Source organism: Prionailurus bengalensis, chromosome C2 (assembly GCF_016509475.1).
Source record: "Prionailurus bengalensis isolate Pbe53 chromosome C2, Fcat_Pben_1.1_paternal_pri, whole genome shotgun sequence".
Taxonomy (NCBI): Eukaryota; Metazoa; Chordata; class Mammalia; order Carnivora; family Felidae; genus Prionailurus; species Prionailurus bengalensis.
The window spans coordinates 75,720,802-76,874,234 of record NC_057350.1 but is presented as its reverse complement, the minus strand read 5'-3'; the positions used below and the strand labels follow the sequence as shown (position 1 = coordinate 76,874,234).

General features: G+C 38.6%; 2 protein-coding genes, 3 non-coding genes and 1 pseudogene across 7 annotated transcripts; 1 reads left to right on the top strand and 5 right to left on the bottom strand.

Annotated features, from left to right (window-relative positions):
* Window positions 1-42,028: 42,028 nt before the first annotated feature.
* Window positions 42,029-42,939, bottom strand: LOC122492364 (annotated as a pseudogene).
* Window positions 42,940-103,777: 60,838 nt separating this feature from the next.
* LOC122492435 lies at window positions 103,778-103,884 on the top strand. Its single transcript, XR_006299622.1, has one exon. It is a non-coding gene; the product is annotated as a U6 spliceosomal RNA (small nuclear RNA).
* Window positions 103,885-210,143: 106,259 nt separating this feature from the next.
* FGF12 (fibroblast growth factor 12) lies at window positions 210,144-769,441 on the bottom strand. 3 transcript variants are annotated; one of them, XM_043594581.1, is made up of 6 exons: window positions 769,319-769,441; window positions 768,992-769,133; window positions 425,532-425,642; window positions 396,160-396,263; window positions 229,433-229,631; window positions 210,144-212,335 (listed from the first exon to the last, which is right to left on the bottom strand). In XM_043594581.1, exons 2-6 carry the CDS (start codon window positions 769,002-769,004, stop codon window positions 212,217-212,219), a joined length of 546 nt encoding a protein of 181 aa, XP_043450516.1. In that variant the 5' UTR covers window positions 769,005-769,133; window positions 769,319-769,441; the 3' UTR covers window positions 210,144-212,216. The 3 variants fall into 3 exon arrangements, with proteins under 3 accessions (XP_043450516.1, XP_043450515.1, XP_043450514.1); XM_043594580.1 differs by lacking the exons at window positions 768,992-769,133; window positions 769,319-769,441 and adding an exon at window positions 584,809-584,972; XM_043594579.1 differs by lacking the exons at window positions 768,992-769,133; window positions 769,319-769,441 and adding an exon at window positions 472,426-473,974.
* TRNAQ-UUG lies at window positions 718,656-718,739 on the bottom strand. Its single transcript is given in 2 exon segments — window positions 718,656-718,692; window positions 718,704-718,739. It is a non-coding gene; the product is annotated as a tRNA-Gln (tRNA).
* Window positions 769,442-826,626: 57,185 nt separating the features above from the next.
* MB21D2 (Mab-21 domain containing 2) lies at window positions 826,627-941,583 on the bottom strand. Its single transcript, XM_043594578.1, has 2 exons — window positions 941,321-941,583; window positions 826,627-829,482 (listed from the first exon to the last, which is right to left on the bottom strand). Exons 1-2 carry the CDS (start codon window positions 941,529-941,531, stop codon window positions 828,218-828,220), a joined length of 1,476 nt encoding a protein of 491 aa, XP_043450513.1. The 5' UTR covers window positions 941,532-941,583; the 3' UTR covers window positions 826,627-828,217.
* LOC122492501 lies at window positions 869,866-870,070 on the bottom strand. The gene has a single exon (XR_006299676.1). It is a non-coding gene; the product is annotated as a small nucleolar RNA SNORA73 family (small nucleolar RNA).
* Window positions 941,584-1,153,433: the final 211,850 nt, after the last annotated feature.

Here is a 1,153,433-nt window from a genome sequence, read left to right as displayed (position 1 = left end):
CACCCCTCTCTGCCGACCCTCCTCATGAGCAGGCACATGTGCTCTCTCTCTCTCTCTCAAAAAATAAATAAAGAAATAAATAACCCCCAAAAAACAATAAAACTATTAGGTTCTTTAAACAAAAACAAAACAAAACAAAAAAATGGTTTGTTGAATACTTCCCTATTACTCAGGCTTAAAAACTAGCCTTTTCAATTTTATACTGCTTCTCCTTTAGATGCTTATTGTTATCCCTCAAAACATGGAATAAGATATTGCAATAACTAGAGTTAAATATAATTTCTAACTTATTTTTTAAATATAGAAACAGATAAATATAAATACCATCATTCTTATAAGCTAAAAGTTTTAATTTCATAAACTCATAAACTATTTAAGGGTTTTAATTTGTGGCTATTATAACTGTATAAAACACATTTTTTTTAAAAAAAGGAGGAAATGCAATTTGATAAGAACATTGTAGAAATGTCCCCCAAATTTTCCCAATAAAATGAATAGCCTTTGTTTACACTATACATACAAATTATCCTTAATTCTAAATATCCCCATCAACTTAAGCTCAATATTACATACAAAGGAACATTACTTCATTAATTATATTTCTGAGGGTCATTCCATTGAAAGCAATAAGTAGCTTTAACTTTTTGATTGAGGAGTATTTGAGGCATTATATAAACCTTGGTTTCAGCACAAAGGGTAGTACTCTTTCTGGGAAAAATCAGAATAACAATTCTGAACTTGGGAACAAATATGAAAACAGCCTGGATATGAGCTGCTTAGTCTTTAACTTTACTGCCTTTGGAGTTTATATTTTAAGTATAAAGTTAAATCCCATCTCCTCTTATCCTTCTTTGCTTATATGATAGGAAACTATTGATACAGTAATACTTTTATTCTCATCTTGAGAATATACATTTTTATTTTAGTTAGTAGTATGGACATGAGTGTCAGTTATTTATATAAAGAACCCAAAAGAGATGTATTTGCCAATGGACTGGTCCCTATTTGGAATGTTCCAGAGTTACACCATTTTTGAGCCTATTCTCTGTTAAAGACAAAGTAGACTAGGTCACAGGAAGATGTACTGTCTCTCTTCTATTCAAATTCACCTGATGCATTCTCAGTTGATTGAGGAGTATCTTTCTTTGATGGTTACTATCTTCTTATAAACCAAATGTTTCTCTTTGCTGCCAATTGCTATGAATATTCTCTTTTATTTATAATAGATTGTTAACATTAAATGTTTTTCTCAAAGTTATGTGTGGATAATTTTTATTTATTCAAGCTAGACTATGTCCTTTTACCATCAAGAACTACAACCTAGCTAAGCCATGCATGTGTTATAATGGCTTCTTCACTGATTTGCTTTCCTTCCAGTTTCTTCACTATATAATATGTCCCAGATTTTCTAAAATACTTACTTTGCACATGTTAATACCCTGCCATGAAAACTTTATGTGCTGCTTAGTATATATAAAATCAAGCCCCAAATTATAAGCTTTGTTTTGCAAGCTCCCCACAGTGTGATGGGCTCTTGTATATTCTATTCTTATCTAAATTTCTCCTAGACAGCAATAATAAATTTAAAATCTGGTCATTATTATTCATGCAGATATGTTTAACTCAAAAGTTTGGACTATAGATACCAATGCTCTTCACTTAGCATTTGCATATAAATAAAACCAACATCATGCCTCATAAAGATAATGCCTTATGGATTAGACACGATGTTCATTCTGAAGTAACTTAAGACTGGAATTTTAACCCAGGAGTTTAGACTTAACTATTCTTTGGAATCAATTGGATAACAAGCAAATGGTCAAGAATATGGCCTAGTTTTCATATTTTCACTATGTATTTTGAACAAGTGTAGTGCTATCATGTAGTGTCTTGCTTTTTGTTTCTTGTACAATGGCAGGGAGCACCATTCATATTTATTCAATGAATGTAGCCTCTTTTTGACTGGTGTGATGAATTGTCTACACAACTGTATGTGTCAATCTCTGTATTGTATTATTATTGTATGCAGTGTCCAACATATATCCATTAAGTTCATTCTGTTGATCATGCTGTTAACAATTTCGATATCCTTACTGAAATGTGTGTTTGTTGTATCAGTTTCTGAGAAAGTGTGTTAAAACTCTCCACCGTGGGGCACCTGGGTGGCTTAGTTGGTTAAGCATCTGACTCATGGTTTCAGCTCAGGTCATGCTCTCATGGTTCATGAGTTCGAGCCCCATGACAGGCACTGTGCTGACAGCGTGGAACCTGCTATGGATTCTTTGTCTCCCTCTCTCTCTGCCTCTTCACTGCTCTCTCTCTCTCTCTCTCTCAAAAATAAATCCATAAACATTAAAAAAAACTCCTTACTATGATTTGTCTATTTCCTCTTGTGATCTCATCAATTTTGGCTTATTTATTTTGAGGCTATGTTACTGAGAGCTTACAAATTTAAACTTGTTATAACTTCCCTGTTAAATAAGTGTTAATTGTTATGAAGTGATTATTTTCACATTTAAACAATACCTTTTTCCTTGAAATCCATTTCATTCAAACTTAAAATAGCCTATCAATTTTCTTTTAGTTATTATTTATATGGGAAGATTTCCTCCATGTTTTGCTTTCAGTCCTTCAGTGTCCATATATTATACATCATCTTTTTATAAATAGCAATTACAGATTGAATTTGTTTTCTGTCCAGTCTAACAATTTCTTTTTTTTTTTTTCAACTTTTTTTTATTTATTTTTGGGACAGAGAGAGACAGAGCATGAACGGGGGAGGGGCAGAGAGAGAGGGAGACACAGAATCGGAAACAGGCTCCAGGCTCCGAGCCATCAGCCCAGAGCCTGACGCGGGGCTCGAACTCATGGACCGCGAGATCGTGACCTGGCTGAAGTCGGACGCTTAACCGACTGCGCCACCCAGGCGCCCCACAATTTCTTAATTACACATAAAATGCTTTTATTTCTAAATATTTTAACAACAGATATTTGGGTTTATATCTAATATTTTACCCCGTTTCTTCTGTATACTGTCTTTCATTTCCTTTCTTGCCTTTTTATCTTTCTTATGTTTTCTGTATCTATCATTTTATCATTATTGTTTCATTTTTTCCTACACTGGTTTTCAACTTATGCATTTAGTAATCTTTCAATGATACCTAGAAATTATATAACATATACAATTAACTCACCAATGTATAAGATTAACTTTTCCCAACAATGTGGGAAATTAGGACATTTTTATTTTATTTACGCTCACTCCTGACCTACTGTTGTACATTTTCATCCTGTAATTTTTAATGCATAAAACAACATTGTTTCATGTAGTTAATGCACATTTAGTTTATCAACATATTTACCATTTGTGTGAGCTTTATTTCTTCTTATATTTCAGATTAAATGTCTAAGTGTGGATATTGTTTTATAATCATATATGGAATTGGCTAGAATTCTTGAATCTGTGGATTAGATTCTTTCATCAATTCATGATTATACTTACCCATTCTTTCTTAACACTCTTCCAATCTCTTATTTCTTCCTAAAACTCCAATAAAAATGTTTTAGAACTTGTCTGTCTTAACCTCTCACAGCTTTCATTTTAGTGCTATTTATCCAATTCACTAATTCTTTCTTTAACTGTGTCTAATCTCCTATTTAATTACTTCTATTGAATTTTATTTGGGATTCTTGAAGATTTTTTTTTATTTCTGGAAGTTCTATGGTTTGGTGATTTTTAAATAATTTTCTATAGTTTTCAGTACTTCTATATTTGTAAACTTAATAAACATCTGGGCCTAATTAAGTGATATAATTTTGAGTCTGTTTCTTCTGGGTTTATTGTATATTTTTCCTTGTTTGCTTAGTTATTTGTACTATGAGTTGCTTAATTTGCTTGAAATTATTTATAGGACTATTTGGAAACCTAGTAAACTTCAGAGATGAATTAAGTTTTCTTCTTCAAGTGGCCTAGAACCACTAGGAGTCCCTCCACAACCTTAAACAGAGTGAATTTTTTTTTCCACTTGACCATTCAGGTGATGTGAATTTGAGTTGCAGTTCATATTGATGGTTGACTTATATGTGCAACATCCCAGAGATAAATATGCTGATTCTGGTTTTTTTCCCCTCTTGCTCCATTGGTTACAAAGATAATCTTCCTTGCATTTTGTTATGACTGTGCTAGGGAAGGGTAATGGTTGACTGATATTATGGCTATTGGATTCTCAGCTTTCTTTAACAGTCTACTAGGGGCTTCCCCCATTGTGCATTAGCCTCCCAAAGTATTAAGTATACACTGTTCAGCAAAAGTCCTAATCAAAAGTTTATTGAGTACTCTGTCTACCTCTAGTTTTACATCTTCACTTACATTTATCCCTAACAATTCCTGTATTAAGTCAGAGCACCTTCCCATTTGAAAAGTCTAAAATTCTATAAGTAACCCTGACCCTCACTGTAAACCTCTGCCTTTCAGAAGTATGAAAACTTGGACTCCAAGAGTTAAAGAGGACTTCACATTTCTTTTAGTAGAATGATGCTGTTACAGTTTTACATTTATTTAATGTTGCAGGCATGCATGTTTCAGTTTTCCACAAATGTCAGAAAACACCTCTGGGTTTTCTCTTTCATATCTATTTCCATCAGTAGGGCACTTGGTGCCTAGCATGTATATATTTTGTTTTATTTAAATTTGAGATTCTGAGTTTCCTAAAGATGTATTTCCATTACTTGAGAAGGTGAAAACATCGGAATAAATTTCAAAAGGCCTGAATATGTCACAATTAACTTTTAAGAAGTTTGCTTTAATTAGCAAAAATGCAAAAGTAATTTGACATTTACTTTAATCAAAGTACCTATTTGAAGTTGGTTCTGTATTTTCTCTAACACTTGAGAAGAATTCATCCAAATATTTCTAAATATCCATATTTTGGATATAGTCTATGCTTGTATTTATGTGCCCCTCTTCAAATTCCACCCCACACACTGCAATATAACGCAAAACACACACACAGAAATACACACACATGAATGCAATCATCCTTTTTTTTGCTTAAAATTATCAAAAGAATTCTATATGGGTTAACTTATTATTTCAGATAAAATAAAAATTTCCTGAATGTGAAAATGTAAATGAGAGACAGCATAGGTAAGCAGACAGGAGTTTAGAGGCTTAAAATTCTAATGCCAGTTATTTGTGTCCCCTAAGATAAATGACTAATCTACCTCAATAAGCAGGGAATTGAAATACATGGAGTGCTTTAGGAATAATGAATAAAAATTAGATAGTAATTTATGTTTGCAAAATATATAAATGCTGAAATATACAAATCATCTGAAGATAATGCTTAATATACATTACATATGCCCTATTTTTTTTTGCCAATTTATGATTTTTGCCTCCTAGCCAAATAAGATGTGGTAAAAACTGCACTGATACATGGCCCACTTGAGAAGAGTTTTGCAATAGAGAACATCTGTGGAAATTACTAGTTTGAATTGTACTGACTTTCAGAAGTTGGGAGAAAAGTCTGACCTTAGAAGAACTTACCCTAATGAATGTCTAGAAGGATGCTCTATGGAGTTCAGTAAAGATAAATTAAATGGGACTAAATTCCATTTCAGTTCCTTTTCTCTTCAGTGGCAGTTCCTTTTCTCTCTAAATGTGAGAGTAAGATGTAATAATGTCCAGCTTCCCAGTGATTATACTAATCTAAATAATCAATATGTGCTTTTTCTCTATTTTATTTTGTATTTATTTATTTTTACTTTATTTATTTAAATTCAAGTTAGTTAACGTACGGTGTAGTGTTGGTTTCAGTAAAATCCAATGATTCATCACTTACACATAACACCTAGTGCTTATTCCAACAAGTGACCTCCCTAATGCCCATCACCCATTTAGCCCATTTCCCCACCTCCTCCCCTCCAGTAACCTTCAGTTTGTTCTCTATATTCAAGAGTCTCTTATGGTCTTCTTTTGCCTTGCTGTAGAGATTGTTAATCCACAATGAGTACTCATGATCCTTAATGCTTTATAGCAGTCAGAAGATGAATCATCTTGGCTTACAACTTGACAACTGAAAATTGCTTGTGAATTTAGTCTGTATTTTGTGTAAAAAGAAAAAAAAGTCAGTTAAGCCCACTTAAAATAAACTATGATTAGATTTAAATTAACATATGTGCTCTGTCTCTTTTTTAATTAAATGTTTTATTTTTGGGGTCCAAAAAGGCAATAATAATAAAACAAGTCTTAAAATCCTATAGCCACAACAGCTAGCTGGCCTTCAGATAATGGATTAATGATGACAATATGCATGAAGTAATATTCTGAAATGGACACTCAGAACTTAGAGTTTCTGTGTGTCTCTTAGCTTATTTTCTACCTTCTTTTTTTTTTGTTAAAAATTTTTTTTAATCCAGTGTAGTCCAATAGAAAGAATCTGGGTCAGTTAAATATCTGACTTCACTCCCCATTTTGAACCAATAAGTTGAATGTGACTGTACAAATCCTTCGAGAGATACATAGACAAATCCTATCCTTACAGAGCTTCAAGTGTATTAGAAAATGTGCATGTGCATAATGACTATCCACAGGTCTGAATGTAATGAAGACCACGAGAGATGCTCTGCCAGCATTTTGAGAGTTCAGAGATGATGGCTTGCTTTTTAGGGGTACCTTAACGGTGGCTTTAAACATTCAAGAAGGGAAGGTAGAATAGAGAGTGTCTTGTACGTAAACTAAGTAACATGAGAAACCTAAAGAACTAGAAAATTGTGATTCGTAAAGGCAACACATGTCTTCTGGTTTTGAGTAGAGGGTGGTGCTTCAAAAAATTGGTGGAAAACTAGACTGGGGGGATTTCTCTATGATATTCTTGTAAGTTGAGGAATATTATTTCTCTTCTGTACTTAAAATGCTGATTCTCAACTTTTTAAACAAATAAAGCTTGTGGACTCTGACTCTTCAAAAGGTAATAACACAATCATGACAGTTTTTTCTTTTATTCCTCCTAAGGGATAGACTTGATAAAGAATACAGTTCATTATCTTCAATGTATAAATTTTCATGACTTTCTCTAGTGAAAGTAGGCAGAGATTATTTTACTATCAATCACAACATTAAATACAAATGTTGGTATTATAGAGCTCAATAATCCCCCATGAGAAGACCATTCATAAGCAGAGCTTATTGAATGTCTGCTATGAGGTTAAGTTTAGACTGTAGCATCAAAGAGGGGAGGACTTGGAATGAACACACACATGGCAGATTGTTCAGGGATATCTTGTCCTGGGTCATGATGTCAAAGCTGGCTTGCTTTTGGTTTGTGACAGACAACCTGAGATAGCCTGAGGAATCAGTGTCTGTTATTTCTTCCGTGTGAAACAGAAATATTACATGGGGTGGGTCTGTATTACAAAGCATAATGGGATGCTCACAGGTAGGTAATTGTCAGCAACAAACTTCACACTATTATTGTGAGTATAGTGGAATGAATGCTGGACTTGCATTTTAAAAAAAGACAGTTGAATGACAGCTTCAGCTTAAGTTTGAAGGATGGATCCATCACTTTTTGGGCCTTGAGCAAGCCCCGTGAAACTTCTGGGCTTCGGTTTCTTCAAGTAGAGATAATAATTCCTGGCCTATTTATCTCAAGGGTATTGTGAAGGTCAAAGAAGATAACCTGTGTGAAGTGGTTTGAAAAGTACACTAGATTGAATTACATTACAGATATTTCAATGGAGTCTTCGATGTAAATTGAAAGCCTTTCAAAAAAAAGACCTTTGTGATTATAATGTGGGAAAGTTTCTTAAATTATTATGCTTTAGTGTTTTAAACTAACAAATGGAATAATATTATCTACCTCTAGGGTAATTATGGAAATTATAGGGATTAGAAATTGTAACATGCTTAAGACAGTACTAGGTACATAATAAACTCCATTTAAGTGTCTGTTAAGTACGTAAACTCTTTCATTCATGCATGCATTCATTCATTTGTTCATAAATAATCTCCGTGTGTTTCCTGCAGGGTGTAGAAGAAAGAACCTTTAGTTATAATTGAGGTGTTTATAGGAGAAAACCAACAGAAAACCAACAGGATCTGCATCTGTTCTTTCTATGCTTCATATTCAGATTAATTCTCCCTCTTTAACTCTTAGAACCCTATTTCTTTCATTCCTTCATTTATCACTTTTCTAGGCTTCTGTGCTTACATCTTCCCATCTTACAAATGTGGCCCCATTGAGATCAATAACTACCAGAGGATATTGTAACTCCAGGTGAGGAGAGTATCCAATTGGTCTTTAATAACCAAAGTGATTTAATTAACTTTACATTCAGTAAGGTTGACTGTAAATTTCTTCCAGATACAACAAACAGGATTCACCAAAGTAAAATCTCCCTGAAATTAGCAGTTCTAGGCTGCTATAAGATGTTGTTCTCATTCATACTAAAATGCAAGAAAAGTGTAGTCTTTCTGGCTGGTTCATACAAAATTAAAGCTTTCACTAAATTCCCACCATATCAATAAAACCAAGTTATGAATACAGGGCAGTGTTCTGAAAACTACAAAAATTTCTCTGTAAGAGTACAGAGCATGTTACTCTTTTTTCTTATATCTACAATGACTTGTTAGTGCATTTCTCTAATGGATGTAATGGCTGAAAAATAGGATGAAATGCAGGTGTCTTCTGATGTTTCAGCACTGAAAGAATAGTCTCATTTGCTCCTCTTCCTCACCCTGCCCTTGATAGTAAAAGTATATGTGCTAAAATAGATACTTAGTACTGCAGGCTGATCCCCAATTAGAATGTTTTTCATTTTAAATTTGTTAAATAGGAGAAAATGTAAAGAAATTTCGGCTCTAAAATCTGCCATTTTTATGCATGACCAAAGCAGTAAATTTTAAATCAGTTTTCTGGGAAAATTCTCTTCACGCTTTTATAACAAATATTTTGTGCAAGGCCTTTGGAAAACTTCCAGCCCATCTGTTTCTATTCAGTTGTTACCGACCATGATTTTCTATCAAATTTATCAAAAGTCTGACTGTCTGAAAGGAGCACATTTAATCTAAATACCACATAATATAGAAATGAATGACTTCAATTGTCTTCATAGTTAATTAAAAACAACTTACTGTCTCATTTATGGATATAAGCAAGGTGTTGATTTGTCTTTGTTAGGATTTTTTTTATTAGCTAATAGATTACCTGTACTCTTGAGACAGAGTATAAAGATGTATTTTGGTGTATTAGATGAGAAATATTGATCCTTTCAGCCTAATACCTGGATTCTTGTATTCTTGGTCAGAATCCACCATTTCTATAACAACTAGTACTGAACACCACCCCAAGATTTAATAAAAAATTCAAAGTGAACATAATAAGGTAAAATTTTTCCTAATCTTTCTTCTCATTAATCTGAGTCTCCCTCTCTTTGTACTACCCATTTTCTGGTTAAGCTTCAGTTGCTTCTCATGCCAATAATTGAAACTACTTCCTAAATAGATTATCTCTCCATATTCCCCCCCGCTTCAGCCCACACAACATGCTCCTGCCAGGATAATCATCCTAGAACATAGCCTCTGCTCATATTCCCCCCAGGTACAAATGATTTCAAACTCTTCCATTTGCCAATAGACAAAGTTGCCATCTCTCTGACCTGATTTTAAAGTTATACTGTTTTAGTTCAAGCAGACTGGACTAGTCACAGTTTTGTAAAAATCTCCTTACTCCAGTGTTTTTGTGCCTTTCATTAATTAGGATTGCTTGCTGTTTCTCTACCTTATCTCTCAATCCCTCCATTTTTATTTGGTGAAATCCTACCCAATTATCAAGGGATTATTCAAGTGCCACTTTTATTTATTTTTTTTTTTATTTTATTTTTTTTTTAATTTTTTTTTTCAACGTTTATTTATTTTTGGAACAGAGAGAGACAGAGCATGAACGGCGGAGGGGCAGAGAGAGAGGGAGACACAGAATCTGAAACAGGCTCCAGACTCTGAGCCATCAGCCCAGAGCCCGACGCAGGGCTCGAACTCACGGACCGCGAGATCGTGACCTGGCTGAAGTCGGACGCTTAACCGACTGCGCCACCCAGGCGCCCCAAGTGCCACTTTTATAACACCATTTTGGGTACTTCTCCACTCCTTACAAGCCATGTTATATGGTTTTTGTTTCATCTTTTATTGCATGAGCTTTATTTTTACTTTTCTCATGCTCTGGGGGATATCATGTTATGGCTTATTCATGTTGTATACTATGAAACTCTAGAAGACAGAAATCTGTCTTGTCTTTGCGTAAAAACACAATACCATGAATCACAGTGTTCATTCATTTGTTGATCTGTTTAAAAGGGGTTGAGAACCTTGAGTCAGCTACTTTGCTAGGTCATGAGAATATAAATACCACACACAACAAGGGCAGGTGATAAGCCTATGTGATAAGAATGAATAGGCTCCGAAACCAGATAGTTATGGTATCAAATCCTGATTCTGCAATTTACTATCACTTTGCATTAAGGGTCCCACTTTGAGACATGTGATAGAGTTTGGGGACAATAACAATCTCATATTATCAGGACTTATTGAAATATTCAATTTAAAATTTCTAGTAACTGTGATTTATGGTTACTTTTTTTCACTTAAAGTTTTATAGAGATCCATCTATATTAGTGCCCACCCCACACACAAACCTACCTCATTCCTACCAAGGAATTTTATATTATTTTATATTATATGTGTATGATCATTTACTTTATTGTTTCTTATCTGTAGACATTTTAGGATATTTTTAATTTTTTACTATTACAAAAGTGCATCATATGAATCTGTCAGTGTGCATACATCTATCTTTGCACCTGTGTCATACTGTTATCATAGGGATTTTTACATGTAGGATTTGGGGGTCAAAGTCTGTTGGGTTGAAGTTGTTAGCTTTAACAGATAATGCCCAAATGCCCTCACTTATGGACTGAATGTTTATAGCCCCCTTCAATTCTAATCCCCGATGTTATGCTGGGCCTTTGGGAGGTAATTAAGTCATTTGGGTGAAGCCCTCATGAGTGGGATTAGTGCCCTTATAAGAACACACAAAGCTTGTTTTCTCTCTCTCTCTGCTCTGTACCATGAAAAGGTACAATAAGAAGAAGGCCATCTGCAGACCAGGAAGCAGGCTCTCACCAGACACAGGATTTGCCAGCATCTTGATCTTGAACCTCCCAGCCTCCAGAACTGTAAGAAATTAAATGTCTGCTGTTTAAGTACCCAACCTATGAGAATTTGTTATTTTAGCCAAAACTGACAAAGACACCCTCCAAAAATATATGCATAGTATATGCATCCTGTCTATAATCTCACAGAAGTGTCTATTTCCATACATTTGGGATATCAATTTTTAAATATGCAGAATTATGAAACATTGAAATTAAATATTATTTAATTTTATTTTCCCTACTTGTGAGGTTGGGCATTTTCTTGGAATTTATTAACACATTTTTAAACTTGATTTATATATTGTGCCAGCTTTTCTATTGCACTAGTTCTTTGTTTTATTCCCATTAATTTTAGCATTGAGCCTTTGTCTACTACATATATTTATATATATTTTCATCCTGGCTCTCTTTTCTCCTTCAGATTTGATTATGTGTCTTTTATTCTATGTGAGTTTTTTCTTTCTTCCACAAAGAGAAATCTGTCAAAATTTAGACTTATAGTTTCTCAATTTCATATCTTAAGAATTTCCCAACTCTAATATTATAAAAATATTCTTATAGATACCTAAAAAAAACAAACAAATCTTAAAAAAATTGTTCTTAACTTTCTTCTCTGAGACAACTACATAGACAAAAAGTGCAATATACATAGCAAAAGTTACCATACTTAATGAAATTACCAAATATTGACCCTCATAACTACAAACTGTGATGAATAATTACCAAATACAGTGAATGTGGGACTAATTAAAAGGAAGAGAATGAGTAGGCATATTTTGTCAGACTTCACAGAGTGCATTAAAAAAAATGTGTGCTACAGTTATGTAGGCCCAACTAATGATGTCTTAATTGAAACAGCAGAGTCTGGGAGGCACAAATGGCTATGAAAATCCCAAGGGCCACGTTCTGCATTGATGACTGGCAGAGACAAGGAGCTGCAAGCTACACTCACTCAGACAAGCGATCTTTGCAGGATACCAGATTTAATTGTGTCAGCACGGAGGAAAAGCAGTGGCTTGGATGAACGTTGCTGTTTACTGATAGTCTGCTCAAAAGAAATACAAACTAAATCACATCAACAAAAACCTGATATATAGGCCTCATAAGACGAAAAGACTTCCGCTTATCTGAAATGTGGGAAAAACGAATATGGACACATTGAAGAAAGACAATGTTGGGAATTTGTGAGAAATCAGTAAATAATCAGTGATGATTTGTAATCATAAGTGAACAACCACAACATTGATGGATCCCTAAAGTAAATTAAAAGTTGTTACAAAATAAAAGTGGTAAATACTGGATTAGAGTAATAATGCTAGAATATAGAAGAGCTAAAGCAAACATGCATGATCTAAAAGGCATAAAACAAATAATCAGAAATAAAATGGCCCTGTCTGAGAAAAGGGCTCTAAAATAGATATAAAGAAAATTGATATATCCTCATAGTATGAGTATTGTTACTTAGGATATTCCCTGGAAAAATTTACATAGGATCAAATGATTCATTCTGTGACCATTTGGTGAAACCATATGAACACTGTATGTGATTTTGCAAAAGAATTTTAAACAATTTTCTCACTAAAACAAAAAAAATGGAGGATAAATTGGTCATTCCATTTTTTCTTAAGTTACCTTTATAAGTTACCTTCTAAGGATTTTTTCATTTCAATGATTTTTCACAATTACAAAAAAATATTTTGGGGATTAAAGAAGAAAGGTTTTAAGGGCACCTAGGTGCCTCAGTTGGTTAAGCATCCAACTTTGGCTCAGGTCATGATCTCATGGTTTGTGGGTTTGAGCCCCGCATCAAGCTCTGTGCTGACAGCTCAGAGACTGGAGGCTGCTTTGGATTCTGTGTCTCCCTCTCTCTCTCTGCCCCTCCCCTGCTGGCGCTCTGTCTCTTTCTCTCTCAAAAATAAATAAACAATAACAAAAAATTTAAAAAAAAGGTTTTAAAGATAAAATTGACTTAAACTTCACATTTATAAGGTACACAATTTGATAATTTTTGACATATGAAGATATTCTTATTTTCAGGCTTCTTTAACTCAGTACAGTTATTTATGGGCTCATCCATATTAATGCATGGATCAACAACCCATTCCTTTGTGCTGGGCATATTACAATTTGTTATTCCTATCAGTAGGGACATAAACTTCCACTGGGTAAATAGAAGTGCAAAGGCAAGGTCATATGATATGTGTGTGTTTAACTTTTTAGGGAAGTTCCAAGCTGTGTTCCAAAATGTAGTGTTTTACATTCTCACCAGCACAGTGTGAGAATTCCAGTTCTTCCACATCCTTTTCAACACCGCATAAGACAAATGTATCTCCTTCTCACAGTCTCTCTAAAATAAAATTTAAAAAAATTTTTTTAAAGAATAGAAGCACACTAAGGGGCACTAAGGAATTTACTCTTGAAATCATTGTTGTACTATATGCTAATTAATTTGGATGTAAATTTTAAAAAATTAAAAGTAAAATAAAATAAATGAATAGAAACACAAGACTTCCAGTTTTAGCTCTGACAAGTAAAAAGCTTAGAAGTCATAACTCTTATCAAGAAGAAAGTTGAACAAAGTGAAAATCAATGACTGTTCTTAAACCAATCAAGAAATTGGTTGTGAAGTTGTATCTTCAAGTGTTTTTCAATTACATTTTTCTATTTGTATTGATGGTTAACATCTTTTAATATGTTTATTCCATATGTTTATTTATTAATTAGATATTCTCATTTTTTGAAATTCTTGACTAATTTCTCAGTTCTATTTTATATTTTTATTAATTGATGTATTTACCTTATGTATTTACAACAATAATTCTTTGCTAGGTTTATATGTAGAAAATAGATTTTCCCAGTTTGTGGCTCAATATTTCATGTCTCTGAGACATTTTTTTTTTGCATTTAAAAAGTTCATGACTTTAATTACCAATTTTAAATTGCTAATATTTTCCTTTGTGATTTTTTGTATTTTGTCTAAAAAATACTTTTTACAGCAAGGTAATAAAATATTCTCCATATGGTTTTCTAGTTGTTTATAGTTTTGGCTTTTATATTTATCTATTTAATGTAAAGAACATTGAGTTTTATGTAAAGTATGAAACAGGTTTAATTTTTTTTTAACATGAATAACAAATGTTTTCACATAAATTATCAATTTTAGGGGCACCTGGGTGGTTCGGTCAGTTAAGCATCTGACTCTTGATTTTAGCTCAGGTCATGATCTCACAGTTTATGGAATCAAGCCCCAAGTCAGGCTCCCTGCTGTCAGCGCAGGGCATGCATGGGATTCTCTCTATCCCTCTCTCTCCCTCCCCCTACCCTGCTTGCTTGCTCTCCCTTTTAAAATAAAAGACATTTAAAAAAAATTATCAAGTTAAACCTTTCCCCAGTGCCCTGTAAAACCACCTCAGTCATATTAAGGGCCCATGTTTATATGCCTGTCTCTATGCTATAAATTCTGATCCATGGGTCTGAGTATCTAAACCTAGGTTAGTAACACACTGTCTAATTACTATGATTTTATAGCCAGTTGTGCAGTTTTTTGGGGAAATTTTTTATTCATGATTATTTTGATTATTTACATTTCCTATAAATTTTTGGATTTTTGTTAGATGTACTAGATGTACAGATTATTATGGAGTATATATCTTTATGATGTTGAATATTTCAATATATCAAGAAGATATATCTGTTCAGGACTCAGTAAATATATTTCATCAAAATTGCATTATTTTCTGCATAAAATCATACATCTCTTGTTAGAATCATCCCTAGGTATCTTATATTTTTATGCTATTTTAAATATTATATATTTTACATTTGAATTTATTTGATAATAAATAAAGATTAAAATTTTTTTAAAAATTATTTGATAACAGTTTATTATTCTTGAATGAAAATAAAATGATCTTTGCTGTGATTCTATTGGAAGAAAAAAATTGTATTAAAAAAATTTTTTTAATGTTTATTTATTTTTGAGAGAGAGAGGGAGACAGAGCATGAGCATGGGAGGGGCAGAGAGAGAGACACACACACAGAATCCGAAGCAGGCTCCAGACTCTGAGCTGTCAGCACAGAGCCTGATGCAGGGCTCAAACCCATGAACTGTGAGATCATGACCTGAGCTGAAGTCAGAGGCGTAACCAACTGAGCCACCCAGGAACCCCTGGAAAAAAATTTCTGATTTATCATATATATATATGATATATATATATCCATCTTCTTTATCCATTCATCTATCTATAGAGACTTAAGTTGCTTCTATATCTTGGCTTTGTAAATAACACTGCAATGTACATAGGGATGCATATATCTCTTTGAATTGGTGTTTTCATTTTCTTCAGATAAATACTTAGAAGTGGAATTTCTGGATCATGTGGTAGTTGTATTTTAAATTTAAATTTTTTGAGGAAACTCCATACTGTTTTCCATAGTGGCTGTACCAATCTACATTCCTACTAACAGTGTACCAGGGTTCTCTTTTAACCATATCTTCACCAACACTTGTTATTTTGTCCTTTTAATAATAGCCCAATCTAACCAGTGTGAGATGATATTTCATTGTGCTGATTTGTATTTCTCTGGTGACTAGTGGCATTGAGTATCTTTTCATGTGCCTGTTAGAGATTTGCATATCTTCTTTAGAAAAAACATCTATTCAGGTCCTCCGCCCATTTTAAAATTTTTTAATATTAAGTTGTATAAATTCTATATATTTTGGGGGTGTTAACCCCTTATCAGAGGAATGATTTGCAAGTATCTTCTCCCATTTAATAAGTTGTCTTTTTGTTTTGCTAATGGCTTTCTTCCATTGTGCAAAAGTATTTTAGTTTTAAATAATCCCAGTTGTCTATTTTAGCTTTTGTTACTCTTGCCTGAGAAGACTGGCCCCACAAAATATTGCTAACACTGATGTCAAAGAGTTTACTGCGTATGTTTTCTTCTAGTAGTTTTATGATATCAGGTCTTACATTCAAGTCTTTGAATTTATTTTTGTATATGGTATAAGATGGTGGTCTAGTTTCACTCTCTTGTGTGTAGCTGTCCAGTATCCCCAGTAGCATTTTTTGAAGAGATTATCTTTTCCCATTGTACATTCTTGCCTCCTTAGTCATAAATTAACTGATCATATATGCATGAGTCTATTTCTGGGCTATTATATTCTACTGATCTATGTATCTGATTTTATGTCAGTACCATACTGTTTTGATTACTATAGCTTTGTAGCATAGTTTGAAATCAAGAGAGTGTGGTATCTGTAGCTTTTTCCTGTTTATCAAGATTGCTTTGGTTATTAGGGGTCTTTTGTGGTTCCTCACAAACTTTAGGATTCTTTGAAAAATGTTCTGTAAACAATGCCACTAGTATGTTGATGGGGATTGCAATGAAACTGTATATTGCTTTGGATTTGGGGCATTGTAACAATATTAATTATTCCAATCCATGAGCATGGTATATCTTTCCATTTATTTGTCGCATTTTCAATGTTTTTCCAGTATCTTACAATTTTCAGAGTATAGGTCTTTCACCTCCTTGGTCAAATTTATTTCAGGCATTTTACTCTTTTTGTAAATGGGTTTTTTTTCTTAATTTCTCTTTCTGATAACTCATTATTTGTGTATGGGAATGCAATTTATTTTAGAATAATTTTTTTTTAATTTTTTCAACATTTATTTATTTTTGGGACAGAGAGAGACAGAGCATGAACGGGGGAGGGGCAGAGAGAGAGGGAGACACAGAATCGGAAACAGGCTCCAGGCTCTGAGCCATCAGCCCAGAGCCTGACGCAGGGCTCGAACTCATGGATCGCGAGATCGTGACCTGGCTGAAGTCGGACGTTTAACCGACTGCGCCACCCAGGCGCCCCTAGAATAATTTTATATCCTGTGACTTTACTGAATTCATATATTAGTTCTAACAATTTTTGGTGGAGTCTCCAGCGTTTTCTATATACAGTATCATGTCATCTATATTTTTTTGATTAATAGATTTTATTTTTTAAAAATAGTTTTAGACTTACAGAAAAACTGAGCAGATGGTACAGAGTTCCCATATCAATATCCCCACCCCACACATATAGTTTCCCCTATTACTAACATCTTTCATTAGTCTGGTGGATTTGTTACAAGTAATGAATGAATTAATAAAAAGCAATGGTTAACAAAATTCATAGATTACATTAATGTTCACTTGTGTTGTACAGTTTGTTGGATTTTGACAAATACATATCATCATGAATCCACCATTATAGTGTCATACTTAATAGTTTCACCACCCTAAAAGTCTCTGGTGTTTCACCTATTCATCCCTCTTCTCTTTCCTCCAAACTCTTGGCAACCACCAATATTTGTATTGTTTCTATAGTTTTGCTGTTTTTTTCCAGAATATCATATAGTTGGAATCATATACTATGTAGCCTTTTCAGACTGGCTTATTTCACAAATCAATATGCATTTAGCATTCCTCCATGTTTTGGAGGGGACCTCATAGCTCATTTCTTTTTATCACTGGATAATATCCCATTGTATGGATGTACCATAGATTGTTTATCTGCGAACCTTTGAAGGACATTTTGATTGCTTCCACATTTAGGTGATTATGAATAAAGTTGCTATAAATATTTGTGTTCAAATATTTTTCTGTAGACATAAGTTTTCAATTCAATTGAGTAATTATCTATGAGTGGAATTGCCAAACTTTCTTCCAAACCAGTGTACTGCTTTGCATTCCCACAAGCAATAAATGAGAGTTCCTGTTGCTTCACATATTCACCAGCAGTTGGTATTATCATTTTTTTAAGTATTAGTCATTCTAATAGTGGTATTTCATTCTTGTTTTTGATTATAATTCCTTAATGACATACAGTATGGGACGTATTTTCATATACTTATTTTCCATCTGCATATATCCTTTGATGAGGTGTATATTCAGAAAATTTTTTCATTTTTATAATGGATTGTTTTCTCATTATTGAGTGTGTGTTCTCCGTAAATTTTGATACAAAATTTGAATATAATAACAAGTTATTTATCAGACTATGTGTTCTGCAAATACTTTCTCCCAGTGTGTGTCTTGTCTTTTCATTTTCTTAACAGTGCTTTTGGAGGGCAGAGTTTTTAATGTAAGTTGCATTTAGGTCTATGATTGATTTTGAGTTAGTTTTTATGAAAGATTTAAGGTCTATGCTTCATTATTATTTTTCTTTTTGCTTCTGTATACCCAATTATTCTACTACCATTTTTTATGAATCCATTGATTTGCCTAGCTATTTTAAAATTCTTGCCTGATAATTCCAATATTTGTGTCATATCTGAGTCTTCAGCAATTCATCAAAATGACCATTTAAATGATCCTATTACTAGCTCCAGAAGATTTTGCTTCAAGTAAGCAGATCGTGACTATCATTTTCTGTATTTGCCTGTGTCTCAAGATTTTGGACTAGTGCTTTCCCCTGTGACCTTAATTTTCAGCTGGATCTGAGAAGAGTTTGTTGATTTTCCACTCATTTAGCTTTTTTCTTGTTAAAATGAGAATGACTACTTCCAAGCTCTTTACATATTAGAGCTGAAACCAGTTCTTCTGATTTGTTTCTTATTCGTTAAATATGTCACACTAAATATTTATGTTTCTATCTTTTAATCAATTATGAGACAGTAAGCACATCTAATACCACTTCACTTATTCATATCATGTATGCCTGGAGACATGTGGGCTTGTATGCATTCACTCAAAAATTCCAACACAGCTTTAAGTATGTGAGGAACATGAAGATGAAGGGATAACATAGGAAGATGTGTGAATTATTTATGTTACCATAAAACTTGTCATCTTAAACCTTCCAAATAAATTGATTCCATCTCATTTTGGAAACAATAGAAATAGTCTATTTAGCTGCACAAATGGGCAGAAATATTTTTATTCAAGAGAGAAATGTTTTTACAGCATTTTACTTCTGAAGAGTAAATTGCCTTTTATAATTATAGAATAGCACTACTTTACATATTAGATCACATTTGCATTAATTTATTGTCAGATTATTATCATGGCAGAAGCTCTCAAAATTTCATATGAAATTTAATATGAATTGAAATAACCTAAAAACATGCAAAAATGCACATACCTGCTAAAAAATAGAAACAGAATTATTATAAAATCCTTCAATGTGAAATTAGAAAAACAAATATTTATGAATATTTTTGAAGTAAAATGAATTCAGAATCTAAAATGTACAGTCAAAGTTGGTAGATGTAGTCATCTCTAAACCTCAGCTCCCCAAAATATGGAAACAGTAATAAAAAACATACTAGCCACCTAGAGATCCCAAGGTTTCCAGAAGAATGAAATGTGATAATAGAAAGAAAATTTATTGTTGAAATAAATACTACATTAAGAAAGTGAATGTTATCATCCTCAATTCTTAATACTATTATATCCATAAGAGGAGCAAGAAGACAGACAGAGAAGGGAAGAAGAAAGAAGAAAAAGAGTGAGCTTAGGAATTTTACCTGTTTTCTAACATCCATCATGATTTGAACTATATTCCTCATCACAGAAATCTATCCCTGTAATGTCATGTATTGATTTCCAGATGATTTCATTTGAAAACCCGAAGATACAGCTTTTCCAGGATAAAAATTTTGCTTCAGTTTGGCAGGAGCAAACACTGGAATCACATTGTCAAGATCACAGATTTAATATTTAGTTGCTAAGATAAAGGATGCAGGAATTTTTTTTTTCTTTAAATCTACTTAATCCTCTTATACTCATGACAAAGAGCAGTTGACTGAAGTTTCTTCTGAGGAAAACAGTTCCCAGAATAATACATGGCAAACTTGGGCAAAGCTAGACCACAAAAAAAAAAGGAGAAATCTTCAGTTTTCTATCTTTAAAACAAAAACAAACATTACTTTCATAATGTCATTGCCATATTCACATCAAAAATATTAACAAAATTCTCAAACACCCTGTAATATCCAATATTAAAATCACTAATTATTCCCAAGGACCATGTTTAGATGGCTTATTCAAACCAGGATCCAATCAGTAGTCACACATTGCATTTGGTTGTTATACCCGAAACATTTTCCAGTCTTCTTTGTTTTTTGATATGGACTTTTTGAAGAAAGTGGGCTGGTTGCCTCTAGAGTATTTGGATAGATATTTGCTTATCCATTCATTGTATTCCTCTATCACCTACATTTTCTATTAAAAAAAAAGTTAGTTTACAAGTTTTGAATATAGTCAAGTAAAAATGTAGGAGGGAACACATCATTGGTGATGGAATGTCATTTATATAGTATCACATGAGTATCCATGTGACACACACTTGTTTCACTGTGTGGTGTTTAATGTTTTTAGATATTAATCCTTAGACGTGTTGATTTTGAGGTGCTAGTGGGCATCTAAGTGAGAATGTGAAATACACTGATATTTAGATTAGGAGCTGTGGAAATTTACATGAATTGGAAAGAGATTTGGTGGATTGAAGACATGAGGTACAAAGAAATCATGCAGGGAGGGCATAAAAGGCATGGAAATAAGAAGGCCAAAGACAGGTATAAAGAAATCGTGCAGGAGGGTGCCTGGGTGGCTCATTCAGCTAAGCCTCCGATTTCTGTTCAAGTCATGATCTCACAGTTCATGAGGTCAAGCCCCGCGTTGGGTGCTGTGCTGACAGCTCAGAGCTTGGAGCTTGCTTCGGATTCTGTGTCTCCCTGTCTCTTTGCCCCTCCTCTCTCTCTCTTCCCCTCTCTCTCTCTTTTTCTCTCTCTCTCTCAAAAGTAAATAAAGATTGAAAAAAAATTTTAAAAAAAGAAAGAAATAATGCAGGAGGGCATATAAAGCATGAAAATAAGAGGACCAAAGGCAGAAGAATCCTAGGAAAGAAATTTAAATAAAAGGCAGAAGGTAAGGCAGCAAAAACAAGGAAAGCATGGAAACAAATATCAGTATATCCCCGATACATTCCTGTTCCTAGAATAAGATCATAAGATTTTACAGATATTGTTTTTATTTGGAGGAAGAAAATGTGACTAAACAGTTTTATTGAGGCATAATTGATATATAATAAACTACACATTAAATCATACTATTTGATAAGCTTTGATGTATGCATATAGCTATGAAATCATCATCACAATTAAGACAGTAAATGTATTTATCATGCCCAAAGATTTCCTCATGCCCTTCTTTTCGAAGTTAAATAACAAACTTTTATTTATTTAAAAAAAATTTTTTTTCAAGTATAGTTGACCCATGTTAGCTCATTTTTTAGGTGTACAACATAGTGACTCAACTTCTCTATACTTTTTTTTAAGGTTTATTTATTTTTGAGAGAGAGGGACAGCGCATGAGTGAGGGAGGGTCAGAGAGGGAGGGAGACACAGAGTCCGAGGCAGGCTCCAGGCTCTGAGCTGTCAGCACAGAGCTGGACGCAGGGCTTGAACCCATGGACCGTGAGATCATGACCTGGGCCGAAGTTGGACGCTTAACTGATTGAGCTACCCAGGCGCCCCCTCTATATACTATTCTCACCACAAGTGTGCTTATTATTTGTCACCATGCCGTCATACAACACTATTATAATACCCCAACTGTATTCACTATGCTGTGCCTTTTATTCCTGTGATGTACTTGTTTCATAACTGGAAGTCTGTATCTCACAATTTCCTTCACCCAGCTTGTCCATTCTCCCACCCACCTTCCCTCTGGCAACCATCAGTTTGTTCTCTGTATTTATAGGTATGACTCTGCTTTTTGTTTATTCATTTTTTTTTAGATTCCACATATGAGTGACATCATATTTGTCTTAGTCTGACTTATTTTGCTTAGCATATTACTCTCTAGGTCCATCTATGTTGTGCAATAGCAAGACCTCATTCTTTTTTATTTTATTTTATTTTTTTTCAATATATGAAATTTATTGTCAAATTGGTTTCCATACAACACCCAGTGCTCATCCCAAAAGGTGCCCTCCTCAATACCCATCACCCACCCTCCCCTCCCTCCCACCCCCCATCAACCCTCAGTTTGTTCTCAGTTTTTAACAGTCTCTTATGCTTTGGCTCTCTCCCACTCTAACCTCTTTTTTTTTCCTTCCCCTCCCGCATGGGTTCCTGTTAAGTTTCTCAGGATCCACATAAGAGTGAAACCATATGGTATCTGTCTTTCTCTGTATGGCTTATTTATTTAGCATCACACTCTCCAGTTCCATCCACGTTGCTACAAAGGGCCATATTTCGTTCTTTCTCATTGCCATGTAGTACTCCATTGTGTATATAAACCACAATTTCTTTATCCATTCATCAGTTGATGGACAGTTAGGCTCTTTCCACAATTTGGCTATTGTTGAGAGTGCTGCTATGAACATTGGGGTACAAGTGCCCCTATGCATCAGTACTCCTGTATCCCTTGGGTAAATTCCTAGCAGTGCTATTGCTGGGTCATAGGGTAGGTCTATTTTTAATTTTCTGAGGAACCTCCACACTGTTTTCCAGAGTTGCTGCACCAGTTTGCATTCCCACCAACAGTGCAAGAGGGTTCCCGTTTCTCCACATCCTCTCCAGCATCTATAGTCTCCTGATTTGTTCATTTTGGCCACTCTGACTGGCGTGAGGTGATATCTGAGTGTGGTTTTGATTTGTAGTTCCCTGATGAGGAGCGACGTTGAGCATCTTTTCATGTGCCTGGTGGCCATCCGGATGTCTTCTTTAGAGAAGTGTCTATTCATGTTTTCTGCCCATTTCTTCACTGGGTTATTTGTTTTTCGGGTGTGGAGTTTGGTGAGCTCTTTATAGATTTTGGATACTAGCCCTTTGTCCGATATGTCATTTGCAAATATCTTTTCCCATTCCTTTGGTTGCCTTTTAGTTTTGTTGGTTGTTTCCTTTGCTGTGCAGAAGCTTTTTATCTTCATAAGGTCCCAGTAATTCGCTTTTGCTTTTAATTCCCTTGCCTTTGGGGATGTGTCGAGGAAGAGATTGCTACGGCTGAGGTCAGAGAAGGACCTCATTCTTTTTTATGGATGTGTAATATCCCACTATGTGTGTGTGCGTGTGTGTGTGTGTGTGTGTGGAGTATACTACATCTTCCTTATCTGTTTGTCTATTGATAGACACTTAGGTTGACCTCTTTGTAACTTCTCTGTCTGACTCCCCAGATAATTACTGATCTGCTTTCTGTCATTATGGATTGATGTGCATTTTCTAGAGTGTTATATAAATGGAATCATATACTATGTACTCTTTATCATTTGGCTTCTTTTGCTTAGCATAATTATTTTGAGATTTATCCATGTATTTACATAGTTCAATAGCTCATTCACTTTTGGTGTGGAGTAATATTTCATGGTATTGATATTCTACTCTCCATTTACTTGTTGTTAAGACAAAGTCTCCAATAAATCTATTATTTGAGTCAACCAACATTTAAACTCCTAGAATGGCCAGATTCAGGGCTAGGTATGAAGTGGGAAAGAGAACAAGATGGATAAGCCCTAAACTTTTGGAGTTCATAGTTTTACCCAAGAAAAATAAATCACATGTCCATACAAGACTTACTTACAAATGGGAATAACAGTTTTATTGGTATAAAACTGTATTCAAATTATTGTCTACTAATAAGAATAGAATGGCTGAATCATGTGGTATGTTTATATCTAAATTTTTAAGAAACTGCCAAATATAATATAATATAATTATACCATTTACATTCCCATCAAGAGTATATGAGAATACCAGTTCTCATACATCCTCACTAATAACTTGTAATAATTTTAGTGATTTTACAATTAGTATTTCATCATAATTCTCATTTATATGTCTCTAATGACTGATGATGGTGAACATATTTTCATGTATTTATTTACCATTTGTATGTATTCTTTGGTGGAGTCTGTAAATCTCTTACTGCTAAGGTAAGGTAGGTTACAGGTCTGGGTCAGTTTGTACTGATTGATTTTTCTCCTTATATGGATTATGTTTTTCTGTTTCTTTGTATGCCTGATGATTTTTAATGGATGTCAAACATTGTGAATTTCACCTTGCTAGGTGTTAGGTATTTTTGTATTTTTATAAATATTTTTGAGCTTTGTTCAGAGGTAGTTAAGATACTTGGGAACAGTTTAATCCTTTAAGGTTTTGCTTTTATTAGCTGGATCTTGAGCAGTATTCACAGTAGGCTAATTATTGCCACTACTGAGGCAAAACTTCTGAATACTCTACCCAGTGACCCTCTCAATTATGAGTTTTCCCACTCTGGCTGATGCAAATAGTCACTAGTCCTCAGCCTGTCTGATGGAGAGCACTGTTGCCTCTAACTCTTCCAGTTAGATTTCCCCTAGCTTCAGGTTTTTCTCATCTACATGCAATGAACAGTACTTAGTGCTTGAAGGGGATACTCCACAGATCTCATAGCTTTGTCTCTGGATGTATCACTCCTCTCTGTTACTCTGTCCTGCACTTGTCAATATCCCTGACTCTCAGCTCTGTCTTCTTTGCGCACATATTCTGCCAGCTCTGCCTTTGTTCCTCCCTCCATGGGCCACATCCCAGAAACATCTTCATATTGTAATCCTAGGCTCTTACAGGGATTACTGTCCTTACTTGCCTGATATCCACTGTCTTGAAAACTGTCATTATGTATATTTGTCTGCTTTTTGGATTATTTCTGGTGGGTAGGTAATTCATCTTCCTGATACTTCATCTTGGCTGGAAGTATAAGATGCTTTGTTTCAGTTTTTAAATTGTTGCTTTCCTTTTTCCCCATTAAAAAACATAAAAAGAAAATCTAACTTACACCTCTTTTTATACCTGAAGGGAAGAATTGACAATGCCCTTTTTTCATATCTGTATATATTTCAACTGAGCACCATTTTCAGGTCACCTAACTTTAGTCATTTGAGATATGTTAACATTTCCATGACCATAAGTCAATTAATCTCTTATTTCAATATGCAAGTAAAAATTATAATGCTATTTAGGTGTCTTATGGACTCATCTAATACCAGCAACACTACAGTTATTCCAGGGTAAGGAGAAAGTTAATCTTCAATCATCTTTTCTTTTTGGACATTATACTGGACTGTTGCCTGAAATGATTTTTAATATATTCACAAAATTATTATATCTGTCCAAAGAATCCTAGATGTAAGACTCAATAAATCCAGTATTTCTTTATAGTTAAATAGTAAACTAGATTTATAGGCCTTTCTAGGTTATGTGACCAGGGAATTTGGTAGAACTCTGCCCTTAATTCTATCAAAATGAATATCAAAAGAAACAAAAGAAAGAAAGTACAGCAGAACTATGAACTAAATATGGAAGAAAACATATGTCAAAATCCAGAGGGACTTTACCCTAATTACGTTAATTATGAGAGAAAGTTTAGAAACACTATTACGAACTAGTAACCATATGTTCCATCTTCTGATAGAAAGTAGTACAAATAGCATCAAAGATGCTAGAAAAAAATTATTAAACTCTATTGTTCCCATGATTCTGGGATGGAAAGGCTCAATTAACCTGGGAAATAAACTACAGTTCTCCAAATGCACAGGAACTCTCAAATGAGCTAATAGTAATCTAGGAATCTCTTTTTCCATCTCTTTCCCCATGTGCCCCATCATCCTTCTCTTCCAAACATCCAGTAGAGATTTTAGCCATCCAAACAATGATGAAAATGGACATATATGGAGAATGGTACTCTGGCCTCTGAACACAAAATGTGCAATAAAACAAAATCTTGTAAACTGTGTTTTTGAAAGGAAAAATTATAAAAGCAAGGCATGCCAAGAAATACAGTTGATGGTCTTGAATGAAAGTCCCAATTTACAAGCTACCTTTTTTTTTTTCTATGTCGCTTATTTCCTCTCTGTCACTATTTGTTCATTTAATGAGGTGATTAGATGAGAGGCACCTGGATGGCTCAGTTAAGTGTCTGACTCTTGATTTCAGCTCAGGTCATGGTCTCTGGCTCATGAGTTCGAGCCCCACATTGGGCTCTATGTTGACAGTGAGGAGCCTGCTTGGGATTCTTTCTCTCCTCTTTCTCTGCCCCTCCCCCCTTCTCTCTGTCTCAAAGTAAATAAACGTTAAAAAAGCAAAACAAACAAAAAAGAGATGATTAGATGAAATAGAGCATGTGGAATGTTTAGCCCGGGAGCTTGTATACAGGAAACATTCAGTAAGTTTAATAACTGCCATTGTCACCATCACCATCATTGTCATTTTCTTTCTATTGTTGTATGGAAAAATTAATAGCAAGAATTTTAACTTAGCAAGAAAAAGAACATGGTACAAGTCAAAACATAGGACATTAGGTTCAAGCCCTAGCTAGTAACATAGAATATACATAATTCCAGAAATCTCCTCCAAAAAGATATAGGTAACAATGCCGTAGGTAAGTTTAGTGAGATTTAACAACTATTCCTTATGAAAATGCTGAGTGTATTGAAAATGGAAGGGTATTTTCTTCATGTGATAAAGAATGTCTGCTATTCTGAAATCCAGTAGCCAATATTACACTTAACAGAAAAACAGTGGTGGCACATCCTTAAGTCTGGAACAAACAACAGTAAGGTAAATAAATAAGAGCTCTTGCTATTGGAAAGGGAGACACTATCATCATTTTCTAATAATAATTTCTTTTGCTTCAAAACTCTAGAGTTTCTTCTGAAGAATTTCTTCAAAAGCCTTTGAAATTAATAAGGGATATAAATAATACACTAACTTAGACAAAAATAAATCCCTGGTGTATTTAATTTTGAAAATAAAACCACTTAACTGAAGGAAAATGTAGACTAATTTTCCACAAGATGAGGAAAGATATTTTAAACATAAAATCAAAGGGGGAAGTCAACAAGGATAAGTTTCAAATATTTTATTATATTAAAAAAATCTTAATCTGTATCATAAAACTAAAAGCAAAATGAAAACCTACAAAATGAGAGAAACAATTGCAAAACATTGCATGAAATGGTTAAATTTCTTGGAAGTTATGAAGTAAATACAAATTCATAAGAATAAAAATATCCCTTAATATCAATGGGAAAGGCATGCATTTCTGGTATATTAAAAAAAGAACAGTTAACACATATATGACAATAAGTAGCATTCAAAGTAATGAAAGTTGAAATAATATAATCTTTAACTAGAATATTAGAAAACATTTTACAAAATATATAAATTAATGTTCAAAAGGGTATGCCATTAGTACACCACAATTATATATTGTGTCCGATATTTATCAAGCAGTTATTGTACTAAATCTTTCCCATACAGTATATTTATACAAATAGCATTAGTCTATAAATATGCATAACACCCGTATGAAGTAGGTACTTATTAACATCACTTTACAAAAAATAAATAAGTAGATAGGCACAGAGTGATTAAGAACTTGTCCAAGCACACAGTTAACTAGAAGTAAATTAAGGCTCTAACTCTTGTGGTCTGATTAAAGATTCCACCTTGTTAATCAGAGCTATGATAGTATCATTACAAATTTTTCTAAAAAATTATTTAAGCACATTGTATCAAAGATCTTAAAAAAGTACTTGTTCTTTAATATTTTAATTTACTTTTTAGATTAATGAGCCAAATATTCAAAAATATGAACAAAATCTTATGCATACAAATGAATAACAGCATTATTTATTAAAATGTAAAAACACAATATCTAATATTAGTATAATTTAAATTATGATATACCATTTATGAAATGTTATTCAATCAACAATGTGCGTTAATATAAATTTTCATGTCACAAAAAATATTTGTGATGTAGTGAAGAATAAAAATGATGCAGAAAAGTAAGGGTATAATGAAAACAAAATTTATTGTTATCTTGGTTTAAAAAATAAATTTATAGTATTGCCTTTAAAAATTAGGTACAGGTTCTTCATGTCACTATTAACATTTACATCTCTCACCTATGTTATAAATATCCATTTAAATTTATTAAATGTCTTATAAAACAGTTTAAAGACAATAATGCAATATAAAGTGATACAGTGAACATGATAAAAGTATGAATACTTTTAACTACCCTGTTAAAAACAGAAAGAAATAGTCTAAAACTTTTGTAGGATTGTTCTTGATAGTTACATTATAGTGCTTCTTATTCTATGACTCAGTTTACTTTCCCAATTATTTCTATTAAATGTATCATATTTCCAGTGTTTAATAATGGCAACTAACTTATCATTAAAAATAATGACTATTATGCAGCCATAAAAAAGGATGAAATCATGCCATTTGAGACAACATGGATGGACCTACAGGGTATTATGCTAAGTAAAATAAATTAAACTGAGAAAGATAAATACCATATGATTTCACTAGTGTGTAATCTAAACAAACAAATAAATAAAAACCAAATGAATGAATAAACAAAAAGAAGAATCAGACCTATAAATACAGAGAACAAACTGATGGTTGCCAGAGGGGAGGCGCTGGGGAGGTTGTGCAAAATGGGTGAAGAGGGTGGGAGATACAGGCTTCCAATTATGGAATATGAGTAAATCACAGGAATAAAAAGCACAGCATTTTACATGTAATAGTGTCATACGGCAATAGATGGTAACTACACTTGTGAACACAGCATAATGTATAATCTTGTAGGATCACTCTATTGTCCGCCTGAAATCAATGTAATAATGTGTGTCAGCTATACTCAAAACAAAAAACAATGGAATGTTCTGAAAAGGCCACAAAGAGCTAAAAATACAGAGGGAATAAAATGACCAAGCTGGAATTTAAGTGAATGAGAAACCAGAGCAGTATGTTGAGGCAGGAAACTCCTATTGTACTAATGGGAATTTGCTTGATCTAACAGGAAACTGACTTTTGTAGTGACCAGGACAGAGGCCAATGCCCGGGATTACCAATATTGGGGAATTGAAAACAAATCTAAGTGACAATTATGTCTTCAGGACAAATAAAAATCAGAAAAAGATTTCCACCCCATCTAGCCAACTATGCAGGATTGTGGAGAGTTGATTTTGCTTTCATTCATCAACTTAGTCCCAGAAATATATGACTTTTTCAAAGTAAAGAAGCAGGTCAGGAGCAAAACTGGTTCTTGAACACAAGACTTACTTTAATCCTAATGCTGTTTGTTCTAACCCAAATTGTTGAAGATTGTAGAGTATTTTATGGTTTTAGTTTTTATTTCATGTTTCCTACAATGGCATTCCCTCCTGTTCCAGATGGATATAACTATAGCCCCATGCTGAAATAATATCTTCAGAAAACACATAATTAGATGCCTGTGAGAAAATGGCAATAATGACAAGGGTGTTATTAATCATAGTGGCACCTGGATGCTTTTTTCCTATGTACGTCCTTGTATAATAAGTACAATCTTCCATCTCTGACAAAGAAGATTTTAAAAACACTTTATAAACCAAAGAATATCCTTCCAAACTAGGAAAGAATTATGTACAATGAATTCCCATCAGTGGTCTCCCAGCTATCCAACTATCAAAGTATTTTCTAAAATTTGAGGTCTAATGTAAATTGTATTTCCCTCATATTGATAGACATGGTCATTTACATCTAAGATAAAAACAGCCAGGTAATACACTTTGCAGAGACTCATGAAAACTAATTTAGGAAGATTAAGACTTAGATCCCTGAGATGAACACAAAGCCATGGTTCATAGCCTTTGCCATTTAGGCCAGTCATTCTCAATAGGATGGAGGGGAAAGGTGAAATTTCCCAAGAGAAATGTGGCAATGTGTGGAGACATTTTGGGGTGTCATACTGGGGATAGGATATTGGCAGAGGCCAAGGATCTACAATGCACAAGATAGCCGGCTACAACGATTAATTATCTGCTCAAATATATGATTAGGGCTGTGGCTGAGAAACCCTGCTTTAAGCTGAGTTTATCACTGATTATTTCCAAATGGCTAAATCATTCAAAGATGATTTTGTTCCATTTCACTTAATGCCAAGTTCTATATTTCCCTGTGGAGGGACTTCCCTAGAATCATGCTTTGGTCAAAAGTTGTAATCTTTCCTTACCCCTTATTATTCATTCGTCACAGGAAGAGAAGAGATTTTCTGATTAGCAACTTTAAAAGAAAATACTAAACATGTTTATTTCAGCTCCCCCCTCCCTCCTTTTTCAGAAACAAATTGCTCACAAATGCAAACATGCTAGGCATACCCCACTTCTCCATATCTGTTTGCCAAAGAAGTCCACACCAGTGAGTTCTAAAGTTATCCACTCATGCCAATGACAATGCGAAAGACTGGTTCAAATACAGCAAGCTGATTGGCTATCTTGTGTCCAAACCAGGAACCTTAGCCATTAAGCAGATTTAACTTATCTCTATCTTTTAGAACCCCGTGCCCTTCTCCCTAATTGGTTCAGAACTCAATGTAAAGGAGAGGAGTTTCATCACTGTAGCCTCTCTAATTCTCTACAATTCCTATATTCCCAAGTATTTCAACAATTTAGCCTTCTCTACAGTCACACTTTCATACCGCTTCCTTGATGGTTTTGTTTATCATTACCTTATTTTCCGAACTGTTCCAATTACTTAGTTAGTCTGCCTCTATTTCTGCTCACCTTCTGTCTATCCTCATGCTCCACCATATTGATCTCAGAACACGGTTCCGATGAGGAGAGCATTTGCCATGCCTTCAATTTTTCCTCTCTCATTCTATCCATAAAAATACCCAAATTTCGGAGACCCTGGCTGGGTCCGTAATGGAACATGTGACTCTTGATTTTGGGGTTGTGAGTTTGAGCCCCACATTGCATATAGAGGTTACTTAAAATTTAAATTTAAATTTAAAAAATATATTAATAATACCTAAATTTCTTTTTTTTTTAATGTTTATTATCGAGAGAGAGAAAGAAGTAGTGTGTGAGTGGGGGAGGGGCAGAGAGCAAGGGGGACAGAGGATCTGAAGTCGGCTCTGTGCTGACAGCAGAGAGTCTGACCTGGGTCTTGAACTCACAAACAGTGAGATTATGCGAAGTCTGATGCTTAATGGTCTGAGACTCAGATGCACCCATGTGCCTCTAAATACCCAAATTTCTTAGCATTAATTTCAAGTATCTTTTCAACTGTTCCAACCCACACTTCAAATCTACACTTCAAACAAATTGAAACAATGATGATCCTCCTTACATGCTCTGTACATTTCCATCAATAGAGTGAATATAGTGTGAACATAAGATTCTAATGTGATAGACCAATGACTTAAGCTCTCTGTGCCTCTATTTTTTCAGTTATTTAATAAAGGATTAATTATCCCTGGCTTGCTTTCTCACAGGATAATTATGAGATTTAGAAATATATATAAGAATGCTGTGTCAAGTTAATGCAACTGTAAGATGCTAATGTAATAATAAGGAAATGTACATAGCTCAAATGTATATAGACAGGACTTTGGCTGTAATTGTCATTGATTGGCAAGATCTCTTATTATAATTCCCTACATTTAATTTGCAAGAGGTTAATACTAACTTAAAGATTAAAATGCTCACATTTTACAGTCATGTCATAAATTTTGTGTTACATTAACTTTTTGTTATTATTTTACTTTTAACAGAAAAGTGAAAAATTATAAATTGTCAGTGTTTATTAAGTGTGCATTTACAGGGTTCATGTAGATTTTGAAGTTAATACATCCTTTAAGATGAATGTGTCTAGGAGCTTTGAGCATTCACACATCAGTGCAGTGAATAATAATATTCTACTTGCATAATGCTTTTCTCTGAGAGCTCAAAGCACTTTACATATTACAAAATTGTGCAAATTAATACCTATGTATAAACTCAGAAACTAAAAGTCAAGCAAAACTGTTAAAAAAGAAAGTGGGCTAACAAAAATATTGTAAATTCTCCAGTGGTAATGATAGATAGCAGATATAAAGTAACTACTATAAACCATGGATTACTATTGTGGGGGGAAGGGGTTCTCATATGTTGTTAATATCCAGGCTAGTTAGTTATTATTATCCCCATTATCTCCATTCACAGATGAATAAACTAAGAATCTGAGAGGTTGTATGATATGTCCCAGGCCTTCTAGCTACTGAATAAAAGTCCTAAAATTCAAATCCATAATTCACTTGATAGTCCCCACACATGCACACAGTTCTGCTCAATCTGTAAAATTACATGCAATTCTCCAAAGCTGTGCTTTCTCGAGAGAAACCACATTATCATTCAACTTTGTAACTTTGACGGTGCAAATTTCAACAATATTTCAGCTAATGTCACCATATGCTGGAAGAAAAAGTTGAAATCCATAAAAGTGACTTGATTAGTCACTGCCAAATACCAAGTTTGAGTCCCACCAGTGATTTTTTTTTGTATTCTGGTAGAAAAAAATATTTATAACTAGATGTAAATATAACTTGTATGTCATAAACACAAAACAACTAACAGTGAAATTCCATTGAGGCTGGAATGTATAAAGTATGATGCAACATTTCCCAGATGTGGGCAACTTGGAAAGGGCAGAATCTCAGGTAAGGCAGGGCTCTGCAATTGAGGAAAGAAGGAAGGGAGGCAGGGGGAAGGGAGTGGGAAAAATACTATATGTGAAAAGGATTGTACCTCAGAGGAGATCATTTTTCTGGTAACACTCAACCCAAACCAGATTGTTTCCTGCTTCGAGTAGGAAAAAATTTTTTTTTTCATTTTCTTGGAAGCCCATGTAATCTCTTTGTAAGTCATTCATAAAAAGAAATATTGCTGAAACTTCTTGGCCAGCTAAACATGTTTGTATTTAAGGGGAGAATATTTCCTGAATTTGCAGCATTTGTATAAATCTGTACAATGATTACTAAGAAGAAGAAATAGTCAGATTAAGCAGAAATGCAGCTGAAGTCTTGTATATGGAACAGAAATTCTTTTTTATTAAAGAATTTTGAGTACATTCTGACCAAAGCTTTGGGGACTATCCACAATAGTGAATCATGTGAGGATGTAGCTAGTGTGGTATGGGATCTTGTGATAAATAGAGGAACCAAAAGGGAAGTATAAACAAAAAAGGAGAATGTGAACAATTACCATGAGAAATCAGTACTCTAATATGTCTAAGCACAGGGCTTTAACTGTGCATGAGACAGGACTGATTGTCAATAATAAAACTACACTGTAGTTATGGTCGATTATTATTTATAATTCCATCTGTTTGATTGCAGATGTGTGTATTCATTTGCTTAAAACTTGTCTATAGTTCGTTCCTATTCTCCTGACGGCGTTATAAATAATATTTCCCTTAGATTTTTAAGAAGAGAAACTAAAACAAGCTAACTCAAATTTTCTTTTTTTTATCAAAGTTTATTTATTTATTTTGAGATAGAGAGCATGAGTGGGGAAGGGGCACATAGAGAGGGAGACAGGGAATCCCAAACAGGCTCTCCACACTGTCAGTACAGAGCCGGATGCCTGGCTTGAATTCATGAACCATGAGATCATGTCCTGAGCCAAAATCAAAAGTTGGATGCTTAACCTGTTGAGCCACCTAGGCACCCCGCTAACTCAAATTTTCAATCAAAACTGGGATACCTGAATGAGGTAGGCTTTAAGACTTCATCCCAGTCTCAGGTTAGGGCCTCTGGAAATGGATGGTAAGTCAGAGATTGAAGTGCAAGATGTTATAAGGATCAGCACCTGTGAAGGAAGGTAAAAGAAACAGAATTGGGCAGAGAAAGAAGTCAAACAAATGCATGTGAGATAAAGCCTGGCCAGTCGAACGGGGAGTTGGAGGAAGCGGTGCCTTAGAATTTTTTTTTTTTTTTGATTTGTCAAAATATCTGGGCCTTGCTTCCTCCGCCTCACTCTGTTATGCATGTGAGTGGGGAAGAGTGAGACCATGGGTAAGGCAGGGATCTTCTGTTGTGGCAACCACTGCAGGAGTTGACCCTGACCTTGTGCAGCTGGACAGAAAGTCCTTTAAAGGACTCTATAGAGTGCCATGTAGAGCCATATTACAGCCTAAGGCAGAAGGGAAACTTCACAATACTTATCCCATCTGTATTTAAATATTAATATTTGAGGGGCGCCTGGGCGGCCTAGTTGGTTAGCTGTCCGACTTCAGCTCAGGTCATGATCTCATGGTTGGTGAGTTCGAGCCCCACATCGGGCACTGTGCTGACAGCTCAGAGGCTGGAGCCTGCTTCGGATTCTGTGTCTCCTTCTCTCTCTGCCCCTCCCCCGCTCATTCTCTCTCTTTCTCTCTTTCTTCCTCTCTCTCTCAAAAATAAACATTAAAAATTTAAAAACATAAATGTTAATATTTGATATATCATTCATTTTTGCATTAATTTTGACCAATAGATTGTGTTCAAATACCTTGCTTTCCAAGTTTTTTTGGCACCCCCTTAAATTTTACAACTTTATTCTAAGCCCTATCTCTTAATCTACCAAATTACTTAGAGAAAGAAATGAAAAAGATCATCTCCTGTGCTTTCTCTTCCAGAAGGTACATTGTCTTCCAGAAGCCTTTAGTCCCATAGAGATCTAATCAACACTTTGTTGTAACAGAATACAGTGTTGAACAAAACCTCAGAAATACGAAGTTTATGTCCCATCTCTACTAACTAGTATAAATCATTGTACTTTCTTTGCAGAATACCCGTGATGCCCTATATCTCCATGAGTCAAAACACTTGAGAGAATTTAGAAGACATAGTTGCCATATGGCTTAAAAAATATTAGGGAATTTCATTGGCCACATAACATCTACCATATAGATGGATGTCAGATAAGGTGTGACTGAGAAATAGAAATATTCACAAAGACTTTAGAAGTACCAAATATCAGAATATTCTCTAGATGCTTTTAAATTCCATTCAACCTATCATCCAGCCAGCTCACATAATGAAAATAGCAAGGGGAAAATTTTTTAGTGTCATCTCTTCAGGAACATTTTTCTCCTTTAATGCAACATGATTTCCAAAGCCACCATACATTTGTCATTATATTTTAAAGCATATGAGAGATATGAATTCCTATGAGGAAGAATGTATATTTGAGATAAAATGATTTTGAAGCACTTTGCAGTGCAGGCTTCCTTATCAAGAAGGCTACCTTTATTTCTTGTGTTCTATCTCTACTAAGGCTTAGCTGTGAAGCTAGTGTCAGAATGTAACCCGGCAGAAGGAAACACCTAGTATGTGTCTCTAATGGTCTAGGGAAAATCCCAGGTATTGAGAAAGTGAAAAGGAAAAAGAAAAATGTCTCCATTTTGTCTGAGATTATGGGAGAAGAAAGGGTTCCATTTTGGCAGCAAAGCAGAGAGCTAGGCAAGTCTTCCTATGTTCCATACCTAGACCAAATTGCCAGAGGAGAGAGATGTGTTTGGAGTTGTTGAGGGAGATGCTGAAGGCAGAGGGTCCCTGAAAGGAGATTACTATACATATCTGTCTAAGGCCAACCTGTAGCAACCCCAGCCAAGTGTCCCCTGCAGCATGGCACTTTTAGACAGAGGGCTTCTTTTTTAGCTTTCCTGATAGGGTGCTTATCTGTTCTGGTTTGCATAGAACTATCCCAGTTTTAGCACTGAAATGTTCACTTGCTGGGAAATACTTCAGGTCTAGGCAAACCAAAACAATTGGTCATATTTCCCAAGCCATAGTCATTTTGTCTATGCAGAAAGGACCAAAGATTCCCATGTTCCCTTTAGGTTCTGGTACACAGATTATAGCCAATTTGGTAGCAACAGTCCTTCCATAGATTAGACCATGGTAACACAGAGTGATGAAACCTGACAGCAATAATTGGGCATAGACCGTTTAGGCCCTGGCAAGATAGGTAATATGGTAGACATGCAGAAGTTGCATCTACAAGAGCCTAGATGAGATAAAATCAGATAGGTGGCAGCAACCAGCCCTGAGACACAAAGGAATAGATCAGAAGTGTCATTGAGAACCTTGAGCTGCCAACTATAGGAGACCAAACAGTAAGGCCACTGATGAAGAATACTGATAATTAAGAGAATCTAGGGGCACCTGGGGGGCTCATTTGGTTGGGCATCCGACTTGGAGTCAGGTCATGATCTTACAGCTTGTAGGCCCGAGCCCTGTGTTGGATTCTGTGCTGACAGCTCAGAGCCTAGAGCCTGCTTCAGATTCTGTGTCTCCCTTTCTGCCCCTCCCCCACTCTCACTCTGTCTCCCTCTGTCTCTCTGTAAATAAGCATTAAAAAAGAGAGAGAATCTAGCAGATTCCATGTAGATTTGAGGCCCTATATATTTTTTTTCTTCAAGGACATGGTAAGCCCTCTCATACACTTAAATATCACTTTTTGGAGAAAAATGTGTGTATGTGTGTATAAGGGGAAACATGTTTGAAAGATTAAATATGTAGTCAAAGGAAACTGCATGTTTTGTAACCCTCATAAAATAATTTATTTAAACAAGGATCATCCATGCACACTAAAACTATTGAGTGAAATATGTTCACAGAGGACTGAATATTTGAATGGATATAAAGTATGACTCATGAAATACATGTTGCAAAGAGAAAGTATAACTTTATAAACTCTTTAATGAAGTAATCAATCTTAGCATCACTAATGGTGGGACAACCAGAAGTCATGTACCTTCTGACATAATGCAATATGAAGCATATAGCATCATCTGCAAAGTTTTCTTATTAGAAGGGTTCAAGCTACATGTGTGTCATTCTATAGGACAATTGACCTGCTACCTTCAACAAGTTGGTGGTATAAAAAGAAAAGGAGAGAGTCTTCTAGATTAACAACAAAAAAAGGACTCTTTCAGGTAAAATAAAATGCAATTATGATCTTTTATTTGATCCTGCTTTGAACAAATATGATGCTCATTGAGGACAATTAGGGAATTTTAAAAAATAGAGTGAATATTAGATGGTACTAAAATATCATTAATTTCAAGGTATAATAGTTATAGAAAAGATATAAAGGAAAAAGTCCCGATTTCTTTGGGATGCATTCAAAATACTTAGAGGTCTGATTTGGGCTCACGTCATGATCTCACAGTTGGTGAGTTGGAGCCCCACATCTGGCTCTCTGCTATTAGCACAGAGCCCACTTCAGATCTTCTGTCCCCCTCTCATCTCTCTCTCTGCCTCTCCCTGCTGTGTTCTCTCTCTCTCTTTCTGTCTCAAAAATAAATAAACATTTAAAAACTAAAATAAAATACCATAGCAAGAAAAAAAAGATAAAATCAACTTGGTAAAATGCTGTTGATTATTAAGTGTAGATAAAGGATAAATTGAGGTTATAATGGTTTCTTCTACTCTTTTCTATAATTTTGAAACATTTTGTAACAGAAGACTAAAAAATCACACAGATTGTTCAAAAAGGAAGAATGGCTTAAAACAGTTTGCCCATTTGTGTTTTTTTTTATTTGTGTGTGTCTGTGTTTTGTTGATCACCACCTAGTGAGTGAAGTCTCATGAGAAAAATCAGTTACACAAAAAAATGAAGAGGTGACTTCTTTTGGGTATATTGTGACTTCTTTTATAACTCACAAAATTAATGCTTGTAAAACTGAAGATAGATCAATAAATCAATAGATAGAAAACTAGAAATGCCATTAAAATTTCTGCTTTCTGAGATTCCTGCTTCTCTTGAGGAGGAGAAATCTCCCAGATTCTCTCTGATTCATTCTGCATCATTCACTCTCATCTAAAGATACCTCAATAGTTAGCATATCCCCTGGGCACTTCAAACCCCATGAGTTTGAAATTGGATTCAACTTAATTATCTCTACTAATCAAATCCTGTTAATTTGTACGACAGTGTGTTAAATAACTAGGACAGTATTTGAAACAGTAGCTTTTTAATAAATAGGAGCTGCAGCATTAGTATAGTTATTGTCATTATTAATTAACCCCCATAATTTCTTCTATTTCCCTCCACATTCAATTCCTTGATTCTCCACAATCCTGTCACATATATCTCAAGCTATCTGTTCTTTTTCCATTTCCACTGTCCTCACATACTCATTAATTCTTGCCTATTATTTCTGATTGTTTCCACCTATATTTTACCTCAGATTCATCCTCTATATTTTGCTTTATGTCATACTATTTTGCCCCATGGAAAAGTAGACCTTGGCACAGCTCTGTTTGGATTATGGAGTAAACTGTCTCAGTTCAAATCCTGACCCTATTACACGCTAGACATACACTAAGTGAATTATTTAACTATAATCTCATTTGCAATGTGGTCATACTAATAGTGTTACTTCATACATTTGTGGTAAGAATTAAGTTATACATGCATCACCTAAAAGAGGGTCTAATACTTTGTAAGGGTTTTGAATACTTTCCAAAAATAGAATTAATGGCTGAAATGCACCATGAAGTGTTCATCTGCTCTCTTAATTGTGTATATTTATGCAATTATTAAATAGCTTAAAAATTCTGTTGTAACAGAAATTCTTATAAATTAGAATTGCATGCTAAACTCACGTTTTTAAGTCTTATAAATAGGTTACACCAATTTACACATCTGCTAACAGTTTATAGGAAGGTGCATGTCAAAAGATATTTGCCAACTGAGAATTATTATTTATTTAATATTTGCCACATTGCTAGACATTTTATTTCTTAAAATTTAATTTCTTAAATCCACAACAATTTGTATAAATTAGAAAACTAATTTAGTGTTTATGTAATTCAAATCCCTTATGACAAATAAGAAACTAAGGCCCAGAAAGTTAAATTTACTTGCAAATATCATAGTCACTTAATGCTCAATCTAGAGAGGAGAACTCAGGTCTCCCTCCTCCAATCACATTTGAGATTCTTACTATGTCATGAAACTATTGTCAATAATGTTTGAGTTTAATAATGTTTATATCCCCTACTTTATGCTGAGCATTTTCAGAGAAGAAAGGGACCATATTTCATCCTCGTGCCTCCCACAGTGCTTTGCACAGAGCACCTTTCAAGTCATGAAATATTGAATGACTAAATAAGTCTGTGAATCACATGCCAAATAAACAGTGCCAACATAAATTAAGAAATATTGAAAAAAGCAAATATTTTTAGTGTTCTTATCATGTTTGTCACTGAGAAGTCACAGAATTAGTTTGAAGATATGTAGGACAGTTTTCTATAGAAAAGCAATACAGGCAGGAATAGAATTTTAGATTAACCTGCAGGGAAGAGGGGATCAAGAAATTAAGAGCTTTATACCAAATGTGTCACGAGTATAGGTCAACATCATAAAATAGGGGGATTGTGTTTTGGGATTTGGATGGATTCCTTGTCCCAATTTAAATTGCCATCACATCTGCTAAAAGTATAATTGTTTTACTGGAAAATTGGATTTAGAACCAAGGTCAAATGTCCCTGATTTTTTTTCTTCTTAATGCAGATGAGTCCCACTGAGCCCTCAAATCTGTTTGTTCTATGAGCACATTTACTTCATCATTCAACCTGTATTTGTGGAATAGCCATTATGTGTAACAGAAACTGCACTAAACTCCAGAGATAAAACAGTGACCATAAATAGACAGTTTCCTTGCCTCAAAGAGGAGGAAACCAACATTACATAAGGAGACAAAAAAAGGCTATCAATGGCAGTCTGATGTGATATAAAGAGGAACTTGGATTTAAGTGAGAGCAGGTAGAGTTGACAGGAAGACCTTTCTGCAGAAGTAATATTAGGCTAAAATAATGTGCAATGATGCATTAACTACATAGAAGGGAAGCACAGGAGTGAAGGCCTGGGTGGGAAATGGCCAGTTATTAGATTTGGCAAATAATATGCCAGTTATTATAAACCTCAACCAGTTCAATAAAGCTAGAGCTTAGCAATGGTCTAAAGGAGTGAAAAGAGATGATACTCCTAGACAGACGCCAGGTCAGGAGACAACATGCTAAGCTAAGGATGTTGAGTTTATTTGCTGACATTGGGAAGCTATGAAGGATTTTGTAGGCAAAGGAATAAATGTTCAGACTTACTACTCCCTACAGTAGCCCAGCAGTCAAGTGGAGGATATTTTGGAGGTGAGGTACGCTAGAACTTGAGAAAGAAGTAAGGAGGCAACTATACTAATCCCTGTAAGTGGAAAGAATCAGACCTGAGAAATTGACAGGAGATCTGGAAAAACTAGGGGAAGAGATTGAGACACAGAAACATTTTATATCTGCTTTATAGTAATTATGTTTTAATTTATTTTTTTATTCTGGTATAGTTAACAGAGTTATATTAGTTTCAGGTGTACAATATGGTGATTCAACAATTCTATACATTACTCAGTGCTCACTATGACAAGTGTATTTGTAATCTCTTTCACCTATTTCAACCATGCCCCCACCCACCTCCTCTCTGGTAATCATCTGTTCTCTGCAGTTAAGAGTCTGTTTTTATGTTTATCTCTGTTTTTTCTTTGTTTCTTTGTTTTGTTTTTTAAATTGCCCATGTGAGTGCAATCATATGGTACTTGTCTTTCTCCAACTGACTTATTTTACTTAAGATTATACTCTCTAGCTCAATCCATGTGATTGCAAATATTATAAATAATGCTGCAATAAACAGGGGTGTATATATCTTTTCAAATTAGGGTTTTTGTTTTTTTTGGGTAAATGCCTAGTAGTGGAATTACTAGATTATATTATAATTCTATTTTTAATTTTCTGAGGAACCTCCACACTGTTTTCCACAGTGACTGCACTCGTTTGCATTCACACCAACACTGCCTGAGGGTTCTGTTTACTCTACATCCTCGCCAACACTTGTTTCTTGTGATTTTATTTTGGCCATTCTGACAGGTATGGGGTGATATATCGTGGTTTCGATGTGCATTTCCCTGATAATTAGTGATGATGAGTATCTTTTCATGTGTCTGTTGTCCATCTGTAGGTCTTCTTTGGAGAAATTTCTGTTCATGCCTTCCGCCCATTTTTAATTAGATTGGGTTTTTGTTGACTGTTATACATTCTTTATATATTTTGGATGCTAATACTTTATCAGATATGTTATGTGCAAATATCTTTTCACATTTAGTAGATTGTCTATTAGTCTTGCTGATTGTTTTCTTGCTATGCAGAAGGTTTTGTTTGTTTGTTTGTTTGTTTTTTATGTAGTCTCAATAGTTCATTTTTGCTTCTCTTTCCCTTGCATCAAGAGATATATCTAGAAAAATGGTGCTATAGCCAGTGTCAGATAAATTACTACCTATGGTATTTTCTAAGCATTTTATGGTTTCAGGTCTCACATGTAGGTCTTTAATCCATTTGGAGTTTATTTTTGTGTTATGGGATGAGAAAGTGACCTTTGACTATGTAATTGTGGGTCTATTTCTGGGCTTTCTAATCTGTTCTGTTGATCCATGTGTCTATTTTTGTGCTAGTTCCATACTATTTTTATTACTACAGCTTTGTAGAATATCTTGAAATCTGAGATTGTTACACCTCTAGTTTTGTCCTACTTTTTCAAGATTGCTTTGGCTATTTGGGGGTTTTGTGGTTCCATATAAATTTTAGGATTGTTTGTTCTAGTTCTGGGAAAAATGCTGTTGCTACTTTGATAGAGATTGCATTAAATGTGTAGATTCTTTGGGTAGTATAGGTTTTGGTTTTTTTGTTTGTTTGTTTTTTTGGATGGGTATAGTATACTTTATTGATGGTACATGACAAGATAGGGCTCCCCAAGCCCCTCCCCTTCTTTAAGCGTTCTGGGATGGAAATTGTGTAGAGGTTGGGAGATTCTCAGTCTGTTGGGAGATGAGTTGGGGCAAAAACTCCCCACCAGCTGAGGACCTCTCTCTTCCTCTTGCTGGGGCTGGTGGTCTAGGGAACTCTTATTCCTCAGAGGCCAGTTGTTGTAGCCCAATTCATTATCATATCAGGAAATGAGCTTGGCAAAGTGGTTGTTGAGAGCAAATGCCAGCCCCAGCATCAAAGGTGGAGTGGGTGTCACTGTTACAGTCACAGAAGACAACCTGGTGCTTGGTGTAGCCCAGGATGCCCTTGAGGAGGCCCTCTGATGCCTGTTTACCACCTTCTTGATGTCATTGTATTTAGCAGCTTTCTCCAGGCAGCAAGTCAGATCCACTGGTGGGGGCATGGATGATCATGCCAGTGAGTTTCCCATTCAGATCAGAGATGACCTTGCCTACAGCCTTGGTGGTGTCAGTAGAAGCAAGGATGATATTCTGGGCAGCCCCTCTGCTATCAAACTAAAGCTTCCCAGAGGGACTGTCCACTGTCTTCTGGGTGGAGGTGACAGTATGGACTGTGGTCATGTGTCCCTCCATGATGCCAAAGTTGTGGATGACCTTGGTCAAAAGAGCCAAGCCATTGGTAGTGCAGGAGGCATTACTGAAAATCTTGAGGGTGTTGTCATATATTTCATGGTTCATGCCCATCACAAACATGGGGGCATCAGCAGAAGGGACAGAGATGTTGACTGTCTTGGCCCCACACGTCAAGTGTTCTCCACAATATGAAGACACCAAAGCCTTCTCCACAGTGAGGAAGACACCAATGGATTCCACAACATACTCAGCACTAGCATCACTCCATTTGATGTTGGCAGGGTCTCATTCTTGCAATATGGAGATGGGCTTTCCACTGATGACAAGTTTCTCTCTCTCAACCTTGACTGTGCCACTGAATTTGCTGTGGGTGGACTCATACTGGAACCATGTATATAAGGTCAATGAAGAGGTCATTGATGGCAACAATATCCACAGAGTTAAAAGCAGTCCTGTTAACTGAACACCCAATATGGGCAAATCCATTTACCTTCACCATTATGTCTTGGGGACATGGCTGGCACTCTACCAGGAGATGCAACTATCTGTCAAGTGGAGAGAAGCATACAGCCTGGCTAGTATAAACATTTTAACAATATTTGTGCTCCCAGTCCATGAGCATGGAGTATATTTCCATTTGTTTGTGTCATCTTCAATTTTTTTCATCAATATTTATAGGTTTCAGAGTATAGGTCTTTAACCTCTTTGGTTAAGTTATTTCTATGTATTTTATTATTTTGGTGCAATCATAAATGGAACTATTTTCTTAATTTATCTTTCTGCTACTTCATTGTTAGTATATAGAAATGTGACATATTTCTGTACATTTATTTTGTACTATGTGACCTTACTGAATAAATTCATCAGTTCTAGTTTTTTGGTTTTTGGTTTTTGGTTTTTTTTTTTTTTTTTGGTGGAGTTTATAGGGTTTTCCGTATACAGTATTTGCAGATAGTGAAAGTTTTACTTCTTTCTTACCAATTTTGATGCTTTTTATTTCTTTTTGTGCTCTGATTACTGTGGCCAGAACATCCAATACTATGTTGAATAAAATTTTTGAGAGTGGACATCCTTGTCTTGTTCCTGATCCTAAGGGAAAAGCCTAAAATTTTTCGCCATTGAGTGTTATGTAAGTTGTGGGTTTTTCACATACGGGCTTTAATATGTTGAGGTATATTCCTTCTAAACCTACTTTGTTGAGGGTTTTTATCATGAATTGATATTGTTATTTTTCAAATGTTTTTACTGCATATATTAAAATGATCATACCATTCTTATCCTTTCTCATGTTGATATAATATATAATGTTGATTGATTTGCATCTTTGACCTACCTTGCATCCCAGGAATAAATTCCACTTGATCATGATGAATTATTTTTTAAATGTATTGCTGGATTCATATTGCTAATATTTGTTGAGGATTTTTGCATCTAAGTTCATTAGAGATAGTGGCCTGTAGTTCTCTCTCTCTCTCTCTCTCTCTCTCTCTTTTTGAGGGGTGGGGTGTATTTATCTGGTTTTGGTATCAGGGTAATGCTGGCCTCCTCACAGAATGAATTTGGAAGCTTTCCTTCATCTTCTATTTTTTATAGTAGTTTGAGAAGAATAAGTATTAATTTGGTAGAATTCATCTGTGAAGCCATGTGGTCCTAGACTTTTGTTTGTTGGGAATTTTTTTGATTACTGATTCAATTTCATTGCTGCTAATCAGTCTGTTCAATTTTTCTATTTTTTAAAGTTTCATTTATTTTTGAAAGAGAGGAAGAGTGCAAGCAGGGGGAGGGCAGAGAGAGAGGGAGACCGAGGATCCAAAGCAGGCTCCATGCTGACAGCAGAGAGCCCAATGTGGGGTTTGAACCCATGAACAGTGAGATCATGACCTGAGCCAAAATCAGACGCTTAACCAACTGAGCCACCCAGGTGCCCCAAATTTTCTGTTTCTTCCTGATTCAGTTTTGGGAAGGTTATATGTTTCTATAAATTTATCTATTCCATCTAAGTTGTCCAATTTGTTGGCATATAATTTTTCATAATATTCTCTTATAAGCCTTTGTATTTCTGTGTTGTTGGTTGTTTTTTTTCCTCTTTCATTTCTTGATTTTGTTTATTTGAGTTCTTTCCCTCTCTCTCTCTTTCTCTCTCTCTCTTTTATGAATCTGGTTAAAGGTTTGTCAATTTTGTTGATCTTCTCAAAGAACCAGCTTCTGGTTTCATTGATCTATTCTATTGATTTTTTAGTTCTTGCTTTATGTATTTCTGCTCTAATATTTATTCTTTCCTTCCTTCTACTGGTTTTGGGGTTTTGTTTATTCTTTTTCTAGATCCTTTAGGTATAAGATTAGGTTGAGATTTTCCTTGCTTCTTGATCTAGGCCTGTAGTGATGTAAACTTCCTTCTTACAATAGCGTTTGCTGCATCCCAAAGATTTTGGTACATTGTGTTTTCATTTTCATTTGTCTCCATGTATTTTTTCATTTCCTCTTTTTTTTTTTTAAGAGAGAGAATGGGGGAGGGGTAGAAAGAGAGAGAGACAGAGAATCTTAAGCAGGCTTCATGCCCATCATGGTGCCCGAGGTGGGACTCCATCTCACAACTGTGAGATCATGACCTGAGCCTAAATCAAGAGTCAGAAGTTTACCCAACTGAGCCACCCAGGTGTCTCTCATTTCCTCTTTGATTTTTTTGTTGACCCATTCATCATTTAATGGCATGTTATTTAACCTCCATGTATTTGTGGTCTTTCTAGATTTCTTCTTGTGGTTTACTTCTAGTTTTGTGGTCAGAAAAGATGCATGGTATGACTTTGATCTTTTTAAATTTTTTGAGATATGTTTTCTGGCCTAATATGTGATCTATTCTGGACAATGTGCACTTGAAAATAGTGTATTATTCTGTTGTTTTAAGATGGAATGCTCTGAATATATCTGTTAGGTCCATCTGGTCCAATGTGTCATTCAAAGGCACTGTTTCCTTATTGGTTTTCTGTTTGGATGACCTATCCATTGATGTAAGTGGGGTGTTACATTTGTTGTTACTATTGTTATATAACTATCAGTTACTTCATTATTTTTATTAATAACTATTTTCAGAACTTTGAATGTATCATACCACTCTCTTCTGACCTGAGAAGTTTCTGCTGAAAAATCAGTTGATAGCCTTGTGTAGTTTCACTTGTGTGTAACTTTTTTTTCTCTTGCTGCTTTTAACATTCTCTATCACTCCTTTTTGCCATTTTAATTACTATATGTCTTGGTGCGGACCTCCTTGGGTTAATTATGTTGAGGGCCCTCTGTGCTGACTAGGTCTGGATGTCTGTTTCCTTCCTTAAGTTTGGGAAGTTTTCTGCTGTTCTTTATTCAAATATATTTTCTATCCCCTCTTCTCTCTCATCTTTTTCTGAGATCCCTATAATGCAAATGTTTTACACTTAATGGTGTCACTGAGTTCCTTTAATCTATTTTTACTTTTTATTATTCTTTTTTTCTTTCTCCTGTTCAGCTTGATTATTTTCCATTACTCTAGCCTCCAGGTAGCTGATCCATTCTTCCGCTTCCTCTGTTCTACTATTTATTCCATCTAATGTGTTTTTTTTTTAATTTTAGTTATTGAGTTCTTCATCTCTGATTGGTTCTTTTTTATATTTTCTGTCTCTTTGTTGAGGGTCTCACCGAGGTCCTCCATTCTTTTCTCAAGTCCAGTGAGTATCTTTATGACTGCTACTTTAAAGTCTCTAGCAAGCATATTAGTTATCTCCATTTCTTTTAGCTCTCTTGCTGTTATTTTGACCTGTCTTTCATTTGGGATGTATTCCTCTATCTCCTCATTTTTTCAACTCTCTATGTCTGTTACTAACTGCTAGGGAAGTCAGCTACTTCTCCTGCTCTTGAAAGTAGCAGCCATATGAAGGAGAGCTCTAATAGTGCCCTACAGTGCAATATCCCCTGTTCATTAGAACCTGGGACTTCGGGGGTGTTTCCTACGTGTGCTGTGCACACCCTATGTGGATGAGCCATGTTTACCTTCAGTTCAGTCATCTGCAATGGTTCTGTTTGGCTGTTGTGGGCAGGGTTTTGTTCCTGTGTTGTAAATGAGCCAGGATGAGGCCATCTTGGGCTTCAGTTGGGCCAGATCAGGCATTTTTCAGAGCTGTAGTAGTGTGAAATTGCAGGGTGTTCTCCCTGTGTTGTTTCCTGAGAGGCTTTCATTGGTGGAAGGCGCCTACAGTCAGACCAAATATCTGCCACTAGCCCACTGCTGGGGCCACATTTGGACTGGTATTTGTGTTTATCTTTCTTATCCCCAGTGCAGGAGTCATTTTGGAGTGTTGCCGGCCCCTATCAGTGCTGCTTGCACACTGCCAGGCTTGTGGCATGATTTTATATGGACTCATGCCAGGGGTATGTTGTGGAGGAGTTGTCCACAGAAGAAGGCAGGGCCATGACACCTGTTCCAGCAAGGGCCATGACCATCCACTGTGAGAGGGGTCCTGCAGCTGTCTGGAAAACTTCTGCTGAGGCCGGGCTGGAGGGGGTGATGCATTGAAGAGTGCAGGGGAGGGACGTGGTATTTTCAAGCTAGGTAGAGAGTTTTCATGTTGTACTGGTTCTCACAGGTATCCTTGTATCTGCCCAACTGGGGGAAGAGAGATGTCAGCAATCAGCTCTTTTGTTCTTGGAGAAGTCTTCCTAAAATCCCTGTCCCTCCAGTGTAAGTTTTGAGATTAGTAAACAAATCTCCCTCCTGTATGCCCCAGGTATTTTTTCAAACTGCTGCTTCTGTGCTTTATCTCAGCAAGCTCTTTTATGCTGTCTCTTTAAGGGCTGGGAATCAGTTTCTCCTTGCCTTCTGGCTCTCCCAGAGAAGAGCCCACTGGTTTCTAAAAATCCAGGTGTTAAGCCCCACTGATTGTAAGAATTTGCAATGTTAAGCCCCTCTGGTTTTCAAAGCCAAGTGTTAGGAGATTCATCTCTCCAGTGCAGGTCTCCCATGCCTGGCGTGCAGATGTGAGTTTTGCTCCTCTCCTTTCCCTGTGATTACAATGTCCCTCCCTCCTTGAGTTCAGTTTGGCTCCTGACTGCGTTTCTGCCCTTCCTACACTCTTGAGTGTTGCCTCTTTTCCACATTTAGTTATGGAGAGTCTATCCTGCCAGTCTTTCCATTGTTTTATAGGTTATTTACACTGATGTGGGTGTTATCTAGGTGTATCTGTGGCACAGGACGAACATTAGGATCCTCCTACTCTCCCATCTTCCCTGGAAGTCCTCTCGCTTTTATAGCAATTATTGAGTTATTCTAAGGTCATTCATTTTCTTGCCTTTGAACATAAGCTCTTTGTAGGTGTTATACTTAACCTCATGCGGTTTGTGTATTTGTGATGTTTTTCAAAGTGCTTGCATGTAGTAATTACTTTTCATATCTGTTGGACACTTGAATAAATGCATGGAACAATCTCATACTGCGAAACACATTTTTTGCTATGTGCTTTTATACAAGTGCCTTGTGTGATATGTAGAACTACTTTATTTTTCAGATGGGGAAAGTGAGAATGACATGGGGAGGCAACTGTCTTCTTACTCTTTTTTCATGTTCTATTTTTTCTTTCCAGATAACCACAATAATTTTTCAAGAAAGGAAAGAATATTTGAGCAGTGATGGTCATTCACAACTCATATCTATTCTCCATTTCTTCCCATCTCATTAAGATAACTTTAAGATAAGATTATCAAATATATTTAACTTTTTAAAGCATGATTTCCTTGTCATTTTCACAGAATTAAAAAAAGGTAAAACAGAATTAAAGTAGATTCAATCTTCTATTTCAGTTTATTTGGGGCTCAATTTAAGACACTTCAACAAATACATATATTTTTTAACTAAAGATCATATTCAGCTGGAGGCTTCCTTAAGTTATTCATTGGCATGAACACCAGTAATGCAGAACTAGCATTTTCCACATCAACTGTTAAAATAAAATTTAATTATTTTGAACATATACATCTAATGTCTTCTGCACATTCTATATTTATGTAAACAATGTGCTTTTTCTGAAATAATATTTATAATTATAAATGAAAGGTTTATTTAAGAAAAATGAGAGTTTGCAATGACAATATTTGAACAAAGTTATGCAATATGTTCAGTGTCTACTGTCATCTGTATCCTTTCCCTTGGGTATAGATGTATAGCAGCAAATGATATAATGATGTAGTACTTTGGAGGGGTTTTACTTATTATTTTTGCACACACTGTGTAATGAGCCAAAAGTTATTACAATCCCTTCCTCTGTTTCCTCCCTTTATTACAAAGATAGCAAAGAGACTTTAGAACCACTTAGAAAGCTTATTAAGTCACAAAATCCTGATTCAGATCAGGGATAGAGATAAGAATTTCCCTTTCTATCATGATCTTAAGTGATCGTGTTGATGCTGGTCTAGGGAACACAAACCACTGCTTTACAACAGAGACTAACAAGCTACATTTATTTACCTCAGTGTCTATGTGACCTTGCATACCTCAAGGGGGGAGTGAGTTATGCTGTAATAACAGTTGCCTAATATAAGTGGCTTAAAAAACGAAGAACCATCTCTCAACTCAGGATTCATATACAAGGGAAGTCATTGTGAACTCATGGGTTCTCACTCCAGGAAACAGGCATATATAGTTGTTATCTGGAGTCTTTGGCAGACAGTAACAGAAGGGGAAAAATGTGACAACTTTTACATTGAGATCATAAGGTACAGCTCAGAAATAACATATATCATTTTTACTTAAATTTCCTTGACCAATGTAAGTGACTTGACAATTTCTGAAGGACAGAGGGGTGAGAGGAAGATACTTAGAAAGAAATGAACCTGAATGGTAGCAAACAGCTATGAGGACCATTCTTACCAAAATGATATAATAAGTCATTGAGCGAGTGCTTCCTTGGGAGGAATAGACTTGGAGAAATGCCCCTTCTGAGTTCCACCCTCTTTGACATACACTTTTTATTTTTTAAACTGGAATGTAGCTGTGATTTCTGGAGGTACAGCACCCATATTGAGGTCAGAAAGATGAGTAAGATAGAGCCTACCAGACAAACCCGGCCCAGCATCTGTTTTTGTAAATAAAATTTTATTGGAACATAGTCACACTCATTTATTTTTGTATTGTCTATGGTTACTTTCACACTACAAAGGCAAAGTTAAATAGTGGCAACAGAGACCTTATAGCCCCAAACGCCTAACATATTCTCTGGCCCTTTACAGAAAAAGTTTTTCAACTCCTATACTAAGGATTATAGAGCATAAAGATAAACAGAACTTGGATCCTTGATGACATCCTTGATCGCCTATATTACCGTGGATTGCCTTTTCTAGAGGTTTTTTTTTTTTTCTTTAAACAAAAGAAATATTAAGCCTTATTTATTCAGTCCAGGCTAGCAGAATTTATTACTCACAACTGAAAGCATTCTTAACTGCCATATCCCTACAAATATCTTGAGATGCTAAAACACTAGGCATTATCCAAATTTTCACATGGTAAACAGACCCATAGGTAAAAGGATTTGCTTAAGCTCATGTAGCTACCTATTTGGCTGAGTCAGTTCTATATAGCCAGGAATACAGGTCCCCAGGTGAGCACACCATGTAGATGCATTGCAGTCTTATTTTTTTATTACGTTTAGCAACATTTTGGGAAATGCATCATCATGCTGGATAAGTTATAATAAACACAAAATCATCATAGTGACAACAAGTTTGGAAGAGATACTTTGATGTAAACACACTGGAATTCCTATTTTTAATTTTGGGTGAAAGTATAAGATTAGAATATAAACAATAATTAATTGTCTGGATATAAAAAAGTACAAGGTCTGGGAAATTTATAAAATGGAAACACGGCACATATTTTTGAAAGTTTAACTTGTGCCAAGGTTTTGCACAGAGAAACATTGTTTAATTCTTATAACAACTAATGTGAGTGAGACGTATTTGTATGTCCCTTTACACATCAACAACCTGAAGCTCAGAGTTAAAAAGTGTTTAAAGTCACACTTGTAGTTTAGAGTGAGGTTCAGTTTAGAGTTCTTATCTCCTAACAGGCCATGTTTTCTGTCTCCCCCTGTGTCTCTGTCTCTGCCTTTCTGTCTCTCCCTTTCAAATACAGCATGGTGTCAGACAGAAGTAAGTGGATATGTCTAGGAAATCTTTGTCTTTCATGGATGCTTCACTTTCCTTTTATTTTCTTTCCCTTCCCAAATAGTTACAAGATTTTTCCCCCAGTGTCACCTCATAGTAATTCTCAAAATGTAGTCCCTGAACCATCATCATCACTATTACTAGAAACTTGTAATGCAAATTCTTTGTCCCACCCCAGATTTATAGTATCAGAAGAGCTAGAAATCCCGGACCAGAAAGCTGTGTTGTAAAATCCCTCGGGTGATTGTGATGCACTAAATGTTGAGAACTACTTCTCTATGGCATTGCCTTCAGGCTCTGATGGCTACCCTCTTACTTCCCTGAGTTCACAGCTGAACAGATCTCTCACCTAAGCATGTGGAGAATGTGAAATATTCTTAGAAGGGAAGAACTCACAGTATCGTGTACTTTGTCCCTAGAGAGTTTTTAAATCTGGATAAAGGTGATGGTGTCCTGATGATGGAAATGTTTAGTTTGAGGTTGTCTCAGTCACTCCAAAAAACATTTTTTTTTACATAACACACACTAAGTCTAGCCATACACCAGTGAACAAAAGACAGCATTGCTGACTTCATAGAGCTTATCTACTAGAGGAGGAGATAGAGTTTGATGAAAGAATTTGAATCTAGACTTAACTGCAGTGAAAATGAGTGTTGGAAATGTCTGAGGGATGAGTATTTAGGCAGAGAAATAGCAAGTGTGAGGACCTTGTGGCAAGAATGTGATCAGCAAGGCCAGGATGACTAGAATGGAATGAAGAAAGGGAAGCATCTAGGAGATGAAGTAGAGAGATATTCTGGAGAAAGATCAAGGATTTGGGATTTTATTTAACTGTGATGAAGAGTCATTAGAAATGACTTCAAGGGATGATATACTGTAATTTACCTTTTAAAAGGATTCTTCTGGGTGCTGAGTGGGGGATAGTCAGACAGTGGGAGGATAGAGTTGGGGAGAACCCTGTAATTATAGAAATGGGCAGAGAAGTTAAGAGACCACTGCAATAATCCAGGTGGTTCACCGTGAGGTAGTAGCAGTAGACAAGAAGATATGTGGCTGTAATTGGTTTATTTGAACATAGCAATAAAAGAATTTCACAAGAGTTCAGGAGTCAGAGTCAAAGAAGTCAAGTTGACAAAGATGCCTCTAAAATGTTTGACTTAAGCAATTGCACCCAATGGTGGGATACCATTTACTATGTCACGACAACCTGAAGGAGATGCATCCTTTTTGGGGGAAAATATGACAAGAATCTAGAAATCATTTTTGTGTGAGATGAATATTGACATCCAAGAAGATACAGAGTCTGGATTTCAGAGGAGAAATTTGGTAACCTTGACAGCCACTGGCAAGGCCAAATAACTTCTCATAGGGTATTGAAAATAGAAAAGGCTGCTTCAGATGGAATGACTAAGCAAAGGAATAATACCAACTCTTGTCCACAAGTAAAAAGGAGGCTCAAAAAGACATGATAGAATGTGAAAAGAGAAAATGGGTGGCACCATAAGATTCTAAGAAAACAGAAGAGTTTTGAGAAGGGTTGATCAACAGTGGCAAATGCAACCAACAGGTCAAGCAAACATCTGAAAATAGTTGTTAAAGAAACATAGAGGTCTTTTCTATTTGGTTGTGGAGGTGGGACAAATCAAGTGAGAATTGTATGTTGAGGGAGGGTGGGAGAGAGGAAGGGAGAGACAGGAAAATGAAGAGAGAGACAGGAAATGAAGCTAGACTACTCGTATATTTTTGGTCTTTAATCAACAATTCAAAAATGTTGACAGGATATATATATTAATGTTTTTATTGATTTTTTAAATAAAATTATATGAAGAAGGCTTTATTTAATAACCTCAGGGAATAGTCTTATATACTTATAGTTCTTATATATAAGACTATATACTATAGTCTTATATACTTTTAAGTTCAATTTTTTTATTTCTGAAATAAGGCGAATATAAAACTATGCAGAGGTCCATTGTGTGTATTAAAGTTAATAATCCAAATGAAGTACACAGCACATAACTTGAGGAATAGTAGACACTTAACAAATGTTAGTTGTACTTATTTCATAGTATTACTATTAGTATTTGATAGCATTCTTCATTCCTTGTTTCTGCCTCTCCTCCAGGACTATCAATTATCTATAGGCTGTTGATTTATTCACTGGCCATCTCAATCAATCTTTCATCTTTTTATAAAAATGTATCTTTTTCCTTTTTCTCTTCATTCTGAGAGTTTCAAATTTGTGAGGTGTACCAATGATTTTATACTTTCAGTGAAGATTCATACTCTGCTGCCTTATTTCTGTGTTTTTCCATCACCATTCATATTTTCTTTGTCCATTTTCATCAGCCTAAATTCTCCTTCTGCCTGTCAGATCCATTTCACAGAAGTCATGTCTTCTTTGATTCTAATGAAGATCTTAAAACAAATTCCTGGAATTTCCTTTTGGATTCTGCAGTAGCACATTTTTCAGAAGTTCTGTTATTTTTTTGAGGCTGTTAAAATTTTCTGTTAAAACTCTTGATGATTTTCTGAAGTTTTGTGTCTTACTCATCTTCAAAAAAAGGCCAGGTCTTTGTTACTGGACAACCCTTGCTATTTCTCCCATGCCATTGTAGGTGATTGTGTTACCTTCTTCAAATCTATAGCTGAGGAACAGGTTGATGTGCATAGCTTCTAAATCTCAAGCTGGCTTTCATCCAAAGTACTACTGTACTACTGAGGTGGCATCTTTCCCTACCTCCTTTTGACTGGTTCTTCATTAAGCTAAATTGATATAACCAACACATGAAAAGCAAAATTGCTAGCAAGGATTGCTACTGGTGGCCTGCCCATATCTGTTGACTTCTATGGTACTGTTCTTGTGAGGATTATCCCTCCCAATTGTCACATGTCACTTTCAGATTCAATACTTACATAAGAGACTAACTATACAAATGCACTATGACCAGTCTCTATATAAAGATAAAACTCTGATTCACAGTGTGCAACAACCAACCCAAGAAGCCAAACTACTATCTATAGTGATCCAACTAGGAGGACAGACTACTATGTGTATTACCAATCCAGGAAGTTGAACAATAACCCCTTGAGCAATCAGCCCAAAATGGCCAGGACTTCACTGATAATTGGTAGCTTCTCTAATATTTTCTCACACTTCCAGTTTAGTATTAAACAGATAAAGCCAAATATATAACCAAACCAAAACTTAGGATGCCCTGCTTTTAGCTATCCAGCCTACAACTTCCCTATGCCAATAGCCTCCAATCAGGACATACCTGAAATCTTCCCTTCTATCCACCATTAAGGTTTCCCACTGCACTGCATGCCTTTGAGTCTCTGCTGAATATAAATGATGGTGGCTGACCCTTTCTGTAGTGAGCTCTAAATAAATAGGCTTTGCTTGCTCTCATTTGAGCGATCTTCATTAATTTTCACTCACTGCCCAGTTGAATTCTGGGCTATCTAGCTTCTACCTACATGAGTAAATATTAATCAACTAATATTTTGGGGAATGATGCATCTTAAGAAGAAAAGCAAGATCTACCATAAGGTAAAATTTGGATAGCTTATTATGATTCATTTGCATCACATTTATTAGTTTTTAAAATCAATTTTGGTTTTTGATTTTTTTTAATTTATGGATGTCTTAGTGAGAAGTTGTGACAGGGTGCTTCGTGCTGGCATCTTATAGCAGGAGTAGCCATGCTACTCTTTACAGGTACGTTTTATTACAACACCAGTTCTGACTCACTAAATTCAAGGTTATTGTGTTGCTCAGGCTGACAACTTTGACTCCCTCTCCTACACCTACAAATACACACACACAGTTCCACTGATAAATGAGTCCCATTATCCAGATGATTTTGTTTGTTTTTTTAAAAGTTTGCCCTCAAATGTATACATATTTTAGACAACAGTATTATTTTTCTTGAAGTAACCATAAATTGATTCACTGAACCACCTGGCTATCTGATAAGTCTTCTAATTAAAAAAATGTTTATTTCCCACATTATGATACTAATTGCTCTGCAGCGTTTATAAATAAATGAGGAGCTAGCACTCACACATATCCCTAAAAGAAGGGAGGCATCAAGCTGTTGAAAAGCAATGAATAGGTCTTCTTTTCAGCTCTTTCCATCAACTGAGAAAAGTTAAGTTTCACAACTTGTGTTTGCTGTGTGAATAGTCTGTTTTTCTTTTATCTGCTTTTCACCTCTGCACATAGTCTTGTGTCCTTGAGACACAAACTAATTTAGAGTGGCTCTTTGCTATTCCTGGTAATTCAGCCTTGTTTTTCTATTGCACACTCCAAAGCTCAGTGTGAAACATTTATCCTACTTAATCATGACAATGTAGGTGCCAGGAGGAATTGAGCACAGCAGCAGTGCAGCAAGGATCTGGCCTTAGTGAGGAAGAATACTGGCTCCTTTGTTTTCCCTTTTGTAACTTCCATCACGCATCCCTTTCTGTGTCTTAGTATTTCCTTCACGTATGTTCACCGCCTCAAATTATGTTTGCATTCTGCTGCAGTCTAAAATTATTTTTCTTTTTAGCCAAATCTCACCAATCTATTACTATACTGGTGGAGGGGCGCCTGGGTGGCTCAGTCGGTTAAGCGTCCAACTTCGGCTCAGGTCATGATCTCACGGTCCGTGAGTTCGAGCCCCACATCGGGCTCTGTGCTGACAGCTCAGAGCCTGGAGCCTGTTTCAGATTCTGTGTCTCGCTCTCTCTCTGCCCCTCCCCTGTTCATGATCTGTCTCTCTCTGTCTCAAAAATAAATAAATGTTTAAAAAAATTTTAAAAAATACTAATTGTTATACTGGTGGAATGAATAGGCTGGTTTCTACAGCTTCAATATCAATAGGTGGATAATGTTAACATGTCCCATCAGGCATTTGACTTTAAGGGTTTCATGGAGACACACCTTCTAATGTGAGTTGATACTCACACTGACTCAGAGAGCTGCCCTCTCTAAAGTAGTCAGCTAGTTTGGAGTCAGCTAGCTTAGCATCAGGCTAATTCCTCTATCATTTGATTCCCTCTTCAATATTCTTTCTTCTACCAAACAAGGATACAAAACAGAAGCATATATTTGACTAAGCAATAACAGTTGAGTCGCTTGATATTATAATCATTTTTGACAGTGCAATTCTATTAATAATTATTGTCAGTGTTTTCTATGTGCCAGGCACTGTGCTAAAGAGTTTATGATTCATAGCAACTTCATGAAGCATATACCATTATTAACTCCACCTAACAGAAGAACCAGACTCATCAAATGGCTAAGGACTTTGCTCAGGGCCATATAACTTCCAGTCCAGGTTCTTATTTTGAAGGGGGTGTTATTTCTTTGATAATTCTTTTTAAACTTGACATAAGTAACAAAAGTGCCATGTAAATTGTATTACTTAGAGAGGAAACAGTTTTGGGAGGGAGAGATTGCATTACATTCAAATTTCAAATTTGAAATTTCTCTGTAGAAAAGATTGAAAGCTAAATTGTAAAACATCTCACAATTCAAATCAAGCCAGTATATACAGGAAACAAGGTTGGATGCCTTCAGAATCTGTTTTCTCAAGACTCAATATTGCCTCCCCCAAACTGAAACTCTGCGACTTATTATTTTTGCATTCTGAGGTAGGTGACATACATTCCACTAACTTCAGTTTCTATATCTGTTAAGTGGAGATACTTAAAGAGTTATGAGGTTTAAATAAGCTCATGGATGTAAAATGCTTAGCAAAGTGCCCAGCACCCACTAAACCTTCCTACATAATAACTACAAGCGGCCATCAGAGGGCATCATAACGTGAGATTTGCCTACATTGGCAGCCCATTTCTTTGCTTCTCTATCACAATTCTGTTGTGGAGAGGAAGAGGAGACTGTGAGTTAATATCTAGCATGGTACAACATAACACTGGGATGAGGGAAATGAGGCCTGACCATCATCCCAAGTTTTCTGCTAATACTGTGTGACACTGGGAACATTATTAACACTGCCTGAGCTCAAATTCAACCTGAGGGAAAAATAAGGTAGGTACAATGACTTCGAACACCAGCTACCTGGACTTGGGCCAAACTTCACAGGCTAAAGGCACAGTCCCCCTTAAGACTTCCCTCACTTCAAACACCATCCATAAGTTAGGGATCATCAGGTCACACTGTCTTTTGACCAGCTGTCTATAAATTTAGGGGTTTCCACTACCTCTAAACACTCTCATGGTTCAAGAATATTCTAGAAAGACTCCTAGAACTCAGGAATGCACTATGGTTAAGATTACAGTTTTATTATAGCAAAAAAAAAAAAAAAGTACATTTCACAACTGTTGGGTGAGATGCATAGGGCAAGATCTGGGGTGGTCTTAGCTGCAAAGCTCCCATTATCCCCAGGGTCGCATTACCCTTGAGGACATTGATGCATGAGAATACTTAGAATATTGACAACCAGGGACATCCAACTGAGATTTGGTGTCTAAGGTTTCTTTTGGGTTGTGGTATGTAGGTATGATTGATTCAGTCATTCACTACAGGGTTGAAGTTAATCCCCAGTCTCCCACTCCTCCCCAGATGTTGGGCTGATGTTATATGGCTCAAAGACATAACTCTCTACTCACATGGTTAACCTTTCTGGCTTGACCGTCTCCCATCCTGAGTTATCTTCTTAGCATAAACACCCAGGGGCCTACTATGAATCACTTTTTCAGTATAAACTATCAGATGTGGCCTGAAAGGTTCACCATGAATAACAAGGACACTCTGGGAAATTCCAAGGATTTAGAGGTTACCTTCCAGGCAGTAGAGACGAAGGCCAGCCAAATTCTTTATTACAAGTAGGTGATATAAAATATGCTATCTTGTTTCACACATGATCTTGAACTAAAGAATCTAGGAATTTTGTCAATGCATAATCAGGAAAAGGAAAAGCAAAGGAAGTGTTATAACAAAAGGTTCTCTCTTCCATGATTGTCTTTCACAAAATAGGCACAGAAGGAAGAGATGACTCTGGTATCAGAAACGAACTATGGTGGGGGAAAAAAAAAGTGGCTGGAAAGAACGTGTAGTGAACTATTGTGTCCAATAGCTTATTGCTCTATTATCTAAAGTTTCAGCTTATTCCATTATTAAGCAATAAAACAGTCATATTCATCATCCTATATCCTGCAGACCTTTCAGTTATGCACCAAAGGCTTAGAATTGTAGTATATTGTGAGATTTGGTTTTTCCCATGTTTTGTTTCTTTTTTTAAGTTTATTTATTTATTTTGAGAGGAGGGGGAGGGGCAGAGAGAAGGGGGTAGAGAGAGAATCTCAAGAAGGTTCCGTGCTGTCAGTGCAGATCCTAGTGAAGGGCTCAAACTCACAAATTACAAAATTATGACCTGAGCCCAAACCAAGAGTCAGACACTTAACTGACTGAGCCACCCAGGTGCCCCTCACCTTTCACGTCTAGGTCTATGATCTGATCCCTTTCTCATGCAAAGGTTATTGGCATTAACGGAAATTTCCACATATTAGACAAAAAAAATAATGTCAACGCAACATACAAACAAACACATTACTTTGTAATTTCTGAAACAATATAACATGTTGAGGAAAATAAATATTTTAAGCATATTATAGTAACTTACTCCGTGCAGCTACAGAATAGATCATCACAAATTACCTACTCTTTACTAACAAAAAATGTCTTCTCTGCTTTTCTTCCCAAGCTGGAAGGTAGACTATCGCCCTGCTTTAAGTGTGTTTATATGTGTGTGTATCTGTGGAGGGGTACATTCTTTGTGAAAAGAAGTGATTAATGCTGCCGTGGAAATGAACATCATTCGTTGAGATGATTACTTACAAGTGATCTCACATATGTACTATTGTATGTGGTGACTTGTACAGAGGTGCAAGGGAACAAAAATATATTCTCTGTGCTTTTCCTTGTGACACTATGATATTTATATATATACTCAGAAGGTTTTTAAGACCAGTTTGTAGTTTAATAGACTCTTTGTGAGGAAAATATTCCTCATATATAATAGGGAACCAATTAAGAATGGTTCCTTTGCCTCCCTTTATTTAACCACGTATTTAGTCAATATGTGGTCAGGCTAAACAAGGCTTAGTTCCTACCAACAGGGATGTGGAGTGCCTTGTTCTTTTGGGACTCACCAGTTGTTGATAAAGTAGATAGTTCTATGATTTATTTAAATCAATTTGATGATGTTAACATGTTCTATGAGGCATTCAGCCTTAAGGATCCCGCTCAGATATACCTTCTTATTTGATGTAGAACAATTACACATGTTACAGAGGTGTAAGATACAGAATGTTCCAAGAGTTTGGGGTGGAGTGAGAGACTTATTCTACCTATGTGCTTTCAGAAAATCCTTCACAAAAGAGTGTCATTTGAGATGAATCTTGATGGATAAGTAGTGACTGCCTAAACCAAGGAAGAGATGAAGGATATTTCTTTCAGTAAGCAATGACTTGTGAGTAGCATGAACATCAGAAGTCAAGGAATGAACTACCAGGTAAATAAAGGGAATGGAGATCAATGGAACATAACCAAAAATGAGGATATCTTGGGTTTAGATAACTCATTCCTGAGGGAAGATGAAGGAATGGAAAGGAGTACACAAGTGATACAGAGAAGTCTCTGCTACTAATTAGCTGCAAGCCTAGCGCCCAGGATTGCTCATCTGCCCATCTCTAGTTTGCAGGCTCAGATCCCTTCGATGAGCTGTTCCTGGAGCTTTCATTAGTGTGCTCCCCTATAGTTGCCATGTGATGAATGTATTGGGTTGACAGTGACAGAAAATGAAGCACCACCCACCCAGAAGCTTCCCTTGGTTCTACCAATTTCTTCCTGTCCTGCAGCCTCATCCAATTACTTGCTCTCTCCGCATTTACTATGAACTTTCCTGTTTCTGGACACAAATCATTCTTCTTCCTGGAATGCTCTGTTCACCTCCTAGCTCAAAATCAACTTTTCAAACCATAACTCTTGAAAGACTTTCCAAACTACCCAAGCTAAAATTAATATTCCTCTGTCCTTCCATAAGTACCATTTGTGTATCTGTTTCAGCAGATCCTTGTGAACTTTATGTCATCATTAGCATGTGTTTTCCCTGTGGACAATAAACCCACAGAGCCATTCACCATATTTGGATTCTCAGTAGTTCCTATTACCATGTGTGGCACATAATGGATGCACAGCATGCATCTTGTCAATAGAAACTGAGAAATACTTCTATAAAACTGTCAAAGCAGAAATCAGGCCTCTAAAATAATTTGATTTTGTTGTACATGTAAGAGACAGTTTCTTATAATGTATATTAAGCTTGATTCCAGACTTTTACCCCAAGCAGAAAACATGCTATCAGTTAACTGGGGACAAAATATTCAGGTACAAGCTTATCTTTTGGCACTTCAAACTATAAATTCATTTTCCATTTTCAAAGCCATAAACTATGTTCTTTGATAGCTAGTCCAGCCAGAAGGTTTTACTATACAATTTTATTCTTCCTTTGTTGATGTACCCAGATAAGTTATTACTTTATGAGCTATAGACTATTAACAGGAATTCATATTGAGCAGCTTCTTTTGCATAAAACATTCCTGGGGAAATACAATTACTGTGACACTATTGTTAAAGTGGCAAGGAAATATATCACTTGAGAAAAGGCAAATCCTATAGTAACTCCTTTTGCTCCTAGTGTCAAATGCTTTTTAACCAGGTTACAGCTTTTTTCTAACAAACTGATTTCCCATTTCTTCCCTTTGTAGGATACTTAAAAATACCTACAATCCTCATTTTCTCTCTCTTACTTGGCATTATAAAGTTTGTAAGTAAACCTGATCTTCCTGTCTCCAGTTCCTTTTATTTAGTATGGTAATGAGTTACCTTTACTTTTTGGTTTAGCAACTATATAGGACATACACTTTTTAAAGACGGAAACAAATTATTTTCTGTTTAGGTCAATATTAGAAGCATCAATGAAATGGCACATTTATAGATGTACCAGGTTAATTTCTCTTCATAATGCTGAGTTGCTCCACTGTAGCATCAATATGATTAGCTTAGATTTTAGGTGTTAGTGTATTTTACCTTTTAATATCATGCCTGAGATTATCTCCAAGCAATAAGGATATGGCAAAGAGAAAAAAAGAATTAAACAGAGTGAAAAAAGCTTCTGTTTAGGATTTACATGTGTCTTTCCTTTCTGGTTTAGTTTCGCCACCTGTAAAATGAGGTCAGCTCTGAAGTTTAGGCCTTTCTCTACTTGAATACTCTATGATTTCCAGAAGATGCCTCTTCTTTAGTACATTTACCCATAGATCATTCTAGATAAAACTGGTTTTCAAACATGTGCCTGATTCTCTGTACTTGCTTGATAAATTATTTGATAACTTTTTACACATGAGAACATAATAGTCGTTAAAAATAACTGGCTATTATTGTCTTACATACCTTGGAAAATTTTCTTTTTCAGTTTGTTTGTTGGGTCCAGCCTAAAGATTTGAATGTATTTCTTCTAACCAGAAAAATGAACAAATAGATATTAAGGAAATGAGTAGTGTGGTTTCCTCTCATTTTGCCTGGAACCTTTCTATTTTTTTTTCTTTTTTCTTTTTTCCTTTTTTTCCATTACCCAGCAAGTCTTTCATTTATTTATTTATTTTAATTTTATTTTTCATTTTTAAAAATTTACATCCAAGTTAGTTAGCATTTAGTGCAATAATGATTTCAGGAATAGATTCCTTAGTGCCCCTTACCAATTCAGCCCATCCCCCCTCCCACAACCCCTCCAGTAACCCTCAGTTTGTTCTCCATATTTATGAGTCTATTCTGTTTTGCCCCCTCCCTGTTTTTATATTACTTTTGTTTCCCTTCCCTTATGTTCATCTGTTTTGTCTCTTAAAGTCCTCATATGAGTGAAGTCATATGATATTTGTCTTTCTCTGACTGACTAATTTCACTTAGCATAATACCCTCCATTTCCATCCACATAGTTGCAAATGGCCAAATTTCATTCTTTTTGGTTGCCGAGTAATTCTCCATTGTGTGTGTGTGTGTGTGTGTGTGTGTGTGTATCATATGTTCTTTATCCATTCATCCATTCATCCATCAAAAGATAAATTTGGGCTCTTTCCATACTTCAGCTATTGTCGTTAGTGCTGGTATAAACATTGGGGTGCATGTGTCCCTTCGAAACAGCACACCTGTATCGCTTGGATAAATTGCCTAGTAGTACAATTCCTGGGTCATAGGGTAGTTCTATTTTTAGTTTGTTGAGGAACCGCCATACTGTTTTCCAGAGTGGCTGCACCAGCTTGCATTCCCACCAATAATGCAAAAGAGATCCTCTTTCTCCACATCCTTGCCAACATCTGTTGTTGCCTGAGTTGTTAATATTAGCTATTCTGGCAGGTGTAAGGTGGTATCTAGTGGTTTTGATTTCTATTTCCCTGATGTTGAGTGATGTTGAGCATTTTTTCATGTGTCAGTTGGCCATCTGGATGTCCTCTTTGGAGAAGTGTCTATTCATGTCTTTTGCCCATTTTTTCACTGGATTATTTGTTTTTTGGGTGTTGAGTTTGATAAATTCTTTGTAGATTTTGGATGCTAACCCTTTATCTGATATGTCGTTTGCAAATATCTTCTCCCATTCTGTTGGTTGCCTTTTAGTTTTGCTGATTGTTTCCTTTGCTGTGCAGAAGCTCTTTATTTTGATGAGGTCCCAGTAGTTCATTTTTGCTTTTGTTTCCCTTGCCTCTGGAGATGTGTTGAGTAAGAAGTTTCTGTGGCCAAGATCAAAGAGGTTTTTGTCTGCTTTCTCCTCAAGGATTTTGATGGCTTCCTGTCTCAAGTTTAGGTCTTTCATCCATTTTGAGTTTATTTTTGTGTATGGTGTAAGAAAGTGGTCCAGGTTCATTCTTCTGCATGTCACTGTCCAGTTTTCCCAGCACCGCTTGCTGAAGAGACTGCCTTTATTCCATTGGATATTCTTTCCTGCTTTGTAAAAGATTAGTTGGCCATACGTTTGTGTGTCCAGTTCTGCATTCTCTATTCTGTTCCATTGATCTGAGTGTCTTTGTGCCAGTACCATACTGTCTTGATGATTACAGCTTTGTAGTACAGCTTGAAGTCCAGGATTGTGATGCCTCCTGCTTTGGTTTTCTTTTTCAAGATTGCTTTGGCTATTCAGGGTCTTTTTTGGTTCCATACAGAATTTAGGATTATTTGTTCTAGCTCTGTGAAGAATGCTGATGTTATTTTGATAGGGATTGCATTGAATATGTAGATTGCTTTAGGTAGCATTGACATTTTAACATTTGTTCTTCCTATTCAGGAGCATGGAATCTTTCCATTTTTTTGTGTCTTCTTCAATTTCTTTCATAAGCTTTCTATAGTTTTCAGTGTATAGATTTTTCACCTCTTTGGTTAGATTTATTCCTAGGTATTTTATGGATTTGGTGCAACTGTAAATGGAATCAATTCTTTGATTTCTCTTTCTGTCTCTTCATTGTTGGTGTCTAGGAATGCAACCGATTTCTGTGTGTTGATTTTATATCCTGCAACTTTGCTGAATTCATTAATCAATTCTAGCAGGTTTTTGGTGGAATCTTTAGGGTTTTCCATATAGAGTATCATGTCGTCTGTGAAGAGTGAAAGTTTGACCTCCTCCTGGCCTATTTGCATGCCTTTTATTTCTTTGTGTTGTCTGATTGCAGAGGCTAAGACTTCCAATACTATGTTGAATAACAGTGGTGAGACTGGACATCCCTGTCTTTTTCCTGACCTTAGGGAAAAGCTCTCAGTTTTTCCCCATTGAGGATGATATTAGCGTTGGATCTTTCATTTTTGGCTTTTATGATCTCGAGGTATGTTCCTTCTATCCCTACTTTCTTGAGGGTTTTTATCAAGAAAGGATGCTGTATTTTGCCAAATGCTTTCTCTGCATCTATTGAGAGGATCATATAGTTCTTGTCCTTTCTTTTATTGATGTGATGAATCACGTTAATTGTTTTGTGGATATTGAACCAGCCCTGCATCCCAGGTATAAATCCCACTTGATCGTGTGAATAATTTTTTTAATGTATTGTTGGATCTAGTTGGCTAATATCTTATTGAAGATTTTTGCATCTATGTTCATCAGGGAAATTGGTCTGTAGTTTTCCTTTTTAGTGGGGTCTCTGTCTGGTTTTGGAATCAAGATAATGCTGGCTTCATAGAAAGAGTTTGGAAGTTTTACTCCTATTTTTTTTTTTAACAGCTTCAAGAGAATAGGTGTTAACTCTTCCCTAAATGTTTGGTAGAATTCCCCTGGAAAGCCATCTGACCCTGGACTCTTGTTTTTTGGGAGATTTTTTAATACTACTTTGATTTCCTTACTGGTTGTGGGTCTGTTCAAATTTTCTATTTCTTCCTGTTTCAGTTTTGGTAGTGTATATGTTTCCAGGAATTTGTCCATTTCTTCCAGATTGCCCATTTTATTTGGCATATAATTGCTCATAATATTCTCTTATTATTGTTTTTATTTCTGCTGTGTTGGTTGTGATCTCTCCTCTTTCATTCTTGATGATATTTATTTGGGTCCTTTCCTTTTTCTTTTTAATCAAATTGGCTAGTGGTTTATCAATTTTGTTAATTCTTTCAAAGAACCAGCTTCTGGTTTCATTGATCTGTTCTACTGTTTTTTCGGTTTTAATAGCATTAATTTCTGTTGTATTCTATTATTTCCTGTCTTCTGTTGTTTTGGGGTTTTATTTGCTGTTCCTTTTCCAGCTCCTTAAGGTGTAAGGTTAGGTTGTGTATCTGAGATCTTCCTTCTTTAGAAAGGCCTGGATTGCTATATACTTTCCTCTTATGACTGCCTTTGCTGTGTCCCAGAGGTTTGGGGTTGTGGTGTTATCATTTTCATTGACTTTCATAAACTGTTTAATTTCCTCTTTAACTTCTTGGTTAGCCCATTCATTCTTTAGTAGGATGTTCTTCAGTCTCCAAGTATTTGTTACCTTTCCAAGTTTTTTCTTGTGGTTGATTTCGAGTTTCATAGCGTTGTGGTCTGAAAATATGCACGGTATGATCTCCATCTTTTTGTACTTGCATAGGGCTGATTTGTGTCCCAGTATATGGTCTATTCTGGAGAACATTCCATGTGCACTGGAGAAGAATGTATATTCTGCTGCTTTAGGATGAAATGTTCTGAATATATCTGTTAAGTCCATCTGGTCCAGTGTATAATTCAAAGCTATTGTTTCCTTGTTGATTTTTTGATTAGATGATCTGTCCATTGCTGTGAGTGGGGTGTTGAAGTCTCCTACTATTATGGTATTACTATTGATGAGTTTCTTTATGTTTGTAATTGATTTATATATTTGGGTGCTGTCACATTTGGCACATAAATGTTTATAATTGTTAGGTCTTCTTGGTGGATAGACCCCTTGATTATGATATAATGCCTTTCTTCATCTCTTGATACAGTCTTTATTTTAAAGTCTAGATTGTCTGATACAAGTATGGCTACTCTGGCTTTCTTTTGTTGACCATTAACATGATAGATGGTTCTCCATCCCCTTATTTTCAATCTGAAGGTGTCTTTAGGTCTAAAGTAGGTCTCTTGTAAACAGCACATAGATGGATCTTGTTTTCTTATCCATTCTGCTACCTTATGTCTTTTGATTGGAGCACTGAGTCCACTGACGTTTAGAGTAAGTAATGAAAGATATTAATTTGTTGCTTGTAGAGTTGGAGTTTCTGGTGGTGTTCTCTAGTCATTTCTAATCTTTGTTGCTTTTGGTATTTTTTATTTATTATTTATTTATTTATTTATTTATTCATTTTTTTAATCTTTTCTCCCCTCAGAGTGTCTCCCTTAAAATTTCTTGCAGGGCTGGTTTAGTGGTGACAAACTCCTTTCATTTTTGTTTGTCTGGGAAGCTTTTATCTCTCCTTCTATTTTGAATGACAGCCTTGCTGGATAAACAAGTCTTGGCTGCATATTTTTCTGATTCAGCACATTGAATATATGCTGCCAGTCCTTTCTGGCCTGCCAAGTTTCTGTGGATAGGTCTGCTGCAAACCTGATCTGTCTTCCCTTGAAAGTTAGGGACTTTTTTTCCCTTGCTTCTTTCATGATTCTCTCCTCGTCTGAGTATTTTGTGAATTTGACTATGATATGCCTTGTTGATGGTTGGTTTTTGTTAAATCTAATAGGTGTCCTCTGAGCTTCCTGGATTTTGATGTCTGTGTCCTTTCCCAGGTTAGGAAAGTTTTCTGCTATGATTTGCTCACATAACCCTTCTACCCCTATTTCTCTCTCTTCCTCTTCTGGGACCCCTATGATTCTGATGTTGTTCCTTTATAATGAGTCACTAATTTCTCTAATTCTTAAATTGTGCTCTTTTGCCTTAATCTCCCTCTTTTTTTCTCCTTCATTATATTCCATAAGTTTGTCCTCTATATCGCTGATTCTCTGTTCTACCTCATCCATCCTTGCCACTGCAGCATCCATCCGTGATTGCAGCTCAGTTATAGCATTTTTTATTTCATCCTGACTAGTTTTTACTTCTTTTATCTCTGAAGAAAGGGATTCTACTCTATTTTCAACTCCAGCTAGTATTCTTATTATTGTGATTCTAAATTCTGGTTCAGACATCTTGCTTGTATCTGTGTTGGCTAAATCTCTGGCTGTCATTTCTTTGTGCTCTTTCTTTTTGGGTGACTACCTTGGTTTCATTATCTTGAAGGGAGAAAAAGAATTAATGAGGTAGAAAAACTAAAATTAAATTAAAAGATATTAAAATTAAAAAAATAAACACACACACACAAAAAAACGAATAAATGATGTTAGATCCTAGGTGTGTTTTGGTCTGGGTGTTGAAAGTAGTTTTATTAGAGAAAAAAAGTGCGGGGTGAGGAAATTGTTTGAGAATTTGAAAAAATGAATACACTGAAGTAGACTAAAATGAAATGATAGGAATAAAATAGAATTTGAAAAAATTTACACAAAAGTAAATAATATAGTAGAAAAATTAAAGAAAAATATTTTTAATAAAAATTAAAAATAAAAATGAATTTCTTCTCTTTCTGCACTCAAGAAAAAGAAATGGAAAAGAGAAAAAAGAAAAAAAAGGAAATCACTTGAAAATTTGAAAAAGTGAATACACTAGTAGACTAAAATAAAATGATGGAAGTAAAATAGAATTTGAAAAAGTTTACATAAAATAAAAAATATAGTAAAAATATAAAAATATTTTTAATAGAAATTGAAAATAAAAATGAAGTTTTTCTCTTTCTGTATTTAAGAAAAAGAAAAGAAATGAAACAGAGAAAAAACAAAAAGAAAAAAAGGAAATCATTTGAAAATTTGAAAAAGTGAATACATTGAAGTATACTAAAATAAAATGATGGAAGTAAAATAGAATTTGAAAAAATTTACACAAAAGTACAAAATATAGTAAAAAATTAAAGAAAAGTATTTTTAATAAAAATTGAAAATAAAATGAATTTTTTCTTTCTGTATTCAAGAGAAAGAAGTGAAAAGAGAAAAAAAAGAAAGAAAATTGAATAAATCGACCTGCTAACAGATTGAAATAGGACTGAAATTACTTTGTTTTTCCCTAGAAGTCAGACTATGTAGCACTTTATAGTCCATAAACTAAACCGGCGGTGAGACTTGTGTTCTTGAAGAGCAAGGTTGGCCCAGTTGGGCGGGGCTCAGTGTAATGACTCTCTTCTCCACTAGATGGCACTGCTAGCCTACTGGGGTGGAGTGCTGTAGTGCTCCAAGGTGCGTATGCCCATGCGCGGAGGCGGTGAAAATGGTGTCACCCACCTACCCTGTATGGGAACTCTGTTATCTCCGATCAGCAATTGCACACCCGTCCTCCATCTTCAGCTTTAGTCCACTCCCCGCTTTTTCACTCTCCGTGATCAGGCCCCAAGCAATACCTCTCTCCCGAGTTTTGTCTCAGATGGGGCTGTTTTCCCTGGCCCCTTACTTCTGAAGGACTGCAGCTTTGACCCATTCCGCCCCTCTGAGGAAGAGGATCACCGAGCAATGGCCGAATGAGCTATGGCTGAATGTCAGCTGCACCCAGGAACGCTTGCTGGACCCTGCTGCTGCTGGTGCCCCGAGACTGCAGCCAGGTACCAGCACACCCCAGAAAAAGTTTGTGAGATAGTGTAGCAGCAGCATTTTGGGGATTATGGAAAATCACAACACACATCTGGCACCAGACTTCACCCTTAATGACCTTGTTCCAGCACCAGCGAATGTGGCCATTCTCTGGGGTCTTCTGGAACCAGGTGGCTTCAACAGTCTCTACCAAATATCCTTCCAGCAGTGGAACCGCTTTTCCCCATGTGACCCGAGAACCTCCTGGAACCCACTCTGCTCCTGGGGATTTGCTCTTGCCACCAGACCACCACCAGGTATCGAGCTGAGGAGTTTCAGGCTCTGTGCTTCCCCTGTTTGCAGTCTTAATGGAATTTAAACCCTCTCCCTTCTCCTTTCTCCTTTATCCCTTTTTAGTTTAGTCCCTGTGGCTGTTTCCAATTTTCCACTTTCTCTCCAGCTGCTTTTGGGGAGGGGTGCTTTTCCCGTATTCTCCTCCCTACCCCCTCCCCACCTCTGTCCTCTCTCCACCCGCAAAAGCGGCTCCCTGACTGCTGCAGCTTCTCTCTCCCCCAGTTCATCTCTCCACACTTTTTACCTGCTGAATACTGTGGTTTAATTTGTGCAGACTGTTTTGTTAATCCTCAGATCAGTTTTCTAGGTGTGCAGGATGGTTTAGTGTTGGTCTGGCTGTATTTCATGGATGTGAGACACACAAAAAACTTCCATGCTGTTCTTCCATCTTGGCTCCTCCTGGAACCTTTCTTTAATAAAATATCTAAGACAATTCATTCTTTTAATCTCTAATAGTTCAAAAATCTCTCCATTTGAATATAGCAGAAAGTTTCCACAATATTCCACTGACCCATCTGTGCCTAATAGAAATCTGTATTTTGAGTGTTGAACAATAATGCCAGGTCTCTCCAGACTATAGATATTAATGAAGTTATATACTTACCAATAAGCCAAAATTCCACTTCTTTTCACATATACACTCCCTTCCTGTCCTGGCTTCTGCTTCCCTATTTTCCACACACAGTGTGATCACATATGACCTTCGGGCCTTTCAATTAATCTCCTACCTTCATTTTTCAGGGAGTCCTAAATGAGTGTTTCACAAGTGAAAGTCAACTTTGACAATCATGAAATGGTTCCCATGTTTTTATTCTCTTCATTCATATACTCCATTTTCATATCATTCTCTGATCTCCAAGAGACCACCATGAAAATAAGTATTTTAGGAGAACACTCTAATATTCTCAATCCCATAGTTATCGTTGGTCCCATGTAAAATTCCCTCTTTCAAATGAGGAGTCCTATTTTGTCATCCACACCAAGAAAGAATACTCTTTATGCCCACAAACTTATGAAATATTTTATGAAGGTATATCCTTGATCTTCAAAGCTAATCTTTCTCTTTCTAGGGCATTAAATCTACTTTGAGTGGAAAGGCAGTACCTGTATCAACTCTCCTGTTATCCTCATCTCTCCCTGCTTTTGCTCTGTAACAAGGTCAGATGAAGAAGAGAGATAGGGAGAACTGCTCTCTTCAGAGTTTTTAAGTCCTCAAATCCAAAAGCCTGCTTTCTGTCAGCTCAGTTTGGGCTCAGCTAGAAACCTCTGCTAGTGGAAGTTCTTACCGTTTTCAGTAACTGTTCATTGGAAAGAATGCCTTTGAGTCCTCATGAATGTGGCACTGATAGACTCTCTCTGTCCATTAAGCATGGACAGAAGCATAGAAGCATAGAAGCATAGAATATTCTACATCTTCTAAGAATTGACTATTTGTGGGGCACCTAAGTGGCTCAGTTGGTTAAGCAACTGACTTTGATTTCAGCTCAGGTCATGGTCTCACAGTTCATGAACTCAAGTCCCACGTCAGGCTCTCTGGTATCAACACAAAGCCTGCTTTGGATCCTCTATTCCCCTCTCTCTCTGCCTCTCTCTCTCCCTCTCTCAAAAATAACATTAACAATTTTTTTAAAAGAATTCATTGTTTGATAGTTATCCAGAATTACATTTTGCTTCTAGTAGAGAAAAATTATAACTTTTGCTAGATAAAAGCAGCATAGTAACCATCATCTAGTAAGTGCCCTTGCTTAACTAACTTGAATTTAAATTAAAAAAATATTTGTTTTATAAAATGTGAACTGCCAAATAAAAATACTTTACAATTATATATAATTTACAATTCTTGATTTATTTGCCCCCTCTTTTTTAGCTCACCAAGGATAAAGGCAGGAAACAAGAAGGAAATCAGAGGAAGAAAAACATTCTTGGTGGAAAGAAAGTGTATTATTAAAGAAATGCCAGCTGACCACCCAACATTAGATGAGTTATTCAAGCCACCAAGTTATACTATATTTCTCTTACTAATGTATACTCATAAAGATAACCCCCAAGATCAGCAAAGATAGACCAATGCCCTGTACTATAGAAAACAAAACAAAACAAAAAAGGAGTTATCCACTTTGAAAAGACTTTTTTAAAAAGAAAATTTTAGAGTATAAACCTGAACTATCTAAAAAAATTCATTTATGTGGAATACCACTTCTAAAAGCTTTTGAATAAATGAAGTCCCATTGAATCCAGTTCCTGGGGATGAGTCACCTTTTAAAACTCTTCAGGAGAAGACAGTTTGCATCTCATTAAAATCAGAATCATTAATGGAATTTACTCATTGATATTGTCTTCCCTGTTAGAGAGAAATTGTTTCCTTGTGATACATAAAAGGGAATCCATTGGACAGACATAAAGGTCTATGTGAGTGGAAATGTAGATAACCATAGAGAAATGAGCCCACTCTGCCTATTTCTTATTTTGGTTAATGTGGGCTTCTTCACGTTATCTGATATATTTAATTGGATCATGACAGTTTCTCCTGGGGCCAGAAGAAAACCTGTTGGCCGAAAGATGACATCATAGAAAGAAGTCAGAAGTAGGTTTATCCCACCAGAGAAAAATTAACACAGCACAGAGTTTGATTTATTCTAACATCAATAAATACTTGCCAGAGCTGAAATAATCTCCCTTAGATTGCTTGAGAGTCAACAGGTTGTGTTTGTGTTCATTAAAAAAAAATGACTAAAATCATTTTAAAAGTGGCTTAGTGTTTTAACATGTTTTTGAAGGTTGTTTTCAAGGTGGGTAGGTTAAAAACCTTATGATAGAAGACATCAATAAACAATGATACATCATGAGAAAATCTTAGACAGTTAGGAAAGTTGAATATAAAGTATATTAAAGGAATGTTGGAGAAACGCAGTAAAAACAAAAAGGTTTAGTGCCAGGCCATGTAGAAAGTTGAGTAACAGGCTAATGCATTGGGATTATATTGTCAAAATAAAATAAAAACTATCGGGAGATTTTAAACAAAGCCAAAGCTGTATGCCTGAAAAACTAACCAGGTGGCATAAATGGATTAGATTAAGAAGAGGGGGGAAAAATGAGAAACCAGAGGAGTCTTGCAATTTCTCAAGGAAGCAATAATGATACCTCCTCAGTAATAGCTGAGGAAATAGAGAACAAGTGATAAATCTCCCTCTCTCTCCACTTCCACTACTGCTGCCAAATCAACAAGATTTGGCAACTGATTAGATATCAGACTCCAGGGATATGAGGGAGTCAAAGATTACATCACTATTTCAAGAATGGGTGACTGGAAATGGTAACTGTATTTCAGTTTATAGCCACCTCCATTAAAAAGCCTTATGGGGGTGCCTGGGTGGCTCAGTCGGTTAAGCGTCTGACTTTGATTCAGGTCATGATCTCGTGGCCCGTGAGTTCGAGCCCCCCATCGGGCTCTGTGCTGACAGTTCAGAGATTGGACCCTGCTTCAGATTCTGTGTCTCCCTCTCTCTCTCTGCCCCTCCCACTCCTCTCTCGCTTTCGAAAATAAATACACATTAATTAAAAAAAAAAAAACCTTATGACTGACATACAATATGTGAACTACAAAGTAAATGGCATCCCTGTGGTATGACCATATTGATCATTTCCAAGGCTTTTATATGCATTTGTTGCAATATGAATTTGTTTGAGCCTCTCAGCCCCTAATGATTGTTAACTTAAGGTGCAAATGACATTTAAAGTGCATGTATTAATTATAGCTAGAAAGCTGGGTGATATCTTAGTCAATTGAAATAGTTCAGTTTGAGTTGTGCCAATTCATCTTGAGAAATATTTATACCCACTGTTATTGTTTATACATCACTTACAAATGTTAACATGAAATGTGAAAGATTTCATAGCATCAGTTAAAATAGGATCTGCCAGGTTATTTGAAATATATTTCTAAATTTTTTTACCTAAGTGTTTATTTCATACTATAGTCACAAGATTTTATTTTCCTCTTTGATACAGTACTTTTTGTGATGCCTTGCCTTGCTTTTCTCTTCTTTTCATTTGCAACTGAATAGATTGGAACATCAGACCTGAGAGCAAAGGAAAAATAAGGGTGCTTTTAGGGAGACATAAATTGTCAACTTTCATAGAAGCAAAGTTACCATCAGAACCATTCTATAGCTCTGTCAGGTCAGAATAAAGAGCTTCAGATATGCAGAAGCTTTTGAAACTGTCAGGTCACTTATAGAAAACTATTTAAACTGTCCAAAAAATTAAATAGCCTGCATTTTGAGGAAGTAAATTGCAGATAAGTGTGATAAAAAAACTTTTCATGTATATGCTTAATTTATTATGTAGAGGTTGTTAATGGAAAGCATGTAGAAATATCAGCAGAATAAAAAAAATCTTGATTTGGAATCTGTTCCAACACCAACTGGTGTGAGAGATCTTGAGGAAGTCACTTCCTCCCTAAGAATCCCAGTTCCTGCAAAATTTAACTTTAAAAGCTATGAAATACGAGAATGAAAATTAAATAAGAAATTACTAATGGGCATAGAGGTATAAAGTGTTAAAAGGATACTATTCAAAACAAGAAAGGCATTGGGTAGATTCTGTAAAGAATACAAAGAATAACAGAGAAAGAAAAATTAAACACATACACATACACACATTTGTACATATATATAAACACTATTAAAAGCTAAAAATAATGTTATTTCATCAAAAGTTATCATAAGTAGAGAAAAAAGGCAAATCAAACACTGGAAAAGACATTTGCAATATGAATATGTGAAAAGTATTTATTCTAATTATATGTAAAATATTTCTTCAAATCATTAAGTATATAAAGCAACAATCCAATTTACAAAATGGACAACGGATTTGAATAACTGTATCATAAAGAGGATATTCAAATAGCCAGTAAGTGTATTAAAATGCTTAACCTAATTCACGAAGATACATACATGCATCTTTATGTTTACAGCAGCATTATGTACAATAGCCAAGATATGGAAGCAAACTAAGTGTCCATCAACAGATGAATAAAGAAGATATGGTATATATTTACAATGGAATATTGCTCAGCCATAAAAATGAATGAGATCTTGCCATTTGTGACACCATGGAAGAACCTAGAATATATCATGCTAAGTGAAATAAATCAAAGAAAGACAAATATCGTATGATTTCACTTACATGTGGGATCTTAAAAAACAAAACAAATGAACAAACAAAACAAGAGAAACAGAAAAATAAATAAAAATAACAAACTAGTGATTGCCAGAGGGGAAATGGAGTATGAGTAAAGTAGATGAAGGGGATTCAGAGGTACAAAATTTCAGTTAAAATAAGTAAGTCATGGAGATGAAAAGTATAGCATACAGAATAATAGTGTAATGATGTGTGGTGACAGATGGTGACTACACTTATTGTGGTAAGCATTGAGTAATGTATAGAATTGTCAAATCACTATGTTGTACACCTGAAAATAATATAACATTATATGTCAACTATTCTTATTCTTCTATTATATGTCAACTATTAACTATGTCAAATTAAAAAAAAAAATACTGGAGCGCCTGGGTGGCCCAGTCAGTTAAGCATCCAACTTTGGCTCAGGTCATCATCTCACGGCTCTCTGTGCTGACAGCTCAGAGCCTGGAGCTCGCTTCTGATTCTCTATCCCCCTCCCTCTTTGCCCCTCCCCCACTAATGCTCTGTCTTTCTCTCTCTCTCTCAAAATACATTTTTAAAAAGTGCTTATCATTATTCATTAAGGAAATGCAAATTTAAATCACAATGAAATACCAACTGATCTTCACTAAAATAAGTTAAAGAATAACAATACTAGGGTTCCTGGGTGATTCGGTTGGTTAAGCGTCCAACTCTTCCTTTCGGCTCAGGTCATGATCTCATGGTCCATGAGCTTCAGCCCCACATTACTAGTGCAGAGCCTGCTTGGGATTCTCTCTCTCTCTCTCTCTCTCTCTCTCTCTCTCTCTCTTTCAGCCTCTGCCCCACCCACTCATGTGCTCACTCTCAAAATAAATAAATTAATTAAAAAAATAACAATACTAAGTGTTGATGAGGACGTAGAGCAACTAGAATTTTCATATGTGGCTAGTGGGAGTATATACTGATATAAAATATTGGAAAATTGCTTGACAATATCTACTGAAGCTAATTATAGGCTAACCTCATGACCCAGCATTTCTATTGGGAGGTACATTTCCAAGAGAAGAGAACATATATGTTGGTCAACAGACATGAAAAGTATATTACTGGAAGTTTTATTTATAATTACTCCAAGGACTCCTGGGAGGCTCAGCTAAGCATCTTGATTTTGGCTCAGATCACGATTCCAGGGTTGTGGGATTGAGCCCTGTGTCTGTTTGTGCTGAGGATAGAGCCTACTCGAGCCTACTCTGTCTTTCCCTCTGACCTTCTCCCCCACTCATCTGCTCTCTCTCTCTCTTAAAAAAAACCACAATTTTAATTTATAATTGTTCCAAAGTGAAAATAATCCATACATCCATCTGAAAAAGAACAAATTGGATACAATGGAATACTGTGCAATAAGGATGTACAATGCAACAAATAGATTGATCTTGGAGACTAATAATGAGAAAAATTAAGCTGAACACAAAGCACAATATTCTGTATGATTCCGAATTTAGTTGAATTTCAAGGATAGACAAAATTGAGAATTTCCTATAAAGTACAAAGTTGTAAGAGACAATTGCCCCCAGCCTGACAATTAAAGCAAACCATACATGTGACAAAATTATACTTAAAAAAAAAAAAACCTACCAGTTAGATAACAAAGGATACAAAGAAACTTAAATGAATTTAATTTCAAAAAGTAAAAACTTCTGTCTAGGGGCAAAGAGACTCATGGTTGCTTTCATCCCTTGTAGAGTAGAAGGAAAAGAAATTCGCCTTAAGAGGTAAAAACAAAAGCCAACATTTAGCAGACTTTTAATGGGCAGGAATAGCCTGGTATGCTGGATTAGAAACCCTCGGAGCCCCATCCACAATGCTACTCTGCACATATCTGTTACTCTGTCTCACGGGTTGTCACTGACTGCATGAACGTAGGGGCAGGACCCAGACCTACGAGATCTTTCAGAAGGGTACAGCTTGTTTAGCATGTGTAAGCAGTTTACTGGAGGCTCAGGGCAGGGTAGGCAAGTAAAAACAATCTCTTTGGCACTCTGGGGCTTCATTAAGTTCACTGCAGCAACCCTTCCAAGATTGCGGTGGGGCAGAAGACCTGAGGAAAATTTGTGTGAGGCAAACTGGGCATTGTTGCCATTCACTAAAGTGGCCCCTGAAGGCTGGGGGAAAGGCAGAAGGTATAGAGGGATATCTATAAATATCCAGAGCTTGAGGCAGAACTGGAGAACAGAGAGAAGTCCCAAGGGGATCAGAAAAATCGGCACCCAGGATTTCAGGCAGAGATAGTGCCACAGCTCAGAAAGTCGGCGCCTTGAGTGTAGCGCCAAAAAGTGATCTCTGGAATTTCACCAGTGCTTACATTCTGAAGCCTGTTAAAGGGAAAGCCGAGTTAAAATACTCCCAAAGTAGTCTTACTCTCAAAGAAAGTCTTAAATAAACTATTCCCAGGGTAAAGCCTTGCCTTGAAATCTTATCTAAAATACTTGCTTTCAAAATATTTGAAACCAGAGGCAAACTGGTTGTAAATAGAACTGTAAGAAAGGTCAGACGAGGTCACTCCAATTAGATTTACTTAGACCATACACATACTTGCCCTATGACATAATAAAGAGCATCATATTGGGGAGAAGGGATGTGAATATTATTGACTTCTAGCTCAAAAGTTCTTTTATACAATACTCAACATAAAATCATAAATTAGGAAATATAGGAAGAAGCAAGGATATCTACTCATGGACAGGAGAGGAAGAAGGTCAGTGAAGACAACTTGAAAATTGTTAGAAATTTGGCCAGTAACAGGCGGGGGGGAGGGGGAGTATCTAAAAGTCTAAGATAGGGAAATCCTCCTCTCCATACAGCGGAGATGTGGCTCTAAGAAGAGAGGATCTGTTGTATGTCTCTCTCTGCTTCTAGCACTTGGTCCTCAATGTGGCAAGATCACAGAATTGGGTAGTTTCTACCCAAAGGACCACAAAGATACATGTGTGTCGGGAGAGTACAGAGTGTCAGGGGTCCCTAAGATCACCCCAACTTTCAGTGATGCACTAGGAGGACTCAAAAGATTCATTATACAGGTGTATCATGGCTATGATTTATTATAGCAAAAAGATGCAAAAGGAAAAATGCATGGATGAAGTCAAAGGAAACCAGATGTAAGTGTTTAAGGGTCCTCTCCCAGTGCAGTTTCCCAGGACTTGCTCACTTCCCCAGCAATGAGTTATGGCAACATCTCTGAAATGTTTGCCAGAAAAACTTAGTAAAGTCTCAATTGTCACTGTTTTTCTTAAGGGCTGGTCACATAGGCACTCTGCCTAGCATGAAACAAGCTTCCAGACTCCCAGAGGGAAAAAACAATGTTTAGCATAAACTGTAGTTTTCATAATGAGTTTAAGCACATGGAAACTTTCTTTTCAGACATTCTTTTCATTCTTAAAATCCAAGTTCCTGGATGTCAGCTGAGGATCAACTTTGAAAGCAGTTATTTCTAAAAATAGCAGGATTGTCATATTAAGTCCTCCAGAACACCTAGAAACTGAAAAATTCTGGGGATGTAGCATAGAAGGAAGATTGTTGGATCTCAGCATGTTTTACACACACACACATACACACACACACACACCTCTACCTGAATGGGAAAATACAATCAACAGATACCAACACTGAGATGACACAGATTTTAGATTTTCCAAAACATTTAAAAAAAAAGCTGCTAAAACAATGTTTGAATGAACAATTGCAAATGCTCTTGATTCAAACATTAAAATAGAACCTATCAGTAAATAAATAGAAAAAAATATATATATGTATGTATACAAAATAGAAATTTCAGAGTGGAAAAATGCAGTAATCAAAATTTATAAATTTCCCAGAAGGACTAAATGGCAGTGGAAATGAGAGAAGCAAAAGTCAGCATGATGGTTAATTTTATGTGCCAGCCTAGCCAGGCCGTAGTATCCAGATATTTGGTTGAACACTATTCTGGCTGTGTTTCTGTGAGGGTATTTTTGGATGAGATTTACATTTAAATTGGTGGGTTTTAAATAAAGCAGATCTCCCTCTATATTGCAGGTGATCCACATCCAGTGAGTTCCAAGTCTGAGTAGAGCAAAAGGAACTTCCCTGAGGAAAAGGATGGAATTCAGCCAATGGACTGCTTTAGGCTTTCAACTGCAACTCTATCTATTCCTGGATTGAAACTACAAATCTTTCTTGGGTCTTCAGCCTGAGAGTTACTCCATCAGATTTTGAACTCACTAAGCCTCCACAAAGAATCACGTGAGCCAATTTCTTAAAATAAATTTCTTTCTATATGTGCACATCCTATTTGTTCTGTTTCTTTGCAAAACCCTAACACAATCAGTAAAAACTTGAAGTTAAATCAATGGAAATTATCCAATCAGAACAACAGAGAAAAAAAGATTGGAAAAATGAACAGTATGTACCAAAGAACACTATTAATAAAGTGAAAGGCAACCCATGGAATGGAAGAATATATGTGATATCTTATTGCAGATAAGGTATTAGTAATCAGAATATGTAAATAACTCCTGCAACAACAACAAAATATTTTTTTAAGTGGACAAAGGATTTAAATAGACATTTGCCCAAATAAGATATACAAATTGTGAATTGTTCACCGTCACTAATCATTAGGGAAAAGCAAATCAAAGCCACAATGAGATATCACTTTATACCTGTTAGGATAGCTATTACCAAAAATAAAATAAATAAAAATAAAACCCCAGAAATTAACAAGAGTTGGTGATGTTGTGGAGAAATTGGAATCCTTGTGCATTGCCAGTGGGAATGTAACAGATGTTACAGGTAATCTAACAGATGTTTGTACACCCATGTCTATAGTAGCATTATTCACAATATCCAGAATGTGTTAAGCAACCCAAATGTCCACTGACTGATGAATGAATATACAAAAAGTGCTATATACACTTAATGGAATATTATTTGGCTTAAAAAGGAATGAGATTCTGATACATGCTACAACATGGATGAACTTTGTAGATGGTATGCCAAGTGACATAAGCCAAACACAAAAGGACAAATTCTGTGTCAATTCCACTTATATGAAGTCACAGAATAGTCAAATTCATAGAGTCACCTATATAATACTGGTGACCAGGGTCAGAAAGGAAGACCACAGAGAGTGGAGAGTTAGTGTTTAATGGATATAAAGTCTCAGTTTGAGATGTCAAAAAAAGTTCCAGAGATAGTGGTAATGTTTGCAGAACCATGTGAATGTAATGGCACCGAACTGTACAGTTAAAACGGTTGAAATGGTAAATGTGCCATTTCATATCAAATTGCCTATCTTGCAATTTAAAAAAGAACAGGAGGACAACAGTGAAAACAACGGAGTAGGAAAATCATCTCCTCCACAGAAGCAGTGAGAACACTGGCAAAATTTGTCATATATAAACTTTTCAGAACTCTGGACATATTCCAAAGGCTTGTAACAATCTGGAAAGCATATACTCAAAAAATGATAATAAAAGAAGAGAGAAGCCTGAATCTTGTTAGGAGCAGCAAGCTTAGGGGCATGTTACAAACAGCCCACAGTCAGAGGGCAAAGCAGCAGGTTAGCTGCCGCTGGGGTGTGCCGAACAGAGTAGGACCTCCTTCAAAGCCTCATTCCCAGAGAATTGCCATTATTATCATTATTATTATTATTATTGTATTATTTTGTGCTGTTGATATTTAAAGTCTTGGGTAGACATAGCAGTCTGGAGGACAATGCTCTGAACCTTGACTTTGGTTAAATCTGGGTAATAATTATATAATTTTTAAAATTATATATATATATATTTTTTTTAATGAAATTTATTGACAAATTGGTTTCCATACAACACCCAGTGCTCATCCCAAAAGATGCCCTCCTCAATACCCATCACCCACCCTCTCCTCCCTCCCACCCCCCATCAACCCTCAGTTTGTTCTCAGTTTTTAAGTCTCTTATGCTTTGGCTCTCTCCCATTCTAACCTCTTTTTTTTTTCCTTCCCCTCCCCCATGGGTTCCTGTTAAGTTTCTCAGGATCCACATAAGAGTGAAACCATATGGTATCTGTCTTTCTATGTATGGCTTATTTCACTTAGCATCACACTCTCCAGTTCCATCCACGTTGCTACAAAAGGCCATATTTCATTTTTTCTCATTGCCACGTAATATTCCATTGTGTATATAAACCACAATTTCTTTATCCATTCATCAGTTGATGGACATTTAGGCTCTTTCCATAATTTGGCTATTATTGAGAGTGCTGCTATGAACATTGGGGTACAAGTGGCCCTGTGCATCAGTGCTCCTGTATCCCTTGGATAAATTCCTAGTAGTGCTATTGCTGGGTCATAGGGTAGGTCTATTTTTAATTTTCTGAGGAACCTCCACACTGCTTTCCAGAGCGGCTGCACCAATTTGCATTCCCACCAACAGTGCAAGAGGGTTCCCGTTTCTCCACATCCTCTCCAGCATCTATAGTCTCCTGATTTGTTCATTTTGGCCACTCTGACTGGCGTGAGGTGATACCTGAGTGTGGTTTTGATTTGTATTTCCCTGATAAGGAGCGACGCTGAACATCTTTTCATGTGCCTGTTGGCCATCCGGATGTCTTCTTTAGAGAAGTGTCTATTCATGTTTTCTGCCCATTTCTTCACTGGGTTATTTGTTTTTCGGGTGTGGAGTTTGGTGAGCTCTTTATAGATTTTGGATACTAGCCCTTTGTCCGATATGTCATTTGCGAATATCTTTTCCCATTCCGTTGGTTGCCTTTTAGTTTTGTTGGTTGTTTCCTTTGCTGTGCAGAAGCTTTTTATCTTCATAAGGTCCCAGTAATTCACTTTTGCTTTTAATTCCCTTGCCTTTGGGGATGTGTCGAGTAAGAGATTGCTACGGCTGAGGTCAGAGAGGTCTTTTCCTGCTTTCTCCTCTAAGGTTTTGATGGTTTCCTGTCTCACATTTAGGTCCTTTATCCATTTTGAGTTTATTTTTGTGAATGGTGTGAGAAAGTGGTCTAGTTTCAACCTTCTGCATGTTGCTGTCCAGTTCTCCCAGCACCATTTGTTAAAGAGGCTGTCTTTTTTCCATTGGATGTTCTTTCCTGCTTTGTCAAAGATGAGTTGGCCATACATTTGTGGGTCTAGTTCTGGGGTTTCTATTCTATTCCATTGGTCTATGTGTCTGTTTTGGTGCCAATACCATGCTGTCTTGATGATGACAGCTTTGTAGTAGAGGCTAAAGTCTGGGATTGTGATGCCTCCTGCTTTGGTCTTCTTCTTCAAAATTCCTTTGGCTATTCGGGGCCTTTTGTGGTTCCATATGAATTTTAGGATTGCTTGTTCTAGTTTCGAGAAGAATGCTGGTGCAATTTTGATTGGGATTGCATTGAATGTGTAGATAGCTTTGGGTAGTATTGACATTTTGACAATATTTATTTTTCCAATCCATGAGCAGGGAATGTCTTTCCATTTCTTTAAATCTTCTTCAATTTCCTTCATAAGCTTTCTATAGTTTTCAGCATACAGATCCTTTACATCTTTGGTTAGATTTATTCCTAGGTATTTTATGCTTCTTGGTGCAATTGTGAATGGGATCAGTTTCTTTATTTGTCTTTCTGTTGCTTCATTGTTAGTGTATAAGAATGCAACTGATTTCTGTACATTGATTTTGTATCCTGCAATTTTGCTGAATTCATGTATCAGTTCTAGCAGACTTTTGGTGGAGTCTATCGGATTTTCCATGTATAATAGCATGTCATCTGCAAAAAGCGAAAGCTTGACTTCATCTTTGCCAATTTTGATGCCTTTGATTTCCTTTTGTTGTCTGATTGCTGATGCTACAACTTCCAGCACTATGTTAAACAGCAGCGGTGAGAGTGGGCATCCTTGTCGTGTTCCTGATCTCAGGGAAAAAGCTCTCAGTTTTTCCCCGTTGAGGATGATGTTAGCTGTGGGCTTTTCATAAATGGCTTTTATGATCTTTAAGTATGTTCCTTCTATCCCGACTTTCTCAAGGGTTTTTATTAAGAAAGGGTGCTGGATTTTGTCGAAGGCCTTTTCTGCATCGATTGACAGGATCATATGGTTCTTCTTTTTTTTTTTTTTTTTTTTTTAACGTTTATTTATTTTTTGGGACAGAGAGAGACAGAGCATGAATGGGGGAGGGGCAGAGAGAGAGGGAGACACAGAATCGGAACAGGCTCCAGGCTCTGAGCCATCAGCCCAGAGCCCGACGCGGGGCTCGAACTCACGGACCGCGAGATCGTGACCTGGCTGAAGTCAGACGCTTAACCGACTGCGCCACCCAGGCGCCCCAGTTCTTCTCTTTTTTTTTGTTAATGTGATGTATCACGTTGATTGATTTGCGAATGTTGAACCAGCCCTGCATCCCAGGAATGAATCCCACTTGATCATGGTGAATAATTCTTTTTATATGCCGTTGAATTCGATTTGCTAGTATCTTATTGAGAATTTTTGCATTCATATTCATCAGGGATATTGGCCTGTAGTTCTCTTTTTTTACTGGGTCTCTGTCTGGTTTAGGAATCAAAGTAATACTGGCTTCATAGAATGAGTCTGGAAGTTTTCCTTCCCTTTCTATTTCTTGGAATAGCTTGAGAAGGATAGGTATTATCTCTGCTTTAAACGTCTGGTAGAACTCCCCTGGGAAGCCATCTGGTCCTGGACTCTTATTTGTTGGGAGATTTTTGATAACCGATTCAATTTCTTCGCTGGTTATGGGTCTGTTCAAGCTTTCTATTTCCTCCTGATTGAGTTTTAGAAGAGTGTGGGTGTTCAGGAATTTGTCCATTTCTTCCAGGTTGTCCAATTTGTTGGCATATAATTTTTCATAGTATTCCCTGATAATTATTTGTATCTCTGAGGGATTGGTTGTAATAATTCCATTTTCATTCATGATTTTATCTATTTGGGTCATCTCCCTTTTCTTTTTGAGAAGCCTGGCTAGAGGTTTGTCAATTTTGTTTATTTTTTCAAAAAACCAACTCTTGGTTTCGTTGATCTGCTCTACAGTTTTTTTAGTTTCTATATTGTTTATTTCTGCTCTGATCTTTATTATTTCTCTTCTTCTGCTGGGCTTAGGCTGCCTTTGCTGTTCTGCTTCTAGTTCCTTTAGGTGTGCTGTTAGATTTTGTATTTGGGATTTTTCTTGTTTCTTGAGATAGGCCTGGATTGTAATGTATTTTCCTCTCAGGACTGCCTTTGCTGCGTCCCAAAGCGTTTGGATTGTTGTATTTTCATTTTCGTTTGTTTCCATATATTTTTTAATTTCTTCTCTAATTGTCTGGTTGACCCACTCATTCGTTAGTAGGGTGTTCTTTAACCTCCATGCTTTTGGAGGTTTTCCAGACTTTTTTCTGTGGTTGATTTCAAGCTTCATAGCATTGTGGTCTGAAAGTAAGCATGGTATAATTTCAATTCTTGTAAACTTATGAAGGGCTGTTTTGTGACCCAGTATATGATCTATCTTGGAGAATGTTCCATGTGCACTCGAGAAGAAAGTATATTCTGTTGCTTTGGGATGCAGAGTTCTAAATATATCTGTCAAGTCCATCTCATCCAATGTCTCATTCAGGGCCCTTGTTTCTTTATTGACCGTGTGTCTAGATGATCTATCCATTTCTGTAAGTGGGGTGTTAAAGTCCCCTGCAATTACCACATTCTTATCAATAAGGTTGCTTATGTTTATGAGTAATTGTTTTATATATTTGGGGGCTCCGGCATTAGGCGCATAGACATTTATAATTGTTAGCTCTTCCTGATGGATAGACCCTGTAACTATTATATAATGTCCTTCTTCATCTCTTGTTACAGCCTTTAATTTAAAGTTTAGTTTGTCTGATATAAGTATGGCTACTCCAGCTTTCTTTTGGCTTCCAGTCGCATGATAAATAGTTCTCCATCCCCTCACTCTCAATCTAAAGGTGTCCTCAGGTCTAAAATGAGACTCTTGTAGACAGCAAATAGATGAGTCTTGTTTTTTTATCCATTCTGATACCCTATGTCTTTTGGTTGGCGCATTTAATCCACTTACATTCAGTGTTATTATAGAAAGATACGGGTTTAGAGTCATTGTGATGTCTGTATGTTTTATGCTTATAGTGATGTCTCTGGGACTTTGTCTCACAGGGTCCCCCTTAGGATCTCTTGTAGGGCTGGTTTAGTGGTGACAAATTCCTTCAGTTTTTGTTTGTTTGGGAAGACCTTTATCTCTCCTTCTATTCTAAATGACAGACTTGCTGGATAAAGGATTCTTGGTTGCATATTTTTCTGCTTGCACCCTGAAAATCTCGTGCCAATTCTTTCTGGCCTGCCAAGTTTCAAAAGAGAGATCAGTCACGAGTCTTATAGGTCTCCCTTTATATGTGAGGGCATGTTTACCCCTTGCTGCTTTCAGAATTTTCTCTTTATCCTTGTATTTTGCCAGTTTCACTATGATATGTCTTGCAGAAGGTCGATTCAAGTTACGTCTGAAGGGAGTTCTCTGTGCCTCTTGGATTTCAATGCCTTTTTCCTTCCCCAGTTCAGGGAAGTTCTCAGCTATGATTTCTTCAAGTACCCCTTCAGCACCTTTCCCTCTCTCTTCCTCCTCTGGGATACCAATTATGCGTATATTATTTCTTTTTAGTGTATCACTTAATACTCTAATTTTCCCCTCATACTCCTGGATTTTTTTATCTCTCTTTTTCTCAGCTTCCTCTTTTTCCATAACTTTGTCTTCTAGTTCACCTATTCTCTCCTCTGCCTCTTCAAGCCGAGCTGTGGTGGTTTCCATTTTGTTATGCATTTCGTTTAAAGCGTTTTTCAGCTCCTCGTGACTGTTCCTTAGTCCCTTGATCTCTGTAGCAAGAGATTCTCTGCTGTCCTGTATACTGTTTTCAAGCCCAGCGATTAATTTTATGACTATTATTCTAAATTCACTTTCTGTTATGTTATTTAAGTCCTTTTTGATCAGCTCATTAGCTGTTGTTATTTCCTGGAGATTCTTCTGAGGGGAATTCTTCCGCTTGGTCATTTTGGATAGTCCCTGGCATGGTGAGGACCTGCAGGGCACTTCCCCTGTGCTGTGGTGTATAACTGGAGTTGGTGGGCGGGGCCGCAGTCAGACCTGATGTCTGCCCCCAGCCCACCGCTGGGGCCACAGTCAGACTGGTGTGTGCCTTCTCTTCCCCTCTCCTAGGGGCGGGATTCACTGTGGGGTGGTGTGGCTCGTCTGGGCTACTTGCACACTGCCAGGCTTGTGATGCTGGGGATCTGGCGTATTAGCTGGGGTGGGTAGGCAAGGTGCTCGGGGGCAGGAGGGGCAGGCTTAGATCGCTTCTCCTTAGGTGATCCACTTCAGGAGGGGCCGTGTGGCAGCGGGAGGGAGTCAGATCCGCTGCCGGAGGTTTGGCTCCGCAGAAGCGCAGAGTTGGGTGTTTGCGCGGAGCGAGCAAGTTCCCTGGCAGGAACCAGTTCCCTTTGGGATTTCGGCTGGGGGATGGGCGGGGGAGATGGCGCTGGTGAGCGCCTTTGTTCCCCACCAAACTGAGCTCTGTTGTCAGGGGGCTCAGCAGCTCTCCCTCCCTTTGTCCTCCAGCCTTCCCGCTTTCCGAGCAGAGCTGTTAACTTATGACCTCCCAGACGCTAAGTCGCGCTTGTTGTGGGAACACAGTCCGTCAGGCCCCTCCGCTTTTGCAAGCCAGACTCGGGGGCTCTGCTTGGCCGGCGAGCCCCCCCTCCGCCCAGGCTCCCTCCCGCCAGTCCGTGCAGCGCGCACCGCCTCGCCGCCCTTCCTACCCTCTTCCGTGGGCCTCTCGTCTGCGTTTGGCTCCGGCGACTCCGTTCTGCTAATCCTCTGGCGGTTTTCTGGTTATTTAGGCAGGTGTAGATGGAATCTAAGTGATCAGCAGGACGTGCGGTGAGCCCAGTGTCCTCCTAAGCCGCCATCTTGCCGCCAAATCTAGCTAACCGTCTAAAATTATATATTTTAATTATTTCAGCAGACTTTTTTACTCTCAGGTATCTCTATTTAAATAATAGATGATTGTTCTACTATTAGGCAACTAGAATTTTTTAAATCCTTATATGCTCTTTTTATATAGCATGCCAATTATCATATCCTTTAACAATTTACTTTTTGCTGGGTGAAAACATAAAATTTGGGGTATTTCTCTCTCTCTATGTCTCTCTCTGTCTTTCTCTGTCTCTCTATCCCTCTGTCTCTGTCTCTCTCTCTCCTTCTCTCTCTCTCTCTCTCTCACACACACACACACACACTTTGGTTCTCACAAATAGTTTCAAGAACAAATAAATTACTATTATTCAGCAAAGCCAAGTAATGTTTCTAAGATATCCAAGAATAACTTTATTTCCAAACCTTGACAACTTGAAAAATGAATAATTTTCATTTCAAAAGGCAGGGCAGGACCATAAATAGAAATGATTTCCACTGAGACACAAAAGAGTAAGTTTTCTCCAGCACCAGGAACTTTTGGGTTAGGACATTTTTTTAGTGCAGTAGATTAATTCACTGCTAAATTTTGTCCAGTTAAATTTTTCATATACACTAGTCCCCCTTATCTGTGGTGGATACAAGACTCCCAGTGGATGCCCGAAACTGTAGATGGTAACAAACCCTATGTATCTGTACTCACTCTTCTCCTTCTTGTGATGATGTGAGATGGTAAAATGCCTACATGATGACATGGAGTGAGGTGAATGATGTAGGCATATGACAGTGTTAGGCTGCTAGTGACCTTCTGATGATACATCAGAAGGAGGATCATCTCCTTCTAGACTGCAGTTGACCTTAGGTATCGGAAACCACACATATCCAGTTATTTCTGGCATGAAATTTTATCTAAAATGTTGTTCATGTCTGCAAGACTAGAATTTTGGATTTATGGCTAAGCATGGGTGTTGGCCTTATATATCAAATTATCATTAAACTACCTATGAAGATTTTTAAAATCCAAGATGAAAGAACACCAAAAGACAGTTTGTTTGGCTTAGAAGTGTTGGGCTGAGAAGCACTTTCTTTAATAATGTGTCACATGAACCAGATAAAAGCAGATGATCCCACAGAAGATAGAAAATGTTTTGTCTCACTTTCATTCTCTGCATCTGATTTTCAGGTGCAGGTATCCCCTGCTGAGAAAAACAGATAGCCACCACCAGCTACACCAGAGCTCTCTTCTGAGCTTGTCAATTCCCTGTCTACATCAGCAACTCTCTTTAGGAATTCTTATTCAGGTTAGAGTTCCACATCTAGTTCATCACCACATGTTCCTGGACACATTTCGGAAAAGTATTAGGAATCCTCACTGCTTTCACTGGGGTCCGCGGTGAGTCACCTCTTGCCTGGATTATTGAAGTTGTCTCCTATGTCATCACTTGCCTTTCATCCCTCTATAGTTTATTCTCACAGCAGCAGCCAGAGGGATCCTATTAAGATAAATCATGTCACTTCCTGATTCAGAACCTTCCAGTGACTCCTGGATCCCCTATGAGTAAGAGTTAAATTCCTAGAATGGTCTGTGACCATGTTCTACAACAGAAATGTAAAGTTAGCCACAATTTTCTAGTAATTGGCTTAAAAGATAAAAAGAAACAGGCCAATAAAAATTTAAAGATATTCTGTTTGGATCAATAATCCAATAAATTATCATGTCAACATATAAATCAATATAAACATTATTAATGAGATATTTTACATTTTTAAAGGTCTTTTTAAACTAGTGTGTAAACAACACTCTCGATTCAGTCAAGCACTCAAGTGCTCAAAAGCCACATGTGGCCAGTGGCTACTATATTGAAATTAAAGAACTATAAAATCCAATTTGATCTACCACCTGCCCTCAACTCTGTGAACTCACCTCCTTATATTCACCCCTCACTCATTCTCTAGGAAGCACACTGGACTTTTGCGATTTGTCATTTTTTAGTGAATCTTTCCTGATAACACTCTAAAGTGAAACCCAAGTCTACAGCACTAACCTTCTTATTTGCTTCATTCATTAATAATATCTATCACCTTGGAATATATCATATTTTTCTTTACTTTTTTGGTGCTTACTTTTTCTGTATTGTATCACTAGAATTTAAACCCAATTAGGGCATCAAATGTTACCTGTTTTGATCACTGCTTGTATCAACAGAAAGAGAAGAGTGCCTGGAACACAGGCAGTGCTAAATAAATATTTAGCACTTGTTAAATAAAAAGTTTGCATTCCTATCATAGTTCACTACTTAGATACTGAAGTTCTAGATAAGTATTACCTTTCCTCCAGACACTGTGGGCTACATTTCTCACTTTGAGGTTTGGCCAAAGCTAAGCAATAGACCCCAAAGCCACCATTTTGAGAACATGTATTGTTTCAGCAAAAGAATAATCATTAGAGAGGTGCCAGGGTGGCTCAGTTAGTTAAACATCCAATTCTTGGTTTTGGCTCAGGTCAGGGTCTCAGGTTTGGTGAGTTCAAACCCTGTGTTGGGCTCTGCACTTACAATGTGGAGCCTGCTTGAGAATCTCTCTCTCCCTGCCTCTCTGACCCTCTGACTCATGAGCTCTGTCTTTCTGTCTCTCAAAATAAATAAATAAACTTTAACAAAAATAATACTCATTAAATAAGATTAACATACATGTTTTCAGAATCAAGTCTCTCTGGTATTGCTTTCAGCCTAGCAACATACCCCCTCATGCATTCTTTTTTTCTCCATTTTATATATTCCACTTAAATTAAAAAATACAGAACACCTGGGTGGCTTAGGTGGTTAAGAGCCTGACTCTTGATTTCAGCTCAGGTCATGATATCACAGTCATGAGTTCAAGCCCCTGGTGAGTGTGGAGCCTGCTTGGGATTCTCTTTCTCCTCTCTCTCTGCCCCTCCCCTGCTCATGCACTTGTGCACTCTCTCTTTCTCTCTGTCTCTCACAATAAATAAATATTAAAAGATAAATTTAAAAATATAGCCAAGAAATGGAGTCCAGAAGTTCTTGCTCTGGCAATGAGTTGATATATGAGTTATCAATTCACTAAGTTTAGTGAGTTATCCCTCACTAAAATAATTTCAAGAGATTTTTCCAAAGGGTTTTTTTTCCTTAAAAATTGGAATGCTGCGGGGCGCCTGGGTGGCGCAGTCGGTTAAGCGTCCGACTTCAGCCAGGTCACGATCTTGCGGGTCTGTGAGTTTGAGCCCCGCGTCAGGCTCTGGGCTGATGGCTCGGAGCCTGGAGCCTGTTTCCGATTCTGTGTCTCCCTCTCTCTCTGCCCCTCCCCCATTCATGCTCTGTCTCTCTCTGTCCCAAAAATAAATAAAATGTTAAAAAAAAATTGGAATGTTATCACTCAGGATAACTGTAACCATTATTCATTTATTGTCCTTTTTTTCTGATTGTTTCTTCAATTTTTAATAAGCAACTGAGAGTAATGGCAAACTGAGAGTAAGTAAAATTTGTTACCGGCTGGTTTTCATACAGCAAGGATTGGCTGTTGCCATTTGCAACACTGATTGGCATCAGAAGTAAGCATAAAAATCAAGGAGTTATGTTTGTCAAGAAATATAGGGTTTATAAAAGTAAATTAAAAAGCATTAATGTTGAGTCATTTCCATAATACCTCTTTAAACTAGTCTAAAAGAATCCAAGTCTTTTCCTTGATTACTGAGGCAAGGTAAAAGGGCCATCTTAAGTATATTCAATGGCAGATGCTAAACTTTTGTGTGTGAGTGTGTGTGTAGGTACTTAGCATATGAAATAAGCACTGAAGGCCACTTCCAAAATGGTTTTACCTTTTGGATTTCACTTTAATTTTGCTTCTACACATTCTTATATTATTTTTATATATACTTTTTGAGCCCTTCAGCATCTGAAAAAGATCTATTTGGCTCAAACACTTAACTGGTAATTTCCATAAGGAATATTTTAGATTTAAATCTTTTTGTTCCCTCAGAACTTTTAATGCCATTGTCTACTAAGAGCTCATGAGAAGACCAATGTCATTTGCTTCGCTAATTTGTAGGTATACTATTTGAATGTTGTTTCTTTGTTTTTTCTCTATAAAATTGTTTAGATCTTCTTAGTTAAGGTAAACTTGGTTTAAATTGCTTAAGTGGCTGGCATGGAATTCCTCATCTTTATAATCTTCCCTGAATAAGAGTCTTGACTATAAGAACTGTGGGGGTGGTGAGCACATGGGTGGCACACTCTCCTCCTTTATAGAGGTGTGATGCCCACACACAAGAGAGCCCCCTTTCCCTCCCATTCTCAATGCCAAATAAAGGGTTTTGCCTGGCCATCCTTAGCAGATCTCTTCATCTTTTTGCAGATTATTAAAAACCAGTGTACCAAACCTTCTCCATATTTCAGTGATGCTTCTATTTCAACACAGTGAGTTTTCTTCAATGAAATGGATAAGCTAAAAAAAATTATGGATATCAGATATTCCATTATCTAAGGACTTATATGAAATTCATAGTGATGTAGTATGAGAATTCTATGACTATATGATAGTATTGTTCCATAGTAAATATGACTTCTTCCACAAACAAATTTGAGCACTAGAATAAATGTTTCTGTAAGTACATGGCTGTGTGTGGCAGGAATGAAGGAAAGAAGGAAGGGGAGAAAAGTATTGTAATACTGTTCTATAGTTGACTCCTGAGGAATGGTCTTCTAGCAGAGCCTTTTGCTTATCCCTTTGGCACATTGTATCCAATTCAAAATGTAAACAAGTGGAGCACCTGTAATCTGAAGCCCCGGTTAGTAAAATCCTATACCACCAGGGAAATCTTAGGCCACATTACTATCCTAGTCTCAGGTTCTCAATTTTATGAGTACACCTATTGAAAGCTACAATCTTATCAAACAAAAATGTGGTAGTATAGTATGGTTACATAAATGCAAAAAATATGAAGATTTGCTATGTCACACACTTTCTATGATGCAATCCCAACAATTCCTTACATTCCTTTGATGATTTATGAGACACCAAGGTTTTCATCATCCATTATCTTATTTGAGCCTGAGAGGTATAAAAATTGATATTGTCAAATTTTTTCCTACTGAAAAGGAAAAGAGATCACTATAGAAACCAAGTAATTTAGCCAAAGTTATAGAGGTAGACAGTGTGACCATGAGTAAAGGAAACCTCATTTAAAGCAGTCAGGACACCCAAAGTGAGTAGCTATCCTGCACATACCATTCCTTGCAGCTTGCATAAACAGCAGGAAGAAGGAAGATAAGAATTGTTTTGACAAGGGAGGCCATTTTTCACATAGGAATTTCATTTCCGGCTTTTAAGAAAAAGAAGAAACTTTCCTCCTTAACCTAGCAGCAGCGCACTAACCACCACTTGCAGCAAATGAGAAACCACTATAACCTCCAACCCTTGTTCTTCTCCAATGAATTTTTGTTTAAAGCCACTCTTCTCAATTTCCTTCCAAAACTTTATAAAAGCTGACTTCTCTCCGTCTCTTCAGATTTGCCTATGATTTGACATAGTTCGTCCCGAATTGCATTTCCTCTGCCATTCCCAAATAAACTTATCTTGGTACTAAAATAAGTGGCTATTTTATTTTTAAGGTTGACAACAGTATGGAAGCCATAATTGCAACCCAGATCTATGAGTCCTGGTTCAACATTCTCTCTCAGCAACGTAGTGAATCATAGTTCCACAAGCTCCAAAATATATACAGCAACAAGAGTGGAAATAATCCAATAAAAGACTTCCAGTTGCCCTCTCAATCCCCTCTGTGGCCATAATAACCCACAAGTCACTTTAATTTTTTTCTCTCTTCCCACTTATACACCCTTAAATTGTGTGTCAGCTGCATTTTTCTCTGCCAGCTTAGAACTAAGATATTCCCAGGATTTAACTGTGATATATTCAACCCAGGACTTGTACCTGAGCACCAGGAACCATGGCTTTGTCTTTCAGTAAGACAACAGGGGCCTTCTTTCATCTCACTGTACTTGTCCAAAAACCTAGAAACTAGAGATAAGAATAAAAGGACTGACAAAATGTAATCTCTCTTCCTTTTTTCCCTCACCCCCAGCTACGGTTTTCTGATTCGTTTCAACCTCTTTGTGGCACATAAAGGTATAGAAATTTCAAGAAGACACACAGTAGTAGTAGAGCAGCAGGCACTTTTAAGCCTCATGATTTGTGTTGGCTTGGCATTTCCCAAAGGCGTTTCTTTGGGGATCAAATTACTTACAAAGCCTGTGTGCTCCACAGGGAAATCAGATGAGTGAGCAGAGCAAAGCCATTTCAAAGGCTCATGTATCACTTTGGGAAAATCAAAGTTTCTCGTGAAACTCTAAATCTGGAGCTTAGCCCTTTGACAAGTCATTTCAAACCCTACATTATAATCCCTGACCCCTTTGGAATTACAGTTGGTTTAAATGTTTCTGGATAAGTAAAATGTTGTCCTACAATGAGGAAAAAGCAAATTGCCATTTGAAAAACCAGTCTTTGGCAATCATGTTGGAACTTCAGGAAGATTGTTTTCTTTTTCATCATTACTGTGTGTCAAACGTAATCACAAAGTCACAGTTCTCAATGGCAGAAAGTATATCCTTGATATATATTCAACCACAAATACTTTTTTGAGCTCTAATTCACTGACCTCAGCCTTGGGCCACTTCATCTTTCAAGAAAGCCTACCAGAAAAAAAATAAGAAGAAAAAGCAAGAGTCAGTGATAACTAAATTGTATTTTCAAGAGCTATTCCAATTCTTAAATTATACATTTTTTTTGTGAAGTAAAAAAAGTTATGGGGTCATATATGGTATTGAGAGGAAAGAAGGTCTCTGCTTTAAGACAAATTACTTATGTTCAAATTCTTCATCAAATATTTATGTGATCCGTAGTGGATCAAAACACAGCTCTGTTTTCTATTTTCCTCATCTGAAAAGTTGTATTTTAAACAAACTTGATTCTGACCTAAAATTCTGGAAATGTCCCTGTGTGAACCAAATAAGACAATAGATGTGAAGGCTTTTCAATATTATAAAAAGCTTTTTGAATATCTGGAATTTTTACTTGTTAGTTGAGGGCCCAAGGCCGTGAAGAATTAGAACTTCATCCCCTGGAGAGGGAGGAGGAAGGAGTAATGGAATGTCATTCAGGCTGGCGACATAAGCCAGGGTGCCCAAAGTTAGTAAAAATATGGTTTTGTGGGAGAAATGCTGATTGGTCCCACAAGATGAGAATATACTGTCGAGTATGATAAAGTGGCAGACAAAATGACAGGTTGGTGTCAGATCATGGAGGAACTCAAGTGTTGGCACTTTTAGCCAGCCCCAAGCTTTTATATTGTTAAGCCTCAAAGTCACTTTCCAGGGTGTGAAATGCTTCTTCTTGTTTGCAGTGAGCCCAGGAAATCAGACTGCTCTCAGGACATCCATCAGCACAGCTCATTGTAGTCCATTCTGGCTGAGTGCATTTGCATCCCCTAAACTTTCCTGTATTAAAGAGAGCCAACAGATAAACTGTAGTATAATCTTAAGCAGACACAAAGATTATGCTTCTTCTTCTTCTTCTTTTTTTTAATGAAGAAGTTTGTAAAAACTTTACCTACTGAATTAAAACTTGAATTTGACCATACTGGAAATAGTGTAAATTATAAATTAACACTGTCAAAACTTAGCTGTCCAAATAACTGCTAAATTATTAAAAGGTAGTATGGACATTGAGTTTTGTATATCGAGCTAAGATAGCTTCCTATAAGGGTAAAATGTTATATCTGGGAATTAAAATGAATGTTAATATTTAAGAAATATTATTATATTTGAAAAAAGAGAAAATATTTCTTGAAAATAAAATACCTGAAGTTTGAAATATGCTCTTCTAGATTAGCATTGTTGGCAAATATATGTAATTCACAGGGTAGGATTATATCAATGACCAAAAGCCTTATGAAACATTTTAAATTATAAAGACAAACTATTAACTTTTTAGGTAAAAAGGGTTATTTGGTGGATTAGGATTTAATCCAAATTATTTTTGGATTACTTTATATATTTTTGGATTATTTATATGTTACTTCAATATCACATTAGTACCAAAATCGTTGTCCTTTTATTACAGAGTATTTGATATCATGGTATCATAATAAAATTACATATGTTCCTTTGTGAATTCTAGGTTAATATTAAGAAGATAATCCTGCAAATGCAAATACCTTAACAAAATCCTACAAATATTTTAACAAAAATATCCTGCAAATATTTTAACAAATATTTAACAAAATGAATTCTTTTTTTTTAAATTTTTTTTTCAACATTTATTTATTTTTGGGACAGAGAGAGACAGAGCATGAATGGGGGAGGGGCAGAGAGAGAGGGAGACACAGAATCGGAAACAGGCTCCAGGCTCTGAGCCATCAGCCCAGAGCCTGACGCGGGGCTGGAACTCACGGACCGCGAGATCGTGACCTGGCTGAAGTCGGACGCTTAACCGACTGCGCCACCCAGGCGCCCCCAAAATGAATTCTTAATTCTCACACCAAATGCAAAATGGGCATAAAATTACACAAATATTAAATAATAAATGTTCGGGAAATAATTGTAAAATAATTGAAACCCATCAAGATGAAGCATCACATTAAAAGATAATTTATACTTATTGTTTGTAACATATTATACTGATAATTTGAATTAGGTAATTTTGACACTTAATAAATATTATAGTTTAATATTATTTTAAATTTTCTACATTTTCTTGCTTTTAATCCACATTTAATCCCTTTGAATGAACTACCAACAAGTCTAGAATTTAAATGTAAAATATTGACAAGCACCCTGTTAGACAGTTTTTAGTAAGAGGTTCTGCCAAGATAAGCTGTGACCATTATTGGAAAATATTCTGTACTCATAAGGATCAGCTAGCCCAAGATGTGGTGACAAAAAACTGAAATATTCACTTAACACAGAAACATTTATTTCTCACTGATTCAAAGTCCTCTGAATATCAAGTTTCTTTAAAGGGCAGCTCCCTTCTAAAAGTGACTCAAGACCCAAACCTACTTACTTCTCATCACTGCCCATTAGTCAGATATAGTAATATGACCCCACCAAAACAAAAGAGCTGGGAATTTTTTTCTGCCCAATGCAGAGAACACAAGACACTGAAAGTGTCTAACACACCTCCCAACATATACTCTTCCCTCTTGTTATGCCCTCTTTGGTAATTTCTGTTTCCTTATTGCTACCCAAAACAATCCTCTCTCACTACAAGATAGTATCTCAGGTTTTGGCTTCTTCATTGTCCTGAATGCCAATATGAGAAAAGAATATCTCATAACTAAATTCCTCTACAAATAAATGCTGACACGTGATCTGATCTGTGACTATGATTAGTAACATTAACACTGACAGCTAGTTTTTTCTGTTTATTGAGCATAAACCAAATGCCCAGATTTCTGCTATAGACTCTTGTTTAATCTCTTACCCATGACATAGATACTATTATCCTTATTTTGATGCAGAGATAAGTAAAGCCACCAATATCACATAACCAATATATGGCCAAACTGTGATGTAATGTTGGATCTATTTGACAACAAAGGCTGTGATCTTCCTACTGCACTACACTTCCCATCCTTGTCCACACCTCTCATGCCCTCCCTTCATCTATCAAATGAGTATAAAGTGTAAATTCTCTTATAAATGTGGCCAAAAAAAATTGAATTCAACCAAGTCATCAAAAACCCAGGAACAAGAGAAAACTTAAGGATGTAGGGCTACAAAAAGAGTTCTTAGACTTGACACAAAAACTGTAGTCTATAAAAGGAAAAGGTAGTAGGTTAGTCCTATTAGAAAACAAAGCAAAATGAAACGAAAAGCTATTGCATGTGACAGACTGTGGACAGCATAAAAAAGAAAGTCTATGGACTGAACAGTCAGTATTATCCTCATCTTCACGAGGTATAGTCCATGTTGTTGAGCTTATATTTAACTTCTTTCCCTGACTGTGAGTCCTTCGAGCAAACACTATATATTGTGTGTATGTGTATATATATACATATATATATGTGTGTGTGTGTAAAATAGGCTTATAACTCACCATTTTATAATAATAAGAAGAATAATTATAAATCCTATTAGAAACTGTGCAAAAGATATGAACATACATGGCACCAAAGAGGCTATATTTCACATGGTAAATGTCATATCAGTTCATGAAAAAAATGTTCAACATTTCACTACACAGCTACCAGAATGGCTAAAATAAAAATGGTGACATTAAATGCTGGTGAGGATATGGAAAAGCCGAATCACTTGTACATTGCTAATGGGAATAGGAAATTGGACAGCCACTCTAGAAAAGTCTGGCAGTTCATTTTTTTTAAAAAGTAAATATACTACTTATACCTATGCAACAACTCAATACTTACATCCTTGAGCATTTATCCCAGAAACATGAAAGCAGAAGTTCATACAGAAACATACGAAACACATGTTCATAGAAACTTTATTTGAAATGTCAAAACATGGAAAGCACACAGGTGTCCTTCAATGGATGAATGGTTAAACAAACCATGGTATATTCAATGTTATGGTCAGAGGTATAGATCTACTGATTCACTGCAATGGCTAATGTGTTGAATCAGTGGCAAGGCACATGGAAGAAATAAGATTGGAAGATTGTTGACAAAGACTGGAAAAGAGGTATAATCCAGAGGTCAGAATGTGAATACTCACTAAAAATGACCCTTTTGGACTAGAGTTACAGAAATTTAGTAACAGTGTTGTGGTTGCAGTCAGTCATACTCCCCATTTACTCTACTGTTTTCTCAAAGGACTCACAACATGAGTATAGAGTCAGGGAAAGCAGTTAAATACATGCCCAACAACATGGACCTCACCTCATGAAGGTGAGGATAATACTGACTGTCCAATCTGCCAGAATCAGAGAAACGTGTTAAACTCAAAAGGGGGCCAATAGCTAGGGGAACTAGCAAGATGTCTTGTGTGAAGTTGAATATGTTGGACCAGTTCCATCATGAAAGGGGCAATGAGTTGGCCTCACTGGAATAGATACTGCCATTTTCCCTGCCTGCCCACTGTTTCTCTGACAACAGCACTATGGACTTAATGAATTCATTATTGTAAGAACACCCACAACATTGCTTCCAAACACACCTTACATCAGAAGTAATACAATAGGCTTATGTTCATGGTAATGGCTATCCAACTGTACAGAAACATCTGGCATCTGGTATATGGACTTGCCAACTGAAGACACAGTTAAAGCACCAGCTAGAAAACATTACCATCCAAAGTTAAAGTGCTTTCTTTCAGAATGTGATCCACTCACTGAGCTAATGACTATTTATTCTGGCTGTATCTCTCATGACCAGAATATATGGGTACCAAAATTAATGGTTGGAAATGGAGGTGGTATTTATTGTTTTCCTCCTTGACTTTGGACTTTGCTAGCTTAAAGATCTTAATACATAAGAAAAAAAATTTTATTAGGGTCACTTAATTATGAGTTGACAAGAATACTGACTATTTCCCACTTTGCTTATCACTGAATACAAAGGCAAAAAGTAAGAAAGATGAATGAAAGAAAGAAAGAAAGAAAGAGAAAAGAAAAGAAAAGAAGAGGAGGAGGAAGGGAGGGAGAGAGGGAGTGAGGAAGGAAGAAGAGGAGGAGAGGAAGGAGAGGAAACAGGAAGGAGAAAAAAGAGAAGAGGAGAATAAGACAAAGAAGACTGCTATTAAAGCAACTGATCCTGATTATCAAAGGGGTAATGTTGGTGTTAACATTTTTCAGCCAGTAAGGAATTTGTCTGAAACACAAAAAATCCTCTGGAACACAGAGGAGCCCTTTATTCCTTCTATGTTCAGTGATAAACGATTATAACAACCTTAAACAAACAGGATCCATGGGTTCAAACACTCAAAATAAAGGTTTAAGAAACCTCCCTAGGTCCCCTACCAGGTAAAGATAAAATCCTGACTGAGAGCAAAGGGACAAGGAATGGTACTGTAGAAAGGAAGTCATCCATGAATAAGCACAACATTGTGACCAGTGACAGAAAAGATGACTAGAAACTAATCACACTAGTTTCCTGTGTTACATATATATTCATGACTAATGCCATTGTCTTTCCATGTGCTATTATAGTAACTTGCATTAGATATTTTAACAGATAACGGATAAATTAATTATGGATTAGCTCAATGAATTCACACAATAAAGATCTGTTCTTTACTTGTGTGGTCAGATACTTATGTTCTTTGTCAAGTTTTGGATTTCTTCCATCCAGAGACTCAAGAACCCAAGCAGCTTCCATCTTGAGGCTCTACCATTCAGTGACTTCACATTTCCAATGCCCTCATCTAATGCAGAGATGGGTAAAAGGCATGAAAAATTGGAATACTGTGCACCTCACACTGAAATCGTTCAGCCTTCATGGATAATCACACGTGAATACATCAGATTTGCTGAGAAATGTGGAAGCAAAGGTATTTGTTTCTCTTCAGATGGCTTTCTTAGAGTCCTGAGCATGCTCAGCTATAAGTATCAAGTGGTAGAAATGGTGTATTACTATAACACTTCCTTGGTGTTAGTCTTGATATGGGTTTCCTGGGCACGTGACTGTTAGATATGTAGCATTTCTGCTAAGTTCTTGGTCCACACAAGTTTTCTTGGGCTACCTAACAGTCTTCCTGCTAAAACTAGTAAGAGTGACTTCTGCTGTTTGCATTAAGAACTCTGAATGATTCAGGTCTCAAATGATGAACTATCATACATACTGGTGATTTAGGAAAGGAGGTATTATTGAGAAGTAGAATTTTCTTTGATTTTTTATTTATTTTTTTTTAATTTTTTTTCAACGTTTATTTATTTTTGGGACAGAGAGAGACAGAGCATGAACGGGGGAAGGGCAGAGAGAGAGGGAGACACAGAATCAGAAACAGGCTCCAGGCTCTGAGCCATCAGCCCAGAGCCCGACGCGGGGCTCGAACTCACGGACCGCAAGATCGTGACCTGGCTGAAGTCGGACGCTTAACCGACTGCGCCACCCAGGTGCCCCTGAATTTTTGAAATCATGTTCAAATTTGGTGAAACTTAAATTCTAGTTATTAGAACCAATAAAAAGAGGGATGGGGCAAAAGACTACTCTCTTCTCAAGCAGAAATAATTTGAGAGGGACAGTGTCCCTTTTTTATGGATGCCAGATATGTTCTTTTCAGTGTTTTCATTAATAACCTCTGACAATCATTCCCTCTATTTATCTTCTAGTTTTCAAACTGTTTTTCTCTGCACACAGATTGCTGTAAAATCAATTTTATTTTTATCTCAACTAGATTTCATAATAAATAAATAGAATGAACAAATAGATAGATAGATAGATAGATAGATAGATAGATAGAATATCACATGTGCCATGAGTCCAAGCTTTCTATTTTGTTTTAATTCATATAATGATAGAGCTGGGAAGAATGTTAGGAATGACTAGTTCTATTTCCTGAAATTATAGACACTGAGACCTAAAGAGAGAAAATGTTAATTGTCTATGGTCAGTAATGTTTGGTAAAGCTTAGCTCAGAACCCCAACCCCTTGGTATCCAACTCAATGACTTTTCAATGTCCCTCTTATCTTAGGTCCTTATAATGATAGTCACTGCTCTCTAATTTCCAATTATATATCTCATTATAATCCATAGCCTCTCAAAGGCACAGAACCTAAGATTCAAATTAATGCCAAGTTAAATACTTCTGTGTTAAAAAGGTGTTCTATCAAATAATCATTAAAATATAACTCAAAAGTTTTCTCTGGTTTGAGCTCAGGTTGTGATTTTTCTGCATTCTCAATTTCCCTTGCTCCATTAACTCCTATCTTCAAATACCATTTTCTTTGCATTCTCATTGTCTTAGTTAAATGTATGTGTCAATATGAAGTAAGCTTTCCCACTAAATCAATCAGTCTCTATAATATGTTTTTAGAACATGGTTAATATATTATCATGAGTGACTTTTCTTATACTTGGTGACAGACATCAGAGTCAATCATGCATAGCTAACTTCAGAGATAATTAATAAGTTGCATGCCCAGATATACCAATATTCCTTTCCACAGAAAATTTCTGTTTTCATGAAAACTATTTATTAATATGCTTTTTCTTAGAACGTGAATTCCTGCCCTGGTCTCTTCCATTGGTAATTGAGTGATACAACAAACCATATTTTAATACAAAAAAAAGTAATAGAGGTAATGGATCTAACCACATTTTCATGCAGTTAGAGACCATTGGAATCACCAAAATCAAATTGAAAGATATATCAATAATTAACAAAGACCAGTTCTTTTTTCTGGAGAGTCATTGGCCTATATCCAGTCCCACTCTATTCTCTTTGTGTCCAAATTTTTTTTTTGTTTTTATTCACAAAACACTTTGTTCAAGTGAAAATATACTTCAAACTCCAGTATGTAAATGAAGTAAAAGTAGAGTTACTCTGGATGAAGTGCATGCCTGACTAAAATCTCCTCAATTCCCATGCTGGACTTTGATGTTCAATGATGTTCAGAGGAACACAGAAGACTCCTAGGAGCACAGTTTGAGGGTACAAGATGCTTGAGACTGAAAGGTTTTTTTATAGACAATCTCATCTAGACAAAAAAAAAAAAAAATCCTTCATTCTGCTTGAACCAGAGCAAAAGAAGGCAAGAAAGCAGCCAATGACATATAAACTCATCATCACCAGTGAGGGTAGCACTACCTTTAAGTACCCTCTCTGACATTAAAGACATTCTTGACCACAAGCTCCAGACTAATTCAGTTTTATTCATGTAGCTGCATAAACCATTTGGATATGTGCCCTAGTATATTGGTATTTATATTCAAACATTAGCAATTTAGGATTTTACCCCATCCTTCTTGTGTTAAGTATTTACTGAGAGGCTGAGTGAAACTTTAGAGAAACATGATACTCACAAACTGAGATTTAATGGGTTTTAGATTCCAACTATATTGCTGCAAAAAAAATGTATTTGTTGTGCATTGGATGGTAAATGTTAAATACCAGAAAGAAATAATCACTGAAACTTCTAAAAACAGATATTTTCATAGTCCTTGGTCATACATATGACTATTCATTGTATTATGTTTTAAAAGTTGTTACCAGCTGCTCATTTAAAAAAAATTTAATTCCAGTATAGTTAACATACAGTATTATATTAGTTTCAGGTATACAACATAGTGATTCAACACTTCCATACATCACCCTGTACTCAACACAAGTGCACTTCTAAATCCCCATCACCTGTTTCACCAACTGCTCCCCCCACTCCACTATGGTAACCATCAGTTTGTTCTTTATAGCTAAGAGTCTGGTTTTTTTTTTGTTTTGTATGTCTCTCTTTTTTCCCTTTTTTTTTTTGTTCTTGTTCCTTAAAATCCCACAAATGAGTGAAATAGTATGGTATTTATCTTTTTCTGACTTATTTCACTTAGCAATTCTACTCTCTAGCTCCATCCATGTTGTTGCAAATGGCAAGATTTAATTCTGTTTTATGGCTGAATAATATTCCAGTGTGTGTATGTGTGTGTGTGTGTGTGTGTGTGTCCCACATTTTTCTTTGTCCATTCATCTATCAGTGGACACTCGAGCTCCTTCCATAATTGGCTATTATAAATAATACTGCAATAAACATAGGGGGCATGTATCCTTTTGAATAAGCTGCTCATTTGACTAAGGTTTTTGGTCACTTTAGTCATGCAAGTTAAGTCCTTGTAACTCTTCAGGTAACCATTGATGGAATGTCTTGGTAAACTAGTTGTTTGGATTCCAGTTGCTACAGCTACATAGAAACTCAAAGTGTCCTTTGCTTCTGCATAGTTCATTGCCTTTCCTCTCATGTGGTGCACTTCACTCTTCACTTCAGATTATTTCGGTCTAGATTTGGCTAAAATCCAGACTTAGGTGAATGCAGTGTAAGGAGCTTTGGATCAGTACTAATGAGAATGACCCCTCAAGCCTACTTGATGGAAGGTTGGTATGTACCAACTCTAGCCAAAGAGCCCCTTCTTAATTTAAGAGTACTGACTTGATAATGAGACTCTTAATTCATTTTCTTGTGCCTGGGTCCCTTAGATAAGGTATCTTTTTTTCCCAGATACCAGCTTGGGTTTTGGACCCTATATCTAGCTATAAAATTATGTCAAGTACTAGCAATGTTCCCTATATTAAAGGGCTAGAGAAACCTGTGGAAGAAAATCTTTAGCATCAAAACAAAGGAAATAATGAAAATGATATTTTGGCGGAGAACTGAAACAAAAATCTCGTCTTCCATTCAACAAAGTCATCCTGTAAGTATCAAATACCTATTATATGTCAGGCATTGTTTTAGGCACTGGAGATGCAATAATGACAAAAAAAAATTAAATCTCTGTTTTCATAAAATTTACATTCAAATGGGTAGACAAACCATAAATAGAATAGATATAAAGAATCGATGATATAGAGGATAATGCCAATTAATAACATAAGAAAAATAATGAAGAGTAAAGGGATAGGGAGTGACATCTGCTCTTTTAATACAAAGATATTTCTGAGGAAATAGCTTTTGAACAGAAATGTGATTAATGCAAATGTATCTCTTCTTTTAACTAAGCTCTAGAAACACAGGGCTCAATATGGGGACAAATGCAGCCAAATCATGCCCCAACAACTGCTCAAGATGTGTCCAGGTGGTCTGCTCCCTTGAAATATAAAAAATATCTACTGAGAAGAGAACTTAAGACACTTTGGCTTTAGCAAGATAGGAATTCCCTGAATCTAGGACACCTACTTTTTAGACCAGCAGTTTAGACTTTCTAGACAGTGTTTAGACCACTGTTGAGACTTTCTAGACAGTGTCCATACTTTTTTCCAGGAGTTGATGATTAGGTCAGATTATATTAGAACATGGATTATTGTTCACAAGAAGGCTAAGACAAATAGAAGAAAGTTTCCAGGCTCAGACACTATTGAAGGAGACCTCTTCCTCTAGCAGCCTCAACACCATTGCCTGCTGGCTCCCCAGGGTTTTATATACTAATTGCAGTTATCTCAGAGGCTCTCTGATTTCTTTGTTGCTATATCCCCAAGAATGTAGCCCAACAACATGTTGGTACTAAGCAAATATGAATGGTACTAAGCAAATATCTGTTGAAAGGATGAATAAATATGAAAGGACACCAACTTCTGGGATTTGCTTCTACCAGTTTAAAGCACTAAATCTGTACGTTTCACAATTGTACAATTGTGACTTATCAATTGTAGTCACCAATGATTCCTTGCACAAAATAATATGTTCAATACATTTTATTAGGTGAATGACAGTCTCCTAGGCCTTTCTGTTCTTTGTCCCTCAGTTAGTTCTCCTTTGCCAACCCTCTAAAAACAGTCTCTTAATTGATCAAAACATTTCAGCTAAGCATTCTCCTAACAACCAAACCTGAGCATGTTGACAAATGGGTTTATAACTTTCTTCTAATCCATCATTTGTTTCAAATTTCTATATTACATAAAAATTCCCGTCATTTCTAGACTCACAAACCTGTAATCTTTGGTTTCTTTGTCTCTTTCACCTCTTATATCAAATTGAACATAATGTTTTGACAAGTCTTCTTCAAATATATTATGCAAAAGTATTAATTATGTACTTGTGACCTGCAAGGCACTGTAAGAAGCACTGACATAAAAATTACCTTTAGGGGTGCCTGGGTAGCTCAGTTCGTTAAGCACCTGACTGTACATCAGCTCAAGTCATGATCTCATGGTTTGTGAAATCTAATTCTATGTAGGGTTCTGTGCTGACATTGTGGAACCTGATTGGGATTCTCTCCCTCTCCTTCACTCTCTGCCCTTCCCCCACTCTTTCTCTTCCTTTCTCTTACAATAAATAAACATTTTTAAAAAAATAAATAAAAACTACCTCCAATATCAAAGGGCTTACAATCTCACAAGGAGAATGTTATAAACAGACAAATCATTAATAAGTGATAGAACAAAGAGATTTACATACAATCATGAAAACACAATGTGTTCACACAAAGTAAACTATTCTATTATAGAAGGTCAAACGAGGGTATGCCTATTTTCATTTTTACAAAAATATATTATGGAGAAAGACTTTAGCAAATGTAGGTGAGGATGAAAATGTAATTTGTTGCTTAAGTAGCATGTGACTACAATGTAGGCAGTGGGGACTGAAGTTACTATACAATATGCAGGCAAGGGGCAAATGGTGTCTGGGTGGCTCAGTCCGTTAAGTATCCAACTCTTGAGTTTGGCTCAGGTCATGATCTCAGGGTCATGAGATCAATCCCTCCATCAGTCTCTGTGCTGACAGCATGGAGCTTGCCTGGGATTCTCTCTCTCTCTCTCTCTCACTCTCACTCTCTCACTGCCCCTCTCCCGCTTGTGTGCACATACACCTGTGCACGCCTTCTCTCTCTCTCTCTCAAAAAAAATAAATAAACTTTTTTTTAAAAAAGGAAAAAACAGTGCTCACTTCAGCAGCACATATACTAAAATTGGAATGATACAGAGAAGATTAGCATGGTCCCTGCGCAAGGATGACACGCAAATTCGTGAAGTGTTCCATATTAAAAAAAAAAAAAAAAGAAAGGAAAAAATAGGCAGGTAAGAGAGTGATACATTTCAGTCATACTAAACAAGATTAATCCATAAAATCCATCAATGTTTATAATACACATCGGAGAGAAAAGTGATGTTATAGAAATTCACCCTGTCATACTCAGAAACGATCTGGATTTGGAAAGGAAATCAATGATTTGGTGACATACAAAGTGCTTTCATGATATTATCTCATTTTGGTCCTCACAAAAACTTCATGAGATAGAAAAGACATAGCTTCCTTTTATTAAAGAGTAAACTGAGTCTAAGCGATGTAAATAATTTGTTCAGGGTCATAACATAATCCAGTGGCAGAGTAGGAGCTTTGACCTGTGTATCCTGAGTTTCAGATCTCTTTCTTTAAAAGCACAGGAAGATGGTAACTGAATTTATCAGAATGAAGCCTTTTCATTTCCACAATCCAAGAAGAAAAGAAGGAGCGAGTCTTGGCTCTGAGTGCCTTATCCTAAATAGGTGTATTGCCTTCAATGATCTATTTATTCAATCCATGTCAGAAGATAGGAGCGGTGCCAACTTTTTTAAGTTTATTCATTTATTTTGAGAGAGAGTGAGAGAGCACCACAGAGAGTCAAAGTGGGGCAGAGAGAGGAGACAGAATCCCAGGTCGACCCGCAGAGCCCCATGCAGGGCTCGAACTCACAAACCGCAAGATCACGACCTGAGCCAAAATCCAGAGTGGGAGACTTAAGTGAGCCACCCAGGTGTCCCAGGCTATGCCAGTTATCAAAATATTTTTCTGCTCCAAACCTACCCTTGTGTCCTCTGGGAAGCTGGTCCTGAGACCAGTTTTTGCTTTGGTGGCTTTTCCCTAACAGATTCTGTGAATAGAGGGAGCTTGAGAAAGGCTGCAGGGTTGGAAGAGGAAGCCAGAATTTGCTCCTGGCTTTTCGTTGTCCTGAGGGATCTCTGTCAGTTTGTGGTTCCTGTGAGTAGCACTTCAGCAAATCTTTGTCCCCATGATGGTTCCCCGTGTTTCTATAGCAGCAGGGTCCCCTTCTCAGAGGTCTGAGTACCAGACCCAGGATGCCTCTCTCTCCTGAGCTCAGAGACACCAAAGACACCATGTGCAGAAGAGCGGAGCTTCTCCCTCTGCTGGCAGCTTCCAGCAGTTGCCATCTCTCCTACACCTTAGAGTTTTCTTTTACTCTTTCAATAGTGGGCAATTTTATACCCACTTAAAATTACTATATGAAATATTTTCTGTGAAATCACTGATATGGGTTCTGTCTCTGTCTGGACCCTAATACATCAGGTTTCCAAGACTTCCCTACTAATCAAATATCTAAAGAGGACTTCAATTGCCTCTTTCTAACATCTCTAAAAATCAAATACATCCTCCCAAATTTACACAATAGTTCTTATTCTTGTTTTATATACAATACCCCTTATCCTCCAAGAATATATATTCCTCTGGCTTCTATATATATTACTTTATAATGCCCTCTTTATGCCTTCTTCCTTAAGCCACCATTATCTATCAATCTATCAATCTTTCCTTTTTTTTCTTCTCCTTTTCATCTATCTGTTTATTTATCCTGGTTTACAGTTTCTACTCATTCTAATCATTTCTGTTTTGTAAAGATAATATTTTATATTGCTATAAATATATAATATAAATCATATTTTATGTTATGTAAATCATAATCTACTTCTATAACAAAACAATGCAATATAGGGTATGGTATTCTACTTTCAAAAGAAGACCATTTTCATCCTAACGATTTCTAAAAGAGTGACACATTGAAAACAACCTAAATATCTAACGTTAGGAAAGTGTTGCAATTAAATACCTTTTCCATTAAATGGAATATTATGTATGTAATAAAAATGTTACTTACAAAGAATTCTAGTGATATGGAAAAATTATTATGACAATATTATGTGAGTAAATATACAATATGTAACTATGACATGATCCTCAACTACATAAAAATTCATAGAATAAAAACTGGAAAAAAAGTTAAAATATCAACAGTGATCACCTCTGCATAGTTGAACTATGCATAATTTCCTTCTGACTTCTGTATACTTTTATAATAAAAAACATAAACAAAAAACTTATTAAGTTAAAAAAAGGAAATTGAGGATTAGTACCTTTGATTCTCTTATAATTTTCCTTATGACCATTATCATTTTCCTACTTTCCCTTATAAGCTCACAGGGTCTTCAGAAAAGGAAAATTTTTCCTACAATACTCAAAATATACACAAAGTTTCTCATGTGGTCCTTTGAATGCAGCAGTGGTGGCAAATGAATGTTGTCAGATGGAGTCATTTCTCTACCCTTAATTTGCTGACTTTTCATATAATTTCAAAGATGAGGTCTTCATCGATGTAGAGTGATAAGAACACAAAAGGGAGACAGAAGACATGGACTTAAGTTTTGGGTCTGACACTTTCTAATGATGTAACTTTAGGCAGATTTTTTTCAGTCTTGCAAGACTTATTTCCTTAAGATACCTTAATGAAGACCTCACAGGATTATTTTGAAGATGAATGAGAGAGATTACATTTGCTGTTAAAATGGTATACAAACCATAAAATTCATACTAGATCAAGTATTTTATTTTCAAATATTTTTCCTTCCAGGACTACTTCATCCCAAACTATTAAAAACATATCACTCCCCAAGCATTTAAATTTTGATCCAAATGTTCTTTTGTTTTTTTGTTTTTTTTTTTCAACGTTTATTTTATTTTTGGGACAGAGAGAGACAGAGCATGAACGGGGGAGGGGCAGAGAGAGAGGGAGACACAGAATCGGAAACAGGCTCCAGGCTCTGAGCCATCAGCCCAGAGCCTGACGCGGGGCTCGAACTCACGGACCACAAGATCGTGACCTGGCTGAAGTCGGACGCTTAACTGACTGCGCCACCCAGGCGCCCCTCTTTTGTTTTTTTTTTATAAACATCCATCATAACACTACACTTTGAGTACAAATAAATTACAAATAATTTTTTTTCTTTGCAAGGAGCAGTTGTCTTTGGGGGAATTCTCTCTCTCTCTCTCTCTCTCTCTCTGTGTCTCTCTCTGTCTCTCTCCTTTTCCTTGTTGTGGAATTTAGTGCAGCATCTAAACCTACAAGATGACATCCATAAACACAGACAAACGTTTACTTAAGATGAAGATCTGTGTCCTACACATAGACTTCCCAGTGAAGCAGGTTTAGGAAGGTCTATATTGCTATAATATATCTTAATTGATCACCATCAGCATGTCATTTTAATGGCCTCATTATTCTAACCTTCCCCTATTTGGAATTCTGAATTTTAAGAAGAACATATTTCACAAAGCAGTTTTCACAAACATAATCAATGTTAGGGGGATACTTGGCTGCTTTTGTTGCCAGTCCTGTTTTCATAAAGGCATTGCATTATTTGGAGAAAATGTTTTCAATATTAAGACATGATAATTGGACTTAATCAGTATTTATTTTTATATTACCTACTTAACATTCAAATTGTTACCATGATTTTGATGATGTGAAGATCTCATATGAGTAGATTATCTTCTGGGCATTCCATAGAGAACTATACCTCTTAAGCTAAGATGGTAAGAAGGCAAAGAATGCATTTCCATTTTCCTGTTTTAGGTGTAGGTCCACAAAATTAAAGCTGTGAAAGCTCTTAGGAATTATTCATCTATATCAAATTTCCTATCAATACTGAAACGCTTTCAACCGTGTCTCAGACTGGGCCATGTCTTATACCTTCAACTGGATCTCAGACTGGGCCATGTTTCGAATACTTCTTGAATACTCCCTGGGGGATGGAGTATACATACACATCAAGGAAGTCTATTCTTTATGATGAGTGGGTCCATTTCCTTCCTATTATTGAGGATCCTCAAATGCAAACCTGTGAAAGGGGATAGTTTAGATGAGTCAAGGCATTTACTGCCCACAAAGTGCCAAAGGATGACTCAGTACTCATCTCCACTGCAAGATTAATACTCTGTTGCATAAGGCATCACTCTGGATGAAGTATATATTTCATGAGAGTAAAATGCATGTTTTATTAATTTCTATACCCAGAACTGAATAAATGTTAATTAACAAATGAATAATAAATTAATGGGAGGCATAATAACAATATGATTTGTTGAGATATTTCATTATATTGAACTGAAATAAATTACCCTTTAATTTGGATGTAACTAGTTTTATTCTCTGAAACTACCCAGCATAAGCATTCCTCATTTTTACAAATGAGGAATGTAGCTTATAATACACACTATTCTTCTACAAACTAAATATCCTCTCTCTTTTAATCTGTCCTCTGTACATGATAATTTACTAACCCTTCACTATATTGATTATTCTTTTCTGGACACATTTAATTTGCCAACATCTTGATTTTTCAAGGAATAAAATAGAAATATGGGAGAGTATTAAAATGTTTCCCTCCATACAAAAGGAATGCTTTATTTGAAAACTTAAAAATATGTTTTTAACTGGGAAATTAGCCTAAAACTGAAAAATAAAAAAATCTCAATTGCAGGGGAAAATAAAAAGTAAGATAGAAGACCTAGGGGTCTTTAGAAGACCTTCTATCAACATAGCATTGACATAGGTTACACTGATTGTTACAAAGGTGGAAATGTGGCTTAACAGATCCTTGCCTGCCACGTTTAAAAATGAGTGTGACTTGCAGGGAAATGGGAAATGGAAATATGAAAGGTGCTAAATAAACTTTATAATAACCTTCCCAACAGGAAAAACAGATCAATCAAAGCTGTTCAAATGAGGCATTTTAAATGCAAAAAAGAGCAGTACAGAGAATACCATCCTTTATACATGAAAACAAGCCAAGATACATTAAGAAATAAAATTCAAACTTCACAGCCACGTTTCTCTAGAGAATGAGTCAGTAGATATGACAGAGTAGTAGATGTGACAGAGATGTGACAGAAGATCTGAAGCATTTTATCTAATTCTCCACTGTTAAAAATAAAGTTAATTTGCATAAATCTATAATAAAATCTTGATTGATAAATGCGTGTTAATATTTATACTACAAAGGATACAAGGCAATTATTACTACTCATTGAGATCTGTCTCTGAGATAAGGAAACCCAACTATCAACCTCCATAGTTAGTCCCAGTCAAAAATATAAAGCTTATTGACTAATATCTCTTCTTTCTGCATAACGCATCCTTTTAATCTTCTCCATTTATCAATAGTTAAATGGTTAAAGAACATTAAAGAAACAAAGTACTGGTAGGTTAAGCTCTGTTGATCCTACCTCTTCCACTCACTCGAAAAACAATTTAGGGCAAACTTTTCTATATCTCAGTGACTTTACCTGTATCTCTTTACTCCAGTTATAAAGAAAAAAACAATGTGGGAAAGAGTAAATTTACATATATAAATCACTGAAGACCTCAATAAGTAAATGTTAATATTTTATTATTTTTTTATTTTTTTCTGTACCTTATTAGAAGGAAAGCAGTTGATAATTTTCTGGTAATTAATTGGCCCCCCAGCCTCCTCTGCTTCTCCCTACAACCAATCCAAGTTTGTTCTTCAGACCACTAATAGAATAATTTTCTTTCAATACATTTTTATTTAAATTATTTTCCTACTCCTAAAACCTATACTGATAACCAACTACCTTCCAATTAGAATTAATTGACAATAAATGTGCTACCTGAAACATTTTTGATCATTCCACATAAGAAAGTCTTATTTCATGCTATCAGTGAGAGTATTTAGTAAAGAGAGACTATATCTCTGTAGGAGATACATGTATTCTATGAGACTGGGGACTTCATCTCTCTTTTCACAAAGACTAGCATAAGATCTGGAAAAAATAGGCATTCACATGTTTCTTGAATGAATGAATGAATGAATGTTCTCGTAAGGACATACATGTCAAATTTTCTATTTCTGCCTCTTCCAGTTTTGGTAGTTCATGTTTCTAGGAATTTATCCAATTCTTCCAGATTAACCAATCTGTTGTCATGTAATTGGTCATAATATTCTCTTATTGTTGTTTTATTTCTGCTGTGTTGGTTGTGATCTCTAGTCTTTCATGTGTGATTTTATTTGAGTCCTTTCTTTTTTCCTTTTGATGAATCTGGCTAGGGGTTTATCAGTTTTGTTAATTTTTTCAAAGAACCAGCTCCTAGTTTGTTGATCTGTTCTATTTTTTTTATTCTGGTATCATTGATTTCTGATCTAATCTTTATTATTTCCCTTCTTCTGATTGTTTTGGACTTTAATTGCTGTTCTTTTTCCAGCTCCTTTAAGTGTAAGGTTAGATTGTGTATTTGAGACATTTCTTTATTCTTTAGGAAGACGTGGATTACTGTATACTGCCCTTTTATGACCGCCTTTACTGCATCCAAAGGTTTTGGACTGCTGTGTTTTCATTTTCATTAACTTCCATGTACTTTTTTATTTCCTCTTTAATTTCTTGATTAACCCATTCATTCTTCAGCTCTTTAACCCCCAAGTATTTGTGGTCTTTCCAAATTTTTTCTTGTGGTTGATTTCAATTTTCATAGCATTGTGGTCTGAAAATATGCATGGCAGTTTTAGTTTAGTTTAGTTTAGTTTAGTTTATGGCAGTTTAGTTACTGGCATAACCAGTAACTAAATTGAATCAGTAATCAAAAATCTCCCAACAAATCAGAGTCCAGGGCTGGATGGCTTCCCAGGAGAATTCTACCAAACATCTAAAGAAGAGTTAATATCTTTTCTTTTGAAGTTGTTCCAAAAAATTAGGAATGAAGGGAAAACTTCCAAATTCATTCTATGAGACCAGCATTACCTTGTTCACAAAACCAGACAAAGATCCCACTAAAAAGGAGAATTACAGACCGATTTCTTTTTTTTTTTATTTTTTTAACATTTATTTATTTTTGAGAGACAGAGCATGAGTGGGGGAGGGGTAGAGAGAGAGAAAAGGAAACAGAATCTGAAGCAGGCTGCAGGCTCTGAGCAAGCTGTCAGCACAGAGCCTGATGTTGGCTCAAATCCAAAAACCGTAAGATCATGACCTGAGCCGAAATCGGATGCTCAACCAACTGAGCTACCCAGGCGCCCCCAGACCGATTTCTTTGAATATTTCTTCTTCAAATATTCTCAACAAGATACTAGCAAATAAAATTCAACAATAAATTAAAAGAATTATTCACTACAATCAAGTTGGATTTATTCATGGGCTGCAAGGCTGGTTTAATATTGACAAATCAATCAATGTAACACATCACATTAATAAAAGAAAGGATAAGGACCACATGATCCCCTTAAAAGATGAATAAAAAGCATTTTACAAAATATAGCATGAATTTCTTGATAAAAACCCTCAAGAAATATAATCCTCAATGGAGGAAAGCTGAGATCTTTCCCACTAAGGTCAGGAACATGACAGGGATATTCATTCTCATCGTTGTTCAACATAGTACTGGAAGTCTTAGCCTCAGCAATCAGACAACAAAGAGAAATAAAAGACATACAAATTGGCAAGAAAGAAGTCAAACTTCCACTGTTTTCAAAATAAATGATACTCTATGTGGAAAACCGAAACGACTCCATCAAAAAACTGCTAGAACTGATACATGAATTCAACAACATCACAGATATGAAATCAACATACAAATCGGTAGCGTTTCTATACACTAAAAAATGAGTCAACAGAGAGGGAAATCTTGAGAGGAAGAGAGAGAGGGAGAGCGAGAGGGAGAGCGATTTACTGCATCAAAAACCATAAGATACCTAGAAATAAACCTAACCAAAGAGGTTAAATATATGCACACTGAAAACTATAGAAAGTTTGTGAAAGAAATTGAAAAAGACACAGGAAATGGATAAACATTCCATGCTCATGGATTGGAAGAAAAAATGTTGTTAAAATGTCGATACCACCCAAAACAATCTACACATTCAATGCAATCCCTGTCAAAATAACAGCAGTATTCTTCACAGAGCTAGAATAAACAAGAATAAAATTTTTATGTGGAACCAGAAAAGACCCTGAATAGCCAAAGTAATGTTGAAAAAAACAAACAAACAAACACGAAGGCATCACAATTCTGGATTTCAAGCTGTATTACAAAGCTGCAATCACAAGACAGTATGGTAATGGCATAAAAACAGACACATAGATCAACAGAATAAAATAGAGGACCCATAAATGAACCCAAAAATGTATGCCCAACTAACCTTCAATAAAGCAGAAAAGAATATCCAATGGTAAAAAGACAGTGTCTTCAGCAAATCGTACTGGGAAAACTGGACAACGACATGCAGAAGAATGAACCTGGACCACTTTCTTACACCATACACAAAAATAAATTCAAAATGGATGAAGGACCTAAATTTAAGACAGAAAACCATCAAAATCCTAGAGGGGGAAACAGGCAGCAACCTCTTTAACCTCAACCACAGAAACTTCTTGCTAGACATGTCTCTGGAGGCAAGGGAAACAAAAGTAAAAATGAACTATTGGGACCTCATCAAGGTAAACACTTCTGCATAGTGAAGGAAGCAATTAACAAAACTAAAAGGCAACTGAAGGCATGGGAGAAGCTATTTGCAAACGACATATCAGATAAAGGGTTAGTACCCAAAATCTATAAAAAAAACTTATCAAATTCAACACCCAAAAAAGAAAGAATACAGTGAAGAAATGGGCAAAAGACATGAACAGACACTTTTCCAAAGAAGACATCCAGATGGCTGACAGACACGTGAAGAGATGCTCAATATCACTCATCATCAGTGAAATATAAATCAAAACCACAATTAGGTATCACCTTACACCTGTCACAATGGCTAAAATGAACAACACAGGAAACAACAGATGTTGGCAAGGATGTGGGGAAAGGGAAACACTCTTGCACTGTTGGTGGGAATGCAAACTGGTACAGTCACTCTGGAAAACAGTGTGGACATTTCTCAAAAAAGTGAAAATAAAACTCTCTTATGACCCTGCAATTACACTAGTAGGTATTTATCCAAAGGATGCAAAAATGATTCAAAGGAGCACATGCATACCAAAGTTTATAGCAGCACTATCAACAATAGCCAAATATAGAAAGAACCCAAATGGCTATTGACTGATGAATGAATAAAGATATGTACACAGACACACACACACACACACACACACACACACACACACTGGAATATTACTGCGCCATCAAAAAGAATGAAGTCTTGCCATTTGCAACAATGTGGATGGAACTAGAATGTATTATGCTAAGCATGAAATAAATCAGTCAGAAAAAGACAAATATCATATAATTTTATTCATATGTGGAATTTAACAAACACAACATATGAACATAGAACAAATGAAAGAAAAGATAAAAACAGAGAGGGAGGCAACCCATAAGAGACTCAAATACAGAGAACAAACAGCGCTGCTGGAGGAGAGTTGCAATGGGGGCTGGGCAAAATGGGTGATGGGCATTAAGGAAGGCACTTGTTGGAATGAGCACTGGGTGTTATATGGCAGTGATGAATCACTAAATTCTATTCCTGACCATTATTACACTATAAGTTAACTAACTTGGATTTAAATTTTAAAAGATTAAATTAACCATTTTAAAAAAAGGAGGTAAATGTCAAACTTTCTTCACAGAAAGAAATTAATTAAGAATTGCAGTTACAGGTTTAAGTAGTGGACATGTGTTATTTTTTATTTCCAGCATATTTCCTTCCTCCTTTTGATAAAAGCACCTTGATTTTCATTTAGGGAACTGCCTCTACCATATTGCAAGTGATCTTGGAGGCAAAATCAACAAATGTACTCCCTCCATGATGGGGAAGGTGTGGATTGACAAAGCTGGGTCAATCAGCTATTCCTAAGGACTACTCTGTTTTATTTTTCCTTTTGAGTATTGAGTGTTCATATTTTCTTTCATTCTTCAAAGGCTGTCCACCATGTTACTAATAAATTGCTTTTAGTCTGAGTTAACTAGTAGGTTTCTGTATCTTTTTAAAAATGTTTTTAATGTTTATTATTTTTTGACAGAGAGACAGAGCATGAGTGGGGGAGGGGCAGAGAGAGAGGGAGACGCAGAATCTGAAGAGGGCTCCAGGCTCTGAGCTGTCAGCACAGAACCCGACGTGGGGCTCGAACTCACAAAACTCGAGATCATGACCTGAGCCGAAGTCGGACGCTCAACCGACTGAGCCACCCAGGCGCCCCATGGTTTCTGTTTCTTACAATCAATCCATCCAATATACTACCAGTTATGACTAATATAGAACAGATTTGGTTAGGAAAGTAGGCATATAGGTACAACACAAATTACCTGTTAGAATATCAATACCAGTGTGGTGAAATAGCACTCTTTATATCAGCAATATTGATAGGAAATGACAAGGTCATGATTACTGTTAAATATTCCTCTAACTCAACGCAATTTAGCATTTTTCTTCAAGTCTGGAAATACACGAAGGATGAAAACCCTGAACACTGAACCATACTGTTCTCTGACATGCATAACAGATGCCTGTCTCTGAACCTATTACAACCACTCTTATTCCTAGCCAAGCGGTTCTGAGTTCTTGGTGGTTGATTCACAAACCATGAATCTGTCTGGAAATTAATGAATGAGTTTCTGGCAATGAAGCTTCCTCCCTCTGCAATCACCTTGATGCTATCTTCCATACAAATCCCCAAAACACTACTCTGCAGACTGAAGTATGTTCTGTAGAGGTCAAAATAATTTATAACCAAATAGTGTCATAGAAAAGGTTATTTAGGGGGAAAAAAAGTAATCTTATCAGGCAAATTACACCATAAAACTGTCTCAAACTATTGGTGCAAATTTTTCACTTCAAAAGTAGAGATGAATTGTTTGATAAAAAAGTGTATATGCATCCTAAAGATATTCAAAATTAAATTACATATTTCTCCCAATTTTAATTTTTCCCATTCTTAAAAGAATCCTTTGAATTCAAGCTCTACTAATATGACATTTGGAAATTCTTCTATTGCTCACAGATTTTCCATCTAAGATGAGGCAGCTGGGGAAAAAACAAGGAATCTTTCCATAACAATTCCTGATCTTTCTTTCCAAGGATCCATGCCCCTTTCTGTCAGATTAGCCCATTTGTGTCCTTTTTGCCTTGATTAGTATGTATTAAGTATGTATAAGAAGACTTTACAACTTTCCTTGTTATCAGTGCTAGAACCCTATGTATAGCACAGAAAACCTCATGAATACCACTATTATGCCGCCAAAGTTCTGCAATTGGCACAACACTTAATTTTTTTTTTCTATTGAAATTCAACTGATGATCTCCTGGTCATTTAGTGACAGGATACAGGACAAAACAGGCATTTCAACCTTCCAAATGAAACACAAGTAAAAACAAAATAGAAATATAATAGATGAATATTGTCCCAATCTCTAAAAATATAGACAATTTTTTAAAATTTAAATTGCTGTAAGTATGAAGATGCACTATATTTTCAAACATTCACTTACATCTTTAAGAAAACCAAGATCCTTCCAAAATCCAGAATGCGAAAACTCATCAGGCATCTATTTATGAATTGGCTAAACATGAGATCCAGTGTGTTTGATAAAGTTTAGAGAATGGAGGGTGTTGTAAGCCTTCAAGCATACCTATGATGTGTAAATTTTAGTGCTATACAACACTAGGGATATGGTTTGTAACCATGCAGCAGTGGGAAATAATAGTATGTATCAAAATAATATCCAATTAGAATGTATACAATTTTCATTTGTCTGATATCAAAGGAAGTACAAATGGTCTTTGGATCCTAGGGCCCCATAGCTTCTTCAGATGGAAGAATTAAATGAACTAGAGAAGAACCTGATCAATAATACATTCCTATCAATAAGTTACATATATCTTCTTAGATTCCTGTGGAAAGTTTGGGAACCATTTTTAAGAAGAACGGGAAGAGACTGCTATCACCAAGTACATTTCTATTATGGTTAATTACCAAACAACACTTCCCTGGGAAACAACAGCTCTCATAATAACTCAAGTGTGTTTTATAAATGGTTACTCTTCTGACCCACAGCTTCATGATACACATCACTATATGAAGATATGAAGGAATTTGGGGCTCCAGTGTACATGTGGATTAAAACGTCTGCTTCACAGACATCCCGACCTCTTAAAGGTGTGGATGGCAGGGCTCCTTACCTCTCCCTCATGTCTTTGAAGGTGGTGGTGGACCTGAAGTAGGAATCAGTGCCCTTTCTGTGTTGAACCTCCACATGGGCATCCATGGACAAACCTGAGTGATTCTGAAATCAATTGTAATCCCTTGAATACCTGCTGCCACTGCTAAATATATCACTCTTTTGGATTTAGTGTCCTTGAGGGCTAGTAATTAAGTATGCATAATGTTTATATATATATATATATATATACATATATATGTACATATATATGTATATATATAGTTACCTTTCTTCTTAGTATTTCTTCCTTTTGTCTGCTATTTTTCTTCTTTGGGAGAGCTAAGCCATTTTGTCCAAAGGGTGACCAGAAATAACACAGCTATATATTTGAGCAAGCACAAAGATTGTCTAAAGGATTTCCCTGTGAAGACTCTACTCTCTCATCCTCCTAAAGTTAGATCAGATGAGACCCTGAGCAAATCCCTGAATCCAACTGGAGATTTAATTAAGTGACTTTCAGGCAATTTCCCATTCAAAGATTCTATGCCTTTATGAACTTATTCTTAATCATCTCTTATAAGGACAATTACCTTCACCTTTTTCTATATTTGCCAGCTAGCAAAACTATGTATGACCTTGACCACAATAGGTCTGACTGAGTAATAAAGAGTTCAGTATTGCCAGAACTGGAAATATAACTGACAGTGCATAGCCTATTGAAGCTGAAGGAGCAGTGTCATTTCTCTCTGTGAGGGCAGGCACATTAAAACATAAAGGCTAATCCATGGGCTCACAGAGCCCCACTAATCCTTGCAAACCATAAGCTGCTTTGCAAATTTTATCATAAACTTGCAAAGCTTGTTTGCAACTGTCTAAAAATCACAGAATCACTGAAATGTTTGGTTGGAGGACCCGGTAAGGTCATTCACTAACAGTGTTCATTAACCTATCTCTAGTCAGCTTTCCTTAAAGCCTTTCTAACAGGAGAAGATTCTCTTAGTCTTGAATTTGTCAGGGGAAAGACAATCCATAACCTCTTTTGTAGTTCCTTCCTGTTCTAAAACAGCACAAAGCATAGAAATTATTTTTCTTATTGTTCAATTACACCTCTGTTAGAAAAAAATGAACTTTTAAAAAATTAAATGAGGCAATCTGTAAAACTATCATAGCTTTTTAAGACACATTTTACCTGTTGTAAGACTTCCCGGACCCCACTTCAGTTCTCTGCCTATATCATCTCCAAACACAGTACTTTCTATATACATCTGGAATAGAACATATGAAAAACACATGATTAGTTTATTATATTTTTCCTGTTAGATCTACTCTCCTTTAAATTGGGAATAAGATCTTTTTTTTTGTTTGTATTATTAATGTCTGGTAAATCATTTGTCCTCAATGACATTGACTAAATTCAGTGTGAGTTGTGTAACTTTTAGTTATGGAGATAAAAAGTATTTAGCTTGGGGTGATGGCTCAATCGGTTGAGTGTCCAATTCTTGATTGCAGCTCAGGTCATGATCCCAGGGTCATGGGATTGAGCCCATGTCAGGCTCCATGCTAAGCGTGGGGCCTGCTTAAGATTCTCTCTCTCTCTCTCTCTCTCTCTCTCTTCTTCTTCTTCTTCTTCTTCTGCCCCTATCTTTCACTCATGCTTGTTCTCTCTTTCTAAAATTAAAAAAAAGTATTTAACTTGATATGTTATAAATATTCTTACAAAACTTACAAAAGTTTTCAGTATCATCCAAGTTTCTCTAAAGTATTTAGAATCATTTCTTGTGTCATGATATGAAACTTTTAAGAAGGAAACAACAGAGCACTAGTTAAGAAATTTTTTTTAGTTTTCTCCTCCTCTTTAATGGATAGGCAGAAAAACAGATGGGTAGGTAGACAGAAAAGAGCAATTAACATTGAGTGATTAAAAGTATTCCATAGTTAAATTACAATAATTAACTTTGACATGACATGTAATATCTAGAGAAAAGTTTTTTTTTTTACTATACATGTTGTATTAATTATTAATATAAAAGATTCTAGAAGGAGAAATTAATTACTTTCTTAAGTCCTGGGTATATTTTTATCTTGTTCAATATTCAAAATGTTTAAGAATTGGAAGCTGTGCTATTGAATGTTTCATGCAGGCATCAATTTAAAAATGCTATTCACATCGTGATGTTCTTATTAACCGACTAGGACTCCAGAGCCCAGTATTCTCTGCGATATATGGATAAGAATGACTTTTTTAAATATCTGGAGGTTAAAATTATCACAGAACTTCACTTTCTACATTGAATAAATAAATATTTGATAATATTATTTTATACACTTTTAGACAGTTGTGGTCTTTTTTAAACCAAAGTGAGTTGATCTATTCATAAGATTTACCTAAGCCAACAAATAATCTAGGCAAAAAGATTGAATTTATAGATAAGAAAAGCTTAAAGATGTTATGTAACTTATTCATAGATTCATAGATTACAGTGGTAGTTCATAGACCTTTGCTTTGACAATAATTCTCCTGCCTCTGTGCTTCTTGCATATATTGCCAGATATCATAGCTACCACCATGGCTAGAGTGTAAAGTTAGGCTTTGACTTCAGCAATACAGAAAGGAGTCTGGACTCCTGGTTTCAGATCTGAAATTTAAAGAGTTTAGAATTTGTTTCTCCTAATATGACAACAAGAAAAAGCTGAACAAACTAAAACTCAATTATAATTGACCTTCAAAGAATGGGAGTGGGGTGGGTGTTAGGTGTTCCAACTAAAAAATCTGCATGTTATGTGATTCCCCAAAACTTAAGTACTAAGAGCCTACTGTTGACTGGAAGTCTTACCAATAACATAAAAGTCAATTAACACATATTTTGTATGTTATATGTATTATATTCTGTATTCTCATAATAAACCAAGCTAGAGAAAAGAGAATGTTATTAAGAAAATCGTAAGGAAGAGAAAGTACATTTGCAGTACTGTGCTGTATGTACTGAAAAAAAATCTGCATATATATAGACCCACACAGTTCAAGGCTATGTTGTTCAAAAATCTACTGTATTTTCTTTGTTGTATCAGAGAATTGAGGTCAAAGGCAGCACCTCAAAATCTGGAGAGAAGAACATATGTAGAAAGACACAGCCAAGACCTACCTACCTGGAGCCAAAGTCATTGAAACCATGAACTGGTAGGAATACTTAAATGATATATTTTTTTTAATTTCAATTCAAGTTTGTTAACATATAGTGCAGTATTGGTTTCAGGAGTAGAATCCAGTGATTCATCACTTCCATATAACACCCAGTGTTCATCCCAGTAAGTGCCTTCCTTAATGCCCATCATGCATTTAGCCCATCCCCCCACGCAACTGCTGGTGTTATTTTGATAGGGATTGCATTGAATGTGTAGATTATTTTGGGTAATATCGACATTTTAACAACATCTGTTCTTCCAATCCATGAGCATGGAATGTTTCTCCATTTCTTGTATTTTCTTCAATTTCTTTCATAAACTTGCTATAGTTTTCAGTGCATAGATTTTTCACCTCTTTGGTTAGGTTTATTCCTAGGTTTTTTAAAATGTTTTTGGTGCAATTGTAAATGGGATCAATTCCTTGATTTCTCTTTCTGGTGCTTCATTATTGGTGTATAGAAATGCAACCAATTTCTGTGCATTGATTTTATATCCTGCAACTTTGCTGAATTCATGGATCAGTTCTAGCAGGTTTTTGGTGGAATCTTTTGGGTTTTCTATATAAGGTATCATTCTGTCTGCAGAGAGTGAAAGTTTGACTTCCTACTTGATGGGATGCCATTTATTCCTTTGTGTGTCGGATTGCTAAGACTAGGACTTCCAATACTATGTTGAATAACAGTGGCGAGAGGAACATCCCTGTTGTGTTCCTGACTTTAGGGGAAATCTCTCAGTTTTTCCCCATTGAGGATGATATTAGTGGTGGGTCTTTCATGTATGGCTTTTATGAACTTGAGGTATGATACTTCTATCCCTACTTTCTTGAGGGATTTTTATCAGGAGAGGGTTTTTTATCAAGAGAGGATACTCTATTTTGTCAACTGCTTTCTCTGCATATTGAGAGGATCATGTGGTTCCTGTTCTTTCTTTTATTGATGTGCTGTATCACATTGATTGTTTTGCGGATATTAAACCAGCCCTGGATCTCAGGTATAAATCCTACTTAGTCGTGGTGAATAATTCTTTTAATGTATTGTTGGATCCAATTTGCTAGTATCTTGTTGAGGATTTTTGCATCCATGTTCATCAGGGATATTGCTCTGTAATTCTCCTTTTTAGTGGGGTCTTTGTCTGCTTTTGGAATCAAGATAATGCTAGCTTCATAGAATGAGTTTGAAAGTTTTCCTTCCATTTCTATTTTTTGGAACAACTTTAAAAGAATAGCTGTTAACTCTTCTTTAAATGTTTGGTAGAATTCCCCTGGAGAACCATTTGGCCCTGGACTCTTGTTTTTTGAGAGATTTTTGCTTACTAATTCAATTTCTTTACTGGCATGAGTCTGTTCAAATTTTCTATATCTTCTTGTTTCAGTTTTGGTAGTTTTTATATTTCTAGGAATTTGTCCATTTCGTCCAGATTGCCCAATTTATTGGCATATAATTGCTCATAATATCCTCTTATTATTGTTTGTATTTCTGCAGTGTTGGTTGTGATCTCTCCTCTTTCATTCTTGATTTTCTTTATTTGGGTCCTTTCCTTTTTCTTTTTGATCACACTGGCTAGGAGGTTATCAGTTTTGTTAATTTTTTCAAAGAACCAGCTCCTAATTTCATTGATCTGTTCTGTTTTTTATTATTTTTTTTATTTCAGTAACATTGATTTCTGCTCTAATCTTTATTACTTCCCATTTTATGCTGGTTTTGGGTTGCATTTGCTGTTCTTTTTCCAGCTTTTTAAGGTGTAGTTAGGTTGTGTATCTGAGACCTTTCTTCCCTCTTTAGGAGGACCTGGATTGGTATGTACTTCCCTCTTACGATCATCTTTGCTGCATCCCAGAGGTTTTGGGCTGTGGTGTTATCATTTTCATTGGCTTCCATGTACTATTTAATTTCCTCTTTAATATCTTGGTTAGCCCATTCATTCTTTCATGGGATGTTATTTGGTCTCCAAGTATTTTTTGTCCTTCCAAATTTTTTCTTGTGGTTGATTTCGAGTTTCATAGTGTTGTGGTCTGAAAATATCCATGGTATAACCTCGATCTTTTTGTACTTGTTGAGGACTGATTTGTGTCCCAGTATGTGATATATTCTGGAAAATGTTCCATGTGAGCTAGAGAAGAATGTGTATTCTGCTACTTTAGGATGAAATGTTTTGAATATATCTTAAGTTCATCCAGTCCAGTGTGTCATTCAAAGCCATTGTTTCCTTGTTGATTTTCTGTTTAGATGATCTGTCCATTGTTGTAAATTGGGTGTTGAAGTCCCCTACTATTATGGTATTATTGTCAATGATTTTCTGTATGTTTGTGCTTAATTGATTTATATATTTGGGTTCTTTCATGTTGGGGGCATAAAAGTTTACAATTGTTAGATCTTCTAGGTGGATAGACCCTTTAATTATGATATAATGTCCTTCTTCATCTCTTGGTACAGTTTTTATTTTAAAATCTAGATTGTTTGATATAAGTATGGCTACTCCAGCTTTCTTTTGGCGATCATTAACATGAGAGATGGTTCTCCATCCCCTTTCAATCTGAAGGTGTCTTTAGGTCTAAAGTGGGTCTCTTGTAAGCAGCATATAGATGGATCTTGTTTTTTTTTTTATCAATCTGTTACCCTATGTCTTTTGATTAGAGCATTTAGTCCATTTATATTTAGAGTGGATTTATTAAAGATATGAATTTATTGCATTGTGTTGTCTGCCATTGTGTTGTCTGTACAGTTGGGGTTTCAAGTGGTGTTCTCTGGTCCTTTCTAGTCTTTGTTCCTTTTGGTCTTTTTTATTTCGTTTCATCTTTTCTCCCTTCAGAGAATCCCCCTTAAAATTTCATGCAAGGCTGGTTTAGGGATCACAAACTCCTTTAGTTTTTATTTGTCTGGGAAACTTTTCATCTCTCTTTCTATTTTGAATGACAGCCTTTCTGGATTAAGAATTCTTGGCCACATATTTTTCCAATTCAGCACATTAAATATATCCTGCATTCCTTTCTGGCCTGCCAAGTTTCTGTCTGGTCTCCTGCATACTTGATCTCTCTTCTCATGTAGGTTAAGGACTTTTTTCCTTGCCACTTTCATGAATCTTTCCTTGTCTGTGTATTTTATGAATTTGACTATGACATGCCTTGTTGATGGTCAGTTTTTGTTGAATATAATGGGAGTTCTCTGTGCTTTCTGGATTTTGATTTCTGTGTCTTTCCCCAAGTTAGAAAAGTTTTCTACTATGATTTGCTCACATAAACCTTTTCTTTCTTTTTCCTCTCTCTTCACCTTCTGGGACTCCTACGATTCTGTTATTCCCTTTCAATGAATCACTGAGATCTCTAATTCTTTTTTTTTAATATGACATTTATTGTCAAATTGGTTTCATAAAACACCCAGTGCTCATCCCAACAGGTGCCCTCCTCAATGTCCTTCACCCACTTTCCCCTCCCTCCCACCCCCCCATCAACCCTCAGTTTATTCTGTTTTTAAGAGTCTCTTACGGTTTGCCTCCCTCCCTCTCTAACTTTTTCCCCCTTCCCCTCTCCCATGTTCTTCTGTCAAGTTTCTCAGGATCCACATAAGAGTGAAAACATACAGTATCTGTCTTTCTCTGTATGACTTATTTCACTTAGCATAACAACCTCCAGTGCCATCCACGTTACTACAAAAGGCCATATTTCATTCTTTCTCATTGCCAAGTAGTATTCCATTGTATATATAAACCACAATTTCTTTATCCATTCATCAGTTGATGGACATTTAGGCTCTTTCCATAATTTGGCTATGGTTGAAAGTGCTGTTATAAACATTGGGGTACAATTGCCCCTATGCATCAGTACTCCTGTATCCCTTGGGTGAATTTCTAGCAGTGCTATTCCTGGGTCATAGTGTAGATCTATTTGTAATCTTTTGAGGAATCTCCACACTGTTTTCCAGAGCAGCTGCTCCAGTTTGCATTCCCACCAACAGTGCAAGAGGGTTCCCGTTTCTCCACATCCTCGCCAGCATCTATAGTCTCCTCACTTGTTCATTTTAGCCACTCTGACTGGGGTGAGGTGATATCTCAGTGTGGTTTTGATTTGCATTTCTATGATGAGGAGCGACGTTGAGCATCTTTTCATGTGCCTGTTGGCCATCTGTATGTCTTCTTTAGAGAAGTGTCTATTCATGTTTTCTGCCCATTTCTTCACTGGGTTATTTGTTTTTCGGGTGTGGAGTTTGGTGAGTTCTTTTTAGATTTTGGATACTAGCTCTTTATCTGATATGTCATTTGCAAATATCTTTTCCCATTCCGTTGGTTGCCTTTCAGTTTTGTTGATTGTTTCCTTTGCAGTGCAGAAGCTTTTTATTGTCATGAAGTCCCAATAGTTCATTTTTGCTTTTAGTTCCCTTGCCTTTGGAGATGTGTCAAGTAAGAAATTGCTGTGGCTGAGGTCAGAGAGGTTTTTTCCTGCTTTCTTCTCTAAGATTTTGATGGTTTCCTGTCTCACATTCAGGTCCTTCATCCATTTTGAGTTTATTTTTGTGAATGGTGTAAGAAAGTTGTCTAGTTTCATTCTTGTGCATGTTGATGTCCAGTTCTCCCAGCACCATTTGTTAGAGACTGTCTTTTTTCCATTGGATATTGTTTCCTGCTTTGTCAAAGATTACTTGGCCATACATTTGTGGGTCCAATTCTGGAGTCTCTATTCTATTCCATTGGTCTATGTGTCTGTTTTTGTGCCAATACCATGCTGTCTTGATGATTACAACTTTGTAGTAGAGGCTAAAGTCTGGGATTGTGAGGCCTCCCGCTTTGGTCTTCTTCAATGTTACTTTGGCTATTTGGGGTCTTTTGTGGTTCCATACACATTTTAGGATTGCTTGTTCTAGCAATTTCTTTAATAAGTGTTCTATAGTTTTCAGCATACAGATCTTTTACATCTTTGGTTAAGTTTATTCCTAGGTATTTTATGATTCTAGGTGCAATTGTGAATGGGATCAGTTTCTTTATTTGTCTTTCTGTTGCTTCATTATTAGTGTGTAAGAATGCAACTGATTTCTGTACATTGATTTTGTATCCTGCGACTTTGCTGAATTCATGTATCAGTTCTAGCAGACTTCTGGTGGAGTCTATCAGGTTTTCCATGTATAGTATCATGTCATCTGCAAAAAGTGAAAGCTTAACTTCATCTTTGCCAATTTTGATGCCTTTTATTTCCTTTTGTTGTCTGATTGCTGATGCTAGAACTTCCAACACTATGTTAAACAACAGCAGTGAGAGTGGACATCTCTGTTGTGTTCCTGATCTCAGGGAAAAAGCTCTCAGTTTTTCCCCATTGAGGATGATGTTAGCTGTGGGCTTTTCATAAATGGCTTTTATGATACTTACGTATGCTCCTTCTATCCCAACTTTCTCGGGGGTTTTTATTAAAAAAGGTGCTGAATTTTGTCAAATGCTTTTTCTGCATCGATTGACAGGATCAAATGGTTCTTATCTTTTCTTTTATTAATGTGATGTATCACGTTGATTGATTTGCGAATGTTGAACCAGCCCTGCATCCCAGGAATGAATCCCACTTGATCGTGGTAAATAATTCTTTTTATATGCTATTGAATTCGATTTGCTAGTATCTTGTTGAGAATTTTTACATCCATATTCATCAGGGATATTGGCCTGTAGTTCTCTTTTTTTGCTGGGTGTCTGTCTGGTTTGGGAATCAAAGTAATGCTGGCTTTATGGAATGAGTTTTGAATCTTTCCTTCCCTCTATATTTTTTGGAACAGCTTGAGAAGGATAGGTATTATCTCTGCTTTAAATGTCTGGTAGAATTCCCCAGGGAAGCCGTCTTGTCCTGGACTCTTATTTGTTGGGAGATTTTTGATAACTGATTCAATTTCTTTGCTGATTATGGGTCTGTTCAAATTTTCTATTTCTTCCTGTTTGAGTTTTGGAAGAGTGTGGGTGTTCAGGAATTTGTCCATTTCTTCCAGGTTGTCCAGTTTTTTGGCATATAATTTTTCATAGTATTCCCTGATAATTGCTTGTATCTCTGAGGGATTGGTTGTAATAATTCCATTTTCATTCATGATTTTATCTATTTGGGTCATCTCCCTTTTCTTTTTGAGAAGCCTGGCTAGAGGTTTATCAATTTTGTTTATTTTTTCAAAAAAATCAACTCTTGGTTTCATTGATCTGCTCTGCAGTTTTTTTTAGATTCTATATTGTTTATTTCTGCTCTGACCTTTATTATTTCTCTTCTGCTGCTGGGTGTAGGGTATCTGATGTTCTGCTTCTATTTCCTTTAGGTGTGCTATTAGATTTTTGTACTTGGGATTTTTCTGATTTATTGAGATAGGCCTGGATTGCAATGTATTTTCCTCTCAGGACTGCCTTCACTGCATCCCAAAGCATTTAGATTGTTGTATTTTGATTTTAATTTGTTTCCATATATTTTTAAATTTTTTCTCTAATTGCCTGGTTGACCCATTCATTCTTTAATAGGGTGTTCTTTAATGTCTATGCTTTTGGAGGTTTTCCAGACTTTTTCCTGTGGTTGATTTCAAGTTTCATAGCATTGTGGTCTGAAAGTGTGCATGGTATGATCTCAATTCTTGTATACTTATGAAGGGCTGTTTTATCTATCTTGGAGAATGTTCCATGTTCACTTGAGAAGAAAATATATTATTTTCCTTTGGGATGCAGAGTTCTAAATATATCTGTCAAGTCCATCTGATCCAATGTATCATTCAGGGCCCTTGTTTCTTTATCCTGTGTCTAGATGATCTATCCATTGTTGGAAGTGGGGTATTAAAGTCCCCTGCAATTGCCACATTCTTATCAATAAGGTTGCTTATGTTTGTGATTAATTGTTGTATATATTTAGGGGCTCCCGTATTCGGCACATAGACATTTATAATTGTTAGCTCTTCCTGATGGATAGATCCTGTAATTATTATATAATGCCCTTCTTCATCTCTTGTTACAGACTTTAATTTAAAGTTTAGTTTGTCTGATATAAGTATGGCTACTCCAGCTTTCTTTTGACTTCCAGTAGCATGATAGATAGTTCTCCATCCCCTCACTTTTAATCTGAAGGTATCCTCAGGTCTAAAATGGGTCTCTGGTAGACAGTAAATAGATGGGTCTTGGTTTTCTATCCATTTTGATACCCTATGTCCTTTGTTTGGAGCATTTAGTCCATTTATATTCAGTGTTATTATTGAAAGATATGGGTTTAGAGTCATTGTGATGTCTGTAGGTTTCATACTTATAGTGATGTATCTGGTACTTTGTGGTCCTTGCAACATTTAACTCACAGAGTTCCCGTTAGCGCTGGTTTAGTGGTGATGAATTCCTTCAGTTTTTGTTTGTTTGGTAAGACCTTTATCTCTCCTTCTATTCTGAATGACAGACTTGCTGGATAAAGGATTCTTGGCTGCATATTTTTTCTGTTCATCACATTGAAGATTTCCTGCCATTCCTTTCTGGCCTGCCAAGTTTCAGTAGATAGGTCTGCTACTACCCTTATGTGTCTACCTTTGTAAGTCAGGGCCTATTTATCCCTAACTGCTTTCATAATTCTCTCTTTATCCTTGTGTTTTGCCAGTTTCACTATGATACGTCGTGCAGAAGATCTATTCAAGTTATGTCAGAAAGGGAGTTCTCTGTCCCTCTTCAATTTCAATGCCTGTTTCCTTCCCCAGATCAGGGAAGTTTTCAGCTATGATTTGTTCAGTACACCTTCAGCCTCTTCCTCTCTCTCTTCTTCTTCTGGAATTCCCATGATACAGATATTGTTCTGCTTGATTGCATCACTTAGTTCTTTAATTCTCCCCTCATATTCCTGGATTTTTTAACTCTCTTTTTCTCAGCTTCCTCTTTTTCCATAATTTTATCTTCTAATTCACCTATTCTCTCCTCTGCCTCTTCAATCCATTCTATGGTCACCTACATTTTATTTTGCACCTCATTTATAACATTTTTTAGTTCCTCGTGACTATTTTTTAGTCCCTTGATCTCTGTAGCAGTAGATTCTCTGCTGTTCTCTATACTTTTTTCAAGCCAAGCAATTGGTTTTATGACTGTTATTCTAAATTCTTTTTCTGTTATATTGCTTAAATCGGTTTTGATCAATTCGTTAGCTTTTGCAATTTCTTGGAGTTTCTTTTGAGGAGAATTCTTCTGTTTCATCATTTTGGTTAGTCCCTGTGATAGCTCCAAACTACAGGTCACTTTCCCTGTGCTGTCTGGAGAAACTTGTGTTGGTGGGCGGGGCCGCAGTCAGACCCAATGTCTGCCTCCAGTACACCACTGGGGCCACAGTCAGACTGGTTTGTACCTTATCTTCCCCTCTCCCAAGGGCAGGACTCACTGTGGAGTGTTGTGGTACTTGTCTGGGCTGCTTGCACACTGCCAGGCTTGTGGTGCTGCTTCAGTGGGATCTGGCTAAGGGTATATTAGAGGGGGTGGATCCGCAAGATGCACAGGGGTGGGAGGGACAGGCTTAGCTAGCTTTGCCTTCATTGGTCCCCTGCTGGTGGGGCCCTGTAGCACTGGGAGGGAGGCAGGCCCATCAGAGGGATGGATCCACAGAAGCACAGCATTGGGCACTTGTGCAGTGCAAGCAAGTTTGGTGATGGAAACTGGTTCCCTTTGGAATTTCGGCTGGATGATGGGAGAGGGAAATGATGTTTGCCAGCGCCTTTGTTCCCCTGCCAAGCTTTGTCCTTCCGAGACTCAACAACTCTCCCTCCCAGCGTCTTCTCGCCCTCCCCACTCTCTGAGAGCAGAGCTGTTGACTTTTAACATTCCAGATGTTAAGTCCCACTGGATGTCAGAACTCATGGAGTCTGGCCCTTCTGATTTTGCATGCCAGACTTTGGGGGCTCTGTCTTGCCCAGTGGGTTGCCCCTCCACTGCCCCAGCTCCCTCCTGCCAGTCTGTGTAGCACGCACCACATCTCCGCCTTTCCTACCCTCTTCCGTGGGCCTCTTATCTACACTTGGCTCTGGAGAGTCCATTCTGCTAGTCTTCTGGAGGTTTTCTGGGTTATTTAGGCCAATGTGGGTGGAATCTAAGTGATCAGAAGGACGAGGTGAGCCCAGCATCCTCCTATGCCGCCATCTTCCATTAATGCTCTGAGTTCTCTAATTCTTATATTGTGCTCTTTTGCCTTAGTTTCCCTCCTTTTTTCTGCTTCATTATTCTCCATAAGTCTGTCCTCTACATCACTGATTTACTGCTCTGCTTTATCCATCCTTGCCACCATGGCATCCGTTCAAGATTGCGTCTCAGTTACAGCATTTTAAATTTTGTCCCAACTAGATTTTACTTATCTCTGCAGAAAGGGATTCTATGCTTTTTTTTCAACCCCAGCTAGTATTCTTATTATTGTGATTCTAAATCCTGGTTCAGACATCTTGTTTGTATCTGTGTTAAGTCCCTGGTTGTCATTTCTTCTTGTTTTTTCTTTTTGGGTGAATTTCTTCATTTTTTCATTTGAAGGAAGAAAACAAATTAATAAAATAAAATATTAAAATTAAAAAAATTAAAAACAACACACAAAAAATCAAATAAAGGATGCTAGATCCTAGGAGTGTTTTGGTCTGGTTGTTGAAAGAAGCTTGATAGAATAGCCAAAAAAGGGAAAGTAAAAAAAAGAAGGAAAAAAAGAAAATGTTTGAAAATGTAAAAATGAATACAATAAAGTAGAATACAATGAAATGATTAAAATAAAATAGAATGAAAAATTTATAAAAATTAGAAAATATAGTAGAAAAAATTAAAGAAAAATATTTTTTATAAAAATGGAAAATAAAAATATGTTTTTCTCTTACTGTATTCCAGAATAAGAAAAGAAAAAGAAAAAAAATGAATAGATGGAGAGTGAACAGAAGGAAATACAATTGCAACTACATCCAGTTTCCCCTAGAAGTCAATCTATGAAGCACTTTCTAGTCCATAAACTAAGCAGGTGGAGAGACTTGTGTTCTTCTAGTGCATGGCTGGCACAGTTGGACGAGGTTTGGTGTAACAGCTCTGTTCTCCACTAGATAACACTGCTTAGCTTACTGGGGTGGATCATTGTGGTGTGTGTAGGCATGCATGCACATGTACAGGAGAGGTGAAAATGGCATCACCCAGTTACCCAGTCTCTAATATCAGAACTCTGCTCTCACCCACTGGCAATCAAGCACCCGTCCTTTGTCTCCAGCTTCCATCTACTCCCCACTTCTATACTGTCTGTGACCAAGCCATCAGCCTGCCAAGCAGCACCTCCCTCCCGAGTTTTATCTCAGATGGGGCTGCGTTTCCAAACTGCTAACTTCTGAGAGCCCCATGGCTTTGACCCACTCAAGCCCTCTGAGGGGGTGGGGGCTCTCTCCAAGCAATGGCCAGGTGCCAGCCTGCCCCCAGGAACATTCATTTGACCACACAGCTGCAGATGCCCAGAGACTGCAGCCAGGTGCCAGTTCACCCCAGACAAAGTTCACGTGATCATATAGCAGCATTTCAAGGATTATGGTAAATCACAACGCACATCTGGTGCCGGCTTCACTGCCCCTTAACATTCTTGTTCCAACACCAGCAAATGTGGCTGTTCTCCAGGTCCGCTGGGACCTTTGCCTGTGGGATGGCTGCACAGCCTCTGCCAAATGGCCTGTCAGCAGGGGAACTGCCTCTCCCTGTGTGGCCTCAGGACCTCTTGGACTTCGTTGTCTGCTCCTGGGGATTCACTCTTCCCACCAGAGCTCCACTAGGTATCAAGCTGAGGAGTTTCAAACTCTCTGCTCCCCTATTTATAGAGTCTTAATGGTATTTAAACTGAGAGGTTTTCTTCTGGTGTGAACTCGATCCCACACTTTCTCCACCCCTCTTTTTTTTCCTCTCCCTTTTGTCTCTCCATGGAAAAATTTCCCTCCACTCCATGGCACCACTGTTTTTCTCTTTCCCAATTCATTTCCATGTGCCTCATGCCTGCCACGCTGTCTCTTTTCAACTGTGGAGATTCTTCTGCCACTCCACAGATTGATTTTCTGGGTGTTCCAAGTGATCTGACCTCAAAATAGCTGTGTTTGAGGGACAAGGAAAGCCCAGGGTTCTCCTGCTTCTCTTCCATCTTAACTCTTACCTCTGTAATGATAACTTTGATGAATTGCTGGAGGCTGAGTATGTATTTGGGTGTGAGAAGCTTTGGGGAGCCACAATCTCAGTGATGCACCCATACTTTCAAGTTTCTCAAAATGAGGAGTCATGAAAAATTCCATTATGGTTCTGGCAAAGGAAAGTAACCATTTTTAAATATACACAATGTTCTCCATACCAAAAACCTACTCCTCAATGGTATATATCAGTCCAACTATATCAGTAATGACTTTAAATGTGAATGGCTAAATATACCAATTAAAAAGAGATTGTCAGAATGAATTAAAAAAAGAAGAAACTGCATGTTGTCAAATCTACCATAAATATAAAAACAAAGGTAACAAGTAAGGGGATATAGAAAAATGTAGCATGCTAACAGTGATCAAAGGAAATCTGGAAAAGCTATATTTATTTCTGATAAAGATCACTTCAGAGAGAAAAAATTATTAGGGATATAAAAGAGTACTGTGTAATGATAAAGGCATCAATTCTCAAAGAAGACAAAGCTACTCAACACATATGGACCTAACAATAGGGCATCAGAATATATGAGACAAAAACTAGTGTGCAATGAGAAAATACTTGAATACCATGAGAAATAGATAAATCCACTATTATACTTGGATACTTTAACACACCTCTACCAGTCACTGATAGATATATCAAACATAAAATCAGCAAGAGTATAGTTAAATGGAAAAACATTATATCAACTCATTCTAATTGACATTCACGTAGATTTTCTACGTCTCACTGAGATTTTCTAAGTCTCAGTGATCCCTACGGAAGTATGAGGTTGGAGAACCTCACCTCACCTTGCTGGTGTGTGTGTGTGTGTGTGTGTGTGTGTGCAGTCCTACCTGGCACAATACTAAAATAAATTATGGCTTAATTTAATATTTATCTAATCCAAATCATTAAAATATTATGATGACTCATCTATACCTATTGTTGAAAAGTTACTCTTTTTACACTATATGTTACTACTGAAGTAACCTTCAGGTTTGGCCTATTTTTTGGTGTCATGCCACTTAATGGCAGGACTTCTTGCTTGTTACATGTTTGGAACTTGAAACACTCATTGGGTTTTGTTACCCACTTATTTCTATAGGAAGCTCCCAGTGTTAACTAGACCTGTTGAGTAGGCCATGCACATGGAATACTCAGCTCAGGTACTCTCTGGTTTAAGATTGGCCTCTCCATTTTCCTACCATGAGTTTCACCATGGCCCAGTAATGCGTTTAGTTCCAAGCTCTCTCTTGCCCTTCCTTACCCTTTTAAGCCTTCTATACTTCATTCTTTCATTCAAAATACTTAGTATTTTACCACTATTAAATTTTTTTAATTAAAAAAAAATTAAAAAATTTACAGAGATCCACTTTGTGCACAAACTTGCTCCAAAAGTAAGGGCCACCCTGGTCCACACTGGATTGATACCTCTGCAGACCACTGGAAATCAGGACTGATCAGTCACTCCTAATAAGTTTCAGTATCTTCATAGAATGCATTCTCTCTGAATATACATGAGAAAGTTTCTTATTTTTGTGCCATTTCTAACAGCAAGAGAAAATCCAAGGAGTGAAAATTTTAGTCCAATATCAACCATTCAAGACATTGTCAAAATTTTTAGAACCATAGGGAACAACTTTCAAAATCTGGGCTAGGAAGAAGAATTTGGGGTATACTGTAATTTGCTTATCACCTATAATTTACATTCTTGTTAGTACCAAAGAGATGGGATGAATCAACTGGCCTGAAAAGGAAAACACGATTTCCTTTATTTTAAGTTTTCTTAACCAGCACATAAATCATATTTCGGATCTTAGGACAAACTCGGAATCTTAAGTTTTTATCTTCTTTTAAGACTCAATTTTCTCATTTATAAAATAATAAAATTACTGGTATTATAGAGTTCTTGTGAAGAGTAAGCAGAATAAGTATAAAATACTTATCTCAGTGCCTAGCACAAAATAAGCTCTCAACAGATGTTTGCTGCCTCATCATTTTCCACTCAGAAACCCAAGGCCAGAGATTAGAGCCCCTGTGTTATGTAGACTCTGGATGTAAATTAGATTGTCTTCCACTCCCCACAGGTATATCTGGCTCAATAAAAACTCCTTATGTTTTTATGTTTGTATTGTCAGTTTAAATATTCCCCCCTTCAGCTTCAGTCTTCTGGTTCTGTGACTTTTCTGTGATGCAAATCCCATCTCAAGGGTAGCCAAGAAGCTCCTTACCCCAACAGGAGCAGGAGCAGCAATCTGCCCACCACTGGATCTTGTGTCTCTCCAATTCCAGGCTCAAGACCAGCCCAGATAACTTTGGTATGTCACTTGACCACCCAGGTTTGCTGCTCTTATGGAGCATTTAACACCTTCCAGAAGTATATAAGCTTTCCCACAAATTTGATTTTATTTGGTATCAAAGCCTTAAGATTTTTCTTTTGCAAACAAGACTAGAATATTGCATAATACTTCTGTTAATCAGAAAGGAAAAAAAGAGAAAAAGTTCTTCCCTTGGATCAAGGAGTATGTTAGGCATCCATACAACTGTGAGGGACTCTGGAAGAAGACAATCCTTATTAATTACCAAATCTAAAGCTAACCATGACTCTTAATGGAGCTTCTTCCTATAATCTGGAAGCCTTTTAAACCTGAAGGTCTGTATTTCAAAACTTAGTGGGCATAAAAAATAAATAAAACACAACACCTGTATGTTTCAATGTATTCGAGAAAAAGCTATTTATTGGCAATGTGTGTCAGGCACAGAACAGGTCTAGTTGTTAACAAATACTTTATAATTGATCAGACCATGTAAACAACTGGCACACTAGAGTATCTTTTTTTTCTATGCTTTGCAAGACTCTGCTATGTGCTTTAGGGGATTTAAGAAAAGTGTCTGTTCTCACAAGCCAGGCAAACATATATTCAAACCTCAGGTCAACCATTAAATAGCTGTGATGGTTTGGTTTTCCTACTGGAGTTTACTCTAAAGTCCATATGGCATCTTCTTTTTCCTATAGATATCTCTTGTGTTACTGGAGGACATTATACTACAGCCTGAACCTGCTACAGGACCCTTTCCAGTTATGGACCCCACTCAAAACCAACAGCTTTCCATGTCACCAGATAAATGGGCCAAAATAGTACTCCCAAGTATGAAATTTCTTATCTCCAGAATCCAAAGAGGCCTATAAAAGATAGTGCGTCCTTCCTAGTGGTAGAAGGTGAAAGATAGATTAATTTTTCCTTTACTTATTATTTATGGGATGTTCCCTGATGCCCTCCACAGCAAGAATTGACAAACTGCAGATCATAGGCCAAATCCTTCCTGCTGCCTGTCTTTGTGAACAAATTTTTATTTTTATATAGCCATGCCCATTCATTTATGAATTAGCAATGGCTGCTTTCATGCTACAATGGCAAAATTGAGTAGTTGTGATAGAGACTGGCCGGTAAAGCTTAAAATATTTACTGACTCTTTGCAGAAAAAGTTTGTCAACAGCTGCCCTAAGCCTCTGAACACTTATTAACTTCTCTAGTCTGGCAGAAATCTCAACCTCTATAGGGTTTATGTACCACCATTTGTCATTCATGAACTTTACCAAACTTCTAACATGCTTGTCAAATTATGCTCCTTTACCCTGATTAAATAAATGTATAAGCTATCAAGGACACCTTCTGATTTCCAATTTCACCTTCAATTGATGATTAATTACACTGAGCCCTCTACTGTCTTTCTCTAATACATCCATAAGAACTAGCAATGATCATCCAATTCCATAGTCCTTTACTGATTACTTTCTCTGTATTGCTCAATTCGCTGCTGTCCTGAACCAGGAGAGCATTCTCTTTCATTGGTATTCTTTCCCAGTTCTTCATCAGAGGAGCTTTGAACAATTTTACTGCTGCAGCATGCCAAGGCCATCAGTCCTTCACCACCACCAGGTAGGTATGCAACTCTCAAATTCCACTTTAGCGTCTGCCTCCTGGTACTAACTGCTTTGGGTTGGATTCCCTAGAAAAGGAGACAGTTTTACATGCATAATTCTTTTTAGGAGTGTGCACTAAACATCAACCCCAGAAGTGAAAAAGCAAGGTTGGGTAGAGGGACAAGCTGAATTGAGATACAGTCACAACACAGGCCTCAGCTGATCCCATGAGGAGCTCTAGAACTGAAGCTGGAAGGACCCTACAGAACTGTCCCAGATTGAGACTAGAGGGCTAGTTCTTTGTACTTCCACAGCAACCAGTTTGGGACATGGTCTCCCTCGAGGGGTAGCGTGTAGTTTTGAGTGAAACAGCTCTCTGTAATCCAGAGCAATTCTTGGAGAGACTTGCCCTTGTGGAGTGTTAGCAGGCAACAGTTTCAGCAGCTGGTGGGATGAAAGCCTTGATTCTGGCGGTTGTATCTTGGCACCTCAACAAATTATCCATCACAAGGAGGTAATGAGAGAAAAACCCTAGCAGTGTAGTGTAATTCCAGTTGTGAGATTGTTGGAATGTTAGTCAATAACAACCAAAACTAACAGTTAAATGCCCTTGCATTGGGTTCCTTGGGAATGGAAACAGTTTTGCGTGTAGTGTCCCATGTATGCTGCTGACAGGAAACTCTGGAAAACATTTTGATACTGTCTTTAAAAAACTAAACTTGCACTTATAACTGAACTCTTGAAATTGAACTCTTGATCATTTATCCCAAAGAAATGAAAATTCATATTCACACAAAACCTATACAAAAGTATGCAAACATCTTTGTTCATTATAGCCAAAAAAATAAACAACCCAAATATCCTTCAGTGGATGAGTGTTTAGATAAGATGTGGTACATCCATGCTATGAAATACTACTCAACAAAAAGGGAACAAATTATTTTTACACCCAACAACTTGGGTGGATCTTCATGCTAAATGAAAATAGGCAGTCTCAAAAGGGTACATTCTGTATGGTTCCATTTATATAGCATTCTTATAAATACAAAGGAGAATAGATTATTACTGGCCACAGTTAGGGAAAGGAAGAAAGGAGTTGGTGGTAGCTATAAAAAAGTAGCATGAGACATCCTTGTGATGGAACTGTTCTCTATCTTGACTGTGGTAACATACACAGACACAAAAATGAGCGCATGTAAGCTGATGATATCTAAGATGAATGGATTGTATCAATGCAAATTTTCTGGTTGTAATATTGTACCATGATTATACAAAACATTGCTATGGGGGAAACAGGGTAAAGAGCATATAGTATTTCTCTAGGTTATTTCTTACAATTGCACATGCATCTACAATTATCCCAAAATAGAAAGTTTAAAAAGATTTTTTGTGATAATCTTAATACCCTAGAATATATTCAAATAGAAATTTTAATAAAATCATAGTTTGGAAGTATCTTGCAGGTGTTTTTATTGTTGGTACTGGTGTTTGCTTGTATGAACTTGAGTGCTATTAGGCCACACTTGAACTCACCAGATCTGGTCTAGGATTACATATAGACAGGGGACTTACATATTGTCTGGTTGGAGTAGTGGAGAGTAAGAAGATCTAAAATGTTTCTTCATGTAGATGCTGAACAGGAGAATTGGGCCAGAAGAAAGGATTAGAGTCTTGTATCCTATGTTGGTTTATTTATCTATTTTTCTAGTATTTGTCTCCGTATTTATCCAGTATTTGTCTTAGTAGGGCAAAACAATTTTATAATTCATATGTCTGGGTATACACCTAATTCTCAAGTTATAAATGTTACTTTGCAAACGTAGATACTGTAGCATCTTCAAGGGGAAGGCAGATGATTTCAGACAAAATTTGACTGAATGTGAATATCAGAAGGAACTAATATTTTGTTAATGCCAAAGGAAAGTCTTCATGACAAAGGGGATTCAGTTTTTGTAAGTTCTCAAGATTCAGAATTATATGCCCCAGAGCAAATGACAAGAAGGAATACTTCAGCTAAGTATAGGGAAAAATGCTACTGCCCAATAATAGAATAAGCTGCTTCAGAATATAGTGGATTTTCTCATCCCCAGATGGATTCCAGCAGGAAATGCATGGCTATTAAAGAAGTGGAATGAGTGTTATATTTAATAACCTTCTAAATTGTCTTCAAATGTCTATAAATAATAAGACACTTTTACATTGTTTCTAATTTAGCTTTTAGGATAATTGATGGAATTATTCTTTTCCTTGAATTAAAAAGGATTTTCAGTGAGAAAACTTAAAATTCTTAAAATAGCCAGAAAATAAGTTTGGCACAAATTTTAGTTGGTAGCATTTAGTCGGAAGTCCGTAACAAAGATAACCTCCTTTGATTTGATGCAAGTTTTTCTTCCCCAGTGAAGTAAAACAATTTGTTACCACAGTTTACCTGTGTTCTGAATGACTTTTTTCACCTCTAAAATAAGAATATAAAGAAAAACTTGTATTTAATCATCACTTGGATTTAGAGTCATAACTAGATTTATTTTCATATTTTTCACTCTTTTTCCTCAAAATTTAATAAGAACTCTTCCACTTCATACATCAGTGTATAATCTTGCCACTGTGCTTAAAATTGTCATTTTTTTCCCCATCTGTCTTGTCTTTAAAAAGAAAGACTATTTACCATGTAATATTCTGGAGTACATGACTCTTTTGAAATGTAGAGTGAATTTAGATTTGGTTGATAAAAATGGTATTTCTAATAACTATAAATCCCCAATGAAAATATAAGAGAAAACTTTACCAAAAATGTATTGCATTTATTTATATAATTAGAGAAACATGACACCTTTTGCACAATATGCAATTGCCTTTTGTGGTTTTTTTTTTTTTTTGAGCTATATATAAACACATAGTGGAGAGGGAGGGCATGTGTGTCCAAGAGTAATCAGAAGAAATCTTGCCCCATAAACTATACAGATCAACATGAATACTAATTTTAGATTTGCAGAATATCATGCCTTTTTACAAATCTAATTAGCAATTACTTAAGGTATTTTTAAAACACTAGATAGCAAACTTGTGTACTAACTACTTGAGTTAAGAAATAAAATTTTACTAATATAGTTGGAGGCCACTCACAGTCCTGTCATTCCACCTAGCTATGTCATTCTTCTACCCAATTAGAAGTCTTATTATTATGGGGCACTTGGGTGGCTTAGTCAGTTAAGCGTCTGACTTTGGCTCTAGTCATGATCTCATGGCTTGTGAGTTCAAGCCCCACGCTGGGCTCTGTGCTGACAGCTCAGAGCCTGGAGCCTGCTGCAGATTCTGTGTCTCCCTCTCTCTCTGCCCTCCCCAGCTTGCACTCTCTCTCTCAAAAATAAATAAAACTTAATTTTTTTTTAAAAGAAGACCTATTATGAGTTTGATGTTTATGATACCAGGCATTTCATACAATTTCTCTCCAAGTGCTCTAGGAAATTTTAGCTACACCTAAGAAATGAATGAAATATATTTACTACTGAAAAATATAGTTATTATATGAATATATTAATTTTTTATAAACAAAATAACCAATTATACTCTTCAGTAGAAACACCTGGACTGAGATTCAGGAGTCTTAACTCTGGCTCTGGCTCTGTATTTAACCAACATGTCACTCATCAGTAGACATTGTTCTCCTAAATGTCTTTTAATTTTAACACAAGAAATTAATTTTTTTCCATGTGGCCAAGTTTTCAGCATAATTATGGGTTCCCTACAAAAGTCTATACATTTGTCACCATCTACTTCATAGCCAATGTAAACCTTGTAGGCATTTATGAGAAGACTGTTATCATAACTGAGATGTTGAACTATGCAGAATATCATAAATAAATGTTAACAGAAGTATACATACATATACACATACACACATACATAAATTAGGTCAAATAAAGGGATTGTAACTAATTAGTGATTCCCAGTTTTTCACCAAAACAAAACACCTCCTTTGTTTGTAATCTGTGGCACCAGTGAAAGTAATTGACCTACCTTTCTAGTCCATAACTTCTCATGATATCATCAATAAATTTTCTAATCTGCATGTTACTAAATATTGTCCCACTAAGTAACTTGAATTCTAATCAAAATGAAAAAAAAATGTCAGTTTTAAATTTTGATATTCCTTTGTGTTCTTATTCTGAGTATAACTGTGTGGGTATGCATGTGTGTGTCTTTGGTGTTTTATTTTAGTTTTTGATAAGTATTTTTCAAATACAGAAACTACTTCTGTTTCCAGAAAGTTTATACAGCTCAGGCTGGAAACGACTGAAATGAACATTCCCATTCATAAGAAGTCATATTGGAGAAGAAAATCGATCTAGAAAGAAGATAGAACTTGACCTCAGTCACTAAGTCATAGGCTTAGCTGGTGCTGGAAACTGTCTTCTGATTCCTCCTCTCAAAGGACCCATTCAGCTCTAAAATTCAATTATGCTTATTCACAATGGAATCTCTAGAAAAGAACACTTTTAACAACATTTTTCTTATAATTAATTGTAAATTTTTCTATAAATAACTATGCAAAGGTAATTACAAAAATTTGTGTAAACATTTTATAATTAATTCTAGAAATTCAGTTTGTTGCCTATTTTTCTTTCTATAGCCTTACATTTCATCAAAGAGGTTTGAACCTGTGTTGATATAGCATGTTGATCCTTAAGTAGTCTATAGTCTTAAAAAATCTATACTGTGTTCAGGACAGCATTTCACTCCTCCCAGGAATTTTAAGTAAGCAGAATGTATATGTTCCAGTTAAAATAAGTTTGTGCTTTGTCTTCACTAAGTTAAAAAAATAATAACAAAGTCTCCAGAGGCATTTAAGCAGTAGCAAATGAAAGTTATATCATTTCTAGAAAGTGTGAAGGAATCCTTTAACAAGCTTGAGAGATCAAGATGTATGATTTGAAATACGTTTCATGTTCAGAGCAGAAGGGGCCCTCTTCAGTAGACAGCCATTCTGTAAGTGTGTATGCATGCGTGTGTGTGTGTGTGTGTGTGTGTGTTGTGTGTGTTTCTAAGCAACATCTGTAACATCGACTTTAAGTATCTAAAGTAAATTGGGTAAAAAATATGTTTTGGGGATACTTGGTTGGCTCAGTGGGTAGAGCATGTGACTCTTGATATCAGGGTCGTGAGTTTGAGCCCCATATTGGGTGTGGAACATACTTAAAAATATATGTTTTGGATTCAGGTGATAACTTGGATTTAAAAAAAATTCTTTGCATGTCCCTCAATTCTTTGCCACCCAAAATTCACATGACCAATACAGGCTTCATTCTTACCTTTGAAACAATGAGAAGTATGTGTTCAGCTATAATCTAAACAGAGACTTGTGTTAAATTTACATGTGAAGTTTGATATGAATAGCAGTATTCTATATAACTAAGAGTCTCTGCTACTCTAACAGACATATTTTCAGATGTTGATTTTTATAAGAAATGATTTAAGAGCCAAAATATTTTAGAGTAATAAAATCATTATCAAAGTATAGTCCCGTGTACATTTGCAACAGAGTCACATAAGATGCCTATTAAAATTTAATTTTTTGAGATCCTACTTAGACTTAATGAATCAGAATGCCAGAATGAGGAGCTTGATATAGAAAAAAAAATAATGAACTACAATTCAGCTAAGTTCCCTAGCTAATTCTTTTTGCTTCACACCTCCATCTAGTAGAGTGTCCAGTTGTCCTCTCTAGCTCCATCAGAATCTCTGGGATCTGTCCCACCATAAAGACAAGAAGAACAAGAATAAGAACAAGAACAAGAAATTATTCTAGAACCTGAAATGGCATAATGGCTCAGTTCTTCATTAGAAAGAGAACCTAACTCGTGAACTCAATGACTCAGCAGATGCCTACCAACAGAAGTCTGAGTCTAGGAATTATATAGTGAGAATCACTTGGGTAACTACAAGAAAGTCTTGATGATGTTGATTGTTAGTGTTCGTGAAAGATTTTCTCTTTGAGAATACAGCACACTTATCAAATTGAAAGCATAAAAACTCCTCCCAGAAGAAATATGTCAGTTGACTCAGCAACGTGTTCCCTTTGCATTCTAATTATTTCTGAGGAGAGTCTGTGTGTATGTATATGTGTTGGGTGGACAGTGGTTAATAAAACATCTTCCAACTTCTTCTTTGGCTTGGAGGCAGGGACCAGCTGTCCAAATTAATATGAGATTCATAGGTCCAGGATCTGACATAAATTAGGCAAAGAGGAAGGGGGAGGCTTAATGGAAATTGAAAGTAAATCCCATTGCACCTGTACTGGGCTTTTTCATACAGTCACTATTCCCAGCCACATCATTATGATGACTTTCTAAAGAGTGAAGTTGGCATTCTGGGGCGCTTCTGTGGGAGAGGGAGGTGGCAAGTTGAGGCTATCATATTTTTACTCCATTGACAGGGGACCAATCAGTTAAAGAAATCAATAAGTTATATAAAAATTAATTACAATTAAATCTATTTAATTCTGAGTGCAAATAAAATATTCAGATAATTATTCTAAATGGATTTGGTTTGATTTGATGTTAGCTGGGGGAAAACCATATAAACTTAATCTTTGCAATAAAACACTGGGTCATCACAATTTTGTCTGTATGTCTGAGAGACCTCATGTGTGAATATGTCTATAATCATTGGATCCCCCACAGTTCAGACCCTTGTTAATTAAACTGGGGTGGTTAGAACTGCAGCAGCAGCATCTCCTGAGAGCTTGTTAGAAATGCAGAATCTCAGGCCTCCCCACCACCCCCCAGACTTGCGAAATCAGAATCTTCATTTTAATAAAGTCTCCAGATGATTCAAATGGACAATAATGTTTTAAAAACACTGATGTAGGCCATAAAATAAATGACCTCTCTTTAACTGGTTTGATAAACTACTTTAAAATTAAAACTTTATTTTGCTAGGGCCCTCCACAAATGAACAAGGTATTTTATTGCCATAAGATTAAATTATTTTAGATCTGGAAGCAGTCTTTGAAGCCATCTTATTCAATCCTTCTTCTTTATATTAGGAATCTAAGGGCTGAAAAGATAGAATGACAAACACCAACATCATAGCTACGTAATTACAGAGAGAAAATGCAAGCTTAGACATCTTTGCTTCCAAATCAAATGTAGAAGGAGAGCAAGACTCATGTGAACAGAGTAAGTGAAATCTGAATTATTTTTATAGATATTTCACACCAGAAAGAGAAGTCAAACGTACACATTTGTTTTCTTGGTTTGTAAAATACGTGAGGCAAGTTATCATCTGTACCCAGAAGGACTTTAAAATTCAACTTCTCTTTGCCCTAGACCCTCTCTTTTGTTAGTCCTGCTTATTTTGACCCCTTGTCTTTTACTACCAGTCATTAGAAAATTTTTTTTTAATTTATTTATTTTTGAGAGAGAGAGTGAGACAGAATGTGAGTGGGGGAGGGCCAGAGAGAGGGAGACACAGAATCGGAAGCAGGCTCCAGGCTCTGAGCTGTCAGCACAGAGCCCGACGTGGGGCTGGAACTCTTGGACCCCGAGATCGCGACCTGAGCTGAAGTCGGACGCCCAACCGAGTCACCCAGGAACCCCAACTACCAGTCATTTTAAAGCCAGTTTTGTTCATCTGATGACAAATGAGGTCACTAAATTAATACACTATAGAGGAGACAATAGGCTGTCAGGGATCAAGAGGGGAAGGTTCTTTTCAAGGTAAGAGAACACAGAGCGTGGACATGGATTTTCCCTTTTCAGTGGTGGGTAACTTGGAGTTTAGCCTTGCTCTGTCAGAGGCACATTGGAACACTCACCACCCAGAACCCTCACCACAGTTAAAGCCACACTTTATTAAAAGACACTGATTTCCAGCAATAACTAGTCACAGTCAGTGTGCCGCAGAAGCACTGCATGGCACGCACACTGTTTTCACTGCTAATCTTCACAATATGTTGATCAATCTATACAAGTGGCAGAAATTTTGAACGAAGAAAGAGTTTCAGAGGAGTGGCGACTAAGGAATTTAAGGAAATATTTTTAAAATCTGTATAAACTATTTTTCAAAATAAAAATAGACAAAATAGATACTTATATAAAAATGTATTATGCTAGAATTTTAAATTCTCTTTCACATCAAAATCACACTTTAATCTGCACAGCAAAGGAAACAACCAACAAAACTAAAAGGCAACGAACGGAATGGGAAAAGATATTTGCAAATGACATATCGGACAAAGGGCTAGTATCCAAAATCTATAAAGAGCTCACCAAACTCCACACCCGAAAAACAAATAACCCAGTGAAGAAATGGGCAGAAATCATGAATAGATACTTCTCTAAAGAAGACATCCGGATGGCTAACAGGCACATGAAAAGATGTTCAACGTCGCTCCTTACCAGGGAAATACAAATCAAAACCACACTCAGGTATCATCTCACACCAGTCAGAGTGGCCAAAATGAACAAATCAGGAGACTAGATGCTGGAGAGGATGTGAAGAAACGGGAACTCTCTTGCACTGTTGGTGGGAATGCAAATTGGTGCAGCCGCTCTGGAAAGCAGTGTGGAGGTTCCTCAGAAAATTAAAAATAGACCTACCCTATGACCCAGCAATAGCACTGCTAGGAATTTACCCAAGGGATACAGGAGTACTGATGCATAGGGCCACTTGTACCCCAATGTTCATAGCAGCACTCTCAACAATAGCCAAATTGTGGAAAGAGCCTAACTGTCCATCAACTGATGAATGGATAAAGAAATTGTGGTTTATATACACAATGGAGTACTACGTGGCAATGAGAAAGAATGAAATATGGCCCTTGGTAGCAACGTGGATGGAACTGGAGTGTGTGATGCTAAGTGAAATAAGCCATACAGAGAAGGACAGATACCATATGTTTTCACTCTTATGTGGATCCTGAGAAACTTAACAGAAACCCATGGGGGAGGGGAAGGAAAAAAAAAAAAAGAGGTTAGAGTGGGAGAGAGCCAAAGCATAAGAGACTGTTAAAAACTGAGAACAGAGGGTTGATGGGGGGTGGGAGAGAGGGGAGGGTGGGTGATGGGTATTGAGGAGGGCACCTTTTGGGATGAGCACTGGGTGTTGTATGGAAACCAATTTGATAATAAATTTCATATATTGAAAAAAAAATCACACTTTAAGAGTCAGATATTGACAGGGCACTTCAGTGGCTCAGTCAGTTGAGCGTCTGACTCTTGATTTTGGCTCATTGTCTCACAGTTCATGAGTTCGAGCCCCACAACAGGTTCTGTGCTGACACTGTGGAACCTGCTTGGGATTCCCTTTCTCTCCCTTGGTGTCTGCCCCTCCCCCACTCGCACTTGCTCACCCTCTCTCTAAAAATAAATAAACGTTAAAAAAAGAGTTAGATATTGACAGAGATTGTTAAGTAGCACCATAATATCTGATGAATTATGCCTCACATCATCAGGATCTCTGCTGCTGGTCGGGTGAACTACCATACTTCCTAAGTGGTTAGGTGCTGAGGGGATACAGAGCTAGGGAAGGGGAGACAGAGAGGAGAAAAGAGACCTTTTCTGAACTGAAAATAGCCAGGCTATATATATATATACTCCAGGCTTAGGCATCAGACTTCTCTTCCCTTTTCTGTCTACCCCAAATTCCTTGGTGATCTCATCCAGTCCCAAGACTTTCTGAACCACCTTCAGGGTCAAAGCTCTCCAGTTCACACCCTGGCTTGGACCTAACTCCTAAACTCCATGTTTCAATGACCTACTCTACATCTTTACTTGGTTAATAGGTCTCTCAAACTTCATAAGTCCTAAATGGACTTCTGACTGTCTCTCCATTTTTGTTACCTGCATATCCAAAAGTGGGCCCCATGCTTAGTAAAACCATCCTCAGCCTGTCATTTGCTTAGGCCAAAAAAACTTGAGGTTGTCTTTGGCGTCCCACTTTCTCTCAAATTTCGTATCCTCTCTCTCACCAAATGAAATAGTCATAATCCTATAAACCTATTTAGCATCCTGGGCCAACTACCATCATCTCTTAACCCGACGATGAGAAAGAGGATTACAAAGAGAAAAAAGATGACATCAGATAGAGTAGGGGGTGGGGAGAGAAAAGGAGGAGTAATGAAAGCCAGAAAATATAACCTGATTTTTAAATTTAAATACACATGCACCTAGGCAGCTAAATTATGTATGTATTTTCCTGATGTCCTTCTAAGATTGGATTTGTTTAACTGCTGTGTCATATTCTGTGCATTTTAAAAATGATTTCTGAACACCATATTCCCCTTTCCCAGCACACCAGCAAATACCCAAAGTAAAAGAAACTGCTGCAAAAGTATGTATAGGGCTCAGTACCATATGACACATTTATTAGTAATTTTATCCACTGCACATAAATAGCAGTGAAAATTCCTGGGCAATCTGAGTTTGCAGCATGCATATGACATGCCACAAAGTATTTTTTCAGATGGGGACACAGGAGCTCTAAGCGTGCCAGTCTTCTGGTGTGTCCTTGGGTTCCTCTGCATGTAATAAATCACAGGAACTGGCACCAATTCCTTTTCCATCCTACCACAGTTGAAAAAGTATCTCTTTTATCCTTCTCTCTTTTTTGGCCCTGGGAAGCCACCAGCCTCCGAGTGGCAGCTGCTTGTTGAATGACTGCAGCCAGAGCACAAAATGCATGGTAATGTCAGTGACATAGCACGTGCCTCAGATCTACCTGGAAGGAGGAAAGAAACAATTTTTTCGCAGACATTATTTTGTTACTTTTTCTTCTATTTTTGTGGTTTATCCATAGCCTCAGTTTTATTCCCCAGAATATAGATGAGTATTTTTTTTATCTCCAGAATGTGGACAACAATACAGTTTTCAGAATTAAGCCTCATAACATAAAGGAAAATATGTGAGTACAGAGGATTTCTGCTTTTAGGAATGTGGGGCAAAAAGGCCAGAAATGTTCCACAAAAATCTAGGCATGTGCTTTGAAAAATATAGCCAACATCCTTTTATATGTATAGCTGAGTTTGCAAAAAAGAAAGAGAAATGCCACATGATGGGACATCATAGCAGAGCAGTCAGCTAATGAGCTGAAACTGCACTGCCTGAGGGTGGCTGTGGTTTGATAGCACCAGGGCCTGTGTTCCCATGGTCATGTGTGGGGAGCTGAGGAGGCTGTGGACCCAACACAAAATGAGGAACTGAACTGAGATCCTTGAGTAATGTCTGGATTCATACCTGGCTGAACAATTTGTGGAATAGTAATCTAGGAAAAGATACCTGTCTATAACTGGACTTGGAGTGAGGACAATATCTCTGAAGATTTTTGTAACCAGAGGCCTGTGCCTCGTACTTTTCTAACACACACACACAAATGATAAATTCAGGCTAATGCTTACTGCAACAGCAGGGAAAAAAGGGAAAGACAAGGAGGGGAGAAATTTGGTTTGTATCTGTAGTTTTAAAAAAATTTCTTAGCATGCTGGGGTGGCTCAGTCAGTGATTCATCCTACTCTTGATTTTGGCTCAGGTCATGATCCTGTAGTTTGTGAGGTTGAGCCCCAAGTGGAGCTCTGTGCTGATAGCTCAGAGCCTGCTTGGGATTCTATTTCTCCTCTCTCTCTGCCCCTCCCCACGACCATGAGTGCATGCACACACTTTCTCTTTCTCTCTAAATAAATAAATAAACATTTAAAAATGCATTTCTTAAAACTTGTATCAGTCAAAGAGGAAGGTATAGAGCATCGTAGGCAGAAAGAAGCCATATGCAAAGGCTCTATGGTAGGAGGAAGCTGGGCATATTTGGAGAATCAAATGAGGTCTGATGAAGAGGCAGGTGAGAGAAAAAGAGAGAGATTAGACTCAGAGGAATTAGATGTGGACAAAGAGACCAGACATACAAACAGCTACCAATAAGCAGAGTTGTGCAGAATGAAGAAAATTTGTGAAACAACACATTTGGCCATTGCTAATTACTAAAAGCTTTTAAATAGGTTACTGCATTTTGCAAAGTGAAAGGTCATCTCACTACTATTTTATGCACATCTATGGCAAAGGACTACATTCATATCAGTGTCACTATTTAAATTCAATCACTAAGTCTTTGAGCTAGGACTAATATATAGTTCCTGGGGAATTTTCTACACTTAACCTTGCCATGAACAGGTGAGGTATTGAGGTAGGTAGAATGCCTTCCCTAAATGTCCATCTTCAAAACCTATGAGTATGGTCTTTGATAGGGCAAAAGAAAATTTGCAGATGTGATTAAGTATTTTGACATGAGATCATCCTGGTTTATGGAGGTGGGTCCAATGTAATCACAAAGGTCTTTATAAGATGGAGGCATGAAAAAATCAGTCAGAGAAGGAGACGTGACCATGGAAATAGAGGTTGGAGTGATGCTGTCACGAACCAAAGAATATGGACAGACTTTGGAAGATAAATAAAAGGCAAGGATCATAGAGGTAGGCTGCCCAGCGCAGTAGCCCCTGGGCAACATGTGGCTTTGAGCACTTGAAATGTGACTCATCCAGACTGGGATACACTAAATGTGTGAAATATGTAGTGGATTTAGAAAATGTAAGATAAAACCAGAATATAAAATACCTCAATATTTTTATACTAATTATATATTGTCGAAAGGGTAATATTTTGTGTAGATTGATAGATAAATAAAATATGTTGTTAAGATGGATTTCACCAGTTTCTTTTTTACTTTTCCAATGTGGCTGAATAGAACACCTAAGTTCCAGATGTGGTAGTCATCATTTTCTGTTGGATAGTGCTGATAACAGATGTTTCAATGCTAGAGTGCCACAAGTTAGATACTTCCAAATATTTAGAAATTCTATGAACTCAGAGCCGAACTCAAAATTCTACATTGTAGATATTTAACAGATGTGGTTAAGCAAATGGGCTCGTCTGTAATAAACATATATGTGCTAGTGCAGGGCGCACATGAGTATTTTCCACATATATTAAAATCCCCACAATAACCTTCAAGTGTTTTCTGTGATATTTCTGTCAGTATCAATTTTAAGTTTAATGTTCTTTGAAATTTTGTCATGAAGTGTGGCTTTTCAATCTCATCTTTTGCTTCTCTGGATATGGCATTATTTTTTTCCTTTCTAAGTTAAGCAAAACTCCATTGGATTAGAATAATATGTCTGAAAGAATAAAGAGTGATTTTCTTCATCTTGGCAAATGCTTTGCATTGATTTTAATAATGCTCCCTGTCACATATATGGCAAGAGAATAAATCGGACACTAACACAAATCAATGAAATAAATCTGGTAACTGAATAGCAGAGATATTAGTACACATGAATTTTAACAAGTCCCTTAGAATTCCAAGCTTTAAAACCTCCACCAATTGGAATGTTTCTAAAGATACATTTTATAATTATGGAAAAGCCTATTATAATCTGCCTAAGTTATTCTTGCTGCTTAGTAATTTTTTTTTACTTAATTAGGTGAAGTATAAATACTCCCCTCCCCCCAAAAAATCTCACCATATTTTGGTGATAATGTTTTATAACTAAGCAGCTGTTTAGTGTGAATCATAAAGAATAAATAATATGAAAGGTAAAACAAAAAATTATGATTGTGAATGAATCATAGTTATAACCTTGGATAAATGAAAGGTAGGGTTGAATCATTTCCCTGGCAGCCCATTTACCCATTAAATTGACCTCACCTGTGACAGTGTGGCACCGCAATTATTACATGAATAATTATCATATTCATGTGATGTATGAGGTTTTATTGGAAGAACCATGTCTGTTTCCTCTGCACTTATTCCAAATGTATTTAAAGGGCAGTTGTTCTTAAAGGATAACTTAAACATCAGCGTTCAGGTCCTATTTTCATTTGGAAAATCAGACTGGAATTCAAATATCTTTTGTTCCCCAAATAAGTCCAGCAGAGATGATTGCACCACATTTAAAGTACCTAAGTCTTCGTTGAAATAGTCATAAAACTTGGTGCTGTTGAAGTACAAAAAATGATTCACATTCTTTATTCAAGGCCCCAAGTATCCTGGCTTGCCTCTGTCATAGCCACCAGTAACCTGCTATAGAGGAAAGCAAACTGGTCCATAAAATAAAAGAAAATTATTGAAATATTCAGACTGTTTTACTTCTGTTTATTTGTTTTCATTAGCTAGGCAAGTGATAAATTGTAATTGTTTCATCTCAGGTCTAGTGAATAGTAATAAAGTATACTGATAAAAATGAAAGGAGCTCATACATTAAAAAAGACATAGAACCAATGGATTATTTTGGGAGCATTTTGGTTTTAAAGGGATGGTGGGAAAAGAGAGGCACACAGAGGAAATTAAGAAAAAGCAGCTAAGGGTTAGAAAGAAGCCCATAGAAGGGGAGCTGTGTCATAGAAGTCAAAGGAGCATGACAGCATAACTTCTTATAAAGGTAGACTTGGTCAAATGTCACAAAAGTATCAAGGAAGATCAGGATCACAGCCTATTAGGCACAGAAATATGAAGGTCTCTGGTGGCCTTACTGAGAGTAATTTTTGTTGGCAGTGGACAAGAAGGAAATCAGATTGTGATTAGTAAGTACAGAATCTTGAAAAGTTTCAAAAGAATATGTTTGCATAATGCATATTTATTAATAGAAGATTTATTATGCTAGTTTCCAAAATTACAGCAGTCAAAGAAGGAAAGAATTATTTCTCCTGGATTACTGTCTCCTTTATCCCATTTTCCTTGCAGAAAGTCATTCTAAAAAAAAAATGCCATTGAGCTAGCAATACCTGGATTTATTTCAATCCACTTCACACTCTTCTGCACCCTCTTCAATCCATCAACCTCCTCCAAAATAAGGAAGCACTGGCAAATTTGGCTTGGAAGAGTTTTTTTTAACGTTTATTTATTTTGAGAGAGAGGGATAGAACATGAGTGGGGGAGGAGCAGGGAGAAAGGGAGACACAGAATCCAAAGCAGGCTCCAGGCTCTGAGCTGTCAGCACAGAGCCCAAACTCATGAACTGTGAGATCATGATCTGAGCCAAAGTCAGACACTTAATGGACTGAGCCACCCAGGCACCTCTGGATTGGAAATTTAAGATAACTCTATATTTGAAAAGGTGGAATTGGTGGAAGTTCTATTTTCCAAAAATATTGTAGGTTGTAAGCAGCTTTATGAAAACTCAACAAAAGTTAAAAGAGTCCCTCTTATAACATTGAGTTAGAATGGCATATATCAATTTAATACTCATTATCTTTAAAATATATATTTTTAGGGTGCCTGGGTGGCTGAGTTGGTTAAGCAGCCAACTTTGGCTCAGGTCATGATCTCATGGTTCGTGGGTTCGAGCCCCACATCAGGCTCACTGCTGTCAACCTGTCAGCTCAGAGCCTGGAGCCTGCTTCAGATTCTGTGTCTCCCCACCCCCCTCCCTTCCCCTGCTCATGCTCTGTCTCTCAAAAGTAAATAAATTTTAAAATAAAAAAATTAAATATATATATATATATATATATATATATATATTTAATTGTATCCACTGAAAGAACCTAGAAACAAAGACGTCGGCAGCAATGAGTCTACTTAAAGGCAGATCTTGGTTTCCAAATCCCATTGTCTATGTAACGGGACCGGGGATTCTTGAAGAAAGGTGTCTTCTCTGACAACATTCAGGTAATGCTGGGACATTTTTTTTAAACTTTATTTTTGAGAGAGAGAGAGAGTGTGTGCAGGGGAGGGAAAGAGAAACGGAGACACAGAATCCGAAGCAGGCCCCAGGCTGTCAGCACAGAGCCCGACGCAGGACTCCAACTCACGAACCATGAGATCATGACCTGAGCCGAAGTCGGACACTTAACCAACTGAGCACCCCAGACACCCCTGGGACATCTTATTTTGCCAAAAAGATATGGAATGTCCAATATTAATTGGTATGTATGAAAGGGATATAGAAACCAGCCTGAAGGGTCAAGTTTAATATTAAAAAAATCACTACTTTTAATTAGTTATAAAATATTGAGTAAATAAATATCAGGAGTGAATAGAGAAATTTTAAGTGAACACTTGAAAAAAGAAGAGGAAAAGGAACTGATTTGCCATCATGGAAGAAGACTATTTTACCAAGATTTAATGAAAAATAATAATTAAAGTAAAAACATTTGCCTTATCTTTATATGAAGAAATGAGTTCTTTCTCATTTGATGACAAGAGTTCTTTATAGAAGAATACTAGCAAATCTATATTAAATATAATGTTACAATGTTAAAATCTCAGTTTTGTAATCCATGGTCAAATAATTGATTCAGGCAAGGATCATTAATTGCTACAACAATTAGCAAAATGTTGTTGAAGAAAGGATATTTACACAATGCAAAAAATCATCCCTCCTGTGCACATGTGTGCATGCACACACAGACAGGCTTTTATGGTGTGTGTGTGTGTGTGTATCTTTACAATGTAAATATCTGTTCATCACTCCCTTAGAGGAATGATTAAGCTTAGCATCACTAGTGGTGGGAACAACTGAATTATTTGCTTTCTAATTATGATACAATATAAAGTACACAACCCCATCAATGAAGCTATCTTGCCTAATGTGCTTACCCCAAACAGAATTAAGACCTCACTTTCAGTTTACTGAAAATATATATAACAAGGTAATGACATAATTAAAAAAAAAAGATGAGTATGAAATGTGAGATAGTCTATCAGAAAATTGATCTGGTAACTTTGAAAAGTCAATGTGACAAAAATGTGAAGGAACTCTTCTTAATTAAAAGACATAGGGGCACCTGATAGCTCAGTCAGTTAAGCATCCTACTCTTAGTTTCAGCTCAGGTCATGATCTCACAGTTTTGTGAGTTCAAGCCCCATGTAGGCTCTGCACTGGCAGCATGGATCTTTTTGGGATTCTCTCTCTCTCTCCCTCCCTCTCTGTCCCTCCCCCCACTTGTACTACCTCTGTCTCTCTCAAAAAATAAATAAATAAATAAATAAACTTTAAAAAAAATTAAAAAAAAATAACCATGTGCAATGTTTGAACCTTGACCATATTCTAATTTGGAGAAAGAGAAGGTAATAGAAATGTATAGGATAAATGGAAAAATTAATATGGCTTTGATAGTAAGTAATATTTAGGAAATGTATGTTCTTTTATGTGTGACATCGCTAATGTGTTTTATTTCCATTTATTTCCATTTAGAAAATTCAATTTGAAGTACTTAGGGATGAATTGTCTTAATGTCCACAACAACTTTTCTGTATATTAGAAAAAAATTTTAAGGGGTGCCTGGGTGGCTCAGTTGGTTAAGCATCCAACTTCAGCTCAGGCCATGATCTCAGGGTTTGTGACTTCGAGCCCCAAGTTGGGCTCTGTGCTGACAACTCAGAGCCTGGAGCCTGCTGCAGATTCTGTGTCTCTCTCTCTGCGCCTCCCGCACTCACGCTCTGTCTCTGTCTCTCTCTCAAAAATAGGTAAACACTAAAAAAAAATTTTCAAAGAAAAAAATTTAATGAAAAATTGGGAAAATGAATTTAAAATAATTGCTGACAAATTCCAAATGTGTGTCCCCAGTTCAGATTGCTTGCTGAGCTTCCAGTTCATATTGCCAACAGCCTTTCCAAAATCCTAACAGGCATCTCCAACTTTCCATGTCCAAACATGAACTCCTGAGCTTTCTTTTATTTATCTGCAGTCTTCTATATCTCAGTTGATGGAAATTTTACCCTTCCAGTTAGCTATACCAAAATCTTAGAAAATATATTTAACACCATTTCTTTACTCCATATAGAACATATCAGGAAATTCTGTTGGCTCTAAATTCAAAATGTATCCAAAGTGTGACCACTTCCCATCACCTCCAATGCTACCACTTTTGTACAAGCCAGTATCTAATCTCTTGTTCAGATTCCTAGAAAAACCTCCAAACTGCTATGTTTCCATTTTTGCCAATTTACAATCTATTTCTCACCTAGCATCCAGAGTGATTCATGAAGGGTCAGTGCCCCTAGACTGGGAGGCAGAGCATTCTAAGCATAACACCTTTACATTAACTACCAATTTTGCTCTTTCATAGTCAATGACAATGAAGAAGTCCAACAGAAGCATCTTTAAGGAGATGACTTGAAAGTTGGAGATGTCAATTATTCTTATATGCTATTGGCCAAAATTTGGTCACATGTTCACAAATGGCAGCAAGAAAGACTAGGAAACACAGTCTGTTGTATGTTTATGAGCTTAGCTAAAAATCAGAGTATCTCATCTGGTTCTAAAAGAAAGCTTGGAAAAATGTATGCTCGGGGCATTCACAATTTTCCTCAGTGAACAATTCTGGCCACCTAAGTAATTATCCATGAATTACTGCATCCAGCCCAAATCCAGGGTTTCATAAAGTGCCATCCTCTTCCTCATATCTAAATTTATCTCTTAAAAGTCAAGGTGTCTTCTTTCCTCTCTCCTAGTATATAGTAACAGAATAAGAATAGTATACCTGTAATAAAATGTGCAAAAGGAAAGAACAGGAAATACAGAGTAGTCCATGTTCCAAAGCAGTTTTAAAAGCCTGATATATAGAAATCAAGACTCTCCCTGTAGGCTGTGGGGTAGGTTACTTGGTTCACATGTGTGGCATCCCTGGTTTCTGCCTTCTGTGAATAACTCCTTTATTCATTGTTCACCATAACCCTTGCTTATAGGATACCTTGGCCTGTTATCCTGTGTGACCAAATCTGAAGCAGGACGCGTTGGATAATATTCCTTCTTTGGGGACCAGGCAGCTTTCACAGCCCACTTTTTGCCAGTGAAGGTCTAGGGGCTCAAGTGTTGCTGAGGCTTGTGGGAGGCTTGTGGTTTCACTGGAAATGCACTTCCAGTGAATGTCTCTTGCTATTTCAGGCACAGATATAGATTTTTTAACTTTGAAAAGTCCCAAATTTCTGGACTTTCCATCACTTTCACTCTCTAGCCACTCTAAATTTTTAAGAGGGCTCTTCGATGTTCACCTCCACATGGGCAAGTTTATGTCCATTTCCTTCTGGTAGACACTTCCTCACAGCATAAGCAGCGGCCAACACACAGAATCATTCTGATTTTTACCAGCTGATTTCCTCAGAGTTAGTCTCAGAAGCACATGGTCTGCCTCCCAAGTTATGGCAACAACAGTTTCACTGGACATTTTGCCACAGCATAATAACATTCTTCAGTTTCCAACTCACAATATTTGTGAGTTTTCCATCTGCCACTCTGTGCATGTCACATGTAATCTTAGTTTTTATAATAGCATCCTGCTTCCAGATCCCACTTTTGTTTTTGTTTTCAGGAAATGTTTAAAAATTCAAGATCTAGAAAGATATCCCAAAATACAGTAGCTTTTCATAACAAAAATCATTTTGTCTCTAGTATTATGGTTTAGAAGTGAGCAATCCAAGACTGGTGGGAAATTTCCAAGTGTGCTTTAATTCATTACCATTATTCACCCATCACAAAGGAGAAAACAGAGTCCAAGGTAAGCACCTTAAAAGAAATATACCAGAAGAAGCACACATTACTTATACTAGGATAGCACAAGCACAAGTTTGGTCACATGGACACCCCTAATTGTAACAAAAAATCAGAAGGGTGCTCATATACTCACCTATCACTTTAGTTGTTATATTATTAAATGATGGAGGGGACATTATTGCCACTATGGACACTGGAGATATAATAGACAAAAAAATAAGCAAGATATCATCTCTAAAATTACAGAGTGCCTTAACTCCAGGGGAGCCACCTCTAGATTCTGTCCAAAATTGTATGAAACATTAGCTCTCATGTAAAATCATTGCAAATGTTGAAAAAGAGAGATGAATGAAAGACACATTCCTGAGGAAAAGGGGACAAATCAGCCTTAGAGGAGAAAAACAAAAGATTTAGAGAAGAAAAGCATGAGAGGATAGAACAGAAGAGGAATTTACTTGAGGATAAAATGACAAATGAAAAAACATACCTCATTACCAATTCAGAGAGGATAATTACTATGGCTGTACAAAGGTGCAATGCACATGAGGTGAATATATGTCCAACGATAGGTAAATTACAATGGATATGCCAGTGAAGGTTTCATTATGTAGGCATAACCAGCTTTGCATTTTTCATTAGATTTTGTGTTTCCCCATTTAGGTCCCCTTTCAGGGTCCAGGCATGCAATATTATAGCTAGTGTGAGCTGTGTTGATAACTAGCAGTTCACAGCTCTCTCCTTCACTAGACGGTCTCACTCTAAGGGAGCTGCTTAACTCCCGTAACTCACAAGCCCTCCCTAATGGTAGCCCACTTCAAATAACTAGTGGGCGCCAGAGTACAAAAGCCAGACTCCTTGCCAAAATTTGGGAGCCATCCAGTGCCAGAGACTATGCCTCCATGATAAGAGTAGACTGAGACCCCCATTTTTAAAAGAAAAAAAAATTTAATGTTTATTTTAGAGAGAGACAGAGCATGAGTAGGGGAGGAGCAGAGAGAGAGGGAGACACAGAATCTGAAGCAGGTCCCAGGCTCTGAGCTGTCAGCACAGAGCCCAATGCGGGGCTCGAACTCACAAGTCGTGAGATCATGACCTGAGCTGAAGTCGGTCGCTCAACCAACTGAGCCCCTAGACTGCCATTTTAATTACATCGCTAGCTAAATTCTCCCTTTAACCAATTAATACTGCTTCTCTCACTCCCACATAGTCTGACGACCTGATCTGATGACCACAACTGGGAAACTACAATTAATCTCACAAATTATGTAGTCCTTAAAAATAGATGAGATACGCAGGTGGCAATCCAGTAATCCTTTTCCTTAAGGATCTCATACCATTCTGTGGTTTAATGTATTTTCAAGGCCATACCTCACCAACAAATAAGGGACTGGCAACAACTGCACTAGTCTTCATCGATTTGCAAGGAATAAAAGAATCTAAAATGTTAGACCTACAACATGCCTATATGCAAAATCATCTAAATTTTATAACTGACAAATGAAGAATCCCAACTCACTGGTGTGGTACTCACATCACTTATTTGCTTAGTGTCTCTCTCTCCCTCTCTCTCTCTCTCTCTCTCTCTCTCTCTCTCTTTCCCTCCTCTTAGAAGAGGGCAGAATCATGTCTAAATCATTGTAATAGTCCCAGTTTCTACTCAGTACTTTGCATGTAATAGTTGCTTAGACAACATTTGTTCATGAAACCTAGAAACGCTGAGGAGAGGAAGGACTACAATAAAGATATGAAAATTAGGGAGGCATTCTAGACTCCTCTTTTTTAGTTCCTTTCAGTACCCAGTTAGTTGTTAACACTTTCAATTCTAAGGCCTCTCCTCTTCATTTACATGCTTACTGCTCTGGCAAAGGCCCTCAGCATTTTACACTAAAAATATTAAAATATCCTCCTAACTGCATACTTAGTTCATCCTTCACAACATAACAAGAGAGCACATTCTGAAATAAACAAATGAGCAAAGAAGCCAATGGGAAGGTATAATGTCCCCACTTTGTATGCTTTCTATGAAGACAAAATTCCTCTCCCAGTGTCAACCCTCTTAATATGGTGAATTCTGCCTTCATTCCCACCCAATCTGCCCCATGTCCTCTCAGACACCTATACCAGGGTCACACCAATTACCTCCATCCCAAACGTGCCTTTCCTACTGTAGGGTTGTTCCCTTTGCTAGGAATCCTTCTCCTTTCATTCTCACTTACTTCTTAATCATCCTTAAATTAACTATCCCCCATTTTTTAAAGTTTATTTATTTTTTGAGAGAGAGATAGACTGAGTGTGCATGTGCACTTGGGGGAGGAACAAAGTGAGAGAGGGAGACAGACGATCCGAAGCTGGCTCTGTGCTGACAGCAGAGAGCCTGATGCTGAGCTCCAACTAGAGAACCATGAGACAGAGACCTGAGCTGAAGTCTGACACTTAACCAACTGAGCAACCCAGGCACCCCCTGATTAGCACCCATTTTAAGAAACTTTCTCAATGTTTTCCTTTGCCATACAGTCTCTAAAATGTCTCCTATAATCCTCTAGCTTCTTGCAAGATTAAGGTATGTGTTTCAAAGCTCAATAAACAATAATACTCTCAAATTAAGAGAATATAACAACAAAGAAAAGATAAAACCTTCAAGTTTCACATAAAGGCACTTTGGATTATTGGGAGGATGTTTGGGGAGGTGGAAAATGAATGTTGAATTAACCCATAGAGAGAACTCAGGAATAAAGCAAAATGTATAGAACAAAACGTATACATTACAGGAAACTACTTGGTGTAGTACAGATATTATGGGCGTCAAATTAGTTTCCTGACCTCCCTCTCTTCATGTACATACAGTCAGTTCTCATTATTCACAGTATTTATATTCTATAAAGTTGCAGCAAGCACTGAATTAGCAAATACTGAACCATTGCTTCTAGAGGAAATATAGTTTGCTTCCTGTGGGCCTCACTCACATTTTTGTCAACCAATCAATACATAACCTTGCTGTATATGTGTTTCTGTTTAAAGACATCTTGTGTATTACATGTCACTGCTTTAGTAATATTAAACTCACTGACTCTAACTCATCCCTGAATGAACCACATCTTCAGTGAAGCTTATCTAACACACCTGTGTTCTTTTTAAAGTGCATCACAACCCTCTTACACTTAGGAACACTAGACAAAACTGCAGCGCTACACTTGGGGGCTATTTTATTTTTTTAATGTTTATTTATTTATTTTTGACAGAGAATACAATCAGGGGAGGGGCAGAGAGAGAGAGAGGGAGATAGAGAATCTGAATCAGGCTCCAGGCTCCGAGCTGTCAACGCAGAGCCCTATGCGGGGCTCTAACCCACGAATCCTGAGATCATGACCTGAGCCAAAGTCAGACGCTTAGCTGACTGAGCCACTCAGACATCTGGGGGGCGATTTTAAACAGTGAAATCATAAACAAAAAACATAAAATGAGAAATATGTGGCACTAATAGACCAAAGAAAGGACACTTGTTTACTATATGGCAGAGAAAACAGGAAGGCAGAGTGCAACCCTGTTCAGTGTCATCTAGGAACATGAACATAGGATGACTCAAAATTTTTGTTGTTCTGCATATGTCAGAGAATGACCATGTAGGAGCCATTGAGTATTAATTCGGGGTTACAAATAATTTTTAGTGAGTAGGTAAATTTGCAAGTACAAAATAGATAAAAATGAGGATTTACTATGTCCAAGTCTAGTTTTGGAATATAAAGGAGATAAATGACAGTTGTCCTATCTTTTTGTAGCAAGTAGTGTTTTTTCCAAACTATAAGAAACATTATTTCATCTATTTGTTTGTTTTTTTTTCGTCTGGAAAGGTCAAGTTTTTTATGTGGAAATTACCTAAATCAGGACAGGAAGGATCAAGAGAAGAATAAAAATTGGTGAACATGAACCAGATCAGCTGTTGTTGTATCACAACATAGAGAACTTTGAATCACTTGCTGATTCACTGATACTTGTAATTTAAATGGTGGCTGCTACTGCTTGAATTTTCTCATACAAAAATTCTTCCTTTTATTTCTTTTTTTTAAGAAAAAAAATTTTTACTGTCTATTTTTGAGAGAGAGAGACAGAGACGGAGAGACAAAGAGAGCAGAGAGTGAGCAGGGGAGGGGCAAAGAGAGAGGGAAACACAGAATCGGAAGCAGGCTCCAGGCTCTGAGCTGTCAGCACAGAACTTGATGCGGGGCCCAAACTCATGAACTGTGAGTTCATGACCTGAACTGAAGTCAGGTGCTTAACCAACTGAGCCACCCAGGCTCCACTTCTTTTTCTTTTAATGCACCAAAAATTCATCTTTCAATTTCTCTAATCCCTTTCAGACATACTCTTTGTTTCTATAGCTAAGTCTTTTTTAAATTAAAGTGAACCTAAAGAAACAATCTATGTTTCCCTACGTAAAGGTAACATGAAGTTTTTAAAAAATGATTTTAAAAAATCATCCTAGGATTTTATTTGCAATAAAACATTTCCAGTCTCTTTATAAGTTCCACATAGTGACAATAGGTAGTGGGTACTCCTTTAGGGACTGTTGTTCTTTTTGCCCTTCAGTTCAGGATTTGTGACAGAAACAGAAGGCCATCTCCTCCCTCAGACTGAACACTTGTCTCCAGTGTATTGGAAAAGGACCTTTCTCCATGTCATCACTGCATTTTCCTGTTCAGTGTTTAGCCTAGCAGAACCAAAGCCCACATGCTATTAACCAGATGCTCTGCAGAGAATTAAGAACCCTGAAATAATGGACATCCAGGCCCCCTTAGAAGGAAGCATTCATGCAGACTGATTTCCTATCTGCTTTAGGCCCTAATAGCATGAGGTAATTTACAGCCTGTCATTTCATCCGTGAGTGGGAGGGATTCTTCTGATACTATCAATGAGGGCACACTGTAATTTAAAGTATTTTTCTACTCTCCAAACTTGTGGTGTCAGTTTCCTCCATCCTCTGTATGGAAAGGGTAATGAACAACTAAAAATCAGGCAAATATTGATGCTCCATAAATGGTGGTGGTGGTGAAGACATAGTAAAAGGAAAGGAGGGAGGAAGAAGAGGAGAGGAAGGCAGCAAAGGAAATACATGAGCAGGAAGATCAGTCATATAAAATATTGTTGAAAAAAATAAAGGGCAACAAGGACTGGGAAAGATGGATTTTGATCTGACAACTAGGCTATTCATAAGGAAGGAACAATAGTAGAATTGAGAGCTAGTAGCCAGATTATAAAGTTTCAGAAGTGAACAGAATTGTTTCAGTAAAGATAGTTTGAATGCAGGTTATCTGATTCACTCTCTTCAGAAACTCCACTGAAATAACAGGTAATCTTTAAGTCATAGGTCTATAAAGATGGGGAGAAGGGTGCAGAGACAGTGTTTTAAATGTCGCAGTATTGTAGTTGCTGGGAAGCAGGTGGAATAGAGACAACAGACTACTTGCACTGAGCGAGCTAAATCCCAAGACTGCAGAGGGAGGAGCCAGGAACTAACTGGCTCCTCCACAGCACCAGGAACTCTGAAAGTGGTGGTAAAGTGAAATATTATGAAGGGTGGGGGGCAATCCCCTCTCAAATCATGTGAGTTCCATCTAGGAACCAATTGTGCCTAAGACAGCTTACAGCTGGTACACCTCTGAGCAGAAGATGGCAGGCAGGTTTATCCACCGAGGAAGATAAAACTGAAGGTTTATCAGTCAAGGTTCAGATGGGGGAGCAGAAGGGATTGTGATGCAATCAGGTGTGTGTTAATGGAGAGTAGATTTTGCACAACCGTGGGTGAGAGGAGCTGGAGAACCAGAGAAATCATCTGTCAATCTGAGAAGCCAAGCATGTCCAACATCTAAGAGGAAGCTGATGGAAAGGTCTATGGCAAGTCATTACTTCTAGGTAGCTACCACCCCTGTGAATCTTCATGGAAGCCTCTAGCTTCCTGTGGGTCCTCTGTGCTCAGTATGGCATACACAAAAAGAGCTTCAGAGTATGTTAAGTGATGCTTCATTTCTTCCTTGTTAGTCTTATTAAAGTTTATTTTTGGCCAAATCTAACCTAGAACAGTTCAAGGAAAGACATTCTGGTAAATGCATTTCCTAGCTTAACCAAGTTGACCACTGAGGAGGATGTCTGGACTAAGGCACTCCAAGGACAGTGAGGGCTGATATAGCTTATGAAAACAGGAGTTCAAATAATTTGGTGCATATAAAATGCTGATCTCACAGTCTTCTTTTCCCACTCCCCCAAATACCAGCAATGAGGTCTTTCCTACCCAGACTAGAGATGGGAAGGGTCCTGTCATGGAGTCTGACTCCCCCAAGAAAGAAAAACCTAAATATTTGGACATCTGGGATTTCCTAACAAATTAATTAGTCCAATCATGTTACGTAAAAAAAGCCAATTAACCCCCATCTTCAAGCTCAGAGATGCTAATCAAGCTTTTAGCTCATAACAATCTCAAATATGAAGATATAGTCAGATCAACAGATTCCTGAGGAAAGTCTCTCACACAGAAAAGGGAGTCCAAAATAGTAGATTGAACAAAACAACTTGGAGAAAGCTGAGACCATGAAGAGGAAAAAAACTTTTTTAAGCATAATCTATATTTTTAAAGAAATAAGATGATATATTTGATTCACCAAAACCTCTAGAATATTATTAAAAAGAATCGTTGAGAAAACAAACAAAAATAGTCTATAGAAATTAAAATGAGAAGAAAAATGTGAAACTCAATAGAATCTTTGTAAGCCTGAAGGTACCTCAAAAAGGTAGTCCAAATATGGAAAAAGTAGAGCCAAGAAACAACAAAATCATTCAACAACAATTTCTGAGACTGAAAATAAATCTAACCAAAATTATAATAGCTCTCTACTGGGAGTATGAAGAGATGGAAGTTTGCACATATTGTTAGACTCTTTCATGGTGGGGAGTGAATAGATAATGTTCAAGTCTGAAAAAAAACAATCAAGAAGTAATGACGCAATCATTGTATTTGGAGATAGTATGGTATTTCAGATATGAAAGTGAACATAAAAAGAATTGAAAGTGATTTTCTCTGGAAAAGGAGAAGTGCGGAAGAAGAGTTTGGGGATCACTTATTGGACTTAACAAGTTTGGTAGAATTCATGACTCTGTAAACTCGTAGTTTAGGTAGTGAGGAAGTAGATGTAGTTAGACTTCATCTTTTGTGAATAGGGAAAAATCCACAGAAGGTGACATATATAGTGGGAAGCATGGCCAGGAAGGGTGCATGGGGGACTGTGGGAATAATAGGGAAGATGTGTGAATAGGGTAGGCATTGGGGTAGCAACAAGAGAGATGAAGGGAATGATTATATAGGAGAAGAGACAATGGATTGATGCATTCAAAAACCCCTGGAAAAATCAAAGCGCACCAAAAAAGCTTATCTCTTTGAGAGATGAGAGACACAGTCTCCCGAGGACAAAATAAAAGAAGAGCAGAGACATCAAATAACAATCTGACATAAAGAAGTAGATCTTGCACCAGGAAGACCTTGACGCAGCCGTGCCTGCAGTTAAAGGAGCACGTTATTGGTGATGGAGACATGCACATTGTCTGAGTACACAAGTCACCTGGCTCACATGGCCACACACTGTTCCTCAGTAATTTGAAGTAGACATAGCACTTTCAGAAGGACAATTTCTCGTACAACGTGCCCTTAAAAATTAATACAAGAATGTGTGTGATTCATCTCCTATCTCTCTGATTTTTTTAAATGCCCTTCAACTGGAAGTGTAGGTCTTGATGAAAGTATCCATTGTTCCAATAATAAACAGAATACAATTATTCTGAGAAAGATAAGAATTAACTGACCACATGGGAAGAGTTTGTTTTCCAACTAGGTTATTGCATTCATTTCTATTAATCTTTAATGTTCTCTCGTTAGACTGGGGAAATCAACTTGATGAATAGGCAAACAACAGGAAAATCCTCAAATATATACTAAAACCATTTTATAAACGTTCTGTACATTAACAAAATTATATAAAATATATAAATTAACTTTGAAGATGCCATTTTTCGAAATGTTAATTAAAAAAATCTGCCCATTAACAATCCAATTTTACTAAAAAACAATTTAAATAAATAAAGCTATTTATTCAGAAAAGTAAATCTTGTCTCAGTCTTTGGAGAAAATGTTTATAGAATATGCATGTGAATTATGCTAGCTGTGTACCTGAATGCAAAGGGAGCATGAATAATCTTATAAAAGTGGCAAGATTCCCACAAACCCCAGAAACCACATTAGCTAAACAGCTAGAGCTCAGTGGGCTAACAGGACAGTTTGTTTCAAGGAAGGTCAAGGTGACCTTGTCAATTGCTGAGTCTGTAAAAAAGTAATTATTGAATTACAAATCAAAGGGACTCCACAGTCTGCTTAGGTTGAAAACAATATTAGCAAGTGAAGAAAATCTGTCCCTTGCCAAGATACCCATTTCCTCTTGAAAATATGTCCTAAGTATAACAACTTAAGTGGAAATGAGAGGAAAAGCGCCATCATTTGCTGAATACCTACTATGTATTTCGTAACTTACAAATATAATTGCAAAGCCCTAATACTAAATAGAATGGGGATTTCTGCCAAGAAGAAATTACTCGCGACTATTCTAATTGACATGTGTGGCTGTAATGAGGACTAAATGCATGCTGGGCTCAGGACTGTGCAAGGAGATGGCTAGGAACACTGAGAAGACCACACTTTCACCTCCTAGGGATGCAGTGCCTGGCTAAGGAAGAGGCTTAATCATGGCAGAGAATGCCCCCACCCTCTTCCATGCTTGCACATATCAAATAACAAGTAACAAGTAGATCCTTTGTGAGGCATAGCAAGCAAGGAACATTAACACCAAATACACACAAACACACACACACACACACACACACACACACACACCTAGCATATTGTGCTTAAATGGCTGGGGAAAAAAAGAGAGAGAAGTTTGGATGATATCCAGAGAAAAAAGATAAATTACACAAAGAGAAACAATGATTAGAATAAGAGACATTTTTTTTTTCAGAAATCATGCAGAAAACAAGAAAGTGACGTCTTTGAAGGGTCAAAGAAAAATAAATCTGTCAAATTATAATTCCATGCCAAACAAACTTATTTTATAAGAGTGAAGAAGAAATACTTTCTTTAGAAAAAAACAGTACTCTGGGAATTTATAGCTAGTAGACATAATCTACAAGATATAAAAAAAAGGAATTTATTCAAGCAGAAAGATTATGATACCAGACAGAAACTCAGAACTATACAAAAAGATAAAGAAAACTGAAAATTAAATAAATGTAGTATAACATTTTATTTTTTCTACTTTTTGATTACTTCAAAATATAACTGAGCACTGAAAGCAAAAATTGGAGCAAGCTTGTGTTTATAGCATATGAAAAATAAAAGGCAAAGATTGTAGCAATCTATTTTGTGTTTCTGGCATATGGAAACAATGGCACAAAGACTTACAAAACAAGTGACCAGTATAGTGTTATTTGAAGGTAGACTGATTAATTAAATATGTATAGTAATCCTTAGAACAACCACTAACAAAACTTAACAAAAAAAGATAGAAGTAATAAGCAATAAAGGAAATAAAATGGAATAAAAAAATATGCTCAACTAATCCAAGGGAAGGTGTAAGAGAGAAGAAAAGAAAGAACACAGGAAACAAATATAAAATACCTAACCTAACAAGGGGTGCCTGGGTGGCTCAGTCGGCTGGGCATCCGACTTCGCTTCAGGTCAGGATCTCGTGGTTCATGGGTTCAAGCCCTGCGTTGGGCTCTGTCCTGACAGCTCAGAGCCTGGAGCCTGCTTCGGATTGTCTCCCTCTCTCTCTGCCCCTACCGTGCTCACTCTCTGTCTCAAAAATAAACATTAAAACAATTGTTAAAGTGATTATCAGATTGAATAACAAAGCAACACCAAAATATATTTACTGAGAAAATCCCTTTATCATAAAAACATAGATTTAAAGTAAAGGGATGCTAACACTAATTAAAAGAAAGCTAGGGGAGATATGTTAATAAGAGACAAATTTGACTTCAGAATAAAGAACATATCAAGGTTAAAGAGGGATATTTCTTCCTAACACAGGGTCAATTCTCTAAGGAAATATAATAATAACAAATGTGAAATTATCTCACAACAAAGTTTTAAAATGTATGAAGTAAAAACTGATAGAATTAAAAGCAAACTCTCATATGCAAAAAAGATGACCTTAATATATACATCACACTTTTACAAAATTATGCAATGCCAGAAAAATAAATAGAGAGAGATATGAGATAAAGCAGTGTTGAAAAGTATTTTCAGAGCCAACCCTGAAAGAGTTGACAATGGTCAAACCTGCAACACTTTGAGCAATACAATAAATAGCTAATGTATTAGGTTAGAACACAAAAAATAAAAAAAAAAATCATGATTCTGTGCTTATATAAACAAATGATGAAATTAATACAAGAGGGAGAAGAGGTATTACAGTTCTTTCTTACAGAAGAATTCCCATTAATAAATTTAGAATCAAAGATGGAAAGAGAAAAAAAAAAACATTAGAATATCACAGTGACAATTGCTTCAGGCAAGCAAGGTCCATGGAATACTAAAATCAGTAGGTTAAATTTTAAGGAAAATCATGATATTTGTATAGTCTCAATATATCTCATCCCAGATGTTTATTAAGTATCAGGAAAAGAAATGACAATTTCCAGTGTACAAATCTGGCAGACACCTCCTTAACCAAGTTATCAATGGTGACATAACCTTTAATAAAATATATTGATACACTAAGAAGGGCACATTACCTCTGTGGTATTTTTGCCCACCAATCTAATCTTGGGAAATATCAGAAGATTCCAAATTGAAGAACATTTTCCAAAATACCTGACAGAATTCTTCAAAAGTATAAAAGCCATGAAAGACAAGACTGAGGAAGTGTCATAGGTTGGAGAAGAGTAATAGAAGATGTAACTACTAAATGTGATGTGGAATCCTGCATTAAATATTAGAGAAGGAAAAGTCACATTAGTGGAAAAACTAGTGATTTTCAAATGGAGTCTGTAAGTTAAGTAGTATTTCGCCAATGTTCACTTCTTAGGTTTGATAACTACTACATTTACATAAGACATTAACCTTGGGTAAAGGTGTTATAAGAACTCCCTGTGCCATTTTTGTGACTCTTCTCAAAGCCTAAATTTATTTCAACATGAAAATATTTTTTTAATGCCCCATCGTTTTCCAGATCCTGCTGTATCTGACCTGGGCCTCAGGCCTGGACATAAATATTTTTTCCAAAAGCTTCTCTGTTGATTCTAACGTCAGTCAGGGTTAATAACACCCTTAAAGGGATGAAAGAATCAAGAGAAAATGAGAATAATATATGAGTGAAAATTAATAAGCAGAATAAATAGTAATTTACTTTTATTTACCTGAAGTTTCATATATTCAAAATACGTTCATATAAAACTATTTATGTTTATTTCAGCAGGATTCCTTTCAAAAGGGAATATGACAAAATAATAGCTATATCTGGGTAATTGCATGTAGACAAAGTATTTCCCTGTTCCTTTATATTTTTGCTTCTTTCAAAAACAGATTTATAATTACAAATTTTATAAAAGGAGAAATAAGTTTAAAAGCTACAAAGAAAACATATGCCTCCTAAGTGAGTCTTACTCACTTTAAGTTTTGAGGACTCTTTCCCTGGATGACCTTACAGGTTGTCTAGGCAACAAGGATCTAGTACCAGATAGCACATGGACACTTGGATCAAATAAGTGGCATAATCCTAAACTCTGAATTCTGGAATACCAAAACCCCAAAATTAACATGTGCACAACTAACAACTCTATCACCCCCACTTAAACTGGGTGTCTTTGGACAACTCACTTCACTTTTGGACTGCATAACTTATTAGAAAATGACCCATTCAAAGTCAATACCATGACTCCTTTCTATTCCTGTCGACTTGACCCTTGAATCCAGGCCTTGAAACATCTCCATTTAAATTAGCTGTCACTTGGAGAATGGAGGACAAGAGTGGATGAGAAGAAAAGTTCAGGGTCAGTCTTAGCTCTTATATTGATTCAGTAATCCAGGAACCTCAAGTACAATATTATAGAAGTATAAATTAGAAACTTACATAAACTAAATTCAGAATCTTCCCACTTAGCTCCCCAAGTCCCAAATGACTATAATGAACACTGAGTAAGCTTGCCAAGGTCACCTCATAGAGGTGTTTTGATTTAAAGAAAATAAACTAACATCTAAAATGGGTAATTTCTGGGGCCCCTGGATGGCTCAGTCAGTTAAGCATCCAGATTCAGGTCATGATCTCATGGCTTGTGAGTTCAAGCCCCTCATTGGACTCTGTGCTGACAGCTCAGAGCCTGGAGCCTGCTTCAGATTCTGTGTCTCCCCCTCTTTCTGCCCCTTCCATGCTCATGCTCTCTGTCTCTCAAAAATAAATAAACATTAAAAATTTTGTTTAAATAGTAAATAAACTAAAATAAAATGGGTAATTTCCAATGAAAATGTAGAAATCCAGAGTCTCTGAACCCACTGGATCTAATGGCAAAATTCACCCAGATAAAACAACTAAGTAGCCACAGTCTAAATCACTATATATTACCTTGCAGTTGGGGCATTTTATTAGTTTACATTACTTACCTGGTCTTTATAGTCATATGAGTTTGTAACACTTGATCACATCTTCAGGAGGAAGCATTCATTGCTGATTAAAATGGTGTATTATCTCAAAAGAAAAAAAGATTAGCATAACTAACATGTTGGTGAAGATCTTAGGATGCATTAAGTCAGAGAAATGAGTGGGGAGAAAGCTAACACTCTGTAAGCACCAAAACGTGCTAGGGGTTGTGCTAAGCACATTTACTATTTTATTCCATTTACTATTTGCAATGATATTATAGGTAGGTATTAATCACACTTTAGAAATGAGTCTTTTGAGGAGAGAGAGCACATGCCCCCTCAAACAGAGGCAAAGATAGCAGCTCCCCATTCTCTGCTTCTTTGGCTGCAGACTTGGCCTATGGAAAGGATTCAGGGAGGGAAATGAGGAATCAAATGCAATGCCCTTCAGCCGCCATGTTCTGAGACAGCTTGTTAAAAGGCTTGGGATGTTTTTTCCCTCACGTATTTTGATCAAGCTACTGAGATTTTATCCTGAAAGAGTTGCACACTACAAGCAAAACCTAAAATGTTGGTAGGGGCTCTATGATTCTAGGATAGCAAAAGCCAGAAGGAATTTAGAAAGCATCTGCCCCTGTCATTTCCAAACCTTTTATGTTTGAGATGGGAGTACCCCAGACAAAACTTGACTGGAAAGACTTGCACAATTGACAGATAAGTATAGGGCTACACTAGCTGCAGTGGGTTGGGGTCTAACACGCCTCTGCTCCTGTCTCTTGCTCAATGGCCCTTACCAACAGAGCTGTTGGAGAACCTCTGAAGAAACACAAGGTAGGGGAAGGGAGATAAGGAAAAGAAAAATTTCCTGAACCTTTCATTTTCTACTTAGGGAATCTAAAGTCTAAGATCACACAGACATTCGATGATCACGTTGGGAGCTCCAGCCCAAACTGAGACATTGCCTCAGCGTAGAAAATAGGGAAGATAGTGACCTGGACCCATCAAAACCACAAATAGCTTTAACCTATGCCTTGCTGATGGTCCTTTAGAAAATGCCACACTGAGAAATAATTCTTCCCTTCTGCAGCCAACTTTATTTGGAAGATGATCCGTAGGATTGTGTGGTTAAGTAGAAAGAGCAATGAATGAACTGGTGGTCAGAGAACAATTACACTTTTAAGGATTCTCTTGATCTCAGGTCCTTAATCTTCGTAAAAAGTTTAATAATCCCTGCCCTGCCAGACTCCCAGGGCTGGGGTGAGACATAAGCACAGTGTTTTTTAACCTGGAAAGTTTAAGAACACGAAAACTCACATTATCTCTCATGGCAAAGGTCATGTGGTTTGGCAACATATTGTTTACATCACTCCGAGGTGTGCTGAGCATGATTAATAATTATTATTTCATCTTCTCTGGCTATTATTATTTTAGCTTTCAGCATGCATGCTTGGTGGTTCCTTTTTCAAAAGCCAACAATAAGATAAGTTATCAGGGACCCTTGACATGCCATGTTATTCTTTTAGGGGCTCTACAGTTTCCGCCACCTTGAAAATTACATTGAAGTTTCTGCAGGCCATGTGCAGAGCTGTTTGATGGGCCCAGCTGCAGGCTGGCTCTTCACAGCAGAGAGGAACCTGGCAGCCTATCACTCTCCCTGGCTCTGCTCCATTGAGTCAGCCTCTCCACCACCCCTCCACTTCCTGGCAGCTGGAACAGGAGGCTGGAAGCTAGTGGCAAACTGTGGCACCTGGCTGTGTGGTCTGCCACTAATGACAGCCCCCGCTGAATCATGACTCAATAGCTGTACCTTTCTGTCCTAAAGGTATACATGAGAGAAAAAGAAAGGCATTCCGACACCTTCCTTACATTCCCACCCTCATGTAGAATGTTCCTTTTGACTATTTTCCCACTTTTAGTAGGGGGCAACAGACTGAAAGCATGGAGAGTTGGTGAATTTCTTCAGAGCTGTTCATCTGACCCTTGACTTTAGAAAAGAACTATGCTGGTTGCCTGGGTGGCTCATTCGTTAAGCATCTGACTTCAGCTCAGGTCATGATCTCATGGTTCCTGAGTTCAAGTCTCACATCAGGTGAGTCCCACTTCTCTTTCTCTCTCTCTCTCTGCCCTTTGCTTACTTGCACTCTCTCTCTCAAAACAAAACAAAACAAAACAAAAACAAAAAAGAACTATGCTACTTTGGAGAAGGAGAAAGGGAAGAAAATGGTATGCTTGGTTATTATAATAATAATAAATTATAATAATTTATAACAATAACATTAAAAAAAAAACCTCTTTGCACACCATCTGAACTTCTTAAGGAATGGAATGAAGAGAATGCTGGGATTTATTGCCTGGCAACATTACTGGCCTCAGTCTGCACCCATGATTGGAAGTTGCCCAGTGATGACCTGACCTCTCTTCTTCCCTCCTGCCCATCCTCCACTGATATTCTCCCCCATGGCAATTACCTGACAACACAGGCGTCAGCATGGATGCCAAAGTGAGTGCATAGTACTAGATGTAATACAACAGCTTAGTCTAAATGGCCATGGGCAATTCATGCCAGGAATCCGTGGCATTGGGACAGTAGAAGGGCTTCCAGGGTAAAGGCTAGAAGTGGGGAGTAGATAAGGAGAAGCACAGCCTTGCCTTTCAGGCTCTGCTGGGCCACCACTACCTATAGGTTCCCTTCCTTTTGAAAGTACTAATGAGTGTTAGATAACTGTTCCCCTTTCTTTCGCTTCTAAATTGCTGCCCCTACCATCTGTTCCTTTTTTTTTTTTCCATTTGTTACCAAATTTGTTACCAACTTACCAAAACCCAAGTTGGGCTGCCAGGCGCTTCACAGGCCAATACTCAAGAGATGAGTTTTATTTGTTTGTTTGTTTTATTTGAGAGAGAGAGAGCTAGCGCGCACCAGCATGAGGGAGAGGCTGAGGGAGAGAGAGAGAAAATCATGAGCAGGCTCCATTTTCCTTCCCAAGCCTGATGTGGGGCTCGATCCTACAACCCTGGGATCATGACCTGAGCCAAAATCAAGAGTCAGACACTCAACCTATTGAGCCACCCATGTGCCTCAAGAGTTTTGGTTGGAAAGGAATATGAGCTTTATTCAGGAGGCTGGCCACCTGGGGAGAAGGCAGACTCTGGTCCAAAGCCCAACTCCCAGGTTTCTTCCTGTCCCAGAGATTTTTAAAGGGGTTTAATCAGTTAACAGAGTGCAGGGGTCTGTGACATGTCTTGATTACATGTAGACCCAATGATGTCACCTACAGAATTATCTCTGTGTGGTTCTCAGAAGCTGTACTAGAAGTTCTAGTTCCTTGTTGCCCAAGATGGGGGAGGGGAAGGTTGCAAGGTCTGTTTCCTTGTACCCAGGGGTTGTACAGGATTATTCTGTTCTTTCTGCAAAGGAGGGCAAGATCTACAGATGCACAACGGGAGGTCAGTAATTTGTGTGATCTTAAAAAAGAAAATGATTTTGCTGTAAGACTGCTGAGCTACTCAGAAAGCTAAGTGGGCTTCAAATAGACTTGCTTGCTCCTCTGGCCTGGGGACATTCTGGTATTTTATTCCCCAAGGCCAGTGGTCTGCAAATCTCAAACAAAGTAAATTAGTTCAGTTACAGATCAGGGGCCTTAAGTCAGCCAGCAAGGAGTGTGTTGACTTGAAACAAGTTAACCCTTAAGACCAGCTAGAATGCTGTTACAAATCCCCACTGTCGATTTCATCTTTCTATGTCTACAAGATTATGGTCAAGGTCCATCTTCGATAGCTACTTCCTGCTAATCGGGGATAATACAGGGATTTTGGAGTGGAAGACTTTTACAGAGCGGGAGAATCTTGTTTCTGACATTTGCACTGAGGGGGACAGTGAGGGCATCTCCAAGCCAGTCCGAATAGCATGAGCTCCTGCTTGACAGATGCAAAAAGTCAAACAACAACCAAAGAGAAGGAGAACAAGAAATATAGCCATGTTTAACAGAGTATATTTCCATGTGGAAGGTATTGAATTTTTCCAACTGCTAAAAGAATCTATAGCTAGGGTATCTAGAGCTATGATGTGTTTGCCTAGACTTTTTATGACTTCAGTTACACTTTTTCAGGTAATTTGGAACACATCCAGCACTGTGTTTCAATGAGAGTACAGGTTCCTCTGAGCTACAGTCAGGATATCAAGGGCCATTCAGTTTTGGAGAGCCACCTTTCAAATTTGTGGGTGAATGAGTGTCAGGTTTGGTTAAAGGAGGCTGCTGTATGCTCAGCTAGAGCTTCTACTTGCAATTTTACATCAGTAGAGGTGGTTCCCAGGACAAATATGACTAAGGGATGAAACCACCAAGAAGCCATTTTTGTTTGATGTCTACCCTAAACAATATCCTAATTAGGAGGAATGTCTGGGAAGTGGGAGAAGACTTCTGGGCATATGGATGCTCCCAAGTGCATCATCCAATCCAATCATAGAAAAGTGGGACCATCTACTATTTCCACAACTCCACAACTAACTCCATGGAGTGGGGTACACTCTGACTTTTAAGATGTGACGTTTTTCATCCTGGCCACATAGAATTGGTCAAGGTGAAAAGTGAGTTACAGAATTGTCAGGGAGTTCATCCCATTGTTCAGCTGTTCAAATAATCATATGCCAAAGGGGTCCTATATTATCCCCACAGAGTAACAAGCATAAAGATTGTTCGTATGTGAGCAATTGTGTCAATTTCTTGAAGTTTACTTTAAGTTGTCTAGTTTAGGCAAGGAACAAACGTTCAAAGAGAATTAATCATGACTAGAATTTAACATCCATAAAGGTGTGTTATTGAAACATAATTTTCCTCTCTAACATTACCCTCATTCCCAAAGATAGCCAAATTGAGACTAATTCATTTGAAAAACAGTCCAATTTTAACAAACTTGGCCTAGTTTTTGCATGAGCTCATCAAGAATAGTTCTAGACCATATAGATTCTTTAAAATTTGCTTTGCTGGAACTTTTTATAAGGAATCTGTAGATGGAACTTTTAATAAACTCTCAAGGCCAGAAGCCAAGCCAAATACTTGCCACAAGACATGACTGCAATACCTGTAGATTTGGGTGAATTCTTCTTCTTGAGGTTTCCAGAATATTTTGAGGTTTCCTTCCCTGCGAGGAAGTGACATTCTTTGCTCACCTGGTAAGGTTGCTGGGAACTCTGTAAGCAAGGTATCAGGCCAATCAAGGGGCTTTATTGGATCCATAAAGTCAACCTTAACCTTTGTTCCTTAAAGCTGTCTAGTCATATCTGAGTCTATGCATGTCCCTCTCAAAAATGAATTCCAGTCAAAGCCTTGCTAATAAAGTTTCCAATGGAGTCCTGTTACAAGAAGATCATAGTCTCATTGAAGTTATGCAAACAATCATAATTGCCATGAAAGAAAGAATATCCATTGAAATCTTCTGAATTTGGGGGAGGGTTCATGTAGGGAGAAAAGTTAAATGCTTCAATTTGTTCACAAAAGAATGTCTCCTCATATTTCTGTAAGTCATAGATATCTTAAGAAAAAGTTTTCTTAAATATGGAAGAGCAAACATTAGAGAACCAGCAATGTTTTAAATGAGAGTCAAAAAACTATCATCATCTTAATATATTCAGTCTCATGCTACTAATTCTTGTTCTGTTTGAATGGCATTTTTCATTATTTCTGGAAATTTTTACTCAGCTTAGTTTTATGATCTTAAAGGTATCAGAAACCTGTTTTGTCAAAAATTCTTTTCATGAATCTCCTTGAAGACAAAACACATTTTGTAAGAGCATCAGAACAAGAAGTATAAATGACAAAAGACTCAAAAATGGACATGGTTAAAGATCTGATATTTCTGTGACACATAACATTTCAATAATTCAAGTGATGACCTTATACCAGGACATATTAGAAACATTAGGAATTGCATGTAATTTCTAAAATAGTTAAAGCATTTACTCATACAATATAACCCATTTTATCATCATTTGTTTGACAATACTTCCCATGTACTTTAGCATACCAAATATACAAGCTCAATTAGTCAAAATGATTTCATTTAGAATTCGAATCTTGGGAATTCTGTTTTAAAAAACCTTAGAAAGTTATAAAGCACATGCCTAAATAGGATTACAGATCATTTACAAAACTTAAAACTTAATTATTTCTTTAAGGTGGCAGTAAGAGGTTCCAAAAGCAAATACATAGGGTTATATAGTGATTAGCAAAACTTGGCTGCTTTAATATTGAGAAATTTTAGTTCTCTTAAGTAACCAAAGACCCGATAAAGACAAAACAGAGCAACTTAGGTTTTCAGCACAAAGAAAAGAATTAACTTTGTTTATAATCTCTTATCAAGTATAAACCAACAATCCAAGAAAAATTTGTCTTTTTAACAGAGGGTAAAGTAGAATTGTAATCTTATCCCGATTTACTTTTAAAATACATTCATTTTGACTTAGTCTTGACCACACATAAAATTCTTTTCTAAAGTTTTACCTTCACAAACCTTCTACAACCTTCTTTTGCATTCAGATTTTGTCCTAAGCCTTTTCTCTCTATAGAACCGGTCTCATTTTAGGAGAAAATTACCGTCTTTTCCTTCAACAAAAATGTTATTCTCATTTCTTCTACCTTTCTACACATCTCCTACTTTCCCACATACAGAGTTGCTTTCCTTATTATTTCCATCAGGCTTAATTATGTTTAACAGAATTTTAACTCTTAGAAACCTTAATCTCCAGTGAAAATTATGTTATAACCAATTGTAAACTGTCTATTACACCAGGATTCTTTATTATTTTTTTAATTGATTTTAATTTTTTTATGTTTTTATTTTATTTTTGAGACAGAGAGACAGAGTATAAGTGGGGGAGACTCAGAGAGAGAGGGAGACACAGAATCTGCAGCAAGCTCCAGGCTCTGACCTGTTGGCACAGAGCTTGACACTTGACGTGGGACTCAAACTCATGGACTGCAAGAACATGACCTGAGCTAAAGCTGGACACTTAACTGACTGAGCCAACTGACACCCCAATTTACACCAGGATTCTTTAGATAGCAAAACATTTCATAATTTTTAGGAACATGAATTTTTCATGGTATAACCTTTCCATAAGGCACAAAGCATGTTTTCCAACAGATCCAAGAATCTTTAGTTACTCTTCAATAAGAAGTCAAAAGCAGATAATTCTTATGTTTACTAATTAATGTTCAGTATTTTATCTTATTTGGGAAAGACTTATATACCCAATGAATGCAACCAAGTTTATTATACGACTTAGCAAAACTTCAAAGTTTCAGGTTACCAAAGATTTTGATAGCTATCTTAACAATTACCCATGTGAATTTTATGAGACAAAAAATAACTCGTATTTTAAGCCATCTTTTGCTGACAAATTGCAACAGAAATAACATGAGCTTATCTGACCTTTAGCAAACCTTGGTTGAATAAAAGTTTTATATTTAATATAGATAACTCTAAAAACATGTCTATTTGAGTTGCACCAATGAACTTGTTAGCTTTAATACTGAATCTATTGCACCTGCGTCCACTAAAAGTCAATCAATTTGTTCCCCAATATCAGTTTTACTTGGGGTACCTGTGGGGAAATCAAAGTGGGCAGTTTAAGTCCGGGGGGGGGGGCCTGGGCCCCTTCATGCTGATTTAGAGATGCTTCACTTTGAACTGCATAAGGAGGTGGCCTAACAATTTGAGGTGCTTTTTGCTCTTCAATAGTGAGGGAGGGAGGAGCGGGAGCCAATGTGCCTGAGGGCACCAGGGATAGCATAGGAGTTGGTTATGTGAACCTAGCCCATGGTGGCTCAGAGACAGAAGGGGGAGTTGGTGGTGGAGGGGGAAAGGCATGCTGCCAAGAAGGCTGGAGGCAGATTTAAAGTTTGAACTAACATTCCTTTATCTCTGTCTCCTGTCTCTTCTCTTTGCAAAACAGGCTTTTTCTCTGATTGCATTTTAGCCCTCTGTACCCTCTCTTCAAAGTATGTTCAAGTGGACTTGCTTTGGAAACAGGAGTATACCTCGTCATCCTAGGCAAAAGTTCAGAAAGAAGACAAAACAAACAAAATTATGACTGGGTGAAGCTATGAGCATTTTTTTTTTCCTAAGCTAGGGGGCTTCACCGATATCCATAGGCCAGCTGGTGTTATAATAAAAAAAAAAAAAATCATCCTTTACTTAGTCCTGGCCTTCTGGCTATATTCTTTCCATTCATTCAAAACGTGGCCCAACAGGCTGTTGTGGGAGACAGAGATAGGACTTCCCATCATACACAAACTGAACACAACACAACTCACACACCAAAGCAGATCTGTTCCAAATTCCAAATGCAGTGATTGTTACTCAGGTCCCTTTCACTTTCTCCCAAAAGCCACAAATGAGAAACTTGTGTCAGTGTGCACTCCGATGTTCTTACCCAGTCTAGAATCTCCTCGGCTTCCCCTAAAGCTCCTTTCCTTTCCACTCAAACCAAAAAGTGCAACTGGCAGCTGGCACCACTCGAGAATCAGAGGGAGTTTCCCCAAGACAAAAACAGTCTCTGCAACTACAGAGTCAGTCTCCCGTTTCCCTTTCTAGGCTACTACCTCGCCCAGCTTGTCTCTGGTAACCATCAGAATACTAGCCTGGGAGTGGATAGTAAGCCTTGGACTGCTGCTGGGCTGACTGCGTTAGCTGCCCAGCACTGGAATGTTGGGTCTCCTGGCGGGCTAGCCAAATTTGTTACTGGAAATCCAAGTTTGTCTGCCAGTTGCTCCAAAGGCCAACTCTCAAGAGATGAGTTTTGACTGGAAAGGAATATGAATTTTATTCAGGAGGCCGCCCACTTGGGGAGATGCAGACTATTGTCCAAAGCCCAACTTCCAGGTTTCTGACTGCCTCAGAGACTTTTAAAGGGGTTTAATGAGTTAAGGGAATGCAAGGGTCTGTAATATTCCCTGATTACATGCAGACTCAATGATGTCAGCTACAGAGTTATCTCTGTGAGGTGCTCAGAGGTTGTGCAAGAAGTTCTAGTTCCTTGGTGTCTGGGATGAAGGGGTTGTAGGTAGGTCTGGTTCCTTGGTACCCTTGGGTTGTGCAAGAGTACTCTGTTCCTTCAGCAAAGGAGGGCAACGTCTACGAATGCACAATAGGAGGCCAGTGAAGTCATTTGTGTGACCTAAAAAAAGAAAAATACTTTGCTAAAAATTGCTGGGCTACTCAGAAAGCTAAGAGGGCTTCACATAGACTTGCTGGCTTCTGTGGCCCAACAATATTCTGGTCTTTTATTTCCCGAAGCTAGTGGTCTGCAAGTCTCAAAGAAAATAAATTAGTTTTATTACCCATCAAAGGCCTAAGTCATCCATAACTTGAAGCAATAACCCTTGAGATCATTACAGTGCTTGCTGTTACACCTTCACATGAATTTTTCTCTCAATATGTTCTTTTTTTTGTTTGTTTGATTAATCTTTTTTTAAATTCCTTTATTTAAATTCAAGTTAGTTAACACACAGTGTAGTCTTGTTTTCAGGATTAGAACCCAGTGACTCATCTCTTAGATATAACACTCAGTGCTCATCCCAACAAGTGCCCTCTTTAGTGGCCATCACTCATTTAGCTCATCCCCTCCCCCACCTCCCCTTCAGCAACCCTCAGTTTGTTCTCTGTATTTAAACGTCCCTTATGGCTTGCCTCCCTCTCTATTTTTATCTTATTTTTCTTTCAATATGTTTATAATTTACCTTTACATTTCTGTTTGTTTGCACTTATTTTTCTTTCTCTTATCTTTCTTTCTTTGTTTATTCTTTCTTTTTCTTTCTTTCTTTCTTTCTTTCTTTCTTTCTTTCTTTCTTTTTTGCTTACCAAAATAATTTACTATTTCTTTCCAGGCACAACTTCTTCCACTCAATCCTCCCCCTTCCATTATATCCTTTATGGATGCCTTAATTCTTCACTTCTTTATCCTCAGTATGTATTTAAATAATTTGGTTTTGGCCTTGAAGAGTATGATTGCTCTTTTGGTGTTGTCTCCAAAGTGAATATTCACAAATGCCAGGTAGATGGAGAAATATAAAGCGCGTTATCAATTGTTTCACAACAGTGAAAGAATAGATTGTGGTAGCTGGTTAATGAAAGCTTCAGGGATAGCAGTCCTGCTGGTAGCATTAACTCTGTACCTCTAATCTTTTCTGATAAGCATGCCTTACAGGGAGATAAGAGAAATCAAAGGCTGCCTTTTCAACCATGTAGTTTTGAAGGTGGCTAGTGAAGTTCCTGGTAGATGCCATTTTAAGTCCCTTCCAGATAAAAAGTCTGAGCCTCAAAATCAAATGTTTCTTCCCTATTCCCTCAGGCTCCTTGTCAAACCCTCTGACTGACTGAACACACCAAGCTTCACAAATTAAAACAAAATCTTTTAACTATGAAAGGATCAATGAACATGTTACCTGGAGAGCAGGTGTGTTTTTGTGGATATGAGCTGACTAACATAGCCAGTGCAACTTGACTTCACTTTATGCATTAAGTGCGCTCCTGAAAAAGATTAATGAACATGAATATTTATGGGGTGAATCATATTTTGTCATACGATTGCACTGTGGAAGCCAAATACAAAGGTGAAAGAAAATTAGAAGCCAAATTTAAATATCATACCATGCAATTTTAAAAAGTCTGGCTCTGATAATTTGCAATCAATGTATATTTATTTCTGTCATGTTAGCCCACAAAAAACAATCATGAACAGTCTACATTATCTTTGGCCATTCATTAGTGGATACATAGTAAAATAAATTGTTCTGTTATAGATCATCAAGAATTCACTCTAGTTCCAGGAAACAAGGACAACTTAAATAACTTAAATAATAATTCCTGGAAGTTCAATAGACTGTCAAGTATACAATATGAATATTTTACATTACTATATGTCCATGCCTGGAATACCAAGTCCATAAGTAGGTAAAGTCAATCACCAAAAGGCCCTAATTACAAAGCAAGTTCTTATAAGACATTGTGAGACAATCACATAAATAATATTTTGGCAAAGAATTTTGAGAAATAATATTTCTGGGAAAATGAGGAAGATAAGCAGCCTAAGTATAGCAAAAAAACCCCAAAGCAAGTAGCTTAATTAATCTTTTCTTCCTAATCATAATAGCTTTTTTTTACCCCAAATGATTTCAGGACCTTCAAATGTTAACTTCATCACCTTAACTTTTAAAAAGTTGTTAATATCTTTTACAATTGTTTAAAAGGATACCACAGGGTCCAAATGGTGTCACTTAGGCCAAATCACCAAATCTGGACTTAATACTTAACCTACTCAGGGTGTCAGTCTCTCCCAGAAATGTAGTCTTAAACAGTCAGTCAGAAATTTTCTGATCAACATCAGTGAGGTCATCTGTCACAGGGGCCTCCCCACCCCCAAGGGAAGATGAGGTAACCTGCAAAATAAGACCTCCAGTTCTTTCCCATATGGGAAATCCATCTAGCCTGAAACAACTCTTTCTTCTCTTTTCTCATAACTTCTTGCCCTAGTTTCCTCCCTATAAAAACCTTCCATTTTGTACAGCCCCTTGAAGCTCCCCTCTACTTGCTGGATGGGGTGCTGCCTGATTCATGAGTCACTAAAAAAAGCCAATCAGATCTTCACATTTACTCAGTTGAGTTTTGTTTTTTAACCGATTCTATTCTTTTCTAATTCATTAATTCATTGATTAATTGATTTCTTAATTTGAAACAGTTGGCAATGGTGCTAGTTAAATAGTCCAGGAAGATGTAATGAGATCAAAGTTGGAGGAAACAAGACAGATGGAAAGCAGAAATAATTAAAATGAAATTGAGGTAGAATTAGAACTTGATGATACATGTCACGGAAGGAGATGGAAAAGAGAGTGACTTCTCAATTTCAAGTTAGGTGCTTGGATGGAGTGTTTTACAACAGTTGATTGGTTTATCTTTTTAAATAACTTTTTATCTTAAAACAGTTTTAGACTCACAAAAATTGTGAGGAGAGTTTGAAGTTCCCATGTACCCATACCCACTTGCCTCTATTAGTAATATCTTACATTAGTATGGCATATTGGTTAGAATTATTAAACAAATATTGATCATTTCCAATAAATTCCATACTTTCCTCAGATTTCCTCAGGTTTTTACCTTAATGCCTGTTTTCTGTTCCAGGATTCCATGTGGGGTTTAAGGCCACAATTAACTGTCATGTCTCCTCAAGTTCCTCTTTGATATGTCAGCTTCTCAGTCTTTCCTTGTGTTTGAGACCTGACAGTGAGAAGTGTAGTGTGATCAATTTTGTAGACTGTTGGGATTTTTCAGATGTTTTTTTTTTTCTAATGGTTATACTGAAGTTATGGGCTTTTGACAGGAAGACAGATATTTTCACACTTAACATTGCTAAGATGGTGATACTGCCCAAATTTATCGATAGGTTCAATGTAAACCCAATTAAAATCTCAGAAGGATTTTGTTTTTAGAAATTAACATGTTCACTTCTATATTCTGGAAAAGATAAAACTATTAGTCTGCCAGCTGCTGAAGGTGAAGATGGAGGATGGAGATAGTGGGAAAAAAAGGGTCACAGGGGAACTTAAAGGTGTGATATAAATGTTCTAATTGAATCTTGATTGTGGTGGTAATTACACCACTGTGGATATCTGTCAAAACTCATCGTAGCATGCAGTTAAAATGGGTAAATGTTATTGTATGCAAAATATACTAAAAGAAGGCTGATTTCAAAATTTTAAGATGGTATGTTCAAATTTATCTCACTTAAACATTTTAACAAAAAGGCCATAGAAAGAACATTGGGTTGGCAAGCAGAGGGAGAAAAGAAGAGAGTGTGGTAGAAAGTAGAATGGCAATCTACATGAAGCTCTATTGTGTGTAAAACATTCATGACGTTTTTCATGTTTTTTCCTTAACTTCTCACAAAATCTCTTTTAGAAATGAAGATTTGATAGCTGTTGAATTAATTACATAAAGCCATTCTTTTTTTTTTTTTCAACGTTTATTTATTTTTGGGACAGAGAGAGACAGAGCATGAACAGGGGAGGGGCAGAAAGAGAGGGAGACACAGAATCAGAAACAGGCTCCAGGCTCTGAGCCATCAGCCCAGAGCCTGACGCGGGGCTCAAACTCACGGACCGCGAGATCGTGACCTGGCTGAAGTCGGACGCTTAACCGACTGCGCCACCCAGGCGCCCCACATAAAGCCATTCTTAAATCAGGAATTTGCACACAAGGTCTAGTGTGTTTCTAGAGCTTCTACTCTGGACTGTCCTCTATGTTATTTCTCTTTTCTTGCAGAACAGAATTCCTGACCTGGCTGTGAACCCTTAACCTCTGTGAAAATGTTCACATGTCACATAATCTCTCTGAGCATATTCCATTGTCTGTAAAGTGAAGTCAAAATTTACTAAACTTACAAGGTTGCTGTTAAGGAACAAAGAAATTCATGCATGTGGTGCTTTATGACTAACTGTGAAGTATTAAATGCAATTGTTTTGATTGCTTTTTCATTTTATTACTATTATGAATTATTAGAATTTAAATTCTGAATATCATTATTCAATCAATGAGCACTCAGATCACTGGTATATCAGAAACTACTTTTGAGAGTCAACATTTTGACATGTTCAGAAAACAGCCCTGCCATATTAAACAGGTGCTATTTAGGCAAATCTAAGTTCAGCCGTGTAATCAGAATGCAAGAGCATAGAAGAAAGGATGGGGAAGGCCAAATACTGCCCCCCTTCCCCAGAACCACAGAACAAGGACCCAGGAAAAATAAAGCTGTTCAGAGGCATGTGACTGCATGGATATCAGCCCCTTCCTGGCAGCAGTGTCTGGAGGAATTTGTCAACACTGTGTACTTTTCTTACTTTATTTACCTGAATCAAAGGATAAAGCCTGCATACATTTATCAACACAGAAGTTCATCCAGATACAAACATCAACAAATCTCAAGGGAGGAAAAAAAACTTTCACTGAAAAAGTTATTGTCCTTTGTTTTCTTTCTTTTTTTTTTTTAATTAAAGATTTGTGTGCCATTGCTTTTGCATTTACAACTCCAACACTAAAAAATAAATCTCAGAATATAATAGTGATGATGGCTGAACTCTGGTCAGTGGTGAACAGAAACGAAGAAAACAAAAGGTGGATCTGTGACTGCTGACTTAGCTGTTTGTTCTTGCCTTTGGAATAGTACAATCTGGACACACATTTACCAAGGCATTTTAAAGGTCCCCTCTGCTTGACTAAAGCTGTAGACAGGCTTCTTCCTAACCATAGAGTCTTAGCTTCCCTTTTCTTGGAACATTTCCATTAGAAAACTTGCCATTGTAGATTCTTTCTCTGCCTTTTTGAGATGCAAGTCTTCTCCCAGCTCCTTCCCTTTTAGACATAATCTTTAAGAAAGATAGGGCCTCTGCCTCCCAGTCTTAGTGGAGAAGATAGGAGCCTAACTTCAGTAAGAGTCAATTAGCAAATACAGCCTAATCACACTGAGCAATCTTCCCCCTAAAGTGTCTAGTACTTTTCCATTGGTGCACCCCAGTGTTTAAAAATCCTCCAGCCTTTTGTTTCAGCGGAATTAAGGTCAGTCTCTCTCCCCAGTTGCAATAACCTTGACCCCTATTATAATAGTTTCAAAGAAAGTCTTCCTTACCATTTTAACAAGTATCCACTGCAATTTTTCTTTACCAACAAACACACGGAAACTATTTATGTATGATGATAATGTGCAGCCATGCAAAGCATTTCTGTTTGCAAACTGATTTTGAACTAGTGTATCCTTATAGCACCATAAGACAAAATTAATATCCCTGTGTTCAAGAAAATGAGCCTAATATTCATAGAAATTAATTTTTGGCTAATGTTCCATTTGTTAATTCAGGAACCTAAAACTTGAACCCAGAGCATTTGTTACCAGGTATAGGGCTCTTCCAACAGCTTATCTCACCAACAGCTTTGCTCTAAGAAACATCTCAGCAATGTTATGTTCTGCAAAAATATGCAGATATTTATGACATTTACTGAGTTATCAAGACTTCCTGAGGGAAAGGGGGATTGATTTTGAAATCTGAAAACAAACTTATTCAGTGGTGCAATATCATGGCTGAATAGATACAGGACATTGTGTTATTACCATTACAGTGCTATTGAGTTTAACATTAATGATTATTAATGGCATCATGCTTAACTTATTGTATTATATTAATATTAGTAAATGTGTACCATTACATTACATTATACACACCATTTTGTAGCCTCATGGAGACTTTTGGTAGAAAAAGCCACTAGCCTTTTATTCAACCAGAAGCAGAACTAAAACTAATTATATACATTTTCACTAAAAATGTTTAAACAATATATTCCTTCCTTATGCAATATCTTTCTCTCTGTTACTCAAATAATAAAAAGTACAAGAGTTTTAAAAAATGTAATTTGTCTTCCCTCCCCCACTGAATCCTCAATGTAGAATTAGTTAAAACATTGTAGAATTAGTTAGAACATGATTTTTGGAGGGCATCTCTAGTCTTGATAATAAATGAATGTGGAGCTGCTAAAACTCATGGTGTGAGTCTTTATCATACATATGTACAGGACCAGAACGGTTTGGATAATTATGAGATTATCTGCCAGTTTCTGAAGAGAACTAGGAGACAGACACAGAAAAAAGTAGGGCTATTTGATCAGCATCTGCAATTTAATGAAGTGACTATCTCATCCCGTCTCTCTGTCTTGAATGCTGAAATTTTAGACACTACAATAATGGAAAGCATATCTAAAATCTTCATTTTGGTAATTTAGACAGAATCTATGCTGAGGAAAGTACCCAAAATGGAATATGTGAGGGAAGTGCAAATATATACACATATATAGATATACAAAAAACATTAAGCTGCTTTCAGGCATATCCTAAGAATTGAATATTCAGACTAATAAAGTATTCTGATTATTTGAGAATAACTGTGTATGCCAGATCTACGTTGCCTATTTTTCAAATAGAAACATTTTTCTTTATGGTTTTGAACTTACTTGGCATAGTACTTGCCATTAGAAGCTACCATAAGATTTTTTGGTGCCAAGGGTCAACATACAAAGGATTGGTCATTGTCCTGTAAATGTGAAAAATTAATATGAAGAAATATGTTCATATATCAAAGATTGCTTATGGAATATTAGAGTCATGCTTTTTGGTATCCAGTTATAATAACTGCCAATTCCAATTATTTCAAAGAATATTATGGAAGTCTTTTTAAAAACTAACATGAAAAATTATGACCAATTAGGGGCACCTGGCTGGCTCAGTTGGTAGAACCACACAACTCTTGATCTCAGGGTCGTGAGTTTGAGCCCCACGTTGGGTATAGAGATTACTTTAAAAATATAAGACAAATGACATTTAAAGCTGAGAAATCACAGGCTGGAGTGTTTTCAGAAGTCCTAGGAGACAGGGTACTTTGGCAAGGAGGCTATTATCAAACAGATAATAGCTTCTTGAGAGCAGGACTCTTGTCTTATTTATCTCTTTATTCTCCTAAATTGCTTAACATGAGGCCTCATACAAAGTAAATGGCAGTAAGTGTTAAGTTGGCCATGTTAGACTTTTAAAGACAGGAATTTTTCATCTAAATATGAGTTGTTGAAGTGTTAGGTAAGTCTAATATTAGCAGGAATTTGGTTGTTACAGAATAAAAACCCACTTTGACTTCATATAAAGCTTACTGTCCACTTTACTGAATTCCTTCAAGCACTTCCTCCAGATTCCGTCTCGTATACTGAAATCGCCACAGCAGCAGGGCCTCTGCAGTATGTCAAATAATTAGTAGATTTGGGACTTCACCTATAGCAGTTACAAAAGGTATTTAGTGCTTCTCTTCAATCCCTCAAATGACAAAGGCAAAGCTGAACTCCTGAGCGATGTTACCAAGACACTAACACAAAGGAAAGTAATTATAATCTGCCATCTTCTGTGTTACTCTTTCTGACCAAAGCAGGTCACCTTCTGTGCACCTTTAGCAAGAACTTGTTGTTGCTCACGACATCTCAGTTCAAGTCTTTAGGAGCCAAGATACAGGTATCTTCAAGTATCTTTCTGATACAGGGATTTCTAGAACTCAAAAGGACAGAAATTCCACAGTAAATTTCTGCACAGTAGGGAGAAACATGATTTTGTTTCTCCAATTCAATACAATATGAACACAGAACTAGATGAGAGAAAGCCTGACAGTTATTCACATGACCTTTAGGGCAAATCTCATTTTCTCAGACACTTTTCATAAAAATGCCCAATGTTCTTGGAGTCAGTGATTCCATAGGAATCATCTTTAGTGGACATCTTGGCATTTCTCTTCTGCCTGGAAACTTAGAGCGCAAAAACTTTTGAAAAGGAGGGGATGGAAAAGGAATCAACTTCCAGTCTGAGAAAGAAGGGTTGGGAGAAAATAGAGAGATTGTGTCATTTTTATCTATAAATTTCTCTCATTCATGAACATAATATTATATATTTTTAAATTTTTTAACATTTATTTATTATTGAGAGACAGAGACAGAGCATGAGCAGGGGAGGGACAGAGAAAGAGGGAGACACAGAATCTGAAGCAGGCTCCAGGCCTTGAGCTGTCAGCCCAAAGCCTGATGTGGGGATCGAACTGACAAAGTGCAATATCATGACCTGAGCTGAAGTTGGACGTTTAACTGACTGAGCCACCCAGGTGCCCCAATACTAAAATTTAACCAGGTAGAAATAGCCTGATTTTAACCAGGTAGAAATAGCCTCATTTTAATTAGTAAATGAACTTACAGAGGCTAATGTTCTCTGTCCTTAGCTTAGAGGTACTATTTGGAAGATCAGTGGGAGAAGCCTCAGCTCAATGATGTCCTAGAAGATTAGTGACACCCAGGCACACTAGCTGAGCTAAACAACCTTTTCTTTTGCTGTGACAATTTATTCCCCTAATGCAATCATCTCCTGCAGTTGAAGAGAATGTTATTTTATTTCAAAGGATGAAAAAGAGGAAAAAGATCTACAGATATACATACACTTTCAAATGATCACTTCTTTGGGGCAATAAAAAAAGTCTATTACCTAGAAAATGTCAAGTTTATTAATATATTCACATTTGAATTATAGTAGGAAAGTTAATAAAGTAGGGGAAATGTTACCATGTTAAATTTGTTTCACATTTAGCCTAGAAGAAAGAAGGAAGTTGGAAAATACAATAAAATATGAACAAAAGGGCACCTGGATGGCTCAGTTCCGTTAGGTGTCTGGCTCTTGATTTCAGCTCAGGTCATGATCTCCTGATTCATGGGATCGAGTCCTACCATAGGATTCTCTGCTGACAGCACTGAGCCTGCCTGGGATTCTCTCTCTCCCTCTCTGCCCCTCCCTTGCTCTTGTGCGTGTGTGCTCTCTCTCAAAATAGACAGTTTTTAAAAAATTATGAGCAAGCACTAAGTAAACAGCAGAAGATCATGGTAAAACATTAGTAATACCATCTCATATTTATTGATAATATCAATTTAGAGTATGAGTTGCATACTTTGTGACACTGTCAGGACAGGTAACATAAAGTCCCCTTCTTACTGATGATGGAATTCATAAGGCATAAATATGCAGAGAAATTGTCTTTCCCAATCAGAAATATTCTACACATGGTAATGTAATTCTTCATGCACTAATAATTGGTTATTACTTTCTCTTCTTTAGCTTACACAACATAATTTAAGAGTATATACACTAGAAACAAAGCACTCTACCTGGAACTCTGGGAGATTGGCAATGAGCCTCACATGGTCCTTCCAGACATGATAGGAAGGTGTTTACACTGCAATAAGTAATCATGCCATGTCAAGATGGTAAGAGCTACACCTGTGTAGATTTTGTGACCTCCCCCCCCACCCCAGTATGGAGGAGGACTTAACAGAGCAGGCAGAGAGATGTCACCTACAGTTTATGGAGAGAAAGGTAGTAGTTTTTTTTTTAATCTTTATTTTTGAGAGAGAGAGAGATAGAGTGCAAGTAGGGAAGGGACAGAGAGAGAGAGGGAGACACAGAATCTGAAGGAGGTTCCACTCTCTGAGCTGTCAGTACAGAGCCCGATATGGGCCTCAAACTCAGAAACCACAAGTTCATGCATGACCTGAGCTGGTCAGATGCTCAACCGAGCCACTCAGGCACCCCAGAGAGAAAGGTAGCAGTTAAGAAGAAAGAGGTCAGAAATGGTCTCCTTTACCCTAAAACTTAAGTTTTATTTTGTTTTGCTTTCATTTATTTATTTATTTATTTATTTTTGAGAGAGAGAGAGCGAGAGCAAGAGAGAGTGCAAGCTAGAGAGGTGCAGAGAGAGAGGGAGAAAGAGAAATCCCAAGCAGGCTCCACACTGTCAGAGCAGTGAACTCACGAATCATGAGTTCATGACCTGAGCTGAAACCACGAGTTGTATGTTTAACCCACTGAGCCATCCAGGCGCCCTTGTTTCATTTTTAAAGAAACACCACCAAAAGGGCATTAGCTCAGTCAGTCCCTTCCTCAGTCTTCCATCTTCCAAATACTATCCCCAACCATTTTGGAGGCAGGGAACGGAGTGAGAGGCAGCAATTAGAGCCTGAGAGCACGATGATCTCTGGATCACACTGTGTGGCCGCACTCATCTTGTAAGTGCCAGGCTGGGAGGGTTGTGACTGGGGGATTTGGGACAACGGGGCTGGAGATGGCCTACAGAGGGAGCTGGTCGCCAGGCCATAGCCAGGAGAGACCCTATGCTTCTTGAAGATGACATTGTATATATGTGAAGATGACTATTTGGCTTGAGGAAAACAATAGATATAAGAGAAAGTAACTATATGGGATTTGGGTATTTAGCATATACAGCATCCAGCTTTCCGAGGCAGAAAAGAATAATGATTCAGTACACAAGCCTTGGAGCAAGACTGGGGAAATGGTTCCGCCTCTCATGAGGTGTGTGAGTCTGGGAAAATTCTTTTAGCATCCTAAATTTGCTTCATCATCTGCAAAAGCCTTAGAGGATGGTTGTTAAAATTGAATTCATATAAAGCATTTAGTTCCTGGCACATGTGAGTTATTATTGTAAGAGGATCAAGATGATAACATTAAAATATCTCCCCGAAAATAGTCATGAAAGTGGCATCTTATCATTAAAGGTTTGGTAATATACAGACTTCTGATTTTTTACGACTCTGACAGATTTTCTCCCTGGTGACCTCAATTGATTAGTTTCCAATTAACCTCAATTGAGATACTAAGAAGGAAGAGTAGGAGGGAAGCCTTAAGTACATAGGGCTTTGTGACTTGCACTTGCTGTTTTTACAAATTGCCCACAATCCTTTATAAATGTGGGGATTTATGTGATTATAGAGTCTTACATCCCCAATATAATTATTTGTTTCTCTGTTTCCTTCACCTACTCTGCAATGTTAAGATCCAATGAAGTTGAAAAAACAAGACTTTTATTGCTGTAAGTTACCTGAATTACCTAATGTTTTATTTTCCTCTTTAGAAATAGTGGTAATAATACATGGGCGCATCCTACCTCTCTTCCTAAGACTACGGAGATGAATAAAATGGAAGCAAGCAGCCCATTTGTTTTCAGCTTTGGTTGTTTTGTTTTGTTTTGTTTTCTTTAAAGAGCCATACTTACTTTTGACGGTGCCCTGCTCACTTTCCATGGTTCCAATTGGAAGCAGTGCCGAAACTAACCGACTCCAAACCACGTCCACATGGGTCTTTCATCCCTGCCCCTGCGATCTTCTTCATTACAGTTCCTTTTTCTGGAATGTTCTATTACAGTCTTTGGAAGTCCAAGTTCAAATGAGAGAAGGCCCTGAATGATTTAAGATTGGTAATTATGAAAAAGAATGTACTCAATTTTCCTAAGGCTGCCATAATAAAGTCCCAAATCTGGGTGACTTAAACCAACAGGAATTTATTCTTTCCCAGTTCTGAGAGTTACATGTCTATAATCAAGGTGTCAGCAGGGCCATCCTCCCCCTGAGACTCTGTGTAGAATCCTTCCTTGCTACTTCCTAGCCTTTGGGGGTGGCTGTAGATTCCTGGCGTTCCTCGGCTGGCAGCTGCACACTCAAACCTCTCTGCCTGTTGTCACCTGGCAGTTTCCTGCACGTGTACACCTTCACATGGCATCTTCCTCTTCTTATGACAATACCCAGCATTATTGTATTGGTGCCCACCAATACACCAATACCGGAACGACCTCATCTTAACTTTATTACACCTGCAAAGACATTATTTCCAAATGAGGATACATTTACAGGTACCAGAAGTTAGGACCTCAATACTTCTTTTGGGGGGACAGAATTCAATCAGTACAAGGAATTTTAAAAGTACAATGTTAACGCAAACATTAGATATTTTTCATATGCATATTTCGAAAACTTTGTAAACTAATGCTTTAAACATAGTAGGGTGTTACAATACGTATGAATTAGGCTTTAATTGACTTTTATCCCCATAGTGATATAAACTACATTATATTACCCTTATATTGTAGAATAAAGCTCTAACTTAAAAAAGATATCTGATCCTGGTGGTGGTTCTAATTATAGAGGGATAAAAAGGATTTTCCTGGAAATCATGGTTAATTTCCTGTTAAATTGAGTACAACGTGTTGGAGTCAGGAAATTCTAGACTGTTTTTCTTTGTTTTTTGTTTTTGTTTTTGTTTTTTTAATTTCCTAAATCACTGTTTCACCTTTAGAGGCTCTATTGATTTTCTTCATTGTGTCACAACATTGGAAACAAGTGTTTGCTAGTTACTTATAAAAGTTACCTAAGTAGTCAACTGGGAAGCCAAGTACATTGGTTTAGAAATCAACTTGACCAATTGTCTAGGTTTCTGATTTTAAAGAACTATCTTCATGGAAGGTTTTCTTGCCCTTTCTGACTTTCTCTTCCCTCCATTTGTTAAATGGATGATTTAGAAATACAGGATGTAAAAATTTCTTTCCAGTGCAAAGTGGTTTTTGCTTGTTTATGATGCAGCCTTGTCATCACATAGCATTAGAGAAGTGATCTTAACAAACACACATTCACCACAAAAACGCATATTCTTACATCTTAAAGTAGAGGAATACAGATATAATTATGTAAGGATTAAACCCCAGACTTATTTTGTATACTTCTTAATATGTGCAAATCTGAAGACTTATTTTTCAGGACTATCTAATGATAATGATATTTGTGATTATAATGCCAAATAAATAAGAAACTTAATTATATTTTATAATTTTAGACATAGAATCTGGGAATCCTGATTCTCAGACCAAGATTTCTTTTCAATATGCCATACTAAGACTTAATTTTCAGTTTTAGTACCAAGGGTATATTTAATGTGTCTCAGCTATGTAGAAAATGTTCTTATGTTCTCAGATACTAGTTCTTGGCTGGCCGAGGTAGTTATCTAGCTTCTACAACCACTCACCAAATCTGCTGCAGTAGTAAGTGTTCATCCCATTTATCACACGCAAAATTCATACTTCAATAATGCCTAAAAGTTTTTCAAACCAAGGCTCTGAGCTTTTGTAAATTTTACTTAATAAACCAATTAAGCTGTATTCATTATAATCCCTGGAAGGTTATCTGCCAAGACAATGCTCTTACAACTAAATTGTCTAATTGAAACATGTTCAATCTGTTTGGAACTGCCATTGAAGCATTTTACTGTTGCAGACCAGCAAAACTTGGATAGGATTTGGATTCATCTAACAACTTGGGAGACAGATGGTGTTCAAAAGATACAGATGTAGCAGCTTCCATTGATTCTTAATATGCCCCTTTTTTGTTGTCTTAAGCATTTTCATCAGCAGATGAAATACTTGTTTTGCTAAAGTCAATGATTTGCATATTAAGTTGGGAGAAAAAACAAAATGCAATACCTAAAAAATTGGGCCATTACTGCCATAGGAAGGAAATTTTCCAGAAGAAACCCTTAATATTAGAAACCATGATTATATCATTGTTCATTAATTCATTCACACATTTATTTATCCAATAAATAATTTAGACCACCTGTCACAGTAGGCATCATGATAGCCATTTGGATATGGGTATAAACGTAATTAAGCTATGATTCCTGCTCTTAAAGAACATCTTAAGTAGAAAATGAATAATGAATAAGAAAACTCCAAACAAGTTGAAAAGTGGGAAATGCCACAAAATATAAAGTTCTGTGAAAATTAAGACTTGGGAGAGGCTATTTGTGGGCAAATTTATGGGAACAATAACATTTAAAATAGAATTGGTTGGTTTCAATAAATGAAGATGAAAAGGTAGAAAGATATGGCAGTACTTGGAAACTTGCAAAACTAGACATAACTCAGAGCAAATGGAAGGAAAAGAAACTATGTAGAGCACAAAATTGGAAAGACTTTTAGTTTTCAACAGTGATTAAAAGACTTGAACTTTACTCAGTAATATAAGAAACCATTAAAATTTTTGAGTAGAGGAAGGTTATGTTTAATGAGTTTTATTTAAAAATGGTATATAGGATAGTTTAAAGAAGCAAGGATTCTACGGCTGGGTGATTTTAGTTACTAAAATTGTCTAGGACAGAAAAGTAAACATAAAGATGAAAATAAGGTGGAGTCAATATAAGTTTAAAGGAAAACATCATAAAGCTTGATGATTTATTAAAAGGGGACAAAGGTTGGGATGTCAGTATAGGGTGGAGAAAGTTTATGAGACAGAATGTCAAAGATCCATAACTAAAGCCAAGGAGACAGGAAAAGAGCTTATGTCCCCTCCAAAATCAAAACTCAGCTGGAGGTGCTTGTTTGAGAGGGAATTTGGGACATATTTGGAGTTATTGCAAATAGCATTATTCAATCAAAATGTAACGTGATATTATATTTTATGCAATCTAGTATATCCAAAATATTATTTCACCACATAATAAATACAAAAAATTATTAGATATTTTACATTACATTTTGTACTATGTCTTTAAAACCAATGCATACCTTATACCCACTGAACATTTCAATTCATATTAGACACATTCCAAATGCCATATATGGTTAGTAGCTACCACTTTAGACAGCAGTTTTAGAAACTTCATGTGAAAATATCCAAGAACCATCAGATGGAGTAACTCATGTATATGGTGTGATTGATAAGGTAAAAGTGGATAAGATCATGAAGAGAATAAAGAGAAATTTAAGAAGAAGACTATAGATGTATTCTTGGTAATATCTATGTGCAGGAGGCCTAAGAGAAGTGAGTGGAGAAGAAAAAAATATTGAATGGGTAGGAGAAGAAACAACAGAAATAGGGATCATGGAAACCAAAGGAAATGAGATATGTAAGAATTAGAAAGTGCAGAACAGCCAACTGGCACACATTGCAAGGAATAAAGAGAATGAATATTGAAAAATAAATGAAAAAACTTGGCAGTCTAACTGGATTTTAGTGTGCTTGACAAGAGCGAGTTTGGTAATAATTTCCAATCACTTGACAGGAGTGTTCTGGAGGAATATAGGCAGACTGAAACAAATCATGGACCTGACTTCCATAATTCATTCTACGAATTGATTGTAACAAGTGAGGATATAAGGCAAGAAGGCCTGAGTGTGAGCTGAGGTCTTCGATACAGGAAGTTCAACGTCCTTACAAGTTGTTTCATAGTGAAAATAAAGAGATGCTATAATATTGTGTGCATCTATAAAATATGAGGGTTTGTTGTGCATTTGTTTGTTTAAGTCTGCCAGTGACATGCACATTTCAATAGGCTAAGGAATCAGGAGAGAACACAGATACAAGGAAAATAAAAGAATAATACAGGGAGGAAAAAGTCCTAAAGTAGAGACATATTTCTTTTCTTGAGTTAGAAAAAAAATAAAAGGTTGTTAGATATATAAAAATATGTATAACCATAACAAAAAGAAAAAGTAACTAAAATGAGGTTCAATAGTGTTGGGCTTTCACTAACATAGCAGAGACAGTCATTTGTACAACAATATAGGGATGGCATAAAGACTTTTATGAACGTGGAAATATTTTCCATGGACCTGAGAGTCAACTGAAGCAAACAAAGAAACATTGGGAAAGTAGCTATCATATCATAGTATGAGTTAGCAGGGACTCCTATGAACTAATCCAATTAATTATGAATTTCTTCCTTTGCTTTCAAATATGGATTGGGATATATCTGAATTTGGTAACTGGCATGACAGAAATTCATCAGGACAAGGCATTGATGATTTGTTTATTAATCTGTTTTTTTTTCAATTAAAAAAATCTCCACGCAAATATTTTGTGCACCTGTTATACCAAAAGCACAATGCTGGACACTTGCAGTACAGCAGTAAACATAATACAGTTCCTGTCCTCATGGATCTTACAGTCTGATGAGGCAGAAATTCAAATATGTAAGCAAATACAGTATGTTGTGTTGGTATAATACAGTACATATATGGGGCTGTTGGGCTGCATTGGAGAGTCCTCTAACACTGACATGAAAGGTTTCATAGCAACAACTCTGTGGTGATTAACAGAGTGAAGATAGTGTGGGAAGAGCTCAAGGAAGAAAAAAAAAAAGAAAAGAAAAGAAAAGGAAAGAAAAGAAAAAAGCCAGTCATCAATATGTGAGTGGGGCTCAAGTATTTACTGAGGACTTACTTGTGGCCCAGATCTTTTTGCCATATTATGGCTGATAAAGTCTATTTGTCTTGAGTTTGGGATACCAACATCAATGCTTTTCAAAACAAGACATCTACTGAGTAACAAAGTCACATAAAACTAATGTTCTTCAAGCTGCATTTATCAACACCTACAGTAACCCACAGACAGTGTTAATTTTGAAGTAGTAATATGTAGCCTGACTTTTCTCTCTCATATACCTATTTCCAGCTTGTCACCAAATTCTACTGGATACACCTTAAATATGTATCCAGAATCCAGACACTTACCACCCCCATTGCTACCACTCTGGTCATAAGTCACTGTCCTTCCTCACCTTATCATGCAATAGATTTGTCGCTGGTGTCAGTGTTCCAAGTTTTGCCCTCCCCTTAACATGCCAAATGTCAGGCTTGGCACTCGTCTGCTTAAGATTCCTTACTAGTGACCTATTTATTCAGAATAAAAGCAAGCTCTTACAAAGGCTTTCAATATTCAACATATCCAGTTCTTACCTGTATGACATTATCTACTGACACTTTTAATGCCCCTCTGACCTCTCTTCAGCCAAAATAGTTTTCTTTCTGTTCTGTTTTGCAGACACTGTTTTCTCAATGACACCTACACTGACTACCCTTATTTAAAATCACAAACTGCCTGCAAAACCTTCCTCTGCTCACATACCAGATCCTACTCTCCTAGTTCTATTTGTCCCACTTAACACCTTCTAACATAGTTTACAATTGACCTGCTTGTTATTTTTATTATTTACTATCTGTCTCCCCTCATTAGAAAATAAGCTTTACAAAGACAGGTATATATCACATGTGCCTCCAAAATGACTTCTCATGGCACATGCTCCATGTATATATAGAGTAAAATAATATTTATTCTCAGCAGAACACAAATCACTTTTCCATAAATGTGTATACAACCCCACATTCATGTTGATGACCTGTGGGTATGGAATTATGCACTGTACTGTTGCTGAACATGCAATGATCTGAGTTCTCTCACATGTGATATAGCTTTAAAGTTACTGAGAGTCTCAGCAAGAGTTTATGACCTTATTTTAATGAAGAGGAAAATCTGTCTATCCACAAATTACCACAATAAACGATGTTGTGGACAAGTTAAGGATGTACAATATTAGAGCAAAGAATTTTATCAGAATTTGAAAATTGTGACTCCCTCAGAAAATGCATTAAACATATCTTCTGTGTGAGGAGCTAGGTTTGAAAATAAGGGGATGAAATGACTGAAAAAAAAAATGCCTCTAACCTCAAAGGAATTTAAATTCCAAAGGGTACAGAGGAAGTTGTCTGAGGAAAAGATCCAACGGAAACAGTAATAGAAAGAGATTATGATAAAACAGAAAAATCTATAAAAAAAAAAATTTGAAAACTACTTACATAGGCTAAGCACTCTTAGGAACCCCACCCCACCCCACGTTGGTAGTCTATTTTGTTATTATCCATGATAGTAAGACTAGGCAAAGAAAGGTCAATCAACCTGTAAATTAGATGCCGGGGTTATATACAACTGGGAAGCCTGGAATGGATACATTATTAAGCCCTTGGAAATTCAAATGCAATCTGTGGCAGGAGCAGCTTCTTTTTTCTTCCTGGGGGCCTTCACCTTCATGATGCTGAAGCCATTCTGCATCCATCCCTACCCCTGCTATTTAAATGCTAATTATAACAATATTAATAATACAACAATACCACTAGCAACAGCAATAATCATAGAAATGTGATTTAGAAACATCTGTAGTTTCTTTTATGTAGAAAGGGAGTAAGTTATATTACCAGTGTCAACAAGCCTTCCATCTTTATTCTATCCTATATGGGCATTTTCTGTGACATTCCATCCTTGCCATTTCCACTATGACTTGGTCTTTTTTTTTTTTTTTGACCATTCAAGTACCCTTATTTTCCCTAACATGTATATCCATTTTGTCATCTATTACTTTTCATATGCATAATATATGTATAAACATAGTTTTTCATGTGTAATTATCAACTTTTTCATCTGTCTAAATTTATTTGCCTATATCTATCTAGACATTACAAACCAGTCTTGCTAAATATTGAATTCATCTCTATTGTAACTATTTTATATAAAGTTTCAATAGTCATCTAGTTTAAAGATTTTTTTTTATTATTTTAGAGAGAGAGAATATTCAGGTGAAGGGCAGAGGGAGAGGGAAAGAGAGAATTTTAAGCAGTTTCCACACTAAGCAAGGATCCCCTCATGGGTCTTGATCCCACGACCCTGGGACCATGGCCTGAGACGAAATCAAGAGTCAGACACTTAACTGAATGGGTCACACAGGCACCCCAGAGAAGTCATCTAGTTTAACTCTTTCAGTTTTCAAATGAGGAGACAAATTTAAAAAATATTAATTTCCCTAAAATTGCTCAAATTATTGATGAAAAGTCAGGTTTAGAAAACAATAAAATATATTAATATATTACTTTTGGTATACTATTGTTCTTTTTATAACAGAATTTACCCTGAACAGAGCAGAGCAAATTAGATGTAAATTTAATAGCAACAAAAATGGTTCATTCAAATAAACTACTTAGGATTTAGAGGGGTTTTTTTTTCCTATTTTGTTTTGTTTTTGAAGGATGTTTTTGCCTTCTCAACACTCCTTTTTCTGCACATTGCAAGCTAACCCAAAGCTATGATACAATTTTGCAAAAATACCTCATTGTAGTATTTCTTAAAGATAGCCATTATTCCTGTGGCAAGAAGAGTACATCTCAAAACAACTTAATATGCAAAATAGTCATCTGTTTCCCATAGCTTCTTCACCCTTTTCTTTGCACTTGAATGGATTTCAAGATAAGTAATCTTGAAGAATGATAATCTTGATAAATGTTTTCCTCAATGACAAGAATTCTTCAAACACGTCTAAAAAGAGCAATCGATATTCATTGCTCAAAATCAGAATTATTTAACCTTTACATGATGAATCCAATCTCCTTTCCACCTTGCTGTTTATCATTTATAAAATGCTGGAAGAGTATCACACTTTGTCAAAATGAATTTGAAATTGAGGTATCTTGCAAAATGTATGAATAAGAAGATAAATACACATTGCCATATCACGAAATGAAAATATGTAAACAGCCTCTGGCTACTACATAGATGAGTTGGTAAGCACACAAAGCCAAAAAGTTGTGACTGCATGCTCCAGTACGTGGTAAAACCTCTCCTCTCACTTAATTTTAGCCTGAGACCAAGCATTTAACTTTATGAAAAATCTTAAAAATCAGTGCCTTTTTCATAGGTCCTATGGTGGTCAAAAAGAAAATTTCATGGAATAGAACAGTTTTGGGACAATGGAAATAAAGGGCCTTGTAACCAAGAGGCCCATCTACCTTGAACATATATTGCATTTTTGTAACTTTGTATCTTTGGCTCATACTACTTCTGCCTGGAATGCTGGGTTCCTCCACTGAATTATCACCTCCATTTCTAATATATAATCTATATCTTTTTATAGCATCTTACATACACTCTATCACGTGTGAAAATAATTTTTTGTATAGTTGCCACCATGGAATGCTGGAAAATCCATGACAGTGAGGCCTATGAGGGATGTATCTCTGTATCTCTGTTCTGCGCAGAGGGCCTGGCTCACACTTACCAATTAGTGAGTGAATATGAAAGTACAATGTAGCTGTTTAGTTACTACCAGCTCAATTGAATTGGTTAGGGCACCTGAAAGATTCAGTTCTCTCAAGATCTCCACTGTGAAATGTCACTACAGGCTTAGACAGCCGTGATGAATCATGGCTTCTGAAAGACCATATTTAAAATAAGCCTCTGTTGCCTGGGAACAAAGCAAGTCCCACTGGCAGTTTTATGGATTATTTTACTAAATGCTGATATCAGCAAGAAACCCCTAAGAACGCAGGATAGAAAAAGACCGTAAAAAGGTAAGGAGAAATCAGCATAGTCATGCTTTGTATAGACTTTTACCATTTCCATACACTTTCTTCACTTCTGAATCATTTTATCCATATGATAGATACTATTATTGGTGGTGGTGGTGTTTTTATTATTATATTTCCATATTCTACTGAAATGTTGCCGAAAGTACAGGACCAGCCTGTTTTCTTGGCTTCCTTCTTTTTGTGTGTGTGTGGATTTTCACTTTCTAACGTGTGATTTTAACTCACAAATCAAAACTCTGTTTTAGGTCAAATTTTATATATATATATAAATAAATTATATATATATATAAATTATATATTATAAATATAAATATATATAATATATAAATATAAATACATACATATATATAAATAAATTATATATATATATATATATAATTTATATCAAGATGAAGACTATAGCTGTCACATGGGTGAGATTCTCTCTCTACTCATAAAAACAACTGAACAGCTCTTCCATGTAACTAAACATTCATGTAATTCACAAGAAGAAACTAACTTCTAAAATTATTTTAAAATTAGTTTTGAAATTATCCTTTTTAGATATGTATTTAAATTATACACACATTACATGTGAGTAACCCCTTTAATAAGCAAATTTGGATATGAGCCAGAAAATCATTTTCATGACTGAAGACTAATTCTAAGCACTTGATATATATTAATATCTAGCTTCTTTTTTTTTTTCCAAAGTTAGTGAAGAAAATTTTCAGGACACTTCACAGGGTATATGTGTAATGTTCTTTTTTATTTTCCTACTCTGCATAGATGAAGTGAGTTTTCATGGAACTAAGTTTCTTCTAAACTGAAACTGTAAGGGGACTCATGAGTCAAGGGAAATACCATTAGTTAATAGCGAGGTGCTGGGATGAAAAACTATTGTCTTTTTTACTCAGGAACCTTCAAAACTACAGATTCTAAAAAAGGGTGCCATTTATATATCATGTTTTCAAAATAAAGGGGAAAAATTAAGATACTTCCAAACCATTATTAAGAAAAATATCTAGTAGAGGTTAAGAACATATCTAAAGATACTGAAAACATAAGACAGAGACGAATAAAGTAACTTAGTTGTGGCACAAATAATCTGATGTATGGATTCAAAATCCTTGCTTTGCTCAGAGGATTAGGGACTGTTTCAGGGAAAAGAGGCATTTGGATCAGAAAGGAATTTGTAAAAAAGACACTAAGACATAGATTTCAAAGCCTTATCATACACAATTTAAAATAGCTTATTAATAATTCTTATATTGATCATATGTGAAGATGGTAATATTTTAGATATATTGGGTTATATATATTGTATTATAAAAATTAATCTTGTCTGTTTCTTATTACCTTAATATAGCTACTTGAAAATTTAAATTACGTATGTGGCTCTCATTATTTATCTATTGGATGGATGCTATTCTAAATAATTTACTTCCTGGGTAACCATAGAATGCTGAACATTCATATAAGAGTGAAGATTTTTGCTGATGGAAAGTTACATTCAGCCTTGAGATAATTTCAACCAGAATCCCAGGAAGAAACCATCTAACTAGATTATATGCTGTACAGACTTTAGCAGAGCAGTTCAGAAGATTATGTGGGAGTTAAAATATATGCACATATCCCATTATATAGCAACAAGATATGTGCTCAGAGAAAACTCCCACACACCACTTAGAATACTGGCTTAAATTTTTTCACCAGTAAAGCAACTTTGAATAAAGGAGGAAAAAAAAAAAAAACAACTAGCAGTAGTACAGTGAATGCCACATACTGTAGTTAAATGGCAAGGGTTGTTTTGCTTAAAATAAATTTTTCATGACTGCTTTTTTAAAAAAAAAATGTCTTGGGGCGCCTGGGTGGCGCAGTCGGTTAAGCGTCTGACTTCAGCCAGGTCACGATCTCGCGGTCCGTGAGTTCGAGCCCCGCGTCAGGCTCTGGGCTGATGGCTCAGAGCCTGGAGCCTGTTTCAGATTCTGTGTCTCCCTCTCTCTCTGCCCCTCCCCCGTTCATGCTCTGTCTCTGTCCCAAAAATAAATAAACGTTGAAAAAAAAATTAAAAAAAAAAATGTCTTGCCGGGAATTTTTTTCCTTTGATATGGTCAGATAAAAAACTCATTACTTCTTACTGAAATTTTATGACTGATTCTTTGCATATTTGAAACAATTTGAAGAATATTTATTAAATGCTGTTTTGTGTCAACCTAGCTGAAGTCCAATAGAAGAGATTTGTGCACAAAGAAATAAAATAGTGTAAAAAGTTGAAGAATTGAATTACATCTAAAATGCAAATCTAACATGATTTTGCCTGAGAAGCATATTATTTAATCATACTGTCTTTATTTTTTCTTAAAAATCAGATGACTACTGAAAACCTTTAGCTACTTTTAAAAAACTGTCTCACATGAGCCAAATATGAGAATTGACCCTTAATTTAAATACATTAATATTTTATTCCGAGGACCTGTCAAGAATGATACAGTGCGTATGTGCTTCTACTGGCATTTTATATTTCATAATTATTATGTGGGTATCAAAGAAGTGATTTTTTTTCCAATCTTTTTGAGTCTTCTGTGAAAAGATTTTGCACTTTCCTAGTCAGGCTCTGACATGATTATGTATATGGAGTGTAATTGATTTGCAGAAGAAATGCACCATGATGGCAGTCGCTGCAGACTTGTTCCTTGGTGCCCCACTTACTTAAGCCATGATACAGATTTTTCTGGGGAAAAAGAGGTCAGGTGTTTTGACTCTATGACTCTATACAGTTTTACAGGTGGCCGGCTTTTATATTTCTTTTGAAGCACTAAACTGTAACTATGGCTTGTAGGATGATCCTATAACAATCTTTAAAAGTGTCCAATTAAGAGCCATTCCCCACCTCAAATTTCTAAATCTGAATCAGACTAAACAGAAATTAGCTGATTTTAGCTATTTGCATCTCTTACTATTTAAAATATTATTTCAAAATACATACTTTGAAAGTAATATAATATCACATTTAATATTCAGGTGGCAGATAGCTTAGATGGGACACTTCACTTTTCTTCAGATCATACAAGATTGGTAGAGTACTGGAATATTTAATATATGATTTCCATTTTCCTGGTTTTTATATTTTTGCTTGGTACCTGGCCTTTAAGGGGAGTGAATGGGGAAGGCACATTCAGTAAACTGACTTTTAAATAAGATAATTAAAATATAAATAAACATCATGAAATTTTTCGAGTTTTAAAGAACGTTAGGAGTCCAGCCTGGGTGAGATGGAGTTAGTACCAGTCATTCTGTGTTTTGCACTAAATAAAATCTGGACAGAATACACAGAGCAGCTCTTTGAGGACTCTGTAAAGTAGTAAGCAAATTGGGGAAGTGGTCTGGAATTCAATTACTGATGAATTGATGATGACTTTATTATTTTTTTTCCCCGACATCTCCCTGCCAACACTGCACTGTAGTAGAGAGCTTGGGAGAAGCCCAGTTTTAAAACTGGTTCAAGTTGCAGAAAGGGAAATCATACTACTCAGATACAATGTGAAAATCTGTTGTATTCTCTCCCTTTTTTTCTTGGCCCAGCCCCTAAGTAATCCTGTGGCATAATAAGAACCCACAGTAGCCAAAACTTTGAGCAGAAGAACCTTCCTCTACCTTCAGTTGAGATGTAATTCCAAGAAGGTGGGGCCAACCATCATTGCTTTCTGTCTTATTTGTCCTTCCATTGTTTGGCTCATGATGTGGGCACACTTCAGAAGTCCACTGGAGAGCAGGATAACTAAAGTTCTAGTTTTCTAGCTGAAAGATAAAATAGAGGAGCCCCCAGGAACCAGAACGTAGGAGAAGGTCATGGACAGGAAGAAACTAAGGAGATCAACCCCAAATAATTGTTTGTAAACCTTGGACTCTTTTCCAAGCTGTACACTTGTGGAGTTGATATTATTTAGCATAAAAAGACTTTGAGAACTGATTAGATATACCACTGCCCATGTCTAAATCTGGCCACTAGGTGGCATATACACCAGACAGATCTAAATAGCAATGAGAATGCTTTGAAAAGTGTACTGGCATTGGAACCACAGACACAGGAGGCTAGTTGGAACTTAAAAACTTAACCTAACCAGGTACTGACTATAAAAACAAAAATGTCAACACTGTCCAAGGATTTAAAGAAGATTCACAACCTTATAATATAATATTCAAAATGTCCAAGATACAATTAAAAAATTATTTGACATGTGAGTTAGCATGAAATTCTCAACTTTCATGGGAACATGCAATCAACAGACATGAATGGTGAAATTAAAAAGATATTAGAATTATCTGACTTTTAAAACCAAAGGAAACATAGAATGAGTACTAAACAGAAGATATAAAGAATAACCAAATATGAATTGTAGATCTATACACACAATAACCAATATTAAAATCAAAAACCTCCCTTGACCAGCTCAATAGCAGAATAGAGGTGACAGAGGAAAGAATCAGTGAACTTGAAGATAAATCAATAAAAACCATTCAAGATGAACAATACTGAGGAAAAAAATTGAAAAAATGAAAAGCGCTTTAGACATCTGTGGGTAAATGACAACAACAACAACAGGAACAACAAAAATCTAGCATTCATGTGATTGGCATCTCAAAAGAAGAGGAAAAAGGCATTGCAGGAAAAATATTTAAAGCAATAATGTCTCAAAGTGTCCCAAATTTGGCAAAAGAACTAGACCGTGGATACCAGAAGCTCAGTTAATGCCAAACAGAATATACACAAACAAATTCACATCCAGACATATCAAATCAAACTGCTAAAAGTTAAAGGGAAAGAAAAAAGTCCTGACAGTGCCCAGAGAAAATGACACATTACCAAGAGGAGAACAAGCATGGAAGCAAGAGAGAAGTGGCACCATGGTTTTAAAGTGCTGAAAGAAAAGAGCTCTCAACCCAGAATTCTCTATCCAGTGAACATATGCTTCAGGAATAGAGATGAAATAAAAACACTTTAAGATAAAGGAGAACTAAGGGAACTCATTGCCAGCAGATCTGCTCTAAGAAATTACTGAAGAAAAATTTTTAGACCGAAAGGAAATACTATGAAAAGCAAACATTAGGAACTAAGAACAAAAAAAATGCCAAACATCGAGGTAAATATAATTGATTATTCTGTTCTTAAGCTGTTTAAAGTATGTGCAGGTTAAAGCGCAAACTTTAAGTTTGTCTGATAGGGATTTCAAGGTATGTAGATAATCATAATATAAGAGGAGGGGCCAAAGGAGCCTATATGGAGGTAAGGTTTTTACATTTCATCCAAAGTGGTAATATATCAATTCTAAATAAATAGTAAAAATTAAACATGCTTATTGTAATCCCTAGAGAAAGCACCAAATAATCCAAAAGAAATCAGGAAAGGAGAAACAAAGAAATGGAAAACAGAAGGTTAACAGAAGGAACAAACAGAAAGCAAATATAAAAAAGCAAATAAAATCCAAACATATCAATAATTACATTAAATGCAAATGGACAAAACATAACTATTAAGAGATAAAGATTTTCAAGGTGGATAAGAAAAATTAGACAATCAATCCCTACTTTACAAGCTACCCCCATTTCACAGTGAGGAAAATGAGATTTACAGAGAAATTAACTTGCTCAAGATCCTACACTGACTAGATTTAGATGAGAGTTTTTCTTATAAGTATCGTCGCCTACTACTATACCAAATACTCTGTTTCAGTCCTCTATGGTATTGCTGAGATACGATGATGATGTTATGACAAAGAAGGGTAACGAGGCTGCATCCTGTCAGGACTGTTCACTGGACGGGAGTCATAAGCCTCTGCCAAGGGAATGTGTTACTAGGAGCTCCGTTGGAAAAACAAAAAACAAAAAACAATAGCCATATAAGGAGAGAGTCAAAGATGGAAGAAATGGCATCAAGCCCTATAGTAATATAGTAGGTCTGACCCAATTTCCAGCCTCCTTCTGTTGGAAAATAGAGGACTAAGTTTCCCCAGGCTTTTCCTGATAATTGGCTGCCATTCTGACAGAGACAGAGAACCTGAGCTAGTTTCCACGTGTGTTCTTTTGTTGCACTCTCTTTGTATTTAGTAGATTCTAAGCACTGCAACTCAAGACAACCTGAAGTAAATTTCTAACTCTTCCTTTCTCATCAGGGCAAGTCAAAGGGGACTTAGAACTTTGACAGGCTGTGTTTCTGATGGAAAAGATAAGGACAGGACTGGAGAAATGCAGAGTAGATGGGCTGAAATGGTAAAGTACAGAAAAAAATACCACTGAATTGCTTACCCTTCTGGAACACACACAGAGTACTCTTTTCTTGTTTGTGACAGGGTTAGTCAGTGTGCATGTAACAGAGGAAGAGTCGTATGTTGCCTTTTATTTGGTTTCTAGGGGATAGTGCTGGGCAGAAAAGAAAATATTAGGAGTGACAATTTTGTTTGCAGAGGACAGTATGCTCTGAGTCAAAGTGTGGAAAATTTCTGTCCCAGGAATTGGTCTAATCCAAGACAATAAAACAGACTACGATGCTAAGAGAAATATAGCTAAAACTACACGGTCAGGAGAAAGTGAACTTCTTTCCAAGTAACAGAGAAGCATGTCTTAGCATGTTCACCCTAAACAAAACGGCATTGTGAGCCATGAAAGGAGAGAGGAGAAATAAAGCCAGTTTTCTATAAAGGTCCAGATAATTCATAGATGCCTTGATGACTTTGGGAGCTACTATCTCAAGACAGCAGCCACGCTTATTGACATAATCCAGATCCAAATATCTTATGCAGAAATGTAAGTACCCATTTGATGCGGCTGTTTAGATAAATATCTCTCTGAGCTCAGACAAAATTGTCCTTGAATCAATTGCAAATATATAGATGAATTTACTATGAGGCTAACTTCAAATCTCTGAATATACCACTACACCTTCTCTAGGAGATTAGGCAAGATGCCAGAAAATGGCAGGGACATGGAAGTGGCGTGGCATCTACCACCACCTGCTATTCAAACTATCTAAGCTTTATCAGGAAGGGAGTCTTCTGCTCATAACTCTCATGGATATTTACAACTTACAAGGTGTCTAGAAATCCAGATTCATCCAGTCTTAAATGGGCACTTAATAAATACGGGTTATGCCTTTTTTAGGAGGTTATTTAGTGGGGTGATTCTCAACTCCTACAGAATGGAATCATCTGTCTTCATTCTAAACCAATTTAATCCTCTTTCTAGGCTTGCAGCTTGAGCCTACATAGTTCTGATATGCTATCAGGATAAGAACCACTGAATAGGTCCAATAATAGGAAGTGCGCAGATCATTTTGTTTCCTTAAATAAATGGAAAAGGCCTGAAAACTAAATCATTTTTATTGATGATTTAATCATTAGAGTCCTTCAAGTGGAAGACAGATACATACATTTGACCAGACCTGGGTCTAGTTGTAGAGGCAATGGATGGAGGAAGTAAGAAGGGAGAGCTAACCCCTTCAATTTTTGCTTTTAGGACTAAGTTCCAGATAACTATGTATCCTCTGTCAGAGAAGTGGATAGCCCTCTGAAAGTCCGCAATTATGTTGGCTATATTCAACAAACCATAGTCATTTGTTTTGAGGCACGCCAGAAATAACTCTAGCATTTAAGATGGAGAGTGGGTTAGTCAAGTGGGTCAATGTCTCCCTTGCCCATAATTCCATGCTTAGTTTGTATGTGTGTTGAGATGTGCCAACACAGGCTATCTGGTATAGTGTGGGTGGGGTTATACCTCGGTGAAACCATTACATAAGGGTATTGTAATGGATGTTCTCCTATTTAACCAGATGTGCTGAGCCGATAGAATCTGTGTTATTATTCCAGAGTTATCTGTCCAAGGAAAAGAACTACCACTCAAAAAATTAGGGTAAAAAAATGTTAACTAATTCAGAGCTAAGTTAGTCAAGCAAGTGGTGTCACAATCTGAAAATGCATAGATGCATAAAAAAAAAAAAATGAAGCCAAGGATGAAAATGGGGTTGACAAAGACAAACCAAAGCGTAGATAGGCTGACATGTAGTTTGCATATTAAAGACCTCTTCTTTCAGTGTTTTCCTTGTGTATGTGTCTGTGTGTTTCTCTGGGTCAGGAACATATTTTTGAAGATGACAGCTTACAATGGAATGGTAGGGCTAATGCATGAATTGCTATATAAGAGACACAGCACATAAATTAAAATATTATTTTCTAGATAATATATTATTTTCTAGATAAGCTTGTCAAATGAGTTAGAAAGATAACATGACAATATCAATAGCATTTTAAATTCTTAAGAAATAATTATGAAAGCTCATTTCCAGAGAATGCATATTAATTTCAATTATAGTATGTCCCTAAAAAAGCCTACAGGTCAATGACACATTAAGAGAATTTTACAGAAGAAGGTAACTCAAGGACTTGATACCCACCCAGGTGTCATTCACAGGCCAAAGTAAGCAAAAAGGCATTCTCAGGTCCTCAAAGCCTCAGAATTGTTACCAGCTTAAGAGCTTTTGAGAGTGTGCACAAGAATGTTGCAAGCTGACTCAGAGAAGAAAAGTTTGAATAGAAATTTGAAGAGATGCGTAATTGATTATTGAAATAAGTAGGCCAAAATTTAAAATTACAGAATGAAAAAAAATGAAATCAGTGAGAAGCTAAGTAACGATTCTTAAAGTCTAATTAATGTAATTATTGGGGGTATTGATAATTAAATTAATGGAGACTAAAGAGAAGAGAGAAAGTTTAAAATGGAGCAAAACCGTGTGTCTTCTATAAGGGCACCTACTCCTTAAGACAAAGAACTGCCAGAATGATCATTTCTGAAACCTCACCCCAGTTTAAGTGAGATGAGAAGATGAAGGGCATTGTGGTTAATCCCCCAAAACAGATTGATCTGATCACACAAGATAATCACACAAAGTAGATGATTTGTGGTTAATCACTGAATGGGAGTTTTGTCATACATCTGGAAAATTCTGAGTATGTTATGTTTCTCAAAGACTTAATCAGATTAGAATTATTTTTATGAGTCTATCAGCAAACTTCCATCTTAATTTGAATCATAGAGATGAAAATGCCTAGGTGTTCTGATAAAAATAAACCTGAATTAAAAAAAAATTTATGAGATTGTTAAAAAAGCTAATGCAGAGGAGCACATGGGTGGCTCAGTTGGTTAAAGGTCTGTCTGACTCTTGATTTCAGCTCAGGCCATGATCTCATGGTTAGTGAGTTTGAGCCTTGCATAGAGCTCTGTACTAACAATGTGGAGCTTGCTTGGGATTCTCTCTCTCCTCTCTGCATCTCCCCGACTTGAGCTTTCCTTCTTTCTCTCTCTCTCTCTAAAAATAAATAAGTAAACATTTTTTAAAGCGAATGCAATCTTAATTTAATACTGTTACCATGATGAGAATGAGGGAGCATCTCTGGACCAGTTACATCGAGAATATCATGTTCAGTTATGCACTCCAAGTTACTAGAATTTGCTCTGAGTAAAGTAAACAGAATGGCAAATAAAACATTTAAAATACCTGAAGATATTTCACATGAGTAGAGACCCTTGAAGATTGGGAAAGAAATGACAATGATCTTGAAATATCTGTATGACTTTTCTATAGGTGAAGGATTAAATTGACATTGACTAGTCCTAGGGAGTGAAATATGAAACAATGGGTAGGAGATACAGAAGAACAAGTTACTTCATATAAAGTAGAAATTTATAAAACCAGTACTGCTGCCATGTATAATAGGCTGCTTTGGGAGATTAATACATTTATCGTCATTCGTTGTTCAAATATATGCTATAATCTAGAGAAAAGACTCAAGAATGGTATGTATGTCCATCCCAGATGACTTTGAAATCCCAAGTAGCCCTGAGTTGAAGACTTAAAATAACTGTTGGGTGATATTTTGTAATGGTCTAATTGTTACAGGTTTCTTCTTCTTTTTTTATGGTTATGAAAAAGTAGATACGATATATACCTTTGATTTAAAGTAGCCAAGATGCATTTTCTAGTCCTCTTTGTAATGCTCATTTAAAAGCACTGATAGATATATACTACGTTGTTGTCAAATGTACCACAGTGGTTTGTATCTTCTTAAGTGACCCTCACAGTGCCTTTGCATAGCAGGCATTTAATCATGTTTAGGGAATTGAATCTATAATGCCTTTATTTCCTCCCCCCCCACACACACACACCATGGTTTATGGCAGTAACTTTAATCCACTAATATTTGCAAAATTTTTCTAAACCAGGTTTTAGAAAATCCAATGAGATGTGGGAGAAAATACAGTCATTAACAAGTAATGGAAATTTGTTGTTATTTGCTACTCCATATTCATTTCCATTTCTTCTTGATAAATGGACCCTGAATTCCACTCAAATATTCATCCCTCATCTATGCAGACCTGTATCTTCTTGGGGAAAATACATCCAACAGATACATCCAAGAAAAGGGTCAGGTTGACTTAAACTAGTCAATTCATATCAAATTTCTGGCTTCAGTGGTTCATCCAAGTATGGATACATTACCCAATTTGGGCCAATGAGATTTTAGAAAATATTTTTGTTTTTTTGGTGGGGAGGGAGGTAGACTGTAAGAGACAGCACTTGATATAAATATGTGGCATCTGCAACTTGTGAAAGAATACCTTACTTGAAGAGGGACATTATCACAGGTGGAGGTGGGCGGAGCTGAAAGCTGCAGACAAATTTAGCCTCAGGCAGTGATGCTGTGAACCTGGAGAATTGCCATTTTGGTTTGGGGATTCTGTTACAAGCAACCACAAGCATCCTAACAGATACGGAGGCTAAAACAAATCCAAAGAGCGCCTTGACAAAACTTTGAATAACTTTTCATTTTTATTGGTATTAACTCAGTTTCCCCCCACCTCCTCATTTGAACCCTCCTTCATTGTTTCATTTGTATTTCCCAATAAGTCGTGATTTTCATGTCTCCACAACTTTTCTTCAAATTATTTCCTCTACTTGAGGGGCCCCTTGTCATCTCTCTTTTATTACTCAGTAGATACCTTTTTTTCTTTTCAATCCCTGTCTTCCCTGCAGGCCTCACTGTTGCATTATCAGTTGTATATAAAAGTTTAGTCACATACCTATTGTAACACTTACTTTCAAGTATTTACATTATTTATTTATGTGTCTGCCTTTCTTGGATTTTTTTGAGACTAAAATTTAGGCTATAATCCTTAAACTCAACCAAATTTCTAGCTAGTAAATTATGAATCAATGAATAAATGAATGTGCTATAGTTCTTAACCCTGAAAAAGTAAAACATTAAGTTTACCACCAGTAACTTCATATTGAGCAAGTAATTTTTGCTTTGGCTATGATGTTCAATAAAAAAGCTGATTTATTATGATTCTAATTTTGATGTTTTTTTTTAAAATAAGGCATAGCACCTTTTCAGTGACAGATTATAAGATAAACACATTGACTTCCCAAAGAAGTTTAATATTAAAAAAAAAGTGCAAGTATTTTGTCTACATGCATGAGCATCTCAAGATTTTAATTGCTTTTTACTTCAGGAAGGTTGTGATATATAAACATTTTACAAATCTGATCTCAAAAAACAATGATTTGAATAATCTGTGCTTTAATGCAAAAATGAAACATTAATTTGTTCAATTTTCTCATACAGCATGTTTATTAAACATTTCAGTGTCAATAATTTTTTTAAATTGTAACATTTAATCTTATAATGGAGCTAATACCAATTCTATTCATAGGAGTGTATTTTGGACTTTTAAACAACTTTAAGTAAAATGAATGCCACTGTCTTTAAGTTGTGCTTGGAGCAAAGACAAAGAAACATTAATTCTTTCCAACTAATAAAACATCTAGTGATGTAATTTTTATTATGAAATTATTTTAAAGCAATTGTATGTTAAATACATTTTGCTTCTGTTACTGAAGCTTAATATATCATCTCTGAATATTAATAATTTTCAATTAATTTAGATTTTAAATATTGAATTTTTAACTTGGGCTGCAAGGAAAAATCCTGAAAAATAAAGATTTGCATTTAGCATCTTTTTCCTGCCCTCAAACATAACTTTTCAATCTGATATGACTTATCATGGAATCTGGATCAGGAAGTATAGCTTTTTAAGATAACTTTTCAAAACAAAATACTTCTACATCAAAGAAGAATTCAGAATCACTTAAGTCTGAAGGAGCATGTGCTTTGATAATTATTTCCATCTGTTCCTTTTTTTATTATAAAGTGGCAATTTATATTACCATTAGAAATATACATTTGTATATAAAGTTTTGCATTCAAACCTCTTTATTTTTTGATTAGCTATGACTAAAGAACACAAGTCAAATAAAAACTCTATATATCCTTATTTCAGAAGCATATGTATATATACACATATATATTTGTAGAACAATCCACTGTTTTAAATGTGACTCTGAGTTAAAAAATGCTATTTACAATTTTATGACAGAGACATAATCTCAGCCTTTTATGATATTAAAATGAGCAGGGGATTTTTATGTTTGAGTGTGTTTCACCTTGTGCAGATGAAATTAAGTAACATCATGGGAAACCTTCTCAGAGCAAGGCCTTGTAGACTAAGCCATGAAGGTAGAATAGTAGATTTGCTATTTCTGGGTCCATGTTTAAAAAAATTACTGTTGATGTAGCTAAGTTTCTTTGTCAAGAAATCAGTGGTCCCAAATTAGGACCTTCAAATTTCCAATACATAATAAGTCATTCTTCATTCTTTACTTCTGTCTTAATATTCTCATCTCTTGCTAGTGGCACCACAGGACAATCATCCATACATATAATACCTATCTACAGCAGTGTCATTTCTTAAATTGAAGAATCCTTCTAAAAAGCTACCTGGATTAAAATGAGGCCCATAAAGCATCACAATTTACATCAAATTGATGTCTCTTTATTGTGCCAATCCATAGTGGCTAAAAATGTGCTATGAAATTCATATGTAAAATTCAAAACCCAAACTATTACTGTGATCAAGTACAGGATGGCTTGCTGTCCTCCAGTTTCTTGAAGCACAAGTCTCTGAATTAGCAAATGGAACATCAGCACCATTTTGTTTCCATACCTCAAACTTCTAGCTTAAAAATCAAGTAAAGTATATTGACCAAAGAACTGTTTTGAGATTCTCAAAAGTATTGTTTTCATTCTTAAGCTCATTGATTTTGAAGCATGTTACAATGAGGACTCTTGGAATAAACACATCTTAACTTATATGTACATAGTCAATTACAAAGCTTTACTGAAAGTTATATTTTTCCTGAGAATATCCCAATGGATGAAAAAAAAGAGTTTATTTGACTTATAGAAACTTAAGAGATGAATGAATTGAGACCCAGAAAGTTAAACGATAAAAATCAAAGAATTATTTTACTTGGAAGAAGCCTGGAAAACAAACTATTTAAACTGGCTCATATTTTTGGAAGAAATAGGATAATTATATGTTTGTATTTGGTAATTAAAAAAAAACTAAGACCGTGAATACTGATTTTTTCTATTAAAGGTTTTATGTACCTAAAACGTAAGCAGCAGTTAAGCAAACGTTCACCCTATGCTCTCAACTACAGGTTTTGTCAAGTTAATATGTAAAAGAAAGGTGAGCTTTCCAGTTAATTCTTCAAAGTTAATTGTAAATAAGGCAAAGCTAATTTCTGAACAGTTACTGTGGTCAACATTTGCTTAAATGATATGAAAAAAAAAACAATATAGAAACCAGGTGGTTGGACTCCTGCTTCTTAACTGCTATGAGGAAGAAGACAAATATGAATCTAGATGATAAATCATGGGCAGCCATTGAAAATAGAGGGAGGATTTGTGTTGCAGTTCATATCGCCATCATATTTTTTCTTAATATTTTCTTAATATTTTTTTCTTAATATTTAACCAGACTAAATATATTGTAATGAAATCATCAGTGTAATTTATAACACTTTGTGAAACTGTCAATTGTGTTACTGATGAGTTTGTGGGGTGTGTGTGTGTGTGTGTGTATCACCATAAAAGCTCAAGTAATTTCATGCTAAATGAGCCTGTGACCCATTTTGTAGAAGACTCTTTTTGAATTTTTTCAAAGAAAACAAGGCTTTGTGCTTGGGGTTTGTTTGGTCCTAGAAGTGACAGGTGTGTTTAAAAGCAAGTTGAATCAAGAGTGACAAGGAGAAATACAACCAGATTTGTAAGTTTTTTACAAGTGTGTTCTTTTCCTAGAAGAGCAACATTCTTTTTTTTTTTAATTTAAATGTCTTTATTTGTTACTTTCAAAATATTTTGTTAAACAAATATCTTTTGCAAAGGTGTGTTCAAAATCCTTGCCGAGGTGCCTAGATGCATAACTTTTATTCTTTACAACCGATAAGGCAAATTCCTCCATTTCATTTGCTGCTAACCTCCTGATAACATAAATTAAGTACTTGGTGAAGGACACAAACCACTATTAAAGAATAATGATTGTGTAGAGTGAGGGGGAACTACATTGACTTTGAAAGAATACAGCAACCAATGGCAAGGTCATTTAAGTGAAGGCCTAGAGCTTCTGCAAAGTGTATATATTTTAGGGAATCATATTTGGAACAATACATGCTGGACAGTAGAGCTATAGGAGAAGTAACATGCTACGTCTTCTCATTGATAATATCCATAATTCTGCATACATTTTTAACATTCTGTTTTGTTTGAATTTGGATGTCTCTACACCATCCTGATTTGTAGGACTATGTAGATCTATTTTTTTTCCAAGGTGATCATATAATGTTCATTTCTTCCCTAATATTTTTCTAATACTTTAGTATTGCCTAGTCCTTACACTGAGTTCTTTTTTTTTTTCTTTTTGAGTGCTTTAAGCTCACACAACCCTGTGTGTTGGAACCATAACTGTTAATTCCATATTGTTTCTCTATGCCCCTTGAAAACTCAGTGTATCAAGTTCCTTTCTGTGTTCTAGGAGACAGATTTATTGTCAACTAGACTTATTAACAAGGATATACAGCAACAAGCAAACCACTGGCTTCATAAGATATTAGGTTAGGAATTTCACAGCCATGCCTCCCAATTTCTTGGTGAAGTTTGGAAAATATTACATACATAAAACTCTAGTAAGTTTCAAAGGCAACTACAATTTGCTTTGACCAATTTCCTAAAACTTATTTCCTCATGCAAAACTCCTTTTCTTTCTTTCCTGCTGCAAGAGATGGTACAAAACTCTCTAATACAGCTAGACATGCACCTCTACTCTCAAATGTGTGTACAATGTAAACAATCAGACCAAATGATAAGAGCATATAACTTATTCATCACTGCCCAGGCATGGCAATGACACAGAATTCCCAAAAGTTATTTCAGCCTTAGAACACATTTTATTTTTCTAAATGACTAAAAAAAAAAAAAAAATGAGATCCTAGACTAATCCCTTTGATAAAAATATGATAATCTCCTAGGTGAATCTGAAATTCTTTTTTATGAAGGAATGATATCAGCTAATACCATTAAGTTCAACAGAAGTCTATCCTTTGCATGAAACAATCTTAAGTAACAACTTCAAGAATAAAATTTTAAACTTTTAAATGATTCCTGGCTTATACCATACAGGTGTTAGAAGAATCTATAATTTGTACATGTTCAATATCATGGTAAAAAAAAATCCTGGAAACAGTATGTAATTATGTGTCAATTCCAGATGCCCAAAGAAAATTCAAATTCAAAACACAGCACACATCACAGCATTATCCAAAGTTTAAGTTATTTAGGGTATTACATTGATTTCTAAGTTAAATTCTCCAAAACCCTTGTCTTTAAGTTAATAACTTTATTTCACATTTATTATAGCTATGTCTTCATTATAATTGGCCTTTTATTAATAACAACACAATGTTGTGGCGTTTTGATTTATTTTTTCCCTTGATTTTATGTGTGCTAATATTTTGTGCATGTGCATTTTCTACCAAACTGCAACAGGCAAGCTTTGGTTCAATTTCTTTGTCCTACACAAAGGAAGATTTTGAGTGCAGAATCTTAGTCACTAGGTCCTGGGTTGCCATTTTATTTTCCTCTCCTTGGGTGGATTTATTGGAAGGAAATGGGTAAAGGGGAGGGGATAAAGGGAAGGGATGAGAGAGGGACAAAGGGAAGAGTTCTCAGCTATGTTGAATCTTGATTCACGACTTTGCCTCCATTCATGGTTGGTGTTCCAGAACTTTTCCTCGAACGTCCTTGTTTTTCTCCAATTTCATGTAGCGATGGCTCTCTGTACATACACACTGAAAAGCAAAATTACATCAATTACTTATTACAATAGTAGACATCAATTTGGATTCCATAAACATCTCAAATTTAATTTCACAATATTCTTCACTCTCACCACGAGCTCTTCTCTCCTGTGTAAAAACTAGTTTTAACTGGATAACATATTTAGTGGATATAAATGACCCTCTACTAGTTTTATCGGTCATAACCTTTTAAGTCTTCTTGAACTGTGGACATAGAGTGGTTTCTGCTCTCTTACAGATAAGGCTTGAGTCTTACCTGTCTGCTAACCTATATAACAGGATTTTCATCTAGCGTTAGAGGAGACATTGCGAGCATAACATTAAAAGGATAGAAATAGATATTTTCTTAGTCCTTAGTCTGCAATCTAGTTCACACAGGAAAAAAAAATCCTTATATACATGCTCCTAATCTTTACCTTACTACAAGAAATATGACATTGTTATATCAAATTGAAATATTTTGCACCAATTTTCAGGGCACCCTACATAAGAGGTGATAATAGGAGGGAAGGCAGAGAAATAAATCAACAACGCCATTTTCCCAATTGCTTCAAGTTTGAATATGCAACTGTGAAATTTTAGTTCACATCTACGTAAGACAGTTTCTCTCTCCTCTATTGTTTTGTCTGGCTCCAAAGGTTAGTCATCTGTGAATTATCATGGCTGTTGCTAGATTATTGCATAAAAAGAATATTTTTTTTCAATGCATAAGAATTCAGTTCTTATTCTTGTAAGACAGGATCTATCAGCATAAGGAATACATTAAAACATTCATTATATTGTTGTGAAATAGACATATGTGACTATATACAAGCACATGAAGTATTTCATTCAAATATCGGGAATTATTTTTATCCTTGATTTAGGAACAAAGAGTTAAGTCCCTCCATCCATTAAACCATCGCTGCAATGCTTTGGTAATCTGAATATTATTACCAATCAAATAGCTTCCTCCCTTGGGTTTTGCCATGATGCAGGAGAGCTGAGCATGGTTATGACTGACTGGATGTCATGCAGTGATTAAGGGCACAAATTTGAAAGGGAAGCAAAAATAATATAAAAACAAGGAGGGGGACGAAACATAAGAGACTCTTAAATATGGAGAACAAACAGAGGGTTACTGGAGGGGTTGTGGGAGGGGGGATGGGCTAAACATGTAAGGGGCATCAAGGAATCTAGAATCTACCCCTGAAATCATTGTTGCACTATATGCTAACTAACTTGGATGTAAATTAAAAAAATAAAATTAAATAAAATTAAAAAAAAAAGAGAGCACCAATTTGGGAGCCACACTACCTGGGTCCATGTCCCTACTCAGTCACTTGCCAGCTCTGTTAACTTGGACACATTTTCATCACTGAAAAACTGAATTTTTATGAGGATTAAATGTCGGGAATATAGGAAGTGTCCAAAGATGTTTAAGAGAATGAAGGAGCTGATCTCTTCATGAAAATATTGAATAACAGATTTCAGAGAACACAGTGATAATTTTTTTTTGGCTAAAGGTATTCTAAATTCAAAACTAGATTAACAGAGTTAAGACATAAGAAATGGTCTCATTACACTAGTTCAGTGAAGAGGAGACAGGTTTTTTCGCAACATCTCAGTGGTAGAGCTCCTTAAACAATAACGTGCTTTTGAAACATTCAAGGATATTGTCAAAATGGAGATTTTGATACACGTTTTTGTGGACTTGAGATTCTACATGTTTTAAAATTTATTTTGAGAGAAAGAGAGAGCACAAGCAGGGGAGGGGCAGAGAGAGAATCCCAAGCAGGCTCCATGCTTTTAGCACGGAGCCTCATGCGGGGCCCAAACCAGAGAACCATGAGATATGACCCGAGCCGTAACCAAGAGTCAGACGCTTAACTGACTGAGCCACCCAGGTGCCCCTCTACATTTTTAATAAGCTCCCAGATGATGCTGATCTTGGCAAACTGAACCTCACTTCAGGTAGTACAAAAGGGATATATAAACTATTTTTGCTAAATATATCATGCAAAATTATTACATATATATTTTTTACATACATATTTTAAATGAGATTTTAAAGTATTTCAATTATTGTACTAAATGGCTTCCCCAACATCCCAAAAGACCTCTGGCTTACGTAGCAAAGTTGCACAGAGTAAGTGAATTCAGAAATAATTCTGTAATTTTCAGATGATGCCATTAGATAATTTAAGTTTCTACTTTCTTTTCCAAAAGACAGAAGATCCATGTGGAAGATCCTATTGAAATCTTGTAATTCCTCAAGTCTAATGTCTCTTACCTATATTTCTGTTACAGAGAAAGTGTTAAAATCTCCAAAATTAAAGCATACATTTATATATGCAAGTATAGATATTTGCACAGAGAAGTAAGTGCACAGGGAACTCAGAAGTAGTGAAGTGATTCCATCAGAAAGCTATTCATATGATGCCATAAACACAGCTTTTCCTACTTTGCCAATGAGTCAACTATAAAAACCAATACATCCCCAGGACTGACTACAAGCTGCTAAATCAGAGTCTGAAAGAATGACAAAAATTATCTTTTAAAAAATATACATAATCAATATATTTTGACCTGCAAATTTCTTTTTTATTTCTTTGAATTTTTTTTAATGTTTTATTTTTGAGAGAGAGACAGAGTGTGAGAGGGGGAGGGGTAGAGAAAGAGGGAGACACAGAATCTGAAGCAGTCTCCAGGCTCTGAGCTGTCAGCACAGCCAGACACGGGGCTCAAACCCACAAACCGTGAGATCATGACCTGAGCCCAAGTCGGACGCTTAACCAAATGAGCCGCCCAGGCGTCTCTGACCTGCAAATTTCTTAAACTCCCAACTTAAAGGTACATGAAGGATGTTACTTCTGATTTAAAAAAGAATACATTTTTAAAAATAATTTTATAGCTAAATTTCTTATTTTACTACTTAGTTTTTAGTTTCCTTATGTTATTATGTTCTAGATTCTTCCCAGGGCATTTGTTTTTACTTTTTATCTTTTCTTTTTCTTTTTCTTTTGCTTTTTTTTCTTTTTCTTTTCTTTTTTTGCTATTTCTCACTAATACATAAAATACTTCAGTTATGACAATGTGAAATGTTGCCATTACAATTACCACTGTAGACAACTTTCCCAATAACTAAACCCTGCTGGCCATCCTGGTATCAAGTCCTTAAAGAGGTTTTTTAAAATTGGCATCTGAAAATTTTCAGTGTTTCAAAAAGAACAAAACTCACTAGTACCATAGCAGAGCATGTAAGTTGCTCTTCTTCCAGGCCTACTCACTAACTTTCCAGTATTTTCATTAAATGGAAAAATAAAATTCTGGGTTTTGAAAAAACTAGTCCATATATCTTAGTTGGAAAATGAAGAGTAAATAGTGGGTTTCTCAGTTTTCTGAAAATCCCCCTTCAATTAGTCAAATAAATATTTGAATTTCTGTATTTCTGTTTAAAGAAATAATTGTTTCTTTAAAGAAAACAAACTTGAGTCAATCAAGGAATTACAAGCGAGTATAAACAAAGAGAGCAAAAACTTTGTCAAACAAGATTAGTTTCTTGGGCTTTCATTTTCATTATTATTGATAGACTCTGGGATGTCTGTAATACTGTCTAACTCAAGAAGCTGACAAATCAAGGGGTACAAATCTCAATCAAATTTTGAATGAAAATGTAGTTAAAAGAACACGATCCAATTAGAAAGCAAAGAAAGGACAAAACATTTCTCCCCAGTAATATAGCTCCCTTGGGTAGTTGTATCAACACTCCATAACTGTACTATTCTAAATGGCACACAATTAAAAGATGACACAGAGTACAAGAAGAGAACAGAAGGTATAACTGTTCTATAAAGTGCATTAGATGTGCAAAATGTAAAACCCATCACATTGATGTACAACGTAACCACAATGGTAATCTTGTAAATAAACTTTTAATCCTTTAAATGAATCTATTATTCAAGATTTTTCAAAGCCATTTTAAATTGACTAACTCATTTGATAATCATATTAACCTTATGAATAAAGTGAGAAATTCTTATCCACATTTTTAAATATAAAGGAAACTAAGCAACTTTCCTAAAGTCAGATGGTGAGTAGCAGCAAAGCCAGGATGAGAATGTAAGGCTTCAAAATCCTAATCAAGAGTTCTTAACAAAAGCAGAAGAGCAATTCATCAAAAAATGCAACAAAAGATTATCTTATATCAGACAACGTTTAAATTATATCCATATATTAATTGAGATCCAAGTTGGCCTTACCTCTACTAAATATTCTTAATGTCATCCAAAAAAGGTTAATGAAAACAAATGCCACTATAGGATGAATCCTATGTAATAGGATGGCTATTATCAAAAATGAAGACAAAAACAAAATAACCAGTGTTGGTGAGTATGTGAAGAAACTGAAAACACTGTACATTTCTGGTAGAGATGTAAAATGTAAAGCCACTATGGAAAATGATATGATGATTCCTCAAAAAATTAAACGTAGAGTTATCATATGATCCAGAAATTCCACCTCTCAATATACCCAAAATAAATGAAAACAGGGATGTGAACAGGTATTTGCACACTGAGTTCAGAGTAGTATTATTTACAATAGTCAAAAGGCAGGAGTAACCAAAATATCTATCAATGGATGAATGATAAAATGTAGTACATACATACCATACAATATTGTTTAACCTTAAAAAGGAAGGAAATTTGACACAACAATGGATGAATCTTGAGGACATTATGCTAAGTGAAGTAAACTAGACACAAAAGGACAAATATTTTATGATTCCATTAACATAGGATAGCTAAAGTAGTCATAGAGACAGGAAGGAGAATAGTGGTTTCCTGGAGCTGGGGGAAGGGAGAATGGTAACATGTACAAGTACAATGTGAATTACTTAATGGCTCTGAAATGTACACTTACTTTGGCTAAAATGGTAAATTTTATGTTGTGTCTATTTAACACAATTAATAATTATACATACTTAAAAAAATCACATACACACACACACACACACACACACACACACACACACACACAAATAAGGAGTGTAAGCTATACACAAAGAGATGACTATTAAAGCCAGAAATGTTCTATTTGCATAGGAAGAGTCAACAATTTCCGTAATAGTCAAAAGTATTAGTCTTAGAAGCACAGCAAGACAGAGAGAATTGAGATATAACTGAGGGGTTATAGAGTTGGTAAGAGGAAAATCTGATGAGAATACCCTAGAACTGCACTGCCTAATATACTATCCATTTGGTATATGTGGTCACTCAGCATTAAATGTGTTTATTCCCAATTCAGATGTGCTGCAAGTATAAAACAAACACCAAATTTAAAGACCACACAAAAAGAATAAATATCTCAGTAGTAATGTCTTAAAGTGATTACATACTGAGTACATGATCTCTTGGATATTTTGGGTTGAATATACTATTAAAATTTACATCACATGCTTGTTTTTATTTTTCAAATGTGAATACCAGATAATTTAAATTACCCATGTAGTTCATATGATATTTCTGCTAGACATTTCTATCTTAGAAGAGTTTGTTGTTCTCTACAGGTGTCCTGACTGGAGCTAACGCTCTAAATTACTGATCAACAGGAGGACAGTGGAGAAAATTTTCTGACCCGACTGGACCCGAGATTCATATGTAGACTTGGTAGAGGCAGAGTATCTTGGATGCCTTTGGTAGGATGAACTTGGCTTAACTAATGTTGTATCACTTTCATTCAATATGGATTTTTCATTTTCTTTTCCCTCCTCCAATTCCAGTTACTCTTTTGTGAACAAATATCTAAAGATGCATTTGTTCAAGCATTGATTTGCTCATTTATTCTATAAACGGGTGCACATTTAATTTGTGCTGGGAGCTCTGCTAAATTCCTTGGCAACTGCAAGAAATGACCTCTTGATTCCTGCCCTCATGGAGCTCAGGGTGAAGAAGGAGAGCACAGACATGCACACAAATCACAGGCTGTTCAGAGCCAGGGTAGAGAGTTGAATGGAAATTAGGACATCACAATAGCTATCTGATGTTGATTTAGTCTTGATGCAGAGGAGTTAGAGATATGGCCAGGCTACTGAAGAAGAGTGAGGAAACGAAGTGCAGGTAATGTAAGAAAAAGTGACTGGTTGAAGAATGGGGTAAGATAGAGAAGTGGGAGGGTTAAACCTGGCAGGGTTAACTTGTGTCAGAATTATGGAATTCCACGCTAGATTTAAACCATTATCCTGATATCTGTCAGCTTCAATTTGATAGTGAATGAAGAGTTAAAAAATATGTCTATCAAATACAGGAGTTTATAGGGAAAAATCTATTTATTCAATCTCATTATCTGGAAAAATGTCTAACTATGTTTATATGGCCTGAATACAGCCAGTCAGATTAGTCAGAAAGAATCAATCAAACTGAATCTTACTGCACAGATTCTATAAGAAATGGTTGGCAGCATCTGAAACTTTCATGAGTTCTGCTATCTTGCAACCACAATTGTTAAGTTCTTAGAAATAAACCTAGCTGAGGCACCATTACATGTGAGACCTGCTGCTTATCTAACATGCACAATATCTGATATACTCCAAGTACCATAATTTTGACTGCAATTGAAAGGTGGGGTTCACTTGGTCAAGCTAACTAACATGTTAAGAAGGGTTATCCTTTTGTTTTGTGGGGAACTTAATGTAGCACTTAAGAAGACTAACCAAACAAAAAATAACAAATCAAGAGGTACTAACCCCATATATGAGCATCACATATATTTACAATAAAAAATAATTTTATATAGCTACTAGTACTAGAATTTGGAGTTCTGGTATTAATTTCCAAACATATAGTCCTAAGAAATTGTGGGGAATCTTTATCTTTTTTATTAAAAAATGTGTTTTAGGTTTTTTGGGGGTTTTTTGGTGGGGGGAGGGGGTTGGGGAGGGGCCAAGAGAGAGGGAGAGAGAGAATCCCAAGCAGACTCCACGCTGTCAGCACAGAGCCCGACATGGAGCTTGAACTCATGAACCATGAGATCATGACCTGAGCTGAAACCAAGAGTTGGACGCTCAACTGAGCCATCCAGGTGCCTCTATTGTGGGAAATATTTAAGAAGCATGTCTAGGAAACCAGCTAGGTTCTGATTTTCAAATAGTTCTTTCTGCAGCTACAGAATTGTCTTCCTAAATAATCCCTGCATTATGTAAGATTAAGTTTTTCTCTTCCTGATAATCAGGTCATTATTAGTAATTGAAATGACCTCTGATCTCTTAATTTGCATTATTTCAAAGTACAATGATATTTACGGGGGAGTGCTTTTCCATCACTTTCTATTACAATAAGCTATTATTTCATTAGAAATAGATTTATTTTGCTTTAGGAAGCTCTACAATGTTTTAAACACCTCTTTGTTCTTGAATAGATTCTTCTGGTGCCCTCTGTTGTATGCATTTGGCCCACTTCAGCTACTCTTGGTGAGGAATAATTTCCCGCCTGGGAATAAAGTGAAACAAACAAACAAAAAATCCAACTCCCTGTATTTCTTGTTTTCCCAGCTCCCCAATCACAGTTCTCAGAAACTCAGATTCAGTCCCAATGCCCATTTAACCATTGGACACAAATTCTCTGATAAAGGCAACTTGAGATGTTATTATCTACCCATGTGTCATCCAAGACTCTGTGGACTACACTTGTGATACAGAGTTTATTTTCAGTGGGTATGATTTAATGGCTATCATTTGGCATGGAACTGATTTCCAACTGTGTTTCCTTCTGATTTCACTTTATACTATTTTTTCAACAGAGTCTCAATATCCAGCTATCAAGAATGTTCAGTGCCTGATGATACAATGCCTGATTAACAACACTGCTTCTGTTTCACCTGGTACTTCTGGTTGGTTCTTGATCGCATTCCATGCCCTCTTTCTTCTTTAAAGCAGGATAAAAAAGAATACTTGCTCTTTTTTTTTATCCCACAGGATGTTTTTGAGATACATATCATTATTCCTCTAACACATGTGGTATCATAATAGTTTTGGATAAATAGTAAAAGGAGATAATGTTCTGAAAAGGGAAGCATATCTGTTTCATTCTTTAGCACTCTTCATTTCAGTTTTCTTTCTCTTTTCCCTCCATTTTGATATATGTTTCGATTTTTTTCTTTTCTTCCCCTCCCCACCACCCTTCTCCTGTCTCTTCTCCTTCTTTTGGGTGTCTCCTTTTATTCATGTTTTGACTTTTCTTGATCCACAGTACACTGAAGCAGAAGGATTCACTGTAGCTTTCAGAGTAAAAATGAGGTAGAGGGATTTGGTGAGAGAATATTCTTCCTCATGTGCAGACACGAGGACACACAAAGTTTCTAATAGCAGAGCCCACATCATGCATTACTTTAAGACACAGAAATCACTATAAATTCCCATTTCAATTTATTAATGTGAACAGATCACACCTGTATGATGTCACGTTGTGACTTGGCCTGGTGAAGTCTGTCATTTTGACAGCCACCTGAGATACACTGGCTATATTTCTGTAGAAAGCCACGCAGTCCTGCTATCATAAATAAGATGCTACACTTGGTCATAACAAGACCATAAGCTACCAACTTTAGAATACTACATAATATTTGTTTTATTAATTTCTTTTTTGCTTTACTTTTAAATGCAAGATTATACTGTTAGAAAGGAGAGAGATCTAATATATATCACTGAGCATTGAAATCTTGTCAAAAATAAAACACATCTCCTCTTTATAAGATTAGGTACAGGATTTCCAGGACATGGTTTCCAATTACTATTCTTCTATTATATTCTTTTCATGGGTACCTTTGTTGCAAATGCAGTTATCAGAAATATGCAAGCGTTCTTTGCCACTTTACTAGCTCAGATTCCCTGTTTGTAATTTTTAACATTCAAGAGTCACATTTATATCAATTACAAACTTTTCTTGGGAAACAAACCAAAATAATGCCTTTCTTAAAAGTATGAAAAAAGTGGAATCTCAAAAGTTGCCATTATTTATAAATCAGACAACTGTAAAAAACCAGATGCAGTTACCATCCAGTGGGTCCTCTCCTCCTAAGCAGTGTCCTCACAACCATAGCTAATATTAATTGAGTACTTAATATTATATCTTTATATAATATTAAGATATACTTAATATTCTATCTTAATATTATAAGTATAATATTAAGTATAAGATATACTTAATATATATCTGCACCTTATATACACTATGATTATTTTTAAACACCCAAAAGAGAGATACTTTCATTGGTTAGCTTTGCAACTGAGGAAACTAGAGAACAGAAAGAGTAGTTTGCTGGAAGTATTGCAGGACACCATAGGGCAGAATCAGCATTAAAACTCGTGTGTGATTAGCTCTAGGGTTCCTGCTTTAGGCTTACAGTCAGATAGTTCAATATGTCTGAGAAAAAACAAACACATAAATCTTTCTTGACTGGTCTCAAGTCAAGATCTTGATCCCAGTCCTCATGGGGGTGCTCAGCACTTCCTGGAACCCTACCGCATTTCTCTTGCCAATTTCCTCTCCCATTCTTCCCACGGGATGTTACATCCCTTCACTTAACTCCTCAAACTCTCCTCAGACTCAGGCAATAGGCCTGTCTTCTTTCTTTTCTTTTTTTTTTTTTTTAAATTTTTTTTTCAACGTTTATTTATTTTTGGGACAGAGAGAGACAGAGCATGAATGGGTGAGGGGCAGAGAGAGAGGGAGACACAGAATCGGAAACAGGCTCCAGGCTCTGAGCCATCAGCCCAGAGCCCGACGCGGGGCTCGAACTCACGGACCGCGAGATCGTGACCTGGCTGAAGTCGGACGCTTAACCGACTGCGCCACCCAGGCGCCCCTATTCTTTCTTTTCTTGACTTTCTCTCTCCTTCCTCTCCCTCTCTCTCCTTCACGTTTCCCTTCCTTCCTCCTTTTTTATCAGTAAACCACCTTGTTTTGTATTTCACGTAGAAAGAAGAAGAGGAAGTGTTTGATTTCCACCATGAAAACGACCCACCTGCATATATCTGCTCACACGTGTTCTGGCTCCCTGCTTGTTACAGAGCTTGAACCCTCTCTGCACCTGTCTAAAGTTGGCCCTCCACTTGCCACTTCCATGCTGGAGCCCACTCCCTTTGGTCAGTATAATTCAGTGACCATCTCTCCTCTAATGCCCAAAGTCACTTCTCCCCACATGTTCCCATCAATCTATAAATATGGTGTAATAGCTCTAAGCAAACAAGCCAATAAACCCCACTGTAACTCGCATATTTCTATTCAGCTACTGCTTCCTATTTCTCTGCTCCTCTTTTACAGCAGAGCTCCTCCAAAGTGTGACTTAATATTACTTTCTTCTTTTCTTTACCTCCTGTGATAACTTGAATCCACTCTAATTAGGCTTATTCTGCTACACCACTGAAATCACTTGCCAAGTCACTGTTGCCTGTATGTTATATACCCATTGGTCAAGCCTCCAGCAGCTTATGGGATCCTCTGGCAGTCTTTGATAGATAACAGCTGTGGTCATAGTTTTGCCTCTTTCTAACTATACGAACCTGGGTTAGCTAGTTAACCTCTGTTAAACTCAGTTTCCTCATGTTTAAAATTGGGATGATAATCTTAACCTTCATACTCTCAAAGTGTTAGTGACTATCAATTGATACTCAATTGATCAATACAAGATCGATCATTTGTGGTTAGGGAAGCCTGCTGAAAATAACAACGAGCCACACAAATGGCATATAAGGCAGTACAGCTGCTACTAATTATTACTTATATTACTGCTGGATTCCTGAAAATTATTTATAAAGTGAGAGTTGTTGTAATTATGGAGAGAACTAGGTGGAAATCTTTGAGGGTCAGTATGGTTCTATAAGGGAGATTGGAAAACCTGTGTGGAAGGCAATTGTAGTTGCTGACAAATTATTTCCAAATGGAAGCAATACAACTCCAGTTTCTGATAAAGTTCACAAATGACACTCTATAAAGAACCCCCATCCTACATCAGTTTCTATCAAAGAAGGATGAAATATGACTAATCTTCTTATTACTACCAATTTAATTGAATTTTCCTTGGCCCTCTGTAATTTCTAAGAAGTGGAAAGGTTAGATTGCTCTGTCAGTTAATGTACCATTAAAGATATTTAATTGTCTTAATAGCAGATCATGGAAGGGTGTGAGCAATTAACATGAAGCAATTTCACACCTTAATTAACGTCACATGGGATCCCTTTGGAACTGGAGAAGAATTCTAAGCGCTGGTTCAGAAGCGATGTATTGCCAAAGGAACTCACCCAGCACACTGTAAATATTTATTATAAAGACTTAAGAGACATTGTGAACACAAAGATCTATATCTTCATGTGTAAAGAGATCAGAAGCAACATTTGTGTGCAGGAGAGAGATAGATATGGAAGAAGAATGTGTCAGGGAGAGGCAGGAGGGTTTTATTAAAGACTAAATTCAAAGCCAGGAAAATGCTGCTTTGAAGGAGTCATACTGGTTTGGGGGAAGAAGGTGTCACAGGCTGGCAGGGATCCAAAACTCAAAAGGTAGAGAGAGAGAGAGAGAGAGAGAGAGAGAGAAATTACAGCTATTGTCTTTGCTATAATTAAAACAATCAGGGGCATCAGCGGTACCCTTTGTTCCTCCATCTTTCTTTGTCTTTTAGTATGGTTGGGTCTAAAAGAGGATTTTGGAAAACACAGCAGTTTTCTTTCCAGGCAATTGAAATAAAAATGTCAAAATCATTTTGCTATTAGTATTCTCCCAATTAGAGGTCTAAAGCATTAGGACCCCTGATTTGTTCAGTTCTTTGGTACCCCATTATAGAGTTCTTGAAGAGATTATTTTCCCTCCAAATTTCAACTTTCACTGTCTCTAATCCCTTTATGAATACCACATCTCACAGCATTTACCCAGTACATAACCCAATAACACTATGTCCAGTTTCTGAGAGAAAATGAAAAAGACACTTTGCATTGATCTGACAGATTTGGGATATCCAGCTTTCTTACAATGTCTAATCTTCATATTATTCCTATGAAACAGATGGCATTTATAATCAACTTCATCTTCAGAGATCACTGAGGTTTAAGAGGGCAAATCATTTTCTCAAAATTTCTTAGAAAATCATTGGCAAAATTTTGATCAGAAGAATTAGACATTTATTCTTGATTAATTGATTTCTACTAGGTTATTTTTTTCTCAGTGTTGACATAGTGCGATAATTGGTGTTACCTCTAACTTACTCTGTATACTAATTTAACTCAGCACTAAAATACAGCCATCTTTAAAAATTTTTTTTAATGTTTTTTTATTTATTTTTGAGACAGAGAGAGACAGAGCAGGAACGGGGGAGGGGCAGAGAGAGAGGGAGACACAGAATTGGAAGCAGGCTCCAGGCTCTGAGCCATCCACCCAGAGCCCGACGCGGAGCTCGAGCTCACAGACCTCGAGATCGTGACCTGAGCCGAAGTCGGACGCTTAACCGACTGAGCCACCCAGGCGCCCCATTACAGCCATCTTAATAGCAGTAGGAAATGGCAAAATGTGACATGTTTGATATATTTAATTCCATGGTGTCAGAGTGACAGTTTACTCTGTTAGTCCAATATACTGATCACAATAATTTGAATAAATTTAAATAATTGCCTTTGGACATCTAGATTTAACCCAAATAAGCCTTGAATCACCAAATTCAGTTTAGGACACTAAGTCTTGATCCTGGTTGCCATCATAATCACTTGGACAATAAAATCAGAACAACTCTGGAGACTTGGCCTGAGAATTTATAGCTTTTTGAACACTTCAGATGGTTCAGATACTCATGTTTGGGAAACACTGATCTACATTATACTTCTGGCACTTAAATCAGGTTCTATTAGCTTAAGTCAACAGTTATAACAGGAAAAACGGATAATTTTACCTGTGTGTGTGTCTGTTAGTCTTGTCTCCCCACTTGAAAATACATTGGTGGAAATCAGCAAATGTTCCTTTATTTCCAGTTTAATATTTCTGTTGCAATGATTCTCAGTTGATATTTACTAATTTTACTTGAGAAACATATTTCTCTCTCCAGGATTAAGTTCATGAAGCTCAAACCTTTGGAAATGCACACATTGTTTTCAGGAGGAAGGAACTAGATTCTGAATGCCAACCACCTGCAGGAGCTGAGTAATGAGCTTCTTGGAGGAGGGAGGAGAAAAGGAGGAGATTGTATCTTGCTCTTTGTCAATGAGTATTTGGCTGCTGTATCTAAAGCTAAAGGGGGAGGTTACCACCAAGACAATTTAAATCTGGGGGAGTTACTTATCTGTTGTGTGAACAATGCTCTGAAAGGGCAAAATTGGGAATCATGAGGCCTATGCTGTTGTCTTAAATTCCAGGGGAGGGGACCCACGTAAAGTAAAGGTTGACGTGCAAGTGTACATATAATGGGTTTAAATATCAAGTCCATCCATCTGTCTGAACAGACACCCTTGCAACCCTTCATTAACACCGCCTGTGTTGTAAACGAAGGGTGGAGAGTGAGGCCATGATGGGAAAGGGGCTGGTGGGTAATTATTATCATGTAATCAGTGTGGGATTTAAAGATCCTGGGACTGGCAGAGTTTAATTTTGGGAATCATGACATTCAAAATGATATCATCATCAGGAAGTGGGGAAAAGACAGAGCTATTTGAAAAACAAAACAAACCTCCTCTGACTTTTCCTCTATCAGTGGCCAATTCCCTTCCTAAAAGGACATTTACAGTCCATAGTACTGGACTCTGTTGGTAACCATACAGTGGTAGGTTTACAGCTTTACAAAAATTCCTTTAAAACCTAAAAATAACTAACAACCTTTCTGGTTAGCCATCAATATGGACAGCCTCTTATGAAGCCATCATTTTCTTTCTTTTCTGAAAGTGTCTTCTAGTTATGTGCTTTATAACCGATGTATGGAAGAATTTACCGAAGACTTTCTTTACAATGAGTTACGGCTTAGAATGTTTTTCATCCTACTGCTTCCAAAAAAACCCCAAAAAACAAAAAGCAAAAAATAAAACAAAATCACAAATCATCCATTATGGAAATAGCTCATAAAATTGTACTTTTTTCATTCAATAATTCAATAAAGGAAATGTGTTTAGAATCATTTTGTTTATAAGTCCTAAGCTAGGTTCCATGAAGGAACATGGGTTTACAATTAAGGTCTTATAAAGACTGCACAGAATGTCATTGTCAAAGAACTTTAGGAATCAGCTGCTCCAAATTTTTTTTTTGCAGAGTAGGAAATGGAGCCTGTTAAAATTAAGCAAAAAAAAAAAAAAAAAAAAAAAATGATGTATTCTCAATTCTTTCTTGCCTAGTTTTAGCATGGCATTCCCATAACTATCCTATCTGATTATCTACCAATACGAGTTTATCTCATCATATCATGTATACCTTTCTCCATTTTGCATGGTTTGGAGCTAGCTTACCGTTCAAGCTGTGCCATGGTATATAACATTTCTGCTTTGCTATCACTGACTTTTCTAAGTATTAGCATATCCATAGGCTTCCTTCAGATTAAAGGGCAGTAGAGTACAGGGAATAGATGTATAGGTTTCGACAGTAGGCTTCCTAGACTGCAGTCTCAGTTCTGTATTTTTTTTTTCAACGTTTATTTATTTTTTTGGGACGGAAGGAGACAGAGCATGAACGGGGGAAGGGCAGAGAGAGAGGGAGACACAGAATCGGAAACAGGCTCCAGGCTCCGAGCCATCAGCCCAGAGCCTGACGCGGGGCTCGAACTCACGGACCGCGAGATCGTGACCTGGCTGAAGTCGGACGCTTAACCGACTGCGCCACCCAGGCGCCCCCTCAGTTCTGTATTTATCTAGCCCTGTGATTGGACAGGGCTCACTAACTTTGTTATTGAAATATTAGTTTCTTCATCTATAAAATGAGGGTAATAACATAAAGCTGTTGTGAGGTTTAATGAATGTAACATATACAACCTGCCTAGCAAACGATAAATTGCACATAGATGCAGTAAGACTAGTAATCGTAGTAATAAAGTGGTGGCATGAACAGTTTGGGGATCCTAGTGAGGAGAAAGAAATTCTCACTGCACAGTTCTTGATGCCTAACAAAACCTCCGGTGTACATATCTTTGATAATAATGGTTATTACATAATTATATCATTTGATATTATAAAGCACAGCTGCATGAAGAATCATTGGGAAAGCATTCTTATTTTTGCATCATAACAGTGGTATCAAATTACAAACGAGGTATGGGTGGCACCTGTGTGGCTTGGTCAATTACGCATCCCACTCTTGATCTTGGCTCAGGTCATGATCTCAGTTTGTGAGTTCCAGCTCTGCGTCCAGCTCTGCGCTGACAGCTCAGAGCCTGCTTGGGATTCTGTCTCTCCTTCTCTCTGCCCCTCCCCCGCTTGCTCTTTCTCTGTCTCACTCTCTCAAAATAAATAACTACAATTTAAAATAAAAACCAAACTAGGTATGGGAGAACTGATCAATTTCATGTGTCTGTCAACAATATTTAGAACATGAAGAGCTCCATGAATCTGAAAAGCCTTTTATTTCTAAGCAGCAAGTATATTCTCGATTAAAAAAGGAGAGAAGCGAATGGAATACATTTATTCAAAAGCATTTGCCAGGGTCTTATTATGCTATGCTGAGGTTCCATTTCAGACTTCAGACTGCAAGCAATTTCATCCATCTTCACAGAGATGTAGTGCTTGCTTGCTGGAGTCAGAATGCCTTGGCTTGGACTCTGCCTCTGGGCAAAAAAACTACACATGTCCCCAAACAGTGAAAAAGGAGTATAAGAAGGAAAGTTCTGTTTTGTGTAGTTAAAAGTACAAAGTGTGAGAAGAGTTTTGAGCAGGACCAGGGACATTTTCCCCCAGTGCTTTGAACACAGTATCGATTGAACAAATGTTTGTTGACTGTTACAGTCATAGGTACTATGCAGCAGACATTGTGACCCTACACTGCTTGACCTGACCATATCTTGTAGATAGGGCATTGAAAGCCTGGCTAAGTTACAGAATTGCAATGCACTGCCTCAGCCTCCTCATTTTCTCAGACAAGAAGGCTGAACTAATTCTTTTAATGACTAATAATGTGACTTTTAGAAAGGAATGTTATTGGTAAACGTCTAGGTCACTGCTATTTTCTTAGGCTGTATTAAAAAGCTTGGCTGACGGGGCGCCTGGGTGGCGCAGTCGGTTGGGCGTCCGACTTCAGCCAGGTCACGATCTCTCGGTCCGTGAGTTCGAGCCCCGCGTCGGGCTCTGGGCTGATGGCTCAGAGCCTGGAGCCTGTTTCCGATTCTGTGTCTCCCTCTCTCTCTGCCCCTCCCCCGTTCATGCTCTGTCTCTCTCTGTCCCAAAAATAAATAAACGTTGAAAAAAAAAAAAGAGTTTAAAAAAAAAAAAAAAAGCTTGGCTGAATTCAGTAAAAAAGTGTTTACCTCAATGGTATATCTCATCTTACCTAAGGAACAAGTCACCAAAAATGGTGACCTAGCATAAAATTATTTATTCCACCAACCAATTTGAAATAAGTGAACAATATATTAAATGATCATGAGAAAGGAGGTTATAGCCTCAACTGAGAAGGATAAAATTGAACATTGTAAATATTTATTGATCACAGTAGATAGAACACTCCTTTCCTTAGAAAATACAAAGAAAAATTAATACATCATATTGTTAGATCTGTTTAGAAAGATGTATAGATTAGGATACAAACATATTTCTAAAGGCTTTTTGCAAACTTTACAGCACTATCATAGCATGATTGGTTTTTCAAGAATGTAGCTTGAGAAATCATTGTGTTCACCAAAGAAGGAAATTACCTGCCAAATGGTAGCTAGCACTATTTTTTTCTACTTGGAGGAATTTTCTAGCTTCTATAGTCAAGCAGTTTTTAAAATAAATGCCAAGCATTTGTAACAGATTTTTTTTAAGGAAGAGGTACCACTGTGTTTTCTGAAACTTTGTTTGGATCTGTTGCATTCCAAGCAAACTCCACTGAGCAAGGGATAAAGAACCAAATTGTCATCAACACACAGATCAGGGTCTAAAAAGAAAAGAAGTTCATTTCATACCTTCAATAGGTTTTGGTACAAAATGTGATGAAGGCTTGGTTTTCTTCACTCTGTTTCCCTTCATAATTTGACCTTCTTTATTGAGTCCTAGAAACCATGCTCGGCCTGATTCCTGCTGACGATACAGTGTAGAAGAATAAATCACATAGTAGTTTTCAAATACAGATTCCTTAAATTTGCATTCTGGAGTGAAAACATCCTGCAGAAGAAAAGGAGATACAAAAGAAAGGACGGATTTAAAAAGTTAACTAGCATATGCTTAAATGCAATGAACCTGGAATATAGGTTCTCTGTTAAGAACAAATCAGAGGCAATAGCACATAATTTCTGATAGTACTTGGTTATAAAGATTCATCATACAAAATCAAGAGGCAAGATTTCCTTTCTTTTTAAAAAAATTTTTAGAAAGTTTATTTATTTTGAGAGAGAGAATCCCAAACAGGCTTTGTGCTGTCAGCACAGAGCCTGATGTGGGGCTCAATCTCATAACCCTGAGATCATGACCTGAGCTGAAATCAAGAGTTAGACACTTAACCAACCACGCCACCCAGGCATCCCAAGATTTCCTTTCTAGACAAACTTTCCTTCACAGACAACTATTCAGGTTTGAATCACCCATTGGGCTAACATCATTCAAAGCTGTGCCCAGATCTGGTGCCAGTAAAATCTTTTATAAATTTAAGAGAATGACTATTGCACATTTTAGTGATCCTTATCATATAAAATGTATCTCTGGGAATCAAAATCAAACACAACCACAGCACCCGCAGGCTCATAGGTACACATTTGTGTACCTTATATGTACACAAATTTACTATGCAGTCAAAACTTGTTGCATTAAATCACCAGTACACTAACTCTTTGCTTAATGTCAGTAACTTTCCCTTTCATCTCTGTAACATTTTTTAAATTTAGTAATTGAAATTTCAGGTATAAAAACAAAACACCCAGAGATAAGCAGTAGAAAAAAATATTACCACTACACTGTGTGATCTTCAGTGAAACATAGAATAAAAGTTGAATTCAAGATGGAATCTTAAATATCTTCTATTTCAACATCATAATTAGTAAGTGATATAGCCAAAATGTTATATGATTAATTCAGAGTTACACCAAAAAAAAAAATTACTGTACCAATGCCAGAACTCACATTTATTGCTTTTAGAATCGCTGCCTCTCAAAATCACCTTTTCTGCCTGAGTCTTGTTTAGTGACTTACAATGAAATTTTATAACCAATACAATAAAATCAAATCCTAACATGTCAAATGGACAAAATATATTCTATGGAGAGAAGAAATTCCTCCCCTTCTAATATAAGCAGAAGAAAAACAATTGTGATAACATCTTCTTTAGCTATATGTAAATAAGAATCCTATATGCAAAACAGATTCACAATCATTCCTGCTGCCTTTGTGATGTGCTGGAAGAATCTCTTCCTTGTAACCCTTTAAGTGTAAGGCCCCAATGGTTTCATGCAGTTACACCTGTAGTTAAGTGACTGAGGAATATGTGGGACTAAAGCTGCGTGAAATCATGTCCTTCTAGGTGATAGACTAGTCCCCTAGCTTCCTTTGCAGAAAACTACAGTGACATGTCGATGGGTGCTGGTGAAGGCCTTCAGTGACAAAAAAGACAATGGTTAAGACGCTTTCTTAATTTAAAATGGTTCTAAAATTACAGAGCAAAAAGGTGAGACTACAAAGATGGGAAGGGAAATGGAAAGGTGGTTGTAAACATTATGTATGTGTATATGTGTAATCTACACATACATAATATAGATAGATAATATATATTATTGACATATATTTATAATATTTATATGCATATCTATTTATACTATATTGATAATAACACTATAATGCCATAGGACACTCTCAATTTTAAGTAAACGTACTGGCTTAAGAATCAGAGAAACGAAAGACAAAGACCACTTCACATCTGCTACAATGGGTGTAATAAAAAAGATGGATCATAAAAAGTACTGGTGAGGATGTGAAGAAACTACAGCCCTCATCTACTGCTGGTGGGGATGCAAACAATGCAGCAGCTGTGGAAATCAGTTTGGCAGGTCTGCAAAAAAGTTAAGCATGCAATCACCATATGATCCAGCCATTCTACTTCTAGGTACATATCTAGGAGAGATGGACACTCACGTCTACACAGAAACTGGTACACAGATCTTCACAGCAGCATTATGCATAATGTGGAAGCAACTCAAATATCTATCAATGAATGAATGCAAAACAGGATGTGGTACATCCATACAATGGGATATTATTCAGCCACAAAAAAGAGTGGAGTACTGATTCATGTGACAATATGGATGAACCTCAAAAACATTATGCTAGGTGAAAGAAGCTGACAGAACAGGCCATATGTTGTATGATTCCATTTATATGAAATATCCAGAATAGGCAAATCCAGACACAAAAAATTAGATTAGTGGTTGCCGAGAGCTGGGGGTCAGGTAAATGAGAAGAAAGGAATTTTGTATGTTTGTTTTTGTTTTGTTTTTGTCTTTTTTGGAGGGAGATGGAAATATCTTGATATTAGATTAGATAGAAGTGATGGCTGCTGATTTGAGACTAGCCATCATACAACCTCATAAAACCCACTTCCATCAAAGATAATTACTACATTGTCTTGTATACATGATTAAAAATAACAGTTTGATTGAGTAAATGATGAATTACGAGGTTTCTGTTTGGTTTTGCAATTGTTTAAAGTCTGTTCTTGAAACAGTAAAAGTCCAGGATATTGGGCAGGAACATGAGCCAGGAATAGCATTAGGCAGGGACTGGGTCTTGAACTTCTGAGCTGGTGAAGGGGGATCCCAGACACAGCACTCAGGTCCGAATGAGAGATGAAAAGTTGGGGTGCTGGGGTGGATCAGTTGGTTAAGCATCCGACTTCAGCTCAGGTCATGATCTCACAGTTCAAGAGTTCGAGCCCGATTTTGGGCTCTATGTTGACAGCTCAGAGCCTGGAGCCTGCTTCAAATTCTGTGTGTATCTCTCTTTCTGCACCTACCCCTCTCGTGCTCTCTCTCTCTCTCTCTCTCTCTCTCACTTTCTTTATCTCTCTCTCTCTCTAAAAAATAAACATTAAAAAAAAGAAACGGAAAATCAAGTGGAGTATCCCATTTAATGTCATTCCAAGGGGGCTACAGAGTCAGAGTTCAGAAATAAGGCAACTAATACCTGGCTAGGGCAAAACATTTCAGGTGGAAAAAAATGTCAGAAGCTTAGTGTAGGCACTTCTAGAAATAGTGATGGAAACAAGAACACTGAGCAAACTTGGACAATCATTCTAAGTGCAACCTTTACACTATTTATATAATTTCAACATAAATACGAAGTTGTACATTTAAAAATTTACAATACAGTTGCTATTATCATTCTTTTAGTTTTTTTAAAGTTTATTTATTTTGAGAGAGTGAGAGAGACACAGAGAGACAGAGAGTGTGAGAGGGAGAGGGGCAGAGAGAGGCAGAGAGAGAATCCCAAGCAGGTTCCACACTTTCAGTGCAGAGCCTGATACAGGGCCCCATCCCACAAACCGTAAGATCATGATCTGAGCCCAAATCAAGAATCAGACACTTAACCTACCCAACCACCCAGGTGCCCAAATTGTGTAATGAGAAATGAAATGTCCAGCTAGTTAGAATAAGAAAATCAGAATTTTGCTTCTGGATCCATACCTACTCGATGTGAGACTTTAGGTAAGTGATTAATCTTTGAATTTTACATATGCAACTATAAATTATTTTAAGGAAAGTAAGACGAAGGATGTGGAAGCATGTTGTAAGCTTTCAGAATTTACAAAAATTCCAACTCATTATTCTTCTTCAGTTTTTATTTATAGCAAGAAAAATACAATCATGTAACTAGACACTTAATTCTGTGTTTTTGTCATAGAAGTTTATATCTGCTGCAGCATCCAGGGCCCTAGGCTATAAGTTAAGCTTTATTCTGCATATATTACTTCCACCATAGCTAAAACAAATTACACATACATACTTGTTTAAAAAAAATTATCTAGGGGCGTCTGTTAAGTGTCTAACATTGGCTCAGGTCATGATTTCAAAGTTTGTGAGTTCAAGCCCTGCCTCACGCTCTCTGCTGTCAGCACACAGCCCGCTTCAGATCCTCTGTCCCCCTCTCTCTGCCCCTCTCCCACTTGCTGTCTCTCTCAAAATAAATAAACAAATAAACTTTAAAAACATTAGCTAAAGCTTTCAGCAAACACTGGGGTAGTCACAGACATTCAGAAGAGGATCTGAGGTTAAAAAGCAAGTGGGTTCACAACGACAATAAATCTAATGTGTAGTGGAGACGAATAGACTTCAGAGCTAAAGGTGATAAAATCCTGGATTACCTTAATCCAGTGCATCTAATTAAAGCAGAGCAATGAACAAGTATAAAAAGGAGGATTTTTTCCATCTTTGAAAGATTAAACAGTCATATTGCAACTCATAAATTGTGTTCATATCTATTATCCTGAGCAATCAGTTCAATGTAGGTACATAGCAAGACTTGTAGAAATATTTGTTGATGAAATAGAAACATCTCCACATGTGCATCATGTATACAGATATGTGAAATGCTTCATTTCTATGTTTATTTTCCACATTCATTATACAGAACCTTTCCAAATCCTACAAAAACAAACAAAAAAAGTTAAAAAAAATCTTTCCAAATCTTTTTTTTTTAATTTTTTTTAACGTTTATTTATTTTTGAGACAGAGAGAGACAGAGCATGAACAGGGGAGGGACAGAGAGGGAGACACAGAATCTGAAACAGGCTCCAGGCCCTGAGCTGTCAGCACAGAGCCTGACGCGGGGCCCGAACTCACAGACCATGAGATCATGACCTGAGCTGAAGTCGGACGCTCAACCGACCAAGCCACCCAGGCGCCCCAAAATCTTTCCAAATATTAAGTGTATTCAACTTCAGCTGACCTGGATTTCACTGGAATATGAATACGACCTTTGATAGCTCCAAAATTACTTTTGATCACTCATTCTTTTAGTAGAATTTACAACGAAAAACAACTGATGTTTTTGTTCTAGCATTGTACAAGCCACTATGTGACCAGTTCTATTTCACATTTCAAATACCTATTCACTCTTGCCTTGTCCTAGAAAATTAAGAATACCTGCCCATTTCAATCCAGATGACAAGGAATGTTGGAACACCACTTAAACCCAGGCCAACCGTTCAGGATTCCTTTCAGCCTCTCCCCACTTCATTTGATTCTTACCTATTCTCTATACAATTTCTCTCTCTGATCCCCAATCTCATAGTTTCACACTCTACCGTGATCGCTCTTCAATAGTGAATTTCTTCCTTACTCTTCTCTCTGCATTGATATCCTGCACAGATTCAGGCTTCTCCCCTCCAGTCTTAGCATCTGCCATTGCCCAGGATGAGGCCTTTCCTCCTCGGTCAGCCTATAACTGTGCCAGCCTTGGCCCCTCTCACCTTCATTTGAATGGCCCCTCTCACCTCCTTTATATATAAATACCATAAGGAACAAGGAGACAGAAACTGAGGATATTTGATGGTTAAAATGTTATATTTTTTTCATGGTTGGCTATAATTGCCAATTGTGTTTTTATCATATCCAAATTCCTTGACATGCCCATACTTTCCTGTCCTCAAATTGTACTTTCCTCAGGTTGTTCTATTTCTCTATCCAATGGAACCATGACAAATGCTTTTCTCAGTCATTATAGGTAATTGTGAACTTTCCCTCATTTAGTTTCTTATAGAATAGCTTTTTTTTTGTACTATTTAATGCACTTTGCCTCTTGTATTGTGTTTTTTCTTGTTCCTATCCTAGACATTCTGAGCTTTGCTCCAAAACCATGTTCCTCATCAATGCTTATTATGAAGCCCAGCATACTCAGCATTCAATTTATTCTTGATGAATTAAAGAAAAATATTCTAAGGAAACAGCAAAGACTGTGTGATAAAACGGAATTGAATGACAGTATTGACTCTGTTTCTCTAGTTGTATGGTCTTGGGCATACCACTTAATTTTGATAAATCTTTGGTTTTTTTAAATTTTTTGTAACATTTATTCATTTTTGAGAGTGAGAGAGACAGAGCATGAGTGGGGGAGGCACAGAGAGAGAGGGAGACACAGAATCAGAAGCAGGATCCAGGCTCCGAGCTGTCAGCTGTCAGCTGTCAGCTGTCAGGGCCTGACACGGGGCTTGAACTTACGGACTGTAAGATCATGACCTGATCCGAAGTCGGACGCTCAACTGCCTGAGCCACCCAGGCACCCTGATAAATCTTTGTTTTACCATGAATAAAGTGGGGCAATAATTATCATATTAAAACATTTGGTAAAGACACTTAAGATCTGCATTTTTAGTAAATTTCAACTATAGAAAACAATATTGTTGACTTGAGTCACATGGTTGTACATTAGCTCTCCAGAACTTATTCATCTTGTATAACTAAAATTTTGAACCCCTTGACCAACATGTCCCCATTTCTCTTCCCAGCCCCTGTATCCATGATTATACTTTCTGCTTCTACAAGTTTATTCAAAATTCCACATATAGGCTAAAATGAACAAGTCAGGAGACTATAGATGCTGGAGAGGATATGGAGAAATGGGAACCCTCTTGCACTGTTGGTGGGAATGCAAACTGGTACAGCCACTCTGGAAAACAGTGTGAAGGTTCCTCAAAAAATTAAAAATAGACCTACCTTATGACCCTGCAGTAGCACTGCTAGGAATTTACCCAAGGGATACAGGAGTGCTGATGCATAGGGGCACTTGTACCCCAATGTTTATAGCAGTACTTTCAACAATAGCCAAATTGTGGAAAGAGCCTAAATGTCCATCAACTGATGAATGGATACAGAAGTTGTGGTTTATATACACAATGGAATACTACATGGCAATGAGAAAGAATGAAATACGGCCTTTTGTAGCAATGTGGATGGAACTGGAGAGTGTTATGCTAAGTGAAATAAGTCATACAGAGAAAGACAGATACCATATGCTTTCACTCTTTTGTGGATCCTGAGAAACTTAGCAGAACATCATGGGGGAGAGGAAGGGGGAAAAAAAAAAGAGGTTAGAGAGGGAGGGAGCCAAAACATGAGACTCTCAAAAACTGAGAATAAACTGAGGGTTGATGGGGAGTGGGAGGGAGGGGAGGGTGGGTGATGGGTATTGAGGAGGGCACTTGTTGGGATGAGCACTGGGTGTTGTATGGAAACCAATTTGACAATAAATTTCGTATTTAAAAAAATAAAAACAAACACAAAATTCCACACATAAGTAAGATTAAGCAGAGCTTATCTTTTTGCATATAGTTTATTTCACTTAATTTAATGTCCACCAGCTTCATCTATGATTTTGCAAATGGCAGGATTTAAGGCTAACATCCTGCTATATATGTATTAGTGCTAGTTTTCTTTACCTGTCAACCACCAACAGATACTAAGGTCGTTTCCCTAACTTGGCTATTGTGAAAAACGCTAAAATGAAGATGGATATATAGATATTTCTTGAAGATCCTGATTTCATTTCCTTTGGATATATTCCCTAGTAGGACTGGTTGTTGGACCATAAAGTAGTGTTAGAACCACACACACAAAGAAAGAAGAAAGAAAGAAAGAAAGAAAGAAGAAAAAAGACAGACATTATGCAAGGTGATGGATATGTTAATTAGCTTACTTGTTGTGAATATCTCACAATCTTATATACATTCTCAATTGTTAATTGTACCTCAAAAAAGCTGGAAAAAAATCCAGCATGGGTTATATTCAAACACAACTGAAATAAAAAGATAGATAATGCCAAGTGTTGACAAAGATGTGGAACACGTGGACTTCTTATACATAAATGATAGGAGAATAAATTGGTAAAAAAAAAAACATTTTGGAAACTGGGCGGTGTTTGTAAATATAAGTATATCCTATGATCCAGTAATTCTATTCCTGGATTTATACACCAATGAAACCTCTCTCTCTCTTGCTCTCTCTCTCTCTCCCAGAAGACATATACAAGAATGCTCATAGAAACACTATTTATAATAGTCCCCAAATGAAAACAACCCAAATGGTCATCAATAGCAGAATGGATATGTAGTACATTCAGATAATCACACAATACTACAAAACAGTGAGAATAAACAAAATACAACTGTAAGCAGTAATATGGATGATTCTCACCATCATAATGTGGAGCAAAAGAAGCCGAACAAAAATAACTGCTACACACACTGTATGATTCTATTTACATAAAGCTCAAAAGCAGGTGAAACTAATGTATTGTGATAGAACACAGGATAGTGTTCAGCGAGGGTAGTTACTGGAATGAAGGAGAGGGAGGACTCTGGGATGTTGGGAATGGCCTACCTCTTGGTCTGGGAGCTGGTTACATGAGTGTGTTCACTTTAGGAAAATTAACTGAGCTCTGTTATAATTTGCACACTCTCCATGTATGTTATTTGTTTTCTTTTTTGATTTTTTAAATGTTTATTTTTGACAGAGAGAGAGAGATTGACAGTGTGTGAGCAGAGGAGGGGCAGAGAGAGAGGGAGACACAGAATCTGAAGCAGGCTGTCAGCACAGAGCCCGATGCAGGGCTCAAACCCACGAACCGTGAGATCATGACCTGAGCCAAAGTCGGTCACCTAACCGACTGTGCCACCCATGTGCCCCATGTATGTTATTTGTTAATAAAAAAGCTATAGAAGGGTAAAAATGTGGCAAAGATTAAGTAAAATGACAAATGTTACTTTCCTAAAACTTTGCCCTCTTTCAAAATCAAGTTTTTTCCACATAATTAGCTAACATATAATGCATGACAATTTTATACCAATAACAATCATTCATTCATAGGTTGTGGACAAATTTTGTTCAAGATGAAAAAATAACACCTTGGGATCATGTAATTTATTCAAGAAAAAATGTTTTCCCTCCAACTCACTTATTCTACTTCGCACTTTTTATTATAGGCCATTATATAATGCACACACTTACATGTTTTATTTAAATACTGCTTGTAAAACTGCCCAGGTTCAAAGTAACCATTTGCAAGTTCTTATGATAATAATAATAATAAATATAAAATGAACAGAATAGAAAAATACTATTACTCATAACACGTGAATAAATGCGCAATAAATATTCTCTGAAAAATCATTTGGATTCTCTAAATTTCTGGCTTATTATCCACTAAACAATTTTCCACATTGTCAAACTAACCTTTGGCAAATCAGTTAACCTGTCTGAATCTCAACTTCCTCTACTATGAACTGAAGATACATTTGCTACAGACTCATGGAGCTATAATGATCAAATTACATAACACATGTACAAGCTCTCTGATACCTATAAAGACCTACACAATCATTTGAAAGTACTTATTTTACATAGAAGACTTGACACCATAACCTTAAAAGTCACTACATTTTAGAGCGATATCACTCACAACTGCTTTTCCTCCTAGTAGCTTTACTTGCAAAATGTATGCTTCCCAACTGAAGCAGGAAGACAACTTGAATAATCCTGTATGGTTAATATAATTAAGTGGCAGTGCAATTACAATTTATCTTCGTCCCATGCCTTATAGATTCCCATTTCCTCCTTACTGCTTTAGCTACCATGCTCCATGGGATGAATGTGCAATGGATGAACGAACATTCATAGCACTGCAGCCACTGGTCTCCTTGCCATTTCTCAAAACAACAAGGAGAGCCCATTTCGAGTCCTTCCCAATTGGTATCCTCTGTTCTTGAAAACATCTTCAATAACATATTAACACGGCTTGATCTCTCATTTCATTCAGGTCACTGCTCAGATGTGACTATCTCAGAGAGCTCTCCTGACTACCTTGCATAATTCAGCACCTCCTCCTCACTTTCTAATCCTTTATCTTGCTGCTTTTTCCTCCATAACTTAACACTAGTTGGCATGATATTACATATGGATTAAGCTCCATGAAAGCAAGCACCATGATTGTTAATTTCCCTCATATTCTCCATAGTTGATGGAATTAAAAACAATCTACTCTGAATCAAAATAATTTGCTGGAAAAAAAAAACTTCATGAAACCTAGATTTTTATTCCTGTACATGTGTAATTTGTGTTCAAATTTGGAAGATCACTTTGTCTTAAATTCCCTGTTCCCCTAAGCATAAAGAGAATTTTGTTGGACTAAGTGATCTCAAATGTCCCTTTTGATTTAAACTTTCCATAGCTTTAGCGTTCATATTCAATAGTTAAATAATTTCTTGAAATTAAGGAGTCTGCATAAAATATTTGTATTTAAAAACAGTGCTTATCTACCAAAAATTGTGGTACTATATCACTATTAAGAAAACATAATAGGAAATGTAATCAGAGGAAAAAAAAACCTGCCTATTATATAAGTAGTTATGACTAATGACTTTATGATATGTAAAAATTACTAATTTTTGAAACATACTAAATACAAAGGGCCTTCTCATTTTGTTTTTTTTTTTTCCATTCCAATTAGAAACCAAAATCTAAACTCTTTTTAATGCACAAAAGCATCTCCCTTATTTGCTGTGCTTTTTACTAGGTTGTATAGAAGGAAGAAAGAAATTAAAAAACATGATGATTCTTGCAACACAATTTATGTCCAACAACTCCAGAGGTAAATACTTCCTTTGGTTATAACTCCAGAGGTAGATACTTCCTTTGAATATTTGGATGTGAAGCTCCTGGTTGGCTAACTTTCTTAATGGCTTTTAGATGTATAGAATTTGAAGATCCTTGGTGTATTAGCAGCTGCTTTGCCAAGTGCATTGTCAGACATAATGATATTAAGTCAAGCAAGAGAACTTTTGTTTTCCATCCTGACAAGAGGCAAAGAAAATGCTAAAATGCATTATCTCAAATGAAGCATTTTTTTTAAACTGAGTTGCTTTGACTAGAACAAATCTAATTTTATAACTTAAAGAAAAAACCTCAACAGATATGGAATCTTTATCTATACACTTTTGAGATAATTTTTACTGGAAAACTGAGCTAATTTCTCTAAAAATAAAGCTTCTTTGTTAACATAGTCCCTGCAGTATCTTACAAGACAACAAGGTAAATTTATATCATCATAAAATGATGAAAACTGGTATATTAGAAACAATTTTGGAAGCAGACAGACATAAAGATTCAAATCCCCAATTTCTTAACTTGGACAAGTTATTTTATTTTTCTGAAGCTCAGTTTTATTATCTGTAAATTAATACTAATCATACCTTCACTATAAGGTTGAATAATTAAGACAGTAAAGGTGTGCTTTAAGTAGTCCTTGGCACTCACTTTATGTACTTTTAGATATACTTTTTTAGGTGATATCTGATATCACAAATGAGAAGCGTTAGCCTGAGCAAAAGATTGAGAAAAGTCACTCTACTTGTGGAATTCAAATAATGTGTCGAGTTTCTTTTGCCTGTTAGGCTAATCAAGGTTAAGCAGAGTACACAGATAAATCTGGCTATTTGTCTTTTCTGGGTAGAGGATGTTTTTATCAATCTGAGATAAGTGATGTGGTAACTTTCAGATTCTTAACATCTCCTAATGAGGCATAATACCACATAGCCATTTGACTTGGCCTCTAGCCAAAAGCTTGTGAGTATGGGAATGAGCAATTGGAGAAGGCCAGTGAATAAGAGGATATATCATATTACAATTAACTGTTATCACCAAAGTTACTTCTAGGATTCTGAACATTCTAGAGACAAGAGAGCAGACATTGAGGGAACAGTGCAATTCTCCATTAAAAACACCACTGTTGCTGTGAAGTATGTATACAGTACATACTTATGAGTTTGAAAATCAAGGCAAGTACATTGAATACCCTCAGCAGATACATGAAAGATGAAGCATGCCTCTGGTGTCTCAGCTTCTGTTTTCCTTTCTGGGGGTAAAGACGAAAGTGGGGATATTTTCAAATTCCCATATTCAAAGTTTATTTATTTATTTTGAGAAAGAGAGAGAATGTATGTGAGCAGGTGAGGGGCAGAGAGAGAGAAGGAGAGAGAGAATCCAAAGAAGGCTCTGCTCTGTCAGCATGGAGCCTGATGTGGGGCTCAAACCCAAGAGCCATGAGACCATGACCTGAGTTGAAATCAAGAGTCGGATGTTTAACCAACTGAGCCCCCTAGGTGCCCCCAAATTCCCATATTTAAATAAAACCATTATTATACTTTTGGGAAGTCATTTGAATATTCTAAAGGGCCCCAGAAATTATCAAGTAAGATTGGAAATATATTTTTACATGAAATTTTCCAATTTTTAAAACTCTAGGTGTCAACTTTTATGAAGTCATAATATCCAGTATGAAACTTAACTTCTTGATGTATCCATTATGAATATTGGACAAGTATATGAGGCAACAGTTTCCAGGAATCTGTCAACTGGAATTGCTGGATTTGATCTTTGAGAGAAGGGGAATATATGAAGAAAGTACTACATTAATCCTGGCTTTCTACAAGGGGTACCTTTCAACACTAGAATGAAGAGATAAAGCTGAAATATTGCACTATGGTTATTTTGAACTGGAGACAGAAATTGGAGTTTAGGACAGCTAAAAGGACTTGAATTTGTAGAGCAAGGAGCCAGAGAAAAGGAACCTGTTAAAATGGAGGTCAGGAGATTACATGGGAATTTCCTGAGGATCCTGGGCTTATGGATGAACTGAACATGTTCAAAATTAGATCTCCAAGGCCCAGTCTAGAGCAGCTACTATAGAACTGAGAGATGAATAGAGATACAAGAGGTTATGCAGGGCTGGGATATGCTGAACTTCTAGACAAGCCAGAAAGCAGAGACCTTGATAATGGACATTCACAGGAGACCTCAGAAAAGTCACAGTTTAATGATCACATTGTAAATAGGGTCCCCCTGCACCCTCCCAGATTAAAGATAGAAACAAAATAACCAAGACCTAAACACGCACACACACACACACACACACATGCACACACACACACACACACACACACACACCAACAAGATCAAGAATATCTACTAGTTATTTATCTAAATGCCAGGAAACAAACATACAATCTTTATCAAAAGATAATGCAATGCAGTCTACAACATATCATAAAAATGTCTAATATACAATTATACAAATTATAAAACATGGATATAAGCAAGACAATGTAACCCACAATCAGCCAATTAAGAATTTCAATAAAGAAAAAAAATAAGATGATCCAGATGATCCAGTCTTTAATAGGCAAGGACTTTAAAACAGTTCTTATGGGGCACCTGGGTGTCTCAGTCAGTTGAGTATCCAAGTCTTCATTTTTGCTCAGGTCATGATCCCAGGGAATCAAGCCCCGTGTTGGATCCCACGTTGAATGTGAAGCCTACTTGAGATTCTCTCTCTTGTTCCCTCTGCCCCGCTCCCCTGCTTGCTGTCTCTTAAAAATTAAAAAAATAAAAAATAAAATAGCTCCTGTAAACGCTATAGGACTTAAAGATAAATAAGGACATAATGAGTAAACAAATAAGATATATCAGCAGAATAAAAAAGGAAATGATAGAAAAAAGAACCAAATGAAAGTGTTAGAACTGAAAAGGTCAATATTTGAGGTAAAAACAATATTGGAGGTACTTATTAACAAGCTGGAAACTGGCAAATGAAAGCATCAATGAACTTGAAGACAGATTAATTAAAATTATCCAGACTAAATTACACAGCTAAATGAAGATTTAAACACACACATAAGCGCATGCGCGCACGCGCGCACACGCGCGCGCACACACACACACACACACACTCAGCAATCTGTTGACAATATCAAATAGTCTAACCTATTCGGACACACAAAAAAATAGAATAAAGCATAAACAATGAATAAATATGGTTAAAATTTACCAAATACAGTAAATATAAAAATTCCTATAGAGCTAAATTGAAGAAGCTAAGCAAATCCAAAGCAGGATAAATACATCAAAACCATAGTCAGGTACTTTATAACCAAACTCATGAAAAATAAAGAAAAAAAATAAAATGAAGCAGATAAGGGAAAAGGACACATCAAGCACCACTAAACAATGGGAAGTAGAAGATAACGAGATGAAGTCATTAAAGTGCTAAAATAAAAAGCAAACTGAACTCATCCAGTGCGCATATCCTTCGAAATCAGTAAGGTAAAGTAAAAATATTTTCAGATAAACAAAAAAAGTAAATTCACTTCCATCAGACTTGAATTATAATAAATGCTTAAAGTTGTTATTCATACTGAAGAATGCCAGATAGTAACTAGGTTATATAGGAAGGGATAAATAGCACTGGAAATCATAAATATGTTGACAAATATGAAAGAATATACTTTTTCTCCTTTCAATTAAAAAATTTGCACTGAAAGGGTTCTAATGTAAGTGTGTGTGTGTGTGTGTGTGTGTGTGTGTGTGATGACATTGTAGAACAGACAGGGGTTTAGTTAAAATATATTGTTTTATGGTTCTTATATATTTTTAAAAGTGTATTTATTTTGAGAGAGAAAGTATGTGTGTGCACATGCACGAGTGGGAGAGGGGCAGAGAGAGAGGGAGAAAGAATCCCAAGTAGGCTCTGTGTTGTCAGTGCAGAGCCTGACGTGGGGCTCAAACTCACGAATATAGTTCTTATATTTTATGTCAAGTGTCTTATTATCAATCTAAGTAGGCTGTAATTCAGTAAGAATCTCTATTATACTCTCTAGAGCAAAAACTATAATTATAATACCAAAAACGGTAGAACTAAGAAGCCAATATAAGGATTTAAATGGAACATGAAACACACTAATTGAAAAGAAATAATAAGAGAAATGGAAAAACAAAAATCAGATGAGATAAATAGAAAACAAATAGCAATTGGTAGATTTAAAGCCAACCATATCAAGTATCATTTTCAATGTAAACAAAGTAAACACTGCAATGAAAAGGCAAGACCAAACAAAAATGTAAAACTAGACAATATTCTGTCTGCAAGTGATATCCTTAGGTCTCATAGAGGTTGAAAATAAAAATATAGAGATGATATATACAATAACAGTAAGCATAAGAAAGCAGATATGGCTATATTAATATCAGACAAAGGATACTTCAAGACAAGGAGTATTGTCAGAGGTAAAAGGGAATATTCCATAACAATGGGGGTCAGTGCATCAGGACTTAGACACAATAATCTTACTTATATATGTGCCTAATAATAGTACTTCAAAATATACAAAAGTGACAGAACTGAAAGAAGCCAACAAATAAATCCACAATCATAACTACAGACTTTAATAATCTTCTCTCAATAATTGTTAGAACACATGGAAAAACTCAGTAGAAATCTAGAAAATCAGAATACTTCAAACAACCTGACCTAATTAATACTGTAGAACACATTACCGAACAAAAGCGAAATGAGTATTTATGTGAGTTCACATGGTACGTTCACCAAGATAAAATGCTAGCCCATATAAAAACTCAAAAGACTGATATCTTACAGGGTATGTTCACTGACAACAAAATTAAATTAGAAAATTAATAAAATAAATATCTTCAAGGGCCTTGCATATTTGGAACTAAACAACAGATTTATATAGAATCCATGGGTCAAGAAAGAAATCACAAAGGATATTCAAAATAGTTTTAGCTGAATAATAATGAAACACAAAACATCAAAATTTGTGGGATGCAGCCAAAGGAGTGCCATTAGGGAATGCAAATAAATTCTCATATTATAATGCAAACATCCATTGACCCACTTTTGGAAATTTGACCTGCAGATATAGTGGCTTGTGTACAAAATGGAGTATGTTCAACATTATACTCATAATAAAGGTGCTTGCAATATCAAAATAACAGAAACAATCAAATGTCCTTCAATAGAGGATTAGATAAATTCTGGCACGTCCACACAATGGGCTATTATATACCAGCTGAAGACAATAAAGCAGCTCATTATGTATGGCTATGGAAAGATCTTTACAATGCACTGTTAAATAAAAGCAGCAATCTATGTGTGTGTGCGTACATATAAAATGCATGTATGCATTTGTACATGCTACCATTTGTGTTAAATATGTATATATATGCACATATGCACAAGTAGGTTTTGCTTGTATTGTGCTTAGAAGTCTCTTGAAGGATACACAAGAAGCTTGTGTTGGTATTTTGTCTCCTGGGAAGGGATCTGGGAAGTTGGAGAATAAAGCTGTAAGAAATAGATTTGCTTTGCTCTGTGAATGTATTACCACTATAAAAAATAAATTAAGAGAGGAAAAAGCTGTTGGTCAAGTAAAATTAACCTACTAGCTAAATATGGCTTTCAGACCTCTAATATAGAGTACAGCTGCATTTAAAATAGTTCTATTTTTTTTAAGTTTATTTATTTTGAGAGAGAGTAAGCGTGCGTGCAATTGCATGCGAGCACATGAGTGGGGGAGGGGCAGAGAGAGAGGAAGAGAGAGAATCCCAAGAGGCTCCTTGTTCAGTGCAGAGACTGACTCAGGGCTCAATCCCATGACGGTGAGATCATTACCTGACCTGAAATCAAGAGTCGGACGTTTAACCAACTGAGCCTCCCAGAGGCCCCTAAAATGTTCCATTTTAAATGTGATAAAACTTAGCCTCTGAAATTGAAATCTACTTACCCTGGCTCACACAACAAACGAAAGCCTCATGACTACAAGGATATACTCTAAGATCACCCAATCCCATACCAAGAAATGGTGTACTTCCTGTGAAAAGTTACTGAAGGAAGAGGATCAACGAAGCTCCCATTAAAGCCACCATCCAAATGGACTAGTTGAGTGGAGGAGGATAAACAGGATTCCTTACCCCATCTTTCATGTCCCAGTGATTACAGTGCCAGGATAACCTTGAGTCTTAGTACAAGGAATATACATTAAATAAAAATCATTGTCCTTATTTGGACTCTACTTTCACTTTTCAGGCTTTCCATGACTTGGATCAATCCCAACATCCAGAGAACCCCAAAATTCTCTGGCAATACTATCCAAATTTCAATCAAAGCTGCCAAGAACACTGTGGGCTCCAGAGAATGGTGGACATTCACCTGTGAATATGCAGTAAAGGGCTTTTATTGGGCTAATGAGTCACTGTAGGCAGGCTACATAAATATTCCCACTGTCACTGGAAGAAATAACCCCAGAATTTGCTTGTGTTGCTTGTTCATTGGGTTTAAATTACACTTTCATTTAAATATCTTCCTGGCAGTGATTACAACACTCAGTGACTGGAACATTTCTCAGTGAGGAACTACTGTTATGGTCAATGAATGAGAAATGTGGGCTGGGAGGCACTGTGGCTGCAGAACACCTGTGAGGCAGGATTGCTGTGATGTTGTTGTAAGGTATTGCACACATCACAAAACCTTTTATTAATCTAGAAGGAATTTAAGATAAAAAAAAGCAAATAGAAAGAATCCTGGTATCATGCAGGCACCTAGCAGGTGTGAGCAGACTGAGACCTGATATTCTATCCCTGGCATTGCTATAAAACCACATTTCACAGGTGTGCTCTGTTCAGTTTCAATCAAGCCCACACATACAGTCACACCAGTCACTTTTATTCTGACAGCCTAAAGAGTAATCTGCTAGACAAATAATTATGATAGAATTGAAAAGCTAGACTTATAGTTTTGTTTTTTTTTTATAAATATCTTTTCTGCAATGCACCTTGCTGTGATGATGAGCCTTCAGAAGGATAATTCAAAGTAAACACATTTACCACTAAAGAGAAATGAAAAGTAAGGGGCCTGGTTCACTTAATGCTTTTCTCTGAAGTCCAAGGTTATTGAATATATTTACCTCTATCATGTTTTGGATATACGGTCATTCAGATAGATGATAAACACACTTGTTTGATTTCATAAAAGGTGCTAAAACAAGGGAACTTCATAAATTCTGTCCTTATGGTGAATATAGAATCCTTAAAATTTAAAGCTATAAATATATAGTCTGATGCTCCACTTTATAGATGAAGAAATCAAGGTTTCCAGAGGGAGGACATAAAACAATTAAGATCCTGCTGCTAGATAATAGCAGGGTCAGAATTAGAATACAGTATCCAGTTTAGAGATCTTTGCTGGTTATGCCACAGTGCTCTGGTTATGATTTATGCCCTTTCATAGAGAAGGATGACCAGGTAAAATAGGCTTTGTACTTATAATTGTGTGTATTTTCCATTGATCAAATGATTTTGACCAATGCAGTTCAATTGCTATAACAGTGTCACTTTGTTTACCTCTTACGTAGTGAACATACTTTGCTTTTAGCCATTTTGGTTGTAGGTATTTTGCTCTTATTACATAAAACAGGCATTGGTAACCTAACAAGAGGCAGAAGGCAAAAATGGGTGACAGTTTTTACATAAACAAAATAAGAACAGAGTAATTTGACTAATGGTTTTAACTAGGGATGGTAAATGGAGAAGAGAGTGTGTTCTTCAAAGTAGAATTAGTATTTATACAAAGAGAACACTGAGTCAAAGAACAGGGGCAGGTCTATGAAACTCTGAAACTTACCAGTCATTCTACTACCTAGTGGTCTTATTAGTGTACATTGATTTGTTTGTGATTGTGGACTCATAACTTAATCCTGGAGTCATTTTCTTTTGCAAACTAATGGGTGACAAGTCAGTCACTCAAAGCATCTTCTCAGACCCAACAAGAATGGTGGACCGCTGAAATGATTCTGCTAGCATGAACGTTTACCTACAAGTCTTCCTATTTGTTTAGTGTTTGATTGCAAATCCATAAAAAGAAAAGATTCAGACATATGTGGGTAATTCATGTTCTTTACCTTCATCATCAGGTTGCTAAATCACCTCATAGAGGTGCATCCATGTTAATAGATTATATGTTAGATACATTTTCATCTCCCAAAGATTCTATCACATTTTATATACATATTTCATTTGTTGCTTCTGCTGTGCTTTCACATGTGGCAAGTCTTCCCACCGATAGCTACAAACCCAAATATCAATTATTAGTATGCTCTCTCAATTATTCTTAAAGACCTACTTCAAATTCAACTCCCTTCCCAAAATCTTCTCATTCTGTCATCTGAAAATCATCTTTTTTCCCTCTGATCCCTACCACAATTTTTTTTAATGTTTGTTTATTTTTCAGAGAGAGCGTGCAAGTGGGGAAGGTTCAGAGAGAGAAGGAGGAAGAATCCCAAGCAGTCTCCACACTGACAAGAGACAGAGTGACGTGGGGATCAAACTCATGAAACGTGAGATCATGATGTGAGCTGAAGTCAGATGCTTAACCAACTGAGCCACCGAGGTTCCCCATCCCACCACAATAATTTATACGTGGTTCTCTTAACGTTCATTTTTATTTCATATTATATGTATTTGCAAATATGACCTTACTATGGACAACTTATTTGAGATCAGTATTTCTCTCTTACTTTTCGAATCTTGCAAGTACCTGGTACCTGGTAGCTTTTCCATAAATGTGAATGAGTGAATGAATGATGACTATAGCCTATTGCAAATGTCTGGAATAGTTTGGTGAAGTAGCCTTTGTAATGGCTCATCAAACCTAGTACTGATATATCTTCTGGAATTCAGCCTCCTTTGAACGAATATGCAAACAAAATTTATAATCCAACTATACATTTTCTTATTTCTTTGGTTTATAATTGAAAGATTACAGCTAACAATCAACAAATTAATTGCCTAAACGGAAATACCATTTATTCCTTCAGGAATATCTGAAAGAGAAACATTTTTTAAAAAGTAAACAGGATTATACATTCTCAAGGAGCCTACAATATGACAGAATAAACACAGGTATAAAGCAACATCATTTTCACATTCTGTTTGCTTACAAAAGATGAAAATTTGTGTAGGGTGTCTATAAGAGATATTAATAGTTTCTTTTTTTATAAATTTTTTAGTACTTATTCATTTTTGAGAGAGACAGAGGGAGACACAGAATCCAAAGCAGCCTCCAGGCTCTGAGCTGTCAACACAGAGCCCGAGGTGGGGCTCCAACTCACCAACTGTGAGATCATGACCTGAGTGGAAGTTGGATGCTTAACCCACTGAGCCACCCAGGCACCCCTACTTTCTTATTTTAATGTTTATTTATTTTAGAGAGAGAGGGTGAGCACAGGAGGGGCAGAGAGGCGTGGGACAGAGGATCTGAAGCGGGTTCTGTGCTGACGGCAGCAAGCCTGATATGGGGCTTGAACTCACAAACCAGGAGACCAAGACCTGAGCTGAAGTTGGATGCTTAACTGCCTGAGCCACCCAGGCACCTGGATATTATTACTTTCCCAAATTGAGAACCAATTATGTAGAATTTCCAATATATTTTAACTTGATAAAATTCATTAACATGTACTAGCAAAAAAAAAAAGTGGTATTCTGGGTCTTGAAGAATAAAAACAGAATGCTAATGATTCTTTTTTTATGTTAATACTTTTAGAATTACATGTGAGTCATTTAAGAGTAAATCTATTCTTTTGATACAGTTTTTGTTTAGTTCTTGTGGACAGTACCCTACTATCCCCATAAAGTCTTATATAAAATGCTGTTTAAAACTTAGGAATACATAACTTTTACATATATATATATAGTATATATATATATATATATATATACTATATATATATATGGTTCTATACATATGAAGCTGCTAGAAAGGCTATACTTCCATTTTTTATACAATTTTTTATACATTTTTATACAATTTTATACAATTCTATTAAAGCCATTTTTAGGAAATACCAAATGAATAAAGAATTTTATTTTCAGATCACTGACTAAAAACCATCAATTCAATTTCTCTTGAATAATAATTTAGACTCATTACCTATTTTCACTTTCATGCTTCTATATAAAAACATAAAATTAGAAAAAAATGAATTAAACAATTTTTAAAAATGAAAAAGAGCCACTGTCTAGAATGAATCCTAGCTCCTCTTCTATTAATCTCAAATTCTTTTTACAACTTTAGTTGTAAAGTTTGAGGTTCAACTGTATTTGACTTTGGTATTTGACTTTGGTTTTCCCTGAAGTGTGCCCAACACGTTCAGTCTTTGCTCTTTTCAGATAGTTTTCAGTTTGGCATTCAATTTTTTTTTCCTTCTTGGTAGAAGTCTGGATTATTAGAAATGAAGCCAAATGGAAACTTGGAACTTTTCTAAACCATTTTATAAAAGGGAAAGACCCAGCCTTGGAAGCCAAACTCACTACTGATGACATTCTCTTAACTTGAAGCCAAGTGGCAAAGTGTCACAGCGCCTCACCAATTTAGCTTATATTCAGTCTGAATAGAATTTGACCATTTTCCCTAATAGAATCAGCATGCAAATTTCTAGCATTCAACTTCTGAAAAGCTGTATTTAAAACTACTGTGTGGGAGAGCAGAACAATATGTGAAGGAGATATTATGCTAGACTTGACAAGTTTTAGTTTCTGACACATGTAGTCTTTATTTGAGCAACGGCAAAAATTTAGATACTATGTATTTTTAACAATTTCTCATAAAAAGGTCTATAAAACTACAAGTATATATTTGCTTGTATTCTCATGTTCAATATATATTTTATATATGCATCAGCTATAGTTGGGTCAGCTAAGGTAAGTAGAGGAAAATAAGGTTAATGTGAGGTTGACAAATGAGCTTATTTGATGTTTAATTTTTGGATAACCACGGAAATAATTCTACAATCCATGTATGCTTTCAGCTAACATTTAAATTCTGTGTTCCGATAACCAGTTAATTATCTGGAGATTAATAGCCCTTTTAGTCTGATTTTATAATATTGTGAGGCATAAGACTGAATAATAAAATCTCCTTTTGGACAAGGAAGAACTTCCTGGAAGAGGCTGCATTTGAACCTTAAAGAAAGCATAGGAACTTAGTAGTTATAGAATGAGAGAAGAGAGGGAAGGGAATAGAAGGGAAGGGAAGGGAAAGATTTTATTAATCCAAAATCAATTTATAATATTCCAATAATCGTGTGATTTTATGAATGAATCAAGTCCAAAGAGTCACTAGTGAGATAGTCTGACCTAAATGATGATCTAATGGCATGAATTCTAAACATAGGACTTCCATGCTACAAACAACCTAACACATTTAGGAGAAGATTAGCATTTCCAAAAGTTAGTGTGGGATCACAGAAACTATGTACACATTTTTCTTTCAATTTTAAGTTGTCTTCCAGAGGTGGTTCTTAACCTCCAATTAGAGAATGCTGCCAGTAGGTGGAACAGTGGCATAACTGAGAGAGTTATGGGGTCCCATGATTCCTATTTCCTTTCTTTTCTTTTTCAAAAACTGTGTGGGACAGTTAAATATATCTCATAAGTAAGCTTTTAGGAATAATATTTAATATGATATCTGGATTAAAATACTAATTTTGATATCAGACACAGACACAAATGCTGCATCTGCCATTTATCCATTGGGTAAAGCCAGCAATTTCCTTAATTTCTTTGAGTCTCAGTTTTCCCATATGTAAAACCTGAATTACAATACTTATTTTACAACTTTGTTAGAATCCAATGCTATATGGTTGAATGTGCTTTGGGAAGAATATGGGTAATCACCCAGCTATGACTCATGGCCTTTCTTGATTTAACCCCCCCATTTTTTTTCTAATTCATAAAATTTCATATAGAAATATGATTTCTAACTTTTTATGAGAAGTCTGAAGTTCAGGCCACATCAGGTCTTCATTCCCCTGCCTAGGAATTATTGGAGTCATATTACCCATGTACCCCTTCCTCCACTATGGGCACTTGGTGCTTGGGCTTGTTATCATGGATTTAGAGTAGGCTTGCCTGGGACTCTGGTGCATTAATGTAAAAAAAAAACACATCAGAATTTTCATATGAGCCAATAGCTTTTAGCTTTTCTGGGTTCCAGTCTCTGTTTTCTGAAACGTCTTGTTTTGTTAGAGCAGCCTAGGAGGGGCTTTTCAATTTGTCCTGATTTCCCCGTTCTCTTTCCCCATGTCACTCCCACATTTGGAGGAATCCATCAGAGGAAGACAATATTAGCTAATCCCTTTAGCAATAGCATTCTCTTCAGTGACAAAGGCGTATTTTTCTCTTCTGAAATGAAAAAGAAACTTGATCTGTCCGAGCAGAGATTAGCTGGTCATCAAATTCACTGATTTGTTTATGAGTTGGATTTCAAAGTATACATCTGAGGAGCTCCTCCCCTCCCTTTGCTCTATGTTATAGGCTGAATTGTGTACCTCCAAAATTCACATGTTGGAGCCCTAACTCGCAGTACCTCAGAATGTGACTATATTTGGAGATACGGTGCTTAAAAAGGTAACAAAATTAAAATGAGCCTGTTAAGGGGTACCTGGGTGTCTCAGCGGGTTAAGCATCCAACTTCCGCTCAGGTCATGATCTCATGATTTGTAGGGTCAGACCCTGCATAAGGCTCTGTGCTAACAGCTTGGAGCCTGGAGCCTGGAGCCTGGAGCCTGGAGCTTGCTTCAGAGTCTACGTCTCCCTCTCTGCCCCTGTCCTACTCGTGTTCTCTCTCTCTCTCTCTCTCTCTCTTTCAAAAATAAACATTAAAACTTTTTTTAAAAAAATAAAAGTCAAATGAGCCTGGTAGAATTGGATCTGAATCGATTCCAATTTCTGCCCTCATAAGAAGAGCAGATTAAGTTACAGAGGAGACAGCAGGGATGTTCGTGCACAGAGGGATAACCAGGTAAAGAGGCAGCAAGAAAGTGGCTACCTGCAAGGCAAACAGAAGAGTCTCACAGCAAACCGACTCTGTTGCCACCTTGATTTTGGACTTCTGGCATCCCAAACTGGTGAGAAAACAAATACCTGTTGTTTAAACTCTGCAGCCTGTGGTATTGTTAGCCGGTATGTTATGCAGTATTTTGTTATGGCTGTCCCAGCAAACTAAAACACTCTTCAAAGAGGATTCAGATTTGGCAGGATATGTTTGGTCTTTCTGTTTGAAAGTCAGAGCAAGGAGGGAAGGGAGGAAGACTATATGAAACATAGAAGGTCAAAGAGTTTTCCATATTTTGTACCTTGGAGACAGGTGAAGGAGAACATTGAGAACACCTAAGGTGGGGTGCATAATTTATAAGAGTTAACAGAAAGGTTCTTTTTCTTTTCCTGTTGTTTTGGCTTTTGAAGAAGTAGTCTTGAGAACAATAATAATTTATTTTGAGATTATATTGCATAGACTTTGTTTATCGGCATCAGTTCTTCAGGATCAAACAAGGGTTTAAGTTTCACAATTATTATGTCAGTAGCAAGCAAACAACTTTGTACAAGTTGTAGCTGGCATGAAGTTTTATGTTTCAAAAATTCCCATATGCATCAAAAACTATTTTAAAGGGCAAGCGATTAGTGTCTTGAAGATATTTTTAAAGCAACCACATTTTAGAAAAATTTAATTCTTTAACAGAGTTATAATATGCTTTTCACATAAGCCAACATTATACTGATGATTGGATTTTGACAACTTCTAATCCCAATTCTCTTTGAAATCCTCTTCCTAAACCCCATTCAATCAATATCTTACCCTTGAAAGGCATCAGAATACAAACATGATAATGTTAGTGAGAAGGTCTTGTAAATTATAAAGTACCCTAGATGTGCAAGGGATTGTCGTTTATGTGCATTATTGTGATGTGTAACGACCTCTTCAAAAGAACATTCATTGTTTCTGCTCATCTCTTTAGGCTTTCATGAGAGTGAGCCCAAGAGAAAGCAATTAGACCAGAATTGTGAAATTAGGTTTCTGAAATTAGACCAGATTGTTATAGTGACACCCCAGCATTTTTTTCTGGAGGTACTTCTTTTTCAGTGCTTCCAATGTTGGTGACTCTCCTGACACAATGTGGAGGAGAATATTCATATTTGCATAAGTAAAATAATGAATCCCTAAACAAATAAGAGGAATACAGAGAAATGCACAAATAGGGTAGGAGAGTCTCCCTGGAAAATAAGAAAATTACTCTAAAAATTTTTCTAGGCCCTAACAGAGGAGCTATCCTATTAGAACTTGAAGTCTTGGTAACCCAAATTTTCACTTAGTACAGAAAGAACTGAATGATTCCTGGCTTTGTGATTTTCTGACAAGCTAACCCAAATGGAACTCCTGATTATGGGCTTCCCCACCAGGAAGGGAAATTGCTTTTTCTCTCGTTCTTACGGTCTCTTACACACACACCCTTTACAGAACAAAATCATAATACATATATTTTTAAAATAAAGCAGGCAATAGGAAAAATATTCTTGCTTAAAACATATTTTTAATGTTATTAGCAATGATTTTCCCACCCTCCACATTTACATTATGCATTTTTTTCATGAAATCATAGAATCAAAGTGTTTTAAAATTTAAAGGGAAAACCATTTGAATTTACAGGGAAATAAGGCTGCGTGGAGAAATTACTTCCTCAAGATTCATTTTCAAAATGGAAAAAACATTTTAAATTTTATTTTGCTGTACTAAAAGTGGGTTTTACAGGTATTTATGAACACCTGCATCTATTTTTTTTATCTACATAACACATCCTCATATATATATCATTGTGTAAATATAGCATTGAGATGTTTGGTATTTTAAACAGGAAGAATTTTGTATCATGGAACTGCTGATAAAAAATAGAATTAATGACAACACTGCAATTTTTTAAATAACCATGTCAAGAATACTTCTGGTAACTATGCCTTGAATGAAGTTCTATTAGATTTGGTTGTTATAACTGTCCCAATGCAGGGAGTCCATAGGGCAAGGCAAGATTTTCTCCAGGTAAATCAGAAATATGGTCTTGATAATCTAGGTTCCCATGACACATGTTTTTCAGAGACCAGAAAAGGTTCCATAGGTGCCACATATTTTCTTAAACATTCTCTGTATGTCAATCATTCTGCATGATATGGTTTTACTTACCTCATGGTCTTGCTTGCTTTGCACTAGGTATGTTCCAGATTGCAATGAACCTATTAAAATATGGCTCCCAGTGATGAATGTCTACTGTATAATCTAATCTGTGCTACAAAAAAGAATAACGTCAACTCTTGACCTCAGATCTTCTACTGACACTATCCCTCTATTGTTACCTTAGACACAAACACTGGACTCAGTTAGGGTGCTCATTTTCTTTAGAGGCAATAAAGGACAAATTCCTCAACAGTGATTCTAATTTCTTTTTCTTTTAAGTAGTTCCCACAATCAGTTTTCTTCCTCAAAGCCCTAATGTTATATATATATATATATATATATATATATATACACACAAACACACATATATACATATATATGTATGTGTGTATATATATATATTTTTTTTTTTTAATTTGACACTCTTACCAAACACCACTTGCCTTAAGACAGGTGCTAAGAGCTACCTTGGTTAAGATTGGTAACATTTCAAGGTTACAACTCATGGTCTCATCCTGTCATCTGTCATTTTCAACATAACTGGGAATAATATCATGATTCCACCTACTTTAGGATGACTTACCAATCCATATTGAAATACTTCCAAATGTTGGAAAATGGCCTTTGCCCTTATCCCTTTGTAAAGGTGTTTTGATTCCAAATATTGTAATTTGTTTATGTACCATCCTCACCACCCACACAGCATTGGATCTGTGTTTCTCCTGACATAATTGTTGAAAATAAATTTGAGAATTTTTAAAATGGAGGTATAATTCTTATAAAATGTATAGTTTTCTACTACTTCAAGAAGCCGATTTACATAAAGCAGAAATCTATTCAAAGGGGTCAGAAATTCATGAAATAGATAACAAGAGGTTAGCTCATTATGCTTATCTTGTGGGCTGCCCAAATTGTTGAAGGACATGCACAAGAAGGTGTTGAGCCTTTTCAGTACACTGGCTCAGAGATTAGTGCATTTTTATCTAGTGCAAGGATCATAAATTAACATGCCTAGAGGGATCATGTGGCAACCTTAACTAGTGAATCAGGTTGGGTGGGAGCTATGCAACCCTGGAGATACTAATTTCTCCACTTGTAAAATGAAAGCATGAATGAGAGTCGAGCTGATACTAGAAATATCAGGGACTTACCCATTCCCATTACTCTGGATAAAATTTTCCTTCATAGCTCTACACATCAGGATATTTCCATATGGGCTTATTTTCAGATATTTAGATGTTTTGGCATCCTAAAAATAAAAAAACTGAATAATTGGTGGCATTTTTCTCTTTCTAGGCAGAATAGCATATCTAGATGCATCTAGAGTATGTGCCATTTTTTTCCTGAGAAGATAATCATACTAATGCACCTTTTGTAACTATCTAAAAATCAATACTATACTTGAAGCCTCATCAAGTCTCCATTTACTTCCCATTAAACTATAATCTGAAGCATTTTAAAAAAGCCATTATGTATTTTTTTAGTAAAAAAACAGTCATTTTTACATAATACACCTTTTTTCAGATTTCTCACCAATAAGAAATGAAAATATTCACGGTACAACCAATATCAGTTTTTTTGTTTGTTTCTTTTTTTTTTTAATTTTCATTTTGGAAAGAGGCAGATAGGGGGCAGAGAGAAAGAGAGAGAATCTTAGGCAGGCCCCATGCTAAGTGTGGAACCTCATGTTGGACTTAATCTCACAGCCATGAGATCATGACCTGAGCCGTAATCAAGAGCCTGACACTTAATTGACTGAGTCACCCAGGCACCCCAACCAATGTCAGTTGTAAGGTTAGTTAATTCATATACCAAGGATTTATAGGATTCCTGCTTTTATAGGATTCCTAAGTGTTTAATAGAGAGAAACATCCCTATAAATAAACTCTTTACCATTGTGGTTGCTCTGGAGCCTCAGTTAGGATGGATGTGGGCAGTCCCAAATAGGGACAGTGGGGTCCACCAATTGCTTATCTATTTCAAAAAGGCACCCGGAACTCTCGTTCTGCAATAGGAACAAAACAAATTCTTCTTTTACATTTAATTCATCACTGGCCTTAAATTTAATTTTTCATAAGGGCTCTATTTCAACTAACATAGACTCAATTTAAATGATCAAAGAGAAAATCAGAGTCGATTAATTTTAAAAGATAGCAAAAGGTTATTTCTAAGACTGTACCTAAGAAAAATTCGCGATTTGTTTTAAAGGCCTAGATGAATGCCATACTTTATAATGCCTCAGGCACAGATATTAGATGTGAGTGTGAGAACAGAGAAAGTGTTAGAGCCCTGAAAGTAAGAGATCACTATAAAGAGTGGGAAGAGCTTATTGGGTAAGAATACTCAGTGGTACAGTAGAAATTCTGAATTGGTCAGGAGATAAAAAAAAAAATCCCCAGTATCTATGAAAGTGGTTGGCAAGAGGTCTGACCCATGAAGAATGTCAAGTACAGAATGAATAACCAAAATATGCCAGGCTGCATAATTTTCATTCTCCTTGGAGAATGGCACTCGAAATGTGAACCATCAAAGTGGACTTGACCGCATTTTATACTCTTTTCCCCCTTTGGAGTCTATTTTTTGTTATAATTTGACAGTTCTAAGCACTCTTTTTTAACACAAACTAGGAATACAGAGTAAAATCATAGATTAATTTTACAGAGGCCATATTTGCAAAGGCAAGTGCCTGCTTTGCAATGACATAAGCACTAGTTACAGAAAACAATACTTTTCATACGACAGTGGGTAAAGATTTGGGGAAAAAAATTAGTATCTATTGAGTAGACTCTGCCCTAATACAAATCAGAAACAGGATCCTTGGGATTTCCATGTTTGTTTGATAGGAGGTATAATTACTAGAAATAGAAAGAAAAGTAACTTTCTAAAAATATTTCCCTTGAAACTAATTATCTAAAAATAATTATAATGAGGGGGCCTGGGTGGCTCAGTCGGTTAAGCGGCTGACTTCAGCTCAGGTCACGATCTCCCGGTTGGTGAGTTCGAGCCCCGCGTCGGGCTCTGGGCTGATGGTTCAGAGCCTGGAGCCTGCTTCCAATTCTGTGTCTCCCTCTCTCTCTGCCCCTCCCCCGTTCATGCTCTGTCTCTCTCTGTCTCAAAAATAAATAAACATTAAAAAAAATGATAATGAATTACTCTTACTGGTTGCTGTGGATTGGTCAAGCACGGTCTCTACTTTGAAAGTGCATGTGCAATTCTCTATAAATATTTATACAAAGTGCTAATATGAAAGAAAAATGTGCTCTTAGTGACATTTTTTTTTGTTTGTTTTTAATTCCACATTCTTCTCAGTACCTACATAAAACACTATGGACAGTTACTATTAACCTCAGGATCAGACAATCAATTTTAAATATTTGTCACGTGTCTTCCTTTAGTAACTTTTAAAAATGATTAATATTCAGTTGTGTTTTTTTTTATACTAGGGATGAAACTAAGCCTTAATTATATGGAATTTAATATCAAATGTAACATCACTTAAAGAACAATGTTTCTTTGTTATATTTCCTTTCTTACCATGTTTTATAAAATACCCTCAGGTAAAGCACCATAGAGATCATAAGGGACTTACTAGTCCTTGCATTTGAAAATAGTGAATGGAAAACTACAAGCTTCTTTATTGTCCTAGGGACCCTCGTAGTGCCCAGACTGACCAACTAGGATGGCACAGTGAAGGTATTCACAGGAGAAAAGAAGATTATATCTTGTACAAATTTCTTCAGCAGGTTCTAAATGTCACGCAACAAAACAACTTTAAAAAAAGAATTACCTCTCATTATATCCACTTACGTGTTGTCAACAGATTTCTTAATTCTATAGCTTTGTTACAAATATTTAAGAGGAGGAAGAACCCAGAGATAACTCAGAAAAATAAATCAACTCCAAAGACAAAGAGCCAAGCATTTTGCATTATGGTAAAAAAGATAAGCTAAGCAAATTAATCATATAGATAAGATTAGGAGACAACACTCAACTTTTTTAAGACCAAAATGTTTTCAAGCACCTAATTACAAGTGAAGTGTTCACTGATGGCCATTAGAGAATTAATTGCCTTTAAAACTGACAATATATTTTTTTCATTACTTTAATTAATATTTATTCTCTAACCTGTAACCTGAATAAAAATGAAATTGCACTTTAGAACGAGGCTACGAGGCTAGAAACCACTGAGGAAATGGAGAAACAAAACTAAAATCAGTACTAATGGTCACTAAATGTGTAAATGTTGAGATGTTACCTCTCAGGACCTCACTTACATCATCTATAAAATGGGGTGAGAGAAGCAAAAGACAAGATCATTTCTAATAGCTCTTGTAAGTGTAAGAGTCAATGCATCTAATGGGATGCTAAGGATGTTGGAAAGAAAAACTAGGTTGTAGTTCAGATATTGGGGATATAATAAAAGTTTAAAAAATCAGCTTTTAAATCTGATGGCCCCCAAATTCCTCAACTAACTTCTTCACTCAACTACCCAGAAGTATGTAAACATCTGATGGATGTTTCTAGGAAATCCTAATTCTTTACAATGAAGATGTAAATACGATCAACACCCTAGTGTTTATTCTGAAAGAGAAGTCTCATATTGTTTTTTTAAATATGAAATTTATTGTCAAATTGGTTTCCATACAACACCCAGTGCTCACCCAAAAAGGTGCCCTCCTCAATACCCATCCCCCACCCTCCCCTCCCTCCCACCCTCCATCAACCCTCAGTTTGTTCTCAGTTTTTAAGAGTCTCTTATGCTTTGGCTCTCTCCCACTCTAACCTCTTTTTTTTTTTTTTCCTTCCCCTCCTCCATGGGTTTCTGTTAAGTTTCTCAGGATCCACATATTGTTTTTACTGAGCCCCTCTATGGGCACTTTCAGTGGCACAAATCTTTTTACCTTTTAAGGTAGTTTCTCCATTACCAGTAATAGATAACTAACAGGCTATTTCTAACTTATGTAAGCTTTCCATTCTGGAATATTTTATGCATGTGTTTTTCAGATAAATTAGAATAAACTTAAGTAGTAAGCTAATTAAGCTCATCCCAGCACAGTACCAAGGAAAATATGTGCAAAAAACATGAACAAACGGGAAACAGATGGAGCTGGTAACAATAATTTTCAAAAATTAAAAATTGTAAATTGTAAATGTTAAGATGTTACTTCACTTCTCCTGGTCTCTCTTACTTCATCTGTATAATGGGGCAGGGGAAGAAAAGGAAAAAGACAATCTATAAGATCTGTTTTAAGTATAGTAGCTTATGAGCTTAAAATGAAATGCTAACAAGGCAGACACATACAATTGCGTTCCTGCCAAACTTTGTTCTATTTATCCACCTTATATTTCATCTAAGACTAACAACTCTTATTGGACATAGATCAGATCAGATCAGACATATTTGGGATTTCTTACTTTTTTCTTGAGGCGGGGGAGGTTGGTTAGGACAAAAAAATAGCACTGTCTAAAACACCAAATAGCTTTCTGAAGCCAGCAGATAGAGGTCAGATATATACGTTCCCTTTCATCAGAAACATACCATGGATATAGGTAGCCCACCTAAGCAGTGATTGCAGTGAGTCAGTACATGAAGTTTAGGAATAAAGGAGAATTATTTGGCCATCTGAGAAAAGTGAAATCTTGCAAATGGCTATTACAAGACACAATAAACAATATTCCTTGTCAATCTGGAAAGGTGAAGAAAAAAAGATAGTGTAGTTGTTTGTGAGATCTAACTATGCTCTTTTCCTCTCAGTGAAAACAGTGAAGATGAAAGTAATTATATCATGTACTCTTAAACCAGGAAAGCTCAAGAATAATACCATCCCAATCCAGATAGAATGAAGGGTATTTTCTTGGTTGGCAACCAGAAGGATCCATGTGCCAAGGGCCAATCATACACAAGTACTGGCTGAGGGATTATCAGAACAATTTCCTAGATATGAAAGGTTTGTTTCCTGACTGTAGGAACCAGTAGTGATTAAAGATACCAATCAAGAAAGCAACAGAAATTACTCATGTTTCAGAACATAAAGATGTTAAAATCATGATGAAAATGAAAATGCTAATCAAGCAAGAATGAAAACACTTGTTATCTGCTACTTTTTTCCCCCTCCAGTTTAACCCAGAAAAATACCAGTCCCAAGAGGTTTACATGTTACACTAATTAACCAAGAAACTTCAACACAGAAGGCCAAATGGATTCCCTAACTTTTTTCCCCTTATGTTAATTATTGTAGCATGTTCACATGCCACCAATTATCAAAAGCTCACAAATGTAAATTACAGTGTCAATGAGTGCTTGGTTAGGTAGACTTAACTCTACCAGTAATATGCCGTATGATAGTGGACCCAAATGTAGCCCACTTCTGTCATGGCCATTAAAGTGAGATAGGGAATTCAGGGCAACAAGATTATATGTAGACTCTTTATAACACCATGAATTTAATTGTTTCTTATAGGCCTGTGCTCAAGTTTCTTGATGTCAGACAGAGTTGATGTTTTGTATTATTGATCAAAAGATCAATGGTAGACTCCACGAGAACCAGAAGAACCAGGCTTTTGTGTAGATAAAATAAGTGGGTAGACCAGCTGAGTATATTAATGGATGGTAAAAATATTTTTGATAGCCAGATGAAAAAGCTAATAAAACACACAACATCTTCAAAGTAAGTGTCACAGTCCCAGAAAGGCCCACACACTCTGTTAATTGTGAATAAAGGCAATCAGTATAAATTTGTTTGCCAACTTAGCTAGTTAACACTTGGATCCTTAGGGAAAGAAATGAAGATATGTAGGATTCAAGGAGCTACACAGAGCTTACCTAGGGTTTGACATGTAACAGATGGTCAACAATATTCACTGTTTGAATGGGTGAATGAAAATGGAAAACAACAACTGGAATGGAGATAGGGTGAAAGGGGGCAAAAGCAAGCTAAAAAAGAAAATGTGAGTCATCAAATTAAACCTATTCCACAGATTTATAAATTTTATTTTCATGAATTTAAATAACACTTGTCTCTTTCAAACATGGAATGCCAGTGTCTGCTAATTTATTTGATCCTCACCACGACTCCATGGTAGCTCCACCAAGGCCACAGATCTAGGATGCTGCAGAGCTGGCCCTGGAACTCAGTCTTATATTCATCCCTCTATGCATATCACCAACATTGACCCATCAATAGAGAGACTTTATTAGCATAGAAACTCATTAAAATCGTGTTTACACTAACAATAACTCAAAATCATATTTATTTAACTTGATGTCTCATTAGCTTATGGGAGTCATTACCACCTGTCAGTCAGAGAGAGCAAATGAATGAATATTCTTCACAACAGAAGAACAAGCAGAACAATAATGAATTTCTTTTTTTTAAATGAATTTCTTAATAATAGCCTTATGTTCATGTACGTTGATTTACAATTATGGAATATACACTTAGAACTTCTGGAAAACTATTATTTTCTTCTATGGGCCAAGAATAAATCTATTTATAGTTATTAAAAATACATTCTTTTAAAAATTCTATTCCTGGGGTGCCTGGGTGGCTCAGTCAGCTAAGCATCTGACTTCAGCCCAGGTTATGACCTTGCAGTCACGGGTTGGAGCCCCATGTCAGGTTCTGTGCTGACAGCTGAGACCCTGGATCCTGCTTCAGATTCTGTGTCTCCCTCTCTCTCTCTGCCCCTCCATGCTCATGTTCTGTCTCTATCTCTGTCTCAAAAATAAGTAAACATTAAAAAATAATAAAACAAATGAAAATTCTATACCTAATAACCTCTTATATATGAATATTTTTTTCAATGTCAATAACCTCATCGGCTTTGAATTGTTTGTGCTGTTAAATTCCAGCATTTATTTCATTTAGCTGATAAAAGTGGATATATCAAAGATGTTTCCTATGTGGAAGCATAAAGAGCTTTGTTACTGAGGTTTCTCTATAGCTGGCCCTTGAATTTTTAATACGTATTAGTAAAATGACAGAAAAATTTAATATATCACCTCACAAAACATGCTCCCATTGGAAGTTTTATAATTAACAAATTCAAATGAATTTTTAAAAAGTATGTCTATACCTTAATGTCATATAACATAATTCTCTGTAAATCCTTATATAATAATTTGCATAAAAATTGGTTTGAGGAATGCCTGGGTGGCTCAGTCAATTAAGCATCCAACTGGATTTTGGCTCAGGTCATGAACTCATGGTTTGTGAGTTTGAGACTTGCATTGTGCTCTGTACTGACAGTGTGAAGCCTGCTTGGGATTCTTTCTCTCCTTTCTCTATCCCTCAACCACTCATGCTCTCTAAATAAATAAATAAACATTAAAAAATATTTTTAAAAATTGGTTTGAACATTCAATTCTCCTTTATTTTATAGACCAAAGAAATAAATTCTAAAATATAAATCCACCAAAGACAAACAAAGCCCCTACACAACATTAAGCATATAAAATACATTTTTAGATATACCATAAACCATGAAAACATGGGCCATGTTTCATAGCTATTTGGGGATGTTTAAGAATGTCTCAAGTACAAGTGGCATTTGAGCTGAGCTCTTGAATGAAAAAGTAAGATACACAACAAAAAGATCAGATGTAAAGAGGATGTAAGATAGAAGAAATAACAAGGGAAGATACCTAGAGATTGAGAAGATGACCTTGCTCTCAAGAACAGAGATTGGTGCTGTAGCTCTGATGAAAGAATTAGAGGAAAGTCCCAAATAGAGTTTTGATGACAGGGCTTTGGAAAGTCATGGGTGTTTCTTCTACCTGATAGCAAATATCCAAGTAATGAAAACTAACATAATTGTCAAAAAATTTTAAAACTTAAGATTTCTGCATTTGAATAAAAAAAATCTACAAAATCTCCACAGCTAACATCATATTTAATGGTAAGAAACTCAAAGCTTTCTCACTAAGATTAAGAACAGGGCAAAGATATCTCTTCTCACTACTCCTTTTTGACATCCTACTGGAACTATCAGCTAATAAAATAAGACAAGAAAAGGAAATAAAATATATACAGATTGGGAATAAAGATATAAACTGTCTTTGTTCTCAGATTACATGATTGTTTGCCTATGTAGAAAATCCAAAAGAAGCAATAACAACAACAAAACCTTTTTGAACTAATAAACAATTATAGCAAGGTTGTAGGATATCTGGTTAATATACTAAAGACTATTACTTTCTTATTTACCAGCAATGAGCAAGTATAATTTCAAACTAAAAACATTATCACTAAACTAGCTTTTAAAAAATGTTATAGGGACTTATTTAAGTTAAAAAAAAGAAAAGGAACTAGTTGGTAAGGAAAACATGAAAGAATAAATCTCACTAGAAAGACAAATATACAGTAAAGGTAAGTGGATTAATTACTTGTAAAATTAGTATGAGTTTTACAAGACAAGTGCAATAAGAATATCTATGATTACAATAATTAGTTAAGGTTTACACAAGTAAAATGTAACAACGAAAACACAAAACATGGAGAAGAGAGTAACAATGGAATCATGCTTAAGTTGTTATCAAATTAATATATGTTGGTATATGTAAGCTTCATGGAAATGATATAACAAAAGTCTACAGTAGGTACATAAAAAAAAGAGGAAGAGAAAGGAATGTAAGTATATCACTAAAGAAAGTCATCAAATCACAAAGCAAAAGAAAAGTAATGAAACATAGAGGAACTATAAAAACAGTCAGTAAACAATTACCAAAATGGCAATAAGTACACACCTGTAAATAATTGCTTTAAATATAACTAGACTAAATTCTCCAGTTAAAATCATAGAGTGTTTAAATGGATAAATAAAAATAAGACCACTCTATATGCTGCCCACAAGATATTCACTTTAAACGTAAGAACACGCAAAAGTGAAGGGATATAAAAGATATTCCATGCAAAAAGAAACCAAAAGAAGGTCAGAGTAGCTATACTTATGTCAGATAGAGTAGATTATAACACAAAGACTCTAATAAGAGGCAAAGATGGGCGTTACATAATGATAAAAGGGCCAAACAACAAGAGACTATAACATTTGTAAATATTTATGCACCTAACATAAAAACACCTACATATATAAAGCAAATATTAACAGGCTTAAAGGGAGAAATAGACAATACAATACATTCTTTCAAGTGCATATGGAACATTTTCCAGGATGCATCATATGTTAGGCCACAAAACAAGTCTTAATAAATTTAGGAGGATTAACATCATATCAAGCATCTTTTTTCACCACAATGGCATGAAGCTAGAAATTAAATGAAGAAAACTGGAAAACTTACAAATATATGATGATTAACACACTATTGAACAAACAATGGGTCAAACAAGAAATTGAAAGAAAAATTTAAAAAAGAATACCTGACACAAATGAAAGTGGAAATATACACCAAAGATTTTTGGATATAGCAAAAGCAGTTCTAAGAGGAAAGGTCATAGTAATAAATGTCTACCTCAGGAAGTAAGATACATTTCAAATAAATAACCTAAATTTACACTTCAAGGAACTAGAAAAAGAAAAACAAATGAAGCTCAAAGTTACTAGAAAAAAGTTAATAAAGATTAGAGCAGAAATAAATGAAACAGAGACTAAAAAGACTAGAAACGATCCATGAAACTAAGGGATGGTTCTTTGAAAATGTAAACAAAATTGACAAGCTTTTACTTAGATCACCAAGAGAAAAAGAGAGGATTCAAATAAATAAAAACAGAAAAGAAAGAGATGTGACAACCGATACCACAGAAATACAAAGGATCATAAGAGACTATTATGAACAATTACATGCCAATAAATTAGACAGCCAAGAAAAAGTGAATAAATTTCTAGGAGCATACAACCTATCACAACTGAATCATAATGAAATAGAAAACTTGAACAGACCAATTACTAGTAATCAGATTGAATCACTAATCAAAAACCTCCTAACAAACAAAAGTCACTAGTGACTTCTATCAAAAATTTAAATGAAAATTAATACTAATCCTTCTCAAACTCTTCCACAAAATAGGAGGGAATTGTTGCAAATTCATTTTAGGAGGCCAGCAATCCTCTGATACCAATATCAGACAATAATGTCACAAGAAAATAAAATGACAAGCCAATGAAATAGATGTAAAAATCATCAAAAGACTGTTAGCAAACTGAATTGAACAATACATTAAAAGGATTATATACCATATCAAGTGGGATTTATTCCAGGGATGCAAGGGAGGTTCAATATGTATAAGTCAGTCACTGTGATATAACACATCAGTAAAATGAAGATTAAAAATCATATAATCATCTCAACAGATACAGAAAAAGCATCTGACAAAATTCACCATTCATTTATCATAAAAGTGGGTATAGAGGGAACCTATCTCAACATAATAATATGACAAGATCATAGCTAACATCATACTCAATGGTGAAAAGTTGGAAGCCTTTCCTCTCAGATCAGAAATAAGACAAGGATAACCACTCTCACCACTTCTACTCAACATAGTTATTAGAAGTCTTAGCTGGAGAAATCAATCAAGAAGAAAAAGGCATCCAAATTTGAAAGAAACAAGTAAAATTTTCATTATTTGCAGATGACACAGCACTATATATTGAAAACCCTACAGACTTCATCAAAAAACTGAGCACTAATAAATTCAATAAAGTTACAGGATACAAACTCAATACATAAAAATATGTTGTGTTTTTATATACAATAATGAATATAATAATGAGCTATCACAAATAAAAATAAAATAATCTCATCTACAATTGTACCAAAAATAATAAAATACCTAGAAATAAATTGAACCAAGGAAGTGAAAGACCTGTACTTAGAAAACTATAAGACATTACAAAAGAAACTGACGAAGAAATAAATGAATGGAAAGATTTTCTGTGCTCACAGATTAGAGAAAACTATATTGATAAAATGCCCATACTACTCAAAGCAATTTATAAATTAAGTACAATCCCTATCGAAATCAAATGATGGTATTTTTCAAAGAAACAGAACAAATAAATTATTAAATTTGCATGGAATTATGAAACAAACAAACAAACAAAAGTGCTGAAAAGCAAAAGCAATCTTGGGAAGGAAAAACAAAGCTGGAGGCTTCATGCTTTCCAATTTCAAACTAGGTTACAAAGCTACAGTAGTTAAAACAGTATATATTGTCATAAAAGAAGACACATAGAGAGATCAATAGAATAGAATAGAAAACCTAGAAGTAAACCCATGTATGTATATGGCCAATTAACTTACAACAATGGAACCAGGAATATACAATGGAAAAAAAAAGACAATTTCTTCAATCATGGTATTGGGAAAGCTGGATAGCTACATGCAAAAGAATAAAACTTGACAACCTTATACCAAACACAAAAATTACCTTAAAATGGATTAAAGATTTGAATGTAAGACCTGAAACCATAAAACCCTAGAAGAAAACATAGGTGGTACATTCCTTGACATAGGTCTTGGTGATGATTTTTTTGAATCTTATATCAAAAGTAAAAGGCAAGAAAAGTCAAATAAATAAGTGGGACTACATCATACCAAAAATATTCTGCAGAGCAAAGGATATAATCAATAAAAGGATTAACCTAATGAATGAGAAAAATATTTGCAAATCACATGTCTTCTAAGGGACTAATATCAAAATACACAAAGAACTCAAGGAACTCAATAGCAAAAGAACAAACAATCTTAATTTAAAAATGGGCAGAAGATCTGAATACACATTTTTACAAAAAAAGACATGCAGAGGGCCAACAAGTACATAAAAAGATGTTCAACATCATTAACCATCAGATTAAAGCTAATCAAAACCACAATGAGATAACATCTCATACCTGTTAGAAAGTCTATTATTAAAAAGACAAGAGGGGTGCCTGGGTGGCTCAGTCGGTTAAGCACCTGACTCTTGGTTTCAGCTCAGGTGATGATCTCACAGTTCATGAGTTTGAGCCCTGCTTTGGGCTCTGTGCTGACAGCTCCAAGCTTACTTGGGATTCTCTCTCTCTCTCTCTCTCTCTCTCTCTCTGTCTCTCAAAATAAATAAGTAAACTTTTAAAAAAAGAAAGAAAAGGAAAGAAAAGAAAAGAAAAGGAAAGATAATATGCTTTTCACTAGTGTAGGTGACCAGTAAAACTAATTGGGGATTTTCTTTCCTAATAAGTTGTGATTTTATATGCATTTATCCTATAACCTGTTTTTCATCTTGACCTAGCTTAATTATCTTTCTAAACAAGATTTTCTCTAATGAAAAGTAATTAGAATGATGTGAAATGGACTAATGAGGCACAGCTTCATTTTCATTAATTTGCACACAGTGTCATTGAAAAGTGTGGGCAAAATTAAGATGTGGAAAACCAAGTTGAACTTTTCTGTAAATATCACATATCTATATGTCCAAGGACATCTAGACATGTTGCACTTGAAATTGCTAAAGCGTGTCTAATAAATTAGTCAGCTTATGTTCTTAAGAATAGTTTCAATCTCAGGAGTTTCTGAGCCCTACTTGTAAAACTGATTGCCCTTCTAGTAAATAAAGGCCAGGACTTTGACTGAAAAGAATTATTCATGTCAGTCAACCATTTTAAACAATTCACAATATTGTAAATAAAGGATATCTCACAAGTTGATAATTGAGAATTCTCTGATCAAAATGATGAACAATTGATAGGAATTTTCAATTAGTTGAAGTGCCAGGCAAAGACCACCCAAAAAAGGAACTGGATAAAAACTTCAAGTTTTCTTTTCAAGGTCTCTATCTATCTGGTCCATGTCAACTCCTGCTCATCTTTTGGCCCCACACTAGTAGATCTGAGCACACAGATGGAGGAAAACATCTTTTTCTTATCACAAGCAAGTAAGAATTTCAACATGCAGCACTCTTGAACAGAACTTTCTGCAAGGATGGAAATGGTCTATTCCTGTACTGTCCAATAGAGTAGTCACAAGCCACTCGTGCACTTGAAATGTGGCTGTTGTGACTAAGGGATGGAATTTTTAATTTTATTTCATATTATTTAATTGATATTTAAATTTAAATAGCCATATGTGTCTAATGTCTATCATATTGGGGAATTCAGTTTTGAAGTATCAGAAATTAGTTACACTTTCTTGAAACAAGAATTAGGAAGTGCTATTCCCCAGTCAGATGCATATACTGCCTTTTAATAACCTGTGAAGTCAGGCTTTTAAAACCTTTTACATAGGCCCCACAATATCAGGTGTTCACCTTCAGATTTGTACTGAGAATGTCCATTATTCCTCAGAAGTGTATACTTCTTCATTACCCCTTGCATTTCTCTTGATTACAGATGATTACTGTTCGCCTTCTATTCTAAGCCTGGGCTGCTCCTTGTCCATAACACAGATGTAGCCTAGGAATGGATAATGGGAGGAGTATCCTTTATTATATTTCATGACCACTTATTATAATATTCATTAGAAAAATAATTAGTCTAATTTAGAAATCCTAAATGTAACAGGTTGTTGAATGGATTTGTGTGATCCCTGAATTGTAGCTAAATCCAGGATTAAAACATTCAGCATTGAGAACTCCACATTCTAAATAAGTTTCCTAGATTTAGAGCCATACACCCTTTACTGTGCTTTACTAAGAGATAGGAGAATTACCACCAAACTACCACCAATCATCACCTCACCCCTCTCTCCCATTTAATACAAGAAAAGGATTAGTGATAAGAGAAGGTGTTCATTCAGCTAGGCCTTTGAGGAATGCAGGGTTCATGAAGACAATCCATTCTTTTCCCTCCTTGTGGGTTAGGAGAAGAAGAATATCTCTCCCACAGCCAAATGGGGAATGGTCCAAGAAGATATCACTCTTAAAACTTGAGTTGATGCCAAGGAGAGACTGCCATCTTATTCCCTGACTGGACGTTTGCTAAATTGAGCAAATAAGCATCTCTGTCCTAATAGTCCTAAAACAGGGAGTGATTAATGAGATCTTGGTAGAATGTGATTTGTGTCACCTGGAGTTTGGGCGTAAGAGAATATAGAAAATGGTGCTTGTTTCTAGTGTAGAGACTTGGAAATCAGGTTGTCTGCTAGAATAGATCATTGAGAAGGCCTTGCAGTAGTGTGCTATGCAAAGAAAGAAGATGGGAGTAACATTACTCCAGAGATCCTGGAATCCCCTAGCTTTACATGTTGAAGGTCCAGTTGGCTGTGGGTAAAAAATGGGATGCTTTATCAGAAAGTTGTTAGTATTGTCTACCATTGATGGGGCAATCAGAGAAATAGTTATCTCCCTGAGAGGGTTCTCAGCATCAGAGGATCCCAGGAAATTGAACATTACTCCAAGAAAACCATGATAGTGTTTATATGGAGACAATGCACCAGCTGTAGTCCTTTCGGCAGAAAGAACCAGGCTAAGCCAGAGTAAAGTCATGCATACCACTCCACTATCTTGTGTGTCTGGTCACAAGGAGATTTCTGCTTTTCCTCTCCTTTTCCCCTTTCCTGAACCACCAGAGCCTCTAGGCCCAGAATGGTAATGGAAGTTACCAGGGGGAACCCTCTTTCCCACCACTCCATAAAGTTAAGGATCTTAGTTTTAGTTTCCAAAGGAGAAGAGCCATAAACTGAAATCAGTCATGAGATTAGAATTTTATTCTAAAGTGAACCAAGTGGTTGGAGAATCATAGAATCTGCCCCATATGGCATTAAGAATCAGGGAAGGGGGATTTGACAAAATGAAGTTAAAAGTAGTGATAGGAAGAACAAAGCAAAACAAAATACAAATAGGTTTCATGCTTGTATCCATCAAGTTATGATTACTAATTATATAAGAAGCATGGATGCACTTCTTTTTTTATGTCTTTTAGCCCATTTTTAACAGCACTACATCTTGATCCACATTAATAAATGAATGTTTCTAAACCATACTACCAATCCTTATTACATATCACTAATACTATACTGTACACTTTACCAAAAAGAAAAATAAAGTTTTTAATGAGACAGAATGAGTGATGGGAATCCCATGTGTAAGTTTTATTTTTCTTTTGAAAAAATCTGCCTTGCTGCTGCTGAAACAAACAGTTGGTGGAGAAAATGAAGCAATACTTTCAGGTCTAATTGAAAGGGTAACTGCATCTCTCTCTAAAGCTCTGCCCTGGCTGTTAACTCTCCTGGAAAGCCCCTCTGGAAACTGCCTCTGGAGCATCCTTTAATTAACCTCAGTGGGGGGGAAACCTTACTCTCTTAGGGTGAACATGAATTTTGGAGACAGCTTAAACTCAATTTCATACATTTTTCATGTAATACATATCAATTATGGTACCAAGTCCTGAGGGTGGAGCATGTTATATAAAGGGAAAAACATCTAGGCTTTTGTATCAGACATTGATTTAAATCCAGGCTGTAGACTTCACTGGCCATGAGAATGCTCCTTAATATCTTTGAACAACCATTTATTCTTCAGTGAAGTAGAAATAAAATGTTATAATTATAATTTATAATTATATTAGAAGACTTAATGATATATTATTTGTAAAGTATATAGTATCTGGTATTTAGTAAACATCTAAATGTTACCCACCCCCAATATAGAAAAATTTATCATGTCATGGCCCCTAAGCTTACAGTCTAATTGTGGAGACAGACATAGAATGATAATTACAACAAAATGTAAGTAGGAGCAGATTGCTCTGGAAATAAAGAGACAGATGATTGACTTTCTTTCAGGAGCTGGAATGGAGACAGTTGAGCTGAGGCTTGCAGAAAAATAAATTCTTCAGGTAGAAAAGGCGTTGGACACAGAACAATTCAGGCACAGCCAAAGGCAAACGCAGAGAAGTATGAAATGTTTGGTATACTTGGAGAGTGGGAAGAAGTGAAGTGTGGCTACAGCATATGGCCTATGGAGGGGAATGGCAGGAGATGTGGCTGGAAAAGCAGTTAGGGCCAAAATGTCAAGGACCATCAATGCTCTGCTAAAGGGCTTGGCATTTATCCAGCAGGCAATGGGATCCAGCAGAGGTTTTTAGCAGCCAGTGAAATGAGTACATTTGTTTTTTAGGAAATATTCCTCTGGCATCACAGTGGCTGATGAATTGAAGTGGAGAGAAACTGGTGTCAAGACTTACAGCCTCCTAACTGGGCTCCCTGCCACCATTTTAGACACGCTGAAGTTGAGGTGCCTATGGGACATCTAGTGAAAACCACACTCACAAAGATAAGCAAAGGATAATCCCATGTAAGTCCAGATCAGTTACAGGGTCATTATTTCGAATGAGAACACATTTTCTTCCTTAACAAAAGGATTCATTTCAGGATCTCAGAGTACCTTTAAATAGCAAATTTCTTTGTGCATTTAGGTATCACTTTAGAGTAGAGGTGGAGAAAGTCAAGAAAACCGGAAAGATACAGTCTCAAGATTCTTATTAAAAATCATCTTGGAATGAAAATAAAACATTTTTGAAGTTATTGTGCATCAGCGAAAAAATAATTTTATTTACAAAATGTTTTAGATATGATTTACAGCAATAGCTATTTCCTAAGATGAGGACAATGTGTTTTCTACTATTCCATAGAATGCATCCCACAGATTTCAGCAACAGCTCAAAACATTGTTGGGAAACCTCTCTGAGGAATGCCTTCAGAATATTCTTTGAACTGTCCTAACAGCTATTTGTCTAAGAGTGTCTCATTGCACATACATCAAGTATCAGCATATATTATGCCTTCTAAAATACCTTACATTGAAACTAGTTCAGAGAATTCTTTCTTGGTAAATAAAAGTTATTTGGCAGAAACTGAAAGTTTCGTATCAACATTAATTCTTATTTTCTTCTCTGATAACGAGACACATATTGTTAAACAGGTACTTTATAGAAAAAATAAATAAAAATCATACTTTATCAGCCTTCCTTGTAGCCATATGTGGTCATCTGTCTATATTCAAGCTAAGAGAATGTAAATAGAAGGATGTTTGGCATGCCCAGAAAAGCTGATTAAAATGAGCTGATTTGTCTTCTAGGAAAATATTTTGCTAGCCCCTGCCTCTTCCAGCTGCCATTATGGAAATGTAGATGCAATGGCCAGAATTCCAGCAGCCACCTTAAAATGAGAGGTGACGAACGCTTATCACTGAAGGTGGGAAAACAATAAAATAGAAAATTGGGTTCACAATGTCCTCTGAAAATCCTATGCCAACTATAATTGTATACCTTCAGACCTCTTTTATGTAATAGAAATAAGCTTCGGTCTTGTTTAAACCACAAGTATTATGAATTTTTGTTGTTATATTAAGGTGAAAATTAATCCTAACTGACACATGTTATATTACAATAGAACGTATTCTTGCCTACATAGGTTATCAGGATAAGCATGCATTAAATGAGTTAAGAAGAAATGTTCCATCACCCTGAATATTATAGTTTGACAGATAATGGTAATGAGAATAAGAATATCCCCTCTTATGAGTGCAGGATTTTAGAGATAGGAAATTTTCTATACATGATCACATTAATCCTTGATGTAACTTGTGACAAATTAGCAGAACTTCTATTCCCCATGTAAACAGATGACGAAATTGGAATTAAAACTCAAAGTAACCTGCCCAAAGTCAAATGATTGCAGTTGATGGAGTTGCAAATCAAACCCTTTGACTTAAAATGTATTGTTTTCCTGCTGATAACTTGCAGGTTCTATACATGTAAAAATAAGTCATATTGCTATATTCCATTTATTACCTGATTCACTTACATGTACCTTTGTTTAAAGAAAATAACTTGAAGAAAATGGTTTCAGTAATTTTCCAATGGGCTTCTGTTTTGGCCATGTTGGAATAACAGTGATTAGATTTACCTTCCCACCTTAAACTCCGAAAATCAGACAATGGTTTTCAGACACTGAAAAACAGGCAGTGAACAACTGCCATCCTTGAGAGAAGGGAAACAAATATGTTGAGCATTACCATTACTTCAGGAAGAAGTTTCTAGGCAGCAACACAAAAAGGAGGAACTCAGGTAGCCCCCAAACTCATTGAGTTGAGGAATCAGACATAGGTGGAGCCAAGGTGGCTATAACTGCAGGGAAGAGTACCAGAGAGAAAGAGGAATATTCCATATTTCTGTAATACCATTTGAATGGGAGCTGACCTATATATGTATGAGAGGACACTTCCCAATACTAGGGAAAGAACCACTAGAAATAATTTTTGATGCTCACCCAGAGCTGGGAATAGTTCATATCAGAATAGAAAGACCTGGTAATACAAGAGGCTTTGGAGGGGGCTCTAAGAAGGGAATTACCTTGAATATCCTCATGTTAATAAAACCCTGGAAAAGTCAACACTACAGTCACAAAGGATGGAAAGTTGCATAGCACCTAGGACTTTATTAAATTGAACATGAATGACAATTGTAGTATTTCTGCCTGATTTTGGTAGCTATTATTGAATTAACTAAATAATTACTAGTTGAGATTTCTGAGCCTATTGGAATACAGCAATGAAGAGAGATAAAAATATGTCCTCATGGAGTTTATATTCTGGCAGAGAGTGGAAGGGAGACAATAAATGTAATAAATATTACATTAGAGTAAGTAAGAGCTATTAAAAATATAATAGGGAGTAAGATTGGGATATGTTGGGGCGATGTTACAATTTTAGCAGATTCACAGTTCATCAAGGTAGATGAGACCAAAGTCCAGAGATGAGGCCTTGGAGGCTGAAGAAAAATAAGCAGAAAGAAATACAATAGAGATTAAAGTCAAAAACATAGTGAGGGGTCATATCCTTATAAGGCCTTTGAAAGATATTTGCCTTTTAGTGGAAAGCGGAGATGTAGGATTTAAAGCAGAGGTATGCCATGATGTCTCATATATTTTGAAAGGATACTCTGGCAGCTATTTGGATTAGGCTCCATGCAGGCAATGGTAGAAGCTAAAAGATCAGTTAGCAGGTGAGTCAACTCCAGAGGAGAAGTGTTGACAGTTTGGATCATAGTGGAAACTGTGGACAAAGTGAGAAGTCATCATATTATGCTTAGGTTTGAACAAATAGAGCCATGAGATTTTCCCAACAGATTATATGTGAGCTTAGGAGAAAAGAGACGTGCTAAAGATCATTTCAAGACTCTTACTGTGTCTTTATTTTTTGTTTTGTTTTTTATTATTTTAACCAATAGGAAGGGCAGAGTTACCATTAACTGGAAAGGAGAAGGCAGTGGATTGAGTGTATTTTAGGCAAAAGATCAATTCTGGAGATGCAAAATCAATGCCAGCTGAGTTAGTGATGCCACAAAGTCTATTTCAAAAAGAAATTCTAAACAAAGTATAGGATCTGCTGCATGGTAATTTCTAAATGCTTAAAAAAAGGCACAACTCAAAATCTTTTTTTCCTTCCAAAGAACATAATAAACCCTACATAACTGCATATTTTAAAAGAAATAGGAAAACACAAAAGTTTAGACTCTTGCTACCAAGTGAAGTCTCCCACGTTATACACAGGAACATTAAACAGCCTACGATGTTGCCCCAAATAGCCCATTGTGCAACTTGAGCAACACGTATTTGCAATTTAACTTCTGTTTTGCCTAACTTATTTTGCAAATGCATCTTCTTCATGCTGCAACACTGTCATTTATATAGACATGCACAGCAGGGCCTACCTTTAAATACTGAGATCTTAGACAAGTTGATGCTTTTTGTATCACCTATTTGGCTGTAAGTTGCTGGGGTTTTTGTCATGATTAACAGTTATTTGTTCACAGACAATAAAAACAGGAAGGTTGTATAGTCATAAGATGGAGAGTTAGAAACAAATATACTGGCCATGTAGACTGACACTGTCATTTTGTAGATGTGGAAACTGAGGACTGAAGGAGGGAAGGGATTTGCCATAAAATAACAAGGTCCAATTTAGCTCTGCCAGTTGCTTTCAGGAAAATTGTTTTTAAATGTGTTATGTAAAAATGGTGTGGGGAGAATAATGGTTAAGTTCAAATAACTTGTTATTTTGAAGACTGTAGGTGACCAAAAAAATAGTTTCTGCTTCTGTCTGCCCGCCCTTTCTCCCTCGCTCTTTGAAAAATGCAGTGAACTGGGTTAATAATTTACAGTACAATTTGCACAGCCAAAATGAAGATTTCTGCTTGAGACCATTAAAATCAAAGGTCACATTTAATACCAACCTTTTATCCTGCCTGTACTCAAAGCAGTTTCAAGATTTGTCATTTAAAAGTCACAAATAATGTCCCTCCCTTTGTGACATCCTGGAGCCTGATAATCTCTCCTTGCATATTTTCTTCAACACAAAAATTCACAGAAATGGGACTTTAAGAAAAAAAAAGAAGGAAAGAAAAAGGAAAAAAGATAACGGGGATAAGATGCGTAGCATCAATGATGTGTAATATAAAGAGTAACAGAAACAAACGACCTGTCTGCTGTGACAACTGCTCTTGTCAAAGCTGAGTGCTCTGTGCCAGTCCTGGAAGTGCTATAATACCAATGGTCTTTGTCCCGTATTCTTCCTCCGGCAAAACTTGTCAGGATATGATGTGCCAATTCTTAATCAATGTCAAAAGTTCTGTCGACGAGGGTTCCACACAGAATGTTGTTACCCTTTTAGCAAGAAAAGGCTGTCACTCACCCTTCTTCCTTCAAAGCACAACTTTCCCAGAGCCAGAGCCAGAGCTGAAAGAGTGTGCCTCCCACTCTTTTTTTTTAGAAACTGCATTTGTAGTCAGTGGGGAGATCTGCATAAATCAGTAGAGGAATCACCCTTGGAAAAGGGAATACCTTCTAAGTGGTTAGAACTCCACACCCAATAAGAATTTCCCCCAACAAGAATTATTAAGTTCTTATATTTTACCAATGCTCATCTCATGTTATTTCTTCATGTATAAATATTTCTTTCATTTGCAAAGTGACTTTTAAGGTAAATTTTGCTATGTTATCTCCATGATGATGAGACAGTTTTCAACACGTCCAGCGACTTACCTAAGACCACCCAGCTTGGAAGAGGCAAGGCCAGCTCATAGGTCTAGTCAAACTCTTTGTTTTACTACATCTTAACTGCTTCATCTATGAAACTTGTAGTATCTATTAGTATAGAATTTTATGTTCCAAAGAATTGATTTATCAAATATGACAAGCACTGTCTTTCTGTGGCCTAACAGAGAGACAGCCTGCCTAGAGACTTTATGATGCAACTAAACCGTCCCCTATGTAATGTGACTGCAGTGCCTCTGGGTAGACTGGATGTTCATGGTCGATTTATTCCAATGGTGCTTCTAGTTCCACTGGTCATTATGGTGGCTGTGGCCATGTGACTGTGAGGGAGCTCACCCTAGTCTCTGAGGACTGAGCCCAAGGTTGGAGAACTTCAGAAGGTACCAGGGGAAGATAAACCCAAGCCAAGGAAAGGGAGTTGCATATCCTTAAATAGTTACCTTCCTCCCTGTGTATCAATGTAATTTACAAACATTATGATGCATATTACTAAATTGTCAAACTCTTAATTAGGCCATTTCTCAATTCACTGATGCACTCTCCTCAATGGAGACAGGGGCTGTAGCATTAATCAAGCACCCACACAATCATGCATCATGCTTCATAGGTATTTACAAATTCACCTTTGTTTATACCTCACAAAATCATGTGAGATCAATGTTACATTGAATTTGCTGTTGAGAAAATTAGGAGTCATAAAAGGCAAAACATTTACCCAATATTCTATATTTAATAAGTGAGAGAGGGGCGCCTGGGTGGCTCAGTCAGTTGAGCATCTGATTCTTGGTCTCAGCTCAGGTCATGATCTCGTGGTTCATGAGTTCGAGCCCGTGTTGGGCTCTGTGCTGACAGTGAAGAGCCTGCTTGGGATTCTCTCTCTTCCCCTCTCTCTCTCTGCCCCTCCCCCATGCTCACGCTCTCTCTCTCTCTCTCTCTCAAAAGTAAATAAATAAACTTTAAAAAAGTGGGAGAACCCAGAAACAAATAGAAAAATGATAACTAAAGGCAATAGTGAATATTTGATTAAGCAAAATAACTTTTCTTCCATAAATCTTAGAGTGTTTTACTTCTTTTTCTTTTTTGCAAATGCTATTTTGGAGAGAATGCTATTTTTGCCAAAGGAAGGTCTGAAGTGAGGGAAATGACTGCCCAAAGCCAACATTATCATACATTACACAGGTTTGTAATAATAGTAGAACTCTAACTGTAGTGAGGTTTCCAGTTTGGTCACATTTTACTGTATTCCAAGTAATTTTTATTGTTATGATTAAGCAACTTATATGAGAGTGTAAATCAACACAGAGAAAGAGAGTTGGTAATTGACTTACTAAACTTTGTTAAAAATGCTAAATCATAAACATCATTAAGTTATCCAGCTTGACACTGGGTCATGTGGCAATGGTTGTCTTAAATATGAACATTAGGACAAAGGCAAACAGCACTGACAGCTGTGACCACATGAATGGTTGGAAACGACCAATTTTGGAATCATTCACTGAGTAAGGTATATTTGCCCCTCTGAATTTAGTTATATAAAAACAGTTGTTTGGGGAACTGTCATGTGCAAGCCAAAGCCCTCTTCAGGATGGAGGACTCACTCCTGAGCCACTGGCAGCACAGCTGGCAGAAATATCTTAATGCTCTCAGTTCCGCGAAGGTCAGCTGAAGAGAGCTGCCTCACCCAAGGTCACGGTCTCTTCGGTGACCAATGACCGAAAAATCACGGAGGTAGAGAGGCCCATCCTCCTCATCCCAGCTCAGAAGGGCTCAGAGTTGTTATTAGAGCTTCAAAACTGAGGCATACCATCATAACTTTATTGTAATCTAACCACTTCCTCTGCTCAATCCAGATTTCTTGGCTTCCTTTTGATAGATGTTGATACCACTTTCACGCTCTAGTAAAACTGCTGCACACTAATCTCCATTCCAGAGTCTGTCTTCCTGAGCCAGTGATGAAAGGAAGGGAGAAGAATGCTTAATACTCATCATCCAGAAATTTAAGAGGCTGTTCTCACTCTCGCTCCACTACTACAAGGTGCTAATCTTTAGTATTATAATTGACGGGTTTCTCATGGCAATGCTTCATCAGAATCATTACGTTTCTTCAATTAAGATTTCCCTTACTACTGGAGGGGTTCAGGAGAGCCCCTCACTAGAATGTGCCACATTGACATGTAGATTATTTTGAGTTGAAGGCACTTGAGACTCTGCAGACTCAAGAGAAACTTTAGTCCCTCCCTTAACCACACAGAAGAATCTAAATTGAGGGTCTTTCCCGGAATGAATGTTATTAACAGAGATAAATTTATCTGAGTGACCCATCTATACAGTAGGACAAATATCTAATTATTGAACATCTACTCTTCTTATGGCCCTGTGAAGTGCATTCCTTCTCTCTGGAATTCCAGACCCCTACCCCCTTCTCCTTAGTTCAGAATGACATACATACCTCATTTTGTCTGTCTTTGGAATTTCCATGTCTGTGTGGATTCCGCATATGGATGCTCTTAAATTTAATTGTCTTTTGTTATTCTATCTCACACCAATTTGATATTCTTAGTCCAGTTAGAAGGACCTTTGAGGGGACAGGAATTCTTGTTCCGCAACACTATTCATTATTCATAGCATTGGGTCCAAAACTTAAGTGCTTGACTCCTAGTCATATGAGCCTTTTAAAAAAAGGCCCCCTAAAACCAATAAATACAAGATTATTTAATACCGGAATGCCCTCCACAGCACTCTTGTTGATTTCTATCTACTCTCTTAGCAGGTTTCCATCTATGAGGCTCTTAGGGCCTTCCCAAATAGCCCAGGACTATCTTTGAACAGCTAGATTGCTTCTTTTCTTTCCTCCAAAATCTTTTTCCTGTATAGAAAAGATTCTGCCAATTTTTTTTTCTAGTTCTATCCCTTAAAGTCATATGAAACAAATCCAACTCTTTGATATATTATAATTTTTTGGCTGCACAAAAACAGCTTTCTAGTTTCCTTGAAAACTTCATTTAACACTTCCAGATTTTTAAACCTTTCTTCATACGACTTAATTTTAAAATTCCTTCTCATCATGCTGTCCTCTGTATGTATCCCACTTTCTTATTATCAATATTAAATGCTAAATGTAGTCATAATTCATTCGTTGCTCAAACATTTGACTTACTATCATGTCCAAAGCACTATGTTACACCCAAGGAATAGAGTCCATAAGGAGTTCAGATTTCATAATAAATTTAGGAATACTTTCCTCCCTGAAACCAATTTCCAGACCATTGTTACAAAGACAGCACTGTGTATGGTCATATTCTGTAACAGAATAGCCCTAATTTTTTTCTTACATAAAATTTGTAACTTATATGTTTCCATTTATGTTTCTCCAAGTGACTATTTCTTTTCTTTCCAGGCATAAAGAACTATTCCCAAATTACTGCTGACCTGAATGTCTTATAAATTGGACAGTGTCACATCAAGCCATTTGTTACCTATGCAGCCAGGTAATGAAGGTTATTCCTTGTCAACCAGGACCCTCCCTGTTTAACTGTCCATTGTCTTTAACAATAAGAGGGAAATTGTTTTCCCAGCTTTTAGTCTGGAATGCAAAATAGGATCCCTCTTAGATGGAAAGTAAATGAATTTACTCATTGTTCTGCGAAACATTATGTATTATATAATTAAGATATATTTTTTAAAAACTTGCTGTCCATTAAAATACAAATGTCTTCACACCATATAATAAACAATATCTTTAAAATGCCAGAAAATCAAGGGGCATCTGGGTGGCTCAGTTGGTTAAGTCATGATCTCATGATCTGTGGGTTCGAGCCCCGTGTTGGGCTCTGTGCTCACAGCTCAAAGCTTCAGATTCTGTGTCTCCCTCTCTCTCTGCCTCTTCCCCACTGGCTCTCTGTCTCTCTCTCAAACATAAATAAACATAAAAAAATAAATAAAATGCCAGAAAACTAGAAACTTCTGTGAAAACTTTCATATTCAGAAAATTATCAACAGTATTTTCTAAACAATAGCTGTCAAGGTAGAAAACAATTTCCAGACAATGCTCATGTCCTTTTTTTCCATTTTATCTTAGAAACAAATTTAATTCATAAGATTTTGGAGTTCAAAAAAGAATCTTCAAGACCAACACTCTGAGGTGAGGAAAAGGAAGACCCAGAGAAAGGCAGTATTTATTTAGTCTACTACAGACAATGCACAGGAGACCTAAAAGTAAGCTCTGGTTTCCAATCCATCACTTCATTTCACATTGTTTTTTTTCACTGCACTGGGTGATAAGTTTTTTTAATAATTGAATATTATGAGTGTGACAAGATAAATTCATTGAAGATAATTTGATGATTTTATTCTGTTTGTTCTATTTTTTAATCTGTATGTCAAGAAAAACATGTACTTTCTATACATCAAGAATATGCTAGGAGAATGAATAAGAACATTTGTTTTGAATCAGACAGACTAGAATTGAAGTCCCTGTTGTGGAGGAAGAATTTTCTCTATCCCTCAAGGTCCTTCTAGCTGGGCGAAGAATCAAATTTATGTAGGACAGATTAACTGGAAAAAATAAAATTTAATAGTATGCATATGGGGAATCCACACAGACATGGAAATTCCAAAAATAGGTAACTTGAAGCTAAGGGGAGGAGTACAATTTTCAGAGTACAAAGGGGAGAAAAATCATTAGCAGGAAGGTAGAAGGAGATGTTTGGAAACAAGGGTTGTACTATTATGCAGCTATGTTTCTTAGGTAAAGAGGCATCTCTGTTAACAGCTCTCTTCCTGGTAAAGCAGGCTGTTGAAGGGGAGGTAAAGAGCTTTTTCTGAATCTGCTGGGTTTGGATTGCTTTTAATTTGAAATACTGTTCATGCCAAAGTGGCCCATTTTGGCATGGCCTGCCCTTGGCCCCTCCATCTCCACCTTGTCACTTAATAGCTTAGTCACCACTCTTGGTCTCAGTTTCCTTATCCTGCATAGGTTTGTTTGGAGAATTAAATGTGTTAATATGTGTAATATACATAAAACAGTGCCTGGCACAGTAAGTGTCTGCTGTTGTTTTCATTGTGACCATTATTTTTCTAGACTCAAGAATTAACTTTTTCCATACTCTTCTCAAGTTTGGCTTAATTGTCACTCTTCACTTGGTACCAGCTGGTCATCAAAGTCAAACCAAGCACAAGGGACTAATCTAGGAGGAAAAGCGGTGGTGATTTTATGTCACCCTAAAATATGCTTCTTTGGCATACTGATTATTTTAAGCAGGTGATTTAAAAGAATAAAAACAAAAATAAAAACAGACACAGATAAAGCTCTGGAAACTGAGAAGTTACCCTTTTGTAGGAGACATTTACCAGCATAAGGGAAATCTCCCTTTGTAAGGGTGTCTTCCTCTGGAACCAAGAAAAGGGGAATGACTAAACTTTGAGAACCCTTAGCAATGAAGAGAACAATGACTTAAATCCGTACAACAACATTACCTTTGTTTACTGTGCTTTTATGGTAATTTCCCATAACTGACTGCCCGCACCCAACATCTTTTATTTTTATTTCTTTTTAATGTTTATTTATTTGAGAGAAAGAGAGATAGAGAGACAGAGAGAGAGAGAGAGAGAGAGAGAATGTGAGTGGGGGAGGATCAGAGAGAGAGGAAGAAACAGAATCTGAAGCAGTCTCCAGGCTCTGAGCTGTTAGCACAGAGCCCAACAGGAGGCTCAAACTCCTGAACCATAAGATCATGACCTGAGCCAAGTCAGAAGCTTAAGCCAAAGTCTGACGCTTAACCAAGTGAGCCACCCAGGCACCCCAACCCCAACATCTTATATCTTAAGCTGGGGATGGTAGCTAAGGTGATGGCTTCTGCCATTCGGGAAGTTACATTGTTTTCCTGTGTCTCTCACATGTATACAGCAGGTATACGTTATTCTGTCTTACATCAATTTAATTATTAGAACAGTCAAAGAACCTAGAAGGCAAGAAAGAAAACTTTTCCACCCTACAGTGAGCACATGAGTTAGACTCTATTACTGTGGGTAAATAGAAATGGAAATCAAAGAAAACACATGGTGTTGTACAATATTCTGTGAGAATATATCTCAATGACTAGCAAGTTTTTTTTACCATCATTTTTAAAGTGCTTTTATGAATAACATATAATTAAGTTTTAGTATTTTATTAAGCAAAAGATGTAAAGTCAAATTGAAGATATTTTTTTCTAAATGTTTTGCTCTAAACAGTTTTGTAAACATTCACAATGTTCTTTTTCCAGTCTTATTTTAAAAAGATCAGATTCAAGGCTGGCTGGGTGGCTCTGTTGGTTAAGAGTCCAGACCAATGTGGGGCTCGATCTCATGACCTTGACATCATGACCTGGGATCAAATTAAGAGTCAGACACTTAAATGACTGAGCCACCCAGGCACCCGTTTTTCTTTCTTTCTTTCTTTCTTTCTTTCTTTCTTTCTTTCTTTCTTCTTTCTTTCTTCTTTCTTTCTTTCTCTCTCAAAAAAAAAAAAGATTTAAAAGAATCAAATTCAGATTACTCCCACTAATAATGTCTAACTTGTGACTTATTAATGAGTTCTTGCCAATATTCTCAGTCACAAAGCAAAATGGTATCATGGACCTAAAAAGTGAAATGTCTGAGGATAAACAGAAGACACTAACTTTGAGTTCATCTTATGGGAGGGCATCTGTCACATGTGAAAAGAAAATGGAGGCATCATTTGGGCTGGTTAATCTGGGTGATATAATCCATGGCTGCATATACAACAAAGTACTTAGACTAAAAATGGGCAAAGGTAAAAACAAGAGAGACTTGGACAATATAAAACATTCCAAATATAAACATGTCCAAATAACTTGGACAATATAAAACATTCTGGTTTTCATTTGATTTCTAGATATATTCCACATTTATAAGGTGATAGACACATACCCACATCTATGGCCACAATGCAAGCCTAGTTTCCATGTCCTGGCCCTACATTTCAGTGAGATGCCATATGCCTATCATCTGCCTAAGCTACATGTCACACCTAGTCAATGTAGATGGGTTGACAAATGCAGAAGTGCCAACTAGCCAAACTTGTTTTCTTTGGACAATACAATGTTATAACAATTAGAAACATTTACATATAATCCAAATTTTTATCTTCTTAAATACCAGAAGATCTGAGTAGTGTTTTCAGTCTGGCTCTTCATTGGGATCACCTGAGGAACTCAAGAAAAAAAAAGCCACCTAGAATTATTTAATGTGGTATGAGCCCAGGTATGTTTTTAAGGCCCTTCAAATGATTCCCATGTGCCTCATGGTACATTTGTTTGGGCAGAATAACAGATATTTTCAAAGTTATTGACTAGTAACATCAACCTTACGTTGGGATACATAAGAAATGTAACTTACCTGGCCACACTTAGACCTACATAATCAGAAACTCTGGGCATGGGGTTCAGGAATCTACATTTTAATAATCATTCCAGATGATTCTGGTCCTCATTCAAGTTTCAGACCCACTACACTGTAACACGGACGACTTTATCTGTCTGTACCATAGCCTGTTTTTCACTGAGTTAAGTGACCCATCTTGTACTTCATTATGCATTTGCTGACCCCTAACTGAGATCTTTTCATTTTCCTACACCTAATTTTTCCATTTCTGACAGATACATTTACATTTCTTGTTTGTGATTATGACAAAAAAAGGATACCAACCAAGCTTCAGGTATCATTTTCCTTTCCAGTGTTCCGGCCACCTTCTCAGTATTACTCACACACATTATTTCCTTACAGTCCCACCACCACAGTTCCAGTTCAGGCTCTCCTTACTTCTTATCTTGATTATTAAAATTGTTTCCTAACTAGCTTCCCTGCCTCTAATACCTACTCACTTCAATCAATCATATATACTGTTGACAGTTTAATCTTCCTAAAGTGTAAACCAGGTCATAAACTACCACAGCTCAGATTTCTTCAGGGACTCACCACTGAGTAAGTAAGTTCAGTCTACTCCATCCAGTATCAAACACATTCCATGACCTGGTTCTTACCTATCTTCCTACAATTTTTTTTAATGTTTATTTTTGAGAGAGAGAGACAGACAGACAGAATGTGAGCAGGGGAGGGGCACAGACAGAGGGACACACAGAATCTGAAGCAGGCCCCCGGCTCTGAGCTGTCAGCACAGAGCCTGACACGGGGCTGGAACTCATGAACTGCAAGACCATGACCTGAGCTGAAGTCAGATGTTTAACCGACTAAGCCACCCAGGCACCCCTATCTTCCTACACTTTTATCTCACCATTCAACTTCCATTGCAATCTTAAACTGTAAACAATTTCCTATACCTTAAACTTCCCTACTCCATATTTATTTTTAACTTTACGTTTTAACTTTATGCTTTCTTTCCACTTGAATTGTCCAAATATTCTCTTCTGTTACCACTTACTCCAAATTCTTCTCATGCTGTAACTGTCTCAAGGATCAAGTCCCCCTGAGATCTTTCTTTTCTGATACATCAAATCTAAAGTAGTTTATACCTACTCTAGCCTAACTTAGGTGTTTATCCCACCTCTCATATATCACTTGACATACTGGGATGCACACACGCATGTGCATGCACATACACACAGACACACACACAAAATATTCATAGTCAGTCAGGAACTGATTCAGTTAGCAAAAATAATAATAATTGCTTTCTAGGAGGTAAAAATATGGTAAGCTATGGACAATTAGCAAATATTTCATTGCATAAAAATACCCTAAATATCTACAGACACAAAAATGTTTTCAAAAATTTCTTTAAAAGATTTTAAATCAATTGGAAGCATTATATTCAATATTCCAGCAGCTTACTGAAAAAGATAATTAAGAAAACCTCTCCTTTACATCTTCAAGGTGGTTCCTCTATCATCAGCTCTTTATCAGGTAAAATGAGATACAATGAAGCCTTCTGAACATATGTCAACCACAAGTACCTTAAAAGACCTTGTCTCAAACATGTGAAAGACAAAGAAGAAAATTAATGTACTTATGTGATTCCATGAGAACTTGGTTTAAAGAGAAGAGTACTGGTAATGAGCTAAGACTAGGTCTTAGCCAAACCGAGCAGTTTATCTTTGGTACTAACTGGATTCTATCAAGAACATGCAATTCTCTGGGTTCTGTCTTTATTTGAGTAGGATGACTTTTTCTCTTCGATGAAACCTCACTCCCAAAACGAACACCCCTATTCATACATTATTAGTATTTCCTTTTCTACTAAACATTTTTCATGTTCCAGAGATCAGCCAATGGGAAAATGGTAACTAGGGGTTTTATTTTTGAGTTTTATCAAAGATTTATTGAAGTGAAGATGGTGACTAGGTTTAAATGTTATGATTACCTGATAGTAAATAGAGCTTAACAGGACTTGTTTCATAAGACACTGGCCTTTCTCAAATGAGAGATATTGTGGGAATCATGACAGCACATGTAAGTATTCAGCATCTTTAGACTAAGAAACATATACAAACACCAGTGGTATTGGAAGGTGAAAGAGATACCAACAGCATAGGAACCAAATGCATGGGCCTTTAGAACATCATAAGTAGTCTTTCAAATAACCAAACTTTAGATGAAGTGATTCAGAAAAACTTAAAGATAGAGCAAATTGGGGGAACAATGTTCATGGCTAATATAAAGAAAGAAATATAGTCCAAGTCTTAGACATCTAAAAGTAAAATGCAATTCAGGTCAACAAACATTTACTGATCCATAAAATATAAGGAAGTAATATTACAAAGATATTTGAGATGCAATCTTTGTTTTCAGTAATGGCTATCAGTATAAAGGTAGGATACAATCATAAAACAGCAATTGTAATTTGAATACCATAAAGGCTAAATGGTGTGAGGATTTAGAGAAGACAAACACACACACATGCAATAAGAACACAGAAAACAACAAGAAAAAAACCTTTTGTGAAATAGAAAGATAGGCATTTGAGATGCCTTAGAATTCAAACTCAGAAAAGGGGTAATAAGAAGAGGAAATTGCAGGAGTAAAGAGTGAAAGAGAAATGCTAAGTGTGATGCATATTTAGGCACTGGCCATAAATCTGGAGAGACTGTAAATAAACTGAGAAAGGCTGGGCTTGGGAAACTCGGTGGGGCCATACTGAATGGGGCATCAATGTGGGGATAACAGTACTACCTGAGGGTGAAAGAAAATCAATGAAAGCAAGGTTTCTTGGTCTCTTATGCTCAACAAAGACCCCTGAGACACATTATTCGTGATAACCAACTCCACTGGAGAGACTTCGATAAGGTGCTTTTGCTGAAAACAGCTTATGAGAATATCCAGAAGAGAATCAACTTCCTACTGCAAATACCTTTGTAGCTATTTGGAAGGATTTTGTAAACTCCTTGAACATGATAATTCTTGGATTCCAGATTTGTGTTTTTCAATACTAAAATGTCAGCATCTGGGAACTCAACAGGAAAGAATAATAATTAGCATTTGTTCTTGTACGTCACATTTTACCTAGCTCTAGTGTCATGTCCCCCAGAAGCTACAGTTGGCCTCTATCAAATGAATTGTGAAAATATGTCTTGTCTTTCCTCTAGACTCAAAGATGAAAAGACATTATAAATACATAATACTTTTATGGCATATGGCATAAAGATTCACATGTATGTTTATGACTACACTGGCCGGTACCTATCAAATCATCCCAATAGAACAAGTTGGAAAATGGAAAATATATTCAATCAGCCAGTTTGGCTGTTTTATCACCAAATAGCTTGCTCATTCTGGCTGTTTGTGAACATAGGCTAAAACTCAACACCCTTTCATTATCTTTCCTGCAAAAGGAACTAGGCATTAAAATTCAGAAAAATTAGTGTTGAATTAAAACTCAGTATCTCCATTGTGATGCCATTGGGAATCTTTCATTCCTGTCCTTTTCAGCTGAATAGACCATCCTTACTCATCCCTATATATTCTGTGCTGTACCTCTGACCATACTCTCCCCTAGATCAGAGGTAGGTAGCTTAGTAGAGTGAATCTGAGGTCACTGATAATTTCAGATCAAATAAAACCACATTAGAGACATTTTGGAATCATCTAAGGTAAACCAGTTTCTTATAGCTACATACCTTCAACACATTTTACTTATCAAAGGTGCCTGAACACTGAATATTACAGGTTACCTAGGAAACTTACAGTGACTATACTTAAAAACAACACAAAGCACTCTTACTGGAGCAGAATGCCATTTTTAAAAACTCTATTTTGGGAATAGTGAAAGAAATGGTTAACAAGCAAATATTAGCATATAGATATTGCCCTATCTAGGTTTTTTTCCTCACATTATTCTTCAGTTGCCTTCTATTTCTGCCACTGAATTGCTCTTAAAATAAAGAGGTAAATAATATAATAACGGATCAAGAAAGATGGTTTCTATTATCAGTTATGAGGCAGTTCATGAGCTCTGACCCTGTGGTTTCTCAGATAATGTGATAACTAATTTGTATGCCTTTTCATCATTTAATATGCAGTGACTATACATACAATTTGCCGAGTAAAATTCCAGTTTTTGCCTACAGTCCTGACAACATTCTTAACGATGCCCCATTTTACTTGAAAATTATTGAGGTTTAGATGATAAATTATATGGTTGTCTTAATTTTCTATTATATGAAAAATGTATTGAGGAACATAAAATTAAACCAGGATAATCAGTGCCCTTGAACACCTAAAGATGTATCATCATCAATGAGAAAATATGATATGTAGCATACTACATTAATTACTTACAATATTTACTACTAAAATAATATAATGATGTTGTTACATTATGTATTACTACCAAAGTGACAAAAATGACTTTTTCACAAATCCTCCTGCCTAATGTAATAAATTGTGTCCAGAAGACACCTTCTCATAGCTCATAAAACAAAGAAAGATAAAGTGTATACAGAGTAAGTTGTTAGGATTCTGCAAGCCCACGGCAGCTTCGTATGCAACAAAATCAAGGTCACCTTGCCTCTGCCCAACCCTAAATCTACCACTGAGAGACTGCCTCCGGGTTGGGATTTTGTAAGATATCAAACGAGAGTTGTTGCAGTGTTTTCTGAAATCCAATTACCAAATCCATTATTACTACCAAGCAAACTGATATAGCATTTCTATATTTGCAAGGTGCACTGCACACATAGCTCAGTGAAAAGGAGCTTGAGAAGTGCTTCTGGATGATGATGCTGGTGATGATGATGGTAATAACATAGAATTCCATTGCTTTTAAATCGACATTTCTCCTCTAGTCAGTTCAAAACAAATGTGAAGGACCCCTACCCACAGTTAGAACAAATTTGTCTTTCCTTTTCTCAGCAACTTTTGTTACATACAGTAAATAAAATTTATTCTAATATGGTTTGATAAGGTGAAAAGATATTTTAGGGTTTATCTCAATTTTGCCATCTCTTACTTCTTACACCTTTAAGGCCAGATTCCTCATTTTTATAATGAAGGTTATAGTAGTCCCACCTCAAAAATGTATTAAAATGATATGAAAGAAAAAGTGTGAAGTGTGTGGCATAATGCTGGTCAGACTTGAACCGGAATGCCAGTTATCAGCTGTACATCATCTCCTGAGCAGATAGGGGTAGCAGTCAGTGCGGTTCTTGCAATCACTCTTCCTTATACTAGTAGGTTAGAGTGGTAGTTTTTAAACTCTAGTATGTAAATGAATCAGCTGAAGTACCTGTACTTAAGTGTTTAAAACACAAAGTCCTAATCCCACATGCAGAATTCTGATTTTCTATGTCTGGAGGAGGTCCCCAAGACTCACTCTTCTTTCTTTCTTTCTTTCTTTCTTTCTTTCTTTCTTTCTTTCTTTCTTCTTTCTTTCTTTCTTTCTTTCTTCTTTCTCTTCCTTCCTTCCTCCCTCCCTTCCTTCCTTCCTTCTTCTTTCTTTCTTTCTTTCTTTCTTTCTTTCTTTCTCTCTTCCTTCCTTCCTCCCTTCCTTCCTTCCTCTTTCTTTCTTTCTTTCTTTCTTTCTTTCTTTCTTTTTCTTTCTTTCTTTCTTTTTCTTTTTTCTTTCTTTCTTTCTCTTCCTTCCTTCCTCTTTCTCTTTCTTTCTTTCTTTCTTTCCTTCCTTCCTTTTCTTTCTTTCTTTCTTTCTTTCTTTCTTTCTTTCTTTCTTCTTTTCTTTCTCTTCCTTCCTCCCTTCCTTTCTTTCTTGCCTTTTCTTTCTTTTTTCTTTCTTTCTTTCTTTCTTTCTTTCTTTCTTTCTTTCTCTTCCTTCCTCCCTTCCTTCCTCCTTTCATTCCTTTCTTCCTCTTTCTTTCTCTTTCTTTCTTTCTTTCTTTCTTTCTTTCTTTCTCTTTCTCATTTTAAGGGGTGGAGAGGGGAAGAGAGAGGAGGGAGAGAACCCCAAGCAGCAGCTCACTCAGCGCAGAGCCTGACTCAGGGCTCCATCTCACAAATGATGAGATCATGACCTGAGCCAAAATCAACAGTTGGATGCTTACCTGACTGAGCCACCCAGGCATCCCAGGATTTTGTTGTTGTTGTTGTTGTTGTTGTTGTTACTAGCACTGGCCCACCCATAACCACAGGCCACACTTGCACAGATACAAGTTAGAGAAAAGGAAGCCATGCTGCAATATTAAGACTGCAATTTCACAGTAAAAAAAAAAAAATGAGCTCACCACTTAGCATCTCCCTGTAGATAACCTGCCAGCAAGTCAGTATGTCCCAAACTGAATTTACCTTAAACCTTAAAACTGTCATTGCTTCTGTAGATGTTCCTTCTAACTCAAAACTTCAATCTGCTCATCCTCCAATGACGATGTGAAGAAAACTAAAACCCTTATATATTTCAAGTGGGAATGTAAAATGGTATAGCTGCTTTGGAAACAAGCCTCACAATTTCTAAAGCTAAAAATGGAGTTACCATATGACTAGTAACTCTACTTCTAGATCTACACCTAAGAGAATTAAAAACATATGCGTATGCAAAGCATATGCACAAATGTTCATAATGGCATTATTCATAATAGCTGAAAAGTGGAAACAAATGAAATGTCCATCAACTGATTAATGGATAAATTAAATGTATATCCATACAGTGGAATATTATTCAGCCATGGAAAGAATCAGATACTGACATATGTTATAACATGTGTGAATCCTAAAAACATGAAAAAAGCCAGACACAGAAGGCCACATATTATATGATTCATTTATATGACATATCCAGAATGGGCAAACCCATAGACATAGAAAGTAGATTAGTGGCTTGCAGGGGTTGGGAGAGGATGGAAATGTGGTGTGACTGCCAGAGGTATGGGGTTTTGTGGGGGAGAGATAAAAATGCTCTGGAATTAGATGTGGTAATGTTACACAACTTTGTGAATATACTAAAATTCATTGCATTGTATACTTTCAAATGGTGATTTTTTTTTGCTACGTGAATTATATCTCAGTTAACAACAAAGAAAAAGAAAGATAAAGAAAAAGAAAAAGAAAAAGTCTCTATTGTTTCCTTCACTGTCTGCAGTGAAAATTCAACTTCCTGACTTGGCATGTGAGACACATTCTTCTATAGCCTTCTATAGCTTCTATATATGAATATATATATCGTATGCTATTACCATCCTGTATTGTATATGAAACCATATTTCATATATATATATATATATGTATACATATATACATATATATATATATATATATATATTTCATATGCTATTACCATCCTGTATGACACAATGTCAGTACTTCATAAGTGAATTCTGGGTAGAATTGCAAACTATTTTTTTTTTTCAAAAACACCGCACCTTAATTTTTACATACGGCAATGTCCATTTGAAACACAGCATACTAAAATCCTTAAAATGACAGTAAGGCAGTATTCTATCCTTTACAAAAATAACACACAATGTCATTACTGCAGGGTTGGCTGGGTGGTTCAGTCAGTTAAGTGCCCAACTCTTGATTTTGGCTTAGGTCATAATCTCACTCTTCACAGATTCAAGCCCTGTGTCTGGCTCTGTGCTGAGCATGGTAGCTTGCTTGGGATTCTCTCTCTCCCTCTTTCTGCCCACCACCCCTCCCTCCTGGCTTGTGTTCTCTTTCTCTCAAAATAAGTAAACATTTTTTTAAATGCCATTACTATAGCCATAAATAAATACATACACATTTAGGCAAACTGTACACACAAACCCATATGCATATATATCTTATAAAGATCTTATAAAGTCTTACAACTACCCCATTTCCTCATGCTGCACTCAGTAAAATAACTAGTTTTGCAGCAATTTTAGAAAGAGAAGTAAAACCCAGGAAGCATAACTCTTGTACTATTAACATTTAGAAAATTAATCCTGTATCTTGTGTCTTTGTTGTTAGCTTATGTGATGGCTTTTTTTCTGTTCTTATGAAGATGCCAGTTCAATTGTCCCTGTCTCCAGAAGCAAGCAGACTATTAAGCAGAGCGAATATCTGAAATGTGTATCAATTGCTTCCTGTTTTCTTCTTTATCTGATTGTTCAAATATTGGAAGCTATGTTTAACTATAGAGAAAATGTTCCTTTCTACCCTGTAAAGTTAAATTTCCATTAAGTTTTTTGGTAAAAACCTATCAGACCACAGAACATGAGCAGGAGGTAAGTGTCAGCCATATGAAATTGAAGAATTGACTGAAAGTTAAAGCAAAGTCGGAATGGCCACTCATTCCCAACTACCCATTACTGATAAATACAGGTCAATTACTTCTGATTGAAGTCCATAATACATAGTCATTATTTTCAATTTTTGCTTAAAATGGATGCAACTCAGCAAAGTTATAATTGAGAAGCACTGAAAGAAAATTGTACATACTAGGAGCCAGGAGAATTTTTTTTTAATTAAGTCAACTTTTAGTTTCTTTCTATTTTTCTGTTTTCTACAAGAAAACCCATTATTTTTTTAATTAAGAAAAAAATTCTTTAGGGGCGCCTGGGTGGCGCAGTCGGTTAAGCGTCCGACTTCAGCCAGGTCACGATCTCGCGGTCGGTGAGTTCGAGCCCCGCGTCAGGCTCTGGGCTGATGGCTCAGAGCCTGGAGCCTGCTTCCGATTCTGTGTCTCCCTCTCTCTCTGCCCCTCCCCCGTTCATACTCTGTCTCTCTCTGTCCCAAAAATTAAAAAAAGAAAAAAAGAAAAAAATTCTCAATATTTATTTTTGAGAGAGAGAGAAAGAGAGAGAGAACATGAGCAGGGAGGGGCAGAGAGAGAAGGAGACACAGAATCTGTAGCAGGCTCCAGGCTCTGAGCTGTCAGCACTGAACCCAATGCACAGCTTGAACTCACGAATCGTGAGATCATGACCTGAGCCTAAGTCGGGTGCTTAACCAGCTGAGCCACCCAGGCACCCCGAGAACCTGTTATTTTAAATGTTTTTATTTATTTACTTTAATTTTTGAGAGAGAAAGTGTGTGTGTGTGAGCGGGGGAAGGGCAGAAAAAGAGGGAGACAGGGGATCCGAAGCTGGCTCTGTGTTGACAGGAGCCAGCCTCATGTGGGGCTCTAACTCATAAATCTGTGAGATCATGATCTGAGCCAAAGTTGAACACTTAACTAAGCCACCCAGGTGTCCCAAGAACCTATTACTTTAAAATGTCTTTCTGTGGGGCGCCTGGGTGGCTCAGTCGGTTGGGCGACCGACTTCGGCTCAGGTCACGATCTCGCGGTCCGTGAGTTCGAGCCCTGCGTCGGGCTCTAGGCTGACAGCTCAGAGCCTGGAGCCTGTTTCGGATTCTGTGTCTCCCTCTCTCTGACCCTCCCCCGTTCATGCTGTCTCTCTCTGTCCCAAAAATAAATAAACGTTAAAAAAAAATTAAAAAAAAATAAAATAAAATGTCTTTCTGTGTATAGGAAATCAAAAAAAGACTAAGTATTAGAGATGATGTCAAGCATGTATAATCTACTACCAGGGTAAAAATCTACATTCTCTGCATCCTGACATTGTCATTCTGCTAAGCAGACTTAGCAGATACTCAGTCATGCCAACTGCATCACAAACATTAACAATACCTAGGAACTGAGATAGATGAAATGTACCTAACTCTGCCGCCACCACAACTGCATTCCTTCTGTTCAGTAAGCCTGTCAAGGCTCATCACCTTTGCACAGCACATGTGTATGTGATCCTCATAAATAATGGGAACTTTTTCACAATCATGATGACCTGGGGTATTTTCTTCCTCAGAATAAGAAATGATAAATTCTTATAGTATTAAAGATAAAAAGAGAATCATCATCACTATTTTAGGAAAATAATACTGAGAATTGAATATCATATTCTAATATTATCTGAAATCCATGTTTGCTTAAGGAACTATAACCACCAAGATTGATATAAAAGAATACCTCTTGCTCCACCAATTTACATTTTACTGTTGGTTACAGTATTTAAGTAATTACTTGGTACAACTGTCTAATTCTGAGTCTGAGAGAAAAGAAAGGAGGGGCACCTGATGTTATCAGAGCCTATAAAAGTTTCCAGTCACAGAGGTCAATTACGTTACCTAGGTTACTCTATTCAATTCTTACAATAATTTTTGGGATTTGCATCGGTAGCATAAACCTCATGTTATAGTAGCCCAAATAATTTTGGGCTACTTGGAGCTCATAATATGAGTTTCCCCACCCCACAACTGTGAGCTCTTTGAAAGGAGGGACATCCCTATACCAAGCATAAGTAGTCTAGCCTCTGGCATACAGTTGAAGCACAAGAAATATTACGGATCTAAATGAATGAAATTACAAAAAAACAAAACAAAACAAAAAACCTAAGTCTTGTAAGGTTAAGCACACATAATTAATTGATAGAAGAATCTCATTTGAACTAAACAATGTCTTTCTACCCTACCAAGCCATGTTGGCATAATGCTAATTTCCTGTATAAAATAAGAGTTGGGGAGAAAAGGAAAGAAAATGGTAGCTTTTTCCAACTGGAGTGGGGGGAAGGGAATCCTTCACATTTGTTTTTTCAACTGGCTGCTTTCATTCACAAAGGGCATGGAAGAGCTAAAATTTGTAAGCAAATGTTTTGGCTCCAGTGTTTCCTACTACCTCACTGCTGTATATCAGATAATCTGATATATCCTGATAATAACAGATTTTTATCTCTTAGAAATTCTAAAATTGTCTTTAAAGTGGTGTTACCAGATTACAAGCCAGACATTACTTCCTACTAAATAACACAATGCAATAGTCTGAAAATTAATAACAGATTTTACAGACTGAGAACATAAATTTTCAGTAGCATAAAAATGAGGTAAAAAGAAACTTCTATGAAAAATACAAAAATGGCGATTATAAACAATGTGAATGGTCAAGGAATATAAGCTAACTAAAGCATGTTCTCATACAACTTTGGAACATTACAGCAATGAAAGAGATCTGTTTGTGGAATCTGAGAGAGAGAATTCTTGGGCTATATTTACCAACTAGTAGTTCACGTACTTGAAAAGCTTGGAAAAAATCATACTGACTTCAGCTTTCTAATCTGTAAAATAAATATGTATCATTTTACCTGCTCTACAGAAATATTATTTTTATCATAAAAATTATTTTTATTTTTTAAGGGTTTATTTATTTTGAGAGAGAGAGTGAGCACTAGTGGGGGAGGGGCAGACAGAGAGAGAGAGAGAGAGAGAGAGAGAGAAAGAGAGAATCCCAAGCAGGCTCCACACTCAGCGCAGAGCCCCATGATTGTGAGATCATGACAGGAGCTGAAATCAAGAGTTGGATGCTTCACTGATTGAGCCACCCAGGTGCCCTTAATTGTAAAAATTAGATAGCACATTATGTGAGAAAGAATGTTGTAAATTCTAAAGTGCTATTCATATGGTAAAGCTTATTACTTAATAGCTTGATCCATAAACAGTGGAAGGACATCAACATCCCTAGGAACTGAAGTGAACTGAAGAATCCCAGACTCCATTCCAGACCTACTGAATCAGATATATACATGTTAACTTTCTCATAGCCCCATTTTAGGAATGTGTGGATAATGTGATGCAAAATTTCGATGACTCCACAGCCAAGGCCACTTATTTACATAGATGCAGATGTGGTATCACTCTTTCATATTCTGATTGTCAGACCTCCACAAATCAAGAGTATGTTGATTTATGTGGTTTTTTTTTTTTGTACCACTGTGGCATATTTTATACCTCATGTCATTGGAGGGGACAGAGTACCCTCAAATATTTAGTTCATTGCCTAATAAACAAATGTGTAAAATGCACCATGAGAAATGGTAATGATAATATTATAACCTGGCAAGAATTAGAGAAAAATGCTTTTGATGCAGAGCTACTAGTAAGAAACTCTCAGTAACAACAATTAAACAGACCTGGAGGTAAATATTCTCAGATTCTCAGAATTTCAAAGAAAGATTCTCTGTTTCTTTCTCACAGCAGGAAAAAACAAAGTTTGTTATTTAATTTTCTTGAGTATCCACAGTTAATTTTGAAGAAATCCTGTGTCAGACTGACCTGGAATTTTAGGTGGGGGGAAAAAGAAGGATTCTTCCTTTTTATCCCTTTATTTTTTTTTACTGTCACAAGGGTAAAACCTCAATGTATAATTTTAAGAGATCAGGAGGAAACCCTGAAATGCAAGGAATGACAAATCAGATTAATTTAGTATATCGGGAAAGATGGCTTCTCAGTCTGTGAAAACAGAATTGAAAAATAAAGATTGTAGATATGATCTTAGAATTTCCAAAACAAGAAATGAAAGCTTTAATAAAAACTAAGCACTTTAAGCTAAGGATGACCTACTTAAGAAAATCATTTACCTTTCTAATCTTTAAGCACCTGAATTAAATAGTTTGGATTTATAGTCTCTAGGCATTGCTAAATTTGATTAAATGTCAAAAACTGAAAGTTCGCCTGGAATAATATCCTTGATTAATTTTATCTGTGAAGGGAAAAGCTACACCATTCTCTCTAGCCTCAGCAATTATCTCTGGCAGAATTCTTAACTCTTCTCTTTATTTTAAATGTTGTTGATACATTATTGAATCAGCTTTCTGTCATACTGAACAAACCTTGAAATCCATGGAAAATCTTAAACTGCTTATTTGGACAAGTGATAGGCCCCCTTTTCACTAAGCTAATATTTAAAAATCAATAGTCACAGAGCATCAATAGCAAAGAAAAAGGTAAGAACTTGAGTTATGAGACGCTCTATGGAACTCAAGATAAACACTTTAAAATTGTACTTTCATGTTTTTAAATTAAGGATGTTACAGTGAAAGCAGGTGTATGTAAAACTAGAAAACAACCAGGCAGCAAGACTAGATTGAGCAGCTCACACATTATGAATTACTGACTTCAGAAAATAGACACCAAATTCAGTAGTGCTTACTGCATATGGTATGCAGAGCTAATTCCTCTGATGGACTTCTGGTTTCATTTCATTGCTCAATGCCTCAGACACAATTAATTCTCAATAAATATTCATTTGAACTAAATTCAGACAAAGGCTCCATAGTATCTCTGAATTCAGTAGTAAATCAAAGACTTTTTTTTTCCTGTGACTTCCCACTCACAAGGGTATATCTTTGAAACCCAGACTTTATATGCATGGCTGTTCTTTCCTACTACAATGAAGGCAATGGATGGGGAATAAGTTTATCTATTAATCTGTTGGTTCAGGTTCTAACAATCTGGTATCTCTGAGGTGAGTTGTTTTCTTTTGTCAGGCCTCAGTTTTATTACCTATAGAATAAGAGGGATGGACAAAAAAAAGTTTCATTGAAAAAAAACTTCAATTATCTTATTTGATATGCATAACACTCTGCCACTAGACAGCACTGTAAATGGAGACTCAGGGAATGAAGTGAGCTATCTCTAGAAGGTAACAAAGCTGGGAATGGATCCAAGGTATTTGTTACAATTACATTACTTTATCATCCTAAAGCAGCTTCAAAGGTTCCAAAGTTTAACTCAGTGAATTCCCCAGGTCATTCCACATCTAATCCTTCTGAAAAACCTTATCAATGGCAATCTGTGGATAGTGCTGGGATGGCTGGTGTTCATCCCAAGTCAAGCCTACGGTGATCTAATTCTTTCAAACCTGATGGGAAGGAAATTCCCTACAAACAGTACTCAATTGGGAAGGTAGCCCAACATTCTGGAAGGAGCAGAGGTTTTATAGAATCATACAAACCAAAGTGTCAACCCCACAGAATGAGCTCACTCAGTGCAGAAGGTTTCCTAGTCTTTGTACTTGCAAAATGACATTATGTCCATGTACAGCATCTAGAGACATGCGGGACTCAAAAGTATCAATGGAGCCCAATACGTATCCATGAGATGAAAAAAATGCTAGCTCCTTTCTATTCATTCTCTCTTTGACTTGTATACCAATGCTAGCCCTCATGCCTTATCACACTCTCAAGATTAACTGTAAGAAAAAAAACAACATGCAAATGGATTCATTTTGTTTGCACTATCTCAGAACTACTGATTTCAATATACTTATTCTTCCATCTAAGGAACTAAGGACAAATCCCTGAACTCCTACACTGAATTTTAGTGAGGAGACTGATGATCGGAGAAATTACTGCAACTCAGTCTACTCTTTTAATACCAATTTAGGACAAAAGCATCAATTATGTGAAGCTTATTCTAGAAAGAGTTCTCCAAGTGTGTGATAGACCATTAATCCTGCTGACCATGCAACTCAAGTCACAAGCAAGTTTAAGCAAGTGAATACCTGAGGGCTTGGTAGGAGTAAGCAAAATGAAAGGCGAGGGAGTTGTATTTGACAGTAAGTTGTGTGGGGGTGAAGCTCTCAGAAATAATAAAGTCTTTTCATGGAAGTTCAAGACCTGGACTTGCTGGTTGAGAGGAATTCAACAAGGAAACTTGTCTTATAAATTTTTCATAGACCTTATGCAAGTTAAATCCCTACCCTTATGGAAATCCATTAGTGTGCTGAAGGCTCAGAGGAAATAGGGAAAAACAGGTACATTCATGCTTGATTTTTCCATATGTTTGTCATTCAATAGAAGCACAATGAGTGATGAATCCTATATCTAATTACCACATATGAAAGAACTTTTTGGGGTTTTGTAGCCCAGAGCTGAAAATAATTGTCATTCAGAAAAGAGAAGTGAAATCAATGTTATGGCGAGGCTAAGATGATTTGCCTGATTTTCCCTGATATCCTCTCTCTATTTGGGAATACTGAGTTTTCAGTGAATTAAGATGATTTTCTGATGATAAAATCATTTCTTACTGTGAAAAACATTTTAAATATGTTTATCTGCTACAAATAAGGATAACAATATGCAATGATAAATATTGATGTAGCTCCTATTCCATGCAAAGGATCATGCTGGGAGTTGGAAGGGATAAAAACACAGAGCAGAAGTATTTATTGACTTCAAGGTGCTCAGAATCTAGTAATATAGATGACCTCATGCACAGTGATGATAGCATACAATTTCCCATTTCCATCCACCTGAGTCCTGCTCCCTCCCAGTTTCCCATGTTCTAATTCTTCAAGTCTCAGCTTAAATCCTATGAAAAACTTAACCCGCTATTTTTTCAGTTAAAAAATAAAACTCTTTCCAATTTCCCAGAGCTCCTTATCTATCCTTTTTTATATTACTTATAGTTTTTCATTTTACGATGTTATCATTATGCTGTTGGTCATGAAAAGGCCAAGTTTTTTTTTTTATTTTTTAAGATATATCCTTTTAAAGTAACTAACCTCAAGGATAAAGAAAAAATCCTTTGGAGCTGTCAAGAAATAAGAACAACTCAATTACCAGGAGGGAAAAAAATAAAGCTGACCTTAGATATCTCCACAGCAACATTCAATTCTAGAAGGCAGTGGAGTAGAGGCCACAAAATCTTCATGTGAAAAAAGGAAAAATCCAAGTATGTAATATCCAGCCACTGTGTTGTTTGAGTACAAACACTAACACAAAAACATTTTTTAACACGTAAGATACAGGGAATACTGTTCTCATTGGTGTTTCTTGAAGAATTTCACAAAGCAGAGATATATTTTTGGAAAGACTGTGTGAAAATATTAGTACTGAAAGCTGAATCTACTTATTTGTGGAACAAAGATTTAAACGTATTGTAAGGATTGAGGTGACAGAAGAGAATGTAAATAATACATAGCCTCGTCGGGGGAGAGTGATTAAGAATGGTCATTTTCAGACTTCTAATCCCAGGGTTAAGGGATATTTTTAATACCTCAGAATGAGTAATGGAGTATAAGTCTACTTAACAGTTCAAAGTAAAACTCTAAAAGATTATATAATTAACTAAAATCAGGTGCAGAAGCAGAGGAAAGAGAAATATTAAAAGGAAAGATATTAATTCCATCATTGGTTATAGTGGAGAATCAAATATCATTTACAGAAACAGAGGACTGAGAGTATTTAGAACATAAAAGTTATACTAGGTCCAGAATATCACTCTTACAACAAACAGAAGCACACACACACACACACTCACACGCACACACACGCGTACACGCGTACATTACAGTAGGCAAAACAGAGTACAAAAAAATTTAAAGACAGAAAAGCAGAATATGAAAAAATATGATACAATTATAATTAACTATAGTATATATTCCCTATTAATAGCTCCAAGTGGCTCATGGTTGTCATGAAAAAAATTCTTTACAGAATAAAATGTGTGTAGGTTAAACTGACATATTAAAGAAAAAGACTTTCAAGTCGAATCAAGCAGCAAAACCCACTATGTGCTAAATAGAGGAAACACACCTAAAACAAAATGCTTGAGAAAATTTGAAATAAAATAATGGCAACAAAATATGTCAGGCAAATGTAAACAAAAGGAAAACAAAAGTCATTGTCTTACTAATAAATGAGGTTGAACTCAAGGCAAAAAGAAAAGTGTTTTAAAAAGGCAAGAACTGTCATTTAAATTTCTAAAATACATTTTAACAAAACTATACATATTAAGGAGTTATACTCAGATAGGTACCAAATAGCATAACAACCTTCATAAATTTGAACACTAATAAATAAGGCATACCACAATAAAGAGTGAAAGTGGATCTTCTTTACTAACGACCATAGAACATTCATAAAAACTGACTTATTTATGGTTACACACAAAACATAAATAAAACCAGAGAAAGAATATGGACAACATTCTCTGGTCATATAGTGACAGAACTAATAATAAAACTGGAAAACAAAACCTGGTATTTTACAATATTTATAAGTATATCCTCAGTCAAAAAAGCAATCAATACAAAAATTATACTACTTAATCTAAATACCAATAATGAAAATATACTGCATCGTAGTCTATGGGGCATGGTTGAGACATTGCTCAGAAACATAAATCACTGCATTAAATATTTATGTACAAAAAGAAGTACAAAAATAAATATTAAGCATTCATCTTTAGAAATTAGTTAAAAGATTAATGAAGCCTAAGGAAAGCAGAAGGAACACTATTAAAATTATTAAAACAGAAATCAATGAATTAGAAAGGAAATGATAGAATTAGTCAATAAATACAAAAGCAGATTCTTTGAAAAATAAAATACTATTAATATAAGAAATATCTGTAGCTGCCAGGATTTCTTAACCTTGGTATTCAGGGAAGATCATTCTTTGTTGTAAGTGATGTCCTTGCATTATGTGGAACAGCATCCTTGGCCTCTATCTACTGGATTCCAGTGCCTCTCCACTTACCCCACTGTAACAACCAAAAACGTCTATGGACCTTGTCACTTGTTCTTTGGGGCAAGGGGTGTCAAAATTACCCCACTCAAAACTACTGCAACATCCCAATCAAACATAAAGGGAAAAGGCACAAATATCCAATGTAAGAAACAATAAGGAAATAATAATCAGGGAAAATAAAAGAATCAAGAGAGATGATTTTAATAAATTCTGAAAATTAATATAAAACCTGGATACAATTGACGATACTATAACAAAATGAAATGAACAAAAACAGAAAGTCTAACACATGGATTATCAAAGAAGAAAGAGAAACTTGTCAAAATCTATCTAAAAAACCTAAACTGACCCCGACTATTTAAACACTGCTTCATTCTCCTGTATATACTTAGCCATATAATTGAGTAAGAGAAAAAGGTCTTAGAAAAAAGAGATTAAGGAGATAAAATCAGTATTATTATAAAGATACTACTTTGCAGCTGTTAAAATTGTTCACCTTTTTAAAAAAGTGAATTTTACTGAGCAGCTATTAAAAACAATGAGAGAATTTAGTAAAAGTTGGCTCAGTATAAAATAATTATAGAGAAATAATTATCTTTTCTGTATACAAATAACCTCCCTTATAAAAGAGTATGGGGAAAAGATACAACATACTTAGGAATTTTTTTTAATGTTTACTTATTTATTGAGAGAGAGCATGCAGGGGAGGGGCAGAAAGAGAGAGAGGGAGACAGAGAATCCCAAGCAGGCTTCACACTGTCAGCACAGAGCCCAATATAGGGTTCAGACCTATGAACTATGAGATCATGACCGGAGCCAAAACCAAGAGTCAGACGCTTAACCGACTGCACCACTCAGGTATCCCAAATGTTAATAGTAAATTTTTAGGATCTATATTAAGAAAACATCAAAATGCTTCTGAGGTTACAAAAGAATACCATGTGCTTATGCAGCTACTTACAGATGTCAACAAACACTCAATCTGAAACAAATTCCAATAGGAAATAGAAAGTTGAAAAAATTAATCACAAATAATAGCTAGGACAACCATGAAAATGAAGAGTGACTTAGGGAGGGGTAGAAGAGAGAGGTAGATGTACTGATATTAAAAAAACAACAACAACCATGTAAAGCAATAATAATTAAGGCAGTGTGGCACTGGGATTTGAAGAGACAATCAGTACAATAAAGCAGCCTAAAAGTACAGAATCCAAATAAGTAAAGAATATGTGTACATTTAAGGTGGCATTTCATATTACCAGAGAAAAGATGAATTAATTAAGAAATTGTGTTGAAACACTTGGGTAGCTTTATGGAAAAAAAATTATCTCAGAATAAATTCCAATATATAAGATTTAAGCATAACATTTAAAATCATAATTTACACATTTTCAATGAATTTAAATGACATCAGAGTAAGAAAGGCATTTTCACTGTGATTTTTAAAAATCTCAGAAGCTATAAAAGAAAGATTTAAAAAAATGTTGATATCATCTTGTTGCCAAGTTTGTCAAATACTTGGTATTCATGAAAATGCAAACATTTCTGTACCACAAAAAGCAACATTAACTAAGTCAAAAGTTAAGAAGAAAAATAGGAAGCATTTCCAAGGACCAATTTACATAATATATAAAGAGTTCCTTTAAGTCAATAAGTAAAAGGTAAAGGTCTAAACACAAACAAAGACAAAGACTATGACCAAAAAAATAAAATAAAATAAAATTAAGACAGCTGTTAGCCATTTATCTTGCAATATAATAAAAATTATATATCTTAAGTGAAGTAAAAACACCACAATGAATAAAATTTTTCACCCATCAAATTTCATTGTGTTAGTGAAGTTGGGGAAAAACTGGCACTGTCATATATTGCTTTAGGGAGTGTAAATCTGTACCATTCTATGGAGTTTTTGACAATACAAAAGCACAAATGTTCTGCTTTCCATTTCACTTTTAGTAGTTTACAGATATACCTTAAAATGTGCACAAATAATTTTGTTTAATGACACTTATTGTTTATAACAGCAAAAAACAAACAAACAAAAACAAAACCTAGCAAACCTTCACCAATATGGGCCTGAAAAAAATCATGTATGACTAAATCTATAATGCAATACCACATGGCTTAAAAAGTACAGAAACTTCTTGTGTACTGGTATGGAATGATCTCCAAGAAATGTAGCTAAGTGGAAAGTGAAAAGTGGAGTGATAGTGTGACTACCTTTTGTAATAAAGTGGGTTAAATAGACATATCTGTTTACATATGAAAAGAAAACCCTATAGCCTACTCCTATCGCCTATAGGAAAGAGTTGCGGAAGACAGGTAGAATGGAGACTTTTTAATGAATACTGTTTCATATCTTGTGGTTTTGAGTTAAGTGGATATATTACCTCTTCAAAAGGTATGCATCATTTGAAAGTAGTTGAAAAATTTCAGTTTGATAAACATGAAAGAAGGCATGCACAACAGGATCAAATGAAGCCAAAACAAATGCTGATTTTGAGATCCAGAATCCAAGCCTACATGATTCTTTTTTTTTTTAATTTAAAATTCATGTTGACAGACAAACCCAATAGGTACAGCTACTAGTATAGTTTTACCCTGTGGATCCAGAGCCCTATGTGTCTGAACTTTCTCTGAGTCAAATGGCTATTTTCTCCTCACAGACAGGATTCTATCTCCCAAACAAACCAACATTTTCCCCCTTTTGAAGATTATAATTTCAAGACTCCCATTGTAACTGTGATTGACGCCCCTTTCTGCTAAGCATGAACCTCAGAAATATTTAAGCAGGCAATAATTGCACATTTGCTCAAGCACAATTTACTATTTACTCAGCAGAACTTTATTGGGTATGCTAGATAGGATGGAGAGCACTGACAACAGAAAGATGTAAAGTCATAGTCCTTGCTCTTAAGGAATTTGCATGGTAACCATATGGGAGACCAGGAAATGGTAGAATTTAATGCAGTTGGCCTGTGTTAGAATAATAATCATAGCAATAAGTGTAGGAGGAGATTAAGAGAGGGAGGGCAATAACAATTCTTGGAGGTTTAGACAGGTCTTCTCAGACCAGAGAAAACTTTACCTCTGCCAGACCTCCTAGAGTTAAGAGTAACAACCAAGTCTTTGGTTCATGGAACTTATCCACTAAAAGACTAAATAAATATAATAGTAAAAACAAATGTAATTAGTACGATGAATGAAGTTTTGATTTTAGAGTTGGAGATTTCCATTTCTATTTTATTTTATATTTATTTTTTTATTATTATTATTATTATTATTATTATTTTCTTTTTAGAAAGAGAGAGCATGAGTGGGGTAGAGGGGCAGAGGGAGAGAGAGAGAATCTTAAGCAGGCTCCAGACCCAGCATGGAGTCTGACATGGGCCTCGATCTCACGACCCTGGGATCATAACCTGAGCCGAAATCAAGAATTGGGTGCTCGCTTAACTGACTGAGCCACCCAGGTGCCTCTGGAGTTTTCCATTTCATATCTACTTTGCTCAACTTTCAGTAAGTTTGCTTGGGATACTGTTGTGATTGTGTCAATAGTCATCAAAGCCAAAACATTAGGTACTTTTTAGGAATTTATATCCAAGTCTCTAGAACTCCTGGCTCCTTGGAAATCCCATCTCATTAGAAATTGTCATGTTTTTAATACCTTCAGAACATAAACATAATCTCAAAACATCAACTAGAAATGATAACTCTAATTTGAAAATGATTCTTCAAAAAGCATACTCCAATCCACAGTAAATACTCATGAATTAAAAATATGAATATCAGAAAATGTGAATATCATCATTTATCTTCTTAGAATAATAATTACTAGTATGAGTACAAAAATAGTAGAAAAAAAGACTCACTGAGACCAAAGATGACAACAATGACCACTAAAAGCAAGATAGGAAAAAGCTGATCTTCAACAAAGGGAGCGAATATAATTATATAGTAAGAGCGAAATATATAACTGAGGACAATCCTTTTGTACAGGGAATTTTCAGGGATTCAGCACCAAGCATAACCATTGTAAATATAAATTGCACTGAATCTTGTACTCTGCCGCCTATGGAGTCCTGAAAGTGTTAATATTTTGTAGCTGGAGGCATACTCTCCTTGACTAAAGATTTGAAGAACTCATTCTTCAGATATTATGACAGGCTTCCCCATGTAGTGGCTGGTTCCAATTGATATAAATGTTCAAGTGATAAGGAAACCTAAAGCAACTTCCAAGAAACAGAAGGAATGTTGAGCATGGAAGCTGGGTGATCTGTGAGAGTGCTGAGACACGCTGACAAATGCCGCCTGCCCAATCCTGTAGGCACATTTCCAGACTAATCCCAAATACTCAACAAGCAGATTTACTAATTTGGCCTCCCAAAAAGACTTCAGTACTGAAGAATTATTTCTTCATTATAAAGTATTAAATTGATAAGCAATTTTGTCTTTCTACCTGGGTACAAAAACATTCAGAGTCTATTAGCTTAAAGGTCATTGTATTTTGTGGTTACCCATGCATGCAAGCAGATTTGGCTCAATAGACTCCGCTCTCCTCACAAGCATGCATACAATACTATTTAAAGGTCAGCCAACTTCTTTCACTGTCAAAACAGTATAAGGAGAGAATACCAGGAACGTGGGTCTGTAAGATGGCACACATTTTGCTGACAGCTTTCTGAAAAACACACCTAAAGGTCAGTGTAGGAACATGACAATTCAGGGTCAAGAACTTAATTAATGTTTTTGTTTTATGTTTATTGATTCTACCAAATGTAATGAGGAATGTATGAAAAACTGACCACATTAAATATGGAAAGCACTTAAGAGGAAGAGCCAGTCAACAATTTCTGTGTGGCTTTGTGGAGAGACTAAGACCAGATAAGTGCGGTAGAATTTGGCTTTAAATAAGACCTTACCAATATGAAGGATGTTGACAATGAAAAATGTTTAGCTCCTGAAAGTAGAGTTGCTGCCATCAATATCTGAAGACATTCTTTATTAGGAGCCCACATACTGCTTAACAAATTAAACTATCTGACCTTTCAAGACTCCTCTTCTTCTTTTCCTTTTTAAAATTTTTTAATGTTTATTTATTTTTGAGAAAGAGAGAGAGGGCATGTGTACACGAGGCAGGGGAGGGGGGAGAGGGTCAGAGAGAGAGGCAGACAGAGAATCTGAAACAGGCTCCAGGCTCTAAGCTGTCAGCACAGAGCTTGACATGGGGCTCGAAATTAGGAAGGGTGAGATTATGACCTGAGCCCAAGTCGGACGCTTAACTGACTGAGCCACCCAGGTGCCCCTCTTTCTCCTTTTATCTTCTATGATCAGTCATACAAACTCTTAGGGAGGGATATATATATTTTTTTCTGTTGGTTACTACTATTTGGTATCAGTGGACCCAAATTATCAGCATCTATTTCCCAAAGGATGGATTTCATCCATTAGGTATGATATACAAGTTCAATGGGGATTGAAATGGAAATCACAAATGGGAAATTAATGAACAACCATTAAAGAACCTGGACATATTTAAGATATACACTGAAATTAAAACATTGTCGTGGAGGACAACCTTGATAATTACCAAATATGTTCTTTGAAGCTATCTTGAGATGTATAGATGTGGCCTGATATGACATTTTTCATGTTCTCCATGCAACTGCTTTCATCTATCCTGACATCTTCAAGTTATCTGAATGTAGGAAGTATCACTATTCATGTTGTACAAGGATTAACACTGAATATACTTATCACATTCTCTGGAATGTGGCTTTAAGTTATCCTGAGTATCTCAGATGGTTAAGGTGTGTTTTTGTTTTTATTGTTGTATTGTTTATGATCCAAAAGTTTCCCTTTAATAGTATTCTGGACTAATAGTCATTATATAACTATAGATTATATATATCAGAAGGCAATTTTTCAGAATTAAACATAATTAAGTTGGTCTGTCACCAAATCCTACCTAGTTGATGAACCATATTTACTATTGCTACATTTTAGCTACCATTACAGTCAGTGATTAACTATTGGTTAGCCAAGAGTTTTCAATACTTTAGTCTTAGCAGCTGTTTTTGACATAAGATTTGGTTATCAAATGTACAAGTCATGATAAATCTGTCAACCATGGAACTGTTGACAAAAGTGGAATTGTTCTAATTATTCAACAATGAATGTGGAGATACTTTTTTATTGTAAAGTCTATGTAAGTCAACACACTATACTACCTTAATTATAATCATGAACTCTTTGAGAGAGGGTATGTGAAATAACCTTTATGGCCCTTGGCAGAGTGTCTTTTCACAAAGCAGACATTCATTGAATGCAAGACAAATTAATAAAATACTATTATGGAAAAATCAGGTGCAAATCCAGTATTCTGTTTTAAAAACTTGTCTTCAATTATGCGTCTATACAACAGTGCATGCAGCAGGTATTCAATAAACATGGGAGTAAAAGATAGAGCTTAGTCAAACAATTCCTATGAGTCAAATGTGTGGTACAATTTCCTAACTCAGCTCCCCAGTGTATTTAAGATATAGGAAAGTATTACTCTACATTTTATGAGCAGTGGGTAGGGTCCGAAATATAATCTTTATACATGCAATATAGAGACCTTAGGAATAGAAGAGTTCCCCACCCCCCAACACATAGAATCTTGTTCTTATGAATGACTGAAAACTCTTGCTTTAGTTGCTAGTGAACATAGATTATTTTTGTGTGGTGCTTGAAAAGACATTATTTGCTCTGATTCTTTTGATAAGTGGAGACTGTTCACAAAGTATCTTCAGAATGGAAAGAACAAACCCCTCGTTTCCTCTGATGGCATTGTGACTACAAAAAAGGTGGCCTTCTCAATGCTGTCTGAACAATGAGGCAATCATTATAACATTCTATCCATTTTTTATGTCACACTGACCAAAGGCGGTTTAGGGCTTCTTTTAAGTACTTTGCATCAAAGACATTGAATGGCTTCATCATCTTCAATATACTCCAAAAAAGTTCCAACCAATGAGAGAGTCTAACCAGAACATAAGAATGTTTTAGACACAGATGTCATTGCTCTGATATTTTAAAATACTTTTTTAAAACAAAATTATTGATTCATATATATACACTCAATTCTAGATTCTTCTTAATATTGGAAACACTGAGAATTCCAATAACATTTATATTAAATGTGGGCTTATAGTAAATCTGACACACAACCTAACTTTTCAGGGGATGCCAAGGTAGGACCTTCTATGTCTGTTTATTCTGATAATCTTTTAAATTTGGTTCTTTAGCCCTGAATATGCCACATTTGGTCAAGAGAAAAACATTCCCAGAAACACACTTTCAATTGTGGGATATATTCTAGCATTAAATGCTAGATACTTAGCTTGTTAAGTAAACACACAGGAAAAAATTGAGAGCCATTATTTTGATGGGTTTGATGTAAGTTACAGTCAAGATGAGAAAACAAGTCACCTTCATAATTTTTCACCAGAGAAAAATCCACTTACTATTACACACCTCAAGAGAAAATAATGTCACAATTAAAAACTGTGACTTTTGATAAATAATATTTAAGTAACATAGAAATTAAATTATAAAGTATATTTCTGCCTTAAGTTCTGATCATACATTATATACCTAAATTAATGAGAATAATTTTTATTTCCTGCTAACACTAATTCAATGATAATTATAAAGATTTAGAAAATTGCTTTTTAGAAATGTAGATATACTCATTATCAAAACTAATAGGGGATTATATCTACAAACATCTTTTTCTGGAGAATATGAACATGTAAAATAGATGTTTTCTTCATGCTTTAAAAACCTGAAGGGCCTCCTGGGTGGCTCAGTCGGTCAAGTGTCTGACTCTTGATCTCGGCTCAGGTCATGATCTCATGGTTTCATTCATGGGACATGGCCCTGTGCTGGGCTCTGCACTGTCAGCTTAGGATTCTGTCTCTCCTTGTCTCTATGCCCCTCCTCCGTTTGTACTCTCTTTCTCTCTCTCAAAATAAATAAATAAACTTAAAAAACTTGAATAAATTCTGGGACAAATAATTCTACTTTGAAGATTTTTTAAATTTATGCTGAGCTACAAAGGAAAAGCATAACTTGGATGTTTGTTATTTAAAATCAGACATAGAAAAGTAAATACATAAGAGCCAAAGACCTTTTTCTTTTCTTCTTCTTCTGGAGAGAAAGAATTCTTGTAGATGCAGAAATCAAGTGTGTGATATTTAATTATTAGTGTCTAGATACTGATATCTAGAAAAAGCAGAAGCAAGGGATACTATTTCTTCTGGGAGAAAACATGTCATTACCTAAGGTAATGGGCTTTCAATAAAGGAAATTAAAGATCTTAAGCTAAAGATGCATCAATAAAGGAAAATATATTGGGACAAAAATTAACGTATTTTGTCGCTTTCTCAGAAATCTCTTTTGTCTCACCACAGCACAAATTTGCTTCAGATCCAATATTCCAGGCCAATCCAACTCATGCAACTTAACAAGATTCTCCTAGAAAGACCTACTTATCCATTTTAAAAAAACGTATATATTTAAGGCATACAACATGATAATTTGACATAAGTATACATAGTGAAATGATTGCTACAGTCAAGCAAATTAACATATCTTTTCACAGTTTTCTGTGTGAGAACAGCACCTGATATCTACTCTCCTGCCTTTTTTTCTTTCCCTTAGAGCAGTGAGTGCTCCATGCAAATGCTGCCATTAATGAAAACCTACCTTGACTCTGCCAGAGGAAGTTGAGTTTTTGTGCCATAGTCATGCCTATGGATTGCTCTTAAATCTATCTTACTATCACATTCCTAAATTTGTAACTCAGTCATGCCTTGGACTGCCCTTAAATCTATTGTACTATTACATTCCTAAGTGTGTACCATAGGAGTATTAATTGATTAAACAACTTTGGAAATATATTTGGCACCATCTACTAAAGCTAAATGTACACCAACCATATGACTCAGAAATTTACTCCTATGTAAATTCCAAAGACAAACGACTATACATGGCCACCCCCCCCCAAAAGACTAAAATGTGCCTAGCAGCTTTATTCATAATATCCCCAAACCCAGTATCCATCATCAGAAGAATGGCTAAGCAAAGTGTGATATATGCATATAAAGGAGTACTACTAAACAGCAATAAAAATGAACTAACTAGAGATACTCAAAACAAATTAACTCCATGGAAAATCTCCATACTGTCCCATCACTTTTGCTATAAACTGAAAACTGCTCTAAAAACAATACAGTCTTGGGGTGCCTGGGTGGCTCAGTGGGTTAAGCATCTGACCCTTGACTTCAGCTTAAGTCATAATCTCAGGGTTGTAAGAGCATGGATTCTGCTTAAGATTCTCTCCCTCTGTCTCTCTCCCACTGCCCTTTCCCCAGCTAGTGCTCCCTCCTGCTCTCGCTCTCTCTCTCAAATAAATAAAATGAAAAAAAAAAACATTTTTTAAACAATAAAGTCTTAAAACAATTACTAAATAAAACAAATAAAAAGAAACATGATGAATCATAGACACATTAAATTGAAATTAAAAAAGACATATACAAATGAGCATATGTAATATGATACCATTTATATGAAGTTCAAGAACAGACAAAAGTGATTGATGTGGTTAAAATCAGAATGGTAGTTAATTTTTGGTGGATTTTTTTTTCTGTGAAGGGGCACTAGGAAAACTTCTGGGGGTGATGCAGTAGTTCCATATATCTGAGTAGTGGTTACACGTAAGTTTTACACTTAAGACTTGAGCCCTTTGTCGATAAATTATATCACAGAAATAAAGTATATGTAATTATTTAGTACTTAGTATTGAGAACTGGTGATAAACTAATGAACCAGATAAGAAGTACACATTTAATCATTTTTCTGTGATTTTTCTTAAAACATAAATTGGGAGTTATGTAAAGTTAGAGAACAGTGTGATTTATTTATTTTTTTTTTTTTTTGTATTCTTGATATCTGGCACAATAGCAAGCACACATTAGGTAATCACTAAATGTTCTGGATCAATGCCTTCATGAGATTTAAAAAAAAAAAAGAAGAAGAAGAACTATTTACTGCTATAGTCGCTAAGTAAAACTTGGATTTAACTCCCCTTGACAGATTTTCTTAAACACAACTACCTGGTTTTGTTCACACCACAAATAACAACCTTTCATATTTATACTGTCTTCTAAACAGAGAAAATAAAGAAGTTGTAATAACAACACACTGTCCCTATGAAGTGATGCTTAAAACTTTATTTAAGTTGAATCTACACAGGAAATAGTTAAAAATATGTCTATCTTCAAAATCATGAAATTATTTTATAATGAGAACTATGACAAGATATTTTCTTTTCCAAAAATAAGCAAGCCAGAGATGTTTTAAATGGAACCAAAGAAGAAATTCTTTATTGGCAGGATGATAAAACACCCAGGCTCTTAAGAAAGGATACAGTATTTTCAACCCTAGAGAGACAAAGAGGATAAAAATGTGTGTACTTAGGTTTGTTGCTTCTAACTATAATCAATGGCTCTATCAAGGTGCTTTTTACTTGCAACTATTTCAGAAATAATCACTTGTCTTCAAGTATACAATGAGCATCTTTATTTTGATCAATGTCAGCCATGGTAAAAACTTGTGACTAGATAATCAGAAAACATATTCTGAAAACTACTACTTAATTCACTTGAGACACATACCTCCATGAAACTGAAAAAACAAGAACCCCAAAGAGATTAATCATAATTAAAAGCATTATATCAAGTATGATTTTCACACTATTGCCTTCCTAGCATCGTTCTCATTATACCCTGAGGGAAATGGTTGAGTCTTAATACGAAGGAAAGCAACAGAAAGGAACTAAATCCTACTGACAAGTTAGTTGTTTAGTAAATATTTCAGGAGTAAGAAATGCATTCTCTTGAAAATGTATTTATGAATTGATCAGTGAATTCAGAGATCATTTTTGACCAATGGCATTTACAATATATCAAAAAATCATCTGATCTCCTACTTTGGCAGTGTTAGAGAAATATACCTGAATCTGGATAAAGAGACAGGTCTGATTTCCTAGAGCTCCTGAAACCTGAAATCTCCTTCTCAGTTGAATACTTTACAAAAGTACTCAGTCACTGATTCTAAACCTACAAAAAAAATATTTCTGAGAGCTGATAGACCCATTTTATTGATCCTGGACATTGCTCCCAGACAAGGAACTAATCCTATTGAATGGCAGGGACAGAGAAAGAGAAAATAGACAGTATTGACAAATTATGAATCCTGGCAAGAGCAATGTGTATTACATAAACTTACTTTAAAAATGTGGCAACAGGAAGGGAGGGGGAAATTGGGAGGGAAGAAAAGGAAGAAAGAAGGACAGAAAGACGGACGGAGAAAAAGCATTGGTTAATTTTGCTTTAGCCAACAGGAAGAAGCCAACATTTTGAGGAGATTAGGATGCTCTATTGATTTTCTGTAAGATGTGTCCAGAAACACAAATTAAAGTCAATACACGAATTAATATAAAGAATTGAAAAAAATGGTTGTGTTTGGCTGACGCTTGAGGTTTGGAAGAGAAGATGGGTGTTATTTAAATTACATATTGAACTCTGCCCGCTTGTGTTAATTCAGGGAAAGTTTAAAGTTTTCATGAGACTTCCAGCATAAAAAACGCAAAGACTGTTCTGCAAAGAATGACTTCAGATATGAAAACTATTCACTTTAGAAAGGGAATTAATCACGTATTATCATTAGCATAACATTTATTTTCCATTTATTACTTTCAGAAACAGCTATATGTAATGTCACCTTAGTAGTATTATGCATTTCTGTAAAACTAACAGTAGGCATTCAATTTCATGTGTTATAGCTATTTTCAGCATAGTGACAGACAGTATAGGGTGTTTGATAAATTTATCACTGAAGATAATCACAGAGGCCAAGCACCTGGGTGGCTCAGTCGGTTAAGCGTCCGACTTAGGCACAGGTCATGATCTCACAGTTCATAAGTTTGAGTCCTACGTCAGGCACTCTGTGCTGACAGCTCAGAGCCTGGAGCCTGCTTTGGATTCTGTCTCCCTCTCTCTCTGCCCCTCCCCTGCTCATGCTCTCTCTTCCTCTCTCTCAAAAATAAACCTTAAGAAATTTTTAAATAAAAAAAATAGATAATCACAGAGGCTCTAAGTAAGCATGAGCAGAAGACAATGCATCAGATTTGGTAGGACTGGTAATATGCATTTGAACAGCCTATAATATACATTTAAACTCAAAATGTCTAATTCTACAAATAGGCAAAAGCTAAAACTCTCAAGCTAATATGTAAACGTGGAAATATCAAGTTGGAAGATATTAACTGTTTCCAGTAGAAAAATGAATTAAAGTTCTCTAATAGTTTCTGCTCTAAAGTGTTTAATAATTTAATAAAAACAAGTAATAACAAGTAAGCGAATACATACTTTCTAATGATATAGTTTACATTAAACACATATAAAACATCTCCATATTGCTTGGAATATTAGGTAACATTGCACAATTTTTGGTAAGGTTCTACTACAGTGTGTATCACACTATAGCCTAGGGTAGACGAGAGGCACTGATGGGAAGTGGTAAGAAGAGTTTCAACTCAGGAGGCACACTGATCAGGGTATGAATTGTGATTCCATCATTTATTACCTGTGAGACCTTAAAAAAAATACTTTGCCAAAACTTCAGTTTATAGGGGGGGAATGGTTATGGTACCCAAAAAAGTTTGAATTATCAAAGCACTGTAGGCATAATATTGACATGCATATCATAGCATGAATTTTTATAATGAATTAAATTCACACTCAATGGGATAAAAATTGGATTCAAGTCAGATTCTGTTTTGCATGTCAATTACAAACACTACTTGATCTCCCACTATTATTTCTAAATTTTTTATTTGCAACCTCTGATGAATCATTAAAGGTAAACCCAATTAAAAGTTTTTTTTTAATGCTTATTTATTTAGAGAGAGAGAGACAGAGCAGGGGAGGGGCAGAGATAGAGGGAGACACAGAATCCGAAGCAGGCTCTGGGCTCCGAGCTGTCAGCACAGAGCCCGATGCAGGACTCAAAACCATGAGCAAGACCATGACCTGAGTCAAAGTTGGATGCTCAACTGACTGAGCCACCCAAGCACCCCAAGGTAAACCCAATTTAATTGTTTAAAAGTAATCACTAACAATTATATTTGCCAAGGGCTAAATTTATGTATTTCTCATGTCTGATACCAGATAATTTTCACCATAGAAGAGAGAAATCTGTTACATTTAATCTAAACATAGCCAAGCACATAAATACATTTTTCCTAGAAAGGGTGTATATTAAGCCTGTGGAAACCCTGCAGTGGCCATTAATGTCCTTCCTGGGGTTGTAAGGCATCTAGTGAGTACACCCACCTGGAGAGACCCTGGTTGGTATTCTAAGGGGAAGCGTAACAGCCCATTAAATGAGATTTATGGAGTTTTCTGACAGGAGTTCTGGTGGGGAAGGAAACTGCATGTCACTTCTGCTGTGGCTATTCTGCTGTGCTTCTGTCTGGTTGTGCTATTCCAAATGATGAATTCACCATCATAAATACTCTGGTGCAGGCCAGAGAATACAGAAGCCAGCTAGCCGTGCTCGTCCTGCCATGACCCTCTATCAGCACTGTGTCCAACTAGCTCCCGTGCAGCAGCCTCTTACTTCCCGTGCAACTGACTCATTCCTTTCATTCCCAGCTTTTGATTTACAAAGTTACAGAATTTTATAATCACTAAATCATTGAAGCTTTCAATAATCTGACCCAGTATACACTGTTTTTTTTTCTTTTTAAAAGGAGATTATATGGCAGGAGAAATCCCTTGGTATTTTTACAATAATTTATCCTCTTACTGATTTGTACCCCCTACTCAAATCCAGTGCTGTATTTACACACACACATACACAACTACACACGCTTCTCTCTTGTTAATATGTGGCTATTTTTGTGTTTCATATTCACTTATACATTTGTTTACAAATATCTTATTCGTGTATACATATTTTGTAAAGTAAGTAGGACATGCATACATATCCATGTCCCTTTACTTTAAAAATGATACACACTAATTTGTATTCCAGTTAGTATGGCTTATGTTACATAGTTAATGCATTTAATGTAAGAACTTTTAAAAAAAATTTTTTTTTCTTCTTTCAATATACTCTATCTCTGAACCATTTTAATTGGACCAAAATGAAATAGAGTATTTGTGTAACAGCGTAAAAATAGTCAAGTAAGTTCTAAAACTCTTATTTGAGAATAATTTCCTTTATGGTTTTATTTGATATATTTATTTATGGATAAATGCACAGATGGAAAGATGGTAGTACATGTGGATAATGAGCATTCTTTTTTTTTAATTTTTTTAATGTTTATTTCTGAGATAGAGGGAGACAGAATACGAGTAAGGGAGGGGCCAAGAGAGAGGGAGACACAGAATCGGAAGCAGGCTCCAGGCTCTGAGCTCTCACCACAGAGCCCAATGCAGGGCGTGAATCCACAAACCATGAGATCACGACCTGAGCTGAAGTCGGACACTTAAACGACTGAGCCACCCAGGCACCCTCTGAGAGCATTCTCAAACTCAGGCAATTTGAACTGAAGTAACTCGAGGTTTTGGACTTTCTTTTTTTTTTTTTTTTTTTAGCTTTGATCTGGTTCATGATTATGTGGAAATTAGTGTTCGTTTTAATCAAATCTCATTACCAAGTGTGGTTCAAGTATTATTGCCTTTCAGAAAATTTCATACTTGTATAGCTGTTATCCATCAAAGCACAAACTGCAATTATGCTCTGATAGATTAAAATAGAAGATCCTATTAGTGCTTGGTCCTTGTTGAACCATGAGCCAGTATGCAAAGGAAATATGTAACTCATTTCCCCTTTAAATTATGAAATCAGTATCATTACTGCTACATGCCTTTTCTAGTTTTCAGGATTTTATTGGATTCACTAAGTACTCTATCTCATCTCCTTTTGGGGAAATCTTACTGGTTGGTAAAGCCCTGTCAGAGCCACAGCATTGGCAATTGGCTATGGAACCAGAATTTTCAATTTATGTCTCAGTTTTGCAGCTGTGTTAGACAGAGTCAACTTTCTATTTAACAGCAATCAAAATATAGCCTGTCCATCACCTAACTGATCTCCACATCAGTATCAGAGGGATAGATGGTGTCCTAATCCCTATATCAGTTGCACACATACTTCCTGTCATCATGTACATCCAGACTTTTGAGTAATGTCTCATAAATCCTTAATCCAACATTACCATATGGTTTTGACTTTAAAAATTTTCTTTCTCATTGAATGGCTTTCTCCATATCCTCTGCAGCAGAGACATTTTGGTTTTAACCTCTTGTAGAATTATTATGTGTAGTTCATCTATATCATGAAGGAATTTTTGGTGCTGATTTTGTTGGTTGGCTGAATTACCCAAATGTCCTAGTCACTTGACTAGGGAGTTTTTTTTCCACGATTAAGCAAGAAAATACCACTTTGGCAGCAGTTTCCCTTAGAACAGTATCCCAGTAGTAACAATAAATACTAGCTCTCTCTTCATTTAATACCAAGAACTACAAAGTTACACATTACACAAGATAAGTTGAGCTAATTCTAAATGATAGTAAATGTTCTAATTTTAAACTTCAGCTGGGCTTCTGGGAGGGCTGGACACTGCAGCAATGTTTAGGAAATGAACACTTGAATTCTAATACTTAAACTATTCTGTGATTTAGGATGACTGAAGCTTCCATATTTGTAAGACAGTAGGCAAAGTACAGCAAAATGAACAGAAGTATCACAAATTAATTGTGTGTAAAGGTATTTTTGGAACCAAGAAAAAAATGAGAAAAATATAATACATGATCTAAATATAATGAAAAAGTAAATAATAGCAGTTAGCATTGCTGATCTAATCATATAGTTTATTTACAATAAACATTTTTTTAAAAACTGTAAGTAGTTTGAAGTTGACTCATTTTTTTAAATGTCTGGGAAACATAAATACTTACTACCTTAGTCTTTTGTTCTAATCTTTAATATTTTGCTTTTATTCTTTTGTTGTAACCCATATGAAGATTCAAATTAATTTGAAGTATTTTAGTTGTATACTTTTATATTTTTAATGTTTTTTAATGTTTATTTAATTTTGAAGGAGAGAGAGACAGGGCGTGAGCGGGGGCGGGCGGGGAGGGAGGGGGCAGGGGAGAGGTGGCAGAGAGAGAGGGAGACACAGAATCCAAAGCAGGCTCCAGGCTCTGAGCTGTCGGCACAGAGCTCCACGCGGGGCTCTAACTCACAAGCTGTGAGATCATGACCTAACCCGAAGTCAATGCTTAACTGATTGAGCCACTCAAACGCCCCTAGTTGTATAATTTTAAAAGAAAGTATAAAAATATTAGTGTGGCTCAAGGGGGAAGAGCAAAAATTAGCAGATTATTAGCTGGAAGTTACTCTAGCAATGATATATGAAAGAAATCCTTGTTCCACAAAACAAAACAAAACAAAACAAAAAAAAAGGAAAACCAAAAACCAATTGTTGTGTCTCTAAATTAATTGAATATTGTATGCTGTCATCAGCGCTCAAGATATGTGTCACTACTGAATCAGATTTTATCATATGTATATGTGATGGGTGTATGTGGGTATGCATTTGTATTTAGCCCCCTCATCTTCAATACTATCACTATTACTTATGTAACTGCAGTTACTCAGCTGAATACATTCTAATAGAGGCTACAGAAATCATTCTCTTGAGATTCCAAGCAAATTACTTTGTTGCATTTACGATCTAACCAGAGTGGCTTTTCTTGTGTCAATTCATTATACCCAAGGGCAAGTCCTCTATTTAGTCCCTTTTTCAAGGTCATGGAGTTGAGCTTGATTAATATGGCTGCAGAACAGAATCAGATGAGAAAAATATTGGTCTAGTATCAGAGAAGGTTTTGTTAAGAAATTGAAAAAAGAAATCTTTATAATGAAAATCTTGCATAGTAAGTTAACAATTGCATTGTAATTTTATTTTATTTTTTTATTATTTTGAGGTGATGAATAAGAATATAAGAATAGATGTTGAGGCTCTGATTGAATGGTTTTAGAGCAACTTTGTATTTGTAAAACGCTGCTACCAAAATATATATAAAATAGAGGGGAAAAAAGAAAGAATTGAGTACAGTGGACACAATGATGCTATTACAAAACCCCAACACATTATATTGGAAAAAGGAAATTCTAAGTCATAAATAAAATGCAGTAAGTCTCTCACAGGCTTTGTATAGATGACAGAAAAAAAAAAGATTTCAAGGCAATGTTTATACGTGGAGTACAGGGATGGATCCTACTTTCTTCTCTAAGGAAACTTATAAATTGAGAGTAGTTTAAAAAATATATCTTTGAAAAACATAACCAAATATTCCTTTTTTTTCATACAATATATATAAGAATCACATGAATCTTTCTTTGTTAAAGGAAAAGTTTGCCTAAGCATAGGATAGGGCAATGAAAATAAGCCCAGTGTTGGATTTCATCATGAAGCTAGGGATTCAAGTCCAGGACTTTAAGTCTTAATGACAGAATCCTTAACCATTAGCCCATCTTGTAGGAGAGATTTTACATGATACTTCCCTAGATATATCTCCAAGGCTTAACCGTCTTCACTGTAGATGCTTTCTGAAGACAGAAATTGCAGTAAAATGGTTAGCCTTGGCATAAGTTTATTATACAATCAGTAGCCTAATGTAGATTAACTAACTGTTAGTTTTTTTCCCCTCCCCCACCCCAATGTTCCATTTCTGAAGAATCTCTATGATAATGATGAGTAACTCCCCCAATTCCCAAACCAAAATAATCCTGCTAAATGTGCCCATGCTTGGCAAACTCTTTAGCTTTTCCCTTTGTTGAGTAACAAACCATCTGAATTGCCGAACTACAAAATGCCACATCAGGGTAGTCTGACCAACTATATCATAGGCATATGCATCATCTAGAACTATTTATACCATACCTCTTTTTCACAATTAGGTCGTGTGCCCATGAAGACAACTGCTTTATTTTATACATCTTTGATCTCCCACAAAATTCTTATTCTATTTGATTAATAATGTCTAATAAATGGTTAAGAAAACACAACAAATAGATTTCTCTCTAACCTCAAAATGGTTTAAAGATGTAACGTATTTAACTGGAATTCCTGCCTCAGCTTTAACTGAAGAACCAATATAGTGGCAATCAGAATGCATTGTTGTATTGTACAAATCTGCATATGCAGAATTGACATGCATGATGAAAAGGAATATATTCCATTACTCTTGAGCCCCTTGGCTACAAGATATAAAGCGAGATCCAAAGGTCAGATGTTGGAGAAAACTGATTATCAGGTTTTTCCAGAGAAAGCTGCTGCTGTGCTAGAATTTTTCTTTTTCCCCCATTATGGAGAAAGGGTTGAGGGGTGTTACTTCTCCTCAACAGAAGGATACAAGGGACTGGGGCCTGAGTCACACCCAAGAAATTTAAATTTTATTAAGATGTAGGCTGTGTCAGACAGAGAAAGAGACAGAGAAACGGGCAGGGGAAGAGAGGTCACCTGGGATGGGCTAAATTAGAGAGCAGGGGTAGTAGCTGCTCACCACAAACAGGTTGAGCATGCATCACAGGGTATGCAGGAGCTGAGGAAGGATCTACCAAGGAACCACCTGCCACAGACATACCAGTCAAGGGAACTGCAGATGAGAGAACCCCGCAGCCAATCAGTCCTTAAATGTCTCCATGAAAGCACTCATGAAAGAAAAAGGCAGGTTTTATTAGATTGGCCTCACCCACCCAGAGACCTCAGCTGTAAAATCTGCCAAGGCCCAGGGTTTATGAAGCCACCTAGACAAATGAGTTCTGTGCCATTTCCACCTCCCCTCCTCCCACAAAATACCTAATACAGCAGCTGGACAGTAAGAACTAGGATATAAGAGACTTCAGGAAGGAAGGACTTAACTGTGATAAATCAAGTTCAGAAGTTTGAATAAATACCTTGGACTCTATTCTAATTACTGAGTTGACACTGTGTTTGTGACTTAAAGTACCAGGAGGGCTATAGAGCTGCCACAGGGCTGCCAGAGATTACATCCTGGGGCAGAAGAAAATGATCCCCCCCACACACCCCTCCACTGCTGAATACAGTGTCAAGGAGGCAGTGGGAGGAAAAAACAATCTATTTGTTTACATCATAGGACATGTTTTTAAAACACTGGTTACAAATAGTGAAACTTTAAATTAGTAAAATGAAATCTCCCTACCTACAGTAATTTTATGTACAGTCAGACTACAGAAAATTCAATAAGTCATTTCTCCAGGGGCCTGTGGGATAATCGGAATTGTTTGTCCTTTACAGTGAAAGGGGTGTGTAAAGAAGAAAAGAGTAGCAGTGGCCCATGGAAATTCTGCCTTATTGCCTATTTTCCTGAAAGGGAACGAGCTGATTTTATGAGGGAGGGGGTTAAATGGCAAAGACAACAGAGGCTGCTACCTTAATACTTGAAGAATTAAGAAATGTATGCAGAAAATAGCTTTGAAACCCGAGGCGTGCCAAGAAGAATGGAAAGAGTAGGCTCCCAAAGAGGCTCTTAAACAGTGTTGCTAAAATTCACACTCATTTACTTAACATTAAAACCCAGCAATTAGCTAACAAACCTTAGTGACAGACTGCTATTAATTTTGTGCTGACTCCATACATGTAAATTAAACCATTACAAGTTTCCCCACGTGCTGCCTCTGACATTTGTTTTGTACAAGTAAGCTGGCCGTGGGGAGGCATAAACTTTGCTCTTAACCCCCTTGGCAACTGAGCTGCTGATCACTTTGTTAATTTCTTGAAAGATATTCAAAAACTAGTTTTTGAGGACAAAAGGTTATTAACAAAGTACCTTCAACTGAACAAGTCTTAAGGACTAAAAATTATAGTATTCACACAACAGTTTTTAGATTTGGCTGGAGACACTTAGATGATTATTATATAACTTAGTATGTAATTATATATTATGAAATGACGTAAATGTATTATAGTTATTTTTCCCATGAAGAAATCAAAATCTAGTATATTGTATAATTCATTATCCTCACTAAATCCTAAAAGTACATTAGAGCATTTCACTTTTTGCTTTTGATCATTTAAAAAACGGAAACAGAGGGGCGCCTGGGTGGCTCAGTTGGTTAAGCATCAGACTTGGTTTCGGCTCACGTCACAATCTCATGGTTTGTGAGTTCAAGCCCCACGTTGGCCTCTGCACTGGCAGTGTGGGGCCTGCTTGGGATTCTCTCTCTCTTCTCCTCTCTCTTTCTGCCCCTCCCCTGCTCACACTCTCTCTCGAAATGAATAAAAAACTTTAAAAAACAATTAAAAATGGAAACAGAGGAAAAGCTGGCTTATTTAAAACTAAGGTCAAAAATTGGAAGAGGAGATTTTGTATTTAGAGAACTTTTTCATCAATGACCAAGTGAACTTATTAAATTCTTCACAAAAATCCCATGATCCCTATTCATCTATGGGTTCAGAGTTTCCAATAGAAGACAAACTGTGCTGGACACACAACCCCAAACTGCTTGAACAGTCAACCTCTTGACCGTAGCAGCTGGAGAATCTGGGGGACTTGATTGCCTAATATATAGAATGGGCAGAGTGATCCACAACTCTGCATGGTTTTTAAATGTCTGATCTATATCAGTTGCTCTTCAAATACTCTCTTTCATTCTTCCTCCACTGTCCCCATAATGAAATTGTCCTAGGTGTGACATGATGTGTTACGTTTCTTTACCTTTACTATTGGCTTCCTGTCACACTACCTGTTTCAAGTCACCGTCCCTAAATACTAGATGGCAGATATGTTACCATTCATTTCACCCACAGTTTTCAAGGCTTTTTAGTCAAGCACTGTTCCAGATACTTTAGCTATAACCATCAACAGAATAGATGAAAATCTGCAAGAACCACGCCCCCTCCCACATCCTTCAGAGGAAAAAAAAATAAAAGGACTTTAGATTTGAGGAATTTCTAAAACCTAAAATGTATCTCTAACAAAAATACATAACATCTCAAAAGTAAGCAAAAAATAAAAAAAATTACTTCTCTTACAATGCTTTTCGCTTTGAATCACAGTCATTAGCACTAGCCCTTTACTCCTCTTTGAGCTACTTAAGCATAGGGTTTGTGTTTTTCTACTCTATGTTCCCTGCAAGTCTGGCAAAGAAGCAAGCCTATAATACGTGTTCAACAAAGTCGGACTGAATTAAACAATGTGACAGTAAAAAATGGTCCCTTTTTTATATGTACAATATGAAATCATTTTGAGTAACTAATTAAGCAAAAGTTAACTATTTCATAGATAGTACTTTGACGAAGGTCAGCCATAGATTAGAAGTTTCCTAACAGAATTGGGCCTTAATTTAGACTTTTCTTACTGAAAACATAATCCTTAGATCAGCAACAATGGTCCCACCAATGTCTGCTACCAAACCTACAAAAAAATCAGCCAGCATTCAACAAAATCCCTAAGTGGTTTATACACACATTAAAGTTTGAGAAGTACTAATAGATATTGCTGGGTTTTAACTAAAACTACATGTTAAACTCATCTGATGTTGTTTCAAAAAAATTTTTTTAAAAAGGGGAAAAAAAAAGAAAAAACTATGTCTGGGCCACACTCCAAACCAATTAAGTATGCCTATGAGTCCAGGAATGAGGCTCCTTTTTTAACTCTCCATGCAATTGTCTCAGGTACAGCCAAGTTGAGACACACTTTTTTACACACAACAATAAGATACAAGCCGGCTATGCCATGGACTTCTCTGAATTGAAGTAAAAGCAATTGAGTTTTTAAACTCCAATAAGAGGAAATAAACTTCTTATACATAAAGACTCAAGTAAGATCTTATTTAGTGGTCTACTGATTTTAGTGTCAAACAGAGAAGCATGTTAGTCTAAAGATGTCTTCTGATACTCTGATGCAGTCCAACAAAACATCTTATTCCTATTCTTCTTTGATGCAAAATCATCTTAAGCAATGAGCATCTGGCTACACAATGGAAATGAGCATTAGAGCAACATTTTGCAGATTACAGCGAACTCTCCTCATGAAGGCTAAAGAGTACAGTGAACTCTCTTTATGAAGGCTAACGAGGAACTGACGTGCAATACTTCATCTTTAAAGACTGAAACACTGTTTTCCCTTGGGGAAAAAAATCAAATGAATCAATCCTCCTATCATGTAAACTAATACTTCATTTTGAGTTAGGCTCTTGCTGAAAATCTGATATAAGATATTCAGTTTGATTTCATAAATCACTGTAACTATATAGCATATTCAAGAATCTGGAGAATGAGGGGTGCCTGGGTGGCTCAGTTGGTTGAGCGTCTGACTTTGGCTCAGGTCATGATCTCACTTTGTGAGTTTGAGCCCCACACCGGGCTCTGTTCTGACAGCTCAGAACCTGGAGCCTGCTTCAGATTCTGTCTCCCTCTCTCTGCCCCTTCCCCACTCATGCTCTGTCTCTCTCTAGCTCTCAAAAATGAATAAAAAAGTTAAAAAAAAGTTAAAAAAAAGAATTTGGAGAATGAATAAATGTTCTTTGAGCACATAGTAACTAAACTGATTTAATATTTTGTGTTAATTCATCCCATCAACAAAATGACTTTTAAGAAAGAAAGAAACCTTTTCTTAAAAGCCAAAGAATAAATTGGGTACATCTTACTTTGACAAGTGTTGTAAGAACAAAGATAAGAAATTATTTGTCCACATTCAATGTGGAATCCAAAACAGTCCAAGAAGAAAATTTTGGGTTCATAATAAACATTGCAAAGAGATGGAAAACTTGAATTCTATATTTAATTCTGTTGTATATAAAAAGAAAAAAAAATAAAAATTCTAAAAAGAGAGTAATTGAAATAATTAAAAGGTTCCATTATCTCATTTAATCCTTGCATCAATCCAAAGAGGCCACTATTATTCCACTTTCCAGAGGAGGCAAATGAGATAAAGAGAGGATAGATAAGTTGCCAAGGTCACTCTTTATACTTTATTTGGAATCTGCATAATTATTAGACTCCTAGAGATTTTCAAGTCAGATAGACCTGTTTGAAAAGCTCTATCTAATATGAAAGGGATAATAAAAACTCTACTTTTAGACCAACGAGGATGGAATGTCAGGATTCTTGCCCTAGGAACTTATAGCAAAATGTCTCATGAAACTTAAAATGTCACTGGGATCCATTTTCTTTCTTTTTCTGAGTTTTTTCAAATTCCAGTTAGTTAACATATAATGTAATATTGGTTTTAGGTGTACAATACAGTGATTCCACACTTCCATACATCACCAGGTGTTCATCACAAGTGTACTCATGGGATTCACTTCCTGATGCCATGGCTTTGCCTTTGCTTTTGTAACAGTACTGGTCTGTTTCAAGGATACTTAGGTGTACTGGCTCTTGCCAATGATATTCAAGTATGCTGAATCTCATTTGTGCTTTCTAAGGATATCATTAGATGTGCATCATGGGCGCTTCATAAATAAATCAATTTTCAGGGCCATTTTCATTTTTTAATGAAAAGGAGACCACTGAAGATAACTCAATTCTTATAGGAAATAATACAGAGAGTTCCTGCCCTTTAGGTTTTTTTTTTTTTAACATTTATTTATTTTTGAGAGAGAGAGAGACAGAGAGTGAGCAGTGGAGGGGCAGAGAGAGCAGCAGACTCAGAATCCAAAGCAGGCTCCAGGCTCTGAGCTGTCAGCACAGAGCCTGTCGTGGGGTTTGAACTCAATGGACCATGAGATCATGACCTGAGCTGAAGTCGGACGCTCAACCGACTCAGCCACCCAGGCGTCCCATAAAGTTCCTACCCTTTAAAGATGGACAAACAAGATGTCTTAAGGGACAAGAGATCTTTGCTTATTTCAACAACAGACCTGGAGATATTTCTTGGTTCAAAAACAGAAGCAAAGCCTTATCTCAGCTGATTTCTTGACCTGTTATTTTTCATCTGTATAAAATGTAGTGGTATCCACTATTATATTCCTCAGTGTTGGATTACAGGGCCACTGACCATTCAAGCTACAGAGTGAACACACATCAATAAGAGTCAAATGGAGGACCCAGGCATTGTGTGATGCAGTGGCCTTGGGCAAGAAGTCGGGCATTTCTTCTTCCACTAATTATTTTTCACAATAAATATTTATTAAGCACCTGTTATATGCTATTGGGGTCAACAAACTATGTCTCGCTGGGACAAATCCAACTATCTGGTTTGCAGTGCCATGAGCAACAAATGGTTTTAACATTTTTAAATGTCCGAACAAAATAAAAAAGAAGAAGATTTCATGAAATGTCAAAATTATGTAATATTCAATTTTCAGTTGAAGAATGTTTTTACTGGAACACATTCATGCCCATTCATTTACACATGGTCTGTAGTTGTTTTTGAGCTACAAAGGCAGAGGTGAGTAATTGTGACACAGATTAAGTGTGAAAAACCTAAAATATGTATTTTCCTCTCCTTGAAGAAAAGTTTGCCAATCAGTGTGCGAGACATGATGAACAAAAGAAATACCATCTTTCAGCTCAGCAAATACTGGAGGTGGTTCGGTTGCTTGCAATCCTCTTTGGCTTGAAAACAAAGTGAACCTCTACAGGCTTCCATTTCTTTCTCTGTATTGTGGGGATAGAAAAATAACTTGGCTCATAGGAAATGATTAATTTAATTTATATAGAAAGCACTCAATAAACCAACATTTCCCTCATGCTGGAAGTCCTGGCACCCTTTCCCCTTGTCTACCTACCAAAATCCTACATGTTCTTCTAAGTCCTGAAGAAATGCTACCTTTGCATACAACTTTATACAATCTCTCAATTTAAATTGCTCCGTCTGTGTTCCCACAGCATTCTGTTTACCAGTCTGTTATCGTATGATCCTCATCTGCCTTGTACTTCAGTTATTTACAAATTCCTTTTTAAAATCAGGGATCATTTCTTATTAATTTTGTAGTCCCCATAATATCAAGCATAGATAGGTCATCATATGTTACCAGACAGTTGGTTAATGTCTGCTGAACAAGTGAAAAACTGAATGAATGCACAAATGGAAAGCCATGTGGGGGTATTCAGAGAGGTTTATTGCCCTCCCAAATAGACAGACAACATATAAGCTGGGAGTCTCAGTCAAAGGAACCTCAGGGAAAGACTGTTGCCAATGAACATGAAATAGTACATCTGTCAAGTGTATAATCTTGCTCTATGTTCTTTATAAAGACGTGCATTTTACTCTTCGCCTTAATGTCTAAATTACAAAATGTCATGGCAATAGCAATTTTCAGAGTCACTGAAGGCACTAAGGGGAAGAAAAAGTAACTAATAAAATTAATATGTTAATTAGAAACTGAATACATTATGTTTTATTTTCTGCTACCTACAATGAATCTTACTTCATCCTACATTACAAACCCAAGTGGTTCTACTAACTAGGTTCTTCCCAAAAGTCAATTTGCTCCATCTTTAAATACCACATGCAATCACACCCCTGCACACACGCTCACACACACATACACACTTTTTTTGCAGTGAATGAAAGGGAAAAAAACTTACGAAAAAGCAATGAATATGAACTATATTTCAATAAATTTGCTATTGAAGTATAAATCAATAAAATGAGTTGTAGAAGAGGACTAACTCTCTTCTCACTGGTTATTTGCTTCAAGAAACCTATGTTTTGAGGAATCAGATGACATCTCATACTAGGTTAAATTTTTTGTACCTCTAAGTTTTGAAAACATAAAACCTAAAAGATGGCTTTCTAAACAATGACAACAGACTTCCAACAATGGCAACCGCAGATGTCACCAAAGTATGCAAGGCAGGTTTAATTGGGCCTTAGTCCTTGGAGAGATGACTTCATCTGAGAGACAGCACGGTGTCCCCACAAAGAAGCCTAGGGCATCAGGACCCAAAGCCCTGAACCATTTTTATGTCATACACAAGGCACAAGGTAGAGCTGTGGCCCCAGTGTCGAATTCCTATGTATTATACTCCTCAATGACCATGGGGTAAAGACTTTTGAATATTTATGTATTTGTGTTATCTGTTTTCATTTTGACTGAGACTTTCCCACCTTGTATTGGGAAGATTCACATTAGAAAAAATCAACAAGATTCTCCAACTATACACACTAGACATCTATCTATCATCTATCTATCTATCTATCTATCATCTATCTATCATCTACTATAATTACCACCCAGCCTTCTTTTCCTACAACATGTGAGTGGAAATGCTACACTGGTAAATTTGACATCACAGATATTTAAGAATATTTTATAAATAACATAGATGTTTCCCCCTTGAAAATGCTCATGGGTAAACTTGCTGTAAAATTTCAGGGGGTAATGAATGTATCAATCTGAGCCTATTCATGAAGTTCAAGTTAAAAAAAAGCTTCACAGGACTATCGTTAATTATAAAATACAACTCTATGCTATTCAAAGTCATTAAAAAACATTACACATGATTTTACACTAAAAAAAATCACAAATTTCTCATAATGTATCTTTAAGTATAACAGAAATGTTTCTCCTTCCCAATCGTATATTCTATATTCCACAAGGTACTTCACCTCTCACTTTCGCCCATAAATGTTCTTTCTTTCTTTATGTGAGCATTTGCACTCCTCCAAGGGATACGTAGCTATAGGTTTTACAGTACAGCTTTTATTTTAAAACATGAATACACAATACTATTAAAGTTCAGAAGTTCTTCTTAATGTTTAAATTACATTTTACTATGTCAGTTATACCTATTATCCTTGTCATTTCTTCATTAGGGGCTAGCAGATTATGAACAGATTACCCAGGCTACAATTCTCTCACCTACAGATTAGCATATCCTGTTGTTTTCAATTTTCCACAAACACTTTGTTCTTCAAAATCTACTCTTCCACTATCTGGCACTTTTTGGTGGCTGTTACCTAACACTATACCTAACACCAGGCCTGTGGGAGTGGGTGTTCAGATGGAAGAGGTAGCTATGTGGGATGAAGATTTCCTCTCTTCTGTAATATGTGAATGGCCTAGTTTAATAAAGTTTGAACTTTGTCCTCAAGTGTTATACATTATTAAGTTATCTATTTAAATAGTAAAAACCATTAATTAACAGTGTTAACTGATTTTATTTCAGGGATAATAATAATACCTACCTCATAGGCCTATCTTGAGGATGAATAAAGGTAAAGTGCTTAATAGTACTTGGCACAAAAAGGGCCTAATAAATGTTAGCTATACTTATTATACTAGCGATTAATTTCTCCTATATTAGGAGAATTCCATTAGACTGGAACCAATTTTCTACAGTTATACAGTCTACCTAACCTTTATGGGCTATAGAATATTTCTTTACTTCTGTACGTCTGAATTTATTTAATAATTCCTATACCATTGGGTGTTAAAATTCTTTCTTTTTTTACTACGATAGCTAATACTGTGAAAAATATCTTCAGGTATATGGTTTTATTTTCTTGTTTGAAATTATTTTATTAAGAGAAATTTCTATGAGTTCAATAAATGGGTCAAAGAGTTTGAGCATTGTTATTGAGTCCCATGTGATAAAGAGAAAAAGCATATTCATTCTGGTTAGTAGCTGAGTGTTTCATTTACATAGAACATAAAATATTTGTAACACTGCAGTATTAGCAAAGGGAATAATTTTCATGGGGTTACAATTCCAATTCTGTGCTCCATACCCTCCTATCTTCCAAGGTCAATGGAGTCAAGACCCAGTGGTTTGTTCAGTAGAAACCTTTCACAATGTAAAATTCAAGTCCCTTCTGCTCTGATGACCACAGAGTTCTTTTTCACAGGAATAAAGCCTTTCCTGATGGTTTTGGAACAATTTCCCACAGCTCATTGAAAAGTAAAAGCATTTTTCTTGTCTCCAAGGAGCCTCAGGCTGCATGTAATATGGCACTTAATTTCCTGCACCTTAGTTTGCAACTGTTAAATCAATTCATGAGCAAAAAACTAGACCTTCTTAAAATTCTCTGCTCATGCTATCCAAATTATATGAACATTTCATAAAATTCCCTCTTTCCCTTTCTATCAATTGGCAAAATGAACTAAGAGAAAAAAGGGGAGGGCATTAGAGGACCTTAATCTAAAGTATTATGAACCACAGCAAGATTTATGAAAGGTACTGGGACAAAAATAAAGTGGGTGCATTACAGGAGCTGATAAACTACTTCTGTGAACCAAGCCCCAAAAGCCCATGAGAATCAATATACCTTATACTTTATATATCCTTCACGCTTGCAGCAAAGGTAAACTAAAATGACAAATATGTATCCATACTTCTATACCTGTACATTCTTCCATGTTATAGATAAGACAATGCTGGTCTGAAAATCAGATACCAAGAAAAGTACCCACTAATTCAGAGGTAAGAGTAACAGGCAGATACAATTGGTGTTGACAGGATGGTAGAATTCTACTAAACACACCTCAAATTCAATTCAAATTGAATTGATGAATAAATTCTTCTTGCCATTCTAAGTTTCTCTGCTAGATTATTGGCAGGCTACCTCATTGCATGCTCTGAAGATGGTTCTTTAGAAACTGGCCCATGATCAATCAATTAGACATTGTCACAAATCTCTCTCCAAATGTCACCCAAAAGTTATTAACTTTGGGCACAAAATATGATGACCATTTTCTAAGTAAGAGATCCATGCATTATTCTGGAATACCAAGGAAGAATGGGCCTCATGTTCAAAACCACAGGTACTTCTTTGTGTCAGTGTTTTTGCTGACATCCAAAATATCTGCTGTCTTTATATGAATTTAGAGATTCAAATTCTTTTCCAATTCTTTTACTCTGCATTCCATATCATTCATTCATTAAACATTTCCTGAGACTACATCCATATCTGCTTTATCAACCAGGTATCTTGTGACTGATTATCAATTCATTTGCTGGAAGTTAAATAGCTTGACTGACAAAGCCTGATTGGGTCCTGAGTTCCAGAATTAAAACTGCTATCAAGGCCTGCCACTAGTATTCAAAATTCAGCCTACAAAACCCAGTCTACCATGTCCCATCTTCCTCCCTGGTTATCTTCCCCCATCAACTTGTCCTCTCTTCCCTCTCCCTGCTAATGGCACCTTCCAACCTTTAGCTCGTTTTCTCCTAACTTTTGTAGGAGCTGATATCCACTCAAAAGCTGCTACTCTGGGGAAGTCCTTCCCAAAACTTTCCCCAAATTAGATCAATCCACTCTTACATATCAGGTTTAGGAATACTGTAGTAAAAAACAAAAACAAAAACAAAAACAAAACAAAAAAACAGGAAAACAATTTAATGTAGGGGTCTGAAAGACTTCAGTGTGTTCCAAGGAAGAGGTACAGATGCTGGGGGCATCAGTGTTGAGGGACTATGAGAAGAACTACCCCAAAGAAATCAGTTCCCCAGCCAAGAACAAAATATTTGGTCTGCTCATACTCCTTAAAATGGCTTTTTAAAAATTGCCCTTTTGAGAATGATTCTGGTATGGAATCTGACCTGCTCCTGCTCATTTCCTTTCTCCACGTCTAGGGTTTCCAGGCAGATAGAAGGAAGAATATTGACTTTCCTCCCAGTGATGTTATTAGAAATGACTAATAAAAATGATGGCAAGTCCTAGAAAATTCAGAGTGCTGCATAAAAAAATTAATAGCCCAAGTTCCTTGGAGCCATCTGAAAATGAGATAATCACTCAGGGACAAATCCAAAATGAAAAAAAAAATATTTCATACAAACACAATTTACTCCAGGAATTTTCAATAACTGTTATTACTTTTTTGGTCACAGCTAAGCTCCACAGAGGGCTCGTTTCCTTTCAAGAGTACCTTTGTGCCCTTGAAGACAGAGAAATGGCAGAGGGGAGGTATGTGTATCCATAATCTGATTCTGTGAAACTGCTATATCAAAATTTAATCTATGAAATATTTCTACATGATTATAAACATAGGAACTTGGGGTTAATTATCAGAAAGTTACAAACCACTTCACTAAATGGATAAAAAGCCCTCAACAATGGAAAAGGGGGCTGTGTGTATATACTGATATGCTTGCTAGTGGTTTAAATGCTATTTCTGTATTTGAGTAAAATGAAGAAGTTACATATAGATGAGGCTAGATATTTATGCCTTATTTGTCACAAAGCTCCAATTTATTTGATGTTCCCCTCTGTGCCAATGAATCAGCACACTGAAAGAAAGAGAGCTCCCCATCAGCTGGAGTGCCCAAGAATAGTCCCACTGAGCACAGCCATTGAAAACAAACTCATGGGTGAGGCTAGAAGGTACCTTCCTAGTCTGATGTCCTCTAAATTGTGATTTGCTGAACTTGACTAAACCATCACTTCCATATTCTGTTTTACAGACAAACTCCTGTCCATTGTTAGAAGAAAAATATCATCTGTCTTAATCTCCATCTCTTTTTCAGAACCCTTATAGATGAGCAGAAAGCAATGATGAATAAATCTTAAGAACCGCTTTGCTAGATTGGATTCTGGGCAGGTAAAGAGTGAATGAGGTACAAAGGACCATGTTTCTCACAGACTGAAGAGCAAGTAAATCACTTTTGTGCAGAGCAAAGTAGAATTCTCTGTGAAGGGATTTTCTCCCTTCATAAGAATATCAATCTTCCAACAAGCTATGGAACCACTCACACTGTTACGTAAACGAGTTAACGGGGGAATTCATTCAAACAGCTTCACTGAGCATTCTGAGTTTACAAACATCGAAAAAAGTTAAGACACACTGCTATTCAGGACATTGAAGAGCTTCCAGGGTAAACCGGTATATACATTTACAAGAAAACTTCACAAAATGTCAAGTTGTTAAAAAGTGGGTGGGTGGGGGGTGGAAGACAAGGCTTGCCTTGGGCTGATTGATGGTGGGTTCTCAACACAGGCTATGGAGCCCCACAGAAGAGTCCAGTGCGCTATGCTCTATTTAGGGTCCTTTCTCACCAACAGCTCATGCTGCACTCAGATTTAAGCTCTAGGAGTCAAGGGGCACCTCCTCACACTGTTAGTAGTTTGTGTATCTGTGTATGTGGCTGGACAGCAGCCCATCTCAAAGAGGTAAGTATTTTTTCCCAGGGTTTTGCATATCGCAGACCCTCCGTAAATGCTAAATGAATGAATGAATGAATGTATTTCTGACACAGAGTGTCAAAAGTGAAAAATTTACTTCTACTTCTATAAAACTTTTTCTTTAAAAAAATGCTGGCAAAAAATAATAGATGAAGGGATTCAATCTGAGTACAACCTTGAGGCAGCAAGATTGGTGTGTCTGTTTGCTGCCTGTGCCCTTCCTGCTCAGTGGATTGATTCAAGGATCTGAGTCTTCAGGATGTCAAGTTAGTGATTAAAAAATAGAACTAGAAATAATGAAAAATGCCTGTCATTGGCGTCATAATGATTGATCACCATTAGCCAGATAATTACATAGGCTGAGGAAGACTGTTATGAACATAAAACCTAAAATAGATGCCTCAAGGTTAACATATCCTAATTACCTTTCTTGATGTCCGATAAACATTTCTATACTCTATTTTTGAAGGTAAGTCTGGAAAAACAGGAGAAAGTGGAGTTAATAAGGATTATTTTCTAGATTCAGAGAGATAATGAAAGTGTAGGATAAATCTCCCCATACATTCTTAGCTTAGATAGAACAGAGTAAAAATTCCCCAATAACCTCTGCAAAATAACGTATTAATTCAGTAAGCACATACTGAAATATTATATTGAGGAATTCAGTGATAAGTATGTATGTATATAAAATGTGTACAGTAAACCATACCAGAAATAAACGACATAGCAAAATTCATAAAGTACCTCATATTTGCCAACTGTTTATATATTTCACAATTTTTCAAAGTGTACCTATTAACTCACTTGAGAGAACCTATTTAGTAATAAAAATTGGAAAGTGCTTATACTGGTGGCAAACCATAAGGAACATTTAGTGGTAGCAAAGATAGGGTTCAAGAGCATGGCTGATGAAAGAGACAGATGGGGGTAGGGAGGGAGACAAAGAGGGAGAGAGAGAGGAAATGAGAATGGAAAAAAAGAAATAATAATAAAGAGCTGGTTTTCACTTACAGCTGGTATCTACTTGTCTGGCTTTTCTGAAGTCAAGGCCAACAATATGTGAATACTTTAAGTACATATTAGCATTTACTTAAATTCGAACGATTGATTACCAATTAGGCATATCAGGACACAGTGTGACTGTACAGCAATGAAGTTGCTTAAAACATAAACCATCTCCAAATAACCTCTGTTCCCTTATACTAGTCACCATAGAGGGCTTCATGTTCTTGTTTCCAATCATGCCATCAGTATTAAGTCCAACAGTTGTGATGTTTCCTTAAAATGTGATGTTTCCTTAAAATGTCTCAATGGCCTAGGGAATGTGTTCCTTTGATTGTTCTTGATGGAAAAAAAATCCTTAAAAACTGAAGTCAGATCTGTTGAATAATACAGGTGATAAATCAGGGTGTTAATATTTCAGATTAAATGTAATTAATATTTATTATTTTCTCTGTTCAGCACCTGGCACCAGAGCTTTCATACAAGTGAAGGCATTGATGTATAGGTATATGTAAGAGAAAGTTGAAATATATGTATCTGTGGGAACTGGAAAGGCTACAGGCAGTGTCTTCTGAGTGGGGTCTTGAAAGATTTATAAAAACAATACAGGAAATTATAATAGGAAAAGAATGGAGCGTTTACTCAATGATCAGATGTGGTCAGATATCCTTTCTAGTTAAGTGAAGTTTATTTTTTTTAATTTTTTTAACGTTTATTTATTTTTGAGACAGAGAGAGACAGAGCATGGACGGGGGAGGGTCAGAGAGAGAGGGAGACACAGAATCTGAAACAGGCTCCAGGCTCTGAGCGGTCAGCACAGAGCCCGACCCGGGGCTCGAACTCGCGGACTGTGAGATCCTGACCTGAGCGGAAGTCAGCCGCTTAACCGACTGAGCCACCCAGGCGCCCCTAGTTAAGTGAAGTTTAAATAAAGCCTAGGGTGAGAACAACTGGGAATGTACTTTGAGGACAAATCTGAAGAGATATAAATATCAGGCCAAAGAATTCAAACTTTGTTTCTTGCTCTCTGGGAAATCACTAAAACTTATAGATCATGACATTGGGTGTCTCCTTACTGTCACACTATTGGGCTGGACAGCAATCCCTGTTTCCTTGTAATCTGAAGCTAATAGAAATTATTTTGCCAAGAGCATCTAGTTTTCAGCAAACTACTCTATATAAATCTAGCACCTACTAACAGGAGATGCAAAAAGAATTACTAACCTTTCTAGGTTACAAACGTTAAAACTCAGCAATTCATTAAGGATAATTAAACCTTAGAGTTAAATGGGGCTACACGTAGTGTTCAAAAACAAAAACCACCACCCAGATGCCTTCTGAGAGAACGGATTCACCAGTTCTGCTATATTCATTCTAGGGACTACAGTCCCTAAGCAGCAGTTAATGTCTCCTTCTCCTTTACGATAACACACATCTCAGAAAAAAATGTGTGGGGAAAGTGAACAGACCCCCACCTATACAACAACATAGATGAATTCTAGATATACAATGATGTGTATAATGAGCAAGACTGTTTGAACTGTCATCCAGAGCAAATTGCAGTATTGTGAAAGTAGTCTGGCAAGTTTTTAGGGTGTGGATCCACCAATTTTGGGTTGCGGTTTATTTTTAAATTTGTGTTTTCTCAAAAACTTACTCATAGCCAAAGTGCCTTATGGGAAAATGATTCTTATTTAAATGTTCTAGATCTATCAATAAAATAGTTCACTGCTGTTCCTACCAGAGAAGAGATTGTTTCTAAATGAAAGGGGTGCCTCAAGTTTATTCAGATGTAACAGACAAGCTCAGGCCAAAGGTAAAAATGATAAGCTGGCAGGAAAAGCCAAATTTGGGGTGTAGTCATAAACCATTTATTACTTCTCTTTGGCTCAAGGAGAAGGTACTCTGCTTAGTATCTCCATCCATATGCATAATTTTGCTTGCAGAACCAACAGAAGATAAAGATAGTTTCCCAAAGTGAACAAAGAATGACAGTTGGTCTGCAGTGGGGGAACCTATTGGGCTAAGCCACCTTGGGGTCTTCATGCAAAGCTTTTTTTAAAAATAAAAATTGTGTCCATTTAAGTTGTACAACATGATGATCTGATATACAAATCCTAGTAAAATTATTACTACCGTCAAGCTAATTAACATATCATCTCTTCACATAGTTACTGTGTGTGTGTGTGTGTGTGTGTGTATGTATGTGTGTGTGTGTGTGTGTGTTGGGGGCGGGGGAGGATGTGATGATAGCACCTGAAATCCATGTGTTTTTTGTTGTTGTTGTTGTTCAGGAAAGGAAAACCTTTAACTGATTATAACTGGGTAAATAAGAACATTGCTTGCAAAGCAAGCAATGGCCAAGCTGTGGTACTCACTACTGTTTCTGTGGGTCTTTAAATATTCTTCTCTCCTTGAATGCATTCAGAGCAGTAGAACCTGCTTTCTAGCCTTTGTGTGGGGATCTGGCTGTCACAGCTCTCCCCCGCCCCACCTCCCATACACAAGTTTCCTCCTTACTGGTCTGATGCTGTGATAAACATTCAACTTATCTGTGAACTATATTCCAGGCGTTTATTTTAACCAGTTTTTGGAAAAGTGAAAGTTACCAACTGGTTAACAAATATTGACTGAATGCATATAACAGGATTTTTAAAAGCTATAAATTTTAAGTAAGGCATCAGAATATGATAGATACAAATTCCAAAGTATGTCAAACAATATGAAAATAGAAAAATAAACAATGTGCAAATTTGTTATACTGCTCTAAATTCCAAAAGCAAGATAAAGAAAGTTGAAGGGTGAGGTAGGGCTTGCTCATCTTTTCATTTCAAACCCAGAGAAAGATTTCCAGTAGGGCCATCCAGAAACTTTGATCTTCTTCTCATCTTACTGAAGAGCACAGTGGACCAATGACAAAATACATGCTTACCTGGGAAAGTTAGAGAACAAAGGAGAGGAGCTGATTGAAAGGTTATATTTTGACTGACCTGCATTCCTGAAGTTGGCCAAGGTAAAGGAACCTGAGTGTTCTTTATGGATCGGGTACTGGCCACATGGTAGAAAGAACCAGCCTAGAGTCACTTTAATTCCAATCCAAGAGGGCTGGATGGGAGGGCAATGGGTCTCCAAGATGGAAAGTCTTACAGAGTGAAAAATGAAAAACTGGGGGCTGATGGGGGAGTGGTGGTTTGAAGATTAGAAATCATCACAGGGCAGACAGAACTGTAGTTGGAGAGCCAGGTTGGGAAATCTCTGAAGAACCCACAGAAAAGCACAGGAGAGTCAGAGTTACCCCCAAATAGTTTCTTATGGCGACACCAATCAAGTCAGTGCTGACTTCCTTCCTGCTCCTCCTTCTCCATTGTCTAACTAATCCTGAAGCCCTCAGTCACAGTGGTCAGGGTGTGGGAGGTGCAGGTGAGTGCAGGATGCGGTAGCTTCATGACCAGCTAGTACCTGACACAGGGTAGGATCAGAGAATGAATAACCTTTGAATATAGAAGCAGTTACATTATACTGGACTAGGCAACTTGAATTGTGGAATAAGTGTTATATAACTTTAAGTGATGGGTTTAATCTGGGCACATGGAAAAGGTTCTCCCCAGCATGTAAGTTTCCAAAGGACATTGAAACAAAAATCCAGTCGTATTTCGATTTTTTCTTATAAATCATGCTTGTTTAATGTATGAGTTGACATATATTTCTATATACATTTTATGCACATCCCCATAGAGAACTTTATTTAGTCTTGGCAGCAGCCCTGTGGGATAAATGTGTCTGTCATTTAATAGTTTAATAGTTATTTAATACTTGAGAAAAGAGTTCAAGAGAGCTCCTATGAAACTATTAATAGCTCATTTTAATTGACTAATTGCTGGACACTCTTCTAAGCTTTTTATATATTTACGTCTTTGACTCTCATAGAAGTACTACAAAATAGTCACTATTATATTCCCGACTTTATAGATGAGAAAACTGAGGTCTGGAAGTATTAAAGTCAGCAGCCAGCAAGTGATATGCCCATAATCAAACCCTACCAGCCTGGCTCAGAGCCCACAGTCCTAAACACAAGGCATATGACATAGAGAAAAAGCAACTGAGTTGTAATCTCAACCAGCAATCCTGAATGGACTTTCTTCTATTAGGAAAGAGTCAGCTGTAATATAAAGAATAAAGCCAGGGACGCCCGATGGTTCAGTGAGTTGAGTATCAGACTTCAGCTCAGTTCGAGCCCCACATCTGGATCCACATCCAGCTCTCCACTGTCAGCACAAAGCCCACTTCTGATGGATCCTCTGTCCCTCTCTCTCTGCCCTGCCCCCGCTTGCACTCTTTCTCGAAAATAAATAAACATTTATAAAGAATAAAGCAAAAGATAAAAAGGAAGGAAAGAAACATAGCAGGTCAGTCAGGACCTTGCTGTGTGGTATGGGGTAAATAACCTCCCTTCTCTGAGTGGGAGTTTCCGCATCTATGAAATTAGAAAAATGGACTGGAGAGTTTCCAAGAGTCTCTCCCAGTTTGGGATTTGATTTCCAGCTCTGAGAGAATATGTGTGTGGTGGGCAGGTAATGCATATTAAATTATGCAAACAATTTAGCTTAGCATCTGACTGATATGGCTGAAGAGACACTTTTAACATTTACATTTACCGAGGAAATCCTCTTTTGAAAAATGTTATCTTAACATGCAATCAAAAATATCTTCTATAACCTGTCACCTGATGAATATATACAACAATTTCAAAGATCAAAGAAGCCTAAATGTAATTTTTTAGGAGAGTGTGATGGGTTTATACTTAGATTCATTATTATTATTTTTAGAACTGCACAGCTGTTTTGGCAGCTCTTTTTGTGAATCCTACTTTGCAAATGTAATGAGGCTTGTTTTTGTTTTTTGTTTTTTTCCTGAACAAATTTCAGTTAATGGAGCAGATAACACATTTATTTCCTTGTCATAGCTTAGCATTAAATAAGAAATGCAAGTATTCAGAGTTTAAAATTTGAAACATGGTATTTGGCCTATTTACTTACTAGTTGTAAGATTAGAAAATAACTCCGTGCTTTAATTTATCTCCATATATTTTAATGATACTTTCCATGATTAGATAATACTGTTTTTCAGAAACTCATTTCCTGTCCTTTAAGTCTTTCCTTATTTTAAAGTCAATAGTTAGGATGCTACTGCCTCTCCAAAACAAATCTTAAGTAGCTGAGCAGTAACTCTTTAAAAAAATTTTTTTTGAGATTTTGTTTTTAGGTAATCTTTCCACCCAAGTTGGGGCTCAAACTCACGACCCTGAGATCAAGAGTTGGATGCTCTACCAACTGAGCCTGCAAAGCGCCCCTGAGCAGAAACTTTAAATATCTAACATGTTTTAGGAATTCCCTATATGCCAAACAACTGTTCTGAATGCTTCACCTTTATTAACTTATTACATTAATCACGTGTTTAGGACTATTAATTATTAACCCACTTGACAAATGAGGAAACTGAGGCAGAAAGAATAACTTGCTCAAAGTGAGTAGGACAGCTAGGATCTGACTCAGACTATTGATAAGCGCAAAATAAAACTGACCAAAAAAAAAAAGGACAAAAATAATAATGATATATGTTGAGATATTCTAGCTTCAGTCAAAACATTTCATGCTTAGAAGTGATACATCAAATGAATTTCATTCAAGGACTGTTTTAAATGTTCAAATGTGTAAAAGTTGTGCCTTTTGTGAGTGCCACTAATTTTGGGGTTGTGTTTTACTGCACATAGGATTTGGGAAGATCTCGCCTATAAGAGAAACCTTGCTTTTTACTTTATATTTACTGCACTGAATGATGAGGCCTAGACTTTGGTTGCATATTTTCCTCGTATTTTCTAGTTTCTCACATTCAGTACGTGTGGGTGTATTTGTTTCCTAGGACTGCCGTAACAAATTACCACAAACTGGGTGACTTAAAACAACAGAAATTTATTCTCTCACAGTTCTGGAAGCTGGAAGTCTGAAATTGGTATATGAGAAGGGCTGAAGCCTTCTGAAGGCTCTAGGGAAGAATTCTTTTTCCTAATTTGGTAGGGAGGATATCCGACATTCCTTGGCTGGTAGCCACACACTCCACTCTCCACCTCTGTCTTCACATGGCCTCATTCCCTATGTCTCTGCACCCTCTAATCTTCTCACAGGCACACACCATTGGATTTAGGGCCCATCCTAAATCAAGTATGATAAAATCTTGAGACACAAAGAGCCTATTTCCAATAAGGTCACATGCTGAGGTTCCAGGTGCACATGAATTTTGGGGGACCCTATTCAACCCACTACAAGAGCTATGGGGATATTGTGCCCTAGCCATAAGTTGTCATTCTGTAACACCTTTGAGATTCTCTAGACCAAACACAGCATCACATAATGACTTCACAGAAGTCCCCATGCCTCTAACAGTAGCACTGTGATCTCACCTGGGGCAATTAGCAACACATGGGGAAAAACAGGTTTCAAAGATCTCATGAGACCCAGAGGGATTGGGGATAGTCCTCTGGGTGAAATACACTCAGGGTTTACCTACACCATAACAAATATGTAGCTTCAGCCCTTCCAAATCCATTCCCTACAGTCTTTATGCAATCCCGGGGTGGAAAGGCTTCAGTGTTTCCAATCCTTGTACTTTCTGTAAAGTCCTCCGGACTACAACTACCCTGCAGATGATGATATGGGAATAGCTGTCTTCTTGGAGATTTCATATAGAGCCACTCCCATAAATCTCTAATAATAATATATAATACAAACAAGAACCACCTTAACTCACCTGGATGACATGACACACAGCAAACTTCTACTCATTCATTTGCTATAAATCTCTCCTTCATGTGCTTTGAGAACATTGATATAGAGTGCTTTTAATATAGGATAAATTAATAAAATGCATATATGTTAAATTTTCAACACTTATACTTTAAAAAATAGTTTACTGTATTTTAATAACAACCTTACAAGAACAGAACAGAACAGAACAGAAAACAGACTACATTAGAAATGTACTGGCATGTAGGACAGCTCAGAAAAGTATGGCGAAAGAATAAAATCTGTTATATGATAAAAATGCTACAAACATCATTTAGTTAGCAAATGCTGGCATTGTCCAGAAAAATTTAACAAGTTTATTTATAACTGCTATAAAGTTGAACCACTGCAGCTTGTTCTCTGAAACATTTTTTACTTGCACTAATGCTTTATGTCCCTGCATTCATATTAAAAGTTCACACACAAATGAAAATGGAAGAAAAGTAAATACCTGATATCAGTCTATACCCAATTTTTTCCACTTGTAATCATATACTTGGATACATTTTGATCCCACAGAAAAAAGTTCACTGCTAAATATTTCTTAACAATTGTCTGATTACTGCACTAGTGTTTAAGTTCCATGTGTTCTGAGATATATTCCTAATATCTAGATAAATGTCGGGGACATAGTCAATGTTTGACGCATATTTTGTGAATAAATGAATGAGTGAACTGAACCTAGAGGAAAGAAAGGTACAAAATTACTAGACACTTATATATAAAACATGCCCCCACTCATTGATATAAAGAACCAAAAATAATTTCTACTAGTAGAGTTATCTTCTGGTTGTGAATTCTTTCATGTTTTGTGCCGTTGCCTTATGAGATGCTGTTTGAAAATTTTCTTTAAGGAGTAGCTACATTTGCCGTGGTGCAAAATTAAACAATAAGAACTATGCAAATGACCATATCTCTGTTTTTACTGTGGCTTCCAAATAGCACTGGGTCAATCTGTTGTGTCACATACAGAAGCCCCGCAGGCTTTGATGCCTACAGGCTCTGCATATGTATAAATGTATGAACCTCCCATTTTAATCTTCATTTTTTTTTATGGTTTGGTTTTTTCATTTATGATTGACATGCTCCTTTTGTACTGTCAATTTCCATGAGCCATCTCAAATCTATTGTGGACTAAGCAAAGCATTTTTTAAAAGACCAAACTTTCACAAAGCCTGTCACAAAATGACCTCAAATTAATTTTTCACTCTTATCTCCCACACTAACCAGTCCAGTTCACTCTTTAGAAAGTTTTAGGTTTATAGAAGAATTTCACAGAAAGTACAGAATGTTCCCATACACCTGTACCTACACACAGAGCTTCCTCTATCATTAATATCTTGCATTAGTGTGCTATATTTGTTATAACTGATGAACCAACATTGATACATTACTATTAAATAAAGCCCATGGTTTACACTAAGGTTTACTCTTTCTATTGTACAGTTGTACATGTTTTGAAAAAAGCATAAGCTAATGTAGCCACCATTACAATTTCATATAAATAGTTTCACTGCTCTCTGCACAAACTTTTCATTCTTCCCTTCCTCCCTCCCACTGAAACCTTGGAAACCAGATTGTTTCAATGTCTCTATGTATTTGCTTTTTCTAGCAATTCATATAGTTGGAATCATACAGTATATAGTCTTTTCAGACTTTTTTTTTTCTTGCTTCACAATAGGCATGTAAAGTTCCTCCATATTCTTTCTGGGGCTTTCTTCTTATCATTTTATATCATTCTATTGCACTGAATGGTGTACCACAGATTGTTTATCCATAATAAACATGATTTCATCATAGTTTTGTAGTTTTCCTCATACTTATGTTGTAATTTTTTTATTTATACCTAAGTATTTCATTTTATTTTCATGAACTTAAATGATGTTATAGTTTGAACTTCAACTTCCAATTGTTCATTGTGGTATAAAGGAAAGGAATTGACTCTTGTATGTTAGTTTTTCATATTGCAAGCTTGCTATAATTTCAAGTTAAAGTTTTAGTTTTTTCTTGCCGTTTCAGATTTTCTATAATCAGGTCATCTGTGAACGAAAACAATTTTATTTCTCTTTTCAGTATGTATACGTTTTACTTCCTCTCTTTGTCTCTTTGAATAAGCTAGAACTTATGTATGGTGTTGAAGCAGAATGTTGAATAGGAATGGCATGTCCTTGCTTTGGTCCCAATCCTAGGGGGAAAGCATCTGGTTTCCCACCATTAAGTATGATGCTAACTGTAGGTTTTTTGTAGGTGTTCTTTATCAAGTTGAGAAAGCTCTCCTGCATTCTTAGATTGCTATGAGTTTTCATTGTGAATGGGTGTTGGATTTTGTCAAATTCTTTTTATTCATCTGTTGGTATAATAATGATTTTTCTTCATTAGCCTGTCAATGTGATGGATTATATTAACGGATTTTCAAATGTTAAACCCGATTTATATATCTGGAATAAATCTCACTTGGTCATGGCATACAATTCTTTTTAGAAATTGTTGGATTTCATTTGCCAATATTTTGTTGAGGATTTTTGTATGTATATTCATGAGAGATACTGGTCTGGAATTTTCCTTTCTTGTAATATCTTAGTCTGTTCCTGCTATTTTAAGGTAAAGCTATCCTCATTGAATGAGTTAAGAAATATTCCTCTGCTTCTATTTTCTGGAAGAGATTGTGGAGATTTGGTAAAATTTCATCCTTAAATGTTTGGTAGAGTGTACCAATAAAATGGGACTGGTATTTTCTGTCTGGGAAGGCTATTCATTTCATTTCTTTAACAGACACAGACCTATACAAATCATCTTTTTCCTTGTACGAGTTTGGTAGTTTGTGCTTTTAAGGAAAGAATCTATTTCATCTATCAAATTTGTTGGCATAGAGTTGTTCATAACATTCTTTTTATATCCTTTTTAAATATCTATGCAGTCAGTAGTAATGGCTGCACTTTGATTTTTAGTGTTAGTAATTTGTGTCTTTTCTCTTTTTCACTTGGACAGTTTGGCTAGAGGTTCATCAATTTTGTTGATTCTTTTTTCAAAGAAACTAGTTTTGGTTTCGTTGATTTTCTGTCTTGATTCTGTTTTCAATTTCACTAATTTCTGTTGTAAGTTTTATTATTTCTTTTCCTCTTCTTACTTGGATTCAATTTGTTCTTCTTTCCTCATGTCCTAAAGTGGAAATTTAGATTTTTATTTTAGATCTTTCTCCCTTTCTAATATATGCATTTAATGCTATAAACTTCCTTGTAAACACTGGTTTCACTGCACCTCATAAATTCTTGCAAGTTTTATTTTTATTTTTATTTAGACCAAAATGTTTTTCAATTTTTCTGGAGACTTCTTCCTTGACCAATGGGTTGATTAATCTCCAAGAATGTTGGGATTTTTCCAGTTACCTTTCTATTATTTATTTCTAGCTTAATCCCATTGTAGTCTCAGAGCATACTTTGTATGATTTCTATTCTTTTATATTTGTTAAGGTGTGTTTTATGGCCCCAAACGTGGTTTATCTTGTAACTATTTCACGTAAGTCTGAGAAGAATGTGTATGTTGCTGTTGTTGGATGAAGTATTTCATAAGTAACAATTAGATTTAGTTGAATCATGGTGCTGTTTAGTTCAAATATATCCTTACTGATTTTCTGCCTGCTGTATGTGCCCATTACTGATAGAAGGGTATAGGAGTATGCCTTTAATAGTGGATTCATCTATATTTCTCCTTGAAGTTCTGTAACCTTTGCCTCACATTCTCCAATGTTCTGTTGTTTAAGGCACATACACGTTGAATAGTATTATGTTTTCTTTGAGAATTGTCTCTTTTATTATTACGTAATTCTGCTCCTTATCCCTGATAATTTTCCTTGCTCTGAAGTCTTTGTTTGAAATGAAAACAGCTACTCCCACTTCCTTTTTTTATTAATGTTTATTTATTTTGAGAGAGAGAGAGAGAGAGAGAGAGAGAATGAGTGTAGGAGGAGCAGGTACAGGGAGAGAGAGAACACTGAGCAGAGCCTGATGTGGGGCTCGAATTCACATTCTGTGAGATCATGACATGAGACAAAATCAAGAATTATACCTTAACTGACTGAGCCACCCAGGCACCCCTCTAAGTCACTTTCAAACAGTACTATACTGAAAGGGGGGGCCTACGCCAGCCGACTCCATCTTGTTCTGTGTCCTTCACCTTGACCACACCTCCTCCCCTCGACTCCATCTTGTTCTGTGTCCTTCACCTTGACCACACCTCCTCCCCTTGAGTAAACCCTCCCTCACCTGCCTAACAGGACTCGGACCCTTCCCCAGGACCCTTCCCCAGCCAATCGGCTGAGGCCATAGCCATTACCTCACCAACTGCCCCCAGGCCCCAATAAAACCTTTGTCCTTTTGAAACTGGCTCTCTTTCCCTGGTATCTCACTGCTGTGTCGGTGCAGGTAGGGGATTGAGCTCGAGCTAGCTCGAATAAAGGCTCTTTGCTTTTGCATTGGACTCGGCTCCCTAGTGGTCTTTGGGGATCACGAATTCCGGGCATAACAATACCACTTTGCAGTTAGCGGAAGTACCCTATAACAGAGTATGCCCAATTCTTCCCTTCCTTCCCTTATAAAATTGCTTTCATTACATTTATCCTTAAACTATGATCACCAAGTACATTGTTACTCTTATTAATTTGAACAGATCTTTAAAGATAAAGAAAATATTTTATTTTGCCTTCATCTAATCCTTCTCTGACACTCCATTATTTATGTACATCCAAGTTTCTGGCCTATATCATCTTTCTTCTCTCAGAACAATTTATTTTAACAGGTCTTTGAAGACAGATCTACTGGCAACAAATTTCCTCAATTGTTGTTCAAGAAAGTCATTATTTCTTTTTAAGTTTTTGAAAGATAATCTTTCTGGATACAGAATTCCACATTAGTAGTTTTTTTTTTCTTCAAACACTTTAAATATCTTACTCCACTCTCTTCTTGCTTGTATGTTTTCTGAAGACAATTTTCTTCCTTGTTCCTCTATAGACAAGGTGTTCCTTTTTCTCCCCTTTCAAGATATTCTCTTTTCTTTGATTTTCTGCAGTGTGAATATGATATGTCTAGGTGTAGGTTTTTTTGGGTTTCTTGCTTGGTATTCTCTGAGCTTCTGCATGTATGGTTTGCAGCATTTTATTAATTTTGGGAAATTCCCAGACATTATTACTTCAAATATTTCTTCTGGTACTTCTTTTCTGTCTTCTCCTTCTGGTATTCACACTACATGCATGTTACACTTTTTGTAACTGTCCCATAGTTCTTGGATATTCTCTTCTGGATGTTTTTTTCTTTATCTTTCAGTTTGGGAAGTTTCTGTTGATATATATTCAAGCTCCCTGATTCTGTCCTTGGTCATGTCCAGTCTACTAATGACTCATCAAAAGCATTCTTCATTTCAGTCAGTGATTTTTTTTTTTATTTCTAGCATTTCCTCTTGATGTTTTTCTTAGAGTTTCCATTCTGTTCTTACATTACCCATCTGTTCTTGCTGTCCACTTTTTATATTAGAGTCCTCATCATATTAATCACAGTTCTGTTAAATTCCTGTTCTGATAGTTCCAAAATATCTGCCATATCTGAGTCTGTTTCTGATGTTTGATTTGTTTCTTCTAAGTGTGTGTGTGTGTTTTTTAAACACATCTTGTAATTTTTTGTCAAAGGTCGGACATGATGCATTGGGTAAAATAAATTGAGGTAAACAGGACTTTAGTGTAGGTTTTATTTTTATTTGGCTAGGGGTTAGGCTGTGTTTACTGTTTGCTATAGCTGGAGGAGTCAGAGGCTAAAAATGTCTCTATTTTCTTTGGTTTTTGTCTTTGGTACAATGTCTCCCTGTTGTCCTTGGTTTTCCTTGAAAGCTCCTTCTTAAGTAGAGTGTGAGCTTTGCAATTCTTTTCAAATGTAATCTGCCATATTTATAGAGCTCTGTTGTGTGGGGGTAAGATGTGGGGAAGAAGGAAACATTATATATCCCTATGGTTAGCTCTCATCTTTTAGCGGGCCTGTGCCCTTGGGCTGTGACCTTCACAAATGCTTCTCAGTTTGTCCTCCACATCCTTATTTGAGAAGGGAAGACTAGAGGGCTTTGTAATTATACATTTCCCTTCTCCCTCTTGGTTGAGTTTTGGCAAAACCCATGCCAATTGGGCTCTGATGAAGTAGTTTCCTCCAAGGGCAGGCCTTCTCAGTGAGAACACATGCTCTTGGTGTATTTCAAATTGATTACCTTCCCCCTGTCCCTGATACATATAACACTTTTTTCTCTCATTTTACCTCAAGAACTTAATTCGGCTCCTGAAGCTAAGACTCTTGGAAGTGTGCCCTCCGTGAAAGGTAGGTCCTCAGGAGATTTTCTCTCTCAAGCTCATCCATACTCAGCCCCTAGCAATTAGTCCATTACCTTTCACATGTTCATACCAGGATCCAGTGGTAGATTCTGCTCTCAGTAAACTCTGACTCTATATTTCTCATCCTCCCATTTTCAGTTGGTGGTGTGCCTTATAGCTTCAATTGTCCAGTAAATCTAACAAGAATTATTGATTTTCAGTTTGTCCAGCTTTCTTCTTGTTGTGAAGATGGCAGTGAGGACTTCTCAGCTCTCTACTAGTAGGACCAGAAGCCAGAGGTCAGCAGTTTACTTTGCACTGGTGATCCATACCACTTTCGTGTATTTTCCCCTTTATATGTGCATCCCTTCTGTCTGGAATGCCCTTCCTCCTTTTCACAGAACAAGAAGAGCCTCAACATTCTCATTACCCAGTTCAAGTATTACTTCCACTCTGAAGTATTTAACTAAGGAGATTTAGTCACTCCTTAACTATGTGTTCTCATACCACTGGGTACATCGGATGATTAGATCACTTATCACAGTATGTTTATATTATGTTATTTACAACATCATGTATGTTATAGGTACATATTGTGGCTAGTGACTATAAGCTATGGTGTACTTACAGTAAAACATGAATAAATAATTTACTTAATTGATTGCAGGGTTGTTCTCTCAGATCTAGCATTGATTCACCTGATACTTCTTTTCAGCATGAGCTAGGTCAGATAGTCTCTGAGACAATATTTTTTGAGCTTACAATAAAACCCCATGGTTCAGTCTTATTTTTTATGTAAAGGGCACAGAATGTTAGTAAGATGGTTCTGGAGAATAATGCAAATTAGTAACGTTATGTCATGAGACTCTGAAGATTGATTACTGCTGTCCAGTGTTCATTAAATTCCCCAATAAGGTTAAACAGAGTTTGCAGATGATCCCAAACTCTGCTGCCACATTTGTGTAGGTTAACATCATTCATCTTGCCATTTTTAGTGGTTCCTCCCTTAGAAGGCTGGAATTGTTCTCTATTTTAGCAAATCAATAAGAAACCATACTGAGAGCTCTGAACCAAAGCTTGCCTGGCTTGGACCTGAAGCAAAAGTCCCCTATCTGGAGAATGGCTTCCTTGCTAGTGGTGACAGGAAGATATTTGCCCTTATAGTTACTAAGGTATACATGTACCTAAACTGTTAATATCTTGGAAGATGACAATGTTTCCCATTTTGCAATCATAACTTCTAGTCCTTAACTGCCACAACCAATTACAGAATCATATTCTGGTATGCTAAACGTGGAAGGATCTTAAGAGAGTTTCATCTCCTATCCTCTCATTCTATCAAGTGATTTTATCAAATGGAGAGTTTCTTTTCTAAAGAGAAATATACCAAAGCCCAAAAAGGAAAACTAGAATTTATGCCCCACAAAAGTATAAATGTTTGTACATTTTGCTCACTACAATATCTCCAGAGACTGATACATTGATCATCCCATAATTATTAGTAGAATAATGATGAAAGGACTTCCTAATGTTCCAGCATGAATTAGAACCTAAAGTAGGAATACAGCAAGATTTCTGATTCCCAAACATGTGATGTTTCAATCACATGATTCTTTTTCTCAGCAAATCCTATCTTTTTATAATTATTTTACATATCTTGGAAGGAGATATTAGAGAAGAAAACTGCCAAACTAAGAACTGTTGCTCAATTTAGAATTAGGCCAGGTAGCTGGAGCTCCTGGGTGGCTCACTCAGTTAAGCATCCAACATCGACTCAGGTGATGATCTCATGGCATGTGGGTTTGAGCCCCATGTCAGGCTTTGTGCTGACAGCTCGGAATCTGGAGCCTGCTTCAGATTCTGTGTCTCCATTTCCCTCTGCCCCTCCCCCACTTTCAGTCTGTGTCTCTCAAAAATAAACCAGCATTTAGAAAATTTTTTTAAAAAATATGCCAGGTAGAAATGTCTATTTTTTTTTCTTTTATTTATTTTTGGGACAGAGAGAGAGAGAGCATGAACGGGGGAGGGGCAGAGAGAGAGGGAGACACAGAATCAGAAACAGGCTCCAGGCTCTGAGCCATCAGCCCAGAGCCCGACGCGGGGCTCGAACTCACGGACCGCGAGATCGTGACCTGGCTGAAGTCGGACGCTTAACCGACTGCGCCACCCAGGCGCCCCTAGAAATGTCTATTTATCATGAACTACACAATATCCACAATGGATGATCTAAAATGTTAAAATATTCAAGGGGAGCCTGGGTGGTTCAGTCACTTAAGCATCTGACTCTTGGTTTCAGCTCAGGTCATGATGTCATGGTTCATGGGTTTGATCCTTGCATCGGGCTCTGTGCTGACAGTGCACAGCCTGCTTTGGTTTCTCTCTCTCCCTCTCTCTCCCTCTTTCTCCCTCCTCCCCCCCTCAAAATAAATAAACTTAAAAATAAATAAATAAAATGTTAAAATATTGTGAGAAATAAGTTATTTTTCTGTGCGTGAGAATGAAATATATCTACTTTTCATATAATTATGAACTACTGACATATTTAAACAAATAAAAATTCAAATTGAAGGCATCAAATCCTCCTAAAATCTAACTCAGGAGGGTATTAATTAATAGTTAATGATTAATAGTTAATGATTTATTGTAGGTAAGGTACTAGGTGAAACAAGATTTATGGGGGAAAGCAAAGCAACAGAGCTTGATTTCTGCCCATGAGGTGAGGTATAAGAACTATACCTACAAAAAGATCAAATGAAAGCCTTGTGCTGTTGGATAAGTCCTGACTATGTTTTGCAGGGAGTACTACAGGATTTCCAGGAACTAAGAAATAATGTAGGTGAGAAAAAATTATGGAAGACTTCTCACAAGACATGGTTCCTAAACTAGTTCTTCAAAAATAAAGGTACAACAGATGTATAAGATAATTTTTAGTAACATGAATGGCATAAAACATATCTGTGAATATTATTTGAAAAAATTAAATAAATGTAACCACCATGAAAGTTCTAATGCAAGCTTGGCACATATGGGGGCCTCAGTACATAACTGTCATTATTATTTATATTATTTGCAATATTAATAAAAAAAAGTATGGCATGTTCTCTTTCAATTGTGATTCTCTGTGAATAAAGCCTTGTGAGTTATCTTGTTTTCTTCACAAACAAAATATTATTTTTCAGATTTCTTTGATCTTGGAGAGGCAACTGAACTTTTCATTAAAAGATGAGATCAAAAAGAAAATTTGAGTACAAGTATTTATTTGGTTATTTATCTATAGTTCTTTCAAAAGAGGATTTAAGAGGATTTCCACCGACATATAATTAGTTATAGTGTTTACATTTTTAAGAGACTTTAGTTATAGTAATCATCTGTATATACATTTTATCACTCCTTGTTAGGAGAGATTCCCACTATCTCTAAGAAGAGTAAAATTTTACCAGCACTCTCTTTTACCACAATGGACCTTCAGCTGCTATGTCTATGACTTTATTCCACAAGGGGAGTGGACAATCATTTTGGTAAGAATTTCATGTTTCTTGGGCCATATAAAAATGTATAGGGCTATTTAGGTTCAAAGGTGGGGGGAAAGCACAATTCCATCTAATTCACTACCTGCTTCCTGGAGACTAAGTCTCCTCTTTCTTCTCCTATCTCCACTTGGTCAGTATTTCAGAAACAGAGGCCAGGTTCTCTCATCTGAGGTTTAAATAGAGGTCTGCCATCATTTGCTTCATTTCTGATCCTTCAGAGAACCTCTGCATAGCAGAATGGTTAGCAGCACCTGGGACCACTTTCCTGACACAGCTCTCCTCACAGGGAGGCTATAACTCTAAGGTCTACATCCAGAGACTCACAACTAACCTCATGCTTTTTCTCAAGTCAACAATAAATGCTGCATTGCAGCTTTTCCAACTATCAGGCACTTGCCAATAATAATAAAACAGATAATTCAGTTCCCATTTGCACTCTTGACCATATTTTTTACTGATCAGAATCTGGAAAAGAGGCATCAGTAATCAATACTCCAAATTTCATCATCCTTTCTAGATTAGAAAGTTGGAGAAGGATGGAGTATTTACCTTTTACCCTGGATGATATCTTGATAATCACAAGGCACCTTGCCTATCATGGATAATCAATTAATATTTCTCAAGGGATATTGGGTTATTCAAACATTTCCTTGCAGAAATATTCTCTCATTATAGTTTTTCCTTATTCTGTCCTTCAAATAATCTTTATACCAGATAACAACATAATTATAAAAAGTACAATATTGGCTTTGCAATTTGCCTTCTGATTGTAAGTCTCTAGCTCTAGGGGATGGGAACAGAGGGCATAAGGAGGTAAAAGAAGAAGAAGAAGAAGAAGAAGAAGAAGAAGAAGAAAGAAGAAAGAAGAAGAAGAAAGAAGAAAGAAGAAGAAGAAGAAGAGAAGAAGAAGAAGAAGAAGAAGAAGAAGAAGAAGAAGAAGAAGAAGAAAGTATATTGATCTATTTGGATTTTTTGAGAATCAGGTCACAATGCAGAATTGCTTTTTATCTTCTTTTCCACAGGGAAAGAGTAATGTTTACCATGACTCTCATGGCAGATCAATACAGTTAGGGAGTAAAAAGAACAAAATTCCAAATCTCAAGTGCCTAATAAATTAGAAAACATTCAACTCTGGACAGACCCTATTGTAATATATCAGCTTTCAGAGAGTCATAGAATCACTGAGGTGGTAGTTTTTTTATTTGTTTGTTTGTTTGTTTAATATCTCATTAATGTTTTAAAAAGTTTTATTTATTTTGAGAAAGAAAGCACATATGAGTGGGGAGAGAGGCAGAGACAGAAGGAGAGAGAGAAAGAGAGAGAGAGAGAGAGAGAGAGAGAGAGACTCCCAAGCAGGCTCCAAACTGTCAGCACAGAGCTGGACATGGGGTTTGATCTCAAGAACCATGAGATCAAGACCTGAGCCGAAATCAAGAGTCAGATGCTTAACTGACTGAGCCACCCTGGCACCCTGTGCCCTGAGGTGGCAATTTTAAAATAAGTTCTTGAAGTCACTTAGAAAACTACTGGAAAGGTTGCACCTTTGATTCATAGACCCTAGTGTTATGCAGAGAGTTCCAGCTCCCATCAGATTGGTGGTGACATTGAAATTATATATGTTACTGAGAGTCACACTCAGCAAGCTGAATGGACTGCCTCAAAGCTACCCCAGTTAGGCTCCACCAGTGTGTGAGTGGGGAAAGTAACCTATATTCATATATGCATTATAGTCGGGGTGCGGGTTTGTGAGTTTGAGCCCTGCATCAGGCTCTGTGCTGACAGTGTGAAGCCTGCTTGGGATTCTCTCTCTGTCTCTCTCTCTGTCTCTCCCTCTCTCTTCCCCTTCCTTATTTGTTCACTCTCTCTCAAAATAAATAAATAAACTTAAAAGATGTTTTTAAAGATGCATTACAGTCTAAACATATAACAGGCTATCTCCGTATACTACTTACTATGTGAGATTTAATATAAACCGACAAATGAAGGAGCTGTTCAGGCTCTGAATTACACACTCGTCCATTATGGTATGAAGCATGAATCACCCCATTTAATCCCCACAGCACTCAGTAGTAGGTAAGCAATTAATTCCTATGAGACTGGAATTATCTCCATGTTGAGATGAAGTATCTGAGCTTCAGTGAAGTAGAGGGATTGGCCATAATCCTATATTTCATAATAGATCAAGACAGCACTAAAATTCAAGCTTCCTAACTCCAAATCTAGTGCTCTTCTCACTATAATTCCAAACAAATCTATTTATGTCAAGAACTTATTTTCTAAATCAATGAGTTATGAAGAATATCAATTTATTATAGGGAATAAGCAAAATGAGTACATGAAATATTATTAGATGATATTGGCTCTTTAAAAAATGGTCTATGTAAATAAACATCTCTCTAAGAATCCATCATGTGAGTATTGTTTTGCTGCTGTTTTTTTCACATTGTAATCTGAAATTCTTTTAAATTTTAAAGCTCGTGCTTCATTTCCTATCCCACTCTAATAAACACTGAAATGTACTAGAACCTAATTATACTTTTATATTTAGAGTTCGTGCTGTGAACCACCTTTTGGTCAGAACTGCATAATTATTTTCATGGATACCCTTAGTAATTAAAACTTTTTGCGTGAAATAAATGAAATACCACTTCTTTGCAAACACATCCTGTTGTGAAAGTATTAAAGTAAGATTCTAGGCTATTTCAAGGTTATATTGTTTTTAGTGGAAATAACCAGAGATAATCAAACCAACTAAGAACCTAAGTGTGCTCATTCACTATGATGACAAATGTCTGAGTATCTATTATGTGCTAGAGATCTAAAAATCAGCATAACCTGGTGCCTGTCCCTGGAAAATTCACAGCTTAGGAGATGGAGATATGTTCAGTTAAACAAAAATGTACCCTTTTGACTGGTAAAAGCACAGAATGTCTAACTTAGGGGAAGCCATTCATTTTGCTAATGCAAGTGAAGATTTCAAAAAGGAGGTGATAATTTAACCAAATCTTGAACTAAGAGATGCTTTTGTTAGAAGATGAACTTAAAGAAGCTGAGGAGGGAAAAAAAATAATCTCTATGCTCCAAATGGTATGTCATCAGATATCTGGCTGTATTTTCCATCACGTGTATTACTGGCACCTATCAGAGAGAAGTGAATTTTATGATGGAATTTTTTTTTCTCCCCAATGTGTCAACCTCCTTAAAGTTCTTGCCAAATCATAAAACCCTCCAAGACACATATGCATCAAAGGCAGACTCTACTTGGAAAAGTTTCCATTCACAGTTACTAGTGCTGAGCACTGTGGTGTTACTGAGTTATGGAGAATTTAAAACACCCAGAGATCTGTTCTCCCCCCACAACCCCCTGCCAAGTTACTCAGAGTGATCTAAGGTCTGGCTGAGTTCTTTGGCTTCTGGAATCATGACCAGAGTTTTGGTTGTTTTAGGTATGCATACTAATGAAGGATACAGAGGTTTCCATCACAGATTTTTTAAAAATATTTTTTAAGTTTATTTATTTATTTTGAGAAAGAGAAAGCAGGGGAGGGGCAGGGAGAGGGGGAGAGAGAGAATTCCAAGCTGGCTGCACGCTGTCAGCACAGAGCCCTATGGGGGCTTCAAACTCATGAACTATGAGATCATGACCTGAGCCAAAATCAAGAGTCAGACACTTAGCCAACTGAGCCACCCAGGTGCCCCTCCATCACTGAATTTTTAAACAGTGTTCTAATAGACACATATGAGAGGGTGGGATGAACATATTCATAAAGCCAAATGAAAAATGAATTCATTTCATTAATTGTAATAATTTATACTTTAAAAGCACTTAAGATGATTTTTATTACTGTTTCAGTGTGCTCATGAGATTGATTTTTTTTATCAGATTGTCTTCATTTTATCATCAATTGATCAAATAAGACAAGTGTTTCATGATTGCAAAGGAGGGTTTGGGCTACTTACGGGGACATTTAAGGCACTATACGTGTGGGGCTGAGCCCTGACACACTTGTAATGTGTAAAGGCATTACTGCTTATTGCAGACATGTAAATCTTCTGTGAGTAAGTTTTGGGGTATAAAACTGTGACTCAGTTTTTTGGTATAAAACATTATCATCCATTCTAAACTTTCAAAATGTCTTCTTTAGAATTTACATTTGCTCCAATTCTACATAGTAAGGCAATCTACAAATAAAAATAATGCTAAAAAAGAAAATTAATGGCCAAACATAATGGAATTCCCTAAATGACCCAGAAGAAATTAGAGACCCTTATGTCTAAAATAAGAAAAACCTACTATTTGGCTGTATTAAACTTTTTCCTTCAAATAACTTCAATACTGTCAATTACCTCTACTGTTTCTCTTTGTTTAACTTTCAAGATTTAGATCTAATCATATAATCTGCCATAATTTAAACCTTCACTGATTTCCTGATTCCCTTGGCCTCACTTCCTTTACTCTCATCTGCACAGCACAATTCAGTACTGAATATATATTATCTCACACTCCAGTTGTATTCTCTTTTTACACATTGCCTCTCCAAATAAACTGGGGAGGAAACATGTCTTATATATTCTTTGTACCACCATGATTCTTACCACAATGCTAAGCATATAGCTTTGTTCAGAGGTTATTCAGAAGTTAACAGTCTGTAAAATTTAGCTCACTGTTTTAATGTGCTTAGTTATCTGGTCTGTTGCATCAAAGAAGATTAAAAACAGCAACCACCAGAAAGGATCTAAAGGCTAAACACAAAGAAGAATAGAGTACGTGAGAAAACTAGCCGAAGCAGTAAAACCACTAACCCCAAAACAGACTGGGGCCATTGGATAAAGAAGCAAATAAAAGCAAAACCTTGCTTCTGAGAATGTATCTGAAAAGAATAAATTATTTACCCAGATTTCAAGTTCATCAACTACTTACTTAATATGTGACAAGAACTATGCTAGAACCTGAATTTACAAAAGTTGATAAGGCATCTGGATCACTTGCTTTTGGGAAACTCACTGTTAGTGGAAAGAAACATACTGTATTTTTTTTTTCAAAACTAAATGGTGAATGTTAACAGAGATATAAACACCCTATAGGAGCAAGATAAATGATACTTCCTTAACTCACCTTGAGCCAAAAAGAACTTCCAGGTGAAGTAACTTGCTTTGATGATTCCGGTTATCAAGGAAAAGTAAAGCTGACAGTATTTCATAAGGCATTATCATCTCTAGATACAAGTTGAAGAACAGGCTTTTGCATGAAAATTTTGCCAAACTGCTTCAGGATGTGGGTGTTTATAATAGGAATAACTTTAGGCAGAAGTGACAAGTTTTCAAGCAAAATGTGGGTACTGAAAAAATAAGTTTGTGAATTGTAATACTATTCTGTGTAACAATAATCCATCATTCACAAAATACAAACAATTACCTAACAGAAGAAAAATATTTCACAGCAAGGAATCAGAGCAATTTATAGCAATTAATGCAGATTACACCTAGTTATCCAGAAATATTATTAAAGCTGAGGCACAATTACATAAACCATCTGGGTGTCATTTAAGATGAATATAAAACAGAGAAGCTATTCTCCCAAGGGATTCATGAATCTTCCTTTAAAAACTGATTTATGCTTTGATTATTTTTTAAAGTATCCTTACTAAATCACAATGTGATCTTTTGTAATATCCATATTAAATTTATGTTCAAAACCCAAATGATATGTATCTTAATTGATGATTCTGCATTTTTAGCTAAAAGTCTGAAAGTTCATCCATAGACATCCTATTTCTTGAATCATCAACTATCATGTTTTCATAATTAGGAAACTGGCTATGATAGATGACCTCAAGCATCTATTTAGTAATCAACCTTTTTAATAATGGGTTTTCAATAACAAAGTAGACAAAATCTCCAGTTAGAGAGTCTATCCCAAAACTAGCTTGTGTTTGTTACCCGGGCACCAGGACCACTGTTATAAATTCATTTTCCTATTTGGAACTGTACTGTAAAGATTGGGTGCCAATTGTATATTCAAAAACTAAGCACTATTTTTGCATTTTAAAGGTTTTCTAAACTTCTTCATGACTTTTCATGTGTACCATGTCTTATATGCTTTAATTTCTATCATGGTCAAGAACCATTTATCATGATTCCAAAGAGATCCTATATCACAGTGTCCTTGCTGTAATAGCACATATTCAAATTATTCACCAAATACTCAAGTCTATTAGCACCAAGAAATCTTTTCAGGAAATCAGATGACTTTCAGGGAAAACACAAATAAACATTAAAACACCTAAAGGTTAAAATGATTTGATAAGCCTCAGCTTACATGGAAAACACATTTTAAGAAACAACAATTAATGAACATCATTCATTAATTCAGCAATTATTGACGGTATACCTATTGTGACAAGTCTATTCTTAGTGCTGGGACACAGGAGCAAACAAGATAGACAAGGCCCCTGATCTCACAGAGTTTATAATCTACTAGAGGAGTCAATCAATACCTAGATAAACATATAAATGATTTCAGACAGTGACAAGTGCTATAAGAAAACAAAACAGGCAATGTGACTGGTGATGAGATGAGGCAGAATAGTACCTCTCAATTTTTGTGCCAAAAGAAGAGTAAAAAGAATAATAAGAAGAAAGAGCCATTGAAAGACAAGGAGGAAAATAAATAAGAAGTAGGTAGAGAATTCTAACAGGCAAATACAAAGACCATTCAAAGTCAGCATATGTGAGGAACAAATTAGGGTTGTGCTGGGTACTGCAGAGACCTAGCCCCAGACTACAGAAGAAAAGAGAAAACTAGAATGAAATTGTTGACTCTACCCCTTATTATTGGCATGAGGTGTGAGAGATAGCCTCTGTTTCCTCACTACAAAATCAGGGTAATAACATCTAATTTACCAGTTTGTAGTTAATGTGAATTAGTGTAAATAAAGCACTTGGCGCATATTAGGTGTTCAGTAAATATCAGTTCCCTCTTCACTAGGGAAATAAATAAAATTTACCCAGTAGAGATTAGAAAGAGATAGTACATCCAATTATAGTAACTTATTTTCTAACACAGCTGACAGTGCCTCATTAAGCCTTCCAATAACCCCAAAGAATAGTTTTTATTATCTTCCCATTGGAGTTAAAAAATTGAAACTCAAAGAGATCAGCTGACATTTGCAAGATGACTCTGTATGCATGCGAAATTAGCCTTGGACCCAGGTCTTCTAACAGCTCATTCCAAAGCCTTTGCCTACACTACACTGCCTATCAGTCATATCTCTATGGTCAGTTGACATCAATATGGTTTTAGTGAAAGGGCTATGGCTTTTTAATAAAACAATAAGTGAAAGGACGTTGTGCTAGTAACATGTGTCTATAGAGGACAACTCTCAGGTCTAATGTGATTAAGGGAAAGTCTCTTGAAGCCAGATAAGCCCAGCTCTGGGGTCTACCATTTATTAGCCATGCAACCCTAAATAAATTTATTTTCTCTTCAAAAATCCAGGCTCTCATCTATTAATACTCATCTGGAGTTTATAGCAGCATTTATAGCACCTAAATGTGCTAATGACTAAATACAACAATGCATGTAAACAGCTAACACACATGCATGGAATATATCAAGGGTTAAATAATTGGCAGCTACAGTTATTAGCATGTCACTTCCCATTTGCTAAAATATTTCAGCAATTGATAACTGGTAATTAAAAAAAAAGGAATGTCTTTTCATAATATTACCAAATCATGATTACTCATTTTTGCACAGTAATGCTTTAATGAAGGAAGTATAACATATTCAAACTAAATAATGTACCCTGCTGTTTAAAAAAAAAATGCATTCTGATTTCTAGTCTTAAGCTACACAGGAGTCAAAGGTCATATAGGTTTATAAATGGTGATTTGCATACAGGAAAGAAATGCATGACTTACTATGTAGATGACTGAACCTACAAAACTTACCACTGAATTTGCTGTGATTTACCAGTATCACAAGGTAAATAATACCACATTAATCATGGGGTCCTTTAAGTGAGTTAGAAATCTTCTTATAACAGGGTATTTCTTGATCATGTGCAAGACTTTTGGGCAGAATAGGCATTTTGTGGCTAAGGGTTCTGATCTCAGTTCTGGATAGCCTACAAAAATTATAAGGATCCTTTATTTTTCAATGCACCCTATAAACTTGCTGAGTGTTAGACCATTTGAGAACTGTACCACCATTTACCTACAGGTAGCATTTTAGGGTTTCCAGGGTCCTTCCACAGTCATTACTTCATTTGATCTTCAGAACATCCAATGAGCTGGTTGAGCAAAGAAAAGAATCACTATTTCATAGAATGGAAGCAGAGATCACAGAGGAGAATTGATTTGTCCACATTGCAACGCTAGCAAATATCAGGGTCAGAACTTGACTCTCAAATCTCCACCTCATATGTATTTCTTCATGTGACAAGCTGGAAACTTTCACTTGCTATATAAAACAAACAGGTTCTTATGCTACATTTTATTAAAGTGACTTTTAATTAAAAATGAAAATGCCCCCACCTAATTACGTACAGATTGTGTCCTTGTTAATCACTTGAGGGACTTAGGGGTGCCTGGGTGGCTCAGTCGGTTGAGCATCTGACATTGGCTCAGGTCACTATCTTGCAGCTCATGAGTTCAAGCCTGTGTCCGGCTCTGTGCTGACAGCTCAGAGCCTGGAGCCTGCTTCAGATTCTATGTCTCCTCTCTCTCTACCCCTCCCACACTTGTACTCTTGTCTCTTCCTATCTCTCAAAAATGAATAACATTTAAAAAAATTTTTAAATAGTATTTGAGGGACTTATAATCACTTCTGCTCTGATAGCTATAAAGTTACGTATGTATATGTATATATACACACACATATATGCACACACATACATACACGCAAAAATATATATGTACATGCATATATATACATACAATCTATGTTCATATGTGTATGTATATACACACACACACACACCAGGGATATACAGGTTTATCTATCTATCTACATATACACTGCAATTAGCGTTTGCTTACTAAATAGCCCTAAATTATCATTTTGCCAGTTCATACAATGCACATAAATTATTTGTATATGAATAAGTGGCTTATTAAATGGTCATCTGGTGATTTAATATCATTGACTAGGGAGCTTTTTGGATATTAAAAATATCTGAAAGTAGCTAAACATATGAAATAATTTATTAATTATTCTATGAGTTTGGAAATCTTATAGGTGTTACTTTTCTTTTTTTTTTAATTAGCACTATAGCCAGAGGAGTATTCCAAAACATCTCCCTATAAATCTGACTTTTTCTCCAAATAAATACCCTGGGAAGTACTGGCTTACTAATATATATCAAAAGGTATAATTAATAGGTAATATGTATAAATGTGAGAAACCTATGGAAATAAGAGAAAATAAATGTATAGAAATAAATTAGCTATAGAAATACATTATTTCTAAGCTTAAAGACAAAATAACAAAATTATGTAACCTTTGACAATAAACTCCTGGAAGAACAGTTTGTGAATCTTAATTAAAAAGAAAAAAGAAAGTATTTTCACAACGTCCTCATAAAAGCAAAGTATGCTATAGTTGACAATATTTGTATCAAATTAGCATTGGAACCATGTGTCTAACCCAGTTCAAACCTCTATTTAAGCGGAAATAGGAAGGCAATGGATAATGATTTCACAGCCAAAACTGAAAATATGTGCAGCTACACCCAACCAAAATATGAAATGGCTAAAATTCACACCAAATTTTCGTTATTTCCATGCTAAGTTTAAAACCACTTATTATCATTGCCTAGAATCAAAAGTTCATTCAGCATGATATAAGTGACTTTCTAAGGGCTGACTTTGTTCAGATGTGACGCAGCTGGCTAATGCCAAACCATATGTCTTCCTTTCAAATGTGTGGTAGCTTTGTGTTGGGCACAGTATCTAGAATAAAAACCAATGGGTTTTTTTCAGTATTCATAGACCCATTTGGCATCACACAGTCACAGACGTAAAACAATATGTTCTGCAAAGTCAGCATCCTTTTTTGTCCAAGTTCTGTAAGAGAAATTAATAGTGGGAATATAAAAGGAAAAAATTCATTATTTAAATATTTATATAATTCATTTAATGTCTAAGGTATTGAGATAAATGTGGAGAAAAATATTTTTTTAATTTTTTTTTAATGTTTATTCTTGAGACAGAGACAGAGCATGAACAGGGGAGGGGCAGAGAGAGAGGGAGACACAGAATCTGAAACAGGCGCCAGGCTCTGACTGTCAGCACAGAGCCTGACTGACGCAGGGCTCAAACCCACAAACTGTGAGATCATGACTTGAGCCGAAGTTGGACGCTTAACTGACTGAGCCACCCAGGCACCCCCGGAGAAAAATATTTTAAAGGTCTATACAATTTTCTGGCTTGTAAAATTAATCTTTACTTAAAAATATATATAGGTGTATATACACATGTACCCACACACAATAATACTTACATTCATTGAACAAGAGACCTCTTAAGGGGTGATTTTAATTAGATGTTCTTTCAGAATTTTATTTACATTTTATCCACAGACAGATGAGAAGGAAAGATGAAAGTGGGGGAGGGAGATTTCATTTAAGTCAATCAAAGTTTTCTCTGGTTAATTTAACTCTGTGCCCTTGTGATGTTTTCTGAAGGAAAAAAATAAAGGCAGGGTGTAGAAGAGGAAAAATCCTTTCTCTTGGGAAATAAAAGAAAATTATATGAAAATTACTTATTATAATTTTTGAACAGAAGAGAAAATGAAGTGTAAGTGCCTGGGGTTTTCCAGCCCTCTCTCCACTGCTAAATTGTAACCTAATTTAAAAGGGTTTTTTGGGGCGCCTGGGTGACTCAGTCAGTTGGGCATCTGGCTTCAGCTCAGATCATGGTCCATGGGTTCGAGCCCCACATAGGGCTCTGTGCTGACGGCTCAGGGCCCAAAGCATGCTTCAGATTCTGTGTTTCCCTCGCTCTCTCCCCCCCCCTCCTTGTGCTGTCTCTCTCATAAATAAACTTCAAAAAAAAATTTTAATAAAAAAGAGGTTTTTTTTAAATAAAACAATATATCTTTCCATCACTGCATCCCCACGCCCTCCATGCCAGCTAGATTTAGGGGGTATTCTACTGTTTTGACTTACTACCAACGTAACGGCTTCTGTATCAACATCAGAAGTACCAAATGTGTGAAATTTGGAAGAGAACAATTCAGTTGAGTAAAACTTCAACAAAGTGAACTTTACTGAGGGTAACATGCTGGATTGCTTTGTATGATTAATTAAAGATTTGGAGATTTTTACACCATTCAAACTCTCCTCCTTTTTCTGTGGAAACTTTTCTAATATGGATTTAACATCCCTTTGCCTTTTCCTTTCACTGAGTCGCATTTTTGAGCTCTCATTCACTGTTGACTGTTGTCACTCTTTCCCCTTTCTCCTGTGCTGGGTAGCTTCCTATATACTTACACAAAGAAAACAAAACAATCTAGGTTGGTAGAACTAGAGATATCAGATCATATGACAGCAGAATAATTTCTTCACTTATAAGCAAGACACAAAACATTTCATACAAAGACATTGTAATGTCTCTTTTGAATGTTTAGAGTGTTTTTTTTCTTGTTTTTCTTTCTTCCCAGCATTACAACATATTTTAGTTTAAAGAGAGAAATAGCTGGATGGGTAAGAGTTTGTAACTCTTAAAAAAAGAATGAGGGGCGCCTGGGTGGCGCAGTCGGTTAAGCGTCCGACTTCAACCAGGTCACCATCTCGCGGTCCGGGAGTTCGAGCCCCGCGTCGGGCTCTGGGCTGATGGCTCAGAGCCTGGAGCCTGTTTCCGATTCTGTGTCTCCCTCTCTCTCTGCCCCTCCCCCGTTCATGCTCTGTCTCTCTCTGTCCCAAAAATAAATAAACGTTGAAAAAAAAATTAAAAAAAAGAATGAGATAAGAAACAGTAATCTTCCAAATGAATCAGAGCAAAGACACTTGAATCAGATTGCACAGCTACTGCCATATACAATACAATATCTCTCCATACATGCATATGGTTTCCCACTGAGAGTTCCTATCGGCATTAGAATAAGAAAGTCATCATGAAGTGTGGTTTCTTGGTACAGGGACCCTTAAAATGTTGGCCATAGGACTCTGTCTTTAAATAATACCAATGGAATCTCACAGGTTTAATATCTTACAAAGTCTAAGGGTCTATGCAGATGGCAATATGTTGTTTCTAGAGACATAAAGTAATGGGGCTTTGAGGTTCAGAGTTATATAGAGAAAGGGAGCATGAATTTTGCTTTGCTCCCTGGTTGTCTTGCTAGCTCTCTTTCACTCTCTCTGGCTTACAAGGACAGACCTATCCAAGAGAACCCTGACTGGAGCCTCCTGGCAATACATGGCACTCTTTGGCCTGCCTCAGTGGCAGGGTTGGAATTAGAAGTTGGATTTCCTCACTCCTAGTTCACTTACCAATCCACCAGGAAATGAGAAATTTTATTAACATTTACACTACTAGACCATCGTGACCTTTAAATAAACATTGCTGCCAACTGTAGGCCAAATATCCCCCCAGGCCTCACCCAACCATTTATAATTACTGCCCTATGAATAGACAGACTTTAGATGTCATCTCTCCTGTAGAACCCATCAACAGATATAAGACCTTAAAATAGAACAATGTATTAAATGTCAGAAGAATTCAAAGACAGGATATCCAAATGTGGATGGATCTAATTAAGATCCACATTTCTCCCCTAACTTTCTGTCCAACTAAGAGGAACTGGATATAATCACAGCAGGAACACTATTGTTTAGAAGCTAATCAAGTGTTTTAACAGGAAACTATAGCAAAATATAACAACCCATAATGGTTGTTTCGATAGAATATTTTTAAAGGTAAACCTAGATTTGCTCTCCAAATAATAATCAATATTATATCAAATCAAATCATTTCTTCCCTGGAATATTTGTCAAAGTCAAGAGTTTGTACAGAGACTATTTTTAACACAACATTCTCCTACTTGACAGCCATTACAATAAAAGTCTGCCTTATAAAAACACTGCAATACAGATATTTCTTTCTACTTTTAAACCAAGTCTTAAAAATTTGTCATGATTTAATAAGGAAACAAAATCTCCAAATGTAAGAGATTAATATTTATCTTTTTATATAAAAATATTTCTTAATGTTATATATATATATATAGAGAGAGAGAGAGAGAGAGAGACCAGTATTATGCCTTCATAATGAATGAAATAATTGCTTTTTACAAACCTAGCATACACAAGTCATCTATAATTTTGTATGAAGCTTTCACAATCCCTTAAACAATTTTATGCAAATTTGATACTTTCAAATCTGAAAACAAAAGATTTTTAAAGTCTTAACCCTACATTCAGAAGAGAATATGATGGAGTATTGGAGTGGTAAGGTCTAATCCTCTTATCCCATTTGCATGGGTATCATGATTCCTGAACCCCTTTTAGCCCAAACCCAGAGAACACAGGCTTACATACAAGTTGACAAATAGAAAAAAAAATTCCAGGTAGTCAGCAGAATGACCCAAAACAAGATAGTCAAACTTCTTTCAAATTGCTTTGTGTAAGTTTAGTTATCTAGGCTTCTTTTTGGAACAGCAAGGATATTGCTAATCTGTTTGTTTTTTTTTTTTTTTTTAAGAGTATTGCTAACCTTTTACTACCACTTCTTCCAGCACACATGATCAAGCAGAATTACATTACCAAATTCAATGTACAGGTATGCCTGCTTTAAACAAAAAAATAAGGAAACCTATGCAGCTAGAATTCTCCTGCAATCTGAGTCACAGTCCACAAATAGGCCTGAAATGTTTCATTCACTTTTCTGAAAACATGCTATAAAACAAGAATTTTAAAAAGGAAAGAAAAAATAAGCCGTATTTTGGACCGCTAGACTGTTTCAGACGCAATACCTTGTTTGTGGAGGGAAGAGAAAAGTGTATTCTTTGGTAATTGAAACTCAAAGACCACATCCCATGTTGTTCAGTAAAGACTTCTTAACTGGCATCACATGGGGTACCGCAATATAATTATTTTTAATTGCCAATTCACGTATCTAAAGAAAAGAATGTATAAGCCTCCCCAGAGGTACTGTTCTACAGCAGGAGCTTAATATCTCAATGCAGGCTTTAGCAAATGGGGGCTTTTGTCAATATTTCACTGGCACATCACCTACAATGCAACAGCACCACTTAGAATTTATATAGGCCTTTCATTTGCAAAGTGCTTTGCAATAATTAATCCTCAGAATACTCATTTGCAAGGGGGCAGGGGGGATAAGGAAAACTAGATTATAAAACAGAGGATTTCAAGCAAGAAATGTTTTGGATGAAACCATAAAGGAGTCAGTTTCAGACTAAAATAGAATCTCTAGCATCCCCCAAATCGGCAGTGCTGTTTTGATATGATTCATATGTGCCTAATATTTTTTAGGCACCGATAGCAGAATCACACTGTATTCTTTATGCCTACTATATTTCTCAAAAGTTCACTTCTTTATTTCAAAGAGTGTTAAATTTTTAAGAGCCACAGATTTTTTCCATATGTTCTCAAAAATGGTAGTAGCATCCCTACACTACTCAATATATGTTCTTTAACATCAAGAATTCATGTTTAAGCATTACTATAACTTAGACAACCAGTGCTATGGCAGTAGATAAAAGTTCCTCACTTACACCCAAGACTGAACAGAATGCATGGCACACGACAGCCTAGTGCTCATTCCAAGAATCTTCATTGAATTAACAAATTCAAAGTTCTTTCAACTTTGTTCACCCACTTATCCATACATTCATGACTCAACTATTATATATTGAACACCACTACTTGTAAGGTACTAAATTAGATGATTTAGCAAAAAGGAGAAAAAATAAATCTGCCATTTTTTTTTCCTCAGGGAGTTTATAATTAAACAGAGACAGGAAATGAAAAATGAAGATGATTCAGGACCACAGTGGGGGGGGGGGGGGATGGGAGCACAAAAGAAGGAATAAACATTTATACTTGGTGAGGATTCAAAACACTTCACTTCACCAAAGAGGTAACTGCATTTTGGATGAGCTTGGCTTCAATGGGCAGAAGCAATTGGAGGAGATCAGCCAACTGAGGGGAGGCTGAGATCTAGGAGCAGATTTTCTGTTCCCATCAATATGAGATTTGTAGCTAAAATAAAATCACTTTTACCACACCCTGTAAATTCAAAGTGGACTCATGTAGCTGAGAAACTCAGCATGAGAATGGCTTATGATCACCATACAGATTGGTTGCATGTAAATGTATGCTTCTATAGTGCTTGAGGATACAGCTTGCTCTTTCATATATTTTAAATATTCCTAAGATCGTTTCTCCTTCTAATACATATTATATAAAAAAAATGGAGAAATTTAGTACTCCTTTGAATATAAGGCTGAAAGAATAGGTATAGGACAACCTTATTACTTATATGCAAACATGTAATAAGTCTACACAAATTCCTCAAGTACACATTCTACGCTTAATTTTGCTCTAGGCATTATGCAGGATATGGTGTAGTCCCTAAAACAAGGTCTCAATGGTGTCAATACACTGTAAATGTTCAATAAAGGCTTATTAGGAGTGTCTGGGTGGCTCAGTCAGTTAAGCATCCGACTCTCGATTTTGGCTCAGGTCATGCTTTCAATGTTTGTGACATAGAGCCCTGCAGTTGGGCTCTGTGCTGACAGCACAGAGCTTGCTTGGGATTCTTTCTCTTTCTCTCTCTCTCTGCTCCTCCTCCACTCACTCTCTTTCTCAAAACAAATAAATAGGCCTTTTTTTTTTTTTAATTTTTTTTTCAACGTTTTTTAATTTTTATTTTTGGGACAGAGAGAGACAGAGCATGAACGGGGGAGGGGCAGAGAGAGAGGGAGACACAGAATCGGAAACAGGCTCCAGGCTCTGAGCCATCAGCCCAGAGCCTTATGCGGGGCTCGAACTCACGGACTGCGAGATCGTGACCTGGCTGAAGTCGGGCGCTTAACCGACTGCGCCACCCAGGCGCCCCTAAATAGGCCTTTTAAAAACAGGTTTATTAAATTAAGCATTCCCTAGATAAGTATAAAATCTGAAGAGAGAGAGTCTAGACAATGAGAATGACTGGAATGTCCCATGAAGTTTTAAATATAGCCCTTTGCTCAAGGTGCAAGGCATAAAGCATTGAGTCAGTATTTGAATTCAACTCTTCCAGCTCTGAGACTAAGGCGCTCTCCAATGTGCCACAGATATATTGATTGTATTGAATATTTCTTTATGGGGAGGACTTAATTTCATTTCAGAATCTCAAACCTGGCTTAGGTGTTTATGCTCTTTATTTTTCTTTTATGCACACATTGAGCTACCTGTCCTATTGAGGTCCATTGCCTCTCTGATTTGTGTTCATGTGTCACAAAAGCCAATGGAAACTCTAGGGGAGTTTCTAGGGGAACACAGGCGAACCTCTCTGCTACTTCAGGACTGGCTCAAGAAGATGCCAGAACCACTGCAATCAGCACCTGCAAACTGAGTGTCTGGAGTTAGAAAATCTTATGTATGCTATCACACGGCAGCTCTCCTTCCAGCTCTGCCACCAATTGTACTTGTGGGGTTATAATGATCCATTTTAAATGTCAACAGATGCACATGTGAAACTGACCTTAAACCCAATTTGCATATTTCCTATGACGTATCTTTTATTGAAGCTAATTATTAAGGTAAAAGTTTAATAATCGAGTTGTGTGAAAGGCACCTTAACAGTTTACCTCAGTTTTTACCATAAACACAGATGCCCAAGTGAGTTTACCCAACATCACAATCATGGAAAACCAAACTTCCCACCTTCCAACTGTGCCTGGGGCCAGTCAATTTGGGTCAAACCAGGTCTTTTCTAGGGAAGTCATGAGAAGTGAGAGTTGTAGATGACTGTATTTCAATAAAATTGGTTTTTAAAATCTTATGTATTTTCTATTTTATGCATTAAAAATTATTACTCTGAAAGAGGAATCCAGTCACATGACTACCAAGATAATCCATAGCATGAAAAGGTTAAGAATATCTACAAGTTATCCAGAAATCAGTTAATATGAGAGCATGCCAAATGCATTAGGCCAAAATGAGGGAAGAAATTATCATCCATATTAAAAGTCTAAAGAAACAGAGATCTAAAATTTCACTGTGGGAAAAAAAAAACCAGAAAAAACTAAGGGAAAAAATAAAGGAGTATGTGACATTAGGAAGGGAGCAGAGGCACCTGGGTGGCTCAGTTGGGTAAGCATCTGACTCTTGATTTCAGCTCAGGTCATGACCTCATGGTTCATGAGATGGAGCCCCAGCTGGACTCTGCACTGACAGCATGAAACCTGCATGGGACTCTGTCTCCCTATCTCTCTATGCCCTTTCCCTGCTTGTGCTTTCTCTCTAAATAAATAAATAAATATTAAAAAAATAGAAGGGAACAGATTAGAACTGGGCATAGAGTGGAATCATTCTAAGGCAAGCCTCAGGGAAGTGAGTGCTCTCTTAATCTTGCAGGTAGGGCCTTAAAGGTGCAGTGTCCCACTAAAACATCAGTAGGCAAAGACAGACAAGAACTAATAATAATCCATTTATGTATTAAATAAATATATTTTGAGCACCTATTATGTATCAGGTACCATGTGCCCAGATATGGATATCCAATGGTGTAAAACACTACAAATGGTCTCTGGCTTTGTAGAACTTGCAGTCCAGTTGGAGAGGCACACATTAAATAAAACAAACAAATAAAAACCTAAAACTTAAAAATGATCACAAGTACTATGGAGGAAAAAAAATACTGTGGCAAAGAGGGCCTCATGTAGCATGGTTGTGAGTGAAATTGAAGCTGTGACCTGGAAGACGAGGAAAATTTGGCCAGGCAGAGAGGAGGGAGCAGTGTCCCAAGGAAGGGGGAGAATTCATGAAAGAGAAAGAGACTCATGCTACTTGCTATTTTTAGTTATTACTCTTTTCAACCTAGTGGAAAAGGGTAGATTCTGCATTTTAAGAAGAGGAAAAGAGAGTAAGAAATTAGAAGACAGCTACGGAAGGGCACAGGGAAAGAAATATGGAAGTAGAGGCAAAACTTCACGTCCTGATCTTTTGTTGGAAACTGGGCAAATTCTTCTTTTTTTTTAGTCTCCAAATCAGAGCTAAGTTTTCTCTTTCATACCCTTTATATTGAAGGGAATATGAGACGGTGATGAAGAGAATAAGAGAAACCTTATTTCATTTCAATATTTACTGAGGATCCAAAATGGACAACTCTGAAAGTGCTAAGGAAAACACAAAAGTAATGAAGCGCAAAACTTGCTTTGTAGAACAATTGCATGGGAGGGAGGGAGAAACAACTAATAGAATGCTCACTAGGAAGGGAAACACAGCTCAGCCACCAGCCCTCTGGGTGGTGGCCTTGGGCAAGTCACATCTCTTCTGTGGGCTTTCTTTTCCACATCTGCCAAAGAGCATATGGGCCAATTGATGCACCTTCCAGTTCAAACAGTCTGTGCTCCATTTCCCAGAGTCTGTAATTAGAGACTGCTCAAATTCCTCCAAGTGTGGGTATCATTGAAGGCTGTTAATATATTTCAGGGATCAAAGATATAGATGGATGGATAGAAGGATGGATGGATAGGTAGATAATTTTCCTGTAAGCTTGGCTTTTGAGGGTGCTTGAACTTGAAGTGAGCCATCTGAAAACTGAAGAGAATAATGTTTTATGATGTACACTAACTAGTCACCTAGGAACTGGTGTTGGGGTGAAAGGAGGGCTGTCCTCTAGGATCAGGCACAGAGCTAGGTGCTAAGAATTTAAAACATTTTCATGTAGAAAATAAAGACTAAAAAGACGGTGTACTATCAGAAGTCCCAAAATAGGAATATAAGTGAAGCATTTTGAGGACACAAAGAAAGGAGTGAGACGTAGGGGTGATAGAGGTCCATATGGAAAGTTTTGTCACAAGTCTTGCATTTGAGCCTGACCTCAAGGTGTGAAGAAGGGTGAAGAACATTCCAGGCAGACAGATCATGATATATAAAGGCAAGGAGAGGAAAAATGAACAGAATGCCCTTCCTTCCCCAGCATCTACTTCAGTCATGTGGCAGATAAACGGGATTTTAAACATGGGAAGCTATCCAAATTGAAGGATTCTCATTCTTTCATCAGAATCCTAAAGGGAACATTTTAAACTCCTTTTTTTGTAATTGCCAGAAAAACTATGTGTACCCTTATTTAGAAGAAATAGCTCTTACTTCTTTTAATCAAACAATATATCACTCTCCCACTAGAGTTGGAACCAAATTCTTCTGCATTTCAGATGTTAATTGGAATTTACTTATTCTTTTGTAAGGTGCATGAATATGGTCTGTCAGCAACTAAACAAATTTAAGCAAAGGAAAAAGGAAAAAGGACAAAAATGGGCTTTGTGAAAAGCAATGAAATGCATCAAAATCAGGGATCCTGTCAGCCAAGTTGACAAAAACATCGACTTGAAGGATGTCCTTGCCAGGTTAGGACACGTTCCTTTTCCAGCTACTGTCAACCTGGGCTCAGTTCCACTCTGAAATGCCTGCCTGGCTGGCAGCTGCTGAGAGACAGCAACTCCTCCTAGCAACAGATAAAACCAATAGAGAGCCGGCAGCAGTGATCCTTGCTAAGTGCAGTGACATCTCATTTATCTGGCAACTCCAGTGAAGATTGCATAATGCGTAAGATAATTACTAAGAGACAAAAATGTACATCGCCAAGCAGCAGAAACTATTAGATTTTAGCCGACTGGATTGGAAGTCTACCTAAAATTAGACATGTCTATGTAAGTCTAGATTATGAACAGATAGCAGAGTACAGTGGATTCTACTTAGGCCTTGGGGTAGACAGACCTGAAGGAGAGTGTCAGTTTTATCACTTACTACCCATGTGTTCTTAGGTACGATAGTTTCCCCGAGCCTTAATGTTTTCATCTGTCAAAAAGGGATAAATAACCTGACTTATCATACCTCATGGGAGTGTTGTGTGAATTGTAAATAGTGGTGGATGTCAGAGTTCTTTGAAACTACCAAGCACCATGGAAATAAATATTACCTGACATTTTCGTATTATTAGAGAATCAGTATTTAATATAGTTAAGAGCTTCATCTCCCAGTTGAGTAACCTGGGATATATCCCTTCATCTTTATTTCCTCACCTGTCCAAGGAAAATAGTGCTAGCACATAATTTAGGCAATTGCTGTGAAGATTGAGTGAATAAATCTATAAATTCCAAACATGTAGTAAGCATTCAAAAATGTTAACTACTACAACAATTAACATGATTTTCATTCATCATTTAATAGCATGAGAACTTGAGGGGTTGTTAAATTGGATAAAGCTATTATTCCTACTAAATGGCCCCAAAGCAATGGGACATAGAACCAAAACACACATATGGAAGGGATCGTGCATAGTAATCTCTTAACCCTCCATGGCTTTTGAACACTTATCCTCAAGCTGCCTACATTCCTTATTGGCATTAAGCACTGCCTACTTTCACTTGTCTGCTTCCCATGTAACTTCTCCATCATTCCCTGAAATCACTACCCTCCTTCGCTCTCCATAGATAAATGCAAATATGGGATAGTTGTATGTTTGATTAGGCAGCCCTCCTAAGTGCATAGTTCCTCATAGTTTTTTCTAAACAGAGTATCTTTTTTATCTTACTAGCAATTTGCTCTTTTGCATAGGAGGGAAGGGAAAGAAGACTTTTATTAAGGGACCTAGGATAGCTAGTTTCTCATTTCACACTCAACTTTATTTGTACATGATAATTTTTAATATTGAAGAGATATATATATACACACACATATATATGTGTGTATATATATATATATGTATATATATATATATAAAATCACAAACACCATGCTTTATGTGATACAATAATAGAATCTTTTATACAGTTTGGAACAGGTTACAATGGCCAGTATTTTCCTGGATGCAAATCACCAGGACTTATTGATTTGAACTACATTTCCAGGACAAGAACATCCTCTCCATTCCATAACGCCATATTCCACTTTGAATAACTGAGATATTCCTTATTCCATACCTGGGACATTGGCAGAAATGAACTTGAATGCCTTCATTTTTGTACCATCCACTTACCCTGTTTGACTCTAAGCTCTTGTGAAAGCACAAGTTGTTTTCTTAATTTTTTTAATGTTTATTTTTTGAGAGAGAGACAGAGTGCGAATGGGGGAGGGGCAGACAGAGAGGGAGACACAAAATCTGAAGCAGACTCCAGGCTCTGAGATGCCAGCACAGAGCCCGACACGGGGCTCGAACTTACAAACTGTGAGATCGTGACCTGAGCTGAAGTCAGACGCCCAACCGACTGAGCCACCCAGGCACCCCTCCAGTTTTATATCCTTTGTATTACACACATCCAAAGCATCCAGCTCACTTTGTATATAGCACATGTTCAGTGGAAGACCACTAAATAAATATATAAAAAAAATGATGGATTGCGGGCATAAAAGTGAGATAAACAGAGAGAAAAAAAGAAAAGGATGGAAAAATGGGGAGAAGAGGAAGGAGGAATGAAGGATGGAAATGGAAGAAAACAAGAAGAGTACAGACGCACAGTCACAAATCTCAAAGATGTTCAACTACTTTAAATAAAATCCTTGGGTTGATTTTTACACAGAGTGCAACTCATGGTTTCCTACTGCCACTCTTGTACACCATCTCTTCATGCCTGGGAAGATATGCACCATTCGAGGACACCAAAGAAAACTGAAAATTTAACAGTGTTCTCATACAAACTTAAAGGGCTAAATATAAAAAGTAAATTTTTAAGCAGAGATAGGATTCTTTGTTTGTTTTTGTTTTCTTTCCCAGAGATACAGGTTGAGTTGCCCTTCTCTGTCTCCCTCCTACTCCACCTCCCAGCAGACTATTCCCAGCTCTCAGCTCTTCAAAGCACAGCACTCACCCTTCCAGACATACACTATAATCAATACTCTCGTCTCAAAAAATAAACAAATACATAAAATTCTTAGGTAGAAATCCCACATGACTACAAGCAATGGAACATTCATTTTTCAAATAAGGGAAAGAAGGAGGTTTGACATGAAAATCTTAGCTCAGACATTGGCATTAGTGACTCCTACCACCTTTGAGCAACTTACTATATTTCTAATATAGTAATAAATACACTGGCCTAATCAATCTCTCAGGTTTTTATGTAGATCCAATGACACTACAAACATGAAAATTCCTTGAACATACATAAAAACAATGAGCAAAAATGCACAGTCAAATATTTTCTGGATGACTTTTAGTTTATATGACCTCTATCAGATGTCAGGGGAAAAATAAGTTGGGAACTCTTGCACAGATTTATCCATTAGAGAAGCCTTAATCTACTGACTGCCACCATCTCTGTCAGGTATATTAAAAATGTGCCTCAACCTCTGACTGAGAGGAGTTGGAGGTTCTGATTCCCCAGTGATGGAGAAAGGGCAACATTTTTTCTGAGAGGCATCGCACTGAACATCAAAAATTTGGCCAAGGAAGTATTCTGTGTAAGCAGAGAATGAGACATTTTAGAAAAGGACCTTTAGTAGATATATGTTAGAAGAACTGCATACAGATTGGGCTATCAAAAGGCTTTGATGATAAGTAGAACTAGTGAGAATATAAAGTAGGGATATGTTTGGAATGTACTATCACAGGAAACAAAGCGACCTCAATTGAAAGAAGGTTGGGCCCACATTGGGGAAAAGAAATAGCAGAGGCAAAATGCACCTCTAAGAAGAGCCAAAGAGTCAACGTCAGTGAGGGAAAACCTTTTGTAATAGCATAAAATTCCACTACCAAACAGAAGTAAAAGCACAAATAATGAGAATTCTGCCAGGAACTCCATCTTGGTTCCCCTACACTATGTATGGCTGCGCTTAGCATGGATTCAGCTTATGATCTAGTTCAGGCTACCTACTGAAACATAACAAAGACCAAGGCTATTACCGTGTAAGTATAAAGCCAAAGAAAAAATATGATTTTTGTAGGTTTATTTTATTTTATTATTTATTTTTTAAAGTGTATTTATTTATTTTGAGAGAGAGAGACAGGGGGAGAGAGAGTAGGGAAGGGGTGGACAGAGAGGGAGAGAGAGAATCCCAAACAGGCTCCGCTGTCAGCACAGAGCCCAATGCAAGCTTGATCCCACGAACCTGAGATCATGACCAGAGCCAAAATCGAGAGTTGGATGCTCAGCTGACTGAGACACCCAGGTGCCCCTCTGTAATTCTATTTTATATCAGAAAATCAGATAAGCTAGTGTTGGGGGAAATCACCAGAATAATCATAAAAACTTTGGGGGAAAATCAATCAATGTTTTTTTACACAAAAGTAATATGAGAGAATTTCTTAAACACATATTTCTAAGTGGCGAGTGAATGAATTATAATTCCCCAGCCCTGTATTGCTACTAATACATACTTACTATAAAGAGTTTCTTGGTGACCCCAGAGAGTCAACTGGTATTCAGAAAGGGCTATCGCAAAGCAGAAACTAATATAACATTACCTGTACAGATTATAATATCACATTTTAGGAGATATAAAAATGATAGAGTGACCTCTACATCATGAAGGGATGAAAACAGTCCAGGTCTAGAGTTCTATTTTCTACTCTGAAGAAAAAGAGAGAGAGAGAAAGAAAGAGGTTGAACCAAATGATTTTTCAGTTTCTTTCAATTTACAAATTTTAATGATCCTATTGCTTATTTGTTAATTTATTTAATAATATTTATTACTTTGCAAAAGAACTGAAACTGGTGAATGTTCTCATGGAAACCACGATGGCTTCCTACAGTATTTAAATGTGTTCAACATATGGTTGAAAATGTGTCATGTGAGACATAAATAATAATTTCTTTAAAAACCACTTTTAAGGCCCTTTCTATGTGTCCAGCATCATTCTGTTCAATGGAAGGTAAGTATACACAGATGTGGATATGGATAATGACTGAGATAGGGATGGAATACACATAGAGATAGAAAATCTCAGTTGATCTTCATGACAGTCACCAGCATTGGAATAGGAACCATGTACCAAGTACTGCTAGGCAACTAATATATATTCCCAGTGACTCCAGGTGCAAGAATTAGGACCCAAAAAGGCACAATGAAAAGAAGATGATCCTAACAACCATCCCCTGTGTACAATTCTAGGTAATAAAGCCCTCAATCTTAGAGATGTTTCAGCAGAGATTCTAATTTTGGTAAATATTAGGAAAAAATGCCACTGATTTAGTCTAATTGTCCTCTATGATCACTTTTATTAACTATAGGTCCAAAAAATAAGGCCAGACTGGGCACAGTGCTTGACAGCAGAGAGAGAACTGGTAGAATTCGAAGATCTCACAATACAAGGAGAATTAAAACAATGACAACAATAAACAGCTGGTTGTCAGGGGAAGCATTTGGGCTGGGCTTCAAGAGTTTTTGAGAAGCTGATTTACAGAGATAGGTACACTTGGATTCCAGTGAAGTAGTCAAATAAATAACAGTGTTCAAAAAGTTATATTTACTGCCTCACAAGATGAATCATGCCTCTTTGGGGAATTTTTTTTTTTTAGACTTCATTTTCCATTTTGGACTACTGGATCAGTCTCTGAAAAGAGCTTGGAATGTGACCAATTACTTCCCTCGGCATTTTTCATCTGAGACTGAAGGGCTGCACAACTCCATTTTCCATTCTCAGTCAATACATCTTAGATAGTAGGGACTTTGCCTGTGTCTCTTCATTTTGTAAAAAAAAAAGAAGACACCAGGGGCACCTGGGTGGCTCAGTCAGTTGAGCATCTGACTCTTGATTTTGGCTCAGGTCATGATCCCAGGCTCGTGGGATCTCCCTCTTCCCCTTCCCTGCTCTCTCTCTCTTTCAAAAAAAAAAATAAATAAAATAAAATAAAAAATAAGAAACCAAAAAACATAGCCTGTTTATTACAAATATAGATTTCAGAATGAGGACCAAGAAATGCAGTTAAGAAATCTTAAGAAAGATATTTTAATAATCTACTACCCTAAACTCCATACTTCTATTTCAGATTATAATTATAATGCTTAATTATGATTGGGATGATTAATTAGCAGACACCATTAAAAACTTTCAAGAGTAAAATCCATACCCCATACTGTTGTTACATCCACATTAAAAATCAGGCATACAGGTAAACTCAGAAAATGGTATACAGGTAAACTCTGAAAAAATTCAGAAACCTATTTGCAACTGTCCCGGTAACATATTACCTCTTACATCATTAGAACACTCAAAACTGAGATGATGGTAAACCAAGTTGGATGTTAAGGAAAACTGGCAGATCTAATGGCAAAACAGACAACTGAAAATATCAAAGAAAAGTTCAAACCAAATAAGGCCCTTTAAAACATTAAACCTATAGCAAATCATTTTACTTGATAAAGCATTATGAGAAAACTGCAGATAAATCACTTTGAGAGATCAGACTATGTGCATTTTAAATATTCCAGCATGATACAATGGAAAATGTCTTAAAATGGGCATGGAAAAATTAGTTCAAGGTCTGGCACCAGCTTGTGACATTAGTTAAATCCCTTAAGACCCCACACTGCCACTTTCTAATCCATAAAATAAGCACAATTTTCCTTGCCTTTGCCTACTTCACAGGGTAAGAATCAAATAAAATAATGGATGCAAACATGATGTGTAATCCATAAAATATAATGTAAATATTATCTTTAAGTTATAGAAATACTGCTTGATTTTTATAAATTGAAGAATCACCTTCAATTCACCATGAAGCAAATAACTCTATTTCTGGGTATCGCATCATTTTAAAGCAAAAGTGTAATCCATAAATATGTAAAATAGATTATAAAAAAATAATATACAAAGGGTAAAAGAAGAGAATAAAAAGAAAAGCACAGTATAGCTGCTAATGCAAAGAAAGTCTGCCTCTGTAATGTAGACCATGGGGGAAAAACCAAAACAAACCATAGCTTGTAGCCCTCCTATTAAGATTAAATCCCACATATTCAGTTTGATACGGTTTCAAGAGTGACTTCGGTCAGGCTCCAAAGCTTTTCCATGTGTTTGAAGAACACTGGAAGTGAAAGTAACTGTGGTGATAGACATCTATCACCTCTGCGGAGGTGCTGGGTGAGCAGTGGGTAGGAGAGTTTTCAGGAAACCGGTAGATAGAAATGCAAGAATAAATCAGACACAGACTTTGCCTTCAAGATGCCAGTCATGTAGTTCTGGGGACAAAAGTACAAACCAAACATAAGGCAGAATAAAGAGCTGTAAAGGGTACAAACAACATACTATAAAAGGATAAATTAAGCAGAATTGAGTTCTTCAGTTTCAACATGGTGGAGGTATCCTGGCTCTTACAGAAGAAATGGGAGATTAATAAGCAAAACTAGAAGAAATAGGCATTAGAACTGAGTGTATGCAAAGGTGAGATATAGGAAATGACTCTAGAAGAAAAGAAAAAAAAAGAAAGAAAGGAAAGGAAAACATGTTATAGACAGAGATGAAAATGTAGATGAAGCAAGAGAGTTATGTTGGGGTCAAATGGTTGAAGATCTTTGAAGGCCAAGCACAGAATTCTGGGTTTGATAGTGCAAGTTACTAGAATTCACTGAAGTTACTAGAATTTGGAAGGCATCAAGTGGCCAGTTTACCTTAAGGATGATGAAATAAAAAATGGGGCAAAATAAGGCCCCTTCCCGAGTCTGCAGGGATGATTTGGAAGAAATGAGAGAGCAGAAAGTACAAGAAAGCACAAGGATGAACATTCGTACACACATCACTATATTTCTACTACTATCGAAACAGATAAACAATACATTTTCAAATGAAAAATATATATACTACCCTGCAATATCTTGTACCTTGCCAAGTTTCTTGACATTTTATGGAGGGGGAGGAAGAGAATACTACATTTATTGGATGATCTGAGAGTATTACCTATTATTTTTAAATTCCTCCAACAAACCATAAGGTAGATATAGTGCACTAGATTAAAAAAAAAAAACATAATAAAGAGGACTCATTAAGTAAATCACCTAAAGTCAAGCAGCGGCAAGAAAGAAATTACAACTTAAGTGTGACTGATTCCAAACACTGTTCACACTACACCAGACTGCTCTACCACAGCATGAGAAGTCTTTAGGGTGGTTCAAGCAGAGACTGAATGACTATACAAGGAATCAATTACCAAATGTTATTTTAGTCTAAATTATATTGAAAGTTTTCAACTCTCTTAAAACTCTTAATGCATCTCAGGATTTGTTTTAAAGCATTTCTATTTTTTGTTCTTTTTTTTTTTAATTTTCAGATGGCTTGAATTAAACTATACAAGGCTAACTAGATGTAGGATATTTAAAATGGTAAATCTTTTGAAAATGAAATCTTATCCAATTCACTGAGTGAAAGTAATATTGACTGACCCAGCCGCTGGCCTTGAAAACAGACATAATGAATGCTGTAATGAACACAAAAGAGTGATAGTAACATAATTGTGACAATTCCATGAGATAATAGCTGGATTAACAGCCATGCTTCATGAAATAGGCTTCTATTATGACTTGAGATGTGCTTATCATAACTAAAAATGACGAAGGTAAAACAAACTAAACAGAACAAAAGATACATGATGCCCCTCAACTGTATGCTATTTTAGTTTCTTGAAAATGAGCTTTGAGTGCTTCTACCATAATACGCATAAAATAAAAATAAATATTTAATTCCAAAAAGTATATCTTTATGTATATTTCTTTACATATTCTAATGAGCTTCAAACTTCAGTTAAAGCTTGTTCTAAATTTTCATATTCAAAACTGCACCATAATTTGAAATTTCCAAATGTGTACTAGGAAGTAATATGCTGTGCTGCAAGGAACTAAAATGTGCATTGTTAAATAGATGCATATATGTCTATACCTATTCCTATTAAATAGCCCCAAGACGCAATTTTAAGGTACACAATGTTCAAGAATAACTCACAAAACATATTTAAAGTGAGTCAAAGAGAGGAAGAAAAAATAGATTCGGTGATTTAAACATATACCTATCCAAAGGTACTACCTTATTAACAAACAGATATGTATAAGTTTTAAAGCCCCGAGACAATAATAATTTAAAGGTACAAGCTCAGTAAGGAGCGCCTGGGTGGCTCAGTCGGTTAAGTGTCTGACTCTTGATTTCAGCTCAGGTCATGATCTCACAGTTCATGGGATCAAGCCCCAAGTCAAGCTCTGTGCTGGTGGTACGGAGCCTTCTTGGGATTCTCTCTCTCCCTCTCTCTCTCTCAAAATAAATAAATTTTTAAAAAATGGGCGACTGGGTGGCTCTGTTGGTTAAGTGTACAAATCTTGATCTCAGCTCGGGATATGATCTCTAAGTTCGTGAGCTGGAGTCGCACATCAGGCTCTATGCTGACAGTGCAGAGCCTGCTTGGGATTCTCTCTCTCTCTCTCTCTCTCTCTCTGCCCCTTCCCCACTCACACTCTATCTCAATTAAATAAACTTATTTTTTTTTAAAGTCCAAGTTCAGTATGTAGATTCAAGTACCACCAGTCCCAGCAAATATTAATCTTATTATAAAAACTCTTCTTTCATAGCTAGTATTTTGTGGTCAAATTCAGTGGTGTTTACAGTTGTAGAACACCGCTTCACAATGAAAACACAGATTCTACTGTTTCCCTCCTCTTCCTACGTTGTGCTTCAACACCAGAGTGTTATAATTGTATCACACCTCTCCAATTGTGAGGAAATTCACACCTTTGTGTTACTTTAAACAAATAAAATATACAATTCAATTAATGTGTATTGAATCCTTTATGGGGGAAATGATCTTATTTACTTTTAATTTCTATGAAATCATGATTGAGATTTTAAATATAATTAGCTTTTTTTCATAATAGCACTATTGAGATAAGATTCATATACCATTCACCCATTTAAAGTGTATAACTCAATGGATTTTACTATATTCACAGAGTTGAACAACCATTGCCACAATTAACTCTAGATTACCCATTACTCATTTAGATACCCATTCTTCAGTTGATAGACATTTGGATTGTTTCCACTTTGGGGATATTATGAATAATGTTGCTATGAATATTAGTGGACAAAAGTTTTTGTGCAGACCTATGGTTTCATTTCTCTACTATATACCTAGTAGCAGAATTGCTAGGTCATATGGTAACTCTATGTTTAACCTTTTTAGAACCTGCCAGACTATTTCCCAAGTGGCTGCCTCATTTTACATTCCTACTAGCAGTAAATAAGTGTTCCAATTTTTCCATATCCTTGTCTACACTTGTTATTATATTTTTTAATACAGACATTCTAATGGGTATGACATGGTGAGTACTTATGGTTTTGATCTGCAATTTTTAAATTGAGCCAAAAAGAGGAAAAAAATATTCTATGACTTAAATATATATATCCTTGATAGCTAGAGTGTTGAGCATCTTACCATGAGGCTCTTGACTATTCATATATTTTCTCTGGAAATATGTCTAGTCAGATCCTTTACACACTTTTAATTTGGCTGCCTTTTTATTATTTTAGTTGTAAGAGTTCTTTATACATTCAAGATTCACATTCCTTACCAGATATATATGACTTGCAAACTTTCTGCCCTTCTCTGAGTTTTCTTTTCACTTTCTTGATTATGTCCTTGGAGCCCAAATGTTTTTAATTATGATGAAAACAAACTTACCTATTTTTCTTTCGTCTCCTATGTTTTGGTGTCATAGCTATGAAACTACTACTTAATCTAAGGTCATGAAGATTTAGCTCTATGCTTTTTTCTAAAAGTTTTGTGGCTTTAGCTCTTACACTTAAGTCTATGATCTATTTTGAGTTACTTTTTCATATGTGGTATGGAGCGTTTAAAATATATATTTTCGGGCAACATGCTACTAATAGACTTCAAGGTCTTAGATAATGCCAATGAAATCTTTTTTTAATAACTAAGAAAGTTCCTGAAAATCCCTTGGAAATATTAATAAGAAAAAACATTCATTAAATAGCATACAAATTTAAAATAAATATACAATTTATTCCTGGATTTTACATAAAAAAAGAGTTAAAATACAAAGATGATACAAATAACAGAAAGAAATTCGTGATGAGGGTTAACTGTAAAATTAAAACTGCAGAAAAAATACCAAGAAATAGCATGCATTGTGTTTCTATCAACCTGCTTTTTTCTTTTATGACCCTTAACAATTTCATTCTTTTATTACAGTGTGAAAGCAGTGTCTGTCTTTTTCCGCTTTCATAACTAGAGTACCCAAAATAGTACTCAGCACATAATAAGTAAAAATATTTTAAATCAAATAGATAAGCAGATAAAAACGAATATGCATTAAAATTCACACTTCACTTCAGATGCAAGAATTATGATAGAAGGATAAGATAGAAACAGTAAGGTTTACAAATACTTTGTTCCTATCACTGCTTTGCACTTATTTTTCCTCTACTAGTATTGCTATTACCCTGGTGTAGTGCATTATTCTCTTTCTTTTCCTCCTTTAAAGATTTTAGCTTGAACATCATCTCCTTAAAGACATTTATATGGCAACCCTGTCTAAATTAGTTTCCTCTGTTATTCTCTATTACAGAAATAGATTTCTCTCTCATAAAGCTAATCCTGAATGGAACATTTTCATATTTATGTGTTTACGTGCTGTCTTGCTCCCCCACTACAGTGGAAGTGTTTTGCATTCCATCTCAAGTCTCTAAGACAATGTGTGCCACTTTACCAACTTTAAATAAATAGGTAATAAAATATTGGAGAAATGGGAGCTTGGAAAAACACTGCTGTTCCCTGGGTTTTGAGGAACAGCTATATTGAAACCATAGGCAAACACACCTTTGCAAAGTAATGCTATGTCCTTGGTGGTGGCTTTCAGTTCTCTCATGACTTTTCACCATTCCAGAGAGAGAGAGAGAGAGAGAGAGAGAGACTTTTCCCATCAAATGAGACAGAAGAATGGAAGTTGAAATAATAATGCAAATCCCTCATTGCCCTAGTTATAGAACTAAATTTCAGAGGAAATATCCAGCCATGTGCCATGAAAATTGAATACGCAGAAAGCTTCTGTCTCCAAATCCCAGGTGAGTTCTAATCTATTTGGACCTGAATAAAATTACAAGTAATCTCTCTTCCTTCTTGTCTCTAGAGTTCAATATTTAGCTTTCCTAGTAGTAGTTCATAAAAATTTTAAATAATATTTATTGTGATTCAAAATATCTTAGGTGACCTAATGAAGAGATGACACATGTATATGTCCTCTTTAATCTGTTCACTCAGTCTCTGTCTCTGTCTCTGTCTCTGTCTCTGTCTCTCTCTCGTTCCAAAGTCTTGCAGTAAATATATTTAGATTTTCAGTCTGGAGAGGTTTGGCATTTGTCAGGTGCCTACCTGCTATCCATTTTCCCCTTCATATTATCAGAACCTTGTTTTGATATATATGACCAGGTATATAGCTCAAAATTAAAAACAACAACAACAACAACAATCCAGATATTTACCTTCACTCACTGCACCTAGGGGTGATTATGTGACATAGTTCTATACTCATCGCTGGATATAGTTTATGGACATTGCTAGCATTTCTAGGAAAGTGTGTTTTCCAGATAAATGCATTATATTTCTCTGTGCCACTTTCTTTTTTACTCACAGGTTTTGCACCTACACTGTTACTTCAGATGACCCACTGAGTCATATTTAGGACCATGTGTAGGGTGTTATTACATAATTAATCCCAAATCCTAATCCAGGACTTTTATGAGGGTCAGTTACTCTCAATAACTACACTAAGACATCATGCATAAACTGGAATTCTCCTGGATGAACCAGGACATATGGTCACCCCGTGGGAGATTCATGTTCTCAGTAGCCTCAAAATAAAGTTCTTTCTTTCCAGTTAGAAGTGGCTGACATATGTCACTTTTGACATGTACATTTCCATGCAGCTAAACAACTTCTCCAGTTTACTAGATTTTAAAATTCAGTGGTACAGAAACAAACTTTAGTGTACCATAAATGCAGTACTCTGTAGGCTTGAAGTCTCCTCGAAATGTAGCCCTTTGGTCTGTCCCTGTCTGCTGTTATTCCCATTTGGCTACATAACACACTGTTTTGTTGTGGTGGTGGTTTTTTGTTTTTTGGTTTTTTTTTTTAATATTCTTTTTCTCAGAGCTGTCTGTTCAAAAAGCCAACTTCTCCACAGACCTGGTCATAGGAACGACTGGCTTCTGTTTCTCTGCTTCACCACATCTCTCTCCCATTCAAATCAGTTGAAAATTGACTTTTTATATTCCCTTTGCATTTAGCACTCATCATGCCTTTTTCTTTTCTCATCCCTGAAGCATGAAGATATCATGGCCTATAGTCCTATTTTATGTAGATTTCCCTCTAAGCGAGTTAAATAAGGAGACATTTTAAAGAAGGAAGGTCCCCAAAGTTGAAAAACTGCCTCATGCTGGGGATGGGAGGGTTGGGGGTGGAGAAAAATTGATCCATATCTTTTGATGATTTTTTTTATCACAAACTAAGAAACATTTACATATGAAATTACTAATTCTCACACTGGTTTCTGAGAGGGAAAGGCAAGGGAAGGCACTAATAATGACAGAGCATCTCTTTTGGCAATCAGCCTGGCCCAGCAAGCCATAGTAAAGCTATAACTCCTCAGAAGGAGAGCACTGGGTAATTTACAAGGAAACTGCACCTAGAAGGTTAGGAAATTTCTCCAATGATACAAAGAAAGTAAGTTATGGAACTATGACTCGAACCCAGTTTTATTTCTAAAGCTTGCATTCTTTTTTTTTTAATATGAAATTTATTGTCAAATTGGTTTCCATACAACACCCAGTGCTCATCCCAAAAGGTGCCCTCCTCAATACCCATCACCCACCCTCCCCTCCCTCCCACCCCTCATCAACCCTCAGTTTGTTCTCAGTAAAGCTTGCATTCTTAAATATTATTTAAAACTGATTCACTAATGGCTAAAGGAATGCAACCTAGAAATTTCACATAAATGAATACGTGTTGGTCTAGCAAGGCAGAAGGGAAAATATAAAATTCAGTATCATTTTCAAATGATTCAACCAAAGGTCTTCATTAGTGCTGCCTTAGAAGCTTAATCCTACTTTTATTTTTCAATGAAAAATGTTATTAGAAACATATATGCTAATTTTTACAATTAAGGCTAGCCCTGGAGCTAAAGTATTAATATTTTCCAGACATTATACTCTTATAATAAAAACAACACCGCTTACTATTGAAAATATAGTAAGTTAAAGATGGATGCTTACCATTATTCAATCCTTACTGAAAGTAAAACTAATGATCTGTTGATTCTTCCTAAAGAAAGACAGCCTAATTCCAACAACACAAAAAATCATGTCACATGTTTGCAAGCAACAGCTGCCAGATTCTTGGGCTGCCATGATTGAATATTTCTTTTTCTTTTTCTTTTCTTTCTCTTTTTTTAATTGGAAAGAATACCCCAGTTCACTTAACTAATATATATGAGGGTAAAAAAATAGGCAAATAAGTAATTTTTCTAGGTGCTACAGCCAGAAACTAACCTAAAATGAAAAATAAATGTTACAAAATTCAAGAAAATCACATGTGTATGGAAGAAAAAATGTAAATGTGCTAAACTGAATATTTAACAAACTAATTGCTAAACAAGGCTTTGTGATTTGGTCTTTGACTTCCTTCTATCCAGGTGCCATTCAACTCTATGATTCATTTGGCAGTAATGGCTAAGGTACTCCTTCTTTCTCTTCTCTTCTCTTCTCTTCTCTTCTCTTCTTTCTCTTCTCTTCCTCTTTCTTAAATATTCAGGACTTTTCAGAGAAAGTACCTGCTCCAAGAAATAGTTCTGCATATGCCTCATATTTCAGAACATTCCATGAGGAAGTCAGTTGATGAGGAAATTCAAATTCTAGAGTAGATAATATTTTGTACCCCCATTCTACATATTTTTGTGTAAAAAAATCTGCCATTTCTTTTCGACATAAAATGGAAATCTTCCACTGAAAGATGACCTGAAATGACCAGACTGCTTCCCAGGAAGAAGCCCTGGCCAATCTTTGTTCCTCTTCTTTATAAGCAGTATTTGGTACAGAAAGGAAAACATGACAAGATCAGCTCTTAAAATGACAACACAATACCAGGCTCAATGCATAGAAGCATGCAATGACTCTTCTAGCAAACTTTCCATGTTTCAACAGTACCATCATAGCCTATTCACTGTGGAACCAGTTAATTGAACTAGAAACTGTATAGAGACAAAATCAACACAATTATTACAAAAACCATTAAGACCAGATGGCCAGTGAATTATTTGCAGAATTAAACTGCATGAACTGCATCCATTAACTGATTCAATAAGATTTTAACAGATACCCTTACATGGAAACTGCAGTCCTCAGTGCTATACGATGTATTAATATATATTAGGTCTAATCACTAACTTCAAGGGGTTTAATTCTGATAAGACAGAAAGGACACAAAAAACAGTAATTCTAACAAGAAGAAAGGGAATATGCAGATAATGTCCCATCAAGGTGCAAAATATGCAAGCTATGTTTGTAGAAATTTTATTTTGCAGAAATTGAGAAAAGTTTTATTGGGATATTCTGTTTATAGTGAGAAGCAAAAGAAATTCGAGAATAAAAAGTGCTTTTCTCCTATTGTCATTTTGTGGGCATAAAATCATGCTCCCCTTTTAGCTTTTAATGTTGGTCTTCTCCTTTTCTTCTTCCTCAAAGGCCCCTCCCATGTTTCTCAATAACTCTTGACTTAGTCAAGTCAGTACCTTATCACAATCTTGAGATTGCTCTTACCGAAGCACCAGATTTAGGCATGTAATTCTAAATAGTGCAAAAGGACATGAGTCCATTAAGAAATTTCTCTCTCATTCTTGTCGTTGTCACTATTGCGGTTGATACCTATCAACAAAGCCATCACAAACAAGGTAATAGGCTGCTCTGATTTTAATATAATTATGATTTTGACATGTTGTAACAGTAAAGAGTGACACATCCTTAATTTCAACAGCAAACAAGATGAGCAATGTTGATTTAAAGAATGAACACTGAACTAGGATTTCCTTTTCTTGACCTACCTCCCTTGTACTGAGCACCCTTATTTTAGTCACATAAGCTCTGTTTCCCAAGTGTATCTTCTGTCCTTCAGTGGCAATATCACAGTCATTACAAGGCCCAGATGAGACTGTTTATCTGAAAGCTCAATTAAAAATTGAGAAAACAGGGGCGCCTCGGTGGCTCAGTCGGTTAAGCGTCCGACTTCAGCCAGGTCACGATCTCGCGGTCCGTGAGTTTGAGCCCCGCGTCAGGCTCTTGGGCTGATGGCTCAGAGCCTGGAACCTGTTTCTGATTCTGTGTCTCCCTCTCTCTCTGCCCCTCCCCGTTCATGCTCTGTCTCTGTCCCAAAAATAAACGTTGAAAAAAAATTTAAAAAACTTATAAAAAAAATTGAGAAAACATTCTACAGTGGAAAGGTAGATTATATATAAGGCCAAGGGCATCATGGTATTATGGAAATCTCATAATTTCTGGAGTTAAGACCTAGATAATAAGTTTTCATTCTGTTCCTCACTAGGATGGACTAAAGTCAACAAGCGTCCTAAACTGCAGCTTTTCATCTATATTTAATAGTCCATTGCTGGCCTTCACAGAGCTGCTGTGCAAATTACATATAAATCTAAAAGCCTCTACGAAATAACAAAAACTAAGCAAACTATATTATTTGTACCAGCACAGTTATTAATACTGCCGCTATGACTATCACTGTTAGAGCTACTCTTGTGACAGCTTACAATATTGGTTATGTATTAGAACATAGACTGACCTAAAGCAGTTACTTTATCATTGATTTAGTTTCAAATATAATTGATATGGATTAAGGCAGTGTTAAGCAATTCAATTTGTGTTTATATAATTTGACCTTCATTAATCCCTTAGTTGAAAAAAAATCTTAATAGTTTATAAGTTAAATAATTTAGATTTTAGAGATCACTGGTACAAGGTCAGAACATTATCAATATAATTATTTTAAGTTTATTAAGTAAGTAAACAATGGTTATAGTCAGAAAAGCAAGCCTTTTTAAAACATTTCAATTATTATCAATCACTAAAATGCCAGTGATGTGTGTGCTAAGTGCATTGAACCATTCATTTAAAAAGACCCAATACTTTCAGCCTAGTTACAAGTCCTAGACATGTTTCAAGCTATTCAAACTGCATTCTTACTAAGTGCAATTTCCTAGACTCAAATGTCAGGGCTCCCAAATTGTCCAAAGCACCGAATTATGTTTTTACTTCCCAAATGATGATATACCAGATGTTACTCTCATAACTTTCTTTTCTTTCATCATTTTCTTCTTCCAAGCTGAAGAAAGAAAAGTAGATCGTAGGCAGAAGTGAGGTATCTTATCTGCTATAACAAAATACCACAGACTGGGTGGCTTAAACAGCAGACATTTATTTTTCATAGTTCCAGAAGCTGGGAAGTACAAGATCAAGGTGCAGTCGGATTTGGTTCTTGGTGAGGGCTCTCCTTCTGGCTTGCAGACAGCTACAGTCTCATTGTATACTCACATGACATCATCTTTGTGTGCTTACAGAGAGAAAAAGTTCTGGTTTTTCTTCCTCTTCCTTTAAGATGCTAATACCATTATATGAGTACTCCAGCCTCATGCCATCATCTAAACCTAATTACCTCCCCAAAGCCTCACCTCCTAATACCAACATATTGAGATCAGAGCTTCAACCCATGCATTTTGGGAGGACATGTTTAGTTTATAATGGGGTAGGACTGGAGACCAAGTCAGAGGAATATATTAATAGAATATTGCATTGACTTCAATTATATAGGTGTGTATACAGGTAAAGAATTTAACCTTTAATCCAAAAAATATCTGGCATTTGCCCTCGGCTTCTGAAAATTGATACTTATTTGCCTAAGGGCCTTAGGCTAGCCAGAGAGAAACAATATGATTTAGGTTTAGCACTTCCAGGAGCCTGAGGTCAACCACATGGGCAATCATTCAATCAATCTTACATAATGTAGTCCCAATAAAAACTCTTAACACCAAGGCTCAGGTGAGTTTCCTGACTGACAGTATTCCTTGTGTATTGCCAGATATTGATATCAGAAGAGTAATACATTCTGATCCTACAGGAAGAAGATAAGAGAAACTCTGTATTTGGTATGCATGGTATGTGTACCTATGTACTCTACCCTATGTACTTCTTCCCTTGGCTTCCCTGTATCATTCCCTTATAATAAACAAGAACCACAATTACAATACTTATAAAAGTTTTCAGTGAGTTCTGAAAGTCCTTCTAGTAAATTATCAAACCAGAAAGTGGTATTGGGAACTACCCCAGACCCAAACTTAACAATTGGTGTTAGAGGTGAAGGAGGTCTTAGAGACTGTATTCTCTAATTTTGTATTGACCCAAACTTATTGCAACAGGTAATTATTATGATAAGTTAAAACTCTAGGAAGACAAGGATTTTGCCTATTTTTACCCTCTTGCATATGCTCACTACATAGTATAATGTCTAGTATGTGGTAGAATTCCAATAAATATATATTGAATAAATTTTAGGTTTATTGAGGTTGACTTTGAGGACAAAGCAGCATTTGTGCTGTGGACTGTAAGATCACCAATGTAATCATAGTCAATTATTCATCTGTTTCTCCATCTATACTTGGAATGGGCAATTCTTTAAAAGTCCACATGTTTATTGAGAGCTTTCCTTTATCAGAGAATGTACTCAATGTTGTGATTGGGAGAAATATATGGCCCAAGTAGCAAAGATGACTATGATATAATTCCTTCCCACTAGAAAAACAGACAATAAGTACTGTGATATTAAAGCAGAAATAGCATCTAATTCTTACCGATATAGGTAATGGAAAGAGGTCACATATCAGTTAAGATCTGAACTGAATTACAAGGAAGGTTAAGAATTACATAGGCACAGAACAACAACAACAACAACAACAAAGGCAAATATAGCAACATCAATGTAACTATAGTAGTATTACTTTTATCCTTTATATATTTTATTACACATATGATTCTATAATAATAATCTAAAATATGTTATCACCAATTTTTAAAAATTTTTTTAACGTTTATTTATTTTTGGGACAGAGAGAGACAGAGCATGAACTGGGGAGGGGCAGAGAAAGAGGGGGAGACAGAATCGGAAGCAGGCTCCAGGCTCTGAGCCATCAGCCCAGAGCCTGACGCGGGGCTCGAACTCACGGACCCCGAGATCGTGACCTGAGCTGAAGTCGGACGCTTAACCGACTGAGCCACCCAGGCGCCCCTGTTATCGCCAATTTTTAACCACAGTTTGAAAATAATCTGACTTTAGAAATTTACATCAAACAATGCTTATCTGTAATTGTTTTTATGTATGCAAGGCTCAGTTCAAACTACTCTAAATATATAAAGATACCAATCGTATAGTAAATTTATAGAAAAGAGTAGAAAGAGGAGATTCAGACTATACCTTCTCTGCATGATGAAAAAATGCAACCCTCCCCCATTCCCACACAAACGCCTTTAAGCATTATGATAATTTGAGAAAATTTAGGTTGTTTTACAAGATTTTTCAAAATCATGTAAACCTCGAAGAGAATGAAATATCAACACTATTAAAATTCAAGTCAGTTATAACCGGTTAAATAACAAAAATGTTAACATTACAGGCACCATCTGAATAAGGTAAGATTTGTAGGAAAATCTGTCTCAACAGATTGTGACACAGCAGTGTTTCCTGAACTACTAAAGAAGGTGTTTCAGGAACAGAAGTTTCTAGCATTTGTGAGCTTCTTTTGTGTGGGAAAGTGATGCCTTCTAGAACTTTTATTTACTCAGTTTTACAAAAAGTATCATCTAATGCCATTAAAAAATTTTGGGGCTTCCTTCCAAAAAGGCACAATAAATAAAAACCAAGGAGGCAAAAGAATTATACACTGAAAACTACAAAACACTGCTGAAAGAAGTTAAGAAAGAACAAATAAATGGAAAGACATCTGTGTCATGGATGGATTAGAAGATTTAATATCGCTAAAATGTCCATACTACCCAAAACAACCTTCAGATTCAATGTAATCTCCATAAATCCCAATAGCATTTTTTTTTCAGAAATAGGAAAAAAAATCCTAAGATTTAGGAAAAAAATCCTAGTCTCACAGCATTCTAAACAGTCAAGACAATCTTGATTTAAAAAAAAGTGGTGGACTCACACTTTCTGATTTTAAAATATATTACAAGCCTATAGTAATCAAAATAGTGTAGTACTAGCATAAAGACAGACATATATATGAATGAAACAAAATAGAGAGCTCAGGAATAAACTCTCACATACATAGTCCAGTGATCTCTGACAAAGGTGCTAAGACTACATAATGGGAAAAGGATAGTCTCTTCAACATATAGTGTTGGAAAAACTGCGTACCTATATACAAAAAAATAAATACATAAAATTGAACCCTTACATTATGCTATATATAAGAATTAACCCAAAATGGATTAAAAACCTAAATGTAATATTAAATTTGTAAAGTTCCTAGAAGAAAACACAGGAGAAAAGATTGATTTGGCAATGATTTATTGGGTATGAAACCAAACTCATAGGCAATAAAAGTAAAAATGGACAAGTGGGATTACATCAAAGTTACTGCACAACAAAGAAAACAAAGTGAAAAAGTCACCTTCAGAATAGGAGAAAATATTTGCAAACCATATATCTGATAAGAAGTTAATATTCAGAATATATAAATAACTCTCACAACTCAACAGCCAAAAAACACATTTAAAAATGGGCAAAGGACTTAGGGGTGCGTGGGTGGCTCAGTCGGTTAAGTGACTTGGCTTGGGTCATGATCTTGTGGTTCATGAGTTCAAGTGCCACGTCAGGCTCTGTGCTCCCAAAAATAAACATTATTTTTTTTTTAATGGGCAAAGGATTTAAAAAGACACTTCTCCAAAACTGGCCAACATGTATATGAAAAGTGCTTAACATCACTAATCCGAGGGAAATGCAAATCAAAACTACAGTGAGATATCACCTGGTATCTGTTAGGTTGACCACTACAAGAAAGAAAGAAAGAAAGAAAGAAAGAAAGAAAGAAAGAAAGAGAGGAAGTTAGAGGAAGAAAGAAAGGGAGGGAGGGAAGGAAGAGGGAACGGAAAGGGGGGCAGAGAGAGAGGGAGGGAAGGAGAAAAAAGGAGGGAGAGAGGAAAAATAAAAGTTAGCAAGGATATGGAAAAATTGAAACTTTTGTCCACTTGTTAGGAACGCAAAATGATGCAGCTGCTATGGGAGCCAGTATGGAGGCTTCTCAAACAATTAAAAAGGAAATCTTTTCAGATGCTACAACATGGATGAACCTTGAAGACATTACACTAAATGAAATAAGTTAATCACAAAAAGACAAGTATTATGTGATTCCACTTATATGAGGTATCTAAAGCAGTCAAACTCAGAAACTGAAAGTAGAGAGGTGTTTGCCAGAGACTGAGGGGAAGGGGAAAAGGGGAATTATTGATAATGGGTACAGAATTTCAGTTTTGCAAGTTGAAAAATTTCTAGAGGTCTGTTGCACAACAATGTGTGCACAGTTAACACGACTGTAACGTATACTTAAAAATGGTTAAGATGGTAAATTTTATGTTTTTACTATAATTTTTTTAAAAATTTAAAAAGAGGAAAAAAGCACGAGTTCAGACTATGTTGGCACCCACACTGCTCGAAATAGATGGCAATGATGAATAAAATATAAAAATGTAAGATCTAAATGACATAACCAGGTTCAAAGCAAGTTAAGTATCCCTATGGAATGCAGGAAGACACTAAGCAGTTTATAGCTGCTAAGCTCCATATCGTGAAGTTGGTGGTGTGCCTCTGATCAAGTTCATGGGAACAAAAGCCCTCTGTGGAGGATGGGGACCAAAGTATTATAAGAATGCTCAGAGAGATAAATGAGTTAATAACTTTCTATAAAAAGAACAGATAGTAAAAATAGGAAGAAATCAATCAAGATCAGGTAGATATTACTTGGAAACCATTAGACATCCAAAAATGAAAAATACATAGTGATTGAAATCACAAATTAGATGGCATTAATTCTAGAGTAGGTAAATTTGAGTTTCTAACATAAGTCGTTTTGAGCATTATCAGCATCGAGATAGAGAAGTGAAATGTACATGGGTTAAGAGTTAAAATATCTCATAACTGAAGAAATATGCATCTTTTTATTAAAAGTGCATTCTGAATTTCTAACAATGTAAATTAAGATAGATTCACAACAAGATATTATAGTCGGATTTGCAGAACATGAAACATAAAGAGATTTTTTTTCCTATATAGATTACCTACAAAGGAAAGAATATTAAACTGATGGCAAACGTCTCATATTCAACAATAGATGTCAGAAACCAATGGAGTATAATTTTCAAAGTCCTGGGAAAAATACAGGTCTACTAGAATCCTATAACAATCTGAACTATAATTTATGATTGAAAGCAAAAAGAAGGCATGTTCATGGACACCAGGACAAAGCGAATTCACCACCTACATAGACCTCATATCCAAAACAAAGATTTCTTTGGGCCAAATTTGATACATACACAAAACCAAAAACTATATGCATAGAAATTATTTTAAAGATTGGTAAATTTAACTATTATCTGTAGAATAATAACTAATCATGCATATGATTTTATTTTAAAGTTTCACTAATCAAATTGGCAAGAAGGGTGGTGGTGTTTACTAGGCAAGATGACATCCTAAGGTCAACCAGCTGTTTGGAATGCAGACAGAAACAAAAAAATATTGAGCATATATAATGAGTATATATAATCTTATATACTTATAAATGCATGTTAAAAAGTAAGGGTAAATCACTAAAGACAGAATCATAACCTACATTTACAAACTAGTGGAAGAATAAAAATAGAATAGAGAAAAGTGTCAACACAAGGAAATAAAAAAAGAACACAGAAGCAAAAGAAAAAAATATGAACTACAATGGCAACAACAAATCCAGATGCATCAACAATCTTACTAAATGCACATGAATTAAATTCAGCTATCAAAACACAGATTTTTCAGAATGGATCTTTACATTTTAGCTCTATGCTACTCAGCAGTCACTCCATCTTAACCACTCTTTCCTGTCTCCTGGTGACAGGAAGAAATCAGAAGTCACAAGGGAATTAATTCCTAGTTTTAAAATGAACGCAAACCAGGTAAATGACACACCGCTGGGACTCTAAGTAGCTTCTTTAAGACCTGTTGGGTTTGGCTCCAGCCACACATCAGCCCCCTGTCCTTGCCACATACCAGATATGGACCCTGTTGATGTGCCTAACTATACTGTTTAGCATGAATGAAATAGGAAACGACTTAAAAAAAAAAAACGCCAAGTTTTATATACACCAAAACACCTCAAGAAAACTTGTGTTAATAACCTGCTTTTAACTCACCACCAGGCCCCTGGCTGTGCTGGTGCTATCCTGCTGAGGCATACCACATAGCTGAGCAGTACTGTGTTTGTGATGGAGCCTTGATGTTCAATTCTTTTTCAGGTTTGCCTACCCCAGGATCAGCTCTCTCTAGTCTTATAATGAAAGCCTCAGGCCTATGCCTACTGTTTAAAATTAAACACCAGGGTGCCTAGGTGGCTTAGTCAGTCAAGTGTCAGACTTCAGCTCAGGTCATGATTTTGTAGTTCATGAGTTCAAGCCCCCATCAGGCTCTGTGCTGACAGCTCAGAGCCTGGAGTCTGCTTTGGATTCTGCATCTCCTTCTCTCTGCTCCTTCCCCCTCTCAAAAATAAGTAAACATTTAAAAAATTAAATTAAATCAGATTAATTGAATACCAACACTTACTCCTATTAGTTCTATCCAGAGAGAGGATGATTTTGAAAGTAGGAATCCTGATGATTTTTGTCAGCAATGGCATACTTATAATTAAAGGAAAATTGTTCTCAGTAGCCTCTACCATAAGAAGGGAGAAATTAGGTGATTCTTGGTATGAAGCAATAAAAGAAAAGGAAATTGAGTATGTGGTTACCCCAAATAGGTAACTCACCAGGTAATTATTGGCAGTCTAAGGCATTTACTCCTTTACAAAAAATCACCTGCAGTAAAATTATCTAATCAGGAATTTCTTGAAACCCCTCCTATGGGCTCAAGACCTCTGTGCCTTACCCTTAATTCTGAGCAAGAATGATAAAAAGAATGCATTTCTGAACATGCTTCAGAGTATGCAGTTTACTTAACTCCTACTGAATATCCAGGCTCCTCTCAGGAACTTTGAGATTGCACCCAACAAGGGAGACCTCTTTACACTTGGATCCCCTACATACACACACACACATGCACGCACACGCACACACACACACACACACACACACACACACACACACAGGCTCCTACACACTGTGCTCTGCCTACAGTACTGTTGTCAGACTTTCTGTGTTTTTCTTCTTCTAAAACCTTTGGAAATAAACTCTGGTCCAAAGATCTGAACTCTGTCTTTTTTGCATAACTGATAGTTTTGGCTCTTTGCTTGATGACTGGTTAAATCCCTAAAGTCAATACTATCCTAAGATTATCTCCATGTTTTAGTTTGTACTACAGTGAAACATTTTTTTTAAGTTTAACTAATTAGAATTACTCAAAACAACAAGCTTTTATATTTTTTGCTACTTTTAATTCTTATATTTAAAATATAAACTCATAATAACTGGACATTAAGAACTGTTAGAATTATGTCACATTAAAAATGAAAGATCATTTTTGTTTTAACCAAAAATGTGTTTACCTGTAAGTATTATATTGAGCAGAACTGTTGAAATAATATATATGTACACATCTAGTATATGAATGCAAATTCAGATCTGAGTATGCTCGGTAATAAAACAGTAACTTTAAAAATCTTAATATGAATGGCAGATGTATTACTAAAAAACAAGCATAGTACAGCAGAGATTCATTCAACTGAATATGGAAAAAAGTTTAAAAACAATTTAATATTTAATTTAGAATCTAGTAAGTAGAACTTCCATTTTCAAGGATATCTCTTCATGAACTTCAAATAGGCTATTTCCTTATGAGAGAACAGATATATATATCTGTATCTATATCTATATCTATATCTATCTATATCTATCTATTCAGTGCAGTCACATTTTCCCAATACATAAATTATTATCTTGAGAGTCAGACAGGCATTAGAGGAGAGTTAACTACTTTACAATATGTCAGTGCTCATAATGTAGCTACTGATACTACCTAATTTTGTCAGTTTTGGAAATAAAAGAGATGTTAAATAACCCAGTGTCCAACACCCTCACTTTAAAGGTCCAGAAATTAAGCCAAAGAGGGGGAGGTATCTTGTCCGAAGAGAAATAGTAACTGAAATATAAGTAAAACTCAAATGTCCAGCCCCTAATCTAGACCTCATTCCATAAATTCACATCATCTTTGAAGTGATGAGTTATGCCAGGAATCTGATATATTAGGTACTGAAAAGATTTATTCAATATAAACAAAACACAACCTATTCTGAAAGTTTTTCTCCACAACAGGACACAAAAGACTCTCTGAAGACAAACTGAAGAATTTAACTGCATAAGCCATCCTCTGTGCTTACAGGAGAAGTAATAGGAGAAAGGAAAAAACGTCTTACCCCTTGAATTAAACAGAACGGTAAAATTCAAAAGATCAATTATCCTCTAGAAGTGGAAGCCAGACAAAGAGAATTTATATTGCATAGACAGTAACTAGGTCTTTCTCAACAGGGCATGATCCTTTGCATTGTAAATTATAAAATCTTAGTAAAATCCTGACATTGGGTCAGAAAATATAAAATGACTTCGACTTCTAATTTTCTTCCATTAAAGAATGGTTACTCCACTACCTGTCAACACCAGTTTATGTGTGCACACAAGCACATGCACACGTACACTTTCCAAGGTACTTACTGAGCTATAGAGATAGCCTTCACCATTCATGGCCACATAGAGGCTGGCCTTCACCCCTTGGATGGCCACCACACGCAGGCCCACGGGAATTAGATTGAAGAGGGCTGAAGAGGAAAAAAGAAGACAGAGAGGAAAAAATCAGTGACCTTTTGAATAAATCATCCTGCCTCTTAAGAGGACTCTTTTGAGAATTCAAACCTATGAACTGAAATTAGTAGGGAGAGAGAGGGAGACTGAAGAGGTCTAAGGGTGGGGAGAGCAAGCTTCTTATCTTTGCACCACTTTTAATTACCTATGCGACCTCAGGTAAATCAAATAAACTCATCTGTAATAAAGGGGTAACATTAGAAGGTCTCAAAGGGCCCCACGTTTTTGCTTCACAAAATGAACACATACTCAAACAGTATAATATGATTTTTTCAAACAAGTAAATAATTTGAACCAAAACATTCTCAATAGTGGAAAACATAATTGCCATCATATGTAATAATAAAATATGACCTTTAAAACCTATGCCAACGCTTCTTGTTTTCAGATCTTTCCCTGTTGCCTTGAACATTGTCTTGAATACAGAAGATAAACATAAAAATCACTGACTCATTCTTAGCTACATTGGTAGAATGAGAGCATTTCTTTTTATAGTTCAATTATTTTACATGTAAATGTAGATATGTAAACAGATGTATCTCTAATTGATAGCTTAAGCTGTAATAGACATATATCTCAGAAAACACACACACACACGTATAAATACATGCACAAAACCACTAAAACCATTAAAAATTAACTTGTTAAACTGAATTCAGTATCCCGTGATGAAATGAGAACAGGTTTGTGGTCTTTAAATATTTTGGTTGTCCATCACTGAACAATCTATATGTCTACTTGGATAAGGTATTCAAATACCAGAAAGAAAAATAAGAAGATAATCTGTTTTTCTTCCAACAATATATTTTGATGAATTGCATCTTCCTAGCACTACTCTAGTTATTGTTCTGATTACAAAATGAGCATAAGCATTAACATTGTCTCTTCCCTGAAATAATTTGTAATACATAAGGGAAGAAAGTAATCATATAGTCAGGCACTACAGATGCAACATGGCTATGAACTAAATATCTCACAGCTTCATGAATAAAAGAATATATCGGTAGCTCACTTTATCATCCTAGTTTAGTTGGAAATTTTTATCCCTCTTTTCTACTGATAAAATTTCCATCAGTTCTGGTCATCTTCTTAGTGTTGAATTTAAGATGTATGTAAATCCAACCAAGGGCTACCTGGAATGACTGATTATTCTGGGCTTTTCTCAATGTAGAATGGTAAGCTAACTAACCACACACACTCATACACACACACACACACACACACACACACACACACAGTTTGACTTCCAGTCAAATGTTCAGTTGATGGGTGTAGAGGATCAAGACTTAGACCACAGGTTACTACAGCAGGTTTCAATTCTTAGATGCTTGACATTGGACCAGTTCCTTTCCTCTTTATTTTTTTTTTTAAATTTTTTTTTCAACGTTTATTTATTTTTGGGACAGAGAGAGACAGAGCATGAATGGGGGAGGGGCAGAGAGAGAGGGAGACACAGAATCGGAAACAGGCTCCAGGCTCTGAGCCATCAGCCCAGAGCCTGACGCGGGGCTCGAACTCACGGACCGCGAGATCGTGACATGGCTGAAGTCGGACGCTTAACCGACTGCGCCACCCAGGCGCCCCTCCTTTCCTCTTTAAACCTGTTTCTTCATTTGTCATGACAGTTGAGACTAAATCTTATAAGATGCTCAAGAATTATTAGCCAGCTCAATTTGAATGTGAACTGTTTTTGTTCTTCACACTGTCCTTGTGCTACTGAAATAACTTAAGAAGTACAAGACCTTAAAGTCTACTTGGGGAGAGAAAGCTAAGACATATGGAATAATCTGATACAGTGTATAATTTATTTCTATAATTAAATATAATATATGCATTCTATATATATTTTCTATGTTACAGAAGTTCAGGAAAATGGAAGATCTGTGTGGCCTGAAATATTCAGGAAATGTTTCACATGGAATATGGAACCCAGGTTGACACAAAGAAAGGGCAGAATTTGAGTAAGTCAAGAACAGAAAAACATTTTGGGGGGACAGGCGGTTAGGTGATTCGGGAGGATAATGTGTGTGTAGATCAGTAGATGGGAAGATTTGATTCATACTAGGGATAAGTGAGAATGAATACCACATAGATAAAGTAGGGATAAACATCCGAATGTCTGTCACTCTAATCTTAGATATCTAAACTTTGCCAAATGGAAAACAAGAAGTGTGACGCATAAAGATTCGAGCAGCAACAGATTACAAAAAAAGTGTGAGGTTTGCAGACAACATAGTTTCTAAAGTAACCACTCAGAAGCTACATGGCTTTGAGCCATTCATTTAACCTCTGCTTTATTTTCCTATCTGTAAAATGAACATAATAATTGTTACTGCAGAGTATTTATAGAAGAATCAAATGTACTATCAAATTCTTAAAAGTGTTTCATAAAAAGAGAGGTGTTCTCTCTATATAACAGTTATTTGTCATTAATATATGTCTTCTGCTTGTCAAATAAGGTTACCTTAGGGCATGATGTAAAAACTGACATCATCTCACTGGTATCTATTGAGTTTATATTCAGAATTGTTTAATACTTTAAAAAATAATACTTCATTTTTGTGCAACTCTTAATCTTCAAAGTGTTAATAAATTCATCACTGTATTTGACCCTCAACCACGAACACTATGGAGCATTTAGGACAGAATGATTATCCTAATTTTAGGAAGACAAATAGGTTCAATGTGGTAACCCAAGTGAAACTCTACCTGAACAAAGGTTTTCTGGCTCTCTCACATGTGTTTCCTCCTTCTTTATTTTTAAGTTTATTTTCTCCTAATATCCATTCTTGCCTTTTCACAAAGTCTAAGACTACTTAGCTACCTTTCCATACATATCATGCAGCTGGGTGTGGCTGTGGACTCAGTAATGGCCAAAGAGATGTTGGCAGAAGGGTCTCTGCATAGTTGAAGACTCTTTCCTTAAAGACAGCTTGTGGGGGGGCGCCTGGGTGGTTCAGTTGGTTGAGCGTCTCATTCTTGATTTCTACTCAGGTCATGGTCTCGTGGTTCATGGGATTGAGCTCTGCATTGTGCTCCATGCTGACGCATGAAGCCTGCTTGGGATTCTCTCCCTCCTTCTCTCTCTGCCCCTCCCTGACTCTCACACTTGCTCTCTCTCAAAACAAATAAACTTAAAAAAAAAAGATAGCTTATAAGTTTCCTTCGCCCTCTTCTCAACCATCTGCCTTACTGTTGTGTGGACTGGGATGGGGGGCGTGGTGGCTGGATCATCTGAGGCCATGAAAACAAAGACTACCCCCCCCCCCGGGAGTGGTGGTAGGCAACCTGGAAAGAGTTGGGTCTCCGAGGACTTTGGGGAGCAATGGTACCAGTCCAGCAATTACCTAGGGTCTGGCTTTTATGGGAGAAAAATAAGGCCTTGTTATTTTAGTCTGTGTAATGTGGAGCCAACCGTAATCCTAACTGATAAAGGAAGCAGAGTGAATATGTAAGGTACCAACTAAAGGAAGGTATTTATACATTGTAAATAAATGCAACTACTGGAAAATATTAAGTTCAGTGAAAATTCTTATGAGAAAGAACAATGAAAACCAACATTGTGCAGAACATCTTTCTCACCTAAAGATTTCTCAGGACAAATGCTAAGAATATTGATCCATCTAACTGAAACAGTCATAACAAAGCAACTAGAAAGCTTTTCATACCTGAGGACAGTGTGAAAATTACTAAAGCCAGGCAGGGACAAAAGCAAGAAACTGTGAAAGTTCTATGCAAACCAGAAAGTGATAATGGCTTTTCAATGGTATGCTTTGGGAGATTTAGCAAGTCTATAAAAAAATCAGTAAACATTTTGGAATTAAATTTTTAGTGGTAAAAGCTAAAAACTACTCTCTTTGGGAAGGTCTGCATCTGCCTCCTAAAATCTTGAAAAGTGGCATATGACTTACTGTTATCTATTATTTATCTTCATTGTAGTGCACAGGCTGTAACTCACAGGAGCCCTCTGCTACTCACAAGAATTCCTCCCGTGTCTCCAGTCTTCCTCTCCACCCTGGAAGCTACAGCCCTAACTCATAGGAACTGGGCCACACCATTGTTCCAGTCCCTGGAATCTACTCATGCCATTTTCCTGCTTACAACCTCTAGGTACTCTACACTGACTATGGATGGATCCAAAGTTTCTACTCTGATCCTCAGCACCCTTTGCAGTATGGCTTCAAATGGCATTTCCAGTTTATCACCTGCTACTCACGCATTCCATTCACCAAAACCAGCTTTATAGAGTTTCCCCGTTTCCCAAGTCCCCCCTTGATCTTTAAGTAGGCTAAATTTTCTTTTCTTTCCTTTTCTTCTCTCTTTTTGAAAATCTGTCTTTACTATTCAACCGCACCATAAGTTTTACCCAAACCCTTGAGATGGCTGTTTCTTTTTCCATAATTGTGTAATTCATCAGTATATCTTTATAATAGTATTTCAGACATGGCATTATAGCCATTTGTTTACACATCTGTCTCCATCCCTAAAATGGAAGACTTTTCAGGGTAGGTCTCTGCAATTTCTACCCCAGTTATATGTACATATCTTACATTCATCAAATGTTATTGATTATAAGGGTCATGAAAAGACACATTTCCAGAATTTGTGGTCTTCTTATTGGAATAAAAGTGCTTTTTCTTTTTTTTCTTAAGATCAACATATTTTTAATATCAAAAAGAAATTAAAAACTTAAAACATCTCAGCCTGAAGATCAAAATTATATATAGTCACACATTTCTGCTACATGGCATTATTTCCTCTAATATATTTACTTACTACTTCTAGTAATTTGATCTTCCTCTTCCTACTCTTTAACCCCATGTTTCTGCTTACTACATTCTCTCTGCTTGGAATGCTGCTCTCCCCATATCTTCACACTGAACCTCCTGCCATGCTTGACATGACACACCAAATACCAAGTGCTTTCTCTCACTCCTAAGCTGCCCTAGTCCTGAATCTAGACTGTTTTCACCACAATTTATAATTTTCTTCCTTAAAAAATATGTTTCTGTCCTAACCACAACTAGAATGTAAGCTCCCCAAACAAATATCACATCTAAACCACACCTGTATAATACAGAGAGTAGAGAGTGGGAGAGGAAGAAAAAAGAGACAGAAACAGAAGAGAGAGAAATACACACACACACACACACACACACACACACACAGAGAGAGAGAGAGAGAGAGAGAGAGAGAGAGAGAGAATAAACAGGGTAACATATATCCTATTTATATTCAAGATCCCAGTAAACATTTGCCGAAGACTATAATTATAAGCCAAAGAAAGCACAAGCATCGAATATGATATTCAAACATCTTCTCAATTTTGTCCTTTCCAAAAGGAGTATCTCATTCTAAACCTTTATGTAAATCTGACTCTTATATTTTGAAAACTGAAATAATGGAGTTGGTATTCTTGGGATCCATAACAAACCCAATTACTGAACCACATGGAAAAAGTATATGAAAAAGGTAATGAAGGGAAAGGATAGTTTCTTCAAAAAATGGTGCTGGGGAAACTAGACTTCCATATCCAAAAGAATGAAGTTGGACTTATATTTTATATTACACACAAAAATAACTCAAAATTGATTAAAAGTCCAAACATAAAGCATGAAACTATAAAACTCCTAGAAGAGAATATAGGGGAAAATGTTGACATTAGTCTTGGCAGTGATTTCTTTCATATTAACACCAGAAGCATAGGCCAAAAAAAGCAAAAATAGACAAGTGGGATTACATCAAACTAAAAATCTTCTGCAAAGCAAAGGAAGCAATTAACTGAGTTAAAAGGTAACCTGAAAAATGGGGGGGGGGGAAACCATATCTGCAAAACATATAACTAATAAAGAGTTAATGACTTACATATATAAGTGTCTTCTACAACTCAACAGCAAAAATCCAAATAACTCAATTTAAAAATGGTCAAAAGACTTGACCAGACATATTTCCAAAGACAATATATAAATGACCAATAGGTACATGAAAAATGTTCAGCATCACTAATCATCAGGGAATGCAAATCAAAACACAATGAAATACCATCTCATACCTGTTCAAATGACTACTATTTCTTTTACATTTTTTCAGTTTATTGATTTATTTTTGAGAGACAGAGAGAGAGAGAGAGAGAGAGAGAGAGAGAATGAGCAGGGGAGAGGCAGATAGAGGGAGAGAGAGAATCCCAAGCAGGCTCCATGCCACCAGCATAGAGCCTGATGCAGGGCTTGAACTCACGAACTGTGAGATCATGACCTGAGCTGAAATCAAGAGTTGGATGTTTAACTGACTGACCTACCCAAGAGCCCCTCAAATGACCATGAATAAACAAATAAATAGATAAATAAATAAACAGTGTTGACAAGGATGTGGAGAAATTGGAAGTGTGTACCACCAGTGGAATGTACAATGGTGTGGCCAATATAGAAACAGTACGGAGATTCCTCAAAAAATTAAATGCAGAAGAACCACCATATAATGTAGTAATCCCACTCCTGGGATATATGGAGAAAGTTGAAATCAGGATCTCAAGAACATATATGCCCTTCCATGTTCATTGCAGCATTATTCACAATATTCAAGATATAGAAACAACTTAAATGTCCATGTATGGAAAAGTGGATGAAGAAAATGTGATATATCTATATATCTATATATCTATATATATGTATATATAGATATATATATATAATGTGATATATATATCTATATATATGTATATATATAGATATCCATATACCTATAGATAGATAGATAGATAGATAGATAGATGGATATATATATGGAATACATATATATGGAAACATTTATTCTTCAGCATTTAAAAAAAGAAAATTTTGTCATATGTAATAACATGAATGAATATGGAGGACACCGTGCTAAGTGAAACAAGCCAGTCCTAGCATCATTCCACTGCATTATTCTACTTACATGATGTATCTAAAATAATCAAATTCCTAAGGGCAGAGTAGAATGGTGGCTGCTAGGAGCTAGAGGGAGGGATGAACAGGTAGCTATTTTTCAAAGGATATAACAGATCTGCTCTACAGCATGGTGCCTATAGTTAGCAATATTATAGTGTGCACTTTAAAAGTATGTCAAGAGACTATATCTCATATTAAGTGTTTCTTTTAAAAAAGAAAAAAAGAAGTAAAGGGGCATGAGGAAAATTTTGGAACTGATGGGTATGTTTATTACCTTGATTATAGTGATAGTTTCATGAATGTGTGCATGTACCAAAACTTAACAAATTGTATATATTAAATATGTATAGGTTTTTTTTGTATGTCAAATATACTTCAATAAAGCTGTTGTTTAAAAACGTAATGAGGGAAAATGGTAAAACAAAACAAAACCCTAGTAGATGAATTGTATTGATACATTCAATTCTTCACTTTTCCTCACATTTATATGCTTTTCCATATAAATTTGCAATGCTCTAAAAGGATGTTCTGCCCTATCTCTTGACACTGGGCTCAGTCGTGTGACTTGCTTTCTCCAATAGGTTGTTAGCAAATGCAAACAGAGTCTGAAAAAGAGCTCATCCCCCCCCCCATTTATTCATTTCTCCTCTGTCCCTGCATTGAGAAGAATATGCACAGACTAACCCACTGATCCCAAGAAGGGGATATAAAATACTTAGAACATAACAAAGTGGCCTCAGTAATCCAGCCAAGGCAATTCTGGATTAACCAACAGATAGCTGACCCCCAGATATGTAACCAAGACAAGATCAACAGAACTGGCTTGTGGACCACCTCAGACACATGAGACATAAACATTGCTATTGCATGCAGTTGAGGCTATGTGATTGTTGAATATGTAGCATTATTATAATAATGTATAAATGATTGGCAAAAGTTATTTACTTGGGGAAGTAGGTAATGGATTTGAATTGCCCTGATATCATACAACAAAAAAATTCTCATATTTGACAACAATACTTAACATGTACATGAAATGACCAATTATGAGCTATGAAGCTAAAATAGACTTTTATAAATTAAAAGAAAATAATCAAGGATAATTTTTGATTAATCATGCTACAGGAAAGACTGAATTATTTTTTTCAGGAAATACATTATGAAATTCTTGCCATACAAAAAGATGTCCAAAGATTCTGCATACAAAATAATGGAAAAGAAATTAATAGACTTGCATCCACCAAGTAATTAATTAAAATATTTTATTATTCCCCTAGATTTTATCATCTTTGTGATAGCTTTCAGTTTTTTAAAATTTAATTCTTTGTGATTTATTTTCTCAACCTACTCACTTTTGTATCCAATTTTAATTTCATCATGCTATATTTATTTTTTTCTGAGAGAATGCCTCAAATCGTATAAGTTTTAGGACCTACAAGATTTCAATCAGTATCAGGTTGAAATTTAAGTGTCAGGAGAGAATGAAAGAAAAGTAACACATGAGGTAGGAAAAACTAAAGAGAGTATATTCATGGAATATCTAATTTTTTTTTCAGGCATCATGCTAGGCATTCTGACATGCAAAATGTCACTTTTAAAATAAGTATCTCACTAGTTGGCTTTACTTCAGTGTATAAAAAGTCCTAACTTCTTTTTTGGGTACCAAGTGAATACAGAAGGGAATGAAAATTGCCATCCTAAACTTTAGGGTAAGATTCCATAGCTATAGTCAGTTGAACTCTCATATGGTATCTTGTAAGTATCTCTATAATGTCTCTGATTCAAAAAAATATGTATTCTTTCTATAAATATTTATTGAGCACTTAGTATATGCCACATGTTAGGCTTGGGATGGGAAAATAGTGATGTAGCCAACAGATGTGGTCCCTAGGGGATAAACCTTCACTTGTAATTCTTCCTGACATTCCTACTATTCTGGGTACAATTTGAAGGCCCTGGAAATTGTTATTATCCTTGTTGCCTAGCATGTAGCATCCTGGTCTCACAAGCCGCTCTTCAATATTTGCCAAATAAATAAATGAATCAGCAATGGTTTCTCTTTAAGTTTGCTTATTCATAGCTTTTCTTGGTCATATTTCCAGAGTTAAGCATGCAAGAAAAAATTGGTATTATTTATCACACATAGAATATATTCAAATACGGAATCTAAAGGGAAAGCCAGAAAATTTACATGACACAGGGTTTGAGTGGACAGAAGTATAGGATGTGTAAGGCTGAAGTGTGTGTGAAGGGTGATGCAGGTTTTAGAAGGACTGAAGAAGAAATGAGGAGTTTGGGAAATCTGTTATAATCAAGATATCAGACATCTTGTAAAATTACACTGGAACTAAAAAAAGTACCTTGCCAAAGTGCTATGTTCTTAGTCAACTTCATTTCTACCTGTGTGTTATCCACACAAATTTTTCCAATGGCAAAAAGGTGGCAATAATGCAAAATACATCAGAAAACACTGTGACAGCAATGAAAATGCAAGAAGAAAGAGAAGAAGAGGAAGAGAGGAAAACAAAAAGTGAAGGAGGGAGAAAAAGCCCCTTACAAATTCTTCTTTACAACAGGTAAATCCAGTATCTTCCCAAGCAACTTCTAAGGACAGACTCCTTATTGCTTGTAGTAATGAACAGGTATAAAAGAGTACAGTCATGTTTTCAAGTTCTGGGTTGAATGTGCAGAATGGGCAAAGCAAAAAATGCATTTTATGACCCACTAAAATGCCAAGTTAAATTTGTAGTGGAAGATGCTGAGCGAGAATAGAGATATTTGGGTTTATAACCTGTGTACTCTCCATATCAGATTGTCTTGAAAATTATCATTTCCCTCTCATCAAAATGTTCTCAATAAAGATACTTTGTCAGAGTGTGAATAATATATCCTACAAAAATTTTAACCTAAAATTAAGTTGGTTCCAGGTTATTTTTCTTCATAACCCTATATATAATCTCTGTAATAACATTTGTAATTGTGGTATTTATGATAATATTTGTAGGTTATACTCAATTGGTTTTTCATTAGTCATGAAAATAATGTGTACTTCTGGCTTTTATCATTTATTAAGGTCAATTCCTCCCCCCCCCCTCTTCATTTTCAATAGGAAAATGACCTTACAGAATAGTCAACAAACTAGAAGATAGACAGTCTTGGCTCCTAACTCCTCCAACACAAACGTGGTCGTATAAACTAGGGTACAACGGAGTATTCATTCAGGCAAATTAATTGCTCCCTTATCCTAATTCCACAGCATTACATAACACGTATCACACTGCTTTTTCATATTTATTTGTTTGCCTGAATTTCCCTGCAAATAAGGAATTTTTCAAGAATATGAAATATGCTTTTTTTTTTTCATCCAAAGTACATTGCACAGTAGAAGCATGAAAAATTGTGGTCACTGAATTTAACTCTCTAAAATAGCTTTTCTTCCATAAATTAAGAGAAATATGTGAGTGTTCCTACTTTAGCTTTTAAGGAAACAAAACTAGTATAAGGACAGAACTTAAGTTCAGAGGACACAGTTCTCAGTCATGAGCCTTAGCTCTAACATTTAACAGCTTTGTGACCTTGGTGCCTGGAAATAATGTAACCTCACTGAGCATTAGTGTCCACTCTGAATGCTTCAATGACTTGTTATAAAAATGAGTTAAGATAATATATTTTTTAAATATGTATTAAACTATAAAAGTAAAGTACAAAGTAGCATTATTGATGTGGTCCAGAGCTTTCACAATGGGGTTGGGGAGTAAGGGACACTTGGGCCATCATTATCTCATATTTTAACTTAAGTTTCTTAAGATGTCATGGCAGAAAAAAAGCAATGTGTTTCATCTTATATATTTAAGACCCAGTAAGCAAAAACAGCTATGTGTTTAAAATAAAACAATGAATACATGTAAAAGTCAACATAGTTTAGGGTATAATGATTCAGTGCTTTCAGTCTGATGTCTTACTTTACAAACAATTGGTCAAATAATCCAACTGCCTGATTTATTTCCCTAATGAATTTACTGACCTATGGAACTGATGAGCACTTTGGGGGTTAGAGACTTCAAATGTTTCTTCTAAGCTTTGGCCAAGAGCAAACATGGTGAATTTTCAGCATAGTCAAAATGAGCAGTACCTCCCTTTCTTGGACAGAAGCTAGTAGAAATGTTGCCTTAGCTCTTGTAGAAATCCTGCCAGTGGCTTTTAAACCTGATATTATCGTATGACCTTTCCTGTGTTATTTCAGATATGTTCAAAACTTGCATAATTAACAAGTCAATTCAATGTGATTCTCTCTTTTTTTCCCTTAAGATGAAAAATGAAGCATGTCACCATCGATAATGAAAGCAAATGCCTGTCATCACTCATCCACTGTGGCCAATTTGTCTTATACATCAGATTTGTCGTATGGTCCACATGAAGAACTCTGAACAGCACAGGTGTCAATCCAGAAGATCATAGGGCAGAAACACCCTCCAAGAAATCTCACACATTTTGCAGGTTTTAGATTTACATCTTCCACAAATTTTCCATCAAACACTACTTTGCCAAAAGTGACACTATGGCCTTTTAGGTTTACTTATTAATTCATCCCATATATTCTAGACACTGTACTAGGCACTTGTAATACACTGAGGTAAAAGACAGACATGGCACCTGCAATCATAGTGGTAAAAATCTATAAAATAGAATAAAAAAAAAAAAACACGCGTACACTCTGCAACTATCTTTTTACACATGAAGGCACTGAATCTCAAAGATGTGGTTTTCCCAGGGCCACAAAATCAGCCAGGAAAGGACTAGGATGTAGGGGCGCCTGGGTGGCTGTCGGTTGAGCGTCCAACTCTTGATTTTGGCTCAGGTCATGATCTCACCATTTGTGGGATTGAGTCCTACATTGGGCTCTGCGCTGATAGCAAGAAGCCTGCTTGGGATTCTTTCTCCCTCTCCTTCTTCCCCTCCTCCACTTGCTTGTGTGTGTGAGTGCTCTCTCTCTCTCTCTCTCTCTCAACCTCTCTCTGTCTCTCTCTCTCAAAATAAATAAATATTTTTTAAAAAGCCAGACTAGGGTGAGGGTGTGAAACTATGTTCTGGTGGCTGTAAGGCTATAAAATATTGTTTCTCTTAAGAAATAAAAGAAAATTTCTAGTAACCACAACCTAAATAGTGGTAAAGCGAGAAAAAAATGGAACCATAATAAATAAATTTGTCAGCCAAGCAGAAATTCCCCACTCAGAAAGTACTAAACCTTTAGTTCCTTTTAGTTAAAATTACACAGACAACAAAAGCTAACTTCTTGAGATGGTTTAGATAAGCACAACCAAAGCTTTGCACTTCATTATCATTAATTACTAAAACAAGAAAGCACTTTTGAAAATTTATGCACACAATACTGATGAGCAATTATATTTAAATAGTGGAAAGTCAGTGAAAAAGCCACAAAGAAAAAATATTCATATTCCACTCAAGTTATACTGACATTGACATTCAATGGTTGTATTTACTGCTCATGATTCAAATATATACTACATGATGTATATGATATGGTATAATATATAAATATAAATTATATTTCTGCTGAATTCCAAAAATATTAAGTGGATCTATAGAAATAAATGTAGTAAGATTTTTATTTTTAGAAACGGAGCAGGAAAAATAGAATTTGAAAAATAAGAGGATGATTTTATCAGTATTCTCTACCTGAAAATTTGTTTTAGCTAATTTCTCCTATAATCCCTAGGTACAAAATTTTTCCAAAGTACCACATTTCACCTATCATTCTATTGCAATTGCTCAATAATAGTCACTGGATCCCCATGTCCTAAAATATAAAGTTTAAATTCCCTTAGCTGTCAGTTAAGGCACTCTAAAATATGGTTCTATAATATCTCCACATAATTTCTTTGCTAAAACCATTAGTCAGTTCATTTGTGCCCAACATGGAAGGAACTTTCTCCACTCGGTAATTCTGTGCCTCTTTATCTGAAAGGGAATTCTCCTAATCTTAGCTTATATATTTTGTTCCTATTCTTCAAGGTTCAGTTTAAGGTACACTTTCTCTGAGCACCATGGCTTTTGGGGATCTCTCCTATCTCTTAAATCTAGCATTTTGTTTTTTTGTTTTGTTTTGTTTTGTTTTGTTTTCTAATCACTTGGTAGTACCAGTGCTACCTGGCATTATTAAGTTTCATTTTACATAAAGGTTCAACCCCAACCTTACCTACTTTTCTAGGAGCAGCTAGAAAGCAGGAATTGTATGGGAATCATCTTTGCAACTTAGTAACTAGAATACAGTTTTCCCTCAATATCTTGGTCTTAATGAAGATAAAGCATGAACATGGCAGGCATATGTGAAACTCCAAAACTATGTCTTAAGAAGACATATGAGCAGCGTGTGGGTGGCTCAGTTGGTTGAGTCTTGATTTCTGCTCAGGTCATGATCCCAGGGTCGGAGGATCAAGCCCCACATCAGGCTCTACACTAAGTGTGGAGCCTGCTTAAGAGTCTTTCCCTCTCTCCCTCTGCCCCTCTCCCTGCCTCGGTGGCATGCTCTCTCTCTCTGACTCTGTCTCTCAAAAAAAAAAAAAAAGAAGAAGAAGAAGAAGAAGAAGAAGAAGAAGACAAATGAAGCTAGGCCACAATGACTATTGTAAAAATCTGTCTAAACAAAACAAAACAAAACAAAACAAAACAAAACAGCAAAAGAATTTACTGATATCTGCTGTGGACCGAGAAGAGGCCATTTACTGGTCATCTCCAGCTTTTTTCACAATAAAATATCAAGAAACATTCCCTAAAAGGACAGCAATGATTAGCAGTGTACTTTAAAATATTATCTTATTGTGTAACTCTGTCTCATTTTTTTTTTGTTACATATTACAACCTTCAGGAGTTTTGTTTGTTTGTTTTTAAATTCCAATACCTTGGCCACATCCATACCAACTAAATAAAAATCTCCAGGATTGAATCCAGGCATCAATATATTTTTTAAATTCTTCATATGATTCCAATGTACAGCATTGACAAAAAGCAATTTCATATTTGGTAGGTCTGGGGTAGTTCTAACTAGCTCCCAGATGCTACTGTTGCTTCTCTAACCTTACCAGTCAGTAGACCAAAGTGTGCTGTGGGCAGTATCTGCGTCTCCTGCAGTTTATGGGAAAGGCAGACTCTTAGGCCCCAACTAAGACCTACTGAATCACAATTTTCACTTTCAGGAGTTTCCCAAGAGATTACTATGCATTTCAGATTCAAGAAGCACTGTTCTAGAGCAGTGGTTCTCAAAGTGTGGTCTGCTGAACTTGTTAGAAATACAAACATTCAGCCCTTCTTCCAGACCTATTGAATCAGAAATTCTGGGGGTAAGGCCCCCAAATCAGTAGTTTAACAAACACTCTAGGTTATCCTGTTGCTCACTAAAGTATAAGAAGCAATGTTCCAGAAGAAATCACCGTTCTTACTCTTGACTGCACTTTGGAATTATCTGTGTTATTTAAGAATACTGACTGGATCCTCAGAGATTCTGATTTTATTCACTTGGGCATAAGATTTTTTTTTTAAGTTACCTTGGTGATTCTAATGTTCAAAATTTAGGAGCCATTGTTCTAGAGGATTTTGACGTGGTGGGAAGTAGACTGTCTCCCCTTGCATCATGATACGACTTCCCTGCTTACATCAGCAACAGAATCAAATGACAGAGAAGAGACCATGTGGAACATTTCATTCCTACCCCTCTGAAGGAAATTCCAAGTGCAGTGAAGTTGAATCCTATCCAGAGTCAACTTCAGTCAAACCTTGCTAAAGACAAAAAGACTCAGGGTGCCTGGGTGGCTCAGTTGGTTAAGCATCAAACTTTGGCTCAGGTCATGATCTCGTGGTCCATGAGTTTGAGCCCCACATCGGGCTCTGTGATGACAGCTCGGAGCCTGGAGCCTGCTTCAGATTCTGTGTCTCCCTCTCTCTGTGCCCCTCCCCCACTGACATTCTGTCTCTCTCTCAAGAATGAATAAATGGTAAAAAAAAAAAATTTAAAGACAAGAAGCCTGGATCTAGGGCCCAGACAGGTGCTGAAATTGCAGATGAGGCTTCAAGAAGGCTTATTATACAACTCTTCATGGCTCTGCTCAGTCCTACATTTTCCCTGAAATCACTCTTGATCACACTTTAGGCAACATAGATTTCTCCTCTTTCAGACTTTCCAGTAGGGTCCAGCAGTCTTTTCCAGTAGGGTCCAGCAGTCTTTTCCAGTAGGGTAAGTTTGATGTTATATACTCTAAGTCTTTACATATAATTCCCATTTTGCAAATAAGAAACTAGTTTCAAAGTGCTAAACAAATTGCTCAAGGGTAGATAGCTGGTAAATGGAGAAATGCATGTTAATTTCCATAACTGTCTGTCTATGAAATTTTATGGGATGTTCACAACACCACACTGCTTCCTTAAGGATCATAACCTATCCCTGGTATATACCAAGGTAACAGTAAAATGGTATCTTCTGCCAATACCTAAGTAAGAGGAAGCAAAGAGAAGCTTTCTTTAGGATATTTTTAAAAATTCAATTAGAATACTATGGAGTGGGCTTAGTAATGCTGAACAGACATATTTTGACATGGGAATGTGCTCCACACTGTCTTGGTGTCAGGGAAAGCAGATGTACTAAGTGCAACCTCACTAGATCTTGGCGGAATGCCTGCTCAATACCACTCTATCTAGGCTACTGAATAATGCATGGAAATATATGCACACACACAAATACACACATCCTACACACCTCAAACTTCCAAGTCAGATACATGAAACTGGCTACCAAACGAAGAACATTTAAAATTATTGTATAATGGTTTACTATTTTATATATATACATATATATATATATATGTATATATATATATATAATATTATAGATCTAGATTCTAGATCTATTCTAGATATCTATATCTATACATATGTATATCTCTATATATGTGTGTGTATATATATATATATATATATATGTGTGTGCGTGTGTGTGTGTATATATATATATAGGTTTTTTTTTTTTTAGAGAGAGAGCTTGAACGGGGGAGAGGGGCAGAGTGGGAGGGAGAGGGAGAGAGAGAAAAAATCTCAAGCAGACTCCATGCTCAGTGCGGAGCCCAATGCAAGGCTCAATTCCATGACCCTCTGGATCGTGAGCTGAGCTCAAATCAAGATTTGTAGGCTCAACAGACTGAGCCACCCAGGTGCCCCTCCAAAAATATTTTAATTTACAATTTAAATACATCAAGCATATTGAAGAAAAATCCTCTCAAGTTCAATGTTTATACTCTTAAAATAAACCACCACAATATTTTATAAGTAAATCACACTTCTTTCTTAATACTTTCAAAAAGTTTTGTGAGAAAATGCAATGGTATGATTTAAGGAAGTATTTATTATGTGCTAGGAAATATTGACCAAGAAAAAGAAATTCAGTGTAAAGTGTGGGTAAAGGTATTAACTCTGGAACTAAACTCACTGAATTCAAATCCTGAATCTATCATTTAATATCTGTGTGTGTGACTAATTATTTAAACTTGCTATGCCTCAGTTTATTCATCTTCAACGTGGGCATGATTATAGTACCTGTTTTAGAGAACTATTTTAGATTTAAATGAATAAAATTTATAAAATTATTCAGTAAACATTAGCCATTATTATCTGACATGCCCCAAACTCATATTAAGAAGTAATACTTGGCACATAGGTTACCATTTTATTTTTCTAAGTCCCTCATGGAAAATATATAATTCTTTCATAGTTCATGGTAGTATGCCCTGGAAAATATCTATTCATATCAGAATAAAGCTATGATTTGCTCCTTAATAAACTGCTATAAATTGGATACCTAATCAAACCAGCCACATATAAGAAATCCCAATGCCATTAATTACTATCTCCATTAAGTGTGAGAATGTAGGGAAACCTATATATAATCTCTCAAGCAATAATTTGTATTGAGAAATGGATACAGGATACAGGATACAGATATAATGGAACTGAATTTTCTTTAGTCTACCTTGACCAAATCAGCTTCACATCTCAGAGCCACGAGCAGGTAATTTCAGAAAGATTTTAATAATCTCTAATTTATCACAACTCTAATGCCCTTTTCTACTTTAAGGAATCCACCCCCTTTTTTTCTTACTTTTAAAGCACCTGAGTGTTATAGTTTCTGTTCCCTACAAAATCAGCTTGAATTTAGCTCCTGGTCCTGGCTGAATAATAAAAGCAATGGCTCTCTCTCTCTCTCTAGTATATAAATGTACCATTTACATACTTTCAGAAATGATGCCTCTGTAATTATCACCATGAATATATATTCACATATTGCTTTAGGGATATATTTAAAACTGTGCAGAAGTGACTTCTTTTACTATTATTGCTATAGAGTTCACTTTTCTGGACTAACCATACTCAATTTTCTTAATGGAAAATAACTTTCTTATCCATTTTTGAAGTCTCTTAAATTGTCTGTCATTCTCAAAACAAAAGGCAAACGTGATCCAATTTGCATTAATCCTTCATGCTGAATGTTGTTCAACAAAGTCATATTCATTTTTAATGGCATTGTTCTGAGAATTCACTTTCATTCATTTATTCAACGAATATTGAGAACCTAATATGTGCCAGGCACTGTTCTAGGTGCTGGAGATACAACAGTGCAAAATGCAGGCACACCTCCCTGCCCCTGTGGAGCTTTTATTCTAACTAGTAAGCCTTTCAAATTTAAATGGTAGTCTGATTATACTATTATTACTATAAATTAACCTATCCATATCCTTTGGTAAGGCATTAGCCATTATTAAGGCCTTATTACATGCCAACACAGCGATAAATCAGACATAGTCAAGGACCTCAAGAAACTTACAACCTAAAAGAAGTAAATAAGTCACATACATAATAAATATATACAGATGAAACTGCATAAATTTCTTTTTTTAAGGTTATTTATTTATTTTTAGAGAGAGACACACACACACACACACACACACAGAGACAGCGAGCAAACAAGTCAAGGAGGGGCAGAGAGAAGGAGAGACAGTATCCCAAGCAGGCTCCACACCATCAGCAGAGCCCAATGCGGAGTTCAAACTCGTGAACCGCAAGATCATGACCTGAGCTGAGACCAAGAGGTTGACACTTAACTGACTAAACCACCCAGGCGCCCCAAACTGCATGAATTTCTTAAGAGATGTACAGGGTATAGATAGGAAAAAGCAGGACTTCCAGTTAAAGAAATTGGAAAAAAAATTCAGAGACAAAAGGCAATTGATCTTGTTTTTAGAGGATGATGTAATTAGTGGAAAAAAATAACATAAGCAAGTATGAATGAGGAAACTCTGTGGTATACACGGGGAACATTTCAGTGGAAGAGGGACTTAATAAAACACGTAAGTATATTAGACAGTGACAAGTGTTCTGGAGGAAGAAAATATCAAGTCGCCAAGGCAGAATGAAGTGTTAAAGACAGGGATTGAAATTTATCGACTAACCAAAAAAAGGCCTCCACATGAAAAAGCATCATTTTTGAGGAAGGGAATGAAGAAGATGAGGAAGAGGGCTATTTAGGTATTCGGAGGAAGAACATGTTAGGAAGACATGGAATGCTGGGAGGCCTTGAGAAAAAGCATAGTTGCCATGTTTGAGGAACAAGAAGACTAATTGACAAGAGGTAATGGGCAGGATTAAGTAAAATCATACTGGTCATAAAATGAACTTGGCTTTTACCCTTAATGATGTGTGATGAAAGAGACTGAACAGAGAAGTGGCCTAGCCAACCTATGTTTTAACTGGGTCACTTTGGTTGCTGTGTGGCTAATAGACAAAAGAGGAAAGCCGTAAGTAACAAAATCAGTCAGGAGGTACTGTAAAAGTCCAAAGATAAGAGCAGCTTGGTCTAGGTAGTGGCAATAGGGGTATTGCAAAGTGGTCAGATTCTGTATATATTTTGAAGGCAGAGTGAATTCACTACAGTTTTCAAACTCATCGCAAAAATTATTGTACTATCCACTCTTACAACTTTGCCTTTTTTATAATGTGTTTAAAAGGGGAAATTTCAAGTTTTCAAAGAGAAAAACAAAAGTCGTTGCCAATTTTATAGGCTTTCAAAGTTTCAGATCTTTCAGGGATATTGGAGATCATCTTTTCTAAACACCTAATTTTGGATAAGAGTAGATAACCAAGGAACAAAAGGCTTCAACAAGAACACTCAGCTAAGTGGGGACAGGACTTGCACTGGAAACAGGTTATCTGACTCACAGTCCAATTAATGATACTTAAGTGGTTTATACTCTTCCTTTGAAGTTGTATTCAGTCATTTTGATTTCACAACATTGAGTAAGAGGTATCCCAAACTCAAAACTCTTCAGGGCTTAGGCAGGTAGGAGGAAAATGTGGGGGAAAGGAGGTGCATCCATTGTTTGAATACACTCATTTTTTTTCCCCCGTGAAGCATGCCAACTAAATGAAACCTATCTGCATAGCCCTCCGGTTTGGGATCTTGGAAACGGTCCACTGCTGTGCTCGGCAGAAGGGCAAATAAGGACATCACACTCTACGAGGGGAAACACAAATACAGATAAGGAATGGCCAGTCAAATGTGACTTGTGCAGCTGTGAAGGTATATACAAGCTTCAAACACAGTAGGGTGAAGTGAGTTAGTGAGGGGTGTTGTATAAAGGTGGCAATTGTCAGGAAAGTTAGAGAAGGCTTCACATAAAGGAGATAAAAGTTGAGAAGGGCACTAAAGGGTAAGAGTGGCTTACTAGATAAGACACTGGATAAGACTGGTGAAGTCAGTCCAAATAAATGTAATTAGCATGTGTTAAAATGACCAAGACACAGGCTTACCTATATATCATTTTTGTAATTCCCCCAAACCTATGCTTGATCACACATCTGTTTAGAATTGAGCACTGATTCTCTCCAGATAATAAATCAAATGTAACATTCCATTCTCTCTCTCTCTGTATGTGTGTATATATATGTACACATATGTACGTATATGTACATATGTATACATATGTATACATATGTATACATATATATACACATACACACAGGCAGTATTCTCAATAAATATATACAGCAAACATATATAGATTGATAGATGTGCATATATATATGTACACCACATCTTTATCCATTCATCTATCACATGTTAAATACACTGGAATTAAAATAATTTTTTAATGTGGCTACCAGAAAATTTAAAAAAACATATAACCGATTCTGTACATGTCTGAGACACTACAAAGTCTGAATCTCATCATGGTTTGCCTACAGACCTATGCTTTCCCTATTATATTAGGAATTAGGTACCAGTAGAAGTAGGTATGGCAGTCCCAAGACAGAGACTGCCTTAATCAGAAAATGTGAACACTCCAAACCCTGGGGGCAGAGGAGAGTTACCAGTCATACCTACTGCAGTGTATCAGAATCCTCTAGAGGGCTTGTAAATGCAGACTGCTGAGCCACAGCACAGGGTTCTAATTCAGTATGTCTAGCTTAAGGCTCAAGAATGTTCCCAGATGATGCTGATGCTGGGGACTACACATTTTATGAACCACTGACTTAGAGCACTCTTCAATACCCCCAGCTAGCACCTTTACACTCTTTCATGTGTAACAATAGCTGCCACCATTAAGGATTCTACTTCAGTTGAAATGGCTGTGATCTATGAGATCCTTGCAAACAAACACTCTTTCATCCATGCTGACAAAGATTAATAATAATAATAATTATTATTATTATTATTATAGTAACAACAATCAACAATGTTAATTAAGAATTACTGTGTTTTAGGCACAGTAACTTTAAGCACTTTTCATGAATTGCCCCATTTCGTCTGCACAACAGCCCTATGATGTAAATTCTACTATCATTCCCATGTAACAAATGAGAGAATTGGATGTGAAGAGGTTAAATAACTACACCAAAGGTACAGAATCTCAAGTCAGATAGCCTGGATTCAAATTCTGGCTCTATCATTTATGCATGTGACTCCCCACATCTTTACACACACCTTGAGAATATCACATAGCGATCTGTAAAGTGAAGATTTCCTGCTGGCAGCATACCTTTCAGAAGAAATGGTATTTAAAGAAATGGAAGCTGCCAGTCAGTTTTTCTGAGCATACATTCCCTTCTATGCGAGAATTAATGGAAAGGCTACTAAAATCTGAGAGATTGTCTGTTCCTCTCATTTTGTGCAATCAGAGATTGTATAAATCTGAGAAATTTTATGTGATTTGCTCAAGGTCAACACACTGGTCACCTCACGGAGCCAAGAATATATTAAAGACAACATTAGCCCTCCCTTCTTTCTAGGAATACACTTGGTTAAGTAACTCCTGTAAGATTCCTTTTTTTAAATTATTTTTTTTGAGAGAGAGAGAGATAAAGAGACAGAGTACTAGCAGGAGAGGGGCAGAGAGAGAGGGAGACACAGAATCTGAAGCAGGCTCCAGGCTCTGAGCTGTCAGCACAGAGCCCAACGCAGGGCTTGAACTCACGAACCACGAGATCATGACCTAAGCCAAAGTCTGACGCCTAACAGACTGAGTCACCCAGGCTCTCTGCTCCCAGAAGACTCTTAACCACTATGCATACTGCTTATAAATATGCCCACAAACAGTTACAGAGCAACTAGCAAGAAGGATAATTTCAAATGGCTCATGTTTTCCTTTACTGACTAGAGGAACACATGAGGACAGAAGTCTTAGGATGAAAAAGAAATACAAGACTAACAAGGAAAGAGGTCAAGGTTACAAAAAGTTTAGAAAGCTTATCCCCCTATGATTTTATGTGAGTGGGTAAACTATTCAAGGAAATTGTTTCTTGTTCATGCTCTCCATAAATATCATCTGGAGGCATAGTCTTTAAAATTAAAACATAGTCAACAAAACCAAATTTCTAACAAATGTTCATTACTCTCCTTCTAGCTATTAAAATCAAAAGGCATTTTTTCTTTATTAAAAAAATCAAGTGAAGTAACTACATTCATAAGCTAAAGATAAATATTAATTTTGATAATGAAAAAATATGCCACTGCAAGAGTAACAACATTACATGTACCACAATGTTGCTTCAGATTATGTAAATAATCTTGCTTAAAGAAAATCAGCAGGAGAAAACATACGTTGGTTTTCTTTTCATCCAACTTGTAGGTGTGATTTCACACATACAAACTGATGACATATTCTTAAAGTATAGATGATAGTAGAAGAAAATAATATCCCTATAGTTGGATATAGCGTAACCCTTACTCTCCCATGAGAATGATAATGTGTATGCTTGAGTAAGTGAAGGAGATGAACTGCCTGTCCAGGAAGGCCCCTGTTTGGGGAGAAAACATCTTTATAATTCTTCACAGCATTCCTTATGTCCTTGATAGTTTTTCCCAACTAACCATGTGGATCATGTTTCTGTTGATAGTTTAGCAATACAGAGCTTCTGTTGGCTTTGGCTGTGTCTACAGACTTGTGGCTGGTGGTATCAAAACATCATATGTTTGGTATTGTATAGAAAACATAACTGGATGACTACATTTTTAAGTTTCCAATTGGATTTCTGAAACTCAGATACAGACCATTCACAGAGCTAGAACAAACAATTCTAAAATTTGTATGGAACCGGAAAAGACCCTGAAATGTGTTTCTTTATGCTGAACTCATGAAGAATTTAATTTATTCATAAAATCTGAATACACTGTTTGTATTTATAAACAGTAGTTAGGAACATGAAATATTAGATGTCTAGAATCAAAATATCTCAAGAAATGGATTCTGTGTTCATTAAATACTAAGCACAAAAGTCAAACAATTTGTTAAATCAAAACATGGCAGATCATTAAGAAAACAATCTTGGAATGAATAAAACCTTTTTATTTTATTTATCTTTTTAACTTGTCATTAGCTTGTCTGATACTTTATTTATTTTTTTAATATGAAATTTATTGTCAAATTGTTTTCCATACAACACCCAGTGCTCATCCCAACATGTGCCCTCCTCAATGCCCATCATCCATTTTCCCCTCCCTCCCACCCCCCATCAACCCTCAGTTTATTCTTAGTTTTTAAGAGTCTCTTATGGTTTGGCTTCCTCCCTCTCTAACAATAAAGCCTTTTTAAATAAGAAAGAAAAGCTGAGGGCATAAAAGCATATTTATAAAATAAAGCACAGCCAAAAAAATTCAGAGACAAGCAACAAAATAAGTAAAAAATTTACAACTCATGTAACAAAGAGCTGATATTTTAAAATATAAATAGATTTTCTACAAATGAAAAACATTTCATAGAAACAGATATAAGCAGACATTTTATCAGAAAAGAAGTGAAGATGGTTCTTAAAATATATGAACAAGTGCTCAACCTAACTCATAATAAGACAAATGAAGTTTGTTTTTAGGTAACAAAGAACTACAAGTTTGATAACACATTGTGTCGATTACAACATAAGGAAACAAACACTCTCAATGTAAATTTGTATGATGGAGAGCAAATAGATATCTTTCAAAACTAAAAAAAAAGCATTTATATATCCTTGACCCAGGAATTATGTTTCTATCCCATCCCATAAGTACACTTGTACATATGCAAAATTACTTATGCAAAAGTACAATATCCATCCCATAAGTACACTTGTACATATGCAAAATTACTTATGTACCAAGATATTCTTTATAGTGTTGTTTGCATTAACAAAATATAAGAAAGAACTGAAATGGCCTTTGATAGAGATTTAGGTTAAATAAATTGTTCCTCCTAAATATGTACTAATATGGAAAAATCTTGTAGATATAACAGTTTAAAATTTAAAAAGGTGCTTAACAAGTGTTAGGTAGATAGATGATGAAGAGAGAAAATATAAATACTAACACATAGCGTTGTATATGTTGATAAATGAATAGACTGTACCTAGAAGAATACCAAGAAATGTGACCACGTGGCAGATAAGAGAAGAACAGAAAATTGCTTTTGACTAAGGCAATGTATCCCAGACAAAGAAACACACCTGTGGTTAATGACTCACAGCAAAGAATAAAAATGCACATGTTGCTAGACCTGGGATGTCTTAGTAAGAGGGTGTAAGAAAGGACCTAGAGCATTTGGTCTTGTGTTAGGCAATTTTAGGGAGGGCTCAAAGAAATGTAGATTTACTCTCAACTGGACTACTCTAAGAAAGTGGGTGTCATTCTATGATTAGGTGTGTTAATAAATATTACCAAAAGACATGAACAGAGCAAAGCTAAAGCTGTGTTTAGTGAATTAGCAAGCAGCCACTCATATAAACCAGGATAGAGAAATAGTTGATCATTTTGTAGTTTGGACAACATTATTCTTTTTGTCTGTGTTCAGACATGATTACAGAGTGGTCGGTCTTATTTTTGTCTTAATCCACCATGATCACAGTGGACTTGTCTGATTTCCTATTCTGTGAAATTGTGTATATTCAACAGAAGCACACCATGGCCTGATACAGGGCCAAGCAAGTTCCTGGCTGTCAGGGACTGTTTTGCTCAACTGTATACACTTTTGTGTCCTTAAGATTTTGTATTATATACTTATCTTACCTATTCAAAATATGTTTTAAAAGAATATCAGGACTGGGGCTTCTGGGGGGAGATGGTGGAGTAGAAGGACCTAGGCTCAGCTGACTCCATCAGTGTAAATAACACATCAGTGTAAATAACCCAAAGACTGGCAGAATGAACTCCACAACTAACTAGCTGAATAAATAAAGAAGATGCGGTATATACATACAATAGGATATTATTCAGAGATAAAAAAGAATGAAATCTTGCCATTTGTAACAACATGGATGGAACTAGAAAGTAGAATGTTACAAAATCAGTCAGAGAAAGACAAATACCATATGATTTCACTCATATATGGAATTTAAGAAATAAAACAAATGAACAACAATGGAAAAGAGAGAGAGAGAAACCAAGAAAGTGACTCTTAACTCTAGAAAACAAACTGATGGTTGGGTGGGGGTGGATACAGGATGCGTGAAATAGGTGATGGGGATTACAAGCACGCTTGTGATGAGCACCAAGTAATATATGGAAGTGTTGAATCACTATATTGTACACCTGAAACTAATATAACATTGTATGTTAACTATACTGGAATTAAAATTTTAAAGCTTAATATAATTGAAAAATAAAAGAATGTCAGGACTGAAGGAGACCTTAGAAGTCACTGAGCCCTAAAACTATCCAATCACTACCACCTTCTCCCACCTTCCCATACCAATGGGGTTTTCTTGTAAAACCCCCCACAAGTGCCAGTACAGCATCTGCTTGCATATCTCCAGTTTGACCATTCTACTAATTTATCAGGCAGCTCACTCCATACTCAAATGGCTGCTCATATATTTTGTGCAGAGGGAAACAGAACAATGCATTTGGTTATAATATCTTAATTGTTTTCACCCCAGCATGTTTGACCTCTTCAAATGCATCTTCTCCTACAGCAACTAGTAGAGCAGAATAATTACCTTTCTAATTTTATGTAAAATATTCCTATTAATACTCTCCAAACTGCAATTGTCTTTTTGTGTGCCAGTGTTCCAACACAGTTTTGTATCTTTTGTTATCATTACATTTGCAGAGATTCTTATCTGTTGCCGCTGACAAACCCATTTGTTTTTGTACTCAATTACATGTAATTAGTCTTTTCTTCACGAACAAAAGAACAGGTGTCTTTATCAATTCAATGCAAGATACCATGGTAAGGTTGGTTGGACCTAATGATGTCTAGTGAACCAAACAGCACAATTCTGACAGATGCTCATAGTAACACGATTTTTTTTCAAACAATCAAATGCTTTTACTCCTGCCCACACCAAGTAGAGAAAGAAAAGTCATTTTCACATCTTAGAGGCTTATAATTTTCTATTTTTTAAAAAATGAGTAGAATTTTAATCCTTCTGATATTTCTATCCTTCATCCCTACTAAGAAAAAGTATAAATAAAAATTATTTGCTTTTATTGGAAATTGTTCAATGAAAATATGTATGTATGGGGAGGGGAATCAAAATAAAGTACATTAATTGAAAAACTGGTGAAATCTGAATAACGTCTATAGCTCAGTTAATAATATTGTACCAGTTTTAAGTTCTTGATTGTGATAATTTTACTGTTGTCACATAAAACGATACCCTTAGGAGAAACTGGGTGAGAAGCACATAGGAATATCCTGCATTATTTTGTAATTTTTCTGAAGTCTAAAATTATTTCAGAAGAAAAGTTTAAAAAAAATATTTGGGTGAGTGAAGTATTTAGCCAATGACTCAGAAAAATTTTGCACATATGCACAAGAAGACATCCATTCATTCATTCCATTTTTTTTTCGTTGAGTACTTACTATGCATCAGAGATCATTCTAAAGATAACTCAAAGAGCAAAACAAAATCTCTTCCCTCTTGAAACCTACATTCTCCTGGGAGAAAGATCAAAAACAAACAAACAAACAAACAAACAGCAACGGTGTATGTGTATAGTTTTATATCATGTGGTTATAAAAGCAATGAATACAAAAAAGGGGGGATATCAGAATAGAGAGAGCCAAGGTGAGATGTGTCATTTTATAAAGGATAGTTAGGGAGGGTATTTTCAATATCTATAAGAAATAGAAATGATAATTATCCACCAAAAAGAGAATGGATAAATATATTTGGGTATATTCATGCAAAGAGATACTTTACAAACATGAACATGAATAATAGAAAGCAAATATATCACCAGCTGTGCAGGTCACAACCATAATATAAGGGAGAAAAGGTACATAGAAATTATACAGCAATGCTCTCACTTATACAAAGTTTAAAACATGGAAAACAATATTATGAATGATTTAAGTATACACATATGAAATAAATGTATTTTTCAAACTTCATGGAAATAAAAAATGCTAAATTCAGGATAGTAGTTACGTCTGATACTGAAGGAAAGCAGAACTCCATCGGGAGAACATACAGTGGGTTCAAATGCATTTATACTGTTACCTGAATTTTAAGTCAGAGGTTGGGCATCCAGGTAGATTCATCCTAGTCTTGTTATTTTGTATACCTGAACTACTTTTAATACCAATATATCAAAAGGTGAGTGTAGTTGTTTATCTTAAGAAAAAAATATTTTAAATTTATTAATTCAGTTTCTAACAGTATTTGACAAAATGTATCACCCTCAACATGTGTTATGCACAATGCCACTATGCATATATACACACATAGGCATATATATTTGTACATATATATGTGTGCATACAAATGTATGTTTATAAATATATAGGTATGGATTTACACCAGACACTGACCCAGCATCTGCAGAGAGAGCACTGTTTAATTCTTTGTCTATGAAATGGAGAAGGAAGGATTTTTGTCAGTTGAACTCACATTTTTTGCCCTTGCCCTTCAGCCACAACCTCATGGTAAAAGTCATACATCTTCAGGATGCCTGTCTGGGTTACAGCTGCATCCTGTGGAATGAAGTGTGGCTATTTGGCTTATTTGGGGATTAAATCTATTCTCTTCAATTTATAATTTTTCAATTTTTTTAAAAAGTTGAATGGACAATGCTGACAGAAGATATTATTATCTCGAGCTGCCTCATTTTATAGAAAAATAAACTGAGATCCAGGGATACCTCAGAGATAGCAGAGGTGATACAGTGAAGCAATCTCCCTGATTCATTTCACCCATACTAACAGCTTACTAAATCTACATGAAGTAGAGATACAATAGATGAAAATCTTGCATGGAGAGAAAGGCATCCCCATTCCTCAGTACTCAGTTGAAAATGTGAATCATTTAAAGAGTGCATTCCTACAGCCACAAACCAACAATGCAAACCACAATAGGCTAATCAACCACTTTGCAGAAAACTGGGGATGCAATTTTTTATAATAAGATCTTTTCTGTATTGTAATTCATATTTTGCAACGTGTAATATTAAATGAACAAAGAATGATTTAGAAAGGGTGGACAAGAACGTTTTCACACTTTAGGAGTTGCAGATCTTCCCCCAAATCTTTAATTTTAATTTAAAAGTTATTTCTCCATAGAATATAAGGCTTCTCACATTATCTTAGGCAATTTGGTAGATTGCCACCCTGACCACAAAATTATATCCATCAGAAGACAACTCAATGGGACATATATTTGACGAGTATTTACTATGTGCTTGGCACTAATGATCTAGCAGTGAATCCAAACAAACTTTAGGAAACTATATGGCACCCTGCATAATTTTAAGATAACATGAATTTCCCCCTGGGTATCTGTGTATGATTCTGCAGGAACTAAAAGATATGATGAGAGTGATCACTCTTGGCTCTGAGGCTTATATTCCATTTTTTTTCTGAAATGCAAATATACTACTATGTCATACCTTGATGATTTTGTTTAGTTATTAAACTTGTCAACTCTATACTTGAATTAGTTAAAAACTAATTCCAGGTATATTATTAAAAAACTTTGAATACGTGGCACTTTATTTTAAAAACTTATAAACAAACTTTCAGGTCTACTAGTCTTTATTATCCTGTTATTACCAATACATCATCATACTATTTTAATATATTTTTCTTTTACAATTAATAATTTGAGGTGCCTGGATGGCTCAGTTGGTTAAGCATCCAGCTCTTGATTTTGGCTCAGGTCATGATCTCATGGTTTGTGAGATGGAGCCTTGGGTCAGGCTCTGCACTGACAGCACAGAGCCTGCTTGGGATTCTCTCTCTCCCTCTCTCTGCCCCTCCCTTCTCATGTTCTCTCTCTCAAAATAAATAAATAAATACTTTAAAAAATTAAAATCAATAGTTTTGTCATTAAAATGAAATTACATGTAATATACAGATGTATATACTCAATGTTTACCTTAAGAAGTAATTTTGGCCTGCCAGAAATGATGTTTGGAGAATTATTATAAAATGCTCGCTATTTGGTTCTAGGATTAAAACACCATCTTGTGCTGGAAATTCTGCCTTGTTCCTATAAATATTTATCAGCATATTGACTATAAACACTGGAATGGGACAATCTTCTTATCCACTGAGTATCTGGAACTCTTTCAATTCTCTACCTTCTCATTTAGTGTGTGACCTCTCTCAACTGTGTCTTTACTCTAGGGAGTCACAGCAAAAAGGATAGAAGACAGACACCAGCTTACTAGCAGTTAAACAGTTCAAAAGGCAGCCTGGCCACACCCTAAGACTTAGATACATCAGACCATACATTTGATCATCGTTAACTGGACTGGGAGAAGTTAATGCTCCTTACTGTAGTCGCTGTTTTCGTCCTTGGTCCCGTCAATGGTACCATCTGGGTGCATCTGCAGGAAATATCCCTGCTGGCTGAATAACCTTGTCACAATTCCTTTCAGCTGGGGTTCTGCAAAACAAAATAGAATGGTTATTCAAGTTCTTATTTTGTTTATAAAAATACACACTTGCAAATTGTCCAAAAATTCTCTAAAGTCACAAATGCCAATGGCTTAAATATTGAAATAAGTATATGGAAAAGGGGCATCTCAGTAACATGTCTTTACTCTTCTTTTTCCTTCTAGAGGCAGAGCCATAATACTATGCATCAGGAAACCAAATATAAATAGATAAAAACTAATTATGACTCGGAAAATAAAGAGGCGTGCTAAAAAGTAAATTATTTTTCTTCCTCATGCATCTAATGTCTGACTGCAAGATGCCACCAACTGTATGGTCTCATTCTAGAATCAGTATTTACAACGAACCGCCACTATAATTCCTAAGTTTCCAGTAGTCAAAAACAGGCCCTGGAAGATTTCTATTTCTGCTGAATATAAACTATCCATTAGAAACTCCTGGGTTTTGAAATTCTGATCAACCTCAGCCAGAAAGAAAGAATGGCTTGGATAAGAACCACAGGAAAAAGCAAAACCCCCACGGCCATGAGATGTCACTGAAAAGTATGTGAAAATAAATTTCACCTTCAATAAATACTTCACCAGACAGAAGCCTCAGCACTACAAAAGTCATTTTTCCAGTATCAAAAAAAGTAATAAATTCATGTATATTTCTCTAACTATTTCACTAGAAGTGAAAGAAGCTGTCCTCACTAGAAGTGACCATTAGAAGTGTTCCTCAGCTTTTAAAAACTCCCTACACATTAATACCATCAAACTGAACTTTGTATACCACATTTGGGTTTTTACATATCAGCTACCATAAATATTTAAAGCTTTCTCATTATGGTGCTGGCTGCCAGCAACAATTCACTTTCTATAGCATCACTACCATCTGTGTCTCTACTTCAGCACTGGGCAAATATTAGGCTATTCTAATGCATTCCTGAAGTAGCAACATACTATCCTCAAATTCAGCATCATACTGAATTTCAACTGACAGTCAATTTCATTCCTTCACCCATTTATTCAACCAATTACTCCAAATCTCTTTTTTGTCAGACAATATGCTAGGTACTGTGTGTTACACCAAACACACTGATTGATGTGACTACATAAGAATTCTAGTTAAGGATTCAGTGTGTTTAACTCTTTGGGAATAGACCTGCTCTCTATAGCATATGTCTGCAGTTAAACTTTTTCATATATGACTTGATCACACGTATTCAGGAATATAAGGCACTACCTATATAAACATGTCCTCTTGAAAGCAATCCTAATAAGCAGAGAAGGTACTAAGAAAATTTGGAATACTGAAGCAGGGTTATGAAAAAAAAGAACTGAACTGGAAATGAGGAATTCTAGCTGATGACTATATGTTATATATGTATGTTAAATAAATTTATTTCATTTGTAGGACTATCTAGAAGTCAAACTAAGTGATCTTTAGATCCCTTCTATAAGTATCTATTGACTTGGGGTACATTAGAATCCTCTTCCCTGAGTGATAGGAGAAATCAAGGAATGTTCGGTGTGTTGCCTCCATGGGTCCAACCAATCTGACATATTAGGAACATGCTGGAGGAACACATAGCTGGCTAACCTCACTGTAAAACAATATCCTGTGCCGCCATCAAATCCTACCAACGTTTCTAGGCTCAACTCAAGATCACCTCCTCCAAGAAAGTTTGGCTATCGTAACTGAGGGAAATATATAATTGGGGGAAATAAAAATAACATGTGTGCCTCTGTCATGAGGCTAACTGACTGACAGGCAGGTGCTAATATGGCATACTTAATTCTATATATGCAGGCAGAAGACCCAGCTTTGAGCCACAATTGCCATGTGCTCCTGAGGAAGTCATTTTACATTTGAGGCTCAGTTTTCATATAAAGGGAAAAATAATTCCTATGCTAATTATAACTGCTGGGAAATTCAATGAATAAATATAGGTGATAGTATGAATTCAAACCCATAAGAATATAAAGCCTAATTAAGGTCTATTTTCAGTGATGAAAATCAAGAAAACAGCATAAGTGAGGTAAAGGAACATACTAAGAACCAACTTTATGTCTTCTGATTTCTGTTTTCGTAAAATATTAATTAAGCTTCTAAGTCATTAAACAATGGGCTACAAGTAGAGGATAGAACAGGATAGAAGGAAAGGGACAGGTTGTCTTATAATTGATATTTTATTTCTAATAAGCTTGATAAGGTCACTTTAAGAAGTCATGTTTGGGTTGGTAATGAGATACATGGCAGCTGAGTCACTAATGCCAGCAGATGATTGTTTTTTTTCATGCTCTTTCTGTAGCTGTAATTAAACACTTCTTTTGCTATGGTGAAGCCATCCCTTTGTTGGGGCCCTGGGAATTCAGGTTGGTAACTCCTGTTCAAGATAATGAGCATCAGGCATTTATACTGCCCCCAACTGCCTAGAAGCAGTGCTAGAACCAGCTCAGAGTCCGAGTTTTAATTATGTGATGATCTATGAAAGCACATGTCTTGCACTGTAGATGTTTCAAAGGAGACTTGACCATCTATTGAAAAAATGCCTTGAACCTAGAATGTGTCATAGAAAGCCAGGCCTGTACCCTGATTACCATCTATCAAACCCTATCAATCTTTCTAGGCTCAGCTCAAGTTCTCCTCCACGAAGGCTTGACTATCATAAGTGTGGGTCATTTTTATAACTGAGGGGGGAAAAGAGCTGTTTTATCGTATTTTAAAGAAAGGGATTTAAAAGATGAGACCACTTTTTTGGTATACCTCAAATCCTGGAGGCACTCAATAAATATGCTTTTTATTTGTCAGATTATCCTTAGGGATCTAAGAGATTAATATATTCTATGCTGTCCTCAGGGAGCACCCAGTCTAGTGCATGAAACATATTTATATATAATACTAGTGTGATGTAGGTGTTAAATAAGGGATAGAAGCAGAGTGGCATGATGGCACCAAGGAGTAAGGGACTAATTCTGTCTCAAGGTTGGGTGAAGGAACCTTATCCATCACTTGAAGAGTAAGTGGCATTTTCAGAGTCAAAAAAAGAAAAAGAAAAAAAAAACAGAGAAAGAGCATTCCAGACAAATAAACAATGGATATTTTCCAATTTATATGATTCTAAGATAATGTTCTTCTATTATTTTTCTTCTTTTTTTTAATGAAATGGTGGCTATATTACTAGATGGTGAGGTGGCAGGGATTTGGTTTGTTATCTTTTGTACTCTAAAATGGTGTGGCAAATGCTGCTAGCTTTTCTCCCAAATCCATTTCCTCTTTTTCCTGGGCACCCAGCTAGACCATATGTCCTAGCCTCCCTTGCAGTTAGGTTTGGCAGATGAATGAGTGTCATATGGAATGTAAGTGGAAGTGATGTGTGCCATTTTCAGGCCGAGGCTTTTAAAAGCAAACATTCTCTTAATGCTGGCTGGATTTAGATGACAAAGCCCTAGGGGATGTCAACAAAATAGAAGAATGCTGGGCTTCTGAATAACTGATGGAAAAAAGGCAATAGCCATCAGAAATGCCCACTTTGGACACTTAGGTGTACAAGAAATAAACTTCCATTGGTGATACATAGTAACTTCCTTCCAAAAAGTACAATAAGAAAAGGGGGACAGGACAGAGGAACTTCACAGTAGAGAAACCTGACAAACAAAACACTACCTCAGCAAGGTGATCAAGGTCACCATCAAAAGTCATAAATCATACTGATAACATGTACTCTTAATATGATGTGATGAGAATGGCACTTTACCTCTATGGTCTTCTTCCCTTAAACTCGTAAACCCAGTCTAATCATAAGAAAAACACCAGGCAAATACCAACTGAAGGACATTCTACAAAATAGCTGACTAGGAATCCTTAAATTGTGAAGGTCACCAAAAATAAGAAAAGTCTAAGAAAATGTCATAGCCAAGAGGAGTCTAAGATAGGACAATTAGATGTAATGTTGTATTGTAGATGGGATCCTGGAACCGAAAAAGAACAATAGGTAAAAACTAAGGAAATCTTAATGAATTACAGACTTTAGTTAATCATGAGGTGTCAGCACTGATTTTTTTTAAGTTTATTTATTTATTTTGAGAAAGAGAGAGAGAGCACGTGTGTGTGTGAGTGTGCAATCAGGGGAGGGGGAGAGAGAGAGAGGGAGAGAGAGTGAGAGTCCCAAGCAGGCTCCACCAACCCTGTCAGCATAGAGCCCAATGCGGGGCTTGATCTCACAACTGTGAGATCATGACCTGGGCCTAGATCAAGAATCAGATGCTTAACCAACTGAGCCACCCAGGCACCCCAACACTGATTTGTTGATTTTCATAAGTATACCAAACTAATATAAGATGTTAATATGGGAAACTGAGGATAGTTTAAATGGGAACTCTTTGTACTAACTTAACTTTTCTGTAAATTTAAAACCATTCCACAATAAAAAGTTGAGTGATAATTACAGCTACAAAGCAGGTTAGAAATTTAATTCTTAGAGAGGTTGAGTGAGACAGTCGGTAAAGGATAGGAATTCATGTTCAACAATGCTTCCCTTCAGGATGACATGGCAACTTCAACAGAGGTTTGAATTCAAAGCCACTCAGAAGAGCTGTGACGTGGAAGAGCTATCTTGACATTCCTGTTGCTTTAGCACATAGTGCTGTGGAACAGTTACCTAAGAATATACTGGAAACCCAGAGCAGGTGGACTATGGGGGCCGATCACACATCTCAGGATGACCACTGGACAGCAGAAAACAAAATGAATTTTAGAATTGGAAAGGACCTTGGAATCTCACACTTCCCTTCATCAAAATCCCTTCCTTCATCAATGCCAAAGATTAAAAAATAAATAAATAAGTAAATAAATAAATAAATAAATAAATAAATAAATAAAATTGAAAAATAAAATAAACACAAAAGCAAACTTGAGGCTCAGAGGGAAAGTGTCTTGTCCGAGGTCATCCACCTAACACAGAGTTGAGTTAGGACAAGAACTACTCTCCTATACACTGAATGAACATCATTCTTTCCTTTGAAAAAGCAGCTAAGATACAATCCATGTGTTGTGCAAGGGAGGGGTTAAGGGACAAAAGGTAAAGAAGAGAGGAGAAGGAGGAGTAAGAGCACTGAGTTGTATGTCAGTTATTGGAGTACAGGGGTAAAAAAGAGAAGAGGCTACAGGAAAGTCTGCAAGAAGTATATACGTACACATATACACACACAATAAATACCTTTGATACCAAAATTAGATTGTATTTATCTAGGGCCAACCTATTCAACATTTGCACTCAAAATTAGAGAAAGTGCCCCATGTAAACACCAAGCTAAAATAAAACTACAACAGCAACCCAAACTTTCTTATGGAAGCCATATCCAGAGACTTAACAGTACTTACTCCGATAACGATGGCTATATTTTTTTTTATGAAATTTATTGACAAATTGGTTTCCATACAACACCCAGTGCTCATCCCAAAAGGTGCCCTCCTCAATACCCATCACCCACCCTCTCCTCCCTCCCACCCCCCATCAACCCTCAGTTTGTTCTCAGTTTTTAACAGTCTCTTATGTTTTGGCTCTCTTCCATTCTAACCTCTTTTTTTTTTTTTCCTTCCCCTCCCCCATGGGTTCCTGTTAAGTTTCTCAGGATCCACATAAGAGTGAAACCATATGGTATCTGTCTTTCTCTGTATGGCTTATTTCACTTAGCATCACACTCTCCAGTTCCATCCACGTTGCTACAAAGGGCCATATTTCATTTTTTCTCATTGCCACGTAATATTCCATTGTGTATATAAACCACAATTTCTTTATCCATTCATCAGTTGATGGACATTTAGGCTCTTTCCATAATTTGGCTATTGTTGAGAGTGCTGCTATAAACATTGGGGTACAAGTGCCCCTATGCATCAGTACTCCTGTATCCCTTGGGTAAATTCCTAGCAGTGCTACTGCTGGGTCATAGGGTAGGTCTATTTTTAATTTTCTGAGGAACCTCCACACTGCTTTCCAGAGCGGCTGCACCAATTTGCATTCCCACCAACAGTGCAAGAGGGTTCCCGTTTCTCCACATCCTCTCCAGCATCTATAGTCTCCTGATTTGTTCATTTTGGCCACTCTGACTGGCGTGAGGTGATACCTGAGTGTGGTTTTGATTTGTATTTCCCTGATAAGGAGCGACGCTGAACATCTTTTCATGTGCCTGTCGGCCATCCGGATGTCTTCTTTAGAGAAGTGTCTATTCATGTTTTCTGCCCATTTCTTCACTGGGTTATTTGTTTTTCGGGTGTGGAGTTTGGTGAGCTCTTTATAGATTTTGGATACTAACGATGGCTATATTTTGAACCCATCTACTTTGTACCAGGCACTCCCCTAATGATCTTACCCTATTTTTATTTAATACTCACAATAACTGAGTGTGTAAGGTCCTTTTTTCTCATTTTTCAGATAAGATTATGGAGATTCAGAGAAGCTCCCTCACTTGCCCAAAGTTACAGAACTAGTAAATTCTAAGGCAGCTCTAGCTTAAGAGTCTGTGGTCTTGGCTACTCTCCATCACTGTTCAGTGGCTTTAACAGAGACACTGGTGGGGCGCCTGGGTGGCTCAGTCAGTTAAGTGTCTGACTTTGGCTCAGGTCATGATCTTGCAGTCGATGAGTTCGAGCCCCGCGTCGGCTCTTTGCTGAGCCTGGAGCCTGCTTCAGATTCTGTGTCTCCCTCTCTCTCTGCCCCCCTCCCACCTGCTTGGTTTTTTTTTTCTCTCTCTCTCAGAAAGAAAGAAAGAAAGAAAGAAAGAAAGAAAGAAAGAAAAAGAAAGGAAGGAAGAAAGAAAGAAAGAAAGAAAGAAAGAAAGAAAGAGAAAGGAAGGAAGGAAGGAAGAAAGGCAGACAGACAGATACTGGCAAAACTGGAACACACCCAGATGAAAGGGAGCCAAATAAACAGGGCACAAAGGACTGCCATGTGAAAAATAGCTGAATGAACAGTCCATATGCAGCCTGGAAAAGAGACGACTCCGGGGACATGAGAGCTGCCCTCACTTTCTTAACCGAAGAGAGAAGTAAGAAGAAACCAATTTGTTCTGAGTGGCTCCACAGGGACAGAACTAGGGCCAATGGGTGAAAGTTACAGGGAGGCAGGTAAAAAAAGAATTTTCTATAAATTGTATTCAAAGAGAGAGGAGGCTGCCCAAAGAAAGAGTGAGTTTTCTATCATGGACAGAAGCAAATAGGGAGAAGCAGAAAAACTCCACATCAGAACAGCTGTGAAGGACACGGATGTCTACAAAAGCTAAGGCATTCTGCATGACAATGCAAGGTCCTCTCCAGCAGCCTGTCCTGGAAAGCTTTGGGATCAGCCAGATGGCCCTCTAAATACAAGTTCACTCCTCTGTTTCTTAGTGTGTGCTTAGGACAGGGAATTGAAAAGATTGTTTACCAAGCATCCTGAAAATAAAGCTCTTTGTAAGTATTCAACATGGATTGTGGGAGTAATTTGATGGGGTTTTCTAATCAGTCTCTGTGGGCTTAGAAAGGGGGTCTCAGTATTATGGTTTAATGTTGCCACTTAAAGGAACTAAGATTGAAGAGGCTGTTAAATGTGATTCCTGCCAAGTGCTTCTGGGGCCTCACACTGCTGCAGATTTCAAAATTGGACTGTTAGGGTTGGAGACTGTTCATAAACAGATACATTTTGGACCAATCATAGCTAAAGGGTACACACTAGGGCACATTGACATACCATAAATCAAAGCCCCAGACAAATCAGAATGGGATAAAGTAAGACATTTGAAAGAAGCTAGACCTTATCTGGGTTTTTTAAAACACTGCAAAAATTACAACCACACTGAGTTAGAGAAATTCATTAAAAATACATATTGTTTAGTAAAAGAGACACAGGATTGAGGCCCTGCCTTCCCTCAGCCGACTGCAGGGGACACAGGGAAAGGAGCACCTTGCAGAAGTGAGTGTATAAGGCTGGAGATGAGTCATCGGGGCCGCCAGAATCTGTCCTGTGGGGTAATGGGAGTGACGTCCTGAGCCAAGTCCTCAGTCTCCCCATCAGTCACATGCAGGTGACAGATGCCATGGGCAGCTACCTACATGAGAGACATGAACTCCCTATGTAGCAATAATAATCACAAAGGACTCTGTATCTGTAACTGGATATCAATTTTCTCAATAAACAGATACTAGTGGCACATTTGATTCAAACAACAAGTATTCATTGCGCACTGGGCTTTGTAGAGGTTATTCTTCTAGGCACCAGGGATAACTAGTGATTTGCTAATAAACCAGCTTGTGAAAAACAAAAACAAAAGCAAAAACCACCCCAATGTGATTCTCATGGGGCTAATTTCCACCATGTAAATATTCCCACCATGGTGGATTTACCATGACCATATAACACCACTGAAGGCAGAGCTGCAGCTGGGAAGACATGAGCACAATGGGCTCCAGCACACCACTCTGTTTATAGGAGAATAAGACGAAGCTTATGTTACAGTAGGAAAATAGAAAATAAACAGATAATTAACATAAGGTAGAGTTCGAGTATAGGTGCTATCTTGAAAAGGAAAGCAATGAAAAGTGATGGAGCATATGGGAGGTGTGTGCCCTATTGTGGACACAGTAGTTAAAAGACGGCAGCCCGGAGCCCTGAATGAAGAGAAGTAGCAAGCCATCGGGGATATCTAGAAGAGCATTAAGGGGAGCCTTCTAGGCATAGGGCACAGCAGTGCCAAGTAATCCTAATTCTTGAAAAGATTAGGAACCATGAGATTAAACGTTCTCTGAAGATCCTTCGTCTAGACCAGGAGTTGGCAAACTACAGCCCCGCCGCTGCCAATTTTGTAAATAAAGTTTTATTGGAACACAGCCATGCCCATTGATTCACCTATTTGCCTATGGCTACTTTCCTGCTACAAAGACAGAGATAAGTAGTTGAAACAGAGGCTCCACAGCCTACAAAGCCTAAAATATTTACCAACTGGCCTTTTACAGACAAAATTTACCAAGCCTTGATCTAGACCCTTGCAGCTTCAGTTCCCTCTGCCTGAAATGCACAATCCCTGCCTTCCTCCTCTGCCCAGGACTCTTCCTCAGTTTTCTAGCCTCAGCCTTCTTCTGAGGGCCTTCCTGGCACCCGGAGGCCCAATTAATCACTCCCTCTGCGGAGCTGCCTTGTGCACAGGTTAGGAGAGGGCTCCCCATACGGTTATAGCTGCTGGCCTACCCTGTGTTCTGTCTCTGCTTCGGAACTATGAGGTCCTCACAGTCAGGGACCTTGCATTATTCATCACTCTGTCACAGCACCTAACACTGTGCCAGGCACAGAGGAGGTGAGGAAAAATGCTGAAAAAAAGAAGTCAATAATTTATATCTGGGGTTTTTCATTGTCACCTGTAACTTTCAGAGGAGTTCCTCATTTGTAGGGAAGCTATTTACAGTCTTATCATATAATGCCTCCGGCCTTCAGTCTGTGTCTCCCCTTTCTCAGTCTCAACCTTTCCACACTGAACACAGTCTGACAAGCACAGCGGCATCCTCCGTAAACTGCATAGTCTCCAAAGCCCTGGGTTGCCTTGCACTTCTATGGAAACCAAGTGACCTTGAGACGGGCAGTCCTTAACCTTCATGCTGTCTCAAAGCTAAATGGAAAGAAAGGGCACGCTTGTCCAGAGTACCCTCTTCACTGAAGCAGTCAGTCTGAGCTAGGAAAGGCAGAAGAGTCAGGGCAGGGAAATTGAGCTAGGATTTAAATGCCAACAGGGATGGGATTTTTGTACCAAACCAATTTTATTCCTCATACTATTAGCCCCCTCCCTCCCAGACTCTTCTCTATAAGATGCTCATGAAGATTTAAAATACTCAACACCATCTATTGGCTTCCAACATGAACTAGGTGCTGGGTACAAAAATGAGTAAGGTGCACTGCCTGCCTTGCAGGCACCCATAGCCTCATCAGGGATACACATACACAACTAATCATTATAGCAATGCACTTGAAAAGTGCTGTCATAGAGGAACACGCCGAATGCCACGGAATCACAGGCAAGGGATGCTAATTTTACCTGGGTGGGGGTGGGTTCTGAGACAAGAGGTACATAAGAAAGGCTTCGGAGATGAGGCAACATTTTAAACTTAGGCTTGAATAGGCAGGGGGATTTTGCTTTGAGCAGCATCAGCAGGACGATGGCCCAGCTGAGCATGCTTAAGAACTAGGCAAGCAGACAGGTACAGAGTATGGGATCCCTATCTGTAAAAGAATTCAGATCCACAGCCTCCATATCTCTATGTTATTTATAAATTACATGAATGTACTTGTAATTACGTGTATGTTATATGTACAATAATAGTTGTAATAAATTAATGTAAAAATAAAAGTTGAAATGCTTAAAGAGACCAACACTAAACAGAAACAGAAGTTAAAATAGCTTCTTCCCATAGGCCAGAAGATTGTCTTGATCTACCCACTTCAGATAGGAAAGGCATTAGGCATCAGTGTATGAGGTAATGGGAAAACATTAAAAGATTGTAAGTTTGGGGAGGCATATGAAGGCAGTATTTTAGAAAGCCAAAGTGGGGAACAAGAGAGGAGGATGAATTAGAATGGGTGCACTATGGTCAGGAAACCACCTAGGGAGCGGACTCATAGAATAAAGGGCATTAGGCAGGCAGTGATGGTAAGGGTAGAGAGAAAGTGTCAGCCAAGGGCTGACTGTGGTTGGTGGTTTTTGATAGATGATAACATGTGTAGACTTACTGAAGTTCTAGAAAAATGCATGAACTCTCCATCCCCACACCCAAATCTATCATAGCCTTCTTTTTTATTTGAGAGAGAGAGAGAGAGAGAGAGAGAGAGAGCATGCAAGCAGGGAGTGGGGCAGAGAGAAAGAGAGAGAATTTTAAGCAGGCTCCAAACTCAGCATGGAGCCTGACATGGAGCTTGATCCCATGACCCTGGGATCATGACCTGAGTTGAAATCAAGAGTTGGATGCTCAACCGAGTCACCCGTGTGCCTCCAAATCTATCATAGTTTCCTTTTCTCTTTTTTAAATTTTTTTGATGTTTATTTATTTTTGAAGGAGAGAGAGACAGAGCATGAGGGGGGAGGGACAGAGAGAGAGGGAGACACAGAAGCCAAAGCATGTTCCAGGCTCTGAGCTGTCAGCACAGAACCCAACACGGGGTTCGAACCCGTAAACCATGAGATCATGACCTGAGCCGAAGTCAGAGGCTTAACCGACTGAGCCACCCAGGCGCACCTCTATCATAGTCTTCTAAGAAAGCCCTGTTTAAGTATAGAATATCATGGAAAGTGAGGGTAAAGAAGGCTTAATGTGAACATTCCCACAAAGCCAAATTATTTATCTACCATTGTAAGGATATCCATTCATGAAAGGAGGTTTGACTCTGGTTAACCTCAGAATAATAACTCTATGGTCTTTCTCAGACTGTCACCCAGGGAAATGAACACTGCATTCCAGACAACTCAAAAATGAGCTCTGGAGAATGCAGACCACAAGAAATTTCAAACATGAAGACTTTCCTAGAATCTTAATATTTTAGAACCAGCATAGCCATGATCTAAGTCAAGGAGCATTGTATAGACAAAGAAGCAGAACAACAAAAAGGGAAAACCTCATGGCAACACATCTTCCAATCCCTGGAGTCAGGGCTCTTTAATGAGCCATGTGCTGTGCTGTTCTGTGCCCCTTAAAATGGAAATCATTTTTCATCCTCCCAGAAGTATCCTGGCCTTGTCCCACACTACTTACATGGTATCTGGAAAGCTATTTAATTTGTGCATACACATACTTTGCTTCCTGTGAAATTGTTTGAATGAGTAGGAATTGCCTTTTTTTTAGTTTATTTATTTATTTGTTTATTTAGAGAATGCAAAAAGCAGGGGAGGGGCAGAGAGAGAGAGAAAGAGAAAGAATCCCAAGTAGGCTCAGTGCTGTCAGTTCAGAGCCCGACATAGGGCTGGAACTCATGAACCCTGACATTATGACCTCAGCTGTGCTGAAGAGTCAGATGCTTAAACCCACTGAGCAATCCACGTGCCCGAACTAGGAACTGTTTCTGAAGGTCATTCTAAGGAATTAAGAATACACATGATGGTGTGCTGTATGACCAGGAAGTAGCTCTGCCTGTGTGGTAGGCTTAACTTTCAGACAGAATTAAAGTTGATAGGAAGACCCATGGTTAGGAGTAGGAGCAATGAGCAAACTCTCCTGAGATTTATTCACAGATAACAGCTGTCAAGCATTTAACCACATACCCGACTCTTGGTGTGGATTATCTCTCTACATTCTCATAGAAATAATTTAAGGCAGGCATTATAATTGGGTATTTTTTTATAGGTCAGGAAACAGGCTTTACAGAGGTTAAGTCACTTGTTCTAAATCAGACAGGAATAAATGCCAGAACCAGGTGTTGAAGCCAGATCCCCATCCTCATTATACCTTCTCATTGCTAATCATCAATTGTCACTTAAAGAAGTCTAATATGCTGATACTTCTCTCTTCTTCCTTAACTGTAATCAAGCCACAGAAACAGTAGAAATCTATGGAGCAAGGGACCAGGAATAAATAGCAAACACTCAACTGGAGGTGAAGCCATGACTTTTGGCCCCTTGGTATAAAAAAAAAAAAGATGGGGAGGAAGGGGAGAGGATGTAAACACTTCTATGCATACGAAAGTCTTGTGTAATGAAAGCATCCCCACTTGGCACAGAGAAACATTCTCTGTTACAGTCTTAAAGCCTCTTTTTCAGAGGCACATCTTTTGGCACTAGAAATAAATGAACAGGACACATTATTTGGAAGAGCACAAGCATGGCAGCTTCCTGACATCAGAGAAGCTGCACAATGCTAGGCTTGTCCTAAAACTGTCCTGTATCTCAAAGGAGATCTTTTCATCCAGGTTGGCAGGCCTGGGGAATTCCTTCATACACCACAAATCTAAATTACCTGCAGGTAAAATGCTATTGTTGTAAAATGTGATCTTTGTCTATCATCTTTTTCTACAACATCCACCAAGAAGCATTTGCAGAGTCAACCAGAGTGAGTTGAAGAGGTAACGATACTTTCTGTGAAAGGGCAGTTTAGCACTCCAAGAGCACATTCATCAGCTTCAACTCAGTGGCAAGTTCAGGCCAGGCAGGCTGGTGCAGTGGGAAGCATGGGCCAAGGGGATCCAGACACCACAGGTCTGATCCCAGCTGTTTGCTCCTCTCCGTCCCCAAAGCCACCACCTTGTCCAGGCCATTGGCAGGTCCTGGCTACAATCCTCCAAAAGCTTCCTCACTGACATTCTTCCCCATTTTCCCTTCCAAACCATACTACAGTGGAGGTTATATTTTACAATATAAATTGGATCTTGTCACTCTCCTACTTAAACCCTTTAATAGCTTCCCATTTCATTTACAATAAAACGCCAAACCCTCAGCATGGCCTGGAGAGTTTTGTACCATCTGGCTCCTGCCTACCATTCTATCATCATCTCAGTTTACTCTCTCCCTGGCTCACTAAGCTCTAGACACACACGCCTTCTTTTCCTCAGACCTAAGGATCTTTGCACATGCAACTTCCTCTATGTGGATTGAATTCTTCAAGTCGCAGCTTAAATATCACTTTGTAGAGGTCTTGCCTAGGACCCCAATCTATATCTGCCTTCATATTAATATCCATATCCATTTTATATTCATATTCTCTGTCACCACACACTGTTTTCCCCCTTCATAACACTTATCTTGATTTGTAATTAGAATGTATTTTCTTTATCTGTTTAATATATACTTCCCCCTCTGGATAACTGGGGAAAACACATGGGCATCCATGAGGGTGAGACCATGTGGTTTTTATCCACTACAATATACCCATATATACCATAGTGCCCACTAACAACATAGGAATACAATACATATTTGTTCAATGAACTGGTTTCCTATCTCTGGATTTAGGTTTCATCTATAAAATGACAGTGTTAGAAGCAGTTCAGTGGCTGCAAGTCAGGATCCCAAAAACCTAAGGGACTCATAAATAGAAAAAGATACTTATAAGCTATTTTCAATCAGTTCAATTGAAAAGGGGAGGAGTAATTTTGATAGATTATATATATCACCACTATCTACTAATAAAAATTGTTAAAATCCCATTTAAAAATATAATATTCACAAACATAATAATGCAATTAACTTATTAAAACCTGATATTATAATTCACAAAAGAGAAGTAGAAATACTTATCACATGTGGATGGTACACTTGTGATGTAAATATGGATTGTACACTGTACCAGGAATTCACTTTGGGATGTTCTCAGGGACCAGTTGAAAGAAACAGAAACAGAAGTACCAGGAACTGCCATGATGACCAATAATGGGGGGCTATTAGGGACACACAGATGAAAAATTCCATGGACAAAAACATGAACCAGCGTTTTCAGACAAGAGTGCTCAGACAATACTCTCAAAGGTGATCACTAATTCCAGACACCAGCGTGTACACACACACACACACACACACACACACACACACACAATGCCTGCTTCTCTCATAGCCAGCTCCAAGAAGCATATGTCAGGGTTCAATGTGCAGGGATTGATCTACCCATTAGCTAATGATTCTCCCCAACATTGCAGAGGAGGCTGGCTTGACTTTAATACCCGTAACCTATTTTTAAAAATCAACATTTTCCCATTTATATATGACACATCCTACTAACAAAAGACACGATTTGTCAACAAAATTTTAAATTGCCATATGTTTGGAAAAACAACTAAGCGTTAAGATATATATGACATTATATCTACGTGTTACAGAAACAAAAATAGAAAAAGTTTCATTTTTGTTGTTTCAAATCTTGCACGTTGTTCCAATAAAAATAGTTTAATTTTAGGATCTCTGTGTTTTTTGTTTCTAAGTGAAAAGATAAGAGAATAAATGTGGCAATAATTACAAGTATGCATCCACACAAAACCCATTCTTCATGTGGATCATCTTTATTGTATAAATGGGAAACCAAATTACATAGAATATTCACAAGATTTTCTCTTTTAACACCAATACTGAGGCCTTAAAAACTTCTCAGTGTGCCATACATGAGCTTTGATCAGTATTTTCAATGTAAGCTTTGGTAAAGAATATCTTGATTATAATTTGCAGATTAGATAATTTTCCTTACTCATTAACTGTTTAATTTATTTGAATTCTCTTTTTTAGCACAAAATGTTTCAAATGCGAAAAATACAGAACTAACAACAGCCCCCAATAGGTGTTTACCATGCCCCAGGGGCTATTAGATGATTTCTGTGCAGAGTATTTACTCATGTAATCTTTATCCCAGGTCTACGAGGTTTCATTTTGTTTTGGTTTGTTTTCTCATCTTGCAGTTCATGAGATTTAGGCACAAGGAAGTCAAGTAATTGTCCAGGTTCCCACATTTCATAAATAGAAGGGCTCTGAGAATTTGAGGCCAAGAAACCTGGACCAGAACCCACCATGCAGACTACCACTCCTTATTGCCTCTCAAACGTCCATGAACTCACCACCCACATTTAACAAATACTAACATATTCCATAATTGCTGAAAAAAATTTTACACAATTAAAACATTATAGTCATCTCCATAATTCCATTCTATTATTTTACTAGTCAGATCCAACCATATTTCTGAATTTGGTATGTAGCCTTCTTGTTTTTATTTTCTATCCCTTTACTTCCTCTGAATGTTTCCACAAAAATATACAGTGCTATTTTGTGTGTTGTACATTTTTACATAGAAAGTGTCATGTCATGGGGCTCCTGGGTGACTCAGTCAGTTGAGCATCGAACTCTTGATCTCAGCACAGGTCATGATCTCATGGTTTGTGATGTCGAGCCTCATGTTGGGCTCTGTGCTGACAGCGCAGAGCTCACTTAGGATTTTCTCTCTCCCTCTTTCTCTGACCCTCCCCTGCTTATGTGCTCGCTCTCTCTCTCTTAAAATAAATGAAAAAAAATTTAAAAATGTATCAAGTCCTACATACCTACATCTATCAATCTGATGATCTCATTCAACATTATACTAACATTATATATTTTGAGTTTTCATCTGATCTGAACAGATCCTGTAATAGATTACTATAATCATTTTGCATTCACTGTAATTTCTGACTTAGTTGTTTTCTATCTCTATCATCTCAGTTTGTGTTTTCTATTTACTTTGCATTTCTTTGCTTCTTTACTTATCCTTATGTTCTTTCAATTGGATCCATTCCATTTTCTTTATTTTCCCTCCAGTTTCCCCCCTTATCTTGATTTGGAAATTACAGTTCTATTTCTATTATTTTAGTGCTTACTCTTAAATATTTAACTTAAATTTGTAATTTAGTGAAATCCAAGTATAACTGTTATTACTAAGCTGCTACCAAATAAAACTTACTTCTCTCACTGGCTAGCAGTTCTAGCTTCTTTTTAAGCCCATGAAAGTCTTGTCGTAGGATCTTTGTTGATCACTATGTGTCAGATAAACCAACATGTTTATCATCTTTTTTGCTCACCATTGCATTTTCTAAAGATTTTTTTCTATGTTTATTTATTTTTGAGAGAGAGAGAGAGAGAAAGAGAGCAGGGAGGGGCAGAGAGAGAAGGAGGGAGAGAATCCCAAACAGGCATTGTCATCGCAGAGCCTGACATGGGGCTTGAACCCACAAACCGTGAGGTCATGAGCTGAGTCGAAATCAAGAGTCAGATGCTTAACCAACTGAGGCACCCAGGCATCCCACTCACCATTGCATTTTCAATCCCTCCTTCCCTCTGTAAAATGTAAAAAATTTGGTTCGCCACAATATGTGTTTCTTTCCTAATATTGCAATTATGATATAATGATTCTTAGATTTTTTAAATCTTTTTTTTCCCATACCACTCTGTTCCTGCTTCTTTTAATGATTAAACATTTAAAATATTTTTATTTTAAGGGTGCCTGGGTGGCTCAGTCAGTTAAACGTCCAACTTCAGCCCAGGTCATGATCTCAAGGTTTGTGGGTCCGAGCCCCGCATCAGGCTCTGTGCTGACAGCTCAGAGCCTGAAGCCTGCTTCGGATTCTGTGTCTCCCTCTCTCTCTGCCCCTCCCCCACTCACACTCTGTCTCTCTCTCTCAAAAATAAATAAACATTAAATTTCTAAAAATACTCTTATTAATTTTAGAATGTGTTTCAGATTCATCTAATATTTAGAATGTAGGGGTATGAATTCTTCAGCTTATTGTGTTTTACCCTTGTGTGGTTTCTACTATTGGACAATGGGATTTTCCTCAGAGGGAGTTGTTTTATGTTGCCTTGGAATGTGCAACATTCCAAGACTTCAGGAAGAGTTTATATTGGTTTCTCATGACACTGTGGATTTCTCCAACGGCAGAGTTTTTTTGTTACCTTCTCAGATTGGTATTCCTGCTTAACAAGGAAATATTGTTAATATTTTACAATTTGATGCTGAACCTCATCCAGAGTGGGCCAGGATTAGGTTTCTAATTTCTTACAGGCAACACTCTCCACCTATTACTTTCTTTAGATGGGCTCCTATCAGTTTTCCTTGCCAGGTGTAAATATTTCTAACTCACCATTTCTCAGAAGGAGCATATGTCCCTGTCTGCCTAATACAGGCCTGGGACTTATATGCTGCCTACAAGAAGACTAAACCCAGTGCCCAAATATGGATGCCCATGGCTGGCTCTGACAATCCCCTTCGAAACACATGAAATCAGCTCTCTTCTCTAAAAATATAAATTCCCTCTACATTTCTGGCACCTGAGAAGTTCCCCTCTTTGGTTTGGTTTTGAGCTCAGCTCTGCATTTTAATTTTTGCTGTTGTTTTATTCCCTCTAGCAAATCTGCCTACTTCTAAATGGGAGGCCGAGTCTTTTTGTAACAGCTCAGATTACAATAGTCAAAGTCTTATCATTTCAACATCAATGTTTTTTATGTCTCTTGTCTTTAAAAAATGGTACATTAGGAGGCAGAAATAAAACCATATAATATTTGAAACCATCATTGTGGTTAGAACTGAGTGATCAAATAGGACAAAAACAAGAAACACCTTAAAGGACTAAGCCAGAAGAGCACACCTGTCTGATCCCTTCTAAGTGTCAAGAAGCCGTTCATTCAGGAACTGAGAGCCTACCAGGGCCAGGCACTATGCAAAGAGACTGTTGTACTATGGGGAGTTCATTAGTTCTATCTTCCCAAGAAAATCCTAAAGGAAAAATATTTTTGAAATAATTCATTCTATTGCTTTAAGGAAAATACTACATATAAAAAGGTATCATTTTCCCTAGAAGACTGCAACCTCCCAGGTGGAGAAGCTCTTCTCCTTCCCCCTCTTTATTTTACAAGTGAAGGGGTGGAGCCCCAGTGCAGGAAAAATAAATTTTCTAGTATTACATATTCATCAAAATTCAACCAGAATTCTCTCTCCTATTAAAACAGTTTTTCTAAAAATGGAAAGATATGGATTACTTTTATAGTTAGAAACTAGGTAAATCCCAGATTATTGGTAAACATAATTTTAGTAGACTTAAATTCAAAATTTCCAGAAGCAATACAGCAGGGATCATTTTTTACATTTTAGCAAAACAGCCCTCTACGAACCTTGTCTGGCTGGCCTAAGTTTACATTCTGATTTTTTAAAAAAATATAACATTTTTTTGTTCTTTCTTGTTTTATTTGTAGTATTTCCTCTAACTCTACTGAACCAGAAACACTTCTTATCTAGCTCCAATAATTCATACATACCTTTCTCATATAACTATGTAATAAACTCATATGTGTATGGCTATTTATTAAGTATATAAATAAAAAAAAACACTACAGCATATATGTTAGGAATTACCCAGGCATAATGTCAAAAATGTGCCTTGGTACGCTGATATCTGCAACAATAAAAGGAAGAAGTATGAGGACATGAAGGGCACTGAAAAAGCTTTAATTCTCTTGGAAATACTCAACAAATCAGTGAAACTTACAATCTGTTTTACTTCTCAGAATGCTACCTTCTGGGGCACCTGGGTGGCTCAGTCAGTTAAGCGTCCGACCTCGTCTCAGGTCGTGATCTCATGGTTCGTGAGTTCAAGCCCTGCATTGGGCTCTGTGCTGACAGCTCAGACCCTGGAGCCTGCTTCAGATTCTGTGTCTCCCACTCTCTGCCCCTCCTCCACTTGCACACTCTCTCTCCCTCTCTCTCTCAAAAAATAAAATAAAACATTAAAAAATTGTTTTAAAAAAGAATGTTACATTTCCCACACACAAATAATTATGAATTTTTCTTAAATTTCACATACCTAAGTATACTGGTTTATTTACCCTATTTAACAATATTAATTTCTAGTCACTACACCATGGCACCAATATGCTCTCAACAGAAGTTAGTAAGAAGAACACTGGACCAGGAGTCAGAAGGTTTAAGTTCTAGTCCTAGCTCTGCCATTTGGGCAATTCACTTTATTCCTCAGTTTTCTTATGTAATATTAAAGGAGTTGGCTTGTCAAGATCTTTTTTTAGATATTTTATTCTATGGTTTTAAAACAATAATGGTGGCAATTACAAGGCTTCTGACTGATGATGTTATTATGTTTTAGTCACTGGGTGCCATGAAATACACAGATTTGAACAGACTCAAACACCACAGTAGTATATAACAGACACCTTTTTATAGCTCAGTGCTTGAGGGAAAAAATCACCAGAAATTAATAACAAGATTTAAAATAAAGGCTGTGCCAGAAATATGTAAGAACACTAAATCAGTTCTAACTTTAAGCAATAATAATTAATATCCACTAATAATTAAGTGGGTGATGTGTAGTTTCAGTTCCAGTTGCCCAAGCTTCCCTTTCTTGTCTCATTATTAAGAATTACAATTGCCTGTGCTGCAGATAAACCTTTAGGCAAAGTATATTTCATCTGTTTGCTTAATGGACTGGCATCTACTTGGAATTCAGAGTTCTGGAACTTCATATTGGTTGCAAGATAATTTATAGTTGACTTTAACATCCTCTTTTACATGAAAACTCACGGGCTAATTCGAAGTCTAAAACTTCATTAACCTTCATTTATTTAAGGGAAAACATACCAAACTACATTCTAGAAACTACCAAAGGAAACAGAGATGGTGGCTTTTGGAGTAGAAATTCACAGACAAAATGAATGATATAAAGCTATGAGAAGGTAACAATGATGTTACTTCCAAAATAGTGTTTTTGTCCAGAAATTCTCCTTGTAATAGTAAGACAATAAAAATAACTGGAAACCAGCCCATAGTTGCACAGTAAGGAGTCCGGTAGAACTTCTTAGACTCCTCAGAACAACATCGTTGAAAGCAGCTACCTCATTTCACTAGAAATTCCCTCTCCCTCAGGGTGTAGTAGCAAAGGAAAGAATGCTGTGTTGTACACCTGGGCCAATGCTCTCAAAGACAGTATAATGCCAGCCACATACATAATTTAAAATTTTCTAGCAGTCACAATTAAGAGGCAAATAAATGGTTAAAAGTATCTTAATAACATTTTATTTAACCTAACATATCCAAAATAAGTAATCAACATAAAAAGCACAAATGATATATTTTATATTATTTTCCTTCATGCTAAGTCTTCAAACTCCACTGTGTATTTTACAATTACATCCTATGTCAATTCAAACTGGCCACTTTCAAGTGCTCAAAAGCCATGTTAGCTAGTGACTACCATATTGAACAGACCAGCTCTACATGGATGCACATATTGATAGACATATTTCCCCAAACAGCAACTAAGTGCCTGCTACACAAAGCAATAATTATCTCAGTGACCTATAATGTGAATTCTCAGAATAACAAGGTAGAGATAACCAAAGACCACATGTGTTCTGAAAAATACATATCAAAGGCAGATGTATGACAAAATTATAGCCTAAGCTTGTTGACTGCCTGCCTTTTTTCCTTCCATCCTTACACTGGCCCTTCCTTCCACCAACACTCTGACCTCGGTACTAAGCTAAGTAATACACATGTGAACAAAACAATTACGGTCCATGCCCTAATAAAGTTGGCCATGTAGAGGGAAAGAGAGAACTTAAATAATTCTATAATTAATTTATTACAAATATAAGAAGTGCTCTAAAAGATTTCTGGCTGCTGTGGAGGATGGACTTTATCTGGTCTCAATGGAGTTTCAGTTACTAAATATTTGTGTCTTCTTAAAATTCATATGTTGAAATCATTCACCTCCAAGGTGACAGTATATTAGGAGGTGAAAACTTTAGGAGGTGCTTAGGCCATGAGGATGGAGACTTTGTGAATGGGATTAGTGCCCTTATAAAAGAGGCCCCAAAGAACTCCCTCACCCTTCCAACCATGTGAGGATACAGCGAGAAGATGGCCATTGATGAGAAAGCAGGCTCTCACTGGACAGTGAATCAATGGGCACTGTGATCTTGGACTTCTCAGTCTCCAGAAGTGTGAGAAATAAATGTCTGTTGCTTGTAAGGAAACCAGTTCATCTGAATGGACTAAGACAGGAGTCAAAAATCAGGACATAATGTTGAAGATGAGTCCTAAAGAACCTGGCACAATTAGCTTGATAGAGCAGGTAGGTGAGAGAAAATGTAAGAAATGTAAAGTGATAACATTCCACAGAAGGGCAGCAGTACAAGAGAAAATCTTCAAGGACAGACAAGACTGTGATGAGTTTAAACAACTGAAAGTGTGGCCGGAATTTAGAGACTAAGCGTATGGAATGTGACCCAAGAAGAGTCCAGATCATCCAGAATGTAATTGACCATGCTGGAAGAATCAGTGTAAAAGCAGGAGTCATCTGAGAAACTCAAGACTGAAAAACCACAAGATATAGGGCCAGGTAGAAAGGACAATTTAGGGTACAGTTTTACTGCACTTGCCCATAAAAAATTAACCACTGAAACAGTGGTCTATCTCTACTGAGGTTGGCCACCCTTTCCCTTCTATGCCAATGGTGTAGAACTTCAAATGTATAGTTGTAAAAAACACTGTACAAGTCTAGCTTTTGATTTTATGTACCTTTGTCCAGTAATAATAGTCTTTCTTTCCTTACCAATTATTAGTGTGGTCTTCTTTATTGTCTGTAGCATAACAAAATACATTGCTATAAAAAACAAAACACAAAGTCGTTCAAAGCAAGCAAGCAAGCAAGCAATAGAATTATTTTTACTCCTTTGCAATTTCTAACCTAGAATAAGTAATCAACCGAAATAAATTACAATTATATAATATTTATCATTCATTATTATATAATTTATATGGATTATTTCCCAACTATATTAATCTAATATATACAACTGCAAAATTTGGATTATGAAAATTTCCCTCTGGAAGGAATGGTTATATTTTGAACTTTTAACTTTTGCAAAGAATAATTAAAAGAGATGTACAAGTTTTAAGCTTGAAGATGATATAACCTAACCCATATTTTACAAACTCAGTAGACACTGCAAGAGAAACAACAGACAGGCAGGGAGATAAGTAAGAAAACAACAACTGTAACAACAGTAGACCAATCAAGAGATGGACAGGTTTGCATCACAGTATTCTGTAGACGGAGAGTGGTTTAAGATGTAAAATTGTCTTCACTTAGTTATTAATTGGATGTGGGCAGAGAAGGAAATGTGTGGGAGGGCAGTAAAAATAGAAAGTGGAAGTATAGAACCATGGCACAGCCTGAATTTTCTTATAAGAAAATAGAGTAGATACTTAATCTATTCCCCCCTGCAAAATAGCACACACTTACCAGAATGGCATGAAGGACATAACTCAGAGTTTATACTTCTCAGACCTAATACAGATCTCTCTCTGTGGAGAGAGAGCTACATTGACCACTGAGCTTAGGCTATCTCTGTGAGATATTAGGGAGGTAATGAGGACCTGCAAATGTTAACCTGTATCTTTGCTGTTATGTATACCCTTGGCACTGTTCATATGCTGGTGTGGAAGTAAACCAAAGGGCAAAAAGACAATTTTTAAAAGAAGTCACTCTGGGTGGCTCAGTCAGTTAAGCATCCAACCTCAGCTCAGGTCACGATCTCGCGGTCCATGAGTTCAAGCCCCACGTCGGGCTCTGGGCTGATGGCTCAGAGCCTGGAGCCTGCTTCCGATTCTGTGTCTCCCTCTCTCTGTGACCCTCCCCTGTTCATGCTCTGTCTCTCTCTGTCTCAAAAATAAATAAACGTTAAATAAATAAATAAATAAATAAATAAATAAATAAATAAAAGTAGTCACTCTTACCAGTCTTTGAATGCAAATAAAACTTTGTTGTCAGAGCTAGCTTAACATGTCAAGGATGAGTCCAAGTTTTCTGATTTAAACAAGATGGATACTGGTGCCATTATTTGAGAAGAGGGATATAAAAGAGGAACAGATATAGGAGTAAACCTTCAAATTCAGTGGAGGATATTTTCAGTTTTAGGCACCAAGTACAAGTTAGATATGCAGGTTTATAGCTTAGAAGAGAGGGCTATGCTAAGCACTGAGTGCTACCAAGAGGTTGTATAAATGAGGATTGTAAAATACCCACTAGATTTAGCAAACTGGAAGTCATTAATGACCATGAAAGAGCAGTTTTGGTGGTGGTGACAGTATATGTCAGATTAGAATAATATGAGGTGAGGTGAGAGGTGAAGAAAAGCTGACAGTATGTACAGAGAATTCTAACTTTGAACATGAACAAGAAGAAAAATAAGCACCTTACAAAGGATTGGGGATTGTGGTGAGGTTGTCTGGTTGTTTTAGAAAGACTTAGGCCTGTTGAATGGAAAGCAGTAAGAATCCAAGAGAGGAGTTGAAGTTCCTTCCTATGAAGGTGGGAAGGGATGAAATTTAGAACACAGGAGACTGGTTTCAGCTAGAAGAAAAAAAAAAAAACAAATTTATTGTGACAGAAGGAAAGAAGGATAGAACAGATGCCATTTTGCTTATTCAGGTGCGAAAGTGTTCAGGAGTTCCCAATATGGTGGCTCCTGTTCCTAGCAGGTAATTCTCACTCAAGATTTATGCTGATATATACACAAGATATATATGCTGAACATCTGAAACTATACTGAGTATCTACTGAGTAATGACTTTATCACTGAGTCACCACAGGTTTCCCATTGCCAAGCTCCAGAGGTGCCATTCAGAGCACCATCTGCACAGACTGGAAGGCCAGCTACTTGTGTACTCCTAAGGCAGGCTAGAAGAACAAAAAGGGACTGTCTTAAGTGTCAGGAAAACTTGAATGTATTCCCAATTATGTCACTTTGGGGTAAGTCACTTGCTTTCTCTTTTATAATGTCCTCATCTGTATAGAGTAGCAACAGATAATACATGATAGATGCCAGATAGGTAGGTAAGTAGATAGATAGATAGATAGATAGATAGATAGATAGATATGATTCATTTGGGGAAGAAGGAAGAAGAAATAGCTTTTTATGAAGCACGTGCAAAGACACAGATATGAAGACACTTGTCATGTTTAATGCATTTCACTGTGGCTATGACAATGTGTTTCTATAATATCTTGAGCACTATATACTAGAGTTGTATGTTAAGTACCAAGGGGCTCCTTCCGTTACTATTTATTTCTATATTATTACAAAGTAAAAACATACCATAAATCTGTGTATATTTTTTCTAATTTAAACTATATATATGGAATATATTGTATTTGTTATATATTATATAAAGAATATATCATATAATATATGATATAAAGAACATATATATTATAGAATATATATAAGTATATGTATTCTATTTTTTTCCATAAAATACATCTCTAAGGCAGGTATTACTTAAACCCACTTCTAATATCTGTAGGTCCCAGGGCGAGAGAACAAATGGAGACTCTCATACCATATGTCTTCTATTTAAATTTATAAATCAAGGTAACTAACTGTTCAATAAAACATGTTTAGTTTTGCTTCCTGAATATTATACCTTCTCATGAACCAGAAGCGAGAATCAAACTTAAATTTCTTGGGTTCCTCAGAATCTTTTGCCAAACAGGCACTGGGAGAACCTGCCCCAAGTTTCAGACCTCAGATCTCTTCTCTTCCCACTGCCCAGTTCCATCCAAACAACACTGCTAGGGGCCTCATTTGGATTCATGTTGACACAGAAGCCTACACGGCCAAGCGCCATCCACACCTCCTGCAAACAGCCTCAGTGACCCTTCAAGCCTAGGTGTGTACCCCTTTTGGTGTGATTTGCCCTTGGAAGCACAGACTCTAGGGGAGAAGCCCATGCAGCCCCCAGCTGGGGGCTCAGTGATGTTGGGTTGGGAACTCTAGGTTTCTAGATACCCAGAATGTGGGATCGAATGAAGAAGCATGGGCTCCAGGTGGATATGACCCCTTCACCCCTTGGACTCCTTGCCCCATAGAGAAAGACCAGACTGGAGGAAAGCCAGGGTAGAGTCCAGGACAAAGACCCTCTATCTAAGATCAGAAGACTCATTTTTATTCTTATTAGATTATTTTAACATTAAGGGAACTGGGGCTCAGAGAGGTGAAGTAACTCACTGTTACTCAGTCTAATTACTGGCACATGGTAAGCTTACAGTATTGCCTGAATAAAAAAAGAATAAATGACAGCCATCCACTTAGTGACATAGTCTGAACATGAACACAGTTTTCCCTGAACTAATTCTATGGCTCTAAGCTGACCTAGATCACATATTGCTATGTGGGTTTTTCATGGTCCTAGACACTCTTTTAAATAGCTCATTTACTCACACGTTTATGTTTGTTAGTGTGCAAGTATTCATGCACATATGCACATACATATGCACACACACTCTACATGCTAGCTGCAATGTATCTTGGGGAGCATATCTTCAATATGATTTGTGGCAATGGCTGTTTGAGTCCTATATCATTACTTAATTTTTCCCTACTCAAATCTCATCTGTTCTAAGTTCTGACTGATTTATGACCCAGGGATGCAATGTGTATCCATCTCACTCCTCCAAAACAATATTCAAATCTCATCAAATATTACTTTTCTCATTTGCTTAAATTTATTGTAAATTTAACTCACTGAAATCCAGAAGAATAAAAAAGAATGTGAAAGTTAAAGCAAGGTTCTGATTGCAATCATTATATGAGTGATTTGCATAATTTTCATATTTTTTTCTAATTTTCCTTCTACATACACAGCAATGTATGAACAGAAATAAGAAGTGTGTGAAAAGCACAAATTGAAAATGACCAATTGGGTAAGTGAAAATAAACTAATGCATTTCTAATAGACTCAGTAAAGAGTCTAGTAAGGGAGACAATCTTATGTAATGGAAAGAATATTGGAATTAGAGTCAAAAGTATGTGGGGGGGGCGGGGGGATGCAAAAAGAAACCTACAATGTTCCAGGCACAGGGCTAGTGCCTTTATATACTTTATTGTCTTCTGTAAGGTAGACACTAACCAGCCTGGTGCTTCCTGATCTCTAAACACTGCAGATGGCTGTAGTAGTTCCTTACGTGGCATTACGGAATTCTGTAACAGTAATATGAATAATAATGATACGAATATGAAAAAGGGCATTTGCTAGCAGGGATCTGCACTGTGTTTGAGAAGGAATATAGAGAAATATCCACAGTGTTTCTGTCTCAGACGTGGGATGACTGCACTGTAAATCCAAGGATCGTAATCAGATCCCATTATTATCTGTGAATCAGAACATGCTCTGGCATGCCTGCCTGTGGGAGAGCCCCACAGAGAAGCTGGTTAATATTTGATGACGACACCTCAGAAGAAGAAGTCAAATGACATCTCAGAATTGGCCTTTTTGTGATTTCACAGAATAGATGTAACAGAGAGGAAACAGAGAGGAGTTACTCAGAAGCTTAAAATTCTAAGATTCAATGAACTGAAAGTATAGCTCTCCATTTTGTTGGAAGATTAGACAATCAACAATGTCTTTTGTTTTACTGCTTGGAGAATGAAAATGGCTTAATTGATAAACTAATTCAAAAAGCCAAGTTCTGTTTGAAAAATCTTTGACAAATTTTTAATAGACTTTGTGTCTTACCTCATCTTGTCAATAAATCAGGATAGTTACTTTCAATAATTAGAGTAACAAAATAGATATGCATGAATTTAAACTTTGTTATTACTCTTAATTATTTTATGTAATTGAAAGTACATAAAATGTAAGTGCTCATGAAAATAAGCCAAAAAAAAAAAAAAAAGACAATCCAAAACAGTGTAGTGGAATACATAAATTATTATACCAGAAGATGTCAGGATTTATACTGCAGTTATAAAAACTGACATAAATTAGACACTTTTTTTTGTCTAGTGAAATGTAATGATATGCCACATATTGTACTAGATGTCATGGGAACTACAACTAGAATCCATGCATTAAAAAAAAAATCCAGGGGCACCTGGGTGGCGCAGTCGGTTAATCGTCCGACTTCAGCCAGGTCACGATCTCGCGGTCCGTGAGTTCGAGCCCCGCGTTGGGCTCTGGGCTGATGGCTCAGAGCCTGGAGCCTGTTTCCGATTCTGTGTCTCCCTCTCTCTCTGACCCTCCCCGGTTCATGCTCTGTCTCTCTCTGTCCCAAAAATAAATAAACGTTGAAAAAAAATTAAAAAAAAAATCCAATCTATTAAGGAAGACGTGAATTATAAACACATAATTTCAACACAGTGACAACTGTAATAAAAGTTGGAGATAAATGAAGTATAGAAGGACAAATAAAAATTTAAAAATTAATATTATTTGTTTTTAATTAAAACCATCATAAATTTATCCCTATTTTTCAGATAGTTAATATTTTTGAAAGCACCTTGCTATATACTGCCAGACTCTGAAATACTATATAAATAAGTACTCAAGTTTGGAAAATATATTTTCAAAATTCAGGTTTTTTTTTTAATAAAACATATGAAATAGAAAAAAAGACAAAATGAGCAAAAACTTTTACTTCTATCTTAGGAAATATAAAGCCGTGTCAAAATTTTGTCACTTATTTGTGACTGATACCTGTGATACCCAATTATTGAAAACAAATAAATTAAAAATTAAGAAAGAAAGAAAGACAAACAGGAAAAAGAAGAAAAAGAAGATCTTACAAAGAAACAAGTAAATGGCTGAGAAATGTAAAAAAACCTTAATTTAACAACATCTATTCTACACTTTTCCCCTGAGGTCTGGGACCATCTGGACTGAGCATTTCCTCCAGGGGAAGTCTGGGAACTGCTTACATATATTTCAATGCTATCCCTTCAGCATAAACACTACCTCTTTTTTTTAATCCTAGATTTTAAAAAGGAACGAAGCATTCCTAGTGCTTAGTGTTTAATTGATTTCATAAGGTTAAAAGAAGCAAAAGACAAAATTTTAGATCAATTCTAACCTTATTTTGATTCTGCTTAAAATCAATTTTGTCTCTACTTGATACAACAAATTAATAAGTAGGCATTCTCTTCTAAGTGTATTAAGTACAAGGCCCATGTTTCAAAATGCATTATTTCTATGAGAGGTTATAAACTAGAGGTGTCAGGTATAAGCTACAATTAAACTAGACAATGGCAGAAAATTCAACCTAAGGAACAAATGATGAAATGAACATTATATATAAGATTAAAATTATCATCTATAATATCTGGGCAACAAGAACTAAGAACTATATATACTTAGTATCATATTCTAAGGTTCTCACTTCAATTTTAAAATATTTAATCTAAACTAAGAAAGGTGCCATGATAAGCCAGGTGTATAAAGAAAGAGCTCTTTCCTAGGCTGACTCGATCACTGACTTAGTTACCTCAGTTTATGAAAAATATTCCAACATCCATGAGTTTTCCTTCCATAGAACAAATCCAAAATGGCTACTTAGATTGCAAACTATGTGGGAAATATCAAAACAGAGGAATGGGGAAAAGCCTTTTTGTGCTATGTATTTTTGACCATCAGTAGCTGCTGGGACCTGCAGCCATATACGTTCCCATCTCTCATTTCTTCATGCGCTTACCGCCCACAATGACTTCTACTGAAATCATGCTCATCTTCCCTGCCCTGGCTCAAATGCCACAGTCAGAGTGTGGGGGCTGCAGATAAATGCAGAGAGAGGATAAAGAGACGGATGGAACAAGATCTCAGGAAACCACGGTCATTTTTAGGCCACTTAACGGTGCTTTTGTAAGCAACTGGGAAACTACAGAGGTTTTTATGGGGAAGTAGCATAATATTTAGTATGTTGTTTTTTTTTAATTCTGTGTAAACTATGATCACGAAGTCAAGAAAAGAGAGGTTGACACAACAGGTGGGGGACTTACAACATTCCACGTTGTAAGAAAAAGCCCCCAAATCTCAGCAGGGATGGGATAAACATAACATGGAACAAAGATCATCAAGGTGTCTGATATTGGTGACTATACCTGGTTCAACTTACTATCCCTTAGTAGTCAGTCCCTAGACAGTCCTCATGTTAGTGTCTGATGAATAAATGAGGGAATAAAACTTTGCAGAGATCAAACCCATGACTAGACGTGACACTAAAGAGGAGGTGAGTCGAAGATAAATGGGGCCAATTTGGCAGACAGGAAGGTTGGTGTCACTGAACTACTAAATATAATATTTGCTAAATGCCTAGATGGTGTCACAGATAGTACCATTCACTAAGATGGGAAACACAAGATACAGGGTAGACTGAGATCTGGAGAACAATAATAATAAATTCAAGATGAGGCAGGTTGCATTTCAGTTACCACTAGAACCACATGGAGATATCTAGCATGCAGTTGGATATTTGGATAAGGAGCTCAGATGTCAATCTGTGAGCCTGAACCATAGAAAAGACAGATGAAGCCAATAAGGATGAGCCCATCCAAGGAGAAACCATAGCAGAGAAAGGAGAAACAAACAATAACAACCAAAAAACCCCCAGGAATACCTCTATTAAAGGTATCATTTGGCAAACACTACTGTTTACAAAGGTGACCCTGCTTTTATGGACCCAGCTGTCAACAAGTTCAGAGTCTAGCAGAAGAACAAAAACTATAAGCATTTCAATAAAATGTTACAAGTTTTATGATAAACGTATCTACAGAGTAAGTGGGTGCAGCAAGGAGAAGGTGAAGAATTTAACTTGGAAAATAGGTCTGAATGATGAGTGGGGCTTGTATGAGCACAGGAAGTAAAAGAACTACTGTCTTGGGACCAGTAAAATGTATGTCTCTTCATTACACTAGTGCACAGACTGTAGCAGTGAAATTGCAAACAAAGATATGCTCAGAACTCTTAAAATTAAACACAATAAGGCCTTGAAGCATATAGCTTACATGCTGTGAAATCTACCTGTGAAAGTGCCTGAATAAATTCCATGAGGTCTAGACCAACTGGAGACTTAATTTAGAATGCAGACAAAAACCTCTTCTGAAAATCCTGAGTTTGGTTAACATTAAAAAATAATAAAATCCCTACTGTGAAATTATAAAGTTCTTTTCTCAAAGCACATTATAAAACAGCAGTTGCAAGAACAATTAACCAAATATTACTGTGCAGAAGTATAAAATGACCTCCTGAAGGCCTCACAGAAATTCTAATCCAGGCTGAGGATATTTTACTCTGGGTTTATCAAACCAAACCTGGATTATTATGTGTGATTCCAAACAGTACCCTCTACCACAATATTAATAAATTGGAAGCTTGTTCAGAAGTAGGTAATCACCATCGTCAACACACATACTATATGTCATGCAACTTTAGGTGCTGTAAATCCTTTTTCAAATGCTATAAATGCTAAAAGTGACTTTGTATTAGACCTCAAATTCAGGGGTGGCTGGGTGGCTGAGTCAGTTAAATATCAGACTTTAGCTCAGGTCATGATCTCATGGTTCGTGAGTTCGAGCCCCACGTCAGGCTCTGTGCTGACAGCTCGGAGCTTGGAGCCTGCTCCGGATTCTGTCTCCCTCTCTCTCTGCCCCTCCCCCACTCACGCTCTGTCTCTGTCTCTGTCTCTCTCTCTCTCAAAAATAAATAAACATTTTTAAAAATTTTTATTAAAAAATAAAAAGACTTCAAATTCCAAGAACAGGCCATGCTTATTTTCAGTAAAAATAACATGGTCAAATGGTCAATGGTTTAAAAGATAAAACTCAACTTACCTATGTAAATTGTAAACATAATGCACAGATTTTTTTAAAAATGGAAAAAATTAAAGAACTCCAGAACTAAAGAACTCTTAAAGTATTGAAGAAAAAGGCAGGACAACACGTGAAATTCTTGATGTTCGGTACCTTCCACTAACACACAACTTCAAGAGAAAGACTTGTTTCTTTTTTTCTGTTACCCCACACCACAGTGCTGGATAGATTATAAGTAGACAACTGGATGTGTGGCAGATAATTGTATGATCATGTAAGTAAGTGAACCGTGTTCATGGGGTCAGAATACACAAATATCATGTAAGCTGCATGACCTTAAAAGTCTCTCAGAATCCTGAGACTCTAAGATTACAATATTAATGGGTATAGTCTTGCTTTTAATTCTACCTATGACCTGTTTCATCTAAGATGTAGTATAGAGTTGAATCAGAAAATGTCACCTGACAAACTCAGATCTCCCAAAGGATCAATATAATCTGTATTTACCCTGTCATTACCAGTAAATTGATGGTTTTTACTGGTTTTGTTATGTCTGTCATTGGTAAGATTATTCATTCAAAAAATATTTTTTATGTGACATCTATGTTTCAAGTACAATACTAGGTTTTCTCTTTTAGCATAAAATAGGTTAATAACCAAGAAAATAGGTTATAACCAAAAACTATAGAAATTACTATTAGCTCTGTGTTATAATCAACAGCAAACCAGCCAGTAATTCAATAGAATCTTACTTTCATTCTCAATTCATATTTATATAGAGAGAAATAATCCCATAAGAGGACTCCAAACTGCTTCCCTGAAGATTCTTCATACTTGGTAAACACTGTAAGGTAGAGCCTCCTGACTGTTATGACATTCTCTTTAGAAACAAAAAGATCCCTGGGGCACCTGTGTGGCGCAGTCAGTTAAGTGGCTGCCTCTTGATCTCAGCTCAGGTCATGATCTCACAGTTTGTGGGTTTGAGGCCCCCATCAGGCTGCATTGATGGCATGGAGCCTGCTTGAGATTCTGTCTCTCCCTCTCTCTGCCCCTCATGCACTTGTGCTTTCTCTCTCTCTCTCTCTCTCTCTCTCTCTCTCTCTCTCTCTCTCCAAATAAATAAATAAACTTATAAAAAAGAAAGAAACAAAAAGATCCCTTCTCATGGAAGAGTTAAAAGTTACTTTGTGTTAGACTTTAAATTGAAGGAACAGGCCAACTTATTTTTGGTTAAAGAACATGATCAGTGGTTCAAAAGATAAAATTGAATTTCCTCTATGCATACTGTAGCCATACTGCACAGATAAAGAAATGGAAAACATTTAAAGAAGAAAAAGGTCAAATACCAATAGTGCCTATGACAATAGATGATATGGGTGATATAGCTAAATGAAACTGACAAAAACTCTAAACTATCATTTAAGGAAATATTTCAATTATATCCTTAGTTTCTACATCTTATAGTTTTACCACTAATGAGCACAATTAAATTTCACCAACTGTCCATTATACAAATGCGATGATTGCTAAGAGTATGTCAAACCTGATTATTTAGCAAATGTTGGTTTCTTCCTTCCTTTATTATGAAGTCTTGCTGTAAAATGTACCAAAAAGGTATATCCCAAGGTCTGGGAAATATAATTAAGGCATATAATATAATGAAGGCATAACTTCCTTCTCTACTAGCAATCTAATTCCTATGGCACTCTATACTTTACCACATTTCCACTGCTTAATTTATAATTGTTGTGAAGTATGTTTCACATTAGCTTATTCAGAAATAAGTCTTCAATTTTCACTCAATCTCATAATTCCTTTTCCTGTCTATTTTGTATTGTTATCTTCCCTTTGAAGCTGCACTAGTAAATAAGCAAATGTACTTTCCATTAGAACAAAATATGATTCCACCATCTTATTGAATTCCTTCAGTGCTGAAGTCCAAGCTTATGTAATAGTCTATTCTGAATGCCTAATGAATTGCTAAAAACTAAAATAATACAAGGAAAATTTAAAAATACAGTCAATTTGTGTTCAATTAAATTAATGGGACTAAGAACAAATAAGAAGATAGAAGAGAGTTGTTAAGCAAAATATATTTGTTCATTTTTTGCTATTCCATTTAATATAATGCCAAATCTTCCACAATTTCATATTCAACATACCATTAAGCTATTTTCTTACATCTGACAAACAGATATCTTAGAATTTTAGAATCCAACCAACTGTCCTTTATAAGTATTAACACCAGAAACATACCTCAAGAATGATAAAGTTGAAAGGGATCTCAGAAACCATCTGATATAACCCCTGTACCGAAAATGAGGAAACTAAGCTGAAGGGAAGAAAAAAGATCCCCCCAAGGTCAAAAAGACTCTGATTTCCCGGCCAATGTTATCTATGACACTGTGTTACCTTAGACTGAGTTGAAGACCTCTTTTATTCATATCTTCTTAAAAAAAAAAAAGGCTGGGTTTCAAACCAAGCAAAAGAATAAATACCAAGGATGGTAGCATACACAGAAGACTTACTTAATGCTGCCATCAATAGCTTTAAGAGAAAGAGAAGAGGAAAGAAGAAACACCAATGAGGTAATAAAGAGTTGACAGAAAAAAGCTTTTCCATTAGACCCAATCAATATTGTATTCTCCCATCACTTAGAGCCTCACCAAGGAAAGTGGAAACTAGAGTGAATATGTTCCCTCAAGAGTATTTAACACTAAAACGACTTATTGGTCTCAACTATAAATGTAAGGACCAGACATGACTGAATTTGAAATCAATGGCAAAGGTTATTCCTCATTAACTTAACGTTAAGAAACCAAAGCCAGTCAAAACAGAAATGGGCCCTTTTCCAAATTGGCCATACCACCCACTTTCCCTCAGTTTCTGGGTCAAAGATTTAAATTGATATAAAGATGCTCCCTCTTTTAGCATTCCCATAGCAACTTCCCCCTTTAGAAGTAGTTACTCTGGTAAGGAAAAGGAGAGAGAAAAGTATATACTGAGTGAAACATGGATGACAACTGGAATTTGGGTTGAAGAGACAGGGAACACAAGAGATTTTTGTATGTATATAATGCTGTACATCAAAGGAAAATGGATTGATAATACATGGTGTTTTATATATAACATCAAATAAGAGGAAAGTGATAGTAACCTAAAATACTAATTCCTTTTCTTGCTCAGCATTTTCACATTTGTGCAGAAATTCTGCTAGAGCATTACTAGTATTGATGCCATGAGCACATTAGTCACCAATGGAATTCATTTTGTTTTGATGAGTTATTTCTGACCACCTGCTTTGGAAAGAGCACTGACATGACATGGCCCCTTTTCTACAGGAACTCAGATTCCAAAGACAGAGATAGGTACTTATATAGTAATTACAAGACAAGACAGACTGAGCTGCAGAGAATAGGTACAAAGCCAAAGGAAGCCTGAGGCTGTCAGTGATTCATTCTACCCAGGAAGATCTGAGAAGATCTAGCAGAAGAGATGACAGTTGAGCTAAGCTTCAAATAATGGGCAGTACTGTACCAGGATGGATAAATGAGGGGCTATGTGTGGGTAAGTAGAAGATAGGTGTGGAGGTTAATGTCATCCCTCGTGGAAAAAACAGAAACAACCATAGACAAAAGGAACTTAAGTGGATAGATGTGGCAACTGTTCCAGGAAGGTCAACAATGTCGGAGTTGACCAGAGCACTGTGTGTGGAGGGATGAAGAAAAAACCTTGATTGTGCAGTTCATTCATGTTGTCATTATATAAATAAAACAGTATGCCTTTGGCCAGGCTTTGAACCCACACAAAGCATTTTTAAAAGACAGATTGTGGCTAACTTTTTAAATTAAGGAACATTGTTATTTTTCTTGAAATATAGACATTAAAGGAGAAACTGTCCAAAAGAACACAACAAAACTACTTGGAACAAATTTAGCCAGAGTTAACAAATCTTAATTATATATTTCCCTAAAGGAAAAGGACAGGGTCTTCCTCATATTGCTATATCCCGTGCCCAAGTCCATGGCAAACAGATATTAGAAAGGTGTTTGGCAATATAACTTGACTATAGATATTTAAAAGCAACCACTCACATTGGAATTGCTCAAGACAAAGAACAGGTGGATAGATCTTTCTACCAGCATTGGCAATATCCCCCAGGAGACAGTAAGGCATAGGCTTATGCTGAGTTTCAGTACTCTGCTGAGTTTCAGTACTCACTGCCTTTCGTAGTTGTGTAACCTAACTTACCCCTTCAGAGTCTTAGTTCCCTCCTCTGTAAGGCGGGTGATTGTAACGAGCTCTGATGTTTTCCAATTCAAACCTACCAACACTTTAAGTTGTATACCCCATTAGATTGACCCCCATCATCAAGGCAGATGTCACAGATACTCATCCTCAAATGCAGTTGTGTAATGGCATGAGACAAAGTATCAAATTGCCAATTTTTTTCATGTTTATTTATTTTTGAGACAGACAGACAGACAGAGTGTGAGCGGGGGAGCAGCAGAGAGAGAGAGGGAGACACAGAATCTGTAACAGGCTCCAGACTCCAAGCTGTCAGCATAGAGTCCAACACGGGTTCAAACTCACAAATTGTGAGATCGTGACCTGAGCTGAAGTTGGACACTTAACCAACCGAGCCACCCAGGTGCCCCAACAAAGTGCCAATTCTAACAAGAGTTTTTTAATCAAAATTTCAGGCATTGACTGGATTCAAATACCGAACCAAGATACATGAACCTTGCTGCTCTCCAGCCCTTGCAGGGTATGTACCCAACAGCTCCATGGAAACAAGCTTTGGACTGAATGTGTTTGCTCAGCATGAGAAAGAGAGTGGGCAGGACTCTGGTTTGGGTGAAAATAAGAAGTGGTCCAAGGAACCTTTACCTTCAGGTTCCAAACCAAGATGGTAGCCCCATTAGCAGAACTATAATGAATAAAACTCTAACTCAAGAATCCATGTAGTAAACCAGAAAATACAGCTCAGGAGCTTCAAAGAAGGACATTTTGTGGAAAAACTAAAGAAGCATGATTTCGAACTGAGTTTCATTCTTGGCGCTGTTTTTCTCATGGCTTATAGGTGGAGAAGGAAGTGTAGTCAAACCTCTCAAGATACCAGAGCTGCGAAATGTGAAAGGAGCCCAGCCACAATGCTGATGACTACTTTCCTGGGCAAAAGCTACAAATGATAATGGTTCTGGGACCTGTCAGGGAAAGAGAGGGTCAGCAAGGAGGCAAACAGTAGCCCTCTCCTGAAGAGAAAATACATCTCTTCCAGCATCTTCCTACCCCATTAGGAAAGGACTACAGAGGAAGCCTGGGTTTCTATCAACAGGACTTCCTTTCCTAGAATTCTGAGCTTCTGGACCATCATCACCTCATATGCCATTCAACACTTCACCTCATGGCTACAGTCCCACTGCATGCAAAATCCCACTGCAGTCTTTCTTGAAACAGTCAAGCAGGACCATGTAGCTTTAACTCTCTCCATAGTGAGAAATCTGGGTTTCCTTGATATTTGAGATCCTCCTCATTTGTTATCGTTTTTATTACTTAGATACGACTAACATTTTCTGTTCCAACCTCTTTATGTGATTTTCGGTAGCTGTCTTTTCTTTTTTTTTTTTCTTTATTTTTTTTTCATGTTTATTTATTTATTTTGACAGACAGAGAGGGAGAGCAAGCAGGAGTGGAGGAGAGGGAGGGAGAGAGGGAGAGAGAGAATCCCAAGCAGGCTCCTCATTGTCAGTGTGGAGCCCAACTCTGGGCTAGAACTCATAAACCATGAGATCGTCACTTGAGCCTAAATCAAGAGTCAGGCACTTAACTGACTGAGCCACCCGGGTACTCTGGGTGGCTGTCTTTTCTTAAAGTCTTCTCCCCAACAAAATATCACATATGGGATGGATATTATGTAGACAGCTCAGCTAGCTCTATGTGCCTAGAAACAGAATCTGACACTTATTCTAACCAGGTAATTTGAATATAGAACCCTACTTTTGGTACTTACTTAAATTTTGCCCTTGGTTCTTAATTATTTGAGGAGTATTATCTGATTCTAGGGCATTGTGAAGGTGATCTGGGTCATCTTTTGAGTTCCCCAAATTAAAATAAAACATTCAAGTCACCAGTAGCCATAAAAAAAATACCTTCTGGAAATTTTTATTTTTTAATTTTTTATAATAACTTATACAAGCTCACAGTTTTTCTCTCCTGAATCTTTCATACTTCATTTCAATCCCCTTTTTGACCTTAGGTTTAAAAAAATCTTAAACACTACAGTGCACTGGATTTAATTTGTAATCCTTGAAGAACACGATGGGACTAAATTGGGGTCAAAAGAAATAAAGACCAATACCTTTGACAAAGATATGTTTAATAGCACATTACACGTAATTAAAATATGGGATGCAGTTAGGAATATCCTAAATAGCACACTAGGAAAATAGTTTTTATAAGTCCTGTGTAAGTAAAAAGCAGGGAGCAGATGAATATGTCATGTCCTCATTCATGAGTGTTTCTCCTGCGGGGAGGGGAGCTATTTAATGACTTCATAAGCTAAAATAAGGCCCTTAGATGTCCTTTAATAGAGTTTCCTTGTTTTTTCAAAGAACAAAACAGGCCCGGGGCACCTGGCTGGCCCAGCTGATGGAGCATACGACTCTTGATCTCAGGGTTGTGAGTTTGAGCCCGACATTGGGTGTACAGATTAGTTAAAAATAAAGAGCTTTTAAAAAGAAAAGAAAAGAAAGGAAAGGAAAGGAAAGGAAAGGAAAGGAAAGGAAAGAAAGGAAAGGAAAGGAAAGGAAAAGAAAAGAAAAGAAAAGAAAAGAAAAGAAAAGAAAAGAAAAGAAAAGAAAAGAAAAGAAAGGAAATAAATGGGTCCATTTCCAGTGCTGGCAGAGTGCGGAAAAAAAAAAAAAAGACTAGGAAAAACAAACCTCAGTTGAAACTCATAATCTACATACTTCTAACTGGATTCATGAATGTGAGGAGCCCCAAGATGGCATCAGCATCCTTGTGAGAGAACTGGACATAGCAGTGAGCAACCCTCTTCCTCTGGGGCTTGCTGTAAAGGTAAGATTCAGTGAGTAGGTATGTCATTTCCTCACCTCTTTAACAGCCACTGAGGAACTGCAGCAACACGGGCAGGATGCTAGGCACTGAGAAATACTAAGGAACGGTGCACAGCTCCTATCTTAAGGAACTCACATGTTGGTCAGAAAGAAGAAGCACACACAGACCACATTTATGTGGCTCAGATTTTGGACACCATTGAACACTTGAAAGATTCAGCAGTAAGCAAAAAGAAAGGATCATTGTAATAATGTAACATAGTGTACACAGTTTCTAGGGGTTATGAATATGTTCCTGAAGGCATTAATGAATAAAATAACCATTTTTGCTTGTTTGAGGGCCATAAGATATGAAAGGATGGTACTGGAATCGTTGGTGGCTCTGAACCCTGGCTGCCCTGCAGAATCACCTAGGAAGTTCAAAACCAGCAAACAAAACTCATGACTGATGTCTGGGCCCCAGAGTAGACACGTTAAGTCAGATTTTCTGGATGTACAGCATTAGCACACTTTAAAAACTCACAGGTGATTTCATTTTGCAGCTACTTTGATAACTGCTGGCCTATATAATCTCTAAACTCTAACATTTTGTGATTGGATCACAGATCCTATTTGTCTCATGTCATTCTCCTCTAGGAAACCAAGTTTGGTCTTAGGCCTTAGGGCTCTCTCTACTCTAAATGACCCCTGAAAAGTCGTTTAAAAAGATTGTAAACACTTAAACTCCAATTAAGAGACATTAACAACAGTATGATTAGAAGCAGGGAGCCAAAAACTAATGAAATGACTAACTTTGGGCAGGTAAAATAAGGAAGACTTTACAAAGTTTATCTTTTCAAACTCACATGATTTTACAAAGACCAATGAACTTGGTCTAAACTCACATATGAAATCCACCGAGGTGCCACCCATAATGAAAACCATATTCAGGACATATTTAGGACTGAACCAGGCTAAATGTCTTTGAGAGCCCATTAGATACTAAACATTTTGTTTCAATTTTAAAAGGTTAGAAAAATTATGAAGGTTTTCTACTTTCTTTAATATTTTTCTCTGCCTGAAATGTATTTGCTTATAGGATTACCCTTGCAAGCAAGGCCCTAGATCATCAGTGGTGGAGAGTAAGTATTCTAAAATGTTTCTGTGAGAATTCAAGAATAAAGTAGATAGCCCTATACAGATAGGTAATCAGGATCTTCATCATAGTATAAAACTATTAAATAATAAATAATACCATTACTCAAATTTTCACCTTAGCATCCCATAGTGCTTTGCAGTTTGGGAATAGTAGTACTCAATGCACATCAACCCTGCTCCTCGCCAGCTCCCCTCCATCTGAACTAAGTTCCCACTCACTACTGAATTGTTCAGCCAGGTATCATCCAGGCACCTTACCTGCTCTTGATTCAGACCTACCTATTATCAGGCTCTGTTCATTCCACCTCCCCCTCCTTTTTTCATAACCATGGAGACTGCCAGAATGCCTCAGGTCAACATGAGCTATAGCCTAGGCCAATGGTTCTCAAATTTGTTCATCTCAGGACTCTTTTAAGACCTCTAAAAACTATTGAGTCCCAAAAAAGCTTCTGTTTATGTGACTTATGTCATTCAAAATTTACCATGTTTAGAACTTACAACAAAAATTTTCAAATATTGATTAAAAATAACAATAAGCCTATTAAATATTAATAACATGATATGTTTTAATAAAATATATCTACAATTTCCAAAACAAAAATTTCTAAAAAAAAGTAGTTTTCATGCTTGCAAATCTTTCTAATGCCTGGCTTAATACAAATCAGCTGGATTCTTAAACTTGCTTCTGCATTGAATCTCTTGAAATATGTTGTTGTGGTTGAAGTACATAAAGATAACCTGGCCTCACAAAGATACATGGTTGAAAAGGGAGGAAAACTTTAACAGCCCTTCCAGATGATTGTGGATATACTATATAATCTCTGGAAAACTCCACTGGACACTTGTAACAGAATGAATGAAAAAAGTAAATAATTAGTATTAAGGACATGTTATTATGAAAACAGTTTTGACGACATGGGCCCAATGAATGGTTTCCAAGGAGCTCCTAGGGCCTCTGTACCACACTTTCAGAACTGCTGACCCAGACTTATGCCCTAGCCTTCTTATGATGCCTTAGCTTCTACTCTGGCTATCCTACAATCCGTTCTCCTCTCCAAAGCCAGAGCGTCCATTTAACTATGCAAGTCATATTATATCATCCCCTATTTCTGACTTTTTATGGATCCTAGATTAAAATACAAAATCCCTCACAACTCAGCCCTTGCCACACTTTCCAACATTACCTGTACCTTTGCTCACGTTATTCGATCTACACTTCAACTCCCTCCAACCTCAATTTTCACAAAAGTTGTTCTCTTCTGCCTTGAATATTCTTCCACTCCCCTTTGCCTGCCCCATCCTTCAGAACTCAGCTTAAATGACTCTTCCTCAGGGAAATGTTTCCTGCCTAAATGTTAGAGATCATATCTTCATTTATAAATCAGCAAACCGAGGCTCCAAGATAATAAGAAAGGTGCCTACTGTTCTTACAAATAATATATCCAGAATATCCAGTATTTGAATGCAGATCCCACACCAAAATCCATGTACTTAATTACTCTGCTTCACCATCAGTTAAACAGAAAAGAAAAGAGAAGAAAATAAAAGAGTAAAAGAAAAAAAAAACAGGAAGACTAAATCCTGACCTTGATATTAATCTCTTCACATTTGTAAACATCTGAAGTAATTGTTTATGCTTATAGTCAAGAAAGCCCATCCCTCTGGACCCACGTCTCCCCATGAGGCCTGGGTGCCCCAAGTGGCATACTTGACATCTCTGAGACTCCTGGCATGCATAGAGGGACACCTTAGCCAGGAGCCTAGGACCAGCACCCATCAACCCAGCCACCAGTCTTTCTAATTCATGCCTCATCCTCACTAGAGATCCCCCCTAGGGGCTCTAGGTCACACACAGAGCAAAACAAACCTGTCATCACACTCCACATGTCCTTGAACTCTTCATCTGATTCACCCAACAAGAATTTCCCAGCTTCAAATCAAATTGAGTTATTCACATTCAGTCTTCATAGCTCAACTTAGTAGAAGATAAGGGCAGATGCCTGCAGTGTAGGGGGTGGGGGTCATGTGACGGCTTAGCCACTTCCTCACTCCAAGAACCTGAACAAGTCTCCCTGCCACTCTGAAGCATAGCTTTCTGATCACAAAGATAGGGCTGCCCATATCAGTGGATTGCTCTAAAGAATAAAAGGGGGAAAAGCTGTGAAGAAATTCTGTAAATTCTTGTCATATAGTCAAGTTAATTGTTATTAAAAGTTATTATTATATATGATTAATTTATAGGCATTTTGTATCTAAAGCTCTCCTGTTTACAGATGCATAGAAGGTGGCCTTGAAATGAGAGTCCTTTCTATATGGTGCATCTTTCTTTAAACAAGTAAAGTTTTCTAGTTTGCTGCGTAGACCATTAGAATGCAAAATGTAGTAAATGAACTGAGCCCCCTCTAATGAGGCTGTCTTTGAGAGTCCTCATAAAATCTAAAATAATTCTAGGATGGAAAGTCAATAGCAAACACATTTTGATGAAGCATGCAAGGAAGAGACAAGAAAAAGTAATCACTATTAAAAAATTCCCCAAACCAAATCCAGACTGTGTATCCACACACAAAGATGCTCTCACCAGGAACAGAAGCAATGTGGTGCTATACTAGGAAGACCTGTACTTTTTTTCTACATATAATTTTATGAGCCAAAGCTTTAGTTTCTAAAGATCTTCCAAAATATTCCTGTTGCATACTCAAATACAGAGACTGCCTCATTTCCTGCAAATTGTTTTTCTAATTCTATTCAAAAATATCAACTTCATTAAAACTTTAAAGATTTAATCCTGAGTTATGGTTTGATGAGATCTCTGTGGGATGAAAGAAATTAAGAGATCACAGTACCTGCTATTTTAAAATGTTCTTACAATGGAAACTTAATTTATCGATGAGAATGCATTGCTTTAGAGAAAATAGGATTAAAAAAAAAAAAAACATTCAAAATATCAGTTTAAACCCTCCGGCGGGTTTCTGAAGTGAAAAGCTTCTTTGCTTTTTTTATTTTTTTAGTAGACATCAAGCCAAATATCATTTAATTAGGCTGATTCTGTAGTTGAGATAGGAGTCAGACTTTTAAAAAAGAAAATACAATAAAAGTACTTGCTATAAATGTAAAATATCACCTGTCATATGAAACTATTTTTGATCTATATATTGACCAAAAGTATTTCAATTTATAAAAATCTAATTTATGTTCCATAGATCCCATGATTAAGCATTATTTTCCCTTTCTCATCAATTTTCTTGCTGAAGTTTCTATTTTCTGTAATGTCTTCTTCATCTATGTAAAAGAATGTATTTGATAGTAAAATGTTGAATGAGTGTGCTATTAAATTCTATACATCTACCAAAACAAGTTGGAAGGATACTAAAATATTTTGAATACACACAATTTTTAGAAAAGCAGAAATAAGGACTCAAAAATAAGACAAACAAAAGGCAACAAAATTTAGCAAAAATTATAATCACTTACTTGATTCATTTTATCCACTCAGTATAAATATACTACATCATTTTCAAAAGGGAGGGGCCTATAAAACCAAATACTTAAGACATGAAAAATATCTAATGTTTTCAGACGAGGAATTTTTCCTGATTGCTGATTTTTCTTAATGCTCTGGATTAAAGGAAGGAATTAAATTACATAGAAAAATAATAAAAACAAAAAAAAAATCTCTTAAAATACGTGATCAAGACTTTTCTCATCACTCTATACCTTCCAGAGGGCTCTCATTTGAAAACTGAAAGAGTGATAGGGATGACCTCCAAGGTTCATGGCCTCTCCCATAGTCAGAGGGTCAACAAACATTTTTCCCTTCTTGATTGTAAATGCTATCCACTACCTGCAGTGACTTTAGAGTCAAAACATAAATGTTTTGGGAGTCCACCAATTGTACAGGTGTTTCTACTCAAAAGTAGAACAAATGTTGGAAATTAATAAGCTATGCAATTCACATGGATGTAGTCATAGCCTAGATGCACCAAATCATCATCTAAGCAAAAATTTTAGCAGGCCTCGCTCAGACAGGTATTTCACCCATAAATAATGACTTAAATAATAACATAAGAATGCTCCTTTCCTAATTAACAGGTACACAAACAGAAATGTTCTAAAGGCTTTTTTATGGTTCAATGACCTCAGCCAACTTGCCAGTTCAAGGTCTGCAACATCTCATTTCCAAAGAGCTACAATACCAGTGCCTAAAGGGCTAAGAACTCCTGTGCTGTCTGCACGTCTTCACTAATGGATTTGTTGTATAATGCATGGTACCTCCTGTATTCTGCAGTCTTCATGTTCTAATTACAAAATAATAATAATAATAATTAATAATAATAATAATAATAACAACAACAACAAAAACAGCAGCAGCAGCAATCCCTAATGGTAAACATAAATGCAAAATCTATACAATGACTTCCCTCTTTTCCCCGTTTTTTATACTGCTTTTTTCAGTATTGTGTTGTGAGGAGCACGGACAAGAAAAATCAACTGGATCTAGTTCTAGTCCCAATTTTGCCACAATCTAGCTATGTAACCTTCCATAGACCACCAACTTGCTCTGATTCTAGGATTTCTCATCTAAATAAGGATTGTGCTGTACAGTCCCAGGGCAAGCCATCACACTGTGCTCCCAGGATAGCATTATTAAGCATCTGATGTGCACTGTGGCACTGGAATTTCACGATGAGAGGTCCTGTTCTTTGACTTCTCGTTTTAACTGGCAATATCATGATTTTAAAATCTGAAACCTTTGCTATTTAATTTCAGTTTTCCACTGTGTTTATAAACTTTCAACCTTATACATGTCAGAATTTGGTGAACTAAGACAAGAAAGTGAGAGACACTCAATATGTCAGCCCTGAGATCAGAAATACAACCGTGGCCTGTCTCATCCAACATGTGACATAGTTTCACTGCCTCAGCCTCATTCCTTTGGAAAGTCTGGTCAATGGAATATGTGTCTCAATGACAGAAGTTCAGAGTAGGAATTCTTTATCAGGACAAGTTATTCCGTTTCACCTCTTGATTACCATTTGTGCCTCAGTTTATAGTTTCATAAGGATATGACTTAGAAGGGCAAGTGATTTGAAGAATAAAACTCAAATATTAAGTGAAGGTAACATCAAATGCTTATACAACATATTCCCTCAAATAGCTTTTCTTCTTGGTGTTTAGCAACTCCCTCCTAATCCAGTAAAAGAATCTCCCTGGAATTGAGATGTGGAAGGTGCTATCGCTCTATAAATAGGTTCATCCCATGCTATGTGAATCATGGATGCTGACAGCAAATCAACAGACTAATTATTTGGCTTTGTTAGTAACGATAATAGCACACTATCATCTTTCCAAATCTTTTTCCATACCCCACACTCCATTCTTCTAAGCCAAACTGAAGTCCATGGTGTACAGATACATGCATGTGGGCCTTGCACTGGGCATGTCTTAACTGGGCCTGTCATCTCTCTGCCAGATTATTACTGCGAGACTTTAGCTAAAGGAAGTCACCAGCCAGGATCCTCTCTGCCAAGACATACACTAAGTAAATGAGAAACAGAACCGGATTAAATAAACACTGAAGAAAACAATAAACTCAGCAATTCCCTCAAATTCTATTTTCTAATGAGATGCCAAGGAAAGGGCCACAGGAAGCAATTTCCCCACGTAAAAATTCAGCCATGCAAATTGTTCATCTCCAAATCAACTTCCACAAGGATCAGGTGAGTTTAGCTTATCCATTCACAAATATCATCCACCTATCATTTTTACTGCCTCGTTTAGAACTGAGGAGGCTGAGTAGGATCTATTCACAAGCATCATTCATTTATCCCAACTAGAGTACGAGAATGTACTTCAAAGACTGAACTGTAAGAGTCACATTGAATTCAGAGACTTGAATTTCCTTGTAGACCACATTAGCCCTCAGAGAAGACAACCCCCAAATGATCATTGCACAATACAAATGATTTTGTTTTCCCCTAATATGAATTATATACTCTATAAATATAGAACTCTGTCTTCATATAAATCTTCAGTTTATGACATTCACAGTCTATATTAATTGTATGTAAAACAACAGAGATTTTAGCAGCTCTCGCCTTAGGATCACAATCTTTTTGTTTACTCCTGAAATTTACTATTTTATCAATATCACAGAATAAGAAAAGGAGTCCACTGTGGAGTGAATCATGCCATGCAAATCCATGGGAGAAATGAAAACGAGATGGCTTCTTCACAAGACTGAATCCTGAATTTCCAAACTAATTCTGAGCCTCACTGTCCAGACTTTCCAAATGTCTTCCTCACCCCCGTGACCCTAGCCCATGGGTTTCATTTCTGGAACCCAGGAAAACATCACCATCAGAGTTGCAAAGATGCTACCCTAAGCCAGTCAACTGATCACAGAGTAAGCTTTCGTTCTAGACCACAATTTTTTTCAGTTGTCCACAATAAGGGGAGAGTATCTGCAGATTGCAAATGACAGATCAGGCCACACCCTGAGGATCCACAAAGTCTGGTGGAAGCACAGATCTGGGCAATTCTGCATTTGTTGTCTCAAACTGGCCTGGTTTAAGCTGGGAGTAAGCACCTGGAAAATCAAGGTATCCAATTTCCCTTTGATAATAAAGATCCATCAAAGACCAACCATTTGAGTTTAGGGACAAAGGGAATCAACTTCAGAAAGGCCTTAATAAGAAAATCTCTGATAAGTCTAAAGTTTTCTTCACACTACCTTAGGCCAAACTGCAGATACTATGTTATTTCTTTAATGTCCCAAAAGAAAGTGTGAGTGTACAAAGGGTGGGCACAATAGGGCAGGAAAGTTAATGAGTAGAACCCTGGGAAACTAGGAGAGTAGCCAGAGGAAGAGAATAAGAAAAAGGTCTGTGTAAAAGGAAGTGAAAGGGCATATGGGAAAGTGGGGAGGTGAGAACTGATTGGAATGTCTGAAAGATGCAATATCATGTGTTGCTGGAGGAAGAGTTAGAAAAAGAATAAATTTAAGTTCATCTGGTGTCTAAGTGTCTGTGTCCAGAACTATGCTAAATGTTATGGGAGATATAGGGAAGAAGGTTTATTTTTATGTAGGTCCTCAGCAGGCAGTGTCAGCACTGGATTCATGGATGGATGAGAGAGAGAGAGAGAGAGAGAGAGAGAGAGAGGAATATGAATGATGGTCGCTGCCCTCAAGAATTCGACAGGCTATATGGGACCAGGAGCATCCACACATATAGCTTTCCTCCTAGTCAAACCGTGGTTTCTTCAAGATATAAAGTGTTTTCCTGAATATGGGACAAGAAGCTATCAACTGATAGAGGGTGATTGAAAGAGAGACGTCTGGAAATTAGGGGAGCAGGGGGGCCAGAATGGCACAGGAAGATCCTGGTTCCCTTCCGTAGGTGCCCCCAGGTGCTCTGCAAAGAGGGGACTGGGTGTCAGCTCTGGGGAGCCCACTGCTTGGGCTTCTACTGACCTGGTCTCCGCCTCACGGGCCTCTTGCGGCCGCTGCAGAAGCGCACTTTGCTGAATACCCCGAGGACGTGCCTTTCGCACAGGGAGCGCCCGTCTTTGCTGGGGCTGGAGCGGCGCTTGGAGGCCGACACCCGGTCGCTGTTGGACTCCCTCGCCTGTCGCTTCTGCCGGATCAAGGAGCTGGCTATCGCCGCAGCCATAGCTGCTCAGCGTGGGCCCCAGGCCCCGGGCTCCACTGCGCCCTCGGGATCGCGCTCCACCGGGGCGAGGGCAGGACCTCGGCGGCCTGGAGGGACAGGGCAGGCGCGGGGAGGCAGTGCTAATATTTGAGGAGGCTGCAGTACCGAAAACCCGACGCCCACAAGGTTAGTCAGAGTCTGGGCAGTGGCGACAAAATGTGTGAGAATCCAGATGTAAACTTCCCCAACCGCTGGCAGCGGGGGCGGGGCGGTCCCAGGCCTTCCAGTTAACTAGACTCTTGCACCCCAAACTTGCACCCCAAGGCGATCCGCGTCCGATGGGCCGTGGGGAGTTTGGTCACACTGCGTTCAGAGTACCAAATGGAAGGGGAAGAAGGATGTCCAAAACAACAAGCCGTGCCCCCGTTGGAGAGGCGCAAGCGTTGTAAGGTGTCCAAAGTATATCTACACATACATACATATAAAACCCGTTTACAAAGCAGAGTCTGGACCGAGGCGGGTAGCGTGCCCCCGGTAGAAAATACTAAAAAGTGAATAAAACGTTCCTTTAGAAAACAAGCCACCAACCGCCAGAGAGAAGGAGAGGAAGGCAGCAATTTAACTCCCTGCGGCCCGCAGTTCTGGAGATTAGGAGGTCCGTCCCGGCTGGGTGAGGTCTACGGAATGCATCGCGCCCGGCTGCGGTTCTCCAGGGGCCGGCCGCCGGAGTTCTGGAATTCCGAGAGGCGCGAAGTGGGAGCCGTGAGCCGGAGTCGGGGTAGGGGCGCGGGGCGGGGGCAGCTGTTTCCAGCTGCGGCGCGCGCGACTCCCAGCCAGCAGCGCTGCGAAGAGAGCGGGAGGCGAGGGAGGGGGAGGGAAGGAGGGACGGGGATAGAGGGAGGGACGGAGGGAGGGAGATCCTCGAGGGCCAGGCACCCCTCGGGGAGAAACCCGCGAGAGGCGAGCGCCGGGATGCGCGGGGTCCCAAGAGCGGGCGCTCTTTCTCTTTCTGCTCGCTTTCTGGCACAAGACGGGCACAGTTGGTGATTATTTAGGGAATCCTAAATCTGGAATGACTCAGTAGTTTAAATAAGCCCCCTCAAAAGGCAGCGATGCCGAAGGTGTCCTCTCCAGCTCGGCGCCCACACGCCTTAACTGGAGCTCCCCGCCATGGTCCGCCCGGGGCCGCCGCACCGAGCCGGTCTCCGCACAGGCTCAGAGGGAGCGAGGGAAGAGGGAAGGAGGGGGCGCCCTGGCGGGCTCGGGATCAGGTCATCGCCGCGGTGCCCGGGCCCCCCAGGCTCGCGCGGCCCGGCCGTCCGCAGCTCGTAGACAGCAGATCAGATGGGGATTACCCGCCGGACGCGAGGCCGATCACTCGCTCCCGCGCAGCCCATCCCGGCCGAGGAAGGAAGTGACCGGCGCGCTGCGAACCCCCGCGCGTCGGCTCGGGCGGGGCGGGGGCTGGCTGCGGGCGACGTCGGCTCGAAGCGGCTGCGGCTCCCGGCCGGAGCTGCCCACCATGGTCTGGCGCCGGGAGCACAGGCGGGGCCCCTAGGCCGTCCGGGGCGACGGCGGGAGGCGGTCGAGCGCGCCCCCGGGGCCGGACGCAGACTCTGGGGCCGGGGCCAGGGAGCAGGTGCGGGCTGCCGCCAACTCGCCCAACTTGCTGCGCGGGTGGCCGCTCAGAGCCGCGGGCTAGCGGGGCGCCCCCAGCCGCCGCGCCGCCGCCTCCCCAGGCCCCAGAGGGGGCGCTCAGGGCGGAGTCCCATTCATGGGCTGAGGCTTGGGGCGCGCCGAGCCTCACTGACTCCCGGGCGCCGCCGCTGCCGCCGCCCAGCCGGTTCGCTCTGCTGGAGCGCTAGCTCCGCAGGAAAACTCCAGGCGGGGACACGGCCGCGGAGACGGAGGGTGGGACGAAGAACTGGCTGCTGCCGGAGTACCTCCTGCACTGCTCGCCCACCCGCCCGAGGGCTCGCGAACGCCCCGGTGGGGCCGGGCCGGGGGCCGGGCTCCCGGAGCGCGGGGAAGCGCGGCGCGCGCGGGTCCTCCTCCCCTCCCAGGCGCCCTCTGCTCCCAGACTCTTTTCTCCTTCCTCCCTCCCGTCACCCCTCTCCCCCTTCTCTGTCTTCTGTCTCTCCCCTTTTCTCCTCTCTACGCAATCCTACGTGATTGAGGTTTGGATGAGAAATTCTCAGAGGCAGAGTGAAGGAACTGCAGCTCCGGTCTGTTCTGTCCCATCCCTCCCCCAAGAGAAAACACAACCACCGGCCCGTTAAAGGACCCTGAGTACACAAACAAGGGGTTAGGGGAGGAGGAACTGAGAGAAAGCAGTACACCCTCTCTTCCATAAGCTGGAACACGTAGAATTCTCTGTTTAGGAGGGAGGGCAGTGGACACCAGACAAAGTAACAATGGCCTTTTGGGCCCTCATGTTGGGCCCCACCTTCAGCTCATTTTGGAATAAAGTGCTTCTACAGCCTTGAAACCCAGTTTTCTTGGTTCTATCCAGAAAGCTACAAAGCAGGTTCCATCCTTTAAAAATGAGGTTGGATCAAGTGAGCAGCAAGCACAGAGAGGAGAATACAGGAGGGGTGAGAGGGCAACTGTGGACAAGGGCAGTCAAAAACCAGCTTTGGAGAGCAGTCAGGTCTCCAGGATGCTTGTGAGGACAGATAGATGTTACGGAAAACTCAGCAGAGAGGATCTTGTCACCCAAGATGAAATAACAGCATGAAAGATTTTGGAAACGTGAGGGAGTAATCACCTTCCACTCTTGCTAAGGTCTGGAGGTGGCTATTAGTTTTACTTACAATCTCTCTTCAACTCATCTTCAAATATCCCTAATCCTTCCCCTTCAGTCTGCCCACTAAGCACCAACGGGAGTGCCAGAAGATTTCCAACAGAAACAAGTGCATCTTCAAAACATCCTAACAGAGGACAAGGAACAGGCAGGCCCTGGAAGCTACTGAAAATGTTCCAGAGGACAGGTCCCAAGAACTCTCTAGATGTGGGTGCAAACCTAGCAGAAATTCACATAGGCAATGAGAAGCATTGAGGCCTGTAAGGCTATTTAGGACTGAGCACTGTGTCAAACAACCCCACTGTGTCTGGGAGTCTGGATATTCCATGCTGCTGCTGGGAATAACACAGGCAGAGGAGTTTATGGGGAAGACAGCTAGGAAGAGGATCAAATAGACAAGGCCCCCTGAGAGGCGGGAATCCCAGCTGTCAACACAGAACACAATCCCCTGTGGCAGTTCAATATGAATAAGGACAGTGAACTTGGGATTCTAACAATACAAAACAAGACAGGAGAAACACACACACACACACACACACACACACACACACACACACACCTATTCTCCAAAAGTGAACTCAATACATTTTTCAAAACTGGATAGGATAAGTGGAATTCTTAAAATCATTGGTAACACCATCAATTAAGGAAATGTTCACAATTCACAGATAAAATCATTTTCCTTCCTTGGCCACCAGAAGATTTGTCTCATTCTGGAAGAAGGCAGGCACGGATAGTACTGGCTGTTTGGGGGCTCCTTGCTTTCTGCAGCTCAGCACCCAAAAAGGAAAAGGTCAGCTTAGGTGAGGACTATAGGGAGATGGGAAAGAGAGGGGTGTGTAGTGAGGCCCTGAGGAAATCATAGCTAAACTTGGATTTTCTTATCCTCAAAATGGGAATAATCATTCCCATCTACCTCACAGAACTGAATATGTGTGCGCAAGCATTTTGAAAACTGGAAAATGCCAAATGAGTGAAAGAGATGATGACTGTTTATTTTTTTTAAGAAAATGCATGATATCCTTTTGAGATGCTTTTTTCAAATGCAGATCCCTGATGGTTTCTCAGAACATGAAGCAGAAATCTCTGAGTAGAGGCCAGGAATTGAGTTTTTAACAAATTTTTCATGTGCCAAAGTTTGAGAGTTTTATTCACACACACACACACACACACACACACACACACACACACAGTATAGGTAATACTAGAAGAAGAAATCAACTCCAGACTCTCCAAATCTAGGGGTGCCTGGGTGGCTCAGTTGGTTGAGTGTTGGACTTCAGCTCAGGTCATGATCTCATGGCTTGTGGGTTCAAGCCCCATGTGAGGCTCTGTGCTGACAGCTCAGAGCCTGGAGCCTGCTTCAGATTCTGTGTCTCCCCCTCTCTCTCTCTCTATCCCTCCCCTGCTCTTGCTCTCTGTCTCTCAAAAATAAATAAATATTAAAAATTAAAAAAAAACTCTCCAAATCTAGTACTTTCTCTAGGATTGCAGTCCTGTGCTACCCTCCCCCACCCAAAAGCCAGGGATGAGGATGTGTGTTCTCTAATCATTGAGTAGTGTTGGATTTTTTTTTCTGTAAGTTTATGAGAAATTAAGATGCTTTGATGCAGAAGGTAAACAATGTAGTAGTACAGGATAGAAGAGGGTGATTGGCAAGAGATGAAAAAGCAGACAACACTTGTTTGAAGTTCTCTTCTTTGTCCTGACATGCCAGCATCAAGTCAGGCATTTAAGGAACAAAATAAAAACAACACATGTGAGCTCTCTGAGAGTGACACTATTCCTGTCTTAGATCTCTATTAAAAGAATATGGTGTTTTCGAGTCCATTAAACAACAAAGACTCTACTTTTCTTCTTGCAGTTCTGCAGCTGTTGTCAAAGTGCTTTTTTAGCTGCTTAGCCCTATAAGTCATCCCGAACATTGTTTACTTTATTTACTCCATTTCCCCAATGAGAGGAAGACATAAGTATGGGGACCTTTGAGAAGATATCTAGGACCAAGGTATACAGCGGTTTAGCCCAGAAGCAATACTTAAGTTAGTTTTTTGATATCTAGAAATTCATAACTTTCCTAGCTGGGCCACGAAATGTCAGAAATCTTCCTCCATGGAAGGAAGTATTTGGGTGGCAGGAATGAGATTTAATCAGTCTACTGATGATTTAGGCAAAACAATCAGATTTTTTAGAGGGCACTATCTCAGGGATATCAATACCTTGATATTATGCTATCTTTCTTTGAACAACTGGAGAATTTCCCTTTACAATTCTGATGACATCATAGGTGGAAGAAGTTTTAATTACTTTGGAGAAAGTTGCCAATATAAATGGAAAGAATAATCATAGAGTTGTATTTATACTTCTGATCTCCACTCAAGCAAATAAAACATGGACAGTCTTAATCATCTCCATGTTTTAAAAGGAAAAAAAACACAGAACATTAAGAAAGCTTTCTCTTATTCACAGGCCAAGCCTTCAAATTCCCATATCAAACTGTTAGGACTATCGCAGTCATTCACTTGAAAACTTGTCTGAGCACAGAGTATCATCAAGGCTCTGTTTCAGTTACCAAGGGGAACCCTGTACCCCTCTACATTCTCCCTGTCCTCAACAAGCTTACAATATATGTGATCATGATCATATTTGACTCTTAATCACCTATTAGCTGGATACTACTAGCCAAGTTATTCAATCTCTCTCAACCACATCTGCAAAACAGGTCAGTGACCATGACACTAGCAGTATCTATCTAAGTGGGCCGCCACAAGGCTCAAGGATGTGATAATAATGTAAAGTATTAGAATGAGCATGCTGTCATTAAAATATCCATTTAAATCAAGTCCCTGCCCTAAAACCCAGACTTCCCAAAACAGAAAAACATACCTTGTGATTCATACACATCATCATTCACTCCTGGACATAATGTATTTAACAAAGGCTGGATCTACTTGAAACGAATGATTAACCTTGACATTGTAATGGCAAACAAAATTTTCATTAGTGGAATATTGTCAATGTCCTTGTCTGTTAGGAACACAAAGGAATGTAACTCTGCTCATACATCATTCTGCTCTGAGATCAGGCCCCTGACTCAAAGCTTGGTGAATATGAGCTCACTGGGCTCTGACACAGCAAGCTTGATGGGCAGAAGAATTTCTCCCTGAATTTTATCCCATGAGGTAGCTGTACTTCCATTTCCTTTTGCTTTTCTCTGTCAGATGTTGGTAAAGATAGGTTGCAATATAAACAATTATTTTCTAAGAACGTGAAAATTCCTGTACACATCAAATTTATTTGTGGTTCTTTATTCAACAGTTCAATCGAATTTCTACACGTTATATGTTTGTCTGGTTTTGGTTATTTCTCAAAATATGAAAGACAATCGATTTAACTATTCTCTATGATATAGAGTAAGAGTGGTATCCTTATTGCCCAAGTAGAGAAACTGTCAGTGTTTTGAAGAATGTCTGTTTTGATAAGAAATATAAGATACAACTAATATGAACGAATGCTAAGCACCCTGCACAGTTCTAAGTGCACTGCAAATATTGACACATTGGATCCTTATAACAACTCTATGAGGTAGGTTCTGTCTTTATCCTCATTTTATAAACGAAGAATCTGGGGCATAAAGAGGTTCGGTTGCTTAATCAAGGTCACCCAGTTAAGATCTAGTAAAGTTCAAATGCAACCCATGAAATTTATTTCCAGAACTTCCCTTTTATCCTCTGTGTTGTACTGGATGTCAATAAAAACATGACACCATGCATAATTATAATCATGTAATAAAATTAACAAAACAAGAATGTGAATATCCTTTGCATTTTGATAGTCTTTTACTGTTTAGAAATCATCTTCCTATGTATTATCTCAGTGAGACTCCCAATAACTTTCAGCAAAGAGTTAAGGTGATAATAATAACCCAGTTTTACAGACAAACTAAGACTCAAATAAGTGATGAAATTCCCCCAAGTTCACGCAACAGATGAGTGAAGATCTAGGAGTTTAATCTAGGCCTTCTGATCTCAGTGTCTCTCATGTCCTAACTAAGATCACAGAAAAAAAATGGGAATGTTAAATGTCCTTTCATCCATCAATCTCTAGTACTCACTAGCAGGGTTTCACATCTCATAAATGACTTTCAAGAGATCATTCAATATTGCAAGGGAAAGGACTCAAGTGTCCCAAATCTTCTCTTTCCACAGCTTGTATTTCTCTCTGGCCTGGGGAGCTAAGGCGGGGGGGGGGGGGGGGGGGGGGTGTGCGGTGATGTTCCCTCCCTTGGCCATGAAAGGATACCCTTCAGTCTGAGAGTGTGACCTCCTCCTTTGTTCAGTAATTCAAGTTGAGCTTCGTAAGAAACTCCAGGAAAACTATATAAAAATAGGAATTGGAGAAATTTATAAAAGGATAAATTTACTTTCCTTCCATTCTTATTCCTAAAAAGTATTCATTAGTTTGGCTTGAAACTCATGGTTGGCACTTGGTTATTTTCCTTCCTAGCTGGATTGAGGATGTTAGAAAGCCTGCTTCCATTGACTCATCATTGTTTTAGCCCCTTCTTAATTTCCACTGTCACTGATCCAGTGATACCTCTTCCTTCTAGAAAGAAATGTAGCTAGAAGATCCCATTAGAATATAAAACCCATAAGGAGAGGGAGATTGTTTTGCTTACTTTCCTATCTCCACTGCTTAAAAGAGTATTTAGTATATGGCAGATGCTCAATAAATTCTGGGATAAATTCATCAATGAAGTAATTAATCATCCATCTATCCATCTTAAGTAAAAAATAAAACATTTATTCTTATCTCAAGAAACAAACTCAGCTAACTCAGGGGTAGCTTCCACATTTCCAAGTTGATCATTTTTCTTTATCAATACCCTTTATAGTTATCTGCCTAAATTCAGTCCATCTATTAAAATCTGATAGCCTAAGAGGGAACATGGTACCTAGATTCCTGTGCTGAGCAACTCCCATCCCCCATAATTAGGTCTATAGTTTTCGTTCTGTTCTCCTTCTCTCATTTTGTCTCATTTGGTCTCATTTTGTCTCATTTTGTCTCTCTCTCTCTCTCTCCCTTTCTCTCTGTCTCTTTCACACGCACACACACACACAAACACACACACACACTCACTCACTCACAGAAAAGAAGGAATATAACAAGAAAGAAAAAAGAGACCATAGACATCAGGTAAAATAAGTAGTCAACTTTTAAACTCTCAGAATATGATCAAAATTATCTTAAAATAGCTTGATAATCTTAATATCCATGCTGTCAGCCAGCCATCTTTACTGAGCGGCTGTCTTCATGGACCATCCTAGTTGCTCTCATTTCTAATTTTAGATCCAAAAATTTCAAGGAATGGATCTTGTTGAAGTAGCATTCACATATAGCACTCAGCACATGACTGACACTCAAACTGTATTATGAAAATTGTAACAAATTCATATTTTTGTCCACTGTATGCACTTAGCCCTGGGTGCTCTGAAATAATGATTAGTGAAACATCCCACTGCTCCTGTGCTCATGGGTGTTTGATATTGAGTATGATTTTATTGGAAATAACTGAAATATACACAGTGGTTAGGGAAAACTGTCAGGGGATCAAATGAGAGTTTGGACAAGGTGACCAGTAAGGTCATTTCCTGTCCTAAGTTTTTAGAATTCTCTAAAAATAAAATGTAAAGTAGAAAGAGTATGTAATTTAGAGTAAAGAATTTGTCCTTGCATGAAGTTACTTAGCCTGCCTAAACCTAAGTTTATTTGCCTATAATATGACTACTAAGTAGGACCTAGATTAGTTAAAATATGTTGAAAAAATAGCACTAAGTTTTAAAACTAAGAAAAATATGAATGAGCAAATGAATAAATGAGTGACTAAATGGATGAGTCAATGAGTAGATGGAAGGATGGATGAAAATACAGCATCTTTCATCAAAATTTTCTAAATTCACGTTTTAGGATAAGAAAAATTGCTCAAAAAATTAAAAAAATATTTAGCAAGCTTCCTTTCAGAATACTGGGAAGGCAAACAAGAAAATGTTCAAGAATTCCAGAGTGGTAAATGAAAGAATTTAGTAAAATTCTTAGTCATTCACTTAAAAATATTTTTCACATAAAACTATCCCCTGTGCCTAATTTTTCACACTGCTCCAGCATATGCAACATAAAACCAAGGGGCCACTGGTATACATGACTGTGTGTCCATGAAATGTAAGCCAGTATAGATAGATGATAGATAGATAGATAGATAGATAGATAGATAGATAGATGTAAATATTCATTTCAGTATTAAGCTACATAGAAAAGGATAAGATTATTGTCTAAGGATTTTTTAAACAGTATTTAAAACAAGAAGGAGCAATATTTTTGTAATGTTTTGGACAGGATACTGGTATTCAAATTCTAGTGTTAGATAGAAGAGATCTCATGAGGTCATTAGCAGTCATTACCTATTCTAGATAATTTATAAATATTGCAATCAGCTAGAAACCATAAGAAAAGAGACTTCTTTAAAAGTAAGCTAGAATGCTGTCTCTGGTTAATTGAATATGCTAAGAATGCAATAAAGGAAAACAGATTCCTTCCTTTCTCATTTTGACAGTTCTTTCTCTCATCTCTAAAAAGAGACAAGACAAGGAAATAGCCATAACTGGCCTTTAAAAGACAAGTAACTGGATGCATTTATCATTTGCTGAGGACAAAAGTCAGGGACTGAATGTTGACTTCATGCTAAAATAACTGGACTTCATTATTCAAAAATATTCCAAGTATATTCTATATAGATTAGAAACGGAATTTGGGGTGCACCTGGGTAGCTCAGTTGGTTAAGCGCCCGACTCTTGATCTTCGTTCAGGTCATGATCTTGGCTCAGGTCACAATCTCACAGGCTCATGCTGTCTAGCCCTGCACCAGGCTCTGTGCTCAGTGCAGAGCCTGCTTGGGATTCTCTCTCTCCCTCTCTCTCTGCCCCTCACTGCATTTGTGCATGCTTGCGCACCTGCTCTTTCTCCTTTCCTCTCTCTGAAAATAAATAAACATTTTTAAAAAAAAAATAGAAATAGAATTTGGGAGAGGGAATCATGATTTACATTTTCTGTTCTTGTAAGGAGCTAGTACTTTGACTAGAGGAGATACTCTGAATTGCGTGCTGATTTAATTTTAACTTGAAAATAATAAATGTTCAGGATAAATAAAAATAGTCTCAAATTTTACCTTAGAGAAAACCTGAGGGATACTTTTATTAATAGTGATATTGTCTTGGGGCGCCTGGGTGGCGCAGTCGGTTAAGCGTCTGACTTCAGCCAGGTCACGATCTCACGGTCCGTGAGTTCGAGCCCCGCGTCGGGCTCTGGGCTGATGGCTCAGAGCCTGGAGCCTGTTTCCGATTCTGTGTCTCCCTCTCTCTCTGCCCCTCCCCCGTTCATGCTCTGTCCCTCTCTGTCCCAAAAATAAATAAACGTTGAAAAAAAAATTTAAAAAAAATAGTGATATTGTCTTGAGTCTCTGATAGCATCATTTAAGTAGTAACTATAATAATAATAATAATAATAATAATAATAAAAAGAAACAAATGTCTGATAACTATAGTAGAAAATGCATGGTCTTATTCTGGAAATATATTTCCCTTATACCCTTTGTATATATAGCACAGACATTGAACTACTGTTTTCTGATGATGTTATCTTGATAAAATCCTCGGGGAAACCCACACCATTCTCCTGAGGGGAAGGGTTACTCTCCAAAGTTAGTAGAAAGTCATAGTTTCAGGTATCATATTAAAAAACAACAAACAAAGAAACAAACAAAACCCTGAGCCTAAGAAGTTGCATTTAAAGCTCCAGGAAGAAGGTATGCCTTTTTCTCCTGTCCCTGGATTTTGAGAAATCCATCCAGGCTTAAGGTTGTTCTGACTCTCAAAAGAAGAGATGTCCTACCAAATAGAATCAGGCCATACGGGAATACAATCTCACAGGGGCTCCTAAATACTGGTCTGGAGCTGTGGGCTCCAGACAGTGAATCATATCAAGTTATCTGGATGTTAGTTGCAAATTACTCTTCATGTTGTGATTTCCTCTATTATACACTGGCCTTTGATAAAGTTTTTTCATTTAGTCAAGCAATGATTAGGTTTTCCTTACAGAGTCCTTATTAATTTCAGGCAAATCTTATGCCTTTTAGTTTGAACCCTCCAAAAATATCAACTGAAAACTATGTTCAAGGTATAGATTAAAAATATTTGAAGGAAAGGAAGAACAGTATAGGAAAGAGAAGGGAAACTAAAATTTATCAGGCATCTGTAATGCACCAGGCACAGTGCTGGGCTCAATACAGGTTACATTACTTAATCCTCATGGTAATCCTGTAAGGTCAACATTATTATCCACATGTATGATGAGAACACTAAAGGTCAAAAAGGTTAAATAATTGTCTGAAGTATGGGTCCAGTCAAGAATCTAAATCGAGTTTAGCCGACTCCAAATCCAAGGCTCCCTTCATGACTGTTTTTAGATGAAGAATCCACACTATGAATTAATAAGGAAACCATTTATATTCTTGAAGTGTTTGGGGCGCCTGGGTGGCGCAGTCGGTTAAGCGTCCGACTTCAGCCAGGTCACGATCTCGCGGTCCGTGAGTTCGAGCCCCGCGTCAGGCTCTGGGTTGATGGCTCAGAGCCTGGAGCCTGTTTCTGATTCTGTGTCTCCCTCTCTCTCTGCGCCTCCCCTGTCCATGCTCTGTCTCTCTCTGTCCCAAACATAAAAATAAACGTTGCAAAAAAAAAATTTTTTTTTAAAAAAAGTTAAGATAACCCATGAAATAAGGCCACTCAGAATCTAAGTCAGAGGCATCCAGACTATTTGTTTCCTGATGTTCATGGCCTCATTTGAAGCACTAGTTTAATAACGAGAGCCAGGGAAAGAAAAGATGAGGAAAATGATGTCTATCTTCAAGCATCTAAAAGAGTTCTTGGAAAAAAAGAAAGAGGTATCCTGTGCATCCAGAGGCAAACTTGGATTCAGTTAAGCAGTTGTATATAAAAAAGTGCAGACCAGCCCTGAAACAGATGGCTTCACAAAATGGGGACGTGAGCTTCCCATCATCAGAGGCATTCAAGTCAAGAGCAATACCACAGGAGGAGGGCTCAAGAGCTGAATTGCACTTTCTATAAAATGGTTACAGTTGGTATTGCTGGGGTAGAGAATGAACCAAAACCACCACAGGCTGCATCCAAGGCAAAACTTGGCAAATCTTTCTTTTAAGAAAGTGAAAAGGTAAGGATGAATGAATGGTAACACTGATTGCTAGTGAAAAAAAATGATGGTAGAATGGAGAAAGGAGCAATGTAAGATTCAAGGAAACAGGGAAAGAATATCAAGATAGCCATATGAAGAAAGCATAGGGCTAACATTTCTTTTATATGATGTTAATAGGACATAGCTGATTAAGGGGGGGTGCTTCTTAATGAACACTTGAGAGGTTAAATGATCATGTTCCAATGAGGTATAGTGTTCTACAGTGAGGAAAAGAAAACATGAGCCTATTAAAATGCAGGTGAGGAAAGCTTCCCAGGAAAGGTTAGTGTCAAAGCCCCTACAGTGTTAGTCAAAATGATAGTGGATGGTCACCGGTCCTTCTGGATTCCTGTGTAGGAAAGATCCCATTTGAGTCAAGAGACTTTAAAGGAACCAAAAGCTAATAGTTTAAAGGTGAACAGAGAGCCAAAGGGAAATGATTAGGAGGCAAAGAATAGTATTAGGAACTCTAGTAAGGTTCCCTGCACAGAAGGTCTTTTGTGGGTAAACTGTTAGGCTCATAATGAAGAATATGGAAAGCAAATAGTTACACTGGCCTCCCGTTGCCATTGCCTACTACAAGATCTACCATTTCTACTATCAGTAATCATAGAAAAATCTGAAGATTCAATTTATGGTGGAAAGAAAGACACATTTAAATCTATGTACACATTCACAGCTTTTAATATAGTATCTTTGATTTCATTTTTTAGAAAGAAAAAGGAGAATCACAACTCTGGAAAACTCAAAACTAATTTGAGAAAACTTAGTATAAACTGAGAAAAATTCTTACAAAATGATTTCTCAATTCAATGTTCCAAAACACAAGACGGAAGATGGAGAGATGGGAGATGGTGGATCGACAGTTGTCATATATGTGATGTTAGGGATTTTGAAAGGCAGCCATATTGTTGCCTGATTTGGCAATTTTTAACTTACTGCACACACAGTATTATCTTCAAAATTTGGGAGTAAGCATGAGTCCTGCTAGGTGACATTTTTGAGAAGAGAGTTATGTGACCACAGAAAGGTCGTTTAACCTCTGTATATCAGTGTACTCATCTTAAGATGAGAAATTTTAAAAAGAACAGCAGATGATCATCATGTTTTGAATCTTCTAATGGAAGATTACTTTTGGAAGGGACCTGAAACCAGGAGTGACATTTAATTTTAGGGATTCTAAGCAACAAGAAAAATAGTATATAATCTAAAGTACCAGGTATTTTCAATGTGGCCACTTACTTGAAAAGAAAAGTATACTAGTACCTGTAGCAAAGACTGTCATGATAATAAATGACCCCAATCCAATGATACTCTCTGAAGCTGCCAAATTCTCCCAATTTGGGTTCAAACTTGGTCCCTCTGTCTCTGAGTGGGTGGAAGTAGAGGAATAATGAGAAATGATGAAGTGTTCTGTTACTTGTGAGGATGGCACAAAACAAAATAAAGCTATTTTCATCACAGTTGGACTTCATAGGTTGTTTTTTTTTTCTTCCTAGTATGCCATGTCTATATAGATCCAGAAATTTTAGATGGCTTTTAATAAGCACATTTGTAATCATTCAGAAAAAAAAAAGAAAGAGAATTCTACAGTGATGAGAGTCAACAGAAGCAGTATGTTCTAATAGGCTTATTCCTAGTCTGACCTGAAATCTCATTCTCATGCTGTTTACTCAATATGGAACCTTGAACAAATTATTCCTCCTCTCTATGTACCTATTTTCCCATTCTTAGAATGAGATTAACAAGCTGATTATTGAGTTCCCTTCTCTCTCTAAAATTCTGTGGCTCTAATTATAATGCTCACCACATCATATTAGTCATAAGAAGCAAACTGGGATATTCCCTTTATCTTCCTAAGTGACTTCAGGGTGGTTAACTAAAATAAAAAGAGTGATTGGCTATCCTTCATCCCTCAACCATGCTCAGTCTCCAGAAGAACTAAATCTGACCAGTTATCTTTTACCACAAAGCACCTCTCTATAACTCTGGATAAAGGCAATGATAATGAAAGCAAATACTTTTTGAGTGCTAAGTCTAAGCATTTTATATGGATCAATTACTTAATTTCATAACAACCCCACGATATGGGTATTACTATTATCAACAAGGAAACAGAGGAACAAAAAAGTTAAGCAACTCAGCTAAGGTTATACCACCAGTAAAGAGAATGGCCAGGATTTGAACACAGAAAGTCTGGATCCAGCCTCTTACTAACAGATCGGTCCCCTCCCAGATATGTGGTGCTGGTGGTGGTGAGGGAGAAGGAAGGGGTGACTTACTGGTGATGGTGCTGGTTGTGGCAGTTCTTCTTTATTGTCCCATAGGAAAAGGAAAGAGGTACTTGGCAGGGCAGGCAAGCGTGATATGAAAAATGCACTCAAGTAGGAAAGGTTGGAAGCAGGCCCATGCTTTCTTCTTCTAAATAGCTAAAGATATGTATGAACTGAGTGATCTGCTTGAGAAAAAGTCATATCCCGTCTTACGATTTAAGTGTTTTTCAAGCATTCAATCCTCACAATTATCCTGTGGGATAAGCATGATAGATATGATTATTATTCTAGATTACAGAAAACATTGAAAGAGGAGTAAATTCAAGTAGTCAAGGTGATAGCTATTAATGAAAAAAGCAGGGCTTACTTAAATCTGTTGCCTTCCAAAGGGGTGTCCTCTCCACTTGACCACGTTGGTTCTATTCACCCTTTCTAGCTCTCACGTGGAGCTCTCATCCATAGAGCAAAGCTTTCTCTCTCTATCCTTCTGTTATTGCTCAGTCCAAAAATTCACCACAGAGGATGCTGGCAGGTCTGAGCTTGCTCAGAATGCCTTACCATGATTTGTGGTATGGCTGCCTTTGTGGGCAGAGCACTAACCATCCAATGTCACACTGCTGTCCTGCAATCAGAAAGTAATCCTCAATACTGACATCCCCCCTCAGTTTATACTCCTAGCTGAGCCCTATAATAGCACAGCATCTCACTTCTACTGCCTTGAAAATTGTGAGCAAGACTGACTCTGCTTTCGGAGCAGAATCAGGCCTAAATGTGTGTCTTGCTAATTTTCTTCTTTGTTGGAGAGCCCCCTGTTGCATAATCTGTGTAATTAAAGTGTGTATGGCTTCGCTAACCAATTCTTCTAGAGCCAGTAAAATAGTGTAAGACTTAAAAGAATTCTACTGGCAGTATCCATAAAATACCGACCTCTGATTTTCTTTTCAGAGTATTCAGTCTTAGGGAGCCACTATATATGTATGTATCTAAAAAAGCAACTTAATGCAGTTATCAAGTCACTAAATTCTGGGGGTTTGCATTTTAATGCGTAACTGCTGTTAGCTTACTGAGAGAGCCCGGGCAAACAGCTTAACCTTTTGTCCCTTAAGACCATTTGGAACATGAAAATAGTAGACTTTCATTACAAAGATTTATATACAATCACTGAACATAAGAACTGGAATGGAAGGGACCCTAAGAATCATCCAGACCAATGACCTCATTTGAAAGATTATGAAATTGAAGACTGAGAAAGACGTAGCATAGCTTAGGTCACATAGCTACTGAAGGTTTAGCCTGAAATCCAGTTCAGGCTTCCCGATTCTAAGATCAATGGTCTCCCCAGTAGAAGATTTAATTTTTCACCTGAAGAACAGATTTTAGGTTTCTTTTAAAAAAGACAAGCAAATAAAAAGAGATATGTATATCATACTTCCCACTCAATCCTCACAACTACTCAGTAAGTTATTTATTATTATTACCATATGCCTGATTTACATAGGCATATGCAGAGATTGGGCTGCTGAGGGTGTGGGCCACGGTTATATTCACAATTAATGATGGCATTTGCGCTCCACTTGTGATCTTACTTTGAAATTATTTATTTCCTTCTTTGGAACTTTCCGGACCCTCCCCCCATTTAAACTTACCTGTTGGGTAAGATCAAAAGATTTATAAAATCTTCAATAAGGAGTGCTAACAGTTTCCCCCAGTAGCCCCCAATTAGCATATAAGGTAGGAATTTTCTTCTCTGTGGTCTCACCACCCACTTCCTCTCATCCTCTTCATCCAAGTTCTACTTTTCAAACAAAACAGGATTCCTTAGCACCATAGGAATTCTCTTACTGGTTTACTGCATAGGATATAAGACTTATGGTACTCTTCGGAATCCTACAAGTATCATCAAAATGCAGAATTCTTTGTGATGCTAATGAGAATTTTCTTCCCCAGGTAGTACTGCTTGCAAAACACCTGGTGCAGCACATGCCAAGAACACATGTGAGCTGAAAGGCAGGACACTAACCTTGCCTCAGGATCTCCTCTGCCAGGTAATTTCATGGTAGGCACTGCCTTTAATATATGTATTGGATGCTGTAGCATCTGATAGTCACATAAGTAACGTCCTTAATTAGTTCACCCCTTGTGCTTCTTTGGAGTCAAAGATTAGATTAAATGCAAAATTTGCAAATCATTGTTGGAGCGTTCATTAGCCTGCAAGTCTTCTTTAAAAACGATAGCTTAGGGGCGCCTGGGTGGCGCAGTCGGTTAAGCGTCCGACTTCAGCCAGGTCACGATCTCGCGGTCCGTGAGTTCGAGCCCCGCGTCAGGCTCTGGGCTGATGGCTCAGAGCCTGGAGCCTGTTTCCGATTCTGTGTCTCCCTCTCTCTCTGCCCCTCCCCCGTTCATGCTCTGTCTCTCTCTGTCCCAAAAATAAATAAATGTTGGAAAAAAAAAAAAACGATAGCTTAGGGGAAATCAGTGAAGACATGAATTTGCCTATGTCTTAGACATACGTAATTTGACTCACATGTCAGGAGAGCCTGTAAATGGCTGTCTTTGTTCTCTATAACAGGTCACTTCCAGTGTATGTGCCTGTGTGTGTGTGTGTGTGTGTGTATTTATATATTTGTGTGTCTATTTTGTGTATAAATTTATGTATATGTAACTTTTTTGAAATGTTTATTTACTTATTTATGAAAGAGAGAAAGAACACAAGCAGGGGATGGGCAGAGAGAGAGGGAGACACAGAATCCGAAGCAGGCTCCAGGTTCTGAGTTGTCAGCACAGAGCTGATGCGGGGCTCGAACCCACGAACCATGAGATCATGACCTGACCCAAAGTTGGACGCTCACTGACTGAGCCACCCGGGAGACTCCTGTATGTGTAACTTAAAAAAAAAATTTAATATTTATTTATTTTTGAGAGAGAGAGAGACAGAGCATGAGCGTGAGTGGGGGAGGTGCAGAGAGAAAGGGAGACACAAAATCCAAAGCAGGCTCCAGGCTCTGAGCTGTCAGCACAGAGTGCCTGACACGGGGCTCAAACCCACAAACCGTGAGATCATGACCTGAGCCAAAGTCAGACCCTTAACCCACTGAGCCACCCAGGTGCCCCAAATCAAAATCATTTAAAACAAAACATTTTTTAATGTTCATTTACTTATGAGAGTGAGAGAGACAGAAAGAGAGACAGAGAGAGAACGAGTAGGGGAGGGGCAGAGAGAGAGGAAGACAGAATCCGAAGCAGGCTCCAGGCTCTGAGCTGTCAGCAGAGCCAGACACAGGGCTCAAACCACAAACCTTGAGATCATGACCTGACCCAAAGTTGGACGCTCAACCAACTAAGCCACCTGGCGGCTCCTGTATATGTAACTTTCAATGCTAAGGTGAGGAGAGCACTAGGGAAGGGCTGAAATGTGAACTGTTGCCAATGTGAAGATTTGGTAGGAGTACCAAAGTATGTATTTTTGTTTCTTTCTACATCTATCTGCACCTCTATTTTTTTCTACCACACATTTTATCTATCCCTCCGTCCCTCAGTCACTGGGCATTTAACCACAAGCCAAACTGCTCAGCACGTGGGAGACACAGAGAAAATAAAACTTTGTTTATTCCCTCAGAGAACTTACTGTCTAGTGGATGAATCGGGCATCCTAGGTGCTGACAGAATGAAACACATACCAATGAGAGGCAAACTCTGTGCTGAGATGAACCCCACTCTTCCCAACTGGAAGAGGCCTTCAAGGTTTTGTCAGGAAGAATAATGGGAGAAATTCCCACTCAAGGATAAGTGGGATGTGGCCTCCCAGAAAGGGGGCCAAAAAAGGCCTTCCAAACAGAGAGAAGAGGAAAGCATGAAGGTGTCTAACTTCACAACTACGTTAGGCTGTAAAGTCCGCTAGCCCAGGGACCCAGTGTATCTTGTGCACTATTAGAGCTCATGTGCCAAACTCATGATTAACAAAACTTAACTGATCAGGGGCACCTGGGTGGCTCAGCAGTTAAGTGTCTGACTTCCGCTCAGGTCATGATCTCACAGTCTGTGAGTTCGAGCCCCACGTGGGGCTCTGTGCTGACAGCTCACAGCCTGGAGCCTGTTTTGGATTCTGTGTCCCTTTCTCTCTCCGTTCCACCCCTGCTTGTGCTCTGTCTCTCTTCTGTCTTTCAAAAATGAATAGACATTAAAAAAAACAAACTAAACTGCCAAACAGAACAATAACTTAATGAACAGCACTTGAAGAGTGTTGGTTGGTAGTTCATTGGGTTCAAAGATTCAGATATGTGGAGACATATTGTAGAAATCAGTTTCTAAAGAAAGTTCAGCGACACATTGCTGGAGAACAGAATATATTGCTATGGAATTTGTGCCTCATGTTCAAAGCAGCAGAAAGCTGTGAAAAGTCTTTAAAAATGACTGCAATACAGTTTAACTAATAAAGTTCTATACTATTGCATCTTTTAACAAAAGCAATTGGGATAAATGTGGTACAAGAGAATTAGTGGTGATCAGATTCAATTCATTACATTAAAATTAAATCACATTAAACTAAAATTCAATATGTAGAAATTATATGAGGATGGAAGTGTCTTACTACTTTCTTACATGGATATAAATTAGCATAAAAAGCACATGAGACAGGGCTTTGGAGCCAGAGGGTGTCATTAAGGTACAAACGTGCAGTGTGTTTGGAACTTAAAAAAAAAAAGCACATGACACAAAGCTCTAAGAGACTAAGTTTGAACGTGTTACACATACTCTCACCAAATGTTATTGAAAAGTCTTGGTGGCCACATAAGTGTAAAAGCAGGTAAAAACATCGCAGGCTTTTCCAAAGTCACATATGAAAAAGACACAGGATTTAATATGGCTTCTATCATTAACCTGCCCTAAGACCCTGGGCTTTTCTTCCCCTTTCTGGGCCCCAGTCCTCTCGTCTATAAAAGAAAGACATCTTTCTATAAACGTCTCGTCTATAAAAGAAAGTGGTAGACTGGTACCCTCCATAGTCTGTTTGGAAAATACCTTCTTCTGAGGAAAAAGCAATAGATTCTCTTCTTTGTTCATCTAAAAGTGAACAGGGGCGCCTGGGTGGCACAGTCGGTTGAGCGTCCGACTTCAGCCAGGTCACGATCTCACAGTCCATGAGTTCGAGCCCCGCGTCAGGCTCTGGGCTGATGGCTCAGAGCCTGGAGCCTGTTTCCGATTCTGTGTCTCCCTCTCTCTCTGCCCCTCCCCTGTTCATGCTCTGTCTCTCTCTGTCCCAAAAATAAATAAACATTGAAAAAAAATTAAAAAAAAATAAAAGTGAACAAATAAAAACATAAAATAAAAGATAAGTCAGGAAGCTACAGAGGTGCTATGATCTGAAAGTTTGTGTCCCCGCCAAAATTGGTATGTTGAAACCTAATGCCCAATGTGGTGGTGTTTGGGGGTGGGGACTTTGGGTGCTGATTCTAAAAGACACACCAGAGGGCTTCCTAATTCCTTCCTTCTGCCATGTGAGGTTATAGTTAGAAGGCACCACTATGAATCAGACACCAGGCGCTCACCAGACATCGAATGTGCTGGCACCTTGAATTTGGACTTAGCCTCCAGAACTGTAAGAAGTAAATTTTTATTCTTTATAAGCTACCCAGTTATGAGCTATGGTATTCGTGTTATATCATCGCAAATGGACTAAGACAACTGAAAATATATTAGACTTCAAATTTAGAGATCTTTGTAGCTACTCAAATGGATATTCCATTTTACCCCCAAGATGATCCCATTTCATAGGATGGAATACATAGTAATATTCCTTGTTAGCATCCTAAATTATTTAAGAATTGTGGAAGATAAAAAGTGTAATACAAAGGAAAGATGGTAACACCCCAGTAATTATATTAAGAGCTGGAAAGACAGTATACACATTTACTTTTATCTTTAGCTTTATTTGAAAGAGAAACACTTACATAAGAAGTATTAGGATTCAAAAGAAGCAAATGTCTCAGGAATAAGAGAGAGTTTGACTTATAATCAGAATCCTGATTTTAAATTTAAATTCTTTAAATAGTTATAGGACCTTAGGTTAATTACTTTTAGTCTGGTAGTCACCTTAGAAATGGGAATAAAAAAACTAATATTATTTTGAATAATAAGTGAGAAAATACATTAATTACTTGGCATGGTTCATGCCATTTATTATGTTAAATAAATGGTAGCTATTTTTATTATGATGTGATCACCTTGAATTTTCCAGTAACATCTGTAGAGAGTTACAAGAGTAGGTGTGGGTAAGTGTTAACATTTCTGCATTAAAATGTGGTAGTCTCTAGGTGTCAAAATAACCGTCTCTAGGTGTCAAAAACACAAAAACACAAATGATATTTTAAATAAGCATGGGAATTTCAATCTATAATTTGGGTTATCTGGATGGAAAAAGAAAACAAAATCCAAGGTTAATTCTAATCATTAGGGTGGACATTTATTTCCTTCATTTGGGAAAGAAATCTGAGTAACAGTATAGTGGTTTTCAGATCATTTCATTGATGCCTTCATAGTATGTGCTTGTGAAAAAAAGGTATAAGCACTACATTGAGAAAAAAAATGAAGAGGAGATACTGAGCAGCTCTTAAACTGTACTCGTTGGTACAGTCTTAACAGAGCCTCGGTATAACTAAGACTCAGCCAGAAGAGGCAGAGTGAGTCCTTCGGAGAGAAAGACCACTTAATGCAGCCACCTGCAGAGTAGCAGATATGGGGGACACAGCTTTTTCTCATGCCTGATGCCACCTGAAAAATATGCCCCCTAATTTTATATTTGTTTAGACCAGAGTGTAAACCCAAGGCACTCAGCTGTCTAACCACAAAGAAAGTCTTAGAACCTTATCTGTGCTTTTCCAACCCCCTCCCTCCAAAAAAAAGATGTTAATACTATATAAAGCTGGGTCAGGTGGAAAATGCTTTCCTTATTCAATCCCCTCCAGATCCTTGCTACGACTTCTCTGGTGAACTTCTAAAAGGACTCCTGTCTACACTACACACACACACACACACACACACACACACACACACACTTTGGAATGTTGAGGGCTCTTCCTGGCATTCTCACAGTGAAGACAGCTTTCTGCCTTGCATTATATTGATAAGTATCTCAGTCATGTCGTACCTCCTGTACTAGATTATGATTTCCTAGAAGACAGGGAATCTAATTTCCTCATTTAAAAGAAAGAGTTCTAATTAAATGTGTGTTGGAAGGAAGGAAGCAGTGGGGGCATGAAATAAAGGAGAATAAAAGTTCACATGTATGAAAATAAGAGGAACAAATTACTATGAAAACAACCTCTCTGATAATGATGTTTGACTTTTACACTTCTGAGTTCTAAACAAATAATTCGAACACAAAGAGAGTTCTCTTTTAAAATTGCAAAATATCAGAGTATCAGGAATAAAAAAAAAGAAAGAAATAAAAAGAAAAAACATTACTTGGGATGTTAGCAACATGTAAAGGACCTAAAATTTGTCAGTGAATCTTCTCTTTTGTTCTCGTAATTGAACAGTGCTCCAGGAGATGGGAGAAGGAACTCGGAATGTGGGCACAATCCCATACTTCCCCAACCTGGTGACAATGTCAGAGTCTGAAACGGTCAAATGGGAGAAGAAAAACTTTTAGCCAGTACTTGTATATTTTACAGACTCATGGGAAAAATAAGAACAGATTTCAGGAATAAAGTCTTGCAGCAACTTAATATTAGATAAAGAATCTGAAGCTGTTCACTTAAACATTTCGTATGCCTTTAAACCTCCATGTCTCTGCCTGGGCTACTCCCTCCACCAGGAATTACATCTCCTGTATTTGTCCTAATTCAGATGTCACCTCCTCCTTGACACTTGCCCGGATTTTATTTCTCCATTTATTAGTCCTTCTTCAAGCCGCCTGGATTATTTTTATACACTTTCATTTATATACTGATACATGGTGGTTTTCCCAAATAGACCATGAATTCCTTTAGGGTAGGAAGTATGCTTAGCTTACCTAACTCCAAACACCTAGAACAACGCATCTTCCTCCTTTTTTTTTTTTTTTAAGAGTTCACAAATGGACACTGGACTGAAATATCCAAGTTTACTGAAGGAAATGGGAGAAGAGGCCGATATCAGGCTCACCTCTTGGTGAAGCCTAAGACATCTGACTCTTATTTGTAGCAGTCCTCACACAGACTAATCACTGTAAATCATAAAACACGGGCTTAGGGAGATTATACCAAGTGAAATAAGCCAGTCACAAAATGGCCTACACTTTGGTGTTTGTGGATCTTAATAAATGAGTTAAGATCGATAAGAATATTTATAGATTTAAGAAGATACTGGTTTTTAAAAATTTTTTTAGAGTTTATTTTTGAGAGAGGTTGAGACAGTGTGAGTGAGGGAGGGGCAAAGAGAGAGGGAGATAGAGATTCCCAAGCAGGCTCTATGACACCCAGCATAGAGCCCAATGCCGGGCTCGAACTCACAAAACCATGAGATCATGACTTGAGCCGAAACCAAGAGTCGGACGCCTAACTGACTGAGCCACCCAGGTGCCCAAAAAAGATATCTGTTAATGCCATTCTGAAAAAATACTACTAGTGCATTGTGCCAGAAATACCATGAAGGAGAAAAAAAGGAGGTGAAAAGCATTTTAGATACTCTTTGCAATAAGTAAACAAATAAATATCCCTAGGTACAGATATTCCAGATGGCTCCTTCAAAGCCACATACAGATTTTCCAGGGTAATAAAATTATCTCAGCTGCCACTATGCTATTTTTGTTAAATAGCCCTAGGAATTTTAAGATAAGTTCGTTTGGGGAGGTAGGATAATTACTTTGAAAATCAGGCCTTGGTTTGCACATCCATGTTCATATATTAACAATGGCCAAAAGATGGAAGCAACCCAAATGTCCATCAAAGAATGAATGAATAGACAAAGTGTGGTATATGCATATACTGAGATATTATTGAGCCTGGAAGGAAATTCTGTCACATGCTACAACATGGATGAAGATTAAAGAGATTATGCCAACTGAAACAAGCCAGTCACAAAATGGCCAACACTGAATGATTCCTCTCATATGAAGCACCTAGAGTAGTCCAATTCAGAGAAATGGAAAGGAGAATGGTGATTTGCAGGGGCTTGGAGAAGAGGAATGAGCAGTTGTTCAGTAGATATAGAGTTTTAGTTTTGCAAGTTGGAAAAGTTCCAGAGTTCCCTTGCACAATATAAAGTACTTAACACTACTGCATGGAACATTTAAAGTGATAGGGGAGGGGCGCCTGGGTGGCTCAGTCAGGTCCTGATCTCGAAGTTCGTGAGTTCAGGCCCTGCATCTGGCTCTGTGCTCACAGCTTGCAGCCTAAAGCCTGCTTTGGATTCTGTGTCTCCCTCTTTCTCTGCCCCTCCCCTTCTCTCTCTCTCTCTCTCTCTCTCTCTCTCTCTCTCTCTCTCTCTCTCTCTCAAAACAAAATAGACGTCAATTTCTTTTTTTTTTTTAATGGTAGGGCACCTGGATGGTTCAGTGGGTCAAGCGTCCAACTCTTGATTTTGGCTCAGGTCATGATCCCCCCCACCGTGTTGGGTCTGTGCTGAGCATGGAACCTGTTTAAGATTCTCTCTCTCCTTCTCCCTCTGCCCCTCCCTGGCTCACACACTCTCTCTTTCTAAAATAAAATTTAAAAATATATAAATAAAAAATGGTAAAGATGATAAATTTAATGTTATGTGTTTTTCACCATTATTAAAAATTTAAGAAAAAAGAACTAGAACCTTCCTTGAAACGAAAAGCCTGAAACAATTTCCACTCCACCCTTTGATTTGGTTTCCGATTTCCACGTTCTAAATAGTTACTGTAAAATATACAAATATTTCTCAGAGTAATACACAAGTTGGCTAGAAGGTATTCGATTCATTTATTTAGGTCCTGTTATGTGTAAGGTTATGTATTTGGCTCCAGATGAAAGGAGGAAAGAAGGAAAGCATTTTACTAAATGCTATCTTTTAATAGAAAATACTATCAGGAGGTTAGTGCTGGGTGAGTCTTAGTGAGTACAGGTAAGGAAAGACAAGATGCATATCGATACAGAATCAAGAAATCTGCTTCTATACCATAACCAGTATATGGGGGCATCTGAATTTGCTAGCTGAATTTCTGAGTTTTTCGAACAGTTAGGTCTGTGCCCAATATCAATAATTTCTAAATTCCACTGAACACTTCTTTATTTCAAGAGATATTTGAGGTTGCCTGTAAGCCCAAGTCACAGTGGAGTCAAACTGTTTTCCCCAAGCACCAAACATTACTTGGAAGAAACCCTGTAAGCCGAAGGGGCACAGGAATGGATGATGACATACGAGTTATCTTGAGAACTCCAGCACAAAGGAGATCTGGATGGAGAAATTACTTGGATCACTCTAACAAAAGCAAACGCTGCCTTTACCAGCCACAATGAACCTCAGACTTACAGAGAAGCTGGGGCCTGAATAGAGAAGCTGGTGGCACTTGTAAGCGGTAAGGTGAAACACTTCAATTCAAGGTTTGTAGCAGGTTGATTTTCTTAGAAGTCAAAATAGAAAGGAGCTGATTAGATCTTAGCTAAAGGGGAGAAGCAAAATAGCTTTATTCCCTGTTGGTAAAACTATATTAAAAGAAAAAGTGGGAAGGAGAATTTTAAAGGTATATACCACAGGTTTATATCTGTATTTCTAATGTGAATATGTCTAGAAAAGCGATGAAAATCAAGATGCTGTCTTTTTGTCTTTACACCGTTATTCTACTTCTTAGGATAAAAAATGACAAGGGAAATGTGACAAATAAGTTCAGAATATATAACCTGCTGAATAGAAAATAGTTCTGATAGAATCACAGAATCCTGGGGTTGGAAGTCCAAATTGTCCAACTCTTCATCATGTGACAGGTGATTCTTGAAAATCTCCACTGATAGACTATCACAACCTCCTGAGACCTCTCCTCTCTCACCTGAATGTGCTCTGGTCTTAACAGCTCCCTTTCTTAATTTTAACATCTCTGTCACCTCTAAACAGGTTAGCCTGAGCCTTAGCCAATGCCAACTCTACTCATTAAAAAAATGACTTCAGAGATTTTTTTACTTCATAAAGGCTATAAATTATTTATATATGTGAATTTCAATATATCATTATTATAAAGTATAACTTAGACTACTCTTTTTATTATCAAGAAATGTGGGTGAAACATTAGACTTGATGTGTCAAACTGGCTCCATCAACTAACTTGCCCCATCAACTATCAGGTAATAGCCTTAACCTCCACCTGGTCATTAAATAGGAGCGCTGGCATTCTGTCTGACTGTGTGTCTTCTTCACATACCCTGAGCTCAGTGCTCACACATCTGCACACAGCCACACTTCACTCAATGTTATCCCCACATTGTCTCTTTATTGTCTCCTTTCTACTCCCACTGCTAGCTCCTCATGCAGGCCTCCATCAGCACCCACCCGACAGCACCACTGAGATCACTTCTGCCTGCTTGTGCTCTCTCCCTGTTCATTGCCATTCCTCAAAGGACTTATTTCAGCAGCCAACTTTCAATGTTTATTGAAACCTGTTATGCTCCAAACCCTGCCCTAAGTGCTAGCAAAGACACAAAAATGAATAATTATCTTTGCCTTCAAGTAGTTGAGAGTCTAATGGAGATAACAAAACTTAACTGATAATCATGCTACAGAATAAAAAAATACGATCTTGTTCAAAGTGCTGTGGGAAACTTCAGATGGAAGAAGAGGTGACAGTAAAGCCAAGCCTTAAAAATAAGACACATTCCTGGGTCACCTGGGTGACTCAGTTGGTTAAGCGTACAGCTCTGGATTTCAGCTCAGGTCACGATCTCATGGTTTGTGAGTTCAAACCACACATTGAGCTTTGTGTTGACAGCATGGAACCTGCTTGGGATTCTGTTTCTTCCTCTCTCTCTGCCCCTCCCTGCCCTTGCCCTCCTCTATCTCTCTCTCAAAATAAATAAAAATAAACTTAAAAAAAGACACATTCTTACTACAATTTAAAATGAACTCTTAGATCACGTTTTCAAAAGGCAAGACCAGAATTGGCCAGGCACAGTGAGGCATGCTCAGTAGATAGGAGGTAAGGTGGGTTCAACCACTTTACAAGATAAGACAATTTGAAACATGTGAGAGATGTTGTGAAAAGGTAACAACCTAAATATCTAAACAAAAATTAACAGTTAAAAAGCATGTTATATACACAAAGAAACAATCTTTAAAAATCATATTACCAAATCAAATAAAAAAGGAAATGTAATACACTTTGTGAAAATGTGAAATGCAAAACTGTATAATTCATACGTCTCTGTTTTATGTAAAATTGCATATTGCACATATATTATCTATGCATGAGAATTTATATGTGAGTTTACATATAGGAAATACGTGCCTCGATTATTATATAGATGCGTATACAGGAAAAATAAACTTCTGTAAATAGATGTGCCAACAGCAAATATCAACAGTACTAATCTCTATTTGGTAACTCTATGAAAAATTTATGTTTTGTCTTCATATTTTTCTGTATTTTCTACATTTTCTATAATGAGCAAGTTTTAAAAGTATAACAAGAAAGTCCTTTCCCCAATATAGGTTATTTTTAAAGGAGAAACAGGACATGGATGAACAGGTGATAGTGTGGAAGAAGAGGAGGGGAACTTCCTGGACAAACCAGCATGAGAATGCATGGTATGTGAGGGGAGCCCATGTGGTCCACAGCAGTGGAAGCATTCAGTAATCTACTCAACATGCAGTGTTTAAATTTCACTGAGAACACTGGTATCTCTTTCATGGATTTTTTTTTTAAATTTTTTTTTCTTTTTTTTTCAAAGTTTTTATTTATTTTTGGGACAGAGAGAGACAGAGCATGAACGGGGGAGGAGCAGAGAGAGAGGGAGACACAGAATCGGAAACAGGCTCCAGGCTCTGAGCTATCAGCCCAGAGCCTGATGCGGGGCTCGAACTCACGGACCGCGAGATCGTGACCTGGCTGAAGTCGGACGCTTAACCGACTGCGCCACCCAGGCGCCCCTCATGGATTTTTTTTTAATGTTTATTTATTTATCCTGAGAAAGAGAGAGAGAGAGAGAGGGAGAGAGAGAGAGACAGCAAGCACAAGAGGGGAAGGGGCAGAGAGAGAAAGGGAGGGAGAGAATCCCAAGCAGGCAACGCATTGACAGTGCAGAGCCTGATGTGGCGCTTGAACTCACGAACTGTGAGATCATGACCTGAGCAGAATTCGAGAGGCAGGCACTTAACTGACTGAGCCACCCAGTCACCCCATCTTTTGTGGATTTTTTATGGAACTTTAAGAATGGCCTTTCTAATGAAAAAAAATGACAAAATGCAATATAAACAAGCAAAGAGTCAGGATTGCCGTCTTTATGGGGTATCACAGAGAAAAGGCATGCTATTAGCGGTAAGAAATTGCCAGAGGAAAAAGTGTAATTTTTTTAAAGTTTATTTATTTTTGAGAGAGACAGAGACAGCAAGAGCAGGGGAGTGACAGAGAGGGGAAGAGAGAGAATCCCAAGCAGGCTCTGAGCTGTCAGCACAGACCCCAGTGTGGGGCACAAACTCACAAAACCATGAGATCATGACCTGAGCCTAAACCAAGAATCAGACCCTTAACTGACTGAGTCACCCAGGTGCCCCACCAGGGGAAAGTTTAATCCTTAGGAGTCTATCATAGCATCCCTCAAAGATCAATGTGACATCAGAAAACACATTTTCATTATTACAATAGATTCCTCTTGACCTCCTTACCTCCATTTTTCTATACCTTATCACTCATTCAATCAACGAACATTTTCTGACCACCTGGGGACAAGCACTGTGCAAGGCACTGGGAGTAAAGCCATGAACAAGACAAACAGCCCTGCTCTCCTGTCAGGCACGAGACATCTCTGTGCATCCATTGCCTTATGTGTAAGAGCAGGATGAGCACATACCCGCTGCTTTCCTGCTCTGGTTGTTATGGGATGACAGATAAAGTGCTTCAACCTATAAAGCACTGAGTTATCTTTTGCCCACAGTACTCTGTTCAGATAAGACCCATTACCCTTTTCTCCTTGCCAGACAGCATCCTCCTCCCAATGCACAACAACCTTGCTTGTGTTAGTCCCCCTGACCTGAGCAGCCTCTCCTTTCTGCCCATTCAGATCACAGTACCCACTTCTTCCAAACCACTTCCTCCAAGAAGCCCTTCCTAATACGGCCAGGGAGGAATATATATAGAGAAAACCTCCAGTGTTGTGCTTAAACAGAACAAAACAAAACCAATTCTGTGTTCGTTGGTTTGTTTGTTTACCCATTTCTTTTCCTTTGCTTTTACATTAATACATTGTCTTACTTGGGTAGGTATCAGTTCTACTATTATTTGTGTTATTCAAGGCAAGATACTGAGAAGGAAATGATTTTAAAACCCTCTTCTTTGAAAAAAAATTTTTTTAATGTTTATTTATATTTGAGACAGAGAGAGACAAAGCGTGAGTGGGGGAAAGGTAGAGAGAGGTGGAGACACAGAATCCGAAACTGGCTCCAGGCTCTGAGCTGTCAGCACAGAACCCGATGTGGGGCTCGAACCCATGAACTTCGAGATCATGACCTGAGCCAAAATCAAACGCTTAACTGACTGAGCCACCCAGGTTCCCCTAAACCCCTCTTCTTTGAAAAATAATTTGAGCTTGGAAATTTTAAAAAACTGTGCTTAAAAATGTTGTGTGTGGGGGTCCTCAAACTGAAAGTCACTTAAGTGATCATCACTATAATTACAGTGAGGCACCCAGTGAATTTTAAGTAATTAAATGGGTCAGGGCTGCATATGAAACACAGGTTTCCAATACCATGGAAATGACTCAACATCCAGAGATACTTCCATAAATATGGTGAAATTAAATGGTAAGTATTTTCCCCATTCTACATAAGCCTTATTTTCTTCAAAGGGTCTTGAGACATATAAACAGGGCCCATCCTAAATTCAGTCTCATCCAAGGAGCCTCCCAAGTCCCCCCCCCCCCAGTCCAGGAGACTCATGCTTCCCTTGAATAGTCTGTATGTATTACTCTATAAGACCTGAGTAGCAATAATTTTCAATTAACAATATGTTGTCTTATAAATCATTCCATCTGATCCTCCTAAGTGTCTTTATAAGACAATTATATAGAGGAAAAACTGCGGATTAAAAAGTTGAAGTGACTGGTAAATGAAGGCACTTGAGCTTGGGCCCCCCAGCTGTATTCTGTGCTCCATATATTCTGCCATGATGGTCTTTATGAAAACCATTGATCAGAACATGTTTCTGATTTATTTTTTATGCTCCCAGCTACTTTTCACATGGAAAGCTCAAGAAAGATTTGCTACATTAAATTGAAAAGTGTAAATTGGACAACTTAAAACTTTGGTGGGGGCAGCATGGTTAACATTTAAACTGTGCCTTATGCACTGTATTAATTAATTCATACACATGCCCTGTATATATGAATTCCTGGCCCCTAGGAAGAGCAGGGCACATGATGAGATGGTTGTATGTTCCATGTGGCTGAGGTGCTCAGAGAGGCCATGAAATGCTCTTCTGTGCAGACAGGCAAATAATTCCTGAGGCCATGGGGTATGTTGCAAGGATCTCAGGCTTTCAAATCAGATAGACCTGGATTCAAATCCACACTCTGTCTCTTTAAGTCTGGGAAAGTTACTTGATTTCTCAAGTCTTACTATCTTGATCATGAAAAATGGGATAATCATATCTGTCTCACAGAATTATTCTGAGCAATAAAAGAACATTAGGAAAGAAGTACATGGTTGGAACTAAAAAATATTGCCTTTTCCTTTCTATGGTAGGCAGAATTCTAAGATGGCTTCCCCAACCCCCTAATATATAATTCACTCCCCTTGAGCATGAGTAGGACTGTGAATAGGATGGATAGTCACTTATTGGATTATATTATGTTGTATAAGATTCCTCCTTAGCAGGAAAGAGAATTTCCTGTTGGTCTTGAAGAAGCACACTGTCATACTGCGACCTGCCTATGGAGATAGCCACGTAGATTTTTTCTTTTTTTTTTAATTTTTCAATGTTTATTTATTTTTGAGAAAGAGAGAGTGCAAGCTGGGGAGGGGTAGAGAGAGGGAGACAGAATCTGAAGCAACTTCCAGGCTCTGAGCTGTCAGCACAGAGCCCAATGCGGGGCTCAAACTCATGAACCATGAGATCATGACCTGAGCTGAAGTCGGCCGTTTAACCGACTGAGCCACCCAGGTGCCCCCCACCCCCAGTAGTACTGTTCTGAGGACAGCCTGCAAAAACTGAGAAAACTGACAGCCAGCAAAAAGATGGGGCCTCAGTCCTACAGCCTTAAGGAACTGAATTCTGGTAACAACCTGAATGACCTTGGGAAGGGAGCTCCAAGCACCAAATGAGAGCAGTGACTGCAATCTTGTGAGACCCTGAGCAGAAAACCCAGCCAAGATGTGCCAAGATTCCTGACCTATTGGAATGTAGTAAAAATATGTTGTTTTAAGTCACAAAATGTTTGATAAGTTGTTATGCAGCATGAGAAAACAAATATACCTTTTCTAAATGAAATGAACCAGAGAGGTGTGTAGAATTCGTAAGCTTCCTGAGGATGCCAAATCATTTTAGCAATTCTCTGATCACCCGCACAGTTCCCAGGAATGATACACTTCAGATCACCAGACACTGGAGAATCCAGATGTCATCAATCCTCCCATATGTTCCACTCAAGGAATTCCTAGAAAGGACATTGATTGATCATTCTTAGATTAGTTCTTTTCCAGGGCAATCTGGGGACCTTAGCACACCAGTCATTGTGTAGAGAAGGCAGAATCACGAAACTTCAGAGATAGAAGGATCCTTGGAGGTACTCAGGAGTAATCTCATCCCATCTTCACTTTACAGATGGAAACAATGAGGCCCAGAAAGCATCTTCCTTAATCCTTCAATCTCTTGAACAACTATAGGAACATAGCCAAGTGTTGTATGGCCTTAAGCTTATGCAACTTGGGGGACCGTTGTTCAAGAATATGTAAAATTATTTACCAAGCAAGTATTTATTTAAAATATATCAAAACATAAAAAAAATAAGAAATCAGACCAAATTACACGTTTAAAAAAAATTACAAATACCCTAATCATCACAACATCCACACACAGCTTTAATACCTATTCCTTATAATTTGTCTGTATATGCTTTCATTGTTTCTTCATATAACAATTTTGCAATATTTTTTAAAGAGAAAATAAATGATTCAATGTTGCCTCTAACTTTATTTGTGTTTAATCATTAATAGTTAAAAAGTGTTTAATTCAGCTTCACTACTCACAATTGTTAATGCCATGTAAATATTTAGGTATATTGTCAAATATGATTTAAAGACAAACTCCATTTCTATTTCATACAAGCTGTAAAATTTGAAAGAATTTTCCACAAACTAATTTCTGTACATTTCTCCTCTACTGGGATAAGTTCAAAGCACAATACAATCTCTGGCCCTCATCTCTGTGTCATGCCCCCACTGAGTCAGCACAATGGGCAGTTGGAGTATTGGCAACAAGGATTTACTTGGAAGGGACTGTAAACATACATGATGATAATCCTACTGAATCCAAATTAAATGCATCCCCAACTCAACTTCCTCTTAGCCAGATCCCAAAAATGGCAGAAATAACTCCACTGTCCTTCCATAGGGGACGACTGACACAGGAGATGACAGAAAGGAAAAAAACAGCAACCTTAAACAATTGTGCTCAAAATTTCTTATTTTTACAAATTTACAAAAACTTATGAACATGTGAACACATTACTAGGGCCTTTCCCAGGGCCATGAGAGGGTCTGTGCAAGTGAGGTACCCACGATGCTGAAGCTTGATTAGCTTCTATTCAGTGCAGGTAAAAGACATCAATTTTACATTTAAAACTGAGACAAACCAAGCTTTTTTTGTAGGATGAGGGAAAAAAAAGCATGGAAAGATTAAATAATTTCCCAAAGTCTTATAGCAAATCAAGGGTGGAGGTGGAATTGAACCCAGGCAGCCTGAACTCGGCTTTCACACTCTTTACCACTTTGCTGCACACGTACTGCCAGCAGAGCAAGCGTGGGACTGTGCATGTGTGTGTATGCATACGTGTGCATGCATACACACACACACACGTGTGTGTGTGTGTGTGTGTGTGTGTGTGTGTGTGTTTGGTAGAGAGGAAAGGAAGCAAGTATTCTGTGGTTCAATGTTAATGTAGAGTGGACTTTTGTTGAGTTCTTATTTGTTCTACTTGATTTCACTTATAGGAGTAGAGAATGGGAAGTGAGTTGATTTTAGGGACCATAGGCAGCAGTCACTGCTAATCACAAACTAGTTTGACTCCACAGCGATTGGAAAGCCCATCTCAGGGTGTTTCCCTCCAGATCACGGTGGGCTACTTAAAACCCCCATGAGCAGGATATCAAAATTAAAAGAATAGGGGCACCTGGCTGGCTCAGTCGGAGAAGCATAAGACTCTCGATCTCTGGGCCAAGAGTTCAAACCCCATGTTGGGTGTAGAGATTACTGAAAAAAATAAATAATTTTTCTAAAAAGTAAGAGGATAAACTAACTTACAGTGGAGTCTCTCTGCATTTAGTGAGGACAGCAGTATTCTTTATCCAGCTGCATCTCAGATCTATGAGCAAGCCTCCCAGTGGAGAAGCCTGAGCCACTGAAGGGTTCAAAGAACACTGATGAAAGAATTAGGAGAAATGGCTCTACGTCTTACCCTCACTATTACTCCATCCATGAAATTTTGGATATCTCCTATTCCTCCTGCTCTCACTTTTCCACAGTGGGATAAAGGGTTATATAGCTGCTCCGATGTTCTATGATCTATGTTCTTATCTTTAAACCACAAATTGAAAGCTCAAGAAGAGAAAACACTCGAGGCTGGGAGGTGGGGGGGGGGGGGATATTCTGCACTTAACTGAGATCTCTTTCATTTAGAGCAATACTAGCTGAAAACAAAACAACCCCCCCCCCAAAAAAACACACATAACTTGGTTTCTTTGAATACCAAATAAGGAATAAATTATTACTATTAAATTAAATAAAACTAAATTAAACTGAACTGAATAAAATACATTACTACTACTATTAATACTAAGTAAGGAATAATTATTTGTAAAATCATTGTAAAAAAACAATGAAAATTTCAATTCTGAGATTGAAAGCCACTTATAAGAGAAAGGAAATCTGAGCAAAGGAGTCTCTTTCTCTGAAAGAGCCTTAGCCTTCGGGCTTCTTCTGGCTTCCTTCTGGGTTTCTCACTGTCATAATCACCAGGCTCATGGCCTCCTCCGCCTGCAAGTTTCAGGAAGGCAGTTTCAGGAAGTTACCATGCTGGCCACATGGTAGGACAGATAAGGTACTGGAAATCAAGTTCTGGTCCCAGGACAGCACTAGCAGCCAGGGCACCATGGAGGAATTTCCTGAGCCTTCCTTTTCTCATCCATCATGGAAGGAACCTTACCTAGTTACATCCTTAGGTCTTTCCACATCAGAATTCTGGGGTTTTTTTAAAGGCAAGTTACTCTGAAAGCAAAATAAATGATTGCTTTTGCTGCTGAAGCATACCAAGCCTTTGTCAAAATGAGAATTTCTTCTTGTTCTGTTTCATCTCTGCTGATATGATCTGTTTCTGTAGTTTTCCTGGTGCAGAATGATGTTCAATGTGTTACCATGTTAAACCTCATTAATCATGGTTTCTGAGGCACAAATGATAACTACCATTTGACTAACTAAGTTTTAGAATTCCCTGGTATTTTTTAAATGAATACTTCTTGTAAAGAGTATTTTTAAAATTTTTTTTTTCAACGTTTATTTATTTTGGGGACAGAGAGAGACAGAGCATGAACGGGCGAGGGGCAGAGAGAGAGGGAGACACAGAATCGGAAACACGCTCCAGGCTCTGAGCCATCAGCCCAGAGCCTGACGCGGGGCTCGAACTCACGGACCACGAGATCGTGACCTGGCTGAAGTCGGACGCTTAACCGACTGCGCCACCCAGGCGCCCCAGATGTATCTACTTCTTTCAGTTAGCTCGAGTAAGCCCCAAAGTTTTCTTCTTGCCCCAGCTGAACACCTACTTCCTAGCAGCCCCTATGCTGCATGCTGGGCCTCCAAGGAAAAGAGACCATGGCCCCAGGATGATGTGGCCAAAGCCCTGTCAAGAAGCTCACTCTCGGGGCGCATGGGTAGCTCAGTTAGTTAAGCATCTGACTTCAGCTCAGGTCATGATCATCTCACTGTTTGGTGGGTTTGAGCCCCGCATTAGGCTCTGCACTGACAGCTCGGAGCCTGGAGCCTGCTTCAGATTTTGTGTCTCCCTCTCTCTCTCTTCCCCTCCCACGTTCACACTCTGCCTCTCTGTCTCTTAAAAATAAATAAACGTTTAAAAAAAGAAGAAGAAGTTCACTCTCCTCCTAGATAATGATCCAATATTAACTGATAAGGAGTAGCAGCCCTCTGGGTTCAAAATGATATACTGCGTTGTAGTGAGGTGCCAGAAAGAAATGCCTTCTTTTGCGTCTTGTTGTGCCCCTTTGGATACAGTGGGAGAAAGTCAAAGTACTGAAAATTGGTGGTTCTTAAATGGCCATATGCCTCAGAATCACCTGGAGGGCCTTGTTAGAACAGATTGGGGGGGCCCCCACTCTCAGATTTCTGATTCGGGAGGTGCAAGGTAGGGCTGAGAACTTGTACATCTAACAAGTTCCCAAGTGACACTGATGTTGCTGAGGTGGGCCCACAGTTGGAGAACCTCTTTTGAAAGGAACAATGATGAACTCAGCTAAGTAGTCTGGGATGAGGCTCTAACATGGGTAGGTGTAAAGAGCTCCCGAGGTGGACTAATGTGCAACCAGGCTAGGAGAGCCACTGGTTCCATTCAGATGAAGTTACTTTCCCCAAATAAGCGCACTTACAAGATAAGCTTTTAAGTTTATGTCTGTTTCTGAGTAGCTTGCTGATTAATGGGTTCTTTGCTTGTAGGTTCAAACTTGTAGGAAAAGTCATGCTTAGGATGACACTTCCCAGAAAAGACTAGGTTGCAGCCCATATTTTCTGATGGCTGATTACATATGAGGTGCTGTGTCTCCCAACATTGTATTGTGTCTGGGAAACCACAAAGACCAAAGACAGGGACCCACGGCAAACCGGATTGGTGCCAAAGGACACGAAGATTAATATGTTAATGCATTCATTGAAAAAACATTCTTGAGTGAGTCACTCTATGCTGTGCCAAGGAGCTCAGGGATGAGAGTAATATAATCTGAATTGCATCTTTGCAGCATATGTCTTAGATTCATTAGAAGGAACTTGGAGCAAGAGATGCTGGAGAAAGGGTCATAGATAACCAGAGGGAAGAGGAAGAACTCTCTGTGAAAAGGAGGAGGAATGAGAGGCTATTAAGGAGGGTAGTGCCTAGAGAAAGAAGCCAGTTGAGCTGCAAAGATGACAATGAAGCCCTGACAAACAGGCGCAAGATCATTAGGAAGGTAAAGAATAGTGTTGGTATTAAAAGGCATCTGTGAAATATAAGGCGATTAAAGAGAAAATTGCTTCCTGTATAAAGAACAAGTTGGGTAGCAGCAATGCCCTTTAGCCAGAAGTTTTAAGGAAAAGCCAGTGGAATTTATAAAAAAGAGAGGGAGAATATTTGCTAGTAACTTCCATTCCAAATTGACTTATTTCTTCAGCCGCCCATAATCTGGAAACATTGCTGAATAAAACCCCTCTACTTGGTGTGCCTGGGTGGCTCAGTCGGTTGAGTGCCTGACTCTGAATTTCGGCTCAAGTCATGATCTCACAGGCTTGTGAGTCTGAGCCCTGTGTGTCGGGCTCTGTGCTGACAGCGCAGAGCCTGCTTGGGGATCTCTAGCTCCCTCTCTCTGCCCCTCCCCCACTCACTTTCTCTCAAAAATAAAAATAAACATTAAAAAACCCTCTACTTAAAATTGCCAGCTTCCTTGAGATTCAGGCACTGCCCCCTACTCTTTGATACACCTTCGTTTAGCTCCATTGTCTGTCTCTCCTTCTTTCCTTTGTCCCTGAATAGATGTATTCTCTGAATTCTATTCTTCTTTGGCAGTCATATCACCTCAATTAACTGGAACAGTATTTTCTGTAGTGATGAATCCAACCTTTTCTCTCAAACTCCTACAACTATCCTGAGTTTAAGTCTCTCATTTCCAATTGCCTTCTGGACATACCGCCCAAGTTGTTTCTTAGCACCTCAAACTGGAGGATGCTATTTTATTCATCTTCGCCCATTCATGAGCTCCTACCATTCTTTTATTTTTTTAAATGTTTATTTATTTTTGAGAGTGCACAAATGAGTGGGGGAGGGGCAGAGAGTGAGAGGGAGAGACAGAATCCCAAGCAGACTCCATGCTGACAGCAGCAAGCATGATGTGGGGCTCGAATTCACGACCCATGAGATCATGACCTCAGTCGGGCATTTAACCAACTGAGCCACCCAGGCACCCTGTATTCTTTTAAAAATCTCAAATGTATTTTGAAATTATCTCTGATTTCAACTGGATATGATTCTCAACTTTGTACTTTCTTCATTTCTCTAATATTATAATGACATTTCATGACCTAATTGCATGTCTCTTTCAGATGTTAAAATGATTGAGGACAGGGGCGCCTGGGTGGCACAGTCGGTTAAGCGTCCGACTTCAGCCAGGTCACGATCTTGCGGTCTGTGAGTTCGAGCCCCGCGTCAGGCTCTGGGCTGATGGCTCAGAGCCTGGAGCCTGTTTCCAATTCTGTGTCTCCCTCTCTCTCTGCCCTTCCCCCGTTCATCCTCTGTCTCTCTCTGTCCCAAAAATAAATAAACGTTGAAAAAAAAAATTAAAATGATTGAGGACAATGAGTATGCTTTGTCGTCTGCATATCTGCCACCTAAGGCTTGCACTGATCATTTGTTAAATTGATTTGGGAAGGTAAAGACTGCTACAAAGGGTTTATTTTAAGCTGTTCTGAAACTCTGCAGCCAATCTAGAAAACAACCATCCTCAGGAAAATAGGAGAATAGATTTGGCTGTCCTTATCAGTCAAGAGGTAGAACCAGGGATTCCTGGTCTTTTTTATTTTCTGATGCCAGTGCAGTCATATCACTCATTAAGAGGTCTCCAGCTCCAGCCTAGAAGGGTAAAAGCCAGAGCAGAGTCCCCAGAGAAGGCACAGCGTTATTGCTGTAATCAGGCAGGTATCACTAAAGAGGGAAACATTCATGACAAAGACAACTGATCAGAAGTCCAGCAAAAGAAGCTCATGCTTTACCAGTACATCATCACAGTGGCATTTACAGTATTATTAAAGAAGCCTGTGCACATGAGCTGCATTTCAGAGTTCCTGTGGCCCGCAGGCCTCTCTGACCTTATAAAGCCCTCTGGTTTCAAAAGAATAGAATTTATTTCTGGTCAGAGAGCAGCGCCTCCATAGAGCTGAACTAAATAAAACACTGTGGGCCTAGGGGTCATAAAGTGTGCGCAACCCTCCTGGCCCACTTTGTCCTCACCTGCAACACTAACTATGTGGGTCTAGTCATATGTGTGAATGTTCTTTGAAGTGGGTCTTCCAGAACCACCCAACACATAGATAACCAACACGAGATTATTTGCCTTTATCACCTTTTTAAAAAAATATTCTTTAATGTTTATTTATTTTTCTGATAGAGGGCACAAGCAGGGGTGCGGCAGAGAGAGGGGGACAGAGGATATGAAGTGGGCTCTGTGTTGACAGCAGCGAGCCTGATGTGGGGCTCAAACTCACAAACCTGCTCATGACCTGAGCCAAAGTCAGACGCTCAACAAACTGTGCCACCCAGGCTCCCCTGACTTTATCATCTTCTTATGTATGAGGGCAATCAGATTCAGATATTAAGTCTAAGATTCAAGCAGAAATGTAAAGTTGACTGGAGGTTTTTATTGAAATAGAAACTTTGTTGACTACAGCAGCCCCTTCAGTCCACTGATCCAGCCTTTATTCTCTCCTGTTAACACATATTCTGCTACGATCAGTATTATTTTTATGGATTTTAAAGCCTCCACTGGCAATTCATCTCAATATTTCTTTATATCCTATACAATGTAGAACTTTTACCCCTTCTCAGTGGATCTAAAAGGAACATCAAGCTTTTCTCAGTGTAATACAGCTTCCCATGAAGATCCCTGTTAAGCCACTCTTTAATCTTTCCTTTGTAGAATCAGAATATTCCCATGTTCTCAGACCATCCACTCCATAAATATATAGGGATTTCCTCATATGTTTTTGACATCGTGTTATGCATGAGGATACAGAAGTGAGCAAAACCAGATCCGGTTCTTGCCACAACTGAGCTCAGAGTCTAGTGCTGGGAGAGCCAAAAGGGAATCAAATAATCATACAAATTAAATGTGAAATTGCATCTGCAAAGAAGGAAAGGCACATAGTTGGTGCAAGTATAATACAAGCAGAGGGTAGTCAGGAAAGTCTTTGCTGAAGAAGTAAATGTTGACCTGAAGTCCAAGGGCTGAGAATAAAGGTAACTTTTTCAGATAAGGGAACACTTTTTCAGATAAGGGAACAGTATGTAAGAAGACTTTGTGGTGTGAGAGTACAAAGAATAAGGGGAAACTTTTTAATACTGAAAAAAAAATTGTCTTTGTCACAAAAGCAATAGGATATCCATTGAAAGGTTTTGAAGAGTTGATGAGATAAAGTGGGGGAAAAATGCATTTTGAAAAGTCACTCTGACTGAAGTCATGGAAAATATCAAGTGAAGGGGGCATTTGGTCCCAGGATGGACTGTTTGGGAGTATTTTGCAGCAGTCTAGGTGAAAGAAATAAGATTTAAGTAGTGGCAGTATAGTAATTACTGATTAGGCAGATGCGGTTTGGGGTGGAAGCTACAGAATGAGTCAACAGTGATCTACCCATAACAGGGTTTCTGGAATAATGGGTTAGTCTGAATACCGTTCACTAAATAGGGCAATGTTGCCAAAAGACACCAGGGGGAATAAGATCACAAGTTTAAATTTTTTATGTACTGAGCTTCAAGATTTTCCTTCACTAACTCTCTTCTTCGTTCCTAGTTTTTAAGCATTTTTCAATTTTTTTTTCTGGAATCACTATAGCTTAAAAAGAAAGGGGGCACAAAGATATAGGGCAGTATCTCTTTAAATCTTCTGTTTTGCAGATGGTAAGAGGATTTCAAACATCTGCCACATTTGAAACCCAACTCTATTTACCCTTCTAATACATGTTAATCACTCAACAAATTGAAAATAAAACAAATGATGCCTTACTCACCAGCTACACCATCTAACTTACCAATCCATATGAGCATCCATTGTGAGGCTGATAACATTTCTCTGTCCCATAAAATATTATACACTAATTTGATAATTTGATAAAACCTACAGTTTTATTTAAATTTTAATTTATATTGCATCTCTCTCCAAGTTAAGTGCAAGTTCACTGATGGTAGTAACCACATCTTACCTTTCTAACACGTTGTAGAAAACGCTCTGGGATAAAGTACCTCAATCCGGGTACAATAAATATCATATATTTCCCAATCCCTAACAGTGTGTTGGGTATCGGTAAGGATATAATGGTATAAGGCAAAAGAAAAAGAAAATGCCAGTATTGCTACTTAACTAGCTATGGAAAAGTAGGCAAATTAGTTCACTTCCCTGAGTTTCAGTTGCCTGAATTATTAATCTCTGAAGATTCAGCTCAATGGGATCCTGTACCTTAATGCATACTAACTTGTCAGAGGGGGCGCCTAGGTGGCTCTGTCGGTTGAGCATCTGACTTCAGCTCACGTCATGATCTCACGGTTTGTGAGTTTGAGCACCATGTCAGGCTCACTACTGTCAGCACAGAGCCGGCTTCAAATTCTCTGTCCCCTCCTCCTTCTGCACCCCATCCCATTCTCACTCTCTCTCAAAAATAAAAATAAACATTGGGGCGCCTGGGTGGCGCAGTCGGTTAAGCGTCCGACTTCAGCCAGGTCACGATCTCGCAGTCCATGAGTTCGAGCCCCGCGTCAGGCTCTGGGCTGATGGCTCAGAGCCTGGAGCCTGTTTCCGATTCTGTGTCTCCCTCTCTCTCTGCCCCTCCCCCATTCATGCTCTGTCTCTCTCTGTCCCAAAAATAAATAAACGTTGAAAAAAAAAATTTAAAAAAAAAAAAAATAATAAAAATAAAAATAAAAATAAACATTAAAAAAAGAAAGCCAGATTTCTTTATTTTTCTTGAGTAGAGAATAAATAAAGGCAAGTATGAATGAATATCTGAATGAGTGAAGTTAATGGAGGATACAGTGAGTAGAAAGGGTATTTATTAATCATGTAATCAGAGAACTGGAATCCTAACCCCAGTTCAGCCACTGACTCACTCTCTGATCCTAGGTGAGTCTCTTCTCTTTAGTACATTGGTTTCCTCTCCTACAAAACCTCTCCCAGTGATGCTGCACATTTTTCCTGGCACCTTGTTGTCATAGCCCCAGAGCCAGCGAGAAACTCTTTATCCCTTTGAGAGTAAAGAGTAGGAAGATAATCTGAGAGCACTGTTCATTTCCAGAGTGAAAAGAGCTCTTCAAATGGCAAATGACGGGTCTCAGATTCCTCCCTTGGATCCGCTCTGTTACTTTCTTCTTGTCCTTGTGCAAGGGACAGCAAGAGAAATTCTACTTTAGGAGATGCAGTTGTTTAACAAGTGAGTCCTCAGCGATTCTAAAGCCAGAACCTTGTGGGGCAAAGACGGGCAGGTAGCAATTACCTCACAAAGATTGCCCTGGGCTTCCAGAAACAACTCGAACCATTACAGAATGTCTCTGTTCATAGTTCAAAGCTCCAGAGTTGTACCAGAATTCTATTTCCTAGGTCCCATTAACTCAATACAATTTATTTTTCCTGAGAAAGACAATAAAACACAGCCTTTGCTGCTGACTCGCCTTAACCCCACTAATTGTACATACATTTTAGTAGCCTAATTTCAATCTACTGTATGTCACATAGGTCACAATTAGAGTGTCATTGAATGGTGCCAAAATAACGCTGCCTGGTAATCAAGATGAGCCCTATGTAAAGAAACCCTAAATCCTACCAGATAGAAAAACAGAAGCCACATGGGTCTATCAATAAGCTGAAAGAATGACTTTTATTTGGGAAGATTGGATTTTAGAGAAGACTTATTACAGAGAAATCCAGACATTTGCTATGATCTCCATCTTCTTTGTTACATGTGTAAGCAGTATAGTTACTCAGGACTAACCTTAACTGAGGATTTCATTGCTCTCCGCAGCTCTATCACAGTAGCCTCTAAATCACAGTCAGAATGGAATATTCTTTGTCTCTTGTATATAAAAAGTCTTCAAAAAAAAAGTAGATGATACTGCATAAGATATATATTTTATAAAAAGATAAATAACTTGAACCATTACAGAACAGTAGTGCGGAATAGGGCTGGAAATATTGATGGTGAGTTTTGAATACTTAGCTAAGTAACTTTATCTTGGAGGCTACTGAAGATTTTGAAAAGCAGCTTGCAACACAATCAGCAACCTGCTTGAGGATGTGCAGCTAATAACTTCATTTTGGCTTAATGCCTCAAATAATGTTTTGCTTAGGGCCTGGATTCAAATGTATCTCAATATTCTTTGTAAGCTTAGAAAACAAAAATTGTTTTAAACTCCGGTTCTAGCTCAGTATAATCTACATTTTGGTCGGACTTTGCTTTACCCTTCCTGCTCATATTGAAGGCATTTGCTTCACACAAAATAAGCCTAGATGAAAACTCCCCCTCACGGTAGGTGTTGCTCTATGATGTACGTGCAACGCTCTGTAGCTTATGGGAATTAGGAGAGCAGCAAGCAGAGCAGGTGGCAATGAGAGGGTTCACACATAATTGCTGATAAGCACTGGTACTGAGGGATGCAGTATTGGCATAATGCCAGGCATCAGGCTCATCCAGGGACTCACGGATCTATCCTTAAATTCAGCGACCATAGATTCTTGGAGTTCCGAGGAGTCCCTGTAGTGTCTTATAAAGCAATAAGATTCTACTGGATCACAGACACTTTTGCATGAACTTTAATGAGCTGATTGTGAGGGAAAAAATAGAAAAATGACCATCAATCTGGCTGTGTCGAGTTCTTCAGCCAAACCCTAGAACTTGGACCAGCATGCCACACAGTGCACGTTCCCTCCTGTGCTGTTCAGTCTGACCTTGAGAGCTGACCTTGGAAAAAGAGCAAGAGATATTTGATTCAATGTCTTTGAACCTGAATTCACCATCTGCCACACTTCCTTCTCTCCTCTTACTTCCCAATTTTGTCATTTATGTATTTATTAGGATTACAGGTTTTTCACTCACAGACCTCATTTTTTTTTGTCTTACTTTTTTTTCTTTTGTCTTTTTTCCTCTTGGCTTTGTGTGAGCCTGTTTTTGTGTTCAAAATTGATCCTAACATTGTTTCTGGAACTGGATAATGTGACCTTCACATTTAGACAAGACTGGAACAAGTAGAAAAAGAGCAAAGTATCCTGTCATTCCGCATGTTCTAAGAACAATTCAAACAAGCCTGTTCCGTAATGCTGACAAGATCTCCCCAGATTCTGCTTTTGGACACACCATCGCCAGGCCCGCTTCCAGGCATGGGAGGCCAGGAATGGTAGGAGACTGCCACCTTGTGGACTTAGTGGAAAATGCTTTGCTCTGCAGGTTGGTCCAAGTTTTCAGTTTAGCTCTCAAAACACGTTTAAGAAGACTATTTTAAAATGCCGTGAACACCTTCCAGTCACTGAAGCAAATCCTGAATTTATGAATTCTCCGTCCTAGGTATTCTCTGAGTGGCAACAGAAATATCTGTACAATGAATCCGTCCTCGGGTAAAATTTAAGGTGAAGGACAACCCTAGCTTCCCTTCTTTACATAAAAGATTTGAAGCAGTCAGAAATTCAAAGAAAAATGAGCACTAATTATGCAGATCACATTCAAACTAAAATTTACATAGTTTCTGAGCAGTAAATTCCACCCATGGTTTAAAGTAGAGACTAATTACTGCTCTTCCATTAAATCCTCCCTCAGGAAATCTCTCCTTTCCTTGGAACTACCATCCATTTTACAAAAAACAGTCACCTTTTCATATTTAACACCAGCGATTGTGAAAGGAATGGCTTATGGACCATTTACATTGAAATCACCTATAATGTGTTTTTGGTTGTTTTGTTTGTTTGTTTGTTTGTTTGTTTGTTTTAAGTGCATGTGTCTTGAGCCCTAGCTATACCACAATTAAATCAGAATCTCTGGGGCTGGAACCTAGTAATGGGCATTTCAAGTTAGACTCCAGTTGATTCTCCTGCATACTGTGGACTCCAGTTAAAGGCCCCAATAGTTTAATTTTGCTTTTGTTTCCCTTGCCAGAGGACACATATCTAGAAAAATGTTGCTGTGGCCCCATGTCAAAGAAATCACTGCCTATGTTTTCTTCTAGGAATTTTATGGTTTCAGGTCTCACATTTAGGTCTTTAATTCATTTTGTGTCTATTTTTGTGTATGGTGTGAGAAAGTGGTCCAGTTACATTCTTCTGCATGTGGTTCTCCAGTTTTCTCAGCACCATTTGTTGAAGAGACTGTCATTTTCCCATTGTATATTCTTGTCTCTTTGGTTCTAGATTAATTGACTATAAAAGTGTGGATTTATTTCTGGACTCTATTCTGTTCCATTGATCTATGGTATATTACTCACTCATAACGAAAATGAGATCTTGCCGTTTGCAACAACATGGATGGACCTAGCGGTTACGATGCTAAGTGAGATAAGTCGGTCAGAGAAAGACAAATACCATAGGATTTCACTCGTATGTAATTTTAAGAAACAAAACAAATGAACAAATAGAAATAAGAGACAGACAAAAAGCAAACTCTTAAATATAGAGAACAAATTGGTAGTTGCCCGGGGTGGGGGGTGGTGAGTGGGGACATAGGGAAAATAGATAAAGGGGATTAAGAGTACACTTCTCTTGATGAGGCTGAAAAATGTATAGAATTGTTGAATCATTACATTGTACACCTGAGACTAATATAACACTGTATGTTAATTATATTTGAATGAAAAATAAAATTAAAATATAAAGTCCCCAATACTCTTTGCATTTGATCCAGAGATTAAGTAATTTAAGAAGTGATCTGCCTTGTTCTTGCGTATTAAACTATTAGTAGTTTTTCATAGCCCAACTTCTTGGAACAGTCCAGGAAGCTCTCCCAATTTATTCGAGAAAATTTAAACGCATGCCTTCTCCTCTGAGTCCTTCTGCCCAGTCACATCCTTATACATGTTATAAAGGAGTCATTTAAAAATATTTTTAAAGTTTTTTAATGGTTATTTGTTTTTGAGAGAGAAAGACCATGAGCGGGGGAGGGGGAGAAAGTTAGGGAGACACAGAATCCGAAATAAGCTCCAGGCTCTGAGCTGTCTGCACAGAGCCTGACATGGGGCTCAAACTCCATGAGATCATGACCTCAGCCTCAGTCAGATGCTCAACTGGCACCCCATAAAGGAGTCATTTTATTCCACCTTTATACTTTAGCTCATCAGAGATCTGTGTTTTTTCTGAGAAATCCCAGAAGGTGAGGAGGGTCCCACTCATCTCTTTAGAGGACCCAACAACACGACATGCATCAGCATATTACATATGACAAGATTTAAAGAATTCATCCCAAGCTTGGAATCTTTTGGCTAAAAGCAATTAGCCAAGCAAGAAGATTTACAACACAGACACTAAGAAGTAGCCTCCCACCCACCTTAAAAGCAGCAGACCAATTGCCCTTAGCGGAATACAGCCAGTCCTCTCATGCCCACTTAGGCACTGATACTGCAGTTACCCAGACACACCAATCATGTTGCAACTGCTTGGCTGTCTGCAGTGCCCCAGGAATCCTGAGCGACAAAGGAGACAGTCATCTGTTCCACAGCCTAGCAATTGTGTCATTAAACAAATTGCTCCATAACATCAGAAGAGGCATTCTTTGTGACAGCCAAGTGATATAATTTGTCTTGATTCCAGACATTGGAGGCATCTGTCTGGAATCTGTGCAATTCATTTGATATTGCAGGTTTATCTACAGAAAAGCGAGACTATAGCCAGACACTGAACAGAAGTAAAAACATTAAGTGTCTACTTAAAAAGCCATAGTTTTGCCTTTTTGGCACAAATGTGTGGAAACTTTTTCTCAACTCTTTTGCTTTATACAAAATGAAAACCATGACTTGTTATTGTCTAGACAGAACTGCTTTCAGAATAGGCAGATCAATTGGCCTCAACCACTGGAACATAACAATAGTTCCATGTAAAACACAGAGTTCGTTTGGCTCAACACATCCGTTTCTAATAGTGATGCCTCACAGAAGTAGTAAATTCAGCAAATGTTTAGTGAGCACCAACTCATGTAATGAGCCATTAGATGCTGCAGAATCAAAGGAAGGAAAAATGCCTCACATTGGGCAATTCAGGGATGGTCTGATAGAATCAGTCAAGTCCCATGTAGGCCTAAAAGGATGCGCAGTGTAGGTAGCTGAGACAGGACACAGCACAAACAGCAGCCAACAAGCAGAGTTATTCCTTTCTTTCTACCCACCCCCACTTTCTTTCTAGTGAGGTCAGCATCCACACATAGAACCCATTCAACATCGGCTCTCAGATGACTGGCATCCTCACCTTGAATGATCTTTCCCTGCACACACACTCCCCCAAGCAACCCACTTCCATGTCAGACGTGGGCTTGTACCACCTCTGAAACCCTCAACTCAAACACCCAAATCTGACTCCTGCCCTCTCACCCTTCTAGTACTTCCTTCCACCATTCCTCAACAATTCTTCAATCTTCTTGAGGCCACAATCCGTTGTTCTCCCCACTCTCCACCATCACATGTCCTACCTTTTCACAACTGGCAGACGTCTACTTATCTTTGCCATCTTTGATTAAGCAAAACTGTTTTTCTAGCAATAATCCTGTCCCTTTAGACCAGAGGTGGTCTTCTTGCTGTATATGCTTTTGTAATACTCTGGATTTCTCCCATCTTCAACCTAACCAAACTTCAAAACGATTGTTTATATTTTGCCTTCCCCAAGAGAGGGAATGGGAACCAAGACAACAGAAATCATTGCATTTCCTATCTGTTGCTATATACCTAGACTGTTTGGCAAATTGATGCTTAAAACCATTTGTTGAATCAATAAACAAAATGATGAAGTCTAATGTGGCCAAGGCATAGAGAAGGCTTGGGCAGCAGAGAAAAGTCAAGCTAGAAAGCCAGGTTGGAGCCATTTTCCAGAGCTCTTGAGCATTCAGATAAATTGGTTTGGTTTATTGTCTAGGTAATGAGAAAACAGAGGGGTCTTTAAAGATGAAGAGTTCCCCCCCAAATATTCATGTTTCTCAATAACTATTACAGTTGATTATTAAAAACATGTATACGTTTATTGCAGGAAATTTGAAAAACTTAGTGAAGTAGAAACAAGAAAAATAACCCATTTCTATAGTACTGTTATTTGATTTTGCTTTTCCTAGTAATTTTCTAGACATTTGTTTTACACAGTGGGGATAATGTCATGCAGTCAAGCTTGGACAGTATTTTGCTTCTCCTCAACATTGTAAACTAAGCACTTTTTTCTTTTTACTTAAAAACCTTTCATAAGCTTCATTCAATGGCTATTTAATACTCAATTGTATTACTATATTATTTTTTACTATTTTCTTATTTCAAAAAAACATGATTTTAAACATTTTATAACTTTATTGAAACATTATATAGTCAAGTGCATAAATCTTATCCACTCTGCTCTATGAAATTTACAAATATCTACTCTCACACAACTACTACTCAGAACAAGTACTTAGTATTAACAGCACCCAAAAGCTTCCCTGATACCCTTTTCCAAGCAATACCCTCCAAAGGTATTTTTTTTTGTACTTATAGCACCATAAATGACTTTTTCCTGTTTTTGAACTTCATATACTTTGTTCCTGACTTCTTTGGCTCAATATTACATCCGCAAGATTCATCCGTACTGTTGTGTATAGCAATGCTGCATTCATTTTTCACTACTTTAAAGTATTTTTAAAGTTTATTTATTTATTCTGAGAGAGAGAGCACACACACGTGAGTGGGGAAGGGACAGAGAGAGAGGGAGAGAGAGAATCCCAAGCAGGCTCCACACTGTCAGCGCAGAGCCCATCGCGGGGCCCACAAACAGCTCACAATCTGAGCTGAAACCAAGAGTTGGACACTTAACTGAGTCACCCAGGCGCCCCCTAAAGTATGTTTTGGGTAAACTATGTTTACCCATTCCAGGGTTGATGGATGCACGGTTTATTTCCAGGTTGTGACTATCACATATAAGTTTCTATGATTATCTACACTTTTTTCAGTCATATATTTAGCCCAAAACACATTTTAGTGAAAGGGTTGCAGACATCTACCAACATCGTGGAAGGAAAGTTGTTTTTTCCTGAATGTTCCTCATCCAGTTATTCTGCATTGGGTAAATAAAGTATTTTCTGGAGCGCCTGAGTGGCTCAGTCAGTTAAGCATCATGAACTCACAGCTGAGGTTATGATCTCGCAGTTCACAAGTTCGAGCCCCGCATTGGGCTCTGTGCTGAAAGCTCAGAGCCTGGAGCCTGCTTCAGAGACTGTGTCTCCCTGTCTCTGCCCCTCCCCAGCTCATGTTCTGTCTGTCTCTCTCTCAAATAAATAAATAAATTTTAAAAAATAAGTTAAAAAAGCATTTTCTGATGTTAGAGCTGGATGACTGACTTTAAATCAATTTCTGCTTATCTGTTCTTTACTTCTAGTGCCAAATTCATGTGTTAGTGAGGAACACCCAAATACAAAAGGAAACATTCACCAATAAAAAAGGCAGTGGTGGTGGTGGAGTGGGAGACACGATATATACCAGAATGGCCGACCACACATAGACATTAAGAGTCCAAAGTAAATATTCATTTTACCCAAGTTACAGCACCTTGACACTATCCTGGTCTCGGGAGGTACTAAACTTTGGTTCTCAGTTATATGCATAGATTGTGTGATGAGAAAAACCTTGATTTGAATCTTGGTTTGGGGTGTCTGGGTGGCTCAGTTGATTCAGCATCGGACTTCAGTTCTCACGGTTCATGGGTTCCAGCCCAGTGTTGGGCTCCGTGCTGACAGCTGAGAGTCTGGAGCTTGCTTCAGATTCTATGTCTCCCTGCCCCTCCTGCGCTCACACTCTGTCTCTTTCTCTCTCAAAAATAAATAAACATTTTTAAAAAGTTTGAATCTTTGTTCAACTCTGTGTGGTCTTGGTAAGTTACATTACCCCAACTCCTCATTTCAAAAATGGGGCTAAGAATATTAATATCAGCAAGAGTAAATGCATTTTAATGTCTGTCATATAACTAGATTTTAACAGATATTATTTGTTATACTGACTAATGGCTACCAACACGCAGGGCATTTTAGCTTAAGAGGCTCAAATAAGTTTAATTTCAGGTACAACAATGCTTAAATATAATCCTGAAATAAATCCCCTAAAAGCCAGAATGACAGATTTGCTGAAATGCAACGTACCCATCCAACTCTGACGCTGTAAATTTATGTCAATATCATGTTTAATCTCAGCAAATTATAGCTGTAGCCAACAGTGAATTTTTGTATTCTGTTTCAGAGTTCACAACATGCTTCTAAATTCAAATCTAATTCAATAATCTTGACATTCCGGGGGATACATCTTTATCTGTACAAGTTATCAATTTATTGTGTCTCAGCTCAAATCTATTTTTCATTATCTGTGCTGTGATAATGGACTTGAACTTTTTCAGCTTCTTTCCTTTCCAGCAAGCATAATATTAAGCTTTGTCAGTAGAGGGCACTGGAGGAAGGGGTTTTTCTTCCTGTTTGCTAGTGAGCTACTATACTAGATTGATTTTCTTCTTATTGTCACTGCATAGAAGCCAGCAGCTAGTATGTGAGACGAATCCAGTGGTGTTTGGCCTGAGTCATATGCCTAGAATGTGCAATCCTTTAGTGAGCTAGTGGTCCCATCACTATCCCAGTAACCACCTTGGCATGGATCTGCCAATGTGAATACCATGCATCCCAGGCCTTACACCACCCTGCACAGCAAGCTCCGGTCAGCCCAACTCTCTGTGCATCTTCCAGGGTTCAATTCCTACCATACCTATGCTTTCTCTAGCATTACACTTCTGGGGAATGCAGTTACTCAAATGTCTCATTCCCACAGAGGAAGTCTTCTTCACCTCCTAATTCTTACAGTGCTTGGGGCTTAGCAATGCCCAGGATCAAGCAGCTCTCCCCAGTGCTGACTCCAGCAACTCTACAGCAGGTCTTGAGGTTCAGCAATTCCATGTGTATTGCTCTCCAAGTATTGCAGGAAGCAGGCTTCTAGCAAGTCCAAGTGGTGAGGTACTTCAGTGACCTTTCCATCAACCAATGAGCTATGGCTTTGCCTCTTTCAAAGGGATTTGGATTTCAGCCAAGGGTGGAGGTTGGGGACTCTACCTTAGCACTCTTCCTCAGCCCTACAGATAACAGCTGCTCCTTATATATGCTATTCCTACATTCCATAGAACTCTATTTATTTATTACTAGACAATTCTTCATTACTTCAATCCATGTAATACTTAATAATCTTTATCTTAAACTTTCCCTTTTCAAATTCCTGTGTGGTTTGTCTCTTCAATGGACCCTAACTGATACACTATCTTACAAGATGAAGAAATTCAAGTGCAGCCCAGACAAAACCAACACCCAAACCCAGATCTTTTAATTGCAAACCCCTGTGATTTTTCTGCTACATTGAAATACTCATTCCATAAATAAAAGCATATCAGGTGAGAAAGGAAGAAATACTTAATTCTATAAAATGGCTAACCTTAGTGTCACTTGATAGAAGTCTCCTTCATTCTCTTAGGCACTCAAAGAAAAAGTATCACACCACAATATATGTTATACTTGGACTCCCCACTACACAGAGATAAACTTATAGGAACCTATAAAAGAGGAAAAAGTGAAAACTGACACTATATGTAATTTTAATCACAAAGCAAGTTCTGGAAGCCATAGGCAACACTCAACCCCAGTAAAACTCAACACAGGACACCAAATAAAACTCAACATGGATCACAGGTAAAACTCAACATAGGATACCAGGTATACTGACATCTTAACTTTTGATGAAATGACTGTACAATTGTAACAAACATAATGTAATCAGGTACTCATTTTATGGCTCACCCAAATAAACAAAACTGAGTACAAAAGATGTTTGACCCTTCATAGTAGTCAAGGTTCATTTACTGAGCATATAAATAAAAATTGGTTCCTAAAATTAGAATACAAAGAAAAATCAATATGATACAGTTCAGTGAAGTATCCAGTTACAAGGCTGGCCATGGTCCCTTCTCAGCTTCTAACAGTGAACAGATCATTTGGCTACTATATCCAATAGTCTTAATTTAGAGTGATTTAGAGTAAAAATAGTAAACTCTATATCAATCCTGTATTTCCTTTAGCCTCTAAAACTCTTATCCAGAGTATTTCTTTTGGTCACAGCTTGTCAGGTATGTGCAACACACTTCAGTAACTTTCCTCTACCTGGAATACATTTCCAACAATGGTCAACCACTATCTCCTACTCCCAGTTCAAATACCACTGCAATCATGAAGGATTTCCTAGTCTCCACTAATAATACGAAATGTAATTGCTTCATCATTGGGATCCCCATAGAATTATCTGTGCTTCTTTCATAATGAGTACTGTGCTTTGCTCTGTGTGGTCACTACTTGTGTACCTTCCTTCATCTCTTTGGAAGCTGTATATTACTCAGGGACCAGAAATCTTTTTTTTTCACATTTATTTACTTTTGGAGACAGAAAGAGACACAGCATGAGCAGGGAAGGGGCAGAGAGAGAGACACACACAGAATCTGAAGCAGGCTCCAGGTTCTGAGCTGTCAGCACAGAGCCCAACGCAGGGCTTGAACTCACAAACTACAAGATCATGACCTGAGCCGAAGTCAGACGCTTAACCGGCTGAGCCGCCCAGGTGTCCCCAGAAATCTTTTATTGTTATGTTTCACTGCCCTAACTGTAAACATGATTGTTTCCACACTGACAATGCTCAGTGATAAACATTTAGATAATTTCCCATGGTTACACAGTAGGTATATAGAGAGAATGAACAGGAATACAATCCAAGTCTCTTGACTTTCTAACAACCTTCTTTGTATTATGTCATTGTGTCAAGAAACGAGATTTAAAGATAATAACCTCAGGTCTTGGGGGAAGAGTTGAGAGAATGGAAACACCATGATAATTACCAGTTTGATAGCACAGTATGCATCATGGTTGGCAACAAGAACATTTAAAAGCCTTATGGCCAAACCATAAGAACTGAAACCAGCCTACAATACTTGAAATTTATTTGGTGTCATTATGACTATTGAGTAGGGCACTATCATATAAAAAGCTATATTTGTGATGATTATTAGGTCCTTAGGTATCTATGCACTGGAGATAAATAATGTTGGGATTGAGTAGATTACTGTAGTTAGGAGGTTACTAAAAAGCTACACCCTACTTGGGGCACCTGGGCAGCTCAGTCGGTTGAGCGACCAACTTTGGCTCAGATCATGATCTCACGGTTTGTGAGTTCGAGCCCCACATCGGGTTCTGCGCTGACAGCTCGGAGCCTGGAGCCTGCTTGGATTCTGTGTCTCGCTCTCTTTCTGTCCCTCCCCCAACTCATGCTCTGTCTCTCTCTGTCTCAGAAATAAATAAACATTAAACGAAAAAAAAAAAAAACAGCTACCCCCTACAGAGAATGTGTCAAGATCTGGTATATCATCACATGTATTTAGTGTATATTGCACTTAATCTTCTGCAGTTTGCTTTTTTACTCGAAAATCTGTTTCTAAAATTTATCCATGTAAAACTACAGTTTTAACTTATTCATTTCATGGCTCTATAGTATTCTATTGTGCTAATTACTAAAATGTATGTATCTATTACATTGACTTGCTAACAGACTTTTGCTCCTCTAAACCATGTAGGCTAAACATTCTTATATGTGTCTCTTGGTGATGTGTAAGAGTTTTATCCACAGCATTTGCCTCGGGGTGGAATACATAGAATATGCATATTTTCAACATTATAAATTATATTTTTATTCCCTTGTCTTTTTATTTTGGCAAAGATCTCCAGTACAATATGGAATAACACTAGTGAAATTGGACATCTTTGTCTTATTCCTAGTTTTAGTAGGAAAGCATTCAATATTTAACCATTCATTTTGAGGTAAACTATAGGGATTTTTGTAGATGTTCTTTATCACTCTGAGAAAGTTCTTTATATTTCTAGTTTGATGAGAGGTTTTTTTTTTTGTTGTTTTGTTTTGTTTGTCATGAATGGGTGCTCAACTTTGTCAAATGTTTTCTCTGTATCTGTTGAGATAATCATGTGATCGATGTTTTCAAACCTTTATTCTGTTAATATGATGAATTATACTGATGAGTTTCAAATGATAAACCAACCTTGTTTCCAAGATAAAGTCCACTTAGCTGTTGTTTGTTATCCTTTTTATATATTTTTCAGTGTTTGTTAAGGAATTTTTTGTGGCTGTTATATCTGTGCTAATTTTCTTGTAATATTCTTGCCAGGTTTTAGTAATGGGGTTATGTTGACCTCATAAATCAAGTTTAAAATTGCTTCTTCCTCTACTTCCTGAAAGATTTGGGGTCATTTTTCAAAGTTGGTTTTGTTGGAGCCTAAATTCTATCTTCTGCACATTGGCTAACTCTAGGGGACGCTATACAAACTGAAGTCTGTATGAATGGCACTTCCCCTGGAATTGTTCAGGGCATAGCTCTCGTGACTGCACACACTAACTTGCTGTGATTTTCTCAGAACTTGGATGTTATTGTTCTACTCTCCTAGCTTCCATCTTTACGAGATCTCTTCACCTAATTATTGTTCCTTTGAATCTGGTCGGTCTTTCTCTCTGGCTATTCCTAAGATCACTTTTTCTTTAGTGTTCTTTAATTTCACTATAAATCCTTGATATATTATTTCCTTATACATAGGTGTGTATTTCTTTTTTATTATCCTACCTAGTTGCTACACACTGAATGTCCTCTCAAAATTCATATGTTGAAAACTAATCCCTAATGTGTTAGTATTTAGAGGTGGGGCCTTTAGGAGGTGATTAGGTCATGAGAGTAGAGCCCTCATGAATGAGGTTAGTTCCCTTATAAAAGTGACCCCAGAGAGCTCCCTTACCCTTTATATCATGAGAAAATGGCCATCTATAAACCAGGAAGTGGGCCCCAGAAGACACCAAATCTGCCCATGCCTTCATCTGAGATTTCCCAACCCCCTCAACTGTGAGAAATGAATTTCTGTTGTTTATAACCTACCCAGTCTATGGTACTTTGTTATGGAAGCCCAACAAAACTAGTTCCTTTGTGTATCTATAAGTCTTTCATCAGTTCCAGACAGTTTTCAGTGAATTTTCTTCTCAGTTACCTCTATTCATTCTTTCTAGGACTCTGAGCTAACTATTTATTGTGACCTCCACTATCATTTAACCTTTTATATTTTCTATCTCCTTGTCTTTGTATTATTACAATCAGGGTAATCACTTCATATATGGCTTCCATTTCACAAATTCTCTTGTTAGCTCTGTCTGATATGCTAGTAAAACATCCACTGAATTTTTAATTTTAATTAATTTTTCCATTTTTAAAAGGTGTATTTTTTCCTTTTGGACACTAATTTGGTTGCATTTGAAAATCTCTTGTTTCTTCTTTATGTATAGCTTTTTAATCTTATTTCTTAAATATTTTATACAGCGCTCTTTAATAGTCTGAAATTGATAATTTTAATACAGGAAGTTTTTGGTTGTTAAGGGTCTAAATTTATTATCTGTTTTACCTGGTGATTCTCATTAAGAATGGCTTTTTGTTGGGGCGCCTGGGTGGCGCAGTCGGTTAAGCGTCCGATTTCAGCCAGGTTACGATCTCGCGGTCAGTGAGTTCGAGCCCCGTGTCAGGCTCTGGGCTGATGGCTCAGAGCCTGGAGCCTGTTTCCGATTCTGTGTCTCCCTCTCTCTCTGCTCCTCCCCCGTTCATGCTCTGTCTCTCTCTGTCCCAAAAATAAATAAACATTGAAAAAAAAAAAAAGAATGGCTTTTTGTTTTAAGAGTTTGATGTTATCTGTAAGCTCAAATTTCATTTAATCTCTTTTTTAAATTTTTAAATGTTTATTCATTTTTGAGAGACAGAGACAGAGCATGAGAGGGGAAGGGGCAGAAAGAGAGGGAGACACAGAATCCGAAGCAGGCTCCAGGCTCTGAGCTGTCAGTACAGAGCCTGACATGGGGCTCGAACCCGCTGACCGCGAAATCATGACCTGAGCCGAAGATGGACACTTAACCGATTGAGCCACCCAGGCACCCCTGAATCTATTTCTTTAAATTATGAGGATCTTTCTTTGTCTTTGGGAGTTATATCTAATAATGGAAGTAAAAGCACTCTAATTCTCTAAAGTATTATTAAAAAATGATTACTGTGGCTGTTTTCCTCCAGGGAATATTTGCTTTTTGTTTCTGTTTTTGGTCAAGAGTCAGAGGATGCTACTGATCTGTGACCACTTCTGCCTATTTGGGTGTGTGTCTTGGGGGCAGGGGAGGTTGTCTCTGCTTAAAGCAAGAAATCTTGGTCTCAGTTGTCCCACCACAATGGTCCCCTGGGATTAGCCTTCAATCTCACACTCATATCCACTTTTGTCTTGAGTAGTCAGTAAGCCAAGTTCATTTGTTTAGATAAAATTTAACTAATTTAGATTTAAATACCATTTCTTCATCAGCTCAAAGTATTTTTCTAAAGGAATAGTTCATTTCTCTAAATAATACATCTGTAAGACCAAGGAGATTTTGTTTTCCCCATGTAATAGTCTTGGTCTATGACTTCCCTTTTAATCAAGATTTGGCAAAAAGAGAAACATACAGGTATCCACATTTGTCTTACCAAGAAAGGCTTGCATGTTCTAATTCCACAGTTCTCATACAAAAGTATAGTGTTTTTTATGTTTTATCCACAGAATAAATTAAACATGTGGGGTGCCTGGTACAAATGCAGTCTAGGAATGTTATATACTCAAAAAGAGTGATATGAACAAAAGAAGTAAAAACAATTGAATGTCTGGTAGAAGGAAAAGAAAAAAAGCAAAAGTTTATGAATAAAAGATCTACTTCAGACACTTAAAAAGAAATGAGGCTCGTCAGTAAGGACAAGATACAAAGGGATGGTGCATTTCAGAGATTCAACATGAAAAAATGGGGAAATTCCCTTGACAGGTAGTTAGGATAGAAACAGCAAAGCATGAAAGGCACATTCACCACACTACATGGTTCACCTTTTCATATGATGAAGCAAGTTTCCAAAAAGCAATGAAAGGTATCAAGCCATTAACCAAGACTTCACCAAAGATAAGAAATGGTTCTAGCTGTTGACTGCTGTAGATCTGGGGAGGGGGAGATGTAACCATAAAGGTGAGGCAACACTGAGAAGGTATCTAGTATATAACCAGGCAATTAATTGTGAACACAAAGTCAAAAGAAGCACTAAAGGCTCACAACTATATTACAGCTATTCTGGATGTCTGTGGGCTTGGACATCTCAGATCAGTTTTTTCCAGTAATATTAATTTCCCTGAAACATCTATTAACATTTATTTTCATTTTAGTTGTTATTAATTTGAAATGGGGAGAATATTTTTGAAATAATTCCACCATCAAATGTCCCCCCCCCCCCCCACTTACTGGCAAGAAATATACTTTTACTGAACTTTTAACATTAAGGCTAAGCCATGACATTTAGTGCTTGGGAATGAGGGGGCAAATACTTCCTCAATTAAAAGTCTACATAGTAGGAAAGGAGAATATTATATTCAGAAAATTTCTACGAGATGGAATGCGGACATGGAAACCTTTTGAGGAAGAAATACTGAGTTTCTCTCAAAGGGACAATAAAAGGGTCTCTGAGACTCTTAGGTTCCCAGTGCCTCCACCACTCTAGATCTCAGCTCAAGTTAGGGCAAAGGCAAGAAGACTGAAACTCTTGTTGAGGAAGTAATTGAAAGTATACAGGGATTTTTGTTTGCAGCTCTGGGAACAGAACAGTTTGCAGGGAGCCTCTGCACCAACAGGGTATACCTCCTGCAGAGCAGAAATTATAACACATATATTTAGACAGAGAGAAGTTCAGGATTAGCCCACTCCCCTGCATGATCTCCACTTAAGAAGGATGCACAATCTATTGTATATATGATATGCATAACACTTTATAGCTTTCTTTTTCTTTTTTTAAAATTTTTTTCAACGTTTTTATTTATTTTTGGGACAGAGAGAGACAGAGCATGAACGGGGGAGGGGCAGAGAGAGAGGGAGACACAGAATCTGAAACAGGCTCCAGGCTCCAAGCCATCAGCCCAGAGCCTGACGCGGGGCTTGAACTCACGGACCACGAGATCGTGACCTGGCTGAAGTCAGACGCTTAACCGACTGCGCCACCCAGGCGCCCCTATAGCTTTCTTTTTCAACATTAAGTATGCTTATCTTTTGTTGTTACAAAGTTTTTATAACATTACTGATAACCAAATACTATTCCACTGAGTTGTTCTCCTAATGTACCTAGTCTTTACCCTACTGTTGCGTTTTAGATTGCTTTCAGTTTCCACTATCATAAATAACTCTGGGGTTTTCTCTGAGAATACACTCTGAATAACTATGTGCCTCTACAATACTAAATGTCAACCATTCCGCTGGCCCTCCAAACACAACTGAACATATATGCATTAAAAACTACAAAGATGAGGGGCGCCTGGGTGGCTCAGCCGGTTAAGCGTCTGACTTCGGCTCAGGTCATGATCTCGCGGTCCGTGAGTTCGAGCCCCGCATCGGGCTCTGTGCTGACAGCTCAGAGCCTGGAGCCCATTTCAGATTCTGTGTCTCCCTCTCTCTCTGACCTTCCCCCGTTCATGCTCTGTCTCTCTCTGTCTCAAAAATAAATAAACGTTAAAAAAATTTTTTAAAAACTACAAAGATGAAAACATACCTCACACAACTCAGGTTGTGCTCAAGTCAGAAGATGCTCAAGACAGAAGCCAAATGACTAATAAAGTGGGGTTTTGCAGAGTGATCACCAAAGGCCAAGAATTGCTCTATCTTTCAGGTCAGTAATGTTATCAATTCACCATGACTCACTTTACCTAAATTCTGAAAAAGATGGATTGATGCATTACATGGCTATGTCTTCTCATATACTGAGACAAAATTTGACATGCATGGTCTGACCAAAGCTTTTTCCGTTACTTTTCAGTTTATAATATCCAGAATATGCCAGAAACATGATCATATCTATAACATTTTCATTGTTTATGGGAAACATCAGATAGGACATTTGAAATTTCATTGTGCTTTAAAATTAGAGATACATTATCATCATATAGATCAATCTAGCTATCATAAATTCATTTCTGCCTTCCAGGGCTATGTATAAAACCATCTGGAAAGCCAAATTTGTTACACCACTGAACAAACTTAAAATTAGGAGGCAGAAGGTTGGCTGAGACTTAGGGGTATCTTAACAAGAAGCCTGGTTTCCAAGCAGAGCTAGCAGATAAACACTAGGAATTTTCATCAGCACTCAGGGGTTTCTTTCTTTTTTTTTTAATTGACTAATTATACATAGTAAAACTGTTATCTCACTTTCATTTTTATATTTCTTGGATTAATAAAACACTAACCATTATTAAAACAATTCATTCACAGAGCAAATGACAACTGAGCACTTACTCCATGCCAGGCACCAATCTCATCCTTTCAGTCAGAGTCCCTCCATCCTTGTAACCTCATTGTGTGCTCTTTCTAAATCCATATTGTCACTTACTGGAGTCTGGTTTGTAGTATAAGTCGGTTTATGTTCCTCTTTCTCATACCGGTCTATGAATTCTAGTCTGTGAACTCTGCAAGCCAAGGACTGCACCCTGCAGTGCTTAGTTCTAAGTCTTGGCCACTATCAAGGCTTAGTAAGTATCCGGGGGTTCAGTTAAACCATTCTCCTAGGAAAGAGACATTGCAGTGGAAATGTATGATCCCCCCACATGCAAACTGTAGTCATTCTCTTCTAGACTAGAGGATATAAAATCCATGCATGCCGAGACTCCATCTTATTTATTTTTATAGCATAATTCCTAGCATCCCATAGGCATCCAGAATTAAATTCTCAAATACCTTGGCTGCTTGGTTTCACTAACTCAGTTAAGTTAATGAACTTCCAATCAGATCTAAAAGTTAAGTGTCAATTCTCGCTACAAATGCTAAATGGCAAGGCCAGACAAATTGGCATTTTCTGTTTCTGGTTCTCTTCCATTTCAAAGGAGTTGCTGAGTACTTAGGAGGCAAAAGTTGGTTAAATAAAGTTGTTTCACGCCTGCTGAGTGTGAATGCCACCTTCAAAATAAAAGGATTTGGAAAATGCTATGCAGTAGCAACAATCACAAAACTATGAATCTTATTTCATCTCCTCCATTCTATGTCTGTGTCTTGGTTCCCATGGGAACCAGACAGTTTTTAAACCTGTTTGTTTTTTTAAAGAAAAATAAAGCACCATTCTGCATGAGGCTTGCACTCAGACACACCATGTACATTCATTCAAATGTTAAATGGATTAATAATAAAGCAATTTTAGGATGTTGCATAGTTTCCAAAAGGAAAGACAAATTAATTTTGAAGATGCATGTGCTTTATCTCGTGAAAATATGGCGATGCTTACAGGTGTACTGTATGTATTCTTTAAGAAGTCTTAATAATGTTGGGGCACCTGGGTGGCTCAGGCGGTTAAGCGTCTGACTTCAGCTCAGGTCATGATCTCAAAGTTTGTGAGTTCAAGCCCTGCGTTGGGCTCTGTGCTGACAGCTCAGGGCCTGGAGCCTGCTTCGGATTCTGTGTCTCCCTCTTTCTCTGCTCCTCCCCCACTCATGCTCTGTCTCTGTCTCAAAAATAAGTAAGCATTAAAAAAATGTTTAAAAAAAGTCTTAATAATGTTAAAGATAATCTTAGAGGTTTGTATGTTTCATTCAACACTTAGAAAACCTTTATTTAGCACTCTCCATGCAAGGAGGCCTGTGATAAACAATTAAGCTACCAAGATGAACTAGACCAAATTCCACCTTCTAGCCTTGTAGACCAAGGAGACACATGTACATTTATGATGTGGTGAGGGCAGGTGAAATCAATGCCTATGTGTCAGAGAGTTAGGGAACACTTTGATGACTATTAGCCTCTTAATGAGAAAGAAACACATTAGATCTTTGTCTTTCTTAGGCAAACAAAATATAAAGCATGCTCCCATTTTTTCCTCTGTGTTTGAATTTTTTCCTTTCCCAAAAGAACTAGCTGTACTAGCCACTTGCATCATATAATTTTATTCCTATTCATCTTCAGGTTGTGCAGGAAGAAAGAGTTCTTTCTAAATTCAGAAGCCTGCCTAGATTCTCTGTCTGAGCTTTGCCCAAAGCCTCCAAACTGAGCTGGACAAATGGCAACGATGCTCAGAATGTCCACCGGAAAACAGGCACACCTGCTGAGCCACCAGCTGGCAACATAATCCAGTGCCTTGTCCAGAGCAGAGAAGGATTTCAGTTCCTGACATAGAAGTGAAAAAAAAAATCTGTACGTGAAAAGGAGGCCTATACAACACAAGATTTGACCTGAGTTCTACTTGAGGTCTTCTAGGAAATGTTTACTTATATCACAAGCTAAAACTCCAGTATACTAAAGCACCTGCTTCACCACAGAAGACTGCTGAAGGAGTGGGGTTTCATCAAGTTCCTAGGGCAAGTTAGCTTTCCTCTTAACCACTTTCAATTACCCACGCAATTGGAGGGATGGTAGCACAAAGTCACCCCAGCCAGATATGAGATTTACTTTAGGTTTACATGTATCTTAGCTTAGGCTGTAGGCAATGAATGAAATGCATTCAATGTCCCGAGAAAGCACAACCCCGTGATGGGTAGTTCTGAAAATGCAGAGTCCTGGGAGAAAAAGCAGTTTGGGAATAAGTATGTGTAGACACTAAGGCCTTGATTGTAATAAACCCTGCAATTCCTGTTCTGCTAACCATGCTCACCTCTCCCCAGTTTCATCAAGCCCCTACTTCCTGCTGTTCTTAGCATCATTGCCAGAATCCCCTTTCCTAAGAGGCAAGTTCTGCATGGCTACCATGGAAGCCTTTGCTAAATGAAACCCTTCTCAGGAGAGATAACACATTCTTTTTCCTTTCAACCACTGTACTCTATTCACAGTATTTTCTCTTTCCCACTCTGGGACATGATGTTTTCAGCAAAGCTGATTGGGACAACAAGCTTCTGCGGGAAATTGCAGACTCCCCAGTGAATTCACAACAGATCCTTAGAATATCCATTTTTCTGCAGTTTTGTTTTGGAAGAAGCCACAAAATCAGGAAGAAAGGATTTTAAACCTATTAAAAAGAGCCAATGATGTAAGAGCCCCAAGCCATCACAGTGGCATCTATAAAAGTACATTGGAGAGGAAGGGGTATTTGTAAACAGATGATATGACTATCAAGTAGAAGAAATTGAAGCCTTCCAGCTTTCACTGTTTTTGCTCAATAACAAATGACACACAAATATGCACCATGGCCTACATAACCATTTAAAACTCAATGTGGGAATAGAAGATTTATGTATTAGGTTTTTGGGGATCCATTCTTAAACAAATGTCACATCAACCAACTGCTCTCAGACCCTAGAATAGAGTACCTGCTCTTCAACCAGCAAGCACCAGACCTCAGAAGCTCTCAAATCTGCCCTGTGAATTTCCAGGGCATCCCTGTTCCCTGCTCCTCAGGCCCAGTATTTGTAGGAAGAGCACAAATTCCACCTCTTAGCTAAACCCTCTCTCCTGTATTCCCGGCTCTTTGAATTCAGGGGCTGTGTCTTTCAAGGTATGTGTGACCTTTCTCCCACCATCAGTGACTAGCCCAATGTTCAGTAAATGTTTGTGAGTATTAAAAGGCAGAGGGAACTGGGAAAGAATTTATTTTCATCTTTCCTGGACATTTGAACAGCACCAGTTTTTCTTACCCTAAAAAATCTCCACCTTGCATTTGGATCGTGCCTTGCAGTTGGCAACTTCTTTCCCATCTGTTATTTAACTGGCTTCTTATAAAAGCACCTTGAGGTAGCGATGGCAAGGATTATGAGGCTCAGAGAGATTAAATGAATTCCCCAGAGTCACCTGAGTCGAGTTGAGAAAGAACATTTTAATTTCTAAGCCCTTCCTACCATACAGTAGTACCATTGCTAACCTTTCCTTTTCAACCAGAGTACATACATTTATTAAACACTTGGTATGTTTCAGAGTTTGTGCTAAATGACATGGTGGAGAAGGCAGTTTAAAAACTAATAAGTCATGATCTCTGCCTCAACGAGCTTAATGTCTACTCAGGATGATAAAATATACACTGTTAGAGACACATGTTTTTCACAGACTGAAGCTTACCTGGAAAGTGCAATCATGTAAGAAATGGATTTTTTAAATGAACATTGTAAAACATTTGTCATAGTTTTAAATAACCATTGCAGCTAATGGATTACATTGACAGGGACACTTTCAAAATGGAAAAGATGCCAAAAGCATGACCCACATACATCTTTCAAATTCACCAAATACAAACTGGAGATCAAAAAATAAAATAAAATAAAATAAAATAAAATAAAATAAAATAAAATAAAATAAAATAAAACAGAATATTCCTAGAACACATTTTTGCCAGATTTATAATGACTACTGAAAATATCAGTGGATTGGGTCCCTGCTTTACACCACTGGCTCACAGGGCTTTCCAGTGGATTGGGAGAAGGTGGTGCAAGCCCATCTGAATGCAGTAAGGAAGGAGTGAGGAGTGTGGAAGAGAGTGCCAGAAATGCCTCAGGGAGGTCTAGCTGTGAAGTTGAGAAAAGCCCTCGACCTGAAAGAATAAAGCATAAGCATAAAATGGGAAAAAAGTGTTTTTCTCACTCATTTTCATATTTCCAAAGTTAATGAGAAAAGGCCAAGTCTCCAGTGATTTTTAATCATGGATTTCCTTGCTAAAGATCACATACATTATAATTAATACAGCATATTATAACTTCTATCCACATCATATAATGACATTTGTGTGAGTATATATTAATGAAATTTCCCTTCTGGCATCTAAACTCAAACAGATCAAGTCCCAGTGAAAGAGTACAAATTTCCACTTATAACATGAATAAATTCTGCAGATCTAATGTATACTATGGTATACATTACCAGCTTAATAATACTGTATTATATACCTGAAAGTTGCTGATAGAGATCTTAAATGTTCTCACCACAAAACAGAAATGATAATTATGTGACATGATGTAGGTGTTAGCTACCTCTGTGGTGCTAATCATTTGGCAGTATATAAGTGTATCAAATCAACACCTGAAACCTACACAATGTTAGATCAATCATATCTCAATAAAGCTAAAGAAAAGTCCCAATTATTTATTAAAGGCTATGAGAGAATTTTTACATCATAGAACTTTCTGTTAAGGTAAATGCAAATTAGCTGGTTAAGAAGGCATCACAAAAGGTTTCTGATGTGTGAGGCCACTGGAAAACTTCTCAAAGAAGTACTCAGTGTGGTAGCTGAAAGACTTCCAAAAATCCCCACACTTAAAATATATCATAGAAGTATACAAACAATACAGGTAAAAGCTGAGAATTAACTATATACATCATGTGAACACGTGAAGTTCTATGGCAATGTTGACACAATAAACCCAAGACTTACTCTGCACTTGGAATTTGTAGAAACAGTCCTCAGTTTTGTGGACTGCACAGAAGAAATTTAATAAAGCAGCCCGAGGCTGCTATCTCTGGAAAGGCTGGCTTACAAAATTAACCTTTGGCTGGCCTCTGGGAACCTGGCTTTTCAAGTATTCCCTCCATCCTCTAACTGATAAAGGTGGTTTACTGTGTATAGACTATATATACAAACAACATAATTTGTGTTGAAAACCCACTTCTTTCTAGGAACCCAGGATGTTGGTAGTTGCTAAGCAGCGGGTGCCTACGTGACCAGTCCCACAATAAAATCCTTGAGCGCGAAGTCTCGAATGTTCCTCCCTGGGCAGAAACATGGCAAAGTTTTTCTGTTTTTTTCTACTGGACAGAGGAGCACCTCGGTACGTCCCTTCACAGAAGCGAAAGTGCATTACAAGCCTGTACATGGCTTTTGACAAACTCTGTCTCTTTCCCTCTTTAATCCTATCCGCTGACGCTGAGTCCTGTAAGTCTTCCTAGGAAATCGCGAAATGTGTGGAGTGTCTTGAGCCTCCTTGAAACAGGAACTTAAACACACATGTGCACATTCAGAGACAAAATTTAGCACGTGACACATTTACACGTGTCGTGGCTTGGCACCAGAGCACAATACATCACACACCTCCATATGATGTAAGACCATTTTTACATTTACCAAAAGTCCCTTCGTCAGCAGGAGAGGAACAGTAGTCCCTGAGGGCTTTCAGATCACTGATGAATTTCTTTGTCTCATCTCAATTCAGTCCATGATTATGATAAAATAATCATATATTTTGTGCTTTACAGTTTAAGCCCAATTTTACCTAATTTTCTTAGGTAATCTTCACAAAACTCCAAGAGAAAGGTAGTCACTACTATAGCCAAGGAAATGGCAAACCAGAAGGAGGAAATCAGTGCTTTGACTGAGCAGTTACATTCATTACTTCACATGCACAGAATGTAAAGGAGTGGAAGTCAGACCCAGTTCTTCAAATCTGTGGCCCTTGCCTTCACCTCTATAGCAGTATTTCCGTATTTCCCCCCAATGCAGTTTGTATATGGGCATTTACACCAGCAAAGAAGTTGTAGTGAAGTGAGAACAAAATAAAAGATATAAAATAAAAGAATTGCCATATTTTCTTAGTTATGTCCTGTCTTTTTAGGGTTATAATATCTGTTCTGCTAGAAACAGTGGCTGTTTTCAATTATAATTTATATTTTTGGCATAAATATTTGTAATATCTTCATAGAACAAAATAAAAGGAAAGCAATTCTGTATAGACCAGCTCCAAAAATGCCTTGTAATTTTCTGTTATTCAAATTTCAAAGTCTTGGGGCAACTGGATGGTTCAGTTTATTAAGTGCCTGATTTTGGTTCAGGTCATGATCTCGTTGGTTTGTGGGTTGGAACCCCGTGTCAGGCTCTGTGCAGACAGCTCAGAGCCCAGAGCCTGCTTCAGATTCTGTGTCTCCCCCCACCCCGCTCCTCCCCAACTTGTGCTCGCTCTCTCTCTCTCAATAAATAAATAAATAAATAAATAAATAAATAAACATAAAAAAATTTTTTCGGGGCGCCTGGGTGGCGCAGTCGGTTAAGCGTCCGACTTCAGCCAGGTCACAATCTCGCGGTCCGTGAGTTCGAGCCCCGCGTCAGGCTCTGGGCTGATGGCTCAGAGCCTGGAGCCTGTTTCCGATTCTGTGTCTCCCTCTCTCTCTGCCCCTCCCCCGTTCATGCTCTGTCTCTCTCCGTCCCAAAAATAAAAAAAAAAAAAAAAAAAAAACGTTGAAAAAAATTTAAAAAAAAATTTTTTTTTTCAAGGTCTTGGAATCTTTTCCTCCTGGTCATTCATATATGTCTGACAAATTAAATTCAGCCACACTTGCCTGGGTTCAGCTCCTAATTCTACCACTGATGGCTAAGTAGCACTGGGAAGGTCAGTATACTTCTTGGGACATCAATTTTCTTATTAACAAAAGGATTTACTTAGGTGAATTCTAAGAGATCGTCTACCTCCAAAGGTCTATGTTTTTGTAATTCCTGAATCTGTTTTCCCTTTGATCGTTTCCTGGCCCCACAGTATCTAGAATGAGCCACAGGGTGGCAGCAGAGTATCACTTTAGCCAGATCGTGAGTCCAGCGGCTGAGTAGGACAGGGACCAACAGCACAGAAGGGAAAAAACATGGACTGTTATGTTGCAAAAACCTTCATTAAGCGAGGAAGCATTCACATGCTAGCTGCCTCCCACATGCTGTGTTAGGAGACACGGCTACATCACAGAGAAGAAGGTCTCTTGCTTGCTTTTTAAATTAAAAGAGAGCTACATGACTGTAAATTCATAGAAGTAGAAAAATGGTTGTTAATTCATAGAAATAGAAGCTGATTAATGATTATGTACTTTTCTAAAAGATAGGCACAGTATGCATACAAAGAACTACCGTATGCCCAAAGCCTCATTATTAAGTAATGGCAGAGCTCACCAGAATATAGCTCTTCTGACTCCCAGGCCAATCAATATCCTGGACTTAACACAACACTTTCTCAGAGAATGCATTTGAACTGAAAATTTGGGATTCACAGAGAAGTTCTGTGTCTTCAGCCCACTGGACTTTTGGGTTAACTGAGGACACCAAATGCAGGTGGCCCATTCTGGACAATGGGTAAACTCTGACATAGAGATTCAAAAAGCTCCTTTTATGGTATGCAGGAGACATAAAGTCCTGTAAACAGAGAAATCAAGGATTCCTGTCTGGTAAGTTCAAAGACAAATCTTTTTTTTTTCTTTTACTTTTTTATTTTGAGCTCATTTTAGATTTATAGAAAAATTGAAAAATTAGTAGAGTAGTAAAGACCCTTATAAAGACTTCACCAGCTTCCCTTAAGGTTAACTTACACACCCACAGTGCAATTCAAAAGCCAGCAAGTTCACATTGGCATCACATTATTCACTGAACTACAGACCTTTTTCAAATTTTACCAGATTTCCTGCTAATGTCCTTTTTCTATTCCAGAATCCTATTTAAGTTCCCAAATTGCATTTAGTTGTTATTTCTCCTTCATCTCCTCCAGGCTGTAACAGTTCTTAATCTTCCCTTGTCTTTCATGATCTTGACACTTTTGAAGATTATTGATCAGTAATTGTATAGCTTGTCCCACAATTAAGACTTATCTGCCACTTTTACATGATTAAATTGAGGCTATGCATTTTTTAAAAGAATGCCACAGAAATAATGGTGTCCATCTCAGTGCATCATATCAAGGAGTTAATGATGTCAATGTGTCTTACTACCAGTAATATTAACTTTGATTGTTTAGTTCCGGCAACATCTTCTAGGTTTCTCTACTGGAAAGAATATCTTGGGGAAGACACTTTGAAACCATACAAATATCTTGTTTCTCCTTGAATAACCACCCACTGATGTTAGCATCCACAGGGCACCTTAGCTGTGGTCCATTGTAACTGTGGGATTTGTTTCCTTCTTTCCTTCCACACGTATTGATTGGAATTCTTCCATAAGGAAAAGCAATCCTTCCTCCTCCCCTCGTTTACTTATTTATTTGATCATCTATCAGTATGGACTCACAGATATTTACTTTATCCTATGGGCTAAAACCTAATACTATCATTATATAGCTCCTTGCTCAAATTGTCCCAGTGTTGGCCATTAAGAGGCCCTTTAGGTTGGCTCCTGTGTTCCTTTGACAAGACGTCATCCCTTTCTGAGCACTTCCACACTTTCGGGTATCACAAGATTTCCAGGATCATCTTGAATTTTGCTTGCCCAGCCCTGGATCAAATACCTGTAAGGTATCGGCTCCTTTCCTTGAAATATGTTGTTTCGAAATGAAGATCTGGGTTGGTAACTGTGCTCACTGCAGCTGGAGTACCATTGTTTCTAGAACTTCTCAGCCAACAGATCTAGAAATTATGTGTACATTTTCTAACACATGCATATTTACACATCTCTATTTTTTTATGTATGAATCTGTATGTAATACTATATAGTATGAAGTCCCTACTGATAGCTCTAAATCCCTTTGGGGTTCCTGGGTGGCTCAGTTGGTTATGCATCTGACTTTAGCTCAGGTTGTGATCTCACAGCTTGTAAGTTTGAGCTCCACATTGGGCTTTGTACTGACAGCTCAGAGCCTGGAACCTGCTTTGGATTCTGTGTCTCCCTCTCTCTCTGTCCCTCCCCCGTACTCTGTCTGTCTCTCTCTCTCTGAAAAATAAATAATAAAACATTAAAAATTAAAAATAAAATAAAAATAAAATAAATACCCTTGAATGCCATCAGATGCCCCTTCTCTGTGTGTAACTTTCTGCTCCAATGATGAGAGAGCTGGCTGTCACAGGATAGTCAACAGCAGAGTATGGCCTCCACAATCACCTGCCCAGCCAAGAAAAAGCCATGTGTGTTTAGCAAACTGTGGAAATGAGGCTTAGTGAAATTAAGTTGTTAAGTGTCTTTTGACTCCAAAAAAGTCCCTTTAGAGGTGCTTGATACCCAGGTCTATAAAGGGGTGTACAAACAAACCCCAGTGTTGTTTGTAGCTGCCAGAATGAAGACAACTCCATCACCACGAGAATGGAAAAAGAAAATAGTAAATACCAAAAGTGGGCTACTGTGCAATAAATAGGCAGGCATACAACAACATGGACAGACTTCGAGCACAGTGCTGAATGAAAAATCAAAAGGAAATAAATAACAGTACCATTCACGTAAACTAAAAAATGCATACCTACATTAAACATATGTTACAAAGACATATTTATGTATGGGGCATGTGGGACCCTGCTTATCATGACGGGAAGGGGTAAGGGAATGAGAAGTGAATATAAAGGGAAAAAGTAGTTTTGGGTGGAAGGAAAATGAGAGATGCATTTTCACTGAACCTGGATGATAAATGTGCGATGAGATGAAGAGTATAATTACTTCTAATTTCCTCACCTGAGGTAAAAATAAAAAGAGGCAATGTATAAGAAGTCAGTGAAATAATCAAAAGGCCATGAAAATAAATTCCTTAATTTGAAAATGAAATGTGTAGTCGTATTAAATTTATTGTTATTCAGAGCCTCAAGAAGCTAAAGGTTAAGAAAGATGTTTAAAAACTTCAGCACTAAAGGGGCACCTGGGTGGCTCAGTCAGTTAAGTGTCTGACTCATGATTTTGGCTCAAGTCATGATCCCAGGGTCGTGAGATCCAGCCCCGCCTCGGACTCGGTGCTGGGTGTACAGCCTGCTTAGGATTCACTCTCTCTCCCTCTGCCCCTTTCCTGCATTCGTGCATTATGTCTCTCTCTCTCTAAGATAAATAAATAAAATAAAATAATAAAATAAAATAAAATAAAATAAAATAAAATAAAATAAAATAAAATAAAATTCAGCACTAAAGACATTTTTACTCAAAATGACAAGAGGGTTTTCTAAATGCATTACAGTGCTTTGAAAATCCAGTGTTATGGCTATTAAGTACACCATTAGCATGTGGAGTTTGATAACTATCATAAACATCCGTTGTCAGAGCACATCTATTATTCTAGGCTCTGAAAGGTCAGTTTCCTTCCGCAAGACAAAAACAAAACTCCTTTTCCCCATTTTCATTGTACTCCAGCCACTGTGGCTTTTCCTCTCTCTTTTGGACAAAGCCTATTCTCTTCACACTTTTGCTGTAGCCAACGCTTCTGTCTGGACTGCTCTTCCTCCATATGCTCGCATAGCTGGCTTCTCACCAAATGGCACTTCTCCCAAAACCTCAGCTGACCCCTTACCTAAACTACCACTCACCCCATCACATATTACCCCCATGCTGTTTTATTTTGTGTTCTAATTTATTGTATTTTACACGATGACTTTTAGAATGTATGGCTCTTCTAGTGTGAGCCTTGCTCACAATCATAATGTCAGTCCTAGGAACAGTGCCCCGCAAGGACTGGATACTCCAAAACCGTGTTGCTCAAGTTGCAGAGATGTACTCCACGGGGAAGGTCTCACTCAGATGCACAGTCTCCATCCCTGGGACACAGCTTTCCCTGATTCCCTGCTTCTGTTCCCAGCTTCAGGAGCCAGGGAGTGATACAACTAGTACGTTGCATGTTATTTTTTTAAATTCCCCTCCTATATGCCACAAAATTGTTTTTAGTAGTAATCATAAGAGAAAAATATTCCAAATGGCAAAAAAATTAGTTTATTGACTCCTATGTATAATCAAGCCAGTAACAAATATGAAAATAATACAATAATAAAAAATAAAATAATTACGTGAATGTACTATTTAAAAAGGTGGGGGGGAGGGAAATGGGGGGGCACCTGGGGGGCTCAGTCAGTTAAGTGTCCGACTTCTGCTCAGGTCATGATCTTGCCGTTTGTGAGATCGAGCCCAGCACTGGGCTCTGAGTTGACAGCTCAGAGCCTGGAGCCTACTTCAGAGTTTGTGTCTCCCTCTCTCTCTGTGCCTCCCCTGTTCATGCTTTGTCTCTCTCTCTCAAAAATAAATAAACATTAAAACTTTTTTTTAATTTTTTTTGATGTTTATTTATTTTTGAGAGAGACAGAGACAGAATGCGAGTGGGTTGGGGCAGAGGGAGAGGGAGGCACAGAATCTGAAGCAGGCTGCAGGCTCCGAGCTGTCAGCACAGAACCTGACGCGGGGCTTGAACTCACAAGCTGTGAGATCATGACCTGAGCCGAAGTCGGACGTTCAACCGACTGAGCCACCCAGGCACCCCAACATTAAAACGTTTTTTAAAGGATTTAAAAAAGAGGGGGGATGTAAACTATGCTTTGTATTATATTTCACTGTTTTAAATTTCATTTATTTTATTATATTATTAAATTATTATAATTATTTTATTTGCTTTACTTACATTATTTTATTATATTATTAGATTATTTAAACTACTCCTGAGAGGTTTCCAGATTAATATCCATGTGGGATATAGTGTTTTTTTAAAGATAAGTAATTTTAAAATATGTTAATTTCAACCCTATATATATTCTTAAAATTCAATAGTTCGTAACTGCAGAAGATTTTTTTTTCTTTTTTTAACAGTTATTTATTTTTGAGAGACAGAAACAGAGAGTGAGCAGGGGAGGGATAGAGAGAGGGGGAGATAAATCTGAAGTAAGCTCCAGGCTCTGAGCTGTCAGCACAGAGCCCGACGCGGGGCTTGAACCCATGAACCGTGAGATCATGACCTGAGCCAAAGTCAGACACTTAATTGACTGATCTACCCATGCATCCCTGCAGCAGATCTTTTAGGGAGGGAGTATGTTATCACTGACAATTTGGAATTGCCTGCACACACTGATAATAACATGCACATAGATTTTATTTGACTTTATTACACTTTTAAACTTCTATAGGTATTGTACCCCCTTGTTGTCAGTAGGTAGAACCTCCCCTGCACCCCTCCCTTGCTATGTCATTGTGTAGGCTCAACTTTAGAAAAGTTCATGTCTTCTTCGACAACACTTTCTCTTTCATATGAAATTTGATGCTATCCTATATTGTTGTCTGGCTTCTTCTTCCTATGATTACCAACTCCTAGAGTCTAAATGTCCCCCAAAGCCCACAGTCCCAGGGCTTCCAAAATAAAAACTTGAAAAACTTTTGGTGCCTGGGTGGCTTGGGGTGCCTGGGTGGCTCAGTCAGTTAAGGGTCCGACTGTGGCTCAGGTCACGATCTCACAGTTCGTGGGTTTGAGCCCCATGTCAGGCTGTATGCTGACAGCTCACAGTCTGAAGCCTGCTTTGGATCCTGGGTCTCCCTCTCCCTCTGCCCCACCCCTGCTCATGCTCAGTCTCTGTCTCTCTCAAAAATAAATAAACATTAAAATAAAAAATTTAAATCTCCTAGATACTCCTTGAAGGACAATAACCTAAAACTTCTAAAGAACGTCCAGCTGTTCCAAAGGAGGGGAGAAGGAGAGGGAGAATAATTGCTCTCTCTGCTCCAAGAAGGGAAATGATCTCATTTTCTCTAACTGTCTTGCTCTCATCTGTTTGGCTCCTCAGTTTGGTATCCTCGTGCCGCCCAAGGCTATTAAAAACAGACAAACGAGTCTGTGTCTCTATCATTCTGAGTTTGTTCTTGCTATTCCACTAGTGGATACTTTCAAGGCATAAATACAACTCCTACTTAAATATTTTCTATTCATTGTTCACAATTCTGCTCAAGTCTCACCTGTTCCAGGAAGTCTTTCCCTGTTTCCATGTCTGCCTTCTATGCCAGGCTCCAGAGAGATGTAGTTACTGTCTTCTTAATTTCCATTAAATTTGAAAAATATTTCTATAACTTATGTACTTTTCATATTTACAATCTACTTCCGTGATTTCTTTGTGTGCAGGACCTATGAGTGTACTCACTTTTGTAATCCTAACTCTTACTATGTGTTCAAAAATGCATAAGGAAATTAAAGTTGTGGGGCCAACTGAAATGGTGCAGTAGAGAGAAAAATATTAACCACCTCATCTTCAAACCACAGAGGTCTAACCTAATCTTGGGAATGGCTGACTGATTTCTGTATGCTTTTACTTATTTATTCCCCTGCCTACTGCCAAAAAATTTTCCAGACCAGCTAACATTACTTGAAATCAGGTATCATGAATAGGTTACTAGAGGGTAACCAAAGACTTAGTAGTCATCAAAGCCTTATGTGTGGGTGGTGAATTCAGGAAACTAAATACAGAAGTACCATAGTAAGGCTGACTACACTGTATCTAATTTCCATCTACTCTAAAGAGAAGTAATGGCAATCATTAATTACCTAGCAATATTTCATTTTTTTGAACACAAACCGAACGAGTAAGAGTGAAAACCCAATACTGCTTTGTGGAGTAGTTTGAGCTACTGTCCTTAATCATCTGTGCCCCTCTATAATAAGACGTTACATCTCTACTCATTGTCATGTGATTTGTCATACATTCGGTGGGAAAAGACCACATTTCTATCTCATCGATTTTGAACTTGACCAGGTGGCATGCATTGGCCAAAATAATTGTGAGCTGATGTTTGCTATGATTAAGCAGAAGCTTTCAACATAAAGTGTGGTTTGGCTCAAGGTCTCTTGCTCTTGACCTCCAACATGAAAATGTAATGTATTAGGTAGAGGTTATTCATCCAGCATGAGATCCACAACGTAAAGATCTATGGGACAGAACTACACTACTCCAGGATACATGGAATACAAGTATGAATTCAGCATTTGTCATTGTAAGCCACTGAGGTTTGTGGTTATCTACTACATAGCATATGGAAGAACGCCTGCCTTATACATAGGGTAAATTATTAAAAATTCATTTGTAATGTAATGGTAGAGAACATCATATTTATCTTCTTATTATCTGGAACATAAAAAGTACTAAATAAATATTTTTGAATGAATGTAACTCTGCAATAAGGTAAAACAGGTTTTGTTTAATTATGTAGAAATTAAAACTTAAAAATTAGTTCCCCTTTGTGCATTGGACATCTGTTGTTGTTTTCAGTCAAGAATATCTTCCCCTACTTCCAGTAGCAACATCTATCCCTTTTTGGGGCAAGCAATTCTCACAAAGTTTCCAATCATAGGACACTGGCCTTCTAGGCTGCAGTAATAGTCAGATTTAGCCAATCATAGCACCCCATTTTCTTCATTACAGTGATTGATGCATAGACAGAAATATGAGCCAAGATGATAGTCCTTTCTTGCATTTTCATATACTGAATTGGTTGGAGAAAACTCCCATCATTTTTGTTCTAGGTCCACAAGAGCAGGTGTCTGCAGCCATGCCCAAACAGGATGAGAAAGAGAGAGAGAGAGAGAGAGAGAGAGAGAGAGAGAGAGAGAGAGAGAGAACAAAGCCAACAGAGAGAGGGAATAGTAGAAGTGACAGTGTTCTGAGGGCTCTTGAGTCCTTTGTCCAATTCCTGAAATTGTGTATCTAGTCTCATTCATGCAGCTCTTGTTGTGAGCAATCCTAGTATTCTAATAAAAATTCCCTCCTTACTTAAGTAGACTCAAAATGAATTTCTGCATCTGTAACTAAAGAAATGCTATTGAATGCAACTTGAATTAAAGTAGCTTTCAATCATTAGTTTCATAAACAAAAACAGAGCAAAACATTAAATTAATTGAGTCTAAGAACTGGAGTTGTAAAATACAATGCTCTTGTAAGCATGCCAGAGAACCCTAAATCAGTAGTCTGTTCTAACCCGAAGTTAGTGAAGATTGAAGATGGACTGTTTCAGAGCGCTCCCAGACCTTCCAACCATACCCAGAGAAGACAACTATTTTTCCTGTTAACCTGTAAATTCAATGATCAGGACACAGAAGGCTGATAAGTTAAGTGATGCACTTACAAACATGCAACTTCTGTCAATGATAAGGAAGTACAAAGAACATAGTTGCAAACTTTAGAGGTCCTAGAATATCAGCTTATTCCCAGATTGTTTCTGGAATAAATGCAGAAAATATGAGGAAATCACAAATTCAAAGTTTTTTTTTCTTTACTCATTGATGGGAGGTTGTAAAGCTAAAATAATAGAAAAAGCCAGAATTCCTAAAGTCATTATGGATTATGGTATCATTAGGACAGGTCCAGTTTTTTTATACCAAATATCTCATTTCATGATTTTTTAATGACACAAAATTGGAAGGATTACAAATCATTGCAGAAGCCATTGTTGTGACAGTGAAGCCTGGAGCGACAGAACACAGTTCCCATGTATCTGAAATACAATCCTGATTGAACAGCCTTACTTGCCAACCTAAAATTATTAAACTAAATAGCTAGCTAGCTGGACAGATAGATGTATGGAAAATCCTGCTGAACAATAGCCTAGGCAATTCAGCAAATAGTTACAATTTATGAACTCCCCAAGCTATCATCAAACAGCAGAGAAACCAACTTCTTTGATCCCCATGAATGCCTACAGCTCAAGGTAAGGTAACATCTGATACTGAACTTGGAACAGACCCAAGGTCACTCCCCGGACAAAGACCTTCCATGCATGACTTAAACATTGGCTTCAGGGTTCACATGTGAGGTTCCATACTTCAAATGGTAGGAAAATAGAAAATAATAATGATAGCTACAATTTTGATGCTTTCTGTTTTGTATCCATTTATCTAAGAGGCTGAACACAGTGCCTATTTCATCTATTCCTCATAGCAATTTGTGAGGAAAATATTCTCTTTGTTTACAGAGGAGAAAATAGAGCTCAGAGGCCCTCAGCTAATAAGCAGAAGAATCCAAATATAAACCCCCATGTTCTGCCTCCAAAGCCTGATTCTCAACACCAGTCTCCATGACCTCTAATGAATAACTCATCATTTTATCACAACATACAGGAAGTACCTGATAAATATTTAATGAATGAATGAATCAATGGCATTAAGTCTACAGTTCTCAAAGCCACCTGCAATATGCTCCCTATTTGGACAGTATTAAATTCCAATGGCACGTTTTCCTGGAATTGCCACCACGAGTACTGTCATCATGCGGAAATATTGGAAAGAGTCTTAATGTTTTAGGATCTGAGAACAGAGGGGTAAGGTAACTTTCCAAAAAGGACTTACTGAGAACTGAAGTACTGGCTGCCCAGTTTTGTTAGAACAGAGGGTATCTGGAGGAGTTAGTAAGAATAACGAAGGAAAGATTGATTATAGCCAAATTGTGAATGGTCTTGGATACCTTTTACTCTGAAAGCAATGGGGAAACACTGAATGGCTCCTGCCTCCTGAATGAAGGAGTAACATATCAGAGCCATATATAAGCAAGTGTCCAAGAAGTGCTTTTGAATGATTGAAGTTGGTATCATACTGGATCCCAAAGGGAAACACATGGGATTCCTAAATCAGGATAACTTGAGGAGGGTTTACTTACAAAAGAACTGATTAAAGAAGGGAGAGCATCATGTAGGGAAACTGTAAGGACAGTGTGGGAACTCAGGGCTAGTGCTAGCAGAGCTCTACTAGCTTGACAAGACAAGAAGAGGGGTGACTCAAACCAAGAGGAGAGAAAGTTGTGTAAGCCATGCTACCCAGAAACAGGTAGTAACACCCTGTCATGCCTAGCTAGAGGTGGCATCACAGAAAAGGAACCAGAAGAATAAACATCTGATCTCACTCTCTTGCCCTTTCATCACCTGCCAAGGCTCCCCACTGGACAAATCCAATAAACAGCCAGAGTATATAGGAACCCTTTGAAGGATTCACACAGGTCAACCTCCCAGGTAGAAGGCAGAGGTGGGACAGTTGGGAGAGTGGAGAGTGGATCCAGAAGCGCAAAGAGAAAATATGTGATTTAAAGACTTCCAGGGGCACCTGGGTGGTTCAGTTGATTAAGTATCCAACTTTGGCTCAGGTCATGATCTCACAGTTTGTGAGTTCGAGCCCCACGTCGGGCTCTGGGCTGACAGCTCAGAGCCTGGAGTCTGCTTCAGATTCTGTGTCTCCCTCTCTCTCTCTCTGCCCCTCTCCCCTATCAAAAAATAAATAAACATTAAAAAAATTATGAAATCTTCCAAATAATGAAGAAAATTCTATTGCAGTATGGTTTACAGACTACTTTTAGTTTGTACATTAGCAGAGATGAAGAGGGAGAAGAATCAATGACAGAATAGCTAAAATTATTTGCAGTACACAAAATACTTTACTTCCAGTGGTTATATAACATAATATATTTATTTTAAACATAAGACTCATTTATATTGTATTTCAAGTCTCTGTAAGTATACCAGCTATTCAGGTGGAAGGTACTGGTGGGGGATGGAGAACAGTAAAACTGGACTCAGAAATATACACAAATATACACAAGATAATATGATCTAGTGTGAAAAATCAGCTAAAAATTATTCATAGTAGATAACTAAGCATGAATAATTAAGAATTAACTTCACTTGAGGCTACATATTGACATAGTTTAATATGCTGTTTGATCAATTATATCTTTCAAGTTCATGACAGAAAAGAAAACTCCCATAAACAGAAATTTTGATGCTTCTTAATCACAGGCTAAGTGATTACACTTTATATCATTCAATTAGATACTTGATTCAATTCCTGAGACACTGCTTTTGTGCATGGGCACCCATAGGTTCTACTTCATGCCACTGATAAGCACACTGGCTTTGTGAAAACATAGGCAAAAATTCTACATTTATCTATATTTATCTCTGCCAAGAATTTATAAAATTAAAACATCCTTGGTAGGCAGTAGGCTTGAGACCTAGTCCCATTTCAGCTCTCTGATCTTGACCTTTTCAGCTAATATATTTGCCCTATTAAACTTTTCAGAGGAAACATATATTGAGCACTTACTGTTTTCCAAGTACCACATTTATCTCTTACTTATTACAGCAAGCCAAGAAGTATATACTCCCATTATCTCCATTTTACCAATGAGAAAACCAAGTCTTGTTAACTTAGGTTAAGTAATATACATGTAGTCATGCAGCTAGTAACTGATAAAATCAGGATTTGAACCAGACCCTTGCCCAACTCCAAACTACACACTATAACACTAGGTCCCCCTACACTATGAGTCCGAACGAAAGAACATATGTTGAACTACTGTGTAAATGTAATAAATATATAAATCATATTTTTGTTTTATAAATTCTGATGTTCATCACCACTCCCTAAGTATAACTTTTCAAAAAGATGATTCTGTTCACTCTTCGCATAAATATCCTTATCATATATTAATGGCTTGCAGCCATTGAGGCAAATTTTTCAAGTACTAGATTGTGTGGCAGCATATATGAACTAATTAAAAGGTATACCTGCCTTAAAGAAAAAAGGAAGTTTAAAAAACTAAAAAAATATGCCCTACTCACTAACATCATAGTATTTAATTAGTTCCTCTTCAGAATTAAATCACTGTTTCAGTATAACTGTTGACTTGCATCAATTCAAAAGAAACATTTTCTCATATTCCAATAAGTATGCAACAATGCAATGGCATTATCTCCACGTTATGCCTTGTGCCTGAATTCTTTCTCTGCCTAGAACGTTTTTCTGTAGAACAAATATAAAACAGAATAAATCCCTAGTTGTACACATTGGTCAAAATATAGATGCCTAAAAGAAGCATGATATTTGAAAAGCACCGCCAAACATCATGCAGCTATGGGTTCTCACATAATGCTCAATTCTGCTCTCCTCCCAGTCTGCTTTTGCTGGGTAAAGGAAATGTGTTTCCTTCTGAACAGGCAATGTGCCCGGGCCTCCCTTATTTTCCTCATATCAAAGGGGATTATTTCCAAGCCTCTTTCCGGGCCATAGGACACTACACCAGTGCAATCTGCAGAGAGTCCCTCCCTCATCTTGGCAGCCACCAGCAGCCATGTCAGGAGACTTAGCTCACTGTTCTGATAGGTCCCCAAACAGAGCAGATGCCACCTGCCCAAAGTCTGTCTCCATCTGGGTCAGATGTTATTGGAGTATGTGACCCCATAAAGTCACATGGAGTCTTAGTAACACAGCTTTAGTCCACTTCTTTACTTCAGTTGTCCAACTCAAAAAAGAAAAAAGAAAAAAAAACACCTGGGAGACTTTAAGTATTACCTGGTGTCTTTTTCACCAAATAAAATGGTATGTGGGGGGAAAAAAGCCTACAAATGTTCCTGTCCCCCACTAACAAACCAAAACAAATAAAGATATATTCATTGCTCCTGAACAAGGGACGTGAGTAAGATGAGGAGAAAAATATAACAATTAATCTAGTCTGGTTCAATAAAATCGTGTTTTATATTCTAATAATACTGCCTGGCTCATTCAGTCTCTTTTCATTCAGTGCTTCCGGTGTATCCAATTCCGGAAATTGCAAAATTTAAATTACATTCCCTATCCCCTAGAATATTAAGATGCTTAATGTTTATAAAAAGAGCAAGATGGGTTAGGCTAACAAATAAAAATTACACATGATGAAGACCCTAAAGATTATAGCAAATACATTTAGGGATTTATTGTAGCCTAGAATACTGGGGAAGGGTTTGTAGCACAGGTATGAGCCAGCCTGGGTTTAAAAGGCAAGATTTGGGTTGGGACCAGGAAGAGAGAAGGACTTTCCAGGTTGTCATGCAGATGGTGGAAAGATAATAGCAAAGAGAACATCAGTACCTTGGGGTATATTCAGCTGGAACCAGCATGTAGAATTATTTTCTGTGAAGTGGGGATAAAGAAAGAAACTCAAGGAATCTAATGATGACCCAAGTGAAACAAACTCAGGGTTAAACGATGAGGATGGTAAAGACAGAGTGAAGAGTTAGGGAATAATCACGAGATTTCTCAAAGGAACCTCACTATTCTCACTCTTGTCCATAAAATCCATTATTTCTCCAACAATACCAGGACTATGGTATCCTAATAATTCATTTGGGATAATCACACGTTAAATCTCAACATTAAATTCCCTCCATTCTCCTCTAGATACAATTATGATATTGAATGTCAGTATGAGACCCCATGACTAATTCCAGGGAGCTACACACTGTAGGAAAGCTGTGTGGTTGCTATGTTCAACAGTGGGAAAAAGATGTGCTGATTGACAAAGACAGTAACCCTCTCTTCCAAGAGGATTCTGAAGCAAATGCTGCTATGGATAGAAATAATAAGAGAATAAGGTATTTTACAAATAAAATTGCCAACTGAGTGGAGCAATTGCTAAGTGCAGAAACCAGTATCTCATGACAGGAAACACTAAGAGATCTCTTCCAACTATCTCTAAATTGAACCAAAATAAAAAGTTGCTGCTCAATGTTCCAATCACTAGCAATATGGGGCATAGCAAAAGTCTTCTAGAGTCTTATGCCATATATGATATAGTCCATGCTAAAAAAACAAAAAAAGATAGGTCAGTACATTTTGAAACTTAGAAGGGAATCCAAATCAGCTTAACTGCATTATATTTTGACATTTGCCAATTGCTATTGATTGATCAAAGTGTTTTCTTAGTCTCCATGTTGAGTTAACACAGATTAATTATTCCAATATTCACTTAAAATTAAATCAAAGGAATTTGCATTATAATTGGTTAGATCTAATCATGGAAGCAGGGAAGAGAGTAGCACTGGTTAATGCTCCATATGCTTAATTTATTTTTTCTAAAAGAACATGCTGTATTTAACCTCCCCCCCAAAATGAAGTAACTATAATGCTGACAGATGAAATTTTTCATTCACTGCATGTCTTGCTCAGAATACTATATATAACAGAAATTTCACTTCAAAGGCCTCTAGGGTTTGCTGAGTAATGGCTTCATCAGCAGTCCCCAAAATAAATTTCATATAAAGGTATGTTGACATAAATAAAAAGAAAACTCTTTGAAATTGGAAAAAGCATAAATGGCTTAAAAATATCATTACCCTTATGTATACTAGACCCTGTTTTTCTTTTCAGTAACCATTGGACAGTAGCCATTTTGTTTTGAGAAGAATTACCAGTATACCAGCTCTAGAGGTAGGTCCTAATTACTCTACAACAATCATGGTAATCCCACCCAAACAAACTGTTTAACTAAGGTCTATACCTATGTAAACTATGTCTATATCAATGATTGAATGATAATTGTCTGGCATGAAGATTTTTTATTTTGTTTTTTTTTTAATTCAGTGGTGCCCAGTCTGTCCCACTGAGTGTAGGCTTAGTTTGCTTCAGGCAGTATCCTATCTATAACCCCACAAGTAAAACCAGTCTAAGAAGGAATCCTACAACACTGTAGATGGCTGAGCAAAAGATAATGAGAAATCACATTCTTGATAAGAGAGTTGGACCACTTGACCAATCAACCTTGAAGTGTGGACTACCTCCGGATCTCCCAGTAAAATGAGTCAGATCATCTCCTTAGAGTTTAAGCCATGTTGAGTCATATTTTCTGTAAAGTTTAGTTAAAAGCATTCTTATCACTAAACCAGGAGTGTTGCTCAATCCTTTTCAGAGCCTATACTTAGTCAGAGACCAAGAAAATGAATCCTAAAGCTTGCTGAGAATATAGTTATTTGTCCAAATATGAAGAGTCAAAGAAGCCATCTGAAGAAAGTAGGATAATTTTTAGAAGCTGCAACTAATGAGGTCCTCTGGGCCCAAGAGTTTAATATTATGTCATTATTACATACCAACCTCATCACTGCTGAGAATGTTAAGGAAGCTGAACCTCATTATAGGGATCGTTATGAGTTTCCAAATTTGGGTCTTGAACCTCAATCATATAAGAGATTGCACGCTTAGTGTTTCAGTATCTAAAAAGAACTAAGCAAAACGCATGTGAGAAACAACATATATAAACATATATACACACTATTTAATTTTTCCTGTTAAATGAGGATTAAAGCTTTTACTGGAAAACTAAAAATTCAACTGAGAAAAAGACACATGGTAAAGAAGGAAAGTGTAGAGTATGAATCTTAACACCTAGTTAAATGTCTGGTTCTGTGTCTTTTAGCTGTGTGACCTTGTGCAGATTACTTAAACTTTCTGGGATTTACTCCCCTTGGCAGTAAAAGAAAAGGATAATAATACAATTTTCAAAGCTACTGAAAACAGCTTCACATTATGCTAGATAATGTGAAAGAATTAAACAATTCTTTATAATTTACATATTTTCCTCAAAATGAGTAGCATCTAACCCACTTGCAAAGACAAACTGTACTTGGTAAAATACTGATTGATTCATTCCCATGTTCACAGCATTCCACTTTCCATTGTCTAAAGTCCAACACTTTAGGATAGACTTTATTGCCTTGTACAACCCACAACCTGACTTCAATTTATGGTTCTGGTCTTGTCTATGACTACTTACCTTTACAAGCTCCACTTGCCAAAGACCTGCAGTCCTGCATTCCTGGACACTCAGTTGTCCTCTGCATCCCTCAAGTATAGCCACTCACATGTTCTTGCTCTTGTTTTCCATCCTTAAAGAATGCTCCCTTTCTGCCTACCTAAAATCTACCCATGTCTCAAAGCCCAGATAAATGCCACCTCCTTCATGGGGATTCACCTAACTGCAACCTCTCATTTTCTAAGCTCCTGTAACCTTTTATATGTAAGTTGCTTACCCTTAAAAGCAAAACAAAACTTTATATAACTGTATGTGAAAATACCTTATTTTTCGTACTGGATTGTGAATACTTTTTATGGGCACAATTATGTCTGATATGGTTCTATTTCCTTAAGATGACAAAAGGAGATAATTCACAAATAAGAATTTAGTACATATCAGTTCAATTGAAATGAGCAAATAATAAGATGAGATGACTCAATATACAAGGATGGATTAGATAATATATGAATCACAAATGTAAATGATAAGAAGAAGTCACACCAAGGAATCATCATTCCAGTGTCAATTACCAACATATAGAAGTGTGGTTGAGGCATAGCTTGAGAAAAAGATAGTATTTAGGTTAAATGAGAAAGACTTAAAAGGCATTCCAGGTAGAGAATTATATAAATAAGTAGTAGCCTAGAAGAAAGATGAGTTTTGTATGTGCCAAAGACAGAAAAGTAATCCATGTAACAATTACATGGGCTATTCTGGATGGCAGTATGTAGTAAGAATTGTTATAAGGCCAAACTATGAATAAGTGCAAAGCTTAAGGCATTGGCTTTTTTACTGTAGAAATGAGGGAGCTGTTACATTTTTGTAAAGTACTAGTAGCATAATACACATTGTAAGGAAAAAAAGTGTTAATCATATGTGATTTATCAATAGCAAAGGAAAATAAAGTGAAGTATTAAGGTAAGCCTAAGAACTTGAGACTAGAAGATTAGAGAACTGATTGTATCCTTAATAGAAATGAAACATACACACAGGTGGCCTAGTTGAGTAGATAAGATGGCAAACTCTATTTTGGTCTTGTTGAATTGGAGATGAAGGGCATCTTGGAGAGAATTGATACTGTGAGAAACAAGTGTGCCCCTGAGAGAGCACTCTCTATCATTACACTGAGGTGCAAAGATTCTGATTTCCATGCAAAAGAACTTCCAACCATCAGATGTTCTTTTACTCTAAAGGAGACCATTTTATTCCCCTAAAAAAAGAGACATTATTTTTATTGATCTAGAACTTACTCTAAAACCTTATACAAATATTGAATCTGAAACACCACACAAACCCTTCAATCTAGGCTTCCATAAGATAAAATGTAAGTGATTCTGACCACCTGTCACTTCTCCCCATGGAAACAGTTTGTTGTTCTACTTTCATTACTCCATGATGAGAAATATTCATTATATGCAAGAATCAATTTTTAGAATGGAAGTATCACTATGATAGGGAATTCTCATATAAATTAATACCCCAGTGACAGTTGGCTGTGAAAGTTAGAATGGGGAAAATGCAGGTTTCTCCAGATGGAAGAAGACAGTTGCCACGGAGATGGATGGAAGGTTAGGCACTCTCCCATGGCTGAATGGACAAGCCCACACTGCATCACTCCAGGGACACTATTCATATTGCACTTACAGGATTATCATCTTCAGGAAAAGCACAATTCCAGAAAACCATATGAATGGTGTACCCAGACTGGTGACCCTTCCCCAGACCAGAACTGAGTTCAAAGACAAAAATGCACTACTAGAGAGAGATTCATCTTCTTATTTGTATTTTTATTTTAAGCCTACATGTTTCAAATTTAGTCTGGAGCCTCATCTTCCTTAGTCAATGCCTAGGCTTTTGAGAGTTGAAACATAGTTGGATCCTCTAATACAGTTTCTCAAATTAGGTAAGGGGCTAGGTAGGGGGTGTCTATGTATCCACACACAAACATATATACACTCAAATATCTTAAATATAAAAACATGTGTTTGTATATGTATGTATGCTTACCTAGATATTTGCAGCTAGATATATTCAGGGCATCTAGATGATGACTTTATAACTGATTGTTGACACAAAATTTTGGAACTAATATTTCTGGCTTTGATTATGATGTTTCGCTCAAAGTAAAGGCCAGATGAAATCACCATGCATCTAATAAACAACTGTCTGTGGTTGTTGAAACAGAGGAAAATGGAGTAATCATCTGACATTCGAAAACTCAACAGTACTTGTGCCTCAGCAGTAAGAAGACATTCAATTTGCAGCAGATGTATTATGGAAAGCCCAGTTCCGAGCATACCATTGCTGCAACAACTCATTCATGGTAAGAATAAGCAGCAAATTTGCAGTTAGAAATATCTCTGTTCCCAATGCTAGCAACTAGTTCACATAACTTTCAGCAATGTTGACTTATTCCAATTCTAGCAACTAGTTCACATAACATTTTAATGTACTTTGCAGCAATGTTGACTTACTAACTTTAAAGAGAAAGAAAGTAATTTGAGAATGACGTGTAATTAAATTTAACATTTAGGATTTCTAACAGGCAAATGTTTGATTGCGTATGAGGCCAAATATCCTCAAATTAACAAACAAAACCAATAAATTATTAATTCTGTTCAATATACGTACGTGAAAAGGTATTCTCTGCATAATTATTATTCATATTAAAGCACAGAAACATTAAATATAGAACTGCATCTGAACTATAGCAATTTTATGTCATTAAAACATCACCTATAACATTAAATAAATATTACTAATTTGAATTAAGCTACTTTTATAAGACTTGCTTACAACTTAATTTGTAAGTTATCTAGTTTTACAATTTTATAACAGCTATAAACAAGAGAAGATTTATGTATACATATTATACATGATAAAAATAATTTAAATTGCACTGGATGGCCATTGATACAGTCTTTCATTAAAAGAGATGACTACCGGGGCACCTGGGTGGCTCAGTCGGTTGGGCATCCGACTTCGGCTCGGGTCATGATCTCGCGGTCCGTGAGTTCGAGCCCCGCATCGGGCTCTGGGCTGACAGCTCAGAGCCTGGAGCCTGTTTCCGATTCTGTGTCTCCCTCTCTCTCTGACCCTCCCCTGCTCATGCTCTGTCTCTCTCTGTCTCAAAAATAAATAAATGTTAAAAAAAATTAAAAAAAAAAGAGATGACTACCTTACCTACCTTTGAGAAATAATGTTCTAGAAGATCTAGATCCAAAGAATTCAGCACCAAATCGACATAAGAAACAAATTTTTCATATCCTCTTATGTACAGTGATCCATTCATTCATGTTTATTGAATGCTTACTGTGTTGGCCACTGAAGCTATACTAGTAATCAAATAGACAGCTCCCTATCCTCAGAGATACTGCAGTCAAATGTGTGAGACAGATAATTAACATATGAACAAATCACTTTATGTAAAAAAATTCAAATTGTAGGGACACCTTGGTGGCTCAGTCAGTTAAGCTTCCTACTTCGACTGAGGTCATGATCTCACAGTTCATGGGTTTGAGCCCCGCATCAGGCTATGTGCTGATAGCTCAGAGCTTTGGATTCTGTGTGTGTGTCTCTCTGCCCCTCCCCCACGTGCACTCTGTCTCTCAAAATTAAATTAAACGTTAAAAACAATTTAAAAAAAATTCAAAGTGTATTCCGTGTATGGTACAAGGGAAATAAAGACTGTCCTGTGACAAATGGAATAACGTGGAGGACCAATTGAGACTAGATGATCAGTGGGAGCCTCTTAGACATATCTTAAACATATTGTTGAAGATCCCCAGACAAAGAATGACACATCTAAACAAAGAGTAGACATGGATAGCAAAGGGAATTATTCCAGCAGAGAGAATAAAACACTATAAACCTCTAAACTGGGAAAAGTTTGGCATGTTGTAGGAAGTAGAAGAATAATGTGTCTGGGAAATAGTGAACATAGGGAATAACGGGATCAGGTTGCAGAGACAGTCAAGGGACATCATTAAGGGCCTTAAAAGACATACTAGGAGGTTTACTTTATTCCATTTGGAATAGGAAGCCATTGAAGAGTACAAGCAGTAGAAAACATAATCTAGTTTATATTTTAAAATATGAGGCTGAAGTGGGTAAAATAGCTAGATATTCCATTAACGAAACCTCAAAGGCTCCTAGTTGGACAGGATGTAGCCTCCCTCACTCAGGACAAAAACTGTCTTAAAAGGAACCAGAACCAAGGCAGTGTGTTTTATGCTTTTTATGCTTTAATTTGACTTGTTAACATTATTAAATTATGGGATTTTACCTAAAATACCTGGATTGTGTGTGTGTGTGTGTGTGTGTGTATTTTTTTTTTTTAATTTCTAGAGATCCCAGTAACAATGGGCCTGCATTCCTGCCTAGAACCAATTGGCTGGAGCTCAGTAGCAGCTGCTCCTGCTCCATTTCCCCATTTGGAAAATGCTGTGATTTTCTTTTTGTCACAGTTCTCCCCCACTGCCTAACAACAGGCCGGCTTCACTTGCTTTTGTCACTTGTTAGATGTATCTAGACGCATGTATTCTGTCACCTCCTCTGGGGGACTACAGGGACCACATTCATAGCTCTTGGGAACTGTCCCTCAGGCTGACTCAAAACCTTGGTATAGATTATGCCTAAAGATCTTTTTCCTAGACCTGACTTTTGTTCATTTATTGACCTCAGTGCTTTGTCCATTTGTCTCTCCAAGACCATCCCTACACATGAAATACCAACTTATCCTGTGTTCGTGTTCATCCAAAGCCTAGTCCTCAGCTTCTGTTCTATGTCAAGGTCACCTAAGTGACCAGGCTTTATTCTGAAGACCTTCACACTTAGATCTGTACTATTTCCATCTATGTTGAAGGCACTGTTGAGACTTTTGAGGGATGTTGAACCATATGTACAATCAGGTGTTGTAGGACAAAATACATACTGCTAAAGGGGCTTTATTTATAATTTAATTGTAAATTGAAAAGTAAGGAATGTACAATTCATATTGTATATCCTATGCAACCTGTTGGGTTGAGATTAACTGAAGCCTGTTTCTAGTCTTATCCCTTTCCTTTCATCTGCTTAGAAAGCATAATGATTTGGTGAAGAGGTAAAAATGCCATGAAAAATACATGTTTCCACAAGGATGTAGGAGCAATAGATCAGACATTTTAACTTGTCCACTGTTCTACCTCAAGGACCTAGAGCAGTGGCACATTGTAAGCTTCTCAGTTAATATTATGTTGAATTAGTGAGTGAATTTCAGGCTATTGTACACTCAGCCCAATATTGTGCTTTGGACATATGAGGCTACAAAATGAAAAAAAACATGGTTGTACTTTGTGACAAAACATCCAAAATAATAAGTAAGACTATTGATTCTACCACTTCTCCAATACCCCCAATTACTCAACTGTAATTAATTGCTTTTTAGAAAAATCTAAGGCTTTTAGATCACCTCTTGTTTCTCTAACTCTATTTATATTCTGAATCTATAACATCTTTCAGAATAATTAAATTTGTCCATCAAGGAACCCTTTATAAAAGCAACATTTCTACTGGTTCTACATATAGTTTTGAAACAGACCAACAGACACTATAATTATGGAATTGTAAAACAATCTAGGGAATGTTCCCTAATATGGAAACATTCTGCTCATCACTATTAATCACATATGAAAATAGAGTTACCCAAATGTTGCTGAGCTCAAGTCTGAACTGAATCTTTCAACTACACTCACATTCCTTCCCTCTTTTCCTCTTCCTGGGTAAAACTTCTAGGACAGAATATTCATCACATTCACTATGACATCAATCAGTCCATTAGCGCTGCCTTTATCAATATCACACTGGAGATGACATAGTTGTGAGCCTGTTCTTTCTCTTTAGTTCTTCTCAATACAGAAGACTTTAACCCTTGCTAAGGTAGTAATGCTGCCATAACACCAAACAAGATAATAAACAAACAACCACTAGAGACAGAAATATGTTTTGTGAACCTTAATTGAATAAGCACCTTATTTTGCTGCTGGTAGAGAATAAATTGTCAGGAAATGGAATTTATTGACTGACCTGATTTCCAAGACTTGCTTAAAACAAAAAGAAATTCCTATGACCATTTTTCTCCCATTAGGGCAATGCATATGAGTTTTTGAAAGACATAAATCAATGTTCTGTCCTTCTATGCACCAACTCAACTGACTTCATGACAAATTAATTTGTCAGAAATCAACAACTGCAGGTTTGAGATAGAAATAGTCACATGAAGGACCAAATTGAGGTTATTTTGGATCTGTTAGCCTTATGATGGGATGTTTTAATTTATGCATCATGGAAATCTCTTTACACCACTCCACTTGTAATTGCAGCAGCTCACGACGCTTGTATGCTTGTTGGTTTCATTTTATTCCAGAAAATCTGGTAAAAAGTCACTTTATGCAACTGATAATTTGCTAGGGCAAGCTGCCTTTAAGAGATAGTATCTGATTTTTTTTAACCACATCATCTCATTAACAACAACAACAACAAAAGAGTAATAGTAAAAAGCTCCAGTGAGTTGTAAATTGTCTAATGAAATGATATGTTACTTTCTCTATAAAAATTCCCAATTTTCTTATGTGAATATAAATTTGTACATTACATAAAATCCTTTCCCCTGACCTGTTCTTCACTTTGAGGCTATCATTACTTTGGAAGGCCCACTTAACTGCCTATTTAACATCCATTTCCTTTTCTTCTTTGCAAAGACGGTTCCATTGTTTGTTGGGGCAACAATATGCTTAGATGCAGGCAATGGATGGCAATTAATATGAGCCAGTCTTAATAATTTTATGCCCCAATTTACCAGCCTCACTTTCAGCTAGGCATCACCCACTTTTGCAAATGAGACTTGGGAGGAAATCTTTGGGGAGATGTTTGGGAAACTTTTACTCTCTTAATGAAAGACTAATATGTCTGGTATCACAGTTACTCTTTGCTTTGAATTCCAACTTGATATCTAGAGTTATAGCAACTATCTTGAGATTGTAAAGCAACAAGTAAGAATGTGAATGGCAACATGATAAGAATGTCGCAGTAAAAAAGATCCTGGATCCTAGATCCTAGATCCTGGATGGCATTGCTGACTTTTGAGTGAAAGCCAGCAAAATGCCTATTGCCAGACAGCTTGGTATTTGAGAAAAATCAATCCATCTGATCAAGACACTTTCTGAAGACTTTGGTGACTTGCAGCCGAATGCCTTTCTAATACAATTATCTTTCTGTAAAATAGCTCAGGCATTCTCAAAACTCTTCCCTTTTTCCTTTTCTCTCTCTCCAAATCTACATTCCACTGTAACTTTGAAACAGAGTATATTCCTGCCACTTAAGCTGCTCATTATTCTTTGAATTCTCTCTGGGGTCTATCATGGGTCTTTGTAAGTGATTCTTCCTCCACCAGTGAAATCCTTTGCCATCCTTACTTCTCCTCATCAAACATTATGTTAGTATAGGCATATTCCATAACTCAGAAAATCCACTCCTAGGATTAGTCCCAACAGAAATGCATAGATACATTCACAAAATGAAAGGTACAAGATTGTTCACAGTAGCACTAGTCACAATGACTACACATTGGAAACAACCCAAATGACCATGAATAGTCGAATGGATAATAGATGTGTGATATATTTACAGCAATAAAAATGAGCAAACTACAACTAGAGCCACATGCAATGTTATGAATACTCTTACACATGTAAGTTTTAACATAGTTTTAAAACAGGCAAACTATAGTGTCAGAACAAGGTAACTGCTGCCTTTGGGGAAGTAGTGACTGGAAGGAGAGTCACCAGGATGCTAGCAGTGTTGTTTCTAATCTATGTGATGGTTACTTGGGTGTGTTCACCTTGTGAAATTATACCAAGCTATAAATGTGCAATTTATGTATTTCTCTATATAGAATACTTAAGTTAAAAGGTTTTAAAAGCAAAGTTTACCTATGTCAAAAAAGAATCATTAACATAATCACATTTCTCCCATAACACTTTCTCTGATTTCTTCTTCATTTCAATTTGATCTTTTTCTTATTCCTCCCTAGAATTTTGTCTGTGCCTACCTTATAACACATATCCCTAACTGCTTGTTACACAAGTGTTTGTATCTGTAACTTCCCCTACCTCCATAAGACTGTAGTCTCCCTGAAGGCAAGGTTCACATCTGTGTCATCTCATACTGCAATGTACAAATTAAGTCAGGAAATATCTTTGAAGGGAATTTTAATTCAAAACAGCTTCCTACGAAATATGTGCACCAAAGATCAGTTGTTCATGTTTTTGAGTCTTCATAATCTAATAATATGAAAACTTGAAATTCTGAAGGCAGGTGTAGCATAGTGTAAGATTCACTGGATTAAAAATATAACAACTTTTAAGTCTTCACTTGATATCCATTTAAACCATGGAAATTTACACTGATAACTTTACCTCTGAGATCCGCAGTTCCCTCACCTGAAATATGGGGAAAATAATGTTTACTTCATGGAAATGCAGTGTGTCCCAAGACAGTTGATACACATGAGTGTTTTAAAAAAATTTTTTTTTACATTTATTTAGTTTTGAGAAACAGAGTGAGACAAAGCGTGAGCAGGGGAGGGGCAGAGAGAGAAGAAGACACAGAGTCTGAAGCAGCCTCCAGGCTCTGAGCAAGCAGTCAGCACAGAGCCTGATGCAGGGCTCGAACCCACAAACTGTGAGATCATGACCTAAGCTGAAGTCGGACGCACAACCAACTGAGCCACCCAGGTGCCTCACACATGAGTGTTTTTTAAACTCAAAAGCACCATACATCATAGAGGTTTTGTCCTTTATTATCTAGTATTCTTTCATCTTTTTCACATCATAAACATGGCTTGCCTATAAAGTATAAATTATTACAACATATTAGAGTGAAATGAAAGGCTGCTTAGGAGTGGAAGACACCAACCATGTGCATTGTTCAGAAAGCGCTATTCCAGAAAACCATTAGTTCATTAGAATTAAAGACTCCAGCTCAGGGGCACCTGGGTGGCTCAGTCAGTTAAGCATCTGCCTCTTGATCTGGGCTCAGGTCATGATCTAACAGTTTGTGAGTCCGAGCCCCATGTCGGGCTCTGTGCTGACAGCGCAGGGCCTGCTTGGGATTCGCTTTCTCCCTGTCTTTCTCTGCCCCTCCCCTGCTCTCTCTCTCTCTCTCACTTTCTCTCTCTCAAAACTAAATAAATAAACATTTTTTTAAAAAAATGAAACATTAATTCTGCATTAGGAGCACAGTTAGCTGTTAAGCATGTCAAGTGGACTTCTTGTTACCTAGGTGGGCCCATAAATTACATTGGTGCTTCTTCTACTCAGTGTATGTATCCACTTATTCAGAGCTATGTGTTAAAGGGCCTTATTATTTTACAGTGAATTTTACTCCTGAAGGAGGATATGAAGAGGCCTCAGAGGCTGAAATTTTCCCTGTCATTTAGAAGAAATCAAGCTACACACCAATGACACTGCTCTGACCTCCTGGATCAGAACAGGACAACCGGACAATACGCACCCAGGAATTTACCTGAAGACTTCAGAATTGAACAGAGAAGTTTTATATTCCTCAGCACCTTCTGGACTCAACCCAAACCCTTTATACTGCATAGCACAACCTACCATCTCACGTGTCTTTTTTCCTCTAACCTCTCCCCAAACCTCAGAAAATTCACTAGTTCTTCCTCACATAAAGTCTTAGATTTGACACAGAGCATTAGAGCTAGAAAACCAAGAGTCGGAGGCGTAACTGACTGAGCCACCCAGGTTCCCCTCCTTATTGGATGTTTGAATCCCTCTGCAATACCTCAACAGTCAAGCATCTTCTTGTATGATCACAGTAACTGGAAAGTCATAAGCTGCCATAGCATTCATTGTGTGTTCTCTACGGTAGCAGTCTTGTACTTCCGTTGTACTTCAGCCCGGAGCTGCCTTTCAAACTCAGTCTGTCAAACCTGCTTGCACTTCCTTGAAATTCCTGGAATACTAAATTCTCCTTCAATCTCTGCTCTCTTCTCTAGGCTAAACATCTTTATGGCCCTCATCTGCTCCTTATAAGTCATGATTTCAAATCCTAGTAATATCCTGGTCATCATTTCCTAGATGTACTCTAATGTAATAATATTTCTTGGGAAGCATGCTTTCCACAACCAGATATAATCTCCCCCTTCCCACCTCCAAGTGTTATGTGACCAGCATGGGGTATAATAGTACAGCCTGCTGTATCATTCTATTCCCTCTCACATAATCACAATCCAAAAATTATCCTGATCTCTGAGGAAATATAATAAAAATAACACTAAACAATGTATTTGTAGACACATACATACATGTTTTAATCAGCCTCACTTTGCGTCACAATTGGTGGTGGACTGTGAATAGTCTATTTTCCAAGGCATTTGTGTCATGCAGTATGAAAGTGTGTTTATAAAAACTGTTTTCCACAATTCACATGAAAACTATATATATACATTATATATACATACATATATATGTATACATACACACACACACACACACACACACACACATCTGTAAGTCTTCAACAACCATAAAATGTTTTTCACTCATTTGATCTTCATAACTCTAAGACACAGCCAGGGAAAGATTAGCATGCTTCACTTCATATGCATGCACAAAACTTGCCAAAACTCACATAGTGTGTAAATTACAGAGCCTTTGGATTTGAGATCCAATCTCCCTTCACACTATTACTCACTTTAAATAATCAAGTGTCTGAGCACCTAACTGGGTGCTAAGACTCAATATATCAGGTGTAAATCTTAATGATCCACTTTGACCCAATTTCTGGAACATGTTTGTGCTAGATTCGGCAGTTTTATGGCTATTTCTGTGTATCCCTACAAGAGAGGAAAGCATATGGCCGTCACTTTTTCAATAAGTAACTATTTGCTTAAAATCACAAACTGTGAGAACCAGACACTTCCATTCATAGCCCTGTAGAGAAACCACATGGGCTCCAAAAACCATTAGCAGCCTCCAGTCACAAATGCTAGCTTTCTTAGGAGGAGAAATCCAAAAACAAGAAAAACCAAAGCTAAGAGATTAAAGATTTATAAAAAGTCTAAATTTATAGCCCCATCTTCTGCCACCCCAAGTCAATGGACTCTTGAAACCACTGTAAAATGCACAGCATTGCCTAAAACAAAAGTTCTCAAATCTAGCTCTACCCTGCAATCAGTGGGAAGCTCTTTAAAAATATGAGCACACGGGACCTTTCTGACAAGAAAGGATATAGCTGGTCCAAGCCCGGAATTTGTTAACAAGGGGAGGCCACTTCCTCTTGCAATAATCCCATCTCTCTCCTTTTCCAGTCAATCCTTCTCATCAGCATATAAATATTTCTCAAAAAACGATGTTCTGATGATCCCACATTCCCTGACCTTCCTGTACAACTTTACTCTTACTACACAAAAAATCCTGCAAAGACTTTTTTTTGGTAACCATTATCTCCATTGTCTCTACTTCCAGTCCATTCCAAACAGACTTTCATTCCCATGTCTCCACTGAAACAGCTCACCCAGGTGAGCAATGACTGCCCCCCACCTCCACATTTACCAATCTGAAGATCCATTCACAATCTACTAACTATGGATCTCTCATCAGCCTGTGACCCAGCTGGTCCTTCCTTCTCGCCACTTTTTTCGCTTAACTCCTGTTGTCACACTGTCCTGAATTTCCTGCACAGCTCAAGCTTCTCCTTTGGAGTCTCCTTAGGAGTCCTTAGGAGTCTCCTAATGGCTAAATAAATATAGGAGAACCTCAGGCTTAGTCCTTAAATCTCTTCTTTTCATATCAACACTAACTCCTTATGTGACTGAACACAGTTCTGGGGTTTTAAATACCACTTATATGCTGATGAATCACGCCTCATCTCTCAGGCCATGGACTCCCCTAAATTCCAGATGTTTCTCTTTCAACTCAATGTTTCTACTCCACTTCTATGTAATATTTCAGGTATTCAAAACAGAGCACTTGAGTTTATCCACCAAAGCAATTCTACCCTTGTTTCCCAGCTCAAAGATCTCTCTTTACCTAGTTGCTCAGGCATAATTACTTGAGCCACCTTTGACTTGTCTTTTTCTCTCAATCAATTAGCAAATCCTATCAGCTCTATCTCAAAATATATCTCAAATCAGACCAAGTCTTACCACCTAACACATTATAACTATTCCAAGCCTCTCACCAGAAATACTGTAATAGTTTCCTAAATAGTCTCCCTGATACAGTCTATTTTCATACTGTAGTCAGAGTGATCTATTTAAAATGTAAATGGCTTATCACACCCCTGTTCAAACTCTTTCACGACTTTCCATAATCCTCAAAATAAATTCCAAAATATTTGTCACAGCCCACAAGGCCAGAAACAATCTCCTTTCCTACCATTTTTTCCTCACTTTCCTCTGACCACACTGCCATCCTTGCTCCTTTTTTAATATTTCAAACGTATTCCTGCTTTGGGACCTTTGCACTTGTTGTTCCTTCCAGCTAGAGGAAGTTTCAAGGCTTACTCCCTTCAAAAGCCACTCCCTCAGAGAAGACTACCGTGTCTAAAGAGATTTTTCTTTCACTCTCTATCCTCTTAACACATCTATTTCTCTTTATAGCACTTACCACCACCTGACATGATATTATATGCATGCTGTTGTTTATTTATTTATTAGTTTCCTTCTGCACCAGGAAGAAAGCTCTTAAAATAGACATTGTTTTGCTCACCACTGAATCCTCAGCAATTAGAACACTACCTGGTAAAGAGTAGCCCACCAATAAATGAGTGAACGAATGAGCAAATTTAGCCTGAAACACATGCTCTTTCTTGGCCCCATGCCTTAGTGCATATTTTCCCCTTCACCCAAAATGCCCTTCCTCATCATTTCCTATGCGACATGGATGCCTATTTATTCTTTAAAATGCAACTTAGGTAGCACACTCCTTCCCACATAAGCCTCTCTGACTACACACACACATACACACACACGCACACACACACACACCAAGCAGAGGGAGCTGCTCTCATCTCTCTCTGCCTCCAAGAGAAGTTGTTCCTTCTTTAGTCTAGCACCTACCCTTGAAGATGTCTTTTTTATATCTTTTTAATCTTATATCTGTTTCTCCCTTTTCCATACTGTTAATTCCTTGGGGCAAGAGTTGATGTAGCTCTATATGCCCCTGCCAAACAGAAACTAGGAACCCAATTGTGTCTAAAATGTGTCTGCTTGCTAGTGCTTATATAAGTTTTTACTATTTCCTTCTGCCTGTGCTAAGTTATTTTTACTAGAACCTGCTGTTCATTAATGTGCTTAATAATCCTAAAAGTAGCTCATTTGTTCCCTCTGCCTCATAGACAAAAGTGCCTGTAATCCCAGGAATTAAACTCTAATACAGTTTATATTTGCTCACCATTGACCGAGAACGAAGTGACGCAAGCCTTCAATAATAGAAGTTCGCCTGCATATTTCCACACCCTATGCAAGACTTTAGTTATTAGTCATCAGTAAAAAGAATTTAAAGATTAAATCAACAAAATGCCCTAACCTCTATCATGATGTCCCACTTCATAATGCAAAAGGAAAAGGTTCGATACTGCTGTTGGCAACAGCATCCTCTTTGAGCAGCATTATATTAGGGTACACCACAAAACTTTGTGTGCAACATGATGTGATAGTTATTGGAAGATATAATTCTTATTCCAAATCAGCTATAATTTTCATGTTGATAAAACTGGCCTCTGCCATTAACACCCTCTCCACGACAATATAAAATGGAGCTTCATTTTATCCCCAATACAGCCTTGTATCGTAGATGCATCAAATATAATAGCAGTAGTAATAATAAATAAGTTATATCTATATTATGCTTTTTAGATTTTGCCACTTTGCATACATACTGTTTCATCTAGCACTGCTCTGATGGAGGAGAAGATGATTATTCCTACCTTATAGATATGGATTTTGAGGCTCAGAGGTTAAGAAACTTGCCTAAGATCAAGAAATGACTGAATGAAAGAAACAGACTCCAAATTAATGTCTAAATCCTAAGTATACTAAGTACAATATCCAAAGTCTACTTTATATAGACATGGGGTTCTGAACAACTGTCTCAAGTTTTCTGGACCTGTTTCTTCATTTGCCACATAAAAGTGTGTATTCAATTCCTACGGTTGTGGCTAGGGACCAAATATTATGATTCTACATTTTGAATCACTATGCTCTATGGATAATGTAATAATTGGCCCCTCTCCGTTAGAAGATTACAAAACAGGAATTATGCTTGGATCCTAGTATCTGCTCTGTGATAATGACATCAAGGTTCATTAGAATCACTGATATTTGGTCATGCTAAGAAGCTTTGTGAGGTGGGGAAAGCAATCACAACAAAGCCTTATTTCAGTCTTAATATCTGTCTTAGAAGTGCCCTTCCATCTTTTTGAGGAAGCTGGTTATTTTTGGCTATAAGGAACGTGCTAAGGAGGCCCAGGTGGCTTGGAAAGTAGAGCTGACACAGATATGAAGTCATTGGACAGTCTCCGGTCCATCCAGTCTTTCACTTATTTTTCCTTTTAAACCTCTAGAGGGATTTGCTTCAGTGTCTAGCACTCATTCTAGTTCCAGCTCAATGAGAAGCCACTCCCTCTCAATTCAAAAGGAGATGACCAAGTGCACCTATTTACAACGCTGGAGAGAGGGGAGGAGAGGGTGCAGCTTACAACCAAGGGGAAATGGAATTGGACTTCACACCATTCTCCATCGTTCCTGCAGTCTCATTGATACAATAAACCAAACCCCAAAATAATACGGCAATTTCAGCAGATGCTGCAAACTCATTTGATGATACTCCACTGAGCAGCAGCCTTGGTCAGAAGACTATTATTTCTTACTGACTCACTAACCTCTCCAGCTTCGGTGGCTTCCCATTGGGCACCATTCAATGCCCAATTGCCTCTGAAAGGAAGCAAGCCCCGGACACATAGGTTTGTTTCATATATTCTAAAAGTTTCATATATATTAATCCATTTTACTCCTCACCACATCTCGATAAGGTAGGTGCTATTGTTATTACCATTTTACAAATGAGGACATTGAAGCCCTAGAGGGGTCAAGAAACTTTTCCAAGGTCACATGACTAGTAAGTCCCAGAGCCAAGTCAAACCCAGGCAACCTGGCTCAACAGTTTGTGTTCTCAGCCACTTCAGTAGACTCCCCTATACCAGGCTACATGTTTCTGAACTTAATCTCAATTAACAGAGATGAATTTCAAAAACACAAAACTGAGTGAAAAAATAAGATGCAGAGAGGTTAAATACAGTTCAAGACCATTTATATACATTTTGGAAACTCAAAACAGTGTCATACCTGATATGTATTAAGAATATAAATACAGGGGCGCCTGGGTGGCTCAGTCGGTTGAGCGTCTGACTCACAGTTCGTGAGTTCGAGCCCCATGTTGGGCTCTGTGTTGACAGTTCAGAGTCTGGAGTCTGCTTCAGATTCTGTGTCTCCCTCCCCTGCTCACGTTCTGTCTCTCTGTCACCAAAATAAGTAAGCATTAAAAAGGCTTTTTTTTAAAGAATATAAATACATGGACTAGAGGGACACATACTATAGTCACTTTAGTTTCACACCTGAGAGAAGAAGAGACTCTGGAATGAAGCTGGGGACAATTCTAAGAAATTTTATCAGTAATAAATATTTGACTCCTTTATTTTAAAAATATTTTGGGCACCTGGGTGGCTCAGTAGGGTAAGCGTCCAACTTAGGCTCAGGTGATTATCTCCCAGGTCGTGGTTTAGAGCCCCACATCGGGCTCTATGCTGACAGCTCAGAGCCCAGAGCCTGCTTCAGATTCTGTGTCTCCCTCTCTCTCTGCCCCTCCTATGCATTCTCTCTCTCTCTCTCTCTCTCTCTCTCCCAAAAAAATGAACAAACATTAATTTTTTTTAAATATCTGAAATACAAAAGGCATAATGTGAATAATTTGTTCATCTTGAATCTTGGGCATATTAGTGTGTGTTATATTAATCAGTGGTCATTTCTGTATTTTAACTTTAAAAACAAACTACATATATTACATCTCTTATTCCTTCTTGTGCCCCCCCCCCCAACTCCAAAGCCATGAACATCATTTCCAGGTGAGGTAATGGAATCCATAGTATTGCATTTTGGAAAACAAAACTGAAATGGTGATTCACCCAAGGCTAGTTGCCTACTGCAAAATATTTCCAGCTTAGAACGATGAAAACAAATTAACAACCAATCTATTCAACTAGAACTTGAACTGAGCACATGGCAAATAATCATACAGCAAATAATAATTATCAGAGAAGGTAATCTAAAAACAAGAACACTGGGGAGAATTTATCTCTGCTACAAACACAATAGTACCTTGCAGAATAATGACAATGGTAACTAAGAATGACACACTTTGGACACTATTAATACATTAATTTGGATTATTTATGCTCACGTGTTATCTCCCTTATCAAAGTATAAGTTATTTTAGAAAAGGATTCATGCAAGGCCCATAGCTTGACTTGTAATATGGGTCTCAGTAAATGCTGGCTGAATTAATATATAAATGAAGTGATGCTCCATAATGTCTTTGCTCTGACAAACCTAAACTACCCAACTCTCCAAGATATGGGGTAGCAAATAACACAACGTTAAAATTCTTATAACTAGATAAATAACAATTTGGGGAGTGTTAGTAGCTTTTGCCCCATAGGATAAAACTTGGAATTTCCCCAGGGGCACCTGGGTGGCTCAGTTGGTTAAGTGTCTCACTTCACCTCAGGTCATGATCTCAAAATTCCTGAATTCCAGCCCCATATCGGTCTCTGTGCCGACAGTGCAGAGCCTGCTTGGGATTCTCTCTCCCTCTCTGTCTCTCTGCCTCCCCCCCCCCCAACTCATGCATTTTCTCTTTCTCTCTCAAAATAAATAAGTAAACTTTTTTAAAAAATAGAATTTCCCCTTATCATAGAAACTCCTTTATTTTCAGAGGGACTACCTTTCAAGACTTTCTCATTATACCAGTATAAGTCAATATCTAGTTTCTGTTGCTGTAAAACCTCTCCAACCACTGAAGCAGATCTTTCCATCTAAGATGTTAACTACTCTGTTTAGTAATTTAAATTTGATATATTTTGAGCAGAACCAAGTTCATAAAGAACTTTTCTCTACATTTAGGCTTCCCTATTGGAAAATCTTTGCTTATCCTTAAAAGGCTTGTCTTATTTGGCCCAAGAGTTTGTGGAAGAGATCATAGCAAGAAGAGCATGCCAGACTAAGCCCTTTTGCAATCTACTTTGAAAGGAAGATGGAGGAAAGGTACAATGCTCCATGGGCCATACACTTAGCATTCCTCATCTGGTAGTATTGAAAATGGAATAACTCAAACACTTAGACATGTACAGGCTACTACCATGATTGCCTCTTCTAAACCAGGAGTGACCAGACCATATTCTGTGCTGGAAGTGTGTTTCCCTGAAAGGACATAGATGTTCCACTGCCAGTCATCCTGCCATCAGAAAAGCAATGAACCTTGGAATGGGAACAGGAATAACCTCACTGTGTGTCTGGAACCTGAAACAACCATTCCTAATTCTGAAGGAAACAAAGAATATCTATAATGCAGAAATAGGCTGGAGATGACCAAGAGGCTCTCTTAGACAAGGACATGGCCTGTGTACTCTAGGAGCAGTGACAGCTAATATCTGTCTTTACATTTCCATTTCCTGCCCTGTGGTACACCTCTGGTATTCAGTAAATTATTCTTTTTGTAAATTTTTTTAAATGTCCATTCATTTTTGAGAGAGAGACAGAGTGCAAGTGAGGGAGGGGCAGAGAGAGGGGGAGACACAGAAACTGAGGCAGGCTCCAGGCTCTGAGCTGTCAGGACAGAGCCTGATGCGGGGTTTGAACTCACGAACTTTGAGATCATGACCTGAGCTGAAGTCAGACGCTCACCCTCCTTAGGTACCCTGGCACCCCTTTAGTAAATTATTCTGAAGATCCACCGTCTGGTTTACTATAAGACTGAAAGAGGAGAGTGACAAAGCTCCTGTATCCCAGGACAGACTTGTGTAAATGTGTAAATGATCTTTAGTTTTCCTAGAAATGAGTTGGCAAGGAATGGAAAATCAGCAATCTACTAAATGAGACTTGCTGTCAAGACTTGAAAATCAAAGTTAATTTATGTTTTAGTCCTGAGGAGCTCAAAATTTTTTTCAGTTACAGTGATTCTACAAGGTTAAAATTTAACATAACTTTGGGTTTCCTCCTGTCTTGATCATCTAAATACTCTACCTACATAAGAGAGAATTGAAACTTGAGTATTATGAACTATCAAGAACAAAGTTATAGATCTATCCTATGACCCAGCAATAGCACTGCTAGGGATTTACCCAAGGGATACAGGAGTGCTGATGCATAGGGGCACTTGTTCCAATGTTTAAAGCAGCACTTTCAACAATAGCCAAATTATGGAAAGAGCCTAAATGTCCATCAACTGATGAATGGATAAAGAAATTGTGGTTTATATACACAATGGAATAGTACTTGGCAATGAGGAAGAATGAAATATGGCCTTTTGTAGCAACATGGATGGAACTGGAGAGTGTTATGCTAAGTGAAATAAGTTATACAGAGAAAGACAGATACCATATGTTTTCACTCTTATGTGGATCCTGAAAAACTTAACAGAAGACCATTGGGGAGGGGAAGGGGAAAAAATAAAGTTACAGAGAGGGAAGGAGGCAAACCATTAGAGACTCTTAAATAGTGAGAACAAACTGAGGGTTGATGTGGGGGTGGGGGAGAGGGGAAAGTGGGTGATGGGCATTGAGGGGGGCACCCGTTGGGATGAGCACTGGGTGTTATACGGAAACCAATTTGACAATAAATTTCACATTAAAAATTTTTTAAACAAAAAATAAATTAAAATGTGATACAATTTTTACAGAAAAAAAAGAACAAAGTTAGTGTAACTATGATTAATTCCAGAAATTCAGTTATCAAAAGTCGCTGAAGAGAGTACCATCCAAATTACCTCTTATAGGCAAATTACTCCATTAATACCATTTTACATTTGTTTCTACCAATGAAATAAAATTCAGAATTATTCTTAATGCTGTGGATATTGTGGTGATTATTTGTTTTGAGGAAATAAACTGAGATCTTCACAAATGAAATTGGCTAGATACAGATTCCTATTGCTTTTACCTGAAAAAAAAGGCCTGTCTTAAGCAACAAAGAAAATGTAAACATACATATTAAAATTTTAAGTATATTCTTAACTTTGGTATGCTGTACATTTTTTTTTACCTTAAAAGACAGAATAAGATGGGATAAATCACACACTAACAGCATGCACTTTGTATTTTATCCCACCAGGAGGGATGAAAAGCAAGAAAAAGAAGAGCAGAAAACCCCATGCACTGACCACTTGCTTGGGATTTCATAGGTGAAGAACCTTACCGACATTAATGCATTTAACCTTCAGAACAACCCTATAACCTAAGCACTATCATCAAGCCCCATTTTACATTTGAGGCACAGGGAGACCAAGAAACTCGCCCACAGTCACACAAAGCCAGGAGAATATTATACTGTTAGAAGTGTAAGTTACTGGAGAACAGCATATCAATACCTTAAAAGTAGCTGTGCTTTTGAAAATTACACATTGTAAGAGTAAAGTTTTGCTCCCACTTCACATGCTTACTTCTTGGTCCACAGAAGAGCCACTTCTGCCTTTTCCAACATATGGCAAGAGAGTCTCTGACCTTCCAGCCACCCTTCTCATTCCTTTCCAAGAAAGAGGAAAACCTTATGTGAATGGTGAGATAAGAGAGAGAAAAAAATGGGGCAGGTGAAATTTAGCCTGTTGTGGGTCCTCCCCGCCTCCCTCTTTGTGGATCTGCCTGCCTGCAGGCTGGACACATTCTGAGCTGCTGGGTGGGCACAAGTAGGTCAGGATCCACGTGTGTCTCTAGAGGTAGACATCAAATCCAAATCTCTCTGATTCCACTAGTGAGGCCCAACAGAGGTAAGGTTGGATTTCTCAGCAGGCCTGTTCCACAGACCCAAATCTTCCCTCTGGTGAGTTGCATATGTCAATATTTAGTTTGGGGAGAAAGGTGCTAAATCCAATTTTGACCATTCTCTAAGCCAATATTCCAGAAATCCAGTAAAAAAGAAAACATGTTTAATAGCCATCTGTTTGACAACTTTGTCTATTTTCTCAACCATTTTGAACTCAAGATTAAGGAAGGAGGTAACTATAAAGAGGAGATAGAAAAGTTATCATAAATGCCATCCCCTAAGCCCACCACACACAAAGATCTCTACCCAAGGGTATGAGTCAAAAAATGTAAAGGCAGAGAAAAATGGATGTAATCTAAATATCCAAAAACAGGAGGTAAATGGTAATTGTAGCACAGACATGTGATGTCATTCAATTAAGTAATTTAAAATCATTAGAAGAATATTTTGTAAATCGACATGTCTACTAGTATTTTTAATGCAGATAAGTAACAAATAAAAAGAAAATACAAAATGATCCACAGTTTCCCATCCAGCTATATCCTGACATACATACGTATATATGTGTATACACACACACACACACACACACACACACACACACATAGTCAATATGTACAAATCATTAGAAACACACAAAGCTAAAAAAAAAGGAAGCCTACCTTCTTTACTGCCCCAAAAGTTTCTCTCTCCAACTAACCACTATTAACAGCTTCTTATAATTCCTTCTGGAAAAAGAGTGTTTTCCAAACATTTCAATATGTATTTCCATATTTAGAGTAATTATTTAAGATCACAAGAAAAGAAACAAATGAAGCACATAACTGTGATAACATTTTAAAAATTCACACACAAAGAGTGCAGAGATTATATTGAAGTTGTGGTTTTGATTTTCTTATTTTACAGAGTTTACATTTTCAAAGTTTACTGCTGTGAGCAGAAAACTGTATACTATGAAATATATATCACTCACTTTTATTATAAAAGGAACACATTTTCATAATTCAAATTATATAGAAATATTTAATGCATAAAGCAAGTGTCTGCCATCAAACTCCATAAAGGTAATTGCCATTAACAATTTCGAATGCATTTAATTAAAGATACACACACACACACACACACACACACACAGAGTCACATAGACACATACATGTACATTCAGATTAGTGAGAAAATAAATAAATGTATATAGACATAAAAATCTAAGGATAAGCCTTAGTTTATTCATCTGTATTATATAACTATAAAGAGGAATCCTGCCTAATACACAGTGAAGTTTGGGAGTCAAAAGTCCAAAAGTCATGATTGATATCCTCCATTTTATTACTGCACCAGTTTTAGAAAATGCAGCAACAATTTTTCTCTCTGTTTATCACCATTTCCAGGTCATTCCTGAGCTGTCTGTGAATACAGGACTGTCACCAGACTGTCACAGAAAACTGCTGGCCAGAATTCATGATCTCAATCAATCTTCTGGCTTTAGCCTTTGGGTAGCTGGACCAATAGGCACATGGGCTATCTCCAGTCACTGAGTTATGTACAGAGTGCTACGACGGGGTGTGGGTAAGGAGTTTATAACTATCATTTTGAGAACGGCTTCATCTACTCACAATTTCCTTAGTGCCAAGGTCAGACACTGAGCCAACATGGCGATCTACTGATTCTCAAGTTCCTCCAAGTCACGCAATAATTAGTGCTTTAGAGAACCATCCAGCTAGCAACAACACCCCTCCCCTCAAAAAAGAGATTCATTTTGTGCCACTAAGTTTTATTTAAAGACCATGCAATCGAATCCCAGCTGGCTTCATTGAAGCAGCAACGTAGGCAATCAGTGACACCAACTGCAATGCTATCGTTTCTATAAACAGTAATGAGTGGAGGGGGTGGGATGGTACTAGAAGCTTATGTATAAACAAGAAAGATCATTTCAGCAAGAGAAATGGTCTTGGCAGATTCACAGTAGCTTTCTGATTGGCACCCTAGGAAATGCAGATGCCCTGAAACATTTAATGGCTTAGAAGAACTATTCGGACATGGCATTCCTAATGATGTGCAATGAAAATAACATGGCATAAAGATAGCAATTTCATACATGAAGCAGTACAAAGGAGAGCTTTGTTGTTTTAAGATATACCATGGAAATTGGAAAAACAGATCTCTAAGTGCTCCCTGGACATCCTTTCTAACTCTGATACCAGAGAATACAACTTGCTTTCTTAGAAGCTGATGTATTGTACCAGGCTGTGAATAAATGGAGTCATGTTGAGGTAGGGGCAGAAGAGATGTATAACAGATAACTAGGCAAGATATCTGAATATGAGCAAAGCTGGGTAGGCTTGCATTGAGAGGTAGGGTAATTACTTTTGAAAAAATTACTTTTTTTATATCTGTATCTTATTTTTATACAAACACATTCTTCCAGTAAAATATCCTGAGATACTACTCCTTTCCGTTAGAGACCCCATCTGCCCATGCTAGTACTACCTTTTGAACTTCTAAATGCTTTTCAAGTTCAGGGAGATTAACAGGAATCCCAGGCAGAATTAACTATTCCTTCCTCGAAGAGATTTTACCATAGAACATTAACTCAGCTAAGAGGTTGTTAAACTGAAACAAACTGAGGCTCCCCAGTATCCCACTTTGGGCACGTATCCTATCCTGCCTAGTAGTATACCTCTTGCTTGTGTGTGTATATATATATTTCTCCATACTAGGTTTCTAGTGCCTAATGCAGAACATTGCATGCAAACAGCCCTCAAGGAATGCTTGCTAATGTGAAAAAGGACAACCCTTGAAGTCAGAGACATATTTCTTTAACTTTCTGTCCTCAGATGGAGATGAAAGGGAGGGCGAGCAACTGTGAAGGGTAGTTAGTATGACTCAAGTATCCTAGGCTTCCAGAAAATGGCTTCCCTCCTGTCTTTTGCTGTACTTAACCTGGAGTCAGGAAAATGGACTGCTGGCCCCTAACACAGATGAGAGCATTCAGCCCAGCCCAATCACTTCACCATAAAGTAATGCCCTGTTTTTTTCCCCATGCATGCTGCTCTCAGTGTATAAGCTGGGAGAAGAAAAACAATTTTATTTGCATTTCTCCTTGTCTGGCAAAACTGCAGTAGAGATGAGAGCTGCCACGTTGTATCTGTTTTTCAGGTATTGTAATTAGTTCTTTCCTTTCAGGATGTGTTTGAAGATATGTAGTTTTTACATCTCAGGGTATGTAGAAAGGAGAACTGGAGTTCTTAAGAGCCTTGAAATTAAATTACAAGTTTAAAATAATATTCTCAGACATCAATGGAACTTGATTACTTCATTCTTATTTTGGGGGGAAATATAAATATCATTTAAGAAACATGGTACCTGCAAGGCTCCAGACACATGCTAACTTATCAGAAGGATGACAAAACCTCATACCTTGGGATGCTGAACTAATTACCCAAATATTTTAAAAGAAAACCAATACATCTATTGCTTATATATTATAGATGAGGTCATAGAGAAAGTGGAGCCCAAGAATTTACCATTAACTTTATTATTATTATTATTATTATTATTATTATTATTATCATTATTTACATCCAAGTTAGTTAGCATACAGTGCAATAATGATTTAAGGAGTAGAATCCAGTGATTCATCCCCTACATATAACACCCAGTGCTCATCCCAACAAGTGTCCTCCTTTATGCCCCTTGCCCGCTTAGCCCATCCCTCCATGCACAACCCCTCCTGCAACCTTCAGTTTGTTCTCTAAACTTAAGAGTCTCTTATGTTTTGTTCCCCTTCCTGTTTTTATATTATTTTTGCTTCCTTTCCTTTCTGTTCATTTGTTTTGTATCTTAAACTCTACATATAAGTGAAGTCATATGATATTTGTCCTTCTCTGACTAATTTCACTTAGTATAATACACTCTAGTTCCATCCACATTGTTGCAAATGGCAAGATTTCATTCTTTTTGATTGCCGAGTAACACTCCATTGTGTGTGAGGGGGAACATATATATAAATATATATGCCATCTTCTTTATCCATTCATCTGTCGATGGACATTACGGGTCTTTCCATAATTTGTCTATTGTTGATAGAGCTGCTATAAACATTGGGGTGCATGTGCACCTTTGAAACAGCACACCTGTATCCTTTGGATAAATACCTAGTAGTGACATTACTGGATCATAGGGTAGTTCTATTTTTAATTTTTTGAGGAACCTCCATACTGTTTTCCAGAGTGGCTGCACCAGTTTGCATTCCCACCAGCAATGCAAAAAGGTTCCTCTTTCTCTGCATCCTCACCAGCATCTGTCATTGCCTGAGTTGTTAATTTTAGCCATTCTGTGAGGTGGTATCTCTTTGTGGTTTTAATTTGTATTTCTCTGATAATGAGTGATGTTGAGCATTTTTTCATGTGTCTGTTAGCCATCTGGATGTCTTCCTTGGAAAATTGCCTATCCATGTCTTTTGCCCCTTTTGTCACTGGATTATTTGTTTTTTGGGGAGGTGTTGAGTTTGATAAGTTCTCTATAAATTTAGGATACTAGCCCTTTATATGATATGTCATTTGCAAATATATTCTCCCATTTTATCAGTTGCCTTCTGGTTTTGCTGATCGTTTCCTTCGCTGTGCAGACTTTTTACCTTGATGAGGTCTCAATAGTTAATTTTTGCTTTTGTTTCCCTTGCCTCTGGAGATGTGTTGAGTAATTTTAAACTGTCCTTCCTTACTATATCAATCAGGATAGGCCAGGTAACAAATGGTCTTAAAAATCTAAGCTACTTTAGGCTAAAATGAACAAATCAGGAGACTATAGATGCTGGAGAGGATGTGGAGAAGTGGGAACCCTCTTGCACTGTTGGTGGGAATGCAAACTGGTGCAGCTACTCTGGAAAACAGTGTAGAGGTTCCTCAAAAAATAAAAAATAGATCTACCTGATGATCCAGAAATAGTACTGCTAGGAATTTACCCAAGGGATACAGGAGTGCTGGTGCATAGGGGCACTTGTACCCCAATGTTTATAGCAGCACTTTCAACAATAGCCAAATTATGGAAAGAACATAAATGTCCATCGACTGATGAATGGATAAAGAAATTGTGGTTTATATACACAATGGAATACTACTTGGCAATGAGGAAGAATGAAATATGGCCTTTTGTAGCAACGTGGATGGAACTGGAGAGTGTTATGCTAAGTGAAATAAGTCATACAGAGAAAGACAGATACCATATGTTTTCACTCTTATGTGGATCCTGAGAAACTTAACAGAAGACCATTGGGGAGGGCAAGGAAAAAAAAGAGAGGGAGAGAACGAAACCATAAGAGACTCTTAAATAGTGAGAACCAACTGAGGGTTGATGGGGGGTGGGAGGGAGGGAAGGGTGGGTGATGGGCATTGAAGAGGGCACCTGTTGGGATAAGCACTGGGTGTTGTATGGAAACCAATTTGACAATAAATTTCATATTTAAAAAAATCTAAGCTACTTTAAAAAATACTTTAACCTCTCATTTGTGCTAAATGTCCATCATGGATCACATAATGAGGCTCTACTTATTGTAGACACTCAGGGATACAGGCTGATGGAGCCACTGCTTCCTTAAACATCATCAGAAGCTCAGAGCCTGAGGTGAGTTGTGCTCTGGCTGGTAGAGCATTTCATTTGCTAGTCCAAGTCACATGGCCAGCCTAACTCCATAGGAATGGGGTAGTGCCACCCTACAATGTGCCCAAGAGGAAAACCCAAAATATTGAGTGAAAAGTGGCAATGCCTACTATATTTGCACATAGTAGGCACTTGGCAAATTGCTTTTTGAAAGTACTATATGACAAGTGGATTAGTAACAGGCACGAACTTCTTGAATTTTCTGACATTAACACTGAAAACCTCATGTAAAACAATGAAAATTTCTTTGAAAATGAAAGCCATAAGAAAGTTATGGACATTTTGTATATCGCATAATTCTTTTCATTTTAAAGTTTTTAAACATTTATTTATTTTTGAGAGACAGAGAGAGGCAGAACATGAGCAGGGGAGGGGGAGGGAGAGAGAGAGAGAGAGAGAGAGAGAGAGAGAGAGAGAGAGAGAGAGATACAGAATCTGAAGCAGGCTCCAGGCCCTGAGCTGTTTGTTAGCACAGAGCCTGACACAGGGCTCAAACTCACAAACTTCAAGACCATGACCTGAGCTGAAGTCAGATGTTCAACTGACTGAGCCATCCAGGCGCCCCTGTATATTGCATAATTCTTATTCATTGTACTCACTGGAGCAACATTTAAATAGGAAGAATTTTAACATTATGACATAAAAACCAGCTCAAAGAAAGATTTTACAACAAAGATAATTGCCACATATAAATCATCAATTAATTATTTTTTAGTGAAGTTTTCCAAGATTAGATAAATGAAGGCAGTGACACACTGAAATCGCCCATGTTTCTTAACTAAAATAAAGTGAACAACTGAGTACATTGCTTCAAGAGGTAAGTTTTGCCATTTGTTTTTAATTAGGTGGATTTCTGAAGACTGAATTAGAATCTAAAATATTCTCAATTTATAAATAAATTATTTTCATTTCTCCAAATTTTGGATGTGACCCACATCCTTGAAGAAAAAGTAAAGAGAGTAAAGGACTACATACTCCCAAGCAAAGCAGAGAGAAGTTGAAAACAACTGTGTAATGCTATCTTTGTTGAGGATCCCTTCCTGAGAAATGGGCTTAAAACAATGACCACATTGCAACCAAATTCAAGATCACCTGACTGTCTTGTACAGTAGTTAAACCCTAAATCTCTTAGATATACATTAGCTGATGTAAACTGAATGTAAGCAGGCAAATTTAATTTAGATGGTGGTGCTATATTTGAAAGTAAGGGCATGACTGGGTTTTACTTTTGTGTGTTCATTAGGATTGATAAATTACTTTTGCCTGGAGTGTTTCAATCCCACACCAAAGCTACTTGATGTGATTGTACAGCTCAATGTCTGGACATCTGGTAATCCTCTGTGCCACCAGGCTGAGGCAGCCCCTAATTGACAGGATATCACGGGAGAGTTATGACTGTGTACAGAAGGAGGAGAGGCCAATGGCTGCTTTTCTGGAACAGCTGAGGGTGATAAGACAAGCACAGTGTTGTCCCTCTCTTGTGGTATGAGTGTGCACACCCACAGGTATACACACTTATTTTCCTACTATTGTGGGCACCCACTACCAAAAGTGCTGCCATCCTCTGTCAGGTTGATACCTAAGACAGCCTTCTTGGGAGTCTGGTCGTTAGGACGGGAATCCTTCTTTCATTGGTTTTTCCTACCAAAGTGATGAGAAACCTTTCCTTGATAGAATGCTTCTGCTTTCCTCCCAACTAGATCTTGAGAGGAAAGGGAGCAGTCATTCAAGCTATTGTTTTAATGTCTACTCTTCAGTGAGCTTATGTTTCTTTGTAAAGATCCCAAATCTAGGGAAAAATGAATCTACTTCCCTCTCCCTTCAAACTAAAATCTTAGCATTTTCCAGGTTAATAGAAATGTCATATACTCTAAGCAGAATTGTTTAGAATTTTATTTTATTGTTTTTTTTACATTTATTTATTTTTTGATAGATAGAGAGAGACAGAGCACAAGTGGGGGAGGGGCAGAGAGAGAAGGAGACACAGAATCCAAAGCAGCCTCCAGGCTCTGAGCTGTCAGCACAGAGCCCAATGTGGGGCTCAAACTCACAAACAGCAAGATTATGACCTGAGCCAAAGTCGGATGCTTAACTGACTGAGCCACCCAGGCACCCCTGGAATTTAAACTTCTTAATGTTCTTTCAATAGATAGGCTCCCCATGCTTAAAAAAATATATCACTGATTTTGAGAAATGGAAAAAAAAGATCATAAGATACCAGGAAAAAGCCATAAACAACCCACTTAACCTTGTCTAAGATTGTTTTCTATTTGATATCTCATACTATCTACATCCTACTGAAGTAAAAGGATTTATAAACTAATATAATGGATATATTAGGCAAGATTAATATTTGGTACTATAGAGGAAAGACAGGAGCAATAAAACATTTTAATTATACTAAGAAGCTCAAAAGTTACTAATGATCATTTTGTATTTGTTTAACTCCATTTATTTAATGAAACCTAAATAAATTATTGAAATGTTTGCAATTCCAAAAATGCAGCAATCCATTAGAGGAAGGGATTGAACTTTTAACTTCTTAAAACAAATTATGCCACTCCTCCCCTGTGGCCCTTACTTCCCTCAGCTGTAAAATAATGGGGAAGATGTTACTGGTGTAAAACTTTGTACTCCATTCTGACACAGTTCAAAATATTATTATATTTCTTTTTAGGTAAGTTGAAAAAAATTAATATTGGGCATTCCAGTTCTATTCTTATAAACTTGTTCCATGAAAATGTATCTGATGTCTTTACCTCAATGTATTCACACACTGGGAATAAAAACATTTCACATGGAATTGCTGTGATGCCATGCTAATGGTACAAGTCACATGAGTGAAATCATGTTAAAATGGAGCACAATAATAATAATAATATCTAAAATATACTGAGCACATTATATATGGTAGACTCAAAGTTCTTAGAATAATGTCTGGCATAAAGTAAGAGTTCAACAAATCTTTAGCTATTCTCAGCTTACTTAATCTTTACCACAACCCAAGAGGTACGTACTATTACCATAGTAATTAACATTTATGCATAAATTGAGGAATGGCAAGGTCAAGCATGTTATCCAAGATCATAACCCAAGAAAGGCCACAATCAAACAACAGCAATGTAGTTCCCAGAAACAATCTCTCAGTAACTCTGTATATTATCTGTATATTATTATATTATTATCTATATATTATCTCTGTATATTATCTCTCTCTGTGGAAAAGTTATGAAGGAACCTTCATCTTCACTACTTGTTACTAAACCATTTTACAAAAAACATGTTGGAGTGATCATCCCCTAAACTAACCAACCACCCCACTAAGTAAAAAAGCATATAAAGAAATAAAGTGCAACAGTTTTCAAGGGTTGCATGTTAAATCTTTTAAAACAAGATATAGGAACCAGGCTAGAGCTATTATTTCCACTTTTTCCAGATTAAAATACTTAGGATTCTTAGTAATTTTATTAAGACTGCTTTATAACTAAGTCTTCTGACTCTAAGTGTCATGATTTTACAACAACCTATGCTGCCCCATCACATATGTTATCACTTCTATTTGGATCTGTTACTATTTGAGAAACTGACTCTGAATATAAATTAATATGTTACCTATTTTTACGCAAGGTAGCACCTTGTCATTATTACACACCATATATACTTAAACTTTTTCACATCCAGAAAACATATATCCAAGTTGCAATCTATGTGTTATTTAATGTGAACAAGGAAAACTGAAATAAACATACATCTTTACCGGCTTCCTGAGATATGTATTTTCAAAATATGAAATTTCATCATCAAGCATACTAATTTAAAATATAGCAGTTGGATATCATTGAGCACTTATAAATATGGTGGCAAAAAAGACTGTAAATAATCTTATGAATTCAACAAAAGTAAAAATATAAGATCTCATTGTGATTGTATTTCAAAAGTGTATATTCTCATATTTCACATATAAATTACCTAATTAGTTCTTTTAAAATAGTTTTACTTTTCATTTAGAGTGGTGAGTGGCCAGAAAGTCAAAATTTTAGGGAAAAAATGAATGAAATCTATATATATTCTAATCTTTCCAAATATAATCTTTATAGTTCCAGAACAGGGTGAAAATAGGGAGGTAACCAAATGAATCAGATCCCCCAGAATAGCATACGAAGTTTTAAACATGAAGCCTATTATAATATTGTTAAATTGTTGAACATTAAAGTTACTGGCAATTTATGGGCAAAACAAATTATTTCACAAAGAGACACTTGCCTAGACATAATAAGGGCACCTGTCCTCTCCTCACACCCCACCCCCATTTTGTAAAGAAAACCAAAAGACACAAAAACTAGATTAGCAGTCGAAAGGTTAGTAGACATAATCATATTAAACGATACTTACACCTTAAAAAGAGACAGAGAGATGCACAAATCAAAGTGTGGTGAAAGAGCACCGCGTTTGCAGGGTTTCATCAGAAGAGAATTTCACTTACTTGATTTTAGCTTAGTTCTTTCTTTCTTTCTTTCTTTCTTTCTTTCTTTCCTTCTTTCCTTCTTTCCTTCCTCTTTTTTTTTTTTTCATTTAAATTCTAAATTTTTCAGGTCATTAAAAGGGTCTGATTTTCTTTCTTTCCCTCCCTGGGCCTTTCCTGAGGGACCCGGTTGGTTAAACCCAGGGCTAATTGAGACTCTCCTGTTTCAGTACCGAGGACAGAAATTGTTTGGTCTCCAGGGCAAAGCTACTCTCCGACTAAGGCCAGATGTCTACTTCTCCGACAAGAAAAGAAAAATAAAAGATACCTGCCTCGCCAGCCACCTGTTTAAAAGTCCCCTCTCCTGTCGAACGCATCAGCAACTTCTTAAGAGGAGACACTGAGCAACTCCAAGTCGCACACCGCCCTTACAAGTCACAAGGAGAGAGCCGCGAGGAAGTGCAAAAGCAGGTCAGTTTATAAGCACCCCTCGAAAAGAGACCCGCGGTTCCAGTCCAGGCGCTCAGCGAGAGCTAGAGCGTTCTACAAAGCGCAGATGACTTCGGGGATTAGGAAAAAACACCCCCAAAGACAAAACCGGCGGCCGGGGCCTTTCTCTCGCCCCACTAGGGAACCGCCTTCCTTCTCCCACTGACAGCGCGGAATAAAGGAAGGGAGCCGAGCGCAGAGGGAGCCAAGGGGGAGGAAGGGGTGGGGTGGGGGGCATCTGCAGCGTTTTAAGGCCGAGGAAAGAACATTTTCTCACCACTTAGGCTGTTGCTGGACCTCAGGCTCCTTCCACAGAGACACTGCAGCATATGCACTCCTTTCTTCAAAGAAAGCTCAAGAATCTTCATGGAGAGGCGCGCGTGTGGGGTTCGTCAACTCCCCGCCCACCTCCGCTAATTGTCCAACCAAAAGGCCGCCTGTCTTCGGCAGCCGGGTCCGGAGTCCATGGTGCGCGCGTCCCAGGTGGACAGGGAGCTGGGGCTCTGGTCAGGAGCGCGGCGGGCGCCGCGGCCGGGCTGGGAGGGAGGAGGCAGTGCCGCTCCGCTGGGGGCAGCCCGGGGTTGGGGGGGGGGGGGGGCGGGGGACGGGCGGCTCGGCCACACCCCAGTAAGCTCGAGCGTGATACTTTGGGACTTCCCGAAGGAAGCTGCTGGGCTGCGGGAGGGAGGGAGGGTGAGTGAACGGGCCACGCGGGGGGACGTCACGGTGGCTCCGTGGCCCTTCCAGGGGCCGGCGCCCGGAGGCACGAGGACGGGGTCCCGCGTCGGCCCTGGCCCTCTGGGTCTGGCGGTGAGCCTGGGGCGCCCGCCCGCCTCAGTACCCCAGCAGTGCCGGGCTGCAGGGCGCCGAGAGGGGCTCCGCGGGGCCCGGCCGAGCTAGCCCGGAAGGCAGCGCTCCCGCGGGCTGCGCTCCTGCCGACGGTGACTCCAGCGTGGGAATCCGGCGGAAGGGAAGCGCCCGCAGGAAGGGCTGGACCCTGGAGGCTGCGGGAGCGTCAGAAGCGACTCCAGGGAACTGGCGGGGGGCGGGGGGGGGGGGGCGCTGGGGAGGTGGGGATGTGGAATAAAGAAAGCTCTTGGGTGCGAGCCATGAGAGCGCATGTGTGCCTAGGCGCAGCGCGGATGTGGGAGTCTGGACACCTGGATTTTCTGATCCGGGCTCTGTGACCTTGGGTAAGTCACATACCACCCTGGGCGCAGAGTGGGGAAGAGGGTGTGGAATAGAGAACTGGCAACTTCATGATGTCTCCTTGGCCTCCAGTCTTCTGAAAAAGCTCTAGCACAGGTGAGTGGGGAGGCAAGTGCTGCGAGGGCGAGGGGAGTGACTGGGTGGGTAGAGGAAGGCCAGAAGGAAGGCAAGGCCACAGGTGCAGACTGGGAGGCAGATGAGGCGGGAAATTTGAAAACAACAGCACTTCGCTTTGGTGCGATATTCTGGTAGGTTGACTTGGCGAACTGACGCCAAAGATGACCAGTGAGCTTCCCTGTGGGTCTACAGGTCTCGATTTTTTTTTCATCAGCCACCCCTTTGGCTTTGTTTATTCTCAGAGGCCGTCAGTGCCCCTTTGGAAGTCTTGTGAGTGAAGCATACAAAGAATGTTGGCTATGGGACCAGACTCCACCCTATCTGGAACCTCAGGGCAAGAAGAGACCTGAGAGGACACAGCAATACAGTGAGCAGTTCAGGTGCTGGAGACAGGCAGCCTATATTCAAATTCCTACTCTAGCTGTGTGACCTTGAACAAATTACTCAACCTCTCTGTGCCTCAGTTTCCTTATCAATAAGAGAGTTGATAAATAGCATTTACCTTATATACCTTATAGATAATAATAGCATCTATCTTGTTGAAGATTAAAAAAAAACTTGATATAAAGTAAACGTCATAATAGTGTTAGCAATTATTACTTAGCCCCTCACCTGTAGGTTTTTTGGTGACTTTCACTTTCCAAGGATCACCAGTGTCTATACCAATATTAGCATTTCTGCTTGAAAGGTTCAGATAATAGAGAACAACCAACTCCCCAGATAGTTCATTGCACAAAAGCTGTTAGAAGATTTACCCTGACATCGAACCAAAAACATACTACATTTTCTTTCCATCCATTGTTCCAAAGCCACTGGCTGGTTACCTCTTCCCTGCAAAGGAGTAAGAATGGTTTTCATCACCCCTTTCTTCTTTCTTTTCTCTAGGCTAAACCTGATTTACAGTTCCTGTGATGTTCCCTAAAGGTTGAAGCTTAAGGTTGAAGTTCCCTGGAGAAATACTCATTCAAAAGCCTCTTCCTTTTTCCTCTCAAAGATGATGGATGAAAGCCAGGACATCTGGAGGGCCTTTTGAGCTAATAGCCACTGCTGGCTCCACATTCTCTAAACTCATTTCATAATAGAGCTCTAGCAAGGTCATTTGGGGCGGTTCCAAAACTTAAGGCCTTCCTTCTAGTCACCTCTTAGCCGCATTGTTCAGTGGGATCACCAAAGCTCTGTGGGCTCCAAGGTCCTTGAAGATCTTGCTAAAGCCACAGCATTGTTATCACCGGGGAAGTTCTAAAGCCCCAGGCAACCTGGGCCATGGCCTTTGTCTTTCCAGTCTCTTTGGGAATTAGTGAGTAACTTGGCCCATCTGGGGATTCTGCCCATAGAAATTCCCCATGGAGGGAGAGGCAATTAACAAAAGGAAAACATCTAAAAATATCCCTTCATGCCGCACACGCAGAGGCAGAGAGTTTTCCCGTAGAGCTCTCCTGCTCTGGAACCCAATGCTGAGAGCTGTTTCTTTACTTTGAGGGAAATGCTATTCCTTGAAATGTAGTAACGGTTTAGCATAAGCCTCAAGGAACTTGAGCAGAGTGAGCAGGTCCATGTGTGATTTAGAAGGCACCTGACCTCTGGAGCACCAATTTCCTTATTTATGAGACTCTCTCTCTTCCAGGCAAGGCTGTTGCAAGGATTCAGTGAGGGGAAACGTGACAGTGCTTTAGATATTCTATCATCTTTGCAAGAAGAGGCTCTATCACCACTGGGTGATCACCACCAAGGGTTCTAGGTGCTCCTTAATGGTCACACTAAGTGGCTCTTCTATTTGATGATATGAAGAGTTTACTTGTGAATCTTCCCTCTCCTCAAGAGAATTGCAAACTCTTAGAAGGCAAGGCAGGAAAGCTAACTCCAATACAGTTCGTTCGTATTCAAATGGCCTGCTGCTGTCTAATTTAAATGACAGTGGTTCTTGTGGTCAAGTGTATTCATCGCAAAGAAAAGGGATCATCACAGTATTTGAAAAAACAAACCTGGGATCACATTTATAGATTTTTGTTGTTGTTGTTATGGAACTCTCAGATGAGTTCAGATTAAACCAAAGAGAGCACATAACATTTTAATGCAAAATATTTTCCTAGTATATATTATGGACTTTTGATCAAAGTAAGTACAAAAGGGAATGGATCACTGGAGCTTTATTACTTAGACTTAGGGGTTTTTTTTGTTTGTTTATTTGTTTTTTAAATAAAGATTCCTCCCCTTATCTGGTCTTTGATTTACATGTTTGTTAAAGTAACTCCTAAGGTGACATCAGGTTCAAGTTAGGCACATATTTTAGTCTTCCTAAAAGTACCTTGGGCAGTACTTAAGGAGAACTCATTTCTGCATGTACCATAACATCCAAAAACAGGACAAAACAAAAACAAAGAGGAGCAGCCATGAGCACAATGGATGGTAGGAAAGTGGCACATTTTAGTTTCAGAAAAACTTCCACATTCTCTATGTATTATTATTATGTAAGCCAAAATCAAATTTTTTACTTGCAAACATATTTTTTATTTTAAATTCAAGATATATTACTACATAATGACCAAATTTTAAATTATGTTATCTGCTTCTAATTAAGATTTTTAAAGTTAGGCATTCTCTCTATTTTCTTATTGACTTTGGGCCAGCTCTGGCAAGTGACTCACTAGTGTGGTTTCAAAATGAAATAATTTATCACTTTCTGAGAAGGACTGGAAAATCTGGTATATAATGATAGGTGAACTTGTTTAAATTCTTAGTATCTAAATTTTTCCTTTCTATAGTTATTTACTCATAGTTTGTAGGAATTCATATTTGTGGGAGTTCTGAGATTTTTAAGTGGTCATTTATCTGAGATATTTTTTGTTCATATTAAATAGGAATCTATTGACTCTTGGCATCAGCTGTGCAATTAATCAGTATATTTATCTGCTTGGAAGACTACACTGAGTTAGTAATCACATATTCAGAATTTTGCCAGGCCCCAAAAGTTTTAATGAGTATATTAATGGCAAAACGTCTATTGAACGGAAAGCAACTTTATTTTCACAGAGAAGCCAAACCAACACAGAAACTTAAAGATAAAGACCAGTATGATAGCTAACATAGTACTTTTGGTCTTTGTTACATGTACAGTCCATTGACTACCAGGCCTGTATCTCACGTCTTAGAAATACCTTCAGGTCCAATTTTGATAGGCAATTACCACACATTAAATGTTTGCATTCCCCCCAAATTCATATTTTGAAATTCTAACCCCAAAAAATTGGGAAGTGGAGGCTTTCGGAGGCTTTACCTTCATGAATAAGATTAGTGCCCTTATAAAAATGCTGTGGGAAGCTCTCTCTCCCCTTTGACCATGTGAGGACACAGTGACAAGACAGCCACAAATGCACTAGGATGTGGGTCCTCACCCGACACCAGATATACTGGTGGCCCTGATCTTGGAATTCCCAGCCTCCAGAACTGTGAGAAATAAATGTTCATCATTTAAGCCACCCAGTATATGGTATTTTCTTGGTAGAATCAACCTTATTACATAATGTGGCAAAAACAGTCACTAGTAGCTAGCTTACTTTATTACTGACATGCATGGCCCAAATATGTTTAACTATAGTAAAATCTTGGATTGCGAGGAACTTGTTCTGCGAGTGTTCTGCAAGATGAGCAAACATTTATAATAAATTCTAACTTGATAAATGAGCAATGTCTTGTTATGCAAATAATACACGATGCCAAACATCATGTGATCACAACTGAGCCAATCGTTCTTGAAATTAGCTTCGATATATGAGTGCTTTGGACTACAAGCATGTTTCGGGAACAAATTATGCTCACAAACCAAGGTTTTACTGTATTTTTAAAAGATGACATACATTGGGGTTTTTATTTTTGTTATTTTCTTCCTCTTGTTCTTTTTTGTTTGTTGTTCTTCTCCAAAATTTAATTTTGAAATAAATTTAGACTTCTAGAAAAGTTGTAAGATTATAGAGTTCATGTATACTCTTCACCTAACTTCTTCTAATGTTAATAACTCACATAACCAGTGTACAATTATCACAGCTGAAAATTCACACTGGTACCATGCTATTACATAAACTGCAAACTTTTCTGAAATTTTACTAGTTTCCCCCCACCCCATCCTCCAAGATCCAACTAAGACCCACCTTGCATTTAGTTGTGTCTTCTTAGTCTCCTTCCATTTATGACAGTCTCTCAGGACTTTTTGCCTTTCAGGACTTTGACACTTATATTAATATTAGTCAAATATTTTTGTGGAATTTCTTTCAATTTGGCTTTGTCTGATACTTCTTAATGATTAGTATAAGGTTATTCATTTTGGCATGAAGGTCACATTAGCTATGTTCTTTCCTTCTCAATTCATCATTATCAGGGGCTACATGATATCAACTAGTGATACAATACGAATCACTTGGTTAAGGTAGTGTCTGCTAAGTTTCTACGCTATAAAGCTACTTTTTAAATTTTTTATAGTTGATAAATCTCTTGAGAAGAAACTTTGAGGCTATGTTTGTACCCTGTTTCTCCTCAAACTTTCATCCACTGATTTGGTGGATCTTGCTTATAGCAATTATCATTGCACTGTGTAATTGCATAGCATTACACAGTGACTTTGTATTTTCCTCATTCCTTCTATACAAATGGGAGTTCTTCTGTGAGATCTGTACCTCCTCCTCTTCTTATTTGTTTATTCAATTATTTATTTATATCAGGATGGCCTCATGGATATTAATTCTATGGGTCATAATTCAATACTATCATTTTGTGGCTCAAATTGTCCCAGCTTTACCTATTGGGAGGTCCTTCTGGTTGGCTCCTACGTCTTTTTATTGAGGAATTCCTTAATTTTCTGGCACCACAAGATGTTCCAGGTTTATTTTTTATTTTTCCTGCCCCAGCTCAGGAATCAACTAATTCTCTAATAAGCCCTAGTTCTTTTTATTGGAAAATAGTGTTTAGAAACCAAAATCCAGGTGCTAAGTGTGCTCATTGTTACTGGGATGTTCATTGCTCCTAGGCTCTCTTGGTGGAGAGAGCCAGGAAATATATGTATGTACAAACTCATACATCATATTTGCTGGGGCGCCTGGGTGGCGCAGTCGGTTAAGCGTCCGACTTCAGCCAGGTCACGATCTCGCGGTCCGTGAGTTCGAGCCCCGCGTCGGGCTCTGGGCAGATGGCTCAGAGCCTGGAGCCTGTTTCCGAATCTGTGTCTCCCTCTCTCTCTGCCCCTCGCCCGTTCATGCTCTGTCTCTCTCTGTCCCAAAAATAAATAAACATTGAAAAAAAAAAAAAAGTTAAAAAAAAAAAAGTCTTGCATGAATTTGGATTCTTACCAGCAATATATGAGAATGCCTATTTTCCCACAGCCTCACCAACAGAATGTATTGTCCTCCTTTTTTATTTTTGTCAGTTTTTTTGAAATGTTGTCTTCATCTGCATATCTCTAATTATAAGGACATTTGAACATTATTTTCATTTAAAAGCTTATATTTTTGCAAGAAATTGCTGCTCCTGTTATTTGCTAATTTTTCTATTGGAAAAAAACTCCACTTTTTTTTTTTTTTTTTTTTTTTCGGGTCTCCCACCCTTGCTCTAGCATTCTTGGCTATGATCTACAATAGCAGCTGAAAAACTCCACTTTTAAAAGACCGATATTTACCACCAGGGAGGGAACCGAAATAAAACTATATTAAATTAATTTTTTTTTTAAATGTTGAGGTAGGGGTTCAAAACAAGGTCATTGTCACTGGGAAAACAGTGTAAAGTTTCCAAATAACATTTAACCCATTCACTCATCCACCCACCCTCCCCACAAGTATTTAGAAACTAAAATTAACTCCTTTCCCTAAAAAGCTAGTCAAGGAAGAGAGATATGTAAACTATAAGTGTACTGGTAATACTGCAGAGTTCAGTAAAGTTACAAAGAATGGGTAAATTCATCTGTCTTTTGAGGGTAAGAAGCAAGCACTCAGTAAAAGCTTCATATACTTTAAGAAACTGGAGCTGAATGGAAGGAGATAACTCTCATTGAAATATACAACGTCCAGTGCTTAATAAATGCTACTACTTTACTTTCTAGCCACGCTTAATAGGTACTGCCTCCACTAAAGAACAAACTCTGCTTAGAAAAGAACAGCACCCAGAATTCAGACTCTATATACCTCCACCTCTGACCTATGTTCCATCACATCACTATTACTTACAGGGCATTTAACGTAGGTACATCTTATCTTAACAGACTCAACAGGCAATGAATGATGTTACTTTTGTAGGACTTTTCTGATAAAACCTGCTGATATCTGGTTGATGATTAGCACTTCCAGGCATTTTTCTCCAACCTTCCCACCCCCAGACCCCAATCTTCAAAGAAAGAATACTTCAAGATTTGCTGCTACAATCAGGCATTTTCCATTCTCTTCTAACAGCCCTTAAAACAAGTTGTTTTGAATAAATGCAAAGTTTGTCATCTATAAGAAAAACTTAAAGGTAAGCTCTCTGAGTCACAGAGAAGGAAAATATTTCTACTTTGTCATAGCCAAGCATGAGTTATTTATTGTGAGAATTTTGAAATCAGTCAATCCAAGATAGTTAATACTGGAAAATTTCAAGGAAGTACTGTTTGCTTATTAATCAAAATTCATTACTGAAATGGGGCACAATTCCAAATAGGTGTTCTCACTTCCATCACCTGAACACATCTCTAACTTTAAAAATCCCACACATTCTTTCAGACCTACCACAAATGCCACAATGCTCTCTCGAGGAAATTTTTTTCTGAACACTATAGTTCCTCTAATATAAAACTTACTTTATTCTGCCTGCACACATATATCTTCTCCAAGAGATTGTAAGCCCCTTTATCTACAAATTTAGGTACTATAACTTTCATTTTTTAATGTCTTGAGTACCTAGAACATGTAATAAATAATTTGTTTACTAAATATTGATGGAATGAAATTAAATTAACATTTAAAAATAAATATTAATGCCTATTAAATATTGATGAAGTGACATAAAATGGGGACTGTTTTTGTGGATTTTTCATTTGGGAAAACTGTATATTAACTTAAAATTTTAAAATGTGGTAAAGCCCCTCCCTAAGGAATGTGGTGAAAACCTCAAGACAAGGTGCACGTGCACGATATTCCTCATAACTCTGTAACATAGACCACCCATTCAGACTGTATGTTACCACATATGGGAGATAAGGAAGCAAGAATTATACAAAAAGCAACCCCTGCTCCACTCAGGGCTCAGGCTTTTGGTTCCTAGCCCACTGAACTGGTGCTGGCATGAATAAAGTTGCTTCATGGAAAGAAAAGCCTCAGTGTCCTGACTCTCTGTGTGTGACTCACTGCTACATTTCGTGGGGGCTCATCTGGGATGCAGAGACAATGTTTCACCTCCCTTGTCACTGGGGCACAAACCTTGGAGCACCTGGAGAGGTGACCTCGCCTAGCACCAGCAGACTGCTTGATCCATAGGAGCCTAGCCCCTCCCGGCAGGCTGGGGCAGGGGCCCTGGATGCACAAAGGAACCTAGTGAGGCCCAGGAACCAGCTCACAGAGCCACCCATCAGACTGGTAAGAACCCAGGTTCGTTTTGGTAGACCTGCCCCTAAGTGGCAGAAGGGAATCCTGATCACCTCCCAGATTTGCCTGATAGTTCCATAAGGAACGAAACCACAACTCCATGGTGACTGGCACTGGGCAGCAGGCTGGAGTCACTATGTGACTGTGTGTGAATGAGACAGACAGTGGAAAGTTTCTGACCTGACCAGTGGGCCGAATCGAGTGTTGAATCCCAATCCGTGGTTCCCTGGCAACCTCATATGGCTTAGGGTGGTGTCAGACTTCCTCAGGAGTCTGATCTGGGTCAGGGCTTGATACTGAACCTACCATTACTAAGAGGTGCCTGAAATATCTCCAAGAGGAGATTGGCAAGAAATAGATGAAACGAGTGTGCGTCCTCTCCAAATTTGTCCCTCCCTTCCCCCTTTTTCCTCTCTTGCGAATGATAGTTGTCTGTTAGGTGGAGGAAACGGGAGGAAAGCAGAGTAAACTGATTCTCCTAAAGTGTATGTTAAGAAATTTCAAAAAGGGATATTCAGAAGATTATGGTGTAAAATTAACCCCCAGAAAGCTCCAGACATTCTGTGAAATTTATTGGCCATCATACAGGGTGGGCTAGCACGCTGAGGGCTCACTTGATAAGGAAATAGCTGAGTGTTCAGGGTCATTGTGGAGGATCCAGGCTACCCTGACAAATTCCCTTACATTGACTGTTGGCAAGACCTGGTTCTATCCTGGCTGCCTTGGCTAAAAGTCTGCATTGAAAAGAACTGTAAAGTTAGAATGGCTCATGTCATGGCTTCCTCCAAATGCTGGCCAAAAACTGAAAAACCCATTCTGTCAGGAGAGCCTGGGGAGCCTCCAAGCCATATGCCCCACTGTACCCCTCACTGCCACCTGCACCTCCAGCCGCCCTGGTTGCTGAAATCCCACCAGAGCCTGTCTTTAGTTCCAAGGCCTTGCCACCTCTAGCAACACCGGCTTCTCAGGATGTGACGGTTTGCCCGGACCACCATCCCTAACCTCATACACCCATCCCAGAAAGCAATTAGGTCAGACCAGCAGAGATAGTCCCTCCCTGCAGCAACACCGGAGACCCCTACAGATTTCAGGACGACCAGATCTGAGGAAGCCAGCCCTTTAACACTATATAACTTCTAAATTGGAAGCACCATATTCCCTCTTATATGGAGAAGCCCCAAGCTATGATTGAACTAATGCAGTCCATAATTGAAACCCATAAACCTGCCTTGATGGACTGCCACCAACTACTCCCGACCCTCTTCGACATGGAGGAGCGTCACCAAATTACCCAGGCAGTCCTAAAATGGTTAGAGGAGAATATCCCGGCTGGGATGCTAGAAAACCCAAGCTTATGCTCAGGCTCACTTCCGTGGGTAGGACCCCAAATGGGACCCAAATGACTCAAACGTAGATGGAGGGCTTGCAAGGACTGAACAGTATCGAGAAGCCCTTCTAAATGGCAAGAAGGAAAGGAAGAAAAGGCCGTAAATATGAGTAAAACGTCAGAAGTGCTCGAGGGACCCAAAGAGAGCCCAAGCCAGTTCTATGAGAGACTATGTGAGGCATTTCATCTCTACACCCCTTTTGATCCAGAGGCATGCATTAACCAGTGGATATTCAAGGCAGATTCCATAGGTCAGGCCCAAGGAGGGGGGACATCCAGTGCAAGCTGCAAAACCTAGAGGGTTTTGCCAGCATGAAGGCCAGTCAGTTGCTAGAAGTAGCAACTAAAGTGTTTGTCAACCATGACCAGGCAGCATGGAGGGAAGAATGCCAGAAGATGTGGAAAAAGTCAGATTTGTTAGCTGCTGCCTTGGTGGAATAGTCAGAAGGCTCCTGGAAAGATGCCCTGCAGGGACTGGGCTGGGGCCTAAAAGGGGAATGGTGGGGAAGATCATCTTGCCTAGGACCAAAGTTAGGATGGAATCAGTGTGTTCATTGTCATCAGGAGGGCCACTGGAAAAATGAGTGCCCCCTGTGGCTGGGTAATTCTCAGTGGGGTCCCAAACAGAAAGAAAGAGGCCATGTGGTCCAGGGCTGGTAGCAACCAGCATCATGATCTCATGGAGCCTCCAAAGATGATTTTGTGGGACAAACAACCACCAAGGACTGTGAGGAGGACTAGGACAGACTGAGCTCTATTTTGTTAGGCCCCCAAGAACCTATGATCCAAATGAATGTGGGAGGCTAACTCATCAACTTCATGGTAGATACTGGGGTGGAACATTCAGTGGTGTTCCAACCTGTGGACCCCCTCTCACAGAGACAAGTTACCATTGTGGGAGTCATGGGTAATCGGACACGCTGTCTTTTCCTGCTGCCTTGGTGATGAAATTTATGTGGCCGTAAAGTCCTCTATGAATTCCTGTACCTCTCTGACTGCCCCATGGCTTTAATGGGCTGGGACCCATTAGGAAAGAAGCAGGCCCAGAAAAATTTCAACTCCCACAGACAAGCTGCTCTGACCCCATGAAAGCTGGAAGCAAAGATTATGACTCTCACAATTCTCCAAGGGGAATAATGTTGTTTCTACATTCTCATGGAGGACCCACAACAGGGACCTGAGCTGCCCTTCAGAGTACCAGGGGTGTGGGCTGAGGACAACCCACCAGGACTGGCCCAGAACATACCTCCCGTAATTGCAGAACTAAAGCTAGGGGGCACGGCCCATCAGCCAAAAACAATATTTCATCCCTTTTAAGGCACAGATGGGGATACAGAAGCACCTGGAGAGACTTCTAAAATAGGGGATCCTCCAACCCTGTTGGTCACCTTGGAACACATCTCTCCTACCAATCCAGAAGCCAGGCACCAATAACCATCAGCTGGTCAAAGACCTGTGCACAATAGACCAGACTACCATCACCCTGCACCTGATTGTCCCAAACCCATACATTCTCTTGGGTCTTATCCCCACCAAAAGTGCCTTCTTCACATTCCTACACCTCAAAGATGCTTTCTTCTGCATCTGCCTGGCCCTCTAGAGTCAACCAATCTTCGCCTTCCAGTGTGAGAATCCTGAAAAAGGTGACAAGGGCCAGTTCACTTGGACCAGATTGCCTCAGAGGTTCAAAAGCTCCCCAACTATTTTCAGTACTGCATTAGCCTCAGAGCTAAGAGCCTTCCCAGTGGATCAACATGGTTGTGTCTTGCTTCAGTACATAGATGATTTACTGCTGGCTGGAAGGTCCCAGGAGGATTGCATGGAAGGAACTCGGCAGCTCCCTACCCTCCAATGGGAGACTGGCTACAAGGTCTCAAGGAAAAAGGCCCAAATCTGTCAAAAGAAAGTCAAGTACCTTGGCTTTCACCTCTCCCAGAAGTAGCATCAACTCGGCCCAGAGACAAAAACAGGCTATTTATTCGATCCCAGTCCTATGGGCCTGACATCAGGTTTGGGAGTTTCTCGGGGCCACAGGTTTCTGTAGAATCTGGATACCTAACTTCTCAGTCTTGGTAAAACCCCTTTATGAGGCCACAAAGTGTAGAGAGCAGGAACCTCTGTTATGGGAGCAAGTACAGCAAAGGGCCTTTGCAGATATCAAATGGGCCCTCACCAACACACTTGGTCTGGGGCTCCCAGACACGTACAAGTTCTTCTTGTACGTTCATGAACATACTGGCATTGTGGTAAGAGTCCTACCCCAAATGTTGGGGTCATGGCATCACCCAGTGGCATATCTCTTCAAGCAGCTTGACTCTGTTGCTCAAGGCTGGCCACCCTGCCTACGGGCACTTGCAGCTATGGCCCTCTCAGTGTCTGAGGCTGACAAGTTAACTATGGGACAAGAATTGACAGTCCAAGTGCCAAATTCAGAATTGACATTAATGGAGTATAAGGGACAATACTAGCTAACCAACACCCAGATGATCAGATATCAGGAAGTGCTATGTGAGAACCCGCACATTCACCTAGAAGTAGTGGGGACCCTAAACCCTGCAATCCTACTGCCTGCTGGGCCAGGTCAACCAGATCATGACTGCATTGAAGTCATAGGTGAGGTGTTCTCCAGCTGACCAGACTTAAGGGAACAGCCCCTCAAGAACCCCGGCACTGAGTATTTCACCAAACGGCAGCAGTTTTGTGAAAGAGGGAGAATGCCTTGCAGGGTACTCCATGGTGACCCTGAATTCTATCACTGAGGCCAAACCCCTGCCAAAGGGGACTTTGACACAGAAGGCAGAGCTCATTGAGCTAACTCAAGCCCTCCAAGTGGTGGCAGGGATACATGTTAATATATACACAGACTCTAAGTATGCCTTCACCACTCTCCACATACATGGGACTTTATATAAAGACAAGGATATAATAAACTCAGGAGGAAAAGACATAACATATGGAAATCTTTGAACTTTTACATGCTGTGTAGGCCCCTAAAAGAGTGTCAGTCATGCATTGTTGGGGACATCAAAGGGGAGATACCACAGCTTCATGGTATGACCATGCAGACCAAGACCTTGGCAGACCAAGAAGCAAAGCTTGCAGCCTCCAAAGGAACAGCAGAATCAGCGGCTTTAACTTCTGCACTGTTCCCTAGTCCATTGGCAGAATGGGATCCTAATTACTCACAACATGAGAGTACCTGGTTTAAGACTGAAAATGAAGCTACTTCCCTGGTGGATGATGGAAATTTGAAGACGGCTGAGTAGCAATTCCTGAGGCCCTGGCTCCAGCTTTTGTCAAGCAGTTCCATCAGGAAACCCATATTGGCCAGACAGCTCTTGAAACTACACTGAGGCAACATTTCTACATCCCTTTACTCTCCAGAATAGCCTGAGTTGTATGTGGGCAAAGTGAAACGTGTGCCTGGAATAACCCACATCAGAGACCCAAGGCCACCCCTGGGGTGCAGAATGTCGGGGGAGTCCCACTTGAAAATATGATGGTGGAATTCACTAAGCTTCCCCGGGTACGAGGCTGTAAGTATCTGTTGGTCTTTGCGTACACTTTCTCCGGCTGGGTGGAAACCTTGTACTCACATAGAAAAAGGCACACGAAGTGGCCTGACTTCTAAAAGAAATCATTCCTCAATTTGGGATCCCTATCACTAGGGGATCAGGTAACAGGCAAGCATTGGTGGCTGAGGTGGTGCGGCTGGTGACAAAGGGGTTAAAGATCACCTGGAAGTTACACACGGCATACCAACCCCAGAGCTCTGGGAAGGTGGAACAAATGAACCAAACCCTGAGGTTGCAGTTAAGTAAACTATGTCAGGAAACCCACCTACACTGGGACCAGGTGTTGCCAATCGCCTTGTTAAGAATCAGGTATAGCCCCACTAAGCAGATGGGGTTCTTCCCTTATGAAATCCTTTATGGGTACCCTTCCCCCCCATTATTGGGGGCATAAGGGGGGATCTAAATGATATAGGCAACCTAACCCTAAGGCAACAGATGTGGGCCCTTGGCTCTACCGTAACCACCTTACACCACTAGGTTAGGGAGCGATCACCTGTGAGTGTGACCACAGACCCTCACCCATTTAAACCAGGAGATGCTGTATGAGTGAAGGAAAGGAATGTCCAACCCTTACAACCCCTCTGGAGGGGCCTGTTCACTGTCATTTTGTCCACCCCTATTGCAGTAAATGTAGCCGAGGCAGGTCCCTGGATTCACATAGCAGAGTGAAGTTGGCATCTTGAAACTGGGAGTGCATTCCTGATCCATGCAAGCTGACCTTACAGAAGAAGCAATCTACAACTCCAGAGACTCTGGGAGATGGCAGCCCTGCTTTAGTCACTCCGGAAGCTGACTAATCTACACAGAAGCTTGAGGAATCGACAGTCCGGTGGAACAAATAGACTGTCCTTATCTTCTATATCTGTTTCCTTACTGTGATGCACTGTCACCCCTTGTTCTCACTGTCATTGTGATTCTTGCTCTACTTTCCCCATAGGATTGGCAGAGGCCGCCCTGGCTAGCTGGAAGTGTGGTGAGAGGTTTCTGTTAGCACTCACCTTCCCTTTGTGGATGGGATGCTTCATTGGTATTGACTGCTTCTAATCTGGACCCCTTCTGTAGACCTAGATTCCTCATCATGTGACCCATGTATTCACATAACCAGATCAGGGCAGGGAGTCACTTGGACCTTACTATACCATACCCACTTCTCATGCCAAGGAAAAGTCCTGGGGACCTGTGGACACAAGACCACCTATTCTATCTGCCAACGAGAGAATCAATACACTTGCTTTGACTCACAATACTCCTGGGTGAAGACTGGTTAGAAGTCCGATCCTGTCAAGAGAGGGGGGCCTTAGTCAGCTGGGCACAAATTACTAACCCCAAATGACTGGTGTCAATACAGTTTTATGTATGTGTGATTATAGGTATTGGCCCAGATGCATCTCTCATACAAAAAAAGCGGGCACTTGTCATAGAGAGTCCAAGGACTTTTGATATACCATGAAGAGGCTTAGACTGGGAGCAGGAATATTGACTCAATGACAAATACATGTGTGAGGAAAATGGTTTATGTGCCTATACACCTGAGTTGTTATGCCTCAGCTGGAGCTGTGTTTCATGGGTTACTTGGAAAAAAGAAGGCGCAACAGCACTCCTCCAGAAGGGGGTTGCTACATCAAGGGCCTGTAACCTTGTTAATTATACCATCATTAACCCTGGAGATTCCAAGTGGCAAGGGGGCACCTGAATTGGCATCTGGATTCATGGGCGAGGCAGGGACCCAGGGACTGTGCTGTATTTCAAGGGAGTCACTACCACCCATCCAACCATTTCCCATCAAGTCTTCCACTCCTTCTACGAAGAAATAAGAACTAGCCCCCCTCCCATTTCAGCCGCAGCAAGGAACTTGTTTCTAGCCCTAGCAGAGACTATAGCCCAGACTCTTAAGATCTCTTCTTGCTATGTATGCGGGGGAACCAACATGGGGGACCAATGACCATGGGACGCTAGAGAATTAGATCCCCCACAAACCTTATAATGGAACAGAATACCCTAGTCCTACTACCAGGGTTTGGCTCTTCAAAACCTCAATTATTGGTAAAATCTGCCTTGCCTGATGGGGAAGAAAGTTCACCATCTCTGTTGGAAGCTTAACGTGCCTAGGCCAAAGATTTTTATAACTCAACTGTCTGGGAAACCCAATGGTGATGGTCCCCAGATCACCTTGAGCCAGATACCCATCCCTTGTCTAACTTCTTTCATCTCCGAGAGGCCTGGGACAATGTCAATGCAGCCATCGAATGGCAGGCCCCAGGTGGTCTATACTGTATATGTGGAAGGACAGCCTATATAGTCCTTCCCTCAGGCTGGTCAAAGCCATATGTGCTGGGAACTATTCATCCATATTTCTTCCTGCTCCCCTTGCCAGGGGGGAACATTTAGGAGTCCACATGTATGGGGATAGGGAGACTCAACAGAAATGACGTGCCCTATACATTGGCAATTGGAAAGATGATGAATGGCCTCCCAAGCATATAATCCAATATTATGGCCCTGCCACCTGGGCAGAGGATGGGTCTTGGGGCTACCGCACTCCCATTTACATGCTAAACCACATAATCAGACTGCAAGCAGTTGTAGAAATTATAACCAGTGAAACTGCCAGAGGTCTTAACTTACTAGCCAAGCAGCAACCAAAATGTACAATGCTATGTATCAAAATCGCTTGGCCTTAGATTACTTGCCTGCTTCTGAGGGAGGAGTTTGTGGAAAATTTAATGTGAGCAACTGCTGCCTACAGAGAGATGATGATGGAAAAATCATAGAGGAGATCACAGATCGAATGAGAAATGTTGCTCACATCCCCGAAAGGTTTGGAAAGGTTTGGAAAGGTTTGGACCCTGAGGAGTTATTTGGAGGATGGTTTTAAAATCTTGGGGGATTCAAAACCCTCATAGGTATTATCCTCTTGATTTTGGAAGCCTGCTAAATCCTACCTTGCCTAGCTCCCGTGGTTATACTGTCTGTCTCCAGCCTCACTGAGGTAATGGTTGAAAGGAAATCAGCCACACATGTGATGATGTTAAGGAAATATAAACCTCTAAACCAAGATAATACTCTTTGACCCAAAATAGGGGGTCAGAGCATCAAAGGGGGGGAATGTGGTAGAGCCCCTCCCTAAGGAATGTGGTGAAAACCTTAAGACAAGGGAAGGCAACCTGGCTATCTGTGCGTGCACAACATTCCTCACTACTCTAACATAGACCGTCCATTCAGACTGTATGTCACCACAAATGGGAGACAAAGGAACACAAAATCATACAAAAGACAACCCCCCACTGTGCTCAGGGCTTAGCCTTTTTGGGTCTTAGCCCACTGAGCCCATGCTGTCACAAATAAAGCTACTTCATGAAAAGAAAAGCCTCAATTTCCCAACTCTCTGTGCATGAGTGGCTGCTACACAGCATCAATCATTTGTTATGTTAATTTATTTTATAAATTCTTTCCTACATCTATAAAAATAACCAGAAACCATTTTTGTTTGAGGGAAGAATCTAAGAAAATTTGGCTTTTAGAAGAAAGATTTTGAAGATTTTTTGCTTCATCAAAACTGGATAAGAGGTGACTGCTAATGAGTATGGAGTTATGTGGTGGGCTGATGAAAAATGTTCTGGATTGGTGATGGATGGTTGCATAACCTTGTGGATATACAAAAACTATCAACTGTACACTTTAAAAGGGTGAATTTTATGACATCTGAATTATATCTCAATTCAATTTTTAAAAATTCTATAAGAAAAATTATTGGGTCTTAGCAAGATGCTGTACAAACATAAAATTGATTTAAGTAGTGATTTCTTTTCCTTTTTCTCTTTCTGCTTTAGATGCCTTCCATCCTATTTGGGTGGAAATCCATCCCAGGTCCTAAATATTAAAATTGTCCAACTCTTAGGTGACATCATACGAAACAGCTGGGACTTCAGAGCTCTACATTTCTGATGTCAAATCCCAGTGTTACCAGTTACTAGCCATGTGTGTTCGCAGACAAATTTCTTAACTTCTTTGAGTTTCATTGTTTTCATTTGCAAAAGTATGCTATTGACCTGTCTTGAAGAATTGCTGTGGCAACAAAATATGGGGGGTGGGAGGGGAAAGGGAAAGGAAAATGCTTAATGCAGAGTTTAGCACTTACAGACCCCCCACAATTAATAGTTTGTAATTTTTTTGGATTGAAGTATAGTTGACATACAATATTATCTTAGTTTCAGGTGTACAACATAGTTATTGCACAATTATATACATTAGGAAATTCTCACCATAAGTGTAGTCACCCTCTGACACCACAGAACATTATTACAATATTATAGACTATATTCTCTATGCTATACTTTTCATCCCCATGACTTATTTGTTGTATAACTGGAAATTTGTACCTCTTAATCCCCTTCAACCATTCTTGTCTCTTTTTTCCCAAGATCTGTGGTCTGCTTAACAAGGACTAGGATGTTTTTAAAAGACAGCCTTCTTAAAAAAAAAAAATCAGGACATGGTATAAGTCACACAATGGCCATTCCTGTACTTAAAATGTAGAATCTGTAAATGCAAATGGAAATAGCATTCTTAAAGGCGGGTCCTAAAACTTTAAGGTTATTAAGAATGTTTGGGATTCTTACATTTGGAAAAGAAAGGATACGAAGATAAAATTTGGAAAATCCATCCTTCCTCCATTTTCTAACACATGCCGGATGCCGTCACTGACACCTCGAGCTGAGGAATATAAGTAGCTTTTGCTTAGGAGGAGGTGTTAACATGATGCCCACTTGTTTGGAGAGTGTTTTTTGTTTGTTTGGACTTTGTTTCTAATCCAAGTAAATTACCTATGACACTCAGCATTAGGACTGCATTCTGGATTACCAAGTACCAAAACCATGTCTTAGCCATTTTATTGCATAAGTTCCACATCAAAAAGACCAACATAGGAGGTAAAAAGGAAACAGCCTGCACTAGGATCTCAATTAAAATTACTTGAATTTAAAAATAAATCTAACTAATTGCTTTTAAAAATAAAGACACGTGGGAGTAAAGACTGAAATCATATACACAAAAATACAACAGTGCCTATTTCTTGGTGATTGTTTTGGTGGTGATCGGTGGTCGAGGGGAGGCAGTGGTATGCATTTGCTCAGAGCATGAATGCCAATGCCCAAGCTGGACCTCCTGGGCTTCACCTTTGCTCTCCCACTTGTTGGCATGACCACTTTATGCACATCACTTAACTCTCCCACCATCAGCTTCTTTTATATGAAATGGGAACAATAATGACCACGGGTAAGGCTTAACTGAAATAGTGTATATAGGGCACAAGGTACAGTGCCTGTGGAACACGAAAACATGCAATCGATGTCATCATCAGTTTCTGTTCCTGAATTTTTGTATTTTTGAATTTTTTATAATTAACATTGAATACATTAAAAAAAATTTTGTTTATTTACTTTTGACACCCCAACATTGGCACCCCAATGTTGAATACGTTTAAAAGCAGAAACAAATATTATTTGGTTTTAAAAATATCAATAATTTTTAAGGAGCACCTGGGTGGCTCAGTCAAGCATCCAGCTTCTGCTCAGGTGATGATCTCATGGCTCATGGGTTCGAGCCCTGTGTCGGGCTCTGTGCTGACAGAGCCTGGAGCCTGCTTCGGATCCTGTGTCTCCCTGTCTCTCTGCCCCTCCCCTGCTCATGCTCTCTCTCTCTCTCTCTCAAAAATAAAAATAAAACATTCAAAAAAGATTTTAAAAATATCAGTATTTTTTATAAGTGATTTTTTTAAAAACCTAGGAATGTCACATCTTCAGACTATATATAATTCTTGAGGTTATAGTGTCAAAAACTTTTTGTTCCATGGCCCTAATGCAGGTACTTCATCCTTGGACTCCAGTGAGAGCCCCCAACTGTTTGTAAACATGCTATTATTATGCACAGTTCTTCTGAAGTCAAATAGAGAGATTTTCAGGAAAAGCATAAGCTATGAATTGGATGGGATTCTCTGATTCCCTGTACAGACTTCTAGGGATTGATATACCATGTAATATCTAGTAATATCCCTAAGGCAGCAACCAAATACCCTTTTTGGAGAATGTACCAATTCATGGTTTTATTACATGTCTACCTCTGCTTTCAGCCCCTCTAATGAGATTTTTTTTTAATGAAAGCAAAATGTATTTTTGTTCGTAAGCTCCCAGGATCGCTTATTACAAGCTTGGGAAAAGTGAGAGACTAATTACCCAGGTATCCCAAGAAAGAAAAACTGAGATGGGTGCATTCCAGACTCATTTTTATAATTCCCAAACTTTTTCTACCTGTTCCTGTTTCTACCTGTTCATCTTTGTTCAATTAATTCTCCTAATCTAATTAGAATCCCATTATTTTGAAGGGAATGAGAACAAAAATGAAGTAAGTTACTCTTTCTTATGGGTTTTGCTTATTTTTTCTTCCAGGAAGCAATTCTTGCATTTTCAAAGCAAAGTCATCTGGGGACATCAAACACTGACCATATTATCTGGTATAATACTTAACAAACTGCCAACAAAACCTGAAATTGCTCTCTCTGTCCTTATTTCTCCCGTACACTTTCACAAGGAAACAAATGATGGATGTAAACATCTATTTTCAACAGATATTTCATCTGACATCATTATCGTTTACTCAGAGGAAAATATCTCGGGTTTTACGATTGTTTGGGGAAAGAAATTTAAAATAGTGTGTGCTCAGGAACACAAAGTAATTTTGATAAAACATTACTGAATGCTTTACTCACTTCTTCAAGAGCCTATAACGGTTTCTTTACAGCTGAAAGAATTTTCAACATCTTTAACGTGGAATTAAAAAACTGGCACAATTTTGTCTAGCTTCCTGACCATTGTCTCCACAATATCCCATCACCTATAATTACTTCAGGTCCACAATCCCATATCTGAAACACCTGCGGCTAGGTGTGTACTGTGATTCTGGTTTGGGCAGCACACGGTGGTGTTTTTAAATGAAATGGAGTTAATGTATAAAATACCAGTGAAACCTCTCTGTGATGGGGCGGCACCTATAATAAATAAGATTGATATTTCTGCAACAATGTCTACAAATATTCCCATAAGTGGAATAAATAAGGATTATAAACAGCCTACCATCAATTCAGGTCAGGTTGTGTCACTAAATAAGTTTGCAACAAGTTAAAAAACAAAACAAAACACACACATACATATACACACACACGCGCACACACACACACAAACTGGATTTTAGAGCTTCTTGGATTCAGACTATAGACAATGGATTGTGAAACTTTGCTTGCTTTTCTTGAAAACAAACTTTTGAACCTTTGAGCTTTGGTTCATTTACTGTCCTTAGCCAAGAATATCCTCTACATCTCTTCTACTTTATTAAACTATATCACAGATAGTCCAAATGTCAACCCTTCATGAAGCCTGAAGTCAGAAGCATGGGTCCTTCCTCTGTTGTCTGTATGTTTATCTCTCCCTCTAGACTAGAACCTCCTTAAGGAACAACCCTCTGTCTGCTCTGCATTTGACTACTGTGACTCCTGGCAGTGTGTTTCCTTCAAAAGAATAAATAAATTGAATGAAGCAAACCTATACAAAACAATAATACTGGCAAAAAAAAACTTTAGTGTCCTATCTCCATCCTCTCTCGATGTGGATCTTTATAAGATGATGGATTTTGTTTTATTTTGTTTTTTTTAACTAGTTTTACTCAGGATCTACCTTTTCCAGTCAAATGCTTCTAGCAATGCTAAGAAAATTTTTAAGCTGCATTCCTACTGGTTTTCATTACAGTTCAACACTCCAAGCATACTTCCAAGAGACCAATTTTAGGTTATTGCAGTGTTTAGGAAATATAAGTAAAAAAATCAACTTTCTCATATATTGCACTCTTAATTTTTTTCCAATTATTTAATCATATTTGTATTATTATTGTTTGTATTATTTCTAGGAGCAGGTTTTAAGTTCCTTGATGGATTAGAAGAGTATCTTCTAGTGTTTTCTGCTGACAATTGAGTTGCTAAATTAACATATGACTGAATAATATATGACTGAATAATTTACTTGTGGATAAGGTAAATCATTTTTATATTAAATATTTAGGTGACTGGAAGAACCATTTTTCTACTATCGGAGACTAGATGACATATCCCCAAATAGAAATACCAGCCCTTATTTATAAGTTCAAGGGGATACAATGCAGTTCCTTTCGGTCTAAGCTTAATTTTACCTTATGCTGTTTTTAATCTTATATTCTGTTTCTATAATTTAGTTGGCTGTCATATGAAATATTTGAATTCCTTTTGTAAGAAAATCATTAGAATATTTAAAAAACAAACACACAAGAAATAAGTGAAATACTTCATACATTGTGAACAATAATAGAAACAGTAAATTGGGTATATTTTGGCTATAAAGGTTGAAGAACAACCCTAAATAATTCCTAAAATCACAAAATTAACTCTAATAAGCCATATTTGGTTTTCCACATTTGCTTTCATGCAATATTAGTCCAAACTTATACTACTGAATAATACTTGTCTATCCATCCATTCATCCATCCATCCATCCAACCAATCATCCATCTAAACATCCATAAAGGAAAAAATTCCACACAAAATTTGAATTATCTTCTTAGCAGGATGTTTCGAGTAAAGAAGAAGAGGTCTTTTTTGTTCACAGAGCACCTTGGTGGGTTAGAAACTGAACAGTGAATTCAGAGAGGAGTTTGGGAGTAAGGGTGGAGAAAATGGAATTAATCTGCATAATAAAGTTAGACAAATTTGGAGTTCCTGGGGCCATCCAGAAGGGACTGTGAAAAGCTGAGAAACATAGTAGGAGGCTAGAATCTGAGATGTAAAAATGGCCAAGAAATTTTTTAGAACAGGGATATCCAAGCAATCTCTACAGTGACTTAATTTGGCAGAAGTCGAATTCAGAGCCAAAGGTCCATAAAAATATGACCCCACCCTGAAAATTTGCATAAACTTGATGGGGTTGGTGGAGGATATTACACCTCCAAATTTCACAGAATAGAGATCAAACCAATCTTATCTAGGTCTTCATTGTAACAGTGACTTTAGCTCTATATCTGAGATACATGAAAACATATGTGTACACATTTACATGAAGCAAGTATCTGGAGTTTGTCCAATAACTGCAAATATTTGCAATATAGACACAAACCTGAAAAAAAGATGCAAAGAAGGGAGAAAGGGAAGGAAAGATGACTAAGTACCTAAAAACGCTGTCATAAGATTATGGCACAAAACTTTGTATATTTTGTCGGAGCACATTAAGTTCAACACATGTATTTGCTTTTTTAAAAATTCTATTTACTTTTTTTACACATTAATCTACATAGCTATTTCAGCATACACAACAATCTAGAACAGGGGTTGGTAAGCTATGGTCCACAAATATTCAGGCTTACTGCCTATTTTTGAAAATAAAGTTTTATTGGAACACAGCCATACCCACTCATCTGTGTGTTGTCTATGACTTGCATGCTACAACTGCAGAGTTGAATGGTTGTGACAGAGACCACATGGTCCACAAAGCCTAAAGTATTTGCTATCTGGCTCTTGATAGGAAAAGTTTGCTGACCTCTGGTCTAGAAGGGAAAAAAAGAAATTGAAAGAGACAGACTTTTTTTTAAAGTGAGAAATGACAATTCTAAGGAGAAAAAGTATACAAACAACAAACCAATAAATATCACAATATAGTCACAATAATAAAAGCCTACTTTATTATTTACTGTGGGGATAAATAGCATCAGACACCTTAACAAATCTCTGAGAAAGACTGTGCCATTTTATAGTGCAATATAATTATTAATAATAATAATTATGGTGCTGAGAAATCAAAGTTGTAAAATATGTTCACAATCTTCTAAAAAATAGACTTGAAAAATACATTTTAAAAAATGATAAAAAGTGAGGTTTTTGCTTTTATTATTTTTATTTTAGAAGAGGCTTTATACTAAAAAATGTAAGCTTTGATATCTGTAAAATTCACTGATGTAAATTATTTTATTTTTCTGAGGCTTTTACTCAGAAATTTAGATTCTCCCAGTATTAAATATCTCTAAAAGGACAACTGAACACATGTCAAAACATGTTGGATTTTTCTCCTAATAATTATTAATTTTTTATGGTTTTTTTCCATGTTATTTGTCACATAGTCTATACTCAATAAATACCTGTTCAAAAATGAATGACTAAATAATATTGTCTGCACTATTCCTGACAATATGAGGATTGTCAGACACTGGGGCAAGGTAAAAGCAACACCCAGATTCTAGCTCAGCCTCCTCAAATATTCCTTAGAAATACCCAAGGCTTTCTGTAATCATTACACATATTTAAAAAAAAGCATATGATTACAATTTTGGTTTTCCATGAACTAAACATGAGACTCTTTATAGAAAACAGACTGGTAATTCCCAGTGGCAGTGGAGCAAGAGAGGTGTCACCAGCACAAATGTACCCATTGACACCTGACTTACTAAATGTTGTTTCTTGTGTGTTAGTCACCATGAATGAGTCTTCCTGAGATCAGTCACATGGGAAAATTCCCTGATCAAACTAAATTAAGTTCAACTCACCCACAATGCCTCTATTTTCTTCACAATGCCTCTGCTCCCCACCCCAGCCAACCCCCAGGGTCTTCCTTTTCATCTTCTTGACTGTGCCAACTCATTTAGGGGAAAGCTGTGTCATTTCATATTATAAAGTACATGATTGTACTTTATAATAGACTAAAGTATATGCAAAGGCATATTGTGACTAACAGACCTTGGTCTTTATACAAATTATAGCTTATACTGCAGTAAAATTGGCTATATGGAAAGGATATTAGATTATAGACAGCTTGCCGAATACAAAACTAAATCTGAAACCAACCTATAGTTCTTTTTTTATATTAAATATAATTTATTGCCAAATTGGTTTATATACAACACCCAGTGCTCATCCCAACAGGTGCCCTCCTCAATGCCCATCACCCACTTTCCCCTCTTCCCCACCCCCCATCAACCCTCAGTTTGTGCTCAGTATTTAAGAGTCTCTTATGGTTTGCCTCCCTCCCTTTCTTTAACTTTTTTCCCCCTTCCCCTCCCCCATGGTCTTCAGCTAAGTTTCTCAGGATCCACATATGAGTGAAAACATGGTATCTGTCGTTCTCTGCCTGACTTATTTCACTTGGCATAATACCCTCCAGTTCTATCCATATTGCTACAAATGGCCAGATTAAATTCCTTCTCATTGCCCAGTAGTATTGCATTGTATATATAAACCACACCGTCCTTATCCATTCGTCAGTTGATCCATTCGTCAGGCTCCTTCCATAATTTGGCTATTGTTGAAAGTGTTGCTATAAACATTGGGGTACAAGTGCCCCTATGCATCAGCACTCTTGTATCCTGTGGGTAAATTCTTAACAGTGCTATTGCTGGGTCATAGGGTAGATCTATTTTTGATTCAAAATAGTTGATCTAGTTACATAAGACCAACGTTTATCCACTGAACTGGTATTTTGACTATAGCCTTAGTCAGAGCTATCTCTTGGTCACTGCATTTCCAATCACTGTTTTCTTCTCTACAGCCTCTGACACTTTTTTCTTCAACATATTCCAGGTAAGAATGCTGTATTTATTTGAAAATATTTCCGAATATTAGCTAGAAAATGTACTGGAGTCCTCTGTAGTTTCAGGAGGTAGATAACTGGAACCAGAATTAAAGTCAAAAAATGAACTGAGATAAGAAACTTTCTAATTATTACAGGATTTGGGCATGAATTCCTTAACTATACTTTTAAGTGAGAAATTCTGAATGATATCCCAAAACACACACATTTCCTGTTTTGTGTTAGGGTATGCTGAGGGAGAGAAGAGCAGAGAGAGAGGTCCTAGAGCTCTTGTCAATTGGACTCATGACAATTGATAACATTAAGGAATTTAAAGGCCCTAATTCCCAAAGCATTGATATATATTAAAATATAAAGCATGAAGTGTGGACATTTTTAAAATTTCTATTCAGGTAGGATATTAAAAATCACAGAGATTTCAGATATTCAGAGCCCAATGTCTTCATTGTACAAATGGAAAAAACCAAAGCCCAGAGAAGAAAAGTGAATCCTTGAAGATAATTTGACAAGTAGAATTCAAGTGACCCAACTTGGAGTAGATTTCAGTCTGTCATTTCCTTTTTTTACATATTTAAAAAATGTTTATTTATTTTTGAGAGAGAGTGTATGTGCATGTGCAACTGGGTGAGGGCAGAAGGGGTGAGGGGAGAAAGAATCCCAAGCAGGTTCTGCACTGTCAGCACAGAGCTGGACACAAGGATCTATCCCACAATTGCAAGATCATGACCTGAGCTGATATCAAGAGATGGATGCTCAACCAACTGAGCCACCCAGGCACCCATTAGCGCTCTCATTTCTAAACCCCTTTCCAAAGGATTTTGTTTCATTTCCTCCTGTTTTCCAACTGTGTGGCTGTCACCTGTATTTTCCTTGGTACTACCATGACTCATCTACCATACTTAGGATAAAAGTTAATTAATTCATCAAAGTATGCATGAGCCAGATTCTGAGCATTAATATTACTTTTGCTGGTAGCTCTTCTCTAATAATGTCACCATTCTGTGCCAGAAACAGACAGATTGAAAGACAGGCGTATATTTACTGAGCCGTCATGTTACATTCCTCCAAACACATGTACTGATATTCTTACTCATCAATAACAACAAACAGTATTTTTGAAAAACTGGCACTATTAACCTAAAAATCAGAAAACTAATTCCCATAACCAATTTACAATATGTTCTTATGGCAATAACTCATTAAATTATAACTATCTTGAAACATGAAAAAAATTCACTTGGCTTGTTCCTATCAAAAAAGCCTTTCATAAATCTTTATGTTACTTTCTTACTATAAACCACTAAAGTTTTTCTTAATAGGCATTAGAGTGGAGGTTTTACATTATGCTTCCTTAAACTATACCATGCAAGCTAACTACCCTAAAAGTCAGACAGGTTAAGAAACTTGACTTATTATTATTTTTTAAATTTTATATATAGAGAGAGTGCACATAAGCAGGGGAGAAGAACAGAGAGAGAGAGAGAGAGAGAGAGAGAAGGAGAGAGAGAATCCCAAGCAGGCTCCATGCTCAGCATAGAGCCTGATGCGGCGCTTGATCCCATGACCCTAGGTCATGGGCCAATGACCAAGACCAAGCTGAAATCAAGAGTCAGAAGCTCAACCTACTGAGCCACCCTGGTGCAACGTTTCAATCATGTCAAAGCTATTGAAAGATTTTAATTCAGGACTTTCTGTAATCAAATATGTGTTTCAAAAGGATTGCTCTGGTACCAGTATGGATGGAGATGGAGAAGACCAGGTTGTTTATACAAGAAATTGTCAGGCCTAACTACTACAAATGCAGTAGGGATAAAGATAAGAGAACAGATTCAGATGTTTAGGAAATGTGATTGATGGAATTTGGTAACCGATTACATATGAGAAGTGAAAAAATGGAAGAAGCAATGATGCCCAAGCTCCTGGCATTATGCTAAGTAGAAAAGGAGCTCAAAATCAAAAAGGGATCTTGTGAAGACATTTTTTATTTGTGATCAAATAATGACTATTCTCACTAGAATATTGTGACATACCATATACGGGATCAAATTCAAAGGAGTATAAAATAACATTTGAAAATAGATAAGAAAATGAATCATAAGGAATGTAGTATGTCATGTTCACTAGGGTTTGTGTTTGAAAGAACAAATAGTCCAACACAACTAGAGCATCAGGTTAGAGAGTGTAGGAGGTAAAAGCAGAAAGATAGGTTGGAGCTACACAGTGGAAGATTTATGATACATAGCTAAAAAGTTCCAAGTTAACTCAAGAAAAAGTAGTAATCAATGAAGGTTTTGTAATGGATTTCACAAAATGAAATGAAAAAGTAAATTAATATATTTCAAGTATTTTAAATAAGATTAACATCTTTTTTCTTTAAAAAAGAACTTCTTTTTTTTTTACTCTACTGACTTTAACTTCCTTTCCCTGAAATTCACGTAACTTTGAGATTTAGAAAGCCACCTAAGACATAAGCCCTAGCAACCAAGAATGGATTGTGCACGCCATATTAAATAAAAACAAATTGGGGGTGCCTGAGTGGCTTAGTCGGTTCAGAGTCCCAGTTTGGCTTAGGTCAGGATCTCATGGTTGGTGAGTTCGAGTCCTGCATTGGGCTGTCTGCTGTCAGCTCAGAGCCTGCTTTGGATCCTTCTTCCATCCCATCTCTCTGACCCTCTCTGGCTCATGTGCACATGCTCTCCCTCTGTGTCTCCCAAAAACAAACAAACAAACAAACAAACAAACAAAAAAACATAATGGATGAAGTTCTAGAACTTATGTTGCTAGTCATAGCAAAGTTACTAGGATCAGACTTACCTTCCCAATGTAAACAACAATAAAATTGGACAAAATCTGTTATGAAACTATTTCTAGGTATCGAATAACAGAACAGAACTGTAATTCCTAAGAGAAAGGGAATATGTGAAATGAGGTCCACGTTAATTCCAGATTTCCACCTGGAGCCATTTTCCAGGGGCAGCATGGAAGCCAGACCTAAATGGAGAATGCCAATCTCACTGAACTAAGGAGCATAAATCAGAGTTTGGCGCTGCTGATGCACATGGAATTTGTGGGACAGAGTATGGAGAAGAGGTAGCTGCACAGAATAGGGGAAGTGACAAAACTTGACTGAGGTTGTCCTCTGGTCCATGGCCAAAGTATGCAATACTCATGCAAGTAAAGACTCTGTGAGACCCTCTAGAGAGCAGCCACAGCAATGTTAAATCCTGTGTTCATCTGAAAGGAAGTATAAGACATTAGCCAATGCTCAGAGATGTTTGAATTCTAACCCATCCAGAGTGAAAAAAGGCTTGCTGAGCAATTCAGACATTGGGTTGAAATTCTAAAAAGATCATGCCTACAAGTAAAGATCATGACCTATAGTAGGAGTAATGCCAAAGACTAAAGATAAAATGGAAATAAAGCATAAGAGCAATTTTAATGAAATCTAAAGAAACCACCAGTAGTTTAACCACTTGCCAGAACAAAACTAAATATTATTCAAAGAAAAATAACATACTGTAAGTTCCGTACAATATACCGTCCATCATATCCAGCATACAATCAAGAATTATTAGACACACAAAGGAGTAGGAAAAATGCAACCAACCCACAGTCAAAGGTAAAAGAAGGTAATGTAAATGGATCCCAAGATGACACAGATGTTGGAATTAGGAGACAAGGACTTTAAAACAGATATTATACATGATTCTGAATTAAAAGAAGAACGTACAGACATAATGTATACATAATGCTGAGGTAGGAAATCCCAGAAGAGAAATAAAATCTGTAAGAAAGAATTAAATGAGAGTTCTACAATGGAAAAATACTGTATCTGAATAAATTAACTGGATAGGTTGTACAGCAGATTGGACACTGCAAAAGAAAGGGTCAATAAATCTGAATACGTATGCATAGAAATTAACTAATTTAAAGATAGAGGGAAAAGAAAAGAGTGGAAGTACTCAGTACTTCAGGTAATCTAATATAATGTAATTTAAATCCCAAAGAAAGAAGGTGTGTGTGTGTGTGTGTGTGTGTGTGTGTATGTGTGTGAGAGAGAGAGAGAGAGAAAGAGAAGGAGGGAGAGAGAAAAACTGAAAAAGTCCAAATTTGTTTAAAAAAATTATCCTATATATTCATACTCACATAGCCAACCCTAAGCCATATAAATAGAAAAAGAAAACACTTCAACTAGGTACACTGTAATCAAACTGTTGAAGACAATGATAAAAAGAAAATCTTTAGGGACACCTGGGTGGCTGAGTCAATTAAGCATCCGACTTTGGCTCAGGTCATTATCTCACGGTTCATGAGTTTGAGCCCCATGTCAGGCTCTATGCTGACAGCTCCGAGCCTAGAGCCTGCTTTGGATTCTGTGTCCCCCTCTCTCTCTGCCCCTTCCCTACTCATGCTCTGTCTCTCTCTGTCTCAAATATAAATAAACACTAACAAACTGTTTTTTTTTAAAGTGAATCAGAATTTAATACCTCATAGAAATATTTTTAAAATGAGGATAAAATGATTTTTTGGAAAAATGCAAGCTAATTTGTTACCAACAGAAAGTGCACTATAAGAAATGGTAAACATCTATGTGCAGATTTTTATGTAGACATAAATTTTCAATTCATTTGGATGAAAAGTAGCATGAATTTGTAGTATGTTCAGTTTTGTAAGAAAATGAAAAACTGTCTTCCAAAGTGGCTGTGCTACTTTATACCAGCAATAAATGAGATGTTCATAGTAGCTTTATTCATAATTGCCTAAACTTGGTAGCTACCAAGATGTCCTTCAGTAGGTGAATGGATAAATAAGCAATGGTGCATCCAGACAATAGACTATTATTCTGCATTAAAAAGAAATGAGCTACCAAGTCATGAAAAGGCACAGAGAAAAACTGAAATACCTACTATAAAGTGAAAGAAGTCAATCTGAAAAGGCTACACATACTGTATAATTTCAATTATATGATGTTCCAGAAAAGGCAAAACTATGGAGAGAGTAAAAAAGATGAGTGTTTCCAGGGCTTAGGGGGAGGAAAGGATGAATAGGCAAAGCACAGGATTTTTAGGGCAGTGACAATTCTCTGTTTGATACTGTAATGGTAGATAGATGTCATTATACACTTGTCAAACTCATAGAATGTACAACACTAAAAGTGGACACTAATATAAACTATAGACCTTGGGTGATATTGATGTGTCAATATAGGTTAATCAATTATAACAAATGTACTACTGTGATGGGGGATGTTAACAATGGAGGAGATTATGTATGTGTAGGGGCCTCGGATATATGCAATATCTTTGTGCCTTCCTCTCAATTTTTCTGTGAACCTAAAAGTACTATAAACAATAAATGTTTTAATTATTTTATTTTATTTTATTTTATTTTATTTTATTTTTAACATTTATTTATTTTTGAGAGACAGAGTGTGAGCAGGGGAGGGGCAGAGAGAGAGGGAGACACAGAATCCAAAGCAGGCTCCAGGCTCTATGCTGTCAGCACAGAGCCTAATGTGGGGCTCAAACCCACTAACCATGAGATCATAACCTGACCAAAGTTGGACACTTAACCAACTGAACCACCCAGGCACCCCTTTATAATTTTAAAAGTCAGTAAGAAAATAGAAGATTTGGGCACTATCTCAATCAATTTGACATAATTGATGTTTATTGTATACTATAAGAATTACAAACTAACACCCTTTTTAACTGCTTACAGTGTTCAAGATAACTTTGTGATAGGACATAAAATAAATCTCAATAATAAAAAAATTTAAATCTTACAGTGTGTATTATCTTATAACAATGGTATTAAACTAGAATTCAATAACAATAAGATGAAGCAAATCTTCAATATTCTGAAATTTAGTAGCACAATTGTAAATAATGCAAACAAAAGAAGAAGTCACAAGGGGAATAGAAAATATTTGAGAATATGTGTTCATAAAAACAAAACACTATACATTTGTGTGATCCAGCTTAATCAGGTTTTAGGACTAAATAATATAAGGTTTAAATTTGAATGTTAGAAAAGATCATTTTTAAATCAATAATCTAATGTTTAACCTTTAAACGGGATAAAATGTAGAGCAAATTAAATCCAAATAAATCAAAGAAAGGAAATATGAAGGAGCAGAAATCAATGAAATATAAAACAAACAATATAGGAAATTAACAAAGCCAATTCTTTTTTGTAAAAATGTAATAAAATTGTTAAACCCTACTACAGCTAAGTAGATAAAAGGAGATAAAGCACTAATTATCAATACTAGGAGTAAAATATGGTATACTACTATAAATCCTATAGGCATATAACATCAGTATGAAGAGAATATTATGAACACTCTCATGCCAGTATATTCAAATTAGGTAAAATAGATGAATTTCTTTTTTTTTTTCAATGTTTATTTATTTTTTGGGGGACAGAGAGAGACAGAGCACGAACGGGGGAGGGGCAGAGAGAAAGGGAGACACAGAATCGGAAACAGGTTCCAGGTTCTGAGCCATCAGCCCAGAGCCTGACACGGGGCTCGAACTCACGGACTGCGAGATCGTGACCTGGCTGAAGTCGGATGCTTAACCGACTGCGCCACCCAGGCGCCCCATGAATTTCTTTATCAACATGAATTCAAAATTGACAGGAAAAGAAAAGAAAATGTATACAATCCTATGTCTGATAAATAATTTTAATTTGTAAATAAAACCTTCCAACAAAGAAACCTTTCCACAAGCCCACTTGGCTTCACTGCTGAACTATATCAAACATTTAGGAAGGAAGAGTACCATTTATGAAAGAATAATACTAATCTTTTTTTCCTTTATGTCTGTTTATTTATTTTGAGAAAGACAGTTCACACGCACACAAGAGCAAATAGGAGAGGGGCAGAGAGAGAATCCCAAGCAGGTCCCACACTATTAGCAAACAGCCCAACGTGGGGCTCGATCCTCTGAACCGTGAGATCATGCCCTGAGCCCACACCAACAGTTGCTTAAGCAACTGAGCCACCCAGGCACCCCAGAAGAACACTAATCTTGAATGAAGTCTTTCATAAGTTAAAGGAGGAAAAAAAAAAGCTTCCCCAAACTGACAAAACTATTAATGAAGAGAAAGTACAGGGGCACCTGGGTGGTTTAGTCAGTTGAGTGTCTATTGATTTTGGCTCAGGTCATGATCCCAGGGTCATGGAATTGAGCCCCATGTAGGGGCTGTGCTGAGCGTGGAGCCTGCTTAAGATTCTCTCTCTCTCTCTCTCTCTCTCTCTCTCTGCCTCTCCTTCATTGCTTGCATGCTCTCTTGCTCTCTCTCTCGCTCGCTCTAAAAAGAAAAAAAAAAGTGCAAATCAATATTCTCATACACAGGTGCAAAAAATCATTAATAAAATGCTAGTAAATCAAACATAGCAAAAAAAAAATGGAGAAACAAAATGTAGTATCTCCATACAATGGGATATTCAGTCACAAAAGGGAATGAAGTATCGATCTATGCTATAACATGAGCAAACCCTGAGAATGTTACGCTAAATGAAACTATTCATAAAAAAGCAGATATTTATGATTCCTTTAATATGATATGTCCATAATAGGCAAATCAATAGAGACTGAAAGATTCATGGTCTCTAGTTCTATAAATTTGATTCTACAAATCAAATCAATAACAGGAAAACAATCCAAATTTTAAAATATGCAAAATAGTTGAACACTAACTTAAAGACCAAAAATATACAAATGGCCAATAAGCACATGAAAAGATTTTCAACATTGTTAGTCATCAGGGAAATGCAAATTAAAATAATGATCAGATGCTACTCCATATTTAAAAGGCTGAAAATGCTATATATTCGTGTTTAGGAGGATGTGGTCCAACTGGAAACCTCATAGATTGGGAGTGTAGTATATTGCAAATGATTAGAAAATAATACTTATTAAAAACCACCCACAATAGCATTCGGTTCTTTAGAAAGCTGTTGGCAGTTTGTTATAAAGTTAAGCATACACTTACACTATGACCCAACACTTCCACTCCTAGGTTTTTATACAAGTGAAAACATAGCATAAAAGTATTTGTACGTGAAGGTTTCTATCAGCTCTATTCCAAATAATCAAAAACCGGAAATAATTGAAATGTCTAACAAAATTAAAGTGGATAAATAAATTGTGAGATATTTATACAATAGAATAGTACCCAACAATTAAAGAATAAACTACAGATACACAATAACATGGATAAATCTCAAAAATACTACATTGGGGCACTCAGTGGGTGGAGTATGCAACTCTTGATCTCGAGGTTGTGGGTTCGAGCCTCACACTGGATGTAAAGATTGCTTGAAAATAAAATCTTTAAAAAACAAATAGTGGTTCAGTCAGTTAAATATCCAACTTTGGCTAATGTCATGATCTCACTGTTCATGGGTTTAAGCCCCATGTTGGACTCTGTGCTGACAGTTCAGAACCTGGAGCCTGCTTTGGATTCCGTGTCTCCCTCTCTCTCCTCCCTTCCCCTGATTGCTCAATCTCTCTCTCTCTCTCAAAAAAAAAAAAATAAATGCTAATTTTTTTAAATACTATGTTGAGTAAAAGCCAGATACAAAATTGTATGCACTGTATTTACATGAAATTCAAGATCAGACTAAACTAATCTGTGATTTAAAAAAAAAAAAAAAAAAGGCCAGGGCACCTGGATGGCTCAGTTGGTTGAGAGTTTGACTTTGGCTTAGGTCATAATCTCACAGCTCATGGGTTCAAGCCCCACGTTGGCCTCTGTGCTGACAGCTCAGAGCCTGGAGCCTGCTTCATATTCTGTCTCCATCTTTCTCTCTGTCCCTCCTCTGCTTGTGCACTCTCTCTCTCTCTCAAATATAAATAAATATTTTTTTAAAAGTTTTTTAAAAGCCTGGATAATAAGTTGCATACTGAGGAGTGGGTAACTGACTGGAAAGGAGCATGAAAGTTTTCTTGAATGATGGAAATGTTCAGTCTTGATTGATATGCTGGTTACATAGGTTATGTTCATCAAATCTCAGTAAATTATTTAAGATTATTATTCATTATATTAATGAATGCATTTAAGATTCATGTGTTTCAACCATTTTAAATTTTACCAAATTAAACACTAATGAAGAATATATACATTTTTACTTCATAAAAGTTTACCAATCTATATAAGTCGTCTTGTCACAATGGGATAAATAATTGGTTTTCAATTGTATATTACTTTCTTTTTTAATTAATTAATTAATTAATTTTGAGAGAGAGAGAGAGAGAGAGAGAGAGAGAGAGAGAGAAAGCAGTGGAAGAACAGAGAGAGAAAGAAAAAGAGAGAGAGAGAGAATCCCAAGCAGGCCCCACACTATCAGCGTAGAGCCTGATGTGGGGCTCAATCTCACCAACTGTGAGGTCACAACTTGAGCCAAAATCAAGAGTCAGAAGCTTAAACCCACTGAGCCACCCCGGCACCCCTATATATTATTCAATAAAACATATTGCCATCAGCAAATAGGTGTACCATTCATTATGTCATATAGTACACAAATCTGAGGAAAGAAGATACATTTTGCGTGATATCAACACTACCTCTAAGAGGCTTACTGTGTTCTATTCACTAACCTTTTCTTGCAAACAACTGTCTCTTTTGTTCGTTCAGTTCTCCTTTTAAACACTCCCCATCAAACACTCATATGGAGCTCCTGCACTGAAACCAATGTTGTTTAGCTGACATACTCATGGACACCATGTTCTCCATTTTCCACATGAGGAAGTTCAAGTTAAACAACCAGTGTAATGAGGACACTTTTGAAACAAAGAGAGAAACTACATAATTGTTCAGTACTTAACTCTGCTGTATCAATAGATACATATAATGATAGGTAGAATATCTGAACTGTTAAAGCATGGACTTCACAGCCAGACTGCCCAGTTTGGAATTCTAACCTCTCTATGCCTCAGTTTTCTTACCTGAGAAAAATAGGGATGATAAGAGTATGTATATCATAGAGTTGGTATAAGGATTAAAGGAATTAATTCATCTCAAGCCTAAGAACCGTGTATAACTAGTTACCTGTGTTTGGTTATTATTATTAATACACGATTACCATTTAGTGTGCCTACACTTTTCAAAGTTCAAATTTTCTATATATGGCAGGGAGAATTATCAGTTAGTTAAACAAAAAGAAAAGTTTTCTGTAGAAGACAGCTTTGGTTAAGATATCCTCCAACTGAGGATATGGTCCTAAAGGAGTGAAGAGAAGACATAAAAAGAAAGAAAGGTGTCTGTCTTAGCCCAGACTGCTATGAACAAAATACCACAGACTGGGTAGCTTATAGAAAACAGGAAATTATTTCTCAGAGCTCTCTGGAGGTTAAGAAGTCCAAGATCAAGGTGCCAACATGACTGAGTTCTGGTGAAGGTCCAGTACCTGGTTCACAGCTGAAGTCTTCCCACTGTGTCCTCACATGGTGGACGAAGGGGAGCTCTCTGGGGTCTCTTTTATAAGAGCACTAATCCCACTCAGGAGGGCTCCACCTGCATGATGTAATCACCTCCCACTGCCCCACTTCCTAACAGCATCACCTAGGACATTAGGTTTTCAACATGTATTTGGGAAGGGGAGGGCACAAATATTCAGACCATAGCAGAGTCCCAATATCATGTGGTGTTTAACTAAATTTTGAAGAAAAAAGAGGCCAATGCGAAATTCCATGTTGTAAGCTGGTGAAAGTAACTTGTGAATATAAACCTCTCCCATTTCCCCCAAATCCTCAACAAACTCTGGCTGCATTCTCAGTGTCATGCCAGTGATATGTGCGCTAAGTGAAGGAATGAGGTAGTGACCAATGGGTAGCAAGAATGAGGGGTAAAAAAGAATCAAGAATCATACACAAATTGAACTGTGTATGAAGCAGTGACTTACGCTTTTGAGGCAACTTAAGCTTTTGAGACAGCCCTCCAAAAAAATCATCAGAAAGAAGATGAGGAATGAGGAATAAAAATTTCATCCATTTTTATTTCCACCTCAAAAGATGAAATGACTCCTAGGTTATATTTATACCTATTTTCTAAAATACATTTTATATTTTTAATATTCTTGGTAACACCCTGCACCATTTTCTGCATAGTAGTTGATCACACATAGCTTTGAATAAACTTTGAATAAATGGGAGAACTATTATGTGCAGTGAGGTGTGTCAGATAGATGGGATTTCCCTTAAGGAATGCTGGGGAAGACACACTCTCTATGTCAACTTAATGTTCCTTGGATTTAGAAGATGCTTAATATTTATTAATAGGATGGATAATTGGGTATACCATAAAAATTGGTATCTGTGAGTAAGAAAATGAGGACAGTGGGACCAAGTCTGAAAACTAGCCCTTGTACAGTCTTATTGGGACACTGCATTTTTTCAGCATGAGTCTGCTCTGTGCTTCAGGGTCCCAGCATTCTGAGGAAATTTCCAACAGTAGTTGGGGCAGCAGGAGGGTTGTGATACATGAGACAATACACTATCGGAAGGGGGCATTGTTTTATCTACAGCAACAAACTTTGAATTCCCTGGCCCTCATGGTCTCCAGTCCATCTTCACGTTTAAGAGCACCTAAGAGCATCTAAGAACACCTTAACATCTAAGAACAACAGAAACCAGTTATGGCCTTCATGATCACAGCGAGCACTGTCCACACAACAGGCCACCTCAAGGCCTGATGCAACATCAAGGCCATACAGCAGAAATTGGCACTCACATGCCACTGAGTTTGGGATTTTTTTAATGTTTTCTGTAGGATTTTTTTATTGGCTTGTTTAGAGAGAGAGAGAAAGAGCACGGGCTGGGGAAGGGCAGAGAGAGAAGGAGAGGATCCCAAGAATGCTCCATGCTATCAGCACAAAGCAGAACACAGGGCTTGATCCCCAAGCCCATGAAATCATGATCTGAGCCAAAATCAAGAGCCATCTGCTTAACTAACTGAGCCCCCCAGGCACCTCCAAAATATGTTCTGTGTTTTGATGTTCAGAAGCAACATCCCAGAATTGATACCAGACATTTAAAAAGGATATATTTATAGCACAGAGGTCACTTAAGAACGTGAGCTCTTAAGACAGACTGCATTGGTTCTAACCTAATTTCCTCTTCTAACCTGCTGTGGGACTTCCCCACATCTTTGTTTCCTCCTTGTAAAACGGGTATGCTGACAATAGTACCAAACACAAAGGTTTTGTATTAAATAAGGTTTTCCATATAAATCATTTTGAACAGAGCTTATCACATAAATAAATGATCAATAAATGTGAAGCACTCTTTATTAACTATAAATACAGCAAGTTTAACATTTTTCTGTACCTTTTTTAAAAATCACAGTACGACCTTAAGCATTTTTGGATAATGTAATGTGAGTTCCAAGAAGCAAACTGTACTATCAAAAGCTTAGTGCTTCAGGGCACCGGGGTAGCTCAGTCAGTTAAGCGTCGGACTCTTGATTTCAGCTTAGGCCACGATTTCGCGGTTTGTGAGATCCGGCTCCACATTGGGCTCTGTGTTGAGTGTGGGGCCTGCTTGGGATTCTCTCCCTCTCTCTCTCTCTCTCTCTCTCCCTCTGCCCCTTTTCCCTGCGCTCTCGCTCTCTCTCTCTCTCTCTCAAAATACATAAATAAACTTGGGCTTCTGGGTGGCTCAGTCGGTTGGGCATCCGACTTCAGCTCAGGCTATGATTTCACGGTTTGTGAGTTCAAGCCCCCTTTCAGGCTCTGTGCTGACAGCTCAGAGCCTGGAGCCTGCTTCAGATTGTTTCTCCTCCTCTCTCTGCCCCTCCCCTGCTCGTGTTCTCTCTCTCCCTGTCTCTCAATAACAAATAAACCTTAGAAAAATTTTAATGCATAAATAAACATTAAAAAAAAAAACCTTAGTGCTTCTTCACCTATATAACCAAAAATGTTATCGAATGAGGATAATGGAAAAGTGATATGTGATCTGAAGGTGTAAATACAAATCAAAGACAGTTTGGTATTCAAGGAATTCACACTGCAAGACAGAACATTAATAATAGCCAATATTAATTGCACACCAACTCAATACTAGGCACTTTGATGTGGATTAGCTCATTTAACCTTCCTCATAAACATGGGATGGGGGCACCAAGAGCACCCTCACGACACAGAAGAGAAAACGGAAATGCAGTGTGCTGAGGTAACCCGCCCCAGGTTAGCAGGTGGAAACCGAGCTGCTGGAGCTGGGATGCCAGGCCGGCTCCAGATCCCACTCTTCTTCACTGTTCTGTCCTGCTTCTATGGTGTTTCAGGAAAGCTAATCTGGAGCTTGTGTGCAAGACGAAAGGAAGAGGGGAGATTATGGAGATAGGGAGACTGGGTACTGACATGGTCCAGACAAGTAGTAACAAGGACTAGAAATACGCAGTAGCCATGAGGCAAAGAAAAGAAAGAGACACCAGGGGAAAGGACCCAATAGGATGTGTTGTAACTGCCTGCCTGTGGGGAAGCCAGGAATACTGGAACTCTTTCTTTAGATGAAGGAAATGCTGGCATGCCAACAACAGTATTTGGTGGACACCTTGGGGAGGATAAGTGCTCTCATCTCTCGAAAGTCCACAACAGTGTCCACTGTCTCTGACCAGCCTGAGTCTTTTTGTCTCCAGATTTATCTGCCATAATTTTTCAAATGTTACTTCCAAGCCCTGTCTCCTAGAATCTGTTAAATAAGAACAGGGAAGGTCACTGAAATATTTCAAAATTGTCGTGTCCATCCTCCTTCTAAAGGAAAAATCACTGTTAAAAAAATGTGACACTTTATATGCAGAAAAAAATCTTAGCTAAAACTACAGAACCGACAATTACCAGAAAGACCACAAGATGGCAGCAAAGTATAGTGTAAAAAGCGGCGTGCACAGAAGTCAGAGGGTGCTTTGCATTAAACACTTCAGATTTCATATATTTTGTCTTTTGTACACATTGATTAACAGCTACAACACTAGTGACATGATCTCCACATGGCACCTCACAGTATACAGAACTACCACAAACACTTTCTCTCATCTGACCCTCACTGTACCTCGGTGAAGTCCACAGGACAAGAATCATGACTTTTGAGGAGAAAAAGGAGCAGTTTTATCCCAGGTATCAAAAATATCTCAGAGGCTCAAACGTGAGACAAATTTCCAAAACGTTTTCATTGTTACCATTAACATGTGCTCCAAGGGGCAAAGTATATGAATGGGGATACTGTACCTTCAACTTCAATGGGGAAGAAAAATCTAAGACTTTTTTATATAATCGAGGCTGATTTAAGGCATTGAGGGCTGAAAGGAATTCCTCACCATAAGTGGAGGGGAAAGGGGAAAAAAGAATGAAAAAAGAAATGACTCTTATTTTTTTTTTAAATAAGAAACACTACAAATATCTCAAAGACTACCATAGAAATCAGAACTGGAAAGGAATACGCCCTAGGAGGGGAGGGACATATTCTCCAAGTGATACTGGTATTAATTTCTCACAGCTGTTGTAACAAACTTAAAACAAGTTATAGAGGCTAAGAGCCCCAAGTCAATGAGTCTGCAGGGCTATGCTCCCTCCACAGGCTCTAGGGGAGAATCTCCATTGCCTTTTCAGCCGCTGGTGGCTCCAAACCTCCAATCTCAGCCTCCCTCTTTACATGGCATTCTCCTTGATGTGGCTTTCTGTGTCTCTTGTAAGGACACTTGTCATTGGATTAAAGGCCCACCCAGATAATATCATTAGGATGATACCTCAAGAATTACAACTGCAAAGATTCTTTTTTCGAATAAAATCATACTTGCTGGTACTGGGGGTTAAGCCTTAGACATATATTTGGGGGGCCACCATTTAATCCATTGCAATAACCTCATGACTTTATATCCACTCCCCTGTGCGTGAGCTCACATATTACAGACTCCCCAACCCTCCCTCATGTTTAGTTGTTAGAGAGCAATAATATCTTATTTCTGCCCCAGGCTCTGACACTAACATGCTGTGTCACCTGTGTCCTCACCTTGGGTTTAGTCTCCTCATCTGTAAAATAAGAAAGGTAGACCAGCGAATGGTCACAAAGTCAAAAGCAGGCTGAGTGTGGGAAGAAATGGACAGCAGAGGGGCTTCAGGAAAATGAGAGCATTGTTACCTTATTCCAGTTACTTGTCATATTATAGCAGAATTGCTCGTCTTTTTTCCCTCACTAGTTCTAGAAGCACATTTGTTTGTTTTTACATTTTATTAAAAATCTACTTTGTGACAGCCACTGTTCTAGGTTGTGAAGACTGTAAAGATGAGCAAGACACAGCCCTTCTCTCAGAAAGCCCACAAGCCAGTAGGAGGGACAGACAGAATGAGATCAGCCTAGCGTGGAAGTGCTAAGGAGAGGTCCTCTGCGTACCTGAGCAGGGAAGCCCAAGGGACTGCCTCTGGGGTGTGGGTAGAGCAGGCTAGAGGAAAGCCTCCAGAGCAGTCACATTCATGTTGGTTTTTAGGGTTGAATCAAATTTCATCAGAAGAGCAGGATCGTGGAAAACTGCCTGAATAATCATAATGTCTCAAGATGCCCAGATGTGAAACAGCAAGTGGGCAGGTTCCTTTGGGATAAAGTAGATAGACAAGAAGAAAGAAAGAAAGAAAGAAAGAAAGAAAGAAAGAAAGAGGAGGAGAGGGAGGGAGGGGGAGAGAGAGAGAAAGCAAGCAAGAAGGAAAGAAAGAAAAGAAAGAAAGGGAAAAAAAAGAAAGAAGAGGAAGGAAGAAAGAGAGAGAAAGAAAGAAGGAAGAGGGGAGGGAGGGAAGGAAAGAGAAAGAAACAAAGAGAGAAAGGAAGGAGAGGGAGGAAGAAAGAGAGAGAGAAAGAAAGAGAGAGAGGGAGAAAGAAAGAAAGAAAGAAAGAGAAAGAAGAGGAGAGGGAGGGAAGGGGAGAGAGAGAGAAAGAAAACAAGCAAGAAAGAAAAAAAGAAAAGAAAGGGAAAGAAAGAAAAGGGAGGAAGAAAGAGAGAAAGAAAGAAGGAAGAGGGGAGGGAGGGAAGGAGAGAGAAAGAAACAAAGAGAGAAAGGAAGGAGAGGGAGGAAGAAAGAGAGAGAGAAAGAAAGAGAGAGAGGGAGGGAGAGAGAGGGAGAAAGAAAGAAAGGAAGAGAAAGAAAGAAGAGGGAGGAGGAGAGAGAGAGAAAGAAAGAGAGGGAGGGAGGAAGAAAGAAAGAGAGAAAAGAAAGAAAGAAACAAACAAACAAAGAAAAAGAAAGACGAGGGAGAAAGAAAGAAAGAAAGAAAGAAGAGGGAGGAAGAAAGAGAAAAAAAGAAAAGAAAGAGAAGAAAGAGAAAGAAAGAAAGAAAGAAAGAAAAAGGATCTTGTGGACAAGATCACCATGATAACTGCTACCATTACTTGAACACTTGCTTTGTGCAGAGCACCCCACCAAAGGCCATCACACATCACACACTGTCATGGCAACAGGTAAGCCGTCGGTGTAGGCTAAGCCACGCTGAGGCGACTACTCTCAAATCTCAGTTGCTGCATTCCAGTGAATGTTTGTTTCTCATCCATGTGGAGTCTGTTGGGATCTGGGTCATTCTCCAGGGCACCTGTCTCACCTTTCAGGTGGCTCAACTTTCAGTACTTAATTCTTAGAGCATCTTCGTATTAGCAGACATTTTCATGTTCGTCAAAGAGAAGAGTGCCTGTAACTGCGCGCCTCCACACAGAAGTGACATATACCACTTCTGCTTACATTTCTTTAGCAGAGCGGGGCACTTGGGCACATCTAACTTCAAAGGGAGAAAGAAGGGTAAGGCCCAGAAATAGAGGAGTAGGTATTGAGGAACAGAAATAGGGCTTACCACTGGTACCCACCATTCTTAGTCTCATTTCACAGATTAAAAAACAAAAACAAAAAACAAGACACAGAAAAGACACTCAATATCACACAGTTGGTAGTGGCAGAGCCATGATTTGAACTCAAATCTCTTTGACTCCAGACCCCACACCACTCTTTACTAAGAGAGGCATATGCCTTGCAAATGAGTTTGGACTTTATCCCATGGGTAATATAACAGGGAGTTATTGGAAGATTATAATGGGGCGACAACAAATCTCATTTGTTTTTAGAAAGATACACGTGGAAACAATTACTGGGGAGGGACAGGACTGAGGGGTGTGCAGCCAACAGAACTTCTATGATAGTTTTTTTTACACAATTATGTTACTATTTTATTAATTCAAACTCACTTTACGAGAAAATACAAGTATGGCTTCCAATAGGAATGTTATACCTGGACTTGATGGCAAGCTCACAGACTTGAGCGTTGCAAGGACAGACTTTCAGGTTAAGCAAAGATTTGTAACCAAAACTTTAATCTCAAGGATTCTCACAAACATCTTACAAATGACAGCACGAAAAAAAAATCTTGCACAGTAACTCAAAATTCAGCTCCACAATGGACCCTTAAACTGGCAGGATATTGGTATCTTGAATAGTTTCAAATTTCCAAAGAGAGAATATTACAGAGAGCTGTGTTTATATACAGCAATCACGTGAGAAGTTACGACCTTAAGCAGGGGCGCCTGGGTGGCTCAGTTGGTTAAGCATCCAACTTCAACTCAGGTCATGATCTCAAGGTTCGTGGGTTCCAGTCCGCATCAGGCTTTGTGCTGACAGCTCAGATTCTGTTTGGATTCTGTGTCTCCCTCTCTCTCTGCCCCTCCCCCTCTTGCACTCACTCTCAAAAATAAATAAACATTAAAGAATTAAAAAAAAAACAACCTTATGACCTAAAGCAAAGATAAACTAACTCTCTTGAAACTTCCAATTTGACACCAACTGGACAACCTATGCCCACTATGAAGACTAGTTGTATTCTTTCTTTTCTTTCTTTTCTTTCTTTCTTTCTTTCTTTCTTTCTTTCTTTCTTCTTACTTTCTTTTTGTAAACCTCTAATCTAGTTTAACAGTACAGCTTAAGTTTTACCTGCTGGCTTGTGTTCACAGCAGCTTTTTAAAGACTGCTTGTTCAACACAACTGCATAGTATATCCCAGCCATGGAAAAACTCTTTGTTTGATTTTTGGCCAGCTTTGTTTTCATAATATAAAATGTCAAGCTTTAGCTGGGTAGGAGTTAGAGGTTTACTATCAGACTACGTAAGACTAAACTTCAGAGCCCTATGACAGTTTTCAGAAAGCAAATGATACCTGAACTGAGCAGTGCCCAGCCGAGGACAGTGAAAGGATCCAAGGGCAAATAGGACTCAGAATACATAGGTTTTTATAAGTAAGTGGACATAGGGGTGCCTGGGTGGCTCAGTCAGTTGAGTGACCCACTCCTGATTTGGGCTCTGGTCATGATCCCAAGCGTCGCAGGATCGAGGCCCTGTGTCAGGCTCCGTGCGGAACATGGAGCCTGCTTAAGATTCTTTCTCTCACCCTCTGCCCCTCTCCCCTGCTCATGCTCTCTCTCTCTCAAATAAATAAGTAATTTAAAAAATAAATAAGTAAGTGGATATAAAGCATGATAAAAAATGAAGGAGGGACAGAATAGGAGCATCTTGGGTAGGGCAGCAAGGAGGATAGAGGGGACATTTACCAAAATGAGGACGTAAGACAACATCAGATTGATGTGTTTATTTTCATCTTCAATGGGGACACTTACATGGGTGGTTTAAATGTGAACATGTGGAATTTCAGTTGCCTGTGGAAATTCAAGTAAAGAGCTCCAGCATACGTTTAGGCTAAGTATCTTACATTTATCAAAAAAAAGGTCTTAGTTATAGGTAAATATTTGGGGAGAAAACATACAAAAGTGATAGTCCAAGTCTGTGATTGATGAAATTGCCAGGGGAGAGAGACAGGGAGAGAGGGTGAGAGAGAAGGAGAGAGACGGGAGTGAAGCATGTGGCAACATCTATGGAAGACGGGGATCTAAAATGTCTCTAAAGGTGGGGACTTCATTATGGTCACGTTTGATCTTTCCACCTGATTCAACACTGAGTCCAAAACATTTGGACTAAACTCATGAAAGAGAGAATTCACCAGAGTGTATACTACCTGGAAATAAGATTAAGATCCACTCTATTCATAGCACCATATTGTCTACACCTAGGAGGAAGCAGGTCCCCAAACTTCACAATCCTAGAAGTCAAGACACAGGCACATAGCATTTTTATCTTTCTATAAAATAGTTCATTGGTTTTGGCTTATTGCCAAAAGAATATATGTTTATTGTAAGTTACAGTAATAATACGTGTAAGAAAAAGAAAGTCAAACTGGTTGTAATCCTAGCACATCCCTTCTTAATAACTATTCTGTGCTGGAGGCTTGCATTTTGGCTTGCATCCGAGCGAGGCTAGGAAAGCAAATGAGTAGCGAGGGAAAGGGGAGGGGGGACAGGCGAGGAGTTCTATTCATTTCCGGCTCCACCATTCCATTAACCTTCTGATGCTTGAGAGCCTCTCCACACCTTCCAAATTAGTCTCCACTTTCATTTCTACCATTGAAAAAAAACCCAGAATGTAGCTTATTAACCACACATAAACATCTTCCATTAAACTGCTCTGAGGCTATTACTGTTGTTAACACAATTAATGGACTGTCAATGTCAAATGTGAAACCTTTTTCTGTTGGAGAGGCAACAATGACTTCGTGAAATTGTTTTCTGTGCTCTAGCAGAAAGGGAGGCCTTCTGGAAAGTCACTCATTCTGCAAACATCGCGGCCTGTGAAATCTGCCCAAAAAAAGAGCTGATCATATGCCTGTTATCCCAAAATAGCACCTTCCTCCATTATGCCGAGGTTCAGCGCAAAACTGACTCATGCAGCACCGGGAGCATTGCCAGAGCCGAGCGGCCAGCGGGAGCCGGGCTGCAGCAACAGGCTGGAGACGTGGCGGGACAGTGCGGGGGTCCCCAGCCAAGAGGGCCGGAGCCCTCCCTATCCTCTTTAGTACAGGAGAGATGGCTTAATAGGCTTCTCGGGGGGGGGGGGGCTTATTGAAAGGAATCTGTCACGTGCAGATTCTGTCTCTGAACCTGCTTGGTGTTGGAGGTTGCGCCCCCTGGAGGGCAATTCAGCTCCTGCACGTGCCGCGCCTACACTTGCTCCTCCACACCAAAGCAAGGCGCTTGGCTGCTTCTTCGTGCCCATCCAGCGCCAGATCACCGCCCTCCTCCACAGCAGCCCCAGGAGCAACCTGGCTGTTCCATGTGTCCCCATCTGCTAGTATCCACGCCTCCCAGAGGTCTTCCCTGAGCGCCTTCAGACTCATCTTCCCTCTACAGAACCCTCTCGCCACCCAATGATCCTTAGCACTGTTTCTAGATCCTGTTGTAAGACACTAACTAGTCTTAGCGGTTCTCCTTAGATATCTCTGAGTTACCCACGGGGCCTGGTACGTAATGGACAAGTTACGAGAATAGTGAGGCTAAGTCAGGAAACGCATCCATCAGAAACCCCACCCCCACCCCCCACCTCCCCAGAATAAGCCGGATCCTGGGTGGAAGTGAATACACACTCCTTCTATTTCCCTTCCTCCTTGATTTTCCTTTCTTCTTGAAAGAGATATATGTATCTTTTTAATTGCAGATAATGAGCTCTTTTGCTCCTTCCATCCTTCCAGATCATAAAACCAACAACCTTCCCTAAATGATTCTTGATTCTCAACACTTAATTAGATTTTCTTCTCGAGTGCCCAGTTGATATTCCATGGGCCCATTTGAGAAACTCTTGCAACAAGGGGAAAATCCACCATGATCATACACAGAGGCAAGCATCTGTCTATCTTTTGTTGTGTAATGATGCTGGTGAGTTCGCTGGGGATTTAGGAGAGAACAATGGCCACAAAAACTGGCCATCGGAAGGACATAATAAAAGAAAACGTACCATATACGAGCACTAAGTTTTATAATGACTAAAAAGACCCCAAGTAAGGCAAAGTTGGCATGTATGGTGTTTAACCCCTTGATTTAAACTTTAGGATTCTTTGCTGAAATTATACACCAAAGAACATAACCCATTGGGTCAAAATACACAGTAACATGATACTCCAAACTGGTTTCTTCAATTATTTTAGAAACTCTCTACAAGACTACCTTAATAAGAGCTGTAAAAGACTTTGTGGCTGATTGCAATACTTCACACCAACAATTCATATTTTTTATGTAAAATTAAAAATGCAGGGGGACTAATTGATACCAAAGGCCACTTTAGAGAACATGTTAAAGGCCTACAGAAAAAAAAAAACAAAAAAACAGGGACACTTTCATGGCCATCTTTATAGTTTTTTTTTCATATTTTTAATTTTTTTTTTGTTTGAGAGAGAGACAGCGTGAGCAAAAGAGGGACAGAGAGAGAGAGAGAGACATAGAATCCAAAGCAAGCTTCAGGCTCTGAGCTGTCAGCACAGAGCTGGACGTGGGGCTCAAACTCATGAACCATAAGATCATTACCTGAGCCCGAAGTCAGATGCTTAACTGACTGAGCCAACCAAGAGCCCCTCATCTTTATAGTTTTATTACTTCACATGCAGTAGATACTTAATAAATATTAGAAGGAGGAAGAGAGAGGGAAGGAAGGATGATAAAGTATTGCTCTAAGAACAAAGAAATAGCATTTAGGAAAAATGTTTCTGGCACTTGGACCAAGCAAAGTCTGAAGTGATAAAGGTATGTACTAAGAAGAACCATTGTAGGATAAAGAAGATGTGATACACACACACACACACACACACACACACACACACACATAATGGAGTATTACTCGGCAATCAAAAAGAATGAAATCTTGCCATTTGCAACTACGTGGATGGAACTAGAGGGAAATTAGTCAGTCAGAGAAAGACAAATACCATATGACTTCACTCATATGAGGACTTTAAGAGACAAAACAGAGGAACATAAAGGAAGGGAAACAAAAATAATGTAAAAATAGGGAGGGGGACAAAACATAAGAGACTCTTAAATATGGAGAACAAACAGAGGGTTATTGGAGGGGTTGTGGGAGGGGGGATGGGCTAAATGGGTAAGCAGCACTGAGGAATCTACTCCTGAAATCATTGTTGCACTATATGCTAACTAACTTGGATGTAAATTTAAAAAAATAAATAAAAATAAAAAATAAAAAATAAAGTTCCATTCTACATTCAGTGATCAGATGTACGAAGGTAGTTTTAGGAAGGTTTTTCCCTTCTTTTCAGATAGGAGTCCTCATTCTCAATACTTATGGAACATACCTTTGGATCGGCCTTAAACAGAATTCTGGAAAATGAGGGGGATGGTGCTTTGTGTCATTTAAAGGAAAAAATGCATAGTCAATATACTTGTTATGGTTAATTTTATGTGTTAACTTGACTGGGCCACAGGGTGCCCAGATACTTGGTTAAACATTATTCTGGGTGTTGCTGTAAGGATATTTTTGGATGAGGTTGACATTTCAGTCAGTAGGCTGAGTGAAGCCAACTGTGGGTGGGCCTTATCTAATCAGTTGAAGACCTGAATAAAACAAAAGATTCGCCTTCCCCTAAATAAGAGATAATTCTGTCAGATGGCCTGCAGACTGAAACATCAGCTCTTGTGCTACAGCAGCTTCTAGCCTTTGTACTTTAAACAAGACATTGGCTCTAAGGAATTTGGATTTGTAAGTCTCTTTATGTATATATATTTTTATGTATTTGTAAATATTTATTATAGACATATCATATATGAAATAATATATGTTATATATATTATATATCCTATTGGTTCTGTTTCTCTGGCAAACCCTGATCAATACAATACCTATTATTTTTATGATATCTACTAGATAAAAGCCAACAAAATATATAAAATATATAAAATAAATAGGGCAAAAGATGTGTTAAAGGATCTGAGTTTAAAAAGATGAGCACTGGGGCGCCTGGGTGGCTCAGTCGGTTGGGCGGCCGACTTCGGCTCAGGTCATGATCTTGCGGTCTGTGAGTTCTAGCCCCACATCAGGCTCTGTGCTGACGGCTCAGAGCCTGGAGCCTGCTTCATATTCTGTGTATCCCTCTCTCTGACCCTCCCCTGTTCATGCTCTGTCTCTCCCTGTCTCAAAAATAAATAAACGTTAAAAAAAATTAAAATTAAAAAAAAAATGAGCACTTGGGTGCCTGGGTGGCTCAGTCCGTTGAGTGTCTGGCTCTTGACTTTGGCTCAGGTCATGATCTCACGGGTGGAGGGTTCGGGCAGCACGTCGGGCTTTGCACGGGCAGTGTGGAGCCTGCTGGGGATTCTCTCTCTGCTCCTCCCCCACTTGCACAGGCGTGCTCTCTCTCTCAAAATAAATGAATAAACTTTTTCAAATATTTGCTTTAAAAAGATGAGCATTGCTGGAACATCAGCAACATTTATTCAGTAAATGTCACTTAGTCCTCATTTGAGTTAGGAGCAGATGTACAATGACAGGTTTAACCCACTTCTCTTTTTTCCCAGCCTCTCCAGCCTCAGGTGCACCAGAAACAGGAGCCCCTCCCTAACCACATTGCAATAGAGGATCATATTCTCTCTGAGGCTCAGAGAGAATATGATCTGCCTGTGCCACACAGCAACCATCACCGGATCTGTGAAACCCAATCTATAATTAAGCCTGTATTCTTAGCAGGTCTTTAAGATTCAAGAATTTAAAAAGAGTGTGGTTTAGGTGCCTTATGAAAGTCTAAGGTTCTGACCCTTCCCAAAGAAATTTTGCTGCAAGCATAAGACCAAGAATGTAAAATCCAGAACCTCTCAGAGAAGTTTACAAGTGAAAAGAGCTTAATTGTTATATTCATTAATTGTATTGTGGTGATAGTTTCATGTCAAAACTTATCAAGTTGTACCCTTTAACTGTGCACTATTTATAATATGTCAATCATACCTTAGTAAAGCTTAAAAATTAACTTTTAGGGGCGCCTGGGTGGCTCAGTTGGTTAGGTATCTAACTCTTGATTTTGGCTCAGGTCATGATCTCACAGTTCATGAGATCAAGCCCCGTGTTGGGCTCTGAGCTGACAGTGTGGAGCCTGCTTGGGATTCTCTCTCTCTCTCTCTCTCTCTCTCTGCCCCTTTCCCTGCTCATGCTCTCACTCTCTCAAAATAAATAAACTTAAAAAAAAATTAACTTTTAGAAAAGTGATCAAGACATTGGCCCCATCCTAGAGCACTCAGGTGTGGAATGGAGAACACAGTCACTTAGCAGCTAGGACAGCACATGGCAGAGGGATTAACACACAACATGGGATGGAGGGACTCTCTCTCTCTCTCTCTCTCCCACTAGAGGGCATCCTTGCTGAAGTCTTCTCTGTTTTTCCTTTTTCTGTTGTTAGTTCCACTTAGCCATTAGGTTTGCCTTTGGTATCACCTCTTAAACCTGGGTTCTTTCTAATTAAGCTTGATATATTACAGATGTACTCTGGATCTCTTTTCTAAGTGATTTTAGCCTAATGATCAACTTTTCACTTTTCAAGTTACCTATTTCCAATGTACAGCTTTCAGGACTACGAAGATTTAAACTGACATGTAGTGGTCACTTTGTAGGTACCTAATACATTGTAATTATTACATTAATATTATTGTTACAAGTGTAAAGTCATGAGGATAAGAGAGGTAACTGGAAAGAAATAATGAAGGTTTTCTTTCATCAGTGGTTTTGCTCTTCCCAATAGACATTTGAGAATTGTACTTTCACCATCCAAAGAACTTTATTTTTAAATAGCCAGATAATCAGGTCACTGTGGGAAAGGGGTGAGTTGGACTTAACCATTACCAAACCCTTTGGGAGGTCAGGTAGTTGAGTAATGTTCTTTTTTTGGTACCTTAACATAGCCTTTCTGTACTTAAAAAAAAAAATCAATGTTGCCTTTGGGTTAGAAAAGTCAAGCAAAGGGAGAGAAGGCTCCCTGGTTTTATAATTTGTGGAACAAATTCATATTCACCACCTCACTTCATGTGCACCAGCACTGCATTGTAGCAAAGGAATGGACTCTTACCCCCATCTTACAGATGAGAGAGTCCATGGGAAGTTAGAGGAGGTGAGTCGCCAAATACCACACAAGCTGGTATTAGAATAGCTGACCCTAAATCTTGTACATTTTCCATAACACTCAAATGTGTAAGATGAAAGACTGATTAGGAAAAAGCATGAGATAAGGAAGCACTATGTGACTCAAAGGAAAGAGCAATGTTGTATAAAGGTGCAGAGGGGAAACCAGGTCAAGGTTTTATTTGAATACTGGCTTCTACATATAAAAAGAGTGTGATCAAGTAAATCATAAAGAAATCATAATTAAATCAATTCCTGGATCCTTTAGGTGTACTTTATTAAATGGGAGAAATACCTACATTTGGATAATATTAAGTTCGAAAGCAGAAAAGAACAACAGTTTAGTCCCAAATCTGTTAGGTGACAGGGGCAAAGAGAGATATGTCAAAACACGAATGGTAGTTATGTTCTTTCCAGTGTTGAGACTATAACTGGTTTATTCCTTTATTCAACTGTATGTTTTCTCACTTTTGAACTATGGACATATATTGCTGTCCTTAGTACAAGAAAAAGAATCATTTTTTAAATGAATAAATAGTCTCAGAGCCATACTACATGATTTCCTAAATATTTGGCCCAGTGTGCTGTTGTATCAATTCCAGCAGCAAAATCCACACAAAGGGTATTTGTCACAAAGTGGAAACCTGATGCTGCCAGATTTACCTGGAATACTGCATGCATTTTGGCAATGCTGAAGAGATGAAACTCGAATAGGCTTAGGAAAAAGCTGGGGCAGAGAACAAAGGAAGAGGAAATTTTGCCATATGGCAGAGAGGAACTCATTTAAAAATCAGGAAGCTTCAATGGAGATAAATCAAGATGAAGGGGGTCTGAGTAAAGTAACAGAAGTTTATAAAATAATCTTTCATATGTGAGCATCTGAATCCCACAAGATTTTAATCTCTCTAATAACAACCGTTTTATTCATCTTTTTATTCACAGTGACACGCATAATATTGGCAAATAGTAGGTGCCTGAATTGAATTGCAGTTGATAGATTGAATAAACATGAATTTATCCAATATATCTTAGAAGACTAATGTGGGATCATTGGGTGAAGCCCTAAAGGAATGTTTCAAGTTTGTTTTTTTTTAAAAAGGTATTTTTTCATGATAAGCAGTGAATATGAGTAAATAACTGGTTCCAAAGAAGGGTGCGGGCAGATAACAAGGTCTGGTAAGAGAGGCTTTGGGGAGCAGGCATATCTGAAAATAGCAACATGGTACAGTCACCTCGTGAAGGATGATCATGTTCTCCATGACAACAAAAAATATCTCTTTGGTACATTTGTCTCAAGAGAGAAATTCAGACTCCAGTTACCTGTATTATATCAGCAAAATAACAAGTAATACTAAATGCAATCATTATGTTTATATACCAAGTACAATGTCCCACGCACCGCTCTAAGCATGTTATATATATTAACTCATTGAACCCTCCAGTGTCCCTTCAATAGGTATTAGCATTCTCCTTCCCATCCCCTTCATTTTACCAGGGAGGGAACTGAAGCACAGAAAGTTTCAATGATTTGCCTAAGGTCACACAGCTAGGGAGGAGCAGAGTCAGGATTTGAACTCAAGCCTTCTGGCTCTGGAGTCTGCATTCTTAACTCTCTACTGTCCTTCAAGGAAAAACGACAACAATGACAACATGTAAACCTATGCACGTATGAAAAACTTATTTGTTTATTGCTCTCATTTCTTACTGCCACGGTGGTTTTGCCACTCAAAGTAATTCAGTAAGCAGCGCAAGTGTGACTTCACCCTTTACCCCCCCTTAACTGCCATGACACCCAGTACTGTTGAAGCCACACAGAAGATGTGGTTCTGCTGTGAGATGTCTAATCTTGATACGCTTGACATTCAGATTTCTTTTGCAAATACTACCCTTTCCACTCAAATTATCAAATGTAAAGAAAGAACAACTCTCCAGACAATTAATAAGAAAATAAGAACTGGGTCACCATATGTGAAACAATTTTGGGATTTGATTTGAGCTCTCCTATCACTGCAAAGTGAGTAAGCTCATATTCCCACCTGCAAAGGAACAGCCTTCATGAACTACATTTTCATCACATAGACACACACATCCACTTTCTATAAGAATGCTCAGCCCATCTGCTCACATTTAAAAATATAAATTGAAGAACTCCCACGCTTGCCTTGGTTTGTAAAATGTCTATCACCAAATCTTTATTCTAAGACTATGATTTCTTTTCCTTTCTCTTCCCTTTTAATGGCTTTCACTAGTTTTCTTTCAAATACCTGATGTTCATCATTAAAGTTCTCTATAATAGATGATGATCTTTAGAGGGCAGGGTTTCAATATTATTTCCATCTATGTGTCTTCGTCTTGAGGAATTTTTTTACTATTTGGAAAGCCTGCTGCTGTCTGTTTCTAGGAAGGAAAGTTAGGATGTTCTCTCTCCTCAAGGTGCAAGCCTTGGTCGAAATAATACTATGAAAAACAGCTCTTAAAAACTCAACACAAGAAAAGACAGAATTGTGCAGACAGCTCTTATCCCAATTTAAAGCTCATTCCCTCAAGACACATTTAAGAGATTAAAAACAAAAATGTGCATATATGTTTCTGAGCAAAAGGGTAGACATACTTGCTGGAGTATGTAACCCCTCCGTTCTCAGAGAAACAGCCCCACAGGTTGGCAAGCTTAGGACACTCAAGCACTATATCCACATTTCTTGTGTAAGCCACATTTTATTCTTTAAAAGCTTCAAGCTTAATGTCCATTCATCCATTCTTTCTTTCATCCATTCACTTATTCATTCATTCAGTTGAATGTACTATGAATTAATTGGACTGTACTGAGTGCCATTTGCAGAGCTTTCTCATAGACAATAGAGGGACCCACAGATGACAGATTGTGCTGCCTGACCTCAAGGAATTTACAACCCGGAGAGTAAGGAAAACTAGCGCTGGGTCTTCTGACTTCCAATTCAGTGCTCGCTTTTTTTCTTTTTCTTTTTAAAAAATCTGAGACATGCAATGTTGTAGCTGAATTCTTTATATGCTTTACTTGCTTCCTTTTGTGAAGGTACTTTATGCAAGATCTGATGCAATGAACCATTTCAAGTTCCAAACAATGTGCCATGTCCCTGGCTGCAAGAATGACCTATGACCTATGGTAGTAGAGCAAACTACTGGAATTTGTCATGGAGTCAAGATTTCTGCATTTTGCAAATGTTACCAAAATCCGTATTTTTTTATTAAAAAAAAAATGTGATCAGAAACTAAAATCTGCTTCAGGCTTTCCCTAAAGTCCAACTGAAGGATTTTTTTAGAATACGTCTAGAGACCCCTGAACCATGGAACAGGCTTTGCTAAGGGAATGTGCCATATTATTCAAATATTAGGCCTTAGAATATGGGTGCAAGTCAGCTTATGCCTCTTGGGGGCAATTGGTCTATGTTCTATATACAAGGCTTTTCAGTAAATGCTTCTCAATAAAGGGTCTTAAAGGATACTAATTCATGTTGGTGATTGTTTAATTGGGGGTGGGGTTGTTTATTTAAAATACACAGTACATTTGATACTAAGCAAATAATCAGATATGTATAAAATGTCTGTTAAAATGTTCTCTTTCCATCACAGAGAAAAATGGGACACTATATATTCAAGGAGAGGGGACTGGTTAATTATGAGATTCTAATTACATAGATAATTATACTGCCATTTAACATTATATAGAATTTCAGTGATGTGAGCCAATAAGCACAATTTATGACTGAATAAATTATGTAGAGAACTATATGATCCAGAGTATGTTAAAATATATTTTAGTACATCTTTTAAAAGAGACAGGAAGAATGATATATGCAAAAACATCAAGAATGTTAGTTCTTTTTTTAAAATTTTTTAATGTTTATTTTTGAGAGAGAGAGAGAGAGGGAGGGAGGGAGAGAACAAGTGGGGGAGGGGCAGAGAGATAGGAGACACAGAATCCAAAGCAGGCTCCAGGCTCTGAGCTGTCAGCACAGAACCTGACGCAGGGCTGGAACCCACGAACCACGATTTCATGACCCGAGCCTAAGTCGGATGCTTACTCTACTAAGCCACCCAGGAGTCCCGAGAATGTTAATTCTGATCAGTGAGACATCCTAAAATTCTTCAATTTTGTCATGCTCTCTCTAATCAAGGTCTTCAAGTCCTCTGTTCCCTGTAATGAACCACTCAACTCTCATGACTTTTCACTTAAGGAATCTGTACTCATATTTCAAGCATCCACTTAGATCTCACTACCACCCCACTGGATCCATCATCACAGGTGCTCCTGTTGTAGCTTACCATGGCACTGAGCGCTTTGCCCATCATACCTCTGTTACACACTTTCTCCAAGAGACAATTACCTCCTTGAAGACTTCTACTATGCTTGTTGTGCTTAGATCTATGCTACACACATGGTCTAACACACATGACTCATATTTCAAACAAATTTATGAAAAGAGTAAATAAATTGGTTTATATTCTTCTTATCACTTTTCTGGAGTATGCAGATTTTCATCACTAAACATCTTTTGCAAGTTGAAAAACAGTAAATGTTGTAAATGTTGTTATTGCCTTTGGAAATCTTTGTTAAAATCTAAACCAGAACATTCTAGACAAATACAAAATTTTCTATTCTTCAGAACTCAAATGGCTCAACGGCTTCTTAATTCATCTGAGAAAACTATAATTTAAATTTCCCTGTATCTTTTAGAATATAAGTGGCACAGGGAATTTTTAATTCATCCATGTGATAAGCACATGAACCTCTAAAATACCATCATGTTAAATTAGCAAGAAAGATTATAAACAGATATGAAAATTGCCTAAAACTGTGTATGCCTTATTCTCTTTGGGGTATTCAAGTGTTCTAAGGGACTCAATGTTTACTCATTGACAGAATTTCTGTTACGTTTGTACTTATTAAGAATTTGTGGGAAAATAAAATAAAGCTAGGTCCAGTAAAATAGGGTCCTTCTGAACCCTTGACTTCTAGGGAGCTATATATAACAACTGTGCAGATGCTAAACTGAGTTCAACATAATTCACCAAAAGTGTTAGGCTTTGCCATTTTATTTCAGAATTACTCAAATTATGACAGCTTAAAAATAGCTTTAAGCTTTTAAAAATAATTATGGCTATGTATTTAGAACCTCTATAAAGTTATTTTTAGGCTCCTAGGAGATCTTAGACTATTAATATAAAAAACAATTTTATGCCGTTTTTTTTCACATTTCCTTCTAGAGCACATTCCATAAATACAAATGGGAGTCATTGGCCTATAAGCGAGCGGAAAAAAGATTTACATTTTTTAAGTTAAGCTTTGTGTTAACAATATGGTTGCTTATTCTATTCCTGGATTATTATTTCCCCGCCTAATGCATAGCTTAGCAAGCAAAGAGGGAGATGAGCTTGCCCCTGACAAGAATGAGGCCTCTTGGCTACTAAGCCCTGTAAGACGTGGTCTAGAACAAAGAGAAACACCACATTAGAAGGGAGGGCAGTCCTAAAGGTCTGGAGTCAGCATGGTTGAACAGTTTTAAAGCGAGGTGGAATCTCAGCCCTGAGGGTTGGTGATATTAGATGAGGCCAGAAATGCTTTCCCAGAAGATACAAAAAAGTCCTTGAGCATAGATTAGACAGGTTTGGCAGTGGACCCAAATTAGGATGACAATGCCTGTGTTAGGTCAAAGGCCTCTGCCTACCTTCTAAGCTTCATTTGATGCCCCCTGCTGGATGTCCTGAAGGATACCAGCACCCCCCCACCCCCACCCCCAGGCTCACCCTCACTCTCTTCCCTTTCTTGCCATCCTTGCCTCAACACAAACACAAATATTCTATATTCCTTATTATTTAAAAAAAATTATTTTAATTTAAATTCCAGCATAATTAGCATGCAGTATTATACTAGTTTCAGGTGTACAATATAGTGATTCAATAGTTCTATACATTACTCAGTGCTCATGATAAATGCACTCTTAATCCCTTTCACCTATTTTCCCCACCCACCTGTCATCTATCCTCCCCCACTGCAACCACCAGTTTGTTCTCCATAGTTAAGAATCTGTTTTTTGGTGTATGTGTCTTTTTTGTTGTTTATTCATTTTGTTTCTTAAATCCTGCCTATGAGTGAAGTCATATATTTGTCTTCCTCTGACTGACTTATTTCATTATCTTCTCTTCATTCTTGACTCTGTAATGTTCTCATTCTGTTCCTCCTTCCTTCCCCTCTGATCACATATAGTCTGTCCCAAATGAGATTTTATCTGTTTCTCTATCTTCCCAAACACTCCTTTTCCTTCAAGGCCTACCTCACACCTCGTCACCCCAGGAAGTGATCACTGACTGCTGTGGTTCATGTTAGTTTCTCCCATTACTACATCTTTATTTTACACATTGTTAAATGATACATGGTTTGTCATCTGACTATACACTCCCTCAAATAACATGCATCTTTAATTTCTCTCCAAGTCACCGGTGAACATGGCTCTCATTTTACTTCTGTTGTATTCTCCACAGGACCTAGCACAGTGTGGAAATGTAGAAGGCACACAAGAGAAAATGTGACACATGCTGATTATTTTGTGATATCAGCGCTTAAAATAATTTATACTTTTTAAATGTTATTTATTTTTGAGAGAGAGAGAGAGGGAGAGTGAGAGTATGCACACACACGAGCAGGGTGGGGGGGCAGATAGAGAGGCAGAGAGACAATCCCAAGCAGGCTCTGCACTGTCAGCGCAGAGCCTGTCCCGGGGCTCGATCTCAGGAACCATGAGATCATGACCTGAGTCAGACACTCAACCAACTGAGCCACCCAGGTGCTCCATAATTTATACATTTGAAAGCATCTTCACAATATGACCTTTTCCCTTTTCTAGAAAAAATATTATTGATCTAAAAATAATCTGAGCTCATAATCTTTAGAAATCTTTAGAAACATCAAACTAATAGAAATCATGGGGGTGAGTAAGGCAATTCAGTAATTTTAGCAATGAGAGTGAGACTCCCATTGAAGTCAGTTTGGTTTGCTTTAGTAGTAATTTTCTGAAATGGTAAGAATAGTTTTAAAAACTCAAGACACGGATAGTTAAGTTATAGGTATCAGGAGAAACAGATAAAAACAGTTTTGAATTTGCAAATGCCAAATCTGTCTTTTTAAAAATGAATTGGGGAAAAAAGTCCTTAACTCTCAGACTCTCTACCTTCTTACAGAAGTATTTATAGGCCACACAGCCAGCCTGGTCACAGTCTAAACCACTGTGTCCCTGGGTGTGCCCATACTTGGATAGGTATCGAGGGGAAGCATTACTGCCAGGGTTAGGCATTTTTTGCAAAAATGTTACCTCCTAGCCCTGAGTTTCAAATTTAGCTTGTTTTAGAGGCCTTAAAAATCTGTATCTGAAATCATCATTTTATCTTTTCCTGTGGTAATTTAAATCCTGAGGAAATTTTGGTCTAACGAGCTTCAAAAAGCCTGCTGAGCTGCTCTGAAGAATAAGGTTCTGCTGACTTAAAAAAAAAATCTGAGCTCATAATCTTCTTTAGCAATACACAGGAACATCAAACAGATGTATCATGGAATCATGGAGCCGAATGATTAAGGTGTTTCTGAATTCAATAAGAAACCATTTAAGGGATCTGGGACCAGCTTTATCTCATACCTATATCTCATCTGACATTTCCTATGTTCTTTGTTAGAAGGAGTAGAAGAAATAAACAATTACTAGAAGGTTAGCCATTATTTCTCTGCTATGTTTGTTAACCCTTCAAATCACTGGTCATTGATAGCATGGCTCCCAGATTCTCCCACCTGCATATATGGAAGAGCAGTGTTGTTCTTCCTTTCTCACGACCGTGAGATCATGACCTGAGCCGAAATCAAAAGTCAGGTACTCAACCGACTGAGTCACCCCAGTGCCCCCCTTTTATTGTTCTCTATCAATAAAGACATAATGGTAAGAATTTTTAGCTAGAAGTTACATGAGCGATCCCTGAAGGAAAGAGGTCCAGAGAGGGCTGGAGAACTGCCAAGGCCTCAGTCCAGGTCAGAATTACCTCTAGGCTCAGAAACAGACTCCAATCTGTGGGTTTAGAGCTCGAGGCTCTTTACATCTAATGGGCTGCCTCACTATTGTTCTCCATGGAGGGTTGGCTTCTTTTAGTAACATACCAGAATTTCGGCCACATTTCCTATATTTATTCATGCTTCATCCCTGACTTTATCACAAAAACTTGTACACACAATCTGATACTCATGCCCTATCCATCTAGTTTGTGCCAGCCTATACTGCACTATCTGCTCCCAAACTGTCTTCTTATTAGCTTCCAAGATTCTTCTCTTTTTCTGCTCCCGCTGATTGGTAAGGCACCTCCTTAGGTCCTGAGTCTCTCTTGGGCTATTATTCCATGCTGCTCTTCCTCTGTTTATGAATTCTTGTAAAGCTGCCAGCAAAATTCTGATCCTCCACAAAGAATGTCACTCCCATCTCCAGACATCTCTGGAGTATGACATCTGCTTGCCAACAGTTTATGCCAGCTCCTAATTGGGTACCTTGTTGAAGCCAGTAGATCAGTTAAAGATAATATGTGGCTCAATTGTTTACAGGTAGTTGCCATTCTGAAACCAGGCTTATTCTGTTGGATTCAATAGCAACTAAGAAAAGTTCACTTTGTTTGCAAAAAAGTAAGAGTGTCAATAGCAAAAGTAATTCAATATCTGCAGAATAAATTGCAAGCCAAATCAGTGTTTTCCAGGTCTGAACCAAATACACATACGGAATGCCCAACAAATGCTGTTCACTGTGATTCCTTCTGTTTATACTGGTTTTACTATGTCATTTTAGACTTCACAATAACCTTTGGGGCAAGAGGATATAACCCAGGTCTGTCCAACTCCAAATCTCTGTATTTTCTATAATACATAATGAAAATGTGTCTCTTTCCAGCTTGGGCTCGGGGTAGGGAGTAAGGGAAGCTTCAGGTATACAAATCCAACTCTCACTTGTGGTTTGGCACCACCTGGTGGCAATTATCCTGCCCCATTTAAATGCCATGAGAAACTCTAGACCCAATCATTGGTTGGGTCTTCCAGATAGCAGTAGTGATTCTGGTACCTGTTTTACCAACCTGACCCAAGGACATTGGACTTGCAGAATTCTGGAGACTCCAGGACCTACTTACTCTTCATCTCCCCACTTCCTAAGGAGAGGTCATCTGCCATTTTCTGCCCTCCATGAACTCCCTACACACACACTATGCTTGCCCTGACCAACAACCAGCAAAATAGTAACTGTAGGAGGAAGACCAGAGCCAATAGTCAGTTGTGTTGTATGGAGGTGGGAAAGAGGTTTAACTGTCTTTCACAAATGGAATATTATTTCTAAGAGTTCAGCTTCACTGATGAAATCCCATGATTACTTATATTTAGTTCAATAAATTTATATATATTTAGTTGAAATCTAGCAACATTTCTAGCAGCTAGTTAAGAGAGTATATAAAAGCAGATATAATAATTTATGAAGATAAGATGTTGCACTGGGTCTAAATTATTACAAGTTAAGAGGTTAGTATTAGCAAGTGGGAAGTCACTCATAAAAAATTAATTATCATCATGAATACTATATATAAAAATATGCCAAACACATGTGTGAAAAGTCGCCATACAAAACTTGAATGAAGATGTAGGCAGCCATTGCTTATTACACACTTACGATTTTTTTTTAATGTGGGGGGAGGGCTGTGGATAACTCAGATAAGATAGGCATAGGTAACAAACAGATAAGTAACACATGACATCCTTTAAATTTGATCCAGAGAATTACCCAAACTTGGAATATTGAGGAAGACAGACTTACCTACATTGGTTTCCTGGGTCTACTGTTTACTAGGTTTGTAAATTTATAAAAGTTCATTTTTCTAAACCCCAATTTCTTCATCTATATATAGGGCACAGTAATATCCACCCTGTTGGTTGTTACAAAGATTAAATAAAATAATGTAAGTAAAGGATTCAGTATAGTGCCTGCACATAGTAAACCTTCAATAAATAGTAGTACAATTAGCTATGACTAGTGACATTATTATTATTATTAATTCAGAAATGGTGCTTGAAAAAATGGCTCCAATATCACCAGAAGTGCTTGACTGCCTCTAACACATTCTCTGTTGCAAGATAACTTCACCTGAACTGGATAGAGAACAGGAGCCAGCAAGTAGGGCTCTCTTTTCCTGCACATGAAGGTATCAAAGAGTAAATTTTATTTCCTCACTTTAGTAGAGAAACTGCAGTTAATAAACTTTCAAGTCTAGGTAACTCCGCAGAGATCCATTAGTTTCTGTTGGAAATGTGTATACGTCCAGCTGCAGACTAGACCAAGCTCATTTTTACTCCTTTTTTAAAATCATTCAAGTCCTCTTAGTCTTCCTATTAAAATGCTAACAGCTGTACTTCTTTTTAGTATGTACACATTTCTCCCTGTGTTTCTCCACTATAAGTCTAACAATTTGTTATTTCATAAAGAGTCTAACACAATGATTCTTAAACTTTTTGTAGTCACTGACCTCTGGAGAGTCCCCCAATAATAATGTATAATATATATAATATAATACATTGCATTATATATGCACACATTATAAAAATACAACATATGCATGCATTGTATACACAAACTATCATATGTAGTACATACTATATATATACATATATGTAGTACATATATATACACAAGTGTGTGTGTATATATATATACATACATACATACTATATATGTATATACAATGTGTACATATATTATACTCATGCACACACACATACACAGTGTATCTTGTCTAAATTCTGGAAATTCAAACCCTGCTTAAAAACTCCAGGTCTTACGTCAATTTCAGAATCATATTAAACCTTTGAGATTAACTCTAGCAAGGCATTCAAAGGAAAAATGCTGCTTACATTCTCTTCATCAAGCACTTCTCTCAATGAAAAGATATCACCTTCTGGTAGAAATGGAGCCACTTAACCTTCAGTGTAGAACTTAGGTAGGTTCAAAATGGTTACCAATTAGCCCTCAGTGGCATCATTCAATCAGAATATGTGCCATTAGTGCTCAGGCGAGTTCCTGGAGGCCCTCAGCTGTTTCAGGAGTTAACCCATTTAGTTCCTGGACTTTGGAGGGATGGAAAAGATCACCCCTGGTAGAGTCAAAGGTGGTGGGGATACGAGAGTCTTGGGACAGCAGAATATGGTTGTATTTCAATATTATAACATGCAGGACACCAACATTGGTGGGTCCCACCTGAATATCAGCTCTGTGTTTAGATAAAAAGGTGAAGAAATAATTTCACACTCAAGATCAAGATACCCCTACAAATGTGAAGAAAGATAATTTTGTAATCCTAGAAACTTTATAGTAGAAGATGAATCCATCTTCACAAGAAATGGTTGAAAAAAAAACCAAGAAATAAACTTATTTTTGCACTCTCTTTGGCTATTTAATTTGGTTATTGCATCAGTGAGTATCATCAGTTTTCTTTGGGCATTTATGATTTCCTTGGTTTTTTATAGCACTTTTTTAAAAGATATATTAAGGAATTCAGAATATGGTACTATATTATATAATAAAAAATAATAATATGAGAATGGTGATGATGAACAAAAGTAAGTTACTTTATAATAATGCCAAATGTTGTGCTTTAGACTTCACATGTTATTTTACATATATCAACTCTTTTAATCCATGCAGCATCCTAGGATACAAGGATTATCATATCCACATGAGAATTTTAACGTTCAGAAAGTTAACTCACTCAAGTCTACACAGCTAGAAAGCAGAAGACAACACTCATACATAGGTCTTCTGATCTGAGTTCAGAGCTCTTTCTACTCTATAAAGCATCCTGGAATTACTGGGGGTTTTCTTTATGTAGAAAGTCACTATGTAAATTACTGTATTCTAGAGGTTAAAACATGAATGAATGAATGAATGAATGAAAAATACGATCATTTTATCTTAGTAGCAGATGTATGTATTTGTGATCACTTCTTTAGGTGTAATGCCAGAATCTTTCATACCCAAGTTCTGAGACTAAAAAGGACATGATAGGGGCGCCTGGGTGGCTCAGTCGATTAGGCATCCAACTTCAGCTCAGGTCATGATCTCACAGTCTGTGAGCTCAAGCCCCACATCAGGCTTTGTGCTGACAGCTCAGAGCCTGGAGCCTGCTTTGGATTCTGTGTCTCCCTCTCTGCCCTTCCCCTGCTCATGCTCTGTCTCAAAAATAAATAAAAACATTTAAAAAAAATTTTAAGGGGACATGGTAGAGGTCCCTGGAAATCTGTGTCAACCTGATACCAGGGTCAAGAATTTCCTATTTTCAGGCAGCTGGGTGTCTCAGTTAAGTGTGGTGAGTTTGAGCCCCACGTCAGGCTCTGTGCTGACAGCTTGGAGCCTGCTTTGGATTCTGGGTCTCACTTTGTCTCTGCCCCTCCACCACACATGCTCTGTCTCTGTCTCAAAAATAAATAAAAGTTAAAAATTTTTTAAAGAATTTCCTATTTTATTCCCTCATTTTCAACGCCTAGCCATACAACATTGTGTCTAAAGCATACCAATCAGCTAGAGTGGCCTTAGGAGTTTACCATTAGAAACTAATTGCTACAGAAGTGGGTAACAGACCATTTATATAAGCAGATTGTGCTAAAGTCTCAGAAGATATAACATTCTCAGAGATGTGCAAACCATAATGTTTTGAAATGAAATAGAAAGTTAGCTAACAAGAAGAAAACACTGCTCCATCTGTAGCTTGCAGAAAATTCTATTAGCCTATTTCTAAGCTTAAGACTTATCAGTGGCTGGTGTGTCAGATACAGAGCACCTATTATGTAAGTTACGCTGGAATGCAATAGGCTTCCAGGGCTGGAGGGAGGGAATGTCAGCTGAGGAAAAGCTAAGCCAGGAAATAGGAGAGATCCACAAACTCTCTGGATGACCCCAACAGGAGTGAGGTCCCATAGCCATCACCTTTAGTCCCTCACTTTAATGAAAATGTGACTGATACCCAGAGGACAGAAATTCCTTCCTCAAGGTCGCACAGGGGCTGGTGGTTTTCAGCGAAAGTGGAACTTTTTAGGAAAAGGACTGAGCAAACAAGTACTACATTTTATGTGTAAGGAGAGGGGTGAGGAAGGGAGAAGATAAGGAGTCATTTTTCAGCTCCTACCCTATATCAGCTACACTGCAAGAAACTCACATTGTTCTTCTCTACAAGCGAGAGGTCGCCATTGTTTGTGTTACCCTATATCAGCTACACTGCAAGAAACTCACATTGTTCTTCACTACAAGCGAGAGGTTGCCATTGTTTGTGTTACTATACAGGTGAGAAAAATGATCTTGGATAATTTTTTTAGTTGCTCAAGGCCACTAGATAACTGAGTGGTAGAGTGACCCTTAACAGAATGGATTCTGACCCTGGTTCTTCCATCTCCAATGTTGCTCCTTCTACCCTACCATGTGCTCAATTTGAAACTCAAGCTACAAATATCCACTTCCTGCAAAAATTATGGAATGAGTGTTAAAGTCTCAATACCCTGGTAATTTATTCTGGAACCAGTATATGTATAGAACCAAGGAGGGGTATAGAATCAGAATATAGAGAGAGACTATATAGATGGAATATAAAGAGTAAAGCCTGAAACTATGAACAAAATTTTTGAAGCCTAAACTAACTTGCACATTGTTGGTAGCTTATAGATGAGTTCTTTCATCTAGAAAACACAGTTTTCAGGAAATTCAATCCTTAAAATGTGAATTCATTTATCCTTAATCAAGAGTTGTGTTAATATATCAATTAGAGCTTCAGAGAATTCAGGAAAGTTTATTTAAATTTGAAGGTTTTTCTTTTCAGCAACAAAACATTTTTTTTTCCGGCACTACAAAGAAATTGGATAATGTAGATAAGTATTCATTCCAAATCTAAAAGCCCACAGAAGTCAAGTGCTGCTTGAAATTTGTCAAAAATCATTTACATATCCATCTTTCAAACAAATCACTTCTCTTTGTTTGAAGGTCAAAGATGGAGGTTTCGGTCACAATTACATGTTCCACTATATGCTATATCACGCAGCCAGCAAATGATCACGTGTACATTGCCACATTTCGTTGAATCATTGATTTTATGAAATACAGACTTCTTGGCCTCAGATCTTCAACTTTTCTAAAAATGGCACCATTAATTTATGAACCTTGATCAGCACCGCAGATCCAGATAAATTCATGACTTGATTACTTGCTGTTCCCTAGGCATCCCTGCTCTTCCTCCTTCCTCTCCCACACACTTGCTCTGACAGTTCCTTGCATCTCAGACTCTCTCCCTTCCATATCACCTCCTAACTAAACACCAGCCCCTCTACCCATCTCCTTAGTCCAATGAGATTTCCTCTCTCCATTTTCTATTCACATCCCTTCCTGCCTAGAATTAGAAAATTCTCAGTGTGAGCCTGAGTATCCCACTTCATCTGAGGAGGTCGGATCAGTCAGGAAATTGTCATCTGTTGAGACCAGGCAGAACCTGAGCATCTGTCGGCACACCACACCAACTCAGCAGCCTTTCTCTAAGAGGGGTTCTATCTGCCTGCTACGTGAATGCCCTTTTCAATGACTGGTTAGAGCCCTTTCATGTGCAGTAAAACAAACAAACAAACAAACAAACAAAAACTTAGGGACTAAATCTGCCACCACCAAGGATGCTTTAGCTTTAGGACATATTCAGCTCCCAGTTTTCATGCCTTCAAACAGCTGGGCGTGAAGGAAAAGAGACAAGAAAAGTTCAGATGTTCTCATTGTATTTTCTCAGTGATTAAACCAGAAAATGAAGAGGTGCTGATAATGACGGGAAAGGTGATGAAGTAAGGTGACTGTGGCTCCCAGTTTAATTTGCCTTACTTCTGTCACCCAGTGGGGTTCAGGCCCAGCCCTTTACCCTGAGTGAGTCCCCACAGTGGGCTGGTGTGCAGACGCCCTTCTCATTCTCATTCACTCACAAGGTGAAAGTCATCCCAGACCCAATGTGAGCAAGGCGCTGTGTCAGACGATGGGGCAAGTGATAGGAAAGGTAAGTGTGGCTGAAAATGTTTAAGCGGCAATAGTCAGAAAGCCCAAATAACTTAGAGTTAATGGAATTATAAAGATGTTCTGCACAAGCCCTTCCTTCATTCTACAGATGGAGAATTTAAGACCCTGGTGGGATGGGTGTGGGCAGAAGACAGGCTCCTACCAGACTGTTCCCACAAATACAGTTAGAACCTATTAGCACTTTTTTGCCACAGTACCAAATCACAATGGTTTAGCCAGAAAAATATACAAGACCAACTAAGTGACTACTCTCCGCACTCTATTTTGCTATAGGCTATGCAGACAATTAATTAAAACGGATTAGGCAGAGGGGAAAATTCTCTACTAGGGCAAAGAATCCAGGATACTTGAATACCCTTCCCTGATTCAAGACCTTGGAATTACACCTGCTCCTTCTTCAACTCAACTGTGATGAACAGAAATTTTGTCTGGAGTTGTTGTTTGCCCTAGTGTTGTTTGAGACTGCATACTTTTTACAAAGCGCCGTTAGGATAAGCTCTCTTCTTTGGAAGAGGAGACTCTGTCCTTGTGAACTGTCACTGTCTTTGCTGACGTCTCCTGGGGCATAGTTTGAACTTACCTGGTCTTGGGTGTTGAATCCAATTCTTCTAGTCTGCTGCTCCCAGCATCTCTGATCTTGTGATGGACATTGGTAAACAGGTATTTATTTACACATTGTGTTCTAGTCCTGGCCACAGACATTTTGGGTCAGCTGACTTTCTTTCCTCTTACCACTGCAGACTTCTCAAGGTTGTGGGATATTTGGGGGTTGCTCACCATGCAGAGAGCTTAAGAGTCTGAGAAGTGGTCCTCTTCTCCATGGTATCCAGGGTCCTCACCCAACTAATGCTCCTCTACTATCCAAGCATCGTGCAGGCTTCAGCACTTTTCTTTGGGAGTTACAGTTGCCTTGCAGAACAAAACCCTTCTGCCCCACATGCCTTTGATCTTCCAGAGCTGAGTCTGAGGCAAACAGGAAAGGGGATTTCTTGGAGACTCAGTGCATGTCAGATCAACTCACAGCTCTTCCAATTGCTCCTTGCTGCCCTTTGATATTTTACGGTTCTGATTCACCATTCAAAATACATTCAAAAGCTGATCATTCCTCTCCCCTCCACCACTACCATGATGGTCTGAGCCACCATCATCCCTCATGATGCAGTTGCTTCCTCTCTGGTCCCTCTGTTTCCTCCCCTGGTTCTCTGGAGTCTATATTCAGAACAGCAGCCAGAGTGATTCCTTTAAAAATGCAAGTTACATAACATCATTCCTCTGCTCTACAAAACCCTTCATTGGCTTCCCATTCACTCAGAATAAAATCTAAAGTTCCAATGTTGACCTGAGAAACCCAGGTAATTTGCTCTTCTCTCCTCCTCTCTGACACTCTGCCCCAGCCACCTCTTAATTCAGGCCTGGGTGCAGGAGGTTCCCTTTGCTCAGACCCCAGATATCTGCCTGGCTTCTCCCTCACAGCCTTCAGGTCCGATCAATGATCACCCATCAGGCAGACCTTCCTTCGCTCACAACCATATGTAAAATAGCAATGATACCCCTTCTGTAACACTCCTTGTCTGTTTCCTTCTGCCCTTTTCTCCCCATGGCACTTATTACCACCTGACTTATATGTTTTTTGTGATATAATTATTGTCCAGCTCCACCCATCAGGATGTAAACTCCATGAGAACACGTTGTTTTGTTCACTACTATATATACAGAGCCCAGTATGTTTTAGATGCTCCATAAATAATTGTAGGATGAATGAATGAATAAGTGAATGGATGAATTCCAAAGTAGGATACACCAAACGCTGGCTTTCTATATGCAAAGTCAATGTTTTGGAACTGGAAAAAAAATCTCATAGAAAATGCATTGGGTTTCAAGACGATTTCCTCTTATTGTGCACTTTTAAAAGTCTATTTTGAAACTCGAAGCTGAGCATTGATTTCTTTGTTCTGGGTTGTATCTGCCCTCCCTCTGAGGTTTGAAAGATACTGGCTCAATGGGTAGAAGGCTCTAGAACAAGGGGGAAAAAAGCAGGAAGAAAAATCCTCTCTTTATGAAAATCCTTGTATCGCATCTCTCTACCTAAGAATGTTGTAATGAGGATTTGAATGGTTTTGGTCTTACTTTGCCTAGAGACTTATTTCATTCTCAGCCTTGCCTTGAACTCCCTAAATATTGATAGGGTAAGCAGCTTGCCTCTTAGGTTGAAGTCATGAAAGAAAGAAAACTGCAAGAAAGCAAAGCTGTTACAATTTTCTGAAGAACACGGGGGGAGCTAAGGCCTGAAATATCTGGTAAGGACATTTGAACAAGAGACTTCCCTGTTAGCTCTGCTTTCAAACGTTGGATAATAGGCTTTAATAATAAAACACTGAGTGCTTAACTGGACACAGTGGAGAAAGTGAATAGAATGAGTGGCATCAAATGATGAATAGAATATTTTTGGACTTTCCAAATTCAATAATGGCTTATACCTGGATTGTAAATTGGCAATCCACAGTTATCTGTCCTCAAGCATGTGTTATTTTGTATTTGTTAATGGGAAAATTCCACGTGTAAGTACTGATTCTCCGTCTCCTTTAAAGAAAATGGAACGTCTGCCATCCTTACTTGTTAAGAAACATTATCCAAACATTGGAAATAACTCAGAAAGATTCCTACATACTCCTTCAATCTTAATAGAGCATTACCTAATAAATCTTCCAAGATTTATACAATTATCTCAGCCCTGGACTAGATCTAGGCCCTAGATTATAAGCATGCAATCTTGCTTGATTTGTGGTTTACTATTGATTAGGGCCAAGAGTCTTTAAAGTTAGATGTTAACTTGTGGAAGACTGATTGGTTGCAAATTATTTTTGTCCAGTAGAAAAAAACAACCCCAAAGGTAATAGTTCTATTTCTCTGTAGGGCATCAAACGATTCTGTAACTAAATCTTATTTTAGTATTCTTTCTTCTGTTGACTATATAAATATGCCTGCCTCTCATTTTCTCTAGCTTTCTCCAGCCTCCCATTGAACGAACTTTATCATCTTGCTAGTTTCTTATTAATGAACCAAATTCATCTTTGACATGTATTCACTATACATTTATAAGACAGTCATGCTTCTATGTTTTAGAAAATCATATTTGGACCTGCTTTGCGTTCCTAAATGGTAACCAATAGCTGAAATCACCAGTAACTGCTTGCATTAAGAAGGGTACCTCTCCAGTTCAATTGTCCGCTCCTCTAACACCTTATTTTATTCCCAGTCCTCTCTGTCATTCATGTGTCCTTCCTGGCCTCTATTAGCCTAGCTGTTCATAACTTCTGACTTGCACCATGAGGTTTAAGTAGAGCAGCAAGTTTTACACTTGAACTTGCCTCAGAATCTCCTGGGAGGCTTGTTAAAACAAAGGATTGAGCCCCACTCCCAGAGTCTCTGACTCAGCAGCACTGGGATGATGGGGCTCCAGAATTTGCATTTCTAACAAGTTCTCAGGGGATGCTGAACATACTGCTTAAGGACCACACTTGGAAAATCAGTGCTGTAGTCAGTGAGGGGACTGACCTTGGTCTCGATGGGTGAGAAGCTATGAAAACACTCTAAGAATTTGGTAAACTGAATGCAAGACACAGTAAAGTAAATTTCATTTAAAAAAAACTTTTAAAATGTGAATTATAAAACATCAGATAATTGACAGCTTTTCGCATGATGCTTACTCCACTTGAGAATCCACTGTTGATGGTATTAACAAAACAAAAAAGAGCATTATAAATTTATTATAAAGTCAAGACCCAGCTCAGTGATTCCATTTCTTGTTTGTCTTCATGTTAAGTTCTTTGAGAGCAAAAAATTCCTAGTAGCCTCCCCGTTGTGGTCTTTAGCATCAACTCATGGTAAGAGCCTGGCAAATACCTACTGACGTATGATTGATGTGTTCCTAGGTATTCTTATGGTTTCCAAAGCCGTTCATACTCATTACCTCATTCAGTACTCACAACAATTCTGTGAGGTAAATAGGGCATACGGATGACACTACACTACAGATAAATATGTGGCTTTCTCTAGGACACATGCGGCAACACCAGGAATAGCCCTTGATCTTTTATCTTGCTCAGCAGGATTATTTACTGACACATAATGATGACCAGATTGATAATACAATAAGGGCTTATGGGAAGCCAAAAGATTCTTAAATACAATTGAACTCGCAATGTATATGCTCATACATAGCAAAAAAACCCATCTATTTTACCAAAGAATATATATTGCATACAGGAGTTTGGCACTGGCCACTTAGGATGAGATAAAAATAGATTCCATGCCACCAATTAATTAGCTTCAGATAGGAAAGGAATGTGCTGAACTTTCTGGAATTCAAGAGCTTGCAAAGAGAGAAGATAATGTATAGACAGGGCATGGGTACTAGACTCAGACAAATCTCCACTCTGTCTCTGACCACCTATAAAACCTTGAAAAACCATCTCACTTCTGTACGAACTTTAGTTTTCTTGACTGTAAAATAAATCACATGTATGTATTAAAACCTAAATTTCTTGTAAAGATGAAGTAAAAATCCAAGTAAAAATAGGAATGGACCTATAAAGTACCTAGTCCAGGGTCTTAAGCACTAAGAGTACCCAAGAAGGGTACCCACCTCCTATCTCCACTCCAATTCCTTGGAAGGAAAGGAGAATTTGCTGGGACTGCTAGGATTTCAACATTCACTGAGATGTTGGATGAACATCTATTGCTCATTTCCATTGAATTATCAGAATTTTGTTGAATTTTTCAGGCATCCGACCACAGCATATCCCAGAAAAAGCAAATACAGGCATGTTATTGCAGTGCTGATACCATTCGCCAGTGACTGCTGCACTAAGAAATCAGCAGCGCCTATTAGCACCATGGCAGGTGACTTCAATGGTTGTCAGGTGCAACATAATGTATTTTCATTTGATTGTGTTGTGGTGCGGGAATCAATGAGAAAGAACAAGGCAACAGCTTGAGTCACAGAGGAGAAAAAGGGGAGAATATTGGATGAATTGCATTCATCCGGGATTCAGAAGTTTTATACAATTAGAAGTGGCAGGAAAGGAAATATACATAATTATAGTCTGCATACAACTGGGAACAAATGGAAAGAGTGGCGGTGGTGAGGGAGAAGAGAAGTGAAATCTGAGAAACTGGCCGCTCTGCATTCCAGACACAGGGAGATTTCCTCTGCAAACAGCGCTCTGGCTAGACTGCCAGTTCTGTGTATGACAAAGCAGAAAACAAATGCACTGATTAAAGTGCTGAATTCATTCTCAGACTCCAATGCAACTACGAGGGGAGCATCAGTTGGACGGCAGCCTGGCATTTTCAGGCAAACCATACTGGGCTAGGTGGCACACCTGGAGTAGCTACATGCATTTTCTGGCTCATATGCTCAAAAACGGTAAAGTGGGTAGTAAAGGTTGAGTTTGATTAGAACAGAGATATTAGAAAACACGACACTCCGTTCCCTGTGGTAAGAACACAGCAGGCTCCAGTTGTGCTAAAATGGACCACCCACAACTTCCCTGGGGGAAATGCAATAGCACTTCTGTGACTTAGAGTAAAACCTCAGCCTTCCCTAGCAACGCTCATTACCGCATTATTGCAGATGTGTTACAGTCTAAATTGTGTTACAGAAATCTAAGCAACTATACTTAACCAAGCCTAACATTTACACTGCCCCCCAGATCCCAACACCACCACTGAATAACAGCAAGAGAGAAACAAGCTGCATTTCTTGTGGGTTACTGGAAGGGAATATATTATATTGTTTGGGACCTATAGGCTGGCTTATTCCTACTCAGCTACCTTCAGTCCTTCTACCTGACTAATATTTCATTCCTTGTGTAATTTATAATAATTTCAAATATTTACTAAATGCTTAAGTGCTAGGGAACGAGAAAAGCATTTTATATGGATGACTATTTCCCCCTCTAAAGTACAGGCTACCCTGAAAGCTGAAACCCTGGTTGATTCATGAGTTTGGGGACATGAGAGTTATTGGTTTTGATATCCTTACAGAGTAGTGTTTCTCAAACATACATGTGTCACCTGCACACATCTCCTGGGATTTTGTTAAAATGCAGATTGTGTTAGCCTGTCAGGTGTAGATCCTGAGAATATCCAGGTGATGCCCTAGAGCACATGGCACAGCAAACAGCAGATGCTTTATAAGTGTTACATGGACCAGGGTGAAGGTCAAGACACTTAGATGAGCCAACCATGCTCCAAATCCAAGGAATTGCACAGGCTAGCCAGTTTCCTCCAGCTCTAAATTACAACATATTGTTTAAGAACGTCAACTTTGGGATCCTATGGACCAGAGTTTGGGCGTTAACTTTGCCATTTATTAACTCTGACCTTGGATAAGTTAACTTCTCTGAACCTCTATTTTCCTGCCTCTAAAATGGCTAGACTACTTCAGAAGGTAATTATGAGGATTAAATTAAACAACATACTTTATAGCACAGTGCCTGCCATCTGAGAGATAGTAAAAATGACAACCAATATTGTTATTATTGCTGTTTGTATAAGTATCTCCAATTTGCAGTTTCTTTTTTTTTAATAAAGAATTTATTTTTAAGTAATCTCTCTGCCAGTGTGGGGCTCAGACTTACATCCCTGAGATCAAGAGTTGTGTGCCCTTCCCACTAAGCCAGCCAGGCACCCATCTAATTATCAGCTGCTAACCTTAGCAGAAGGAGGAGAACAATTTTGATGGGGGGAAGATTTAATGATTTATTAAGCTAATACATATTTATTGAGGGCTATTCTGAGCCAGGTATAGTCTAACACAGAGGATACCTCTTTTTTTTTTTTGAGAGTGAGAGAGAGACAGAGAGAAAGAGAGAGAGAAAGAATCTCAAGCAGGCTCCCTGCTGTCAGCGTAGAGCTAGATGTAGGGCTCAATCTCATGACTGTGAGATCATGACCCAAGCTGAGATAAAGAGTAGGATGCTTAACCAACTGAACTATCCAGGTGCCACAAGGGTACCTCATTTTAAAGTAAGTCAGAAAATCAGGGAACCTAGGTGGCTCAGTTGGTTAAGTGTCAGATCCTTGACATCATCGGCTCAGGTCACGATCTCACAGTTTGTGGGATGGAGCCCTACACCAGGCTCTGTGCTGACAATGCAGAGCCTGCTTTGGATCCTCTCTCTCCCTCTCTCTCTGCCCCTGCCCCCTCTCAAAATAAATAAACATTTTTTTTTAAATAAAAAAAATAAAATAAGTCAGAAAATGACACCACCTCCATGTACCTGACATTCTGCTGGGAGGGAAAAACAATAAATAATTAAACACATAAATAGCGATGAATGATTTTTTAAAATGAAACATCCAACTACATGACATTCTGGATAAAGCAAAACTATGGAGACAGTAAAAGATTAGTGGTTGCCAGGAGTTAAGGGGAGAGAGGAATGAATAGGCAGGGCACAGAGGATTTTCAGTGCAGTAAAACTATTCTGTATGACACTGTAATGGTGGTTACATGCCATTATATATTTGTCAAAAGCCACAAAATGTACAACACCAAGGGTGAACCCGAATGTAAATTATGGACTTTGGTAATTATGATGTGTCAATGCAAATTTGTCAATTGTAAAAAATGTGCTGTTCTGGTACAGGATGTTAATATTGGGGAAGTTATGCCTGGGGGAGGGCAGAGGGTATATGGGAACTTCTCTGTACTATCTGCTCAATCTTCCTGCAGATTTAAAACTGCTCAAAAAAAAATGAAGTCTATTAAAAAAAAATAGAGTGAAGGGGAGAGGGCAGCTGGCAAGGAAGGGGGGGCATTTGAGATATTGTGATCAGGGAAGTTCCCTCTGACGAGGTGGAATCTGTGCAAGACATGAATGATAAGGAGGAACCAACTATGCAAAACCATCCCTCACTTCTTCTCTGACATTGTCAGCTCACATTGTGTCTGTAGACATGAAGTTTACACACGGTCTCAGAGGTAAGATGTGCAGTCGAAATAGGCTGATGAGGGGCTCCACTCTGAGAGGCACACATTTCCTGCCCAACTGTATGTGTCCAACTCACTTTCTAAAGGGCAACATTTCAACAGGTACCTTCTAAGGAGAAGGTCTATGATACTACCAAGTATACGGCCAGCTAAAACCATAGCTTCTTATAAATATCTGGCTTTTCTAATTAAATCAGTGCACATTAATAATAACTGCCACCTCCTTGGCACTCTCTAATCTATGTGTCATATATCTGACTCTCATGACCTCACTGATCACCAGGGGGAACCCATAGCAAAATATGGTTATTCTCCTTCTACACAGGAACGAAACAAGGCTTAAAAAGTCATATAAACTCTCCAAGGTCCTACCATTCTTAAAAACCAGAGCAAAGATTTGAACCCAGGTCCAGGCTGCCCAACAAGCTTGCAGCAAACTTCAGTCTTCCTGCTGACTCAAGAGTATAAACCTTCGTCTCCCCAACTGTGTGCTCTATCTTTAAGCAATCACGGGAGCAGGCTGAGTAAACCATGTGACACGAACTTTTATTACTGGAATGCAATAAGAATGCAATGACACGGCTTCAAGGACACACACACGCATACATGCACACACATATTTGGCCACACTTTTACCTTTCATCTCCTGATTTCTTCTCTACAATTTTTGAAATATTTTCATCATAGGACACAAAGGGAGTCATTAGTTAGCCATTGACTGACTACTGCGCATAAGAAATCTGCTATCTAGTTAAGGATGGAAAAAAAAACCATGCCAGGCTGCCACATCTCATAGCAGTTTGGGTGAATCCAGCTGTTTCCAGGGAAAGCTGATGAGGGCGCTTTGGCATGATGTCAGAGGAGTAGTGCTGTTGAGAGGGGAGCACCAAGAGAGGGTAACTCAACCCTCTCTTGGCAAGGAAATCAAGGCTTGGAACAAGAAGGGGAGGAAGGAGGAACAGGTAGGTATTTGGAGTTAGTGGAAGAGGAGAGGTTTTAGAGGCATCAGGCTTGAGTTTTCATCTTGCTGTTTGCTCACTGGAGCATTGGTTTCTTTAGAAAATGAGGACAGCAACACCAGAGTGAGGAGAGGCTAAATGTGATGTGCCTGCTCTTACACATGCCTGACACATAGCACGCTCCCCACATACACTGGTTTCTTTGTTGGTGTAAAAGATTTTTTTTATTTTCAATCCACTGTTTAAAAAAAAAAAAACGGCATGTCTATTATCACTCTTGTTACTCCAGGTCATGCTTCATTAGTTTTATTTAAGCTCTTCATCTATACCAATAGAATTTTGACAAAAATGAAAAACAAAAAAACAGAAAAAGACATAAACCTTCCGTTACTGGAAGTTTTTCTATCAGCCCTCTCCATGTCAACAGCAGTAAATAAGAATAGTTAACATTTGCTGAGCACTTACTGTGAGTCAGTCGCTATCTTAGACTGAATTCAAACTCACGATAACCTTGCTAGATAGGTGCCATTATCATCCCCATTTCACAGATGAGGAAACTGCAGTGCAGCGAAGGAAGTCATGTGCTCAAGTCTCACATTTAGTAGGCGGTAGAAGCAGGATTCAGAACATGACTCCATAGCTTTGTGGATGAGTATTTACCAGAAGGAGAGGAATACGTACCCAAGTTGATGATTTGTCCCCTCATGAGAAGCCGTCAGCAGGCTGCAGAGTCCCCTTTTAGATCGGTACAGAACCTACTCTCCAATAGCAGAATCTTCTTACATTTCCAGTCAGATAAGCAGTTCATGTTAGCAGGGAGCAGACTGCCCAGCCAACAGCGAAGGCTATGAATTCCTTCTGACCTTCTGAGAAGATGCTTTTACATCTAGAGGCAGATGATTCCATTATTTCCACTTTGCTGTGAGCCTCAAAATTGCTGACGATTAGATAATTCAGCCCTCTGGGAAAATCCAGGTCCCGGTCTTAAGTCTCTAACCCTTATGCCAACTTGATAAGTGGTACAGACATAACATGGCTCTTTAGGTTGTCTAAATTTACCAGCTCTGAAAGATTTAATGCGGAAGGAGTCCATTATGGCATGGTCAGTCCAACATATTCTGGCACTTTACCAGCTTAGCGAGGCAGACTTAAATAGGAAGATACTAAAAAAAAAGGCATTTGGCAGAGCTATAATGGGCATCCAGCTTAGGGGACAGAATCTGTAGTTAGTTGACTTGGGAAATTCTGTATTACTTCCAGATAGAGCTTGTATCACTCTCTTCTGCCCCCAGGCTCCTTTTAATGATTGGGGTATAAGTAGGTCAAATAAATTCAAATTCTGTAAATTCTCTGTATTTGTTATATGGGACGGGTGTGTCGACTGTGGAAAGCAGTCATAACCTTGGTCTAGATATCTGTTTCAAGTGTTCAATGAATGATGTTCAACCAGGCTTTGAACATGCTTGATTAGATCTCACATGACAGAGTGTTCCTTAAAGCTAATCACGAGTTGGGAGCGAAGCATGAGACAAGGCTGCATTTGCACGACTGCTTTTTCCCACTCTCCTTATTTCCTTACCCTTACCTCCTTAGTTCCTTTCCCTTTGGCTTATGATTATTGGTTCTTACAGCGCTGGGAAGCACCTAAACCAGGAGGGGAACATTAACATGGAAAAATGCTTGTTGTCATGCTTGTTGCCACACTTGTTGCAGCGTGATGAGCGGTGGCTGGAGATGCTGAGTGTCTGCTCCAAGATGCCCGCAAGCATCTTGAGGCCAACGACCTAAAATCCTGACCTGCAAGTCAGCTTGGTTTCTTCTTTCATTATACTACTTTCATTACACTACTCTGAAGCCTCAGCAAGGACACAACTATTCAGGTAGGGGCAAAGTGTTGAGAGGCTGAGAATCTATAAAATTGTTACCACATCATACGACGCATGATTCTCAATTTGTTCTGAATGCCAAATGAAGTCTTCTAAAATGGATTAAAAGCACTTAGAAGATCACAACCATGCCTTTTACTTCTCTTAGATTCTTCTTAAAGTGTCAGACACAAACCTAAGCACAAAATCCATGTCGATTCTACTTGTACAACTGAATGGGCTTAAACCAACAGGAACCTTGGTCAAACCACGTCCACTCAAATGTGGCTTGATCCACACTCAAGTATAAGCAGAGCTGATATTCAGCCAGAGGGCTGTGCTGGTTATTTTTCAGCTGGCATCTGTTCTGATCAGTCGGTATCTCTGCTGGGCTAGGTGTACAATATTTTGAATACCATCTATGATCATTAGTATTCATTTCTAACTTATTGGTACAATTCATGCCATTATCATATATGAGTTTTTAGTCCTTGCACATTCAGATAATATTCAGTTACTAAGGATCACTGAGTCATAGAATACTTGGATTGGTAGGCATGTTGAAAGACATCTATTCCCACTTTCTAGATACAGAAATCCCCTCTTTAGTCTCTCCAAAAGAAAAGCACCCAAGAAATGGAAGCTGAGTACTTATTAAAAACAAATCACATTTTCTGCTTTTATTTTACATTGTTTGCAATTGCAAAAAAAGGAATCAGGGGCGCCTGGGTGGCGCAGTCGGTTAAGCGTCCGACTTCAGCCAGGTCACGATCTCGCGGTCCGTGAGTTCGAGCCCCGCGTCGGGCTCTGGGCTGATGGCTCAGAGCCTGGAGCCTGTTTCGGATTCTGTGTCTCCCTCTCTCTCTGCCCCTCCCCCGTTCATGCTCTGTCTCTCTCTGTCTCAAAAATAAATAAACATTAAAAAAAAAAAAAAAGGAATCATTTTTTACAATCACAAGGGACTCCAAAAAATTGTGAAGACTAGAATTATTACAATATTGGTCCAGGAAGAAAATTTTGTGTTCTCTCCAGTTTTGCTACATTGGTCCATAGATCAAAGAAGAGATTCACATAAAACCCAACCACTGTTTATCTCAAACTGTTAATAGTCTGGTCCAAATCACCATTAACTCATCTGGTTTTTTGCAATTGCTTCCTAACTGGTCTATTTGCTTCTACCCATTACCCCTTTCAGTCTATTCAACATGGCAACCAAGGTGATCCTATTAAAATGTCAGGTCAGGCCACTCCTTGGTTCAAAACCCTCAATGATGGGGCACCTGGGTGGCTCAGTTGGTTAAGCATCTGACTTCGGCTCAAGTCATGATCTCAAGGTTCATGAGTTCAAGCCCTGCATTGGCAGTGCAGAGCCTACTTGGGGTTCTCTCTCTCTCTCTCTCTCTCAATAAACAAATAAACTGAAAAAAAAAAAACCTTCAATGACTTTCAAAATCTGGCCGCCCCATTTATTTTGTTTTATCTCCTACTCTTAATCTCCTGTTGTTCCTGGAATACACACTGTGCACTCATGTCTAAGAGCCTCTCTGCTCTTGCTGTTCCCTTGGCTCGGAAACTTGTCCCCCAAATGTTGCTTCAGTTCCTTCTATTGTTTACTCAAATATCTTCTCAGCAGGCCTAGGCTAGCCCACCTATATAAAAACTGCACTCTCACTTCACTCCCTATACTCTTCCCAGCCTTATTTTCCTCTTCAGCCCTATCATCTTACATACATATTGTTTCCCCCACTGAGGATCAGGACCTTTGTCTATTTTGTTCACTAGCATATTGTCAAGGCCTAGAATAGTGTATATCATATAGTAAGCACTTAATAATCAGTTTAGAAGGAAGGAAGGAAGGAAGGAAGGAAGGAAGGAAGGAAGGAGGGAGGAAAGAAGGAAGGAAAGAAAAAAGATGAAAGAATGGCTCAAGTTTTAGAAGGATCTGTTTTCTGCTTTTCTTATGGAAAAAAATTAAAATTCTTCAGGCTTCTAAAAGATCAGAGTAGGAAGCATTTACAGTTACTTATTGGAATTATTTCTATCTTTTAAAATGTGCATATCCAAGGGTAAGGAAAGAAGGAAGCTATCAGGGATTATTCCTTATCTCTGATTTTAGATATCACTTAAATACTTTTTGTGGTATTATGTTTTAAGATTGTATTCATTCATTCAACAACATATTTATTGAGAACCTGCTATCTGCAAGGCCCTTGGATTAGCCTTAAGGGGATCTGAAGTTACACTAAACATATTCCCTGGAGTACATAAAGAAAAAGTGTACCATCAGGCAGTGGTTCTCAACAGCTGTACAAGAGAATCATCCAGGAAACATAAAACAAACTAATGCCTGGGGCCTGGTTCCAGAAATTCTGAAGAGCAAGGGAAACATTTGAAATACTTCCCAGGTGATTCTAATGTCCATCCCAGGTTACCACTTTTTTTTTAAATTTTTTAAGCTTTATTTTTGAGAGAGAGAGAGAGAGAGAGAGAGAGAGCATGAGTTGGGGAGGAGCAGAGAGAGGGAGACACAGAATCCGAAGTGGGCTCCAGGATCTGAGCTGTCAGCACAGAGCCCAACACAGGGCTCGAACTCACCAACCGAACCATGAGATCATGACCTGAGCCGAAGTCGGACGCTTAATCAACTGAGCCACCGAGGCGCCCCAGGTTACCACTTTTATATGCCATCATATAAAAGGCATAGATATTCAGGGAGCGACAGCCAGAAGTCTTAAGGGAATTCCAGACAGGAATCACTTCTAGTCAGAGCAATGTTCCTCAAACTGTGTTCCAAAGAACAGTAATCATTTGTGGAAGGCTAATACGTGGGTTTAGGGAAAAAAATAGCCTCATGTTTGAATAAAGTTGGAGAATTATTTGTTCCTTATGCCCCTTCTTAGAGATTCAGTGTCCCAGGGAATCTCTCTGGACTCAAGTGGGTTAAGGAAGATGCGGTAGAGATTCTAGTAAGAGCCTTTTTAGGCTGAGGCCCTATTAAACAGCCATGCAGGGTCTCTGGAATTATAATCATGTTTGGGCTTCATGTCACCACATAGCTCTATATATGCACATTTATCTTACCCAGGGAGAGCTGTAACCAAAGCCAGTTCTTTGCTGGGAAAACAAACCAGCTGGAGAAGTATACTAATAGCTACATTTTTTAAAAATGCTAACACGACTGGATGAAGTATGCTCAGGTTGGCCTTCATGACCCTTCCCTTTGGATACCCCTACCTACCTGTCCTCTTTGTATTATCCTCACATTTCTGGACCACACTTTTGCATTTGTTAATTTATTGAGTTCATACAAGGCTTCCATTGTCAGTCTTGTTAAATCATTTGGAAGAGAGAGAAATCAAGTTTTGCTTTATTCTGCTAAGTTAGGATCTATAACCGACATTATCTGAATTTCATAACTGTGTTTGGCTTACCCGACTTCCTCTTTGGCTGATACTATGTATCTTAATTTAAACTAAACAAACAAAAGATTAATAAAGGACATGGAATAAACTATGATCTATATAATGGCATACTTTGCAGAATTAAAAATATGGAAAAAATGTTCACCATACAATAAAAATATTTGAGTGGATACAAATCTATTCACAATATAATACAAAATACATCAAAATTATATTTATAAAATAAGATTGGGTGCTATTTATTTTCTTTTACTTATTTTATACGTCTTAAATCTTCCAAGGTGAATATATATTAATTTCCAGACAGAAAACAATAAGGCAATTTATAGGCAACAACTTGTGTTTTTAATGAAAACCAAATAAATAGAAATCAGTTTTCCTTACACCCTCCTCCAATAAACATGCTACTTGTTGTCCAGATTTTACTTTCAGATTTAAATTGGCATAACTATTCACAGTTGAATGATCCCAGATTTTTTAAGAAAAAAAGAGTAATGCTGATAAAATACTTTGGAACCACAAACTGTGAAATAGATAAACAATACAGAAAACACAAGATGGTGACCTTTCCCTGCTCATTTTTTTCTTGCTAGAAAGATGTATTTCTCCTTGCTTACTGCTCTTTTGGGGATCTTTTTTGTTTTGCTTTTTTGTTGTTTATTTTTACTTCAAAGCAAAAAAAGTGTTTGCTGACCAGTAGAAAACTTGTTGAAGTCAATCATTCCTTGAAGACTTTCTATGCATAATTGCCTTGCTGAAAAGTTTCTCAGAAAAGAGGTTAGTGACTTTACTGTGCAATCTGTGCCGTATTGATTGCCCCAAGCTCTTTCTCATTTTTGCTTATGAGCATTTTTATATTAATGGCTTTTATGGTAGAGGAAATTACATACATGAACTCCTCACAGGGGCACCATGAATACCTTGCTGTTTTACGTATCGACAACAGTATGATGAGAAAGTGTTTGCTAACACATGTGACACAACAATAGGAGACCTGCTTCATTTCTCCTGATCTGATTGGATAATCAATCATGTTTGGGTTCTAAATACGCACAACAGATAAACAGTCCAAGAAATGACCCTTCTGTGAAACAAATGCTCTTTGACTCATAGACCTTCCACACAACTTTCCAGTGCTTTGCAAATATTTGCTAAGAGTTATGCATGTGCAGAGAAAAATCAGGTGTGGAGCAATTTCCCCAATCACCCTTCCAATTAAGGGAAATGGAGGATGAATGATCTCAAGTGCACTGGATAAACAAACCTCAAAGAAACGTTCCCACTGATACTCGTATTATTGGGAACGTCCAAAATGGAATCTTTGATGAATAAAATTCCAACACTGTGTGGAACTAAACACGCAGACTTTTTTGCCAGTAATTATACATAAGATCCCAGAACATCACTTATAAATTTCCAATTGTAATAAGGCTATTAAATAAAGGAATGTAAATTAATTCATTTATCAGTTGTGAGAATGATCAGCCTTGGAATGACAGATGGGTTACTTGGATCACAGTCACAGCTCTGTGCAATCCCCTGGCACCCCACCTTTCCCCTCTTTCCCATTATGCCCCACTAAAGACAAACCATTCATCTCTTCCATACCTTCAGGCTTGCTCCCAGGATTATGGGGCTGAGAGTCTTCAATGTGGTGCTCTATGTATCCCTAATACAGACCGTTTTATTCCTAAATCATCATTCTCCCTTGCTTTTATTTCTTTAATTGCATTAAAAAATTTATTCCTCTTAAGGGTTAAAGTTCACTGTGGTTAAAGCTAACGTTATGTCTTCTAAACCCTCTTTTTTGAATGGATCTACTGGATTGATCCTTTGTTCACCTGGACTTATGTTTCTAAAGGTAGACTACACAGAAGATGATACAGTTAGGGCCTTAGTATTCAGAATACTTTTATGGGGTGACAAGAAGGAATAAGCCTAGAGCCCCAAGCATTGTTTAACCTGTAAAACACTTCAGTGGTAGCTGGAAAAGGATCTGAGCCAGTTGAGGAAAGAGAGACACTATTTTGTTTAAGTTAAATTGTCTTTCTTTTTCTATACTATTCCTTAAAATTACTCATCACCTCAAATACACTGACAGAGTAAAATATGTTTTCCTCATATACATCCAAATATTAAGTGTTTAAGAATAGTGGAATTAGGGATGATTTTATAATCCTTGTGATTATAGTAAATCATAATTTTAAAATATACTACAGTAGGTAGTTAATTTTATATGTAGAAAAAACTCCACATTCTAAAATATAACACATATAACCTTAAATTTTCTCTATTGATAATCATCATAGTGTATAGGTGTTCATATGTAATCTTTTCCAAAGGAACAAATTTTACCAGAAGGGTAAAAACTTAGGCTTTGTTTCATTATTTGAATCATTGGCAAAGAAAAAGTGTGTCATACTTTCTTAGCCTCAGAGAAGTTTCAAAATCACTGATGATTTATTTGGCTTATTGGTTTGTTTTTCTTATTTCTAAAGCATTATGAGAAGCAAAAGAATGTCATCAGTGATTCTTGCCTGTGATTCTAAGACAGTTTTGTGTCTAGTTAGATACGTACCTCATAAACTTATAAAAGCATCAGCCATCACAACAATCCTCACAGATTTATCATGATCCCTAAGTTTATTTTTTCTAATATTCAATAACTTGAAGAGCTCTGCATACACAGGGCCTTTGAAGAATAGATTCTCATAATTGTATTGTTTGAAGAGTTCCCAGAATGAGCTCTGAGATACTAAAGTCTAAAATATAAACTGGAAAAAAAGTGAGATGGACAATGATATTTTGAGAAATGACTATCAGTAGCTCATCTGCTTGATACTTGAGAGGCAGTAAAGTAACAGAAATATTATCTAGCTTGGCTGCTCATAGAAGTCTTCTGTGACATTATATGGAGCCTCATTTACTTGGAGAATGTCCTCTGTCATTACTCTCTGCTTTCCACAATCTCTTGCTTATGATCATTAGTTTATTTTTATATCAGTCTATGGAAACAACTGAAAATCAAACAGGAGAAAAGATGAAAGAAATGGGAATGAGCAGGCTACCAATGAGAAAGTTTGGGGGATGGAGGCCTAAAAATGCTCTTCAAATGCCTAAAAGGCAGTCATACGGAAGAGGGGTTTTGAGCATAATTTTCATGGTGTTAGAAGGCAACAATTAGAGAGAAGGTTTTGGAAGCTATGTGTCAGTTCAATGTAAGTGAATATGGGATGGTCCAGTTAAATCCAAGGGGAATTCAGACTTGTTTGTGTGTATGTGTGTGTGTGATGTGTTGTTGAGAATGGTGAGTCCATAAGGATCTATTGGCATGAACTGACTTCTTGGTAAGCTTTTTTGTTTTGTTTTGTTTTTTCTATTTCAGGCTGAAGGAGAAGGGACAAGGGATATATTAAGAACGTAGAAAGAGGGACACCTGGGTGGCTCAGTCAGTTAAGCGTCAGACTTTGGCTCAGGTCATGATGTCATGGTTCATGGGGTCAAGCCCTGCATTTGGCTCTGCACTGATGGTGTAGCTTACTTTTCTGGACTGTCTCTAGAGAAAGGAACTGAGGGAAAAGAGCTTTTTATGAAAAGCTCCATTGGGAAGGAGGGGCTTAGAACATAGCTACATAAGCCCCTGCTCAGTGACAAAGTGAGTCATAAAATTGAAGAGGTCATCTCCCACTTGCTGTACGGAATTTACCTCAACTTGGTCATTCTGATTTGGGAATCATCCAGCAGAACCTCTTTTAATTCTGACGTTAGTGTTATCAGAATGGGCAAGGCCACAGGAAATCATAAGACACTGTCTAGGCAGAGCAATGCCTCTCAAACTTAAATGTACATACAACTCACCTGAGGGTCTTGTGAAAGCACTGTTCTAATTCAGTGAGTCTGAAGTGAGGCCCAAGATTCCACATTTCAAATAAGCTCTCCAGTGATGCTGATGGGGCTGGTCCAGCAACCTCAAGGTAGGACTTTGATAGAGATTTTATAATGAGAAGAAACTAACAAGGAGAAGCTAGAATGGAGAGGAAGAACTCATAGATGCTGAAAAACAGGATCCAAAGCTGACATTGTGGTTTATGAATACTTTGGAACTATCCTCCACCTACCATCCAAAAATACTGGAGGCACTGCAGTCAGTCTAAGCATTTTAGGAAGATATATATGGGGAAAGGACAGTAAATCTGTGTTGTTGGTATAATATGCCTCCATGGTACCCCCCAAAAAGAGCAAAAAAGAATCAAAGTTGACTAACAAAGTATGGACTAACTTGGATGATAGGCAGTTGCCTTCAGTGGAAGTGTTCAAATTCAACCTAAGAAATTCTTATCATAGGACTTATAGAAGACTCATTGAGATGATTGCCAAGGTTTGCTCTTACTCTACTGTCTTCTGATTCTACAGTGGAATACAAATGATTATGCTACCTTTGCACGGTCAGGATACCGCGACCGTTTAACTAGTGTCACTGGGCAGGCAGTGCCTCTAATACTGGAAATGCTAGAGGTGATGTTTTTGGTAAACAGGTGAGGCTTGTGTTTGCCGAGTTCCTTTTACTTCTTTTAATCTTTCCCTAATCTGCATGCCTGTGTTGGGTTAACAGTTTGATATTTTGTTTATGGTTAGGTTATATATATCTTGTTGTTAACTATCAGTGGTTATCCGTTCTGATATAAGCTTATGCAGGGAGAAATATTTCTTGTTACTCATATTAGCATTATTGCTTCTATTATTAAACAGATTGGCCCAGTTTTAAATTAGGAGTTGGTTGCATTTTTTGACATTAAGATGTTTTGATTGTTGAGCTTGAACGCTTTCTTAATTGATGGCTATAAGCTATAAAGGCTACCTGTAGTTTGTGTGTTTGTTTGTTTGTTTGTTTGTTTTGAAGAGGGCTTATGTTGACTAACTCAAAGACAAATGCTAAAGTGAGCTAAGTTTAGCAAAGAGTGATGCCAATAGTATTCGATTCCAAATCCATAGGCGTCTCTAAAGTCAACATGCCTCCCATGACCTTAGATTACACTCCATCCAGTTTGGGCAGATAAATGCCATTAGATGTAAGGGAAGACAACAAATAGATGGATTGTACATATTAATTACCATTGCAAAGGAAGGAAGGAAGGAAGGAAGGAAAGAAAGAAGGAAAGAGGGAAGGAAGGAAGGAAGGAAGGCAGGAAGGAAGGAAGGAAGGGAAGAAGGGGAGGAGGGAAGGAGGGAGGAAGAGGGATGGAGGGAAGCAGGAAGAAAGAAAGAGAAGGAGAAAAGAAACTTCATTAAATAGTATTATCTGTAAGATGAGAAGAGCTAGATAAAGTAAAAGAAAGGCAACATGTTAATAATAAATTTGAACATTCTCCTCCCCAGGTGTGGTGCCAAAAATATTCTCTCTAACCCTCTGGCCCAGAAATTGAAGCCTTTAAAATCTTAGTTCCTGTCTCATTCCAAGCTGCCAAAGCTTTTAGATCAGACTCACAGATGGAAAAGACAAAAGCAATAACCGAGTTAATTTACAAATGTAGCTTTTGTCTTTGTAGATGAAAGCTTGACTGTCTCACAAACATTGAAAAAGAAAAATAAGATTATTTGCTCTTTGTCTGAGAACAGCTTAAGAATGGACCTCAAATAAACGAAAGTTCCTGCATCCCTACTGGGTGGAAAGGGCTTACTAGAGGCTAGGGGTGCACAGGCAAGGCCTGGTTTACAGTCTGATAGAGGTTACAGACAGATACCCTCCCCCTCCCAAAAATAATATAGCATGCTAACTACTGAAAAAAGAGCTGTAAATATAATCTTGAATCACAGATGAAGGAGGAATCCTCCTCCTTCCCCCTGGGGTGGGGCCTGGAGAAGACTTTACGGAAGAGAGGACATTTGAGCTGGGCCTCAGAAAAGGAAGAGACCTTTCTGGGCAGAGGAAAGAGTAAATAGCAGAGAGGAGTGAAAATGCAAAGCAGGAACTGAGAAAGGTGGACTTGACCAGTGGTGTATACCAGGGCAGCTTGGCTGGGGCTGGAGGTGTCCATTTGGGTCTGCCTGCCTTGGCATCCCTGCCAATCACTCCTTCCCAGTTTCCTCTGAGCACTTCCTGCTGACATCTTTGAGGACTTGCAGTCAAAGCCATGGACTTTCTCTACCTCAGAGGTTTTACTGGCAACCTCAAGCATGGCATAATTTGAGGACAACTACCACCCCCCTCACACTCCGGCACAAGATTTTAGAATCCAGGTATTAAGCCCAATTCCGACACCTGCTTATGGCAAGTCTTCTAGCTTTCCTTGCTTAACTTTACTGTCATGAGAGAGAGGTGAGATAAGTTGCTTTACTCCAAACGTTTTTTCGAGTGAACATCATTTTGAAGGAGAAATTGGGAACATCTCTCAGAGCTATGCTTTCTTTTGTCATATCCAAAGTCTGGAGGCCATCTCCAGCTGGGTGATTTTTCAGCAGAGGCAGAGAAATGGAGTTTAGCAACCTGGCATAAACTAGGCAAGGGCTTCTCCATAACTGTTGGGGGAGGTGGTTGAGATGAGTTGGGAGAACAAAAGAAATCCGTTGGTTGTTTCAGACCCGGATGTTTTATGGTCATTTATGATCAATGGGTAAGAAGAGCTTAATGGAGATCTTCTGACCTCCCATAACCACACAGGAACTGTGGCATCTGTTTCCTGTTACCACTCCATTTTTGCCCATCTCATCTCCATACTCCCTAGGTGAGGGACACGTGGAAACCTATTCTGCCTTTGAAATTCATGGTTCAATTCATGCCTTTGAAATTCATTTATTAGTTCAACAAGATTAAATCAATACACACACTCACACACACACACACACACACACACACACATTCAAAGCTGAAAAAAACATTTTGAGGTTTCAAGAGACTAAAAAAGAGTCCATATTCTTCCTTATAAGCATTCCTTGTGGTAACTGGAGAGTTTGCCAAAAAGACTTCCAGAACCCATATTTCATCTACCCCAATGGAAGTAATACACAAGAAGTAGTCTACATCTTCCCCTGCTGAGAATCATTTGCTTGGTGTGTGCTCTGGATAAAAACTAGATGGTAGGAAAAATGTCACCCTGCCTGAGCTGGCCAGCATGCTTCCAATCTGCTGCCCAGACTTCTTGCCTAACAAGCTGCCGATAGGAGAGGCTACATTGTCGCTCAGAACCTAATGGGCTGTTCTCCCTGATATATCATTCACTGGGAACTACAGTCTATGAGGCCGACTCTTATATTTTATTTGTGAGATCATTCAATCTCAGAATTTTTCCCAGGTATATTCATAGGCTCAAAATGTCTACATTGCCACGTACTCGGCTCTGAACTACCTATCAGTATGGTGAGTTTTGGATTCACCTTTGAGACAAGCCAAAGATGCTGAGACATTTGCTTCCCTACATTTTGTGGGTGACCAAAGCATATCACAGCAGCCCACAAAAAAAAAAGTGCTGGGGTCAAGATAAAGAGGCTCAGGTTCTAGGACCGCACATACCAATATGGGCTCAGGGAGCATTATCCTCTCAGACCCCATCTGTAAAGTTGGGGGATGGGCTTCCAGCATCATCTGACTCTAACACATTAATTTTATATTTCTGGTCAGGTGGACTAAGGAAATGTGATTGGACATGACCTGAATATTTCAAACATCCCCTCTCTTAAACCTCTCAGTCTCTTTCAGCAATCCGTCGCTGACTTCAAATCCAGTCATTGCTTTTGTTTTCACACATTCCCAAAATGATATGTATACCTTTCCCTCATATCCCTAATGGGAGGATTTAATATGCATTTAGCAAATTAATTTTCATGAAGAAACTTCTTTCCTTAAAATGATGAGAGCTTTCCTCAATGGATAGCAGGCTGAGTAAGAAATACTGTAAGAAATTGTACCTTTTTAAAAAACTATGTTTCTTGGGTGCCTGGGTGGCTCAGTGGGGTCAGCATCTGACTCTTGGTTTTGGCTCAGGTCATGATCTCATGGTTGGCAGGATCAAGGGCCACATCGGGCTCTGCGCTGACAATGTAGAGCCTGCTTGGGATTCTCTCTCTCCCCCCTCTCTCTCTCTCTGCCCTTCCCCTGCTTTCTCTCTCTCTCTCTCTCTCTCTCTCAAAATAAAAAAAATAAGCATTTTTAATTTTTTTTCAACATTTTTTATTTATTTTTTTGGGACAGAGAGAGACAGAGCATGAATGGGGGAGGGGCAGAGAGAGAGGGAGACACAGAATCGGAAACAGGCTCCAGGCTCCGAGCCATCAGCCCAGAGCCTGACACGGGGCTCGAACTCACGGACCGCGAGATCGTGACCTGGCTGAAGTCGGACGCTTAACCGACTGCGCCACCCAGGCGCCCCCAAAAATAAGCATTTTTAAAAAGCTAAGTTTCTGCTTGGTTTAGCCATGCAATATTACATACAATAAGTCTGGGCTTTGAAACATGACCAGAATAGAGCTAGAACTCCAGTTCTGCTGCTGTGGTCTGAAAGAATACAGATAGAGTCCATCACTTTCCCTACTGGGTTTTGGGAATCACAGCCCCTGCACTGGGAGGCTATTTTACAGATGAGAGATAATGTAGACAACACACGGAAGGCAGTGCCTATCACAGTGTTCTTACTGGTGGGAAAACTGTGTCTCCAATCTTGGGCACTAGCAAGGTTGTTAAATAAGGAGAGAAGATCTTAAGTAAAAACTAAATAAAAGCAATGAAAAAAGAAACACACACACACACACACACACTACCTCCTACCCCCAACCTTAAGAATCATGGATCTCAGAACCAGCAGGGACCTCAAAAAACCTGGCCAGATTGGCACTGCCTGGCACAGTGCTCCATTGCCCGTGGTGGAAACAATATGTTTGCTAATTCTCTTTGGAGCGATAGGAAAATGGGTACATGCCTTCTATCCCAAAAACCTATTCTGTGCAGAGTAGTCAAATATTGCCTGACTTAGGTGAAGAAAGTCATAGCTGACCAGGATTGAAATGTTGGAGCTTCACAGTTGTTGGTGAGCAGCCCACTGAAGAGAAAGGCCTCCCTCCCAATTGCTTTCCAAATGCAAGCCAAATTCTAAATCTTACTGTTGTCAAGTGGCATGGGCACAAATAAATATGCACAGCGTGGCTTCCTTGTGCCAACTGGCATGTAGATGTAATCATTTCACACAGCACGCCCTCTGTCAGCCCAAGGGCACTGAGCAAAATACAGCAACCAGGAGCTGGGAAGGCTGTGGAGCAGCGCAGGGAAGCAGCAGGACAGCCCGGAACTGAGTAACCTGGTTGAGTGCTCCTTTCCACCTCACCCGGAGCCATTCTATAGACTGATTGCCTACGGGATGAGACAATAGCTAAGTCATTTGGGAGAAAATGCCCTGAGCAGAAAGCTCTGAATGAGCGGTCCAATCATTGTGAGAGAAGTTTTCAATCCTCACTCTACCCTAAGCCACCCAAGGGATACAACACTATCTCATGGAAACAGTGAGGAGGGAAAAGAGGGAGCAGGAATCACCATTAAGTGAGGATATATGTGGAGTCTGAGGTCTCCAGGTAATTCTGAAATTCCATTCTTCCCTTTTCTTTGGAATTACAGATCCAGCAGCCAGTCTTGGTTCTGTCCCTGACTAACTGGAAGAACCGGTGCAAGTCACTTAACACTCTCTCTCTCTCTCTCTCTCTCTCTCTCTCATGGTGCTAGTTGTTTCCTTAGGGTGACCCCTGGTGGTCAACCTAAGACGATGGCAGGAGAGTAATTCCATAACATCTCTTCACACACACAGAGGGGCAACCCAACATCTTTCTGGATTATGACACTTGCAGCTGAAGCTTAATATATTAGAAACATGACCAATTTATAGTTCATACTTGGCTTGCCCCTTCCCATCTTTCTTTTCCAGCTGTTTATAGTTGCATAGTCAAAGTGTCACTCATAACACAATTCAATTAAATGAACATTACTTGTGTAGCAACCATGTGCCAGGTTCCCTGCTAGAAGCTCTAGGGATCAAGAGAGAAATGACAGAATTCTTTCCCTCAGCTTGTGAACATTCTAAGTGGGGATGGGGGAGCATGAGAACAACCACTAATAATAAGACAAAAGCCAAGCAAATACTAAATGAACTAGGAGAGCACTGAGGGAGGTTTCATCTTTTTTCTGACCAGACAAAAGAAAAGAAATAGCTTTTTGAAAAGTCAAATATATTGCTCAAGTCAGGAACAGAAGTGCAGAATGGCATAGGTTTTCTGAAGAAGGGAAACACATAGACTGGAGGTTTGACAGGCTAATGATATTAGGAAGTTAGATGGCACACTAATTGTTTTTTCCTTTCCCCCTTGGGTTCTGATCCAAAAGTTAGTAAGTAAATACTCTGAAAGGAGCAAACAAATCATCCCGGGTTAAAGTGGGCACGGTGAGAGATGCATTGCCTTCAAAAAGTTCTAAGTGTGTCACTAATTAAATGATGAACCTAGAGAAAATAACAGTCAAATATGGTTTTTTAACAGCTCTGGATCAAACTTCTAATCATGGCATTAAAATGTTTTCTTGGGGCACCTGGGTGGCTCAGTCGGTTAAGCGTCCGACTTCAGCTCAGGTCACGATCTCATGGTCCATGAGTTCGAGCCCCACATCGGGCTCTGGGCTGATGGCTCAGAGCCTGGAGCCTGCTTCCGATTCTGTGTTTCCCTCTCTGCCCCTCCCCATTCATGCTCTGTCTCTCTCTGTCTCAAAAATAAATAAAAACGTTAAAAAAATTTAAAAAAATAAAATGTTTTCTTGTTAGGTTTGATACTTAATAGCTGAATACAAGGAAGGTGCTGCTAATACTGACTTAGGTGTGATGCCACAAGGCCTACTTAATTCCTTCAAAGTTCCCCTAAACAGTATGCCCTACAAATCGTTGTCCTTTTGTTTTGTACAAAAGGGGGTGGTGTTTACTTTGCTTTGCATTCTGCTTTTTAGCCAAAGGTTTTGTTGGTGTTTCATAGAGAGAGCCAGATTCATTACAAATGTGGTAAGCCAGATCTCCATTATATGTGCTTTCTTTTGTTTGCCCAGAATACAGAGTGTGCTGGCCTCCAGAGGTATAAAGAACATAAATGGGTCACTCCTGGTGCCGACTCAGCACAAGGATGGGAGGCTGCAAGAAAAGTAGAGAAGATAAGTGAGGTCTGATAACTTCACCTCCCTCCCCACTATCAATACAAGCTCGTGAGTTGTTTTCATGGCACATCAGATTTGAGCCTTTTTTTTTTAATGTTTATTTGAGCCTTTTTTGATAGCCACTTACAGAGGTTGAGAAGCAATCATGACTAGTTGCCAAAACTGCATGTTGGAAAACGTAATTATTTCATGGAGTTCCGAAAGCACGTTCACGAGTGCATAATCAGTTTTAAGATTGGGTTAGCACAGTATTTGAAGATAAATTAAATACGAAAACACACTGCATCTTGAGCCAGATCAAGATGGCATTATGAAGCTAAGTGGTTTACACTCCTGTTTTTCCCATCTCGTCTCTGGAGTTGATGTCAAAAATTAGTGGAACGCATTGATGATCTTTATAGAAACACATATAGGGTACATATCTCCTTGGCAAATGTGGAAATTTCTCTATTAAAAAAATGGGGTGCCTGGGTGGCTCAGTCAGTTGAGTATCAGACTCTTAATTTCATCTCAGGTCATGATCCCAGGATCATGGGACCAAGCACCACATCGGGCTCCGTGCTGAGTGTAGATCCTGCTTAAGATTCTCTCTCTCTCTCTCTCTCTCTCTCTCTCTCTCTGCACCCTCCGCACTCACACTGTCTCTAAAAAACAAAAAACATATAAAAATAAATTTAAAAAATTAAAAAACCCTTCCCAAATGAAATTAAATTAAGAACTAATATAAGTCTTTGCTAAAATGAGGCTTATATGTTCAGAAAGGCAGGTCAGTCCTGTTTTTATTCCTGTGAGCACAGAAACAATTTAAATGACTATACAAATGTTAACTCACAAATATGAATCCACATGGGTCATCCATGTACCCATATTTTGGTGAATATATTTTGAAAATCCTCCCAACTTTAATCACTGCTACAGAAAAGCTAAACAAGAATAGAATAAGAAAGAGAAGGAAGAGAAGAAGGAGCAGGAGGGGGGACATCATTTCTCAAGGTGTTTGTATTTTCTTCATATAGGAATAGAAACAATAAAATGGCTTCTATACTGTAGAGCTCAACTCTTATCTTTAAACTTTTAAAAATTATTTTTCATCACAAAATAATTATATGGCATCTTTCTTTTTTGAGGGCAATATTGGAAAAAATGAACTCTGTAACAAGGAGGAAAGTTGGTTTTAAGCAGTTCTACCGATTGTAGGCTATATATGTATAAATGTGTTATTACATAAAGTTAATTTATTTTCTGATTAGGTGATATAGTCACATAGTTTGAAACTCAAAAGGTGTAAGAGACCTTTTAAAAAGTCTTTATCTCTTACCCTCCAGCCACCTGTACGCTCTCACAGAGAAACCATTTTGTCATGTGTTAATGTATTCCCCCAGAGATATTTTATGAATCTATTAGTAAAAGGAAAGTAGATTGCATAATACTCCTACAGCCCTGTGCCTTTGCTTTGTCTGTCTAACAAGAGGCTGTTCCATATAGCAAATAAGAAGCTCTCTTGAGTTTCAGATATGTAGGCTTCCATTTTACAGATATACTATCATTTATTTGACCAGACACTGTTTTATTCAATCCTTCGCCCCTATAGATGATGCTGTGATAAGTGATTTTGTATATTCATCTTTCATATGTCCAAGTATATCTGAGATCAATTCCTAGAAATAAGATTGTTGTATTAAGATATGTGTATTACCCACCATAAAGATTGAGTTTATTCTCAGACCAGCATTATGCTGGGGTCTGTTTCACCTGCAGCTGTCAATAGAGTGTATAATATAACTTTCTCATCTTTACAAAATCTAAAAGTCTAAAGATAGTGTATCAGGGTTTCATTTTTAACTTGCCTTTTTCTTTTTCTTTTAAGTTTATTTATTTTGAGAGAGAGAACACAAGTAGGGGAGGGTCAGAAGGAAAGAGACAGAGACAGAGAGAAGTCCCAAATGCTTGGAGCCCAGAATGCTGAGCTCAATGCAGGGCTCGATCCCAGGACTGTGAGATCATTTTCTAGTCTGAAGTCAAAAGTCAGATGCTTAACTGACAGAGCTTCCCTCGTGCCCCTCACTTGCCTTTTTCTTACTGTGAGAGAGATTGAGCATATTTCCAAACGTTTAAGAACCATTTGAATTTTCCTTGAAATTATAAGTTTTCTGTATTAGAAATAAAAATGGGAACTAATATATATAGGCTCTTTTAATATCTTCTTAAAAGTTGATAAGAGGGGCGCCTGGGTGGCGCAGTCGGTTAAGTGCCCGACTTCAGCCAGGTCACGATCTCGTGGTCCGGGAGTTCGAGCCCCGCGTCGGGCTCTGGGCTGATGGCTCAGAGCCTGGAGCCTGTTTCGGATTCTGTGTCTCCCTCTCTCTCTGCCCCTCCCCCGTTCGTGCTCTGTCTCTCTCTGTCCCAAAAATAAATAAACGTTGAAAAAAAATTTTAAAAAAAAGTTGATAAGAAACACTAGTGGCAAGCACTATTGATTTTCATAGAGGAATATGGATTCTATGTTTTTCCTTGGAGGCTGAACTGAAGAAAATAATCTCTATTCTCTGCAAAATTTTCTTTTTAAAGCCTGTATTTTTGCAAGCACTTTGTTAACACGAATGGGTGTCTAGATTATCCCAAGAAGTACTCAAGGTATAAAATATTTCTTAAAAAACTCAAAACATATTAAAAGAGAAAGGGGGAATTAAAAAAAGAGAGTAAATGACAGGCAAAACAATTGTTAAATAATATACATATTTCCGGGCGCCTGGGTGGCTCAGTTGGTTGGGCATCCGACTTTGGCCCAAGTCATAATCTCATGGTTCGTGGGTTCGAACCCCGCATTGGGCTCTGCTGACAGCTCAGAGCCTGGAGCCTGCTTTGAATTCTGTGTCTCCCTCTCTCTCTGCCCCTTCCCTACTCACTCTGTCTCTCTCTGTCTCTCAAAAATAAACAGTGAAAAACAATTTTCTAATAAAAAAATTTAAAAATAGTATATATATATCTAAGCTTTAGAAAGCTAATGTCATGAATTGCAATTTTTCACAGGATCATAAGTTTAGGGAAAGGGTTAAAGATAGATAGATTGATAGGTTGGCCTCAAGTTTGGTAGATATGATTAGATTGATGAGATTAGACAAATAAATTAATCCCCTCTTTTAGATTCATTCTATAATATTTTGTTTCCAAAGATCCACCCTTTTCTCTGACATGGCTGCAATGCCAAATGTACAAAATTTTCTAGAGCTGCTATAATGGCTGCTATTTTTAAAGCAAATTAAAGTTCACCAAGAATACGTAAATGATTAATTTCTTCAGAACATGACCCAGTACTTGGTTGGTGTTCTCAACTGTCATCACCAACAATATCAATCTTTTGCAAATACCCAGCATGTGATTTATTTGCATCAGTGATTAATTCCCCAAGAAGTTAATTAATCATCTACTGCCAAAATGAACAGTAAATATTTCTCAACACTTTCTGTTTTTAAGGATCACATCATATTCCTTAACAATATTTCTGAAAACTGGTCATAGTTAAAATAAAAAATTTAAGTGCTCAGTTCTAAGTTTCTCTCACTTTCCAAGAGAATCTCTAAAGAAAGTTTCAGGTGGATACAAGTTTGCCAAGTCCTTCCCTCTCAGAAATGGACCAGCTGTAGGCATTCCAAATATGAATTAAGCATAAGTAGAAATTAGTCATGATTGAAATAGGTTTAAGTCAAACATTTATATATATATATATGTATACATATATATATACACATATGTATATGTGTATGTATACATATGTATACATGTGTATGTATACATATACACACACACACACACACACACATATATATATATATATGCAAAGTATTACATGACCATTGTGGAAGAGTTTTAAAACACAGAAGAGTGTAAAGTTGGGTAGTACGCTACCACTCGGGTGAAACAACTATTTAATATCTACTAAAATTTATATGCTAGGATACTCTAGGAAGAGCTTTGATCATTCACTTTTTTTAAAAAAAGAATGGGTTGGTACTATTATATCCTCACTGAACAGATAAGAGGTCCACAGAAAGGATTAGCAATTTACCCAAGACCACACAGCTAGTAAGTATAAGAGTCAGGTGTATATGGAGATATGGAGTTTGTGATATAAAAATAACATATCTTATATTTTGTACTTACCATTATATAATGGACATTTGTTCTAATTAATAAACATTTTGGGAAAATACAATTTTAACGAGGCATTAAAAACACTATCTTTTATTATATGGGTTATTTACAGTTTCATTGCTATCATAATAATACACTATACCATATATTATAGTGAAGATATTTATATATGTATATATTTAATTCATATCTCTGAATATTTCCCTAGGGCAGTTTCATGGGTGTGAAATTAGAAGGTCAAAAGATTTTATTATGTAAAATTATTTTCAAAAGTATAGAAATATATACTCTCAAAAGCAATACACAGAAGTATCTATTTAACTCTATTATCACCAACATTGGAGAAGCATAAAAACATCCTTTGTCCATTTTGACAAAATGAAAATCCTAGAAACTTTTTGTTAACTTTCTTATTAGTAGGAATATAGTTTATTGAAATTTGTGTAAGAGAATTTCAAATTCACATGTAATTAAAAAAAATAATACAGAGAGGTAGGTCCCATGTATACTTTAATCAATTACCCCCAATGTAACATTTTTTCAAAACTATTATCACAATCAGAATGTTGACGTTTATATAAACACACTTACTTCACAAATTTGATGTGCACTTGTGTGTGTTTGTGTTTAGTTCTATATAATTTCATCACACATAGAGATTCATGTGTCCACCATCAGAATCCACATCCTCAATAGTTATATCATTACAAGGATCACTTTTGTTGTCCTTTTATAACCATACCCATTTCTCTTTTGCCCACCCCACCACTCCTTCTATAACTTCTGGAAATCACTAACTTATTCTTCATGTCCAAATATTGTCATTAAGAATGTACATATTAAATAAACAGAATCATACAGTACATAATCTTTGGGGACTGGCTTTTTTTCACGCACTATAATTCTTTGGAGATTCATCCAAAATGTTACATGTAGAAATAGTTTTTTCCTTTTTTTCTCTCTCTTTTTTGCTGAGTAGTATTTTGTGATATGAATGTACCAGTTTGTTAAATCATTCACCCATTAAAAGACATTTGGGTTGTTTGTGGTTTTGAGATATTATAGATAAAGCTGCTATGAACAATCATGTAGAGTTTTTTATATGAACATAGTTTTCATTTTTCTGGAATAGCTCTCGAGAGTACAACTGTGGTGTGTATGGTAATTCGATGTTCAGTTTTATAAGAAACTGCCAAATTGTTTTTACAGAGTAGTTGTATAATTTTTTTTGTCTCCACCAGCAATATATGAATGACTCAGTGTTTCCACATCTTTGTCAGAATTTGGTATTGTCATTACTTTATCTTTTAGCCATCCTTCTGGCCTCTTTATTGACCACTGATTGCAGAGCTAAGAATCAGAGACTTGAGGTTGTCATGCCACTAATTTGCTGTGATCTTGAGCCAATCATTTCCTCCCTGGGGTATGTTTTCCCTGTATATAAACCAAAAAATTCCTAATTGTCCTTTCAATTTTAACTTTGTATCAATCTAAGATAAGAACAGACAGGGAGGTTTAGAACCTAGGGAGAGTCTGTAAGTGATTTCCCTTCTAACGGAAAAAGCATTAATTTACTTACTGAGTAGGAAATTATTATCTTCCTGGAGAACCAAGTAACATGTGAGGTCTAGTATGTATATATTACTGCCCCCGACCCCCGCAAATAACCCCTTCCACACAGCAAGTTGACTGACTTCATCTAATATGAACTCCAAGGAAATCTCCCCTCTGCCCTAGCTGGCAGTAGAAATCACCTAATCTCCACAATAACTTCATCCTTTATTTATTTATAAAGGCTCTTTTTCTCTAAAGAATGTGAAATGCTAGGTAGATGCTCCTAATTAGCCTTCAGAAAAGCCTCACAGTGTAGAAAAGGGACACCAGACATTTCAAGAAAGCCAAGTGCTGTGTCTGCACAAATGGGCTTGGGAGTCCAATAAGAGCAGATACCACATTAGACCCGCGAAGGCTTGTGCTGCTGTCAGGGCTGAGAATCTCAGGCAGTAAAATCAACCTTTCTTGCTTCACTTGGCTCCTAGACTTCAAATGTCAGTTGGAAATAATGTGCCAATAAAATTTTTTTACGGAATGTTTGATCATCATCCCAGACCATGAATACAAAGAGGTGCAAAGGCAAAGGATGGCAAGAAAAAATAATAACAGAATGTTGAGGAAACTCCAGTGGTTAATCTAATACAACGTTACATAGGTTCCTTCCTTAGAATCACATGGGATATATGTGACAGGAACAGATTCCCAGGATCCACTGCTAGTTATTTCAAGCATAATCTTAGGGGGTAGAAGATAGGAGCACATACTTTTTTTAATTTATATTTTGTTTGTTTGTTTTTATTTTTGAAAGAGAGAGAGAGAGAGAGAGAGAGTAGGGGAGGGGCAGAGAGAGAGGGAGACACAGAATCCAAAGCAGGATCCAGGCTCTGAGCTGTCTGCACAGAGCCCAATGCGGGGCTCAAACCCATGAACTACAAGATCATGACCTGAGCTGAAGTTGGACGTTTAACCAACTGAGCCAACCAGGCGCCCTGAGGAGCACACATTTTTAACAACTCCCCAGGTGATTGATTGTCATGAGCAACCTAGTGTCACCTGGCGTTTAGGAACTACCCATACAGGACAACACTTACATTTTATAATCGGGGCTAGAAAGAATTTTCCCCCAACAACTCAAGGCCATGCAGCCAATAACTAAACAAAGGCTAAACCAGCACTCCTGCTACTTTCTTTGTGCACTTAACCTTTGTGACACACTGTCTCTAATAGCAACAACAAAAATCCACTTTAAAAAAACCAAGAAATTATATAAAGCCTATCCTGGTTCGAAACTTCATCCCTCATCCACCCCACAGCTGAGGCTACAGCTCTGTTTCATACTTGCAGGCTCATTTCCAATCCTTGTTTTCCCCCCAGATTTTGTCTCATGACACAATTTACTCAACTGGCTCCAGTCCCCATTCTGCAGTTCATAGGTATCAGGTCTGAGCAGCCCATTCTTCTTTTTTCTTTTAATTTTTTTAATGTTTATTTATTGAAAGAGAGAGAGAGAGAGAGAGAGAGAGAGAGAATATGCCAAGCAGGCTGTCAGCAACAAGCCTGACATGGGGCCGGATCTCATGGACCATAAGATCATGACCTGAGCCGAAATCAAGAGTCAGACTTAACTGACTGAGCCACCCAGGCACCCCACTAGCAGTCCATTCTTTATCTCACTCCCCAGCTCCTGAGCCATGGCCATTCTTTTTGCCTTGTTTCCATAACAGAAATCCTTTTTCTGCTAACCTGCTCCATACTCCAAAGGCCTCTGCCCATTTGCTGGCCCTAACTTGCTTTTTCTGTTCCCTTTCAATGAAGAAAGTCTTATTCCTAAACCCCAAGCCAATGGCTAAGCACTATTTATTACTCTGATGACAACTGTCCAGATGTTTGAGATGGCCCAGCCCCAGGCATCCATCACTACATTTAGCCCAACTATTGGGATACAATGCTACTCCATCCCACATATCACTCCCAACTTCCCATGGCAATTGCTTAACTGTAACTGAAAATCTCATTGACATCACTCGTTCACCAGATTGAACCCCTATTTTACACCCAAAGGTGGATAATTTTTTTCAACCCCTTATAGCACATGGGTTGACAAGTTGCTAGCACCAGAATGTCTCAGACTACTCCTTTCTGCCACATCTTGCTGAAAGTAAGTGGCTTGGCTAGCTAATCTTGAGCTCTGACAGATATTGCGCCACTTCCCACACTGTGCTCTTAGTGCCTACATCCCCCACTAGACCCAGCGCAATGAAGGCAGGAGGCAGCATCTATTACATTGACCAATGTATCTCTAGATATAAGGTAATGGAAGCGAAACTGGGGGACTTGTGAGAGAGTGAGAGAGAGCAAACATTTTTGCAATAAATGATGGATGTAAGCCCAGAAAAATTATCTGAACATTTGCAGCAAGGTCAGTGGCACCATGAGCGTGCCTGGGGTCCTCTCCTGTCTGTGGGAATCCCAGGCCTCAGCTCATCAGCGAGTAGAATCCTAAAACTCCAGCAGCAACACCTATTTCTTTAATTCGTTTGGTAAATCACTAAACTGCTCTATTTCAGCTTCTGTGTTACAAAAGAACATAGCTTACAGTTCTCTCAGGAGAGCAATGAGAACAAATTAGCCAATATTTACCAAATCATCTGAAAATGAACTGAGCTAAATAGCTTTACACACATCTCCTCTCCTGGGACTCTAGATTACATTTACTACATGGTACATGGAGTTCTTCATCCCCCATCTAATCCCACTCAGGCAAAAAGAAGGTGTGCCTTACTCGGAAAACCAGTAGTAACTGAAAAGCCAAGCTTGGAATGCAAATTTCCACTTAGATTTTTATTTTAACCAGATGCACCTATTTTACTTATTAAACCATAGCATAACAATTTTGCTCATCTGTAGGGGGAAAAGTGATTCCAACTAAATGAAAAACACTGCCGGAAAGTACAAACACATTAACCATTCCATTTTGGCCAAAGCATTTACATTTTTTTTCTACAGTAAGTAAATATCTGTAAAATGTTCTCGCCATTAAATTTCACATGCCACGAAGGCAACATGATAGGAGTTTAGACAACTAAACGTTGCTCATTCTATTGTGAGATAGCGGCCACACAGTGCCCAACACTTTCCTTTATACATCGCGAATGCCGAGTAACTGGGATATATATTTCACAGTCTTAGAAAGCGAATGTTTAAATGTGTAAATATTTGTAGAGCATTTTGCAATTGACACATCTCCTCATAATTCAATTCTGATTCATTAGTTCTCACCCAAACTCTCAGATGGTAAGTATCATCCTCCCCATTTAACAATAAAGGAAATGAAGGTTTAGAGGTGTTTTCACTTCCTACAGATGCCATAACAAAGTACCACAGACTGGGTGGTTTAAAACAACTGAGATTTAGTCTCTTACAGTTGTAGAAGCCAGAAGTCCGAAAGTAAGGCCCTGGCAGAGTTGGTTCCTTCTGGAGGCTCCAAGGGAGAATCTGTTCAGTGCCTTTCTCCTAGCTTCTGGTGGGTGCTGGCAATCCTTGCTATTCCTTAGTTTGTAGATGCATCTGCCTTTGCCTTCACATGGTGTTTTCCTCTTGTATATCCTCTCCTCTTCTTAAAAAGACCTCAGTCACTGGATTTAGGGCCCACTCAAAACTAGTATGACCTCATCTTAACTTAATAACATCTATAACGATGCTATTTCTAAGTAAGGTGACATTCTGAGATTCTGGATGGACATGAATTTTGGAGGGACACTTCTCAACCCACTATAAAAGGGTTAAATGATTTCCAAAAATCCTACAGCTGATTGACTGGGGAGCTGAGACCCAAACAATGACCTATAGAGTCTGTATCAAAATCCATAAAGGCCCAGAGCAGATATATATTTCTTTATCCCTTAAATTTCCAAGCATTCCCTTTTTGCTTTAAGAAATTACTAACAAGGGCTCCGGGGTGGCTTGGTTGGTTAAGCATCTGACTTTGGCTCAGGTCATGATCTCCCATGTGCGTTTGAGCCCTGCTTTGAGCTCTGTGCTGTGTGTATATATATATATATAGCTCCGAAAGTAGAAGCCAAACTCTTAAAGAGAAGGCTCACATCTTACTATCTCTTAGTGTATACAGCACTACACTTGTTTACCAGGAAGGTGTTCAATTATTGATAAATGAATAAATTAATTTATACATTTAAGAATGAAATAAATTATGAGAGTTTAAAAAATAACTGATTTTGGGGTGCCTGGTGGCTTAGTTGGTTAAGCTTCTGACTTTGGCTCAGGTCATGATCTCATGGTTCATGGGTTCGAGCCCAATATCCAGCTGTCTGCTTGCTGTCAGCACAGAGCCCACATGGGATCCTCTGTCCCCCTCTCTCTCTGCCCCTCCCCTGCTCACGCTGTCTCTCTCAAAAATAAATAAAAATTTAAAACATTTTAATAAAAAATAATAGATAACTGGTTTTAAGTATAAGCTATAATTAATAAGAAATGAGAATTATTTTAAAAAATACCATGACCTATTATGCAATCACAAAATAATTAAAAAGTATTCTGTAACATGGGTTTAGGTGCTGTCTCAATCATTCAGCCTCTGTTTCATTGATTAGAATGTTTGAAAGGTTTTTTGAAGTACCTCCATACCCATCACTCTTCTTCCTGTAGGCCAAGTCTAGTAGTGTTTAAGAAGACTACTGCCAAATCATTAAAATGACCATAGTTGTGAGGCTAAAATTGGTGATATGCCTAGATCTCATAAACCATTACTACTTTAATTAAGTACAACCTGGTAAAGCCTTGTTGATTTTTCCAACATCACTTTATAATCTTTAATAACATGGCATTGAATTCCCTAGGTATGCCAGGACCCAACGGTGCTTGGCCTTAATAAATGTTTATAATGATTGTGATTTGGCCTGAGGCTGCATATACACCAAGCCAGAAACAGAAGAGAACAATCAGTTATTTGATATCATTTAAGCCAATAAATTGATTCTTTAAAATCTTCAGTGCACTTTTCTCTCTCTGTTCTATTTTTCTGTAGGGAGAGGGAATTTATTGGAAGCAAGGGGCTATCATCTTAGTACTACAGAGATGGTTTTTCTGATGAACTTTATAAAGAAGTGTGGATAAGACATAGAACTGATTCTTTTTTTATTGATGGAATCATGCAGTCTCAAGATAAGACTTTAAAGGTCATCTGGTCATCAACCCTTAACTGAAAATATCTGTATCAAAAGGTACTATTCATTTTGTCCCTACCTCAGAGGTGGCAAACAGGTTCCTCTTTCTTGACAAATTCAACCAAATGATACTAACTGGAGCAATGCATCGAAGAAGATTCTGAGACTGAGCCTGGGATCAGGCGGATAAATGGCACACATGCACTTCCAATAAATATTTATGACATCTAAACTCATGATATACTCAAGACCTTTCTGCTCAAATGCAATTATGTACAGGAAATCAGTTTATACAATATGTTATGTGACTACGAAAACATGATACCAATGTTAACACTCGTACACTAGATTCTCCTAGATTGTCAATTGTCACTGACTATTTGGGTATTTTGATCCATAGCTTCCCTGTTACCTATATTGTAGCCACTACTCACCTGTGGCTACTTAAATTTAAAATAGTTGAAATGAAATAAAATCTGAAATTCACTTCCTCAGTCTCACTGCAAGTCTGACATTTCAGGTTGCCCATTGCCATACATGGCAAATGTGTTGGACAGCACAGACACAGATAGAACACTTGTAGAACACTGCAGAAAGTTCTATTGGACAGCACTGCAAAATTTTTAACAACCAATATAAACCACCAGCATTTCATGATGTTGAAATCCATACAAGTCCACTTAACAAAGGAGTTCAGAAGTCTCTTCCAAGGTGACATTTCTTCTCTCCTTCATGAGTCAAGGATATGGTACTATCTGGTCTCCTCCAAATGAGTGTGGGTACATGTGGGTGTGTCAGAGCTGGTGTGAGGAAGGGTAAAGAGTTATAGCTATTGGCTGCTCTGCCTGCTGAGGCCTTCTCTGCAATGAGGTGACTAAGCCATGCTAGTCAGCTGAGGTGACTTCAGGGGACTTTTCCCCAATGACTTCAGTGTCCAGGAGAATAATAAAGATATTACCAGAGGACCTGTTCTAAAATTCTGCCATTGTATAACGTTAAACTGAAAGCTAAGTGAAAACTAGGATACTTTCTAGATGGTCAGGTTATTAGGGAAGGCAGAGAAAGAATGGCGATGGCAATGATGAGTAGGTGGGAGGAAACCAAAGACCCCCTAGGTTGCACAGACTCAACTGACAAACCACCTTTGACCTGGCTGGCATAGTTTGTCAGCCCAACCTCACTGCAGATGATGGAGAACACAGCTGATAAATAGACATTTCCTTTCTTCTTCTTTTTTAAAACATTTCTCTCCTGCTCCTAGCCCTTTGGATACAGCAACAGAAATCTTGCTAAATGCTGACAATGCTTTTGGCTGGTTTTGTAATGACACTTCAGTGGTGCCAAGTTCCTATTGCCCTCTCCTTAAGACTCCTATTATAGCCATGTTCTCCATCTCTCCTTTGGAAACCAGTGCACAGGCTGCCTGGCATTTTTCTTAACCCTTTCAGTCATCTTTCCTTTTAGCCTAAAAACAACTGTAAGTTCTGAGATGATAGGCCCACTGTCATATTGACCTCTGTGGCTCCTGACAGGTCTTAGCATTGCGCCCCTAACAACTGAAGGCAATACGGCACTGACATCGCATCGTGGGCTCTAGAGTCAGATTGTCTAGGTTTAAATTAAACCTCTGCTACTTGCTAACTGTGCCTTTGGGAGAGAGACTTCCCTGCTCTAAGCCTCATTTTCCTCCTCTGTTAAAAAAGGGTAAGGGTATCCTCAGGAATTATAGCAAAGTTTAACAGAGATAATGAAAGTAAAACTTAGCACCATGTCCCACACCTGGTAAATACTCATAATGATCACTGTTGGGCATTAAATAAACACTGAGTAAATACAACTGCTGAAATTTGCCCTGTGCCTGATACTAGAACTTTTGAGGGCTAAGAGAGACCTTAAACATCTTCTTGTTCAACTTCTGCATTTCACAGACAAGGAAACTGAGATGTATACAGGGAATGTCACTTGCCCACATTCACAAACCATCAGTAGCAGAACAGAAGCTCCTCAGTGGCAGATTTTCCATCCCATCCACTGCCTCCCTGAGATCTTCTGAATGTTCAGAGAGTGCCAGTAGGCATTGCATGGTGGAAAATGTCAGGCAAAGGATTCTCTTTATTGTACAGACAACTCAAAATGTAAGGCCTACAAACAGCTATGGTCATGCCCTTGTCACAATGTCAGTGAATTCATCTCTCCAATGACAGACAACAACTACAACACCCAAGGAAGACTAGCGTTCAAATAGGTAACTTCAGGTGTCACACAAAATATTAAGGATGGAGTCATTTTTCAAGCTAGAGGACCAAACACTGAGTATTGTCACATCAACACAATTCAACATATGTTTCTGAGCACTTACTTTTTGTTTATTTGTTTACTAAATGCATGTTTGCACTGATAATTATAGTATTTCTGCCTTATTATATATGTGTGTGTGTATATGTATAGAGATCTACATACAAAAATATATAAAATACACACACACTGTGTATATATACATAAATATATTTAAATATACATACATAAATATCAACCATTTTATTCTATGTTGCAATGGAAGGATGAAAACTTAGCTTTTACCAGTTGCTTCTGAAATTATTTCTGCAGATCAGAACCACAAGGATTTCATGGGGGAAAGAGAAATAAGCATTGGAGCTAGCATTTTAAAAGCTTCTACCTTGTGAAATGGAAAGTGCTAATTGTTAGAAGAAATTATTGAGTTCCAATCTCTTCTGTGCCTTAACTTACTCCCCAGACAGTAGGCACTTAAGTAAGTAGGCCTATTACAGCTTTTCCCCCACTTGAACCACACCCACATGACTTAGTGAGTCCAGGGAACCCTGGAAGTGAATATTGTCTACACCAAACACTTAGGAGGGAATAATATATTGAGAAAAATTAAGGCAGGTATTTGCCAAACATTCTAGTAGCAGTTTCAGAGAGTGCCTGCCTGCCTTTCAAATGCTACTTATTTATTCATTGAATATTTTATTTATTAAACAGAGCTTCTATAGTGCATAAGCCTCAGGAATTAAACTTGTCTTTGGTCTCAGAGCCTACGATTGAAATCTTCAAAGACTGTTTTTAATAGCTCTGTGTGTGTGTGTGTGTGTGTGTTTCAGCTTTGCTTTAATTGCAGGATCTTAGGACACAGAGCTGCAGGGGATCTTTTGGATCAGAAACTGTCTTTGAAATTTTTCCTAAGCAATAAAAATTTTCAGATATAAATTTAAAAGGAATCTTAACATCTATAGAGAGGAAAAAGCAGTAAATGGGGTCCTCAGGCAAATAAATCTCCAATGTTTGTTGGAAAATATTTAAATGTTGTTAAAAACCCTGAAGCATGTGTTCTGAATCTTAAATTTCAAAGGACACAGTTTGAAAACCAACAATCTAGTCTAATGTGATAAAGAGGCTGAGACCCAGAAAGAGAAGCAACTTGCAAAGAAGGGGAACAACTGAGTCTCTAAAGGAGTGGCTTGCTGCAGCCTGGTGTTCTATCTATTATAACAAGCGCAACATCTAAAACTCACAAACCCTTCCCAGCTCGTGTATACATTACAGAAGAGTGACTTAGGATCTGTATCCAATGGCTCTTATCCAAACACTGTAATGTTGACAAACATGAAAGGTCAATTTATAACTATTAGTAAATTATTGGATATAACATTTTTCCATCCCTTTAGACACAGCCTTACCATTAAAAAAATATTAACATAGATATATTGCTCAATCACTTAATCTAATTGGAAAAAAGTTTTCTACTGATTCTCTCTTGCGCTGATGGTGATGTTACTATTAAATACTAATAAATTATATGAACATCTAAGAGAAGGAGGCTATAACTGGGTGAGTACCTAAAGACTTTGGGGGAAAGGAGGAGGAGATTTCATTAAAATGTGACCCTTAGCTTCACGCACTCTGCAAACAACTTGTTTCAAAATCACTGCCATTATATTCTAATAGCAAAGCACCTGCTGGGAAATACCTAGAGGAAATAATAAACAGTAATAGCTCTTAGCAACTGAATAACACATTTTATCCATGAATTTGAAAGTTCTTTAGAAGCATTAACTAATTAATTTCACCACATGCCCACAAGGTGATTATTAGTTCTGTGTTTTGTAGATGTACTCATTTAGTATGAGTTATAACTCCCATTCGTGGGAATATTGGATAGGGAAAATCCTACCAAAATAAAATGTTTTCAGATCCTAAGGGGCAATGCAGTAATAATATGGCAAGGCACCAAGTGATACCCAGGAGGCATTTCAGAATTAATGCACATCTAAAACATCTCATTTAATACAAAGAAACTTCAGAACCAGGGAAAATTGAATCCATCAAGATGCTGAAATCAACAACTAGCTATAAATGCATTTGAAATATTAGAAGCCAAAAGCTTGCTGGGAGAAAGGCTTTCATAGGTGCATTTTATATATCATATACAAGTAAAAATGGACTCCAACAGAAAGTGGTAATCCAGAATCATTAAACCAAAAGCTGAGAGAAAAGGAAAGCTCCTAAGACATTGTGCAATGTATGCCCCCAGTTTTTCAGGAAGCTTACCCACCTTCACACAGTCAATTCAGTCTTGCATAGGACATGTTAAAAACATGAATAAGTCCATAAAACTCCTAGAAGAAAACATAGGCAGTAATTTCTTTGACATCAGTCATAGAAACATTTTTCTAGATATGTTTCCTCAGGCAAGGGAAACAAAACCAAATTAAAACTATTGGGACTACACCAAAATAAAAGGCTTTTACACAGCAAACAAAACTATCAACAAAAACAAAAAGGCAACCTACTGAATGGGAGAAGACAGTCACAAATACTATATCTGATAAGGGGTTAGTATCCAAAATACATAAAAAAACTTACACAACTCAACACTAAAAAAAAAAAAACCCAAAGAATCCAATTAAAAAATGGGCAGAGGGCCTAAGTGGATATTTTCTTCCCAAGAAGACATACAGATGGCCAGCAGACACATGAAAAGATCCTCAACATCACTAATCATCCAAGAAATGCAAATCAAAACCACAATGACATATCACCTCACACTTGTCAGAAGGGCCAAAATCAAAAACACAAGAAACCACAAGTGTTGGTGAGGATATGGAGAAAACGGAACTCTTTGTGCACTGTTGGTGGGAATGTAAACGGGTGCAGTATGGTGGAAAACAGTACAGAGTTTCCTCAAAAAATAAAAACTAGAACTATCATATGGTCCAGTAATTCCACTACTGGGTACTTACCCAAAGAAAACAAAAACACTAATTTGGAATGGTAACATGGACCCCTATGTTTACTGTAAATTATTGTTTACAATAGCAAACGTATACAAATAATCCAAATGTCCATCGATAAATGAATAAAGATTACATATATATATATATATATATATACACAATGAAATATTACTCAGCCATTTAAAAACAATGAAATATTGCTATTTGCAACAACACGGATGGACCTAGAAGGTATAACGAAATGGGTTAAGTGAAGGTTAAGTGAAATAAGTCGCTCAGAAAAAGACAGATACCACATGATTTAATTCATATGTGGAATTTAAGAAACTAAGCAAATGAAAAAAGAGACAAACAAAAAAACAGACTTTTAAACACAGGAAAAAACTGGTGGTTGCCATGGAGGAGGTGATTGGTGGGGGCCGGGTATGGATAAAATAGACAAAAGGGATTAAGAGTAGACCTATTCTGATGAGCACTGATTATAGAATTGTTGAATCATTATGATGCAAACCTGAAACTACTACAATACTGTATGTTAATTACACTTCAATAAAAAAAATAATCAACTAGGATTGAGATAAATTAAGTACATAAGTAAATAAATACAGTAGAAAAATACAAAGATACTCATAATCTGATGTAAAATAAACACATCAAATATTTTCTCTAAAAAAGTGAGTAAGTAAATCAAAATTTTGGTTGGGAAAAGTTCATTTTTCTTTATATAAATTTGTTCTAAATTAGTGGTTGGCAAACTGTGGCCTACGGACCAAACTTAACCTATAGCCCTTATTTGTACGGGTTAAGAGTTAAACATGGTTTTTAAATCTTTAAATAGTTGAAAGATAATAAAGAGAACAATATATTTTGATAAGTGAAAACCATATGAAAGTCCAATTTCAATGTCTATAAAGTTTTATTGGAACACAGCAATGCTTATTGAGCTCACTAAGCCTCAAACATTAATTCTCCAGTTCTTTACAGAAAATTTGCTGATTCCTTTGCTAAATGACATATTTGAGAGATATGTTATATATTTTTGTGTCTGCAAATAGATTAACTTCCATTTATGAATTAGACATCATCAAAATTTGATTCATGTCCTTCTGTATCTTGTTTACACGTGCCTGAACTCACCAAACTGTTTTATGGAAGATATCAAATGTCTGAGCATTTTTCTTACTTCTCAACAATTACTATTCCCTTCTCAAACCATATTTGTATAATTCTTTACCATTTGAAACATTTTCACATCTCTGATTTCATTGATCTCTGACAAAAAGCAAATGAAGTGCCCATGAAAAGAACAATTTCTGCTTTTCAGAGGGATAAACCGAGGTTCCAGGTATTCAAATTACTTTCTCGGGAGGCATGGAGCATTAAGCAAAAGATTCGTGCACTAACCCAGAATCCAGATGCTCCTGGGAAAGCAGCACTTTTCTCTGAAGAAACACAGTCACAGCTGAGATTGAAAAAGCCAAAACCACAAAAAGGATGATATAAACACAGGTTTCTGATTCTTTCCTGTACATGTTGACCTCTGGAAGACTGCCTCAAAAAGGTTTTATCTGGTCACCTGGGTGGCTCAGTCATTGAACGTTTGACTTCAGCTCAGGTCATGATCTCACACTCTGTGGGTTCAAGCCCCACACCAGGCTTTGTGCTGACAGCTCAGCCTGGAGCCTGCTTCAGATTCTGTGTCTCCCTCTCTCTCTGCCTGTCTCCCTCTTTCTCTGCCTCTCCCCCATTCATGCTCTGTCTCTCTCTCTCTCTCTCAAAAATAAAAATAAAATAAAATAAAATAAAATAAAATAATAAAAGGTTTTACCACTGGTTGACTAAAGAAGGAGTTAAGAGACACTCACCATTTTTCATTTGAAATCTATACCATGTACATATATTACTTATTTGAAAAATAAAGTTTTTTTTCTCTTATATTTCCCAACTAATGGAGGATAACTTAGGTGGCAGCATCTCCTGTCAGTAAAAACTGCTTCTATTTAAGGAAAGATTTCACATGACTCCAATTATCCCCTAGGAAAAGAGAATTTCCAAGTAAATGTTAATCTAAGGTCAGTGTGGCACTTTCCATGAAGTCCACTTTGATGGGCCATTTACTTGTAGCTTCAAGAAAAAGATGGACAACATCACTGGTGTCACCATGCTGTGCTGGCAGGCAACCCATGAGGGGCTAGAAGGAGTGTCCTGACTAATCCGTCTGAAGTGCTACTCCATTTTTCTTTCCCTTTATTCCTTTTTTTACTACTGAATGCTATGACCAGCTGTCAATTATATTTTCTTACCGGTAGCAAATTGCCTTGTGATATATTCACAATCAATACATGTTTCTTGAAAGAATGATGTTGCACAAAAGAGTTTTCTGCACAGAGTTGGCAATCGTGATTTTTAAAAATAATTCAGAATGAGAATTAAAACTATTAGGACAATTCTTTACTCTTCCAGTTTTCTGAAAATGGCTGGGAAATCTCTATAATAGGTAGCAGATGAGAAGGAGGGAGGAAGAGGGAGAGAAATAATTGAGAATCTCTTGTATCTATCTATCTATCTATCTATCTACCTATCTATCTATCTATCTATCATCTATCTATCAATAATCTTTCTTTCTATCTATAGCTAGCTGGAATATGAATATCACTTATTGACCCAGGCATGCTGGAGAATTACAAAATTGAAGAACATTATGACTGGATGGAATCTAGACCGAATTTTAGAACATCTAGTTGAATTCTTAATCAGTGATGAAGCTGCTGCCAAAGGGGATTTTGTTCAATGGAGTCTTGAAAGTAAAAATTGGGTATACGTTCAATTTGCCTGCAATCTGGCCTCAGCCTACATTTTTTAATCTTACCACTTATCAGCTCTGCTTCATGCAAATTATGCTCACTGTCCCTCAACCCACTCCCAAACCATCATGTTATTCATTTTCCTCTTTGTAGTTTCTAAATCATATAAATGTCTTTTGCTCTTACTTTTCATGTTCATATCCTGCCACTCTCCAAAGTTCTATTCCTCTGAATTTCCCATGCATTGATTGGTGGCCATTTCCAATAGCACTTATTTTATTCATCCATTCTTCTAGTTTTCACTATTTTACATGAGTTAGAAGATTTTGAAAAACTTCCACAATTCATTGTTGCTAGACCATAGTTTTAAAACAATAGAAAAGAGTATTATATGATAGAAAGTTTTTGGTAGCTGAATTTTGGTGAAACAATAGAAAATGAAAAAATATTTTTATTCCTATGTCATAATAAACAGCATCAGTTAGGTCTTACTAAAATTAGGCATTTTCTTGTTCAGAGATATCACTGACACCCTACTCAAAGAGTAAGTAACTCATGTAACCTTAGAACTTTTCATTTTAAAAGAATCTAGGGGAATTTCCAGGCCATATTTCTACTCTTCCACATAGAATATGGAGGTCTGAAGAAGTAAAGTGACTTTCCCAGATCTAAAACCTGAGTTTTCTGGGACTCAATGCTGATACAACCCCCATCAATCATATGGCCTCCTCTAATAACCATTTTTCATTGGTGAAGTCCATTGATAAAATGTAAATATGTGTTTGGGTACTTTGTTCCTGTTAACATCACGTACATATATTTTTGAAGATTCCTAAAAAACAAAAAACAAAAACAAAAAGCACACACACATAACTTCATTAAATAGCTTATTGGGCCATACCTTATGGCCCAAGAGTCTTGTATGGATCCTCTAAACTTTTCAGATCTGGCCTTCAGCAGAGTTGGGGTGAAGCAGAGCCCGATTTACCCAGCCCTCTCTCTAACACTATAGACTAAAAGCCTCATTGTCATATCTCTTCCATTTGTGCTATAAAGTTGTCCTTATGGACCCAGCTCATGGCTTTTTGTTACTCCTTTTTTAAAAATATTTTTTGAATATTTTATTTATTTTTGACAGAAAGAGACAGAGTGCAAGTGGGGGGGGGGCAGAGTGATAAGGGAGACACAGAATCTGAGGTAGGCCACAGGCTCTGAGCTGTCAGTACAGAGCCCAACATGGGGCTCGAACTCATGAACCATGAGGTCATGACCTGACCAGAAATCGGACGCTTAACTGAATAAGCCACCCAGGTGTACCGCTTTTTGTTACTCCTACTTTACTGATGTTTAATTGTGATTTACCAAAAATGAAGTGAATTTTTATTTAATCATTGATCCAACAAATGTTACTGCCACATAACAGTTACTGTCCTACACCTAGAATAGTACAGTTATTTCTACAACTATTAAAAATAATATGATCAATAATGACTGTTAACAGTAAATGCTTGCTGTATCTCAGGTCTGTACTAAGAACTCTACACACAACTTCTCACTTGAAATGTTAAATGGCTCCCCCAAGCCCCAGGACTGCAAGTGGGGATTAGGATTAGAACCCATATCTGTCATCACCCAAAGTCTGAGCCCTCAGAAGACCACAGCTTTTGCTCTCAGAGGGCTCATGTCTAGCATGTGGGAGAGCCATCTATCACAATGTTCAAACCAATGTGCTACAAGTTGTTATTTGGGTAAGTACATGGTGTCATTGAGCATAGAGGAAGAACTTGAACTCTTCTGAGGGCAGTTGGCTTAATCTTTGAGGAACAGGTGGCATTTGGGCAGAATCTAAAAGGATGACTAGAAGATTGGTAAGTAGATAAGAGAAAGAGGGTTTTGTGAATAGAGGAAACCCTATGGGAAAGGGTGCAATGTTTTGAAGAAAACAGTACATTTGGGGGATTGAAAGCAATCTAGCATAATTGGAATCCATGAGAGAATGGCTGCTGCTGAAGCCGAAGAGGTAGGTGGGGTCATGCAGGCCAAGCAATGAGGTTGGAATCTCGCCTGTAGGAAATGGACAGGTGCTAAAGACTTTGAAGCAGAGTGACAGAGTCACATTTTAGATCTAGAGAGATCACAGTGGTGTGGAATATGGGTCAAATAAGACCAGGGATGGAGGGAGGAAGGAAAGGGGTGGAGAGAGAGAGAGAGAGAGAGAGAGAAAGTTAGGAAGATATCACAAATGCACAGCAGAGAGAAAATGAGAACTTGAACTTGAACTAAGGTAGTGCCTGTGGAAATAAAAACATTAATTAATGGGATGTGTACAAGACTGCATCTACTGGACTTTATGACCAATTAGGTATTAAGGGCCCGAAGAGAGAAAAGAATCTAAAGTGATACTCAGGTTTCTGGCTTAGATCATAAGAAATCATTAAAGATGGCAAGTAGAAGCAAAGTTTGAGAGGAAAGATAATGAGTCTGGTTTTACAAATGCTGACTTTGGAGTACCCTGAGGAACACCCAGATAGAGATGTCAAGATGGCAGCCCACACTAGAATGGATCATCGGATAGGTCTGGGAAAGGGATGCCATACAGGGAGTGATCAGGGCACAGCTGATAATTAAAGTCAATTGTTTGTTCAACAAGTATTTACTGAATGCCTATTGTGTGCCAGAAACTGTTTTAGGCACCAGGGATATGGCAGTTAAAACACATTCAAAAACACATCCAGCCCTCTTGGAGCCAACGTCCTAGGAGAGGCTATATTTTGGAATACACAACTAAATTTACAATTACAAGTTGTGTTAAGTACCAGAGAGGAAAAGCATTGAGTGTCATAAATACATACATACATAGAAGGGTGATATAGTCTATACTAGGTTGGGATGTAGGGGATAGTCAGGGAAGGACTCTCTAAGATAAGGGGCATTTAAACTGAAAATTACACCTGATAAAGGATTAGCCAAGTAAAGAACACTCCAAAAGAGAACAGCATATGTGGAGACCTGAGGCCAGAGTTCACTATATTGAAAATACTGAAAGACCCATGTGATTGGAACATAATGTATGAACCTAGGATGGCATGGTAGGAAGAGGCAAATTTAAGCAGATTCATTCATCCAGGGAAAGTCTGTAGTTTGATATATAATATCAATCAATCAATCAATCACTCAATCACAGCAGGAAATCACATTTAATTAGGGGAGCAGGGGAAGAAAAGCCTACAAAAGAAACCTAAATTTTTATCATTTCCACCACAGTATGGTATCTACAAAGGAGTTCTTTTCTCTCAGTTAATATAAATAAATGAGTTGTTATTCATAGCTAATTTTTCCACCAGAAGTGTTCTCTTCTAAAAGGTTAGAGGAGGGATCCATGAGGTACTTTTGTTAATGTAAAGATTTCATGGGATGGATAAACAAAATTTGGTATATCAATACAATGGAATACCATTCTGACATAAAAAGAATGAAATACCAGTATGTATTACAACTAGATGAATTTAAAGACGTTTTAAGTGCAATAAAGCCACATAGTGTATGATTCAATCAATACAAAATGTTGATAATAAGGAAATCCTTAGAGACAAAACGTAAATCAATGGTTGCTAGGGGCTGGGATAAGTGGAAATAGGCAGTGACTACTTAACGGATATGAGGTTTTCTTCTTCAGTGACGAAAATGTTCTAGGATTGGATAGTGTTGATTTTGTACAACTTTATGAATATACTAATAGCCACTGAATTGTACACTTTAAAAGGGTGAGTTTTATGGTATATGAATCACATATCAATGAAGCTGTTACTAAAAAATTGCTTGGAGACATCTACCTGTGTTCTCTCAGTCTCCACAGGTGATAGACATAAAGGTAGATAGATCTAGACAGCTTGCTTATATAGGATTTTGTTAAAATTAATTATTTTATGCTCATATTATCTTTGATGATCTTTGGATGAATGAGTTATGTCTATATTAAATGATGACTTTGGAAGTTCAGTTCCATAAGATTAATTTCTTACCTGGGAACATGCTGAAAAAGCTTTTAGTAATCCTTCACATAAATAATGTGAAGAAGACGGAGTCAATGTGTCTTATAAAACCTTGCACTTACTACCCTGTAAAGGTACTATCAAGGAGTGTCATCCCTTGTGCTGAATGTTAAGGATGATAGATAAAAAATGAAGTAGATCCATAATACATTGGGGCTTTAATGAAGTTTTGGATTCTATCCACATGACATACTTATCAATGAACCAGAAGATGTGTTTCACACACAATTTATCCTTCCGGTAGTAACCCTACCAGTTTTTTTCAGTCTAGAAAATGAAGAGGGATTAAAGTTCACCCAATATTAAAGTTTACCCAACAGCCAAGGTAAGATTTAAAATTTTAATATATTTCTAATTTAAGAAACTCTGTGATATATCAAGCTGTTGGATCCTTATAATGTCCAAATACTCAAAGAAGTATTAAGAAATAACTAGTCTTATCAATATTTTTTTTTGTTTTCCCTTGATAATTAATAATAAAAGAATGGTTACCAGGAATTTATTTCAACTCGAGTAACATGGTTTGACACTTCTGTTATGGACATTTAGGAAAAAATAGATATATCAATATATATGATGGAGATCTCTTCAAAGTGGCAAATTCCTTAGACAATAAGGTGCAAATAAATGAGTAAATGCATTGTGAGTAAATAAATAAACAAGTAAGCAAGCAAACTACCTAGAATTGTCTAAGAAGAAGCAGATTGAAAATAATCCAAATAAAAATAGTATTTTATAGGTATCAAACTATTTTCATATATATTTAAAAATTTGATCCTCAAATCTGTTCTATGAAATAAGTAGTACAGAGAGATAGCTCCATTTCACAGAAGGGCAAAATAAGGCTTAACAGGATAAGGTCACTTTGGGCAGACTCACATTTTTGATAGGTAGCATATCCAATTTTATACCAACTGATATCACGTCCATTGCATTTCTGACATGACACAGTATTCTATTATCATTTTTAGTATTATTAGTAACGTTATTTTATCATCATGGGATAAAAAGATATATACAAATATCAGATAGAAAAGTGAGTAATGGTTTATGGTATTACAAAAAAATGGTCTGTGGTATAAAAACTGGCTAGTGTTCTAGAAAGTAGTGTATTTTTGAAAAATATTTGATTTTGTTGGTTGTGTTGATTTTGTCTTTGCTTTTGTTCATCTTATAAAGAAAATCAAGGCACTAAGACACCTATATATACACAAGATGAGTGTCTCCTCCCATTATATGGTCAGGTGTGAACTATCCATAGCCTTATAGGGTCAAAGAATATTTATAATCTTTTAAATCTCTCTGAATTTTGAAATCTCACATCAGTGGGTGTTTCCTCTTTTGCCAAAAACAAGTTATTTTTTAAAACCCACCAAACTTCTGGCTTTTGTTGGTTTTCCTCCTTCTCCAACTAGCTAAGCATCTCCTAAATAAACAATTACTTTAATTGAAGTCATTTACTCATGATTCTGCTCTGTGCTCCAAAAGAAAGAGAAATATGAAAAATGAGAAATGGCATCAGAAAGAGCAATAGAGAGGATAAAATCTGGCAAAAAATAATGCTTACAAAAAGTAGAATAATTTATCCTTTTAAGATCAGGCTTTCAATTGAATTGCAATCTAAGACGAACTAAATTTGCAGTATGGGGTTACGAGGCAGTTAGGGATTTCCTTGAATTTGGGGTTGATTAATCTACAAAATGGATTCTCAGATCAATGGACTCACTCTTAAAATTATTTCAGGTCATCATTCTCTCTGGGAGATAGAGTAGATGTTGTTCAGTATGGAAGGAGAGTTTCTACATGGGAGAGATCACTGCATCATATTGAAAATCAGCACAACCAGGATATCAAAGTTAAAGGCTTTTGAGTTGTCTCAGCTCTTGGATCAATACACCTATAAGTCGCTACCATCTGATTTAACCAATAGTCCCCAGACAGTGGAAAATTCATTACGGTGACCCAGGAAGTGATCCCATCTACCCCTCATCTGTCAGCAGAGATTAATCCCCAAAGCCACAACCCCAGCCACTATAAAACATAGCAAGCCACTCTGATAAACAGAGTGACTCAAATGATAATGTCTACTCAATGGGCAGGTAGGGACTGGCCCTCCTCAAGTACAAATCTCATTATTGATTAATTTCCCTGTAAGGGTTCTCTGCTTCATTAATAACAGTTTCAATTCTTAATTCATAGATTACCTTGGCAATCTAGTTTTCCCCTTCTTATTTTAACTTTGGGTTATAATAAACATCTTGAGTTTTGTGTGTTATTAAAATTATACTCAAATCTCATTTTAATGTTTTCACTTATGAATTATTTTCATATAAATGGTAGTATTTTTTTTTTTTTACGAAATTCTGTTTAGGGTTATTCTGTGGTATAGTCCACTCTTGATATGTTTATTACTAGCAGTTCCAGGGGTGGGGAAGAATTGTTGGGCTTAAAGGAAATTCTTTTTTTTTGATAACTTGACAACATGCAAATCTGTTCCCCCTCTCTGGTGTACCTGACGGAAAAAATCATCTGTTATTCTGCTATAGACTACAAGGAAGGAGAACCAAAAAGAGTCATGGGGAAAGTGACAAAGAGAACAGAGTATTTTCTTTAAGTATAACTCTGACCAAGGCACATGTCCCCCAAATTAAACACACTCAGAACTCTTTTCCTGCAGAATAAAATTCAAACCCTTTAATGGCCTTTACAAGGCCTTCCAGAAACTTGCCCCCACCTCTTTCCTCATCCTCAGTTTCCACCACCAATGTATGCACGTATGCTGCATTCCAGATATGTCTGCTGGTTTACAGCCACTTGAATACGCCATAGTGTTCCACATCTTCATGCCTATGCACCTGCTATTTCTGCTACTAGAACCGCCATCCTTTCTTTCTCCTAGCTCCCCCTTCTGATGAACTCCTACTCATTCTGAAAGAGAGTTCCCATCTGTATTGCCTTCATGAGCCACCCAAACAACTGCCCACTCGCTTTTGTGTGTGCCAACCCTCTACCTATTATTTACTACATGATTGCATTTATTATACTTCACTGTAACAATACAGTTTTAAGGACATTTTCCCCATCAGTCTCTAAGTTTCTTCTAAGCAAGATCTACACATAGTTCAACTTTGTATCATTAGCAATTTGCAAAGTCCCTGGTACACAGAAAATGTTCCATGAAAGCTGCTGAATGAAGCTGGAGTATTCATGACCTAAGGAATGAAATGTTATACTTTAAACATAATGGCTTTTTAAAATCTAAAATACAATTATATGTGGAATATTGATATATTTCAAATGGTACAATCCTAACTTTAAATATTCAGTCCTACCCTCAGACCATATATCCTGATTTTTGTTGCAAAAATATGAACAACATAAATACAAAATGTAAATAACAGGTTTCATGGATCGATGTTTAATCCTAAAACAATGAATAAGATACTAAGTTCAACTTATTTCTGTCCTAATGTTCCAATTTTTAGGAAGATCTTCACAACCTAAACACCAAAAAATAGAGTTTTTAGTTGAAATCTATACATCTGTCTTTTAATTTTTTTTAATGTTTTATTTATTTTTGAGGCATAGAGAGACAGGGCATGAGCAGGGGAGAGGCAGAGAGAAAGTGAGACACAGAATCCGAAGCAGGCTCCAGGCTCTGAGCTGTCAGCACAGAGCCCGACGCAGGCTCGAACTCACAAACCGCGAGATCATGACCTGAGCTGAAGTCAGACGCTTAACCGACTGAGCCACCCAGGTGCCCCTACATCTGTCCTTTATATTCACAGACATAGACATCTACGATGAGCCAAAAGGGGAGATTCAGTAAAATCCCACAACATCAAAAACATCCAAATCACTTGGGTCAATGGATTGATAGAAACCACAGTCCCAGGATAAGAAGGGCCTGAACACCAAGTTTCTTAGACCAATAGACGTCTTTCACAGCCCTCAGGTGGGATTTTCAGGTTGTCTGAATTAGGCACCAACCAGCTGGGTAAACCTGGGTGGGTGATGTCTCTCTAAAGCACAGTTCCTCCTCTATCACATGAGAAGGTTACACAACATCACTGAGGGCCTTCCAGCTCTCACATCCTATCGGCTCTGGGACTGTTTCACATCATAGAAAATGATGAGGGAGGTTCAGTGACAGTTACTGGTAACTGGCAAAATAGTACACCTGCTTCTCTGTTTCATCCTCCCATCCTTTTTCCTCACCTTTGAAGGCAAATGAACCAAACACAAAAATCAGATACTTTTTCATGTAGGCAACACATTTAATATTGGCCAATAGAACATGGAGTCCGGCACATCATCACACAAAGTGTGTTGAAACCACTGGTACTTTGGGTCTGGAAGACATACATCCTTTTGTTGTACATAAAAAAAACTTTAAGCAGTTAGCATCATGTTCACATTTATAGGAGTTACAGTTTGCCCAAGCATTCAGGTACAGTGTCTCATTTATCCCCCAAGGCATCTCTGAGAGTTTGGGTTCTTCGCACTGGACAGAGATCGGAACCAAAGTTCAGAAAGGTTCAGCATACTGCCTGAGGTCAGGCTGCTAATAAATGCAGAGCTGAGATTCAATCATCAGTCTCTAGATTTCAAATTCAATTTCATTCTGTATTAATGCTCTCTCGCCCTCCAGTCACACTATTCATGCAGAGGATGCTGTTAAATGAGAAGAAGAAGGATTAAAAGACTTATTATTCATTCAAGAAATATTCGCCAGGCACATACTCTATGCCAGACACTCTGCCAGATGCCAGGGAAAACCGAATCCCACTCAAACCCTCTCCTCCTGGACTTCCAGCCATTACACTTACAGGAGGGACTAAAAAGGGTAAGTGTAACTAGATGATGTGGGCAGATGTTACATGTGCCTCGTAAAGATATAACTGAGGAGCTAGGGGCACACATAATTCATGCTGCTTATGAGAGTCAGAGAGAGCCTCTGGCATGTAGCTGGACCTTGAAGAGTGAGTATTTCATTCAATAAGTGGACACAGGAAGGGGAGTCATGGCAATGTGAAAAGAACAGCGTGAGTGACAGCTCAGATAGATGGAAAGGGCAAGACTCATCCTGGGAGGTAGTTCCTTTGGTCAGCATGGCAAGATTCCTCTGAGTGGGCACCAGCTTTGTTGAGAGAAACCCAGACCAGCTCTGCGGCTGCAAAGTAAAACATCCTCCCTAGGATTTTGCTCTCATGCTTTCCCAAAGAGGATGCTTACTTGTGCTTGGCTTTACAATATCCGTAAAGAATTGTTCCCAATGGGTGATCTCTACATCAGCAGCACTGACATCACCTGGCAACTTTGAGAAATGCAAATTCTCAGGTCCTGGTCACAAACCTACTAAATCAAAAACTCCAGGGGTGGGGCCTAGCACTCAATGTTTGAACAAGAACTACAGGCAATTCTGCTATCTGCTCAAGTTTGAGAACCACAGCCTTAAAATATTTACCTTGCCAGTGTGGATGTCTATCTCTTTGTAAAACATCAGTTCTAGTCCCAAAGTTAGCTGGTTCACCTTCTAAGTCTGCACACTAACTTTTTGTGTGTATGTGGTGGGGTGTAGGTCTGCTGGTCAAAGGTAAAACGGACTACTTGGGAATAAACCAGGAATTTATGTTAAGGTGCAGTACCACCACTCAGAACTGTTGAAAGGGAGATGTAAGTATCTGTGGTTCATCTGATAGACGCCATCTATAGCATCCCAGGGATAAGCTTCTTTTGTGGCATAGGACTTAATGGTAGCCCAGTTATAACACCATATTTCAAATGACTCACAAATGGGAAATGTGAAGTACTCTTTAAGACCAAGTGGCAATAAAGTATGATGAGAAGAAAAGGTGGGCACACCTGTTTTCCTGAAATCTTTTGGTGTGGCTTAGAACTGGCTGTAATCCAATTTGATAACTAATCGCCAAGCTCTCTGTTATCAGCATGACTAGGCTGGATGTGGGGATGGGTAATGCTTGCTGTTCTTGTTTTCAAGGAGTTTACACTCTGATTCTTTGGACTGCTCACAAAATCCTCTCACTTTTCCCTAACCACCCCTAGGAATTCCCCTATTCCCTACCTTAGGAGTTTCTTCCTGGAGTGCTCCACTATCAAAATCCATCAAAACCTGTCAAAGCTGGGTGTAAATGCCACCATTTTCCCCTCGACCAGATATGATCTCCTCTCCTCTTATACAATACAGACCAAAGAATGAATTATTTCTCTCTTACAGAGCTCTGTGGCCTTCTGGGAACACAGTGCAGATCTGTATTATTAAAAATATTCTAATTAGTTCCTGTATGCCCTGTAAGAAAACCTTGATGCAAATCATTTCTAATTAAGAAAAAGACAATGGATCAAATTTTCATTAAACCAGAATGAATAAATAAATAAAACTCTTTTCCTTCCAGTATCCATTCCTCATGTTGGACCTCTTAAGTGATGGTGCCATGCTGACTTTATAAATGCTGATGGTTTCATAACAAATACGTGAAGAATGACAGGATTTTGCCACTGCATAAAGAGACAAAGCATAAGGTATGCCACTTGTGGATTTTAGATTTAGAAGTGGGCACAAAGGAAGTGTTTTGTGGAAGTCTGGGGGCAGGGGGTAAGTAAGAGGGTGAGGGGTAAATCTAGGTTATCTGGTTGTGTTTCCTAGGTCCTCCTTCATTAGTATTAATGGGTAATACACTGTCACAATATCACACAGGAGAGAAGAATTCTTTTTGAGGTAATTGATTGCTACCAGGATATTTTTAGAAAATAGTTTCCTTGTTACCAAGAATGAATAAAATCCGATCTAGATCTAAATAATAAAATCAACACCAGCAGCCCAACAGTATTTTGAATATTTTCAATGCTTTGAAACAATATATTTCATTTAAGGCTCAAAATACCTCCATCCTACTCTAGTGTCTTGACATAGGTGGGTATTCAATACACATCTGAAAAAGGACAAGACAAATAATAGGAAGGCTAAAGATTATTAGCACCATTTTATAACTGGAAAATGGAGGAGCATATGGGTGGCTCAGTCAGTTAGGTGGCTAGCTTTGGCTCAGGTCATAATCTCATGGTTTGTGAGTTAAAGCCCCATATCAGGCTCTGTGCTGACAACTCAGAGCCTGGAGCCTGCTTCATATTCAGTCTCTGTCTTTTTCTGCCCTTCCTCCACCCTGTCTCTAATAGAAATAAACATTTAAAAAAATTATAAGTGGAAAATGAAACCTTAGAATAACGGAGCCAGGAAATGACCAAGTTGGAATAGAATAGAGAATTGTTGAACACAGTCCATTCTTTCTCCCATACCTTACTTACTACATCACAGTTTAACAGACCTGAATACTACATCTCCCCTTGTATGTCAGAACTGTTCATGATTTTCATATATACTAAAGAAATGGTATCCTGACAATGTTTCACTGATACACTCTAGCTGTCTATAAAAATCCACGGCTTATTAGCCATTTCTAACAAATCAGTGGAGGAAAAAACTAATTGTCAACTGAACTGATTGACCATATCTTTCACTTTTCAGAGTAATGTTATATCTTTCCACTTCATTCCCTGGAGCAATGATAAAAAGTCCTTCCAGCTCTGTACTTAAGCACAAAGAGACCATGTTAGGAATAATAACTCAGTATTAATATGATAAGAAACCTCTGCTATGCAGAATACGAAACATCTTATTGAAGTCTTACTGCATGCATAGGGTATATAACATCTGATATGAATTCCTCTCAAAATTCTCTGTATGACAGAGATGAATGCTGCCTGAGCATTATCTATTTCACTTCCTCCTTAGTAACACAGTTTCTATATCATTGGCAGCAGCAATGTGCCCACCTACATATCCCAACTGCCCCTTTGTAGACAGGTTTTAAATTTTAAACAAAACCATTTTAAGAGAGACATAGGAGAAAAAGAAAGTATTCTTTCAGCAGGCCTTCTTTTTGCCCTTCTCTTTCCCCATCTCTCTGCCTGAAACTCAAATGTGATGGTTGGAGCTACAATAGATGGACATCTTTTGACCATGAAGCAACCTTGAGAATGAAAGTGATACAATAGGAATGGCAGAGCAGAAGGATGGAGGAAAACTGAGAGGCTGATGATATAATACCAATCATACCAGCTTTAGGATTCTTACCCCTTGACTTCGACGTTAAGAGAAAATTAATTCCATTTCATTTAAGTCACTATAATTTCAGATCTCTTGCTACTGGTATTCACCCATGGAATCATAACTGATGAATCCCCCAAATGTGGACAGAATAGAAAGCCATAAAAATTTGATTATGACTGCATTTTAGAATGAAAGACCAACTGAGTAAGAGATAGACCAGTGTTCCACACTAATGTGGGCTAAAAGAAGCAGATAATTTTCCCTAAATGAGGCAACCAGAAATGGAACTTATCAGGAGTCTGAGTCATGCCAGAAAGAAGATGATGATGTTTGGAGCCCTGCATAATTATGCAGCAGGGGTGGAGAGTGGAGAGGTGAATTAAGGAATGAGGACATTAGAGCAAAGGATTACTGGAGCTAGTGGGAAAGGCATACTGTTTGGAACTGGTGGGGCTAACACCACCTACCTCCAGAGACAGGGAACCAGAAAAGAAATGTTGCACATCAGATAAGAAATTCCCTTTTCCAAGTGGGTCAAAAAATTTTTTTTCTTTCCCTTGCAATATCTGGCACAGGACCTAAAAGTAGGGGGTTGGGGGGTACATGTTCATTAAATGTATGTTGATTGATTTAAAGCCATCCAGAAAATCAGTAATTGAAGTTCACCTGGGAGCATTATTCTCAAAAAACTCCATAAGACACACTGTTCCACTCCAAGACTTTCTCTCTCTTCTTTAATTGTCACTGAAGAACATCTAAATTATAAAGGAAATGATACACATCTCGGTAATTGCAATAAAGCAGATACATGTCACCAAAGCCTCAGCACAAAAGGAACAAGAATTTAAAAACACTCGGTATTTATCTGCAACTGCAGTTTAAAACTCTATGCTTTATACTTACACATCTGTTTCTCTAGTAAAGTAGTTCTTAGCCAAGGTGGTTTTGCCCTGTAGGTGCATTTGACAATGTCTCTTGAGCCCCTTTTGGTTGTCACAAGTGGGGTGGGGGAAGGTACTACTGGCATCTAGCGGGCAGAGACTGGGGATGCCACTCCCCAGCCATCCTACAATGCACAGGGCAGCTCCCACCCCAACAAAGAATTATCCTTCCCCAAATCCAGTAACCGCACCAACTACTTCAAGGTTATGGTGTAATCTCCCCAGTGCTGATGTATTTAGCTCATGTAATATTTTTCAGAGTATTCAATAAGAAGACACCTAACCTAAGGGTAGAATCATAAAAACATAATGTATGGTCTGTAATTATTGGTACTACTCAGTTCCATTATATGTCCTTGTTCACAGAAGGCTGGAAATAAATAATAGCCAAAATTTTTAAATACAAATTTTTGGGGAGGCATAATGCAAAAAAAAAAAAAAAAAAAAAAAAAAAAAAAACTTCAGAAAAAAAATCTTATTGAATCTATGGAACACTCCTGAGGGATAAATGTTATTACAATCATTTTACAGAAGAGAACTCTAAAGCTATGAGTGATAAAATCTCATGCCCAAGGTCACAGAACTTATAAATAACAAAGGATCCCAGTGCATACCAACCACAGGAAGCTAAATGTATAATCATGAAATGGTTGCTATTCTGGATACCAATGTTCTCTAGTGGGTTGAGAGGGTTTTTTCCCCACATTTAAGTTCACAAAAACATTGACTTACTTGCACAGAATGCTTCTTGAAATGCACTGTACATTTCTGCTCTTTATTAGGCACACTATATTGAACATAGTTTAATCCTCTCTTGACATGTCAGGATGGTTACGATGAATACCCACACTACCCTGTACTGCTGTGTCTTCTGGATCTAATGAAATGTACAGGGTTTCCTGTCTCCTCACTTGATTGAACCCAATACTTTTAGAGTTTTTCTGCCTGGTTTTTATCATTTTTCTTTCTCTGCCTCTTCTAGCCGACTCATAACTGCCTCTTTAACTATAGCTGGTGTGCCTGCTTTCAGGTGCTTCTCATCTTCTATGGATGAAAAGATAGATCACTACCTCTACTAGAACCATATCTACAGTTAAAATAATAAAATCTGAAAAGAATCTCCCAGGGCGCCTGGGTGGCTCGGTCGGTTGGGCGTCCGACTTCGGCTCAGGTCATGATCTCACAGTCCTGAGTTTGAGCCCCGCGTCGGGCTCTGTGCTGACAGCTCAGAGCCTGGAGCCTGCTTCAGATTCTGTGTCTCCCTCTCTCTCTGCTCCTCCCCAGTTCAGGCTCTGTCTCTCTCTGTCTCAAAAATAAATAAAAGTTAAAAAAATTTTAAAAAAAAAAGTGAAAAGAATCTCCCAAAGTGTGTGTATGCGTGGGAGGCAAGGAGGGAAGAGGGACTGAGAACAGGTAAGCTTCAAGGTATCATCTTTATCTCTTCTAAATTTCTTTTAGCTTTATTTCCTAGTTTCCAGCTGGGCTCCAACCACCTGAATTTGTTGTATCTGTTATCTTCAGACTCATGAGGTATTACAATAATGGACATTTTAATCATTGTAATTTAGAAAATCCTACCTTTGGCTGTATTATATGCAATGCTTCTACACACTAAGTATTAGTCTGCTAACACTTAAACACCAAATTCATCAATAGACACACATTTCATAGCCAAACAATGCTTTAAGTTTTTATACATGCAGCTCCTACTTTTAATTTGAAAAATTATCAAAATACTAATAAAATTCTCAAAACAAATAAAGGAGCAAGAGAATATGAAGTTTCAATGGTTGTTTTACTCTGGGGAAACTTTTTTTTCTCCAACAAGGCCCACAACACCACTGGGGCTTTTTTTCACTCCACCATTACTCTTTTGGAGAATGGAAAGAACCCTTATCAGCACTTTGCAACCACAGATGCAAACTAGAGGTGCCGTGAGGTTTAACCAGGACAAAATACAATCAGACATATCAATGATTCTTGAAGATTGAAAAAAAAAAAAACAAAAACAAAAACCATGACAAATCTACTAGATAATCAGTCCATTGTTTTTAAAAAATATCACATTTTAAAAAATTTCTTGTATCAACAAAATAGCTGGTACACTGGGCTGATGCTCTGTCAGGCTGAAAGCTGGTTCTGAAACTGCCAATGGCCAGGTACCCAGAATTTGGCATGTAAGAGTGCTGCATTGCCTCTATGGCTCGCCACTCGCCTCTGTCAACTCAACATCAGCTGCTGGTTTGCAAGAACATTCCCTTGGGTACGCAAATGCTGCTACCAGCAGTTTTATTACATTCTTCCATGGTTTTGTGAAGCTGAGCAAGCTGGATCTTCATGGAGAACAGAGCAAAACAGAGTTCGGAGTATGTTAACTAGTGAAAATTTTAGAGTGCATTAGCTTTGCCCTAGGAAGCAGGGCATTTGGTTTATTTGGAAAATAAAGGGTTAGCTTGAGAAGAGATAGGAATTCTGCTTTTCTCTTAAATCATGGTTTAATGTAACTTAATTTTCCAATGAAAATAATTTATTTCTCCAGTGGGAGATTTAGTATGAAATTACCACCGCAGTTAAGATGATCAAAAAACTCATTGGCTACCTTTCAAAATAGTTATCCAATTAGGGGCTGATGATACAGTGATTGAAAAGGTGGCTGTATTTTCCCTTGAAATCTTAATAGGTCTCTGCACTTGCCCTTAGGAACCATAATTTAGTACATTCTAAAAGCCCAGGTGCTAGGCTTTTTGCAAAGTGCTTAGGATGCACAGATAAGTCACACTTGGCCCTTGTCTTCCAGGGATTGGTAGTCTAGCCAGGATGGGGACCTGCTTCCCCATGTGCCTTGAGCGAACCACAGGAAGGACAAATTAGATTTGAAAATCACCAAAAGATTGTAGATTCAGCTGCTGACACTACATTTCCACTTATACAAAAACACGAACTAAGGAATGGATACCTTCTCTTCTAAAAGGACTCCAGGAAGTTATAGGTACAGAAGGTAAGTCTGGTGACACATTAATGAGATATCACAAGGAATTGAGTGTTGATATTTATGGCACTTAACTTTCTCTCTCCATATTTGTGTATTAAAATACAAACACACACACAGACACACACACACACAGACACACACACACAAAACACAAAAAATATGACCTGACATCACAATAGCAATAGAAACTAATAATATCTAGCAACAATTCTTCAGCATCTGGGAGCAATTGATACTCATCTGTATGACACAGGCATGTGGCCTCATCCCCAACTGATGTGTCTACATGGAGCTTGAAAATGAGCAGAGGCCCTGACTACCTCCTACTGTGTACCCTCATTTCACAAGTGCACAAATCAGAAATATGACATCCACCTCTCCACACATACAACAAGAAAATGGTTTACTATGCCATCCAAGATGATTTCCTCTCTCCTCTGATGGCTAATCCTTTCCTCATACAGCATGAGTGGGGTCCCTGACATGAGAATTTTAAGGAGGTAATGCTCCATGGTACAGAAAGGCCAAGGAGGTAGGAATGTAAAGTTGATGGTGGGCACTGGGGAAGATAGGAAGAATCTTGACAGTTGTATACTCTGTTTCTGGAGAAATAGGAGCTAGAAACTGTTTCAGATAACTCAAGGGGAAAAAAAAGTTAACTTTTATAGCCAAAGGACAGGCTGTGATGGTTAGTTTTGTGTGTCTGCTTGACTGGGCTAAGGGATTCCCAGACACCTGGCAAAACTGATAGCTGGCTGTGTCTATGAGAGTGTTTCTGGAAGAGACTGGCATTTGAATAATTAGATTGAGCAATGTAGATGGTTATCATCCAATCCTTAGAGGGCCTGAATGTAACAAAAAGGCAGAAGAGTGAATTTGCTCTTTGCTTGAGTTGAGACATCCATCCTCTCCTCCAACAATGTGGCTCCAGGTTCTCAGGCCTTCAGACTCAGACTGGATCACACCCAGCTCTAATCACAGGACTTCTTGGCCTCCATAATCATGTCAGCCAATATAGATCCTATTGGTTCTGTGTATCTGGAAAACCCTGACTAATATTTGTGCATTGGAAGTGGAAGATCCTTTCTTATTTAGGCAGAGCCTTACTAATTGATCTCTTAAAAATTACTGAGCAGTTTTGCACATCAAAAAGCCTCTAACATAATTCCTAAGAGACAGAATCTGTCATATTCACATGGAAATTATTAAGGGATAAGAGAGAACATGGGAGCTTACATTTTTGGAAAGTCCAGTCTTGGACCCAAGCTCAAAGAGAACCAAAACAAAAACAAAAACAGCACAGGTGGGACCCATACTGTAAAACTGGATACTCTGAAGGTACAGAAAACCATAATTAAAAAAAGAAAAAAGAAGAAACCTGGGAATATCTGCTCTGTGTTTTCAGATAAATACGTGAAGTAATGGGCTTCCTAGAATAAGGGATGATTGATGAGATTAAAAGATATCTTAGAGACATTCAGTCTGAAATTATTAAGGAAGCTGGCTGAGAATAGAAAAGAAGCAAAAGCCAAATTAATTCCACACTGGAAATGGAAAAGAATGGAACTGGCACTATAAAAAATTAAATCATTGATTAAAGAAGAAATTCTGCCTTAAGTCAGGAAAATATGAAAAGTTATGAAGAGAAGATAATAAATACAAAGGCTATAGATTTATCTCTACAAATAATTTGTATCCCTAAAGAATGAGTCTTGTCTAATGGAATAGAAGCAACAATCAATTAAATAAAGGAAACAGTTCCTGAGTTGAAGACCAACCAGAGTTGCGATTATCATGTTCCAGACAAAATGTAATCAATCTGGCAAAGAAAACAATGGCTGACATTGAAGGAGCCTCCTGCTATCCAGAACCAACAGGAGCCAGGCCCAGGAATTCCTCGGGTCCTCTGCCTTCAAGCCAGACAGATCCAGTTCAAATCATGGCTTTACAACTTTACAAACTGTATGAATATGGGAAAGTGACTTCACATCAAGCTTGCCCCATTTGATGTCTACAACTTAACACTGAGTAGTAAAAATGCTACTTCAAAACATTTTCTCACCCCAACACATCCCCATCCCTACTGAAAAATCCATTTTGCTAATCTCCCAGGGCATCTGACTCAGTCTGAGTAGGCTTCCTCATTCTTCACTCCATATTCCACAGCTTCTTTCCACCAGACCTGGATGGATCTGGAAGGAATGGTATAAAGGAAGGAAAGGAAAGACCAGAGAAAGAAGGAAGAAGCGCCAAGGTCATCCTCCTGGGAACAGTAGCAACTGTCCTCAAAAGAAAATCACAATTAACTTTTAATAAAATATTCCCAAAGGAATGTTACCTTCATCCTCCAGAGGTGATATCTTATTATAAAAGAAGCTTTGCCTGGATACTCCAAGCATTCCCCCTGTTAGCTTATTTCTGCCATTCATTTTCATTACAAATTCATTTTCATAAATCTGAATTGCCATAAAATCCAAATTAATAGCCTCCAATAACTCCAATAACTACAGTAGCCATCACATTAATTAACTCTGTACAATGATCTTTCCCACAGATTTACCTGAAAGCTACCTAGCTGAAAGTATTGCCCATTCCTTTTCTATTAGGCAGACTGACTTTCTAGGCTTTTATTTTCTAGAGCAGGATGACTTGGGTCCCCCACAAAGAGGAGACTTGGTGTGCTCAGACTCTCTTAAACTCTATCCATGTCTGTATAGATTCGATGCCAAAAGCTGGGACTTACACAAATAATCCTCCTTCTCCTTTGTCCCCAAGTATCATTTTCATTAGAAATTAGGATCAAACCTTTAAAGTAAACTTTTTCTTTTTAAAAAAAAATGTTTATTTGTTTATTTTGAGAGAGAGAGAGAGAGAGAGAGAGAGAGAGAGAGAGAGAGAATTCAAAGCAGGCTCCACACTGTCAGCATAGAGCCTGATGTGGGTCTCACACCCACAAACCATGAGATCATGATGTGAGCTGAAACCAAGAGTCAGACGATTAAATGACTGAGCCACCCAGGCACCCTTACAGTAAACTTTTTCTACCAATGTTTTCCCTTATCCCATTTTATAGTCACAGTTTTATCTACTACTTGAAGTAGTAAGTCATAATTACAGCTTTTAATTATGTGGTCTCCACAAATACATAAATACTTATCTGTTTAGTACATTTTATCTCCAAAGATCCTTAGGAGACCTGGTTGTCAAGAAACCTATATGCTCCAGATTTTTCTACCAAATAACTAGACTAGAGGCAAACCTCTTTCAAGGCTTGAAGTAATAAAGCTAACTGGTGAAGGAGACAGTGCCAGAGTGCTGGTTTTCATCCAATGTGCTTTCCAGGCATGCCATATACAATACAGGAGCATGCCTTGGAAAGGTTGAGGACAGAGAAAGCAATCAAGTAAGGTAATCTGTGTGAAAGTACTTAGTAAACACAGTTACTAATACGATTATATGCAGCAGGGCATGGGGGTAGGGTCTATACAATGAAAAGGGCCCTGGATTTAGAATTGGAAGACCTGATCATAACTGTAGCTTAGGAAATGTCATATCACCACTTCAAGAATCAATTTTCCTAAATGTTCTAGAGGTCAAGAGTAATCTTTTTGTCAGAGTGCCTACTACTGAGTGCAGCACATAGTAGGCTCTCAAGAAATTAAGTCCAAGGCTAACAGGTGGCTAGTTCTCTGGTCCTTCACAGGCAGCACGACTGGCTTCCTTTGAAGCCCATAAAGTCTTAGGCAACAGAGTACCCTCAGCCAAACACACTGGTCCAATCCCATTGGCCCCTGCCTGGCCAGCTCCCTGAAGGTAACCTTTCAGCAATATATAGTCTTCCTGATGGAGCGGGCTCTCATGTCAGAGAAGTCACTTAAAAACTAAATCATTATTATAAAACATAAAGAAACATATTCAAGCTATCAGAATATTAAACAGGTTCTGACTCCTATTCAGCATCGTTTTACCCTCTCACTGTGGTTTCCTTCCAGCTGCAATCAATATACATTTTGGCAGAAGAGATGCTAAAGAAAAAACCTTCCAGTTTGTTTCCAAGGATTTCATTTTCCCCTGTACACATAGATCCTATAATAGTGGTACAACAACCACTTTTTCTGTGCTCTGTATTAATTGACCTAGCATTGCACTTGCATTATATAACCCAATTACATAGACTGACATGTAACCCAACCCCCCACATTAGAGGGTCAGAATGGCCACGTGAGCTGCTCCAAGTCCTGCCACTAATGGGTGATACAGCAAACCCCAGGTATACGAATATGGAGACGAACGTGCTTAACAGCACACTGTCTGCCTCCACTTTTTTCAAGATATGTGGAAAAGGAGGTAGCTAGAATTTTGAAGTTAACTCAATGTCCTTCTCATTGTAATATACCTTAATAATTCATTTTGTGCCAACCAAATCAATCCATCGTGAGATATTAAAAAGGTATCTTTAGGGGCGCCTCGGTGGCGCAGTCGGTTAAGCGTCCGACTTCAGCCAGGTCACGATCTTGCGGTCCGTGAGTTTGAGCCCCGCGTCAGGCTCTGGGCTGATGGCTCAGAGCCTGGAGCCTGTTTCCGATTCTGTGTCTCCCTCTCTCTCTGCCCCTCCCCCGTTCATGCTCTGTCTCTCTCTGTCCCAAAAATAAATAAATGTTGAAAAAAAAAATTAAAAAAAAAAAAGGTATCTTTATAATAAGATGAAGAGATTGTATAACCCCAATGAAATCAGTGTGCTTTAAATTAGACCAGGAGTGCCAATGGAGTAGCACTGAATGTGAGCACTTCCTGTTTTAAACAAGCGATAGACTTGCCAAGTGGTTATCTTGGCACTGGGCTAACAGTAGTGAACAGAAAAGGCATGATCCCTCCTCACAAGGACCTCACAGTCTAGCCAGGAGTTAAATAAATCACATACAGACACTATTTAAATATAGGATTATAAATCTTGATTAGTTTTACCAAATAAATGCAGCGGTGTGTGTGTGACATAATTTAGTTTCAGAATAAGGGAAGACAGAGAGACAGACAGATGGGTGGATGATACATCTCACTCTGGTGGAGTGTGAAAAATTGATTGAATAGGCATGAAAACAAGACAGAAGGCAAACACATTGAACATACAAACTAGCAGAAATGAATAAATTGCAAAAAGTACCACAAGTGCTAAAGAGACGTGGATGCATTTGGAGATGGGTGGGGTTAAGGCAAAGGTAGTAACTTGGAGCCTGTGTCTGGAGAGAAAAAGTTATCTCTCAACTGAATGCACAAGTCTTGCCAGGGGTTGAATTTAAAATAAAACATCTATTAGAAATGCAGGAATTTGCGGTGCCTTGGTGGCTCAGTCAGTTGAGCGTCCGACTTTGGTTCAGGTCATGATCTCACGGTTTGTGGTTTTGAAAGGCTTGTGGGTTCGAGACTCTGTGCTGACAGCTCAGAGCCTGGAGCCTGCTTGGGATTCTGTTTCTGTCTCTTTCTCAGTCTCTGTCTCTGTCTCTCTCTCTCTGCCCCTCCCCTGCTCACACTCTGTCTGTCTCTCAAAAATAACCATTAAAAAAATTTTAGAAATGCAGGAATTCACAGCATCAGTTTCAACATCAAGTAGTAATTATATCTTCACTTGTTATCAATTTTCTGTTAGACTTTGGAAAATGGAAGGTAGGTAGGTTTTTACAGATTCATTGAATAGTATGTGCTAAACACAACAGCTTCTAAAGAATCCTGAAAACAATTAAATGTTTAGTTTTTTATCTTGGCATTTTCATCCTCTCATCTTTTGCTTAGGCATGCTACTTTTTTTTAATCTGTAATTTTTAAAACCCTAAAAATAAATCCTGCATTTTTTTAGCAAAGCTGAAATTGCAAGATAACAGCAGATGATCTAAAATAACCTGATCTGGTCACAAACATAGCCCATATCTAACAATTTCCCCTCTATATGTCTGCAATAGGAAGGGTTCTGTAGAGTATAAATGGCTGTAGCATGCATAAGGCTCTGTCTGGTTCACCCATCCATTAGCTGCCACCTTCTGTGATCCTCTGAAAGTTAACTCAAGCCAGTGGCATCAGTCAAGAGTTTCGGCATATTGTACTGAAATGGCAAGTGATCTAATAGATGATCTAACACAAAGGATAATATATTGGGATATAGCTACAGGAAGATAAACCTAGTTCTAAAAATAATATAAGCAGAGTAAATGGACTAGAGTTCCCAGGTGGAGGTTTACTGATTGTGCATTACTTTGACTCACAAAACTGCTAGGGCACTAAATAAATATTTATTGTGTTTCCTACCTTAAAGGCATCTGCAGTCTAGTACACCAATGAATATGGTTAGAGTGTTATTAGTGCTATCATGGACATATATACAGAGTATAATGGGGGCCGAAAGGAAGTTTCATTCAATTCTCCTTGAGACTCAGAGAATAGCTTAACAGAGGTGATAGACATTGAGTTCTGAAGATGAGCAGATGTTTGCCAGGTGGAGGGAGGATGTGTGAAATGGGAGGGAGAACTGGGTTGAGCTGTGTCAAATGTATGACATTTGGCTAGCTAGACTCTATATGGTTATCTCAGATAGGGCCTCAATGAGATCTATTTCACTTGCCAGCTGTATCTTCATCCTAGCATGAACACTGCAATATCATGAGTGTGAAAGTCAGTTTTGAACAAATAAATGGAGGGCATGGAAATGATAGGAGGGAAGGGAACGGTTTAACATACGAAGTGCAAGAATCTAGACTACCCTACAGAGCTTCCAAGAAGATGGTAGGAAAACACCAAGAAGGTTGTAGGAGAGTGATGTGATTATTTTTGTGCTACAAAAAAAAATCTCTTTGGTTGGGGAGTAGATGTACTGGAGGGGACAGAAGTGGAGGTTCAGAGAAGAGATGAAGAGTTAAGAGACCTCGTAGAGATTATACTCTCTGTTTGTTATTGTGTCTGGGTTGGGAAAAAAGGACCCATAGCAGTCAATTATTAAAGACAAAAAGATTGTGGGGCTTTCTATGGAAATGTCATAAATTGCTTATATTCTGTAGCCACCAGTTTCCCAGCTGTCAGAAGCTAACCCAATGCACAGTAGAGGCTCTGGATGAGTAGGTAGAAATGTTCATCATCACTTATCAGCTGTGTGACTTGGAGCCAATTAGGCTATTTAGCCTTTTCCCTTACTGAAAGATAGGCATAAGATACCCTCCCTGGTCCTTTGCACCCTTTCTACAAAGGCCACAGGAGGGATGAATGGGATAGCCCTTTAGAGACTAGAAATACTCTAGTTAGGTGAGAAGCTGAAGGCTGCTGTGAAGTGAAGGCATTCAGCAAAGCATCTCGTGCTTCTTGGCCAACAAAAAAAAAAAGGAAAATTCCAGGACTATGTAAGAAATCTGAAGCTATATAAGCCCACATCCAGTGCTATAATGTCATGTGATTTTAAGTTAAAGGAAGATAACTTTCATTATAAACTGGACTAAAATAAAATTATGAACCCTTAGGTTGCCCTAGAAAGGAACTCATATAGACAAATTCTTTTATTTTCCCAATGAAGAAACTGGGACCTAGGAAGAGAGCTTGGCTTACTCAATGTTACAGCAACTTAATGGCCAAGCCAGGACTAGAATTGACCTTTCTTGACATCCAGTCCAATAGTCTTCTATAATAAGCTGCATGAGTGATCATGATGGGAAACATGGAGGTTTTCTGTATTCCATAGAGCCCTACAATGGTGTGCAAAGGGCTTGGGCTAGGGTGGGAGATGATAAAGAACAACCCTCTCCAACACCTCCCAGCCCAACTGCTTTGAGAAAACTCTTGGTTTGTTTTTAATATTTATTTATTTTTGAGAGAGAGACAGAGAGACAGAGAGACAGAGAGAGAGAGAGAGTCAGAGCATGAGCGGGGGAGGAGCAGAGAGAGAGAGAAGGAGACACAGAATCCGAAGCAGGCTCCAGGCTCTGAGCTGTCAACACAGAGCCCGAGGTGGGACTCGAACCCACAAGCCATAAGATCATGACCTGAGCCAAAGTCAGACACTTAACCACTGAGCCACCCAGGCGTCCTTGGATTTTTTAATAAAAGTATTAAAAAATAAGGTTTTCCTGCTGCCAAAAAGAAAAAGGAAATCACTATAGTGTCAAAACATTGTTTTTTTTTTTCAGCTTGATACAAATAAACCTGAAAATTCCAAGTCAATGAACACATACCAAAATTGTCACTCAAAGCTTGCACTCATGTCTATTTACCTCAAAATCCTGCATACATATCATCAAGCAGCTTGGAAGGTGCATACAGCTTTTCCCCATGACTAATCATCACATGTTACCATTCAAGCACAAGAGGACAGATCAGTGAGAAGGCATGGTTATTTACCAAACTGTTGAAGTGATAACACAAACAGACTTCTTTAAAAGAAATAGAGCAAGAGAGAAGACTGTGTGGGCTTCTTTTAGTCCCCTTTATTCACCAATTTGCTTGAATTTCCATAAATGTTTCAGTTGCCAAGCTTCTGTGCTGCCAAGGAATCCATCTAGGCCATAGAAGCATGCAGCTCAGGCACAAAGATGAAGTTTAGGACCTTTGGCACTTGGCACTAACAAGAAGAATTAGAAGTATTCTACAAGATAAAGGGTTGGCCCTGATCCACTGAGTCCCCTCACCCTGTCTCCCCCTCTCACCTCCATTTCTGAACACAGTTCATGAGCTTCTCCCATGTGTCAGATTCTGGGCAAAGCACGCTGGGAGATACAGAAAAAAATAAGGCATAGATTAGAGCACCATATAAAAGGCAATAAGAGCATGCTTAGAGGTGCAGGTGTCATGCTTTAGCATAATGAGTGATCACTTCAAGGTGAAGGCTCTGGCTAGGCAAAGGTGATGTTTGAACCAAGCCTTGGTAGGAAACTGAGGATCCAAAGAGTATTTTTTATCCATGAAATGAGTAAATCCATATGACTCACCTCCCTGTGTCTCCTTAGCATGAGGAGGTGTCCTCATCATTGATTTACTCTCTACGGGTTACATGTCTGTACCAGCAGGTTGCCTTGAGGAATCCCAGAAAGGGGACAACAACAAAGAAGCCTCTGGTGTTAGCAAGAAAAGTGCAAACACTATTACACAGAATTACAACAGATCTCCTATGTTCATGAAGGCTACACCGAGAGACGTTTCCAAATCACCCAGTCCTCAACTCCAGCTCATTCCACTGTCAGTGCAGGGTATTTTATAACTAGGTGTTCTCACTAAGTCATCACTCTGACATGCAGCTTTGCAGCCCTGAGCATTCACATCCACACTGAAGATTGTTGGTACCCTATCTCATTTCATCCCTAGAACGACCCAAGTGGTGGTTATTGTCCTCGTGACAAATTATTACATGCCATAGACTGTGGTCAGTTGCTTTATAAATAATCGAAACACTATGAATTCTAGAAATGCTGATGCAAAAATCTGGCCAAGGTAATCCACAGAAGGAAGAGGTTCAGCATTTGCGATGCACATTTAGAAACTATACAATCCATCCATATTTCATTATTCACTGGTGAACACTTATTACATCCAATACATTATGTAAAAACAAAATGATAAATAAATGACTGTGAATAGTATGTTAGTTAGAAATCTTGAGTCTGGAGACCTAGCAAGAGGGCCACTCTGTGATTAAAAGACAGTTACTAATCTCTGGGTATCCATTTTCTTCAACAGTGCAAAAGGGGACAGTGCATGGTAGATTTTGTAATCCCTAAATTGCTTTCCACTGCTAAAAATGTCAGTGCTACTAGTAATTTAAAAAAATGCAGTTAGATGGATAAAAGTCCCTGTTAAATAAGTATTCTTCAGTCTGTAAATCCTCAGAGATGCAAATGTTCATTCAAGGAAAGGACCTAAGCTTTTATTCAGCATTAGGTGAGGTACAAGATTTTAATACAGGTGTGCTTTTTTCCTAAAGGAGAGAAAAATGAACTCTGAAGAAAGGGAGAGAGTGGTATGTTTGAGCCTTATGCATAAATGCAGAGGACAGAAGCCTACTGAGGTTTGCAGTTACAGTCAGAGAAAGGGAGTAGAGAAATATACAACAAAGACTTTGGAGGAAGATGGTAACCTTTCTTAAGCTTTACAGCCTTCCCATGTTTTTATTCTTTCTGTCACCATCTGTCTACCAGTGTGATCAGTGTTTTTGTCATCAAAATGGACAGGGCCTGAGTACTTGTCTTTAGGAGCAGACAGGAGAGGCTGAGCTAGAGAAACTGGTATCACCCTGTAGTCAGTGCCAGAGATAGAGTAAGTGGTGGTGGGCGGTGGGGGTGGGTGGGAATCAGGTGAGTGACCGAAGCCTGTGGACAGCCTTAGCACTGGCAGGGATGGAACAGTTCCCGGGATAGAGCATCATCAGCACCCACCTGGGCTGGACAATGGCCCATGACATTGATTATGTGAATAGGCATGGATGTGTAGAGCTCATATTCAGACAGTTTTTCTGTCCTTTAAAGTGAGCAAAGGAAAAAGTCTCTAACCTTTTTTTAAGTGAGAGTATGTAAGAACCCAAGATTTAAGATCATCTATATAGTGACATGTATGATAAACCAATAATTCTTGCATTCATTATTTTCTAAGGTGATCATACAGTTTATTATACAAACTCAGGCACTTCTGGGTCTAGAAGGAGATGCTATTGATTATCACCCTAAGACAAAAGGTATGAACAGGGACATATGTAGTCTCTCTATCTATAAAGTTCTTTGCTCATTACCTACCATTTCACCTGATTCATTTGAAGGGGACAGAATGGAGGTTTTTATGCCTATTTTATAGATGAGGAATCTGATGTTCAGAGAGGCAAAGTGTTTTGCCCAAGACACATAGATAGTAAGCTTACAATACTCAAAAATTAATGATAAAGTAAAATAGATAAAATTCTGATAAAGTATGCATACACATACATAACACTAAAAAATAAAGAGTCCAAAGGTCATATGTGCATATAAAAATAGGTTACTAAAATGTGTGAAATTCAGCCTTCCTCAAAAGGAACTACTTTGCAAGGCACTCAAGAATGGCTAAGCAGATCAGTGAGAACAATCTAGGTGTGTGCAGCGTGGCTCACCGTTCACATTGATTGTGAAGACTTGGTGAGATCCAGCAGTGTGTATCTCCCATACTCCCATAGGGTCCCAAACCCAAGACACCACCTCTGGTGGTCAGGCCCCTCAGGCTGACATATCCTAGGTAATACCAGATGAGAGGTTACACTATTGACAAGTCCTGTTCATGTGAGGAGTTAGAGGATAATGAAGACACCCATCATACATATACAAAACTAGAAGCTCACAAGTATTCTTGACAGTTCAAATAAAAGCATGAATCAGTTCTCTGTCCCCTGTTGTGGTAGGTGTTTGGAATTCTCCACTGGGCCAGTCCCTGAAACAGCTCACACCACTATAAGCCTGAAGAGTAAGCATGATGCTATTAACCAACATAAGACTTCCTAGACAGAACAGGAGACCTTTGGAGAAAGAGGTGCAGAGTCCTAGAAGACTAGAGATGAAAGAAATCTGAGAGAACAGCAGGCCCTCTATTCCCAGAATGGGAAGAGGCCTCAGAATCTATGAGTCTAAGTCAAATTGCAAATTAGAGGCAGAGCTGGCTTCAGGCTTTCATGGTACACAGTTCTCTCAAGTAACTATGCATGGGACTGAATTAGAGTGGATTCATTATATGTGCCTGTGAGCTGCATCATATTTCTCAAAAAATTTGTATGTTGAAATCTTAACACCCAGTACCCTAAAATGTAACCATATTTGGAGATAGGGTATTTACAAAGGTAAGTCAAGTTAAAATGAAGTCATGAAGATGGGCCCTAATCCTCTATGATGGGTATCCTTATAAAAAGGGGAAATTTGAAGACAGACATGTATGCTGGGAAATCACCATGTGAAGATGAAGAGAGAGACAGAGAGAGGCTTTCTCCCACCAAGGAATGACAAGGAAGCAAGCTATAAAAAAGCTGGGGGGAAGGCATGGAAAAGATTTTCCCTCAGAAAGAACCAACCCTGCTGACACCTTGACCTTGGGATTTCTAGCCTCCAAAACTATGAAATGATCAATTTCTGTTGATCAAATCACTCAGTTTGTTGTACTTTGTTTGAACAGCCCTAGAAAACTAGTGCAATGGGTTTGGGACAGACACACAGTTTCTCCAGTGTGTAATCAGTCCCTGGTCTGCAGTCTGGATTTGCTCATTCTGTAGTGATAGGCTGTTTTTCTGGCCCCAACCCAAATATGTGCCACAGAGACGGCTTGACTTTGGACATTATGAAAAGTCCATTACTCTGACACAGACATTAAGGTGGCAGGCGGGAGCACCTGGGTGGCCCAGTCAGTTAAGCATCTGACTTTGGCTCAGGTCATATCTCATAGCTCATGAGTTTGAGCTTTACATTGGACTCTGTGCAGACAGCTCAGAGCCTGGAGCCTGCTTTGGATTCTGTGTCTCCCTCTCTTTCTGCCCCTCCCCCACTTGTTCTCTCTCTCTTTCTCTCTCTGTCTCTCTCTCAAAATTAAAATAAACATTAAAAAATTACAAAAAGAAAGAAGGCATGCCAAACAGTGGCCTCACTCCTTCCTCACCTTTACAACTGTGACCCTCTAGATAATCAGCACAAAATCCCCTCAGTTCCCACTGAGAGTTGACTGAGCCCAGTTCTACAGGCAAACCTGAGTCCAGCATTTATCATAACTTGTGAACTTCTGAGTTAACATGACTTCACCCCTCTGCCCCATTCCTTATGTCACCCCTGAAGAAGGCCAGGCCAGAGAGAACTCTAGATGTTGTACCAGGTAAACTCTAGGACATGAAGTGATATATTCCAAGCTCTGGCCTAGGATGTTTCGGATATACACATAGAGAGAATCCTCTACTCTTGGACCTGTATTTCCAATTGCTTCACTATGAGTAATATTCTCTAATCATTTTACTGGCTACTTGAGTATATAGTCTTTTTTCTTTTTCTTTCAACAGGAAGATGCAAATGACTCCAAAGAGTAGGAAGCTCTAAGTTCGGAAATTGACAAAAAGCCACTTGGTCTGTGCCAGAGCAGACCAGTAGAGATGCAATGTGACCTCACTCTTTCTTTATGTGTTTTAAGGCAAGCTGCCCCTCCCAGAGGCCGGTGGATGATGCCAAAGACAGATTCTGGCAGGTTTTCTGACTTACACGGAGGACGTCCCCTAAGTGGACTCCCTGGCAGTACAGTTCTGAATTAGGCTGCACTGGCCCATAAGCGTGGTGCAGACTGATTCAGACCTCATTCACCGAAGAGGAAACACCAGAATCATTTACAGATTAAGTCCTAACACTACATTCTTGACCAATATGAAATCATTCTACTGCGCCAGCTAGGCCTACTGTCGAAATGCTTTCTAGGTCTACCCTACCAAGAGTAAGACATCCTAAGAATATCTACGCTAGAGCTCCTTCTTCTGGGTGTGCTGTATACAAGTTGCTATCTCAATACTTAACAACGAAATTGTAACTAACATCTACTAGGCCCTTACTAGGTGCTAGGCTAAGTGCCTCAAATGGTTTTCCTCTACTGTGTGCTAATCTTTACAACTCTGTGAGGTACATGCTTTGATTTTTCCCACTTTACAGATGAAGGAACTGAGACAGAGACAGACTGGTAAAGTAAATCGCTCAAATTCACGGAGCTGGTGAACAGCAGGTGCAGAAGGTGGAGCCACGCTGGCTGCAGAGCTCACACTTTTCACCACCACGCTAGCTTGCTTGTCACCCTGGTAGCCCCGACTGTAGCTGTATCTTCCCCTCTGTGAGCTTTCTGAGGTCTGGAACTACTCCTCTCTCTGCCTTGTCCTCTTGTCACCTGCATTCAATGGTTGATGTGGGGTGACTCATCTGTGTCCCCACACCCCAATCAAGAAACACCATCTCCCTGTACTTAACTTTCTCAGTTCCTCTTAGATCATTTAACAGTGTTCTGCCTTACGGTTGTTGGCAAATCTTAAACCTCCGTCTTTTCCTCCCAGTTCATATATGTGCAAAATTCATAGCGGAGCCATGCTTGAAATTTCCCCAAAGCCCACTATATGTCCTTGAGTTTAGTAAGATTTTCTCCATAGACACACGAAATGAATGAAAACAGGGTCAGGTCCATGGCATTATACAGACTCCAGGGCCTTCCTGAAAGCCAATGCAGTTTCAGCTTCCTACATCCACTATAACAGGACTTCTGACACTGCTCACAGGGGATGAGGAGGACCTGGAATTCACTTAAGAGCCCTGGTTCTTAAACTCAAGTATGCTTGAGAATCCTCTTGGAGGGCTTACTGAAACACAGGCTGTTGGGTCTCACCCTAGAGTTTCTGATTCAGGAGGGCTAGGCTGGGGTCTGAAATATGCACTCTTAATAAGTTCCAGGGTGAGGCTAATGTGGCAGGATTGGGGCCCACGCTTTTGAAAAGCACTGTTCTAGAGCTCCGCTTTGGAGAGTAATAAGTATTTTAAGTAAAAAGGAAATAAGTAGATATGTAAGAAGCATCCCAGTGGAGTAAGGTTGTATGTGGCAGAAATACAGGAAGCATGGCAGGTCAGGCTCGCACGGCGAATGTGAGCATCTGCTGAGGCTGGCGTGTGAGATGTGCAAAGTGGGGTGTGGGAAGATAAGCAGTAGACTTGGACTTGACCCAAAAGATAAACAGTTCAGCTCAATCTTTAGATCATAGATTTGGATTTACCTTCTCATTCAGTAAAGCCCTAACCCTCATCAACCCCATACACCTTGGACCACCACACCCCGAGATCAAAACTAAAGGCCAAACATCTTATTGTTCTAAAGATTCTAAACCATGACAGATGATTTGTGTGGCTTCTCCATACAGCTGAACAGGCAGTGGGGCTTTGGAGGTAGAAGGTTAGTGGGTCCTCCAGCTCAGGAAGAAGAATTACTTCCTGAACTGGAGGAGCATAAAACTCTGTCTCATTCCCTTCACCATCAGGTGCACTTGTGCTAGTAAAACACCATATTTTAAAAGATGGAAATAACAAAAGCAAACCTTTCCTTTGGCTCCCGTGTTAGCAAAAGATTTCCATACTGTGGGCTTCTTCTGTCAATAGAAAAAAAAAAATAGGTTGCCCCATGTGTTCTATTCCATCATTGCTAAGAAAGCAGTTTTTAGAAGGCAGAAACAGAGATATGGCAGGGGAGGGATTTCATAGGGCCCTCAGCAACATCTGGAAATAAGCATCACTGCTCCGAATCTTTTGAACAAATAATTGGAGGGAGGGGGGAATGATTAGAAGAGTTTCGCCACATCCAGGCGTAAAACAAAGTGGAAAGAGCGATGCCAGCTACAGAAGGACATGGTACAAAAGGAACAGGAGACTCCACCCAGGGCCCAGGTTGAAAGAGGTAAGGGAGCTGGAGGGGCTACAAACTCAAATGGACTCAGGTGAGGATGCAGGTTGGGAGGTGGGGTAGAAAGGAAAGTGAAGAAGAGGATTATTGCAGGGGTGATTCAGGTCACTACATGGAGAGAGTCAAAGAGGTTAGACTGCGAGGTGAGCTCTGGTGCAGACAGAAGAAAAGCCAACAACTGAAAAGACCAGTGATTGCACAGCAGGAAGCCCAACAGGGGACGTGAGAGGCATCTGAACAGCCCATCCAGACAAGCTCAGGTTCGCAATGTGACTTCCTTCCCTCTCTTTAACCCTAGCTTCTATATTTATAAATGAATGGAATCTTTTAACTTTTCTCGGAGGGTCTCCTAGCTCTCAAGTACATGAGAAGATGCATTCTTGCATCCATTCAGTCTACAAAAAAAAAAAAAAAAAGGCACCCACAATTTGCCGGGTATTTCCATGCTAGAGCCAAAGTAATAATATAGAAAGTGACCCTATCTTTAAGGACCAGATTCATGAGCCACCAGGATCACAGAACAGGAAGACTTAGAGTCTGCCCTAAATTAGGCCTAATAATTTATTTACACAAAGATATTTAATGAGGCCCTGGTGCTGGGCCCAGCTGACCAAGTCCTCAAGTAGATCTGCTGTGTAATAATGTAGTCAGCTCAGGAATGCTCTTCAAACATTTCATTCATTCATCCAGTGTCATTCCTGAGTGTATGCCACTGAGCTCAATACAAACCAGACCATAGAATCTGTGTTTTGTTGTAAATCATAGAGGCGAGAAGGGCACTGTCAGAAGACGGGCAGTGAGGTGTCCATTTCAGGAGACAAGGTAAGAGGTAATGAATGTCTGAACTGAGACAGTAGAACCAGAGGGACACCATGATTTAAACTAGAGATAAGAGGGGTGCCTGGGTGGCTCAGTCAGTTAGGTGTCTGATTTCAGCTCTGGTCATGATCTCATGGTTCATGGGTTCGAGCCCCACATCGAGCCTGGAACCTGCTCTGGATTCTGCCTCCCTCTCTCTCTGCCCACCCCTGCTTGAGCTCCATCTCTGTCTCTCAAAAATGAATAAATGTTAAAAAAAATTATTAAAAACTGTAATATATTAAAATTAATATATAATAAAATATTATTAAAATATTTTAATAAACTAGGGCTAAGAAAGGGGTGCTTCGGGTCAGTGGGGGCAGGGGCTCCTGACGATGACCCTAAGTTTCCCATAGATTGTGGCCCCATTTGGCAAGTTGAGAAAATGGGCAGGGGAATGATCAGGGAGAAAATGAGAAACTCCATCAGAGCCAGTAAAATTTGAGGTGCTTTGGGTCTGAAGTAGGGGAGAAAACTCTGGACTAGAGACATACAAGTCACAAGAATACAGGAGGCACTGGAGACTAGGAGCAGATGACATCTTCAAGAGAGAAGGGCTAGAGGTCTCCATCCCCCTTGTCCCTTCCCCCCAAAATACAAGGTCTAGCAGCAGAGGGCTCCTACTTTTAAAAGTTGCTCCTTGACCAAAAAGATTTAGAAAGGAAAAAAGAAAGTTCATGAAGAAGGAAAAATGTCAGCTAGCTGGAAGGCATGTTTTTGTTTTTCTTTTTCTTTTCTTTCCCAAGCATTATACAAATCCTCCTTTTAGCTTAAGCAAGTAACTAAAGGGATACAGGGAGCAATGGTCACTACCTACTGGCTCACCATACAAGCTCCTTGGCATCATAAATATCATTTAGTCAGCCCCATCCCTAAGCCTAGAAAAGGAAGAAGAGGGGCATGGCTAGGGTTATGATATGACGATCTCAGGTTTTCTTTACATTTCTTTTGATTTGTACCAGGGGGGAGAAATCTCAGAATGTTTCATAGACATTCTAACAGTCCCAGCATGTGATGCTATTCCTGTCCCCACTCTTTTTATAAAAATGGAGGGGTTAAGACAGTGGGAAATAGGACTGTTTCCCCCTCATCTTCTCATGAGCTGATCAAGAGTCAGAACAAAGCCAAAAGCCAAGGTCTTGATTTTTTTTTTATAGAACAAGGTTTCGCTAGGTCAGGAGAAATGGTAACACACACCCCAAGCTTTATGTTTCAGTAACTCCTCCAGCAATGGTCTAGAAAGCCTTTCATGAACCAGGTGGCAGCCTGGAGCAAGCAAGGTGAACAGCAGACGTCCGACATCCTCTACTATGAGCTCCTTAACACACACGTGTTTGAGTGCACACAAACATGTGTGTTTTCTCTTCCCCACGTCCCTCCAACCCCTTCCCTTTTTTTTTTTCCTCACATAAATGTAGATCTTGTAAGGCATTGTCCACCCTGGTTTCAAATCTCTGGCCCTGAGGCAAGAAAACCCAAACCTGGTCCGATTTCAGTTCCACCTCTAATGTTTACTAGTTACAGTCTTGGATGATGTCCTTCACCTCAGGACTTGTTTCCTCATCTCTCAAGGGAGAGGTTGGGACTAACTCAGCTCTAAGTTTCATTCTTCCCTCAATAATAGATGAGGTTCCACTGACTAAGACTTATTTCATCTAAAACATAATGTTCTGGAAATTAGGGTATTGTATGATAAAGAATGGGTCTGGTCTTTGCCCTGGGTTCCTGTCATGGAGGTGCTAAACCCCTGGAATTTTCCAAATGATAAGAATGCCTTTGTTATTCATGGTGGGCCCTTGAACTACACCTGAGTTTAAGCTAAGGCAATAACTCATGACTGGAGCTGGCTGTTCCAGAAAGACCAACTAAGTGATTAGAGGGTTAGGACTTTGAGGTACAGTTCAAGAGGAGAGGGAAGCTGGAGAATAAGTCATTCATATGATCAGTGTTTCAATCAATCATGCCTCAGTAATGAAAACCTAATTAAAAACTCTGGACACTTAGGCTCAGGTAAGCCTCTTCACCGGAGAACACACCAATATGTCAGGAGGGTGGCATTTCTGATCCTACAGAAAGACTGCCAGGAAGGTCCATGTTTGGACTCTCAGACCTAGTCTTATGAGTCTCTTCATTTGCTCCTGATTTAGATCCTTTATAATAAAGCTATAAGCCAAACAGCAATGCTTTCCTAAATTCTGTGAGTTGTTCTAGCAAATTATCTAAATCTGAAAGGTGTCATGGGAAGACCCTCTGAATTTGTAACCAGTTGGTTAGAAGTGAAGGTGTCCCGGGGAACCCCAAGACAGTCTTGTTGGAGACTATGCCCTAACCTGTGGAATGGATGTGAACTGCAGGCGGTTAGCGTCAGAAATTGCAGTGTTGCTTGTGATACACCTGTTGGACAATAATTATAATTTGCATATGTCCTTAGACAAATGAATAGACCCCACACACCCACAGTGATCTCTGACATACAGTTGGTGCTGTGCTCTGGCAGCAGCAGATCCTAAGTGTTACATGATCACAAGAGATCAGCTGCTGCCATCCTCTTATAACATCATGGTGATCTTGGTGTGATGGATGACATGAAAACTTCTTCGAGATGTCAAAGAGGACACATTTATCTGCACTAGCACCTCCTAACAGGGCTTTAAAAAGAAACGTTCCCCTGCTATATTAAGCAGCCGTTACAAAGTTTGAAAAAAAATTCTAGGGGGTAGCAGCCATCATTTAGGAGTTGACTAAAGCCCTGCCTAATACATCATCTCTTTAACCACTACTCTGTGGGGCTTATTTTTATCATTCTCAAGCAGTTCAAATGTTGGCCATCCATAAAATTCATTTCTTTTTTTCCTTCCTACAGGCACAAGGGACAGAATTGAAATCACTGATACAACTGAGCCAAAATAAATTTCAGAGTATCTTTTTGTTCTAAGGCAAACTCAATCTCTAAACTCCTGTGTGCAGTTATAAACATCAATTAATTTATCACCACTAGAAGCAAAAAGGAGAGAATCTGGCATTCTTTTTGGAAAGGTCAAACTAAGTTCTAGAGCCATTTTCATCATCCATGACTATTAAAGACCACAATCCTACCTCAGTGGTTGTGTCCCTCCCAAATTCAAGTGTTGAAGCCCTAACCCCCAATGGCATGGTATTTGGAGATAGGGTTTAGGCAGGTAATTGGGTTTAGATAAAAACATGAAAGTGGGGCCCTCATGATGGGATTAGTGCCCTTGAAGAAGACAGACAGACTGCTACCTGCTCCCTGTCCAACTCCACATATCTATCTCTTTATCTCTCATGCTGTTGCACCAAGGAAAGGCCATGTGGCTGTGTAGTGAGAAGGTGGTAATCCACAAGCCAGAAAGCAAGACCTCACAGGAACCAAACCTTGCTAGCACCTTGATCGTGGACTTCCCAGCCTCCAGAACTATGAGAAATAAATGTTTGTTATTTAAGCCACCCAATCTATGGTATTGGGTTACGGCAGCCTAAGCTTACTAAGACAGCAATATTCAAATTGTGTGTTCTATGAGTCACCTTGGGGGTGATTGCTCTCTAGGCAACATCTTGGGATCCTCACCCTGAGATTCTGAATTAGTAGGTCCAAGTTGAGTCCGATAAATCTGCATGATTCAAGCTTTCCAGGAAATCCTAACACAGGTGATCTGCAGAAACACCAAGGAACCCTTTGGATTGCTTCTCCCCATAGGTCACCACTGGCACGGCACAGCACATCCTGTCCACAGCTGACTGTGTTCATGGAGCTAAAATGGAAACCTACATCAGACCACCAGCTCTGTGGTATATAATGTCGGTGAGAAGTGAGTAATCATCACGGGTGATATGTTATAAAAACTGATCAAAGACTCCTCGACTCTGCCCCATGCCAATCAAGACCAACTGATCGTGGTTTGTTTTTTCATTTAGAAAAAGGTCAAGCAGCTGCCTGTTTGCTTTTTTCTCTCCAGGGCCATTTTAGGAAGTTCATCTGCTCTAAACAGCTGCTCACAAGCAGAATTGATCCTTGCAGAAAAATGACTGTAGGACCCCACTCCAGAGGTGACATATGTTAAACTATTTTCCACTTTTTGCTTTCCTTTGATGGAAAAGAAAATATGAATAGTAGCTTCTTCTTTCAATAATTAAAAATTAAGGTAAAAAAGTATTTTGACAAATCACATTTCCATAAAGTGTTACATTTATGTTGCCCTTTTTTTTAGTCATTATCATGACATACCTTTATAAAGCACTTTTAACAGGAATCAAAGAACTCAACTCCCTTATGCATTCAACATTTTATAATTTAAAAAGTTCACATATCTTTCATGGTCTCCATGATGATCCTTGCAACAGACAAGGTATATAATATTATCCCAGGTTAGATAGTGTTAAACCTGGACACAAATGAGGGGTATGGCCTGGGTTCAAATCTCAGCTCTTCTACTTAACTTGCTATGTGGCCTCAGGTAACTTAACCTGTTGTGACTCAGTTTCCTCATCTACAGAATGAAGATAATAGGGCCCGTCTCACAGTATTGTTATTAACAAACTAATTATTTCTAAAGTGTCTGCCTCATAGTAAATACTATGTGTGTGTGCATGTGTGTGTGTGTGTGTGTGTGTGTGTGAAAGTGTGTGAAATAAAATTAAATTCAATGAGCACTGAGCATTTGAGTATTCACAACATGTCAGGTCCTGAATGAGGATGTGGACATAGGAGATTTAAGCCATAGTCTCTGACCTCAAGGAGCTCTGAGAGGAGTGTTGAGAGGGAAACAGAAGATTCTACAAACATAAGACAACTTCTTTGGTACCATGAGACAACAGCCAGAGCAAAATGGACTGGGGGAATGGAAGGGAAGGAGATAGGGGCAGGTATTAATTACTACAGGGCACAGTACTAGAGGAAGAGCAGGAATTTGCCAAGTAAACTGGAGGGATATGACAGGGAACAGTAGGTGCTCAGGACAAGGGTGCAATATGTGTGAGCAATAACAGTACTGCCATATCTTTAGTGTTTGTTACATATACAAAAACTACTGTATTTAATAGTTTATCTGCATTTTACTGGAACCTGACAATAATACTTCAAGGTTGGCCCCACTATGATGGCTTTAGAAATGAAGAACTTAAAGCTTAGAAAGGCTTATGATCTATTTTTCTAGAACATACCATAAGTGGCAGAACCCATCTGTCTCCAAGACTGGAGCTGCACAGGCTGTTTTCAGGGGCCCCTGAGTCCTGGAGGCAAGTCTGTGGCACAATCAGATTTTGTGAAGAAAGTAGAGGAAAGAGCTAGAAAGAGGTGGGGGGTAAAGAGAATGATGGGCTCTTTTGATGGGCTGAGTTTGTTTTTAAATAGGATAGACTTGAGCACGTTAATAAGCTGAGAAGTCAGCAGAGAGAGAGGATGAAAAACCAGAGACACAAGAAGGTGCCAACACAGCATCCCACAAGACACAGAAGGTGACAGGACCCAGGGTAAAGGTTGATAAGCTTAGAATGAAGGGTCAACTTTTGTTCTGAGCAAGGAGGAGGGAATAAAGGCACAGGTAGAGGCAAGTTCATATATGATGAAAGGGGTGGGAAAGTTGGGATCAGACCACAACGTAGGCCTATATGACCTTAGGAAAGTCACCGGAGTTAATGGAAGATGCTCCTGCCCCTCCCTCTCCCCACAGTGAAGGATCCAGGGTGACCCCACCATTGTCCTTCACCACCTTATGCCCCAGGTACTCTGAACATGATGCAGCTGTTTACTAAAATATTAACTTACATCTGTTCTTCTCCTTTTCCTTTGCTATTTGAAGTAGGTCACTTAAAGTAGTATTTCCTTGACTCAGGGATTTTTTTTCTGGTGAGGAAAACAGAAGCTATCTGAAGGTCTTAGCTCTTGGAAAAGAATGAAATCATTGAGGAGACTATGAAATGGGTCTCCTTAGAACATCTAGATGGGGAGAGGGGATGATGTTCCCTCAGGACTAAAGACATTTGGAGGAGAGTGCTGATGTGGAGCAGGATAGAGGCAAAGAGCAGTACTCTGGGGAGCAGAACCCGAGACAAGAAGATCTCTTGATAGCAATAAAGATGTGCATGCCTCAGGCATGGCAAGTCCTCCATAACAGTGGTCAATGACCACAAACGCTCTGGGGCTCATCAGACCCAGGTAAGGCCCTTGATTCCATCTGGAAAAGGCAGTAAGACCCGATAATGAATTACCACCAGCCATGGAGCATCAAAGTCCAATTTAGGCTGATTTAATTGGAAGAAGAGAAAGGCAGATTTCTTTTGCATCTGAGTTAGTAGGTAACAAGCCACATTCAATACACTGTTCATTTGCTGTTCCAAATACAAACCTGCATTTTCTTCTTGTCTCTGCTCACCCTGTGACCTTCCCTACTCTGGAGATTCTGAATGCCCGGTGCCTGCCTTCTGTCCAGAAAGAAAGCAAATGCCCCCTCCTGGATTGAGCCTTTATTCTTTGAGTGGGAAGAAGAATGTCGCTTTGTCTCCCATTATAGTTTATCCTATTACATATATGTGTATTCCATTAATCTGCAGGCCCTGAGAGGATCTCATTCATCACTGAGTCCTTCCTACCACCTACTACAATTGAACTTTATGCACACATAGTAGGTTCACAGGAGGTAAATCATTTGTCACTGAAAAAATTAACTAACAAAATATGAATATTCAATTTGAGATTAGTAAGCTTCAATTACTTAAAGAATTATAGCTCAGGATCTATGAACCACCTTTAAAATTCTGTTAGAATTTTTCTTCACTCAGAACATGATTCGTATAGATAAAGCACTGTTTACCCACTAGACTCAGTTTTACCTATCAGGTCAATATGTCAGCAAAGAATAAAGTACTCACTTTTTAAGTGTCATCTAAGTGACATCTAAACATAGTGGTTTTTTTTAAGTTTATTTTATTTATTTTGAGAGACAGAGCACACAGGGGGAGGGGCAAAGAGGAAGGAGATAAAGCATCTCAAGCAGGCTCCACACTGTCAGCACAGAGACTAACATGGGCTTGAGGGCACGAACCATGAGATCATGACCTGACATGAAATCAAGAGCCTGATACTTAACCGACTGAGCCACCCAAGCACTCCTAAGCATAATTTTATATCCTTCAAACGGGAATGCTAACATTTTCAAAACTGTAGTAAGCCCTGAAAAATGGTGGCTGGGAATCTCTCTGCAGACACAATTGAACATTATTTTTTTTAATTTTTTAAATATTCATTTATTTTTGAGAGAGTGAGCATGCAAGCAGGGGTCGGGGGAGCAGAGAGAGGGAAGAGAGAGAGAAAGCCCAATATGGGGCTTGAACCCACAAATCATGAAGTCATGACCTGAGCCAAAGTCAGACGCTCAACCAACTAAGCCACCCAGGTGCCCCAACATAAGAGAACTTCATACACATATTTTTCTGTGCTACTAAACCAAGCATCATCTGTTGTCTTATAACCATGGGCAAGAGCGGAAAAACCCATTTGCACTCATCAGAATCTCCCAGCTGTGTTCCCTTCATTGTCTTGCTCCAAGTTTTACCCCTTTCTTTTAATGAAGCTGGCAAGTTTTTGCAGAGAAGCCCAGTGCAAGTGACTGATGCCAGCATTTCTTATCAGATTCACTCATTATTGGCTCCACGTGGGCAATGCTGCAGAGCTTTCCAAGGTGTTTGAATTTCTGGAACCAACAAGCAGACAAGGAAGGGGCCCAAGACAGCTGAAGAAAACAAGAGAAGGTGATAGTCCAGCCTCAGGAAAGAAGGGTTGCTTTTCTTTCAAAAGCTAGCACATCAAGGGTAAGTCACAAAGGGATCATGGTGTGAGAAGAAGTGACTGCAGTTGGGACCCTGCTGGATCAGGAGCCATAAAGCCTGACCATGAGTTCAACTTCCCTATTGCTCAAGTGGGTGACCTTGCCTCAGTCACCCAACCATGCTGATCTTCCATTTCCTTACTGTAATGAGGAGAAATGATTGTCCTAGGTAACTTATAACAACACTTCTTCAACTTTACAGGGCTAAGGGGCTTAGTAAACGCAAATTCTAGCTCAGTAGGTCTGGGTGGGGCATTTCTACCAAGCTCCTGGGTGACACAGATCTGCTGGTTTGTAGAATTCATTTTGATAACAAGGCCATATAGATTATGGAGGAGACTGAACGAGGCAAGGGAAAGGGAAATACTATTTAAAGTGCCATGTATTAAGGAAAGCTATTATGATTAGCAATAATAGGAATAGGTGCTTTCTGTGGGTCTACTTCAGTACAGCATTTCCTAGAGTTGTTTCCCCCAAAGATCTGAACCTGTTTTTAAGGGCTTCCCTCCCCTTTCCTACCTCTCAGTTTATTCTCAGTGCAGTTGGTTCCAGCCCAAGGGCTGTCTTCTCCCACTGACAGAGCAGTGGGATTAGGTTTTTCCAGAAGGCAGCAGGCTTATGCCATGATTTAGCAATGCAATGAATTCCCAAAGGTTACTGTGTGTGTGTGTGTGTGTGTGTGTGTGTGTGTGTGTTGAAGGAGCCTGAGGAACCTTGTGGAAAACAAGCTCTTTTAAAAATGAAACAGGCTCTGGATCTCCAGCAGTTTCTCCAGAGGTATCCATTGGATTCACGTTGCTTTTAGAAACAGGTGCACACAGGATTTCACCCCTTGCGAACTTGTTTACATTTCTGTCTCCTCCATTAGCAATGTGAGGCTCTTGCCATATCAGAAGAGATGTTTATATTTTCTAAGGGGAAATTATTGGTACTGTCCCAAATTTCTGGGATACAAGGGCATTCACAGGTCAATGCCCATCTCAAAATTCCAGAGCATTCATTGTTAACCCTACAGACCCAACTGTTAATTGTCTGAAGGAACTAGTTATGGCAGAAAGCACTTCATGCAAAGGAAAGGGTGGATCGAATTGTCTAGGGGGTGTTCTCTTGTGCATCTGAGATTTAGACTGTGATGGAATCCACTAGTCAGGAGAAATGGGGCATGAGGATGAAGATGTACGTTGGCCTCACCAAACCTCACCTCCAGCACTCTCTCTTTCACTGACCCCACAGATTTCCTTACTGCTCAGCAAACCTGCCAGGCACATTCCCACCTCCAGAGGATTTGTATTTGTTGTTCCTTTGCTTGCATGGCTTTATTCCTTACCTAATTCAGGTCCTTGTCCAAATGTCACCTCTTCGTTCAGGCCTTCCATGACCCACTTAATCAAAATTCAAAATAAACCCTTCAATGTCTCCTAGCATTTCTCTACCCATATTTCCTGCTTTTTTTTTCATGGTACTTTTTAATATCTGACATTAAATGTTTTACTCATTTGGTAGTTTCTCCCCTATCACAAAAGACAAACCTCATGAAATCAGGAAATTCTGTTGGTTTTCTTCACTTTTCTCTGTAGACCAGTGCTTAGCATATTATAGGTCTCAAGAACAACTGGCAAATGAATAAATAAATCTTTTAATCAATTACCTAATTAATTAGTAATGGGGTTTCTAAAGTATTGAATCTCAGGCAATGCAGTTGCTCATCACAACAATATATATGAAGGAGAGCAGTTCAAGATGGCAGCATAGGAAGACGCTGAACTCCCCTCTGCCCATGGACATACCATATCTACAACCACATACAGAACAATTCCTCTCAAAAAGACCTGGAAACTACCTGAATAGCTCCTCTACAACAAAGGATAAAATGGCCACATCAAGACCACTAGGAGAGGCAGAGACATGGTCTTGCCAAAAAACTTCCTGTCATGGTGACCCATAATCAGGATGTTTCTCACAAATACAAAGTTTCTCCCTGAGGAGCAAGAGGTTCATGACCCACATCATGCACTCCAACCCTTGGGACATGCACCAGGGAGAAAAGCCCCCAAAATATCTGGCTTTGAAAACCAACAGGGCTTGTGTCCAGAAGACTCAAAGGACTGTAGAGAACTGAGATTCTGCTCTTAAAGGGTTCACACACAGGCTCACTTACCCCAGGACCCAGCACAGAGGCAACAGTTATAAAAGAGCCTGGACCATATGTGAAGGAGATTCATTTGCTGATCTTAAAGAATCTGCCAGAGGGGCAGGGACCCACTGGCACTCTTCTCAGGGACAGAGATGCTGCTGGGCACCATTTTTGCACTCTCTACCTTGCTCATGCCGGTGAAGGCATGTTGCATTGCTAAAGCTTGTGGGCATGCCCCATCCCTGTGCTTTCCCGTTCCCCTACTGGTAGATGGCCCCCAGCTCTTCTGTTGCCTCACTAAAGCCTGTAGACAGGCACAGTCCACACAGGGGACAGCCCTTGAGCACCTGGCTCTGGTGGCCAGGGAGGGCTGAGTTTCTGGGCCCCATGGAACTGAAACAATCAGAGAGATAGTTCTTGGCAGGCTACCACGCCCAGGCACCATATAGACAGCCGACTGAAACATACTCCCAGTCCTCCTACGTAAAAGGCCTATTTACTTGGCCTGGAGCATCAGCCTAAGGGGCAAGTTTCAGGTTTGCCACACATCCAGAGGGAATGTAGGGAATGTAGACCAAGAGGATGCCATCTTTGCACTCTTCCTTAATTGTGCTGTATCTTGCCAGTGCCTACCAGAGAAGAGCTTATACACTTGTCTGAAGCCCTGATTTTTATAACTGTCAACAAGAAGACACCTCAATATTGCCTGGTCTAGAGGCCAGTCTACTTTACGATTGTGCTCCTATAGGACGGTATATATTTACATATTTTAAAAGCTGCTGTCTAAGGGTCCAGCTTCCAATCAGCTTAAAACTACATGCTGGCTGAGATCTCTCCCTTTGGAACACTGACAGATGTTGGCACACCTTCTACAACTAGGACCTATTAAAAATATATCAGGCGACTTAGACATTCACAAAAGTTTGAGGGACAACCAACAACTAGGGCAAGTTTGAAAACTAAAGTTCATCTCTTACACAAAGCGACTCCTTTAAGACTGGAGGTAGCTGTTTTTGCCTAATACATGGAAGCAAACGCATGGAGTCAAGAAAAACGAAGAACCAGAAATATGTTCCAAAAAAAAGAACAAGCTCACACACTGGCCGGGGCGGGGGGGGGGGGGGGGGGGGGAGGTACATTAAGGAAACAGAGATAAGGAATTTACCTGAAAAAGAGTTCAAAGTAATGGTCATAAAGATGCTTACCAAACTCAGGACAAGAATGGATGAACACAGTAAAAATGTCAACAAAAAGATAGAAAATATAAGAAAGTACCAAACAGGCGTCACAGAGATGAACAATACAATAGCTGAAATGAAAAATACACTGGAGGCATACAACAGTAGACTAGATGAAGCAGAAAAAAGGATCTGTGATCTGGAAGACAAGGGCAGTAGAACTCACCCAAACAGAGCAACAAAAAGAAAAAAGAATTTTAAAAAGTGAAGATAACTTAAGGGACCTATGAAACATCAAATAGAATAACATTCACATTGTAGGGATTCCAGATGGAGAAGAGAAAGGGGTAGAAAACTGTTTGAAGAAATAATGGCTGAAAACTTTCCTAACCTGAGGAAGGAAACTGACATCCAGATTCAGGACACCCAGAGAGTTCCAAATAAAAATATCCCAAATGTCCACACCAAAATGCACAACTAAAATGGGAAAAGTTAAAGAGAGAATCTTAAAAGCAGCAAGAAAATCAATTTGTTATATACAAGGGAACTCCCATATGATTATCACCAGATTTTTTAGCAGAAATTTTGCAGGTCAGAAATGGGTAGGATGATAAAATCAAAGTGCTAAAAAGGAAAACTTCCAATCAAGAATATTCTACTCAACAAGGTTATCATTCAGAATTGAAAGACTGATAGTTTCCCACAAAACAAAAGCTAAAGGAGTTCATCACCACTAAACTGGCCTTACAAAAAAATGTTAAAGAGACTCTTTTAAGCTGAAAAGAAAGGACACTAATTAGAAACAAGAATACATGTGAAAGTAAAAATCTTGCTGGTAAAGGTAAAAATACAGTAAAAGTAGTGGATTAATCACTTACAAAGCTAATATGAAAGTTAAAAGAGATAAATAGTAAAAATAACTCTAATAATTAGTTAAGGGATAAACAAAAAGGTGTAAAATGAAAAACAGAAACATGCAGTGGATAAAAATGTGGAGTTTTTAAAATGTGCTGAAACTTAATTTGTTAATAAATATTTATTTATTTATTTATTTATTTATTTATTTATTTATTATATGTTGTTATATGTGAGTCAGTCAGTAACCACAAAGCAAAAACCTACATACACAAAAGATAATGAGAGGGGTGCCTTGGTGGCTCAGCTGGTTAAGCATCTGACTCCTGGTTCTGGCTCAGGTCACAAACTCACGGTTTGTGAGTTCAAGCCCCACATCAGGCTCTGCACTGTTAGTGCTTGGGATTCTCTCCCTTTCCCTCCTCTCCGGACCTTCCCCACTCACTCTCTCTGTCTCTCAAAATAAATAAACTTTAAAAAATACAAGATAATGAGAAAGGAATCTAAGCATCACACTAAAGAAAGTCATCAAACTACAGGGGGATAAAAACAAGAGAGGAAGAAAAGAACAGAGAGGAGCCAAAAACAACCAGAAAACAATGAACGAAAAGGCAATAAGTACATATCTATCATTAATTACTTAAATGTAAATGGACTAAAGTCTCCAATCAAAAGAGATAGAATGGCTAAATGGATAAAAGAAAAAAGGCAAGACCCATCTATATGCTGCCTACAAGAGACTCACTTCAGATGTAAGGACACACACAGACTGAAAATGAAGGGATAGAAAGAGATGTTTCATGGAAATGGGAATCAAAAGAAAACTGGGGTAGCTATACTTACAGCAGACAAAATAGACTTGAAAACAAAGACTGTAAAATAAAAAATAAAAGATAAAGATGGACATTATATAATGATAACATTCGTAAGAAGATATAACATTTGTAAATATATACCCAAGATAAGAGCACCTACATATATAAATCAATTAATAGAACAAAATGGAAAAATTGTCAGCAATACAATTATAATAGGGGATTTTAATACTGCACTTGCAACAAAGGATAGACCATCCACACAGAAATCAGTAAGGAAACACTGGCCTTGAACAACACATTAGATTAGATGGATCTAACAGACATATACAAAATATTCAATCCAAAAGCAGCAAAATACACATTCTTCTCAAGTGCACAAGGGACATTCTCCAGGATAGAACATATGTTAGACCACAAAATAAGTCTCAATAAATTTAAAAGAATTAAAATCATATCAAGCATCTTTTCTAACCACAATAATATGAAACTAGAAATCAATTATAAGAAGAAAACTGGAAAAATCACAAACGTGGAAATTCAACAATATACTACTAAACAATTGATGAGTCAACAAAGCAATCCAAGGATACATTTAAAATATATATAATTTGAGACAAATGCAAATGGAAATACAAACATACCATCAGCAGTTCTAAAAGGGAATTTCATAGAGATACAGGCCTACCTCAAGAAATAAGAAAAATCTCAAATAAACAGCCTGACTTTACAATCTGTTCCTAAGAGAACAATGAACAAATGAAGCCATAGTTAGTAGAAGGAAGGAAATAAGAATATGAGGTCATAAATAAATAGAATGAAACTAAAAAGAATAGGAAAGATCAATGAAAGTAAGAGCTAGTTCTTTAAAAGATAAAATTGGCAAAGCTTTAGCTACACTAGGAGAAAAAAGAGAGGAGCCTCAAATAAATAAATAAGAAATGAAAAAGGAGACACTACAATTCATACCAAAAACCACAAAGGAACACAAGACACTACTATGAGCAATTATATGCAAACTTATTGGACAACTTAAAAGAAATGGATAAATTCCTAGAAACATATAATCTTCCAGAACTGAATTATGAAGAAATAGAAAACCTGAATGAACTGATTACTAGTGAGGAGATTTAGCAAACTGAATTCAACAATACATTACAAGGATCATATACCATGATCAAGTGGAATTTATTCCAGAGATGTAAAAATCATTCAACATCTATAAATCAATGTAATATTATCACATAAACAAAAAAAGGATAAAAATCATATCATTATCTCAATAGATGCAGAATAAATTTTTGACAAGATTCAACATGCATTTATGATAAAAACTCTCAGTAAAAGTGGGTATAGAGAAATCAGAACATAAAAAAGTCCATATATTACAAACCCACAACCAGCATCATACTGAACAGTGAAAAGCTGAAAGCCTTTCCTCTATCATCAGGAACAAGACAAGAATGCCCACCCTCACCACTTCTATTTAACATAGTATTGGAAGTCCTAGCCATAGTAATTAAGCAAGAAAAAGAAACTGGAAAAAAAGAAGTAAAACTGTTATTATATATGGACAACATGATATTATATATAGAAAACCCTAAAGACGCCACACAAAGCTGTAAAAACTAATAAATTCAGTAAAGCTGCAGAGTATGCAAACAACATTTTTACAAAAAGAAGAGAGGGAAACAAAACCTCAAGAGACTCTTAATGATAGAGACCAAACTGAGGGTTGGTGGATGGAGGTAGATGGGAGATGGGCTAGATGGGTGATGGATACTAAAGAAGGTATTTGTGATGAGCACTGGGTGTTATATGTAAACTCTGAATCCTTGAAATCTACTACTGAAACCAATATTGCATTGTATGTTAACTAAAATTTAAATTTAAAAAATGTTGTATTTCTATATACTAACTATAAAATATCAGAAAAACAAATTAAGAAAATAATCTCATTTACAATTGTATCAAAAAGAATAATACACGTAGGAATAAGTTTGACTAAGGAGGAGAAAGATCTGTACACTGAACACTACAACAATAATGAAAGAAATTGAAGAAGACACAAATAAATGAAAAGACATTCCATGCTCATGAATTGGAGGAATTAATATTGTTAAGATGTCCATAATACCCAAAGCAATCTATAGATTCAACGCAATCCCTATCAAAATTCCAATGACATTTTTCACCAAACAATAGAGCAAACAATTCTAAAACAATTCTAAAATTTCCATGAAACCACAGAGCATCCTGAACAGCCAAAGAAATCATGAGAAAAAAGAACAAAGCTGGAAGCATTATGCTCTCTGATTTCAAACTATATTACAAAGCCATAGTAATCGAAATAGTATGGTATTGGCATAAAAACAGGCACACAGATCAATGGAACAGAACAAAAAGCCCAAAAATAAACCCATGCTATATATGGTCAACTGATTTATGACAAAGGAGGCAAGAAAATACAATGGGGAAAGGACAGTCTCTTCAAGAAATGGTGGTGGGAAAACTAGACAGTCACATGCAAAAAAAAAAAAGAAAGAAAATAGATTAGTATCTTACACCATATACAAAAATTAACTCAAAATGGATTAAAGACTTCAATGTAAAACCTGAAATCATAAAGCTGCTAGAAGAAAACACAGACAGTAAACTCCTTGACATCAATCTTGGCAATTATTATTTTTTGGATCTGACTCCAAAAGCAAAGGCAACAAAAATAAAAATAAACAAGTAGAACTATATCAAATTAAAAAAAAAAACTTCACAGGAAAGGAAACCATCAGCAAAATGAAAAGGCACCCTACTGAACGGGAGAAATATTTGCATAATTTGCAAATAATATGTCAAATAAGGGGTTATTATCCAAAATATGTAAATAACGCATACAATTCAATAACAAAAACACAATCTACTTAAAAATTAGGCAGAGGATCTAAACAGTTTCCCAAAGAAGATATACAGATGTCTGACAGACACATGAAAAGATGCTCAAAATCATTAATCACCAGGGAAATACAAATCAAAACCAAAATGAGCTATCACCTCACATCTCTTAGAATGGCTATTATCAAAAAGACAAGAAATAGCAAACGGTAAGAATGTAAAGAAAGGAGAACCTTCGTGTACTGTTGGTGGGACTGTAAATTGGTACAGCCACTATGGAAAACAATATAGAGGTTCCTCAAAAAACTAAAAATAGGGGCGCCTGGGTGGCGCAGTCGGTTAAGCGTCCGACTTCAGCCAGGTCACGATCTCGCGGTCCGTGAGTTCGAGCCCCGCGTCAGGCTCTGGGCTGATGGCTCGGAGCCTGGAGCCTGTTTCCGATTCTGTGTCTCCCTCTCTCTCTGCCCTTCCCCCATTCATGCTCTGTCTCTGTCCCAAAAATAAATAAATGTTGAAAAAAAAAATTTAAAAAAAACTAAAATAAAACTACCATATGATCCAGCAATTCCACTTCTGGGTATTCATCCAAAGAAATTGAAAACACTAATTCAAAAGGATATCTGTACCCCTATGTTCACACAGCATTATTTACAATAGCCAAAATATGGAAACAACCTAAATGTAATGGATGAATACATAAAGAAAATGTAGTATATGTACACAATAGAATGCTACTCAGCCATTAAAAAAAAAAAGAATGAAATCTTGCCATTTGTGGCAACATGGAATGACCCTGAGGGTATTAAGCTGAGTGAAATAATCAGACAGAAAAAAGACAAATACTATATGATTCCACTTACATGTGAAGTCTAAAAAACAAAACAAAACAAAATTCATTGATACAGAGAAGAGATTCATAGTGGCCAGAGAGGAGGAAGGTTGAAGGGTGGGTGAAATGAACAAAAGGGGTCAAGAGGTACAAGCCTCCAGTTATAAAAGAAATAAGTCATGGGGATGTAATGTACAGCATGGTGACTGTACAATAATACTGTATTGCATATCTGAAAGTTGCTAAGAGAGTAAATCTTGAAAGTTTTGATCACAAGAAAAAAATTGTAACTTGTATGGAAAATGGTAATTAAACATCTTGTGGGGATCATTTCACAGTGCGTACAACTATCAAATCATTATGTTGTTCACCTGAAACTTATATAAATGGTATATGTCATTTATGTCTTAATAAAAAAAACTATATGTGGATTTTTCTAATAAAATTGTTTACTTTAAAATTTAGTGTTCTGGACTGGGAGATAAACAAAGCTTGTATATCTAAATTCAGTTTATGCTCTGCAGCTATACAGATACATAAACTTATATAGTCCTCTTTCCTAGATTCAGTCTCCACTGCAAAATATAGGAATTACACCAGATTCTTAAGTGTTTTCCAAACACCAACCTTCTGTAATAATAAAAGTAAAAATAGCAGTGCTTTCATACACAGCAATAATAGCAAAAATATACTATTAGCTGTTGTTATCCTTGAAGGCCATAAAGGTTTACTAAACATAGACTTTGGCTCCAATAGAGCTTACTTACTACCAAGAGCAAGGATAGAAGAGACAAAAATTAATGACAAGTTGAATATTAATCCACAAGATAGATTAGTTTCCTACATTGAGCATGAATGATGAATTCTAATATTCCTGCCAGCTCTATAATTTACCTTTGATTCTCTGAAGATTTGAAAGGGTTAGATACTTGCCAAAGATGATCAAATATCAACAGAGACCTCATCACTTTTTTTTCATCTTCTCGCAAAAGGTGATGGTCATTCCCACTTTACAAAGAGAAACCACGCACACTACTGAGAAGACCTGAGTTGTGGTCACCAGCTCCCCGGCCTCTCAGAGGCCTATCATACTGCTCTCAGTCTTTTAAAATATTTGTCCCTTTCAGGACAAGTCTTTTATATTAATGCTATAAAGATAATTATGTGTCATGACAGAGATGTCTTCCCTCATCCTGTCTAAAGATTTATATAGTTCTTTAAAAAACTGTCATCAATATCAGGTCATGATCTCACTGTTGGTGAGATAAAGCCCCACATTGGGCTCTGTGCTGACAGCGTGGAGTCTGCTTGGGATTCTCATTCTCCCCCCCACCCTCTGCTATTCCCCAGCTCACATATTCTCTCTTTCTCCCTCTCAAAATAAATAAATAAACATTAAAAAACATAGCTCCCAAGAGATCAAAGAAATTAAGGTGCCTGGGTAGCAGTCGGTTAAGCATCTGACTCTTGGTTTCAGCTCAGGTCATGATCTCACAGTTCGTGAGATCAAGCCCTATTGGGCTCTGCACTGACAGCATTGAGTCTGTGTGGGATTCTCTCTCTCTCCTCACCTCCCCACTCTCTACCCGCTCCTGATCATTCTCTCTCTCTCTCAAAAATAAATGAATAAACATTTAAAAAAAAAACCTGCCATTACCACCTCCCCACGAAATCCCATAACACATGTGTAACTTTCAAATGTTTTTTTTTTTTCCCCTTCTCATTTCTGGTTTCTTATCCTTACCTACCACTAAATATCAGCCATATCTTTTTTTTTTTCTGGATTCAGGTTTTAAATATCAGATAAAGGGTTGGACAAAATAACATTCATGCCATTTGCAACTTTACCATTTTTTTTAATTATGTTTTAATGTTTATTTATTTTTGAGAGAGAGAGAGAGTGTGTGAGCAAGGGAGGGCCAGAGAGAGAAGGAGACACAGAATCCGAAGTAGGCTCCAGGCTCTGAGTTCTCAGCACAGAGCCTGACGCAGGGCTCAAACTCACAAACTATGAGATCATGACCTGAGCTGAAGTCAGCCACTTAACCGACTGAGCCACCCAGGCACCCCGCAACTTTACCATTTTGTTATATGTTGGTGTTTTCCACAACAAGGAAATTGGTTTAAACCTCTTTGTCCTTTCCTTTCATTCACAATTTGAAGTAACAGGAAAGAATTATGTCAGTGATAATCATGGCTCTCAGAATGCTATACCTGGTAGGATATTAATACCACTGCTGGGTGTGCAGAATTCCAAGTAATAACTGCTCAACTGTGGTGAGGTGCACACATTTATTTCTAGCTTGTAAGAGAAGAGCACGATGATCTAGGACACATGTCAAATCTTCCGTAATTTCTAACTGCTAATCATCTATAATCAACAAATCTATTCTTCCTTAGCCACCCTGGCAAAAAGCCACTGATCTGACAGAATAAGCCATCACTTGCAATACTTGGAAAGAGTTGAATTTCCCAATTTATCTTGAGCTTGACCTTCCATCCCAATTATTACTTTAATTTTAAGTAATGACCAACTAAATCTATTACATGTCAGATAATGAAGTCAAGTATTCAGAAGGAGAGCAGAGATATGGAAAAGACTAAACATCAGAGTTAGATCTTGCTATAAGTTCTCTTTCTACCACTCACTCCCTCTAGACTACTGGTTCTGCCTCTGTAGCACGATGGGTCGGCGAGACAATTCCCACATCCCATGACTCCGTTATTTCATGGCCCCTAATTATTTTTATTGCAGAGGAAATCAGTTTGAATCTCTCTGCCCCAAAGGTAACAACAGAACTTAAAGATAACTTAAGAGATCATTTTACTCAGACACAAAAAAAGATAACTTAAAGCTCAATGGTCATCAGTTCCTGTCTTGGGAAATGAACCAAGATTCCCCATCACCACTAACACAGGAGCAAATCTCTCCTTCCTGGCTGGAAGGGGAAATAGCAGTGCCCCTCATAAAATCACTTGGAAGCTAAGAGTGGTAATTAGCACATTTCACGAGCTCTCTGTTTTTTTTTTTTTAGGTTAAGGAACTTCGATTCCTTACCCTGTTATTAAAGTGTTCATTTCATATGCATACTCTACTCTCTTTTTACTAGAGTCTTCTAAACTGCAGTCTGAAAAGGGACACAATGCTTTAATAATATCCAAATACTACAGAATATAACCAAAGATCATAATCACAAACTCAGGCCATTATACTTCTTTAAATAAAATAAATTATAGCCACAGTTGTTGAAATTTAAGATTTGTTATATTTAATGTGCTGAGATAAAATAAAATGTGAACTTTACTTTGCAATGAAACAAACCTAAGCAAATTCCTATGGCATCATAATAAAAAGAAATATTTCATTTTTTAAAGATTTGTCATGGAATATGAGGCAGAGATGAAACAATGCCTTCTCAGTACCATATTTCCTCATTTTATGAGTGGAAGTTACTTATCATATTTGAGGAGATACATTATTAAAAGCATATGGCACCACAAAGGAGTCACACTCTTCCTCGAAATATTAACATCACACACTACTAGTAACTTTGAACACAGCATTATTTTAAAAGGTATTCATGGAAAAATACTGTGTGAACAGCAAAACAGAGACAGACCATTTAGCAATTTCTCATATCAAATGTAGGTCTATTTGCTGCAATCTTTAAACAGACTCTGGTCTGTAGTCTGGTGGCAAAGACACTGGTCCAGGAGATCAATAAAATAACTGGTTAAAATAACTTTCAAAAAGGTTACAGATGAAGTATTCATTATCTGTAAAGTTAGATAATTGAACTAAGGTTTTTTTCTAGTTTTGTGATCACAAACCAACGTGCTACAAATATTAGATAAATTCACCTTAAAAATGGACATGGAATTAGGGGCGCTTGTGTGGCTCAGTCAGTTAAGCGTCCGACTTCGGCTCAGGTCATGATCTCACAGTTCGTGAGATTGAGCCCCGCATTGGGCTCTGTGCTGACAGCTCAGAGCCTGGAGCCTGCTTCACCTGTGTCTCCCTCTCTCAGCCCCTCCCCTGCTCACTCTTGGTCTCTCTGTCTCTCTCTCAAATATAAAAAATAAAACATAAAAAAATTTTTTTAGATGTACATGGAATTAAATACCTAAATTATGTCAGTTGGGAAGCTTCTTATAGCCTTCTTATTTTAAAATGGAGTGATTATTAAAATGATATTCATGCTCAAATATAAAAAATTGTTGCCCCGCGTCCAGCTCTGTGTTGACAGCTCAGAGCCTGGAGCCTGGTTGAGATTCAGTGCCTCCCTCTCTCTGCCCCTGCCCCACTCTCTCTCTCTCTCTCAATCCCCCCTGCCAAAAAATAAATAAACATTAAAAAATAAAAAGTAAATTAAAAAAACAAATAAAATTGTCCATGTCACTGTAGGAAAAGCTTTCAGAAATTCGAAAGACTTGATTATAGCTCTCCACCTTAATTTTTTTTTTTAATTTTTTTTTTTTCAACGTTTTATTTATTTTTGGGACAGAGAGACACAGAGCATGAACGGGGGAGGGGCAGAGAGAGAGGGAGACACAGAATCGGAAACAGGCTCCGGGTTCTGAGCCATCAGCCCAGAGCCCGACGCGGGGCTCGAACTCACGGACCGCAAGATCGTGACCTGGCTGAAGTCTGACGCTTAACCGACTGCGCCACCCAGGCGCCCCTCTCCACCTTAATTTTTTAAACAACCATATATTATTGGTATTTTCTCTACATTGCTCAGGCTTCAGGAGTTTCAGAGGATTTCACACTGATTTCCAAAAGATGTTATCTTGTTCTATACCTGTCAAAGTCTATATAATAAACAAGATAGTACATGGGAAAACATTTATAATCTACAAAGTATTTTAAAGATGCTATATTTTTTACCTTCCCCTCATCTCCTCAGAAAAATTAATCTCTCCTTATCCTGAACTCTTAGAACCTTGTTTCATTCTCTCATAATTTTTAACACATACTCTTCTCTACTCCAGATCAACTATCCTTTCTAATAGGAATTACCTTACTCACTTGTGAATCTAGAATGCTTAGCATAGTATTTTTAACAAATACTCAATATTTTTTTTGGTTGAATGAAGGACAAAAAAGTAAAGATATTAGAGCATATTTCACAACAAAATGTGCTTTAAGCATTTGCAGACATAATTGATTTCTCACACAGAATTTCACTTCTTAATACTTAGCCTCCTCTTTAAATATACACATTCCTCCCAGACACAATAGAAACACTCAGTAGATAGGAGATTCCATCATTCTTTTTTGGTGCCTAAGAAATTAAGCTTTGGTGGGGTGCCTGGGAGTGGCTCAGTTGGTTGAGTGTCCTCGGCTCAGTGAGTTGGAGCCCTGTGCTGGGCTTTGTGCTGACAGCTCAGAGCCTGGAGATTACTTCTGATTCTATGTCTCCCTCTCTCTCTGCCCTCCCCCACTTGTGGTCTGTTTCTTCTCTCTTTCAAAAATAAATACACATTTAAAAAATTTAAAAAAAAGAAATTAAGCTTTGGCATTTTCTGTAAAAGAATTCCTTAAAAACATATATTCAAAATACATCACTTGGGTTCATAATTGGTAAGGCTTCTGATTTAATAACATAAACATAATGATACTCTCAAAGAGATAATAATCTTTTATTAACTAGACTCAAAAAACACTCTCGACTTTTTTAAACTGGAAGACAGTGTCTAGATCATCATTTCTTCAGCCCACCTCATGTTACCAATGACGCAACAGAAGTGCATGAGGTAAAGTGACTTTGCCAAGGTCACATCAAGTCAGTGACTGAGTGCTGAATACCAGAAGGGCCTTCAGATCACCCGACTCCTAGCTCAGTGTTGTTTCCTTCCTTCCTGTCCTCTCCGATTTATTCATCCAGAACTAACTGACCAAGCAGAAACAATTGGGAATAGTCAGACCTCTATTAATAACAACTTGCATTTATATAGTACTATATACTTTACATAGACTCTCTCTCCTTGAATCCTTCCAAAACCCCAGAGACAGGATTTACTTCCATTTACAGTAAACTAAGGTCCAGGAAGGTAAAGTGATATGTCCAAGGTCACACAGCTAAATTTGAATGCACGCTTTCTTATGACAAATTTAATTCTCCATACATAAATCCATATCAATCTCTGTTCCACAGATACAATCAATCAAAGAAAAAGAATTATTCCATTATGATCCTCATCTGTACCCTATGAAGCCACAATTCTTTTTTTTTTTTTCTGAAATTTATTGACAAATTGGTTTCCATACAACACCCAGTGCTCATCCCAAAAGGTGCCCTCCTCAATACCCATCACCCACCCTCTCCTCCCTCCCACCCCCCATCAACCCTCAGTTTGTTCTCAGTTTTTAACAGTCTCTTATGCTTTGGCTCTCTCCCATTCTAACCTCTTTTTTTTTTTTTTTCCTTCCCCTCCCCCATGGGTTCCTGTTAAGTTTCTCAGGATCCACATAAGAGTGAAACCATATGGTATCTGTCTTTCTCTGTATGGCTTATTTCACTTAGCATCACACTCTCCAGTTCCATCCACGTTGCTACAAAATGAAGCCACAATTCTAAAGGGCCTGACTCAGTAACTTTGTGAAGCCTTTGTGAAAAATAACTAACTAACTAAATAAATAAATAAATGCAGGCTGAATTTGAAAGAATTTTAACACTAACCAGATGAATAACCCATGCAAAGGTAATAAATGAATTGAGAAAAAGGACAGGACAGTCACTGACATGCACGTCCAGCAAAGTGATTTAGACAACAAGGACAAGGAAGACCTTCATTACCTGCTTATTTCAGCGCCTGCTTTTAAGGTTAAGGAACTAAAACACTTCCATCCTCAACCTTCCAAAAAGTAGAAATCCTGGGGTATCTTGAAAAACATGTTAAGATAGTCGTGGCCACCCTTTGAACCAATATAATAGTTTCTTTGGTGGCACTCACAAAAGATCCTAAGAAGTACAATCTGTACCCCCAGAGTCGCTGAGGTCAGGGCTGTAACTAAGGACAAGAGTAGAATGTGAGGAAGTGTTCAGAGAAGTCTTCGTGGGAGCTGACAAGAGCAGTACATCCCGGCCCTAACAGGAGGAAGGGGGACACAGGGACTGATGACAAGGTATATGCACAGATAATAATGAATCATGCCACTCCCCACCATACAGGATGAGAAGGACAGAGAAGACACTATTTTGTTTCTCATTTTTAAAAACAGTGGAAAAGGGACACCTTAGTGGCTCATTCGGTTAAGTTTCTGACTCTTGATTTCAGCTCAAGTCATGATCTCGTGGTTGTGTTTGAGCCCCCATTGGGCTCTGTGCTGACAACCTGCTTGGGTTTCTCTCTCCCTCTCTCTCTTTGCCCTTCCCTTGTGCGCTTTCTCTCTTTCTCTCTCCCGCCCCCTCTCTCTCTCTCTTTCAGAATAAATAGATAAACTTTAAAAAGAAAAAAAGAAACACAGCAGGGGAGAAAAATGCTTCTAACAAGGTGGGGGAGGAAGTTTTTATGCCTTACCAGATTTCTAAAGGATGAAGACTGAGAGTTCTTTCCTACCGGCAACTGGAAGTTAGGTCACAGTGATGATGACCCATTACTTAGAGGCTGGATCTGAGCTCAGGGTGAAATCTGAGTGCCGTTCAAAAAAGAAAGAAGGGGCAGTGGAGGCTATGAGGTGCTTGAGTGTCAGTTCTGAGTCTTTAGCTACTTTATACCCAGGATACAATGGAAAAAGTTATGAAAATCAAATAAGTAAATATTACATATCAAGGGCTTTATATTTTTATTTATTCAGGTAACTTTCTATTGTATACTTAATATGTGCCAAGTTACTGTCAAGTTAATATGTGCCAAACAAAGAAGAAAGACATATTCTTTCCCTTCCCGATGCTCACAGCCTAGATGACGAGCCTGGTCATGGACTCAAAGAAACTATAGTGTAGAAGGAAATCAGCACTGCAGGAACATTCAGAGGGCCAGAGGAAGGAAAGACCTTTCTCAACCGAAGAAGGCCCAAGACAAACCTCACTGAGAAATTTATAATCTAATGATTTGTAGATATAAAAAGTTAATGTCCTTTGGGAAGATATGATAAGATCTCTTTCAAGTTGTTGTGTTTTGTTTTTAATGAGTAATGTAATTATTGTTAGTATTATATTACTGATAAGGAACTGACTATTCAGCAGTATATTTTATAGGTCTTAGCTTTCCCACAACACACCACTTGCTAATAGTTAATTAAGTTACAAAACCATAAATTTAACAGAATGCACTACATTCTTAAGTGTTCATTGAAGACAACATTCTCCGCCTCTCCAAAATGTTTAAAGTCTATGTTTATACATCTGTTGTGTGCTTTTGAGACAATGTAAACATGGAAAACTCTCAAAAATATGTTGCAAAATGGCATAACCAGGGCTTCATTTGGGAATCACCCCTGAATTTGATAGGTGAGTTTAAATTCAATCAATATTAATCTGTGCAAATAAAAAGAGCCCTGTTCTTCCAGTTTCTTCCATTAATCCAGAGTGGCCCTGCTTTCAAACGAAATAATGACAACTCCAAGCTTTCTGTCTTTCTAACATTACACGAAAGAGTTTGGAGTTTCATACCTATGTCCAAAGCAGAGCTCCTTCATTTGAAGTGCTCTTTTAAAAGAAATCCTCAGGGGTTTTCAAAACTGATACTTCCCTATCTTTGAAACCTAGAGCCACCAGTTAAAAAAGTTAATCCTATTTAGAGATAGGGTAGGGAATCAATAGGAGTTAGTGGATAGATATTTAGTAGAGGAATAAAAAAAAAATCAGAGTTCCAGTCCTGACTTCATTGGGATTGAGCCTTTTTTTTCCTCTGAGCCTCAGTTTTTCCAGGTAAAATGAAGATCTTAAAATGAATTTTAAAGTCCCTTCTGACCATGAAGACTCTTCTACAGTGCTGGAAAATTAGTAACTTTGCCAGTTATGAATTGGCAAGAGGATTTTTCTGGAAATTATTGCTTGAACTGTGAGAGCTGAGACAAATTGCCAATCATGAATTTGAGGGTGGACTTACTCAATCCCACCCCTTAGAATCTCTAGCACTTGTTAATAACTCCATTACAGCATTTACCACATTGCATCTTGAGCAATGGTGTCTGTCTTCCATGCTAGTGTGGAAGGCTTACAAGGTCACATACAATCTCTTATTCAATGTTTTGCCAATGTACGGCAATGCATGACTCAGAACAAGTGTCCAATATATGCCCAAGCAGTGGGAAAATAAATGAATTACTATGTCAAGGCATCTCAAAAAATAATTTAGTCATAATCTTGGTACCTTTCTTAATCTTGTAATTCTTTTAAGGTATTTACATGTTGGTTTCTCACAAGAAGTTCGACTACTTCCGTGACCCTGATGTCTGACAATCTAAGTATGTTGAATAAAAAGGAGAAACCAGCCAGAGTGCTGTGAAAATTCCACAAAATGCTGTTTCCAGCACCTCTGAGCTGAGATTATCTTTGTGCAAGAGCATCTTTCAAAAGTAAAGAAACTTCTGGCTAAAGATGGGGAAAATGAACACAAGCTTTTACTTTCATTCCTACTTGAAACACCAATAAAAGTACAATAAATGTGTGTATGTATGTGTGAGAGAGAGGGGGAAATCTATGAAGATGGAACAAAAGTGAGACAAGATCACAACAACTAAATTTCAGAAAGAGGAAACAAGCTAATGAAGATATAAAGGATTTAGCAGACCTGAGAATGCTTAATTCTAAGTGGGCAGTGGGGAAAGACCGTAAGCAACCTAACTCAGACTACAGAATCTTCAAAAGTTCAAACAGTGGTAGCACGAGGTTTCTCAAGAAATACAATGAATGGGGTGTGGGGTAAAATATGCAGTATTGGTGTAAAGTTTGTTTTTAACAAGGAATTATAACCTCAAACCTTTTCCTAAACAGTGAACATCCAGACACCTACCCTCCCCAATCCCAGTAGAAGACTGGAGATTTATTCCTTGTAGAAAATAGAACAGAAGCTCCCCATACAATGGGTAGAACCACATGGAAAACTGGGAGATTAAGTGAATGTGTATATGCTGATTGCTGAGACCCACATAATTCCAGCAGCCACATCTTTGTCATCCAGGCAGGAGAAAAACAGTCTTTGGGGAACTTGTAAATATTAAGAGGCAAGACCTAAAGATACTGAATCAGGAGCTCCACAGTGAGCAGCCCACTGTGATTACCCTATAACTGAGATCATTTCAATAAGCCCATCCATATGCACAGAGATTCCTTCCAGTAAACTTTTGAGCACCCCACACTTTGGAAGGGGCAACCAAATATAAAAAATATTGGTAAAAACTCTCTAACATGAAAGAGAAAAGTTAAAGCAAGGAATTTAAAAAAAGCTAACTGGAAACAATGGCTATAGAAGGAGATGAAAACTTCTGAAAAACATAGCATTACTATCCTTAACAAGGTATTAGAAAATATTGCCTTAGCGAAACAAGACAGCATAATTTAAAATCAAACATTCAAAGGAAAGCAACAAATAAGGATCTTGGAACTAAAAGTCTGATACCAGAAATTTCAAAAATAAATAACAGAAAGATTAAAAGATAAAATTGAGTCTATCACCTAGAGAATAGGGAAAAATGCAGAAGAGATGGAAAATAAAAGATAAAATATATGAAAAATAAAAACATCAAATAAGAAATTCAGGATATCAATATCTAAGTAATAAGATTTCCAAAAAGCTGGAATCGAACAATAACAAAGGAGGAGAACGAGGAGGGGCAGAAGAAGAAATTACCAAGAAAAAAATATTCAGTAAAGTTTTCTAGATGTAAAGAATGAGTTTCCATATTAAGGAAGCCTGCTAAGTGCCCAGCCTAATGGGTAAATATTAAACCACAACAAGGCAAATCTTCATAAAGTTTCTGAACTCAGCCAAAAAGAATAGATCCTGTAAGTTTTCAAAGAGAAAAAAAATCAGTCTGTTCAAAAAACAAAGAATCAGAATGGCATCAGACCAGAACAACCAAAGTGAAAGACAAAAAAGATATTATAGCAGTGCCATTTCAGGAAAATGATTTTCAAACTAAAATTCTTTACCAAATTATTATTCAAATATGAAGAAAGAATGAAGGTATTTTCAGATATCACAAAGATATTTCAGATATTTCAAGTTTAACTATTATGTATCTTTTTTTTTTTCAGGAAGTCACTGGAAAATTTATTCCCCCAAAATAAGGGAGAGAAGAATACAGAGGATACAGGAGAACACGAGATCAAAACAAAGAGACCTGCAGAGATTTTCCATGGTGATGGAAAGGAAGATTCCAAAATCAAACCCATGTACAGGGCATCAAAGGAAAAGAGCACATGTAGAATCAAGTCAAAAAGTACTGAGAGAGATCACTTCAAGAAGATGACCTTGATAGAATTATCTCTACAACTGAATGTCTTGAGATGAGATTCAGAACACTGGCAGAGAGACCTGTAGTTAAATAGTGAAAAGTACACAGAGAGCTGAGCAAACAAAGAAACAAGACAGCTATCAATCAGAGAAAAAACACAAAATCTTAAGAGGAAAGGAAGAGTAATGATAGTTTAACTTGGTTAGTCATAAAAAGTATTTACCAGGTCATAATAATTAACTACTAAAACCCGATCTAACCAAAGTAACAAAGTAACAGCCTTGGGAAGATGGCAGGCTAGAAGGATGCCTGTAAGGGTGAGAATGTGATCGTGAAAAGAGATGGAAAGTTCATTTCCATGGCAGGACATCAACAACAGATCTGAGAAATTGAGAGGCAGCAAGAATATTATATTATTTAGAATATGAGAATAAATATCAAAAAGAGTTGAAAGTGATTGTTTCTGAAGAGAAAAAAAATGAGGGAGGAGACAAGAAACTATCTTGAATAATACGCTTTCTAGAACTGTGACAAAAATAATAAGTAAAAAAAAAAGCAAAGGAAGAAATCACCTCAAATTTTATTCATGAGGGATTGTCTTTATAACTCTTTTGTTCCAGAAACATTCTTAAAGGAATGAGTATCTTAGGAGGCTGCAGCCTGCTCCCAACACCCTCACCTCCTCACTGAGACATGATTCATGGCCAGTCAAGATCAAAAGAGGTTGCTCAGAGAAAAGACAAGGCTGTCTTTGCCATCTGTCTAACTGCTCCTTATGGCTATTAGATGAAAATCATCTGCTGACCTTCAATTTCGAAATCTTGTTCATAAATCTTTCACCAGCCAGGATGAGACCTTCTCTATATAAGATGGTATTCTAGATTCCAACCATTGATTATCGCTGTCCAATTTGACAGGAAGTGTCTTCCTGGAACAGTTTGAAAACTTTGATCCAAAAGTGGTATCTTTGAGGGGTTACTGTATTTTGCAGCTCTATGTTGAGTTACAACTAGAAGTTCAGACTGGAATACTATGCTTGGAATTCATTTAAATAATTAAGCAAACATGAATCCATCAGACTCAGCAAAAGCCATGGCTATAATTTTGTACCAGAGGTTATAATGAGGCAGTTTTGAGATATTTAATCATAGCTATGTTTTGTTGAGTCTTTCCTATATGCCAGGCAGTGTAGTAAACACTTTAATATGTCATCTCATTTAATCCTCAAAACATCTCCTTTAATAGATACTATTATTAGCACCATTATATGGATGATAAAATCCATAGCTAGGGAGATTTAGGAACCTTGCCCAATTTCTTCACATAGAAAATGTACAGACAAAAATCAAAAACAGAATTGGGTTCAGAAACTACTCTTTTTAACTTCCTTATCTTCCCTAAAGAAAGATAGCTAGAAAAACAAAATATGCCATTGAAAGAGTGATGGTAAGGTTTAAGTCAAACATATTTCTTACATGAGTCTTCATATATTAAGGGTAGGAGAGTTTGAAGAGTCTGATATAACATAGTTGCAAAATACACGTATATTAGTACTTGTGTCATTTGTGCCCTGTAATCATAATTCTGAGACTTGATAATAATTTATAGACCTTCAAGGTATGGTTTTTGAACCTGACACATTTCAAAATGATTCTCTGGACCTTTCTCCTAAATACCAATTTGTAACTTGAAATGCAAAAATTTCAGGGGATTGAAAGCCAAAAGTGACCAGAAGTGAAATTCACTGTTCCATTAAGCAAGGGAAGTGTCTTAGCATCAGAGACTGGCAAAAGTCATAGAGTAAAATACTGGATCACAGTATTTTCTCTGGCCATGGCAGTATGTTTATAGGTATGCCTTGCTTTGTAAAGTGGATGTTTTCTTGAAAAGCAAGGGAATAACTGAAGCTTTGCAAGTAGATTTATACTCTAAAAGCCCTGGGAATCTAATTTTTAAAGATAATTATATTAATTAATGTTTTAAATGTACATTATCATCATCTACATTATGTAATTTGTAACAGGCCTCCACAATTTCCCCTAATCTTTCATGATTCATCATTCACTGTTTCGTGTCCCCAAACCTACCTGCTTCATGAGGGTGGGGACTTTGTCTTCTCACTACTATATTCAGTACAGTGGAACAGTATCCTGGAACGGTATCCAGCATAACAAATATTTGCTAGATGAATGAATTAACCAACCACTTAATGTTTTCCAAGTTGTAACATGTTTGCCAATTAATCTATACCTTTGATTATACTATTCCATCAGCCTGGAATAGTTTTACAATATGTCAGTTCCATTCCTTCTGCAAGACCAAACTCAAATGCCAACTCCCTTCTCTGTGTTCTCATGGATTATATTTCTGTATCTGGTATAATAGCAAAGGGTATAAACCTTGTCATAATCATTGGTCTCTGTCCTATAACACCTAGCCAGAGCAATCCACACAGAAGATGTGATATTAAGAGTAAATTTAAATTTTAATCTAAATTTTCACATGCATCACCAGCAGTCAGCTCTTCCCAGACTCCTGCTTGTGTCTACCTTCAAAAGTTTGTCTATAAGGTCTTCGTGAGGTCAGAAAAGGTCTTTTTTCCATTTTTAATCCCAATGGCAACCAATGTGCGTGATACAGAGAAATGGATAAATGGACACTTCCAAACATACATTATTTGTATACATGTATTATTTATTTACATTATTAATAACAACTTTGTATTAACTAACTGATGTGGTTGTACTGGGGTGATTTTTTAGACATAATCTTACTCTTTTAAGCTATATGTTTTCCTCATGACAATGCTACCCATGATCCCTTATTCTGACATTCCTCAAATATCAGCAAAATACACATTTATTTCTATACTCAATAACAAGGTACAAGAGAAGTTTAGCTTGTCTACACAAGCTGAGGAAACTGGACCGCATTTTAGGTCAGACAATGGGGACAAATTAGTAAAATTCTGATCAAGCAGATCAATGGATTAACCAATCAGTGTCACTACTCTTTAATTTTTATAGCATGATATAAACACTATGTCTTGAAAACTATGGTTTGGAACAATATACCATTGTTGCATGGCATTCTGGTGGCTCCAACAAAAGAAAAATGAGTAAATTGGAGTTAGGCAGGATAAAGGAGAAAACCACTGAGGGCAGCAAGGTTAGCAGTCTAAAGAAGAGTGAGGAGGAATGGAACCAATTCTAGATCCATTACACCTCATGTCAAAGGAGGAGGAGGAGAATGATGGAAAAGGAAGGAATGTGTCATTAAGAGTAAGAAAGGTAGCATCTTCCAGCATCAAGTAGGAATCCTGTCATGTATCAGGAATGTTCATGCGGTATTAAGGACACCAATAGCTGCATCTAGTTCTATGGAACAAAGCTAAGGTAATAATTAGGAGTTTGAGACAAGAATCCAGCCCCATTCAGGAAAAGAGGAAGGTGTAAGCCTAAGGATCAAATAATAACCTCAACAGCAACAGCTGTTATTATTGACTACTGATTTTAGACTTGGTTCTTTATATATATTTTCTTTCCTTGCCCCATCAATTTTGAAACAGCCATTGTACAGATGAGGAGGCAAAGACACAGAGACAAATCCTGCTCAAGCCATAGGGATTAACAAGTTGCTAGTTGTTATGTCTGATTTCAAGTCTTTTTTTTTTTTTTAATGTTTATTTATTTTTGAGAGAGAGACAGAGACAGAGACAGAGCACAAGCGGGGATGAGGCAGAGAGAGAGAGGGAGACACAGAATCTGAAGCAGGCTCCAGGATCTGAGCTGTCAGCACAGAGCCCAACACAGGGCTTGAACCCACGAACCATGAGATCATGACCTGAGCTGAAGTCAGACACTCACCCGACTGAGCCACCCAGGAGCCCCTGACTTCAAGCCTTATAATCTTTCTACCATACCACTGAGCTTCCCAGATATGCAGGACAGCTATTGGAGGTGAGATAAAAATAAAAAATGGTAATTGTAACCCCATGGTTAGTTAAGCCATTGGGTTTAGAAGTCAACAGAAGGCATACAAGAACAAAGGACTCTTTCTCATACCCACCTGATACCAGGCAGAAACTTCCAGTGATGCCCCAAGTCTACTCTCACTGGCCCGAAGCTTGGGGGAGACTGAGCCTACAGAGATCAGGCATCCTAAAACTTAATAAAATGTACACATTTAACATGTGTGTGCAAAGATGGGCTAGTTTTCAATAACAAAGATAAGTCTAGACTCACCAGACTAGAGCAAAATATGCCTTCGACTTTCAGTAGGGGTTAAACTCACAGATGATAAAGCCAGTCTGCCACTTACTAGCTGTGTAATCTGGGAAAGTTACTTACAGTCTCTATCCCTGGTTTTTTTACTTCCTAAAATAGGAACAACAATAGTGCCTGAATCACTGGATTGTTATCAGGATTAAATGAGTCAATATACAGTAAAACACAGTGCTTGGTACATAGCAAAAACTACATTAACATTATTTCAAAAGGCAATTATCTCTTCAAATGTCCTTTCAATGTCTCACATGAATAAAGCATAAAACCATGAAGCATGGATTTGCTTGAGTTCAGTTTGAGTAGATTTGTTTAAAAGATTATCACTGAACCCAACACCCAGTGTACCTATGCTTTATTAACAACAACAACAACAACAACAAGAAACTTAAATATTGGTGAAAATTTTGAAAATGGGGAAAAATCCATTCATAATTCAATTAGCATTACCCAAATATTGCCACTTTTTTGCAAATTACAATCTACTCTTTGTCCATGGACATACAAAATCTACATTAATGAAATCAGTACATATAACCACATCACTGTTTTTTATAAGGATCATCATATCACAAGTATTTCTGATTGTAACTCATGTTCATAAACATGTTAATGGCTGTCAAATTTCCACCTCATCACTGTATTTCATTCTTGGTGCGTTCAAGAAATTCAGCTTATTAACCATGAAACTCTTAGACTTTGGATAACTTTCATCTGGAAGTGAAAATGTATCTTCTATCTGAAATGATCTGTAGCTAATCAAATATCAGAAGAGATAGTTATCAGTTTTTTAATTGTTTGAAGACTGAAGGACTGAGCGCAATTATTTTTTAATAATATATTACTGCTGATTGAGAGCTATAAGAAAATCAAATCTCCTTCTATTACGTCAGTAAGACACTCAGCACTTGGGTTTCTTGGCATTATTCTGTTTGTCTTTCCTTTTTTTAGGGGTGAGGTGCTGGTTAGGGTGGGAGAAAGGAGAAAACCGTATCTACCAAATCAACTTCACATATGACTGATTTATAAATAAACTAATCTTAATTGTAAAGAAGACCCGTGTGAGGATAAAAAAAAAAAAAAAAAAGCATAACATACAATCTGTTGAGAAAATGTCACTCAGATAGCCAAAGAAATAGGAGACCAAGGCACCAACCATAAATCCTTAAACAGAATTTATCCACTGTGGTACCTACATAAATACCTCACAAATGCTGGTTCTGACAATCCCAGAGATGAAATGAATCTTGCCTCTAATCCACCCTTGTTTCACAGATGAAGAAACAAAGACAGCGCAACTCTAAATTAACAGTTGGGGCAGGAAGCAGGATTCAATCCAAATCTTCAGATTCCCCAGCCAGGGTCTTTGCCACAAGGCTCCCTCAGCCCCCACTCAGTTCCGACATACCTGGGCCTATATGTGGTCATAATCATGCAATCTACAAATGCCAGCCAAGTAGCAATTGACCTCCTCATCTTAGTCCTTTCTCACTTGGAACCAAATAAATTGCTCAACTCAGCAATAGACCTAGCAATGTCAGTCACACAACTCACAGTATTAAAAATCTAGCTCAGACCTATAGTGTGTCTTTAAAAATTAATGTGGTAGTAATGACCACCCCGTTGTATTTTCCGTAGACGTCAAGTCTAAACAGGACCAAGTAAAGGAAGAACACAAAGTAGCTGAAAAAGCAGTTTCTCTGTAATAAGAAAATAGAAAACAATAGGCAAATCAAGTTAAAAAAAAAAAAAAAAAAAAAAAAGACTTAGGACCCTGAGCTCCAGAGAAGAGATGGAAGAGATTATTCCCCAGTTCTTCCATTGAATACAGGGACTAGAACCTGAAGGGAGGTTTTCTAGCATCTAGCCCAATATTAGTTTTGTTGTGTGTTTTTTAATTAAAGTACTTTATTTATTTGTTTATTTATTTACTGTTTCAAGATTGTTAACATACTATAATATTAGTTTCAGGTGTAAGATACAGTGATTCATCACTTATATACAACACCCAGTGCTCATCACAAGTGCCCTCCTGAATCCCCCTCACCTATTTAACCCATTTTCTCACCTCCCTCCATCAATCCGCAGTTTGTTAAGAGTTTGTTTCATGGTTTTAGTTTTATTTCATCAGAACATGCAGCATGTTTTCTGTGCCTCAGTGGATCACATCAGTTTGCAATCCCTTTAGTGTGCATGCCCCAGTTTGAAAAACTCAGAGAATGCAAACACATACTAGGTAATCAATAAGTACTGCTTATTAAATAAATCAACCAACTGCCTTGTTTTAAAATTGCTTTAGTTGTCTCCCTTGCCTCAGTATTATTGAGGGTTTTGCTCTATTTGCATCATCACTTTGCTTTTTTATGCTGATGCCAATGCAAAGTCCACAGGTAAAAAGTACCTATGTCATCTCCTTTTAAATCATTTGTAGACTTGCAAATGAAGCATGATTTGCATGGCAACCTTTCTCTTGACACAAAGCAAATACTTCTCCTTTAAATCCCAGAAGAGAAAAAGAAGCAAATCAAATTCAATTTTAAATAGTACTAGAAATGTTAAAAATATTTTGAAATGAAAGAAGTGCCTTAGGAGAAAACTGCTCAAATAATTTAATTTTAAACTTTCTAGATGTTAACAATTAGAATGATTATGTCATTTTTTTTAAAGCCAGAAACATATCTAGGTTTTTGGTTTCCAAAAAGTTGAAAAAGAATGTCCCAATTTGCCCTGTGTTGAGGTTTGCTCCACCTGTTTGAATATTATCAGTATTTAAGGGTTCAAGAAAAACCATTTCACACGGGTGATAACTGTAAGAATGAATGGGGTAGGAAGAGATGGACACATTATTGGCAGATTGGCATTGCTGCTTCCTCCTACCTTCTGGTAAAGGGAATCTGATACATTTAGTTATCTTCTGAATGGCCTGTAAAAGCTTCTGAGTTTGTTTTTTTGCAGTCCCCTCCCTTTGGGCTGCTTCTCAGGCTAATGGCAATCCACAATGAGGAGAGCAACAAAAACCCCAACTACAAAATAACAACTTCCAATCCTTCTTTTGCATAGTTTAAAGTCCACTTTCGATTATCTGCACTCTCTGAATCACTGGTGATGGGGTTTGTCTCAGTTAAGAAGCCAGTCTATGATTTGTAAAAAAGGGGAAAAGAACAAGGGTCTGTGGAGGAGCAACAGGTGTCCTTTGGGACTTCTTCCAAGGTACCCTCAATTGTATCACAGGAGCGAAATACCATGGCCTCCTCTGGGGTGGGAATCCCACATTCCCAAAGACAAGGAGACAGAGATTGTTTGAAAAAGTAACTGGAGAGAAGAGCAAACTAAAATTAGAACTATAGACATAGATCCTGGGAAAAAAATCCACCATGTTCTAAGTGCAAGGATGCTAATGCAGAGATGAAGATAATTGGGGGAAACGATGTGTCTTCTTAGCCTCAGACACCCACAGTCTATTGACCTGTCTATTTTCTATCCCAAGCCTATAGTACAGGAATTAGGTCTCTTGTCTATGTGTCACACTCTCTTAACACTTAAGATAATAATAGTCAAGATCCAGGCAGTGGGAGTCCTGTAGTGTTCCTGATGAGTGACTCAGGTACATGTTATATTTTCATATGAATTCCCCCCCCCCCCATGGCTTATCTATTGGTTCCTAATTGAGAATGCACACCCTAACCATCTGAGGTGCTTCTTAAATATCCCAGTGCTGTGTACCATGCATACCCAATGATTTTGATGTGCACCCCTGATGGAGAATGCTATTAGTCATCAGATTTTACACTGTCTGTATTTTAAACCATTCAAGGTGTAATACTTGACCCAATCTATCCCCATCCCCAAACCCACACGATATTATTATATAACTGCCTCACAACTAAGTCCTAGCAAAACAGATACAAATTCAGGTGTTCAAGGAGTTACTATAGAAATATAGACTAAGCACAGAAGAAATTCCTTTTAGTAAATTAAAGCCTTTGCACAAATCAACGGGGAAGATTTGTTGAGTATCCATGCGACACATTGGCTTCTAAAACTACAAAGGTAGCAAAGGACCAATTCCTTCCCTCCAGGATCTCACATTCTAGGGAAAAGACAAACACATCTAATAATAACAAAAGACTAAGTGTGATTCTACAGAACTCTGCATGCTTTACTCGTATGCGTTTAATTTCATAATCATGATATTATAGTGCAGGGTTTGGGGTGGGTACGGTAATTCTTATTTCACAGAGAAACAAAGATGAGTTGCCTAAGTCACTTAGTCTTTCTGAGCCTCTGGTTTTGCTATCTATAAAATGAAGTTAAAATGCCTAATCACAGGGTTTGAAGGGAGATGATATGTCTTAAAAGCCCCTAGAAAGAATACAAAGTGTCTAATGAATGTTATTTGCGGCAGTTAAAACGTGACAAGTCAGAAAATCCAATTTACCACTACTGGTCCATGTAATGGGTACAAGACAGCATACCTAATAGGGTCAGTACTTCAGAAGCTTAAAGGCATAGAGACAGAGGTAAGGGGTGGCACTGCTTGCTGCCACCTCTGGGCTCATTCCTGATGCTAACACACCTGATAATCAGTGCCTAAATCAGACAGTAGGTTACTGGCAAGGTAGCTGGTCAGCCAGACTGCTTTTAGAATAGATACTTAGCTTGAGTTCAGATGTTTTCCCCACACAATAATTTTGTTTAGATAAACCAAAAGGGGAACAAAAGGTAGGCACTGCTGCTGTGGAATGTCAAGTGTCCCTATAGAGGCCATTAATCACTGTAAGACTTTATACTCTAGCCTCTGGGCAACCACCAGCACTGAAAAATGAATAAGGAAAAGACATAACGATGTTGGAAATAAACAGCTCCTGAGTCTGTTCATGTGTCTCCAGAACAGAAGGAAGCTCCTAGAGGGCAAGTCAATGCACTATTTATATCCCCATACCCTGCATTTAACAATGCTCTTGGAACAATGCAGCAACTAAGTAAACCTTTTGAATTCAATGAAATGAACTCCCTTTACAACCTAAGAATCATGAGACTCAGAAGAGAAAGAAAATGATTTGCCCAAGGTTACTTATTAGAGCTGGGGTAGCAAAAAGGATCTCATGCCCAATGCCTCTTCTATTGTTATGTTTTTTACTGCATTATATTTTACCTATCCCACCACAATGGCCTCAGAGTTTGGGATTTTTTTTTAAAGCATGGAATAGCTTTTCTTAAAATCACTTCCCAGATCTGCTCACTAGTTACTACAGATACATTTCCCTTCTCTCCCACAAAGTGAGTCACTCTGGTTTCAGAGAAACAACTGTTCTGTGCCTTAAATATATTGGTTCATGCCCCTGGTTCGACTCTAATGGTTGATGTGAAACCCAGAAGAGAGTTGAATCTTCACTGGGAATACATGTGCAGTTCTCTACAGAGAAAGCAGGTCAGGTCACTGCCTTCTATGTTCTGGAATCAAACTGATGTTTCTGGTACCCAAACATCTTTCACCTCTCTTGATTTACTCTCTACTGAATGCATGAACATGGCATGGTAAACTAAGTCAGGCCATTCAGGCCAACGTATGTAACCAGAACTCCGCTATGGTAAACAAAAATGTTTTAGCTGAAGCAGGCAGCTGGGTAGCTGCAGGAGTGTAAGAAGTTCAGATGATGCCTGCAGGAAGGTTAGTCTATTAGTGGAGTCATGAGAAGGAGATCTTTAAGACTGGGGACTGCATCTTAGTTTTCTTTTAGTCTCAGAAGCAGGCACATTGAGAATATAGCCGGTATTCAGTAAATACTTGTTTAAATAAAGAACACAAAGATTGCAATGCTGATTGTAGGAAATGCATTATGTGGGAGACAAACAATACTTAGGTCACATAAAGTATGCCAACAAAATACCAATTAGATGTCAGGGAGATCAGGGAAGATTTTGTGGAGCAAGGGGCACATCAAATAAATCTCAAAGGAGTTAAACAGGGCCATAGGCCCATGGGAAGAGGTTAAGGCAATATTCACTCTAAGACATACCTTGATTTAAGCAGTCTAATATCACACTACCCTGGGTTAACACCAGGATATTGTCAGAAGCTCAGAATGGACCTACAGAATAAGTGTTCAAAGATAATCGGGGGTTGAAAGTTAAATGGCTTGAGGAAGAGCAGAGAGGGTATTTAAAAGTGAATCCATTTTCTGATCTAACCATAAAACAAGCAATGTCTTTTCCATCTCATTCCCATTCTTTCCAAAAGCAACCAAAGACCTATAACATGACCACATATCCAGGAGCTTCCGTACTGATTAGAGGATATCACATCCTCTATACGGAGGTGGCAGTCTTAGATACAATCAGTTCCCTAAGACCTAGACCTGTGCTTCTCCCACTTTAATGTGCATGCAAATGACCAGCAGATTTTACTGAAATGCATGTTGATTCAGTAAGTCTAGGGTAGGGCCTGGCGTTCTGAATTTCTAACAAGTTCCCAGATGATGCTAATGCTGCTTGTCTATTGGCCACACCTTGAATAGCAAAGACCTAGACCAGTGGTTAATTCTGGCTAGCTATTAGCATCACCGGGGAGCTTTTCAAAAATACCTACACCCAGGTTCCACTCCGGAACAAATGTAGTCAGAATGTCTAGAGGTGTGCCCTAAGCATCTTTATGCTTTAAATGCTCCACAGGTGTTTCTAATATGCCAGCCGGAGGTTTAGAACCTAGCTAGACAAAGAAAAGATGTGGTGCAGGCAGAAAAAGGCAAAAAGAAGATGAGAGAGAGGGACAGAGAACCTCTTGCGTCACTCTAAATCAAGGCTTCTCAAACTTTAATGGGCATGTACATTACCTGGGGATGTTGTTAAAAATCAGATTCTGGTCCAGTAAGCCTAGAATAAAAATCCAGATTCTGTACTTCTAAAAAGCTAGTCTTCAAATCACATTTTGATTATCAAGAATCCAAATTAGTGGTGTCCAAACATTGCTGCACCGGGCATCTTTAAAAAATACCTGTGCCTCTCTTACACCTCAACATTCTGATGTCAGTGGTAGGGATTTGGCCAGGCATGAGGATGTTTAAAAAGCATGCCAGATGATTCTAATGTGTAGCAAAGTTTGTGAACCACTGCAAGACATAAATTCTGTCAAAGCTGGTCAGACTGTGAACCAACCCAAATCTTTGAGGCAATATTAATTATCATGGTGCATAAAAATCACTGAAATTAGATCATGATTGGTTGCTAGGTCAATTGATTTATTTTCCTCTCCTTACCCTGGATGATAGGAAGTGATGCAAAGTAATAAGGAAGCAAAAAATTTTTATCCTATTTGTAACCTGATGTTCTGCTAGAGACTCTGGACAAGTGTTCTAAGAAAGGTTTTCAAATGCTGGAGGTAATGTGAAGGTTGTCAAATGCTGGCAACAAGATTCAAGATTAATTGGGCCATTAGATTTTTTTTTCTGAAATGAAGAACTCTTGAACCCTCAACTGAATCATTCAGTAACACTCTTTGAATCTATGTTAAAAGAGTTTCCAATAGAAAAGAAAATTATATGTACTTACATTTGAGAATGTCTTCCTAGAATTAGATTTAAATCTGCGGGGGAAGGAAGTTTGTGCATGAGAGCATAAAGTATGAAAGATGCATCAATTAGAATGAGATATGGATATACTTCTCTCAATATACTTTTTTTTCTTCTATAATAAAAATTTCAAGTTAGCTACCATTTTTCCTGTGCTATTTGCCTCAACTTAGAAAGTGAAGCTAATGTGTAAGTAATTAGCCATTCTTAATACGATCACTACCTGGTTAATTCGGTTTTTTAAAGGAAGTCTAAGAACTAAATGCAAAAGGACTTTCACTGTGTCTTGTGCCTGAAGCAATTTGGTACCACTGCAAAACGACCACAATAAAGGCAAAATTCTTCATTGCCTTTGGGTCAGTGCTGTGAATCATGCCTGTATCACTGCGATCTGGATTGGCATACAACTTCTGGCCTGATTCTTCTCAGATACATTTCTGAGATTCTTTCTCCATTCCAAATTCCCAAGATTGGCAGTACTTAATGGCTAGAACGCTACTGTTATCAACCTGAGATATAAATCACCTGGCACTTTGAGTGACATGTAGCATATTTTATGGGCAAAGAAGGGAAGTAAAAAACAATCACTAAGAGATACATCCTCTGTATATGGTGGATCACAAATTAGTATATAAATTGGAAGCAAAAGTGTTACTCAGAACCCTTGCCAAATAAAGTTTAATAACCAAATAGCAGGTGTCATCTAAGTGAAAAAAAAAAAAAAACTGCTTTAGAGTAAAATGATACTCTCTGTTGTTAACTTATGTTCCAGAAATAATCAACTAGAATATTACAGATCTCTATGAGTTAAAACTGGCTTCTCATTTAAAAACGGATTACACAAGAGTTAATAAATATATGCCTCATCTATATAAGAGACATGGACTCTCTCATGTAGGTACATCATTATTGAACATAGAAATGCCCATCAGCAAATCCTAAAGATAATCTGTCTAATTTGAAAATTGCCAACTAGTGTAAATCCATGTTAATTCAGTTCTTTTCATACTGTAAATACTCTCCTAGGTTCAAATACTGAACTCTTCTAATTAAATACTTAAAATACTTTACTGAACATATACCTGCTATTGTTCGACACTCTGTTTTTACTAGTCAGCTCAGAAATAGGTAACCCCCCACCATTCCCTGATCTGAGCACATTGCCACGATGACTGACATTCCTGGTTTAAAAATAAAACCTTGTTTCAAATATAGCTTCTCTAGTTCTGGGTAATGAATATAGTTTCATAAAAGTTGACATCATTTCTTCTGATTTCACCAGAATTAAATACATCCAATATTCCTACTGGGTATCTGACCACATCACTCAAGGTTCTTGCAACCTGGTGGGTGTTTGAAGGGGGAGGAGGAGGAGGAGGAAGAGGAGGAGAAAGAGGAGGAGGAGGGGGAGGAGGAGGAGGAGGAGGAAGAAACCTGCATAGATGGAGTTAAACCCGAAGGATAATCAGCCTTACAACTGTAATAGTCATTTTGTTTGTTAAATATGGCATCACAAGTTGATTTTTATAGTTCCTTTACCAGTTCGTATGTGTATAGTATGCAGATTTGCTTATGAGGAGAATATTAATATATACATGTCCAGAACTAGTAAATGCATCACGCTTGGGAGCCAAGCAGTACTCTGATACACTGTTCTCCTTAGAGGTCAGTTCTAACGCACACTGTTTCAAATAGACCCAATTTGTCTGCTGATATATATTCAAAATGCAGTAGGATGTGGTCATACACGCCCAGAAATACCATCTTTATGGGGTGGGGGTGAAGAAATCCAAACATTTTTTAATAGCAATGCATTACTGTATATCAGATACAAACATGCCTGCCAGCAATCCTAAAGCAAATGAAATATATTATTTGAGCCCATCCACTCTACAGAAAAGAAACTGCTTTACCAACACATCTCTCCTCCCCCATCATCTAAAGACTCTCCCCCCACCCACCCAAAAAGAAAAAAAAAAAAAAACTCATCACACTTCACTACGCAACTGATGGAGTATTAAACACTGTCTTCCAAGCTGTGGGAGTTAAAAAGAAGTCGCCTTCCTGCCACACTCCCCTGGTGCTGCAACGGACATAGCATCTCCTCCTATCGACCTAGTATGATGCTCGCTCCCCAAGCACTGCAGTCCCCTCGCTGAGGACTGCCCTGGCCACACGCACATCCAGCGGGAAGTCCCCCGATGGGGACAACCACATACCTTTGCTCTCCATTTCGGTCCCTTTCGAGTGCTGGAAGTTCAATGGAAGTTGGCCGGAAGATGTGGGCCCGCTTCAGATTCCCAAATCTGGGAAGCCAATCTGATGATTTCGCCCGTACTTCCTTCCTTCCCCTCAGGCTTCCTGAAAGATGGGATTTCTTAAACCTTGAAGCTGCAATCAGGCACCAAAGGACACTTAGCAGCAGCAGATTGCCTCTACAGGGGATGGGTTGCGACGCGTATCTGGTATTGAAATGCATGCATGGTGCCCGCTCAGATTTTTTTGTTTCTTTCTTTTTTTTTTTTTTTTTTTTTTTTTTTTTTTACCTGGGTCTGGAAGCTGCCAGCAGGAGCTGTCCTCCGAGCGTGGTGCTGCAGGTGTAGTGACAGATCATCCCACTTTGCTCCCTGGATGTACAGCAGATTTGCATGGGCGCTGGCACGCATGCGCAGGGCGTCCCCCCTCCCCTTTCGCCGCCTCCCGCTCCCCCGCCCCCCTTCGCCGCTCTCCCCAATACGGTCCTCAGTTATCCTAGCTGAGGAGCTGTAGCATTCGGTCACTGGGAAGCGCTGCTAAAAATAAACGCCGGACCGGATTTTCCTTTGCTAACTAGAAAATGGATTGGATTGGGATTGTGCATCAGTTTCGTACGATTTTCCAGGATGGATTACGGAAGCCTTAGAGGCGGCTAGGGTCTCTGAGCTAGGTATGGCTTTATTCAGAAGCAGAAGGGAGAGAAGAGGAGATTCATGAATCCTATTTAGTGGTCACAGTTTGGGGTTCTCTTCCTACTTGCTGCAGTAACTTTCCAGATGTATGCTTCCCCTTCCTCTACCCACTTCCCCTGACTTTATATTTCTCTTTGCATTCTCCTATTTGTTTTTGTTTTGTTTGGGGATGAGATGGGTGTCATCATGGAGGTACTAAAGGTTAATATTCTCCCGCTTCTCTGCTACTCAGACTCGGAGTTTGCTTCCTTCCCTAAGATCTCTTTGGCCTTGACCTCAAAATTGTTCCATCAACAGGCTCCAACACTTCTAAAGTTCTCCCAACAAAGCCACTGAGGACTTTGTGAGGTGTTCTTTTTAGCTTCTTTTCAACAATCTACCAAGCAGCAAAGTCCCCAAAGGTGGGATGTTACCTTATTGATAATACGCACTTTAATACTGTACCCATAATCATTTTTATAAAAGTGCAGAGGAAGAGTGTTTGTCTTATATGAGGTTCTAGGGAAGGGTTGCAAAGCCACAATCCCTTGAAGCACTACTTTCCTAACAGAATATTTGTTAAAAGCCCACACTACAGTTAATCTGTAAAATGTTTAATAGGAAAAAAAGTAGGTACTTATTATCTTTTTTTTTCCAATAGTCCAAATTCTCCTAAGAGAATATACTCTCCTTAAGTATAAGTCTTATTTTCAGGCATAAAAAGGATCCTAGAACACTGTTATCTGGAGTGGTTAAAGAGAGAGATGTGCAAATTAATCACACACTTCAGATTACACAAAGATCCCTCCACAGTAGATTTCTAATCCCAATTATCAAACCATTGAAATGCAGTAAAATAGACTCCCAACAAGAAACCTGAGGCAGACTATAATTCAGTCTCCTTCTGGTGATTCAGAAAGCATACTGGGATTTTCCAATGCCTTAGGGCCATGATTACAAATATTAATCATGAGGGTTCTGCCAAACATGGACATTTAGTAGCAGTGGACTCCTGCTGAACTGCTATGGCTCAGCAAAGCCTGCCTCCATTCAGCACTGGGGAATTAAAACACTCCAGTATGGGATTGCAGAGGCCACAACCTAGCATCTACTAATGTTTAGGCTCTCCCATTGCACGCCCAAGCAAATATTTGGAAAAATCACAAATCTTGGGCTTTCTTTAAAATTTGATAGGTTTAGGAAGTAGAATTAAGGGTGAGAGTAGAGTTGGTCCTTAGGAACAATCACCTATTTCATTGGGATAAATAATTTCTGGTCCTAACACTGCACCCATTACATATTCTTTCCCTCTCAAAAGTTTCAGGAAAGAAGACACCATTAGAATGATCTATATACACCCTTAATATTTACCATTTTGCAAATGGAGAGGCAGGAAGAGTACTTGACTTGATAAGAGTCACATAGTTGAGCAGACCCAAGCTCAGAACCCAATGGTCTAGGATGATTTTTTATATAGCCACCTTCTCATTATCTACAGTGAATGGCAATAGGGAGAACCTCTGACTTCATGAATTTTCATTATTTTTATTCAGTTTTTCAAGCCCAGATGCTTTATTAAGTGGGAAATAAATTTAGTGTAAAGTCAAAAATCAAAATGAAAAATGAAAAATTCAAGACCTTTGTATTATCTGGATCCAAACTACCTTTCGAATCTTCTCCAAACTTAACTTGCAGACAATATTTGCCATTATCATAAGCAAACCTCAAGATTTTCCCTTTCCATACTTTTACTTACATAGTCATCCTGATAATATCTTCACCTCCTTGCACCAATAACACAAATGTATACATATGCAAATCTTATATTTTCCTCAAGATTCAACTACACTTCCATCTCACTCCCACAGTCTTCCTGAATCTTTCAATCTTAAAATGTTCTCGGTTAGAAAAAACAATGTTGCTGTATCTTTCCCTGTCTTAGATCACTTATTACCTTCTATTTTGTATTATAATTATTTATCTGCATATCTCATTCCTCTTCTCCATCCTTACTAAAAAATAGGCTCCTGACTCATTTTGGTAGTGTATGGTGTCTTCAATATAGGAAATGCTGATAAATGTTTGATGAATTAATACTATGTAGTATACATGTTTTTGTATATATGACATTGACTGTGGGCACTATGATAAGAAATAATGATGACAATAATATTGAGCTAGGATTACTAAAAGCTTCTTATATGCCAGACACTATTATAAGAATTCCAAATGTTTTAATTAATTTTATCTTTGTAAGATTCTAGGAGGTTAGTACTATTATTATCTGTATTTTAAAAATGAGCAACCACAGGCACAGCGAGGTTAAAGTATGAATAAAACATGATCTCTGCCCTACAGAAGCATAGAGTTTATTAAAGGTGATAGAAACATAAATGATTTTAAAAGATACTGTAAGGCATAAGGTAGAGATTATCACAGGTGTAATGGGAGCACAGAAGAGGTTGGGCAGTTAGCTAGCCCATAGGTTTTATGAATACAAGGCTAGAAGCCTTCACACTGCTCCCCTTTAAAAAAAAAAAAAAGAAGGAAGGAAGGAAGGAAAGTAGGAAAGAAGGAAGGAAGGAAAGAGTCTAGCCTCTCTCACCAATACATACACAAAGTGGGAAAGGTTTTAACAACAGAAGGACTTCATGAAAGTGTTAATAAGAAATTATTTGACCTACTTATAATGAACCTGCTTGATGATGAACTTGGAAGAGGGGAAATACACTAAGTAGCCTGGTAATTTGCTACTTTAAAATGCCAAGAATTGGGTGGACTTAGATCCCTGATATTGGGGTGCCCCATTTCACCATCAAAAAACTGTCCTAGTTTGGACAATAATATGGCCATACGACTTATATTACACAATCGAATGAGAGAAGAACCACCAATATTGACATTCCAGCCTAATTCTGGTTAACCCATGTAATTGATTGGCTATGTAGGCATATTCAGATTCTCTAGCTTTGGTTCTTTCTAGAATGTACAGAAACAATATAAATGATTGGGTTAGTTAACAACAATGTATTACCTTACAATTAACAATTTAAAGAGCCTTGCTAAATATGTCAAATCAATTACCAGTTCACATAGATTTTTCCCCCCATATATTCACTGTGTTCTTCCAGAGTGCTGGATATAAATTGAATTTGTGACTTTTTTGTGTGTGCCCCGTTATTTTCTTACTATTCATCTTTTGTAACTGATGATCTTTTATACAAAATAACACTTGGCCATTTAGAACTCTTTTTGGTTGACAATACTAAAGTCAACTCATCATTATAAATGAGTATTCACTGTAAAATGGTCAGTCTCTCCTGAGGATATCAGTTTCAAACTGCCACCGGAATGTAAGCTCCACAAGGTCTAAGGCTATGTCTATTTGTTCAATGTTGTATCTTCAGCATCTAGAACAGCGTGTGGAACTTAGAAGGTTTTATTTAATACCTGATAAGTATATGAATGATTTTGATGAAATAAACCTTTTTTCCATGGCCACAAAGCCATTTTACTTGGCAAATGAAAGGCATCAATCAGCAATCCTGATAACATAAACAGGATCCTAAGTGACCTGATGAGGTAGCAAGATTATCACAAGGCAGTTAACAAATGTGTTCAGTGTTTAGTCTTGGGCAAAGACTATAAATAATCAGGCCTAGGTTCAAGTATCTCGTAGGCAGGCTAATAGGAGGGCTATACTTTCACAAAGGGCTTAGGTGGCTGAAAGAAATTAGTTATACAAGAAAGAAGAATAAAGTACATGACAAAAATTTCAAAGGACAAAAAAATGATGAGTCAACATGTCGAAGCCATGTGAGAATAACCATGCTATAGAGATTAGGCAGCATCCCTCTGAGAACAAACATATCTTGATTACCTACTATGTGTGAGGTTTTCATTCTCTTTCTTGAGTGAAGGTGAAATAAAAGTCCTTCTAAGAAGAAAACAGCAAGTGATAAAGTTTCAATAGAAATAATTCTGGCTGCAGGTATGTAATGGAGGTAAGAAACAGTCAATGAAGGATGAGAAATGGCAGAAGAGAATGCTGGTCATCTGGGTGTATTTTGCCAAGGAATACTTTATCCACATACTTCAACAGTGATTTCTCTGGAGACTATTAAGAGTCTATAGAGACCTACAGAATGGTGAGGCAGAGTAATGATGCATGGGTAAGGCATCTGGAAGCCAACTGACAAACATTTTTGACATTTCTTGTTAAAGATTTTGTCCACTTGACAATATTAGAGATTTATACACAAGCTATCAACTGACAATTTCAAGGCCCATCTGTTACACTGGCATAATGCCCACTTAAAATGGGGTGTGCCAATCTCATTAATGTTTAGGTCCCCATTGCACACAGGTTGAAATAATCAGTCCAAACAGAATATTGGGAAACACTGATCAACTGATTGTCTCTTTTCACTCTGGGGATAAGAAATCACATGGCAAATGACATGCAAAATTAACTTCTTAAATCTGGTTTGGATCATTATAAAGACCAACCCAATCCTTGAGTTCAGGTGATAAGAGCAGACCAAACATACAGCAAGCTTTAGTCTAAAAATGCACCATAAAAATGCTGTCTCAAAGGTATGTAATCATTTGTAATAAAGCCATTTCTTTACCCTATACCCTCCCTCAAATTCCAAATACACGAATGTTCAATATTATTTTTGGTAAAAATAGTACATGAATAAGTAGTCCTAAAAAGTCAACCAATATAACCCAAGTCTGTCATTAATTCATTAAATAAATATTTTGAAAACCTACTGTATGCCAGGTTCTACTCTAGGTGTTGGGGTATACCACTAGTCTGTATCGCAGTGTTGACATTGCAGTTTCACAACTGGAAGATATTTCATAAATCTTGTAGCCCCAACATTTATTATACAAAAGTGAAGAGTGAGTTGAGGCCCACAGTGGGAGAAAACAACTTTCCCAAAGCCAGGTGGCAAGCTACCAACAAAATTAGATGTTAAATCTGCTGGTGCCCCATTTCATTACAGCTTTCTCCACAATGGTATGCACATGTGCACACATTCTTTGGTTGGAGAACTTGTCCTATGTGTATTAATCTGCAAACTGTTATTTCAGAGCTCTATTCATTACCTTGGTAAACACAACCAGAAGTTCTTGGTGAAGGGCTAGAAAATGCTAACCATCCTAAATGTGTTGTGAACAATGAACAACCTCCATAATGTGCTCTACATGATGCCTGATAGATGTGGCACAAGTGTATCATTTGTGTGATGACTAATAACAAATATTTCTTTCATTACCAGTGTTCTTACTTGGTGAAAGTCTTTCTGGTTTATGTTTATATTCAAATCCCAATTCACTTAGCAGCTGTGGCTACCCAAGCAAAGTAAAAATGCAGAAATAAAGCAATTAGCTATGATAGTAGTGCCAAAAAACTTGCTATTAAAAAGAGAAAAAAGATTAATGAGTAATTTCAGCCAACTGAAATTAAATAACAGCAAAAGAAAACAATAGCACAATGGATCCCACAGGTGTATTAGCCCAAGGGTATTATTAACAGGAACTTAAAGGTTCATGACCAATGGCTAATAATACTGACACTCTACAATCTACCAAAAAAAAAAAAAAAAAAAAAAGAAAAGAAAAGATAAATACAATGGATTTTTATATTTTCCATCCTTAAAAACATTTACCAGAATTTTACACACTGTGGGTTTTTTTTTTGTTTTTTTTTTGTTTTGTTTTGTTTTACCTCTTTAATCCTTTTATCCCACTGAGACGATTCTACTGAATTAGATGTTAAGAAGCAAAGACAAGAGTTGTCATCAGAGGTGGAACCAAACAGCTGCTCTGCACAGAGGGTCTCTTAAATACTGAATTTCCAGGCCATGAGGTTTTAAGACCATGATGCTGCTGATGTTCCTAGGCCCTCTCTCAGTTACTTAAAGTCTGTCTCAGTTTAAAGCATCTATTGCTTTTCATTTGATTTTAAGGGTATGCCTATATATTATGACTGGCAAACCTTTCAATCAGCCTACCCAATCTCTTCCAGATTCATTGAATATGCATTTTTCCCTTCTCTCTTGAGAAATGCAAGGTATACATAATTAATAACTAATAGCCATCATAAGAAGGATATTGGGAAGGGTTGAGACTTAATCCTGGTTTCTTGCTCTGTAAAAGAAAAGGCATGAATGATACAATCTGTGAGGCCCCATCCAACTCCTACACTGGTGGTCTCTATGTGTGGACCATGACATCACCCCCCATCAGAAAGCATGTGAACCTTTGGCCATCTCACAGATGTGGTCACCTTCCTTTTAGCATTGGTGTTGAAGCCCAAAGGGCCTCTAGGGTTCCCCCTGCCCAATTCCTTCAGTTTATATATTGGAAACTGAGCCCCACAGATATGAAAACTCTTAGATCTGAATTTGGAACTGCTTGAATCCAAACTCAGTCCTTTTAACCATTATCTCACTGCCACCTGATATTCATTATGTAGATGAAATATGAAGTACTTGAGTACTAACCAGAGAATAGGTGGAAGAGAAGAAAGAATAATCCACAAGGCCCCATTAATGCCATTCAACCATTCACTGAGGAGTTACAAATCCCATCAAGATAGTTTCCTTCTACCTGCCCCAGTGCCCCTTTTCTTCTATCTTTTTACTTGTTTCTTTCTTTATCACCCCCTACAAGTGGATGATGGAGGGCTATAATAAAAAAATGATAAACTCAATTTCATAGAGCTACAGGATTGGATGGAAACTTTGGGCTCACTCTTTCTTAGCTTCGGAAACTTATCCTTCAGAATCCAAGGGAAACATTTCTTGAGGAAAAGTCTTTGAATATTCATAGTATTTTCAGAATTCTTCATTCATCCCTGGCATTTATTTGTATGTCTGTCTATAAAGTAGAGTATTCCTATCACATAGCATACAGCCCAATACATAGTAGGCATAGAATAATTGTATTCTGAACTCATTGATCAATCAGTGAGTGAGTGACTAAATGAATTAAGATTCAAATTGTTCCTGGAACTTTCTTTTTTTTTTAATGTTTATGTATTTGTGTGTGTGTGTGTGTGTGTGTGTGAGAGAGAGAGAGAGAGAGAGAGAGAGAATGAGTGGGGGAGGAGCAGAAAGAGAGGGAGACACAGAATCTGAAGCAGGCTCCAGGCTCTGAGCTGTCAGCACAGAGCCTCACACAGGGCTCAAACTCACGAGCCATGATATCATGACTTGAGCAGAAGTTGGATGCTTAACTGACTGAGCCACCCAGGTGCTCAGGATTTCTCAGTGTCTCTCATCAACCTACTCTATTCTTGTTCTTTTCTCTCTAAATCTTCAGTTTGTAGAAACAAAGGTCTCCACTTCTGTCTTCTTAAACTTGACCTTTCTTCAATCTTTATTTCTTCTCCCTCTGGTCTTGGGATTTCCCATCTCCCCAGCTGCCCACTTTTACCCTACTGCCACACACACACACACACACACACACTCACACTCACACAAACGCACACAGCCCACTAACAATCTCCCTGCTTGGCTCCATAGACCTACATGAGCTGAACCAGTACACTGACTCAGTCAACGGAAGAAGGAATAACTTGGACAAACTAATTAATGAATGACAAATATTCCGTAGATTTAGATTTTCCAATTTCAAGTCCTAAATATAGCTGAATGTTACTATTTGATCCTGTTACCCACTTTCTTTAATTTTGTCCCAATTATTTTTCTCCTTTTAGGCAGAGAACTTAAAATACCTCAATTCTTGGTTTTCTCCCTGAATAGAGGGCTTTTCTTTTCTCCTTAAGTGAAATGTTAGCGTCCATGGCTAAATATAGCAATCATCTATCAATAACCCTTACAGAATACAAAGAACCACTCTACCTTTCTAATAATGGATGTGGTGTTTTCTTGGCTGAACGTAAGTATGTTCAAGATGCACATTTTAAAAGATGATGTATTCTTGCAGGTACATTACTGGGCATCTGTAAAGCCTATTTCCACATTGATGTACATGCCAAATCATTTGCTATTATTACATTAAGCATTATTTGCTCCAGATAATAGTGCCAAAAGACTAATGTCTTGTGAGTACAGAAAGCAGACATTTTTTGGGCAGGACAGATGGAGATGGGAGAATCGCCAACAGAATTGTGCCTTCTCACATTTAAGTTTTGTTTTTTAATTATTTTCAAGGGTGAAGATCATGCAAGAAGTATCACTCATGCCCTGAACAGAGGATGGTGGGAGTCTGAATGCAATCAAGCTGACAAGACATGGAAAAAGAACAAAACATTGGAATTGTTCATCCATCTGAATGATAAACTGAAAATCAGAATTTAGAAGAGAAATAACAACTGAGAAAAATAAGTTTATACAATTAATTTAAGCATCTTTCTTTGTGGATTGGATATCCACTAAGATTTACATATCACCATTTTATCACTCCAGGAAAATTACTACAATAGGGGAGTGTGACTTGTTCTTTTGTGACATCAGAGAATTTATCCAAAGGACAGTGTGATACTGTAGAAAGTCATAATTCTTTCTTGAGGCAAATGTTGTCCCTAAAACTCAGTATAAGGTACTTGACTGGTTTGTATTTATATTATGAATGCCACACATTGAATTTAACAAACATTTTAATTATTGTTTAACATCATGCTGGGTTATATCTTATTATCCACTATCCACTATCTTATTAAATCCCCATAATAACACCAATAAGGAACCAAGAACACACACACACACACACACACCACCCACTAACAATCTCCCTGCTTGGCTCCATAGACCTACATGAGTTGAACCAGTATCCCAACTCAGTCAAAAGAAGAAAGAATGATTTGTATAAACTTTCAGAATTTAATGTTTAATTTAAATGTTTGGCCTCTGGGACATGCAGTTTGTGGGTAAGACTACCACTCCTACCTGGTGGATAAAACCCCCATGACCAGTGTTTGAACTAGTGCTACCGGAGTCCAAACAAGGGAATTCATTTTTTTAGCAGTCAGAGAAGGGGCAGAGAATGCTAAAGGACGCAACAGTCCAACAAAGAAGAGAAAGCTATTTCTGGCGGAAGTTTCAACATTGGACTCAAAGCCAAGAGAACACGTAGGGTGGATTTGAGGTGAAGCAACTAGTCTGGTGCTGCTGGAGTGGAAAGAAGATGAGAAGAAAAGCAGTGCTGAATTGAGGGAGGTGCCTTACCGGTTTCAGGATTCCCATTAGAACAGAGCCATTACTGTATCTAAGAGGCCAATTTTAATTTCAGCCCCAATGGCCTTGGCCATTTTGTGTGGTTACTACAGTTTTGGAGCAGGGGAATTCTCTAGATGGAAGGCCTTTCCAGTGTAACATATTTACCTGTGTTAAAACTCTCAGTATGCTCTCCCTTAGACTTGGCATTGACTGTTTTTCGTGTTTATTTATCCTATCTCAGCTCATTCACCACGAAGACCAAATCTTCCACATATGCTTGCCCTCAAAACTACCCTTTCCAGTGCAGCTCCTTTGAGGGTCCAACCTTGACCTTCCTAGTTGTTGAGACTGCACAAAAGAAATCTGGGCCACATGCAAATTTAGATTTTCATCTTTGACCTCACCCACTCAGCAGTTTGATCCTGGATTCTTTGTCCACTTTGCCACCAGCTTTGCATCTGACTTGCATTTACATCCCCACCTCCCTGATCAGCATGATGCAAGATCCAACTTCTGACCTCCCTGTGGGGCTTTTATCTCTCTTCCTTAACTCCATGAGTTCTAGAACAACCTTCAGAACAGCAGCCTTTACAGCTCCACCTCGCCCAGCACTTCTGCTCCCACAAAAGCCCCACTGGTTCACCTTCCCCATCTGTCCTGTTCTGGAGGTGGGGTCAGGAGAGCACTTGGAACAGAGCCTGAAAAGTGATAGTACAATTTTCTAACTATTTATTCTATAAACTCTGCACTATGTATACATTATTTCTAATCCTTACAATTCTTCCAGGTTGTGAATGATTATTCCTAAGGCTCCTAAGGTTACCAAGTAAATACAGCTAACAAAAATGGTTGAACGTCATATGTGGTTGGAATCAGGAGTCACTGGAAAACCAAATTTCCACCCTACTCTTCCACTGCAATTTCTAATTTTAACTCCGCCCCCTTTTTTTTCCTGTTAGGATTTTAATATGTTACTGCTACAGTAACCGTGAAAAATTGTTTTAATTTGAATGCTTATAAAATTGTGCTGAGAAATGAAAAATATCCTGAATGTTTATGCTCAGGAGAACTACACTAGGATAAATACTACTAAGCAGTTCAACTCTTATTACTCTCAAGAATATGCTAATATGTGGACTCATTTATTAAAGCACTTTGGTGAACATTTAAATGAGCAGTTGTAAAATTTTATATCATGGAAAGACATCATCACTTCCATACTTCCTCATCTCCTGATTTTGTTAATGGGTCTCAGTTAAGCCAGCAGATTTTTTAAATATTTGTTTACATTTGAAAAATGGTAAGGATTTGAAATGGCTATTTGGTTAAAAGCTAGGCTCTCTGCAATACTAACTTTGCCAATCGTTAAAACATATGAATATGCTTAACTTGTATTTTCAGTTCGGTCAACAAAAGGTAGTTACTATTAGCAGTAGTGGTATTCACAGCTTGGCCTAAAGGCTCTTCATCCTATATCTCCAGCCCCATGTCCCACCTCCCCCCATGCTGATCCCCCTCTCCAAGTACATGATGTGTGTCATGCCTCTGTGAGTTCATCTGTGCTGTTCTCCCCACCTGGGAAGACTTCATGTCCCTTTCTCTTGAATTCACTCAAAATTCAGTATCAACGTCAGCCCCTCCAGGAAGTACCTTGTATCCTCCAGTGTGATTTGAAGCTTCCTCACTCTGGGCTCTCCTAGAATCCTGGATATTCCCTTTTCATTACTCAAACTGCTGGGTGACCTTAGGTCTCCCTCTTTAGACTTTAAAGTTTGGGAAAAAGCACAATGGAATTATATGTACAATATCTAGCACAGTGTACCACACCTAACAGACATCATTAAATACTAGTGGAAGGCAGGAAAGCCAGAGGATTTTCCTGAAGGAAAATTGAGACCCACAGCAGGTATGTGACTTGCCCAACATCACAAAGCAGAGGCCCTATAGAATCCATTCCTCCTGCATCTCAAGGCCAGGCCCAATCCACTATTCTATACTGTTCTTTCAGTAGTTTGGGAGGCTGAGTATTTTAGAAAGAGTAGGGCTATATATAGACATATATACATACTCATTGAAGGATTTGAAACAGAAACGCTTTTTTTTTAATTTTTATTGATTTATTTTTGAGAGAGAGAGTGTGTGTGTACTTGCACAGAAGGGGCAGAGAGAGAGAGAGGGAAAGAGAATCCCAAGCAGGCTCCATGCTGTCAGAGCAGAGCCCATCATGGGGCTCGATCCCACAAACCATGACATCATGACCTAAGCCAAACTCAAGAGTCAGATGCTTAACTGACTGAGCCATCCAGGTGTTCCTGAAACAGAAAGACTTAAAAGTGAATACATTATGAAGTAGCAGAAAGAGAAATTAAGAAAACAATCTCACTTAAAATTGCACCAAAAGGAATAAATATAACCAAGGAGGTAAAAGAATTGTACTCTGAAAACTATAAAACATTGATGAAAGAAATTGGGGCACCTGGGTGACTGACTCTTGATTTTGGTTCAGGTCATGATCTCATGGCTCATGGGACCCCACATCGGGCTCTGTGCTGACAGTGCAGACCCTGCTTGGGATTCTCTCTCTCCCTCTCTCTGTCCTTCCCCTCCCTCAAAATAAATAAATAAACTTAAAAAAAAAAAGAAATTGAAGATGAACCAAATAGAAAGATATTCCATGCTCATGGATTAGGAGAACAAATATTGTTAAAATGGCCATACTACCCAAAGCAATCTACACATTTCATGTAATCCTTATCAAAATACCAACAGTATTTTTATAGAACTAGACAAATAATCCTTAAATTTTTATGGAACCACAAAAGACACCAATAGCCAAAGCAATCTTGAAAAAGAAGAATAAAACTGGAGGTATCACAATTCCAGATTTCTAGATATACTACAAAGTAATCAAAATAGTATAATGTTGGCACAAAAATAGACACATAGACCAATGGGACAGAATAGAGAGCCCAGAAAAAAAAAAAAAAACATGCTTGTATGGTCAAATAATCTCTAAGCAGGGAGACAAGAATATGCAATGGGAAAAAGACAACGTCTTCAAAACCTGGTGTGGGGAAAACTGGACATCAACATGCAAAAGAATGAAACTGGACCACTTTATTTCACCACACACAAAAATAAGCTCAAAATGGATTGAAAACCTAAGTGTGAGACCTGAAACTATAAAAATCCTAGAAGAGAGCACAAGCAGTAATTTCTCTGACACCAGCCACAACAACATGTTTCTAGATATATCTCCTAAGGCAAGGGAAACAAAAACGAATATAAACTATTGGAACTACATCAAAATATACTTCTATACACCAAAGGAAACAATCAACAAAACTAAAAGATAACCTACTAAATGAGAGAAGATGTTTTCAAATGACATATTTGATAAAGGGTTAGTATCCAAAATATATGAAGAACTTATATAACTCAACATCAAGAAAACACCCAAATAATCCAATTAAGAAAATGGGAAAACGACATTAACAAGACGTTTCCCCAAAGAAGACATACAGATGGCCAACAGATACATGAATAGATGCTCAGCATCATTCATTACCAGGGAAATACAAATCAAAACCACAATGAGATATCACCTCACACTTGTCAGAATGGCTAACTAAAATCAAAAACACAAAAAACAATAAATGTTGGTGAGTATGTGGAGAGAAAGGAACCCTCTTGCACTGTTGGTGGGAATGCAAACTGGTGCAGTCACTGTGGAAAACAGTATGGAGGGTCCTTAAAAAATAAAAAAAATAGAATTATCATATGATCAGTAATTCCATTAAACAAAAAAATACTAATTCAAAAATATAAAACAAAAATACTAATTCAAAAATATATATGCATCCCTATGTTTATTACTGCATTATTTACAACAGCCAAATTATGGAAGCAACCCAAGTGTCCATTGACAGATGAATGATAAAGAAGAGTAGAATATATATAAATCATATTATATATATATATTCTTAAATTTAAGAAGTTTAAGAAACAAAACAAATGAGCAAAGAGAAAAAGAGATAAACAAAAAAATCAGACTCTTAACTATAGAGAACAAACAGATGGTTACCAGAGGGGAGGTGAGTGGGGGATGGGTGAAATAGGTGAAAGGGATTAAGAGTACACATATCATGATGAGCACTGACTAATGTATAACATTGTTGAATCACTAGATTGTACACCTGAAACTAATATAGTACTGTGTATTAACTATACTAGAATTCTTTTTTTTAACGTTTTATTTATTTTTGAGAGTGAGAGTGCAAGCAGGGAGGGATAGAGAGAGGGGGGAACAGAAGATCTGAAGTGGGCTCTGTGCTGAGAGCAGCAAGCCTGATTGAGGGGCTCAAACTCACAGTGAGATCCTCGCCTGAGCTGATGTCAAATGCTCAACCAACTGAGCCACGCGGGTGCCACTGGAATTAATTTTTTTAAGTGAATACATTATTTTGATGAAAACTAGACAAATATACCAATTCCTAATTCACTGAGAATATTATAACAACTAAGTGTATAACAAGAAGAAACTAATTCCAAAAATATATCTATATATTTTCCTATATTTAAAGTGATTCAATGATTCAAAGAAATGTAGTCAAAGGGAAGATATGGCAGTTTCCTTTTTTTTTTTTGTCATCTCACCCAAGCCATTTTTTTTTTTAATTTGAGAGAGAGAGGGAAAGAGTGAGCACAGGAGAGGGGCAGAGGGAGAGAGAGAATCTTTAATGAGCTCCACGCTGGGTGTAGGCTCTATTCCACAACACTGGAATAATGATCTAAGCTGAAATCAAGAGTTGGATGCTCAACCAACTGAGCCCCCCAGGTACTCCCAAAATAATATTTATATACTCAAACTAATGATCCATTATGGTTATTGAATTTTTAGGGCCATTTCGCCAAAAATGGTAATCACACCAAATCCCAGCTAAAGTAGTAATTGGAAAAACCATGGCGGTAGATCTTTCTGACCTTTCATTCATCAGAAGTTACGAGGTCATTTATTATTTGAGAAGAGGCCAGATTTCAGTTGCTCAGAGCAATCTATGACACATGAGACTGGGTGAATTGTGAAATAGTAACTATAGACCAAAGATTTAGGTTGTACATGAGCAATCATTAAATGATTCCAAATAGCACTTTCAAAGTTTTACAGCATTGTCTATCCAATTAAACAGAAGTTAAGCTTGCTGTCAAGAGACCCACAAGCACCTTTTCTTATAGAACTTTCCCACTGTCCCCTCTACTCTATCTTAACAGGACTACTCTAGGGGCCCAGGAACAGCCCCTGCCTCCCTGCTTTGTTCACCTCTGGAATGTACCCCTCCTATCCAATCTTTCTTTTAACAGATGTATTGAGATGTGATTGATATACAAAAAAAATCACATATTTATTGTGCACAATTTGATGAGTTTGGACATATGTATGCATCTGTGAAACCATCAACACAACCAAGGTAATAAACATATCCCTTACCACCAAAAGTTTTCTTGTATCCCTTTGTTTTTGTTGTTGTTGTTTGTTTCTGTGTTTGTCTGTTTATGGTAAGGATGCCTAACATGAGATGTACCCTTCTAACAAATGTTTAGGTACACAATACAATATTGTTAACTATAGGCAGTATGTTGCACAACACATCTCTAGAACCCATTCATCTTGCACGACTGAAACTTTATATCAATTAAACAATCTTTCTTCTCCCAATCTTCTCAGTTACCTAGAAAACTATCCCAAATACCATATTCTGTAAATAAAACAAAACAAAAATCCTTTCCTGGGTCCACAAAATCCTTTTTGTTCTTTGAAGTGTACAATTTGTACAGACAAAATTTTGACAGAACTCTATGTTCAGTGAGTTCCCCCTCCTAATTACTTTTCAATGTTCCTAATTACCCCATTGTGAACTTTTGGAGGGAGAAGTGCCTGTCACCTCAGTCTCTTTCTCTAGGTCCATAATCCCTCAGCAAATGTGTCAAATTGATTATCAACAATCCCATAACTGAAAATGGTACAAACAATTGATGCTATTTTCCTGTTCAAGCTAAAACTGCTGGAATATTCCAAAACTGTCGAAGCTTACTAAGCCTGTGGGTAGGGAATGCCTTTGAGAGCTAAGGCTGAAAACGGGAACGAGGCCTCATGCTCCGTGCAGCACCTTGGACTGGCCTGTCACATCCTTGCTGACTCCTTGCTCTCTGAGTCACCCACACATGAAAGGAGAGCTTTTATCCCGGCATCTTTAAAATCCTGCACTTGGAAGAAAAAAGCCTGTTCTCTCCGGAGGATAAAAGGGAAACTGCACCTCTGTGAAATGTGTCTGCAGCCAGGTGCGGGGCTCTGCAGGAGTCAGCTCTGGGACAGACTCCAATCTCTCTCAAACAATAGCTACATTTCAACTTTCCTTTCCAAAGTGTCTGAAACTGAGCCGACCAAAGCAGTTCAGAAACCTAACCCATGTCACTTGGGTCACACAATGTGCCTTTCGGCTGCTGACATCATTTCTCGTTACAGGGAAATAAGGCAAAGGCACAGTTTGCTATAGATGAAGATACGTGGCTCTGGGGCACCTGGGTGGCTCAATCGGCTAAGCACCTGCGCTCGGTTAAGCACCTGAGCTCGGCTCAGGTCACCATTCATGAGCTCAAGCCCTGCGTCGGGTGCTGCTGCCAGCACAGAGCCCACTTCGGTTCCTCTGTCACCCTCTCTCTAGGCCACTCCCCTGCTAACACTCCCTTTCTGAAAAATAATAAACATTGAAAAAAAAAGAAATGTGACTCACATCAAAGGTGCCCGGCTTCAGTTTATGAAATACGATTATGCTTGTCACCATGTAGGCCACTAACCACCATAAGCTCTGAGCTGTGTCCCTGACCCCCACCCTGTCTATGTATGCAGCTATGTGAAAGTCCCTTCTATGAATCTGCATTTCCCACATCGTAGCAGGACATGAGCAATACCAGTGGCCTACCCACTTTCTAAAATACTGCCCAACTCACACTAGGCATACAGTAAACATTTGTTGAACGAATGAGTGAATGGAAATTGACTGAGGAATGATGAACCCAGCTTTTAACAGTGCTTGAGCTCAGAGGAAAGCCACTCTGTAAATAAGGATCCAGGGCTATTAGCACTGACTGGCTGTTGTTCAACCCCATATTTGTATCATAGAAACTTCTAAATACAGTCTGTACACTTAGAGGCTCCAAGGAGCTCGAGAGACCGCATCTACATTCTGTGGAAATGACTACTAGAATAATAATAACGATAATGATAGTAACCCCTCTTATGTGTGGAGTGCTTTTCAGTTTGTAAAGCACTTCCCCTTCCATTATCACATTAACTCCTCCTGACAACATTGTGAAACCAATCTCATTGTCTTGTGGCTGAAAAAGTCAGACTCAGAAAAGTGGCATGACCTGTCTAAAGTTACACAGCTAGTAAGAAACAGAACAAGATCTCAAAATTAACTCTCCCCAGGAAAAACGCCCAGGTGATAGTTTTTCTACTACACGGCGCCTACCTTTGAATGGGTTTATTTTTAAAAAAATTTTTTTTAATGTTTATTTATTTTTCAGACAGAGAGAGACAGAGCATAAACAGGGGAGGGTCAGAGAGAGAGGGAGACACAGAATCAGAAGCAGGCTCCAGGCTCTGAGCTGTCGGCACAGGGCCTGACACGAGGCTCGAATTCACGGACCATGAGATCATGACCTGAGCCGAAGTCGGACGCTTAACTGACCGAGCCACCCAGGCGCCCCTGAATGGGTTTAAAAACAACAACAACAACAACAACAACAAGAATAATTCAGTCAAAACAATTTAGTCTCTGATTGGACAAGTCACATCATTATAACTTTTAAAAAGCGTCTTACTTCTAAGTGGATTCTTGTTAACCTTTCTTCAGAACAGGTGTGATACTGCTTTGCTTTTAAGTCATAGAGAGTTCCTGTTAGAAGGGCCCTTAGATCTCATTCATCCCTTTGTTCATTCAGATACTTATTAAGCTCTTACTTCCCTAAGTGACAGCTCTGGGGAGGGGACAGAACACAGTAATGTGTGTCCCAGTCAGATAACAGCACAAGATATATAACAAACAGCTATAGTACAAGAGGGAAACTGTTTTGTTTTTTTTTTTTAATTTTTATGTTTATTTATTTTTGAGGAGAGACAGAGAGACAGAGTGCAAGCCACGGAGGGGCAGAGAGAGAGGCAGACACAGAATCTGAAGCAGGCTCCAGGATCTAAGATGTCAACAGAGAACCTGATGCAGGACTGGAACTCTTAAACCACGAGATCATGATCTGAGCCAAAATCGGATACTGAACTGACTAAGCCACCTAAGTGCCCACAAAGGGAAAATTGTTAAGCATCATCCAAATGTCTGGTGGGTTAGGAAGGAGTCCCCACTTCTAACTGGGGATTTCAGGGAAAGTTCCATGGCGTTTGTGCTGGCCTTAAAAACAGGGGAAATTAGAATAGTGAGGAGAACAAATCACAGAGAAAGGGGCTTAAAGAAGCAAAAGCAGAGTCAACTTGCCTCGTAACCAAGAAAGAAAAGTTGGGTATTCTGGAGGAAAGTGTATGGAGGAGTGGTGTTATAGAAGGTCAGAGCCAGGAGGGCCTTGAATGCCAGGTGCATTTACAGATGAGGAAATCAAGGCCTCGAGAAGTTTGACTCACCTCCTTTTGTCCTTCTCTGTTCTACTTTTCTGACATTACATCTGCCAAAATCTTCTCAGCTAACAAGGAAAACCAGTGTCTTGACTAACCAAAGCTAAAACATTTTCTGGCTATTTTCTCCCTAAATACAACAGTGCCAGATGCAGAAAATGCTATTCATCTTAGGCCCACACTAGGCTTTGCAAACATTTTGGACATGAGGCAGGTCGTGATTCTCTGGGAATGCCACTGCTGCCTCACTTGACCATGGCACCTCTTCCCACACATTTTCCTCGCCTCCTTCTGTTTCCCCCACTGTGCTCAGGGTGAGCATTTCATTGGCGCTGTCCTATCTCCTACAACTGCCCAACCCCTAAATACCAACAATTGTTGAGGTCCGAAACAAAGTAGAAGTAATTTTTCTGCCTGCAACTAGTCATTAGTAACATTCTTTTCTATTGGGAACACACAGTGTGCGTGAATTTTCATGATACTTTTTTTCAAGTTTATTTTTATTTATTTTGAGACAGAGATAGAGAGCAAGAGGGGAAGGGGCAGAGAGAGAGGGAGAGAAAATCCCAAGCAGGCTCCACGCTGTCAGCACAGAGCCCCACCCGGGGCTTGAACTCATGAACTCCGAGATCATGACCTAAGCTAAAGTCAAGAGTCAGATGCTTAACTGACTGAGCCACCCAGGTGACCCCATGATCCTTTGAGCAAGGCATCTCTGAAACTAGTGAGGCAGAGTGGAAAGAACACAGGCTAGTCTGCCAGAAAGTCAGAAGGCCTGATCTGGCCCTTTCTTTATTAGACACCAGTTTGCTCTGTGACCTTGATCGAGTTAACCTCTACTCTTTCTGAACTTCTTCAGGAGAGAATAATAATACCTAGTTGCCCAGAACATCCTAACATGTTTGTTGTAAGTGTCCAGTGACTTAATGGATTTGAGAGTTGTCTACAAACAATCATGGCTAAATAAACTGGGACCACGTTGCAATTATCATTATTCACCTTGTTATTTGCAGGTTCCAGATTAACCGTAAAAGAGATCTCAGAGATCATCAGTCCCAAGCCCCTTATTTTCTAAATGAGAAAATAAGTCTAGAGAGGGGAAGTGACATGCTCAAGGTCACCCTGGCAATTAATATCAAAGATGAAACTCAACTCATGACTCCCAACTCTCAGCCCCGAAGTTGCTGCACTGTAACCACAAGCTGTGTGATCAAGTAACCATCAAAACAAGGCCTGTGTGGCACTTAAAGCCTCATTTTAATGATATTCTATGTATTGATCCAGAACATGGTAAGGAAAGCTATTCACATCATCCACACTTAAGTGGGGGGAGAAAAGCAGGGGCATATTAGATTAAGTGATTGGGCCAAGTTCCAACAAGAAGAGATGAGTAAGAAGGGAATACCAGAAAGTCAGCTTCTCCCTGGAGGTCAACCTGCTAGATGAGACAGCATTGCCAAATTCCTGAAATGATGGCATTCTATTGCTGTTTCAAATCACCATGCCTCTCCTCCTCAGAAGCCTATGCAATCCACATCCAGATACTTTGACCTAGAAACTTCATTTGAAGAAATCCATGACCCCACTTGCAGTAATTGGAGTCAGACAGAGGTAGGATTGGCAGTTCCGCACAACTGACTCACCTTCTCACGCACACCTGCTCTGAGGGCTCTGGCATCAGCTCATTTCCTGGCAACTCTGGGCAAACAATCGCTTCTGCTTAAGCTTACTTGCTTTCCCCTGCCACATCACATGTAATTTCAGTCCTTGGAACAGAATATTTACTTTAGTCCAGGCTCTGACTTCCTTGCCTAAAACCTTTGGAATACATAGGTGTTTTAAGAATTCATACTCATTTTGGGGCGCCTGGGTGGCGCAGTCGGTTAAGCGTCCGACTTCAGCCAGGTCACGATCTCGCGGTCCGTGAGTTCGAGCCCCGCGTCAGGCTCTGGGCTGATGGCTCGGAGCCTGGAGCCTGTTTCCGATTCTGTGTCTCCCTCTCTCTCTGCCCCTCCCCCGTTCATGCTCTGTTTCTCTCTGTCCCAAAAATAAATTAAAAAAAAAAAAAAAAAGAATTCATACTCATTTAGATTTTGGAAAGTTAGTGATCCAGTACCCTTCTTAATGTATTACAAATACTCCTGCATGATCTGGGGCAGGACTCCATAGTCAAATGCTTTAGTATTTCTTCAGCAAAACATGAATATTCTCAATAAGTGGGATAAATAAAAGCTATAAATAGCCTCACATCAGGACAGGTTGAGTTTTGTCACCAGCTGGGTTTGCTGCACATTTATAGAAAAACAATCAGATTGCAGAACTTTTTGGATTTCAAAATTGCAAATACAGGATGGTGGATCCATATCACTTTTCAGTTTGTACAACGACTCAGCTCAAGTCAACTAACATGGATGTTTTCCTGTATCTTTCTAAGAGAGCCATCACTGTTAGTTGATTTTTCCTATGGATTTTCTGTGTCTTCATAAGGAAAAACCATAGAAAATAAAATAGATGTAAGGTGCCATTATTGGCAGGTATTGTTCTTCCTCTTTCCTTTCGAAAGCATCATCTTTGTTACTGGCAGTGAAAAAAAAACACAAATACCTGCCTCCATCTGAATAGTCACACTGAATATTCAGCAGGGACTTAAAAGAAGACAAAGGATGAGGGCTAGTCTGAAGATGGTTGTTGCTGTGTACTGAATAGTGTCCCTATAAAACTCATACCTTGAAGCCCTGCCCCCCAGCGAGACTGTATTTGGAGATAAAGCCACTAAGGAGGTAATTAAGGTCACAGGAGTTTAGAAGGGTGGGGTCCTAATTTGATGGGATTAGTGTCCCTATAAGAAGAGATATCAGAGTGCTCTTCTTTCCCTCCCTCCCCAACTCCCTTCTGTCTTTCTCTCTCTCCCTGCCCTATGAAGACGCAGAAAGAAGGTGGCTGTCTGCCAGCTAGCCAGGAAGAGACCTCTCACCAGGAAACGGCACCTTCATCTTGGACTTAGCCTCCAGAACTGTGAGGAATAAATTTCTGTTGTGGGAGCCACCCCGTGTCAGGTACTCTGAGGGCAGCCTGGGCTGACTAAGACAATTCTGTTGTTACAGTTCTGTTCTCACACTGGCTACCTTCACATGCCCTGTGCACAGTCATGAGTTTTACTTAAAGTGATTTTGTTTGGGGTACACGGTACAATGCTCTGCTAGCTGTAAAGCATTTATTGTACACTAAGCTCAGTGTTAGCAGACCCACATTCTAGACTTGGCTTTGCCATCAATTAAATGCATGAACAGAGACAGGTCCCCTCCTTACCCTAGGTCTCAGAGAGTTCAGTACTGGATAATCTCTAAGTTCTCTTCCAGCAGTGACATTCTACGATATGGGGAATTTAACCACACCCAGTTCTATTTCCCAGCAATGCTTTTTGGCAAAGCCAGGAAACAAATCAAGAATCATTAAGCCATCCCTTCACCCCACTCCACCCCCAGGATCATTTTTATTGTTCTCACACTTACCTCTAGGGTGTTAGGAAGATCGATGGAACTGTTTGTGTTTCTCGATGGAAAAGCTTCTCATGAGTGTCCTTGCAGCTTGATTGTGGTTAGAGCTGCTCCATGAATTGCTGATGATCTGCACTTCCGAAAGATGCTGAGGTAAATGTAATTTACAGGGTCAGTTTGGGGGTAGGAAGTAATCCTTCCCAAGATGACCATCTGGCATTAGTCCATGAGATCAAGAGGCAAAGATCAGGGGACTATCCTCTACATCTATGAGCTAGGTCACCAGCATAGGCCAGGTCAAGGAAGGAGAAACAGACATGGAAATTAATTCTCCCATCAGAAGAGCTTTTGTTTCTGCTTTTTGCTTTTCCCCTTGTCCTGGCCAGAGGTGCCTAATGCTATGATTGTCCACCCACCACTCCTAACTGCTTTCCTACATAACATCTTGCAATCTGATCTTCAGTTTTTTCCCCATTCTTCCACCAAAACCTTTAATAACCCAAGTCTGGGGGCCCCTGGGTGGCTCAGTTAAGCATCCAACTCTTGGTTTCAGCTCAGGTCATGATCTCAGGGTTTCATGAGTTCAAGCCCTGTGTAGGGTTCTGTGCTGGCAACGCAGAGCTTGCTTGGGATTCTCTCTCTCTCTCTCTCTCTTTCTCTCCCTCTCTCTGCCCCTCCCCAACTCACACTCTCTATCTCTCAAAATAAATAAATAAACTTAAAAAAAATTTTTTTGACTGCACTGCTTTCTCTCTCCTCTTCATCCTAGCACATCAAAGGGATAGTAACCCGATAAGAGGAAATGTTTACTTTTACCATCTAATCGATATCCAACTGCCATATGACTCACATTTTAATTTTTTAAAAATTTTTCAAAAATTATTTATTTTTGAGAGAGAGAGAAAGAGACAGAGTGTGAGTGGGGGAGGGGAAGAGAGAGAGGGAGACACAGAATCTGAAGCAGGCTCCAGGCTCTGAGCTGTCAGCACAGAGCCCGATGAGGGGTTCAAACCCATGAACCAAGAGATCATGACCTGAGCTGAAGTTGATCACTTTATTGACTGAGCCACCCAGGCACCCACAACTCACATTTTATAACTGACATGACCTAAATCATCCTTAAGTTACATTGCCATGTCCACAAAACATTTATGAAACTATTTCTGCCGGATGTTTCCAATTCTGGCTATGAACCAGAATCAGCTGAAGTTCTTGTTAAAAATACAGATTTCTAGGCCAAATTGCTGACATCCTGAACTAGAACCTACAGGAATGGTGCCCTAGAATCTGCATTCTAACCAGTTCCCTAATGCTTCTTAGACACCTCGCCTAATCTTAGTCATTTGGGAAATACTAATGTTGGTTTCTTTCTTTTTTTTGAGACAGAGAGAGAGACAGAGTGTGAGCAGGAGAGGGGCAGAGAGAGAGGTAAACACAATCTGAAGCAGGCTCCAGGCTCTAAGCTGTCAGCACAGAGCCCAATGCAGGGCCCGAACCCATGAACACGAGATCATGACCTAAGCCGAAGTCGGATGCTTAACAAACTGAACCACCCAGGAGCCCCTAATGTTGGTTTCTTACTCAAAGAAGCAGAGACTGCATGTCTTTAGTCTTGAGGCTGGTATTAATTCTACATCTTTGTTGGCATATAACAAAAATATAATTCTCACTAGTTTAACCAAAAGAGAAGATCTATTGTAAAGATACAGGTCACGAAACGGGTCACGAAACACCAAGAAAGAGTGCAGTTGGGCTTGAGAACAACTAGAAGTCACCTCTAGGACTCTCTCTGTCTCATATTTGACCTGCTTCTAAATAACTACTTGGTTTTCCTGTCTCACCTCAGACAGGTTTTTACCCCTCCTCGATGAAAGAACATGACTGCTATCATTTCCCAAGTGCTACGTGTTTTAGTTCATACACCCAGATAACTTTCCCTTCTTTAAGTTCAGATTCTCAGGGAGAAGATTTGAATTGGCTTGGGAGGCATCAGGTGTCCATTTTCCCCAAAATAAACATACACACACATATTCATTCACTCGCTCTCTTTTTTGCCTTTTTCTCCCCACCTCCCCTTACTTGGCACAGTCTGTGAAAGTATTTCTGAATCTCACATTTTAGTATCAGTTGATACCTTGGGTAGTTACCATGGCTGCCATAAAGTGACATGGAAGGTTCCAGTCACTTATGGTTAGAGATCGGTGGGTAGCGGCAATGCACAGAAAACTCTGGGAGTTTCCTATAAAAGATAACTGGAGGGAGAAATGCTAGGTGAGCAAAACAATGGGTGCACACTACAATATATCTCTCTTGGTGCCCATTAGGGGGCTTTGTTCCTAATAAACATTCATTAAGTAGAGCATTGAGTCACAAGTACAAGATCAGATTTCAAGTGCCAGTACCAATACCAACTAGCTACTATAAACATCAAATCTCTAAATCAGTTTCTTCATCTAAAGAGTGGAAATAATAATATGGTTATTTAGTGGACAGACAAAAATTAATACACACACGCAAGCTTTTATTTATATATTGTAAACCACAAACAACTCTATAAATATGAAGTACCATTTTCAACAATCTAAAATATGAGTTTGGACTGAATTCTTCCCATTGTGAAAGACCCATGTGCTTGATTTAATAAGACTATTTATTTATGGAAATACAATATGGCTTGAAGAGTTTCCCTTTTATCAAAGTTATCTACAGTTTTTTTATTTTTTTTTAACTTTTTTTTAACCTTTATGGATTTTTGAGACAGAGAAAGAGGGCATGAATGGGGGAGGTTCAGAGAGAGAGGGAGACACAGAATCTGAAACAGGCTCCAGGCTCTGAGCTGTCAGCACAGAGACCGACATGGGGCTCGAACTCACAGACTGTGAGATCATGACCTGAGCCGAAGTCTGACGCTCAACCGCCTGAGCCACCCAGGCACCCCAATAGTTTTAATGTCATACATCAATAGAACCTACTCTGGGAGGGGCCACTGAACACTTACTGGGCACCAACCACCATGCTAAGTTCTTTACCCACATTCTCTCTTTTAATACGCACAACAATCGCTTAAATTAATTATAAATAGTTATCTCCATTTTACATAGAAGGAAGTTGAGATTCAGAAAGATTGGATAACTTGCCCAAGGACACAAAGACAATAAGAACTGGAACCCAGATTTGAACCAAAGTCCTCAATAAAATGAATGTGTTTGAATTTGTCTTTCTAAAAATGTCATGGAAATGTCTACATTACCCAGAAACACATTATTGTTAATAGTCTCCCTATAACTTGCTTTAAGATATGACTAATTCAATACTATCATTATAGCTAAGCCTTTTAAAATAGAACGCATTTCATCCTCAAGGCTGAAGCTGTAAGTGTTCTTCATTGAATTATTTCTTGAACCTGATTCTGATGTATTTTTAATTGAAAAACATTCTGCTTAGACTAATGCAAAAAAACTAAATAGCAAAATCTGTTTGGAAGCCAGATGTAAGCAGCAAGATGACTCCTAAAAAACCAATAAAGACTCAACTTGTAAATTGCTAACAAATAAATCAATTAAATTTTGTTCTTCATTTGTGTCACTTCTGGGTTTTTTGTCCTTCTGACCTAGCTCTTCTCCTCTCTCATGGTCTTTTCTTTCTCTCTTATGAATAGAATTTCAATCCAGATTTTCAAACAAAATCAAAGTCCTCTGACATTATATAAACACTGCATAATGATTTTATGTATCATAAAATTGTTGAATCATAGAATATTAGAGCCAAAGTGAATCTTAATGATTATCTGGTATAACCCACTCAGCTTACAGAGGACAATTGAGACCCAGAGAGAAAAGCAAGTTAATATCCTTCTTTTCACAGAGAATTCCATAAGAAATACTGACCTAGACACCAAGAAAACATATTCACATTGCTAATTACTAGAAACCAATTCCCCATTCTTGCCTCAGTTTATCTACCTAAAAACAATGGAAATAATGAATTACAAGATCTCTGAGAAAACTCCCACCTCTAATGTAATTTTTCTTAATTTTTCTCACTCCTAAAGAGATATGCAACTATGTCACACATAGATTCACAACCATATCTATATTTCTTCTCATGCTTGAGTATGATATGAATACCAAATAATGGATATACACTATTTCAAGTAAACTCAATATTCAAAATCATGAACTTAACTGGTAGGTAGGGAATTATTGGTAGACTGGTTTTCATAGTCTTTGGCTTCAATTTCAAGCCCATTCTGAAGAGACCATGGATATTATATGATATCACTTTCTAATAATGTGGCATTTCATCTAGTTCCATTAGACACTGTTGATAATAAGACACAAGGTAATAAAAGGAAGCTGTGTTAGATTCTACTTGGTAGAAGTGACAAAATCCCAGCAGACTTAAACAAAGTGAGAATATATTGGAAGAATACACAAATATCTTAGAAAATAATTGAATAGCAAAGCCATAACTGGCTTCAGGAATAGCTGACTATTATAAGGATTTGGGGGTCTACAGGATGTCTTCTAGCTCTCTTTACTGCTTCTCTCTAGAAATGGCCTCATCCTCTTTTAACAGATCACCTTTCTCTATACTTTGAAAAACACAGCTAACACCAACAATGTTCTACATGTAACTTTTCAGCCCATGGAGAGACAATGACCCTATTGTTAGGTCAAGGATCAAAAATCTCAGAGAGAAATGACTCTCACCTGACTCACGTTACATAGGCCCACTTCTGAACCAAACAGTCGGGGTCAATGGGCAGTTATGAGGCACCAATGTAATTATTCTAATAAGTTGATGAGAAAAAGGGCACTTACAGAAAAGGGGTCCTTAGCAGACTATCTCTAGGTTTCCATTCCACTAATAAAGTTCTGGATTCCCTGAGTACAAGGTTGGTATTCAAGATCAAGGGGAAGATTATTTCTGGGGTGCCTAGAATAATTAAAAGCTAACAGTGAGCTTGAGATAATACTGCAATGTGAAATTCATGGTCTGTTTGGGAATTCCACTCCAAGCAGATTTCCACTCATACTTCACATGCCAATATGCTGTGGAGATTGCAACCAATTTAACCTTTTCTAAACAAGAATAATTATTAATTCAGGGCATTGAAATCACTGCTTTATATGGCAATATATTTTTCATTTATAACAGTTGGCAATGATGGTGAAATAGAACTTGTTTTATATAAATTCATCTTTAACACAGCCTCAGTTTCTTTTTTTTTTTTTTAAATGGGATGTTACATAAACATTCCGGGAAGACTTCCTGGAGAAGGAGGCAGGGGGCCGGGTCTTTTTTTTTTTTTTTTTAATTTTTTTTTTTAACACTTATTTATTTTTGAGACAGAGAGAGACAGAGCATGAATGGGGGGAGGGCCAGAGAGAGAGGGAGACAGACACAGAATCTGAAGCAGGCTCCAGGCTCTGAGCTGAAAGCACAGAGCCTGATGCGGGGCTCGAACTCACGGACCGTGAGATCGTGACCTGAGCGAAGTCGGACGCTCAACCGACTGAGCCACCCAGGCGCCCCAACAGCCTCAGTTCCAAGTGAAGGGACAAATACTTATATTTATTCTTGAAAATATGATTACTATGTATGTGATAACTCTATATTTCATACATTCCCTCACAGTTTACATAAGGTTTTTTTTTTTTTTTTTTTTTTTTTTACCTTTTTCAACTTCTTTCCCCCTACTCAGATGGAGGCAAATAGCCCATGACAACAGGAGGGCATGTGCTGTTACTGGTACCAGAGTATCCATGCTTTCCGGTAATACCTCACCCTGTTCCTGAGTCTATAGGTTAAAGTAGCTGTCAACTAGCAGTTGGGATAGCATAAAGAGGAGATGAGAATACCAACACTATTTCCCTTGTGCCAAGAGTCACAGCAGTATTGTTCTCCCAGGAGTTGAGTGATGAGGAAGGAAGTTCATATCATGAAGATTTATCAGTTGTTTTGAATTATCATAAACCACACATGAGATTTGTTTTACTTTTCTAGAAATGCAATAGATTACTTAAAGCCAGTCTGGGTGTGAGACTTTTTTTTTTTTTTTAAGTTTATTTATTTTGAGAGAGAGAGACAGAAAGAGTGAGTGGGGGAGGGGTAGCAAGAAAGGGAGAGAGAGAATCCCAAGCAGGCTCTGCTCTGACAGATGCGGGGCTCAAACCCATGAACCGTGAGATCATGACCCGAGCCAAAATGAAGAGTCGGACACTTAACTGACTGAGTCACCCCAGAGACTGTTTTTCAAAGACTTATTTGGAGCAGTTTTAGATTCACAGAAATATCAAGAGGAAGGTACAGAGATATCCCATATGTTCCCTGGGTAGGCACATGCATAGTCTCTCACTGCCAAATTCCCCCACCACCAGAGTACATTTGTTACAATTATTTGCTCTACAGAGAAACGCCATTATTACCCCAAGTCCATAGTGTACCTTAGAAGTCATTATTGGTGTGGTATATTTCATGGGTTTGAACAAATGTGTAATGGCATATATCAACAATTATGATATCATACAGAGTATTTTCACTGCCCTAAAAGTCCCCTGTGCTCTGCCTATTCATTCCTCCCTTCCCATTAACCTCCCCTGCAAATGACTCTTTCTATAGTTTTTATTGTCTCTATAGTTTTGCTTTTTCTAGAATGTCATACAGTTGAAACCATAAATTATATGTAGATTATTTTACTTTGTAATATGAATTTAAGTTTCCTCCATGTCTTTTCATGGCTTCATAGCTCATTTCTCTTTAACACTGACTAATATTCCATTGTTTGGATGTACCAGTGTATTTATGCAATCACCTACTGAAAGACATCTTAGTTGCTGCCAAGTTATGGCAACTTGAATAAAGCTACTATAAACACCCACATAAAGATTTTTTGTGAACAAACATTTTCAGCTCCTTTGGTTAAAATAGCAAAATTGAAATTGCTAGATCATATGGTAAGAGTTTGTTAGTTTTGTAAGAAACCTCCCAAAGTCACTGTACCATTTTCCATTTCACCAGCAATAAATGAGAATTGCTGTTGCTCTGCCTCCTTGTCAGCATTTGGTATTGTCATGTTCTGGATTTTGGCCAGTCTAACAGGTATATAATGGCATCTCATTGTTGCTTGAATTTATAATAGATCAATGGCACAGAATTGAGAGCCCTGAAATAGACCCACAAAAATATAGTCAGCTGATCTTTGATAATGGAGTAAAGACAACACAATGGAGAAAAAGCCTTTTCAACAAATCATGTTGGAACAACAGGACATACACATGAGAAAAAACTGAATCTAGACACAGAACTTAAACCCTTCACGAAAAGAAACTTAAAGTGGACCACAGACCTAAAGCAAAACTAAAAATCTCAGAAAATAGCATAGGAAAAAAAATTAGATGGCTTTGGGTTTGGCACAATGCTTTTAGATATGACACCAAAAGCACAATCCATATAAAAAATGATTTATAAGCTGGACTTCATTAAAATTCAAAATTTCTGCCCTGTGAAAGATACTGTCAAGAGAATGAGAAGACAAGCCACAAAAATATTGGCAAAAGACAGATCTGATTAATGACTGTCATCCAAATTATTAAAAGAACTCTTAAAACTCAACAAAAAGAAAACAAGCACACCAATTTAAAAAATGGGCCAAAGACCTTAACAAAAACTTCACTAAAGAAAATGTACAGATGGAAAATAAGCACATGAAAAGATGCTCCACATCACATCATCAAATGTGAGACTTTTTATTAAAAAAAAAAAAGAGGGAGAATTAAGTTGCTTGATTTTAACAACAAGGTTGAGATTAGAATTCTTAGGGTACCTGGGTGGCTCAGTTGGTTAAGCATCAGACTTTTGATTTTGGCTCAGGTCATGATATCAGGGTTTGTGAGTTTGAACCCCATATAGGGCTCTGCACTGTCCTCAGAGCCTACTTGGGATTCTCTTTCTCTCCCTCTCTCTCACCCTCTCTCTCTGCCCCTCCCCTGCTCATGTTCTCTCTCTCTCTCCCTCTCTCAAAATAAATAAAGAAACTTAGGGGTGCTTGTGTGGCTCAGTTGGTTAAGCATCTGACTTCAAGGTTCATACGTTTAAGGTGATCTCAAGGTTCATACGTTTAAGCCCCATGTCGGGCTCTGTGCTGACAGCTCAGAGTCTGGAGCCTGCTTCAGGTTCTGTGCCTCCCACTCTCTCTGCCCTTACCCACTCATGCTCTTTCTCCCTCAAAAATAAATAAACATTAAACCAAAATTTTAAATAAATAAATAAACTTAAAAAAAGAGATTAGAGGGGCGCCTGGGTGGCTTGGTCGGTTAAGCGTCCGACTTCGGCTCAGGTCATGATCTCACGGTCCGTGAGTTCGAGCACACGTCAGGCTCTGTGCTGACAGCTCAGAGCCTGGAGCCTGTTTCAGATTCTGTGTCTCCCTCTCTCTCTGCCCCTCCCCTGTTCATGCTCTGTCTCTCTCTGACTCAAAAATAAATAAAAACGTTTAAAAAAATTAAAAAGGGGCGCCTGGGTGGCGCAGTCGGTTAAGCGTCCGACTTCAGCCAGGTCACGATCTCGCGGTCCGTGAGTTTGAGCCCCGCGTCGGTCTCTGGGCTGATGGCTCAGAGCCTGGAGCCTGTTTCCGATTCTGTGTCTCCCTCTCTCTCTGCCCTTCCCCCATTCATGCTCTGTCTCTCTCTGTCCCAAAAATAAATAAACGTTGAAAAAAAAAATTTAAAAAAAAAAATTTAAAAAAAAGAGATTAGAATTCTTAGTAACAATGTAACAAATTAATATTCAATCTCATGTTTCAAAGTTAATCTGTTAGAGACATTTATTTTACTTTTAAAATGACTATTGGGTACAGCACTTAAGATATGTTCTCATTCTAAAAGAATCCATACAGTTTTGGTACTAGTTAGCTAAGAAAAATTGGTCAGGTTAATTTTTAAAATTACCAGGTTATTGTTGAAAATCTCCCATGATAAACAGTTTGATTTAAAATAGATTTTTCTGAAACAAATTTTTTTTATCAAATACATTTAATTATAATAAAGGTAATTTCAACTGGCTTGGGAACTATTAAAATAAAAATTTTACTATTGTAGAAAACTTTATCTCTCCCTTTTAATAAACGAACTCAGATATAGACTCCTTCTTTTCTTTTTAATGACTAGACACAGGTAAGTACAGATTTTCTTACATGGCATGGTAAATGATGTATAAACATTTACCAACCTCTCCTTTATTTAAACAGAAGCTAATAACTACTCCATTTTCCATTCTCAAAAGCACTTGTGTCAACAATTTATCAGACCCTTACGTTTTCTGCGTTAAAAAAAAAACCTGGCTCACTAGACTATCCTTCCAACTTCAGCTCAGGTCATGATCTCAAGGTTCATGAGTTTGAGCCCCACACCGGGCTGTCTGCTGTCAGCACAGAGCTGACTTTGGATCCTCGGTCCCCCCTCTGTCTCTGCCCCCCCCCCCTCAAAAATAAATACACATTTAAAAATAAATAAATAAACAGCTTGTAGACTCAGCCTTCAATTTTCATTTTAATCAGGGATAATTCAAAGATATTTTAAGGTTTATAGTAATTTATTCCAGCAGAAATATAGAATTTCATCAGAACTATAGAATGGCAGAAATTTTAGAGACCATCTAGCTCAAAACTCTTGATCTGACAAATCAGGAAAGCAGTAATGGAAGATGGAAAAAAAATCTGCCCAACATTACAGTGCACATTAGCACCAGAGTTAGACTTGAGAATCCAGGACTCCCCTCATTCCCAGTCCTCTGACTCCAAACCTGCCGGACTTCTCTTACGGTCACGTTGTATTAGGCAAAATTGAGCTGAATGGGATAAGCACCAATTGTTTTCATCAAAATATGCTAAACTCATTGGGTGCTAGATTTTTTGAAAATATATAACCACTGTCCTCAAAGGTGATGTAATCTGATGAAAGAACCCAGGTAGACACATATGAAAGATAAAGTATCATTCAGTTTATTCCTAATTGTTGAGAGTAACAGAAGGAAACAATAGTGCATTTACCTAAAATAAACGTAATCCTAAGAAATAGACCCATATAAGAGCCCATGACAATTTCTATCCCTCTTTTAACAAATACCACATGTAGAAAAGGACAGATCTATTATACACAATATAGAAGAAAGGAAAAGACATGAGGAGCCAAGTCTGTAATCCTATCAAGAATTATATCAGGCAAGAATGACCTGTCAGTCTCAGAAAAGATATTATTTTAAATGGTGGGAGAGAAACAGAGGAAAGAAAAGAAAAATCTGTACGTGGATCAATCCGCATAAGTTTTATCTTCAGATAAACTTCAAGTTCTTTACAATGAAAGGGAATTATAACTCTTGTCTGTTTGTCTTTATAATTTTATTCTATTTTAACATCAAACTTCAATAGGCCTACTATGCCTTAACAATAATTGTCACTGCAGTTAAGAATTACTGTCATGGAAGCCGATGCAAAAAGAAATCCAAGTGGTTGCTCAGTTCTCATTGGATGATAAAACAAATTGTTATCAGATCACACTATGAAATCTGAATACAATATCTGAAACACTGAAAATGCGGCAACTTTCTGATCTTTGACATAAGCCATGTTGTAAAGACTTAGATCATAAGACCTAAAGGCAGTTCTCAAGGAGCCCACACAAAAAGAGTCAGGATGAGTGTCCTAAAACTAGCCTCAGAACCTCAGAGCATGTTTTCTTCCTATTTTGTGTATGTAAGGGGGTGTCCATGTACATCATGGTGCTCAAAGCAAGTGATAATATTTGTATGACACCCTAAAGAACATTGAAAGTTATTTTGGAAGCATAAGAGACTCTTAAAAACTGAGAACAAACTGAGGGTTGATGGGGGGTGGGAGAGAGGGTAGGGTAGGTGATGGGCATTGAAGAGGGCATCTTTTGGGATGAGCACTGTGTGTTGTATGGAAACTAATTTGACAATAAATTTCATATAATAAAAATAAATAAATAAATAAATAAAAAAGAAAGTTATTTTGGAGATTCTCTAGAGGGTTTGGGAAAAACAAATTGTTAGATTTTCTTTTTAATATATAAGATAGATAAAATAATAGTGAGGAAAATATGTTAAATATTAAATTTGATAAAAATTTATGAATATAATCTTTTCAGAAATTTGGAGAGAAAGTTGAAATCTTGTCAATGAATATAAGATTTTGAATTCAGGTTCTGTGCTTGAAGTGGCCATCAGTGGACAAGTGGACACGTGGATCTGACAAGACTTCTTGATGAGCTCTTCAAATTCGTGGTAATCATCATTAATGAGAAACCAGTCACAAAAGCAGATGATAAAAAATTTAAAACCACTGGTTTTTTAGATAACCATCTAAATATTTAAAGCAGTTGAAATTACATTTAAAGAATCTGACAAATTTTCCTTACCTTGCATTGACAAACATAAGAGTTGGGGTTTGAACGGAATAACATTTTTTTTGGTATCAAGCATTTCAAAACAGAGGGATGGCTTTAACTTGCAGATGGTACCTTCGTCGTTAAAGCAGTCACGTGGGAGCTAGCTCAGACTCCAGACAGTTGGTAGCACAGACAGAAATCTAAGTGGAGGAACACCTCCTCTAGTCGGACATTCAGGGCTTCTTGTTAGAGCTGAGAATGCTGGCTTTCATTCTTTGAGTTTGTGGGCACCACCGGCATATCCTCAAATTCCTCTCCAATCATGCTGACCTCTAAGGAGCCTCAGATGATACTGGTTATGTCCTGAAGCAACTGGCTTAGGAGCCTCAGCTGCTGCAGAACCTGGTCAGTTGCAAGCTGATCATTTCCTTACTGCACATGCATTATTAAACTGTGCACAGTATCCTGGTTGGAAAGCTCTGCTTTAGAGAACAATTAGCATGTCTCTATGACTTTTTTTTTTTTTTACAAGTATAGTGTTTTCATTTGTTTTTAGCCACAGGCTAAAGAGCAACAAATTCAGGGCTAGGAATGCTCACAAATGTCTTTGTTTTCATATAGTCCAACTGATTGATGGATGAGTTCATTCATCTATTTATTTACCAACTATTGGTCACAACCTTGTTCTTCGCCAGACACTAATGTTAGTCTAAATATTGTTGCAAATGGAAATAGAGGTTCAGGGATCTTTAGCTTAAGCACTGGGAGTCTGGAATCTTAACTCTAGAATAAAGCCGTTTACTACCCCTATCCTACATCACATCAAACACCAAATAAGCTAACCAGTGATGATAGGCACCCACTTTTTCATAGAATGTGTTTTGCCTCTCCGCTAGTTGATTTGTGAGATTTGTTTTTTGTCAATATTTGTCTTATATATTGATACTGAGACAGAAGGACTCAAGCAACAAGATATCTAAAAGTCCTGGATACTTTAATAATTTAGCCCCAGAATTCTGAGATGCCTAGAGATCACAAAGAGAAGCTGCAAGGGGAACAATGAAGAAAGGTTGTATGAAGAATTGACATATTTCATCTTTCCTGATAAAGTCCCTCCTCCCCACCCCCATGCCCTTACAGTGCAATGTTGTAGCAAAGTGAGGGCTCACATTGCTGGTTTCCTGTGGGGCTTTCTGGCTTCAACCAGTTAACAAAACCTCCCAATTTTCTGCAAACCCAGTTAGTCGTCAGTCTCTAAAGAGCCCTTAAGAGCCATGAAAACCACTAACATTGACAAAGGAGGTTCGTGGTTCTTCTGAGTACATTAACAGATATTATGCTTTCAAGAAGAGGTGCACAGAGGGCAAAGTTAACCACCTGTCTTCCCTACATCTTCATGTGGACATTATATTACAGTTCAACTGAACAGCTCCCCATTGCCCAGATGTGCATTATACCCTTTAACCTGTCCCCATTCTTTCTCTTACAACTCATTCTTTCTCTAAGGCCTGGTATCCATGTTGCCCACATATGCAGCCCTCCTCACCACCACCCCTCTACCCTAAAGTCACTGCTTTTGAATTCCTCCTGCACTTTGTGCATTTCTTAAAGGCACCAAACACATTATACTTAATCATATGCCTCAATACCACATTTAGCAGGAAAATCCTTAATACATGCCTCAAGGGCCTGTCCCAGGTCAGGTACTCAGGCCACACTAGATAAAAAAGTAAATATTAAAAAAAAAAAAAGTGAATATTACCTTCTCTATCAATTTAATTGCCACAAATACAGCTCTCTTTTCTAGCTCAGTTACAGTTGTGCCCCCAGGCATATCTGTATAGATTTCCTTGATCCTGACATCCTGACACTTTTCTACTCTTGTCTTCTGGTCTTCCTTTCAGGCTGGGCTTCCCCGTAATCCCGGGACACCAGACTCCAGTAACTGCCAAGTAGATGGCAACTGCTACTCTGCTGCCCCCTAGGGGACCCTGGCCAACATAGTCAGGCTTTGCTTCCAGGATCTAATGAACTTCATCAAGGGAAGCATCCAAGCAGTTGATGGATCTATGAGAATAGAATACCTGTCATTGTGAACAACCGCAAGCCTTAGATATATTAGTAAGTTAAACCTCAGGGTTGAAACTGTCTTCCATAATACAGGGCTGATCTCTAAGCACGTCAGACTCCATAGACATATTGTAATAATTTAGTGTCAATTGGGTTGCCTCACACTCTGGGCATTTTGTTTCAGGTTAATCTTCAACACTTTCAAACAATTTTTCTGAAATGCTGAATTCCAGAAGTGTAAATATAAAACATGAGATGAGTCTTTCAGCCTTCCTAAGACTTTGGTTTCTTCTTCCTTTCCTGTTGGCCAAAGAAAACACAATGAAGTTGTGTAGAAAGAATCTTAATGGTTAGGCATCCTTTCTAATAATGCTTTCCACCAGACAATGCCCGTAAAGTGCTCTGAAAGTTTCAAATGAAAGTGATCACTGTACATAAATGCAAAATGTTTCCCATATTACTGTTATGGAGACTGGGAGCTTTAAATAAATGCATTCCAATAGCTGTCACAGAAAGAATAGAAACCAAGGAACTGAATATAGAATGGGGACATTTATAAATCACTAGACACTCACAATAAAGCCTGCAGAGAAAGAAATAAGCTACATAGATTTTTATAATGATGAAAGTTCCAGTTTTTCTCTCCAAAATTTGATGTTACCTAAATTTTGAATTAGTGTAGGTGACAGTCACTGAAGAAAACACATATATAGGAAAAAATATTCTGAAATCATTTGTCAAATCTAAGATTGTGGTTTTTTTCTACTAAAATGACGCTGTTTTGAATCTTGAGTATAATAACCCACCTTTGTCTCCAAAAGACACCATTTATTATTAAAACTATTAGTCATTGAACTGACGGGCCCATAACTGAAAGAAACATACTTAAGGAACAAAGTAAGACCCTACATACCCCGCATACCTCCTTCATAGAAGCACTTGCATGGCTCAGTAAGGTAAATCTAAGACTTTAAAATGAACAGAATTTGGCAGGCCACATTAATACAAAGCTATCAGAAGAATAAAACAGAAAGTATGAATCAAAATGTTTTGTCCACCAAAGCAACAATCACCAAGTAAAGAAAACTGTACTAAAATACTCCAATATGAATTTAAAACAATTAAACAAGAATTTGCAGATATGAAACAGCATTTCAATTCAGAAATTTAAAAACCCAGAATAGAAGTAAACAAAGAAACAAGAAGATTGTGAAACAAAAAGTCTCAGTGCATTAGGCTGGGAAAGATTAGAAAAGACAGCATTTTCTCAAGTTAACACCATATTAGAAAGAGAAATAGATTAAAGTGAAAACATAATAAGAATATAATTACTGGACTACTAAATTTAAAAAACAATACCATTTATAATAGCACCAAAAATGTCTAATACAGGGGCACTTGGGTGGCTCAGTTGGTTGAGCGTCTCACTTGGGCTCAGGTCATGATCTTGCAGTTTGTGAGTTTGAGCCCCATACTGGGCTTGCTGCTGTCAGTGCAGAGCCCATTTTGGATCCTCTGTCCCCCTCCCTTGCCTCTCCCCCACCTGCACTCTCCCCAAAACTAAAAAAAAAATTCTAATACACACCTAAGAATAAATCTAATAAAATATGTGCAAGATCTCTAACTTGAAACTATAGGATATACTTGAGACAAATTAAAGAAGACATGTTAAGTGCAGAGGTATACCATATTTACAGAATGGAAAATGTAATATTTTTATGATGTCTTCTCCCCAAATTATTAAATGTCCTTTTCTCTAAATTAATCTGTAGATCCAAAATCATCCAATCAATCCCAGCAAGCTGTGTGTGTGTGTGTGTGTGTGTGTGTGTGGGTGTGTGTGTGAAAATTGATAAGAACCGATTCTATAATTCATATGGAAGTACATAAAACCTAGAACAGGTTTTCAAGAAGAAGAACAAATTTAAAGGCCTTACACCTCCAAATTTCAGGAGTTACTTTAAAGCTACCATAATTAAGACAGTGTGGCATGGGGCATAAGGATAAAGAAATCAACTATAAAACAGAATTAAGTATCAAGAAGTGTGTGTGTGTATCTATATCTACATCTATATCTATATCTATATATATCCATATATAGATATATAGTCAGTTCATTTTCAACAAAGATACCCTTGAAATTCAAAGGAGATAGGATGATCTTTTAATAAATGATACTGGGTCAATTCGGTAATCACAAGGGAAAAAAATAAACCTTAACTTCCTACTTCACACACAAATTTAATTTGAGATATATTATAAACATAACTGATAAAAAGTAAAAGAATAAAGTATCTAGAAGTAACAAAAGAGACTATCCTCATGACATTTTGTGTAGGTGAAGATATTTGTTTGGCAGAACACAATAATTATAAAAGAAATGCATTTGAGAAATTGGATTTTGTTACAAATAAGCTTCTGTTCATCAAGGACATCATTAGGAGAGTGAAAAGCCAAAATACAGTCTGAGAAAGATGCCCACATTTATATAATAACAGATTTGTTTCTGGGATATATAGAGAATTCCTACATATTAATGAGAAAAAAACCAAACAACACAATTTCAAAAGTGAGCAAATAAATTGAACAGTTTACCAAAGAATATGTACAAATATCCATTCAATCTACATTTAAAAAATTATTCAATGTCATTAGGTGTTAGAAAATGCAGCTTTAAAATAACAATGAAACACAATATACCCCCACCAAATGACCACAAATAAAAAGGCTTGTAATATTATGTGCTGACATGGTTGGGGAAAAACTAGAAATCTCATCCATTGCTGATGGACATATAAATTGGCACACTTTAGATAACTGGAGTTATCTGCTATTATCTGAATCAGAAATTCTGTTCATGGATATATACTCAGAAGGAACAAGTACATGTGTCTAATAAAAAGACAGGTACAAAGTGCACATAGGAACTTTATTCCTAACCCTTCAGATGGTCAAAAACAGGAAAAATTTGGAAACAACCCTAACGTTTCCAGATGGATAATAGACATACACTTGGAAAGAAAAATTATAAACCTTTTAAAAGATAATATGGAAAAGTGGCTTCAACCATCGGGCCCCAGGAAGAAACAGATCAACAGGATGAAAGATTGACAAATTTTATATTAGGGAAAAATTAAGAACTTCTGCTTATCAAACAATATCATCAAGAGAATGAAAAGGCAAGTCACAGAAAGGAGAAGATATTTGAAACATTTATAACTAACAATTCTGCCCGTGGATTTATGTCCAAAAATGTGTGCATGTAAGTTCCAGAAGGAATATATGCATAAGGAATACCTGGATAAGAATGTTAATAACAGTATTATTCACAATAACTAAAAACTATAAACAAGTCAAATATCCTTCAACAGTAAATAGTTAAATAAATAGGGGTATATTTGTGTAAGGGAATATCAGATGTCATTGGAAACTAACAAACTACAGTTTCTTAAAGCAACATGGGTGAATCTCACAAACATCAAGTTGAGTGGAAGAAATAAGACACAAAAGAATGATTCTGTTTATATAAATTCAAAAACATAGTCAAACTAAACTATATCATTTAAAGGTGCAGCAGCATACAGAAAAGCTATAAAGAAAACAAAGGAGAGCTTAGAAAATTTAGGAAAGTCAGTTAAGCATCTGACTTCAGCTCAGGTCATGATCTCACAGTCTGTGAGTTCAAGCCCCACATCAGGCTGTGTGCTGACAGCTCAGAGCCTGGAGCCTGCTTCAGATTCTGTGTCTCCCTCTCTCTCTGCCCCTCCCCTGCTCACGCTCTGTCTCTCTCTGTCTCAAAAATAAATAATAAAAAAAATTTTTTTTAATTTAAAATTTAGCAAAGTTATATTTGTTAGAGCAAAAGGGGGTTGTAATTGGCAAGAAGCACAGGTTTTGAGGGTATTAGCAATGTTCTATTGCTTGATCTGGATAGTAGTTAAATGCGTGTTTATTCTTTTAAAAATTTGTCAAAGTTAAATTGTATATTTATATTCACATTTTATGCATTTTCCTAAGTGATATTATATTTCACAATATAGACAGTATGAAAATGAACTATCATTATCTGTCCATAATTACAAGCTTACTCTTGAAAGAATTAACTCACTCACTTAAAGACTATATTCCCAAAGGTATGAAATAATTTCAAAGTTCTCCTTTTCGTATAAAATACAAAATACAGGGGTGCCTGGGTGGCTTGGTCAGTTGAGCGTCTAACTTCAGCTCAGGTCATGATTTCAAGGTCCATGAGTTCAAGCCCCGTGCTCGGGCTCTGTGCTGACAGCTCAGGGCCTGGAGCCTGCTTCAGATTCTGTGTCTCCCTCTCTCTCTGCCTCTCTCACACTCACACTCTGCCTCTGTCTCTCAAAAATGAATAAATGTTAAGAAATTTTAAAAAATACAGCACAAATTATATATCAATAATAATTATAATTTCAATAATATAAAATTATAGCTGCCCATTATTCTCGTTACAAAGACTATTTTTCTTTCCCTTGGGGGAAAAATATAAAAAACAAGTAGGGATAAAGTTGGACAAAACAATTGGTCAAAGACTATTTTTCTTTCCCTTGGGGAAAAAAGTACAAGTAACAAGTTGGGATAAAATTGGGCAAAGCAAATGTTAGCAAGCAAAAATAAGAGGTCTCCATGAAGACGCAGCTGCTGTAATATCTTTCAGGACACAAATGCTGAGTTAGAAGACTGGCACAATGGCTCTTTCCAGTTCATCTTATTTTCTTAATGTTCTTTATTCATTTTGAGAGAGAGATTTAGAGTGCAAGCAGGGGAGGGGCAGAGAGAGAGGGAGACAATCTCCAGCCGGCTCCGTGCTGTCAGCACAGAGCCCCACGAAGCGGGGGCTCAAACTCAAGAACCATAAGATCATGACCTGTGCCCAAATCAAGAGTGGGAGGCCTAACCAATTGAGTCACAAAGGCACCCTTCCAATTCATCTTTAAAAGGGAAGGCAAGGAGCTCCTGCCAGACACAGAGGAAGAACTTCTCAGAAGATAATTCAAAAGGAAATTTAATCACAGTGGAATATAGGTTCATACAATCAGATCATAACTCCTTGCGGTGGAAGCTAGATAAATTAAAAACTACGTACTTTCTTCACAGACGTTTGCAGTGAGGAGCCTGGATCCATGACTGCTGGTTTGCAAAACAGCTGGGCACAGAGGCCAAGGAGAGACAGAAGGAGGAGCAGACCACTCCAGACCTGCAGGTGGTAAGAAACTTACATACAAGGTTTGTCTCCGCTCCACGAGGCCCACAGATCTCTTCACTGCTGCCAGAATTTCATGGATTTAGTCATGTAAGTGTCCTGAAGGTCTCAGCAATACTTCACTCTCTGAAGGCTGTGTCCTTCAAACAGCCTCAATGTGGGAATGGGCGGCAGAATGTAAATTCCAAGGACAGGACAAGAGACCTGCTCACAGGTCAACTGCAGGTCATGTCCCCTCGATGACCTCCCCCCACATGCTTTTTAACTACCACATTGTCAGCACAGAGCCCAATGTGGGCTCAAACCCATAAACTGTGAGATCATGACCTGAGCTGAAATCAAGATCTGGACACATCCAACTGAGCCACCCAGGCACCCCAGGATGTTCCAAGAAGCAAAAAAAAAAAAAATGCTTTAAAAGAATTCACCTTTTACATAACAAAAGGATAAACATATGTAAACATTCATGTGAGTTTCATAAACTCTGAAAGGTGATTTAATATGTGTGTAGTGCATGGTGGGAAATCAACATGGTGTTTTTTAAGCAATTCAAACACCAACTCAATGAATCACTGGCATTAATTAATACTATTTCATAATATCCCTTGGTATGCTGGGTTGGGACAGAGATAAGACTGACAAATGTTGCTCTAGAAGTTATAGTGGAACTCAAATACAAACCTAATCAATGACTAATTTTAGGATTATAGCAGTCAACCTTCTAGAATTACTTTAGGTAGTGATAACATCAAACAAAGGACTTGTCAAAAGAACTGAAACTCAGGTTATTTTGCTAGTTTAATTATTTTTTTATATTAGCATATTTGCCACTTTATTCAGTTAAAATAAATTCTGGAGACACTAAGAAGCAAAGATAAATGTCGTATCTCAGTATCCCCAACACTGTGCAGTGCCTGGCATATGATGTTTATAAAATGCCTGAATTAAGTGGATGGTTTTGTCTCTCTTATGCCCTATAAAATCTATTAAAAACTTTAACAAATGCAAATGTAGCCCTCCCACAACATGGCATCAGTCCTAGTTAGATTTTAATGGAATTTCCTTAAATATTCAAGGAATAGAAAATTCTTAATATTTAAACTCTTTAAATGAATTTTTAATGACTCTCTTTCCCATTAATTTCACAAGGCCAGCCTTATCTTGATGTCAAATTTTTCTCTATAGCTGTAGTAACTATTAAGAAACTATAAAATGGAACAAGAATGGAGATTACATTTGCAGTGATAGGAACTGTGGAAAATTCAGAATACTTTGCTGATATACGGACACAGTGGAAATGAATTCCACGTTTCTGAAAGGGTATAAAATATCAATTACTCAACTTAACAAAATGGCTCAAAAATAGCTGAAATAGCTAAGACAAATTTTGGGAAAATAAAGGAAGTGAGATAAAATTATTCTTTCATATAATAAAACACATATTCAATATAAAATCATTAAGACGCTGTGAATCTGAAACAGAAACAGAACAACAGATGATTGGAATGAAATAGTACATTGAGCTCCAGAGTGTCCACATTAGAATTTAATACATTTTGTGGCATTACATAACAGTGAGGAAAAGATAGATATAAACAATTGGTGGGGGGCGGGGGGGAACAGACCAATCATTCATATCAGCACATAAATGAAACTTGTAATTTAAACCTTATGTAATGGAGCACCTGGGTGGCTCAGTCAGTTGGGCATCCGACTTTGGCTCAGGTCATGATCTCACAGTTGGTGGGTTTGAGTCCCATGTTGGGCTCTGTGCTGATAGCTCAGAGCCTGGAGCCTCCTTCAGGTTATCTCCCTCTCTCTCTGTCCTTCCCCTGCTCATGCTCTCTTTCTCTATCACCCAAAAGTAAATAAACATTAAAAAAAAATTTAAACCTTACATAACAATAAACTCCAGTAGGATTAGGGAATTTAATATTTTTAAAATGTACAAAGTAAAACATGAAACAGAAATATACATGAACATTCTTATAATTAGGCCTTTCTAAGAATAACTTTAAACACAGTAATCATAAATGAAAAGATTGGCAGGCTTTAGGGAAAAAGCCTTAACACTGCTATGCATGAACATAAAACACAGCTGAAACATTGTAAAATAGTGAAGTAAAGATATCTCTGTTCACTTTTTTTAGCTATCAATAAAAAGCAACAACGGAGGTGAGGAAAAACAAAAATCCTTTCTGAGACAAAATTAGGAAACAACAATGTCCCAAGTCAAATATATTGAAAAGCTGCCAAGAGTTGTGAAAATTGAACCAGGGGAGGGAGGATGTGGAGGGAGCATGCGCACTACGAAGCTCAAGTAGTTGACCTAGTTGTCTCTCAAATATGAGGGGCCATGAAAGGGGGCAGAATCAATGACCTTTTGTTTGGAGATAAGGAAGCAGCACCTGAGAACATCATTGAATCCCTTTTAACACCACAAAGAGGCAAAGGAATTAAGGACAAATGAGGAAAGAAACAAAAGAAAAGAAGCTTTCAACAGGTCAGCTGGCTACCATGTGACAGACTAGGAGAGAGTCTGTGGTGTGAAAAAACTCTACAGTTACTAATCTTTCAAGGCCAAAGTGATGGACAGGGCTTAACCCCTTACAAACACAAACCCCCGCTTCACTGTGGGGCTTCATTCCAAACCAGAGAGAATTCCCAGCCCTTCCATTTTATTCTGTTGCAAATAACTGGCCCAGGAAGAATTCACTTCATTCAAAAACCAAGACACTTGTCCTGGGTTGGCACTGCATGATATAGTTTTCAATTTCACCAAAACTTCCTGAAAAGGAAACATATTCACCAGTATGGGGAGGGGGGGGATGGTTAGACAGGACAACATCTTCAACAAGATCCCCCTAAAAGCCATTTGTGACAAAACCATCAATAACAGCAGCACCTGCATGAAATAAATATTGTGTGATAGAAGTCTACCAGCATATCTTAAAAGCTATCAATACTAAAAAATTACCAAGCACTCATCCACAAGAAGAGAAAATACCATCCTGATGAGAAACCAATATGGATTGTTCTGGGAAATACCAACAGGGAAAGACTCTCACAAGGTCAGAATTTCAGTAAATACAAAAAAAAAAAAAAAAGGCTGTGGCCATCTGGGACCTTGAATATACTCAGAAATAACTTTCATACATTCATGTCCAGAAGGATAAACTCCATCTTGAGGGAAATGTACTGGAAACAAAAATCAAGTTACACAGAGCAGGACAGTGATGATAAAGAGGAAGGACTCTAAGGAAGAACATCCCAAGAAGTTCTGTAACAGCAAACACCAATGCTATAGTCCCTAGAGCAGGGAATCTACAGAGCAACAGCCTATAGAGCAGGGAGCCCCAACACGGAAGCAAAGGAGGCTGGAGTACACAGGGCTAGACCAGAAAAATGTTACTGAATCCAACTTGGCCCCTGAATCCAATGTTACTGAATCCAACCAGGCTACACAGAGAGGCCATATTTTAAGTTTTTCACGGCAATTGACACAGAAGGTAGTCACTGAGTTCTGAAGCTCAGAAAGATACCCTACTCCAGCCCTCCCACCCAACAGACAACTCTTTCTAAAGCTCAGAGGGAAAAAAAACCTCACCTTATCTAAACATGAAAGGGAAAAAGGGGATACAATTTAACCCCATAAAACACAAATTATAGTCAAAATATTAAAATAAACCTTATAATATGTTGACTATGAGCATACAGAAAAATGTGCCCAGAAATCACATAAAAACTAAGGATCCAAAATGAACTAAAAGACATTAAGAACATTACTTCACCTTGGAAAGAACAGCACAAATCAGACATAGAAAATCTCAGAAGTTCAAGTAGTTGGAAATAACATGGACATGAAATAAGAAGCAAGAGATCACTGTAAATAATTAAGAAGCCAAAAAAAATCCTCTTTCCTCAATTCCTCAAAACTATTTTTTTAAGTTTATTTATTTATTTTAAGAAAGAGAGAGAGAGAGAGAGTACATGTGAGCAGGCAAGGGGCAGAGAGAGAGAGGGAGAGAGAGAATTCCAGACAGGCTCTGTGCTGTCAGTGCAGAGCCTGAGACAGGGCTTGATACCATAAACTATGAGATTATCACCTGAGCCAAAATCAAGAGTCAGACAATTTTTTTTTTATTTAAAAAATTTTTTTAATGTTTATTTATTTTTGAGACAGAGGGAGACAGAACATGAGTTGGGGAGGGGCATAGAGGGAGACGCAGAATCTGAAACAGGCTCCAGGTTCTGAGCTGTCAGCACAGAGCCTGATGTGGGGCTCGAACCCACGAACCATGACCTGAGCTGAAGTCGGACACTTAACCGACTGAGCCACCCAGGGGCCCCAAGAATCAGACACTTAACTGACTGAGCCATCCAGGTGTCCTAGTCCAAAACTATTAGACAAGGCAAAGCATGGTAGGCATTCACATGCAGTATGTGTGTCTATGTGTGTGGAGTGCATGCTAGCCTGGAGAAGGTGTGCTACTGGGTGAGGAGACTGTCTTATTGGGGAGGGCAGCACCCAGGAAGGGCACGTCAGAGCTCAAGTGAGATAAGAAGAGCATCCATTTTGGGAAGTGAAAATGGCTAAGAAGTGGCAGAAGGCATAGAAGATTGGTTGTATACAGAAAGATTGATCACATAAATATATTCAGGCCAGTTTTCTCAGAAAATAAATACACAATATGAAAAGTTAAAAAGGGAAGAAACTGAAATGAACCCTGTGTTTATAGATTGGAGTTGAAAGTGTTGGGATGACTTCATGGTTTTCAAAATATAGATAGAGAAATGAATATAGCTGTGTATGTGTGTGTGTACATGTATGTGTATGCATACCTTAGTTCTCTCCACTAAGAGGGCCTGGGAGAAGTAACAATTAGCATCCCTAGCATGCAGATCTTGGTTTCCACTTAACATTTTCTACTAAAAGGAACTGGAGTTCTTGGGAAAATGAATGATTCCAGGCCTGGGACAGAGAAAGTACAAGATGAGTCTGGAACATCTTGTTGTACATGAAAAATAAAAAAAGTGCTCAAAGAGTGACGGGGTCAGGTCAAGAGGACACAGAAGCCATCATTAAGTGACTCTCACTGGCCAAATCTGGGTCTGTTTGAGTATCAAAATAAAGAATGATAATAAAAGATTATAAGCCATTAAATTTAAAAAGTCGACAAGTCCGTCCTAATGGAAATAAACGAATTAAGAAATAATATGATGAGGAATAGGGTATTTACATAGCTTGAAAGTACCTCCTTACAAAGGAGGAATTTTTTAAGAAAAAAGTTACCGTTATGATGAGAAACTTGGCAGATAATATTTTAATCAAGTGGCCAACTTATATTACCAATAATAGGAAAATATAAATAATGTGACACAGAATAAAATGAATTAAGAACTCAACATAGATCATAGATCATATGTTTTTATTGCCAATGATGCAAAAATTAATTCTAAACAGGAAAAACTGACAAGTCTAAATTGAGAGACATTCTACAAATTTACTAGCTAGTAGTCTTCAAAAGTGTCAAGGCCCTAAAGCTAAGGAAAGATGGGGAAATGGTTCTGGATAGCAGGAAACTAAAGAAATACGACAATTAAAAGTAATGTAAGAATCTGGACAGGATCATTTTGCAGTAAAGGACATTATTAGGGATATTTACCAAACTTGAATGAAGTCTGATTAGATAGTTATAACAAATCAGTGTCAATTCTTTAGCTTAACAGTAGTGTTGAGGTTATGCAGGAAAATTTCCTTAGTAGTAGGAAATACACATAAGTATTTGGTAGTGGTGGGGGCATCATATCTACAACTTAATTTCAGAAGTTTCAGGGAAACTTTCAAATTTTCCATAAGTTTACATTGTTTCCCCAAGAAAAGAGAGCAAAGTAAATTTGAAGGAAGATAAGAATAGACACATAGAAAGCACAGCAAAGAAAATGAATATTGCAAGAGATAAATAAAAAACAAAACAGGAAATAAGAACAAGAAAAAAAAGATTTTAAGATAACGACAGATACGGAGACTAGCAAAGGAAATAGAATATGGGTATTAATAGAGCCCCAGAAGAAAAAAGTCAAAACCAAAACCAAATATTTAAAATTGTATCGTGAGAAAGTCTAGGATATATATGCTGAAGTGAACATCCAGGGAACTAGCAAATATTTCCAAGAATGGTCAATATCAAAATGTTTCTTAATGTGGAATTTCAGTGCTAGAGAAAGTAAAAAAACATGGGGGAGGATAATCTAAACAGAAGACAAATGACATCGAGAGCAAAATTGATAGCCAATTTAAAAACAAGACAAATTATTTTGAGAGGGTTTCCTTGGCTCTGGAGGAGTTCATAGGTATTATTAATATTGCTCAGTTGTTTATTTGAGGAATCAGTGCAGATTCTGATGTGACCTCTTTTAGTCTGGATGGAAAAACTATAGGTGAAGATATTTTCAAAGTTAAAAAACAAAATAAAAAATAATTCTGTACAATCTGAAGTGGAATCTGCCAAGATGTATGACAGCTGATGGTGCAAAAATAGGTAGGGAGCAGAACCAAAGCTTAGATGGAGCAAAACTTGTGAAACTGTAATGTTTAAACGTATTATTATTCCTTGTATTATTCATCAGCAGGTACTCTGAAGACATTATTTGAATGATCATGTGTTATAAACATAGTGGCATCAACAGTGAACTTTGTGTGCTCTTGTAGACTTAACCACTGGCAATTCTGAGAATTTTCGTTCAGAAGTAGAAGCTGAATGTCCTTCATTGCCCAGCCACACAGCAAGTCAATAACTTAGCACTGGTAAACATTTTTTTGTGACTTTTTCTGGCACAGGGATGAGATTGAAATTTTTTCTGAATGAGAACTCCTCTCAATGGCTATTGTTTAACCTTATGTGGCTTTGGAAAACAGCTGCTGCTACACATTTGATAATGTTTCTTTTTTTTTTAATTTTTAATGTTTTATTTATATTTGAGAGAAAGAGAGAACGCACACAAGTGGGGGAGGGGCAGAGAGACAGAGACAGAATCTGAAGCAGGCTCCAGGCTCTGAGCTGTCAGCACAGAGCCTGATGTGGGGCTTGAACTCACAAGCTGTGAGATCATGACCTGAGCCGAAGTCGGACGCTTAACCAACTGGGCCACCCAGGCACCCCTAAACTTGATAATATTTCTTAATGAATTCAACCAAACAGTGAAACTTATTCAGCAGTAAAGTCATTTCAATGACAATTAATGTTTGAATTTCAAATACCGTCAGACTGCTTTATATACTTCCCATGCTGTCAAACAATAAAGCAAGAAGATTACATTTCCACACAAATTTACAACAGATGTATTTTCCAAGTCGAAATCAATCATGGTTTCAGTAGCACTTTGCAGACCTCGATGTATGAAAGAATAGAACTACCTGTAATTCTTACCCTTTATTCCTATATGTGGCCCCCCCATGCCTCACTTACTGAGAATTTCCCTCATCCTACAATACTTTCCCCACCATCTCCATGGTTTTATAAATCCTCTTATCCTACAAAGCCTACCCTAAACATCCCAAAGATTTCTCCCTAAGCCCAACTCCTGTGGTAATTATCATCTGGTCTTTCACTGGATCCTTTCTGTATACTCCTTTTTCTGCTAATTTATATCCACCTAAGTGACTACTATCTCCCTATATACACTGTAAGTGCCTTGAGGAGAGAAGCTACAATTCAAAGATAACCCTTAGCCCCTGTTGGCAATATGTGAAACTTTGGAAAATGTTGGTTGATTAACTGCTTGAGCAAGTATTTTGATAGTTACAAACGTGAAAGTGATTAATGAAGAACTATGGACAGACTCATCAACATGCTGCTCTTAACAATTTAATTTAACCAGCATTTCCTAGGTATTCACTTGCTTTTGGCTGGTCATAGAAATGAACCTGAAATTGTGTCTAGCCCCAGGAAATGAATGATAGAGTAGAATTATTTACTCCAATGGTTCTCCACTAGAGACAATTTTGCTCCCCAGGGGACACTTGGCAAAGTCTGAAGACATTTTTGTTTGCCAAAACCGAGAGGGGCAGGATGCAACTGGCATATAGTGAATAGAGTCCAGGGGTTCTGCACAGCACCCTACTGCACAGGGCCGTCATCCACAACAAGGAATTGTCTGGTCCAAAATGTCAGTACTGAGGTTGAGAAGCCTAATTTACTGGGCTAATGTGGGCTGAAATAGGGGAAAACAGTGTTCCATATATGTTTTTGTCTCCTAAATTATGACATTTTCATAGGATTTTTTTTTATATATCTGAGAATCTAGGGCTGATGTCTTCTACATACACCAGCATTTCACTAGGCTAAAAACTTCACATGATTGGAAACCAGTCCTCTTTCTTGGAAGTGCTCAATAAATGTTTGATGAGCCTAGGTGTTCAATAAATATTTGTTGAATGAATAAGTGTTGAGAGTGCATTGGTCTAATATCTGCTTTCTGGGACTACTGATTCTTCAGAAACTTGGACCTTTAGAGGTAATCTCATCACATGCCGTTTACTATTTAAGAGTGTGATACTTTTGGAGCGCCTGGGTGGCTGAGTTGGTTAAGCGTCCGACTTCAGCTCAGGTCATGATCTCACAGTCCGTGAGTTTGAGCCCCGTGTCAGGCTCTGTGCTGACAGCTCAAAGCCTGGAGCCTGCTTCGGATTCTGTGTCTCCCTCTCTCTGCCCCTCTCCTGCTCACGCTCTGTCTCTCTCTCTGTCTCAAAAATAAATAAAAACATTAAAAAAAAAGAGTGTGACACTTTTTCTTCAAATACTTTCTCATGGAAGATTCTAATGTATGATGCAGGTAAGAATAGAGATGCTCCAAAGACAAGGCATCTGGAGCCCACCCACCAACACACTGTGGTGTCTCCTAAGGTGAGCATTGAAAAACCAATGCAAATTACTCTCAAATAATAATCAACAAAACAGAAGTAGAGAGAAAAGGTAACCAAAATAAAGTCACATGGTGAGGTAGTGGTAGGTCACTAACTAAAGCTGCATTCTGTTCATTAAGTACCCTGAGAGGCAGTGCAGAACAAAGGTTTCTATTTTGTTGGGCTAACCTAATACCATGCTGTGCTTATATGTGTGTGTGTGTATGGTTAGAACCTCTATTTTTTGTATCTGAACATCTAAGACTAATGTTCTCCCCGACAACTTCACTCCATTTCACCAGCATAAAACTCCATGAAACACCTCTTCACAATGGGAATTTAATACTTAAAATTTGTTGATTAACTATCTATAAATCTATTTCTTTGTGAATTGTTTGTCTACACCCCCCCCCCAGCCCCCACTAAGACAGGTTCTCCTATGAGATCAATTTAGGCAGAATAAATTTAGCAAGTCCTTCAACATCTGCCTATCCTTCCATGTAGATACATGATTCTTAATGGGGAAAGGGTTGTGACATAATGGTATTTTGGAATTAGGAGAATGTGTAGTTTGAAAAAGCATAGTCTGTAAAGTTATTTTTAAAATCCTCTAATACCTGTAATTTTCATAATACAAACCTCAGAGAAATCTTGTCAAAATATTTTTGGCTGGCTGGTGGCAATACTTAGAAGATAGTGATTCTCTAACAAATAATAGGCAAGTGAAAAGGTAGTGTCTAAGAATCTTACATGGAAAGGTTGAAGCATGAAGTTTTTGTGTTTATCAAAAGATTGCAAGATATTTAAATGTGCGAGGCAGAAAACATGAAATTTTATGTAATGACCTGGGGCCATTCAGTGTCTTACATAGCTGTTAACGATATAAAAGGGTTGAGTCTGGGCAGAGAGCATCAGGACTTCCATGATGAAGATGAGGAAACCACTCTTGGACAATGTTGCTTTGTTCTAGTCTCTGTTATACTTTGTTATGATTCTTCTCCACACTATCAGTGTTAAAAATCAAAATGGGGGCCCTGGGTGGCTTAGTCGGTTGAGTGTCTGACTCTTGATTTTGGTTCAGGTCATGATCTCACAGTTCATGGGATGGGGACCCAAATCAGGCTCTGTGCTGAGGTGCTGAGTGTGGAGCCTGCTTATGATTTTCTCTCTCTCTCCCTCTCCCTTTGATCCGTCTCCCCTCTTGCGAGTGTGCTCTCTCTCTCTCTAAAACAAAACAAAACAAAAACAACAACAACAACAAAAACAACAACAACAACACAGAATGATATGAAGGTCAATTTGACAGCAAGAAAGGATCCCCCTGGCTGGAGTCATGTCATGATTCTGTCAGAGCCACAGGAGTATCATGGGAGACATTGTCCCAGAAGTTTTTGCCATAAGGTGAACATGTAGCAGGTAGAAATCAAATTTACATGGATTATACACCCAATCTAGACTTACCTTCTTCTCACATAAACCTCTAAATGGCTTCCTTCCTCTCAGAATTTTTGTATTAAAAAAAAAACTAAAAACAAAACTGATGTGTGAGTTACCTCAGGTCAATGCTCCAGCTATATTTAGTGATCTGAGAGTCAAAAAAAGGTTTCAATTTTCCAGTAAAATCCTTTTGTAAGCAATAGCTTTATAAGATGCCACAGACACAGCTGCATGGAGGGCCCAGAGAGTTCTGTACCTATGGACTTGAGACTGGCTTTGAGGAGCTCTCAGAACAATGATGCCACCCTGAAGAGAGGAAGAAGAAAGATGAAGGGGATAACCAAAAGCAAGATCCCATCATTAGTCTCGCCTATCTGAGCACTTCCTGCCATGTCCCTCCACCTCAGTTCATCCGGAGCTCCTGCCTGGGCCTGCCAATCCCATTTACCAGTCAGAAATTGTCACTGATTAATCTTCCCTTGTGCCCAGCTTCTGTCTTCATGGGTTGTTTTTCTTATAGCCAACAGCTCTTCAGAGCAGGAGGGATCCTTAGAGGTCGCAAATCTCACTTCTCAATTTACAAATGAGAAGAGCCATCAAGACAGAGTAGGAACACCTTTGCCCAGAGTCACATGACTAATGTCAGAACTGAGTGAATCCACGTGGTTCAGCTCTCGGTTCAGCTCTGGCTATTGGTGCTACTTACGTCAGCCTGATCTTTCCCTCCCTCTAAAGATTGTCCTTCCTTCACCAGAGTCCTCTTTCAGAGGATGACCATTTAGTGAATTTGAATAAGCATTACAGAAAGTACCTGTCAATCACACAAAAGATCAGATGTGTTTCATTTTATCATGTGAAATGGAAGACTTCTTTGCATTTATTTATTCCCATGAATAAGGAAGAGTTTGGCTCATGATGACAGATATTTGCTTCAGTCTGTGAAGCACAGTCTGTGTCGAGGCTGGAAGAAACAAGAATTTTCAGAAGTGTGTTTCAGAAACACACTTTTGTTTATTTCAAGATTGTCATAACCAAGAAATGCCATCTTTTCCCTTGGGTCCGTCACTTAAGTCATCATTAAAATCACTTCACAGTCTTTAATTTGGTAATAGCCTATAAAAACTGGTTTAAGAGTTTGATTACTAGGAAAAGATTTATAACTGTAAATGGTAAGTGTATGGATTTATAAAATGTAAGTGGTAAGATTTTGTAGTGAGTTTGGTCAACCAAATTTCTATCCAATGTCCAGAAAATTTTTAAAATACCATCATATTATAAAATCCCTAACTTGCAGAAATACTGTTTAAGTTTTTTAATGTTTTTTTATAAGAGATATTATTAGTTTCTTTTTTTACTAAAATTTTTAATACTTATTTTTGAGAGAGACTGAACATGAGTGGGGGAGGGGCAGAGAGCAGGGACACAGAATCTGAAGCAGGCTCCAGGCTCTGAGCTGTCAGCACAGAGCCTGATGTGGGGCTGGAACCCACGAACCACGAGATCATGACCTGAGCTGAAGTCGTACTCTTAACGGACTGAGCCAGCCAGGTGCCCCAGAAAGACTGTTTTAAAAGTACAAGATGGTCTATTTACATATACCTTTTTTACCTCAATGCTAGCTGCCAGATCCATTAAAGTTGTTGGTTACCTATCATTTGTAGCTGTTTTTTTTTTTCTAATTTAAAAAAAAATTTTTTTTTTCAACATTTATTTATTTTTGGGACAGAGAGAGACAGAGCATGAACGGGGGAGGGGCAGAGAGAGAGGGAGACACAGAATCAGAAACAGGCTCCAGGCTCCGAGCCATCAGCCCAGAGCCCGATGCGGGGCTCGAACTCACGGACCGCGAGATCGTGACCTGGCTGAAGTCAGACGCTTAACCGACTGCGCCACGCAGGCGCCCCTGTAGCTGTTTTTTAAATGTAACTAAGTTCCCGGGTGTCTGGCTGGCTCAGTCCATTAAGTGTTCGACTTTGACTCAGGTCATGATCTCGTAGTTTGTGAGTTCAAGCCCCACATTGGGCTCTATGCCGACAGCTCAGAGCCTGGAGCCTGCTTCAGATTTTGTGTCTTCCTCTCTCTCTGCTCCTCCCCTAGTCTCTCTCTCTCTCTCTCTCAAGAATAAATAAACATTAAAAACAATAAGAAAAAAATAGGGTTCAGATTGTGGGGAATCGCTTCAAAGAAAAGTGAGACACATCTGGTTGGTTTAAAAAGAAAAATGTAACTAAGTTCCCAACTACACATTTTTTTTTTCTTTTTGAAGACAATACCTCTCTTCCTATATCTTGAAAAAGAGTAGTGTTTTGCTAATAGTAACAATTCTCTCACCACCCACACTATGAGCTCAGGAATTGAAATCATGGTGGACATTTGTTCATTTCCTACCCCAATCAGAATCTTTCCCAAAAGTGATTATCTCTCTTCTACTAGGATCTGTCAGTGACAGAAATTAACTTTCTCCAAATAATCTGTTTTTTTCTGATGATAAACCTCTAAAGTTTGCCTCAGGCTCTGTTATTTAAGGTTTACCTTTTATCAAAATACAGGTGCTCTATAAATGCACATAATGGAATTTAGCTTTAATAATAGATTCTAATACCAGAGGTAGAATGGCATTGTAGGAAAGTTCTTAATTTTGGAAACAGACAATGGGTTCAAATTCTGACTCTGCCCTACCACTTAATTATCTATGGAGCTCTGGACAAGTCTGATTTCTGAGTTTTGGTTTCCTTGGATGTTTAGAGTTATCATGATACTTAAATGGGTTCATGAGTACAAAGCATCTAGTAAGAACATCTGTACTAGAAAGTACTTGATGAACGTTTGCTATGCCCCACTATATATACAGGTGCAATTAATTTTATTTTTTTTAGGTTTATTTATTTATTTTGAGAGAGAGAGAGAGCACAAGCAGAGGAGGGGCAATGAGAGAAGGAGAGAAAGAGAATCCTAAGCAGACTCCATGTTGCCAGTGCAGAGACCGACTCAATCTCATGGACCGTGAGATCATGACCTGAGCCAAAACCAAGTGTTGGATGTTTAACCAACTCAGCCACCCAGGTGCCCTGGAGACAGGCAATCTTGGATTGAGAAACCCAGAAAGGAAGGTAACAGCTTACCCCACTTCTGCATTTTACAGATAAAGATATGAAGTCAAAGGATTTAAAATCAAAGTTTAACCTCCATCCACACTTACCACCCTTTAGCTTTGGTGATTAATTGGTGGAAAAGATGGTGGATGAAAAATGTATCAATGTGTCCACCCTTACCAAAGTCACAGTAAGAGTTCACTCACCCTGAAAAGAGAGGGAAAGTGGCCCAGAAATACAAACATTCTCATCTCAGCTGCTAACTTAAGGGTAAATATATCTGTCTTTATTTTTTTTTATTTTTTTAAATATATGAAATTTATTGTCAAATTGGTTACCATACAACACCCAGTGCTCATCCCAACAGGTGCCCTCCTCAATACCCATCACCCACCCTCCCCTCCCTCCCACAACCCCATCAGACCTCAGTTTGTTCTCAGTTTTTAAGAGTCTCTTATGCTTTGGCTCTCTCCCACTCTAACCTCTTTTTTTTTTTTTTTTTCCTTTCCCTCCCCCATGGGTTCCTGTTAAGTTTCTCAGGATCCACATAAGAGTGAACCATATGTCTGTCTTTAAAGATACTTGAACAACAGTGCTTTTACATAGGGGATTAGTATTTGGCTTTGCTCAAATTTCTTCATTATTCTAAACCACACTGACACAGGTGTATGGTCTCCCTGATGTTTGATGAATGTTGGGACCCAACTGTGGATTAAAAGCTGTCAACCCAAACTTAGAAAACCAGGGTCACACTAGATTAGTATAGAAGTTTAGTGCCATACAGCAAATGGTGCACTTTACGGACCATCATGTTTTTGAACGTACTGCTAATACAGTATCACTATGAAATGGGCATAGAGAAACAATATTGTAGTTCGATTATTATAAGCTTGATTTCTACTGTATATGATGTATGTTTTCTTAAAAAATAAAAACTATACTTTTCCATCTCATTAACAGAAGTTGGAACTTTAGACGTGTTGCAAATAATTCTCCAATGGCAAATAACTAAACAATATTGAGATCATACATTCTTTGTTTACCTATTGAGGAAATCAGAGCGTAAGAGGTACATTTTAAAAACTATTTGTCTCATAGAAGAGCACTAATGACACTGAATCAATCAGTTTGAAAATACATATTATTTACCCAATATTAATAAAGTAACAGGAACAGGAAATGATGCCCATCTTTCCTTTAGTATATGAATAATGCTCTGTTTAATGGCAAATAGCTTTTCACCCTCCAGGTCAGAATATGATGGAAAGTGTTAAATAAGTCTTTCCCTGACCCTTAATAATGGCCATCTGGGAAGTGAAATAGCCATACAAATGCCTCCTGGGGGGGCTCAAGGGAGGAGGTTCCGGGGAGAGCATATCAGGATGGAAGTTTGGGTACTTCCCCAAAGACCAGTGTGGAGCTTTGAAGCAGCAGGACACCGCCTCACCCTAGGATTCCGCATCTGCTGCTAAGCACAAGCTTCCTTTTCCTTCCCAGCAATCTCATCCAAGGCTGAACTCCAAGTCAGGAAATTTTTCTCAGCAAGGTAACGAACTGATCCAAAAGAACCAACATTTTGCTGTGACCAGCCAATGGGCTGAATCCTCCCTGGAAGTGTTACAAAATAGACTAAAGAAATTTCCAACCAGTGCAGTGAAAGCACTGTGTGTGCATGTGTGTAAGGGGTGGTGCAGAAGTCCCTAGGGGCTCTTCGACTAGCCCCAGAATCCTCCAGAAATAATTCTGCATAGTAATTTCAGGGAGCTTTTTATTTTTATAATATCTGATCCTAATTGGCTCCTTCCACTCTGAAACCAACTTTTATCTTTGGATCTTTTGTTTCACATGAGAAAAGCAGAGGGTAGGAAATAATCTACTTGTGAAATACATGAAATCAGGTCTCATCAGAGAATTGAAATCCTTTGAGTTGTAGCTTGTAAATTCCCACAACCAAAAAAAATCAGTTATAAGCTATCTGGAAACTGTGACTCCAGCCTTAAGGCACTTCCTATTGCACTTGAAAAGGAAGTGATTTTCACCAATCTTCTGGACTTCAGAAGGAGAGCAGGCTAGTAATTCAATGATTTACTAAGTTTCAGATAAGAAAGGGTATCAGACTACATTCCGTATCTACCCACCTTCAGCAACGTCTGACCCGTGTCCTAGGTTTATGGTGCTGATAGAAAATTCCAGGAATTAAAAAATATTAAAGTTTTAAAGTTACTAGATCTCAGAAACCTCTGGACTTTTAAAATAAAGTTAAACCCAGAATTTGTAGAGCATGTTCTTTATTAGGACTAGACGTGGCAAAAGGAAAAACATGCCAAAAGGATCACTGAAACTAGGCTTTTTATCACATCTGGAATGAAACTTTGCCTGCAAACACAGCATTAAAAATATTGTAAATGTTGCTAATTGTATTTGAGAGGCCACTTCAAAGCACAGTTATGGCAGTGTATGGTTGACTTTAAAGAGAACCAGTGCCTTTGAATATGCTTGCTACTTTAGTGGTTTACAACAATTGCTTCTAATCTAGGAAGTGTAACATAATGGTCAAAGTATAATAAGTTTTAACATACTTTACCAGGTGCATATTTCTTAGTTACAGAGTCTATGATATTCTTTGGAATTAAGCAAGTCAGAAAGTAGAAACTAGCCTTTAGATAAACTATAGGAGATATCCCTGATACCCATCTGCAGAAAGAAAAGAGACACACATCTCTTAACATTAAAATAGTTTAAATGAACCAAAATAGTTTGGAATGTCAGTTTAAATATTTTGGTGAGTTGAACCAAATTTAAACCAGCTAAAAGAACTAAATGTTGACTCATTTGACAAGAAAAACCAGTGGGAGGAGAGGCCTTAGACTTGGGGTGGGGGTGGGGGTTGTGCCTGATGGTTCATGTTCTTTCTCCTCTCTCCATAGTGTTACACCATGTCATTTCATCCTAAGGCTGGTTCCAGTCGTGACTATATGACAGTTGTCAGAGGACAGAGGCCAAGTGCTTCTTCCTGCACATCCAGAGGCCTGCTTCTTCCCCAGCATTCTGAGCAAGAGTCCTGAACATGTCCCTCCCTGAGTGGAACAGCTTACCTCATAGGACTAATCCACAGTAATTGTGGCCAGGGAAATGGTTATGTCGATTGATTTATACCAATCAGGATGCATATCTGGAGCTGGGGATGGGCTCATTTCTGAGAAGGACATAGATTATGTGGAGGGCAGGTAGATACTAGTAGGAAAACTGGGGAAAGGGACAAAGATACTAGTAGGAAAACTGGGTGTTCACTACACGGACATCTGGTCTGAAAGACAATAGCAAACCCAGGGCTATGTTTACTGAAAATCACCGTTGGTATTACCAATAAGAAAATGGTTCCCCGATTACAAACGAACAACAGCAACAACAACGTTCCAAGGCCAATATGTTTATTATTTTGTGTTGGACTTAAGATGGCTGAATGATTTCATTTTCAGTTATAAGCATTACATTAATTCCCATGCAAAAACCCAAGACTGCATATGCCTGATTTCAATTGGCTAAAATCCAACTTGTGAGTCTGGACCTTTAAGATCAAATCCAAATTGTTGCTTGACCTTTCCAATAGTAGACATCACGGTCATCCTTTGAGATATCAGCTGGGCCCCTGACCTCTCAGACACCTCAGTTTGCCATGAGTCCATACCAAAACAGGGAGCCAGTGACTTGTGGTATCTAAACCTGGCAAGTGATTTCATTCATGAAGATAAGACACCTCCACACAAAGCTACCACCCACAGATATGTCCTTGTTCCTGCTCTATAGAAAACCTGCTTTTGAACAGGCATGGTGTCTTCTATTCAGGGATTATAAATTCTTTCTGCCAGTTTTCCCCACAACTCCCAGTAGAAGCAAAGAGACTTTACATAAAAGCTTACCTCTATAACCCCAAAAGCAGTACATACAAAGACACCTACTCTATCAAGTATATTTTCCCTAGCTTCAGATGGTCACTTAGCAGGTGTAAAGCTTTACAAACTTCTCTCCGTAAGACAGGAACCAGGAATATCAAAGAGGGAAAAACAGGACCCCACAATTAAAGGAGAACGAAACAAATGCAAAGAATCATTCTATTGATCGAGAGAAATGGGTTAAATGAAAAAAAAAATGATAGCATTTCAACAGTGGATGTCAATGTCTATTGAAACACACACACTGGAACTCTGACAATGGCCAAGATTTCATTAGTGCAAATAACAATTATAATGGTATGTTCTTTAATAGGATTTAAATAAGGCTTCAAATAATTACACACGCTAAAACTACCATTTGGAAACCTTAATTCTGTTTGGAAAGTTGTCAAACACACCCTCCAAATCATCCAAAGTTCTGATCTGAGGACAATTACATTCAATGAAGTTGCTTCAAAACACAACTGGTAGCATTATCACTTTCAAAGTCTACATTGTTTGGTGAAAAGGGGGAAACTACTCCCGTCACTGGTCAAAGGGAATAAACCCAGCTAACACACCAGGTAGTTTCCAGGTTCAGATGATTCTCAAATATCTGTAGTGATGAAAGCTCATTAAAAAAATTAAATAAAAAGGCAAAAAAACCCCACAAAAAAACCCACAACAGAATCCTGAAGTGTCAGAAAGAGATCTGTTGCCCTATCCTCATTAACAAATTTGCACAAAGCATGAAACAGTAAAAAAGCAAGAGAATTCATGGGCATTTTCGTCTATGGCTCAAGTTCTCCTTAAAAAAACCAAAACCAAAAACCAATGTGACAATAACTACAAAAAATAAACAACAAAATCAGAGGCAGAATATGAAATAGTAATATACTGTTTCAGAGCCTGCACCGTCCTGCAGAACCAGGAAACTTAAAATGTGTTCTTAACAGATCCAATCTAGGCTGGATATGTAAAAAACGGAAAGTCAGCATCACAAACCACACTACACATGATGAGCGTTTGAGAACCAGAAAAAAGGGTGGGGGAGGGGGGAGGCAGCAAAACGCTCAGAAAAATTTATCATCAATTCTGAAATGGGGCCTTGTGACATCATCAGGGTTGATAAAGACAGAGATGGATTTCCCCGGGTTCTCAGTCACTAGCTGTTGCAGTTTTTTGGCCAAACGGTCATCAGGCTGGTTGGGGTCCCCTCCGTCGGACTGCGGGGAGGGGATGCTGGTGGTGCTGCCCCGCCTCTGGAGCTCCAGCGTCAGCCGGTTGGCCGCCTTGACGTGCTCGATGGCCGTGCGCAAGTGCTCCGCCGGGTCCGAGCGGACGGAGGAGAGCTTCCGCGCATGGAGCATGACGGTCTCCTCTGACAGGTGCTCCAGCATGTTGCACTGAGGGATGAAATAATTGGGGCACATCTTGTTGACTAGACAGTGTTGTAGGTCATCGATGAGGCCCAGCAAAAAGTGCGCTGCATAGTCTTCTTGGGCCAAGTAGTTGGCAGGAAGTCTGTCACAGGCCCAGAGCATCATGCTCCGCAGGTGATAGGGGCTGATAGCCTTGGGCCGGGACAGGAGTTTAATGATGATGGCTTTGCAGGCCTGGTAGGCCTGCATGAGGCTACTAGAGATGCACTTCTTCAGCTGCACCTCGCTCCTGGCAAAGGACAGCCGCCATTCATTGTCCTTCTTACCCTTGTATGAGCAAGCAGGCACCAAGTAAAACCCACTGATGACCTCTTCCTCAGTGATCTTCCCATCCCAAAAGTGGTTCTCCATGAGCCAGCTCTGGGCCACTGCAGGCCAGCCCTTGAAAGATACCACAGGGACGATATCATACAACATGCGACTGCTCCCCACTCCCAGAATGATGGAGATGATGGTCCCGTTCTTCTCTACCTTTTCCACCTTTGGCATCCCTCGCTGGGGTTTCTTCTGGATCTCCGAGAGGACAATGCTGATGGAGTCATAGAACCAGTCGGCCACTTTGGTTGGGGAGAAGAAGTAGTTGGTGGCACCGTTGATGTGATCCACGATGGTGCAGCAGTCTTTCCACTTACTGATTGTCCCCTCGTCAAAGAGCCGGAGGCTCAGCCAAGAGTGGCACAAGGCTGAGTGGCGCATGTCGAGTGTCACAGGCTGATTACGGTCATGCAGCTTAAGGGCTGGCACCAGAAGAGTGAAGTCCATGTCGTAGTCTGTCCCCCGGGCATAGACATTCAGCTCATCTAAGTCCAGGTCCACCACGCCTTCCCGGACTCCCCCGGAGAGCAACAGGTACTCATTGGCCACTGGAAGTTTTTGGTCCAGCTTTTGCACCATTCCTAGAAAAGCAGAAAGAGAAAACACTATTACAGGAAGCACAGATACCAGACTCTTTGGCATCAATGTAGAACGTGCTGAGTTTCCAACACCCACTATTCGCTTCCGGTGCAAATTCAGATCTCAGGCTGCCACACGGACCCAGCCAGCAGTATTTTCTTCTTTCTCATACATGCGAGAATACATCCTTTACTGAGTGGGAGAATTACAGTAGACTTTTCTCTTGTGGCAAGAGCAGTAACTTTTTCAATCATAAACAGGGGCCTTCCTTCCCCCCGTCATCACCATGGTCAGTAGCATCGCCATCCACTAGATCATCCAGGCTGAAAACCTCAGTAAGCTTTAATCTTCATTGGCTTCTACAGCCAAATTTTGTCTATATAACCTCTGCAACATTTCTCACTCCTTCCCTGTTCCCCATCTTTGCTGTCATCATACAAAGCCAGGCTCTTTTGTCTCTTGCCAAAACAGCCTCCTCACCCCTAGGTTTGCCCTGCGTAAACATCCCTCTGTGCCAGTGATTCTCAGCGTGGGCTGTGGAGACTGAATGCAGGACACTTTCAGGGGGTGGTGAGGTCACAGCTCTTTCCACAATAACACTAACACATCATTTGTCTTTTTTCACCGTGTTGACACCTGAACTGACGCTTGATGGTATGAAGTAAGTGGAGGGACAAACTGGTAGGCATTCATGAAGACAGTGGCACTAAACCACACTGGCAGTCCTTGGACTCTTTACTGTACTAGCATTAAAAAAAAAAAAAATTCAAGGGCGCCTGGGTGGCTCAGTCGGTTGAGTGTCCGACTTCAGCTCAAGTCATGATGTCCCAGTTCGTGACTTCGAGCCTCACGTCCAGCTCTGTGCTGACAGCTCAGAGCCTGGAACCTGCTTCAGATTCTGTGTCTCCCTCTCTCTCTCTCTCTGCCCTCCCCCACTTGCACTCTATCTCTCTCTCAAAAATAAACATTAAAAAAAGTTTTTTTAATGAAAAATGAATTAAAAAATTATTTAAAAAATTCAGTTTCACTCCAGAAAATCCCTAATGGAAAAGAAAAATGAAATGGGTTAACTTTATTAAATCCCAACTCTTGAACCACCTTTCTTTTTTAAATTTTTTAATGTTTATTTATTTGTTTTGAGAGAGAGAAAGAAGGGGGCAGGGGCAGAGAGAGAGAGAGAGAGAGAGAGAGAGAGAGAGAGAGAGAGAGAATCCTAAGCAGGTTCCACACTGTCAGCACAGAGCCCAACACAGCATGGATCCTGACCTGAGCAGAAATCAAGAGTCAGACGCTTAACCAACTGGGGCCACCTGGGGCTGCCTCTCTAATGCTGTGTGACAAAATGGGAAGCAACCAGAATGCACTTCTGCCTCACACTGAAATACAAAAGCTGTCCTCAAGAAGAGGGTTCATGCTAGAGCTGTGGGCTAAGTCAGCTGCTTTGTTCGTGGAAGACCATTTTTACTTTAAAAAACCACGATAAACTATGGGCATTCAGACGTGGGTATCTGATAGACATTTTCATTAAAAAATGAACAAAGTTAGTTTGTCTTCACACACACACACACACACACACACACACACACACACACAAAACAACTGAAATATTTATTACCAATGAAAAAAACCCAGGGTTTTCAAAAAAAAAAAAAAAAAACAACCCCCCCCCCCACACACTAAATTTTAGAAAACTCATGTCTTGCATCATGAGCTTAATATCTTCCCAAATGGTATGCTTTTCTAGTACAATTGTGTGGTGATATAAAAAACGTGATTTTTGGATGCTAACGTGAGCTCTTTGAGAGAGAGGACTATGTCTCCACTATGTGGTAGGCAGGCATTGGGCTCTGTACCCAGTGGGAATGGAACTGAAGGTATGACTAAATGACAAAGGAACAAAAAGATAGAATTAAAGGGACTGAACCCATTAATGGGATGAATTGTTTAAATAAAGACTAAATGTAAATGACTGTCCCATCCACATACAACCATGCCCTTCCTGCCAGCATCACTCTCTGTGACATACATAACAAATTTTCTCCAAAGATCGCAAAGAACTATCACAAAATACAATTCCATTATTCACTGCAATTACTTTGAATCAACATGGCCTATTATTAATAAGACAATCCAAATGCAAATAGATAAGCCTTGTATACATGCTTACGCTACCGTTTTATTTCAGAATTTAATACTCAAATGAAATAAAAATGTGCTCTCTTCTGTTCTTTAAGATCCTATTTTCCAAACCACATTAACCATGAAAAACTCTCATTTAGTGCCATTTCTGTACATATAAATAGGAATATAGCAAGCTACCACTTTTGTTTTAAAAAATCCATAATTGGTCAGAAAGAATCCAGTATACCTGACTGGAGGCTGTTTCTCACACTCCTGCTGTCAGTGCTGTCCCTTAAGGACTGGCTGCCAAGAGCCAGCTCAACCAAAGTCATGTCCTGGACTTGGGGGGAGGATGGGGATACATATCAATCTGGGAATGCCCCGGTTCAGGATACTCTGAAAAACAATTCAAATCCAGAGTTCCCGGGGGTGGAGGTGGGGGGTCAGCTAAGGCAGACACTGTGGTCTTCAAAGACACCTGACTTCTCCCTCTGCCTGATCCTCCTTAGGGTCCCTCCCTTCCATGGTGGCTGATCCCAGGGGTGTTTCTTAATAAACATCCTAACTCCATTCCAGGGACTGGTTCCTAAGTAACCCAATGTAAGACATTACATACCAACCAAGCAAAAGCAGCCTTTGCTACAATGTCAGCATGGAAAATTTATCTTCCTTTTCCTTTTATTTTTTTAATGTTTATTTATTTATTTTGAGAGAGAGTGTGGGTGTGCACATGCGCAGGCGAGTGGGGCGGGCAGAGAGAGAGAGAGAGAGATACAGAGAAAGAGAGAGGGAGAGGGAGAGGGATGGGGGGAGAGAGGGAGAGGGAGAGGGAGAGGGAGAGGGGAGGGAGAGAGGGAGAGGGAGAGGGAGGGGGGAGAGAGGGAGAGGGAGAGGGGGAGAGGGGGAGAGGGGGAGAGGGGGGAGAGGGGGAGAGGGAGAGAGGGAGAGGGAGAGAGGGACAGGGACAGGGAAAGGGAAAGGGAGGGGAGAGGGAGAGGGAGAGAGAGAGAGAGAGGAAGAGAGAATTCCAAGCAGGCTCTGCGATGTCAGCACGGAGTCTGCTCACCAACCGTGAGATCATGACCTGAGCAGAAATAGAAATCAAGACTCAGAGGCTTAACTGACTGAGACACACAGGTGCCCCTATGTTCCTTTTTTTTTATTATTAAAAAAAATTTTTTTTTCAACGTTTATTTATTTTTGGGACAGAGAGAGACAGAGCATGAACGGGGGAGGGGCAGAGAGAGAGAGGGAGACACAGAATCGGAAACAGGCTCCAGGCTCCGAGCCATCAGCCCAGAGCCCGACGCGGGGCTCGAACTCAAGGACCGCGAGATCGTGACCTGGCTGAAGTCGGACGCTTAACCGACTGAGCCACCCAGGCGCCTCCCCCCTACGTTCCTTTTAAAAGCGGTTTTCAAAAACCAAATTTAGTAACCAAGGATTAAAAGTTACCATTAACACCAAGACAAAGAAAGATTCATTTCTCAATTGTTACCATGTTTCAGTATTAACCTCATCTTTATAATGTAACAAATGTCACCACCTCAAGTTTTAGCTACAGGATAAACAGGTAAGATTTGCTTCTCAGAATCTAGAACAGGTTGGGAGAATCATTTTCACTATTTTATGGGCTCACAGGTAGGCAGTTGCTTTCAAAGAGGGATATTTGATAATGAAATAATTTGCCATTATTTCAAATATTTTTAAATTGTAGCATGTGGAGTGCCATAAGTACCTGTAGGAGATATGTTGAAATATTATAATTAATAAATAAGAGCTGAACAAATTAGAAGTGGTATTATAATTTGGATACCACATCACTGTTCCCTCTTAGGCATAAATGACTCAAAACTCTATACATTGTTTTCTGTCCTGAACAGGATGAAGCTGGCTTTGAGCATACTACCAAGGACCTGTCTAGACAACCAGAATAAGTTGTGCATTAACAGGCTGAGTATAATTTGTTTGCAAATGTGCAAGGTAAGAAAAAGCTAAATTGGGGCACCTGGGTGGCTCAATAGGTTAAGTGTCCGACTCTTGATTTTGGCTCAGGTCACGATCTCATGGTTTCATGAGTTCAAGCACTGCATTGGGCTCTGTGCAGGCAGCATGGAGCCTGCTTGGGGTTCTCTTTCTCCCTTTCTCTCTCTGCCCCTTCCCCACTTACACTGTCTCTGTCTCTCTCAAAATAAATAAATAAAACTTAAAAAAGAAAGAAAGAAAAAGCTAAAATTCACTTCTGCCCTCTACTGGATTAAAGAAGTTTCAATATGTTGCCACTTGTTAGCATATACACTAAAACATTCCTGCCAGTAATAAAATGGTCTTTCCTCCTCAGTGTGGCTTATGCACCAGTTAAAATGCTGCCCCTCCTTTCAGGAGACATAAAACTATTTGTCTAAATTCTGTTTTCAGGAGTTAGGTTAATTTTGGACACTTAACTCCTTTAAAGGGCAGAGAGAACTTTAGCAGCAGAGAAAATATTGCTGAGGCTCATTTGCTAAGTTCCTAAAAGTTAGAAATACAGTCCCCAAGGCCAGTTGTTCCAGAAGCTAATCCCCTGTGGCACCTACATTTACATTTACCTGCCTGAGCCAATTAGTATGCAGTGTTACCACTGATTTGGTAACACAGACTGGAGCCTGCCCCAGCATTCTACAAACTCAGATGCCCTCCTTGAAAACTTTCCTAGGCCAAGTTGAAATGAAAATGAGCTAGGGCGCCTGGGTGGCGCAGTAGGTTAAGCGTCTGTCTTCAGCCAGGTCACAATCTCGCGGTCCGGGAGTTCGAGCCCCGCGTCGGGCTCTGGGCTGATGGCTCGGAGCCTGGAGCCTGGAGCCTGTTTCAGATTCTGTGTCTCCCTCTCTCTCTGCCCCTCCCCCATTCATGCTCTCTCTCTCTCTCTCTCTCTGCCCAAAAATAAATAAACGTTGAAAAAAAAAAAAAAAAAAAGAAAATGAGCTGACATCAGCTATCATGGTAGACGGGTTGCCATGCAACTGAAATACAGCCAGGGGCTGGAGGGAAAAAGGCAGAAGAGAAAAAAAAAAATCAACCCTACACTTTGGCCACAGACACCAGTTCTGACAAGTGCTTCTTTGAATTGATCCAAAGATTTCTGTGTAATTACAGGAGGGTGAGATCAAGTGACTGGCTGTTTAGCTATTAGCGAATTATCCAAAACCAAGAGTGAGAATAAAAGGAAGATACACACAGAACGCTGAGCGTGTCAGCAGGAGAGAGAGAGAGTGTATTCCCTTGGGTCGGTCTCCCGTTTTTCATGGAAGCATTGGCACATGTTTGCTCTTAAAAACACAAAGTAAAACTGCCACCCAGCCTCTCTTCCTGTAATTGATTCCTTGATTTTGCTTTATTCCGTAGTTTCTACTTAAGAAGACCTTAATTACTGGTGTAACTGGTAACTAAAGAGTTAACAGGGCAGCTAAGCCAGGCTGCAACTCTTTTACCCAAATCTGCTAGTTCTCAGGCATGCTGTCTGCTACCCTGTTTCTATGGCATAATATTCTTGCCTGACACCCAGTGATAACCAAGTGTTAATTCAGTTGTTTTGCAGAGACTCAAGATTTCATCAAAAAACCATCCAAACCAGTCAGGACCCCTGGCCTTCTCTTTGAGAACAAGGAAAGGAAAATAACACTCCTCAGTAGCTTCTCTCCCCTTTATCCGGACCCTTTTCCACTTGCCTTTAGCAATCCTGGACCCTCTCCCTTGGGTAGGTAGATTTAAGGCTTGCCCCGCCTCCACCTCTTTGGCTGCCTCTTGAAGAAACCCTTTCCTTGCTGCACACTCAGTGTCTCAGTGATTGGTTTTGCTATGCACTGGACAGATGGACTTGGGTTCTGTTACACTGGGGCCTCAAGTTTAAGGAATGACCTCCATGTCATCCACTTAGTCCTTTGCTGATCCTCCATAGAATGTCAAGTGAAAAATGGGACTCTGTCCCTGGCTCCCTCATATTCTCGTGAATGAAACTTGATCACACTCCAGTGACTTCATACTCCAAGCCATCATCGCTCAAGCATACGCTGCCAGATTGTTAACACCAGAACACAGGAACTGGGTATGGTTTCCAGCTTCACAGTGTCACTCCAGTAGATACGGGGGGGTGGGGCTCAAGGAGGTAATTTAATAAATGCTAAGTAGATAAGGTATTTGTGCAGATTCCATAAAAAACAAAACAAAACAAAGCTGTTACCCATGTTGAAGGGAGAAAGATATGTCAAAGAGGTCAAATGTTTATGTCTTATTTTTATAATAATTTTTTGAAGTTTATTTATTTATTTTGACAGCGAGAGCAACAGTGAGAATGGGGGAGGGGCAGAGAGAGGGAGAGAAAATCCCAAGCAGGCTCCCTGTGCTGTCAGCACAGAGCCTGAAGCAGGGCTTGATCTCACAAACTGTGAGATCATGACCTGAGCCGAAATCAAGAATCGGATGCTCAACCGACCGAGCCATCCAGGTGCCCCAATTATGTCTTATTATTAAAGCTACAGAATTAGATCAGCTTTGTCTCTCTCTGTATCTTTGACTATGTATACAAAAGATTTCTACGTAAATTAAAAAAAGACCTGAGCATCTCAATAATATTCATTTCTAAAAAAGTGTTATCTTTTCTACCCAAACTCATGTGACACACCAATAACAGTGCCTCATGACAGCCAGTGACAGTTAATAGTAGGAAAGGTACAGAATATAACAATGTTGACAAAGTGCTTCTGTGATTCTGATACATCTCCTTGGGGAACCGTCTATTGGTTGTTAATACATAATAAAACCTTCCTATAAAAAATTGATTTACACTTCAAAGAAATAAGTGTTTTTGTCAGGCTTACTTGACATTCTGAGAAACATTCTGAGAAGTAGGCTGGCCACCTTATTCCAAGAAAGGCACCAATCTGCAGGAGTTTTAATGATACCAGTTTGGGGAAGATTTTCTTCATTCGTGGCAAGAAATCATATCTATGGAGTCTCTCACCTTACAGAGGAGGTTCAGAAAGGAGAAATAACTCACTCAAGATCACACAGCCCAGGTGACAGATTAACAGCATTGTCTTATTTCCACAGTTGCAAAGGTCAGAATGGCATATATATACTGTTTTCCTTATGACAACAACTGAACTTGACATAAATGCAGAATGCTTGAAAGGAAAATAGCAGGGGGTCTGAAGGTAAAGTGTCAACTTTGAGCTTTCATTGGTCAAAGCTGTAGTGTGGCCTTGGGCAAGCAGCAGAACATGTCTGAGCATCCACATTTATCATAAGGAAGAATAGAATCTTACCATAGATAGATCTAACATAAGATACCTATCACAGATCTAATCATAAATAGAATTTATCATAGGAAGAATCTTGCAAGAAGCTATTACTATTCCAAAATAAATAGACTATAAGACACAGGAAATAGAGAAGTAAGACACGATTGGAACTTCCCAGCTTTTCAATAATCTGCTGAGTGGTCATTAATATTAATGGTTATAACAATATATTCCATAATGCAAAGAGTCTGTTTTACTTGGCATAATTTCTGAGACAAGTGCATGTAATCTTATTTAAATCTTTTAAAAAACTGATTAACCCATGTATGGTAAAAACTAACTATATATGGTAATAGGACTGATTCAAAAGATGCCTCTTCAAAGGAGTCTCCCTGATCTTCCCTTGTTTTGATACAAATATGTATGCAAGAGCACTGGACTAAGATAGCCTTGGGTTTAACTGTGGGTTTGTCATTTACTACTTAAATAACTCAGACAAGTTATTTAACCTCTTTATGTTTCCAATTCCTCATCTATTTAAAAAAAAACAACCAACCACATAACCACACTTACAGGGTCGATATGAAATGTCTAAGCACATAGTAGATATTTAATTAATTTTCCCCATATGTTCTTCCCTTTCTCCACTACCTGTAAAACTGGAATAGCAAACACCACCTATTCCATAGAGTTGTTCTGAAGATTTAACTAAGCCTGTCTAAGGCCTCTAGCACATGCAAGGCATATAAAACATATTAGGTGAAGGGAGATGGATAGAGTATTCTCTCCCTTAGCTGTGCTCAGACTGCTGCTGGCCCATGGGTGCCTCCTCTGCTGAAGGCCATCGTGTGGGATGGCACCCAGCTTGGCAAGCAGAGGGCAGACCTGATTCCAGCCCTTCCTTGTTCCTTCTGAACAAATGTCCTGCATTATAAATACCTGCACACCCCTATGGAAGGCCTTGGTCTGAGTTCTTACATTAGCACTTTCTATGCCTATTGAATAGCGGGCTGTACTCACGGCTTATTTTTCCCCCTAAATAAGATAACAATATAAAGTATTTGACACAGTAATTGGCAAAGAAGCTCAGCAAATTGTCACAGCCGATCGTCCATAAGCTCCTGCAGTCAGGTTTTATTACTACAGTGGCTAACACAGATCCTGGGATCAGAAGGCAACTGCTTGTTGAGTGTACCATTGTGTCAGTCAATGCCAGTACCCCAGTAACACATCCCAAGGATCATGGGATTTGCTACACAACATAATACGAAATACTGCCAGCATATATCTGTAAGATCATTGACTAATAATTCAAAAGTCAGAGTGAAAGGGGCTCCGGGTGGCTCAGCCAGTTAAGCGTCTGATTCTTGATCTCAGCTCAAGTCTTGATCTCAGGGTCATGAGTTCAAGCCCCACGTTGGGCTCTGTGCTAGGCATAAAGCCTACTTAAAAAAAAAAAAAGGCAAAAGTCATAATGGGAAAAAAAGCCTAATTTTTAAATCAGTTTCTTTGTCACAGTCTACTATGCTATTCTGAACACAATGAGCATGAGTTAGGCCTGAAATCAAGTCTGATTCACCCATGAACAACATAATTAACCACTCTGGGCATCTGTTGGGGAATGAAGTTAGGGAATGACAACTAAAATTTAGTTGGTGGTCACAGGGATAAAATGAGAACAGGCACACCAAATAACTTAGCATGTGGTCTGGTACCTACTCGGCAGCCAATAAAGACAGAGATCTGAGAACATGCATACAGTACACATTATCAATATATTTTCCTCATCTCATAAGTCTTGCCCTTTCTTTTTTTTTCTTTTTAGTTCTTAGGACAGTTTAAAAAGTCATGGCTTTTGCCAGTTAGAACTTCTTGGCAAGATTCAAAGGGGCATCTTATTAGCTCCACCTAGAAGCTTCCCATAGCCACAACAGGCCATGAAAGCTACATATTGTCAGTTTTACAAGGCATGTTCACTTTAGAAGGCTCATTCTTGAAAGATGAAAAAAACAACAGCAAGTGGAAAGCAAGAATACTGCCAATATGGTATTAAATGGCTACCTGAGGACACCAACATATATCAGTGATGACCAGACCACCTTTCTCTGGATCTTCAGAAGAAGCGAGAAGTTTGTGATGGAGGCGTTTAGAACTAAGTCAGCTGTACCCCATTAACCTCTGCCAGAGACTCAGATAAGTGTGGTTTGCATTGAAAGGCATTTGGGGATGTCTGTGCAACCACTTATCTTCTCTGAAACTGGAAAGCTGGGTTTGATTGGGGAATGGGGTTGTCTACATTTTAGAAGAGAAATAATATAGTAAGCTACATTCAGGAACTTGCAGAAATGGACGGAATTCAAAACTCAGGTTTAATTTGTTCATGCATGCAACACATAGTATTAGTGGCTCCTCTCAGCCAGTACTGTGCTAAGTGCCGAAGATACAAAGGTGAAGAGAAACACACAGCCCCAGTACATAACACTTATCATTTAGTGAGAAAGCCACATATAATTGTATCAGTCAGGACAGATGCAGTTATGCTGAGTAACAAAGCTAAAGTCTCAGTAACTTAAAACAACAAAGTCTTGTTTTCATTCAGGCTGTATGACCATGAGGGGTTGGATGGAGGCTCTTCTTTTCTTTTTTTTTTTTTTAAATTTTTTTTTTCAACGTTTATTTATTTTTGGGACAGAGAGAGACAGAGCATGAACGGGGGAGGGGCAGAGAGAGAGGGAGACACAGAATCGGAAACAGGCTCCAGGCTCTGAGCCATCAGCCCAGAGCCCAACGCGGGGCTCGAACTCCCGGACCGCGAGATCGTGACCTGGCTGAAGTCGGACGCTTAACCGACTGCGCCACCCAGGCGCCCCAAGGAGGCTCTTCTTTTCTTAAACCAGGACCCAGGCAGCTAGAGCAACCCTCATTTAGAACTTCACAGTTACTCACTGCAGGAAAAGAAAGCCCTGGAGGATCTCTTCAGCAGTTAAATGCTCTGGCCTGGAAGTGACAGATGTCATTCTCATTCATAAATCACTGGCCAAAACCAAACCAGTCACATGGTCTCACCCAACCCCCGGGAAGAAAGTACAATTCTACCTCCAGCTGAGAAGGTAGAGAGACAGAAATATTTGAAAAGGAGCATGAACAGCTCTCACACTAATCAAATAATCATACACTAATGAACATGTAATTATAAGCTGAGATAATAATACTGAAGGAAATGAATAAAGGTCCTAGCGAAAACACAGAAGAGGAAGTGGAGTGTGTATCATTTAGCCTGGAGAATAGAAAATTCAAGAAGGCCATGAGATCCACCTTTAAATATTTGATGAGTCACCCTGGTAAAGAAATGGGCTTTACCTATAGGATTCCAGTAAGTAGAAGGCATAGAGAGAAATATTCTGCCTGATCTGTCAGTGAAAGACCTGTCTTGTATCAGGTAGAATTTTCTAACAACGCTGCCAGTCGAGAGAGGGCATTTCCTGTCCCAAGAGATGATCAATTGTAATATTTGGGGGTGCTGCGGCAGACTAAAAAGACAAATATGCGATGGAGTCTGAGTCTAGATGTCTCCCGAGGTGGCCGCTCATGACAAAAACCTACTACTGAAGACAGACAACTACACTGTAGACTCCTAAAGCCACCTCTGCCCATCCCATGGGGGGCCCAGAAACAGTAGCAGTAAGAAACCCAAGGGTACACAGACTCAAATGCTGGATGCTGCTCTCTCATCAGGTTTACCCATCTTCATTTTTAATCTGCAGCCCAGCTGCGGTCACATCTGTAACTCTGCCAGTTTTAAAAGGAGAGAGAGAGCACAGTACTAGCAGTAACACACATAACAGCAAAAGGAGGGCTGACTTTCCACAGCACACTTTCAAGCTACGCACATCTCATGCCAAAGGCTGAGAAGGTCACGTTTATTGGCTGTACTGTGCATCAAGGCACAGGCGGAATGTTTTACTGTTACCTTATCCAAAGCTCTTGGCATTTTCAAGAACGTAAGACTGCCCTCATTTTATAGGTGAGGAAATCCCAATGAATATCAGTCAAGTAAATTGTTCATAGTCACAACAGCTGAGCCGAGATCCAAATTCAAACTGATTTCACACTCTGCCATGCTGCTTTCCAGCATTAAAAAGTTTCTTCTAAGAGAATAAACAACTTCATATCTTCAAGCCTTTGAAATTGCCATATACAACATTCTAGGAAATAGTGGAAGCTTATTTCCCCATGTAAAAATAAAACAAATTCTATTTTAGAATGAAATGATTTCTAAAACAGATGAACAGCTGATTTTAGGCATCCCTAAGGAATGAAGAATATGAGTAAAATAGTTGTGACACATAACTATGTATGCAGGCACGTGTATGTGTTGGATACTTAATTCTCAGACAATTTTCAGAGAGCATTCCACAAGTTGTCCTGATCACAACACCCTTGGCATTCTTTTAGGACCCCACGACACACTCTTGAGAATGTTCACATCTATTTAGACGCATAGTCTAATTTACGTAGTTCAGTCTAAGAGCGAAGCCTTAATTTTAAAGTCAAATCCCCTAAATTTCTACTACTAAGGTGGGGAGACAGAGTGAGAGTGGCTGAGAATGTCATTACCAAAGGAAATCGTAACCACAGAGCCATAAGCTCAGTTCCAAGTTCTGAAGCAGCAAAATCTTTCCTCTGTGGACACAGTATCTACTGTGGCAACATTTCTTCACTGAAAACCTAAGCTCAGACACACTGAAAACCATGGGGAAAGAAACATGAAGAATCCTGTGTCTTCTCTAAATACAGACTCCCCCACCCTACCCCCCACCCCTTGCCCAAACAAAAACAAAACCAAGAAACCAACTGGTATCCATGAGCCTATGTGAAGAGCTATCCTTCCTGTGACCCAGCAGCCTAAGAAAGTATGAGACTATTGATTAAAACTGGACTTTATAGCTGTAGTCTACACTACACACTTAGAGTTGCTACATTACCTCAAAATGATCCCAATGTAAATAAAGATGGCTCCTCTAGAGGATTTTAAAATCATCATTGGCTAGCAATGAGCTTGTTTTAAAATTAGTTTACTCTGGAAAATTTCAAACGTAAACAAGAGTAGAGATAATAGTATAATGAATCCTTATTATTGTTATTGACTTCACCTTATTTTATTTTTTTTTCTAATATGTATGAATATACAAGTAGGTGGTATATGTGTGTGTGTGTGTGTGTGTGTGTGTGTGTGTGTACACTCATGTGTATGTGTGTAGGAGATGATGTTGATGCCCTGCCATGTTCTTGCAGCTGAGTTAGGCAGTGTCCTGCAAGCCGGCAGTCTCCCTTCTCAAGGCCAATGAGTCTGCTCCTTTGTCTGGGGGCCGTCTCTGCTCTGGCACTACCAGGAAGTACAGGGGGCGCAATGCACAACAATGGACACCACTGGTGGCAATCCTCAACCAATGGGGGCAGGAATCGGTGAACCAATGCCCCAGCTTCCCCAGATCCTACTAGGACAATTCTGAAATGGGTTCTATACAACTTCCGAGAGGGTCTCACAAGATTAATGTGCTCATTAGCTCAATAACACTTCATTGGCTTTTCTCTCTTCTCTGTTTCAATTGCTCTACTCCCTTACTCCTGCTTCTTAGTACCACACCAAGGTAGTTCTTGTTTTGGGGACTGCACGTGCATGGGCATGTGCACACGTGTGTGTGTGTGTGTGTGTGTGTGTGTGTGTGTTTGTGTAGCAATACTAGACAGGCATATCTCTAATAATTCTGGATAAAATTATAACATGTCAGATTTATAAATGGCCATGAGACCAGAAGCACAATCCAATGATAATGAATTACTTGTTCTTTCCCACAATCAAGGTATAGATCTAGTATACATGGCTTATAAAACTACATCTGAGCATAACTCCTAGAAAGAGTTCATCATCTTTCTTCACTCAGCAAGCTTGTTTTCTGGTTCATTTACAGTTAGCACCTTGCCTATTAATTTATTGCTTTGCTGATATTCCAATTCTCATTTTTCCAAAGGACATTCTAAAACCTCTTCCAATTCTAGAAAACTTTGGAGAGATGAAAACTTATATATTACTTTGAAATTGGCATTTCTTCCTCAAATTACAAAGAAAACAATAGGGAGTAGGTTTGAGGAGAAAAAGCCAGCTTCCCAGTTTACTGCAGGAACCAAACTTCAGAATGGAGCTTGTTCAAGTGCACCCCCTTATTAATATGTAAAAGGTCAAACCAAATTCAAAAGCCAAAATCACATTTCTCTTTCAGCTTCCACCTGGGATTATTCTGCCTCTGTTCCTCTAAAATATATGGAAAAAATTGTGAATGATGTATTTAATCTCTCCATTAGGTGACCTTTGCCCATACTTTCTTTAGCGTAGTGCTTAGGCCAATTATCAGTGATTTGTTGACCTGTCAAGTGTCCCTTTGTTGGATGATATGTGTATCCCCTAACCTAACATGACAAAAGTTCAACAGATGTCAGTTGAATGAATAAATAGATGGTATAGCGTAAAGATAAGAGTTTATGAGCATCTTCCAGGATGAATTGCCAGGGTGATAGATAAACTTACACAGATAGTGTCAATTTGACACTGTCATTTCCAGACCCAATGAAGAACTCCAGAGCCACTATATCTATAAGCAAAAGAATCACACTCCATCTACAGAAGAGAAGGAAAGGAGAAGCTATGAACCTGTTAATGAGCTGACCCTAAACTAACTATACGGTAACTACACAAAGGCATCTCGTACTCTCCAAGAATAATTTAACTCTAGGATATTTTCCAAAGCACCAATTTCTAGCCCACAATCATAGCCAGAGATTAGAAGAAAAGCTACTATGTAATTACAGTGTGATCTAAGATCAAAGTCTAATATCTATGTGTGTGTGTATGTGTGTGTGTGTGTGTTTTAATGATAAATGGTGCGTTTTTCCTTTAATGTGCAAGAACAGACCCTGCAGGTAAATGGATTCTGTCTTACTAAGCAGTTTCCAATCACTGCCAGGAGATGGCACCCACACCCCATTCATTTACCTAGCATTTATAGCTGGGAACCATAATCAAAGAATCCTAAAATGAAAGCTTTGGGGAAGCAGAGGCTTAGCAAAGCGGTAAGAATAAGACTATATTACAAGCAACCCTCCCGTGGGCAGTGGTAATTCAAGGTACCACCCAGTGACTCTGAACTTTGCCTTCTGGTTTCCCGGAGGAAATCTGTTGGTAATTCAAGAGCTCACAGGCTCTATCTAGGTTGAACCAAGACTAAAAGATGCTTTGTCTGGGCAGGCGATGTGATTGACAATTGATTCTCAAAGTATATTAGAAGACTTTGTTGCAAGGCACAGCGTTTCAGCTCCGATTTGCTACAGTGAAAAAAAAAATCATAAATAAAGCTTCAAGTGACAGGAATAACGGGTATCGAGAAGGCGGAGGAAATAGTCCTTGATGTTATAAGGTTAAGATACCACTCTCTCTGGAAACTGTTTGATTCTGACTACAAATAAGTAAATACACCAAAAGATTTTGGGAGCCAAGGTTATTAATAAAAAGGAAATTGATTTTTTAACCTGGATTCAATCAATAAAAGTAAAACACATATTGATTTACACTGTATGCTCTGTACGAATGTGTGTTCTGCCGTTCCCTGAGAATGGCCATCAGTCATTTATGTGAAGAGCATTAGAACTCTCATTGCACAGATATGGGAACTGAGGCTTTTGCCAGCTGCAAAGACTGGCCAATACAAGTGCACAAAATACCTACATGGTTGTTTGGCCTAAATTGGATTAAAAACTAGTCTGACCACATTCAATGATTTTGAAGAAAGGAAAACTGTGTCATTTGGATTCCTTACCAGGTTCCTAATTGATTTGTTGCAGGGTGGGCAGAAAGATGGAGAAAGGGCTGGAGAGGTAAAGCCTGTTCTGCTAGGGGCAATCTATAGATGATAAACCTAGCGGTCTCAGTTATGCCTGGCCTGGGTGGGCTACTGACGCGATGCCCCTCTTTCTTTCTGTATGCCAGCAAAAGAGACATACAGCATTCCTAGGAGATAACTTGCCTTCAAGTGTCCAGTCAACAGTTATTAATCAGTTTTCCATATGCCTCATTACTGTGGCATATTAATTAATGATGATGACCCCTTGCCTATATTGTCTTCATCTTCATTTAAATAAATCTTATGGCAAATACTAACACCCTCAATCAGATTTCCAAACAACAAAGTAGTAACGTCCCAAAAATCTGCTATCTCAAAAAATAACTCAGTTAAGAAGTCTTAAAAGTTTTCCCATTATAAAAGGCCAGAATGTTCCACATCAAAGTCTGGGTTGGTACAACTACACCCATACCTATAATTTAAGGAAGGATGAGGGGATCAAATAAGTATTTCCAAGAAAAACAGACAGAATATAAGTACTGACAGCGTGACAAAAAGCGGACTCTACTTCAGAGCCACGATTGTCTACCTGATAATTACTTTCAGTATCTGGGTAGAAACATACTTTATTGTTTGAGCTTGAAAATGTTCACATCAAAAGAAGTCAGACTTAAAAAAACAACCAGTCAAAACCCGGTGCGGAGGTTGAAATTTGCAGTTTAAAATCATGGGAAGATCATTTGAAAGAGGGTCAAATTGTTGCAGAGTTTTTAAATCCACACCCACACAATAAAGAAGGGAAAGTCAAAGAGGAAGTCAAGAAGTGAATCTCTTAATGATGAAGTGGGAAAGTGGTATTTTGAGAGATGGCTTTTTCCCCTCCTACTTCTACTTGTCCTCCAACCATCAAAAAAGGGAGCAAGATTCCGTAGTGTGGGGTTGAAAAGGGGTTGAACAGCTAGCAGTTGTGAACTAACATAGGGCAATTCAATATTCTAGCTAGAATTGTGAACTAACATGGTGGCTATTAGAGGAGAAATAAGAGTTTTGTTGTTTTTTTTTTTTTTAACTTTATAGTGGTAAAGATTATTGTTGAATCAGTTGCCAGTTCAGGAACTCTTGGACTCCCAGGGACAAAGTTTAATTCGTATGTATGTAGTCCACACATAGAATGAATGAATGAGTCATAGATGACTAGAGCCAGAACTGACCTTCCAGGTTAAATACTCCAGCTGTCATAGTTGTCAGATCAGGTTGCTGAGGCCCAAAAGGCAAAGGTGACACAGCACCACACCTGGCACAGGTGCTAAAAACGAATTTAAAGTCCTGGTCCTCAGTCCAGGGCTCTCTCCATTCCGTATGTGGGTCTCTAACCAGGAGTCTGTGGAAACTATGGGTCCCTGAGGCCCCACTCATGACTGAAGCGTCATCTCCAGGGACACATACATGTTTTAAACTAGCAATGTTGAAATGCCTTCAAAAATTGAGACTGTCTATTCCCTCCCTCAATTTTAAAGCAGACAGTTTAATTGCATGTATTCAAGAAAGGCAAAGCTGTCAAGGTAGAGGAAGGGGTTCACCGCACCTATAATTCTCTAAAATCTTTTAGAGCAGAGACTACCTGTTCTTCAAATCAAGAAAGACACAACCTTGATGCAACTTTTGGAAACATGACAGCATTTGAGATTCAGGAAAGATAGGATATCTCTCACTCCTTATGACTGAGGGACTCATTAACATTGGCGACCTCCCACTTGTTCATTCTGCTCTGAATGAAAAGATCTGGGTTTTGTTGTTGTTGTTGTTACATTTCTTCCAGTTATTTTTTTTTTCACACCCTCTCTCTCTTTCCACCCATCAGATAGTGGCTGATTTTTGTCCTCTACTTCAATCTTCAACTTAGACAAAGCAATTGTGTAATCAACCGAGAATGCTTGAGGGCTCTTGGCACACTCCACTCCTCACTCGGGAGCACATATGTGGGTCAGTGAGTATAGGCTGTAGGGCTGGCTTGGCAGCCGGGCAAGAAGCCTGCGGTGATGGGCACAATTACAGCTTAGTCCCTGAAACCAAAGATTACACAGTGTGAATAGAAGCGTTCACTTTCCAGAGCTATCAACTGTCCCGAAGGCAAATTTAGACACAATGGATTAACCACAGACACTCATATTTATACAGTGTCCCTTCCAAAAACCCAGTCAGGTTAGGATTTACAGTTAAGTGGGGAAAAGACCAAAGGGCAAGAATATTTTTAAAAGATGGTGCTTGCCTGAGAAAGGTCATTAAAAGACTCACACCCAAGTGCGGTGTGAATTTGAGATGCAGAAGCCCCATTTTTAAGGCAGTGACAAAAATTACCTTTGCACACAGACCCCAGTCTTCTCATGAAAGAAGCTTTCAGATGAGAAATTCCAGAATTCCATTTTAAACATGGAGAGGAGGAGGTTTGAAGAGAAGCCTTCCAGCAGAACCATGGGAAGTTTTTAGTGTTTCCACTAGAGGTCAGGCATTCCTAATTTTCTTTCTTCTCTTTTCCCCTTCCTTCCTTCCTTCCTTCCTTCCTTCCTTCCTTCTTTCTTTCCTTCTTTCTTTCCTTCCTTCCTCCCTCTCTCCTCCCTCCCTACTTCCCCCTCCTCCTCCTCCTTTTCCTCCTCTTGCTCCTTCTCCTTCTCCTTCTTCTTCTTCTCTCCCTCCCTCCCTCTTTTTCTTTTTTTTCCCACCAGTGTTAGACTGGCTTCAAAAGAAAAAAAAAAAGGAAAAATATGAAGAAAAAGTCCTAATGACTGTATAGATAGGATACATATTTTTTAATTCATACCTGATTTTATAGATATGCTTTCAAAGTTAGTCATAAATGGATTTGGGTTTGAGAAACAGTATGGACTCTCTGATGAATCCAAGATGCCCACATGCTGTTTGCAGCAATCCTGTCATAAGGATGGGATGTCATCCAGCCACTGACAGAATTCTATACCTTTGGGATGAGAAAGGCATATGGAAAAGAAAGATGCCGAAGAGATAATGTGCATGATGTGACAAAGAGATTATGAATTTAGGATATAGAAAAGCTTGAATGTGAACACTTGCTTCGCGACTTATTAGCTACGTTGACATTTGGATGAGTTGCTTGACTTTCTGAAACTTTAGTTTCCTCCATTAAAAAAAAATGAGGATAATACCTCTTTCACAAGCTATTATGAGGCTTGAAGGAAAAAGTTACCTAAAACTCCCAACACGGTTTCTAGAAATTTGCAGATGTTGAGAAAATGTAATTTTCCTTTTAAAATAGCATTCTGTTCACACTTCTCTAAGTCAGTTAGTAACACTGGTCTTATTATTTGGGCATATGACTTTTTTTTTTTAAGTCATGTAACAGTATTTGTCTGTCTATTCAACCATCTTCCTCCCTCCTTGTTCTTTTTAGTTTCCCCAAGCTTTGTAAGTGTCAAGTAACATGGGCTGGATATATGAAAGCTCATGACCAACTCTGCCAGCTTTCTAAGGAGCAGAAAACACTTTTTAAAAAGTTTATTTATTTTGAGAAAGGGAGAGAAAGAGAGAGGGAGGGAATGAGCAGGGGAGGGGCAGAGAGAAAGGGAGAAAGACAGAATCCCAAGCAGGGTCTGTGCTGTCAGGACAAAGCCCGGCACAGGGCTCCAACCCACGAACCATGAGATCCTGACTTTGGCTGAAATCAAGAGTCAGACGCTTAAGCGACTGAGCTACCCAGGTGCCCCAGGAACAGAAAACACTTTTAGTCAAAAGTTACCACAATGCACCTGGATGACGGAGGAAGGGAAAAGTGGGTGGGAGGGAAATGGCAGAAAGAGAAAAAGAAAGATGTACTAATTTTTATGGTCAGTTTCAGCTTAATACCATCCTTTATGTTCTCAGATGACTGATAAACGAGCAAAATGTAGTGAAATCATGGATACCAAACAGATTCTGTCTTGTTACCACAGTGGTTTTCTATCTAGCATGCAGAATCATCTAGAGAAACTATTAAGACACAGGTTGCTGGACCTCAGCCCCCAGAGTTCCTACTTCACTGGGTCTGGTGCAGGGCTCAAAAATTTGCGTTTCTAATAAGGTCTCAGGTGACTCTGATGTTGGACACACTTTGAGAACCAATGGTTTAGCATAGCCACAGAATTTACAATCCAACTGTGGAAAAGAAAATGGAATCATGATAAGAAACCTAGGCTCAATTCTGATCTTCCATTAATTCACCATGTGACGGGAAAGGTCATTACCTGTCATGCCTTCATTTGCTTACCTGTGAAGGGGAACAATGTCTGTTTACCCATGAGATCAAATGAGGGTCAAAAAAGAAACGGGTGAACTAAAACTTTGCAAAGTTAGAAAATGCTCTGTAGAAACTAAGCATGATCAACAATTCCGAACTGCATACAAGAGCTGATTTGAGTTGTCAACTTGGGAGCATCAGGAGATGCCCAGATTTCTGGTCAAGTATATCTGGATGTGTCTGTGAGGGTGTTTCTAGATGATACTAGCATTTGAACTGGTGGGTTCAGTGAAGTAGGTTGCCCTTTCCAGCATGGGTGGGCACGGACAAAAACAAGGTGGAGGAAGGAGAAATGTGCCCCTGTTTTCTGTCTCACTGCTCAAGCTGGAGCATTTCATCTCATCTTTTCCCACCCTCCAACTGGAATTTGCATCATTGGCTCCCCTTCATTCTCACGGCCTTTGGAACAAATTGCAGACTCAGCTTTCCTGAGTCTCCAGCTTGCAGATGACAGGTAGGGGGATTTCTCAGCCTCTATAACTGCATGAGACAATTCCTCATAATACATCTCCTTTTATATTCTATTGGCTCTGCTTCTCTGGGAAATGCTAATACACAGCCATCCATTACTTAAAAGGTTTTCTGAAGATTGGTGAGTGATGGTCCTAGGTTCTATTTTGGGTTCTGCCTCTGACTTACTCTGGACACACACCTGACCTTACTGGGCCATAGTTTTCCATTCAGCAAAGGGTTTCAGGATGGTCTCTAAGGTCTTCCCAATCTAAAAGTGCATGGTTCTATGGTCAGAACATAAGCAGAAACTGGGGCTCTGGGCAGTTGGGCAGGTGTCAATATCGGGAACACTGTCTTCCCTTTGAGAGCTGAGGGCACACGTGGATCACCTAGCAGTAACCTGAGGGGCACGAGTTTTGCCCAAACTTCAGTATTGACCAGTCACAGAACCCAGGTGTGTCAAAGCCCCTGCCGGCCCTCGGCATGAACTCTCAAACATTCCAAAATAAGGCTCCACACTGGCTATCATTACTAAACAACAAACATCATCATTGGACAGGTACTATCAGAGCCCTATACCATCCATTCAGTTGATAAATGCTTGAGATTCTGCTCTAAACTGTCTCGTGTCATGCCCTCCCCATACATCCCACGGCCACTGGGTGTCACCGTCACTGTGGAGCTCAGGCCCCCACGTCTCTCACGGGGACTAAAGCAATACCTCTTAATTGGATCGTACTCCCCAGCACCATCACCCAGCATAACCTGCCAAAAGGAGCTTTGTAAAGGACAGCTCTAACTGAACACATCATTCACCTGCTCAGAATTCTTTGACTGTGCCCCCATCTCTGTCAAGGCCTCCTACATTCAGAGGCCAACTTCTATTTCAACCTCATCCTACTGTTCCCTTATATTTCTCACTGGCTCCAGCCTTAAAGTGAAGCCCCCAAACTATACCAGTCCCCCAAATATGTCCTGTGCTATCAGGTCCCCAAGACTTTGCTTATTCTCTTCTCTTTGCCCTCTGTCTTTGCCTGATGAAATCCCGCCAATTCTACCCCTTCTACAAGCTTTTTGCCTCCTACCCCCTCCCGCCCCCGACGTACTCTTTCCTTTCTCTCTTCGCAATGCCTTTTGATTAACCTGATATGAAATTTCATGACATTTACGGTGTGACTGGTATTACAGCTATTTGAGCGTATTTCCGTGTCTCACACTAGATCATGTGGTTTTCTGAGGACAGGGATGGACCTTACTCATCACCTCTGTCCCTGAGTTTGCTGCCTAGGGATTAAGCTATTGAGATCTAGGAACAGTCTGTCCAGATACAGAATGAGCCACTGTAACATGAACTAGCTTGTATAGGACTGGCATTATGTCAGCACAATGAAAGTAGTGTTAGGGTCATACGTAATTTTCCAAGAATGTTAATATTTTGTACAACCAAGGAATAGCCACTAAACAAAACATGCTCAAACACAGCAGAATGTAGCATCCCGCAGAGAGAATGATGCTCACATTCCTTTTCACTCAGACTAGGATGTAATCTGTCCTGGAAATGCTTTTCTTTTAAAAAAATTTTTAATATTTATTTATTTTTGAGAGAGAGAGAGAGAGAGAGCGAGCAGGGGAGGGGCAGAGAGAGAGACACACACAGAATCTGAAGCAGGCTCCAGGCTCTGAGCTGTCAGCACAGAGCCCAACATGGGGCTCGAACTCACAGACTGCAAGATCATGACCTGGGCTGAAGTCAGACGTTTAACCAACTGAGCCACCTAGGCACCCCCTTATTTTCTGATTTTGGTGCATTTTACCTTTGTCTTCAAAATTCAACAACTTTATCTTGTCTTTTTTTTTTCTCTAAAACACTTTCTGTCAAGCCACCTTCTACCTTTTTTTTTTTTTTTTGTAAAGGTAAAGCCCTACATTGGAGTAATATTTATTTTTCAGTATTGCTATTGCTTTTGTTAATGCCCTGGTTCCAAAGTCAAATGTGTTCTGAGTGATCTGCACACAAGCTTTGTCACTTTGAGAGTGCAGTTTTGCAGAATGCAAGGATTTTAAGGAATCCTCCTTATTCTGTAACTGCATCGTTACATAAATGTCTAGACTAGGACTCAACCAGGGATAGAAGTCAGACTGCTGTCTGTAAGAAAGGAATGATTATCAAGTCCCTCAGTATAATTCCCTTGGATGTCAGTTATTCAGCCAGCTCTCAACTAACTAAAAATCAGAGAGGCAAGGAGGGACCTCTTCTGCTAAAATCTGGAGGTGCCAAAGGAAATGCTCCTGGGGATGAAAGGGCTGCCCTGAGCTGCCACTAGAATATAAATGACTCAGTTTTCCTGGAGAGCTGAGCAGTCTGGAGAGTGCCAGTGCCAGAGGCCTCTGGGCTTCTGAAGAGTGGAGGGGACATCTAAGGGAAAGCAGCATAGAAAAGGGGAATGAAAAAAAGATAAAAAGAGAGGTGGGACTCAATATTTCCAGAGTATCTGCTATGAGCCAAGTATATTACTGGTTATCTCAGTTTATAGATGAAAAAACTCTTGCAGTTTGGTGCTTTCTACTCAATTTACAAGAAGAGAAAATCAGGCTCAGCGGTTAAAGGATCTACGTACAGTGATCAACAAAGGTTGCCAGAGTTCCAAACACTCGCTGGCTGTTCGTTGCAATGGTGGCTTCCAAACTGAGCCCAAGGGCCAGGTCTCCTGGGGAGTCCTGCATGACTGGAGGCTGGGTGGGTGGGAAGGGTAAGGAAGTCCCCTGCCCGCCAAATGCACCACAGGGGCAGAACCTGGGTCTCCTGCCCACTCCAACCACTTGTATCTGTTTTACATATTGGGCTTCCTCTGATGCCTCTATTTGAAGTAAGAGTACTACAGCTTTAAGAGAGAGGGAAAGAAGGTCTGAAAATCAAGCTGGCTATTTCCCAATTCTGCCCGAGGCTGGCCTTCAGCAGAAAAATAAATCAGTGCTTACAAAAGATCTACTCTATACAGAATGCTGTTGGGGGGGTTCCCAATTCCCTGCTCTAATCATTCTAAAGCTGTCTAAAACAGACTTCACTTTTTGCCAACTTTACTGGCTCATTTGACTATTTCTACCCCTCTGCAGACCCTGCAAGGCGTGTCAGCAGCTTGCAGAAGTGGAGGCAGCAAGCAGAGGGGATTTTCCAGCCCCACAGCAGGTGCTCAGGGGAGGAGAGAAGCCATGGATCTCGAAAGACCTCATGCGAAGCGGGACACCTGATGATCCCAGGGTGCTGAGGCTCTCTACGAGGATGTCACTTCCCCTCTCTAGGTCATGTCCTCACTCCCAACTGAGGTGAGCAGACTTGATGGTCTTCACTGTTCTTTCTGACTCTCCGGAGTCCAGACAGAAAAAGAGTGTTGTGTTCCAGGGTGGAGGGGAAAGACAGGGATATAGGAAGAGTGAATCTGCAGCAAGTCAGAGCTCAGAGGTATAAAGCAAATGCCTCCTAGATGCATGCAGAGGTAAACACAGACCTTCCAGACAGAGATCTCTCTAAAAGTCATAAGTACTAAGGAACACATGGAAACGAAAAGGAAAGAAAGACATTCTGAGTGCTGATATCACTGAAACAGAATGGTACAGGACACATCTTTCATTCCCCTGAAATAACAACTCCTAACAACAGAAAAGGGAATTGCAGACCTTTCCAAATTCCTTTCAAAATCTAGGTGAGTCTCCATGTTGCAGGGAAAAGACACGAGTGGAAGTTTCTTTAAAGCAGTTAGAAAAAAAAATAGCAGGTGCTGGATTTACAGGCAGTCTCTGGGCAATGAACGATCTGTCACCTTCCCCTTCTGGTATTGATTCTTGCCTCAGACAGATGACAAAGGACTGCGGATGAAAGTGTGTGGTCCCAGGGACTGCTCAGGCTAGGTGTGAGCCCTCCTCCAGCATCCTGCCCCAGGCGCTCTCTGCAATGGCCCTGTGACACCCCTCCCCCCACTTCCTGGGAGCAGCCCAGCTGGCTTCCCCTGCACACATCTGGAGGTGCCATAGCTGGGTGACCTACACAACATACAGCTCCACCACCTGTTTTCCGTTCCCAGAAATCTATTGAAAACAATCAGAATGGTCTCTGACAGTGGGCACCCTTCAAATAATAACATACATGTCACTTATTTGAAATTTCTCTGACGCTGTCACCTTCCATATATTCCTAATGCCACTATCTAATCACGCCTGGACTCCTAATAACAGAACCCGTTTGCTGAGCATCTACTTTGGGCCAAAGGCTGCTTATGTATTAATCTTTATGATGCCCCTGGGTAGCATGAAGAAATGGAATCTCTGACGTTAAATAATGCCCAAAGGTATATAGTCTGTAGATCTGGTCTTTGAACCCAGGTATCTGACTTAAAAGACAAAATGGGCTTATGGACATCACATGGGTGAGTTGTGACGACTTATCCACATGGGCTTTCCCCTTTCCTGCAGCTCATCCTCACAACACCTCCTCCACTATTGCCAGGGGAGACGGCCAAGGAACTGAAGCTTTCAAACACCAGGGGGTCGAGAAGTGAAAGAGGGGGCAGACAAGGAAAACTGAACCTGGAGCTAGACTTCTCCCTCTGTCTGTCTTTTCCCTCTCCTCTTGCCAGAAATTCTACCAATAAGGTTCATTTTCATAATTAAAAGAAGAAAATGGAAATTGCTTTTTGGGAGTTAAGGCTCTAATTACCATTTACTCCTTAGAATACATGTGTTTGATCAGAGCATGACCTTCTCACTGCACTGGAAACCACCACCCAAAATGGGGGAGTTTTGACCCAGAGTGGACTGAGTGCTCTGTAGGTTAATAAATCTACAAATGATGGTGGGCCATCAGAGTGCTGGAAGTCCCTGAGGACAGATGTTAGAGACAGGGAGGCTGCAACAGGCAGTGCCAGGAGATGACTCTTGTCAATTTCAAAACTGCTCCCTTCTCTCTCCCTCTCCCTTCCTGCAGCACTGACTGCTACTTCCCAAACACAAGCTCGTTAAGACTAGTATTACAGTTCAGCTGCAAACTAACTGAACACGGCACTTGTGAACCTAGACACTACTTGGGATGTTTTTACATAAAATATGTAATTTGATTCTTTTTTCTTAACGTTTATTTATTTTGAAAGAGAGAGAGAGAAAGTAGGGGCAGAGAGAGAGTCTCAAGCAGGTTCCGCATGGTCAGTGCAGAGCCTGACCAGGGTTTGAACTCATGCACCATGAGATCATGACCTGAACTGAAATCAAGAGTCAGATGCTTAATGATTGAGCCACCCAGGTGCCCCTGTAATTTGATTCTAAACAAACAAATACATATCCCTCTTATTGCTAAATGTGAGGCCACCAAGAGGCATCATTAATAGAAAGCCAATAGATGCTTATTGCACATGCCCCAAACATGCTTAAATAGTATCAATCCAAAGGAAAATAGGGAGTGGTGAATCTGCTTAAATTCTTCATTCTTAATAGGAGTTGTTTTCAGATGTGGTTGAAAAGAAGAACCTGTGATACCCTGGAGAGTGGCTTCTACTGCTTCACTGTAATTTGGGGTTTCTCTTCAAAATAAGCTTCAATAGAAAAGGTATTTAGGACACCAATTTTTTTAAATTGTTCTTTTTAACGTTTATTTATTTTTGAGACAGAGAGAGACAGAGCATGAATGCGGGGAGGGTCAGAGAGAGAGGGAGACACAGAATCAAAAGCAGGCTCCAGGTTCTGAGCTGTCAGCACAGAGCCTGACGTGGGGCTCGAACTCATGGAGCGTGAGATCATGACCTAAGCTGAAGTCGGACGCTTAACCGACTGAGCCACCCAGGCGCCCCTAGGACACCAATTTTGATTGCATGGTGGGATGATTAAAATGGGATTCTGCTAACTAACTTTATTACTCCTGCACTTTTAAATACCCACCTAGAAGTTATCCCAACAGACAGAAGGGCAAATGCAAATGACCAGGCTTTGTAAACAATCCTAGGTAGGTAGGTGTTACCAGGGTGACTGTGAGGCCACACGAGTGATCTGAAAGAGCCTGGCCATTCCTATTGAGCTGGTGACTCTCTCTGTGGCCAAGAGCAGGTCACTTTACCTTTCACGGCTTTTCCTTCTCTGGGTGCACAACGAAAGGAAACATCCCATCGCTTACATTCATCCATCTCAAAAGTACATGGGTCCTTAGAACTTCTAGTCTAACCACTGCATTTGGCATTCATGAGAAGTGAAGGCCAAAGAGGCACCGCTAGTAGCTAAAACTCACAAAGCTAGTGAGTGTCAGGGTCATGACTAGAACAACACTTCCAAATTCTTAAACCAGTGCTCTCATGCCCAGGTTTAAGAGTCAAGTGCTACCAGACAGAGGTGGTGAAACACGCTATAAGTGTAGACATAAATCCTTTACAGGACAGCCTGATCATCATACGAATGCCAACAACTGGCTGACATTTGATTTCTAGTTTCTACTAAACAGATATGATAGAATATGATAACATAATATGTTAGATTTTTGATACATTTACAAGCTAGTATAGTATTTGTTCACAGTTAAATCTGCATTTTTATGCATATTATTTTCACACTGAATATTCTGAGCTCTGGTTTATTTATAGGTGGCCTGAACCAAGCACGTTTAAAATAAAGAAAATCAAGATTACCTGCAAAGAAATTCCGTTTAGAACAGCTTTAATTTTAATTAATGCCATACCAAAAAAAAAAAAAAAGATCCAATTTGCTTTAAAAATATTGAGTAAATCAATGTCTGATAATCTCTAAAATTACTTGCAGCTGGAGAATTCCTAACTGCATCTACTCACAGCTTAACAAAATTCATTTCTCCAAGATAAATCTACTCTTCTGAGAGCTGGAGAGAAGGAAAAAGATTATTCTTGGCTGGCTTGGACTTTTGTATATCTAATTACGAATTTTGTAATTCGTATGTGTAAAAGGTTAATTTTGAAAGCCCATGCCAACCCATTTTATTCAAACTGATTTCTCGCTTTGAATAAATTAACAGATTCAAAGGATCAGAAAATATAAAAATCCTGGAATAACAAATACTTCCATGAGAAGGCTATCCCACAGATAGCCTATGAATCGATCTTTCATCCAAAAAGACAAAAATCACTGAACCTCCTCTCTAGGCTGCTATGTTTACTAGGAATTTGTTTCTGTGGGAACTCTGTCAGTAAAAGTAGCAATGTCTTGTGCTGGCAGTACACCCAGTTTCATCAAGAGAATCCTGGACAGTAAGAATAGGGTCAGCTCACTGAGGGACTTAAATCTCAAAGGAAGAACTTAAGATTTCATCCTGTAAAACCACGGCATCCACCTTCCCCTCAGACTGCAAACTTGCTCAGTGTAAGAACAACGTTCCATGGTACTTAAGACCCTCATTATAAAAGTTCAATGAACATTTGTTGGATTAGAGAAGAAACAATAAATTACTAATGAATGTCAGGAGGTGTAATAAGACTTCAAGTAACTTGGCAAAAACTATGAGGGAAAGCTGGAGTTTGTTGTCAAAGTGGGAAAGAGTAGAGTATGGGAGAAAGCTTTCTAGTCAAGGTAGTATCTTGAGTTAACCTCCAAACAAAGAAGGTGGTTTGGGGATGTGGGGTGAGTTTTAGAGTTACTTCTGCTATTAAACTATCTGAATTCTGGAAAAAAAATTAACTTTTCTAGTTAAAACTTTTCTAGTTTTGCTTCATGTATAAAATGATTAGAGACAACTTTTAAAAGATTTTCAACTCTAATATGATTAAAATAGCTGATGTTCATAAAGATGTGATTGAGTTTAATAAGTAGTCCACAGATTCCTTATTTAAGGAGGAAATTACAAAATAAATATATAATGTTTATATATATAAATATATAATGTTTACTTTTGAGAAAGAGACACAGAGTGTAAGTGGGGGAAGAGCAGAGAAAGAGGGAAACACAGAACCTGAAGCAGGTTCCAGGCTCTGACCTGTCAGCACAGAGCCCAATGCAGGGCTCAAACCCACGAACCTTAAGATCAGGCCCTGAGCTGAAGTCAGATGCTTTACCAAGTGAGCCACTCAGGCACCCCTAAAGGAAATATTTTTAAGATTTTTTGTTTAAAAATTTTAACCTTTTATAACATCAGCCTTGACTGTTACCCCTTCTCCAAAAGTCATTCTTTTATCTATGTTGTGTTCCCACATCAAGCCATGCCTGTGTTTTATGACATTCCCATAAACCCCTTCTAGAAACTACATAGAGAAAAGATGCTCAAAAAGTCCTGGGAGGACACAGAAGAAAGTCCATCCAAACACGTCCTCCCAATCTTCACCTTCTTATTTCAGGAGCAACTTAAAATATTACTGCTCCGAATAGCTTTCCACGATGATGTCCAACTTAGGGACCTTTGTGTGTGCTTTGATACTGCTGTGCGCACCCCCAGCATGTCTCTTACTCACCTGTCTCGCTATTGCAATGTAAACTCCTGAGAGAAGGGGCCCAGTGGTGCCCTGGCCTACTTTCCACTCTATTACTAGTTCCTAGCACAGTAACTGGCACCCAGTAAGCATCCCAAGTGCTTTCTGAATGAAGAAGAAGATGAATGGGAAAACAGAGGCTTGGATAAATGTGTGTGGGGGGAATGCAATTCATTTCGGGCAAATTCTCTTGCCAAGGAAGTAAAAAAATGGAGCGTGTAAGGGACCTCAGAGATCATCTGGTCCAACCCCCTCATTTTCCAGAAGCCAAGGAATCTTGGCAAACTGCCCCACGAAATAGAAAAGGAAACATGCAAAAGAGTATTAGGAAAAGCAAACATTCTAATAAATGAGGATACCAGCCTACACAATCTGCGAGTAGAACTTAAATCATTTGAAAAAAAAAATTCATGGTGCTAATTTTATTTCGCCTTTATTAGTGCCTTCAGTGAGTCCACCTATTCCCTAGCCGTGTCAAGCCTACATCATACAGGCTCAATTACTTAGTATGTAGATCAGGCAAGGTTCTCCCTTGTCTCCCTCCTGCGTTTCTCCAGCCTTTCAACGCTCATTAGCACCTCCAACAGAAGGCTGAGGAAATGAAACTCCAATTTATCAATGTCAACTGTTGAACCAGCAAATTGCATCAATCCCGCCCCCACATGGAAGTGTTTGGACAATTCTGAATCAACAAGATGTTGGCAGCTGTGTTCCTATGGTTCAGTAATTGCATTGTTTCCTACTGTGCTCTACGGGTTGTGAAATGAATTTATTAAATAACCAACACAAAGGGAATGTGGTGTGGGCTAGTGGAAACAGCTCTGGGCTGGTGTTGGGATTCTGTCTTAATAGTCTCCCACTTTGACCACCAGCCTTGACAATAGTTTTTCTGGTCCTCAGGCTCCTAAAATCACTTAAGAAGGTAATTCTACCCTGGGTAGTAGAGAAATCTACGGTACCTAAAATATCCTGTGCTTTTCACTCCACATACAGATTTAACATTGATCGTATTCTCTCTATATAGGAACCTAGTATGCTTACTTTCAGCCCACATTATGGCCTTTGTGTATAAGATCCATGACACTAAATGGTATACCATGCTTGATGAATCCGTTAAGCCCAACTGGCCACTTCACACTGGAAGACAATGGTTAGGAAAGGAAATTGAGCCCAGGCACATGAAGCGTATAATGGTGGAATTTAAACACCCAATTCTATGGTCTTTGGCAAGTTTGCCAATTGGTATTTTGCCAGTTGTCTTAGGTTATTAAAACTTGTTGGTGGTTTGTAAATCTAGGCCGATAACTGGCTGTGTGACGGACTGAGAAAAGTTTTCAAATGAAGATGGAAAACTTATCTGGTATGTTATTCCAGCTACAAAGGAAGAAAAACAGATAAGCTTAATAAAATCAGCCCTTTTCAGTAACTCTTAAGCCAGCCTCTAAATCTTAGAAGGCAGGCAGGGTTTGAGAGTACAGAGAATGTCTGCAGAGGGTCACCCTGCCGAGAAGCAGGTGGAAAGTCTCCCTACCTCTCTGGTTTTTAGCTGGGCCCTAGATAGTGCAAAGTCTTTGGATTGTTGGAGTATTCTCCCTGGACAAAAAGGCTAAGGGGAGGACACATTCTCTTCAACTGGGAGTTTGACCCTGACTCGGGGTCCAAATTTTGGCCTCAACGGTCTTCCTATTCTTTCTTAAAAAGCAAATAATAGGGGCGCTTGGGTGGCTCAGTCGGTTAAGCGTCCGACTTCAGCTCAGGTCATGATCTCGCAGTCCGTGAGTTCGAGCCCCGCGTCGGGCTCTGGGCTGATGGCTTGGAGCCTGGAGCCTACTTCCGATTCTGTGTCTCCCTCTCTCTCTGCCCCTCCCCCGTTCATGCTCTCTCTCTGTCTCAAAAATAAATAAAAATGGTAAAAAAAAAATTTTAATAAAAAAAAGCAAATAATAATTAATAATTATGCTTTCTCTCAAACTAAGAAGCAGAATTTCATTTCCTCCCAATCTCCCTACCCAATTATTTTATAAACAGGGCTCAATTAAGATCCACCATCATTTACTGAGATCTACACACAGCCCAGTGGTTCTGGCCAGGTGGTAGATCATTTGCAGGCAGATTATTTACCGTAGGCTGATCATCTCCACAAGGGGGATAAGGACTGTTAAGGTTTAGGATAATGTATGTAAAGCACATGGCCCAGTGATGAATGCACTAGACAAGTCTATCACAGCCAGACTAGACACTGTATTTACCATTCTCTGATTTAAACCTCATAAAAACCCTGTGAGGTAGGAATTATGGTCATTATCTTACAGATAGAGAAGTTAAGTGGCTACTCAAGGACATGAAGTTAGAAAGGAAAAGATTTAGGAACTAAAATCAGGTCTGGCTTTACTCCAAATCCCACCTGCTTTCTGCAACAAGATGTTGGTGTGAATCTCTAGGATATTTTGTTCTTCCTGGAGTGACTGGGCAGCAATGTCCTAAAAGGCATGATTCCAGATAAATTAACTTCCTGTTTTGTCTGTTCTCCCTCTTTCCCAAAAAAAAGTGGAATGGAATATGTATATAGAGGCTTATTCCTGGAGTTTTACACTCTCGGATGCTGGCTACATACAAATTTACTCTTTTTTTCTAATTACTCTGGCCAAACTACAGGTCGACAGCCTGAAGAGCAGTGCAGTAGAGGTCAAGTTTTGAAAAGTCACCCATGATGCCACACTGAGAGCTGGGGATGAGCACTCCTGGCTTAGCTACAATGTGCTGTGGTCTAAGACAGGAGGCCAAAGTTCCAGCTCACTTCTGCCTCAGGACTGGGGGCCGAGAAACCTGTATTCTCAATTCATATCTGCTGGAGCAAGTCATTTCCTCATCTGGGACAAGTTTCCCCATCTGGAAAATGGTGGGTTTGGGCTGGCCGATATATTTCTTAAAGTTATGTTTCCTGAGGTATAACTTATAGACAATAAAATTCATCCCTCTGAAAGATACAGTTTGATGAGTTAGACAAAGGTCTACAGTTTTATAACTATAGCTACAATTAAGACACAGAAGATTTCCACCACCCCCCAAAATGTCCTCATGCCCCTTTGTAGTCAAGCCCATTCCTAAACCCCAGGCATTTCTGACCTGATTTCTGTCCTATAGTTTTGTCATTTCCTGTCTGGCACATACATGACAAAGAATGTAGCCTTCCATGGCTGTCTTTCACTTAGCCTGACACTTTTAACATTCATCCATGTCGTTGAATTCATCAAATCAATAGCTTGCTCCTCTCATGGCATCCCTTTCATGGATAGGACATTTTGTTTATCCACTCAACAGCTGACACACAGTTGGGTTGTTTCTAGTTTTTTGCTAACACGAATAAAACTTGCAAACATCTGTGTCCAGGCCTTTGTGTGGACATACTTTCCTTTTCTCTCACATAAATACTCAGGAGCGTGACAGCTGTGCTATTTGTTAAGTGTATGTGTTTATCTTTCTTATAAAGTGTCACACTGTTTTCCAAAGTGGCTGTACCATGTTTCATTCCCACCAGCCATGTTTTTAACAGGTAGCTCCAGATAATGACTGAGATTTCTATCTATGTCCCATTAATGTGTGGACTCTTCTTCTCATGAAATGCATCTCAGTGCTCGCCCACAGCACCAAGGACAGATGCCAAGTATGTATGTGAACTCAGTGTTGAGAGCCCTTCCAGCCTCAGTAGTCTATCATTCTGTTGCCTTCCCTAGACATCTTATTCTGCAATGGTGGGCACCAAGTAGCAGCTTTAGGCTGAAACCAGGTTGAGACAGACTGCAAAACTACTACTGACTAGCTATATAAGCATATCTCACAGGCTTGTCTTCCTCTTCTGCAAACTGGGGGCGATGATTACCTTCCTCTCAGGTTGTTGGAAGCTTAATGGTGTACATGCTTCGCACACAGTAAGTGCTGAGTAAACAGCAGTTTTCAGTTTCTACAGTTACAGACTGGCATGGCGGATAAGGAAGTGGTAGGTGATAAACTTGAACCCCTTCCCAAGGTCCCCGGCAACCACTAGAATGTGAAAATGGAGGCCCCTGTGTTTCATCACAAGGCTCAAGATCACTCTTACCTGTTAGGATGGTTTATTCACTCCTCTATTCATTTATAATATAGGCATGTATGTGTGATATTACATAGAGAGATGAACAAAAATGACACAGCCCCTCTCTTGCTGAGCTTACAGTCTAATATGCTCCTCTTAAATGATGTGTAGAAAGACACAAGGCAGAAAGTTTGCCATGGGCAAGAAGAAAGGCAGAGGGCCAGCATTCTAGATCACAGCAAAGTAGCTTAAAGTAGGAGCACTTAGGGGACTTCACCTCTGATTTTCATCTTGTTCAGGGAAATATATTGTGAGTCTAGAGTTTTCCTGAGTGCTAGCTGATGTGTGTGTATGTAAGAGAGAGAAGGGAGAGAGGAGAGGGGAGAGGGAGAGGCAAAAAAGGAGGATGAACAATCTACCAATGGGCATCTGAGCTCTGAATAATGCATTGACACGTTTCATTTTAAGCACTGTTTGTGTTCCATCCCACACCCCCCAACCCCCCTCGAGCTAATTACCTCGCCATTTTGAGCACCCAGCTGTTGCTGTCTGAAACCTGACCTTCACTGTGAAGAAGCTCACAGCTGCAGTGAGCTGCCTACCTAATAATTCAGGGGTTCTTATCGGCTTCATACCTCTCCTTCCCTCAACCAGCATGGTGAAACAGGCTGGTTTCCCTAGTTCCTTCTCCCCAAACCATCTGTCTCTCTGCCAAAATGAGAGGAGGTGGGCCAGAAGCAAGGGGATTATACAGGAGCCAGTCAGAATGCAGGATCTCAGGCTGCCTTAAGGCCTACTGGATCAGGGTTTGTGTTTTAACAGGAGACCCAGAAAATTTCACAGGTGCCAGAATGGGGCATAAATCCCAAAGAGTTTTCATCCATTCAATTTGAGAACCTGACCTAAGAATACGAGAGGGCCAAGCTGATCAGGCAGGACAGAGTGATATTGGAAAAGCAGTGTGGTGTGAAGGAAACAGCCAGCCCCCATGGAGCCTCCCTTCCTGATATTCGTGCCCTTGTGCACTCCCTTCGAACAGAGTCAGGTCTGTGTGGCAAACTGCATGTGTAAGAGTGACATTATGCAACTTTGGAAGTGAGGTCATAAAAGGCATTTAACATTTTCCTGCCTTGGTCCTTTGGATCACTTACTCTGGGGGAAGCTAGTCACCATGGTGTGGGCACCTGGAAGAACTTGTGGAGAGGCCCACGTGGAAATGAACTGAGGCTTCCCCCCGCCATGTCAGCACCAACTGGCCAACCAAGTGAGTGAGCCAGCCTGTAAGTGGAACCTCCAGCCCCAGTCAAGGTTGCAGATGACTGTACAACCAATGTCAAATCTGTACCTTCATGAGAGGCCCTAAGCCAGAAGACCCCAGCCAAGTCAATCCTACATGCCTGGCCCCAAGAAGCTGTGTAAGATCATCCATGTCCGATGCTGCTTTAAGCCACTAAGTTTGGGGATAATTGGTTACTCAGGCATACATAACTACAGCAAGGATAGAGAGTGGGGTCTGACACTGGGCTCCCCCAACTGGCAGTGGATTTCCTCGGTCACCTCACCCTCTCGGTGTCTCTGATGCCTCATCTGTAAAAGGAACAGCTACAGATTATCTGATCTCTGACACCTTTGAGTATAAAGTTGACACTACGATTTTATATATCACTAAGACAAAGCATCACCAAATTCACACCCGCTCGATTCTAAAATGCAGATTAATTTTAGAGATGTAGAACTGTGGGGAAACATGCATCTTAAAAAGGACAAAATACAGTGTTATACTTGCTCTGCCCGCCACGTGGACACATTAGAAGGATGGATGGTGTAACAGATGAGAAGGCGCCCGGAGGGAACTCTTGGACAGCATCCTGAAGCACCACGGCTTGAGAAAGGGAAATGACATTATGGTTCCAGACCAGCTAATTAAACTGGCTTCATCACCTCACTTGCCTCAGGCTCCTATCACAATTTATGCTCAAAATGACTGTTACAAAGCCCAACTGAGAGGAAAAAACCATCAAGGAAAACCATTTATGGCAGTGCTCCCTAAACTTGCTTGAGCATTAAGAAATCACCTCGTATATTTGTTAAATATACACCCAGGCCCCTTGCTACAGACTTTGATTCAGCAAATCTGGAGCAGGCATTGGATCTATATTTTAACAAGGGCCCCAGGCCGTTCTCAGGAACACAGGTTTTAAAACACTGAAACACAGTAATACCCATCCACTTGCTGGTATTTTTCCTTGCATTGAATCATAATAGAAAACTACAAACCTGGACTGCCTTAGCTATGTCCCCAAATAAAAAAAACAAAAACAAAAACAAAAACAAATGCCTTCAACCCAGTATAAGATTTTACTGAAGGTCAATGTAAAAAAGCTGTCTCATCAAGGAGAGTTTGCCATTGGCTGGGAAGCTTATGGAAGCTATGGAAAATACTATTCTTCAATGTTTACAGTACGAAAATCAGCATAATAAATATACTAAAGACTGTATCTCCTGACAGGCTGACCTGTTTCCTTTTTTATCAGTCAATGCAAGTTGCTAGGCAACCATTTTTCCCTTTTTTGCTTAGACTGCCAGGAATCTTTCACCTAAAATTCATGCCTCAAAACAATAACAATATTAACAATAGTTACATACCTTGATCAAAAAAATTAAACAAACAGAAAAAAAAAAAAAAACAGAACTTCTTGTGACATTTGGCTTTGTCCTGTATTGTAATGGTCATCATGTTACACTCAGGTCTTTTTTTGAGAACTTCCAGTCCTTTTGGAAGGTAGGATTTTATTTTATTTTATTTTTAAAGTTTATTTATTTAAGGGGGTGGGGGGGGGGTGGGCAGAGAGAGAGGGGGAAGATACCAACCAGGTTATATGCTGTCAGCACAGAGCCTAACACGGGGCTGGAACCCATGAACTGTGAGATCATAACCTGAGTCGAAATCAAGAGTCGGATGCTTAACCAAATGAGCCACTCAGGTGTCCCGGAAGGGAACAAATTTTAAAATCAATACTGTCAGTTTTGTTTTTTTTGTTTCTCATCACATTTAGACTAAGCAACCACAACTCAATATCCAGCAACACTTCAAGTTGCGAGGGTTTTCTCTTCTCATGCCAGTCTCTTGGCCAGCTTTTAAAACACCGCAGGAATGCTAACTGTATCCTGGCAAGGAGACTCTGTTCAAGCCAAATATTTAAGAGAATAAACAGAAAATAATTTTAGAGCATCTCTAAAAAAGTCTTCTTGTCTTTCTCTGGTGGATAACAGAATATTCTGACAATCTGACCCAACTAGGGAAGCATATAAAGCCATTAAGATCCTTCCCTACAAAAACGAAATGAAACAAAACGCCCCTAAAACCAAAATGAAAACAAAGAAAACCCTGCACTTCATTTTTAAACATCTTACTTGTGTGCCTTCAGTTTTGCAACAGAAATTCATCCTTGACCTGAACTTCCAAATATCCCACAAACAATAATTAAGTCACTCGAACCCTGCTGTGTAAAGGGCATTTTCTGACAGATGGGAAACCAAGCCAGAGCACAGGAAAAATTTGCACTCTTCCCCAGCCTCATGCAGTAAGGAGATTAGAGGCAAGGATTTCCATAACCATCCCTGGAAACTGGGGTGCACATAGAATCTCAAAAGGGCATGCCTGCATCATCAGTACTTTAGAGTACTGTGACACATTATTGTCCCAGTGAAGATGTCCAGTCTCCAAGAATCGTTTCCTACCTTGCTGACTGCCCAGGCTGACTTCCCCGTTTTCTGCTGAAAGGTCTTTTTCTCTGTGAAGTCCTCCAGACTGCCATCCTCCTCCCACCGGGGCTAATCCCACGGTCATCCGTCTTCCCGTGACACCCACAACACAACACCACAATCGGCTGTCTCCTCTGTTGGTCTCTGCTGCTGGATCCAGCTGCTTGAGGTCAATGATCCCAGTTAATTCACCTTTGAATCGCAGGGCCAATCAGATTACCCGGTACACAGTAGGTGCTTGGGCAATCTGTGTGAATGAAAGAATCTAGTTCAGGGACTCTTGGGTAACCTCAGATTCTCTCATTTATGCAAATAAGGGCATGAGGCCCAAAGAAGTGAGGTGATTTTTCCCAAAGTCACACCAGAAAAGGAAAGAGGACACACAAAAACCCAAAATCTTTCCTTGCCAACCTGTTGTTTTCCATTATGCCTCCTTCAGGTACATGCCCTTCCCTCTGTGTGACCCTGGTCTCCTGTCACCACAGCTCAGGCCTTCTGGCTTAGCCTCCCCCTCCCCCACCATTTCTCAGCCCAGAATGAGGTTCCCAGGGATGCCTTCCAGCCTGGGGCAGGCTCCTTGCTTATCTGCTCCTGCATCTCCCAGAATCATGTTCATTTCTTTTGGAAAGTGTAGCCCAACTTGCAGTTTTCCTTTCAAACGTGAAATTATTTTATGAAGGCCTATCTTTCTCACTACAATAACAGGGCATGTCTTTGTTGTTGTTGTTCACTGCTCGGTCGCTAGTGGCTAGCACAGGATGCCTCCCTAAAATATTTGTTGAATGAACAAATCATTTTGGAACTCTCTGAAAATAGGCAGTGGGTCTGTGGTGCAAATATTCTGTCTCATGAACAGCAGACATACAATAAAAGGGGCAGATCATTCTGGCACAATATTAAAAAATATCTCTATTTTTACACTCAGATAATTCACTTTATAAATAAGAAGTAGCCAGTCCTTAAACACAGATGTCCCTGTTTCAGATTCTGGGAAAAGCTGGCAGCCTTTCTCTCAGTAGGATAACGAGGGTACATGCTAGATATTTTATCATGGGAGTAAGACAAATGGGGACCACCAATATGATGCTCACAGAATTTCTTTCCCAGACAAATTGAGATGTCTGTTGAATTATGTAAACCATTGTTTTCTATCACAGGAAGAGATACCTGACAGGATTATTCTTATTTGATATACCCATGGTCTTCAAAAAATTTCTTTTAAAAAAAAATTTTTTTAACGTATATTTTTGTGAGAGAGAGAAAAAGATGAGTGGGAAGGGGCAGAGAGAGAGGCAGACACAGAATCCGAAGCAGGCTCCAGGCTCTGAGCTGTCAGCACAGAGCCCAATGCAGGGCTCGAACTCACAAGCTGTGAGATTGAGATCTGAGCATAAGTCAGACGCTCAACTGACTGAGCCACCCAGGCACCCCTAAAAAATTTCTTAAAAGTATACAACCAATGTTTGCAAATTTTATTCCACTCAACCCAGAGAAAGTGCCAGGTCACATCTCTGAATCTCAAACCACTTATGGACTCCAGAAAAGAAATGACAGCAATTGGATGTAATCTCTTAAAACATTTCAACAGTCTGTTGGTTTCTAAAAGTTTTAGACACCAAAAATTGTTTCTAGTCCTAACTCTGGCATTAAACTAAAGAGTTAAATGGATCACTTCTATTATTGTTTCTGGCTATTTTTCACCTGTTTAACTATAAAGAGAAACTCTGCCAATTTATAGATATACTACCCTTGATCCTATAACTCATGGTGAGAAAACTGCCCTCCTTTGGGAGAGCAAGAAGAAAGTGTTGAAAAAGCCCTCTCCCTCGACAAAAAGCTTTTGATTACAGAACGTCACTATTTTGGGAATGTTCTTAGCACATCCCGGTGAAGTACCATCATATCCTCTCCTCCTTGCAGCTTGGAAAAATGTCATACCACTCCTAAGTTGGGGTGTCTCAGAGGTGTTGGAGTGAGGCAACACTGAGGTCAGAAACTATGGTTATATACTCTGATTTGTCTTTGAGCAGATGTAATTGAGTTATAAATCGAGACCTAATTATAAACATAGTGCAACCCCTCTCTAGCCCTCCACTTCTTTTAATATTAAATAGGGGCATTATTTGAAGGTCTCCTTTATTGCTAGCATTCTGTGACTTTAACTTTGACTCTACTGAACTCCAGAGATAATCTCAGAACTTTTCTCTGGAAAAGTGGGGAAACGACCAGATGCCTCAAGGGGGCTGATTCTATCTGTTCTACCTCTGCTATAGATACCCAACACTGCCCCACATCTACCCCCAGCCAGTGCTTCACAATGGATCTCTAATAATTGTGAAGGTAATCTGGATGCTTGTTATGGGCTGAATTGTATTCCCCTCAATTCGCTGTTCTGAAGCTCTAACCCCCAGTATCTCCAAATGGGACTATATTTAAAGATGGGGCCTTTAAAGAAATGATTAAGTTAACATGACACCATTAGGGTGGGTCCTAATCCAATTTGTCTTGTGTCCTTATAAGAAGAGGAAGTGGGTGGGGCACCTGGGTGGCTCAGTCACTTGGGTGTCCAACTCTTAGTTTCTGCTCAGGTCATGATCTCAAGGTTGGTGAGTTCAAGCCCTACCCATATCGGGCTCTGAACTAACAGTGCCTCCTGTGTGCCCTCTCTCTCAAAAATAAATAAATAAACAGTTAAAAAAAAAAAAGAAGAAATTGGACAAAGAGACATGAGGAACTCATGTATAGAGAGGAAAGGCCATGTGAGGATACAGTGAGAAGAAAGGCATCTGCAAGACAGGGAGAGAGGTCTCAGGAGAAACTAAACCTGCTGACACCTTGATCTTGGATTCCCAGCCTCCAATACTGTGAGGAAATAAATCTGTTGTTGAAGCCACCCAGTCTGTGATATTTCATTAGAGCACCCCTAGTCAACTAATACAGTGCTGATTGATTCACTGCTTTAGATAACAACTTGGATCACAGATGTGTCTACATCTCTCCTTTGTCTAATGGGAAGACTTGAGTTCTAAAGCAGGAAAGTGACTTTTCCAAGGTCACATACTTGCGTGGTACCAGAAGAAGACTTCAGATCAAAGCTCATGGGGGATATAGGAACACTCAACACCCACCCCCAACCCCCAGACTTTTTCTCTTTATTTTTTTTTTTCAACGTTTATTTATTTTTGGGCAGAGAGAGACAGAGCATGAACGGGGGAGGGGCAGAGAGAGAGGGAGACACAGAATCTGAAACAGGCTCCAGGCTCTGAGCCATCAGCCCAGAGCCCGACGCAGGGCTCGAACTCACGGACCGCGAGATCGTGACCTGGCTGAAGTCGGACGCTTAACCGACTGCGCCACCCAGGCACCCCAGACTTTTTCTCTTTAAAAAATGCAGATCACAGGGGTGTCTGGGTGGCTGAGCATTCAACTTTGGCTCAGGTCATGTCTCGTGGTTCACAAGTTCGGGCCCTGTATCGGGGCTCTGTGCTGACAGCTCAGAGCCTGGAGCCTGCTTCAGATTCTATGTCTCCCTCTCTCTCTGCCTCTCCCCCACTTGGACACTGTCTCCCTCTCTCTCAAAAATAAAATAAAACATTAAAAAATTTTTTAAAAATGCAGATCAGGGGCGCCTGGATGGCTCAGTCGGTTGAACGTCCGACTTCAGCTGAGGTCATGATCTCGCCATTCCTGAGTTTGAGCCCTGCATTGGGCTCTGTGCAGACAGCTCAGAGCCTACAGCCTGTTTCAAATTCTATGTCTTCCTCTCTCTCTCTCTCTCTCTCTGCCCCTCCTCGACTCACGCTCTCTCTCAAAAACAAATAAAAAAACAAACAAAACAAAAAAAAATGCAGATCATACAACAAACATTGACACTTGGCAGAGACATCCAGATGGTATACATCACAGAAGTTATACCCAGTATTTAGTCACGATGTCTGAAGAACTAATTTTATTTGTTTCTTTTGTTTGTTCTTTTTTTGAGGATCACAGTCCTATTTAGGAGCTTACTAAAAATTTACCTTTCCATATGCTACATGTTGTCTGTGTGATTTACCTCCTCGGTCATTGTACACAGATCACCAAGAAACTGTAAGAATATACAGGTGCAGACTCAAGGTCCAGCTCTATCACCACCATTGTGGAAAAGCACTGTACATCACAGGACAGAGCCCCAGTCTCCTTTGTGGCACCTGGACAGTGCCCAAGGACAGTGACCTCCCAGGAGTGTCCACGTTGGATAAAGAAGTGATTTTATTTAGGATTAGAATATTTCACCGAAGAACTAAGAACACGTCTTTAAAATACGCTCTGCTTGTGCCAGAACTCTGTCAGCATCTACTGAGTGGAGTGTGGGACTAGGACTTCTTCCTTCATTTTAGAAGGCCAACAAGTGTCCCCCAGAGTGCTCTCCATAGCTATCAATTCTCCTCTGTGCTCCTTCCTTTCCCAAAAGAGCCTCCTGAGATCTGTATACATGGGGAGACACTTAAACAGAAACATGCCTAATTTTGAGACTAATACCAGGCAGTAGACTCAACATTTGCATTGGAACCTCTCTTCTCTGTTCTTGGTCCCACGCGATGCCTGAACAGACAGTCTCAAGCCCTGGTCTGATGTGGGATCCATGCCAAGCACAAAATGGAGCTTGTAGGGGGCATCGAGCTGCAGATCTGACAACAGTTTTTCATTCCAAGGCATGCTCCCCTATCACGGAAGACGTTAAGATGAGGCCCTACAAGAGAACTAAACCAAATTAAATCTTCATGATCAGAACTGAAATAAGGGGAAAGTGTTCTAGTTCACTGGTTCCCAAACAGTACTCCTTGGACAAGCTCAGGCTGTCTACATCTGAATCCTCTCAAAGGGGTTTTTGGAAATGGAAATTCCAAAACCCTGTCCTTAGAATGTTCCATTTCATGGGCCCGTGTGGGGCCTTCGATCGTGGGTTTTCAAATGATCCCCCAGTGATTATATCATTTGGAGAACACTCAAAACTGCTGTAGATTTTCTCAGAGTTGAAAGAAAACAACAGAGAAATAGCTGGTGTCTATAAATCACAGTTTGTATCATTGAGTCAGTAACATCAACGACGTGAAGCATAGGCCCGGAGCTCTTTGGGGTTCGTATCCTTTCATTTCTATATTACTTTGTGTGTTATTACATAACACAACACCCAGAACTTAAAACAAGCATTTCTTATCTTTCAGTTTCTGTAAAGTGGGAGTTTAGGCATGGTGGGGCTGGGTATTTCTAATGCAGGGTCTTTGGTGAGGCAGCTGTTAAGTAATTAACTGAAGGCTTGACTGGGGTTAAATAATCCATTTCCAAATTCTTGACCAGAGGCCTCAGTTTCTCACCACATGGGCATCTCCATAGGACATCCTAAGTGTCCTCATAACAGGGCAGCTAACTTCCCTTGGTGTGAGTGATCCAGTAGAGAGAGCAAGGAGGAAGCCATGGTGCCTTTTATATCTAGTCTCTAAAGACACACATTGTCATCTTTACTTTTTTCTACTTGTTAGAAATGGGTCACTAAGGCCAACCCACATCCAAGGAGAATAGGCTCCATCTTCTGAAGGGAATGTCAAAGATTCTGTGGGCATATTTTCAACTACCATGATTTCCAGTGTCTGTCAATGTCTGTCATATTCTGAGAATGGAATGGAAACTAGAAACACAAAAGCGTCTACGGTCTTGACCTCATGAAATATGGGAGCAGGAATGAAAGAAAGAAGCAATAATAGAACCAAAAATATATGATTCCCCTTTTATGAAGTCAAGCTAGTGAATGCGCAGTTAAGTTAGGGACAGAGGCAGGGAAGTGTACTAAATTAGAAGTCAAAAAGGCTTGGGTTCTTGGGCGATAAAAAAAGCGTTGGGTTTGAAATTCTGCTTTCCCAGTTTGAGCTAGTTACACCATTTAGTCACTGAGCTACTACTACCCTCTCTCTTTACAAAATGAACAGGACTTACTTCTTCATGGTGGTAAATGAGCGGACTTGGGGGCAGGGATGCTGTGAAGTCAAAGACAGAACCCATGCAGTACTGGGCAAATAGCTAATGGGTTTACATACTAATAACTATGATTGTCACCATGTTTGTTGTAAGTGAGGGTATACGTATCAGAGGGTAATGAGGTCAGCATGCCAGGTCGCTTAATTCCTTTTGCATATATCCTCTCTGGATTTGTGTACTTTCCCTCCAGGGGCAAAGCAACCCTTGGGTGCTAAGGAAATCCTATCAAAAGGGACACTCCTCTTCCTGCTCCAAACTGTGTTTTCTTTCTGATGTCCTGTCTTACCCGCGGCATTCCTAGGAATTATGTCTGGGTAGGCCCTGTAAAATGTACCTAAACTGACCAAAGCCACCTGACCAGGTAACTTCTCTCAAGGACTAATAATTGCTCCCCTGAAGTTTTAAATGCCCATTTATATTGGCAGGGGTGAGAGGAAGGAACTGCAAATAAATATGGACGTTTCTGGAAATATTTTGTGCTTGCAGGTATGTCTCCACATGAATATTTAAGTATTATTTGCATATAGATATAAGCGGACATGGAAACAAAATAGTGAGAGAGAATACTACCGTCATCAGAATGGGAACTTCCTCAGAGCTCCAGAGAAAAGAATTTGACTCAGAGTACAGCTGTTCAACATAATGTCAATCTGGGGCACCTCAGTGGCTCAGTTGGTTGAGCGTCCAACTTTGGCTCAGGTCATGATCTCATGGTTCACGAGTTCAAGCCCCACATCAGGCTCTCCTGTCAGCACGAACCTGCTTCAGATCCTTTGTCACACCCCCCTCTCTCTGCACCACCCCACTCGTGCTCTCTCTGTCTCTCAAAAATAAATAAACATTTGGGGCACCTGGGTGGCTCAGTCAGTTAAGTGGCAGACTTCAGCTCAAGTCATGATCTCACGGTTCACGAGTTCAAGCCCTGAGTCAGGCCTTGTGCTGACAGCTCAGAGCCTGGAGCCTGCTTCGGATTCTGTGCCTCCCTCTCTCTCTCTGTCCCTCCCCCGCTCAAGCTCTGTCTCTCTCTGTCTCAAAAATAAATAAACATTAAAAAAATTAAAAATAAATGAATAAAAATTTAAAAAAAGAGAGAGAGAATGTCAATCTATGCAGAAAACAACTTATAACCACCTCAGAGTATGAAAGCGTCTAAGAAATCTCATTCCCAATTCTTTTTCAAATCCCTTTCTCATCCTCTCCTTCTCCCCAGTGTTTTTGGACTCTTTGAAGAGATCCAAGAAATTCCACAATTTCGGGAAAATGCACTGTGGCGAGACATGTAATATTAAACCACCCTATGACCATGATGGAGAAAAAAAAATAAACAATGAAAAAATACCCATGTAGAGATAAAAAAAGAGCTTGAAAAACCAGTACTCAAAACTTTTCCAGGCCTAAGGGGTGGAGGACATACCTAAATCAAGAAAAAAAAAAAAAATGTATCTTCAGCCAGTAAGTCAAAAACCCAAAGGACCATTACTAGAATAAGTCTAAATGCCCCCTGCAGACATAAAAGATGATCATGAGAGGGAACACAAAGCTAGAGGTGTTCAAGTTTTAGAAAGCCACCTGTCGTGTTCCCCTTTTTGCAGAGAATAAAGGAAGAATGACTGAAATTAGAAACACTTGTACTCATTCCACATTTTGAAAGCCAACTATGGGGGCCAGAGTTTTGTTCAAAATGAAAAAGAAAATCAAAGCTCCTTTAATTCCACCACCATAACTCTGTGTTCGAAGGTACAGCAAGGACTTTCCTTTTCCTTTTTTTCCCTTTTTTTCTTTTCTTTCCTTCCCTTTCCTCCACCCCACCACCACACCAGGCTCCCTGTGGATGGAGTCATGGTATCTAGGACGATTTATCAGGAGATATTCCAATTTAAATTATGACTTAATCCCACAAAACCCAGAAGACCAAGAGTCTGTTCTCATTTTGTCTGAAACACATGAGCGAGGTTTTGTGATAGGCAGTGTCTTGTGTGTCTTGCAGTAGAAGGTAACAGGCGAGACTTCCTGGGATGACCACACAAGAAAAACCTGCTGAAATGTGACACTTGTACGGGCCTCTGAAGCTCCCTTGTTCGGTAGAACAGGCAGATAAATCAGGGGTTTCACTTAAACAATTGCTGAACAGATGAAAGCCCAGAATATGAGATTTCAATTGGTTGGGACAATCTCTTAGAAACTTTTCCCATCTTGGAATTGCTTTATACAAATACTTCCCTATACCGCTGGCTGCCCCCAAGTTGTTCCTCTAAATTATCACCAAAGCTGATAGACAGGATGCAGGTTGTAGCAAATATTTTACAGAAGTCATAATCGGCAAATCATGTGTAAAATGAAAAACAAAACAAAACAAAAAACACCTAAGTTTTAGATCAGAAAAGACCTGGGAATGAATTCACAAATTCTGTCATATAGTAGCTGATTGACTTAGATAACTAATACCTCTGGACCTTAGTTTCCTGCATCTGTTTTAATTAATTAGTTTTTAAAAAGCCCAACAGATTATTGTGAAGACGAACTAAGCAGCTCTGTGAAAAGCACTTTGAATGAAGTATGGGAGCAACAGCAGTGAATGAGACCAGTCTCTGATCTCTAATCATCCCTGGGACTAGCTAGAAAAACAACATATACATGCAAAAAGACAGGGCAGGGGTGGTAACCAAAACCCAATGTGGTCCCCAATGACCTCACTTTCTGTTAGTCACATCTTCGAGTGGTCTTCTTCCACAATGTACCATGGTTGGTCAATGGGCCCAACAGAAGTGATGGGTTTTACTTCCAGGATTAGGTTACAAAAGGCACTGCAGCTGCCATCTTTGTTTGTCTTTCTGATCACTCACTTTGGATAAGCCAGCTGCTGTGTCATTGAGCAGTCCTATGGAGAGGACTGAATAGAGAAGATCTGGGGTCTCTTGCCAAAAGCCCCATGAGTGAGCCTAGAAGTGGATCCTCCACCCCAGTCAAAACTTCAGATGGCTGCAGTTCTGACTGACAGCCAGACTACAACCTCAGGAAAAATCCTGAACCACAACCACCCACCTAAGTCACTTACGGATTCTTGACCTTCAGAAACTGTGGGAGACAATATATGTTTGTTGTTTTACATTGTACAGTAATCTGTTACATGGCACTAAATAACCAATACATTCGGCCACACTAAGAGCTGCAAGGTTTGGTAGAAGAAATCCCTGAAACCTGGGAGTTCTTAGTCACACAAGCAGGTTTTGAAGGGAGGATGAGTTTGTGAAGGGTGGGGGACTCCATACTGCAGACATTAATAATGCAGACACAGGGGCAGGGAAGTGTCAGCCAAGGGTTTTCTTCTGACTCGGGCAATAGAGTAAGGGTCCTTGAGCAAGAGGGTGACTAGGCAGTAACCAGGATTGGGAGATTTGATTGGTGGGCACAGACAACATAAACCCAGAAATTCACACAGGAGCCTTTTGTAATGATCCAGAGGAGGAAATAAAAAGCAGAACCAGAGAGCAGCTGAGGTAGGAATGGAGAACAAGAGGGATGTCGTGAACACAGTTCAGCATGTCAACCCTGGCCTCTCACAGCCGCCTGCCAGAGACCAAGGTTTCTGAATACTCACTCGTCCATTTAATCTGTGTGCATATTTAGTCACGTGCCTGAGGACAAAGCTACCACGGGACACATAGTTCAGTCAAGGCGCCACCATTCATGTATATAACATGCTGTTCTGGTATACAATACATTGCCTACAAAATTAATGCCATAAATATTGTAGACATTATAGACACAGAATTAGAGTAAATGGGTAAGATCTGTTTTCCCTTAAATCACCTCAACCTCAAGAACTGACTCCAAATGACACTGTTATCTTTAATAAAGTCAAATACTAATAAAAGAGGACCCACTGTTGGAGTGATCCACAGGCCTTTCAAAAACAATCCTTCACAACAGTGGCAGGTCTGAGGAGGAAAGCACGGAGAAATGATATTGGTTTTATCAATCTTGTCCGGTCATCCTATGTAACAGGAGAAAAATCATCAAAATGCCAAAGGAGATTCAAAGCACATTTAGATTGTGGGATATCTGGGATCTCAGGGAAGTGGATGCCATCCAATTACTCAGAGGTTTTCGAAGCTGCCGCCCACGTTGGGTGCATTTAGGGCCATTCTAGTGAAATGGACAAAAGGGCCCTACTCTATGGCAGATGGTCCTCAATTAACAGTCTTAAGGGACTGGAGGAAAGGAAGCCACATGCCACTGGGGTGAAAAAAGCACACCCAGATGCACAAGGCTAGTGCCCACCTGGTTTAGTGCAAGTCCGACAGAGGATCAGTGGGCTCACACTCATTTCATTGCTAGGGAAACTGAGGCTGCTCTGGCCCAGGTCACACAGACTGGAGAGTAGATCAGGACTAGCATCCTGGTTTCTTGAACTCCAAGCCCAGCAGTCTTTCTGTTTCACGTGATCCCACAGTGGAAAGGAGGAAGATAAAGAAACAGTCTTCCAAAGAGTCTCCGATGAATGAACTGTGCTCAGAGATTTACTGATCCCATGCAGAAACAAAACCTGAGCCCTTTAACTCAGCAAATGTCAAGCATCTTCTACACAACCAGCAGTCTGCACAGTCCTGTGAGATAAGGATTGGTATGTGAGCTGAGGGAAGCAAGGATTGGGGCAGTCTAGCAGAGACAGAAAGTGGTCACAGCCGACTAACCAAAGGCTGACTATTGGGGGGAAGGGGGAACAGACCTAATGGAACAGGTGACATTCAAAGGCCAATTAGTGTCCTGATAGGGAGGCAGTGGCAAAGGCCATTCACAGAGCCTGGAAGACTGGCTCTGTGGTGGCCTGAGAGGGAGATTCCCGGGAGACCAGGTGCAAAGGGAGGCTCAAGCCAAGTTGAAGACGTTTGGGATTCCAAAAGAAATTTGAACCTTACCTTACAGATGGTGGGGAAACATGTATGCTTTTACTAAGGGAGTAACATGATTCAACCCTGGCCAAAAAAGTGGCTCAACCAGCCACTTCTGGAGCTTGCCAGAGGCTTGCCCGCCACTAAGTCAGCCCTTTTGGTGGAACTACAAAAGACAAACACGAAAGCAAGCTCCTTCCTGTCTGAAAGCAAGCTCTTTCCTGTCTCCGGTATGTTGCAGCAGAACGCTGATCAGGCTTCCCATGAGGCAAGGTGCTAAGAACCCAGCCTCAGTAGCCTGTGCTTCTCCTCCACCTGCTATGATGACCCAGGACTGTCACCACAGTCCAGGGGCCAGCTCTGCAACCGCATACCGTGCTGGCACTACAGAGATGCACCCTTCTCGGTTCAAAAGCAATCGAGGTAGGGACATTTGCTCATGAAAATTGGACTAGTTAAATTCACAGAAATATAAACATATCTCTGTTTGGGTGACACTAAAATCTGTCAGAGGAAGTGTGTACATCATGCACATATAAACCAGAGCTGGTGAGGGATGAAAGTGCTCTGGACATTGAAACAGAACACCATGGGGGCGCCTGGGTGTCTCAGTTGGTTGAGCGTCCGACTTCGGCTCAGGTCATGATCTCGCGGTTCGTGAGTTCAAGCCCCGCGTCGGGCTCTGTGCTGACAGCTCAGAGCCTGGACCCTGTTTCAGATTCTGTCTCTCTCTCTCTCTCTGACCCTCCCCCATTCATGCTCTGTCTCTCTCTGTCTCAAAAATAAAAATAAATGTTAAAAAAAAAAAAAAGAAACAGAACACCTGTATTCCCATCCCGGCTCTGTCACTTAGCAGCTATTTTGCTTTCCTGAGCCTTGGTTCTCCCATCAGTAAAAGAGAAGTAAATACCACCCTCCTTGTCCACTGGTCAAGAAGACTATGGGAGAGAGGTGCCTACACAGTCCCCAGCCCAGGCTTGCCAGCAGCCACGGATGGCACCTTTCCAAGCATATCCTGGAACTTGCCTGCCATGTGTAGACTGAGTCCAAACCACCCGACTTGGGCCAGAGCACCTTGCTCTCCTGACTCCTTACAAACTGTGCTCACTTCATCTACTGATTATGAAACATGCTCTTCTGGACCAGAGCTGGATATCCACTCAATTCTGTTCCTTCTATGTCTGCCTCCCTTGGCCAGAACCCTACACCAAAACCACCTGAATGGCTTCCTCCCCCCACCCAGCCAGGCCTTCTCGCTTACCTCATTCCTGCCTCTGTGGTAATCCGGCCTGGATACACAATGCCCATGAATGTTCAAGTTTATTTTTATTTTACTTTCAGCCTTTTAGGAGGGAATGAGTTTAGACAGTTCGTCTCCCTGCAGCACTCCATACCTTCCCCTCTCCTTCCTTTTCACAAACTGACAGATGGGTAAATTAGCAGATGATGCCACATAGCTATCGTGATGCCAAAGCTCTAGATGCAATCCCCAAACACAGGTGAGGGAGGTAAACAACATGGCACCACCCACCTCTGTTTACAAGCAGATCTCTGCCTTCCCCCCACCCCCATCATTTCTCCCCTCTGGCAAATGGAGCCAACAAAACCCAGTGAGCGAGATCAGGTGGAGTCCGAGGATACCCCTACTCTGTGCTCCCAATTTCCAACAGGTTGGGAACTCCAGAGGGAGATGAGACGCGTCAAAACCCTTCCCCCCAACAGGACCCCTTCCCCACATTAACTCCCATGGCCAATCCCAGCCTGTTCCTTCACAAGGACACCATTCTTACCCACCACATTTTGCCTGAAAAAGAGAAAGCTGAATAAGCAAAGAGCCTCTCTTTGATCTGTAGGAGAAAGTCCACTTCTAAGCCTCCCCTCTATCAACCAGGCAGCTGGCAGCCTCTCTCCTTATTTCCTCCAACGGAATGCCAACAAGACGAAAGCTCTGGCCAGTCAGTTCCCACTTGGAACTTTTACAATTGGTGATTAACAGCCTCTTAAATAAGAATGATCCTCTACTCACTATAGACTTGGCTGCTAAGTAAATCTGATTCAAAATTAAAAGAAACACATGTATTCATTGTCCCATTTTCTTGGGAAGCTCGAAGTTGCAGACTAAGTGATGAAGAAGCATAAAGAATTGTGGCAGAAGGATCATAGGGTGACCAGCACACATTCTTCAAATGACATAATTTACTGAGTAAGGTTTTCTCCTTTTGTATTTATGAGCCAAGGAAAAAGAAACTGCAACCACTTTCATCAGTTACGAATCACAGGAAGAACAATGCACCATCCCTAACTCAGGCAAATGGTCTTGGCATCCAAAAAGACTCTCTTGTCCCAGTACGGAGTCACTGGTGATCTTTGTGGTAGAGCCCATCTTGCATCAATAATCACGACTGCCATTTGCAGCACACTTCCTCTCCATCCCCTGCCTTGGTGGGCATCCACATCTATGCTCCAGTCATAATAAATTTCTACCACAGGACAGGAGGGTGGCAAAGGTGAGGAAATTCTAGGCCTCCTTAGTCCATAATTCATATCTCAGCTGTTAATGTTTCTTCACCCTGCCAGGTTGATAATCTCTGCCATCCACTCCCCCCACCATCCCCGCCCCCCAAGCACTGTGAAGGCCTCACTGGAAGGACGTGTCAAATTTCACTCTGGTCACTCCCTTTGCCCTCCACCAGAGGCTTCAAACAAGTAGTACACAAGAGTCCACATCCGCATTATAGTCTAAAATAATGCCTTTAGCCAAATCATTATAAAGATCTCATTGAATACCCAACCTTCTCAACTGTCTGAATTATACCGTAATCATAGCCATCACCTAATTCTATCAGTTATGTTATAAAACTTATAGCATATCTTAGTATTTCATAAGTCTTTCTCCCATGCACATTTGATATGCATATAACCACTGTAATAGAAGCAATAGTAAAGACATTAAAAAACAGTATTTATTAAGTACTTACTAGATGCCAGGCTTAGAGCACTTCATACATATTATTTCAGTAGATTTTCCTAATAATCCTATGGCGTAGGCTGTTTTGGCATTTTGTTTTATTATTTTTTTAATGTTTATTTATTTTTGAGAGGGACAGAGTGACAGTGAATGGGGGAGGGACAGAGAGAGAGGGAGACAGAGAATCCGAAGCAGGCTCCAGGCTCTGAGCTGTCAGCAAATGACACAAACCGCGAGATCATAACCTGAGCTGAAGTCAGACACTCAACCAATTGAGCCACTCGGACACCCCGGTTTTGTTTTATTTTTATATCTAATTACCTGGTACAGTTCTCCTTCTTTCTCATCCTCCCTCTGCCACCCCCACCCCCACCACACCACAACCACATGCTCGGGTCAATGTGCTCACGTGCATAGAGACAAATCCACACCACTGATCCCCCTCCTCATCCACCCACAGTATTACCCCTGATAGAACTCAGAGATTTGGAACCCCAGACAAATCTCTTTTGATTGGAAACACACCAAAAATACCCTGAACAAAGAGGTCATGCAGTTTCATTTAAAACCGGAGAAATAGCCATCATTTGACCAAGCTGCATTCAGGACACTGCTGGAAAGGGATCCCTAAGATAACAAAGTCAGGGACCATCTATCACTTCTGCTCCACATATCATAACCTTTAAGTCTGTGGTCTTCTTGGGACTTAACCATGTTTACTTTTCTATCACACCTGCAGCAAGATGTAAGAGTGTGGCACAAGCCCAGACAGGTGTATGCATGGGCACCTTGACTCCTGCAAACATTTTTATTAAATGCCAATGGGTTTTTCTCAATGTAAATTTATTTCAGATCCCCCAGATTATCTGGTTTCTGGGTTCCCTGAACCCTTTTATTTGGAGGTAGCAATTACAGCCCAGTTGGAGAAGACTAACCACCACATGGAGACAGACACTCTGGAAATACCCTGAAAGGAGCCACTCCTGAGTCTTTATGGTCTCAGAGTCACAGAGCTGGAAGATAATCACATAGTTATTTGTCAAAACAAGATCCAGCTGATCGAGTCTCTGAGCACCAACACTACTTTTCCTGATTAAGTGTTGAAAATAAAGTCATAATCAGGTAAGGTCATAGGTTCTCCATTTAATCACTGAGAGATTAAGAAACATATGATCCGTCAGGAAAAAATCTTTTGGGATCTGCTTAACAAACATGACCTTGCTCCTTCCCTGGAGATAACCAGACAGTAAAAAGAACATGGGCTTTTGAGTAGATTAGAACTAGGTCCCATTCTTGGCTCTGTCACTAACTCTCAGTTAGGGATCTTGGGACTGGTGTCACTCAAAGGCTAACTTTCCTCATTATAAAAATAGGAATGAGATCAACTTGCCTAAAGAGTTGGATTCAACAAGAAAGTATGGGATAGGATAGTTCTTGATTCACAGCAGCTACTTTACCTTCCTTCATTTTTAGGTTACAACAGTGGAACACCCTTCTTCACAAAGCCCCAAAGCCAACGTTCTTGTAGGAAAAACAACTCCCAGCTCAAAACAGCACATCAGGTGCCTATCACAGTTTGCTTTACAAACTCAATAACCTTAGCTGACAATTTCCTTTAACTACAATATCCTAAAGCTGTGTGCAGAGCACCTTCCCCAGAGAACCAGAGATGGAAATGATAATTTGGATGCTATCTGAAAAGTATTAACGGTTGGATTCACTTTACATTGGGATGAATTATTCTAGCCAATAAAGGCAGGTAAAATTGACACAAATGAAAGCCCCATCCACAAAATTCAAATAGGAACTCAGTCTGGGCTTAGCTTCAAAGCCCTGAGCACTCTCAAAAATAAAATATGACCAGCCAAAGTAGATTTACGTCTCCAGCTGTAACATGGACATCAGCGGCAGCTTGTTTACATTTATCGGCCAAGAAATGCTCTTCCATCTGGTCGCATACCCAGCATTACACACATATTTCAAAGCTATTCAAATATTTCCTGTGTGAAAACAGAGAGGTTATTTCATGGAGACGAATTTGGAAGAAGCCGAGTGCCAAATATGCCGTAAAGATCCTGCTTAACCCACAGAAACTGACATTTTCCTTTCAGTCTGCCAGTTACATGCCTACTCCGCTTTTTAATTCATTCGCCCGCCTCTACAAACATTTGCATTGACATTTTGCCAAGGAACTAGCCCACACATCAGTAATGGGGAGGGGAGAAGGGAGTACAACACACGTAGCATGAACTTCAAACACCAGAGGCATCTTTGAAGACTTCTGGCCCAGAGAAGGCCCCACATCAAGCCAGAGAAAATAAGTGGCATATGTACTTTTATACAACACTATTGTATACTTATGCTGTAAGAGGGGGTCCATTCACAGACTACTGACTGACCTACTTCCTCCTCCAAATGGAATAAGTTGGGATTGCATTAGAGACCCAGTCTTTTGCAGACTATAAGTACCCCCTTTGAATTCATACTTCTAACGTGAAGAAAACCTTCTGAGATGGAATAAATCAACCTACAGAAGATTGATAACACATTAGCATCCAGATGCTATGTGCTATATACATACATCTGTGTTTCTTATAGTCTATGCTGAAAGTAGGTAAATGATTCAGTACTGATTACTAAGTCTTCCTATAGCAAACAAAATCCAAAGCCTGGTCATGTATAGTCAGCAGCAAAAAAACACATCCACCAGGACCACGGCATGGCAAAGCTTTGGCTGTAGAAGGTATTCCCTTCCCCATGAGGCTCTGATTGACCACAGACAAGTAAAGAAATGTATTTGGAGGGTCCCTGAGGGTCTAACAGAGGACTCCAGAACTCCCCATGTTCCGGATCTATTACATGCATGCTTTTTAATTTTTTGAGTCATCTGTCTACTCAAAGCAGTGCACTTAGCATACTACAGGTTCAGTATCATGGTAAGAGTCTCAATGCTGCAGCCAGAGGGAAGATTTTAAAGCTTATGTCCCAATGTGTCACTCCTCTGTTCAGTCCTAAAAGGCTGTCGTTCCATTCAGAGGAAAAGCCAGGGTTGTCCCAATGGTGGAGGGGTGAGAAGTCTCTCTCCCATCCCACTATTTCCCATCCATGCTCACACTTGCTACACACACCTCCCCACTATTCCGTGAGCATATTCAAATTCTGCCCTGGGAGGAAGACCCTTCCCCTGATGTTCCTGTAGCTCATCTTTAACCACCTACAAATTTTTGCTTCAACATCTCCTTATTCTACTTAACATTCCAACCTCCTTCCATTCCCTTGACTCTGCTCTGCTTTTCCTTTTAATGATGTTCACTGTACTAAATAAAAACAAAATGATAATGTTATCATCATGCCAATCATATATTGTCTGCTTCCCCCCAATAGAATATCTAAATTCCAAGAGAGCAGGAGTCCTTATCCATTTTGTTCAATGGTGTGTGTCTCAGGTGCCTAGAATCCTTCTGGGCACACGACAGGGCCTCAAATATTTATTGAATGAGTAACTGAACTGCCAGAGACAGACGTATTCTATCACAGAACAACTCCCAGGGGCTCTACTAAAGCAAAGACTAGGCCTAGAGAATACCACGTCCCAGGACATTCACTCTGTGATGCCATCAGAAAGGACCTGGATGGCATCCCCCCAGCCAGTTGCTGGACAGAAGCTCAAGCAGAGTAACTGAAACATGGATAGACTTGGGCAAGACCTACACCGCCCAAAACGCAAGTATGGCATCACTCACTGCATGTTTCCATGCCCACCAAGGCACCTCACTGCATGGACTCTTCAAGTTGAGGTTTCAGGCTCTCAAATCTGGCACCCACCCATGGTATCTCTCACTCATTCCATCACTTATCACACATGTGAGAAGCTGGATATGGCCCTTTGCCCTGCATGTACTCCTCTCTACATTCCAGCAAAAAAAAAAAAAAAGCTGCTTGCTCTCAAGTTCCTGCCTGCCCAGCCCCACCCAGGTGCACGTACAGTCTGTAAACTTCTGGCATCAGGCTCAGCCCCATCCACTGCCTAAGTCAGCCCAGACCAAACCTGGCAGTGAATGGGAGCCCCACCCCCACCTCCATGTGGCCTGATCACTTGTGCTGGCCTGAATCCACTGAGTCCCATAACCCAAAGGGCATGGAAGAATGGTTCAGAGTGTAACACACTTTCTGTCTGCCACACCAAACCACAGGCCAGTGCCAACTCTGAGCTACTGACCCCCACAGTAATTTAAGACCTGGGTAAACCTTCTCCTTGTTTATGATAATTTAAAATATGTCTTATATCCTCTGACTTGCAAGGTGGGAGTGGAAGGGTGGGTTATGGGGTGGTTAAGAGCACAAGACGGCAGTTACACCAAGCTTGCTCTGCCGAGTGTTAGCTGTGTGACCTATCTATGCCTCCTTCCTTTGGTATAAAGTGGTGATTATAAGTATATTTACCAAGTTGGTTTAATATGAAGACAAATGAATTTAAAACGATACAGTTCATGGAACAATGAGTACAGAAAACATCCAAAGATATTGGTCAAGATACTTTTCCCATAAAAAAAATGTGATTAGGGGCGCCTGGGTGGCGCAGTCGGTTAAGCGTCCGACTTCAGCCAGGTCACGATCTCGCGGTCCGGGAGTTCGAGCCCCGCGTCAGGCTCTGGGCTGATGGCTCAGAGCCTGGAGCCTGTTTCCGATTCTGTGTCTCCCTCTCTCTCTGCCCCTCCCCCGTTCATGCTCTGTCTCTCTCTGTCCCAAAAATAAATAAACGTTGAAAAAAAAATTTTTTTAAAAAATAAAATAAAAAAAAATGTGATTATACACACAATGGAATATTATTTCACTACAAAAAAGGAATGAAGTATTATTACAGCGTACAACATGGTTGAACTTTGAAACCATTACGCTAAGTGAAAGAAGCCAGACACAAAAGGCTGTGTATTACATAATTCTGTTTATATGGAATGTCCAGAATGTCTAGAAGAGGCGAATCCACAGATCCAGAAAGTAGATTGGTGAATGGCAGGGGCTGTTGGGAAGGAGGAATGGAAAGTGACTGCTAATGGGTATGGGCTTTGTTCCCGTGTGGTGAAAATGTTCTGGAATTAGATTGTGGCGATCGCTACACAGCTTTGTCAATGTACCAAAACCACGAAATTGCACACTTGAAAAAAAAAAAAGTATCATTCCCCTTTTTTCCCCTCCAGAGCCACTTCCAGGACAGTGTCCAAGTCTTATCACTGTATCCCCTAAAGTCTCCAACAAGAAGACAAGCTCAATGTCAAAGAAACTAAGGAACCAACGACAAACTGTGGAGCCAGAATTTTCAAGGAAATATCAACAAAGACTAGAAGAGCCTAGCAGCCGTGAGGAATGATTGGCCAGCTTGGGTAAAGAGTTGTCCCCCCAGGCATTTGGAGCAGTGCCAGCACACGCTCCCCGTCACTGCAGCTGAGGGTCAAAGGCAGGTTCTGCCAACAGGGAAATGATCAAGCAGCAGAACTTGGGACAAAGCAGTTCAGGAGGAGAGAGTGGGGGAGGGGAGCCTGTCTCAGCCTCTCAGTGAGGTGCATAACCAGAGATGGCAATCAGGATGCACAGCGCCGGCTCCAACACATGGCACTATTTATACAGTCTCTCTTTAATCTGTGTAATGGCCACAAAAATAAATGATCTAGAAAGGAGGCTTGCTTGTAAAAGGAGAGAGAATACCATAGGAAACAAATAGCTCCATATTTCAAAGCCACTGTTTCTTTTTGCCTGAGCTGGCAGTAAAGAATTCTTAAGTATTTTTTAGCACTCAGCGGAACCATCCTCACAACCTGTTCCATATACATCTCCTAAGGTCATTTTCTTAGGAATTATTAAAGAAGGGAAAAAAGAGAAGAAGGATCACTTCAAATAAGAAGAAATAGTCTCTTCATTTTCTGATGGGGAGGAAAAAAGAAGTGTTCTTCCGTGCATTTCCTAGAATCCAAAGGCTGTAAACATAGGAAATTGAAAACAATCGGAACAAAAGAAAATGTCTCAGTCTGGCTGCCATAATCGGGAGATGGATAAAGAAACAGGTGAAGCCCAGTTATCTGGCAAATCCTCAAACTGTGCCTTGGAATTTTCAGAATGAAGTCCTCACCACAGATTGTCTGCTCAGTCACTCCAGGTCACTTTAATCAAGATGCCTCTTATTCTCTGCCTGTGGCACTCTTAACTACATTTCCAAATGACCCTGGGTTTGCCTGCTTCTACATTCACGACCACCCGGAAATCCAGATCCTTAAAAGTGCTTTTCAACCATCTCATCACCTCTGATTTCTCTCAGCTACTTTTCTTCCCCATTATCATTGCCCTGAGTCAGGCCCTCATCATCTCTCTCCTTCTGAGACCATTTTAATTGCCTCTGACACAGTTCAGTATATTGACTCTGCTTCATCCTCCACATGACCTCACATTATGAATGAATGAATGAATGAGTCCTAAGTTCCTTAGCCTGGACTTTAAGACCCATCATCCCACCAGCCGCATCAGTCTTCCATGCTCTTCTTCCAGTTCAGGCCATTTCACTCCATTGCCCCTACGCCATTCTGCAATCACTCTAGTCCGTGAGGACCCTGTGGGAACATGACGCTTCTTTCTTTCCAGGGCACTTCTGTGACAACTAGATTTTTACACTGAGGGAGCATTTAATGCAATGTGACTTTTACCATTTGACGCTCACCAAATTACAGTTCGTCACAAATGTAACCATGTCCTGTCAACAATGCCTTATTGAGTACCTACGATGGACCAAAATAGAGGTTATGACCAGAGTGTCGGGATTTACAACCCAGATGTCACTCGATAAGTGCATACCCAACATGTAAATGAAGAAATGGCTCCAATAGAAAAACAATGCCTGCAAATATTGATTCTGCACTATGCTAAATACTTCACATTCATTTCTGTGTTCTTTTTAAATTAAATCCTCTAATGACTGAGGTAGGTACTATCATCTCCATAGTACAAGCAAGGTTCTAGGAACACAGAGTAAAAACACAGCAGGGCCAAGACTCTATGCTAGGTCTGTTGACCTCAGAACCCACTCCTTTGAACATCAGCCTCCTCTCTTCCCCCTTCTCCTACCTTTTTTCACTTCATGGATGGACAGTGGAGATGGGGAGAAGATGAATAGCACAAAAAAAGAAGCACCAGAGATCTACATCTCATAATGTCCCACCACATCTTATTAGAAGTCAAGTTGGAATATCCTCCTTGAGCATAGACTCTAACACTAGCCCTGGAGACTCCACGCTTGGGGTTAAAACCCACCTCCCGCCCTTTTCGACTGTTTGAGCCTGGCCAGATGCTGCTACACTCTGAGCTTCAGTTTCCTCACAGGTTAACGAGACTCACAATGTCTACCCCACAGGAAAAATGAGGACCCAGAGGAATCCAGACTTTAAACACCATAAGGAAAGAGACCCAGATTATCCTGCCCACAGCTCTACCCCAGCACCTGGTGTGGAGTCTGGCATGTTTTGTGAAGTCTGGATCATGCCTTTCTGGGTGTTTCTCTTATTCACTGATAACGTACTGCCTTCTTGAGAGCTAAGTGTAGGAACAGACTTAAAAAGGAAAAATTTACAGGCTCCTGGGTGGCTGAGTCGGTTAAGCGTCCAGCTTCAGCTCAGGTCATGATCTCGCGGTTCACGGGTTTGAGTCCCACATCGGGCTCTGTGCTGACGGCTCAGAGCCTGGAGCCTGCTTCAGATTCTGTGTCTCCCTCTCTCTCTGCCCCTCCCCCTCTCTCTCACACACACACTCTCTCTCTCTCAAAAATAAATATCTAAAAAATTAAAAATAAAGGAAACATTTTAATAATGATGATGGCATCATTATTCTCATCATCATTAACACCATCCTAAATAAAGCATAAAGAAAAATACTAAGCCAAAAAAAAAATTTTAAGAATCCTAAGTTGCCAGACAAGAGAAATAAATACGTGCATTTCCCATGACTGCATGTTTTTCACAGTGGGAGGGATTTAAAGGGAGAAGAGACAGGCAAAAAGAAGTACGAATAAATAGATTAAGAAACCTAACTGATCTCCAAAACGTGTAATCAAAAAGAACAGGCCTTGGAATATAAATTGAAAGATCTGCTCACAGAGAGCCAATTGAAGGCCCAAATTGAACAGCCTCAGCAATTTGTGGGAGAAGAGATATTGTGAAATGGCATAATGTAGGAACAAAGAACAAAGCATTTTTATCTGGCTCCCAAACAATTAAATGCACCTGCCAATTCCATGTGGAAGACGGGCTTTAAAGAACTGCAGGGGAGTCGCGGGAGCACTCAAAGTCAGTCGGAATTCATTAGATGCCAGAGGAGAAGCAGCTACAGATTTCCGAACAGGCGTCTCCAACCCAGGCCAGAAGGAGCCGAAGGGAGTCCAGAGCTGCTGAAGACCCAAAGGGAAACCACTCTTTCATTATCCATCCAAAGTGCACATTGTGCCAGCTCTGGGCAAGCTTCTCTTCCCAGAGGCATTACCAGTCCACAAGTACATGATCCCCATGGGAATTAGAGAAACGGAGGCTAAAGAGGAAGAAACCGTGGTTGCAGGTTGAGAAGACATGTGATCAATCCTTTACCCTGCCTCCTGTGCAGGCAGAGGAGGAAAATTCCTCCCTCTGAGACCATTTCCTCATCTGTGACATGGGAGAAGAGTGGGAATGCATTACACCAGGAACTCGGTTCCTAAATCAACAGGTAAGGCAAAAATCACATATGTTACAAGCAGCCCTGGAAATCCCTAAAGTCATCTGAAAGGTACGGTCCCTATGGTTTAATGCATAAACCATAAAAGGCACATGGATCTGTATCCAAAGGAGAGAACAGACCTATGTCTCCATCCCCATCACCTTCCCCTCAGGACACTGCCTCATGGTGGGACTCCAGACTCCAGGCCACCAGCACCATTGAAACTGATTACTCCTGGGTGTACTCGCTTGCTCGCTCGCTCTCTCTCTCTCTCTGCCAAGTCATATTATTGCATTTTGATCACTTAAAAGGCATAAAATACAGCTTCACATTATAAGTCCTGCCTCAATCATAGGGATGTACGAAGATCAATAGACTCACACAGATGTGAAACACCATGTAGACAACAAAGTGCTTAATAATGTCATTGTTTTTTAAATGCTTATTTATTTTTGAGACAGAGAGAGAGAGAGAGAGAGGAAAGGGGAGGGGGAGGGGAACAAAGGATCCGAAGCAGGCTCTGTGCTGATAGCAGAGAGCCCAGTGCGGGGCTCAAACTCATGAACCCTGAGATCATGACCTGAGCCAAAGTCGGACACCTAACCGACTGAGTCACCCAGGTGCGCCCCCTGCCCCAGATAATATTATTCATCCAACATGTTGTGAACTTGTAGAGGACTCATGGGAAAAGTATTTCTAGTGTCTATCACAGGGTCTATCAGACTTTCCAGGCACCCAGTGGACAGATAGATAGTCAAAGCTATGAATTAACCAACAGAACCTGCTACTGCAACTTATAAAGGGGAGAAGGTATGCTCCCAGGCTTGTCCCGTGGGTGCTCACAATCTTCCTGGAGAGGATACACTCTTAGGACACACAACACTGAAGAAAATACACCTGTAGGTGCTCCCTACACCTGTAGGGAGCATACCTGCAAGGAGCGGACCGCACCACAAGCAGTGGAGCAGTGTGCGAGCTGGCATCCTCAGCAAAAGGATCCTGCACACAATGTGACCTGAACTAGAACTTCATAACGTGAAGTGGGGGGACTTTGGAACTAGGAGAGCACTAAGGAGTCAGATATTCAACTCCTTTATTTCAAGGTTGAGAAAACTAAGCCTTTGGTAGGGGCCCTGGGTGCCGGGCTTACAGAGTAATGGTAGCACCGTCACTAAAGACCATGGACCCAGAGGGACTCCTGACCCATCCTTGAGCAACATGGCCCAATGGGGTGCCTGGGTGGTTCATTTGGTTGAGTGTCTGACTTCGGTCTCACGGTCCATGGGTTCAAGCCCTGCGTTGGGCTCTGTGCTGACAGCTCAGAGCCTGGAGCCTGCTTTGGATTCTGTGTTTCTCTCTGTCTTTGCCCCGCCTTCACTTGCACTCTGTGTCTCTCTCTCTCTCTCTCAAAAATAAATTAATATTTAAAATAATTTTTTAAAAAATATGGCACAATACAGAATACACAATGCTTCACTTCACTAGGAATGGCAGTAAGACAAGCCTAGTCAACAGTGAAGGCCCCAAAATCATTTAATAAACACCATAAGACAAAATGCTAGGCAGCATGGCAAGTGTGTGCATGGCCTCCTTTCTCTCCCACACCACCTCCCACCGAGTTCCCATCCACATCAGAGCTAAGAGGGTGCCGGAGGAAGGCAGAAGGAGGGCAGTCAGAGGACGAAGACAACACTTATGTCTTCAAATCCTAATTCAAATACGACCGAGTCAGTAAGGCCTCCCTCCTAGACCATTCTACTTAAAATGACCACCCCTCCCATGCCCACCTTACCATCTGACATCATATATATATATCTATATATATATATCTATCTATACACACACACACACACACACACACACACACACACACATTCTCTCTCCTTCTCCCTCTCCCCAGGTAGAATGGAAAGGCCATGGACAGCAATCTTTTTGTTTTCTTCAGTGCTTCATCCATAGCACCAAGCACAGAGCATAGCACATATTAGATACTCAATAAAGTGTTTATTGAGAGTAATGAATAAATCAATGAGTAAATACAGAAATCAGAGAAGGCTTTATGAAGCAGACAACACTGATCTCATGCTTAAATAATGGATGGTATTCAGAAAAAACAGACACTGATGTGAAGTGGGGACCAGGATAGATGTCACAGGTGGAAGGAACAACGTAACACCAGTGAGGGGCTCCTTTGTCTGAAATGCAAGATGTATAAAGAAAACTAAAACAGAGATTATCCAGACTGGAGCCCCAAGCATCTGGTAAAATGTATGCAGATAATTCTGCATAAATAAGGGTAGAAGGGTACCACCCAATCTTAGGAAGCTACTTTGGTGCCCCCAAACTCACACAGGCCCTGTTAGAAAGCAATCCAGCTGGTGGGAGGTGTGGGGGGGGGGATGACCCCTGAAAGCCAACGAATATAACACAGGCCTTCAAGCTGTTGTGCACAAGGCCAAGTGGTTCTCGGAGCCAAAACCCCGCCTCCCTCTTCACTTTGCCTTGGCTGAGTTGATTGGCCCAGAAAGGCCAGCCAGGGTCTCGCCAGCACTGCAGACCAGTGTTTTGTTTTGTTTTTTGTTTGTTTGGATTTTTTGCCCCCATTCAGATTCATGCCACAAAATTCTAGGCAGAAACTCAAAGTGATATAGAGAGGGCTATTATTTTTTTCCTTTTCCTTTTTAGTTATTTTATTGTTTATTTATTTTAATGTTGCAGAGACTGATCTGGGAAACAAGTATATTTCAAAAGGAGAAAAGCCATTAGCATGCATAAAAAATAAAGGCAGTAGAATATTGATTGTGGCAATTTAGGAAAGCTGGCACAATGCACCTCTCCCATTCACAGGATATTGAGAGAAAATATAGTCCACGTTGCATATAGAAAATGGAGATAATGTGGCCTCAGGATGCAGACAGTTGCTGAATATGTACAGACGGCCTCTGCAAGGCTCCTGCCTTGGGGCCCATACTGCCAGGGCCACCCAGCAGAAGGGAGTGACACTACCAAGGTCTGGGGCAACTTCTTCACTTATGTCCCGGTCCCAGAGGGCAACTGTTCCCTGCCAGTAATCCGGACACATGTGAAATAAATCCAAAGAGGCTACAGAGGAACTCAGTCCATGTTCTGGTGAGGGAAGTTTTAAGTTCCAATTTTATTTCCCTTTCTTTATTCTATGAACAAAAGCAGATTGGCAAATGGATGATTTCTGAAGTGCTTTAGTGGTTTAGACGAAAGAGTCTGGTTTGAGGCAACATACGCCAAGTGACCTTGTATAAACCATTTGACTTCTTTGGGCCTCAGTTTCCCTTCCTGATCACACTTTAGTGAAAATGATACGGATCCTATTACCTCATTTAATTGTAACAAACCTCTGAATTGATGCTATTATTATTCCTGTTTTACAAAGTAACATTTTCCAAAATCACAAACACGAGGTGAAACCAGGAGCGCAAATCTGTCTGATCTAGGCTCATGTACTTAATCTAGACCACGTACTGCCTTCAGGTTAACATTGCCAAGTTCTTTCTGGTTTTGACCATCTGTGGCATTCCTTTATTCAAATTCATTAGATGTAAATATAAATTCATTCAAAGAAAAAGGGTTGGGACCACCAGAGTCTACTTGCATCCAATTAGTACCCAAGTGTCAGAGGAAACCCCGTACCCAATAGTATGAAGGAGCTATGCCCCATCTCAGTAACCTAGAGTGACAGCTGAAAATCCTAACGCCTTTTCTACAGTTACTGACAAGTCATATCTGGGTTCTGTGCTGGCCAGCTGTCTGGGGATGGAGAAGCAGTGCAGTGGCCTCTAACATAGACACCATTTCTATTGATGGTCCCTCCCTCTACCCTCCCGCAGTGCGATCCATTATCATCTAATGTGCAATGACAACTCTGTGACATGGCTGTTTCAACAGGCCAAGGCTACAGGCCAGTGCAATAGGCCAAGTGCAACAGAGAAAAGCATAATCGCATAAGGGCCAGGTCCTACTCTTGGGGTCAAAATATTAAATGAGAGGAACAGGGCTTAGCAGCATCACATATAACCAAGAGTCAATGTTTCCAAGTTCAGGCCTTGGTACATGTATTAGTTTCCGAGGGCTGTGCTAACACATTATGCTGGCTGCCAAGACAGTGTGACTGAAGCTACATGAACAGAAGTGGATTCCCTGGAAGCAGATGTGTCTCCTTTAATTTGTGTTCATACCACACCTGGAAGATTCTCATCTAGTTTCACCCACACACTGACAAACAGGAAGTTCCACCAGCATGGAGGGAGCTTGGTAATGAAACTATAACCTGGATGAAGATTCAAAGAAACGGAAAATTTCGAGAGGAAAACCCATGGAGGGCAAGAGCATCATCTCCAAAAGCTGAAAGCTCTCCTTCCTCCCCCTGAAAGGATCAAATGTATATTCATATTTGCCTTAGTTTCAGAGTGATGGGGATGGCAGGCAGGTAGAGTTGGGCCCAATTAGAGGAAAAATTCCCCCCAACACTGTCACCCATATGCAGAAAATTCCCCAGCACCAAAGGCCAGAAATACCTAAGCAGAGGCTGGACCATCACTGGGAGGGGAGGCCAAGGAGGTGAGGAGTCAAGAGTCCATGATAATAGGTCAAAGTGCTGTTGTGGTTGAATTGCGTTCTGGAAAAAAAAAAAAAAACTCCCCAGGCCCCCTCACCTGTGACCATGACCTTATGTGGAAACAGGATTTTTGCATATGTAATCAAGTTGGCATCTTACTGAATTGGGGTAGGCCCTATATCCAATGTCTGGTGTCCTTCAAAGAAGAGAGAAATGCGGACACTGGCACACCCAGAGGGAAGGCAGCTGGGTTAAAACAGAGGCAGAAATGCAAGGTATGCAGCCAGAAGACAGTGAATGCCAAGGATTTCAGGCAAGTACCAGAAGCTAGGGAGAGGCAAGGAAAAGAGTCTTCTTCAGAGCCTTCAGAGGGAGCACAGTCCTGTCAGCATCTTGCTGTCAGACTTCTAGCCTCCAGAACTGTGAGAGGGTAAATTTGTTTTAAGTCATCCAATGTGTGATCATGTGTTAGCACAGCCCTAGAAACGAATACATGTACCAAGGCCTGAACCTGGTAACACTCTGTCTTAGGAGTGAAGAGTTGCTTCCCATGTGGGAATTTTGACGAGGCACTAACATTAATTCTTGAATCAGAAGGACTGTTAAGAAACTAGTTTGTTTTTCTTTTTAACTCATTCATACACTTACTAAACATTCATGGAGTCCTTAATACGTGGCAAAAATTCTGTGAGGCCCTGAGGACACAGGGAGAAGGTGACATGATCCCTGCCTTCAAAAAGTTCCCTGTTCACTTTCCACCATACTTTGGCAGATGTCTTCACATCAGTGATTGGGTGCTGTAACAGACTCATTTATAAACACAGAGGTAAGGGAAGGACAAGAATGGTCGTCCGCAACAGTGGGAATCAGGGAAGACTTTCTGCAAAGGTTACATCCGCATTGGATCTTTAAAAAGTCTGCGTTCTCCTGCTGAACAAGACGGAAGCACTTTCTAGATATGATAATTCATGTTCGCAGGCCTTAGCCTAAGTCCCAGGTATGGGCAGACGTAGGGTATAAGGAGGGACAAGAAATTAACTCCAGATCTAAGTAGAAGCATCTCCAATTGTACACAAACTAGTCCCGGAAACCTCACAGGTGCTTGGACAATTTTGAAGAGGTCTCTTCAGTCACTACCCTCATACCCGGTACACCATGTCATTTTCATGTTTCATTTTTGAATGACTAGATCACTTTACTCCCTCCCCAACACTGGCTATATACTCCCCCTTACAGCTTCAATGGCAATATCAAAACTTAAAATACTCACTGATGAAAAGCTAGACAGAAGACACATCAGATGGTTTCCCCCACCCCCAACAGAGTTTTAATCCATTCATGTCTCCTCACTCTGGCATATGGAGAAAGGAGCGGCAGAAATGAAACTAACAGCTGCTTCCCAACAGTGGAAGAGCAAGAGAGGATGTCAGTGTGTCATACTTGACAGCTGTGAGCGTTCTCAGAACATAATTATATAACCTCTTGCGTACAGAGCTTCCCCCCACCCCACCCCGCCCCAGAGCACTCTCACATGTCACTGGGTTTTATTCTTACAGCAACCCAGGGAGCTGGCTGCGTGGATGAGGCCAGGGGGCAGCCCAGGGTTACATGAACTGCAAGTTAGAGGCTGACCCAGATTAGATCTCGGTTCCCGACCTTAGGGCGCCATTGCCTTCACGGTTTTGTGTATTATTCTTTTGAAGCATGTAAACGGGCTCCTGGGATTCTATATGGAGAAAAATGACTCAGAAGGAGCAAATGGAAATTACTCAAATACAGAACAAGGAGTCCACTGGAAGGGCAAAAAGAGCAAATCCTACTTTCCCTCATCTACAAGTAAGAGGCAGGCCATGCACATGAGCCAAATGACCACAGAATCTGGGGGACTTAGGAAATGGGTTGAGAGGAGAGTCTGGTGTGGAGATGTGGGATGCATGTAGCCGTGGTGCTACCTGGGAAGCAGACCTGGCCTGGAGCCCTCTAACTCCCCCCAACCCCACCTGCCATCCAATATATGACTTCTCCATCCAATACAGTACTGGATCCACCCCCTTTAAAAAGCAAGGGCCTGGAAGTGGCCAATAACCAAGGATAACAATGAAATCCACTCATCAGAAACTGAAAACAGAGCCGGTGACCCTTGTGCCCGTGAACTTTCCCAAATATCATTATTTTAAGCTAATTGTTCATCTCCAAGGCTCAGAACTTCTCCCACATGCTTAGGAGGAGGACGCAACTGCAAAAGTTAAATAGATTAAAACTACCATGCACAAGTGTAAGCAGGAATCACACTCCTCCTGAAGGAACCAAAAACACTGCCGGCCTGATCCCTTCAACTTGTGAGAATTAAAAAACAAAAAGAACATCAATTCGACTGCATCTTCTAATTATATCTATCCGATTAAGGGAATTAATGCAAGGAAATACATGAAGATTGCATTCAAATAATCACCTTACCTCCTCCTTTCCCCAAGCCCAATATGTGTGTTTTGGGGATTTCTTCCTGCCTGATCTACAACGTTAAGGACACAGCGTATCTCCACACACATACACATGCACATATGATTCTGCATTGTAATCTTCTTTGCCAGGTGCCCCAGGTTGTAAATAATTCTAAACTAACTTAATTAGCTTGCATTTCCATGAAGACCGTGCCAGCTTTGGAAGCATTGTGGGTGATCGCATGAAACATAAGGATATAAAAAACAATATGTCCTCCCACCAGGTATAAGATAACTCACAGAAAAGAAAGCTCCCATCGCTAGAAGAGGGGAGTTCACTGGTTTCCTAAGAAATTGCTGGGATACCTGCACTATCACGCTCTACTAGCTCTCTCCTGCCTCACACACTTCGAAGGAGACACCAGGTTGCAAATGATCCCTCCTTCCAGAAGAGAAGAAATGTAGAGGACCACCTCCCTTCTCTCTCATCTCCTCGAGTGCGCACGCGCACACGCAGGATGGTGCGAAGCCGTGGGTTGGAGGGAGACAATACGCTCAGACAATACTGACGTAATTAGGTTTTGAAATGAATGACTTTCAAACAGAAATCTGTCAGTGACCCGCCACTTAACAGGAGGAGCACTGGGTGAAGGGAGGAAGAGGCAGCTCAGACAAGCAGCATGTTGTGAGCATCTTATTCACAAAGAAGAAGCTATATAACCTGGCTCACCATGCCCTGAGAGTTCAAGACTCACTGATTTGGTGCAAAAGGAGAAGGTAGCAAAAGATAGTGAGGGCAGGTGTTCTGGCTGGACAGGGCATAGGCTTTTACCTGGGTTGTTGCTTGTTTTCATTTTGTTTTGAAAAGAGTGCTCTGAGAAATTAGATCAGTCAATGCTTCTCTGGGGGCCTGGGGTATTTCATCTGTGAACAGAAGAGGCCCTCTCCCCTGCAATCTAGGTGGATTCTCTGGCAGCCAGATCAACAGAATACCATGGGAGTGATACTTGGCAGATTTTCGGGCCCAGGCCTTAAGAAGCTAGCAGCTTCTGCTTCCTGTCCCTTGAAGCATTGTTCTTGGATCCTTCATCTTCCATATAAAATGTCTGACTTACACTGAGACTGTCCTGCTATGAGAAATGCCACACTAGTCACACAGAACGACTGGAGGTATGTGTGGGGGAGACTAGAAGGAGCGAGGCAGAGAGATGTCTGGCCAGCTCCCAGCTGATGTACAGAAACCATAGAGTTTATAATTATAAGCCATCTCCTTGGTGCTCTGTCTGAATTCCTGATTCACAGAATCATCAAATATAATGTTATTTTAAGCTACTAGGTTTTGGGGGTAGATGTTACATAGCAATCAGTAACTGAGACAGGAGCCTGAAAAGTCCTTCTAGCTCCAACTGATTCTGTGACCTTCATGCATCTCAGTGGCCTCCACTTCTTACCCCATTCTCACTAGGACAGCCGAATTCAGAAGTAGGAAGACTGAGTGCATGCTGGACCTTCCCCAAATCTTCTGCAGCCATCCTCCCCATGGCCCAATAAGATTTTCATTTGGGGAACCACTGCTTCCCCTCCCTCCCTGCCTGTAAAAGAAGAGGATGCACCTCCCATTGCTTGGGGGATAATCTCACCCACTGTGCCCTTTGGCTTGATATCCTTCTGATCACAGAGATTGCTTCAGGGGTGGGTGACTGATTTACTCAGAGCCAGTGAGACACAAAGAGGCTTTTGCCAAGAAGGCTGGAGAAGAGGTAGAGCTTTTGCCATCTGGACTTAAAAGGGAGAAGAGGCAGGCAGAGCAAGAGGGGAGATTTTCTCTGAAAATGGAGTCAATGCAATGGGGAAATGGCAATGGAAAGGAAAGAAACAAGAACTGACTTGGACTGAGGACATCATTTGACTCTCTTCATGCAGCCAGCTATCCTGGACTTCTCAATGATACAGGTTACTAAATTTGTATTTTGCTTGAGCAAGTTTGTGTTGAGTTTTCTGACACTTTGCTGCTGCTGCAATTCCTAACTGCCAGTTAGTGGAGAAGGCTATCACTGGCCTTTGCCTTCTTCCATTCCTAGCCCACCAGTCATCAGTGGAAAAGAAAAAAGTCATCCTAAGGGGGCCTGGCAGGGGGACCTACAGAAAAAGTTTTTAAACACATCATAGCTCCATTTTTCCAGTCTTCAAAATGAAAAGATGGGACTGAGCTGCTGCTAGGAAAGGAAAGATCCTAACATCCTAGAATTCTGTGGCTGCAACGTTTCCATGCTATTCACTGCCACATATACTGGTGAAAAACTGGAGGTAACCGAGCACACTGGTATTAGTGGCTGGCTAAGCAAACTACCATGGAAAGCACAGTGGGAAATAAGGCCAATGTAATGTAAGTTTGGGGACCATGCTAATTACCAAAAATGTGTCCATTAAATAAAACACTATATGATTAAGTAGGCCATCAGGTAGTTGTTAAAATAAACATACTGTATTTAGTAATGAAATAAGAGGAGGAAGAATAACATGGCAGGATTGGGAAGTGAAGGAGACAGACATAGTGAATGAAACAATCCAGAATCTAAAAAGCTGGCTCCAGCTGAGGTCTGATGCTCCAACCATCCTGTCCCCACATCACTAGAACGAACCCCATGCACAACCATCCAGAGTCACTTAGTAGCGGCTGACCCTACCCACACTCTGATCACAGCTGAGATTCTGACTGTGCCAAAGGAGAGTGAAGACCGCCCATTACCCTGATGAGACCTTTGCTCTGCAAACCCCCCTAGCCCCGACAGCCCTCAACCTCAGCTTGCATAAGGGCAGTTCCACAGGAAGGAGCTGCACCTGCTGCCATCAGTGAGCCTCTTCCAGCCTGCACAGGCCAAATCCGCCAACCTGCCACTAACATCATGAATAATAGAGAAGACCCCTGCTCTCTGGGCCGCCACCCACACCACCATCTACAATCGGCTGAACTAAGCTAGGAAAGGGAACTGAGCAGCAGGAAACAAGGCGGCTGCAGCCTTCACCCGATATTAGAGGCAACATGGAGCAATTCCCAGGGGAAAATAAATTGTACAGCAATCGTACTTGGATGGATGATCCTTAACTGGAGCAAGGGCCCGCAATTTATCAGAATGGCTCACTGAAGAAGGCTAATAATCATCATCATGAAATAAATTATACAACCAAATACTGATGATCTCAGTCCAGGACTGCTTAGACACACAGTGATCCCCAAACCATGCATTCAGGGCTGCAACTCATACTCAGTACACAGAGTGAACCTCCCTAAGGTGAGTCAGGAAATCTGGGTCTGAACCGCAACTCCATTCCCCAGTTCAATCTTCCTGGTTAATGACTTCCTCTGACTCTCAGCTTCTCATCCGTAAAACAGGTAAAGAAACTAGAACATTTAAAGCATCGTGAGAACAAGGGGTAAGTGCACCAGATCATCTGGGCATTTCGGTCATGCTACCCTGGTACTTAAAAATGCAAACCCATGCTGAAACAGGTAGGTCCAAAGATAACCACTTGTAGCATGCCTTGTGTAAAGTGAAAATACATCCAAACTGAGAACGGTTGCCTGTGGCTACTGTAACTCTATACTGCTGTCGCTCCAGACAGTGTGACCTGATATCATCTCTATCCTCAGAGCGAAGGTTCAACTGCTTGACCACACACTGCATGGTTATTGCCAGCAACATCTCTTAGTTGTAAGGTGGCAACAAACACATTTGCTCTGCCAAGTTGAGAGGTTATTATAAGGCCATGGATGGAGATGATGCAAGTAAAAGTTCCATACTGCAAAGCTTCACCTTACAGGGACCATGAGAATGTTCATGAAGCCAGGGGCTAAGCCAGTCACTTCCACACACAACCCACCTTGCATCTACCCCTCCCCCTTGTGCCAACCATCACCTAGTGTGAAAAGTTGCCAATATTTGCAGATTGAAGGTATCAGGTATCCAAACATATTGGAAAAGGAAAGATACTAACATGTTAAAAGTGATCATTATCTACAGGTTGATAGTACCTACCAAATATGGATCACTCATGTCAAAAGGACTCGACTATTGTAAAGGACACATTTCACTTTTTTCAACAAACCTTTCTTGAGCATGCACTGTTTGCCAGGCACTGAGCAGATGCTGGGAAGATGGTAGGAAACAAGAACAATGTAGAATCTGTCCTCTTGAGGACTATCTCCTTTGGAGAAGGACTGACATTTTATAAGTGTTAGTAAGGACAGGTACACAGGGGAGGAGAATGGAAAAACCTAGCCTCATGTATGCACTTGGGGAAAGACTTGAAGAATAGGGAGGGGGAGAGGTCAGATCTGCAGTCCAGAGTGAAGTGAGTCAAGCTGAAGGATCTCAAAGGAATCCAGAGTAGAAAGAGCAAATAGGACATAGGAAGAAGATGAGGCTCAGGAGGTGGGCAGAGACCAGGTGGTCCTTACAGACAGGTTAACAGGGATGACTGGATCTGATGCTAATAGGAGCCATGGGAAAGCCTCAAGCAGGAGTGACAGAAGGGGGACAAAAGTTTGTGGGGAAAGCAATTAAGCAGACTCTAGTTTCAATAACTAGAGATCCCTGTGGGTCCTAAACAGAGATATTATAGGATGCTGAGGTATAAAGAAAAATGATCAAACGCTGTGATAGATTAAGGCAGGGCTGACTGAATCTTGAAACATTTCCTAGACATTTCACTTTTTTTTTTTAATAAGCATTATCTAGGTTTGTCTCTCATAAAACTGAGGTATGGAAATAATTCTTGCCTAGCTTCTTGACTATTTAGATTTAGATAAAGGAAAAAATTTACTCATTTATTAATTAATAAATGAGTAAAGCTCCAAAAAGGACTTGAAGTAGTTTACACTGCAAGGTAAAGAGATACAAACAAACCAAAAGGTTTCCTAAGGTAAAGGGAACGTCATCGTTGGCCTTTGCCATTATCCCGGGGCGGTGGGGGGGGGGGGGGCTCAGGATCACAAGGGGCAAAACTATGACTTTATGGCTGAACATTTCCATACTGACAAAGAATCATGGGTAAGGGGATGGCTGAAATTAAGAAGCAGAACCAGTTTTCAGGTTTTCTCTGGGCTCATCTCTGGACAAACCTCTCTGCCTCCATCAGGAGAGCAAAATAGAACAAAGCAATGGAAAAATCAATAACTTGATAGCAGTAAAGACCTGACACTATGTCTTTGAAAATAGAACCCACAGCCAAGGTTTCATTCAAAGACACACACACACACACACACACACACACACACACACACACACACAGTTACAGTCATTAAAGATGCCACTGAATCCGGCCCTCTATTCTCTTTTCTCTTATGAGGCTCAGCATAAGTGGTTCATTAGCTCCCTAAAGCCAACAGTTCCCCACGTTGGTAATGCTCAGCAAAGCACCCAACATGAAATTCACAGCTTTAGAAGACACACAAACCTAGTGAGCATGCCCCCCTACCCCTTGTCCTATACATCCACCAGCAGGGGAAGTGCTTATGTGCTTCAATCCCTACCCTCTTCAAAAGGAGACCCTTCCCCCAGCTCCATCTGTCTCCCTGAACGTTAGCAATGGAAAGGACACTGTACTCACAATTACTACTGGTACGATCACATTAGAGCTGACTAATGTTACAGTACTCAAGTGTATAGCTTTGGACAGTACAGGGAGAATTTCTAGAATGACAGTACTTGACACCCAGAAACGGTCCCTGGTTACTTCCCAAATTCATCACGTCACAGCACACAAAAGAGTGCTGATATTTGTATGATGCCAGGATGAGAGGGAAGAGGCTTCCAGGGCCTTAAGTAACCAGTCTCAGGAGGCCTCCCTGCTCATTCCTCTCCCCGACTATATAACCCAACCACTGCCCCAAACTGAAAAGCTCTGTCTGAAAAAAAAACAAAGTTTAACCCAGTCTTCCCATCTCCTCCATTCAGCCAATTTCATAGCTAGAGAATCCACATGGCCTCCTTCGTGCCTCTTCCCTGTGACCCCACCTCTGCCACTTGGACCCGCTGTCCTGATCTGTGAGGCAGAACACCACCCTCCCCCTGCCACCCCCTGCCCAGTACATTACCTCCCTTCTCTTCAGCACTGAGCACAACACCTAGCTAACACACTTGAAGGTACCTTTAAAATGTCTCCTCCTTTGACCCTTTTAGGTGAATAGGTGTTTTATAGTTGCTAGCACTGGGGAACCACACCATCCTGGTGTAAATGTCCCTATATGAAACCCACCCTAATTTGGGTGTGCTTCCAATTTCCTCCTGAGACACTAACTGATACAATGGTAAAAAACAAAAACAAAAACAAAACCAAGCAAGTAGTTATATTACATCTACAACATGAAAACATGATGCACTATGTTTATTAAATCCATTGCATATTTTTTCCTATTAAGTCTTATTTGTTATCTGTTAATATGTTACCCACCCAACCATTCCCCTATATGCCACATGTTAGCCAAATGTTAGTGAGGATGGACACTGCTATAACCTCTAATACCATGCATCTAGTCTAGAAGACACTTAGATTGTTTGCCAAATGGATGGAGGAATGGATGGATGGATGGATGGATGGATAGATGGATGGATGAACAAATAAACAATAAGGTAAAATATTTGGCAGAAGAAAAAAGTTAAAAAAATGAATGTAAATTAGAACTACCATATGGATGTTCAGATCATTAAGAACATAAAGCTTGAATTTCATTGTTGTTATTATGAAAAGACTGTGGGTGGATTTTTAATTTTTAATTTTTCATTAAATTTGCTGTGTTTATGCAGCAATAATACTTCAAAAAGAAAATATTTTTGTGTCACTGAAATCTGGAATGGAAAAGGAAGTGTAACAAATATGCATTTATATGTTTTATGAGTACACAAATGGAATACCAAAATAAACTTGTTCAAGAGACAACCAAATGATTAAACATTAAGGCTGACTTCCCCTCTGTATATAGCTATTAAAGAGTAATTAAGACTTTCCACTGTGTTAAGCAACCACTTGCCTAACAAAGTTGCCATAATTGTGCGAAGACTGGGCAGATGGAATCAAATGAGATGTAAATGGGGCATAGTCCCCACGTGGATTTACAGCCCCCATTTTTACTATCAGCAGTTCTTCTCGTGAATGTATCTCTACATGTTTTCCAGAGGCTACTAAACCAACAACAGAGGTGGAAACATGCCTAGAGATATGCTGGAGACTTAGATACTAGACCTGGGTTACTGGTAAGCAGTTGTGTGATCCTAAGCAAGTTTCTCCACCTCTCTGGACTCTACTTTCCTCACGTGTTAACATTATAGTTTTAACATTCTGCACTCACTACCTCCAGGGCTAGGCCACCCGATAGTAAAGGTGCCATCTCAATATCATTTCTTGAATGTTTTTCAGGGTCTGCCAACTCAACATGACCAGTGAAAAGCTATTTCACCCTGAAACGTGTTCCCCTTTGCTTTCTGTACTCTTCTGTGAATGGCTCCACAATAGGTTCTTGTGCCCAAGATAGCAACCTAGCCATTGCCTTAGATTTCTGCTGCTTCTTTACCACCCACATCGACAACACTCATCTGAATAACTGTATCTTGTAATTATTTCTGGAACATGCCCAGTTTTCTCCATAACTGCTGCTCCTATTCCAGTTCAGGCTCCCATCATCTCCTTCCCAGACTATTGCAACGCACTCCTAACTGGTCTGCCTTCATTTGGTCTATCCGATCTATTCCCAACATTGTGTCATGGTGGTCTTCCTGAAGGGAAGTGTGTTTCATTTCCCTGCTTAAAGCCCATCAATAGCAATTGCCTTATGTTGACAATGCCCTGCAATAAGTGAGGTGGGTGCACAAGGCTCTTTATTACCTAGCCTCTGTTTACTCTGCACCCTGGCTTCTCACCATTTCCTCCATTCACTCCACCTGTCAGCCGCACTAAGCTACTTGTGGCTCCTCTGAGGGTCATGTTTTCCTTGGGCTCAGTGGCCTTTGAGTAATTTGCCCTCTGGTTAAAAAACTCTTCCTTTCTCCTTCTTTCTTCCTTCTTGGTCTGGCTTCTTCCTACTGGCCCTTCAGGCTCCAGCTGTCTCCAGAAACTCCCTTAGGGCACAAAACCTGGTTAGGTGCTCTTTCTGTGTGTATTCTCATAGCACCTGATGCTTACTATTGTAACAGTCTGTTTTCTGAGGGAAACCTGAGAACAGTGGCTTGCTCATCATTTATTTCCTGGATCTAGAACACTGTCTGGCCCACAGTAATTCATTTACATTTATGGATGAATACAAGAAAGAGAAAGAGGGAGGAGAGAAGGAAGGAGGGAGTGATGAAAAGCCATCAGTTTTTAAGCAAGTCCAACACCCTGTACTGCAAAGATGTGTGTTAGTTAGGATCCCGAGGATTCCACAAAGAGCTTAGTCACATGCTTTTATTTTCTTAGTTTTCCACCTAAGGAGATGGACTGAATTCCAGAGATTACCATATCTATTATTTTGCACTTAAACTGTATTACCTTCAAATCATTCTAGATGATTCCAAGCTCATCTTTAAAGGAGCACTGGGGCGCCTGGGTGGTGCAGTCGGTTAAGCGTCCTACTTCAGCTCAGGTCACGATCTCGCGGTCCGTGAGTTCGAGCCCCGCGTCAGGCTCTGGGCTGATGGCTCGGAGCCTGGAGCCTGTTTCCGATTCTGTGTCTCCCTCTCTCTCTGCCCCTCCCCCGTTCATGCTGTGTCTCTCTCTGTCCCAAAAATAAATAAACGTTGAAAAAAAAATTTAAAAATAAAATAAAATAAAAATAAAGGAGCACTAGTAACTATCTATGTCATAACTGAAAAAAAAAAAAAAAAACTTGGACAATCATCCTGAGTATTCAGGACCATTTCAAACTGCTTACCTCCACCAGACAAGTCATGTAAGTACTTTCCCAATATCTGTAACTTTGTTCACACCATTCTTTTTTTTTTTAATAAAAAAGTGGATTTATTCACTCTGACCAAATTATTTTTTAAAATATAATTTATTGTCAAATTAGCTGACATACGGTGAATACAGTGTGCTCTTGGCTTCGGGAGTAGATTCCCATGATTCATCACTTACGTACAACACCCAGTGCCTATCCCAACAAGTGCCCTCCTCAATGCCCATCATTCATTTTCCCCTCCCCCCACCCCCCCATCAACTCTCAGTTTGTTCTCTGTATTTAAGAGTCTCTTATAGTTTGCCTCCTTCCCTCTCTGTAACTATTTTTTCCCTTTCCCTTCCCCCATGGTCTTCTGTTAAGTTTCTCACATTCTACATATGAGTGAGAACATAGGATACCTCTTCACACTATTCTTCACTACTCCAAGCTCTGCCCATCTCAAATATAAACTCATCCATGAAGCATCCCTGGCCACCGGTGTCAGTGACACTAAAGGTAGGGTTAATCTTGCTGACCTCCCACAAGGCTTCATATAGATATCTTCCCATGTTCTATGCTATTCATCTGTAATTCCTCAACCATGCATTGTTTATCTGTAGTTACATGCTGTGTGTATGTATATATATGCGTCAAAATGTTATAACATATACATACACACACACATATAAATATATATGCATATATAAAACATTTATCTGTACTCAAATGTTTGCTCCAGTAATCTAGTTCAAACTCCTAACCAACACATCTTTATTAACAAGAATAGGTAACAAGTGAGTGATACCAGGCTACTCAGATGGGGGGGCTTGGGGGTCCGGTAAGCTCACATGCAAGTATTCTAGACAGACGCATGTTTTGCACATCTTTCTCTCCAGAAGTTTCCGTGTCTAAATTCAGATTAGTATTTTATTGTCAAAACTTGGAAAGGCCGAAGATACCAGTTGCTGGGAATTTGGGGTTCCCCAGTAAATCATAACCTTCCTCTCACACAAACCTATTGCTGAAAAAGGAAAAAATCACTGGTAGAGAGAGCCTGAGGATAGGGAAAAGACATGGGATAGGGAGGCACCATCCCTAACAAAAGTCCCTTTAAACAGTCCCTCCCCTTCTTCCCACCTCCCAACATCCAAAATTGAGGAGTGAATTAAAGGACTTCGAATGGCTTTTTGACTCCTGGTGTATTACATACTTCTGAGTTCTCTTCCCCCAGGCAAATTCAACAGCATGACTAAGTTATTAAAAAGGTGGACACAGATGAGTGACTTTATAGACCTTTTCCCCCCACAGAGAAAATTGGACAAGAAATAAAAAGCTTAACTTCTTTGATATCAGGGCTTTGCTTATTACCTTCTATAGAATAAAGATTTATTCAGCAGCATCTTCTGGTCTAGCTTGCCCTTTCATAAAAAACTTTTTTTTTTTATAAAAGCTTTCAAAAGCATCCATTAAGTCAAGTGCAGCTTTTGAATTACTGCATTTAAATGAACTATGACTTGCAGACCTTACTGTGAGAATCCCAACTGGGCTCTACAGTCCCAGCTAGCATATACGCTGATCACATGGGGGGCACCTGGTGCTGAAGGGCAGGATCACTGTGCTCCACCCCCACGCCAGGAAAAGGACAGAAAGATGTGCTAAAGAAGCAATGGCCACCTTCTGCAGGCCTTCCTTATCTCCCTAAAACCCACACAGATGCTGGAATGCACACAGCATCTGCTGGCTAAGGCTAGAGGGGCTTAAAGGCAAAATACACTCAGTGTTGGGGATGAGGGGGGAGATCCACAATGACTCACTCAGAGAGGGGAGATGTCAAGGGGCTGCAGAGCACACATGGCTGTCCTCAAGCCTGATTCCACCAGCACAAACAGCCATGAAATGAAGGAGTCCACAGGGACCTTGAGAAGACAGAGGCAGGGTCCATCGGTGCTCTCAGTACTAACCAAAGCAACGTTGCATTTGAGCACATGTAGTGACTGGAAAAAAAAAACCCTTAGGCCTCCAAAAGGCACTCTCTGCTTCCTTCACCTTCCATCACCATATTTCTTCCCAGGAATCAGTGAGATTATAATTTCTGCTGGAATAAAAGAGCGGCTGGAGAGGTTGTGCAAATACGGACCATCCAGAGAGGACACCACCCATCCTGCATCAGGTTGGAAGTGGACAGGGTCAGGGAAAGGGGTATCTATTAGAGGCAGGCAGGCAGGCAGGCAGGCAGGCAAGCAAGCAAGCAAGCAAGCAAGCAATAAATAAATAAATAAATAAATAAATAAATAAATAAATAAAATCTTAACTCTTAGGGAGGAGCTTTCAATGGTTCCAGAGAAATGTCTCCCAAACCAGATAAAACTTCAACTGATTAATATCATGACCAATCAAAATAGATTTTATTGTAGAGAATACCATCAGCAACAAAGTCTTTTAAACTTTCCCTGAAAACCACAGAGAGTCAGCTTTAACACCTACCCACAGCCAAACCCCTTCAAACCCTCTGATGAGGGGCAGAGGAGACTGCGAGCTCTCTTGGAGAAGAGGGATGGATTAGGATCTCCTGAACCCCCTAGGACTCCACCGGCTCCCAGGATGCCATCACAGGAGCAACTCAAGTAGAAGCTTGCCCTGCACCAATGGCTATGGAGCCATTTCATAAACAACAACAAAATCCACTGTGACAGTCTGGAGTTCAAGATGTTTCTTAAGGCTCAACCCTTGTAAAGGGAAGAAGAGGAAGCAGATTGGGCAGAGGAAGAGCTGGAACACCACAGCAATCTGACAGCCTCAGCTTATCAGCAAGACGTTCTGGTATCCAGGGAGCCTTCATGTTCCATACTGTCACATGTCATCAGATGTCACCAGATGCAGATGCCCCAGGAAGGGCATGGCCTAGGGCGAATAACTCTGTGCAGACGCAGCCAAGGAGGACCCTCATGGAGCTGACAGCTAGTACAAGGCTGTCTGCAGACTGCCCTCCCCACAACTGTCAGCAAGCCCTTCCCTCAAAGGGAAGCCGAATGGTGCATCTCTACAGCTAGCACAACCACTGCTTCTGAAGACGTGACCTGTCCTTATGTTTATGATTAAGTAAGAATATTAAAAGCTTAAGTTATATCACTGAAGATACAGTAATATAAGTAAAATACAACCCAAAAGGAAAATCTTTCCATTTGTACTTAAAATAAGTTGAGTATTGTTTTTCAAGTTAAAGAAGAATCCATTGCAAGAAAATGATCCTCTTCACATTTGCTGAAAATTGTAAAGAGACATACACATCATCGAAGTGCAACTATAGATATAGATGTAAATACTTAAGGAGAGGATTGTCTGGAAGGATGTGCCCAAAAATCTTCAGTAAAATTATCTCTGAAGGCCAGGATTTCAGAGGATTTTTTTTTTTTTGCTTTCTTCTTAATGCCTTTAAGTATTAACTAAATTTTCTTGAACAAGCATCTAGCACATCTACCTTTGTAAACAGATACAAAGGTGCAAACACAAAAGAAAAGCATCCTCCCTGGAGGACTCCTATATGCCACCAATAAATCCAGGTGAGAACCACCATTATAGAAGAAGGAACCGAAAACTAAACAAAAGCTTCGGGTCTAGTAGTGACTCATCACAAGAGCACAATTAATATCTGGCTTCTCTGTGCTGAGTTTCCCAGTGTTAGCTGGGAAAGGGGCAGCCAGAGCATCTGTAAGGCTCCTTGCGGGTCCCTGTTTTACAGCTCTGAGACAAATGTAAGCCATGTCCCCTCCCCACACACACACATTATTTTTTTGGAAGGACGAATTAAATTAAATCGGCAAACCCTCCAAATACCTTAAATAAATGTATATATATTTGCTGTAAGAAAATTGTACTGACAGCCATGAAATTTGAGCTGTCAGTTACCAAGCAGCCTCTCTGGCAGGTCCGCACAAACTGGTCTAACCAGGAATAAGCACATCTATACCTGTGGAGACAAACAGAGGGGGTCTCTGGAGAGACCTGGCGGGACAGGCCATTGGGAGCTCTTCATGTCAGACGGCACAATCTTGATTCTGTGAAACGTTATCACTAGAAAGATATAAATGTCACAAGAACAAAAAGAAGTGGCATGGATATTGATCTGCTCTTGTCCCAAAAAGTACTGGCTCTGGTTGTCCTTCTTTGTGACATTTGCATTTTATCCTAGCCTTATAAGCACAGAGACCCAAAAGGGACTGTGAGCCAAAAAAAAAAAAAAATTACCATTGCTTCTCCACAATAAAACTGATTCCTGAAAAGAACTCCCTGCCTCCCTTTTAGGATGTTAACAGAATAGTCTCTGAGCTCCATGAAAGCAAGGACCATCTGACTCATCTGACTCATTCAGTTATGTACCTCTAAGTGCCTACCTACTACTCGGCACAAAACCGACATTCAGTAATTATTAAACAAAACAAAGAAATGAAGGAATGCACACTAACAACAGTGAGGATGTCAGAAAACAATATGCAATTCTTGGAAATAAGGCAAAAGGAAGGCAGTATGTACTTTTGACGCCACACCAGAATATTACCCAACAGGCATGTGTAAGGATTATTTTATTCTCTAGGAGATGCACCTGCGTTTGATTTGCTTATTACCATTGAAATGGGTTCAGACTTTGTGAAGTTATATGCTAACTTGTAGATTTTTTTTCCATTACAGAGCCATATGATTTCTGATAGGTAGAAATGAGAGCCCCAAATGTTGTTTTATTGCCCTGGAGGGCATTAACCAGTTTCATATCTAACCCAACAATCTAATTTCAATATATGTCAGTGCCTATAACTACACAGTTCCTCAAATGCTCTCTGAACCAGCTTTATCGTCCAATTGGCTCCCTCATTCATGAGTTCAATACTACTCTGACATGTACTCATTTTCCATTTATATGAGAGTCATGTTTATAACTTTAAAAAAGTTATACACTGACAAAAGAAATACAAGAGAAAAGATCTAGTTTCTAGCCTCGCATAGATGTAAAACATGTACATAAACATTTATCTTTTAGGTTAGAAAGAGCAGTATAGGGATAGATAAAAAGAGATGCCAAAGTATGGGGGATTACAGAGACTGCTTCTAGCTTAGTTCACAGGTAGGTTTAGTATTTACTGTCAAGGATATAAATTCTTAACCATTCTCTAAAAGAAGAGGGGAAAGGAAGCAATCCATTAGAAGTTATCTTAAAACACTATACAGTAGTTGTATCTCTAGTTAACGTTCAGCAGGGAGAGTCAGTAGCCTGAAATCTCAGTACGAGGGACGCTGTCATAATACTAGGAGAGTCACTCTCTTGAATGCCAGTTCCAGCTACAAAGTCATAGGATTATTAAATAGTTCCCTGACTTGAAAGAGTTAATTCACCTCTACCCAGCTATGTCCACTCTCCATTAGAGGCATCTCATGGCAGGAGACACAGACAGGAAAGTTCCATTTGCTTTAAAAAAAAAAAAAAAAAGTCTGTTCTAGTAATTTCCCAGGCTTGGTCTGTCTGTATGGTTGTCTCTGGGCATCTGAAGACATCTTGTCACAGCAAAGGAGCTAGCTAAGAGTCAAAGCCACTTTGACTCATAGGCACACGGGTTCACACACATGAAAAGCTAGGCCCAAAGTCCTTGATATCAGAATATATCTGATATACCAAACGAGACATTCCCTTACCTTTCGAAGGCAGTGTCCAGTGTCTATGCAGTGATGTTAACATGGAATTGTACTGCATTTCCACAGCTGCTGCTTGTTTATGTTTTAAACCAATCATCCCCCTAACTTCTCCACCATTCAGACACAGTAAGTCATGCTGCAAGTTTGCACTAACACTCTCTCCCCATGAACTATCTGCGACTGAGAAAAAGTGAACCAGCCACAGTGCAAGGAGGTGGAGGGTAGTAGAGGTACACAGATAGGTTTCAAAGCCAACAATTGTTCTGTCCTGACCAAAATCAAACAGAAATTCTGAGGTTACTTTGAGACTCTCTCGCCACATGTGTCTATGTGTATGTGTCCCCCTTCCTATGACTCTGTCTCCTTCGAGGCACTGGCCATAGCTCCCTACACAGGAGAGGCATTCCATAAATGCCTGAGGAATACCTGAATGAGAGGACAAATCCATGAATCACTTAGAGAAATGGACAGAGTATCATTCCTACTCTAATAGGTAAGACCTGATACGAAATGATTTAGTGTCATGCAAGAGCCAGGAAGCAATTCTTCTGCTACAGCTGGCACGATTCAGACCCTTAAAAGATAATTATATATGTTTCTAGAAGATTAGAGATATTTGAGAGTTGAGATAAGAGCAATAAATATGATTAAGGGAACAAAAATCGGTTCTGTGAGGGAAATAAAATCACAGTAGCAAGGGTTACATTAGACTAGAAACAGACCTCCGGGCTGTCTTCAGGTACTGGATGTGACTATAGTTGTAGTCGTGATTTAATTACTAACAATAAAACATCCACAACTAAGGGATCTTGATGCTAGACCACCTGCAGAAATAACACATTATTTAAGCTCTTGGCATGACATATTCCATCATTCTTGTCAACGGGGCTTAATTAACATGTCTGCTTCCCACCCCCAGCACACTTACTTTGGTGGAAAAGCCCAAATCTTCCTCATTGCTGGAAAGAACATCCAGGGTGAATGGTTTCCGTTCCACACTCATGAATAAATATCAAATGTGTGCCCTTTATCATACCCTCTAGGCACGATTATCCTAATGAGACCACTAATCAGTCGGCTCCATCTGCACAACAGGAAAACCCGGATGTGAGGAAGGAGAAGGTGATTCAACCCAACAGTCCCCCAAGGAGCCCCTTTCTCAGTGCTCTTTGAAACCATCACCTGTCTCCCAGGACTCCGAGCCAAGCCGTACTATCCAGAGACAGGACAGCAACAGAGGGAAGTGAGGGCGAAGTGCAGGCTCTGTGACCAGGAGACGCTTTCAAGGTCACACAGCCACAGCGGAGCTCCTACGTTGCCACCTCAAATCTTCCTGGGAAGCAACCGAGCTATCCATTCCGATCAAATTAAAAAAAGGCTTTGGCCTACTGTTGAAACTCTTTGGTACTTCACCAGAATCCACCCAGGTAAAAAGGATGGGGCACAGAAGACTGCTTGGAAGTTGAACACCACCATAACACTTCACAAGTGGCTCTTCCTAGGTCTTGGTTTTTGGGGTTTTTTTTTGGTTTTTTAGTTTTTTTACACCTTTAATGCTACCAAGAGGGCCACCAGTTAAATCACTTTCATAGTTTTTGTGCCCAATATCAATTTTTTTGTTGTTGTTCTTCAGCATAAAATTTCTGGGATGAGCTGCAAGTGTCAAGAGAATACGCCTAGTAACCTTTTTGAGTAACTTGAGTCTGAAAAATATTTGCACATAAACTGACCAGGTTTTATTTTTTTTTTTAATTTTTTTTCAACGTTTATATTTTATTTTTGGGACAGAGAGAGACAGAGCATGAACGGGGGAGGGGCAGAGAGAGAGGGAGACACAGAATCGGAAACAGGCTCCAGGCTCCGAGCCATCAGCCCAGAGCCTGACGCGGGGCTCGAACTCACCGAGCACGAGATCGTGACCTGGCTGAAGACGGATGCTTAACCGACTGCGCCACCCAGGCGCCCCTAAACTGACCAGGTTTTAAAAAGTCTTTCTCCTGCAGCGTGTCCAAACATACATGACAGAACTAACACCGTGAATACCCATCAGGCAGCTGTAGCAAATCTTGACATTTCACCACACTTCCTTCAGAATTTGGGGTAATAAAAAACTACAGAAACAGTCATTCCATGCCACTTTCCTGTCACTGAGAGAGGGGACTGTTATCCTAAAATGTGCAGCTATCATTCTGAAGCATGTTGTCATACTCTTACCACGTGTGTAATCATAAACAATTTGTAGTATTTTTTGTTGTCCAACATTAAATACATGGTGTCAGGCTGTACAAATCATTCTGCAACCTGCTCTTCTGAACTGGTTTTGAGATTTAGCCCCCCAGGAAATAGGGCTCTAGCTTATTCATTCTAATTGCTATATGGTATTCCAATTTTACTCGATTTTCATCGCAGTCTTGTGCCTGAAATGATAAAAGAGTAACTATTTTGCCCAATTCTAAGAAGCAATAAGTGAGTCAGACTTCGTTCTTCTAATCAAAAGTCCATGCTCTTTTTACCGTAAAACTCTTGATTTCTGAAAATAGAAGAATATTGGAAATTACAAAACCTTCAGGCGAAATCCTGCCAGGCTCCCGGGTGGGAAAGGAGAAAAACCTCCAGTCACCCTGCCTCTAGATTCTTCACTGAACAAACAAGGCCACCAGCTTCACGGAGAGAAGACGTTGAGCTGAATGCCTTAATTTGGTATCTGAACACTGATCGGGTATTTGACGTTAAGAAATTAACGTAACTTTTTTTGGCGTGAGATAGTACTGTGGTTACGTTAACAAGGAAAAAGATGCTGTTTAATGTTTATAGACCTTCAGTTTTGCAAGATGAAGAGAGTTCTCGAGCTTGGTTGCACAAAAATGTGAATGTACTTAACACCATTTAAGGGTGTACTTCAGAATCTTAAGATGGTATGTTTCATGTTGTGTATATTTTACCACAAATTTTAAAAAGGGAAAAAGAAATGTTTGGGGATAAATTATATGGCTGTGATTTGTTTTCCAGGGCAGGGTGGGATTGGGTTGAGAAATAAAATTAGTTTGGGTTTAGAGCTGTTAAAGCTGGGTGACAGGTAAATAGGGGTCATTATACTAGTCTCCCTACTTACATATATTGGAGGTTCTCCAAGATAACAAGTCTTAAATGAAGGTTCAGCCCAACCAAAACAAATTTCATTTCACAATTTTATCTCTACTTTGAAGCAGAAATAAAAAGCAGCATATTTTTCAAATGTTAACAGTTCTGAGACCTGCCTTGCCTGTTGCTGTGGTTCTAGAACGGCCAGTGCTTCTAGACCTTGAACCTGCATATAACTTGCCTTGGGATCTTGTTAACATGTGGGTTCTGTTCAGCAGGACTGGGGCAGGGGCTGAAATACTGCATTTCTAACAAGCTCCCAGGTGATGCAGCAGGTCTATGGGTCATACACTGAATAGCAAGGCAATAGAGGACTTACGGAAGCAAGCAAGCATTTGTAAGGGGAGAAGCCAGCTAAGCTTTCTTTAGATTGCTTCTCTGGAGACTAGAAGGGCACCCACCCACACTGCTGTGTTCTGGAGAAAGGTCTCCCGATCCCCTTGCACCACCCCAGCAGCAGGCATCATTATTCATTCAGTGGTGATCACCAAAACAGTGGACAGGACAAAAACTTTTTACTAAGAAAAAAAAAAAGTCTATATATCAAAGTTCAGAAGCCAAGGCAAGATTTGAGAATCATTAACAAAATGTAAGAAGGTTACAAGAGCAAAATATCTTGGAAACTCTAGTAAATTCCATTTGAAAAAGAAATAAAATCTATTTAAGCACAAGCATTCCTAAACAATCACCATATCTTTAAAGAACCAAAAAAAGAGGGTGGGTGATGGGTATTGAGGAGGGCACCTTTTGGGATGAGCACTGGGTGTTGTATGGAAACCAATTTGACAATAAATTTCATATATTGAAAAAAAAAAGAACAAAAAAAATAATTTCTACTCATAAAATATCATGTCCATAAAATACAATTAGTTCCTCTAATGTCTTATGGTCATCAGGTGGACGTGACCAAAGTATTCTGTCCTCAGAGACTGTTCTGTTATCCATTAGACTACACATGCCCAGAGGGCAGGGATTATAATTGAGGATTCCCTCCTTTAGCCAGTATGATATGTGATTAAGCCATTACCATATGATCATACAGTTCCCATTTCTTGAGAGCTTGCTAAGTGCTAAGCAAGCACTAAGCAGTTTATATGAATCACTTCACTTAAAATGCTTTGTCTCCACTCATTGTCTTTTGAAATCTAATTATAGCCTCTAAATCCCTCCCCTCTTTGCAAAAAAATGTTTCCTAAAGTGTTAATTCTCACTTCTCTCAGCGAGGAGTGATATAAAGGAGATGGTACTATGCCCTCTCTACCCTGGGAACTCTAGCTCCAAGCTATCCAAAGTCTAGAGGAACAGCTTGGACCATGCCCCTCTCTTACCATTCACACAGGGCCACAGGGAGCAGCCACCAGGGGGTAGAAGGAAAATGCCCACGCAGTCCTACCTTCCACAGACTGGACTGTATAGTCCAGTGGAAAAATCACCAGGAGAAAAATTAAAACAGAATTTATTTATCTGCTCAACACACACACACACACACACACACACACACACACACACACTCCATTCAGAGCAGGCAGAATACTGACAAAAGGATTAAGGAGGTCTCCTTTAAGATGGTTTTCAGGCTGGGCCTTAAAATACTGACGCTTATAATACATCAAGAAGGAAAAATACAAACTAAGGCACTGAGGCATGTGAGAACCGAAACCAATGAGTCGCTTGGAATGGCTGGAATGCAGACTATTGAAGCTTCCTGGGGAAGAAAATTCAATGAAGTGGTTATTCTGAGATGTTTCTTGGCTCTGAATCTCTAATTTCACACTTCATACTTAATTTTTACTCTTTTTAAAAGTCTCATTGTACTGGGACGCCTGGGTGCCTCAGTCAGTTATGCATCAGACTCTTGATTTCAGCTCAGGTCATGATCTCACGGTTCGTGGGATCAAGTCCCGTGTCGGGCTCTGTGCTGACAGGGCGGAGCCTGCTTGGGATTCTCTCTCTCCCCTCTTTCTGACCCTCCCCACCCCCGTGTGCATGCCCTCCATCTCTAAATGAATAAACTTAAAAAAGTAATAAATAAAAACCAAAAAAAACAAATAAATATCTCTTTGTGCCTAGTCCCAGAAACTTCCGTGAGACTGCAGCCTGTAGGGAAACTACAAGACACCTGCCCAGGCCAGGCCCTGCCTGCCCAAGCCCTAGAGTATATCACAGGATGACAAAGAAACATGGCTAAAAACAGTTTCTAGAGGCTTGTTCCAGGGAGGCGCAAGCCCAAGCCAAATTGTTACCCCTCCAAAAGGAATAGAGGAACGAAAAAAACCCTATATACCCAAAGGACCAAAACTTGAAAAGTGTTCCGTGGATTATTTGCAAAATGTACAACATGACAGTAAAACATTATAGTAAAAGTTTTCACACCCACACTCTACCATTCCTAAAATTAAATCCAGTCCTATAGAAAGACTTCAGATCCTAAACACCTACATCCAGAGAGCCGGCCCTCAGTTTAATAAAAGAAAATAATAAAAATTCTGCTCAGTCAATAAGAAACCCAAATAATCCAAAATTTGACGTCAGAAATGTCTTTTCTGTGAAGGGTGGATTTTAAGAAATAAGAAATATCTAATGCGATTTCTGAAACTACAGCTCATCAGAAAAACAATTCTTTTCACTTTTCTTTATTCCCTGAGGACACAAAAACAAGAGCAACTTTTTCTTGACATAGTTTGGTGCTTCTGGAAAAACACGTCCTTGGAATAAGTAACCGAAGCATGTTCCTGCCTTTGTCACAGGAGATGTATCCTCATACCTCTAACCTCATATCCTCATACCACATACCCCCAAATATGTAAAAGTGACTTGTTAATGGCAAAGTAATGTGCAAACAAGCAGGAATCTCATGGTTGTGTAGTTTATTTTCACAGATCACAGTCGTCAGGGGAAATTCCCATCAGAAATAAAAGAATGAAGATTTTTTTTCCTAATGTTTTCAACTCTCTAGACTTGGAGAGATCATGATTTGAATGAACCTTGAACATTCAAGACACCAAAGAAACAAAAAGCTGGCACTTGTCCTTTAAAGAAAGCCAGGGTTTTAGAGGGTGGCGGAGTTGGCTTTTAATGCCTGATGGCGCAGGATGACAAAAAGTAAACCTGAGCCTATTGCATGATGGTTTTCCAGGTACTGAAAATGTCTGACATGGTCTGGTTTGTGAGCAATGATTACAGAAAAAAACCTTATCTATAAAGTTAACAGTTGGCATGTCATGCCTCTTCCTGACCGCACAGGTACAAACTCATAAATTCTGAAAGCCACGAAGCCAAGTGATTGTGCTATCTTGCGAAAACCTTTGAAACACGTGAATTTCAGCAAAAATGATATATAGTGTGAGGATAGGTCATGAAGTCATAATGGCCACCCTTGTGTCATCCGTAGCAGGTGGTTACTGATATAGGATGCACATGCCTCTCAGAAGTCCCTAAATATCACATCCAGGCAGAGCAGTGGAGAGAAAGCAGAAAGGCAATTTTAAAGTATTAGTAAAAATTCAAAGATTGTCTTGAGAGGAGGAAAATGACAGTGACATGCTCAAAGTTCTTATATTTTTAGAGATAATTTTCATCATTTTTCTTCACAGCTTATCTCAAAAAACAAGACCACCGCTCAGCAGAAGACGAAACCAGAGATCTACTTAGAATACAAAACACACATCATCTCTTCCAATTTGCCTAAAGTTCTTCTGGAAGCTTCCTGCTCCAATTAATTTGGTGCACCCTTTTATCTCAAATAAGTAAGTAGATCCTGCGCTGTGATATTCCTAAACTAGCTCACTCTCCAACAAAGGCAGCTCAGTTTTGGCCGCAATAAATATCCATCTCCTGCCCACCACACACCCACACTGGGAGATACCAGCACCAGGTGGACACCCCACAGCCAGCACTTATCACAAACCATTCCTGTCTCTCTAGACTTCCACTTCCTTTCCATGACAATGAGGGTCACTATTTTTCTTTGGTACCAAGTCCATGTCAGGTATCGTGCTAAGAATGTTTTATACTTGGGGCACCTGGGTGCTCAGTCGGTTGAGTGTCCGACTTTGGCTCAGGTCATGATATCGCAGTTCATGAGTTCAAGTCCTGCATCAAGCTCTCTGCTGTCAGTGTGGAGACCACTTCGGATCCTCTGTCCCCTCCTCTCTGCACCTCCCCCGCTCACTCTCTCTCTCTCTCTCTCTCTCTCTCTCTCTCTCAAAAATAAATAAAAAACAGTTAAAACATAAAATGGTTAATTTAAAAAAAGAATGCTTTTTACTGAATTTAAACCTCAAAAACAGCCAATGAATTGCCATGAGAATCAAGGAAGTTAAGACTCATGCCAACAGTTAGATAGGAAAAGGCAACCCAGGGAGATTAAGACCAAGGCCTCTCCAACTCCAGTGTCCTTGCTCTTTCCACATCTTTATATAAAGAAAGTGATGAGCCTGATGACTGCAAAGGGCCCTTCCAGATCTGACATATTATTTCCAATAGTTTAATCCCAAGGTCCAGAATTCCATGTGTCTGAACTCACCTAGCCCCTGACTAATCATCTGCCTGTGGCATGCTCTGGATGAGACAGGCCAGGGATGAGAGCAACAGACCAGCTCTGGCCCTTGTAGGAGTTTGCTTCTGTCCATCCAGCACCTCACACACAGCCTGGGGCTCTGCGGCCTCTGTCACCTGCCTGTCGGCACACCTACCAGCTCTCCATTGCCTTCATCCAAGAACACAGATCACCCCCCAGGCTGTGTCCAGGAGAAAGTTTTAGAAAACAGTCTAAACTAAAAACTGCAAGCTAATATATGACACTCTGCTTGATGTTTTATGTGCACTAGCTCAGTAAGTTCTCAAAAATCCCCATGTCTATTTATTTATTCACTTAGCCAGCATAAATATGAGCACCTTCTCTATGGCAGGCACTGTACTAGGTGCTGGGAAATAACATTAGTCACATTTTTATATACCTATGGAAAAGGAGAGGTAAATGCCTGGTCGAGTAAGGTACAAAGTGGCGGAGAGCAAAGATTTAAATGTCTGTCATAAGCTTGAAATGATGATAAGGTGATAATGCTCCCAAAACATCTCCAATAACTTACTGGCTCAATACCCAATAATATATAAAGTGCTTTCACATACATTACCTCATTTAACTCATCAAATCTATGGTTTGTTTTAAAGAAAATACTGTTTTCTCATATTCCCAGATGCTGACTAGGACAATAAAAGTAATTTTATCAAGAGTAGGTCTAAGTATATCTTTTAACTTTTGATGAGTCATAGACCTTCAAGCATAGGGACAGAGCCTTTCTTCCCTTAAATAATAGATTAAGCCTAATGTACCCATCTGCCCAAAAAGTATCATGAGAAATGGTCAGCTCACAAATAGCAAATATTCTATTACCAAACTAAGACTATTTCTAAGCCAGTAACTTTAATTCAATTCAACATACACTTCCTCAATTTCTTCTGTATGCCCAAATGTATTTATTTTTCTATCTTACATAAGGTATACATTCCTAGGTATCGCAGTCTGATAGTTAGGCGGGAGATGGAGAAAGAAGATGGGGTGGGGGTGGGGGATGAAGGTCATTTTCAGTCTAAAGGGAGTGGTTTGGTGCTGGTAGGTGGATAAGCAAATCCTGTCTTGTCACAGTTTTTCATAAGAAATCCCAAATGTAGATTTTTTTTCTATAGTCACCTAAATTTTTATTTATTTATTTTTAAATGTTTATTCATTTTTGAGAGACAGAAAAGACACAGCATTAGCAGGGGAGGGGCAGAGAGAGAGGGACACACAGAATCCAAAGCAGGCTCCAGGCTCTGAGCTGTCAGCACAGAGCCTAACATGGGGCCCAAGCCCACGGACCGCAAGACCATGACCCAAGCCGAAGTTCGGATGCTCAACCGACTATGCCACCCAGGCACCACTATAGTCACCTGAATTTTTAGAGGCTGTCACCTAACTCAATTTCATATTTGTTTTTAATACAATCAGGGTCAACTATGATAGGTCTACCTGCTAAATTCAGGCTGCAGGCAGCTGACATGTAACATCTTGATTAGCAAAACCAGTGTTACAGGAGAGTAAGGAAAGCATCATAAGAGGGATTGTTTCCAGATCAGCAAGAGAAAAGCAAAATGGAGATGCTGTAAGTGGACTGTGAAACCAGAAAGGATGATAGGAGTTTCCCGCCTGCAGAACATTTTCCAGGGCCTCCCTCACAGGGAGTGTGCCACCAAATGAGGTTCTGAATGGGCATTACTTAACATAGCACCTGGCTCCTTAGGATACAGTCAATGCTTTTAGTCCTGCTTTTATTCCTAGTAGCACAGAAATAGCTCAGATGGGGCTGTCGCATGAGCTGTGTTACCTTTGGCAAGCTAACATCTCTGTGCCTCGCTTTCCTCATCTGTACACTGGGCTGGCATAGGCAAGCTTCAATAAATGCCAGCTGTTATTATTGCTATAGAGGTGGTGGAAGCCTTCCCAGAGTCAAATGTGATAAATGAGAAAAGAAAAGCTCCAAAGGCTGTGAAGACAAGCCAAATGTTTAGCAAAGTATTTTTGAACAGTTTAATTTGATTTTAGGCATATTACTTAACCCATCGGCACCTTAATTGCCATAGGGTATAAAAGCACAAAACCACTTCCCTAAGAGAGTTTGGGGGAAAATGTTCTTTGTACGTGCTAATGTGTCCAACAAGCATAACAATTATCAGACCAAATATTAAGTGTAAAACACACGTGTAAGGGTGCCCAGAAGCACATGGGAAAAAGGCACTCTCTTTTTGCTCACACTTCAGGAACTGTGTCATCACCCCCGATTGCTTGGCATTTGTCCATCCATCATCAGCTTCCAAAGTGCTTTCACACCCAACAGGCTCTCTGCTCCTCACACCCACCAGTGATGGAGAGTTCAGATAGCTGTGTCCCTGCTTTCCAGATGAAGACTTAGAAGCAGGGTCTCTGAACCCCTAACCCAAAGCATATGCCCATGTATCACCTTCCCCACCTGCATGCAGTAAGTAGCATGTGACTGCGAGGAAGAAAGGCTTAGAAAAATCTTAATTTAGGAGTCTGCTGAATTCTTTTTAATTTTGAGTCATTACTTATTAATATGACCAGTGTAGGCAGACTGAGGGTTAGTATTACAGCAAATGAAAAGCAGAGAGTAGCTCTCTAATTACCCTAATGTTTCTAATAGCGTTACACAATGGGCATAGAATTATGAACAGAGCGGGGGGTAAAAATTGTATTAGACACCTCTGAACCTCTGAAACTGTATTATTTGGAACCTTGGCAAATGAGCAGGAAGTCTTTAAAAAAGATAAGATGAAGTCTGCATTTGGTGACCTACTTTAATTTGTACAAAAATATTTGGCTGTCACCTTCAGTATAAACTGCCTTCTTGGTGCCTTCCATGGTGCAGCCAGGGTCCACTGAGCTTGTAGCCCTGAGCTTCTGTACCAGTAATAGCAACAGGGGCCAACTCACCAACCTCTGACAGGGGCCACACTTCCCTGGAGTGCAAGGAGTCGCCCTTCAGGGAGCCACAGGAGGGGACCTGGGCTTCCCCGTGAGTCTTGTGATGTGGCGCTATGACCTCCCCAAATGAGAACAGAAACCGCTCTCCATACAGTCCCTGCAAAAATACCTGCCCCCAAACCAACTACCTTGGCAAATCTCCACATCTATCCCAGAAATGTCAAAAGTACAGCTACTCGTTGCAAGTTTCCGGTATCAATGACTTACAGAATCCTAAAATCATAGACTCGGGCAACCCAATTTCCCCATTTATAGTTGGGAAAGGGAGTGCTAGAGAGGGTAAGTGACTTCCTGAAGACAACACAGTAAGCAAGAGAGCAACGTCTCAAATGCCTGTGGTATCACAGGATAATCTTCCACTTCTTGAAACAACTGGGAAGCATCCCTAGCAATTCTTAGACTTGTTGAGGCATGAGTGGCTGCCCCTTCCTCAGAGACCAACCCAGGCTCTTCTGTCCCCCACCGGTTTTCCAGTAGAGCCTTGTCTCCCTAGCTTTATGCGCAGCCCTCTACCTGGCTCCCCCTGAAGATAAGTACATCTCTCATCTCAGAGATCTCTACCTCTCATAACAGCAGAGAGACAATGGGTAATAGAAGCAACAAACCCAAGAACATTTAAAAGCTGCCAGAACCTTACAAACTTGTCCATGGCCCATAATGTTGTCACATTTATTTTCTGAAGAAGTTACTAGAGCTTCCGGTTCTATTCCTGAAAGCGGAGATGAGCCTCCACCCCTTCATTCCTTAAGAAGCCATCTTCCCCTGCCCACCCAGCACCCGGCCCTCCATCTTCCACCTGGGTCGCAGGAGCTAGCATTTTGAGGAATGGTACAACTGTTTCACAGGGCAGTTCTCCTTCAAGGGAAAGACTTCCCTTCCAGCTTTTTCTCACCCAATCACAACACAAAAAGTTAAGAGTAGTAACAAAAGCAAGCATTCATAAGAAATCTCCTCTTTGACCCCTCAGGGAACATTCCCAAGGCCTTTTCAGTCTCTGCAGGATCCTTTTGGGTGTCCAACTCATCATCAACTCCAAGTTCACTCTCCACAACCAGCCAGTCATCAATTCCTGGAGGCTGCGTGATGGGTAGGTGAATGGGGTACCTGCTAGGGCATCTCTGCATGGCCCCCACTTCTCAAGAAACCTGGAGGAGAAGTCTCTTCTTAATACTCTTACGTCTGGTCCAGGGCCCTTCTCCTTCATTTCACCAGCAGATGCCCAACCTCTAGCGCCACCCTGAATTCTTAAAAGTATCAGTGCAATCTTAAACTCCTATGCAGACTTTTGAGTGTGCATGCCACATTCTCTCATACCTGAGCATATACCCCAGTCATCTCCAGGTCAGGTCTCCCCTAAATTATCTCCCTCTCCCTCTCTTTGGGGTAAAAATTGATAGAAATATCAAATTTTAAACCTCAACTTTATTTCACTTACTTTAATCCAGGCAGCCGATCACTGTGGAATGGGGGTGGGAGGGGTGGGAGGAGAGGGCTCTGTTCCCCTCCCAAAGGCCCTGTGAGCTGGGTTTATAGAGTGGCTGGAGTAAGCATCCAGTTTGCCCAATCCTACCCTCTTCAAAACATCTGGAAAACCATTAAAGGCAGAAGAAATCTCTTTAAGTTTCCTGGAAAATCTGCTTTTGTTTATTTACAAAAGCTTTAAAAAAAAAAAATCACTAGGAGCTCCATTCTACCTACCCAAGAGAATGTCGAGCCAAAATGTTTGCACAAAGAATCACAGTACACTTTTATTGAAACAACTTTATGCTAGTTCTCTGTTCACGGTCTGACCCACTAATCTTATTTCAAGGAGGAAAAAAAAGGATTTTCAGAAAAAAAAAAAAAAAAAAAGGACAAGAAGGGCAATTTCATGTACAGGCACACTGTTTTCTGTGCTTCCCTTTATTGCACTTTGCACCTATTACCCTTTTTTTTTTTTTAAACAAATTGAAGGTTTGGGGCCACCCTGTACCAAGCAAGTCTATGGGCACCATGTTTCCAACAGCATCTGCTCACTTCGTGTCTCTGTGTCACATTTTGGTAATTCTTGCAATATTTCAAACCTTTTCTGTATTACTATATTTGTTATGATGACGTGTGATCTGTCACTTCCACTCCCTGAAAGCTCAGATGCGGGTTGGCATTGTTTAGCAAGGAGGTATTTCTAAACTGAGGTATGTGCATTTTTTTTTTTTAGACATACTGCTTAACTGCACACTTAGACTGCAGTATAGCATAAACAGAATTTTCTATGCATTGGGAAAACCAAATAATTCATTTAACTTGCTTTATTACGATACTCACTTTATTACAGTAGTCTAGCCCTGAACCTGCAACATCTCTGAGGTGGGCCTGCATAAAATTAAAAGATAAAACATGTTCTTTGATCCCTGTTTTATTAACAAAGAAACAGGCTCAGAAAGTTTGCCCAGCGTCACACAGCTATCCCATAACAGACTCAGGTTTGCCCGACTCCAAAACACCATTCTTTTCTTTCCACTACACCACCCTGCTTCATGTAATCCCAGAGACTGACACTCCTGTTTATTTCCTCTTTTGTGGCATTGATGCCTACTGTCCCTTGCAGATCCAGAAGGACAAAAGCACTGGATTGTTCCTTTCAAAGGGTGAAATTTAATGCATAACCACACATCTTGCCTACAAGGACGATGTCACTGAAAACCAAATCCTCCATGCTAGCCTGGTATCCTGTTAGCATTTCAGAATATTAGCAGCACCATGGGTGGCCAGTTACTGAGTATCTCAATAGGCAATAATGCAACCACAATTCTTTGATATTTGGAGTTCAACTTTGAGGTGTCTTGGGTGTCACTGCAGGAGCTTGGGTATGGCTTTGGGACCCCCACCCCTCCACAGGAGCAGAGGACGTGGGATAAAAGGAAGAGAAGTGCTCTAGACAGGCCAGGGGTAAAAAAAAATGATTGGAGAGAGAAAGAGGGGAGAACTGAGAGCTCCCTTCTCATATTTCTGAAGTGAACAGCAAGGTGCAATAATAGATGATAAATCCCTCCATGAGACAGAGGCAGAGACAAGGAAAGAGAACATGGGGGACTTAATAACAAACATGCCCCATTATACTACCAGACCAAACAACACTGGGGGGCCCAGGAGATGTTTCTCAAATTGGTAACAGACGACAAAACTGAGGCTCAGATTGCATATCTTGTTCAAGGTCAGCAAGCTAGTCAGTAACAGCAAGGGGACAAGGATCCAGGCTTCCTGACTCCTGGCCCAGGGCCCTTCCTATTCACAAGCTTCTGCAGACACCTGACAGGAGGCCTCCTTCCTTTAGGGGAGAGGTCACCAGGTTTCCAGGTCCCATTTTATGGGCAACTTGCTCTATAACCATAGACATAGGTGAGCACCATGACAAACAGAAGGAAATGTGGCACTTCTTTTTTTTTTTTAAGTTTTTCAATTTTTTTTTTTTTATTTTTGACAGAGAGAGTGACAGAGTGTGAGCAGGGGAGAGGCAGAGAGAGACGGAAACACAGAATCTGAAGCAGGCTCTAGGCTCTGAGCTGTCAGCACAGAGCCCAACACGGGGCTCGAACTTGTGAACCATGAGATCATGACCGGAGCCAAAGTCGGATGCTTAACCCACTAAGCCACCCAGGTGCCCCAGAAGAGTGGCACGTCTAATTTTTTTTTTTTTTTTTAGTAATGTTTATTTGTTTTTGAGAGAGTGAGAGAGAGGGAGAGGCAGAGAGACAGGGATACACAGAATCTGAAGCAGGCTCCAGGCTCTGAGCTGTCAGTACAGAGCCCAACATGGGGCTCGAACTCACAAACCGTGAGATCATGACCTGAGCCAAAGTCGGACGCTCAACCGACTGAGCCACCCAGGAGCCCCGGAAGTGTGGCACTTCTAAAGGAGTCACTTACTGGTCAGTACCAGGTGATTATGGCCATATGGTAAATAAGGCCCAGTCCCTCTAATTTTTCAAGTTGAAAATCTGATTTTGTGAAAAATCTCCCAGCTTTTAAATGTTTGCTCTAAATTTTTAAAAACACTACACTGCTCAAATAAAACATATATACAGAGAAACATAAGCTCCCAGGTAACCAGTTCTAAATCTCATGCAAATGTAAAATAAAGAGCCAGACTAAATGGCTAGTTCCTGAGAGAGCACAGAAGCATGGAGTTATTGGTACTATAAATCCATATGCCCACCAAGCACTTGCTCTAATGCATACACACCAGTATTTTTCAAATACATGTAGATGTTATTACAAAAAAATTCAATGCAATTTCCATGGTTAACTAAATCCACTGTAGCTTTCCATAACTACTCATTTTTCCCCAATCAACTGACAGTAAAAATATAACCACTCCCATTTAAACCTTCATAATCTATGTCACAGGATTAAAAATAAAGACCCTCATGTTTAGAACAGGTTGGAAATGATTGGACTACATAATTTCTAAAGTCCACATGTTTGTAATTCCAAGTCTACATGTTGCAGAGAGGTGGGAGACTGGGGAAGGAAGACAAACCCCCTCACCACACCAAGGTACGTACTCAGAACTCACCACACATGTGGCCATCATCATGAACTTATCATGAACTGTCTACCACCTAACTGCTAGGACAAAGGAAGAATAGCCAACACCACCACCAATATTTATGGAGCACCCCCCCACACACATAATTTATTGAACAATTATAATTCAGGCAAGTGAAAAAAATAACAGATAACCAGAGACGATCATCAAGCTTTTGTGGCAGTGGGAAAAGTCAGACATCAGTCATAAATCATTGCTAGTTCATAACTGACCAGTGCAGCCCAGAAGCCCAGGAAGCTAGGAGGCCAGTTTAAGAGAACTTGGCCAGTTCTGGGCTGGCCTGAAAGGCCTCCCTAAGAAGTGCTGATTTGACTGAGCTGAGATCTTATGGGTAACAGAAGTTCATGAGCTGTGTGGGCATCTGGTGGGAGGGATGGGACATTCCAGCAAAGGGCCTCAGTGGGTGGCGATGTGATATTTCCTAAGAACTGAAAGGTCAATGTGACTGAAACCAAGTCAGTGAAGACGTCTGAGGTTTGAGATGAGGTGAAAGAGGCCATAGGAGACAGGGCACTGAGGCCTTCTAGTTACATTCAGAATGTCTGGGTTTTTCCTTTAAGAGGGAACACAAAGTTGGTACCTCACACAGGGCCTACCTTACAGCAAGCGTACAGGAAATAAACAGTAAAACTGGCAGGGGACGAAGCCAGAGACATGAGCAGCTGGGTCCTCAAAGGCCCTGTGAAATACACTTGAGCAGTGTGAACTCCATGTGAAGAATCATGGGCTGCCCTGGAGGGATTTAGGCATATTGTAAAGATGACTCAGCTTCCAAGAATGGATTCTTCTTGGAATCATTCTTCTCCAGAATGGATTCGAAACATGCAAGATTAGAAACAGAAAACCTAGTGTGCAGATTATTGCAGTAATCCAGGAAACGGATGGTGGTCGCCCCGATTTAGGGTGGCGACAACGGGAATGGACAGAAGGAAGTGAGGGCTTAAAGGAAGAGGCAGAATGGGCAGGCCTCAGTTCCTTTCCAGCTCTGGGATGGGGGGTCGGTGGGGGAAGAGTGGGGAACTCAGGAGGACTCTCAAGCTCCTGTCTTTGGCACTTGGGTCAACAGTGGTGTGGCTGACTGAGGAGAAGCTGGTTTGGAGCACAACTTCACTTTGAACGCTCAGTCTGTGGCACCTCTGGGCCACCCAGGGGGAGCTGTCAAAGAGGCAGTAAAAAGTTCCAGGCTGGGACACTGGCAGTAGCAGAGACAAAAAATTGCACTATGAGACAGATCAAAGAAAGTGAGGGAGGAAGAGACAGAAGTAGTCACCAAGGGTTAAAAAGCATTCAAGTCTGTCCCTTACACATTAAACAGAAAAAGGAGAAAACTAGCAAGAGTATGTTGTCACAGAAGCCATGGGAAGAGAGGTTAGGGGAGAAAGGTCAGCGACGTCAAACTGGAGAAGGAATGACAAATCACAGCAATATGCCCTGCTTTGTTCTGGTTTTTCCTTCAGGACTTTGATCATAATATGTACATTTCTTTTTTCATTGTCCAGCTCCTCCTAAGACTTGTGTCAACAATGTGAAGGGTTGTTCCGCACTGTATTTCTACTGCCTAGCAGAGGGGCTGTTGCTGAGGTCCTTCAAGGTCTCCGTTGAAAAAATAGAGGATGCACACATGAATGTGTAACAAAGAGAACCTGCAGATGAAGGAGGCAGGAATAATCTCTAGGGCCTCAGCCAAAGCAGCCCGCAGACAGAATGGGATCCAAGAGACAGGGACAGGGGTTGGTTGGTCTTGAATGACAAAAATACTGAGTAAAATTGTTTCCCATCAGTCCTCTCTTCCCCAAGAATTAGACATTATAAAACCCTTTCCCAGGGTGCGTCAGTGGCTCAGTCATTAAGCATCTGACTTTGGCTCAGGTCATGATCTCACGGTTCATGAGTTCAAGTTCCACATCAGGTGAGCCCTACTTCTCTCTCTCTCTCCCTCTGCTCCTCCTGGGATTCTCACTCTCTCTGCTCCTAGGTCACTGGCTCCTTCTCTCTCTCAAAACAACAACAACAACAACAACAACAACAAAATCCCTTCCCATGAGTTGCTACATTGTGCAGATGGGTTCACCAATCTGGGATACTTCCACTGACTTCCATTGCCACCGATATTCTACTGTGTGAAAGCCATGAGTAAGTAGGTTGGGAATAGAGCTTCTCTAAGGATTCTAATTCCAATCTCCTGTATCATGAGCACTAGCATCTCAAGAAGTTGTTTCATCCCAATGACTGACCTTGCAGCATGATGACAATGATAAAGACAAGCCAATGCACAAACACCTGCGCTTACAAAGCAGGGAAACTGGGCAGAGTGATTCACTTGAACACTTTTCAAAAACATTCACAACACTGAAGAGGCAGATGCCTTGGGCCACATAAAATCCAATTCAATTTATAAATTTTGATTTCAAACTTTGTCAAGGGTACCTTTGGCATCTGTCTTTCACTGAAAAAAAGATCTGCTCCCCATTCTCCCCACAACGATAGACTACATTAACTATGTCCTAATTAAATGCTCTAAATCTGGAATGAAACCCACTGGGGAGGGGGGGGTGGAAGTGGAAGAGAGAGAGGAAAAAGCCTTCATAAAACTGCCCTAATTTACTTAGTATCAAGGGCCTAGTTGACCTTTATACAGCTTTAAATCAATCACTTAACTGGGACACGCCTTCTTTCTTTCAAAACAGAGAGACTGTGGAGATGATGAGATGTAATACAAAGGACTTTCAATAAACATAAACCACAAGCCTCAAAGGAATGTTTGTCCTGAGTGCTGCCAAGGAAGGCCTAATGATGGAATGACAAGACTCTGGACCAGGAACCAGAAGAACCATATGAGCCACTGGCTTGCAGGGTAACACAATCACCATCTTCTCCACCTTACCCACCACGCTCTTCCTTCCGTCCACCCCTCAGTGTTTGGCACCACCTCACGTCTAGATACCAGCAATTAACACAGAGCCTGGGAAAGCAAGGCTACTTGTGTTTTGGAGAGGTACAAGGAGGGAAGGAGCCGGGTTCCTGGGTTGGAATGGACCCCCCATGGCCAGCTTGTGCAAGTGACTTACCTGCAGTGGTTTCCTTATCAGTAAAGTCGCAACAGGAACAGTACCCTCATCATAAGACTGCTGTGAGGATTAAAGGGGTTAATGATTATAAAGCATTTGGAACAATCTGTGTCCAACAGTGGGGACATATTTCCCAACCACCACCATTTGGGCCTTGAGCAAGTCACTGTCCACCATGGGGTAAAATTTCCCCACCAGGAAAATGCTGGGGTGGGTGAACTGATCTCAGGAAGATCCCCACTGGCTTAACTTGCCTGTAATTCTTTGAATCCTATTACAACTCTAAATCCTCCTAAGGCTCTGAGCCCCCAGTCCAGCAGCAGGGAGGGACAGTAGTTGGTGGCTCTCCTTCAGGTCCCAAGATGGCATCCTCGCCCCTGGAGCTGCACCTCCCCCCAATTATAGGCTGGCCCAGAGTCCTGCGGTCAGTCCACCCAGCTAGCCCCTCCCTTCCTATACATACAGGATGTTCAGAGATGAATGTGTTCACCATGAGGCTCACAGCTGTGGAGACAGCACAGGTGTGAGAAAAGGACACACTTCACAGGAAAGAAACTGGACAGGGAGAGACAAGGAACAATCAAAAGACAAAGGCAAACACGACAGACCAGAAATACACTGTGCCCGTGAGGTTATTTATTTAGCATCCTTCACCTAATAGCAATTAAGAGACCTTCAAATGATACAAGGTGGCTCTGGGGCAAGGGAATACTCTGTGCCTAACTAAAGCACAGCCCTCTCAGTGCCTCACCCTCCCTTCAAACCGAGGCAGACCCTTCCTCAGGAGCAAAGGCTACTGAGTGACCCATCTCAGGGGTAAGCACCTTTCTCAGGAACCAGTCACTTGTTGGACACTTACCTAACCTCCACTCTGCCCAAAAGTAAAATCAGTGTTCAAGATGATTAAGTCTCCTCTCCTTTATGGGCCTCCATTTCCACTTCTGTAAAACGGGGGAGGGAGGAACTCAGGCCAGCTAATTTCTAAGTTTCCTAGCAGCATTAGTTAAAACTGTAATATCCCAACAGTGATTTCCATTTTGCAGGAGGAAAGGGTTTTTTGTTTGTTTGTTTAATGAAATACAAAAGAAGGTTCGTAATGATTTGCTGCTCTCTGCCTGAAGCTAGATTTCTGGGGTTCAAATCCTGACACTACCAGTAACTCTGTGACATTGGGCAAAAATTTAGCCTCTCTGTGCTTTAGAATGCTCATCAGAAAATAAGAATAGGAAGAATAACCTTTCTTCATAGGTTTGTTGTTAGGACTAACTAAGTTAACACACATGAAGTATAAAGTATTTAGAACTGTGCCTGGAACTCGGTAAAAAATTATTTCAGTGTGATTATTATTTTCAAAGTTATACAGTGTTTCCGCTCAAAGGGAAAATTTATTTGGGAGACAGTATACTAGGACTAACACCAACACACACACACACACACACACACACACACACACACACACACACAGCAGGTGGACAGGTCACCTGGGGTCTAGTCAAGATTCTGCCCCCAAACTAGCTGCAGGCTATGGATGAACTACTGCCCTCCTTGGGCCTCAGTTTCCAGAGCAGACAGTGCATGAATTTCTCTGAAAGTATTCAGATCAGAGGTGATACGCTGGCAGCCACAGTGTACCTCCAGTGACCTCCAGTTTTAAACCACATGATGTTCCTTTAATATTTGATTTTAATCTCAATATTTAAAAATCTGGAGATTTCATGTAAAAATCCAGATCCATCACCAGGTGTCTTAAAACTTCCAAAGTCTGATCGGTCCTGGCTCCCCAGCATTGGTTCTTGAAGTATGGACTCTGGACCAGCAGCAGCTGCATCACCTGGAAACTTAGTAGAAATGTCTTTCTCAGGCCGGATCCCAGACCTACTGTGGGAGAAACTCTGGGAGGGGGGCGGGCAATCTGCTTCAGCCAGCTGCAGCACTGCAGCAAGGAATGACAGGCCAGGCAGGCATCTAGGGGCAGCGCCACCCCCCGCCCCTTAGACAAGAAGCTGAGTGTGATCCCATACCCCTGTGCACCACCCTGCACCCCAGCATCCCTGATTCAGAGACCAAGGACCAAGGTCCAAAGGCCCACCAGCCCTGATCTGGAGGGACCACCCTTTCTCACAGGAGGGTCAGGAGTCCCTCAGGCACCGTGCACCGTTAGGGCTGCGTTGTTCCGAATCCGAAACAGAGCCTTTCTGAAAGCAGGCTGTGCACACCAAGGGCACAGCTGAAAGAACAAACTGTTGAGTTCCTTTATTAATCACAACCCAATCCGCACAAGCAGCTGCTATGAGGAACAGCTGTGGCTGCTAACAGGGTGATCTTGAAGCTGCCTAGAAAGTGCTTACAAGTTGAAGACCCATAACAGGCACGTGCAGACCTGCAGTCCGTTGGCTGGGTTCCTCCTCCTGACCCTGCAGGGCCTCCCTGGTGCAGAAATCCTACCCCCTCCACATCCTGAGACACAAGGGGGTGGGGGCAGGGGGATAGGTTTTTAGAATTAGCATAATACAAAGAATCTGGGGTGAGTTGCCAAGGCCTCGAGGTGGATCCCACCTGAACCATTTAATGGCTGTGAATTACTTCTCTCAACCATGGGTTTCATGGGTTTCATGGGTTTCTTCCTACGTTAAAATAGACACACAAAAAACACCTACCTCAGAGGGTTGTTGTGAGCAGTCAAAATGAGATCATGCATATGGAAGTATTTTGTAAACTGTGGAGGACTAGATACATAGAAGGGCTTATTATTAGCCCATGAAAACTGCAGTTTGACCCATAAATCATCTAATATAGGACTCACTGTTTCTAGCCTACGGCTATCAGAGGTGAAATCAGAGAATCTACACAACTACAAAGGGCCTTCTGAGGACCTGTAATCCAACCTTTCTACATTGTCCCCCTCCCCCTAATACCTGAATACGGAAAGCAAGTGCCCAGCCAAAGGGCGGGTCCACCTGGAAAAACCTCTCTACCTGTAGGAAGCTCCCTACACTCCAAGGTGGGCAACCCATTCTTTCCACCTCAGGCCTAATCTGAATAGAGACCAGTCCTCCTTGCAGAGGCCAGATCAGACTTGCTATAATTTAAGCAGCCTTGAAAACTGCTTTCTTTCCAATTTACCCCCACCCAAGGGTCTCTGCACATGCTGTTCTGTTTACCTAGAATACTCCTTTACATAGGCTTGCTTCGGATGGTCAGCTCCTTCTTATCTTTCCATTTCAAATGTCTCTGCTTCACAGAGCTCTACTCTCCGACTCTTCACTCCATCCCACCCAGTTATACCCTCCGTCATAACATACTGTTCCTCTTTAATATCACGCATTCCTCTTAAATATCCCTATTTACTGGCATGCTTAAATCTTGCTGAATCCCCCAAAGAACATCAGTCCCATGGAGGCAGTGACCTCGCTTCTCTTACTCACCACTCTGTGCACTTACATAGTAATTGCACTACAGTAATTAACACTAGGACATGGTAGGCACTCCTGCATATGTTGAATGAATTTATGAATGAACGCTTACACCATTCAATACATCCTGTAGATATTCAAACACTAGTTAGAAGAAACAAAAATCTAAGCAAAACTTATACCACCTCCTATTGCTGACTTAACTTACAAACAGCAACCATGTCTTCTTGTGTTCAGGAAAAAATATTTTAAAAAGACAAATTGAGCAACAGCTCCCAGTGTTAGCTTTGTTCATAGCGACGCTGTACCTAGTTATCTGTCTCTTTATCTTTTGCAGAGGGCATTTATGAAAAGACACTTAAGTGGATAAAAAAACAGCTATTTCCTAGAGACAGAGCCTCACAGAACAGCATAATTACTAATGTCCTTAAAGAGATTACTCAGCTGGTAAGTACTCAGCCAGGTCTGTTGTGAACACTGTCACGGACCCTAAGAACCAGTTGGGCAAGGCCTAACAATCAGACCTGGAGAATGTATACCCATGGGGCATGTACTTACCCATCCCAATCTCAGCAAGCCTCTCTCACTATATATCCTTGGCCCAAGGGGAGAGCAGAAAAGCCCAGAGAAGAATGAAAATGGCTACCCTTGCCCTTGTCTGACTCACCTTTGCCCTTGTCAGACTCACCCCAGAACCCCTAGATGTCTAAAGGTAGGAATGCACACGACCTCTTTGTAGACCATGTGCTATAACAAAAGACACTTGAGATCTGGGTTGAGTCCTGTTCTACAACTTACGCTAGGACCTCCAACTAAGTGATAACACCTTCCAGAGTCTCAGGACCCCAATCTGTAAATGAGGGCTAATACTTCCTACACAACCATTCTCAAAGGACTGTTCAGAGAATAATACTATACCACATCAAATATGAATATGTACTGTAATCTATAAAGCACTGCACTATGGTTAAGTTATTATGGATGGCAAATAATGGCCGTTTATAATAAAGAATTGCTAGAGAGGCGCCTGGGTGGCTCAGTCAGTTAAGCATCCGACATCAGCTCAGGTCATGATCTCACAATTCGTGAGTTCGAGCTCCATGTTCGGGCTCTGTGCTGACAGCTAGAGCCTGGAGCCTGCTTCGGATTCTGTGTCCTGCTCTCTCTCTCTACCCCTCCCCTGCTCATGCTCTGTCTCTGTCTCAAAAATAAATAAACATTAAAAAAAATAAAAAAATAAAGAATTGCTAGATGTTGGCATCCAGACATCTGGAGGTTGACTGATAAGCATAGGAAACACCTTCCTGGGAAAGAGGACTTACACCCCTCTCTGCATTTTGTAAAGCCCCAAAGGCAGGCATACAGGTGTTCCATGACTACCCCAGATGGCTGTGGAAGAACAGTCAGGGTCTACAGGGAAAGGGACATTCCCACAACTCACTGTTTGATGCTTCTGTTCAATAAGCTACAGCCATCAGTTGGGACATTTCTTAAATTGCCCTGCAATCAGTCTTAAGGCTACTATTCTTGGATCTAGAAAAATAGCTTTTCTAGATTTTCTCCTACTAAATAAAAAGATTAGATCAAGATTTCCTTGATTCCAGAAAAGATGATTTAGCATGGCTTTACAGGAGGGAAGATTCAGAGACAACGTCAGAAAGTGTTCACTCCTTGAAGCTTCACACAGAAATCAAATCACTTAACACTCTGCGAGCACCTACTGTGTACCTGACGCCACTGAATGCTGCAAAGATAAATAAGCCTTGGATTCTTTAACCTAACATGGGGAAGAACATGCTGAGGGCTATAAAAGGGGACCAGGTGTTAGGAGAACACAAAGGCAAGGTAAATTGTCTTCTCCTTGGAGACTTTTAGGAAAGCTTCATGAGTCAAGTAGCATTGGAGCTGGAGCTGGAAGAAGACGACAAAGCAGAGGTAAAGTGTCGTTGCTTAGAATCTGAGACTCTTGGGGCACCTGGGTGGCTCAGTCAGTTAAGCATCCAACTCTTGATTTTGGCTCAGGTCCCAATCTCAAGGTTCTTGAGATCAAGCCCCATGTCGGGCTCTGCACTAAGAGCAGAGCCTGCTTGGGATTCTCTCTCTTGATCTCTCTCTCTCTCACTCTCCCCCTCTCCCTCTCTCTTCTTGCCCCTCCCCTGCTTGCATGCATGCTCTCTCTCTATCTCAAAATAAGTAAATAAACTTTAAAAAAAAGGAGCTAAAACTCTTAACTGTCTCTGTGACACAGATTATCTTGACAAGCTGGTGAAACCTATGGGCACCTGCAAAAATATTATATTTAGATGAAAATGATAAAATTACATAGGGCTTTAAAGAAAATCTCTCTCTCTCTCTCCCTGTGTGTATGTATATTTATGTATATATATAATATATATACATATATATATATATTTTTTTTTTTGAGAGAGAGAGAGAGAGAGCAAGAGTGGGGGAGAGGGGTAGAGGGAAAGAGAGGGAGGGAGAGAAAGAGAGAGCACATACAAATGAGGGGCAGAGGAAGAAAGAGAATCCCAAGCAGGCCCCATGCTCAGTGTAGAGCTCAACACTGGAGCTCAATCTTATGACCCTGAGGTCATCAATATCATGACCCAAGCCAAAATCAAGAGCTGGATGCTCAACCGACTGAGCCACCCTGGTGCCCCTATAGAAAATCAATATTAAAGCATAAATATACATTTAAAAAGTAAATCTGTGATAGAGTACATGTGACTTTATTAATGCATTAAATAAAACCTAGCAGCAAGTCTAAGAGACACAATAATTTCAAAGCAGCGATAAACAATTTTTTGAGATATCTGCAAGGATTCTAACATGAAATGAAAATATCTGATTTCCATTAGCAAGAAAGGAAAGAATAGAGGTACTGCTAATACCACTATGATCTATTACCTGCTTTTATAATGGAAGAAAATGCTATATTTCAGTTAGACATTAATAAAAATAAAGATGTAATTTTTTCCATTCAAGTTCACAGACTCTATGTTATTACTTCCATGGACCTAGATTAAGAAATCCTCATAGAGAAAACAGTCTAGGCAAAGGAAGGAAGTGAGAAATATGGGTAGTATTCTGTGACCACACAGAACATGCAAACACAAAGAGAGAAGATGGCGGTGAAAGGCAGGTAAAATCCTCACAAGTCGACAATGTCAAGGTTCAACGTCCCCAATTATTAAATCACAGAATGTGATTTAAGTTCTCAAACAGTATCTCCTGAAATAAAAGATGAATGAAGAAACTAGGAGAACATTTGTCCACAGGTTTTAGTTTAGAACTCCTTTTTCTAAAGTGTGGTCAGGGCACCTGGGTGGCTCAGTTGGTGAAGGGCAGACTCTTGACTTCGGCTCAGGTCATGATCTCATGTTCGTGAGTTCAAGCCCTGCATCGGACTCTGTGCTGATGGCACAGAGCATGCGTAGGATATTCTCTCTCTCTCTCTCTCTGCCCCTCTTCCATTTGCTATCTCTCTCAAAATAAAAAGAAATAATTTTTTTTTAAAGTGTGGTAGATGACAGAATATGGATAAATTTACCCAGAGAAATCATGTATCCGTAAGATATAAGACTGTGTGCATGTAAGCATGAGTGGGTATAAGTGTGTGTATAAACATACATGTCTAGGGAAAAAGTGCATGTCAAAATATTAATAGTGATTCAAATTGAGGAATGATTTTAGTTTATTCTTTGTATATTATATAATTGGAAAAGGGGCAAAAAGAGGTTCCAGAGAGGTTAGGAGACTTACTCAGGGAAACACACATACTACACAGTACAAAACAGAGCCGGTACCAGAATTTAGAAACGTCCTTTGTTTGTCCTGCACAAAAGTTTTCAGATCCAGAAGTGAAGGCACCTGAACACAGGAGATAGCTATAATTATTAGCCCCAGCTTACATACTCAGAAATTGAGGCTCAGAATCTAAGTGACTTGCCCAAAGTCACACAGCAAATAACTGAATGAGTCAGGGCCAGCATCCAGGTCTCCTCCCACTCCTGACCATAGAGTGAGTAGTGTCGTTGTCAAAAGCAAGGGTTTTGCAGCAGCCTGACTCCAGTGAAGTCCCAGCTATGCCACTTCCTTGTTGGTAAACTTGGGAAGCTCCCGAATTTTGCCCTGTAGTTCTTGACATCAGAGGGTTATGGTGGCGATTCAGTGATACAATGATGGAAAGCCCTATCACAACCTCTCGTGCAGAGTGAACACCCTAATCATCTCAATCGCCATGCCTCCCTGCCTCTGTCCCAAGTGGAAGGACTCCATTTACAAGAACTAGCAGGAGATATCCACCATTAGGCTTAGCAGCCTGGGTCTAGCCTCCAGTCAACTGGGATCATGTTCATTGTGCATAGGGGCAGCAGCTCTGGTGGATGGAAAATGAGTGGCATCAGGCCTCACACAGGACAGGATGTCAGAGTGCTGATCAGACAGTTTGGAGATCTCTAGGGATTCTGATTCAATAGGTCTGAAAGGGGACCAGAGATTCCAAATTGTTAAAAAAAAAAAAAAAAAAAAAAAAGCTGCAGGAGAGTCTAAAGAGCTAATATTCAATAACAAGTTCTCAGTTTAACAAGAAAGAATCCAATATTTCTGTGTAAACATAAGGGGTCCAGTCTAATCACAAGCGATGCATTAATCCAATAGGTAGCAGACAGAACAAGGCATCAAGGGAGACTCAGAAATCATCAACAGTTCTAGGGCTCCTCTGTCAAGGATGAAGGTCAGCAGTGCCCAGAACCACAGAGGGAGAACTGAAACCAACCCCAACGAGCAGCAAAGATAAATGGTCGGAGGGCTCTCCCTGACCTAGATGCCTAATACTTTCAGCACCAGAGCAGACTTCAAATACAATCTTGACTGTTACACCAATACAGCACATTAGTGACCAGAACTCTAAGGCACTTACCAAGACTTGGGGGCCCACAAAGCAACAGCAGAATAAACTCCCTCAATAAATACTGCTGGATATATTCATTAGGAGAAAAATGACATTCAAACACTGGAAAGACGGGGCTTCAAAAGGGTCTACTCTGAAGACACAGAAAGTACTTAAAAATATGATAGATCTGGCAGCAACTCAGAAGCACTACACTGTAGGATTCTCAGGTGGCTACAATGTATTTATGGACCTAAAAGGAGACAAGAGCCAGCAAACTACTTAACCACTTTCCTCCAGGTAGTGGGCAAAGGAGAAGAGGGAGGGGTCTCCAAGGGCCCATAGTAATTTCTCAAAGTCTCTACTCACTATGCTATCCCTCAGGACCCTGCATCCTGTTTGGCAAGCAGTATAACAATCAGCAAGTATATGTTAAATGCACAGCCATGATAATATTTATCCTCACAAAGTTTTTGGAAGAAAATAACACAAATTAATGGATTTATGCAAAGTAGTTAGCACCATGGCCAGAGCATGGTATGAACTTAAAAAATGGCAGTGCATGTTAGAATTAATCATGCCTTCTATAGCCAGAACCTATATTCTCCTCGGCTGCCTCTGACTGTGCTCCCTAGTTCTAATACCAACCTGCAGAAATAATTCCAGGTTAAGTTCACTAGATTTTTGAATAATGCCCATGTCTTTAAATAAACAATAAAATAATGTATACATTCCTTTTCAGTTTACAAAGTGACTTCACATTCACACGCAATTCAGAAATGATTCATTACCGTTACCCATATTTAGTAGACAAAAAATCTAAGACCACCCCACTAGCAAAGAGGCAGACTAGAACTACGACCAGAACTACAGATTTTAACATTTTATTATAATGGCCATTATTTTCTCAACCAGAAATTCAAACAAGTGACTTTATTATGGAATAAAATACTTGAACTCAGACTGTCCCAGAAATCAGCTCAGACGCTGCTTGGATCACCCTAACACTATAGCTGAAATCAGAAACAAAATCCTAAAAGAAGAGGTAGCAATTTTTGTAAACAAAGCCTGTACTCTGCACTTAATGCATTTATTCTTAATAGTTTCTCCAGTAGAGAAGAGGAATATGTCTTATTAGAGGCAGGCTGTTGTGAGTTTGAGCATTATCAGTACCATTTATTAGCCATGAGACCCTAGATGCGTCTTAACCCTAGTAAATTTCAATACCCTCATCTGTGTAATGGGAAAGCAATACCTACTCCTACCACTGTGCGAAGTTCCTGGCCCTGAGAAGGCAATCAGTAAATGAGAGCTATTCTAATAACTATGCCATGGTATCTACCATTTGGACTGTAGGGTAAGTGACCGCTCGGCTCCTTCCTGGCTTCTATATGTCCTGCATACCTCCTGTTCTGCATCTGTTCAATGGGGACACAACCAGTCTCCATCCAACCTCACCAGGGAATGAAGATAACAAAAGAGCTGGCAGAGACATTATGCAAATACCAAATATTATTAAAACATTAATGAACTCTGGCAATTTCCCTGAATTTTGATAAATGGTGTTTATTATGCACTGCCAGCCTCTCATACAATCTGGGCTCTCAAATATTAACTAGATAATAACAGCAATCATTCTCCTAAAAGACCAAGGTGTAGAGAAATTAAGAGTGAGTCTAGATGGTTCCAGCCAACATCTGCCTCAAAGGAATCAGAATGTCTGTACAAACACAGAATGTCAGGAAGATCACAGAGACCACAATGACCACCAACAGGCTCAGATCAACCCCAAGGCCTATTAAGAACCCTGCTTTGATAGGACAATGGACTTTCTTGGTGCTGACAGGTCACTGATTATGACAACTACCTACCACCACTATACTCTTCTGCATAAAGTTGCCTCCAAACTAGACAGAACAAAAAGGGCCTGAGAAGGGGGCTAGGGTCCAGACTAACAATCTTATAGACAGAGAGAGGCTGTTCCCCCAGCTGCCTAAAACCAGAAGTAATGTTATCCACAGCTCCACTAAAGGGGCTTGCACCAAATTCCTCTACTGTTTCATTCTGTGTGAGGGGATAATGTTTTTAAACTGCTGACAATCCTCAGGTACAGCCAGCTCAGATAGAAGCAGAACAAAGCCAAGAGGAGTCACCCTCCCCTCCAAAAAAAAAAAAAAACCTACCAGAAATAAGGGCCTGGTGCCACCCCAGTGACACCTTAACAAGCTGAGGGTCATTAAGACACCTCATTTGCATATTCATGAAAGACTCAAGGCTGTGTGGCAAGTGAAACAAAGTGCACAAAAAGAGATTTTGTTTTTTAAGCCAAGCGAAAATCCGCTTTAGAAAAAGTAAATCCACACGGGCACCCTGGCTGTCGCCAAACCTTCACTTGTCTAGAGCAGCCAGCACCTCATTAAAGGAAAGCAAGGAACTCACAAATGAATGCAGCACCACACACAGGCAAGCTCATTTGGCCATCTGCCTTCTAGTGTCCAGAGGGGCAAAAGGCTTAAATGACACTCTCCTGAATTTTCTCTCCTGCAGGTGGAAATAGCAAATTCCCAGGGGGCAAGAAAGCCTTCCCTTGCAAGGTCAACTGGATAAAAAGGAATAGAAGGGAATTTAGCTTACCTGTCAACACAATGCCTCTGGTGACATTAAACACATGTATATATGAAGCACCCCAGAATCATTTACCCTTCACATCTGGGTGAAGGCTTTGCTAAATCAGTGTCTCTGCCATGGGTTAGCAGAGAAGCTCCTAATGAACAGGGTATAGTTAAACTTACCTCTCCCCACACCCACCCATTTTTTTGTTCCATGACTATCCTGAGTGATGGTGACCCAGCACCTTTCTCTAGAAAACAGTCTAGAGCAGGAGACATCGGAATTGATGCGGGGGCTGTAACAACACAATGGCAGACTTCCATTATTTATGTCAAAGAGAAAGGCCATGATTAAGCAGCTGAAATCACTGCCCTGAGCCTTCTCTGCATATCCCCACCCTCCTGACAATCACTGTACTTGTTTTCAGATCTGGAAGCTCACTCCCACCAGGTTAGGGAGTTGTTTAAAAAAGAAAAAAAGGAAAGAAATACATTTAATTCATCTGAACAGTTGAATGGTCAAGTATCTCAATAGGGAGCTTTTCAACCTCCTACACAATTTAGGATCCGCTTGGGCAGCATGGAGCAAAGGGTGAAATCCAGCCCCAAGTTTCCACAGACTTTCTCCAACTTCCCAAAGCGTTACTATTACCAGCCCCCTACACGTTCAATCTGTATTAGCCCCGACTTGGACTTGGGCTCTGGGAGCAAGAAAATGAGGGAAGAAGGTACCCCATGATAGCACCAGCAACGACAGCCAGCCAGCTGACATCCAAGTAAATGGTAGCAGGAAGGCAAAAAGCGCTGTTTTCCTCAAGCCCTTTTTCAATAAAATTTTCCACGACCTGGAAAACTGGCTGAGGACGTATTTGTAGAGGGCACAGAGCCCCGTGTTAGGGCAGCGCCACACTCGAGTCCCAGTTCTGCGAAACGTTAACGGCCAGGCCACGTACTGCATGCCCCCAAGGTTGCACTGGTGAGGCTGCAAGCTACGTGGAAGGAAGCCCCCAACAGCGGACACTCACGCTATGTACCTCAGCAGTAATAATTCGAACGACAGGACACTTGAGGGGGGATTTGCTCTCCAGGTCGGCTTCATGATTCCCCTTTACACACCATCTGACAATCTGTTGAGGGACCTGTTAGGTGCCCGGCTTGAGGGTGGGAGTAGCGGCATTATTCTAACCCCCGAGGTCTCCAGGATTCGAAACTAAGGGCGCCTCTCTGGGCCAGCGCAGGGAAATTACACAAAGAGGAGGGGGCTGGCGCTTCTTGGGGTCCGAGCTCAGAGCCTTGTCATTTACGAGCTGGGAATGAGGAATTCCGACCTCTGCAAGAGCCCTGAAGAAGCACAGGAAATGCTTCCGAGCGCTTCAAAGGGAAGTCGATTTGCAAATCAAAGTTGCAGGAACTCCGGGCGCCCAGCCTACTCGAGCGGGTTACTAGGGAACACCCAACAAGTTTGGTCACCGGGGGCTTGGCATGACAGCGCCGCGCCGCAAGACTAGAGAAGCAACTTGTCGCTCGGGCGCGGAGCCAGAGCCCTGCGCGGTCTCCGCGCCCCAGGCTCTGGCCAGGACCCGAGAGTCGGCGTTCGGAAGGCGCAGGTCCGAACCTCCGGAGCCAAATCCCTTCATCGAAAGGCGCCTCGGGGTCTCACCTGGACCGCGCGGTTTCCAGGGGCTTCCCCCCAACAGGGCGAGGTTTCACCACCAACTCTTCACCTGCCTACGAGCCCCTGGCCGGTGAGAAATTAACAAAAGAGCCAGCGAAAGGGGTTAGAAGGGGAGCCGGCGCAAAGTATACTAAGGAAGGCAGCTCGGCTTGCGGCGAGAAAGAAGGGAAGAGCGGAACAGGGATGGGTTCTACCACAGGCACCCGGCTCCGGGAAGGAAAGCCAGAAGGAGAGAGAGTGCGAGAAAGGGGGAATGGGTTCTCTACCCCTCTTCTCATCACACACACACGCACACACACACACGCACACACCTCCCCCTTTTTCCTGCTTACCCAGCATGGAAAAGATGAAATCCTTGGCTGTGTGAATCTCCAGCGCTCTCTGGTCGTCGTATTCCCGCTGGTCGTGCTTCGTGAATTCTTGGATGAGTTTGTTCAATTCCTCCACCCGAGCTCCCGACCTGAAATCCAGCTCCGGGAACGTTGGCTTGTTGTTACAGCCCAGGGACGCTGCCTTGCTGGCGGTGGGAGCCGCCATCTTCATGCAAAACGCGCCGAGTAGCAGCTCCGCGGCGGCGGCAGCACCCACCCCCGCCCCCCACCCCGCCCCCCCCGGGCCTCCTCCCCTTGCCGGCTCCCTGGCTGCGGCCCCGGCCCGTGGGCGGGCTGGCGGGCGGGCGTCTGGGCGGGCGGTCCCGGCTCCGTGCGCTCCGGGCGTCCGGGCTTCGGCAGCAGCTGACTGCAGCGAGGGTGCGTGTGTGGCCCCGACACCCTTCCCTGCGGCCCCACGCGGGCCCCGATGCTGCAGGTCCCTGCCCTCCCCTGGCCCCGGCTGGCAGAGGCGACAGTGGTCGTACAGCCAACCCGAGCCTCCCCCCGGAGCGAGGAAAGTGAAGTGGAAACAATGTGAAATTCACCAGCTCTGAAATCAACAAGCTGCCGGCTCCGGTGTTACGGTGCCAGCACCAGCGTCCCCATTTAAAGGGACAGCGCACCCAGTGGAAAGAAAAATAAATAAATGACAGAGGTCTGCGCGCCTATGCCACTTGCCAATCTGTACTCAAGCAGACGTGCGAGTTGTGGACTATTATTTCTCTACCTCCACCCCCTTTGGGGGCAGGGCTTGCCAAGCTCATTCAAGGAGGGGGGAGTCTTCCTCTGTCTGATTTTAAGGGCGGTGTTCTGAAGGAGGACATCTCATTGGGAGCATTTCCATCTCAAAATCCCTAATGCCTTTTAGGTGGTGAAGGAAACTGCCTTAAGGAATAAATAAGAAACCAATCTTCTGCCCTTTCTGCACAGATTGAGAAACATGATAGAATTAAACGTATCCAAAAAGTGCCCCCACGTGCCATATAGACACTCCCATTAGCCACTACAGTATCCCTATCTTTGCCCTAGGTAATTAATTTTCCGGGATAACACCTTATTCAACTTAACATATAATGAGTTAATGAGGCACAGTCTGCTCTAATATGAAGATAGAAAAACTAAATGGTTGGTGTGGGTGGGGGAAGGGGGGCAGAATGAATTACCCAAGGTTCCAATGAATGTTGAATGATGAGGTGAGCATTCTCTCAAGGAACGTACACCATTTGAGCACCCACCACTTGCCAGGCAGAGTGCCAGAATCTGGGTGGACAGTGATAAGACAAGGGACCTCTTACAATGGCATTGTAACTTACTTCACAAGGCAGGTTCCATGTAAGTCATAGTCCTTCAGGCAGAATAGAATCTCGCAGAGGTTTTTAGTGTTTATGAGGTTTTTGACTCACTCTAAAGGCCTATTGGTTCTTGGAAACAGGTTGTCTTCCTAATTCTCTACAATCCATCTCCTCTGTTCCACAGTCCCTGATTCAGATAGGAAGGACCCTTTTCATTTTCTTACAAGTGTTCACTGCCAATGATACAAGCTCTTTGTTAGTCTGGGTTCTGTCATACCTTTCCCTGTAAGATAGAGGTGGTAATTCCTATCTCAGAAGTCGTTTTATTTATTTATTTTTTTAAATTTATTTTTGGGACAGAGACAGAGCATGAACGGGGGAGGGGCAGAGAGAGAGGGAGACACAGAATCGGAAACAGGCTCCAGGCTCTGAGCCATCAGCCCAGAGCCCGACGCGGGGCTCGAACTCACGGACCGCTAGATCGTGACCTGGCTGAAGTCGGACGCTTAACCGACTGCGCCACCCAGGCGCCCCTCAGAAGTCGTTTTAATGATTACATGAGATAAAGTCGGACAAGCCCGTAGTGCAATGCCTGACATAATAGGCAATTAATTAAATGTTAGCTGCTATTACTGTTATTATAAACTTAATTCTTTCTCTTCTCCAACCTGTTCTCCATATTGTTGCCACAGTGATATTTATAAAACACAGATCTGGCCACTGACATTTCCCTGGAATTTCCCTCCTCCTTACTCTCTTCCCAACTTTACACCAAAGCCAATTCCATACCTGCATTTTCCTGAAAGCTTTCCCTAACCCTTCCCCCCTCAACCTGGTGGCAAAGTCTCTCTCCTTAGAATCTCCCTCACACCCTTTTGGAAACTTATGTGGCACTGATCAATTTTGGCCTTGCTTTTTCATGGTTGGTGCAAGTTTGAAACAATGAGATTCTTTAGGAGAAGGGCTACTACATGTTAACCATCTTTGTATTTCCCATAGCATTTAGCCCTGTACAAAGGTCCTCAAAGTTTATTGAATCAAGAAATGAGTGAAGAACTTTGGCAAAACCAGTTACTTTATTTTTGCTTTTGGTTTCCTTTTCTTTGAAACAAGCTTTCTCACCCACTCAGTATTAAAGAAGTTACCTGACCAAATAGATGCTGGGTTTTGCGGGTCTGCTATATGGCCCTGACTTCTCATCTGAGAGGGTTATTACCATTACCTGGGCCGTGGTATACACTGTGCAAGTGATTGGAACTCCAACACAAATCGATCTGCTCCCATCTGTCAGTGCTTCTCTCATGATCAATGGTAAGCATCTGTAAGACAGCTGGCTGAGGCACAGTCATTCCATGGATCGGAAAGATCCTAGTTAACCCATGCAAGTAATAACCTCCAACCTACATGATAGCACTTTGAAACAATTCAGGCAAAAAAAAAGTCAAGACACTTTGTCTTTGTTGATTTCCAAAAGCGTAAATAAGGCATTTGCTCTTCTCTTGTTTCTACCTTTTTTGGTGATACTTCTATTCACCGAGAGAAAACAGGTAGTTAGCAGAAATTGCTCTAATTGTGCCTTAGCCCTGGGCCTTGGATGTTTTGGGTGAGTGAGTCAATAAATGGTCTCTCTGTTCTTCTACATTGTCTGTTCTACTTTACATGAGCCAGATCCGTACTCTATGAATCATTGACCTTTAATGAGCCTATATATTTACAGAATGTCCTGAATAGAAAATGAAATATCTTTTATATGCTCTTATAGAACTCTGATAAGGTGGCATAAATATCTCTTGTCGAATTGGCAAAATAAGAAAGAGGATCAGGAACCATAATTTCCTGAATTGGTCTCTTGGGAGGCTTTTTAATCTTTGGACCCTAGTAAACTCATGAGCTCCTCAAGGGCAAATGCTGGGTCTCTCCAGCTTTGTAAACACTGCATTTGATACAGTTCCTGGCCCATGTTATGACCTTAATTAGTATGTTTGAATGAATGAGTGAATGAATGAATTAACAAATTAATATCATTCCTCAAAGTCCAAGAAGTCAACATTTAGGTGGTTTTTGCTACCATTAAACATCTCAGTGTAAACTATCTATGGTTTCCCAACAATCACTTAAGAATTGTTATAAATACAGATATTTCTGCTAGAATTTAATTCAGTACTTCTATTTTCATGCCTTTTCTCCCCCTGTGTAAAAGAAAGGAAGGAAATGGGGGTGGGGGGAATGAAGAGAGAGAGAATAATTATCAAAAGATATTACAGAGTGTCACAGTCCTGTAATAAAAGTGCCCATTTCCAGAATTTTGACAAATGACTTGGGAAAGGTCAATGGAGTCTGCCATCTAAACAAGCACCAAAGAGAGCCATTCCTTTACTTGCTCCCCTAGCATCAAACAGAGCAAAGAAACTCACTGCCTTTCCAAGCTGCTGTCCCACTAGAGGTGAAACTTGCCCCTCTACTTCCCCACTCCCAAATTTTATTAGCTTGTGAAAGAAGCATTCTGAATATTGCTTCTCTGGGGCTGTTTGTTTTTAAATTCAGCTCTAAAGTTCTGTGGCAAACTCTCAGCCATGAATAACTGGGCTGTTCAGAGCATGTATTAAAAATAGCAAGCTCCACATCCACATGATGGATTAACAAAATGTAATTTTAAACAAAGTTGCTCTGGTCTGATGGAGATTTAAATAGCAGCCCAGGCTACAAGATCTGGCCTTCTAGGGTGGTTAGATTGTCAATAAAAGCCTAACAAATAGAATTGGCCCAAGCTTCTTGGATTTGAAAATGGAGGCAGGAAAAAGAAAGACAAGCATCACAGACATGTGGGATGTTGATGGTAGAGAGACAAGGGATAAAATCCCATCTGCCATCTCCATTTCTTTTTGCAGGTAAGACAACTTGGCACAGAAGGGGAAAGCGGAGGTGCCTACGTAGACAGTGCTGTTTCTAGCTCTCAAACTAACTTCAAACTTAGTAAATATTTATTATGTCTCCAGGCCACCAGAAGGGGCATGGAAAAAAATCCCCTGAAATTTGACCAGAATTAATAAAACAAAAAGACTAGCCCTCGGGCAAAATGCACTTATTGCTCTTAAAAGTTAAATCTCAGTAAACCAGGAATTGCTGATGCTTGAAATGGCTTGGCCACTGCTTTTCCCCCACCATCAGGACTAGCTGAGCAGAATTCCCTTGGTATCTCACAAAGACTTTCACAGGCACGCAACCCAGTTGGGGTAATTTTACCTCTGGTGAGACCAGGGCCATGGAAATGTTAGTGAGGTCCCCAGAACAGTCTGGATAAACATTTGACCCAGTCTGTCCTTTCTATCAAGGTGAGCCCCCAAGTGAAGTGCACCCCGTGTGACGCATGCACCTGGTTCAGACAGCCCTGTTCCACCCTTGCCTTCAACCCTGTAACCAGTAGCCCTGAGGGCCTGGGGACTCTAGCTATAAAGAAACTGTAGCAGCGTAAATCTCTGCACCCAAATCTGTCCTTTTATTCTCTCTTGCAGCTCCTGCTGAACTCAGGGGAGCCAGATCTGTACGTGTGGAAAGAAAATGGAGCTAGGAACGGAGATAACAATATCTGATAACAGTTATTAACAATTGTCATTTCTTACAATGATAGAGCGCTTTACAGTTCAACATAGCACTTATCACAAAAATCTGTTTATGGATCCTCACAACCTTCCACTAAAGCAGGTGAGTCAGGACTGTTATTATCATTCCAATTTTAGAGATAAGAAACTTGGGCTCAGAGAGAGGGTGATTTCGGTGAGGCCACCAGCTAGTAATTGTCTTTCTTCAGCTCTCTAGTTAGAAGTCATTTCCTGCAACTGGCTTTTCCCCAACATCTTCCACCTGCACGTGCCCAGGTCTAGGTCACGTGGGCTCTTTGCAGCCGCTCATTGCCTTTGGTTCCGTCACTATTTTTTCACAAACGCCATTAAAGCACCTGATAACTTGTCTCCCCCACAAAAATGTGTGCTATATGCGTGCAGTGGCTATGTCTACCTTGATCACAGATGCATTCCCAGTGCCCATCACTGGGGTTGGCACCTAGTAGGTGTTCAACAAATGTTTGATGAATGAAAGAGGAACTGAATAGGCAGGTGGCTGGTTACAGTCCCAAACTCAGGTTCTTTCCATCAAACCTCACGGACTGTGTTGTCCCCAACCCACTGAGTATCCAGAAAAACACCAACAATCTCTCCTGTCTTAGAGAGTCTGACACTTTACCCAGCATTCCATATGCACAATCTGATCCCAAAGCCCAATTCAAGTTCCATCACAGCAAATAAAACCTTCGATTCCTCTTCTCTCTACCTTAAAATCTGAACACGGGCCATTTCTTCAATAAATTCTCTGACAAAATAACTTAACAAAATTTAATGAAACATTTCAGTTCTCCCTTCTTTGGGGGGAAACCCTATCTGCTTGACCTCATACACCAGGCAAGAAACAGCAAAGTGATGAATTGCTCTGGAAATCCTCTTTCTGTGAATGCCTTAACTCCATCAACTGTTCTGAGGAAACTGAGGGGGTCCCCCTTACCAATCTCTTGACACTGTTCCATCCCCTTCTAGCCCTTAAACTTGCCAAAGGGCCCAACTACGTGTCTTCCACACCAATGCTATGTTGTATCCTGTGACCTTGGATACTGGGACATGGACTAAGGGGAAAGCATAATACCTTGTCAGTACAGACTAGAGATATTTGGTTTGTTTCTCTGTGAATAATTGAATGAAGGGCTATCACTGGGAAAAATAATTTGTGTTTTTTCTAGGTGGCTATAGAGGGGGGAACACAGAGAGACAGGTGGTAGTTACAGAAATACAGGCTTCAGCTCAGGATACAGAAGCATTTTCCAGCAAGGAGAGCCACTCTGCACAGAATATGCTGCCTTATGAATTAGGACACTCAGCATCACGGGAGGTGTTCAGAATCACATTACCCACTTGTCAGGGTTACAATAGAGAAGGTTCCCGAGCGGGTAAGGAGCTTTGACTCTGACCCCTGAGGTGCCTTTCAGCTCTGAGAAGCTATGACTCTATGAGTCTTTGTCAGTTAAAGTAATAACTGGCAACTCCTTTCCTACAAGGACCCACTGTACAACAGAACTATGTTCTGAACTTTTCACACAAGGTGTTTTATATCCATTTTCACATAAGGACCCAAGATTGAGGATTGTGTTTTGCTTTATCTAGGCTTAAAATATATTCATATTTCATTGTTTCTGGTTTCCCTACTGTCCTATTCTAGCAGGCTATTTTTTTCCACCCCATGATATAGACATGCCACAGACATCACACCCACATCCCACACCCATATCCCCATTCCAAAAGCTCTCAGGCATCCCACACCCAAATCCCCATTCCAAAAGCTCTCAGGGAAAAAGAAGAAAAATAAGGTATTTCCTTTAGCACATTTATTTACACACTTATTTTATAATGATAGAAGCTGGCTCTCTGAGCAGACCTATAAAATGGAGCAGGGAATGGCAATGATGCCTGTTTTGTTTTCTAAAGCTTATAAAAAAATGATTCTCTAAATCCTGCACTATATAACAAGCTTATTTGGAAAAACTTGGCTTTTTTCCCCCATGCCCAGTGCAGCACATGAATAGGAGTTATTTCCCCTCATCCGAGACCTGGTGGGTTGAGTTGTGGTCCAAAGCTCATTTTAAATTCCAAGTTGCAAAACCTGGAGAGAGGGCATCTGAGGAAAACTCTGACACTCCTTCAGCTCTGACAACATTATCACACACAACTGTAAGTGTACTTCCTGGACCCCGCCTTCAGATTGTGGTTTCTCCATTAGTAGTTTTTGGGCGTGAACACACACACACACACACACACACACACACCACACACACACACAAAACAAGAAACCCTCAGATAGATTCTCCAGTGCTTCTACATAGTCTAGTGGGAAAACAGGAGTAAAAAGAAAAAAGAAAAGGATAGAAATATGAAAAAGGAGGAAAGACAGAAAAGAAAACCCCCACAACCCCCTCTATTTAATATCTAATGATTCATGTCTATTTAAACTGCCCTAGGGATATGAGTATGTGTATTTTATTATAATTTGCCTCATAAAGTGTGTTTGGTTTTTTTGTGGGAGGAGCAGGGGCATATAGATCTGCATTATGAATAAATACATTTAGATAGAATCAGTGGAATGGAAACTAGGAGACGATTCTAGCCTGGCTTTCGCCCATTAGTTCGTTCCATGATGGGTGGAAAAGCCTCTCCTCTTTGCTGAGGCTCCTTTTCCTCAAGTGTAAATGAATAGAATAAGGTATTATCCAGGCGTGACATTCTGAAACTGTAACTCTGTCATGAAAAGACAAATAAAGCAATCTTGTGCTGGGTGCAATTTCTTGGTACATTTTGTTTGTTTGTTTGTTTATTTTTCCCCAGTCTATTCTTGCACAGCTTGACATTCCATGGTAGGACGTTCCAAGAATCTTTTGTTTTTAGGAAGTCAGCTCTGAAAGAATTAGCCTGAGATCAGGAGAGGAGAATCTGTAAGTGCATTAAGACCCCCTCCTTGGCACATTGTGGCTAATAGCCACTTATTCTCTGCTGGTGGGGGGTGGAAGCAAGATCTGCTGCTGACATTCACTGAGCAGCCCCTATGGCCCTGGGGCATAGACATGTGACCTCTGTGTTCTTAGGGCCCAGCTAGGGCCCAGCAGGTATGTTCAGACTCCAGAAATCCTTTTCCCCACAGGATGAGAGAAAACAAAAGATACCCAAAGAAAGCACCGCAGGAAGTATTTATAAGAGGCTGCAAATGGTTATAAAATAAAACTGGCCCTAAAATTAGAAGCAAAGGTTTGAAGTTCAGAAGCCTAGGTGAGGATGAATGTATATATGGGCCTTTAGAGCTGGCTTGTAAAGCACTTGCAGACAAGGAATCATGGTTCTGGTAAAAACCTTAAGGAGTCTATTTCCTTACAACTCAGTTATGGAAGAAGTCTGGTCCTAGAAATCTAGGCTGAAGTTTTTTTAAAGTACTTCGGAAGAGAGCAACTTTATAAATCTCAGGTAGTAATTGCTGAAAGCATGATTAGTAAGGAAAAAAATTACAACCATCCTGTAATAAATAATATTCGAGTATGTGTGATGACAAAAAACAGATGCAAAATTAGGGATATTATAGCCATGCATCAAAATAAAAAAATGGCAAAGAAGGGTGAGGGGGAGTTAAGCGTTCTACCAGATTAAAAATTTTAATCATACAGATGAAGAAGATGACGTTCAGACAACGGAAGTGATCTGCCTACGGGAGCACCTAGAGTGGTCAGATTGGGATGGGTTTCTGCCGTGCATATCAGCACAAGAGCCAAAGCATGTGAGGGCAAGTTCGAACCTAGTAAATGGCTGCCAGCGGGTATTTTCCATAAAGCTGTCTTTTTGATTCCTTCACTTAGTCAGCAAATATTTATTGAACTTCTGTCATGTGCCAGGCACGGTTCTAGGCACTGGGATGCAACGGTGAACAAAGCAAAAAATCCATGTCCTCCCAGAGCTTGTGGTCAAATAAGTCACTTAATTTAAATGATAAGCAGGATATTTTGTGCCTGACATCTCTATCAGTCAGTGTTCTCTGGAGAAACAGAACCAATAGCCCATACATACATAAGGAGAGATATTTCAAGGAAAAGGCTCATGCAGCTGCAAGGGCTGACAAGCCCCCAAATCTGTAGAGCAGGCAAATCCAAACTCTAAAGGGCAAGTTTGTAGGGCTGGAAACTCAAGCAGGAGTTGATAGTCTTGAGGCAGGATTTCCTCTGGAAAACTCTTTTTTATGAACTTTCCAGTGATTCGATAAGGCCCACCCACATTATTGAAGGTGATCTCCTTTACTTAAAGTCAACTGCAGGTGTCAACCACATCTATAAAACACTCTCTCGGTAATACTTAGATTAGTATTAAATAACTAGGTATTATATATAACTAAATTAAATAGCCTAACCAAGTTGACACATGAAACTAACACAAACTAACCATGATGCAATGTATCCAGCAGCATTTATTGTTTATCACATGTTAATTTCCGAGATAAATCATGTATAGTCCCTGCCCTCTAAAGGAAGAGCATAAGTCATTTACTTAAATCAATATGTAAAAATATGAGTCTAGGGGCGCCTGGGTGGCTCAGTCAGTTAAGCAACTGACTTCAGCTCAGGTCATGATCTCACGGTTCGTGAATTCAAGCTCCACGTCGGGCTCTGTGCTGACAGCTCAGAGCCTGGAGTCTGCTTCGGATTCTGTGTCTCTCTCTCTCTCTCTGCCCCTCCCTGCTCTCTCTCACTCTCTCAAAAACTAAACGTTAAAAAAAATTTTTAAAAATATGAGTCTCTACCAACACAAGGGAGATAGAGAACAGCTGTCTTTGAGGGTTTGGAAGAAGAAACGGTACTTCTAGGTAAAGAAATCTGGAAAAGCTGAAAATGCAAAAGACAACTGACCTTGTCCTTAAAGAATGGGTAAAATTAGAACAAGGAACACAGGAGAGCGGATTCCTAGTAGAAAAAATGGCATAAGCAAATGTGTGGAGTCAGGAAAATGTGTGATGTATATAGAAACATTGAGTGGTTCAGTTAGGCTGGAAATATAGAGCATTCATCAAAACCTCTTTTATTTAGTCTGTGATTACTCAGTGCTCATTCCAGTACTCACCCAAGATATTAAAATATTTGCTGATGAAACAGAGAGATCAAGAGACTCCTCCAAAGTCACACAGAAAATCTTCACACACAAGTCAATGCCATTTTCTTTCAGAAGCTAGATACTGTTGACTCTTCAAAAATGAGTTTTACCATGCCTGGTAAAGGACCCTCTGCTTTATCTTTGTTGTTTCAGTTGAACTATCCTTTAAAAAGTCATTTTATTCCTTGATATATGGAAGAAATTTATTAGGCCCTAACTTTCAATGCATATAAAGTCTCAATGCCCCAAACAAGATGCTCGGGGCTTTCTGTATCATAAAATTGAGAACTTACTGCTTTTACCACTCAGCTGAGGATACTTCTTGATCCCCCCCCCCCACCTTTGGTACTATAATTAAATGGCTATGGTCAAGGGAACGGTGTGCAGACAGAAAATATGTATGGGAGCTACAGGGGTCACAAGAAAGTAACAGTCATTCAAGACTTCTTTTATTTCACAATTGTGTGCTTTGCATATTCTGCTTATTACAATTTTTCTCCACCATCTTGTTTTCATGCCCCACGCCCCCCCCCTCCCTTATTTTCAGGAAGAGCAGTTGGTCTAGCAAGTCACATGTGGGCTGTGCCTATTTCACTACCGGCCTTTCCTATCCCCAGTTTAAACTCAATCATCGTTTTGCCTACATAGGAATTCATGTTTTCTACTACTAAACTAAGCATACATGGGTTTATTCTCAAAATTGATGGTTTTATGGCTCTCAAAACAATGTGCTTGGCTTTGAGGCCAATGTAACGTTTTAAAAAATTAAGATAATTATAGGAATTAGAGGATTTCAGACACTTCCCAAACAAGTCTTTATTCAGTTTCATACCACTGTGAATTGAGCAGAAGCAAATTGTCCCTCTTCTTCTCTCTCTGTTCCTCCTACTTCCACTGTGTGAAAGGGAAGCTGAAGACCCAAGCCAGGAAGTGACATCATCAAGTGCCTGGTTTCATATCTCCATAAAGTGCATTAGTTTAATTAAAACTATCAAAGAGACTAGTAAAAGGTAGACTGGAGAGAAATAAGGTTATTGATCAGAGGTATTAAATAAACGAACATCACCAAGAAGTGGATGTTCAAAGACATATGGAATGCTCAAGGGGAATCAAAGTCCAATTTCCTCAGTAATAGCTGAATATTTGTCTTGTGGCGATGTTCTTCCATTATTTCCAAGAGTGGGGAGATCTAGAAAGTGTCTAAGGGCTTGGAGTCATAACTTTACTTTAAAACTACCTGATACTTTAGATTTGCTCTATATTATCTCATTTCAAGGCTAATCTCCACAACAATCCTGTGGAAGGCTGACCTTGACTCACAGACTGTTGGAACACATTTTGGAGGCAGGGCAGAGTTTGACCCTCCACAACATGTGTATAAGACCTGGCAGGCATGTGTCTAGAAAGGTGCCAGTGTGTATTTCAGAGGTGCAGATGTGGAGAGACAGACACGAAACATCTTAGTGAAGAGAAATGGTAATCATACCGACTAATGGTCTTTGTTAAATTGAATTTTTCCAAAAGTGGGTACTCATCTATTGTAACAGGTTTATTGCATTTCACTCCACCTCAAGATAAGGTCACATCCCTTAGGATACAAAGCAGAATCTCTCCTAAAAGAATAGGCATCCTCAGAGACCATCATCAGGGCAGAGCCAGAGCCTCAAAAAAATACTTAGCTAAGGCAGGTCTGAGGCAGGTAGAAAAGAAGCCTCACTCAATTGGGATTGGAACTTGAAGAATATCAAAACTCAAAATTCACTACAGATGGGTCAGGCTTCAGGTGGTAGACTGTGTGTGAGGCAGCTGGGCATGTGTCAGGGGGGTGAGACGTCTGTTCCTCCCAGGAGGCAACCACATCACGGAGTGGGGTGGGAAGAACTACAGGTGTGGATGGTCATTGAAGGAAAAAGTGCTGTCATGTGGGGATGTGCAACCAGTGCGTCAGCAAAAAAATATCTAAATGTCTTCAGGAATAGGAAATCTCAGGTGGCCTAGGATCAGCAGAGGTGCAGCCCTCCACTCAGGGATCCTCATCCTGCCATTGCTCTCCTTGGGAGATCTTGGTCAGAGTTTACTCCCCTATTCACCCAAGGATAATATTTCAATAGTGGTATTATGGAGCTGGGACTAAATTCCAGCAATGTCTTCTCGACGTTCTCCAAAGAAGGTGCACTTCCCATGGTCGAAGTCCTTCACAGTACATTAAATAGACAAGATAACTAGTATATTTAATCTAAATAGAGTTCAAAGTCCAACTTTCAGACCTGCGGTAACCATATTTTGCACCTGGCTGGCTCCCCATTTCCTTGACAACTTTGCCCTTAATAGCTAGTTTCTGAGCACTTATCAAGCCTCAGTCACTGGCTCATTCATTCCATCCTCAACATCTCTTTAGGAGGTTGTGGGAGTATTCCTATTTTCAGGAGTATTCTTAGGAAACTGAGGTTTGAATTGATCATGTAACTTGTCCAAGGTCACATGGTAGTAACTGGCACACCTGGACTTTCTCCTGTGTCTGCTTCAGTCCAAGTCTATGGTCTTGACTCACACCCTATGCCACCTGCCTGGTCTCCTTCCAGAGCACGTGATGAGATGGTAGGTAGGGCACTGGGCAGGTGCTGACACCTTGGGTCTGTTGTTTGCCGGTTGTATGACCTTTAGCTTCCCTGGACTCTCTGAGCCTCAGTTTCCTCCTCTGAAAAATGGATATTATTCTTCTTTCTTAGCTACAAAATTTTCATGGAAGGCATGTGAAACAATGGAATGTGAATAAAAACTATAAAAATACTTAAAGATATGAGGAATTACACCTTGATTTTATACCTTAGGTTTATATTTTCCTAATATTTATCAGGAATAAATGATGTCTGGGTTTGAGGGAAAGAACACAAGGGAAGGAGGGAATCATTTATTCATTCAACAAATATTACACACCATGGCGCGCAGGAGTACTGAAGAACAATATTTAACAGCTTCAGGATAGCTGGTCTGGGAAGAACTTGATTTTTTCTTTCACATTTAAAAGTGACTACCGCTTAGATCAGTTACTGAGAAACCCTGTCTGAATTGCTGCCTGAGCTATAACTGTATTGAAAATGAAATAAAGAAAAAGGTGACCTTAATGCTGGCCTCCAAGAAGGCTTTGGTCAATTCAGCACCTTTTTCAAGCTGTAAATTCACTTCCTAAATTGTCTACTTAGATAGTTTTTCCCTTCTCAGAAAGAAAAAAAAAATGTAGACTCTTCAAAATTAAAAGTCTGCTTCCCTAAGAAATATCACTGTGGGAATGTAATTCAACAAGTATTTGCTGAGTGTTTTATGAGTTCTGTACCAGGCTAAGGACTGAACAGTTGCAAGGGCTAGGAAGTATGGATAGTGATGTTGACTACCATTGTCTGTGAGACAAGGTCCCAACCCTCAAAGCAGTAATAATTTGCACGGGAACTGTGCTAACATACGTAAAATTTTAGAAGTTGAGACACGTTCAGACAGAAATGGACTAAAACCAGATGTCAATATAAGAAATAAGTGCTTGGGCATTCTAAGGTTTATGTTCTTAGATTAGGAGGGCAAACCCTTTTTGTGAAAGGTTCTGAAAGTGAAGCAGAGAAGCTTTAATTTGGCTTTGTGGGCAATTAATGAGCCATTAACAGTTTTAGAACAGGACAGTAAACATGATGAAAAGATATGAAAAATTCAAACCGTTATAGTTAGGACCCTTTTAATTCTGAAGGTTTTATTGTCAGAAATAAATCAAATGAAGCAAAGAAAAAAAAAGGTGTAAGTGGAGAAATTTATTGGCTCATATAACTAGGAAGTTCAAGTAGTGAACTTTGGTCATCATTGTCCAGGCACTCAAATAATGTCATCAGCTTTCTGATTGGCTTCATTCTTAGGCTCTCCATGTAGTTGTAAATGGCTGTCAAGAGCCTCAGGCTTACAGGTTTTAGAGATGACAGCCCCAGAGAAAGAGTCTCTGGATAAAAGACACCATGGTGAGCTCTGATTGGCCCAGCTTAGGTGGAGAGCTCATCACTGAAAACTCACTATGCTCAGAGGGATCCAAATGTTTGATTGGATGGGAGTCATATGTAACCCCTGAGGTAGGGAGATGACCCTGGTCAGTTTTTTACCTCCCCCACCTCCTTTAACTGCAGTTAGGAAGATATTTACAGAATGAGGTTGGAGTCATTTTTCAAAGGAAGAGATACTGGACACACACACACACACACACATGTGCACACACATTACCCCAGCTTGACTTTATAACATATTTACAATATAAAATAGAACAGCTCTCTTTTCTTTAAACTGTAGTTTGTTCCTTTAAACATTGCTTTTATTCAGTCATTTTATAGGCACTCAGTGCTGTGAGTCATGGCTCCTATTTTAGAGTACATACCACAGAAGTTTCTCTACTTCTCTATATGCAAATAGATTAGGTTCTGAAAAGTTCGTTGTAAATCCTTTTGTTCCTAACTGGAGTCAGGAGGTGCGGCATAACTTCTTTTCATAGGCTGGCCCCTGCAAAAGACTCCTTCCTAGTGTAGGGTTGCTGTTAGGATGTGATGCCCAGCCCAGGACCGTCTTTCTTGCTCCTGCCCCAATGCAGTTCCAGTGAGAACCATCTGGCTGATTCTTGCCAATGGAAAATGTAAGGAAGTGATTATGTGTCACTTCTGGGTGGGATGGTAAGAGGTGGATGTGCCTTCCCCACAGCCCCTTTTTCTATCTTTTAGGAGAATAGACTCCTGGAAACTGAATGAAGGCCAGGCCATGAGATAGAGAGCTCCTGGCCCCTGCACACAAACTGTCACCCTGCTAAGAATCACCCACACTGAATTCTTTTTTCTTGGTTAATTTTTAAAATTTTTTTTTTTAATTTTTGAGAGAAAGAGCCTGAGCAGGGGAGGGGCAGAGAGAAAGGAGGACAGAGGATCTGAAGCAAGCTCTGTGCCCATAGCAGAGAACCCAAAGCAGGACTCGAACCCAACTGTGAGATCATGACCTGAGCTGAAGTTGGGCACTTAACCTACTGAGCCACCCAGTTGCCTGAATCCATGTTGAATTCTTAAGTGAGTGAGAAATATGCCTTCATTGTGTTAAGCTAATGAGAATTAGAGCCTTCCCTTAACAAATACAGCATGGCTCAATTTTATTGTCCATCTCCTCATTTCCATCACGTAGAATTATGAGTGTGACCTTCCAAGTTTTAAAACCAAGTATTCACTTCTTGAAGATCTACTTTTTCTCTATCTTTTCCAAAAACAACCAACTTATTTCACATGCCAGAAATCTGTCGAGTCAGGTCATGTCCCTCCTTGATAATTCCTCTAAGTATTATGGGGGAAACTGTTAATAGTTACAGTGCCCGCACTCAACTCTAGCATCACTGAGATTCTTAAACCCACAAATTCTTCATAGTTTGTGACAGGTCTCATCAGCAAGGTTACCATGTTTCTTTCACCTTTAAATACTTTTAACAAACTCATGGCCTTCTCTTGAGTGAACATACTTTTGCCAATGCTAGTGTCACATTCAAATGGTATTCTGGTTCACCAATCACTTTTCTTTTGCTCTTAAAAATTATTGCTGATTGCAGAGGTGTAGACAGATCCTTGCACCTGCTTCATAAATAGCTCTTTGTCTTCAGAAACTTCCCTTCAATCTAGTGAATCATTCCACTTAAAAATTTTAAATATACCCCACCTTGCTTACATAATTACCATGTGCCTTTTCTTATTAGCACTTCTAATACCTTCCTTGCTTTTGCATTTATTGGATGTTATGGATCAATAATCTTTGCAAAATGATTCAAACCCCAGACACATGAGACAAATATGCAGTAGAATGTGAAAAGTATACATATTTATTGGCTCCATGACCAAAGACTGATGTCCCTTGTTGAGGTGAGCCCAACTGATGTATTTTTAAGTTGTTCTTGGCTTTATGAACATGTATAAATGCCCTTAAGTTGCAGTGTCTTAGAATGCCAGACCTACAGTCGTTATCTCCTCCAGTTAAATACCTACATTTTACACATGAAAAAGAGAAACAGAGATTGATTGATTGAGAGAGAGGAGTAACTAATTCTTGATCACATGACTAAAACTTTAATGCAAATGTGAATGAAACAGAATTTAGGAATATGTGAGTGTTTTCTAGATATCTTCCAGTCTGCTCCATCAATTTTTAATAAGGACATCTTGTTTTCCCCAGCACAACTTCTCACCCCAGTCTTCTATGAAAATATTACCTTTGCCTCGCCTCCAGAAGGAAGCACAGACAAAGATCCACTTGGAGACCCATAGTACCTGATCTGGATTCTTGAATGTTTCATCAGTTCTTAGGCTCGGGGAGGGGAAAGCAGAGAAGCTTAATAGATTTATATGATCAAGATCTGTGAAAGACAAAAGGGGACAAATTTGGTTTTGGAGAGAGATTGAAGAACTCTGAAAGAGGTTTGGAGAGAATTCAAAAAAATGAAACCTATCATTTCCCCCTTTGTTCTCAGAATCCAGTGCTAATTAGTTTGAAAGATAGCCATTTCTGAGTGAGAACCAATTATCCCCAGAATCACAGAATATTCCAAATATCATTAAATAAACTGTGCAAAAGACTGCTTTTCAAACTTTTATTTAAAATATCCCTTATGTCGGGCGGCTGAGTGACTCATTCAGTTGAGCGTCCGATTTCAACTCAGGTCATGTTCTCATGGTTTTTGGGTTCGAGCCCCGCGTGGGCTCCGCACTGACAGAGCCTGGAGCCTGCTTCACAGTCTGTGTCTCTCTCTGTGTGCCTCCCCTGCTTGTGCTTTCTCTCTCTCGCTCTCAAAAATAAATAAATAAATGTTAAAATATCCCTTATGTCAATGGAAAGAGAAGTTTTACTCCTGGGCCTAGAGATGAAGCCCCAAGAAAAACATTTCTGTTACCTTTAAAATGTATCAGGTTAAACCATGTGCAACTGCCATTTTTATAGGCCAAAAATGGTTGAATATTGGTAACTGCATATAGTTCAACCAAACATAAGAATTTCTTTTTGTTCCCAATATACATGTGCTTGTTTTAATATAAAGATAGGCTTTTAATTTCCTTATCTTTGAGATTTTATGGACAGAAAGGTATCTCATGTTCAGCTTGTGGCTTTAAGGATCCTCTGGCAGTTTTGGGGTGTAAAAGAATCAAGAAGCTTCTCATTATCACCAAGGGAGGCAGCTTATGAACCACCAGGGAGGGGCGGCTTAATTCAAAATCAAGCAATGATGGGCTTTGCAGGATATCAAGAGAGTGGGGTATAAGAATGAACAGAATGAAGTCCTTCCAAACAATCTGATCTTTAATTCATTAGTCTTGTCACCTCTGCCACACTGAGTATGCCCTGTGTCACTCATTCCTATGAAAAGTTCAGAGATGCCCAGTGTGGAGTTCTCAGAGACAAAATGTACACTCTTAATAGCCAGGAACATCTATTTTGTCTTGATTGCTTCTTCCCGTGTGTATCTGAAAGCGTGTGTGGGTGTGGGTGAGTATAAGTGTGGTAGGGGAATTTCGCTTTGTGGGAATGGGATAATGCTTACCTGAATAATGAAGGTAAAGGATAGAAAGCAAAGGATAGAAATTGGACACCAGCTCTGGACACTGGCTCTACTTGGTAAGATGCCAACAACTTTCCATCTTCTTCATGTAATTTCTGTTAGCTAGTATCTGCTCCCCATTCTAATTGGTAGAAAAACCCTTAAATTAGAGCCCTGGTGTCTTATCTGTGGGATAGAATGGGAAGCAGTGGTAACATCTAGAAGGGGAGAGACAGTAGGTTAAGTTATTTGAGGTCTAAAGCACTGAAGATAAAAAGATCTGAGGTCTGAGAAATAGGCCCAGAACGTGATGGCAGAAACATACACATGGGGGAGCAGGATCCCTGAAAAGCCCTGTAAGGAATAATTTTCCCCAGCACTGGTCATGAAAGTGAAAGTACATCCACAGGTAAGGGGATGTTGCCAAGCTGTGTGTCTGAGAGCCCAAGGGCTCAACGAGTCAAACCTAGAAGGATCCCTTTACAGAAAAGTCAGAGCATCCTTATAAAGTACTCATGGCTTCTATAACCCTAAGTACTGATGCTCATAAAAGAATAAAGAAGGGCAGACTCATGAAAGGAGAGAAAGATGATTTGATACTCAACTAGTAAGAGATGTCAGACACTGGTTTCCTTTGAAAGATCCAAATTAATTCAGGAAGTGTTTTTTTCTATTTTTCAGAGTCATCTCTTGATGTTAGTTTTTACCCACATCTTACAGGAAGGGAACTACAGTCAAGAAAATATTTTATCTACTCCGGAGTCATACCAAACAGTCTGTACTTAAGTACTTGTGTTTTTCCAAATGAGTTTTTCTTGACTCTTGCATAAAATCTGATGCTTCTCCTTTAATATATTTTCCTGGTCACTACCAGGACTTTAGAAAGAGCTCTCATTTGATTTTTAAAAGGTAATTAGCAAACTGGATATCTATAGAAAAGTAATTTTGTACCTCAGCAAAAGAGCATAGTCAGCAGATAATTCACTCTTGTGACTTTTCATTAGCTAGCTCTCCCTTGGGGCAATTTAGAGGTTAAGGCCCTCCTCATCTAAGTTCTCAGCTGCTGTTAGAATTACCTCTGCAATTTACCTGGCAAGTGGAAAACAAAAAACAAAAAACAAAAAACCTCTCACCAGAGCTAACCCTTGTAATAAGGTAGATGTCATTTATTCTTTTATATGCTATTCATTTTATCTTAGGTATACTATTTAATCATCTCAACACTCCTATGAGTTAGAATTAATCTCTATTTTAACAAGAAAGAAACAGGTTTTGAAAAATTAAGTGACATCCCCCAAATCATACAGTTAATAAATGGCAGAGTTGTCATAGTCCTTGTGGCTCCAATGTCCATTGCCTCTCTGCTCTGCTTCTTGGCCTTACGGCATCCCCCTCCTTTAATCTTACACATGGGATAAAAAATCTCAACCACCATTATGGCTAAGAGAGTCTAAGAAGAAATGCAAATACTTCATCTGCCAAGAGAAGTACGTGACTCCATTGCTATAGTCATGTTTATATTTTTTTGATTCAATAAATCTTACCCAGTGTGTATTCATAAGGCAGAAACACATGTTATTAGCGTACATTTATTTGGTAACTACCAATGTATAACATTAGCTTAGTATAAAGAAGTGAGCTATTTTTATAAATATGAAAAGTTGAAATTAGGGGTAAATGTGCCATTTTTCACTTTTTATCGCTTTGACTGTTAATGAAATACAAAACATTTGCATACTCCCAAAAGTATCTTCTGAAAATCATTACTTTAGAATCCTTCCTTCCTTCTCTTCAAAACATGCTGTCTTTCTGGAAGAGCCAGAAATTGGGGGAATGAGAAAGACATCTGACTCTTAAGAGCTCATGTTTTAATCAAAACAGACAGCATCATCAGATAATGTAACAATGAAAAGTATCAAGGGAAGTACAAACTATTCTGGGAGTTTGGAGCAGGAGTGACTATTGGGCTGGGCATGGTCTGAGGTCTTGGTAGACATTGGAAACAACATAGCTTTTCAAGAGTGGTAAAAATAACACATGCTGTGATGGAGAATGGCTTTGAGATGGAGGCAGAGACATGATAGAGGAGGAAAAGGCAGATGATGGAGAGAAAGGAAAATTAGAGTAGTGCATGGAAGAAAGTCGGGGGCGTAGGACTGCAAGGGCGAGTTGGAGTCAAAGTCTGTGAATGTCTTCCTAAGGAAGTTTGGCCCAAATGGGGCTGTTATGCTTTAGGTAATAAGGACCATCAAAAAAGTTTCTGAGCAGGGAAGTGAAGCTAATCAAGCTGTCCTTTTTATGAGATTAGCCTGACAGCAGGCTCTTGTGGAAAATGGATGGAAAGAGGGAGAGCCTATTGTGAAGGAGAACAATGGGGATAATTATCATGACTCCACTGAGGGGGAGTCATCTGAGGGGGAAGGATTCTGCATGATGAGGACAGGAGACAAGGTCCAAGGCTATGGGATGGGAGTAGTAGGGCTAGAGATGTCCTGGTGTGCCAGGTTGAATAGTGTTCCCTCAGAATTGACATCCACTTGGAACATCCTCTGTGAGTGTAAACTCATTTGGAAATAAGATCTTTTCAGATGTAATCAAGTTAAGATGAGGTAATATTGGGTTAAGTTGGGCCCTAAATCCAATGATTGGTGCTCTTATAAGGATAAGAGAGATTTGGAGACGTGGAAAGACACACACAGAGGGACAAAGTCCGTGTCATGATAGAAGCAGAGATTAGACAGATGCAGCTGCATCGTCATCAATGATGAGAAGCTAGGAAGAGGCAAGGATCAATCTTTCGCTAGAGATTTCAGAGTATGGCTCTGCAGACCCCTTGATTCTGGATTTCTAGCCCCCAGAACCATGAAAGAATACATTTCTGTTTTTTTTTTAATGTTTATTTATTTATTTGGCAGGGGAAGGGCAGAGAAAGAAAGAGAGCAAATCCCAAGCAGACTCAGCGCTGTCAGCACAGAGCCCAATGAGGAGCTCAGTCCCACAAATTGTAAGATCATGACCTGAGCCAAAATCAAGAGTTGGACATTCAACTGACCGAGCCACCTAGGTGCCCCCTCATTTCTGTTGTTTTGAGCCACCATATTTGTGGTAATTTGTAATTTGTTACAGTAGGTCTAGCAAACTCATCCACCTGGGCAACCTTGGAAAGAGGATGGTAGTGGCCACCCTCGGGGACAAGAAGAGATTCATAAAAATTCAGTATAGTACCGAGGAGAGAACGCCTTCCTATGACAAATTCCATAAAGGGCCTTTGTGGGGGCGGCATAGAGATAATAAACTAGGTACTGCTACTAACTTAAAGGTCTTGCGTACTAGTTAGCGAAGCCTATGAATAATCAGTGAAAAGGACTATAATGGAATAGATGAGGAAACTTGGACTTGATGAAGATAAGGGACTTACCAAAATCCACAAGGGTGTGAAGTTGGCAGAACTAGGGTGGAACCCATTTCTCCTGCCCCCTCATCCAGTTCTGATGACACATGTTTATAGGAGTAAAAGTGAAGAGGAGCAGCACCTCTCCCTTTTGGAATGGAGAAAGAGGCTTAGGAAAAGGGGGCTGGAGCTCCTCAAGAATCAGCCCTTGCTTTTTTTTTTTTAGCCCTGTCCCAAGATGAGAATATGGTAATCTGCTTCCTAACTCCCCTAGTATCTAAGAATGCTGTCATACTTCTTTTAAATCTCCAGAGAATGACAATGATGACTTCATTGCTTTGGCCATTTTAATCTCAGCTGCTAAAAGATTGAAACTTAGAATAAGTAGGTCACCACAAATGCAGAACAAATGTGTCAAGTGTTTCAGAAGCTCCAGGCTTAGAAGAAAACGAGAAGTGTTCTCCAATTGAGATAACTGCTGCCTTGGGAGAAGCATTTGATATGTGTGCTCATTATACAAAATATTACAAACTGCTTAAATTGGGGGGCAAATCCATCAGGTCACATAAGTTCATCTCTCCTTCTTTTAGGAAGGACTAAAACATGAGCCGTGCAGAAAGAAGAGAATTTGGTTGACCACGACATTTCTTGGGGTCTCTGGTCAAGGAACAGGCTTCCTTGTTTCTAGACTCACAGAAACTCTACAGATGTAAAAGCCCTTACTGACTTATTTCAAGAATTGAGACAGTACTCCAATAGGTACTGTCTCACTGCTCAAAACCTCTTGGAGACCTCAGCCTACCTGTTCACTTGGCAGATGGTAAAGCTGATCCCTCCAACAGAGGAAATAATTTGCTAAAAATAAAATTAATACAGGAAGAAGTCACATGAAAAACACCTGGAAAAATGTTTGACTTATTGAGGCAGTCAAGATACAGAAAAGAAAAATTTTGCAATGTTACTTCATATCTATCAAGTCACCAAAAGTGAAATATTTCATATATAATTTTATTTCATCCCAATGATGATCAGGGAAGGCAAGAGGCACATTCATCCCTTGAAGATCTAAGAAATGCATGAAATTAGTAAGATTATTTTCAAAGGCAATTGTTTACTTATTTATTTATTTTTAGATGTTTATTTTTGAGAGAGAGAGAGCACGAGTGGAGGAAGGGCAGAGAGAGAGAGAGGGAGACACAGAATCTGAAACAGGCTCCAGGGTCTGAGCTGGCAGCACAGAGCCTGACATGGGGCTCGAATTCTGGAAGGGCGAGATCATGACCTGGCCCGAAGTTGGACGCTTAACTAACTGAGCCACCCAGGCACCCAGCTAATTTCTTTATTTATGTTTATTTTTTATTAAAAAAAATTTTTAATGTTTACTTATTTTATTTTTTTCCAAGAGAGAGACAGAGTGCCAGCAGGGGAGGGGCAGACAGAGAGGGAGACACAGAAATCGAAGCAGGTTCCAGTCTCTGAGCTGTCAGCACAGAATCTGATGCGGGGCTCAAACCCATGAACCATGAGATCATGACATTAGCCAAAGTTGGACACTTAACTGACTGAGCCACTCAGGTGCCCCAAAGGCAATTGCTAATTTAAATCACAGGTCATATAAATGGTCCTACCCTATGATCCAGTAGGTCTACTTTCTGAGGTTACACCCTAAGGATATGTAAATTGTTTTTAAAATTTTTTAAACGTTTATTTAGTTTTGAGAGACAGAGCATGAGCAGAGGAGGAGGAGAGAAAGAGGGAGATACAGAATCTGAAGCAGGCTCCAGTCTCTGAGCTATTTTTTTTTAAATTTTTTTCAACGTTTATTTATTTTTTGGGGGACAGAGAGAGACAGAGCATGAACGGGGTAGGGGCAGAGAGAGAGGGAGACACAGAATCAGAAACAGGCTCCAGGCTCCGAGCCGTCAGCCCAGAGCCTGACGCGGGGCTCGAACTCACGGACCGTGAGATCGTGACCTGGCTGAAGTCGGACGCTTAACCAACTGCGCCACCCAGGCGCCCCTCTCTGAGCTATTTTGTTAGCACAGAGCCTGACATGGGACTTGAACCTATGAACTGCAAGATTATGACCTGAGCTGAAGTCAGATGTTTAACCGACTGAACCATCCAGGCACCCAGGATAGGTAAATTTACAAAAATATGTATTATTTGTTCAAAAATTTTCAGGATAATTATATTCAGAATATGAGATCTCTAAGGCCCTGTAGTCTGAGCTCTTTCAAAACTACATGACAAGTTGAAACCCATACAGAAATGATTTTCCAAGCTTCTGAGCCATGTCAGAATCAAAGATTCCTATCTGATAATCTCTCTGTTATGCTCTGAAGCATTTCAGTGAAAACCTGAGAACAACTCAGAGGTTCCCAAATCGAAGGACTGGTTTAGCATAATTGTTAAGGGTCTGGCTTTCTGGGTTCAAATGTGGCTCCACCAGTCACCAGCTGAGTGATTTAGGGCAGGGAGTCAATCTCCGTTTCTCATCTGTAAAACTAGTGCAATAATAGAATCTCTTGTATATTTCCAGCCATTACTGCCATCTCAGGTTTATGTGGGCCCCGACTGACTTGGTGACTTTGTGCAGGCAAACTACAGAGCACCTTGCGTCAAGCCCTGATTCCTGAGGCTTCCCTGCTGAAACTGAGGTGTGCCATTTGCCTACCCGGAAGTATGTGTGTGTATAAAATTCTCATGGGGCAGATGAGAAGTGGTAGATAAGCCATTCCTCCCTTCTCTTTCTGTATGACTGTCTGACATGCAGTTGATGCAGTTTTTGCAGGAAGGTCTCATGGGAGGACGGTCTTGTGAGAGGGGACAATCAATCACACTTGGTGGGAACCAGCTTGATAACACACCTTCACCATGACTCTCTTCCTTTCCTTGCCTCCGTCCGCTTTTCCCTCACCCCAGCTTCCTTGGAATTGCACCCTGAATAAAGTAGCATACGGAACCCTCTGCTTCAGGTTCTGCTTTCTTTTGAAGCCAGACTAAGACAGATGGTACCCACCTCAGAGGGTTGTAGGGAGGAAACGTTAAATGAGTAAAAATAGGTAAAGCACTTGCCTGACATACAGTAATTACTATGTAAGTGTGAGCTATTCTTAGTCTACTGTATCACAGTGTAGTTCTGTAAATGGTAAATATTTAGACTATGCTGCTACATGGAAAAATGTATGTGAAATAATGTTAAGCTAAAAACAGAACACTGGGAAGCAAGCATCACATGGATTATAACTCCATAAAAATTATATATACACACTGATGATAAAGAGGTGACATAGAGTTGGAAATTGTTACTCTGTAACGGGAAAGAGGTGCTGTGTTTATGTTTCCCCAGAGGTGGTTATTTACCCAAAGTGGAGTTTAAATAAACAGAATGAACACAGTCTCTTGGAGACTCTGTACACAGCTTTGATCAGAAATATAACGCAGGGCTTACAACTCCTCATAGTTGGAAAATCCTTTCATACAGGACTTTTATTTTTTATACTGCAGCTTTAAGCCAATTTCCTTTAATTCACTGTTTATGAAGATTGGAAACCACGGAGCAATAGCTGTGATGAAACAATTCACTCTACCTGCAAGCAAAGGCACATTTCTACTTTTCATGGGGCTGTGATATAGCAGCTTCCTCTCTCTCACTCAGGGCCCCCCACCAGTGCAGCAAGAGACTGAAAGTGACCTCCTCTCTCCTCTCAGTCCCAAGTCCAGGCTGGGAAAGGGTGCTATGCAAATTATGAGGACAGAAGGCCTGAACTTGGCTTCTTTAGAACTGCATGCACATCGTTCTTGCATAGAGAAGAATTTAATGTGGGCAGGGGACTTTTTCCATGGGGATGGAGATTGGAGAGATTCACTCTATTTTTCTGTCCGCGTTTGTTTGTCTGAAAGCCCAGTATATCTTTGGTCCCATGACCCATCTTGGGGTTTTTTTTTTAAGTTTATTTATTTATTTTGAGCGAGACAGAGACAGTATGAGAGGGGGAAGAGTAGAGAGAGAGAGGGGGAAAGAGAGAGAATCCCAAGTAGCTTCCGCACTGTCAGCACAGAGCCCAAAATGGGACGGGAACTCATGAAACCATGAGATTATGACCTGAGCTGAGATCAAGATTCAGACTCTTAACCAACTGAGCCACCCAGGCAGCTCGACCCATCTTTGTGTAAACTCTCTATACACTATGAAAATAATGAAAGATAAGTGCTAACTGTATGAAAATATTTGTGAGTTATATTTCTGACCAAGTTCCTATATTTAGAGTACATAAAGAACTCTTAAAACTCAATTGCAAGAAAGTAACTCAATTTCAAAAACGGGAGAATAAAAAGTAAGAAAAAAAAAAAGCTCCTGGGTGGCTCATTTTGGCTCAGGTCATGATCTCACAGTTCGTGAGTTCAAGCCCCACATTGGGCTCTGTGCTGACAGCTCAGAGCCTGGAGCCTGCTTTGTATTCTGTATCTTTTTCTCCCTCTGCCCCTCCTCCTCTTGCACTCTGTCTCTGTCTCTCTCTCTTTTAAAAATAAATAAACATAAAAAATAAAAATAAAAAATGGGAGAAAAACTTGAACAGACACTTGGCTTGAGAGTAAATATAGATAGCAAATAAGCACATGAAGGAATGTAATAGACAAATGTAAATTAAACAAACATTAGATACCACTACAAACTTATTAGAATGGTTAAAATTTTTAACTGTTTTAAAAACAATCACTAACAATACCAATTGCTGATGAGGGTGCGGAACAACTAGAATCCTCTTGCATTGCTGGAGAGAAGGCAAAATTATATAGCCATTCTGGAAAATAGTTGGATGGTTTCTTGAAAGATTAAACACTTAACTTATGAGTCAACAACCCAGTCCTTGGTGTTTAAGGAAATGAAAATCCATGTTAACACAAAATTTAGGTACAGAAATGTTTATAGCAACTGCATACATAATCACCTCTTCATTATCTATTCATAAACTGAAAAGAATCCACACTTTTTTCCCCACAGTTGAATGGATAAACAAATGTGATACATCAGTACAGTGAAAAACCACTCAGCAATAAAGAGCAACAACATGGAAACAACAATATGGATGAAGCTCATAGGCATTATACTGATTGAAAGGATTAAGTTTGAAAACATACATACTGCATGATTCCACTTATATCACATTTTTAAAAAGATAAAACTACAGGGGTGCCTGCATGGCTCAGTCGGTTAAGTGGACAACTCTTGATCTCTTGGCTCAGGTCATAATCTTGTGGTTCATGGGATCAAGCCCCACATTGGATTCTCTCTTTCCTTCTCTCTCTGCCCCTCTCCTGCATGTGCTCCCTATCTCTTTCTCTCAAAATAAAGAAATAAACATTAAAAAAAAAAAGACAAACCACAGGAACACAAACCAGATCAGTGAATGCAGAGGTTGGCATGGAGGAGGGTGTGACTACAAAGGGTACCATGAGGAAACTTTTTAGGGTGATGGAATTGTTCTGCCTACAGACTGTGGTGGTGGTTTCATGAATCTACACATATGTTAAAATTCATGGAGCATACCCAAAATCTCAGTTTTATAGTATGTACATTTTTAAAAATAAAATTAAGAAAAATATGAACTGACACCAGGACCTTGAATCCAGATTCCATTACTTTCTAGCTGTGCTCTATTGGACCAAGTAGTACTTTCTTTAAACCCTACTTTTCTCATTACTGAAAATGTATACACTAAGAATATCCACATCTCATAGGGATGTTTGGTGAATTCAAATGAGGCAATGCCTATCAAGTTGCAGGTGCAGTGGCAAATAGTGAGCACACAAGAAATATTAACTATTAATATGGAATCACTATTTTCAGAAGAAAAAATCTTTAGAGGAGGCTATGTGGCATGCTAAAAAGATAAGTTCTGTAGACAGTCATTCTTACTGTTGAAGTGCATATCATCTTGAACAAATTAATAAACTTCTCTGAACTTCAGCTTCCTAATCCAAAAAACAGGTATAATAATATTCACTTTATAATATTGTGGTAAGCGTAACAATTATGACATGTATAATACCTGATGCTTAGCCGGTGTTCAGTAAGTGATAGCTGTAATTATGACTTAGAATGTTGCCATAAGTAAAACATAATTTCTTCTGACACTGAAAAATGATGCTTACAAATGAATAATCCCAAATGATTAATTATGCAACCAAAGAAAGAGCTGATGTTATGCAAATGTTTTAGTTTGTACAGGACTGGCCAGTCACACATATTTTCCTATTCATAGCCAACGTATTAATTGATTGAAGAGAGCTGTTGAATTTTAATGAACTCTTAAAAGGGCAAAATGATTCCTCTAGCACAGTGCAGAATAGATTTTCTATGATAGTGTATTTTCCCATTTTGTTATTTTAGTTTGTAAATGGAGTCCACAGTTCTATAAAGTGGCTTTCCTCATTTTATAATGCTTTCCATCACTCATCTCCAGGGTATGTTTCCTCGTAAAGCAGAGTCCAAAAAAGCCTGGAGCCAGCTACAAGGGCCTAGTGGCCTCTATGAGCTAGATGTCCAGAGACAAGGTGAACTCTTCCGGATTTACGTTTTTCTAGTTTGCTGTCGTCCTCGTCTTTGTAGTCATAGTCATCATCATCATCATTGTCCGCCTCCTCATCAATCTGTGTTTTTCTAAGAAGGGCTCTTTCGTCCTATAACTCCTCCAGTCCTCCTGAATGTTATGTAAGCCTTTTTTTTTTTTTTAACTTTTTTCCTTTGTCCATTGATCCATGGAAAGGGAAACTGTTGCCTTAAGGTGATAAAGACGGCACATTTAAAGAAATGATATCACTCTGTCATCCAGGTGTATAAAAAATACACCTTCAGCAAAAGACATTTTTCATAAGTTCGGCTATTTTTCAATGTGAGTAAAAATGTTCTGAAATGGGTGATATGGTTTTATTGTTGCTTATGAAATTATGGAGGTTATTGATGGGAAAGGAAGAACAGAGTACATGAAGCACAAAGATGGAAAAGATCTTAGAAATTCCAGCCTAATATTTTATGCTACCAAAGGGGAAAAAGGAAATCTAGAAAAGAATGTCCCGGGCTCATGTTACCACCAAATGACAGACCAAATCAGTATGGGACCCAGGTCTCCTGCTCACAGTCAGGGTCACTTACCTCTATGGCACGGCCTCTCCGACAACAGCCCCCCTGCCCCCATTTCCTTTTCTGTTCTTCAGAGAGTTTATTAAATTACACTCATTGGTTCATAGAACACTATCATCATTAGTTAATGCAAAGATTGTCCTTGTTCTGTTATGTGTTTTTTCCTTCACGGTGGTCATTTCCAGCCCTTTCTCTCATTTAGATACTCACTCTGTTGTGTTTGGCATGTTCTTACCCATGCAAATACTGTTTTATGTATAAATCTTCATTCAACATTAAGCTTTCAGGTCTGCTCATGTGACTATATATTTTTTAATTAACTTTGACCATGGCCCAGTATTCCAGAGTATTAACATACTATATTTTAATTATCTATTCCCTCTGGCAGATACTAGTTAACTTCTATATTTGACACCACAAACAAAGTCACAGTTAACATCTTTGTATGTGTCCTTTAGTGAACTTGGGAAGCTATTATCTGAGCATACCCATTAGTAGGATTCTTGGGTTATGAAATACATTCATTCTTAATTTGACTAAGTATTGCTAGATCTCTTTCCATAAAGCTGTATGTTTTCTTTGTTTCTGTTTTTGCTTGAGAGAGAGAGAGAGATCGGAAGAGGGAAAGATAGAGGCTCGTAGCATGGAGCCTGACCTGGGGCTCAATCCCACGACCCTGGGATCATGGCCTGGGTTGAAATCAAGAATTGGTCGCTCAACCAAATGAGCCACCCAGGTGCCCCCCCGGCCCAAAGCTGTATGTTTTACATTCCAAGAAGCAGTACCAGACTGTTCTCATCTCCTCATATTCTTATCAATATATGGTATTATCTTCTTTTCTTGTTTTGCCATTATGATGGTGTAAAGTGGTATTGTGTTGCTATAACTTGCATTCTTCTGATTACTAGCATCTTTTCATATATTTCTCTCCTTTTTAATGTTTATTCTTGAGAGAGAGAGAAACAGAACATGAGTGGGGGGAGGGGCAGAGAGAGAGGGAGACATAGCTCAGAGCTATTAGCACAGAGCCCGACGCGGGGCCTAAACCCGTGAACGTGAGATCATGACCTGAGCTGAAGTGGGATGCTCAGCTAACTGAGCCACCCAGGTGCCCCTCATACGCTTCTTAAATCAATTTTTAAGGCCCTTTTATAAATTAACCTTTCATATCTCTTGAGTACTTTTCTATTTATTTTCTCATCTCTTTTTTGTTGACTTGGAGGAGTTCCTAACATATTCCAGATATTTATCTCTTAACTGTTAAATACATTGTAAATATATTCTTAGAGTCTGTCCTCTGTCTTTGACTGGTGTCTGTTAGGTCTTTCACTGAGCAAAAACTCTTAATTTTGATGAAGTCAAATCCATCAACTTTTAACCTTATGGTTTGTGTTTTGGATGTTCCTTTAGAAGACTTTCTCTATCTTTCACAAAGATATCCTATTTTTCCTTCTGATAGTTTTATTGTTTTATCTTTAAATTTTTTTTATGTTTTTATTTTATTTTAGTGAGAGAGACAGAGCATGAGCGGGGAAGGGGCAGAGAGAGAGGGAGACACAGAATCCAAAGCAGGCTTCAGGCTCTGAGCTGTCAGCACAGAATTTGACATGGGATTTGAACTGACAGACGGTGAGGTCATGACCTGAGCTGAAGTCAGATGCTTAACTGACTGAGCCACCCAGGTGCCCTGTTTTATCTTTAATATTTAGGTCCATAATCTACCTGGAGTCCATATTCAAATGTGGTATATAAGGTCAGGCTACAACTCTATATTTCTTCATGTAATATTAATAATCCAGTTTTCCCAAAGCAATCTAAGTAATCCAGTCTTTCACCTCTGTTTCACTTCCGTCCTATTTGAAATGCTTCAGAGTCTAAACATTTTCCATTAAATCCTGGAAGACATCTTGAACCATAGATATATTCTCCAAATCTTGAGAGAAATAATGCTCATTCTAATTAGGTGTTTAGTTGGCAACTGAACCCAAGGACCACGAGTCAGGATGCAGGATTTAGTCTGCAGACTGTACTGACAACATTGGGAGATGCGGCTTATTGCAATATGGGAGCCGATAGTGTAACAGGAGGGCACCGCCTTTCATGGCTCCAGGTAAGAGGACCAGAGCTGACTGTAGCTCAAGAACTAGTTTGGAGGCACTGGTCAATCTTGAATGCTGTCTGGACTTCAGCTGCTTGAATTAGAAAATGACTTTTATTTGATGTAGAGGGCTCCCAATGAAAATTTTGGGTGAAGAATTTTTGAAGCTAAAGAACATTTTAGAAAACCACGCATGGATGGTCTCATGAGAATTTCTAAATTTTCTTTTTAGGGGACTACTTCTCCATTGGATACTAGTTGCAGCTCATTATTAACGGAAGTTCATTTTCAGCACTATTTCTAGGTTGGCTATTCAGAACAATGGGTAAGAACCCATGCAGTACCCTGTACTCTGCACTTTGAGGGTCAATAAATATTTGATAAGTGAAAGAAGGTTGATAATGCCAGGTGAAAGGAAAGGGTGATTTTCATTTTTTACTGTCAGTAAACCATGGATGAAAAGGGCAAATTTAAAAAAAAAGTAAATTGGTTATCTTTTCTTTTTTCTTCATAAATTAAATAACAATGACACGCTTTCTGAGATTGTTGCATTAAACTAACTCCATTCTATGAAAGTTGATGATAGAAATGCTTCATATAGTTACCCAAAGATGAATATTGTGCTAAGCTTCACCATTTTACTTACAAATATCTGAGAGTCACTTGAGTGAGCTTTGGATGCAGCTGTTTTAGAAACAGATGATAGACTGTGTGTGTGTGTGTGTGTGTGTGTGTGTGTGTGTGTGTGTTGTTTGGAGAAAGGGACTTCTGTTTAACAGTTCCGTGGTCATAGGTAGTTGGGAAGAAATGTAACCTCAATCTGACCAGTGACAGTAAGATTTCCCAGAAGGAAATGAGGGAGGTTGTTGGGAATATGTAGTTTCATCCACAAAAATCTGCTGTATGCTCTCAGATTCCTGGCTGCACAACAAGCTTTATTCTTCAGCAAAAAACCCTGGGATCTTAAATCCTCATAAAGTTCTCACTGAAATGTTAGCCAACAAGGTAGTTCAGTAGAAGAGCCCAGTCCTGCCCAGAGACAGGAGGAGGGAACCAACCAAAGACATGAAAAGCAGCTCAATACTTGGGACAAAAATGTTGCAAGGGCTTCTTTTGGGACAGTGTCACAAGCCCAATTCTTTAACATACTGTACCTGAGGGCTGCTTCCCTTGGGAGGGTTTTGCAGATGTTCAGAGTCTCCATTCCCATGGCAGATGGAGAAATTGGCCATCCCAGGAAGCACTGAGCCAGCCAAGGGACTGTGTTCAGAGCCTTCAGAGAAAGCTCCTTATGGAAAATCTGAAATGAGTGCAGGGAAAGGCAAGTTAAATGGTTCCTATTTGACAATTGCTTTGAACTGTCTTGCTGAAAGTATGGAGAAGAGAGCTCCAGTCTCACTATCTCAGTGCTCTTGGATCTGGAAGAGATCTCAAACAGTTTCAGGAGCCTGAGGCAGATACGAATCCTCTTGATTCCAACCCAGTAAATCATCTTCTGCCTAAAGTGTTGCCTCAATGTGCTTAACCATTCATTCATTTATTCTGTGTGCATTGAACAGCTATTGTGTGCCAGGTACTGTGACAGGAGCTGGGAAAACAGTGAGGCTATAAGCTGTGCCCTCAGGAGGCTCACAATTTGGTTGGAGAAGCTTCTCCAACCAAACTCATCGAAGGATTTCTACACAACAGACCAATGAGTGACATGAAAACAGTCAGGGAGGTGGTTTCGTGTACTGTTGTGCGTGAACTCTGGCAGCAAGTAGCCTCGGGACACATCCCAGCTCTGCCATTTAGTAGCTGGGTGATTTGGGGGAAATCACTTCAACTCACTGTGTTGCAGTCTCCTCACCTGTGAAAAGTGGGGGTCATAACATCAACCTCGTCGATGTGTGGTCTGGACTAAATGCACATCTACGGATTAAATGTGGATGGATAGCACAATGCCCAATATGTACCTCATGCTTACTCATGGCTAGTAATTCTTGTGATTTAGGTGTTAAGAAAGCACAAAAGAGGAGCATTAGCTCATCTTGGGAGCATGTGGTAACCTACATTTATTCATGAAACCAGGCCATATAGTAATGACATCTCTTGCGGGAGACATCTTAGGTGCAGAGATTCCAAAACTCTTTCCCAAGCCACAGTCCGTTCTTCCATAAGGATGATCAGAAGTAGCCCTCGGGGAACTGAACAGCTAGGGTTGTTTTTTTTTGTTGTTGTTTGTTTGTTTTTCCAGCTGTATCTTGGGCCACTGCTCCCTATCTTCAGTTGTTAGCTGAGTCCAGCGGTTTCTGGGCAAGATGAGGAAGAAACAGTCACCGTCATTTCCCCACTGAGCCAAAGGGAAATGAGTGACTCAGTGTAGCATCATGGGATGTCTGAAAGGGGATTTCTCTTTTTATCTGAAGGAAATTTGAGCAGGAAAAGTAGGCTGCAACTATTCCCCAATCTAGCAGCTCTGGTAAAATAATGTATTCATTTCCTACTTCTATGAACTTTATTAAAGACTTACTGTGTGTTAGAAGGGCTACCGGAAGAAGGCCTGTATTTATTGATCACCCCCTGTGTGTCAAGCACTGAGAAAGCACCTCACATGTCTAATCTAATGGTCACAACATATCTTTATGAGGTATATTCATTATTATGCACAGGAAGAAACTGAAGCATAGGGAGGCTGACACACAATTTGTCCAGGGTTATACAGCAAGATAGGAAATGGTTGAGCAGGGATTTGAACTTGGGGAGAAGGAGCTGAGAGCTCCAATGCCTAACCACTATGTTTCCCTGTCTCAACAAAATATAATCACATTCCATGAAGAGCTCTCACTCAAGTGAAGGAGCCAGAAAAGCAAACATATACTTAATATACAGTGTAATCTGAGCTCCATAAAGGTGTGAACAGAGCACTGTGGAAACACAGAGGAAGGAATGAATTACTTGTCTGGGAGAATCAGTTTTAGCTGTAATCAGCAAAGTACTTAAGATCGTACAAAATTTCCAAAATATGTACAAACCTGGAATGATGAAAATCTGTCGCAGTGAAAGAAAGCTTAAAGTTTAAGATGACTAGAGACTATAAACAGACTAGGTAATCAGCCTGTAAATGAGCAAGAGTCAAACTTAAATTTTTAAGAGTCTATTATGCCAGGTGTTATGTGCTCACTCCTGCTTTAGTGGGACGGAACCATGCTTCACACTGGCGCTGTCAAAGTCGGGTACTTGAAGTTCCAGCTCAGATTCTACCACTTGGAGGGTAGCATAGATTATCTTTATCAATTATCATGGATAACCAAAAATTAGCTTAAACTTAATGGGAGGGTGTGTGTGTGTGTGTGTGTGTGTGTGGAAACACAACTGGTTCCATATTATCTAAGACCTGTCGTGACTTCCTACTCAGGTCTGATTTTGTGAATGGTGCATACACACTAGTACATATTCTCCTCCAACCCTTGTCATCATAGTTGTCTTTTGAACAAAAGGGAGGAAAAGGAGAAAGGAGAGAAAGAAAGTAGAAATGGATGAGGATAGTGAAAAAGATTCTGTCCAAGCTCAAAAATAAAAGAAAGAGGTAAGAATGTCCTGCAGAAAGCTACCAATAATGTATCACTTCTCATGAAGCCAATTGAATTGTATCCCCCCAGAGAGTGAGAAGTAGTTAAGGAAAAATATCAACCTTCAGTCAGTTTCATCCTTTTGAATTGAAATCAGTGGGTATCATTATGTCTGATCAATTACTGATCATTATGTCTGATCATTCTATCTGATGGTGTAGCTGAAAACTGGCTGATATTTACAATACGTAGGCATCAGATTTCTCGTTTTTTCTGTTCACGTGTCCAATTATTGCAGAGCTCCTCCAGCAGCACAGACTTTGATTCTGATATCCTTCAGACACATTTCTGAGACATCAAGAGGCCTCCTTTAGTTCAGCTCTCTGGTTGTGCTTATAATCAACCTCTGCTGTCCAACCATAGCCTGGAACCATTTGTTGTCATAGATTTTTCTTAGTTTTTCATAATTTTCTTTATATATATATATATATAATTTATTGTCAAGTTAGCTAACATACGTGTATCATAATTTTCTAGGAATTTAATTTATGTCAAACTGAAAAGATAGGGTCATAGCATATCTCAGCATCTCATAATGAGTTGTACATTTATTTTTTAAACATTTTTTTGAGACAGAGAAAGAGAGAGAGAAAGATAGGGGGAGAGGTGAAGGGAGAGGGAGGGACAGAATTCCAAGCAGGCTCTGCGTTGTCAGTGCACAGCCTGATGTGGAGCTCGATCCCACAAAGTGTGAAATCATGACCTGAGTCAAGATCAAGAGCCAGATGCTCAACTGACTGAGCCACCCAGCCACCAGCCCCTATTTTTTAAACATTTTTATGGCATTTACTGAGAAGAAAAATATTTTTAGCTTGTGATTTTTTTTAATTCAAATGTGTTCATGTACTTTTATTTGTGTTTGAAAATACTTCTTACAGCTCTTCAATGCTAGAATCTTTATTTACAACAGCCCAGATCATAGCAGCAGCTAATAGGCAATTGTGTTAAAAAGATGTCTTTTTCGTTTGAATGTTATTTTATTAACTCAGTGATTAATTGGTGACTCTTAAAAATATAGTTGGGATTATAAAATGAGGGCCCCAGTTAAGTGTTAAATTAGGATGAAATTCATATAGCCTAAAATTAACCATATTAAAGGGAACAAGTACATTCACATAGTTGTGGGTTTCCCCCATCTTTTTCTACTTCCAAAACATTTTCATCACCCCAAAAAGGAAACTCTGCATACATTCAACAGCCTCCATTCTATCCTCTTCCCAACTCGTGGCAACTACCATTATACTTCCTGTCTGTATGGATTTACCTACTCTGGATATTTCATATAAACAGAATCACATAATATGTAACCTTTTACATCTTGCTCTTTCACTTAGAAAGTTTTGAGGTTCAGGGCACCTGGGTGACTCAGTCAGTTAAGTGGCTGACTCTTGATTTGGGCTCAGGTTATGATCTCACCGTCTATGGGTTCAAACTCTGCATCGGGCTCTGTGCTCACAGCGCAGAGCCCACTTCAGATCCTCTGTCTCCTTCTCTCTCTGCCCCTCTTCTGCTTGAGCTTGCTCTCTCAAAAAATAAATAAAAACATTACAAATTTTTTTAAAAGAAAGTTTTTGAGGTTCATTCACATTGTAGCATATTATCAGTGTGCTTCATTCCTTTTTATGGCTGAATAATATTTCATTGTATCTACTGCAATTTGTTTATCTACGTATCTGTTGATGAACGTTTGGGTTGTTTCCACCATTTGGCTATAGTCAGTAGTGCTGCTATGAATATGCATGTACATGTATATGTCTGAACACCTTTTTTCAGTTCTTTTGGATATATACCCAGGAATGGAATTGCCAGGTCATAAGGCAATTCCATGTTTCCTGTTTGAGGAACCATCAAACTGTTTTCCCTAGCAGCCGCATCATTTCACATTTCTACCAGCAGAGTATGAGGGTTCCAATTTCTTCACATCCTCCCCAACACTTGCTGTATTTTTCTTTTTCTTTTCTTTTTCTTTATTGTAGTCATTCTAGTGGGTATGAAATGGTATCTCATTGTGGTTTTGATTTGCAATTCCCTAATGACTAATGATCATCTTTTTATGTGCTTGTTGGCTATTTGTATATCTTCTCTTGAGAAATGTCTATTGAAGTCCTTTGCCCATTTTTTTGTTTAGTTGTTCTTTTGTAACTGAGTTGTAAGAGTTCTTTATATATTCTGAATACTAGACTCTTATCAAATATATGATCTGTAAATATTTTCTTACATCCTGTAACTTGTCTCTTCACTGTCTTAATAATGACTTTGGATGCAAAAACTTTTTAATTTTGAAGAAGCAAAATTTAACTATTATTATTATTATTATTAACTATTGGTCTTGATGTCATATCTAAGAATCCTTGCCAAATCTAAGGTCATGAGAATTTGCCCCTATGGTTTTTTAAAAGAGTTTTATGGTTTCAGCTCTTATATTTAGGTTGATGATCCTTTTTTGAGTTAACTTTTGTAAATGGTATAAGGTAGGGGTCCAACTTTAATCTCTTGTATGTGGATATCCCACCAGAGGGCTTCAGTTTTGTGCACACATAAATGCTACTGGAAAATGATGATTAATGAAAATGATTAGTAAAATTGATAAATTAATAAAAGATTAATGAGATCTATGTGGGTAGTCAGAGACTGAGCAGGCCAGAGCCAATGTCTGGTCCTCACCTATAAGTAACATGCCTCCCCTTGCACCCCTCCCCACCCCTGCCATCAGCCACCAGAACACCTGAGGGAGAATAAGCCTTCTCTGAGAGGAGAGAGGACAGCTACACTAGCTTGATATAAGGACAATCATTAAAAGTAAGAAAGAAAGGCCACCTAAATTATCTTTCAACCTAGTGCCTGGGGCATGTATGTCAGAACTTTGGTAATTACTGAACAAAACAATAAATGAATAAACAAAAATGCAAAATATACACCTAAACACCAGACGTACTTGCATTTGGTGACTGTGATCTGAGTGTTGGACGAGAAGGGAGAAGGGGAAGGAGATCCGGGTCCTGCTTATTGCCTCACCTTGACCAGCATGAGCCATTTTCTTCCTCTACCTTCAAGGACCAAAACTGCAGCCTGGAGTGTGTGCCAGCAGGAACAAACACCTCTAAACGGGTGAAACAGCTGACCTGGGCTCTTTTTAGCACATGTGAATCACACCATAGAAACCAGGATGAGAGATCTGGAATCTGCATCCCAGGGATTTTGCTGAGATAGGGGGTTACTGTTCTCATTAGAGAAAAGTAAGTTTCAGAAGTGACATTTGCATGCTACACCTGTGACAGAGATGGCCAACTGCCCATTAAAGTTTGTAGTCTCTCAGGGGACGCCTGGGTGGCCCAGTCGGTTGAGCGTTGGACTTCAGCTCAGGTCATGACCTGAGTTTGAGAGTTCGAGCCCCGTGTGGGGCTCTGCACTGTCAGTGCTTGGGATTCTCTCTCTCTCCTCCCCCCATCTCTCTGCCTCTCCCTAACTTGTGCACACGCGCTCACTCTCTCTCTGAAAATAAATAAACTTAAGAAAAATTTGTATTCTCCTCCATGGTATAGTGTTATTGCTGAGAATCAGCTACCCAGTAGAGGACTACATTTCCCAGCCTCCTTACTTTGAAATGGGGCCACATGACTGGCTGCGCCCCATGGAATGTGAGTGGAGGTGTTACATGTCACCTCTAGGCCATGTACTCAAGAAGCTGGTGCATGGTTCCCATGCTCTCTTTTTTCCTGCCTCCACTGGATACAAACATTCAAGGCAACCCTGGAATCTCAAACTTTGGTGTACATCAGAATCACCTGAAAACTTATTCAGACACAGATTGTCGGCCCCATCTCCAGTGTTTCTGATTTGGTAGGTCTAGATTGGAGCCCAAGAATGTGCATTTCTAACAAGTTACCAGGTAATGCTGCTGCTGTTGATTCACCATGCTTGGGCAATCACTACCTGAGATAATATGCACTAGCACATAAAAGAGTCACATGAGGAATGTTTACCAAAATGGTCAGGGAAGTAGGAAAATTAAAACAAGCATGAATTTAGCAAGTACTGGATTCAACTGCTTTTTGTGCCAGACAACATGCGAAGTCCTGGAGATGGGCAGGTCAGATTCCTGGGAGACTTTCCATCCAGTGGAGACATACATTAATCTGCACGGACAGAGAACAGTGTACTGTGAGGTACCATGAAGGGAAAGGATAGGGAAATATGATATCAAATAATAGAGAACTTCATCTAGTTTGGAGTGGGGATTGCAGTGTTCAGAAAAGGCTTCTCTAAGGAAATGTCACTTAAGGTAAGATTTGAATGTCTGTAAAGATAAGGATTTTATTTTATTTTTACTTTTTAGGAAGGAGGGAGTGCTCCAAGGGGAGAGAATGCATGAAGAAATCAAGAAATACTGGAAGAAGACCAATCTATCTGGAACAGGGAAGCGAGGGGGAGAATGATAAAAAATGAAGTTGGAGGGGTGGAGGGGAGCCAGATCATACATAGGAGGGTAAGCCACACAAGGATTTTGACTTTTATTCCAAGAATGGTGTAAAATTATTTGAGTGTTAAAGGAAGAGAAACAGAGTTTGCATTTAGAAATATTTTTATTCCTTTCTCCCCATTTCCTATTTAATCTTTCTTATTAATTTAAAAGAGTTTTATAAATTAATAAAATTGGTCTTTTGTATGTGTTTTGCTAATATTTTTTCCTTGCCATTTGCTTCTAATCTTACTTATGTTATTTTTCCACACCCAGAAATTTTAATTTTTATATACTCAAATTTGCCACTTTTTTTATGATTCTGGGTTTTATTTCATGCTTAAAAAGTCCTTCCCCATCTCAAAATGATCTTTTATCGGAAGTACACCATGTTTTGTTTTGTTTTTTAGTACTTATGTAAAGGGTATACAATTTGAAAACCATGACGTACACACTTCTACCTATGAAAAAGGCAAAGATCAGAACGTTTGATGATACACTGTGTTAATGGGGGTGGAGGGGGGAGACATTACCATATTTGGTGGGTTCATACATTGAAATTTTAGAACTCGGTAAATTGACTGCGGGTGTGTGAAGGCAGTGCATCAAGACAGCTTTACCGTGTCCTGACCAGCCTCCCATTGGCTTGCAGCTGATCCTCAGCTACATTCATGGACAATTTCTTTTTCAACCCATTCACGCAAGGGTGATTTTGCTCCAGTGGGCTGACTCTTATTAATCAAGCATACAAGAAACTTTGTTCAGATCCTTTTTTTGTTAATAATTCCAGATGATATTTTATCTTTCATTTTCTTTTAAGTAGGCTCTATACCCAGCTTGGAGCTCAATGCAGGGCTTAAACCCACAACCCTGAGATCAAGACCTGAGCTGAGAGTATTTTAATTTGTCAGTAAACTCATAGGTTCTATTAATTTATTGCTTTATTATTTTTTATTTTTATTAAAAAAAATTTTTAATGTTTACACTTATTTTTGAGACAGAGAGAGACAGAGCATGAGCAGGGGAGGGGCAGAGAAAGAGGGAGACACAGAATCCAAAACAGCCTCCAGGCTCTGAGCTGTCAGCACAGAACCTGATGTGGGGCTCAAACTCATAAACTGTGAGATCATGACCTGAGCCAAAGTCGGACACTCAACCGACTGAGCCACCCAGGAGCCCGAGGTTCTATTAATTTATTAATGAAGCCATAGGTTCTGTACATTACTTGAGATACTCACAGGCAGTGGCAAGGAGCTGAAAAGAAGACAGTCTTTCTCCTTCCTGACCTAATTTCTTCCTAACTGGGGCATGAGACCCACTGCACCCAGCCAGGGGGTATCCCTCCCCCAACCCCCCCCCCACCCCCACGGTCAACCTGTACCTCCCATCTCATCCCTGTACAATGTCTTTCCTGAAAGCTTGTGAGCCCTGGTAGCCCTTCCTGCATATATAGAAGCCCTGTGATGGTAAGTACATCGACTTCTATAGAAGATGTTTCTATGAACTTCCCCAGGACTGACACTTTACCCTCTCAGTTTACTTCCATCGAATAAGGAAAGTTTTATGACTAGACATCTTTCTTCAGTTTTTTTTTTAGTTTGGGGGAATGGCATGGGGGAGGGGGGCCCACACCATCCTGTGCTTTGTTTTGCCAAGAACTTGCTTCTCTCCTTGGTCATCATGTCTTGAGTTAATGGGGTTGAGTTAGTTCCCCTCCTTTGTTTTACCCATGATCATAAACATTTTTTTTAATAAAAAAAATACCTCTTAAAAAATGACTGCGTAAGAGAGCATCTTTTACCTGGCTTCATTCAATCCTCTTTATAGACTGGTCAGTTCCTAATTTGTGAAATAAAGATGTATCACATACATCAGAGACTAAATAAATATTATTCCCCTCCCCTCTTTCTTTCCTTTCTGCATTCCCATATTTCACATGCTGGATATACTTTGGGATAAATTTAGCTATTTTATACATTATAGTTACAATGTATCTCTATTTAAAATGATACATATATTTTATATGTTAATCTATTTATATATGAGGGATGATTTTTGAATCCAATTAATAAATTGATTTATTCCTTAGATTGAGAGGCATAACTTATCAAATTTTATAATGAAGCTTCAATGGAATGTTTGAAAAACATACATTGGCTACATCTGAGAGTCTATAAATCAAGAGACTAGAGAATCCAAGAAAAATAAAAAGATGCCATCTAATGATAATTGAAGCTTGAAATGAAATAGATTTGAAAAAAAAAAAATAGAAAAGACAGAGATATCCCATTAGAACATTAAATGTGTCCTGCTTTCCACCCTGATGTAAAGGCATGACAGGGTTTGTCAGGACCTGTTAGAAACCTCTCTGGAGAATTGGGATCTCTAGACTCTTGGCTCTTTCTGAAGCAGTGAGCCCTGCTTTTTGTTTTATCTCACAGATGCACTTTTAAAGAACTTCAAATGTATATGGGAGTGAAGCCCCATATGCACATAAAAGTTTCAGTTCTGCTTTTACTAATTCCACAACTTTCTCACATCAATCCTGCTTCTTCCAGGGACTCAAAATTCCTGCCCTGCCCCCCTAACCACCATCACTTCTCTCCTCCATTCTGCACCAGTCCTGGCTCTGATCTGGCTCTTGATCATTGGAGGATGGAATGCGAAAGTAGCTCTCCTAGAGTGGGGTGACAATCACTTTGTCCACACCAATAGTCCAGTGATATTTATTTGCACTTCATTTTTTACATGGCTGATGTGATAAGGGCATAAGAATTAAATCCCACTGTTAAAGTTACAAGTCTCTTCTAGTCCTAAGATTTAATTATCCCAAGCATTTGAGAAAATAATTTTTTTTTGGAACTAAGCATTGTATGAAAATTTGAATCAGTTTGCTGTCTAAAGATAATATACGTTTTCTCAACTTCCAATAACATTTTTTGAGGACCCAGGTATGCAAGTGACAGTAGTAGGAATTGAAGCAGATACAGACCCTGGTGGGGAGCTTGTAGTTCAATGAAAGAGGCAGAGCATATCGCAACACTTCTATCCAAAGCAGAAATGTGAGGAATATAATAGGCTGACCCAGAAACAACAGTGGAAATACTGGAGAGAACATAACAGTTCAGTTTCTGTGGTTGCTTACAACAAAACTTTAATCAATAAGGTGGATAATTTATTGAGGGAAACTGGATAGTTCTCAGAATTGAAGGAGAAAAGGTCTTGGAAAGACAGGAACAGAAGCCAACTCTTGTGAGCATGGCAGCCTGTGGTCACGGAGAGTGCCTTTAGGATCATGCCACTGAAATCATTCAAGACTCAGGAGTTCACAACAGAATAGCCTTCTGCCCTAAGACTCCATTCCTCATTCTCAGCAGAGACCCATTTTGCTTGGCTTGGCTCACATGTCCAAACACTTCGGTGTTTGTGTTGGTGGTAGTGTAGAGCTAGGGAGGGCAGAGAGGGGAAAAACTGCAGTGTATTTGATAGTCACACCAGGATCATTTGGAAAAGAAGGTTTGCTGACACCGTAAGAGAGAAAGGAGAGTAGATAGGCAAAAACTACAGATGTCCTCTAGAGACACCTGTAAAAGGGCCTGGGGAGGCTTTGGGGAGGGAAAGCACTCAAGTCAGGCCTTGATAAATGGATAGAATTTTAAGGTAGATTTGGGGGACCGGAAGGAAGAAGGTGTTCCAATCAGAGGGCACGGCCTGAGCAAAAGTGTGTACAGAAAAAGGAAGAGTGCGAGTATGAATCAGGCTCTGGGAGTGATAAGAAGGCTGATGTCCAGAGTGTCAGGACACACAGTGAGTAAAATAGGAAAAATGAGTGAGAAAGCATAGAATCAGCGTTCTTACTCATTGTGCCGGGTGACGAGTAAGACCGGACGAGATGATGGATACGAAAGTGTTCTGTAAACTACGAAGTGCTTTGAGGAGAAACTATAAACATTTTTCACATCTATGAATTGTTTTAATTTAAAACGGTACTCAGTAAATTGAGTTTTTTTACACAAGCCTTCTCTGCCGTGTGTCATTTGCAAAATGAGAAACGTAAGTAGGAAACCTAGCTGTGAAATTCTGTAATTCCTAACTCTGTGCAAGCCTTGCTGTGATCTATGTCAACACACAGTCATGGAGGGATTCAGTCATGCCTGTTTAGATCTCATCTTTCTGAAGGACAGCTCTGCAGTCTACCAATCCACTTCCTGGGATAACAGGTGCCTCAGGGTCCAGTACTGTGCAAGAGTCTTTCTTGTATTACTTCATTGGATCCTTACAACATCCTTGTTAGGTGAGAATTACTCTGCCCATTTTGCAGGTAAGAAACCATGACTTAAAAGTATGCTCATGGTTCAAAGTAAGTGGTAGATCCAGTTGTTGTTCAGCCACTCATGCAAAGTATTTACTGAATACACGGAGTCCATAGGACACGGGTAGACAGAGCAGAGATCCCTGGTGGAGCTTACATTTAAAATTTTTTTTTAATGTTTGTTTATTTTTGAGACAGAGACAGAGCATGAGTGGGGAGGGGTAGAGAGAGAGGGAGACACAGAATCCAAAGCAGGCTCCAGGCTCTGAGCTGTCATCACAGAGCCCGATGTGGGGCTCGAACTCACAGACCTCGAGGTCATGACCTGAGCCGAAGTCGGACGCTCAACCGACTGAGCCACCCAGGTGCCCCGAGGAGCTTACATTTTAGTGCGAGAGTCAGATAATATGCAAAAAGCTCAATAAAGAATCACGTAGTAAGTTAGAAAGTCCTAAGTATTACGGGATAAAAAAAGAGAGCAGAGAAAGGAGGATAAGGAGCAAGGAGGGATAACTTGAAAACTGGATTTTAAACAGGATGCTTTTAGTCCAATGTCCAGAAATTGATTTGTGGAGGACTAATCTAACTTTGGCTTCGAGGAGAACCAGAGTCAAGTCTTCTTTCTTTGTGGTGACCAGCTAGTAAACTGGCAAAGTTGGAGGGTCTTTTTCACAAACAGTACCCTGCATGCATGGGAATGTCAAGGAACTAGAGACTTCATCCCCCACTTCATCATGGCTCTCCCACACTGATCTTGAAGATTGCTTGGAATGCCTTTTTAATTCAACAAAAAATGTGAGAGGCCATTTGATTAGACTGAAGAAAGCTATTGCCTCAGAGCTGTGAAACCTGGGATCTAATCCCAGGTATGCCATTAATTGAAATTTGACTTTAAAAAACTTCCTTCTCCACTCTGAGCTGATTTCCCCATCTGACAAATGAAAGTGTTGGCATCTAAGGGCAATTCCAGGTATAACACTTTGTGGCTATGCATTTCTGTTGAAATTTTTCTAAAATTTTTTTAAATGTTTATTTATTTTTGAGAGAGGCAGAGCATGAGAAGGGGAGGGGCAGATAGAGAGGGAGACACAGGATCCGAAGCAGGCTCCAGGCTCTGAGCTGTCAGCACAGAGCCCGATGTAGGGCTTGAACTCACAAACCGTGAGATCATGACCTGAGCCGGAGTCGGACGCTCAATCAACCGAGCCACCCAGGAGCCCCTCTGCTGAAATTTTTCTAAGATGCACCACTTAAAATTGTCTTAGCAGAAAGATGGGGGAATCAATGAGAAAAATGTATCTTTTCACTTCCTAATGAGAGTTCAGCATCAAACTTCTCTTTTAAAATCACCCAGAAACGTCAGCCAGCCTAGATCATGGCCCTGCCTTCTTCTGGGTGAACGTTAGGAGCAGGTGCTCTGCCACAGACTGGGCAGGCTAACAGAACTGCCTGTTCATTTCCAAGGGTAGCCCAAGGTGTTGGAATGATTCCGCAAAGCCCCATATGGCTTGGGACCTGGTTACCTTAGCAATCACTTCCCTCCCTCCGCATTGTCAATTAACAGGCAATTAAAACTCTCGGTGGCTCCAGCTAATAGTCCCCAGATCAGAGTACCAGAAAATGAGAGGAAGGGGCTTTTCATTCTTTTTCCTTCTTTCTTTTATTACATTTTTAAACTTCTAGTGCCCTTGGCTCTGGGACCTGCCACATTAAGACTTCCAGGATAGATATATATTTGATCTTTATTATTTACTTGGTTTGTGCATTTATCATATCACAGATCTGCTCAAAAATCCTTCAATGGCTTCCAACCATTCATGGAAACAAATATGGAATTCTCTGCTTAGCTCTCTCTAAATCATCCTTAACACAGTCACTCTCTTACTGTCCAATCACATCATTTCAAGCACTCATTATTTGCTTTCTTTCTACCCAAAAGTCTTTTCCTTTTTTCCCACTGATTGAAGTCTGCCCATTCCGGAAAGCCCAGCTTAGAGTCAATATCATGATCGCTCCTGTTATTGGTCATGATTCTGAATGTAAGGTGTCACTAGAGTTAGAAAAATTTCATTTCCCACGTATTCAGGCTAGTTACCCTTATCAATGTTTCTCTCCACAAATAGTTTAAGACTCCTGAAGGTCAGGAACCATGTTTTCTATTTTTCTTTATGTCCCCACACCCTACCTAGCATGATGGTTACTCATTACTAGGGACCACTTAACCACTAAACAGAGTTTAGAAATTGGTGCTGTAAAATGCAATTTGTTAACAATGGACATTGAAATATTTTAGACAATAAGCTTAGAATCATGCAACCTCTGAACTTTAAAGCCTTAGGGACCTTTGGGATTAATATACAAAATTCATTTTTTTAATTTGAAGCCCCAATTGGCTTAATTAAGTGATTTTTGAAATGGGTGGCATCCCATCTAGCAAGTAGAGGGGAGTTCCCCCAAATTCTTCATTTTGCAAATGGGTACACTGAGATTTAGGTGGAGGTAATGATTTTGCCTAAAGTTAAACTGTAGGTAAGTGAAAAGCTTCCATGTCATCCTAGGTCTTTTGACTTCAAGTCCACGCTCTTTCTCCTTCCCCACTAGCTGGCGACATTTTCCCCACTGCGACATGTTTGACACATGATGTTCACTTAAATGAGGCTCTCCCATGGGCATAGCCAGACTTGCACATGACATTGGAGAGCAGGGCGACCTCTCCATCCCTAACACACAAGAATGCTGCCATAATGCAAGTGAGAGTCACATTACTATAGGTATCACCTTGCCTTTTCTCACACTTTTGAAAAGTTGCAAGTGTCCGTTCTTTAAATGTTATTAGTATCAAGTGACTTGTAAAAAAAAAAAAAAAAAAGGCTGTTGCTTTGCATACACTGCTGCTCTGTCTAAAACGGGTCTCTTCTGACCAACCATTTAATATACTGATGAACTCACATTGTTAAAATTCCACTTTGTGTTGTCAAATAGGTGGGGTGTTGAGAAGGATTAGATCAGGTCAAACCTGGTGCTTACAGAGCCCTTTGATGTGGAAATTTAATAGCATAGGGCAACACAGAAAGATAGAATTACAGGGTCATTTTGGGGGGTTGGGCGAGGGAGTTTGTCTTGGCAGGAAAGGGGGGGGCCCTGGGGATCCGACTGCAGAACTGTGGTGGGGACCTGTTGCAGGAAATAACTGTGGGTAAATGGACTCTGAGAGCAGATGCGAGGGGAAGCAGATGATGTTGAAATCATGGGGTAAAGATACACAGCCAGCTTGGAGGTGGAAGGTAGCCAGCACTTGTGGGTAACAAATGGTTAAAAAAGGCAAAAAAGAACATCAACATAAAAGTAGTGGCATTGAAAGGCTGAGTGGGATAAAGGAAGGGAAGATGGAGGGAGAGAACAAGGGAGAAAGGGGATTATTTTTTAAACAGTGTAAAATAAACCAGTTCCTAACTTAGCACTTTCACATACTTCCACTAAAGAGAAGGCAAGAGATAGTGTACATGTTGAGGGACAGAAAGGACATAAAGGGACCCCCACTGGTTGCTCAGGTGTGCTTGTTTGTCATGGTGACACAAAAGCCTCATGGCCCCACTGTCTCTGGTGGTGACTGCAGCTGTTCAACCCAAGCAGAAAACAACTTCTACAAAATTGATATAATAGGGGTGCCTGGGTGGCTCAGTCGGTTAAGTGTCTGACTTTGGCTCGGGTCATGATCTCACGGTTCATGGGTTCAAGTCCCACATCGGGCTCTGACAGCTCAGAGACTGGAAACTGCTTTGGATTCTGTGTCTCCCTCTCTCTCTGCCCCTCCCCCATCCACACTCTGTCTTTCTCAAAAATAAATAAACTTAAAAAAGAAAACCTGATATCATAAATACACCTGCAATGAAATTTCAAAGGCTGCTTATAAATCACTCAGCAAAGTAAAAGTAAACAAATCATAAGTATCTCAAGAATAAAATACATCTTAAGTATTTTTATATGACTGTGTGCCTCAGTTTCATGATCTGTAAAAGGGGATAATAATAGTTTTATCATAGGGTTAATACAATTATATTCTTAGGGATGATAGTATTATCTACATAATAGGATTGTTATGAGGAATACGTAGGTTGATATTTGTAAAGTGCCTGGCACATTACGCATTTGTTGAATAAGTAAAAAATAAAATAGCAGGAGATTCACAGATTGTCAGGATTGGAAGAGAATGTAGGGAACATGGGCCAAACCATTCCTTTTTTTTTAATGTTTATTTTTATTTTTGAGAGAGAAAGAGAGAGAGCCCATGAGCCAGAGAGTGATATAGAAAGAGGGAGACAGAGGATCTGAAGCGGGCTCCATGCTGACAGCAGAGAGCAAACCCACGAAACTGTGAGATCAAGACCTGAGCGAAAGTCGAACACTTAACCAACTGAGCCACCCAGACGCCCCAAACCATTCCTTTTAAGAGACGCAGGTGAGTTCCAAAGAAGGAAAATGATTCACCTGTAGTCTTTTACAGTTGATTAAACTGGTGACTGAGGGAGTAGAAATAAAGACTCTTGATTTCCCATCAAGAGTGCTTTTAAATAAGAAACACATAATAGGTACCAATATAGGACAGATTTAACAAATCCAATCTTTCATATTTAGCCAGATTCTTAGCTTCTGGAGGGCTGTGTCTTGTCAATCTTTGCATTTACGGTGATAATCTGAATGTCCCATTTACAGTAGCATTCTATAAATGTTCACTTAGACTCAAGGTAATATGACGAATTACTTCACATTTGAGGCACTCAGAGCTATTTGAGGCTTAGAACTGATAAAGCAGGAGTGTTTGGAAGGAGGAACTTTTTAGGAATGGCGATTCTTCTAGCCCCTTTCAAATTTTGCGTGCTAAATTCATAGCCTGGTATATAACAGACATTAACGCTCGGTGAATGCAAACTATTCTTTTAGGAACTTGTTTCCTAGGCCAAGATATGATGGTATCACTTGACCATTAGCACAGAGGCACTGCCAGATATGATCCTCTTTCCTTTACAGGTATTGTCAGATAGCAGTTTGGGGCAAAATGTCTAATGTGGCAGAAAGGGGTTGCAAGCAGGTGGTAAGCTGTTACCCAAATGTCAGTCACTGTTCCCTTGAACAGTGATTGATGACTTCCATATGAAGGCAAAGTTCATCAGTCCTGCAGGATTTCTCAGCCCATATCGTTCGTCCTCTGCCCTCCTTTAAAATTTTATGTTTGTTTCCTGTCAGCACTATTTTTATTTCATTGGATCCTGTTGGGGATTTTCCTGTTTATTTTTCTTCCTGTTTCTCAAAACAGGAATTAAAAGATAAAGATGAACAATTATAAAGCACTTTGTAGTGACCTTTACAAAACTATTATTAAAACTCTTTCAAGGCTTCCGCCCTTGGCTACCGGTCATCACACAACAGTTAGAGGGCAAACAAGTGGGAACCGAAAGAGGTCCTGAGGCTTCGGGCTGCCACTCAAGCCTGCTCTCATCTGGTCTGAACCCTTCACCACGGCTCATTCCTCCGCAGGAAGCGTTTTCCTCTGGAGTCCGGTATTCACCTCTTTGGCATGTTTCTCATCCTACCTCTTAGGTCGCAAATTCCACTTTCCAGCTGTGTGGTCCTGGGCAATGGTTCTTACCCTCTCTGAGCCTCAGCTTCCTGTTGTGCTCGGAGGAAGTGTTCTGTGGTGAGGTCCAGGGAGAGGCAGGTCATGGAGGAACAGCGGCAACAGGGCAGAGAGGAGATGGGCCCTGGTGGCTACACCATTGCAAGCAGACAGACTGGGGTGGAAACTGACTCCTCCACTCAGCAGACCTCAGGTAACTTACATAACTTAGGCTAATTCCTTTTCTTGTTGCTGTTTTTATTTGAATTCGAGTTAGCTAACATACGGTGTGAGAGGAGTTTTGGGTGTACAATTTAGTGATTCCACACCTCCGAACCACACTCGGGGCTCATCACAACTTAGGCCTATTCCTAATCATGACTCTTAATGTCAATATCTCACATGCATTTCCCTCTGATTCAACCGTGTAGACTCGCACCTCACTCCTTCTTATACCCCAACTCTACTGCTAAAGTTTCAACTCCCCTGAGATCTATGGTCATTGATTCTTCTACCTTTTTGCACCTCTTCATGTCCTCTTCTCCTCTTTACCCAGCTTAATGTTCATAGTCCATTATTATAACTGTGCCTTTGCCACTATCTTCAATTCCCCTCTCCTGTCTCCCTTCATCCAATTTGTTGGTCAGGCCTCCAAGCTGGCTGAATCCAATTCTCCACCTACATAGTGATTGCACCCATGTGGCTGAATGTAGCCAGAAAATAACAATTAACCATGCTGTCTTGTCACCCTTTACACATGATTACACATTTCAAAAGGGCTCGTGTTGAAGCCTGGAAATACTTAAACTTTCCTAGTCCGTCTAATCTCCTATTTGTATTTTACATTCTCTCCTAACTCCTTAAACTTCTTTCTCCACCCTCACTCTCAGTTGGTGACCTTACTTCTTACTGCACTTGGAGAAGAAAATTGGGAAAAAGAAAGAAACTTCCATATGTTCCTATGACTATGTCTACCACTTCACAGGCATCTGTACCCATATGGTCTCACTCTCCAGTTACTGAGGCTGAATCTTCTCTCTTCCCATCTAAGGCCAGTTTCCAGGCTCATGCCCTAGATCCCATCATCTCTCACCTACATAGAGACATCCCTCTGGTATTTCTCCCTTCTCTCTCCCACACGATTAGTTTTGCCCTTGCTACTGGATCATTCCCATAAGTGCTCAAAGATGCTTCCATACTCTCATCTTAAAAGCAAGCAAACAAGGAAAACAAACTTCTCTTGATCTCCACCTACTACCCCACTTCTCTGTTTACTTTTATAGTAGAATTTTCCAGAGGTTTTCATACTAGTTGTCTTTGCTTTCTCTTTCCTTATTTTCTCTCTTGTACTCAATATGCTTGGATTTTGTTCCCACCATCTCACTGGAAAGAAAGAAAGAAAGAAGAAAGAAGAAAGAAAGAAAGAAAGAAAGAAAGAAAGAAAGAAAGAAAGAAATTTGTGACCTCTATGTTGTTAAATACAGTGCTCTTATCTGGATTGAAGTATCAGGACCAGTGACCCACTTAATCATTACCTCCTTCTTTAAACAACTCTTTCACTTGGCTTCTGGAATACCATTCACTTCCTACCTCACTGGACATTTCTGTTTAACATCCTTTATGGTTCCTCCTCATCTCAACCTCTATATATTGGACTCCTCTGGGGATTCCTCTTCTGCCCTCTTTGCTCTCTTCTGTATTGATATTCGCTTCCATGGTGATATCATTCAGTTTCAAGGCTTTAAGTGCCATCTATGTACTGGCAATCCCAAAATGTATATCTTCAGCAGAGCCTCCTACATGAACTCAGTATTCATGCAGTCAGCTGCCTGCTCAATGTCCACTCAGATGTTTAAAAATCACCTTAGGTTAACATGTCCCAAACCAAACTCAGATCTCATCACCCCCACTGACCTGCTTCTCCTTCAGTTTTCCCCTTCATAGTACATAGCATTGCTATCTTTCTAGTTGCTGAGGTCAAAACTCATCATTAAATCTCCCTCTTTCTTACCTTCTCACATCTAGTCAACTAGTATATCTTGTTAGTTTCACTTTCAAAATAAATCCAAAAATTGACAGCCTTCTCACCACTACCCTGTTTTCCTTCCAACACCATAGACATGTGAGATTATGTCACATCTAGTCTTAAAACCTTTGGATGTTTTCCCTCTCAGAGTAAAAGCCAGAGTCCTTCCAGGGGTTCACAAAGCCCCAGGTCCCACAGGGTCTGACTGCTCCCCGCTTGTTCATCTCTCCTAGAGCTCTTCCTCACCCTCTTAGGTAGAGCCATGCCAATCTTTTAGCTATTTCCTGGACACATAAAGCAAATGTCAGCGTGAGAGGCTCTGTATTTGCTGTTTTTCTGCCAGTAATGCTTTTTTAAAAAAATTTTTAAACATTTATTTATGTTTGAGAGACAGAGATAGACAGAGCATGAGCAGGGGAGGGGGAGAGAGAGAGAGAGAGAGGGAGACACAGAATCCGAAGCAGGCTCCAGGCTCTGAGATGTTTGTTAGCACAGAGCCCGACGCAAGGGTTGAACTCACAAACTGCGAGACCATGACCTGAGCCAAAGTCGGACGCTCAACCAACTGAGCCACCCAGGCGCCCCATCTTCCAGTAATGCTTCTACCTCATGGCTCGTTCTCTCACATCCTTCAGAATTCAACTCAAATATCTGCTTCTGCACGAGGCTTTCTCTGTTTGTGTTATATAAAATAGTGCATGTATACATATTCACCCACCCCAAACATTCCTCTGAACCCTGATTTATTTTTCCTATGGCAGTCACCACTGTCTGATGCACAATATGTTCCCCTATTCATTTACCTTTTTTTGTCCTCTTTTGCTCACTGCTGTATCTCCATTATCTAAAATGGGGCCAAGAAACAGCCGCATTCAATAAACATTTAATGAACAAATGAATGAATGGAGCTAACGTGAGTGTTAAATTAATTCATGTATGTGTACAGGAATCAGTGTGCTGTCTTAGTGTTTCTCAGCTTTTTCTGGAACTGCCCTCGCCATCCTGTAGTTAACGCTGGGAAACAGCATGCTGTGTAGAGGGGTGCGACCCCCTGGCTACCGCTGATAGGACAGGGATGGACACCCTGGGCCAACTGTTTCTTCCGGGGGAATTTGGTGCTGGGAATCAGGGAGCCGGGCCATTTACTGACACTGTAACCTATCTTTCCACAGCAGCTGCAGATCTTGTTTCCAGCCAAAAGGACCAGATGCAGAGGTATCTATCAAAAAGAGAGAATAAAATGATCAGAGAGAAGCAGAAGTGACAGATGGCAAGAGGATCCGTGCAGGGCTCTAGGCCCCACCAGCAGTTGTTCCTCAAATCCAAACAGATCCCTGTCCTTTCTGCTCCATTAAGGAGAAACCCAGCTCTGTGTCTGCCATGATGATAGGTGGTTAATAAATATTAATTGAATATGAAACTTGAGAGGGTGGGGATCATATCTACATCTGTTTCATCTCAAGAACTTCACAATAAATCAAACCAAATGAAGTTACAAAAATAAACATTGTGTGAACATTTGGCATCTCACCTAGTTTGACAACGAGGAGATTCTGTTGTCTTGGAAGGTGGCACAATTATGCAGTGACGACCGGCCCCACAACAGGAAACCTGAGTTCTGGTCCAGCTGTGAACCTGAGTTGGTTATCATCCCTCTCCCATCCCTGTTTTCTCATCTGTAAAATAAGAGATTAGATGGCTTGTAGTCTACTTTCTAGGTCTCAATTTTAGAAGTTTTAGTCCTTAATGACATGGAGGCACATTCTTTTCTTGTTGATAAATACTTCAGACATTTTAAACATGTCTTTTTTTGTGACTGCAACATATTGGAGCCCTTCATCTGTGGGTGGAGTTTTCCACCTCATAAATCTTGGTGGGAGACATTGAAAACCCCAACTATGCAGTCTCCTATTTCTTTTGTGCCTAGCACTAGGTTACACGAGGGAAGCTAGAGCCATGAGACCCAGCCACCAACACTGAAATGGGAACCTGTCACTAGCTGGGTTCAAGTGCAGCCAAGAATCCATTCCAGAGACAGGCGGTGGTAGTAGCTGTGGCACTTCTGGTGTTGACCATTGTGACGTCCTCTGTCAAGGGTACAGAGGTGCCAGCTTGGCATCCAGTATTCATGGAGGGAGTGTGGAGTCCTCAGGGCATGTAGATTGGTAACATGATGGCTATGGTCTTGGCTTGACTTCAGGTTCTACTTCCCTTCTGGCTTCTTCAGGCTTCTTATGATTCTGTAAGATGCTATCTTTTCAATGAGATCTTTTTTTTTTTTAAGTTTATTTATTTATTTTGAGAGAGAAAGCATGAGAGGGGGAAGGGCAGAGAAAGAGAGAAAGAATCCCAAATAGGCTCTGCACGGGTAGCACAGAGCCTGACATGGGGCTTGAAATCATGAACAGTGAGATCATGACCAGAGCCAAAATCAAGAGTCAGAGGCTTAACTGATGAGTCACCCAGGTGCCTCTTGATGAGCTGCTCTTTTTAACCAAAGTCACAGGTCACAGGTCACACATAGTATTCTCCCGCCGGCCCCAACTTCTGCAAATAAGAACGATGATTGAAAAAACAAATTAAACAAAGGCAGAAGAGTCCTAAAACCACTTCCCCAGTACAGGTAAGGTAACTAAAGAAATGAGGTCAAAGGCTTCCTATGACTCCTGACTCCGTCACTTTCACAGGAAGAATGTATGAGCTTTACATGAATAACAGAACCAGAGAGGACCTGAGACATCATTTAATCTAAGTGTTTCACTTTTTCTGAAGGGGCCAATTACTTGTTCAGAATCACACAGTGAGGTCCAGAGGTGGGATTCACGTCTCTCTAATATCATTTTCAGGATTTTCCTTACTGTCCAAACTGCATCTGGTTGGGTCACACATTATTTCTTTTTACATTTTTTCCCCATTTCCATCTTTTTTTTTTAGATTTTAAATTTTATTTTTTATTTTTTTTAAATTTACATCCAAATTAGCATATAGTGCGACAATGATTTCAGGAGTAGATTCCTTAGTGCCCCTTCCCCATTTAGCCCATCCCCCCTCCCGCAACTCCTCTAGTAACCCTCAGTTTGTTCTCCATATTTATGAGTCTCTTCTGTTTTGTCTCCCTCCCTGTTTTTGTATTATTTTTGCTTCCCTTCCTTATGTTCATCTGTTTTGTCTCTTAAAGTCCTCCTATGAGTGAAGTCATATGATTTTTGTCTTTCTCTGACTAATTTCACTTAGCTTAATACCCTCCAGGTCCGTCCACATAGTTGCAAATTGCAAGATTTCATTCTTTTTGATTGATGAGTAATACTCCATTGTATATATACACCACATCTTCTTTATCCATTCATCCATCGATGGACATTTGGGCTCTTTCCATACTTTGGCTATTGTTGATAGTGCTGCTATAAACATTGGGGTGTATGTGTCCCTTCGAAACAGCACACCTGTATCCCGTGGATAAATGCCTAGTAGTGCAATTGCTGGGTCGTAGGGTAACTCTATTTTTAATTTTTTGAGGAACCTCCATACTGTTTTCCAGAGTGGCTGCACCAGCTTGCATTCCTATGAATCTCTTTTTGCATCTACAAATCTGGGTTCTTACTGATGCCCTACCCCACCCCCAATATTCTTACCGCTGTCAGTGGCATTTTCCTAGGTGAGGCATTTAGCGTTCCATTTTCAAGAGAAAACCAGTTCCTTTCAGTAAGCCTCCAGAAGGCAAGGAGGTTGAGTGAAATCTCATATTCTCTCCTACACTGAGGGCTCCTCCTTCCTCAGAGTTCATTGCTAGCTTGGCCTCAGTACTATCATTTTTTAAATGCAAAGAAGATCTGCAAACCAAGCCCTTCGAGGAAAAACACAAAATCATCAGAATTCTTTAAATGTGCCTAGAGTTATGCTCCTTGACTGCTTATTTCTCTCAGAAATGCCAACTCTGCCTATTCTTCTGAGGGAAAGGGAAAAAAACATCTTTAATGAAAGGCAGCAAGCAAAATTATTACCTGAGAAGCCAGGAGGAGACAGACCTCGGAGTTAGATCTCAGCTTGTCCAGGCAGGCAGAGTACAATGCCCTTCAGCTATTTAGACCCTGCCCCTACTCTAGAAAGCTCTCTGACCAGTCCAGCCCAATTTACACTGTGTTCATTAACCAATCTGCATTTAAGTACCCAATTAGTATTGAACGCTGAGCTGCATCACATTAAAAATAATAAAAACATCAATACGTTTATTCCTTTCAATGGGTAGTCTTTCAGAGTGGTTTCTCTCTCTGTTTTTCTTTCTGTGAAGCAGGCTGGGTGAGAATTATCCTCCTTTTAATATTCATTCATTAACCCAACAAATAGTGTTGAGTACCTGCCACATTCTCTTCTTGGCACTAGGGTACAGAAGAAAACTGATAAGGTTCCTGCCCTCAAAAACTTATATATCATTGAAATGGTAACTTTGATGTTATGCATATTTCACCACAATTAAAAAGATGTTTTATCTAATATTCATATACCCTTTAAAAAGTATATATGCTATAGGGAGACAGTAAGCAAATAAACCAGTAATAAGAGATAATTACAGATTGTAATGGACTGTTAGGAAAGAAAACAAAAAAAAACCAAGGCATATGCTAGACAGTAATTAGGAGCAACTTGGGCTGGAGTGGGGAATAAATTTACCTACTAAGGTCTAGGAAGGCTTCTCTTAGGAGGTAACTTGAAAGAGAAGAAGGGGCCAGTTATGTGAGGGATAAACTGTTTGAAACAGAGGAAAGTGCATGTTCGAGGCCACTAAAGCAAGAAAGTGCTTAGTGGCACTTGGTGCATTGAGGGAATGGGGACAGTATGCCTGGAGAATAATGAGTGAGGTGCTTGGAGGAAAAGAAATGAGGAAATAGAGGTACAAATATGTCAGAGGACTAGCCCAAGTTCACGTGCCTCGGGGATATGATCTTTCTATTTGTCTGTTGTTTGAAGGGTATTACTGGCTTGAGCTAGCTAGATGGGAGATCCCATGGCTGACTTTTCCTTTTGCTCCCTACAGTGGTGATTAGCTTAGAATAGACTGATTGACATAGCTCAGTGATTTGACTGATTAATTGGAGATATGAATTCAGAATTCATTGAACTTAAGATGACATCAGGAAAGTTGAATGACTTCTATGGACTCCTTTATTCCAGTCTTCAAAACCAACTCACCATCCATAGACTGGCCAGTATTGCAAATTAACCAGGGTACTTCTTAATCTTGTACAGACTTTTCAGCTGCTGGGCAGGACTTGCTTAAGCAGTTTCCAATCTTATTCTCAGGCAAGGATTGATGTCAATACTTGCATACAGGCAATTGTAAAACATTAGAATCTATTTCACACCCTGCTGGGAAAATTTCTCAGAAATATTTTCCTATTATTATAGTCTGTCATTACTGTAACTAAAGAGGGAGTACCATTCAGGGGTTAAATTTCCTTAGTAATGAGCAACATTCACTTAAATGTTACAGATGCAAAGGGATACTTGAGGACAACAGAAACTAGTTACTTTGTTGGAGAAGCAAAATTGAAACACTGCAAGTTCTATTCTGTTTTAGCACTTACCTGTGACATTCCTGATATTTGATTGATTTATTCCATAAATTTCCAACTTTTTCTGATATTTATATATTTAGGTATGTACATATGTATGTATTTATAACAACTTTATTGGGGTAAAAATGATATACAATAAACTGCACAAATCTAAATTGGATCATATGACAAGTATGGACATGTGTATGCCAGTGAAACTATCACCTTAAGCAAATGAACATTCTTCACCTCCCAAATTACCTTCATGCCCGTTTGTGATTCATTACTCTTGCCCCTCCCTGTTCCCCATACCTGTTCATAAGCAACTACTGATCTGCTTTCCGTCTACAGATTCTGTCTACAGGTTGTATTTTCTAGAATTTTATGTAAATGGAATCTTGTAATATGTACTCTTTTTGTCTGGCTTTTTTTCCAGAGCATATTTTGAGATTCATGCATGGTTTTGCATATATCAACAATTCAATCTTTTTTTTTAAGTTTATGTATTTATTTTGAGGGAGAGAGGGAGAGAGAGAGGGAGAGAGAGAGGGAGAGAGAGAGAGAGAGAGAGAGAGAGAGAGAATGGGTGCACAATCAGGGGAGGGGCATCAAGAGAGGGAGAGAGAGAATCCTAAGCAGGCTAACTGAGCCACCCAGGTGCCCCATGTTTTTAAACTGCTGACTAATAATCCATTGTATGGATAACTCAGCTTTGGTCTAATACAAATAGAGTTACTGGGAGCAGTTGTATAAAAATCTTTGTATGAACATATGTTTTCATTTACTTGGGGTAAATATCTCAGAGTGAAGTGACCAGGTCAGATGTTTAGTATAGCTTTGTTTCCAAGTTTGTTATACCATTTTACATTCTTACAGCAGTGTGGAAGTTCAAGCTACCGTGTGCTTGCCAGTACTTGGTAGGTTCAATTGTTAAAATTTAGCTATTTTAATAGGTGCATAGTAATATTATTGTGGCTTTAATTTGCATTTTCCTAATAACTAGTGATGTTGAGCTTTTTTGTGTGCTCATTTGCCATTCATATATCTTCCTTGGTGAAATGTCTGTTTAATTTGCCCATTAAAAAAGTTAGGTGGTTTGCTTTTTTTTTTCCTTTTCCTTTTTTTTTCCTTTTTATTTTTGTAAGTTTTGAGAGTTCTTCAATCTGGATACAAATCGGCAATCAGATATGTGATTTGCAAGTATTTTTTTTATTTTATTTAAATCCAAGCTAGTTAACATACAGTGTAGTAATGGTTTCAGGAGTAGAATTTAGTGATTCACCACTTATATGTAATGACCAGTGATCATCCAAACAAGTGCCCTCCTTAATGCCATCACCCACCTAGCCCATTGCCCCATCCGCCCCCCCTACATGAACCCTCAGTTTGTTCCTGTATTTAAGAGTCTCTTATGGTTTGCCTCCTGTCTGTTTTTATCTTATTTTTCATTCCCTTCCCTGAGGTTCATCTATTTTTCTTCAATTTCACATATGAGTGAAATCATTTGATACTTACCTTTCTCTAACTTATTTTGTTTAGCATAATACCCTCTAGTTCCATCCACATTGTTGATTTGCAAGTATTTTTATCCTCGTCTGTGGTTTGTCTCTTCATTTTCTTTTTAAAGAGCACAATTTTTTAATTTTGATAAGGTGACTTTATAAAAAAATTTATAGATCCTGTATATCATACTGTATCAAATAAATGTTTGCCTCATGGGGCGCCAGAGTGGCTCAGTCAGTTGAGCCACTGACTTCGGCTCAGGTCATGATCTCATGGTTTGTGAGTTTGAAACCCGTGTGGGGCTCTCTGCTGACAGCTCGGAGTCTGGAGCCTGCTTCAGATTCTCTGTCTCGCTCTCTCTCTGACCCTCCCCCGCTCATGCTCTGTCTCAGAAATAAATAAACATTAAAAAAAATAAAAACAAATGTTTGGCTCATTCAAGGCCACAGAAATTTTCTTCTATGTTTTTCTCTAGAAGTTTAATAGTTTTAAGTTTTACTCTTAGGTCTATGTTCCACTTTGACTTCATTTTTGTATATGTTGTGAGGTATGGATCAGAGTTCACTTTTTTTTTGTTTTGGCCTATCAATATTCCATTTTCCTGGACTAGTTGTCAAAGAGACTATTCTTTCTTCTATGAAAAAATCAATTACCATATATGTGTGGGTCTATTAATTCATGGATCAATTTGGGAAGAATTAACATCTTAGCAGTATTGAGACTTTCAGTCCATGAACATAGGTGAGAACACTATTTATTTATGTCTCCTTTTATTTCTCTTAGCTATATTTTGTATTTTTCGGGGTGTACATCTTGGACATCTTTTATTACATATGTCCTTAAGTATTTCATAAAAATTAATGCTATTGCATATGGTATTATTTGTTTAAATTTTAATTTCCTATCATTTATATCTAGCGTATTGAAATGTATTTTATTTTTGCCAGTTAGGGTGGCTAAAATTAACTCAGGAAACAACAGATGCTGGCGAGGATGTGGAGAAATGGGAATCCTCTTGCACTGTTGGTGGGAATGCAAACTGGTGCAGCCACTCTGGAAAATAGTGTGGAGCTTCCTCAAAAAATTAAAAGTCGAACTACCCTACAACCCAGCAATAGCACTACTAGAAATTTATCCAAAGGATACGGAAGTATTGATTCATAGGGACACATGTACCCCAATGTTTATAGCAGCACTTTCAACAATAGCCAAATTATGGAAAGAGCCAAAATGTCCATCAACTGATGAATGGGTAAAGTAGATGTGGTTTATTTATACAATGGGATACTACTTGGAAATGAGAAAGAATGAAATCCTGCCATTCACAGCAACATGGATGGAACTGGAGAGTATTATGCTGAGTGAAATAAATCAGTCAGAAAAAGAGAGATATCATACGTTTTCACTCATATGTGGAACTTTAGAAACTTAACAGGAGACCATGGGGGAAGGGAAGGGGAAAAAATAGTTACAAACAGAGAGGGAGGGAAGCAAACCATAAGAGACTCTTAAATACAGACAACAAACTGAGGGTGGATGGAGGGAGTGGGGGAGAGGGGAAAATGGGTGATGGGCATTGAGGAGGGCACTTGTTGGGATGAGCACTGGGTGTTGTATGTAAGCGATGAACCACGGGAATCTACCCCCCAAACCAAGAGCACATTGTAAACCAAGCTTTTTGTTTTGATGAGGTCCCAATAGTTCACTTTTGCTTTTGTTTCCCTTGCCTCTGGAAATGTGTTGAGTAAGAAGTTGCTGCGGCCAAGGTCAGACATTTTTGCCTGCTTTCTCCTCTAGGAATTCTGATGCCTTCCTGTCTTATGTTTAGGTTTTTCATCCATTTTGAGTTGATCTTTGTGTATGGTGTAAGAAAGTGGTCCAGGTTCATTTTTCTGCATTTTGTTCTCCAGTTTTCCCAGCACCATTTGCTGAAGAGACTATCTTTATTCCATTGGACATTCTTTCCTGCTTTGTCAAAGATTAGTTGGACATATGTTTATGGATCCATTTCTGGCCTCTCTATTCTGTTCCATTGATCTGAGTGTCTGTTTTTGTGCCAGTACCATACTGTCTTGATGATTACAGCTTTGTAACACATCTTGAAGTCTGGATTGTGATGCCTCCAGCTTTGGTTTTCTTTTTCAGGATTTCTTTAACTATTTGGAGTCTTTTCTGGTTCCATACAAATTTTAGGATTGCTTGTTCTAGCTCTGTGAAGAATGCTGGTGCTATTTTGATAGAGATTATATTGAATATATAGACTGCTTTGGGTAGTATTGACATTTTAACAATATTTGTTCTTCCAATCCATGAGAATGGAATATTTTTCCATTTTTTGGTGTCTTCTTCAATTTCTTTCATTAGCTTTCTATAGTTTTCAGTGTATAGATTTTTCACCTCTTTGGTTAGGTTTATTCCCAGGTATTTTATGGTTTTTGGTGCAATTGTAAATGGGATTGATTCCTTGATTTCTCTGTTGCTTCATTATTGGTGTATAGAAATGCCACCATTTTCTGTACATTTTCTGTACAATTGATTTTATATCCTGTGACTTTGCTGAATTCATGGATGAGTTCTAGCATTCTTTGGTGGAATCTTTTGGGTTTTTCATGCAAGTATCATGTCATCTGTGAAGAGTGAAAGTTTGACTTCCTCCTTGCCAATTTGGATGCCTTTTATTTCTTTGTGTTGTCTGATTGCTGAGGCTAGGACTTCCAATACTATGTTGACTAACAGTGGTGACAGTGGACATCCCTGTCATGTTCCTGACCTCACTTAGGGTGAAAGCTCTCAGTTTTTCCCCACTGAGGATGATATTAGTGGTGTGTCTTTCATATATGGCTTTTATGATCTTGAGGTATGATCCTTTTATCCCTACATTCTTGAGGGTTTTTATCAAGAAAGGGTGCTATATTTTGTCAAATGCTTTCTCTGCATCTATTGAGAGGATCATGTGGTTCCTGTCCTTTCTTTTATTGATGTGATGTATTACGTTGATTGTTTTGCAGATATTGAACAAGCCCTGCATCCATCCCAGGTATAAATCTCACTTGGTTGTGGTGAATAATTCTTTTAATGTATTGTTGGATCCGGTTGGCTAGTATCTTGTTGAGGATTTTTGCATCTATGTTAATCAGGGAAATTGGTCTGTAGTTCTCCTTTTTAGTGAGGTCTTTGTCTAGTTTTGGAATCAAGGTAATGCTGGTTTCATAGAATGAGTTTGGAAATATTTCTTACACTTCTATTTTTTTGGAATAGCTTCATAAGAATAAGTGTTCTTCTTTAAATATTTGGTAGAATTCTCCTGGAAAGCCATCTGGCCCTGGACTCTTGTTTTTGGGAGATTTTTGGTTACTAATTCAATTTCTTTACTGGTTATGGGTCTGTTCAAATTTTCTATTTCTTCTTGTTTCAGTTTTGGTAATTTATATGTTTCTAGGAATTTTTCAATTTCTTCTATATTGCCCATTTTATTGGCATATAATTGCTTATAATATTGTCTTATTATTGTTTGTATTTCTGCTGTGTTGGTTGTGATCTCTCCTCTTTCATTCTTGATTTTATTTATTTGGATCCTTTCCTTTTGCTTTTTGATTAAACTGGCTAAGGGGCATATCAATTTTGTTAATTCTTTCACAGATGGTTCTTTGAAAACTTGTGTCTTAGATCTGTTCTACTGTTTCTTTTGTTTTTGTTTTTTAATATTTATTTCATTTTTGAGAGAGAGAGATAGAGCTTGAGCAGAGGAAGGGCAGAAAGAGAGACAGACACAGAATCTGAAGTAGGTTCCAGGCTCCGAGCTGTCAGCACAGAGCCCAACGCAGGGCTCGTACCTGAACCATGAGATCATGACCTGAGCCAAAGTCGGATGCCCAACTAACTAAGCCACCCACTAAGCCTCTGTTCTACTGTTGTGTTTTTTTTTTTTCAAGAGCAATTTCTGTTCTAATCTTTATTATATTCTGTCTTCTGCTGATTTGGGGTTTTATTTGCTGTTCTTTTTCCAGCTCTTTAAGGTGTAAGGTTAGGTTGTGTATCTGAGAACTTTCTTCCTTCTTTAGGAAGACCTGGATCACTACATACTTCCCTCTTATGACCACCTTTGCTGCGTCCCAGAGGTTTTGGGCGATGTTATCATTTTCATTGGCTTCCATGTACTTTTTTTAAAAAATGTTTTTATGTTTGAGAGAGAGACAGAGACAGAGACAGAGACAGAGACAGAGCATGAGCTGGGGAGGGGCAGACCCAGAATCAGAAGCAGGCTCCAGGCTCTGAGCCAGCAGCACCGCGCCTGACATGGGGCTCAAACCCACGGACCGTGAGATCATGACCTGAGCCGAAGTTGGACACTTGACCGACTGAGCCACCCAGGCACACTGCCCCCCCACCATGTACTTTTAAAGTTCCTCTTTAACTTCTTGGTTAGCCCATTCATTCTTTAATAGGATGTTCTTTAGTCTCCAAGTGTTTCTTATCTTTCCACATTTTTTCTTGTGGTTGATTTTTTTTTAACGTTTATTTATTTTTGAGACAGAGAGAGACAGAGCATGAACGGGGGAGGGTCAGAGAGAGGAAGACACAGAATCTGAAACAGGCTCCAGGCTCTGAGCTGTCAGCACAGAGCCCGACGCGGGGCTCGAACTCACGGACCACGAGATCATGAACTGAGCCGAAGTCGGCTGCTTAACTGACTGAGCCACCCAGGCGCCCCTCTTGTGGTTGATTTTGAGTTTCATAGTGTGGTCTGAAAATATGCACGGTATGATCTCGATATTTTTGTATTTGGTGAGGGCTGATTTGTGTCCCAGTATGTGATCTATTCTGGAGAATGTTCCATGTACAGTGCAGAAGAATATGAATTCTGCTGCTTTAGGATGAAATGTTCTGAATGTATCTGTCAAGTTCAGCTGATCTAGTGTAACATTCAAAGCCATTGTTTCCTTATTGATTTTCTGTTTAAATGACCTGTCCATTGTTGTAAGTGGCGTGTTGATGTCCCCTTCTATTATGGTATTATTATCAATGAGTTTCTGTATGTTTATGATTAATTGATTTATATATTTGGATGGAATACATGGAAACGTTTGGACCATAAATGTTTACAATTGTTAGATCTTCTTGGTATATATACCCCTTAATTATGATATAATGACCCTCTTCATCTCGTTACAGTCTTTATTTTAAAATTTAGATATAAGTATGGCTACTCTGTCTTTTCTCCTCTCAGAGAGTCCCCCTTAAAATTTCTTGCAAGGCTGGTTTAGTGGTCACAAACTCCTTTAGTTTTTGTTTGGGAAGATTTTTTATCTTTGTCTACTTATTCTTGCAGTTCTTTTAGGTTTTTGAGTCTGGTATATGTGCATAAACATTTGGGATTGTTGTTTTGACTTGAAAAATTGGTCCATTTACCATGGTGAAATGATCCTCTTTATCCTTGGTAATATTCGTTGCCCTGAAATCTTCCTGATCTGCTATTAATTAAGCCACTCCAGCATTCCCCCACGCCCTCATTTAATGTTAGTACTGTACACTGTATGTTAACTATACTGGAATTAAAATAAATAACAATATACTTTTAACTTGTTTACATTTCTATATTTAAACTAGTTTCTTGTATCCATATGGTTGGGTCTTGCTTTTTTAATCCAATCTGACAATTTCTGTCTTTTAATTGGGGTGTTTTGATCATTTACATTTAATATGATTATCAATGTGATGGAGTTTAAATCTTCTATCCTGCTCTTTCAGTTCTCTTTGTCCTATCTTTTGTTTGTTCCTTTTCTCTTCTTTTTCTCCGTTCTTTTGGATTATGTGATTATTTTTTAAAAGATTTTATTTCATTATATTTTTTTTTGTTGGCAAATTAGCTATAATTCTTTGCTGTTTTATTTTAATGGCTGCTTTTTGTTTTACTGTATTCATATGGAACTTCCTCCCGTCTATCTCCAAGTGGCATTATACCACTGCACATCAAGTATTCAGATCTTACAAGAATGTACCTTCTTTCCTCTTGGACTCTGTGCTATTATTGTCATACATTTAATTCCTACAGGTATTACAAGCCTTACAGTTTATTGTTATTATTTTTGTTTTAGAACATCCATTCTTTTTACAGGGATTTAAACATTAATAAAAATGTTTTATATTTGCCACCATTGTTACTATTTCCCCTGTTCAGAGCCCTCCCTGCTCACCACCTCCTTCAAAGCAGTCTTAAGAGGAGTACAATTTAAAAAGTATAGCTAGCACTTTCTCTTCTTGCTGCTGCCAAAGTTGGTTTATCTTATCTTGTCAGTGAAACTGGGGAGCAGCTGGCTACTAAAAGTACATTGAAGGTCGTTAATAAATCAGTATTGTGGAAGCAATAAAAGACAACATCCTCTCTGAAAATATTGAGCTCTGCACAATTTGCTGAATCCCTTTGTATCTCCTTTATTTGCTGAAATACATGATATTTGTAAATTACAATAATACAGTTCACCTGGAAAACTTTTCAGCTTCACTTTCAGCACTAGGGTGTTGGAACCTCAAAGAGGAGGTGACAAGATAATTTGGACACTCATCAACCCCTCAGCTCTTGGCATTGCCATCATACTCTGGGAGTGCCAAGATCTTGCAACCTCTGGTTTGGGCTGTTTGAGCTGCAGGTGCTGTGGACAGACAGCTCAACAGATGCCTATTATGAAACTGGCACCGACAGATCAGCTTTTGGAGAGAAGAGAACATACAGTCACTCCCTATTTTCAAGGTAGGCCTTGATGCAAAATGTGAAGCTGGCACAGAAAGCTGATCTAAGTGGGCCAGGTGCCTGGTACCATCTTTTCCACATTTGCCAGCTGTTTTTTCTTGGCTGATATCCCCAGAAAAGCTTGCCTTGATACCATAAGATACAAGGAAGTGTGCAGACATGGTAAAGCTCTGGCACAAGTAACATGCATAGGCTGGCACAGTAACATGGGTGTAGGACAGGGTGCACTTTCCTGGTCCTTCCTGAACAGTGAAAGCCATCAGACTTCCTGCTGTCAATTCTAATACCATAGTTTCCAAAGAGGGCACCTACAGTCATATAGACACAAACTAATGAGGAATATAGTTCAGGCTGAAGCTGGGGAAGAAGCTATACCAAACCCAGTTAACATTTACTGATTGGCATAAAACATCATGCTGGGGCTAAGAGTAGTCTAAAGAAGCATGATTCATGTCCTCATCTTCAAGGTATTCAATCTGGTTAGTGAGATAAGACATAAATAGCCAAAGATGATCAAGAGATAAATGATAATAATAAAAGTCATGACTTAATGAGACAACACATTCATTGCCAAATGAGAATGATAGATGGTGAATTTACAGAGATCACAGCAAATGCAGACTAGCTATACCTCAGTGATTTTTAGAAGACAGAAGTGCGCTGATTTTTAAATGGGACAAAGATTTCAGAAGTGGCCAGTTAGTGCAGAAACAGTGAACTAATTTCAAGGAGATAAATTGATGTACTTAGGAACAGAAAGTGTTTACGGCAGAAGGAGGCCAAGAAGGAAGCTGAGCATCACCACATTGGTTCCAGTCAATTGAGATATTACTGGGATACCACAGCTATTAAAAGCATATATAAAATATATAAAGAACTCACCAAACTCCACACCCAAAAAACAAATAATCCAGTGAAGAAATGAGCAGAAGACACGAATAGACACTTTTCCAAAGAAGACATCCAGATGGCCAACAGACACATGAAAAGATGCTCAATATCACTCCTCATCAGGGAAATACAAATCAAAACTACAATGAGATATCACTTCGTGCCAGTCAGAGTAGCTAAACTGAACAAATCAGGAGACTATAGATGCTGGAGAGGATGTGGAGAAACGGGAACCCTCTTGCACTGTTGGTGGGAATGCAAACTGATGCAGCTGCTCTGGAAAACAGTGTGGAGGTTCCTCAAAAAATTAAAAATAGAACTACCCTATGACCCAGCAACTGCTCTGCTAGGAATCTACACAAAGGATACAGGAGTGCAGATGCATAAGGGCACATGTACCCCAATGTTTATAGTAGCACTTTCAACAATAGCCAAATTGTGGAAAGAGCCTAAATGTCCATCAACTGATGAATGGATAAAGAAGATGTGGTTTATATATACAATGGAATACTACTTGGCAATGAGAAAGAATGAAATCTGGCCATTTGCAGCAATGTGGATGGAACTGGAGGGTATTATGCTGAGTGAAATAAGCCAGGCAGAGAAAGACAGATACCATATGTTTTCACTCATATGTGGATCTTGAGAAACTTAACAGAAGACCATGGGGGAGGGGAAGGGGAAAAAAAGTTACAGAGAGGGAGGGAGGCAAACCATAAGAGACTCTTAAGGACTGAGAACAAACTAAAGGTAGATGGGTGCTGGGGGAGAGGGGAAAGTGGGTGATGGGCAGGGAGGAGGGCACTTGTTGGGGTGAGCACTGGGTGTTGTATGGAAACCAATTTGACAATAAATTATATTTTAAAAAAAGAACATGGGTTCTGAAGCTCTGTCATTACTGGCTGATGTAACCTTGATTGAGTTATTTCACTCTTTAAATCTCAGTTTCTTCATCTGTAAAATAGGAAAAATAATATTACTAAATTTCTTCAAAGGGTTGTTAAAAGGATTACATGAGTGTATACATAGTAATTAAACACATAACAGTGTCTGACACAGAGTAAATATTTTATAAATATTAGCTTACAGAAGTGGTTGTATCAGTAGTAGGAAAATTTGTTGAGATCATATTTTAAAATCAAGTCTGTGAACTGCAAGGTATGAGTAGAATCTTCTCTTCCCACGACATACCTGAAGCTGAGAGATTATGCAACTAGCTAGTGACAGGGTCCGTGGGCAACTTAGTTGTTCTGCTTCCTGTCTTATGCCTTCCTACCCACCACACTGCATCGTAGCCTATAATTAAAAAGCCAGGAATGGTAGATGTGGCCAATTAAGGGAGGAATTGGACAGATTTGAACTCCATTTCACCTTAATTTGTTATCACTCTTTTGATTCTGAGTAAACTGTGATATTTTGTTGGGGGTTCTTCATGCAGTCGTCTGCCAGCATCTGATAACCAGCTGGAGGGGCAGCAGTGACAGTCTGGCATTTGACAGTGCAAACTGCCTAGGACATCCCACAAGGTTCTGGCAGTCAGCCCACACCTCGGCCTGGGCCAAGCACTCCCTGGCCAGGCTTCAGGTCAGCAGAAAGTGATTCATTTTTGTTATGCATTTGAAGAAAGCAGGGGAATCACAGGGCTTTAATGAGCATATTTAATTGGGGCTTTTTCTCAGGAGAAAAGAACATGTCCTCTTGATATCTGTCATATGAAGAGGCAAGATGAGAACCCTAATGACCCAAGCACAGCAGGGCTCCATTTCAACCACAGAAGACAGGGCTGTGGGGAAGCACCAGGCTGTCAGGAAGAGACATTTCCAGTAGGAAGGTTGCCTAAGAAAGAAAGGCTCTATCCTTACAAGGAGCTGGAGCAGGAAACATGGTCAGGAGAGCTTTTCTTGGAGCCACGGTGTATTACTTGTGTTGGAGGTTTTCCATGTGACCAAAAACATAACAGAGGTCTCTTTTTTGGTCAATATCAACTTGGTTTGATATTTCTGAATCAAGAGAAATTGCAGATCTAATGCATTCAAATCCACCAATATTCATTCGAGGGTTAGTACGCACAGGGCAAAGAAGATGTTTGAAAACACTGTATAAAGATGAAATTGCCATAGTCCCTATCTTCCACAGACTCACAATCTACTTGGGGAGATACAAATGGAATGTCATACACACCTCCTGGCGAAGCTTCTTTTCTCACAATGATTCCCTGTTTTCCAGATAGGGCCTATCATGCCTAGGGGAGGGAGGTCTCTAGCTGAGCTACACAATGGGTAACCTTCTAACTTACAATAGCAAATTGGTCCATGGGTAGACAGGACCTAAGCTGTACCCATCTATTCCCTTTCTGTCTGTCTGTCCAACTCTCTGTCTCTCTCTCTCACTTAAAACTAAGAACAAAAGACACAGAGACTGGGTGCCAGTGGAGTCACATTGTATTAATGGAAGTACTCTAGGCAGAAGGTCCATGAGCCCCAGAAGTTTCTTTCCTTTCCAAAGTCAAAACTTCCTAAAGTTCTGGAAGACACTTGGCAGTCTTTCCAAATAATTTCCCTTTGCCTTAATTAGTTCAAATTTGTTTTCTGTCACCTGCATTCAAAAAGGCCAGATTCATGCAAGTGATATAATTTAAGAGGGTGATCAGTAGAAAATTTGGAAATAACTAGGGTGGGGGGAAGGGAGGGAAAGGATAGCCAATATCTCCCTAAATTCCTCTAGCACATATGAAGAAAGGCTACACATCTACTTACAGAATAGAACTCTGAAATGCCAAAGATATCATACATTGATGGATTTCTTGGTATCTACTAACAGTATGGTAGAGTAAGAGGAATTCTATCTTGGGAATCAGAAGTCATTTTTCAGTTTTAGTTCTTTTATTAAGAACCTGGATGACCTTGGCCATATTGCTCCCTCTCCCTAGGCCTTACTTTCAATATATGTAAAACACAGAGGATGCCCTTAATCTCCAAGGTCCCTTCCAACATTATGACCACTGATGGTAGAAATGATAGATTCAGATATCCATAATATAAGTAATAGTAACAATAGGTCCAATATCCCAAAGGATGTAGAAAAGTACCAGGGACTATGTTATGCACAAGAGATTAGGAGCTGACCAGGCCAGAGTTCTTGCTATCAGTTGGAAGTTTTCTATTGTTCTCTCTCAGCAGGTTATTTTGTATGTCTCCTTTCAAGTATATGTATCTGACGGTTTTTCAATTGAGGGGAGCATTGCTAGAAATAATTGTTAACAGTAATATTAACAACAACTAAATATTTTGAGTGCTTCCTGTCAGCCATTACCCGAAGTGCTTGCCTTGCATGATCTCATTTAATCCTTTCAACACTGTAAGGTTGAAGCTATTATTTTCCACATTGAGGAAATTAAGGCTTAGAGAATGATTTGCCGAAGGTTACGCCTCACCTTAGGCCTTGCCTTCCTCCAACATCCATGATTTTAATATATAATACGATGAACCGCTTCAGTCTAATACCCATGTAGTACTTATTATTTATCAACTATTTACTATCTGTGAGGAGGAGGTGGGTGAAGAGTTTATAAGGTAGTAACATTTTGGAATCTGGGTAGGAAGATTGATTTTAGAGACATGATTCTTTTAAAAAAAATTTTTTTTAAATGTTTATTTCTGAGACAGAGAATGGGTAGGGGAGGGGCAGAGAGAGAGAGAGGGAGACACAGAATCTGAAGCAGGCTCCAGGCTCTGAGCTGTCAGCACAGAGCCCGATGTGGGGCTCAAACTCACAAACTGTGAGATCATGACCTGAGCTGAAGTCGATCGCTCAACCAACTGAGCCACCCAGGTGCCCCTTAAGCACTTTCTAACCATTGGAGCTATCTAAAAATCAAAGGGGTTTGTGTTGGTCTTGGGTTGACTGCCACTTAGATGTGTTCCCCTAAGTTGTATGATGTTTAGAGGAGAAGTTTCCAGAAAGTGTGAATCACTGTGCTGGGGAAAGAGAGTTGATGTGCACAACCAACAAGATCTCTCGCATCCCTGAGCTCTTGCAAAAACGCTGAGGTTGGCTGTTTAAGATACGGCCTAGGGGAAAAAATAACTCTTCGACCTATCACAAAACCTGTCGAGGAACATGGAATATTACCAGGGCTAGCCATGCAATCACATGACTTTTATCTCACACAGACTATAAATCAATAAAATTAATGTAATGAGTTTGAGCCCAGCTTCTCACTGAGAAGTAAGAGTGTAATTTATCACGTGTGTGAATTGTGCAACGGGTAGGACTCCTGCAGCTCAAGTCAAGGGCTGATTTCGGCTCCTTTGCAATGCAAACCCCAGTTCTATTATTCCTCTTGCAACATGATTTTCACCGAGTGTCAGATAAAACCCAGTGCTTCAGTGCATTTCTTCAGCCAAGGAAAAGATCACGGCTTAAGACAGAAATAGTTGCTTGGCTACTGAATTTCTGCCACAGGTTTGGATGTTCCACCAGGAAGAGGAAATGTTGCTCCTACTTAGTTTTTTCTCAGCCCTTGGCTTTGTCTGAGGCAGTGAACATGTGACAAGCTATTTTCTTAGCCTAAAAGGATATGAATGGGACTTTCAACATTAGTATTCCTGGGTTTATACAATTTTAAATATTTAAATTTTTAAAATATTTATTCATTTTTGAGAGTGAGAGAGACAGAGCACAAGTGGGGGAGGGGCAGAGAGAGTGGAAGACACACAATCCGAAGCAGGTTCCAGGTTCTGACCTGTAAGCACAAAGCCCGACACGGGGCTCAAACTCACACACCGCAAGATCATGACCTGAGCTGAAGTCAGACGCCCAATCCACTGAGCCACTCAGGAGCCCCAGGGTTTGTACAATTTTAAATGGCATCAAGCTTTGCATGAGTGAGCATGGGCTCTGTCCGAATGATCAAATGAGACTAAACAAGGACAAACAATAATGTTTACTATTAATATTAGATAAGCTATATGTATTCTTAGTGTGTCAGTGTGATCTCCAGGTACAACCACCTTATGTACAGGTGGGCAAAGAAAAGGGGGAGGGAACTAAGGGAGGAAGCTACTCCCATTTCCAAGATGGTTGGAATGTAGCAGCAGGTCTGGGACTAGAGTGACGGACTGTGGAGTTCACATTTACCCTGGGCTCTTTTCAATGTTCTCACCCTCCTTCATCAAATCCCACTCCACTGTGTTGATGAGCTGTGGATCCGGGCAATGACTCGCCTATGTGAGCACTGAGATGGAACTGGGAAAGACAGGTTTGTCAGCCCCAAGGCTCAGAGCTGGAAGAAGTGCATGGTTAATTTGGGATGACTTCTTAGGGGCTTTGAGGCTCCATGCTGTTTCTCTGGCCAATCAGTACAGGGTAAGGCAGGGCCTGAAGCAAAGAATCCCTGATGTAGGGAGAGTTCTTATTTAAGTACTTTGGGACCCCACTAAAGTGAGAGCAGGTTTTTGGAGCATGAATTTTCATGAGGGACTATTCTTTCTTCTGAAAGAGAATGAGGAAGAGGTTTACAAGGGACTCCAGGCGAAGCTGGAGGGACTGTTTCCCTAATGTTCTCCAGGAGACAATGAACATAAGCATCCCTCCTTTGGACCCATATGATGTGATATGGGGAAGTGAGATAGTTTCCTCAGCATGCAGGAGGATCCTACTCTCCCTTTGCACCTCTGGCAGCTTGGGGAGCCCTGAGAGAAAGGGCTTTGGAGCGTTAGTCAGAGACTGAGGCAGGTGTGGCAGTGCAAGGTACCATGTAACTTTCAAGAAGCTTTTTGGGCATTGATAGGGATGTTTAGGAATTCACCAAAGATACTCATTTGGGAATGGTGATGGGGGGGGAAGGACTTTGTAGGGGAGTGGGCCCCTGCATATGCTGATGGGGTATAAAAGCCTGAGAAATATGGGTTATTTTTTTAATTGTTACTTAATGTTTATTTATTTATTTTTGAGAGACAGAGAGAAAGAGAGAGAGAGGGAGAGAGAGAGAGAGAGAGAGCAGAGGAAGGGCAGAGAGAGAGGGAGACGGAATCCCAAGCAGGTTCTGTACCATCAGCACAGAGCCTGATGAGAGGCTCGAACCCACAAACTGAGATTATGACCTAAGCCAAAACCAAGAGTTAGATGCTTAACCAACCGAGCCACCCAGGTGCCCCAAGAAATATGAATTATCAAGGCTGAGAGATAGTGAAAACCATGCACTAACATAGGACAAGAGACACCTCCCTCTTTGCACCTTCCTCAACTGCCTAAGGCTGCTCTTTAGGAAATTCTCCTGTCCTTGATGTCCATCGATTTTTAAATATGTAATTAAATGGCTGTGAAGAAGAAAAGTACATGATATGATTTGCCATCAACTCCAAGCCTTTTGGTTTATGATCTTTTTGCTTTTAAACATTTTAAAACTGAATTTCCTTGCTATCTACAAACTGCAAGTCTCTATAATAGATGCTGCAAAGCACACAGCCATGAAGAAGATAAGGTGCCTGGGCTGCAGAGCTAACAACACTAGAGATGGGAGGGAAGACACATTCAGAGCTGCTGCTATGGAAGGCTGTTTGTGGTAACTGGCTTGAGTGATACAAAGGAAGCATTTTAGGAGTTGAGGCAGGAGGAAGCATATCTTGCAGGTGACAGCAAGGCAGACTGGATGGATGAGCTGGTATTTCTCTAACACTTAAGTCTTAGGCAGTAAGATTTATTTTCATGGCAATAAAAATATTTTAATTACATTAAGTGCACACAAATCTCCAATAATAACAATATTTATTTCTACAGTGACGTGTGTTCAATAAATGTTAAAAAAATATGCTGATTTTCTTCTGATTTGAATACTTCTCAGTCGACTGGTGTCAGCCAGTGTGCCCCACAAAGTCCCAAGTCATCCGTGCCAAATCCATTTGGATGAGAGGACTGTTCCCTGCCATTCCAACGGTCATTGGTCCGGTTGGAACAGGCCCCATAAATGGGCCCTCTTGTCCACTCCAGTTCTGAACCAAGGGGCATGTAAGACTTTAGAGTAAGGCAGGTTGGAGGCCAACATGTTATTTTTTTTTAATTTGCATTCATATACTTCTGTAAGTTTGCATTTTTTTATATGAAATTTATTGTCAAATTGGTTTCCACACAACACCCAGGGCTCATCTCAACAGGTGCCCTCCTCAATAACCAACATGTTATTTTTATTATTCATGAAGTTGACGTTAGAGAATGTAGTTTCTATTTATGGGCTAGTGAGTTAACTAATACTAAACTTCACAAGCAGAAAGACTACATGGGCCCTGCCCCAGTTAGGAACATCTCCCTTTTTAAAACTCAGGACACAGAGAAGCAGAGCCAAACGATGCATGCCTCCTACAGAAAAGACTTCAGAGGGGAAAAGGAAAGAAGGAGCAAAGATTACGTGGGTTCATTGCTTAGGCCTAACCAGCCAAACACACCACCTCTCCTCCACAGGGAGCAGTAAGAGGTGGTGAGAGGGCGGGCTGCCATGGCGGGAGGGATCCCTCCGCTTGAAAGAACCAGTGGCCTCAGACCAGATGAAACACAACCAGGGGGTAAAAACCAACCAACCAACCAACCAAACCGAAAGCAAGCAAACCAAAAACCAAAAACCAAAAACCAACAAAAAACCAAGAGGCAAAACCACAGAGACGCACTCTTGTTCTTAGCTTCCGGTCTCTTCCTCTCTTTTGCATCACGCTTTGCCATTCTCATGTCCATCCAATCTTGACGACAAAAAAAATTCTGCCTCGGTTCATGGTCTGCTTCATTATGCCTTGAAATTGACATCTAATGAGTAGTATCATGCTGAGGCATCATCTCTCAGGACATGGTGGGGAGGAAAGTGAGTCTTGGCCATCAGTTATTTCCTTAGGACATGTGGCTAGTTCATCAGTTTACCTCAAACTGTGGGGTCCTCTTTCTGCTTTGCCTGTGGGTGCATGCACACAGGTGTTCACAGGTTCCAATCAGTCCTTTGGTGGTTCATGGAGTTCTCCTCTCTGGCTTATTCCAAATTCCTTGGATCCATCCTTTCTTCCTTCCACAGCTTGAGAGAAATACACATCCACTCTTTATATAGAAAATAACTGCCTGCATTTAATCCTCAAAATCCATACAGTATAGCCAGATATATACTTAACAAATGAAATTAAACTTGCACAAATGTTAACAAAACATACTAACTTGTTGCTACGCATGAATGTTTGTGTCCCTCTAACATTTTCATGTTGAAATCCTAAAACTCCAATGTGATGGTATCAGGAGGTGTTTAGTGCATGAGGGTGGAGCCCTCATAAGTGGGATTAGTGTCCTTATAAAAGAGAGGCCAGAGAGGTCTCTTAGTCTTCCTACCATGGGAGGGATACAACAAGAAGTTGGCAGGCTGTGGAACGCCTGGGTGGTTCAGTCGGTTAAGCGTCCGACTTCGGCTCAGGTCATGATCTCCCAGTCCATGTCGGGCTCTGTGCTGACAGCTCAGAGCCTGGAGCCTGTTTCAGATTCTGTGTCTCCCTCTCCCTCGGACCCTCCCCCGTTCATGCTCTGTCTCACTCTGTCTCAAAAATAAATTAAAATGTTAAAAAAAAAAAAAAGAAGTTGGCAGGCTGCCATCCAGAAGAGAGTTCTCACCAGAAACTGACCATGCTGGCACCTTGATCTTGGAGATCTTTTAGAATTGTGAGAAACAAATATTCTTTGTTTAGAAAGCTACCCAGTCTCTTGGTACTCTGTTATAGCAGCTCGAACCAACACACAGGTCAACATCTCTGAGACCCGGGTAGCCTCGCCCACCAGGAAACCTGTGTTCAGTCTCAACTAGCTGTGCGATTTTAACAAGTTACTTCAACTTCTCTGGTCTTGCTTCTCTCTTCTGTAAAATAAAAGAGGAGGATTCCATTATTTTTGAGGTCAACGGGTAGGATGTACTGGTTTAAGCATTATTTAAAATATTAAAATTATACATTATATATTTTTCTTAGAAATATTCCAACATTACTTGAGTAGAATAAAGAATCCTAGTCCTACTTCCCACCCACTCTTCTTCTCCTTTCCAGATGTAATTTTATGGAGTCACATCTTTATTGCATTTGCATATACATGTATTTATCCTCACATAATGCCACTTGTTCCCATAAATGTGATTATATTATATGTAATTCTATAACTTGACTTTTCCTTTTTACTTAAAAACATAGCTTGTGATCTTCTCATTTCATAACACTAGAACTCTCCGTTAACTACTGACAGAGATTCCCTGTTATGGATGTACTGCATGGTTTATATAGCACTCTCTTTTTTTTGTGAATACTTAGGTGGATCTCAATTTTTTGCTATCACAAATGATGCTACAATAAATATCTTAGTACATGTGCCTTTGTACACACATGTCAATATTTTCTGGAAGAAGAGATACCTGGAGCTTATGTTCCAGAAGTATCAATATTTAAACGTAGAGAGAAAACCAAATGGGTGGGATTTTGATTTCAGCAATGGGGATTGGAACTCCTGCTTTATGCTTCATTCCCATCAAAACTGCTGCTTGACATCTCCACTTAGATGTGTCACAGATATTTCAATGTCCAAAATATGTCTCCCATTTTCCTCCCCAAATCTTTTTCTCCCCCAGTCTTTCTCACCTCATTAGATGGTGCCACCATCATCTCAGCGTTCAAGTCCCCAAACCACAAGTGATTCTGTATTTCACATTTCTCTTATCCTTCAAGACAAATCCTTTTAGAAGAGCTGTTGATTCTATCTTCAAAATATAACTAGAACCCATTTATTTTCTTTGATCCCTACAATTACCATCTTAGTCCAGGCCACCATTCTCTCTTATCTGGTCTGTGGCAGTAACTTCCGAGCAGATCTTGCTGCTTCTAACTGCCCCCTCCCAACACCTCCACCCCATTAAAATGCTTTCTCTGTACTACTTTCTCTGGAGAAATGTTTTTTAAATATAAATTTGATCATAATATTCTTTTGCTTTAAGTTCTTCAGTGACTTCCTATCTCACTAAGAATGCAAATTCCCTTCCATGATCTTGTAGATCCTACCTGACCCTATGTAATCCCACCTCTCTGGCCTCACTTGGAATCACTTCTATTCTGGCCATTCTTATTTCAATTCAATTGCCCGAGTTTACCAATTCCAATCCCACTGCAGAGCCTTCACATTTTCTCTTCCTGTGTCTGGGAGCTCTTTTCCTGTTCTTTGCACAGCAGGCTTCCTTGTATTCTTCAGTTCTCATTTTAACGTCGCCTCTTCAGAGATGCCTTCCCTGATGCCCTGTTGTGAGTGGCCCTGCTTCTTGGCCCCAGCTGCTTTCTATCATGTTGCTCTATTGATTTCCTTCATAGCTCCTAGTAGACTCTAAAATTATCTTGTTTAATTATTTGCTTACTTGTTTATTGTGTGTACCCCCCACTAACAGTTAAGCTCTGTCAAGGCAGGAGCCCTGTCTAGCTTTTCCTCTGCCCTGGTCAGATAGCCGATGCTCAACAAAGAGATCTGACTAAGTGAGGAAGCCTTTCCAGCAGAGGTAATACCTGCCATGGGAGAGGCACAGAGAATGGAGATCACTGGGTGAGACATATCAGAGAATTGAGGGTAATTGAGTGAGGAGAGTTGGACAAGAGAAAACAAGAGAGTGGCTGGAAGGAAAATCTCTGCCAGGCTGCAGAGGTCTCCAGTGATAGAGTGGGTCCTCTGGGTCCTCTGAGCCTTCTGGCTTGGCTCCCCACCACATCACATCACATCACATCATCACATCACATCACATTGCTGCCAGCAGGAAACATGTGCATGACGGGCTGCTCCATGTATTCTGGCATCTGAAACTTGGGGCAGGGTTTCATTTTTTGAAAGTAGCTCTTGGCACACCTGCTTTATATTTCACTTCCAAGAAGGCTCAGGATCTCTTTATATTCCCACCTTGTTTTCTAGATTTTGTTGTGATTTAGCTTTATTTGAGCACTTGAAGTTGGAGGAACTTGATAGTTTTCCAATAACCTAGTGGAAAACTATCTATTTTCTCTAAGTCATCAAAGGTACAGATTACCCCAACAATTAGAAAAAAAGTCCGTAGTGACTCTAGAACCATTAAGGTATGTGATAATCTCATTAAATTTCTTAGTATAATTAGCTACTCCTTTTTCCTTAGGGGATATTCATATTCCCTTTAATTAGAAGATATTTTTAGTTCTTCTAAAGTATGTAATTTCCTTTGTAAAAGAAAAGGTTCTATTGCCTTTTCGTTGTTCAACAAACCCCATTTATCCCTTAGAATAAGTTTATATGTATGTTTCCTGTTTACTTGGGAGCATGAATTATGCCATTTGAAGACCAACGAATGATTTGACAGCACTCGTATCTCACAGAAGAGGTGCTGAGGGCTCTGAGTTTGAGCATCTTCCTATTTTCTAGAATATCAGTCATTGAGGGGGAAGAGCAGGGAATACATACCTCGAGTCCTGTTCAGATGAGGCCTGAGCCTACTGCCAGTCGTTGGGGGAGCTTCTGATCACCCCACTTCTCACCAACAAGAACTGTTAGAGCAAACGTTTTTGTTATTAACATGGAAGTCAGCGGACAGATGTGACTTGCTCTACAGATAATTTCTCAAGAGCATTTAGCTACAACAGAGGTACCTATCCTTATTAGATACATCAGGGGGGTTAGTATAGGAGTTCTCTCGATAGAGGACCACTTTATTTTTTGTTATATGAGCAAATTTTAAGCAAAACATAAAATGTCAGTCTGTAATCAAGTGTGTAAACATATGCACATTCTGACCTCTAAAATTTTAGCTGCATTTTCTTTCTCATCCCCAAAGTTTATTCTTTGCTGTTAATATGTCACCATTAGATTAAAGGAGCTAAAGGAGCTGTAACTGAGATGTTATTTGGTTCTTATTTTAGCCTGAAGTTAGCATATTAATAAAATAGCATGTGAGTATCCTGCTGTGTAAATTATAAACTAAATTTTCAGAATGGGCTTGTAGCCAGTAACTACTGAGACTTATTGGAACATCACTAACTTTTCTCTATCATTTAGGGCCTTTATTGTTTTTTCCCCTCCTTTTAATTGCCTGGAATAATCTTAAAATGTATTCTGCAAGCTGTAATTTTGGAAAAGAGATTCGGAAGAGAGGAAAACAGAAGAAAAAAGTAAGAGAAAAGAAGGAAGGGGGAAAGGAAGACAGGTAAGAAAAAGAGAAACAAGGAGAGAGTGAAAGAATAAAAGGAAATCCAAGAAATTTTGTGTCATTCTTTTTGGGGTCCTAAACTGCCTTTCGAATCATAGTAATATTATAATTGTGGGGTTTATTTTGTAACAATCTATTTTATTTTATTAGTTTATTTAAAAAATTACTTTGAGGGGCGCCTGGGTGGCGCAGTTGGTTGAGCGTCCGACTTCAGCCAGGTCACGATCTTGCGGTCCGTGAGTTCAAGCCCCGCGTCGGGCTCTGGGCTGATGGCTCAGAGCCTGGAGCCTGTTTCCGATTCTGTGTCTCCCTCTCTCTCTGCCCCTCCCCCGTTCGTGCTCTGTCTCTCTCTGTCCCAAAATTAAATAAACGTTGAAAAAAAAATTAAAAAAAATAAAATAAAAAATTACTTTGAAATATCTATAGATTCATTGGAAGTTCCAGTGCCTCCTTCCCTCAGTTTTCCCCATGGTTACATCTTATGTAATTGTAGCACAATCTCAAAATCAGGAAATTGCCACTGGTGTGATGGGAGTGTATCAATCTCTGCCTTTTTGTTGCATGTGGAGATTGATATAACCTCTGCAATCAAGTACATAATGAATCTATCACCACTATGATCTCTCTCTTTCTAACACCACCCCCTCCTCTCCACCCTTCCCATCCTTAGCCCCTGGGAATCTTAAATCTGTTCTTTAGCTCTATAATTCTGTCATTTCAAGACTGTTATATAAATGGGATCATACAGTATATAGTGGTTTGAGATTGGCTATGTCCACACAGCACAATTCCCTTGAGATGCATCCTTCTTATGTGTTCATCAGCAGTTGGATCCCTTTAATTCTGAGTAGTATTTCAAGAATTGAGTTTAAATAGTTTGATGAGTGCTAATGTATTCTCTATTCAATAAGACATTGTGTAGACAATTCTATGGTAATTCTGAGAACGTTAGTGATGCTCTATGATATGGCCAATTCCTTTCATTTTGGCTTCTGGTCCTCTGCATGTGCCCCATCATCTAGAAGTTCTCTTCTCACCACGGCCCTGGGTCAGCTCTCACCTTCACCAAATCCCTCACTGAACTTTGAAGTGGTCTGCTCAGTTTCTCTTTTCCAGGCCCTGTCAAAGGAGAAATGGCATGCCTGTCTTTCTCTATATGCTCACTGCATCTTGTTCTTAGCTTTATTAACTATATGTTGCCATGTTTTTCTTTTTCACAGGATTAGGTGCCTCTTTTTGTGTGTTTTTAAACAGAGAGCATTTATTTTATTAAGTTTATTTATTTATTTTGAGAGAGAGAGTGTGTGTGTGTGTGTGTGTGTGCAAGTGGAAGAGGGGAAGAGAGAGGGAGAAAGAGAATCCCAAGCAGGCTCCATGCTGTCAGCACAGAGCCGGATGCGGAGCTCGAACTCACAAACCGTAAGATCATGACCTGAGCCGAAATCAACAGTTGTTTACTTAACCGACTGAGCCACCCAGGTGCCCCAAGACTAGGTGCCACTTGAGGGTAGGAAGCAACCTCTTTGCAGTTCCTGACAAGAAATGGCCTGTTCTCAATAAATGCTGGTCACACTGCTTTTGAGTTTTACTGAATTACGTTAGGAGTTCTGACTTTGTTGGCACATGGAAGTCACCTGGGGAAATTAAAAAAAATTGGATCCCTGGGTCTCACCCTCAGAGCTTCTAACTTACCTGATCTGAGGTGCTGTTAGGGCATTTTCAAAGCTCTTCAGCAGGTTCTAATGTGCTACTATCTAGAAATACTACTCGGGCCAGGGCGCCTGGATGGCTAGGTTGGTTAAGTGTCAGAATTCAACTGAGGTCATGATCTCACAGTTTGTGGGTTCGAACCCTGTGTCAGGCTCTGTGCTGACAGCTCAGAGCCTGGAGTCTACTTCGGTTTCTGTTTCTCCCTCTCTCTCTCTGTCCTTCCCCTGCTTTCTCTCTCTCTCTTTCAAAAATAAATAAAAACACTAAAGAAATTATCTTTAGACGCACTGCCTGGGCCAAGATAGGACTTAATCTATGAAGGAAACATTATATTAGGCTGCTCTTCTTTTACTCATCCGTAATATTTAATTTGGGGGCAAAAATAAGCATTAGGTTGCACTTTGATGTTTAGATACCTCCTATACATTAACAGAATGGTTTTGTATATGAATCAGAATATGATTTTGTGAATTTTGCCGATCATGTTGATTCTACGGCATACCCTCTGCAAATATGAAAAGTGTGTTCTCTACTGTCCATAAAATTTAAATCAATTCAAAACACATTCCTGAGGCTTCTAAAGTCGTCATTAACCAGCGCTTCTCAACCTTGGCTGCACATTAGAGTCAGCTGGGGAGTTTTAAAAATCCCAGTGCTTGGGCTGCCCCCTACCCAATTAAATGAGAGTGTCCGGGGATGAGACCCAGGCATCAGTGCTCTGGAAAGCTCCCTGGGTGATTCCAGCGGGCAGCCAAGGTTGAAGAACCATTGCCATAAACCAGTACAGTTCCTTTTGGGCATTTTCTGATTTGTCTTTGTAAACATGTGCCTTCATATGTTTCATTTACATGAATTAACTTTTATATTAATTGGGTGAAAAGTAGGAAGTATTTCTTCTACCCTCATGCTCAAAAAAAATATCATAGCTGTCATAAATGCATGCCTAGCGTTTTACCGGTGACAGAGTGCCTTTATATAACTTTCTTACAAAAAAGGAAAGCAAAATAAAAAAAGTGGGATGAAAAAGAGCAATGATTATTAACTTTATATCCCAGTTTTACAGATGAGAAAACCGAGGCATAGAAAGATAAAGGGATGAACGGCCAAGCATGAGGCAAGCAACGTTCCCAGGGCTTGAAATTTCAGGAGGCCCTGGCTCTCAGGGCACGTGAGTGAGTACGACTGGCGCCCGAGTGTGGGTGCCGCCTTGCCTTGTGCTCCCTGAGGGTCTCATCCCCCTCCTTCATCCCAGCTCTGAAGATAAATTACCCTGTGACCCAGCCAGGCAGAAGAGGAGGGATGTTGGGATCAGACTCTGGGGCGCCTATGCTTTCCTCAGCCTATCATCTTTATTGCTCAGGAAAGACACACTTTATAGTAGAAAATGCACGATTGCTTCTGCTTCTTCAACTTCTGGTAGTACGCTAATGCCTCCTCCCATCCCAAGTCCACCTCCTACTCCTGGAAACTTGTGAATATGTTATCTTAATTGGAAAAAGGGACTTTGCAGATGTGGTTAAGAATCCGGAGATGAGGAGGTTGGCCTGGATTATCCCACTGGGCCTCATGTAATCACAGGAGACTTTGTAAGACGGAGTTAGGAGAGACAGAGTCAGAGAAGAAGGCCATGAGCATGTAGGTGGCCTCTAGATGCTGGGAGAATCCAGGGATGCTTAGAACCTCCAGAAGGGAAGCAGCCCTACTGACAAAATCATAGCCCTGCTAAAATCAAGTTGACCCTGCAAGACTCAGACTTCTGACCATCCAAAGCTATAAGATAATAAACTTGTGTTGCTTTAAATCACTAGATGTGTTGTAATTGTTACAGCAGCAGTGGAAAACTAATACACTTAGCTTAAAATTAGTATCTGTAAAATATTAGTAGTTTCCCAAATGAAGTAGCTGGCTCATGTTCAGGTGCTATGTTATAACAATACCAAAAAAAGTCATCTTGTTATGCCCAGAATTCGTGATCCCTAAAGACCACCAGGGAGCCGAGTCTGATGCAAAAGCAAAAGAGCCTTTATTCGAGCTAGCTCGAGCTCAACCTCCTACCTGCACCGACGACGCAGCGGTGAGATCCCGGAGAGGGAGAGCGAGTGAGTTTCAAAAGCACAAGGTTTTATAGGGGTCTAGGGGCAGTTGGTGAGGTAATGGCTGTGGCCTCAGCCAATTGGCTGGGGAAGGGTAGGAGTCCTGTTACGCAGGTCTCTGGACGTGTTTTGATCAGGAAGTTTGAAAGGGTGAGCGGGAGGTTACTCAAGGGGAGGAGGTGTGGTCTGAGGTTTCTGCAATTTTCCCCGGAAAGGGGGCATGTCGGGGACATAGTCACTCAAGGTGGAGGACACAGAACAAGATGGAGTCGGCCGGCGTAGGTCCGTTCTTTCAATCTTAAATACTTAAAACATGCCCAGTGAAATAAGTTGCCTATATGTAGGGACACCTTGGAACTGGTCCAACAGAGAAACTAGAATCCCCTCTTATCCTGGGGTGCACAGTCACTGGGGCAAAAGATGGATAGAATCACCAGCTTAATTTAGCATGGCATTGCTCTTTTTCTTTCTTGCTGTTCTATTTCTGTCTCTCTTTTCCTTTCTCTGATAAGCACGCACAACCGAATTAGAAACAAATGATAACTTTAATCTCAAGTATGATGTCACTTCTTTGGAAAACTGAATTTCCTATAGGGACCACACGAACATAGCATTAATGATATGAGATATTAGGGTTATGGCTTGGGGGGAGGTGGAATTTAGAGAGGTAGGGGAGCTGGAGAGTTGATGCGATAGACTTATGCTGTTAGCCACTAAGACTCGGAACTAGGGCCAGAGGGGGACAGTCAGAGACACTGTGTGACAGAGTTATTCTGTGTAAGACCTTTCCAAGGGCCCAAGTATTTCAAAAAGAAAAGAAAAATTGTTTGGAGATAGTGATCTCCCCAGTACCCAAAATATTCAAGCAGAGATTGGGCAACAATAATGTGGGCAAGCGATTAGGGTATAATAGAAGATGTTAGGGGTTTTAGGACCTTTAGCACTGAAAGTCTCCACTATGAAATTCATACTGTTTCATTTCATAAGACTCAGTTCTCTCTTTCCAGAGATAAGTGGCCACAAGTAAAAGGATGCTTGTAATTCTCTCACACCTTATTTTCTTGATGATATTTGATCTCCATAGAAATTTCAAAATGCAACAGCACAATGCTTTTTCTCATGGAAGATACACTATCTTGTTAAAGAAGTTTTTTCATAGTAGGAAATATAATACCAGACTTTTCTTTGCCAGCCCATCCAATGAAGTCTTGTGTGAATTCAACCACAATCCCTTGGTTTGTGAGATCTAAATTCAAATACACGAGATGCTAAGGAAAGTGTTACAGCAAGGTTTTTGAAGCAGTCTCTATTTCTTTCCTTTAAAGGAGGTGCCACAACATTTTCCAACCACTGGGTTTTGTGTTTAAGAGACCGTGAAGGAGAAACCTTCTCTAGAGCCCTTCTGGGGCTGGCTGCGGTCCACGTCTGCCAGGGTCCTGCCATGTGTAAATCACACACCCAAATGCATCCAGATAGAGCCTATCCATCACATGCTGGCTGTGACATGGGCTGCGTGGTCTGTAAATCTGGTGAAAATAATGTATTTGTGCTGTGAGATGACATCCCATAATGAGATTGTGATATCCTATAGCATGTGATTTGCTATTTGTGACAAAGATGAATCTCACAGTGAGCAGAGCTGCTGAGAGTCTACGGGGCCTGGTGGACACGTGGAAGGGAAAGGTCCCTCTCAGGTCATCCGGTCAGAACTCTTCTCTACTGGAAATCATTTCTCGGGACCACCAAGAACAAATTGCCAAATTGAATTTTCTCTAAAGAGTAGCTGAGTAGTTAGGCAAAGCAAAATATCTAGAGGAAAAAAAGGTATAGGACATTCATCAATATTCTTTGATTGCATCTATGGTTTATGGTAACAGAATCCAACAGTCCACAACAGAAGTTGTATGACAGACTCGTATGCTCTCAGTGTGTGCAATCAGTGCAAAGTAAAAACTGCCTTTATGTCCAAAATAGAATAGACACTCTAAGATATTCTGATTCTCACCCCCAATCATATATGGAATCATTCTAGACATTCATCACTTTCAAGGGTCCTAAGTAGTTTTGAGTGGCTGCCACATAAAGGATGGTCTCTAGACCAGCGGTATTGGCATCACCTGGGATTTTATTTAAAAAAAAAAAAAAAAGCAGCCAGACTCTTGGGTCCCTTCCCAGACCTACTGAATTAGAATCTGCATTTTAACAAGTTTTCCAGGTGGTTCTTATACACATTAAGTATGCTCATCAGCACCAGCAATGATGACAATAATACAACACAAATCATTCCAAATATGTGTATATGATTTTTTATGAAACACTTTCGCATTCATTGCCAAACTTGAGCTTTCCAATAACCTTGCAAAGTAGGCAGTGGCCATTATCCTCATCTTACAGTTGAAGCAATTCGAGTTCATTGTGATCAATAGTTTTGCCCAAGATATATGCAAGGAAATAGGGACCCTAAATTCAAACCCAGATCTTTTCCCTCCAAACCCAGGATCCCTTTCTCATCACTGGTAGAGTACATGCTCTGAGTCTGCTTTCTGTCTCCAGGAGTTCTGAGAAACTCTAAGAAGTCATTCATACACTTGTACATGCCTTCCCATCATGAACAAGAATAGGCATTTGTAAATGACCACCTGAACCAAGGGTAACCAAGGGTTACTGGGAGTGGCTGAGTCCATAACAGAACTTGGCTGGTTCCAATAGGATCAAAACCTGACCTCTCTCTTATTAGTTCTAGATTCTGATCGGTCCAGCATCGGCCACTCCATGTTATGACTTAATTTAGGATTGATCACACATTTGGTGACACCCAGACCTGTGACAACCTATTAACTCTACAATTCCTTTAAGGACCCTACAGCTCCAGAAAAAATTTCCCAGGCCAGCCACTGAAACAGACTAATGTTGCAAACATTCTGGATGATACACTGCTTTCAGCAAGAGATGCTCAGAAATGCTTTTGATGATGATGATGGGGTGGCTTATTAGCCACTAAAGTGTGGTGTATCATGTAACATTAATCTGGGGACTTTCATACATTGGCCCTGACATTCATGGGACCTTGTGACAGGATGAAGCCAGGAGTCAGGGATGCTGAGACACAGGCTGAAAGAATTGTCCAGCCTCTCTTGGAACCTGGTGCTCCAAGGAGTCTGAGGCTATTCAGAACCTCCTGGGCTTGGACCTTCAGGGGCAGTGGAATGAGGAAGAAATGTTTCCGTGAGGTGTGGGGGAGGGGGGAGGTGCGTGCAAGGACAGGCTGAGCATATCAGATACAGATCTTTTGTTCTAGTATGTAAGAGTTTGATAGGAAATTTTTAACCAGGAAGGTTTTGTGTCAAAGAGAACAAACTGATGTATATATTTGGGGTATTTTGAGCAGAAAAGTAAGGTCATGGAGCTTCATTTGTCTTCTCATTTAATATTCTCAGTTAATGTTTTTGAAAATTAATCAACTTATCTGTATAATGGGCTAGGTAGGCCCCTAAGGAGATTTTAAAGTTCACAAAGGAGCTGCGGACAATGGTAAACGTGTTCCTGAACTGAATGAGTGGATGTTGCAGATTGCATGTGAACAGCAATGAAAGAAAAACAAACTAATGCTAACTGAGAACTTAACTTGTGTTCTTACAGATCAGTGATTAAGATTTTAGAAGATTCAGGGGCACCTGGTGGTTCAGTTGGTTGGGTGTCTGACTTCGACTCAGTTCATGATCTCACATTTATGAGTTTGAGCCCCGCATCGGGTTCTGTGCTGACAGCTCTGAGCCTGGAGCCTGCTTCGGATTCTGTGTCTCCTTCTCTCTCTGCCCCTCCCCCACTTGTGGTCTGTCTCTCAAAAATAAATAAACGTAATTTAAAAAATTAAAAAAAGATTTTGGGAGATTCAGTTCCAACATGCATGATTCATGTAACGTACGTTTTACATTGTGTACAGTCTATATAGGTTTTCCTGCCCCTAAAGAATTCCCTTGGGATATTGAACACGAATTCTTATGCTCTACTGGCTCACCATTTCTTTCCTGTAATTCTGAGGTGATAAAAATCAAATTCTGACTGCATTTCTATTGCCTCCCTTCTTCCTCCTCCAAAAGCCTAATCAGGCAAAAACTCACAGACACAACCTCTCCGGTTTGTGAAATTACATTTGGTAATGATGTTATTTATGCCTACATCCTTGTTAAAATATTAATCTTGGTTACTGACTTCTGTCTCACCTGCAGCCACGCTGGGGGAAGGTCTGCCTTCTTATCTGGAAATGATTTTTTCTTTGGAAGCTGACTTGCTTTACAAATTCTCATTTATCTTTTTCCCCATTTCCTTCACCGAGAAGAGAAAGGGCACAATCTATAGCAAATCACAAAGAAAAGAAATGCTGTGGAAGCCTCTTCATAGTGATCTTCTTTGACCAGTCCCCTGTGCATTAGAGGAATGCCCCTCCCCGCCCCCCCCCCCCTCAATGAAGTGTGTGTTTTTCTGGTGCAGATTCTAAAACGCACTTGGTCCATTAACATTTCATCACATGGCATCTCAGAGAAAGAGGTCAGTTAAAGATATTATTCATATAAAAGTAGTAGTGGTTTTCATGATAGAACATTGGAAAACATAGTATTTTCATATGGAATAAAAATTATCCAAAATTACAGAGTAGGCTACAAGAGGTTTCTAGTTAAGATGTCACCATAGTGAGGTATTTTTATTAGTCCATCTGTAGAGATGAGGAAACTGAAGCTCAGGGAGGTAGGGTAACTTGCCCAACGTCACACAACTAGCTAGTGGCAGAGCTGGGATTTAAATCTGGAACTGATGTTTTTTTTTTTAGTTTATTTATTTATCCTGAGAGAGAGAGAGAGAGAGAGAGAGCAGGGAAGGAGCAGAGAGAGAGAAAAGAGAGAGAATCCCAAGCAGGTGCCACACTGCCAACACAGAGCCTGATATGGGGCTCGATACCACAAACTGGGAGATGATGACCTGAGCTGAACTCAAGAGTAGGATACTTAACCTACTGAGCCACACAGGCACCCCTCCTTTTTTTGTTTTTCATTTAAAATGTCTTGAAGATATTCACATGCCAACATGCATGAAACTGCCTTGTTCTTTTGTCACCCAGAACTGCTTATTTATGAGTCTTCCCTTCCAGAAGTACTGTTTATCTCTGCATTTATCCAAGTCTTTATGAATTTTAATAAATCCTATAGTTTTCACATTTATAGCAATGTTATAATATGCTATTGTGATTGCAATTTTTATTTTATACTTTGTAATTGATTTTGTTAGTATTTAGGAAAGCTATTGATATAGGAATATTAAATATTAATAAAAGAAAATATTAAATATATCTTAATAGTTATAATTTTTTAAATGGATTCTCATGGATTTTCCAGATAGATGATCATAATATCTACAAATAATGAGACTTTTTTTTTTTTTGCTTTTTCCCCCATAGTTAATAGGTTTGTTTGTTCCTTTATTTTGTCTTATGTCATGGGGTAGGATCTCTAGTATAGTGTAGGGGGAGATAACAGCTATAAATATGGTATGCACCTGTAACTTTTCGTATTTAACTAGGAATGTTTCTAACGTTATTAATGACATTTGTTTTAGGTTCCCAGCATGTGGCATCTTTCTAGTTTGGTAAGATTTTTTACGGGTATTTTCTGATAGCTTTTATTCATGAGTAGCTATGTTATCAAGTGTTTTTTCCCCTGTACTAGTTTGTGACCTGTTGAGATTTTCTTTTTGTTTAACTTATTTTCTCTATTGATGTAGTGAATTATATGGACATTGTCTCTGCTCATGCCATTTTGTACTCCTTTCATAAACTTATCAGTATTAGTCTTTTATTACATTACTCTTTTGCATGTCTGCCACATTCTTGTTTCCCAAAAGTGATTTGAAGTGTCCTTAAAAACCATATTACTTTTTTATTGTGGATTCTCAATTAATGTTGAATGCTGTATCTTCATAAAAATTCACATCCATTATGTCACCCGGAAAACACCATAGGCAATGTAGTTAGCTGTTATTCTTGCATTTTAAATATCTGTAAACTGAAGGTCAGACCCAGGACTTATGCCAATATTAGGACCAGAGCTAGGTCTCAAATTTAAGCTCTCTTACTCTATCTAGGGCAATGTCCTTTTTGCTGACCCATAGATGAAAATTGCCCTAGCTTGGGGATATTCATCATCAGAGGCAGTGTTCATTATTTTCTATATTTGTTGGAGGATCTAGGCAGTTCTGAAATGAAGTTTTCACTACCTGCATGGTGCTTCCAAACCAGAAGGGGAAGAGGTTGATCTGGTGGCAGAGTTTTCATGTTAGGCCTCATTATTGGCCTGGGGCCAGTCAACCAGTCAATTCAGGTGGTGATACAAATACACACACTGAACAAAACTGAGTTTAAAAGACCCTCCCTATTCCTTTCAGGAAGGAGCCTGATACTGAATCCCCGTCAACTACCAAAACTTGACATCTCTCAGAATCGCAGAAGGTCAAAGCTGGCAGAGACCACAGAGACAATCTATGCCATCTTTTTTTTACATATAGGTAAAATGAGATTCAGGGAAGTAACAACTTTCACAGGTCAACCTGTGTGTTAGCAAATGTCTCCTGTGGTCTAGAATGACCTTAATATGCTTTAATTATTAGTTTAATCTCACGGGCAAAATAAATACCTGGCTAGATAAATCTTTGCTTCTTATTCTGTGATAGTAGACCATTTCAATTGGATCTTGGGCAAAAATCAGACAGTTTTTTAAAAATAAATTTGGAAGTAAAAATGGTGGCAGTGGCTAATTATAAATTTTATGGGCTGCAGGAAAAATTTTATAGATCTGGATATTTTCCCAGTTCCTATCACAATGATCACAGAGATTGAATCATGCATGGGGTCCTAGGCTCTTTCCTAATGAAACCGAATCTGGCATACTGTCAATTTTGGATTCATAGGCACAGATTATGCACCTCATGTCACTCCGTAAATAGTTCCTAAAATTAAAAAATATCTTCTTTCATTGTCTCCATGCTTGGCAAACTCAAACAATAAGCATCAACTGGACTGTCCTTCATACTCAACTTGGGTTTCATGACAACACCAGCATATGGTACTATCATCATGGTCAAGATGGGAAGCAAAACCAAGTCAAGGGAACAGTGGTTATCCAAGTAGAGAACTGGAAAGCAATTTTTAAAAAGATGGTTAAAGAGGGGCACCTGGGTGGCTCAGTTGGTTAAGCGTCCAACTTCAGCTCAGGCCATGATCTCATGGTAATGAGTTCAAACCCTGCGTCGGGCTCTGTGCTGGCAGCTCAGAGCCTGGAACCTCTTCGGATTCTATGTCTCCATCTCTGTCTGCCCCTTCCCCACTCATGCTCTGTCTCTCTCTCTCTCTCTCTCTCTCTCTCTCTCTCAAAAAATAAACATTTAAAAAAATTTTAAAAAGATGGTTAAAGCTATTCCTAGGTTTGACATATATTCCATCTCTACATTATCAACAAAACTACTTGCCACAAAGCTATTTAGTTTTACTAGACACACTACAGAGGTATTTACAGAGATACAGTCCCTGTTCTCCAAAGCCTTTGTTTTGCAATATATCCAGATTAACTGTCTTATATCATTATAAGAAATAATGGGAAGTAATATATCTTAACAAAGTCTAAAGAAAACAATAGTCTAAGGAGATACATACATATACAAATGTAGAGCACTGAGTGGAACGGTGGTGTGCAGGGTATGTTGGGTCTGTTTGGGAGGTGTGTGCAGTGGAATAGGTTATAAAACATCACACATATTTTTCTGATTTGAAGTAACAGGGCAAATACATTTCCTTCAAAAAGCCTTCTTACCACCTGTCTTACTCTGACCATTTCTGTATTTGTAGGGTCCCACTATTCAGCCAGTAGCACCTTTGTTTTGTCACATTGATATATTATTTTGTAACTATTTTCAAACCCTTTCATGCTCCATCTTCCCACTAAGACTGGCTGTAAGATCCTGAAGGATATGACTGGCTTTGAAATTTTCTTCAGATCATCTCTGCAGCCAGAAGTGTTCAGTTAATGCACATGGGGGTGCTGATGTGGATTAACATGTAGAAGACAAGACAATCAGATAAAAGCAGTAATCAGATCCATAAAACCATAAGTCCCTGCTCCAAACAACAGGCAACAATGAAGGCATTTTAAGAAGACTCAAACAAATGTGGGGCCTTGAATGTCACATACACAGCAGGGGTGGGGCCAGGAAAAAAAATGCATTCTCTTTAATTGAACTTCTAAGAAGACTTTGCTTCCTACAACTTTTCTCTGTATTAATCCTCCTATAGTCTAAATCAAAACAAAATAAGACAGAAGAATCAGGGTCTTCCCATGAGATTTTCAGAGTTGCTTGAAGAAGTCTCCAGAAAATACCTCCTAGATTTAAGAGAGAGGATGTGCCTAGCAAACCACATGCTGCCACCTTCTGGTAAAATAGTACAGAATATTTTCTCTGTCATTCCCACCAAATAAAATAGAAATACAGAATTAGTATAATAATAATAACATTTGTATTACACTTTATAGCTAATAAACACCTTCACATGTGTTATCTCATTTAATGCTTTCAAGATCTTTATGAGGTAGATAATCATTATCCACATTAGACAAAGGAGAACATTGAGGTTTAGGGAGGGTATGTAACTTTCTGAAAGTCACATCAAGATTGGCAAATGCAAGACTGACACCTTACAAATAAAGGTGCATTGTGCATAAACACAAGTGAAGGGTGAACCATTTTTCCATGCCTTGACAAATAAACCTGTCTGCCAAGCACTTGGAAAAAAAATGTGTGGATTCTTTTGTCTGATCACCTCATTTCATTGCCTTGTGTGTGTGACTGACATGTAACTCCCATTTTTCTGGCTCTGCCAAGTACAGCAGCATCCTCCTGAACTGAATTCTGGGGGGTGGGGTAGAGAGCAAATTTTTCCCCTCTGCCACTCTTGAACCAGTTGCGATATATTTTCTTCTACTTTTTATCCCTTACAGTTTTCTCAGGGATCTTTAAACACAAATCAAATAAAAAACTCTTGGTGGCTCCCTAGTTACCCCAAACCCATTTGCGGTATGTATTTGTGGCTCCCAAACCCGGGTGCATCCCACATCACACACCCCAGGCACTGTACCTCCCTGGCCCCAAGGCATTCCTTTCAGATGTGAGGTATTCTTAGAGGCTTTCCATCTGCCTCTGCTTAGCAATACCTTCAATGTCCCTCAATGCCATCTCCTCTATTATTGATGCCCTGATCTCTTTAATGCTTAGTCAGTACTATGCCAGCTCCCGATAGGATTATTGCCTTCAATTTTCATGAGAGTTCATTGTTTTCCTATTAGTCTATTTCACTAGCTTGTCCATCTAGATGGTAGAAACTCATCCTTATTAATTTCTGTACCTTCCAACAAAATTTGTATGCATTAGTTTCTTAGTAAATACTGGACATTAATTGAATTATCTCACTCCCCCCAAATCCCAGGAAGCACCACCCTGATTATAAGAGCCAGGGTAAATCTTCTCATAATATGGGGGACATAGGAAGACAGGTACCTACAGCCACTGCTTATACAATTAAGGAAGAGACCACCGAAGGCAGTGAGCTCACCTACACTTCTGCATTTGCTTTTCTCTGTACAGGAGCAATAATTTTTAGAAAGATACTTTCTGTGGAGCGTAATTTCTTTCCCATCCCTTTTGTGCACCAAATTGTCAAATTCCTACTAATGGAAAGCATTTATGGTAGAGTCTCTGATGGATGTAATCAGAACATTGATCTCCAAGAAGGCTTGTTTGGTCTTGTACCTAAATAATCATGGCTGCAGATAATACTAGTATAAATATTGTAGAATATTCTATCCTTGTTATGGGCTGTCTCTCTCTCTCTTCAACTTTTATTTTAAATCATTTTTAACTCAGAAAAGATGCCAAAATAGCACAAAGAATTCCCATAGTTGAGTCCCATTAATTTACATTACAGTCCTTTTGGAGAGCATTTTGCACCCCCCCCCAAAAAAAGTTTACCAATGTCTAAGGATATTGGAGCATTATTTATCATAATAAAAACTGGGAATGGCCTAAATAATCAAAATAGGGGATTAATTACATAATTCTATCAAAATAATGAATTCATGGACATTAAAAATCAAATTCTTTAAGAATATTTAACCAGGAATGCCCAGAGTATTTGTTTGCTAGGGCTGCTATAAGAAGACACACAGAAGCGTGGCTTAAACAATAGAAATTTATTTCTCACGTTTCTGGCCTTGACTTGTAGATGGCCACCTTTTCCCTGTGTCTTCACATAGCCACTATTTTCTGTGTGCACATGTCCCAGGTATCTTTTCTTCTTATAAAAGACATGAGTCATATTGGATTAAGCTCCCACCCTTATGACCTCATTTAACCTTTATCTCTTATGGGGCCTATCTCCAAATAGAGTCACATTGTGGATTAGGGCCTCAACATACAATTTTTAGGGAAACACACTTCAGCCCACCATACTCAAGATTTCTTAAGTGAAAAAAAGTACATCATAAAACCATGCTTATAGACTTCCGTTTTTAAACACTTTCACACACTCATATGGAGAGCAAAAATAGTGTGGAAATCCACATGTCAAAATTGTAACAGGTAATACTTCTGAATTGTGAGATCATGAGTTAATATTAAATCACTTTATGGTTTATTACATTTTGCAGTTTTCCATAATAAACTACCATTATTTTTATAATAGTAAAAAATGTATTACAAGTCACACTGCAAAACTTTAAAGCTGGCAGATTCTTTTGTGTACATTAATGTATTTGATCTCTGTAACTCTGCTGTGAGGCAGGAAAGGGAATTATTTTTCCAATGTATAGGTGACAAAATTGGTGCTCAGGAGGGTTCAATCACATGGCCAAATACCCAACATGATAATAAGAATGGGTCTTCCTACTATTAATCTAATGTTTTCTTCACTGCACCACAATTCTCCAAAATACCTTCCTTTCATAATACCTTTATTTGGTAAAGAAAAGTCTAATAATACTCCATGATAATCCCTAATTTATTAATGATACTTAGGAAAGTAGAAGAAATAATGAAACCACAGCAGCATTATCAGAGCCAGTGTGTCATGGGGATCATCTGAGCTGACTTAGCCTCCCCTTGAAAGATTTGGGATACAAATAAATACAAATAAATAGTAACTTGGGTTGGAAATTGTCAATGGCCTGCTTTTCTGTTGACACCCTGTTTTTACGACTGTTGTACATTCATGAAAACAAAACGTAATTGTAGGAACAGAGACTTTGTCGGGTTATTTCAACAGATACTGTTACCTATAAGAATGCACACACACATAAATCCACTGGGTCAGACAGAGACTCCCAATCTGTGAGAAACTTGGAGAAGGTGGAGGGAGAATTTGGGAGACTAGGATTTATGACACAAATTCCAGAGATATGTAAGTATGTAAATGTTTTGCCACCCCATGAATACTAAAAGAATGAGCACCATTACGGTTGGAGGGGTTCCTGAGTATGAGGTGTCCTTTAACTGGAAAAGTTATTATTGCTCTGGGTCAATAATATTTAAAAATCCCATTTATAATGTATTCTTTCCCACTTAAGTCTTTATTCCTATGATGGAATCAACAATCCCAATAATCATCATGCAACTCGATAAATTTTCTGAGGTGAATTCTATGCTAGATCTCTGAGTGGGTTGAACTCAACCAGAACATCGTATGATTTCAATCTGCAAGACGTACCATTATTGTTCTCAGCATCACTCTGGGAAGTGGACATGGTGGAGAAGAAAGAACTCTATGGAAATGTGACAAAGAAGTGATCACACGTGGTGAAATCTTTTTACGTGTGGCCTGTGGACAGAGCTTTGGGGCTAGACAGCCATTGCCTGTTTCAGTGGTCAGTGCCTCCCTGTTCTGTGCCAACTAAACTTCACCGAGACATCATGGATCTCTGTTGATTTGAGGAATGACAGACAACTAGAGTAAAGGGGATGACAAAATGTATGTCTAAATATTCAAAAAGGTGTTGATTGTCTTGGGAAAAGTGGCTGGGCATTCCCTTTCAAGAAGACTCCGGAACAGCTGTCAGGCCTAATCTGGGTGAGAGATGAAAGAGTGACCCAGGGGTTAAAGGCTCTACAGTGTGCTGCAAATCCCCTGAGTTATCTAATCTGTCTGGCAGTACAGGCTTTCGGCAAAGGAAGCGTCATTTTATAGCTGACCCTTTAACAAAGGGGAAATAGCAACTATTAGAAAATGCAGTAAGTAATGTCCTAAGATCATGCTGCCTGGGTAAATCCTGTAGAGAATTTCTTTTTAACTTTGAAAGGGCAGATAAACATCTGGGAAGCCCACACAGACTATGCACAAGAGGCATTGCATTAGAATGTGGAGTATTGCCTGGGTTTCTAAAGGGAAACGCGTGCGCGAGCGCACACACACACACACACACACACGAAAAGATACCACAAGCCTCAAATTCTGCATATTGGCCAGCCGCCTCCAACCAAGATTTTGCCTGGGAGAATCTGTGTCTTTACGGTACTTGTGGAAATTTGGGTAAGTCTTTCTCTGGGCTTCAGTGTTCTCATCTGTAAAACAAAACAAAGACCTAAAAATAAAAGAGGGGATTTGGACTAGATGGTACGTCCTTGGCATACCATCGTTTTTCATCCTTGTGTTCATAACAGACATAATTAAGTGGTCATGGCATTTCCCCCAAACCTTGATGCAGGCATGGGATGCTCGGTTGGTCTGAGCCAGCATATGAGATGAAGCCCATTTGATCTACTTGTAACTTAGCGATGCCTGTGGCTCTTTCATCAGCAACCTCAGTGGACTTATTGGCTGTGACTCACAGTGACACCTCTAGCAAGCATAGGATAATTGTCATCAGCAGGACGTAGTGAGAACAATAGCACCAACATTGTTTTTGGAGGAATTCTTGTGTTTCAGAGATGACACATGTGTCACTCCAGGGGGAGGGGTGCTCATCAGAAGCAGAGCCTGAGTAGAAGAGCAGAATCCCCCTGTAACTGAAATGGGGGGTTTGTGGAGCCCCAGCGATTCCCCCCATACAGGAAGGGGTAGAGTTAGAGAAAAATTCTTTACATTATTAGTGATACCCTCCCCTCTCCTCGCTTTTAAAACCTAGGGTGGTATATCATGACAAAAAGATTATAGTTATATGAGTATTTGTATTATTACTAAGATGGGAATCACAGAACAAAATTCTCAAATTGAATTTTGAGAGCCAAAGAAGACCAAAAGGCTCATCTAGTCCATGTGATCCCAGAGGCCTCGACCTGCACCAGACCCAGGCTGGCTTCATGAGATCACTTGGGTTTGTGAATGATAGGATTCCCGAGCCCAGGTCTCAAAGATTCTGATTCAGAAGGTTTGCTATGGTTCTAACAAGTTTCTTTGGTGGTTGCAATGATTACCCAGGTTTGAGAATCAATAATTTAGTCCAACGTCATCATTTTGAAGGTGAGAACATGGAAGTGAACTTAGAAGAAACGACTTGCCCAATGTCATCTATCAAGTAACAAATAGAATCTAAGTTTTCTGACTGCCAGTCCCATATCAAGGGCAAGGTAAGTCGTGTGGAGTTTCTTGAAACAAATGACCAGTCATATCAGCATGCCCTGTGTTTCAATAATGCCAATAATGCTGGCATGGAACAGGCTGCCTTGGAAGGTAGTGAGCTCTTTGCCCATGGGGGGTGCTTAAGCACAGGCCAAATGCTACCTGGAAGGAAACTTGTAGATAAAGGCGTCAGATGGGTGGTTGATTTCACCCTCTGGTTTTCTGTAAATCTGTTATTTGCTAATTCATTTGTTGGAAAATAGTGAGGAATGGAGACTATATGTCCTTTGACACAAAAGTTTAATCTCTGATTAAATTATGAAAGGGAGGCTGAGACAGGATGGGTGCCTCTGGTGATGAATTGCACCTTAGTCTAACTGCTTGCCACCCTCCCCCCATGCATTAGCTCCACCACCACCCCCCCCCCCCCGATCCACATATCCCCACAGCACATCCCATCCCTGCTGCCAGAAGAATCTTCCTACTTCACTGACCCCATCACATCTTTCTGCTACAAAACCTCCAGTTGCTCCTCATGGGCAAAGTCAATCGCTTTGGCAGTCAAAGCCATTTTATAGTGTGGCCCTTGCCCTATGTCTCCAACTTTTCTTCTGCTATGCCGAGCATGAGCCCTACTTGGGTCTAAATAGTTTTATCCCGTTTCTCCTTTCATTCACATTGCAACATATTTTTGAATTGCTTATCCAAATTCCATCTAGCCTAAAATGTTCACCTCATATCACTTATTCATTAAGAAACATTTCTTGTGCTCCAACTATGTGCTAGGCACTGGAGACTTCTAGGTGACTAATTCAGATATGATTTGTACTCTACAATCTGGTGGAAAAGTTTGACATTAAATAACCAATTTCTAATGATGTGAAGAGTGTTCCAAGAAGGAGAACAGGTGCCAGGGAAGCATTTAACAGAAAGAAATGACTTAAAGCCATGAGGCTTTCCCTCAGGGCAAGTGTGACCTCACCAACCTTCTGAAATCTCTTTTGCCCTCGATGTCTACATACTTCTGTATATTGATACATGCTTACCTGTTATTTAGCTATTTCCTTTGTGTTTGTGTCGTTTTTCCAGTTCGATTAAAACCTCTTGTACGACAGTGTCACACCTTAAGTGTGTTTTGTACTCCGTTAAGTACTAATGCAGACTAAATCATGAGACAGATGCTCCATAAAGCAACATTTCATTATGCTTTACGACTTTCAGATGTTTTCACTTCCATTGTTTTATTTTATTCTTCCAATAAGCCTATGAACTAGATATTATGATCACTGATTTACAGTGAGAATGCTTGAAGCTCAGGGAATTTGAGTGACTTGTCTGAGGCCAAACAACTAATAATTGACAGAGCTCAAAGAAGAACCTAGATTCTTCTATTCTTATTTAAAACCTTTTCCAGTGTAACACAGTACCACGTGAATAAATGAATGATTCCCTTGCCATTCTTTTTCCTCTTTCCTTTTTCTCTGTCCTACTTACACGCCCATCTATCTGTTTCATATTCGCTTGGCCTCTTACTATGCCTCCAGCTTGTCTGTGACAACCCATCTCGCTTGTAGGCTGTGATCGGTTGTTTTTTAAGAAGTTCAGGGAAAGAGGGACTTGCTGGCATTCTGTGCGCAGTTATCTTAGGGCACGTTCCCCAGAAGGAGACCCTGAGACCAGGACTTCTGTGCAAGTTATTAAGAAAGTGCTCCCAGGAAAACCCAGGAAGGTAGTGAGGGAAAGAAGAGGTGGACAGGAAGCAGACAAGTAATTTCTGGCAAAGCTCCAGCTCCAGCCTGATTCCACAGGCACACCAGAGTGTAAAGCACACATTGGATTGTCTCCACTGGAGACAACGTGACTGGCTTTCACACTTCACCAGCCTGTTGACCCAGGGCCACCCCAAGAGGATGTAAACTCCAGATATTCAGCTTGCAGAGTAAGCAACGAGCCTCTGAAAAGTCACAGGTGTGAGCCTTTAGAAGCAAAAGCCCTATGGAATTGGGGGAAGCGTGTGCTTGAAATAGCAAAAGAAAACTAAGGGAATCTGTCCCAAGCAGCAACAGTGTGTGCTGTAGCAGGTCTAGGATCTATAACGTGAGGGTTTTTACATTTCAGGGGGCCGCGAATCTCTTTGAGGGTCTGATGCATGCATTACACTCCCGCCTCAGAAAAATGTAAATGCTTACAGTGGCCAGCATTCGTAGGTCCCAAAACCTACCAGGGCTGTGTTAAAAAATAACAAGTCTAGTACCTCTGAGAGGCTCCGTGAGGCTGTTCTACCTAAAGACTAACTTCCAAGGTTTCCAGTCCTACGATTCTACTCTCCGAGGAAATGCCATATGCCAAGCTGCATAACCTTACATTATTTCATTACTCAAGTAGTTACAGAGCAGAAGGAGAAGGCATTTTTCCAGCCTGCCTGGTTCAAAGACGGAGCAGCGCTGCCATGTGACCTCAGGGAAACCTCAGTCCTATTAGCCAGAATGACATGAGGATAATGAATACGAGCCTGCGTTAGCTGAGAAGCATCCCTTGGGAGAGAAGGCACACAGGCTCGAGACCTGCAGAATATGGATAGCAGGTCTCCTTGGAAAGTAGGGTGTAAACACAGAAAATCAAAACCACTCCTGTGAGGCCTGCTGGTACATATGTAGCAGCTTTTCACCAGTTGCCTCTTTGGGGCTCACTTATGGGCTCCCTGGGCTCACATTGATTTAATTAACAAAAGAGGCAACTTCTTCCTTCCTCACTGTGGAGAACTCCATGGAGCCTGTCTGGATGGGTCAGGCACAAAATGACAGATGGGGCTAAAGTGCCCTTCCCCCACACCATCAGAATCCCTCCATTGCCCTTCTTCCTGACCTTGGAGGACAGAGCCCTGTTACCAGGCTGCTGCATTCAGGAACCGTGGGGCTCCACCTGTTTGGAATCTCGATGGCAATCAAGGAAAAGATTATATACCTTGTCATTTGCATTTGAACCTCTAGAATTATTTGTATTTAAATTGATTATTTATCTTTTATTGTTTGAAGATTTTATGAACTTACATTGTTTTCGCTATCAGAAACACTATTGATATTAAAAATAAAAAAGATATAAAACAGAATGCAGAATATGGTTCTGTTTATGGAGAAATAAGTGTAGGTATGCTTATATATGCATTGAAATCTGGAAGTATTCCAGCAGTCTGTTAAAAATCTGCTAAATTTTAGCCCTTGGGGTGAGATTATATAGGGATTTTTACATTTTCTGCATGGTTTGGGTTTTTAGCAACAATAAGAAAAAGTACCATGATATATTCATTAGAAAAAGAGTTTATTATTAAATCAGCTTCACAAGGAATTATATCTTTATTCCTTTTGCTTAAACAACGATTTTCATTATTCCTTGGCCTGTTTTAAATCTTCCCATGTGTAACCATTGTAGTAATTATAGAGTGTATATAATAATTTTTATTTGGCTTTTCCACTTAATTTTATTTCATTTTTACTTCCTGGAGGACATAGCCTGCACATTTTTATTAATGGATGTTTAATTGCTCATTGATGTGATGTCTATGTTGATGGCAGAGTTCCCTTTGGAAATTGTACAGTACCCTTTTGCCAATAAAATGTGAAAAGGGTGGCTGATGGGAGAGAAAGTCTCAAATCTCTAGCAAAGCCCTTGAGTTGTTATCACCAGAAAAGAAGATGCTAGATCATTTGGAAAACTGCCCTTAGCTTTGAAAGCAGCAACCAAAGTTAACAGGACTAATATTGGCAGCTGCAGCTTTTTACCCAGACCTCTTTTCCTTTGTCTTTAAATTTCTCTGACTCTCCCTCTTCCAGGAGGTGGATTTGAGGCTTGTATTCCTGTCTCCTAGTTTGGCTGCCTCTCGAATAAACCCTTTCCTTGCTATATCCTCGATGTCTCATTGATTGGCTTTGCCGTGCCCTGGATAGACGAACTTAGGTTTGGTTATGGTCTGTTTCCAGCACCTCTTTCCTGACTTCCAGTAGATATTTACTGGATCCCTACTATACACCAGCATTGTGCTTGGTACTTCATCTACATTTCTTGAATTGTAGAATCATGGAAATTTCACCTAGAAATATAATGGGTGGAGGTCATCTGAGTCCAGGCAGCCTACCAACAAGCCCCCAAAAGTAGCCTGAATTCAAAGACCAGACTCTGACCCTTTTACCATGCAAGTCAAAGGAAAGGCAAAAAGTACAGTTCCCCAGAGGGTGGGGACAAGATGGACATCAAGCATCATCCTCTCATGGTTATGGGCAGCTTCTTCCCAGAACGAGGATTTCTTTGGACTTATAGAAGAGATTCCATTTTCTCTTCGTTCAACAAAGTCCACCTTACCCTTCCTCTGCAACAGTTGCTCAAGACTATATAACGGTTCTCTCTTTCCTCCCCTAGATTGCTTCTCCCTTTGGCAACCAATCCAATCCGAATACAGAGCCATAGATTGTAGCTTGTCCTACAGGCTATCCCCTTCAATTTATAGATAAGGAGATAGGGTCAAAGAGAGAATATAAATTGCTCACAGACACACATTTGCTACCCCTGTCTATGATGAGACTGGGGGAAGTTTCTTAATTGTATGGCTGGGTGGCTTATTTGCCTGTTAGGTATCCCTTCTTCTACATTCCTATGTCTGGCTATATCTGGTCTGTATTATAAAGATCCTCTGATCTTCCTAGCTGCAAGTTAATTTTCTACCAAACAAACCTCATCTGTACTTCTTTTGTCATACTTACCACTTTTTGCTGTTACAATTACTTTTTCATTTACATAATCTCTATTCCTAGATTCCAAGTTCCTTGAGGAAAGAATCCATGTCTTACATACACATTCCCCAGACAGCCTAATAAAACAACCTATTTAGTTAGTGTTGATTGAAGGAAAATGTATAGCTTTTCTTCTTGAAAGCCTCACTTTTTTTGTAGAACAAAATAATACAAAGGTTTAGCATTAGTTAAAGCTTTGAAGTCTTTGACTTCTGGATTGGGATGACAGTTACACATGTAGTTGCTATATGATGTCAGGCCAACTACTGAACTCTACACCTTGATGACCTAATCTGAACATTGCAGGAAGTAACACCTGCCTCAAAGGGGTTATGACTGTTTTAGATGAAGTAATATATGTAAAAGAATCAGCATAGTTGTTTACATATAGTATTTACTTATTAAATTATACTTCTTACTATTAGGGAGTGGTAGTAGGAGTAATATGGTTTACTGACAAAGAGCATTAGGCTGAAATGATTAAAAACAGAGAAAAAAGAAAAGAAAGCAAATGGCTCCTGGTATAACTTGCCCACTCCTCCCAGTACCAGCCAATCCATTCGATTCCCATCCACTCTAGAAATTAACACCTCAATGCTAACCATAGATACCAAAATAGTGCTAGAACCAAGAGCTGGATTGGCCACTTGATAGGAGAAACAACTGTCTCTCCTCCCCTCCCCTCCCTTCGTCCCCTCCTCTCCCCTCCCCTTTCCTCTCCTCTCCTCTCCTCTCCTCTCCTCTCCTCTCCTCTCCTGTCCTCTCCTCTCTCTCCTCTCCTCTTTGTTCTAGCACCTAAAATGAGTGCAGCCTGGTATATGCTACCTTGGACAGAGGTCCAAAACGCTGGAAAACTCTCAAAAGTCAAGTTGGACAGCAGGGATTTTTCCTTTCTCCACCCCCCTCACCACCCCCCTCTCTCTCTGCCTTTAAGTGTTGGAAAACAGACTGCCTGCTTAATGATAAATGAGTATGCCCTTCTTCACTCCAATGTGAGAGAAGCATACGTTTAATCCTAAAAATACAGGCAAAATTACCAAAGTGAAAATGTATTCCCTGAAGGAATAGAGATAACAATGCTGATGCTTACTGGAGAGCTGTTGCTTGTGGGTTTGTAAGGCTGATGGAATACTGATGTTTACATTAAGAACAGCTTGCAATTGGATCGGAAACAAATGCTTACCCTTGCATTACTGAAATGAAGACATATGCAGTAAAAATGTTCTGCATAGGAACAGGCAGACACATAACAATTATTATCACTGTGAGAGTTTAACTGCATGATTATAGAATTTTAAGTTTTAATAGACAATGAGACTAGGAAGCATTGTCATTATTGAAATTGCAATAAGCAATAATAATAGATATTAAAACAAGAGAGTAAAAAGGTTCCAATTTAGCTAGCATAAATGCTACAAAATCTGTTATAAAACAATTTTTTTCAAAACAATATCGATATTTTTATACAAAATTTAAAATCATCCTAACAAATTATAATGGAAGAAAGAAAATGGGCAGAAACCCAGGATCCTCAAACCCTAACCTCCTATTGCCCTCTCCCTCATGTTTTCCATTCTCTCTGAAGAAGTTCCTCAGGGATCTGTAGGCAGAAAACAAAGTCACATGGTTTATTACCAGGAGTGTTTTATTCCAAACCCCAGTGTAATTCTTCGTGATTTCATTTATCCACACTGGAAGTAGAATGTCTTTTTCATATTAGCCTCAGGAAGCTTTTTATGAGTGTCAGGGCATATGTAGCATTCTATAAACATCTTTTAAATAAGGCAAATATGAAATAAAATATTTACAAGCTAATTATTACTGTTTCGTAGCCATATAATGGACAACATATTTTTCCATCTTTCACCAAAGTACTAGTACATGGATACCCAGTTCTATGATAAATATGCCTTAAGCTTCCAGTCATGTTTCACATCTACTTGGTTTATGTTCTCAATTGTTTTTACAAAATAAAAATAGAGGGGCGCCTGGGTGGCACAGTCGGTTAAGCGTCCGACTTCAGCCAGGTCACGATCTCACGGTCCCTGAGTTCGAGCCCCGCGTCAGGCTCTGGGCTGATGGCTCAGAGCCTGAAGCCTGTTTCCGATTCTGTGTCTCCCTCTCTCTCTGCCCCTCCCCCGTTCATGCTCTGTCTCTCTCTGTCCCAAAAATAAAATATAAACGTTGAAAAAAAAAATTAAAAAAAAAATAAAAATAGAAAATCTTTTTTTAATGTTTAGTTTTGAGAGAGTGCAAGTGGGGGAGGGGCAGAGAGAGAGGGAGACACAGAATCCGAAACAGGCTCAAGGCTCTGAGCTGTCAGCACAGAGCCTGATGTGGGGCTCCAACTCACAAACCGTGAGATCATGACCTGAGCCGAAGTCAGACGCTTAACTGACTGAGTCACCCAGGTGCTCCCCAAATAGTAAATCTTAATTTACAGTTATAGATCATCAGAAATGGGAGTGTTTGGTGACTGTCAGATAAATCTGGATATTAGGATCAGTGCAGAGGCTGGCAAGACGGAAAGAGAATTCATTGAAGGTTACTCTCAAATTTCTGTCATGTACTAGCTTAGGATATCCTGTCCCAAACTGGAAAGCTAATGTTTTAATTTGGGAAACAGCAGGAAGTAGATTAATAATCCACTTTCAGGTGCTTTAATTCTTAATGCATTTGTAGTCTGTTCTGGCATTTAGATGTGTTTTTTAAAAAATTCTCAATTATATATTATTGATTTGTTTTTCTGCTGGGAGAATATATTCAAATTTTGGGAAAGATCCAAATTCCGGATGACAAAGCTGACTTCACCATAATTTAGTCTTCTTAATAAATCTGATATATATTTTGTAAACATTAAAAATTATGTTTTATCTCTAGGATAATAGAGTCAAGGTATTCAGCTATTGACTCGAATGTTGAAACATTCCATTTGAGCAAGTCACTTAAAATTATAGAGGTGGTCTTTGCTGATTTGAACAGTGCTGTGAAAAAATAGTTGTATTTCATACTTTATTCACTCAGGTGTAAGCACCTTTCCTCTTGAGAGTCGGCAAACTTACGTAGAAAGAGTCTTGTACTTGCTGCCTCTTTCTTTGAACAGCAGGCTGAAGAGACATATCCTCAGGGTTTACAATTTAATCACAGCCACCGAATCAAGATCTGGATGTATATTGTTGATTACCACCTGTTGTCCTGGAATAAGCTGGTGGATGGGCTGGCATCCAGGAGCAGTGTCTTCTCTCCTTATGGTAAATCCCCCCTTTGTGGCCCATGTATCTGGTGCATTTTCAGTTCTGACCCCAATGCACCATTTCCAGTCCACCTCGTGACTCGCAAAACAGGTGTTAGCTATGAGAAATCTCTCTTCTGCATGTTTTAGGAGAACACAATAAGAAATTATTGGGTACTTTTCCTCATTTAAAGTACCTTTGCTGGGGCTCCTAGGCAGCTCAGTCAGTTGAGCGTCTGGCTTTGGCTCAGGTCATGATCTCAAGGTTTGTGAGTTTGAGCCCCGCGTTGGGCTCTGTGCTGAAAGCTTGGAGCCTGGAGCCTGCTTCAGATTCTGTGTCCCCCTCTCTCTCCACCCCACCCCTGCTTGTGCTCTGTTTCTCTCTGTCTTTCAAAAATGAATAAACATAAAAAAATTAAAGTACCTTTGCCAAAAGCTGTTCTATACTCTGCTCAAAATAATGTTTCCATCTCACTGTAAAGTGCAGCATCTCTAAGCATTCCCATGGGATGCTGACTGCTCAATCACATCATACGCCACTGACAATATGTAATATCTAAAAGGTGCCATTTAATAAGTTTGCCAAGAACTCATTCTGTTTCTTCTCCAAATAAAATATCGGTAATGACTTTGTCTCTGGTTTTACGTTCTTGAAATAGAGGGACATACCATTTTTCGTTATATGTAATGAAAATTACTCATTTTGAGGCCTGAGTAATTTAAATACATGAGTAATATTATCTCATGTCTAACTTTCATGACAAGATTAATCAGTTTGCTATTCCAAAACATTATTTTGAGCTCATTCCAAGAAAATGTGATTGGTTTACCAAAGAGGTTGCTGTTCTGTTTCAGAATGATGTGAAAATCTTATGGCTTCATGCTACTAAATGACAGTTTCATAGACAACAAAACTGGGGACAGGGAGCAAATGGGTCACTTTTCCAGTAATAACTGATTTTCAGGTGTCCACTCTTTATTTCCTATGTAGACTTTCCTTTTCCAGATGCTTGTATAAAATTAGCACACTTTCAGATCATACCTCAAGATCATAAAAGCCATATGCAAAAAGACCCACCACTAATATCATCCTCAATGGGGAAAAACTGAGAGCTTTCTTCCTTAGGTTAGGAACATGACAAGGATGTCCACTCTCGCAATCCTAGCGTCAGCAATCAGACAACACAAAGAAATAAAAGGCATACAAATTGGCAAGGAGGAAGTCAAACTTTCACTCTTCGCAGATGACATGATACTGTACATGGAAAATGCAAAAGATTCTACCAAAAAACTGCTAGAACTGATCCATGAATTCAACAAAGTTGCAGGATATAAAATCAATGCACAGAAATTGGTTGCATTTCTTTACGCCAATAGTGAAGCAACAGAAAGAGAAATCAAGGAATTGATCCCATTTACAACTGCACCAAAAACCATAAAGTACCTAGGAATAAACCTAAGCAAAGAGGTGAAAAATCTATACACTAAAAACTATATAAAGCTTATGAAAGAAATTGAAGAAGACACCAAAAAATGGAAAAACATTCCATGTTCATGGATTGGAAGAAAAAATATTGTTGAAATTTCGATACTACCCAAAGAATCAACATATTCAATGCAATCCCTATCAAAATAACATCAGCATTCTTCACAGAGCTAGAACAAATAATCCTAAAATTTGTATGGAACCAGATAGCCAAAGCAATCTTGAAAAAGAAAACCAAAGCTGGAGGCATCACAATCCCAGACTTCAAGATGTATTACAAAGTTGTAATCATCAATTTGTGCCCCTATGGTACGGGCACAAAAACAGACACTTAGATCAATGGAACAGAATAGAGAACGCAGAAATGGACCCTCAAATGTATGGCCAACTAATCTTTGACAAGGCAGGAAAGAATATCCAGTGGAATAAAGACAGTCTCTTCAGCAAATGGTATAGGGAAAATTGGATAGCAACATGCAGAAGAATGGACCTGGGCCACTTTCTTACACCATACACAAAAATAAATTCAAGATGGATGAAAGACATAAACATAAGACAGAAGCCATCAAAATCCTAGAGGAGAAAGCAGGTAAAGCTTCTTTTACCTCGGCCACAGCAACTTCTTACTCAACAGATCTCCAGAGACAAGGGAAACAAAAGCAAAAATGAACTATTGGGACCTCATTAAAATAAAATCTGCACAGTGAAGGAAACAATCAGCAAAACTAAAAGGCAACTGACAGAATAGGACAAGATATTTGCAAATGACATATCAGATAAAGGGTTAGATCCCAAATCTATAAAGAACTTATCAAACTCAACACCCAAAAAACAAATAATCCAGTGAAGAAATGGGCAAATAGACACTTCTCCAAAGAAGACATCCAGATGGCTAACAGACACATGAAAAAATGCTCAATATCACTCATTATCAGGGAAATACAAATTAAAACCACATTGAGATACCAACTCACACCTATCAGAATGGCTAACATTAACAACTCAGGCAACAACAGATGTTGGCGAGGATGTGGAGAAAGAGGAACCCTTTTGTCTGCTGGTGGGAATGCAGACTGGTGCAGCCACTCTGAAAACAGTATGGAATTTCCTTAAAAAATTAAAAATGGAACTACCCTAGAACCCAGCAATTGCACTACTAGTTATTTGTCCAAAGGATACAGGTGTGCTGTTGCAAAGGGGCACAGCACCCCAATGTTTATAGCAGCACTATAGACAATAGCCAAAGTATGGAAAGAGCCCAAATGTCCATCTACAGAAGAATGGATAAAGAAGGTGTGGTACATATATATACACTGGAATATTTATTTCTCTGCAATCAAAAATAATGAAATCTTGCCATTTGTAACAACATGGATAGAACTAGAATGTATTATGGTAAGTGAAATAAGTCAGTCAGAGAAAGACAAATATCATATGACTTCACTCGTGTGGAATTTAAGATACAAAACAGATGAACATAATGGAAGGGAAGCAAAAATAATGTAAAAACAGGGAGGGGGACAAATTATAGGAGTCTCTTAAATAGATAACAAACTGAGGGCTGCTGGAGGGGTTGTGGGTGGGAGGGATGGTCAAAATAGGCAAAGAGCATTAAGGAAGACACTTGTTGGGATGAGCACTGGGTGTTATACGTAGGGGATAAATCACTGGATTCTACCCCTGAAATCATTATTGCACTATATGCTAATTCAGATGTAAATTAAAAACAATAATAAATAATAAAGTTTATTTATTTTAAATTTAAATTTACCTTCAGATTCATTAAAGTTGCATTTGCATTACCTTTTAAATGACTACCTTAATGCTTTAATGATGTATTTTGAGCCATTTTCAAAGGATGTAATGCAACATTTAAAAATAATTAAAACTGTTAACTTTATTAAAATAAGCAACATGCAAACAATGAAAAATATTCTTTCAACAAAGTGTACACTGTGGATTGAGACGAACAACCAACTTTGCCATTTTAGAGTATGTTGTGCGGAGGCTGGGAATGTAATTTGAAGGATGTTAACAGGATTTCTGGGAAAAATAATTGCCAACATATGAAAAGTGTATTGTTTTCTCTGTTTCTCTTTGAAACTGCCAACTTGATAGAGCTAAATAACTAAAGGCCACCAGTGGTCCCAGGGTCATATTTTTCGCTGCTTTAGGTCCACTCTGCTTCCTATTCCTCCATGAGGAGAAGAGGTGAGAAAAGCCAACCAAGGGAAGGAATTTCTAAGTTCCAGAGCAGGGCTGGCTGGAGGAATACCAGCCACTGGGCCAGGCACCAGTTAAGTCTGCTCCTTCCAGATCAGGAGGAACATTTGGTATAGACATTGCTTAGAGCTGCTAGGGCATGTGGTGATAATAAACAGATTTTAAGTTGTTATTATTGCTTTTAGATTCTCTACAGAATACTTTCACCTTTATTATCTGTATGTGTGGCAGGGCACTCTCACCTCCAGCATTTGGTAAAGCCACTTAGGCTGGCCTCAGAGAGGCACACCAGATGAAGTGGGATGGGGAGAACACTAAAATAGGAGTAATCCTAGGCCTGTGTAAATGCAGAAAGAGAGAGAGGGACTAACATGAGGAAGCACACACACTTACAATACATACAGAATGACAGAAGGAGGTAAGGATAGAGAGTATGTTCTGGTTAACACAGGGCCTAATACATGATCTTGATTTTAACCCCCTCATTTTATTACCAGAGTCATGTTCTTGGGTTGACCACGATAGAAAAGAGTCCAGACCTGAAGAACAAAGTCACAGGAAAAGCTCTATAGACACTACAGCTCAAGCTGAACAGAACACCAGCACTAGCAAATAGCACTTAATGTACCCTCTGAGAGGAGAGAGAAGGTCCTGCGTATATAGAGAAAGTTCCCTCATCCTGATTGGTTGGAAGGACCTAATCGTGATTGGTGGAAGGACTTCATCCTGATTGGTTGGAAGGCAACTCAGATAGCTCATTGGTGTTTTTGGAGGAGGAGTCCTCCATTTTAAGTCGGGCTTGCAGACAGGGTACCTTCTGGCACGTTCTGCTTTGGAAGAGAAGTGGTTAACAATAGCATCCGACAAAAAGACCCCTGGTGCACAGTGGTTTGTTTTTGTTTTGTTTTTGTTTTGTTTTGCGTGGGGCTTGTTCCCGTAGTCCCTGGCTCAATTTCTGCACTATATCTCCTTTTTGGGGAGTGGGGTGGGGCCTCAGGGCCTGAGGGGTCCAGAAGAAGAAAGGAAGCAGAGAGGATCCTGGAGATTTTCTGCGAGACAGCTGGAGGAAATCCTGTGTACTCTGCATTCAACGTGATTCCCAAACAAAGTGTAAGCACTGATTCATTTTTTTCACATGATTTTAGAGATGCAGTGCCAACTTTGCTAAGGTTTATGGTGGTGAGGATGTGCTTAGACAACAGAGTACATCAAAATCCTGAGCTTAGATGAAACGGCAAGTCAGAATGCGGGTGTTCAAAAGTAGGGGAGAGGCTGTGTGCCTAGGGAAGCAGCCATTTTAAACAGTCACACAGCTACACCCCATCTGCCTTATCGTGTTACCCCTTGTGCCTAACACAATAGATCTGGTCAGCGTCATCAGTGGACTGTTCACAATGCACCACAAATCCAACTCGTGAAACTCCTATTTTTAAAAAGTCTTTTGCATCCAGCCATTTCCATATTCGGTTTTCCTAAAGTGAGGCACATGCATACACTCCGGAGCATTCGCCAGTAAATGAAGCTGAAGAAGCCTGCATTTTTTGTATTTTCTCTAGGAAAACTGATGACCTGAGAAATTGGTCAATGATTAATGGGCAGGTGCTCTGCCTGCTCCGTGGAAGGACTCCAACCCTATGGCGAGCAGACATTAAATCAGAGCTTTTGAATGCCAAACATCATCTCCCCACCAGCACTCTGTTTTAGTTAAGGAGATTCAACTAATTCTATAAATAATTACTGGGCGCCAAAGAGGAGCCAGACCCTTGGCCAGGAACTGGAGTTAGGGAAATGTATTTCACAGTCTTTGCGACAGATGTATCCAGCTCAGTCTATTACAAGACAAAAATCTACCAGTGCAAGGGGAAGGGAATAAACAAAAGCTGCTAATGGGAGGGCTGGTGGGAGGCATTGGGACACTTTCTAGCTTGGGTCACTTCCTTAAGTGCCCTGTGAGGGTGCTTGGAAATTATAGGGTTGTAATGAATTACTTTTCCTCCCTCCTCCTTCCTTCCATACTATAAACATGATTTTTTAATGTTTATTTATTTTGAGAGAGAGAAAGAGAAAGCAGGGGAGGGGCAGAGAGAGAGAGAGAATCCCAAGAAGGATCTGTGCTATCAATGCAGAGAGCTAGCTGGACACAGGGCTTGATCTCACAAACTCTGAGATCATGACCTCAATCAAAACCAAGAGTCAGACACTTAACTGACTAAGCCACCCAGGTGCTCCCATACTATAAACATAATGTAGGCAGGGAGTGAGTCTTGTGGTCACTATGTTTTACATATCTTTTCTAGTGCTTTGCTTTAATTATGTGCAATAAATATAAACGTGGATGGGCTAGTTCACTGTGCCTAGGGAAGGACCTAAAATCACACACACACACACACACACACACAAACAAACAAAAGCTGACCTAAGCACTGTTGGCAAAAGACAATCAGGTACAAAGGCCCATTGGAGGCACTTAAGCAGATGGAAAAAGATGGATTCAACGAAAGTACAAGACAACTGTAAGTTATCAACGTGAGTTAATATTATCCACTCTTCCCCTTTTGGTGCTTGGCCAGCTAGTAGTAGTAAGAGCTCACTAACAATGTGTAATCAGAAATGACATTTTCCAGCAACTCTGCAGTTTGAAGCATGCGTTCTGCCACATTGATCAGTGATAATCCCTACCTCTCTTCATCCCTGTCTCCTTCTCTTGAGGTTCGAAGTGAGTCTCAGTCATTTAAGTGAGATTTCCTAATGTCATCAGGTTATCCAAATAGAAGAATTTGCAAAAGCTGGAAAGGGAAAGTTTTAGCCCAATAATCATTGTTATTGTTTGTTTTTTGTTGTTGTTGTTTTTATCTATAATATCAAATAGTAAATCTGGCCGATTTTACCTCCAGAATAAAAGTCATTGTAGGACCAGCATCTACAGACCAGATTTTTTCAGTGTTGGCTAAGTGACAAGGGTCTTCACTGACATAGTCTAAGAGGATATCTTTCCTCTTAGCAAATATTACAACCACCTTAAGCCCACGCCAGCCTGGATTATCCACAGCAATCCTTATGAAAAAATAGTCAAAGCAACTCCAAACAGAAAGGCAGGCTATGGTTAATCTCTTTCATTAGACTAGTATCCTAATTTTTTTTGAGGCCAACATTTAACTCTTCCAAGTTGCATTTTTACAAAGCTATACAACCTGATAAAAAAAATTCTTACTGACAAGACCAGGGCCTGGAATCTACCCCTTTTGGGGGCAGCATTCAGCATGCTTTTGGTCTGCAATCCTGTCCCAAACTTGGGTAGACTCTCTAACACCCTGGGTCAGTGGGTTAGAATCTTGCAGTAACACCCTTACTTCCTCCCCCACACACCTTTACTCCAGTTCTGACCTTGACAGTGCTCAGTTCTTCTGGCCGACCATTCAGCACTCCCCTTTCCCAGCTGCCTTGAATTATTTATGCATTTGTATTCCTGACCAGAATGTAAGTTCTTTGGAGGGCAGAGACCATGTCTCATTCACCTTTATATTCTCTAATTGCCCTCTACACAGAGATTTTGAAATATGATAAGCATTTGCTAAATAAATATTCAAAAAAGTAGGTCAAATCATTTACTGGGAGTGAGCATCAGATTCCCAATTATACAGCCAAGTGTTTTTTGTCAACTATTTTGCCATTTGAAAATTATTCCTACTTTAAATTGGTGTTATAGTTTAAAAAACATTCAGAATAGAAACTAATCCGAGATCATATATGTATATATTCAAGGTGCCTTCAAAGAAAAAAATATTTTGAAAAGAATTGGTATTTGCAATCTGTACTAACAAGATAACATTAAATTACTATAAGCAAATTTCATTAGGTAGAAGTAAATCCCTAATTAGTTTAAAACTGTAACATGTTAAACAAATTATAATATTTATATTGCCAGATAATACCATACTGAAGAAAAATTACCCATGTTAACCAGATAAAAGTACAGCATATTTTATTCAATTTCAGATATTCAAGATATTACAGTTAAAATATACCTTGGCCTTAAAGTAGCACAGGAATTGGAAACTCTCGCGCCTGCAGGGCATGTGAGGCTGGAGACCTCAGTGGGTCGGTGGAGGACAGAGAAGCAGGGCTTCCTTCTCTAAAGGGAAGAGCTGTTGGCAGCCCCATCTTATGGTTGGAGATAAGGGCTCAATATTGTCCTAAAAGATGAGAGGCTGCAACTCTTCACATTTGTGGGAAACATCTTGAGTTATCAATAGCTTCAGATTTTGAAGGAGAGCAGGGGTAGAAACCAAGTGTGGGTTAAAGAAAACCTACCTTGTAGGCCAGACTTCATTCTCTAGGTCGTCAATTCCTAGGTAAAACACCAGATCTTTAAGGTACCCTCTGACTCAGATTTTGATCCTGTTGCCTAGCACATCATTTAATTAACAAGAAGTCTATTCTGCTAGATGCTTCCTATCTTACTCTTACTAAAATTGTCAAGTCATTATGTAAATAACACATTGTAAGCTTTTATTTAAAAAGAAAAAAAAAAGATATTCCCAGAGAGCCACTGATAGACTTAACTATGGAAAAAACACCAAATCTCAAATACCTTCATGGAGTCGCTCACAGATTTTCCTCTCAGCATTGTGTATCCTTTCTGTGCTAGGTCAATTCATTGCAAATGTGAAATGACATTTGAAAAGAAAAAAAAAAAGCTGAAATGATATGCCTTATACTATTTAGAACTCACATTTTCTTTGGCTCTTTGTCAGAGATGTCACAACTATGGGAAGAATGTACCCGAAGAAGCCTTGTGGCTTTCACCCAAGAATCATTAATTTGTTGGGACTCATTTCCTTCTCCACACTTATACTGATAACGCTCTATCTAGAAGCAAATGTCAAAGAGCAGTTGATGTCTTAAAAATGCAGTTATAGTCTAAAGCCACATTAATATCTTACCACTTGGATAATTGTTACTGTTTAGTAGGCATATATGTAAAATAATAGCAAGTATTTTCCCTGATGTCTTGGGAAGTTCATATGCCAGAATCCAGGAAAGAAACTCTGAGGTTTGATCTGGGAGCATGAATTAGTTTGAGTGTTATGAATGATTTGACTAGTCGCGTTAGTTTAGAAAATAGCTAGATGTCAAAAATGTCTTCCCTCTTCCTTCAAATTATTCAAATCATGCTTCTTGACAATGCTTCTTACATGCTTCTTCATGCTTCTTACAATACAGCAGCCTCTCATAGCATTCCTATGCTTCCCATACCTTCCACTGAATCAGTGTAACTCAGGAACTGTGTAATTCAGCATCCTTTCAGTCAGCCGTCTCTGGGTACCTACTGGCAGAAGGCTCTGCAGTGGGCACTTAGGTGAATGAGGTAGATACATTTGTCCTCCAGCATCTCAGAGCCTGGTGGGAGATCTCTGGAATGGAACACAAAACCCCTGACGACTTCACCCTTCATTCAAGATGCCTACCATGTACCTGGCTGTGGTGGAAAAGACAGTGATGCCTTTGTCTTTATAGGGTGTAAACTATCTCATAAAATCAAACCAATAATAAATTCCAGTGTATGTGAAACTAAACAATTCTCAGAGTCCTTTTCAATTCTATAAAATAGGGCTATAAAGAAATGCCTCATCTCTTGTCAGAACCCCCCCTCGTTTTATGTTCTGTCAAACTGGGACCGCATGTCAGTCTCTGGACACAACCCACTATTTCATGCCTTGGTTTCTTTCCATGTGTTAGCCTCTCTCCTTGGACTCCCATGATCTGCCACTTGTCTGCTTGGCAACTCTTAATTCGTCTTCTCAAAGCCATCCAGGTCAGCATCTCTTAGGCCCTACTTTACAATCTGTCAGCCCACCAGTCTCTCGTGTCAGTTGCTGCAGTCGTACCCTGCAGGCTTTGACCAGCTTCACACAGGTACAGTCTGATGGTGCCTTGCCTCTGCCCCCCACTTGTGCCTCTCACTTCCAAGCGCAGTGTCCACACATGCAGAACCCACAAGTGCCACATATGAGGAACAAAGGCTGGGTGATCCTGAAACAACCCCTTGAGGGATCTTCTAAGGAAAAAAGAAAGGAGATGAGGAAGGGAGGGAAGAATGGAGGAAGAAGAAAAAAGGGAGGAAGAGAAAGAGGTATACACACAAGTAGCAGTAAGGCAAGATGCCATAAGAAAGATACCAACACAGGATGTATACTGAGCACTGAGAAAAGAAATCAAGGAGCAATAATATGAACCCACTGTGATAACAGATGTTAACCAAACACCACAGTAAAACAAAAGTGACAATCAGTAATTAGTAAGTGTTATTGACTGACTACAAATTCTAGTTCTAAAAGAAAAGCCATCATCCTTTTGTGAGGGCATCCAGTCTAGTGGGGGTTGGTTCAGAGAACAGGGAAGGCTAGAAATGATCAGTTTGGGGGATTTGCACAACATGGAGAAATTCCTATTTCTACCTCCTTGGGAGCTGTTTCAGAGATGGCATTGTGGTAGAAAGTGTGAGCCAGTGATGAGGTGTGGAGATGAGCAGAGGTCACTTGGGACTTTATCTCAAGTGATATCACAGTGCTGTAAAGCAGGGCAAAAATTTCATAATGGCCAGCAATTCAATATGAATTCAAATGCTTTTACTGTCTTGGTAAAAAAAAATTGCTTTTCTTTGTATTTTTCAGATTTTGATTTTTTTTGTAGATTAAAAAATAACTTGACTGTTTTAGCTCTGAGCATCTACAGTGAAAGAAAAAGCTGTGAATTTTTTAAGTAATAAATGTCCAACATATGGAGGAGCCTCTGGCAGTGATTCTCAAACATTATTGACACAATAAATGCCAACAAGCTTGTGAAAATGATGATTTCTGAGCCCTAGACTATTCCTTCTGAATCAGAATTCCTGGGGTTACGAGCCAGGAATCTGTATTATTAATATTTACTGCATGTTGTAATGGTACACTCTGAATCCTTGACATTTTGAAAACCATTGGCTTAAATCAACAAGCAAAATTAGTGTTCATCTAAAGTATACCTGTGTGTATATGTGTGCATGTATTCGTCTGCTAAAAGTAAACGTGTAAAGACCAACAGCTAATAACTTTTACTATTCATCATAATTAGTCAAGGAATTACTTCTAGTTCCAAAGAAAACAAATAATCTGCTTTGACTCTGACATTAAAGAACAGCTATTCATTTTAAAATATTAGTCTAATCAGGAGCACCTGGGTGGCTCAGTCGGTTAAGCGTCCGACTTCGGCTCGGGTCATGACCTCAAGGTTTGTGGGTTTGAGCCCCGTGTCAGGCTCTGTGCTGACAACTCAGAGCCTGGAGCCTGCTTGGGATTCTGTGTCTCCTTCTCTTTCTGCCCCTTCCCCACTTATGCTCTCTCTCTCAAAAATAAATAAATGTAAAAAAATTTTTTTAATAAAATAAAAAATAAAATAAAATATTAGTCTAAACAGATGTGATGTAAATCTAAAAAAACTTTAATTTTAAAATAAATATTGATTCTGTTGCAAAAGAAAAAAGTCAAAGCAATAAAAACTCCCAAAAGTATTCGCCCCCCCTGCAAATGATAAGCATAGAGTAAGTTGTTTATTTTTACTCTGTAGTTTGCTGTTTTAACTGTGAAAGCTTTTGTATTGTGTTCTTTAAATGTTCCATAATTCTCCAGTCTGTGATGTCGCAAATCACAGACCCTATGAAGGGTCTCATATTACACGCATCTGTGAGAAGTCCGCACTTTAACACACATACTCTTCCCAGGGAAGCCCCCAGGGAGTGCATAGGTGTTCCCACTCCAAGAAGGTTATTGTCAGCCACTGCAGTCACCTGTCAGGTTCTTACTTTGGAGCATCTCTTCTTGCAGCCCTGTTGTTCAGGCCGTTGCTGGTCTAGTTCCACTTCAGCCAGACCACAAGAGCTGAGACCACACTGTAGCAATTAGGGACTTTACTAAAGTCTTGTCAATAATTGGAGGAAATTACATCACAGATAATTTATACATGGATATGCTGCTCTTAGAAAGAGACTACAGTTCTAAGACCCTCATCGCTGATCCCCTACTATGCAACTTCTTGTTTAGCTGCGTGTGATCTTGCTGTTTTTAAAGGTCAGCCAGGTTATTTAATTTCTGGGTGGCAGCTGTGATAAGAGGCAGCCTGCTTTCCCCAATGGGAGTCCCTGTAATCTTACTCCCTTCTCCAGAATCCTAGCCCCATCTCCTTGAATCCCAGAAAGAAAATAGTTCCCCCCCCCCCAATCTAAATCCCATCTCCCAGTCATTCTTCCCTCCTCTAGGATGACTGTCATTGGGAATGTAATTTCCCTGGAGAGGGAATCTCATCTTTAAACATACGTCCCATGCTCTTAGCCCTTTTGACCCCAAATACATCAGACCATAAGATATCTTGTAATTTCTGTAATTTTTATCAACATATGTCTCAAATACACGCATTCAGTCAGCATCAGTATAATTCTCAAGGTCTAGGTTATTTCATCTTGAATAACACCATCTGTCAGCCTTTAGTTCTTCAATTATGTTCAGCAACAATATACTTCCATTTCAAGACTACTCTCTAGTATGATGCTATGACCAGGCCAACAAAACCTTCTAAGCCTTTTGAGATTTTAACCTGATCTCTTATGAGCAACAATTTGAATAATAGCATACACATCTACCAAGACCAGCAATAAATATATAAGCATAAAACAAATTTACATAATTTGGAATGACAAATATCTATTAAAAAATAAATCCTATTTATGTTAGTAACGAGAAACTTAATTGCTTGATCTGAAGCATCAAGTATTTGGGCTACTAAACTACTCATGAAAAAACCCAATAATAATGCATGGATTCCTGTCCCATCTAGTAGTGGGACACTTCCTCCCCACAACCAAGAAGATCCCCTCCAGGGTAGTTCGAACCTCCATGCCTTAGAAAGCAGAAATACTCTGCATCTTAAAAATAATATTTTTTCCAGTTCCACTTTGTCAAATGGTTGTAAAAAAAAGTCTATATACCTTTTTAAAAGATGATTATTTTGTTTGTTTATTTTGTTGGTTGGTTTGGTTTGTTGATTTGGTTTAGCTTTGGTCTAAGAAATGCACCAAGAGGTGGGATGATTATCTAGGCAAATTTCTTCCGTAAACTATTGTGCTAATTCTGCTCTCCAGAGTTAATCTCTCTTTGTCTCCATTTTCCCAATTGTTAAATGAGAACAAGATAATACTTGCCAAGTGCGGATTAATCCATGTAAAGCATTAGTCAAGTGCTAAGTAGTTTTGCTCTTGCTACTTATCTTCAATAAGAAATTATCTTAATGCTATGTTAGGTGACAGTAATTTGTTGAAGTCTGGTGAGAAATATCATAATAACACATGAAACTGACATGTAACAGTAATAAAGCATCATGGTCCATTTCTTAGAGATTGCATATTTGGATTGGATATACATTTTGGAACTCGCTGAGAGTGGTTTGACACTTAAAATAATGAGATTACTAATTAGAAAAAATATATTACCTTGAAAGTTTTGTAAATTTCCATTCTTGGGATAATGAGTTGAAATTTGCAATATTCCTTTTATGATTCAGTTCATATCTCTCTTTACATTTTATCTCTCTCTCTCTCTCTCTGTGTGTGTGTGTGTGTGTGTACAGCCCTGTTGTTGCAGAAACAGGAAAATACCAATGTACAAAAAAACCTCTAAACTTCAAAATCTGTGGTTTTGGTACTCACAGCTGATGTATTTCCAATTTTTTCTTTGCTTCATATGACTATATGAAGTGAGTATATCCTTTTTAAGAAATTTTTTTAATGTTTATTTATTTTTGAGAGAGAGAGACAGAGAGACAGAGAGACAGAGAGACAGAGCATGAGCAGTGGAGGGGCAGAGAGAGAGAGGGAGACACAGAATCAGAAGCCAGCTTCAGGCTCTGAGCTGTTAGCATAGAGCCCAGCGTGGGGCTTGAACTCACAAACTGCGAGATCATGACCTGAGGTGAAGTCAGATGCTTCACCAACTGAGCCACTCAAATGCCCCCAAGTGAGTGTATCCTTTGCCATGTTAGCCTAAATTTATTTTTTAACTCCCTTTTTCTATCTACATGACGTTCAGTAAAATAGAATTAAGAATAAATATATAGTCCGGACAAGTAAAATGTTACTGATCAAATAGTTCCCAAATGAAATTAAATTAAAGATTGGAAGTAAATTTAAAACGTGAATTAGAGGGGCACCTGGGTGGCTCAGTCGGTTGAGCATCTGACTTCGGCTCAGGTCATGATCTCACAGCTCATGAGTTTGAGTCGCATGTTGGGCTCTGTGCTAACAGCTCAGAACCTGGAGTCTACTTTGGGTTCTGTGTCTCCCTCTCTCTCTCTCTGCCCCCCTCCCCACTTATGCTCTGTCTCTTTCTCCCTCAAAAAATAAAATTAAATTAAAAAAAACATGAATGAGAAAGAATCAACACTATCTACATTCTGAATTCCTAGAGAACACAGAGAAGCCCTGCTCATTATATAATCTTATTCCCAGAAAGAATGTCTTTCTTGCATTTTTATATTCTTTCTCACCCATGCAATTCAGAAAACAGTGTACTAGTGTTTACAGATAAAAAAGGAGCAGCTTCTATTAGACTGAAATATATAGTTTTTCCCTGCTAAAAACAACTATAAAAGCTGAATAAAATACACAACCACAGATGTTGCAAAGCACCAGGGAACAACAAAAGCAGCCATGATGTGAAGGGTCATGATGATGGAGAAAAACTTTGGAGGAGCCCAACACACAATTTTCCACTGAAGCATTTGATGATTGCCAAGTTGCACATGTGTGGGGAGACCAACCACAAAGCAGCTGCTCAAAATGCTAACCAGAGTGTCTGGTTATTGGATTGGAGAGCATTATGGACTTGATGTTTGTGAACCCCCAAAATTCGTATGTCAAAGCCCTAGGGCTTTGGGGAGGCAATCAGGGTTAGAATAGGTCACGAGGGTAGGGCCCTCGTGATAAGATTAGAGATCTCATCAAAAGAGAGAGAGAAATATTTCTTTCTGTTCTTATGATGCACGGAGGAAAGAGCATGTGAAGACAGGAAGATAGGTGTCTGGAAGCCAAGAAGAAAGCCCTCACCTCAGTCCAGCCATGCTAATCCATCCTAATCTCTGACATCCAGCCTTCAGAACCATAAGAAAATAAATCTCTATTGTTTAAAGCACCAAGTCCATGGTATTTTATGATAACAGCCTGAACTGACCAAGACAGAAAGAAAAAAAAAATGGGGGGGGTTAGGGTTTGTCGAAGAGAAGGAGAACTTGAATGTATCCAAGGCTTTTGGTTGGGATAATTGAAGAGTAATGTCCTAGATATCAAGACAAACTAAGAATAGAAAAGCTGTCAAAAAGCCTGAAACGCAACCTCAGAACATATCAAACACAATTGGACCATGATTCTCTATTTGTTTATGCTATATCTGCCACCCAGAAGAAAATTAAACCTTCCCTGGAGAAAGAGAACATCATGCAGAGATGCAAAGATTTTGTATTTTATTTATATATAATATTCAGCATTCACTTAAAGTAACAAGGATATAGCAGGCATACAAAGACAAAAAAAAAATCATAAAACCAAAAACTCAAAGTTGAGGATGGGGGTCAGGGGTGAACAGAGAAACAACAGACCCTTAGGCTATCTAGAAGTTGGAGTTAAGAGAAAAAGACTTCATTGTTTATTGTTATGTAGAATAAAATAGGGGGGGGGAAGATAAATTACACAAAAAGATGAATAATTTCTTTGAAACACAGACAAAGTAAGAATGGAAAATAAAGAAAAGACTGTAAAAGAAATGTGAGTCACAGTCAGAAAGTAGTAGTTGCTTTCCCAAGGAAAAAGGAGAGAATGAGGCAAATAATATTTGAACAGACACTAGATGATGTCTAAAAATTTTTCAAATTGATGAAAGTTACTGACCCACAGATTGAAGATAGCCTAAAGATTCCGAGCAGGATTTTTAAAAAGTCTCCAGCCCCCACCTGGCATCTACACACATCATAGTAAAACTGCTGAGAACAAATAATATTTTTAAAAAAGATTTTAAAGGGAGGCATAGAAAAGAGAACGATCACTTAAAAGAGCAACAAATAGATTGGCAATTGACCTCTCAACAGAAATAGTGAAATCTGGAGAAGAGTGGTAGAACAACTTCAATATACCTAAAGAAAATACTTAACAATCTATCATTCTATGCTCAGCAAAATTTTTCTTCAAAAGTAGAAGATAAATATATTTCAAGAGAAAAACAGAGACAAAATTTATCACCAGCAGTCTTCACTAACAGAAGTAATATGGAAGTACAGAAATACAGAAGGAAACAAGAATAATGGGAAGAGAAATTGTATGAGCAGATTCAAATGAATATTAACTTCACAAAAAGGGTAAAAAGAATTTTTTAAAAAATTTCTTTGGGGCGCCTGGGTGGCGCAGTCGGTTAAGCGTCCGACTTCAGCCAGGTCACGATCTCGCAGTCCGTGAGTTCGAGCCCCACGTCGGGCTCTGGGCTGATGGCTGGGAGCCTGGAGCCTGTTTCCGATTCTGTGTCTCCCTCTCTCTCTGCCCCTCCCCCGTTCATGCTCTGTCTCTCTCTGTCCCAAAAATAAATAAACGTTGAAAAAAAAAATTAAAAAAAAATTTCTTTAATGTTTATTTTTGAGAGAGAGAGACAGAGGGTGAGCAGAGGAGGGGCAGAGAGAGATAGAGACACAAAATCTGCAGCAGGCTCCAGCCTGCTGAGCTGTTAGCACAGAGCCCAAAACAAACCCATGAGCTGGAAGATCATGACCTGAACCAAGTCAGATGCTTAACCAACTGAACGACCCAGGTGCCCCCTAAAGGGTAAAGTTTCATGAGGCCTAAAAATACATATGTAGGATTAAAATTCATGAAAAAAATAATGTAAAAGGCAAGAGGAGGAGAAATGAGGTTATGGTTCTAAGGTTCTAACAATTCTGGAGAAGTAGTAAAAAGTAGTAAATTGTTTTAGATTCTAGTAAGGAAATATGCAGTGATATCTAAAAGAATAAGAAAGATGTATATAACTAACCACTTACTGGGGAAAATTATGTTATAATAAAATGTTTGATTAATGAAAAAATGGCAAGAAGATGAAAAAGGAAACTGAAATGAGTCCAATAGAAAATAGAGAATAATTGTGGATTTAAGCCCAAATACTTTAATATATTTAATTTTATCCTATACATTAATTACATTAAACATAAATAGACTAAATGCTTTAGTTAAAAGAAAATATTGTTAGAGTAGATTCAAAAAACCATGGTAATATATACTATTTATAAGATGAATATTTGAAATACAAATACACAGGTTCAAAGTGAAAGAATGGGAAAAGATACACCATATAGACACTAACCAAAAATCCAGTGAAACAGTACTAATGTCCAATAAAAGGAGATTTTATAGACAAAAACATTGCTAGAGACAGATGACAAGACATTACATAATGGTCAAAAGTCAATTCACCAATAAGTTATAACAATTCAAACTTTCATCTATCTGATATTATAGCTTAAATATATAAAGCAAAAGTGGAAAGAACTAAAATAAGAACTAGACAAATTTATAATCATAAAGGGAAATTTTAACACATTTCTCTCATCTGATAGAACAAGCAGGCAAGGATAAAATAAGTAAGGGTGTCGAAGATTTAAAAATAATTACAAACTTGGCACAAAAACAGACACTCAGATCAATGGAACAGAATAGAGAACCCAGAAATGGACCCACAAATGTATGGCCAATCTTTGACAAAGCAGGAAAGAATATCCAATGGAATAAAGACTGTCTCTTCAGCAAGTGGTGCTGGGATACACTATACACAAAAATAAACTCAAAATGGATGGAAGACCTAAATGTAAGACAGGAAGCCATCAAAATCCTCAAGGAGAAAGCAGGAAAAAAACCTCTTTGATCTTGGCCGCAGCAACTTCTTACTCAACATGTCTCCAGAGGCAAGGGAAACAAAAACAAAAATGAACTATTGCGACCTCATCAAAATAAAAAACGTCTACACAGCAAAGGAAACAGTCAGCAAAACTGAAAGGCAACCGGCAGAATGGGAGAGGATATGTGCAAATGACATATCAGATAAAGGGTTAGTATCCAAAATCTATAAAGAACTTATCAAACTCAACACCTAAAAAACAAATAATCCAGTGAAGAAATGGGCAAAAGACATGAATAGACACTTCTCCAAAGAAGACATCCAGACGGCAAACCGACACATGAAAAAATGCTCCACATCACTCATCATCAGGGAAATACAAATCAAAACCACAATGAGATACCGCCTTACACCTGTCAGACTGGCTAACATCAACAACTCAGGCAACAACAGATGTTGGTGAGGATGTGGAGAAAGAGGATCTCTTTTGCATTGCTGGTGGGAATGCAAGCTGGTGCAGCCACTCTGGAAAACAGTATGGAGGTTCCCCCAAAAATTAAAAATAGAACTACCCTACAACCCAGTAAATGCACTGCTAGGTATTTATCCAAGGGATACAGGTGTGCTGTTTTGAAGGGACACATGCACCCCCATGTTTATAGCAGCACTATCAACAATAGCCTTGCCAAAGTATGGAAAGAGTCCAAATGTCCATTGATGGATGAATGGATAAAGAAGATGTGATATACATACACAATGGAGTATTACTCGGAAATCAAAAAGAATGAAATCTTGCCATTTGCAACTATGTGGATGGAACTAGAGGGTATTATGCTAAGTGAAATTAGTCAGTCAGAGAAAGACAAATATCATATGACTTCACTCATATGAGGACTTTAAGAGACAAAACAGATGAACATAAAGGAAGGGAAACAAAAATAATATAAAAATAAGGAGGGGGACAAAACATAAGCGACTCTTAAATATGGAGAACAAACAGAGGGTTACTGGAAGGATTGTGGGAGGGGGGATGGGCTAAATGGGTAAGGGGCATTAAGGAATCTACTCCTGAAATCATTGTTGCACTATATGCTAATTTGGATGTGAATTTAAAAAATAAAATTAAAAAGAATCATTACAAACTTGACATAATAAAGAGAACACTGCACACTACAGTGACACAATGCACACTCAAGTGTAGTTGGCACATTCACCAGAAGTGATCATATTCTAGGTCATAAGGTAAACTTTGAGAAATTTCAAAGTTTTGAAATCATTCAGAATAGTTCCTCTGACCACAGTTGCACTAATCTATAATTCAGTCCCAGAAAGAGAGCTAGAATCGTCAGCTGCTTGGAAATTGCATAGCACACTTTAAAATACTATGTAAAAATGAAGTAAGAACACATATTTTTAACTAAAAAATAATAAAGGCATGCCATATAAAAACTTACACGCAGTGCTAATTGGGATGCTTATAGGGTTAACTACATATATTAAAGGCTGAAGGTCTGTGTTCCAAGCTTCTATCTTAAGAAACTTGAAAATGAAACAGTAAATTTAACCCAAAGGAAGGAGAAGGAAAAAGTGATAAAGATAAGATAAAGATAAGATAAAAAAGTAATAAACAATTAAGTAGAAAATATATGTATAATAGAGAAAATAAGTGTATCCAAAATTTGATTACTTGCAAAGATTAATATCATTAATAACTCATTAATGAAATTGATCAAGAAAAAATGAGAGAACACAAAATTATTAATAAAAGAAGTATAAAAGAGGACATCACTTTAGATGCTACAGATATATAAACAGCATTATGGATATTATAATGGATGCTACAGATATTTAAACATTAAGGATATTATAAACAGCATTATGTCACTTTCACAATTCAGATGAGATAGCCAAATTTCTTGATAAATACATCTTGTCCAATATGATCCAGAAAAAATAATATACCTAAAAACTCTTTATCTATTAAATAAATTGAACCTATTTTTAAAATCCTACCATAAAAGAAAACTTCCAGGTCAGATGGCTTTATTGGTGAATTTTTCCAAGTGTTTGGAGAAGAAAAAGCAATCTTACAAAACTCAGAGATGCAAAAATTGATGCATTCTTTCCTATTCTTTATGTGCCAGCATAATGTTGATTCAAGAGCTGGACAAGAATATTACCAGATTGGAAAAATAAAGACCATATGCAAAAATCCTGAGGACAAAAATACAGAATATAGATATATCTTAAAGAACATGTTAACAATTGAAATCAACTCCTATATGAAACAGTATACATCATAATCAAGTAGAGTTTATTGTAGGTATTAAGGATAATGTGACATTAAAAGTCAATTAACATAATTTAGCACACTAATAGAAAAAAACACAGAAATGGGGCGCTTGGGTGGCGCAGTCGGTTAAGCGTCCGACTTCAGCCAGGTCACGATCTCGCGGTCCGTGAGTTCGAGCCCCGCGTCAGGCTCTGGGCTGATGGCTCGGAGCCTGGAGCCTGTTTCCGATTCTGTGTCTCCCTCTCTCTCTGCCCCTCCCCCTTTCATGCTCTGTCTCTCTCTGTCCCCAAAATAAATAAAAACGTTGAAAAAAAAAGAAAAAAAAAAGAAAAAAACACAAAATTTATATGATCTTATTATATACAGAAAATTATTTGATAAAACTTATCTTCCATGTATGATAAAAAAAAAAACTATCAGCAAACTAGACATAGAAGGGAACTTCCTTAACCGACAAAGAATATGTTATAAAATGCTTGTAGCAAATATTAAATTTAATGATGAAATATTAAAAACATTCCCCTTGAGATATAAAACAGCACAAGGATGCTGCTATCACTTCCACTTAACATGGTACCAAAAGTTTTATCCAGGGAAAGACAAGAAAAACATAAAAATTTATATATACCTAATAACATTAACTTCAAAATATAGAAAGGAAACTTTCTATTATAGTTGGTGCTTTTAACATACTTTTCTTAGCAACTAATGGAACAAGCAGATTTAAAAAAATAATAGAATAGAAGCGATTTGAACGACATGATTATTTAATCTGACAAAACTGACATTTGTAGAAATTGCATCCATCAACTGAAGATACACATTATTTTTCCATGTGCATGTGACATTCTTACCAGAAAGAGACCATATGTTATGCCCTAAAGCAGGTCTTAACAAATTACAAAGGTTTAAAATTAGGTAGAGTATATTTTTAGACAACAGTAGAGTTATAATGAAAATATGATATATCAAAATTTGTGTGACAAAGTTAGAAAAATATTTAGGGAGAAATTCATGGTTCTTGATGCATATATTAGAAAAAGACTAAAAATATGTTTTTAGCTTGATAAATTAGGAAAAGAATAGCAAACAAAATAGGGGCACCTGGGTGGTTCAGTCAGTGGAGTGTCTGACTCTTGATTTCAGCTCAGATCATAAGCTCATGGTTCGTGATATGGAGCCCTGAGTGGGAGCTCAGTGCTGATAGCTTGGAGCCTGTTTGAGATTCTCTCTCTCCCTCTCTCTCTCTGCCCCTCCCTCACTTGTGTTCCCTCTCTCTCTCTCTCTCTCTCTCTCAAAATAAATAAACTTAAAAAAATACCTAAACAAAATAGAAGGAAGGAAATAATAAAGATGACAGCAGTAATTGATGAAATAGAAAATAGATGCACAATAGGAAAAAAAAGCCAGTAAGTTATTAAAAAAAATAATGCAACTGATAAACTTCTAACAAGACTGATCAAGAAAAAGGGAGAAAATTCAGGTTACTGATATTAGGAATAAAACATGAGGGCATGGTTATAAATCCTACAGATAGTAAAAAATAGTAAAAATATTATGAACAACCAGTTTGACTATTTCATTGAAATACACAAATTCCTTGAAAAACATAACTTGTCAAAACTAACCCAAGAAAAATGAGAACATCTGAATTCTCATATCTGTCAAGAAAATTAAATTCATTTTCAAAAGTTTTTCCATGAAGAAAACTACTAACCCTGATGATTTCTCTGATAAATCTTCCAAACATTTATGAAAGAAATAACAATCCAACTCAGCATCTTCCAGAGAACTGAAAAAGAAGGGATATTTCCTATCTCATTTTAGTGCAAGGATATTACAATCAAAGAAATGTACAGCTAATCTCTCTTATAAATATAGGAACAAAAATCTTAAGTAAATCATTAGCAAGTTGAGAAGAAAAGATAATCATAACCTAGTAGGATTTATTTCAGGAATGCAAGGGTAGCTTAACAACAGAAAATCAATCGATGCAATTTACTACATTAATACAATCACAGAAGGAGATTTTAATACATTTTAAGAAATCAATAACTCAGAAAGAAAAAAAATAGTAGCACTGTAGTAATATGAATAATGCATTTAATTAGCTTGATCCAGTACCTATATAGAACTTAGCATCAAATAGAGGACCTGAATTATTTTCAAGTATACACAAAATATATTTTCCCAAATAATAGCACAATGGGACTCCCAAAAGATTCCAAAGAATTGATATCATACATTGTGCATTCAATTACCAAAAACAAATAAGAAATTAATAGAGAAGTTTTAAAAAAGAAATTTATTCATGGAGCGCTTGGGTGGCTCAGTCGGTTGAGCATCCAACTTTAGCTCAGGTCATGATCTCACAGTTCATGAGTTCAAGCCCCACATTGGACTCTGTGCTGACAGCTCAGAGCCTGGAGACTGCTTCAGATTCTGTGTGTGCGTATCTCTCTCTCTACCTCTTCCTCACTTGTGCTCTGTCTTTCTCTCTCACTCTCTCTCTTTCTCAAAAACAAATAAACATTAAAAAAATTAAAAAAAAATAAATTTATTCAAAAGCAAGGCGAAACTTAACAACTGATAAGTTAAAGAAGTAATCATAATTGAAAACACAAAATATTTTGTTTTGAATAAAACAGAGGAATTGCATATAAAATTGTGTGATGCTGTATTTATTTAAACAGAATAATGAAAATAAATGGGATAAGGTTTCAAGTCAAAGAGCTGAAAAGAAAAAATTGGGGCAAACAGAGAGAATATAGGAAAAGGATACAAATTAGTGAAATTAGTGAAATAAAGAATAAAAGAGAAATCTGATTATTTTGAATAATAAAACAAACAACTCTGAAAAAAATAATTGAGAAGAGAAAGAAAATCACAAATAAATAGTGAAAGAAATATGAAAGGGAAAACATCACAAATAGAATTGAATTTTTAAGATTCATCAAGAGAATACCATGAGCAATTTTTGCCAATAAACTAAAAATTTGAATGAGGTGAAAACTATAAGTAAAAAACAAAACAAAACAAAAACAAGATGTTTAAAAAGTAATAGAATGGAAACCTAAAAATTGGATTAATAGTAAAAAATTATGACAACATAAGGCAGTTATATAGGAGAAATAAATCATCTCTTTCATATGCAAACTGTTTCAGAGAATAGAAAAAAAGAGGTAAGTTACTGAACTCATTTTTAAGGCTATAATGATAGTCTAATATTGTTAATGAACACAAATACACAAATTATAGATGATATCATATAAACAATTTAACCCAATACTATGCACGCATATATATTTGAACAAATAAAATTTATTCTAAGGAACAAAAATTCAACATAAAGATTTTATTAATGTACTTTATAAGGTAACAGGTTTAATGGGACTGTAGGGAGATGTGAGTAAAAAGGGAAATTCAGTTTTAAAAATAATGTTTATTTTATTTTTTTTAAAGATCTGAAGCAACTAAGGCAAAATGTTATTCCATCCAGGTGATGAGTGTAATGCCTTTATTATGTTATCCTCTGCACTTTTCTGATTTTGGAATTTTTCACGTAATTCTCTAGTAGATTACAGCCAAGTTTTCTATGTTAGCAATAGATAAAGCTATTTCTTACTGAAAAAAGCCCATAAAAATCAACCTCCTACTCCTTTGATTTATTCAATTACAGTGGGGCTTTTGCCTTTGCTTATAAAAAAACAAAAGCCATCTGTGTTGCTGTGAAGAAGAAAATCAGATAAACCTCAAAGGTCATGATTGACGTTCTCTAAGGTTTCTTTGTTCTTAACTCTGTTCAGGGATCTGAACTGATGCCTTTCTGGGGGAAGAGCCTATTTTCCATCTGGGAAAGTGCCTCTTTGTGTGGTGTGAGGAAACAGCAGTCCATAGTACCTCAGGCAGCTTGTGAGGTAAGGTGCCCCGGCTTCACGGCATGTAACTCCTGATGCTTTCTCTTTTAATGTAAGTATTTGATTCCATTCGAGGCCACTGGCCTCATATAAAGCTGCCTCTGAGCCAGTGTCAGAGAGATTCATCTCCCCATGATCTTCTTTCTCCTGACACACCATCTGTCTCTCTCCTTAGAGAGACACAGAGGAGAAACAGAGGTGGAATTTAATCACCGAGGTCTCTAGGCTACTGAACTCCCGACTTCTAAGCCCTAGCTCAGCTCTTGAATCCCTCTGCTGTGGAAAGGAAGAAAAGAATCATTTTTACACTTAACTAAAGCCGTACTTTTTAAAGACGATCGATTCTTCTTTCCATCCTTGTCATCATCAAATTAAACCAAAATGATGCCGTTGATGATACTTTCAGCAAACACAAGAGTGCTAGACTCCTTCCTGTCTCCAGACTCCTCAGCTTTGTTTACATGACTTGGGTTTCTGCCCTTGACAGGAATCGGCCTGAGGGGGGAGAATAAGGTAGAAGCCTTAGCACAGTGCCTGACAGAGTAGGTGTTCAGTATATGGCCTCTAGCCTAGCCCCATTCAAATCCTCTTTGATTAGGAGGAAACCACAAAAGGCAGGATAGAGGATTTGTTCCAGGGTCACTGAGGGATTTTGGAGGAGGAGAGTAGACTTTGAATTGTCTCCATGGTAGTTTTAGAAGGATCCGGGTAATGTTGCCCTTAGATCAAAGAGAGAAGAAATCCTGCCTTGAGCCTTAGAGTAGGCGTAGGCAAAGCTTTTTTTTGTAAAGGGCAAAATAGTAAATATTTTGGGATTTGTGGGCCACGTAGAGTCTCTATCACATACTCTTTCTTTGTAATTTTTACAAGCTTTTAAAACCACGAAACTATCCTTAGCTTAAAGCCATACAAAAACAAGTTGTGGGCTGTATTTGACCCACAGGCCATAGTTCACTCATCCTGGCCACCTCTAGGGCCAGGGAGGGGTCAGAGGATGTTGTCTAAGGGGAGAGAGGTGAGGGCACAGCTTGGTGTGATGGCCGATGTCCACATAAATGTTTGTGAAGTTGTGTGTGGTTAAAGGTCCACACTGCATGGGAAGAGATGAGGCGGGTTGTGGGGGAGGGTCTTGCAGCCAGTTCTCCACATGCTATCTTGCTCTGATGTAGAACTCCAGAGTATCTGAGAATTTTAAATTTAAAACTAGACTTCATGTGGGGCACCTGGGTGGCTCAGTCAGTTAAGCATCTGACTTTGGCTCAGGTCATGATCTCATGGTTCATGAGTTGGAGCGCCACATGGGGCTCTGTGCTAACAGCTCAGAGCCTAGAGCCTTCTTCAGATTCTGTGTCTCCTTCTTTTTCTCTGCCCCTGCCTACTTATGTGCTCTCTTCCCCCTCCCCCCACATTTCTCTCTCTCAAAAATAAATAAACTTTAAAAAAAACAAAACTAGACCTCATGTAATGTGGATACATTTGTCAACAATATAGATTCCCATTTTGCTGAATAGTCTGTGAGCCTAAATTGGGAACTTCTAACAAATTTAGACCTAGGGTACATGGGCCGCTATTTACATTCTTACTCAAGGCCTCACAAATGTGGAGAGCAAATCTGTCCTAGAATACCCAGTGCTCTCTCTTTGAAAACACAAAAACAAACACAAAACAAAACAGAAAACCACCAGTTCCTAAGTATGTCCCTAATAAACCTGTTACTGATAGGCAGTCCCAGCAGATTTTCCTTTGCATAAGTCACATCCAACCAGAAAGGCTAAGAACTGAGCCAGCATCCAGGCTTTACACCTCTGTCTCACAAGTCCCACCTTGATACAATCTACAGAGTCAGCACTGCCCGGTGCCCTAGCTCAGTGCACAAACTCAAATGCCTGCGAGGGTCTGGGTAATTAAATGAAAGAGGCAGATCAGATGCCAGAAAAGAGTACACACTAAAAGAAGGAAAGGCCCTTCTAGACAGGACAGCCACCACTCACCTCTGGTGACCGCTGTCATGGAAGAATGCTGACCCAGTGTTGCCAAAGTTCTAATTAAAAACAAAAGGGTGGGGGGCAGGAAATCTGAGTTTCCATATAAAATCTCAAACTTTTAAACATTTGGGAACTAATTTAAAATCTTTAAAAAAATCCATGTTGGTCAACAAAACGTGTCTGTGGGCTACATTTAGTCCATGGAAGGACAGTTTGCCACTTGTGCCCTAATTCTTTCTAACTGAATATGAGGTGTCCTCAGAGTGGAAGCCCCTTTCCTGTTTGTATTTATCCAGAGTGTAACCTCCACGTACATGATCTGGGAACTATGGAAATAATGCAAAGAGCACGTGATCGTGAGTCAGGAGACCTGGCCTCTGCGTCCTGAATTGCCTTCCCTATTCTGTGAGATTTGGAGCAAGCTGATTATCATAGTCCTTTGTTCCCTCAGCTGGGAGAATTAGCTAGATAATATTTTAGTTCCCTTCCAACTTGCATATTTTAGGTTTTTTAACATTGTAATCAGAGATGTGACCTAAGTAAACTTGGTATAACATTGTATCACCACAAAAGTTATTATAAACCTGTAATCTGTTTCTATTTTTTCAGATCTACACATGGCAATAGGAGTTTATTAAAAATGTGAGTTTTCAAGGCATTTGCAACACAATATTATTTTTATCAAGTATCAATAGGAAATACTACCTTTATGTTCTCATTTCACACATATGAAATATCCTTTAATATAAGCAGTCTTTAATGCCCAGAAAACATTATCATTATCCTATTTTTTTTTCTGTCTGATGAGGAAAATGCCCTAAGGATACACAACAGGTAAATTATGACAGTTCATATTTTGTTTCTTGTATTTTGTCCTTGAAAGTAACCCATGCACAACCCCTCTGATTTCTCTGCTTCTAGAATAAATTGTTGAGTTTCAAGTGATCCTGCAAGTGTAATGGGGTTGATTATATTTACGAAAATGTGGTAATGCATCACAGGGGATGCTGCCACACTTTTCCCAACAAAGGAGGAGGCACAAGGTACATTTTTAAAATTCTGAGCTAAGTGCCAGGAGATGCCAGAGAACAGCTTTTGAGGTAAGAGATTTTAGCAGACACACGCGAGGCCAGTTTCTATCAGTTATGAGTGATGTCATGAGCTAGTTTTTTTCCAAGGAATATTTTTCTAAAAGCAAGTTATTGAGATATAATTTATACCTCATAAAAGTATCCCATTTTTAAATGTACACTTTAATAAATTTTAGTATATTTACAGAGCTGTCTAACCATCACCAAAATCAAATTTTACAACATTTCCAGCAACCAAAAGAGAAACCTCATGCCCATTCACAGTTACTCCCCATTCCAGCTGCAGTCCTAGGCCAACCACAAATCTTTCTGTCTCTCTATATATGCTTTTTCTTGACATGCTATATAAATGACATCATATATGTTCTTTTGTGTTTGGCTTCTTTCACTTAGCATAATATTTTTGAGGTTCAGCCATTTGAACTACTCTGTTCCTTTTTAATCCTGAATAGTGTTCGTGGATATAGTACCATGTGTTGTTCATCCACTCATCAGTCAAGGGACATTTGGGTTGTTTCCACTTGTTGGCTCTTGAGAATCATGTTGTGAACGTACATGTCCAAATCTTTGTGTGAGAGAAGTCATTCTTGACTTGATAAAAACCTAAGGTTTGCAGCCACACTGCCCTTTTTGGTCATCATGTAATAAATTTGAGGGAAATCAACAGACATCCATGTAACATCGCTCTCACCCACTTGCATCCTGTTTTGCAAAACTGAATTCCCAGAAATCACACAGGGAATTTAGAGGAGACTTGCGGGTGGTCATGGGAGTTTGCTGGGCACATGAACATCGTATGTCAAGAGTGTTGTAGAAGGAAAAGGCTCTAGTCTATCACTAACTCTGCTATACCCGTTTCTTTCTTTCTTTCTTTCTTTCTTTCTTTCTTTCTTTCTTTCTTCTCTTTCTTTCTTTCTGTATGAAATTTATTGTCAAATTGGTTTCCATACAACACCCAGTGCTCATCCCAACAGGTGTCCTCCTCAATACCCATCACCCACCCTCCCCTCCCTCCCACTCCCCATCAGCCCTCAGATTGTTCTTAGTTTTCAAGAGTCTCTTATGGTTTGGCTCCCTCCCTCTCTTTTTTTTTATCCTTCCCCTCCCGCATGGTCTTCTGTTAAGTTTCTCAGGATCCACATAAGAGTGAAAACATATGGTATCTGTCTTTCTCTGCATGACATATTTCATGTCACATATAACACTCTCCATTTCCATCCACATTGCTAAAAAAGGCCATGTTTCATTCTTTCTCATTGCCAAGTAGTATTCCATTGTGTATATAAACCACAATTTCTTTATCCATTCATCAGCTGATGGACATTTAGGCTCTTTCCATAATTTGGCTATTGTTGAAGGTGCTGCTATAAACATTGAGGTATACAAGTGCCCCTATGCATCATCAGCACTCCTGTATCTCTTGGGTAAATTCCTAGCAGTGCTATTGCTGGGTCATAGGGTAGATCTATTTTTAATTTTTTGAGGAACCTCCACACTGTTTTCCAGAGCAGCTGCACCAGTTTGCACTCCCACCAACAGTGCAAGAGGGTTTCCATTTCTCCACATCCTCTCCAGCATCTATAGTATCCTGATTTGTTCATTTTAGCCACTCTGACTGGTGTGAGGCATTATCTGAGTGTGGTTTTGATTTGTATTTCCCTGATGAGGAGTGACATTGAGCATCTTTTCATGTGCCTGTGGGCATCTGGATGTCTTCTTTAGAAAAGTGTCTATTCGTGTCTTCTGCCCATTTCTCACTGGATTATTTGTTTTTCGGGTGTGGAGTTTGGTGAGTTCTTTATAGATTTTGGACACTAGCCCTTTATCCGATATGTCATTTGCAAATATCTTTTCCTATTCCATCAATTGCCTTTTAGTTTTGTTGATTGCTTCCTTTGCAGTGCAGAAGCTTTTTATCTTCATGAGGTCCCAATAGTTCATTTTTGCTTTTAATTCCCTTGCCTTTGGAGATGTGTCAAGTAAGAAATTGCTGCAGCTGAGGTCAGAGAGGTTTTTTTTCCTGCTTTCTCCTCTAGGGTTTTGATGGTTTCCTGTCTCACATTCAGGTCCTTCATCCATTTTGAGTTTATCTTTGTGAATGGTATAAGAAAGTGGTCTAGTTTCATTCTTCTGCATGTTGCTGTCCAGTTCTCCCAGCACCATTTGTTAATGAGACTGTCTTTTTTCCACTGGATATTCTTCCCTGCTTTGTGAAAGATTAGTTGGCCATGCATTTGTGCTGCATCCATTTCTGCAGGGTTTGTTTCTGAAGGGACAAGGGGATGTTTCAGTGGACCCTACAAGGGAAAGACCTTGGGCCCTCAAGTTTCTTTGTTTCATCCAAAGCCAGCTCTTTCTACTACCTGTATTTTCTCTTTCTGTATGCTTAAGGGAGCTAGCATTCTGGTCTCTTCTTTCCACAGATAATACCTAGAGATTCCTCTGTCAACCTTCCAGGCCCACCCATGCCCAGAGACAGTGGTGGAACAGTGCCAGCTTTACTCCCTCTACCCATAACTTAAGGGCTTTATTACTAACCCCTAGGAGTGAACAGAATGAAAAACAAAGCATCATGGGGCAGTGGCAAAACTTCCTCAGACCTCAGAGTTATTCCCTGATCTACAGTGAAATAGACGGAATCCACTTCCTGTGCTATTTTGAAGTATCCTTGGAGGCTCAGGCAATCAGTCTTTCCTGAGGTGGTGTCTGGCCAGTGTCCTCATTCTTACTCCCTTTTCCTGGAAGTGGAATATCCCCCTCTCCTCCCATTGTTCTTTCAGCCTTTTACTTCCTAATAATCCCTCTCTTTGAGCACTTAAGACTGAAGAAGATAGAAGTAAGGCAGATGTGGGAATCAGTCTGAGACTTCTCACCTCGAATGGATTTTTAGGATCCTAAACCCCACTCCTCTGGCTTTATTGTTCCCCCTGCCCATCTCTGCTACCTCTCTGGTGAAATGTAGGAAAAATCAAATAAGGTCATTTTCTGACTACAATACAAACATCTTTGCCCATCTGGTTAGCAGCCTATATTGTGAATGTTGCTCAAGGTTACAGTGATTTTTTTTTACAGTGATTTGAAAAGCTCAGACTGTCCCCTCCGAAGTCCTTTATTAGGAAGGCTTTAGGCAAATACTGAGTACCCCCCTGATGATATGTGGTGTCTGGGGTCACTGCCCGTTGTTTCTACCCTGTGCTCCAAGTCATTCTAGGCACAACACACAAATCAGAGATTTCTCTTTGCCTTGAAGAACATCAGCCTGCAAACTTTCCAGATATTAATGGTCATAGTGACATCTTTAATAGGGCAGAGAAGCCAGTTAACTAAGTATATTTGACATGGCAGATTGGATTTCTTTTAAATCTAAACCCAGACCGTAGGAAGAGATTTTACAGTACTATTATCTCATTACACTACAATGGCATCAGCAGAGAGGTTTTATGGTTCCTCCTCTCTTTTTTCTTATTCATTTAATTGTAGTTCTTTGGTTCTTTTTTCAGCCTGATCTGAGTTTGAACCTTGGCTCTACTTAGCTGCTGCATAACCCCTCTAAGATTCACTAATAAATAGGGTAGCCAGCTGTCGTCCCATTTGCTAAGGACTGAGGGGTTTACTGGGACATGGGACTTTTTGTACTAAGAGTGGGAGTAACCGGGATGAATTGGTCACACTATTTTAAGGGTCGCCAGGTAGGCTTAAATAATACCTACCTGAAGGTTGCTGTGAAGATTCTGAGTGAGAAGAAGGCTTAATCAAAATAAAATTTAAATAAATGAAAAATATTTGTATTCAGTTCATTTCAACAGTATTCTTAATTGGTTTTGTCTCCACTTGATATCTGCTTCATTTGTTGAATCAGACTTTCCAGAAAACCAGAATCAAATAGGTACGGATTGGTGCTCTACCTCCTCCTCCTCCTCCTCCTCCTCCTCCTCCTTCTTTAGTGAAGTGTTTTTTTAATATGGAAAAATATACATAACATGAAATTTATCATCTTAACCTTTTAAACTTTATAGGTCAGAAAGTTAAGTACATTCACATCGTTGTGTAACCAATTTCCAGAACTTTTTCCATTTGAGTTGAAATTTTGTAAACCACAGCTCTTTATTCCCTCTTCCCACTGGCCTCTGGAGGCTACCATCCTACTCTTTGTCTCTGTGATTTGACTGTAGGTCACACGGTATTTGCCCTTTTGTGATGGCTTATTCTACTTAACGTAGTGTCCTCAGGTTTCATCCATGTTGTAGAATGTGTCAGAATCTCCTTTTCAAGACTGAATAATATTCCATTTTATTTTTTTATTTTTTTTTAATTTTTTTTTAAGGTTTATTTATTTTTGAGATAGAGAGAGACAGAGCATTGGGGGAGGGTCAGAGAGAGGGAGACACAGAATCGGAAACAGGCTCCAGGCTCTGAGCCATCAGCCCAGAGCCTGATGCGGGGCTCGAACTCACGGACTGTGAGATCATGACCTGGGCTGAAGTCGGACGCTTAACTGACCGAGCCACCCAGGCGCCCCAATAATATTCCATTTTAAATGTATGTACCACATTTTGTTTATCCATCCCTCCATTAGTGGATGCGTGTTCCCACTTTCCAGCTATTGTGAATAAAGCTGCAATGGACATGGGTCTGCAAATATCTACCCACAAGTAGAATTCTTGGGTGAGTTAGTACTTCTTAAGCTTTAATGCACATACAAATAACTTTGGAATATTGTTGAGCTGCAGATTCTTATTCAGGAGTTCTGAAGAAAGACCTGAGTTTTCAGAGCTTCCAGGTAATGTCAATGCTGCTGGTGGGCATACCACTTTGAAGTACAAGAGCATAGAAAAAAGTGAACTAACTGAGGTGTGAGGTCTGACCATTGGTAAGTTACCTAATTCTCTGGGTCTGATAGGCCATTTTCAAAAAGGGGGGTTGGACTAGATGACTTCTAAGGTCATTTCCTTCTCTGATAGTCTGTGTTGTCATGTCTACTTAGGAGAAATTTATTTCCTCCTACACTGCTTGTGATGGAATATATGGAAACCAGTAACTCCTGTGTTGCAGAACTGGAAGGATTGCCTGCAGGTTTGGAGAGCCATGAAAATTAGAACAATAAATCTAAGAGATCAATAGATCTAGAAATTATCAGAACATTGATCAAATGAGGGTAAATAGACTTGCATAGAAAGTGAAGCCTTCTCCTCAACTCATAAGTAGGCCCCTATTTATGAAAGTATTCATCAACTCTTATGGCAGCAATAGTACTAGTCCTTTATATTTCTATTTAAAAGAAGAGGAAGCAGAGAAACTTCATAGTAAACAATAGGAAAAAAAAAACTGTTGAAATGATATTAAAAGGAGAGTGCTTTTAGTTACACAGAATTTGACTCAAGGACAAGGAAGGTGGAAGGGAAATGAACAGAAGACCAGAGTAGCGGTGTGCTGGTAACCGTTCACGGTCAGCTGGGGAGGGACACCCTGATTTGTAGTATTGGCCAATGTGTACATGCTCCTATGTGACCACTCAGTCTACTAATGTGATACTAACTGGCTAGGAAACTTTCTGAAATTTCGACAGTTTTCTTGAGCTGGCACAAGCCAACTATAGCACACCACAGAAGAGTTAAGTTTCCTATAATTGAGTTCTTGGGATTAGATAAAAGAAACTGTTCCAATAATCTCTTCTTTCCCTCTATTGCAGTGGGTTTCAGCTCTAGCTGCATATTAAAATCATTAAGGCAACATTTTCACAAACACCAATGGTCAGGCCTCCCAACTCAATTAAGTCAGAAATTCTTGGGATGGCGGCACAGGCACTGCAAAGGTTTTAATGGGGAGCTAGGGACGAAAGCAGCAACATCCTGCTATCGATGCCATGCCATCAAATGATCTCATTAAATTCAGTATCTCGGGTTCTTCCTCCTGCCAGGAGAGTATTAACAGAGCCAAAGAGTAAAATCTGTAGAGGTGAATGATGCTTTCCCAATCTATCAGCTCAATTTTGTGTAGGCTACAGGGATTTCAAACCCACTGAAGGATGTAATATCTGGATTAAGCCATGGCTGATCAAATGTGCTTGGCCAGGCTGTCAACATTATTTTCAGGCTGAGCAACCAATAGGAACCTGCAGGTCAAAAAAGGTAAGACCCAAAGAGGCTGGTGGCAGTTTTATGTCCATTGAATGTCTACTGGGATTGTCAAGTGAGAGGGGAGGACGAAAGGAGGCTGTGATTAAAGAGGTGGAATTCACAATGACAAATTCTAGAAATCTGTCGCATTCAGGAAATGATTTGGAACTGAGTGGGGGGTGCTAGGGAATAGAGTGAGGGATCACTGGAGTAATAGGGTCATCCAAGGCCAGAGAAGTCGATGGAACAAATGATGTATGAGTGGTGGGCATGGCAGGGGATTGGGTGGAGGAAGGAAGAGGGTGAGAAAGAGAATGATGATACAGTTTTCAGTAAGCATCTACCAGGTGCCAGGTACATCAGGAGGCACTTTGTATTTTCTCAATTCTCGAATCAATCTTATGAAGTAGTGACTAGTATTATCATTTCTGTTTTAGAATCGAGAGACTGAGGTTTAGGAGGTTGAGTATCTTACCCAAACGTGATTATATGTTAAAACTGTAAGTTCTTTCCAAAATCAAGTCTCCTGACTCCAGAATCCACTCTTTGAAACCTCCCACACCACTGCCATTTGTTGAACATCGATCATGTACTTGCCATTGTGCTAGGTGGATTATGTCATTGAAATCCTACAAAAATTCCAAAATTTTGTTGTCCTCATTTATCAGAAAGGGAACTGAGGCAGCAGTTAAGTGACTTCCCATGGTTAAAATAAATAGAAATAGTGCTGATATTAAAAGTTAATCATGGCTTTAAAGACGATGTTGAATCCAAAAGTCCTGGTGACAAAGTTTTTGAGGGTTTAAGAGAATGCCACAAAGGTCAGTAGATGATTGTGTTAAAATGGGAAATCTGTGTTTAAAAAATGGATAGTATTGCTTTCAAACAGGGGGAGCTGTCATGGAAATTATTTGTCTGTTGACCTTACACTTTTACTCACCTGAAGACTCTGAAGATCTGAAAACCTCTAAATTCTTTCTCTGAAGTTCTCTGTTCTCTAGTACTCTGCTTTTTGCACCCTAGCAACCTTAGCCTTCCTAGAATCCCAGCCCAGAAAGTTCATGAGACTCTACCTGGATTCACCCACCAGTGTTGCAGTCTGGAAACTCTTTCTGGGTTGTAAGATGGGGCCATCACAGGGCTCATCTAATTTTTTTTTCCCATTCTCAGGAATCACTGTCCTTGGTTGCCTGATGTCTAATTATCCTGAAAACCATTGCTTCACTTCTTGTACATATTTTTTCCTTTTTCCCCCTTTTTTCCTTTAAAAAAAACCTTTAAAAATTTTTTATTTATTTATTTTAAGAGGCAGGGAGGGGCAGAGAGAGAGGGAGAGAGAGAGAGAGAGAGAGAGAGAAGCCCAAGCAGGCTCCCTACTGTCAGTGTGAACCCCATACATGGCTCAAATCCATAAACTGTGAAATCACGACCTGAGTCAAAATCAACAGTTGGTCGCTTAACCCACTGAGCCACCCAGGTGCCCCTTTCTTTCTTTTTTTTTTTCTAGGAAAAAGAATAAACTGGTTTCTATTGTTTCATCTTGGATGTTAGCAAAGGTCCTCTCAATATGTACTGGAGCAGAATTGGATCTTCTCTAACTTTCCAGCTAAGTCTCAGTTAAGCAGCCAGATGATAGCGTTTTCATCCCTGGGGCTTCTCACAATCTTACAGTTTGGTTGAAAGTAATTTTGTTACACAAGCCCCCTGTTCTAAGGTGAGTATGTGTCTGTGAAGGCTCTTCGTTCTGACTGCTCACATGTTGCTTGTAAGTGGTTATGCTTTCTGCCTTGTGTCTAGTACAGCAACAGGGTCTACTCAGCATCAGACTGTGAGTACATGGTCACTGCCTAGTGACTGTGTTCCTGTCCTAGTTTCTAGTTCTAGTTCCAGTCCTGCCTTTAATAAACAGCCTGATCTTCGACATTTTCCTTCGCCTCTCTCAGCCTCAGATTTCTCATTTATAAAATGGCTTGGGATTGGGTGGAGTAATGGACTTGAATTTCCTTCAAAGGATAAGATACCTTATTTCTAATGTGTGTCATGTCTCAATCATTTTGATGTAGGTTCTGAAAAAATGAGGACCCCAGTCATCTCAATACTCTTATCTGCCATGAGCCCAGGCTGACAGTTTTTGAAGGACACTGGGTGATTCAATCCATCCTTGTTTCCTGTACTCTCTTCTGCTGTCTGCAAGGAATTGTGGTTTATGGCAGCTTTTATCACCATGGTCCTCTGGGGACAGAAACAGGAGAGGCCAGAGTTAGCAGGAAGGATCTCTTTTGTGGCCTGCTTCATTGAAAGTGACGGGCTCTCCATTTGTCTTTGTTGAAAGAACCAATCAGCAGGCTTAGGACCCTGGGTTTGTTCACATTCTTCCTTGGCTGATTGGTGATTCATAGAGTCCATTAAAATGCCTAGATGACCGAGAGCTCAATTTTCCCAGATGAAGCCTGTTTGGCAGCGAAGAGGCTATTTCTCCCCTTTAGCAACCACTGAAGAGTCAGCATTTGTAGCCTTGGGGGAAGTACATCTCAGCACACTATATTAACCTCTCTGGCACTGCCTGGTGGCCCAAGTTCAGCCTAGCCAGCCAGCATTAGGGTTTATGATTGCTCAGGCATTGGTAAGTGACCATGCTGATGGTGCAACAGTGCTTATGAAGGAAGCTTATTACTTCTAGGCTCTCTAGGAGAACACGTGAGAGCTATTTGTTGTGGGTCTTTTTCCCACAGGTTGGAAATCTGGGCAACTATATGCTTTCTTTTTCTAATATATGGTTAGAAGTATAGTGAGGTGATTTCTAAAACATGAAGGTTACAAATTTATAGATCAGTGGGGTTTTCTGGTTTTTCCATTTTCTAAACAGTGAGACTGTGGGCATAATACGGTCTTGATGATGGGTCTACCTCACCCCAAATTCACGGTTGTGAATGTGCTATGAACCTGTAAAGTCCTCATGTGAGTGATCAGTGTTACTGCTGACTTCCCTACTTTGCTATATTCCCTAGTTTCTGATTCTGCTAACAAAGAATTTTCATTTTATTATCTTACCATGCCTGGTGCCATATTCAACTCCATTTCTTGATGTTGATTTGATTTCCCCCCTTCTCTGACATTTCCACCCCTGTCACTTCAGGGCTTCGGCTCTAACCTCTCCTTTCTGCCTCTTCTCTGCCTCCATGTAGACAACTCCATCCATCTGTAGAGAGATGGCTTCTGAGAGCTCCCCACTCCATTGTTCTCTCATGCTCAGCTGTCACTCGCACAAGAACACCAGTTTCTGGTCTGTCACTGCCGACTTGTTAACAGCCACATACTGACAACAGCAATAGCTGTTGTTACCTGAGCCCCAACCATGGATCAGATCCATGTGTACCTTCCCTCTAAACCTTACAAACAACACTGTGGGATAGGTACTCTGAGTATAGTCATTGCATAAACCAGAAAACAAAAGCTCAGGAAAGTTAAGTAGCTTTCCTTAGGACACAGAGTTAGTAAACAGCAGAGCCAGAATTCAAGCCAGAATCCATTAGCTTCCAGAGCTTACTGGACTTCCAAAGTGTTTCTGGAGGTGGACATTTTGTATCTCACAGATTAGTAACCAATTATCTACACCATGGTAAATAAGAGTGGGCCAGGGAGAAGGAATTGTAACTAAGAAATATCTTCATAGGGGCGCCTAAGTGGCTCAATTGGTTGATTGGTTGATCAACCGACTCTTGGTTTAGGATTGGGTCATGATCTCGTGGTTTCTTGAGTTCGAGCCCTGCTTTCCTGCTTGGGATTCTCTGTCTCCCTCTCTCGCTGCCCCTCCCCGACTCATGCTGTTTCTGTCTCTCACAAAATAAATAAACTTAAAAAAATAAAATAAATATTAAAAAAGAAAGAAGTATCTTCGTAATAAAGGTAAAACTATTTTCTGAACAAAGATAGCAGGCCTAAGGAGAATGTTCTGTATAGTGAAGACAAACTGGGATTTACTTCACTTATTTTCGGCATAGTTCTCACCTATTTAAACATAAAGTAAATCCTAACAGAATGTCACTGGCTTCTGTGAGCAAGGCCAACAGTGTGGAGCCTGCTAGGGATTCTCTCTTCCCCCCTCTCTCTCTCTGCCCCTCCCCTGTTTGTATTCTCTCTCTGAAAATAAATAAATAGATGTTAAAAAATATATATGTACATAATCAGATGAAAATAGTGCTGTATATGGGACACACAATTTCATTCAACAAAGGATACTAATTCAATCATGTTTCAGCAGAAGGTACAGAAAATTTTGGGTGAAAATCCACAAATACAGGAAAGATTTCATCATTTAATAACAATCACTAAGTAACTTGGTCAAGACACTGAAACCCTGTGACTTTGATGACATGTTTTCTGTTCAATAATTCAAGTAGACTTTAACCTCTATTCTAAATTTTGTATATACATGAAGTGTCTCAGAAATACACTATTAATAGAGCAAGGGCAATGATAATGAAATCTACATAACTATATTTTTATGGCACCTTTCACAAAGGCATTTTTGTTTTCTTAGAGGAGTGATTATTCAGGCTATTTTGGAATAGGTCAAACTCTCTTCACAAAAGGGCTTCCAGAGGTGAACTCCTCAGTGGAAAAGTTCTGATAAAACTGTGAGTTTCTTTTTGACATAAATTTGACATTATGTTATAACCTTGATTCCTAATGCCACAGGACAAAATTTGCTGAAGAAGGTAAAATGTTTAATGACTAACATAAAGATGTTTACTTATTTGAAGGGTACATAGTATCTAATAACATAAAGTATTTGCTTTTTCTGTTACTATTATCCAATGGACATTTCCAGAAAGTCATCAATAACATTCAAAGAGCTCTTTTCTACTATTCTCTGTGGATATAAAATAAATGTTTTGGGTTTTGCTACCCTATGCATTGCTTTGCCCTGGATATAGAGCCTAAACAAAGACATTTTTCTTTAACCTTAACCTAGCAACTGTTTAATTAATCAAGTACAATGGTAATATCCAGATAAGATTTTTGAAAAACTTTGATTACTCTATAATCTCTGCCATCTTTCTCAAAGCCATTCTAGAATTAAAATTCTAGGAAAAGTAGTGCGTCTGCTATACAAATTCAACAAGACCAAGATTGAAAAGTCATTTTGTTATAATATAAATTCTGGAACTGCTAGCAGTCAATCATCTCAGATGTATTTATGCTTTTGAAAAGATTATTAACATTAACTTAGTAATAATGTAGTCTTCATTTACAATCAATATGTCTATAGAGACATAGCAGCAAGAGCAGTCTGTAATTCAAAACCAAAATATCCAATGTAATAAGACAGAAGTCCTAAATCATCATCACATATACTTTACTCTGGCATTCAAAGCTCTCCACAGCTGACCCCAATCTGGTTTCTAACAACATCACCCATGTTACCACACATCCCACACCCTAGTCATAATAGATTAACTCAGCACTCCAAAAACAGAGCTTATGCCTCCTGACCTCTCAGCTTTCACCATTTCTGTTCTTTCCACCTTTAATATCAGTACCTGTTGAACTCTTGCCAGTTCTCAGGCTCAGTTTCAAATCTACATAAAGTAGCACCCAACCCTCTTCCTCTCTGTGTTCCCTCCCCTAACTTTAGTCTGTTGAAATTAAATGCCTCCTTCCTTGGAGTTTTATTCTTTGCTTGTAACTTATTAATTTCCTTGGGAAAGAAATTAATATGATTTATTTCAGAGTATTTCTACCTCTATCACTAGATAGTAAGTTCATTGAGGGCAAGGAGACTGTCGTGAGAAATCTCTTTATCTCCATCCCCACCCCAGGCCTGAAATCAGCTGGTTAAACTGTGTTGAATTGATATAACTTCCAGTGGAAACAAATTCTTTAAGAAGCACTCACAGATAATAGCACAGAAGTATAAGAGCTTGGCAGATTACCATTGGTGTGTTAGATGCTTTTTTTAAATGTAAACCACAAAATCTGTAAAGTCAGTTTCTTTCCTTTGAAAATTCCATAGTAAATATGATAATCAGATAACTCAAATTGGCCTGTCATCGAAAAGGTCACTTCAAGAAAGGAAACCTTTATCATAATTAACTTTAATGAGGCTTTATTGCCTTCTTCTGATTTGCTCTTTCTTTAATTTGTAATATTATTTAACTCTTAAAAATACAGTTTTAGCTCTGCTGGTCTTTTATAGATGAAAGCCTCTTATTGGCAATACTACTCTTTAACCTAGTTAGAGCTAAAAGGGACTTTAATTCTTATTCTTCTAAGTGGAGCTGTGGTTTGTTGGAGGTTAAGTACCCCATTGTCAGGAATGTTTATTTTGCACTCTCCTTTTAAGATTTAATCATTTTTCTCAGATTCTTCCTTGATTCTCTTGGATCTTTCCTCCAGTTCAGGGGTTCCCAACTGGGAGTGATTTTGCCTGGGTTTTACTATCTCTGGGATTTCTTGCAGCCTCTCCTTTCTTCCTCTTCCATGCCTCCATTTTGTCTCCATCCACCTACTCATAGATGGGTGGTTTCCATGAGCTCTCCATCTGAATGTTCTCAGGCAACATTTGGAGACCATTTTGATGGTCATGTTGAAGTAATGTTACTATTGGCATCTCATGCATAAAGACCACAGCCAGCATCCTACAATGTACAGGAAAGCCCTCCACAACAAAGAATTATCCAGTCCCAAATGTCAATAATCTTGCTCTAATTGGACCTTCTATGATGACAGGAACCATTCAGTCATTATCTGTAAACTTTCTTTACAGTAACTATTTTATGGTGACTATTAGTGTCTGTCTTTCTGTCTGTCCATCTGTTTAATATTCTTAACAGAATTTCTAATAAGGATGACAGCTTCTTATAATTCCTACCTAAAAGTTATGGCTTTGGTCCTATTCTTAATATTTATAACTTTTTTTGTTACAAGTGTTGAGATTTCTTCCTAATGGGTTCCTTAAAGGTAAAAGTAGCAATCCCATCACATGTCACTTAAACAAGTATACTTCCTACCTAAAAGCAATTTGTTATAGAAATAATACCATATGCTGATAGGTTCTTACTGTTGTCCTTTAGACTCACTATACTCCCAAAGAAATCCCTCTTTTGTTGCCTCTGGGAGCCTATGGCCAGTCTTGCTGTAAGTAATCCCAGTGATGCAATAGCAAATATGTAGCAGGGCAAGAATTTCCTAATGTGTTAGTGGGTATACTGAATGCTGGTACTGCCCTTCCTCACTCTAAGCAGAAGAAAATTGTCCTCATGCATTGTTGGGCAGGCTCAGGTGCTGAGGTGATTCTCCCTCAGCCCAAAGGGAGAGAGCCAGGTCTCTGAGCAAATCTTGTCCAGCAGATTTCATGTTCTGCATTGGCTGCATTGATCACTGAAGTTGCATGAAAACTAGAGCAGCAATGGGAAGCCATGTCCACTCACTTGAATTCACATTTGATCTTTATCCATCACTTTGCTTGTTGTTGGTTCCTGGTACACTGAGACAAATACAATCTCAAACCAAGTCTCGGCCCTCATTTGTTAGATTCTGGGTCCCAGGCCAGGTTTTGCATTCTGTCCTAGACCAGCTGCTCTGCATAGACCACTTGGAATGTACATCTAATCTCCAGAGCACAGCCAAAAAGGACATTCATATTTCTAGCACTTTTATTTAGCGATCCCAACTCCTTCATTTGTATGAGCCAATTTTATAAATTTTGAAGAACTAGTAGTTGGCAGTCTACAGGGTCCTGGAATATTTTCTTAATGCCATCTGTTTAATACCAGAAACAAGATTCATTTCCCTCATTATTAAGTCTCAACTAATAGCATGAAGGCCATGGTGGAGATGCCTGTCGGGATTCATGAAGGGAAATTCCACCCTTGCATGTGTTATGTGTGCTGGTGTGGATGCTTTTGGAGAAGGATTTGAAATAATGTGACTTCTTTTCTCAGGATTACAATAAACAGCTTTAAATCCACCCCCCCCCCCACACACACACACCGTATCCTTAAATTAGAGTTTCTTACCCACCTGTGCTTTGTTCATAATACTCAGCTACCAGAGAACTACAACAGGATATCCGCAGTGTTCTCCTTGAATCCAACTATCTTTTATTATTCTTGTGTGGAGTAGACTCTTATGAATAAGTTCTAACCTCTGAGTCCAAGGGTAAATCCTATATGATTGAAACTTGATTTCCCTAAAGACTAGTTACTTGTTCAATAATCTTATTTGCTAATTTTGTTTTCATCTTAAAGCATGCCTGTGATTGAACTAAAGAATTTTACTTTCGTTTGAGAAAGAAGCAATGACTCATTGGCACTCAAAAGAAAGAGGAATAACCAAGAATTCTATAACTTTACCCCAGCCCTTAACTTCTGCCTCACACCACTTCCCTGCCCAAGTTCTCAGACACACAGAGACATTATGCATACTTTTAATTCTATATACCAATCTTGTTTTAACTTTCCATAAACAGAATCATGTAGTATGTATTTATTTGTGCCTGACTTCTCTGAGTCAAGTAAAAGAGCTATTCATGTTGTTGTTGCGTGTAGCTGTAGTTCGTTTATTTTCATTGGGTGTAATATTCCAAGAAATAATTTATCCCAATGTATTTGTTTGCTCTATTGTAAGTGGACCTTTGCTTTGTTTCCAGTTTTTGTTTCCAGGTATTATGAATAAAGCTGCTATGGTAACAAAGTGGATAGTAACAAAGTGGAAGACAGTTATGAAAAGTGCAATAAGTCAGTCATAGAAGGACAAATACTGCCTGATTCCTCTTCTATGAGGCATCCAAAATATGCAGAGTTACAGAGATAAACAATAGAATAGTGGTTACCAGGAGGTGTGGAGGAGGGGGACATAGGGATTAAGACCCACCACTGCTGACGTTAACTTGGATCACTTGGTTAAGGTAGTGTTTTCCTGGTGTCTTCAGAGTTCCATGTCTTTCTAGCTTCTGTTGTGTCCACTGAGAAGTCAAATGCTAGTCTTTTTGTAGCTCCTTTGAATGTGATGCTTCCTTTTTCCTTTATTTTGAGGGGTTTCCCTTTGGTTTTCAGCTTTACTTTAATGTATATATATCTAATCTACAATATATTTAACTTGATTGGGTTTCTTAGTGCTTCTTAATCTATGATTTGATTTTTTTATCAATTTCAAAAGTTCTCATTCACTATCTCATAGTTTCTTTGCCTCATTCTCACTCCTTTTCTTCTGGGATTCTTCCCCCCTACTCCCAGCATTTGATAAAACCTTTTTTTTCCTAGCTTTGCTGAGAAATAGTTTACATGAATCACTGTATAAATTTAAGGTGTACAGAATGATGTTTTGATTTACACATATTGTGAAGTGATTACCTCAATAGGTTTAGTTAACAACCATCATCTCATATTGACACAAGAAAAAGAAAAGAAAAATTTCTTCCTGTGATGAGAACTATTAGGATCTACTCTCGTAACAACTTTCCTGTATATCATGCAGCAGTGTTAGCTATAGTCACATCTCTACTGCTTAGTTATCTTGTAACTACAAGTTTATACCTTTGGACCACCTCCCTCCAGTCTCCCCTCTCCATAACCCGTACCTCTAGTAACCACAAACTCATCTCTTTTTTTATGAGTTTGGTGGATTTGTTTTTGTTTTTGTTTCTTTAGATTTCACATAAGTGAGATCATACATCATACCGTATTTGTCTTTCTCTGTCTAGCTTATTTCCTTCAGCATAATGCTTTCAAGCTTCATCCATGTTGTCTCAAATGGTAGGATTTCCTCATTTTTAATATTCCAGAGTAATATTTCATTACTTTATTCATTCATCGACTACTGGACACGCTTTTTCCATGTCTTGGCTATTGTTAATAACGCTGCTTTGAATATGGGGGTGCAGATATCTTTTTGAATTAGTGTTTTCATTTCCTTTGGATATAGTCCCAGAGTGGGAACCCTAGGTCATATGTTAGTTCTATTTTTAATTTCTTTAGAAACTTCCATGCTGTTTTCCATAGTGGTTGTACCAATTGACAGTCTTACTAATAGTATACAAGGATCCCTTTGTTCCAATGCTTGTTATCTTTTTGATTACAAATAGGAGATATTTTCCTCTCACAGCTCCAAACAGATCAGCTTCCTTGGATTGGTGCAAGAAGATATTTTATTTCTCATTTCACTGAGAAATAAGTCACCTATGGTGCTATCTTGATCTCAGTTGCAGCTCCCCATCTTCTGCCAGTTTGTCTATAATGAGCATTAAAAACCTATTCCCAAGAAATTACAACTTAAATCAAGATCCAACTTGGAGTTACAGCTCACAAGCTTACTTTTGACAATTTTGAACTTCACCAGAGCCTTGTGCTTGTGAAAAATAGGTAATTGGTAAAGAAATCCCCTCCCATTTGTTTCCTGAGAAATGGCTAATACACAGAGGATGCCCAGCTCTCCCTCATTTCAAGATTAGACCTAGTCTAAAAGGTGGAGACCGTTTCTCAGTGACTCAGATAAGCCCCATCTTCATCCTTTCTTATCATTCTCATAAGACCCTGGATGACTCCTTTGTTAATCTGCATCTTCCCAAGCCCTCTTTATTTTCTTTGAGGTGATTCTCATTAGTGAACATTCCAACAATTACAATAGCCTGATTAAGATCATCTCCTTAACTGCCAGGTGCATTTTATCTTTGAGAGTTTGGTACTGTGACTCAGATGAGATTGATCCTCACCTTTAGATCCCTGCTTACTCCATCCCTGTAAATGGGTCTTCTCGGAGACCTTGGCATTCTGTTCCTGACTGGTGGTCTGGGCTCTCCTGGTGTCTCTGATATCATAGTAAGGATTTGATTTTTATTTAGAGTACTCACTTGATTTCATGGTCGGACCACTTGGTGATTTCTGTAAATGGATTGATGGTTCATAGAGATCTTGTTTCTTTTATGTGAAAGACAATTAAAAAATCTAATTTGTTAATCTCTTTTGTTTGCTTGTCCATTTGTCTATTTTGACCTCCAGTCAATTAAAAATTCATATCCACAAGGAAAAGAAGAGTTTGTTTATATAAAATCATGAACTTTGTCTGTTTGTTCTTGATCCAGGACTGAAATTTTGTAATGAAAGCATATGCACTTCACCTGTGTATGTCTGTATGTCTATATATGAAATTCAGTCATGTCTTTACTTTTCATTGTGTGATTGTGTAATATTTTTCTATCACTGGATGGTATTAATAAATGAATTAAATCTCTTTACAGAGTTTTATTCTGATAGACTTAAAGACAAATAAATTGTATAAATTGAATATGCCCAAAATTACCATAAGTTAAGAAAATCGAACTTCCAACACTTTTAATGTGCTAAAAAATTCTTATAGAAATCAACGCAAATGTTTTAAGAAATCAAGATTACATAACTTTGGAAAATATTTCCTAATAAACTACTTTAATGATTTGGTTTAATAAAAAAACTACTGATTTATCAGTATATATTATACATCTATATTTTATTCTACTTGGGTATGTTTTCCCTAAACTTTTACAAGTTTACTGGTCAGATAAGGTAACATAACTTCTTTTTAGTGCTTAAGATGATGCAACATGTGTACTTGTGCTTAATCAAATGGAATCATTATTCTGACAAATTTTATTTCCTTTTGTAATTTTTTAAATTTAAATTTCAGTTAGTTAACATACAATGCAATATTGGTTTCAGGTGTAGAATTCAGTGATTCATCACTTATGTACAATACCTAGTGCTCCTCACAAGTGCCGTCCTTAACACACAACACCCATCTAGCCCATCTCCCACACACCTCCCTCTGTCAACCCATAGTTTGTTCTCCATTATTGAAAGTCTCTTATGATTTGTTTCCCTCTCTTCTCTTTTCCTCCCACTTCCCATATATTCATCTGTTTTGTTTCTTCAATTCCACATATGAGTGAAATCATAAGGTATTTGTCTTCTCTGATTGACTTATTTTGCTTAGCATAATATATTCTAGCTCCATCCGTGTCATTGCAAATAGGAAGATTTCATTCTTTTTGATGGCTGAATAATATTCCATTGTATGTGTATGCCACATCTTCTTTATCCATTCACCAGTCAGTGGACATAATAGCCATAGTTTGGCTACTGTTGATAATACTGGTATAAACATTGGGGTGCATTTTACCCCTCCCAATCTGTATTTTTGTATCCTTTGGGCAAATACCCAATAGTGCAATTGCTGGATCATAGGGAAGTTTTCTTTTAGTGTCCTGAGGAACCTCCATACAGTTCTCCAGAGTGGCTACAGCAGTTTTCATTCCCACCAACAGTGCAAGAGTGTTCCCACTCTTGTGCAAGATGTGTTCTCCACATCCTCACCAGTATCTTTTGTTTCTTGTGTTGTTAATTTTAGCCATTATGACAGGTGTGAGGTGGTATCTCATCATGGTTTTGATATGTTTTTCCCTGATGATGAGTGTTGTGGACCATTTTTTCATGTGTTTGTTATCTACCCATCTGGATGTCTTGTTTAGAAACATGTCTATTCAGGTCTTCTGCTCATTTCTTTACTGTGTTATTTGTTTTTTGGGTTTTGAGTTTGATAAGTTCTTTACAGATTTTGGATACTAACCCTTTATTAGATATGTTGTTTGCAAATATTCTGTAGGCTACCTTTTAGTTTTGTTGATTGCTTCCTTCCCTATGTGGAAAATTTTATCTTGATGAAGTCCCTTCACATTTGCTTTTGTTTCCCTTGCCTTTGGCAACATGTCTAGTAAAAGGTTGTTCCGGCTGGTCAAAGAATTTGCTGCCTCTGTTCTGTGGTTTCCTGTCTCACATTTAGATCTTTCATCCATTTTGAATTTATTTTGGTATGGTGAAAGCAGGTGGTCCAGTTTCATTCTTTTGCATGTTGCTGTCCAGTTTTCCTAACACCATTTGTTGAAGAAACTGTCTTTTTTCCATTGCATATTCTTTCTTGCTTTGTTGAAGATTATTTGACCATACAGTTGTGGTGATAAATTTTCTTTCAATATTAATTATGTTTTATAGCCTGTAGCTTGAAGATAAGTTCCAAAATCTTTAGGTAACTTAAAGTTTTATACTGAAACTAAATTGAATTAATTTATCAATATTCTTTACATAGTTGGATCATTTCTAAACAAGATGGAATATTTACTTAAATATGTATTAATTCCTAAGCATACTTTTGAGCTTATACTTTCTGATTCTTGTTTTTATATGGTTCAGAGAGGACATATATACTTGAATTTGTTAACAAAAGTGTTTATTTTTGCCATCCTAAGAAGTTGTTCTACAAGGGATGTGCATAGAAAGCAGTAGGAGGTTCATGGAAAGAGAACTTTGTTATGGTCGAAGCTAAAATCTGATAAGGTTATTTGTAAAAATTTTTATTATTTTTTTACATTTTATTTATTTTTGACAGAGAGAGAGGGAGACAGAGCACAAGTGGGGGAGGGTCAGAGAGAGAGGGAGTCACAGAATTCTAAGCAGGTTCCAGGCTCTGAGCTGTCAGCACAGAGCCTGATGCGGGGCTCAAACTCACAAACCATGAGATCATGACCTGAGCCGAAGTCAGATGCTTAACTGACTAAGCCACCCAAGCGCCCCAGTTTATTTTTAATATTTTCAAAAAAAACCGATAATAGCAAGTATTACACTGATGCACTAATGGAGTTTGGTTTTCTTTCTCTTCAAGTGACCTTTTCCCTGGAGTGTTGGTCTATTCTCACTGAAAGGTTATAAAAGATTATATTCTTATTTTCTATAAAATATGCCTAAAAAGCAAAGATTCTGTGTCTGACTAGGATCACTTCTATGGTCTGTATTGATTTTTTTATGTTCTTGATTATTTAAGAAAGCAAAAATTTTCCATGGTGAAAAAACTAAAATTCTTTATAATCATATTACCTACTGGGTTTACTTTTAAAATATTTGATTGTCATAAGTAACAATTTATTTAATAGGTAGCTAAGTATTGTTTCTCAATCATACAGGGTTCTTTTTTTTTTTTACTTTAATTTTTTAAATTTTATTATGAGAAGACCCATGATCCTATCTTCATCAAGCTCAAATAAGCTGACAATCTTGATATTTTGCCTTTACAAAATTGATTCTAACTAATGTCTTTTGGACCTAAAACTGTCTCTGATAGTTTCCAGAAGCTTCCAGAATCACAAAGGATTTGTGCTTCCACCTTATATAGAGAGAGATGCTAGAAATAATTAGGCTTATTTGGTAAGTTATTATTGATGAGTTTCATGGGAAAAGTTGCCAAATCAGAAGAGATGTTTAGCCCTCCCAAGGTCAAATTTATATGGGAAAAAATGTTGTTAGTATGAATATTTCAGAAATTGTATGCTGTGTGGTAATTTCCTAGATATTTGTCCATCAGTGATGTGCCATCACTGTGCATGATGTTTCCCTTCATCAGAGCCCTAGTGCTCCCTTCATCAGCACCTAGTGGTTTTCAACTGGAGTTCACAAACTTATTTAATATACAGATGTTTAGGATTCAGTCTAGACTTAGAGAATCTCTTCACTTGACATCCTTGGTATATTCACTTGATATATTCCTTGTGTATTATTTCTCAGGATTATTATATGTTATCTCTGAACCTGTTTTTCTCTATAAAAGATTATATTCATCCATTTTAATAAATTAGATGCAATATTCACTCTTCTGTAGAAATAAGGTTAATCATTATGTGTTGATATATTTTGTCCAAACTTTTTATTGATTTTATTATCTTATTTTGCATGCCACAGAAACAACCAATTTTCCTTGCCAGATGCATTATTCTTGAAACAACACTCATCAGATCTTTTACTTTTGAAAATTGTCAGTAATAAGCACAGCTGTTTTACATCTTTTGTCATCTATGGGCAGTCTTTTGTTTTATTCTGATGCTTCCCTGAAAGCACTTGCAATCAGCTACAGGCCAGAGGGCTTTGTCTTCAACAAAGAAAGTCTTGCTTAGAGCTAAATGGAAAACGACTATGCCAGAAGATACTTCTGAGTCCAGGATTCTGGTGATATCCTATCACTTAAACAACTTTGGGACCATACCAGTGGACTAAGTCAGGATTTCCAGAACTTTAGTCAAGAAGCAAGTGGGTTCACAAGACTGCTAACCCAAGAATAAGCAGAACAAGAATCAATTCATGTCAGTGAAGTGATAAAGGATGACTATGGGTTTTGTTCGGAATATTGTTGATGTTTTAATGTTTTATTTTGTGGATATATAAGTAATCCTTTAATCTTTTCTCTTTATGTATAATTTATAACAATTCAGTAGACTAAACTTCTATAAACTGAAAGAAATACTTGTAAATGTTATCTTTTTCTCCCTCATTGATACCTCCAGGATTTGGAAGTTTTCATTCAGTATTTTTTTTTTCATGGCCAATATACTTATTTGCATAAGTTCTGCAGAAGTCTGATCTCCTTGTTAGCAGGTATTGGAAATATTGGTTTTGCCACCAACGACTTGCTTGAAATATCATAGTTAAGAACCATGCTCATTTAATTAGATATGACCAGTTACTTAGGAACTGAAGTTGACACTATGGAGTCAGTACTTATAAAGCCCCCCTTGGAAAAACTAGACTGGTACCTGACTCACAAAATTTCCTGAGTTATGGATGAATAAGGAAGGCCATTTCCTCAAAAGCTCAGGAATCTTAGGACATGTGGGGGACTTGAAGAAGAGAGGTATATACCCCAATTTATAGGTGCCAATGGTGAAATCTGATGATTAAGTTCATGACTTGACTTCATAATCTCAAAAGGCATTTAAAATTCCAATTTGAAATTCCTTTATGAACATTTCCAGCAAAACCAGCTTAAGATGGTCTATATGCTGCACCTATGTAAATAGTGAAGCCAAACAAAATGAAGCTAGTCTCATTTTGTGACCAAGAATAATCTTTCTTTGACATTATTTTTGATCAAAGGAGGGGAAGCTATGAAGAGAAATTTTGTATTTCAACAGAAAGTTTTCATTAACAGCATTATTTATAGCACAATCTTTCAAGTTGTCAAATTCTAACTGTTCACTCTGAGTATTTTTTGCAACCTTTTTGAAATTATGGTAACTAATGGATGGATGTGTACATTCTGTCATCTTGTCCAATAAAAATTTATGCCACTTTCCCCACCATGGGAAAACAAATTTTGGCATCTATGTGTAAATTAGACTACATGCACATTGCTCAAATTGTTAATCCTTACCAAATTTTCAATTCTTCCCATTTCCTTCAATAGCTGATCACAGTCCTCCATGATAACGTCTAATTTCTTTCCTCCTGCTTGACCCTATGTCATGGAGGACAAAGACTAAAACATGACTCAGATCCTTCTTGAGACTCTAGATTATCTTGAAGCTTGCCCTTTTCCCCAGGATCTGAAGGGTCCCTATGAACTGATGCCTGAGAATGGATTATAAACTTCACTCTCACAGCAGGCCTTACATGGGCTGGATGTCCCTTTGAGCAAGCAACTGGCTTAGCCACAAAGGAAGTCCAGTAAAATGCTTGGGGCTTGCAAGCCCTCATGTAAGAGGTAGCCAACATTGTGGACATGGTCAGTGAGAACATGGACTTTTAGCTCAAGAGAGTCAAGAAACTCTGTGATATATATTGCATAAATGAAAGATTTTTCTCCACTGACTTCTTGGAATGCACTGTACCAGTTACTCTCAGGGTTAAACTCCTAGCTCTTACTTTGAAACAACCTTTTATGATAATATTTCTCCTTTCCATTGTGGACATCCTTCTTTTAAGATGCCTGATCAGCAGGACTCTAAAACAACTGACCTTTGCCACAACCTCTAAACAGCTAATTCAACTGATTTGCAGGCACAATGCCAACAGCCAGAGACTATTTGTTAGACCCTACTTCCCACAATCAGAAGGTTTCTGATTACTTCTGAGTTGTTTGGAAAGGGAGTGCTGACAAGGTTGAAATTTGCCCAGCTCTGAGCTTCCAGAAAATAATTACAGTTAAGAAATCCTCCCAATACTTTTATGTTCTGAGAGAAAAGTCAACCCTAACCAGCTAACCACAAAAGACTGGCAGTAGGTTCTGGCATATTTCAAGATAAAACCCACCTCCACCTTTCATCAATGATTTAGATTAGAGCAGATTCCACCTTCTCATGACCCCCATAAGACAGGAATAACTCTTTGTTTATGAGCTCTATAAATCCCCGATGCCTTTCCTTTCCTTTCCTTTCCTTTCCTTTCCTTTCCTTTCCCTTCCTTTTTTTTCCCCAAGATGCTTCCCATAAATGAACCTTATTCCTATCACAATAGCCTGAATAAAATTCTCTTCTTAATTGTCTGATACATTTTGTTTTAGATACCCATCTTATTTTAAGTTTTGTCTTTGTTTCTGAATGTTGGAAAGTACACTTTCTTTTTATCAAATTCAGGTAGATATTAAAAATGTTATAAATTTATGTAACATTTTTATACGCTTTTAGCAGGAAAGAGGCCCTCAATAACCCAGTCTTTCTTGTGATAGAAAACTGATGCCACCTCTATTCTCTTTTCAGTCTTTTGTTGGTGGATATATTTTGTGTCCAGTTCTATTAGAGCTTTGCCTTTTGATTCACAAAAACTTATCTTTCCCTTTAAAATATAAAGAACCAAGCTTTGGCTTTCATAATTATTGCCTCTGAAGTAGGCATCAAGAACCTCTCTTGGAACTCAAAATCTGAGTACCAACTCTCTTTGCATTTCTGTTACAATTATATCAATTTCCCCCCAAAGTAATGGATGCCTCTGGTGAATAAAGGGAAGATTTTGTATGAGGGAATGTAAAGGAAAAACACCTTGATTCATTTCAAGAAGTTATCTCAACATAGTTTCAATCATTCATACCTACCATCCAGCAGAATATGCTCCCTAAAAATGTGGTATTTGGCTTCCCATTGTGTGCGTGTAGCCACAGATCAGGGCTCCCTTTCATACTTTTCCACAAGTCCTGAATCTCTTGAACTGACCCACACTTCAGGCTGTGTCTCCTAAGAGTTGGTTAACTTTGCTATTTCTGTAGTCTTTGCCTTGTTTGATTCACTGTGTTGCCCCTGTGTTACAATTTTGATTTCTCTCTTATGTTATCCGTCTTTAGACAATACAAATAAGATCAGTCTTTGTTGGCCCACCCCTAGCACAAACAAATCCAAATATTTCCACCGAATTCACCTAATAGTATACCTGGATTAAATAAACAAAAATGTTTAATAGATCCTTTCCAGGGAAAAGATTTTGAATGGCAGAAGGGAAGTGAGATCTAAGGTTAAGAAAGTTGTCTGGGGCGCCTGGGTGGCACAGTAGGTTAAGCGTCCGACTTCAGCCAGGTCACAATCTTGCGGTCCGTGAGTTCGAGCCCCGCGTCAGGCTCTGGGCTGATGGCTCAGAGCCTGGAGCCTGTTTCCGATTCTGTGTCTCCCTCTCTCTCTGCCCCTCCCCCGTTCATGCTCTGTCTCTCTCTGTCCCAAAAATAAATAAACATTGAAAAAAAAATTTTTTAAAAGAAAGTTGTCTAAATGCACATGTGTCCAGTCTCTCCAGCTCTGGAAACTTTATATGTGTATGTATATGTCTGTGTATACACACATATACAAAATTTTCCAGGCCAAGTGGCAAAAAAAAAAAAAAAAAAAAAAATTGGCGTTTAGCTTTTCTTTAAAAAGACAAATTTTAAGTACACTAACATTTTGCTTACAGGAAATAGACACTGATGAGTCATTTAACATTTCACATAATTTTTTTTTTAATCTTACAGCAATCATATAAAGTAAGCAAAAAGACCATAATCAGGGCTAGTTTAAAATCTTTCGGATCACTACGCTCTCCATGATTCAGGTACTTATCAGTCCCTCATCCTCATGTAGCCTTCGATGTGAAAGCATTTCTAAATATAGGCTAGGTATAAGAGAGTCTAACAAGTTCTGAATTGTCTTGTAAGTGCGACAATTTTCTTGATAAAATCAAATATTTAAATTTTCTCTCTCTCTCTCTCTCTTTGGCGTTTGGTAGCCTGTGAAGGCATCTTTCCTTTGCTGTTATCTCAAGTACACGCGGTATATGAGACTGTGCGTGGCACAGAGCCGGCAGTGGGCATAATTACTGCCATTTTAGAGACTATCAGAGACCATGAGAGACCCAAGCCCTAAGCAGACTTGCCCACCTGGCAAGAGGTAAAGTGGAAGCAGATGGGGCTTCCACTTTTCCTGCCCAGGGCCACTCAAAGCCTGTTCTGCAAATGACAATAGACAAAGTAGTTGTTCCTGGTCCAGGGTATGTAAGTGTAGAAGTTGAGAGGAAGTGCTCAGAAATGTTTATACCAGTTTGACTTTGCTCTGATACCCAAGCATATGGGTACATCTCAATAAAGAGGATATTGATCAGCTGTCCTACTCAGAGGGGAGTCACACAGGTGCAAGCTATTTCTGGCCGTGCACAGTCATTTCATTTCTTCAGGTATTGTTCCATGATGGACTGGGGGTTCCATGATGGACTGGGGGGAGGAAGGGGTTTGTCCCATAAAATTCAGGATGCCCAGTTAAATTTGCATGGCAGACTACAATGAATAACATTTTAATATCATTCTATGTCCCAAGAATTTTTAGAGCCATATTTCTCCTAAAAATTATCTCAGGTTTATCTAAAATTCAAGTTTATTTGAGTGTCCTTCATTTTTATTTGCTAAATCTGGAAACCCTTAATGGGGGTATTTGACAACTGTCCTCCATCACAGCTAATGTGAGAAGCATTGCTCTGCTCTCCTCAGGAGCTCGGGGCCCAGAATGACTCCACCTCATCGTGGGTGTAGGCTGAGACTAGATCCTTGGTATCTTCCTCTGCTGCACTCACTTGTTCTATCGCCCTGTGGATTAAACCCATCCGTGCTCTCTTTTGCTAATCCCCTTAGCTGTTTTTCAAATCTAGATATTCACAGTGATACTCTCTTTTTCTTGGCTTTCAGTCGCTTTAGGAAAGTAGATGTTTCTGAGTAAAATTTTTGGACTGTTTTGAGGATTAATAAGTTAATGCCTGACAGCACTTTAAGAGATGCAAAAGTGCTTTCTCCACAGTTCACTAAACAATAAAATTGTTTCTGGTGTGCCTTATTGTTATTGTCACCTAAGCTGTTTTGCTGTGTTTTCCATCATTATTCAAATCCACCTTGGAAATTCTCTACTTAAAGATTTATGAAAAAATACCCACTGTACCTTGTCCAGCAATTTGTGTACAGGCAAAATGAGCATGTTTTGCTTAAAAAGGATATTTAAGCAGCTCAAAAGGACGAGTTACCTCAATTTCCTCATTTACAGAATTGGGTTGTTCAGCGAGGTGGTCCCTGGGATTCTTTGGCCGCTTGAATGTTCTGATTTAAAAAGCCACCAGAGAAAACCAAACCTGTGTAGAAAGGAAGGGCAGTGGATTGCCTACTTCCTTACTGAAGGGAGAAGATGCACAGGCTGATAAATGCCCATGAACATCAGCTGGCAGAGATGCTTCCCTCTCTACTTCGTCTCTAAATCAGCTTCTCAATATAAAGCTCTCCCAGGTTATGGACTGCATCAAGCTGCATTACTGGAAGTATTGGACTGGGAATCAGGAGGACAGAATTTGAACCTTGGCTTTGCCACTTACCAACCATATGATGAGGGAGCAATTCCTACATCAAATGATCCCAAGTACTTCTGCCCTCTACAAGAATGGCACAATCCACGTCAAGATGGATAAATTCTATTGAGGAAAACATCTTGAAGATCTCAATAGGCCTTTTTGGTTATAAAAGGAGGGGGTGGCTGGTGCTAGTTTGAGGGTTGCCTCAAAAAGAATTACATGCTCTTCAAGATGGAAGACAGGAATGCTAGATTTGTTTGCCAGAGAAAGAAGGAAACTAGAGAGCAAAATTTATAAGCGTTCCTGGAGCCCATGCTGGTACAGAGCTGAGTCAGCTGATGTGTGAGGGGTGATGGCTCTACAGGAGCAAGTCCTGGTGTGGCCACCACTCAGCTGCAGCCAGTCATCACCATGCTTAGGTGGGACATCAGCAACCTCAGGTCTCTCAGTCTTCCAGGGAAAGTCAGAAATCTGAAAAAAATCTCCTCCTTTTAAAATGTTGGAAACTAATTAAAATTTTATGTTATTTCTGTCATGGCCAAACAAAACGTGCCCATGGACTGACTGCATTTGGGCCATGAATTGCCTGTCATTTTCGAATATCTTGCCTTGGGAGAGAAAGGGTCTCAATAGAAGAATAAAAAATAATTTTGGTTAAGTCAATCCTTTCCTAAGTGTTTGTCATAAAGATCTTAGGTTGCTTCCAACTTTCAGTAGAATTCGATACATACAATAGCTTGAATTTGTGATCTTTTTAGAGAATGAAGGAAGAAAGGTGTTGCTTACATGGGACAAAGTGGTATAAAAGGGAACAGCGATTGCAGGAGTGATGTAAGATTAATAATTGAGAGTTCAAGGGAAGAAATTCAAAGACACGAAGAAGAGAAAGCCTCCCAAGTACACAGACAGAAACGTAAACCCCTCCTGAGAAGAAGAATATTGGTGTGATGTCCTAGGCTTTCAGAATAAATGGAATGGTGGTCAGGGTATTTGTAGTTTAATGTGAAAAGAAAGAGTGATACCAGAAAGCTGGAGAACTTGTACATATCCAGCGGCAGACCCTTCATTTACCAAAGGAATAAAATGATATAAAACCTCTCAAAGAGTAATGTCATGCACACAAATATATCTGCTGCTGGAATGTTCTGAGGGTGTGGGAGACTAGAAAGGCCATAAGGTTTGCTTATGAGAAGCACTGGGGCAGGTAGAAGGAGCTTTGGTGGCACTCCCGCTCCAAAGTTGGCTGCCTGAGGGAAAAGGGAGAAGCAGTGTGACTAACAAGGCTGCAGGGCAGTTCCAGAACCGCATGTCCACAGAAGCTCAGAACAGCTAGGGAAAACCTATAGTGATCAGGGCAGAGGCTTGAAGAACCTGGACAGGAGAAATGAGGAAGAGTTACAGAGACGGGTGAAAAGTCAGGATCTCCAGGGTTTCAAGGCAAATCATTGTCTTTTTGACTGAGAGGTAATGTATGCAGAGTTGATCATGTATTCATGACATTCTGGAGAGGTGAGGCTGTGACCTGAATGACTGTAATGAGAATTCATTTCCCTTTCCTTGGGGATTGTTTCAAGTATTCTGCGACTCAGCAGCTGGTTCCTCTCTTTGTTCTCTTTCCTTTTGTGTGGAACCTGGGGCATAACATTATTGACACTCCCAAAGCCAACACGGATTTTTCTTTCTCGTGTGATATGCATTTCAGCCTAATCAAGCCAGAGTGTGTTCATGGCTAACAAATTCAGAGAAAGCAGCATTCCTGTTCCCTGTGCAAGTGTCAGGGGTCAAGATGGTTTATGGAAGTGCTGTGTTGCTCAGCACATTTGTACAGAAGGAGATAAATTTTTCTGCCGCAGTGCCTCACTGCCAGAGAAGAGACTATTGGCCATATCATCTTGCTGGTCATCATGTAATTAGCATGCCCTGAATGGAGGCTGTGTGCTCTGCACCATTCTAGGAAGCTGGAAGAGTGCCCTGCCTGGTCAGGGCCATTTAACTGGACAGACACCAGGAAGAACAAGGGATTGGGATCATTGGAAAGCTAGTACTTTATTGCTAAGATTTATGGAGCACCACACTGAGTGCTTGACATGAATTATCTTATTTTTAATTCCCCATGTCTCAGTGAGATAGAAATGGTTGCCATCGTCATTTTATGGATGAGGAAACTAAGGTTTGTAGAGATTAGGTAAAATGCCCAAGGCCACACAGCTAGTCAGTGACAGAGCTAGGACTTGAATGCAGGTCTTTCTGCCCCAAAGCCCAGGTGCTTAAGTCCCTGGAAATGCCATGGGGGTGACCACTGACCTGTACATGGCTAAGGTTATCAGATTCAAGTCTCTGTGGAAGCAGAGATGCCAAACCCACAAGGCACCACTCTGAGGACAAAGGCTGCTCTCTTAATTGATCAATAGGCCATTAAAATCAACTTCATGAAGCTAGAGCTGGGCCATGACCAAATGACCCAAACCCCTGTGGGTCATTTCTTCATAACTCCTTGCAACCACATGCAGAGTGTTAGGATTGGTGTCCACACTGCCTGGACAGCCAGTCTTGGACTTCTACATGAGCACTGAGATGAACTAGAGCTAGATTATGCCCTCTTCCTAATTTCTGTGTTCCCCACACTATCTGTGTTACCACCTCTATTACCCTCTAACCTCTCCGGCCCACATGCTGGGCTGGACTAAGCATACTATGTTAAGAAAAAGGACCTAGAGACATAGGCATTTGGAGAAAAATTCATCTGGTGTAGGTGCCAGTCAGAATTTCCTCCTAAATATTCATCTCTTCTGTTTTTTTGTATTTTTAAATTATTATTATTAAATTTTGTTTTTACCAAAGAAATCCATGCATCCATTTGAAACAAAAATGAAATAATACTGACATAATCTTGATGGAGAATGCTATCTTCTACCCCATAGCTGCATACTCCCAAAAGGCACCATCTTACTCTTTTTAGTGATTTTTTCTAGTTGTCACCTTTATTTTTGTAAATATGCTGACATTGCATATCTCTTAATTTCTCTATTTTAAACATTAACTCCTGACTTTCTGTTAGCATAGATGAGTTTGGTACCCTCTACCTCCTCCCAACCCTATCTTCTTAAGGTAGTTTTATCACTGGTTATGGTTAAAAAGTAATCATTATTGGGCACCTGGGTGGCTCGGTTGGCAAAGTGTCTTTCTTCGGCTCAAGTCATGATCTTGTGGCCCATGGGTTCAAGCCCCACATCAGACTCTGTGCTGACAGCTCAGAACCTGGAGCCTGCTTCAGATTCTGTGTCTCCTCTCTCTGTCCCTCCCCCATTAGTGCTCTCTCTCTCTCTCTCAAAAGTAAATAAACATTTAAAACAATAATAATCATTATGACTATTTAAATTTTGATCCATACTTAAAAAAAAAAGCTTTCAAACATTGTGCTGATCTGACAGTATTCCATTCTAATGAGCCCCAACTCCCTTATTTCCTGCAGACCATCTTCCAGAGCTCTCCTTCCTCCCCCAGCATGGAGCTGCTGGTGCACAAGGCTCGCTACACCACTGTTATCCTTGGACTTTCCTCTGTTCATCTCCTGATTCTTAAGTCTTGCTTATCCTTCTTTCTCAGTGTTCACCCTTGTTGGTGGTAGACCATCATGCAGTTTCTTAATGCCATCTCAAGAGGAGCATGTAGTCAGACTTTCAAATTTAAGCAAAATACCTCCAGTGACAGGGAACTCACTCTCTGTCACAGAGACATTCTGTTTATTCCACCTAAACACTAAAATGTTATTCATTCATTCATAATACCAAGGCAGTTTAAATCACCAATTGCCCAGAAATCTGTTCCTATGTGTCCTCAAGTTTTCTAGCTTTCATTGTCAACTTTACACATAATATCCAAATGAAAAGGCTGCAGTTCCCATCTGGCATACTGTGGCAAGCCCCTTATGGTCCTTGGCTGCCAATATCCTCGAAGTTAGACTCTGTCTCAGCCTTACGCTATCTCAGCTCTGGATAATGAACCTCGGCTCCTCACAGGCTATTCTGATTCCTCACCTGGAGCCAACTGGGGGTCAACAGGTTGGTGTGCCAATAACCTTCCCCCTGTGGATTGGTGGAGTTGCAATTAATCTCAACACATGAAGTTCAGTAGCTCTCTAAAGTGGAAATCTCCCCACTGCTGAAAAATTCCCATGCCGCCTTCTGTTCTAGTCTCTTGGGAATGTGGGTTTTCTTCATTCCCTCCAAAGCACTGGGGCCTAAAATGAAGGACTATCCTCTACCCAGATCAGTTGTTGTGCATCTCTACTTTTACCTTACTCCTAAACCCCAATTCCTATCATCTCCCTTCATGCTTAGATGGAGTCTTTGAGTGAACCAATTTCACCCCATATTCCTGAATGTACATCTTTTATCCCTATCCTCTTCCCATAGGCTAACCTCCTCTTAGTTCTTGCCTCATGCCTTTGAACCAAACAGGATTCATGAACCAATTCTCCTTGAACATGACGTCTGCTCCCTCCTTTAAGATTTGTTCCAGGGGCGCCCGGGTGGCACAGTCGGTTAAGCGTCCGACTTCAGCCAGGTCACGATCTCGCGGTCCGTGAGTTCGAGCCCCACGTCAGGCTCTGGGCTGATGGCTCAGAGCCTGGAGCCTGTTTCCAATTCTGTGTCTCCCTCTCTCTCTGCCCCTCCCCCGTTCATGCTCTGTTTCTCTCTGTCCCAAAAATAAATAAAAGTTGAAAAAAAAATTAAAAAAAAAAAAAAAGATTTGTTCCAGTGCCTACCAATTCTTCCTTGTCCTTGGCCAGGGCCAACTGGTGGAATGCTTTAGGCTCCCTCCTAAAAATCAGCTGTGAATTTAATTCTCTTTCCAGAAACTCTTGAGGATGGAATCAGAAAGTCTCTCATGTTAAATCTTACAGTCTTTCAGCAAAACTTATTTCGATATGGACAGAGTGTATAGTACTAGTTGATGTGTATAATTTTAGGGGCTCTGGAAGAGCCTTGCCCAAAGGAATGTTAATCATTCAGTATTCACAGTGCTCCAAAACCCAAACAGTTTTTAACCAGACAGTGGTTCCCAACCTGGCTGAAATTCTGAATCTCCTAGAGAGGTTTTAAGCAATGCTAATAACCAATTCCATACCATGAGATTTAGATGTAATGAAACACAATGGGGCCTGTACATCAGTAGAATGATATCTGGTAATTCTAATGCATACTGAGGGCTGTGAACCACCTAACTAAAGGATAAGAGTAAGGCTTAAAATGTCAATCTCTTTTCAATAAAAAAATACCCTGCCAGTGATGCTAAGGTACAAGTAACTGATGTCTCTTCTGACTGAGGGCTACAAAGGAAAAAAAAATGGGAAATATCATGAAGAATAAACTTGGCAAAGGATGAGTCCTAGTCTCCACCTAGAAATTACACATATTTTCTTAACCATTTTAACTTATATGGCTTTGGGGTACTAGCTTGGGAGGGCTCCTGTTATGAGGCCAAGGAAGAGGAGAATGAGTTGGAACTGAGTGAGGGGTAAGCATTGCCTTAGGACTGTCCTTGGGGAGGAGAGGGTCTGGCCAGGAGCTTGAATATAACCTCTGGAGCACGACAACTTGTGTAGAATCTTGACTTGCTTTGCTAACCAATCTGTAGGTGATAAACTATGCTCATCAAGCAGGGCGGCGGGGTCTTGATTTATGATTCTAAGCAATAGAACATTTTTGAAGTAGGATCCTGGCATTGATCATAGATTCTCAGAGCTCCAGCAAGTGGACTGGAGTTTAAAGATGGTGCCAGTCCCAACATGGAAGTGGAGTGCAAATGGAGCAGAGCATCCCATTGTCTTATGGATGGGGCAAACCCAGGAAGAGGAAGAGTTACTCTGGGTATAGGATGGTTTGGGGAAGAGGAATAATAGAACGTGGGATGGCAAGACAAACCACAGTAATACTCTCATAAGCTTCCCCTTACTTTAAAATGTCCATGTGTATAGAATGGGTCTCTCCACAGTTTAAAGTTATAGTAGGTCTAGTGGTTTTTTCTGCACTATGTCTCAATTTCCCTCAGCATAAAGTGATGACATATTCAGATAATCTCTAAGACTCTTTCAAATATAGCAGTCTCTGAATCTGAGTGTTAGCAAAACAGAATGGCAAATGCATGGAGAAGGTTATAGTCATGATCAGTCCTGGCTGTTCACAGACTTCTCCCATTCAGCTGTAATTCCTTATTATCTATGCTTATAGCTTCTTGCCAGTCCCTTTTTAAACCACATAATGCAATAAAAATACCCATAGTATATATACATTTTGTTGGAGAGGTATCAAGGACTTTGGCTTCCTAATTCAGGAGAGAAAGCTAAGCAATCAAAAGACCAATGAATCATAATTAATTGCAAAAAAAGAGAGGAATTCTAAGTAGTAAAGGTGATCTCGCCCTCTTCTGGACAAGAGCCACGGGAGTGCTGGGAAGCAGGTTAGGCCAGAAAGAGGAAGGAACCCAATTTCAGAGGAAAGATTTTGCAAGTGAATGTGTGGGGGCAATTAGCTGAAAATAATGAAAGATAATCAGGACAGGTCATTCTTTAACATGCACAAATTAGAGACAACTATGGGACCATATCTGTGTTTTCTCTCTGATGCCTCTGAGGATCACAAAATCTGAATGGCAACAAATAATATTCTTAAAGGGATGAGGCAAGACACAAATTATACTTTCCTGCTTTACCTGCAACACTTTGGGTACAGATGGAACCATTCAGAGGGATCTGTGACCTCTGGCCTGCGATAGCCCTAATATCCCAGGCTATGTGATACTGCCATGCCCACACCTCACCCAGCCCATAGCACAGCAGATATTCCATGAATGAATGAATGAATGAATGAAAAACTAATCCCATGAAGTTTGCCTTAGGGAGGGTGAAGAAAGGGGAAAGTTTGACTATAATTATATTATGGGTAATATATGAATGAGCTAGATTTTAGAATATGCTGGAGGCACTTTTTCAATCTTAGCCACATGGGTGGATTACCATCCATCAATCTGCTGTGTGGTGTGGGAGCCCAAGGTAGGAGAAGTTGGAGCAAAGCATGTGACTTGATGACTGTGACACTTCCTCATCCCCTAGTCTTTGGTGTTCACTGGCTACTTTCCCAAAGCAATCTGTCAAACATATTAGACTTCAGGAGAAATTCAATAATGCTAAATATTCAATAGTAACTTCAAGAGAATATTTGTCTTAAGGCTAACCCAAAGGCTTTCAAAGATTTAGAGTCTCCTTCCAGATGGGCCCAAACAGTTGTAGGACTTCCTATAACGGGGGAACTCTTGGGTGCCCCAGGGAACTCATCTACTATACTCATGGGAGTATAATAGTCATCTGCTGCAGTAGTTTCTTCCTTTGTGTGTTTATTTCCAGTTCCACCTTCAGTAGAGACAGAAATAACCCTAGACTAGGACCCTGAAGACTGGAATCTTGCCCATATATCCTTAGGTAAATCTCCAAACATCTTCAAGTTTGATGATTTGCAAAACAAAGATAACATCCACCTCACAGGTTATTGTGGGAAATAAAATTTCTTAAAATCCTTCCAAGTCATTTCATAGCAATTAAAATATAATCCGAGCACAGTAGCCTAAAAGGCCCCTTTTGATCTAGCCCTTGCTAGATCAATTGCATCTTCCATATCTCTCTTCCCACTCATTCAGTTCATGTTATATGGGCTTTCTGTCTATTGCTTACATATCAATATGTCTCTTACATCAGAGCTGGAGTGATCTTCTCTTTGACATCCCTCGCTTCCAAGTCTCAGCTCATATGACATGTTAAAAAAAAAAAAGCTTTATCCACCTTATCAAATATTTCGTTACCCCCCCCCCATACACTCCATTTCTACCACCAACTGGTCATGGCCTTTCACTTTATTCTATTTAATTTTCTTGATAGCAATGATCATTATTTGAATTTATTTTATTGATTTGTTTGCTTCATTAGTTGCCTCCCTCCAACCAATAATCTGAACACTAATAGAGCAGGGACCTTATACCACTTGCACTGGGAATAATGTCTGGCAGGCACATAGTAGATGGCAATAAATATTTGAATTGAAGTAGAGAACTCAATAAAGGTTTGAGGTCAAATATTTTAGTGAAAGGAATTTATAACTGAAGTGCTGTGCACATATAAGGTGGTATTTTCTTCCATTGAGAGGGTACTAGAGGGGAAAGAGCAGAAGGTAAGGGGTCAAAGAATACTAGATTTACATTTCTCCCTTACTGCTTTTTGGTTGTGTAGAGTACAGCTAGTCACTGTTGGGCCTTTTAGTCTGTGGGAGAGGTAGAGCTCCTCCCTAAGGAATGTGGAGGAGGCCTTCTCAGAGCAAAGGAAGTCAATGTGGTCCAATCACCTCCTATACACGTATGCATAGCTCTGACAGGACTCTGTAACTTGGACTGTGTCCAATCAGACTGTATGTCTGTATGTTACCATGTATGGGAGACAAAGTAGTAGAAATTGTATAAAAGGCTACACCCTGCTGTACTCAGGGCTCAGCCTTTTGGGTCTTAGCCCACTGAGCCTGTGCTAGCACGAATAAAGCTCCTCCCTGGAAAGAAAGACCTCAGTGTCTCGTCCCTCTGTGCGAGAATCCTGCTGCAAGTCCATTGGTTTCCTTATCTGTAAAAGGAGGAAGGTGGCATTTACCTCCTGGGTTGTTCTGAGACCCAGATTTAATGTGGAGAAAATCACTGTGCATGCTGAAGATGTTCATGTAACTTTTTTAATCATTCTCCAGGGTAGGATCCTAAACTAGAGGAATGAGAAGTTCTTACCCTTTTTTTTTTTTAATTTCAAAAAAGCAAGAGTTTGGGGAGGCATTGGTGAGAAATTGTAGAGGGAGTTTATTTTACCCAAACTCTTCCCCAAAGCATCAAAAATCTGTGATCCATGGCTTCATTTGCATAAGTATATTTGCATGTCCTAATTAGAACCTTTGGCAAAAATCCGAGGGAAAGAATTTAGGCTTTTGCCCTCAAGGAAGAAGAAAATTCTTTCCAAAGCAGCCGCCACATTTTCATTCTGCAGAAGATAGGTGGCAAATGCATTAATGTAGCTTACAGAAATTAGACTGAGCAGTCGGATTAACATCAATTTACAAATGAAGCAGGATAAGCCCATTCAAACAAAGCCCATTATATTTTATTTAGCAACAACTCCTTGCCTCTTCTAGCTCTGTGTAATGGCTGTTCTAATGCTTTCACAAAGAAGCCTGTCTGAACAGAAGGAAGGAAAGAGGATGAATAAACCCATACTTGATCTGAGTATGCACACTGCACTTCTCTGCCAAGGTCCAGAGGCTCTTCAGAGATAGCAAACCCAACAAAAACCTTCAGGTCCACCCTTGACTTGGGAGCAGGGGGTGAAATGAAGGGCTTGATTGACTCACAACCTTCCAAGCGCAGGGCGTGGAATCAAAAAGTCTGGGCTTGGGTAGTGAGGCTGCCATTTATTATCTATGTGGGACCTTGGGGCTGACCATTTTACATTCTCTTAGCCTTTAATCCTTCTGCTGCAAAAGGGAGATAAAATTGACATCTGCCTCATGGAGCTGTTGCAGGGATTAAATAAGATCCTACATGGAGCAAACCCTTTGTAAAGGGCAAAGTGCTATATAAATGTCCCACATTCTAAATCCTGTCCTTCTAAATCCTGTCCCTGAACCTTCTGCCACAAGGAATTATTATGTTGTTTCTCTTGGTTAATAAGTTTGAAACATACACGGCCCTGAGTGCTCACCAGAAAGGTATACAAATGGCACAGGTACAACCTTTCTCCTTCCTGTACCTGCAGCTAGCTTTGCTAATGAAGCACAATTTTTCCTACTGAGTCTGGGCCCAATCTCAAAATCCCCACCGTGACTTCCCAGCAGCTACCATCAACTGTTGGATTTGGGTATGTGACATAGAGCTGATTGTCCATCCCTCCGAAGCCTGTAAGGCCTGTGGCCAAAGCATCCCACACTCTTCTATTGTCCAGATCGAGTAAACACAGAATGCAACACAAGTTCATAGAGATGACATCCCGCGGGGACAGACCCCATTCTTAGTACACACATACACAAAGCATCACCGGCTCAAACATTCGTTTCTTATGTCTGAGTTAATTTCATAGTGGAAAAGAAAAACAAATGTTCGGGGAAATGTTGGCAACAGTACAATTTATGATAAATCAAATCGCCTGAAGAGATGAGTAAAAGGATTTTGGAGAGAACAAAGACTCTGGGACTGAACAGCCAATGTCAAGTTAGTTATATAACTGTGTAACTGGATCAATCCCTTAATTGCTCTATGTTTTCCTATCAAATAGGATAATTAGACATTTTGATTCTCAGTTGAATCAATTCTTTCCTTAGGCTTTGAGAAGAAGTGTGTCTTACAGAGACTCCAGGTGTTAATATTGAAATCTCTTCCTTCTGAGATCCTGAAGGAAAGGTGTAGTTTCATTCTGTGGATGTGATCACAGGTCTGTCCTTGGCGATCCAGATGTCAGGTGGCAGTCCTAAATGAACCGAAGTGGACCAGAACATATCAAGCTCCCCACTTGCAGACAGAAAACTATTTTTAAAATTCAGTCCCAGCATGAGTTTGCTGGATATGAACTGACCTCTATTATTTTACCAAGGTCAAGCAGTCTCTCTTTCCGTGGGAAGCAGCACTGGTCCATCGCCCAAGCTCTCTGCTTTGTGTCATCAGGGCTTTGGCCAAAGAAAGACATATATAGACATGTTTTCTTAATTAAAATAAGAAAATGAGTTTTGCATACAGAAATACAACCAGAGTCTTACACCTTCAGCTGCCTAATTTTCAAAAAGGCAATTACGATGCTAACCAATATTTCTTTAAGTCCTAGAAGTAAAAAAAAAGTTCATAATAAATCATACTAAGAACAAAAGTGGCAAAATCCTGGTTTTCCTGAGCCAACAGACTGTTGCTTCCATTTGCTTTAAGGGTTTGGCATCAGGGTCCAATTCAAGAAATATATCTTAATGGATCTTTGTTTTAGACAAGGGAGAAGATGATAGCTCCTTTTCTTACTTGCTGACCTTCTTATTAGCCATCTTTCATTTCAGTTTTGAATGGCTAACTTTACCCTTGTAGTTTATATTCTTCTTTTTTGGGGGGCATTTTTTGTGTCTTATTTGATCCTCGTATAATAGTTTTAACAATATCAACACCAATTTTCTGAGGAAATACAGAGACTCAACTGGGTTAAGCCACCTAGCCAAGGCCACATAGCTGAAAAATATAAAAATTGGGATTTGAATCCAGATAAGCTGACTCTGGAATGATGTTTTTTACTGCCACATGCATATCTCAAGAATGATTTAGGACAGGGATTATGTTTTCCATGAAGCTAGAACAAGGGATTTTTAATTTATTTTAACCTAATAGAAACTCCTGGGGCTGAGACAGTAAGCCAAGATGAGGTCAACATGAGAAATCTAAGAACTAAATATTAGAGAGAATAAATCCAAAGGAGCCAAAGATGCAAATTTGGGGTTGGGTGAAGGTGACCTGAGAACGAAAGCAGTTGAGAATAAGCAAGATATCAATCTGCATATCAGCTGATATTTGGAAACCAGAAGCTTTGTGATACCTGTGTTAGTTGTTGATTTCACAGGCCAGAAGCAAAAAGGGCAACTTATAGTCTGCCCATGCTGGTGGAGAAGAAATACCTGAAACCCTTATAGGCTGGACTTCTACTGGTTCTGTGGTTTTCTTACAATGGGCTGGATGACATATATAAGAAACTGAACAGGTCAAGGGCTGCTGCTGAAGCAGAATGAAAGATGACACATGTTAGTTTGTTGTTTCCAATAATACACTACATATAATCACACTTAAATTCTAGTTGGCAAAGAAATGGGAACTGGCCATCAGGACTGATCATGTTTAAGAATGAAGGGAAAATGTGTACCAGTAGAGGAAAATAAAATAGTAAAGGAAGCCACTGCCAGGACATGAAACAAAGGGAACAACATATACCTGCAGCTGACTCATGAAGAAAGACAGCCAGAGACTAGCCCAGTAGAAAATGCTCAGGTCCATCATAACAGTAATTGCTATAATTTAGTGTAAACTTACTATGTGTCATGTATATATATAGTGATTTCTAAGTATTCTTTTATTAATTTTCAAAATACCAGGAACTGGTTATTGTTAAGGACATTTTTGTAAATGAGAAAGCAGTGATTCAGAGGGAGTTAGTGGCTTGTTCAAGGTCAGAGAGTAGAAAAGTCTATACCCTTAGCCACTATGCTGAACATCCCTACACCTAGTGGTTGGACAGTAAGTTGATTATGGTGAACTGCATTTAATCATTTTGCTCCAAGTCATTTTTAGTTATGTCAACTAGATACATTGGACTTTGCCAAGTGTTTTATGTTTATATATTGCCCTTCTGGGATTTAGCTCCATTGGCAACAATTGCAAAGCTCCTGTCCTTCCACCCTGAGTTTTAAGGACCTTCACTTAGTAGCTGACAACTCCCTGGGTACCAGTATCTAGCTAGCTTATATAATCTTAGGATATTTTATTGACCTCCTAGTGCTCAATGAGCATCATGAGAACAGGCAGTTCAATGTCTCAAGCATGGATCTAAGGCGAGATCTTTTGTAAAGGTTTACATAGGCTATTGTCTATACTAAGAGATCTTTAATACTCCTTTCCAACTCATTCCCCTCCCTCCACCACAACTTTCTACATCTCATGAGGGCCCAGACAAAGGGAAAAAAAAAGCCTGAAATTTCAGCTGTAATTGATGGCCGGTTGGAAGATAACTATCTTTGGGGGTCTCATTTTGATCTGTGTATCTTTCTGTGGTTATTTGGCATCACATCCTAAAAAACCTTTAGATGACTCTGCCTGCTTTCCTTACACTGAGGCCAAAGATATACTGCTTCGCTAATGTCTAGTAAACCCTAGGATTATAAAAATGTTAAGGCATTTCTAACTACTCCCCCCTCCCCGCTAAAAGGAGGCTGTAATATATTCTAGTAGAATGGGAATTTGGAGATCATCATTTGCAGGATTTTACAATGAAGAGCACAGGGAAGGGCACTACAGGCTGATATGTCCTGTGTCCCCTAGGCTCAGTTTCTAATATAGCTCACTGTAATTCTTTTTGATAAACTCCATCCTACCCCAATAGTAATGTATTTGTGGTTGGAAGGGTTGTCATTAGAGTGTAAGCAGTATTTTAGCATTAGTCAGTGTTTTCAGTTTTAAGTAAGAAAAACTGAATCTGATTTTGAATCTAATTCATAAAAGAAGAAAAATTGGGGGAATTAACAGGAAGTCTGGAGAAGCTGACCCAGAACAAAATGTAGTCTGGTGAGGATACTGCTGCTATGTGGGCCACAGATGGTGCTAGAATTCCTCTTCACTATGGTCACTGGATCCAGGATGCAGCCTCTGGCCAGCCTGCCACTGCCACCTGTGAAATGAATCCTCCCCAGGTTTTACTCTTTGCATCCCTGGTTCCTGATCTGAATTCTCACGTGGGTGAACGTGACTGGCCAGCCTACATTATATGTTCATAGTCTAGCTGCAAAGGAGTCTGGGAAAATTACTCTCTGATCTTATTGGCTTATATAGAGAAAGGCTAGTTCTGCTTTCCTTCAAAATTCATAAAATAAGAAATCCCCCCTGTCATGGACTTGGAGATGCTATCTAGGCAAAATTGGGACACACTTTGTCTATGCTATCTGCATATTTTCCAAATGACATTATCTTCTTCAAACTCTGACATAGCCTTGCATTTAAATATCATACTTGTTTCTTTAATTTTTTTTTCAGGTATTTAAAAAAAGTTTCTAAGATTCAAGATTATTCTTATACCATTCTTAAAATCCATTTAAAGACTTTTTCTGGGTAATCAGCATACTCTTTTTTTTTTTAATATATGAAATTCATTGTCAAATTGGTTTCCATACAACACCCAGTGCTCATCCCAAAAGGTGACCTCCTCAATACCCATCACCCACCCTCCCCTCCCTCCCACCCCCCATCAACCCTCAGTTTGTTCTCAGTTTTTAACAGTCTCTTATGTTTTGGCTCTCTCCCACTCTAACCTCTTTTTTTTTTTCCTTCCCTTCCCCCATGGGTTTCTGTTAAGTTTCTTAGGATCCACATAAGAGTGAAACCATATGGTATCTGTCTTTCTCTGTATGGCTTATTTCACTTAGCATCACATTCTCCAGTTCCATCCATGTTGCTACAAAAGGCCATATTTCATTCTTTCTCATTGCCACGTAGTATTCCATTGTGTATATAAACCACAATTTCTTTATCCATTCATCAGTTGATGGACATTTAGGCTCTTTCCATAATTTGGTTATTGTTGAGAGTGCTGCTATAAACATTGGGGTACAAGTGCCCCTATGCATCAGTACTCCTGTATCCCTTGGGTAAATTCCTAGCAGTGCTATTGCTGGGTCATAGGGTAGGTCTATTTTTAATTTTCTGAGGAACCTCCACACTGCTTTCCAGAGCAGCTGCACCAATTTTCATTCCCACCAACAGTGCAAGAGGGTTCCCGTTTCTCCACATCCTCTCCAGCATCTATAGTCTCCTGATTTGTTCATTTTGGCCACTCTGGCGTGAGGTGATATCTGAGTGTGGTTTTGATTTGTATTTCCCTGATGAGGAGCAACGTTGAACATCATTTCATGTGCCTGTTGGCCATCCGGATGTCTTCTTTAGAGAAGTGTCTTTTCATGTTTTCTGCCCATTTCTTCACTGGGTTATTTGTTTTTCGGGTGTGGAGTTTGGTGAGCTCTTTATAGATTTTGGATACTAGCCCTTTGTCCGATATGTCATTTGCGAATATCTTTTCCCATTCCGTTGGTTGCCTTTTAGTTTTGTTGGTTGTTTCCTTTGCTGTGCAGAAGCTTTTTATCTTCATAAGGTCCCAGTAGTTCACTTTTGCTTTTAATTCCCTTGCCTTTGGGGATGTGTCGAGTAAGAGATTGCTACGGCTGAGGTCAGAGAGGTCTTTTCCTGCTTTCTCCTCTAAGGTTTTGATGGTTTCCTGTCTCACATTCAGGTCCTTTATCCATTTTGAGTTTATTTTTGTGAATGGTGTGAGAAAGTGGTCTAGTTTCAACCTTCTGCATGTTGCTGTCCAGTTCTCCCAGCACCATTTGTTAAAGAGACTGTCTTTTTTCCATTGGATGTTCTTTCCTGCTTTGTCAAAGATTAGTCGGCCATACATTTGTGGGTCTAGTTCTGGGGTTTCTATTCTATTCCATTGGTCTATGTGTCTGTTTTTGTGCCAATACCATGCTGTCTTGATGATGACAGCTTTGTAGTAGAGGCTAAAGTCTGAGATTGTGATGCCTCCTGCTTTGGTCTTCTTCTTCAAAATTACTTTGGCTATTCGGGGCCTTTTGTGGTTCCATATGAATTTTAGGATTGCTTGTTCTAGTTTCGAGAAGAATGATGGTGCACTTTTGATTGGGATTGCATTGAATGTGTAGATAGCTTTGGGTAGTATTGACATTTTGACAATATTTATTCTTCCAATCCATGAGCAGGGAATGTCTTTCTATTTCTTTATATCTTCTTCAATTACCTTCATAAGCTTTCTATAGTTTTCAGCATACAGATCTTTTACATCTTTGGTTAGATTTATTCCTAGGTATTTTATGCTTCTTGGTGCAATTGTGAATGGGATCAGTTTCTTTATTTGTCTTTCTGTTGCTTCATTGTTAGTGTATAAGAATGCAACTGATTTCTGTACATTGATTTTGTATCCTGCAACTTTGCTGAATTCATGTATCAGTTCTAGCAGACTTTTGGTGGAGTCTATCAGATTTTCCATGTATAATATCATGTCATCTGCAAAAAGCGAAAGCTTGACTGCATCTTTGCCAATTTTGATGCCTTTGATTTCCTTTTTTTGTCTGATTGCTGATGCTAGAACTTCCAGCACTATGTTAAACAACAGCGGTGAGAGTGGGCATCCCTGTTGTGTTCCTGATCTCAGGGAAAAAGCTCTCTGTTTTTCCCCGTTGAGGATGATGTTAGCTGTGGGCTTTTCATAAATGGCTTTTATGATCTTTATGTTCCTTCTATCCCGACTTTCTCAAGGGTTTTTATTAAGAAAGGGTGCTGGATTTTGTCAAAGGCCTTTTCTGCATCGATTGACAGGATCATATGGTTCTTCTCTTTTTTTTTGTTAATGTGATGTATCACATTGATTGATTTGCGAATGTTGAACCAGCCCTGCATCCCAGGAATGAATCCCACTTGATCATGGTGAGTAATTCTTTTTATATGCCGTTGAATTCGATTTGCTAGTATCTTATTGAGAATTTTTGCATCCATATTCATCAGGAATATTGGCCTGTAGTTCTCTTTTTTTACTGGGTCTCTGTCTGGTTTAGGAATCAAAGTAATACTGGCTTCATAGAATGAGTCTGGAAGTTTTCCTTCCCTTTCAATTTCTTGGAAATTAATTTCATTAATTTTTCATAATTATCATTCCCTGATAATTGTATCTCTGAGGGATTGGTTGTAATAATTCCATTTTCATTCATGATTTTATCTATTTGGGTCATCTCCCTTTTCTTTTTGAGAAGCCTGGCTAGAGGTTTGTCAATTTTGTTTATTTTTTCAAAAAACCACTCTTGGTTTCGTTGATCTGCTCTACAGTTTTTTTAGATTGTATATTGTTTATTTCTGCTCTGATCTTTATTATTTCTCTTCTTCTGCTGGGTTTAGGCTGCCTTTGCTGTTCTGCTTCTAGTTCCCTTAGGTGTGCTGTTAGATTTTGTATTTGGGATTTTTCTTGTTTCTTGAGATAGGCCTGGATTGCAATGTATTTTCCTCTCAGGACTGCCTTCGCTGCATCCCAAAGCGTTTGGATTGTTGTATTTTCATTTTCGTTTGTTTCCATATATTTTTTAATTTTTTCTCTAATTGCCTGGTTGACCCACTCATTCGTTAGTAGGGTGTTCTTTAACCTCCATGCTTTTGGAGGTTTTCCAGACTACTTCCTGTGGTTGATTTCAAGCTTCATAGCATTGTGGTCTGAAAGTATGCATGGTATAATTTCAATTCTTGTAAACTTATGAAGGGCTGTTTTGTGACCCAGTATGTGATCTATCTTGGAGAATGTTCCATGTGCACTCGAGAAGAAAGTATATTCTGTTGCTTTGGGATGCAGAGTTCTAAATATATCTGTCAAGTCCATCTGATCCAATGTCTCATTCAGGGCCCTTGTTTCTTTATTGACCGTGTGTCTAGATGATCTATCCATTTCTGTAAGTGGGGTGTTAAAGTCCCCTGCAATTACCACATTCTTATCAATGAGGTTGCTTATGTTTATGAGTAATTGTTTTATATATTTGGGGGCTCCGGTATTCGGCGCATAGACATTTATAATTGTTAGCTCTTCCTGATGGATAGACCCTGTAATTATTACATAATGCCCTTCTTCATCTCTTGTTACAGCCTTTAATTTAAAGTCTAGTTTGTCTGATATAAGTATGGCTACCCCAGCTTTCTTTTGGCTTCCAGTAGCATGATAAATAGTTCTCCATCCCCTCACTCTCAATCTAAAGGTGTCCTCAGATCTAAAATGAGTCTCTTGTAGACAGCAAATAGATGGGTCTTGTTTTTTTATCCATTCTGATACCCTTTGTCTTTTGGTTGGCGCATTTAATCCATTTACATTCAGTGTTATTATAGAAAGATACGGGTTTAGAGTCATTGTGATGTCTGTATGTTTTATGCTTATAGTGGTGTCTCTGGGACTTTGTCTCATAGGATCCCCCTTAGGATCTCTTGTAGGGCTGGTTTAGTGGTGACACATTCCTTCAGTTTTTGTTTGTTTGGGAAGACCTTTATCTCTCCTATTCTAAATGACAGACTTGCTGGATAAAGGATTCTCGGCTGCATATTTTTCCTGTTTAGCACACTGAAAATATCGTGCCAATCCTTTCTGGCCTGCCAAGTTTCAAAAGAGAGATCAGTCACAAGACTTATAGGTCTCCCTTTATATGTGAGGGCACGTTTATCCCTTGCTGCTTTCAGAATTTTCTCTTTATCCTTGTATTTTGCCAGTTTCACTATGATATGTCGTGCAGAAGATCGATTCAAGTTACGTCTGAAGGGAGTTCTCTGTGCCTCTTGGATTTCGATGCCTTTTTCCTTCCCCAGTTCAGGGAAGTTCTCAGCTATAATTTCTTCAAGTACCCCTTCAGCACCTTTCCCTCTCTCTTCCTCCTCTGGGATACCAATTATGCGTATATTATTTCTTTTTAGTGTATCACTTAGTTCTCTAATTTTCCCCTCATACTCCTGGATTTTTTTATCTCTCTTTCTCTCAGCTTCCTCTTTTTCCATAACATTACCTTCTAGTTCACCTATTCTCTCCTCTGCCTCTTCAATCCGAGCTGTCGTCGTTTCCATTTTGTTTTGCATTTCGTTTAAAGCGTTTTTCAGCTCCTCGTGACTGTTCCTTAGTCCCTTGATCTCTGTAGCAAGAGATTCTCTGCTGTCCTCTATACTGTTTTCAAGCCCAGCGATTAATTTTATGACTATTATTCTAAATTCACTTTCTGTTATATTATTTAAATCCTTTTTGATCAGTTCATTAGCTGTTGTTATTTTCTGGAGATTCTTCTGAGGGCAATTCTTCCGTTTGGTCATTTTGGATAGTCCCTGGAGTAGTGAGGACCTGCAGGGCACTTCCCCTGTGCTGTGGTGTATAACTGGAGTTGGTGGGTGGGGCTGCAGTCAGTCCTGATGTCTGCCCCCAGCCCACCGCTGGGGCCACAGTCAGACTGGTGTGTGCCTTCTCTTCCCCTCTCCTAGGGGCGGGATTCACTGTGGGGTAGTGTGGCCCATCTGGGCTACTTGCACACTGCCAGGCTTGTGGTGCTGGGGATCTGGCGTATTAGCTGGGGTGGGTAGGCAAGGTGCACGGGGGCAGGAGGGGCAGGCTTAGCTCGCTTCTCCTTAGGTGATCCACTTCAGGAGGGGCCCTGTGGCAGCGGGAGGGAGTCAGATCCACTGCCGGAGGTTTGGCTCTGCAGAAGCACAGAGTTGGGTGTTTGCACTGAGCGAGCAAGTTCCCTGGCAGGAACTGGTTCCCTTTGGGATTTTGGCTGGGGGATGGGCGGGGGAGATGGCGCTGGCGAGCGCTTTTGTTCCCCACCAAACTGAGCTCTGTCGTCCGGGGGCTCAGCAGCTCTCCCTCCCTTTGTCCTCCAGTCTTCCCGCTCTCTGAGCAGAGCTGTTAACTTATGACCTCCCAGACGCTAAGTGGCGCTTGCTGTCAGAACACACTCCGTCCGTCCGTGCGGCTCCTCTGCTTTTGCCAGCCAGACTCGGGGGCTCTGCTTGGCGGGCGAGCCGCCCCTCCGCCCCGTCTCCCTCCCGCCATTCCGTGGAGCGTGCACCGCCTCGCCGCCCTTCCTACCCTCTTCCGTAGGCCTCTCGTCTGCGCTTGGCTCCGGAGACTCCGTTCTGCTAATCCTCTGGCGGTTTTCTGGGTTATTTAGGCAGGTGTAGGTGGAATCTAAGTGATCACCAGGACATGCGGTGAGCTCAGCGTCCTCCTACGCTGCCATCTTCCGAGTCGGTAATCAGCATACTCTTAAAGCTAGGTAAGTCAAACTCCTACCCAATAAACTTTATTTTTTGGGGGGGTCATTTCTCTTTTAGTTCAAGCAGTCAGAAAAGTCCACACTTGCTAAAAATAAATAAATAAATAAAAAATAAAAAGAGCCAGCAAGCAGATACAACTGACAAGATACCAACTACTTAAATATCTACTACACAGCTATCCCTTTGTTTTGAATTGCAGCTGTCTTGCAATAAATAGTACAAATATAAACAAATCCAATAGAAATTCCAGAAAGAAATTGCTTAGAATAGCAGACACTGTGCTCTTAAACAATCCCCAAAAGTATCATTCAGAGTATGCTACTTTTTGTTCAACCCCATGGAATCTGTTTAGAATTGAGCTTCTGATTAAACTCCGGATAGAGATCCTGATTCCTCTACCTGTCTACACTTTGGTGTAGAAAGAATTCTGTTTCTCCCAAGGAGTTAAAATTAACATACACGTGTGTGTGTGTACAAATAAATTTTTTCACGTGAAAATACAGGAAGGGAAAGTAGTGAAGAGCAATGGGGCACAGGGTGGTGGGCAAGGAGAGTTGTTTTATATAGCGTATCATGAAAGGATCGAGTCACCTGCATGTTCATGTTATTAAAACCAGGAAGTAAATAAGACTACATAAGGAGAGGGAGGTTAGAGAAGAGAAGAGATATGGGGGGGGGGGGGGCTGAGTCCTGTTTTAAATAGTTAAAAATATTTTTTTTTAATGTTTTATTTATTTTGGGGAGAGATAGAAACAGAGTGAGAGCAGAGAGGGTCAGAGAGAGGGAGACACAGAATCTAAAGCAGGATCCAGGCTCTGAACTGTCAGCACAGAGCCCGATTCAGGGCTTGAACTCACAAAACTGTGAGATCATGACCTGAGGCGAAAATCGGATGCTTAACAAACTGAGCCACTCGGGCGCCCCTAGAACTAAATAGTTAGGTGAAACATTTAGACAAAGCAAATAAACAAAACAAAAACATTTAGACAAATAACTACGTTTTTAATAGTTAAAATATTTAGAGATTGAAATGAGAGGTAAAAGAGATGGAGAAGGAGACATTGCATCCAGAAAAAGAAAAGGAAGCTCTAAAGAAAAGAATATACAGAGCATAAAAGTTCTGGTAAAAAGGACTTTTGAAAATTAAAAATTGATAGCAGAAATAAAAAATTCAGTAGAGAAGTGGGAGATAAGGCCAGAGACTGTCAGAGAGAAAAACAAAAAGAAAGAAATAGGAAAATGTGATAGAAAAAATCAGGAATGTAGACAATCAGATCAGTGGCACCAATGTCCATGTGATATAAGTTGCAGAAAAAGAAAGCATAAGACAGACAATAAATAAATAGAAGGAGGAGGAAAATAAAGAGAAGATACAATGAAATGTCCCAGAAGGCAAGACACAGTTTGCAGACTAAAGGGATCCCGGTGGGTTCCCAGCACACTTAATATGTATATCTGGTTGGGAAGGATCTCATCAAAGTAGCAGGGATCAAATGACAGTAATTATCTCAACAACAAACTGGGGAGAAAAGAAAATGGAGTAGTGCCTTCAAAATTCTGAAGGAAACTGAAATGTGAGCTAACCCACCCGTCAAATGTGGGGAGAAGAATAAAGACAATTGTAGCACAGGAAAATTCTTCCTTTCTTCCTTTCTGGCTTCTTTGGCTAGTCTACCCATTAAATTGACATAAGACAGGATCAACAGGGGTAAAAAACCAATTCGACTTTGTATGTATAAGACCTCATAAAAATACGAGGCACAAAGAAGTGACCAAAGCAGGCAGCTTCTCTATCTTTTAGACAAAGAAACAAGGCATTTATTAAGAATTGACAAGATAAAGTAGCTTGGGCTTGGGGTAGCAACTTAATGAAGTCACAAGGCTTGTTCCTATAGCCATCTTGGCCTTGAATTCCCTATCTCTGGTGATGAGGATGCCTTTTATCCTCCAGGTGTGGAGAGGGTAACCCTTCACATAGGGAATTTATTTCTTGCTTTCAGGGAGAGAAGGGACAGTCAGCGCATCCTTCTTGTATCAGCTATCTCTCATGTAACCTTAATTCCAAATAATATGCCAAAGTGGCACAGTTTGGGGACGCCTTCCCTGAACCCCATCAATATCATCAGACATGTAAGACCTCAAAAATATTACCTTTTTCACAACACTACTGGCAGATTTGTTCCAACAAAATTGGAACATAAACCATGAAAGTGGAAGACATTGGACTCAGGAAACAGGGACCCATATATAAGAGAATCAAAAGACAATTTCAAAATGATAGTGAAGGGACATTTTGCATACCAGGTGTGAGCAGGTCTAGCAGGCAACATGTGGAGATTAGAGAGAGAGGTCAAAGGGCTCCAAAATAATGTATCTAAAGGGAAAAAATGTGTAATAGAATACCTGATATATAAAACAGATATTAACAATTCTGTCAGAGTTTGGGGATAAGTTAATAATAAGTAAATAAAAAGTAAATTTTCAAAAGAAGGAAAAATTTTAAATTATACAAGAGAATGTAATCTAGAATAATATCAGACTCCACCATGGATACTATTTACTTAGTCTCAAAAATAAAACACTGAATATTGATTGTATGTGACCCAGTTTATACGGCTCTAGATTTGTTCCTCATCTCCTCCCACCCCCATACCCTGGCTCCTTGCCCAGGGGAGAGCACTGGCCACTGGCCATCAGGTTGTCACCTCATCTCAGCCCGCCCCAGGGGGAGAGCTGGGCATCACATACCTCTGTCACATCCCTCCAGGAAGGCCTGAGTAATACAACCTGGCAGCATGGAGTAGTGAAGACCCATCTGCGGAAGCCTCAATGACCCATGAAAAACAGGAGATGGGAAAGAGCTAACAAACTCTTTACCCTTCCTTCTCTAGAACAGACAGTTCTGAGGTTAAGGGGTTCTCGTCTACCATTCTGGAGGGTTTGTATAGGGTCAAGCAATTGGTTAGTGTTCTTGCAAGGCTTAGCTGCTCAGTAATGCACCAGCCCTTATGTTTGCTTCCCTTGTTTGTAACCCTGCCTCCCCACTCTTGCATCTCAGTGTTGTACCTCTAGTAAAGTATTAGCCTATCAACTTTGCTTTAGGTACTGTTTTCTGGGAAATACAGACTGAGACATTTTTTGAACCAAAAGCAAGGTCCTATAACTAACCATATCAGGGGAGAGAGAGAGAGGGAGAAAGAGAGGAGAACAAAGAATAAAATTCTTGTCTTACAGGAAATCAACATATGTTAAAACAGAAATATCAAGAAATAGCACCCTAATCTCATGATTTAGAAAAATGGAGATATGATCTAAAATAAATATCTAAAAAATTAAAAAAATTGTTCTCTCTGGAGAGTGAGATCAATGTGTGGGGAGGTATTCAGGAAACCGATTTTATATGTGTGTGTGTGTGTGTATGAAGGAGGTACATATATACTATTAATTAACTATATATTATTAACTATATGTGTTTATAACTATATATTATACTAATGATATATGATATATATTATATATAAGCTGAGAAAATAAATGGGCAAAGATTATGTTAAAAGTGAGACATAAGCTTGTCAAGCTGAAGAACTATCAATGAAATAGAATGATGGATGAAGGGAGTAATGGAATCCTTCACGTCTGTGATTGGTGCCCAGACATGTTTGGTCAAACATTATTCTGGGTGTGTCAGTGAGGGGGTTTCTGGTTGAGATTAACATTTGAAGTGGTAGGCTGAGTCAAGCCAGTTGCCCTCTTTTTTGTGGGTGGGCCTCAACCAATCAGTTGAAGGCCTAAATGGAACAAGAAGGCTGATCCTCCCACGAATAAGGGGGAACTCCTCTTGTCTGATTGTTAAACTGGGACATTAATCATTTCTTGCCTTTGGACTTGGAGTGGAAAGATCAGCTTTTCTAGGGTCAGTTCTCTGGGTCTCCAGCTTGCTGCCTGCAGATCTGAGGGCTTCTCAGCCTCCATAATCATGTAAGTCAGTTCCTTGTAATAAATCTCTTCCTTCTTCTTTCTCTCTATACATTCTTTTGCTTCTAGTTCTCTGGAGAAGCCGGACTAATTTAATGTCTAATGTCTATTGAGTTAAGTCAATATGTATCATTTTCTTTGTGACCCATGGCCACTCATGTGTTCTGGTATACAACCTACTTGTCATTATCATTCTGTCTTTATAGATTGTTCTAAACAAAAAACAAAAAAAAAAAAAACAAACAAACTCTAACTTCCTGTATTTTCAAGGGTAACACTATAAAAATACTTCCTGTATTTTCAAGGGTAACATTCACAACTGTGTGAATAAATGTCTCTGACAAACAGATATTATCCTTACCCAAGCTGTCTGGAGAGCAATTTGGACATTGGCAGGATAAATAGCTTTAGTTTATCCATTCAATGCATAATCAGACATTTAGCAAGCACCTACTATGTGCAAAGCATTATGCTAGGTTTTTCGGGGAGTTCTGAGATGAATCATCTCCTATGTGTGCCTGCGGGCCACTAAGGCTGAGAATATAGAATTGGATATTATGATGAGTTATGCTGCACTTATTTTTTTGACATGCCATCTTTATAATTTCTTTTCCAATGCATATGGCTGAGGCATGATTCATAAATGTCTTTCTTCTCCAGAAAAAAAAAAACAGCCTTTTTGTGAAAGGACAAAAAACTATGAGCATCAGTTTCAAAGTTAAAAATGTAGATATCATGGGCTTGTGACTGCAATCAATTTTTATGTGCTGAAAAATGTCCTAGTTTCTCCAATAGGCTTATCATAGTTATGAGTAATCAAGGAAAAAAATTTCCCTTAGTTACAATATTTTCCGACACACACAAAAATGAGAACCTTGATTTTGCAATTTAGTAAGTTAGTATCCATCACATAAAATATTGGAAAGTTTACAGTTGTAAATGCAGCCAACCAACCCCCACCCCCACATACAGGTCATGGGCTCATTCTCCATGCCATAACGTATTTTGGAATTTCTTAGGTTCCCAGTCAGAATAAACAAAGTGATTGTGTGATGGCTAATGTTGGCACCACTTGATATTTTTCTCAGTACCTGAATATTTGGTTAAAATATATACACACTAAAGAAATTTGAGTAAGTCTAATTAAAACAAAAAGCAAACAAAACCAAGAAACATAGATAAAGGAAAATATAACAAAACAAGCTGAATTCTGTTTTTTATTACATTTTATTTGGCTTCTGGTGACTTACAGTTGGAGTTCAGTATCTCTTTAACCCAAGGGTATAAAATTGGTACAACCAGAGCACCAAATTCAGGCACTGTTGACCAGTCAGCTGCTCCAGCCTGGTAACAGAATACAAAGAGAAAACTGAATTAGGGTGGGGAAGTCCCATTTCTATTAGTCACGCTATGTGCATATCCATCTTACTTTCTCAACCAAGCTGTAGGCCTTTACCTCCCAAATGTAGACATGACAACAAATATTTATTTCTTTTGTTGATTTTTAATTTTAATATGCATTTTATGCACAGGAGGGCAATCAACACAATGAGACATCCCTGGTAATAGTTTTCTAGGCATATTGAAAAATGGATAGAGCTATTTTCTACTTTTTTAGCAAAAGGAATTTTTTTCTTTAATAAATAATATGGGGATAATTCTTGGACAGTACGTGGCTCTCACTGAATCAATCCTACTAGCATTAATATTTTTGTAAACCACACTCCAGGCACAAGGCATCTTAATTATCAGTAGATTTGAACATGAGCATCATTCACTTATATATAATTCTGCATGCAGGTGTTCTGCCTACCTTAAAATAAAATTAAACCTTTACATACACACACACACACACACACACATATATGTATGATACGTGAATATATGTGTAATTTATATAAGATATGTATATGTGTATATATACATGTGTATATATGAGAGAGAGAATAAATTGATACAGATTTCCAAAGACTTAAAGTTTTTATTAATATCCTTAAGAGGGATAAAGAGTGTTAGCAGGAAGAATTAATGACAGGATTCTTTCCATCTCGTGTTGTCGTTCTTGAAAGAAGATTTATGCTACAGTATTGGTTATTTCTTTTGATGCCCTCTAATGTCACACATACAAAGGAATCTCTTCCTTTTCAAATTGTTCATGTCTTATTAGTCTGTGTATAATGCCAAGTATGCTAGATTTGCAATCAGAATACTGTGTGACTCTGGAAGAGATCCTTAGCACTTCTATTTCTCTTTCTTTATTTAGGAGCTGGGGATAATAACTCCTAACTTTCAGGGTTGTTATGGGACTTGACTGAGTCCATGAGAGTGCTTTGTACATCTCAAGCAGGTTCTAATATAGTTAGAGATATTACTATGAATTTTCACGGTGGTAAGTCATCTTGATCTATTTATGACCAATAATAGCATTGCATAGGTTAGCATCTTATGGGTTAGCTATTACCCCAACAAGCATGGAAAATAGCCTTTTGGATATTTGCATCTCTTCACTGTTTGGGGCAGAAGAAAATACAGACAAGCAGTGAAAGGGACTGATTCAGAATCAGAAAATTCTAGGGACCCGAGAGGCTATTGTGTCTTTGGTTCTAGAGTAACAGGCAGATGATTTTGAGAGTGGCTACTTATAAGGCTGTGACTTCAATTCAGATGGAAAGTTTCTAGTCATTGTTATAATATGGGTAAAGAGCCTTTTAAAATATGGTTATAATTTTTTCTTCTCTCTTCTTTTTTTTAGATGAAAAAATGTTCTAAGCAAATAGCCTCAGGATGCCTTCATTTCCACTTTCTCATACCACCTCTGTCATTTTCCTACCCCATCTCACCCCTCTGTATAGGATGTGTTGTATGTTTCTTTACCACTGAAAGAACACTAACATTGATTCAAATCATAAGTAGCTGGTTGCTGGATCTCATACTTTTCATAAACTTTTCAAGATTATTCTATAATAATGGGTAACTTTTATTTGGAATGAACTGGATGAGTAAAATTAGTTTCTAAGTAATGAAATAATGAAGTTTAAATAAAAGTTACAATTTCAAAAATATTTCACAATATAGCTATAGAATTGTACTATAGAAATATTAAAGACCGTGTTGTATCCATCATGAAAAACGCAAGAGTGTAGGGAAGCTTTGAGCACCTGGGTTCAAATTATGCCTCTACCAATTCCTAGCTTTGTGACTGTGGTCTCAAGTCTCCTAACCAGTGCCAGTGATAGTCTTAGAGTCTAACAATATACAGGACCTAACTGACAAAGCCATTGTGAGGACTGACTGGATTAATACAAGCACTAAGAAAATTATCATAATAATTCGTGGCTATTTACCCTAATCCCCTCCACCTCTTCCTTTTTAGAAAGAAAATTCTTTTTAAATTCCCAAAATATAGGGGTGCCTGGGTGGCTCAGTCGGTTAAGTGGCCGACTTCGGCTCAGGTCATGATCTTGCGGTCCGTGAGTTCGAGCCCCGCGTCGGGCTCTGTGCTGACAGCTCAGAGCCTGGAGCCTGTTTCAGATTCTGTGTCTCCCTCTCTCTGACCCTCCCCTGTTCATGCTCTGTCTCTCCCTGTCTCAAAAATAAATAAAACATTAAAAAAGATTAAAAAAAAATAAAAATAAATCCCCAAAATATAGACTAATCGTCTTATTGAACCTTTGGCCAGCCTTTTTTTTTTTCCTCCACAAATTGGTTGAGTTTCAACCAAATAACCTTCTATATAAATAAGAAGCCATTTCAGGGGCACCTGGGTAGCTCAGTCCATTAAGCATTCTCTTGATTTCGGCTCATGTTATGATCTCACGGTTTGTGAGTTTGAGCCCACATCAGACTCTGCACGGACAGTGAGGAATCTGCTTGGGATTCTGCCTCACTCTCTCTCTGCCCCTCCCCAATTCATTCTCTCTCTCTCTCAAAAATATATAAACATTAAAAAAAAAAAGAGGAAACCAGTTCAATGACAGGAACACACCTACTGATCAGTTGCACTATGTCCCTGCACACTGAGAAAACAGAGTAATGGTCCTGGTTCATTAATCTAGGCAATGTTTACAAACTCAAAAGCAATATACTGACTTGTCTTCAACTAACAAAAACATTTATGTAAAGGACTCAGACCAGGAATAGGGCCTAGCAAATAAAAACTGGAGTACCAGGCAGTCTGAGAAGTAAAAACGTAAGCAGATACCTTGTACTGTAGGGAAGTCAACAATAGCAACTGTAAAGAGGATAGAGTATTGAACATGAGAAGTACATGGATACCAGGGCTCATTCTGGGGGCCCAGAATTTTGGGTCCATCCATGAGGTGCTAGGAGTTTGGGTACACTACCTCAAGTCTGATGGGTAACTAAACAGCCTTACACTTTCCCTCCAGACCTATCATTCTGTGCTCCCGTGTTCTTCTGTGCTGGAGAGGTAGTCAGTATTGCACTAGATATGGCTAGATATGGCTCTACATCAAATACAGACCTTAGGCTAAATGTTAAAGGCAATATGAACTCTAATCCAAAGCTGAGGCTGCATCACCATCATTAGGGTGACCAACTCATTCCAGAGGGCCCTGGACTTTCCTGATGTTAGCACACAAATCCCACGCCCAGGAACACCCTCATTTGCAGGAAAACCAGCGTATGCTGGTCAACCTAATCATCACAGAATGGATATCATAGAATAATATGTTACAATCAAATCTTACAAAATTGGTAATGGTTCAAACTTTCAGGAGTCAACCTTTAAGGGTGTGGGACCTAGTGTGGGAAAAGCAATTTCTCAGCACAGATGTGTGGTCCGTAAACTGCACATCTGGGCTGTGAACAGACGTTTATTTTCAGCTGAAGCGAGTAGAGGAACAAAGATCTTGGTGGCTAACTCTGCCAGTTTAGGCAACAATTCTAGGTGGCATGACAAGGTGTCCAACTTTATCTATTTTCTTACAGTGGTGACAGAAGTGAAGCTTTCCTTCCTCTTCAGCTCCTGCACTTAATAATTTAGTCAAGGATGATGAAGCAATCTCAGTAAGTTAATCCCATGAACTAAATACTTAACTATTTGAAAAACCCTAATTTTATGTATAAAATGAACATGTTGTTCACAATCACCATTCATTATTGCAGCAGCATCCTCTGAACTCATAAATAAATATTTATACTTCAACTGAATCACAAAGAATCTCAGAAACCAAAACACACAAGGAAATTTTAATCGCACTTACATCTAAAATGCTTTACTTGTATGTGAAAGTGAATATTCTGACAATCACAAGCCATCTAAATGACATGCCCCTGTTTATGCAACTGATGTTGATTCATGGATTAGACCCAAGGGTAACTTACCCAATCTCACGGTCACTGATCACACACACATCGTTTCAGAGACACCAGGAATGACACTACAGTTAGGCATTCAGTTATTTGGCCTTCCAAAGTCTGAGGCTGAAGTCAAAGCAAAGAGCAGATATTAGCTAAATTTGGAGACCAAAGTCTAATGTTGCACCTTGCCTATTTGGAGACCACCGAACACAGGCTTAAGGAGGTGCTGAGGCCGAGTGCAATGAGCTTGCATTGGCCCTGGCCACTCTTGATTGCTTCTAGTGTTGCTTCTCCCATTGACTTGTCCATTCATACATGATACCTGAGGGCATTCAATAGGGCATGTCCTTGTCCTCAAGGACAAGGCTAAATGAGCGAAGGCTGTACTAGGTGCAAATTCCCGGGGCTATTAGGATTGCACAATTAGGCAGGAACAGTATGCATGTAATGTCTGTGTGTGTGTGTGTCTGTGTATGTGTGGTAAGCATGTTAGCAGGCATTCGAACAGATCAGATAGGGTGCTCTACTGAATATAATAACTTTAGATTATTTGTGGAACCCTTGCACCTATGGCTGGTAGTTTGAGCCAATATTTATAAGGAACTGAACCCTGTTAACTTTCCTCTGTCTTCTTTTGCCCGTCACAACTCGATTCAACAACAGCTTCTGTCTACACTCTCAGGGATGATCTTTTTTCCTTTAGGGGATGGGGTGGATATTAACATCTCTGCAGTCACTCCTCCCACACCCCACCAGTCCCAAGTCACTTTTTTTTCTTTCTTCACTCTTTTTTTTTAATGTGCTACAATTTGCATAATATAAAATTTATCAGTTTAACCATTTGCAAGTGTATGGGTCAGTGGCTTTCAGTACAATCACAGTGCTGCATAATCGTCAGGACCATGTATCTCCAAGACTTTTTAATCTGCTCTCACTGAAACTCTGTACCCATTAACTAATAACTTTCTTTTTTGTTTTAAGTTTATTTATTTGCTTTGAGAAAGAGAGAAAGAGCAAGTAGGGGAGGGGCAGAGAGAGAGAAAGAGAGAATCCCAAGAAGACTCTGTGTGGTCACCACAGAGCCAGAGGCTGGGCTCAAACTCATGAACCATGAGATCATGACCTGAGAAGACGATAGCCGCTTAACCAACTGAGCCACCCAGGTGACCCTAAACAATAACTTTCTTTTTTTTTTTATTTTTTATTTTTGAGAGAGAGAGAGAGAGAGGTGGAGACAGAGCATGAACTGCAGAGGAGCAGAGAGGGAGGGAGGCACAGAATCCGAAGCAGTCTCCAGGTTCTGAGCTTTCAGGACAGAGCCCAATGTGGGACTCAAACTCACGAACCATGAGATCATGACCTGAGCTGAAGTTGAACGCTTAACCGACTGAACCACCCAGGCGCCCCTAAACAATAACTTTCTATTCCCCCTCCTCGCAGCCCCTGGCAACAACTCTTCTACTTTCTGTCCCTCTGAATGTGACTATTCTAAGGTACCTTATGTAAATGGAATCATTTGGCATGTGTCCTTTCATAACTGGTTTAGCTCACTTAAAATAATATCTTCAAAGTTCATCCATCTTGTAGAACATGTCGGAATTTCCTTCCTATTTAAGACTGAATAATGTTCCATTGTATGTATTCGGCACCTTTTGTTTATCCATTCATTTGTTGATGGATACTAGGTTGCTTCCACCTTTTGTGAATAATACTGCTATGCTATGAACACAGGTCTAGAAACACCTATTTGAGTCCCTGCTTTTCATTTTTGGGGGAGCATATACCCAGTGGAATTGCTGGATCCTATGGTTCAACTTACCGTTGATGAAACTTAGAATTGTCAGGTTCCTCTACACCAGGATGTAGGGTCCCAGACAGGATTAGTGGGCTCTTGCTCTGTTTTGTCTCTTTTATAGAAGACTCTGCCACGTTCAGGAAGAATTCAGGGGTATCCTTGTGTACCCCAAATTTAACTTTTTTTCCCTTCTCTGTGATCTCTCTCCTTGAATCCCATCCACAGGACCAGGCTTCTTACCAGATCAAGTTTTCACTCCACAGACCTGCCTTTCTCTCAAGGAACCCCTCCAGAGTGGAGCCCCACCCTTCCCAGCTTGCGTGATTCTGCAGGTGGATTAGCAGGAATAATGGACTTAATAGCCACCACCTATGTGCAAGGGTCTTTGGGACTGCGTTGGACTGATTGAAGTGCCTACCTCAATCGGCAAATGCAAAATTGCAATCAAGAAAAGAATCCAGAACTCAGGGTAAGAGATGCAGAGACAAACATCAGAACAGAGACATGAGGCAAAACCAGGTATAAGAAATCATTCAAGAAAGAAAAGAGAAATCATTCCGTGTCAGAAGCCAATATCATCAGAAGCAGGTGAGTCAGACGAGTGAGTGATGAGTTGAGACAAAGAACTGAAAGGCCTAACAAAGTCAAGTTTTGGGGGGGTCTGGTTTTATTGGGTGCTGCCCCCGTGTCTCAGCTCAGGCTGCTCCTTTGAGCTTTGTGCTTGCTGACATGTCCCATTTCTGTTGTTGGGGGTGGGGGGGATCTTACTACCGTGAATGCAGGGAACTCTCTAGTGACAACTGCTCCCTGCGTGATTCCATTCCACAACTTCAACCACTGCCTGACACTACTGTTTCTGTAGTCGAAGAGTATCATTAACATTAACAGTGACTAGAAGCATCTATCTTAGGCCTGCTTCTGACTGGAAAGAAGTCTGCCCTAAGCATTAGTAACCAGTGATGTGGACCTTACCTGGTTCAAATGTATGCCACCTCTGTAGTCTGGACACTTTCAACTAAAAACTTAGATTAAAACATTAGTCCGGGCCTATAATCACCCTTTGCAGAAACAAATGCAAAATCTCAACCTGGACTACTCAAGATTCCTCACTGCCAGCAGGTGATGTTCAGTGAGACAGTGGCCTGAGAGATTTCAGGATCTGAAGAAAGCATTTCAGATTCACAAAGAACGATATTTTCCACTGCATTGCTAAATGTGCCACATAAGATTCCCACAAACAAATATAATCACAAGGGGAAAGTCATCACAGACAAGCTTAGAGATCTTTTGTGTCCCCCACCCCAAACAACAATGGTTATATTGTCTTTTTGTTTTAGCTACCAATGATTTAAGCCAAACTCTTTGCTCAATTACAGTTATTAACTCCTACCAGGTAATGGTAACATCCATTAATCCTGCTCTTTTCTTCTTAGTTCATATATACTGTGTTGTTTTTCCCAGGGAAGGAACCATGAAGGAAGGGGAATGTCTGCTTGGGATTGGAGCTCTTGATATTCCTGTCCCTTCTCATGTTTAAGGTCCTGGGACTAAGACCTGAGACTGCAGTCCGGGCCTCAGGAAACCTCTCAAGATGCGGATGCAGTCCCCACCATGTGTCCTAATTGTCTTGCTCTGGTGACCCTCGTTACCTCTCTGCCTCTTCACTTAGATTCTTCAGGTCAGTTGTCCAGCTGGACTTTCTATGTGGCTTTGTGCATAATAGACATGGTCTGTGTCATATAATTTTGGGATCTCTGATTTAGTATATCCTGCTTCAGCCCAAAAACGCTAATATCTAGGTGTTTATCAAAGAGGAGAGTTAAAGTTATAAAAAAGAAATGACAAAATGAATAGAGGATTGATTACCCCCTTGTTACGTCCTTAAAATGGTTGAATGCATTTGCAGAGTCACACTTGCAGTTATCATGATCAGCGGCAGTTAAAATGGCGTAATGAACCCACAACTTTATGACTGTAGCTCCAGATGAACACGATAGATCACCCTACTGTACAAGAAACAGCACCCAATTCAGCTGTGGTTTCCACTTACAGAAATCTTCCTCAGAAAAGGAGTGGAGTCACTGCAGGGAAATGCCATTAATGCTCACCCAAGTGAGAAGAATCTATATCATGGGGAGGGAAATAGCCACAGAACACCAGATGTTTGCTAATTATTTTCAAATGAAATTGACTAGACTAAGTTTTAAACAAAGATAATCTGAGAGGGTAAAATAATGTTATTCTTCCCTTGACTTTTATAAGTAGGGGCAATTAATCTAGCTGCAGTATTGCCTCTGTCCAGTCCTATCTCCAGTAATTAAATCCTTGCTTTTGACACAGGAGTTATATTCAGTGTCTGTATGCCTGGGTACTGGTTAGCTCGGGAGTTTCTGCAAAGCTTCCCTTTCCTACCTCCCCTCTGTTCTCCCTATGTATAAGCTGGTCCCCATCTTACCTCCTTCTTCTTGGCCTGCTATGTTTGAATTCAATGTAAAGTGGCTTAGAACTTCCCACCTCAAGACTGATTGAAGGGCACATCAGATGATGTCTCCAGGAATCTCCAAATTATTTGAGCCTGCAGGCCTCTAAAGGTTTGGGCAAGAACCCAGCAGTTTTGACAGGTGCATCTCTACTCTTCTTGGGTTATAAGCTAATTCTGGAAAGCATAGACCTTCATTCACGAGGAACAATAAGTGAAAACACTGAAGCAGAGCAAAATTAAAGCTGTGTTTCAAAGGAAATGGAGCTCACAGGAGAGTTAAGATGGCTCTCCACCTAAAACACACAAACAGCGAGAAATAGACACATGTAGAAACTATTTTGTTCATGTTCTAAACACAACTCAGAGGGGTGCTCTACTTCTAAATCTAAAACAGACAGGAGTAAAAAGGGAACCACCTGATATAGGTATGGAAGTATAAATATGATTTCCAAATTAAAAATGTTGCAGACAATAATATGAAATGGATCCTGCTAAACATTGCATTTCTAAAGTATGAAGACAAATACAAGAATATATTCTCTTGATCTCAAGTATGGCTTGGTGTGGCATAGAGTTTGAAGGATATAATATTTTCCCTTATCAACTCTGTTGACATTGTCCCAAAAAGTTAATATCTTTTCTATATAAAACATTCATGGGAAACAATGAAAACAATGACAAAACGAAAAAGGTACATCCAAAGAACGGTTTACAGTTGCCTTAGCCTCTTAAAACAGAGGCAGGAATGGGAATTTTGTGTCCCCAAATAATTTATTTGGGGGAGAGGGGATGAACGCAGAAAAGAGAAGTGAGGAGCTGACCAAATTAAACTGGGGGAGGAGGAAAAGCTAATACAGTGATGTGTGGTTGACTTGGCCACCACCTTGGGCAACTGAGGCTGGATCCCACTGGGATATGCTTAGGAGTACAGAGAACATGCAGAATCACCCACCCAAGGATGGTTGGGGAAAAGCACCCGCTCACCGTCTTCCATAGCCCATTGGCTGAAAGTTGTCCCGGGGCTGCTAAATGCCCCACACTTCTGAGCTGGGCAGGCTCAGAGAAGAGAAGAGAAGAATCACACCAACACACTGAGAGGACTGCTGGGAACAGGACCACAGTGGGTACTGAGTGCCAGGTGAATTAGTCCCTTGCTTACAACTCCCACATCTGAAGTCAGAGTGAGGCTGAGAGGCATCTGGTACGATACAAGATGGAAATTCTGTGAGAAAAATACACCAGAAAAGTGTTCACTACTCATCAAAGGAATGCAAATCACAACAGCAAATCTCTTCCTCAGATGAATTTAAAGTGATTTTTAAAATGATCACTCTTTTTTTACTCAATTTTTTTTAATGTTCATTTTTTTTTTGAGAAAGAGAGACAGAGTGTGAGCAATGAAGGGGCAGAGAGAGAGAGACACAGAACGTGAAGCAGGCTTCAGGCTCTGAGCTGTCAGCACAGAGCCTGTGTAGGGCTCAAACTCACGAACCATGAGATCATGACCTGAGCTGAGGTAGGATGCTTAACTGAGCCACCCAGGCACCCCTAAAATTGTCATTCTTAATGTTTTAAAGATGTAGTGAGAGAGGAAAATTTTCTCCCCCACAGCTAATAGAAATACATTTTATAAACTTTCTCAGACCAACTTATTGTTATAGATTGTTATGGGCTGAATTGTGTCCCCCCAAAATTCGTATGTCCTTAACCCCCAGTACCTGAAAATGTGACTATATTTGGACACAGGCCTTTATTTTATTTATTTATTTTTAATGTTCATTTATTTATTTTGAGAGAGAGAGAACGTGAGTAGGGGAGGGGGAGAGAGAGAGAGAGAGAGAGAGAGAGAAAGAATCCCAAGTAGACTGTGCACTGACAGTGCAGGGCTCAACCTCACAAACCTTGAGATCATGACCTGAGCCAAAATCAAGAGATGGACACTTATTGGACTGAGCCACCCAGGTGCCCCTGGACAGAGGCCTTTAAAGCGATGATTAATTTAGGAAGGCTGGGTGGCTCAGTTGGTTAAGTGACCGACTACAGTCAAGTCATGGTCTCACAGTTTGTGGGTTCGAGCCCCGCGTTAGGTTCTGTGCTGAGAGCTCAGAGCCTAGAACCTCTTTCAGATTCTGTGTCTCCCTCTCTCTCTGCCCTCCCCCTGCTCATGCTCTGTCTCTCTCAAAAATAAATAAACATTGGGGCGCCTGGGTGGCTCAGTTGGTTAAGCGGCCGACTTCGGCTCAGGTCATGATCTTGCGGTCCGTGAGTTCGAGCCCCGCATCAGGCTCTGTGCTGACAGCTCAGAGCCTGGAGCCTGTTTCAGATTCTGTGTCTCCCTCTCTCTGACCCTCCCCCGATGCTCTGTCTCTCTCTGTCTCAAGAATAAATAAACCTTAAAAAAATAAAATAAAATAAAATAAAATATAAAATAAAATAAAATAAAATATAAAATAAATAAACATTAAAAAATAAAAGAGAGATGATTAATTTCAGAATCAGTTAGGGTGGCCCTAATCCAATGTGACTCGTGTCCTTATGAGAAGAGGAGACTTGGAGACACAAAGAGACACCAGGGATGGGCACACATGGAGGAAAGACCATGTGAGGACACAGAGAGAAGGCGGCCATCTGTCAAGGAAGGAGACCTCAGAAGAAACCAAACATGCTGACACCTTAATCTCTGATTTCCAGCCTCCAGAACTGTGAGAGAATAAATGTCTGTTGTTTAAGCCGCCCAGTCTCTGGTATTTTCTTATGGCAGCCCTAGGGAACTAACGTATAGATCATAAATTAAAAAAAATATCTTCATACATGGTGGCTGCTTCAGTTAGTTCCTTTCAATATGCATTTCCTGCTCCTGACTTTTTTTATTTGGTTTTTTTTGGTGTTATTTTTTTTGGCGAGTAAAGCATTCTACCCAGCACTTGGACCATGATTGGTCTAAGCCAATTCTGAAAATCCTGTTCTTTGTTTTCCCAGCATCCCCTGAAAGTAGGGTTGAGCACATGACCAAGTTCTGGCCGGTGAGACCAAAAGAAAATCTGCAATTGGGTGTCTGAAAAATCTTTTGCTTTCATGGTAAAAAAAAGACAGGTACGTCCTCACCCCTTCTCCTACGCCTCAGATACAGATGTGATGTTGTATCCACGTTTGCAAATCTCCAGCCTTACATTCTGCTAGCTTGGCAATTCCAGTGCATCAAAGGGGCCTCTCCACAAATGGTTTTGGGCATGTGCCCTTGGAATCAGTCTCACTGGCCTTGTTTAGGTCACATGCAAATAACTAAACCAATCATGAGGACCAGAGGCATGAATTGCTCTGATGGATGGGATCTGAACTATGCTCTGAACCCTGGAGTGTGGAATTGACATCAGCCCTGTCCACACCACATGGTTGGAAAATGTGTGTGTGTGGGGGGGGAGGTAGTTGCCCAAAGGGAAATCAGGGAGCTGTACCCAAAAATGTAGGAACGGGTGCTGATCGACAAAATGACAACCAACGTCCCCTCCACCTAACTCCTGCTTGTCCTTCACGTGTCAGCTATGCAATTACTTTTCCTGCGAGGCTTTCCTGGCCATGCCCATGCCAGCAACTCTAGACATGTTGCCCCTATTCTTCGTTCCCAGACCATCTGAACTTTCTCTATCACAGGACTTTACATTGTATTGTAATCACCTATGTGCTTCTCTTTATTTCTCATTAGACAACAAATGCCATGAAGACAGGGAACCTGATTCTTTTTTTTTAATTAATTTATTTTGAGAGAGGGAGAGGGAGACAGAGCACATGAGCAAGGGAGGGGCAGAGAAAGAGGGAGAGGGAAGGAATCCTAAGCAGGCTCCATACTTCCAGTGCAGAGCCTGACATGGGGCTCAGACCCACAAACCATGAGATAATGACCTGAGCTGAAACCAAGAATCGGACCCTTAACTGCCTGAGATACCCAGATGCCCCAACAGGAAACTTTATTCTTATCCATTATTGGTGGATAAGAATATCCATATCTGGTGGACACTGGGATGTCCACCAGAGTGCCTAGCACATAAACATACTTGATAAATATTTCCTGAGTGAATGAATGAATGAATGGATGGATGAATGAAAACACACATCATGGAAGACAAGTATAATTGAAAATGCTTTCAAGCACATGAATGTGATAAGTACTGTAGAAGTAATAGGCACCTTAGTCTCCTCCTACCAAGCCCATATCCTTGTTAACCTCTCTCTTTTGAGGGAAAAAGAGTTGAGACATTGGTTAGAGGCTAGAATGTTCATTCGGCTGCATTTATCTATATTCCTTAAATATTAGCAACTCTGCTGCACTCTGTTTTCCTTTGGTGGATATAAAGGGGCTCTGCATCTTTGATATAGCCCTAAGTAGGTTTCTTTCCTCTTTTCCATCCCTTGGAAATCAGTACCTGAATAGTAAGTATGTCAGGGCTTACCTTGCAGATCTCTCCCAGTAAAGTATAAAATTGATCTCAGGGTTTAGAGTGAGGGTAAAGAATTAGAAGCCCCATCCTTATCTGAAAATCAAGATGTCCTCCAGAATAGCTTAGGAGAGGGCCCTGACCTTGGAGACACTGAGCTCTCACATATCTGTAAAGAAAGCAATATTTTGTTTTTGATCTGATAATGTTCTTTGTATATGCTTTTCTCTTTGGGAAAGCCTGTCAGTAGAAGTAATCATGAAAGAATAGAATTTGGACCGTTATTTATTTGGGGATGTAATGAGCATTACAAATACCACCCTCACCTCACACTGATTCCTAAGAGGTACCAGCTCACACAGCATTTTTCGTTTCTTCACACAGTCCCAACCAGCACAAACGAAACTCTTCACTGAGCAGTATAGACTAGATGAGTCTGGCCTGAAACAGAGATTATCCTATTTATATGGCACTGGTTTTCCTTAGTTTATACTGTTGGTGCCTAATACAGTGTTCTTCATAAGAACCGTGACACTACTCCCATTAACTACCGAGAACAATGTGAGAATCACTTAGCCTTCACAGAGATAAAAAATATGATTTTTATTTGAAAAATAATTATTTATTTATTTTGACAGAGAAAGAGAGAGAGAGAGAGAGAGAGAGAGAGCATGAATGGAGGAGGGGTAGAGAGAGGAGAGAGAGAATCCCAAGCAGGCCCTGTGCTATCAGTGCAGAGCCTGGTGTGGGGCTCAAACCCATGAACCATGAGATCATGACCTAAGCTGAAACCAAGAGTCAGACACTCAACCAACTGAGCCATCCTAGTGTCTCTATTTGAATTTTTAATATTTCAACATGGCTTTTGGTATAGCTTTAGTGAAACTTCATTAAGTAACTCCTGTGTAGAGACTCGTGGCATTAAAATTGTGTAGGAGCCTAATAGCTGTCAATTGGTTTATTCAACAAATATTTACTGAGAACTTACAATATACCAGGTCTAAGCTAAAAAACTAATAAGATATGTCGCTCTAATGTTGCAAAATGGGTAAACCATGATCCCAGTTCTAGAGGTGCTAATATTCAGATGGAGGAGAAAGACACTTAAAAAAATCATTAACCATACAACGTGACTCTGGGAAACACTCAAATTTGCCTCCACTGGGATTGCCTTGCCTTAAAAAATCCTGCAAATCCTCTAAATCCAGCTCAAATCCTACTTCCTTCAAGAATCCTTAATCCTTACTCTGTTCGGCCAAAATAGGTCTCTCTTCCATCTCTCTTCTCCTCCAGTTTATGTAGTAACTAATATTTATGTGTGTATCTCTTTCCTCCATTTGATTTCATCTTCTTGAAGGACAGACGCTGTATCTTATCCATCTCTCTATTCTCCAGTCTGGCTAGGACAGTCACTTTCATGTAGGAAGCACTGAATATGTATTGAATTGAAATAAACTTTATGACATTAATTAGATTAGTTCTCACTGAGTTTCCAAATACAAGTTTCTTCTCTTACAGAACAGGAAGAGTAACAGATGCAATAGACTTCTAGTTAATAGTCTTAATTTTGGTGAGATATTATTTCCCTGGACTCTGAGAAAAGACGATATGGAGGTTTTAATTGTAATATTATAGTAAGGGTATCTTATTTCCACTGAAAATAAGGAAAATGTAAAGATTATTAGACAGCATTGTCACTTAAAACTTAGAGCATGGATTATTCCACACTACCTATAAATAGAGTTCAAGCAATACTATAATGTTAACGGAGTATTTTAATTATTTTTTAAGTTTATTTAGTTATTTTGAGAGAGAGAGAGAGAGAGAGAGAGAGAGAAAGCACAAGGAGGGTAGGGGCAAAGAGAGAGGGAGAAAGAATCCCAAGCAGGCTCTGCACTGTCAAAGCAGAGCCCAACACGGGGCTCAATCTCCCCAACTGTGAGATTGTGACCTGAGCCAAGATCAAGAATTGGATGTTTAACCTGAGCCACCAAGATGCCCATCTACAAACTATTTATTACTGGCTGCGTCTGGGGAAGTGTGGGTGGGGTTACAGTATAGAAAAGCAGGAATGTCAGGGATAGGAGTTGAGATCATGGGAAGTAAAGATGGAGTAGGAGAGCCGTGAATGGGAGGAAGATTTGGCACTGGATGCAACATAGAACAGGAGCCAGTGCAACTGGTCATTGAAAGGTCTAGCTGTCTGTGGTTACAGCTCTTTCATGTCCCCTTCGTGGGTCATAGTTTCAAGTGGTTAGGCTTAGGAGAGTGCCTAGAAGACTCTACATCGAAATTAATCATTTTCAAAAATTAAATGGTAAAAATATGTTCTGGGAAAACAAATAAGCTAACCAATGGATTAAAAGGAAGAGAGCTTGGGACAAGAAACACAGTTAGGAGCAGCTCTTTCTGTTCCAGTAAAGGGGGGCGGGGTGGCAAGGGGGTGAGAGTAGATAGTAGGACAGAAGAAAGGAGAAGGGACAAGAAGTTCAAGCCCCAGACAGCTGAAACTGCTCCATTGGCTGAGAGGTCAAGTGCCCTCTGCAAGCCTTTTCATTTACCAATGACTCTGGTGCTCCTTTGGATTGTAAACATGCTTTGATGGGGAGGGTGCTATTCAGAGTACTGAGGTATGAAAGATTTCTTCAGTACTTTGCAAGAGTTTCCACACAATGACCGGAAAACATGTTCACATGTGCCCAAGCCAAAGGCTTTTAATCTTTGGCCAGAAAAGCAAACGAGGGATATCAAATAGTACCTGAAGAACTGGCTCTTCCCTTCTAATGAGGGAGAAGCAATAGAGACCTAAATGTTCTCACCACGTTTTGTAAATTTCACATTTTAGTACCAGATGGCATTAACTTACTAGAAATGTCTGAGCTAAAGTTCATTTGAGGTAACGTTTTTGGATTTATTTCATTTTAGTCCATTCCTTTGTTTTCAGAAAACAAAAAATATTGAAATACATGGAAAAAAAAGAGAGAGAGAATATTCAAGACAACAATAAAAAAAACAAGCAGCTGCATTCAATTTTGGAATTAGGATCTTAAAAAAAGACAAGCTGTTAAATTCTAGTTGTTTTTCTAATATAACATGTTGAGAAATAGAGTCTGGTCATTAAATCCAGAACTAAAATTATTTTCAAATAATTATTCTTCCACTATACACAGTTCACTGAAAATATGCTTTAAGCCTGATATTTCCCTGGTAACAAAAGGTGAAATGGTAATATTCAATAAAATGTGATCCTGAGGAGTATCTAAACAGAATATATTGGCCTCACCATTGAGGGCTTTTTCTCTCACACCAATACAATTTTCCTCCAGCAAATATCCTTTGTCTGGGTTGATGGAACATCATTCTGCCATTTTTCATGAGTTGTTACGGAGTCCGTTGAAGCACACAGACTGTATTGTGACAGACTCTTGTTACTTATACAAGGTATAAATTAGGGAAATTGTAGACTTGGGCATTTTAAGGTTCCACAACCCATTACTCATTCATCCTTATTTCTTCTCCATTCCAAAGCCAGTACTTTTCCTTCCACCAAGGTTCAGGCTTAGTTTGTATTCAAATTGTCCCAAAATTCATGGGAATTTGCTTTTGTGGAATCGCCTCCTAAAAATCTTGAAGTTTATAAATTTTTCAATGATAAACGGTCCCAGGTCCTGTTCCCTTTGGCTTTCATACACGTTTTTCCTATTCTGAATCTACTATTTCCCTAAAAATGGCAAACATTTTATAAGCTTTCTTATAATTCTCTTGCCAACTCTTCTAATCCCCCATATTGAATACATTTTCCTTAAAAGGACTGTTTGACTTCATCTTGGTAACCTATTATGTTCTTTAGAAGCCAAAGAAACATAAATGTAAGCATCTTAAATTTCAGTTACTGCAATCCAGAGGACTCTGGTGAACTTTATTCCTGCAACTCAGTTTGATCTCACTTGGCGTTGCACAGCCCATCTAAAAGCAGGCTAACTGTCCAGTCCACTCTAATAGCGCCAGTTCAGTGTGGGTTAAAATATTATCAGTTCAAGATTCTCCTCTCCTCTCTTCCTCCTATGGGGATGGCATTTGGACTTCAGGAGAAGTTCATTGCAGGGAGCACTGAAGGTGAGCTTGTGGTCCATGACAACATCCCCATGGTATCTTTTACTAACATAACACAGAATGTGTCCTCTCCCGCTGGGTCTTTCACGGTGACCACTCTGTGGTGCGTTGATACTTAAAAGATTTCAGCGCCTCAGTCCCCAGCCAGTGGCTGAAACCACACCTTTCTTTAGTGTATGTTTTCTTCACTTCTTTGAAGGAACTTTTTGGCAGATAATGGCTCTCGCTTTCAATAAATTTCCATATTCTATTCATGAGTATGAAATTTTGGATCTCTTTCTTACCGTTTGTGAGATACCAGGAAAATTTAGGAAGGGGCTGTCCTCAGGAATCTGCTGTCTGTATTCATTTCTGTCACCTTACTGCTCCCTCCCATGGCCGGGTGATAAGGGGACTGTTGCCAGAAAGGAAATTGTTCTCAAAAATCTTCAGCTGGAAGCTGGTCCTGGGATTCCCCAATTTTTAATTTGTTTTTTTTTTCAATTCTGTTATTTTTAATTCTGTTATTTAAGCACCTAACCCTCTCCTCGACTCTCTCCTACCAGGGATATTTTTAATAAAGAAGGTGAGGAAAAAGTAACAGAAAATAATTAGTTCAACTGGATGCAAACTATTTTAAAATCTCCACCTCACATCAAAATCATGGACTGTTTACCAGAAACTTCTCCCTCCCAAATTTGATGTTTTTGTCATTATTCTTGGCAACTTCTTTTTCATCCATCATAGGGGCCCAAGTGCTTCTGGGTTCAAAGGAGAGGTCATAGAGGAGAACTGCATGCTAATTAGTGTAGTCAGAATGTATACTCTGCTCCCAGCTGGGGTTTCTGGTAGAACTAAGGTTGAGGTGCTGGTGGTAACAATGGAGTACCACAGGATTCAACTGAATGTCCGAGAAAGTAAAGGTTTCTCAAAGTGTATGATGAGTTTTGACTGCACTTGGGCCTAATTAGGAGAACATAATTGTTGTTTTGGGGAGCTAAACTGTGTCTCATACTTCAAAATGTCAACCCAGTGTAAGCTGTTAATCAGGGAAGTAGGATAGCATTTTGCATAGAACACCAGAGCAGACTCTAGCCACACAATGGCAGAAAGACTGTTTGCATGAGAGGACATCATAAATCCACTAGGTACTAATAGCATGTGAAAACTCCTTTCAGAAGAGCGATTTTGCACACAAAGAGCCCCGAGGGAAGAGATGGAAATGGAAGCATCCATCAAGTAAGGAAAGGGTGTTTAGAAAATTGCTCTTCTGACTTCATCTATCATACTATCAGAGACTGCTGTGTTAATCCATTTACCACCACTGAGTATGAGCCCAAAGACAAAATGCAGAAATGCTCCTTGGGGAGAGCGTTCACCAAAACTTCTGCAGAGGCTAATGTGGACAATGGGGATCATCCCCATATCATATCCAAGGAGTATTGACTGCAACTTACACACCAACATGCAGCTGTGGGTGGTTTTTCAAATGAGTCATTTCTTACTTCTTTGGCTTAGGGAGCATGTTTTTGAATATATGTGAATACATATATTCATGTGAATACATGCTGTAGTTCTATCCCTGACTCTTCAATGGTGTTTGAACTTGTTAATTCTCCAAGGGTTAAAAACCAAATAAGGTCTTATTTCTCTGAATGCTACTGTGATGTATTAGTTCTCCATGTATATATATAAAAAAAAAGAGTGTTAATTAGAAATGCTGCAATGATTATGGAGAAACTTTTACAATATTACACTCTTAGCTTTTATAATTGCCCAAAGGAAGAAAAACAAATGCCAAGTGCTCACTGTGCTGCTATATGTTACCAATTTCAATATTAACACCTTGATAATGAAAATAATGTCTTTTGTTTTTACAGTGCTTTTCTCTTTCTGTAGTGCTTTCAGAACTTTTATCACATCTGGTTCATTTTTATGAACATTCTGAAAGCTAAACACTTCCTTACCCTATTAACTATTAGTTCATTCAAATGATTGAAGAAATCCCAGTTTTTGTGAAGATCATGTGAAATTACAAGATGGAAAGTGTTTTTAGGCCCATTATGCTTTGGTGGTTTCATTGGAGCCTTAGTGACGTGTGATTCTGAGTGATAAAGAGGCCATCCTCTGTGGAAGGACCAGGAGTTGCAAAGGCAGCTTAAGAGAGCAAACTGTGCAGCCAGTGTTACACTAAGAGGGATCATTCCCTATAGACAATGGTCTAAGAGAGTCATTCATTTATGGTGAGTGTTGATGACCAAAAAGGAGACTTAGCTTTGAATCTCTTCAGGAAATGCATACACTACTACAATTCACTTGTGATAAGGATTACAACACACGTTTATGTTAGTGATTTCAATCTTTTCTGAGCAGAGCCTGTTTTGAACATAAAATATTACACAGATGGGGTGCCTGGGTGGCTCAGTCAGTTAGGTGTCCGACTTCGGCTCAGGTCATGATCACCTTCGTGAGTTCGAACTCCGTGTCGGGGTCTGTGTTGACAGCTCGGAGCCTGGAGTCTGCTTCAGATTCTGTGTCTCCCTCTCTTTGCCCTTCCCCGCTCGCACTCTGTCTCTGGATCTCTCAAAAATAAATGAACGTTAAAAATTTTTTTTAAATATTACACAGATATAATAATACTTGCATTTATATTATTTGGACCCAAGTCCAACGTTCCCAGGGAGAAGGACCACATCTTTTTAATTCAGTGACCCATACCTTCATAAATATTTGGGTTTTTTTAAATCATCACACCATCATCTACATACACTTTAGGTAAAAGTACCGTGTCTTTGGCTATGCTTGGTTAACATGCAGATTCTTATTATAGATCCAAAGACCTCAGAGATTTTCGACTCATCAGCTCAGAGCCTCTATCGTTCAACATCAAGTTTATATCCACAAATCGATTCATGTATTTATTAATGTGTTCTTTTCACAATTTTAAAGTATTTCTTTTTTTTTAATTTTTTAGTGTTTATTATTGACAGAGAGAGAGAAAGAGAGACAGATCATGAGTGGGGGAGGGGCAGAGAGAGAGGGAGACACAGAATCCAAAGCAGGCTCCAGGCTCTGAGCTGTCAGCACAGAGCCTGAGGCGGGGCTCGAACTCACAGAAAGCGAGATCATGACCTGAGCCGAACTCAGACGCTCAACCGACTGAGCAACCCAGGCACCCCATAATCTTAATGTATTTCACATGATATACTTTGCATTGCATGATATTGGATGCCATGGAGGATAGAAATTGCAGATTTAACATAAATGGGGGGAAAATCAGTAAACAGCAAGTAGAAAAAAATATTCAAATGCTTCTCAGAGAGAAAAATAGAAGTTCTGAGAGTGTGAATAAGTGATATGGAAGAGAGTGAACAATTTGGCATATGTCTACCTGAAGTTATAAAAGAAGAGCATAGACGCAGCAGGAGAGAGTCAATATGTGAGGACTTAGTGTCCAAAAGTATTTCAAATGTATTAAAAAACTAGACCTTATTTCAGAAAACTGAACAAATGTTGAAGAGTATAAATAAGGATAAAAAGAAATCCACAAGTAGATGTAGTACAACAGAAGACAAAGACAAAAAGAGAGAAGACAGATTATATCCCTATAGAGAGAAAAGGCAGATTTTCTAAGAGGAATTAGTAGTGAACTGGAAGCAGCTGGAAAATTTATATATATATAATATCTTCAAGGTATTGAGAGCAAAACCTATCAATCCAGAATTGTATACTTCATAAAAGTATCTTCCAATTAAATAATTTTAGGAAAAAGTCCTGAGAAAAGGTGCCAATAACTGACTCTTACTAAAGACATTCAAAAAGACAGAAAGTTTAAGGTGCAAGAAGGAATAATGAGCAAAGACAGATAAATATATGAGTACAAAAATCAACAGTATAAAATAATAGTTATAATGTCTATTTTGTTGAGTTAAATAGGTAAAATAGAACCAAAATTCTGTACAATAGTAGCATGTAAATTGGGAGCAGCTGATCAGCGTTAAAGTCATCTGAGGTCCTCGCATTGTTTATGAAGAAGGAAAAAATCATGACTTACTTTAAACTTTGCACATTGAAGTTTTTCAAGTGAGCACTAACAGAATAAAAGTATAACTTTCAATTGCTAGAGGGAGAAGTGAAATGAAAGAAAAAATACAGCAAACCCCAAACCTTTTGTTATTAGCTATGTAACAAATGATCCCCAAACGTATCCCCTTAAAACAATCATTTATTGTCACTCATGAACCTGTGTATTGCTCATCAGGCAGTTCTGCTAATCGGTGCTAGTTTAATGGTTCTTGGGTGGGATCATATATGTGACATCACTGGGGGCTTGGTCTCTCGGGGCTGGCTAGTGCGAGCTGGACTTATCCAGGAGAGTTCATCTCTGCTCCACATGGACGCTCATCTCCAGTAGACTTACCTGTTCTCATACACATGGCAACTGGACAAGTTCCAATAGAATTAGTGACAGTCCTCTTGAGACCTAGACCACAGGTTGGCACACTTTTTCTGAACAGGTCCACACAGTAAATATCTTAGGCTTTCTGGGCCATACTACTGAAGAGTTGGAACTACTCAACTCTACTATTTTTCAAGAAGCATTCATAACCAATTCATAAATGGATGAGTGTGGCTATGTTACAATAAATCTTTACTTACAAAAATAGCATGGCAGATCTGTCCTATGGGCTGTAGTTTGCTGACTCCCAGCCTAGACTTAGAACTGGATTAGTTTCTCTTTCACCTCGATGGAAGGAAATACAGTCTTACTGCCAAAGGGATTTGCATACAGGAAGAGAAATAATTGCATCCCATTTTTAACAACAGCAACAACAAAATCCACCATAATGTCAATAAATCAGAAAGAAATCTAGGAAAGAGGGGGAAAGTCCACAGAAAAAGTAAAATAAGACAATATAAGGCAATATAAATAAATCCAAACATCATTATTCAGAAATTCACAATGAATGTGAGGGGAATCATCTCTCATTTTCAAGCTATAAAGCGAAAATTGCTAGAACTGCAAAGAGGAATTTTAAAATTCATCATCACTGCGGGAGATTTTAGCTCATTTCTCTCAGTAATTGATTACGCAAATGACATTATGGAGTGAGGCTGAAAACATACACCCTGCATAACTCTGCAGTTCTTGTCCCAGATATATATTCTGAAGTTATTCTTATCTGTGTTCACCAAGATTCATGTACGAGGTGCCCCACAGAATCAGTGCACGTAAAGCAAAATAACTGGAAAGAACCAAAATGTCAGTCGAAAGGAGAAAGAATGAAGAAAATAGGCTTCAGGCCTAAACTAGAATCCTACATGCTAGGAAAAATGAACTTCACCGCACAGATGAGTCTCAGGAACTAAGACTAGAGTGTCCAAAGCACGTTGCAGAAGAACACACACTATCTGACGTCATTTATCTAATGTTCGGAACATGCAAAACCAAACAATGTATCTTTAGAACTAAACACATGTATGACAAGACTATTAAGATGGCGCCTGCCTTTGTAGGTTAGGGATGGGAATGGGATGGCGGGGGAGGGGGGGCATGTAGAAGGCTTCAAATACCTCTTAAGGAGAGGATCCATGTTATATTATCTCTTTCCAATATAAACCAAGTAGGTTTCTCTGAGTTTCCTCTCCTCTCATCCATTACTTCATTTGCATAATACAGACCCTGTGAGGCTGCACTCCTCTTACTGAAGGAGGCAGAGAAAGAGGTTATGTGGCCTGTGACAGATGAGACCATGGGTTTTCATATAAAAAAAATTCTCTTTCACCTTATAATTACATTATCCAGAAAGTAGAAATTCTGCTAAGCAGAAAAACTTTAAATACCGTTTTTCAAACCTCATTACAAATTATATTTACGCTCAGTAAAATATAATTTGATTTTTATCCTTTGTTACTTCTGGTCTTTATATTTGACTTTAATAAATGTGCATTTATGAATTTTTGTATGACTTAATTTAGACTCTTCAAGCTAAAGTCTACCAACCACGTGTGATTGTTTAATCGACCAGGTAAAGTGTGTTACTGTAAAATTTACTCTGGTGTGGGTATTTTCCCTAACCTGATGCCATTAAATCAAGTGGTCCACCTATGAACCTTGAATCCTTCAGGAAATAAAATTGAGTCCTGGGCACACAGCCCTCCCCCCTGTTGTTTGTCTGGAATCCTCTTATTCACTCTTATTTGAGTGGGGTGGAAGGAGAGAAGGAAATTTTTCTAATCTCAACCAAGCCCTCTCTGCAGAGGCGACACCTAGGGAACAGAGGGACAGGGACCACTGTCCTGAGAGATGATTGAGTTCACTCCTTCCCTTGTTTTGTCCCTAGTACCGACACAGCTTTATTTTTTTTTTTATTTTTTTTTTTTTAAAATTTACATCCAAGTTAGTTAGCATATAATGCAACAATGATTTCAGGAGTAGATTCCTTAGTGCCCCTTCCCCATTTAGCCCATCCCCCCTCCCACAACCCCTCCAGTAACCCTCAGTTTGTTCTCCATATTTATGAGTCTTCTGTTTTGTCCCACTCCCTGTTTTCATATTATTTTTGTTTCTCTTCCCTTATGTTCATCTGTTTTGTCTCTTCAAGTCCTCATATGAATGAAGTCATATGATTTTTGTCTTTCTCTGACTAATTTCACTTAGCATAATACCCTCCAGTTCCATCCACGTAGTTGCAAATGGCAAGATTTCATTCATTTTGATTGCCGAGTGATACTCCATTGCACATATATATATACCACATCTTCTTTATCCATTCATCCCTCGATAGACATTTGGGCTCTTGCCATACTTTGGCTATTGTGGATAGTGCTGCTGTAAACATGGGGGTGCATGTGTCCCTTCAAAACAGCACACCTGTATCCCATGGATAAATGCCTAGTAGTGCAATTGTCGGGTCGTAGGGTAGTTCTAGTTTTAGTTTTTTGAGGAAGCTCCATACTGTTTTCCAGAGTGGCTGCACCAGCTTGTATTCCCACCAACAATGCAAAAGAGATCCTCTCTCTCCACATCCTCGCCAACATCTGTTGTTGCCTGAGTTGTTGATGTTAACCATTCTGACAGGTGTAAGGCAGTATCTCATTGTGGTTTTGATTTGTATTTCCCTGATGGTGAGTGATGTGGAGCATTTTTTCATGTGTTGGTTGGCCATCTGGATGTCCTCTTTGGAGAAGTGTCTATTCATGTCTTTTGCCCATTTCTTCACTGGATTATTTGGTTTTTGGGTGTTGAGTTTGATAAGTTCTTTATAGATTTTGGATACTAACCCTTTACCTGATATGTTATTTGCAAATATCTTCTCCCATTCTATCAGTTGCCTTTTAGTTTTGCTGATTGTTTCCTTCGCTGTGCAGGTTTTTATTTTGCACAGCTTTAAACCTCGTGGCCTTGACCCTAGTCCTGATTCATGCTTGCCTGTGGGAGTTGACATCAGAGGTGAATTCCCTGGGCTTGCTGCTCAGCACTCCCTAGCCTCGGGGTCCTTCTGTATGTGATATTTTGAGCACCACCCTGCCTGACATGGATCTCCCAGTGAGTCAGAGCTACTGAGAACCCCTGCAAGTGAAGTTTACATAATATTACGGCTAAATCTTCATTTATTTGTTCACACATTAAATTACCACGGATGGTTAAGAATGGTGCCTCTAGAGCAAGACTGCCCTTGGGTCCCAATCCTAGCTCTATTACTTATAGCTGTGTGATCTGGGACAGGTTTTCATGTCTTTGTGCTTTGGCTTCTTCTTTGTGAAATGGATAGAATAAAAGTACCCATTTCATAGGTTTATCTGAAGGGATTAAACTAGTTAAAATATTGTAAAGCATTTAGGGCATGCCTAGAATGTAGTAAACACTCAATTAGTGTTCACAATTCTTACCATTGTGTTTTAAAGAAAGTTCGAGGTACAAAGGGGATTTTATATCTAGAGGTCAAGTATGAATTTGAGAGTGTTAACATTAATACTGAGCAGTAGTTCTCAAACTTTTCATCCCAGGATGCTTCACATGCTTAAAAATTATGTAGGATCCAAATAACTTTTGTTTTTGTGAGCTATATCTATTGACACTTATCATTAGAAATCAATATAGAGTGATTTTTAAAATATCTATTAGGGGCGCCTGGGTGGCGCAGTCGGTTAAGCGTCCGACTTCAGCCAGGTCACGATCTCGCGGTCCGTGAGTTCGAGCCCCGCGTCGGGCTCTGGGCTGATGGCTCAGAGCCTGGAGCCTGTTTCAGATTCTGTGTCTCCCTCTCTCTTTGCCCCTCCCCCGTTCATGCTCTGTCTCTCTCTGTCCCAAAAATAAACGTTGAAAAAAAAATTAAAAAAAAAATAAAATATCTATTATTTAAAATACTAATAATGCCCTTTGTATAAACATAATGTTTATTGGTATAAAGTAATAATAACTGTTTTACAATAATTTTGTAAAAAGTAACTGTTTTACAAGGCAAAAATAACACAATGGTAAAAGTGGCATTGCTTCCCATTTTTTTTCAAATCTCTAACATCTGGCTCAGTACAAGACAGCTGGATTCTCATACCTGCTTTGGAATCAGCCTGCTGTCATATCACAAGTCCTGTCGCCTTTGGAAAACACTGTATACTCGTGAAAGAATTAGTATGAAAAAGAAAAAAATAATGACTCAGCGTTAGTATGAAAAGTGTTAAGACCTTGTGGACTCCCTGAAAGGATCACAGGGAACTCTGGGGTACACAGATCATACCTTGGAAACTGTTGTGCTAGAGCATGTAAGAGTAGGGAAAACAAAAACAAAACAACAAGCTTAAGGGTTGGTCAGAAGTGCTTTAAATCCTGGGGCTTTCCTGCTTTGCAGCCAAGGGACCTCAGGGCCGTTGTGCTTACTGGAGCCTCCACCTGGCACATTCCACTCTTGCATCTTTGCATGGAGGGCCCCTTCTCTTTCTTCTTCGTAGCTTAAATACCACCTCCTTAGGGAGATGGTCCCTGACTGCCCTACTGAAAGAGATCCCTTGTTATTTTGTAGCATAGCACTCTGTTGTTTCCTTTTTAGTACTGATCACAAACTGTAATCATGTATATTTGTTTGCTGGTTTATTGGCTGCCTATCCCACCAGTAGATAAACCCCCTAAGGTCAGACCCCTGTCTGTTCTGTTCATCATTGTAAGAGACATCTGACCCCTCTCTTTCTTCCATATGTCATATTGAATCCATCAACAAATCCTGTTGACTCCACCATCAAACTATACCCGGAATCAGGTCATTTCTCACCTCCTCCATCCTGCCACCCTAGTCCAAGTCCATGACCTAGTCGTGATCTGTTAAATAGCCTTCTGAATGAACTCTCCCACCCCTTTCCTTGCCCCTTGTTATCTTATCAGCACAGCCACAATGATCCTTTCTAAACAAAACTCCCTGCTCTGCTTAAATCTTTCCATTACACTTAGAGTCAGATCTAAAATCTGAATCATGTTCTATAAAGTCCAACCTGATCTATTTCTCACTTCTTCCTTTATGTTAGTCATACGTTTTTCAAACACATCAGGCATACTTGGAGTCATTGTACTTACTGATCCCACTGAAGAAAATACCATTCCTCGAAATGACTAATTGCTTCCCTTCCTTTAGGCCTCAGTTCAAATCTCAGTCATCTTATTAGAAAGATCTTCCACAGCTACTCTCCATAAAGCAGCAACCCCACACTCCCCAACCTTAGTCTATATACCTCTTCACCTGTTTCAGTTTGCTTATTAGCGCTTATTGACCCCCAGCATGTTATTGTGCTTTTGTTCAAATCTTTCCTCTCTCATTAAAATGTAAAATATCTGGGGGCGCCTGGGTGGCGCAGTCGGTTAAGCGTCCGACTTCAGCCAGGTCATGATCTCGCGGTCCGTGAGTCCGAGCCCCGCGTCGGGCTCTGGGCTGATGGCTCAGAGCCTGGAGCCTGTTTCCGATTCTGTGTCTCCCTCTCTCTCTGCCCCTCCCCCGTTCATGCTCTGTCTCTCTCTGTCCCAAAAATAAATAAACGTTGAAAAAAAAAATGTAAAATCTCTGAGCACAGGAATGTTATCTTTTTTTCATAACTACCTGTTTCCTGTGCCAAGAACAGTGACTGATTCCAGTAGGCCATCGCATTCTTTCGTTGCATGCATGAGTGAAAAAGATGTCGCTTGAATGCTATGACACTTGATTTCTTGTTCTACGTGATGCGGGAAGGTCAAAGGGGTCTTGTAGTTCTTGTTTCAGAATCAGGACAGAGAAGTCATTTCGCTCACCTCCAGGTCTGGGTCAGAGGATCCCTGAAGATCTCCCCCCGCACTCTATTACGTTTGTGGTGACAGTTGTTACAAAGAGCTTGCTTGCTTTTTTCTGAGGAGTGTCATAGCTCCGGTGCCTAGCCCAGGGCCTTACCACATAGTGGATGCTTAAGCAGAGTTTGATAAATGAATTATTGCAAGAGCAAATAACATGGAAAACAAGGTTTCTAAAAGTAATACATGGTAGCATCTGACTCTTGATTTCAGCTCAGGTCATGATCTCACAGTTCATGAGTTTGAGCCGCCTATTGGGCTCTGTGCTGACAGTGCGGAGCCTGCTTGGGATTCTCTGCCTCCCTCTCTCTCCGCCTCTCTCTCTCGCTCAAAATAAATAAATAAAGCACTTCAAAAAAAGAAAAGTAATACATGGTTCTATGCATATTTAAGCTGTTGTATGAGGAAAGAGGGCTAACCTCTAAAATCAGACTCAAACTGGGGGAAGTAGAGGAGAAACAGAGACCATAAATAGCGGCAGTTGCATTTCAACTGATGAAGACTGGAGTAGAAAACAGAACAAAACACTTAGTAACTACAAACTATTTCTGATCCCAGTTACATAGCTGATCTATAGCAAGTGCTATCATACCATGAGTCGCAATTGTTCTTTTAGGAGCAAATCATATTACGGTTCTTTTAGTTTTTACTTGTTATCGATAAATAACAAATTAAAACCCACAGCAACATCGCTTGCTCTCAGCAATATATATTCTTTCCTAATGAACTGAACTGGCTAAGGAAGACTCTCCCCCCACCCCCCACCACCCCAACCTGTGCAAGATGGCTCTGTGAACACACTTCAGTGAGAAAAATCTGGCTGGATCCAATGTAATCCACACTTCTTTATTGAGAAGAGATCATACAACATCCTCAGTCGGCAGTTCTTAGCCTACCAAACTATCAGTCTATTTTGGGAAAACATGTCAGATTTGCTTTTATTCTCGTAAAAAGGAAAAAAAAGGCATTTTTAAAATTTTTAATGGAAAACCTACTAATCCTGGAGAGAATGCTCCTGTCTAGGCGCTGCAATTTACTAGCCATGTGACCTTGGTTAAATTATAAACACTCTGACTGTAATTGCTTCATCCAAAAAAAAAAAAAAAAAAAAAGAGGAATTGTAAGAGATAACTCCTGTGGGTCTCTGGCCCACCAGTTCCTTTCCCCAGCACCTAGAAAAGTGCCTCAGACCGGGAGCAAGCTTGATGAATGTTTCGAGAATTAGGACATTTGATACAGAGAAACTGTGATCTTTCATCTTGTGAATTTTCAGAGTATCCACTCCTAGCACATCAGTGGAGCTTAGAACATGTTTATTAAAAAGGAAATGATTTTTTAGTAGTAATAAAAAGATTAAGATGATGCAATTCAGGTTGTGGGTAATTGAGCCCAAATCATTTTTAAAATATATTATTTGAAAGAAATAAGTAGATGTAGGCAAGTCGGTAAATGTGACTTGTTCTTTCCCAATCTTCCCTTGAGAGGCTGGCCAGGCAGTTTTCAGTAACGTGCCTTAGTAAGGGATTTTCTTCACACAGAGGAGCACCCAAATGAGCTCAAATCTGAAGATCTCAGGACATAGTTCTCGACATGGAAATTGGTGGGAAAGTGAGGTTTTGGGTCACTTGCTTTCAGATTCAATAATACACGTGTCACATCCACAAAGAAGCTCTCGCACCAGCAATAGAAGGAAGGAACTCCCTTACGAGATACTATCCTCCAGGAGAAGAGCGACTCCTGTGGCATTGATAAAAGGCATCTACTGTCCGGCCCAACCAGAAAACTTGACAACCCTTCAGGTAGACACAGCACAGCTAGAAGGTTGTGAGCAGAAGCACTAATTAACAGTGGCTTCGTAGATACAAGAGTTTTTCCATATATCTTGATCTCTAGATAAGGCATATGAAAACTCTGTTTATGTCAATCTGCTACACAAACGTGTTTTCCCCAAGATGACCTTCTCACTCACAGATATAAACCAGGTGGGATCTATGAGGCCCTCAGCACTAAACCATTCATCTTGCTGAGAAAAGAATACTCCGAGAATGTTCTACAGATGAAGCGTGTCATTCTCATGTATGAGAAAGTCTATTTCTGTGTATCCAACTGCTACTCATCCTTCAAGGTCCAGCTCTCTGGTCAACCCTTTCTGTGAATCCTCCCCTAATCTCCCAGCTGAACATGAGTTTTCTCTTCCCTTAGAACTCTGTTTCTCAGGGCGCCTGGACAGCCCAGTAGGTTAAGCATCCAACTCTTGATTTTGGCTCAGGTCATGATCTCATGGTTCCTGGGATTGAGCCCCGATTGGGCTCTGCACTGACATCATGGAGTCTGCGTGGGATTCTCTCCCTCCCTCTCTACCCTTCCCCCACTCTCTCTTTCTCTCTCTCAAAATAAAAAATCAAACATTAAAAAAAAACTCTGTTTCTTTGGCTTTGAGAATTCCTTCTTTTTATTACAGACACTGTGTTTCCTTTTTCCTTCCAGTTTTACTGAGATATAATGGACACATACATTGTATTAATTTAAGGGGAACAGCATAACGATTCAATATTTGTATATATTGTGAAATAAACACCACAATAAGTCCAGTTAACATCCATCACTTCATAAAGTAACACATTTGTTTTTCTTCTGACAGGAACTTTCAAGATCTACTCTTATAGCCACATTCAAATATGCAATACAATAGTCTTATCTATAGCCACCATGCTGTACATGACAACCTCAAGATTTATCTTACAACTGGAACTTTGTACATTTTGACCACCCTCGTGCATTTTGCGCACTCTCCACCCCTTCCTTTGGCAATCAGAATTAATTCTTCAGATTTATGTGTTTTTTTGCTTGTTTTAGATTCCACATGTAGTGAGATTGGGCCTGTGTTTTTATTCCTCCGCTATACCAAGGAGCCTCCTCAGCAGAGCCAATTGCCTGCCAAAGGCCTGTTTAGCATGCAGTTAATAGTGAAAAGGGAATGAATGAAACGTTAATCTAATATTCAGAATTAACTATTGCCTTCTCATTTGGCTAGAGTCTATTTGATACAGCTTTAGGAACTAATTATACAGAAGCCCTACGACTTAGTAGCTGAAGTTAGACCTGGAAGTTGGGAGATAATTCTTACTGCTCGTTTACTAAGGACCCTTGAGGAAAATACATTACTTATCATTTCTCTCCTGGAATACTAGAACTGAAGGTGTCCATAAAGGTTATTTAGTCTATTTCCTAAGACACCCAGAGGAAGAGAGACTTACCCAGATCAGCATTGTATATTAATGATCCAGTCAGAGCAGAAGCCTGCTCCAGACCCTACTCTATGCAATACAAAGTGGAGGTTACTTTGGTGAGGGATTGGCTGGTGAGAGGGGCAAGGAAACTATCTTAGGGGACAGAAATACTCTCTATCTTGATCTGAATGGTGCTTGCTGGAATGTATACACATCCCCCCAGTTCTACACTGAAGATTTGTACATTTTACCAAGTGTAACATTATACTTCAGGCAAAAAAAAAAAAATTAAGCATTGTAATGAAACTGCATAGTTCCTCATCCATTATTTTACTATTGCTATTTATTTCTTTCTTTAAACCGTTTATTTTTGAGAGAGAGAGAGACAGAGCATGAGTCGGGGAGGGGAAGGGGCTTGAACTCGGAACGGCGAGATCATGATCTAGACCAAAGTCAG

Excerpts from the sequence above, each read along its gene's own strand:
- FGF12 (XM_043594579.1), bottom strand. The coding sequence starts at position 472,624 with ATGGCTGCGGCGATAGCCAGCTCCTTGATCCGGCAGAAGCGACAGGCG. Across the intron at positions 425,643-472,425 it reads GCCCGTGAGGCGGAGACCAG|AACCCCAGCTGAAAGGAATT; the intron begins GTCAGTAGAAGC and ends TTTGTTTTGCAG. Across the intron at positions 229,632-396,159 it reads AAGGCTATCTCTATAGCTCA|GATGTTTTCACTCCAGAATG; the intron begins GTAAGTACCTTG and ends TTTCTTCTGCAG.
- MB21D2 (XM_043594578.1), bottom strand. The coding sequence starts at position 941,531 with ATGAAGATGGCGGCTCCCACCGCCAGCAAGGCAGCGTCCCTGGGCTGT. Across the intron at positions 829,483-941,320 it reads TTTCATCTTTTCCATGCTGG|GAATGGTGCAAAAGCTGGAC; the intron begins GTAAGCAGGAAA and ends CTGCTTTTCTAG.